This window comes from Lonchura striata, chromosome 2 (assembly GCF_050655825.1).
Source record: "Lonchura striata isolate lonStrDom1 chromosome 2, ASM5065582v1, whole genome shotgun sequence".
Classification (NCBI taxonomy): domain Eukaryota; kingdom Metazoa; phylum Chordata; class Aves; order Passeriformes; family Estrildidae; genus Lonchura; species Lonchura striata.
In genome coordinates, this window is record NC_140704.1 from 136596391 (window position 1) to 137749823 (window position 1153433).

Consider the following 1153433-nt stretch of genomic DNA (forward strand, 5'->3'; position numbering starts at 1 on the left):
AGTAACCAAGCACTTCAAAAGTGAATATAGAGTAGAACTCACTACAATGAAGTTCAAGAATTTTATTCTAATCTAATTGCCTTGAGATTTTTCAGAACAAGCTACTTTTCCTTCAAACCAATTCTGTTAAAAGGAGGGGTTGCCTGGCCCATTTCTTTCAGGATTCTCTGCTAACTGTAAAATGTGGGCTAAATGTCTTCTGCATGTCAATTTTTTAGCTACAAAATTCAGATTTTTAATAACCAACTATCTTTAGTGTATGCTGTTAGCTAAAAAGTATAAATGGCTTAATAAATAAAAACTATTGTTTCTTCAGTATGACTTGGTATTTTGTCTGTAATTTCTTTATTAAAAAACTGTAACAAGATACTTAAAAAAAGGCTAGATACAAAAGAAGTTAAGCAGCTCACGAACATTAAAGTTTTCCAAAAAATGTATCTTCAATAATCATGATCTTATAAACATTTTACAGTTACCAGAAAGTGCCCAGGCTGAGTTTACATAGTTAGATAATGTAGTACAAGTGTTGGGTTAGAACTGGTAGTGGAACAATCTCCTGACTGTCTGTTCACTGTAACAAGGATACAAAAATGTTGATTGTGAACTATGAAATACTGTGCATTGGCCTCATCAAATATGTACAGGGAAAAAAAAAAACACTAAAGGTACAGATTACATGCAAAATATTAGTGATGGTATCTGATGTGCCAGAGTTCAATGCAATAGAACAAAAATTGTAATGGAAGTGATTTCATAAGTGAACAATCCCAACTTAGGGATCTGAGCTGTCAGGAACTTTTTACAAGTTCAATATACATGATACACAATTGCAGCCAACCACAAATTAAACACCATAAAAAAAAAGTTAAAAACACAGAACATACTTAATTTTTTATTTTGAAATTCCCTACTCCCTCTATACAAGAACCTTTGCTGAAACACTTTCCACAAAGGCAGCAGTGAATTTTCAGAACATTTTACATATTTTCCCTCAGCAAAAAGATAAATCACAGTGTAAATTATATTGTTCTGCTGTCATCTTTGGCTGGGGCTAGGCAAAGGAATTATTGACTAGCAAACTGTTGCAATCAGATATTGCTAGTGCTCCTTAGGCCTTTATGTTACAAATTTAGTACAGGAATGTTTGCATTTAAATCTTTGAAGTACCACCAGGGGTATGACAGCATTAACTTTCATAAACTTTTATAGACAAATGGAAAAATCTACAAAACTTAGCTAGTAATATTACACAGCAATACACACTTTTTATACTCTACACAAAACCAAAATTCTTGGTCTTAATGGCGAGTAACAATTTTTGTTTCAAAATCTGCTTAGAGGAATAGAGTGGGACATAAAGGCGAGAAATGCAAGTGTTTGCTGTTGGAAGATGTTGGTCATCTGGTGGCCTTATTGTGATGGATGGCATAGGCTGGAACCCCTCCTCACTGGCGGGCAATGATGGACTTGAGGTCCAAAAGTAAACCTGAGAAAAGAAGATAGCATTTAAAATTAAGATTCATACTGGCTACTAATTGTGTAGGGATAGGTTAAAAAATTACTGCACAGTCACAGCAAGATTGATCATACTATGTTCTCTTCAATATGCCAAACTAAACTCCACAGTCATTCTACTTCCTTCTGTAGCAATTTTTTCACTGCCTTTTGTCAACAGCTCATTCACAAAACTGATAAAAACAGCACTCAAAATTATCCTGTATCAACAAACCCTCAGTAAATGGCATGTCCACAAATCCATCTGGGAAGGTGATGACTGCCATCAATACCAATTGAATCAGGAATCACAAACCAGTCAGAGACTACAGAATGTAGTACTGGTACAGACAAAAGGCAGCAACAGACAATATTTGGTCTATTAGCTCAAGTGTGAAATATGGGGTCACCACCAAGGTGTAAGCATAGACACTCCTTGAAAAATGTGCTCTAGGGTTTCCACTTTTCAGTGTACTCTGTTTCCTTTTAGTAGACTATAAGCGAGAGATAGTACCTTAAAGAGTAGGAAGCTAAAAACAAACCATTTTAAGAAGTATACAACTAATAAAATTTACAGGCAAGTTTTTAAAAGTGAAATCTCCTGAACAGTATCTTATTCTTTTATGTTCCTCATCAGCTTCTCACTCCTAAAGGGCTTTGAGAAGGACATGGTATCATTACTGACATCTTAGAGAGAGGACACACATAATTGTCCTCAGCATACAGAGAAGTCGGGTGAGTAGATGATCCATGAAGAGAACATGACCTCAAAACCCTACCAGCCCACAACACAGTTAAGTAACCACAGTTACTCATCTTGCTCTGCAACTGTCTGGAATGAAACTGTGCTTCTGTAAGAGACCTATGAACAGGGAGAAGGACACACCACACTTACTTTCGGTTATACAAAGATCTAGGATTCACACCTGTTGTTTCCAGAACCATGTCTTACCCAACCCTACTACTCTACTCTGCTACTTTAACCCTTAATAAAGTCTCTGTAGATAGACACAGTTAAGAACAGTATTGACACCAGTTATTCCAATTCTTCTGCATGTTTCCAATGGGAATGGACAACTTACCAGATCTTGTCTTTCCGTCATACTCATCTTCTCAACTATGGACCAAAACCAACGCTTGAATTGCAAAAGCTTCTCAGCATTTTCTCCTGTGTGAAATAATAAGGTACACAATTCAGCTGCTACACTGGACAATAACATTAAGAGACCTGTTCTACATGTGCTGCAAGTTGGATCTCAGCTACAATTACTTTAATAAAGTCCTGATATTGGAGACTAGTAATTTCAAAACTAATAGCTTTGAATGCAAGGCCAACACTTACATAACTCAGTATCACTCCCACTCTTCCCTCCTTACCAAAGAGCCCAACTGCATCTAAAGGCAGTTTAAAAATTATGTTAAGAAGCATTAAACTTGCATCCATCACATGTACAGTTCTTGAGAATTTTCACAAGAAAAATATACTAGCAGTAATACAATCTGTATACTTAATATCTAGTAAGAGCGAAGTTGGAAAACATGCTTTCTCTACCCTCACTTACCTGAAGGTAAATATTTTCTAAAGAATGTAAAAAATATCCCAAGTAATAACTTTATTACAGCTTTCAGTGCTTATTAACTAATGTCAGATTTAATAGTTCAAGTTTAATGCTAGTAACTACTCCACACAGAAAAAACAGTTAAGTTATACCTGCAACTCTGTTTATGACTAAGTTATTTCATACCTGATTCATCATTGAAAGAGGTAAAGCTGATTAGCATTTGCACATTTACTTCACCACAGCCATTTACCAGAAGTCTGAAATCTTCTGCTGTCAAATCTTCTAATGAATTCTTTGGAAGTACATCCAAGAGTCCCTTCCTCATTGCCTTAAGTGAAAAGCACAAAATCCACATTGTAACCCTGTAACTTTTAAGATTCACTTTAAATACATTACTCAAAAGTTTAATGTGAAATTCCTTTTAACTCAAGATTCATTATTCTCCGAGATGTTCTTTTCTTTTAAAGCTCTATCATCTGAGATGCAAATCTTCTGAAACAAAGAACTGCACTAATTTTTAAACCCTACCTGCTAGAGCAAAAGAAAGCAGTACTGGTTTGAGCTATTATTTCACCAGGAGCAGAAGCACATTAACTCTTTTAATGCTAAAATGTTCAGGTATTTTGCTAAGCTGTGCTGAATTTGATGAGAATTTAAAAAAAAAAAAACACATCTTGCATGTTACTTTTATTTTGCTTCCTCAGACACATGCTAACTCTGCTTCAAAAATATTACGCACACACACAATATAGTCTATATAAATAAGTAATATCCTGGAAAGATAGGAAATTCCATATTCAAAAATGGAATACTATTAATCAATTTGCTTTAGAACATTTCAAAATGAATACAAATGTAAGAGATTTCAATGCTTAAAATAAACAAGAGTCAAACTATTAATATATGCAGACATGGAGCTCAAGTATCTTAATTCCAGGAACATGTTCTTTCTGTGAGAATTTGGACCACAGCTGCACAGAGGTAATCTGGCCTGCTCCCCTATCTCACATGTGCAGCAGGAAACCACAATGAGCACAAACAACAAAGTTTAGATGTAGCATCATATGACAGACTGGCCTTCATTAACTGTCTAGAAAAATATATTATTCTGTAAGTGTTATTTCACAAGGCTCAAAAAAAGCAAAAAAAAAAAATTAATATGGTTTTCTAGTAAACTTTTTCTTGCCAGGCTAGTGTAAATGGTTTTTTAAATTATTTTTCCTTATAACAAGGATGCAAAAAAATCAAAGGTAATAAATAGTTAAGAACAAAGAAGCTGCCAAATACAAAGCCAAAATTCCAAGAGAATTTGTGCCATTTGAGCTCAAGAAATGAACATATATATTTAACAAATGAGACCCACTATAAAAGAAATTATCTTTCATTCTATAAAATAAATTACTCAAAGTATTCAGTCTTTACAATACTGCATAAACAGCTATACAGTTACAAAAAAATTAAATACTTTAAATCAAGCTGTCAAGACTTTAAAGAAAACTGATTAGCAACACCACAATGAGGAGAATAATTAACTGATGGAAATACTAAAGATTTTTTTTTTCTTTTTAAAAAAAACACTGATGACTTACATGTAGAGGCTGCTCTGCTACTACCAACATTCGGTGTTCTGCATATTTCCGGACATACTCATATACATTCTGAGGAGTGACTGGTATATTTACACCATTGGAAATAAGTTCAACCTATGGCAAAGAAATAAGGAGCATTTAAAAAGGGGAAGGAGAAAAGGGATATAAAGGAAATGAGATTATTACAACCACCACAGTATGCTGCAGAGTGATTTATTGTTTAATATACCTCCAAACCCAAGCAAAATTCACTACTACAGGTTAGTTTTAAGGATTCTCTAGGATTGACTACCGTTGCCAGGGTCTATGGTAGGCTCTGTATTTTTAAAGAAAAAAATCCAGGCTTCAATATCTAAGAACACTGCACTGAATCCAAGAAGAGTAAAATGTTTTATCTGCCATCTGAGAAGAGCATGGATTATGTGCACACTACACCCCGCATAAGCAGTCGAACTCTGAAACTACAGAGCCCCAGAGTTAGCTGTGCTTACCTGCCCTCCACCCTCCTCCTTACACAGGTCTATTGCAAAGGCTAAATCCATTGCTGCAAACACTGCATCAGCATCTGTACTCTGGGAAGCGAGAATAAGTTGCCGAAGGCTTTCATACATAACTGGATCGAAAAAAGCAAAATCATGCCAGTTCACCTATAAAAAAAAAGAAGTTTGAAATATAAGAGGTGTTTAAGAATGCATTCAAAATTATGCAATCTGTGCCAGATCTATGCACTAGCAAACAAAGGATACAAACACACAGAAATAAATGCAGTTAAACTCCTACTTTCGGTCTATTTCAGCAGGTACATTGGAATCCTGGAAGGAATACATATTCAACAAGAAACACCTTAAGATAATATTTAGAAGGCAATCACTCTTGGAGGACACCAGGGGGTATTTAAAGGCCATTTCTCCCATTAACTCTTTTTCATTAAAGATTATACTATGTTGGGTAACTTACTATGTGATCAAACATGAATTTAAGTAACAAACCTTGGTTTAAATTTGCTGGATTAGACAGGACTTAGAATGCCATTGACTAATGCTTCAAAAGTGCAGTACATTATTAGCTTTTACTGGGCCAGGGTAGCAATTTTGGTCAAAAGTTTATGTAATTATTGCTCTGAATTAAATTATGCCTACACCTGACACAACATTTTAATTACAAATTAATTCCATGAGCTCTCTCAAATATCCAGAAAAATGCTTTTCTGTAAGCTATTGCCTAGTATTGTCTAACACCATTGTTTCTGAATCTCAGGAAGAAAAAAAAGCAGAGACAGTATGTTTCTGAAGAGAGTTGAAGGCTAACCTATTACAAATCATTACATCTTAGTCAAATACCTGACTTCTAGTACATCTACTCTGTTCAAAATCTAGGAAACAAAAAAATTAAGTTCTCAAATTAAAGTTCTCAAATTAAAGACCTCCATACAGTTCTGAGTATCAACTCGGCTAGTTAATATATATGTGGTTAAGGGAAAAGCCCAGTTTTATGTATGAGGTTTTAAGTAATTATATAAAATTAAAATTTTTATGATTCGACTTACCTTTCTGCCAAGTAGAACTTTGATTACATGTCTATTTAACGTGATGGGACATAGTTCATTCTGCAACAAGCACAATCCTAGGATTCTAAAAAAATATGTTTGGAGTTGGTTTTGGTACAGCAGAAATTATACTAGAGATCTTTCTCAGACTCACATTTAAGAGTTCCAATATTCTAAAAATTAAGCTGGAGCCAGATTTCCAAATGTATTGGTCACAAATGAAAATCATGGGCACATATAATTTAGAAAAAGAAGGATAAAAAATTAAAATTTAACAGGAAAAGAAACCTCAAGTTGACATACACAAATTCCCCCCTACTTATTCAGTGTGGGCGATAGACACGATTAAAAAAAAATGTTTTTTCCAACTTGGATCATTGGTACTCTCCCTGGTGTTGTGTATGATTGTCATTTATATTTTTTCAGACTAAAAATTTAATGGTAGCATACCTGCCAATGTTTCGGAAACAATTCAGCCTTGCTTCTGTGTTTTTACCAGGTCTTGGTGTATAAAATCCTCGTTTTCCAGGTTGGTAGAAAAGTGGTGCATTATCATCCCCATCATCTGTATCATCCAATTCCATATCTACTACACTGCGGCTGGATCCATGTCGCTTTCTGTTTTCCTGTTTTGAAACAACACACTTCATTCTAGTTACCAACACATATCACGCTATTTGCTAGTAGACCTAAAGATTCAGGTTGCATTGGTTAAAAATTCCTGTGATATTTCCTGATGATGACATTTTATAGTTTTGACTGATTACTGTTAATCCTTTCTAAACAAAATTATTAAACAGAACTTTGTCTTGCATTATAAAGCTTCCAATTGCTTCTGGTTTAAAAATTAACTGATAAAATTTAATCTTACATAAATTTTGTGCAACAGGCCATTACCTGCACTTTATCTGAAGAGTCTAGCAATCCAAGATCCAATATACTGTCAGCACCATTCTCCCTTGAGAAGGGAATAAAAAGGCAGATTTAATTTCACCATCACAGACGCAAAGAATGACAGAATGGTTTGGGTTAGAAAGGAACCTTGAAGATCACCTAGTTCCAGCCCCTTGCTGTGGGCAGGGACACTTTCCTCTAGAACAAATTGCTCAGAGCCCCACCCCAGCCTTCAACACCTCCAGGGATCTACAGCTTCTCTAGGTAACCTGTTGCAGTGCTTCCGTATCCTCAAAGTAAAGACCTTCTTCTTGTAATCTAATCTAAATCTGCTCTCTTTCAGTTTGAAGCCATTCCTCTTGAATTGCCACTACATGCTCTTGTATGAAGTCCCTCGCCATCTTTTTGTCAGTTTCCTTCAAGGACTGGAAGGTTACAAATAGGTCATCCATAAGCTTTCTCTTTTCCATGCTGAACAACCCCAGTTCTCTCAACCTTTCTTCATAAGATAGGTACTCTATTCTTCTGATCATCTTGGTGACTTCTCAGGACTTGCTCTAACAGGTCCATGTCCTTCCTGTGCTGGGGACCCCTGAGCTGGATGCAGCACTGCAGGTGAGGTCTCACCAGAGGGGCAGAATCCTCTCCCTCAACCTGCTAGCCACGCTGTTTTTGATGCAGCCCTGAACACATCTGGCACATTGCATGGCCAGCTCATGTCCAGTTTCTCATCCACCAGCACCCATCAAGTCCTTCTCAGCAGGACTGCTCTCAATAAGGAACTGTCAAATTCTGAAACTGGTTAGAATAGATTAAACCAAAGCCAAAAGGTCACTTGTCCAAAGAAAAATATCTAGACTATCAAGAAACAAGCTGCATGTATTGATGTAGATGCACGTTAGATGTAGAACAGTACAAGTGCTTTGGCCACAAAATCAGTTCTCACTTTTGATACTTTACCTGCCATGTGCAATAATGAGTTCCATTGCTTCATCAACTCTTGCTCTAAGGGAATCTTCACTAGCTAGTAACAGAAGCAGCTGAGCAGGAGACAATTCCAACAACATTCCTGTGATTTTGCTTGCAAATGCCTGGGGATAAAGGAGTGATAGGTCTTACTATTCTCCTCCAGTTCTCACGTTTTCAAATACGACCTTATGAAAGTTTTGGTATTTTAAATAGAGAATGCATTACAAGATACGTCCTAAGCTAAAAAAACAAATTAGAGAAAAAAATCTTAACGAAATAAAAAAGAAAATCAGTCTTTCATATTTGAATACTATCAATTATGTTTCAATTATTTCAATTATGGATAAGGAATTCAATTTTTATATTACATAATGACAAGAACAATCATTAGGTGTATTAAGGAAGTCTTACTGGTTGCATTGCTTGCACTCGAGGGTAGAGCCGTTCTCCAAGGGCTTGTCTGTGTGCTGGGAGAGGGTCAGGGTCATCACTAGGATTTCCTTCTGATGCTGGTCTAAAAGGCCGTGTGTCAATGGACAATTGTCTTCTGAAGTCCCTTAAGATAATCAGAGCAGTTTGTACTCATTTCAGAGGAAAAATCCTCTGGGAAAAATATTATTTGCACACTGACTGATATTAGCATTAGCTTTACTGCTGGAATAGTAGTGTTGCTCATAGCTGCTTGGAGAGAATGAATCAGAAAGAGAAAATCAAAATAAACCAGAGATTTTAGTATTACTTGTGTTTTGGATACAGCCGTCAGACATGCCACCAATGGCACTGTTGTTTCTAAACTACCTCACAATTTTATTCTAGTACACAAGTTTTTGTTACTGTTTTAGCAGAAGAAACTGATGGCCTGTGGTGGAGACATAACCAATTAATGATAAAATAAGCATAATAATTATTTAAAGAATTAAAAGTAGAGACCGAATTTCAAAAAATTACCCTGCAAATCACTCCTGAGACTTCTTTAACTGGAGGAAGTAAAAGTATCTTTCCTGAAAATATTCAAGGCAATTACTCTATTTGACAAAATATCTTCATCAGGATAAAGATAACCACTTACCTATCCCTATCTCTCCGAGAACCAGTTCGCAAGCCACTACTTCTCCGCATTTCTCTCTCTCGCTCCCTTTCCCGATCTCTCTCTCCCCTATTTCGCAATCTCTGCATGAGACCTGAAGGGCAAAAAACCTCATAAACTTAAACATCTTTATATTTCTCTCTCCTACCTAAGTTTCAGTGTAAGGAAGACTAAGGTTTGGAAGAGTTTGAAAGACATCAATGAGACAGAACCATTTCACTTGAAACAGTGATTGGGTTCAGCCAAACTTAAGAAAGGACCTGAAGTATTTGTACTAACTCAAAAATCATAAAATACTTTAAGAGTTTATATATACTTTCAAAACCATTATAATGTGTTTGTGGCAAGTCAGATGGAACAGTGGCAGTAAAATGTATAAGCTCTTAGTAGCTAAAATCTTGACAATTATTACCTGCTGGAGAGAAGAATGCTCAAAAAATCTGAGCACATCTAAAGCAGACTCCTGTTGCTATAAAAACAAGAAGTTCCTGTTTCTGAAAGCAGGGACAGAAAAAGCCATTTCCTTGCTCCAGAGAACTAATGCATCATTTTTATGGATTCTGAGCTAACAAGAGGTATCTCTGCACAAGGCCAAGTATTTCTATGTAAATAAAGCACACAAAGTTTTTATTAATATTTTCTGTAGATTAACTGCTGTGCATCACTTACTTGTATGGGTACCCTTGTTGGCATTCTGAATGCAATCTAGATTTGGCAGTTTCTCATTTGACAGAAAAGCCTGTGCAATAGCAGTATAAAAGCTTCGTGCTACACCGCTGCCTTCTCCGGGCTCATCCTTAAAAGTAACTTTCACTCTGTGTACAGCCATCGGAGTGGTAGCACACCTGCGACCAAAGTGATTGTTGAGCTGCCTCATGGTCTGCTGAATTAGAAGATCTCTGTCTCGATCAACCTAGTAAAGAAACAAAAAAAAATTCTTTCTTTACCAATTATCATTCTAAGAGACTTTCAGCTTCACTACAGATTTCTGGACACTACTGCACAGATTCAAAAAAAATAACAATGAGACTGGGAAAACTACATAACTCAAAAAGTATGATTTAAGACACCTGCTTGCAGACTCTGAAATACTTTTCCTATCAAGTTACTGTAATAATTCAACTTTTAATGAAAGTTTATTCAAAGAGAAACTAACATTTTTTACCTCCAATGTTAAATCCCTTGATTGCTGGTTTCTAAGTTTTTCCATCTCCCTGCGGAATTTCGATTCCTTTACTTCAAAGCCACCTAATTCAGTCAAGATCTAAAAATAATTAAAAAAAAACAAGGACAAACCCCAAAATCAGAATGATTAGAGTCACAATAGAGTTGTAAGAGGAACTGTCCTGACACTGAGAAATACATACCGATCCAGGCTCTGCTCCAACATCTTCCATGAATACTCTACCAAATAACTCCAGAGAAAGGCGCCAACGTCCCAGCAACATGTCATGAGAAATAACCATGCCCATGAAGCTACACTGTGGCCTGAAAGAAAGAAGAAAAAATGACAAATATGTCAATCAAGTTACATTTCAGACATATTTTGTGTACTTCAGCTTTTCCTACCTTCTGCCTTCAACTAAGTTTTTTATTCCTGATAAACAATAACACAGTACATTAAGTCTGTGGACAAAAGCACATGAAGCTCCTTAGTTTCAGCAAAAACACAAGTCTTGCTTCCAAAGGGTAATTACCCCAAAAGCATATAACTTTTGGTGCTATGTGGAATGCACTGTTACTGATCTCCCATCAACCAAGACTTCAATTTATTTTAAAATAGCTGTAATTTGAAAGGAGGGCAGTTCAGTCTGTAACTGCATTAAGTGTGGGCAGCACCACCAGACACAGACAGCAAGCTGTCAATTCCAACTGCTCAGCCTGTCTACCCAGGACATCAGGTCTGCAGCAGGAAACCAGGGAGTAAAGGAATTTGTCTGCAGTTTGCACAGACCTCTTTGAAGACTGTTCAACTATTCACTTTAGAAGCTACCAATCACAAACTACAAATGCAAACTAAATTAAGCTACCAGTTTTATTTAATTTCAAAAAGACTTTCTGGAGTCCCAAACAGCAACTTATCAGAGCAGTAATATTTCAAAATGTAATTTTTAACTCAGCTACCTGAAAGATGTGAGGGGTGGCCCTTCACTTTCTGTCAATCCTATCTCTGCCAACAAGCTGCTTTTCAATTGTGCTGCAAGATCATGAGCTGAAGGCCCCGGTTTTGAACTCTCAGATTCTTCTGTAGGCACATTTTGTTCTTCCCCTTCCTTCTTCTGCCGATTTTGCATGCTCATAACATTTTTTAAGTTGGCTGCATAAGACATTTTAGTTGGAAGAACCTAAAGGAGAAGTAAAATTTAACTGAACTTTCAAAGCAGACCAGAAGGCTTTTTCAGCACATATATTCATAGGTGTATATTTTAAATCATACAAAAGTGAACACTGTAACTGACCTGCTAAAACACAGTGACCTCAAAAATTTCAATAAATACAGAAAAAAAACCTTATTTTCCCCACAGTATGTTTGCATTTAATATGCTTGCTAATTAATGTTCAGTCTGAAAGCAAGTCAAATCTACTGGACAGACAATAGGAAGATTTAAATATTTTTATCAAAACTAATTATATAATTAGCATTCCAAAATCAAGTCACAAATGTAATGCTGCATTTAGAAATATTATCTGAAAGCTGCTGTAAGTCAATAATCACCAAGTTTCTACATTAAGCATACTTTTCATAAATATTTCAAGATTTTACAGGCACTGGGCTTTTAAATTATCATTCTGAAAGCTACATAAAATTCTCTCTGAAAACATTAAAGTGTCTTTTTGAGGAATGATGGTTCTAGTTTAAATTACCATATTGTTTAAAATAATAAAGCTTTACATTTACCTCAAGGCAGTTTCTGTCCACTGTAACTTCCACTAAGCACTTGCCACTGTTGGCAGAAGATGAGTACAGACCCTGACTGGGTCGGCCAAACAGATCCTCTTTGCGAGCATTTGGCTGAAAAGCAACAAAAGTGTTCTGGGTCAATAACAGACTTCGGTGAGGAACAAAAAAGCAAACTGCAATTTTCTTCCAAAACCCCATCTCTGATGTCACCTGTAATAGATGTGGCTGGTCTGCCAAGGGGATGGCCTCTGCCAGAGGAACCTCAAAAGGATTGGGTGGGATGCAGCCAAGGAATGTCATAGAGTCTGACCGTCTGAAAAATGGATGGTTTTGGCCAGTCTCTGCTGGGAGGGCATCATCATCTTTGTCATTGAGTGTAGCACCTAAATATCAGAGATTTCAAATCAATTTTCACAGTCATAAAAGCAAAGGTTATAAAATGCCAAAAATTAATATCCTTCCCTATTAGCTACCTGACTAGAGAAAATTCTCTGTAAATTTAGTACTTCTACAGGATGCTTCTGCAAATGTTGTATCTTTTTTAATTCACTTAGTTAGTTTTTATCCTTTCTACTGTACCTAGCTTTACTGAACAGACACTCCTACACTGTATGTAGGAATATATATTCTACCAATTTCAGCACAGTTTCGTCAGATCAAAAAAAATCAGTCTAACTGTGATTCAAATTTTAATGTAGAATGGTGGGTAAGGGCAGAAATGCTGCAGTTTAGTGAGAAAGGAGATGAAAAGATGGCCCTGAAATGAGAGACCATGAAATAGGCAATGGTAGAAGATAATTGGTAAAGTAATAATGCTAAGAAAAATCTTACTAAAACCCAACTTTACATATACAAGCAGCAAAATTTATTCAAAGTCTCAGCTAGTAAAAGGGAAAAAGCACTAATAAAGTCTAGCTTTTTGGTATGAAAGGTCAATTTTTGTATACTAACTTTGATTGGTATCATCATCATTTTCATGTTCTGAATCTTCGTTGTCAAGACCCAGTTCCAAAAGCTCACGAGTCCTTAATAAAAAACACCCAAAACAACAACAAAAGAAAATAAAAAAGAGTCAATCATCTTGAAGAAATTATTAGGCAAAATATCTGTATCTGTAGCATAGTCATGAAGTGTTCTTAAGAGTTATACATAACAAAAACAAAACTAAAACTGAAATACCATAGAGAACTTCTCATTACATACTCACTACATCACTCACATGATTACCCTTAGAGCCATTTGGCCACTTAACAATTCTGATCTTTAAAGTTACAGCTTTGGGCAGTGATACTTGGTTTTAAACACTGTATCAATATAAAATCCTAGGAACCCTGTATTAGTGGAAGAAATATGCAAGTAAATACTATTTCAAAATTTGAAAATAATCTCACTGATATAATATCAGAAGGTAAATCTGCAAGCTGCACATTAAAAAACTTGATTTCACTGTATTATACTAGTGTTCTGTCAAGAACTTTGATTAGTATTCTGGCAGTTTATGCATTGTGAAATGTGTTCTGAAACTAGATGAAGACTGATAAAATTCATTTTACTCAGAGTACTAATATGTCATCTAACAGAAGCAACTGTTTGAACCACTCACTTTTAATTGAAAAGGTCTAGGCCTTCACAGTTTTAAAAGCATTTCATATAAATTTCCCAATTCTTTAATGAACAGTTATTTGACAGATTTCAGCACATTATTTTTTTTTTTTTTTGAAAAGCAGCTTCTGTAAGTATATTATTACCTGGAAAAGAGTTAAAGCTGTGCCTGTAACTACTCAAATCAGTACAAAATGTTGATTACTGTAGTATATCATTCTTACCTGTGAGGAAACTACTGTTGATAACACCCCCCTCAGTACACCTTTGAGGTCATAACAAACCTTACATTACCAAAATAAACAGAACACAGTATTGCAAGTGAAGTACAGTCCAATATATATCTAAAATACTAATATCTTATATTTTACAGTTTGCATTTGTAGAGAACATAAAGTTAAGCTTGATCTGCAGTATTGAAAACTACGAGCAGAAAGCAGCAAAGATCTGCATTTAACTGTTGACTAGGACTGCTTGGGTACATTACCTAAAAATCTAGTAAGAAATGAGAATAGATGGCGTAGACTACCAACAGGTGGACATTTCTATTAGCATTAATTGGCATTTGAAATAATAAAAAAAAAAATCTTAAAACATCTTAAAAATTAATAACTGCACCTTGGAAAATGCCATAGTTGAAACAGCAGTTTTTCAACTTAAGGACATTTTCAGCTACTGATTTCCCTACTCTGTTTTAAATATCAGGTGAGTCTCACCGCATATAACCAAATGGAAAACAAAATCACAAAGCTCATTATAACAGACAATGACATTTTCTCCAATGTCATCTCTAACATGTTTGACAGTAAGTTGCTATCATGTCAAATGCATGTCTCACGTCATTAACTGAGAAATTGTCCTGAGTATGTCTTTTAGAGGCACTGCTACAGAGTTAAAAATCCAACTCAAGTTTCAACAGTATGAAAACATTTTACAGCATAAAAAGAAGTGAACAGGGTACTGCAACAGGCTTATCAAACACAGGTACATTATATACCATTGTAGAAATTATTTTTATAATATATATGTTACTACATACATTTATAATATGTATGTTACTACACACACCCACACACAGACATACAGACTAATGCATCTATTTATATAAAAGTTGCTGAGGAACAATACCAATGACTGAAACAAAAAGGCTTATGCCACTTTTACATAGGTTTTGTTTCTAGGAGTCATCCTCAGTACCTTTTCCTTTCCAGCTGAGGAGTATCCAATGTTGTCTGTTGATTCATTGCTTTAATCCAATAAATAAGGGCTTGAAAAACATATGCTACGTGCTTTAGTGAGCAGACATCTAGAACAGGAAGAACATCCGAGTGCTCATCGTTGTGAGAACGCATCAAGGACAGCGCGTAGTTCAGGAAATCACCGCGTGCTGACATCATTCCCTGACGGGCACTGAGCAAAGTAGCACGTCTGGTGAAGGAAAAGGATCAAATACAGAGAAATCACACAGCACAGGAGAACACACACTTTATTTATAAGCCCTGTATTTGAAATTTGGATGTAGAATCTCAATGAACTACATACAAAAATACTGATAACAAGCTAAAAGCATAGAACAAGCAGTTCAGATGCAATACATTGTAAACAGTTAATGCCCAAGATTAATCTAGTGTGTCAAAATAAACCAAATAGTAGCAACAACACAGAAAGCCAACGTAAATCAAAACAGCAACTACTTTCCAGTGCTGCAGAATTAGATTCCTAAGATGTCTGTGAATATGATTTGACTATAAAACTGGTAATTCATACTGCATGCAGTAATCAAACTATTTTCATACCTTCTTCCCTCAAGTGTTCTCAAGCTGGCTTCCTCACGGGCTGTCATCCTTTCCCTTCTAGCTGAGTTCTGAGAAGCATGGAGAGGATGATTTGGATGCCCAGGATCACCAGCAGAAGATAATGCGGAGCCATAACGCAGCTGAGCTTCAGTAGAGTCCATGATACTGACCATCCAATTCCAAGTAGGAATAAGCTTTTCTTCCACATAATTCTATAGAAAATGAGATTTAACTGGTTTTGCAAACAATAGAACTAGATGAAGAGAATGAAATCTTCCTGATTCCCCACAAAGAGGCTGTAAAATCATGCTCAAGAATTACCTATTATCAGTTTCTGAAAGCTCTGTTGAGATTGCTCATTTACAGTGGTGGTATGTAGCTCTCATTGCTTAACACTTTGATATCTATCAAGCATTCTCACCATATCTCTCTCTCTCTTTTGGGCATCTCTTCTACTTCTCCCCTTATGACCACTCAGCATCTCCCAGGTGTGCACAACTTGACAATTTGAGCTTAATTCCTGACTTTCTGTTAGCTTTAACAGCCCTCATCCTGCTGTGGAATTCATCAGCCAGATCTTTCACCATTCTTCACCCCTTGCAAATTACTCACTGAAGACAACAAAATTAAAACCTGCACAGAGAACTATGTCTGCAAACAAGTTTCACCTCCTGGTCTCATCTTTGCTTCACCTGTTCCCACTCCCAGCTCTGCAACCTGCTTTTCTTACCATCTGCTAACTCCATTGACCTGTTGGATTTTTTTTGATTCAACAGTAGTCTGCTTTCTTCATTGCTCTGCATTCTGGTCTTCAAAAATATTCCTCACACTTCCAATGCACTGGACTAACAAAATATTGTCTCAACCCCATTTCCATGTCCAAATGAAACCTCCACTGTTCAGGTTTCCTGTGCTAATACAAACCTCTTCCTGCCTCAGCTGGACAGATCTCATGTTCACTTTTCCCATTAAGAATCTCCTGAACAGAAAATTATTTTAGCCTCCTCCATAATAAAACAACACTCTCTTATTTCTTTCCCTGTTTGTTTACCCTAGTGTTTGATTCTTTCTAACCTTCCTCTCCCAAATCAGAAGTCTTTTCCTTCTGTCACACTGTGAAAACAAAGCCAGACAAATATCATGTGGCTCAATTACACGTAAATATATTGTCAGCAGGTTTCTATATCCCTACACAGCACTACTAACAGAAAAGAGCATCCCTTGATTTCCTGCCCCAATACAGCAGCTGTGTTGTTCACAGTTGACTTCTGTACTAAATTCAGCACATACAATTTTACCCTATACACTATGCCCAGGTACAAGTTGATACATACTTTCTAAGCACTCTGGAATCCCTCCAGTCTTGTCAGTCTCTGAAAGGAATGTCTATACATAAAGGGGAAGACTGCTGTCTGACAGATATTTTCTCTACATTTTACATAAATTTTCAAAGATAATCAAGAGCTGTATGAAAAATATGTATATAACATGGAAAGGATGACCATGTCCCTGAAGGAAGGGACAGTGAACAGTAGATTTAGCTATACAAATCTTTTCTCTCATTTAATTATTTGGCCCTTACTAACTTTCTTCTTAGATAGACTCAATAGATCATGTCAAATAGAATACGGCAATAGATGTATAGCAGAAATCCCTAGTCAATTCTGACTTAACTATTAATTATGTACCAGTCAGACACTGTTTAAACAAAATCAACATTAAGTTCCTTTTTTTGAAAGAATATATGTATATTAAATACTATCCATTTAATTAAATAAGTGACCACAGTTACTTTAGTCCACACTCTCTCTTAACATAAGAAGAGGCTGACAATGCTGGGAATACTTTAGACTGAAGAAACAAACTCAGGAGGATCTTACCAGTGTGTACAAACACCTGACAAAAAAGGTAAAAAGTATACAAAGCCAGACTCTTCTTAGTGATACCCAGTGAATGGACAAGTAGTAACAATTGAAATACTTGGTAAGTCCCTTTAAACTCAAGAAAAATGCCCTTTCGCTGTAAGAACTGCACTGTCAAACATTTAATAGGTTGTTCAGAACAGCTGTGGAATCTCCACCCTTGGAGATATTCAAAACCTAACCAGACAGTCCTGAGCAGCCTACTTCTGTTGACCCTCAAAGAAATTTAGATTAGCCAATATGCAGAGGTCACTTTCAATCTCAACAATTCTAAAATTTTACCTGAAACACTCCATTTGTATTGAAGTTATGTTTTTTCTACAAAAGTTTCCATGTTCTTACCTGCAAGTTAACTGCATCTTGGTAAGTCAGCTTCACTGCAGCTGGAATCTGGGAGTACACTAAGTGGTTGTATTTGGGAATCAGACCCATCAGATCAGATATCTGCCGTATCACAATACTGTATGCTCTTGCTAAGCTGCTTGCAGATGTTAAATAGCTGCTTGCATTGCTGGCTTCAAGTGCTGCAGCAGCTGCTGCAGCACTCGTACTGATGGTACCACTCCGACGAAGGTTTGAGGGATCAATATAAATCAAGCCTGCTGAACTTGCTAAATATAAAAGAAGATATTACATTAATTAACCCATTGAATCTTCGCTATATCATTTGTGTATTGATTGATTTCATGACCAAGATTTACAGAAATAAACTTGTAAATATTACTGACATCACAACTGTAACTAGCAAATAATTGCTAGTAAGCATACTCAGATCTTAACCTCAACAGATCTTTTCCTTTTTTTAAATTCAGAACTGGAACAGTCAAGATAGGTCAGCAGTATGACGAAGAGGTAAGATTTCATCCTTAAGAGAATAAACAAAAGCAGAGGAAGGAACAAAGCCAGAGGTAGCTGGCATTCATGCATGCAATTCACTCAGACTTGCCTGCTGGGGTTGACGTACTAGAGGGAGCTGTGCTGGTAGTCCTCTGGTTTTGGGTGTTCCGAACAGCCCATTGCATGGAACGGGGAGCCTGGGCAGCACCGTTGGCGTGGGAGCTATTTGTGGTCCGCTCCAGAGGCTCATCAAGCATGAAGGTTTCCTGCTCTATGTCATCACTTTGACTGCTGCTGCTATCAGAGTCACTGGAATCATTTGATTGAGAGTCATCTTCAGAAAAAAATGCTGGAACACTGCTAGCTCCTGTTGGAAAAAATAAGCAATAAATGACAACTCCACACCTGTGCACATATACACATATCATGTCAGCATAGTAGACTTCTTCCATGAGAAACTACACTATACTATAAAGGTTCAAATGCCACTATTGAAAATTATCATAACATATTGCTAATTCTCCACAGGTGTAATGAAAAAGCAGTATGACTACTTACAATTCAAAATATAAATTAAGAGGTAATTTGATTTAAAAATACTTTACTAATTCTACCCCCCTAGGAAAAGAATTCTAAAAGTTATGTTTCCAAATTGGACAGTAAGGCAGTTGCTCTCAAAAACCTGTACAGTGAGCACTCAGGTTTTGTGTATTGATTTAAACCATAAACCACTGTTTTCAACTACTACATTTGAAAATAGCAAGACCATTTCATTTCACTACACAAGAGTGCATGGTAAATTTCTAACACATGCAGCTGCTCTGTAAGAGCAAAAAATGTAGGTCATATCTTAATGCATTTCCTTGTCCAAAAAGTCTGCACAGTACCTTACTATTAGAGCAAAGGAAAAACAGGAAATCTAGGGAAGGAGGAGTCTGCTTACTCCTAATATCTAAACTTAACCAGCTAGATTAGATTGAAGAAGATGTGGTGTACCTGCTTCTGACCCAGCAGTAGCTGCAGTGACAACACTTCTGCGCCCACTGGCATTGTCCTGGTTACTGTGGTTACTCTCACTGTCACTTTCTGTTTCAGCAGCAGCTAGCAAATCCAACTCCATATCACTGCCTATAAAAACAATGGAAAAAACATCTCATGTTTAGAAGACAAAATTATAATTACTGTGGTGACCCATATAAGACAGAAACAAGCCCCAGACACTTTTAGTGCAGCAGAAGTTAGTGGATATACAGTGGGGTCATAAAAGCAGTGCAGACACCAAACAACACCTGAAGCATGTTTTCTTATTTTCCAGCATTAGCCACCCGTTCCGACTCTGTGCTGTACATGTACATTCAACATACAGTGAAAGTAAAGGCTTTTAGGATACAAAATAAGTCACTCCAGCCAAAAGACTCCACAACGCTTCATACACATGTACTAGGACAATTTACCATATGCTGCTTCAACTAGTATCTAAGGAGTATTTGAAAACTTTAAAAAAACCTAATTAATTATAGAGGTTCTGTTCCAGTTTTAAGCTTTAAGAATGAAATGTTTGAATATTCAGCAAATCAGTAAACACATTTTCTATACTGTAAATGGATTGACTGGAAACACAAAGCACAGTCAGAAAAAAGAAGGTAACCTTTTTTTTAAATCATAGCTTTGGGTTATCTAACCCCAAACTAAGTAATACAAGACTTGGCATATTAATTTCAAACTTTTTCATACAGGATTAATTATGTCTACAAAATATTGAACCATAATTTAGTACTTTGTGATTAGTTTGAGAATTAGCTTGCCAGGATTCAAATTGCTTTTGAGAACACATCTACTATTGTCATGGTTTGACACTGGTCCCAACCATCAACAACATTTTACAGTAGCAAATACAAAAGGTAAAATATGTTGTTAACCAATAATATAATAACATCTGATACCTTTGGGAACTTAATATTTTCTCCTCAACCAGAAAAAGTTCATGTATTTGTCTACTATATGTTATCTCTAATTTTACACATCTCCTTCTGTAAGATGAGCAGTCTGGAACCCTTGGATTCTCTCTACTTGTGCAAATCTCCCAAATCATCATCACTGGTGACTCCAAAGATGCTTTTCTTTTTGATACATAGTTTTCTCACTCAAGCAGTAAATGTGCAGGATGTACATTATACATACCATCCTCATCATGCTCATCATGCTGTCCTTCTGCTTCAGCATTTTCTTCACCATGTTCTTCCTGTTCATCATGATGGTCTTCTTCACCCGCCACCCCCTCAACCACCTCAACCTGGAAAGAGATCGTAATATTATGCCAAACTATCTTCAATATCAGAGAATCTATGAATTTTCCAAACAGTGCGAAGTTTAATTTAAAAAAACATATCTTAGAAAGATGACAGCAAAATTGAACTGATGTGAATAAAAAATTAACTTAGAGCCACAGTAGTTGTACATGGCTGTACAGTTTATAGTATTGTGGGGAAAAAATCACATACACAAATAAAACAACTCTGGATGTTAGATTTTAATGCTATAAGTATAAAACTGACTACAAAATCAACAATTAGCTTCTAAATACTGACGAGGTATAATCTCCTATTATCTGCTGAAAAACCCTCTAGCTCTCTAACAGAAGCTACATAATAGCTGCCATGTACTGACTTTAAAATATTTTAATCAGGGTAAAATAAAATAGAAAACTACAATTACAAAATTCTATTAAATGTGCTTACAGCACTCTAATATTTCATGAAGTACTACTTAACATCTCTCAAATCAGATGCATGGATTTCAGATTCAGATGTTAAAGCATGGGCTAATGTATTAGGTGTGCTATATTGAGAAGAAAAAAAATTACAAAAAGAAAACTGACCTCTTCTACATCAGCTGAAACAATATCATCTTGTTCTTCATCCCTGCCACGAACTGGTTGTGACTGGCTGATTCGTCTTTGCTGAGGATTCCTTATTATGTAGGATGACTGAGATTGACTAGAACTTAAAAGAAAAATATATAAAAATAAATCCTCAAAAAAAGTAGATTTGGACCTCTGGATATCACTTAATGCAAAGCTAACAAAAACTAAAATAAAACCACATTTAAGAAGTCTTTGAAAAGAACAGATAGTAAGCTTTAACAAGTTTTACCTGCTAGACTGGTCAGATGATGGTCTGGGTGGCAGAGGCTCCACAGAAAATAGTTCTTCACTTCCCTGCATGGCATCTATACTAGTGCTAGCAAGGGTAAAGGGTGCTGTAGGACGTGCAATTCCCATCCTGACTGGAATAATTAGAGATTCTGCTACATTGCACAACTCTTCAACAGCATAGGGCAATAATGCCTGAAACACACGTTTACATTTTCCAATTGGCTGTGGAATAAAATTGCTGGGGATAAAATACAGAAAGATAAATGTCAAATACATCCTTTTTTCCCCAAAAACTTCATGGCAATATTAACTGTCCTAATTTTTTTCTCAAAAAATCATCTTTAAGAGATACATGCATTTGTATGTATAGAAACAATATGCACCTATTCTAGTCAGTGAAAAACATTGATCATTCAATAATTCAAGACTAAGGCTTGATATCTAAATCTACTACTCACAACGAACCATACACTGTAATTTTAATATGTTTAAAAACACCTATTTCCAAAACCCGACACTGTAAACAAAAGGTTTGGTATGAACATGTAAGTTTAACAAGCACTGCATTAAGAAGTTACGTGACATACTGGCAGCTATCATGCATCTTTCCAAATCTGTATACAGAATACAAAACAATTCAGATGTTTCTGCTTATTGTTGATTTTTATCAACTCATTATATAGGAAGAAAACGTAAATAAAGGAAAAAAAACCACCACAACCAACACAGATCTTCACCACTTACTTTTTCTTTTTGGAGGAAGCCATCTCCACACTAAGAATGACAAACACTCTTGCCACAGAACGCAGGAATCTCATTGTAACCGCAATAGCCTCTTCTCTGCGTCCTGGCGTATACTTGTTCTGTAGTTCCTTTACCAGAGTACCCAACAAAGTATCTAACAGCTGAAGAAAGAGGTCATTACAACTTATTAGTTGTATGCAATTTTGAAGCATGAAACAAGAGAGATTAAGACTCAAAGGGAGATCACAGCCATAAAAATATAAATTCACAAAACCAAGATTAACTTTAAGTTATTTTCAAATTAGTTTCCAAGCACATGACCTGAGATACCTTATAATATCATATTATTCAGAAAACCTATGTAAAACATGGCTAAGAGTGCTTACCAAAATGTCTGCTGTACATTTGACAATAAGGCAGTGTGTAAAACAGTCCAAGCGAATAGTTCCACTTTGCTGATTAAGGTAAACTTGCTCTTCAGGCAGAAGATGACCTATCCTACTGCTTGCACTAAGACTTGGAAAAAACAAAAAGAAAAGAAATAAATTTATATAAGTCAGTAGGTGTCAAGTATCAGATCAAACTTTACATCAACAACTATGTGTAGATACACACGGGTCTTTATTTTCCTGGGAGCCAAACATGATCATGGACTTCAGTGCATTCCAGTCTTGTAAAACACGTTCTAGTGCTAGCTGGGCAAAACGAGGAGGTTCTAAGTCATGATCAGGCATATCAGAATCTAGAAAGATAAAAAAAACACAAGAAAGCATAAGGAAGAGGTACTGAAATATGGAACTTGCCATTTACTTCACTGAAACAGCTCTTACCTTCAGGATTTGCAGTCTTACGATTACGATCTTCCCTGATTCTAGGTGGTCTGTACTGGCAGTGCTCTACAGTTTGCCTGGCAACTGTCTGTACTAAAAACAACAGCAGATGTTCTCCCCTGTAATGAAAATATTGTTAGTGGAAATACACTATACCACATATATGTAGAAAATAATTTTAAAAATTCTGCCCTAGTCAATGCTAATATGAACTTGCCTGCTATTTGGCATGGTAACAAGATTTGTGGTGGTAAGCAGGCGGTAAAGGAGATCAAGGCGAGCAGACTTTTGTCCAGCAATTAGTGTTTTACACTTGCACTTCTCCCAGCAATCACAGTAGGCTGTTGGGGATGTTCGTTTGAGCCTACAAGAAATAGAAAAGGTGAACTGTTCAGTAAAATACCAAATCTTTTCTACACAAACTGAGGGTGTTAGTGTACATGCTTAGATTTCTTTCTGCAGTTTTTTGTTTCTGATACTACCAAAATAACAAAACCTAGGTTAAAAAAGAGAAATACAGATTTTATATGTGGCACTACTTGACATTTGTCATCCATGTTTCCTACACTCATCTTAGAAGGCAGTTTCACTACAGAGCTTTACATACTGTCTTCGTAAAACTAAACTAAGGTCATTTATTCTTCCCTAAAACAGCCTCCATCTGAGAAAGTTAAGCTGAAAATACTCATGACATGCAGTAAAACCTCAGTAACTGTTATGGTACCGAGAATATATTTTTAATTGTATTTATTAGCTCATTATAGCTAGGACATTAATGCTGTAACTTTTACACCCTGTAACAGCAGCACAGAACACATGCAGCTTCAAAGCTTTGGGTCAGGTTGATCTGAGATTTCTTGATTGTTTGCTCACTTTTCCCTTTGTTACAGTTGATTTTTAAAATACTAATATCCTATGTTTCTTTCCAAAAATTCACAAGAATAATCTGTCTTCAAGATTCATAAAACTCTGAGGGGCACCCAAAATGAAAACACAGCATTATTTAGATTTCTCACAATATTATGCACTTTGAGAATTATTCCTTTACTCTAAATACTACGAAGTGGAAAGTACAAAACCACTTCAGGTTACTCTTTCAACTCTGACCTATTAAATAAATCTTATAGAGTAGACACAAAACTATTTCATTAATCTCTGTTCTCTTCTGCAAGTTCGGAACACTTCAAATAATGAAAAAAATTATTAAGTATCAGTAAACAAAGGAAACCACAAAATACTGATTTAATTTCAAGAAATGGAACACAATACTTACTTGCAGTCATGTCCTTTGTGACAGACCCTTGCACATTCTGTGCAACAACAAAGTGATTCCAACAGGCCACATGTTCGGCATTCAAATATATCCTAAAAAAAAGGGGGGAAAGAAGTATTATGCATAGTTTTTTCCTTACAGTGCTTGCAATCTCACACTATTTCAGGTTACAATGAAACTGCACTTGTTTAAATTAATGCCTCAACTAGGAAGTTGGTCAGTTCTAGAAAGTGAAACTTAGTTGTTACATTAGAATATTCAGTAATTTCAAAGAGCCATGACCATAAAAATTCTTGCCAAAGTTAGCCAGAAGGGAAAAGCCACACCCAGTAATAACCATGTTGTGAGGAACACAGTCGGCTTTGGGACTACATAGCAGTTTGGGGAGGCAGTACTTACACCAGACTTAAAAGTCACAGTAATTTAAACAATGTAATTAATAATTTAAAAATCAGCTTAGTAGACTAACACAATACATGGATGAAACACATTCCTACTTGTCTTAAAAAAGAAAAAAGCTTACTTGGTTAATATGTTCTGCACCAGTCCAGGTAAAGCTGCATGTATCATTACAACACAAAACATACAAAGGAGAGTCATCTGGATTTGTACCAGAAGGACAAACCATTCCCATAAACACATCATCTTCTTTTTCACTGGAAGTTGCTTCAGCTAAAATAATAAAATAACAGTGTTAAAAACAACCTCCCAAAAAAAATCCCAAAAATATCCAGGAAAATAATCTATTCTTGGCAGATGCTTGATATCACAAAATCTCATACAGCATCAGAAGTTTGAATAAAACCTGTTACAGCTTTTTGAGAAAACTTTCTGCTTGTCACATTATTTCTTATAGAAGCTACTGCAAATTCCTGACTGAAAAACACAACCATTACCTCTATAAGTTTTAAATTTACTAATACTTTAGTCAATTCAATGAATCACCATTTTGAAGGATTATGGACTATATTCTTAAAAGGAGTATTCTTGTCTGACACAAAGTCCTACATAACTGTAGTATGATAAGCTCTAACGTGCTTAAGTTTTTTCCTAAATTCAAATTCACTTATTTCTCCCAAAAAATTATATACCAACATCACAAGAGAGTCACAAAACATTTGTTTGTATAGAATTCTTTTCAGGAATAGGATCTAGCTTGGCATATCACTGTATCATATCAGGCTTTTTCAATTTCAGCAGGGAAGTTCCATGTGATACAGTTGTGCTGCCAAAAAATAGTACCTTAATCCACTGGTTTATAGAACAATTAAATGCCAAAAAAGACTATAAAGAGCATGGAAGCAATAATATTCATAGAAATCTACTGAATATACAAACTGCAAAAAAGAAAGATACTCCCATAATACCAAAATGTCCAAAACATGCAGCAATCTACAGCCAAAGTTTAGAAGGAAGTCACACACTAACAATCACTTAAACTGTTGTACCTTTAGCAATTTTCTGTGCAGTTTCTAGAATTGTAATTGCAGCAGGATACGCTCGGCCACTAACTGCTGACATAAATGGTGTCATGCCTCTCGCATCCCTAGGCGAAAAAACCCCAACAAAAAAAGTTAAAACACTGAATTTTTTCATTGTAACAGGAGACATAGGATGCAAATACATGAAAACTTAGCACCACTGATCTTGTGCAAACAGAAAAACGATAGAGTAAATAAGCACTATTGGTTATTTTACTTCTCTGAAACAGACATACTTTTAAAGGATGGCAAGACACAATACAGCTGTATTCTAACATTCTCAACTTTAGCTAACAGACCTCTATGTAACCTTTTTAAAAAGGCTTCTATGTAATTATTTAAGGTAATATAACATTACAAAAGATAGTGAGAACTCTTATGAAAATCCTTACTTAGCTGACAGTAATTCTCGAAGATAAGGCTGTAGAACAACGCTATCACACAGCAATTTCAGTATGAAATGAGCATTTGCCTTCCGATCCTTCGATTCCACTACAGAGGGTTCTGTAGAAGGACCTGCAGTAAGAAAAAAAAATTGCAGAGAAACTGGTTTTCCTCAAAAAATTACTTCCTGCTAAAGGCAAGTAATTCACTATGGTGAATAACTGGTAAATTGACTATTCAGTGGTTTCAGCAACACTTCACTGAAGTACTGTAAATTTCAGTTCCAAATTATATTTGAAATACAGAGGGTAATCCCAATTTCATACTGATTTCCATAATTTTACATATTTGTCACTCTCCATGTATATTTTTACATAAAACATAGTACGGTGCTTCATTTACTTTCTGCACACTTGAGAAATTCTGCTTCAATCCAGTCTTCATCTGATAAGAGGCATTTTCATATGCAGAAGGTCTGTGCAAGCAAAGACAGCTTTTGAGATAATTTTCATTCTAAGGCATAATAAGCAGTATGTCCTCACCTGGTATTGTGGAGGTGCTGGGTCCTTGGCCGGTGCCAGTCGCTGCTGTGGTAAGAGATCCCACAGCGGGGGCCAGGATAAAATCAATGTCACCATCTTTCAGTAAACAGAACAGCAGGATGTATATCAATACATAAAAACATCCCTAACAACATGCTCTTGCTGCAATGTCTAACACACTGCAGGTTTTCTGTATTTAACTGGTAATCTTTCCCACAAATGGCCACATTCCTAGGTCCATAATGTAATTCAGCATTATAAAGCAGACTTCCCAGCAGTTTGACACCAGCATTACAAAGACATATACTGGATTAAAAAACAGCTGTTAAGTCTTCAGTAAACACTTCAAGTTATCTCACTGAACACTTGCTACCTCAATGGCATTAGACAGACTACAGTGTGAGACTAAAAGAAGTTATTACTCACCTTAAAAGTCATCAGTTCTTTATCAAATTTCTCCTTCTACAGTCTAATGTGATATATGAGCAGATTTACCTGGATCCATTGCAGGAGGATCTGGAACCCAGCTGGGAGGAGCTATTGGTGGAGAAACTGGGTCTTGGTGATCACTTGATGAAGCACCAGCTTCATGCCTGCCCAATCCAGCAGCTCTCAAGGATCTTCTCATCATTTCCCTTAATCTCAAACTAAATACAAAACCAAGGCAGAAATACTATCATTTTCATTTGTAATTAGAAGACATTTAAAAAAAATTTCACACTGAAAAAGGGAGTCAAACTCCTCTTATCACCATTATATTTCAGCATAAATAAGCATGAGCCAAGAGGTATTTTTCATTACATTTTTGTTGCACCAGAATGTTTTAGCTCTGGAAGAGGAGTCACTCAGCAATTCTTCAAGTCAGATCTGAGCCCAGAATACATTCCTAGGCACCACAGCACTGCCTTTTGCAGGCAGCAGCTGATGGGCATTCTTACTGCTACCTGACATTCCTTTTAGCCCAAGCTCATTACCAGGAGAGTTAAGCTTTTGCAAGGATTTGCTCTTGTTGCTACTGCTTTTTAAAATCTAACTAAAATAAGAGGTCAATGAAAGAATAAAAAAATAGGTCTTGATAGAATTTCTTTTTAATGACTGCTTAGAATAAAATGAATCAACTTAAATTCTTGCCCAGTGGTGTTATGTTGGTCTCACTATTATTCATCTGCTTAAATGACCATCTTCCTCAGAAATTCTCTTAAAACAAACCTGGACACCATCACAGTAGTTCTGTGATACTGAAAACTTACTGATAAAGAACACTAGAGCTTATGCTCAAATTTCCTTTCCCCACAAGGAGAAACATATCCACATCACAACTGACAGACAAAGCACGAACCCCAGAAAACAAGGTTAGATTAGAAATATCCCACCATTAGTTCTCACACAAAAAAGGGTTCAAAAAACCACTAGAGCTCTAGTTTGCTGCTTAAAGAACTGAAATCCAATTTTAAGATAGCAACAGAGGCCAATTCTTAAACTAGACTGAAGGAAAGAATTAATAACAGATTGGTAGTTAATACAGAAATTAGCAATCAGAAAACAAGAAGAAAGCATTACTCAGTTTACCTCCTGCTGCTTGATGATCCTGCCCTATTTCCTGGACCGTTACTTGACACAACAGAGATTGCATTTGCAATAGCTTCCACAGCTGAGAGCCTTTCAGCAAATGTGTTCCTTTCAGAGCGCTCTGCTTCTGAAAAATTAAGAAAAGTGTCAGTATTAAAATTTTACTTGGGAAAATTATAAGAAAGGAGTATAAAATATGGAACATCACTATTTTTTGTGTTCTTTTTTCATTTAGAGAGACAGACTAGGTTCATATACAGATTTTTATTTTAGATTAGCTTAACAATGATTCTGTACAAGCTTTCAGTATCATCAACAGACAAGGTCCTATCATGTAACTGATTCCAGACACCTGGTGAGTCAAGACCTCAAAAAATCCTTGATAAAAATTAAAAAAACCAACCAAACAAAAACAACAATAAACAAACAAGACCACCAAAACAACCCACACCGAAACACTAGACCAAGAGAACAAGAAAACAAACCACACTTCACAATGAGTATCTCTGAATAATGCAAATGTCTGGGTTTGTAATATACACACTCTAGGTATGAATATGCTTAGGAGAATTACGTTTGGAGTATAAGAAGGTAATACAATTAGTTTACATCAGAAAGAACTAGCATTTCTTCTAACATCTACAATCCTAAGCATCATAACACCTACTGGTTCTACTCATAATGAGGACTGAATTTTGTCAAGTGGGATACAGAATATTAAAGCAAGATATAGAAGATTATTTTTTAAAAAGGGGGGGTTTTTAAACAGAAAAGGTGTATTTCTGAACAAAGAAATTATTTTCTTAAATTGACTGATTGTTCTTTCAGGGCTAGTGCTTTCAGAGTTGCAAGGGCTAGTGCTCACCTTCTATTCAAAGGCTTTTCAAACTGAGAGTCACCATTCCCTGCACACTTATTTTCACCAATGACAGTTCCCTTCTTTCCTTTTTTTTTTTTTTAATAGGAAAGTACTGTTAATACCTTTCATTCAAAGGAAGAAAGAATAAGGTAATCTGTGTGTCAGCTGTTACAGTAACATTATTCTTTAAATATTTCCAGCCATCACAACCCTAAGTAAAAGAGATCCTTGGTTTTGCTTGTTCACAAGCATGTGCAGGCTTCTCAGAAAAAGATCACCAACTACCCAAAGCAGACAACTGTTAAACAGTCAGCAGTGAGAGAATACAACTCTTGTGCCCCCAGCTACGAGTTGATTCATAGCTGTAAATGAACTGCCATTGTATTTGTTCTGTGCTCCTTCCTCAGACTCACTAACTCATAACTCATGACCCATCACTTCTGGACCTCTCACACAAGGGGTCACAGCTATTGAGAGTAATCCCTCAAACAATACAACCATTCTCTGCAGCAGAGGTTTCACCTGGTCTGGAGAAAGTGATCTGTAATGGAATTTTCACTATTCCACTTACAAAGTTAGCATTTCTTTTTGAGAACCATCAATTGTAAATGCTTTGGTTCTAATGGGTGATTTGCTGTTCTACTGTCTAATGAAATCCATCCCAGTTGTCCAGGCAAAACCCCTCAGTTTTCATGTGTTCAGTGACCTTAGCTGAAATTCAGTATCACAACTTTTTAATTATTTCACATGATTTGGACATTTCTTTTAAACATAATTTTCCCAAGATCCCTTCTATTGGCAAGACTGAGGAGATAACAATTCACAGAAACAGAGCAGCTTTCTCCCCAACTTTTCCGGTCTGGACACTTTTCCTGCAATTAATTTATAATTTATTCAACACTGCAAGAGCTATAGCAAAACTAGGCACAGGATGTGAGAAAGAAGAAAAGGGGAAAAAAAAAAAAAAAAAAAAAAAAAAAAAAAAAAAAAAGAAGAAGCAAGCTTATCCCTGCTCTCAGTATTTCCTTTCTGGCATGAACAAGAGCAAAGAATCTCAAGTAGCTACTAGCCGGGAAGTGGCACTAAATTGTTAAGAAATTCTTAAGAAACATTGAATCTGTATGTCTGGAACTGAAGCCTTTACTTCTAAATCAAACTTCGTTTACATTTCAAGAGATCACCATGAAACTCACAGACAGTAACATAAGTCACCACTGCCCTCCAGATGATAAAGAGAAAATAAGCTTGTTCATCACTAACAGTTACAGCAGAAGGTGAATGTGACCTGAATCTAAAGATATTAATCTCCTTCAAGGACAAGTTTTATGAGGGAAAAAGAGAGAGGCAGAGGAGTGTCACAAGTCTATCAGGTTCATATTTTTCATTTTTCAGAAAGTTAGATTACACCCAAATGAAGTTACTGAAAAAAATGTCAAGGTTGCAAATACAAGCACTCAAATTAGGAAAAGTCAGATTAAGTTTGCCTATGCATCCTTATTTCGACTTCCTTGTCTGCTTATAGTAACACAATCTTCAGTTACACAGTTAGGTTTTGTTTATTTTGGTTTGGGTTTTTTGTCTCGGATTGTTTTGTCACCCCACCTGCCCTGTACCCAGTAACAATACCCCTGCCTCAATCAGTGCACAGGATGGACGACACACTAAAGATGAAGGCCTGTACAGAGAGCAGGCTGTTTATGCCTTCTTTGCTGCAACGTTAGGGAGGGGTGTAGTAAGGCAGCAACAGCTTGGGAAGGAGAGGTGGAAACATTGTGTTATGCTTAATGCCACTGAACATCGCTTAGGAAAACCAGAACCTATTTCTGACACATCTATCAGCACACAGAATTTTGTGAAACAAGTTTTTACAGACGATCATGATACATTTTACTCATTTTTGGACACCTAAAGGTGCCCGACTCACAGAAATAATTAACATTCACAGCACAACTAAAACTACAATTAATCCAGTTTTAGAATTCAGTTTTTTGAAGTAACACCTACTCAAAATCAGGCCCTAGGCTTCTCAAACATAATGCCCAAAATTAGTTAATAGCTTTGAATACAGAAAAACTTCAAGCTATAATAAAATTTCAAGCAAGAGATGAGAAAGCTGCACATTACCCCCATTTTATAAATAGGGATATGAGGAACAATTGAATTCTATAAATGACTAAAATTCAATGACAGCACCATACAAGAATCCCAAAAGGACGTTCATTCGTTATTCAGTGCAGGGTTTGTATGGTGTGCAAGAGTAAGGAATGGGGCCACACACTGAATGATGAGGATAAAAAGAAATATTGAATAGCTACCCATTCGGTGAGCACCGTCCATCTTGTGCACTGAATGAGGTAGTCCTGTGGAAAAAATAGTATGACGGTGTAATTAAAGACCATTTCACAATGCATACCCGTGTACAGCACATGGGTAAACTTAATTCTGCTATTCTTTAATTTTTGAGTGCTTGACTTAGCAACCTTGCTCTGTTAACATGCTTTTTACATAACAGTATTTAACAGACATTTTAAAATGGTGTCAATAACTGGCATTAATAGGTCATTCTTCCACATTTCTTAATACATATCAATGACAAGTAGTATTTCTAATTGAAGGTATTAACATATTCTACAACACTTCAAAATTATTAAGTATCATTTATCATAAATTTTACTAGTGATACAGAGGGGATACTAGTGATACAAAGGTAGAAAAATACTTTTTTCATCTAAAATTAACGTGAATGTCGAAAGTTTTTACAATCCATTTAAACAGCTTGGTGCTCGTAACTATTGAATTCTTATAAAATTCTCATAAAACTTTATAGAAGTAATAAAAATGTTGTCTCAGCACCTTTGAAAGGCCAGGGCACGTTTTAGGTGCTAAATTTTAATATATCCATATATGAAGAATGCAGCCTTTATTTAATATTTTCTTGAAAATGCATGAAAAGATTATTTTCAAATTTTTTTCATTATATTGTTGAGCTCACCCTCTTCCTCCTTTGTTTCCTTGTTGCTGGTTGGAAAGCATACAGACACACAAGCATGCAGAATATTACGGTTTCCATCACATCTATGGCCAAGGAACGTCTGCAGCATTTGAGGATTCTGATCCAAAACAACTGCTTGTTCAAGATTCATCAGGTATTGTCTGCAAGCCTCATAGTCACATCGAAGAATGTGCTGCATCAATGTTTGTTTCTGTACTCAAAATAATAAAATATTTTAGAAATGTGAAGCACAAAAGGTAGATATAAGCTCCATAAATACTTCCTATTATTTTCAAAATTAGAAGAAAATTGGAAGGTCTTCATCTCCAACACTGGCTGCAAGTTAGTGCAGGAGCTGTTCAGAATATTCATCATCTCAATTATAGCACTGTTAAAAACAGAGTTGTGTGCATTCAGGCACAGACAAGCAAAAGGAACAGAGCAGCAGATGCCATCAGGCTCACAAAAGCATTCCTTTGGCTTCACAGTTGGGTTCTTAAGATAGATTACTTCCATTTCATAGCTTCGTGTAACATGGGAAAAGTGATACAACTGAAAAAGCTTAAGGAGGTACACGAATGAGTTCTAACCTAGTTCTTTTTAAACAAATTATGTGCTGAGAAGTGAATGATTAGAAGCTGTTGAAGGTCTGGGAGGTTCACCCCCATATATAACCAGATTTTCCATAATGATGGAATACTACTTCACTGTGAAATCAAACTCAGTCTAACAGGTACACAGTACCTCGGGGTGGCAGCAGAACACACAGCAGACCTAACAAATTACTGACAAGATTTTACAAGTATGACATCTAAATTCACAGCAGAACTACTTATACAACATCACTGATGAGGACAGAACTCTACAAGTGATTCAAGTGAAAAAACCTTCATTTCCTCTCCCAGTTTCCTAGTAAATGCTCTAAATAAATTATTTTTTAAAAATAGAAAAAAATAAAGAAGTATTGCATTCTCAGGGATCTAATCAAAACAAATTGTTGGATCTCTGAGAAAAACTGTGCACCCATGAGACTAAATGAAACTGCATGGTGTTAGTAGATATAAAAAGGTAATAATTTCAAAATCAATGCCTAAAAAAACCCTACTAATTAAAAGCCTGTTACAGAAGTAATGCGTCTGCCCCAAAAATGGGTCTTTCACTTTACTTGGCAAATTTGTTGGTGTTTTGTGTTTCTAAGAGAATCTTCAGTTGAAATTAGCTTCTTTCAAATAATGAAAATGCAAATCAGTATCTAAACATGAAGCTACTTTAAGCATACTTTTATAATAGCAAGAATAAAAGAAAAGCACATAATTCTGTAGCAGAGAAAATATTTTACCTCAACAGCCATAATGATAATAGCAGCTTTCTTTTTGATGGTCGAGTTAGCAGGAAGATTGGTTAAGGAATGAACACCCATTCCAAGACTACTAATAGGTGGAAGATCAAGCCAGTCAGGGTCTCGTATCCCACCCATACAATCTTTTGCCATTGGATAGATTGTACCATTTCCATCTCTAAGAATAATAGGCGATTCCTACATTTGGAAAAATAAGTTTCATTATTAAGTCTCCACAATTTATAAATATTATCCCAAAATGTCCAGTTCTTGACTGACAACAATTAGAACAGTTTACCCAAGATTCTCATTTACATCATTGACTCCTGTCATTAGAAGTGGTGCAACATAAGATAGGAAATTCCCCTTTGCAAATGCCTGAAACTTGCTTCTCATAAACATTCATTAATTAACATTACCAGTGAAACAAATAGTAACTACATTTTTAGCTTACTTAAATGCTCCAAGTAAAGTTGAATATATTGAAATGAAATATTCAAATTCAATTATTTTGCAAAAACTATTTATTTCAATTATCCTAAACAAAGGATACCATTTTTATGGAAGAGTTGCACAAAATCTCAATAATTTTTAGTGAATCTGTACTGCCAATTACAGATTATTTTTTTTATTTGTTAATATTTCCATTTATTTTCAAGAGTGGATTTATATCTGACCCAGCTCCAAAATATAGCTAGATCACATTCCAAAATGCAGCTACGTAACAAATTTATATTAATCCAAGAACCATTCTGTCACCTTTTTTCTCTTCTTTTTTACATTCAAGGTAGAGTTTAAGTAAGATGTGCTTAGGTAAGTTGTTTGCTATTGCCGTTGTGCCATCAAAATATTAAAGCAGCAAGTTTTTCATAACCTGTTTGAAAAACTATTTCTTTGCCATATTTTGGAAAAGTCTTACAGAAGGCTGTACCACCTTATTTAAAGATGACAGAAATGAAGTGCAGTGAGGTTAAATGATTGAGACATAAAACCACAAACCTGTCCAGCTGTAAAAATAGCAACACTTCTCTCATTCTGACCCAGGAATGCAATGCTGCTAGTAGGGAAATTATTTTCCTGTTCAGCCTTTCCTGTGGCAAGGTCAAATATGCAGTATCGAACCCAGTTCCCAGTTTTCAGAACAGCATGCACTCCTTCAAAGACACATGAAGAAAAAAAGTTAATGTGTTTTATGGATGGCATCTAGTAAAAGAACTCCTAACTAAAGCACTTTCAAGACAGTACTAATATCAATGGAAGCACCTGTTTGTGTCATCTTGCAAGTAGGTGTTTTTCATTTGGATGAAAGACAGGTAATAAAGGAACCAACAGATTTGGACTCATAGGGCAAGTCCTACTTACCTTTTGAATCTACATTTACTGCTAGGATCTCTGTTTTTTCAGGAATACACAGTTTTTTGGGTGTTCTTTGAAAACAGTCAGGAACTTTCGGAGTTCCACCAGTTTTTACAACCTGAAAACAGATGTAAAATTTTAAGCTGCAATTAAGCACACATAGCCCTGACAGTTCTAAATATTGATTGTTTCCTCCACGTTTCACAAACACATACCTGCAGTTCATCTATCCTGAGCAGCCTACAGTCTTGGAGGAGAGAAGAAGGATCAGGATCGGAGTTAGAACTGCTCTGACAGTTTGCATTATTGGAGGTGCCTGGAAATTTCACAGCAACATACGCACCATCCACTTTTAGAACCTACAGGCAGAACACATAGGAGTTTTACCAAAAGGCTGAACAAAATCTGATTTGCTTCAAAATAAACAACACCTTTTTCAGGGAGAGGAAAAAATTTACAATATCCAGTGATAAAATTGTATAGCTCTTAATCATTAGCCTTGTCATTTTGCTAAAATTACTGAAATTTGAAAATCTTGGATTTCCTAATGACTTCATAAGCATCCTGACTCATATCAGAGGTCCCTCCATTTCACCATCCTACATCCAGGAGAAGCCAACATCAACTGACTAGAGAAGCTCCTGCTGGTACTCCCCTGGTCTCTTTCCAACTTCCAACTCCTGGAAACAGCAGGACAACTTCATGTTTAATAGCCTTGATAGACCTTTCTCTTATTAATCTGTGCAATCACTTTTGGAAATAAACACTATTCTTGTGACAATGAATTCTAAACATTAGCCAACAATTCAACAACAATGAAGTCTATACTGAGTCTCCTTCTTTAAGTGCCCATTAGATCTTACATTACAAGATAAATGAAAAAACTTTTTTGGCCCCAGCTGAAATTTTTAGTGCTCTTTCCTCAACAAGACTATACACAGTGGAAAAAAGACCTCTTAGTTTACTGGTCTAGTACCTGTTCTGTACACTCAGTGATCAAGTTCTCCACTCAGTCCCTCAGGACTGAAGGATACAGACAAGTGTATCCAGATGTTCTTCATGTGTGTGTGTGTCTGTCCTTCTCTGGCCCACCAAGGAAACAAAAGCTATTCAACCCTATACTGACGTGGCATTTCTAAGACTGTAAGCTTCTATAAAGAGTTGCTGCCATGCATATCTAATCAAAACTGTCAAAACAGGCTTCCTTGATACAGGAACTTCTTGTGCTATCACCAAACAGCAAGGCCCTTTGAATTTCCAGCTAAGACTGTAGTTTTCTCAAAACAAAAACAAAGCTAAGGCAGAAGGGGGTGGGGAAAGAACAGACAATGTTTTAATTATGAGCAGAAATAAGAACTCTATATGCTCTCAGTCTTGATCAAAACTAGATATAAGCAACCATCAGTCTTTAATAAGCCCTAATTTCTCAATAGTTTCTACACAGAAAGTGCTTAACAAACAAAAGTCTAGCTGTAACCAACTTATCTAAAAGGTCTCCAACAATAAAAAAACTTGTCTTAAATTTTCAAGATGCTGTATGTAAGAAAAATCCATGTTTTCTACCAATTTTTCTAGCTAAGTGCAGCCTATCAATTGCACTAGAGAAAATTATATATTGACAGCCTTAAAGCATTAGCAGATTTTTTTGTAACAAAGATTACTGTGGACAGAGTTACAGCAGTTGCTCCCTACATGCTGAATCTTCACTGTAGAAGCAAAATTGCAAGTTTAAGTAGTAAAGCATCACTGACAGCTGTAAGAATACTACTCAAAAATTTCAAAATTCAGACCTAGTCAAAATATTCACAAACATCAACCATCATCTGGACTATACAAAGACAGAATTCTACTGAGATTGGCAAGACAGCTCTCTAGAAGAGAACTGTGGTTTAGTAAAGAAGTTTATTCCATGTACATTTAGATGTTTCTAAAATAATCAGACTAACTTATAAGCCTGTAATCGCATGCCAGCAGTTCAATCAGAGCTTCTAGTCCAACATGTATATTTTTCTTTTTTTTTTTAAATGACTAAATGTTCTACAAGAACCTTATACATTTGGGTTGCTTTCTGATGGAAGCACACCTTAAGAAAATGTACAGTTCCCCAATCTTTAACATATTTTATCTCCATAATTAGAAGGTTTTTACTGCATGCTTTCTGGCTGCTCCTAGTGTTACCACTACATCATTCCTCACTTATATCACTTTTGATGTGTTCAGAGAAATGTGCTGGAACTTTAATGGCATCCACATGACAAATACTTTTTCTTTCCCATTATCCAGGAAAATCACATATCTTTAAAAACTGGAAAATATGCTTATTAAGATTTTGCAAAGAAGATAATCACCTCTTCAAACCTAAAATCAGTTCTTTAGTTAAAGTTATACTGCAGCTGTTGGTTGTTATACAGAAAGAAAATAAAACTATCCCCTGATGTAGAGAGCAATGAGCTTGAGTGAAGCATTTGATAGCAACTGTACATGGAAAGCTCCAAAGCAAAGATATGGCATAATGAGCCAGCACCAAACAAGATAATTATGCAACATAAACACTCCTCTTTAATTGAATTTATATAAGTCTGAGATAACTTAAAAACTCATTACAAAAATAAAATGGAAAAATGTAAAGGATTGAGATGTTAGCTTACACAACTAATGTACTGCTGATACTGCTAATGCAAAAACTTCACCAATTAGAAACAAGCATTTTACCTAACTACATAGACACTATGTGCCTTACTAGGACTTAATTAAGAGAATGAATTGAATGAAAAAAACAAGAAACTAAATAGAAAACGAAAGAATTTTTCCTGAAAAACAGAATACCTCTTCAGTGCATTTTTCAACTACAAGATAACAACACCTGGTCATTTTAATGGAATTAAAAATAATATTTGAAAAACTAAAATATGAATACAGTTGTTAACACCTTTATCCTTCCTCTCAACGCACTTCCACAGTCCCTAACACCAGAATGCCCCTGGAAATCATTGCATCTTTCCCTCTCCAAAATCACCACATTCTTCCTCAAAACACAGCAGCAGAAGACCAGGGAAAATAATTTTTTTACTTCCTATCCAATCTTCCTTTTCAAATGGAAGAAATTTTAACATCACAGAAAAGGTTTCTATCTCTATACCAAAGGTAGAAAGAAATACTTCCTTCACCTTCAAAGAAATACTGACACAATTTAAAAATACTCAACTTTGAAAGATTACAAACAGATTCATAATAGAGAGTGGGTAACTCTTCTAGGGCAAGATCCCTTTCAATTTATCCTTCTCATTGGAAGGCTTCAATCTCAGACAGGAATCAAAGGGGAAAAAAAAAAATCAAGTCGCTGACTGAAATAATGCAATACAAAGTAAGAACAAACTACTCAATCCAAATTTTTGTTTACAAAATCCCTAGGAGCTGATAGGCTTTCTGGGTATAAGAATTGCAAAATTGGTAATACACAGGATTCTCACCTGGTTGAGGATAATTTGATGACCAGAAGCAGTTTGGGGAGGCCTTGGACACAGCCAATGGAAAGCCTCAGACCAAAACGAACCGCAGCTGCCAAAGAAGAAAAAAGCAGCTCCAACCCAGGTTCCCCATCCCTCTGTTCTAGCAGTGGTTTCAGACACCATTTAAGCCATTTCAGAAGAAAAGATCCAGAAGCTAATGTGGTGAAGTAGAATATCCCAAAGTGCATGGGATGAATAGAACAAGTAACAAAGGCTTATTTCAGCCCATATCTTTTCTCTACAACACTAAAGAACACTCCATCAGACTTCTCACCAGTGCAGACAAGAGATGAGACAAGTGCCAGGCTATTTCATTCCATCAGTCTTCCATTAGGTAGATAATCCTGGAATTATTATCTCTTCCATCTAGTGACGGACTTGGAGGAATAAAGGCTTAATTTCATTCCAAGCCATGAAAGATTTAAATTGAAATGAGATTGGAAGGTAATAAATCCCAAGGAGCAAGGAGATTACTAACTAGAAGAGTGTATCTAGCAGACATGCATTCTTAATCTCTTTCAACACCACCTCACTGTAAGGACGTTGCACTCTTGTCAGACTCTCTGGTCATTCACTGCTTTGGCATCATATGAAATCAACACTTACAAAGCAGTGTGTAAAATGCAGGTTGCACAATCTACTGGTATCAGAATGATCACAAACACTCATCTTGGATCTTAGCACTCAGGGGAGAGCTGTTATATTATCAACTAAGTGCCCAGGGAGACACGGACACTTTAGAAGTAAACACCTTCTACCTGCCCACCATTCTACAGGACACAGCAGGGGTTGTGGAAGGATTTTAAACAGACATTTTTTAGAGACATCATGAAGCTGCTGCATACATCCAAAAGCATGGGGACATAGAATTGCTAGGAACAAAACCATTTCAGGAACACAGGCTGCACATCAGTAAATCTGAACCCCTTCCTTTCTTATCTCTAAATTCCACCTCCTAAAGACTAAGTGAATTTTTTTCTTTTTGTGTAAAACAAAGAACTATATAAATAATTTTAAAAGACAGCAAATATTTTGACAGAAGCTCATGGCTACTACACATTCATTTTATTTTAAAGAATATAAATGTTTAAACTTTTGGATGCTCTTGCAGGTAAAAGGTCAAAAATAAGTGCTTTATTCCTTTTACTCCTTTAAATCTGAACCATTACATAAAGCAAGATTTTTGGCCCCAGACATCAATTTGTTTACTACAACTGACTTCATATTGTGCTCAAAAAATATCCACCAAATTACCAGTGTGTATTTCTCAAAGATGCCCAAGTATTCACATGCTCCATGATCACATATTTTACTGGATGACACTTTGAGAGAAGCTAAGTGTTGCTCCACTGACACCACGATTTGTAACATCAAGTTCTTAAAACTCAAAGTTGTTTCAAAGCCTTTCCAATTTTCTGAAACACCAACGCTAACATGTTCCCAGAATAATATATTCTCATGCAAAATTTTCATGCCACTGAAGCCACCCATATGATAGATCAAAGATGTGACTTTTCAGATTGTCAGTCAGTAAACAGAAGACCAGGGAAGACCAGATTAATGTATATCTGGGTGGACTATAAAAGGGTAGAACTTCTTAACTCATGAAGTTCTAAGAGCCCAAACCTATCTAATCATGTTTTTGCAGTCTGAACCTCTGTACACACACGTTCAAAAATTACTTATAGATACAACAGTCAGATTATTCAAAATTCAAATCCTCTTTGTATTTAATTCAGCTCACAACAAGCTGAATTACAAAAATTACTGTTCCAGAATGAACAACATTACTCTGGAGTCCGTAGGAGAAAACTGCCAAAGGCAACCTCTGCAGACTGAGGTGCCTCTGGTTTTTCTTCATACAATCACACAACTGATCCAAATTACAAACAGAACATGTAACAAGGCTTAAGCTTTCTTACTGCCTTGTAATAAACTGCACTTTTGATTTTAACCTGGACACCACCAGGTAAAAAATAGTTATGATTTTGTCTGCTGGATTCTACCTAAGCTCTAAGGATAAAATATTACAAAACTCCAAAAGGAAAAACATGAGTGGCAGTATACAACACTGGAAAAGGACAGCTTGCTTTATGAAGGAAAACAAGTATTTTTGCTGTAAACTACTAATCTAGAATAGACTCAGCACCAGTAACTGTTCAGAAGACACGCCACTTACTGATTTTAGCACTCCAGTGAAAATATAAACATAAAAATTCAAGGTCTTTTAGACTGATTATAGTAGTTATTGATGCAATGCACAGACACCTTTGCAACTGTATACAGAAATAGAGGAACAGTCTCTGTACTGAAAAATCTTAGGATCTAAAACAGGAATGACAGATAAGGACAGGAGGGACTTTCTCAAAGATGGTATCAGAGGAAAACAATGGCTTCAGCAACTTCAATTAGATCTCAAAATCTTATTTTGAGAAATTTAAGTGTTACAATGAACTAAGTTGCTCCATATTCCGTTCTGCAGAAATGACCTAAACTTGATAATGAAAATTCATTGTGAGCCTGCTCCTTTCAAAGACACTGCTGAAAGCAAATCTTACATTGCCACACAAGTAAATCCATTAGGGATGCAAGTAAAATAACTCTTACTAACTTCAGCTGCCTTCTGTTGGACAGTTATTGATCCTCTTCTGATAACATTTTTTAAAATCTTCTATGAATCAAGCAGAAAGCAACCCAATCTTTTCCCTTTGAATAAAACCTTATCGGTTTTCTCATTGCTTTTATTTTTGAAAAGCATAACAGCGAACTGTCTAGAGGACCTAATCCCTCCTAACATCACACAGCAGTGCCAAAGGAGAAAATGGAGTATTTTCCTCTATCTGGCTCTTGAGTCAGAACAAAGGTTTATTAGAGAAAAAATGAAAACATTACAAGGATTAAACAAAGGGATTTTCTGAGTAATAAATCAAATAACTTTATAATCATATTAATGAAGCGCTTAATTTCTAACAAAAATATTTATATTCTTTGCTTGCCAGAACATGAGATTCACCTAAATATTCTACCTATGTGTATGTAAAAGTCAGTCATAACAGGTGGAACCTTCACAATCTCACAAAACATGTGGGAGTTATTGCTCAAGACAACAAAATAGTATTTTGGATAAAACCACACCTAGTTTTTGTAATATTGTGGTTCAACTTAAAATACCAGAATTTTTTAAGATTTATCATGTTTTACTCACAACACAACAACTCTATTATTAGCATTACGTTATGGACAAATATAAACACAGCTAAAGTCATACTCATCAGAAACATTCTCAAGCATCCCTGAAAGTATGATTTTTTTTAAAACAGTTAGCTTATCTAAAAGAAAAACTCTTTTCTTCCCCCATCCCCAAAAACAGCAGGGCTGTGTATTTTAGATTTTAGACAAACCTTGCCAACAGGAACATTCTTAACATCTTCCACAAATACAACTTCCCTCAGAGACCACTGTTCTTCATTCACTTTCTCCTCCTCTTTTGGGGCAGGAGTAGATCGTCGTCGCTCTGAGACAAAAAAGTTAGCACCAAAAAGAAACTTGACATACTTAATCAAAGCATCAAAATGCAATGTTTAATAAACACCAAGCCTTTCCCCCCAAAAGATTATCAGCAGTCAAATGTAGAAATTAAGAAGAGGTTAACAAGAATAACACTTTCAGAGTCACAGCTACCAAACAAGTATATCATGTCACTTGTTACAGTGAGCTCATGGGCATTCTGTCCCCCCTTCCCCGGGACCCTGTGACTGATCAGATAACCCTGGACCCCTCCTTCCTGCCCCAACGGGGTTGGCGGAGAGCCAGGGAAGCCCCCCCTGTCCAAAGTCTATATAGACCCCTGACATTTCCTGTTTGTTCTCTTTTGCCCTGCTCTCCCCTGGACACTACAGAATAAAGAGAGCTGAACCAACATATACTGGGGTAAGAGCCTCTTTTGGAAATCTTTGCCATCTCCTGATATTCCTCCCCTCACAGCCTCGGACCTCTGGGCTAGCCTGATATTCAGGGGGCTGTACAAGGTGGGGAACATCAGTCACTTTTATGTTTTTCTATGGATTTTGAAAATAATAAAGCCTATATGATAAGCAAAGCAATTTTAAAGATATTTAAGAAAAATAATTAGACTACAGTATTTTTTAGAATTTTAAATAATACAGTAACTAGAAAGAAGTTAAAAAGCAAAGACCAAGTCCTGCTTTGGCAAGGCTCTCATACTCGTGGCGATAAATGAAATGGCTGACACTGAGAGAACATTCAGTCACCCCTGCTACAGTGCTTTGTATCAACCTTACAAGAAGTCTGCTTGCCTACCACATATGGATTACTTGGTAAACTTCTAGAAGAGGCAAAAATAGCTATTTGGGCAAATGGCAATTGCAATACAGTTAAATTTGCTGCAGACTTTATTTGAACAGCAACTGTAGTACACTCAGAATCAAATCTATATACATGGCTAAATTAACACTGACAAGAATCTTTAATCTTCCAAGTTGAGTATATAGTGTAATTAATACTATCAACATATTTAATGTAAGAAGCAGAGAACTTCTAAGCTAATTGCACAGTTAATTCCAAACACTAGTTCAAAAGCCCAAGCAAAGTTGTAGTCAGTGGGAAATTACAGCTGAATGAACTGCAAAAGAAATCAATAGTAAAAGACTTCCTAGAAAAATTAGTGAGTACTGAAGATCTGAGCAGATGAGATTCTCGGTCACTGCAAAAGGCCATTTGAGTCATTAGGTCAATGCTGCTTAAGACTTGCAGCTTGTGAACAATTAGAAGAATAAGCTGCAGAGAGAAGATTTCTTCAAATGATAGCATGGTAGTTATATTTTATAAATTTATGTGTTTAAATTGAGAGAAATAATGCTTAAGGAGTCCAGCTACACAAATTTGGATGTAGCCTTTCAGATTTTTAAGCACAACTTGTACTATTGAAGCTTCCCTAACTGCTTTTGTATGTTAGTAAATAATGTCTCATTTTAGACATTTTCTGTAATAGATACAAACTACTGCTTTGTGCAGTGACTTTCAACTACAAGGCAAGCTGTTCAGCAGCAGCTTAATCTTTAAAGAATTCCAAAACAAGTTCAACTTCCTGGCTACAAAGAAACTCATGATCACATTGCAACTAAAAATAAATTTATCTTTAGAATTTCCTCTTGATCACCTCCTGAAAGATACTTTTGATTCTGAGAACTGTTACGCTTGCACAGATACACCTTACTTCGAGGAGTCACTGTTTATACATTTATTTAACACTGACAATTCACAGATTATTCAAAGTCTATTACAAAAGCCTTTACTTACACTGCAGTACAGACTGACAGACCAAAGGATTCTGTAATTAGTACAGAATCACCATAGAATTGCCTTTTATGGAAAATTCTTATCTACATAATTATTTATTTAAGTTTACTCTGAGCTATACATTACTTACTGTATGGCATTGATGCACTGCTTGCTATTGAAGATGCATCACTACAAGTGGAAGCTGGGGATGGTGGAGGACCCATCTCAGTTTTCACTGGTTCCTGTTTGCTTTCAGGTCTAGAATAAAAGTTAGTACTCAGAAATGAAGGAAGAAAAAAGTGTAATTTTTTCTGTAACAATGGACAAAGCACCAGTGTATCCCAGCATTGTTCCTTTAACAATACCTTAAAGAAGTAACTCCACACTTGTGAACAACCATCCTAACTGACAAAGCTATAAACCTTGAAGCAGGGGATGGTACAATGCTGCTTCATCAGGGATTAATTTTTTAACATTAACTGAGCATAAATACACTATTACAGAAAATAAACTTCAAATGAGCTTCATTTAAGGAAAGAAAGAATTATTAGCTTTATACAGTAACCTGGAAACTCTGAAGCTGCTAAATATTTTCAAGCTTTACTTGAAATTGTTTAAATCTGAAACATTTAAATGGCAACTGTCAACCCAAAAGATTGTTTTTTTTCCCAAACTATGGAGGGGCTGAAACAGATCTGTTTAATCTCATGAAGAGCCAGGGAACAGCTGGTTCCATTTTCAGCTATTAAAATATAAAATCTTGGAAACCTTATGAAACACTGTAGGCAAGCCTTTATTTAATACTCCTGCATTTCACATGTATGTACTGCTTTCACAGAAGTGAGACACCCCTCCTGCAGTAAGCATTTCTGCACATCTAGCCAAGTACCTCATAAAGATCACAAAAATTTTCAAAATTACAAAAATCTGACCTTCCTTTTCTATTATTACTCCCAAGTTCAGGAGAGTATCACACGAACAATCTACATGTACGTGCACGTGGTCTCCACACTTACTTTGCCTCGGTAGTTTTGCTGGCCTTCTCCATGTTTTTCAAGCTCTCAGGGGACCGAAGCTGAAATCGACAGCTGTCATTCATGTTCCAAACAGATTCCATAAGCACACCAACTTTAGGAATTCCAGCACTGATTGAAAAAGCAACTGCTCCAGCATGATAGAGGGGGTTATTTCTTAAACACACCTACGGACAGAAATATTTATTTCTATGAGAAAAATTAATTTTACTGAGGGAAAGCAGAGATACATTATTTTCTTGGTGGCATATGCAGTAGTCAAAACAGAAAACTTGTGTATCAGGTGAAGAGGAAAGTCAGCATTATGTACAAAAAAAGAAACTGTTGTGAAAGCAACAGCTTTAGCATTGAAAGTGTTTAATGTATAATATTTAGATGCTCAACCACAAAAAGAACAATTAATCCAGTAACAGAGACTCATCAATGTGTCAATTAGAATGGTTTTGGAATAAAAAAAAAATGTGCTCCCTGAGAAAGGGCTGCTTTGTCTCATATTAGTTCTAGTACTTATCAAAAAAAACCCAAAAAAACCTCTGTATCAGTTATTAGTCTTTTTGGTAAAGGCTTCAAACCAAAGGTCTATCACACTGCAAAAATAAATCAAACCCAGACATTAATACTGCAGGCATTTAAATGCCTCATCATTTACAAAGCTATTTGTTCTACAGAGAATTGTATTTCTATACTTACTTTCTCTCAAAATACAGAATCAGTAAGTAAGTTAAAACAGAAGTACTTTGCACGAGTACAGCTTGTTCTTCTGTGTAGCAAGAGTCATACTCATAGAACAGCAACAATATTAACAGGACACAGTCACTGACAGCCATATAATTCAAACATACTAATTTAATTTCCCATTATTGCTATCATTTTTGTTCATAACTTATTGTGCTAATTAATTTTGTTATGTTTTTTTAAGAGCATGTTGTAAGCTCATCATATAGCATGGTAGAAGTGCTACTGATGACAGCTGTACTTGCCTGGGTTCCAACAGTTATGTTTGGCATAGAGGAGATACCAGCACTAGACTTCGGCTTTTTATTTTTTGCTCTGGCCTTTTCTAGCATTTTCTTCCTTTGGCTGAAAGGAACTACACCCCTGTGGAAAAAATGCATGTTATTTTAAAAAGGCTGTGAAAGAAAAGCTTTGAACAATTTTTTCCTTCTGCTTAACGTAATCATGAGCAAACATTCACGTGTGTGTACCACCTTCTCCAAAATCTCAAAGCACTGCAGAAATGTCTTCTTTTTCCATATGTACCCCAACTTTCCATATTCATCTCGACTACCCCAATTTATACAGAGGAGGAGGAGGAAGAGGCATATGACTTATTTCATTGCCAAACGGCTTTCCTTCCTGTCTGAAGTGCTGCAAACCTCTGTCACAAGTGGTATACTCCAGTCACAGCTTTCAACACGCAGCTTGCCTCTCTGAACTTGAGGATATCTTTCTCACAACTAGTGATAATTTCCAGAATTTGCAACCTCTGGGGAACATGATTTTTGTTTCCAAATTCTAAAAGCCTGTCTTTCTGTCTGGGTACATGGCAGAAGGAGTCTGGGGCTCTTACAACTGACTTCCACTGCAATAGGGGGAAAAACCCACTTTTTTTGTACTTGGATCTGCTCGGTTTAGTTGAAAATCATGCCTGCATACACAGTTAAGTATTCTCATTATTTCGATATTACATGATTTAGTCAATGGCTTATACAGTTAGAAGCTTTGAATCAAGAAGCTCCTTCATGTTAGGCAAAACATAAAAAGCATCAGTCCTGTGAAACACTGGAAGTTGGAATCCTGTCTCATGTACTACAGATCACTGTAACTCGGACTATCAAGAGCAACAGAAGAATCAATTGTCTGCATCAATCTGGTAGCATAAAATCACCACGGCTGACATTTAACCAGAAAAAGACATGTTGCATCATAAATTGCCTCTGAAGACTACATATAAACACTAGTAAGTATTTTTGCATTTTGCACAGATTATTCCAGTAAATATACATGGTTCTAACAGCCAATTATCTCCAATGCTACAGCTTAGCAGTATCTATATGATGAGTAATTAAAGTATGCCATGTCAGCCATGACATAATGAAAGAGTCAAGAACCAGAAGTTTACAAATCTAGATACAGGTCTACTTAAATGTTTTCCAGAGTTAATAGAATTTAATGAGAAAGCTGTTTCATAGTATTAATTTTCAATGCTCTCATTTCCAGCTCATCAGTGAGTATTGAGCTCATCCATGCCTCAAAGCTACTTGAACTTTAGGCATGATACATAATGCAATGACTCCTGACACACTGAAAAATAATGCATGCTGACAATGCATTAGTATTACTCAATTAATTCACTTAAATTAGAAACTCATTTCAGAGCCCTTTTGAAAGAATTATTTTTGAGCATTTGTTTTTTGCTTTGTTTTGTTTGGGTTTTTTTGGTGTAAGCTTCTTAATATTTGAACTAACATTTCATATTTTATGTCTGAAAGGGTTATATTTTAACAACAAACTTCAGAGGGAGCGTTTGATGTTATTTCCCCCTTCTTTAAGATTTAGACCACAAACTAACAGACCAAATCTTCTAACAGAGTGAGACCAAGGAACATCAACCTCATACGTGAGTAAGTTTGTTCCATATTTATAATCTGAAAGACCCAAAAGGCATAGAGATGATTATTTTCTGATCCTGTGTAGTACTGATAGATCTGAATGCTAAAGCACTTACACACATCTCCTAAAAGAATGACCTTATTCTGTTACAAATGTCATAACTGGATCCAAAATCTTTAGGCATTAAAAAAGACAATAAATATATTTTATAAAGGGAACCTAAGATCAAGAGCAGATTTACCAAACTCAGAACAATGGTGGTTCAGTAGTTTTGCAATGCTTCTTGGAGCCAGAGACATGAAGACATGCAGAACATCCAAACTGTTGTACACACACACAGTATTTACTTACCACCAATACAAGTTGTTCTCTAGTTGAGCACATGTGTAAAGAGCACAACAATGTAAAGAAACAATCCGTTCTCCCTGAAGCTCTGAGTATGTCTGTGCAGTGTGTTCTAATTTAGAGGCTACAGAGCTTAAAGTTTCATCTACCCATGTAGCAACCTAAGGGAGAAGGAAAGAAAGGAACAGAGAAGGTAGAGGGAAAAAAAAAAAAGAAAAAGAAAAGTGGAACATCAGTTGCATCTTTAATGTAATATTTACTGGTTTTGGAATGGGGGGAAAAATGTATCACAAAACAAATAAACAATTATATTCCTCGGAAACTTATCCCCTACCACCTTTCTTTCCCCAGAAGAGAGCATTCCAGAATTGCTTTCCCCTTTATTTCCTCAACCTTAACAAAAAAGGTTGAAAAAAAAAACAAGAAACCTGTCATAAAGTATATGAATGTGCTGGTATCTTTACCAAATCAATTTAAAGTTCACTCTAACTAAACTGAAAAGCATATTTAGCTAACTTACTTTACATCACTGAAAGTGTCAATGTCTAGTTTTTCTACTAAATCTCTACAGAACATTAACAAGCTTCTCTAGTCTCAAACCAGAGTCAGTTTCTACTCTAACAGCAAAAAGTCAAGCACTTCATATAATCAGGCAACCTTTTCACTGTTGCAACTCTAAATCTGATAGATATCTTTTTTAAAAACTTGTTGCATTTCATGGGGAGGAAAGGAAAGGAATGAGCAAATGAATTGAGTACTTTCTGGTGCAGATGAAGCTGAAGAAACAACAACTCTACACTACACTGCAAGCAATTGAAGAAAACCCGGCTTTGTCAAATTCAGCAGCCAGCAAACATTTCATACCTTGTTATTTTCCGTGGCAACAGTTGCTCTAATACTATTTGCAGAAAGAAGCACAATCTTTTCATTGGTTAACCCCAAGAACATGGCTCGTGGATGATGTAGCGAAGGATTCTTCAGAAACAAAAAAGTATTTTAGATATTCAAAGCATATAAATAATTCTGAAGGGGAATATTTAAAGCTATACAGTACCTGTGCATTTCTGTAAGGTTCTGATTCACTCCACTTCCACTGATAGAGTTCTCCTTTACTGCTAACAGCCACGAGCTCAGAATATAGAGCTCCAATAGAAATAAACTTTGTTCCATCCTACAAGCACAGAAATATGAAGTCTAAGACAATGATATTATAAATGCATCTATAAAAACATATAAATGCAAAAAAATGACCTTGAAATTTTTTTTCAGAGCATCCCTGAATGCTAAACCTGAAAATAAAGATATATCCAGATTGTCTCAAGATCAGCATGTCTCTTCACACAAAACATCATTGTTTCTGATGAAGCAAGGGAATAAAGAAAGGTATTATTTCCAAGACCTTTAGCAAGAACATACACATGGCAATTAACTTGTATGGTTTATTAAGAGCTTACATGGTGCTTTAAGAGCACAACACTGCTCATAAAATTAGAGATGAGATCTCTTGACTTGTGACATTGAAAAACATTCTGCTTGAAATTCTGGCTGTTTGAAATTAACAAAAAAGCAACATAATTCCACTATTCCATTACTAAGTATAGTCAGGAATATATCTTCCAAGCTACCCAAGAAATCAATTATCAAATTCATTGTTTCATCAGTTAAACCACTCTTATCTTGCACTTCTGAAAGTAAGTAACGGCAAACAAAAAATGTCAAGTTTTAAAAAAATTGGCATGCTATGTCTCAATAATGCATCATTATAACCTGACATGCTGGAAGAGTTTCTAATTCTTCATTATTCCTCTTGCCCTTTTCTCCTTTTCAGTATTTTATCAAAACTCATATGGTGTTTTTCTACTACTTACATAGCATCAGTTTGTTTATTTGCTTCATCATATACCTACAGGGGCCTCAGATGTCCTCCCTCTTAGATTGGGTAATGTATCAATGCAACTATACAATGTTACAACCTCACTTTTAAAAATTCCTGTTCCTCCTTGCATTGAAACTGATCTCAAACTGCAGATAATTTGAGTGATTTCACAAAACATTAAATTCTGTTTACTGAGAAACATTTGTAACATTTCACCACTCCTCAGCAAGTGCAACTATAGGACAAACATGTTCCTTCTGAAGTTCCATTCTACTAATAACTCAAATTTTTCTTCCACTTACAGCTTCACAAAAAAATGAAAAAAAACCCTGATCTGAGAGAAAAAATAGATCTGAAAGATGATACCTTGTCTTCTCTGCAGTGGTTATCTCCCCAGATTAGTACCTTTAACTGACTCTCAGATTACAATACACCATGTTTAAGTACTTCAGCCATCGGAGGGGAAACTGAACTCCGTCAGCCAATAAAAAAGTCCCATTATCCAGTACATTTACCTATCCTCTAAATTAGGAGACTTTTCACCACAGAAATTTAAAAGTGGAAACATTTTTAGTTTGGTACATCTGGATTTACACTATTTTTTGTTTTACTGTTTTCATGCCCAGAAATGTGTGTTCCAAAAGACGTGAATGTGTCCTTAAGTGACACAGGATTCATTCAGTACAGAATGAATTCAGTACAGCTCTTACCAAATGCTCACCAATATTTTGGGAAAAAGAAAAGCAGCAGGAGGAAAGGATAGAAGCAATCATAAGCAATTCTCTTTCATAACCTGATAAGAGTCTCTAGAGTTCATTAAATCATTAGAGAACTATTTTGTTCTGGAGGGCATCTACCAACATAGCAAAGAAGTAACACAAATACTAATCCATGTCATGACTATTAATACATGCCATGGCATAAACATTGCACATTCTGAGAAAGAACTGTCATCAGAACCTACTGTAGTCTAATGAGATGCATCTCTACTTCATCAGCATACATGAATCTTCAGAAGTTAGCTGGCCTAATGCCTCAGAGTTGAGTAGGAAAAGCAAATATTTTTTGCTCCAAGACACTCTCATTTTGACTTTTCATCTTGATATCATATCTTTTAAAAACAATCTGCTTTGTACCAGAAGCTGAATATTAGAGAGACCTGCCAATCAAATTTTTTCTCTCCCTTCCATCAAAATATTAGCAGTTGTGACCTAAGTGCTTCAGGATCAATGTTGCATTCACCTCCAGAGGGCCATTCAACAAACTGCCCAAAGTATCTTGAAAATACAAAGAGAAGAAAATTAAAACACTAGTAACAGAAGTGCAGCTGTAAGGGTGTCAAAGATGCAAGAACAACACAACAGCTCTGTTTCTGTAAACCTGAGACTCCTGTTCAACTACAAATCCTGATTTCAGACCAGGGAAATTAACGCACATTAAGATGATGCAGGCTACTGACAAAATCTTGGTATCTCAAGCAGAACAGACCTATTAGAAAATACTAAAGGCTTGGTTTGCACCTAAATTACAATCAAGCAGGGAAAGACCAGCCCGACTTGCCATTACTACACTCCAATACACATGGCTCTGATACATGTGGCACACAGTTGATACAGTGCAAGTGCAGACTGACAGTACTACAGTGTAACAAGATTCCAAATATCAGAAGAATGTACTTCAGTAGTTGCTGAAGTTTATTTGGTGGAGAAAATTCAGTACCTGAGCAACACATGTCTATACACTGTCATTCTCAGACTGCTGGTGAAACTGATGCACTTGGGAGCACGATCAGCTTTCCTAAAGTTTCACCCATGCCTCCCAGGTTGGTAATTCACCTCCCACAAACAAAAGTTAACCACCTTCATCACAGCCTTCTACAGAGTTTTGTCCCAAATGCTAGAGGTCAAAATAATGAAAAACAAACATGACTGGTGTGCTTTCACTTGCCCCCTAGCTTACTGTCTTTTCCAGTAATCTTTCAAAACCCCCTTCCTATTTTCCAAAATGGAAGAAACATATGAACTGACCTCTCTGCTAAACCATCTCCCTCAGGATTTTCCCCCTGAAGAATTTCTGTTGGAAAATACTACCAACAAAAATTCATGACAACAACTTCTGTTACAGAAGGAAAAGACACAGAACTATTTCTTATGAATGTTCAGCTGAAAGAAATGATAGAAAGTTTAATTACTTTTGAATAAAAAGGAAGGCCTTTCCAGTAAGACACCTTCATTTAACTGGCAGCACGGAAGCTGGGGTTTATATGAGTGCATATGCAAACAGGTAAGTGGGAAGCAGTTCAGTATATATAAACTGCACAGGCATCCAGTTAGGTATCACAGCAAAACAAACAAAAGAACCCCACACTAGTAATAATGGCCATAGTAACATTACCAAAACAAAGATGATGAGTCAGTATTCCAAATTTAAACTAAATTTATTCACTGATGTTAAATTCCTGGAATGTGCCTCTACCAAGCTAGATTTTCTCATTCTAAGCTAGGGAGACAAAAGCTGCCAACTTTGCCTGACAGAGAAGTTCAATGTTAATAGATAAGGAAAAACAAAACAAAACCAACAACAAACCCAAAACAAACAAAGGAAAAACACTTTAGACGTAAAATATCTGGTAGAGAGCAACTACTAGATAAACATTCTTTTTAGATGTCAATTCCTCAGTCTGAATGCTCAGAAGACGACTATTGCATCTAAAGTCGTGCTGCTGTTAGCAGAAATAAGCCTCTACATTCACATCTGTTTTCAAACTTTCTATCTAGATTTAGTCTGAAATGAACAGAGACAGAGAAAGTGTGAGAAAGTGTGACTGATCAAAAAAGCAACCTCACAGATCCCATGGACAGACAGAAATGGGAACACTAGATCAAGTCAATGAAATTTGGTCTACTAAACATAGATGATCACTTCCATTACTTAGGAAGCTTTTTGGTTTGGTTGGTTGGTTTGGGTTTTATTTTATTTAGGTTTTTAAAAACTCATCTCCCCAAACATTTAGGTAGTTCACAAAGATAATGACCACAGATATTCCATTACCAACATATAGCTAGTGTTTCTACTACTTTTATCTCCTGCAGTTATTACTTCTTGCCTTGGAAATGGAATTAAGGTTATAAAGAAAAACAGCTAATCAAAGCCAAAGGATTTTGAAGGAGCAACCAAGTTACTGATCAACTCAAAACACAACTGCAAATAAACGCAAATTTTTACTACTGTAGTTTAAAAGGCCAATCCACTCAAACTGAAAGTGTCTCTAGGAAAAATAATGCTTATCAAAAAATGCTGCCTTGATGAAGCATAGTTTAGATTGTTTCATGAGTTTCCTACTGGCAATTAAATGCCTTGAGCACCCAAATAAATAAAAGAAGGAGAAAACCCTAAGCTTCATGATCTACAGCAGTATCTTGAAAATACACAGAGAAGAAAATTGAAACAGTAGTAACAGAAGTGCAGCTGTAAGGGTGCCAATGATTGTGTGTAATTAAACTAAGTGTATAATAAGGAATATGCTTTATTACATTATCTCACAAAACTAAGACATCATAGTCAAAAAGGCAACTCACAGTATTTATTCAGAAAAAAAATAAACAGATCAATTGCACAGCATGCAAATAATAGAGTAAACAATTCCATACCTTATCTGGCCACCACTGCAAGTCTTCTCCTAAAGAAACAGGACTTTGAACAGGTGTATTCTTCTTGTCCAGGTTTGGTTCCCCTTCCTTACTTGTTGAGCCTCTTTCATTATCAAATGAGGCTCCATCAAGCCACCTTCGTTCACGCAAACGTAAAACGGACTCACGTTCACGCAACAGCTCAGAGTCTCTCTCTAAGGGAAGAAGGAGAACTGGTATGCAATTGGGTCACACCAGTGGGATAAAAGTAAGCCACTCTCTAGTAAAGACCCTTTAGGATGCAACTAACAGCAGTTTAATCTACTCACACAGATTAAAAATATAGTCCTGACATGCAACATTCAATATATTTACTCATACAAGAAATGTACTTTAGAATCGCTAAACATAAAATAAGCTAGAAATAAAGGCTTACAGTTTTGTGTACTATGAAAAAATGCTAGAGAAATTTCACTTACATCCTAAGAGGCCAAATACATTAAACATTTCTATTTAAAGTTTTCTAGTACAATATGCAGTTTTGTAGTTTTATCAGTGTAATTACAACAATAGAAGACTCTTAAGTCTATACAGTCTGTCAGATAGCTTTATGCAAACCAAAAAAAGAGTATTTATTAGAGAGTTTCACAGCAACTTTTCCAGAAAAAACAGTAATTTGAAAAGGTCAAAGAAAGCATTAAAAAAAGCTCTCATACATGTTTGATAATCCAACCCCTTTTGTTTAAAGCAATATTCTATAGGACTGGATTTAATAAATTAAAAGTGTATCTGCTTTGAGTAGATTAAATGAAAACTTTTCAAGAGTCAGACAAGTTTTTAAAAGGATCCTCACAGAAAAATGTTCCTTACCAAAATGCTTGCCCTCCAACTGGCCTATAAACTGTCTAAAGCCAGTACTCTGCAGTTCGTTCATGCAGAAAAATTATTTAAATCAGGTAATCAAACTAACTTTCCACAAGTCAACTATGCATGGAAAACAAGGACTATGGAATTCGTGGTAACATCTTATATAGAATAACCTCTTACATAGAATAACCTTAGAAAAGGAAAAGAAAAAAGGAATTTATAAGGAGTTAGATGCTGAATATTTGCACATGCACATAAATGCATTTAACCTATGAAGTACCTCACTTATGCTCACAAAAATCAACTGGAACTACATATACGAGATGACTGCATTATTATCTCATAGTTTCAATGGATTACACCAAGTCTTGGGTCTTTTGCTGTATTAGACAAATGGGAAAGTTTTTACATAAGCCAAACACGACAGCCTGTCTTACAGATGTATTCATATAAGTACCGTACTTACTTTCTAGCAAACATCACATTGACCCCTGTTATAATAATTTTGTAACAGAAACTTACATGTTCAGCAATTAATATATTAAAATATGTTCATGAAAGGCAACAAAACTGTACTAAATAAACAATCACACCAGAGATTGGATTAACAGTTTGGAAATACTCTAGGTATGTGTGGCAACAGCCTCAAAAAGATAAGAAATTGCTGCATGGTCTGTCATAAATTTTTCATGTGTATAATGCTTAAAAGAAAAAATGACCTAACACTGCTGAAGGAGGTTTTTATCACCTGCCAGTAGTTCTCCTTATCCAACTATAAAAATGCTTCAAAAAAGTAAAATTTAGATTTCTTCTCTCTCCTTGTTATCTAAAGTTCCTCATTCTGTTACAGTAAATTCTGTCATGGAACAACTAAGGAAATGTGAAGAAAAGTGTACAAAAAGCAACCCAAAAGAAAGAAAAAAGAAGAAGAAAACAAGAAAGTATTAAGAATGCTGCATGTCATTGATCATTACTATTTTTTGAGTCGAATTATATATTTGTATTGCCATCTGCATTAGTAGGTACATATACTACTACAGTTTAAAATAAACTTAACATGCAATAATTTTATAATACCTTGCAATGATCAACAATTACATTTTTAATATAAGACTTCTAATGTTGTTGCAGAACTTACCTGCTAACAGTCAGAATTCATTAATAATTTTGATGAGCAGCAGTCTACTTGTCTACTCTGTATTTGACAACATATCACAGTCTACTTTCACATTAAATGAGCATCTAAACCACCAGTGTGTACTATCACTAGCTTTTTCCACAGCAAACTAGTTATTACAAAGAAAAAAAGATGCAAAATTACCTCTGGATGAGCCTAGCCTGGAAAGTGATGAGCGCCGAAAGGATGGATAACCAAAGTAACTAATATCTTCTGAAAACATAGCATCAGCATCAATAATGACACTTGGGTGAGCAGAATGTATGTCAGCATCCAGAAGAGACATAAGATCCTCTATAAGAGGAGACAAGGGTCTTAAGTGAATAATCAGCTACTTAAAACATAATCTAGAGAGACCATCAACTAAACAAATATCAAAACAAAAAAAATCCTATCTATTAATTGAATTTCTGCTCTTCAGATTCACCAGTGCAAACTCATGTGCCTCCTATGCAGCCACATTTACAATCAAGCTTGGCGAACTAGTGAGCAAAAACCAGCTTCCCTGCAAAAACTGCCCTGTCACTTACCTAACTACATTTCCCAAACAAGACTTTCCCAAAACATATTGTTCTATATTCCAGAAATTCAAACATTTGACTGTCACTTGAAAGAACAAAGCACTAAAGTAAGATAGAGACATATACACACATGTGCACACACACTCATGCATGTGATGCAGAACTCCAAGTTGACCTAGAATGAAGGGAGGACAGAGCTGATGGAGAAAGGCAGCCTTCACACAGCCACATCTTTGATGCCAAAGATTGCAACTTTCTCCATGCAATGTTTCTATCAGAGAATGATGTACTCATTTAATTCACAAGCTAGCAACTTGCAGCTCTCAATACAAAGCTTTAAATGGCAGCTACATGAACAACAACAGTTATCTGGAAAAAGCACTATGTTTTAATACCATGCAGCTTAAAAAAAAGACCCAACCAAACCTAAAGGTTGAACTTAAATTAAATACTGCGACTGCCCTAGCTTCTATGTGAGAAAACTTCCGTTTCCCTGGAATAATGATCATCATTAAAATGCAAAACAATCTCATCCATTAACTAAACTAAACCTTCCATCCACACACAAAAAAGGCTGCTGGAAATTCATGCGAGATATTGATGGCCAGCAATATGAACTGCCAAGACTACTGAACCTGGCCACTATCTTGCTACAGAAGGGCAGTCCTACTTCCCTCCTTTATCCCTGTGGCAGGCACCTCCTTGGGACAAGGGTGGATTTCTAAATCTACAACTAGTGCATTCACCTGGCTTGAAACAGAAATTCACTGGGTTTAGAAGTAAGGTGCAGATGGATTTTCAAACTGACTTAATGGAATAATCAGAGCCCCAAAGGTGGAGCTTCACCACATGCTGCAAAGCTGACCAGACCCTACTGCTTGCTGCCAAAGGAAATAGCTCTGCCCTTCCCAAACCTTCAAGCAAATATGACTTTAAAAAAAAAATCAGCCTCCCAAGATTAGGTTTCAGTAGCCCATTCAGGCCCAAAAATCTCACCCCTATGGGAGGGAATGGCAGGATAGTGCCTTATGGCAGGAGGACAACCTCATAAGCTTAAAGCACCTGCTAAACTCTTGTGAGGCTATAGACAGACTCCCTTCAGGAAACCTAGAAGGAGCATGCAGAATTTCTGCACATCCAATTCTCAGCCTTCATCTCATAAGCATAAAACAAAACAGTGGCTAGAAAACAAGCATTTTTGACAGCAGAATCTGATTATTATGGGTCTTTTTCTCAGTGTCTGGAATGAATTGGAGGGAGGAACCGGAAGTAGAGGGTATCAAAAAACTAAAAAGGAGCCAGAAGTATTAATTCACTTAAGACTTTCATATGCCTGCACATCAGAATATTCACCCTTGTATTTCTAAACTCTCATCTTTAGGAAATGTAACACATGCCACCGACTGTCCACAGAAAAACAGTGCTGCAAACCAGTGAGCACAGTGGGTTGAAGGCAAGACCTACATAAATGCTTTTTGCATTAATTAGGTAATCCACTTAAGTGTAGGCTGTGCTTCTAAAAGCACATCATCTGGGACTCCATAGTTCACACAGTACACTTTAGGAAGTCATCCATAACAGATTGCTTGGAAATCTTAAAAGAAAATTCACATTTGGCAAAAAAGCTCTATCTAAAACAATTCAGATCACTTAGAGTACCCTTATCCTTCCTGCTACTGGCTTTTCACAACTATGAAGTTGCAGTACACCTCACCTTCAGTGCCAACTTGTAAGTAACAGACTTTCAGAGCTGCGAACACAGACGAAATTCTATTGTATTTCTCAATATTGACATACTGCTCCCTTCTCCCTCATCCCACAACCATCTTTTCCTAGGTAAGCTCCAACCCCTCCATAGTCTAGCAACTAGTTTTGATATCTTCTGGTCAGTATCCAGGAAAATAAACTGCAAATAATTCTGATCTCTTTCTAGGAACCAAATTGCCCAGTACAGAAAAGAACCTTCCACCCTCATTCAAAATGGACAATACTGGTTTTTTTAAGGCAAGCTACGTAAGAAATCCTCTTGACAGAAAACACACACTAACTTGCGACATACACACACACACCTTCCACCAGGTCAGGCATCTTGACTTTAGCTGTGTTTCCAAAAAACAAAAGGGTAAAAATTCAAGTATCAGACGTAAGAACCAAAACTAGGTGGCTTTGGGCTAAATACGCATTAAGATGAGTAACGAAATGAAGCCTTTTCTTACCCTCTTATTTCAGCTTCAAATCAGATTTTAATTTTCTTCCAGTATTTCTGAAAGAGATCCCCCTTCTTCCATTTTCTATATCAGCAAAGAAAGGTGCTAAAACCAGTAGGGATAGGAGCCAAATCCACTCCCCTTCAAACATCACTGGAATTTTTTTAGCGCTGTGAAAACACAGATACTGCAAGGCTACATCCAGTTTAAGAATCCAGAGTTAAAAAAAACAAAACAAAACAAAAACAACAACCAAAAAAAAAAACAACTGACCAAAAAAACATTCTCTATGTCTTTATTTTCCTGCTCTTCAGACAAATACCATGGGATTATATCATTCATCTCTCGTGCTGTGTTAGACCAGAACCAGACTGCTCCCTTCACACCTAGGTGTGACACTTCTGATGAACCTATTTTTGTAAGAAAACATCTATGATTCACTACTAAATACCAAAGAAAATTGGAAGGAAAAGGATATTCAGTTCAAAGAAAACAAAACAACAACAACAAAAAAAAAAACCCATAAAAAAAAAAAAAAAGACCAAACCAAAAAAACCCTAGTTTTCAGTATGCACATAAGCAGCAATTCAAATAGCATTATCACCGGATTCATTAATTGAAGGCATTGCTTAGATCAATTCTAATCACAAGTCTCAAGTAGAGCTCTCTTGAAACCTTTTACCTTAAGGGGGCAATCATAAGTTCTCTCCCCTCTTCTGAGCTGCACACTTTTATGAAATATTCAAGTATTCAATGTGTTCAGTACCTCCTCCTCTTTCAAGTTTGGATTAAATTGGCAAAACTATGACAGTGAACGGAGAGAAACATTTGTTTTCGTTTCCTAGGAAACTAGACTAAAACAGAACTCCAGAATTCATTTTGGATAAGATAATATTTATTCAAAATATTACCCAACGTGAAGGTCACAAAAACAGAGAAAAAAAAAACACCGCAACAACAAAGAAAACCAAACCACAACAACAAAACCACAAAAAACCCCAACCCCATTATCTAATTGTTTTGCCCAAAGGCAAATCACTGAGCTGATCCTACACTAGGCTGCAGTTCCCACTCCCCTCACTGGAAGCCAGCATAGCAAGCCCTGCTGCAAAAACAGCCCATCTCTCCCCTCTGCAAAGCAGCCTGGATGTTGTCAAACCCACCTTTCACAAGTCCCACTAGCGAGAACCCACTGTACCACACAGAAGTTACTGAGCAAATACGCACTCCTCTGAACTGCAGAAACAACTTTTTAACATCTACAACACCTCTATTCCAACTATTAACAGAACATAAAACCGAAAAGAACCCTCTAATACAACGTGGTATGAGCCTCATAGAGGCTGTTGAGTCTTTCCTATGCTAAATGATCTTGTTCTATGTATTTTTACCTTGATTATTCTCCTTATGTATTTGTTATGAAACAAATGAACCTACACTCCTCTCTGCTAACTATCATAGAACAAAAGAAACAAGACTAGATTAGAGAAGCTAAAAATCAAAGTACACTGGATAAAAAAAAAATATTTAAGAGACACTCTGTAGCAATCTGTACAGAAAAGTAACATTTTGCTCTTCACTTAAGACATTTTGAGAATTCAGGAAGGATTGGAACATATTTTTTGCTACCTCAAAAGAAGCCAGATGCATAACATTTACTATACTAATAATATCATGACAACGGATATATTAAAAAATTATGATCCATTAAATAAGAATATATTAATTTCACAGTACTTGGAAAGTATCTCAGCTTATTAATGATATAATGTTTTTTAATTATATGTAAAGTGCTTTTAAAAATTTCTCTATCTTGGAAAGCTTAGAGAAGTAACCCCTAAATTTAAGAGTCACAAATCATCAGACATTCAGAAGGCAGAAAGACAAAATTAACATATGCTTTTAATTGAAATGCAAGAGCTTCAAAAGTCCAGAGGCAAATTCTGTCTTCTTGCTTTGTTTGTGCTTAAAATGAGAATCAAAAAGCTTTAAAGCATAATTTGGCGTATTTTTAAAAAAGGTTCTTTATCTTTCGGAACAATACAAAAGCCTAACAACTGAATGCATATAGCATTTATCAGTTATCCACAGTTTTCTCTGATGATGTTATAGTTCCAAAAGGCCATCCAGAGGTGAGATGACGAGTGAAAGCAAGAAGACTGCAAAGTTTCTAGAGCAAAAAATGCTTTTAAAAAGAGCTATAGGCAACTTTCTCTGGCCATTTGGTTTTCCTGAAAACTAGCTTGCATGGTCACATGACACAAGCAAAGCTGCTAATTTTTACTAATTAATGTTTCAACACTAGAGTTATGACAGCACTGCCTAGTGTCCAGCTAGATTTCTCAACAGTTCAGATACCAAACTAATTTCTGTGCAACAAACTGATTTTCACCTGTAAAACTTAGGACAGAGAAGGCATGCACATTCTACAAGTCAGAAATTACATCTTTGAAGAGTGGCGTTAAGACAGATCAAGTGTCATTTCAGTCATCATTTCCATATCTTTTCCCATAAAAACTGGTAAAAAATTAGCCCAATTTCTCTGTGGGCTAAAACAGGGGGAAAACCTAATTTTAGGACATTGCAATCCCTTACAGGAAATTTACTTTGAACACAGAAGAAGATTTAAAGATTAAGCCAAGGAGAAACATTTTTTTGGACATCCAGCGAGGATAGTGACACTCTGCATATTACTTTACCTATCTCAAATTGATGAGACTCACAGACTGTACTGGAGGCACCTTCAAATAAATGTCACCAGTCACAGGTTGTCAGACAGTCCCTATTAATTGATCTTTAGGATCACAAGATGTACTCAGAGAACAATTAATGCTGCAGAAGGCTGGTTAGTATGGTTAAAAGGAGTAATTTACAGTAGAAGTTCCTAACTGTGATTTATCTTCTTAAGGTCAGTTCTGGAGGAATGCATTTGAGTATGCTTAAGACTAAGAAGTGCTTTGAACACTTGGAAACTTCAGAGAATTAACTTCCTCCAGTGCATCTGTCTAATGTTATTAAGCTGATCACTAAAAAGTAAGACTGAGATTAAAACTTTTTCACCCCTTTCACCAAAAGAGTCTTGATTCTACAGCAAAATAAAGACGCTTGACAGATGCAACTAAAACTAAAAGAAGCAAAATGAAATGCAAAGTTTTTGTTGCAGAAATTTAAAAAAAAAAAACATTCTCTAATCACATGACTGAAGATAAAGATGGACGAAGCCCATGAACCTTCCTGGTGAACCAGATGAGCAGAAAGAAAAAACCAAAGCACAACCCTTCATTAGAACAATATCAAAACATCATTTTGACACACAGAAGAAAAGCTACCAGGTAGTCAGAATTCAGGTATGCTCTTTTCACGCAGTGCAACTAACACAACTCTGGATTTGGCTGCTGTTTTCCAAACTGTTCACTCAGGAAGAAAAGATTGCCTAAATTATTTAGCCAATGCAAAAGAAGATTCAAAGTCTTTCATAAAGAGCAATTTTATGGGACAGGCAGTATTTCAAAAACAGCTGCACTTATATTACAAGATTTTGCCATTATAGCCAGAACAGCATTTGTAAGGGGAACTTGAGATGAAGACTAAACCCTCAGTCTAACTGTAACCACTGTAAAGTGTTTTGCTCTCTATTAAGGCTTTTTGATTTTAAGAAAGCATGTAATTTTTGCTCTAAAAACTTATATGAATATTAAAAATATATGTTAGTAGTAAAAAACATGCAAGTCACTAGAAAGCTTTTACGAGCAAGCCACACAGCAGTCTCAGCATCTCACTGAGCAGCAAAATAGATGAAAGTAATGCTAGTGTTACAAAGCCTGGGATCCTAAAAGAATCCATAACTTTCATGCTCCCCACGACAGTATCAACAGTTGTTCTTCAGTGGCTATCCTAATCCCTCAAGATATCCCAGTCCATCTTTTGTTTTATACATTTTTAGACTTTGTTCCTATAAGCAAGAATTGTCTTTGCTGCGTACCTTGCACGGCACAGAGCTCACTGGCAGTACTTAAATACAGAAAAGTAAGAACACACTGGCATTTTTTCATCAAAAGTTGCAGGATACAAACCTCCAGGAAGATATGATTCACTTGCTGTGTCATCCCCGTCATCTCCATCTTCATCATCACGACTCAACAAATTATTTACAGCAAGGTTTACATCAAGATTTGTTCGTTGGAGTTCTCGAATAATAATACTTCTGGACTTCCCTTGTAAAACAACTTGTGCCTATAAGAGCAGAGTGAATTGGTTACTGGTCATTCTCAGATCACCAACCACTATTCATATGAAAATGCTTAATTCTAAAGAAAGTCTAATAAGAATCAAAAGTCAGTAACTGTACATACAGACACAAGCTCCTATCAATTTTCACAGTATCATGTACTTGATATCCAGCCTTCTCTCACTTCCAGTTGGGCCACTGAACTCCAGCTCTGGCACTAAATTTCCTAACAGAATCTTTGAATCTTAGAATCTACTTCTTGGAATGTTTAATGCTGCAGTTAAATAATAAGTAAAATCTGGTTTTGAGGGTTTCTGCATGTTTCTATAAAAGTGTTTAATCTTAGTGTGTCAATCAACAGAGCTGGCAATCAATTGCTGTGCCAAAACCACACCTCAATCCCTTTTATGCTGGTTTCTCTTTCCACTGCCCTTCAAACAAAACCAGTTTAATGACTCTATTTTCCTCATCATTATATTTCTAAATGCTTATCATCAGCACTTTCTGCAACACTGAAGTTTTTATTAACAAAGTGCAAATGCAGATAAAACCTCCCAAACTTCAGATGCAATGAATTCACAAAAAAAGAAACTCTGATTTATTCCACTGAGCCTAGGACTCAGAGCACTTTGTTTTTCCAGACTAGCCTCTACCAAATATCAGAGATGATAAGAGTTTTGAAAGATCAGAAACAAAAGAACATAAGACACAAGTACTGAGTATTTTCACAACAGAGTAAGAAAAAAGGGAGACATTCTAATAGCACACAAAGGTAAATTTTTTTGTCATAAACTTCTATGCCAGAAGTTTACAGATTTTTGAGACCTCCTAGAGTATACAGACCATCTGCTAAGTTCTTTCCCATTTTTCTGCTTTCAAGTTATCTCAAAAATGTTTTAGACACCTTCTATTTTAAAGGCAAACAAAGTACACTATCTAAAAAATAAAATTTTAAAAAAGGCAAAATATCACAGAAAGGGAAGTAAAGCAGATTAACTTTGGCCTAGCAACTAACATCTGTATGTCAAATGTCAACCAGCAACTAGTTCTAACCTAATAGTTATAATGCATTAACTAGTCACATACTTTAAATGTATTCTTTTCTTCAAATACAAAGGAAAATGTTTTAACAGACTTAACCTCTTCTTCAGACTTAAGTGAATAAAAAGGCAGAAGTAGAGCAATATAAACCCAACATTCATAAAAGTCACATTTATAAAAAATTAAGCAGGTGTCCATGAAGAAAAATTATCAGTATTTTAAAGAGGATAAATAAGTTTTATGTCTTTCATTTACAGCTGAAATGGATCATTCCTTCTATCAAACACAAAAAAATGTCAATCTGCCCTCCTTTATTACATTCCTTCAAGAAACTTAATTTGATACCATTCTCAAAGATTTTATTTTCTCACTAAATCTCCCCTCTGCAACCAAACATGGCCTTCCCCATCAAGATACCTTGTCTTGGGTGACGTTTGGAAAATGAAAATTCTAGAATCCAAGTCTATCACTTCCACTACACATTTAAGAATAAAACCAAGTCAGCTAAAGAAAGTCAATTTCTTCAATTGCATGCCATTACTCCTTGGAGAACAGGCACTACTACAACACATTCTGGTACACATGCTCTGAGAAACTCTCCAAGTTTTTGGCAGCAAGCAGTTTCTAGTTCACACACCTGTGAAATCAGTTCCTCTGGAATGACTGATGCTGGAATCACTGGTTGTGGTTGACTCCCCAGCAGTCCAGATCCTCTATCACGTCCTGTGCGTATAACTCTGGTCTGCCTTCGAGAGTCTCGAGCTCCAGCAGATGATCTACCAGAAGATCCTCCTCCACTTCCACCAACCCCTGAATTCCAGCGACTTCTAGAAGATTTAGATTTTTTTTTTTTGTTAATACAGCAGAATACTTTGGGGACTATTTCAAAAGTCTTTAATTTTATTATTAATAACTTACAAACAGCCCCTGAAAAATACTGCAGCTTGACTTCACAGACAAGTGCTATAAAAGTAACTCTCAAAACTAGAAAGAACAAGAACACCAGGAAACTGATAAAGTTCTGAAATATGCAGAAGAAATAAAGAAAACAGTACTCCAACTGGAACTTGCATTCTTTCCTACTCAGCTGCATGATGTATGCATACATAAACACATAAAAGGATCAATTCCTGATTTTCTAAAAGCAGTAGCAGCAACATAACATTTAACACTCATCTGTCAATTCCCTGCTATAAAAGCACACATGCACAAACTTCACTGTCAGTGGCTCTGAGAGAAGATCACTATGCTTAGGTAGATCTTCTAAAGATTCTGATACTTGATTTACATTAAGAAAATAGTTAAGATTACACTAGAAATAGCAAGTAATCTTCTCTATGGCAGAAGAAATCTTACACTACATAGTTCTCTGATCCTCAGGCATAGTTTTCAAAAGATACTCTACTTTTTACCTATTCCTTTTGCAGAAATCAACATCAACTCTACGCATTGCAAAAACACGCCTTAACTGACTGAATGGTTTCTTCATTTCAATGAATCAGGATCAAAATAAGGCAACAAAAAGACAGTGATTTGTAGAAATAGACATCTCACCATCATTACAAGAATCCACTAATAATTATCACCACAGAACTGTGCCAATTGAATTGGTTCTGAATTTAAAAGAAGATAATCTGCTGTCAAGTAAGACAAGAGACTCTAGTTTGTTCTTCAAGGTTAACCAAGCTTTATCTTGTAATACACCTTAAAGGTTATTGGATATGGTATTACTGCTACTTAATAATCTGTATCAGAAGAACCTTCCAGCTATCGACCACCTGAAGTCTCAAAATCCTTTCAAGAAAAACATGTAAAATTAGACACCAAAATAAAGATACGTTCTCTGAAACAGTATCTAATAAACTAACATTAGAAGTCTATCATATACAGCTATTAAAAGCTAATTAAGTGAGAATACTTGTCTTGCATTGCATGACTTCAGTTGATTACTAGCACCCTTTTTTAATTGGGTTTTTCTTCTTCCTCCTGACAAGACCCTGCAATCACAGAGAAACTCAATTGCCTGCTTAAGACAAGGCCCTGTCAGACCCATCTACATTTTCAGAATTCTAGCTAGTAACCACAGACAATGACAAGACAAAAAACGGTAAAATTATGTCTTTAGGAAAAGTCTTGTCTCATGAATTAGAAAGAGAATTCTAAAAATAAAAAGATATTACTGAAAACAGAAAAAAAAGAAAGAAAAAAACACCAAACAATGCGATATTTTAAATAAAATGAGCCACTTAAACTGTTCTTAGAAGGTGGGAAGGTGGCTAAGAGGAAAAGAACAAGGCTCAGAGGAAGTCAAATTTTACCTACAGAGCATCTTTCAATCCAATGCTCTGCAGGGAGGTGAGGGGTTAAAGAAAAAGTTCTGTATTACATATTAATACTTACCATAGATGCATTTTCTACTTTAAGTTATGTAAATGGCATCATTTAGACACCTAACAGTTAAAACCATTTCTATTTCTGTAATAATTTGAATATTCCCTGTGTGCTCTAACCTGGTCCTGTTAAGGAGAATAAGGACACAGCCACTGCTATTAAAACCATCTAAACCTAAAATAAATATCAACATAGAATAGAAATCTTTCCTCTCATTTCTGTTCACCTACTAGTTTACCACATCTCTCCACTATGCAGCAGCATGCTAGCAATTTTCCAAATCCAGTTACCTACTCTAATGGCTCCACAGTTTGAATGGTTTTAAATTCAACTTATTAAGATAATTATTCCCTCCATTTAACAGACTAGTTATAGTGCCTATTGCTATTCTATTAGTTCAGTGACTTTCAACTATCTAGTTCTGAGACATTCAAGAGAAGACATTAGGAACACTTCAGGGTTAGTCTCTAAGACTCAAACAATTTTAACACATTATGCTTAACTAGGAATAAGGAGGAAAAAAATGTGTTACATGTACCACAATAAGTTCTTAAACATGACAATACTAGTTTGTCTTTGACTTTTAACACATGGATTTTTAGGTTCAGATTCATAATGAATTCAGAAAAAAAAATGGCAAGGTTATGGGGATGGTTATTCTTCATGCAACTCAGGCCCAAATGAAATTAGTGTATTTGGTAAGAAAAAAACAACAAATTTTCTGGAAATTCATGGTAAAAATTTAGTTCCTTCCTCTTAACAAATCATTCATATGCAGAAACCACAGTTCTCATTACTTCAGTTAGTAACCTTAGGAAGCAGCACATTTAGACATGCCTTACAAAAACATAGCAAAGAGATCACTGTCATTATGGAATGTAAATTACATTTCTATAAAAAGGGACACCATCAAATTTAAAGCTAATGATGAGAAATCTGGATCTATACAGTACATTTTGCATATAGTACAATTTTAAAGATTCTGAGAAATAACCTGTTCCAAATGTTCCTTTTCTATTATGATGTATAGGACTCTGGCTATCAAAACACCACTTATGACTTGGGGCAAGAGTGGAAGACACAAAACAATGAAGCACATAATGAAGGTTCTTCCTGCATAAATGCACTCATTTCACTGTATGCTTCTAGCTTATCATGGTTTAAATTGATAGTGTCCCTCTAAAAGACCGCTTTCAAAAATCAAGAAACTAAAAAAAACATTCAAAAGAAGACAACACAGCCTAAACCAGGTTATTCTTCGCACATATATGAAGAACTCTCTGTATCCTATGTGCTGAAGGGTCATTTAAATATCTGTTATTTTAACAAAGTCCATCAAATTTTTTTTTGTTATACCCTACCTACACAACTGCTGTGATTATACGTTCCCTTAGACATACTGCATACAATTTATATATGTGTATACACATATACTCAAATATGGAACACACAGATTGCAGCCTCAATCCTATCAAAACTTACCCAAGGGTGTTGCCTGCCAGTCTGCCCAGAGTTTCAGAACCAGACAGAAACCATGGGGAGTCACTAGTCCTGCCTGGCCTGGATGTCCTTCCTGCCCCTGAGCCACTGCTCAACTTTGAACTGAAAGTAAAAGATGGTAAATCAGTCACAAAACAATCCCAAATGGGTTAAGAACAAAACCTGGAATCCCAGGTTGAAATTCTCAGGGACTTAGTCTGGTAACATACCAGCTTAAGCAACACCCTTGGGGAATACTCCAAACTAATCTAACTGCATATTAAGAGGTACACTGGAAAAAGAAAGTGGAAAGCATGCCTAACAGACCTTACGTACATAAGCAATCCATAAGAGCACAGATGCAATTACATATTAAGCTAATTAGTGATTGGAGTTAGCCACTGTGCTAAGTTTTCCATTAATGTATATGTACAAATTGTAATCAGCAGGTGTTCTATCTGTAAACCTGAGCCTGAGTATGCTACTTCAATATTAAGTGGTTTAAATTCAAATCTGAACTGTTAATTAGTCCTATTAAGGGGGACTTACCTGGACTGAGGACCACACGTCTAGAAAGTGAGCCTTGCCAGATGGGACCACTTTCAGAATAGATTCTGCATTAAGCTTAACAGTTTAACCCAGCTTCTTTCTTAAGGATTATTTTTGGAGTAGTTTGTTTCTTCAAGTTAAAGAGAGCCTGTCTTACTTCCTTCAGAATCACATATACTATTTCTTCCTATACCAGTTTGTCAAGCTAGGCTGTTTGGCTGCATCACCATAACCATTGTGTCTCTACTTAAAGTATCCATTCCAAAATCTACTTTGAAAACACACAAATAAAAACAAAACCAGAAAAGCAGCTGAGCTGCTTATTGAGTGCAAAAAATATCTTAGAAGAAAAACATTCCTTACCCATCACTATTCTCAGGTTTACCCAATTCCAATCTGTCTGGTTGAACTGAAAAACCAATCCTGCAGACTCTACCATCCTGTATTTAGAGCAAGAAAAGCAAGTGTTCAAAGTTGAAATATAAGTCAAGTTTACCAAAAAAATTAAAACACAAGTCTTCAGTTACTGAAGAGCATTAATCAATTTAATGTTAGAATAACTAATTTTAACTGTATGGTTTCAAATTTGTTATCTGAGAAGATTTCAGGAATTTACCTCCAGAAGAAATGCAGCATGATTTGGTCCCACCACACACTGTTTAATAGTGGCCTGTTCCAACACATTCAAAGGCGGGTGGCTGAAAATAAAAAGTGAGAATTTATAGTATTTTAGAACTTTTGAAGTCTGGAAAAAAAAAATCAAGCTGTACATGAAAGGAAAACTATGCAGTGCTGGCTACCAATACAAAAAACTTTCAAAAATGACTAAGCGTGCATTAATTGAAGCACACAGCACATAAAATGCAGGGAAAAGATCTTAAAAGGTGATAACTTTCACTTTATCTGATCAGCAATAAACAACATCTCATATTATAAAGTCATTCCATAATGAAGATTTATACCTCATATTATAAAGTCATTCCATAATGAAGATTTTAATAATATAATTTATCATAACTGAGAACTTCCCATTTTCTTCCTGTGTTATCTGAACTGTTATCTGAAGCATGTCTGGACTTCAGTATCAGTAGCACTGAGGATTTCTAAGGCTCCATCATCTACTGTACAATCATCTGCTTCTTGTTGCTGTTAGAAAAATTGTACTTTCCTAAATTATTTACAGCAGCATATGATATGCCTTACCTGTTTAAATTATATTTGTTCAGCTTCTCTGAAACTTCCCTTAATCTGAAACAGAAAGAAATGAAGCTGTTATTTGATTACATACTCCACAATATCCACTCACACAGCATATTTATGATGTTATGGGAATAACTTACCACCACATTTATTTAAGTTTAATATAAATACTACTTGGTGCTAGGAGTCTGTTTTGCTTTGAAGTTTTACCCTTGCAACAGAGCCAACATTTGCTTGCATTTCTGTGTGTTTTGCAAGTCATTATCAAAAAACACTACTCTTGCCTTGTTACAACCATTTACAACTTCATGCACAAAACAGAAATATAAAGCAATGACCATGAACTGCAGATATACTTGTTTTTCCTTGTATAAGCTTGAATACAGTATCCCAGATGAGAAAGGATTATAATCTTCTAGGAAATCCAAGTATGTGGCATGTGAGAGCCAAAAATATGATAGTAAATTCCCCAAAGCAGAAAACACAAGGAAATAGATTAACAAAAGCCAATGGCAAAAGGGACAAAAACAAATTCTCCCTAAGAGAATAAACAATCCAGAGAAACATCACTATTTATAGAGTTTCGTAAAACATTACCTTTACTAAAGGTAAACAATGTTTCCAAAAGCTCAAAATATCAGAGCAGAAGAAAGTGACAACCCATATACCGCTCCTGCTTAGAGGATACTGTGTCAAAAAGTAGAAAGCAACAGAGTAATTGCTAAGGTATTTCCAATCCACTAAGGAAAGATCCTCTATTGGCAACAAAGACACTGGAGTACTATCAGGCAAGCAGTCAATTAAAGCTTGGATTCCCCTCTTCCCAAAGGAGACAAGCGATCTGAAAAAGCCTCCAAAGGGCTTCCAATTATAGTCAGAGTACTTGAATTTTATCACGATATAAAACGAAGACTAATTCTGTAAAACTTGTGTTAGGTCTTCATAATTAAAATTTTAAAATCTCAGCTTTAGCACCATGCTCATGCTAGCATAAATCAGCAACACCTTTCTAAACCTAACAAAAAGCCACACCAACACTGTTTTCATCTGTTTGAATCCATATCTTTAAATCCTTCATTTTTACTTGCTTCATTTCAGTTTCTATACCCAGACTATGGACATCAGACTTCAGCTACTTGCAAACCCTGAAAATGAGAAAGAAAACAGACTAGAGGTCCAAACAGTGAAATCCTAACATTACCAACAGTGTTTAACTCTGAAGTACTTGTCCTAAGGGGAAGGAAAAAAGAAAAAAAAAAGAAAAAAAAAAAAAAAAAAAAAAAAAAAAGAAAAATATCTCTAAATCTGTTTGAGAAACAAGGTCTTTTATATTGATAGAAGTAACTTCCAAGCCCAAGAAGAAAGGAGAAGTGAAATGAAGACAGCAGGAAGGAATTGAATGTGTTTAGAATTGTCTTCTGCTATCCAAGCCAAGCTGACAATTTGTAAGTAGACGATTTCACACTCCCAATTTCCAGCCACAACTACTTCACACAGGCCAAGAGTACATACCCAGATAAGGTTTCTGAGAAGACAACCCACAAGATCAAGAGAAAACACAAACTTCCCATGCAATCTGTGCAAAAGGTACCCCACAAGAGTGAACTACTGTGGGAGACTATGGAATGAACCCCAAGTACACTCCACACCTTATAATATGGTTTTATACAGCAAGCAGGGATTGCTGCTTAATATCTGACAAGTAAAACATCCCTAAGTTCCATGTCTTGATTTCCCACCTAACAATTTCCCACAGGGATATTGAGTAGTTTCCCTTTAACATTTATCTTCTGGCAAGCATGAGTAATATTAGAGAATAGGAAAACCTACCTTTAAATTCATTGCACTGCCTTGAAGAAAATATGATGGCAAAAAAAACTAGCACTTTATTAGACATGATTACTAGACTAGTCTATGAGCAACATTTAAAACTTCCTTACCTGAGCCTTGGTCACAAGACCACACCACTACCAAAAAAACACAGACATTAGAATTTGAAAAAAAATCATTATGTTCCTTTTATACCTGTACAAAATGAAGTAATAGGAAAGAAATATGCTCAGAAAGCTAAGATTTGAATAGTCATTGAACCCATGAGTAACATCAATCTCAGGAGAGTAGGTCTATCTGCAAGAAGCACAGGCTAAAAGAGATCTAATGTTCCCGAAAAGAGGCCAGCATCAATCTTTACCAGGAGGGAACAGAGAAAGCTATAAGCAACAATGCTGATAGTTTTTACTTTTATTTTTCTTTCTACAGAAGAGATTAGTACTATCTCATGCCTGGAAAATTTCCTATGCAACTGCTGTAACAGCAAAATTAAAAAGTACTGCTCATAAGCTCCTATAAGTCCATGAGGACTTGAATTTGATGCAGAACACCACTGGAGTTGTTCCCTGCTGGTCTGCTGGTTCCACCCTCACTCCTCCCCTTTCTTGTGCTGGCACCAGCATCCCCATGAACACCAATCACAAAACCAAACCTGCAGGAAAACAAGAACAAAGCAGAAAGATGTGTTTGTATACTCTCTACGGAGAAAATAAAAACTTGAAATCATTTCCTGCAGCAATCTAAGCCTTCCTACCTGCACAGTTGCAGGGTATTGTACCACTGACCCTCTGAAGGGAAAAGCTTATTTAAGATCAGGTTAATTTTAATTATACAGTGCAGTAATTTCAAATTATCTGCTCTGGAGGAAGAGGTACAAGCAGAGATGATTTAGTCAATTCCCACATCAAGGTCAACGTTTTCACTAAGACCTTTCTGTGGTAAATGAAATCTCCAATACAAACGCCTTGACAGACTACACTTCAAAAAGGTCTCATTAAAGGCAATTAAACTACTTCAAAGGACAAAGTTAGAAGCAACAAGTATTTTCATCACAAATATTTTTGAAGAAATACACTAGAGCTTGGCAACACTTTTAGACAAAAGGTTTAGTGATGATAGCTCCTATCAAGACACACATTCTTTAATATTATTAGTGAAATTAATCCAAAAACAGTTGTGAGGAAAATAAAGTTTTCAGTTTGTCCAAGCCAAGGAGGGATTTTTTAATTTCAAGTTTTCAAGCTCCAATTTCTAGTCTCCAGAAACTGATCAGAATAGAAGGGATCTATGCTCACACTAAGCAACCAAAAAGGCTCTAGGTCAGGACTATCACAGCTCAGATTTCTGACATGGCCCTTTTACTCATAACAATACATTACTTTTCTCAAAGAAAATTTCTATTTCCAGACAAGTTTATCTCAGGACCCATTCTTCCACCATATCTTGTGTTATAAAAGCAGGTTAGACTCAAAAATGCAAAAGAGTTATAGAGAAATTCAATTTCAAAATACTGAAGGTAAGAGTTGCAGAGGACAAAAATGTACTTTTTTATAAAAACCAACCAAATAAACAAAACATAAACCAGCCAAACAAAAAAACACACAGGCACACAAAAAGAACACCAAACAAACAAAAATACACGCACCCCAAAACCCTAAAGCCTCCAAAACCAGCTTGGTATGATGAACAACTTCAAGTAGGGAAATAAGAAATAAAGCTACTTCAGGCCTGGTAGATCTTTCTAAGTCATCAGGTCTCTTTAAAACAGTATGTCAATGAAATCTGTATGGCAACAAACATGAGACTCCCACACCAGAGCAGACAGAAGTATTCAAGCACCACTACAATGCTTTGCCAAGGGAAGGCTAATGCTAATACTAATAAAAATAACAAGTAGATACCCAAGGGGACACACCCATATGACACAATCCATTTAAGCATTGATGAACAGTATTACATACCTATCAACACTTAAAAGGCAAATACAACCTTATCCCTGTGCCTCATCTGAGAGCCTGAAGGGCTCTGAGCACAGCAAGCCAGACCCAAGGAAGCACCTCTGGGGCCAGTTTACCTACTAGCAGAGCTGCACAGCCTCCAGATCAAACACCTCTCTCACCTGCCTGTCTTGAATCACATGGAAATGAGCTCCTGTCCCAGTCTATCAGTGTCACAAAAACAGTCTCAAAAATGCATAAAATGGATACCAATAAAATATTAAGCAAATACATTATCTTAGTTTCCTAATCCCAGGATAACTTTGACACTAGACATTGCCATTGATGTAAAGTCACACCCAGCTATCTTCCGTGCCACAATACAGCATACAAAAGGATCCTGCCCCCAGCTGCCATCTCAAGCATTAGAGAGCAGCTTCCAAGGAGGAAGATACACTTCCACAGCTACACCTTTCTCCTACTGGAATAAATTAAGATTTAGAGTGTGATTTAAGTCATTCCGGGTAAAAAGGGGGAAGAATCCATAAAATCAAATGGTAAAGTACCAGCCAAAAGCAGGCAGTAAGATTATCTGTAGAAAATAAAGTAATGCACTTAAGAAAAAAAAAAAAGAAAAATAATTCCAAGCGCGACTACAAAACGACAGGCTCTAAGGTAACCCATACTGCTCATTAGGGTAGTGGGCTAATGTGTTTAGACTATAATTCACAGACCACTGAAATGAACTAGATGACAAAGAAACCCTTTGCTCTACTCAGTCAGTACTCGGGGGAACCATGGCTTACACTGTGCCCTCTCCACATTTCAAGAATTATAAATTAGGACTATTTGGTTTTTACACACTAAACCAACACCTACTGCTCAGGAAATCCCCAAGCTGCAAATTCTTAGAAGTTGGAAAAGCTTCACTGTATATTTGCCCTATTCTAACACTGTTCTCCTGTTAATCTAGCACTGGTCTCTGTCAGCAGAAAACAGGAGGAAAATAAGATGGACTTCTTGTCTGACTTGAACAGCTGTTCTTGTATTTCATAGTATCAACCAACACAAGTTTACAGAACACATACAGGACACTTCTCCCAAACTTTATTTCCTATTTTGCAGGATTGTCCGTTTGGTTGATAAAGGTAGTTCTGAACACTTCATAGTTCTCTCTGGAACAATGGTAACACAATGCGCTGTCTCTGTGATCTGCAATAGAATGCTAATACAGCAAAGACCAAACAAATTAATTGTCCTGAAAACAGCTTCTCCTGTCACTGAAAAGTCTTCAGGTAATACAGTGATTGCAGAATGAAAGTTCTCTAACAGTAGATCATTACTATTTAATAACAACACTGATTTAGACAATTACCTAAGTTGGGTAAAAATAGCCCACAAAAAGGTGAAAGCATGATAAGAATGTGTATTTTAGTTCCAGTTTTAAGAAAAAAAGGTATATTTCATATCACTGTATTGAAGAACAAGGGGAGAGCTTTGTATATTGCCTAGGAAGGCTTACAGTGCTGTGTTCCATAAAATCCTCACATAGAAGTAGTTGGTGTTCAGGCTGGATGAGCAGACAGTGAGGTGAACCAAAAACTGTCTGAACATCTGTGTCCAGAGGGTGGTGATTAGTGTCACAAGGTCTGGCTGGAGGCCAGTGACAAGCTGTGTGCCCCACAGGTCAATACTGGGTCCAGTCCTGCTCAACATCTTCATTAACAATCCAGATGATGGGGCAGTGGGTACTCTCAGCAAGTTTGCTGATGACACCCAACTGCAAGGACTGGTGGGTATGCAGGACATCACTGCCATCCAGAGCACAGCAACCTCATGACAACCAAGGGGAAGCAAGGCACAAATCCCTGCACCTCAGCAGGAACAACCACATGCACAAGAACAACCACATGCCAGAGACTGTCCAGCTGTACAACAGCATGGCAGAAAAGAACCTGCAAGTCCTGGTGGCCACCAGGTTGAACAGGAGCCAACATGCCTTGCAGCAAAGAAGGTAAAACAGCATTCTGGCTGCAACAGAGAAAGTACTGCCAGCATGCTGAGGCAGACAATCCTTCTCTTTATTCAGCACTCATGAGGCCACATCTGGATTTCTGGGCTCCCCACTAAAATAGAGACATGAGCATACTAGAGAGAGTCTAGCAAAGCGACACAAAAATAAGGGACCAGAGCATCTCACACAAGAGGAAAGGCTGAGAGAGTTGAGACTTCAGCATAGGGAAGAAAAAGCTCTGGAGGGGATCTTATCAACATATATGAACACCAAAAGCAAGGGTAGTAAAGGGGACAGAGCCAGACTCTTTCCAGTGGCACCCAGTAACAGGACCAGAGGCAGCAGACACACACAAAACACAGGAGATTCTGTCTGAACATCAGGAAAGACTTTCTCTGCTGTGGGGGTGACCAGTTACTCACACAAGGTGCTCAGGGAGGTTCAGGTAACTCTCAACCCCTGAGAGTTACTGAAACGCCATCTGAACAGACTCCTGGGCAACCAGCTGTAGATGGCCTTTCCTGAGAATGGGACCAGATGATATTCAGAGGTCACTTCAACCTCAGCTATTCTGCAATTGATACTGAGGACTTAATCCTTTCAGGATGTGATCTCCATATATTTGACTTGAAGGCACAGCAGCAAAAGGAGGGGATTTGCCATTGAAAAGCTAGTAACTCATGTTTTGCTGTATAGAATCCCTCTATGGTCAGTGACACAGGAAAAAAGTTACACCAATGAGTCAGGAAAGTGTCAGAGTTACACATTCAGTAAAAAAATTCATAGGTACTTAAATATCAAGCTGGAAGTACTCTGTTTCTTTAGCAGGAACAGCAAGAGCAGGGGTAGACACCTGTAGAATTCATGAAAAGCCTCTAACTAGCCATGAATTCCTAAGCTGGGAGACTGGTTGCTCTAGCTCAGAATCTACTTACACCCTTTCTTCCAATTTAAGTGACTCTGAAAACATCACTCCCTGAAAAAAAAACACATAGAACCATAACCCCATACCACAGCACAGAGGATGGCCATAGCCTAGCTCAACAGGAATACAAAGTCAATCACACTTTTTAAATAAGTAAACACCCATAAGCTATGAAACAGTATGGCCCCTTTTCTGGAAAAAAAAAAAAATTGTTAACAACATGAATACAAACAGGAAGAAATCACAAATCATATGATCCTGACAGGACTGCCACAGAGGAGTTAACAACATGCCTACTTGTTATTTAGCACATTATCTATAGGATTTAGTAGTGAAGTAGATCTATAGCTACAAGTTGCCTAAGCATTTAGTGTCATTTCTGGGGGGGAAAAAAGAAAAATACACTACAGAAGAACGGGTCAGACTCAATCTGAGGCCCTTCTATGGCAGTAGATTTCCAAAAGTACAGTTTGCAAATCCAGACAGAAATCTGTTCTCTGGTGCAGAATACATCAAATCATCATTTTGTGGTCCAACATTCTGTTCAACTGCACAAAGTCCTCACAGCTGTTTTGTTTAACATTTAGCAAAAGGCCATTTCTTTAGCCAGAACACTACAGCTAAACACCTGGATCGACCAACTCAATTGGGTGAGTTCTGAATCTTAAAGCAATTAAAGTTGTAAGCTATTTAACTATCCATCATTTTAGGAAATAGATCCTCTTGCGATAATAAAACATGAATAATGAGAATTTAGAACCCCATGGTTCTAAATTCAAGGATACTTGAAAAATACACATGTGATAATAGCATGAGCAGTGTTACTACACTGAACAACAAAACATGCTAGCTATCAAAATACAGCTAGGAAGCTGTATACTTGTTAAACTAGAATGAATGAAAATTAAAAGATCCCATTAAGGCAAAGAAAAGAAAAAATCACATTTTTACAGTCAAAACATTGCTGTAGTGATGCCATTAAAAAATGCTATCAAATTAAACTCCAGTCACTGAAAATCATAGAACCTTTTTGTGCCCCATTGTGATAAGGCTGTTAACATTCCTTCAGGAGTTCATTAGGAGCCACCAGGGAGGCTGTGAATTTACCAGCACACCAGCTTAAAGCCTGGAGAGCCAAGTTCTGGTCCCAGCTGAGGCTACTGCGGGAACCCAAATCATCTCTTCACCATTTTCCTTTGCCCTAAGCTTTTGGGAGCTGTGATCACTTTGTGCAAAGTTGGCAAATGGCCTTTGATTAGGGCATTCAAATGCTATAAAAATATTTTTAAAAGTAAGAACTGTCACATTATTAAACACTCAGAGTCTTGACTACAGAAAAGCAACTGTATGTTTTATACAAGTGATTTTATGAAAAACAAAGCACAAACAAGAACTGAATTCTAATTGCTTTACTATAAAGTCCAACGACCTTATTCTCATTCTGAATTAGTTTTAGCAACAGGGAAAGATCACTTAGCATGTCCAGTCCTTTACTTGCCAATTGCTCCAATTCCAAGCCTTGAAGTATTCAACAAAAACTCTGATATCACAGAGTTATCTGCACACCACTTTTGCGAACTTGCTAAAAACTGCCTTTTAGATACCAGACCTCCTCCTCACACTGCTCTGTCTTCCACTAAAAACACATCTTCAAAACCTTTCTCTCAGACACTGCATCTTTGATTTAGATAGGAATGGACTGAGGCCTGGAATAAAGAGTAGAGAGCAAGCACTGCGCCAGAAAAACAAGCAGCCAAATCGCTTTGTCTGATGCACAGTGCAAACAAAATGAGAAACCCAAGCTTCTGAGGTGCACAGTTCATCCCAACACTTTTTTGCATTGCCAGGAAAATAATTCTTTTTTCCATGTGCCTGCACCCCAGCCATGAAACTCCAGGTGCTTCTCTCAGTGTAACCTCAGCGTGTTGGTTCCCCTAGAAGAACTCATGAAGCAGCACATGGAGCACCTCCTGGACCACGTTTTGCCTAGGGCCATATTATCTCTGGTAACAATCTTGCCAGATACAGATTCCGCCCCACAAGAGAAAAAAACAAACTTTGGCCATTCCAGCAAAACAGGCTGTTGGTCCCCAGCCTTCCCATAAGGAACAGGGCACTCCTTGCCAGATTATCTTCTGCCTATCCAATCTGCCCCACAATGACAAGATGTTATGATCCATCTCATTTGAAGGTTTTATTAAGTGCCTTTAAATTACAGCTCTAGAGACAGACACATTTTGCCAAAGTCATTGAATTGTGTATACAATGACTTAAAATAATGGAAAATGAGAAAAGAAAAACTGCTGTTAATAATAGACTGTGGTCAAAGCCAAAAAGTTGTTCCAACAACCTAAGAAAGATCTTCATTAAAGATCAGACAACAATAACTCATTTATACTAAAAAAATATGAAATGGATTAAAGGCCATAAATTATCTTCAGAAAAACATATACTGATATTTACCAGAGAGAAAAAAAAACCAGCTCTGACTGTTTTCAGGCTGGATAGAGAATAGCAAGAATTTAGTACTATAAATGAAAGAATAAATACAGAGACACATTTAAGAAAATTAATTTTGCAAAATGAACAAGAAATTAAAATTATATCAGCCTTACTGAAGGAAGTGACAAACTCCAACGGCTTCAAGCAAAAGCAGAGTAAGGCATACATTCACCCTTATTCCCATAGGCAAATACTGATTTTCCAGTTAAGTTTTTGGAAAAACACTGTAGCAGAAACAGTTGTTTATATAAAGTCAATGTCAGACTCCATGCTGACACATACATAGTGAAATTACAATTTTCAGTAGAATCCTGAGATCCCAATCAAGATTCATCTCACTGTATCAGAACTCCCTACCTATACAGAGAGCTAATCCATCCCAAAGGTGAAAATGGTGAGAGGTTGAGGAACCATAATGGATAATAGAGAATGAAGCATAATGAAAGACGGTAAGCAAATTTTTTAAATGCTGTTTTATAACAAGTTTGGATTGAAGTAATCAACTACTACTTCTACAGCACATAGAAAAAAAAAAAAAAAGACAAAATTAGCATCTGGCTTAACTAAAGATGATGGCAAACATGCTGCAGAAAGTAACATCAGCAAGACCTGGGCACAGAGCAGTTTCTTTCTGGGCTATCTTATAATGGATAGGCAAACTACAGCTGCATGGTTATTATCACCCTCAGCTATTTGAGATATTTTGAACTGATTCATCTGACAAACAAAAACCACACTCTCTTGAATGTGGATTATTTTTTAGGCTTTTTTTTTTCTGAAGACAAATTTTGTAAGATTACTGAAGTCTCCAGCAACCTTGGTACCTTTATCTACTGTATTACACTACTGCTGTTACAAATTACACTGGCAGACCTTATGGCTGGCAATAAAACAACAATGATAGCAAGAAATCCCAACATAGCTAACGTCCAAAATAGTACTAATCATGGAAATGTTTTCAAAGTTTTTATTCTGCACTCTTTAATAAACACATAATGTAAAAACTAAATCAGAAAGATAGACCAAAATATCTTCAGGCATCTTTTCTGATTAAAGGCAGTAACCAGTTTAATGATGAAAAGCTGTCCAAAACAACATTACAGAAAATACATGTTTCATCTCCACTGTAGATATAAGCAATTTGAGAAATCTCCTCAACAGCAACTGGCTTGGGATTACAAAACCTAGCCAGTAAGACAAACTTTAAGATGCTACCCCAAAAATCATTTTTACAACTGCAACGAAACAATCAAGCTGGGATTTAAATATTCACTGTACCAACATGGATTGCTGCTGTAAAACACAATGCACTTTAAAGTGGAGCAGCTAGGATTTGCTGAAAGACTGGGTGAAGCATATTTAGTATGAGAAATTCCTCTGACAAGTGCTGGGTGTAGCAGTGAGACCTATGAGATGAAGACAAAATTTTTCAAATCAGCAAATTTAATGGCTACATCACTCCTCACCTGGACCCAAACTGGCAGTTTTAGGTGTAAATGCATAAATGCAGACGACTAGTGTTCCCACCTTAAACCTTTCTGTTCAGGTTTGCAGTATGTTTCCACTGTTTAAACTTGGCACACTTCATACCTTTGTATCAGTAAGTATGTGTTCTCTCTCATATAAAACAATAACATTATTTAAATTGAAGCAAAACACTAATTTCCCTAGAGGGGAAAGGTAAGAGAAAAGAAAGCAATGTTGGTGACCTGCATTTTTTAAGCACAGAAAGACTTTTAGAAATAGAGCACAGAGTTTATTGTCAAAATAGTTCTATGCCAGAAAGAGTAAATAAGATCTGAAGTTTGGATAATTATTTTTGTAATGGAGTAACTAATGCTGTGTCATCCTCACTTAAACTGTCAAGCTTAAGGGTTTGGACAAAACACACGTGTGCACTTTGAAAATTTGATTTGTGCATTTATTTCAACATCTTTCTTCTTCAAGTTGTTCCTCTCAATTTAAAATCTGCTAACTATTGCAACCAGGCCTTGTCTTCACATTTTCTCTGGGGCACACACAGATGCCAACTACTGCAGTCTCCTATGTGGAGTTGTTGCTAAGAGCCAAATCCTTTGTGGACTTCAATGAACTCAAGGTTAAAGAAAGTCTGTACAACTGAAAAACACAAATAGTTTTTCTGTTTATGTTTTTTTCCTGCATAAATGGCTGTTGATGCAGAGAAAGACAAAACAGCAGCTTTTAAACTAAGCATCTTGCAAAAGTAACTGCAAATTAGATTACCTCTAGTGTAATCACTAAAAGAAAATACTTTGAAACCCCTTCTCTTCTTCATATAAATTTCAAATACATAATACCACCTATATAAGTCACAAATTATTAACTGTGTCAGAAATGTGAAAAGGCAGCTACAACACCTTGCATTTTGCCAAGCTTAGGTACATCCTTCATTGTTTTTCCTCAAGTGTCATTTTTCATATAATTGTATACTGAACAGTTATCTACTTTAGATTGCTTAAGAAAGAGTCACACCCTTCACATTTATTTTTTGATTGAATCACAAATTTGACAAACATCCTACATGGCAATAAGAATATGTCATAAATACATACTATACCAAAAATTACCTCAAATGCATGTCATTGTTTATAGTTTTTAACTTTTACAAATATTTAGCGCATAAATGTTGACTTACTGTTCTTAGAATTAAAAATGTTGTTCTCTGACAGCTTTGACTTGCAGTGCCAATCTTAAAATATAGTTACTAGTATCTTAGTCAGTCTTGCTTTGTCATTGGTCCAACCAATACACTCAAACCTTACATATGTGATTTGAGAAGCAAAAAGAAAGCAACATTTGTGTCCCAATTACTATTTTACCAAATTCCTTGTGACAGGTCACAACTACTCTCAGCCCAGATCACATTCACAGTACAGTTTCAGATTACAGTAGCCAAAATAAACTTGCTGCTTTCAAAATGGAAGGAACTCAACCCTGCTTCCTCTTTCCCGTTCTTCACTACCAACTCTCCCTTCTGCAGCACTTTTCAAAATATTCTGATGCACACCCAACAAGGAGATAAACCAGTTCAACTTCCTAGTGCACTAAATTATATTTACTTCACTTTACCAGGGCTATCTTTTATCATTTTAGCAACTGAAGTCAGTTTCCTATGGGACCAGAAACTTCAAAGTTAGTGCAACCTAAGAGGTGGGGAAAACAAATCTCCACCTTCAGAAGAGAGCAATTACTTTGACTTACAACATCTCAGGAAAGTTTCAGCAAGAACATTCACAGACAATTACATATGTACTCTCTAAAAAGCAGCATCTGTGGTGTAGCACGCAATTGTAATCAGAAGACAACCCCGGCAGAGCAAAGTTCAAAAAGGCCTAGAATACTGGCCTATGTAAAAGTAACCTTCCACGTTCAACCAGACATGAAATAACACTGTACATTCTGATGCCTAACCCCCAATTATTGCTCTCAAGTAACAATATGAAGATCAAATCTTAATGCACTGATGCACATATGAATCTTGTAACAGTCTATATTATCATAGTGGTGGTGCAAATCTTTTGAGGCAGCCAAACCATTTTGTATTTTAAAAAGTGTTTCCATCTAAGAGTCTGATGATAATAATAATGTCATGACAGTCATACTGTTCCATTCCTCTCTTCCAAAAGAGCACAATCTAAATTTGGCTATGCTTTCAAGAAATTAATCCTAAAACCAAGTTCAACATTTTGCCTGTTACTAAAGTTTATCAACCAGCTGTAACTCAGGTAATTCAAATAATACATCAGTTATGGCTTCCCAGTAATTAAACCACCTATTCCTGTTTGAGGAGGGCTACCTGCACTTTTGCTAAGTAGATTAGGAATCGTTTAAAGCACACCAAAATAAATCACTTAAGCTAAAAGAAGTACTGTATTATCTGCACAAAACTTGCAGATTCTCTAAGAATGCATCCATCAATCCCTTCTTTTCCCCAACTTGGGGCAGACACACACAAGTATCAGCACAGAAGTTCGTGCTCGGCTGCATTCCTCTACACAAGAGGACAGGTACTCTCTCAGCATGCCTCTGGACGCAGCAGAGTAGGTTCAGGTCACGCAATATCACTTTAACATGAACGCTTGCATTATCAGGAGCTCTCTCTCCCTCCCCGTGCATGGCTGCTGCACACATGTGGGGCCAAGACATCAGCTCCACATCGCTGCTGGCTCCCTGCACAGCCACACCACACCCTACAGCAGCTCCTTCCAGCAACATCTGCTTGAGATTTTTAACAGATTTGCTCATCAGTAAGTGCAAGGGGGGGTGGCGTTTGCCAGAGCAGCAGCCACATATCCACAGATCACTTGCACAGCACCTTAAATTGATGTGCAGATTAAAAAGGTATGTTCTTGCTAGCAATTTTTTCCACACAAATTCAGAGAGTGCTAACAATGCAGGCAATGCAAAGTACACAACTTAAATTTTCAGTTCAGGCACGGCATAAAGTAAGTAGCATTCAAATAACAGAGACAGGCACTGAATGTATTACTAAGAGAAAACAAAGTCATGTAAAAAACGAGATCATCCTTTCTTCCCCCAAAGCTGACTACATACAGACTCACTGAAGCTTCAAATTAACTTTTCTCAGGTGTGCTACTGATTTCAAAGATGTCACTGCCAGAAAACTTACTACATGACACTTCTAAACCCTCATATTCAAAATATCCACACTCTATTTAACCAAATTCATTACATCTCATCTCCAGGAAGAAAGAAAAGACCACACTAACACTGTATCAATGACCACTTCAAAAATTACATCTTACTCTATGCTAGGACTTAAATGGTCTAACTGACAAGAATTTTCTTAGTATAAGGTAAAAACAAAGTCAAAGGTTTGAGATTAATCCTGTCTCTGAAGGTCAGTTCATGTATGGAAAGTCATTTGTGTAAGGTGAAAGAGTCCCCTTCTCCTTCCCAGAGCAGCAAGTTAAACTGCTCCTGTGAGGTTTCATAACAGTCAAGAAAAGGCTATTTGTCATGGTTACACCCACTTCCTAACCCAATAAAAAATTAAGAAATATACTAAGTATTTACTAAGATTAATTTATCTATGAAACTGTGTCAAACTTCCTTCACAAAGCACAAAGTCTCCCACCCTGAAAGAGGCGGATAAGCTACAAAATATACCTAACACCCAATGCAACAGAGGCTGGATATCTCTTTTTCAAATATTAAAGCCATTAATTATTTACATCCCAAATACTCTATAGAGTTGTTTCTCAAACTGCAGGCCATACAGAATTTTTCTTCCATTAAACTCCTCATATTCAGTTTGCAGACAACAAATTGCTTGGGGAAAAAATTCCAAGTTACCTGTCTTCCTTAATAAACCTGCCAGAAAAACCTTAATTACCTCAGTTCATCCTAAACAAAAGCTTAGGCTAGTATCCATTTCAAAAGATGAATCCTAATACAACTACAAAATTAAGTATGACCTTGTCCTCTGTGAACTCTCTTCAGTGTCATCAGCTCCAGACCTCTGAGTGAAGAAGTCAACACTGTTTCAGCTTATTTTAGAGAGGACTAATAACTACCATCAAGGTGCAATATTAACCTACATTTTCAAAAACACTAGCTAAGAAGAATTTTCAGATGATCAGCAGATATGCTCAGGAGTCCTCCGATTATTTGTGGTTCTACAGTTACTATCTCCTCTTTTCTTTGAAGTGTTTTGCCATTCTCACAGCTGCTGCATGAATAAGTGTGACAACAAATTACACAGAAAACCTAACAAAAACTGTAGAACAAAATGACAGAAAACGCACCAAACCAAACTGGAAAAAACTACTTCCTCACATTTTTTCAACTACTTAAGAGCACAGCAATACTTCAGGAGAAAGATGGTTTCCAAAAACCACTGCCTTTACACATCTAGACTATTATCTAGGTTATTAAGCATAATGTATCAAATACTTGGTTACAAAATTCAACAGTGTCCTGTACTCTGAACACACAGGGATTGCGACAATAAATTCATTGGGTTTTAAGTGATTACTCCTTAGATGAAAAACACAAATCCATTATTGAAAGCATACAATACAGAAGTATGATCCCAAAATCTAATTTTGAGAAACAACTATCATTCAGAATACAGACAGAAAAAAAACTTGACTGACCACTGACCCAGACTCAAAAAAGCTTATAAAGTGAGAGAGAAAAGAAACATCACAGAGACACGAGACGTTCCAAGATCCTAACTTCTATGAGTATGTGTATGAGAATTTATTAAGCCATCTAGATCTTTATCAACATTGACAGAATAGAAATATGCAGCAATGCTACTGATAAAATTGAACTGGCATTTCCAGCACATATGTGTGTGCCTCAACTCTATTTATGAATCATTCTGATTTCACTGCATTACAAGTTCTGATACATAGCTACTGCCCTTTTAGTAAAATTACATTTATGAAGCCAAAATTTCTGACTTGCAGCTCAGATCAAGGAGTCACTTGATTTTTCAGAACAGTCACTACTTAACAGCACTGCTGCAGCTTTCTCCATATATTAATTACCACATATTTGGAAGGTTCATGTATCAAAAAGTAGGTGTAGAAGCTGCTGCTGTGTTAAGAAGAAAAAAAAAATTTAAAAACCGAGAAAGCATTATGAAGACTGAAAGGGACTCACATTTTATATCAATGTGTCAACAGAAGAGGTAACATTAAAGAAAAAACAGATGAGCTCTCTCACTTGGAGCAAAGTGTGATAATTACATGCTAAATGTTTTCTAAGGGCCAACCAATATAAAAAGAAAAAAAAAAAGAAAACCCACTGGGGTCTTTTCAAGCTCGAAGGCCTAGATCTTACTCCAAACCAAAAGAGTGCAAGCAATAAGTCACAGAACAGCATCATCTCTCAGTTTGTCACTCTAAAGGAAGATGGTCTATGCCAAATTTGAATGCAGTACCTATGGAGAAAGCAAATCAATTCTGTAGGAATGGCTAGGCCTCCTAGGAAGCAGGATTCTGTAAAATGCATTATCAGGCTATGGAAAAAAATACAGTCCACAGTAACACACTTCAGGTTTTGGATCTGTTTTATCTTTTCTTTTCCCTGTATAAACATATTGGCTATGTAGTTAGGCAGAAATTCTGCCTTCAAAACTACCTATTTTCCTTATTATACACGCTCAAACCTCACCTGCTCCAAAAGGCATCTCAGCAAAGACTGTTCTTGGAGAAGTGGCCTAACTACAAAGAACTGTGGAATGACCTGGACCCTGACCTACTGGTACTATCAAAGCCAGGAGAGTATAAGCAAGAGCTTATGCTTTTTAAGACTTAAAAATACTTAAATATTGTTTAGAATCATTAAATAACATTCGTATTTAGTGTAAAAACACTTTAGGTTTCTATCTAGCGATGATTAAAGATCACGATTTATTCACACATAAATTTGTGAGAAATTAAACATGAAGTTTTTAAGAATTCCTCTATAAAAGAGCAGAAGTAAAATTTGCAAGCTATTACACATACCATTAACAATTGCTATAGAAGAAATATTTGACAGCCACACAGAGCTGTCAAATAAACGTCAAGCAGCGAGGAAAATTTGTTTCATGGATTCATTTTCTCTCAAAGCACTCCAGTTTCTCCCCAGCCTGCAATTTCTCTCCCCCAATCCTACATAAAGTTAGCTGCGTGGTTTCCAGGCTGGCAGCTGTCATCCCCATCTCCGCCAAGCCGCACAACATCAGTGATTTGGAGATCGGGCTTCCTTTTGTATCGAACACCCGGTGCGTGAGCAGGGGAAGGCAGCGCACACCGGCGCTGCGTGTGACAGCGCTGCCGCCTTTATCCCCGCTCCCGTCATTCTCTCACACGCCGCGATCCCCCATCCGCATTGTCTGCCTCGCTCCATCCCTGGTTAATATGGACGCGTTCTCGCTCCTCGGCCGGGGATCCCCGGGAACCCGCTTCCTCGGCCAGGGAGCGCCGGCAGCCCCGTTCCTCGGCCGGATGCCGAGATTCCCGTGGCCGGCCGGAGCCCCCGCCGGGCCCGCGGCGAAAGTCGCGGCCCCGGCGCCGCGCGGGGCGAACCGCGGCGGCGGCGGCTGCCGGGAGCGGCCGCTCGGAGCGGGGCGCGCCGGGACCCGGCGGAACCGCGGCCCGGCGGGGGGGGTCGGGCCGGCCCCGCTGCCCCGGAGCCCCTCCCCTCGTCCCCGGGGGGCCCCTCCCCTCCGCCCCCCCTCACCGGTCGTTGAGCTGGTCCTCGGTGCCCGGCAGCGGGTGCACCACGAAGTGGATCGAGGTCATGTTCCGCGCCGGTGCCCCCCCGGCGGCGGCGGGAGGCGGGCGGGCGGGGGCCGGGCACACAATGGGGGCGGCGGGGGAGGGGGCTCTCGGCCTCCGTCCCTCCCCCGGGGTGGTTCGGGGCCGCCCGGCGGAGTCTGGGGCTCTCGGCGGCCGCGGCGCTGCGGGCGCGGGGCGGGGCGGAACGGCCGCAACGGCGCCGCTCGGAGCTGGGCCCGCGCCGCGCTCACGCACGCGCCGCCATCTTGGCTTCCAGCGGGCCCTTCTCCCTGCCCCTCCCCCGCCCTCCGTGCGCCGCGACAGGGAAGGGGCGGGGCGCGACCGGCGCGCGCGGCGGCGCGCGTGCAAGCCTCGTGCTGACTGGCGCGCGCGGCTCCCTCCCCTGCCACTAAGCGCGCCGCCGATTGGCCCGGCGCGCCGCCCTCGCGGCGGGCCGCGGTGACGTCATTGCGCAAGAGGGACGTAAAGCACCACGTGCCTGCCCCTGGCTCTCTTCCCCCCCCCGCCACCCCCCTCCCCCAGCCCCGGCGGCTCCCGGCGGGCGGCGCGCGCGGTGCCCCTGAGGGGCGGGAGCGGAGCCGGCGCCGCCGGCCGGAGCGCGGAGGGGCGGGAGGGCGCCGCTCCCGGGGCTGCTCCCGGGCGCTGCTCCCGGGCGCTGCTCCCGGGCGCTGCTCCCGGGCGCTGCTCCCCGGGGCTGCTCCCCGGCGCCGCTCCCCGGCGCCGCTCCCCGGCGCTGCTCCCGGGGCTGCTCCCGGGGCTGCTCCCGGGCTCCGCTCCCCGGGGCTGCTCCCGGGGCTGCTCCCGGGCTCCGCTCCCCGGGGCTGCTCCCGGCGCCGCTCCCGGGGCCGCTCCCCGGGGCCGCTCCCCGGGCGCCGCTCCCCGGGGCTGCGCAGGGATTTCCCCCAGTGCCCGCAGGTGCTTCAGGCCCAGCGCCCGTCGGCACCCGCTCTCGGCGGCCCGTGCTGACTCTCTCCTTTCCGGTTGCGTTTCTTGTTGCATTTCTAGTCAAGTCTTCCCTTCAGAAGCCGGGAATTTTCACCACTTTTCAGGGAGGTTCACAGAATCATTAGGTTTGGAAGGGACCTCTGGAGATCGTGCAGATCTGCCCCTCTGGCAGGGCAGGGTCATCCGGAGCAGGTGGCACAGGAACGTGTCCAGGTGGGTTTGGGATGCCTCCAGAGGGGGAGCGACATCCCTGGGCAGCCTCTTCCGTGCTCTGACACTCTGCATAAAAGCCGCTCTACCTTACGGTGAGGTGGAACTTGTATTTCAGTTTAGGGCCTTTAGTCCTCGTCCTGTCGCTAGGCACCAGCAAAAGGCATCTGGCAACATCTTCCTGACACATTCCTTTAAGATATTTATATCTTTGATGCGGTCCCTTTTCAGTCTTCTTTAGGCTAACCATTAGGTTGGTGGTATAGAAGAATAAAAAGGTACCACGCTGTGAAACTCGGTGCCTCTGGCCTGGCATGCCTTCCCTCTGGACAGGATTCAATTGAATTGTTCCACACCTTGCCAATGGAGCTGTTTTTAACAAATTAACATGTCAATGTACCGAAGGTTGAGTAGCAAAGTCAATAAAACAGCCATTTGTTTCTATAGAAACTAAACACCTTAGCAGGGATTGTACCAAGCTTTGATTTTGGTGATTTTTTTTTTTTTTAACTGGAATTTACTGCTTTTGCAGCCTGCTCTTCTTGTTTTCGGGAAATCAGAAATTTTGAAAACTGACTCAGAATTTTTTAGCATGTGAGAAATGATGGTGATCACATGATAGCAGTGCCAAAAAACTTTTAGAACCTAGTTCAGTGAGTTAGAACTGATTTCTGAGTCTGTATAATCGTAAACACTAAAAATCTCAGTTTGTTCCCCACTTTCAGACCTTAAGGAACTTTGTAACTTCCCATCTTCCACTCCCTTTTCTTCCTAGCCTCTTTTTCCAGTTCAGCTGAAAGGAGCTAATCCAAGAATAGGCTGATGCAGCTGCTTGCTGCCCAGAGATTTGGGGAGTTTATGAAGCTTTTTTTCCCCAACTATCATTAACATGAGGAAATGTCATAAAGAGAAGAAATACTCAATTGATGCATTCCAGATTTCTTAGATGAAGTTTCTCCATATGTTCTGTTCTCAAGTGGCAGTGATACTCAAATGCCTCCAAGAATACAAATAAGTAATTTAGCTTATCCTGGGAGGGAAATACTAACAGGTTTCTGGAAATCTATGAGGCGTGGAATAGGACTCCTTCTGTTTGGTAGTGAGACAGTGCAGTAGCTGTGCTTCTAAAAACTAGTAGATCCATGTTTATGTTTTTACATTTTTTCCTGTTAGAACAGAGCTTAGCATTTATTTATTATTTAGTTCTGTGTTTGACTGTACCTAAGTTTGTTAGGTTTTTTCCTGCCTTTTTTCTTCCCAGCATCAGTCTTTATGCTTTCCCTGAAAGTATTTGTGGTGTTTATCACAGTGATTCTTGTGAGCTGTGTTTACCTCAGTTATTTTATCAGAATCAATTGCATGTTTTGATAAGCACCTGAAAAGCCTTGCTTCTCCATTTGATTTTTTTTTCCCATGCAAAAAAGAAAAATATTTCCCTTTGGCCATCATTTCTTTTTTCCATTGAACAGCAGGAAGATGGGTCACGTGAATTCCTGTGGAGCCCTTCTGAATACTGTCAAGAATTTTTGGTAGGTTTTGGGAAATTCCAGATAATTGTGTTTGCTTTTCTGTTCAAGATGTAGCTCTCCAAAGCATTTACATTTCCAAATGCTATGATTTGTTCATTGGAATTCTTCAAGGGGATGGGCATAAGGAAGAGATTTCCATTGCTCTCTCTCTTTCACCATTAACACACAGCCTTTAAAAGTTAATGGGTTATGGAAACTGGATAGATACAGGAAAGGAGTTGGGAAAGCCCTAAGGGGGTGCACATCTGTTAGGCCTCAGCATTCTGCGGCTGGCCATTTCCAAGCAATCCTTTTCTGTAGCTTTATTTACATTGTGTCTGAACCCCGGTTTTAGCCATTGCTTGTGGCTTTGCCAATGCAAACACTCAGCATGACCAAAATTTTTTTAAAAATTAAAACAGATTCCACTGGAACTGTATTCGGAGCCAGAATAAACTTGAGTAGTGCAAATGTCAGCTCTTGTTCACACAAAGAGTTTACACTGCTGCCTAAAATGGCAACTAAACATAGGTGAGAGGACACAAAGCCAAGTGCTCAACCCATGATGTTATTCTGACAGGAGTTTGGAATATGGAGGAAGTTCCAGCTCAAGGATGTGAGGCTGCATCTTACTGGTTGACTTTTGCATTACCAGGAAGTGGCAAGCGTTGAATGCCTGCTTTGGCCAATTGGTTTTGGAAGATAATTACGGGGGGTTACAGCATGTTAGCCCTTTGATTATCTGAAGTTGACTTCAAATAGAATTGCTTTCTGATTGCAGAGCTACTCATTCTTACAACCTGTGTTTTTTAAGTACTTCAAAACAGAAGATTTGTCTGAAGTGTTCTCTCAATTGCCCCAGTCTTGGATGTGAGCATCCAATACTGAAATGATATTTTGAATTCATGTTTGCCAAGTCATGAAAAAATCTTTCTTTACAAAATATAACTTTAAGACGACACTGTATGTCTTGGCCTAAGAAATTTGGCTGCCTACGTTGCAAAGCTCCTCCATGTGTAGATAGTGCTATTTTCAGGTCTACAGGTAAAGCAACAGCTTCCTTATGAAGGTGCAGCTATAAATACACCAACACCCAACCTGCAGAACAAGTCTCTTGCTCATATATTTTCTGTGCAAGAGTTTTGTCAACTTGGAAATACCATACAAAATAACTCCTGTTATATCTGCTGTCATATCTGAAATTCTGTTTTGATGGGTCAGTGTTTCTTGAAGTTTTCAGACTGGTAGAAGCACAGAGATCCAAAGAGGGATCTCTGGAGGTCATCTTATCCAGCCTCCTGCTCCACAGATGTTCAGTTCCAGTGGATCAGGAACTTTCACATTAGAAAAAGCTTCTCAATAACATGCACTGGGACAGATTTATTCCCAACTGCTTGCTACACAGCAGCTGCAGGCCTGGCAGATTACACAGAGTCTGTTCATTCTGAGGGGAGGGGACCTGCTAAAGATGGGAGGATTGGGGTAAGAGGACTGGAATGGACTTTGCTCTGTAAACAGTGGGAGCAGATGCCAGCAGGTGTAGCACAGGCCAATGGCTGATGGGATGTGCAGAAGTCAGGGAAGAGGCCCCTAGTGGAATTAAAGGCTTCAGGCAGTGAAGGAGAGCTCCGGAGTGCACTTTCCATGCTGTTAACTCCAGATATCAACAGCTGACATCAGGCTGGCACCGTAAGATTGTATTTTGCTCTGGAAGAAATGAGGCCAGCATTCCTAGAAATGTCAGGCAAGATTGCTGTGCAGAAAACTGCAGTTTCTAGATTGTTCCCAAGGCTGAAAAGAAGTTCATATAATGAAGAGCAAAGTACATGGCAACGTTTCCATCACCTTGTGTCACAGACTGAAGCAAGGTAACACTTTCATAGCAGAGCAGATGAAAACTCATTTTCCATGGAACTTTTCTTACAATGGGTTTTTCAATGTCTAGTAGTGCACACATGATTTTTCTCTGCCCTGTGATTCTTCAGCAACTAAAAAAGTTACTGAAGCTCTGCTTTGATCTTTATCTTTCCCCTAGCAGGAGGACTTAGCTGGTTCTCCTGCTGCCTCTCGAATTCTTGGGTCACTTAAGCTAGCAGAAACCTCTGAAACCATAGATTTGGCTGAGACTCAGATATTCAGAAGTGAATATGGTGAGCTTTGGCACACAGCCTGGACTAAAATACATTATTTAAAATCAGGCAATTATGGAGGTGCGTAATCTCCCTTCTCCTCCCTTGTCTGATCTACTCTGCATTTCCTCTTTTTAGCTCTGCAACAAAGGGCCCCAGTGAAGGGACAGAAATTAGGATTCTGCAAGAAATTTAGCCTCCAAGAAAGCTGGAGAGGGACTTTCTACAAAGGCACATAGTAATGGCTTTACTTTGGAAGAGGGCAGATTTAGATGAAAGATAAGGTAGAAATTATTCAGTGTGAAGGTGGTGATGCACTGGAGCAGACTGCCTGAAGAAGCTGTGGATGTCTCATCCCTGGAAGCGTTCAAGGTTGCATGGGGCTTTGAGCAACATGGTCCAGTGGAAAGTATCTCTTCCCATGGCATGGAAGTTGGAACTAGATGTTCTTTAATGTCCTTTCCAACCCAAGTAACGCAAGGTACCTATGATCTATTTCTCCTTCCTTTACAGTATGGTTTGCTTTCTTTGTTTAGTGGTGTTGGCACAACATGTCTGGGATCAAAGTAAGCTATCTGCCCAGTGTTTGGTGGAGTTTGTAGATCCACCAGTAGCTGGTAGACTGAGATTTTGACACTCATTTGACATTGCATCTCACCATGGTTGTCACCTTACTTGCATCTTTCTCTTCCAGCTCCTGTAGAGACACTTCTGAACATCTATTCCTTCTGACTGGACATCTAGGACATCTTGTCCAAGCCCCACCACAAAGTTTACATGATCACTTCCTTATGTGTAGACCAGACCTGTCCAGTGACAAATGCAGCTGAATGTGACGAGGAGCTCATGAGGCATCCTGGGCACTGTGCAGGAGCTGAAGGAGGAGGCTGTGGGCAGCCTCTTGTGTGACTGTCCCTGTAAGGTGGCATGGGCACAACTGGCGTGCACAGTGTACTTGGTGGTGTTATCTCTGAGACTTTGTGTCACCTGGGCAAGTGTTCCTGTGCAGGCAGCTGTAAACCAGAATTGTGTTCTTTTGTATCAGAGCAGCTTCCTTTAAGTTCCTGGTAAGGAAAGACAGAATTTGTTTGAACTGTGGCAACTTTAAGGTGAGGGGTTTTCAGGGTTCCCTAGGGAGTTGCCTTCTTATCTATCTGCAGGCTGTCAAGGTGATTAACTAGGACAAGAAAAGGTTTGTTTAGTTTTTTGTCCCCTATTAGTTTCATTTGATTGGGTTAGCTACTCTTGTCTTAACCATATTTACCTTCAAAGACGGCAGTTTTGAAAAAAGTCATCATTATAAAATGTGTGGGTGAAATACATTCATTCACAGCAACAGTTCTGTGTGGCCTTGATTCAGGTACTTCCTTCTGAAATTATTGCAGAGTAAATTTGTTTCTGGTAGGGAAAGGAGTTGAGACCTTCCAGGTCAAAAGCAAGTGAATTATTCCATGGACTCTAGTGGGGCCAGGATTTACCTTTCAGCATACATATTTTCAGCCCACTTTTTAGCTGCTGTTCCTCTGCCATTAAATAGCCATTTGTCATGCATGGCTATTTATACTATCAGAAGAAATAGTAGATAGTTCTTGGGTTTTAATTCCCCTTGAAAAAAAAAAATTAAAATGTAAACATTTCCAGAGAAGTTCAGTGTAGCACAAAGCAGTGGGTGCCAAGTCCCCAGCCATCCCCCTATTGAGCATGGTTTTGTTGGCCAGCTCTATCTGTTCCTCATGGACTGAACATCCATATCTTTCCCAGAGATAACGAGGCACTTTGGGAGCAGAATTTCCCATTTGGTTTTACCCCAAAGGAGGCCACAGTTGTGTGCTCTCAGGCTGCTCCACAACATCAAACAGAAGACGGTGAGAGGAAGATGAGTTGCAGCCCAGACTGCTGATTTGAACAATAGCACAGGCACACAGACAGAAAGCTGATCTGATTGTGAAATAGCTCCAAGGCAGCCTCCGTTTACAGCTGGCACTCGAAGCAAACCAGAAGCTGTGTCATTTGAGAAGTGGCTTATAAACAGCGGCTGTTCAGGAGAAATTTGGCCTGGCAAAATGAGTGTACACAGAGGCTACACATCCACCATCCCTTCTGAAATATCTCTTCCATATTTCAGCATTTCAGGTTCCTGTCAGGAGGCACAGGCAAAGTGTCAAACACAGCCCATTCCCTTTAAACAATGGGTGTTGCTTCCAGAGGTGATTGCACCTTCTGCTAAATATCTTATGAGGTTTTTTCTTCTTTGTTTTCCCCCTTCCAATCACTAAGGGCATTCACACAGAACAGGATGGTTTTTTTTTTAGTGTTCTTCCATGTCCCTATAGCATCTTCCCTAGATGAGAACACAGTTGCAGTTGGTCTTGCAACCAGTTACAGAAGTGATTAAATGTCAAAAAAAGTAGATGTTAAATTCATGTCAAAAGAGGCAGCTCTAACATTTGTGAGTCCCACAGAACAGGATTGTGGTGATGGTTCTTAAGTACTGAAAGGCAGAAAAAGAATTGCAATGGAGACAGTGGTCAACAGGAAACGGAGTACAAGAAGACTGTGCTGGGAACTGTTTGGCAGTTAACATTTAGCTTTATTGAAACTAATGGAGGAAAGAAAATATGAATAAATAGTGTGGAAGGTTTTTCTTTCATTGCAGTTAAGGGGAAAGGGACACAGTTAACTGATGGCTGAACATTTGATTGTGAATAACAGCAATTGCAACACTTGCATATGCCTGCATCTGTGTTGGTGAGCGTATTTCTATAGACAGGCAGGTAGGTAGTTGACACAAAACTGCAGGCAGATTTGTACATTCAGAATTACTACTAACTGAACATACAGGTAATTTCACTTGCCTTTTGCTGTGAACTGAGACTTTAGTTACTGGGGCTTAAATGTTTAATACTGTATATATACTTTGTCTATTTTTTAACAAAAATGTCAAGCAAAAGGTTTAGGTATTGCAAAATGGGAAAGGAGAAGAAATATGGCCATATATAAATAAGTCATCTTTGAAACATTTTCATGAAAACTGTAATGCCACTAGAATCTGAAGGAGGGCAGTCAGTATATTATCACTTGCAGGAAACTTCAAAGTTTGAATTTGGTTTATGAGCATTGGGCAAAAGAAAAACTGCATTAAATAAGCCAGGTATAAACTTGTTAGCATTTGACAGATCTGTTCACTCATAATTACGTACTTACACTTGGCCTTTGCCCCTGTACATTTTGTACAACCTAGACCCAGCTAAATTTGCCTGAAGTTTTCCCTGTCGCAGTGCCTTCCAGCTGGCAGGGGAACCAACCCTTGGCTGCTCCCCTGGGCAGAATGCCTGCTGGGCACATTGCTGATGCCCTTTGGGAATGTCTTCTTCTGTCACCCAGCTTTTGGGACTACAGAGCACAAATACATTGGTTTGGGATGTCCCATTTAGAAATATTATTAAATTTTAATGCACATGCCACCAGCTTTTGCCTGAGGAATGTACAGAAGTTTATAGTACATAAGGCACTAGGACAGGAGTTCAGATAGGCTTCAGTCATAATTACAAGCAACTTAGCCATTTGGCTTTCTATTTCCTAGGATTTATTCTGCTGTTCTGATAAGCTATGATTTAAAACACACTGAAGTGCCAGTGCAGGCTAACAGCCCCTTTTCCTACACTGAAACACATCACAGAGAGAAGACACTGTGCTTTGTATCTGTCTCCCAGCATGAGGGAGAGGATTACTGAGAGGTATGGGGCTCTGCCTACAAAGACCACCTCACAGGCTGTCAGCTGAATTTGGAGTGGGAATCAGATCCAGAAAACAGATACCTGAATTTAGGTGTCTAGTCTCCCACACTAGGCAGTGGAGATTTAGTTATGGCAGTCAATGGAGCTGGAAGTGTGATTCGTCTGAGGAAATGTAGGCATCCATCCTCTGTTAAACTGAATCCCTCCTGGCAGTGGGAGGTGGGACGCTGAGCTCATCGGGTGTCGACACCTCTGCGTACACAGCTACAGCCTGGAAGCCCATCCCTGGTAAGGATGCGCTGATGACAGGGATTCAGTTTCCAGTTGCTGCATTGTTTCTGCAGTTTAATGAGAGGGGTGGGCTGGACTGCCCCCCGCCTCCCCCCTCCCGGCAAAGGATGGAGCTGCAGAGCCTTCTGGAGAGCCAGAGAGTCTGAGCGTGTGTAGGCAAGCTTCATCCCCTCTGTGAGGAGTGGGTGAGCACATTACACCTTATTTAGGTAGTCAAAATGGCACTCAAGGCTGTACAATAAAGAAACAACATCTCTCTGTTAAAATTATTTTTACAACCTCTATTGTCGAGTTCAGACAAATAGACTTAACCAAGCCTTCTTAGGATATGAAACATTAGTATCTACCACTTATGTCTGAACCTATGTTTTAGATTTTATTTTCCAGAGTAATTTAAAATTATGCAAATGAGATGCCAAAGCAAGGCATTATGCAGATTTGTGAGGCAGGCAGCAGAGTGTTAACCCTTGGTGCTGCAGCTTGCTGTGGAGGGAGTGCTGCTGCAGCACCTTTGTGAGAATTCTTTCCAGCCCTTATGCTCTTCAATTACAGCACTCCTGTGGCAGGCCTGAGGTGTGAGGTTCACCCCCTGCACACCCCCACTGCCAAGTGGATTTAGGTGGATGGAAGAGCTGTGTTTGCTGCATTGTTCACCTCACAGTCCTGCCCAGCACAAGCTGTACACAAATCTGGTCTGGACATCTCAGAAAAGACTAGTGTTGTAACTGTCATCCATGGTTTCATACGGGTTGTTTCCAGAATATTTGAAGTGACTGTCATGGGAGTAATATTAAATTGCTTTTCAAATGACAGCACTGCAGTAACTCTTTAAAAACAATTGACTCTGTCAGCTATAAGTCCTCTAGCTTGCTGGCCTGCTTGTATACACTAGACTTTCTGTAGAGGAAAGCTATTAAAAGAACTCCATGTTGTGCTAATTTGTGGATTCAATAGCTCATTATCCCACCCAGCTATAAAGGTGGTGGGAATCACTCTCAGTCAGGAACAGATGGGTTTTGATAGAAATCCAAGGTCTGATCTGCTCTGGAAGTTTGCCGTGGTCTCTGCAACTGATGCCAACAGCTGACATAGCCACATTGGTCCAAGCACTAGTGCTGAGCAACAAATCCAATGTTTTATAGCAGTAAAGTTTGGCGAACGGCAAGAGCAGGCAAATCCCCAACATGCATGAGGAGGCAAGTGCAGCCAATCTCTAGTGGAGGTGCCTGATGATGGGTTAAAATAGTGGCAGCCAAGCTCAGGGAAAGAGGGAGAGAGTTCATATTGGGCAGTTTTGGAAGGCCTGGTTTGTGCCTCAGTCATACTCATGTGGGATGCCATGTCCTGTGAATATTGGATTTGTTCATCATCAGACAGGGATGGATCCTGGTGAGGGCAGGAAGGAGTCTGGCTTCAGTATGGGAGGGCTTGAATCCACATTTCCTCCTGCACTCCAGTTCATAGAATCATACAGTAGAATCATACAATCATAGTTATTCATGGCTCTCTATGAGAGAGCTTACAGAGCACTGCAGGTTTCAAGGAAAACACCAAGAATATGTATTTCTGTAGTGAATTGCTTCAGGAACAAACAGTGTCTCAGCCCTGCTCCAGGACACAGAAGTAATCTGGGTTTCTCTCTTGCACCCTTTTACACCCAAACCCTTTAAAGTTTTCTCCACTCACCAAATTGCTCCCTCACTTTTTTTCTAGTTAAAGGTGTCATTTCAAGCTGCCTGACAGAAGCTGCCTGTCTCAGCCAGCAATACTGAATAAACACTTCAATATGTTCAAACCTGGATGCTCTTGGTGAATAGGCTTAAAACCTATGGCCATTTTTAAACTGGATACACATGTGTGCACATAAAGGTTATCTCAGTTTAGCTACTTTGGTTTTGCTTGTCCTTAAGAGCATTTTTGGCTCAAAAATGTGATGTCTCTCACGGTACTTGGAAAGAGTTGTCCAGAGCACATGATCAGCATCTGTTGGTTTTGATATGCCAGAGGAGCTATGTAAGAGATGCAGAGATCAGAGAATACATTGCTGCTGCTGTGTATATTTGTTTTTAAATTTGGATTTTCTGTTTTGAATTGGGAGGTTTTCTATTGTTCAGCAATTTAAGCAATGGGCTGATGGTCTAGTTAATAAAAAAAAAAAAAAGCATGAAACCCACTTACATTGGTTCGGGTTTTGTTAGTTTTGGAGGAATATGAAGATAGAAAGCTGAAAAGGATATAAATCAGACACTGCTGCTGTACTGCCAATGCCTGGCCAGCTTAAAAGAACTAAACTAGTTTAAATAGGCAGAAACACTGTTTTATGATGGCAAACAACATAACTGAGCAGCAAGACCATGGAAAGAAGTTGCTATGAAACCTCTACAGTGCTCTGGATAAGTTCTGCAGTGCAGGCACCTATAAAGAGAGTTGTCACCACCTGCCAGCCTGGGCATTTCCTAAAAACAGGGGTGTAAAATTGTAATACACCTTGATTTCTATAAATGCAGCACCAGGAAATGCCTTACAGCTCATTTTAAGTCAGTGCAGCTTCAGGGAACTGATGGTTTCCCAGAACCATCTCTGAAGACAGCACTAAAGTCTTGTCCACAGTAACACTGAAGCCCTGACTTCTGTGTCCAGACAAGGTCTGCCCAGACTGCTGTCATCTTAATTAGGTTCTTAGCAAAGACCTTTGCTTCTGTGAGCTCTAACTTTGCCCATGCTGAGATTTCAATCAGGTAAACTGTCAATTCTGCAGGCACAGCCACAGAGTCTTTACTTTTGCACTGACCTGCATGGTGGCTTTGCCAGCAGAGATTTCCTGCAGGCTCAGGTGGGTTCTCTGCATGGGCATGCTTCAGAAAACTGCATCAATCAAAAATGTTACAACTGCAGGTCCACAGTGTCAGTGTGCACATGTTAAAACCTCAATTTCAGTACCAAGTAGTTGTAATTATAATGGTATCTTAATGATGGTATCTTAATCCTTTTAACACTTAATTTCTTTTGTATGGCTACTTCATAGTTTAACCATTTAAGTCAATTTTTATGAGGAAATCAGTAGGCAAAAGATCATCATGAAGTCATCTGTCCATGCAGCTCATGACTGGGATTAAGACACGCAATGTCTATCAGGAGTTGCTAGGGATTGCTTGTCTACATACTTCCTTGGTAGCATTTTGCAAAAATGGGTGATGTGAGGTACAGTGATGAAGGAATGGCTGCTGAGAGCACAGTGAACAGAGCTGTGAAATTTACAGTCTGTGAAATTCCCTTTGTGTGGGAACCCCCTGAAGGTGTGTCACCAGCAAACTCCTGCCTGCCACCACCTGTCCTTGTTATATCGTTCATTCTGCATTCCTCCCTGCCCACCAGGTGAAAGATCCATCATGCTACAAGCCATTAGCACTCAAAAGGTGGACAAGGGGATTTCCTGCTCCTTCAAAGGTAAGCAATAAATTAAGAGAAATAAGAAATACACGTTAAACCTGAGGATACTCCTTTAAAGAACGATTACTTTTATAACAACAGGGTTCATTCCACAACAAAGAAGATGTGACACTGATATGCAATACTGATACATGAAGTATGGCTCTTACAGGATTTTCCATTCTGGTCTGTCTAGTCTGTTGACACATATAAAAGATCCAGACCTTCAGTTTAACTTAAAAAAAACAAACCTCTTAGGAAGTAATTTTTTACACAGCATATAATTAATATATGGAATCAGCACAGGATATTCCTGACAGGCATAGACTAGCTCTGCACTTGATGGTTAGCAGCCTTTTGAGCTGTGTCCCTGTGAGATGCTGTGGGAGGGAGGGCTCAAAACAGTGTGTAAGGCCAGGAACTCAGCTGTTAATTTAAAGAAAAGCCTTTAGTTTCTGGAGCAAGAAAACTGTGAGAGTTATGGTAACATCTGGAGCTTTCTTGGTTCAAAGAAGGCTTTTCTGCATTTCAGAAAGGATTATGTACATGCACAGAAAGCTGTTCCAGTGGTGTTACTGTAGTAGAGTGACATCCAAAGACTCTCAGATTCCACACTTGGTGACTCAGAAAGTAGCACCCACATCACATGTTTTTACAGCAGTGACGTCCACACCTGAGCAAGTTCACTGCACCTTCCTTATGGCCAGTGAGGAGAAACGAGGACCCAATGGACTCAGCTGGATAGCTGCTGATAGGAATATCCATATCTTAGCAGCACCCCTCTCCTTTGTTGACTGCAGAGAAAATTTAGAGGGAAGTGGATGTGTTTGCTAGAGGTTTGAAGAAGTTTGAAGAGGGTGAGGCCCATCAAGCTGCCTGGTAACTGCAGCTGGGGAGCCTTCTGCTTTCTCTGCTCTGAAGGCAGAGCCACGCCACATGGGGTGCTGGGAGATGCAGGTTCCACTTGGTGCTGGATGACTGAAGCAGGCACCCCTTGCAGTCCATCCTGCCCCTTTGGCAGGCACAGCTGCCCTGAAGCAAGGATGTGCTCCTCCCACGAATGATCTCCTCAGCCATACAAGTTCATGTGTCACTACATCTCTTGGTCTCTGTGCTCACCGCAGCCATGGGCCTAAGATTGGTACAGAGCAGGCAGGGCCTGGGCAGGTCTTGCTCAGATGCAGGACAGCTGAGTAGTGAGGAGAAAAACAGGAAAAGCAAGTTCAAAGGCTGGTGTGACACAAAGGATAAAGGTGACATAGTAACACCAAGCGAGCAGGCACAGCCCCGTGCAGCGTACTGGTGTCCACTGGAGCCCTCTCATCAGGATATACTGTGGCAGCACCATGTCTCTAGCTGGAAATGAGAAGGGGTCTTCCCCAAAGTATTAGCACAGGCAGGATGATAGAGGCAGGATTATGGAGCAAATATACGCTTTGCTCATCACCACAACATCCTTGTGCACAGGTAATTGCCTCTTCCAAAGCAGCAGCCCTCACAGACCTGAGCCTGGGAGGTGCAGAGCATCTGAGCCATCTCAGAGATCAGTGCTTCTGAAATACGGTGTGATTGTTACGGTTCATCAAAGCACAGGCTTAACTTTAAACTCCTCAGTCATACAAGTAGTTACTGTCTGACCCTGTCTCACACCCTAACAGTGGTGCTGAAGGAGGAGGGAAAGAATTGAAATTTTACACCGTGGCATATGGAGTGATTCAGAATTCTTCTAAAATGGAGACAGCGAGAATGTTTTTGTCAGGTCTTTGATCCCTTTCAAAAATAGACCCCCCTGGATGTGGTTAGAGAGGGCTCATGCTGTGAGCTGGAGTTTTTGTAATCACTGCTGACTGGAACTGCCTGTCAGTCTGATTTGTGCATTTTTCCAGTCTGTTTTCTAATACAATCAAATTGCTGTTCCCACATTGTAAGAGACACTTTGCAAGTTTCTTGGGAGAGGACACCAAGCTCCAAGGCTAATTCATTTTTCCACTCAAAAAAGAATTTTTCCATTTTTTTCTTCTTAAACTATTCAATTTTATAATTATTCACAGGGGCTGAAAATTGATTCAATAAGTCTTGAGTAATCTCCAGGTGTTCCCCAGATTGGAAACCAGCAATTGAAAAGAAAAAAAATATAAAATAGAAGAAAACCTTGTTTCAAAATTGAGATACTTCTTATTTCATGATACTTAAGTGGTTAAACATCTCTTGTAGAGTGGCACATCAGGATGTATTTCCAGGCTTCACATCCCTGTAATTGGCCTTAAACTGCTGCAGAAACAAGATAACAGAAGCCCTTCAATTTTAGCCACCAGCCTTATTTACCTCTGCTCTGAGGATACTGTAGATTAAAGCTCTGAGACCCTAGGGTAGATTTACTGAAGAAAGTAAGGCTGGCACTCCTCCCGTTTACCATGCTTAGTGCCGTGAGGTAAGACCTGTAAGGTCACAGCTCATTTTTCTAAGCCACTGCTGTTGCTGCACCTTGCCAAGGAGATCCTCAGTGCAAACAAGAGCTGCTCATCCTCCTTTACACATGGAAGAATGAAAAGGAAGACAAAATAGGATTGAGGTTTTCTTGTCATCACAAGAGCCCATGCCTTGTTCCATCCACATGGAGAAAAGCTGTCGCAGAAATGATGGGAAGCTGGTGGTGGTACCTGTCTGCTAAAGGAAGACACTGCTAGTAGCCTGGAGTGTAGAGCTGATGTTGATGAGTGGTATGAATTTAATTGGTAGCTAATTTCTTATTAAAGCTGACAACTTTTTTTTCTTCCTAGCAGAACAGACAAGAGTGGAAATGTTTCACATAATCGCTGATTTCACTGAAACTTTGACAGAATTATCAAGTACTTTTAATACTTTTTGGTTTTATATGAATCCCATAAAACATCCAAACACCAGGATGTAAGCAAAAGACTTCAAGAAGCTTAGTTTTGATATTTATATTATGTTCCAAATTTGGAATGAAAGGAGGTGTGAAATAATCAGCTCTTCCAAGAAAATGTGACATCTCATAGAGCTCTGACCATTCTTGGGTAAGTCTCCCATCGTTCTGGGAGAGCACTTTCTGAAGCACACTGATGGAAAGGTAAAGGTCTTCTCTTGCTGCTCAAGTAACCTGGGCACATCTCTGGCAAGTGGGTAGGCCTTACCTTCATCTTTAGAAGAGAAAACAAAAGGCACATGCAAACTGTTTTGCATGACTGAAAAAATTACATCATCCCATTGTGAGATGCTCTGCCCAGGGGGAAGAGCCAAGCACTCCTACCTAGATATAATCTGAGATTTAGAACAACACAGTCAGCCTTTTTCCACTGGATTCCCAGAGGAAGACTGGACCCATCTGCACCAGCACTGGACCAGAGAACTGTACCCTGATTCTGCAGGATCACTGCTTCAACAGAACCACATCTGTCACTCCAGGAGGGCTGCAGCCACCATTTAATTGGACTGCTACCAACACCCTGACCAACAGGGTATCAGGTTATATTCTCACTCTGCCAGTAGGTTGTTTTGGGTTTTTTTTGGTTGCTTGGTTGGTTGGTTGGTTTGTTTTTTTGTACTACTGCATTTTAATTTTCATTTTCTTAGTAAAGAACTGTTATTCCTATTCCCATATCTTTGCCTGAGAGCACCTTAATTTCAAAATTATAATAATTTGGAGGGAGGGGTTTACATTTTCCATTTCAAGGGAAACAACTGTCTTCCTTAGCAGACACCTGTCTTTTCAAACTGAGACAACTAGCACACTTGATTTCCGCTTCTGCAGCAAAATTGTGTTTCATTTGTGGAGGACTCTCCTGAACAGCAGGTGTCAGACTATTGACTAATAACATAGAATGCAGTTTTTGTAGCAAATAGCTTTTTGTTTGCACTTGGGTGATCAAGATACCTACAATGGAAGAACAAGAGCCAGTAGATACATTACACACTGAACTACACAGGCACCAGTGGCTCTTGTCACTTGCCCATAGATAGTGGTTTGTACCCCGGGTGTTATACATAGCTGACTAATATCACTTACCTTTTTCATACATCTGAGAACTGGAAAGCACAAATAATGAACATTTCCAGCTACACCACAATTTACATCTCTTCTGGGTGCTCAGTTAGCTGAGCTATTTGTACTAAATTGGAACAGTAGGAATACAGTAATGTTGGCTGAAAACAAAAGCTGAAGCAAGGGGATTTTCAGAGCAACTTTAGGGCCTGAAAACTGCTGCAGTCTTCCTGATTTTGCTACAGAAAGATAGTAAGGAGTCCTAGAAATTACTCTGATTGTGACAGAGAGAAAATAATTTCAATGTATCAGCCAGCTGCTACCTTTAAGCATTGCAGCCACTTTCAGATAATACCTTTGGGAAGAGGGACTGGCTTGATGGAGGGATTGAGGAGCTCTCTCATAGCATCACCCCTCCAAACATGCAGGATGGCAAGTAGCTGCTGCAAGCCCAGGCGGTCTGCACTGCCCCACCAGTGCAGGAGCAATGGCAGGGGTGTCCCAGCAAGGCCAGACCCTCCTGTGAATTAGCACCACTGACATTCCACTGATGGGCTTTTACTGTCCATGGCATGGTGCTGCAGGATGTTTTGGTCAAGATCCCATGTGCACATGGGACAAAGCATCTCTAGCAATTATGATGGGTAGCATGATGCCCTGAAGTATGCTGGGGAAAGACCTGTCACTGCTTTAATTACATTCAAACAAGCACAGCTACAGTGAGTAATACCATGAGCAGGTCAGGAATTGATTAACCAGTTTGCTGTGAAAGGGAAGGGTACCCCCTTCCTTTTCTTCCGCCTGGCCTGTTTAGAGCAGACCTTGTTAGGAAGGACATATATTCACTTAGGTGTAACAAAATATGGTCCTCCCTCTCAGATCCCTACCACTGTGGGGAATCAGTGGGAAAGCAGGAGTGGGAGAGAGCCCAGGACAATGCAGGAACATTATTTTGTAGAAAGACATGTTAGGACAGCACTAGGAAAACAAGGAAAAGACAGCTCTTTTTAAAAAAGTTGACTAAGCATCAGTGTGTCTGAGCAGCAGCTTGAGGAGTCAGTGCAAAATATTTGATGAATCATTTAAATTTGAATTGAAGGAATTCAACTGCTCTATTATGAGTTTCAAGTGGAGAAAAATTCCTTGAGGAAATATATAAAAAGCAGTCATTAATATAACATGAGTATTTTTTCCTATGAAGGTTAGAGTGTTAAGTATGTTGGTAAAAACAAGAGAATATCAAAGGATGTCTTGTTTACATAAACAGTGTGTTGGCAATACAGAAATACCATCCCCAGGAGTTAATTCCACTGGTTCATACAGGAAGTCAATGCCACTCCAAGGAGCAGGAGGCTGAGCTGGAGCCTGACACACTGGGTCTGCTCCAAGCCTTTCAGCAATACTTGGCTGGACAGAGGGGCACAGTTACATGGCTAATTACTTCTGTTCCATATGGAAATGAGAAGAGGAGAAAATTATCATTATTATCCATTTGAGTACACGATTACCTGAGTGCAGTGTGTGGCTACAGTGCTCTGTATTCAATTGCACTCAGTTAAACAACACCTGGATTTCTTCTGAGGGTTGGTCCAGAGTCAGCTTCAAGTGATATCCTTATACCCCACTTAAGAAAGTGATTGGGGTGTTAAGAGATTCTGCCTCATACCTGTAAATCAGTGCTTCAGACACTGTCAAAACCTAGTAGGTCTGAAAATATGTTGACAACACCCTGAATTGATCAGTACTTGCTGAACTTGATGTGTTCTTGCTCAAAAGAGACCAAGAGAAACCTTGAAGGAATAGTTAATTCAGGACTTGTGTTTGAAAGAAGATAGTGCTTCCAGCCATGGGAGTTAGATTTTGGGGTTCTGGAGGTTTGTGGTTGGGTTTTTTGTTTGATCAGGTTTTGGCGGGTGTTTTTTGGGGACTTTTTTTAGGGGCTTTTTTTTGAGTTTCAGGTCATATGGAGTATCTTTAAATCCATCTCTGTGGACTCCCCAGGCAATTCACTGGACTCTGTGAACTCAGTGGACTCAAAGTGGAGAGGTCCCTGTGTCTGTGCTGTGAACAAGGGGAGACAGTTACACCTGACAGTAAGCAATGAAAGCCATCTACCAGTTTCCATTGCTCCATTCAGCTTTTCCATTTGAAGAGCTTCTCAGCTTCATGGGTATCAGGAAGACCTTGACAGCCAGGGATGCTAAAGGAGCCAAATAATCTATACTGTGTTTGACTTGTCTGTGTTGAGATGTCTTTGAAGTCACTTGTGGGAGTGGGTTCAAGACAACCTGTGAGACTGACAAGGGCTGGATCAGACATGGATGCTGTAGCACATGCACTCCTTCATCCTCCTCCTCATGCCAAGCCAGAGCTGACTGTGCAGGCTCCCTGGGACTGCAGCAGATATGAAACAGGAGGATTTCCTATTCCATTGCTTGGTAAAGACAATTTCAAAGCAACACTTGCAAGTTAGGCTTATCAGTGAACCCACTTCCTTAACATCCCCAAACATGGGGCTTGGTCTTCGTAGAAGTCAAAATTCACCTTGGCTTCACTGGGCAGGGATCTGCTTAAGCTGAAACCACCCTGCTGGTTCTCCATGTCCCAGTAACATGCAGCACCCACATACCAGCATGCCACTAGCAACTCCACATTGCATTTAGAGCTCCAGCTGACTTGCAGTGAAAGAGAAACACTAAGAATTCCTCTCTACCAGCCAGGAGTACTGGAACTACCCCACCAGCAGCTGCAGTAACACACTGTGTGGCAGAAGTCCCTCCTTCCCCTAGGGAGACGGAGCTGAGTTAGTTCTTGAAATGACAGACAGAGCACCCTCAAGGTAGAGTTGATCTGTACTCAAAAAAATTCTTATTCATCCGTCTATCTTCTAGGAAGTGTTTGGTGCTCCTTTCAAGTGAGGCCAGCTAGGCAGACCCACAGAAATGTGAGTGCCACTTCCCTGTGCCTGAGAATCACCAGCTCCACAGTGGTGGCATTGTCCAAGTCACATGCACGAGGTTGCTTATTCCTCCAGTGTGGGCCCATAATTACCCATCCATGCCCAGAAGGGCAGGCAAGCTCTCACGCAGCTCACAGGAAATAATTACAGAGCAGCTCACCTTCCTGCAGTACAAAACTCTTCCTGATACTTCCCAGAGGCACCAGCAGCAGCATTACTCATAGTGGGTGACATTTCCCAGACTGATTCCCATGCCCTGGCTCAGCCATCCATCCCACTCCCATCTGAGGCTGGTCCAGCCCTGGACAGCACATTGATCAGGGGAGTTGGGGAGGAAGTGGAGATCACAGCTCTGGCTGTGGGAAGCAGCCTATCAAGAAATGCTTGTTTAACACATGGCAGATCAGCTTGCCTCAGGAGTGAGCTGTTTCTGTAAATCAAATTGCTTCTCATGAGTCAGGAGCCCAACCCTTTATTACAGAGACATATTTTCAGAAATTGCTGTAATACGGGGATTTTTATTGTTAACATTTTTTGGTTTTCATGTACTAGTCTGAGGAGGGATCTGACTCCTTAGAATTGTTAAGAGCGTGGGTTTCTGTGTACTGCCAGCACCCAAAGGGAGTGAAAGCCTGTAAAGGGATACCAGGCAACCCATTCTCATTTACCAAGAGAGACAGATCAGTCCTTCTTCTCTGAATGCTCTTGAGGGCCCCTTTCCTAAAAATGACATCCACAGACTGTAAGCTCTGTGGACCACTACTAGAAATCACCACATATGGCTGAGAATACTAGAATTAAATTTGTAATACTCGGCTGCTGTAATCTGCAAACAGTGCTAAGTGGTAGCAAGAAGCAGCAACCACCTTCCAAAGCTCTTTGCAAGTACATACGGTCAAGACAATCACTTGTCAACCACAGCAGGTGCTCACTTCTGCTCAGCCCCTAGGAAGTCACACTGAGGATGATTGCCAATGCAGATCTTTATTGAAATTTCATAAAATATAAGATGAAAAATAATTACTGAGTTGTCTAGACTAGCTACCCATCCATCTCTTATATGTGCAAAGAGAATATTTGCAGCAGAAGATCAAAAGTTTAAAGTGTGTTGGAGTAACAAAAAACAGCTATAGAAGCATGAAAAAAAGCTCTTTACCAGCATTGCTTAGCAGCTGCAGTAATGGGAAACAAGGCTACAAATTACTTTCAGAGTTCTATGTTTCCATTGTTTTAAAAACTACAACCCTTTTTTCAGAGCATTACAAAAACATCCTGCCTGCAGATAGGCTTTTATGTTTTTTAAACACTGCTTGCAAACATAAGTGCAGGTATATGGTTGATGTGAGAGAGCCCTTGGGGTTGAGAAGCTCCACACAGCAGTGTTTTGAGAAGTCTCTGTAAACCACTGTTTCCACCCCTGGATTTATGAATTCCACAGTGGGCACTTGCTGACACAGTATTTCATCCAACTGCAGGATTTTCTGTGAGGTTTTGGGACACAGTAAGACAAAGCAAAACACACACAGCTCCCAAGGCATGGCAATGCAAGCCGACAGCACGGCGGGGTGCTGCCTTTCTTCCTGTGATGATGGGTGGGAAAGGGGGCAGCAGAGAAGAGCAGAGCTTGGCAAGTACCTGCTTGGTTGATTGGTGTCCACACACACCTGCTTATCCTACATATGGCATGTGGCGATGCCCCTCAAGGTTATTTTGCCTGCAGGTCCCTCTGCTCCGTGTTCTGCTTGCAGACCATGCTGATGCTCCCCTGCTCTGGGGACAACTTCCCTGGATGAGCATGCCTGAGGGGAAAAGTTCACATCCCTTGGCTTAAAGGTGCATCCCAAAGGACTCAGCAATCTATGGGCACCACTGCCTGCAGACCCTCCTCGCTCTCCTGTGGGGCACATAGCGAACCCTCAACCCCCTAGTTTAATGTGCTAGGAAGGTTTAACTTCAAATTCTTTTTTGAGCTGTTGCTTTCCCTGCAGAAGTTTTGTTTTGATGCCCACCCTTGTGTTCAGCATCTTTGCTTTGTAGTGGCTTTTGCAATCCCTACTCATGTATCAGAAGGCAGATTGAGCTCCATGCTCGGTTTGAGTGATCTGCTCCAGACATCATCTCTTCAGACTGGGCTTGGCAAACAAAACCCCCTCTGGGAAATAAAGGGCTCAGACTCACCAGGCAAGAGAGACCTCCTGAAGGACTCATGTAGATCTGAGGAGAATAGAGTGTGTCAGAGGTTTAAAGACAAAGTAGTGCCATCAGAGGGGTGTACAGGCTCCACACGGGAGGGACACTTCACATGTTGTCAGCCTTTGAAATCAGCTTCTAAATAAAAGATTGGTCTTCAGACCAAAAAAGTGATGCCTTTTATGAGTAATAAAGTGCAAAGCATTGCTTTTTAATGGATGAAACTACCATTCAATATAAAATAAGCTGTCCCTTTTGATTTATTGATAAACCAAATTCATATTTCACCCTGGGAAAATAACACATCATCTGGCTTGCCACTGGGCAGATGCCTGAGAGACAAGGGTGTTGGTGCTGCTGAGGCTGGGATTAGCTTTTGTGTCACAGGCCAGTCTGAGGGAATACACCTCATGTCCTGGGTTCCAACACTTGCCAGAGGTGATGGGATGGAAGATGATGGTCAGTACCATTGTTGGGAATGTTGGGCAGCCACACTGTAGCAACATTGTGAACGAAACTGCATGCAAGTCGTGCTCCCCACGGCCCTGCTGCCCAGCCACTGTGCACATATCCTGCCCGGTCCAGCGCCAGCATGTCCCGCTGCCCTGGGCTCCCCCGGGCAGGGCTGGGAGCCGCAGCAGCGGCTGCAGCTGTGCGGGCCCGGCTGCTGTTCCCATGGGGACAGCGGAACGGCGGCGTCCCGATCCCTGATGTCACAGGGCGGCTGCCGGGAGGCTGCGGAACAACGGCAGCTCCGCTCCGCAGCCACCGCCAGATGAAGCTCTCGGGGCACTCAAGATCGCTCTTCCCCTGACACGCAGCTCGACCATGTCGACGCACTGTTACTTTGAGACCGAGAACCTGAGGCACATACAGAGGCAGATGAAGATGATGGACCTGCGCCTGCAGCTGCTCCGTGAGAAGCTGTGTGCAGCCCGCCTGCACAGGTGCGCCCTTTCCTGCTGCTGCCCGCCCCATCCCTGCCTCCGGAGAAGGTGCATCTCAAGAAGTGAGAGGTAAGAGAGACCTGCCTGCTTTCTACAGACTTTGGCAACCTTTAGGGTAGGATAAAGGGAGGTTTGACATTGCTATCAGGAGCAAAGGTTGAAACAGGTAAGTAGCATGGGAGCAAAATAGCCATTTTGGAGAAATAAATTGAAAGGGATACAGGAAGGTAAAGATTGTTCTCTTGTTTTAATTCCAGAACGAAAAGACTTGGCATGATGTTGAACTCATGCTCTGGTAAAAATCTGGCTTTGATCGATGTGAAGGGGTTTGACCCCAAGGACATCACGGTAACGGTGAAGGACGGGAAGGTGACCGTGTCAGCGGAGCGCAAGGTGGAGTGCAGCACCGGCTTCACAAAGACATGTAACTACAAAAGGTTCGTAAAGGAATTCTGCCTGCCGCCAGGGGTGGATGACAAGGAGGTGACCTACTCAGTGGAATCCAAGTGCTCCAGGGAGCCAGCCAAGAGCTGCCTTTCTCTCTGCAACTTCTGAGCTGCAGCAGGAAGCCAAACCAGCCACAGCCATTCCTCTGCCTCACTCCTCTCCATCACATTTAGATCTGTCCCAATGACTGTGTGTCAGCAGCTTCTCTTACTTCTGTCATTAAAGAAAACAGCATCCTGAGCAGGTTGTGTGAGCCTAATTTTGAAGGAATTTGGTGGACAAAAGGGGAGGGTCGCCAGGAAAACACAAAGATATTTTTGGGCACACATGACTGTTGGTCACTTGCTGGGTACTGAAGGCAGGGCTAGAGGTGGTGGACTCAGGGCATACAATCTCATGGATTTTAAAACCTGAGAGGCACCACTTATGATCAGTCACATTTCTGTCAATTCAACCTCTTCCATTTGTGCTGTGGGGTATTTCTAGGAGAAAAATCTTGAAGAGAAACACCTTGAGGAGAAGAGCCTTCTCCCCAAAAAATCAAGCTGTACCCTTTGCTCCCTTTGTTTGGTTCTTGCACAGAGTGCTTGGCTAGGAAAAGCTGCAGAAGAAGGACAGAGAGCTTTTCCTTAGAAGAGTTGTGATTAGGGTAGAACTCTTACCAGCTGAGGAGGGAATGACAGCATTTCCTGCTGAATCAATGGCTCCAAAATAATAAGAAAACATTTTTCATGTTGGAAGAGGGGGAGAATTGTCAGTATAATTGCTTGAAGGCAATTTTAGTTTTGCCGCCCTAGCTCCAGCACTTGGGTGTTCACTCTTATGGGAAGTAGCATTACCTCCCACTGCACAAAGGTGTGTGACAGAACATCCCTGGTGCCTGCATTTACCAGCCACCTGGGCCAGCATCTCCCCAGTGAGCACCACCTGGTTCAGGCTTCATGAGTGCCTGGGGCTGGAGGGAGGAAGGTTACCACCTCTTCATGCAATGCACTCCCCTGCAGCACTTTCCTAACAGGGAACTCAATGTTTTAGGTTGTGCTGACACAGAATCTGATGTTCCCTAACCTGCCGGGGGAGGGGGTGAGCACGTGTGGACTGGTGCTGTGCAGGTGTGCTGCACCGCTGAAACTCTTCAGAGTGGAGTGTTGTCCCTGCCATTAACCTGGCTGAGAAATGCATTGGGTTGCTGTCACCTATGGGGACCCTGGCCCCTAAAGAACCCTCACACCAACTGGGTCAATGTGTCCCAGCGTAGCCAAAAAGCACCCACTCACTGCTGCAGCAGGGACTATTCCCCTGGAAACACCCACGCCTGAAGAAAACAAAGCCAGTCCTTTCTGTACAGCCTGCAAACACACAACCTCCCTGCCACGGTTTACTTTCACCTCATGAAGGTGGTGAATCACAGGGGATGGGTTATAGAGCAGTGAGTCCATGGCTGGGGGGGCCCTTGGCTCCATTGCCACCTGCTCCCATCCTCTGGGTGGGAGCTCCTCCAGTCAAACATGTTACAAGCAGATCAGTTGAGGATCAGTTTAGCTTGGCTATAAACAACTTGGTAATTTAACTTTGGTGCAAGAAATTAACTGCTTCTGGGATATTTTCAGCATCTAACTACCACTTAAAATAACACCTGTTAAAAAATGTTAAACTTTATAGGCTTAGTGTATAGCTGGGTCAATATAGAACCATACCACCATGGAATAGTTTTGGTGTTAAGGGACTTTTTGAAGGTCACCTTATGTAATGCCCCTACCATGACCAGGAACATCTTCCACGAGACCAGGCTGCTCAAACACCCATCCAACCTGGCCTCTGGGCAACCGGTTACCCACTGGGTCTCACCACCCATAAAAATAAAAAAAATTCCTCATGTCACATTTAAATCTAATATTTTTCAGTTCTACAGGCCTTGGTATCAAGGGTCTCTTCATCATTCTTATAGACATTCCTAATATACTGAAAGGGTGCCCATGCACAGGTAGTCTGATTCTGCTGGTGTTGGCCAAGGATGTTTAGACCTAAGCCACCCCTCACCTGGGAGGCTCAGAGAGAGCCTCCAGTGAGAGCACACAGCAGGGATGGGGACTGGAGATGGACTGGGAAAGACCATCTTCCTACAAAGCAACCCACCAGGTAATAAAACCAAAACCCCTCTGAGATAGGGTTTTTGCACTTTGTAATGATTTCTACAGAAGCTGTCTAAGCATGCAAAAGGGAACTATATTTCAACACCTCCCCTCTACCCGTGACTTGCAGAGCATATCGAGTCCCACAGCAATCACAAGGCTGGCTATGACTGCTCTTATCCTTATTGCTCATCCTTTAACACATGCTCTTCACACGCTGTTCCTAAATTAGGTTCCTTACGCTCCTAAAACCAAATTAGACTCTTGAGCACTTATTGACAGATATGACTTTCTGAGGAAAATTCTGAATTCATATTACATCCTGTGAGTTGTTAGTCTAGGCTGGTGGGAGCATCTTGGAGACCTTTTCTGTAATAGAAGCAAGTCACTTAAATAGTCACTTAGTTTTGTTAATACCTACATGCTGTTAACAATTTGGAACTTAGCCCAGAATTTATAATAAACAAATACTGAGAGTTTTGAAGAAGAAAATACCTTTGGAAAGCCACCACTAACCTAGCAAGCCGTAACATCATCATCTCCCATTAAAAAAATTCATTTACCACTAGGTGGCAGATACTATTTTTTAAAATTTACCACTGTGTAACGCTTTTATTCAGAGCAAACATGCTGAGGGTGTGTCACAAAGCAAAAAGGCTGGCACACACCAGATCTGGCATTTTTTTCTGTTACAATAATAGCGAGTGAAGAGGAGGACAGGAGACAGAGCTGTTTTGTGATCCTGGGTGTGCAAGAGGTCTCAGGACAGACCACCATGACAGTAGGTTGCTACACTGAATATATGTCTCCCCCATGGAGATAAGGCTCCTGTTTAAGGCTACTTTAATTTGCTTCAGCAGCCTGTCTCTGCCACAGGTATCAGCCCAACAGGGGCTTCCAGTGGTTCATGTACTCTTCAGCACGTTGTTGCAACAAATTATTTCTGGGGCCAATCTTGACCATCCTCATGCAGCAGATAATCTCTCTGAATTCCCTAGCATGAGGAAGATATCAGAGAGGGTGAATTGGCTCTGTGGTTCTAAATGTTAGTGCATTCTTGAACTCTAGTCTTATGGGGGGCATTTATAAATAGCCAAGGAATTTGTAATGAGAGGTTGTCTGAGGATGCTAAATCCAGACCTCTCCTCAGTCATCAATTTCTAGGGATTTTCCTACAGCCAGGCAGTGCTCTGCTGTGATCTTCACAGGTTTAGGCTGTGCTGAACTGTTGTTTCTCTCTCTGCTATTGAAAACCTGGGGAGAGCAGTGCCTTCATGAGAAGATGGAAAGATCCCATCTTTCCTCTCTGGTGCCTCGGTGCCCTGCTGCTCCCGAGGGCACAGCACTGCTCGGGCAGGGGGCTGCTGCTCCCAGTGGGCAGTGCCTGCTTGGCAGGGCTCTTCCTGCCAAGGATTGAATTAAATGCCTGTCACAGGGGCCAGCTCCGCTCTTCACACCTCCTCGGAGCATGGCAAGGCTTTTGGCATCACCCCAGCCAAGGGGGCTGGTGCAGCTGTCCTCCACTGCTCCTCCACATGAGGTGAGAAGCTTCATCCATCCATCCTGTTTGTGCTTAAAGTTAATTTTAACCATTGTCCTTGCCAAGCTCTTTGGCATCTCAGTCTCTTAGGTAAACTTTCCAAGCCTGTTTTCCATCATCTCTCCTGGAGAAAGCCCTAAGAGTTTAGAAGAGAGAGCAGGACCCATGTCTTCAACTCTGCCTTTGTACCAAAGACTCCACAGATTTGTTGTCATTCTGGACTCTGCACTTGCCACCTCATTAATTACCCTGCACTGAATCTAGGTTAGGAGTAAGCTGATCCTTCCAGCACACTCAGCATGACTGTCATGAAGCTGCCACCTCCACGAGCATGGGACACTGGCGCTTGATTCTCCTCTTTAACCTTACAGGTCCTTTCCCTGGTCTCTGGAATGAAAAGGAAGTTTTCCATCTCTGTCTGTGTTCTAATTCCCTCTGCCATGCCATTTGTGCCCCTCCAATTGCTGTCGGTCAGGCTTTTCTTTTGACAAGTGATGTATGAGGGCTTGTTTCTTCTCTTGAAACCCCACTCTATTGCAAAAAGCTTTGCTATCCTAGAGGTTTTCCTTTCAATTGCCCTGCTATGTGGTGTGAAATCCTCCCCATGCAGTTGTTTTTCTCAATTTCAACATCAATTATAAATAATAGCAGGTCTCTCAGCTCTCTGGTTGCTTGTGCTGGTCCCTATCTTGGGGTGTTACACAGAGTCTTTAAAGGCCTGCAAGTGACAATAATGCTAGAATTAAAAAATCTGAAAACTAAAAGTCACCAGCCCCCACACCCCACTAGAACGGATTTTAACTTGCTAGAAAAATAAAATACAGCCTCCTTTTTTGTTTGTTTGGGTTTGGGGGTTTTTTGGGTTTTTTTTTTTGCCATAGCTTTTTGCATCTCCACATGTGTGTGCAGAAAAGCCTGCAAAAGAGAGAGCTGCCAGGGCTCTGACTCACAGTCACACAAGTGCATGTGGCACTTTAGAACATGTCAAAAGAGAAAACAAAATCCTCTCTCTGCAGAGGTCTGGGCCCCAAAGCCCTGGAGAGTCCTGGGTCCAACAGAGAGGAGCAGCAGCCACAGGACACGACCCTGTCCCCTCACACCCCCTGCCCCAGGGCTGCCGTCTGCGGGTCACAGCCACCACGTGCCTGGGGAACACAGGGTGGTGCTCCTGCAAGCACGGAACCAGGAGCACCACCCAGAGCATCTGGCTGTGGCCCAGTAAGAATTTCCAGGAGAACGTGAGCAGGAGTCACGTCAGTGCAAGGCAGAGGGGCCTGGGAGAGTTTGTAGAGTGCTCACAGCCCAGGGACAAGCAGCCTCACACCAGCCACAGGCAAGCACTGGAGCCCAGCTTTGGGGACAGACACCAGGACAGACTCCTCCAGAGCCCAGCAGGGAGGGAAGGCTCTGTCCTCTGGCAGAGCAGAAGAGGGATGGGGAACAGGAGAGGCTGGGGCCATGCAAGGTGCATTGAAGACAATCAAACCTGAGCACAGCCCATCGGGGCAACTCCAAGGTGCTTCAGAGCCATCACCTCCTGCTTAGGCCAGCTGCAGCAGCAATGCTGAGCTGTGGCTACCATTGCTTTGTGTCTTGGCTTCTCCCTTTCTTCTGGAAACCTGCTAGAAATATTTAAATATGAGCAGAATCTGCAGGATGCAGATGAGATGACTGGGGTAGGAGATGTGAAGTTGAGAACAAACTGGGCATAATGACCTCAGATAAATAATTAAAATCAGTGAGCATCTTTTGGTAGAGAGGCAGCAGAAGAAAAGGAAACCAGCACTGTAGCAGGTAGTAACAGCTGATTGTAGCAGCTAAAAATCATGCAGCCTTGCTGAGGTTTTACTACCTGCAAATTCAGTAAGGCTCCAGGACATTGAAAAGAGATGAATAAATTAAAATTCCAGCACTTGGAACCCACTCATGCCATGTCTTTCTATTCCCATTAAATCCTCTGGAACTTCAGAGGAAGCAGAACTTCACCATTACTGTGAGCACCTACACAGTAAATGCCCTTGGAGAAACACAGAGATATTTACATGACCAGGACTGAGTGTCACCACAGAGAGCTAAGAGGAAAATTCAATCATATTGGGAAAAGTGTCAAAATCCCACCTTGTCTGACCAGTCACCCACCCATTCTTGGCTGCTTCCTGTGCCTGGAGAGCCAGGCACTTAGTTTGAAATCCTGGGCCGGCACCCAGAGATTTATGGAAGGTTGTGCACCAGGGTAATGTAATCCTCACCTCAATATTTAAAAATAGCCCAAGGGACTGACCTACATAAACTTCAAGCCATCCAGTCTGGACTGGGTGCCCAGTTAGCAGGACATTTCCAGTGTGGTGCTGCTGACTCCATGACAATATGATAGGTTTCTTCCAGGAGGGGTATGCAAAGTGTGCACAGAGAATGACACTTCATATTGGATTAAAGCACCAAAACAACCTGGAGGAAGGAAGCACTCACTGTTTAATCTTTGGAGCAGCTACTAAAGGAGCAGGAGCAATGCTTGTACTGTAGTACTGTTCAGCCATTTATACGTGCTTGCTTCATGTGGAAAACAGAGGAAAAGCAAGTCCTGACACGGCAGAGGATTACAGCACGCAGGGAGGGAGCAGCAGTAAATAGGTCAGGACAGACTGGCCAGACAGTGGCCCTGGGGGCTGGGTATCCTGCTGGCTCCCAGCTGTGCCCTGCACAGGCTGCTGGTCTCTGGAGGCAGGGGTCCTGCTGCCTGCAGCCTGAGCCCTGTCCCATGGGAGCTCCTGGAAACTGGCTCTTGTCCTCCTGGCTCCCAGGCAGGCACAGAGCAGGGATGCAACTGCTGCACCCTCAGTGGCAAGGTCCTTCAACACTGGCCCACCCAAGGCCATTAGTGAAAAGAACAAGTTTCCTGCTCCTGGATCCCCACTTCGTGTGTTTGCAGGGTTGGATACCACACCAGGACCCCATTCTTCCCCCAGGGTGCCTGCAGCCTGCTGTGGAAGTGGGATCAACCACCTCAATCCCACCACATGGACCCAGAGCCCTTGCAGAGAGGATCTAGTGAGGGCAAACATGCCAGCTGTGTTTGGGGGGGATTTCTAAAGCACGAACAAGCCCTTCACGAGGTGCTCCATCACCCTGACAGCAAATGGAGAGGACTGAGCCAGAAGCCAATGCAGGTCTTGGTGTCAGCTTGTGCAATTGGGAGCCATGGCACACGGGGCACACTGCAAGGATGCAATTATGTGTTTTGCACACTTGGTTTTTTGCATAAACCCTTGAGCTGTATGAGAGAGAACACACAAGCACAGCTCACCAGGGCTGCACACCCACCCAGCTCTGGGCCTCAGTGCCATGTGCTGACAGGGAGCAGGAAAGCCAAGGCAGCAGAGCTTGGCCCCAGCCAGGAGATGGTAAGGTTTAGATGCAAGGCAAAATATGGTCTAAAAGAGGCCACTTAAAAATGAATTTATGGAGGACTGTGCAGCTGGGGAGCAGAGGGATGCCTTGCCTGTTGGTGTCAGCAGCAGCAGGCAGCTCTGCAGGCAGCACAACCAAAAGTTGCCCTCTAATAGCCTATGTGACAGGAATTTATCAGTCTTAGACTGTCCCCTGGGTGCTGGGACCCCGAAGCAAAAGCTGCACCTTGTTTGCAGCCAGCTCACTGTGCCAGGAGCATGCTGGACCTCTGCTGTGCCATGTCCACAGCTACTGGAGACAGGAGTCACCCAGGATGAGAAGTGGTGCCTAAGGACAGTGCTGGGGCCTTTCTGGTTTTCTGCCCATCTCTCTGGGAATGTTTTACTGACAGAACAAGGATAAGGTTGACCAATGGTGTCAGGAAAAAAAAAGGGTAAGAATTCCCATAGACAAGGTAAGCAGAGGCTTGAGGACATTGGAATCATTGTGTTGGGAGACGCTGCACCCTTAGACTGCCTGAGAACCATGTCCAGTACCTACCTGTTTTGGCAGAAAGCTTCTATGTCTGAGACTCAGCACAGGATGGAACAGATAGTGCTCCAGTCTGTACTTCATCTGAGTAAAAAAAACATGGACAAAATATTAAAAGAGCAAAGAGTAGAGGTTCCAAACAACATCAGAAGGAACCAGAATGAGGGACAAATTTAAAGTAAGAGCATTAAACTACATGGTAGGAGGAAAGCTGACTTTGGAACAATGCAAACAGGAAAGGAATGGGCATGGCTACACAAATAGCCTGCCTCAAAAACAGGGAGAGGCACAGGCTTTGGAATATGGCTGATGTGCCAAAAACTTTGGTGTCATTTCCCCCTGCTGATGGTGTGTCATGGCAACACTGGATTCCCCTCAAAAAAACCTGGGGCAGAGCCCAAGATTTGGTTCAACTCAGGGACAGGCAGCTGAGATGTAATGGTTTGAAACAGTGTGCTGAACAGATGGCCTGATGTACCTGCTAGTCTGAAAGGCTCATTAGCTTCTACAGAGCATCATGGGGAAGTCTCACCACAGGGTGTAGGAAGGAGCTCCTGCATCTCCTCTGCCAATGACAGCAGTAGCTCAAATCCCAGCACATTTTGTATTCTGTAAGGGAAAGTTTGTCTTTCAAATCAGAAATAAATGAAATTACCGGTTAAACACTCACATTCTTACACAACAGGTATCTCCATACAAGAAAGCTTAATCGGTTCTTTGTTGGTAAATCACCTCAATACATCTTGTAGTGCTCCAAGAAAGACTCTGGTTTCTCCAAGACTTGAATTTTGGTCCTTAATCTCTTTTCTTTCAGCAATATTGGGTCAGTCCTGGCCCTCCCATGTTTTGGAGATGTAAATCTGAGGCTTGGGATCTGTGAGTAGTGTCTCCTGACAGCACCCCAGAGACCTGACTTCATCCCATCGTGGGGGCTGGCAGCACCTCCTCTTCTCATCCACTTTGTTACCTCAGGGAGACCCAGACTTTCCACTTAAATTCAGGTGCCTTTCTAGGCCTCAGCTTATTCTTTCTGTCCTATTAACAGCTTTCTACCCATAGGCCTCTTTGAATTCCAGTCAGACATGGAGTTCAGCTTGCTTCCCATCATTCATGTAGGAAGGCCCATGAGATCTGGCAGAAACAGCAGCTCATCACTTACATTTATTGTGCCAGAGCAGAGTATGACAAATCACAAGTAGGGAGATGAGCTGACCTCTAATAATCTAACATTTTTAGAATATTCATTTTATTTTTACAGAAGGAAAGGTAGCTGAATGTGTTTGAAGAGCCTGAAGCTCTGTCCCTTGCTTAGCATTAGCATCAATCTCTCTGACATTATTTTTACTAGTTTTCTCACAGGTATAGAGTTTTATAATGGATTTCAAACATTATCAAGACTTAAAAGGTAAAGGCCAGATATTTTTATGCTTGCTTGCTGAAAAGGTTTTTATTCCATCTCCCTGACTGTGATTATAGATATACTTCTTGCTCCTTGAAAACAGTCTTAAATTCACAACTGCTTACAAAACCATATAAAATCAATTTATTGCACATCACTGAACACCCTCAAGAGGCCTGAGGCAGCATTAACATTTTAAAGGAAGTGCTGGCAAATCCTTTTGCACATACCCCACCTGTTCTTTTGTTCCTATGTGATGTCTATGGAAGGTAGATAAATGCTTGCCAAGAAGTGCCCAGCTCCACACAAAGGGCTGAGCACAGAGGGCACATGATTACAAATCTATCCATGCTGACCACCTCCAGGTAGGATAGGGACACCCGGCTGGGGGAAGTGGCAATCAGAGGACCCAAGAGGACAAGAGACTCACACGGCCAAACATACTCTTCAGCAGGTTTTAAGACACATTTCAGCTGAAATAAAAGTGACCATCACCAGTGTCATTGACTGGGCAAAGAAATAAACTTAAAATTTCCAAATAAAGAAAAATAAAGAACAAAAGCAAGACACACAGGCTGGTGTTTTCTACCAGCCACAGTATTTCACTGCATTTTCCACCAGTAAATGCCACAGTAATTCAAATTCAAAGCACCAGGATAGCTGGGCTTTAAAATCAACAAAGCAGTAGCAAGAGTTTCATATGAGCTAATATAGATAGTGCAGATTGAAAGTTACTTGGCACCAGAGAGAAGTAAGGGAATTGCTCAATTTTTGGCCACAGTTCTAAGGGATTGTAAAACTTACATAAGCACATGGATTTGTTACTTTATCAACTGACATTGATAAAATCTTTTTGATCAAACTTTTTCTCTTCACCCATTTTTGTTTGTTTTTTTTAGGACATTCACTCCTGGTACAGAAGGGCAGTGGTTGCTGTTCATGGACTACTCTTGGCACAGAGAATCTGCAGTTTGCGTCTTGGATGCAGGTACATTTACAGAAAAGAAGCATTTGAAAACATCTGCAGTACAAAATTATTTTCTGCTTCATTTACGGGCCTAAAAGGGGGGGGGGGGGAATTGTCTTTTCCCTGGGCCAATGCTGCACCTGGCTGCAATTCCTGCTCTGCAGAGAGGCAGACTGCAGCAGGCTGGAGGCAGCTGCCCACGCAGCAGCGACGTGCTTGCCCAGCACACCGAGGGCATCCGCGTGCCAGGGAGCAGCAGGAACATCCACGTGGTGTCAGGGAGCAGCAGGTTCACCACAGCCTCATCACCAACTACAGTGTTTGCTCAGAAGCACCACAGTTTGTCACGTTGTGCTCCCAGCTCAGTTCTCCCAGGATCTGAAGATGTCTTGGACAGGGCTGAAATTCTTGGAGAGGCTATTTCAACCTCTGCTGAGCACTGGCCCCAGCCAGCTAAAGTAATTTTCTCTCCAAAGCTCCACTGCAGGTGCTGGCAGGGATCTTTCTGCAGCAACATCTCAATATCACACACAGAGGAGGCTGCAGATTTGGTCCTAGGCAACCTCCTGCCCCAAAAGGACCACTTCTCAGGGAAGCCCACCAGGCAGCAGCTGGCAGTGGGCAAGCCTAGATCAATTCTCTTCCATGGCAGGAAAGGCAGAGCTGGGCAAGAAAAGCCCACAGCAGGGAATGGGCAAAGTCTTCCTGACTGCAGCCTTGAGTAAGCATCTCTCCTGTGTTTGCCCTTTAGGAGCATCTCCACCAGATGCTCAGGTGGGTGTTGTGGCTGAGGAGCTGCATTCACTCCCACCATCCAAAGCTGACCTTTCCAGGGATGCAGTGACCAGTGTCAGGAGAGAGCAAGCTTGTCCTCCTCACTGCTGCTCCAGCAGCTCTGGCATTTACCTGGGCAATGCAATCCATGGGCTGGAGTCCAGGCAGGCACAGAGGAATGTCCCAGGCTCTCTCCCTGGGCAGGATGTGACTGTTCCCCATGCTGCTCACCACTGACCTAGCCCAGCCAGCTCAGATCCTAAGTGCCTGACACTGGGGCCACCATGTCCCCACACCAGGTCCTGCTGAAAACTCATAGAATGGTTTGGGGAAGAGGGACCTTTAAGTTCCTCTGGTCCCAACCTTACTGCCCTGGGCAGTAATGCCACCCTAGACCAGGTTGCTCAGGGCCCTGTCCCACATGGCCTTGAACACTTCCAGTAGTGGAGCATCCACAATGTCTCTGGGCAAGCTGTGCTACTACCTCAGCATCTTCAGGCTCAGCACCAGCAGCTGCAAACAGCAGGTGGAGTGACCTGGGCTGTACACTGGGACTGGGGCAGCTCGTGCTGTGCTGTTGCTCTGGAGGAACCCACGTCCTCACAGGTGGCACCACTTGCTGAACACCCTCTTGCTATGCTGGCTTAAATTTCTTGTTATAAATGAAAATTGATCCACCCAAATTAAAAATAAAAATAAAAATTAAAACATTTATTTTGCAATCAGATTCTATCTAGTTAGCCACAAGGAAAGAAGAGTGCCGAGCCCAGGGTCGGCGCTGGGTGTGCAACAAGGACTCAGCCTCAGCAGAGGTTTTCCCCTATGCCCACACACCTCCATCCTGGCACAAGCGGTTTTTATAGGAAAAATTCCACCTGAGGCCAGGTTTCGGCCATCAGTCCTTTCTTCTATTCAGAGTCCCAGAGTTTGATGAGATTTCTTTTCTTAGGAGAGGTAGAACAAGTTGGTGAATCCCTTGATGAAATTTATGGAACCCTGCATTCACATGTATCTGCCTGAGGATTTCCATTATATCCATCTCGGGTCTTTCACAAGATGATCAGCGCCTGGGCATCCCCCTATTGCTTCAGATACCTCCAGAGAGACACATCCTTTTACTTGTAAATTGGGTTTCAACATACACCAGGTTTTGCCTGGGGGGGAGGGGGACGACTCCTAATACAAAGGTGTATACTCCAACAAATATTCAATATCACATATATCATACTAGAAATAGCGTGAATTATATCCACTACACATAACCTTTTCAACAGTGCAATGGCAGGGAGAACAGTGTCGTTGTCTGAAGTTCTGTTTCTATCTTTCACTAGCACAGACTTTACTAGAGAACTAACTTCCTAAAATCAGGTTTCCATATAGTTACCAGTGCTCTTCATACCTCTGGGGGTCAACCGTAGCTTAGAAACTTACTTTGTTACAAACTTCCCTAAAGGCCTTATTGTATTTATGATCCCCTAAATGCCCTTGGAAACACCAGGGGAGTGATAAGAATCAGGCTGGATGCCTTTTGTCAGCTTTGACTAATGAAAAACCCATTTAATGAAACATAGTGACCTTCTCTCCAAAATGCTGTGTCCATGTCCCAGACACCATCTTGGGATGGGGGACTTCATAGTTTATGGCTTCATTTCCAAATCAGTATATTCAGATTCAGAAAATGGGGGTGGGATTTGTATTTCTTTGGCTTGTTTGTTTAAAAAAAGAAAAATCTTAAAGCAGCTACAGGGACTGAAAAATAAACCTCCTATATTTCTCAGTAAAGCAGTATTTTTTTGGCTTGTTACTGAGTTACCTGAAGTGCTGCCATCAGTATAGGAACCACTTAGAATTTAATCAGATCAGCCCAATCTGCTGAGAACTGCAAGCTGCCGTTCCAATTTCAAAATAAAAATTAATAGATGCAGTTTTTCTCTGTTTTTCTCCTGAATTGCAAAACGGGCCATCACATGGCAAACAGAAGGGGAGGGGTGGCTGCCTTCATCCCTGCTCAGTCTCCGGGAGGAGTTCTGAGCTCCGGGGAGGCCCTGTCTGAGCAGGATGTGCCAAAGCTGCTCTGTCTCAGCACGGTGGCTCTGGGGACTGACACGCAGGCACAGGCAGATCCAGCAGGGATGGGGAGCAAAGCCTTTGCAGCACAGACTGTCACCTGTTTGCATGGACGTTGCGCGCTACAAAACCCCTCGCAGCCCCTTTTTGCTTAATTTTAGGACTGCCTGGAGGAAGGGGAAATAAATTACCTCAGGATGGGAAAAAAGAAAACAAAATATAGAAGACATTGCCAAATGAAACTCCCAGCTGCAGGTTCTGCAGGTCCTGCAGGTCTTGCCTCAAAGGAGGTTGCAGGTGATGTTACAGGAGCCACAGGCAACAGCTTTCCCAGCTCAGGGACAGCAGAAAAACTTTTGCTGGTCTCCACTGCCTTCTTGACAGGCACATTCAGCCCTTCTTCCCCATCGTTCCCTGTGCCAGGGACATGCAATGTTCCTGTCAAAGGGTCTCAGATCCCTGCTGGAAGAGTTCACGCCCTTGATTTCAAAACTCTGAAAGGGGAAAAAGGAAGAACGGCTACAATAAAAACAGCCCCTAGTGATTGCTCCCGACACGTCATTCCCGAGTGTGTGACAGGCAGGAGCAGGGATGGGTGGCACTGAACTGCCACCCTGCAGTGGCACTGGCCTTGGCCTGTGCTGGACATGGACACGGCAGCTGGACCTCGGGGCTGCCAAGCTGGAGATCCTGCAGCCCTCGCCCTGGCCTGGCCCTCGCTGCTCTCTCCCCACGGGTCTGACTCAAGGAGGAATGTGTGAGCAACGCCAACACGCTGCACTTAAGAATGGGAAGAAAACAGCAAAAGGAAAACATAACTTGGGCTTTTTTTTTTTTTTTTTTTTTTTGGGGGAAGCTCAAAAAATAATGCCCTAGTTTGAGAGGGAAGCTGAGCTACAACTAAATTTTTACCATGTTTAGGCTTTGCATAGATAGTCCTAGGGTAGCATATTTTTGAACCCCATGAGCCACAGCTCCAAACTACCAGCATGCCAGGAGACACCCTGCCCTACCCTGTGCTCCTTCAGGGACCTATTGCAATTCCCACCCCAGCCTCTCACTCTTCAGTCTTCTACAGGTTTGGGGCAGGAAACCTCCTGTAGCACAACCACAGCCCTGGCACCCCCAACATCCCTGTGACCTCCTCCTCCTGCAGGTCCACTTGCTGCACAGCTGGGACTGGGCTGGGCTGGGCTGGGGCTGGGCTGTGCTGTGCTGGGCTGGGCTGGGCTGGGCTGGGACTGGGCTGGGCTGGGACTGGGCTGGGCTGGGACTGGGCTGGGCTGGGCTGGGCTGGGCTGGGCTGGGCTGGGACTGGGCTGGGCTGGACTGGGCTGGGCTGGGCTGGGCTGGGCTGGGGCTGGGGCGGGGCTGGGCTGTGCTGTGCTGGGCTGGGGCTGGGCTGGGCTGGGCTGGGCTGGGCTGGGGCTGGGGCTGGGCTGTGCTGTGCTGGGCTGGGCTGGGTCTGGGGCTGGGCTGGGCTGGGCTGGGGCTGCTGTGTGCAGCCGCCACCCCCCCAGTGCAACACATGGTCAAAGTGGTCCTTCTGCCTTTCCCTGACTGCTGCCTCCTTCCAGGAGGCCTCCCCTGTTGCTCAAGCCTTGGCAGTCCCTGTGACATGCTCCCCCTGCTCAGGCAGGTTTATGAGGCCTTAGAAGACACATGATGTGTCCTACACTGTCATGCAGGAAAGCTGTACCTTTCAGGAACATCTCAGCAAGCAGCTGTGCAAGTACTGGCTCAGAATACAATGTCAGGAATAAACAATTTTGGACAGTCTTAGAAAAAAAAAAAGTGGGTACACACACACACACACACACACACTTCTCTATGTTTCTCTCTGAAACACAAGGTAGTTCAGTCCTGGCTCTGATATGCTGGTAGTACAAAGAGGGAGAGCTTAAAGGAGCTCCACCATGAATTGAATTTTCTTCTTGTGGCCTCAGGATCAGGAGGGTTTTCCTAGATGTCCTTAGAAATTGGATGCAAAAGAAAAAGCATGGCATAGTGGAATTCCCAAGCCTGGCCAGCCAGGAGGCAAACCAAGGCCAGAGAGGCGGGCAGCAGCTGGGTAAGCCCAGCTGGCACATCCTGGGCTGCCTTGGAAATGCCTTGTCAGACGAGTGGTCAGTACGTGTCAACAAGCCAGGCAGCAAGTGCCTGGATCTGGAACACTCTGGCATGTGCTTTGGGGGCAGCAGTGCCTGCTGTCTGAGAGACCCAGAAGGGTGCCAGAGCAAGGGGGACTTTCGGAAGAGTTTTTGCACCAACTACTGACCTAGCAAAAGCCAAAGACTCTTCCTTTTGCAGAGTTTCAAGTCACATCCAGTAAATTTGTGTAGTTAATTTTCTTGTATCCAGCATATCCCTGGGGCTTCCCCCATCCTACCTGAGCCACAGAACCCCATTTCATATCTCATCTGCAATTAAACAGAAAGCAGTTGACACTGCAGAACTGCATTTGTTTCTGCAAGAGCAAGGTTTGTACTGAGTATTGTATGGAGCTTGTTGCCATGGGAAATATCAGTGTTTGTCAAAACCTTAAAATCCATCCCAGCATATCAAAACATCCCACTTCCACTTGTGAACCCACAAAGCTGAGGACAAATTACAATGGTGGCAAATCAGCTGTGGAGAGGATAGGAAATTAAATTTACTCAATATACATTAAAGAGAGAAAAAAGCAGGCAGCAGCAAGGAAAACAGAAAGGACAACATCAGCATGCAAACAAAAAGTACCAGGGGAAAAAACAGGCCAAAAGGCAAAAGGGTTAATTAACAGCAACAATTTATTTGACTTCGGTGACACTTAGAGAGAGTCTTGTGATGTCAAACGCAGCCCTGAAATGACGCTGCAATCAGAACTCAGGGTTGCAAAGTGCTCCTGTTACACGGGCATTAATCACACTCAGCAGTGGCGAGGCCTCAGCTGTGGCTCCTGGTGCGGGGGTGGCCCCAAACCTCTGCTCTTGCTGCCTGGTTTTCTCCTCCTCCCCAAGCCCCACATCTGAGGTACCAATACCGTCTGTACTAATGCAGAGGCTCACAATGGGAGGGCAAAGTGCACCTCCCTTTCCCCAGTCGATCAACACCCAGCAGAGGAAAAAGAAGGGGAAAGAAAAGCACCCTTTGCCCTTGAGCCCAAGTGATGCTTGGCCCTGCTGACTCCTGTCCAACACAACCAGAGCAGGTGCAGTAAGACAAGAAGCAAAGTTTTCACAGACTAACTACCAAAGGCTCGGAGCTCCAGACAGGAAGGTGAGAGTCCAGGAGAAAGTCACCCAGAACCAGATATAGACACCCAAATACTGACACTGAGTGATGTCTCCAGCCTGCAGACACCTCCGGCTGTCCCACCTGGCACTAAACTGAAGCAGCAGATATTGTAACATCTAAAACCTGCTTTGAAGCTGCCAGATGCTGCAAGCCCTGCTGAGCCTCTGTGGAGTAAGGCAGTGCCTTCCCAAGAGCTCCAAGCCAACACAGACTACATGATGTAACAATGCAAGCAAAAGAAATTGTTTATTTACAGCCTATTTGAGCCAACCAACATTAGCAACATGCAGAAATAAGGCAGATCAGTTCCTTACTGTGGGAGTAAGTAATAAAAAATATCTTTTATTGAAGTGATTTAAGAAAACAACATATTTCAGGTCAATTAAAAGTTTGCTTTAGTGTTGAAATGGTCTTCAACAGAGGCTGAAGTTCTTTCAGGAGGCAGGGTCTGTGGTTTTTGGACATGACATGATGAACCCAAGACAACACTGTCATGCTGCTGAGGAATTCTGCTCCTCCCCAGAAGCAGCACTGAAAAATTTAATCTGTTAATCCTTTGTTGCAAAGCTTCTATTGATAGTGGTAGTAAAAGGCACTGAAATAGCCTCACAGAAACACATTTCTTTGTTTTTTCTTGCTACCTACTAACACCAAAAATACTGTAAGTACATACTGCAGGTAAATTGGGCTCCTCTTTTTGTTCCTTAAAAGCTGTGGCTAACAAAGGCAGACACCTTTCTTAACTATATTTTTTGTTTTGGTTTGGTTTTTTGTTTTCTTAACAAAACTAACTTTCCCCAATAAGGCATCACTTTGATTTCCCTTTAGAAACATGCTGATCTGGGTGGTTTCTTTAAAGATGCACCAGGTGAGGAGCTGCCATGCAGCTCACACTACTCACCAGACTGCTGCTGCCCATTCAAATCCTGAAGTGGTGTGCAAATAGTACTGACCATATTTTCACCTTGAGTACACTCAGTCAAGAGACACTGTCACCTAAACACTCAGGATCTGTCCTCCTTCTTCCCCAGATCCAGTGCTTTATGAAACTAGAGCCTAAATAAACTCCTAAAGATATTAATCTCATTAGGTGGGCAGGTGTTCCACAAACTGGGACGTGCTGAACACCAGCACTAAGCCATGTCTTGGATCAGAACTGTGAATACTGGGTCAAGCCACCAGCACATAATCCGTGCCTAAAGTGATAAAGAAAGCTCATCACCTTCTAGTCCCCCTGTCCTGTTTAAGCACCTGTTTGACCGTGCCATGACACGGTTTTGTGACAGGCTTTTGGATTTTGACACAGTGCCAGAAGTAGAGATGGCGTGAGCGTAGGGCAGGGGTGTGAGGACAAAGTTGTGTCAGTCACCAGACCGACCTGTGCTGAGGACCCCTCTGCACCCAAAGCATGAGGTATTCATGCAGTCCAACCCCTTCCCACAGGTACTGATCTTGTTCTGCAAGTGGGACTTCCAAGCTCTCAGATGATCTTTGCCTCCTGCCAATGGGTCCTTCCCTCCAATCCTGCCCAGCTGTATACCAGAGCAGTTACAACTACCCAGAATTTAAGTGCAATATGTATATTACACACAAATATCTGCTGTGCGAGGAGGCCATGCCACGTTGCTTGCTCGTGCCCTTGGCGTCAGCTCGGGCGGTGCTTGCAGGAGGTGAAGCTCCCGTTGCCTTCCTCTGCCCAGCCTCCTGTCAGGCAGCGGTATCTCCCATCCGTGGGATCCCCCAGGCCGGCTTGCACACGCACTAATGCCCTTGCCAGCCGTGCCAACACGGCACAATTACTGCCAAAGAGCTCTTTTGTTCGTGTTTGCTTTCCGCGGCAGCTCCGCATCCCTCCCTGCGGTACGGTGGTGCGAGCTGAGGAGCCGAGCCACAGGGACCTGCGGCGCCTCGGCGGAGGACGAGGAGGAGGAAGACGAGGAGGAAGAAAAGGAGGAGGAATCACTTCCACCCTCCTCCTCCACCGCTCCAGCGGAGCGCGGCGCCTGTGCGGCCGCGGCGGGGACTCAACGGGGTACCGGGCAGTGACACACGGGGGTACCGGGCGGGGACTCACACGGGGGTACCGGGCGGGGACACACGGGGATACCGGGCAGTGACACACGGGGGTACCGGGCGGGGGCTCACACGGGGGTACCGGGCAGGGACTCACGGGGGTACCGGGCGGGGACTCACACGGGGGTACCGGGCAGGGACACACGGGGGTACCGGGCGGGGACACACGGGGGTACCGGGCAGTGACACACGGGGGTACCGGGCGGGGACACACGGGGGTACCGGGCGGGGACTCACACGGGGTACCGGGCGGGGACTCACACGGGAGTACCGGGCGGGGGCTCACGGGGGTACCGGGCGGGGACTAACACGGGGTACCGGGCGGGGACTCACGGGGGTACCGGGCGGGGACTAACACGGGGGTACCGGGCGGGGATTCACACGGGGGTACCGGGCGGGGATTCACACGGAGGTACCGGGCGGGATTCACACGGAGGTACCGGGCGGGGACACACGGGAGTACCGGGAGGGGACTCACACGGGGGTACCGGGCAGTGACACACGGGGGTACCGGGCGGGGACTCACGGGGGTACCGGGCAGTGACACACGGGGGTACCGGGCGGGGACTCACGGGGGTAACGGGCAGTGACACACGGGGGTACCGGGCGGGGACTCACACGGCGGTACCGGGCAGTGACACACGGGGGTACCGGGCAGTGACACACGGGGGTACCGGGCAATGACACACCCGTGTCCCGGGCGGGGACTCACGGGGGTACCGGGCAATGACACACGCGTGTCCCGGGCGGGGACTCACGGGGGTACCGGGCAATGACACACGCGTGTCCCGGGCGGTGACACACGGGGGTACCGGGCAATGACACACGCGTGTCCCGGACGGGGACTCACGGGGGTACCGGGCAGTGACACACGCGTGTCCCGGGCTGCGCTCGCCGGGAGCCGCCCCGGCAGACGCAGCCCCCGCTGCCCGGCCGTGGGTCCGCGCTGCCCGGCCGTGCCCTCGGAGGGGCGTGCGGAGCTGTCCCGCCACAGGCGGCAGCTCTGCGGAGCGCCCCGCTCCCTGCCGCGCCGGTGAATGCTCTCCGAAAATCCCTGTGCGCCCTGCCAGCGCTTCCCCGCCTCCGGGAGGTTCGCCGTCTGGCGCCTGGGAATATTGCTATCCCGCAAGAGAAGTTGGAATCACCGCCCAGATCTAACTGCATCTAGAATATATTTCCTTTCTTTCTTTTACATTTTATAAATAGTCCAGCTTTCCTACAGCTTTTTTCCTGGCCTGGTGACTCATCATCGACTCATCATACTTGTTGCTTCACTTAAATAGGGCATTGAAAAGGGCATTTAAGCATCTCTTGCTTTAAAAAAAAAAAAAAAAAAAAATTCCCCCAGCTGCAGATTAACAGCTGACCACTTCATGCTGAAAGACCTGAAATAATTCCTGCTGTCCCATGGCTGGGAGGTTCATGCTAAGATGAATCAGTGCAAGCCAGAGCAATACTATCCAGGACAGCCAGTCTGTACGTGATCCTCCTTTCTGCCTGCCTGGATTCCCTCTGGGTATTTCCAGATAGTAACAATTTCTTTCTCTTCCTTAGTTCAATGACTGGCATTTTTGACTCATGTACTGCATTGAGAATTTCACAGGGATGCCACAGTTTTCCATTTATTTTAAAAAAATTGCATGACTCTTTCCCAGCATGGTTCCTAGCAGAAGCACATGGAGGTGTGAGTCCCAGTTTTGGACTGCTGCCAAGGCAGGCTGGGGGTTCGGTGGGTGCTGGAAGGGAAGGTAAGCCCATGAGTCAGGGCCAGCGAGGGATGCAGCCAGCAGCATCAATGAGATGTTCAAGCTGCTCCAGTACCCCCAGCAAAGGCTGCCGTGCCACAGGGCTGCTTCTGGTTTCCCATTCCCCAGGCTCTGCTCTGGGCTGCAGAAGCTGGTGAGGAACCAGGAGCAGAGTGATGCCAGAAGGTGGGGTGACAGGGTGACTGTCACCTGCTGGTGGAAGGAATGTGGTACCAGTGGGAAACCTAATCCCTGTGGTGGGAGTTCCTGGCAAGGTGCCCCACAGCCCAAGGATAGGGGGAGCCCCTCTTCCTAGCACAGCATGCAGCCACTTGCAGGTAGGCACCCTCATCACCAGGAAGGAGGAATCCTGACATCTCAGAGCACCTGCATGGCGCTGTGAGGGCAGGTAAGGGTGGGGATAAGAAAAGAAAGTAAAACCACTTATGCTCAACCAAGAGCATTAGAGGCAACTGCTCCTTAAACCTGCATAGCAACCAGATGGCAGCAGCAGCGCAACACACTCAGCTGCAAACAGGGCAATCCCTTTGGTTTTCCTAGCCCTCACTTCTGCATTTGCAGCCCCTACTGCCTCAATCAGGATTACCTGAGGAATACTGATTACAGCTGATCAAGAGTTCTGTCTTCATTGAACTGATTGCACAGTTTGTTTGAAGATGGCTGCTCTGTCCTCTTGTTATGCTGTGGCTCCTAAATGCCTTTTTATTTAGCAGCTGCTCCTCTGCTGTGCAGTGACCAGCAATGTTACATCACAGCTGACGGGTGATCAAGGGACTTGCTTTATTGTTTGCTGGATGGGAGTTTCATTAAGGTTTTGATAACCCTATATTTTAGGCCATTAAGGTACTCTCTGTATCCTGTTTTTCTTTAATTCCAGTCAGGTTACATGCAATACTCTCTCTTTTGATTTAGGGGAGGTGAGGGTTGCTCTTTCCAAGTGACTGCCAGGCAATTAAACATTAAAGGCTCTGTTTCCCAAGCAGAAGGGATTTAACTGGCTGAGGTTGTTGCTCACAATAAGTACCCCATGCCAGTTTCCTGGCTATCCCCGAGAAGATCTTCAGCCTTCACCTTTGAACAAAGACAATTGTATGGAATTCAGCACAGTTTGCAAAGAGTTTTGTTGTTTGTTTTTTTTTTTTAAGGTAGACTTGACAAATGTCAGATCCTCTTGCATGTGTTGGAAGCAGTCAGGAGATGAGGTGAGCAGAGAGGAGACTCTGTATATCCTAGTTATTCAAAACAACTTAAGTTTTGCTGAAACGCTGGGGAATATTTAACTGAGGCAGGGTGTGCTTGTGCCTCTCCACAGCTGTTAGTGCAGGGACTCCCACCACAGCTGTGTCCATTTTTTTTGGAGGTTGTTGCCATGCAAGTACCTTGACATCTACCAAAACCTTCTGAGTAGCTGAAGTCATGGTAACAACAGAATTTTTTTTCCTAGACAACTATAAATTTCAGAGTAGACTACACAATCAAGTATGAAGTTTAATCTAAACTGTGTTATCCTAAAAAAGCTTCTGAATTGTTTAATGCATTTTATATGATGATTGCCTGATTTATATCACATCACAGGAAGTGGGTTAGCAAGTTTATCTCCTGTCTTCTCATTAATATTACAAGATAGCTGAAGATGTGTTTTGCTCTTGTTCTCTTACTGCCAAAGTATCACATTTTCTTTTGGGCACAACAGAAAGCATTCCAGAACCTCAGATTCCTACACATGGAAGCTTTGTGTGACATGTTAAATTACATCATAAGACCCAAACCCAATTGTTCTATTCTATATTCTGAATATTACACTCCCTGATTACATGTTCCAGGAGAAGCAAAGTTTCCTGCAGAAAATATGTGATACAGAACTAAAAGCTTGAGCCCATAATGCACATATTCATTCATCATTTCTCTTGACCTGATTTTGTGCTCCAGCTTTTCTAACAGATTGTTTCCTTGGTTATCCAAGTTTGTTGCCAAAGCAGACAAATGAATCATCCATTTACAGTAAAAGTGGGGAACTGCCAAGGGAATACCTGATGTCGCTGCATGTGGCACGCAAGTCTCAGGCCAGCTGGTGATAAAGTCCTGCCTCTCAGCTCTTTGGGCATAAGCCACATCTGCACTGTGCCACCCACCCTGGCACAGAGACTGAAGACACCCTGTGCCAGGATGACAGGACTGGTTAGTAAAAGGTGGCTTGAAATAGTGCTCCTGAATGGTAAAACTCAGGAGGAAAATCCCCAGAAAGCCACACTGACCAGGAAGGATGGGTAGACAAGCTGCCCTTGTTCTTGTCTCAGCAGCATTTGGGGGTCCAGACAAGCTGACCCAGCTCAGGACCCTTCTTCTTTTAAAATACATACTAGTTCACTCAATCAGCATCTAAGTCTCCCACAAATACTCCTGTTGTAATGGAAATAATTATTTTCCAAACCACAAGGAAAAATGCTTGCTTTTTCCAGCCTTCTTTCCATCCTCTCTGGAGATTAAAATCCCTGAACACACACAGAGTGCTCAGGACATATGCAGGGTGCCCTAGCACTGCAGTTCCCTAGTGCTGATCCGTTTGGGTGGGATAAGCAGACCTCGAGCCCTCTAACCTATCCTGCCGATGCTGTCCTATGGCCGGAATGAGCTGCCTGTGCTACACACAGGGCAGGCAGGCAACCTCAGAGAAGGCACACTCAGCAGGGGAGGCACACCGAGAGTGGGGTTGTATTGCTTTGCTTTGGACACAGGGGCTAGCTCCATCCTTGCCCAGGACAATTTGTTGTGATGCCCCCACTAATCTTCCCTACTGCAAGCTGAGACACGGAATGTGTCTCACTTCAGCTCCTGTAATCCATGTCAGCATTGCAGCATCAACTTTCATGTGTGTGCATCACTTCAGAGTGCAGTGCTAAGCAGCAAGCTGAAGGGTTTACAGATACTTCCAAATCTTCTATCTTGGATCCCCTTGAATTAACTCCCCAGAACCTGGTGTCTGCACAGCAAATGACAGCTGTGGCCACCCTAGCAAGCCCTGCCACAGCCAGCGCCAGCCAGTGTTGGCATCCAAGTACTAATTGTGGGCGTTTCTGAGAGCGTCTTGGTTTGCATTTCTGTTTGGCTTCATCACTGAACCCAAACAGGAAAAAAAATATGAGGTGTGCCTTTGTTTTACATACAGGAATAAGGAGGTTCTAATTATTTACAGCGATGTGTAGAAAATTCATAAAAATCAATCTTCCTACTATGCAGCCAAATTTGATTGCACAATAAAGTTAGCATTGAAAAGGTGTCTAATAATGCCCTTTCAACTACATTTTTCAGGCTAGCCTTGGATTAAACCCCAAAATAGCTGATGTAATTTCCAGCTGGCTTTCATGGTTAAGCTGTAAAAATGCCATGAGGTAAATTCACAACTATGATTCTGTCTTCAGCTAGAAGCAGCCAGAAGTGCACTTCTTGCTGGTAAGTTCTGTATGTAGAGGGAGAAGCTGTATTTTATTTAGCTCACAGCATGCCAGAAACAGCAGCCTCCCAGCAGTGCAGCCAGTGGGTGGTCCCAGGGCACAGCCCCTGCATACCTCCAGAATGCATTGCTACTCAAAAAGCACCAGCAGCTGCTTTTACTTCAGAAAACACAGGCACCAAGATCACAGCATGGAAACACATTTTCTTCCTCTCTTATTGCATGACAGCATGAGAGTGCTTGCCTGGAAAGTCAGATTTAAGTTCAGCTCCATGCTTAGAGAGAAGGGCTTCAAAGCCCACTGCATGCACTGCTGAGGAGAGGGACAGGGCCATGGCATGGGCAGAATAGCAGTGGGGAGGTGGCACGTTCTCTATGCTCTGTCTTCTGCAGGGCTGCAGCAGAAAATGGCTTTCAAGGATCAGCGTGTCAGGCACAGCTGGTGAGGGGACCTCATTCCAATCCACTGGCTACTTGCAAATGTGGAAAGGTCTCAGACCCAGAGCTGTTAAAATATTTTATCTCATGGCCACGAAATGAGAAATACCATGAAGCAAGATGGTGGAATGGGACTCACATCTCCTATTTCTGGGGAAGGAGCCTCTCTTTTGCATTGGGCTATGATGGCATATCCCACCTGGAACAAGAAAGGCAGTGACTCAGATGCTCCCTATGCAGGGCCCTGTGTCACACAGGATAAGGTAAGGAGTGCCTCTGCCCCAAACCCACAGCAGGGAAGGGCATTGAGTCAGCATCCGTGTGATTGTGAAATCTGGGGATCCCTGTATGTGGGGATCTGAGCAGGATGCAGAAGAGCCCACATGAGCAGTGCCAATGGCCACTGCTGGCACGCAGGGGCAGCAGACAGAGAAGGCAGACTGCCCAGCCTCCCTCTGCCCTGAGATGAGAGAACTCCAGTTCCCTGCTCTCCTCCTGGCAGGGAACTCCTGCAGCAACACCTTTAACAGGGCAGGCAAAGCCCCAGCCTGGACCCATCTCGGGGCCAGCACCACACGCCCGCTGGCCCTGGGGAGGGCCACAAGGGACCCAATCCCACACCGGGGAGCAGCCACCACCTCTGCCCCACAGCCGGGCCGTCAGGAACACGACCAGGTTCCTTCCTGGGGAAGGCAGTGCAATCACCAACATAAAGGAAATACTTTTCACCAGAGTCACAACAGCTCACACAGGCATGATTAGCTTTGGGTGCTGAAGAAAAGTTGGGGGATGAAAAGCTGGGACACAAAACCCAAAACAGAGATGCAGAGTAGTAACCACAGACCTGCAATTCCATTCCTGTGGGCTTTATAGTGCTTTAAAAATATTAAAAATGAAGAGATAGTGTTCCATTGGTCAGGACAATTTTATTTTGAGGTTATTTTTCCTTGCAAATGCGTAAGTTCCACTATGAATTTTAAAAAAAAGTCAATATTAAAGAAAATTGGTTTATTGTAAACAAAGTATAAAGTACAACTTAAGAAATGTGCAAATCTTTAAAGTAGTCACAAAAAGCAAATCTAATACACTATTGTCAAACCATTCACTTTCTGATATGTGTCCTCAACATAACATGATAAAATACAGTGAGAATTGATGCATTGTCACAAAAGCTGGTTTAAATTCTAGCCGGTGTCTTTGATGCCTTGTTTTCCTCTTTGAATCACAACTTTCTAATTTAATACATTATATAATATATCCATTTCAATTTTAGTATAAACCACCTTTCAAAGAATAACACAATCAAGAAATCTAAGATTCTTGGTTTTCTTCTTTAATCAACCAGAGTAGTTTATGGTTACCAAGTTTGTCTTCAAGGTGCCCCGTTAACCACTTATGACAAGCACAGTGAGAAGGTGGAAAGGAAACCACAAGCAACACAAAAGCAGAAGCATCATGCGATGCCAGGGTATAACCAGCTGTTACAATCGCAAAATTTGCCAAAGCAGCTGAGAAAACATTACAAAGCTATTAAGGATTCCGCAATGTTCCTGCCCTTTGGCTGCCTATGCATTGCCCCTGCATGCCCATCCCAAGCCCCTCTGGACACAGCAGTGTAAAGCTGGGTTTGTTAACCACCCCATGCAGAAGGAGATGTCTAAAATCTCCAGGAGTCTGTCACCAAATCATCGATTATGATGGGGCTGAAGAACTGTTAGGAGAAAGACTCCTACCAAGCAAAGGTGGCAGAAATAGCAAAACAGATATAGATTATTTTATGCAGGTGGGTTCTAGGCTTTCAAGCCCGTGCCCGTACATTGCCGCTGTCCTTGTCTGCGCCTACTGAAGATGGACAACTGACAGCTAAAACTGGAGCTGGCGTCAGGCATGAGCAGCAAACCCTCAGAAACACTTGCATGGGACTGGAACTAGAACATACACAAGTGATTTGCAAAATTCAAAACTGGCACAATGTGGCTGCTCTGCTCTAGAGCCTTCCCCTTCTTTCTCTCCTCACCAGTGCAAAAGACACCTGCTATTCCAGTCAGCCACAGCAACATTTTTTGTGACTGACTGCAGGCTGCCTTTGCCTCTCTGTACTGCTGTCAGCAGCCAGTGCGGGAGAACCACAGACCGGGAGAAAAAGCTTTTTTCCAGCCAGCCTATCCCAGCAACAGTTAATTCCACTGTCTTCAGATCAAGTCCTGTCACTGGGCGGTTGCAGACGTTGGTGGCACGGCAACATCACTGAGCTTGCTCACTTCCATTTGCCAGTTCGGTAATTTCTTTGCCGAAAAGTGGCAACGTGCGTGCTTCGTGAGGTGGTCGCTCCGCATGAACCGCCGCTCGCACATGGGGCAGGCAAACTTCTTCTCCCCGGTGTGCGTCCTGCGGTGCCGGGACAGTTCATCAGACCGTGCAAACCTCCTCTCACAGCCTTTCCAACTGCAACTGAACGGCTTTTCTCCTAGAGGGAAAGGAATTACAAAGGGAAAAACCCAGTGAGTACTGAGCAATAAACACCGCTGCCTTCACTGGCAGTATTTCACTTGATTGGCAGGAAACTTTCTATTAAGGCGGTTAAGCCAAAAATCTACGTAAGCATTATACACACAAAATGTGGAACATTGTTTATCTTTAATGTAATATTTAAACATGCAGACTCACTGTCTCCAAGGCTAAGTAGTATGGGTAAGGGTTAAAGGTTAAAAATCCTCTGGAACCAAATTGTTTGAAATGCTTTTCACATCTCAAGACTGCCGATTTTAACACTCAACTCCACGTAAACTGCGCATAATGATGACTCAGCATGCCTAAAATTCCCCTCTGAAGCACAGCCTGCAATGATGTTTTATGTAACTGATCTCCAGTAGTGCACTGTGAGCCTGTGTGAAAATACATGGAACTCTTTCTGCTACTGCATTTAAGGGCTGAGGCTGGAGAAGTTACTCTAGAATAACCAAGACAGGAATAGTTTGGAGTGGATTCTCACATCCTCTAATAAAACAATCTCCAAGTTTTACCCACTTCTGGCAAAGGCATTCCTGAGGAGAAGCCTAATAAGGAATCTTTAGCTCTGGAAAGCATGCTCCATGTTGGGCAAGGCCTTGCTTCCACAGATGCATTACTGAACACCTTCTGACACGCAGCGAGTCCAGCACGAACAAAGTGCAGAGTCAACTTCCCTTCGGGGAGACTTCCCGTCAGAGATTAGGCAGCATTATAATGCATGCTGGCAAAAATAGTATTTCATTGCTGGCCCACAGTTTGTTCAATAAACAGATCCAGTAATCGCTACAACTATAACAAGCTGTATATACAACCACAGTTTTCTACACCAGATTTTAACATGCAGCAGCACTAACCAACCTGTGTGTGTTCTGACATGAGCCTTCAAATGGGAGCTCTTGAAGTACGTTTTCCCACATCCTGGGTAGCCGCAAATGTGACTTCTTATTCTTGAAGAATCAGCCTGAGGAGTGGTTTTTGCTGTAGAAGGTACAAAGCCAGGAGCAGGCGCAATGGGAGACAGTCTCGTGCCATTTGGACTAACAATGGGAGCCTTTGAGCCCTGCACAACTGGCTGGGGCACAACAAACATGAGGGCACCTTTGGGAACCTGGGTGCCCATGAAGACCATGGGCTGACAGAGAGCCGGCTGCTGGCTCGGCGCGGTGCTGGGCACCACGGCCGTCACAACATTGTTGTTTGTGGGCAGCGGGACCATCTGGCAAATCACTGGCACAGGGGGAGCTCCGCTGCCTGGGGCGGGGGACAGCGGTGCTGCCACCGCAGGCTGCTCTGCTGGTTCAGGGACAGGCTCCTCCTTGCTCACCGAGGGCTCTGTCAAGGGCATGGGACCAACAGCTGGCTCTGCAGTTCTTCCTTCTGCCACTGACAGTTCGCTGGTCTCAGCACTGGCTCCACTTGGTGCCACGGTGGAGCACACGGAGTGCTCTTCTTTGGCGTCCTGTTTCCAGTTTGCTTCCCTCCAAGCACTGTCCTGGTATTTGAGCACACTGGCTGTTCTCACAGGGAAGGTTTTGTGATCACAGAGCTGGGCATCGGCCGTGTGGCGGATAACACTTGTCACTCGAGCTTTTAGAGGCCTGGCTGTTGGAGACCTCTCTGCTTCTCTCTGAGGTGTGGCCAGAGGAGGCTTGGAAGCCTCGGGCAGCGCCTTGCTGAGGGGATGGATCACCTGCGACATCTCCAAGTCCGAAGGGCTGTAGGGAGGGGTCAGGCACTGCGCAGGATAGAGAGACACAGTAAGAGGGAGACACTAACAGGACATCACCACATTGTTAAAAACAAGCACACACACACAAACTGGAAAACTTACTAATGCTGGTATTGCGTTAAAGTCCGCTGCTCCAGGAAGCAAAGCCTCATCACTTTCTTCTGATATGTCAGATGCAGGAGTAATGGGTCTCATTTCTCCATGTTTCTTGAGGTCTGGTTTCCAGCTGCAACTCATAGAAATAAGGGCTTCTACAGCCTCATAATCGCTTTTTTCAGGGGTATTGTTCCAGAAATACCTCATATCTCTCTGTTTTTCAGTCATCATCTCCATTTCTTACTCCTGTTTTGGTTAGAGAAAAAAGGAAACTTTAAACCTGATGCTAAGTTTGAGTATTTTGCAGCTGCTTGTAAGAAGGCATTGCTAAAAACAAGCAAGGCAACCTGTGCAAGATAAAGACACTTCATGTACCTGTATTTTCCTACCTTCTTTCTTATTTATCTAATATTTTCATGAAGTTGTTAGCGAGGACATCTGGCCATCAGATGAAAATTATATAATTGCTTGAGACAAAAGAACTACTCTGGATGTTAAGTATGGTAAAGTTATTCCACACTACATGAACTATCTCTGAGAACTTAAGAAAAATCTTCACACCCCCCAAAAAATTAAATCAAAACTTCCTCCACCATCCCACCCTCCTTCTATTTTTGCTTTGGAAGCACACAGCCCACAGGATTGTGCTTATTTTGGCCACACTGGGGCTGATTCATATTTTCTTCGGAAGGTATTAGCATCAAAAAATGTTCTGTAAAGTACTCGAAGGATCTCTGTCACACTCTCGCACAGGCAAGGGAAACCAGCTGCTCGTGGAACCGAGCTCCCCGCAGCGCGCTCCCCGCAGCGCGCTCCCCGCCCGGCCCTCGCGCGGGGCTGTGGGCGGGGCTCAGGCCCGGGCCCCGCCCCCGACATTGGGCGCGCGCCACCCTCACCTCAGCGCACCCCGCCGGCCGCCTCCGCGCGCGCCGCCCCCGCCCTCCCTTATTGGCTCCCTCCGAGCCGCGCCGGGCGCCCATTGGCCCGCACCGAGCAGGGCGCGGCCCGGGGCGGGGCGCCTGAACAAAGCGTGATGCGGCGCCGCCGCGCGCCGACCTTTCCCCCAGTTCCCCCGCGCGGCGCCCCCGCCTCCGGCGCGCGGCGGCGGCCGGCTGTGAGGGCGGGCGGGGAAGCGGCCGGGCGGGAGGAGCCGCCACAGCGGGCGGCGGCCGGGCTGGGGTCAGCGCCGCCACACCCGGCGCCTCCCGGCGCGGGGGAAGGGAAGCGAAGCGAAGCGGCGACCCTGCGGGAAGCGGGTTAAGGGGGAGACGGCCGGCCGGCTCGTCCCGCGGCACCGTTCCGCTTCCCTGCTGCCGCGCCGCCCACCCCGCGTGGCGCCGGGATCCCCCCGGCTTTCTCCTCCCTCTCCGCTGCCACCTGGCACACCTGGCAGTCGCCGAGACCAGCGCCCGCGCCCGGTCGGGAACGCAGGCACGAGGCTGCACGGCGCCGGGCCGGCGCTGCCAACAGGTTTTCGGCGGCTTCTCTCACTGCCGCGGCTTCCCTCGCCGGCTTGCCCCGCGGAGAGCTCTCCACGCGGGCGGCGCTCCTACAGCCCACCCCAGCACCTCCGGTCCTCCGCCGCGGCTCAACTCCTTCAGCCGCCACGCCAGCCAACCTCCCGCCCGCGGTCCCTCCTATCGAGGGTCGCCCCCGCACGTGCCCCGGGGATCCCCATGCCGCACCACCCCCGGGGACTCCCTCCGCCCCAGCCGCCCCGACCCCCCGGGATGCCCGGTTCGCTCACCGGAGGAGCCGAGCCTGCCCCGAGGTGCCGCCGCTCTCCCGGTTTTCCTCTTTTTGTTCGCCGCTCCCCACTCGGGCGGCAGCGCCCCCGGGCCCGCGCGCGGGGGGGTGGGCGGGGCCCTCGGCCGCCCGCCGGCCAATCGCGGGCAAAGGTGTGTGGGGCGGCGGCCAATGGGCGCCCGGCAGCCGCGCGTGATCGGCGGCCGCGCGGCGGCGTGGCCGGAGTGTCAGCGCGGCGTGTCCCCGCCGGCGGCTGAGTCAGGGCGGCCGCCCCCGCCCCCTGCCGTGCCCTTCCCTTCCCTCCCCGGCATCCGTGTGGGAGCGGCGGGGGCGGCTCGGCGCTTCCTCCTGCATGAGGTCACACGGCGGGGGAGGGAGCTGCCTCCCCGGTGCTGTCCCCGCTCCCCACCGGGCTGAGGTGAAGTGGGGCCGCGGGCGGGGGGAGAGGGAGAGAGCGGCGCGGTCGTTCCGACCTCCTCGGGCCTGTCTGGGCCATCGCCGTGGCTGGGCGCGCCCGGCGGACCCGCTGCTGTGTCCTGGCAGCGCCCTCGGGGTGGGGGAGGCCGGGACCACCCCAGTCTGCCCCGGGACGCCCGGCGCTGTCCGTGTCAGCGCAGGGCGCTGTTGCTGGCAGAGATCCGAGTGAGACCGCAGTCTGAGGAGACCCCAGGCGGCTCGGCCCCGCGGGGCTCGGCCTGGCCGCGGCTGCCTCGCCCGCTCGCCGGCTGCTGCCGCCCGGCCGGCTCGGGAACAGCTGCGGCTTAGCGGGTCACTGCTAGTCGCGTCACCCCGCGGCTGCGGCGCGCCAGGAGGGCGAGAGCCGTGTGATCCGGGCTGCTCCACGCAGGGTTTAAGGCGGGCTCCTTTTCCCGTCAGAAAGTTGTAACGAAAGTTGGAAGGCTGTGTGTGTCACGACCTGAGAGGCCAGATCCAGGCCAGGCTGCAGCTGTGACTGGTGTTGCGCTCTAGAAATGCCATTGATGCTTCGTTATGGTTCAGTTTCTTTCCTCCTGCTTATTTAGCCTCACTTAAGAGATTTCCCCTCCTCCTCCTAAGCAGTCCAGCATCTTTGGTCAGAGCATTTTCCTTTATTTATTTTTTTTTCCTAACACTTTTTCCTCGGTCTTCCATAGTAAGACCAGTTATTCTCAGGACAATGGGCCTCCTGAGCTGGTAGACAGGGATGGACACCCTGTAGTCCAGGAGGAAGCAATTAGTAACCTGCTGTGCCACTTAGATGCTTACAAGTCCATGGGACTGGATTGAACTCGTCCTAGGGTGATGAGGGAGCTGGTTGAAGAGCTTGCCAAGCCCCTCTTCATCATTTATCATCAGTCCTGGCTAACCAGGGAGGTCCCACATGACTGGAAGCTGGCCAGTGTGACACCCAGCCACAAGACGGGCCAGAAGGTGGACCCAGAGAATTACAGGCCTGTCACCCTAACCTCAGTGCCCAGCAAGGTTATGAACCAGATAATCTTGAGTGCAATCACGTGACGCACAAGACAATCATGGGATGTTCCAGCCAGGATGGTTTAGGAAAGCCAGGTCCTGCCTTTCCAACCTGATTGTCATTTTACGTTCAGGTGATCTGCCTAGCAGATGAGGGGAAGGTTGTGGATGTAGTCTACCTGGGTTTCAGGAAAGCTTTTGACTCCATGTCCCACAGCATACTCCTGAAAAAGCTGGCAGCCTGTGACTTGGAGGGACAAGCTCTTCACTGGGTTGAAAACTGGCTGGATGGCCCAGCCCAGAGAGTGGTGGTGAATGGCATCCAGTCACCAGTGGTGTCCCCAGGGATGAGTGTTGGGCTCAGTCCTGTCTCATGTCTTCATTGATGATCTGGATGAGGGGATCCAGTAAATTTGTGGATGGCACCAAGTTGGGTGTGAGTGTCAGTCTGCTGTGGGGTAGGAATTCTGTGCAGAGGGATCTGAACAAGGTGGATCAATGGCCCAAAGCCAGCGGTAGGAGGTTCAATAAGGAGAATTGCTCAGTCCTATGCTTTGTCCATATAACCTCATGCAGTACTACCTGCTGTGGGTAGAGTGTCTGGAAAGCTGCTTAGAAGAAAAGCACCTGTGGGTGCTGCTCAACAGCTACTGAACATCATCCAGTGTGTGCCCAGGTGGCCAAGAAGGCCAATGGCATCCTGGCCTGTATCAGCAATAGTGTGGCCAGCAGGACCAGGGCAGTGGCCCTCCCCATGTACTCAGCACTGGTGAGGCCACACCTTGAGTGGTGTCCAGTTCTGGGCCCCTCAGTTCAAGAAGGACATGGAGGTGCCGGAGAGAGTCCAGAGAAGGACAACTGAGCTGCTGTGCAGTCTGGAGCACCAGCCTTGTGAGGAGCAGCTGAGGGAACTTGGGGTGCTTAGTCTGGAGAAAAGGAGGCTCGGGGGTGACCTTATCACTCTGTAACTCCCTGATGAGAGGTTGTAGCCAGGTGGGGGTTGAGCTCTTTTCCCAGGCAGGATGAGAAGACAGCCTCAAGCTGCCTCAGGGGCAGTTTGGGTTGAACATTAGGAGGAATTTCTTCACATAAAGGCACTGAAATGGGCTGCCCAGGGAGATCTTGGAGTCATCATGCCTGGGAGTGTTTAAGGAAAGACTGGAGGTGGTACTCAGTGCCCTGGTCAATTGGCATGATGGTGTTCAGTCAAAGGTCTCAGATACCTCCTCAAACCTAATTGTTCTGTGATTATGTCATTCTTCCTGTCCTTTCCCTTTTCAATGGTGTCATGGTCCTATTCTTTCATTCTTCTTAGTTCTTCCCCATGTCAGCCAATCCCAATTGGCATATGGGCTCTGGAAGCAAGTGATGTGTTCCTGGACCTTGCTGGTAAGCAAATAAACAAGAAACACCTGTCCCAGAGAGTTTAGTTATGCCTGAAAGAGAAAAGAAAAGGAAAAAAAAAAAAACCCAAAAACAAAAAACCAACAAAAAACCCAAACCAACCTGCAAGAAATGAGCAGTTTCTTCAGCCTGAAGATAGAAAAAGGATATAAACATTGCAAAACATGACAACAGATGTATGTGATTTAAAGTAGCAATAATTTCACAGACATGTATTGACAAAAGAGTGGTAATTTTATTCCCAGGAAGACTTTTTTTAAAATATTGCTTTAATTCCAGTATTTCAACTAATACATTATACAGATGGAATCCCTGTTATTTGGCTTCTCAGTAGTACTAGTGAGTACCCAGTAGTATCCCATCAGACAGATCTGATGGGATGTGCTGTCCTACCATGCCCCTTGCACCAGGCTGCCAGTGATGGAATCCCTTTCTCCATGCTCCTACAGCTGCTACAATTGGCACCTGTATGAAAACGTGCCATAGAGAGAAACTGCATCTCCATCTTCTGTTTTGGGTCTGCAGCAGGGTATCTGCCTGAGTTTCTGACAGAATTTTAAGATCCCTGCAATGTCTGCAGGGAAACAGATTGGCTTGACTGTCTTATTTAGGGGGAATTCCCTAAAGAGCATTCACTTCAGGATGATCCAAACTCCTTTCACTACTAGTAGCAAACAGTTGTTTACAAATTGCTCCACTGGATCCATCTCTGGGTGGAGAAATGAGAAAGTGTGTTTACTGTGTGTTTCACACTGAAATGAACAGGGAAAAAATGTTGATAAAATGGTTGCTTGGCTCCCAGAACATTCTGTCCTTTGCCAGAAGTGCTACTGTCACCCAAGGTGCAGCTGGGGAGAGAGCTCCTGCCTCACAAGTGCATCTGCCCTGGCTGAAAGAAAGGTTGTGTAACAAATACTCAGTAGATATTGGTGAAATTCTGTGCTTGCTGTTTATGGCAAGTTCTGTCATAGTTTTTGTGATTTTAAGTGGTTTTATGTAAAACATTCTGAAATCTCATTTGAAACAAATTATTGCCACTAAAACTAAATCTGTAAAAGTTGCACCAGCCAACATGATAAATTCACTCACAAAACGAATAGTTTTTCTGTACATTCAGCAGAAAATTGTCACTTTTTCACCCTTACTTGTATGTAATGCATATATTCAAATATTTCACTGATACAGTAAGAACTTTATTGTTAAAAATCCAATTTCCAACATGAACAGAATATCTGTAACATGATAATACTGTTGCCATTTTTAGTTTGTTTGCTATGGCAACATGCTGAAGATGTGTGCTGGACTGTTGGAAGAAGTTACAATGATTCCACAGTAATCTTCTATAAGTAAGGTGTTCTTTGGAGGGAATACAATTATTTTCATATAAAATGAAAAGGTGAAATTAGCATAGTGATGTTTAAGCTTGATCATGTGCATTTCAGATTTGTCATAAGGGTGACTTTCATCTTTGTAAATACTTTGAAGTTTTGGCCATATCGCTTAATTTATGTGACATGAAGTAAGTTATGATCCAACACTGACAGGTACTTCTCAACTCTGCTATGGTGTGACTATAAGAAAATAAAGGGCTGACTTGCATGGCAGCTCATGCTCCAGGTGGTCTGTTCTGTTTTGTTCTCTTCCCACTCTTACTTCTCTCTCCTCTGTCCTTGCTTTACCTCCTTGCCCATCCTCCTCTTGGCTTCCCAGTAGGCCATTTCAGTTCTTTGTTGCTGTGGTTGCTGCAGGATCACCCTCGCTGCCCTTGGCACCCCTTTTAGCAGCGATTCTCCACAGCTCCTCTCGGCTTGCCTGTCTCAGCTGCCAATCTCATGTGCCCCGGCACATACCATGTTTCTTAGTACCTCTTAATGCCCCTTCCTTTCCATGATTTCCATACTGCTTTTGCTCCATGAAAGCCTCTCCCTGTGGCCATTCCCAGTAACCTGCACTTGCCAGAGCCTGCTCTGCATCATGTATAGCCATTCAGATCCTGCTGGTTCCTCCACCATTTCTGGATCCTCCCTAATGTATTCCTCCTCCACTGACACCTCCAGCCCTGCCTCCCCAACTGCCCTCTTCGCTTCTTCAAACCAGCTTGTTTCAACTTTAATTTCCAGAGCAGCCCTCTGCAGCTACGCCTCTTTTCAGTCTGCTTGTCTGGTTACTCAGGAAGCCTCTTGCCCATTCTCCTGTGTGAGAGTCTCTTCTCACCCTTGGGCTTTGTTCCCACCATGTCAATGCTTGTCTGTTGCTGTTGCCATCCAAGTACAGAGCCCTGCAAGTTTTGTGTTGTGCACTGACCAGCTCCAGTCAAAATACACAGAAATACTGGTGTTGGACTGGTAGATCAAAAACCTGTTACACTTCCCCTCCTTTAGGCCAGATCTTCAGACGAGTTCTGGGTTTAGCAGGGAGTATGGGCTCTGAAAAAGAGACTGCCTGGTGGTGTGGGGGATTGGGATGCAGGTGGGGTGAAGGACTTGGTGGAGAGAGGGTTTGCTGTGCCTGTCCTCCACAAGCAGGCTTGACTGTCATCTCAATGGTATGTCCTGTAGCCGTGTTGGTAGCAGCTGGCCTTGGCTCAGGAAAGAGCAGCGGTCAAAAGTGAGGAGACATATCTGTTCCTTGACTCCCACAGTCCACAGGAGCTTTGTGTCCCCCCAGAGATCTCCGGTCCCTTCTAAATGCAGAGTCAGGAGCTTTGTGTGTGTGTTCATCTGCTGTATCTTCTCCCCCTGCTCTGTGCTCTGCCTTTGAATTACAGAGCAGAGCTGTCAAAACCACCTCTCCCAAAAATAATCTCTTGCTTCAGAGGCTGGAAAATGTGACAGCTCATTTTCATATGCAGAATGATGCAGTGGGTGTCTGAAAGCAGCTGAGGCTGAGGGGGTGGGCCAGGGAAATGCAGCTCTGAAATGGCAGCTGGGGAACATGAGAGGAAGGACGGAAGGAAGGGAGCAAATGAAGAACAGGGAGGGGGCGGAAGGAGGGCCGGAGGCAGCAGACAGCAAGTCCAGGGCATGAGAGTGTTTTACAGTGTGGGGCTGTTCTTTTTCCCTGTCCTTCTACTGCTCCCGTTCAGTTATTGAATTAGAAGAGTATCTCTGCTGCTAATGACAGCAGTTGCCAAGCTTGAGATATCAGATAACTGGGGAGAGGGAGCATACAGTCAGCAACAAGACAGCTTGGTGCTTTTTTCGCCTCCTTTTTCCTTCTTCTTCATGCCCCATTTTCCTCACATAACCTTAAGAAAAATCTGCATCATCCTGGTTCTTCAATTACTTATTGGAGTACCAATTGAAAAACAGAACTTGTCATTAAGATTTCAGTTTATGGGTTTTATTTTGTTTTACCAGTCTGATTGCCAGATGGAGCAAATCCTGTTCACCTGGCAGTGCCATGTTCCTCCCAGCTCTACGTGATACTCACCCTGGTTTCTGTGTACATGCATTTTACAGGTTATTGCTCATGGCCCTTTGTCTGGAGCATTTGTGGCTGTGCCTGAGTCACTGCAGTTCCAGTCCTGCTGTGCCTGCTCCATGGAAGGCTTCAGAGGCTGTCGGCAGTGTTGATGTTTGCACTGCTGCCATAGCAAACTGCTTCATGGGGTCAGGGAAACCTCAAACATCCCTAGCGAAGCCAAAGGGCAGGTGAGAGAAACTTCTTTTTGGCAAGTGAGCTGTTTCCAGTCAAGGTGCTCTCTGGCAGCACTGGAAGCAGCTAAAGAATCACTGTCAATTCACAAGTATTTTCCATTCAGTTTCCCAGAGACGCTGGGGATGTGGTTTTATGCCACCCAGGAGGAAATGTGTATTTCTTTAGAAAGATGTTTAGTATTTTGACTGTTAAGCACTTGTTGGTTGTTCTTACACTGTATCTTAAGTTTAAATGTCAAAAAGACCCACTTGTCCATCCTGCCTGTCATAGAATAGTTTGAATTGAAAGGGACCTTAAAGATCATCTGGTTCCAACTTCCCTGCCACAGGCAGGGACACCTTCCACTAGACCAGATTGCTCAAAGCCCTATCCAGCCTGGCTGTGAACACTTTCAGGGATGGAGTACCTTATTTTTCTGTTTGAAAAGCTAAGTTGTCATGTGATTGGGACAATAAGGTAGAGAAGAGAATTGGGAACACAGCTAGTAATTTACTGGTCAGCTTTGTAACTGGTCTAGGGGCTGAGGCTAAGTCAGGTGAAACCAAAGTCTCCTGAATTTCACCCCTCACTTAAGAAAAACAGCTTTGTTATCTGTGGCTTATCTTGGCTTTGGCATGCAAAATTAAGAAGGTGTTTTAAGTTACTTTATCCTAAACTCTTTGATTTCTACCTACAAATTTTCTACTTCTCATGACAGGACATCAAGGGGTATTTTTTACTTCTGATGAGTAATAAGACTGTAGGATAGATGGCTATTTCAGTCAGCACAGAAAGAACCCAGGTAAGTAAATGTTTGCTTCAATACATACTAAAAATTGTGAGAGGTTTTACACTCAACTGTTTCAGTGCAGGATTAGGCTGTATGCCAACAAGAACTTCCCTTGGGTCCTGTGGTTGTGTTTCTCCTGAGGACACTATGTGGGACAGTTGGTCCTATACAGCTACAGCCCTGCTTCCATCTGTCTTTTTGAAAGGTCCACCAAAGCAGGTGTCTGGTCAGCTCAAACCAGCCAAGTCACATACTCACTTAGTGTCTTGACCCAATAAATCCTGGGAACCCAGTGGCATTCAGGAATTAATATTGGAATGATTTGTTGATTCCTTCAGTTCTTCCTATTTAGCTTCCCATGGTCTGACCATGTGTTTATTTTTGTTTAGTATCTTGTGTGATCTTTCTTCATTTGTGCAATGCTGGTGGGTTTGTTGATACCTCCAGTGAAAGTATCAACACTGCTGTGTCACAAGGAGTTTGTCATTTCACAACAAATAGGTACCTTTAGAGATCTGTGGAAGAACGTGGCAAAGTGACACATTGCTTTTTTTTTCCCGACAGAGCCTGGAAAAAATCAGAAAACACAAGAGAGAATGTTTTCTGCTTGAGAGGATAACATACAGGTCTATGCATTCCACCACTTGGAAAGGTATATTTAATATATTATATATTTTGAGTTTTCTCAGCGTCATGATTGATTTTACTATTCAGTATAAAACTTAACTGATCAATTTAAATTTCTGCTATCAAAATCAGATACTTAGAAGCTGAACTGTCAAACAATAAAATGAGAAGCAGACAGCCTGTAAATGTTGTAGGATGAGCTTGTGTAGCTAACAAAACCACCTGTTCCTGCTATGATCAAATAAATGTTTTTCCCAATGGAAGTGTTAGAAACACATTTGTGTCCATTTCCTGCCAAAACAGAATTTGCTTGTTACACTGTGACCTAAGGCTGCTGCATTTGAAAATGATCTGATGGGCAAAATCCTAAATTACCATTATAAAGGTATGAAGAAAATGAGGTACCATTATAAAGGTATGAAGAAAATGAGGTAGTGGTGGTATGGGACATAGCACTATAATATAAAAGCCAGCAGGGACGCTTTGCCTTTCCTCCTAACACAGGTAACAGCATTGCCATATCTCTCACTATAGGTATTGTCCTGGTTTGGCTGGTATAGAGTTAATTTTCTTCCCAGTAGCTGGTACAGTGCTGTGTTATGGATTCAGTAGAGAATAACATGGATAATATGCTGATGTTTTAGTTGTTGCCAAGTAGTGCTTCACCTAAGTCAAGGACTTTTCAGTTTCCCATGCTCTGCCTGCAAGGAGCTGCACAGGAGCCTGGAGGGAGCACGGCCAGGACAGCTGAACCAAACTGGCCAGAGGAATATTCTAGACCATAGAATGTCGTGCTCAGGTCCCCGCACCATGTGGGACCTGAGCATGACATAAATGGTATGGAATAAGGGGTGGAGAAGGTGCTGGCATTGGCTGCAGTAGAGTTAATTTTCTTCATAGTAGCAGGTTTGGGTCTATGTTTGGGATTTGTCCTGAAAACAGGATTGGTAACAGAGGAATGTTTTCATTGTCACTGAGCAGCACTAATACAGTCAAGGCCTTTTCAGCTTCTCACCTATCCCCCCAGTGAGGAGGCTGGAGGAGCACAAGGAGCTAGGATAGCTGACCGCAGCTATATATCCCAGAGGCATATACCACACCACATGGCATCATGCTCACCATATAAACCTGGGGGAAGAAGAAGGAAAGGGAGGATGTTTGGAGCAATGATGTTTGTCTTCTCAAGTCACCATTACATGTGATGCAGCCCTGCTTTCCTGAGGATAGCTAAACACCTGGCTGTCCATGAGGAGGAGTGAATGAATTTCAAATTCCTTGTTTGCTTTGTTTGTGTTCCTATTAGACTGTCTTTATCTCAGTCCCTGAATTTTCTTACTTTTCTGATTCTCTTCCCATCCCACTGCCAGGCAATATGCAAGTGGCTGTGTGATTGCTGGCAGGGTTTTAGCCATGACATGTATTTTGATAGAAGTCATGGGATCTAAGGATTTTCTTTTCTTTAAATCTACCTTTAATTATTTTTGGACTATTGACTAATTTTGATCTAATCTTCATATAACAAATGAGATAGAGATGTTAATAGCTCCCATAGTGTTAATTTATTAATGTAATGCCTGAACCCACTGTGTACCTCTTAGTTTATGTTCAGACAAACAAACATTCTCTAGATAGGAAAAAGTGAAAAAGGACAGGTAGCATGTCCTTAATCTGATACAGACTAAACTGCATCCAGTTTGGCTCCCTGCAGCCGATACACTCCTTCTGTATGTGTCAGCAGGCCTTGAGCTCTCCCATGTCCTGCTGCTGTCTCTTGCCAAATTCCTGGCTCACATACCACACCCTTGGCATCATGGTACAAAACACACCACTGACAAGCTGTTAAGCCACCCACTTAATATTAGTAATTGGTTTCCTTATTTTTCTTAAGATTTCACAGGAATTAAGGCAAGGGGCACACTTGTGAGACCTGTGGAGATCAAAGCAAGAGACATCAAGAGACATCATAAGAGCCACACTTTTGCTGCTCACATAGTCTCTTAGCAGCAATATAAGGATTAAACAAATCTACTTTAAATCTTTAAAACAAGATCCTTGGTGAAAGCCAGCTTTGGTGTTCCTCGGTGCAAGTATCTCCACTGTGAGCTCAGAGTGGCTTGTGGGGCTGCAAGGAGATAGATTTCTCTTTATTCTCCAAATGCACAGTGTGCAGGGATGGTGTTGGCTTTGTCAGAGACTACAGGGAGGGAACCTTTGTCAGTGGAGTTGCCCTCATGACCAGAAAAACTTGCCCAAAGATTTTCATCAGTCTTTGCAAGATCCCAGGTGTAGCTGGAGATTGTGCAGGTTATGCACAGTGTGTGTATCTGCCTGCATACCAAACCCTGCATGGCAGCAGGCTGCCAGCATCCATCTGCTCCCTGAATTCTCCTTAGTGTGTCTCACTTTGCTCTTGCAGCTCAATTTTGGGGACACACACTTCATTCCTGCAGCTCTGCATGGGACATACACACTTTGGTCTTGCAGCTCACTGCTGGAGAGTCACTTCTGTCCCACAGCTCATCCTTGGTCCTACAGACATTCACTCTGTGGGAGCCACAGTATCCTGGTTTTGGCTGGTATACCATTAATTTTATTCCCAAGAGCTGGTACAGTCCTATGTTATCAATTTAGGATAAGAACAATGTTGATAACACACCAATGGTTTAGTTGTTGCTAGTTGGGCTTGCCAAAAATCAAGGTTTTTCAGCTTTCTGTGTTCTGCTAATGAGGAGTTGCACAAGAAGCAGTAGGGAGCACAGCCAGGACAGCTGACCCGAACTGGCCATGGGATATTCCATACCATAGAATACCATGTTTGGTACATAAACTGTGGGGAATTGTCTGGAAGCTGCCATTCACTGCCCAGGGATGGAATGGGTATTGGACAAGGGTGGTAAGCAGTTGCACTACGTATGCATCATTTGTCTTTCTTGGGTTTATTTACAGCTCTTTTTGTTCCCTCCTTTTTCATTATAGTAATATGATTTATTATTATTTTCAATTATTAAACTGTTGTTATCTCAACTAATGGGTTTTACCTTTTTTTCCAATTCTTCTCCTCATCCCATGGAGTGGGGGGAGCAGTGAGCAAACAGCTACATAGTTTTTAGTTGTCAGCTGAGGCTAAACCACAACAAGCAGTAAGAAGAGGGACAGTATGAGCCTTGTTTGAGGTGACATGCACAGTGGCATCCTGACCTAATGGAATGATTAAGTCATGGAATGATGGACAGTGTCCCTTTTCTAGAAGAGGGCAATGTCTTGCCTATAGTGGAGAAGATACATTTTTCCAGCTGGATCTGTGGTGCAGACTGAACCCATGTAGCTTGTTATGGTACCCACAACTCTGCAGGGCCTGTGAGTGATGTGTTGGCATTAAAGGGTTGGCAGGCAGCCTTCTAAAGACCTCGTCAATCTGAGCCTGCCTATGACTGCTGTTGCCCTGGTCCAAAATCTTCTCTCCACGAGGGGAAGAAGGGAAGGGAGGTGGGGAAGAGGTGGACAAGGTCAGTGTCTGAAAGGATGTAGATATGTAGGCATGGGTCTGTTGTAAAAGAGCCATGGAAGGCTCTGAGCATGGGGAGTACTCAGGCACAGGAAGCCAAGGAGGCCTGTGGGTGAGCAGGTGAGCCCTGTGCTGGCGTTGCCCTGCGGTGGTTCCTGCCCGGCCCCGGGCGGGTGGAAGGGTCTGGCCGGCACCGCCCGCGTGAGGCCGCCCCGTGAGCGGCACCTCAGGGAGAATCGTCTGCCCCGATGGTGCTGCTGCTGCTCGTGGGTGCAGCTTGGGCAACTCTGCACGCTGAGAGGAGGTGAAGGGATGAGAGAAGGACACTTGTCTGCAAGCCCAAAGAGTCCTTTGATTTCCCCAGGTGGGGCAAGAAAGGTGCCCTCTGGGTGGATGCAGTGAAAAATGCCAAAGAAATCAATGATTACAGCAACTTAAATAAGGGGTGGGCAGACAGGGGTGCAAACCTGTCTTGCCCAATGGGGATAAACCAGAGAGGGATATGACAACCTATGATAATGTAACAGGGGGACAAATGGGGGAGCATAAAGGCTAACTAACATTGATAAAACCAACTGACTAAATTAAACCACACTGCAACACTTCATCTTCTCTGTAGGTGCAAATCATCTACTCCAAAGGATCTTTGTTGTAAGCAGCAAGAAACTGAGCCAGTTTGCAGTGTTGGATTTTGACCCTGGGCCCACAGTTGTTCTTGGGTTTCAAGAAGAAAGTGTATATAAATGTACCCAGAGTCACTATGGGTTGAGTTCATTTAAGATTAGGTGTTTATAAGACAAGCATCTGGTTTTATAGCTCTTTTTATCATCAGTGAAGTGCTAATAAATATAAACCACTGGGTTCAAGCAAGTTATGTTTTTCCCTGATGTGGAATGAACTACATTCTGGGCTCTGTTGACTCCATCTCCCTGATGATAATGGAAACCTGGGCAGCAACCACAGTAGGTGACTCTACAAAGCAGGTGAGGTGAGGTGGATCCCACCACAAGTGCCCACAAGAACCATCAGCTGGGCAGAGCAGAGTCCCATGGAGGTACAGCAGGAAAGGTTTCAGGCTGTTTGCTGGCTGTTGGCATGCAGGTGTTCACACACATGTCTGCAGCTCGAACATAGCACACACTACCCTTTGCTGCCAAGAGACCTGGGGAAAAACTGAGGGAAGAGAGGAGACACTGTGATGGGCACTCAAATTTAGAGAAGGTGAAAAGGCTGAGTGACTTGCAAGGGCACCAAGGAAGCAGGAAAGTAGGTATGACGTAGCTATTGAGACAGGGCACATAGAGTTTCAGACCCTGTAGTGAACCAGGCTCTCACAGAGCAGCTGCCTCAGGGAAAACTTGGTTACCTTTATCCTGCTCCAGAAGCCTCCATTTTGCCCCATTCCCCCTGGATGTGCTGCACAGCATGGCAGCTGTCAACTGCAGGTTTGCTCTGCTGAGGGGCAGTGGCTCTGCTCCTCCAGGTTTTTCAGGAACATGCTTGTCCATCTTAAATCTCTTCTTTGGCTCCTGGCTCTGTCTCTTTGAGTGAAGCTGAAGGACTGACATAAAACGTTTTGTGATCCCTTTGGTTTTCAGTTTAGTTTTCACAAATATATCTTGTATTGAAAAATAATTTTAAGTCAGGAGACAGCCTGTGTGTAACTAGCTCCATTTTCCCAGGAGAGAATTGACATTAATTTCTTACTACTTCCAGGAACATTTGGTTTTGTAAAATGTTTTTTGTTTTTTTTTTTTTTTGTTTTTTTTTTTTTTTTTCAGCATTTTTCTAGTATCTTCCTGTTTCTGAGTTAGCTAAGGTGGGTTTTGCAGGTAAGCTCTATTTCTATAAAAAGAGGATTGGCTGAAAATGGACTAATGTGTTCATTTCCATCACAAGCTTTCAGGAAGCCTTTTCACAGTGCTGTTGAAAAGTTACTGGTTTGCAGTAGTGGAAGCACAAAATGATTCTTGCAAAATACTGTCTCATCTCCCTTTTTTAGGGACTGAAAATGCAGATATTGGACAGAAATAAAGAGAGTGTGATTCTGCACTCTTGATGCCAGTGCAATGAACTGTTTAGAGCAAGGACTAATAGGCAATGGGAAAGAGGTGTCTACCAGAAGAAAGCTTGCATCTAGTTGTTAGTTTCAAGAAGCTAACAAGATGCTTTTGCTAGTTTAAAGATGCCTTAGTTTTGAGAAGTTTTCAAGATGGTCCTGAAGACCGTCGTATATTTGATGGCACCAGATGTAAAACATCCCACTGATGTTGTAATGTCTGTGTGTGTACATGTGTTTGTTTTGCAGCTAGAACAGTTGTAGCTATCAGAAAACTGTTACATCCTGCTCTGTGTAGTCAGGGTCATGCACTCATCAGGAACTGTCTTCAGAGCCCCCCCCAAAAAATGGCATTTCCAGCATCAATGTGGGTGTGGGTGGAAGAGGAAGCAGCAAATGAGGGTCAGGGGCTTCTTGTGCCTGCAAAAGGCTTTGTCAGATAAAGTGGGTCACATTTTTCACACTTTTATTCTGCATATGTGTCCAGCCTTCAACTGCACAAACTTGGATGCACCGGTGGTGGATTCCACTCTCAGGGGTCCTGCTCACAATCAGTGAGCACTGTCTGAGACCAGTACTGGAACATGAGTACAAAATAAAAGAAGGAAGGTGGAAGCCCTTTGGGTTTCTTTGTCCTCAGGAAGCTTTGATGTTAACCTCAAGTCCACGTCAGTCTAATGAGACAGTGAATGATCTAAGCTGTAATTTATCTGGAACATGTAATATCCATAAGAATTCTCCAGAAAGCTTTGCCTGCTATTTGGGCTTCAGGTTCCCAAGACTTCCTGCTTCTGGTGAAGTCCTGGGAACTCCTAAAGCTGGTGTGACACCTCCTTCTCCTCCACCCCAGTGTTTTGTGTCCTGTGTGAGCTGCATTGTCACATATTGTCAGCCTGTCACAGTTTGGGTCTGTTTCCTTAGGGTCAGTTAATTAAAAGCTCAGATGTCATTTAAGAGCAACTGGAGAAGTTGCTGTCATAGAGAAATCAGTTCTGTATCATCCTGGTTAGCACACCCATGGAAGACAAAGCTGAGACACTAAAGTACACATATGTGAAATAAAACCATGTCTGGAAAGCATTTTCTAAATTAAAGAAACACAGCATAGCAACCCATGCTGAAGGAAGCTTTTTGGATCCAAATTAGGATGACACAGATGATACAGTGAAGACATGTTTTTAGGTGCAGATCTACGAGTGGGCCTGCATGCACTGACCCCTCTCCTCTCTTTGGGATGACTATTATTGGCACGATGTCTGACCAAACCAAATTCAAGTGGTGTGTGGGTCTGTTTGGTTACTGAAGAGCTATTTGGCAACTCTGGGTGAATGCCCTTTGATAATCCCACTGACACTGGATGTTGGAGAGCTTAAGGTTTTAGAAACTTTTGGATCAAATTTACTCTTGTTAAATAAACAATGAGTATTGATTAGATCGTATTAGATCATTAGATCACCCAACAGAGCACTCTTTCAAATACCCCAACTCTCCAGAGTTCATTTTTATGTATTTATATTCTCAGAATGCCTTGAAATGCTGACTTTGGTCTATGCTAGATCTTTACTCATGAAGCTCTATATATTTTGATATGCATGGAACTGTGCACACAGATAGGATGATTTTCAAGGCTGCTTAACGGATTTGGGTACTCACTTTGTTTGTTTTAATTGGAGACTTGAACCCCTTAGGTAGATTTGAAAATCTTAGCCATAATTCTTTGCTTATCTTAGTATATTAGAGTAAGACCTTTTCCATATTAAAATAATTTCTAAGTGCTCTTTTCTTGCTGCCATGGAATGAAAAGTAGAATTTTAAGAAGCATTTATTCTTCTAGACACATTAGTTTCTTTTACTAATTTGCTGCTTTGTTTACTAAGGAAGCTCTTAAATCACAGTCTGTTTATATTTTGTACTGAGCAGAGTAGCAAAGGGTTTGTCTGGACTAAGCCTACACATCTATAAAGGCCTTTTATTATCATTATTTGCACAGCTTAAATGTCCTGGAAAGGTTTTCTCATCTTAAATCTCTCGTCAGTACAGTACGTATCTGGCCTCAGATGTATGTCAGGAGAACACCATATGGCCCCGCCAAGTGCAACACCCGCGCACGCAGGAGCTGCAGTGCAGCGGTGGGAAGAGGGCGAGCAGCGCGGTCTGTAAACAGCGCGGAGTAGGTGAAAGGCTGCGGGCTCTGTTTACATGTGCGCCGAGCGGGAAGCTCTCATGTTGCACAGGCGGTTCTGTCCGGGCAGGAAGAGGAAAGCACAGCCTGTCTCGGTGCTGCTTCCCAAGGCGGCTGGTTGCGCCACTCTCCATATCTGGCAAGGCGCTGCTTAAAGCCCCGGAGGAGCCTCAGCCGCAGGGTGTTCCATGTATCCCAGTGCCTTCTCAGCTGCTCTGCTGCCAGTAAAACCCCGGGTCGCTCCTGGGGGGAGCAGTGGAAACGGCTGTGGGCAGTGGGCACCAGGCTTCTTGCACTGTCAGCTGAGCTACCCACCACGGTCTCAGGCTGCACAGGGTGAGTGTTGCCTTTCTGAGCTGCCTGGATGATGGAAATGAGCTGGTGCACTGCGGCATGCTGGAGCAAACCCAAGTGTGGGGACAACCAGCCCATCCCCAGACCTGACCTGGATCTCGTTGCCAATCTTTTGAGTGGCAGTCTGTTGGGTTTGACTTCTAGTTCAGAGCAACATTTTCCTCTTTCACTCTCAGCAAGGAGAGGATTTTATTGGGAGTAACATGTTGACATAAACAAAACTTGAGAATTTGCTTATTCTCAGAGTAAGCATGGGGCTGGCTGTGCTTTAGGCACACACAAAAGAAGATGCAATTCAATAGTTTTAGATCAGTTTTTAAACATTACTTTGCCTTACCTGTACATGTTGAAATGCCATGGACCTCAGATTCTGGGTTGCTTGCAAGTGCTGGAAATGCTGCAGATGTTTTGTTAAAGAAAATACTCACTTGTCCCCAGCAGTTTATCAAAGGTGCTTCCCCACCATTTCCTCTGCAGCTCCAAGAATGAGAGCTGACAGTTAAGACTCCGAGCCCTAGAAGGACCACATGCCCTCCAGCTGTCCCTGTGACCAAAAGGGCTTAGAACTCCCATGGAGCATCAGCTCCTTCTCCTGCAGTCCTTTTATGTTTTTTTAATTGCAGTCTGGCAGGTGGAGCCAGTGACACTCAGGAGGGGATCTTCTGGCTCTCCCTGATGTCTGTGGTCCCTGCCATGAGTGTAATCCCCTCCGCAGGGCTTGCTTGGCCAGCCTCAGGATGTGCCTCCTTTGCACACTGGCAGACACACTCTGGTTGGACTCTGGTTGAACAGGAGTGGCCACAGAGCAGGCTGGAGGCATCAGCCCCATCCCCAGGGCCCTGTTCCCTCAGTGCCTGCAGCAAGAGCAGCCCTATGTTCTGCCAGGGGCATGAGGAGTGGCCAGCAGCTCCTCTCTGCTCCAGGTGAGAGGGCTGAAAGCACCTACAGCACATGCAGGGAGTGACAGCTCATGACTGCATCCATCATCCTTCGGTTGCTCATCTACAACTCATGCCAGCTTGGGAGAGGCATGAGGAACACACTGAGTGCCAGTAGCTGGGTGTGCAGGCTGCACATGATGCCTTGGGGGGATAAGGTGCTTGCAGGCAATGAGCCATGAATGGATGCTGACCCTTTGCCTGCATGGGGACCCAGCTGGGGAGCGGACGGTCACCCAGAGACTGCACAGGGCCCGATGAACAGCACTACTGAGACCAAATATCATCAATGGACTCAGATGTGTGCAAGGCATGTGAAGAGCAGGTGCATAGACTGTGAAGGTATGAAACATGGGGGATCTCTTTGGTGAGGTTCCCTCCCCAGAGGTATCCGCTCAAGCTGTTGTTCCTGTATCACAATCAAAATACCTAAAGGAGCCAGATGTTTGAAATTCTGCTATGGGAAAGCCAAGGTGGGGACAACGACTGAGTGCTGCGTGTATGGAGTCAAGTGGGGCACCTGTCAGTTCCAAGTGCCCAGTTTGGGGTCATGTGAGTGAGACTCCCAGAGTGGCTCCCAAATGGACAGAGAAACTTCCTTAACAGCAGGACAGGCATACTACCATGTCATTCTCCTCCTTTGCTGTTTTTCCATGGGCACAGGACAGCCTGTGAACCATCCCAGAGGAGCTTTTGGAGATCTGTAGTGAAATCCCATGATCACTGATTTTAAAATGTCCAAAGGAGCTATAATCATTTAATAAGCTGTCTCTACTGATCCAGTCCTGCCATTTGTAGACAGTACAGACACTCTGTGTGAATTATAGACTAGATACCAAGCCAAACACTGTGCTTCCATCTGGAGCATTACAGTTCTGCTTCTTGCTTTTATCAGTTTGCTCAACTGGGCAAGGGAGCCTAGTGTAGAAATTGATTTTCTTTGGAAAAAAAATAGCAATCTACTTAATGCTGAAACAATGCCTTCTGACTAGCTGTCAGGGCCTTCAGCTGGTTTGAGTGTAGCTTATTCCAGACCATGATGCTTTATATGTTATGTTGCATGTCCTCAGCTTCACCTTTCCATTGCACCTTATCTGAAACCTTGCTGCTGAGACTTGCAATCATTCATTTGGAATTAAAAATGAAACAAATCACCTTAGATCTCATTTATGTGGGAAACTGGGAACTACTGGGTAAAGAAACAACTTTTGGTTTATTGAATATCCTGGGGACACGCTGCAGAAAGCCCAGCATGCTGTGTGTGCAAAACATGCACAGTGTGTAAATAGAAGCTTACAAGACAACATGTTTTAAGGTGAAATTGCTGCAGTATGAGACAAATCCCAGAAGCTTGAAGGGACATCAGTCTGAGTCTGGGGGATTGTTAGTAGTCACTGGAGAGGCAATAGAAAGTCACAGGTAGAAAGAAAATGTGATCATATGGAAATAGGTAGGTAGAGCAAGCCTAGCTGCACCCTCTCCAAGCCGAGAGCAGCATGTTGGGCAGACGGGCTCAGTCTGTGGCACAGGGAACCTGCACCAGCTCCTAGGAAACCCAGTGCTGCTGAGGGCAGCGGGCTGTGGTGTGACAGGGTGTGCATTGGCACCACATCCCCTCTCTCCTCTCCCTGCCAGCTGTGTCACATCCAGATTGGTCTCCTGCCCTGTCCTGGCAGGTGCAAGGCTCTGGTCGGCAGGTATAGAGGATGCCAGTGCCTTGGCAGCCAGGCACATTGCTTGTGCTGGTCCTGGTGTGGCATGCAGGCTGTCTGCATTTCTGCACCACCATCTCATCCCGAGTGCTTTAGTCCTGCGTGAGTGCATGATAGGGCACTTGGCACGTGAGACAGAGATCTCTCCTCTGAAACTTCTCTAATTCTGGTGTCCTGCAGGGTTTTGCACTGGGGCAGGACTCATCCTCCTTAAGGTGCATCCAATATAACCAGTCTGCTGGTTTAATAGGTTTAATGTCAAAGAAACTCCCTGCTCTGAGCAGGGAGTAGTTGCTAGAGACTGCTTGGGCCAGCAGCAGTATGTGCTGTACCAAGCTAGTGCCTGGAGCCCCAGCTCTACATGCCTGCAGCCAGGTGAGAGGCACCAAAATGTCATCCAGAGCCCCAAGGTCTGGAGCCAGGTCTGTGTGTGAGCAGTGGGCTGCTGTGGGCTTTATGTGCCTGCCATTTCATTGCCAGGGTACAGGTGACTCCCCCTTATCTTGACTTTGATGGCAGAACTCCACAGAAATGCCCAAGCAGGTGGCATCCTCCAGGGCCTTAGGCTCGGGAGAGCAGCAGCATGTCAGCCATGCAGGCAGAGCAGCAGTGGCCCATGGAGGTGGGTGTGGGTGGGTGCATGCCATGGGTGCAGTGGGGCTGGGGCTGTGGGTGCCTGCTGCCGCTGGAGAGCGGCTCCAGCCCTTTGGCAGCACCAGCAATGGGAGAGCCCTGCTCCAGGGAGATTGCAAAATGCATTTGGCAGAAGCAGAAGCACAGCATGCTAAATGTGCTAAGCTAAACCAGCTTTGCTTTGTGGATTGTTTTTTTGCTCACAAGCCACCAAACAAATAGCACTTTGGGGCCTGAGCAGAAGCTGGGAATGCCCTTTCTGTTTCTGCCTTTCCCCCACTTGTCCATTCCCCACTTATCCAGCCTCTTGCAGGATCTCACAGGAACCCCACAGCCGCTGCAGCAGCACCGTGGAAAAATGCACTGTGGCTCCGTGGGACTCGGCTCGATGGTCCCAACTGAGCCAGCAGCCGCAGCCTGGCACGCTGGAGGCTGAGTGATCCTCCTTGTGGGGCTGCCCATGCAATAGAGGCTTCCTACAGCCGTCTGGAGGGTGTTTTAAAAGCAAACATTGCAAAGCATTGCCTGGCCTTCCTCTAGCTAGCAGGAAAAAAAAAAAAAAAAAAAAAAAAAAAAATACCCTGGAAAGCTATTCTGGTCTCGCATGATTCTCAAGTGGAAAATTTCATCTGAATTGACTTCGGCTGGCGGGGTTAAGGGAGGTGAGGCCCAGCTGCCGCTGGCTCGGCAGCACGGACGGACTGACTGACGGCTCCACAGGAGCCCGTGCCTGCCACGTGGGCAGGCTGGGTCTGGCAGCGGCTGCGGTGGGGAGAAAGGAAACCTGAGCCCAGGGGAGCGCAGGGGTGGGGATGCAGCCTTCAGTCGGCGTGGCCGCTGCCGCCGCTGTCACCCCTCTCCGGCAGGGAACAAACCGTGCCAACTCTCCAGTGCTGAGGGCTGCCTTCCCGCCTTGTCCCCATCCCCAGCCGCAGTCACTCCGCTCGGTGCAGCCCATGGACGGGGTGCAGCGGCAGGGACGCCGGGTGCGGTGGCTGGCGGGGCTAATCCCTGTCCTGCGGGAATAACATGGGGCATGTCTCCAGCCCTGCTGACGCACAGGCCTTGAGCACCGGCTTTGGAGCCGTGCAGGACCGCGGGAACCGGGGCCAGCGCCTCTGTCAAGCCCAGCTGGGGAAGGGGGTGTCTGCTCCTCATCCTTCTCTGCAAGGCAGATATCCCAGGACCATGCACCTTAAAACCTAAGGTGGGCTGGGAACTTGCTGTTCAGGTGTTCGTTGTTGGAAAGGAGTAGTAATTTGTCGAAATTGCAACTTTTAATGGGAATATTCATATGTGTATGGCAGACAGAGTTCCCTGGTCCTGTGTCCTGGATTGTCTCCCCCCTTTCTCCTCTATCTGGCACTAGTGTGGGTAGGTGAGTCCCCATTCTCACATGAAACAGAAAGGCTTTGGATCCTCAGACAGCTCAAAAGAATGGATTTTCCAGCCAGCCCTACCCACAGCACCTGCCAGCACAGCTCCAGCCGTTTGTGCCGGCAGTGCTCAGCACGGCGGTGGTGCAGCACAAATTGGAAAGGAGGTTTGTGATCCGGTGTCACGGACTCACCGGGCAATTCTGTGCGGAAGAAGGCCAGGGAGGGCTTAGGTTCAGCTGCTGGCTCTGGGCAGGTTCAGCCTTGATGTCCGACCAGGCTGCCAGGGCTTTGTCCCGTCGGGGCTGGGACAGGATCCCGACAGCCTGTCCGGGCAGCCGCGGCACTGCCTCGCGCATCCGGACGGCTTTCCCCGGGAGCGCGCAGAGCGAGACGCGGCTGGGAGCGGGCGGTCCCCGGCGGCCCGGGACGCGGAGCGGCGGGGCACGGCCCGGGACGCGGAGCGGCGGGGCACGGCCCGGGACGCGGAGCGGCGGGGCACGGCCCGGGCCGGAGCGGGGCACGGCCCGGGCCGGAGCGGGGCACGGCGCGGGCCGGAGCGGCGGGGCACGGCGCGGGCCGGAGCGGGGCACGGCCCGGGCCGGAGCGGGGCACGGCCCGAGCCGGAGCGGGGCACGGCCCGGGCCGGAGCGGGGCACGGCCCGGGCCGGAGCGGGGCACGGCCCGGGCCGGAGCGGGGCACGGCCGCTCCCGCCGCCCCGGCTCCGGGCGGGCGCTGGAGCTCCCTGCCGGCCGCAGCTCCCGCGCCCCGGCTCCAGCGGCCGCCTGGGAAAGGAGAGGGGCTGGCAGCCCCGAACGGCAATACTCGCTCTGGGCTCGCCGGGTATTGCCGTGCTCCAAAGGGGAGGTACTGGGAGGAGGATGTCCACCGCGGAGCCCAGCACCGCTGCCTTGAACATCCCTCGGCCATCCCCGCCTGCAGCAAGCGACTGACAAGTGACCTGTAGCGCACAGCTCCTCTCTGCTTCCTCACCTTCACCCCGGGGATTTCCATGGGAAAGGTGCAATAAACTGCTGACGCACATAGCTAAGTGGTTTGTTTAAGGGTATGAAGGAGGGAATTCAGAGAGTGGACAGTTGAGAAAAATATTCAATCAGGATCTAAATGCAAATTCTTGGGCCTGAATTCTCTCCCCTGTTTGACTGATAGAACGGAGTTGCCCCATATTGACATGGCACAGTAGGACAGAACACGATGTACGTGTGACAGATTGGGCTCTGCACTGCTGCCCACTGCAGCATTTCAAGAGAACATTAAAATAAAGGATCATATTTAACAGAACTTATGGTAAGCAGCTGGTTGAACACAGGGGGAGCAGCAGGGAATCCCTGCTGCCACATCCAAACTCAGGCTGACAAACACAATTAGCTTCGTCCTGTGAGTTAAGAGGGTAATCCTGTTAATGCCCCTAATTCAGCTCCAAGATTGTGCAGTTGAAAATAGATTAAAATAGCAGGGGAAAAAGTTTGCAAATAAAGTGAATATAAGTGTTACTCCAAGCATGAGACTGTAATAGGAAGGGTCCCCACCCTTCCCAAGTCTGTGGAGGGATCAGCCCTTAAAGAATGGCCTGGAGTCCTGGGTTAGAGACCTTCACTTGCCTTCTCTTTGCAGCCTCTGCCAGTGCCACAGACATCCCCGCTGCCCCCAGCAATGGAGCTTCTCCCTAAAACTCAGGGCAAGTACTTGATGCACAAGTAGTGACTGTCACATGGTAAAGCAATAGCTCACAGTAAATTGGTGAATTATTTGCTACTACTTACTTCAAATTTTAATAAAGAGATGAAATAAGAGCTCAGAAAAGGAGCAAGTTACAGTCAGTGCAGTACCTCCAGCAAAAGGAAACATTAGGTGTGTAGTATCTGCCACCCTCCTGCAGTATATGTGGCAGTCACAGATATTTTCTCCTTCAGTTATGGTCAGGGCCAGTTAAGCCATCTTTGGTACATACCCTGTTCCTTCTCCTTACAGCAGTCAGCTGGTACTGCCAGCACCCACTGAGCCCTTCCTATGGGCAGCCACTGCCACCTTTGCTGGCCTCCAGGCTGCTTCTTAGGGCTGCACTTACTTTCCTGTTGCCCAAGGCCTTAGCAAAGCCCCAACAGCATTGCCCCTCCTCTCCTCACAGAAAAGGAGACTCACAAGGTACACTCCTGGTTCAGCAAGATCAGTCTGGACCACAACAAAGGCAGCTGCCTGGCTATCAAGGATTAAAAGCTGTTTTCTAGCCCAAGTTTTTTTTGGGACAGGTGGTTTTTTTTTTTGTTTTAGTTTGGTTTTAGGTGTTTCAGTTTTAATTAAAAAAACCCCAAGGGTTCAAACCTGAGACATAGACAACTCCACACACCCTTCCCCAGCTCCACCCTCCGCAAAAAGAGCAGAAACAAGAGTACATAGGAAGCAGCAAAATATCCAGTGGTGGATCCAGGGCACCCACTTTTATTCTGATCCAATGTAAGCCAGTTGCGCAGCTGCTTAGGCACACAAGAAGTTGGAACCATTTTCTCCCGTTCCTAAGAAGTAACTGGCAACACCAGTACCACAGCCTTGTCTGGGCCCACAGCCCTGGATCTTCCTTAGGAAATGGAAGGCCGGCTGCAGGGCTGGATCAGGGAAGCATTCAGGCCAAAGCAGGCGGGGCTGTTTGCCATGCACACCATCACAGCACACGGTGAAGCACCACCTGCAGGTCTGTGTCAGACACCCCTGCTCCTGCCACAGCCTCAGCAAGCAAGAGGTGCTGCAGCTGCCTAGCGAGCACAACACGGTTACATCACTTCCAAGTACTCTAAAGAAATCATCCATCTTTCATATTGTGTAAAAGTTCTGAACTGCAGTTACAACAAACAGTAGCACATAGCAAATCAAACTGAAATACATACTGTTCAGACTCCAGGTTGGCTTTAATGACACACTGTCTTCAAGTACAGCAAGTATTTCTCCTCTGACCACTGCTGCATTTATAGAAAAATTGTTTTCTACTTATCTGTAAATTGACATAAAACAACTTTTAAAGACTGTATGACAGAATCCTGTTGGATTATCTAACCTTAGGCAACTGTAGTTGCATGAAATCAAAAACCACACAGCAGTCTGTCTATAAAGACCTCAACAGGTAAACTGAAGAGCTTATCACTGCTTGACATGGGTCAACTAGTAACTTCAGGTTAAAGAAAAAACAAAAACGAACAGAAAACCAAAACCAAACCAAAACACAAGTTTACCCCTTTAATTTACTCCCTTTGCACTTGTACATTTAATTACAGTAGTAAGTATTTCTTAGACTGCATCTCCAAAGCACAAGCCATTTTGTATCTCCTAACTGGCCTGTAAAACTGTTCTGACAAATACAAACTGAGAATTTACTTTCAAGCAAAAGTTTGTGAAGTTTCATAAAATCTTGGCTTTACAGAATCAGCAAATAAAATTTCCTACTAGCTGGCACTCATGTGAAGTACACTTGCAGCTAAAGGGTATAAATTTTACCTCCAATAAAAGCGTTTAAAAAGTCCCTTTTATCTGTAGTATCCAGACCTCAGTGCATCATTTCAAAACCCTAAAACCTCCTTCTCCTCCTTTCCCCAGTTTTCAAGTAGGGTAAGTGCAAGTGAGAAAGTAAGCAAAGGACCTGGAAGAAATCGAGAGGCTTCAGTAACACAATAAAGAAATTCTCTGACCAGTTCAGGCAGTTCATTACTCAATGCACATATACTTGCAGCAGTCTGATTTACCCTTTACATTATGGATACAGCTAAATGAAGTCCAGTGCAAGAGAGCATTTGAGGTTTCTGTAGTCTTGTGCAGCCCTACCCTAGAGTCAGCACTATACAGAACTAGCTAAACTTGAAAGTTAAAGACTTTTCAAATAAACACTATTAAAAAAGGAGCCAAAGGTTCTGTGACAACATGCAGAATTGGACTAACCCATGCTGCCTCAGGGCACTGCATGCACACGAGCTGGGACAACCTCTCCGTGCACACCCATGCCTAGTGCAGGTTTTGGTGTGAAGAACTGAATCTAAGGTCATGCTCTAAAAACACCACAAATTGCCTTTTAGTCTTCCAGGAACTTACATGACTTGCACTTCATACAGATTGATCAACCTTAGAAGTTTTACTGTTTAACACAAAGCTGAACCAATGGGCATGAGAAAAGAAAGCTTCTCAAATCAATTACATATACATCTACTTTGTAGCTATCTGCCTAGCTCCTCCCAAAGTTAGCCTGGAAAACAGTAAAATCTACACAAAGTTTTATTGCAGTCATACAAGGGATACATCATGGGTCAAATACAACAAATACTATGATGCAATTTTACATTTATTAAACTACAGTTCAAAGCACAAATTTACACATTCTAAATACACTGAAACATCTAATGAAGTCACACTGGTCTCCCACTGACATCTGATATATCTGGGCGAAAGACAATAACTTTACAAGACTTTTCTAACAGGAATCCTTAGTATAAAAACTGTGTACTTGTATGTAAACTGTTGAAGAACCCAAGTGATGGGTTTCCATCTCCACTAAGTCATCCATTTTGTTGCATATTTAACGCTCAGGGGTTGAATGAACTTGACTTTAAATTTGGACACCATTATCTAACCCTCCCACCCCCCACTGAATTGTAGCTGTAGCTTGTTTTGCCTGGTCCCCATTACTATTTTTTCAAGTTTTGAAGATAAGTAATTGAATTCAAGATTGTTCCATTTCTTCCACATTGGAATGTTGACCAGACAAACTACAGACTTGCAATTGCAGGTCTAAATGAAGCGTTAATGCCTGTTTAAGCTGCAGTGGAAAAGCGTTCTTCCGGGCTCAGCTGAATGCACGAAGGCACAAAGAAGAAGTTCTTCATCAATGTGTCTGAAGCAATTCCAGCATCTTGCATCTCATCCCTGCAGCAGAAAAGGTCAAGAGATGTAATAGCATGTTTTCAGGTTCAATTTCCCTTCAGAAGCCAGCCTCCACAGAGCATTTGAAGCCAACTGCCCCCGCACGGCTCGGCCCTGACTCAGCGGAAGGGAGCGCAGCTGTGCCAGCGCCTGGCACACACAGAAATGCTGCCACTCTCCAGGGGTGGGAGCACAAGGCCCTGCCTGCCCGGGGCAGGAATGGGTTGCCACACTCTCCATCACCACAAGAGCATCACCGCCCTTCCTGCTTATGGTGGTGCCAACACTGCACACAAGCTGCAGTTACATGCATTAGGAAAGCTCAAAGGTTGATATTAAACAGCTTTTGTTAAGCCAGTACAAAACTTTACAACTACCACTGAACTCACAGGTGAGATCAGTCAGGTATTTTGCTTTCCTTTGTCAGCCCTAAAGCAAAGTAGGCATTTTATCACAGATCTCGGTTTAGTTTCAGCAGTCAGACAAGAGACAAAGAAAATTCTAGAAACTAAAAAGGTACATTCTTGCACTCAGCATTTTCCTCTATTTGCCACTGAATGTAAGTGTACACTCCTGAAGGAAGCAAAAGCAACCTTGCCACTACCAAGATAGTTTTCTTACCAGTCACTGAAAGACATCATGTAGTAAATCAGTGGCCTCTGATAGTCGTTAAAGGTAGACTGTTCACCTAAAGTACCAGAACCCATATTGTCAAAGATCAGCCAATCTCCAACGCTCAACTCGGGAAGAAGACAGTTTTCCACAATTTGATCAAGCTCATCACAGGATGGACCCCAAAGGCTGCTTGCAAACAGAGGCTCATCTTCCTTGTATTTCTAGAGGGAAATGATTGAGGCAATTCAGGCTTCAGTTTATTGAATAAGAAAATTTTCTTAAGGATATTCTTAAGAAATTTCTTCAGAAAATTTCTTAAGAATTTTCTGAAGAATATAGGACTCACCTTGTGAACCTCTGGGATAGTATTCAGTTTCTCAGACAATTTACTTGCAAAAGAACCATAAACACCATCATTTATGTAATATGTAAATACTGGTTCATCATCATTCCTGGTTTGCTCCACTGGAAGTAAAAAAAAAGAAGTTGTCTTGCATGCATGTTTTGTCATAAGTAGCCTTTTTGCAATCTAACTTAAGTCAGCTGCTTTCTCCTGATAAGGGAGTTCCATATATACTGGAATAAGAGAATTACAAGCAGAGTAATCTGTATGAGACCAGATTATAAATTCAGTTATAACAGTAAGTGTGAGGCTTAATAAAATTAATACTTTCAGTAATAACCACTGCTAAGAATATAAATCCAGAGAAGCAGGGAAGTAGCTTGCTCTGTGACATGATTTTTTATGTTCTAATACAGAACCTTCTAACACACCATCTGTGATACACCCAATATAGGTTTAACCTAGTAAGGATACAAGAAGCGCCACATAAAAATACAGTGAGACACACAGATAACATATGGTCAGAATCCAGAAGGTATATTACAGTGCAAGAATTAGGGGATGTACTAAATAGATTAACAAACTAATCAATCCCAACTAATAAGTGGGCAGTTACCTGTACCGATTGATAACACAGAAAACAAATTACCCTTACCTCCAGAAGGAAGAAGTTTATCATACTCAACAGTCTTCTTTGCAATGACGTTCACTGCCAGTGTAAATGCGGATGAAACATAGTAACACCCAGGCTCTGCAATCACATTAATACCAGATTCCTTAGGAAAGTAGACATCCAGCAATGGCCTGATGACATGATTAACCTAGGAAATTGAAGTCAGAGGTAAGGCCAATGAACTTCGCTTACAGATGTATCACACACACACTTCCAGACAGCAACAAGTCTAGTCAGCACACCAAATGCTTACTCTGGTCCTCCACTCTCTGAGAAAAGCCTTTACCAGAGGGCCACAATTTATAAAAAACATGTAAGAAAACTGGTCCTTTGGCTAAACACTGAAGATTGAGAACCATGAGTCTGAGTACTACACAGTCTCTTTTCACAACCAAAGTTCAAGCTGTGGTACACTCGTGATTGCACCAGTAACTTCAGTGCCCATCCAGCACAACAGGTAATGTAAAATGACATGTGAACTCACAAGGATGGGCAAAGGGCCTTTTTGTTATCAGTTTTGAATAGTATCATATTCACAGAATGATTTAATACTAATGTTTGTATCTTAGGACAGATATTTGAAGATTAACAGATATTTTGGACAAGCAACAGAACCATTAGAATTGAGAGAAAAGCCCTGATTGCTGTTAGTAATTCCTCATACATCACTTTCACTGTCATGAATTCACAGAGTCTATGTTTCAGACAACATAACAGTGTAAACTGGGTATCCTGTTTTACGTCCACTTCATACTAAAGATGGCATTTATACCAAATCAGAGGCCAGCCAAATCAAGACCTTTAGCTTTCAGTTCCAAAGCAAAATACTGGAAATTTTCATCCAGTAGCAACAGGGTTTATGATCCAATGCCTGCTAAGGCACCCTGGCACCAGCTGGAGAACAACAGTCAAGAAAAACCTTGAATTATTACTACTAGGGCTGCTTCAGATAGCAATTTAATCTCTAACACACTTAAATGAGCATTCACTCAGGATGAATGGGATTAAAATGAAGTCATGATCACCTCTAAGAACAGATTACACTATCCATCATCAAAAATACAAACCCAACTAGTGAGATCTTGAGTTACAGTCTAACATGGAACTATGCCTCAGCTATCAATTCAAGCTGCAGTTTGAAGGCTAAACACTTCAACTTCTTCAAAAGTAAGAGTGTCAACTTCCAACACATTGCATACCTCTTCCAGCTGAAGTTCTGAACCTGTGAAGCCCCCACCAATATCCAACATGTTCATCTTAAAGCCAAATTCTTCCTAAAATGCATAGGCAAAAGGTAAGTACATGAACAACAGTAAATGCAAAAATATTATGTTGCTCCTTACTGTGGTTGTTTTATGTGTATTTAAGCTTTTGAAACTATTTAACTGAGTATATCTAATGAGGGAGTAAGGGCATAGCTCCATTAAATCTATTACCAAAGCATTGGGATGTCAATAGAGGCTGGTTACACAATTCTCTGCAATTCCCACAGCAATATCAAATGGCTTTTGTTATATTCAGACAGTGTTTGCTGAACAGGTGGTGTACTCTGACAAAAGGCAGTTTTAGGATTTCACTAATTTTGTGACAAGACCACTACAACAGATTTGCACAAAGATCAGCAAGATTCTCAATTTTACTGCCCCCATGTTACCAGCCACAGGCTAAGGCACTGCAGCAATAAGAGTAAAAAGACCTGCAGTCTTCTCTGTTTAGTTTACAAACTCCTCATTCCACAACAGATGCCAGCATACAATTGTTCAATTTCAATGTAACCTAAAGGCACCAGTTGTGTATTTACAGGACTGACATTTGAATATCAAAAAGCTTTGACCCAAAGTGGGAAACTAATTTAAATAGCATGTAAGGCCACTGCCTATCAGTGGGACAGTATTCATTACCATAATTAGGACAAAGTTGGTTTTACCTCTACCACATATCACAAAGGAGTATTTAGTCCCTTACTAAAAGTTCCATCTCCAATGATTTCTTTTGGAAAGAATGTAGTTGGTTTGTTAGTATGACTGGAATAGAATGGATCCTCTACTGTAGTAATTGCATGTGTGTATAGATCTACTTACAGCCATATCAAACACACACCGAGCATCAGATAGAGCATGAATGTATGTTTGCAGATCCTTGCAAGAGCCTGAAACATGAAATCTGAAAGAAATAAAAACACAGTAAATACGCTGAACCATGCAGCTTTCAGACCAAGCAAATTGTTTCACTATATGAAACAGCAACAGAAGCAATTCATTTCCAAGTGTCTCAAAACAAGCTTAAATGATAATACAGCAGCTGTGCAAAGAAGCTCAGACCACCACCACTGCCTTCTATTTCACTGAATTTGTACTTGAGAGTTGCCTTCATCTTAATCCTAAGAATGTCCCACAATACCCTCATCTTTGAGAAACAGATTTACTGAATTTTTCAGTCTTCACTATCAAAGTGGTTAAAAGTTGTTCTTCAGTAGGTGCCAAAGCTGCAGAGAAGTACTGATGCCTACCACAAGCTCCTGAATGCCCTCTTGTTCCTTGTTCAAAAGATTCAAGTACTGCCATATGCACTGAGGAGCTAAAACAAGTGTCAGCATTCCTATGGGTTTCCTCAAGGAGTATGGTCTACAGGTTCTAGACAGACCACACACACACCTGAGCCACAGTGTTCTCTACTCCAAGTCTGCTAATTTAAGGAATGCCATTTTGAGGCAAAGGTCACTTTCAAACTTATTTGCATGAATCCACATGTGGATTTTAAAATTAAATAAAAATAATGCAGAAGACCCATGTGATTTTTATAAAAGTTGGTTAAGAAATTATATCACAAGGAATGCTCTTTTCAGTAGTATCTAATTTTTAAGACAATTGTACTTTATGCTTTAACAAACTTTATCCATTTCGAACAGATATACATCAAAACATTTGTGGATTAAATAATCAAAATCTGTCTTAACATTTTTTTTTATTGTCTTGATGACCCATTTATTTGTTTGGTTGCTTTCCTAAAACAGTCATGAGTGTGCAATAGATTTGTAGCTGACAGTAGACAGGCCAGACTTCATGCATACATTTTTTTCAGATACAGTAATCCATCAAGTTCCCAATTCAAATACCAGAGCTCATTTGTACAAGCTTAGAACTCTAGGATTCATTCCTGCCACTTGCAAGTCAAAAACTTATCTGAGTATTTTGTCTTTATATGATCAAAGAGTGTAACAGAACCTTAACTCTCAAGGTTCTAACACAAAATCTGACCCCACGTTCATCTTGTTCAAAGTATCCAACCTATTCCATGCTGCACTAGCACTACTGTTATAATGTTTATTGCTGGAAAAATACAAATTGAGTTACCACAGAAGTTCAAGAGTACAGTTAAGAGAATAGGAGAGGCTTCTAAACTTAGTTTTCATGCTGACAGAAGGATTTATGATACTTCATTTCATATTGTTTTGATGTCTGTAATAGTTACTTTGTTGCATACTAGTTTGTGCTTGCAAGAGCAAAAGATCATGATTCTAAACTGATGTGATATTGTTTGTCTGGGGTTTTTGTTGATTCTTTTTTTTTTAAACTCTGCAAAACAGTGTCACCAGGGAAAAATTCTTTTCTATTTTACATCTTAAGTACATCATACAAATATCTGCTTAGCCAGCAGAGGACAATGAAGTTACTCACTTGACACCAACTATTTGGACTCCCAGCTCCTTAGCACATTCCATAAGGTGCCTACAGTTCTTCAGGGTGGTGCCAAACTTCATATTCATCTCCTCACCAGCAGTAATGTCTTCTGTGGCAATGTGCAGTAAGAGCCTAAGAGAAGGGGAAGATGATTTGGGCAGTTGGTTTACATCATCAGCACATGTGAAGCCTGAAGGTTGTCAGAAGTGTGTTGATTATGTTGTCAGTACTCCAGCTCCATCGATGGATGAATCAAGGCAACCTAATAATAACAATCCTGTACAGAGAAAAAACTAGCAATTAGGGGCTAAAACATGGAGCCAACAAGGACAAGGGATTTCGAAATGCAGCAACTAAGACTCTTGCAGCAGCAAGAGTCTGTTGAGTGCTGTAATAAAAAATAACGTTACCTTCTACTAAAGTGTAGTTCCTCATAAAATCAGTAAGACTAATACGATTTTTCCCATCTCTGTACTCCTCCCCAGCCCAGAGGTTCCCCTTCAGTCAGACATGTATCAGATTTAGTTAAACTCAGCATCTGGAGAACACCAGGCTGAAAGCACACCCTGGCCATATCACATAACCTCCCCTTCTGGCTGAGCACATGGACTCAGTCCATTCCCTGCCCCTCTTTCCAGGACACTGTAGAGCAGAGAGGCAGCAAGTACCATTTCTTACATTCTTATGCAATGGGACATCTTCTTCTGTCTGGTCAAAGCCTCATTTTGGGTAGGTCTGGCAAACTGCAGTGCCAATGCTGACCGTTTTCTATGTCAAAGGGGTCACATCCAAACCTCTAGAGACATACCCCCAAACCTCCCAAAATCAAACTGCTGTTCACTGAGAAAGTCACACTCCCACAAGATCAATTAATTAGTTTTGCTGTAAACTAAACAGAGGTGGTGCCATGACATACATGCAGACTGGACAGAGCACATTGCAGTTAACCAGGACGGGGAGTGTAAATTGAATGGAGGAAACTCTGCACACAGAGTAAAACAGCTCTTTACAAGACAAGCAACAAACAGGACTCAGTCTAGCCACTACAGCTGGCCTAATATCTCCAATGACTTCTACAGGTACTTTCCAAATGTTTCATGGTGTGTTTAACATGCATTTTGTAAAGAGTCCTAAGTTCTCAAACAGGTTGCCCTGCAATCCTTGTTAATTTATATCACTTCGTCTTGAGAAACTGATGAGCATTTAATTTCCTGCTTCTCTACTAGAACAGAAAATTCTGTTCAAAAAAAATCTGTAGTCAGACAATATTTTGTGAAGCATTTGGAAAAATGTGCTAACCGTAGCAAAAAATTGTTACAAGTCAAACTCTTTAAAATGTAACAGAAAAATTCAAATCCATACTATCATTTGTAACCTCATATTAAGATTAGTCAAAACCCCTCCTTAAAGACATCCAGTGTTAAATTTATTGAGAAATTGTTATAGCAGCATTTTAAGTGAATAAAGATATTTTCCAAGCAAAACCCCTAAATCTGACCTTACAGAAACCTAAGACATTGTTAGAATCATGGAAATAAATCAACAAAAACTAACAAAACTCTACAGTCACAGTGAATAACTGGTAAAACACTAATGATTTAACAGTCAGCTTTAGCATTGACAAGGCTATCAAATCCATTAAGTATACCAGAGCCAGCAGTTTCAGAGAAGTTTATTTATAATACATAATATTTTTCCACAGAAATTTCTCTCCAGTATGCAAAGCACAGACTTCCATGAAGATGGAAGTGTCATCACCAGCAACAGCAATATTAAATCTTGTAGTCTTGAACAAACAAACAAAAAAAAAACTCTCAAATACCACCACCTCCCGAAAAAAACACCAAAATCAAAAGCCACAGTTCTGGGAGAAGACACAATACTTTAATAATGACTACTCAGAACCAAGGAATTTGTTAAGGATATCAGGAATTCAGTTTCTCTAATGACATTTATGGAAAGCTATATATTTAATCACTGCAAAGCACTGTAACATTCACATAGACTCTGGTTCCATATTTCTTAAAGGCATGGCCCAAAGCTAAAGCATTCATATGTGAGTGATGTGATGTTAAATGACAGGAGTGCCTCCCAGTCCAAGAGACCATTATACATTGCCAGCAATATAGTTGCTGTATTTAACGGCCAGATTATCAGCTTTGATCACTTTTCTACAGAGAGCAGCTGAGCTAATACCAAAGTGATGAAAAAATTTCTCTCTGTTTTATTTGTGTGGAAATACCTGTAGGTGTATTTAATAGACCTGCAGAGTGTGCCCAAACCCCAAGTGGGATCCAATGCACACAATCACTTGCTGGTAGCTCAGCCCTGACTTCAGCCAGAGCCCTAATATCCAAACAGAACTCCCTGGAAGATAACACTGAAGCCAAAACAGAGCAGGAGGAAGATGTTATTTGCAGATGATGAAATACTAGACTTCTGAGCACTGAAACCTTTACATGAAGATTGCCCTAAAAAATCACTTTCTCCCAAACCAAGGGCCATTTTAGGAAGCAGAGACTTCTAGGAAAAGATGGAAAAAAGCTGCTTTCAAAGGAGACAGAAGATACAAGAGATTTGTACTAAAGAAGCCATGTGCTTTGCTTGCAAGTCAAACCACCCAGAATACAAGCAAAACGTTTCCCCCACACTAAAAGCAAAACCAGAATTTTGACACTTACTTGGCATTTGGATGGTTACGTGAAATTTTCTTCAGCTCAATATCATTGTCACAAGTCATGATGTTTATCCCAGCTTTTGCTGCATACTTGATCTGAGAGGCTTGCTTGCAAGGATTTGTGTATATGATGTTTTCAGGAGAAATACCCAGGTCTTGTACCAAAGCCATTTCAGCCTGAAAAACAGGAGCATACCAGAGTTTGACAAAGTGCACCATATACCATCTTTCCTTTAATTTTTATTAGATGTGCTCTACTACCACATTAAAGAGAAAACTACCTACTGCTTCTAGGGCAGAAGTACAGATTTTCAACAGCCAGTTACAAATGAGTTCACAGTTCAAATTTTATTTATAATCATGGCACTTAACACCAAAGAGATTAATTTAAGCCAGCAGACATATGAAAGAAAAACAGGCACACAGGCAAGAAAAACTTACTTTACTGGAACATGCAAAACCAACACCAAGGGTTCCCAGAATTTCGAGTACACCTGGAGTAGAATTGCATTTTACAGGATAAAATGGCTTTATTGGTGCCATCACATTCTGCCATTGCATGTTATTCCTTACAAGCTTTCCAAGATCTCCAACATAAAATGCCTTTTTTCCAGTCTGCAAAAGGAAGAATAGGAAAATAAAATGTCTGAAATTGTAGGTTTGCTGTCAAGACAAACAACCCAAAGTCTTAAAGAGTTATGTACCTTTTTTAACCTACTCTTAACTTTTAGATTTGACCTTGAATAATGTTTTTCTGTTCACCTAGCAATTTGAACTAGCTTAAAAAAAACCAAAGGGAATACCTACCACTTCAGAGATATTATGAATGCTATTGACAATATTCTGAGATTTCTGAATAAAAGATTCTACTTAAATGCCAAATGCTGATTTTATCAAAAAATACAGAATAAATTACACATTTCTTTCAAGTTTTTATTTTCATAAGTCTGCATCTATTTATAGAAAGAAAATCCACTGGGATGAGAGCTTCCACAGTCTCAATGTAATTTATATCTTATTCTACAAGGAATAAAATCTTATGCACTAACATTATTTTAACCTCCAGCTAACAGCTTGTTTTAGTGAAAATTTGTCTTATGGTATTTTAGTTCAGGAAGTCAAGTTTGAGACTGTTCTTCACATCCTGTGAAGAATGAAGTTCAAAAGGAATTTTAAGAACTAAACTCCATGTTAAAGGTACAGAATCAAGTACATAATCTTTAAGAAAATGCACTGACTTTTCTGGAACTGTTAAGTTCCCTCTGCACATCTGTTACAACATAGTGTTTCTCACTATCAGGTCATGATGCAGGTGTAGTGGATCAAAATGCAAACAGATCATTCTAGATTTGTTCATAATGTGCACTCAATAAAACTACTGTAGGTGAATGACCTACTGTGACCATCACAATTATATATGATGGATCTGAACTGAGACACTACATCAAATGTTAATTCTAGCACTTGACTTTTTGAAACTCTAAATGTCGTGGTTTATTTTATACAAAGTCTTTATTTCTGTTTAAAAAACACAAATAGAAATTCCATCGGGTGGAAGCATACTGACCCCCTGTACGGGTCACCAGCAGGAATGGGATCTGGAGCTTTAGATCCATGGCACAGACCTCTACCCCTTGAGCTAAAGGAGTAAATGAAAGCAGCAGGAGGCAGCTATCCTCTGTGAGCCAGCCAGTGGTTGGAGACATGACATGTTGCCAGTAGTTTACCTATTTATTTGCTAGACAGAAAAAGAATATTAGGAATCAGGATTTGGGAATCCTACACCTGAGTTCAGAAGGCCGTGGAATTTAGCTATTTGCTGTACTACAGTTGACCACTTGCACATGAATATTAGCTCTGATAAGCCAAGGGAGTGAGCAACTCACAGGTATGGCATATGAAGAACACAGGATTTGCTTAATGAACCTTTTTTTAGAAGTTTGCTATTTCTACAACTTTGTCTGCAGAACAAAAGGTACATCTTCCTGCCTCCTAAGAAATAAGTGAAACCTTTTTCAAAAAATTACTGTTGTATACACAGCATTATTCAGCTTTCTCTCCAGTTGGCTGCTGAACTTCAGTAGCTTTTACACCAGTTTGTCTTGAAAGATAGCACCTCAAGATATGCTTGTGTACCAGTTTCCAGTGGGGAGAAGGGTAACAGGAAGATGTATGAATATTAACTATGATGGCCCACAGAAAATTTAAACATGGCTTTAAACTGGCTCAGCATACGCATTTGCCAGAACTCTGCCATATTTTCAGGGAAAGAACAAAAAGGTTCTAACTGAATATATCCACTTGCATAATTTCAGGTGCTTGATCTAAACCCCACTGCTAATAAAATCTCTTGAAACAATGAGATGGGAACCTGTATTAAATTACATCAGCCAAACTACTTTCTTGCTAGTCACACTCAGGGCAATAAGAGCTGATGCCCAAGTTTCCCCAACAGAATTCTGCTCAAAGCAAGAAAACAGCAAAGAAGCAGAATTAGAAGAGGAAACTACTTTATAAGATGAGTGAGGACTGTTTCTCTGTTGCTGTCAGCTCATCAGTTCTAAAATACTTTGACCTAGTTTGAAGATTTAGGAAACTAAATCAAGATCTGGGAAGCAAACTTACATGAGTATGTTCGTAAATACAGTTGTCAATAACATCTGCAAGAGTTGCTCCTTCATCCAACAGACCAATGGAGTAATTTGCATCCTCAAGAAATCCTTTCATCTCAGCCGTATTCCACAAAGCCGACAGTCATAAACCAAGAAACACAAGGGATGGGCTTCCAAGCCTTATATCCGGGTCCTTAAATTATGCAACAAACTGCACAAAGAAAACATGTGTCAATGGAAAAAGAGGCACAAAGCATACCATGCAGCTATTTAAATATCAACTTTCTACACCTGATGTCCTACAAACAGTAATACACCCTCTAAAAAGACCAAAGATGTTTTACTCTGCTCACTCTAAATTTGTCAGAGATATAAACAGAACAATTCTACTGAAGCCAAGAATAAAACAGAATCTGGGTACTTTAAACCTGATACTAACTTCCAGAAACAACTGATGCACGGCTGTTCCTGAGAAGAATTCCAGACTGTATCACACTGATCTGCACACTATGAAAACACTGCCAAGTGCAGCATATTTGTACAAATGTCTCAGCTCAGTTCTTCTCAAGTACAGCATCTTAAGCAATGCTAGCATTTGAGTGTGCAACTGGAAGACTGCCTGTAATAGAACATTTCTGAATTTGTTACAGAAAACTTGTAGCTTATTGATTAAATGTTAGCAGTGATATTTGTGTTAACATTCTAGTTTTTTGATGCTTATTTATAACCACTGCATTTACCCATTGTATTTATTAGACGTTTATTTTGTTGCTCTGTTCATAATATTTCCTACAATACTTAAAAGAGAGATTAATAACAAGAAGCCACTAGGCTAGAAGTGATTTTAAAAGTGATAATCTTAGCATGTAGAACTGTTATTAAAATAAAGTAATAGTTACAGTCTAACTTTATTTGCATTTTGCTTATCCTCAGATCTTCACTGCAAATTAGCTTAGTAGCTTACACAGTGTTTTCCAAAAGACAATCTAAATCAAAGTCCAAACACTGAAATCACTGTTAAATATAATCTTAGAATGCAGACTATTTAATCACAAGTAAAAATCAGCAGATAGCAGAAAATTACCAACAGCTGACTCTATACCTTCATTTGCTTTACTTGATGAATAGAACAATCTGCAGCTCACATTCCATTAGAGTTGTGGCTCTTGTTTAAAAGCAGCTTATTAGCTTACATCAACCCACTGACCACATTTTTGTTTCAACTGTCATCTTTATGACTAACACAAGATTGATCAAAACCAGCTAGCTAACTAGATTCCCTCTCTAAACGAAGGCCTAAGACATTTTTTAAATCTCTCAACAGAAGTTGCACAGTAGTTGTAAAAAAAGGTGACAGTGTTTTCTAAAGCCACCTGCACTTAGATTTTCAAGAGTAGAATTGTTTTTCTAATTAAAAGTATTTATAGAAACCACAAACATTACAGCTGAAAGCCAAAAATACTTCATTAGGACTATAAAAATTAAGATAATTTTGGCTTCAAATCATCAGAGAACCATGGTATTAACTCAGTCTTATGTTTCATCCACCACCTTCATACAGCAAAAAAAACCCTAAACCAATCAAACAAACAAAAAACAAAAAAAAAAAACCCAACAAAACCAAAAAACCAACCAACCAACAAACCCCCAAAAAACCCACCACAATTTGCAACATAGGTTTAGTTAATGTTATCCACAATATGAAAAAAGTTACTTTGCTGTGGTTTAATAGTAGCAAAACTAAGCAGCAGTTGCTCCTGCTTGTCATTATGCCAAAAAATCAGAAAGGAGCCAGCAGGTTTTTTATATGCTTCCTGCACAACTCAAACGTGCCCTCTATGTTACAAGAAGAATTTACTGCCAGGTGAACTAACTCAGTGGCAGCACGAATATTTCATTCTGTTCAGAAGCTGAATGATAAAGACAAGTACCTCAGGTAAGAAAGAGTTGTCTCACACATATATAATGAGTCCTATGATTATTTAGGGGAATCCTGAACATCCAAAACAATCACAGAAGAGCAAGATAATTATCACATTGATGTAGGGTTTTAATGAGTTATAAAAACAATGACTAGGTGGTAGACTATAATAAGCAGGAAAGTCTTCAGTTAGTCATATCTCAGTACGAGACTAATAGCTAAAACTCCTTAAAAATACCACCACAGAACAAAAGAAGCTTGCAAACTAAGTTTGCCTTAGAATCAGTCCAACAAAGATGAACACCACAGTCATCTTCATAAAATATCCATGGCTTTCAGAGGCAGAGGACCAAAAAGGCTGAGTTATCTTTTTCCCCCCACAGAAATGCTGGCATCAGCATTTAACTGAACATTTTTTTAAGGAATTACTGTATATACAAGGGTACTACTTAGCTAGATTTCTAAATTTTGGTTGAGGTGGGGTTTTTTTCATGCTAGAAGCCACTCCCTTTCACCCCAGATCTACCATACTGGAAGGTCTCAGCACAACCACTGGAACCAGTCACAGCCCTGAACGATTTTTAGACTCAGACACACATAGCTAATTGCTTGGACCTTGTATTTCAAACAAAGCAGCTCAATCTAACCAACTGCACACTTTTCCTCTTTGAGAGTGGATGTTCATCTGAGTTACAGTGGAGTAGATTTAAGGTACATGTTTAGCACACTTAAAATGGCTTTTTTTCCATAGTTAATGACTGTGGTTGTCTAGCTTTCAGAGAGATGGTGTAGAAGAATACTTTCCTTCAAAAGCTGCCCTTTTAATTTTGGGGAGACTCAGTTCAAGTAAAGCATGGGGGTAGGACTCTACCACCAACACCCAAAGCCACCACCAACAAAAAGAACAATTATCTAGTAAGTTAGTTTTGATTAAGATTATTTCCTAAACAAGACCTGTCTCCTGCTCATTCATCAAAAAGCATCTTATGGTCAAGAGGCAGGACAAAAAGGAATATATGCTAGTACAGATTCAATACATAAATTGCAACAAACCATAAACAACCTGATATAATGTCTCCCAGGCTGCTGAACAGTAATTGCTTTTTCTAAGCACATCCAAGACATGGAAGCTTTTCCACTTAACAAAATTAATCTAGTAGAAAGAATGTGCTAACAGTTGTTTGACTACTGTCCAATTTCCTCTTTTTTGAATAAATTGTATCTCTTCAGTCTTGATAGGAATAATATTGTACAAAGAAAACAAATTCCTAGAAGCACTGCTACAGCATCACTACAAGACAGTAGCTAGAGAAACATTTCTTTAAGGGGTTATTTACCGTAGGATTTGGGACTCTGCTATCACCTTATTCTGTCCTGACTGGTTCCCTCCTGAGAGGAGGAGGAGAGTCAGTGATAAAATTTGCAGAAGGAAATCTAAAGGATTGTTTAGGACTTTTTTTGATGTCTGTAAGATGAGTCAGAATTCATTAGAGTACAGAGTTCACTCCTTGCTGGAAATGCTGACTTGCTGCAAGTCATTATTTGACAGACTTGGTGTGGTAACACCACCCATTTTCACACCTGAAATGTTAGTCTGCACAATGCTCCAGGACATATACTTTAAGTCAAACAAAAGCTGTCAAGTGGTATGAGACTTCTACATAGGCATGTAATTGCTTTCTTTGAAGTAAGCATTACATCCTCGGGCTCTTTAACACAATGACTTCCCAGATGAAGAACTATAAGATAAAAGTGTACCTATTTAAACACTGCAATTACCGCAGACAGTAGGAATAAAAGAAAATTAAAATTCTCTGAACAGAGAGTCTAAACACATGCTTGTCACATGTAAGCATCCATAACACAGGCAATTTTAATATTTTTTCTTTACATTGTTCAAACTATGTGTTGTTTGGCCTAAGAAAAGAACTTTAAAAAACCCCAGACACCTATAGGTTTAGGTCTTTCAATAAAAACTTCCTCTGCAAAAAAAGTCTCTGCAAGTGAAATGGGCTCCAAATAATGCCTTTCAACCACATCTTATTAATCAAAAGTATTTATGACCTATAACAATTATGCTGATGCAAAAATCATTAAGGGCTAAAACCACAATATTCTCTCATTCCTTCCAATACTGGTTCTTCAGGGGTAACAAATCAAAAAAGAAACATTTTGTCACTGACACTGGCAATTCAGTACAGAACAATCTTACTAGAAAAGTATATATATATATACACTCACTCTACATGAGTCCTCTGCTTTCAGTGCAAGGAATACCTATTTATAATGGGAATATCTTTTAAAAAAAATCCAAGACACCATTTCACCAACTTGCATCACTGTCATTCAGTTAGCTGAATGAAGCCCCTAAGCAGCTGATGGAAGTGCTGAAACAGTTGTCTTTTTTTGCATTACTGAAGTTACCTCTCAGTACAAATCCACTGAAGGCTGTAAGTAGGGTACCTGTACACCTTAGGTCATTCGCAGTCTACTCAATTCTCTCAACAGCATTCCACACAGTTAAAGTGAGCAATGCAGAAAGAACAATTCTGCTGAAGCAACCAACCGGGATAGATACTGTAGAAACAATGTCCCATCCAGCATCTTGTACTGGAACAAAAGCCTCCTCCTGCATTCTTGAAGTTTGAATACATTATTCAGACCCAATAAGCTCGCAAAGCTTACAAAAGAATGGTTACTATTCTAAGTGTACATATACTTCCGTGGTAGCAGACCAGCACTTCTCTTTTGCAACAGTGCAAGCAGTCACTTCCCTATTCTATCTCCTTACTTGCTCAGTCAGTGTTAGTATTTGGTCTTCCCACTGCCCCCTACAACTCCCAACTCTCAGCCCTCCTGTTCCCCAACTGCCTCCAGCTCCATCTACACTAAGTCATGAAGGCTTTCAAAGTTAGCCAGTCCAGATAGCTCCTGCTTCCACTTGGCATAGATAGGGCTTGTTAATACATCAGACTTCCATTGCTGGTTCCCATCACTTCTGACCAAACAGGTGGGGCAATAAATAGAAGAGATTTTAAAGGAGCAAGACTTCAGGCCACAGTTCCAGACTGCTCAGGGAGCGAGAGCTTGAAGAGCAGACAGAACTAAACCCCAAGTCTTCCCCTGCCAGTGTAACACAAGGGCAAAGTGAGATAGAGAAAATCATTAAAAGGAAGTGACTTTAATGGAACTGTAAGCACACCTCAGACAGAAGATTTTTTTTTTATTTTAGTTCCACTGGAACATTAACACATAACACTACAGTTATATTTAAGTTCTCACTCGACCTCTTTCCCATTAAATTGCTTTGCAAGTTGAATACTACTTAAAGTGCCAATTAGCCCTCTAACTTGAGTCTTAGCTGCATTTGAGGCAATGACTTGTGCTTGAGCACACCAAAACAGGTACAGATTTCCTGGCAAACACCACTGCTACCTACATCACCACTAGATTTAATACTGAATTACTTCTATTTGTGTACAGTACATTATTGCTGAACATGTAATAGATCCAATCTCAAAATAAATACACATTATCTGAACATTCAGCTGCAAATGAAGCAAATCCAGTGGCATTTCCATTCTAGGGCAACCTGCACTTTGCATCATCTGTCACAGCACAGGATCTACCAGTTAGAGAACGAATATCTCAAAGAAGGTACCCGAACAGCCTTCACCTCAAGAGTAACAACTTCTGTCACAGCCAAAATTATCTTCAGAACAGTTTTAGAAATTAAGATGCATGTACAGTACCTTAAGATTGTATACTTTATTTACTCCTTTCTAACAATTCTTCTGCCTTTCCTAGTTTTCTACTACTTTACTTTATTCCTGTTCAAGTTCAAAATGTCACACAAGAGTTCTAGTCACATACAAGAGCAAACCAAAACTTAAACTGAACAGAAGAAGCAATTTTCTCAGCTACTTTGCTTATAAAAACCACACCTTAAACATACTGTGATATTCAGAAAATTCTCAGTATTAACTGAATTCATTTGACTACAGCATTCAACTACAAAGAACCAGATATATGCAGTTACTTCAGTAAGTTTCAAACAAAACAAAAAGAACATAACCTCTGGAGATATAGCCAGAAGTCAGGATAAACCAAGCTCCTCCTATGCCTCAGCAATTGTGGTATTTTCAAATAATGAGTTTATCTACATAAAGTACCTTATTAGGATGCATAATAACACAACTGGCATTTGGAATCTTTGTGGTCTTTAAAAAGTACCTGGCTCAGTGATATGTACTTAACCATTTGCAAGTTCTACATTAAAAAGCATTCCATTATTTATAGGTACTAAGCCAAACAAAAACGCCTTCAGCTAGACAGGAAAAAAGTAATACTGTACAAATACTGTATAAAGGCAGCTTAAATGCATTTGTAATATCTGAGTTAAGACTATGTTAAAAACCACATAAAACTATTTTAACTTAACAGAACATGATAACCACGTACATTTCAGAGTTTTCTGTGCTCCTTAAGATCAGCTAAATGCATTCATTTGTTTTCCATTATCATGGTCTTGTTTCTCTTTAACACCTATTTGCCACTTCAAAATATAAATGCATTTATAATTGGTAACATTTTCCATCCAACATTAAATTCCACATTCTACTGTAATCCCACTACAACTATTTGTGGAAACGAATAGTAATTAACAAATAATGGAGGCAGGCATTTGGGAAGGCACACCCTTCATGATCAGCCTTAGTTACTGTTTACAATAGCAAATCCTAACTATTTCAGTATAAACTACTCTATAGAGTACTCAGCAAATCATGAGTTGATATAACAGTCATGCCATCCAATTCCTGACTTCAGAATTATCATTGAGAGACCGAAATTACAGCATTTTATTTCAGGATTTCTGCAGCCAACTCCTCCAATTTAGAAAAGTAGCTTTATTTACCAAGTTTACTGCAGAATTTCATTAGATAATTGATCAAGAAAGGTGTTAGGTGAGTAAAATGTTTCGTTTAGTCCCCCCTGCCATCCTGAATGAAAGTCCTATGTAATTTTGTTAATCTACATCCAGACAGTTACCTTGCTTATCAAAAAAAAAAAGCTGTATTTTTGCAAGGGGTTATCCTCCTGCATACAGATGAAGAGAGACTTACATGGACAAGTTAGGAGATGGAACCCTACTATCATCAGCTAGGTTCCCAAGGTGGCTCAGCGTTGAAGTCGAACTGCTCTCTATAAAGCACTTCTCCTAAGCCTTCTGGATAGTTGTAAACTTGATCAGAGATTTTGCCCTGTAGGGAGAAAAATGCACACAAAAATGTATCTCATAGCCAGAACAGAATAAAAGCTTTATCATAAAATATGTAACAAATGCCTTTTCAGTAGTGCTTTTAAGAAGGCTTGCAACACCCCACCATGAATGTTTATAATCATGTCAAACACACAGTTTTCAAGAGCTAATATAAACTCTGAGCCAGAACAAGACAGATGTACAAAGACCTGCTAAAACACATGAAACTGCTTGTTCTACCTATCTTCCACAGTCTGAATGAGAAGATTTTCAAAACTAATGGCAAAGAGCTCTACATGATCCTGCTGTAGGGTAGTATGTCTTAATACTGGATTACTCTCCCAGAAGTGTTTTTAACCCTGTAACCACTGCATTCTTCCCCTCCCTACTTCCTTTCTATTTTAGAATTCCCTTGCCATGTTCCTTCTCCCTCTGCTGTGAATGAACACGGCATGTGGGTGAAAAAGCTATGTGGGTGAAAAATAGTGCTTTATATAGTGAAACTGAACACCACACAGACAAATCCAGAAATGAGCAAGACAGTAAAAACAAAGAAACTTATGCTTGCCTTCAGGAATGAGGAAACATTTCAGCTGGCCCTTAAAGGCTATTACACATATCACCAAAGCAGCATTTTGAAGTACAAGGCTAGCTTACTCAAGGTAAAGCAATCACACAAACCAGAACAATGAGTGTAAAAGCAGTCAAGGAAACATTTATTAGGCCTGTTGAGAAGTTATTCCTCCCAAAAGCAATAATAATTTTCATGGAATTAAATACCCAAAATGGTCATGTGTAAACCCAACATACAAAGTTTCTACAAATTTGCTGCAATATATGGCATGGAACATAGAACATACCAACCTATTGTGAAAATAAACTTTTGATACTTTCATTATAGAAGTAATACTACATGGGCTGACTACAAAAGCCTGATTTCTGGGAATCATCCAACACAAAAGATCATCTTCACAGCCATGTTAGCCAAACACCTGAAATGTACTTTTCCACTTATTCTTGCTATTGGAAAATAAACTAGTACACTCCATAAAGTACTGCATAACACACAGAGGTAATGCAACTTGAGGGTAACTGTTTCACAGCAACTCCCACAGAGCAATTCCTGTAGCTTTACCACATAAATTAGCCTTTACTAGCATGCAACATTAAAAACAACATCAATGCTTCAAAATTGAGATATTATGGAATTTTGCCAGCTAGAATTAGTGCATATATATTATATTTAACCATATCCTTTTCTTTTACTAAAGCAAGTCAGTAACAGTTTTGCACATAACAGTTTAACAAAAGGAAGGTGTTGCCAACATTTAAAATTAACTTGTAGTTACCCTACTTCCTGCTGCTGTTCTGATTATACTCAAGAATTCATACAAATTCTCCAGTGATAGGAATTAAGTTTACCTTCCAAACTTAGCCAAACAAGTCATTAAACGCAAGTGCTTCTAGGTAGAGCACATGACCTTCAACGCAAAACTTAAAATGCAATGCGCTTCAGTCAAATATCACCTGCAATATTATGCCAATAAATATTCTCCCATGTCCCAAGGAGGAAAGTTTACAGTGAAAATTCCTGTGGAGCAGTAATGAAACCCAACAGTTTTCTGTAGCAACAGAAAACTTTGAGCTGTGCCAAGTTGTAACTGTCTTTCAGAACTTCTTTTAAATGAGAATTATTTATGTAAAGGATATACACAAACATACAAAATAGTCTGACGGCTCTTTTTGTGCAGCTTTGCCACTTCTAAACATTCAGAGGAAAATGTAACAATTCCAGCCTTTCCAATTGCAATCATTTTAGTCTACTTCAACAAGCAGAAAGGGATTTTGCTGTTGAGTGGCAGAGCTGGTCTACCACTTTAAGTAGAAGCGTATTAGACGTCCATAACCCATATGGACAAACCCAGTTTTACAGAAATAGTGTGTGTTATGAACCACAATGAAGCGTTCTTTGTTTAAGGGTTTTAAAGTAGGTATAAGAGCATTCTTTGCTAAGCAGTAAGCTTTGACTTGTGGGAATAGTCAGCAAGGTAGCTCTGCCTTTTAATATTCAAGTGACACCGATATGCATGTATTTATCATCTATTGGTATACTCTACCAGCAGGTTCCTGAAGTTTGACAACAACTCAAACAGTAGCCACAACTCACCTGAGGACTTAAATCATCCCCCAGCTGTCCACAGCACATAGTTTTGTCAGAACACCTGCATCCCTGCAGCAAGCCCTGTAAGTGCCCAGCAGGGCTGAGCTTTTCCCAGTTCACTGGCCCCCCTCCTCATCTCCCCATGTGTGATGCCAACAGGCCTACAAAACCAAGGATCAATCCATTTTCTTAAAAAAATCCACTGCATCTGTTTCTGAGAAGACAGTCTCTAGTGGCTTAAGCTAAAATATCCATTAACTAAACCATAAAAATATAAAATTAAAATGACCTTGCACATTTACACTGAGTGACAGACTCAAAGGCACCAAAGTTACTATGGTTCACAGAAAGGCTAGGTATTTTTGAGTTACAGCAAGCCTCTTCCAGAGCAGAGAGAGGACACTGTGGCCTGGGGTCCCTGAGGGGGAGCAGGTCCTGAAGGAAGCACAGATCCCTGAGGAGTTCTCCCATGAACCACACTCTTGCTCCTATGCCACATCAACAGCATCTAGAGCTGACATTTACCATTATACCTAAATTAGTGCACTACACAATTAAGCCTCGCTTTTAGGAAGGGATAGTCTTAAGTCTCTTCCAGAGTACTCTGTCTCCCCTTTAATTTGGAGAGATGGAATGATTTCCAGCAGCACTGCTGCAATCACACACCTGCAGCAGCCTTCCAGGGAGCAGTGAGAGGCAGGACCTGCAGGTCCAGGGGCCGGCTGCAGTGCTGAAAGGCACTAATCCTGCCTCTTGCCTCCAGTAAAACTGTGCCCACAGGAGAAACATTCCCACAGCTGCTCACCACCAAACACCCTCCCCCTCCCAAAGACCCTCCTTTTTCTGGGGTTTAACAGCCTTTCCCTGGAGCTCAGTGCCCAGCAGGAGGGATGGGGAGAGCAGGCCGGCTGGCTGCCGGGGGTCTTGGCCTGCAGGAGGCAGAGAAGGGAGCTCACCACAGCCAGAGGCACACGGGGAAGGGGCTGCCTTGTCACAGGCATCAGCCACAGCAGCAGCAGCATTGTTCACACGGTGACAGGAAGGAAAGAACTAGACTGGACCAGTCCAGACTGGAACAAACCCCTCCTACCATCACCATTATTCACAACACCCACCTCCCCCCCAGCACCACTGCCTCCCACGTTTATCCAAGGAAGAATAATGGGCAAGTGCAGTGTCTTTAGAGACAAAAATCCAGCAGCTGGGGAGGGCAGAAGAAGTAGGGCAGAACTACCCCCCAACCCTCTCGCACACAAGAGACTCGATCACGCATCTGACTAGATGGTAGGCATTTCTACGCTGTTTTATTGGCCTTCACACCGTGTTTTTATTCAGGGCGGCTATAACCGACTGGGACTACACAATTGTATCCTGGTTAGTCACTGGAGACTGCTGCAGATTTCTGAAACGCAGTGCTTCTCGTGCCTACAGGCACTAGGCAGCTGTGCAGGATTTTTTACTGCAGGAGATGCACTTCAGAAAGGCTCAAAAGGTTTAAGCTCACTTTCTTCCCATTTCATCACAACCAGGTAACCTCCAGCACACAGAGGCATATTCATGGGCTCAGACTGATGACTGGAAAAGATCTGCAGTGCTGTCCGGTACTCAGCCATAACAGCATCCTCTTCAGCCGCACCACGATCCTGCACTTGCACTGTCCCACTTGTGCACACATGAGCCCGCTTGCTCACCGTGCCTTCAGCTCCCCTACCATCAGGAACAGATACCTCTACTGATCTCTCACCACTACAACTCTGCTGACCTCCTACCAAACGGGGAACGGCACTGCAGCCAACACACACACTCCAGATACCCCAACATTCGGGTGTACATACTTTACACACACAAATTCAGCTGGCAGCTGAGCAGGAACCAGAATCTCTTCCCCAGGCTTTCCAAAATCCACTAGTACACCAGCGGCCCAAGAAGGTTGAGCTCAACCAAGAGACCTCCAAAAGGACCAGGGGCACCAATCCTGCTACTGCTACACTAAGGGTCTGACCAAGGGGAAGGGTTAAGAGTGCACCTGTGAGATGACCAGAGAGCGTCTCTCCGGGCAGAGGGAGGGGACTGCTAACGGGAGGGAAGGGCTCCCTTCCCACATGCCGGTGACCCCACGGCCCTTCTGCGTGAAGGCAGTCCCGGAAAGCGTCACTTGTGCAATGCCCTGCGCTCGTGCGTTGCGCTGACAGCCGGCGCTGCCACGCTGCTGCTCGGCGTGGCCCTTGCTGACCACGCCGAGGGGGACAGGCGAGGAGGCCTCGGGCAGGCGCAGCTCAGGTGAGGGGGGAAAAGTGGAGCACGGCAGCAGGAGCCCGGATGGATAATCACGCTCACAGAAGCACAACATGGCCCCTGAGAAGAAGGCGAGGAGACGCCGCGGCCATGCCACCAGCGCTTCTGCCTCTGCTCCCATCAGGCTGCCCAGCGTTGAAACCTGTCACACACGGCTGGCCCCGGGGGAGCTCACGCGTGTGGGTCACACGTGTAAAGGGACCCTGCAGCAGCCGCACCGCAGCCCGTGCTGCCAGCCCGGGGCACTGGGCAGCCCCTCGCTCTGCGGGATCCAGGCGAGGACTGCCCTCGGCCCCCGCTCCCAGCCAGAGGCGCCCTGCGAGAGGCAGCAGCGCCCGGTGGGCGCGGGTCTCCAGCCGCGGGCACTGCCCCGGCTGCGAGGGGGAAGACACCGTACAGCCCCCCTCCGCGGGAATCCGCCATGTTAGGGCGGCCGCCGAGCCCCCGCTGCCCGCGGAGCCGGCGGCCCCGCCGCCCTTCCGCGTCCCGAGGACTGCGGGAGAAGGGGACCGGCGGCACCGCCGCAGCGTTCACCCCGGTGCCCGGCCCCCGCTCCCGCCCCGCCGCCGCTCGCACGCAGCGCTGTCCGCCATGTTAGCGCGGCGGCCGCTGACCCTCCGCCCGCCGCCGCCGCCGCCCTCCCGGCTGCGGGGTCCCGCCGCCCGCCCGCTCGGCCCCTGCACTGCGGCCCCGCGCCGCCCGGCGCGCCGGGGCAAAGGGGCAGCTCCGGCTCTGACTCGTTCCGCCGCTCTCCATCTGCCGCTGCCGGTGGCAGCCGGTCTCGCCCCACGCCGCCGGGCGGAGAAAGGGCAGCGGGAGGAACCGGCACCATCCCCAAACCTCCCCGGCCGGCACCGCCACGGTACTGCCCGCCGGCTGCCCCTCCGCCCTTCCCGGCCACCACGACCACCGCTCCCCGTCCCTCCCTGCACTGCCCGAGGCCCCGGGCAGAGGGAAGTCGCTAACGCTACCGCCCGCCGCCGGTGACCACGGACGCTCCGGCCCGGCTCGGAGCTCGGGGTGGGCGTCGGCACGGCTTCCCTCCCTCACTCCCACCACCTCCCCCTCGGGCGGCGAGGGAGCCAGGACTCCCGCTCCGGTACTCACGTGAGATAACGGCCCGAAAGATTTGGTAAATCGTCTTCTCTTTTTAGGCGGAATTTTTAAAGAGGGATGTGGGAACCTACAGCAGAAATACAGGCGGCGGCAGCGGCGCCTTCCAGGGCCATAGGCTGCGGGGGCGGCCGGCGGGGAAAGCGCAGCGCAGCGCTGGGACCGGAGGGCACAGGCGGAGAGAGACAGAGCCGGAGCGGGCCGGGGGCTGCGGCAGCGGCGGGCGGAGACGGGAGCGCGGCCGGTAAGCTGCGACCGAGCGAGCGGAGACACGGGGCGAGAAGAAGGGGAAGGCACCGGCAGCGTTTTTATAAGAGCGGGCGGGCGGGGCGGCACCCGGGCCGCCGTCACCGCACCGGGGGCGGGACTCACCGCCTTCCCCCGCCGCGGCGGCCGGGGCGCGCTGGGCCGGGGCGGTACGACCGGCGTGTGTGCCCGGCGGGGCCGGCGTGTGTGCCCGGCCGACCGGCGTGTGTGCCCGGCGGGGCCGGCGTGTGTGCCCGGCCGACCGGCGTGTGTGCCCGGCGGGACCGGCGTGTGTGCCCGGCCGACCGGCGTGTGTGCCCGGCGGGACCGGCGTGTGTGCCCGGCGGGACCGGCGTGTGTGCCCGGCGGGACCGGCGTGTGTGCCCGGCCGACCGGCGTGTGTGCCCGGCCGACCGGCGTGTGTGCCCGGCGGGACCGGCGTGTGTGCCCGGCCGACCGGCGTGTGTGCCCGGCCGACCGGCGTGTGTGCCCGGCGGGACCGGCGTGTGTGCCCGGCCGACCGGCGTGTGTGCCCGGCCGACCGGCGTGTGTGCCCGGCCGATCGGCGTGTGTGCCCGGCGGGGCCGGCGTGTGTGCCCGGCGGGCCGCCCGCCCACCCTGGCTGGACCGAGAGTGCTGCAGGAGCGATCAAGTCTTTGGTTAGCTCCCGACAGAAGCCAGGGCAGGGACACCGTCAGCATCCCCCCGGGATCCCGGGCAGGGGTTACCATACGTGTCTTCACACGGCATCTGGGATCTCTGCTTCTGTCATGGCTTCCACTAACCCGAGACCTATTCTCTGTCTCTACGGCTTTGAGCAGGTGGAAAAAGAGCCCAGGGTTCAACGATCAGCCAGAGGCCTCATTCACAGAGTTAACAACAGCCTGACAGATCGCCCTGATTCCCTGGGCATCGATAAGCTGCTCAGAATGCTCACCAGAGGAAACGAATTACACTGCGTAGCTAGCAGCCTGTCTCCCAGCAATTTCAGGCCTTCAAGAATCCTGTAAGTAAACACATTAATAGAAAGCTTTAGCTGACCCATATAATTGACATAGAGTTTCACTGAAGCTCTGGAACATCTTCAGCATACCTCAAAACCTTTAGTTCTTTCTTAACGCCCTTATGAGGGAGTGTTGCTCAGCTGCAAATAGGAAAGAGCCACCCAGAGATGAGGTGCCTCAGTTAAAAGTCACAAAACTGTTTCATAGTGGAGCTGTGGATGAACCCTGATCTACCAGCCTGGCTCTGCCATGTCAATTTTACTAAACCGCACAGGGGCTGCTTTTAAAAAAATTCACTCCAGCAATCGCAGTTCTTTCCAGTCACTAAAATATGTAGGTATGCTGTTCACTGAAACCCACCAAAAGATATACTTGCTCCAGAATGTACTTCTTCCTCTCAATGTACATTTATTTTCTTTTTAAAAGGTATGTTAGTACAGTTTGCATTTTTTTTTCCAAAGCAAATTTGGGTTTGTTTAGTTGTATAGCACAGAGATTTAGAAAATGAGTGAATAGACACACACCTGTCATATCTTCAGAAAAAAAATGGGACTGAGGTTCCACAGCACACAGAGATGGAGTTTGTTTACTCTTTTCATCTGTTACCATGTTCTCTTTTGCAAATAATTTTAAATGAGGAGGAAGCGAACTGAGAAATATATGCAGTCTCATTATCATGTCTCCTTTTTTGTGATAAAAGTACTAGTAGGTTATAGATGAAGTTAGTAAAAGCAGTAAGTCAGAAAACCTCTTACATACACTTGCAACAAACCCTGTATTGAAGACCAAAAATTCAGCTTTACAGTGTAGAATGCTTTTTTTTTTTTTTCGGGGGTGTTCTGTATTACACCCTTCATCAGTGACTTACTTGTATTCTGAGTTCCCATTCCAGAATGCAAGTGTGGGAGGAGGCATCAGATTATATTAAAAAACAAAACCAAACCAACCAACAAACAGACAAACAAACCAGGAAAAGCTATAGAGAGATAGGAAAAGAAATTTGGGCAGAGCTTGGGTATGATACAGTAATTGTGAATTATTAACAGGCAAAGAAAGGAGGAAGGGATAGAGGGGAGGACAAAGGTTATAAGGTGATATACAGTGATATAAAGTGATATACAGAAGAGCAACCCAGAAATCTGTATTCATTAAGAAGGTAGATTTTTCAAAACACATCTTTGGAAGGGATATAAACTAGGAAAAGGACTTGACTAGTTTGGAGATGTTACTACGTTTTTTATAGATGTTATTAGAGGTCTCCTGTTGGTAATACTCAACGATATCCCAGTGATATATCAGTGATCTCACTGGCATGTTACTCCCACATTCATATTCCCAGGAGAGTTTTTGTTTTGGTAGGTAGGGAATATTTTTAATATTCTTATCGGGAATAAGAAAACAGATGGACTATTTAAGAGGAGTGTGTAGTCACGTAGGACTGGAAAAAGAACTTCAGTTTGATATGCAATTAATTGGGGGATCTATCAACTATTTTAAAAATGCATGGAAGGAGGGAGGGAGGATTTCCTGCTTGCGAAGGAAGCAACACTTGAAAACAGAAACATAAACTTCATTCTCTCAAATCTACTGGAAGAAGAAGAGTGGCACACTATTAGGGAGAGTACAAGACTGAACTGTGTAGTCACTTCATAAAAAATGAGAAAAAAGTCATGGATAAATGCTTTATACAGTGTTGCAGCTACCACAGGTGATATTAATGCAGAACTAGAAAACTGATGTCACAGCTCAATATATATATTTATTTTAGCAGTTCTGTTTTGTCTGGAGAAGCAAAATATAAAAAAAAGCTTACATGAAATTTCCTTCTGCCTCATTTCTCTGCACTCAGTTTTAATACTTGTATTCCTAACATTGTGTGGCTCCATATCCGATTTTATAGATTAGTAGAGTAAAACTTTACATTTTCTGCTCCAAAGAGAGAAAGTGAACAAAGCACAAAATGCATCTCCAGCTCTGAGTTCCCTTTACTTCCAACTGTGAGGCACTTCTACCATTTTGGGCTTTTTTTTTGCCTCCACACTTTCTTTTCAGTACGGCTCACAGTTGGATATAGACAAAATCGCAAAATCAGGTGTTATCCCTATGACACAGATAAACTGGAGCAGGAAAGACATCCTTCCCCAGCTCATCTTTTGGAGTGCAAAAAATACTCACTAATGAGGCAACCCAGTGGCCAGGAGTTCCAGACTGGTTTGGACAGATGTCTGAGGGCTGCACAGCCTGATGACCTTCCCTGCTAATCCCAAGTATTTCCTTCTCTTAAGGATGTCTTCCTAACGGCTCTTTTCTCCTCTGGTTCTCCCATTTCCTCTCGCTCTCGGATGCACCCTCTATCGCCACTCATCAGCAGCAGGGTCAGATTCCACTCCTGCAGTGAGAGAATGAGATTATTTCCTCCTCCATCTCCTCTTCCTCTTCCCCCACTGCTGCCAACTTCTGCAGCGGTCAGTGTTTTTTCTTAAAGCCTCAGGTGCAGGAATTACGTGATTATGCAGGAATTTCATCTTCCATTGAAAAGAAAATGTTCCTAGCTATTGCAAACTCAGTGCAACAGAAGACAAATACAAATAATGATCCACCTTCCAAACTAGGTAAAAGGTTGCTTCAATTTCTGAATGCTTGGACTTGAGAGTCTGTTCCCTGTTCCATCTCCTTTTACATGTACTAGCACTTGGTATAGTTGACACTGGGTATAGTTAAAAATCTGTAGCCATCCAGCTGGAGCACTCAGCTCTTGGGGTGGGAGGAAAGAATTAGTCCAAAGTGCATTTTTGTCTGAGTTGCTCAGGGCAGGAACGCCTGTGCAAAGGGAAGAGGTACAAGAAAAAGAAAAAGAAGTCTGATAGCTCTGGATCCCTCATACCCACAATGACACAGAACTTCAGTAGTCCCTCTTTTTAGTAAAATAACCTGTATAAATAGGACCTTGTAGTAGTAGTATCAATTGATACTCTGATCTTCAGACATGTTTTATGGCTGCATTCTTTGGAGCTATCACTGTTCCAGCCAGTTGACGGAAATGCTCATTACCAGCTGGAAGAAGATTCATAATTATTAAAAGCTCAGAGGTGATGGGAGGAAAGACATCTCTGCCTTAACTCACAGAGACAGTCACCTTTCACTTATATTTACTGACTGTTTTTCTGGATCAAGACAACTGGGGCAAAAATAGGGTTCCACCTTTCTGTTTGTTTCAGAAGAGTTTCATTTCTATTGAGTATAGTTACAGAATAGATCTCAAACCAAGTAGTTTACACAAAGTTAATGGAAACATCAGCTCAAAGCACTACATAAAGACATCACAAGTAATTGAAATTAAATTTGGGTTGTTTTACAAAGTCAGAGGAAAAGAGGGAAAGAGCAAAAGAAAAGTCAGTCTCGGTTTAGAAGTATTCAGTGTTTTACCGTAAGTTGATTGCAGTTCAATGCTGGAACAATGTCAGCTCCAAAAAATCTAGACTGGATGGGCAGAAACCAAGAGAAAAGAGCCAGCCAGCAACCAAGTATTACATCACTACTTATTCACTCCCTCACCAGTGGAACTCGGAGAGAATCAGAAGGGTAAAAGCCGGAGAACTCCTGGGTTAAGATAAAGACAGTTTACTAGGTAAAGCAAAACCACTCACACAAGCAAAGCAAAACAACAACAAAAAAATGAATCTCTGCTTCCCAGGGGCAGGCAGGTGTTCAGCCATGTCCAGGACAGCAAGGCTTCATCAGATCTAATAGTTACTTGGGAAAACAAATGCTGTCACTCCGAATGTGCCCCCTCCCTCTTTCTTCCCCCCATTTTTTTTTACTGAGAATGATGTCCTGTGGTCTGGACTATTCCTTTGGTCAGTTTGGATCACCTGTCCTGGCTGTGTCTTCTCTCAATCTCCCGTGCACCCCCAGCCTCCCTGCCAATGTGGCAGCAAGAAAAGCAGAAAAGCCCTTGGCTCTATTGTAAGCACTGCCCAGGAACAACAAAAACATCACAATATTTGAAGCCATGTGTCCAGCAAAAATCCAAATAATAGCCCTGTACCAACCCTGGTGAAGAAAACTAACTCTACCCTGGCCAAAACCAGCACAATCCAGGCTACTAAATGAGAGCTATTTAAGAGAATATTCAGCTATGAGCATTACTTGAGAGTCTAGCCACCTGCATGCCTACTCCACATTAACTGGTAAAGAAAACTTGAAAGTTTTAAGTATCTGCAACATGATATGGACTTTTTACTGTAGGAAATCTGCCAAGTCGAGATCAGGTTAGAAATTACTTGGGTTCATTGGGTTCATTGTGTGATAGATTTTGAGCTGTGCATTAATCACGCTCATTCCAGTTCCTGTTACCCAGGTGCAATGGATCATCACTAATACCTGAAGGGTCAGCTGGAGACCAAAGGTTATGCCTCTGTGGAATTTATCATTTTTCATTGCAAATATCTCAGAATTGGAGAAGTGGCATGGAGTTCCCCTGTGTGGATAAACAGGAGGCACTGGTTCCCAGAAGAGTGGACTGGTCAGCAGCAATAAATCGACTTTAAAACACAACATCCAAACACTAAAGCAGGATGAAGTGGTCTGTGTACCATGCAAGGAGGTCAAAAGTATGCATATCATGTGCTGTGACTGATGTTTACTGAATGGGGAAATTCTTATTAACTTTTTTTGGAATGAATACTCTCTCTGTTGTCATTGGTTGCATTTGCAAGAAGTTTTTGTTCCCAGATGTTTATTCTCAGCCCTGTACTTCTTGAATAAGTAGTCTTCCGCAAATGTGATCCTAGCTTTATGCAATGATTAAGTGTTTTTTCAGGCTGCTTGTTTTGCTAGTTGTTCTTGACAGTCACGTTTCAGCTTTCTGAGCATGCACATGTTTGTCTCATGATTTCTAGTAACAGCATACCCTGATAGCTTTCAGGTTTGCTGAGCTTCCCCAGGCTGCTAGGGCATTTTGTCAAGAGTGAAGACTCACAGTCTTCAAAAGAAAGACTTCCAGCTAACTCCTGGAGAAGTACTTTCTACTTGTCAATGTCTTTCATCACCCTCCCAGCTCTGAGAGGTGGTGATGATCTGCCCCTTGTTATCCAAGAGCAGCAAGAAGGGAAGTGGTCTCTTGAGATTGCAGTCCAGTGCCATTGGAGATGCCTCCAAATGTGTGCCTGCATTTTCTCTCACTGACAATGTTGTCTCACACATTTTGGGGTTGAGAGAACCACAAGTCAAGGCTGAGGCCTTTCCTAGTAGCATGAAAGGAGCAGGATTCTTACACAAAACTCTAGTGAACTCCTTTGCTACTTTAAAAGCAAGTAACAACACATTTGAAAAGCAAAATTGATCCATTTAATGTAAGTCCTGCAAATCTTGTTTACTTTGCTTGCATGCTTTGAGTTTTTGTTAGCAGGAAGAAGATGAGCAGCATGTAGAACTATTCACTTCCCTCTGCATTTGAATTTTCTGTAACATATACACTTTTCCCTTAGAAATTGAAGGCTTAAAAAAATTATTATTTTTTCTTCCATATAAAAAACCAGAAAAACCACAGATGATAGGTTGGCAATAGTGACCAGCATGAAATGGTTACCTCTTTAACACAGTTCAGAGATAACAGAAGGATCTGTCACATCTGTGTCACCTACATACAGGAAGGACAGGGTGTTGTCATGTCCATTTGGTTGTCAGAGTACTGCAGGAATGATGCTGCTGGTACTTAGGGTCTTCAAACAAGTTGTTTGTCAACATGCTTTTGAGTCCCTAATTGTACTCAACCAAATTTGATCTTCACCTCAAGAAATTGTGTCCGTGTACCTTCTACTCTTTCTGTCTAAGTCCTGGGCCTTAATGCTTAGATTTGTAGTTTGCAATTTGTTTTCTCAGCCTCAGTCTTTTTGTAATCCTCAAAAACGAGGATCACAACAAGAAAGGAAACCCCTTTTTAATTTTATTGCCATTAAGATCCCTGATCTTGTTTAGGACTCCTTGGCTCAAAAATGTGGAAATATGTCCTGGCTCAGATACATTGTTGGAGGTGAAACAGTACCTATGGATATCATCTGCTCAGGATACTGTGTCAGTGGTATCCCCTGGCTTTGCTATTTCCAGCCAGATTTGCAGAAGCAACAGGAAAGTTAGCAAAGCAAGGCAAACAGTGCTGGGTTATTTTTGCTACATTCAGTTTCCTTGCAGCTGGTCAAATTACTCAGTGCCTTCCAAATCTGACCAGATAGAAATGCAAGTGAAAACTTGAAGTGAGCACCAGACAAGCTTGGGACAGTGTCTTGTGTTTGATGCCCTCTGTCCTGCCATGTTTCATAAGCAAGAGTGAGCAGCCTTTTGTGCACTCACACCAGAAGATGTAAATGCAAAGCCAGAAGTTCTCACCTATTTTTAACATCTCCCAAACCCCAGGGCAAGACCCAAGGAGGATATTGTGCAGGACAATGGGGTAATGCCAGCCAGGAAGCCCCCTGCTGTAGCCAGGGCCCCACTGGGTGGCTGCAGAGCAGGAAGACCAAAGGGCACATAGCTGCTGAGCTGAGCTGAGCTGAACTTTCAGCGCTGACCAGTCCTCAGGGGTCCTGGTCCTCTCCCTGCCATAGTGTTCTGCCATGTCTCTGTTGTTTACCTCCCTGCAGAGAGCTCCCAGGCCAAGGGACAGCCCCTGCAAGCTCAGCTGCTGCAAGGAGCAGGAGATGGTCCGATTTAAGGAGCTATTACTGGTACCAGTGGCTGCTTCCTGCATACTTAACTCTGCATCTGCTCATGAAAAATACCATCTAAACTGGACTTGGGTCATTAGCTTTGCCTGGTGCTCTTACACTGGGATTTGCTTCTTTTTATTAGATACAGCTTTCCAAAGGGACAGATACTTGCTGTTCCATCTTGAAATTAACACAAACAAACAAAGCCACCATCAACTTTCTTGTAATGTATAATATTCCTGCATGATTTAGAATTTGTTTCCTCTCTTTTCTCCTGATGGGAAATGAGGGGCAGGGACCCAGCACATCATCTGGGAAACTGCTGTAGTCCCATGGCTGAGCTGGATCGTCAGCTCAGTTGCTACAGGAGCTGGAAGGAGAGATGGCTGCACCCATGTCATCCATCATGGGAAAAAATGCCCAAAGCAGTGTGTATTTAAGGTTACCATCTCCCAGGTGGCCCTTTACTTAGAACATCCCAATATGTTGTTAGTTATGGAGCAGGGCTTTGGGCTTAGGTTTGTTGTGATATACCAAAGGCATCTTACCATTTTCTGTGATAGCAGCGGAGTTAAATAAATGATTATAATAATAACTACAGAGTGTGTTCCTGAGGTTTTACTACATGTAAACACAATCATAAGTGTAATCAATGTCAATGACTTCCATTTAATTCTCAGACAAAGTTTGCTTTTAAATATCACACCAGATTTGACACGGTTAATGATAAATGGAATGCAATTAGTTCTACTATTTGCTTTGATGATATGCTAAATTATGTCTTACAACAGACCATTTATTATCCAAGCCTAATGGTTATACTCTTGCATTTAACAAATCTAATGTATATTAAACTGTAGCAAACGGATAAGTTTCAAAATTAGATACTAAAGGCTAGAAAAAAGTTATTCTATGAATGAGTTTCATTTAATAAATCCTTGCCATTGCTCAAGTTATAAAACCTTAAATTGGAAGAGTTCTATATATATTTCTCAAAATTGCACAAATAAAAAAATAATTATGCTGCCTCTTAGTGATTTGCAGTCACTTAATGGATATTTAATCTTAAGGAAAATATTAAAATTTAAATGTTCTTATGGCATTTTTAACATAATGCATCTTCTAATTGTTAACAAGAAAATTATTACTTTTTTTTCCCTCCAGAAATTTATCATGAGCTTACCATGATAATTGAAAAATTAAGAAAGAGAGTGTAGTACTTCAGAAGACAAAAGTAATTTCCTAATTTTTCACTACGCATTGGTTTTGCATGGCCTGGTTTTTGGTAGCAGGGGGACCACAGAGGTGGCTTTTTTGAGAAGATGCTGGAAGCTTCCACCATGTCCAGCAGAGCCAATCCCTGATGGCTCTGAAGATGGTCATGTGCTGGCTGAGGCTGGGCCAAGTAGAGATGATGGTAACTCCTCTGTGATAATAGATTTAAGAAGAAATCCAAACAAAGGTGTGAGGTGCACTTCTAATTCCAGACAGAGAAGGGGAGGAGGTGAGAACATGTGAAAGAAACAACATGGAGACACTGAGGTCAGTGGAGAAAGAGTGGGAGGAGGTGCTTCAGGTGCCAGAGCTGAGATTCCTCTGCAGTCCATGGTGATAACCAAGGTGAAGCAGCTGTGCCCCTGCAGCTCGTGGGTATCCACGAGGGATGCAGAGATCCACCCGCAGCTCCTGGGGGAGGTGCCAGAGCAGGTGGATGCCTGATGCACTTCTGCCTGTGATCCAATGGGACACCCAGAGACAGAGGGCACTTGCTTCCATGTTGGAGCAGCCTGTCATTGGAGGACTGCACCCCAAAGAAGAGTGACCAACACCATAGAAATTTTGGGAGGACTATGTGTGGGAAATTGGGACTCATGTTGCAGCAGTTTTGGAAGGACTGCGGTTCATGAGAGCGGATCCACGTTGGAGAGGTTCACAGAGAACTGTCTCCTGTGGAAAAAGCCCTCATGGTCTCACAGGGGAACAACTTGTCTCCCTGAGGAGTGGAAGAAAACCTCAGGTGATGAACTGATTAAAACCCCCACGCCCTGTCTCCCTGCACCATTGATGGGAAGGAGGGAGGTGTTGGGGGAAGAAAAGGTGTTTTTAAGGGCATGTTTTACTTGTCATTATCCTCCTCTGATTTTGTTAGTAATAAACTCAGGCTGTATCTCTATGGTGAGCCTGTTTTGCTCTTGGTGTGTTTTCTCCTGGTCCTTATCTCAACTCATGAACCCTCTGTTAAATTTTCCTCTCCCCTGTCCAGCTGTAGCAGGGGAGGGTGAGTGAGCAGCTTTCATGGGTGCCTGGCATTTGGCCAGTGTCAAACCATGGCACACTTATATCCAAATTTTCTCCTATCATCAAAAGGCAAGTCTGTCCCATCTTGACTTATATTATTCAAAGTTTAAAAAAAATGCAGGCAGCAAATTCTCATTGCTTTTAGAGAAAACACTTATATAACATGAGAGGTTACAGAAATGGAGAATTAATTCCTATTTCTGTGGTTTCCTTAATAACAGCAAGCCAGGCCTACACCAAGTTGCTCTGCCCCCGTCCCCCTGCACACACTTGTCTGCCCCCTCCAAAACACCTCCTGCTCTCCCTGTTCTTCCTCCCTTCCTTTCACCCACACCTGGCTGCAGCCCCTCCAGGCACATCCCTAAATCTTACACTCTTCTGCCATTTCCTTAATGTTCTTCCTTCGATTTATCTAATTCCTCAGAGTTTTTCTCACTCTAGTACCTTCTCCCATTTTCTGAGCTGCATGTCTTCTTGCTTCTTGTGTGCAGGGGTTATTCTTCTCAACAGTTCAATCCCCCTGAAGATAATAGGAAGAGTTGACACTAGGGATGAAGGGAAACTTAGAAAATATACCAGTGTTTCATGATGAACACTTAAAAACATCACAAATATCATACTAGTCTCAGTAAAATCTTAAGAATTAGCAACCATGGATTGCCCCTTCTGCCAAGGATTACATAAAAATGAAAAAGGGCATCTTGGCATTTTTCCTTAGAAGAAAAAAGAAGTGCCCTAGATATTCAAATCATCCTTCCAATTTTTTGTCCATACAATGTCTTCATAAATCTGTTAATCCTGAATAAAACCAGTTGCAACAGGGAGATTTGACTTGGGAAATTCCACTTGCAGGACTACAGCTGATACACTGCTGTGTTTGGTAGCCTTTACTTTAAGGCTCTGCCTCATTATTTTCTCTGTAAACTGTCTGGTCTCTAAATTCTGATCAAAAGTATATTCCCATCATCCATATGACATCCTGTCTCCTGCCAACATTTTGCCTGGGATAACATTTCCCTTGAGGATCTCCGTCTAGATAAAAGAGACCTCCACAAATTTGGCATGACTGGCCCAGGGCTGCCTGAAGCTGCAAGCTCTGTTTACCTCTACATTCCATAGTATGTATTCATTACCCCCACATTTATCTTAGCAAGATTCATAAAGATTTTTGACAGATGATACATACCTTCTAAACTTTGGTTTTCCAACAGGAATAGCAGAAAGTGGCAGAGAGCTGCTTCTATTTCAGTTTGAGGAAAGCTGCAGACAGTGATAGTAGCAGTACATCATTGCAGCAAAGGCAGTCCATCATACTTGCTATGCCTTCCACTCAGCTCTGGTCAGATACAGCTCTGTGATTTTAGCACTACAAAGTCTCTGCATTTTTCTAGAGTAGCACCCATCTTTTTCTAGGGAATCATATTAAAATGACCACCTGTAGAAGGTTTTGTCTTCAGTTTTTGTCTTCACCTTTTTCTTCCAAGTAAAAAGGATTTATTTAGCAAATAGAGTCATCTTCTTTGGGGAGTGGGCACTGAGTAAATACATTCTGCTTATCATTTCTTTTCTGCAGCTGAGTGGCTGCTTGCACTGAGATGAGGTATCAGCAGGAGCTCAGTAATCATCTGCTCTGTCTAGCCAAACAGCACTGGCTTGAAGACAGCATACACTGTCTTCTCCCTGCCCAGTCTTTGGCAGGCTACTGGGGGCAAAGGGCGTTAGGAGATATGGAGGGCACCCGGGGCTGTGGAGGAGGAGGGAGACAAGGATGAGATGAGGTGAGATAGGATTTCTGCACAAATCATGGGAAGCAGAAAGGGTTACTGCTGGTGTCCATGGGGCAAATTGTCTCCTCCTATGACACCTTAGATGAGTTTCCATGGGACAATGACACCACAAAGCCATGAAGTTCATGTACCAGTACCACGCACCAGAGCCCCATAGGGGAGATATAAATCATGTGTTCGCATGGCATGCTTAATGACCCCATGAGTGAAGTATAAAATAAAGGTAATAATAAAGAGCTGCAGTGAAATCCCTCAGGGCACTGATGAGACAGCAGGCAGCTCTGCTTCCTGCAAGACGGGTGCTGATTTCCTCTGATGGCAGACCAAGCTGTCACTGCGGCTGCTTGCTTTAGCACAGGATGCCAGCTGCATGATACCATTAGCATTCCTCATCAGCCACGGCTTATGTCTCTCTGTGCACAGTGTTGGAAAACCAGGTCATTCTCTTGGCTCGTCCTCCTCTGATAACTCCTCTTTTCTTTCACTGCTGGGAAGCGGAGGATGGTGTAATTAGTTTTCACTAATGTTCAGCTCTACATGGAACTGCTTTTGTGCCAAGCCAGAATGAAGTTTTCACATAGTTTGCATGCCCTAAGAGGAGGAAAACTGGAGACAAATTTGGGAGGCACCTATTTTCCTTGTATCATAATGATTAAGCTGATATTTTTCAAAATACCACAGAGAATACAAATGACATGTTAAACTTCCAGTACTCATGAACTGAGTGTGATTCCAATGAAAATACAAAGTTAAATACTTACCCATGCCAGATAACAACTGGTACTGCATGGCTATCATAGCAAGCAATCTGAAATCATGCCCTTAAGTAGAAAACTGCCCAAAGTACTATTTAAGTGCTTGGGGTTTATAGGCAGATCAGAGACCTGATATTCCAAAGAAGCTGCAGGGGAAGATAAAAATGAAAAATTCAATCCAAACCTCAGATAAGAAGTTCAGGTTTTCTTAATAATATAGTGGAAGTGATGACTTCTAAACCTATGAGGAATAAATTTTGAAAGGCTTTTATAGGGCATGATACAGACAGATAAAACAACAAACTTTATTAAAGGGTAAGTGATTTTGGGCTGTGGGTTAATTCATAAACATAAATGCCCACAAAGAATTAACTGGCTGGTACAGTGAGGCTTATATACTGGTAGAGTAACTGTATCAGTAATTAAAGCTGCATTAATGTGCTTGACTGATGCTCTGAAAATGTCACTGTAATGGCAGTCACAGCACCAACTGAAGCAACTAAGCTGTGAGATGAGGAGCTGCTAGTTACAGAGGCTCCTTGTCAGGAATATGCTTGAAGGTTGATATGTTGGTACACTATAAGAAATAACATTATTTAAATAGTAATACATCCCCATCTCCCAGTGTTTAGTATCCACTGCAGTAACTGCAAAATCAGCCAAATTATATGCAGTATTTTAGGGGAGAAAATATGAAGCAGAAAATGCCTTAGCATTTATTTTATTTTATTTATTTTAGCATTCATATCTTCTCATCACCAGGGAGACTCTTTGGGAAGAAGTACACCAAGTTTCAATCCAATACATTGTATTTTGGGAGTCTGAGAAAGATCAAAGTCAACCTGAAATTACAGTTGGATGTGATGACACTAGAAACATTTAAATTTCTCTTTTTCAATGATTTAAGTTAAGAAGCCCTAAACATGGGATATAAGCTGTCCAGACCTCTGAAAACACAGATCTGTCCCTTCAGCTAGGTGAGAATTACAGCTCACTGGGAGAAAAATATCAGCCAGGAAAGTTTGCAAATACACTTAGTGGGAATACCTGTGATCCTAAAGTAAAAGAAACATTAAAAAAAAAAAAAATCATACTCAGACATAGGTGATCCTAGTTACCCAAATTCAGCAGAGTAATTTTACAGAAGCTTTAGACAGGATAAAATAGGATTTGGTCCAGAAGGCCACACATCCCTTAAACTTGGCATAAAAACTGCAGATATAATAGTAGCTCAACGTCAATCTATGCTTCAGATATGTGGTCTTAGTTACAGATACATTTGTCTTATTTTTCAGCTTCATGTCTTGCAAGCCATCAGGTTTCAAATTAATCCCAAAGAAATAACTCATTTTGGTAAGTTCAGTGACCTATTACCTGTTTCCTGAAATTATTTGTTTAATAAAAGCTACTTAATTGTTACCCACAATCCGTACCAGTGTGATAATCAATATAATCTCAATCCTCTATGTTGTGTGAAAACAATACTTTGGTTCACGATAGGGTAATCACAATTTCATACATATACAAGACCCATACTAAGGACTTAATGGCTACAATGATGCACAAAGAATTGACTCAAAGAACCCCTGAACAAGAATCCTTCCTTGAATTTTTTTCCAGGTTTGAGCCTAGAATGTCAATTGTGCTTAAAATGTAATTTGCAGCAATGAGCATTTTACCATGACTGGGCTTTTCTTATGCATTGCAAAAAGTGAGATAAAGGAGCTTCTCTGACACTGTTAGGTCCAGATTCATGTAGTCTACATGCTTTGGTGATGTTTAGACTATGGAAATAGACGGACAGCATAAGTGATGGTCTTTTGTAATGCAGCTACTGAAATGTTAGGAAGAAACCTAAACCTTGCAGTTGCTTTCTCCCATGCATAAAACAGTGCCTCTTTCATTACTAGAGGTGCAGAGTTCTGTACCCTCTAGTTAGACCGTGCAGTGAAAAGAATCACTCTGCTTTAGAAATTAACTCTGGAAATCAAAAAGTACAAGCAGCCACTTTTTTTTTTAAAATATTTTAATACATATCTTCAGGGAGTGGGAGGAGAGAAAAAGAGATTTCCAAGTTCACAATATATTAGAATAAATGCCCTTCTAAAAACATTCCATAAGATAGTGTAATAGCTCTGGTTTGATTCATTTATGACTAAGGATTTCCTTTACAGATGGAGGGACACCTCTTCCTGCTGCCAGCCCTTGGCCTGCTGCTGCTCCTGGCACATTGTGTTCATCCAGCAAATGGCAGCTCACATCCAGGCTGTAGCAGGCCATTGATCAGTTACTAACACTTTTAGCTCAGTAAGACTTATATGGCAGGATAAAGTGACAATAGCACGGGAAGCAGATTGTAAAAATTCTACTAGCCATAGTAACACACACTGAAGGACAGCTTGAGTTTGCATATTAGCTTCTTTCTTTGTCCTTCTCCAACAGATGATACTTTTATTGCATAGTAAATTAGCAATATTATTTGTTTTTTTGTGTTTAATTAAAAGCTAAGAAAGCGAAGTCCTCTTCTATTCTTATTTCTTGCAGTTAGTGATCTCAAAAGTTTTCACCAAACAGTTGTGCTAACGTTCTTGTAGTCGCATATCAAGAAGTGGGAAAGGTAGAAAACACTAGAAACTTAGAATCATACAGTATTCTGAGCTGGGAGTGACTCAAGAAGATTATTCAATCCATCTCCTGCCAAAGGGCAGACTAAAATGTAAACCATCTATCTAAAAGCATTGTACAAAGTGTTCTTGCTCGCTGTCAGGCCTGGGACTGTGACCACATCCCTGGGGACCTTGCTGCAGTGCAGATCTCTGAACATTCAGCCCAAAACCTGTGCAAAGAGACCTTTTGTTGACAGCACTGCCAAGGAGAGTGCAAACCTTAGCTGTGGTTGTGCAATTGTGCAAGGGTATGAGAGGACAGTAATTAGCTGTGTAGGAAAAGAAGGTCTTTGGAACTGAGTTTAGGCCTCAGGCTCTGAACAAGAGCCAGCATGGTGGAGCTGCTCAAGAAGACTGCTTAGAAGCTGGTGGAGACACTACCATGGTAACGCCTGCGGCTGCTGGATCTGGTTCAGAAGGTTTGGCTCTAGCACATGTGAACCATTAATGTTTATGCAGTGTAATATGTTATAAATGAAAAGCAGTTCTGGGGGGGGTCCTTTGTGCTGCTGGTGATGAGAAGATTCTTTCCACAGTTTCATCTTTAGCAGGAAGAATTGTTTCTCGACCATTCATGTCTCACGAAAATGTTGCTGAAAGAGTCTGATTGTCATTAGGATCCTAAAAATGTAGTTGTGACGTCAGGATCTGTCTACCTTTGTATGCTTTTCCATTAAGAGAATATTTTATATGCAGATCAGCATCATTTACCTCCAGCTTATTGCAGTTACACATCTAAAGCATCACAGCCTTGAATGTTATCCACGAGTTGTAGTCTTCTACATAGATACAGTTAAAATGAGAAGGAAAATTCATGGTCCTTCTTTTTAATAAAACAAAATTATAAGGTCAGTTCTCCCTGCTTGAAGACGTATTAAAAATAAGAAAAATACCTGATGAAAATATTCTGAAAAAGGTCAGAGGAACAAATGACCCAGTAAAGTGTCTGGTTCTTTGAGCAACAATACCACTAAGCAAAGAACTGTCTTATCTCTGTACATCATAAATCCTGTCTTCAGTTCTTAAAGTGTTCACAAATAGTCTTTCAAAGTAGAACATAAAAATAGTTCCTGAATATCTGTGTTACAGGGATAAGGGCTTCCTACAGGAGCAAGCCTCACTTCTCCACCATCATCATGTATTACCATAATCTACTACACTTCATGGTACTAAATGCCTGCTACTAAAAACAAAGTTTATTACTAAAAAAAATTTTCTAAAATGACTGCAATTATTTTTAACAGCTACCCCAGAACATATACATGGCATTTAAATATTTTAAAAAATATATAAATTTATAAAAGAAATATATATATATAAATAAATACATCTATTATGTATATAAAAATATATATAAATAAATATATATGTGGCTAGTACCAACTATATTTGCATTTCTGTATTTGTGCGATTTTAGGATTTAGAGCAGCAGTTAAATGATCCTTAAGGATAATGTAGTCCTGTGCACTAGCTACTGTGCACAAATTGCTACACACTTTTCCACTGCAATTCAGGTTCCTTGGAAGTTCCTCAAAGTCTCTTTAATTTCAGTGATATGATAATCATGGGTAAGCAGGCATGGAAACGTCACTGGCGCTGCTCATCTGCAGAAGCCCTGAGACACCTTTGAATAGGGTGTGTAATAGCACAGATGGTTTCAATCTTTCCTTTTATCTCTTCGACACTAGCATGACAGAGCAAACACTTCCAGGACGTTGGGGAGCATGGCATACAGAGCAGGACTGATGCTGTGTATGCTATTGCAAGCCCCAAATGGCCAGGGAGCTGTGGCCACCTCTGGCCTCCTCTGGCCTCATGTGCTGCACTGAAGCTTACTACAGCTTTCCATTTTAGCTGAGTTCAAAGAAAGGCCAAACTGAATCCCAAACCAAACAAACAAGCCCTAAGTGCCCCTACAAGCTTATCAGCATTGCTGAAGCTTTTCTTCAATTTCTTGTTTGCTTGTTTGTGCAAAGAAATCTGCAGTCACTTAACAGGCTTGGCATTGTGTATAACTCCCTGCATCAGCAACTAGGTCAACCAGCAGAGTAAAGCACTGTACAAGTGAGAGGCTCCCTCAGCTCAGCCGATGCCTGCTGATTATATTTTGGGAATTAGCTAGGTAGAAGAGAATGTCCTCCCAGGCATGTAGCTACCCTGAAATTTTAGTCCATTTGCACCAGTCATTTGAAACCTCTTCTTGGCCCCAGCTGAAAGGAGTGCTAAGCCCATGGCAGCTAAAGCAAGACAAAAGCAGTGGAAAGTTCAGGGGGTCTGTCTTCTTCTTTGCTCTTTTCAGCACTTGTAACTACCCAGTAATTAGTCACAGCACCCAACACTATATAGGGCTTGTGCTGTGTTCAGAGAGTATCAGCTTTCCCAAGTGATGCAGATAACTCTTGGGAAAGATAAAAGTGAGAGGATAAAGACCCAGGATATTTTTACCTGGACTATTTTTATTTACCATATGAACATAATTCCTCCCAGTGCCTTAGGCAAAGACAAATAAAACTGAAAAGATGACAGCTACCCTTACATCTAGGCAGGCAGAACTTCCCATCCTGCCAAAGCGTGGGTTTACTTGCTTCGTCTCTGGTGGAGCTGCCTCTGTTGTAGTGCCATCAGTTTGGAAACACTGCTGCAAGAACATATTTTTGGCCTTCACTCAGAAACTCCTGCCAGCCCTCCACAGAGCCTGGGGGACCTTTTATGCTGTGAGCTTTTCCTTTGCCTTTAAGGGAAAAGTCCTCACAGAAATAAATTATTTTTACATTGCTCTTGTAGCTCAAATGTTCAGATATTCTGGAAAAAAAAAAAAAAAACCCAAAGAAAAAACCCCACTCAAATAAAACTGACAGCTCTATAGAGCTCCACCTGGGGCATCCTATTGCTCTAAAAGCTAAAGAATTATACCAAGATTACCTCCAAACTCACCCATATGACAAAATTCTCCTTGAATCAGAGTGCTAAAACATTTGTGACTGCACAGTGAATGCAGACATGAAAAATGGAGGGACATTTCTTCTTCCCCTTTTTTAAAACTCTGATTTTTTTTTCTACTTCTTTTTAAAATTACTTTAATCTTCCATATTATGCAGAATTTGTGAAATTGCAGCCAAGTTATTTACCTACAAGCCTCTCTGCCCTTTCCTTTGCACAGTGTCCAGCCATGTCTGTGCACACAATGACAGCATTTCACCCTATTTCAGGAACAATAGAGTCAGAGGGGCTTAAAGGAGGCTTTGGGGGAGGTCATCAGCAAGCTTCCGGAGAGGCTGCTTGCACAGGGGTAGCAGTGGAGCTTGCCAGGGGACACGGCTGTCCTGCCCAGATGGTATTGCTGTGCATTGCACCTGGCTCAGCACATCTGCCCTGCTTGTTGAGGTATAGAGGGAAAGGATCTGAGCTGTGGGGAGTAAGCTGGCACCTTCACAACATGCTCTCAGTATGCAGTAGAAGCAATCTGGAACATATTTTTTAAAGTTCTCCAAGTGCAGAGAAGGGGTAACTGCACAAAAAGTTTGTGCAAAATAATATTGACCTTCAGTTTCACACTCTAACTTCCTTAACAACAGCTTATTTCCAGAGTGGATAAGCCTGAAGATGGAAAAGTCTGCTTAAGCACAGAAACATGAGTAACAGAAATGCATCAGATAATGACAATACAAAAAATGTGTAGTGTGGATTTCTATTCTCTCTCCTGATAAAAGGAGAAATGGAGAGTTGAAGAAATCAAAATGTGACTCATTTAGGAGTGACATGAAGTTAGGTTCTTTCTCATGACAGACACTTCAACTGTGGGACTCCAGCTGATCGATATTACCAATGGCTAGGACTCCATAGGAGTTAGTAAGGGCATGAACACCAACACCAGTGTTCAGAGTTGCAACACATTGAAATTTTGAAATCAATCATAGTTTATCCCAATCCTCACCTAAACATGATTAGAATATTTCTTGCCTCTTCCTCTGCTGAATTCTGTCAGGAACAGAATATAAATACTATGTGAGTCATGTGGCTAATCCAGCAAAACAGCTGGTGTGACATACACATGAGTGTTGCATTAAAAACAGCATGAGTTTGTAATAATTAGAGGCCTTGGTGCAGTGGCTTTTCTTTTAAGGAGTATTTCACCCATTTGTGTATTATATGTCTTGTATAAATTCATTAAGGATTTGAAAATGAAAATGACAGAAATGTAAAATCTGGAAAATTAACTACCTAGTGATTGGATGGGAGGTGGAAGCTCCCAAGAGCCTGTGTTTGCTGTCCTTAAAAATCCGGTACATGGGTTAGATTACAGGTATGTTATGGCCTTGGATACATGAGGCTAGTGCTCAACCATAATTAGCCCTGCACACTTCCTTTCCATAAAGGGCACTTTAAAGAAACCTATTTAAATATATATAACTCTGTAAAAATAGCCTACTTTGAGTACTCAGAAGTCAAATTTAAAATATAATCATACTAGCAGAAATATCCAGCAGTCTGTGCACATCTCCAGCTCAGCAAAGGACATATCAAGATCTCCAATACCCTGGGTTTGCTGCAATCACCAGCTCTTATCAGTCGTCACAGTCTGGATTAATCCATCAGACTGGCTGTGTGCCATTAAGACCAATGGGATGTGCAAGATACCAAGGCAAAAGGTCTCTGCAAATGTAGTGAGACAGAGGCAGTGTTACAATGCTTGCAATAGGGACTGGAAGAGCATACAATATTACACTGGTTTTTGCCAAGTTCCTGCATGTTCATTTAAAGGTAAAAATCATGGGCTGTGTAGAAAAAACTCAAAGGTGGGGATTGTTGGTGACATCAGAAAGGAGCAAATATCAATAAAAATAAGGGGTTTTAAAAAATTACTTATTTTGTAGTTTTTGTAGCTGACATGCTGCAGATTGTACATTACTATCACTATTTTGATGCAGAGCAATGAAGCACAGAAATGGCATCTACTCTTTCTGCCAGCCAGCCCTTGCTCAGCTGTGTATCCTTCACACAGACACGAGATCTACTTCACCATGGAGATATAAATGGAATCAGAGAATCACAGGATGATTTGGGTTAGAAGGGACAATAATGATCACCTAGTTTCAACCCCGTGCCATAGGCAGAGACACCTTTCACTCAACCAGGTTGTTCAAAACCCCATGCAGCCTAGTTTTGAACACTTTCGGGAAGAGGGCATCCACAACTTCTTTGAGCAGCCTGCTCCATCCTGCAGAGCTGCGCTGCTACATGTGGGTCTCATAACTGCAGCATTTTGTCTGGGCATGCATTAAAGACACATCCAGGCTTTCCCAATGCACTGTGTCCTCATGACTATAGCATAATTCCAGGTATTAACAATACCTCAAACCCCAGTGGTGCAACTAGAAGATCAGATCAGAATAAACTCTTGCTTACAGTAGCCTGGAAACCCGCAAGCCTCTGGGCCAAAATATCCCAGGAGCTGTTGTTATTAAAGAAGAGGGGTGACAGAAACTCCAAATCATGGCTACCACATCACAGCAATCATAGTGGTCCCTCACTTGGAGTACACTGCCCTGGAGGGTTTGTGGAGGGGATCAGTGTGCAAAACGTTGAAGAAGAATGGACATATAGGAAAATCACACTGGGAAGAAAAGAACATGAGAGTGAAGAAGTTAATTTGCTCAAAGAAGAAATAAAACATGAAAAACACACTTAAAGTAAGAAAAAAAAAGTAGTTACTATCCCAGTAATAGTTATAAACCAAAGCAGTAGCTGAAGTTAGCATAGGGATCATATTCAGTTGCACAGGAAGGGAAGTGATCCCCCGAGCACTTTTGTGAGCAGCATATGCTCTGCATTGCCAGAAGCATTGTCTGCCAAAATATCTCTTTAAATATATATATATATATATATATATATATATATATAAATATATATATATATATATATATAATGTGAGTAATAAGATTTTCGTTTATTGCTGTCCAGCTAGATGACCTTCCCCTCTGTCATAGCCAGAGAAGATAATTTCTTTCCTTTGGCAATTATGACCTTCCTAAATACATTTTTACCTGAAACATAGGTAAAATACAGCATTTAGAAAGTTGGTTTCAAATATAATGATCCCAAGTTGAACTGCAGCATTTCATCTTCTGCAGTCCTTTTTGAAACTCTCCTGTGCTCATTTTCCTTACTGGGAAGTGCATCTTTTCAGTCAGCCTTTGCATGGTAAGAACCAGCAGTCCTATTAGTAGAGGTGCATTCTCAAATACAAATCTAGATTTCTGCTGTTGATGAGAGAAGACAGCCTGGAGAAGGTAGCAGTTTCCACAGTGGGGCCATTCTGACCATGTGCTAGGGGCTCAATGTTCACTCAAACACTGCTTGAATGGGAGCAAGTCAGATCCCTTCCCAATGCTTCATTCTCCTCATGCATAAAATAAAAATATATGAGAGATATATATTTGAGATTTAAGAATGAAAGTAGTGTTGAAGAGCTATCATTGCTGTTGTTGTAATTTATTATTATTCACACTTTTACATGTCCTTTCTCACCTGCAATGTGTTAGGCATTACCTTACATGAAACTTGGAACTCTACCAGATTTGGGGTTTTGCCATCCAAGTTGTGCTTTAGGCAAGAAAAGGTGTCTCCATATCTTACTGCTGTCTCAAATACATGAAACAAGTGTCAGCAGCTCTTCCAGCTATCCCTTTTGTTCTCAATGCACGCCTTGTATTTTCCAAATCCAGGGAATTCAGTGCAAGTTCCTGTCTATCTTCATTGTTTAATTGAAATATTGTTGATCTCATTATTGATCCACCCAAGCAGAACAAATGTGATTGAAAGGAATTTGACACGGAAGAATCTAGTATGTTATTTAGCCCAACTCCAGAAGAACCTGCTAAAGAGAGAGACTTTCAACATTTTTAGCTCCAGAAAAAAACAAAAGGCAAAAAGATGAAAGGGATATGACGGAATTAACTGAAAAATGTTTATTGTGTTTCTTCATTCCAGGTGTCAGACAGAATAAAATGTACTCCTTGTCTGAACTTTGGGATACACTTGTAGAATAGACTCAAAATATCCAAAATGCCACTGCTGGTGATCACATATCCTCATAAATAAGGAGTAAGTGCTACCATAAACTTCACTGCCTCCTGTGAGATCATTTCATTTTGGTAAAGAAATGGGGAGTATATTCAAAGATCTAAATTTACCAGCAGGTAAATCACCGCCCTTTTGGCAAATTAAAAATAAACTGGCATTGATAAGTGTCACAAAGTCCATGTGGTTGCCTTGGAGGTATGTGTGACAAAATGAGACTTCAGCTCCCAGGAACCTTGAGTGAATTATTAGCTCTGCTGCACGTCTGTGAAGAGCCAGACATACCATCGTTTATAGACTGAAAAACAAGGACAGTAGATAAGCTGTTCCAACATTGCCCTCTATCAGAAATTTGAAGTAAAGACAAAATTTACACGATTAATTCTGTATGTAGGAGATGTTATTGTCGTAGTTAGCAAAAGAAACATATAACATCATATAAATACGTAATTTTATTTATGTGATGACAAGATTCAGAGGAAGTGCTGCACAATCAGCCTCTTGCTCTCCCACCAGCTCTGTCCTTCAAGCATTGGCACAATTACAACTACTGAGTAGATTAGGTTAAAGAACTGATTCTACTGAAAAATAACCAAGGGGATGGAAAAAGGTTTGTGATTCCAGCCACATGAGTCCACTATGTGGTTGCAGATTGCTCCTGCTGGGCAATAGGGGAGGTTATATGGGGCAGGACCAGCAGACAAGAACGCAGAAGGGAGATGATAACATTATAAGCTGCCTTTGCAATATCATATCAAGCAGTTAATTATCAAAATATGCCCTAAAACATTTTCTAACATAATGCTGTGATGAGGAAAATATTTGGCCAGGATTATAGCCAAAGTATTTAAATGAGAGGAAACTGAGAATTTATGAGAATACAATGAATTACTCAAATTGGTTTTTAAAAAATAATTTTAAAGGAAAACTGTCTAGGACAGTTATACGGTAGCGATACAGGGATTTTGCTTTTCCTGTCAAAACTACTGTGGTGGTAGTCTGTATTGTGTCTTCTTTAGTGAGCAACTTCTGTGTTCTAATGTGTCATCTACAAAGGCATAAGGGACATACATCCTGCTAGGCTGAATGAGTCCTTCTAGAGCTGGGTGGCAAGTTATAACAGTTGGTACTTTATTGTCACTCGTATCTTCTGAATCTGTCATAAAACATAAATTGCCAACCCATTACTGCTATTACTGATGTGATTATATAGGGTTTCCATTTTTCAGAATATACAGCCATATAACTCATTTAAATACTATTCTATGATAATTAAATTGCCTAAATGTAATTGTAATTCAGTGTAGGTTCACAGAAGAGTTCAGGAATTTAACTCCAGTGAAGTGCTACCTGGCACCACTGGTGTCCCAACATCTCATGGCTTCTCACCCAGTTCCCAAAGCATCCAACCATTCTGCTGACAGATGCCTCTGGATTTTGAGATTTCTTCCACTGTACAGTGTGCACTGCTTTGCTGTGCATCCTGCAAAGTTCTGCTGCCTGAGCCCAGCTGGCTTGGCTCTGCTGCAGATATAGGTGTATTGGACAAAGAGGGAACTGCCTGACTTTGGACTATTTGAGGATGGGACTAACATGAGATCTGGATGCAGCAGGGTGAGGATGGAAGCGCTCTGCAGCCATGGAGCTGAACGTGTCCCCAAATGTTGCACACTGTACAGGGCTACAGCCTTCCCAGCCCCTTCTGAGAAATGCAAGCCTGGAGTTAGGAACCCCACAAGAAGCCCCCATCAGCTTGTCTCTACACCAGAACTCTAAGTGAGAGGCTCTGAAACACAGATCTATGGCAATACTCAGCTTCCCAGTGCCCCCTTCCATAAACAGGTACTCTCCCAAATAACAGTAGAGTATTTGAGAACTCTGTCCTTCTCGGGGTCTGGGTGTTGGGAGGACCCCAAGATTGTAAAAGTCCTTGTTTCTTAGCTTATGCAGCCAAAGAAGGAGTCTGAAATTCTTAGGATTAGCTTCTTAAGGTTGTTTATTTTTCCTTATCTATAACATTCTTTCTCTGGCCTGCTGAGGTCTGTCTAGCAGGCTGGCCATGGCATTCTGTGTGCTGCCTCTGACAGCATTTACATTTTATACTCAAAACTATGCATACTAAGTTTACAATGTTATACCGATACCTATCATCTCTGTTGGACAGTGTATCTCTACCTTAAACAAATAGAAAAGTGTCACCATCACACCAAGACATGGAGGACAAGAAGAACGAGAAGAAGGCTAGGACACACCCAAATCCCTCCATCTTGTCCCTTTTGAACCCCATTCTAAGAACCCCAAAATTCTACTTTTTCACCCTGTGTTAAGTCAACTACCTCACTACTCAAACCCTTGTGGCTTGTAATTCCTCATACAAAGTTGGCAGTTTTTTCCACAGGCTAAAATCGAAGCCACAGATGTTTTTAACTTCATGCCAGGGTCTCCAAGTCCCCTGCCAGGGTGTGGAGACAGCCAGGGTAGCCAGAGGGATGTCCTGGACTCTGACATGTCCTGTTTGGAATGAAGGAGGTAGTGGTCAGTGCTGCCTATGTGGAGCATGAACTGGGATCACAAATGCTGTTTGTAGCTTCCCTCAGCTTGATTGGGACATGGATTTCAACTCTGTCAGAGTACAGCCTGCCCCACAGCTTTTCAGGCGCGATGGTTTAAATCTTTCTGCACCTGTCCTAACATGCTGCCCACATTGTATAGAATAATTAAATGCTCGTATGCATAAATACATATAAATGGTGACTTCAATGTCAATTGTGGTAATGGCAATTTAGGAATTTAAAAAACTTGGTAAAATTCTTATTTATTATCTGCCTCAAGTACTTGAACTGAAGCTGAAAGACAGGGATGAAATTTTAAAACACAGAAGCAGCTAGGGAAGTGATATTCTGTCTCTGGCACAAAGCTTACCTGAAGAAAGAAAAATTTCTACAGTTTGCAAACATCTTTTTTCAAAGACTTACAGTTCAGTCTTAAGGCTTGTGTCTCCCAGACAACATCAGGAAGGATTAAAGTGCAGTGTCCTTTGATAGGTATTTTTTATTAAAATGCTTTCAAAAGAGCACCTCCAAGAAAAAAAAATAACAAATTAATATAATTTTTTTTCTCTGCTTTCTTTGAATAGTTTTTGGAAAACAAAAGTATTTTTTATCTCATTCTCATATCAGCCAAACTGATGGAAGCTGCAGGATGGGGTCTTATATTGCAGTTTACCTGTATTACACAGAACATTATGACCTTACCTAATTGTATTTATTTTTCAGATATGTGAATACTGCACAACATGGTACTGGGATATAAGTACAGCAATATTATTCTTCCCTATCTTTTGTTCTACATATATTTTTTCAGCTTTAAAATTATAACTTTGCATTTTTAGGGCTTTAGTCCTGCAAATTGTATAGAATCCTTATTTTACTACCTCTATTACCAGAATAAAAAATAATCCCACTGACATATTAATAAGAATAATAATAAAAATTATGATAATGTTAAAATAGATTATAATATTCCCATTGTCTTCAGCAAGTCAGTTTGTCAGCTTTTCTTAGTATAATATTGGAGAAGCCTCAGAGGACACCAAAAAGCAAGGGAAATCTGTACCATCTCTGATGGTCTCTGTTGTATATGTCCACATATCAAAGAAGAACACACAGCTCTACAATAATTATTGGAGAAAATTTGGCTAAAAATCAAATAAATTTAGAATGGGTGAATAATCAGAATTCAAATAAAATCTGTATTTCCCTCGAAAATGACCAGAGATGTCAAGACCCATCACATGAGAATGAAAAGCTAAAATCTTTTCACCACGTTCATTCTGGAGCCATCTGTTGCTGCGAGGGAATGTGGAATGTCAGTCCTGACTCACAGCTGAGAGGGTTTCTGCAGGACAGAGCCCTTGGACGGCTCCTGGAGCAGCCTGCAATTGGCTTTTTGGCCAAGGCTCCTGCACAGCTGCCACGGGTTCCCTCACTGGGGACTCCCCATAGCTGCCTGGTGCAGCACACATGCTTGGGGCCATATAAATCCTGTGGGACCCTCCTAAACCCAAGTAGGGTTACTTTCATCACCAGGATTTCAAACAGCAGCAGCTACTTTCATCACCTATCTCATGTGCTCTAATTTTCACTCTAGAGGTCAAAAAGAGCAAACACTTCATGGAGCTGGTAAAAGATCATGTCTAAGGGCAGCCCTGCCCCCATCATTTCTTGCTAACTCACAGGTAAGCTTTTTCAATCCTAAGTAGATTTATCTCAAATATTTCTGTGCAGCCCAGTGCACACTCAAGTCAATCTGTGTTGAGCCTGCGCATTCAACAAAAATGAGTCATTCAGATATTCAAAGCTGAATACAGGCCTACACAGAGACTTGACCCACAGTAATTTTTGGCATATGTTTTTATTATAGAACAAAACATCTATGCAAATATTTAAAGATATAATTATTTTTCAAAAATTACAACAGAACATAATTGAAGTCAAAATGACACAACAGTTCCCTCCTCCCTGAATGAAATTTTAACAAATAGATTTCTCAAGATATATATAAAAAAAAATGTACTATTTTTTTTCAGACTTTTCATACAAATATCCCTGTCAGAGTAGATGGTGTAATAGTACAGGGAAGTATTATAAAAATATTATTGAACATATCTGTCTAACCTACCATATAGCCATGTCTATTGTAGCAGCTGTGGTTTTAAATGCTACTATTTACAGATTTCTCCCTAATAGCATTTATAATGATTGCACATCTGGCTTGGGCGTCTCACCAATAGCTCACTTAATAACCATATTGCAGCTCACTGCAATATGGTACTGTGCATTTATTCATTTATTCCACGGGCACTAATATCCTGGTTGTTTGATTTTGTGCTAATCACTTTTTTTTTTTTTTGTCTTCTAGTGAAGAATTATAGATTGCTTACAGCCTTGCCTTGTATCTCATTGATATCAGTTAATCAAAAGGCAAATATCATTATAAAACCAACCACATTAGGCAGTGGACTTTAAGCAGCAGATCATAAGTCCTCATCTTCAGAATCCCCTCCTTTAGTTTTACAAGCATGTTGTCATTTTGCAGGTTAGAAATGCTTGCTATTCGTCTTTTAAAGGCTTTGAGTATCATTTACTAACCACTCTATTTATAGAGGTTGATGCCAAGTTTCCGTCTGATAGCTTGGAGCTGCGAATCACTCAAAAAAATCTTATCTTGTTCCAAAAATAACACAGATAATGTCTCTCATTTGCTGGTTAGTGTTTGCATATGGCATATATTGCCACATTTTGAGGAAATGGCTTGCAACACTAATGCGAAAATGTGCCTATTATGAACTTTTATAGGATTTTTCATTGAAAACTCAATAATGCATCCGTTAAGAAATTATTCTTGCTGCAATTGTTAGTTTGAGATTTAAAAATAAGTTTTCCCACTTTTAAGATAGGCAAGTTTCTATTTTACTGGGTTAGTTTAGGGTAAGTCTTTTTATATTCATATGAGAAAAGCCTCTCTAGAAAAATTGTACCAGTGGGAGCATGTAAAAGCATTTTAAAGGGCTGTGGGCAGTTTGACAATGGGAACATTTTCAGCAGCCTCTGGTGGTTGAAGGACAACATAAATGGCTGAAGGAAAACTGACCTGTCAGATCAGGTCTTGTTTAACAACATTCACACTTTGACTAAGCACAGTTTGGAGCTTCTGCATCTTTAAATACTTAAAGGCAGAAGAGCACAGGACTAGATGCCTGAAGTTGCTCCCAGAGTCACAAAGCTGCATCCTTCACTGGGTTGGAACTGTGTGAAGTCATCTTTCTGATATCTCTGGTCACATGTGTGCCTTCTCTCTGCTGCAGTTCCTCACAAGCCACCCACAGCTATATAATGATTCCAACTCTTGCTTATTTGGAAAAAAAGAAAAAAATAAAGGAAGAAAAATAGGAACAAACTATTTGTTTCCCTAAAACCAGCAAACCGAAATAGTTTCTTTTGTGTACAGTTTCTGCTTTCTTCAGATAATGTTGTGAATTACAATGACAGGCAGTTTCACACAACTTAGCTAGCAATAGAGCAATTTACAATCTGCTCTCTTTCACTCAGCACTTCTACTCTGAGCTAAGACAAATGGGGTTAGGTGCCAAAATAAAACAGCGACAGTTTCTTCTCAAGTGCATGTTTTCCCACTGTCACCTGCATGCAAGCCTCCTCTTTTCTCAAGCCCTTCACTGCAGACTGACAGCAGTAAAGCATTTCAGCACACGTTCCCGTGTCTGTGACCCCTGAAGTACGCTCTGTTTGCCAGCACTGCGCGGCTTCCCAGAGCTGATCTTTGCCCCTCTACTGGGCACTCCTGAGGACACATCTCGAGTGCTGGGCTCAGTTCCGGGCCCCTCCGTTCAGGAAGGACATTCAGGAGCTGGAGCAGTCCAGAGAAGGCCAGGGAGCCGTGAAGGGTCGGAGCACAAGTCCTGCAGGAGCGGCTGGTGGGGCTGGGGGTGCTCAGCCTGGAGCAAAGGAGGCTCGGCCGGGACCGCCCCGCTCCCTGCAGAGCCCCGAGAGGAGGCTGAGCCGGGGGTCGGGCTCTTCTCCAGGGGACAGGCAGTAGAATAAGAGGACATGGCCTCGAACTGTGCCAGGGCAGAGGTTTAGGCTGGCCCTCAGGAGGAACTTTTCGCTGGAGGAGTGATTAAGCACTGCAGTGGATTGCCGTGTCCAGGGAGGTGGTGGGGTCGCCATCCACACGATGCGGCACTCAGCGGCAGTCTGGTTTACATCGTGCTGTTCGACGCGGGGGATTCGATGACCCTTCAGTTATTTTCCAGTCTAAATGCTTCCTTGACCCTGTGCTTCTGTAATTTGAGGCGAATCTACTGGCCGCAGCAAGAACAAAACACACCCTCTTTCAAACCCGACCATCCTCTCTGTCCGAAGGGCAGAATCGTACAAAGCCTTCTTGGCCGCCCCGAGCTAGATGTGGTTTTCACGCCAGTTCCCTAATGTGCCCAGATGAATCGGAAGGTGCCCGGGCCCTGAGGCAGTCAGTGGGTGCCCGTGGCGATAGCGGTGCGCGGGCCAGCGCCGCCAGCGGGGCGCGCGGGGGCGGCCCCGAACCCGCGGCCGCAGCGCCCCCGGCGGTCACTGCGCAGCCGCGGCGCGGCGCCGCCTCCCGCCCCGCGCGCCCGGCGCTGCGGCGGCGTCAGCTGACCGCGGGTCACGTGACCCGGCGGCGGCTGAGCGGGCGGCGGCGCCGGGGATGGAGCAGTGACGGTAACGGCGGGGCCGGGCCGGCAGCGGGCAGGGCGGGCAGGGCCGGGCCGAACGAGGGATGGAAGCAAGGAAGGACGAGCGTCCGGGCTGCCCCGAGCGGCTGCCGCGGCGCCCCGGCCTCTCCCGGCGCACGGCCTCGCCCGGCGCCGGGCTGCGCAGGGCCTGGCGCGAAGGGCAGCGCCGGCCGGGCCCGGCGGTACCGCGGCTCCGGGGGCTGCGCCGGGCCTCGGGGCCGCCGGACCCCGCTCCGCCGCTGCGGGGGGCTCCCCTCGGGGAGGGCGAAGGGCAGCGCGGCCCGGGGAGCCCGAGCCGGCGGCTGCCGGGCTGCGGGAGCTGACGCCATCCGATCTGTGAGCCGGGCCGGCGGCTCCGAGGGCAGCGGGGGCAGCGGCCCCGCTCCCGCCGCCAGCCCCAGGCCGCCTCCGCACAAGCGTGGGGACTCCCCACGGCGCAATCTCCCCGGCTGCCTCGCTGTGGCCGCTTCTGCCTAGGGAACGTGGCGGCCAAGCAGCAGAAGTGGTTTCTGGAAGCGAACTTGAAGAAGTGGCACTCTAGGGACTTAGTGCTGAGCCGCACCAGTAAATTGAGATTTCCTATTGAGCTAAATAGAAGCAATTGTCCCCTGCCCCATGCCCTGTTTTTTGGGGTTTTTTTTTTGGGTTTTTCTGTTTTGTTTTTTTTAAAGCAGTGCTGTAGTTGAGGTTCTGTTTCAACGTTGCTGTTTCTTTTTCTGGGGTACAACACTAAAAACACTTGTTCATAAGTTTTATTTTACATTGTAGTATACTGCATGAAAGATTTTTCTTTGGAAATCCCTTTCCCTAGTAACATAGGGATGAACCAATGTACTTTACAAAAATGTCCTGGTCATAGAGGTACGTTGGGTGAATAAGCTACCCATTCTTACTGCTTATTGAGAGTTTTATTTTGAACACTTGCTATTTCCTGCTTTATTCTGTGGTCCTTTTCTTTCATTTGCTTGGCTTTCATTTTGCAATCGGTCTGTATGTATTTTTTGTCTGACCAGCATTTGTATCTGTTTTTCTGTAGCACTTCTCCTTTCTTCACTTCTTGTTTGGTATTCTCCATTGTTCTGGTTTCAAGGCCCCTCATGTAAAAAACACTTACAACTCTTCTACTAAGCTTTTTGTTCCCTTGTGTGTATTTCATAATACGTCCATTTTACTTGAAATGGGAAATCATCTTCCTTCCCATGACTATTAGAAATGGAACAGAGCTTCAGAGAAACCAACCATACAGACAAAAAAATGGTGTGGGAGGAAGGGAAGTCCAGTGACTTAATGATTCCTGGGAGCTACAACTGTTTCTTCTGTGCCATTTCTGGAAACTTTATAAATATTCTTTAGAGGGTATTGATGTTTGTGGAAAAGATGAGAATGCAATGTTCCCTATGTCTTTCTGAGTAGGATTCTGGATTTCTGTGTTAATGCTTTTCTATCTTTTACTTGGATATTTACAAGTTGCTGCTGTGGCCCCTTAGTTTGTTTATCCACATTTATTCCACAACTATTTCTAGTCCCAGTTTAGTCAAATCCAGACAAAAACAATTTAAAGCTTCAACACTTTGAGAGTGTGTGTCAGCTGTAGTGGTGTCTCCCTGCATAGGTGAAGTTTACTGTAACCTTGGCTGTGCCTTTTATAGGGCCAGAGTTCAGTGGAGTGTAGGAAAACCTCTCTTGTGCAAGTCTGGCACGCATTAAGGAAGATAATGCATCATAGTAGTCTGAATAAGAGGAAAAGTAGTTTTGTTCCAAATCATCTGTAATCATCCCTGTGGAGACCTGTTACATGAGATACTGCAGTTGGTGCTAAAAAAAGAAGCCCTGTAGCATGGTGATAACTGATGTTGTGTGTCTGGTCTTGTAAATATCCTGATTTCTCAGCTACCTGTACCTGCCTGGGCACTGTCTGCCTTTGGGTTTGTGGCACTGCTGTGCTGTGCCTGGTGGTGCAGTGCCAGGTGTCACTGTGTGCTGTCAAGGGCCTCAGGAGCTGGGGCCATCATCTGCTGCTGGAAACGAGGCCCCTTAAGTGCAGGGGGATGGATGGCTGCTATGCCACGCTGTGCTTCATGATAGTGATTTAATTAATGGCTGGTAAACTTCAGCTTCGGGCTTCCTGAGTAGCTGAGCAAAAGAAGCAGCAGGCAGATCTATATCTTACCTGGAATTTCAGCACCCTTGATAACTTGCTACCCCTAGAATGAATACACAGATGAAGGACCTGTGTGTGTTGTTTTGAGCAAAGTTTGCTACCAAATGCTAGTTCTAATAAATACAACATGTGATTTGTTCTCCCTCAAAATATTGAGTGCTGTACTCTGTGCTCATGAAATGTAGGTTAGTCTCTACTCATTCAAAGCTGCTACAGAAGACATTGCAGATATCAAAATTGACATTTAGATTCTGTCAAGGTACACTTTGATTCTGTTATTCATTCCCTTATTAAAAGCATCCAATAACTGTCAATGAGCTGTTTCTGCTTCTTAGTGACAAAAGAACATGTATACTCTTAACTTCCTGAGCTTGTCTGCAAAGCAAACCAACATAATTTGTATTTAGTGCCAACACTTTCTTGACTAATGCCAGTATGTGTAATCTTATTGATGGTCTGCAGTGATAACAGAGATATCAAGACTAGAAAGTATTCTCCTTTTTGTTGAAATTTTTAGCTGCCAGGAGAAGCTTCTTTACTTGAAAGAATAAACTAGATTTCACTGCATTTAAATTAATTTAGGCATTTACTTACTTTAAAACACTGTCCTAATCTGAAAAGAGATGTCAGAGTTGAAATTTGTTTGGTTGTTCTTATTTTTTATGATGTTTTCAGAAAAAGTTGTCTGTTGTACAGATGCTGGAAAATGTGTATAGCTGTGAAAATACATTGTGGGTCCTATTTGATTTGATTTCTTTTCAGTTAAGATTGTTTGCTTGTTATCTTTCTATGAAATTGCAGTTGAAAGGTGCTAATGTTGCAAACTCAGCCCTTTTTAACATACAGGATAGGCAGTGTAAAAATATTTTTCAACTGTGTAAATGTGATTTAGAAGATAGGAAAAATAAATTTGAAACTGCATGATACTACTGGTAAAATCTCCTAGAGTGACTGGAACTGCACTTTAGTAATATGGAATGAGATGTTTTTCTTCAGACAAAGCTGACTGCTGTATTAATGGAAGGTTTTTTTCCCTTCTTTCCCTGGCTTCCCTTCTGCTAGCATCTTGCCTTTACCCTCGGAATCAACAACTATCAAGATAAAGGCACAAAAATGACAGAGTTTTGGCTGATTTCTGCTCCTGGGGAAAAGACCTGTCAACAGACATGGGAGAAGCTACATGCAGCAACTACAAAACATAACAATCTTTCCACTAATTCAAAGTTCAATATTCCAGACTTGAAGGTAAGTAAAGCCCATATCGTGTCCTAAGAAGTGTGTTTGTTTTGCACCATCTTTGTTTCTCTAGACTAAAGCCTGCAGATGTTTTAGAGAGAACAGCTGACTTCTCTTGATGTGTATGTGTGGATCTAAGAAATAATTCAGACAAGGGTTATCTTTTTTTCTGAACTTCTAAGTTAGTTGTTCACTCTGTAAGTTTTCAAGAGTTATCAACCTGTGTTCTTTCAGCAAATAAAGCAGTTTTTCTGAGGATGATAGTCTTGATCTCATGGTAGTAGCAGTTACTTGGAGAAGAAAAATAGGAACTTGTGATCTGATTATTGAGAGTTTCCTCTGACTGTTTTGTTTTGCCTGTTTTTAAAAGTATTTTAATTTTTTCCCCTTCTGAATTGTCTGCTCCTTTTCTTTGTGTGAGATACAGTGATAAGGTTCAAATTAAAATACAGGAGTTGATTAAAGAGCTGCTCCACCTTTTGTCCATCCAGAAGTAGCATTCTTCTATTAGAGCAGTAGTTTATCTCTGACTGAGCATTCCAGTGTGACCTGCCAGTGTGTTGTGGAAAATGGAAAAAAACCTGTTTGAACTATTCAGTGAGAAGCAAACAGTAGCAAAATTTGAAAGTAGTCTTGGTTTAATACAATCATCAGGATATGGAAAAGTTATGAGCCAGTGTAGTAATTTAGAAAAGGTCTTTCCTGAAGCCTGAATGTTTCTTGAACAAGAATTTGTTCAATTCTCAGTTTAATGTAGTGAAAGCCATCAGAGCTTACAAAATTGAAGAGAAAAATGTCATCAGTCTTTGTCTACAGAGTGGATCAAGTTCAGGTAGCATAATGCCTTTTCCCTGTCTCTGCTAAGGAATGAGCCCAAGGCACAGAGTGCTTCAGTGTGCCTTTTAAGATTTTCAAACTGCCATAACTTGTATTCACATTTGGACTGTCCTGAGTTAGAATAGGGACTAGAACAAATGTGTGTCTCCTCTCAGGATATCCTTGGATGTGAGTCAGGATGGCTTTCAAACTGTAGGGTGCCTGCAGCCTTTAGAGGAGTTATTGCTGAAAACTGCTGGGGTCTATCAGGGTTAGAAACAATTTGTTTTGCTTCTACTCAGCTTCCTGAAAGGAGCAGAAGCTGAATTTACCTTATATACAGTGGGAAATAGTCTGGATTCTGCAGACCTGGTGAAACTGTTTAAGCAGTGAGATCCTTTAGTTAAAACTCATTTAAACAGTGGTTTAGTCTCCACTGAACAGCAGTATTATTGCTTAAGGACTTGCTTGTCCTGAGGCTTATGTATGAGTAGTAAAAATGACCTTCCTTATTCTGCTTGTGGCCCACAAGAAGGTGGGGCATGGAAAGTCATTTGGTGTGATGTTTCTTAAGTAATTCTGTGCCTTTCTGCTTCAAAGCTAAACAGAAAAGGACTAATGTGAATTTGAGTAGTCAGATATATGGAAAATAGGTGCTAGGCTACAAATACGCTAAGTGTTAATAGCATCTTGGCTAGACAGAAGATTCAATTATATTAATAAATGAAATATTTATTCATATAAATATGAATATGAATCTCACTGTAATATTTCAGTGAGAATGTGTACTCTAGATACATGAGATTAGGGAAGAAAGTGTTTTCTAGAGAAGGGAAGAGCAAAAGCTTGTAGACAAGCTAGATATGTTATTACCCAAGATGCAAAAAAGTCTAGACTATTGTTGATCTTACTGCTGTAGTACTCTTGTACTGTCAAAGTTTTCAATATGCAGGTTGCCTCCAGTGCTGAGATTCCTGATGAGTGAAATTTCAGATTTGATCTAAAGTAGTGAATTAAACACTGAAGCTACTGCCTTGTGGAAAATGCAGCCAATTCACAGTGTAGACATTGTTTTAACATGCTGTGAATAGCTGGATTGCAGAACTGAAGCTGAACACCAAGCTTGTGAGTTAGATCTGATCCTGTGTTACTTCAAGGGGGACATGGCATCTAACAAGTGAAACAGAGTGTGGCTTTGGTAAATCAAGATGTCTGAAATCTTAAGAGTCCAGTATTTTATGTAGTTCTGCAGAGATATTTGTTGAGAGATGTAGTTTTTACTGTTAGCTGGTTTTATCTTTCTCTTTTTATATAAATCTGCTAATGCATTTTGATCTTTGCATCTAGGTTGGTACACTGGATGTTTTGGTTGGTTTGTCAGATGAACTGGCTAAACTGGATGCGTTTGTGGAGAGGTAACAGTTCATTTTTACTAGGATGCAAAATATTGGAATAATGATGTGATGGTTTGCTGAGTCCTAATAATACACAGGTTATTTTCAGCATTTTTTTGTATCACAGTGACCTTCTGCAGGCAGTCAGCAAGCTCAGATTTAAGAAAGCTAAGATGCTGGTTTTCACAGTATCTTTTCCTGAAAAAAGAAAAATAATCTGAACTTCTTATGGAATAGTGGAACATTATCCATTGATGAATGATGGTCCTCCCTACAGTAGTGCTGTGTGCTGCTGGGCTCTGGAGAATTGTTAAGAATTGACCCAGACAGATAGAGGAAGTGGTGATGAAATTAAGTAAAAGCTTGTTCTTTCAGTAGCAATACTGTTTACACACTTTGAGAATGTAACCATCTAGTTTCCTAATCTATAGAAATACTTAGCAGTATTAATATTAAAAGCAAAACCTATACATTTTGAAGAAACTAACGACTTTTTGAAAATTATTTTGAGCAAAAGTAGCAAAATTTTAGACCAGAACTCATGGAGCCATCTTCTGTTTCAAGGAGAGAAATCTTAAGCAGACATTTTTAAATAGAAAAGGAAACTATTTGGTTTGGCACACGGGAATAATATATATGTCTTTTCACTTATGAAGGCAGGTCTTGAGAGTCAGATTACATTGTCAGGTTTACCTAGTGTTTAGTTTGTATTACTGTTGACTTCTACCTCTCTACCTGTTTCTAGAAAGGGGTTAGAATTTTGGAAGTACAACAGACTTAAAAATTTTGCAATATAGTGACATTACTCTTGAAGTCAACACCAATGTGAGGGAGCTAACTTTACCTTGTTGAGAACTGGTAGCAGCAGTAGAGATTTTAAATAAAGTTGTAGAATACTGAGAAGTTGGTCTCCTTCAGATATTGAGCCTAGCTTGTGCTCTCAGAAAGTATGGATATGGGGCAGTCATCATCTTTGTTTGATCCAGTCACTTTTGATCCAATCTCAGGCAATTTAAAATTAGTTTTATGAATGGTATTTCTCAAATGGCAAGTTTGGGGTTTTGATTGTTGGGGTTTTTTTTGTTTTTTTTTTTTAATTTTATCTTTATGTTCCAATTTTCAGTGTTGTAAAGAAGGTGGCCCAATATATGGCTGATGTGCTAGAAGACAGTAAAGATAAAGTTCAGGAGAATCTTCTGGCCAATGGAGGTAACATGTCAACCATGATATCCTAATGTATTCTAAAACTGTAGAAGGGAAGGCAATGATCCTGAAACTTACTGAGGTACAAGGAAGCCAAGTGCAAGGGGCTGCACCTGGGTCAGGGCAACCCTCAGTGTCAATAGAGGTGGCACGTGAACGGATCAAGAGCAGCCCTGCTGAGAAGGACTTGGGGTGCCAGTGTGCATCTTCTTTCTGTAAAGAACTGCACTTTTCTCTGAACAAATACTTTATTTTCAGAGGCGTTTAATAGAAGTATCACAACTTGAATTGATGCAAGAGAGGCCAGTGTGAGTGGATAAGGCTTGGAGTAGTGTCTTTTGTAGATAGCTGTACAAACCTGTCACTTGGGGAGCCACATGGTCATTACTGCCTTTTTTGCCATCATAACCTTCCCTTCTCCCACCCCTTTATCACACAGAAGAAAAAGTAGTTGCTCTTGTCTGTAGTTCTCCAACCATCCTTGACTTGGTAGTAAATGTAATTTACGTCTACAGAGGTGATGAAAGCAATATTCAAATGCAGAGTTCATGGATAATTTACAACTTGTTTATTTGCAAATTTCTTAAGCAACAGGGTCCACACATGGGAAGATCCAGTCTGTTACAGTTCTTTTCTGTTAGAGCAGTTCTACATAGAATATAGTGCAGTAGTTTTTTTATTGTCTATCTTAACAAAGTTCTTTAAAATTCTAGTTGACTTGGTCACCTATATAACAAGGTTCCAATGGGATATGGCCAAATACCCTATCAAGCAATCTTTGAAGAATATTTCAGAAATTATTGCAAAGGTAAGGTAACTTGTTTTATAAAACTTCCCTGTTTGAACTTGAGATATTTATGCATAGAACTTGCTCTCAAAGCAATTTGTCTGTTTTAGTCAGCTAACAAAACTGTTAGTAACCAAAGAAATACATTAGGATGTGGCTAGAATTTGGAGAGTGCTCCCTGAAGGCTGTCGTGATGTCTTTGCTGATTTATGTTTCCTAGGATCACTGAGCTAACAAATAAATAGCCAGGAAATTATGTTTACATTTCAGTTTTGTTGTACTAGCATATTGTTTGTCTGATGTTCTCAAACCTTGTGGGCTGTTAGCAGTGAACCAGGAAACTTATTTACATTCTGAAAGCTGTGGCACTCAGTTGTGAGAAGAGAAATAAGCCTTCATTGTTAGATGTAAAGCTCATTTGAGAGTTGTCATGCATTTTTCTCATCTTTACTTTGGCAAAGTGAAATACATGGAGGGTTTAATTTGCATTTTACTTGCTTGTGAGCCTATACAGGGTCCTCAACAGTGACTGGCTGATTTAGACAGTAAGAGAGTTCTCTGTAGACAACCCTTGCTTTAAGATCTTCCCAGCCTCTTCAGGCTGTTTTTTCCCCTCCCTGTTCTCTGTAATCTGCAGACTGGCTCTTGGAACTGCCTGTGTTACTAACTGGAAAAAATAACTTTGCAAAAAGAACAGGCTGTTCTGTGTACCTATAGAGACAGTCTTTGGTGGTGGATGTGTAGGGACTACAATGGGGTTGGGATGGGGGTAAATGCTGACAGACTTGTGCTTTGCTGTAGCTGCAGATTCCTGAAACTATTACATTAATTTTTTTGCAGAGATTACATAATCTTAATATGTGCTACAAAGCTGACTGGGAATGCAATTAGTGCTTTCATTTTTGATATTTTCTTTAGGACTATTGCTTCATCTTGAATTTATTTCACAAATTACATTTAGTAAGTGTTATTGGTAAACACCTGCAGTGTGGCCTTTTGTTAAAGGATGACTGGCTGTCTTATGGCTCTGAAAATTTGCACATTAAAAATATTTCACAGATATAAAATAATAATCTTAATATCTGACACTAGCACATAGTATTTGCTTTTTCAGAAGAAGGTACCAAAATGAAGCACTGAACTTTTTACAGCTGTTATAGTACAGCACTTGTTTTTGCAGAAGATAAATTTGTTGATAAAGAGACATAGGACATGAAGAGATACGCCCTTTATGGAAAATTTTGAAATATTCAGTGCATGTTATTCTGTGTCCCAGAGACTGCTAGATAAATAATTTGCTTCAGCAAAGTTCTAGAACCTGAACTTTAACTGTCGTACATTCTTTATCTACTTTATCTGAGACATCCTGTTGGGGGTTTTCATTTTGCTTCATGTTTAGCTGTGCTTGTATTCTATAGGCATAGCTTTAGGACACCTGTGTCCTAAATCTGATTTCAAATAGATTATAAAATATTTTCAACTGTGAGCCATAGATGTGTGTCCATAAAGTAGAGAAGGAAGATGACTGAGGATGCCTTATGTTCCTATAGAAATGACCCCAAGGAGATCATATCACAGGACTTGAAACAGTTTTGTCCCAAGGCAGAAAGAGGCCTGACAAAGATGAAATCTTCATGTAATCACATGCCAAAGTGAAGATAGAGGAAAATTGATAGAGCAACATTAATTAAAATCTGCAAAGCCTCTTGACAGGTTGATGTTAAATAATTTGAAAAGTTTGTCAAATAATGAATTACTACTTTTCCTGTATGGTTTTATATTATCCTCACTCACTCAGGCAGGAGGTTCTGATGACTGTCAAAATGAGTAATGGCAATCGCACTGGGGTGTTTGTCAGTTGAGAGGAAATTACAGCAGTGTCAGAAACATTTAAAATAAAATATCTGCTGAAACTATCTATCAGGTTTTGTCAGCTTTTAACTTCCAGAAGTTTTGTGAGCCCTAGTGTCAATGGCATCTGTGCTATGTGAGAGCTTGAGAGCTGTCACTTAATTGAGTCACTCTTTGAATTTGAAATTAGTGATCAAACTTATTCAAGGAGACAACTTCAATATTTTTAGTACCCTAGTCCAACCTTCTCAGCAGCATTGAAGTGCAACGGCTCAGTTGTTGAAGTGCAACGGCTCAGTTGTTGAAGTGCAACGGCTCAGTTGTTGAAGTGCAACGGCTCAGTTGTTGAAGTGCAACGGCTCAGTTGTTGAAGTGCAACGGCTCAGTTGTATGGCTGCAAGACACTCTTGTATTGCCAATGACTACCTAAGTGGTTTAAATATCTGGGATTCTTCTGTGTAGAAATAGGCTCACTATGTTAGACTGGCACTTTCCTTAGCAATACTGTGAATCTGCCTCCTTTTGCAATGACCTTTTTGAGTTATTCACCAATTCTATTTGCAAAAGGAAGCTTGTATTATTGCTTAATTTGATGATTTTTCAAAAATTTATTTTCAAGAGCGCTTTTGTGGCATTGAGGTTTGTGGTTCTACATTCTCTAACATTCAGTAGGAAGCAAAGCTGGTTGTCTTTACAATAAACTTCAGCTCAGCAGTAACAGGTTTTTGTCTAAGCAGTCATCTTTTAAAAGACTACTGACTCTACAAATGAGAGCAATTAGAGTATTGTTAAGTAGAAAATGCTGAATGGAACTTGTTTGTCAAGGCAGTATTTGATATTGAAGGTTTTTGGGTTTTGTCATTAATGCATAGTTATACTGTTGTTGAAAGTTTTGATCCTTGGAAAAGGTTGTCAGTCTGGGGAAGGGCTGAAATGCACAAAGATACTAGTTTAATATCTTCTGATTCATTTTCCCCGTATGCTGTCCTCTAGATGTAGAAAAAAAAGGTTCTGGTGTTACTTCTTGTAGTATTAAAAAGTTTTCATAAAGATACATGCCTTGTGTGACACCTGCTGAAATGTTCTGCATGTTGCTTTGCTAAAGGTTGTATCAGTCAAAGGATTTAAATAGCCTTAAGTACTCATCTGTTTAATTTTGTTATTTTCAGAGTATTTTGTCTAAAGGATTTCTCTAATCTGTAAAGGTGCAAGCTGTTAATGTGTTGCTACATTAAATTTACAGATTATTCAGGCTTTTGATGACTTCCTGCTACAGACAAGCCAATTTAGGTGTTATCATGAACAAGGTCACTATTTAATTAAGTGATCTTGCTTTTAAGAGAGATTTATTTTATGGAAACAAAATCATATCTGGATCTCCAAGCTGAAGTATTTTATGCAAACAAAATGTTTTGTCAGTGGTCTAAGTCTATATGAAGGGAGAGTCCTTTGATGGTGTTCAGAAACTTTTCCCTGGGAATTTTTTCATGCTTGTACCTCCTTACTGCAGTGAAGGAGGCAGTAGGCAGCATTATAATCCCAGACCAACAGTGCCATGTTCTTGCACTTGCCCAGCTGTTACTGAGTGGGCTGATTTAAAACACTTCCTTGGATAGGGTACACACCAATATGAGTATGGCTGGCAGTTTAACATGTACTAAAGTGCTTCATTTGTTTTGTATTCTTCCACTTGCTGCCAAGTTGTCTAGCTGGGATGAATCATTTTTGGTAATCATGCTAATTAAGCCATCCTTCTCAAATCCATCCTCCAGGATTACTTGAGCGTCAGTGGCAAGCTGAACATAAGTTCTATTCTAGTTCTTTAGACACAGTTCCTTTTCTTTTTGTTTTTAAGGGAGTAAACCAGATTGACAATGATCTAAAAGCAAGAGCCTCGGCATACAATAATCTGAAAGGGAATCTTCAGAATTTGGAAAGAAAGAATGCGTAAGTTGTATTATATTTTGCTAATGTAGTGCAGGAACGTTTTTTAATAATGAAAACTTAAGAAAATGTGGAGTGATACAGGCTCTAAGCTTAATGTATTTTTGAAGTGTTTTATCAGTCTTGAAGAGCAACTGTTATAAAAGAGCATTTATTACCAGCTGTCTGGTTGGTGTTAACTTACCTGTGGCTGAAAAGCAATTAAGACATCACAAAAGCATGTACAAATAGCATAAAATTCTGGAATTTCTGAGAGGAGCTTGCTGTTAGTGGTAATGCTGCTACTTACGTATCTTGTCTAAATAAGAAAGTCTTTCTTTCACATCATCTTACCTGGTTTTCTTCCCTCAGAATTTACCAGCAGAGACAGCTGTTGTGTACACACAGATAATAAATTAAACAAGGACTGTGTGTTGTCTTGTCACGTGCATGTGATGATTCTATGAAGTATGGTTGCAGTACAGTAGTTCTTCTGTGCAAATGTGGTTGATGAATGTGCCTGCACCCTGCCATTACAGTGAATGGCACAAGCCTGCAGGCTAATTCAGAGCCATGGGTCATGCCAATGACAGTACATGACAAGCTGTTCAAGGAGTGAGACATAAGTTCTGGTCTGAGCTGTGGCAGTTTGTCAGCTGAACGCCATTAAACCTCTGTGCGTTCTTGGTCTTTTATGAATACGAGGAAATACACTGCTTTAAGTTTTTACTGATGTTCTGCAGGTAGATCTGGACTACATTAGTTAGAACTCTGAGGCTCTGTGTGCTACAATCCACAGTTAATGGTTTTAATGGTTCTTGCAATTTTAAATAACTTTTTAAAATACAAGTTGGCCACTTAAGCGTGTGACGTATTTGGAATATGGAAATGACGCACAGCAGTGGAGCTACTGATAAAAATGTTGGTGGCTTTGGACAGTGAGATATAAAATGCATACAAGGGCATTTTGTTTGCTCTGCTAATAGCAATTGTGTAGGTAAAATGTATTTTTGAGACTGCTATATTATCAAGCACTGGAAAGTGTTACCCAGACGAATTCAATTCTTAAACACATAATTGTTCTGGCTGTCTTTGTTTCTCTGCAGGGGAAGCTTGCTAACCAGAAGTCTTGCTGATATTGTAAAGAAAGAGGACTTTGTACTTGATTCAGAATATTTGGTCACATTATTAGTGATTGTGCCGAAGTAAGTTTATTCATTGTAAGAGCAGAATACAATAAGAAATATAAATCAAATAATAGATCTCACAACTCTATAATACTGTAAGAATGACATCTGAATTTACTTGGGGCTTTCCTGGATGAGCAAACAGAACTGTTAATGCTCAGGAAAGATAAGTGAGTGTCTGTGCCTGTGTTCCTTTGTTCACAAAAACTTCTTATAAGGACTGCTCATGAATTTCTTAAACTGAAAATTAGATTTATGTCTCTTATCCAGTGTTTGCTATGACTAGTCATGTTCCAGATGATGTCCTTAGGAAAATAAGTGCTGAGTAAAAACATGACTTATTTTACATTAAAAAGCTTAATCATTAGATTATCCTGGTTACAACTATGCCAACTTTCACCACTAAGTGAGTGAACTCTACTGCTTTGCACTGCACGTCTTTAGATTGCCTGAACACTGACCTTTTTTTTTTTTTTTTTGCCTAACTAAGTCTGTGCCGTTGGAACCCTGCTTATGTCCTGTCAAAGGCTTGCTGGGGGAACAGGCTGTTCTTATTTGAAATGTTTGAATAACAGAAACCTTATGTTTTCCCCTGGCCAAAGAAAGTGGTGATACAGATGCCCTCAAAACTGGAAAAATGGCCCTTGACTAGAGCTACAAGCAAAGAGAGCTTCTAATTTATTAAAAGCCCACTGGCTCTCTTTACCACAGGAGCCATTAGACTCTGTCACATGTCAAATTCTGGTGAAGGAAAAACAGTTTTGTGGTGGCTTTAGCAGAAAGCAGGTGGTTAGAATATCTCAGTTGTTATTTTTCTTTATCTTGTTTTTGCTGTTGAATGGATGGAACCTCTTCACAACTAACTACAAAAAGGCAGGCTTCCAAAATTCAGTCCTTCAGGCAAGTGTAGGACTCTAGGGGATCTGTTTATAATTGTGGAAGAAGTATTCCTCTTCTCAAAAGAGCAGAGTTGCATCAGGAGTTTCTGATTAACCTTGACAGTAAATTCCATTTGGTGTCCTGAGAGCTGTACTTAATGATGATTTAATTTCATAGTTCTTTGATTTAAAAAATGTTGCACTTATAAACTGATATGAAAACTGAAAAGATGTTACTTTTGCAGTCACAGTAGTTTATTTATCAGTAATTATAAAAACAGCATGAGAACTGGGTGTTTCTTGAGTCTTGCGTATTTCTGACAACCTACACCTGAGATGGAAAATGTGATGATTGTTTTCCCCTTTGAAAAAAAACCTGATCCATTAATCTCTGATTTAAAGTCTAACAATAACCTGTGTATTCTCTAGGCTAAATTACAATGACTGGGTTAAGCAGTATGAAACACTAGCAGAGATGGTTGTACCACGTTCCAGCAAGTAAGTTGTTAAATGCTAAGTATTATATTTGCATGTGCTGTGTTTCAGGAGTGTTCTTTATCTAGAAAGACTTTGAATTTTAAAAAATGGTGAAAAACTTGTCTAGCTTTATCTGATCAAATCTGACCCAATAATTGAGGAAATATTAAAATGAACTCTAGGGTTAACGAAGTTATCAAACTTATGTGAGAAGAGTAAGAGGATTGAAAAATTAATCTAGTTTTGGTCAGATATATTCATCCTCTAGCTGGAGTATTGTGGAGATAAGCAAAAATGATGGCTGCTGGCCTGTAAGCTTTAGGGCTGTATTCATAGGACTTGAAACAAGTTGTATGAACTCCTAAAAAAATTCCAAAGGAATGGACAACTGGAAGTGGAAATGCTTCTGTTGTGTACAAAGAAAGGTAGATTGTCTCTTTGGGTCCCTGGTATCAAGCTGGTGCTAGGTGCGGTGGTGGGCGAGATTAAACCACTTTAACAACCTTGCAACCACACTGAAGATAAAGTCCATGTGTAGCACAAAGCATCAATTTTTGGTTAATTTTAACTGACAGACTGAGGATTTGATCAGGCAAATCTGATATTACTGGTTCTGTACCAGTTAAAAAATCTGAACTTGCTCTGGATAGCTTCACATTTAGAAGACCTGCTAGTAGTTCTTATTTAATTATTGGGAAGCCATGGCCTAGGGCTAGTTTAAGAAAAGGCAATTAATTTTTTAAACTGTTGGATAATGCTTGTGTTGAAGATAGTATGACATTGAGGAGCAGTCTAAATCCATTCAAGCTTTTGCTTTTCCTAAGGTAAAGCCTCAAAATAAGCAATATTATTTTTAATTATAAAATAGTAAATCTAGGGATCATCTTTGCAGCCTAAGAAATATTTTGTTTTGCCAACCTGTATCTTTTTCATTTGTGTACTTTTTTATATCCATTTCATTCTTCTTTATAACACAAATTTCTAATAAATCTGTAGTCCAGATGTTTCAGTACTAAACCAGCTTCAGTTGCTTTTTTCGTTAATTAAGTTTTAATTGGAACAAATATCGTATGAAGTGGTTTTGCGTGATGAAGTCTCTGAATGTGAACTATAAGCTGCTATCATTTATGAAGGGAGTAATTAAGAGCAGTCAGTTACGTTCTGTATGAAGTGCTTAATTTGGAAACTAAATCTTGTATAATTTTCTACATTTATGTCTTGCCTTGTAGCAATAAAGTACAACATGTGGTACTGTGTGACTGATCTATGCTGACTTGAACCCGGTTAATTCTGATATTTGGTTTGTTTTCTTTCTGTCTAGTGTACTCTTTGAGGACCAAGACAGCTACCTTTGTAATGTCACCTTGTTCAGGAAGGCAGTGGATGACTTCAAGCACAAAGCCAGAGAATATAAGTAAGGTTTATTTTGTGTGCATTCTGTCTCATGCTCTGAAGGATCTCTAGGCAGGCACTTGATTTTATTCACTTCCAAATGCAGATTTATGGTCCGTGACTTCCAGTACAATGAAGAAGAGATGAAAGCTGATAAAGAAGAAATGAATAGACTGTCAACTGACAAGAAGAAACAGTTTGTAAGTCTTAATAAACTGGTCATTACAGAAATGTGAGACATCTAAGACTTGTTATTGCTACATAAAAATTTCATGAAGTTGTGATTCAGAGAAAGCATTGTAAGGATGACATGATGTAGCCATCCTGTCACCCAGCTAATCTACTCTGGAATAATTTAATTTCCTACAGCACAAATGCTCCTCGCTGCATTGAACTAAGGGCTGGTATTGCAGCTGATAATGTTTGAAGTTTGAAAATGGACAAGTGTTTGAATTACATAATCAGGTATTACTAAAAGGATCTTTAATATAGTTAGATCATGACAACTGAGATGGGGACTTGAAGGGACAATGGGAAGTCTCATTAAATATCTCTTTACTTTGTATCAAAACACTCTTAAACCATTATGTCTATAGTGAACTCTGTCTTTAACTTGTCTTTTATTATCATGATACAGATATTGAGTAGCTGTTCAAACATGCATAATCGGCTGAGTCTTTTTCTGATGTTTGAATAGCTTTTATTCCCCCTCTTTTCTTTCACAGGGGCCTCTGGTTCGGTGGCTGAAAGTTAATTTCAGTGAAGCTTTCATTGCATGGATTCATGTGAAAGCATTACGTGTTTTTGTTGAATCTGTTTTAAGGTAATGAGGCAGATTTGAATAGTGATTTTCTTTGTAGACTTGGTAAGAATTTACATCTAGTTTGTGTTTACCAAACTGAAGCATGTGAATTCTACTCTTCTTGGAAGTAGGAAGCAAAAAGTAGGGTAGTTGAATAGCTGGTGGCAATAGCTCTTGTTGCCAGTTGTGAAATATTTGAGGAAGATAATTGTGTATTTCCCCTTGGATAGTCTTTTCACTATTGCTTTAGGAGTTACAGATACTGGGTAGGTAGCAGGGAGACATATTTGCTGATTTTTAGGTTACTTTATGAGCTGCTTGTAACAACAACTACATCTTATATTTAAATGGCAAATTTGAATTGTTCAGAATAAAAACTATTTGGGCTTTCTTTAACATAGTTTGGCATCATGAAATCTATACTTTTTCTTCAATACTTGCCTTTTTACTCTAAATTTTTCAGTATTAAACCACTCAATATTCTAACTAGAAAATTCATCTGCCTTTTTTTGTTCATACTATCCACAAGTGTTGTTACTAGTCAAAAACAGCTGTAGTTGATCTGCAAAAAAATACCTTAATTTCTTGTAGTTGAATACGTACTTACTTTGGTCAGTAAAGGGCAAAGTGTCTTTAGCCTTTTTCTCCAGTTGTCATAATGGAGAAAAGCAGAGGAGAAAAAGAAAACAAATCACATGAACTTGCATTCTTGCTGCTATGGCCTTGTTGTGAAGACAAAACTTGAGTAAAGAAGAAAGCTGAACCTGACTGGAATGTTGGCAGCTGTTTCCACACTCCTAGAAAGGAGGATTAAGTTCATTGTTCACCAAGTGTCATAAGCAAAGTAAACTAATGAAATGTTCAAAATGTTGTCTGTATTCAGGTAACATTGAGAATTATGCTAAATACTCAAGATTTAAAATTATTTAAAAAATATTTAGGCTTCTCTTTTGTTATTTTAAACTTGGAAGTTCTACTTTTTTGATGCCTTATGAATTGTGGACAAATAATGGTTTTGCAAAAATGGAAGTTAGCAGAATTTCCTCTTCAGCAATAGGATTCTTTCTCAAAATAAAATTCTGCTTTGAATTATGAAAGAAGGTTTATTTCAGCATTTTCATGGTTTTCTACTTGACTTCCTCAGGTATGGTTTGCCAGTTAACTTCCAGGCAATGCTGCTTCAGCCTAATAAGAAAACAATGAAGAAACTGAGGGAAGTTCTGTATGACTTATACAAACATCTTGACAGCAGTGCAGCAGCTATCATTGATGTAAGTACTTTTTAACTGCTACTAGTATGTTTAAACAAGGTCTGTTGGCATAATTAAAAAGCTATATTTCTCCATATTCATTTTCTCACAGTACAGAGAATTTTGTCTCCTTAAAAAAATGCTGCTTCTGTTTTACACTTTTGCAAGGCAGATGGTATTTAAAGTTGCAACCAATATATTTGAAGAGCTGTCTGGTTTAAAAGTCACATGTAATTTCTTGTTTCTGCATTTTTTCCTACTACTGATGGAAAGATAGACTGCAAGTTAGCATAGTAGTCCTCTCTTGAAGAAGGCTGAATCATTGTCAAATTGGAGTCAGCCTTTTCATCTGTAGAGGTCTCATTTTCATGTGTAAAATCTGGTTTATTGGTAGGCTTATTCTACTAATTTGTTTTGTATTGAAAAGCAGTCATGTTCATAGTTAAAGGTTAACTGAAGATACCATGAGTTTAGCTGAATTAGAAAAGATTCTTAATGTTATATTGAATGTAATGTATTTCCAGGCCTTTTTGTGGAAAGAGGATGTGAGACAATTTAGGTGAAAATTAAAGATGCTGAACTTTTGTAGCATCCTGGATCATTCAGCACCCTATAACATTCTCATCAGAAACTGACAGTGTTTAGATGTAGTAGTCATGATGTGTTTACTATAGCAATGGATGTGAAATACTGATACAGAACTACTTAGTTTTTGAAAAAGCACTTTGTATTTACTTTTGAAAAATGCATGAATCCTTTGTCAAAGTTCTAACTTTACCTGTTATTTAAACAGTCACTTGAATGTGAAAATTAAAGCTTGAAGTCTTACCTGGCCTATTTGCTTCTAACACATATGGATATTTCATCTACTTCTTAATAGGAGTCTGAATTGTAAGAGTATAACTGGTTTCCAAACTTTATTTGCAGGCAACTATGGATATTCCAGGTTTAAACCTCAGCCAGCAGGAGTACTACCCATATGTGTACTACAAGATTGATTGTAATTTGCTGGAATTCAAGTAAAAGTTCCCTAACATGACAATCTTCTCAGTGTTGGTGTAAACAAGCAGAAGTGAGGTTGAAGTATAGTAATACTTTTAACATTCTAATCATATGCTTGCTTCTTATGTTAGGTGAATTGAACACACCGTGGTCCATCTCTAGACATTTTCTTTTTAAAGAGCAGTGTAGGTAACCAGCTTTTAATCAACTATGTCTGTAAATGTATATTGAGAGAATTGAAGTATTTATAAACAGAGTGATTTATTTAAGGAAAAGCTTATCCCTCTTTCCTAAGGTGGTCTGTGTTAATTCCATTTACTGTTGTTTATAAAAAAACTTGTTTACAGAAGACTAGTGTAAATGTTAATGGCCATTTTGTTCATTTGATTTAGTAGATACAACTGTGTTAACGTTGTTGAACTGTGATGTAAAGTATGTAAAATTGGTATGAAATCGTGCTTTCTGAATGGTTTAAAATTACAATTGATGCACTGTAAACACAGGGAAAATAAACATACCTGTGCAAATGTGTCACTTTCTTGTACCACATAAAATTGCAGATACTCGTGTCTATCTTTAATAGTGCTGCATCCTGCACACACTGGTACAGAAATGCAATTGGCTTCAGCACAAGTAGTTTTAAGAGATGCAGGAACTGATTTTGCTTTTTGCAGAAACTCTCAAGTATGTTGTTTGGCCACCACACATATGTATGAATGTTTTTCATATTTATATCTTTGTGACTCTAAGGAAAATATATGAGACAATTACTGGGAAGATGATGGCAAACTGGGATAATAACAAGCTAGGCTGAGCTGGGATTTTAATAATTCTTCTTTCTTTTCAGTCAGTTGAAGCTTGAGACTATTTTGTGGCTTTGAATACTGTACTATTAGATGCTCATTTTTTTTTTTTTTTGCAAAGTCTGTTCTACCACACAGGGAATATGATGGCTTCCTTCTAATGTGGGTAGAGAGGAGCTGTTTATTTTGGTAGCAGCTATTACAAGTATTCTACCTGTCTGAGTAGCTAAATATGAAGTAAAAGCTGCAGTATTGTTTAAAACTGACTTGAATCAAGAGTGAGACTGGAGGAGTTCTGATTTATCAAAATTAATATCTGAAGTACTGTAACCACTGTATTCTTTTCTCTCCCTAACTGAAAATACCAGAGCTCCAAGCACTATAGAGCTTTCAGCTGTGGGATTTCTAATCATAACCCAGCAGGACCTTAGAGGAATTGGCTAACTTTGTAAACCTACATTGTTATCTCTAATTATGAGAGAGTTTGACATCTATGAAAATATTTGCTGTGTAAATTTAGATTTGCTTTTTTCCTATTTTTATAGCCAAAAAGGGAAATAGTGAGATAGGTGTCCTGTTGTGGTCACATTTCTGCTTTTTCCACTTCTTGTTTCTTTACAGAAGATAACAGCTGTTTGTTGTGTTGTCCAGGTTGTTAAAAGTGTACCCAAGTGGAAGAGGTTTTCCCTTTTATCACCCAGCTCTGCCTCTTACACTGGCTTTTGTTACTGCTTCTCACAAAGGTTGTCATCTTGGCTCTGAGCCCACTGTAACACATACACTGCTTAAAGGTAAAGAGGGTTTTTTGTCCTGCCTCTCTAATCACAGGAGGAATCAGGCTGAACTATTGTCTTTGTCCTTCACCTTAGTTCTCTTTTGATTTTGTTTTCAAAGCTGTTCTGCAAACAAGTGCAGGTAAGGGCTTAGGTTTCCAATAAGTGCTGTATGAAATGCTTTGCTGTGTATTTCACCCTCTTCAGGATACTGGTCCCTGCTCAATCAGCCTTAGATCCTTCTGGAATGAATGGAAGCAACGGGCAGGTGGACAACAGAATGACAGCACCATCCAAGGTGAGGGAAGCAGTCAATATGCTGAAAGACAGAGAGATGTGGAAATGCTGGAGAAATGGGCTGACAGGCCCTGCATGGACTGCAGCAAAGAGAATTGCCAAGTCCAGTGGTGGGAGATGAATAACTCTTCTGCCCCAGTCTGGGCTGGGCATGGACTAGCCAGGAAGCGACACTGCAGAGAAGGAGCTGGGATTGCTCATGGGAAGCTAGTTGTGCTTGTGGCCAGCCATCTCCTGGAATGGCTGCTAGCAGGTGGGTAGCCATCCTTCCCCAGTACTTGGCACGTGTAAAGTCATGTCTGGGCTCTATAATGCAAGAAAATGGAGTACCACAATGGAGAAAGTCCAGTGGAAGCTAGCCAAGCTTGTAAGGAAGGTGGAACATGTGATACTGACTGGGAGAATCATGTTTCTCCATGTTGGAGAAGAGATGGGAAAAGCAAAGAGCAGATTTTAGTGATATTTCCAACTGCCTGAACAGAGGATACGCAGAAGATGGAGCCTTCTGATATGCCTGAGCACTTTTCAGAGGTACATGGCAATAAGGAGAGGCAAAGGATGCAAGCTTGAATGTGGGAAATGCTCGTTGGAGGCTGTGGTGGGTTGACCTTAGCTGATGGCCAGTTACCCACCAGCTGCTCTCTCACTACTCCTACTTGATGGGACAGGGGAGAAAACAGGGTGCTAAAGCTCCTGAGTTGAGATAAAGAGGTAGAGATTGCTTACCAGTTACTGTCACAGACAAAACAGGCTAGGCTTGGGTAAGATGGGAGAGTTGGAGTTGCAGAAGTTTATTGCCAGTTCAAGAAGATTTGGTTTGTGAGAAGCAGATAGAAAGTGAAATACCTTATCCCATTTTTTTTTCCTGAGGCTCAGCTTAACTCCTTCACTTTTAACCTCTGTCCTTCTGTCCAGCAGCTTAGAGGGATGAAGAATAGAGGTTATGATCATATGTTCATAATAATTCTTCTCTGCTTTAGCTTCTCCCCAACATGTTTCCCCTGCTCCAGCTTGGCTTCTTCCACAGGTTGTCATCCATCAGAGTAAGTCTAGTCTAGCATCGATCCTCTGTGTGTCACATTTCCTTCAGGGCTTGTCCCCCTGGTCTGATTTGGGTCCTCCAGAGGCTGCAGTGTGGAAAGTGCTCTGGTACAGACCTCTAATTAGGCTGCAGGACAATTCCTGCTCCACTGTGGTCCCCTCTGTGGGCTATAGGGAAATAATTAACCTGCAGTGCATTTCCTTTCAGTGATGTATCTGGTCTGACATTACCTGTGGCTGAGTAGACTCAAAATTGCTGTTTAAAATAAGGGAAAATTGCACAGTATTAAATATTAGTAACCAGCCTGGGATAACTGATGTCTGTATATCGTTGGGCCTTTCTAGTGATGAAGAGAGATACTTTGGATACAGGAGCTGAGAGTCAGATTAGTTAGTCAGTCAGATTTGATTTATAGGGAAAAGCTAGAACTAAACCCAAATAATTTTACAATTTATTGTATTTCTGTTCTTCAAAGATTTCTGGCAACTGAAACAAAGTTAAAACTGTGTAGAAATGGAAATTTTTAATTTTGTTTCCAAGAAGCATGGCAAGTCATTAGGTCAGAGAGTAATTTGTGGAAGAAATGAAAAACATAGTATACTCTGTAATGTGAGGAGTATGTGAGTGTTATTTTTCTTATAATTAAGTAACAACAGATGATTTATGTCTTAATAGGCAAAGTAGACATAACTGGATTGTTGCAATTTACATGTCTGTAATCAAAGTCTGAGTAGGGGAGATAGCTGCTGCGCAGCTGAAGTATCTAAAATAGCAGTACACTAGTCTTTTAGTAAAATTAACATAGATCTTGAAATGCTGATGAATGCCATTTGAAAGCTCAGAAATAACACTTAATAATGAAACTGTGACAAAGCAATACCTGCAGTGATCACCAGGACCACCAGGACTGGGAAGAAGAATGAGCAGAGAACTGGGGAGAGGCAGTAGGAATGTGGTAGCCAGGAGCTTGTAGGAGGGGCAGTTAAGCAGACTTAGTAACTCCTTATTGAACAGGAAGGGATGTGGGGGAGCAGCACAGTAGCTGAGGTCAGAGCAGGAGAGGATTTCAGTGAACTCTAAGAAAAATGAAACATGACAAATTTGTTGGAAGAAAACAAGCATCACTCTGTCTTGAAGAAGGGCAAGAAGATCTGGAAGAAGATCTGGGGAGCTGCTGACCCAGATCTACTGATGAGGTCTGGGCAGCCTGACCTTGATCTCTGGGAAGGATGAAGGAGCAAACTATGCCAAAGACAGGAAGGTGATTAAGGGTAGTCAGCCTGGATTTGTGCCTTACTGACCTGATGGACTTCTGCAATGAGATGATTGGATCAGTGGATGAGAGCAGAGCAGTAGATGTGTATCTTGGCCCTTGATGCTGTCTCCTGTAGCATCATGGCAATCTGATGGAGTACACTGGAGTAGGTTAAATGCATGGTGAGGTGTACTGAAAAGTAGGTGAATTTGTGGGGCCAAAGGTTTGTAATCAGTGACACAAAATCCATGCAGAAGCCACTAGCTACTACTGGTAAATCCCAGGGTTCAATACTGGGGCCAGTATTTTTATACATTTTTATTAGTGACCTGGATGATGGGTCAGTGCACCTTCATCAGGCTTGCTGGTGACACAAAACTGGGAGGCTCATATGCCAAATGGTCCATGTTCAGAGGCACTCAATATACTGCAGAACATTGGAACTTTATGCAGTTCAGCAGCGGGAAATGTCAAGTCCCACATCTGGGAAGAATATCAGATTGCCACCTACCAGTACACACTGGTAGCCAACTGGCTGGGAAGCATTTTTGCAGGAAAAAGACCCAGGGCTCCATTTGGAAAAGCTGAGCATGAGGCAGCAATGTGCACTTGCAGTGGAGAAGGCCAAAGCACACCTGAGGAAGAGCACTGCCAATGGGTTGAGGAGGGTGGTTAGTCCCTTCACCTCAGCACTAAGGAGATACACCACAGCTTGGCAGTGAAGACCATCATCTAGTCCTCCCTCCTCATGCAAGGTCAGGAAGAACAGATTGCTCAGTACTGTGTCCAGTAAAAGGCTGAAAATCTTCAAGACTGGATACTCCACAACCCTCTCAGTGCAATCTTCCTTGGTGTTCAAACATCCAGGTAGTAAAACTGTTCTGTTTAGACAGGATAAGATGTGTCTCTGGGCACCACTGAGAAGTCAGGCTCACTCTTTACACCCTCCCATCAGTATGCATAAACATTGATAGGGTGCTCTTGAGACTAATTATTTTCTTGAGCAGAGGGTACTGGAGTCCTCTGCAGTGTTCAAGCACTTGTTTTCGGGGGCTATTTTTGTTGTAAGGAATATAGCTCTTGGATATAGCAATGCACAGTGACCAGCTGATGTGGGATCTTTGTTTTGGTTTCTTTTTAATATATAAGAGTCTGAAATGCTTAGCATTTAAACCTCTATATTAATTCAGTTTTCATAAAGATGTTGATGATTTTGAAACCTTTCTGAAAGATAGATGTATCTATGATCTGCTGAACTATTAGCTATAGTTCAGGCAGTGACTGGTTTCTGAGAAGTAGAAAGTAACTTCTTCCCAGATATCTTTATACTTTAATTGTGGTTTTCTAGCAGAATTCCCACTGCAGAAGGGATGTTTGAATTGTGCTCCATCACTTACGTCAACAATTGCAATGTTTGTCTTGCGCCCAACCAGGACTGGATTCTTAGAGTGAAAGACTCTAATATTTGCCAGCAGCTTAGTATTTGTTTCCAGGCAGATAGTAGTTTAGATATAGTTTATCTTATACTGACTTAAATATCTTTTAAGAGCACAATTGGTGAGATGAGTCAGAAGCAAAGGTGTCACGCTTCACTTCATGGGGATAGGATCCCTGCCTGGGATTGGTTCATGTTGCTTCAGTATAAATGAATGAACTCTGTCACTCACTATTGTGGTATTAATGGCAAGAATCATGAATAGACTAAATCATGAATGTTTCCTCTTGCAGACGTCTGGGGTTTGTGCTTCATGTTTTGTAGGCTCTGGGGAAATACGAGTGCAATATTTGTATTCCTGCAGCTTCACTGAGTAGAATGTGGTTTTCATGAGGTTCTAGGAAGTCTGTAAGTAGGTTGTTGCAATGCTGTATTTCCCTGAGACACTGGGTGAGATGGTGGTTGGTGGGACCTGGGGAACTGTGGCTGTGTGGACGCTTTTGGACAGTGACAGAGCCAATGAGAAAATTACAGGGGAAACTACATTAGGCAAAAGGAGATGGTGGAGAGCCAGTTTTGAACAGATGACAACATTGTCATGCTAAAGAGTTACAAAGAGCACTGTGTGTGCACACAATCGTAGGACTGATCGCTTGGTTTTGGCCTCACTATCACTTTTCTGAAAATGTAATAAGTTTAGCTTTTGTCCTGTATGCTCACCAAGGATCTCTCCTGTCTAACTCTGTCCAGGTGTGTGCTGTCACGTGTCCTTGACGAATTGCTTTGGTTGCAACCTCTGCAGAAGTGAAATCTGTATTTTCCACCTCTAGAGAGCAACCTCGAGCTGCTCGCAAATAACTGCGGGGTAAAGCTCTCACGAAACCTTTGCTGAATTATTTGAGTTTGAACTGAAGTGTTTGGTCTTTGAATAGTCTTGTGGTCTCATAGTACCAAGGAAGCTTTTAATATTGTTCATAATTACTATGTTTTGCTTCCCCATGCTCCCTAAAGGTTTATGTGGTGCCAAGAAAATATCCAGCTTCTTGCTGAAGAGCCTGAAGCAATTAGCATGTCCCAATATTAAAGAGAATTCTGAGGGACTCAGAATTGCTGCTTAAAATGGTATATGTCTAATTTAAGGTACATTATGAGATTTCAATATTTTAAAAGTAGATTCTTTAACTACACATTTTACTAGTACTGTTTATTTTACCAAGTATTAAATGAAGGAATTTGAAGGATCACATGTATTTTCCATCAAAGAAAAAGTCCTCAGCTTCTGTACCATCTCCTTTTGCAATGTTCAGCCCTGTTCCACACCTGTGGCAACAGGGGAGATCCTGCAGCTGATGGCTGTAGAACTTTAATACAGGCCTTTAAATATTTTTTAAAATAGATTTGTGAGTTTTTTGATGTGTGAAAATATTCCTGTAGTTCCTGAGCTACTACGTTTTCTTTCCACAACAAACTTAAATTTTTAAATCGAATACTCAGAATGCAGGGCTTTGATAACTTCTAGTAGAGCCTGGCAGAAGTTTGCCTTTTCCTTTCAGAATCTTCAGGAGGAATTCCTGGTGTCTGAGGACATGTGGGAATCATGACACAGTGACTTTATCTTGCACGTATTTGTTTTGCCATTCTCTGCCTTGTGTGAGCAACAGCATCAGTCCAAAGCAGATCTGCCAGCTGGTCTAGCTGAACCCCACCTGTTTTCCCATGTCCTGGTTACCTCCTTTGGCTAAGAGGAAATAGAAAAACTGTTTTCAACCAAACTTCACCTGTAAACACGATGGAGAAAGCAGCTGTAAGAAGTGTCACTCTGGGTTACATGGGACAATCTCACTTGGTAAGGCCTTGCTTTCCCATAGCAGAGCAGCCGTGAGCAGAGCCTCAGCCCTGCTAGCTTTCCATTCCTGCTCTGACACATCACCTTGGTTACATTACTCTGTTGCAGGTCATTGCATGTTCCTTACTTAAGAATCTCTCAATTCTCTGTCCTTCTGCAACCCCAACTTTCCCATTTCCCCTTTTTTCCCTACTTCTTTACACTCTTCTACTCTTCCCTTTTTTGTTCCTCTTGTATTTATAAACTGCTACAGTACCACAGGCTGCATTTTTGAATGTTTCCATGTTGCTAAGTGATATTTTTCCTCTCTTCTCAACAGCCTAGTTTTCTTAGAAGTGTTTAGTACCTTCAGTTCCCACTTAGTTTCCCTAAATTTAGATGTTTTTTTCTCTTTATCTCCCATAGCTAAACAACAGCTTACCTTGCCACATTCACCCTTGTGAAAGCTTGTAGTCATTACTAAAACTGTTTTCTTGGTCAGTACTGTTTCAGAATTGGTTATATTTCACAATGTATTTGTTGACTGTGTTGTGTGTTGTTACAAGAGATTTGCAACCTGCTCATAAGGGCTTATCCAACCTGGACCAGGCTCTGGAGTGTGTGATTTGAAGCCCATCATGCTGCAGCCATCATCAATGCCCCAAAGTATTGTGAAGCAAAGGATAGGTTGATTATTTGGCCAATCTGCTCATTATGCTCCACTGATTAAGGGTCTGGAAATACAAAATTACATATGGATTTTCAGCTACTAATGGTACAGCAAGTAATCAAGATGAAAATACACTGTTTTCACCAGCTACTGGAGTCGAACTATCCATAAAATTCCGATTAACCCTTGTGAAACTGTGGATCAGTTACCTATGTCAGTGCTCTTTCAACTTAATTCAAAGTTAAATAGCTGTCAGAAAAAAACCCAAACAAGCACCATGAGCTTAGATGAGTGCAATAGGAAATACACATCATATGCAGGCAGAGAGAGTTCATCCCCAGGTGACAGGCCTGTATTGCTTCTGGGACTGTGTGGGAGAGGTGTTAGTGCCACTATGGTACCACAGAGGCTTTGTTAGCCTGTCACTGAAACACTGGGCATTCAGATGGCTTAGAAGTGCTCAGCACCTTTAGAGATACTGTAAGGACGAATTTAAATGTACTTTTTCAGACTATGATGCACAGATTACTGTGCACAGAGAGGAATGTCTGCCATGCAGAGCCCCAGCCTGTAGGAATTCCTTACTGTCATTTGCTGTAAACTAATAAGTATTTTTGGTTCTTTCTTTCCCCAGCAGATAATTTTCCACTTAAAATAGTGAACAGTGGGATGCTGTTACTCTGCTACTGCTGTTACCTGCACAGAGCCTGGTGTGAAGTGGCAGGGTCTGCCTTAACATGCCACTATAGCACGTGCTGAGTGTATTTCCCCATCTGACAAGGATTAGTTCTGACACCATTGCTGTGCTGGTGGATCCTGGCTCTGCACCAGTGAAGCTATTGTGTCAGCAGAGTGTTATAAGGGTCTCTGTCTGCACTTGCAGAGAAACTGTAAAACAGCACATTTTAATTCCTGATGGCAACAAAATCTGAAATGAATAATGATGAACAATTTTGTGCTAAATAGTAAATCAATTATATTTTTAACTGGGGTACATAACTTTGAAGAATAAAGCTTCTATCAATTTTACTTCATCAGAATAAAATAGAAATAGCAAGTTTCTTCCCGAATACCAAACTGGTGTAATAAGAATTCTTCACTTAAACTGTCCAAAATGGTTAGTTTCTAAAAATGTGTGACACACCTGTAGTGGCTAAATTTTCATAAGAATTTAGAAAATGCTTGTGAGTACATATCTATGAGCAACTTTGTTACCAGCTAGAGGTGCTTTTAATCCAGTTTTCCTCTGGTTTCCACCTGGGATTGTCACCTTGTGGAAATGCTGTGGTTTAGAAAAACTTCTTTGCCCAGCTTTGGCAGAGAGAGCTTTGGCTGACACTTTTGCAAAGGACTTTTTCCTCCTCTAAAGATTTGAGGTGGTCCAGTGGCACTGTAGATGAATGAAGATGGATGAAAGAACTAAATTGTGGAATTGTGTCTCTGAGAGGGCAGCACTAAAGCCGTCTTGAAACACCAACACACTCAAGGGATTGGGTGTATTTTTTGTAGATGCTAAGTAGGTATTTGCTGTCACATGTTCAACACTGTGACTGCTGTGACAGTCATTAGTACTACAAATAATGGTTTCAAACCTAATACTCAGTGTTTTTGAGTGGGACCAAACTCAGTAGAAAATTGATAATTAAACTATTTAGGAAGAATTGTCCCAGCTGATACCAGAATGGATTATGGTACCTGCATCTTAATATTTTTCTAAAAATTACTGTGGTTAGTGCTGTAAATCAAATTATTTTACTATATTTTCTAGTGGAAAATATATTAATACAATGATTAGGTAAAAATAACTTTACATTCTTTAAAAAAAACCCACTTCCAATTCTTAAAAATCAGGTTTGAATTTTTAAAATATTGCAGTTGGCTTTATTAAAAGGTATTGCTTAAGACAGATAAGGGTTCTCTTTTATTTCTGTGAAAAAAAGCTGTTGTAATAAAAAAGTACATTTTTTTATTCAAACACTTCAAACTTCAGAGCTTCAAAACTTGGAACTAAAATGAGCAGGTTATATACCATCCCCATTTCAGTTAATGATCTCTTGCCACTTGTTTCTGTCAGACTTGGATTGCACTCAATACTAAATCAAACCTATAATTTTCCTTTTGTTCTGCTTTGCTGGAGGACAGTTCAGGGTCCTAATTCTGGCCTTTGCATCTCTCATTGGCTCTCATGCAGCTGACCCCAAGAAGTGTAATAGTCAAACAAGAATAATAATACAAAATCAATTTTTTAAAAAATAACTATGTGGATACATTGTTCCTCTTGAATTATTTCCTAATTAAAATTAAAAATAAAAAAAGGTAAAATAAAACTAACCAAAAATTAAACCCAGAAAAACTCTCTCCAAAAAATCCCTGAAACACACAAAGAACAACCGAAAAAACCAAAAGCAACATACCCACAAGTGGTCCTCCTCAACAATGAAATTCAAGTTTCAGAAGATAGTTGTGAATTTCACAACCACCTCTGGAAGTGAATCAGCTGCTATACAGAACCCTTTTTTTGATATAATTATGAACACCTTGTCTTATCTTAAGCAAATATTGGCCAAGGACAATATCTCAAAGCGATGCATTTTGAAGTAGCCAACCTTTTTGCATGGCATGGCAAGAAAACCAGGATGTGAGCATTTCCTGCAAAAGAATGGGAGGAGCAGGGTTAGCAAACAGAAGGCAGCTTCACCAAAGTGTGAAATTCATCTCTAAACAGCAAAAGTGGTGCTGTGTGCCTGTAAGCTGGCTGGCTCAGCTCTCACCCTAGACAGCCTGAGCAGCAGTTTGTTTGTGCTGTGGGAGCAGGGGTGGCCAGTGCCATGGCAGACTCCACAAGGCAGCTGAGATCTGCAGGTAGAATCACAAAATTGTTCAGGTTAGAAAAGGCCTTTGAGATCATCAAAGATAGGATGATAGGTAAGACATGGGGCCAGTGGGAGGCCCATTTCCATCTGGATCCTACGTGTATCACTAAATGCTTTGCATGTCTGCCTGAATCCCCTCTGGCTGAGCAGCTGAACTCTGTTCTTAGATCCCCATGGACTGTGGTGGGCCATAGATAGGGTTACATGTCTTCATCTAACTGAATCCCAAGGGCTTCATTTCCACACTGTGACATCTCCAACCTCCTCAAGCTGCAGTTCTTACCTGGAGCTCTCTGCAAATCACTGTTTTGCTAAGCTGCCTTTTTTTTTTTTTTTTTTTTTTTTTTTTTTTCTGTTGCTTTTAACCTTTCTTGAAGCTATTTAAATTTGTGGGGTTTTTCCCTATCTTTATGGTGAATCACACACAGAACATGAAACAAAGGTGCTGCCAAATGTGAACCCAACCAATCAGTGGGTGCACTGGGATTGTATGAGTGATCCAGCTGTGGTCAGACACAGCAGCTTCAGGCTCATGTCTTGGTCTCAACCATCAGGTGTACAAAGAGCAAACACTTGGTGCCCTCCCAGCTGCTGCTCTCTCCTCTGGAGCCAGCTGAGTCAGGCTGCTCTGCTTGCACAAGTGTAGCACAGTGCAGCCACAGCACACAGCAGGGGCAGAGTGAAGCTGAATGATGTCATGGGTAGAGCGAATGGACAAAGAGATGATACCCTCTAGTGGTGTTGTGATCGACAGAACTGCTCCTTCTGAAAAGAGCAGCTGGGTGAATCAAATATTCAGAGAATGTTCTCAGCCTGAGAGCCCATGCCTCCTCAAAAGCAGCTGGGATACTCCTCAAGATAGATCTTCCTGAGAGACCTCTTTGCTTTTATATATATCCTAGCTTTTATACTTATGTCCTAGTTGGTGTACTGGCACAGTATCCCATACAATGTATTTATTGTGCCAGCAAACAAGGGCTAGAATATTCCCTTTTTGCAGGTGAGGCAGAGAGCTAAATTTCCCAATTTCTGAGTATATTCAGGTTTGCAAATTAATGACACTTAAGGTTTGCACTTCAATGACACTTAAATGTTATCACTCATGTTGGGACACAAACCATGCCAGAGCAGAGAAACATGAAATTCATAATTTAATAGAATTCCTCAAATAAATAGGAATGCATTTAGTTATTTACCATCATCACCAGGTGCTTCCACAAGGCTGAGGTAGTGGCTTACCACAGGAGAATAACTAACTTTTCTAAAAGAGGATTATCTTAATTTTCCTTTCCTGACTTGACAGACTTCCTGCTGCAGTTTGTTTGACTATAGAGTTAAAAAGTGTAACAATTTTAGACTGAGGCAAATTAATCTTTATTTTTTTTATTTTCATTTTTTGTTTAAGTCAAGCAGCCCTTGAGTTGTCACCATTTACAGACACCATTTACAGACTGTCACATCACAGCAAGCAGAGATAAGTGCCACCTTATGTTAATTCGCAGATGAATCAACTCTTTAAGATACAAATTAATGGAACTGATATTAAGTGAGCAACAAAAATCTTAGCTGAAGAGGAAAACCTCCACCATAGGAAAAGGGCTTGGTCATTCGATGGAGAGGCAGCCCTTGCCAGCATTCCTGCTCCATCTGTAAGTGAGACCTTCTGGCAAACTGAGCTCAACCAGGCAGGAGCAGCCTCTGGCCCTGCTCTGCTTCCAAGAGGAAAACGCAGCCGCGTTGTCGTCACTCAGAGAAGGAGTGGAAGGAAGAAATAAGTAATCTGCTGAGATGGGAATTGTAATGGAGATATATTTTGAAACGGATGTAAATCCTGTTTGGTGATGTGCTGGTGAGTCACCAGGGTGGGTGGAAGTGATTTTGCATAATAAGAGTATCATCTGCTTTCTGCAACAGCAAACACAGGCTCTGTGCAGCAGCCAGTGAGTCATATGCTGTGTACCGACCTAAATGGAGGAAACCTCAAAATATTTACAGTTGCATTTCACATCTCAGTGCTAAAAGGTATTGGGAGTGGGCACGGGTGGGGCACAGCTATTCTAGTTTCCCCTGGACTGATGACATCCAACCAGGAGTCAAAACTTTGGAGGAATCTTAGGAAGATGCTGCTTAGACTCCACAGTGTTTAAACAGAATAAAAAGGACAGACATGAACAGGAGGACAGGATCTTTCAGAATTAGCATTTATAAAGAGTGAGGCTGAATTCCGAATAATTGTACTGAGGTAAATTTTCAGTGGCACTTTCAAATAAGCTCAGCAGAAGCAGTGGAGCTCAAAGGAAGACACATGTAAAAAAGGTTGTGCTGAATCTTAGAAATATTCACAAGTACTTATTGAATGGAGATTATTTTTTCTCTTCTTTTGGAACATTTTATTTTTCAGATGACAAAATATGCTTTAACATTCAGAATGATTGCTCTTAATTGGGTACACTGATAACACAAATGTAATTAAGTCCCGCAGGTTTCCATCTCCTTTTTCCTGTCCTCTTGGCACTGTAGGAAACAGAAAAAAAGCCTAGGAAAAGAAGACAGCAAAATATTGTATTTGTCAGGTTTATAGTTGACTGAGTAGGCTCTGTATATATAGAACTAGAAATTCCTCAAATTACAGAGCTTTCCTAATGTAGAACACAGCTAATGGAGTGTCTGACTACTTCCTTTTTAATTGCATGTAGATTTTCCTGCACTGTTACATTAGGCTGATAGAGCATCCAGTCTATTTCAAAATAAATGAATTACCTGTAAACAATTAAAATGTGGCAGTACATGCTTAATTTTGTAATACCCACAGAGATAAAAATGCATTCAAAGGAAAAAGTCAAAGATATTTAATTAAGACTTGGGTATCAGGGCCATAAAATTTTAGGCTTGCTCTGCCAGGAACAACTGAAGTGCTAAACGTTTACCCAGTATGATACTTAGTTACATAAAATACTGGTTTCATAACTAGGTTTTATGATTTACTTTCTTAATTAGGAACAAAGTGTAGTCTTGGAACAGAGTACAAGGTAAACAGATTTTATGTGGAGGAGCTCTGCAGAGACTTGGGTAAATGAGAATAAATCCATCATTGCTCTGTGCTACAGCTCTGTTTGCAGTCTGAGTTTTCCAGGGACATTATGGTTAGTGCCCATGTCCTTCTGCAAGGCTGCAGTGACTGATTTGAGCCCTTTTAGGAACAAATTAAATGGCTCTTTCTGCTGGGGAGCACCACCCAGGTATTTTGAGCTTCTCTCTGCATTATCCTTTCTTACTTGCACTTAATATCCTTGCTGGATATTACACTTGATGTCCTTTATTCAGGTGCCTTAATCAATAGATATTTAAACACTCCCAAATGAGGCCTGGTGCACAGCTGAAAATTGTATTTTCCCAGAAAATAATTTTATTTCACTAGCTGCCAGTTTATTTGAACAAGCCTGAGACACCCAAAGGGACTGGAGGAAGACCTTAGACCTTACATATTAATTTTATGAGAAGTTTATTTTCATTATTTTAAACCTATTTTAGAGGTAAATATAAATTCCCTGAAATCCCCTTTTCTTATTCATCCCCTGCCCATCCTGTCCTTTTACTTCCTACTCTCATTATTTCAAGTAGCATGTTTTGAAACCAGCATACGCAGAGCAGACATCACTGACAGCATGAGGAGGAAAAGCATCACTGCAGTGTGCACCAGGCAGCACAAAACCAGAGTGGCTAAAACACAGTCCACACTCCACTAATAGGATCTGTGGGAGACCACCCTTCTTTAGCAATTAATGAAGAGAGATCAGATTTTAATGCCTTAATCATCTCTCAGTGTGAGGGTAGCAGCATGACAAATTAAACTTGATCCAAAAAATTGCACTTTTAATCCCTCTCCTGCTAGGCTACACCACCTCAGGTGCTGAAGTAAAGGAAGAAAAACAAATTGTAAAATTTTTCCCCTTAAGTGTTCTGCAGATTTTAATTCTTCACTTGCACATTGCCATCAACCTCTTCCTGCCCTGCATCAGTTGCTCTCCATCCATCTCCACAGGCTGAGTAGTTCCCATATGATTACACTACTGGCCCAGATGGAATCAGACCAAGGATTCAACAGATCCTGGGTATTTTCTGTTTCTGGAGACAGATTTCTTTGTCTGTCCACTTTCTTTCCCAATACAATTCCTAGTGCAAAACTAAGATTATCAAATTCATACCCTTGTACTGTTACCTTGCTGCATTAAAGATGCCATCTCTGTTTCATGGCAGCCAACATGCACTTCCCTGACATAGGCTATTTTATAGCTACAGCACACGCCCTCTGTACAATCAATGGCTGTGTGCCTCTGTGCCTCAGGGTTTGCTCTTTAGCTCAGGAGGGAGTCAGAATGATGCAGATCCATCAACATTGTGCCCTGCACACTGGGCAGTGAGGAGTAATTTTCAATAATCCAGAATTAATTATGATTAAAGGGTACTCACAATTGTATTTGGCTCTTTTAACAAAACAATGTAAACCTATTTTTTTTCTCCTAGTCTCTTAAGTTTATTCTAAACACACAAATAATAAAACTTTCTTTAGCTATAGGGAAAAAAAAAATCCAGTTTCAAGAAGTAAGGGGCTGATGAAAATAAAATAATTTACTTACTAGAGCTAACAAACATTTTAGTAATTAAAAAATCTTATTTGAAAGTATGTTTTTAAATTTAAAATCATAATGATACCAGAAGTTTAAATATGAAATCTGTAATAGTTACATTATTATTATTATTCTGCAGTAATTTTCTCAATGTTACACCAAAAGTTGAAATTTGAAAGGTGATGTGAAATACTAGTGCAAGAAAAATGAACATGGTTCAATATAATGCTTTAAGACCCCACTTCACATTTATGGTCTAACTCCTCTGTAGTACTGGAGGTAGTAGTAACAGGAAAAGGAGAAGCCTTTTGTTGCTCTCTTGCCATTGGTTTTTCAAGGGTTTGAAAACTGCTAGGAAAAATAAGTGTCAGAAGATAAAGTTCCTGCAAGTAGAGCTAGAACTGAAATCAAAGTGATGTGAAAGCCCACATGGCAGCAAGGAGCAGCCTGCCAGAGCCCCTCAAACTTTTAAGTTAAACTGAAACAAAATATAAAGGCTCCCCCGAGGTTCTGCTCCAGTGTGTTCTTCATTTAGAGCTCTTGGTCTAGGAAGTTTTGCACAGTTACAGTGTGAGACACTGATGTGTTGGTCATGTTTTCATTTGAAGACTCAGGGATGTCTGGCAGTTCTTCCTGGGCCATGCCCTATGCTCACCTAGGGCACACACAACTCCTGGAAAGGAGGATGTGTGTTAGGCTTCTTAGTTGCTTCAGACACCATTATATCCCATTGCCTCGGGGCTATTTGCTGGGGAGCAGTTTGATTGAAATATAATCTCTTTTGAAACTCTCTTTTTATAAAAATAATGTATTTTTAATCTACCAAAACATTACCACAGCAATGAAAAAGTAGCTCAGATCACTGCTCCGGTCACCCTGGGACCTCGGTAGCACAAGTACAGGCACCAGAGCAGCTGGCAGCACCCACACCACAGTAAGGGATCTCAGCAGACCTCAGTCAGAAAGTAAGATTGCTGGGAGTCCGTATTTGGCTGGGAAGCTGCTTAGAAGTACCTCAATGGTCATCTGTTTCGAGAAGCACAATGGGTGATTTGACAGCTTGGACAGCAGTGTCTGACCTGAATCCCTTCAGAGCAAGAACACGGGACCTACCACCTGGGATGCAAAGCTAAGGCCTGTGGGATCATGGTAAAGGTCTTGAGCCAGCCTTAGGGACAAGAGCTTTTACTCCAGAGACTTTGTGTTCCTACTTGCAGCTCCCATAACGCTGGACAGCTTGATTTTGGATTTCAGTGGATGAATCCTTTACAGCTGACAGCCATGCTGTGTAATGGCATGAAGTGTGGAACATGACTTCTGTATTGCTCTGTAAGTTCTCACAGGGTAAAGAGTCATTCCTGCTGCTCTACTGCAAAATTTTTCCAGGAGAGAAACCTTTACCTGGGATAAAATCGCCCCCTCCAGGATATGATCCCACAGTGCCTAATATTCATGAGGCTGGTTCCAGCCCTGCAGGGACCTTGTGAAGCAGCTCTTGCAATAAAAACTGCAGTCACCATCAGTACGACTCATTGCAGAATCTCTGTCTGTCATTTGGATTACCCAAGCACAAGCTTTAATTATAATCTGGTTTGTAGGTGTCTCATGCTCTTGGTTGTTTCCCAAAGTGAGTATGCAAGAGGACAGAGTGGAAGTATCTCTGGAGTTGAGCACTCAGTATTGCACCCTCTGTTCCCAATTATACAGCAGCAAACTGCAACACCAAAGTAGGAGCAAGGCTCTCCCACAAGGCTAAAACAGGGAAGGGACAGATGGCTTAGTGAAACAGAGCACAAGACCCAGGAGCACAGGGCACACGAGCTGGGTGCAAGCCCAGGCCGGGGGCTGCTGTGCGGTGCTAGCTGCGGCGTGCTGGCATGTACGTGTACATCCTTTCTATCCAGGCGCTAACGCGGGGAGGAGAGAGCTGCTGCTGCCCGCGGCGCGTCTGCCCCCGGCCGGGCAGAGCCGGCGGGGCTCGGCCGGGCAGAGCCGGCGGGGCTCGGCCGGGCAGAGCCGGCGCCGGGCGGCGGCAGCTCCCGCTTCTGGGGGGCGCCGCGGATGGCGAACATCGGGAACGAGCCGGAGGCGGTGGGGTGGGAGAGCGGAGAGAAGAGGGAGGGGAGGAGAGGGTTGAGGGAGGAGAAGGGGAGGGGACAGCCAGGAGTCGGGGTGGGGTGCGGGAGGGAGCAGCGGAGATAATAAAGCCGGGGAGAAGGGGCAGAAGGGCGGGGGGAGCCGGGGGGAGCCGGACGCGCGGGGATGGGGCTGAGGGCTGGGGGGCCGGGGGCGGCCGTGCCCGGCGGGGCCATGGTGCCCGGGCGGCGGCGGCGGCTGTGAGCGGGCGTCGCCATGGGCTGCGGGGGCAGCCGGGCCGACGCCATCGAGCCCCGCTACTACGAGAGCTGGACGCGGGAGACCGAGTCCACCTGGCTGACCAACACGGACTCCGAGAGCCCGCCGGAGGGCGGCAGCGCCGAGGGCCCCGGCCGGGAGCAGGGCGGCCCGCGCCCCGGTGAGTGCGGGGGACGCGGGCGGGCACCGCGGGGAGGGGAACGGCGGCCACACCGTGTGTGTGCACCTAGACAAAGTGTGTGTGCACCTAGACACCGTGTGTGTGCACCTAGACATCCTGTGTGTGCACCTACACACCGTGTGTGTGCACCTAGACAAAGTGTGTGTGCACCTACACACCGTGTGTGTGCCCCTAGACACCGTGTGTGTGCACCTAGACAAAGTGTGTGTGCACCTAGACATCGTGTGTGTGCACCTACACACCGTGTGTGTGCACCTAGACAAAGTGTGTGTGCACCTAGACATCGTGTGTGTGCACCTACACACCGTGTGTGTGCACCTAGACATCCTGTGTGTGCACTTACACACCGTGTGTGTGCACCTAGACATCGTGTGTGTGCACCTACACATCGTGTGTGTGCACCTAGACATCCTGTGTGTGCACTTACACACCGTGTGTGTGCACCTACACACCGTGAGTGTGCACCTACACCTGCTGTGTATACACCTAGACACGCTGTGTGTGCACCGACACCCGCTGTATACACACGTACACACACACGGTGTGTGCGCATGGATGGGGATGTACCCGTGTTCCTGCTGTGGGAAGAACGCTCTCCTCCACTCCAGCCCCTCCGCCAAGAAATGCAGGCGCCCAAGTCTGCTCTGAAGCCGCGGGGGCTCGGAGCGCTCGGAGCGCCTGGCCTGCCCGGCCAGCCCCGCCGGGAGCGGCCCCGGGACCGGGCAGCGCCGGGAGCGGCCCCGGGACCGGGCAGAGCCGGGACCGGGCAGAGCCGGGACCGGGCAGCGCCGGGACCGGGCAGAGTCGGGAGCGGCCCCGGGACCGGGCAGAGCCGGGACCGGGCAGAGCCGGGACCGGGCAGAGTCGGGAGCGGCCCCGGGACCGGGCAGCGCCGGGACCGGGCAGAGCCGGGACCGGGCAGAGCCGGGAGCGGCCCCGGGACCGGGCAGCGCCGGGAGCGGCCCCGGGACCGGGCAGAGCCGGGACCGGGCAGAGCCGGGACCCGGCGGCGCCGAAAGCGGCCCCGCCGCGCTCCGGGCTCGGGGCTACCAGAGCCGGTTCGGGCTCTAGAGATCCTCTGGCGGCGCTCGGCTACGAGCGAGAGCGTTGGGACGCCGTCAGCTGTGGAGCTATGTTATCGAAAGGGAAGAGAACTCGATCCTTGTGGCTCTTGCTGTGGAATATGTGGCTTTTTCTTTTGCAAGACAAGTAACTTAGGAAATAAATTGAAATTAGGGAAGAGGCAGCTTTCTTCCACATTACCTCTGATGCCTTCTGATATACAGAAAGTTGACCAGAGGGTGGGTTGCACAAGAGCAGACCTGCCAGTTTGGATTTCCCAGTTCTTGTCAGTATGCTACATCCCAAGTTGTGCACCTGAGATGTTACAGAAGCGACAGATGGGAAAGGGATTGAGGAGCTCTGATCTGATGAGCAGTTTGAAATTATTCAAGAATTATTGTGTATTGCAGCAGCATCTAGAAATCTCAGCTTAAGTCCAGAGATTCATTGTGCTAGATATTGTACAAATGGTTGCTGCCCAGAATAATTATAATTTCCATATAAAGCAGTAAATGCTTATAGGCAGGTTCAGATGAAAAGAAGTAGCTTTACAGACTTTTTGTAGAAAGTAACAAAGCACCAGTGCAGGAGTGAAAATTCACAAAGGTGGGCATCACAGGCCAGCTGGAACAGGAAGACCACAACTCTCTGCTGACCAAAATATGATAGGGAGGGAGAAGTCACAAAGAGTCTATGTTGTACTCCTAAAGGCTAAAGAAAGACTCTGTCATAGTCACATGGGAAATGATGAGAATTTGAAGGGGAATGGGTCTATGAAATACCATATTAAAGAAGATTAGATAAGGAATTTAAGGAGGTTCAAGATTATGCTGATCAGTAAGTTCAAATGACAGGTAACAGTGTCATCTCCAGGGAAAACTAAACAGTGTTACATTTTTATCCACACTTATCATTATCTTAGCCATGTTTACCTTGAGTTGGTGCCTAAACATGATAAACAGAAGCTAGACAGTCCAAGATCTGACTCGGAATAGGAGGTAATAAAGAGGTAGATCAGTAAGTATTCTTAGTAGAAACCTGTGGTAATTGACTTTGTGTTTAGAGATGAGAATACCAGGGATAAGAAGAGAGCAACACTTGAGACCAATGGAGACTGATGAGGGCATGAAAAGCTTTACAAGAAAACCTTTCAGAAGAAATTAGAAGAAAGATGATGAGGAAAGGACAGAGTAGAAGCAGAAACAATGAATAAGACTTCAGTTAGGTCAAGATTCACTCTTCAACAGAGCTGTGGTGGCAGCAGTTTAAGGAACCAGAGGAACACACACTGCTCCAAATTAGTGCCTCAAAAGTCATAAAGTACTTAATGGAGAGCTGTTGTATGGTAAGGTTTGAGGTAGGGAAGGAATAGTGATAAGGAGAGGTACTCCGGTACTAGAAACAGCACTTTAAGTGAATTTACAGATGAAAGGGAGAGAAAGAGCAATTGGAGGGGCAAATGTGGTCAAATATAAGACATGAAGAGGAATGCATGCGTTTATTGTGAGAACTGAAAACTACCTTAGAGTAAGAGACAAAAAGGAAGGGTAAGGGAGGGGACAAGAGCAGGATGGGAGAGGTGGGGAAATGGGAGATGACACTGGCACAAGGCAAGGTAGGAAGGCGCTGTAACTGGGACACAGGAAGGGAGGAGGCAGCCAGGGAAGGGGGCACCAGCCAAACGAGGATGGAGAAAGAGGATGAAGTTCTTCTCTTTCATTTTTCATTTGGAATAAATCAGCAAAATTCTGTGAAGAGAGAGACATAGAGATAGGATAAAAGAAATATTTTGGGAAAAGAGAAAAAATTTTAGGGAAAAGACAAAAGCAGTAAGAGTGGTTGTGATTGCAAACATGTCTCAGTTGTAGAAAAAACAACAGAACTGGACATCAAAATGTAAAGAGGAGTCAATTACTCAGAAATGTCGTGTATACAGAATCAAAGAGTGTATCAATGAAGAAAGGGTTAGTAACTACCATACATTAATCTTAGTAATTTCATACCACCACAGATTTCATCATATGCTTCTCTCTTTTCAGCTAGTACATTCAGATTTCTGTGCCCGCTCTCATTGGAACTATATGTATTTCTGTAGCCAAATGTTTGTACCTTTATCAAAGCATTTTGAAAGTTTAAATATTATTAAATTGATAGGGAAGTATTGAGGTATTTATTAGTTGCTGTAACATACCTAAAACAAGAGAGATGGTCTTAGGTTCATGAAAAGTGACTTGGGTCATGAGAAGTCACCAACAGACACAGATATAGGTGGTTGTAACTTTTATAATAATGCATATTATGTAACTTGATAGTATTGCAGTACACTGCTAAGGCTTTGGCAATGAGGAATAGGGCAAGCAGGTGTGGATGAAGAAGGATAGAAAAGTAATAAATAACTTCATGAAGCACTGCAGGTGCTGGAATTGAAAGGAATTTTCTGGAAAATAAGAGTACGTACTGTTCATACAATGAGTGGCTTCTTTGGGGGAGAAAAAAAGGAAAGAATCAGAGTGAGCCCTTACAATAAAGCAATTTCCTGAAGAACATCATTGCTATGTGAGCAAAGAACTTTTCACAGGACTGAGCTACTGCATAGGCTATAGCTGGAGGAAATAATAGACGACATTTCTGCTTAGTAACCGTTCCTTGATCCTTGCAACTCTTTGCACAAATTGCTTTCTCTTTAGAGGGTCTGATTCAGCTAAGTGGAAGTGTTAGCAAAGTAATGACTTTCGGAGGAAGAAATAATCTGTGGGTACAGATGAACTCCCAGGGCAGTCACCACGGGTTGCACACAAACCATGGGAAAAAGGTCACATTCACAAAAAGCACACAAAAATTGTCAAGTATTTTGAAACATGTTTGCACAACCTGTTATATTGTATTGGGATAATGTATGAAATGTATATGTATATGTATATACCCAAATGCTGAAATGTATATGTATATGTAGACATGCATGTATATGTATATCCTAGAAATTTAAGATGTACAATTTACCACCAGAAACCAGAACTGTAAATGTATTCTATAAACATTCAATACAAACTAGCAAAAATTAATTTTGTTTGTTTTAAAGCAGGTTTAAAGCCATCTTATTTCTTCTTTCTATTTTCACTGACTAAGTTAGCTGCTGTATTCAATGATTTTTCTTTTATTATACCTGAAAGTGCTTCAGAGTGGATATGGTTTGTTGTCTTGTGGTCAGAGAGACTTTACAATCAATTTACCCCATGGGCTGTAAGTACCTTAGGAAAGGATCTCTTACTCTTACTACTGTTTTCCCACAGCAATCAGCACAATAAGACCCCAGTCTTTAATAGAGATTGTTATTGAAATGCAAATAAAAGTAATTAATTTTTAAATTATGTAGCAACCAAGTAAAAAATAATTCTCTCATCTTAGAATGGAAAAGTTGAATACTGATTGCCTCAGGACTGACTTCTTCCTCATCTACTAAGTTGTTTGTTGACTTATCATGATGTCACACACAGTATCAGATTTAAAAAAAAAAAAAACATTTTGTTCTTTGAACTTTACAATTTTTCCTTAGTGAAGTAATATTTTTTCCTGAGGCATATTAAAGAAAACATTATCCGTGTTTCACAGACTCCCCGATGTACTCAGAAGGAAAACTTGCCTATGGCATCAGCAAAGGTAACTGCAGTAAGTGGTCTTCCAGGAATGAAACCTGCAGTTCAGGATCAATGAAGACATTTGCAAAATAGCTGTGAAATGGGAGGGCAGTCGAGCCCTTTGTAAAAGAAATAGAGCAAATCAGAGGAATACAGGAGAAATTTTATCACTGTCTAGCAACCTGGCTGGCTAAGAGTTTATCTTGCATAATTGCCCTAGCATGCGTGTTTATGAATGATTCTTGCTCTGCTCTCTGGGGCTGAACGCCTGGCTCATGATGTTGCTCCGCTGTTTTCTGGTCGCCGACAACTCCGGGACGTTTTATGGACCAAGCTCATCATTTGCAGCTAGGCTTTGGTCAAGCCTCAGGATGCAAAATGCGGCGTTTCAGAGGCAGCCTTTGGCAGGGAGGTTTTGGGCAGCGGGTTTCGCACGGGGCGCGCAGAGCCGCAGCCGGGGCCGGGCTGAGCGAGCCGCGGTTGCCGCGACAACGGGGCTGGCGCTGCCGGACCGCGCCGCCTGCTCCGCTCCTCCTTCGCCCGGTGTACGCGCAGCCAGGAGCTTAGCAAACGTCAACAAGCAAGCGTCAGGCTGCAAATTAAGAACCCGGTGCAGCAGAGTGTTTTTCATTAATTGGATTGCAGAGAAATATTTAATAAACCATCTGTTTTAGGTCAAGAGGTAAAGATGGATTAGCGCAATACGTGGCTGTATCAGGATCTCTTTGTGCTCTTATGGTCTTATGTTCTTTTATTAATGGGTTGTTTCAAAATCTGGTTTGTTTAGTAAACAACTATGACAGTAATTCTGATGTGATATTTTCAGGAGATAGCCTTATTACAGTTCAGAGTTACAGTAAAAGTGAATAAATGCAGCCCTTCTGGACTGTAGACATATTGCAGCAATTCCCTTTCAATCTTCGTCCAGACCTTGGGTATAATGATGTATTGTGTTTGCGGGGCAATGCTTTGTAGAGGGGAGCAGGGTACAGGGTTGGTTTCTGTGAGAAGCTGCTAGAAGCTTTCCCCACGTCCTGAAGAGCCAGGCAGCTCCAAGATGGACCCACCACTGGCCAAGGCTTAGCTCATCAGCAATAGTAGTAACACCTTTGGGATAAGACATTTAAGAAGTAAGTGGGGCAAGAACCTGCAGAAGAGCAGCTGGAGAGAGGAGTGAGAATATGTGAAAGCAGCACCTTTGCCATTTCCCGTTCAACACATTGTTGTGGGTTGACCTGGGCCAGATGTCAGGCACCTACCAAAGCACTCACTCACTCCCCTCCACAGCTGGACAGAGGAGAGAAAATTTAATAAAGGGTTCATGGGTTGAGATAAGGACTGGGAGAGAGATTACTCAAAAATACTGTCACTGGCAAAACAGGTTCAACTTAGCGATATGAAGTGAATTTACTATATGAACAAAATCAGAGCAGGATAATGCGAAGTAAAATAAGCCCTGAAAAACACCTTCTCCCCACCTCTCCCTCCTTTCCAGCTCTACCTCCTCCCCCAGTGGCTCAAGAAAACCAGGAATGGGGGTTGTGGTCAGTTCATCACCCGAGGCTTCTCCTGCTGTCAGGGAGGGACAGGAATCCTTCCCCTGTTGCACTGTGGGGTCCCTCTCACAGGAGACAGTTCTCCATGAACTTCCCCAATGTGAGTCCATCTCATGAGCAACAGCTCTCTGTGAACAGCTGCAGTGTGTCTATCCCATGGGCAGCTGTCCTTCCAATACTGCTGCAGTGTGGGTCACCCATCCATGGGTGCAGTCCTCCAAGGACAGGCTGCTCCAGTCTGGGGGCAGGGGCCTCTCTCCACTGGCTCTTCCACAGGGTCACAGCCTCCTCCAGGCAGCCACAGCTCCAGCGTGGGTCTCATCCACAGGTGCAGGTGGATCCCTGCATCCCTTGGGACCTCAGTGGGCTGCAGGAGCACAGCTGCCTCCCCATGGGCTGCACCAAGGGCTGCAGAGGAATCTCAGCTCCAGTGCCTGGAGCACCTCCTGACCCTCCTCTGCTGACCTTGGTGTCTGCAGGGTTGTTCTCACTCTGCGCTTCTCTGGCAGGAAAATTACCACTACACTACAACCTTTGTCTGGATTTTCTTGTACAGTACATCACAGACTAGGGGTTTGCTCGGCATAGAAGCCAATCAAGAATTGCTCCACAAGAGAGCATTGAAATTATTGGAAAAAATCAGACTCAGATGATAAATACAACTTTTTGTAATGACCATATTTTTCAGCCCAACCCTAGATGTTAATTCTGCCATTCCATATATTTTCACCTTTGTCATTTGATGGTTTAATTTCACATTTCAGTTAAAAAATGGCACCAATACTTATTTGGCCCATCAGATCATGCTAAACAGTCTACCCCACCACCTCTGGAAGTATTTTTAATTAATTGTTTTTTAGTAAATATCTACTGCCACAAAAAAAAAAAAAAAAAAAAAAAAAAAAAAAAAAAAGGAAGCATCCATAGATAGCAGAACTTAAGTAAAAATGTGAAAGATAATTAAAAAGATAATTAAGAGATGAGAATTTTTTTTCTATTATGACCCTTCAGCCTGCTCTTCTGTGAGATGTGTCAGACCCAATTGCTGGGAAAACTTCAATCTTGTTTGAGAGTAGGTGGTTCAGATACTGCATGAAGCCTCCTGACCAGTCCTTGTGTCTCAGGTGGGAGCAGCTACCTCTCAGACCTGTGACAGGAAGGGAGGGCAGGGGCTGGACAGGGTTCTCCAGGTGCTTCCTCCTTCCGCAGCAGCCTCTCCATTGCCTCTGGGATTTTCTCAAAACACTGCAAAAATTGTAAGACCAGCCAACTTAAGGTGTGATAATCTTTCCACAAAATCTGTCAGGCTTTGATTAGCATCCATTTAGTTAGTGATCGATAGTCTTTATAAACCCTCCCTACAGTCTAAAGCAGACCTGCTAGGATTGATCACCCACAGTTTACCCCAGTACAATAATTTGCCCACTGATAAAGTAAATTTGCTAAAAATGTCACATATAGGAGGACTTGAATTACATGAAAGGCTTTCCCAGCTGTCACAGTACCAGAAAGCAGAAAGACTGTTGAGTATCAATAGAGATGATTTGCAGGAAGATTAACTGGAACCACAAAATTACTTCCCTGTGAAAAAAACCCTCTTTTTCGCCACATTGAAATCTTTAAAGGCAAAAATATTCCTAGTTACTGAGAGCCAAAGGTCTGTCATTAACTAAAGGAAAGGGTTTTAAACTGTCTCTGCAGCAGGTGGTGGGGAGGAGGGATGGTGAGAGAGGGACAGTGTCTGAAAGGGTTTGAGCAGGAAACCTGAGTCGTGGTTTTGTCAATGGCAGATCCTGCCTGCAAAATGCTAAGAAGGAAATTGCTCAGCAAAATTACTCTTTTTGTGGAAATAGCACTCTTTCTGTCATCCCAGCCTTTATATCCTGGTCCAGTATATAAATGGTTTTTTCTTTTCCTTGGAATGTATTTACACTTTCCAGCCAGTTCTAATTCTGCATTTTCTAGTTTAGGAATGTAGAATTCACAGCAAACAATTAAAAATTTAATTAGCTTTAAGCAAAGATTCATGACAATCTCAAAGCAGAAGAGCAATATATTGTATACAAGAAAAACAGATAAGGGTGCAGTTTACCTTGTTGTTCATTGATTAAAATTTCTAAAATTTCCACATAAAGCACATACTGCAGTAATTCAGCGTTGAAGTGGCCAAAATCTCTTTTCTTTAACTGTAATCAGTTCTACAAATATGTCTCTTCATAGAAACAGAAATTATATTGCTAGTTGCAACCTTTTTCCCTCAGATGTTCCTGCAGATTAAAACAGATTGCAGTTAAAAGAAACATGGGATCGAAAGTTGGGTTTTATCTTAAATCAAATCTGTAATACTTAAGACTCAGGAACAGAATGATCAAAACCAGCAGTTTATTGTAAAGCTTTTTCTTTAACCTGCACCAAGCAGCCCTCTTTTCTGGAGTACAGAACCAGATCTCTCTGGCTGTGTGGTAAGTGCATACATTTTTCAGCAATTGTCTCACATGAAACAAGTAGTTTGGTCCTTTGCTGTGCACAAAGAAATAATGCAATAAGGCAATTTTATCTTCTGATGAATACATTGGAAAATAACACACCAGTCTGCTTCCCTGGACTGCCACAATGCATTTTCTGTGCTGTTTAGGAAAAATCCAGCTTAAAAGTAAGTCAAAGAGGTAGATGAAGGAGTGGTGTTTTACCAATTAACATGGGTAACTGGGGGCTGTGAGGCAGAACTTCACATTTTAAGTCTTTCCTGAGTCCACTGAGCTCCTCTGCATTGCTGTTTGCTTAACTGAGTCTATAATTTTAAGCAGGTGATTAAAAGAAAGCAATGTTGAGCCTCATTCCTTCTGGGAGATGGGAGATTTAGGCTAGTTGGTCCAGATGCATGCTAGCTACTGAAGAGAAAAATAAGCAGCCCATTCTTTATTGACTGACTGAAATATTTTGATTGTGGTTTTTTTTACCCGTTTCTTAACAGTGTGTATAGTTGTGTTTCTGTCTTTGTACATTTTGTCTGGTTATTGTCCTCATGTTGCAATTTTCAGTTTTGGAAACTGTTAGCATTTCCCAAGTGGGCCATCAGAATTGTTTCAAGCACTTGCAGTACTAAAAGCATGAATATCTGACATTTGCACAATGCTGATGCCTGAGCGCTTTCTGAATGTTTACACTGTGTGTGGAAAAGATGGAAAAATGCAAGGGATTTATCCAGAAGATAGCTGATGGCTGATGGCATTAAGTTTTAATGTAGTTACTGCCTTCATTTTCAGGTGAACATTAAATGTGAGTGATGACTTTTTCACATGCATACAGATACTTTAAAGCCAAAGCACTTTATGATCATAGTTACTCTGGCTAAGTCAGCAGTATCCTTCTGTGTATTCATGGACTGTAAGGCTGGGAATGCCACCAGGCCATACAGCCCACTGGACTTTCCTGAATTAATTCCCATAGGGAACATACCTTTGGGACATTGAGACTGAATTTACAGCTTTCCAGTGGTTGACATTTTCTCCAAGTCTTTGTAAATTATCCCAGTAGTCAATCACTATTTTTTAAAACAAATGTGCAGTGTACAACTTGGAGCATTTAACTTCAATTCCAGCTGCTGAACCTTGGTAAGCAAAACTGAGGAGTCATTTCAGCTCACATTTCATGTACCTTTAAATGCTTTTCATGAGGATTTATATTTAGTCTGCCTAAATATTTTTGCTGCTCCACAGTACGATTAACTGAAAAGATACATTTTGCTAATTTAAAACTCCATGTGTGATTAGCTAGGTAATAAGACTGATAGTAATGCTTTCCATGTCCATGCTGGAATGAGAGATATTTTATTAGCACATCCCAAAGGAGAAAGAAAGCCCAGGTGAATGAGAGGGAGAGAAAGAGCATGTGAGTACCTACAGCTGTAAGGCACTGCTCAGAACAGGGTGGGTGCTGCTGTGGGAAGGATGACCGAGAGAGCAGCCTGCTGCTTGTTTTCCATCTCACACAATGGTCTTCTGTAAAAAGAACTTCTTTCTTGGCATTTTAAGGATAGGTTTAGACAGGAACTGAGCCAAAAGCCAGCACTTTTAGAAAACAAGCTGATTTGCTGTAATTTGGACTCATGATATAAGGTAGTGTGCACCAAGTGCATAATTTTAAAAATGTATTTTTCATGGGATTTTTTGAAACACAGCTGGTATATTTGCATGTAGAAAAACAAATGCCCACACTCTCTATCCTTCTAAAATCCAGTACTATGAAAATCAGTACTATGAAAAACACTTCAGAACTTTACTTTTTGTGTGTCAGTTTTTCAGTTTGGAGTAAGGAGTGATCTGTTTCTGGCACATCATGTGGCACTGATTAGTTGCTTAATCCTTCCTGTGTCATTTTCCCAAGCAAAAGATGTACTCAAAGCTGTCAAGGTCTTCCAAAATATTGCTAATACTTATTCCAATAAGCAGTGAAAATATAGCGAAAACCAGATTCTTCTATCTTGTTCCAGTTATCAAAATTTGTACCTTCATACATTAAACTCTGTTGTCTTTCTGAAGCCCTTGCCTAGTACCACGATTGCAATTCTCTCAAGTTTTGTATCTTCCCTTGATGGTCAGGCCGGTTCCCTAAAATTCATCTTCTGGAATCTATTTGCCATGAACAGCCCTTTGTCTGGAGATTTGAAATGATCACACATTTGTTAAAGAATGTTGCAGCATGCTTTTCCTATTCAGGATAAATATAAATTTTATATTCACCTTTATTTCACAGACATAGTTGCAACACTGTTAAATTTGTTTACAAGATAGTTATTCTGTGATTCTGTATCCTTAAAATAGAAATATACCAATATGCAAAGATTTAGCACGTACTTGGGAAGTTAGGCCATGCAAGTGATATCAAGGTTTGCAGCTTGAGAGTTTGTTTGTTCTTTAGGATGAGCTCACTTCAAAAAAGTATCCCTCTGTAAGTATGGAGGAAGGCACAGAGCTCCTGGCTGCCTCCCCACACCAGTGGTGTGCCTGGGCATGGCTCAGCCCTGCCTGCCTGAAGACAGCTTTGGAGAGACTTCCAAAATGTGTGGAAAGTGAAAATGTGTTTGTTGTATTTTGCTTCATGGTCTATAATTCATATCACATTAGAGTTCAGAGAAATCATTCTGGAAAATTATTTTGGAAGCAAATTTATTGCATTATTGTCTTTACTGATACAAAACATTGTTTCTGATAATATTTTCCTGCTGCAGTAGGTCATCCCTCTGTAAATCTGGGTACCTTATCTTAGCTCACAAACTCACTCTGATATGCTTGAAAGTTTTTAAATTGTTTCTTGTTAGGTAAAAGAGCTATTGCATATTTCCTGAGCACCTGGCCTCATCCCTGAGGCTACTGCTTTGGAGGAAATGACTTAAACTTGACTTTTGTCACAGCCCCCACTCCATTTTTTATTGGATCCTTGCTATGTATTTTTTTTGCAGCCAAAGTGTGCACCAGCCCTCAGGCCTGCAGATGCATGGCTTCCCCAAAAATATACTGTTTCAAATCAGGAAAATAAGTAAAGAAAACAGATGTTTCAGGGCTTTCTTTTTACCACTCTGTAGCATTAAATGCAAGAAATCGGTGATGATTGCAAACACATATTTCCTCTGGAAGCACCTGTATGTGGTGATAACACTTTCCATTTGCCTTCACTGTGAGTTTTTCAGAGTCCATCTTTACAGTGCAAGCATCTTTTTTGGCAGGTGTTTTCTAAACCAGCATCTTATACATTATACATGAGATAACACTCATGATAAATAAAAAAAGGGTCTTGCTGAACTAGAAAATGGAACCCTGCTGGTTTGTTCATAGTCAATTCCAAAGGCATAAATTTAGCTAATCAACAGCAACCTGCTCTAAACAAATGTATGCTTGTTACTCCATAACAGAACACCTGACAGCACAGGGTCTCATGGGTACCGGGTCGGATCTAGAGAATGTTTGGGTCAGAATTCATGTTTTGGTCACTACCTGTTGCTTTAAAATGAAGTGGGAGAATACCATGGCAAACACACATGGAATGATTTTCTCCACAAATAATTGATTCTTCTGGCTAAGATTAACTTTGTCTCCTTACTCCAAAGCTTCATATCCTGCCCAAACTTCTTGACAGCATTAGCTACTGCAGCATTGCTGATTTTCTTAGTCACAGAAATCAGGTCATCTTGAACCTTACTAAAACTTACTCTTCTGATTAAGCCTGAGCAGGAGATCCAGGCAGATCTGCCTATGTGTAATTTGTGGTTTGAGAAGTTTCCTGTGGTCCTGATATTTAAAGGTTACAGAATTGTCCCTTCTGGATCTCTTTTCTGTCTCTCTGTGCCAGGTGTCAATTCATGACACAACTTTGTTTTTTAGACTAGTTTTCATTCACAAATTGTATAAATTAGGTGATTTCCCCCATTTCACATCTTCTTTATACAAAGGTGATACGAAAATCTTCATACAAAAATCTGGTTAGAAAGAGTTAAGAGTAAAAATTTCTTCTCCTCTTTATGAAATACTGTTACTAAGAATAATTTGAATTCTTAGATGTAACCAGTCTGTATGAAGAACTAGAGCAACATGTATGCAATGTTTATCCTTGGTTATCATTAGTGTTGTTATTTTAATAAAAGAGATCAGAAAAAAATAAGAAAATAAGAAATGCAGGTCTAATGTCTTAAATTTTCATTCTGTATTTTATGTTTTCACTGACTTCTCTGTGATTAACACCCTATCTACTAAAATAATTATTTTCAAAGTTTTCTTAGACAGCTTCCTCCCCTTGTAAATGTGAAGGGGGAGGTTTAGAGTTATATGATTTAAGCATCTTGAATGGACATAAGCTTGCAAGTCTGAGAGCAATTTTTCAGACTGCAGTTTTAAATATCTATCTCCTAAACTACAAAATAGGGATGATGCCATCTGAGAATTTATGAAAACTCATTCAAAATTTTAAAATTGTCATGTTTGTTTTGTTTTATTGGAGAGCACAACAAGCTAAGCTGCTTTCAGCTGCTTGTTCTGATTCCTCTGCTACCTCTCAAGTTGTGCCAGCCTGACTGCTTGCGTCATTGTGGAAAGAATAAAGTCTAGGATTGATTTCAGTTTAAAATAACCCTTTTTTCCCCTGATGCTACTGAAAAAAGCTTTTGTCAAGCTCCAGCCTAAGAGATTTCTATTGGCATGGTAAGAAAGGCAAGATTTAGTGTGCCTGTGCAGTCTAGCAAGCGAAGAGGAAGGTGGTAAACATTGCCATGGGAGGACAAGTTCTTTTAGGCACACTTTGTGCTGGAAAGGTACACTTGGATTTATGAATTTATGAGCAATGGGGCTGCTCAGGGGTGTTTTCCCTGTGGTCATTGAGAGAAAACTCATGTGTGTTCCTTACAAATAAACCTGATTAGATGCAGTGAAATGCCTGCCACTTGTCATCCATTCCTCCCCTCAGAGGGAGCAGCCCCAAACCCCAACCAGCCATTCCTGAGGGAAGAGTCCCCAGCACGGTCGTGGGCATTTAATAATTACCCAGAAACCCAGGGTTTGTGAACGGGGCCCTGAGAATATTGTAGCCTTGCCAGTTCACTTGAAAGTAAAACGTGTGTTTGACAGAGCAATGAGGTGGGATCTGCCATAGACTTTTGGCAGGGTTGCCATGAATGAGAAGATGAGAATGAGAACAACATTAATGAACCCGTTTATTTAAATGTCTACAGTGATTTAACAGCACTGATGTAAACTGAAGCTCTACCATGAAAGACCAAGGAGATTATTTACCAAACCCCTGCTGTGAGGATGGCATAAATATCTCAACAGTTCGCTTGTTTTAAACCACACTGAGGCAAGACCCCTAGTATTGCCATCCTGCTGGCTTTTAAATTCCAATAGCACATAAGAGAGTTAACTCTTCCTTTTTGTGTACAGTGGCAAATCCCAAATAGCAATGCAAAAATATTTGCTATTTTAAAAGCAACCCTGTGTTCCTAATACTTTCTAAACATCATTTATGTTTTGCAATCATCATTTTGTGTTATGTATTTAGTCTATAAAATAGGTGTTGCTTTATGGATTACTAACAAATTTTGTGCTTTTAACACCACTGCCTCTGTATTCTCACTGTAATTTCTTCTTGGTGTTCATACATAATGAGCAAGTCACTGAAGCCACAGGGTGTTGCCCACTGTCTAAATCATCTATTTGCTATGAAAATGAATTCTAAAATAGTTTCTTAACTTCAGAATAGCAAACATATAGTGGAAGGCTCAAATACTGATACCTGGTTTATATTTGACAAGTATTGCAAAAAAAAAAAAAAGGCACATTCCTGCAATGCAGGATGCAGCAAGTATGCTCAGGCTGCAAAATAACAGAGATAAAAATGAATCAGATATACTATTTTCAGGATTGAGATTTTCCATCAGCCTCTGGAAATGGATTAAGGTAAGAAAAATTTTTCTGTGCAAGACCAAAAGATGCAACACCATCTGATAAATGAACAATTGGACTTAATAACAAAATGGCTTTTTAGCTGACGGATATTTCACCAGACAATTTAGTCAGAGGCCAGATGGCCAGAGACACACGGTGGAAAGTAATTTCATAGGATGACTCCAGAGAAGGTAAAACTCCTCCTTTGGATGTCTGAAATGTCAAAGGCTCGATTAATTAATTAATTAGTATGTAATTCCTAGTGCAGTTTGCCTGTGCTCAAGCTTGTTCTCAGAGCTGCCAGGGGAAGCAGCGGCCTCCTGGCTGAGCTCTGACTCGTGGCTCGTTGCCTCCCCATCTCCCTTGCTGACAGCTGCTTTTGTCTACAGCATCAGCCTCTGCCGCCTACTGCTCTGCACCAAGGCATTGCTTGCCTCTCCTCTGGTCCTGTGGGGTGATAGGAAGAGGTGAGACCTAAAACATAAGTAGGTGGGCAACTTTGGGAGATGCAGGAGTGGTGAAGTTTACTGTTGCCTTACTGAAGTTGCATCTAAACTTAGACACAAGAACAACATCAGTTTTTACATCTAGCAGAAAAGGCAGTTTACAAAGACAGAAGTATTTTTTAAAATAAATTATAATATTTTCAAGTTTCAGCTCATTATTTTTCTATCAAAAACTAGATGACAGCATTATTAGTTACCACCTCTACAAGTTAAAGTATCTTTGGAATACTCTGCCTCCATCTTCTGACTGCTCAGGGAAATGCAGTAACTAGTTTGTATTCAGACTTCTTAACTCAGAATCATAGAATGAGATCTTAAAGACTTTTTGATTTCACAAAATTTTATATATTTTCAAGAACAAGTCTTTGAATATTTGGTTGAAAATTTATTGAATTAAGTCATTGCCTTTGCTAGCTACTACTGACAAATATTGCTTTCTACTGACAAATTATCTTAAAGATTTCTGAAAAAGAATTCAGGGCTTCACTTTCTTTTAAATATCTTTAACACAGCACTTTAATTCCTGCCCGATTAATGTAGAAGTCTTTGATAACACAATCACTTCATACAGCAGTGGCTTGTCATTGGTTTTCCACATACTTTTCTCACTTAGTGTCTGTGACTCCTTAATTTTTCTGGATTTGATACCTGCTTTACCAGTTAGTAAATTTGCCTTCTTTTTTTCTGTTTTACATAAAGCTCTTAATAAATAAGCTTTGACAAAAACTAAATTGAGAGCAACAGTCATGCATCCCACTTACTCCTTGTATTTGGATTTCAGACCCAGAGCTGCAACCAGACACTGAGTGCTCTGCGCTCACCATAAATGACAACTGACTTTTGTTAATGTAGTGAGATGGGAAAATTCATCTATGCTGTCCAATATCATATTGTACAGTTCATGTGTATCCACACAGCTAAAGCAGAAAGCAAATTACTCATTTATTTGATTGCTGATAGACAAAACAACTTGTAATAACTTTTTTCTAAATTTCTCAACTTTAAATGGAAAAAATATTCAAGGCAAGGCCATGCATAGAGCAACCCTTCCATCCACATTGGTCTCATCTGTCATGCTCACATCTGACCCCTTCATTTCCCAGAACTGGAACAGATTTAAGGAGGCCTTCTCTGGGTCTTAAATTCAACTCTTGGTCATGCAAGGAGGTGTGTGTGTAGAGAAGTCAGTGGAGACCTGCAGGTGACAAAAATCTACTGATATGCTGCACTCATTGACTGTGTTCCCAAGTTTTCTGAGCCAATGTTTCACAGAGCAGTGAACCATAGGAAAAAGGCCAAATTATATCAAACGTGAGGATGAAGATGCCACAGGGAGGTAGACTGCTCTCACTATGGTACTGTAGCACACTTTGCATCACTGGCACAATCACAAAATGTGCCAAAATAGAGGGACAACAGAACCAGCTGCAAATTGACTGTCCAATTCCATGTGCCCTACTAGGTCTTCTGGAGGATGGGAAATTGGCTCACACAGCTGTATCTACAGCATCAGCCACAGCTGGAATGCTGAATGCTGAGAAGAGGAACAACTGTGGCTCTCAGTGTGCAAACCCCACAGTCATGGGAACTACAGCACAGAGACAGAATGGCTTCAGAACCACAGAGGTATGAGTATAATTATGTTCCCTATTGCCCAGCACTAGCTTCAACCAGGTCTAAGTTACTTTTGTGACAGCCTTTGTCTTTGCAGTGAAACTGTATTTAATGTCTTGAGATAAGAGAAAATGGTGCCAGGCTGCACTACAGGCATGCCATGATTGAGCTGAGCACCTCTGCAGTGCTTCATGCCTGAACAGCCAAAGAATTGATGTTGTATTTGTCAGTCAGAGTAACACACACTTGCTACAGTAAAAAAAAGCCCCCATGTTAATTTCTTTCAACTCAGTCCAGCTGTGGCATGTATTGTGCAAACTATTTAAATTAATTATCCAAAAAGGAACATGTTGTCCCTTAATTGATGTTCTGCTTAAAATATGTGCACTACATGAGCCCTGGTTCATTCAAAGCTGAACATGAAGCTTGAAAAAGTCAGTGTGTGTCTTTTTAATAACTTCAGTAGGCTTTGGATCAGGTCCTCCGCCCTGTTCCCCCTCACTTATGTGTTGTGTACATTGTATACATTGTAAGAGCAAGGCTTTGGGGCTACACCAAAGACCAGCCTTCTCCTGCCACAGCTGCCTACCCACCCACCTGTGTCCTGCAGGCTTCCACTTGCTGCCCTGTTTGCATAGCAACTGCTGAGCTGCTGCAGATTAAAGAAAGCCAAAATCTGTAGCTGGTTTACTGCTTCCTTGGTTTCTCATATGAGAAGGTGTTAGGTAAAAATTTGGGGAAAGGAGATTTCCTTGTCTTCTGGGTTATCTGCAGATGTAGCAGATAAAATCATTTACATGGTCCTTGGCATTTCTGGGGGAATCTCAATTTCTACCTTGAGAAGTGTTGTTGCTGCTTCCCCTGCTTTTTCAGGGGAGTCTCCTTTTACTACAATATCATCTAATTTCACATCTAGGGAGAGTGAGACAGCAAAAGTTTGGCAGTCACAAAATATACAGTCATGGGTGAATGTTTATGTCCCTGTGGGAATCTTTCAAAGGTACACTGCACTTCCTTCTGGGTAAGCATGAACAGAGTAAACAGAGCCTTGAGGTATTCCCAGAGTGGAATCAAAAATAACACCTTTTATGTCTAGTTTTGCCCTCTGTGAATAGGATGCTCCCTCAATTTGCATTACAGTTCCACAAAATTTGGCACAGCAGTAGTTAAAGGTGTAATATTGGCATTCAATCTCCTGCAGACAATGGTGAGTGGCCACTGTCCCCTCAGCTTCTTCACCATTCTCCAAGGTGAGAATGGTTTTCAATTGGTTTTCTTATCTGAACAATGCTGGTTGGATTGGTAGCCCTCTTAAGCATAATTTTTACCTTTTCTTCCAGTTTTTGCTTTATCTCCTTTTCTTTCTGTAACTGTTTGCACAGCTTCTCAGTTCCCAAAGATAGTAACAATTCCATTGTCTTCCTCCCCTCTATTTCCTCTCTCAGATTTTGTTCACACTGCATTTTTTTTCTATCCAATTTCTACTATAATTGTCTTTCCCTCTGCTCTGTTGAAGTGAGTGGAATCTTAAAATTATCTTTCTCAGTAATAAGCTTGTTTTTGGGTTTCCAACCTTTCTTTTATTTCCCTATCAAAAGCCAGTGATGACTTTAATACTTCATTTTCTGATTTCAAAGCAGCATATTCTATATATAATATATTTGAGGGAAGGACTCTTTGATTCCCTTTTTCATGTAAGTTAAGTGAGCCTCCAATACTGCACAAATAATTGCTCTGCCTTTCCAGAATTTTTGGGCTCATTCCTTGCCTGCCTGGGAAGGAGCATATTCATACTTGTGTAGCTGTTTATCCATGGCAATCCAGCTGACTGCACCAATTCTTCTGTCACATGAAAAATTAGGAAGGGAGACACCTTCCCCCTCCCCCCCCCCCCCAATTCCCCTTGCTTTCTGTGTTGTCTGCAGATGTAGTGAGCCTGGAGGCCTCCCCTTTCTCATCTGCCTGTCTGAGATCCTGGGAGACCTTCACAGACAATATTTCAGAGTAAGCAATCTGGCACTCTGAGTCTGGTGAGGTGCCAGAGGTGCAGTGTGGTGGCTCAGTAATTCTGGTGAGGAAGGCAATACCTGATGCAAAATTGACATACACTGTAAGTCTGGAAAAACCCAGCAAGACTCCAGATTCACAAATAGTGACATTTCTTGCCTCTTGGACAAAGTAAGGTCCACAAATAGCTGTTGATAAAAGCACTGATATCAGAATGCATAAGCAATAGTATTACTGTGGAAGAAAGCTTATCTGACAGGTGTCCCCATGGGGGAAGAGAGAGTACAGCCTGTTGGCCATCCCAGGACACAAAGGAAGAGTCTCCTCTGACCTCCCTCCCTTGTTAAGTCATATTTATATTGTTCTTTTTGAGGATGGGGAAAAAAAAGTTTCAGTTGACTTAATTTGACACTTAAATGGAGCTTGAGTGACTTTATATACATGTAAAGATTGTACAGGTTTTACTTTGTTAGCATGTTACATGGGGCATGAAAAGGATCATGTGTTTTCAAGTTCAAGCAAATTTCATCTTTTGGTCACCATTTGGGTCATTCCTTCAGCTTAATTCCTGTTAGCTGCACTTTTTTAAACAGAGAATGACTGCAACACCTCTGTGCAATTCCAGCCTTTGTTTCTTGCCTCTGTCAGATATGAAACAAGCTCCCCTGGTGTCCCTGCTCCTCAGGTGTGCAGAGTTTGTTTCTGCTGAATTACTGCCCGTGTGGGCACTTCTCCTTGCTCAGCTTTGTCTTTTGACATTTTTCCACAGAAAGTGCATGTGGCAGAACAGCTACACACACCCCATCAGAAGTTATCCCATCTTGAGAGCCACATCCTTAAGCCAAAAAGAATTTAGATTGAACTTCACCTTGCATTTGCCAACACATAGCACATCAGTACGTGCCTATTTATTTTATACCTCCATTGTATTATTACTTTTTTATTGCTATAGTACAGATATTCCCAGGTGACATAAAAGACACTGCTGTATCTTTTCATGAGATACTGCACCTCCAGGTGGACAGAGACACATTCCACAGCAGCATGACATCTAAAGCCATGGGATTTCTGGAAATTAAAAGCCCAAAAGCTTGTCATAGCCACTAGCCCACAGAGAAATTTTAATTGGTGAGGTTGGATATGGTTGAATAGAACAGCATAATTATTAATTCAATTTGAAGAAATCCTGCTCACAATTTATAATTACAATGTGTACCTGTCCTACTGCTAGAGAAAATGGTCTCATTTTGTAATCAAATGGAAGATTACTTCTGTATTGCACTTAGTAGGAAATATGGGCAAATTCCCACAACATATTAACAATGAGAGTGTTGACTGTAATGGTACTACTCAGTGAAGTGTGGGCTCCTGCCCTTAGGCCCCATGACTTTGAAGACACCCTCCTGCATTTTCTATCTGAGATACATTCAGTAACATGCATCTGTGCTGTTCAGTAACATGTATCTGTGCTGCTGCAGCTCAGTGCAAAAAAATTTCTGATCATAACTAAAGCATTTACGTTATTCTCCACATCCAATGCAGGTACACAAGTTGTCTAAACTTATAGTCAAAAAAGAAATATATATGCCTAGAGAGACAGTGTAGTATCTAATGTAGGCTCCAGCTCTGGTCTGGTATTTTGCATCTCTGTTTTTCTACTGTTTAGGGAACCATAAAGTGAGCATATAATGTGAACAGTTTAAGTTTAGATGCCTAGAGTTGAAAAGGTGATTGTCCCCTGCAGCTCAAAATGTACCCCTTTTATGTACCTGAACATTGACTACTGTTTTTCTTTTGTCTCGACTTGCTATAGAACACAGTGCAATGCACCACATGGTGCTCCGGGGAGACTTGGGTTGTGCCATTGGCCCCCCTGACAGGGTTATGACAGGGTGCAGTTTGTGCTGTTGAAGGGGATAAGGTTTGACACTGACATTGTATCTGGGAAATTGTATCATCCTCTCATGCCGGTAATGGCAAAACAATATAGAAGTAAAAGATGATGATGATGATGAAAACAGTAATAAAGAAAGGAGTGCTAATATCAGTGAAGGTAACAGGTTGGTCAGATACCCCTCCAAAGAAAAGGTGGTATCCAGATTATGTCCCTGATTGACAATAATCTGGTTTGATTCTCATTGTAGTCTTTGGCAAGTACTTGCATGAGCAGTAGCACTGGGGGAACATATTGCAAAGGAGCTGGTGTATTCAGGCTGCAGAAATGTGAAATAATGCACAGCAACAAATTAACTTCAGGTGTTTCTCTGTGATATATATGAACCTTCCATTATGTCAGTGTCTGAACTTTATCAGACATTATTTTAGCTGGCACTTTTACCATGTAAATAATGACTAATTTACCTGTCATTCTTTACACTGACAAATAGCCTCATGGAATGCTGGCAATGCAATAATCCAACCCACCTAACTCAGCTGTGTGTCTCTATCAGCCCACATCTGGGTACACTTTGTTAGACCTATCCAGTTTCCTGTGAATTATGGTGCATTGCTTATGACAACAAGCAGACAGTCTGGGAGATGGAAAAGTATAAATTTAAAGTAGGAATGCACTTGCATGCCTCAGAAAGACTGACTTTTTTGGATATTGAAAATAAACTGATGAAGCTCTGAAAGGTATATATTGTGCTTGGGTCTTGTATGCAGGCAGAAGTAAGTGTTACTTTAAAACTGCATTTTCACATCAGAAACATAAAATCAAGTAAGCAAATTCCAGCTCAGGCTAGTGATGCGCTATTCACAGTGACATCGAAAAGAACCTCTAATTTTCACTTCTGGACTGAAACCAGATTTATTTGCTCTGCCTTTATAGTACACACATGCAGAGATGATAATTATAGGCAAGAATGTTGATCCAAAGCCTACTGACATCTGCCGCCTTTGCAGCAGATATAAAAACTTGTGTCCACACTGAATGAGACAGCTGCTCTGCATCACAGTGCCATGTGAAGAATGCTGGAGACATTTATTATGTAGAACTGTTTCTGTAAATTTGGGGTTAATCATCAGTGACTCTTTCTGTTGTCATCGTGGAACTCACTGTACTGTTTAAAACTCTCACAGAGTAAATGGGACACACAGAAAACCTCCGCACAAGAAGTCGCCATTAATGTTACAAAAGGCATCAGACAAAGTGACAGAAGAAAAACAAAGAATTGTGCTAATTGATGAAGAATATTGCAGGTGAGGATGGACTTAACAAAGCTTCACTGCACTTTAAATGTCATTCACTGAAGACATGAAGGTCTCTAGGTGTTCCAGGTTGAACACAGCAGGCAGCTGCTACTGAGTGCCTCCAGAAGCAGGTCTTGTGGAAACCAGCTGCAAGCACTGTAGATGTCATTTGTCTAAAGCAGTGGCACCACACAGACATACACAGAAATTAATATTTGTTTTTTGCTAACTTCCATGTCATCCCTTGTGTATGTCCTGTTCCACATTGCTATTAAGATGAGACTGGATAATAAGGGGTACAGCTCATCACAATTAAAACTAGGAAATGAACAAATGAATCTGCATTTTTAGTCATAAAGGGGTTTTGAGTGTGGACATTCAAACTCACATAGAGTTCATTTAAAGAACTCACATATTTTAAAACACAAACCCCAGATATTTCAAGAAAGTGAGACTAAAGTCTAGTCTTCTACTAAATCTCTTTTCAACTATATATATAGGCTATATATAGTTAAGTCATACAGTAACATTTTTATATATTAAATGTTCAATTACTTGGTTTTAATTTATTGCTCATATCGACATAATTTTGGTCTTAAAAATAGTAGCTTTCATATTGATTAGCCTTACTTGAAGATCCTAGTCTTAACTAGCAAGTTATGGCTACTTGGTTGTTTTATAAATGCCCCTTCAATTGTGTTGAAGCCCAGTCTGACTAGGAAAAAAGTTACCATTAACATTACAAGAAAATAACCACAATTTAAAAAGTCATATTCTAATGTCAGTTCAAAAAAATTAACTTTCTGTGAGAAGATATAATTAATTCATGGTGCAGAACTTACTTAATACATTGTGAGTATCCTGTACCACAGTATTCCATGATTATAATAAATATATATCTAAAAGGAATATAAATGTTCAGCATAGTGAAGTCTAGGAATAAATTCAATGTATTGCTTCTCAATATGGAAGTAATATATATTCTGTATGAGTTTGCATGTTTATGAGGATAAAAGAGGCAACTGTATTAATGTATTTGCCTTCCCTATTAGACATATATATATATATATATGTGTGTGTATATATATATATCCTTAAAGGGCCTTATATACATATATATACATATACATATACATATACATATACATATACATATATATATATATATATATATATATATATATATATATATATCCTTAAAGTTTAAAAGAAATACTCCAAAAAAGCATACAAGAATAGGATTGTGAACTGAACCCTATCTTATTCTGTATTAGGATCATTTTAATAGCTTGCTGATTAGGTGTATGAGTTACTTTCCTTGTTGTACAAGTCTATGCAATAGGAATTGTTTATTAATTACTCCAACAAAAGGGCAAATTGGAATCCAGAGTTAGAGCCAGAATTTTGCATACCATGTCATATTCTAAAAGGATTTACTGGCAGAGAGAATGCAGTATAAACTTGTATGATACAAGAAAGCTACAGAAAGTGAATAATGATCCTGATGTATTTAAGGGTAAACAGGATTTTGAAGGAAGATTTGTTGTGTAAGAAGCTGTTCCAGAGATTTTGTGGCCTTGGGTGGATACCACATTAGAGTTAGTAGATGCAAGAACAAAAGAGTTCTGGCAGTGAGATTATTTATTAGCTAAGAAATCATTTAGTGATGAAGTGCTGACCAGATGTGTCAGACAGCTTGGGTCACACCACAGGAGGAAGCCCATGAGCTGCATGGCACATGAACCACAGCCCTGGCTCATGCCAGCAGCCATCAGGGAGGCAGCTCTTGAGTCTTGTATTCCGAGCTTGAGAGGTGACAGGATGTTTGCAGGAGATGGCCTTGGTACAAAATTATCTGGGCAACAGCACAGGCCTTGCTCATGCTGACACATCCTCCATCAGGGTGGCAGCTGCAGAGTGCTGGATGCTGCCTGCCCTGGACTGCTCATGATAATATTCCTGAGCTACTCCAAGATCCCCTAGACCTCTTGATATCCCAAAACTTAATTTTATGACATTCAAAGATTGGATTCAACTTCTGCGGTAAAAGCCATGTTTAGTAACAAGCAATTTTATATACACTCCTCATGTAATACATTACTGTTCTTATTCATTAGGCATTAGTAACTGAAAAGAAATTACATTATGTCCTAGGTGGCTTCTTAGTGTTTGATGTGCAAACTTCCAATGACCTTAATAAAGCTAAGAGCATGTTGTGGAGATGTAGATCTTGCTTCTGTACACAGACTGGGATATATTTATGTTTATTTTCCTTCTACCAGGGATAACCACAAGTAGAAACAACCAGTTAATAAAATAATACCCCACTCTGTATAATTACGGTGACAGAATGTACTCTATACCACTTTAGACAATTTAAAGTCCTCCTAATAGATTCCCATGTTGGTTGTAGTGGAAGAAACAAGCCCAAAGAATCATCTGGACATTTTTACTCCAGGTGGCCTTCCTAGAAATGAGGAATCTTATTTACAGGGTCTGTTCTTTGAGCATCATCTTTCAAATACAAATGGCTCAAAGACATCAACTAAAATAACCATATTAAAAGACATGGACTTTCAGATAACAGACCTGTGGGCATCTCTGTCTTATATGCCAGGATTTTTGAAATGTAATTTTCCCCTAAAAGACATTATTGCCACATAATTTGTTTGATGTCCCTTGGCTGCACACGAAGATTTCTACAGGTACACCGAAACAATACACTTCCTTCTGGAATGATTTGCCAACAGATGGTGAGTTTTTATGATTTATCTAAGTTCAGTTTTTAAACAGAAAGGAACATTGTCATTTTTCCAAAATTCCAACACAATACGTACATAGGGTTTTCCTATAGATCTTGATATATCTTCTTCCACTATGTGAGAAATGGAATCATTCAAAAGAAAGAGGATATTGTCTAAAGAAGAGAAAGGATTTACAGTTACAAATTCATCATGAGGCAAATTAATCTTCTCAAAGACTCAGTACACCTTTATCTTGCACTATTCTTTCATCTTCTCCCTTATGATTCCTTAATGTATTTCTTAATTTTAGCATCGCTGTAGGACATTGACTGGAAGACACACAGTTTTACTGTGTGACTGAAATTATTTTGGACTGACATAAACAGGAAATTATAATTATTGTGTAAGCAATATATGAATACTGCATTAAACATGAATTCTTATTTGTTAAATCACTGAGATTTCATAAAAAACAGGACACGTATTTTTGATCTACCTAGTATGTTCATATACATAGATATTTATTTGTGCATGTCTCTGCATGTGTATATTGCAATGTCTTTAGTGTGTACTTCTGCAGTTCAGGCACATTTTTTTTGAGAACCTTTAATTTCTGTTTGTAATTCTGATAACCAAGTGTAAAATATTTTGAACAAAAATCTGTTTCACATACTATATGAAAAGAATGAGCTATATAATTTGTGCACAGAAATGGTATTTGAAAATTCAGGCTTATTTTATTTACAAATACATCTAAATTCAAACTAGATTAACATGAAAATTTTTGTACTCTGCAAATTAATGAAGATTGACCTTAAATTTGCAAATGAAAATAAAGAACATTTTTAAAGTGTCTGTTTATTACTCCACTTATTTCACATTTCTGTGTTTATGGTTGGGTTAGCTTTTAAAGCTGAGATCAAAGAGAGCAAAGGTGTAGTGAATGGTTCCCACATCTGCTATACATGGAATCAGAATATTTCTGTATCTGATGTCCTCAGGTTTTGGCCCATGGACGTTTGGTCATATGAAAGAAGGTAAAATATATATATTCCCACAAGAAATTGGTGTATTTGCCAAAGAGGGATTATGAGGTCAAAATACAGTTGTACCTCTGTAATTATAAATGGGAGAGTTTCTGGTTGCTGTCATGGCTAAAGTGGAAAACACTGGGAATCTGAGACATTTTCTCTACTAATAGGCCATGAGGCAACTATGAGGCAACTCGAATACATAGCTAAAAAAAAGCTCTTATTCCTGCTTGAACTGGACAGCAGAGGATAGAAAAGTAGCTGTGGTGTTGCTTGACCTCTGCCATAGAAATAAACTCATAATTTTACAGATGATGCTCCTTATTTTTTCCAAAATTGCATGAAATTTTCCTTACTACCAGAAAGGCTATTGCTGAAGTACCCATCCCCATCCTAATTGTCTGTGCCCTGGGTGTTGCCTGACAAGTTGCTTGTTCTCTTTGATTCCTGGCCAGGATGCTGATACAGCAACTCATCTGTTTCCTGTGGAAAAGTAAGAATAGTATCAAAGGAATGGTTTTCAGATGTACCAAAAAAGAGAGAAGGATTTGGGGACACAAGGAAGCCATAGTCCAGTAGTCAGGCGTGTAACAGCCCAAGGGAACCCTACAAACAGGATGCTTCAAAATCTGGGATCAGACAGTACCTTGCAAGTGGAGCCTTTGAACTCGATTACACTGCAGTGTTTCAAAACTAAACCTTCATTGTCCTCAGACCAAGCATCCCTCATTGCACCAGTGCCTTCTCAGGTGCCTCCTTTCTAGACTGGCTCAATGAAGCATGTGAAAAAGGCACTAACAAGAGATAAGATGTACTCTAAGATGCAGGGATGCAAGATTTCATTCTGTCCTGCTATCACCCTCCAGTTTTCAAATCTTTCCTTTGGATTTTTAATTTTTTTTTTTTCAGGTAGCCTGTGCATACTATCCATAGTTAAAAGGCATTCTTCTGCCCTTTGATAAACTAATGGCAAATTTGGGTCATTAATATAAGATAAAAAGTGAGCTGGTCCACCAGAAATTATATTTGTTGATATATGTCACTTAATCAAGATAAAATCCAAGATTATTTGCAACAGCTCCTTGCACAGAAAAACTCAATAAACACTAAAATCTAGGAAATACTGTAATCCTAATGGTAGAACTAGGATGTTCATAAACAAGAATGAAAAAGGGAGAACATAATAGCTTTTAATTTCTTTCTGGGGGATTGAATATAATTCAAATCCTGAGTGCAAAAAGTGGGATGCTGCTGTATATCTATCATTCAAGACTGTATAAAACAAATAGCTTTAGGTTGCTGTGGGCTCCTGCTTAGGAAAAAAATGGGATTGAGGGAGAGAGAGAGAGAGTGGTGTCATAGGGCAAGACTGAGCCATGCTGCCAGTTGTATTAATTAGCTTTGCTTGCACACTCTCGCATTATAATCAGTATTATTCAGCTTTAATTTAATTTCCATTAACTTCTGGAAAACACCCATATGTTTGGATACAGGGAAACATGTCTGGGGTATTACTGCATGGATGGAAAAGACAGTTTGCTCACAGTCAAAAAGCAGCTTAAGAAAAGGCACCATAGCTAAGCAGCAGCCTGTTCTTTATCAGCTATGAAGAGCTGTCAAATACAAAAGGCATGAAATTATTCATGTTCATCTGTATCTGGTTTTACCAGGAAATTAAACATTGAGGTTGTTCATACAAGGCAGGTAGAACTTTCCAGGTCACACTTGGTAAGTGGCTTAATGTTCAGTTTGCCTGACTCAAGGACTGATTTGAACTTAAAACACTGGGCATTGTGGCCTGTTCAAGTCCCTAAACCAGCCCTTCTGGAGTGTAGTGGCATTTCCTTTGTCCTCAAATTAGTTCCCTCCTAGAAAAAGTTTTCCACTTTATTATTTTCCACTTTACTGTTAATATGACATATTTTTTGCAGCACATTATTAGACACATTATTGTATTATTGAGAGCATAATTTTACCAATTAAGACATGGGCCTGAAGACTAAAGCTCATGATCACAACTGCCAAGCACAGGAGCAAAATTAATTCTCATTAACTCACTGAACAGACACAACCCCACCCAAGCAGTATCATCACCTCTGGGAACTGTAGGGATGTAAGGAGTTCAATATTAATGTACATGTATAGTGTCCTATGCAAATGATATTCATTATTCATATTTCTGATTCAAAACAATCTTTCAGATGAACTAACATGTTTAAAATCATTGTGGAAGCCAACACTTTATGATCGTTCCTGCTCTAGCCGGGATTTTATATCTGGTAAGGATTTTCCGTCCCTGTTTTGTGCCTGATATCGCTTGACAATTTAGAGGAATAATTAACAAGTATAACAGAATAGCTTCCAGAATATATACTGGTATATTTTTTTTTTCCTCAGCACAAAATTAGTGTCATCATTGCTGCTCATCTGTCTGCATGCTGTCTTTTCTTACAATGTATTGATTACTTGCATCCATGGTGAGAAATAATTTCTTATGCCTTCACCATATAGGTATTTTTAATTTCTGTCTAATAAGCTCTTGCTGGTATTTCATGTTGTAGATACATTTTTATCACAGGGTGAATTTAAGCTGCCAGATTTCTTAACTCCAATACCTGCTCCTGGGTCCTGGTCCCAGACCATCTGCTCTGCACATGTGGCACATGTGCAAGTTCACCTCTGGAGAACACACAGGAACAAATTAACCAGTTCCCTCTGCAATGAAACTGTGCTGGTACAGGACATCTTCAGTTGCAAATTTATCGTCTTTTCTTATTAGCTCGGGATGTCCCCATTTATGTCTTCTCAGTTCTTTGGACTGCTCCTCTCCCAATTCATGTGGGGCTTATCCCACATGCTTGAACAGTCAGTGCCACTCAGATATATTTCTGTGCTCTCAAGAACCTGTTGGAGATTTGCTTGAGCAAGTCCACTTTTATGATATATGCAGTATAATAAAACATATCTTGACAGTGCTCTCAGACTGTCTGTTGTACTCTTAGAAAAGTAATAGCACCTTTCATCTCTGCTGGATATTTGTGATATCATTGAGATCAAAAGAAATAATGATTCCCATCTTTCCATGACAGACAAGTTTAAGCTTTGCTTACACCAGAGCAATTCAGTATAATTTTTTTATACTCTAGGATTTTTTTCCATATATCTAAAACTCAGTGGCAATAAGTCTGTGTGACATCTTTCTCCTTCCATTAAGTGACCATTTTGGTTTCATTTAGCAGAGATAAGTTCTGGTTCAAGAGACACTAATTTTCACCACTACTAAGGCCATTGCATACCACATTGTCTACTTTGTTAGCATAAAAACTTTAAAGTGAATATGGCTTGCACACTCTCTACACTTTATATTGGCATTGTGATATAAAGTGACTTAACTGCAGTTTCTAGAAGAAACCATGTTACTTTACTACAAATTACTATGAAAGTAGAAAGCTCTAGTAATGCAGTTTTGATTTTCTTCCCTTTTTATTGCTTTCAAATTCAGAAGCAGGTTAAAACCAGCAGTTCAACTCACACAGCTAGAGCTCCTGAATATAAAGCAACTTTAGATTCTTCCAAATTGGTAGAGATTTGAGAACTCGTTTCTGGCATTCACCAGTTTCACTTACACAGTTCTTGTAGTGCTCAAACAAAAGCTAAGCTAAATTATTCACTGTACTCCCAGGAGTGAAGAAACCTTGCATTTGCTAGTGACTGAGGAAAAGTCACAATGCAATTGGCAGAGATGCAGAAACATGTATATTTTGCCAGAAAAGGCACAGAGAGGAGAATGGAACAAGGGAAATATACAAATTATGAAATTATGGGAATGTCAGTCCATTGGATAAAATAATTGTTCTAGTTATATGTGTATAAATCAATGAATACATTAAAATTTTTGATATGATAACAGAATTTGCTATTAACTTCTATTAAAATTGTTAGTATCTGTTTTTAGGATAAATTACTCCCCAACATTTGCTTAAACAGTTTCATCTGAGTTTTTCTAAGGAAGTTGAATTAATTTGGTGCAAAATATAATGAGGCATGTGTTTGTATAATGCAAGTGAAAACAGGAGAATAGAAAAAAAATGCTGTCTGTTATTTAATCAGTCCCTTTGCTCAAGAGCAAATAACTGCTCAAGTGGTGAAGAATTAAGTTTCTAAGTACTTATACTAGCTGTTGTGACATCTGATGCACAAAGAAGAGACAGGACAATTGAATTTATTAAGGATTTATGAATCCAAGGGCCCAACTGACAAATTCTAGTAACATTATCCGAATTGCATTTCCATCAGAAATTGAATTGGGTGAGTTAAACTGATTTTTTACTTGTCTATTGATTTTGGTCTACTGACATTTTGCAGGGTCCTGGGAGGTGTACTACAATACCTTTGGTATGGAATATTTTTCTCTTTCTGTCCTCTGTAAAGAGGGTTGTCATCTCTGGACATCTATGCTCCTCTTTACATGGATTGGTTGGCCTATTCCCTTAAGTATTGTCAGCGTCCTTAAGTCTGTAGTGGCTCCCAACCATCATCAACCTTTCTATCTTGCTGCTCAGCAGACCTATGGCCTCTGCTACTATGCTGGGATTATTTTGCCTTCCTTTTCCACCATGAAAGTTCCAGAAGAATGTGCACTTCCAGCATATCATGATACAAATTGAACCTTTCGGATGGTTCTTAAACTGCCTGAAAGTTTGAGCTAAGGATCATCAGTGCATGAGGTGGCAGTTGGTGGCACAGGATGACTCACTGTGGTCTTTTGTGCCCATATGGCCCAGCACGGGTAGAAATGCAACTCATTGCAGTGCAGAACTAAAATTAAAGCCCTGAGATGGACTTGGGAAACAGTTAAATACAACAATGAGCAGTTATCCATTGCTAAGTCATTGTCCTCTGCTTCTGGAAGGCTCTGAATTGTGTTCCGTTGCAGGACAAGGGCACCACATCATGCACAAGAGTGTCTCCATGGAAGAGGACGTGGATATCTCTGTCATTCAGTTTGGGTCCTCAGAGGACAAAGATAACAGTGATGATTAGGCTGCTGTTGGTAAGGAAGGCCTGAGAACTTTCCAAAGAATCCTAAGTGTCTCTTTTTCTCAGAAGGTCTCCAGGATCCAGGAGCTGATGGCATGAATGCCTTTCACTTTCTGTTTGTAATAGGGAATTCTTTATAGATATTCCTCTGCCATAAACCCTGTCTAGAAAACAACACCATAGGCCTTTATGATCCAATGCTCTGAGAAGGGTGGGTTCGGATTCCTGTGTCACAGAGAGGCACAAATCCCACCAGGTATCCCAGGTTTCCCTTTTCTCGTTGCTTATATGCCACATTTTTGCTTTGCTTTGCCATTTTGGATGTTTTGTAAGACCCTTAGCAATTGCCTACAGCTGAGCTTTATAATTGCCATCCCCATCCAGCAAGTAAACTCTCACCCAGCATTCCATACACTCTTCTCAGAGAAGCAAAGAGCCTCCTGGCATTCCTCCTCTGCTTCTCATATTTATGCTTTGGAGAATCCTGTCACTCTGTCCCTGTTGGCTCCTGGCTTTCCTTCTCTATCTGAAGCTTTAATTTCTGACTTTTGGCCTCCTCTTTCACCTTCAAGTTGAACATACTCAGTTATATGTCACAAAGTCCAAGAAGGGAAATGAAAGCATAAACATCAAATCAGTATACTTTGTACAAAAGTCATGTAACAATACATGAGAGTAGTGGTTAGCCCCTTGTCTGCCTCCTTGTGTCTCAGATTGTCTGCTGCCATAGTTGATGATATCTGTGAATTACTGAAACTCTGACATGCCAGATGGGAAGACAAATTTGAATGTTAACTAGATGTAGTCAGAAAAAAAGCATTTTTATAGTTAGACCCAATCCCTTGCTAATGAAGTATTTTTTCCTGTTTATGACCTACTGTGATTACTACTGATGCATACTAAAATCTTTCCTCTCTTATTCATTATTGGCTTTGGCTATTTTAATTTTTTTGCTTGACAATATTCCATGTTCCACTTGCCCCATCCCTGCAGATGTTCAAGGCCAGGTGGGATGGGGCTCTAGGCAACCTGGTCTATTTGAAAATGTCCCTGCCCATGGTAGGGAAATTGAAATGAGATGATCTTTAAGATCCACTTACAACCCAAACGATTCTTTAATTCCATTATTTTATTTTCTGCTATAATTTGTACTTGAGATGTTTTCACAGTCACACAGTTGTCTCCATCATCTGATTACAAATTCCTGGATGGAAAGGCTTAGTTTCCAGACATTGACTGGTTATATGATGATTGATCTTAAACACCAAGGATGAAAAAACACAGAAGGAGACTAAGAAAATGAGGTTTATATAATTTGGAAGTCTTAAAAGTGGTCACCACTATCTCCCAGGACAAGGTAAAACTTGTTCCAGAACCCTATTTTGCAAATCCTAATTGAAAACAGTTATGCTGACACAAGTCCTGGAGTGTAGCAGGTTTTATTAACCTGAGAAATTAGTTCTTATGTGGTTATACTTACTATAAGATCTGAAGTGTGACTCATTTTTTTATTGTGCATTGATCTCAGGCAAAACTGTATGTCTCAGCCAAAAGTATCCTTAATATTTTGCATTATGTTTCTATTTATAATAGCTTAGGAGCACCTGCAAACAGGCTTAGGAAAAGCATTATTTTTGAGCATTAAAACCATGAATAAAATTAGTTTTTGTTGTCATAAACAGTGACCAAAAAAACAGAAAATGACTTGTTGTTCTCTTTGTAAAGATAATGCATACAGTGATCATTACACTTTCTAATAAATTTTCTACACATTACCAATAATTTTATTCCACAAGTTTTAAAGGAAATGCTATTAAAGAAAATGAGAAGCAATAACAATGGAAAATTTGTGCTTCTTATCTGAACTTCTTCCTTCACATTTTAGCAAATAGTGAATATGCTACTCCAGAAATTCCACTGGGAGGAGGTGTTGAGAGGATGTATTTGTGGGCAGATCTGTTTTACTTTTACAAGGTACTCTCTCATGTAGTTCACCAGAACCTGGGAAATCCCTACAACACAGGATGAGGATGATGAGGAGAGATAATACAGTAGCTGGTTAAGGGATGGATATAATTACCAGTCCTGAAACACTTCTGTGGATGTTCATTAGTCAGCCTTTTACAGGCTGACATGAATCACCTTGTAGTAGGCGCCTCTGAACTTCCAAAGCTATTGTTTTCTTGTATCTCTAGCATGATCACATTTCAATAAATGTCTTGAACTACCAACTTAAAGAACAGCATTTGAAATGTGTGTGAAGTCACTCCTGTGTTGCTGTCAGGATAAAGATGGACACAACACTTTCAAAGTCAAGCAGCAAAAGCTGCCCTTCAGTGTTCACAGCCTATTTTTACAGTCTTCAAAAGCCTCATGTTGAATTGGTTAGTAGCTTTCTTGCCACTCAGTTCATTGGTTCACAGGTGCTCATGTGTATATGTGCTAAGGCCCTCTTCTTCAACAGATGTTCACATTTTTTCTTCATGGATTCTCACGGGATAGACTTCTTATTTTCACAGGTGTCGGACAGTTTTCATGAGCAACGGCTGATGTGCTTGCAGGTTCTCATGGGACAGGCTAGCTGTTAGCTATACTCATCTGAAGTAACAAGGCCTGAACCATGGTCTTACAAGGCCTTTCTTTTGTAAGGTTTTACCTATATGTGACACTCCTGCTTTGATAATTGCACATTGTATTGAAATGGACAGTTCATCTCAAATTAATGGATTGATGTTTTGGAGGGAGTAAAACCCAAAGCTACAATATGCCTCTTAAACCATAATTTTCTGCTTTGCTGTCAGAATCACCTATACCTTGCCTGTCCACTCTAACAGACTGCTTGATTTGTATCAATCTTTTCCATAATACTCATGCTCTGAAATACAGATTTCTTTTTCCCCCGCCTGTGTCACATTGTCTAAGGTGAGTTCCACTCCAGCCACAGAAACAATGGGACAAGAGGGGCTCTGTCAAGAAAAACACTCACTGCTGCTGCTACCATTACTGCCACCCACCCAGATGGGCTGCAGATTTATCAGGAGTGAAGGCAGCTGCTAAAGATCCACAAGGAATAAGGTGTCCTTGGCCTTAAACTGTTAGGACAGTTTACTCTTCACAAGCATACTTCCTGTTTAGTTTGCATTGTGCTTAATATCCGAGGCTATGTGAGGTAACCTGTTTGGAAAGAAATACTATTAGCATAATCACTGTTTTATTAAAGCAGTGCTGTGAAGGCATGCTGTTGTCATTTACAGACAAATGAAAGATGAGATCTTTTTTGAGATCTTTCTTACATCAAAGAAATCAACATCTTCTTGTGTGTGGGTGCCACAACCCACACAGCTGGAATATTTTGGAGGACTAAAGTCTAAATAACATACTTTGTTCACGGAAGAACATGACATGGGTTCCAAGTACCCAGTAATGTGGTTAATACACAGCAATGCACCAACATTCTGGCTTTCTCTATATGATTTCCTTGTCTTCATTGCTGTAGTGAGTTGAGGGGAGTGAGTTACAGTTTAAAGGCTTTATGGAAGAAAATGTTAGAAACAAATTTTAAGCTGACACAGCTGCAATGAGACTGCAGAAGTACTCAGAAGGCAATAACTTATCAATGACTGCATGACACAGCTGCATGAGACCGCAGAAGTACACAGAAGCACTAACTCAGCAATGACTGGATTTTCTAAATAACTGGGAAATTACTGTAAGACAGCTTTGTGTTCTTCCTCATGAGCTTATGTATTCAATTACATGGTAGAATTTTGACTTCAGACAAACATTCTGTTCATAAACTACTACTGTAAACAAAAAAAGTATAAATTATGTCAATAATGCTGTTTTGTCTAGTTTTTTTCATTTCCAAGATGCATTTGAGAAAAAGACAAGAACTACACTTTGCCATTCTAAGTCTCAGAACAGAATTTATTGGTGCCATCTACTGGCAATTTAGTCCTTTTAAATTCCAACAAATTATGAATAATGTGTTTTAAATGCAGAATAATAAGAACATTATGAGCCTTATGACTGAATCAGCCAACATCAAACTATGTAATTGGTAAATCTGTAACATTAAATTACATCAGGTCAAACTTTGGTACAATGTTCCAACACTGCAATTCAATTATGAAGCTTTTAGATGTGTCAAGAGGAGAAAGCTCGTGTACAAGTACTCGTGTGCAGACTCCAAGCATTACCACCACACACATCCTCCTGTGTGTCAGAGGAAGGCTCCTTCCTGACAACTGCCACCGCTTGAGATCCCTCCTCCATAAAGCATGAGCACGTGGGGCACTAGCATGTTCACACAGCAGGTAAACATCCTCACCTTGCTGTTTGCCTTTGCTGGAGAGATGTCACCACAAACAATTGGATGGAGAAAATGGTGCTTTATCTCACAGCCCAGGCAAGTTGTGAATGTTTCTGCTGAGGGTGGGTTTAAGCAAGCTGGAGGGAGCATGGGCATGGAGGGGATGGCACAAAGCCTGTTGCAGCACATCCATTGCAACGATGGTGGGGGCAAGCAGAGCTTGGAAAGGACCTGCTGTGCGTGACTGCTGCATTCCCTTCTTGTTGAAAGACATCTGAAGATAACCTAGGATTTAAATAAGGCTTTAAATAACTCAAACTCTTTGCAGTAAAAATTGCTAAACTACAATTATTTGAGGCAGTGCCAGGGAAGATCAGCAAATCAATATTAACTGGAATGTTAACAATATCTCCAGTGCCAGGTAAGAAAAGTATTTACACATCTGAGTAGCTGCATCCCTAATCAGCAATATAGCTGAGCACATGCTTAAAATACTTAATTATACTTAAAGGTGCTTTGCTAGATACCAAAGAGAGTGCTCACATTCCCCACTCTGGTTAGTCAAGACCTTAATAGAGCCAGAAACAAATATATTTAGATCGCACTCTGAGAACCAGCCTCTGGAATAACTTGCTTAACAACTGGGTTCTGAGCAAAGAAAGTATATTAATAGAGTGACTGAAGAAAGGGTTCATGCTTCCTGTTCTCTGCCTTTTCCTGTCACCCAATAAAAACATGAGAGTCTTTAGGGAAGGAAAAGAATATTACTTAACCATATCTGTTTCTCAAAGATTTATGTAAAAAAACTGCATTCTAATGGAACAAACTAAGCCACAACTTTATATAATGCCTTAGTCAATGGAACTAGAAAGGAGAGTTCATTAGAAATCTGGTGGAGTGTGAATCTGCACTGAACATGCTTTGTCCCTTCAAGGTTTCAGTGTGTCTGATGGTGTTCCCAGAGCTGAGAGCAACTCTGCAACTTCAGCAAGGACTGATCAAGAACTTCCCAAGAAGAACTCCTGAAGAAATGGAGTGGGGAAACTGTCCCTTGCATGCTCCTGGGGCTCTCACCTCCAGATCCCTAGAGTATGTGGCCCTCCAGAGCTCATGAAAAGAAAAATGTAGTATTTCTAGGATAGGAAGAGCTACTGAGAGAGACTAGGACAGAAGATAGCTGGATGATGAGAAATGGAGCAATGACAAAGGATAATGTAGATGGGGGTCATCATACAGTAAAGTACATTAACTTCCACAATCTGCAAATAACATTTAATTTAGCATAATTTGCTTGTTTGGACAGCAAATTTAATTCCAGCTATCAAGTTACTCCATGTTCTCAAGTGGCAGAGCTATGTGGATATGCAGCAGGTAGGTATAATCTTCCTCATGATTCATAGAGGTACTAAAATGGTTTGGTGTAAGGGAATCTGGAGTAGATTTATGTTTCTTTAGGGTGACACAGGCAATGACACACAAAATATCTGCATGAATAGAGAGTTTCTAGATACTGTTTTCTGAATAACCACATGCAAGTTCCTGCTCTCCACACAAAATCCATGGAGGGATTCTCTGGATGAATGTGCCAGGCTGCACAGACTATCTAGGGGCTCATTAGAAGAGAGGCAGTGCTGCCTGAACATCATCAAACCATTCCTAAATCTGGTTTGCATGTCTTGGCATCTAGTGTTTCCTGTTCCAGTCCTGGAGCATGGAGCAACTTGCATGGCTGAACAACAACCTGATGAGACCTTGGATGGCTCCATGCTGAGAAATTTGGTCATCTCTGCTTAGTAACCTTCCCAGTTTCTATAGTTAGGTCTCATTAGCTCAGGCCTGTGCTTGTGAACACAGTTGGGCCCTACTGGCCAGTACTTGTGTGCTATGTGTGGTCTCAGCCAGCAGCAGGTGTGGGAGCAGTGGGAGGACAGTTCACACATCCTCGAGCCACGTTTCTGGAAGACAGCTGTAGTCCAAGCACCAAAGTCACCACAATGCTCCTCCTTCACTTGAACAGTCATTTCCCTTTGTTCTCACCACAGCGTCCCTTTCCTCAGCAAATATTTCTGATTACTTCTCTTTCCTTCATTAAATTCAATAGCTGAACATGAATTCCTAATATCAATCTCTTTTTCAGCTGTAGCCTCATCTACTGAGTGTCTGAACCCATCATGTCCTGAGGATTCAGGCTTTTTGCAGGACAGTGGCAGCTCGGGTGCCAGCAAAAGTGGCAGCAAAGGTAGCAACTAGGGTGGCAGCGAAGGTGACAGCAAGGGTGGCAGCAAGAGTGACAGTGAAGGTGGCAGCAAAGGGTGTCAGTGAAGGTGTCAGTGAAGGTGGCAGTGAAGGTGGCAGTGAATGTGACAGTGAAGGTGACAGTGAAGGTGTCAGTGAAGGTGGCAGTGAAGGTGACAGTGAAGGTGGCAGTGAAGGTGACAGTGAAGGTGGCCGTGAAGGTGTCAGTGAAGGTGGCAGTGAAGGTGACAGTGAAGGTGGCCGTGAAGGTGTCAGTGAAGGTGTCAGTGAAGGTGACAGTGAAGGTGACAGTGAAGGTGTCAGTGAAGGTGGCAGTGAAGGTGACAGTGAAGGTGGCAGTGAAGGTGGCAGCGCGGGGCAGGCTCCGCCGCGGAGCCCTCCCGCCTGGCAGAGGCCGAGGTGCGTTTGGAAACAATGCTCGAGATCGCTTCCAGCGGCGGGACAGGTTCATGGCCCGACACTCGAATGTCGGTAAGTTGCCTTCAGAATTTATACAGTGCATTACAGAGATGTTTACGAAAACCCCAGTGCCGAGTCAGGAAGGGATTTTCACGCCGTTTTCGTCCGTGCTGCAGTCTCGGAGCCCTTCTCAGCCCGGCTCCCGCAGCCCCGCCCGCCGCCCGGCCCCGGGCCCGCCGGGGCGGGAAGGTGCGGCCGCCCCGCCCGCCAGACGCCACATCCTGCAGGTGCCGCGGGGCGGCCATCGCGGAGGGGCCGCCGCCGGTGAGTGCGGCGGACAGCGGGCCGGGCCCCGTCCCGTCTCGCCCCGGGGAGCAGCGACTCCAGCCTGGAGCGCTGCCGCGGGCTGGCCCCGGGAGGCGGGCCCGGTGAGGGGGCGGCGGGGGCGCGGCCCGGGCGTGGCGGGGATGCGGCGAGCCCGGGGCCGGGGCCGGCCGCGCTGCCGAGCCCGCGGGCGCCGCTTCCCAGGGCGGGGCTGGGAGCGGGCGGTGGAGCGGCGGCGGCTCCGGGCCCGGGCGGGAGCGGGGCCGGAGAGGGGCCGGGGCTCCCGGGCCGGCCGGAGCCGCTCTCCCCTGGGGCCGGCCGGGAGGCCGGGCTCCGCCTTCGGACGGGTGGTCGCGGCCGGGGCGTTTCTGCTGTTCACTTCGCTGTCCCGTCTTTGCACGTACAGGCTCGAAGAAGGGATTTAGTAAAGTCGCGCTCAGCTGAAATGGGGCAATAGCTAAAGCAGCTCTGAGGAGTCTGATTGTGTGCCTTACTGCCTTGCGCTGGAGCTAGCAGAGGAAGATGCAAGCTTTTATCCTCGTGCAACGCCGGTCTAACTACTGAACAGAGCGATGTGCTGAAGTTGGAGATCCTGACAAAATGGGAGCACTTGTGTTCTTTGCGACCTGCAGTTTACTTCTAGCTCTGGTGCAAGGGCACAGCTTATTCACATGTGAGCCAATTACTATTTCCAGATGTTCAGGAATGCCTTACAATATGACTTTTTTCCCAAACCTCATGGGACACTATGATCAGGACACGGCCGCTCGCAAAATGGACGTAAGTTTCTCACCCCTCCAGCCCCGCAGTATGTAACAAATTTGTCATTAAGAAATTATTCGGGATACCTGTTGTACTGAATGACAAGACTGATAGTGTTTAGTGAGTGGATGTGTCTTCAGAGTGTTCTAGAGCTCCTTGTAAAGCACTATGAAAAGGAGCTACCGACTTCCTCCCTCCACCCTGTCTTGGATCCTGTATTAGAGTGGAAGAGGAATGGGTGTAGCACAGCAATGTGGCTATTCAGAGCATTTTGGCAGAGCTGATCACATATAGCTCAGGCACCTTAGTGTTATGCAGAACAATTGTTGAAATTCTCAGGGGAAATAGTTTATGATATCCTGGCCTGCCTGAACTCTGTACAAAAATCATATTTAGAAGATGCTCTTTGCTCCTCTCTCACCTTACATCTACTAAGGAGAATCACGTGAAGTTATTCTTAGCCCTATTTCCATTTGGCTTTTGCATTCTGTCGTCTTCTGTGTACTGAAACTTCTCACTGAAAGAGCAACTTTACTCTTTTAAACTGAAAAGAAGCACTTTTCTTACCTGAACTGACTGTAAGTGTGGCTCCCCTGGGAATATGCCACGTTGTGGAAAGGCTTTGCCCATAGCAATACCTGTAAAGGGTGAGTTCCTCTCTGGGTGAGAGGCTTGTAAAACAAGTTTTAAACCTGTTTTAATAATGGCTTTTCAGTGGTAAGAGAAGGGGGAAAATCTTAGTACAGGTCTTGAAAAGCCCAATGTCTTGTGCTATGCAGAGAGTGAAACAGAAGTGAGGTGAATATTAAGTTTCTGTTTAAAAAAAATTTTATGTGGTGTTGGAGGTACTGCTACTAAAATATTATTTGCATACTGTTTACTGAGCTTGCAGGAGGAGCTTGGTTCAGTTGCTGAAACATGTTTTGAGTGTTGCTTGGAATAATGACGATTCCCTGTTTGGTTGCCAGTTGCCAGCCTGGAAAAGCACAGGCTTTGGTCTCATATTGGCTTTGTCAGCCCGATGTAGATGTGTGGGAAATTCTGGCATTAAATATTAAGCCATCTGTATGCAAGCAACTGAATTTGGCTGCAGATCTCTGACAAATTGAGGGCTTTTTGGTTGGAAGGCAGGTTGTAGGCTTCGGCTGTGAGCTGTGCAGTGCTTCTCTAGCCATCACTTTTCAGGAATGCTTTCTGCAGTGTCTGCCACTTTATCTCCTCTGGTACTCTGCTGCTTCTGACTTGGTGTGTGTTAACTGCAGCCGTTGAGCTAGCACTTGTCAGTGTTTGTGCCTTCCAGCCATGCTGCTGTTAGGGCAGAGAGACCACAGAGCCATTTTTATTAGGTTGCTATTGACTGACTTTTCTCAGCTGTCAGTAACTTGTGCCTAGTGCATGTGTGGAGGGACTTCCTCCTGGAAAGTATTCATGGCTTGCCTTACATAGAACTATCTACCTTCTTGTATATCTATTTCATTAAAAATTGTGTGGTAGTGAGAAGTTTTGTTGTTTTCCTCTTTTTCCATCCTGTCACCATTATAATCTGACTACTAGTGTTGGATTACTACTTGGCCAACTGGCTGGATGGCTGCAGGGAACAACAGTGCCTATTAGGATTTAATTTGCCTACCCTTTTTGATTTCCTTCCTGGTCTCCTGTCATTCCCACTGCCTGGCCTCTAATTTGATATTCCTAACCACTGTGCTGCTGTGCAGACATTTCTGAACTGCCTCTTGAGTGGTGGTCTGCCTGCCTTTATTGTGGTCCAGCAGCGATGATGGATTACTTGGTCAAAGTAAGACAGCTGCTTTACAGGTGAAAGGGTCTTTGCTCCCATTCTGTATGAAGTTCATGTTGAATCAACTGCTAGCGGTTAGATTTGGAGTTAATATGGTAAAAGCTTACCAGGGTTCATTGCTGGGCCTTTTTTCTGAGAGGGACCAGTGTCACATATTTTGATGCCATTCTTCATGTCATTCAGTAACAGCGCCAGTTTGTCCATAGTTCATTGCAACAGAGAACTGTCCCAGGATTGTCAAAGGGTTCTGCTTTTCAGGGCACTTAGTGTTGCAGCAGGGGAGGAAGAGTCTCTCATTTCTGCAATAGTGTTTCATTTCAGCTTGCAGCCATAACGAGGCAATGGATTAGGAGGTGGAGGTGACTTCTCTTGATTTTTTTTTTTTTGTAGTTTTCTGTCCCAACTTCATTCATACCAAAGAAAGAATTTTAATGGCATGTTTTCAGTCTATAGAAGTGCTTTATTTTGATTCTCAGTAGGAATGCTTAAAGGCGTTCTTTTTTAATTCTGTCTTGCTGTTCCCCCTCCCCCTGCCTGTTCTCAAAATTGGGCATGAGATTTATGTCTTTGCATGTAAGGTCTCACAGGGTTTTGAGGTTGAGGCCTGCAGTATTTTGCTCCCTGTATCATAACTGCCTTTGAGTAAGATGCTTGATCATGCAATCCTAAGGAACAAGGTAGAGACTTCTTATAGAATTTTTTTTTTCTTTTGTGCAGAGACAGCCCTAATGTTAATCCAATTTTATGTTTTTATACCCTCTAAGACTCCTTGGGGAGTATTTACTCCCGAAAAGGACCAAGATTTGTCAAGGGGGCAAGTCTCACCTCAAGGTGAAGTTCACTCTCCAAAACAGTGGTAATTCACAATGCTGCACTCTGAAGGCTCTACAGGTGTGTTCTGCTGTAAGGGAGTGTTGTATAGCCAGAAGAGCTGTGCTGGGAATGCTTCAAATTGGTATTTCTGGATGGTGTCTTCATAGCAATCCTCCAGAAGAGGATGATGTGGAGCTGCTGTCTCAGGTGGTGGTTGTCTTCCAGTAAAGCAGCTGATACATGGTCTTAAAATTCTGCCTCATGTATCAGCTGTTCATAATGATGTGCTATAAACCAGAACACTGAAGCACTAAAGCAGGAGGATGACTAACTCAGTCCTAGGGCCTCTGTTATGGATGCTCTGCCTAGTGAGGATAGTCCCTCTGGGATCTTTTTTTATCCAATAAAAAATATGTAATTTCCAGTTGCTCCCTCCATTCACATATTTATTTATTTAGTTTAATTTTGATCTTTCAACTTGACAGACTGAGTTTTGGCTTCTTGAGTTTTACTTTATATTTGGATTCGTTTTGTTTACACAACAAATGGTGGCTTTAGGAAAGTAAAACAACATGGTTTTGTGGTGTGAAGTTTTGTGTATGTTTGCTAAACAGCTGCATAACTGTGGAATCTGATTATTTGCAGATGACTACAATCTCTGTATCTCAAAGCAGTTTATCAGTAACTGTTCTCGTTATTACTAGTTCACATTGGGAGGTGGAAGATCTAGGGTTTGTCTGATGAGGAGAGTAAGTGGACGTAACAGAAGGTTTGGTTCATTGCAGCTGTACTTAACTAGGTGTAACTCCCCCTCGTGGTCATCCACAAAAACAAGTCACTTCTAATTCCAAAGTAATTCCTACTTTAGCTATCTTGGAATAGATTGTCAGCTGAAGGCAGTATTCCATCAAGGCAGAGAGTTACTGTGTTGTAACTTACATTCATATCTCTTAATCTGTTCTGCTGCAGTTCTGGAATGTGTCCACAGGAGACAAACCCTTAAGACTTCCTGATGTGGGCAAGATCCAGGTCTGTAGAAGTACAAAGGCTTGCCAGTGAGCTTTTAGAGTAGACTGTAGAACACACTGGAAAATGTTGCACAGAGAACAATTAAGTACCTCAGAGAATGAAAAAATGATTCAGTAGTGAGTTTTCCATTCACTTCTGAGTTCATGGCTATGTGCCAGAATATGTGTGTGCGTGTCTGTGGAGGGTTAAGTGCAGCTGGCTGCAGCAGTGGCAGAAATTGTGTGAGAACTGGGATCAGTTTAAACAAAGCCATTTACAGGGGGTTAAAAAGCACCTTCAAAAGTTTAATGCTGAAGCTGTACAAGTTAAAACTTGCAATGTAATGGTTTCATTTGCTTCCACTAAATCCAAATTTACAGTTAATTCAGTATAACAGTACTTATAAAAGACTGCAAACCTGATGAATGCAAGCTGAAATTGGTAAGTGTGTGTGTGTTTATACACAGGGAGGAACTCCCTCCACTGTAGGCTGGGAGTTTTGGGGAAATAAGTCATGTTTTGTGTAAAAGCTACTACTGAGATGGTCTGCAAAGTAGCACAGGTGTGAATTTACTTAATCTCTAGAGACAGCTGTCTTTGCTTCTCACTTGTACTCTACATGAACAATGTAATGTATAAATCACTAGTACTTAAAACTTGAAGCTTAAATCTCAGCATCTTTTAGGAAAATAGTCAATATTCTTGATCTGGTTGGAGTTATGTTTTGTCCGTGGTGCTGCCTCAGACCCTAAAGTGGAGAAATGTGTGCAGAAGTGTGGACATTAACCCAATGGAACAAACACAAAGGAGTCTTTAATTCATATATTGTTTGTAACATTTTTGTTGTCTCTTTACCGTTGTACTGAAGAGCAGGGAAGGCTTTTGTAAAAAGTGGTGAATTTAGAACATCATGTGTTACTGTTTACAAACTAAGGTAACTTTTCTAGGTTTTCAGAATGTAGTGGATGTCACAAAAAATTGTGGTGATGAAACAGCTAAATTGAAGCTTGTTAAATGGAAGTTGGCAGATGCCAAAATATTTTTTATACATACTTCATATGGATCAAAAGAAATACAAGGCAGTGCAACTGACTTCTTTGCTGGTTGTGTCCAGAAATATGGAATAGTTGGACATGAGTAATTCTTTTGAGCATCACCATGGAAGTTGCAGAAAAGCATTAACTGAGGGTTTGAAAACATGTGAATTATCTGTATAATTTTGTAAAAGAACATAAAAATTTGGGATGTGTGTTCATTTGTTGTTCTCTTGCTTTTAGGTATTCCAAAGAAACACACGTCATGTTTAGTTCTTAGAGTGCTGCTTATAGCAACATTCATAAACCATTTTTGCTGATTCCTATGGGTACAGTAAATTACAGCCACTGAAAAAATGTTTATCTGTAGTACTGAGGTCCTTCAAGTGTGATTGACCTGTGCAGATTGACTGAAAGGAGACAGGTGAATGTGTGTAATGCCATTACCCTGCCTCTAAGCCTATCAGTCATCTGCAAAATCTGCTGCTGCTTTCTCTGAGCAGCAGGACTTGCCCACTTGATAATGTGAATAGCACTGCCTTGCTTTTGTTCTGCAAGGATGTTTTTCAGAATGTACGGGGGTCCAAACTACGGCATGCTTGGAAAAAAGATGGTGGCTGGAGTACTTGGAGATGGTGTTTACAGTGTGATTCCAACAGACTCCTCTTTATCCATCTTCAGAAGCTATGTCTACACTAGCAAGTAATTTGGTGTTACAGGAGTGAATCACTAGGTGAAGTTGTCAGCACACTTCTTACCTGTCTGCTGCCTGAGACAGAGGAGTTCTACCCTGGGTAAGATTTTGGCCAGTCTCACTGCACATGAGATCTGAAGCTGACCTATAGAAGGCTGTCTTCAGATCTTGCAGATCTTTGTGAACAACACACTTCTGAAAAATACCATGGTATCTTGTTGTTTGTCTTCTGCAGATGTCTGTCTCTTCTGCAGTGCCCTGGTTAATGTTCAAGTGTAGCTGCAAGCTGTTGGTGGTTCCTTAGTCCTGCTGTGCAGCCTTGTCTCCAATTCCCTCTTCTCCATGCTCACATCTGCAATTACTGGCTAAATCAAGGCAGTGATGCCACCACAAAATTTACTGCCTTTTTCTCTCTCTCAGTATTGACTGTTGATTCACTAACCCTTAGGGGCAAACATGGCTCCTTTTACACATGGTTGCCTTTTTGTGTCTTTTCTGTGTATTTGTGTGCATCTGTGATTGCTGTAACACATTGGTAATTTGCCTGCCAGAATAAAATATGCATGTGTCTGCCCTCTTCTTCTGAGCTGTGTAGTGTAGATGAGTGGAGTTTTGCTTGATTTTTGTGTAGCTACTGGAAGAGATGTACAGGGGTGTGTAAGTAGCTGCTGTAGATGGGTGGAGAGAGGCCTGGATGATCAGTCTTTGTAAGGACTGTAAGGATGTCCTCTTACTGAAGATACCTCTCTTCTAGACAAGAACTATCTGGGAGGGAAAAAAAAATCCACCTTTCCTGTACTTAAACTTCTGGTAGATCAAGTTATTTCGGGGAATAACCACATCCTTCCAAGTTTGGCTCATGCTGTATTCCCCAGAGGGCTTGCATAACCAGATTTCTTTTGACTCAGTTGCTACAGCCACAAAACACTTAGTGGCCAAACTCTCCACGCAGTTGTCCTGCATACAAAATTAAAAGGATTGCTTTTCTGGAGAGAGACTGTACCTATCCAGCCTCATGGTGACCTAGCAATACCTGTTTGCTAGGATGCCATGTCCCAGCTGCATACTCTTTCACATGAGCTAATGCTCTTGCAAGGGGGGTACAAGGTGCACCAGTCTAAGAATCCAGTTGGGTGGTGGATCTTGCTGGGGATTATTCACAGAGCTACAAACAGAACATTAAATGTCAAAGGCTAACATGGCCCACAAATCATAACGTGACAGCGAGAAAGAAAAGGTGGCCTTGAGATTTTAGAACAGGAGAAACAGAGAGGATAATACGGGGAATGTCTGTGCAGCTCACCAAGATGGGTGCTGTGGGCTCACAATGAGGAAACAGTGTCTAATGCAGGCATTCAAAACTGGGGAGTGTCTCAAAGTATGACCAACTGGAAATAGTGAAAGCAGAAGACAGAGGGGGTAATGACTGCAGATGCTGAGGTAGGTGGCTGCAGCTTCATGGGATTCAGCTTGGTCAAGTGACTTGTGCATGCCTGACTGACATCTACATCATAACAAAGTTAGATTTTTTTTAAGACTACTAAAGTTTTAATTTAAAACTGCTTAAAATGCATGAAGAAGACAATAAAGAAACAGTGCAGGTTTACTACTCTGGTAACTTGGGTGGTGCTGTTATGCTACAGTGTCTCCACACTCACAGAGAGAGGGGGAAGCAGAAATCTGGATGACTTTTGGAACCAGAACAGTAATGACTTTTACTGGAATTTCATAGAATTGGGGGGCTTTTTAAAGATAAGGCCGTCTATCAACATTATTACAGGTAATCTTTACATTAAATGCTGCGCAAAAAGTTTAGCAATAAATCCACATACTCGTGTAACACATGGCAAGTACAAGGAGAATTTAAGATTGAGATTCTTTTGCTACCACAGTCCAGATGTAATGAAGCTCTGTCTAGACTTCAGATGTCTGAGGGCTTGCAGTATACCTTCGTTCAGTTAATTTATAGTCTGTCTTTTATGCTGTCTAGTTTACACAAAACCTAAACCAGATACAATGTACAACTGAAAATCTTAGTAAAAATAGTTCAGTTCTGTAACACTTGGGAAAAAGCTCTCATGTTAAGGACTGTAAATTGCAGAAGCTGGAATATCTATAATTTAGGTCAAGCTATAATTTAGGTTAGAACAAAAATGCAGTGGATTTTGGTCATAAGCTATTTTCAAAAGTATTTTAAGTACTTGTACTTTAGTTTGTTTCAGATAGTGAGATGTAGTATTCCTGTTTATATTGTTTGTAACCTTTGCTATAGTTTAAAAATATAGGTATATATGTATTTTTATTTGCATGTGAAAATACTTAAAGAGACTATATGGAGTTACTACAGGAAAAAAATTCTGTTGCTAGAACCCTGCATGGGCCATTCCCTTGACTTGGACTTGGTCCTAGTGAGTGCCTTTCAACTCAAAATATCTTGCGGCTCTGTATTGTTAATACAAAAACCATTCAGAGTGTATAAAAGTAAGAAAGCAGAATAGCCTGCTTTATCCTTCTGTGTCTGTGCCAACTTATAGTGTCAATGGCAACCTTACTGCCAAGGTGTGATATTGGAGTAGTTTTTTGGAGTTTGTTCTACCTTTTTTCTTGACAGTGTATGAGTGCCTTGCTGTCCTATTGACCTTGGAAAACATTCCCCAATGTGCTTTATCCTTACCCTGGTAGGATTTTTTGATTAATATTCCCATAACCTTTGAGCACCTAATATGAAAGTTCAGACCAGAATATATATGCAGACACGTATGTGTGTGTGTCTATATATATGTATGTATATATATATATGTATGTATGTATGTGCATTGCATGTGTAGGGGGAATGATGGTGAAGAGCTTGCAGGCAGACTCGTTCTTGTTGCAGCTACATTGAACATTCTGCTGCTGAGTGATTGCACAGCCCGGCTTCTGAACTCTTGCCTGGATGGGTGATGAAGATCAGTCCTGCCAAGCCTGCCCCCATGGGCACCTGGCTGCCTGCTGGCCAGTCCCTGGGCACTTCACAGCACAAGGGATTTTAGGATCAGCTGCCAGCCTTTGCCTCTAAACACTGATCTCCAGGCGCTGAGCAGCAGGCAGCTCCTGGCCCGTATGGCTGTGGGAGGAGCACTGCTGGGCACAGTCCAGCTTATCAGCCACTGCACGCTGGGCTGGCCCCAGGCTTTGTTCACAGCCCTTTGACAGTCTAAATGCATGCGTTGCCTTTGCTGTTTGCGTTGAAGGACAAAAATAAGCTTATATCTTTTCAAACATCTTTCACTGCACAACAGCATCATTTGTCCCATTGCTTGTTTACTACCCTTTTCTTTCTCTGCACCACCCCTACCCTCTACCAGCTCTTTGAACTTCCGATTTTCCTGGGGTAGGAAACTTAAACTATTGTCTTTTAAACTACAGAGGAACCCACTTTGTATTCTTACAAAATAATTAATTCTTATCTATGTAAATTTTAAAAATGTTTGAAAAGCTTTTAGATTAAACACAACTTCATGTACTTTTATTGTGGAAGCTGCAGAACATAATGCTGTTTTTTTAAATCAGTTTATTAAACGAGAAATCAAATTAGTGTATGTTTGATGGTTTTCTTTTTACTACTTTCAAATCAAGATACACTAATAATGCATAATAAACTTACAAGTATTCAGGTTTATAATATATGTATCTTATATACATTTATAGCTAAAATATAAATGGTGACTTTTAGTCCTGAAAAGCTTTTGTTGGTTTACCCATGTAATTTTAACTGAATTGAGAAAATACAGATTACAACTGATATTTGCTGCTGGCAGCAATAGTTGATTATTACCCACAGCTCAGGTAGAGACGTGGTGTATGTGGACTCTCAAGTGAGCTCATACTGTGTTTCTTTCTGGTTTAAAGGATGGTTGACATTGCACTAATGTTTCTGGGCATTCTCATGTTCCTTTTTTGCAGTTCGGCTGTTAAATAGCAGCTTTTAGCAGACATGTAGCAACAAGACACTGACACTTAAACTGCCTCAGCTTCCTGCAAAATCGCTACGTACGAAATTAAGTGTATTTAACTTGCCTTTGATCTAAATTCATCAATGTAACTTCCAATGGGAAAAATCTAGTCTTTTCTCAACCTTGCTTTGAATCTATTGAACTTGTACATTTCATACTTCATTTAGCTTAATGTGTTGGGACATTTATTTATCATGACTTATTTAATTGTACATGAACTAGAAGTCGGAGGCTCATGGCAGCTGATTCACTATGGCCATCAGCAAATTGCCAGCCTGTCTAGGAATTGTATGAAGGCATTAATCTCTCTGGGTGTAATGCTAATCTTGTTTGCATCCAGTCGAGAATAACTCCATTGTAACAATAGTGTAGGATTAAATCAGCCATGCCATACTTGCTCCACTGTTTTTAATTGAAACCGATTATCATTGTAAAAGTGGCTAAAGATACTGTGAATATTGTTAGTGTAGCTCGGTGAGTATGAAGAGTAATTACTGTCTCCTCCTCTGAGATACTTTATGTGCACTGTGATTGACAGTAACTATATTTCCTGACTGTCAGGTCTGAACACTTACATGTTTATAAATATATCTGGTTTAGGGTTTGAGGCTATACTTCAGTTCTGTAGTGACTGGATAGCATGTTTGTTTGTATGGTACTGTAAATTATTAACAGTTAATTTTTAATGATTACTCATGAAGGCAAGGGAGTTGGTGATCCTTCTGGGTCCCTTCCAATTTGAGATACTCTGTGACTCTAATCATTCATTATTTAGGTAGGTGTTATTTCCTGTAAAGCAGATCCATAGTTACATGAATAGCAATGTGTATCTTTAATATAGGTAGGACTCTGAGGTACACAGTGTAGTACAACTGTAGAAATACAGATTTAAGCCTGCCTTTGCCTCAGTGGCTGAAATACAGGGTTCTGTAAGCGGCAAGTTGTAGTGTTGTTGCTTTAGTCACAAGATATGTATCAAAGAGGTGACATGGCTTAACACTGAGACAGTTGGTGTCTGTCATTGTTCAACTCAGTTAACCTCAGTGTTAACTAGATTAATGAAACCAAATGCTTTCACATGGTAGGTAGAGCCCAGTGGGTTAGGAGAGCAGGTTGTTACTGACTTAAGTATCTGACTCAAGTGGCTGAATAAAGGCTCAAGTCCTTTGTGCTTCTCAGCAATTCAAGGTATTTCCTGTTTCTTACAATAAAGGTTTGCCATAGATGATTGTAACAAAGGCCTTGATATTTCAGTCCACTGTTTTCTATGTCATGAAAGTGTCTATGTGACACTAATCAGCAGAGTACAGGAGAGTATTTTCACTTACTTGTTTTGGCATATACTGGTAGTTACCACATATCAGCACCCCAGAGACTGATCATCTCTAGTAATGCTTCTCTCTAGGATCAGACTGAGGTGAAGTATAACAGATCATTTGAAATGTCTGCATGGAACAATGAACTTGTTTCTCTTGTGTCTTGGAGTTGTAAGCCTGCTAAGCACAAAACAGAGAAGCATAGGTTGCAATTTACTTGTTGGCAAAGCACATTTAAGAACATGTTTGCACTTAGACATTTTTTGTGCGATTTGCACCATTTGTTTTCACTTGTCTCTGTTGTGTTATTGTTTGTAGAACCACACCATAACTGAATTTATGAGGTAGCTTATCTTTGCTGCTAGAGAAAATATAACACAGACACACCTTGTAAGGAATCTAGGACTTAATGAGGTGTTCATGTTTGTTAGTGGAAAGTTTGCATCCCACAATCCTTGGTTCTTCACTGATAGTGCCTGAGGCAGTGCCCCTCTTGCTGGTACAGGCTACCTTATCGTTGACTTTACAGCTGCTATTAGTTTGTTGGTTTGGTTTTTTTTAAGGATTGTTACTGTATTCTAGCTTGCCTTCTATTTACTGAGTTTTGTTTCCCATTGTCAAGAAGAAGAGAATTTATATTTAGAACTTGCATTGGTTGTGTGAGCTCCCTTTATGTTTATTCAAGAGTGTGGTTTCACTCTATTTTTAACATTCTCATCACCCAGTGTGCAAATTTTCATCTCTTCTTCGTATGACAGGGCAGTGGTGCTAATGCTTGAAATGCCAAGTATCTTGGTTTCCTGGAAGAGTGAATTTTGTTTGTTCATGCCACATGCAGACCCTGAGCTTCCTGAAGAAAGGAGGATTGTGGTATAAGATTGTGAGTTTAATCCCAGACTTGCATGCTTAGGACACCAGTGTGTGCATGCAACTTACACAGCTGACCTCTTGAGTAAAATGTGTTTTGTGGTTGGGACATCCATGGCTCAGATAAAGTGCCCTTGAAGGAACTGAAATCTCATACTGTAAGTGAGCTTGTGATCTTGGCTTTACTTTTTGATTCCAGATTATGAAGCTGGAGGAGAAAATACTTCGGTTTTGGTAAGATTTTGCTTTTATGGTCCATCAGGAAATGCAGATATGCTATTTTCAGTGAGCAGACTTTTCTATTTTGGCTAGCTGGAAGTGAAGCCCACATTTAAGATACCTCATTGTTAGCAGAGTTCCAGGCACAATTTGCTAATATTTCTGATATTCTTAAATGGTAAAAGTAGGCAGTTGCTGAAAATAAATCTGTTTTTTACAAATCCCATTTGTGTATGCCTGAGGCAAAGTTTTATATTTTATAGGGTTTTTTTTTTGGTTGAGAAAACTCATTGGCTGTAAAATCTATTAAGAGTTTTTTGAGGGACACCATACTTAGGTTGAAAAGGATAATTCAGATGGTATACTATATATACTCCAATTTAAAAAAAAAATGGTCACAGCCTATATTTTTTTAAGAAACTCTGCTGGTAACCAATTGGAGGCTTTGTTTTCCAATGCCTGCCTAAAGAACAAGAAGAAAAATATGTATAAATAAATAGATAAATGTTTTTTCCCAATAAGAGGTATTAAATCCTGAGCTGATAGTTTCATGCTATACCAAATAAAGCACTACAGTGGTTCCCCTTAGTTCTTGTACTGAGATCTCTTATAACAAACTAAATCATAAATGGATCTAGAAGAGGGATAGATACTAAATTTGCTGAGAAAACAAAGTGGGGTGAAAGAATTGTAGAGAAATCATGTGCTAGAAGCAACTGGACAATAAAATGGTCGGTGTGATTTAGGGTAGGGAAATTTAGGGCAGAGTAATAACTTTGGGGGAAAATAACCCCCAGAGTAATAAATATGGGAGAAGAGTAACATCCACTATCTGTACAAGTGGGTGGACACAGTTTTTTACCAGTTACTGTCATTTAGAAAGTCTCTGTTGTCACTGGAAATGTGATGTCAGTTTTCAAATTTAGTCAAGGCAAATAGAAGGCAAAATATATTATGAAAGGAGCAGAAACCAAAATTTAAAGCATTACTATACTAATATATAAATATAAAAATTATAGCAGGAAGACAGAATGACATGTAAAAAGTATAATGCAATCTGCTACCTGTTTGTCAAAACACACATTAGGCTGCAAAACCAGGAGTTACAATAAACAGGTAAAATGCAGTATTTTCTCACCAATGTCTGCTTAAATTATGCAGGACAACTTAACTGCTGTAGTATTTTACAAGGGGTTTAAACTTAAATGATTGAAAAAGGGATAAGATGCATTTTAGGAAGAAAGGTTTGTCACTGTCTTCTCAACACAGTAGTTGTGTTACAATGTGCAGCTTGTTTCCTAAACCCTTGCTAGTAGGAAAATGGAAGAGATGTCAGCTTGTTTTATTACAGCTCCCTTGCTACCAGCCAGGGTGGAATGAGGTGTCCAGCTGAATGGTCTGACTCGTGGGGTCAGCTTGTGTTTTCAGAACATCAAATTTGTTGCTCTTGTGCTCATACTTTCAGGTGTCAGAAGGTAAATATTTTTAGCAAGCTGAAAGAAATAAAAGAAATATTGTAAGGACAATTACTCTTGGCGACCAAGTCCTTGGAATGCTACTCTGATAACATTATAGGCTAAACGTAGCCTTCTTCCAAAATATTTGTATTTTTCAATTTATCTGTTATGGTGAGTTTGCATTTAAATAAGATATACTCTTTAAATGAGTGCTTATACAATGACAACATAGTTTAGTAAAACTCTTGTAAACATTTTAGTTTTGCTTGTCATTTGTTATCTGCCTCTAATATACAATATCATTATACATATTGTGATTCTTGTGCTATTTTAGCTTTTTGTAGCTTCATATGACAGTAACTAACAGAGTGGTAGAGGTTGGTTTTATGTCCTGACTTTCTTCTTCTCTTCTTCTTTATGCTAATTTTCTGTATCAAAGGCTTAAAATATGTAACCTTATTATCTATATTGGAAAATGCTATTTAAAAATTGTCGAGTTGCTTATAAAAATACTTGGTAAATATCTCTGTAGGTAAACTCAGTTTCATTGATATGAATACTGATATTTTAAAAAATATTTTCTAGATAAGATTGATGAAAAAGTTTTTGCCTGGTAGTCCAAAACTTGCTCTAGAGAATTAATTTTACTTGTTATTGAATGAGATTAACTGTGGGTGACAAAGAGGAAGAATTAAGAACATCATGACAAATTCTGCAAGACAATGTCAAAAATAAACTCGATTTCTGTAACAATTGAATATGACTACCCAGGCTGTTTTGTTTATCCTAAGTTCCAGGAAGAACAGAGCAAATATAAATTAACAATTGAGAAGAAAAGAAGCATCATAATTAGGCAAAGGGAATTTAATTAATGTAAGGTAACCTTCTGACTACTTTTTTCATCTGAAGCTGCGCAGCCTTCAGGCAATAGTCCATCTTATGGAACTGGAACACAGTATACCAGAACTACATTTCTGTGCTTGTCACAAGGTGTCCTTGTCACAAGATCACTCAAATCTTGGGTTCCAGCCAAGGCAGCTCAAGAGGAGCTGTTCAGAGAGGCGATCAAAGTAATGTGTGCCTGTTGTAATGGCATGTGCAGATGCAGCACACAGCTGGAGTGCTCTGAAGGGTACAGCCAACAGTTTTTTGGTTTATCATAAAGCACTTGTATGTTATTCTTGCTCTGCCTTATCTTCTTCCTTCCTCCCCACACATTCCTGTATTTTTTACCAAGGTTCTTTAAGGACTTTTAGATATTCCATTTTGTAAGGGAAATTTATGTAGCAATGTCTTTTCTTTTAAATTGCATATTCAGCAGTAAGATTTGCTTCTTGGGTAAGGAGATATGGATAGATAGATATGAGATACTTAAAAGCTGAAAAAAAGTAAAGCTACTATTCTGGACTCAGAATCTAATCTTTCCTTTTACAGCCATTGGTTGAATATTTGAGAGACATAGATATTGATGGCAAATAATTAAATAAAATTCTTACTAAATAAAAATCTTACTAAAAGCTTGGCCTACTTTGAAAATTGCATGCATTATCCCTGTTTAACATCACACATAACATTTGCACACACATTAGTATTTTGGGCAAAATAATTTGCCCTAACAATAAAGATGAGAAAATGTAGAACAGAAAGGCTGATTTTTTTTTTTTTTTTTTTTTTTTTTTTTTTTTTTTTTTTTTAAGTCTGAGAGTGAATAAGCAATTGAATACATTGAGCAGAAAAAGTTAAACTTCATTCTATGAATTCTCTAATAAGAGCAGTCATCAGTTACTCACTGCCTGGCACTTGGTAATCCAGACAAAGAAATTCTCAATGTTGAGAGAGATTTGAAATGAGATGTTTAAAAATGAGAAATAATGTTTGAACCTCATTAACAACAACAAAAAAAAAAAAAAAAATTCCCGAATTTCTTTAGTGTGAGAGATGGGTACATCACACCACTTAGGACTGAAAATGTAATCTAACAGGAACAGACACACCTTAGAAATCCCCAGGGCATTTGTTTAGAAGCTGACTGGTGTACAAAGAAACTCAATGTTTTACTTTATTTTTAAATATCTTGGGTATTCATAATACCTTTCAGATTTCTAATGTTGCCAGATAGGAAAAATGAGGTTTGGATAGCCAGAGGTTGGCTAGATCCTGAGACAAGGGCTGGGCTGGAAGTGCCAGTGGAGCCTCTTGCCACTCAGGCCAGCGGGTTTTGCTTTTTCAGAACTGCTGAACAAACAAACAAACTGCTGTATCTTTTCAAACCTATATAGGATTAAATGCAAGCCCTAGTGATGAAAGTTAGTTTTGATGCTTTGAATTATCTTTTAAAAATTGCTAACCAAAACCTTTTTTTCCCCTGTAGCCTTTCCTTATTCTTATGAATCTTCACTGTTCACCAGACGTCCACACATTTCTGTGCAGAGCCTTTGTCCCAGCCTGCCTAGATCAGATTCACGTGATTCACCCGTGTCGAAGCCTCTGTGAGAAAGTGTATTCTGACTGTAAGCAGTTGATGGACACTTTTGGAATTGCATGGCCTGAAGAGCTGGAATGTACCAGGTATTTTTCATACTGACTGGTGGTGGGAGTGGCATTTTCATGTTTGACCCAGACTGAGTTGAAAATCTGAGGCGGAGTGTTAAAATCACCTCGCAGTAACTTCCTTAGTATGCTGACCCTGCAGTGCTTATGCACAGGACCATTTCTTTATTAAAACTTTTTTGTTACTCAAATGATCACCTGCATTTTCTGCCTATGATGTTTTTTGCAACAAAGTTCTGCAGCAATTCTTTTCAATAATCAGATCCCTGATAGAGGTAACTTTTGTACTATACATTTCTAAAAGTTTAAAATATTATATGTTACAACATATAATAGACAGCCACCCCAACATAATGTTACAACATAGATTTTGCTTTGGTTTCTGATCTCCAAACTAGGGATGATCATGCTTACTTTATTAGGGATTTTAGAAGTAACTGCTTATAAGAAATATAAAATATTCTATATTTCATCGGACCCTGAACATTAAATAGTAGAAACCTTATCTTGCTCCTAACTGTTTAAATGTGCCAAACTACTCTAATGTTGCTTTACCTTTACTGCCTGCCAAAACTCTCTTTTTTGAAATGTCACCTTTCCTCAAAGGTGTTTGTGTCTGTTTTAGATAGAGGGCAGTTAATACTTCATTCGGGGAAGAGATGTCTACATATTTTAAACGAAACCCCTGGAAGTACTCCAGTACAATATTTTTGAGATTATGGCCTCCAACTGTGGATATTTATAAATTATTAAGGTCATATTTCTTTTGTTTGTTAACACACATCAGGTCAAGAGGTACAGGAAAGGAGCAGAGACTGGAAACTCAATTTTTCTACCCCACATACAGTTGCTAGTCTGTGATGGGGCTGAGGGAGAGCTGGGACAGTTGTCCTGTGGATTACTTCTGGTAGAAATCAATATTGGAGTCGATGTGACAAGTGGCATTAATGCCATTTTCCATAGTTCTGTAGAAAAATAGAAGTGTGTGGAGTTTTAACACAAGAAGGCATTAACTTCTCCCATCTTTTGTGGGGTTGTATACAGCAATAGTGCCCCTCAGCCAGCAGATATCTTCAAGGATTGTTTTGAAAAAAATAGGACAATTACAAATGAATCCAATTATACAAGATATCTTTAAAATTACATTTTAAATCAAATTATGTTTTTTGCAGGATTTAGTGCAGCTTTACATTACTTTACTACCATTAACATTTACTGAAAATGAGCTTTTCCAGTTCATATGTGAAGAGATACCTCCCTGGTAGCCAATACTGAAAAGTCTGTGTTCATGTTCTGAGAAACCCAGGATGTTCTTAGAGCAGCAGAGATCCAGCTGCTGCAGCCCATGGAAGAGGAGCTGGTGTGAGCATGGGGCAGTAACTGGAATACTGAGGTTCACAATTCTGTGTTCTTACAGATGAACATGAAGCTAATTAAGAAAATGAGTGAGTGAAATTCACTCTGTTTCCACATGTACTGCTCCAGCCTGTGCTTAATGAGAGAATCTGCCACAGAATCAATTTTCTTAACAATTGGTCTGGGTTTAGTTGGACAGTATGATAGTGCATGCTAAAAACTAAAGGAGTTTTTAGCTGGAGCTGAGCTTGGATACTGAATTGAGAGACTCTTGTAATAGTGTTTGACAAAGAATATTGAGGTAACAGAATTTTACTTTAAAAGCTAGAGTGTGAAACTTGTTCCTTTTAATGGACATTTAAACTTGGAATGCATATAACCATAAATCCCATTTTGAGTAAATGCTTACCTGCTTGAGTTATATAATCTCATTTGAAGATACATCCAACACTGCAAATATGGTATTATCCATATAAAAAAATCACATCTTATGTCCAGTTAAACCCTGGAGCAATTGAGTCTTGAGCAGTTTTTAAATTAACATCACAGAGCTAAAAATCTGCCAGAATACTAAAAATCTTGACAGTGCTTGGATTTTCTACTTAGATTCTTTTTTTAGTTAGGTTGTTTATTGTTGATAATGAAATAGCAGTACAACACAAAAAAGTCTAATAATCATATACTAGTCATCAAGTATGATGTCAGTCTTCTTCCTTAATTGAAAGCTTGTATTTTCACAAGATTTTTTGCTGTCATAAACAAAAGTCTGTTATCAAAAATTAAAATATATATATATATGCTGTAAATATTTTATGTATATATGTAAAAGTTTAGTGTAATCTTAAAGTGTAGAATGATTGTAATTTGAGTAGTGTTTCATAAACTATAAAACAACAGCTAAAGAGCAGAGCAACAGTTAAATAAATGCAATTGAAATCTTCTGAAATGAAGATAGTTGAAGTTTGGTTTTTGTAATGCCATCTGATTTTTTTTCATATGATTTCACATTTACATAATCTATAAAATTTAACAGTGCTTAGGATTAGATTTTTCTCATAAATCTAAGAAGTGATTCTGATGCCTTATCAAGGCTGACCTAGAACAGAGGCTTGATGGAGTTAAGCAGGTATTTATTAGAAGGCCTCACTAGATACACCTTGGGCAGTACAATAGCCCAACCAGGGCTACACCCAAGAAGAACCCAAAATGATCACAAAATGGATGATTGGTCACAGGGTTCCTCACTTTTATGAGTTCTGGTCCATTTGCATATTGGAGTTAATTGTCCAGTTATAGCTTTAGGTTGTGAAGTCCCATCCTTCTTGTTTTTCTCTCTTCAGTGCACCATTGTTTATGCTCTTGGGTCTGAAATTTGGGTGGTTGTCTTTGGTTCCAAGCTAGGAAACAAAGTGTTTTGTCTAGCTGCTCTGTGAAGAGAGCTTACCATCCCCTAATATGAAGCTCAGAACTAAACACTAAAACAGTACAGAATTGGAAAAATATAAAAGCTAAAACCTAAGGCATCAATTCTAGTTGAGAATGAGGGCTATTGAGATATTTCCTCTTCTCTTTACTTATTCAGATTAATCAATTGTGATGAGACTGCTCCTGCCACAGCTGCTGTAACCACAAACGTACATGGAACTCAGAAGACCCCAAGCCAGATCCGAAGGGATTATGGATTCTGGTGTCCCCGACACCTACACACTACCAATGGACAAGGCTACAAGTTTCTAGGAATTGATCAGTGTGCACCCCCATGTCCCAATATGTACTTCAAAAATTATGAATTGGATGTGGCAAAAAGCTTCATTGGAATAGTTTCAATCTTCTGTCTTTGTGCTACACTTTTCACATTCCTAACTTTTCTGATTGATGTTAAAAGGTTTAGATACCCAGAGAGACCAATCATATATTATTCTGTCTGTTACAGCATAGTGTCTCTAATGTACTTTATTGGATTTTTACTTGGGAACAGAACTGCCTGTAATGAGGCAGATGATAAGTTAGAAATTGGTGAAACGGTTGTTCTTGGCTCCCAAAACAAAGCCTGTACTGTCCTTTTCATGGTTTTGTACTTTTTCACTATGGCAGGAACTATATGGTGGGTGATTCTGACGATCACTTGGTTCCTTGCAGCGGGAAGAAAATGGAGCTGTGAAGCTATTGCCCAAAAGGCCATGTGGTTCCATGCAGTTGCCTGGGGAATACCTGGTTTTCTAACCATTATGCTCCTTGCAATGAACAAAGTGGAAGGGGACAATATCAGTGGAGTTTGTTTTGTGGGTCTCTATGACCTGGACGCCTCTTTGTACTTTGTGCTTTTGCCGCTGTGCCTTTGTGTCTTTTTCGGTCTGTCCCTCCTTTTAGCCGGCATCATTTCCCTAAACCACGTGCGGCAGGTCATTCAGCACGATGGCAGGAACCAGGAGAAGCTCAAGAAGTTCATGATCCGAATTGGAGTTTTTAGTGGTTTGTACCTGGTGCCACTTGTAGCACTTCTTGGGTGTTACGTTTATGAACTGGTGAACCGGAAGATCTGGGAAACTACTTGGGTGTTTGACCACTGTGACCAGTACCATATTCCTTGCCCTTATCAGGTAAGTAATGTTTTCTTTTATAAATAATACTGTAAAGTTAATTAGCAAAAACCCTTATGCATATCTACCATGCAATGAGTAAATTATCTGTATGTTAAGTAATCACTACAAAAACATGGAGTGTATTAGTTCCTCTTTAAGTCAAAAACAATGGAATGTTATTTTAGCTTTGAAAATTTTAATCTAATTGGAAGCATTCAGCAATTCCAACTATTATATATATATTCTAACAGAATATATAGCATTTTTTGATCTTTGAACTTAATGTTACAAATTATGATGGTGGAGGTTTGGTTGTTCTTTATGATACTTGCTTCTAAAAGTATTTGCTTAGTACTTTGGTACCAAGCTCAGTATCAAAGTCTATATCAGTTGAAGCTGAAATAGTGATTCTTAAAAATTTTGACTAAATTGGATTTTAAATGCTGCTTATAACCACAGATTTAGAATCACTGTTTTCTTTTTTTTTTTTCTTTAAAGTGTAGAAGTGTAAACCACTTGAAATGGCAGAAGTAATTTCCTATATATTTTTTTCCACAATAGCAGTTGATTTTCAGAACTGCAAAGAAATCTTTATTAAAAATCCAACAACAACAACAAAAAAAAAGGCAAATAGAAGAAAAAAACCTCAGCTTAATATTGTGGAGGTGGTTGTGTTTAACATTTGCCTATTAAAATGCAACTTCCTTGGAAAGACTTTTAAATTAAATCTGCCTGTGTTTAGTGGATTAAGTCTGCTCCAGTTGCAGGGAGTTTCATATACTTTCAAGTATTACTTCTTTCCATTTAAGAACAAATACATAAAAAGACAACATCACTAAGAAATGCAAGTGTCTTGTGTCATCTTCCATTTCATTATGCTTCCCATTTATGTTTTTGCTACAATAAGCTATCATTAAAAGTGAGGAATTATGGAATGATCAGGATTGACCTTTTTTCATTCTTAAACATCATTTTGTATCCTCTGTATTGAAGTGTAGGCTGAGAGTAGCGCACCTAAAAGACAGCTTGGTTATTTTGACTTCTAATACTGTTTCTTAACAAGTGTATTTTGACTTCAGTGGGTTTTATTCTGAGCTCTGTATTCTAAATGCTTCAGAATATACAAGTTTGAAAACAAGACTTTTATGATTTAAAAGTAATCAATAAATTTGTTTTGTAGTGCTTAAATGTAACAGCTTGGCATAATAACACAGACCATGTATTTTTAACCTTTAATTAACCCATTGGAATGAAGAAATATCAACATTAAATATTACACAAAGATCTACTTTATGGGCTCTATCCCTATGATAGTGCGTGCTAATTGTGGAATAGCTCAAAGTGGTGTGCTTGGCCTTGGCTTACCTGAGCTGGCTTGTAGACTTTTGTTACATTTTCCAGATGAAAACCAAATAAAAACAAACTGAAGCAGCTAAGGTTACCTGGCTAACAAAAATAGTGACTGTCATAGATGGGTATGGCAGATAAGACAGATGGCATAAATTACATTTGCAGCATGAGAGCTGAAGATGATGATCTCTCACTGAGTTAAATGTCTCGGCTCCTATGATACAGCTCTGCAAATAGGTGGATTAATTTTGCAATAAACAGAAAGCTACTGTGTAATTCCCTGCAGCTCCTTGAAGATGCTGTCTAATCAGATTTACTCCCAACTAATCCTTCCAGTACCTAAAGGGAGTCTACAAGAAAGAGGAAGAGAGAGTTTTTACAAGGGCATGTAGTGACAGGACAAGGGGGAATAGCTTTGAACTGAAAAGAGAGTTTAGATTAGGAAGATATTAGGAAGAAATACTTTACTTTGAAGGTGGAGAGGCACTGAAATGGGTTTGCCAGAGAAGTTATGGATGCCTCATCCCTGAAATGTTCAAGGCCAGGCTGGATGGGGCTTTGATCAACCTGGTGTAGTGGGAGGTGTCCCTGCCTGTGACAGCTGGGGTGGAAGCTGATGATCTTTAAGGTCCCTTCCAACCCAAACCATTCTGTGATTCTGTGATCCACTTGCTGTTTCTTTTAAGTTGAAGGGATAAATCTTTCACACTTATCTCTGGAGAGTATTTTTACTAATACGATTATCCCAAAGTTACCTTTCCTTTCAATTTAAAAGAAAAACAGTTCCTTCTGACAGATCTCTTCTATGTGTATATTCAGCTGAACCACGTCTGACTTGTCTGTACATGTCTGATGTTTGGCCACAGTACAAGCCTCAACAAAGAGCAACAGTCATAAGGAGAAAGTCTCATTTAAGAAATCTGTTTTCTTAATTTTAAAAAATATATCAATATTTTCTTCTTTGCATTTATCTTCTAGGCAAAGGCACTAGCAAGACCAGAAATATTTTTGTTTCTGATGAAATATTTGCTAACATTAATTGTTGGCATATCTCCAGTGTTCTGGGTGGGAAGTAAAAAGACCTGTTCTGAATGGGCCAATTTCTTCAACAGAAACCGCAAAAGAGAGTAAGAATTTTTTTTTCTCTGTTATTTAAAGTGTATACTTAACTTTGGCTTTCAGACATGTTTTTTCATATATAGCTCAGGTAATCAAACTGTTGTTCTCAGACTGTAAATGCTGCTTTGGGCATCAACAGAATTCCATTGGAATCTGGGGAAATTTTAAATATGCAGTGACTTTTTAACAACAGTCTCAAGAAGACAGAAAATATTTTCCTCTGCTGATTTCTCTTTTGTAGAGCAGAAGGTATGTTGCTGTGTTTAGCATTGGCTAATACATCTCTGGTTCACAGTCAGAAGAGGAAAGATAATTTCAGCCATCAGTTGCGGGTTTTTTGTGTGTTGTAACTACTTCATTTTACACAGTACTTAGTACTATGTTTACTGTCATGCAATAATAATATCCTCTTTTTTCCTCTGCCAGGCTTGTCTTCTTTTAAAATTAATATTCATTGAACCTTCCTTACTATCACTTTTATTGTGTTAATCTAGTGTTCCTTTTTTTTTTTTATTAAACAGAAGAATTCAGTTTAATTACCTAATTTAAGCAAATGGGTACCTATGAATTTAAACAGCTTATAAATTTTGTCTCCATTTCTCATAGTTGTTGGTTTTTTCAATTATTTTTTTATGATTTGATTATTTTTTTTTTCAGATTATCTGTTACTTATAAATGATATTGTGGTTTTACATAATTTTGTTTCTTTGGATTTCCCAAGGCAGTAGTCTCTAAGCTCTTTTTATTTTACATCTACATTTCTCAGTGGTGAATTTATAGCTTCCGTTCCCTCTCCCCTTTTCTTCCATTTCCTGTATAATTTTTTCTTGTGTTTCAGATGTTAATTGCTTTCAGCTACAAGGATTTAAAAATAATGAAGTAATTTTTACAATGCTTATATTTTTTCATTTGGAGGAGGTTGACTCTATATAAAGTTGGTAATGCAGCTGCTTATGAGCTAATTCTTATTTTCTTTCTAGTAGATCATTAATTCATTGTAGTGACTGGACCAATTTGCAGAAGTAAGAAATGTAGAAATCTGCTTTATTTATTGGTTCCACAGACAGTTACTTTGGAGCCATTATGATTTTTCCTCCTCTTCTCACATACGATTTTTTCCCTGTTCATTAACATCCAGCTCAGATTGCATCACTAGTTGCTATTCTTTCAAGGTTTTGTGTACTACTCTTTATTATATTAGCTAAGGTTATCCTCTTTGTTCAGTGATGTGCTTGTACTCTCTTCCAGTCCAATCAGTGAGAGCCGAAGAGTGCTGCAAGAATCATGCGAATTTTTCTTGAGGCACAATTCCAAAGTTAAACATAAGAAGAAGCACTACAAGTCAACTTCACACAGACTGAAAGTCATTTCAAAGTCAATGGGGACCAGTACAGGTGGCACAACAAATCATGGAACTTCTGCAGTAGCAATCACTAATCATGATTACTTGAGCCAAGAAAATGTGGCAGAAATTAAAAGCTCTCCAGAGACATCTGAGAAGGAGATGGAGGCAGACGGAGCATCTGCCCGAAGAGCGGAGGAAGGTGGAAACGGTGGAGATCAAATGTTACCCAGTGCTAAACTGACCGTGGATCAGCTGGAAAGGAGAAACAAAGCAGACAGCACCTGCCATATGAATACTTTGGCTGAGAGTATTAAGAGAGTAGGTGAAGGAAGGTAAGGCTCCTGAACTCAGTATTTTCTTCATTTCTATGTATTGCTGGTTTTGTTAGTGTTCTTTTTCTTCTCTCTGAGGAATCAGGGTACTCTCAGGATGCAACTGGCCTTCAGTAGCTGTCAAGAGAATTTGCAGGCTGTGGCTGTGTATGTTTAGTGTATGGACTATTTTGTATTTTTGTAGGATTCTTCTTTTTAAGCATTGTGTGCTGGAGCTTCAGCTTGTAGGATATTCTTGCCTTGCTGAACAGTGACCCTCAAAAAACCTGTGTCTGCACTGCAATCACTTTGAGATGTGATGGGTCTGAAAAAGAACAATGGTGACTGTAGGCTTGGAAAAGCGTGCAGAACTGTACTGCATTCTTTTGAAATGAATACAGCTGAACATATATTATGCTTTCACTATTCAATTTTTTTTCAGTGTAATGTAATTAAACTGTGCTTAAAATTTACTGTCTGTTTTATTTTTCATTACTTACAGAATAACTCCTAAAAATGATTTTAGTGAATCTCCTTCACTACAAAGGAGCTGTTCCCAAATACCTGTCATCTCACAGTCACCTTCTGTATCACTGCTTGTCTACTCAGCTTCAGACACCAGAAGAGAGTTGGATTCAGGAACCAGTTCTAATCCTTGAAAGATTGAAAATTAATATGAACATCTGCATTACATAAAACTGAAAGATTGAGAATTTGTGTGAGCATTTGCATTGTATAAAACTGACATGAGTTCTTTGTTACACTGGAAATTATGGATATTCTGTGCCTTATTAAAAAACACATATATCCTGCTTTGCACTTAAAAAATGTATGTTTTGTTGTGGGGACAGCTAGCAATAATGTACTGTATTTAATCCTGTCCAGGACTAATTGAAATTGAAGTTCTGTAGGATATGGCAATAATGTAAGAAAAGGATGAGATATAAATATTATTCCTTATATAAAGAACACTTTGTAATGAATAGCATTAAAATAATGCTTCAAAAGCACTGTTACTTCTCAAGGTATAAAATTCTGTCTGCCTCTTCAATATTTTTCAAACTTGTTAATTTTTTTCTGTTTTTTACTGTCTCTTAAACAACAGTATCACTTTAATAGGTGATGCAGAAATCTATAAAAACTCTCTAAATTGTGTATCATTCTGTACCAATTATAGCACTGGTTTTTGGTAGCTTGTACACTGAATATGAAAGGGAATCTGAAATTATAGCAGTTTATTTTGTACATAAAAATGAATTTTGTAAATAAGTGACTGCATAAGGTCAACCTTTAGAACTACTGTTTTGTTTTGTATTGTACAAACTTGAGAAAGTTCCTGTGCTTCCCTTAGGGTGTTGCTGGAGCCAGCAGTTGGTGATCAGCCAACATGACACAGTTCTGAGAAAAGCAGGTTGGACCTTTATCCATAGCATGCACTGATATTTGGGGTGAGACGGGTCGTGCCGCAGGGATGATGCTGAAGGTGCAGCACTGTCTCAGAAAAATGCCTCTTGGAGCCTCTCCTGGCGTGGTGTTCCAGGGCATGGTTGGTGCCAGAGGGAACATCTCAGACTCCTGGGCTTAGTGGGCACAGCCTGACGTGCAGGCTTTGGGCTTTTGTCCTGAGCTGCAGCGACAGCTCGTCTCCTGCTGTTTCTATGTGAGTAACTTAATTTTTTTTTTAATGCTATAAAGAAATATCTTGCAGATAACTGCTGCAAATAACTGGTGAGTTATTAATGTGCAGGCTTCTTTAACAATCTACTCAGGAGACAGCCTTAGTACTTTTCCTCCAAAGCCTAATTTTCTACAAAATCTAATTTTCTGTTATGCTACAGCAATATATTTTCTCTAAATCCAAAAGGCCTTAATACATATAGCCTTTCTTATGCTAGGCAGTTTTCAGGAGCAAGTACTGCTGATGTGGTAACAATTTCATTGTCTGACTTCATTTGAGTCAAGATTTTTTTAAGAGCCAATGGGATTTATTACTTGAGATAATTTTGAGAGAGATTTTGCTGTTTTTTAAGCCTGAATGTCAGTGCATTTTGTAAAACTGTCTAGCATCTTGCATTTGACCACTAATAAGAATATGTCTCAATGTTATGGTATTGTGCAGAGAATTTGCTGTCTCTTGGGGCAGCATTCATGGTGATGCACTGAACAATGAAAGGTGCATGGCTCAAAGGACATGTAAATCCTGGAACAACAGGAACTAGTGTTCTGATAAACCAAAGTTATTTGTTTTATCCATCATGCATTAAAAATGAAATTTCTTTACCTTCATATTACAGTACCTGCATTTTAGTATTTGTAATTTATTGCCTTCAATTTATTGCCTTCTTTTAGAACTTTCCTATTAAAAGTACACAGAATTCTTGCTACTGAGTGGACAGTAAGAAAGATATGAAAAACCTCCTGTGAAAAGGTGCAGTAAATACCCTTCATTTTTCTAGTTCTGTTTGTAACCCAGGTAACTTTATACACATGTTCAGTAGTTTTGTTATTACTGTATTTGTTAGTAATAAAATATGCTGTTGTATAGCAAGAGCTTCTGAGTGGATATTTCTCAGTAACCAGATGTGGCATGTTTGTTGCTCTACCCACTACTGTATTATTTTGCACCTAAAACACAAGTATTTTTTAGTAGGGCTGTGTGAGTTAGTACGTATTGCAATGTTTTTATTTCTCCTGTGTGAGAAACTCAGAACAATGCTGGGAATTGTTCACATGAATGCAGACTTATGAAGGAGTGAGGAACTTGAGCTAGTTCTTTCATCCTAATATTTACAGCATTTTTTCTTTCATGACCTCTAAAGACCTCCTTTGTTGTATTTGCAGATTGCTCATGCTGCCACCTTCTTAAAATACTGATTTTTAATTTTGTAGTGTTGATCCCCATTTTTAGTAAGTTCTGAAAAAAACTTGCTTTTGTGGTAACTGCTCTACAAAAGATAAATGCAAAGTAATTTTGAGGTTATAGCAAAAAAGAAAAAAATTGAAAAATTATCTATTAAAAATAGATAAATGATCAAAGAAGTGTGAACTACAAAGCAATAATCAAAACACTGACCGGCAGTGAAATGCATCAGTGGTAGATTGAAACTGTAGCACTTTGTGTGTTCCAGGGCAGCTGCACCTATAAAAACAGACTCAGAATTCCCAGGGTGATCATTGCAGGCAAAGAGGATGTGACCTCTCTGGGTGCTTTAATTGCCAAGTACCCAAGCAGTGAATGGGAAGATGAAGTGCCGTTTGAATGCTCACATCAATGATGAGGAGAAGGAAACAGAGAAAAAGAGGCACAGAGATGAGTCAGGGCCTGGAAGACTGACTGCCTTGTGGTGAGGGGCAGTGCAGAATCTCATAAGCAGCTTCTCTAACAAAAGGTATTTATTTCTTTGTTTTCCTCTTGTAATCTGAATGAAGTTAAACCATTCATGTTCAAAGGGCATTTCTGAACCTGTGAGAATAACTTCTCCCTGGGAGGAAGGGAGCTGATCTCCATCAGCTGAAGTTGTTTAATGGAGGTTGGCAATCTTCTGGAAGATGTGCTGTAAATCCAGCTATTTACATTGATACAGCCATTTTAATCTTGTTTTGTGCCACTGTTTGCAAGAAGTTAGACTATAGGATACTGACAGCTGCTCCAAACCTGGAATTATGTGTGCCAAATACTCTTTCTCTGAATGAAGATGTCATAAATCAGTTCAAATTATGCATTGCACTGAGTTTTCAGGTTGCATAGAAAATCTTTCAAAGGACAAGATAAATTTAGTGTATCAAATAATACTTGATTTGCACCTGCAAATAGATACAAATACAGCACCTGAAATTACCTATATAGTACTTTAATGGTGCATGTTGTTTATACTGTATCTTACTGCTGTATTTTGAGAAATGTATTTAGTGAACACTAGGTAGACTTTACCTAGACTGTAAATCTATGCACATAGTTGAAAAAATAAGTCTGTAAGTTTGAAAATATAAACAAAACAATGTTTGTAACATTTAAAATGTGCTATTACCAGAGAAGAAAAAAAACCAAAACTGCTGTATTTAAAACCTGTTTAAATCCTTCTGGTCTTTTAAATAAAAAAAACCCCAACAATTCAGCAATGGAGCACTAACAAGCTGAAGTATCACACTATTTTCTTTGACAATTGTTCAGCTGATTTACAGAGAAATGTAGCTCCTTTTTTCCTTACAGGATACAGAATATATTTGGTTTAAACAGTGAAATCCAGTTGAAATTCAGAAGCAAAATAGAAAAAAATTAATATGAAAAGTTGAGCTTCTTTAATAAAAATCAGTTTAGCATTCTGCAAAACATTGAGAAATGCAGTAGCTGAAGTTTGCTGTGAAGTTTGACCACCCAGTCTCAACGTGCTGTTTTAGAAGGCTGCACATCAAAGGACAGATTCTTCATCCTTCCCTTCACACTGGCCACTTGTTGGATCAGTCTTTGAAGGCATCTGGCTGCATTCACTGGTAAAGCTCACTGCCAGTATTAACCAGTGGTATTTGCAGTAATTGGGATGGCTGGCACCAAAGGCATTTCAGAGTCTCACGAGTATAGATATTATTTACTGCATGTTACCTTTTTTTTGCATTTATTCCTTCACACCTTTACATTTATCATACTTGTATTTTTTAATGGACTGGAGTTTAATTAAAGCAACTTACACCATGCATTCATGAGCTTTCTGCTTTGTATACCTAGAAGTGGAGCTCAGAATGTATTTCTGCTTTACAGCTTTGAAATCCACTTTTGTTTATTAACTGGATTTTACTTCCTATTAAAAAGCACTTGAGATTAAAAGTATAATTAAAGGAATAAAAACATGCCAGGACATTTATATCTGAGCTCTTTGTTAATGTTTATTCCCTGCATTTCAAACTTTGATCACTGAAACAAAATGTGAAATAAAAGTTTGCTTTCTTTCAGATTTTGTTAGTCAAAATAAAGTAATGGCGAATGAGCTCTTTAAACAAATAATGATCTACCTTCATTAAATGTTAGAGCTGGTTTCTTAGCACGGATAGGAGCTGGAGAGGGGAGTAGTTCCTTCTGTTTGGAAGAAAGCACTTTTTGTTGAAGGGCAGTGCTGAACAGGCACCTAGCACTGGGCAGAGGTGATGTGGAGGGACACTGACCTCTCTCTAGGAGAGCACACTCAGCTACAGCAGTACAGTCATGAGAGAACATCAGGTATTTTAATGGGAAAGGTATTTTAGGACTCATTTTTGCCACACAAGGTGAAGAGAAACAGCAAGAAGACATTTGGTCGCCATTGAGTAGGTTCGTCAGAGAGGTGAGGGGAGGATGATTAGACATGGCCAACAGGAAAAAGGATGTTCCATGCTGGTTGTGTATGAAGGACTAAGAAGAGAATGTGTGTCCCAGTTTATCTTCCTGATGTTCTACCTTACCACATGAAACTAGATCACAAGAAATTAATAGTAAATTTTTAGTTATTAGTTGAAGGCTTAAGCTATCTGGGAAGCATTCCTTCCAGAGCCAATTCCAGTAGTATCACACCTACCATCCAAGAGTGCAGGTAAGTCTTGAATGACCCAAGATGGAGGCTTTGAGGAGGCTGAAGCAGTTGAGTTCACTAGGTTTGAGTCAGTGGTGTTGCCCATTGGACACAGCCCTATCTGAGACTTGTTCTTCTCCTTCCAGATTCCTACAGGCATGGCTGTGATCCAGACATCCAAGTAAAGAACAGGTGGATGCACTGCAGGGATAAATAATCTAGACGTGAATCTGTGAAATGTGGAGACATGGCACTGATAGGTGTGATGTGCCAGAGGGTGGATGTAAGTGTGTTGGGCTGGCTGAAGTCAGAGCTCACCATGCAAATTAATTTATTTTTCCTAAAATTATTCTTAATTTTTTTTCTTAAAATTTTAGTAGGCAAGTTAACCTGAGAAAAACACCTAAAGATGCTGATAACTGTGATGAGGTTCTCTATGGAGAGAAATGGACAGTCACCAAACCAGCAGGAAAAGTCAAGAAAGCACGCACACACACACAAACACACACACACACACACACAAAAGGGAAAAAAGAAAAAAAAAAAAGGAGGATTTTGCCTTTTAAATTAATATTACTTCAACATCATTTTTAGGGCACACACCCTGAAAGTTCCTCTACTTGACAATGGGAAATTCTGAACTCATAAATAAGATCTGTAATCAAGCAAGAGGTGCTGTAATTACAGCAAAGTTACAAGGACAGGAGCAAGGAAACCAACACTAAATTAGGCCTCACAAAAGTGTAATTAGATGAACACCTGCTGAAAAGATACAACTTAAAGAAGGGCTCAAAATCACATTTTTCTTCACAGGAACCTGGTGGGTCTTTTGCTGTTCTGACCAAACACAATTTCATCTCCACGTGAGGTGAATTTTAGGAATTCAGGTGTTTGATCCTTTCTGGTGCCATTGTACCAGTCACTTGTTGATGCAAATCAAATATGATTTCTATATTAGCACATAAAACAACTTAAATGCAAGAGTTTATCTGTTTCAATACCCTCAGGACTGAAGGATGACCCCACTGAGCCACTTGTGGTGAACCTCACTGGCCTGACCCAGCAGCCCCTGTCCATGCATTGCCCTTTCAGTGACAGCAGGTGATGTGTGAGCAGATGCTGGGGGTGGTCTCCAAAGTCCCACAGCTCAGCTTGCCTCAAGCCATGGCACTCTTTCACTGAGGTCAGTGTGGGCATGGGGAGCCAGGTGACAGGAATGCCACAGGCTTCAAGCTCCACCATACATCCAAGAAGCAGAGCTGCAGTGATCATCTGTGTTCCCATCTGTTGTTGTTGTTTGGCTCTGCTCATCTGTCTCTCTTCTGAGTTTTGTGCAAATGGACCAAACAGTTTGTTTCTTTCCCCAAATCTTTCATCTACAGGCTTCTGTACATTTTGTGTGTGCCTGCTGTGGTGGCTATTGACCTCTGGTTTCTGTAAGTCACCTTGAAGAGCTGCAGAGCCCTGCCTCAACCCTGCTCATATCTTGTTTATCCTGAGGAATTCCTTTGCAAAGGATTTACTGGACACAAATAAAACATTTCAAAGTTCAAGTCTATTCCTTTAATTTCAGGATTATCACTAATTTGAGCTACTGCCTTCCAAAACTGGAAGGACAAACTTCTGGCAGTGCATTTGATGAATGGAGTAGAAAAATGCAGATTGTGCCCTTCATTTGAAGAAGCCTTTCTGTCTGAATGGAGCACTGTATTTCACATCCTAATAACCATTTATTAGTACAGGATTTAAGGAAAGTTAGCTTTTCAGTTCTGTATAAACCTTTCTATTCATTGAGGTTTCATGAGGTAGCCAAGTGATTTTTCTACCACTGACTGATTCCCAGCCACTCCAATGAGCAAATGTTCCTCCTGAGACTCAGCTCTCCCCTTGCACATGATGATTCACTGGACACCCAGTGAATTTAATTTTGAACTGGACTGAAATAATTTTACCATTCTACAAGTCCTTGAACAACCAACCCAATCTAAGTGCACCCACTTCAATCAGATGTGCTCCTGGTGTCCCTGCAGACCCAAATGTTTCCATGGCTGCAGCTGGGATTGTGCCAGCTGCTCTTGGGAGCAGACTTGCACAGGCACAGACCAGACCCCTTCAGGGTCTGAAATTTGTAACCAGCAGTTAATGGAAACAGTATGGGTTTCTCATCATAAAGTTTGCACGATGGAAACATCTGGATGTCCTGAGTTATCCTTTATCAGCGAAGCAGACAGTTCTCCCAAATAGTTTTATTAAAGTTTATCTCTCTCTGACTGTTTGTGAATAGTGTTTAGTTTAAGATATTCAGTGCCTCCATTATTATTGTAGAAACACAGCTATAAGCAAATGCACCTATAAATCAACTGCTGGCTTGTCAGAAAAAAACAGATCTGCCTGGAACACCAGCAGGCAATGGAAGGAACTGTTTCCATAAGTTTTCACTGGTATCTGACCTATATTCTGGTCTTGACTTGCCAGAGACCATGTTAAAGTTTTCTCTCCATAGAAAACATAATTAATACGAGTAATAAAAAGTGTTGATTCTTTCATGTTTTCTATTATGTAAAAACACATTTCCTATAGTAATATTAAGAACTGCCATGTGCTTATTCAAAAATAAAGAATTAACACTTACCTTCAGGATTTTTTTTTCTCAGACTCAAAAAATGCTGTCCTCATGTATGTGAACACAGGAATTCTCTTCTACAAGACACACCTTTGAAGGGTTGACACATGCCCTAAATCAGATTTTAAGATTCAAATGTTAATATGTGTACCTGCAAAGCAATGCTGTAGCTAAAATACTTTTATCATTTTTCATAGAAGTTACTGGAAGATTTTTTTGTATCTGTGCTAGTAAAGCAATAAAATGGAGGGAGAAATGTTTTGGATTTTTTTTTACTATTACTCACGCTATATGAATCATATTATTTAAATTAAGAGGTGTTAGAAGGGTCTAAGGCCACAATCCCATTGATTTTTATGCCGTTCCAAAGATTTTTTTGGTGGAAGAAGTTGGAATCAATTTCTTAAATCTGTAATAAATTACCCAGGAGCTCTTTCTTTGGTTTTCTTCCACCGCAGTACAGACAGCTCTTTGTCTCCTTGATCAGACAGGCAGCCTGCAAAGAGCCATTTCAAAAATTCAACAGTTTTCCCTGATCTCAGCCTTTTACACCAACTTAAAACTCACCTTAAAATGTCAGTAATAAAGTGAACAAGATCTAAATTATGAACTCCACAGTTAAAAGCACCAAGAATGCTGAATGTTGTGATGCTGAACACTGCAGTGCTAATCTTGAGTGCTCTGCTGTTACCTGGGCTATAACAACATGCTCTCCAGAGTGATGCAGAGATCAGGCTGCCAGCCAAAGTCAAAATCCCTAGACATCCTCAGAACAGGGAAATGTAAGAGCAGTAAGAGTTAAAGGCAGGTGAAAAGTCCCAGTCTTGGCATTTACCTCTCTGGGCCTCTTTTGTCTCAGGATCCTCAGCCTTGAACTTTCTGTAATGTTTAGACACCTAAGTCTGGTGTTTCTGGTTCCCTGCAGTTATTTCACACTGCAGGACTGAATAAAAATTGAATTTAATAACAAATACTGGTTGAATTCAAACCAGTGTTCTAACAAACAGTATTCATAAACTGCAATAGTTTGGATAGGAAAGGCAGAGAGACCCAGTGACCCCGTGAATTTGTCCCTTGAATTTGAATGTTATAGCTGAGGTGAATGGAAACACATGTGTGTATGGGAACATCCTCCTCTCCAGATTTGTGTGTCTGGATTTTTGGGATGCTGAGAGGCTGTGTGAGGGGAAAGGCAGCTCAAGCTGCAGCAGAGAGACTGCACTCATGGCATCAGCCTCATTTATGGTGCAAGATGCATTGACTGTGCTACGGTGACCTTGTGGGAGCCTGCCCAGGCTGTGCAAGAGCAGACTAGCCAACTGGGAGATTTTAGTGACATTAAGAACAACTCATAATATTTGCTGATATGTTTGTGAGGCCTTATATAAAGGATAAAGCCTATATCATATGGCAGGATGGATAAAATGAAGGAATCACTAGTTGATGTAATATGGATCGTGGTCAGAGGTTGCTCAGGCAAGTTTATTACCAGTCCTAGGATCATGGTCAGAGGATGCTCAGGCAAGTTTATTATCACTCCTTTGAGCTGCAAAATAGTTAAGGCAAAATAGATCAGTATTTCTGATTAAATTTGAATATCTCACCAGCATTTGGCAGTGGTTGGTGCCCTCAAAAGCATTTAAATATCTCAAAAGCCAACAGAGCATAAGCCTAACAGATGGCAAGGCTTGCTTGGGCTGAAAAAGGCTAAGGAGGATGTTGACATTTCTGTTTCCCAGATGGAAATGCACACTGCAAGTCAAATGAGTGCTAGGAACTGCACAATGCACTCACCAGAGCTCAAAGCAGATATCCCACTGTTGTTTGCTAAGACCTTCTCTTACAGTACTCCTCAGTTTGCTTCCTCTGGCAAAGCCATTTGCAATTTCAAAACTTTCAAACCACACTCAAATATATGGTGAGCAAACCCAGGTGGGGAAATAATTGTGAACATCCATGCCAATTTTGTTCTCTAAAACCCTGAGTGATTGCCTTAGGAAAGCGCTCAGTGCTGCTGCACTGTGCACTTCAGCTGCTTCACCTTGCCTGAGGAAATTAATTCTGTAATGCCGAAGTTTGGCACCCTGTGAGGAGACACACCTTAGCAACAGCCTGTGTTGATGCTGAGGATCCCCAGCCCTTGGTAAGGACTCTTGTGTGAACATGCAGCTGACACAGAAATCAAACATTACCGCCTTCACAGCACTGCCATCAGCCCAGGCCAGGGGCAACAGGCTTTGCTGACAGCACTGCACAATTGCTCAATGAAGCCTCTGCCTGTGTGTGTTTGTGGATGCTGACTGAGCTGTCACCAAAGCAATTGTTACAATTAAGGATTTACATCATTCCAGAAATTTTCCCAGCAGGTTTAGGGAACCATTATTATTTTCCAGCTGGTTTTTTTGAAGCTGACAGGGTGTAACGCTGCCCTTCTTCACAAGGTAGGAGCCCTCACATCAGCAGTGAGGCTGACGTCAGTCCCAGCTCTCAGGACAGCGTGTGACAGGGTTGATGACAGCAGTGGGACTGGCCTGTGCTGTAGCTCTCTTTTCACTGCTCTTTACCAGCACAGACATGGAAAGGGGAGAAAGGCAGAAGTGGCTTAAAGTGCAGAGCCACATGAAGGGGTTCAGTCTACACAAAAATGTGGTTCCATGCAGCTTGTTGAATGACTCAACATCTTGTAGCATTCTTTCCTGCAGGAGAAATGTGTGGTTTTGTTAAATACTTCAGGAAAAGAAATGTGTTGAAGCTTATCTCCCCCTTCTGGAAACTCTACAAATCCCATTAAGTTTGCAGTATACAGAAGCTATGTCTGGAACATTTGTTATTTCTATTTTGAATTCTTGAGGACATATCACATCCTTTATTTTACAGTGCTTTCAATTCTAGAATGATGAAAAGCAATGTATGGTTTTACATTAAAGCAATATGAGGTGGTTTACACTGGGTAGCCAAGAACTTTCCTTCTGTTGCTATATTGACAATATTCAGTCTGGCAATGCCAGGTTTTCTGGAAAAATCCAAAATCCTCTATTGTTCAGAAGGATTTTGTGTCCTTACCTTGACTTCTGTTAAAGTGAAATCTGTGACCTGATGCCCAGCTGATACTTTATCACACGCTGCATCAGGATTCTGCTGTGGCATTAGGCGGTTTCTTGCAGACACAGCTACGAGTGCCGAGCAAACACCTGAGGACGTGGAAGGGAACCGCCTGGGGCTCCGGGAGAGCTCGGGAGGAGAGCCGGGAGGGGCTCCGGGAGAGCCGGGCATGGCCCCGCAGCGCTGCCGCCGCCCGGCTCGGCTCGGCTCGGCTCGGCTGGGCTTGGTTCGGCTCAGCTGGGCTCGGCTGGGCTCGGCGCGGCCGGGGGCTCCGGCGCGGCACGGGGAAAGCGCGGCGGGGCCGGCCGAGGGGCGGGAGCCCCCGGCCCCGTGCCAATGGCTGCGGGGGGGTGGCTCTGCCTGGCCGTCTCGCTCGGTTACAGGATGGAAATTCCCGGCCTCCCCGGGGAGGGAGCTCGGGCTGCGCGCTCTGAAAGGCTCATTTATCGCCGCCAGAGCTGCCGCCCGGAGCGGCGGACCCGGGCTCCTGCCGCAGCCGGCCCGGCGCGTCCCCGCCCCGCACCATGCCCCGCGCCCCGGCCGCCGCCCCGCTGCTGCTGCTGCTGGCGCTGCTGCTGGCGGCGGCCCCGCCGCACGGCGGCTCCGACAGCCCCAGGGGGAAGCAGAAGGCGCTCCGCCAGCGGGAGGTGCTGGACGTGGTGAGAGCGGCGGGGCCGGGCCCGGGAGCGGGGCGGGCGGAGGTGTTGGGGGAGCCGTGCGGGCGGAGGGCGGCTGGAGGAGCCACGCAGCCGCTTTGTTATTGCAAAGATAGGGAAAAAGCGGTAGATCAGAGGCTTTCGAAAAACCTCGCGGCGCCTCCAGCAGAGCAGCGCCGGTCCCGCGCTGCGGGCATCTCTCGGTTCGGTTAATTATGCCCTTGTTGTGCTGAATCAGGAAAAGGCGGAGAAGGGCTGGACGGGCTTTGACACAAACCGCAGGCTTTCGGCCCGGTGTTTGAGCGCTTTCCATCGGGCCGGGGTCGGGGATGGCGGCTGGAGCCGGCGGAGCCCGCGCTCCCCGCCGTGCCCGGTGCCGGGGGACATCGCGGCGGGAGCCGAGGCAGCGCCGCGGGCTGCGGCAGCGCCGAAATCTCACAGCCCTTCCAACATAAGTAGTAAACGCTGCTTAGTTCCTTCCAACACAAGCAGTTAACTGCAGTTTATCTCCTAAAATGCTAGTGGATAAATGTGAGTGATGAGAAAAACTATCTACATGCTCTGAAAACTATCTGCATGCTTACCGAACACATTTTCCTTGGAGTCGCATGAATGCATTATTTCCTTTGGCGGCAGGGACTGCACACCACTGTTTGCAATTCCACTGCTACTAGAAACCTGAATTCATTGGGACTATCCCATCTCAGGGATAGATGATGACAGGAGGGAAATTTTCCAGTCCTTGGAATGTAGAAAGCAGATGTGAAGGTATTTCTGTGAGTTGCTGGACTGCCGTTCACCGTCTATAGAAAATCACTCATATGACCATTTCTTCCATGATCTCCAGAGATCCCCTTAAGTGATGTGCTGGAGGCACCACTGCTAGCAAAGCTCCTTTTAGTTCACACTTCTTTATTGCCTTTTCACTTTTATCGTGGAAATTGAATTGCATTGCGAATAAGGAGTCTGTACACATGGATGGGCTAACATTTTTCTAAAAAGTATTTTAGGGTCCCTCATTTCTTTGAAATTGCTCAGTGCTTTTTGGATGCAGCAAAGTGCAGGTAAATCAATGGCAGCTGAGTCGTGCACAGCCCAGTGTACAGACTGCTTCAGCAGAAGCTCTGCTAGGGCAGAGTGGAGGCAGGACCAAGAGGGGATCCTGCCTTCTGTGGGTGTTTAAAGTATGTTTTATGCATTTCCAGCTTAAGAAAACATGAAAAAGACTTGACTTGGCAAGACAGATAATTTTAGTTGGAGTAGAGCCCAAAGCCCAGGTGACTCTTGTGCTCCCATTTATTTTTTGGGATGTTTCATGGCTGAGGTGCTCTCCCTGTCTGGCTGTGGGTGGCAGCTCCTGTGTGAAGGCAGATCAGCCCCTCTTGGTGTTTCTGGGGATGGGGGGCAATAGGCCAGAGCTCTGGTCTGACCCAGCTCTTGCCTGTTTCCACATCCGGATTTCTGTGGTGAGTAACCACATGCAAAACCCAGAGCCTGTCGCTGGGAAAGCAAAACCAGATTAAGTGTTGCTGTGTGAAATAGAAATATCTTTTCATTATTCTCCTGGGTTGGTGTGTGCTTTGCCAACCAGTCTTCTTTTCAACTAACTTTTCTAAAATATGGTTTTCTTCATGAAACTATTCCAACATTTCCACTGCCTTTAGCCAGCAGGATTTTCTTTGGTGAAGGTAGTAAGGGAAAGCTAGCAAACCCTCATCTGACTTCATGCTAGACCTCTCCATAGAGTAACTGATTTTACTTTTTGTGTGGCTCCAGCTAAGCCTGTGATGGCTCTGCTGGTTTTTGCACCAGAGCCTGTGAAAAGGCACAGCCTCAGTGCAGAAAATTCACCAGTCTGACAAAGAAATGAGGGTGGGGGCTGTAGTTTACAGCTCCTGCAGTGCAGACAGGGGCATGGCTGGCATGAGGGGGAATAGCTGCAGCACTGCTTCTTTTTGAAACCAGCGGGCATTAGGTGGTTTAAACTAGATAAAGACAAAGAAATGTGAGAAAGTGGAAGAGCAGAATACAGCTATCTGTGAGGATTTGGGATGAAGACTGGAGGAAGCAGTCAGTCACCAGATGGGACAGAGCACATGAAATAAAAGCCATGGCCAGCCCCTGCAGGTTCCTGCTCAGCATTCCCATGCCCAGTGCTCCTCCTGCATCCCAGCACTCAGGCTGCTGGGGGAGGGAGCTCTGGGCTTCACAAACCTACTCTCCAAGGTGGGCAGCCCCAGGTCTCAGGAGGTGAAAAGGCAATGTGTGTTAACATGGAGCTTGGGAGAGCAACATTTGACCTTTCCTAATACTGTGATATTAGGAAGGCTGTTAGTGTGCCCTCCTCCCATGTGTACCTTCCTACTGTTACAAACAAGAATCCTGAGTTCAGCTTTATCCCAGCGTGCATATTACATCCATATTACCATCCATTTGTGTCAGTATTGGAGTCTGAATTGTGGGGCTTGATTATCACTGTGTGGTTGTCACCTCCTCACCAGAGGAGCAGTGACAGGAGAACAGTGGCATTAACCTTTGCTCTCTATGAAATGGAAAATCTTTCAAAATAAATAAAAAAGGAAAAAGAATACTGAACACATATTAGCATAGACAATTATACAAGTAATGGTAGGTTAGGAGAGAGTAACTATTAACGTGTGACTTCTTTTTTTTTGTTTCTGTATTGAAATATTTTGACTTTTGTGAGGTTTTCCAACAGATTTTAATTCTTGGACTAGGTAAACTTTAAATTCTAGGATTTATGCATCTTTTTGTTAAAAAAAAATGCATTTTATTTTACAGCAAATTCTGTTGGCTCTGCTTATCTTTGAAAATTTATTCCTTTTTTTTTTTTTTTTTTCCTTCTGTGGAATAATTTTCTTGGAGATGCAGAAACAGCCCATTGTGGCGCAGCAGGGGGGTTTGTGTTTTGTTGTTATTCACTTGTGCTTGACTCGATTAGCCTCGGAGATAAGGGATGGAAGCAGCAAGATCTGTTCTGTCTTCCAGTATAATGGCATGTGCTTACAAGGCCCCAGTGGCGTTCCTGGACGGGATGGAAACCCGGGAGCCAACGGGATCCCTGGGACACCTGGAATCCCAGGACGGGATGGGCTGAAAGGGGAGAAGGGCGAGTGCATGCGGGAGAGCATCGAGGAGTCCTGGACGCCCAACTTCAAGCAGTGTTCGTGGAGCGCGCTGAACTACGGCATCGACCTTGGGAAGATCGCGGTAAGCCGGCTCTGCGCGGCGGGGCTGCAGCAGCCACAGCGGGCTCCGTCTGCCTCGGGGAGCAGCACCAGCCTCACAGATTCCCTGCTGGGGCCTTTCTCTGCATGCAAGGGTGAACTCCTCAAAGGCTTCACTACTTTGGATTGCTTCCAGCTGTGTTTCAGCTATGTGCCTGTTTCATTCCTGGAATAGGGTTTCGGAAGAATTTTGTAGCCTGTGTAAGAGTACATTTAGTAGACCAGATCTGTAACTCTAAGGCTGAAAGTCACAGTACCAAAAAAATACCTCTAGCTTGCCCAAAACAGGGCAAAGTTTTCACCATTTCAATCCTAAAAAGGGACGAACATCTTTAATCTGTTAATCGTACCCATTGTTATAACTCTTGCTTCATAGTGGTTATTCACTGAAACTCAGTTGCAGGATGCTACTGCAAAGGATCAGCTTTGCTCAGGAGCAGAATTGCCAGTGTCACCCAGACTGACACAAACAATCCGTCCTCCACGGCAGCCCTGGGTGTAAAACTTTTAGAAAAAATCCCTGCTCAATCCCAGCTATAAAGCAAAGCCCAGAGTGATTATAGCAGTTTAGCTGCTGTGCTATGGCTAGCAGGAGAATCAACTTTTTCAGCAAACTTTTCTTACTGCCTACCTTGTACTTACAGAACTGTCCATAGCTTTTTAAATTTATTTTCTTTTTTATTTTTTTCCATGATATCAAGCATTTTGAAGACAGGTTAACAACCACTTAAAAACCTGAAAGTTTATTTTTCAGTTGTGTAGCTTTTATTTCGTGCAAACTGCTCAGAAGTCTTGTGATAATTGATAAGTCCAGGATTTCTGTTAGCAGAGACAGAAACTGCTCTCTTGTCAAGCAAGGACTTCGGGGTTGGACTAGATGATCTTCAGAGGTCCCTTCCAATCCTTATGATTGTGTGATCCTGTAGCTTGAGTGCAGCTTTCAGAGAGTTCCCTTTACATAAATCCCAGAAGGTAACTAGGCTACCAACTTAACAGCAGGTGTTATCAAAAGAAAGAATTTCCATAATCCGTTTCTCCTTCACCATCTATGAGGTGCTGCTCCGATTTCATCTTTGCACCACAAGGGATTTTACGGGCTCTGATTTTTTCACTTTTTTTTTTTTTCCCCCAGAGGGGGCTAAAGAGAATAGCCAAAACATTTTGAAATAAATATATTCCTCAATCTGTGTCCTAAATATAAACATATAGAAAATAATTAGGCTCAAAGCCAAGATTTGTGCCACAGCGCCTTTGTCTCCCGTCAGGAATGCACGTTCACCAAGATGCGCTCCAACAGCGCGCTCCGCGTGCTCTTCAGCGGCTCCCTCCGGCTCAAGTGCAGGAGCGCCTGCTGCCAGCGCTGGTACTTCACCTTCAACGGGGCAGAGTGTGCTGGCCCACTGCCCATTGAAGCCATAATATACTTAGATCAAGGAAGCCCAGAGCTGAACTCTACTATTAACATACACAGAACTTCCTCAGGTGCGTATGCCGGGAGAGCAGAGACGGAGCAGAAGGCAGCTGTGGTTACCAAATGCAGAGTGGCCAACTCACACTTCTTCTCTTACTCTGCTCTCTCAGAGTTGACTATTGATAAGTAACAGTATAATAATTATTTATTAAGTGGTACTTTCTTGCTGTGGTATTTTTTGTGGTACTTATATCCTGAGATTTAGAAATGGAAGAGATTTCTGTCCAGACAGGTCTACTGATCTCTGCCACAACATGATTACAGAGACATTCTGTGCTGTATTAGCCTATGGAGAAACAGCCTTACTGCCAAGTAAACAGGGTCATCCTGGCTTAAAATACTGGTATTTGCACACTATCTGTGCAAAAATGAGACTTTTCTCCTGCAATTTCTACTCTGATTTCAGGTGGGGCTAGAAAGTATCTCTAAAGGAAATATCTGGGAGCAATTATTCATTTGCTTAGCAGAGACAAATTAGTGATTTCATTCAACATAAAAGGATGCGACACTAAGAAAAAGAATATAAAGTCTGTATCCTTTCTCCATTTTCCTCCCTGTAATGCATGACTACATGGAATCGAATGTCTAAAGCTATTATAGGATTTTTTCAGCATAGGGGTAGAGCTGACTCATCTTCATCACCCCACCTCCAACTAGTGGTGCCAGTGGGGCATCAGGAGTGCAACTTCAGGCAGAAGCAGTGACTCTCATGTGGAAAAGCTTACAGAGTGGTCATCACCCTGTAAACCTTAGCTGTAAACCAGGCATGGCTGGGCCCCCTCTCCCACCACTGCTAGAACGATGCTTGAAAAGGTATGGAGCCATATTCCAGCTCCCCATGTGTAAATCCGGGTATTTAAAGCTGCAGGCATACCTCCCACTGAGCCACCCCGTGGATGGTGATCTGCTTCAGGTACCGCAGAGTGTCAAACAGCAGCACAGACAGAGGCACTGCATGGCTGTAACTGATGTTGCCACATCTCTACATCAGAGTTTTTATTTCTGAAATGGTTTTAAAATTCTAAAAACTGTTCACATTTAACTAAATAGCAACAAGCTGCTGTTCTTAAGTATGTAAGTTCACCTTCAGTTGTGAAATACACAGGGATTGTGTCTGCTGAGATAACCTGATTTTTGTCTCTAACCAGTGGAAGGTCTGTGTGAAGGGATCAATGCTGGCTTGGTGGATATTGCCATCTGGGTTGGGACGTGCTCAGATTATCCACGGGGAGATGCTTCTACTGGATGGAATTCAGTCTCCCGAATCATCATTGAAGAACTGCCAAAATAACTTCCCTCCCTTTTTATAATACCTGTTTTTTTTAAAAAATTTGTACTATTTTTTTCAGAATTTATTTCAATAGAATTGGATGCAAGTACTGTACTGAAAGGCACTAAAGCCTTGCAACTGTAGCCTTTACCTTGTTTTGTACATGGCAGAGGCTTTTTATAATAATCATTTTAGAATACAAATATCAAAACCAAATTCACTAATATTTTAAATTTCTTTTTTGATGTAATAGCACCACTGTTTTTAGAAGTAACCATAACTTTTTGTATCAAATAAATAAGACCTTTTACAAAAAAAAAAATCCAGGTGATTTTATTGAACATTCATCTGTTTAAGGTATTTTACATGGTGTTATGATACATGATTTTTTTAGAAGGCTTTATAGATAAAGTTCAAAGAAAGTAAAATCAGGTGCTTGCTTTAGCCTTCAGAAAACATAGGTAAAATGCAGTCCTGTAAACCTGAATGCAGAATAGGAGGCTCCGCTGTTACAGCCTTGTCTCAACAAACTCCTGGTGATTTAACTGTGACCTAGACAATGTGGTAAGTGTTAAATACCTCATTATGAATAACTGAGCAAAACCAGACTAGGTAAGTGTTAAATACCTCATTATGAATAACTGAGCAAAACCAGACTATCTAAGCTCTTCTTCCTTCTCTTGCTTCTCAACAGACTGGCTTTCAGTGATACCTATGACTGCTCTCCACTACTAAGATGCAGACACTAAATAATTTTAGTTACAACACTTACATTTCATTGCTCCAATAAAATAATTCTCCTGGATTTAGCCTTTCAGATGTACAGAATCACTTTGATGTTGGTTAAAAGCTAGATATATTAAACAGTTTAGAAGATACAGAAATAAGACAGGTTGAAATGCCTAGGCTTTCCAAAAGGGAACTGGTAAAGTGAAACAATGATGTCACAGCTGTCTGAAAGTGACAACACCGATCATGCCAACAGACTATAAACTTCAGTGTTTTAAGTTTTGCCTTCCAAATGCTGCAAGTGACATACTCAAATTTTTTTTTAATTGTACACATTCTAAAGAGAAACAACAGTCATGTTTGTATCACAAAACAAATTTCACATTAACAAAATACAAAAAACACAAAAAGCATGTACAACATGCAAAAATCTCCACTCTTCCCAGAAATTAAAAGGAAAAAAAACCCATTAAATCTGAGATAAATGAACCTATTTCAGCTATTTAGAATTAAATCTCACTTTATTTTCTGAACAAGCTGTATGATTTCCCCCAGGCATCTCTTGGATGTAGCTCTTGCCTGTAGCTGTTGTTGCAGATACCAGGGGAGGACACCTGCAGTGACAGGAGCACTTAGGCTTGCCCAACTGCAAGATGGTGTGTGAGATTTGCTGCACGCCAGCAAGTTACACAGCTGGCATTTTGTCTCTGAAGAACTGCAATGTTTTCACTGGCTTGGACGATGGTTTTAAGGTACCTGAACACAAATAAGTTACTATGAGCTGAGCTGTGGTGTGAACTTACAGAACATCAGCTAACATACAGTGAGTGATTGTGCACATGCTCACAGCCTGTCCTTGCAGTTATCCTGAAGCATGAGTAAGCTGTTCTGGGCACACAGCACACTAATCCAGGGTGGTACCTGCACAGCTTTTTCTCTTTTATGATGTTTTCATGTCTTCACAATATATTTTGGACCCTGGGTGGTAGTTAATTCAGTGTTCCATTAAATTCATTCTGTGTACCAAAAAACACACAAAGCCCAGTAAGCACCCTCCAAAGGCAGGAGCTGCTGTTCTGGATCTGCATAATTGACATGGCAAACTTCCAGTAAATTTATCTTTGGCTAAACACACACAGAAACTGCCATAATAAAAACCAAAGCCAGCCATGAGATGGCCATCCACTGTTGTGAACACAGGCAAACCTGATGGGAAGAGATGAAGATGTCTGACTCAATTCAGAAGGCTGAATGATTTATTATAATTATGCTAAAATACATTATATACTATTTAAAGGAAGATACTAAAAACTACAAATCTACTTGTTCTAACTGTATCTCTAACACAACTCGTGACCCTCTCATGAGAGTCCAGCCACAGGTGGATTGGATTGGCCATCAGGCTCAAACAATCCCCACCAGAATCCAATCAACCAATCACTCCAGGTAAACAATTCTCCAAACACATTCCACATGGGAAAAACAAGGAGCAGGAATAGAAATTATTTTCTCTGTCTTTCTGTGCACCTCTATGAAAAATCCTGAGACATAAATGTGCTACCACAATCTCCAGATGAGATGATTCTTTCTGATGAGATTATCAGCTCTATCAGTAGAGGGGATGGGATTGTGGAAGAGAAAGTGTAAATTATTAATAAATTCAGTTATACAAAAAATGTGGTATGTGGCAACAGTACCTACAAAACAAGTAAGTGGATCACTGAATGAAGATTAAAAATACTGAGTAGTTTATGTGGCTTTCCAGATTTTAACTTAAAATTTAAACCAAGTCCCTAATCTTAAAATTTTCTTAAGAATTGTTCTTTCTGCTTTAGGTTAGTCTGGTAAACAGAAAACTTCTCTAAGTGATTATTCTGCTCCCTACGAAACTGATGATTTCCCCCTAACTGTTGGATAGCCTTTGCCAACTTATTTCTGGTTAAATGACACTTACTAGATACTTAATATCTTCTTACCAACAGCAGGAGGCAGATGTTAAGGTCAGTAATGTCTTTTCTAAGTGAAATAAAAAGCCCCAAACCACCAAACCCAGAACTCTCATAAGTACATATCCTTGACGGCAATTACTGGCGTCGGAAAAAAAACCATAATTATTATACAAATTTACTGAGATGTACTATAACTTAATTTATCAGTAAATTAGGAATCAATATATTAACAATCTTTTCCTTAAACCAAATCACAAGACATTAACAAATAGTTCTTTTTTTTTACAGAAAGCCTTGTGCACAGGATTTTTTTAGACTAGAAACATTTTTTTTCCAGAGAATATCATTGAAAGTAAGTGTGGTCCTATTTGTTAGTACCCTGGCTTGAACACTGCATCACTATGGGATTACTAGAAAAAAAATCTTAATCTTTAAAATGTAAGCCCACTTTCAAATATGCATTTACTTAGTAATATTTGGTCAGCTGTATCACTAATGGAGACAGATTCTGGCACAGTGAGAGACGGAGAGAGAATGAAAGAGAGAGAAAATTAATTAAGCATCCAGCAATGCATGCACTTTCAGCACGTCAGTCTGCTGCTAAAAACCAAGTCAAAAAACACAGTGCAAGTCTGGCCTGGTACGAGGCAAGAACTGAGCTTCAGCCTTGCAATTATTCAAACTCAGGAATTGACAGCTTTTTTAAAGAAACAATTTCAGTTTCCAAACTGCACCTCACTGAGGCAGCATTTTTGTGTTGGATAAACAATGGAGTCTGGAGCATTCCATATCTTAAAATGTGATGAATAACAGAGGTGGATTCAGATGACATTCCTTGTTTTAATGAGACTCAGAGATTTAAGAAAGCTTTGACAGGCCTCAGGGTTGCTTTCAGATGAAGTTTTTCACTTGTGCAGAAGCAGAATCTCACCAACTGCTATCTTGAGACTTGTGGAAACTGCTTACTGGGGTATTCCAGGCAGGCCAGGCTGAATGGAATTGCTGTGCAGCTGCCTTCACCCAGTCACAGCACTATTATTTCACAGTTGCAGACATCTGCTTCAACCAGTCGCAGCTGATTCAGAGAGGAAGGCAGCAATACAGGAACATTCAACAGCAGAGATGATGGCAGGGTTTCTTGTCTCTATATTCTTTCCTCAAAATACCAGATCAATTCACAGTGTCAAAGAAGACTGCTGAACTAAATTTCTCCCAGATCATAAATATAAAAATTGAAGGATAGATTCCTTCCTAGGAACACAAGTTCATACCTTTAATTATTTTCTTTCCTAAAACCAAGTAAAAAGCCAGACACATTTTCATAAACTACAAAGGTAATACAGCAGGCAGGAGTCACTCGGATTACATTAGCTATAATTCCTTTGTAAAATCCATGAACACCTTCTTTCCTTTAAAGAAAAAACAAAAAAAATTGGTTTTAAAAAATTCTTTTAATAGAAAAAAATCAGACATAAAACAAAACCTGGCATTTTACTTCTCACACTCCCATTGAAACATGAACTTCAGGTTAAAAATAGCAATTTCAGACGGTGTTTAAAGTGCATCAAGTATTAACTTGTAATTTTTTCTTCTGAATATATAATAGCATTATGTAAATCAGTTATTTAGCCTAGGCTTTGAGTGGTTTTTGTGGGTATTGTCCAAGTAAGGCAATTTACTATCTTTCTTCATGTTACAAGAACTGGCCAAACAATTAAGAAAAGCCAGCATTCATCTTATGAGAATTTAAGCATCCCTTCCAGAATTTTGATTCTACTGGCCAATAAATGAGAATCTTATTTGACCCAATTTGAATCAGCGTGTCGTGCTAGGGCTGTTACAAAGTTTCAGGGACATTAAATCTCAGCTCTTTAGGTGCAGGCATTACAGGCCTAGGACACCTGGCAGGATGAGAAAACACAGACCCTAAGAAATGCTTGGGTGTGGTTTACACTACACCCATTTGTTCACCACAAGCACAGCAGTGGCTCCAGAATGGCTGTACTACACTTCAACAGAACTAATAAGCTTCCTGTAGCCTGCAGCACCGAAGGGCTCAGCACTGACACATCAGAGCTACTTTTGCTCTGAATTGCCCCCAGGCGGAATGGCTGTACAGCCTCTGAACCAGGGGTGCTCCTGGAACAACAGAGGCTCAGTCCCTTACTCAGCTGGCCCCTCTTCACAGCCCAGGAGCCATTTCCACCTCTCCAGCAACATGGCCCAACCCAGAAGCGCTGCCCAAAGCCGTGGATGCACATGCAAAGGTGGCCACCCTTAGTAACTACATAGGTCTGTGTGAAAAGCTCAGATATGAACAGGTGTGAGGTCACAGGTCTCTAAAGGTCCTACAGGAAGCTGGGACCAGACTACAAGGGCAGTCAGGCCCCAGGGTAACCCAGGGACATCAGTATAATCACCTCTGGCTAGCTCACTTCACCTTGCCAGGAATTTGGATTAGCCACAACTCCCAGCAGCACAATGCTCCTGTCCTATGTGATAAGCTAAACCAGTTCAAGTGAGATTTCACTTAGTATCCCAAACCAGTCATGAAAATGTTATTTTTTAGAATGTGAATTTTGCTGGAGAGAAGGGAGACAGAATAAACAGAAACCTGCAGGGGGCATTGACACTCTCCTGTCTCCTCCTCTCTGCTTAGCTTACTGCTGTTGTTGGCATCTTGCACAATATGACTTTGTACAGCTAACCCTTTGCTTTGCTCTGAACTGTACTGGTTCTGCAAGCCAGCACAGAAGCCAGTAAAGGTAGCTCTGATTCTATAAAACTCAGTTTCCAACACACAGGCTTTTAATTTTGCACACCTACCTCCATGTCCTGCGGATCACATCCAACACCCCAGAATATGTGTTATGCTGGTCTTGAAGACGAGCTCGCACAACTTGATAGGGATATGTTGCTACCACAGCAAATATTTTGGATACAGCTGCCATCAGTATGTATTCCACAGTGTTCTAAAAGCAACACAAATTGTCAGGTTTGCCTTAGGTATGGTTTAAATTAGCCAGCTCCCAAAATCTTACTTAATTTTTAAATGTACAACCAAACAATACTCTAGATATTCCCCCCTTATAAAACAACACATTAAAAGAAATGTCAGTGTTTACTACATGCAGTGCTACAAGTAATTGACTGTAAAACATGTGTTGTGCCTTCCCATTCCCACCAAGAGGAACACTTCTTCCAAAAGTATCTACCTTTGTCCAACTTGCATACGAACAGTTTTCCAGGGTTGAATGCCACCCCCTCTGGCTCCACAAAGTAAGAAAAAACCCTCATTCCTTCCTCTAAAATTCCAAAACCACTTGCCAAAATAAGAAGTTGGTTTCCAAAACCAGTGAAAACCAGTTGCTTGTTCCAAAAAAGTGAGAAAGTATTATTTCCTTTTATATATTCTGCACTTCAATTAATGTACCAATACTTTGTACATTTGGCTGCTGCATAACCTGACAAATGGAATCAACTTCTATTTATTTACATGCCATAACATAATTTTATTCTCAAGCATCATACCAATTTTGTATCTGATACTCTGTTTCTGTACTTGTTGTATCTCTCTTTCAAATCCTCATAGGCCATGAACTGAAGTGCTCCATGAGATGTTCCAAACAGACCAGGCACAAATCCCTAAAAAAACGATAAAACAAGAATAAAGGGTAATGCACAAAACCTAAACAACTTGACAGAGCACAGCTCACACACCTACATTTGTCCTCCCTTAATGTACAGACTGTGCCTGCACAGCAGCTGCAGTCTAACTCAGGTATTCTTAAGGGCAGGCATCCCACAAACACTTAACAAATACTACTTTTCTGGCATACAGCCCGAAGTCACCTACTGAGTCACTGAGATAAAACAAGTGGCCCAGGGACTGCACCTCACAGAGCACAAGCTGGTAACACAGATTAGGATTGCAAGATCACAAATCAAGCTGTGGTCTTGCAAACATGCTGCTCAATGCACATTTCCAGAGACTGGCACTGAGGGGTCTGGTTCCCACCTGAGACTGGTAAAGCAATGACAGGTGCTGGCAATGCAGAGAAGAGCCATCAGGAGCAGAGGTACAAAACATTATTGTGATCGAGCCCAGGAAATAGATATGTGTTTGCATGTGTGTGTCTACATAAATACGTGTCTTTGAGATATATGTATGTATTTCTATACTAAAAATGTTTGTGTCTATGTAGAATCATAGAATCATTTTTGTTGGAAAAGATCTTTAGGATTATCAAATCTAACCATAAACCTGAGACTGCCATGCCCACCACTATACCATGTCCTTGTGGGAGAAGAGATCGAGCTGCTCCAGCACTGTCTTTCTTACACACACAAACACATGAAAATATACATCAACCTTTAGCTTCAAAAAATTTGAAATGAAGGGGGAAAACAGGTACTTTCTGAACTGTCTCCACAAGAAAGAGAAGGGAGAAGGCAGGAGTTCCCTCAGGAGCAGGACTAGCTCCATTAAAGTGAGCTACCAGCTAAATGGATTCAGAAAAACACTCATTCTCTTTTTGAAGAGTTGGTCACTTACATTGAAAAACACAAATAAATTGGGGGATTAATCATCTTGCCCAGAAAGGGACTCAAAAGCTTGCTGCAAACTGCTGGTGGACAATTATAACAGAGTAAGTGATCAAAATGTCAAAATGTGGTTAAAAGCACTCAAAGAAAAAAGTTAAGGAAAAAAAAAAAAAAAAAGAACAGTTTGATCCATTCAGGCAAGAAAAAGGAATTTAAAAATGTGCTCAGATGTCAAACTCTGTGTTAAACTAAAAGGGAAGCCCAAAATGTTGAAGACTTATCAGTGTACAACTAAAAGCCTGGAGAAGGTGAAAAAGAGAAGGGATCCTGAATTAACACTGAATTAGTGTTAAGACAAATAATAAAACTCCTAAATCGTAGAAGAACCTCCAACAACTAAAACTACAGCAGGCATAAAAATGACACAGATAATACACAAAATACCAATTCAGGGATCAGCTTTGAAAATGCTACATATAGACTTCTAAAGTTTTTCAGTTGTTCAGGAAATTATTTTTTAGAATTTCTTTAATACCTGAGGATAAATTTCTTCTTACAGTAAGAAATAATGGTCATGAACTCACCATCAGTGACCACAAACTGATGAAATGCATTAAGAGTTAGTGAAAGTTCCAGGAAAAAAACTTCCCCAAATGAGAACAAGTAGAATTAAACTACATATCTGTATTTTGTCAGCTGTAAGCACAAAGTGAAGTTTGAAGCCAAAGGGCCCCAACAGAGGGAAAAGGACAACTTTGGTTTTCAGAAATCCTGGATCATAGAAGAAAATAAAAGGAACAGAAAAAAAGTTATGAAAAAATGTCAAAGAAAAAATTATCTGTATCAGCAAAAAAAACCCAAAAAAACCCCCAATATGAAACTTATGGACAGTGATAGCAGGGAAAATCTTCACAAACATTTCCCAGTGATTAATCAGTAAAACAACTAAAAGACAGTGGAAGTTATTGTTCTCCACTTGGAAAGAATTAGAACAATGTATTTGTATCATAGAAAAATGAGGTAATACTTTCCTGCCAACAAAAGAAGAATGTTAAACAAGCTTTAAGAAGGCTAAACTTTAAACTTAAGCCAGAAGATTTGGATAACTTGCACCCTTGAGTCCTAAAGCATCTACTGGTTGTACTTCATAAACAAATACCAGCACACTTTAAGTCTTGGGCTGTTGAGAAAAGCTTCCAAAGACTGAGGCACTTTTAATGTTAGGCCAATATTAAAAAATGCAAGATGGGAGTGAGGCAACTGTCAGCCAATGTGCCCCAGTAAAATAGGAGTTGATCCAGGCTTTTATTGATCATAGAAAACAATGTATTCTTATGGAAAATTGTTTCAAAGCAAAACTGATTTAGTCACAGCACTGAAATATCTTGGCCGGGGAAGTTTATGAAACATACTCTATTTTCTTATTCTTTTAATAACTTAACTCAAAATTCTCTCTTGCCAAAAATTTTGATAGAATTTAATATTTATTTTTATCCACAATATGACTGTAAAGAAAGATTCTATAATAACTTTATGTATTTCTTGTTATTTTTTACTTTAATATTTGAAATGTATCTTTAGAAGATTTCTGCCATGAAAGCATGACAAGATGAATGGTTCCTCAAAGAAGTCCTGCTTGAATTCTCCCTCAAAGGATTAGAACAATTGACAGAACTAAATATAGTTCTATATTTATCTATTCTATAATTAGAAATTTAAATGGTATATAATTCTGAGCAGCATTCAGTGGGAATAAAGAAATATTTTAAAGTTGGCTTAAAACATTTCAAGTGCTGGAAATCCAGACAAGAAGAAAATGTCCTGTTGGTTAGTGTTTCAAAGGTTACCCATCCCAATAAAAAGAAACACAGGCAAATGCACACACTGGAAAACCTGTGCTTCTTAGTAAAGAAGGGAACAAGGATCATTTGGTGATGTGGTACTCACATCACTGCCAGAAGTGTTTGACAGCATTCAAGCCAGAACAGCCTCTGCTGTATGCTTCAAAAGAATGCAGCAAATACCTCTTGTAATCTCTCCAGCGCTGCCTTCATTTGGGCTCTTAGTGTGTCAAAGACCTGCAGCATCTGAGTGCCCTGCTCTGATAACTTGTGCAGACAAGACACTGAAGTCACCATTATCATCTTGATTCCCTCATGGTGAAAAATGTTACCACCTTTTATGTGAAAGCCACTTATGCTTATGTCTCTGTGTAGAACCTGCAACTTAAGTTAAAATCAAGATGGCCAAATCTCAATGGCTTTTGCTATGTACAAGTACAAAGATATAGAAAGCTTACAAACTTCATATTTACAAGAAGAAAAATAACAGAAGCAAAAGCATTGCAAAATAAAGAGAGCTAAATGCCTCAGCCACTGAGGGACCAGGAAAAGTACTTTATCCTCAGAGCATAGAATCTTGCCTACCAAAACTGAAATGCCAACACAGAAGTGTCCAAATATATTTCACTTGATAATGAGCACGCATTACTGTTATGACTTCTGTTTTGTCAGCATGCCACATTATTATTCTCGGTCTTGATGAACCTGAATTTTACGTTAATCTCCTTAAATTTATAAATTTTCTGTGTATTTTACTCTTGTTTATTAAACATTGCTCTATTTCCAACTGCTACTTCTAGGTCATCTATAAAAGAGAATAAAAAACGCACATACAGAAATACAGAGGCCATGAAGGATGTTAGTTGCATTCCTGACTGATGTCTTAGTAGTCATTCTCTCTAGACTATACACCTAACAGTTTCTCAACAGCTCAGAGATATTTTATGTTTTCCTTAAAGGACCAATCCTACAATCTTACAACTATTTAACCATGTTTGGGCACTCCTACCTTATGCTTGAAAAGAACAACATAGCACTCATAACATGAAGATGGTTGCATGACATTCATCAATAGCAAAGTAATTTTTAAAGCTCAGATCTCCAGCAGATCCATGGGTGTACTCAAAGTACATAACCCCCAGCTGTTTTTTATTTCAGTCTGGTGTGCAGCAGAGCAGCTCTGTCCCCAGTCATCAGGGGGATGGAGGCCAAAAAGACAAAGCCCAACGGATAGAGGGTGTGGAAGATCACTGACTGATGATTACTGGGATAATGAGTGAAGGAGACTCCTCCTGCCTTTTCAGAATCAGGCCAAGTTCAAAAGGAACAACTTACTGAGAAACCCAGACTCAGACAGACTGTATTTGATGAACAATCAATACCCAGCAGAGCTAATAAAGACAGCTTTGATCCCTGCTAGAAAGATTGATGAAGCCTGACGTTATAGTTTGTACCCCAAAGGACTGAAAGGATTTGCTCAAATCAGTAACAGCATCTATGCAATAAAGAGCAATATTGAATTGCTTGGTCAGAAATACCATTCTTTAGGAGACAAATCTCAAACAGAAAGAAACTCCTTCCAGATTTTATTTCCAATTCTATCTGAGACAGTTGCTCTATTTGAGATCCCTTCATTTACTATAAGGTGGTACTATATAAGATCCCCTTGTCTGCTATAAGGAATGCTATCTGAAATGAAGATTATGAGGAAAAAGTAGACAATTGTGTGTACTACAACTCCTGACTCAGGGCAATTAACAAAGCTTTAGCTGTACAATTTCAAATAGAGCAAGAAAAATAAAAGCTCCCCATAACACTGAAATGGAAGAAGGTTAAAGCATGTACAAGTCAAAGAGCCACCTGAAGAAGTGGCTTTTTCCCCAGTATAGACAAGGTAGAGAGAGTCCTGACGTCAAATGGAAGTTGCTCAGTGTGCATACTTATGTAGGTCACTAAGGACTTATTTAGGTCACCTTCTTTGCAGATTTAAGCAAGTAATTTGCTTTTTCAAAGGAAGTAGCTGCTTTAGTCCCATACTTGCAGATTAACACTACAAAGAAGTGTCTAGTGCCAAAGGCGACACACGCTACATGCACGAATAATCTGAAAAGAAGGGAGAAAGGACATCTTAAAAGCTAACAGATCCAAGAAATCAGAACTTATCTACATGGAACAGAGCAGACATCCAGGCAGGCAAACCATAAATCCTGACAATTTCAATTTAGGAATAAGTAAGGTGCCTTATTCCTGATGTTAGAATTTGGCATTCATTGCTATGAAGCACACAAGTCCCACAGAATAGGAAAGATCACATTTTTCACTGAAAATAAAATAAGCTAATGTTCAGTAATCAGGATAATTTCTAAGAGAAAATGGTCTTGTTCCCTATCTCTTGCAGTGTTCAAGGTCAGGCTGGATGGGCTCTGAGCAGCCTGGGCTAGTGGAAGGCACACCTGCCCATTGCAGGGGTGTTGGAACAAGAATATCTTTAAGATCCCTTCCAACCCAAGCCGTTCTATGATTCTATGATTCTGCAGCATTACTTGCAGGAGAAGAGCCAGACTGAACTAAAATAGGTTTCTTCACAACTTCCAGGCACTGAAGAATGCATCTTGATGTCATGACCTGAAGGAAGGAGGAGGCAAAAAGTCCAAATCTTGTTGCCATCTGTTTCCCTAAATTAAAGGGAACAAAAAGCCTACACATATGCAGACCATATTTAGAAGTCTGCAAATTTAATGTATCTAGAGCTGACAGATTACAGACATCAATAACCAGAGGGCAAATAAGCAGTTGTGAAGCTATTCATTGTGGAAGAAAAAATTAGCAAGTACTTTAGTCATGTTATCTTCCAGAAGAGGTTAGAAATACAGAGATAAGGGATAAAATGCAAGGAAGTACTACCAGCAACATAGGTTACGTTGTTGCTGCCCTGCTTATCCAAATTCTAAGAAAATTAAAAAAAAAAAATTACAAAGCAGTTTATCACCAGTATAATGGTGATAATTAATGGTAATAATTCCTCTGACTAAGCCTTTTTGCTAAAGTTCTTCAGTGGGAAAGACTCACAGAATGAGTTATTACAATTAATTTTTTTTTTGCAGACAAATATTTAGAAGTGTCACCATGCTACTGGGTGGTGCCAGGCAACCATGGAATTTTTCTAAAATGTGATTACCTTATACAAGCCACGTATGCCCTCTGTCTTGTATATCTTTATAAGAGCATCAAACATTCCTCTGTATTGCCGCTTGGATGGATCCACACCAGCGTTATACTGTAGCACAAGTCGAGTCTTGGTTACCCAGATTGGGTTTGTAATGCAGAGAGTCATGGCTCCTGAGAACAGACAGAAGTTACTCTCATTGTTAGCCAACTCCACAGATTGTCCCAGCTTGTTCAGTCCAATATAACACAGGTTTCTACAATGGCAAAACTACTTTTCCTACTAGAGCACTCATATTGTTTAAAACAGGTGAAGTTTATGCCCTCCATTGCTCCCTCTCTCTCCCTTCAAAGCTCACAGTCAAGTCCAATTCACTTCTGCTGGGGTACTTTTTGCAGGGCACATGTATTTTTATCTGAAGTAGACAGAAAATGGAATTTCTTAATGTACCACTGATTATCCTTATTATACTGAGTTATTATTCAGTATACAATAATTCAAATTTTAATGAACAACTCAGTGTTGTGAAATTTGCTTAATAATTAAGCAAATAAAAATTAATAATAATTAATTGATAACATGTTGTTATAGCTTTATAGGTTATTGAAAATACCATTGTAGCAGAATCCATTACTATATTTCATGTCAAACAATATGCCTTATATTTCAACATTAAATGAATGCTTCGAAATCCTAATAAAAAGTCTTCCAAATTGCCTGTACAGCATGTAGTGACAGGACAAGGGGGAATGATTCAAACTGGAAGAGAGTAGGTTTAGATGAAGTATGAGACAGAAGATCTTTGCTGTGACAGCAGTGAGGCACTGGAACAGGTTTCCTAGAGAATCTGTGGATGCCTCACCTCTGGAAGTGTTCACAACCAAGCTGATGGGGCTCTGAGCAACCTGGTCTAGTGAGAGGTGTCCCAGCCAAAGACAGGGGGTTGGAACTAGATTATTTTTAAGGTCCCTTCCAGCCCAAACCATTCCATGATTTAAAAGGCCACCTCCTTTCAAGGTCCAAGTATTAAAATTTAACAAGTTAACAGTCTGATAGCAACAGATTACAATTTGGGACTCAATACAGTACTAAATATAGAAAGTGCTTATACAGAATGAAAACAAGGACAAAATTCTAATTCTGGACCACAGTGACCCACCTATTTGTGCTAGACATCTTTGTTTTATTTACAGACCACAAACTATTGCATCTGGGCTGGAACACTAACACTTGCCACATGTAAGAAAAAGCTGCACTGACACAGAAAGGCAGGTAGCAGCATGTGGGAAGGCTACAAGTGAACATTAATTTTTGCATTTAACCTCACCAGCCTCTGCAGCTGACACTAGGTGTTCACTCGCACTGAGACTTTCCATCTTCCCTTCCTTCTTGTAAGCTTTGATGGCATTGTAACTGGAAAATGTACAACAGAGTTCAGCAAAGGTGAAAACAGACCTACATTACAAATAACACAATCCAGAATCACATACCCAAGATCATGCTGGTACACAGCCTTTGAAGAAAAGGTATCCAAACTACCTTTATTTAATTGATTAATTGATATCTAAGCAGTCAGCTCTTTCAAGTGGACTATGGTAATATATATTTAAATTGTAAAATTAAACTATCAGTATCAATGGGACTGCATCTTGAAAACGATCAGATATCAAGAATTAACTTCTAAAATAAGTTAATTGGGAGCCAGAGTGCTAGGTATCTAGCCTCTAGCTCTGAAATACATTGAGCATTCTTCTCTTGATATAGTTTGCAATCTTTATGAATTAAGAAATTGTCAACAGGAGATGAAGTGTCAATAGCAATCTACAGCAAAGCTTAAGGACTGAAGTACAACAATAACAAAAGTCTAGACAAAAGTGAGCTTTGCATACGCATGCCAGTTAACTAGTCCCTAAAATGTTTCAATTGATAGGGATAAGCAGTAATGGAGTTAATAAAGTAGAATATTAAAAAATGGGTTTTAAAAACCTATCAACTGACAAAAACAATGAAAAAACTGTCACTAAAATAATTAAAAACAATAAAATATTTAGTTTTAGTAAAAAACTTCATACTCTTTAATTTTTAAGAAATCAATTTAGATTCTCACTTTTCATGATGTCTTAAGAACACTTTAAGAGAATTCTTTATGAATAGTATCACCACCTCTCAAATTCCTTAGTATTTTCACAGCATCAAGGGAATGCACTGTAGCTGACAAAGGAACAGGTCTCTGACTCAAATTGCTTAAATTCTAAAACAGCAAACCATAATAAACATTAACGAACCTGGAATAGCTAAGTGAATGACAAGTTTCTATGTCCCTTAGCACATTTTTATACCCCACAAAGAATATGCAATGTATATCTGAACACTACAATGTGCAGGGTGTGACACATTTTACAGTTCTACTTACAAAAAAAAGTAAAGTCCCCAGGAGGCCCCTGCTCCCACCATGTTTGGAGTTACCCCTTGGTACAAGCCTCGAAGTCCTTCATGCCTCCAGACTGTGGTCATACAGTGAAGAATTCCATTGTACTTTGGCCTCAGCTCCAATCCATCGCTTACTACGAAAGAAAGAAATGATACTGGAAAACATTTCAGGAAGCATTAGGTTCAACTGCATCCAAGCCAACACAGAAGTCCACAGCCTCTAAAGCAAGCATAAATAAACATATAAACTAACTGATCAGCTGTATTACACAAGTTTTATTTCACAAGTATGCAAGAGTTGGGCTTTACAGCTTTATAAGCCTAGAGTTCAAGAACTTAGGGAAAAAACGGGGGGAAAAAGAGAGAATTACTTAGCTCAGTAAGAGTAACATTCATATTAATCTGACAAGGTTAAATAAATGCACTTTCATACATTTTTGATGAGGAGCAGATCTGAAGTTTTCTGTCTCTTCTTTTGAGTACTGCAGCAATTGTGCATCACATTTCAAGTGATATGGATGGCATCCTTGACATGTTTCTCTAAGCTGTTTAAATAAGTCCTAAGTAACAACCCTTAAATTAAAATTTTCTCTTTAAAATGTTCTATTACACAATGGGTCACGTCTTACAGATTGCCAAGTCAGTTTTTATCAAAATACTCAAGGGCTTCTTCTTCCACCTAATAATCTAACAGCTGGTGGTTCAAATGTTAAGAAATTATCACTTCAAAAATGCAGAAAACACACAAGTTTTTTTCTGACAGATCATGTAGAACGTGGATGTCTACAAAACTTGGTGTGGTAACTACTATTGCTCCTACCATAACAACAAAGGAATAAGTTGATTACTGATGAGATATGTGATACAGTCCATGATGAGATGATGAGAGGTAACAGACACAAGCTGAAATACAGGGAGTTTTGACCAGAACTTTTTATCCAGAAGAATGGCCAAATACTTGAACAAGTAGCCTGAAGAGCATCTTTGGAGCTACTCAAAACTCCAGTACACAAGACTGAACAAACTGATCTAAGCAGAGCTTATCTGAGTAGGGGGTGAACTCCTTAGCTCTCTTCTCACCTCAATTACTCTACAATGCAAACATAGCAACAGCTTTCATTCTTAATACAGGTATGTGGCTAGACTGCAACTGTACTGAAAACTGATCTCAAAGTTTTACAAGAAGTGTAGTTTTGTGTCCCCATCAAAACTAATCCTGGTAAACAGGCATTTTCTCTTCAGTGCCATATTTATTACTAATTCCCCTTGAACTCTGTGTTCCATAGACATTGTGACATGCTTCAGCATTAAAGACAAAATGCTTTTGCTGAGCACAGTGTGACAACAGCTCTCAACACCTTGACAACCACTCAAAACTAGAACACAAACACCTCTTTTCTCCTTTCTGAATAAGTGTTGCTAGACCTTTCCAAAGACATTTGTGAAATTTTCTACCATGCATACACTAGATCAAGTTTATAAACATATTAAACAACATTGGAAATCAGAGACGCAAATGCAAGTCTTTCTGTCAATGACGCTGCCAAGAATCTTCACAAGATTAATTTTTGATATCAGCTCCTGCTTCCTGGTTGAAGACAAAAGATAGGAATTGTTATTTTCAACCCAAAGAATCATGTGAAAGTACATGACCTTCAAAAGCCACCTAATCCAAACCTGTACTCAAATCAGATCTAATTAGATCTGGTTACTTAGGGACACGACCAATTGACTCCTGAATGTTTCCATGGCTGAAGAGATTACAGTCTGTCTGGGTAACCTTTTCCAGTATTTGACCATTCTCACAGTAAAATAACTGGAATTTTCCAAGTTCACACTTGTGCCTGTTCCTTTTTGGGCCTACTAACCAAGAATCCGGCTTTACCTTTTCTGTGTCTTCCAATAACATTGTCATAGACTGCAATTTTAGCTCCCCTCAGCCCTTCCTTTCTGAGGCCAAACCGATCCTGTTCCATCAGCCTGTTCTATGCCATGTGCCCCAGCCCCTTTGCCAGTCCAGTGGCTTCCACTGGAGTCGCACCAGTGTGTCATTGTCTTCCTTCCTTGTCCCGGAGAGCCCCAAAGTAAACACAGTACTTCTGACATAGTCTTACAAATGGAAAACAGAGAGAAAAGAGCCCTTCTGCTGGCTGTGCTTTTCATAATGCAGCCCAGGATGTGCCCAACTAGGACATGCAACGTTTTGAATTTTGTAAAATTTCTCTGTGATAGTTTGGTTTTGAGATCTTAAAATATCCATGTATCTATTTAAGAAAACAATCCAAAGATACAGTAAAATGTTTCCACGTCTCTGAAAGAGAATATGATAAATGGTGGACAAGTTTCTCAAGTTAGCAGAAAAGTCTAGAGAAGTCACCATGTTTCCCTGTGGAAAAACAAACTAGTTACAGAGTTTTCTGCAAAACAATACCACCATTGTTAACAACCAAGGTTATTCCAAAACCACCGCTACGCTTTGAGCGCTGAAAATCTCCGGCATAAAGGTGAACTTTGAACGTGGGCTTGGGACAGCGCTCCGGTGCCTCCGGCACTGGTGTTCGGGAAGGGGGGAAGGGGCTGGCAGCTCTCTGACCCGCCGCAGACAGCTCGAGGCACACGGCGCGCTTCAGTCCCGACAAGCGGCAAGGAGAAGCCTCGGGACAGCGACGGGACAGCGATGGGACAGCGGGTGTCCCGAATGGGACACCGCCCCCTTCGGCTCCCGGCCAGTTTAGTCCGAGCCGGGGGCTGCCCCCTTCGGCTCCCGGCCAGTTTACTCCGAGCCGGGGGCTGCCCGCCGGCACCGGGGCGGGCAGGAAGAACAGCGCGGGCTTCGGGCAGGGAGCCCGGCAGGTCCCGGCCCGGGCTGGCGAGCTCGGGCACGCCGGTGCGCGCTCGGCGCAGCAGGGCGAGGGGGGCCTGACCTGCGAAGCGGATCTTGACGAGGTCCAGCGGGTGCAGCGCCAGGGTGGACAGGACGCCGCCGCCGACGCCCGCCGCCAGGATCTCCAGCCGCACGTGCCGCAGCACGGAGCGCGCGGCCGGCTCGCGCGGCGGCGGCGGCTCCCGCGGCTCGCGCGCCGCGCACGCCGCACCCGCGACGCCCATCGCCGGCCGCGCGCGCGCAGGGGCGGGGCCGCGGCGGGGCTCGCGCCCTCGCGCGAGAGCGGCCCGCGCGGCGCATCCGGTGACGTGTGCGGGCGGCGCGCGGGCGGCGCGATGCGGGTGAAGGTGCTGAGCCGCAACCCCGATGACTACGTGCGGGAGACCAAGCTGGACCTGCAGCGCGGTGAGCGGGGCCCCGGCATCGGGGATCGGCCCCCGGCACGGTCCCGGCATCGGGGATCGGCCCCCGGCACGGCCCGCCCGGAAGGGATGAGGCCGGCAGCAAGGCCGGAAGGCGTTCGGGCGTCCGTCGTCCGCGCCCTGCTCCGCTCCGGTCCCCTCCCCTCGGCCGCTGCGCCGGTGTCCGCCAGCAGCGAGAATCGGAGCGCTCGGGCAGGGGCCTTTGGGCTTCCCTCGTTCCGAGCGGCCGGCGTGTTCCCGCGGTGCCGGTCCCAGGCGGGATTTGCGTGCGGAGAGCTCCTTGCCGCGGCCCGGGGCCGGGCTGGGCCGGCAGCTGCGCCTCGGGCTGGCAGAGCCCGGAGCTTCCGGAGCCCAAGAGCAGGAGTGCGAGGCTGGGGCTTTGATCACTGTTCTGGTACCCCGAGATTGAGCTTAGTATTTCCTAGGTTACGCTTTGCTGTTTACTTAATGCTGTTTCATTCCTGGTTCGTCAAGTTCTGCTTCTTGTATATTCATTATTGAAACTGCCAAAAATTGTGTTGATTTTACACGCAGAATAATAGTTTTGTAGGTTGGAAGGTAGCTCTAAAGGTTGTCTAGTGCAACTCCCCACACCCTGCCCTGTGGTGAACAGGGATATCTTCAGCTAGCTCAGGCTGCTCAGAGCCTTGATGGGGCATGTGTCATCTCATTGTAAAAAAACTTCTTATTACTACTTAGTCTAAATTTACCCTCTTCAAGTGTAAAACTGTTACTCATGGTCATATCAGACCGTCTTAAAGTCTGTCCCCATCTTTCTTATAGCCCCCTTTAAGTACTGAAAGGCCAGCTGAGGTCTTTCTGGAGCCATCTCTTCTTCAGGCTGAACAGCCCCAGCTCTCACAGCCTTTTCTCGTGGGAGAGGTAGTCCATCCCTCTGTTCATCTGTCTTCTGGACCTGCTCCAGTGTGGGTTTCTAATGTGTCTTCTTTCTGTTGCAGTTCCAAGGAACTACGACCCTGTATTGCATCCATTTGAGGTTGCACGAGAATACGTAAGAGCTCTGAATGCCACAAAGCTAGAACGTGTGTTTGCAAAACCCTTTCTTAGTTCACTTGATGGCCACAGAGATGGAGTTAATTGCATGGCCAAACATCCAAAAAGTTTGTCTACTGTGCTGTCTGGAGCTTGTGATGGAGAGGTAAGCTTACAAACCACAACAAACACACATCTTTTTTCTCTTTTGCATTTCATTGGGTTGTTGGTTGGTTTTGTCACACTTCACTGTCTTCATTCAGTGTATTACCTTCATCCTCACGTGGTGTTGAAACTTTTTGCTTCTCTGTAAACTCTGCCACTGTACAGGGGAGACAAATCGATGAGACAAACTATAGTGAAAGGTTTGTGGGTTGAGATAAGGACAGGGAGGGATCACTCACCTCTTACTACTAGGGACAAAACAGACTGAACTTGGGGTTATTAATTGACTTTATTGTTAACAAACTCAGAACAGAACAATGAGAAGTAAAATAAGACCTTAAAACTACCTTCCCCCCACCCTCCCTCCTTTCCCAGGCTCTTCCTTCTCCTCCCCAGCAGCACAGGGAAATGAGGGAAGGAGGTTATAGTCAATTCATTACAAGTTGTTCCTGCCTCTGCTCAGTGAGAGGAGGTGTATGACCTTATCCAGTATGAGTCCTTTCCACATTGTAGGGAGCGCTGTGCTCCAGGATGGTTTAGATGAATGGAGACGAGAGATCTCTGAAGGCTGCTCTTGGGATATCAGGTTTATTAGGGATGGGGAAAGGTCTTGCTTGGAGCTGCCAGATGCAGCACGTGGCAAGGCTTGAGGGGAAGGGAGAGACAAGAGGATGCTCTAGGAGAGGGTGGAAGTCCCAAGAGGGGGGAAGATCCAACAGGGCGTCTGGCCCCTCAGAGACCCCTTATCAGGGGGCTTCAAGGTGGGCTGGAACAAGGCTTGGGCAAATGGGGTTACAGGCACTTGATGTTTTAGGGGAGGGTACTGGTGTGGGATGAACCCTACATTTTGGGGGGTGAGATGGAACAGTCTATTTGACTTTTGGATTTATCTGTAGGTAAGGGTATTGTCCAGCCAGTAGGGAGGATTGTTTTCATCCTGGCTGTACTATTGTGAGTAATTATATTTATCCATCCTTCCCAACATCGCATGCTGCAGCTTTTCATGAATTCCTGCTGTGTGGGTGACTGTTCCACATTGTGAAGTCCCTCAAGAGCAGGCTGCTCCAGGGTGGATCCCCCACAGGGTTGCTAGTCCTAGGAAACCAGGACTTGCTCCAGTGTGGGCTCCTCTTTCCATTGGTCCAGAGGTCCCTGCCAGGAGACTGCTCCAGCGAGGACTTGCAGTGGATCACAGCCTGCTTTGGGTGCACCTGGCCTCGGTGTTCTCCACAGGTGCAGGTGGATCTCTGCACTCCCATTAACCTCCTCCATGGGCACCAGAGGCACTGCTGCCTCAACATGGTCTTCACAACAGGCTCAGAGGAACCTCAGTTCTTCCTCTGCATTCTTCCCTCACCTTGGTGCCTACAGAGTTATTCCCTCACATATTTTCTCTCCTCTCTTCTCTGAGTGCAGTTACATTTGCCCACTAACTTTTATTCCTTCTTAAGTGTGTTATCACAGAATTGTTATCATCATTTCTTATTAGCTTGGTCTTGGCCAGTGGTGGCTCTGTGTGGAAGCTGGCTGGCATTGGCTCTGCTGGATGTGGAGGAAGATTCCAGCAGCTTCTCAGAGAAGCCACCCCTGTAGACTCCCAGTACTAAAGCCTGGCCATACAAACCCAGTACACATTGTGATTGCTTTTTGCTGCCCACATGACCCCCCACTCTTCCCCCACCAATAGAAGTTAAACTGCCAGATTAGCTAGAGTGGAGGGACCTACAACCAAAAATGTTTTGGAATAACAGGGTTTCCCACTGCCTAGAAAAGGCTAACCCTATGTATATTCAATTAATTGTTTTACATAACTATTATAAATAGCAATCAAGGACACTTTAATTGGAACTAGTTGCAGAAAAAAATAGTCTCTTCTGAATTACCTGTCTTTTCTCATCCTTATGTTGCTCATTTGGTAGTACTTGAGTGTTTTAAAGGTGTCTTCTGGGCAGTTGGTTGCTTTCTGCTTTTTTTAGAAAGTGCATGTCATGCAGTAGTGTAAGGGAGGTTAACCTTTTCAGAGAGAAGTGGAAGAAATTCTATGAAAGTTCTTATCCAAATTTCTTATCTACTGATAAAGCAAGTAAAGTACTGTAAATACATAAAAATATAAAAAGTGGCCTCCGTTTCTTTATTGTTGTTTTTTAAATGGGCCCAAAAGCTTTGAAACAGAAACCTCTCTGAGAAGTGGACATCTATAGACAATGTAGTACAGAAGCTGGACAGAAAAAAATCTGTTGGTTCCAAATTTCTTTGTACTTTTGTCTTTAAAGGGGTATTACTTTTCTAAATTTATAACTGCTGCTGGTTTTTTAGTAATAATTATATTTCAAATATAGGGGAGTGCAAAATGCAGAAAGTATTCAGCTTAGGTCGGGGGGGAGGGTAGGAATGAAAAAGTCTCACTTTTAAAATTACTTTTCAAGAAAGAAATCTGACTGGTGTCCAAGCCAGCTCTGCCATTGCATTACAACATGTGTGATCTCTTGTGCTTGAATTGTAAGCTGCAGCTGTGGGCTGTAGAAAGCTTACAGAATTTTTGCTGTTTTGTTTTTATCAGGTTAAAATTTGGAACTTGACCCAACGAAAGTGTATCCGCACTATACAAGCCCATGAAGGCTTTGTTCGAGGCATGTGTGCCCGTTTCTGTGGTACATCGTTCTTCACTGTAAGTATTATGTGTCTCCTTAGCAGTGCAGCAGCACAGAGTACCTGCTCACCATCTGTTTTCCACTGAGAAGCTTGCTCTCTGCCATTGAATATTTAAATATTGTATGAATACACTAATTAAATGTGTTGGTGAACCCAGCAGTTCTGTTTAGGATGGAGTTTTTTCTAATGCTGTAATATGGATGTCATTCAAGACTTTCAAAGGTATAAATACCAGCAAAGAGCTAACAGATGGTCATGTAATTAAAACTCGAGTAAACTAGTTTTTGTTAAAGTAGTAAATGGATTATGTTCATTGCAAGATGTAAAAGAGTTTAAAAGTATCCATTTGCATATACATATACCATGTGAAAAAGTAAGCACTTGCATATAATATGATTAAAAGTGATCTGATTAAGTTAAGATCATTCCAGTTTAATAAAGCTTTATTAATTCATAAAAACCACAACAGATGCAGTTGCATGTAAACTCCTTGGAAATAGTATATCTTCTTGTTGACATTAAAACAGTTCTAAGATAACACAACAAAAACTGTTTTTGAAAACTCAAATGTCCTGAGGTTGTGCTTTGTTTGAACTGGTCATAGAAGTGCTATTTTTGATACAGTATATTTATTTTTTCCAAGGTATATACCAAGTCACAGGGACAGTATTTAGGATATAGGGAAAGTCACAGTAAAAAATCCTAAAGTGACTCCAAGTTAGTTAGTCCACTTTTGACAATCCGTCTGCCTGAAACTTGAGAGAGGGAGAGAAACAGTAGTAGTGCAGCCAGAAGGACAAGATCAACTTGTAAAGCTAGCGTTTTTTAGGCCTGTTTTCCTGATCCAAGTCATTGCACAGCCCTGAAAAAGCTTGTGCTGGCATTAGTGCAAGAGGTAGAGCAAAATTTGGAACAGGCAACCAGAGCAACTGGGGTGGAAAGTGCCTTTTAACTGATTGCAGGCTCACCAGAGTGACTTCCAGAAGATACTGTGCAATGTAGGTGCCACAAAATGAATCTTATAAAATAGCCATCATTCCAGCTCACCTTTTCCCTATTCAGCTATCTATTTTGGAACATGGAAAAGCTTTGTGGATCAAGATAGACAGTGGAATAGGTGAAGGAAAGGTGGTGATGGGAAACAAGTGATGAGCTGGGAATCAATCACCTGCTCTCAGAAGCTGACAGATCCCCAGACAATCTCTGAGCAGCCCCCATCGTCTCTTTCTGCTCCCAGTACTGCAGCTTTTATTGCAGGGCATTGTTCTATTCTATGGAGTGCTCCTTTGGCCAGTTTAGGGCATCTGTCACACCTGTGTCCCCTCCCAGTCTGCTGCCCACCCCAAGCCTGTTTGCTGGTGGGTGAGGCAGGGATGATGGAGACAGAGTGGGAGCAGGGGGAAATGCACAGCCAAGGCTTGGGTGCTGTGTCAGGGCTGTTTCACCCACACATCAAAAACACAGTGCCAGGTGAGCTGCTATGAAGAATGTTCACTCCAGCCAGACCACGTGCGTGTTTTAATGACATATTATGACCAAGAGAGCTAATCTGTAGCTTGGAGGTATAAAGTGGAACAATGAGGAGGCAAGAGGAAGCATTTGTGTATATCACAGAATATTTTTTTTAAAGGATGCCTGTATTTAATTGCAAAGCACATCTAGCAAAATAAAAGGGAATATATTTACATGAAACTGTACATGATTTCTCCAATATTTCCAGGTTGGTGATGACAAAACCGTGAAGCAATGGAAAATGGAGAGCCCAGAATATGGAGAAGAAGAAGAACCTATACATACAATTCTTGGAAAGGTAGTAAATCTGGGTTTTGATTTTCCCGCATCTCTTCTTTTGAATTAAGTTCTGAATAATTTCTTACCTAGCTTTTAAAGAAGAGAAAAATAGCATGATATCACCTATTATCATAATGGGTTGTAATTTGATGGCATCAAATTTTATAATGGCACTTCTAAAGTATCATCATGTTTTTATTACAGTTACTTTACATGTAACCTGAAAGGACTCCTCCAAGGCAACCAGAGACTGCTTAGCTCTGTCTGTACTAATTATGCCTTTTCTGCAAACTAGTAGCATTTCTCTGTAGTCCCTTCAGATGAGTTGTGAGTGCTTAGTCTGCATTAAATAACTTACTTTTCAAACCAATATCTCACAGTCATTCAATACAAAATACTAGCTTTACATCTTTCTTATTTACAAAAGCAGTCTAAAAATGATATTTTGGCACTTTGGACTTATGATAAGCTGATGTTAGGAAAAACATTAAATGCTTTTTTCAAATAGATTGAAATTCTTTGGTTACCACAGTGTCTGTGGAATCCATTCAAGTCCCCACTGAAAATACAGTTGCACTCTTAAAATTTTCATTTGCTTTAAAATCAGCCAGGATTTTTTAAATATGCCTTTAGTGCCAACTCCACTGTAAATTAACAAGAAATGCATACATACACCTTAAATGGAAAAGAAAGCTTGCCTACTGGAAGGGGTATATTTGATTAGTTTCTTGTAGCATTGGTGACTTAATTTTCAGAAATATAAATGAGAAAAACCATGTGAGACTCCATATGCAAAAGTTTTGTTGATTCTTTTTTTTTTCTAATAGAACATGCTTGAGTATTTATGAATACAATTGGGTTTTAAAATTTTTGCTTTGTTTTTCCTCTTAAAGACAGTGTATACAGGAATTGATCACCACTGGAAGGAGCCTGTTTTTGCTACCTGTGGCCATCAGGTGGACATTTGGGATGAACAAAGGACAAGCCCCAAATGTTCTCTGACTTGGGGTTTTGATAGCATAAGCAGTGTAAAATTTAATCCCATTGAGGTAATGATTATGTTATATATTGAAAATTAGTATTTTTCTTGAGCAGTACGAGATCTAAACTCTGTTTACACCATCTTGATTTTTTTTCTCCCAAATTTGTATTTTATGTTTGAATGGAATATGTAAGAGGATATACACATAGATTTTGATGGTTATATTATTTTGGAATGTAGTACCATATAATTTTATCTTCCTACCTTTTGGCTCTGTTAGTGTGTGAGAGGAGAAACAAAAGCAGGGCACCCACAACAATACATACCTAGTACCTCAGTCATACAGTATAGCACTTAAGTAGCTGTGAAGCTGCCAGTTTTTGTTCTGGTATTCTACACCCTGTGACTGAGACTTCTCACCCTCTCCAAGGCAAAACCATTGCATTTGATCTTATACAGCTCTTCTGTTATACCCCTTGACTGAACTATGCTCATAGAAGAAGTGTTTATGAGGAATTGTCTGTTTTAAAGTAGAGGGCACTGCATGGATTCTGAATCTTACAGGGAAAGATAGTTAAAATGTTTGTGCTGGGTAATTAGCTGCATAGAAAAATTGATGAATGTATTTCCTTGACTGAGAAAGAAACTCATAACCAGCTTTGTGAAATAGCTTAGGTATATGATGTAAGCTGTTAATCACACTCTAGATGTAATCAAAAGACCATACACACTGGTTTTGTTTGTTTTTTTCAGACTTACCTTTTGGGAAGCTGTGCTTCTGACAGAAATATTGTGCTATATGATATGAGAAAATCAACTCCATTAAAGAAGGTACTATTTTTCTCTTTATTATTAATTGCTGATGGTAATAATCATACTTAATATATTAATAGCTTGTAACTGTTGGTGATAGTAGAGAACAGGAAGCTCAGAATTCTGGGTTAACTGAGTTTTCATTGTCTCAGTCTTCTGAGTTTGAATTAATGTTGGGATTTAAACAATACAGAGTTGGAAAGGCCTTTTTCTGCATTCAGACAGGCTGTCATACTTGCTCTGTTGTAATTCTTGATCAAGTGCCTGACCTGACAGTAGCTTCACAATAAGAACTTTATGTTCCTGTATTGCATTCTGTCTATGTATGTGTGGTTTTTTTTTTAGATTTTTTTTCTCTTCCTTACCAGAAGGAAACAAGGTAGCTTCACCACTGGAGAGCCTTGGTCTGTATTTGAAAAGGTGTTTCTCCTTCGAAGGGAGACAAACCCTTCACTATACACCTACTATAAACATTCAGAAATTCTGTGCAGTGTAATCAAAATAATACTTATATAGAAGGTACTGATGACCTAAAGATTCCTATTTAACAGAATATTTGTATTTATTTAGATAAGAAGCTGGTAATTTATACATGCGTGTCAAACCTCAATCAAGTTCAGTAGTTCTGAGCCCCAGAACTATCTTAACAATATTCTTCTTGAAATACAATGGTCTGGCTTGTGAGTATGCACTCAGTGTTGCATACTGTCTGCAGTATCATTGAGCTGATACACACTACAAGGTTAAAATTATACTTAGTTCTAAAAAGGAGTGTTGTTGGCATAACAGTATTTTTTTCTCTCTCTGTGCCCCAACAATTTTTAGTGAAGTTTCATTTGGGCCACTGAGGCAGTGCTTATAGAAACTTGTCAGCAATGCCACCTGAAGACCTGAATGCTGACATGAACACAGCCAGTGCTGTAGAGCTGCAAAGGATGCAGCTTGATCCTTTGTGAACTAAGTTTGAATCTAACATATTTTTACATATATATATATGCTAAATATATGATTGTACATGTGTACGCATATAGATTATAGGCTGTGTGCACATGTTTGTGTATGTGTGTCTCATGCAAGCAGTGGGCTGAGGTGCATTTCCTGCTGTAGGAATAAAACACTGGTTAGTACTTCCTTGCTTCCATGGGCGCAGTACTGGGTTTCTTGCTGGGATAGTGATAATTCTGTTGTGAAGAGGAGGTGAAACATCCATTTCTGCATTGAGAGCTAAGAGCTCTGAACTCCTAAGAGAAGGGTTTTGCTCATTAGCAGTACCTTACTTATGCATGGGCACTGGTTTCTGACACTGCTCTGTTCCTGGGACTTGATCAGCAAAGCAGTTGGAACTCGGTGGGAGTGCCTTCATTGATGGAAATAGGAGTACATCACACATGTGTTCCTATTCACACGTTTTTCACATCGTGAAGCAGTAGCTCTGTTGCCCGTTTGTCCTGAGTGTGGGTTTCAAAGCCTTGCGTTTTAAAAAGGGAGGGATGAGATAGTGAGATGCTACCGAGCTTCAAAAGAACTCGTCTAAAAAAAGCTGGGAGAAAGATGAATTAAAGCAATTCTGTTGAAAGACAAGAGGAAAATATTTTAATAGAAATTGGTACACTTTAAAAGTAATTTTTTTGCAACCTGTGTGATCAGGAAAGCTTAGGGTGTTGTAAAAATAGACTTTAGTATTTAAACAGCTCACAGGAACTGTGTTTTCTCTTGCTTGTTACATTCTTAGGTGCTCATCTCAACCAAAAACCTTGTAGGTAGTAAAGAAATATAGGTTAATTATTTGGGTAATGTTTCTGTGTTGAAGTAATCTCAACATTTCCAGGCTGACATTCTTTATAAGCAACTGCTCACAGTTAAAATGATTAAACCCAGAGAACCAAGTCTTCAGGGACTTCACAATTTTGACTTGTCTTAATGGGGACTTAAACTTACCCATTTTCTAAGAAGATGTACAATAGATTAAAAATAGCAGTTAAAAATTGCTCTGTTATGGGTTTAGATAATTCCGAAATGCCATTATTAATGTATTTACAGCAACTTAAATCACTTCCAGGCCAGGTTACCTTACCTGGTTAGTCTAGTTGTTATTAAACCTAATGCTAGAACTGTAGAGACAGTCCCATTTCTTGGGCACTATTTTAATTCCAAAAGCCACTGCTGAAATCAACTACTTGTAAATTTTGGTGAAAAAATAGAGATTTGGAGCATGACAGGACTTGACTCCTTTTGAAAGAGCTGGAGTTTTAGCAATATTGAAGTTATTTTGTAACATGACTTAAAGTACTTACTATAGATATGGTGGGTTAACATTAATTGTGTGCTCATTTTGCAGTGGCTGATAAACTTGTAAAGGAAGGAATAAAGAACAGTTCTTGATTATTAACTTCCCAGTTGTGTGCGAATTTTATAACTATAACAATACTGAAATCTGAGCAAATTCTAGTTGTCATATTAGTGTAAACAGAGGACATCTCAGTGTCTACTTTTTAAATTAGAGGTCACTTTAGAGATCTGATAATTACATTCGCTTCTGGTTGCATGCATATCTGAAAATTAGCAATGTTCTGCAGCACAGGATGGTGTCACCTAGGAAATGAGGATTTAGGGAGAATGAGAATTACAGGAATAGACATACAATCATTGCAATCTCTTGGAGGGGTGTTCAGTAAAATCATCACTATTAACTTGTTTCTATATTCTGAAATATGTGTGTAAATTTATGGTGTTTGCTGTAGTAAGCCAAGAACAAGAATGTGGTTTGAGTACCATAGCATTAAACACCCAACTTTCAGCATTTTTAAGTAGGATTATAGCTGGCCTGGAGCATTGTGGAAAATCCTGTTTGAAGTTGTTCAGTTTGTTAATCAGTAGCTCTGTAATTACACATCCACTTTGTGTCAGACATACTGTATAGTTCTTATTTTCAAATAAATGGTTGGGAGTTCCTCTCAGACTCGGCAGAAGCCGAAGCTGCAGTGTCTGGTGTGTCAGATGACTTCCTCCTTGCCTTGCCTAGTCCCACAGGGGCCCAGCTGTCCTCCAAGGTGGGGACATCCAACATACAGCTTGCTAGTGCCTCTTGTCTAGTCTGCAGTTAGCAAAGTAGTAGAAGGGTTTTATTAGTCTGTTATCAGCTGCCTTCCTCCCACTTCAGGGCCAGCTGGCCTCTTCGTTGGCCATATGCTTACAAGCAGCAAGCAAATCTTACAAATGTGTGAGGAATGATTCACTGCTGATACAGTGAGAGTGCTCAGTACCTGACAACCCAGTAACTTCTGTGTGCATTGCTTGGCACTTCCACAAGAAATGGCAACTGGCCAGGAGAATTGGTGAACTGCAATTTTAGACATAAAATAATGAAGGGGTAATAACTGGGAGAACATAAATATGTTACAATTGCTTTGCAAATGCTGGTTCACAGCTTCAGTTAATGACTATATCCCTTGAAATAACCATTTAATTAGGTTTGTCTACAGATTACTCAACTAAAGATTCCTGTAAATAGGACAGAAGTGAAATTTTTTGAAGTTCCAGATTTACTTGTTGACCACTAGCGGGTTGCCATGTTAAATGACCACTTAGAAGAATTTGATTCTAAGATGATTTACAGAGGAAAATTTAATTGTTGTGTAGCCCAAAGCAGTAAACATGTAATGAGGAACAGGAGGTTCTTGGGTTTCACTTCTAGCACTGGTGAGGAAACATTCTGTCTTGTACTATTCCTCTAAGTGCTTGTCTTCAGGAGTATGTAGGAAGTTTTGAACTGCATTTACTGTCTTTTACTGCCTTTAACAAGGTAGCAATGTGTAAATATATTTCAGGTTATCTTGAACATGAGGACAAATACACTGTGTTGGAACCCTATGGAAGCATTCATTTTTACTGCAGCAAATGAAGATTACAAGTAAGTGTAACCTTACTTTTTGATAATCCTGGACAGGTTATATTTTTCATCTGTATCTTGGTGATTTATGATCATGCTAAAATAAATTTTAAAAGACAACTCAAGCTCTTAATTTGAATTGCTTAATAACCTAGAGAATTATGGGCGTACTGATTTTAAGAAATATGAATTGATAGTAGACCTCTCTGCATCTCTCAGTATTTGGGGGGTAAAAAGCAGTGTGACAGAATAAATGCAGCTGAACCAATGCAAGTTTTATTTGAAATGGGCCCTGGAAAATAAGTACTATTGGTCCAGTCTGAGGCAATATAAGTGTTTATTTTCTTGCTAGCTCCTGTGAAGCTTGATACATTGTACTGATCAGCTATTTTGATGAGAACATTTCTTTAAAAAAGTAAATTAATCTTTTGTGAGACAGTTCTGGAGACTGCAGTACTTATCCTTTCAATGTCTTGGAGCAGTTTTTTACTTTTGAACAATAGTATTCATGTGAACTGCTAATCTGATATTGAAAAAGCTGTCTCTTCTAAACTAGGCCATTGCAAATATGCTCCATATCCTTTTTTCCAGGAAGTCAGTGATCTAACAATAGATCACTGTTTTTTCTAAAACACAGGAATTTTATCACTTATCTTAAGGCTGTTTTTCTAAGGAAATGGAATCTGGCTCAGACCTTGAAAGTGGTGTTATATTCAATGTGCTGGTTTTTTAAATATTTATCTTATGGTATGGTAAAACTATTAGACTACCTAATCTGTTTGTTTATAAGTTTGGGGTTTTTGTTTATGTATTTGCTTGTTGGCTGGTTTGGGAGTTTTTTTAAATTTTTTTTTCCTCTCGCTAAACTAAAAACTATAGCTCTTGCTTTCAGGGACAACTGTCCTCTTGCAGCCTGAAGTATTTAATATGCAAGGGCAAATACACACATTAACAATGCATATGCAAGTATTTGCTAGTTATATGGAGTAGCAGTTTTGAATAAGATGCGGCATACTCTCTCTTGGGGAATTTAGAAGGAAAAAGCAATAATCACCATTACAGTATTCAGGAAGGTATATTTAATTTGAGTTATGCATATCTGCAGAACAGAAGGCGAGAAACCTGTTGAATTAAATCTTTTTAACATAATAGTTCTACTAAATAGTATATCTTAATCAGGTTCCAGTAAATGCATTGTCTGTAAAGCACATATGCTTATTTGATGATCTACATAGTAATTATGCCTAGCTTCTTTATTCAAAGAGAGTAGAGGTGGGACTTAACTGAGCTTTAAAGTCCTTAGGAGCAGCTGTGGTCCAGCAGCTGGGTGTTTACTTTTAACATAATGTTTTTCTATAGATAGTGTGCTCTGCAGTACTAACATCTCTATGGGTAAGGACCAGGCTTTCCCTGTACTCCTAGACTTGCTAAACCAATCTGTCCTTGCACTTGTCTGCCTAAGATAATTAGGCAGTAACAAAGGGTGCCAACCAAATGGAACGTTACAGTAGACTCTGAATTACTGGGAGTTCACAGTACAGGAATATTTAGAAACCTTTCAGAACTGACAGGCTTGCTGTAATGATTGAGAGATGCTTTTACAAGTTCAGGGTGCATTCTTACATGGGAAGATGGTTTAAAGGAGGCCAGTGTGATATCTGCAGTCTGACCCATGGACAGATGATGAAGTGGATCCTATCTGTCCTTTGATAGGGAGCAAGAAACCTGATCCAATAAGTAGACTCTCTGATTAACAAATATCTTTCAAACCCTAAACTGTGCTGTTTTCTTTCTTTTCATGTATTATAGGCTGTTTTAAGGTATTCCCTCTGCAATATGGCTCTATCCTTAAGTGTGGTTTATGTAAAATGTACTGTTTACTTGGGACTTGTTATGATACTAAGCTACTGGTGTATTTATTTTAAAGCTTATATACTTTTGATATGCGCTTTCTTGAATCACCTGTAATGGTGCATATGGATCACGTGTCTGCTGTTCTTGATGTGGATTATTCACCCACTGGGAAAGAATTTGTGTCTGCCAGCTTTGATAAGTCCATCCGCATTTTTCCTGTAGACAAAGGTCACAGCAGGTGAGTAGTTTTACACCTTTCTCTCTCTTCATTCCAGCGACTTCCTCCCAAATCCTCAAGATGACTACTAATTCATTCATTAATGTCTTCATTGGGGCATTTGCTTCCTGTGAGTGTTGAAATCTTATTCTGTCGGTAGCTTGAAACTGACAGGCTGTGTAGTTGACTTAATTCTGGAGTATGGATCAAGAGTAGAACTACTTAACAAGTAGCAGTATTTCCACATTATGGAATTTAAATTAGAGTGGATTACTGTGCTCATGTAATTTGTATTTTACCATGGTGAATCCCATTTGATTTCCCTGTCGATGCATCTTTAATGGTTTTAGGCTGCTTTATACTGTTTATGTCACCACTTGAGTTTGGAGTGTATTACAGGATTGTAGCATTTGGTTTCCCAGGGATTGTCTTCATCCTATATGGATGATTGCTGAAGACATTATGTAAAATAGATTCCTGTATGAATTCCTGAGGATCAGTTTGGGACCCTTTTGTGATCTGTTTCAGTGCACTTACTACCTTTTGTTCATATTTTGTTTAACTTGGTTTTGGTTTGTAATATAGTGCTTTGACTACAATTCACGTGGATTTTGTTTTTCATTGAAGGTTTTGTAAGTCAGTATATTAAATATTTTGCTGAAGTTCAGATTGAATCTACTGTGTCTCTATTATTTTTTGGTTTTCTTCCAGTTTGATGAAAACTGAAGCAAGTTATCTGATTTTTCTGGTGTCATTTTATCTTCATAAACCTGCCTTCATTATTCTTTCTTGTCAGTTCTTCCTCCTTTTTCTTTATTCTTAACTTTAACTTCTGTAATCTTAACTTTATTTTACTTCTGCTTGACTTCCTCTCTCCAACCTTGTCCTTCCAGAAGATTGTTACTAAGTCAAGTTCTAGGTGGTTTGAAGGTGAAAATGTTGAAATACTGGTTGGTGAAAGAGTATATTTTTATTATTGATTGATGACATTGATTGATGCTCTGTAACTGTTTGTGCTCCTGTGCTGCATTAAATAGTGGGAGGGGCTGTTTACATTCTCTCTATATCTAATCTACAGATCCTTTTCATGTTCTTTTTGTCTTGCAATAATACTTTAAATGTAATTAGGTAGTGCAGTTTCTTTGTTGGCTTGGGGTTTTTTTTCTGACTTGCATTATTAAACAATATGGTTAGCAACTTCATTGTACGAATTAATAATGTACACAGAAGTGGTGATATGCAAAGTTAACACACATCACTGAGGAGAAGTTTGCAGACCCCATGACAAAGCAGTAAAAGGCTTTATTTCACATTTTAGCAGATTGTTGTCAAGGCCTATGGAAGGGGTTTTTCTCTTTGTCCACACTTTTTCCCCTTTTGTGTTGTAGCCATACATCTAGTGAGGAGAAGCTTTACAAATGACAAATTTTGCCTCGTGTAAACTGATTAGAGTGTTCTGGTACACTTCAAATTCTTTAAAAGCTGGGCTTCTTGAGAATTGCACAGTTCATATTAATGTCATGGAATGGAGAAAAGTCTCTAAATAGAAGATCTGATCTTGCTTGGAAAACTGAGAGGGCAGTTAGGAATACCTGTAAATAAGGATCCTGGTGCTATTCTAGTTTTTACTTCTGCTGTTCTGCCAATCTGAAAACCCCCTAACTTCAATAGCTTTCTATTTTATTTTTAAATGAAAATTTAAATAATTGTTTAGCCTTAAGAAATAAGGTTTTTTATGAAGGTGATTAAATTTAGTAAATGCTTAGTAAACAGAACTGTATTTCTGTGCAAACTTCTAAATGACAGATCCAGGTTATTTGGCCATGTTTTCTGTTCTTCCTGTCCCTGAAAAATGACATTTAATGCCTTGTGATGACAGCCACGGGAAAGGCAAAGGCTGCAAATTCAAAGTACGAAAAGGAAAAGAACTTAGCTCCCGTTATGTGGTAGAAGGAAAGTAAACATAGAAATTCTTGTGAAAGTGCAAATGTGCACACGTGCTATTGAACAGAGAAAAGCTGATGGGAATATTAATGTTTTCTGATGGTAGATGTGCTCAGTCTTCCATATACTTGTTCTTGTAGAGTATTGCTTGCTGGTGAATTAAAAGAGGTGATTAAGCTTACTAAAGCTTATTTATTCAATATGATTATTACTTTTCCTTACAACCACTTCAGCTCAGCCCCAGTCTAATTTCTCCACACCACTTGAAAAGGTGTTGCTTTGTTGTTTCTTATACATTATTACTTGGGTTTTCCGTGCAAAAATAACTGAGTAGAAATAAGAAAATAAGCTGTAGTGCATGACTGATGCATCAAAGGAGTGGCTTTTGGTAGACAATAAATAGGCCATACTTTTTCCTTCTTTTCAGAATGCTAATAGATAGCTAAAATTCCCCCAAAAATGTATTTGATCCTTTATTTTTATAGCAGAAATATAAGAATACTTTTTTTTTATATATCCTTCATGAAAATTAGACAAGAGTTTAACTTAAATATTGGTTTAAGTGTAGCATCCAGAAACATTTTTAAACTGCACTTGTTGAGCAGGAGTCTGATCAGCAGAAATTAAAAACGAAATGGAGTCCATTTTTGGGTAAAGGAGGGAAATCACAATGAAAAGTAGTAAATCCATTGCCATATCATAAATGGACAGCTGGGAAGCGTTTCATTGCTGTTTGGTGTCAGATTCTTTGGCACCTGTTTTTCTGCATTCCCATTCTGTAATACTCTCAATGTAAAACATATTAATCAAAATTATTTCAGGAACAGTATGCGTTTCATACTGTATACCCTTAGCATGTCTTGCAAAAAGAGTTATTATTTAAGTCTTTACTATTATTTCTGTGAAAGCACTTTTTTAAAAAGCATCCTATCCTAGGTGGTCCTTTATCAGTCTATCACACTTCCTTTGTATCTCTATCTATAGAAAGATAAGATCAGCGGTGTTTAAAAAAGTCAGATTTTTTTAAAAACAACAGCAAGAAAATATAAATAATTTTGCCTTGAACAGAGTGCTTTCTACTATTTGAAAGGTAATGGTGATAAAAGTGATGGTAGATGATTTAAAAATGCTTCTCTTTGCTCTAGGGAGGTTTATCATACCAAACGAATGCAGCACGTCATCACTGTAAAATGGACTTCAGATAACAAGTACATTCTGTGTGGCTCAGATGAGATGAATATTCGCCTGTGGAAAGCTAATGCTTCTGAAAAGCTGGGAGTGGTAAGAGTTGCATTTTGCTTTTTGTTATCACAAGATGTTTGGGGGGTTTTGTTATTATTATAAGCAGTTAGCCTCTTCAACTTTTAAAAACTTGTTTATGACATGTCCAGTACAGCTCATTGCATTTACTGCAGCTTATAATAATAATAAGAAAATCAGATGCCTCATTATTGCTATACAAGATGACTTCTTTTGGTCTTGTTTAATGTTAACAGTAATCATCAATTCTATCTAAACTAGATTTGAATGTTTTACCTGTGTGCTAATGGTTAGAATTCATCCTTTACCACTGGGAAAAAGGTAATAAATTCTGTTTAGCCATACTTAAGTCTATTGAAGTTTAGAATTACTACTTTTAAAGATTTTGACTGGCATGTGATTACCTCGTGCTCATTCATGCAGTTTGTTAAAAAAAAAAATCATGCTGTGATAAGCATATGTATTGTAAAGTAGATTATTTGCACTGATGTGCAGTTTGACACCGAGATTGTTTTGCACTGATGTGCAGTTTGACACCGAGATTGTTGTTAACCTGTGTAACTCTGAGATTCCAAGTGGGCAAACTAGGCTGGTGTCTGAAATCTGCTTACTTCAATGTAAGCCTGTTTGGTCGACGATCACCAGCCTCATTAGAGAAGTCTTCTTGGTTATACTTGTTCAAATGTTTATGTACAGACAAAGCCCAAATGTTCCCTTTCAGTTACCAATTGCATAGATTCATCTGCACAGTTGTGTCAAAGTATTGAGTGACTTTGGAGAATGAATTTGGCACTTTATCTGCTGGGAGTAATCTTTTTATGTAGCTTTATATTGTTACGGTATTTTGGAGGTGCTTACATTGCCTTTTCTGAGCCCATTGGCAGAGCTGTCAGATAATGTCTGGGGGAGTTTTTGCTTGATCTTGTGAAAGGTTGTGGGGAGAGGAAAGGGAAGCTGTGATTTAGGGAAGAATGTGGTACAGCTGAAATGCTGGATCTGTTGTATACTAATGTTTAGGACTGCTTGTGATTACCTGAAACTCCATCAACTTAAAGTATCTGTTAGGAGGGAAGTGAAGCAGAGCTGGGAGAGGTGGCAGGAGGAGGGAGTGGAGGAGTACTTAGGATTGCACTGGAAACAGGATAATTCATGGACTGCTGTGCATTCTGAAGCACTGGCTGTGGAATAGCACTGTTCAAATAACATATGTAGCCATGGCCCACCATAGGTGTTGGGAAGCCCTGTTAGTATTCTCAGTTTTACTACAGAGCAGTAGATAAAAAAAAACCCCACAGCTTTGTGGTGTCTGCAGTAGTTGTGATTACAAATGACTGTTTAGGTTGAATTTTTTTATTTTAATTTTTTTAACAGATACATTTTTTTTCTTCTTTTATTTTTTTTTCTTTTCCCCTGCTCTTCTGCATTGATTATTGGTATTTTCCCATGTGGTGCTTTGGTCAAACACTTAAATATCAGTTCCATAGTTGCTAATTTTGGGGATTCCACAAAGCTCTTAGACACTTGACTTTTAGATTTAACATTTGTGTTGAATTTGTTTAGATAGGGCAATGTTGGGTAGAAATATTATCTGTGTTCCTTCTGTTATATCCGTATGCCCATGGCAGCACCCTTTTCACCTTATTTTATTATATTAACTGAAGCTTTCTCCATTTACTCACTATATTTTTGGCAAGAGATCATGATGTTTCTCTCTAAGGTGCTGTTCTCTAACAGAATTGTCTGGTATTTTTGACATTCATCTTTACTCTGAGACCTTCATGTGAAGGACAAGTGGGTAAAAAGAATGTCACAAATACCATTTTCACGTGGAAGAGTTGCTAATATTTTCAGATGTGAACAAAAAGTTCACTGTATTGACTACTAGATGGCATTGGCTTCTTTTCTTATGAAAGAGTAAGGATAATTGACTCTGGGAAGTAATAGGCAAACACAGCTACTCCTGCATTGCAGAAATACTGCACACCAAAGGACATCATTGTTCAAGTGTCCAGAACGTAGACTGGTAAATGACATTCTGCTGTTTTCTGTAGTATTTTTGTCAATGAAAAGTGGCCATGGATGGGCCTTAAAAAAGACACTACCTAGTTGTGACTACTGGGTATTGGATATGGTCTGCACATTTATACTCTTGTGTTCTTTGACCTCCACAAAACAGCCTTTATTGTTTTTCTTTGTGAGTACAGTGTTGTTGTTTGATGTGCCTCCTGCTGGAGGCTGCGCCCACAATGTGGTTCTGCTCCTGTGGGATCGTTCCAGCAAAGCTTTTGTAACGTGTGTGAGGGTGTGTATTTCTGTCACAGCTCTTGGGCTGCTGGCTCCCAGGGAACCAAATCAATAACTATCTATGACACAGGTCAAGGGACATGTAGTTTATGATTTGATTTTTTTCCCCCCTGTTTTGAGTTATTCTTGGGAAGATTTTTTTCTTCTTCTTTTTTTTTTCTTTTTTCTTTTTTTTTTTTTTTTTTTTTTTTTTTTTTACTGTCAGAAGTGAAAATCCTCCTCACAACATCAAAAGTCATCTTAAGAAGGCAAAACTATTTAGACATACAGGAAGAGCTTAAAAAGGGCAATAGAAAAATTGCTCTCACTTCACAGGACAGAGAACTTGTGAAGAATTACATTCTCATGAGAAAAGAACGTTTCACATCCCCCTATCTTATGTGGAAATGTGTTCAAGCATGGTGTTGGTGAAGCCGTGAATTTAGCAAGAGACAGAATTTGAAGCTGTTTGAAGTGGCTATAGTCACTTAAAAATTTTAGGAGCACTATGAAGTTTTATTTTTCAGACATTTAGAGAGCAATTGTAGCTAATAGGACTCAGGAGTCCTCATGGCTTATTACACTCTTGGATATATCTTGGGAATGTTGGTTGGATTCAGTGTGAATCTCTCTTTGATCCAGCCTGGTAGTTCCTGTGAATCTTAAGAATGCAACTGTTAATGGCTATTTAGCAGGTTCCACTGATTTTTTTTTTTTTTTTTTTTTTTTTAGTATCTGCTTCTTTTTTAGAGTATTGGTGTTCTTATCTTCACAGACATATGCTTGCTTATTTTATAAGTGTCCAGTCATTCCACAGTCTGTGGCTATTTTTTAAATGTTTTGAATATTCAATGCTGAACATTCAGTAATTCTGTCAGAAGTGTCAAAATATGTCTTAAATGCCTAGTTGCTTGGTCTGCTATTTTCCTTTGCTGAGACGATTTGATTGAATGACTCATCCAAAGGTCACTGTATTTCTAATATAATGCTAAAATCTTGCAATGCATTGTATTTTAAGATGGATATTTTTGTGCTGGGGGCAGGTAGAAATCAACATCCTGAAAGAGAAAGAAAAATAATAATTTTTTTTTTTTCTTTTGGTGAGTACTTAGGTGGGTTTTTTTTGCATTGTGAGCTCAAAGGAAGTTATAATGAATATAAAGTACTCATGTTGTGGCTGGTGAAAATTTATCCAGTTGGAAAGTTGTACTTTCTGTACCGCACCAGAGCAGTCATCAGTTCTGGCATGCATGTTTCTTTTGGATTTTAATGTATTTGGCACTGCACTCATTATTCAAAATCAGTGAAACATGAAAGAAAGAAGAAAAGTTTCTGGAGAAGCCAGAGGCATCTTGTGTCTCTACTCCATTGACAAGTCTGCATGGGTTTTACATAGGGGTAACAAAACCCAAATATCTGTGTTGGAGCTACTGCAGAGGTTGCTTCAACACAATTTTCTGCATTTGGCTTTTGATAAATTTTCATTAATTGATAAATATGTATTATTAAATAGGATGTAACAGGCGTTATTTTTGAAGCAGTGAACATCTGTCTCTGCATGCCCAGAAATAAAAGACTCAGTAAAGACTTGAGAAACTCTAAACTGTTCAAATACATAAAATATGGCTTGTTAAATATTTTTAATGCTTTTTTAACCTGTGCTTTTGAAGACATTTGGGATTTATGAAAAGGTAAATTATTTTGACTATTGAGGAAAATAGAGCCTGGTCTGAGTGGAAAGGCTGAAAAATCAGCAGTAATATAGGAGATTTCAGTTAATAGTGTGCAGTTAATATAACTGATAGAAAGAAAGGGATAAACTAAGTTTTTCTGAATTGTACTGAAAGTAATAAACCATTAGGAAAACTTGCAAAAGCTGTATTGCTCTTCAGTCTACTGCCACATTAAAAAGGAAACTATACCTGCACTACTTAGTGTGAATTCTTACTTCTGTGAGTAACAGCTGCAACATTTGTCTCTGTTACTTTTATGAATTAGGACAGAGCGGTGGGTTAGGATGCTTAGAAATTTAGTGAAACTACTGATGAGTGAGTGAACAGTAGTGGAGCATAGGTTTACTGCTTTGTTTAAAAATGCAGAAAAACCAGAAAACCAGATTTTGAGTATGGGCTAGTAGAGATAGGAGTGCTGTTGGAAATCTTGGTTTTGTTCTAGCAAAGTGCATTAGCAGGAGCACATCAAAACTGTCTTAAGCAATTTTTTATCCTTTGTCTGTTTGTAGTATGTGGTTCCATTTTCTGAGATAATGTTGATAACAAGCAGTACCAGATAATGTGGGTTGTGGCATTCTTTTCATAGTGATTTTCAGCTTGTGATTCAGTGCACCTGTAACTTCAACCCTGTAGCTATGATTTTATGCTCTTAACATCTACATTGCCCTATGTTACCTTTCTGGTTTTTTGCTTTTGTCATCCATTTAGATGTAAAGAGATAAAAATTTTTGGTCCAGGAAAGAATGAATAATGAACTTCACGGCTATAAATTTAGAAGGTGTTTTCAGCAGAGCAATAGAAAAATAAAGACAAGCTATGGTGTATAAAATTGTTGGGCTATATCTGGATTCTAAAAATATATTGCATCAGTGTTCTTGTCTGCCCTAACCTAGAAGGGAAACCTGAAGAGGACAGATAAACATTAATTTCATATTCTCATGCTGAATTAAAAAAGTCTTAGTATGGAGTTTTAAATACAGCCCTCTTGAAGAGAAGAATTTTTTAAGGGTGGTTTTAGCTTCTAATCAGGACGCTGCAAAGGTGCTTACTTTCCTTCTGCTTTGGTGGAAAAATAAGCAGTCTTTGTCATTAGGAGGGAGAAGAGGCATGAGCAGTTACTTGAAGAGGCATTTTCCTATTGCTGACTACTTGGTTGCATTTAAAACGTTCTTTTTCCCCTTTTTTCACCCCGAGTATTTGCTGTGAAGGCCTCCTGTGGTAGTGACACAAATCAGCTATGTTTCTCTTACATAATCTTAATTTTCCTTGTGTAGGAAAGAAATTGCACATTCATAATTTGAACATACGAAAAAACAGTCGTATGTCACCTTTAAGCATATCATCCCCTCATGATGTCACATAAATCCTAATTTATTACATATATTAAATTGGAGAGTGTTCTAGTCCATATAAATAAAATCTCTAATCCTTCAAATCATGCTGTGCATCTTCTCAGCCCAAAACATAATGGGAAGTAACACTGTTCTCTTGATCTGTTCACACTGACTTTTTTAAAGTGACTTGCAAGAGAGCTGAAATTCAGTGTGTTATTGCAGTGTGCCTTCTTAGCTATCTGCTATCTCTCATGAAGGAAACTTGTCATTACTGCGAAATTTTCTTTTCCATTGTGTGGATGAGGGTGCACTTAGCACAGCCAGGTGCATTGGCTGCTGGCATCTGGTAGTTGGGTGGAAAGTCACCAGCTGTGTGCTTTTCTCTATACCACAGTACCCACAAAAATGGAGTCAGGCTCCACCACCTCTTAATCTATAGTATTATTTAAAATAAGATGTCCTGGATGTATCTTTAATTTACAGATTCACCTCTTGTCTGTAGAATCATCAAGGTTATACTAAATCGGCAGCAATTTGCTCTTCTAAAATTAAAGGAAAATCATTGCATTTAATTAAAATAAAGCTCTTTAATTTGGATTATGTTGGCAGTTTTCTGCAAAGTGGGAACACCTGGGATTCACTGAGAGTGAACCAGCTATTCACAGGCTGGCTCACAAGAAGGAATTTCAATAAAAGAGGGAGGGTAGCTTTAGTGGGCTAAGACTGTAAAATATGCTCAATTTCAATTTCAGAGGCCACAATGAATGTAAGTAAAGCAGAATGATTTAGTTTTTATGAACAAGGTGTGGAGAAACAGATTATAAGAACATCATGTATCTCTGATGTCTGAATAAGAATTTTTGGGCCGTGAGCAACTCTGTATCTGGTACCTGGTTTCTTTATTGCCCCAAATCAGAAGCTCCTTTGTGGTAATTTTTATCAATACTTGTTTTCAGACCATTTATGGTATTCTGGACCATTTATGGTATTCTGATTGCAATATTTATTTGTTCAGAATTCATGAAAAATTCTAGCAGAAGTCACACACAAAAGTGATCTCCAGAGTGGAGAATAAATAGCCAATTGCTGGTTTCAAGGGGTGGGGGAAACACATCTCATTACATTGTAAGTGAAATTTCCAGCTGTGTGTGTAATAAAGTTGTTGGTTTTGTTAGTGCTTTTTCTTTTTGTTAGCATCAGTTTCTGTCTTTTCTTGAAAGTGAGAATTTAGTGACACTGAGTCATTTACGAAGCTGAATAAATAGAAGTTGCCTGAACTATTGTTTTAGGTTTAATATTTTAGGTAGAGATAGTAGTGTGACATAAATGTGGAACGGCAAAAGCCTAGTGCCATGGTTTAATTGAAAATATGAAGGGTTTTTAAGATGTCTGAAATACTGGAGTTACAGAGTTTGAGCAGGAGGGTAAGAAAAAAGAGGATTGGATTATCATCATCTCATATTTAATGCTAACAGATTTTATGTTAGATGAAATGCAGCTGAAATTCCCAAAGATCCAAGCAAATTCACAATACCTAGAGATTGCTATTCCTCATGAAGCAATGCATGCTTTGAACAAAACCACAGGAAACACATTTTTTCCTTTTGATAAATAAACATTAGGACCAAAGGAAAAAAAAACCTAATTGAAGAAAAATCTACTGTAGATTGGCTGTCAGGAGAAGGTGTTTTTTACTTTCAATGCCGTTGATGGTGGCTTGGACAGAATTTTAAACATGGCAATACCAGCTCACCTTTATTTCATGTGTTTGTGATACTAAGACTTTTTTAGCTGCTTGATGAAAGTTGGAACTTCCTGTGTGCCATATAGTCAAGCTAATATGTGAAATCTGATCCGTGTATTGTGCTTCCCAAGGGATCAGGGTGCTGGATAAGATTTAAGCCACCTCAAGAGCTGTCTGTAAACCTGTTCATGAAGACAGGTTCTCTATAGCATTTATAATTACACTGGCTAGTGATTAAAATGCCTGAAAATCTTTGTTTTACAGGGAAGGTTGATTGTCATCCAAGGTTAGGAAAGACTAATCAAAGAGTGTTTACTGTCAGCTATTTATGTTCTCATTTGTCACTCTGCAGCACATTAAAATCTGATTCTCGGAAATTAAATTTGGTTACTTCACTCAGCTTAAAAATTATAACATTTTGTGTTTGAGCATTGGGACATTGTTGGAATTTTAAGGTTTTTTAATACTTACCTACCCGTATTCTAAAGGCATATACTAGAAAGAAGCCATTTGAATGAAAAATTAAAATTTTGTTTTGTAGAGGTAAATCCCTGTTCTTTTATAATGTGCTTGTCTGTGTTATTTTCCCTGTAGCTTGCACCCCGAGAGAAGGCAGCTATGAATTACAACCAGAAGCTGAAGGAGAAGTTCCAGTTTCACCCCCAGATCCGGCGCATCGCTCGGCACCGACACTTGCCCAAGAGCATTTATTGCCAGATCAAGGAGCAGCGCATCATGAAGGAGGCTCGGCGGCGCAAGTGCGTGTTCCTCTCCTCCTCTAAATAAACCCCATCCCTGCAGTGCTGCTGTGGCAGTGCCCTATGGGAGTGATAGAGCTCCTGTGAGCATCTAAATGAGGCATCATGGGCTACTGGATTGATTATAAGGAAAACGTAGATGAGTGCCAGTGCCAGTGGGGGCTGGCTGCTTCCCAAAAGTACAGTGAAGACATGGCAACAGATGCCATGTTGGAAAGAGCCACACTGCTGAGTTAAGCATGACATGATGTCCCATTGCAGTGGAAATAGGATGGGCTGTTATGGGGTGTGTGGAGGGTTTTTTGGTTTTTGTTTGGTTTTTTGTGGGTTTGTGGGTTTTTTGTGTTGGTTTTTTTTTTTTTTTTTTTTTTTGATAATGCCAGATTCCAGGATGAATGTTTTATGCCATCTGGATCATTGCCATACTGGAATATCTAGGAGTAGGAGGTGGCATACTTTGCTGTAGCCATTGAATTAACAGTAAAGTGGTGGGTCTTAGTCATCTTTATTAGCTAAAAACTCCACAAACTTGAGCAGCTGATCCTGTAGACATGAATACCAAGCTGAGCTCCCAAGGAAAGTCTCATTTGAAACCTTTATAAATTAGCCAACTTTAAAGTTGCTTTCAAAAGGGATGGTCCTTCTTCCCAAAGGAATATATGGCTTTTGGTTATTAGAAACAGAGGAATTCTTAACTTTTTTGGCTTTCTTTGTGGGACAACTTCATTAGTAGCTTGAGGAGGAAGACAGTATTTCTTAAACATTTATGCTGACTACTGAGTTTCGGTTTTTTGTTTTGTTTCTAGGGAAATGAATCGTCGTAAGCACAGCAAGCCGGGATCTGTGCCATTTGTGCCAGAGAGGAAGAAGCATATTGTGGCAGTAGTGAAATAATTGTTTTCAAATGTACAAAAAGCCACAATGAATGAAAAATGTCACTATTAAAAGAACACACTGTAGAAAATTTGATGGACTTTGGTAAGACAGCATGTGGTTTCAGAAACATGACTTTTCTTCCAAGTTTGTTCATCCCCTGACTTCTGTTTTGAGTAGCTATGAGAATTTCCCCTGTAATCTTTTATTGCAATTTGTTGATGTTACTGGCTGAACACTGGATATTGCAGCGGTGTTTGACCCTTTTGATACAAGCAGATAACTTGGTGGAGAATATCTGCAATTCCAGTTCTATTCCTTGGTACTGTTACTACAGAAAGACAAAACAGATTAATACTTGTCAAAGCAAAAAAACCTGCTTCATACAGAGTTACAAAAATTATTGTCCTTATGCTGTCCTTTTTAAAAATTTTTATTTGAACAAATTTAATAAAGTGAGCTTAAGCAATGGACTAGATTTTGATTATTTCAACTGATTATTCAAAATGTCTACATTATGCTTATTACAGTCCGGCGTGTTATTTTTCTTTTATCCAGAAAGAAATTCAACAGGATTTTCAGACATCTGTAAACATTAATAATTTTGCTCAGTTTTTTTAACTGTTTTTATGCAACTTTACCAAACCTCAGACCGTTAAGTTGCTAATACTGCTAATTACTTAGTTGAATATTTTTTTCTCTTTAAGACTTGGAAAATCTGGATGAAAAATCACATAAATTTTATAAACCACAGAAATCCCTTTGGATGAGTTTTATTATAAGCTTTCTATTTTACATTTATAGAAGAAAAATGGAAGTTTCATACTTTACAAGGTATCTGTAGCCCAAAGTTCCTTTACAGTTTGCCTGGGAAACACCCTATTTCTCTTTCAGTGCAACAAACAGCCTTTTACTGAAGTTACCAAGGTGATGAGAAAACTGTACTGTAATTAAACTAGGCTGTCTAGACTAAGGAGAGATATGAGATATGTAATAACTGTAATGTTGCTTAACATAATTTGTACAAAAAGTTCTTTTTAAGTCTTAACACTACAGTGTGTAATGACACTCCCATTGCCCTGAGCTTATGCGTTAAAAAAAAAAAAAAATGTACTCAATTAGAGTAAACGTAATACTTTTTTTTTTTTTAAATCTGGAAATTGAGTGCTTGCCTTCATACAGTATCCTGCTTAATATATCTGCTGACACTAATCCCTCTGCATTTCTGGTTCTTACTCTTTAACTTGTCTCTTGCAGTACTGTTTGGGCAAGATTCCTGAATCATCATGGCAAAATTATGACTCTTTGGTGATAAGAGTCTATAATGTATCTTTGACTCTCTGGATCACTTACCTTTATGGCATGATGCAGGAAGAGAAGCAGATCTGAAGAGCTATAAGTAGGATGATGAGAAGAAGTGGAACAGATCAGGAAATAGGCTGATGCTGGCTGTGTGCCTGTTGTACAAATACAGTGCACTCTGTGCCAAATACAGTTTATTTTCTTCCTGAAATACTGAAAAAAATTGAGCAAGAATATGCAGTCCAAAATGTGGCTTGTGACACAGCTGTAGTCAAGTCTTGCACGATTTGCAAAACCAGACTAATCTCCTGAAATGTGATTAAAAATTTTCAGCCTTGTCAGTTTTGCAAGAGTTGAAGCTGTTGATTATTGATTTGTTGAGTCATGGTAACCTCTGGTGTGAACAAGTCCTGCTGCTTGGAATTTATTAGCTTTGGTACAGATCTCTGAATGTAAAGAGAGCTTTCAGTTGTGAAGTTGCTTAGGTTGTGGTGTGGTATTGGTGTGGAGCAATGGGTGTGAGCCATGTCCAAAGGATTTCCTCGTGTTCTAACACCTTTATAAACTGTTGTTTTCGGAGAGAATCCAAGTGGTGCAGCTCAAAAGGATCAGGGCTGGCTAAAAATTGCTAGAAATATTGTAACTATGCTGGAAAAAGGCATTTTAATGTTAGGAGGGTACTCAGAGGCTGTGCATTTGGTTATGAATTCCTTTTCCAAAATCTTTAGGTATAGTTGTACACAGAGATTCATCTTGGCATCAAGTGGGGCACCCTCTTAGCATTCCAGGAAAAAGTCTGTTTTCAAAAGTCAAGTCTTGCTGTGACTTCTAGAAACATGCAAGGTGTAAAATCATTGTAGCTCTGAACTGGGGCTTTCTACTTGGGAAAAAAAAAAATCAGACATTTGGAATTTTGCAGGTAGTGGCTGCAATCTGTCAATTCACAGGATTTGTACATTGTTGGGCTAGCTGCTGTTGATTTATCCCTTTTGGAAACCCTTACAGTTTGTCTCTGATGCTTTTTGTGGTCATCCACCTGAAGTACATAATGCCACAGCACTCAAAAACATTTATTTAAATGTAGTAGTTGCCGGGTGGTAGCTGTGCTTGCAAGAAGTACTCATGTAAGTCTGTTACAGGCCATTGCTGAAATGGTTTAGAAATTAAAATAAAGGAGTTGGAGCCATCAGCTCCATCAAATAAAAATCAGTTTTTATTTGGCAGGGTTTTTTATTATTTTTTTCCCCTCAGTGATTTGAGATGTGTAATCGGACCTCATCTTAATTACCTTAATGGAGTTACCTAGATTTATCAAAATGATTATATGTAAAATGACTGTGCATATCTGCATGTGTGTGTACCCGAGTGTATGCAGAATAAAATCCTTAGTACCACACAACATACTGAAAATTTAAGGAAACTGGTAATGTTTCCCTTCAAAATTTTGGTGTTGTTGATTAAAGAAAAAAAGGAAGATGACAGATTGTTTTCTAAACCAAGACATTACCTACAGACCTGCTGATTAAAAAAACCCAAAAAACCAAAATTCTGTATATGTTCTTTCTTTGGGAAAAATTACTTAAGGAGTGGTTTGAAAGAAAAATAATTTCTTTATTATCATAAATACTTAGAACAGTATTCATAGCCTTGGTGAATTTAGCTGTTTCATGATAGAGCAGCTGTGGAGCCATCTATGTTTTATTTCTATTTCATCATAGCCAGACTACGTAAAGAAACTGGTATTTGAATAAAGTAATTTCTTTTACTCTCCATATGTTACAGATACCTGAAACAAACTAAATGGCCACTCAGGTATGTGGAAATATATAAACCTTCTGGACCAACTGAAAATTTCAACAGGAGGGTTCTTTGCCGGTGTCTGTGTGACCCTTCTTCACTTTGCTCATGTTAGCAAAATGCCATGGCTTTTGGGATGAGGGCTTTTTTTAATTTCCCCACCCAAGTCGAAGGACCCCAGGCTGTTGTGATTCCTGTATCATCAAGCTTATAACAATAGAAAACAACACCTGTGTGCAAACCTACACACAGTACAGACAATAAACACTGCCAGCCACAACTCCCAGGGGCAGAGTGCAGTGCCTGTATTGGCACCTGTGCAAACAGCAACTCTGCTGGGTGTTGCTGCTCCACCCTTCTCCAGCTGGCCAGGCTGAGCCTCACCTCTGGGTGTGCACACAGCTGCAGTGGGGCTCTGGCAGCTGCTCTGGGAGGCACTCCAGGCAGTGACTGACATGTTTACCCTTTGCAGACCTCTGGACCTTCAAGTGCCTCGGCCATGTGGTCCTGCTCCAGTGGATCATACTCCTGTTCTCCTGCTTGTGGGCTAGTCTCACTTGAGGTTTGCTAGCCTTGACAGTTACATGCACACAAGACTAGTTAGAGATAGGGTGCAATAATAATACAGGATGGACTGCAGCAGTGCACTGTAATTGGTAAGCTGTCTACATGGGACTGGTCCCATTTATCCTCTTTGTCCTTGATTTTCCTATGCCTCTTTCTCTCCAGTCTACTTTAGTCACTCCCTTTACACGCTTTTTGTGGTTACTTTAAACATCCCAGAGGGAAGTTTGGCACACTGCTGCAATCCACTAAAAAAATAATCCTTTAATAAATTTTACACACTCTCTAAATTCTGATTTCTCTGAAGTCTTATAACCTTTAGGTAATCCATCGGTTTGCAGAGTTATCCAGGGAGTTTCCTACACTTGTTTAGTGAATTTTGCACTAAGAGCAGTCCTCTGTGCCATTCTTCTTCCATATTATTTGGATTGGTGAGTCTGTGCACTTGGTGTTTGCTAATTGTTCTGAACCTTGCTGTGGCTTTGTGTTTAATTGGTAACCTTTAGTTGGGTAACATGCTGTGTTATGGAAGTATCTCTGCAGTACTTTCTCAGCAACTTGACCACGAATGTGGTGGAGGCAATAGATTTCATCTTGCTTAACCTTAGATGTCCACAGTGCAGGCCCAGTGAACAGCTTTGCATACCTGATCTGTACTTGGTGGAGGTATATACTTATTTCAGGACAAGTTTATCCCATGTTTCAGACATTTATATTTTAGTTAAAACTTTATACTTAACATTACGATGTGAAATATGACTAGTTAACTTAGGAGTATCTGTCTAGGTTTGTACAGAATTGCATACAGAAGCAATTTAATTTAAGATGAACAAAACCAGTGACAAGTGAACACCTTGTGCCCCTTCTGCAATTCTGCACCTAAAAGTGTAAAAATGTTTGAAGAGAGATGAATGGGAGAGTTCTGTAACTGAAGACAAAGAAATTTCTATGGATAATGGTTTGTGGGAAACAAGCTCAGTGTTCAGCTAGAGAAAGATGGAAAGTTGTGTGAAGAAGAGGGACTTTAATTGGAAAGAAAAGACTGTGAGGTGCTCACCCAAGACTTCTGGGGCTTTAGAAGGTATGTGAAGAATTCAAGCACAAAATCAAAGACCACAGTTTGAATACCACCAACTAAAACTGCTGAAAGTGTCTTTGCTTACTATATTAAATGAAAAAAATACACTTCTCTCAGTTGAAGATAGTGTACTTCATACATGGTTTGAAACAACCTTAAGGACTTATTTTCAAAGGTAGTGAGTAATTACTGTTAGAATAAGGCAGAGCTGCTGTTTTCCAGTGCCTTCAAAGTTTGATCTGTTACTTCTGAGTTTTTAGAATATAAAGTGGAATATCTTGAGTTTTATTTTTTTATATATTAATGAATATTAGTATACTTAATGATTTCATTTGTCCAGCTGGAGCAGTTTCAGCAGATACAAAAAACGTATGCTCAGTGGGTAGATGGAAATGATCAAGAGCGTATAGTATGTTGCATCATGTTTTCCACCTTTATGGCTTGTGTGGGCAAAACCAAAGATCTTTCAGCAGACAAAAGAGCATTGCTGATTATTAAGAAGATAAATGGATGGAGATGGTATTTTGACTGTCATTGTAAAAATGTGATTAAAAACCATAATATGATAGAAACCCACAGATTTAATATAGATCCCGTAGACATACTGTGTTCATATATTTATTACAAGACTGACATCCAAGCCTCTAACTGTATTCAGTCACAGTGAAATTATTTGAAGATGTGGCTTTTTTTCTAAGAGCCTTATTGTAGAATATGACAATTTTTTTCAGCAGCTTGAAAAATGCCAATTATTTACAAAATGGTATATGAAAGCTGTAGTGGCATAAGGTACAAGTGGGCTGTGGGGTGTAGCAGGGGATAGGGGATCTGTTACACTTGCTAAGAGAGGCCATTGCATCAAACTACTGCCTGAAAGAACTCCACTAGTTCATGACAGAGCCAAGCCTCATCAACAGCTGCAGAGTCCCAGTCTGGACACTCCTGCTTTTGCTATCTGGGGCAAACATCCCCGGGTAGCTAAGCAGCAGCATTCGTCATTACTCATTTCCCTTTCACTCTGTCCTGTGAGAACAGCTGTTTGCTGTCTTTCTGCACTTTGAGATCCAGGGTAGGGATTGAACAGTACCTGAGGATGAAATCACTTCTTCCTATTTGTAAAACTGTTTTGATCAGAGGATTCTAGATTTTCCAGCATTATGGTTTTCTTTCTCTTCTGTTTTTGTTCTCTTCAGATCCCTGCTTCCCAAAATAGCACCTCAGAAATTCTTGCTTTCTCTGTGGTCATCATTGACTTGGCTGTATGACTTAGGTTTTGCTAATCAGAAAATATAAATACTTCTTTCTTGAAGTTATTTCTACTATCTAATATCTGGGGCAATATTACCCCTAATCCCTCCAAAAATAAGGATAATTTTGCTTTTAAAGACCTGTGGTTGCTTTAATCATTTGCAGATGCCTGTGAATCTACACTATGGTGTGCATAGTATTTGGGATGCATTAAGGGAAAGAAAACCTGGACTCTAAAGTTCATGGAGGATGAGAAGCCAGGAGAACCAAAGGAGAAAGATTATTACCAGAATATAATTGCAAACTGGCCAAAGGGGTGCAGTTTGGCATGGCAGGAGATGGGGGAGCTATACAGCACAGATCAAAAAGAAAGGAGCATGTCAGCAGTTTTCTTGCTCAGTTTGAGTGAAGACGAAAGGGAAAATTCAATCCCTCTTATGCTATAAGAATGTAAGGTAAAATATCAAAAATGCCTAATTTTTTCCCTCACAAATGGGATAATCCAGCATTTAAGTCTGAAGGCAAAAGAATCATTGGCTCAGCTGGGTATCTAAAGGTATCATATTTATAGACCAGCTATTTCAGGAAGAGAGCCTGTGTTCTTTTGCATCACTTAAGGCAAAATATAACCTTGGCAAACAAAACCACTGGCAATATTTGCAGTTGCATCATTCTCAAGTGAGTATTTAACATCAGAAAATGTTAGGACATTTGTGGTAAGCTGCTTTTTTTACATAATCCTATCAGTTAGGGCTGTCCAGTAGCTGCTGTACAATATCTTGAACAGAAAACGTTCACTATCACAAGTTAAAGCTGTGTGGGATAGGTAACTGGATTATGATACTGATGTCAAACTGTGGAATAAACTTAATTCAGTAATTGGGTGTCTAAATATGATTTGAACTAAGATTTAGTTAGAAGAGGGGTTTTTTCGCCTCCAAGAATAAAGGAATAAAACCAGAAATCTGGCTTAGTGACAATTCCTTAAATTATGGATAATGTGTAGTAATTGCTTCAAAAGACAAATACCTCTGTGTTTTGTGCCTTACTTTGTGGAGAGTCTTGTGTGAACATCCCTAGACAGAGATTTTTACTGTATGTTGAAGAAATATCATAGTGAATTTTGGACAGAGCCAAAATTCAAAGGGATGGTCTCACAAAAGGATGCAGTCACAATAGCAGACACGGGAAAATGTGGCAGATCAGAACAGATCAGAACTAAATTCTTAATAAATCTATTAAAATGAGTTTTAGTAACCAAACATTTTATTCATAAAATAGGCAAAGTTAAAATAGTATGTGGTATACTAATAGTATGCTAAACTAACCAGTTACATATTTCAGTGAGCAATACCTGAAGGAAGAAACTTCAAATCTGTCAGGTTCTGATTTTATCTGCTTAGTTCAACCTACTTTTCATATCACCAGAAGCGTAAGACTTCAGCTGCCTCAAGAAAGTACTATCAGAAGCTAACACCATCACAGGTTCCCAAATTTTCTTGCAAAACTGCTGCTTTAGTGACTACTGTGCTAAAAATGTGTCTCTGGTTTTCTTGTCTTTGGGGATGCCAAAGGTCTGGTGTTTTGAGCCACAATGTCCAGTCCAAGATCAGGGCCTGCTTTATTCTGTGCAAGTGTTTTTGAGCAGCCAAGGGGAATGCCAATGCTGACAGCAGTTTTCCATCCGTTCCTTCCTGACCTGCAGGTATATGTTTAATGCATAGCTACAAAAGACTCTCAGCTTGTCATGGAGGGCGTTAGATTTCCCTGCTGGAGGCTGGCCATGGCAAAGCAAAGCTTTCCACTTGAGTCATTTGCTCACAGTTGAAATCATGCAAAAGTTGCTGTTTTAGTAAGGTAATGATACTTTAGACTTCCCTCTTATGGAGCAGCACAATTCTCTGAGGTCACACTGGTTTTTATCACCTTTGTTTATCGACTTTCTGACTTCAGGACATTTTATTCAGTCCTGACAGTTCTTAAGCAGCATGTTTTTTATCAATGTCTCCAGGAAGCAGATACCATCAGCAATGTCCAGACCTACATGTGCGTGACCTGACCACAGAATTTCACTGTCTTGAAGATGTGTTACCTCCAAAATATAATAAATTCAGCATTAACTTCAAGCCAGCCGGTTAGAGATCTTGGTCCATCTATCTGGTGTCTTAATGAAAACCATAACATTTTCTGTGTATTGTACAGATTCACTAAAAAATTTCAGAGATCCTCTTGAAAGCTTTCTGAAAGTCAATACCAAAGACCACAGTCTAGGTATATTTGGTGTGTGCCCTGTGTTCAGTGCCAGTGCATGCCCTGAAAATACCAGCTGCCAGAAGTAATCTGCTGTTCTTAAGATACCTGAAGATGCAGTGATGTTGTAAATCCAATTCAGTGTAAGCATGTAGAATAATTTTCTGGAGAGAACTCTGGTGGTCTGACAGTCTTTCATTAAAATTGTCTTTCAGGTAGTTTTGTAGGTTTTTCTTCTACATTCTTCTAAAGTAGATCCATTCTCTCGTGGTCAGTTCAAGATTTAGGGCATCATTTTGTGATTCTTTTTGCTGCCTTTGAGCAGATCTGATCTGTTTTACTCTACACTGTGTCATGCCTTCCAGTTCTTCACTTTTAAGCTATTTTTGTGTTAATGCAAGATTATTTTCTCACAGTTATTGTCTTATTTAAATTAGCCAAATAGATTATTTTTCTATTGATAGGACAGTTTCAGTATGAAGTGGAAGTCTCCTCTTTAATTTGGGGTAGGGTTTCTTTTATGGTAATAGTATTTCCTCCTTTGTTTTTTATTAGTTAATTCTAGCTATTATTAAAATCAGGAACCCCCTTTTTGCTACCTGCCAATGTGATCTTTTCTTCATAAACATTTATTCCCTTTTTCCATTTTAATGAGATTTTGTATTGTCTATTTGGTAAGTTCTGCTTTGCTGGTCCCTTTCTAATACTGCCACTCCACAGCATTGCAGTGACCCAGCCCTCCTATTTTTATTGAAAAATACTAGAAAAGTCTGAGTTCTACTAACATATTTTGCTGAAGATACTCAGATTTTGTTTTTCTGAAACCTGAAAATTATGCCTTTCAGTGGAAGAATTGTTTTTGAAAGAACTGACATTTAAATACCTTACATTTGAGTGGCTATTTTTTATTCACTTCTGCAAGTATTTTATTTAACTTTATTTTCCACAATGGCAGCATATCTGTCACACTCACTGTTGGCACCTAAATCTTACATGCCTAAACATTCAGAAGAACAAATAAAAATTAATACAGGATAAAACCATGTTGTGCCCATATTTTATTATCATCAGTCTGATGTGATTTTGTGGGCAGAAGAACATGATGTTGCCATCAAGAGATAATTTAGTTACCAAAGTTGGATGATGTCTTTATTGGTGCTGCTGTGTGAACAGATTCCAGATACCCAGTCATGTTCAGTCCATAATTAGTTCTCCCTACTTTCCCATTTTTGCTCAGCCATGTTGATGAGGGTGTGTTACTGTTAATAAGGTTTTGTAAGATGTTTTAGGAAGTGTTTTTTTTATCATGGTAGCATTTGGAGGGTTTTCATACTCACTTGAACTGTGTACCTGCTGCTTTGCTGCTAATTGGTTCCTCATCAGTCTCACAGGGCTCTTTATGTGTGGTGTCACTCACAATCAGTGCAACTTCTGTGTTTTTCTCCAGGAGAGGAACCTCAGTAGTTCATGATTTTATTATTGTTCTTCAATTTGATACAATCTGTTCCTGACCATCTGTATCCACTCATGCTAAGAACATCAATACTGTAATTTTCCATCTCCCTCATAACTTGAGCTGATTTTTCCATCTTGCAGCATTGGATGTACATACCAGGATCTTGTACATAACATGGAGCAGCAGATACTTCAAGGTTTGAGCTCCTTGCTGAGATGGGATTGGACTGATGCTTGTTGCACAGATTCCTTTGGGGCTATCCACTAATCCAAGGAACTGAGGTGGATATTGTCATGGAGACAAAGTGAAGGCTCAGCCAGTAATATTTCTAAAGAGGAAGGTGGTCAGCCTTGCATCCAGCTCCCACGCTTAAAGAATCAGGAGAGAAATTTCTCTCTTGCCTCTATCTTTGATTCACCCAGCCTTGGTAGACCTGTCGGGAGCTTCCACAATCCTGCTGACATAACTTTGGATCAGAGTCTCCTAAGCAACCCAACACAGCAAGGAAACCAGGTTCAGAAATGGGGGAAAATGCGGGTTTGCCTCTGTGTGGGGTGTGTGTGCGTGCGTGCACATGTGTGTAGTTTCCATAATTCTGGCAATTTGTATTCTACTATACTTAGAATTAAGCAGGTTAATTTAGCTTTTCCTCTATTTGTTCATATCTGGTGCTTAGAGGATTTGGAAAATCCTATTCTCAGCCATCAGCTAATTCCATAGAACCTACTACAACTGTTATGTGTTGTCTGGTGGACTATTTCATGATTGGGTTTTTTTTTTAATTATTTTTTCTTCACATAATGTTTTGAAGTAAAATACTTCTAAAGGGCATGTGATTAGAAATCAATTAGATAAATACTTTCAGTATTTAAGTAGTCCTTAAATCATGTAGGCTGCTGCATTTGTGTATGTGAGAATATAAGGGAAAATAAAGACACATAATGGACTATCACGGGAGGTTTCAGTGGTGTTATAAAGCACAGGAATAAAGTTCAGATAATTTATGGTCCACTTAACAGAAACTCTCAATGGAATAATACCTCTGTAAATCAAAATTCATCCACTGCTTATTTTAAATACATGATTCTGACTCATAAATCCATGCCCTGTAGAAATTTCTTTACCTTCTTGAGTCATGCAAATGTTGCCTCCTATCACCCCAGATATTCTTGAGTGATTAGCTCTGTTTAACCCTACACTTTTGTCATATATTTTTTACTTCATCTAACTTCACCATTTTGGGGAAAAGATATTGTGCTAATTTTTCTTCTTTTTCTTTTCTTTTTTTTTATGCAATCAGCATATACATGATATAGAACCAAATATGAAAAAATATACATGAACAGAATAATTTATGCTGCTTTCTTTATGTTAACTTTTTCCTGCTTCAAATATCTGATCACAACAAAATGACATTTTGAAGGACATGTGGACATCATCCACTAGGTAGACAATATACTCCTCCTCAGCTTGTGGACTGCAGTGATTTGTACATAAGAAGCAATACTTTATTTTAGTGTATAACTCAGTTTTCTATATTTTTATGGCTGAGTTTTAAATGTGTTACAGACTCTTTTTATAGGTTTTGAACTCTTGACAGCCATGAATACTTTTGAAAACAACTGTGAATGGTGGATGAATACCTAGGAAATCCACAGTATCACCAAAAAATGCCATCAGCTGTTATTGATGGTTTTTCCTTGGTATCTTTTGAAATAGATGGCACAGGGGAGACTATGCACACAGAATGTGGCTACTCATCAGACCAGCTCATATTCAAGACAGAAATATAGGGAAAAAATGCACCCAGATAGCTAGAAAAATTTATTTGGATATTTAATGTTAACACATACAGTGGGAAGTAAAAAAGGTTATTATTCTGCCCACTGTTATGGAGAGAAGTACAGCAGTAATGAGCATTTTAAGGACAGGATTACTTTAATGAAGCAACTATAAACATGTGCCCCTCAGTGCAGCTGGATACTTTCTTGCTTTTGCACATACACCAGCTTTATTAAACCTTCCCCCCACACTGAATTAAGGTGTAGAACAAATTCTGTCCACTGTGTAGTCAATGCTAGAAAGTACCAATACCTGCTCAGTTTGCTCTATGGGAGAGCATGTATATTTGCTGTGAAAATATTTCCTATGGAAAAGTAGAGACGAGGCTGGGAAGTCTTTCTACACAAGTGTATCCTCTTTGGCTTTGTAGTGTGTCAGTTCTGTAGCACTAATCTGAACTGTAGTATGGTGGTTAATGACATTTAGGCTAAGCAGCTGTGTTAATGCAGTGTTTCATACTTGTCGATATCAGGGTAGTTACTGGTCCTGTTCTTTTCTTTTCCAACTCATAAGCCCCCTGCTTTTCCACTAATTTTATAGGGTTTTTTTAAGATACAAGGTAGACTTTAGCAGCTGATATTCTAAAGTAAAGATTCTCTGCACACTGGCACTGGAATAACTCATTTTGCATTCAAAGAAGGAAACTCCCTGGACTTTCTTTTTTTGATATACCTCTTTGAAATGCAAGAGGAAATGTCAAAAATGAGCTGATATTTTATTATTCCTTCCCTTCCATCCTTTCCTTTGTAAGACTATTATTTATAGAGAATTATTTTTTTTCCTGTCTAGTATAAAAACAGACTGAATTCAAGTGCTGCTGTTATACTTCACTATTATCAGGAAAGCTGGAAATAAAATTACAAACTTGTCATCCATTTATATTTTAAATACCTTTGTCTGACAGCAATCCTATCATGCACTTTTTGTATTAATTAGTAAGATGCTGTAGCATAAGAAAGGTAATAATTGTACTCAAAGGTTGTGTATTTTCTGAGACTAATATTGCTATTAAAAATAGCCAAGCTTTTGTGCATGTGAATCCCTTCTCAGAATGTTTTGATTTTCTACTTATTAGAAAATCATTATGAATGTAATTATACTAATGTAGCTAGTGAATGAATCTTGTTTTAATCATACTTGTACTTTTAAGTATGGCAGAATCCTGGTCTGGAGAGCAGAACACAAAGCAGCCATCATCATGTTACTACGCGTTTGCTGACTCTCATTTGGCCTAATGCAATTTTCCCCTTAGCCTAGTAAAATGCCAAAGTTGATTAACATTGATTAAGACTGTTCATAAACTTTTCATGCTGCACAGTTTGATTTTATCTGAGGCATGTCAACTAGGATCTCATGGGGAACCTTTCCGGGAAACAGTGCTAGAAAGTGTCAAATAAGTGCTAATGATCTCAATGTACAAGAAATAAATTGTTTTCCAATTAGACTTTAGCTTTTGCCATTCTAGTGCCTCTGTCTCTGGAGTGTAAAATGAACTTTCACAAGATACTGGCTCCTTTCTTTGTGTACTGGAGCTAAAATCGTAATGTATGCTTGCTTGAATTAAAAAAAATAATAAATTGCCTGTACCATTATGCTTTTAGGAACAGTTTCACAGTGCTACCACTTCTGCCTTTATGTATTATTTGAACTAATTGAACTTCCTGATAATTTTCTGGTCATTTGATAGATGTGAAAACTAGAAAGGTAGAGTTTTAGGTATAGAATACTAGATGCTAAACTTCAATTATCGTCTCTTTCAGGCATGTTTTCATTATCAAAGCTACTATAGTCTGGATCTGTGAGAATTAACTGTAGCTGAAAATCCAAACAGCTAAAGCCCTGCTGCCTTTGGATGTTGAGGAAAGCAAAGAGTCAAACCAATATTTTCTATCTCTTGCCTTTTTCACTGGATGCAGTGAAAAAGGGACCTCAGTAATGGGCTGGTTTTGCATTAATGGATGTTACATTGAGAAATTTCCACTCAAATGTTACTTTGGGAAAACGCTAAACAGTTCTACTGCAGCAATAATGCTATGTTTCCCAAATTGTCTCATTTTTCTTCAAAGATCAATTTAACACCATCCTGTAATAATGTCCATAAAAAATAGTCATCTTCCACTTTTCTAGCATTGCTACCTTTATCTTATTGCTGTCTGTCTTCTTATTTCAATTGCATTTGTCTGAGTTACCCATGTATTGTGTTTTGTCTGTGCCTGAGTTTTCTGTGGCAATAGGCTGTTGCCTGTGCTATTTTTTCTATTGATTTCTAGGGCACTAGACTTTTCACACATGACTAGGCTTTCTAAGCATGACTGTAGTAGTAATAATAATAATAATAATAATAATAATAATAATAATAATAATTCTTCAAGATATTATTAATACTTTTAAGAATAATGTTTGTAAAACTTAATAAAAGTTAGTAAAAGTAATAGTTAAAATGACTTTTAACTAATAATGAATAATAAATTGAGAAACAGAATCACATGGTGCAGTCCATGAAAAAAAAAAAAGGAAAAAAAAGGGGCAGTCATTTTTGTCTTGTATAAAATCAGGAGATTTAGGACTTTCAAGAAGTCACTACAATAGGAATGAATATATTCCTGAGATCGGGAACAGGATATTCAGTACCAACTCTGGAGGACAATCTTATGACTGAATTTAAAAAAAAATCATATGGGACTTAAGAATACTGGTGTTTCTTCTAAAGCAGCTTGAATTTCATAAATGCAGGAGGGGTCAGGGAAGAGGGATTAGAAGGCAACAAATAGGAAAGACAGTGCTGCATCCATAACTTAGAGGAACATATGATAATGTTCTAAGTACCAACTGTGCCAGTGTAAGCCTATGATTTATGTGTTGAATAATGCCTATATACTCATAATTTAGAAACCAGTGACAACTTGGAATAATTCAAAAGAAACCAGAGTGCTCAAGCTTGGTATTAATTGGTATTATTTTTAATACCAATAAAGATATTAAATACCAATGAATATTTTGGTCTGTAAGTGATCAAAAGAAATAGATTTGTATGGTTTTGGTAGGATTCTTGATTCTACAATTCTTTTAGCTGGACAATTGCAACACTGTTGATTTATTGTTATCAGGATTGTTAGATTATAAGAATTACCTTGCTGCCCAGTTACTTAGAAACATCACTGGTATAGGTACACAATAAAATAAAAATGTATAACCAAAAAATTGTCATTACCTGGGAACTTTTAGGTTCTTTCAAAACTTCCTCCTTTGACTTTCAATCAACTAAATGAACAATCCAAATTGAACTGTCAAATTTAGACTGAAAATACTGATTTTAAGATCCTGTAAAGATTTTAGGTTGCAAATTCAGCATGTTTTATGTCACAAATGTGACAGAATATTTCAAACTGAGCATGGAAACAGAAGTGCAGGAATGAGGTATAATAAAGTTTATAGCATTGATCATATTTACAAACTTATATACCCTGTGCCTAACAGCTCTGGAGAAATCATCCAAGCTGCAGAAATCATGTTTAGCAAGTATCCCATTCATAGAATAGTTTAGATTGGAAGGAACCTTTAAACATCATCTAGTCCACCACCTCTCTGAGCAACATGTTCCAGTTTTACTACCCCTATGATAAAAAAATTTCTTCCTTTTATATGTCTGCTTTAGTCTGCAACAGGCTAAAACATATTTCCTCATCTAACTTACAGACCCTCTTTAGGCCACATTGAGGTTACCAGAGCCTTCTCTTCTCCAGGCTGAACTACCCCAACTCTCCCAACCTTAAACGAGAAAATGATCTACTTGATCTGAGTGTCTTTTTAGTCAGCTGTGCTTACAGAAAACCTATGTGCCAGGGCCTCTACCATATTGCATTTCAAAATACAACCTGGATCCCAGGTCTTCAGTCCATTGAGAGAAGGCAAGTCAGTATCTTCCCAGCAAAGCTGATTTAGGAATAAGGTTGGACATCCTCCATAACCCAAGCAGTTCCCATGATGCCCATGGAGAGTCCCCAGTCCTCTAATCCAAAAAGTTTTTGTTAATGGTTCTCCTTGAGCAGGGAAAGGCTTTGGAAGTGGGTAAAAATTAAGTTACACACTTCAGCACAGCTTAAGAAATTCACTCTTCTGACTCAGTGAAGATACAGCTCATATGCATAGAGTGGAGGAAAAAATGTGTTCTCTAGTTACAAGACCAATATCTTTCCATCTACTGCAGACAGATCCTTAACACCAGTCAAATTGATAGGAACTATTTCACTAATATAGTTGATTATGGTCAATAGTATGTATACTATGGATGACCCTCTTTTATAGGGAATGACATTAACAAATAAAAAAATCTAATTTCTACCCATAAATATCTAGCATTGTTCAAATCACTTGTGGGGAAGTATCCAACTAATAAAAATATAGAGGAAACATATATAATATGTTTCCTCAATTTAGACAGGAAAAAGCTGGGAAAGATCCAAGGCTGCACCAAAAAACCACCTTGTGATGGCTGGATAGCACTTAGTACAGGACCTGGAAAACACAATTTGTTGCAGTGCAGTTTTTCCTTCCTGTATGGGAATTTGAGGAGTCCCTTGCAGACTGCTTCCATGAAGTGTCCTGCATGAAACATTTCTTGCTGGTTATGCATCTGATTTGATCCACTGAGAGTCCGAGTATTGGTCATTTTCAACCAAGACTGTTTTTAATTTCTTCCATTCACTGATCCATAATAGAATACTTTAAAGTTCCCTTCTTGTCAGCTACAAAAAAAATGTTTTCTAAGTTTCAAATTGGGACAGAAATAATAATTAATTACATTTTTTTCCCCTTATACAAAACATTATAAAGCAGATGTTAGCACTTCCTTTTCAGAGGAGACTTATACTTGACATGCTTAAACAATGAATCTACCAACTCATTTACTCTTGTAGTTGCTATGAGGAAGGAAATGGGAGTAAGTATAATGAGACCCTTAGAGAAAGACATTTTGTGGTGATATATAAAACTAGGTTACAATATCACTGTTTCCTTGGGAACCCCTCATGTCTAGCGGAACTAAAAAAGAACAGATTAAAAAAGGTATAAAAAAACTATATTAATTACACTGCTGGTGTCAGTACACTTAGATGATTTACAGAAGCCACCAAAAGAAAGTATCACATACCTTTGATATACAATTAGAGTGAATTTTCATTTACAGATTTTGCAGTGAAGAACAATTCAAGAAGAGGATTGTAAACCAGGAATAGGAATATGGTTTTTTGAAGGATTGGTAGTGAGTTCAGAGTAAGAATTAAAAAGAACAGAAAGGACAGGAACCTGGAGATGCGTGAATGGCAAGGTCAGAATTAAAAATGAATGCTCCTTAAAAATAATTTTATTAAATGATCATACTACATGATAGTATGATCATTTGTTGGTTGATTATAAACTGCTGTTAACCCCATTACACTGGAGTAGGTAGGGGAGTTGGTGCTGTTCAATATGTCACCTGGGTAATGTAAATAATAGTAACAACATGAGGCAATTCTGTGCAGGCTGACAGGAACATGAACAAATAAGTTTTGTTTTCAATTGCAGAAAAATGTGAGGAATGATAGGTGGACCTGATTGTGAGAAAGGAAGGTAGAAGCTTAGAAAGGTCAAGTTGAACCATTTTTTTTCATTGTCATCAAGACAGGATGCCTTCTACCCTGAATCTGCTCTCTCTTTCCAAAAATCTGCTCTCTCTTTTCAAAATAGCTAGATAACATATGGGGATTACAGTTCCTGTCTCTGTATTTGTTTGTTTACAGTTACCCATCTAATGGTGGGGGATTTCGTGGAAACAAGGCAAATACCAAGGAGAAAAGAAAGCTCTTTAAATTCTACAGTAATGCTGAGGGCAAGTATTTGTAATTTGTGGATAAAACATCACAGGCACATTGAAATGAAGCAGGAACTGTAAATCCAGAGAGTTCAAAGGTAAATATCCATTGGAAAGAATCTCAGCTGAATGAGGCAATGCACAAAAAACTGTAGTGATGTCTTGCAACCAAAATTACAGCCTGAATACTGCTTGTGTTTATGGTTGAGGCATGGCATGAAATATTCTTGAGCCAACTGTGTAACCTGACAGGAATTACTACTTTCAATTGGTTTGGTTCTTTGTAATCATTCTTAGAAATGATTGAGTGATTTCTCTCATTCTTTGCTTCCCTGGGATAAAATGTATTTTCCAAAGGCTTCTGTACAGTTAATTCTTCCATTCAACATTCACAGATTGGTAATCTGATGACACATGGTTCTAAATTTCCTCTTCTTTTTGACTTCGATGCCAGATTTATCTAGTGCCTGGAAGAAACAAGGAATTCAGCCAGCTGGCTGGAATCCAGTCTGAAAGGTGAAGGTGATGTGAACTGGAGGAGCAGAATGCTTTCAGGACTGAATGAAAAGTTATACAGTATATTTTTAAAGATATCTGCTTAAATATAATACGCTTAGTGACTTACACAATGGTTTATGGTTTTTACCATAGGTATAAACAAGTTTACATAAAGAAATGGAGTGGTCTCCTTTAGCTGACTATGCCAGTGACATTTCTTAGAAAAAATTAAAATTCAATGAAAATATATGCCTGATAATAGCTAGAGATTATTGTTAAGACTTGCTTTACCACAGCAAACCTCTTATGTCCTTCTGACAATCTGTTCCTCCAGTATTTGTTTCCACAAAGGAATGGTGTTTTCACACGGAGGCAGAACTCTTTAGTTTGTGGACCTGCATCCTAGAATTTATTCTATGTGGAAAAAGAGCTAATGAGGACCACAATAGGTTCTGGAAGATAACTTTTTCCCAACTTTGCACCTGGATATAAATTAATGTCATGGCAGATAACAAATAATTCCAACTCCAAGACTATATGATCTGGGATAGGATTTCAAACTGCTCAAATTAAACCTTTAAAAATCACTTTATTATTGCTGTATACACTTCCATGTTCTCCAGCTCTGATGTTACATCTCATAAAGTGAGACAACAGCAAGCAGTACTCTATTGACTCTTACAGAGTAAGAACATACAGTTTTGGATTGAATTGTTTCTTTTGGCATTCTTGGATAGAATATTTCCCATTTATTTGGTCTGAATGGCATTTTGGGTACTTTAGGATGCTTTTTCCAGAAATTATTTCTTGCCACAAAATGACTGCTCAGGTCGGGGGTTTAAAGGTAGCAGAAGAGTTTTGAGATGTTTATTTCACCATTACTTGGTGCTCATGTGGGAGGAGGACTTCTCCAGGCTTCTCTAATGGGTGTCACAATCTTGCTCTTCTGGGTGAGAGGAATCTGTCCAGACATAGGCTGGGGTAGATTTCACACCTTGCGTGGGGTGAAGGACACTCCAGCAGGAGCTTATGTGGGCGATGGTGAAGCAGCAGGTCTGGTGGGCTGGATTCGCACGGCTGAACGGTGATGCGGTTCCCGGCCCGGCGCACACGCCGCGGCTCCCTCGGTGTTGCTCTGCGGTTCTCTGCCCGAACTGCGGACCGTGCCGTGGGGCCTACGAGGGGACGGGGATATGGGTGCTCTGCCGCCCTCCCGGGCGGCTCCCCCTCGCCTTTCCCTCTGCCTCCATTTCCTCCTCCCGGGGCCGGCGCTCCCCCGCTCCAGACCCTCCTCCCAGGGGCTGCGCTCGGGGACCGGCGGGGCCGAGCGGGTGCCCCTGTCCGGCCGCCCTGCGGGAGGCAGGGCCCGCGGGAGCGGCGGGAGATGCGGGAGCGGCGGCCGCGCAGCATCTCCCCGCCTCCCCCCTCACCCCCCCGCGGCCGCCGGGCTCGGTCCTCCCAGCGCGTCGGCGGCGCCTTGGCTCCTCCTTGTCCTTCCTCGCGTGATTTTTATCGCGTCCATTTCTTGTGCGGGAATAAATAAATAAATAAGGGCAGCTGCCGCCTGCCGCCCGCCGCCCCCCGCCGCCAGCCCGCGCGGCGCCGCTAGGGGCGGCAGCCGGGCCCCGCATCGCCCCGCGCCGCTCGGCTCAGGAGAGGGAGGCAGCGGGGCGATGCGGAGCCCCCTCCCGTGACTCCGGCTCTCCGCCATGCCATGGGTTAGGCGGACTCCATCCCGCAGCCGAGAGGGCTCCAGCCAAGCGAAGCGGCGGCAGGAAGCGGCGCGGTCCGGCAGAGGAGCGGCGGGAGGCGGCAGCGGCGGGAGGCGAGCGCGGCGCCCCGCGGCCCCTTCCATGGACGGCGGCGAGGAATTATGAGCCGCGGCCGGCGGCCGGGACTGGCGCTCGCCCGCTCGGGCTTTCCCCGCTGCGCGCCCCGGGGCGCCGGGGCTCCGCTCTCGTACGGCACCCCCTTCGGCCCCCCGGCACTCGCTGCTCCCGTCTCCTGACCCCCCCCGACGCTCTCTCCGTCCCCCCTCTCCCTGCCTGGCGCTCGGGGTTGGGATAATCTCGCTCGCACCCAAACCAGAGCGCTCCCGCGGCTAATCCTGCCCTCTCCCCTCTGCCTCCCCACCCCGCCCCCGGCCCTTCCTCTCCCGGCGCTGCCCTCTCCCCTCCCCGCTCCCCCTGCTCGCCCCCTGGGGCCCCTCCGTCCCCGTCCTCCCGCTGCCGCCGGCGGTCCGGCGGGTGGGTGCGAGGTCGGGGCTGCCGGGCACCCCGCCCCTCCCCGGCGGGGCCGTCACTAGGCTGCCGGTTGATTACAGGGTATTGATTTGTATGTGCTTCTCCCGGCGCCGGCCGCTCCCGCTGGTGCTGCCGGAGTTCGGGCAGCGCTTCTCGTAGCGGCGGCGGCAGCTCCCACCAAACATGTCGGCTCCCGCCGGGCCCCGGAGCGGCCCCACCGCTCCTCAGCCTCCTCCGGCCCCGCAGCCCGAGATGCCGGACCTCAGCCACCTCACGGAGGAAGAGCGGAAGATCATCCTGGCCGTCATGGACCGCCAGAAGAAGGAAGAGGAGAAGGAGCAATCCGTGCTCAAGTAAGGGCGGGCGCATCCCTTTCTCGTTCTCCCGGCCGCGGAACTCTCTCCTCTGGCCCCGGGGGCGGCACGGCCAGGGCGGGAGAGAGGAGTCGGGCGGCCGGGGTCGGGCAGGGGTGCTCGGCGCCGGGCGAGTGTGGGGCACGGCGGGAGGGACCCGCGGGAGCGGCCGGGGAGGCGGCAACGCTCCGTGCCTGCCTCAGCCGCGCTCCGCGGGGCGGCTCCGGCTCGCACGCCCCGGCGCCGGCGGGAGCCGGGCGCCAAACATGGCCGCACAGGTGCCGTCCTCACCCGGCGTGTTCCACCGGGAGGACGGGGGTGGGTCGGGGCGGCGGTCGGCGCCGCCGGAGGGGGCGGACCGGCAGCATCGGGCCCGGTGCCGGGGGCGCGGCGGGCTCCGCGCTGGCGGCGGCGGCGCTGCCGGGCGGAGCGGCACTGCCGGGGCCTGGGCTCCGGCCGCCTGGCTGGGTGGGTTTGCCACAGCCGCCATCTTCCCCCGACAACGTGTCTGCCGCCCGCCCCCGCCCCGCTGCTCTTTCCAAGCGTGAGCCCCGGCGCCGGGCAAAGCGGGACGCCTTCCGCCTGCCCGTGGGGGCAGCCACGGCCCCGGCCCGGCCCCGGCCCCGGCACCAGCAAGAGCTGTCCGGAGCGACCCGGCTCCGGCTCTGGGAGCCAGCTGTCCACAATCCCCGGCCCCGCTCTGCACCGGGAGCTGTGCACGGCCCCCCGGCCCCGCTCGGCACCGGGAGCTGTCCGCGGCCCCCCGGCTCTGCACCGGGAGTGTCCGCGGCCCCCCGGCCCCGCTCGGCACCGGGAGCTGTCCATGGTTCCCCGGCTCTGCACCGGGAGCTGTCCGCGGCCCCCCGCCTCGGCACCGGGAGCTGTCCATGGTTCCCCGGCTCTGCACCGGGAGCTGTCCGCGGACCCCCGGCCCCGCTCGGCACCGGGAGCTGTCCATGGTTCCCCGGCTCTGCACCGGGAGCTGTCCATGGTTCCCCGGCCCCGCTCGGCACCGGGAGCTGTCCATGGTTCCCCGGCTCTGCACCGGGAGCTGTCCATGGTTCCCCGGCCCCGCTCAGCACCGGGAGCTGTCCGCGGCCCCCCGGCCCCGCTCTGCACCGGGAGCTGTCCGCGGCCCCCCGGCTCTGCACCGGGAGCTGTCCGCGGTCCCCCAGCTCTGCACCGGGAGTGTCCGCGGCCCCCCGGCTCGGCACCGGGAGTGTCCGGGCACGGGAGCGGGGCCCGGGGGAGCGCGAGCTTTCCCCGTGCGCTGTGCCCCGTTCCCGGGGTGACTCCGGTCTCCTTGCAGGGGGTCCCGCTGCCGTGGGTCACGCCCTTCCCCCGTCGGCTGGCAGACACTGAGTAAAGTAGAGAAAACTGTTCTCCCTTAGTGATGGAGTAATCACGCTGACTGCTAGTGACTTAAAAATAAGCGAAGCTACTGCTGTCGTGAACGTGACTTTGATGAGTGTGGTGAAGATGAAGCTCTAAGCTCTAAGCGTTTTTTTTTTTGTACCACAATTAGCGTTGTGTCTTAGGCAAGTTGATTGCAGCTGGCCTTTCACACTCAGCACCTGGAAGCTGTCTTCTGGGCTTTAGTTGCTGACTTTGGAAGTCCGTTTCCAAGAGTCATTGCATTATTATTAGCATCATACTGAAAACTTCAAATATAATTTGTGTGGCAACTCCTAAATATTGAGGAGATCTAAAACTATTTCAAAGTCTGTTTAAAAAGGTTTTTTGTTGGTCAAACATTCTGAAGCACGTCAGTGTAATGTGAGCACTGGAAATAAAGTACCATACCTTCTTCTGTCACCACATTTTAGTCTCTCTACAGTTTGCTATTGGGATACTTTTATTTTGAAACAATTTAAATTGTTTTATTAAGTTGCATGATATATCAAAATAAATGACAATTTTTGCTAACATTTCTGCACTCTGTTTAAAAATCATTAACAGAAATGGAAATTGAAGTTGGAAGCTGCAGGAATTCAAGGAATTAAGTTTGCATTTTAAATATATAATAATAGCAAAAAAATTTTAAAGAAGGCTCCTGTTAATTTTGCTGTGGATATTTATGATAAAATATAAAGTAAAATATCAGTACAATACTAGGATCAGCTTGAATGGTTAAGCTTGCAAATGAAGAATAAACTGTTCTCAAGTAATGGTAAGGTAAAACTAACTTAAGAAATGAAGCAGAATTGTTTTAATTTGTGATATTGAGACTCTTGGAAGCAGACAATAGGCAAAAAAAAAGGTCTTGATCAAATCTAAAGATAAAATTTATATGAGGTTTAGTTTCTTGCTATGTCTCACTAAAAGTGTCCTCTTGAGTTCTGTGTAAGCTGCGAGGGAGATGGTAAGGTGTAAAGTTTATATATAAAGGATAGCCTAAAGCAGTGCTATTAGGAAAATGGAATTTGAATAGATGGCTAACAATATTTTGGAGGATACTGAGAAGTGAGCTGGTGTCAGATGAATAACTCATCAGTTTCATTTTTCTTAAAATGAAGTGTCTCCTTGAACCATCAGGTACATGTTTATTCTAAAAATATCTACAGATTTATCAAGCACAACTCTCCACCAAAGTCATACCAGCATCTTTATGTAGATATTACTGAGTTTCATTCTCTTGAGAGATATTTTCCTTCTGTCAAAAGAAGAGAAAGAATAAAAAAACCCTCCCATGTTTATATGAATGAATTACTGTTATTGCATAGAGATAAATATAGAGCTAAATACTGCAGTCTTTGTTCAAGTGTAATTCTCCTCGAAGGCAAGCTTCTTTTGAAGTGGAAGGTATTTTTGCCTCAGCAGTAAATTTGTGTCATTTCATTCTGTAGAGAAATATAGCAGGATTAAAAAAACACTGAAAACAAAAGTTGACATTTAGAGATATTAACACAAGAACTGTTCAAATGTTGAAGGAAGCAGCAAGCATGTGTTCCCTCTATTTATTTTTATAAATAATTTATGGTGATTGAGTGTCAGTATGAATGACTAGTCCCTGGGCTCTACTTCCTTTCTCCATTCTGTTTCTATCTTGTGTTTTTCAAATTCTTATGCTGTTCCCATCACTGTGGTATTTGAGCATTTTCCAAAAGAGCATTAAGTAGTGTGACTCACATCTGTAATGTGGACTATTTATTCTTTTCCTTTCACTCCCTGGGGTAAAGATGTGTGGATTTAAAATAGATACATAATTTCTCCTTATGCTTGTTTTACTCTTTCTGGGGAAAGGAAATACAGATGGTATTGAGTTGTAATCTGTAGCAACTAATAGTGATCGGGTCAGCATGAATTCTTGCCAGGATTTGATGGAACATGATGGCATGGAAAGCAGAAGCTTTCCAGATTTGCTCTGTCCTCTGGCCTGGTTTGGTCTGTGAAATACGCTGAGCTACAGTTGTGCACTGTGTTCCTGAGGTGGAACTTTTGCTTCAAAAAAGACAGGTGGCAAACTTTGCTGCTTTGACTGTCTCTCTTCTGGAATTTTTGGGACCCATGGAGTGTATTTTGAACATTATGGGCTAAGAAGTTGTCTTTTTGACAAGGTTACTGAATATATATTTTGCATAAAAATTAATATGCATAATGCATGACAGAGTGAATTTATGTCTGTACTCTGGGTGTAAGTCTTTGCTGTTTAAAGAATATTTACATATTTTCAACTTTTTTCTTTGTGAGTATTTTACTGACTTGGATAGAGGTTAGAATTAGTGATGATCACTTTTCCTTTAAATTATGTGCATCCTTCCTCTGGTTTTTTGTGTGTAAGCTTTTTAACAGATTTTAGACTAGCACATTTCCTCCATACAGACTGATTTATGCAATCAGTCTTGTGCTTTTTAAATTTTAATTTGTACTTTATTTCTTGATCAAAGAATTGTGTTGAGAGAATGCACACAGGAAAAAAAATAGATGTTAGGATGCTGCCATTATTTATTAAGACTTCTGTTTCTGTCTGTGTGATGCACATCTACACTTTCCTACTTAAAATATCATGAGTTTTCAGATCTTTTGCTGAGCAATTCTAAAGATAAAATGTTCTCCTCATAAAGTCAGATTCATAGCTCTGAAAAGACATATATTTCAACTTTTCATGAGAGTCTGGCCCAGTAGTAGACAAATTTTCCCAAGATAATTTTTTTTTAAATGAAATCACCCAACTTTTCATACATTTGCAAAGAAACACAGGTTTACCATGAGGTCCTTGTAAAAGATTTCAAAGTATGTGGCTTTGTCAGCTGATTTATTTAAGAAAGGTGGATATATAGCGGGCTAGCTAGAGATGGTAGCTCTCTGTCAACCACCACTCTCAAGCCCAGAGTGAACTTTAGGAAGGTACATCTAACTGCAGGCTCAGTTACTGTGGTGGTGACTGCACAGACATTGTAAAAATGGGGTGGCTACACTGCATGAAACAAAAGCTCTGACAAGCAAACCTCAAGGAGGCTGGGCTTTGTGAGCTCTGTATGACACTGTGAGTGAGTGGGGTGTGGGACAGGATGCTCATCTGGGGAAGAGGAAGCAATAGATTGTTGGGCGTGACTCACAGAACAGTAAATGTCAGACTCACAAAGCTATTGCACTATTTTATAAATAATTATCCTACTTAATAAATAATCAGCTCTGACTTACACTGTCTTAAAAGCATTGTATGTTTTGGATTTGGATTTCAAAGCTGGAGAAAAGAAGGAGAGAGAAGATATATGTGGTGATTATTGATTTTGCTTTTGGAAAATGGAGATATGTATAGGAATTCTGGAGTTTCCAGAGTAAAAGGCAGAAAGATTTGCTTTTGACTAAATAGTAAACTAGGACTCCAGGCAAAGTTAGCTATGTTATGCTTCCATAATTTTACACTGCATTTTGTCTGAATTTTGAGTGCTAATTAGAACAGTTCATTGCTACACCACTTGTAATTTTGCTCTTGTTTCTACATATTATAAAATCAAATATGGTCCAAGTGACTTTAAAAGTAATAACTTTGTGCAGTATAAAATAAGTGATAGTGGAAGTTACACAAATACATATACATACATACACACACACACACACACACACACATATATATATATATATATATATATATATATATATATATATAGTTGAGGAGTTGCTCTCTTTCCTGCCCTACCATGTCCTCTTCCCTTCCTACCACCTCATTCCACTCCCTTGTAATATTCTTTATAGTCTCCCCTTTCTTTTGTTTTAATAATTTGTACTGCTTTTTTGGGCCTCTCTCAAAATTGTCATTGTTCCTTGCTCTTCACTCTTATCACATGCTTAGACATTTTATGCTGTAGATAATACTTGTCAAGTTGTTATGGCTTGTATCATTTGCTCTTCAAGAAGAACCAGAGTGTACAATTGTTCTCTAAAGAACTTCACTCACTTTTAGACACTGTCTACAAATGATTAAAGTAGTACTTCTTAGTGACTAAGCAGAATGTATTTGGAGATTATACAAGGTGGCAGTTACACTAATTATTTGGCTTGATAATTCTTGTGTTGAGTAAAGTTTTAGAAGAATGCGATAGTGCTGACATTCCCAAGAAGTACAAGTAGGATTGGTTGGATGTAGAAAGGCTTGGCATCGTATAGGGCTGAGAAACAGTCTAACAGATACAGGATTTAGTTAAAAAAGAACCCCCAAAATAGACATTCAACCCCAGATAGTATGTGCTTTCTGTAATCTTGTCAATAAATATCTTTCTGCACTCTTAAAAAAAAAAAAAAAGAAGAAAAAGAAAAATAAACTTTACATCTAAAAGAGAGGAGTGGAGATCATAATTTTAAGGTTCTGGGACTGTATCCTAGAAAGCAGTGACTGGGTGAGATGCAGTGGTCTCTGGAGATGAGTTTAGGGGACTGAATGGTCCATTCTGGGTTTTTTCTGCATGCATCTCTGATCTGGGTCACATCTAAACAACTGAGAATGTCAAATAATTGATTTTTCCATTAAAACAATGGCTAATTAGTGTATATATTGTAAGCGTCAAAATACACAGAAGTGATAGGTTACTGCAGAAGTGATGTAAAATATGGATTTACCCTGCTAGTGAAGTTTTAAAATACTTTCAATATATTCAAAGTTCCATAATAGGGAGGAAAAAGTGAATTAATAATTTTAATTTGCAATTTTAATCCAGTGGAATGGGATTTTATTCAGTTTAATGCCACCTCTCACCCTTTTGCTTTAGTAGCTTTCTTTAAGTTTTATTATCATATTTACAGTCCGTCAGAATGCTAGGGAAGTTTCTAAGACGATTAGAACAACCTTTTCCAAGAAGAATTATTTTGGTGTGATCTTTCTGTTTCCTCCAACATCTTCACTGATGATGCATTTTGACAGAAACTTGCGGAGATAAAATCCCAAGAACACATTCAGTGATGAGTTATGATCTCATCTGTACCTGTTTTACGGCAACTGAAATTATACATTAAAAATGACATTTGAGGTGGGGATGATTTTTTAAGTTAAATTTAGATCACATGTGCTGTTTTAATAATATGTCTTACTATATCAAGGTTATTGGTTACAATTTACCTTAGACAACCTAATCTCTCTAATAGTGGGCAAGTCTTTTAATTTAAACTCATAAACAGGAAGAATCTCTTGAAATACTAGTTGTCTACGAATGGCATTCAAAAGCAGCCATCGTTCAAAGTTATTTGTATTATAAATCTGACATTCATATCAACCAATATTGTTTTCAGTGCTTACTGAGTTTAGATCTCTTTTTCAGGACTACATGGTGTAACAGGATGAACTGTTACATCCTTGAAATAATTTGATTGAGGGTTTGTTATAATTTATTAATAAAAACAGTTTACGCCAGATCTGGTAGTGCATTTATAAATTCAGTAAACTCCAACAACTTCATCTCAGGAGTTATTTGTACTTCTGGTGATACAGTAACATTGCAAAATTAGTGCTGTGCAGCTGCTTCTGCATGATATCATGTGGTGACTGTGTCCTCACATAGTTTCTCCAAGCTATAGTCGTGAAGCTGCAAAGATGTCAGTAAGGACTGTGATTGTAAGAGTTAATGTAACAAAGAGTAAGAGATTGTATTAGGGGAATAGCAGAGCATATAAGAAGTAAATACATGTAATTTTTGGAGTATAGGGGTTCAAAGCAAGTTCTGCTGGTTTCTGTCATTGAAGGTGGAAGACATTGTTTTTATAGTCTTGAATTTAAGTATCAGCTGTCATCGTATTACATGCTTGCAGTTGCATTTTGATAAAGAAGTCAAACTCACACATTTTGATAGAGGAAACATAATGGTCATAATAGTTGACTTTATGTATCTGTATCTTTAGGAGTTTCTAAGTTTTGATGTGAGGCCATAAAGAATTTGATTTAAAATTTAAACTTTAAGCTCTTTATTAAAAATATAGTGAGAAACCCTGTTCTAACAGGAATTAGCAAGAGTTGAACTCATGTTTCAAACAGGTCTGAGTGCTTCTATTTAGAAAATTCATAAGAAAATCTTTAAACTTTAAACAACGCATGAAACCTATTATTTTCTTTGTTTACTGTCTCTATTGCATTGGTTCTTTCTTAAATCTCATATGAGCTTGCTTAAATACTTCCTGATGACCTATTCTTTATTTGACATTCATATTTTTAAGGTGAATCATTTCTTATAGCAAATATAATATTGTATTTCTACTCAGAATATTTATCAGGTCATAACATTACTAGGTATTCAATATAATGTGGCATTTTGAGTCTGTGTATTTTTGAGGCCAGACTTACTTTAGAATATGTACTATATTAAGCATATGAAGGACACACAAGTTTTTCACCTTTAAATAAAATTGCAAGTAGAAGCAGTTAACCTGTTTTGGAAAATGGTTTACAACAATCTTTCATATAACTTTTCAGAAATGTGTACTCCATCATGTTAGCAAGAAATGTTTTTCCATATAGTGTTTATCTAACTCTTGATGCATTTATACATTTTTCTGATTACAGAAAGGATGAGTGAAAAGAAATTATTTTAAAGCTGTTTAAGGCCCAGAGAACACATAGAAAACATTGATGGTTGTCACCTCAACAAGTCTTCCAATTCATCCTTTGCCTCAAGGCATGACCAGCTCTTAAGACAGCAGTTTCTGACACTTATTTGTATAACCTAGTGATTTGCAATTGTGAGACCCGACCTAACCAGTGAAATAAATAGCTTTCCTGGCCCAGGCAAGGGCACATAGCAGATGATGCACTGAATTCAAAGCTAATAATCTCTGCAAGTGCTGTATTGCCTATGTAGCATAAAGCGAAGATTGGGCCAAGCAGATCTTAGGGTAAAGCTCTTGTATACAGGATGAATATTCTACATTTTTTCAAGTGATAGATTATTACTGAATGGTGTAAGCAGAATGACTCCGCTGCTGACTCAAACAGGGATGGAGATTTCTTGAATTCCCTAGATAATTTGTCTCAGTTACTCAAAGTCCTTATCCTTACCACTAGAATTTCCTTCTTAATGTTAAACTTAAATATCTTTCCTGCCATTTGCTACTTACTCTGTCCACAATGGAAACACAATGCAGTCTGTTATTTTTCTATTTGCAGTGACCTTTTATGTATTTCACAAATGCGATCATATCTCCTCCTGTATATTCTCATCACCCCTTTCTGTGTATTCAACAGGTCATATTTTCTAGACTTCTGTGTCTAAACCCAGACATGTATTCCAAAAGTATGGGGAGAATGTGAGGATAAAAATGTCTTCCATGGAACTCTTTCCTTGTATAGACAATGTCACATGTGTTTGGGGTTTTTCTTGTGGTATAGCACTTATGGATTCATGGTCAGCTTGTGATCTACTATCCCTTCACCCTGCTTTTCTGCAGAACTCTTGTTGAATCAGTCATTCCAAATTTTGTAGTTTGAATTTGATTACTGCAACTATGCAGTGTTTGTCTTTAGTGCCAATGAGTTGTATTCTGTCTGTATCAGATGCCTCTTATAGATTTTGCATTCAAGTGCTTAAATAAGATGCACAACAGCCCTTGGAGCAGGAATGCCTCTGGAAATAGAGTATCCTAATCACAGAGATAATTTGACTTTCTCTTGCCTGTCCATTTGCATTGCTGACTGCACAATTGTATGCCTTCATTGTTAGGGTGCAGAATAAACTTTTCATGTTTTACCCATAACTTGTTCATTTGGGAAGAGAGAGCTGTGTTCAAATATCTTCCTGATAAAGGAGGCCTTTCACCAACTTGGAAATACACAAATGCTGTAGTATTTTAAGGGAACGAGTTGCATCTGCTGCCGTATTTATTCAGCAGGTGCAAGATGTTGGTTGATGTACAAAAAATTTAAAAAAATGTGAGGTCCCAAAAATACATAATTACTAGGGGTTTAATGAAAATAAGAAGATGGGTAGTGGAAGTGATTGTTCATACTCCTGACTGAAAAAGTCTACTCACACCATTCTACATACTGAGGTGTTCTTATAGGGGAGAAGCAACACTGGCATCAAAATAAATCCATCATGGAGTGTGAGTCCTCACAAAACCAGACTTCTTTAATTCAGCATACATAGAACTGTTTGGTCAAAAGCCACCATTGCCTCAGTTTTAATATCTTTTTCATTCCCACATTACATCATTTAGAGCTTGGATTACACTATTTGAGCCCAGAAATTCTTTGGGATTCTTCTGACCAGATCTGAATACCTAGAGAGGAAGACATCCATTTCTGAAATCACTTAGGTTCAATTTGAAGCCAATGGAAATAAAGAGGTGCCTTTAGGATGTGATCCATCTCATCTTAAATTAGACATTTCAAATAGGCCAGATGAATTGCAGAGCCTATTTCTGGCTGTGGACTTAAAAAGAAAATAGAGTGAATATGTCAGATGTAGAAGTCTATCTCACAGACTTCTGTAAGTTGAGTCTGCCTTGCAGAGTTCTGCCTTTTAGAGTAACTCTTCGCTATTTGGTCCTGTAAGAATGCCATGGACACTTTGCTAGCTGACACTGACATTTATAGCTCCTAGAAGCAGTTTGTCAATCTGCATATTTTGCTTATATTTCTATAAATTATTAATTAGGATACGCTCATTTATCCATATCTTTATTATTTGAGACTCACTGCTGGGAACCTGAGTACGCTTCCCTTCTAGTTCCTGGTTATTCTTAGGACTTGGTATATTTTTTATACTGAATTCAGAAAGCCTTTGAAGAATGAGATCTAAAAAAAGACCTTGGAATATGAAATCTTTCCAGCATTAAGATTAAGCATTCCCATAATCAAAAGAGCATTGCAAAGAAAACCTTCCTATGCCATTCCCCAATAAGAATGAGTAACAGATATTTTAAGGTAGAATCTCACAGATTAAGCTAGATTGCTAGATGGGAAGTCACAAACAGGATTTGTCTACTACTTGTAGGATTAAAACAATGTAACTTTAAGACCCAAATAAAGCTCTATAAACTCAGTTTGACAGTTTCTTTCCTTAACTCACACCATCTCTCTTTTCCTATGTATTATTTTAATGGGATTTGTTTAGCTACTGTGTATTTACAAGCTGATAGGTCACTTTTGATGGTAGTCTGTTAAAAACATACTGTTGTCCTTCTATGCATTCTGAATTCAGCATTTTCTTGCTTTGAAGGTCTGCATAAACAGGTATCTATTGAATATGCTGTATGGTATTTAAATAAAATATATTTTTGCTGAATCAGGCCCGGAGACAGTTTGGGAGCATGAGTTTTGATTCAGCATGCTTTCATTAATTTGGCTAGTCATTGCCATTATGATTCATTCATTCTGTGTAACCAACTGCTGCACAGTAAGTGACAGCTGAACCATGTATTATCTAACAGCTAGAAAAATAACATCACTGTCACGTTTAGAAGGCTGAGGATTATGCTTTTATCAAACATGTGTTTTTTACTAAAGTTAAAATGCTTCAGGAAAATATCACATTTTTTCAAACTACTTGCAACATTGCAGTAATGAAGTGATGAAATATCACAGCAAACACTATGAACTGTGTAAAATTAAGAATTTAATATTATTCTATGGATAGAATGAAGCCGCTTGTTCTGTTTTTTATTAATGTATTAACTTTTTGGATTGGTAGTAAGGTTATGCCTGTTGATATTTTGATGATAGTCTGATTTACATATATGTAGTAAGTCTGATGAGCTATGTTTAAGTGAATTGTAAATATTTCTGAAGTGTTGATATTACTTCCATGATAATACATATTATATCAGAAGACATTTCAAGTGAAGCAGTAGTTCTAATTTTTTTGTGGAACTTTACCAAAGATTCCACAAGATTTTTAAAGTTAAGAAAAATCCCAATATGATTAAAAGAAAACCATATTTTTCCTAGAATACATATTTTTCTTAAAAAACTGTATCTTCCAAGTTTAAAAATATGTATTAAAAATCAAAATCTATTTTTTTCCTGCCCTGTTTATGGTTAATCTGAAAAAATGCTGTAGAGGATGCTCTGAAGGCACTGGGCCAAGAAAAGGTGCTTTCAGGGTAGAGTACAGAGAAAGTACTTGTTATTTGAAAGCCTTGAATTCTGTCTGCTTGATATCTGAAAATGCAGGTGGCCAAAGCTGAATGAAATCTAATGTGCTATAGCTGAGCACATTAGATTTCATTTCATTTCATTTCACATACGTTTATGTATTTTGAATTTACTTAGACATGGTTGGAAGATAAGTGTTTTTAGCTACTTTGTAGAGCTTACATGAGCTTGTCTTCTGCAGAATTTGCTGAGTGCTCTTGTCTAAAATTTTGTTTGAGTTCTATATTCACAAGCTTTCTATAACACAGATATTCTCATGTATTAAAGGTTTTATTTGGAGAAAGAAAAAATAAACATTTAGTCACATTTTTAACTTTTTGTATGCATGGTCATATTTGTTCTGCACAAAGAAGAGTGATAAAAATTATAGAATTAGTCAATATGTCCTAACTTAGTGTCTCAGAACTATTTCTTAATTAAGACCAGTTAGTTACAAGTAAGAAGTTTGTTTATTGAAGGAATATGGGTTAAAATAGTACGTTTGTTTAGATTTATAATTTTTCCTAATAAAACTTTAATAATCAAAAATCATTCACTGAATCTGGAGTTTCACTATGGAAACTAAGTCATAGTTCAATAGATATTGATCATGTGGTCATTATAATAAGTAAAAAGCACTGATGTATTTTTTTCTTGTTAATATTGAAATAATTAATGATATATTCCTAATTTTCTTTTTAGGTTAAAAAAGAATGAGCAGTTTAAAATTGGTAACGTGTTTTGTCACTCTTCATAGCCACAAGGTTTTTCTTTGATAAGGGCTTAGGAGTGTTTTAGTATAGTAATCCACAAAAAATTTGTATTTCAAAGGGACTGCTGGTCCTAACATGAATAAGACTAAACATGATGACCTATTTTAAAAGAGCTTTTGCCTGCCATTGAAACTGCTGGATTTTCAGCAAAGCTGCCCAAAAGAAAGATGTTAGTTTGTGTTAAAATAGGGAAATTGCCATTAAAAATCTTCTATCTTGGATATGAGTATATTTTATTTAGGTCCTGAATGGCATTAGGATGTGGAAGGAGGTTTAAACTCCATTGTACCTTTCTGTTGCTTGATATGTTTGGACATCATTAGCATCTTTTTAGGGAGTGTTTGAACATCTGCATAATAGTTTTTGTAATTACATCACCAAAACATATTCTACCCTTAGTTTCAATTTAATAAATATTTTCTTCAAAAATTTTCTCAATATGTGAAACAAAGGAAGGAAAGGAGTTATTGAACTGATGCTCACCAACCCAACTATTCTTTGCCTTTTAATTAATAATTAAGTTTATATTGCCAAAATAATAAATAAAAACTTACATATATGTAATGCATATAACTCACTAGATTAATAATTAATAATGGTATAACTTCTTCTGGTGTGAAGGAAGTATTCATGCTGCGTTTACATGTCCAGGTGTTGGGGTGAAGCTGCAAAGGTGGCAGAAGACACCAAGAACTGCCCTCATGTCAGAAAAAATTGGTTTCCCTCAGCTCCAAACTGGATCTGCCACTGGCTATATTGTCAGCAGTGACACTGCCAGTCAGTCACACGTTATCTCTGTGGATAATGTATAAGAGATGATAAAAAATCCTGTAAGAGAGAGGAAGTGATAAAAATATGGGAGAAGCAACCCTGAAGATGCCAAAGTCAGTGAGGAAGGAGGGGCAGAAGGTGCCTCCAGGCACCAGAGCAGAGGTTGCCCTGCAGCCCATGATGAAGACCATGGTGTGGCAGCTGAGCCCCTGTAGCCTGTGGAGGACCTTATGCTAGGGCAGATGGGTGCACCTTGTATGGAGCTGGGACCTCGTGGAGAGCCCACTCTGGAGCGGGCTCCTGGCAGGTACTGAAGCCCATGGAGAGAGGCACCCGCACTGAAGTAGGTCTTTGGGCAAGACTTCTGATTCTCCAGGGGCTCCGTGCTGGAGCAGGATGTTCCTGAAGGACTACACCCCGTGGAAGAGACCTGGAGCAGTTCTTGAAGAACTGAAGGCTGTGGGAAGGACTGTGTTGGAGCAGTTCAGTAAGCACTGTATCCAATGGGAAGGACCCCACATTGGAGCAGGGAACAAGTATGAGGAAAAAGGAGTCATGTTACAGGGATATTTCCCTGTGGCAGAGTCACAGAGACGAAGAGCCCTTAACTGACCACAATATCCCTGCCCCCTCCACCTGCACTGCTCCAAGTGTGGAGGTAGAAGGTTCATAAGTGAAGCTGAACCTGGAAAGAAGGAAGAGGCAGGGGGCAAAAGTGTTTTTAGATTTTTTTTTTTTTCACTGTCCTACCCTGTTATTAACTGGCAATAATTTGAATTATTCTTCCAAAATTGGAATCTGGTAACTGGTGAGTGGTCTCTCATAGGTCAATATAAGTATCCTTATATTGACCTATGAGCTTTTCCATCTCATTCTCTGCCCTGTTCTGCTGAGGAAGGGGAATGAACGAAGAGCTTGTTGGGTGTCTGGCAGCCATCCAAGGTTAATCTACCACAATATTTATTTAGCAAATATATTTGCAAGGGCTAACTTGAGCTTAGAGATACTACTCTCCCTGGGTCCCTGTGGAATCAATACAGTAAGAAAAAGAGAGGTTTCTCTAGAAGGCAGATCTGAGAGGCTAAATTCAGCTCCAGAGCCCCAGGCAATTCCGTGCTGTCAGTGCAGCACCCGCAGCTCCATTGCCAGCCCAGCTGCTCCTTCCTGCCTCCATGACACCATCATAGCCCGGCTGCAAGTATCTCTTGAACTGCCTAGTGAAACTATTTCAGGGAGGTTAAACTAATGAAAAAATATTTTCCCCCTTCATCACTTTGGCAGAGCATCTTTTTAAGCTACAGAAAGGAACTCATCTGATTTACTGTACAGTCCTACAAAACGCTGAGCTAGCACAGCTGAGAGGCTAAGAAAGATTAGCTACAGTACTTTTGGAGTCTCTGAAAGCAATGGAATTATTCCACCACTATTTCCATAGTCTGCAAAGACTGGTTATGCTGCAGTCATAGAGAGAACCAGTGGACAAATGTGTACAAACTAATTTCTGATTTTGAATTTGCTGTTTAAGGTCTGTGAATCAATGCCACCAAAATTAGTGTTGAAAAATTTTTGGTGAAGAAAACAAAATACTCATAAAATTTTTCTGCTGAATAACTGGAGTTGGAAAGTCATTAGTGTTGTTACTTTAGATAGAACTGGGTTTTGCGTCTCCATATCAAACAGCAGGTTTTCTTTTTTAACACTTTTAAAGCTCTGATTTTCAGACATAAGTTAGTTCAGCTCACAGGATGAAGGCAAAAAGGCGAGATGAAATACCTCAGATGACTCAGGTTAAGTGAATAAGCTCTGTAAAGCTGTGTTGCTGCATTTTCCAATGTGATCTGGGACATAAGTAATGAAAGGTGTGTAGCAAAGGCCATAGTTGTAATTGCTGTAAACATGCACACTTGTATTTTCACAGGTGAATGGACAGTCTTTTTGTTGTGTAAAATACTGGGAGAGCTGCTTCACCCCTAGTATTTTAGATTTTGTATGGGAAGATCTTCTTATTATTTAAACTGTGTGATGGCTTTGGCTCTTAAGTTTGTTTGCAATTTACTTGAAATATAGGCTACATCAATATTTTTAAAAAGAGGACACAGAAATAGTTTTGTTCTAATTTAATCTGCTACTGAAGCATAATTTTAAATAGAGATCTTGTAGATTACAAAAATTATGATTGACTTGCAATATGTTAGGGTCATGAATTCATTAACTACTGAATGTTTTTAAAATTACATAGAGAAATACAAAGTGTGAACCTATCATTGTTAGTGTCTATGCCAAAATAAAAGAAAAAGATAGACTTTGCATCAAAGTGTTTAATTTTTCTTATAATTGCAATAAAAGTAATTGATTCTTCTAAGTTGCAGGCATACAGACTTACTTGTACATTTTAGATGTAGCCTCATTGGCTTAATTGAATTTAAAAAAAATGACTGACAAATGTAGCAATTAAAAATATTGCCATGCTAGTAGCAATTTTCTGAATGCCTACCTAGCATTCTTATTTTTAAGCAATGCTATATTTAGAAGGACATTTCATTCTTTCAGAAGAGAAATGAATCTATCAGGACTAGGACTATAATGTAGGAATATTAAATATTCACATATTTTATACTACTTGGTTGCTAATATTAGCCCAGTATTCATGAGGACCTACATTCTACTATTGGTTAGAATTTTTTTTATCTTGGATTGCTGTAACTGTCATCTTTGATCTACATTGTATTGAAAAATAAAACAGCTGCCCCCTTTCTCATGTCTCCCCTCTAGAATCCTGGTAAAAACTACTACAAAAGCAACATTTTAACATGTTAACATGTGTAAAATCCCCAAATGACCATGATGGTCCTCCTTTCATAATCAAAGCCCACTCTTCTGGAAAAATTTGCTGCCCCCAAATCTGGATAAATTATACATTAAAAAAATGTCAGAAGCCAGTAATTTTATTACAACTTTGTTTTGAACATTTTCCTATCAATATCAGACACACATTTCTGGAGGATATAGTGAGCTTTTACTTTCTCACAGGTTAATATGTGGACTGTTTCAGTGACTGGTTAAAAATTTCCAGTGCCTGACTGTACAGTGACTCCATTACTGGTTTGTAGTACTGCTGCCTAGAATGTCTGTGTTAGTGTAAAATGAAATACCAAAAGGTCTTTCCTCCCAATGCTATATGTAAAGAAGGAGCACTTAGATATTTCTGTCTCTAGAAAATGAGAATAGAACTTCTATAGAGATCTACCTGAGATGATAATGGAATTATTCTGAAAAATATAAGAAATTGTGAAAGACTTATTCATGTTTAACAAGATTTTTTTTTCTACACAAGGAGTTATATATTTCTTCCAATGCTCCAAATAAATTTTAAATCAAGTAAATTCTAGTTTAATATTTTTATTTTACTTTCATGTAAATCATACAAGATAGGATTTTCCAATATTTTTTTCATTTTATATCAATTTTGTATGTAAAAGTATTCTGGGACATGACCATTTAAGTCTGTCAGTTCTTTGTATTTTAATACAGACTTATTTGAAGCTGTTCACTTCCCCCAACTCATTTTATAGAGATATGGTGAAACTTGCAAGAAAATATTTGGTTTAGACCCTCTCACTGGCAAATAAAACACTTCATGGCTTTCTTGTTTTGCTTTTCTGAAAATTTTGTTTCCATAATGAAACAATAGAGCTGAATTTTGGTTTAACTTGAATTCTTTTATTCTATTAGAAGTCTACTAATGTCATTAGATTGCTTCTGATTTAATCTTATTGTGAAAGAAAAGAAATTACCTCCATCATTTCTCATCATTTATGTCAAATCTTATAAGGGCCATGCGGGAGTGAGAGGCTGCAGACCACCTTGCTCCAACCCTGTAGAATTTTAGCCATGAATTTGTATTTCCCGAACTGTCTTTGCTGCCTGAGGAAGAGTGAAGAGAGCAGCAATCTGAAGTGAGGTGTAGTGCCCATCCTGGTGAAATCTTGAAACAAATGAAAACACAATCTATCACATTGGAATTGTATTCTTTGGTTTTGTAAGATTTTCTGCCTTCTTACTTGATAAAAAGGATACTTATTTTATTTTCATATTCACTGTACAGGCTTCCAAATTTCCTGTTAGCAGTAAATTAAAATTTACTGTTACCATTGGTCAAGCAGGAGGTGCATGTAGTAAAAGCATGGATTATAGATTGGCTTCTAATATTTTGCAGATGTCTTTATTTTGCTTACACAGTAAGGTGTTTTCTGGTAATTTCTGTAAAGATTGATATTATTTTACCTTCTAAGAAGTGGATAAACATTATAATATCTAATGTTCCACCAAATGTAGATGAATAGATAAAATATGTAAAATAATTGCAGAAAATTGAGCCACCTTGTCCAAAACTATCTTAGCAAGAGTAAAATCACAGTTATCCATTATAACTATTGAAATTAATCCAGCTGTTCACTGTGCCTGTAAAAGGCAAAGAAGTTAGCAAGCCTTGTAGTATCAGCACTCAATAGTTTTCACTGTGGGTTCTAGAGCATGCTTCTTTTATTTTTTTAAACTTAATTACTTGATTAATCTCATACATCTTTGACTACTTTGCTACCTCTGGATATTTTTGTGTAACATCAATTTGTGCAATAAACACAGTATAAAGGTTCACAATTTAATAAGCTGAAATTAGTGTGTGTTTCACAAACATGATAAAGCTTTGGGTTAAAGTTCAAGAATAATCACATGTGTAGTAAGTATTCTTCTTGCAGTAATAGAAAGTGAAGGAGCTGAAGGAAATTGCAAATTGATATTTTCACTTATGACATCAGCTTTTATGTAGATACAGCTTTAGGTTTTTATTTGTTTACAGTAGATAAAGGGAGGACAGTAGGGCTTTCAGTGGTTCTTGTTCTCTCTACAAACAGTTAGCTCACCTTTAAGAGCATGCATACTATTTGAGTTACATGAATCAATTTTTATACAAATGTTTCTGGAAATAAAAAAAATATATTTGAAGAACATTTCTGATTTAAAGCTAAAAGAAAGCTATTTCAATAATAAAGTGTAAAGTAGAAGTTATGAATGCACTGAACTATTACTAAAAATCTGAAATATCTTCTTTATGTATGTGCATATGATTTTGATAAAAAACATAACTATTTTTGAAAAGTAAACAATAGCTACTCAATATCCTTTGGGGTCTCATTAAGAAAATCTTTGTGATCCAAAGTTTTTTACTTTGCCTTTTAAAACACCTTAACACTATTTTATCGGTAGTAGACAATATGTAAATATAGCTGTTGTATTGTCTAGAATGATCTTTGTACCTACATCTTTCTACTATCTCCTTTTGGTGGAAAATCCCTGTACTTCTCTTGCTAAAGGAATGGGTGCTAACAAAATTAACTGCTGTCCTGATAAATTAATCCAGTTTTGTCAAGTAAGTATCAAAATAACAAAATTCTAAAAGGGCATATTTATTTAATGTTATTTCTAAGAGCTGGCAGAAGCTTTTTTTTGTGCTGTCAGCTGCACCATTTCCAACTGAAGTACTGTTTTTAATTTGCTTCTGACAGACAGCCGTGCCAGTCAAAATGCGTGAGCCTGGTTCCTATCAGTTTCTGTTCATTTGCTTATTCACTTCCTTGCTTTCCTACAACTTACTTGTGCTTTCTCAATCTGTCAGAAACACTTAAAGGAAGGCGTAGTCTACATTTCTACCCTAGTTTTGTTTGTCCATGTTTCTTTATTTTAACAATCTGTTCTATCCAGTTTTAGTTAGTGCAGATTGATCTATGTTCTTTAGAGGATGGATTTATTGAGTCAAGGTGCTTGTAAAAATGACGCCAAAATGCTGAATGTACATTGAAATCTCCCAGCCCTGTTTCTGTCTGTACTGAAGAGGAATAGAAAGATTTTTTGAGGACTGCTACTTTCTATCTCCAGCTGTTTTGTGGGTGTTTCCTGGGCACAAGTGGAGAGGGAATCGACCTTAACATTTGTTAGCAAGTTTTGGAATTGTCTGCACTCTCACAAAGAAGGAAGTGATTAGAAACAAGAACAAATCTGACTTAGATTATCCTTTTGCACTCCCAAAATGCATTTTTACTGCCTTGAACAAATGTTGCCCCTGGAGCAGAACAAGTAGGTTTTGTTCCTTTCTCTGGGCTTTTGGTAAAAATAGAGCAAAAGCGCATCATCCACGAGACTCATATCTTAGTGTGCTCATCTTTGTCTCTCTCTTTCTCTTCTTTTATTTTCTGTCCTTGAGAAAGGATGTTATTATTGCAAAAGTTTTCACTGGGAAGTCTAGTGGTTGAAAATAAAGTTGAGAAATTTGTGTTTTCAGGTAGAGTATTATTCTCTACTGAGTCCTGAGAATCCAGGAGCTTCTCAGAACACATTTCCCAGTATCTGCAGCATGGTACATGTTCCATGTTCACTGGATTCAGATATGCATCTCAACTTTGAGGTACTACTCCATAATAGCATAAAATTAAAATGACTACCAGGTCTCTCCAGGTTTCCTGTGTCTTGGTTTCCACAAAAAGGAAGCCTCTCTGTGACAGTTATGGTATACTATAAAAAACAGCTGATCACAGAGGTAAGGATATCTGATTCCTGATGCATGAGAAAAGACTTGTTTAGTACCTTTGGTACCCTCTGAAATTTCATTACCTGCAGGATGCATCTACTACCCATGTAATATAGCAGGATCTATTGCAGCAAAACCTGTAGCTTGCCCTGCTGTCATGTTTTCAACTGTAGTGTGTGGTGATGTTTTTCTCCCAGGTTATTCTTGCTTCTTGTTGGACATGGAGGTTGCTGAATTTTATACAAGTTATGTTTTCTCATACTTTTTAGGAAAAGTTGTAATACTCTACATAGAAAATGATTAAAGCATGAAAAAAGTGACATTGTCCTAATTTTAAAACAGAAAGTTCAGCCTCCTGGATACTTAAGGTTTTAAAAACACTATTTTGCCATAAGTACAACTATGCCACCAGGAGAAATGAGTAATCCAGTATAACCCCATGATAGTGCACTTGATAATAATTTCACTCTTAATAATCTAATCCATCCATTGTAATGAAGCAATTAGCTTGCTCTGCACCCAGCTGTAATCTAAGAGTGAATAATGACATTCATTCGTGTTTCAGCAGTTTTGCTGTTGAATACTATTAGGTGGAGTTTATTTGACCTGTCCTTTTAGGCCTTTTACACTGCAGGAAAAAAATGTTTTTATATGTCAGGAAATCTGTTGCAAGGACATTTATGATAGATGAATTTAGCTTGCTGTCATAAATTTCTGTGGTTCAGAAATAAAGGTAATACAACATTGGAGGAAATAAAATGGAAAAAAATAAAGTAAAAAAGGGCAAGGAAAGGAGAAACCACAGCTGCTATTAATTCCTCAGGTTTCATTTGAAGTGATTAAAGAAGTGATCTGTGACAAAGTATTACTCTTTCCTGATCTCGTCAGTGAGCCTCAGAAGCTTCCATGTATTTTTCAATTTCTTTTATGGTCTAACACTCAATTTCAATATATATTATTTTTCTAAGTCTATCTGGTTAAAACATGAACAAAATTTCCTTGTATACTTTTTAAATGGGATAAACACAAGATTTTATTTGATGTGTAATATTTAAGGATTAAGTGTGTGAGTATGTCTATTTTGACTTCACAAGAATTTGGTAGCGCTTGCTTTCTTTCCTATATTAATTTTTTTCTTTCCCCTGCTGTGCTTATTCCTTGTAAGAGTTTTTTATGATACAGGTAGTTTTTGTCTAGTGCAGCTGTTACTCCACTCCTACAATGACAAGGATTTAAGCATCAGAAACAGCATTTGGGAGATGTCAGGAGAAGGAAGGAATGGAGGAGGAGAAGGGTTTTGTTCAGCACAACCACTGAAGGGCAGTTCCAGGTAAAAAGTGACATTAGGAAGTTTTCAAGAGGAGAAAGCACCTTTCTTTTGTGTAGTTTTCAGGGTTTCATTTATCTTCAAATCCTTCTGACAGATTTTTCTACCGCAGTGTATTTTGCATGTTCTGAGCTCATTGGGATCTTTTCAGATCCTCAGTAAGGTCTTGATGTACTTAAGGCTTCATCACACCTTCTCAACTTTTTTTTGAATTTGCATGTTCATTGAGGTAACGAAATATTATTTTCAATTTTTGCCAGGATTTTTTTTGACAGAACTTTTCATGTGATGCTAAAAGCAAGGCAGGTTTTGATATCTGGATTCTGATGGAAGAAACCTGAATTTCTGCCAGGTCCTTTCCCCAGCTCTTTGGCAGCCTCACTGGCAGGCTGGTGGGAAGCCATACTCTGCATCCTTTGACTTGTTCAGTCCCTGGTTCTTCAGCAACAGAGACAGCTGGAGCTTCCAGGACCCTTAATTCTGGGCAGCATGTCAGGCAGCTTTTTGCAAAACCCGAACTCCTGATTAAAGTGGGTCAAAAAAAAGTAATTCTAGTTTGTGGAAAAAATCTAAATATGTGATATTCAGTCTTCCATAAAACAAAATCACTGCTATGTTTGAACCTTGTATATTCCTTTCCTTATGTGAATTGGGAATGCTCTCCTCTCTGCATTTTTTTTGGTATGTCAGATGAATGTAATGCCTTTCTCTCATTTATCGTTCTCTTTTCCATCAGTGACAGAACAATGTTTATGGTTAAATAGTGCTTTCACAAATGAAATATTGGAATGTTAAGAATGTGTGATCTGACATGTTTTTCAGGTAAGACAAAAATTTCAGCCCAGTTAGTCTATACAGTGAGAGATTATTATTAAATTTGTCTGCCTCTCTCTTTAGTGAGGACTGAAGCCTCTGAAATAACCAGTGAAACTGCATAAACTAACTAAGTTTTCATCCTGAATAGGCATAAAATGTTAAATTAGTTTTGTTCTATTATTTGATTAAAATGAACCAATGCTTCATTCTTATATTAATCTGGCATCATAGTGGGCTAAACCTCTGCTATGAAAACTTTGATATTATCTACACTATATAGTATTTAAATATACTTTTCAGACAACAAACAAAATGTACTTCTAATTATTGTTATCACTAAACAAGTAGCCTTCTGTTGTCTAATTTAGAACAAGAATCTTCTTTAACTCCTCAGAAAACTAAATTAGTCCCATCCTTATAGAATAGAAGAGAACAAATTTAATTGCCTTCCTTTCCTTATCTTTCCTTGTCTAATTTATATAGTTAGCATTTAGGGGCTCACAGGAGTTTTTATATTTTAGATGTTCATGGCTACTCTGGGTTATGCTGAAATTTGTGGTAACCATTTGCCATTAAGGTTTTTTTTAAAAATGTAACTGCAAAGGACATTCCCCAAAGAATTTAATCTTAAATAAGCCTCTGTTTTCATTAATTTTTGGACAATCTGGAAAATATCTCATGCTGAAAACATACAAAGAGATAAGAATAAAAATTTATAAATGTAATAGGAGAATAGTAACTAGAACTAACACAAATTTCAACCTTAAATTTATTTGAAGGATGAATCTGTGTTAATCAGTTTCTTAAAATACAATTGAGGCAAACTGCTAAGTCAGATACATGGTGGATTTTTTTCTTTTTCCATTTATCATCAGATATTCAAAGACATTAAGATAAAAGGTATGTAGTTTCACACTCTCACCTGTTTTTTAGGGTGTTTTTCTTGTTTCCTTTTTTCTTTTCTTTTTTTTTTTTAGTTTAGAGGTTTTTCTTTTGTTTGTTTGTTTGTTCACTTATTTGAAAAATTTTAAAACAGTCTTCTAAAAAAGGTTGGGGCCAGAGAACAACACCCTTCTGTTTCCTGGTTTATAACTTCTACCATCTGAATTTAATCTTGGGTTATTCTCCCAGGACTACTTTACTGGAGCAGTTCCACACACTCAGACAGCTGCCCTTTTAGCAGGGGTCAATCTCTGAAAAAAGAATAGGTAGCTGCACAAGAAGAGGCAAAAGAATAAGTGAGTAAGGGGAAGATCTCTGAGGTATTCACAGATAAACAGTTGGAGAAAAATGAAATTTCTTCTGTACTATCCCTGGAATTTTTTCCAAATAATGAAGAGCAAGTGTTCTAGTCAGAAAAATGCTTTAGAAGATGCTGAGGGTGTGGTCTTACACATATAGGGTAAGACTAAATTACAGCCTACTGACTTCCCATTGAGGAAATCATCACAATGTCTTAAAAAGCTGGAAGATTTTATTTTCATATTGTTTTTCCCCTGAGTTTATTTAACATTTCAAGTGAGAAATCTAGAAGCTTGACTTGTGGATGAAGTGCTCATCTACACTTGGAAGAATATAACTGATTTCTTCTGTTTTTCACCATTCTTGCTTTAAGCCTGAGTGACTTTATGGCATGTTATTCCAGAATTGTGTTTATTCCTTATTGCAGGCTACACATGCAAATCTGCATGAAAGGTTGGAGTGCTGTGGTGCTGTTGCCAGACTGTTTCAAACATATAGAAACAGTTTTATTGGACAAATTTTTTTTTTCTTGAAATAATTGAAACTGAGGAGGAATTTTTTATTATTTTGGAATTAATTTGGGGAATGGGGATCAGTTTGGATGTTCTGAAGGTTTTGTATTTAATCTCTTTACCTCATATCCGTGTCAGACTGAAAAATATACAAAGAAATAATTCTAGATCAAATTTGACTTCTCACCTTTCAGCCTGGCACTTAATTCACATCTGGGACTTCTTGCTCATTCTAAATAAGAGTTGGATTTTCAGGGAAGGATTATGTTTCCTGATGATGTCTTCTGTGATGGAAAGTCTGTCAAGAAGATTTCTGGACTTCTCTCTAGACTACAATGCAGTGATGAAACTGAAATCATGTTCTTTCTGTCCTTCAGAATTTTTGGTTATTTAAATACCTCCTTTTTCTTCAGTTTCTGTTTTAAAATGGCATGCCAACCAAAAAGTCTGAAGGAATAAATTTCAGAAGATTAAGCTGAACAAAGAGACACTTGAAGAATTCTGAATAAGTAAAACATTTGAAACTTCCTTGTGTCCTTTTTTGTTGCAATGAGGTGGGAGATTGTGTTGAGGTGGGGGTTGTCCCTCTTCTCCCAGGCAACCAGAGACAGGACAAAGGAAAATGGTTCAAGTTGCACCAGGGGAGGTCCACTTTGGATATTCTCATGATGTGGTTTTGTGGGTATGGTGGTATTCAGTCTAAGGTTAAACTTGGTGATCTTGGAGGTCTTGTACAATTTTAATGATTCTGAGATTCCACTGTTTAAGAAAGGAGGTTGTTTTCCTCCAGGTACAAGTCAGAAGGTAACAGAAGAGCAGTGGGAAATCTCTGGCTTTCCACCAAAAACCTTTGCAGAGTCTAGTTTCTGCCCATTTCCAGAAAGAGAATGAAGAAATTGAGGATATCTGATCATTATCAAATGTTAGCATAATAAAAATTTCATAGGCTTATTTTTTGAGAACATCTATTGTAATCAGGATTTCTATTTAATTTTATATTCATCTGGTGTCTTCTATTTAATCTACAGAACATTTAGAAAAGAGGCCACCCAAAAGGTTATGTGAGAACCCTGGGCTTGGTCTGGGGTCCCGTGTGGTGGTAAAGTCTCTCCTCCAACCCGTGCTTCCAAAGAAAAACTCCGCAGGCTTAGCTGTTTGGTCTCAAGGCAGTTTATTGTTGGTTATCTAAAAGATTGTCTTCTCGGGCTGAGGCTGTTTGGTCAGCAGCCCGGGCAGAGGCACACACACACCCTGACATCCTCTCTGTCTGCTGCTTTCTTCTTCTCTCCCTCCGCCCAGGGCTGCTGCTATCTTTTATATGATATATTACGTATTACATGTTTATAGTTTTCCCCCAATACCTACTACCTATATTACAAGGTGCTTTTCTACTCTAAATCAATCTGTGGGTGCCAACATCACCAAGAACATGGAGGAAAGGAAGAAGAAGGAGGAAGAACAGGATCAGCCCACTTTCCTCCATCTTAGAACTTCTGACCTCCATGTACAAAGTAACCCCCCCCCGTACATGTGCTAAAACCCCCCTGTACAATACTAAAAAATTTTCCCCTCTGTTTTGTAACTAGTATACTATCTAACCCTATGTGACTGCTTGTTCCACCTCCAAAGTTGGTAACTCATTCCATGGCTCAAACTCAAAATCACAGCTGTTTGCAGCTGCCTGCCAGGGCCTAAAATGCTTCTGACCAAGGCCTGGAACCTCTAAAAATGTCTGAGAGACATTTTGAGTTCCAACAGGTTATGGTCATAGCCACCTACAAGGAATACTTTGTGCTATGTTATGCACAAATATTTTAAAGACTTTTAGAGAGGCTGCTGGTTTTTTATTGTTTTGTTTTGTTGTGTTTAAAAGTGGCATAGATCAGAAAGTCTGTTGGTAATATGACCATGTAAAATCACCAAGCATGTTTTATAATTTTTTAATTATTTGCTATAGCTATGCCTATATTTAGCCCATTTTCACCTGTTTGCTTTTTGTTAAATTGTTGATCCAAAGCTCAACTGCATATTATTGCCAGTCCTGTTTGAATGTCTCTGTGGGTCTTTCCTAATTGCTATTTTGCCACTTCTGGGATCCCTGTGGACCTAGCTTCCCTTGTAATTTCTAGCCTTGACAGATTGGGTGTGTTGTTTTACCTCTGATTACGGAACCAGAAAAGCCTTTCTGTTTGCCAAATGCACAGTTTAGGAGTTGGGATGGCTTTCATAGGCTTGTAATACCTGTAAAAAATGAAGCTATTAATTTTTCCTTATTAATTTCTAAAACAATTGTAGATTAAAATTGCTAAATAATTAGGCTCCTGTGTCTCAGGAACACCAGGAATTTCAGTTTCAAATTTTTACCAGTAATTATTTTCCAAGCTAAGGGTATAAGATTATAGAGTAAGCAGTCACATTTGCTAGTATGCACTCCCAAGACAGTTGTCACAGCTAGGAATTTGGTTTAATATTGCCAGGAGAGTGTTAAAAAATATATGTGAAAAGGTATATAGTAAAATCAGAGATTGAAAAATCTAAGGGGAAAGCTATAGGCCTTTATTTTGAGGAACATGACACCAAAGAAATGTTTTAGCATCTCTCAAACTTTGTAGGCTATGCTATTGTAAATAGAAGAAGCTAATATGGATGTGATTCAAAAAACTAATTAATGGGCAAAATAGTCATAGATATGTACATGCATGCTGAGAAGAAGTTTGCTAATTTCAGACCACTGTTTTCACTTCCTACAGTGCTTTACAAGATGGCACTAAAACTGAAGAGGTTTCTAACTCAGTTACATTTGGTAATACCTATCAACAGATCTCTTTTCTGGGTACAAGTCATGTAGTTTGCAATATCACTCGGTAACAGGTCTGTAACAGTAGGTGCTGTTGTTCCCCTGGTGGGTGAGGAATAGAATTAAAAGTAATGTGAAATCTCTTGATTGAAGCTGGGAATATAGATACCTCTTTATGATTTTTGAAATACATAGTGTATTCATAGTGGGATGTTATTTGCTATGGAATGATATTTTATTCTAGAGAAATGTTATATAATATAACAGATGTATTGAGGAAGAAATTGGGGTTTTGCAGAAGAATCAGATATGATTTTGTTTTGGCTTGGGGCCAAAGGAGACTTTCACTTATTCAGTAAATGATACAGTCATGTGCACCAAGATAAACAACCTTCAACATGAGGGATTTCTTGTTAGTGCATCCTTAGACTTTTAATATCTTCACCTGCAATAGTGGTGCAGAAATAAGTAGAATTTGTCAACTTCCACAGGAATATGGGGTACTAAGTTAGCCATTCTGTTGAGAGAATAATGGATGGGCAATAGTGAAATGAGGTTAATACAGATGTGATTTACTATGTAGATAAATATCTGAAGTTCTGTGCTATGTAATTATTGATTATTCATTGATAAATATGCTGGGAGAGGAATGGTGAACTGTGCCTTTCTCAGAGTCTTCTGATGTACATTTTGCAAAGATTGGAGACATCAGGAATTGAAATAGTAAGAAAAACCACAGTTTCCCTAATTTGTAATAACCTGATGTAGTAAGAGCCTACAGTGGAATTCAGGAACAAGTCTTTAAATACTAGAGGAGATCTGTCTTTCCCCCCCCCCACCCCCCCACCCCCCCAACCTCTCCACAGAACAGGAACAGAAATATTTTTTCAATGTTTTTCTAGTTTTTCTGTAAGAGTTGGAATGAAATATCATTTGTTCCATCTTGACTGCTAATGAGGCTGATCTACACTGGTGTTACAGTCCATTGCAGAGTGGAGAATGATCTGGATTGTGCTGTGGATTGTAAATCTCTTTGAATTTTTGTAATAAATGCCTTGTTTTGCCTCACCTTCTCAATAACACAAAAGACAGACAAAATAATTTTATTTGTGAATGGCAGACTAAAAGATTAATATATACAATGACAGACTAAATTATTAACATGTACAAATTACCAAACTGGTCCACTGCGCACATATACAGGCTGATATTTTTGACAGGTTCTAGGCATAAATATGTACAAGATAATATCTCACCATACAGTTTTATGGCCTTTTTTGTGCTATATGAAAACCAATCCACCTTGACCAAATTCATTCTGTTTAAACAGAATTTTCTATATGTCCCCTAAACTGTTTGGTTTTACAGTCTAGAGGTATTTTCAGTTTATCTCAGTTTGATCTTGGGCTCTTAAAAGTACCACACTTAGGTTTTTCCAATGTGGAAATCATTCTCCACTTCTTATCACTCTTACTGTCCTTCTTGTTAGAATTTTAAAATAAATTTTCTTCTTTCTGAGGGGTGGTAACTAGATCTAAAAGGATAAAAATATGAGAATACTACATATTTATCAAGTAATATAGTAGTATATTGTCTTTCATAATCAACTCCAAAGTTATTGTGTTTGATTTACTTGATTACTACTAGAAGCTGACTTTTTTCCTGAAACAGAATAGCTAATTTATCAGAGAGCTTTACATCTGTCGCTAGGGTTATTTTTATCATGTGCATTACTTTTTATGTACCCACACTGACTGTTATCTAGCATTTGGTTATAAGATTACAGCAAGTCTGTACCATTGTGAAATTCCTTCACTGAACTTTATATTTTCATATTTGCCTTGTGTTTGGATGACAATAGTCAGGCTTTTTAACTGCTCCTTTGAAATGAGAATGCATTAGATTATGGGACGAAACATACATATTTAATTTAAAATTTTGTAATGCTCCCAATGAAGGTATTCTCAGATTTTTCTTGTCCTAGGTACAGTCTAGATGAGAAATTCCTGTAGTTTGATAATTTTATTAAATTGATAAGATCTGAAGTAGATTTGAATACAAATATGACTTTCTTGCCTTGTAATGTTCCAGTTATTGAACTGAAATATTTTTGCACCTTAGAACTACAAGATATCATTTTCTCATTAGTGCTAGACTGTAATAGATATATATGCAAATGTAAGGGAAATTCTGAAAAATGTGGTCAAAATAAATGCATAAATATGAAGTAAAATTTTTGCAGTAAAATTTATCCCTTTTTTGGTTAGAATTTTTGTAAAGTATTTGGTTTGCCTTAAAAAGAGCAAAGCTGTACTACATGGAACAATTTAGAGAATATAGACATATGTGTATATGGTCATAGTATAAGATTTATTTACATAGCTGGAAATCCTGTTAAAATGATATATGTGACTGTAATTTAGATAACAGAACAGATGGAGTGTTGTTCTTTTTCAGGTTAAGCTTTTAAAATTTATTTATTTAATATCCAGTTTCATCTCTGGATTTTAATGGATTTTTTTAAAATTGGTTGGTTGGCCTGTTTCGGTAACATTTAGAAAATTTGGCAGTACACTGGTTTCTGATAGTTTTGGGAATATTATAATGTACTTACTGTGTTGCATTTGCACTGTATTCTTTGAGAACAGTGCTTGCAAAATGTACAAGGCTCCTACAACCAGAGGATTCCACATAACGCAGAAATACCTATTGAAGACTATTCCCTAAGTCTCAGCAGTATGCTTAAATAGCCAAGGCACCTTTATAGCTGACTCTTGAAAATGTAGATTTTTTTTGGGGTTGGTGGGTGGGTGGCTGGGGCATTTGTACTTAAAAATATCTGGAAGTGTTTGAGGAAAAATGGAGAAATGTCAAGTTTCTACTGGTATACACATATTTAGTTCCCAATAAAAATATCATTGATTCTTTCGATTTTAAGAGGAAACATGATAATTATTCTTTATTCCTGTTCTTTTAGTATGTATGGAATGAATGGAAGATGAATCCCTAGGCAGGATGGATGATTCTTAGGTCATCAGGTCCAAACCCTAGCTCTCAGTCAAGCAGGCTTAATAGCCTCTTTCATAACTATTTTATAGGTAGAGCTTGATTAGTTTAACTGTATTTTACTCTCACAATTCTTACTTGAAGATGTATTAGTATACCATTCTCTTTACAGCTAGAAACCATCTTCTAATTTCCTGTTTAAACCAGTCCCAGACAATTTATGCCTGTTCTTTATTGTTTTTCTTGTTTCTCTGATATTTGGCGGTACTTTTACTGCAACTTTTTATTTCTTATTTTACTATAATTCAGATGTTTCCTCCTATTTCTTAAATTATGCTCTGTATCCCCTAATCATCCTCTTAACTCTCCAGGTATTAAGCTAATTTTTCTTGAAGATGGATAAACAGGACTGTGTGGTGGTCAAGGACTTTTTACAGGACCATTGTGTTGGCATTAATGCTTCTTTCTTTACCACAGGAGGCTGGACTCGTTCTCTCTCTCCAGTTCCTCTCCTCTGTTATTCCATAATTTTTTTGCCATTCCTGCTTGTTCTTTGCTATGAATGCCTTTTGTACATTGGCTTCCAAAGACTTGATCTTGTACTGGGTACAACTGGCTGTAGCACTTTGAGAAGGAACTAGGAACATGGAGACTAAATGTTCTTGTATACCAGCTGCACACTTAATCACAGATATATCTGATGTTAATGAGTTAAGTGACCTCCCTGCTCCACTGAGTAGAGGGCAAGGCCTAGGAGCAAAGCTGAGGGTCAGCACTACAATTCCTTACATGACTCTCTGTGAGTGGAGATTAGAGTCAGGAATGGTTTAAGTTGGAAAGGACCTTCAAAATCACTGGTATATTGTTTCACCCCCTTGCCAAGAGCTGGAGTGCCACCCAGTACATGAGGTTGCCCAGGGCCATATTAAACCTCACCTTGAACAATTCCAAGAGTGGGGCATCTGTAATTTCTCTGGGCAACCTGTTGCTGTGTCTCACCAATCATACACTAACAAACTTCTTCCTAACATCTTAATATTTCACCTTTTACTTTAAAACTGTCCCCTTGTCTTACTGTACAGAAAGTTGCTCTCCTTGCTTTTCAAACTTCCTTTAATACTGAAAGGCTGCAATGGGGTCTCCCTGGACCCTTCTCTTCTTCAGGCTGAACAATCCAAACTCTCTCAACCTATGTTCATAAGAGAAGTTCTCCATCCCTCTAATCATCTTTGTGGCCCTCTTCTGGACTTGCTCCAGCAGTTCCACATCAGAAAAATACTGATGACTGAGGAAACAATTATTTCATTTTAATTTGTGATTCTATATGTCCTAAACCCATGAAATTCAACAAGTCCAGGTGCCAGATCTTGCCTCTGGGTCAGGGAAACCCCATGCAAAGATGCAGACTGGGCAGGGAATAGATTGAGAGAAACTATGAGGAGACTTTGAGGTGTTGCTGCATGGAAAGCTGGACACAGCCTGGCAATGTGTTCTTCAGAGCAGAAAGCCAACTGCATCCTGGGCTACGTGGCCAACAGGTCAAGGGAGGTAATTCAATACCTCTTCTCCTGTCTTGTGAGGCGGCACTTGGAATGCTGCAACCAGTTCTGTAATCCCCAACATATGAAGGACATGGACATACTGGGCTGAGTCCAGAGAAGGGCCACAGAGATGCTCAGAGGGCTGGAGCACCTCTGGAGCTGGAAGACAGGCTGAGAGATTTGGAGCAGTTCAAACTGGAGAAGAGGAAGCTCCAAGGACACCTTATAGAACCTTCCAGTATCTGACCGAGGCTCATAAAGAAGAGGGAGAAGGACTTTTTACAAGGACACGTAGTGACAGGACAAGGGGGAATGGCTCTAAACTGAAAGAGGGCAGGTTTAGATCGCATATTGGGAAGAAATTCTTTACTGTGTGGGTGGACAGACACTGGAATATGTTGCCCACAAAACCTGTAAACGTCCCACCCTGCAAGACATGAAGGCCTGGCTGGTTGGGGTTTTGAGCAGCCTGGTCTAGTGGAAGGTATCCCTGCCCATGAGTGATTTTGATAACAGTCTTAAGAACTTTGTTATCCTTAGCAACTTATGTGCAGCATACTCCTCTTCAGACTTACATACTTCCCTCAGAAATCCAAATAAATGAGGCACATCCTGGATCTTTAAGTTGGAGCAATTTATCTGCATCTTGATAATATGTTTTCTTTCTTTTTTTTGTTACTTCTTCCCATACCGTATTTGCTTAATTTACTTTTGTTATATTTACTCGTTTTTCCTTTCCTGTCTGTTCATAAACAGTGGGAAAGTTAATTTCTTATAACTTTTCCCTGGACTTTAGTTTATTTTCTTTACAAATTTGCTTCTTTAAAAAGTGCTCTGGCTTCTGGCCTTGCTTGACATGCAGTATAGCAACCTTCTGTCAGACAGCCATTCTTACCTTCTTGGATGTGTGTCTGGGATAAGACGTGTTTGGAAGAGTTCAGTGATTGCCGGATGTTTGAGCTCAGAAATAGGAAGAAACTGCAAAAATGTCTCAAAACTACTTGTCTGAGAGTTTCAGTAGATATTTTCCATTCTGGCAGCTTAGGTCAGAATGTAAATGAATTCATTAATTGGAATGTCATATGGGCTTCTCTCTGAACTTATGCTTGAACAAGTGAGGAATTTTCAAAATTAGTTTATTACCTAGTGTTTCATCCACAGAATTAGTCTTTAGAACATAATTTTGACCCTGTTATCATGTTCTTTCCCACTGCACATAGTCATTAGTAGATACTCTTCCTCATCTGCTTTGGTGGGTTGACCCTGGCCAGCAGGTAAACACAGCTGCTTACTCCTTCTCCTCTCCTGTGGAAAAGTGGGGGAAATAAAAGAAAGACATAAAGATTTGTGAATCAAGATAAAGGCAGTTTAATAGGTGAAGCAAAAGCTATACTTGCAAGCAAAGAAAAGGAATTTATTTATTGCTTTTCACTGGCAGCCAGATATTTAACCAATTTCTGGTAAGGTTGGCCTCAGTGTAGCCATGATATTCCCTGCTTCCATGACCCTTTCTTGAGTTTTTATTGCTCACCAAAATATCATATGGTATGGAACATGATTTTGATCAATAGGATCAGCTCTTCCAGCTGTGCATTTTTCCAGTTTCTTGCCAACACCAGCCTACTTCTGGAGGGATGGACAGGGAAAAAGCCTTAGCACTGTGCAAGCCCTGTTCAGCAATAACCAGAATTCTGGTGTGTTATCAACAGTGTTAGTCAGAAATGCAGAAAACCTCAGGACCATAGAGGCTGCTGTGAAGAAAATTGACTCCATCCCAGCCAAATGCAGTACACCTGCAGAGATCCTATCTAAAAAAACTCCACAACAGGAACAGGAGAATAGGGGTTTATTTGGAACCTGGTAGTGTTATGTAGAACAAAGTTGTGCCTTTTACATGTGACACACAGCTATTCAGGTGGTCTGGAGATTGAAGAAATATTCCTATGTTCTACTTCCAGTTCCCCAGCACTTCTTTTTTCCTTACTATACCCTGAGATGACCTTTCTCTTCCATTTAGACATCGATACATTATATCAGTGATGGTAGGTTCATTTGGGGCCTGTGTGCCTCACTGTGTTTTATTCTCTGGAGATACAATAATTCCTTCATCTCTGGACCAACACTTTTTTTTCCTTGGCTGCCATTTTTGTCTGAAATGTAGAAAGAGTCTTATGGAAGATGATTCCTATAGGTTTTTCTCAATAAGATTTCACTTAGAAAGGGATCCAAGATAAGTTCTAAAGTGTTTGTTCAATTAAGATAATTGAAAATTGTATATTGTCCTGAAATTGAAATATGGTTTCACATCTTGGATGTCACTTTCCATATGGGTTGTCTAGAATAATTTATATTTTATGTATATTAAACAAAACTATTTTGCCTTTCCCTCTCTGAATCAGAGGCAAACAAAGACCCTTACAGTAAAGTGCATAAAAATTCTTGAATAGTATGAAAGCACTAAGAACACAGAAAACTCACCAGTTTTCTAATATATTTTCCAACTCTTCAGGTCCTTATTTTATAAACAGAAGTGAAGGTGTACAAAGATACTACATCAGGTTGCCTTGCACTGGTCCTCATAAGGATGGAACCTTTAGAATGACACCTCTGATCTCTGTTACAGGAGCTAATAAAGAATTAGCATTGACTGTTCCTGATTTCTCCTGAATGCTTAGAAGGAGTATGATGGGATATGTTGCCAGCGACTGTCAACAGTATTAGCAGAGGAATGCTCTGGATTGTGAATATTTGGTTTAGCTGAGTTGGGAAATAAGTGTAACACATACTAGGATTTATAGAGGATTATAATGCATCTCCTGTAAGATGCCTGACCCCAGCAGGGAGCTCAGGAAAAAGAGTCTTTCTGTTCTTATTTCAACTGTCCAGATCAAAAGCTGATATGACTCACAGAAGCTCAGGCCTATCATTATGGATACTGTTGTGTCCAGCCCAGGCTAGAAGACTCTCCTTGCAAACGAAATGTCTGGAGGATTTGTCTTCAAAAATATAAGAATTCTCTTTAGTGTGTGATCTGAAGTTACTCTCAGAGTAATTTTATTTTTTCTAGTTTCTGTATGATGTCCAATGGCACATCCTTTGTTAAATATTAAGGCCTTCCACAAAACATTATTGCTCAATATGACATAATATTTTTAATTTTTTAAAAAATATAGTTTGTTTTCTTGCAGTATTGTTTATGTGAATAGAGAACATTATAGAGGCATTTAAAGAAAGAGTGAATTAAATCTGTCATGTAGAATGTCAGGTAAAATGGTTGAACAGTGGCAAAGTTTTATGCACTTGAAAACAGTATTTTATAACAGGAAGTGCATGATCAATATTGTCTTCATTAATAATGAAGAATATTTGTTAAACGAAACATATCTGAATTCATATGTGTGTATATACCTTTTTTTTTTCCTTTAAAATGGTAATGTATTAGTTTTGCTTTTTTACCATAGAAAAGTAATTTAGGATCAGGGCAGAGATATTGCTGAAAAAAAAAATAGAGTCCATGATCTACTCTGAAAACTCAATAAGATTAATTTTATATTTGGTAGGATGAGGGACTGATGTTCATTGTATGAAATAGTATCTCTGTTGTACTGTTATGAGAACAGGAGAGGCTAAAGGCAACTGATCATGTGGTTATGTTTGAAAAATGGCAAAGTGAAAATGACAGTATGGAGTTCCACGTAGGTGTGGCTGAGTCTGTCATCTTTAAGAAAGCAGAAAAAACCCAAAACAAAACCTCTGAAACAAAATCTTAGTGCTTTATAGTTGCTAGACTTTAAATCCTGGGAATTTTAAATTAAAGTCATAGCTTTTTTGACTTGTGTTCTTTATCATATGCAAATTCATCTCTCAGTAAATCATTTTCCTAAAAGTGATTAGAGGTTAAAAGTAACATAAAACATAGCACAGTGAAAAATTAGGCTGTAAGTTGAAATAGAATTTATTTCATTGTCAGAACAATGCTGGATAAATCAGCGGAGGTGAAAAATTCATTAAAATGTACTTATTAATGTAGGAAGGTGACTTAAAAACACAGAGAGAACATATTAAGACTAATTTTAACTTTAAAAAACTTATACATTATTAACAAAAATTTGGCATTTTTATGGTCTCTGATAACACTGGGAGAACTCTAGAACAACTCACAAGTGTAAAGGAACATTTTTTTTCCTGCTGTAAATGAATTTGTGGGAGGTTGTTTTCTGTGAATGTACACTTACACTGCAAACATGGTATGCCTCACGTATTATAGAATTGAAATATACATTTTTAAAAAGAGAATTGCAATTTGTTTTCAATTGTGCATTGAAGAAAACCTTTTACATCATGAAATTAGTTTGTATGGAGAGTAGGTAGAATAGTACACTTATATGTCTGTATTACATACATTAATTCTTTATGTTTATATAAAAGTTTCTTGTTTTATTAAGGATAAAAAAGCAAAAAAGAGTGCCAGATTTTTAAAAAATGCCAAGTGAGGTAGGTGTAATCAGATTTGAAGTTAAAAGAGCACCTGGCTTCATTGGTGTAAACATGGAATAAAATAATTGACTTGTTGACTCTTTCTTTTAGAACACATATCAGTGTCAGTCTCCACAGCAGCCTGTGCTTGCAGAGGCTCTGTTTTACCTGGTGTGTGCTCATGTGCACGATGGAATGTGGACCAGGAATGGTCAATTCCCATGGATGGCTCCTGGTTAGAGGGGCAGTGCTGTATCTCAGCTGTGATACACATAGCCTGCTTAAAGCACAGAAAGAATTAATATATCCAGCTAAATATATTTCTGGATTTTCTTTCTAAGATTCTTAATAATCCTGAAATTGTATTGAAAAGTTTTTGCAGTTTACCAAGATGTATTTTTTTTCTGAGGTGAAAACTTTTATTTTAAGGACTTAGCCTTCTGTAGTATATGTAATATTTATATATTTATATAAAAATTAAATAATATTATATATTTGGTATTTAATCCTTCTTATATCAGTATAAAAATAGATCATTTGAATACTTGACATTGTAGTTGTTGTTAAAATGGAAGCCTTAAATAACTGTAGTTCACGGGCCTTTCTGTCTTTGCAGAAAACCAGTAGCTTCTACATCACAATGTAATTGATTGGAGGAATGAATTCCATTTCACTTTTTTTGTTAATTAAACTGTGTCGATTTTCTCAAACATAATTATGAAACTGATCATTTTGCTGCTTGTTCTTCAGTTAGCAAGTTGTGTTTCTGATCTGATGGTGGTTACCCATCCCATCTGTATATGGTATTACTAAATTACTGAATATTGGATTACTTTCCCCTGTCTCTTTTTTCTGTTTAGTGGTTGAAAATTGTGATTTGGTGTAGGAGGGGTCATGCTCTCTTATACTTCATACAACATTCAACATTCAGGAGGCTGCCAGAGCTTAGGTTAATAATAATAAATTAATAGATGAGCTGAGCTGTGATGGAGGAATGATATTCAGCCAGTTTTGAGGGGATAAATTTGGTTTAGCAAATAATTTAACAGAAGAGTAGAGCACGATGTCTTGGCCTGGAGTATCTGGTACTCGCTGTTGTACTCGGCGCTGGCTCATGGGGGTGCTCCAGTCATGAGTCTGGGGAGGTCTGACCTGGTGCCAATGGCAGCTGAAATGAAAGAGTAAGTTAAAGGCAAAGAAGAGGTAGACAAGTTAGATGTCTTTCCTCATAGTTTTTTTTTTTTTCCCCTGTGATTTATAAATAGCTATTTGAGATGCTTTTTATGAAAATTTTGGACTGGATGGGATATTTCTCAGGATCAGTCCAATGAATGCTTGTTACTGATGCTTTGGTTAGTGGGTCACAGGAGATGAAGGGATGCAAATAGTCCTTCTGGTAAACGATGACTAAAGACATAATTCAACATAGCCCATTCTTCACTTGGTATTTTCCCAAAATTTATGGCTAGTTTCTGATCTTCTGTTTTGTTTACCATTCCTCATTAATATTGTCCTTTGGTGATAGAAGTATATTTTGAAATAAAGGTTTTTTTCAGTTGCTAACTAGCTTTTTCTGCCTATTGTATCTTTTTCTGTCAATATTGTTTTAAGATAGTTGAAATTTAAGCAACCTTATAGTAATTCAACATGCAAGACATGATTTATTGCAAAAGTAGGATTGCTTCTTGTTCAGTATCTTCATGTCCTGAGTTGATTAGGAATGAAGCACAGTGACAGAACAGCTGAGACTTCAAAAAGCACAGTTCCAATACAATAACCTAATTGGTTATTTTAAATTGAAATTTAGGTCTTCAAATCTTGTCAGATTCATATATACACTACTCTTACACCTAGAATTTTTTTTTGGGTATTTTTTACTCTACAATTATCATTGTATCAGTTGTCATGTAAATTTTCTACTCAAGACAGAGAAAACTGCACACTTGCACTGGTGTAAGCAGACCTTTTTCATCCTTCAGATGAAAATTCTTTTTATTTTTGTACCAGCTAATGTAAAAGAATAACAAAATAATGTATACATGAATTATATATAGTGTTACTATTACTTAAACAAGGTGGGGCTCATTTTTTTGCTGATTTCCATTCTTTTTTAATGAAAAATTACAAAGCAAAAAGAAATACATTTTAGCAGAAATAAAAATATTTTATAGAAATAAAGTAATTCAAATAAAATTTTGAAGTAAATTGTTGTACTGATTTATTTATTTAGGATAATTTCTAAATATCAGTGTTATGACATTGTTATTACTTCTTACTACTGCTTATCAGTTATTACTTCAAAATTCACTTCTATATTAAATTCAGAGTGAAAGATCAGTATCTTTCTCTGTCATAAGGAAATCACTATGAAGATTAAGAATGACTTTTGTTGTAGGAGAGAATTAAACTTTTTGTGCTTTATTTAAAAAAGTCACTATTGAAACCATAGTTATTGTTGGACATATTTAAGTTTTTTTCATGTGACACCTTAGGCTTCCTCTTCAGAAAGAAATACAAAATTGCTGTCTCTAATCAGCTCTACTCAAAAAAGTGTCAAGCTACTGTAAATTTAATTCAACATGGTGCCTAACATTTAGTAGTTAAAATGTTCGGTCATCAATTTTAGAGCTATGAGAAGTTCCTCCTAAAGAGGTGTCGTTATGACCATATGGTCACTACTGTGTAACAGATTGTAGAATTTTTGTAGTAGTCTGTGATAAAAACTTTGGCTATGAGACCTAGTTAAAAATTATATAGCTAGTCTTCTATATCTTCGCCTTATTTTTGGATATTCAACTTTGTGGTTTGATTGCTAACAGAATTTGTGTCCTTTCATTTTAAAGCTAAAAAGAAATACTGATAAAAGCCAGTACTCATGTTTTTATCAATATACATCACAAGATCTCTTGTCTTCCAACTGTGTATTACTGTAAGCCCATATTTTAAACATTTTTGGTCAATTGGAAAAGTAATGAAACATAATCTTTAAAAATTTGTCCAGATCTCCTGAACATGTTTTATTTGCCTGCTTAATTTAATCCTTAGGTTTGAGCAACTTTTCATATTGGGACAGCTGTTGGAGCTCTAAGTCTCTTGTTTCTTTAAGAAAGGAAGATGTCTTTTATATATCAACTCATTGAAACATCTTAGCTTGTGTGAACTTCTGTGAACAGTCAAACATGAAAATGCCTGTTTGATATCCATGACATCAAGATGATTAATTTATCCTTTTTGTACAGTATGTTTTCAAAATAAAAATAATTTAAAAATGGAGGTAGCCAGTTCTCTTTCTGTCAGTTATGGTGAATGATTTGCAAAACAAGTGTTAGGAATGTGGTTTAGTGGTAGACTTTAGAGTGTTAGGTAAATGGTTGTACTGGATGATCTTAAAAGTATTTTTCAACTTAAATGATTTGAGGAATGTTATGTTCACTTTTTCACATGGTGATGACTTGCTCTGTATTAAGCAAAGAAGGATTGATGGCATCTGTTAGAACCCACCTGTCATGTTACTGGATATAGTTATTTGTTAGATGTGTTTTGCTTTAGGTAAGAACAATTTCAGGAACTGCATTTGTGCATTTCAGTACAAATATTCATTACCTTAATGACCTTTTTACAGCTAGTACATTTTGTAATAAGTTCCAACAATCAAAAAAATGGCACTTGCATAGATTTTGCTGTTTCAGCTTTTCAGATGACAAAGCTAAGGTGATACTTCAACTCTTTCTTTTGGACATATGTACTTAAATGAAAAGCACAATAATTTTTTTATGCTAGTACTTATCTATCATTTGGACAAATGGCAAATCTTATTTTTCTAGAAGCTTGTTTGAATCCTCCTTCAAATATTTGGTTTTGTAGACTGCAATAATATTTGGAAATGGGATAGGTAGTGTAATGAATGATGATAGAATAAAATTTAATTTAAAAAGTGGAGTTAATACTCATTTGCGGAATGAACCATTTCTGTTTGAAATAGAATGAAAGCAACACTGATACTAGCAGTGAACAATGAATATACTACTTTGCCTTGAGCAGCCATGCTTAACTTGAGAAAAGTGAATAATTTCCAAAATTTCCAAAGTTACTCACAGTCTTAGGAATATTTGCAAGATCAGGATGTCTAAGAAATTTATCTTCTGACCTATGCCTACCTATCATTATGCAACCTGGTATTTGCTCTAGAGCTCCTTGCATGTCTAAGCTGGGGCCTTAACATGTGCACAGATGTGTATTAACAGGAAGAAGCAGAAGATTCAGCTTGTCACAATCGAAGAACAGCCAGAAAAGTTCCTAAACTCTGTCTGACCATTCCAGCAGGTTCACCTTATGAAAACCTGTGTTTTTGAGTCTGTCATAAAATGTATTTTAATAAGGAAATGAAAGAAGGTCAACAGAGTACAAGCCCAGACACCAAAAGGTCCTGGGGGAGCATCACTAGCTCTGGGCCACCAGTTAGACTTCGATGTCTGTGCACTACACACTGAGCCTGGCAGTCCAAGCAGGTTTTCATCTGCTTGTCCAGCCCATGTGCCCCCAGTTTGTCTAGAAGGATGCCATGGGAGATAAGTCACAAGGCTTTACATTGCCCTCATACAGCCAGTCATTCCATCAGAGGTGGCAGTCTGATAATTCAAACAAGTTTGCATTCTCCTGTGCTTGGAAATGGCACACACCAGGATGTGTCCCATAACCTTCCATGAATGTCTGGTAGGATGTTCGTTCTCCCAGGTGTTGAATGCAGAAAATGCAGAAGCTGACAGGAAAGCAAGCTCTGTAGTCCTACAAGTACAGACTTCATCTGAGAGTGCAAAACCATCTGGATTTCTATCCCATTATTTTTATTTCTGGCTAGACAATCTATTAGCCAAAGGATCAATACCATATTTATAAAACAAATGAATTTGTTCAGTTACATATTGACTTCTACAAGAATATTCTGTGGAAAGATAATCTGTGGTACTATTGAACATAATTTAAAAGTTCATACATGTAGAGAGATTTCAGTCAGGTACTCAAATTAATGGAAAAGGCTGAAATTCAGAAGAGTAGCGTCCTTATCTTTCTGCTGGCTAGATCTATAAAGCTTATTTGTCAGATTTTGGGTGTCTGCATTATGTTTTGAGGATATTTAACTTCCTTAATTGTACTTAGTGCATAATTTAGTTTTCTTGGGGTACTTTTTAGGCCTCATAAGAGTGCATCACAGTAGTTGCTAAATCTTGCTATTATTCCTTGTCTGATCAGACATTTGTGTGAAGTTAGGGATGTTCCGAAATATTTGCAGGTTTTTGTTGTATCTACGGACTTAAACATATAAATGGAGGAAAGGACTTGCCTATGGCGTCCATGTTACATCATTTTGCAGAAAAATAAGATTTTTTGTTGGAACTGTAACTGTGTTTTTTGAAGGCTGATTTGGCCTTGCCTTGTGTAAGACTTGTATATTTGCTTGACTGGTAGCTATGTCTGTATTATGGCCACGGCATATGGATATGTCCCTGATGGAGCAAAAAATATCAGACATGTATAAAATAATACTGTTATTTTTAAATGAGAAACCCCAAAAGTTTAAAGCTTTTGCAGTAAGATTTTTGACTCTGAATGCTTAAAATCTCTAAGCTATCAATTGTTTACAAGACTAGTATACACTTATATATATACCTGGGGTAGAATTCCTTCCAGGAATGATTACAGGGAATTTGCCCTTCTTTCCTAAGGAATGAATGATAATGAATTTGTGTTTTGTTTGTTTTAGAAAGGACTTGCAGTATCTACAATTGATTTATATTTAAAGAGCTATATAAATTTTGAGCGGTCATTGACATTTTAATAAATTTTAATATATTTGTACAGTTATCATGGAGGTGGCATTTTTAGATAAAAAATATTAATTATAACAGTGTCATCACAGATGTTGCTATTCTGGCCCATTTTATAGAAAATAGCTTACATTTCCTGTCTATTTGAGTTTCATAACAGGAAAGACTACTGTGGCTATTCCAGAGGGATGTTTGACATCATACATATTTTTTTTTAATTGCTAGTTGACCACCTGCTTTAATAATTCTCTTAACTTCAACTAATATTTAGGAAAATATCTAGCACTTAAAATATTTCTAAGGCTACTTAAAGACATTTAAAATTTATCTACTCTCTTTATCGGTGTTTATGTTGACCTCTGAGGTTTTTAAGTAACTGCCAATAAATATAGTTATTATACAGGTTTTTAGACATAGCTTTTAATATTTTTTTAAATTATAGCTTTTTCAAAGCTACTGTTAGTGATGTACAGAACAAATTCCCTTTCTTTGGCCTGCTGTAATAATATCTGTAATTAATGCTACAATGATTATAGGAATTTTGACATTCACTTTTGGTTTCAGTAACTAATTTAGATAATGTTTATGATTAAGTCTACCCATTTACATCCTGAAATTATACACAGGAACAACAAAACACAAAGGGTATTATTAGTGTCAGTAAGTTTGACCACAGTGTTGTAGTGTGGTCATCTGTGGCAGATTTAATGTTCATTTTGAATTATAGGCTTCTGGGGTTTTGACAAGCTTTATAGCAAATTAGAAGTTCTGATGTGCCTTTGTTGGTCATTCCATAGTTTTCAATTTAATTAAATGTGAAAAAGAGATTTGGCTTTGTTTTTTATTTAATACTGTTGCCTCATTTTAACAATAGATATGGAAGTGCTAATTCCATTCTGTTCTGCAGAGGTTCTTATGTTGTCCTCATCAACATATATCTTTAGTCTTTCAGTCATGCATTAAATGATATGACTAACATCTGTTACATTTGGTTTGTTCTCTCACATTCTCTCCCTGGGGGAGGAATTTCGTGTGCAGTTAGTGGGGTTTGTTATAACATAGAGTGTTTAAAAAAAAAAAAATATATATATATTTCTTTGTGTTCATATTAGAAGAGGTGAGATCAGTGCACTTTGCACCTCCAACAAAAGACAAGAGTGGATGATTGTTGTAGCAAAGTTCTGTCTCCATTCATATAGACTAAAACCATTATTATGTCTGAGGAAGGAAATTGCTGAGCATGATCTTGGACATGTTGGACACAAGGTGCTGAGCGTTTTGAACATAAGAATTGAAATGTCCCACTCGATGCTCTGTTCTGTTAAAAATCAATGCAGAGTAGAAAAGTAGGCCACAGTACTTATGGTGGATAAATGTTAAAGGGAATATGATAATGGCTAATGGCTTCTTGCTGATGAATTTTGGATTACTGTGGTGATGTAGGTAATTATAATGGCAGATGATAAATGATGGCACAATTAAAGATGAATAGCAAACTTTCCTAGCAAACTAGGAAGGGAGAAAATTGCTGTAGGTGCTGTATGGTAAGCCATTGTCAGGAGGAATTGCAAGAGAATTCTGAGTTCTGATTGACTAAATTGACTGATTTAACAGTTTGGTGATATATATGTCCAACAAAATAGAGATAGAGAAAGTGCTCTCTTGTGCCCATTCACTTTCTGTTCAGCTTGCACCAGCTGTTCTTGATTACTAAGGTGATCTTGTTTAAGTAGTGAAACCCTGTTATCACTGTAAAAGTGATAAAAATTACTTTTTCCATTCAGATGCTAAGCTGGGCTTCGAAGCATCTTAGAAAAATTAGGCAAGATTTCTAAAGCCATGATCAGTGCAAATCTTCTGCTTATTTGCAAAGATATAAATACATTTTATTTATAGAATGTCTTTTTATTGAAATCAAAAGAGCTTGCTATTTCCTTCTGGAAGCTGTGGAAGATGGCAAAGTACTTCTAGCACTGCTTTGTGTTCTAAGAACATTTTGCAAATCAGTGTTATTCTACAGTGTTATTGTATTAGCAGTGAGAAACATTATCTGTAATTAATTAGGTAGTAATTTTATGTGCTTTTTATAGGTCAGTCTAGAGTGCTTATATTCTTTGCAGAAATCGGGTCCATTATCTAAGTAATATGCTAACCAGGTATGGTTTCTTTGAGCTGCAATAGAAGCCACTGTATGCAAGTTCTTCAGAAAGTAAAAAGATTCCTTTTCTCATAAGTTGGAAGCATTTGCTAATTTCTCCTTCTGAAGTTCAGTAATTTTGAATTTTTATAGTCTTTTTAAATGTAGCCCTTCCTTTTGTGCAGTGCTACTGTTTTTAATCAATGCAGTCAGTGAGATAATATTGCATTTATGTGGGAAAGGCATTGTTTGTATTACAGCTATTATCAGAGATGCTGAAAAATTTTAAACAAACTAAAAATAGACTCTCATAGTTTTAGCTATGCAAACTACAGAGATTTGTTTGGTTAGTTCATGAGCAAAAGGGACACATACACCCCCATGTAATTTTACGTAATGTTATTAATTGCAATTTAAAAATATCTATATAGTATGCATTTGAAATAGATTTAAATTTTGTGGTGGTGGTAACATATTAACACAAAATATGCCTCATGCATTGAATGCCATCTTTATTTTATTTTCAATGCATGGTTTTTGTCCTCAAAGTGTTTTAAATTGCATTGAAAAGTACTCACATAAAGTTAATTTCAATCATATCTCACTTTTCAGTTAGACGGCTGTTAATTTATCACTAGGACATAGATGGTGAAATATATGACTTATATGAGAGGGTGTGATTAGTTGAAAAAGGCTGCATATTTAAAATCACATTGAAAAAATTTTCTGAGTTCACCATAGGAGAAGGGAAGAGTGATTAACTAGATTTTAAAGTTAGATGAGGGACCATTAAGATCTGGTTGCATCTCATATGTGATCAACCTCTTTGAGCAATTGCATCAAGATCAAAAATATGATATTTAAATAGAACATGTTTTGAAATGCAACTAATATTGACTTAAGTTTTACTACTATTATGAGTAAAATGTTTCAATATTTATAAAACTTAAACTTTCAAAATTTGCATTTTTGTTCTAATCTCCCCCCTCTTTCTTCCATGTCTCTTGTTTAAGAATAGATATTTCAGTTTATATTAATCCTATACTATTCTATTCTATACATTAAGATACAAGCCCAGGCTTCCAGGCTGGGACTTGTATTCACCATGCAGGTGAACCTGCATTATCTTCTCATCCATAGCTGCTTTTTCTGAGTCAAGATGACAGCTTGGTTCAGTCATAATGGGCCTGGCTACAAACTGATATGTGCACACTTTGAATGGTCAAGGGGCTACAGTGCCAAAGAGCAAATGAACCAACCTCACAGTTAAAATGCCTGTTAAAGTGCCTGTGTCTCCCGTGAACATAAAAATTGACACGATTGAAATCAAAACTATGCTTTTATCAATTTTCCTATAAGGTTAAAAATCCTCAACTCAGGTTTCACATTTTCCCAATTCTCATGTCAATTCTTGCCCGTCTTTTCTGAACTCTTTAATGTTGTTATCACAACATTTTCACCCCTGTTTTGCAGCACATGGTTTTAAAGAAAGGTTTAACTAAATTTTCGAATTGTGTACACTATTCATGAATTTTGGGATTCAGCTTAGCTGCCTTTGTCTTTCTTAGAGTTGATGTCTTTTTTAAAGGGAAAAAGAAGTGTATTATTAACTACATGAAAAAAATGGACACAGTTTCAAACTATGTTGTTTCTGCACCTGTGACAAGCACATCTATATCTCTGCATTTTCTATTCTCCATCAGGGCTGGCTTTTCAAGTAAGAGTTCAGCTGTGACTAAGAATACTGAGATCTTGAGGGAATAGACCAGATAAGTTAAAGGAAATCTGGGATGTTTGATACAGACACGCAGTGCCACAGAGAGGCCTCACAATGTTATGATATATGTGCCTGCTCTGTCTTTGGTGAGTAGGGATCATATATAATAATACAAAAGTATTGTGCTTTCCAAGACAGTGTTGCCCAAAAGTATTAATCAGTTTTAAACTTTGTTCATTGATTAATATGATTGTTTTCAGAGAGAGCACATAGTACCTACACAGGACCATTGCCCTTTTTTTCAGGAATGGGAATGAGAAAAATTTCAGAAGTGGTTGCAGATATTCTATACTTTGTCTTATTCTAGCAGGTCAAGATCATGCTTCCTATTAATGTTTTTATTCAGATCAAGGGATTTGAATAGACAGGACTTTAGAAAGTAGTTTTCTATTGGCTGAAGTAGTATTTTAATTGAGATGCTAAGATTATCTCTAGAATTGTGACTTTAAATTTGTTTGTAAGTCACAATGAATAAAATTACTGATTATTGTTGTCTTGTGGATTTTATTGAATGCTGTTTTAAGAGTTCGGAAAATCTGATGGAATCTCTTTTCTGGATATGTCCTTATATAAGACTAGAAAACAGCAAGAACGGAATCCCCCTTTAGAAAGTGGGGGTGGTGTGAGTGGAAGAAGAGCCAAGGATTAGCAGTGAATCAGTCTACTGAAATTCCAAGAAAACCAGGGGAAGAAATAAGCAAAGTTCTTGTAAGTATCTAGAAGATAAGAAATAAATGAATAGTAGTCAATGTGGATTTATCAAGAACAAATCATGCCAGAAAAATCTAATTTAATTCTGAAACAGATACCAGCTTCTGTAGACAGAGAAGTGGTAATAGATAGCATATCTTGAGGAAGGCTTTAATATCTTCTTGAAAAACATATTCCTAAGTAATCCATGGCAGGTGATACAGAGAAAACCACTGTAGAATAATAATATTTACCCATGAGTAATGAACTAGAAAGTTTTACTTCCTATATATGGATGATTTTCTGTCTAAACAAAGATTTGCCGAATGAAACTTTGCTGAAGTTGTCAAGCACATCCATTAATGCTCAGAATGATGGAATAGAGTGCACTTAGAAACATGTTAGAGAAGTTATAAATGATTTTTAGAAACTAGAGACATGTTCTAAAAATTACCGAATGATATTCAATAAGGACGTTATTCAGTAAGCACTGTGCTCACACGTAATCATGCATTGAAATTGAAGTTAGCTACTGACTGTGTGTCTATTCCCAAGTGCAGTAGCTAGGCTCTAAACTGCCTCTTATGCTGAAAATGAACTTTAATTGCACGTGTGGCTATGGAAAGGATACTTGCTATTATAAGTTGCATAAACATAATAATGTCCCACAAAACTGTCAGGCAATAATGAACACCACTAAATGCCCAGCTAGAATGAGTTTAGTTTTCAAAATTGCAGCTCAAAATAGCAGTGGGTAAGTTGACAATAGTCCAGGTAAGATCCCTAGAAAACAGGCCACAAGAAGAGGCTAAACACTTTAGATAATCTTTAGGACAGAAGACTTAGGGGAACTTCAAACTTTCAAAAGAAATGAAAGGCTGCTGTTTTTCATACCCTCAGTAGGTGATGGGACAAGAAGTATTGAGCTTAGCTTGCAGTTTGGGAGATTCAGAGAAGATAGAAAATAGAAGGTCTAAGTTTATTAGACATACTGTTTTCTCATTTGCCTCTCACACAACTTAGTGCATTGAACTTGTGCTTGGGGTAGACAATGACTAATGAGAAAAACCATTCTGAAACATAGTAATCTCATCCTTCCATCATTAATTTCTGCAGTTTTGAAAAGTCTACTCCTTGTGTTGATTATGGGTAGGTTTTTCATCTAAGAAATACATTTTTTAAACAAAAATGCATGTACCTCTTTCCTCAGAAGAAAAGGGTGAGTATTTTTGTTACAAAACAGCAACATAGAAATTTACTAATTTGTGAACTTGAGAATTACTTTTAAACTTGTTTTCTGTAGATTACCTTTACTTCTCTTTTATACTACTAGTATAGGTATAAAAATACTGAGTTAACAAAAATTGGTTTCATATTCCCAACTGGAAATCGATACTGGTGTTGTAGTTCTGCAGAATCTGTTCACTTGTGTTTTTCAAGGATGTTTAGCATGTGCTAGATTCTAAATCATAGGACTATTATCTGAGCTGGTTTTGATGTCACTTTATGTTTACTAAGTTTCATTTATATTTACTGTCTTTATGAATGGAAGTTCTCTTAATTTTAAATGTACTCTAGTTGCAAACAGACATGAATGAATGTTTGAAATTAACTAGGAATGAGAACAATGAGTGTATGCATTACAATAAAGATTTAGGAGTTAAATGATCATTCAAAGCTGCTACGCAGGATTCCCTTATTAAACATGTAGAACTGTTCAGATAAGAGTTTGAATAACATATATTTAGGAATGATGATGCTCACAAAATAACTATTTCTACAGCTAGCATTCTGTTAATGCCTCTAGTACAGGTGTAGTTTTGCTGAAGGAGGAACTTGAAATGTGAAGTTTATTTTTTCTGTCCCTGCCTTCCCCCCAGTACAAATGCCTTTAATGCAATCCCATGTTTTTGGAATCCCAAATGGATCACTCTTATAAAGGAGTAATGAGTATTTCAGCTAAGATGTGTGCCCGTGAGAGCGTCCTGGATTCTTAATTAGTTCCTAAATCTATTCCCATGAAAAAGAAAACAAAGGGAGAAAACTTCATATTCTACTGTATAATGTAATGAAAATGACATTACATCCTTTCAGAAAGTTCAGGCATTGGGTCAACATCAAAATGCTAATGTTGAGAGAATACTGTATTCTTAAGTAGTGTATGATGTTTAATTGTACACTTAAAATTTCCATTAGATTTGGTGAAAAGGTTTAGAGGCTACCAACACTTGAATTTGTGTCTGATTGTTTGAAGATTTTTTTGCAGCCTAACTAGAAGAGTTAATCTTAGTAAAAATACAGAAAAAAGTCAGACAGAAAATGGTAAGATTGTTACAAATTCAGGAATACTGTATTTGATTTATGAATCTGTGTTAAAATTGATCACACAATCAATCTTTTCCATCACTCTGGGAGAGAATTTTGACATTTATGGAAATGAATGTACTACTTTCAGGAACCACCGGGATATACTTTTTGAACCAGAATAAGAAGGAAAAGAAATATCTCCATAACTTCTATTGATTTAAGCTGTAATTTATGTATGATCTCAGAGGTTAGATAGTTTGCTCAGAGGAATAGGTATAATAATATCTGAGTAGTTACCCTATGAAACCCAGTTAAAGAGGTTTAAATAAACACAGAATTTGCTAAATAGTAGTACAATTTTTATTTGATTGTGATCTACATTTTTTGAATCCAGAATTTTCTCCTGCAGCTTATATAGAGAATATATGTTTTGTTTTCACTGAGAAATGGGAAAAGTTACACAGATCAGATTCTCATTTCATTCTTAATTCTACAATACAGGCAGAAGTGAAATTTAAGGGGTTTCCTCACTGGTTATTAAACCAACTTTCTGAATAAACTGTAAAAAGACACTGAAGGAAATTAACACTCAAAGCAAAAATAAATGTCTGATGTCACTATAGCCTTGAAATTTAGAACATCCTGATACACCAACCTCCATTGTACTCCAAAATGTCAAACCCAGTGGGCCCAAAACCATAAGATTTTAATAGGCTGAGTAAATCCACAACTCCTTCAACCTGGAAATGGCTCAGATTCAGCCACTGGCCACTATATAGGATCGTATGTGGCAGGACCTAATGTGAATTAATAAAAATAATAATATAGTTCAATGGTTAGTATAGCCTTAGCTTTTAAAACTATTGGCATTCTCAGCCAAGACAAGATGTTTTGACCAGAAGCCCTTACAGCTTAGATTGAAATAAAATATTTTAATTAATTTTATTGCAGATCATTTAAATGCTTTGAAGCATCTGCTTAGAGTGTGATTTGTAACATAGAAACTATTTGAAAGCATTTTAATTCTGATCCAAAAAATCAAAATTGCTAAGGATTAATTTTGCCAATGTGTTCTGTAGACTTTTTTTTTGCCAATGTGTTACTTCCTTTATTAATTAGACCAGATGAATTGTTTTCTGTTTAGAAAGCATTTTGCTGAAGTAGTTAATTATTTTAAAGACAGGTGGTGTTCTCTGAATATTGGTTTTAAAACTTTAAAAGTTGGATATTTGAAGTGCAGAAAGAATGGAAAATTGTCAGTAGTCTCAAACCCGGCTGTGCTTGTAGGTTTGGATTATGTTCATCTTTGGAGCCCAAAGCTTGCTCAATAAAACAAGTACAAGCCCCATTTTAGTTAGCATCTATGATGCAACTCTAGAATCACTTTGCTTGCTCATTGTAAATACGTCTATACAACATGAGAAAGAAAAATGTGCACAAAAATTATAAATTTAAATAAACTCTTCAAACTAGGAGGGCCTTACTCATGCAAAGAATACAAGACAAGGGCATATAAACAAAGCACCAGAAAAAAAATCTAGGAAAATGGTGTTCCAAGTATTATCTAACTTCAATTCACTTTGAAATAAAGGTGCAAATAGCAAGCAAACCCCAGCAGAATACTGATAAAAAGAGAAACGTAGACATAAATAACAAACCATTCTGAAAATGTACACTGGAATATATTCTTTCTTAGTGGAACATTATTTCAGGCATATAAAACCAATGAAAAAGAACATTTCTACTATTGTACACTCTGTTGCTATAACTAGTCATACAGACACTTTATAATAATATTCTATTTATGATTCTAACTTTTTTATTAATCAAATGAATCACCAGACAACATCTGTTTTTAAAGAAAATGACTAATGCTTTCTCTCAGTAGCATGTAAACTGGGCATTGTATTTGCTTCAAGTATCTCATGTGACATTACATCACAGATAGGTAAGATTATATCACAGTAATTTCCTGTGACTTCCAGATATGAATTATAAAATATGTAGAATATGTGAATAGAGAATTCAATGCTATCTGCACGTATTCCCATTTATATTTTTATTTAACTAAATATATTCTTAGGAAAAACCCCAGTATTTTATGTTTTATTCTCACAGGAGGTCTTAATAATAGTATAATAATGTCATAATATAATGATATTACATCATATTATTATAATCAGCATAATAGATTATGTATAATAGCTTTTACATAGAATATATAATAGAATAAGGTAATAACATAAGCATGATTCTCATAAATATTAAATAAAATATATTTAATAATAATACAATTTCTAACTCAAGATTTATGTGAACAGGAACACAAAAAAAATTTCTTGATAAATAGACTATTTGAAAGTATTGTCATTAAATTTGTATGCATTACTGTTGTATTTCTCAGGTTTTTTTTTTTTTTTTTTTTTTTTTTTTTTTTTTTTTTCCAACAGAAGTTATATTGTGTTTATTTTTTGGTAGGGAACTTGAATTTTTCAAGCCATTTATAATCCAGCCTCACAGCTGAAGTGCTTGTCCTGCCACCACTCAGTTTATGATGCAATAGTGATCCAGACCTTCATGTGCAGAGGGGCTGCAGGACACAAGTTTGCTCCAAAAAGGGGCTCTTTGTAAGGCTGGTTTGGAAGAGAACAGAAACGAATTAATGATACTTTTAATTTTTGTTCCTATTGTATCCTTTGCAATAACTCTTTTCTAGGATTGCCTGAACTCTGGAAGAAATTTGAATCCATTTCACATAATTAAATGTCACAGTCTGAGAAATGCTAACTTATTCTCTGCTGTGTTGTTTTTAAGCTCTAGTGTATATGATTTTCACCTGGTGGCTATCTTAGAGATAATATTATTATAAAATTTATATTTAACAGGCAAAATAACATATCAAGTCCAAAGTAATTACCAGCATTTAAAATTAATTACAGAGATAAAACCAATTTTTTTTTAAATTCACCTGCTAGCATCTGAGCCCAGGGTTGCATATTTCACTAGCAGCTGGTGACAGAACAAGCATCTATGAAAGCACTTTCTTCAGAAGATGCTTGGAATGCCATCTACTGTTGAAAAAGTAAAAATCCAATCCAAAAGAAACTCAAAACTCTTAGGAGAAATTTATTTTTTAATGGCTTGCACTAAAATTATACTTTACTTACCTTAGAGTTCAACTAATGTTCTAAAAAGGTCCTAATGTGTTTGATTTTAATATCCTAGCTTTTGTATCAATTTTAAAATTAGGCTTTCTGCTTCATTTTATGAATTCCTTGAGAATTTCAGTTAATTGCAAAACATTTTGAAGCATAAGTAAAAACTAAAGTCTCATCTTTCCAATACAGACTGAATAAAAAATTGCATTAAGGAAAGTTGTGCCGGATACTGAAATAAATCTCCCTTCAAAATCCTTATGATTAAAATTTTAATTAAAAATATTTAAGCCTTTTTTTGTGTGCTTTCTAAGAAAAACTACTGTAGGACAAAACCTTATTTGGTATTTGATTATCTGTTACTGAAATTCACTCTGGTAAAACTGTGTTTGGAGATTATAGATTTACTAAAGTTTGAGCAGTCTTGAACATGTGTATGTTACATTTGGATGTATTTATGCATGTATTATTACTATAATAATGGGAAATAGTTTTATTTTGGTCATGAACAGAACTATTCAATTCCCAGTCATCTTGTTATAGCCATCCTTATTTCCAGGAGTAAATTATGGCTCACTGTAACACAGCTATCATGGTACATTTCACACATCCTCTAGGTAAGAATGTAAAACATTTCTTTCCCTCTTTACACAAAATATGTGTAAAAAAATGCACATAATATTTTTTTCCTCTTTACACAAAATATATGGCAGACGTAAGTGCTATTCCAGCACTTCTTAGGAAAAACTTGACTTTTTGAAAATAGACACAATCAAATGAATGCTAGCTGTCAAAAATTAATCTTTGCTGGATTTAGATTGTAGTAATATCTGTAACTTCAGCATTTTTTCAATGCAAATCTTACCCAAGACTTGCTATGAGGTCCCCATGATTACAGAAAATTGCATCTAATAACAAATGTTATGTAACAATTGGACAATTTTGTCTCTATTCCTTCTTGGAAAATTAGAGGCAAATCCAACATTTTTTTTCAGATTTGTTGCCTGCTGTCTCAGATTGATTTGTTTCATTCTCTGTAAGTCATCTGCCTGAAATATCCACATATCTTCAGGATTTAGGAGAGGAACATTTACTAAATTGGAGAAAAAAATTAAATCCAAATAAAACTATTTCCCTCCAATGAATTGAAATATACATGTGCTTAAATCTCAGTTAGCTAAAACATCTGGAGTGAAGGCAGTTGCTACTTACCTAGAGCTGTGAACAAATGGTCAGGCTCCCATGTGAGCAGTTTCAGCCTGTATAAAATATGAGCACTGAGATCAGAGAGAAGCAGGGCTTTTCAGATTGTGTCAGGGAGACTTTATTGCGACCAAACATACAGCAGGCAGTGACTGTTGTCTCAAAGGTGATCTTTTGACAGAAATTGAAAGTTATTTGTAAGAACATTGCCTTTGTTTTGTTTTGTTTTGTTTTGTTTAAAAAGGGGTCTACTGACAGAATAAACTGATTAGATTCAAGGAGGTATTTACTTGTATCTCATGTCCTTGAAATGGATTTGGAAATTCATTATAGTGAAGAATGATGCAACATTAGCTGCTCTTTAAATGAGCTGATAGAAACTGAACAGGTAAACTACTTTTAAAGAAATATTTGCTATGGTTCAAGTATTCCTTAAACTTGTGTGCTTTTTTTATCTGCTGCCCTTAACATCCTTCATATGCATTCATTTGATCTTTATTTTGTTCTTACTGTATTTCTAATATAGGCTAATTTTTGGCTTTATGTGTTGCAAATTAGCTGGTCCAATCTTGCAGCTATTATATATGATGCTAGAGATGAACAAATGACAGGTATTGGATGCTTACCCAGAAAAAAGCAAATCTGTGGAACTCCTAATTCAAAAATATTAGTAACATGCTAATCTAAAAAAAACTTCTGGAGTTTTAGGATTGAAATTTACAATTTCACCCAATATAATTACTTTGTTAAGATTGTTTATACTGTTTTCTAGTTGTTGCCCTCTTTGACAACTTTTTGTGATCCAAGACTTTCTATAATTTATTATTTTATAATTTTTGTTTTTCAAAATTTTTGTACATACCTCATTCCCTCACCAGACACGATACCTACGTGGGAAGCATCTGGCCTACTGCTACTGGGCAACAAATTGTAATGCTGAGAGCTTTTAAATTCTGTCTTAGAAATTCCCACTTACTCTGTGATAAACAAAATACTTTTTTCCGTACTAAATATAGGAAAAGACTGCTGTAGTCCATTTTAAACTGTGTGGTAGGTTTGGACAAAAACACAGACCTTGTAATATCACCTCTATGGTCTAGACCTCCTGTTTGCAATTTTGTATAACCTTCAAAAGAGAGCATTGATCCATGAATTAATTAGTGGAACTGTATATAACATATGTATGTTTTATACAGTATATGTATATACTGTATATACATACAGTATATGTATAACTGTGCATACCATAATGGCTACTGTTCATTGTAGTACTTATTTATTATTACAGTTTGTCATGGCTTGACACTGGCACAATGCCAGCGCCCCCATGAAAATGCAGCCTCAATTGAATGCTGTGAAATGCGATCAGGAAACAGAGCAGAGCAGGCCCAAGCTTAATAACAAGGGAAAAAAACTTTATTAAGCTACTATGACTATACTACTATAAAAGAAAAAAAGAAAGGAAAAAAACCCACACGAAATTCAAAATGAAAACCTTGCAAAGCATTCCTCCCCCCACCACCCAAATCCAACAAATCACAGTGAGACACAACCTGGACCCCAATCATGTTTCCACCCCCCAGACAATCAATACTCAGTCCATTGAGGGAGACAGTCTCTCCCATGCCACAGACCCCCCAAGAAACACAGCTCCACATCCTGTGCTTCCATGTCACTCATGGCACTGCCCGGAGAAAAAGTTTGCCATGGTGACCCTTCTCCTTTCCATGCACAGTGCTCTCACCACCAATGCATGGATGGACAGACTGCTTTTAGGATTTTTCCTTTCAAGAATGCCCTGCCAAGATGGGAAAAAACAACAGTTCAGTTTTTCATTTTTTGGGACCACAGTCCCCCCCCATTTTCCCCTGGGGCTGAGGGTCCAAGAACAGAGATCTTCTTCTCTTCTTCTTCTCTGAAGACAGGGTCACCACCACAAACCTCCCTAACTTTTCTCTGTTTGCTCTACTTCTGTCTTTTCCCAGCTGAAGCAGGTCTCTTTGGCTCACTGGCATCCTCCTAAGATACAGTCTCTCTTGGAGGAGGACATTGGTTCAGTCTGTGGCTACCAAGAAAAAGTCCAGCCAAAAAGCCACTCCATCATCTCCTCCCACCTAGAATTTTTCCTTCCAAGCTGTGTCTCTTCTTCTCTTTCAAACCGAGGAGGAGAAAAATTTCACAAAGCTTTCATTTCTCAGGAAGGGTTAAAAGTCCCGACTCCCAAGGATGGCTCTCTGCCCGGATTCTCTGGCTCTCACAGGCAGCTGGGCACCTTGCGCCCCCCTCGCTCTTCTCCTTCCCCACGGTGAACTGCCGACAAACCTGCCGCTGTCTCTTTCTCTCTTGAGAGAGAGAGACTCTGGGGGGGAACGGAGACATCCCAGATTTCTCCACCCTTCCATCTGCAGGGGGTTCCAGTCCCTCCACCCTTGGGCCCACCTCAGTCAGTTCATGGGCCTCCCCCTCCCCACCCAGCCACGGCCGGGCAGGGGAGAGGCTGCACTGCGGCTGAGCGGAACCAAAGAGAGCGAGTTCCCCTGGGAATTCTGCTTTTAACCCCTCTGTGTTCTCAGAGGCGTGTCCACCTTCAATTGGTCAATATCCAAACTGACCTCTTCCTTCCGAGAAGATTCTTTTTCTGTGTCAAACCACGACACAGTTGTTCTATAATAACTTTCTCATGTGCTGATTGGTGAGTTTAGCACTCATTTTTATCATTTTACACCATAACAAATAGCAGGGAAGAAGTCTGGCTGAATTAGGATGTGTGAGAAGCGAGGGAGTTTTCATTTGTAGATCACATTGTCTCCATCTCCCATCCCAGAAATGAATGGTAGGAAACACTTCTGCCCTGAGGAGCTCATATCCTAAGATAAGCAGAATCTGATTTATTTTGCTGATTCTGAAATAATCAAAACATACTGTCATTTCTTCAGTTTTAGAGTTAAAACTACAGGGCTGTTGAGCACTGGTTTTGGTCACAGTGAACCACATTTTAGTTGATATTTTATAAAAATATTAGTGTCAAAATTTCACTTTGTGACTGTTTGTCTGGAACCTTAGATTAAACCAACCCATTTGTAATTAACATCTAAATATCAGAGTAGGCTTTATCTCACAGAACTTGTTATGTTTATGGATGATGTTCATCTGAGGCTCATTCAGGGAGCTCATTCAGCTTAGACTCTTATACAGGAGCATGTATATGTCTGTGCTCATCTGTAAAGTGTGTATGGTGCCTTCTTATTGTCTTTGTACATCTTTAAGGTAAATTTAGTTTGGACTTCAAGGAATGTTTAACCTCTTAAGCTTGGATTTAGGCAGGTTTTAAATTTGTTCTCTGATATTGTTTCTAGCCCAAGTACCCAACTTCTCCACCTGCTTATTCACTTATATCAAATATCCGATTACTGCTCAGCTACTGATTGTAGAAGTTCTTTTTTGGAAACTACTGGTATTTTGTTACCAACAGAACAAATTTACAGTTAAATCACCTGCATATATTTTCAAGAAAATATTCCTTTGGAAAGACATTACTTTGTTGTCCAAAATAGGATCCTTCTCAATTCAACTACTTATACTCTCTAAATCAATAAAACACTTGGAACAGTAATATAAAGACCTTAAGTTTGATCAAAATAGTTAAACTGCATGTTATTATGTCTATGTTCTTATACCATCAATAGGGTAATCAATGCAAAGAAGTAATTCAGTAATATATAACATGTTACGGTTATATAATTGACATGGATTTATATTTGACCTCCTTTCTTGGAGTTAAACATACTTACATAATTTAACTTAATTAATCTGTAGAGATGCCTTCTCAAGAAAATAGTTGGTTGTATTTGAATATATGTCTGTGTTAACTCCCCTGTTTTGTCAAGAGTGAATGCAGGCAAAGTAATATACTGTGTTTGTGCTGTGTCTTGACTTCCGATGTGTGAGTTTAGTCACTGCGGTCACTGCAACTAATCCTTTTTTTTTTTTTTTGTTCATTTGGTGCAGGGCATATCATTGAAATACTGTTATGAAGATTTAGGGAAAAAAAAGAGTCCACAGCAGGCAATCTAGGAAAATGGATTAATGAACCTTGCATTCTATGACAGGGTGGTGGAAACCTCTGAATGTTGCTGGAGCTGATGATCTTCCCTCCCTTTCAGCACAATAAAAATGAGGGAATGGGTATCCCCAACGTGGTTTGGATATAGTTATGCACCAAATGCAATTTTTTGGAAGGAAATAATGGAAGGCACAGGGAAGCAAGAAGGAAGGGAGGTTAGAATTTTATCATTGTTTCTTTAAATCTATGTTATTTTCAGTGCCATTTTCAAGGGTATAAGTTTCAGGGGAGGAAGTTGTTCTAAATTAAGAAATATTGCCAATGGTAAATACTTTTAGGGATTATTATGTTCATATACTATCACAATGGGAATATATAAATTCCAGAGAAAGCTAATTACATACCTTCATTAAAATATTTTTGCTAGTTGTGCATTGAAAAGACATTTGTTAACTATCAAGTGATTTTGGAATATTTCAAATCCTCTTATAATTGTAGACAGTTATTAAAGAGAGAGAGAAGACTTCAAAGATGTTGGCATCTTGATTCTTGTGAAAGTTACTGTCATCTGTGTTAGTGGGGTCTGGAATGCAAAGCAGGAAAAATACTAATCCTGAGAATAGTATTCAGTTTAATTCACCTTATAATACAATTTCTTATGAAGTAGTTAGCATTCATGCTGCTCTTTTTATTTGAAAGCAGCTTTATAGATTTTTATTGCATATAATATAAATCTGGGTTTGAGACAAAATTCTCTCCTACTGTCTTCTCTCAACTATTTCTATTACTTTATTGTGAACAAAGCTAGAGCTCAATGTCAGTATGGTATCTGCAGAGGAAGCAAAACTTGACAATTCTTTTTGTAGATCTGAGACTGTCCCTCATCCTTCCTGTATGATTTGCTTTAGGAAAACCAGTTTGGTGCATTAATATTTAATCTTATGTTGATTCTTAATCAAATTCAGTGTAACATGCATTGCTCATTGAGACTACTGCACATATATCCTGCTTTGTCATTAGGATCTACGTTCTCTAAACTTAACAATTTCATACAAGTGTTCCACTCTCTGGATTTCCTAGGCAATATATTTAATAAAAATAACTACTCTAGAAGAATGAACAGCTTTATTAAATTGATAATAGCAAAATTACAGCATTAATAGTGATAATAAAATATATTTAGATGTTTTTTCATGGATGAGTTCCAAGCAAAAGATTGACTTGTTTTTTCAAATCTCCTAAATTTCAACAGAAGGGCTAGAAAAAACTTCCATGCTGGTCTATCCTAGTCCACTGAGGTGGTTAGGAAATATGGAAAGCATTGACTATAATTGAGCAAAAGGCTCAAACTACCTGCCTGCAGCATTTTCAAATGAAAGTGATATAGAGTTATATAGTGTTATATATAACCCCACACAGTGTTTCTAGGAGACATTAGGTACACCCAGTTTACTCCTACAGATTTGATCTACTTGTGCTTGTAGGTCCATGAAGTTGTGAATCTTGTGAGTATTACTGGGTTAGCAGTAGGTATTATGATGTTTATCCCTGCCAAGGATGGCTGATTCTAAAATATGGGTTCCCCAAACATCGCTTGAGAAGGACTACTACAGATATCTAGGAGGTGTAAAATCTGTTTTAAGGGTTATTTTCATAGATTGAGGCATTTGAGTTCTTCCCCTATGTTTTTGTGGCTATGTATCCAAGTATGTGAAAATAGAGATGAGCTCTGGTAACAGAGTGCTTGTTCATCTACCTATCTCCAAAGTGCATTTTGGAAAAAATATTTTATGGCTTTGACATAGTAGATTTTAGAGAGAAGCTTTTACTGGTGGCAGTAGATTGAAAAATAGAAAAGTATTAGGAGTTTAAAGGGATAATAATAATTTTTATATTGATGTTTTCATTACCTAGTCTCCTGTTTCCATTTTTCTTGCTCTCTTCACTCTTCTTTCTGTTCTCTTCTCATATTCATTCCCTGTGGCAGTGGGAATAACCTTAATCTTTGAGGAAATTTTTAATACATGGAGAGAACCTAACATCAAAAACTGTTCACTGAGACTTGAGATTTAGCTTAATGATTCCAGCTACTGGAAAAGATCAAAGGGGTCTGGCACATGGACTGTGTAGACTTGCAGAGGAACACGAGTAAAGGTGCTGTATATGTTTCAAAGGACAGAGGTGCAAGGTGCAAGGTGTAAAAATTCATTGTTTTTGGCAAGTAGAAAAATCCTGGCTTGTTTTCAAGTGGAGTAGTGTATGGAGTTGTGATCCTTAAAAAAAAAGTTGTGACAAAATTGTCAAACTCCTCTAACATTTTAGAATAGGTGGTAAGATACTTAGTATTCTGCACTGTTAGAATACATTGTCTCAGTTACTGTTGATCAGACACATTATCTGCAGCCTGTTGGTGTTTTTAGATCAGAATTTGTTTCTAGTGAATAATGAGAACTGACACTGTTCTTGGCAGAGTTTTGGGTGGATAGAGCTGAAAAGACATAGGAAGGTTAAATGAAGACGTGTAGCCTGGAAGGAGCAGTATGTAGTTATACTGCTTGGGGTATTTCAGTCGGTCTGTTGTGAAAATGGAAGTCTGGGGGTTTGGTGACATGGCAAGATACTTCTTTTAAGCAATTGTTTGTTGCTGATTTTTGAAAGGAGGGTAGAAAGCAATGCATAAATATGGGAGTACAAAATCCAGTGAAACACAAAACAGCTCTTGTAACCAAAGGAAATAGAACTGTATGTGTACATGTAGACAGGGTTCAAGTTATCTGGATTCTCTTTTGTCCGTTTCTGTCTAGAAAAAGATATTTAAACCACAGCAATGCTAAAAATACTTTCAGCGCATTTCATCCAATATATAATTATTTCTATCAGTTGCTACAACTTGTAATTTTATCTGAATGAAGTCTTTTGGAAAAAAAGAAGCAGAAACTAGTCAGTGGTTTTTGGATTTAGATCCAGAATCTGTATCCATTCTCTGACCTTGAAAGATAAATACCTGGCTGTACACCTGAAGGGTTCAGGCCTGTTGATCCACAAGGTAAATATTAATTTAAAATCATATGGTAGAATCTATTAATTCAATAGTTTTCTTAATAATTTATTTTCAATTTGTAGTTTGTTTCCTATGCTCGTTATAAAGCCAAGGAAGATAATTTCCTAATCCAGGGACTGGAGGATGTATGGAGAGTGCTCAAGGAATGCGTCACTGTTATATAATAATGGAAGCTCTTGTCCTCACATAACTGCAGTGTTGGAAAGTGAGAGTGAATGAGACAGAATTCTAGGAGGTGAAAAGATTAATTTGTAAGAGAGATATTTTGAATTGTAGGGTCATATCATATCCTGACTTAGAACACAGTGTTCCTATAAAATGCTGAAAAATTAATTTTCAATGCAGGTTTTCAACATGTCTTATAATGGACAATGCATTTTATTTAATGATACAAAACTTAAAATTGATTGTAAGATATTAAAAAATTCCAAGACTTTGCAGCTGCAACTGAAGCCACCATATACATATTATAACGTAAATATGCTGGATCTTGTTGAAAAACAATGCACCAAAGATTTCAAACTACACACCTAGGATCTTACAATAATTTGTTCTCAATTCCACATGTGAAAGAGGATGGACCATGGCCTCTATCGAAAGAAAAGATGCTGGTTGTAATCTGATTATGTGAAGTGCTCATATTTTCTTTCTTTAGTTTAATAGAACAATTCACAATGAAGTAATAACTTAAAAGATTTGAGTATGTATGTTTGGAAATCATGTACGGAAAGGAATACATAGATTAGTGATATATTCAGTTTTAAATGTCTAGTTGTCAGGGAGGTCATATTTCAGTGTCTACTTCTGTGTAGGCAACTGAATTATTATCCGAATTATTATCTGGGAATTTCCTTCTCACAGCTGACCATGGAGCCTTAAGTTATCCTGTCATAATGTTGGGGATCTAAATTAAATATCCTGAGCTACCTAGCAAGAAAAGTATGGACATGCTTTGATTTCTCATCCCTCCCTTTTCTCCTGCTTTGAATTTTTTGCATTGAAAAACAAGTGTGGATTATCTTGATTAAAGATAATAATATGATTAAGATGCATGGTAGAGTGGAATTGCAATGGCATGTGACATTTTTATTTTTACTTTATTTTTTCTTTTTTTTTTTTGTTTAATATACCTGCTTGATTTTGTGGGCCTTGTTTATTTATTTATTTAGTTTTTTGTACTGGAATGTTATTTTTTATATACATTTCTAAAGTGCTGAAGAGGCAAAACACATTTTACTGTGTGTTGCATGTTCAGTTTTCCCTTTGGGTACTCAGTTTTGGAGAGATATTAGTGTTTCTCATTGTCCACTTATTTAAATCTCATGTAGCCACTGAGTCCTGTTTAGGGAGTTACTTCCTGTGATATCATATGGTGGACGAGATATGGAGGTATTTTGGTCAGCTTTATTTTTCTGTGCAACACTAAGCATCCACTTAAAATTGTGAGCCTGTGCCTCCTGTTTAGTTAGGTGAGAGTATTCTCTATAGAGATATTCAGAGTATCTCTATAGAAACCTTTTTGGGTTTTTGAACATAAAGGGAAAGTAGATCCTAACTTGATATTTAAGACCTATACCTTCAATTAGAGGATGTAAATATTCCTGTGGGTAAATGTCTCTATTCTTGTGTTTTGTCATGGTTTAACCCCAGTCAGGAAACAAAGCCCAGGCAGCTGCTCATTCATTCCCTCACCAGTAGGAGCACAGAGAGAATGAGAAGGGTAAAAGACAGAAAATTTGTGGGTTGAAATAATGACAGTTTAATAGGGAAAGTAGAAGCTACTCACACAAGCAAATCAAATCAAGAAATGAATTCACTGTTTTCCACGGGCAGGCAGGTGTTCATCCATCTCCAGGAGAGCAGGGCCCCATCAGGTGCAGCAGTGACTTGGGAAGGCAAATGGCATTACTCCATACGCCCCCTCCCACCCTCCTCCTACCACTCCCAACTTTATTTACTGAGCAGGATGCCACATTGTCTGGACTATCCTTTTGGTCAGTTTGGGTCTCCTGTTCTGGCTCTGTCTCCTCCCAACCTCCCATGCACCCCCAAGTTCCTCACCTGGGTGGCAGTTGGAAAAGAAGAAAAGGCCTTGGCTCTGTGCAAGCCCTGCTCAGCAACAGCAAAAACATCTATATATTATCAACCCTGTTCAGCACAAAGTCAAACCACAGCCCCATGTCAGCTACTGTGAAGAAAATTAACTCTACCACCGCTGAAACCAGCATTGGTTTGGTATAGAACACCAGCTTGCTCATTTAAGTTAAAGCATGTATTTTAGATGGAATGTTTTCCTTAAGAGAGTGGAGAACTATTAATCAATACTGAACAGACCTACTATAAGTATTATCCAGTTATTTCTTTGAGTAAGTCCTAGTAAAGTTCACTGATGAGTAAAATTCCTTAGCTTTCCTTCCTTAGATTTTAGTTATGTTGTCTACAAGTCCTGACATCACTGTAGTTTAATAATTATAATGCAGATTTTCCTTTAATCTATTAATTTAGTATATTGCATTTTAAATGGCATATTACATATTAAAAATTTGTCTTGAACTATGACAGGCATTTTGGTTGTGAATAAAAAAGAAATAGATTGTAGTTCACATAATCAAAGCACCTTCCTTTGTATTTGTAGCTGAATGTATTGCTGGAAATGTTTTAATATGGTATTATGTGCAAAAAAATTGAAAGTCAGGTAAAGAACATTACCAATTTAATTTTCAGTTTTAACTAAATATTAACATATTAAATTTTTCTATACTTGGCACTCCCCACTTTTAAAACTAAATGGAAATAAGCCCATAGTACAACTTAAACATACAACAAATGTTAAAGCAAATCCTTTTAACTGAAAATAGGAACTTTTCCCTTCCCATTTGATACAGATTTTAGTACTTCAGGGTAGTTGTTTTCAACATGTTGCACTCAGTTGTGCAAACTTATCTTTTTAGGGTCAAAGAAGAGCAAAAACCACAGCCGACACAGTAAGTAAAGTATCTTCAAGATGCAATAGGCTTGACTTTTCTACCTTTGCCATGTTCTGCTCTCTGCACCTTTGATGGTATTAGCTTTCACTGATACCTGATAGGCTGCAGGTAGTTTGTCATCTGCTTCCTGACTGGCTTGTAAGAGAGCTGCCTGTAGCTTCTTACTCCATCCACACGTTAGCTGGATGTAGGTTCTTGCTGCCTGCTTGTGAACTGGTGAATTGTAGAACTTTACTTCCCTTACACCCTTAGTGGCTGACTTAGTTCTGTAGCTCACATTCCCATCGGCTCTAGCTTTTCTGCCTGTGTATTTCTACTAACGTTGGATAAGAAAACATTTACACTAGTGTGGTTTTATTGGTTTTTCAGTCACATTATTTGCTTGTTTAAACAGGTGGTTTCCCTTTAGTGGGATCACTGAGCTGGTAAATAACGTTCTTCAACCACAGCAAAAACAGCAAAATGAAAAGGAGCCCCAGACGTAAGTAAGCTGCTCTCTGTAGATTAAGTAACATCTATATAGCATTAGAACATCCTGGAGAGTGTAATTAAAATAATTGCCCCTTTAGAACATACAGGTGAGGGCATTTTACAAATTGAGCACCATTTGCCTTCCAACCCCTCATTTGCAAAGGGAAAACTGAAAATCAAGTCTTACTCTCTTTATCAGTATCTTAAGTGATTAGAGTGCATTAGAGTGCAATGTAAGGAGCTGCTATTACTCTGTGTTTTGTTGATTTTTTTTTTTTTTTTGGCAAATGTTCCTTATAATGAAACTTCTGTTGAAGTGATTTGTTTTCTGTGCATGAGGAGCTGGAATGATAAGACATGTAGCATTATTTATAGCATATCTATGCACATGCATGGTCTGAGTTATGCATAGAATGCTATATGAATCTACATAATATGTCAGAAGGTCTTTCTAAGGATCAGGTAAATATCATGTCCTTTTTTTCATGCTTTTAGAATATCTGTAAAGTTTCAGAACTTCAGCAGATATAAGGTGAAATCTTGCGTCAATCAAAGCTGAGGAAATTTTGACTTTGATGGACACAGTATTTCATCTGTGAACCTTTTATATGATTTTTTTTTTCTATCTGAAAATCTTAATTTTTAACAGAAACTGGCAAAGCTAGGACATTGTGTCTTAGAGTAGAACTTAAAGCATGGAGGGAAAATATTCCTTTAATAAAGAGAAACAAAAAATATTTATTATAAATTTTCAAATAGCTAAAATATATTTTGGGTGTTATTTAAGCTTTAAACAGTTAAGTTGCTCTCTCTTCTGTCTTCCAGAGGTTTATGCTTTGTAAGCTTGTGTGATAAAAGAAATGTTTGCTTTTGAACTCATGCATAACTGGTTTAAAGCATGCTAACTTACTAATTACTTTCCAGGCAGAATCAATTTTTGTTTATTTTTTAGTACATGTATTTAAGTGTACCTTCATACTTGTGGGACATGAAAGCAATGATGCTTTTTGAGAATACATGGTGAAAAAACTTCACTAATTAAATGGAAAAATAGGACATAAAAGTGATATTCTGTAAATCAATGTATTATTCTGAGCTCTCTTTCTGATATTCTCACTTAACTGCTTATAAAATTGTGTACATGTTAATAGTAATTAATTTTTTTTGGGCTTATTATTAGATACTGGCAATATTACATTTTGTTCACAACACATCAGTACTTTGTATTCCCAGTTTCCTTACAGCAAATGTTGTTCTGCTCACTGGTGTAAATATGAAGCATATGGCTTTCAAGAAACATAAAATACGATATGACCAGTGTAAACAGACGAGTTATAGTTAACAAAAAATATTAATAAATTGAAGGATCTTTTCGAATGGTGACATCTTTGGGAACCAGTTTTGTTCAGTGTTTTTATTATATAACTAAGAAATTAATTAGTATACTCACTGAATTTATAGATGCACTTCTCCCAGTCTTGTGTTAACACCTCATGGCAGAATTATATTAAAAAATTATCCTGAAAACTCCAGGCTATGGTTATGATGCTAATCAGAAGGAGAAATGCAAGGTAGTGTTTTGTAGGGGTAGTTTATGTGGTTGACATAGGACAAAGAAAAATTGTGTATGGTAATGTTCTTTGGCAGAGAATCAGGGAAACCTAATAGTATATAAGCTGAGCTGTAGCCAGTATCCTGAAAGAGATTAATGTCATACAGGAATGCACAGATACTAGCCAGAAGTGCTGTGAAGATGTTTTCCCACTGCTAGGCTTTGATAAGGTCTCACCTGGAATAGCATACCCTTCAAAAATTATGTGGAGCAGTTGTAATTCATTGGAGAGTAATAGGAATGAATAATTAGGTGTCTAAAAGCCATAATATGTGCTAGGAAACAATCAAACACATGAGTTAATTTAGCCTTCTAAAGGGAAAATCCCTGGGAGTGAAGGAGATAGACAAGTGAAAGGAAATTATCACTTCAGTATGTTCATCTCAAGGTGAAGCTGAAAGGAGTAAACTTAAGTTGCATTAGGGAGGACTGAATTGGGTAGGGAGAACCTTTTAATGGAAAGAAAAATTAAAATGCTTGCATACTTTGTTTAGGACTTGTTTGGAAGCTGTGAAAATCTTAAGGAGCAGGTTTAGTAAATACCTGTTAGAAGAGACACAAGTGTAGCTGGTCCTGTGTTGGAACAAGAGAATGGACTAAATGACTTTTAAAAGCACAACTTATATGTGATAATTTCATTAATGTATTAATTATTGTGATTTGTTCTCATGATTATTCTAAACATTCAGGGAGAAAATTGAACAGAAATACTAATGGTGCAACTTTTAAATGTTATTCATTTTTCTGACATTAATGGCCTGCAAATAAGTGTTGTACTGGAGAACACTGTGAGATACTAGGGAGGAGAATAAATGTGTGTAGAAATTTTTACCACTATTCATGCATATTGTGGCATTTTCCACTTGAAATCACTGGCAGTATCTGAGTCGAATTTTGAGATATACCTGATTGTCCACCTTTGCTGATGAAAAAGCTTATTTACAGTGAATCTGGGGAGGATAAAATGGGACGAACAACAGCAGAATAGGAGTTAGTAGTGTCTGAAAACAAGGTATCATGTTACAGATTTCACTTTTGCTCTGGAAAAGGTATTTCTGTAGAACTAGTGACCATGTGTCCTTATGGGCAGAGGTAGGATTAGTCTGATGCTCTTGGACACGAGTTCTGTACCACAAAATGACAGAATGATTGAGGTTGGAAGAGACTTCTGGAGGTCATCTTGCCCAACCCTTCTTCTCATGTGGGTCACCTAGGGGCACTGTTCAAAACTATGTGTAGCTGGATTTTGAATATATTTAGGGATGGAGACTCTAGAAAATCTTTGGACAAGAGATACATGTGCCTGAGCTTGGTCACCCCTAGAATGAAAGGTGTTTCTCTCTGCTCAAAGGGAGCTTCCTGTGCTTCAGTTTGTGCTTCAGTTTGTGCCTCTGATCCTGTCACTGGACACTGCTGAAAAGAGCCTGGATCCATTCTATTTGCACATTTCCTTCAGGTATTTGTATTTATTGGTAAGATCTTCTCCCTGAACTTTTTCTTCTCCAGGATAAAAAGTTCAAGCTCTCTGTCTGCTCTCAGGTGAGAGATGCTTCAGTCCTTATCTTTCTGGCCTTTTACTGGACTATCTCCAGTATGCCCATGTTTCTCTTTAGCTGGGGAGGCTGGACACAGAACTCCAGGTGTGGCTTCACCAGTGTTGAATGAAGGGTAGGATCACCTCCTTCTGCCTCATGGTAATGTTTTTGCCTAATACAGCCCAGAATGCCATTCACTTCTCTTTCCTCAAGGCGTGCTGGCCCATGTTCAACCTGGTGTGCACCAGGACTTCCAGGTGCTTTTCTGCAGAGCTGCTCTCCAGCTGGGCAGTTCCCAGCCTGCACTGGTGTCTGCTTCCTCCCCAGGTGCAGGACTTTGCATTTTGCTTTGCTGAACATTGTGAGATTCTGGTCAGCCTGTTTCTCCAGCCTGTTAAGGTCCCTCTGGATGGCAAAGTGACCTTCTGGTGTATCAGCCACTCCTCCCAGTTTAGTGTCATTCACAAACTGGCTGAAAGTACCCACTGCCCCATCATCTACATCAGTAAGTTATTGAACAGCACTGGACTCAATATTAACCCCTGGGATAAACTTCTAGGACCTGGCCTCCAACTAGACATTCATTTCCCTGCTCTGGGCCCAGCCATTCAGCCAGATCTCAGTCTACTTCAAAATCTGCTCATCCAGTCTGTACTTCATCAGCTTCTCTAGGAGGGTGCTATGGGAGACAATGAGAAAAGCCTTATTGGAGACAAGATAGACAATATTCACTGCTCTCCCCTCATTGTGGTCATTTCATTGTAGAAGGTCATTACATTGGTCAAGTGCGACTTTCCCTTGGTGAATGCCTGCTGACTCCTGATCACTTCTTTGTATTTCATGTCCCTAGAAATAGTTCCCAGAGATTAGTCTGGCCAGTCTGTGGTTCTGTAGATCTTTATGCATCTTCAAGATGGAAGTGACATTTTCTTTCCCGCAGTTGTTAGGCACCTCTCCCAATTTCTGTGATCATTCTGATATTGAGAGTGGTCATGCATATCTTGTCTTGATGAAGAATACGTCTATCTTCAGCACATGTGTACTTCATCATGTTTTGTCAGCAGCATTTGAGATATTTCCCTATGTTCATCCTTAAAGAGTAGAGATTCTTAGCTGACCCCTGAAGCAGCTGTCTTTGATGCTTATCAGTCAGCATTTTAGTTCTTCAGATTTATAAGGCATATATTTTGTAAAAGGTGTATTCAGGTTGTTCCTCATTAGGATGTGGTGGTCTTGTGCCTAAGGGTTTGACTTGGGGTTTATATCTTTCTTTTGCATGAATCTTGGAATATTATGTAATGGTGTTAATCTCCAATCACAATAAGGACTTCCCATGCTAGAAGGCACTAAGATTTCACTACGGTAATATTGTATATTGGCAGTATTCAGCAATGAATACCTGAGAACATACGTAAGGAGAAGGGTATGCATAGAATGGTTCATTTAGTGACTTCCTGAGGCAGTGGCTGATGCATACTGCTGGATTTATTCCCTGGCAATAAGGAATCTGTCACAGTTATTTGCAGTCCCATTTTAAACCTACTTATATGCTTGTTTCAGAACTTGGTGAAAATGAATTCTACAGCTTAATTATCTGTATGGAGAAGTTGTCACCCTTTGTTTGCTTAAAAACTACTTCCTGATATTTTCAATGAGAACTGCTGGTGTTGTGTTATATAATCTATCTATAATATGTATAATCTTTAAACATTTTTATTATATTCCATGCAGTCTATTATGTTTTATACAGTTAAGCTGCAGAGTCAGAGTTTTTCCTTCTGTGATGGAAATTTCTTCTGGTCATCGTTGCTGTCTTATCTCCTTTTAAAAGCCTGATTAGATCTTTGTTAGTTGACAGTGATCAGCGTGACAGTATTCAAGATAGGAGAGCTCTGTATATTTAAGCAGTGATTCAGGAAAGTTTCTAATGTTTGCTGCTTAAAGATACACAAATATTGAAAAGATGGTGGGTTTTTTCCCTTTTCTCATAAACATTTTTGTTTATTTTCAGGCTGGAAGTTTGGTTGATTGCTAAGAGCCATAAGAGGTCCATCATGGAATTTGACAGCAGAAAATGAGCCTCTCTTTCTTTGATAGCTATGACCACATTATTAATGAACAGTAGATAAAATACAATCAGCATAAAAATCATTAAACATAAAGCTTTTTGTAGCTAAACAATTTCAAAATAAATATATTATTTCATTGTCTTTTCGTATTTTCACTAGACTAATTCTATGAGAGGTTAAAAATATACCTTGCTTAGCACAATGTAGGTATTTTTTTCTGCTAGAAATGGCTTGTCAATAAACAGATATTTGTGTTTTTTCAGGAAGTCATTTTGTCCCCATAAGGAAATGAAGATTGAAAATTACTGTCAGATGATAGCCAGTAAAACCTTTTCCTGCATATTTTTCTGTAAATTAAATTAATTTCTCTATTGTGCTAGACTACTCCAGCAAAACAATAAAATTTTCTGTTTATTAGAATTTCTAATGAATTCTGGTTAAACTAGATTGGCATTTCTCAAATACTTAATATAAATCAATGGATCATTAGCTTTGAATCCTAAATTTGCTGCATAAAGAATATGTCTGCCAACCACAAGGTAGTTTTGAATGTCTTCAAATTATCTAATGGACATATGATAGCAAGCTCACACCAACAATTATTTAATACAATTTACACTATATATATACTCAGTGGGTTTATTTGCAGTCAGTGTAGCTCCTGTTCAGACTGCTCTATTTTATACAACCTGTTAAAAACAACACACTCCACTTGAAAGAATAATTTCTGGAAAGAGAAAAATAGGTCTGCAGCCAATACACTTGTGACATTGGAGTCATGAGAAGTCTAACATTCTGCTGTGTTTGTTTCCTAGGGCAGTAAGATAGATAGAAAAAACCCAGAGTAAATGAGTTTTGCAGTATATTTAAAAAAAATGGGAGATTGTAGCTCTTGCAAAGTAAAATAGAAATCCACAAAGTACCACTTAACTATGAAAATAGTTTTGTCTTTCTAATATATCAAACATGAGGTACCAAAACAACTTCTGTGTTTGATTCTGATAACTCGTTGCATCTCTTACTGAGACTACTAAATTTACCATTTGCAATGTAACATGATAGTTTCCTGACTGTATGATTGCCCTGGACCTTTTTCTCAAAATATTTAATACAAGAAAAACTTATTTGTGTTGGTTGGATTGTTCATAATGCTAATGAGGTTAAGATACCCCTTCAGTGAAGAAATGGCTTGTTAAGCATTGGAAGAAGCTGCCTAGGGAAGAGATGCTCTCACCAGCCCTGGAAGTGTTCAAGGAATGAGTGGATGTGGCACTTGGTGCAGTGGTTTAGTTGACACGGTGGTGTTTGGTCAATTGAACTCAATATTGGAGGTCTTTTCCAACCTTAATGATTCTATGAATATAGTAGAACTCAGTTTTATCAGCAGACAACAGTAAACATTTTTTGAACAGGTAAATGTAGTGATCATAAGAAATATATTTCTTAATTGTAACCCAACTGATCTATTTTAATCCTTAACACACATGGATTTGTAATGCAGCAGAATACAGAACATGATTAATTAAAAAGAATAGATGCTGCATTTTGGAAAAATTAATAAAGTTGATTAATATACTTTATTAATAAGAAATTTTAAAAATAGCTGGAAAATGTAAGAAACCTATTGTCTATTTGTGAAAGATAGAACCAAACTTTAAACAAAAACCATGTAGTATTGTATAATGGAGAATTTGGGATCTGGGGTTATAAAAACAGGCTTGCATATAGAAAGAATACAACCAGAAATACGTAGCTGACCAGCAGTTAGAATTATGGGCAAGGAAAAGGTGAAAGAAGTCCTCCAAAGTGACATATGTGTTTATATACTTTACTGAAATAATAAGCTGGATAAAAGAATAAAAAGCGAAAACATCCACTTATTTATAAGATAGGGCTGAATTGGAGTTTTATCTGGCCTATTTTGTGTACTGAAATCTATAGAAGCTTTGGTCATGCAACAGAAGTAAAACATATTATATGATTGAGGGAGTGTTTCCATATGTATATGCATAGAGGTGTAAGGTGATGCTTACTGGACAATAAATTAACATAGAAAGGTCCTAAAAGCTTTGTGGGAAATATTTTTGCTCTAATTTTTGCAATTTCTCAGGTTTCGTGAATGTCACAGGCTGTGGCACTACTAATATGCTGACAATATCCTGATTTGAACTGCTTTTGAAAAGAAATAGACAGTACTGCTAGAGGGATGACAGGTTGTCTGAATGAGATAAGCAAATAGATTTAGAAATTGCTGGCTTAAGCTTAACTTAAACAAGACAGAAGTGATACTCTTATAATAAGAGGAAACCATGTTAAGCCTGCAGCTGAATCAGCGGCCTCAGTTTCAAATGCAACATTTAGGACAGAGGCAAAAGGTGTTCTTGCAAAATATAGAGGCTATACACACATTTTGGCATTAACTGTAACCCTAATGAATGCTTTAAGTTTTATTTTCCAAAGAAGAATTGTGCATTTCATTCTGTGAAGAATTGATGATAAAAGTCATACATCAATTTATATGCTTTATCAAGCCTTGTTATTACGAAGTTCAAAACTTCTAGAGAGGATCAGACCCCAGCTGCTGCACACAACTGGCTCGACATCATTCATGATAATTTAATGTCATTCTCCTTAAAATGACTCGCGTGTTGTATTCTGTAAGTGGAAGTGATGTGAACCCTATTTTACATGCAAGAGTACTAGTTCCAATTAAGATTATTCCAAGAAGTGGCATAGGATGGTTTTAGGTTGCTAAATGAAATCTGAACCATTTTTTTCCTAGTTTTTAAGAGACTAAACTGGCAGAGACGTGGCTTTTATTTCTGAGGCACTCTGACTAAACTATGGTGAAAATATGAAAAAAAAAGTAAATGCAGGTAATTATGAATTCTTGAAAATATAGATCTACTTTGTAGAAAACTTTTTTTAAATTTAAAGGTGGCTATTATTGCAGCCACAGCAGCTATAGTGTGTAGAGGTTTTTTTTAATGGATTATCTATAAATTTTCAACCATTCATGGTATGTAAGTTTTTATTTATGTCAATTTGAGGGAAATTCAAGTTTGTAGAAGCAACTTTTTAATAACTGTTTTTTTTTTCTTTTAACCAAGGAAATATTGCGATAAGCAACATATGCCTAGCTTTCTTATAGAGTATCTATTTTGATAAAATAATCTCTTAGTCATATTATGGAGATGAATTGGCAGAGACTAAGCAAAAGAAAAAGATAATATAGTCTGGTTCATATGTTTTTTTAAAGTTGGTAGAAAATTTCATCAGCTTTTTTAATATGTTTGCCTTTCTCTTCAAGCGGGGAACAATTGTCTTCTCATAATTGGATAGAAAATAAAAAATACATGTGTGATATTACGTTGATGAATTGTGGTGCAGTTCATGATTCTCATAGTGAACATAACAAATGCCAAAATCTGAACTTCCAAGGGGTTTATATTATCTGAATCACTTTGCATGGCATGCTTTATGCCATTGTTTGCCCTCTGGTGAGGTTTCATTTTGAATTAATATTCCCATTAGGAATATAAGCCCAGGACAAAAACTTTATGCTGTAGAACAACAGTTAGAGTGCTTGAAATGGAAGGGAAGCGTGGGAGCTCAGCAATTCTACAGCCTTCCTGCGCAGACAAAATTCTGAAACCTAACAGAGAAACCAGAATGTACAGCCAGGCTGTGCTTCACGTATATGATTTCTGGATGCCAGTTAGTTAAGACAATTCCTTCTAATAACACAAAAATTGTTTTCATAGACCATCTTCTTCCAACTTAAGACTACTGGTTTTCTTGTTTAAAGATTTTCTTATCTCTCTTAAGCAAGTTCCCAATGTATTTTATTCTGGCTGTCTGCACTGCTCCACTCTATTAAAGTTTTCCTCACCATAGATATTTGTTATTTTGTCAGTATTTTCTGTATTCTAAACATTTTAAATTTAAGTTAATACTATTGGATTTGGAGACTAGATCAACACATTATAGTGTTTTTTGAATTATCTAGTTTAAAAATATGTCAAAATAGATGCTTATAGGTTAGTGTTCTTCTTTTTGGTTGAATTTTCCAAGAGCTTATTATTTTATAAGCTTAGCAGTCAGAATCATAAAATCAAAGGATGTTGGAACTAGTCAGACTTTAATGGAACTGATCTCTCTCCCCTGAAGCCATGCTTCTGTGAGTCATGCAGCCACCCTCATAGTAGTGTAAATGTAAAGAGTATGTTCAGGATGCACTCACACAAGACAGCAGAGTTATGAGTGTCTGCTTTCATCACTTGGGAAGAATAATTATGGTTGTCTTGGGCTTGTTTTGGCATTACATCTCTTTTTATATGAAAACTGCTGACTTGAGGTTTCTAGTGTTCAATACTTGTAAATAGGCTCACCTGGTATTGTAGGCTAAGAGCTACTTTCTCCAGCGATGATTCTCTAGACTTTTTGCATGAGACTGTAGATCAAAACAGTCCTTTGGTACCTCTACTCAATATATTTTTCCTTATCACCTTCTTTCTACCTATTTCATCCTTTCAAAATTTTACCGGAAAAAACTCAGCATGGCTTTTACTAAAGAGGAATAACCTCCCAGGATATTGAGGTTATTGAGGTATGACACATGAGTAAGAGTATGAATAATGTAAAGTGTTAACTTGTATAGTTTTTGGAGAGCAGTATATTTATCCCAGAGTAATCCTAGTTTTGTGTTGTTTTGGTTTGTTTTTGTTTTTCCCATATAAACTATTAGTAAGAAAACATGAATAGAAGATACCTTCATTTCTTCTGCTGTACATGCTACTGAGTGATGGAAAAAATTCTGGAAATAGCTAGAAGAAGTTTTTAAATTATTGGATTAATTTGGAAGAAAATTCATCAAATAAGATGAATTTAAGACAATTCTGATGAAGAATTTGAAGTCAGAGATGTATAAAAAGTTTATTTAGTAGTAAAAAAGAACATTTCTGAAACAATCTAAGTGGATTTACTGATGACTTTTAACTGTTTGTATCAAACACATCAGGTTTCTTAAATAGTAGTGATTGGTGCAATAAAAAATGCTTTAAAATTTCAGTTTAATGAACATCAAGTTGATATAAAATTATTATAAATATTTCTATTTTGCACTGCAGGAAGAGATATCATGATAAGAGCATAATGAAAAATGTTGAATAAATATTCAGGAAAGAGGAGAGATATAGTGACCATGGTTGAATCAATTATAACACCATAACTGCATAAATACTCTCAAGATATTGGACTGAATTCTTGGAAAATCAATAATTAGGTTCACAAACCAATACCAAATTTCAGAACCAGGAAGCAAGTTCTTAAACAGTTAACACCAGTAAATACAGAAATGGATCTGGTGGATACTTTTTAACTCTATTGAGGTTTTGGGCACTGAAGATGTTTGGTACCTCACAATGGCTTCCTGTGTGGTCTAAGTCAGATATCTATTAAGGTTTACTAGTGAATGCAGGTGCTGAGAGTAGTTTGTACCTCTGGAATGACCCAGCTGTGGGCAGTGCTGAATGCTAATATGGGCACTTCCAGCTGCTAATACCAGTGGAAACAGTGGTGGTTTTCATACTGTGGATATTTTTGCTTACTTGCAAGTTGAAAGCAGAACCAGACCCATCAGTTAACAGCATCTGGGGAATTCCTGTCCCCTGGAGTAAGGAAACACAATTAAGCTTGCTGAAAATACAATTAGGCTTCCCAGCTGCAGAGCTTTTCAGATGAAAATTCAGTAATGTCAGTTACATGCTTTTAAACTCCCAACTTCTTTCAAAAACATTTCTGTTTAATTGATACCTGTGAGTTAATGTTGTGTTTGTCTTTGGGAGGGTTTAGTTTCTTGGTTGTGTACTTTTATTTTGATGTATTTCCAGTGGTTGTAGTACAATTTTCAGAGTGAAAATGAGTAAAGTGTTATTATCCCTGTTGTCTTGTTTTATTCCTTTGATAAGGAATATTTGTAGTATTTTCTCAGTTAATTATATAAAAATATAATTAAATGTTCATTCTTTAATTGAAGAGTTGTTGGGAGGCAGCAAGGCAGCAAGGAAAAAATGTTTATTCTCCCTTATTTAAGACAGGAAAGGATTAGACTGATTTAGAAAGGCTGACTCTACAGGATGTGGAGCTCTGCCACGTTTACTTACGGAAGATATGCTAGATGAGACAATTGTCTTTTATCACCAGGAGAAGATTTCTGTTATGTGATGGTAGTCTTCACTCTACTTCTGGTTGTAGAGACTTGAGGACAATTGAACAGATAGTCAGAACATTCAGGCATGCTCCAAAAGGAGGCCAGTCCACAGAATATTTGTATCATGAAACCCTGTGTCAGCTCCTCTATTTTACAAATGAGTGTACCTTTTTACTTTTTCAATGTCATCATTCTCGTTTGCTTTTACTTGTTCACTCGTAGGTTCTTTCTGTGACCACAGTAGAAGTAATGTTGATTTTTAAAAAGTAGGAAATTTACTTATCTCTTCCAAAATATGTTTTTCTGATTATGTTCTATATAGAGAGATAGTCGAAGTAAATTCATAGTGATGTGGCTCCTGGAGTATCCTGGACTCAGAACAAACACAGACAGATGGTGCCAGAGTGAGTTGATCAGAAGCCTGGGGTGAGGAGGAATACTACTGGGTACAAAGTCTCATCTATGAATAACAACAGACGGTGAAGATTCTCACCGAGCAAAAAAGGCACTGTCACAGAAACAAAAATCCAGTTTTTACCAAGGCCTATTTGGAATTTGGATTTGTCACTGATATGATTCAGTTTGAAAGCTGATCAGTAATTCAAGTTACTTGTTCCACGTCACCTTTTTCTCATAATTTAGAAAGTTCTTAATCCATTTATATATTCTCTGTTTCAACAGCTGATTAGTAAGAATAGGTTTATAGGAAATGGATTTTCTTGTTTCGGTGTGAGGCTATTAAGCAGAGAGAACGTTGATTTTATCAGCAGGAAGAGAGTCAGGCCTCTAATCTCAGGTGTACTTTATCCATGTATACAGACTATGTCAGAAAAAAGTTTTGGAACAACTGTGGACACCCCCTTCTCCCAGTTATATGCCTAAGAGCTAAACATGTCTTATTGTTTCTAGTGCAGTGTTCACCAACAGGTTGAAAACACTAATATTTGTATGACAAATGATTAACAGGTAACTCCAGAAGCAGCAGCATGTTGTCTGTTTCAAGATTAAATGTGAATTTAAATTAGGAAGTATACTGTAGTCATATTTCATCATATCTAGTGATGTTGCTACATTCTTCTTTTTACAGTATTTATATTGAGTTTCGTAAGAAAATATGATGCATTGTACTCTCTTGGAAATTATTCTTTAAAAGATTAACTATTGGATTTGGGGCTCCATTGTGTACATTTCCTATTTCCTAGCTGTTACAGTAATAATTACCTATGTAAATAAATGAATATTCTTTCTTTGCTTAGACATGCAACATTGTTGAGTTGTAATAATACCAAGATCACAACTTTCTCCTCTGGTGATTTGTTCCAGTATTGGCTGTGATATCACAGCCATGCCTTTGCCTCTCTTTTGACTCTGCTTTTAGAGGCCAGGGAAAGATGAAAGTAAGATGTAGATATAATAAACTGCTTATTTGGATGTCCATACTGAAAGCAAGCTCTTGCTTCCAAGGTTGGAAACAGACTGTTACAAAGATCCTGTTGTAGCAGTTTAATTACAATAACAGAAAGAATTGGAAATATATCAGTATTGATATTGTTTCATCTTTGAGTAGTGATAGCTGGTCAGTCCTGGATACAAAAGACATACAAAATAAGAATGGCAATTGATTTTGATGGAATTGACCATGTTCTGCAGTACGGAGGATAATAAATATTCATTCTTTATCCCCAGATTTTATTCCACAATGTCTACAATTAGGATAGTAGATTATTTACAAAGTCATGGCAGTTGAGAGTACCTCTGTGAGAAAGAGCAAAAGGAAAACCTAATAAAGTAAGTCTTTCCTTCTGCCAGAGTCTGCCAAGTTTGATTTGCAATGAACCCACTCAGGGATCAGGTCTGCACATCTTATTATTTAAAAAAAAAGAAAGGGAAAAAAGGCTTATCAGCAATTTACATGATGATATAACAATATAGTAATCTATGTGCCCTGATCAATAATATGGAAAAATAAAATGCATGAAAATAAGAACTATGATGCAAAAGAAGTGTTTGATGAGGAGCAGAACTAAGACTTATTGTTCTTGTTTAAGTGAAGTTGTGCTAATACAAATGTGAGTAAAATCTATTTATATTTACAACAGTATTTAAACTTCCTAGGAAAAGAGATATTCACAGAGCTGTCAGTATCCCTGCTCCCTCTGGTAGCTCCTGGGGCCCACTGCTGCTGCTTCCTTCACACTGTGGGGTTATGGGCAGCAGGCCAGCTGGTGGCTTGGCTTCATTCTCTTACCACCCTCATGTACACCCAGTAACTCTGAGCTCTTCATGGTTAACTAATAGGCTTTAATTAAGGGGTTAAAGGATTTGAATATAGGATTAAATTCTGATCTCTCTGACACTGACTAGTTTTGGGTGGTTTTGTGCAACTACACTTACTTGGAAAACTCAAGCATTATCTGTCAGAAACAGTATTAGATTTACTATTATTTATACGGCTTTTGACACAAAAATGTCTTATCTTTTACCAAATAATACTTTTTAAAAAATACTTTTAATCTTAAATGAAGAAATACTGCTGCAACCTAAATGGACATATTTTACTTCTGACAAGTGAAGTTTGAGTTCAGTGCACTTTTACAGTGAAGGGGAGGCATGGATTTAGATATAATTAATGTGGGGAAAATCACTACACACCTTGTTCATGCACTTATAAAAAGATCCTCCTGCAGGTGAGAACATCAGTCTCTCTGAGCTCCTTCCTCATTAAAAAAATTATATTAGCATGATGAAAGTAATTTGTGTTTTGGACTTATTTCCTGTTACTTTAAAAAATGAGCAGTGTGTAAAATAGAAGTGTTCTGAGAATTGGCAAAATGTTCCAAGAATAGAGTAGAGTGCTGCTAGCAATGTGGCTTCTTTGGTGCTACTTTTATGGTAAGAATACTGACAGAGTCAAAACCAAGATGCATCAGAAATAATTGCAAACACCACTTCTGATAGTGAATATTCAGCATCAATTGTGTTGGTGTAATTTGCTTGGGTGAAGTTGAGACAACCATGTATTGAGCACAACCAAGACTTGCTCACACTGGCTTTCCCAGCATTGTTCACATTTATTTCCTGTTTGCTAGAAAAGGAAAATCACCAAGATAGGAACACTCCTGTCACAGAAGTAAAAAGATAGGGGCTACTTAATAATTGAAAATGCTCATGAATGTTGTAAACAATGTGGAATGAACTCATTCTAATCATGATACTGCAATGTCAGGAGGTGTTACATTTCGGAGCCAAGACAGTCTGACCTATTATTTAGAGTGTGTTTATTTCGGCTATGTGTGTAATTGTCCAATGAAAAAGTAATTTTTCCTTTCATAGTAAGGATAAAAAAGTTTATCACAGTATCTTACTTATTTTGGACATTTCTGAAACTACAGGTGTGAAGTGAATGGCTTCCTATTGTAAGTCAACAGACGATGCAAAAAAAGTAACCCGAGTGACTATGAGAAATACTATCTCTGCTGGAGATGCTCTTTATAAATGTAATATTGTTGCAATGTGCTTAATTACCAACAATTATAAGTCTCTTTTTCTGCCACATTTGGGGTGAATACCATATTCCTTTAAAAGGAAATTCAGAATAAAATTAATAAAAGTGTAATTTTGAAAACAAGTAAAATATAAGATAAACTATGAAACCTCTTCTGAGTTAATAATTTAGATAGAACAGTAATTGGTATACTATTAATAATTAGACTGTATAAAAAAGAACTTCTAGTAATGAAAATATTTATAAATGTGCCTCAGGTTCCTTAAAACTGATATTTAATAAAATTCTTAAAATTAGCAGTATCGGCAAAAATGTAGAGATAATTAAGGGGCAACTAGATTTCTGATGTTTTTATATTAGTGTAATAGTTCTGCTTCAAAATAGCATTCAAGTGAATCAGGAAGAAACATCAATTATAAAAATCAGCATAGATACAAAAAGTAGAATGATAGAATACAAATAGACTGTAAAAAGAAACTTTTATGGGAGCCAAGAGAATTTCTAGGAGTTTAGATTTCAGGTGAGAATTTTTTTCTAGGATATGAAAATTTGTGTACATGCTGTCTCAGCTGTGTATGGAAAATATCCCAATAGGATTCTTGAGATTTTCATAAACACATAACATAGTAAGGGTGCTGCAATAGCTGCAAAATAATTATAGTTCTAGAAAATAAAGTACTTTTCTGTTAAAAAAAATAATGAGATGCTATTTTCTTTCTGTTCAGAGCTCTCACCCTTTCTACTTTTTATTTTTTTTTTTTACCTGGGGGTCTTTTGTGGTTGATTGACTTGCAGGTCTAGAGACATTTTGGTTTCTGGTTGGGATTTTCTAATAGATAGACAGCTGCAAGTGGTCGTAGTTGAGAGTGTTATGATTCTGGACGTGAAAAATGCTATGCCTGATGTGCTTATTTTACAGCAATATACAGGCTACAGATCTTCCCTTTCTGTTGTGCCTTCTCTCCTAGAAATTAGGAGCTGCTGGTTGCCATCAATATGAGACTGAATGCAGAAGGAAAGGCTCGCTATTCCTATGCACAATTCCTGAAAACTCAACTTTCAGTTGTCTAAAGTGCTTAGCAGCAGTAGTACATGATAATACTATGGCATCAGTAGAACTGAAAATTCAAACAATATCATCTATTGTAAAGCGTTTCTGATGGAGTCCTTTTTAATATTCAGTAAAGCTTGAGCTCACGTTGCATTGTTACCCTTAAATGAGTGAGTTCTAAAAGTTTCCTTCTGTCACTAGGACTACTTTTTCAAACTTGAAATGCAATTGTGTTTGAGGCAATTTTTTTTTTCCCTATCAAAATTGGCAAAAATTATTTAAATGAACTTGAAAATATCTGGATATGTAAAGCATGCAGACTGACTGTTTTCATCTTTTTTTATTTTATAATGAGTTAGTTTAAAAAATTGACCAAAATTATCTGTAATTTTTACAGTTCCTGGCAGCCTACTTTTGCTGTAAGTTCAACTGCTTGCTCCTGATCTTAATTGTCAGCTGAGGTTCAGTTCTTACAGCTTCAGCACTTTACCAAGGCAGCTCCTTTGGGATAGTGTGGATTACAAACACAGGGACAAGGCCATGGAACTGGAGATAAAATATTTTTAACGGCATGAATGCAGTTGTGGAATGAACTTGGAGAGTTTCCTTGGAGAGTCAGGCACTTTTTCAGTTACAACTGGCATGGTTAATCTTACTTTAAATGAGACCTAAAATTACCTGGGAAGTGTTGGCCTTGTTGCAAGGGTAAAGTGCAGAAGGAACACTACCACTGTTGTGTGTAACAGTATGGATTTAGTTTACCCACTTGGTGCTTAGTATCAGTCATACTGATACTTCCAGTACAGCTGGAGAGGGTAAAGAACTAAATGACAAATCTATTAGAGGAAAAATGAAGATTTTTTTTTCTTATAGAGAAAGAATTAAAAATGCAGCTAAGAATGTTTATTTTAGAGTCAAATGAGAAAAACATGGTAGGAATAGATCGGCTCACAATGGTTTAAGAAACTATTTTCTGATTTTTTTTTGTTTTTTTTTTTTATAACTATGAGCAGCTATTGAGCAGCATGAGCAGCTATGGAGAATAAGGAAAAATACCACAGTGTAATCACCATAATATTTGCATGAAAGTTGTGGAAACTTCTGTTATAACATAGGATTTTAAATAAGATCCAGAAAAGAATAATTAGAACCTTCTCAGTTACATTGAAATAAAATAGAGTGGTGTGAAAATATTCAAAGGTGTAAAGTAATTTCCAGGACTTACAAAGGAAGCTTACTTGTTTACAGGTGGGTACTCTCATAACTATCAGCTATGGAGAAATTAGGGAGCTTTGTCTGAATGATTTGGCCATTAAACTTTTGGAGAAATGTGGTATTATTTTTAATTTTAAATGCCCATATTTCTTATTATCACCAAAGAAGTGTTGGAAAAGATCTTGATAAATTCGATGTTTTACTATATTGTGGCTGTTTAAAACTTAGTTGTAACTTTCTAGCTTTATGTCTATTATAGATTGTAAAAGTAGAATAAACAATTCAGTAAAATACAAATTTTAATAAACAAGAAACAATTGGAAATAGAGCACTTCCCAATTTAATCTTGTAACTAGTTTGAACTGCTGAGGAAAAGGTAGAAGCAAGTATCTGTTGTTCTGAGGAAAACTGGAAGTAACAGATACAGCCAGGAGCTACCTACTTCCTTTTTATGCATCTTGTCTGGCTTATCTCAATATCATTAAACCCACACAGAAATATGATATCATTAATTATGATAACATTAATTGTGTCAATCCTTTTTAGTCCATATGTTCATCTTCCTTTCACTTTTTCTTGTGTTCACAGGCCTATTGTACTTAGCTATTGTTCCCTGCTCCCCTGTTAACAAAGAGCAGTTTCACTTCTGCTAATAAACACAGTTAATAAACAAAGGCTGCAGTTTTATTCAATACTGAGCATTATAAAGAGAGGAAAAAAAAAAAAAGTAAAGCAATCCTGTCTGTTCCAGGTAGGCTTTTTGCCTAGCTGGTATATTATCTGTTGATTCATTTACAGTCATATCCTCATTTATTAAAATGCAGGGACTTTTTTTCCACATTCTTTCATGTCTTGTTTTAAATGAGTTTTTGACTGTAGCAAATTAAACTAGAGTCAGTGACATGACTTCATCTGTAGTTAAAAATTTATTTAGGCTCATACAAATTAAGTAATTCATTCTGATGTCAGGAAGAATGGGAGAATATTTTCTGTTTTTTGAGGGAGGTCAAATAAACTGTGAACCAAACGTGATGCAGTGTGACCTGTAAGCCTTTGCAGAAAGCCCTAGTAAGTGGGGAAAAGAGAGAATGGAACAAAGCCAACTTGAAGACATCATGTTGGCCATGTATTTTACTTCTAAGAACAGCCTGTTACAAGGTTCCCACCAGCAGAGATTATTTGGTTTTATTCTCCAGAATGAGGCAAATGATGTTAGGTCATAACAGAACATCTTTACCCTGCTCCCTTGCATGGAAAAGAGAGACTGAAACAGAGATCTGGTAGTTTTGGATGCTCATTAACTCTGATAATTGGCTTTTCCCACTTGAATTATAAGTGACCAGCAGCATTGGTATGGACCAAGGGCAACACCATTTAGCAGCCACACTCCTTTTTTTCTGTTTTCTTGGCTCTTCTTCTCTTCAGCATTTCAGGCACAGTCAGTGTAATTCTCTTAGATTTAGAATATATTTATGCACTTAGGCTAACAATATATGAATTTTACAGTATTTTTTCAGGGAAACTATCCAAAGACATCATGTTCCATGTTAACTTATTTTAACTCTGTGCCCTTTTTACCTAGGATCCAGATTTTAGTTATCTTGTTGGGTTTTTTTTTGGGGGGGGTTGGATTTTTCTTTTGGGGGGGGGTTTATTTTGGGTTTTTTTAGGGTTTTTTTGTGAATTCAGTAAGAATATGATATTGCTAAATAAATACTTCACTGATTGAGAGGCACATAGTATTTTTACTAGTGTGAACAAAGTTATTTCTTTTGTAAGCAAGTAAATATTTTACCATGTTTAGGGCTGCCATATTCTCTGACTAGTCAATTCTGTAGGCTCTTCAAAGATGTTCTGCACTTAAAATGACATCACTGTTCCTCTTTGTCTTTTTAATGTTAATGAATATCACTGAATAATTAAAGAATAATTCCTTTATAGGGTAGAGATTAGGAGACATGAAAATCATGGGTCTTTTCCTAGGTAGCTCCACCTGTAAAACAACTCAAACCATAGTAGGTGAAAAAGCTAAAACTTTCAGATTTGTTTCTTCCTTTTTCAGGAGGATTTACTCTGTGTTAAAAAAAAATAGAGGATTTACTCTATGTTAAGAAAAAAAGTCACAGTGAAATATGTCAGTATTTGACACTGCTGAATAGGGCTGTTATTGTCATTCTATGGCTTACATGTAACCTTCTTGTTCTAAACAAAATACTGAAAATGCTAAGTAAAATCTGTCTGTTAACTTTCAAAGTGGGGAAAATGCATTTTCCACCTGAAAAAAAAAATAGTAGAGTTAATTTTCTTCTACATTCTTTGCTTAAACAGATAAAAATCAGACTATTTATGCAAAGTACAACTCACAGGAGAAACTATACACACTTTTGAGATAAGCTTGGGAGTTATTGTTTCTGCATAGATTTCTTGGACTCAGAGCAGAGGTAGGAATTCAAATGAATTGGATTTTATAGTATCTTTCTGTTTTTAAAGTTTGTGAACATTTAAATAAAACTGGTATTTTCAGCAGGAATCAAAGTAAGCACTTGTGGCTAGCTCTTTTGAATATCTTAGATTTCTCTTATTTATTGTAAATTCCAGTGCATAGATTAAAAAGCAGCATTTTTAGTTGACAGTTGTATTTTTAAGCCTTTTCAATTTGCACTCTCTTAATGTATTTTTCTCAATCTAAGGTCTAAGCTTAGACATTTCACTTAGATAAGTGCCCTAAAGTTAAACCTACTGACAGTAGTAAATAGTTAATTTTTATTTGAGGAAATTGGACAGTTAGAAATAATACACCAGTTCCAATGAGATCTTGCCAGAAATAAAGTGTTGTGAATTGAGTGAATGTTTATAGAGATCTCTGCTGACATCTACTTTCTGTCAATATTTCATTTTCACTGATATGAAAGCTATAAACTCTGAATTGTGAATGGCTTCAATACTCTAGTTGTGTTATCTGCCTGGGTATGAAAACCCATTCATTTCAAATAGAATTGGATGTGAGGTTTTTGTTTGAAGTTAGATTTGAATATTTGGTTGCTTAATAATTTTTCTTTATCTGGTAGGCTTAGAGTAGAATCATGGTCTTCTGAATAGGAGTTTTGTGTGATGCCCTTTCTCATTTCAGTTGAATACTGGCAATATCATATTTTTTCAATTAAGAAATGTCCTATTTTGCATTGCTGGAAATTTTTTTTTTTAAATTTTTTATTTTTCATTTCTATTTTACTGCCTCTGCAAATCCATATCAAAGCACAAACTCAAGGTTTTTCTGCCCTTTGTACTTCAGAGTTGAAAGCAAATGTAGGTTCATTGGCCAGATTTTGAGAGAGCTATTCTCACTGTAGTTTATAAAAACCATGAAGATCTAGGTTTTTTTCTGTTAGTAAAAGTGATTACTTTTTTTCTTTTCAATGCTGCTAAGCCAAATAGTTCTTGTTGAATATTTTTCCTCATGACTCTGCTTGGGTTTATACTTCATATCTCTTGTCTGATTCCATAATGCTCTTGCCAATAATGTAACAACAGGAATGTTTTCTGAAGAGAATCTCTGAACTGACCTCCTGCTCAGAGTATGGTTATTGCCAAGACTCAGTTAAGGCAGCTGAAGCTCTGTCTGGGCAAGTTTTGAAAAGCTTCAAAAATAGTGATCCCACAGTGTCTTGGGACAACTTTTTTCCGTGCTGCATTGCCTTCCAAATATTCATGCTGCTTCTAATGCCCAGCCTGAACCCCCTCACAAAGTGCCATTTTAGTATCTTTTGCTGCTTGATTTGGATTTTTGACTCCCAGGAAGAATTTGGCTCTGTAATTTAGATTAGATAGCTAGTTTCAGACAGGTGTTAAATCACTCCTTAGTCCGTTCCTCTTCATTGGATAGAGCAAAGACATGGTAATTTTGTTTTTTGTTGACAAACTAGACTTGTCAAATGTGTCCAATTTGTCCACATCCATCAATAACAGCCAGACACCAACCTGGGCACAATAGTCCAGGTGCAGCCTTGCCAGTGCCAGTCAAAGGGAATAAATAACTTCCCTTAATCTGCTGCTCATACTCTTGCTAATATGGACCCATATGTAATTTTTCCAGTTTGTAATGCAAGCAAACACACCACTGGCTTATTGCCTGGTTTCCACCCTATTTTCCAGGGGTTGTTATCAGCAGAACTGCTGTTCAGCCTGCTGTTTACCAACCTCTACTAACAAATGGGGTTATATATATAAGAGTAATATCCATTAAGAAGTGGGTGTAGGCAGTGACAGGTTAGCTGGCACAATTGTAAAAGCAGGAACTTCAAGAGTACAGTACAGGAAGAATGTCATATGCTACCAGACAGTCATTGCCACCAGCAGAAAAATTGTTAAATGAATGGACTTGGCAGAACTGAAAGTGAACAAACCCTTTCTGAAGCCTGGATTAAAGCCACATCCATGCTCCATGCCTGGGAATACGAAATAGGCAAGTGCTACATCTGTAATAAAACTTTGAGAAAAGTGTAGCCAGGAGATGATAAGTGGCTTCTACACTTACATCTGGCCTAAACATCCTGGAGTCTTTTTTAACAGTTCCCCTTCTAGTGGTAGATTTTTAGCAGAATTAGAATTTTCAGAAACATTTATGAGAACTTTTGGGAGGCAGGTATAGTTTCAGAACTTCTTGTCAGTAGTTTTTTTTAGTTTTGGTAAAATGTTGAAAATTTTAGGGATATTTCTGGAGTGGAGGAGAAAATTAAAACTTCTGTATGGTAATAAAATGCCAATAACAAACTTGAATTTTTTACTTGCCTTTGGCATGGATCAGGAGAGACTCACATTTTGCTGCTTTTTGACTGATATTGAATTTTCCATTCCTGGAAAAGTGTGGGCAATCAGGAAAAGCAGAATTAACTCTGTACCAGAAAAAAGCAAGTATTCCAAAACAAACTATATCTTGACACTGGCAGAGCAATCCAAATTCTTACAAACAGTTGTTTTTCACACTGAGATGTCTTCTACGAAGTCATCTTGAATATGTTATTTAAAAAAAAAAACCAAACATTTCTTGTCATACAAGCCTCATGAACTTCATCTCTGTAACTTCCAGCTGATACAAGGGTGATTCAGGGAAGTAATTCTCACAAGAATAGAACTTAATTACCAATTTCCTAGACTAAATTTTCAGTATCATTAGGTGTTTGTGTAAACTCATGCCAGCTTCTCCTTTTCCTCTAAAATTTATAGCAGTTGTTAAAGTACATATTTATATTTTTGAAACAAATGTAGTAAAGGAGTGAGGCTTTGCATCAGTACAGATAGATGGCATGTGCTACAGGGGCCATTGCCAAAACACATTTATATAAGGGTCATGGATATGCAGTTATGATTTTTCTACTTAAATAATCTGTTAATTATGATTTAATATAACTATCTAGATTTACAAACAAAAAAAAAGTCCCTATCATGTCTAAAAACAAGGCTTTTCATTGTGGATAAAATTTTGGCCCAAAATGTAACTCTTGGGCAGAACCCATTTTTTCAGTACTAGAAACACATTGAGGTGGTAAAGTGTGTCCAGAGAAGGGTAATGAATTTGGTGAAAGCTCGGGAGTCCCATGAGGAGCAGCTGAAGGTGCAGGGGATGTTTAGCCTGGAGAAAAAGAAGCTCAGGGATGACCTTATTGCTCTCTACAACTGCCTGAAAGGAGGGCGCAGCCATGTGTGGGTCAGGCTCTTGTCTCAGGTGACCAGTGGTAGGATGAGAGGAAATGGCCTCTAGTTGCACTAGGGGAGGTGTAGATTGGATATTAAGAAAAAATGCTTCATGGAAATGGGTTTTCTTTCTCTTGGAACAGGCTTTTCAGGGACGTGTTTGAGCCACCATCCTTGAAGATATTTAAAAGATGTGTGGATGTGGCATTTGGGGACATAGATCAGCAATGACCTTGACAGTGCTGGGTGAACAGTTGGACTCAATGATCTTAAAAGTCTAATCCAACCTAAACTATCATGGATGGCTCTTGACCTCATGCATTAGCAGAGTAACTCACTGGATAGCGGGACTGGAAATTGTAGTCTTGGGATACTTGAATTTGGTTTCAGTCTCTGAAGTTTGCCTTGGTACTGGTTATGTTAATTTCCCTAGTAACTGAACTTCCAAGCCCTTCAGGCAGCAATGAATGCAGACAGCTTGAACAAAATGGAATTATTTTGTATTATGTTTTCTGAAAAGTATACATTATAAAGTTTCTGCTAAATGTGTTTTCTAAACACCTATTTATTGATGTGTGATTTTAGCTTAAATTTTGGCTTAAACCCATGCAGGCTAGATAATAAAAAAAAAATAATTATTTATCTACAAAGTAGATAAAAATTTTTAAAATGAAATTCCTAAAATGAATACTCTATATTTTGTTTCAAGTATGCATATTCATCTCAGGTGGTTCTACTTAGTAAATAGAACACATATTGTGTCTAACTGAATATTTCGTAGAGTCTTGTCTTCTCTATTTAATTTTTTCTGACAGCTATCAATACATGTAATATTTTTCTCAAAACAGAAAAAGATGTAATAACAATTTTGGCTGATGATGTGTTTCCTACTAAAACAAGGTGGTTTTTTTTTTTTTTTTGAAAACTACTCTGTATAACCTTGGAAAGTTTATACTTTAAAGGAAAAGTTATGACCTTTACATAGATTCTTGTGCCCAAGAGGAAACAAAAGTGAAATTATTTTAGTACATGAGGCTTAAGATTTGGCAAAAGCCTTGTGCTTTTTATGCATCAGTGAGACTGGTAAGCAAGTAATCATACAAACAAAGGCTGTAGATTATAAGGAAGTCACAAAACTGAATGCAGCCTAAAAATAAACTTGGAGTTCAGCATAGATAATATGCTTTAAATGAAGAATGCAGTGTTAAGCAAAATTAAAAGGCAGGCAAGGTCTCAGAGATTACATGTGTTATTGATGGAAACAGGCCAGACTACCAACTACCAATTATATAGTGTTGTCAGTGTAAAATGCTGAAATGGGCCAGGTTTCCAGACTTCCAAATTTTTTTTCAACTTCATTCAGCTCTTTCTTATTAGTAACTCGTGTCCTGCCCCATTCAACAAAGAGCACTCAACAGTAAGCTCTGAAGCAAGGTGTAGGGAAGGCTGGGCTCCTGGATGGCTTAGATGAATGGAGACGAGAGATCTCTGAAGGCTGCTCTTGGGATATCAGGTTTATTAGGGATGGGGAAAGGTCTTGCTTGGAGCTGCCAGACGCAGCACATGGCAAGGCTTGAGGGGATGGGGGAGGGGAGAGACGAGGGGTAGAGAGGATGCTCTAGGAGAGGCTGGGAGTTCCAAGAGGGGGAAGATACAAGAGGGTGGGGATTCCAAGAGAGGGGAAGTTCCAAGAGGGCGTCTGGCCCCTTGGAACCCCTTATCAGGGGGCTTCAAGGTGGGCTGGAACAAGGCTTGGGCCAATGGGGTCACAGACACCTGATGCTTCAGGGGAGGGTTACAGGTGTGGGATGAACCCTACATTTTGGGGGGTGAGATAGAACAGTCTATTTGACTTTTGGATTTATCTGTAGGTAGGGGCATTGTCCAACCAGTAGGGGGGATTTTTTTCATCCTGGCTGTACTATTGTGAATCTTTTGCCAGGCAATTATATTTATTCATCCTTCCCAACAGCAAGGAGAAGGCAGAGGAAGCCCCTTATTCCTGACTGCCCAAATGGCTTTTAGGGCAATGCCAACTCTGCCATCCCTCCTGCAGAGGTCTCAGATGAGCCCCTTTCCCTGCTGGTGCGGGTGGGACAGGGTGGAAAGCAAGGGAAAACTGAGCCATTGCTGTTGGGAATCCACACTGCTGGACCTGAGGACAGCCCATGGACTCAGGACTGGTCTTGAAGTGACAAGAGCAGGTACACAGAAAAAAGAGACATAAACATATGAAGTATCCCTCTTTCCCTCTGCCTGGGAAAGGGTTGGTGGCAGCAGGTTAGTACGGAGGAGAGGCACGACTTCAGCCTCCTGTCCTTCCTGCTGGAGAGAGGGAGCTGCCTGCCTGTTCCTACAATTCCTCTGTGGTCTAATGTAAAGTACATTCAGGGGGAGTTTTCCTGAAAAATAAAGTAAATCCCAGCAATTCTTGCCATACATGTGAATATCCACAGTAAATAACTGCTTAAATTAATTTTTAACTGACTTGTGTAATATTTGTTTTGGTAGGTGCCTCTGAAAATTCTAATGAAATAGTTTTGCATCATTAATTTATATGTGATCTATATACTTTACACTTAAGGAAGTTGGTATCCTGGATTTAGTTAGAAAGTTATTTTTTGTTCTATCTTATGATCCATGTGTGCTTTTTTATTAACTTAATCTCAAGATTCTCAAGAAGAATAATTCTAAGGAAAAATGAATGCCTTTTGCAATTTTATTTTTTTGTCTTATGTTACCTATTCAATGTTTCATAAAAAGTGCTTAATTTTTTGGGTTTTGCCTGAACATATTCAAGGAACTTTAAAATCTGCTGAAATTAAATTAATAACTTCTAATTTACTAAACTTTACAATCTCAATTGCAAAATTAGGCAAGTTGAATTCCATGCTAAGAATTTAAATATCACCTTTAAACCACAATGATAAAAAAAGAGAAAAGTCAAAGTTCTTTTTTTTTCCTCAATGGGTTTGAAACTCTCATGATATGTAATGTCACCCTTCCCATCTTTTTCAGAATCTACAAAAACAAAAATATTATGGCTATGTATAATGAAAATTAAATTTCCCATGACATCATTTACCTTTAGAAACAGGGCTTTTGGGAAGAACTGCCATTATAAAGCACCAAATGTGTCTGTAGGTTTAGTCAGCATGAGACACTTCCCATTATCATATATTGAGATTTGATGACTGTAGACTCAGAAGTATGGATGAATTAACATGATGAATTAACTTTGCAGTTCTGGACACTCATGGCCACTGACTGCATTTGTTTCTAGTTCTGGAAATAGATGGTAAATGTATGTGTGTATCTTAAGCAATTTTTCCTGGGTTTTACACCTGTCTTCTACATTACATTTTACATGAGATGACAGTTTCTATCCAATGATATGTGGCTTAAATGATTTAGAATAACTTGTTAAGATAATGTAACTTATTATGGGCTTAAATCCAATTCTTGAAAAGTCAGTGAAAAACCATTTTGGAATCATTATTCTATGCAGTATTGTTAAATAGATGAAGATAAACCATATCAAGAAAAGATATTTCCATCTGACTGGTGGAATTAGGTAAAAGTATACTTTAAAGAATGAATTAGAATTTTTTTTTCTTCCTCATTGCCAGTTTATTGTTTAGCACCATGGGCTCTTGGATCACTTTTCCTATGTTTCCAACTGTTGCATTTGTAGCAAATATCTGGTCCCATCCTAAAGCAAAGTTACATCTCTTTGTAACAGCTGGATTGTGAGCTCAATGTTATCAACGTTGAGCTTCCTCCTAGAGTTTAGTTATAATGAAAAAGAAATAATTCTTGAATGTAATACTTCTGGAGCATCATAAATTAAATATATTTGTTTTACTACAGTATTTCTCTCTGATTTGTAAAAATTATTACAATTTAGTGACTGTGAAGTATTTGTGGGGAAAAAACAAACAACAACTAATGATCTCTTCTCTTCCGCAGAAAATTACATCAGCAGTTTGAGATGTATAAGGAGCAAGTGAAGAAGATGGGTGAAGAATCACAGCAGCACCAGGAGCAGAAGGGTGATGCCCCAACCTGTGGCATTTGCCACAAAACCAAATTTGCTGATGGCTGTGGCCATAACTGTTCCTATTGCCAAACGAAATTCTGTGCACGCTGCGGAGGGAGAGTGTCTCTGCGGTCCAATAAGGTATGGAGCTATCAGAGTTAACAGCAGGCTTCTCCTAATCTCAAGATCTCTTACTCACTGCTTATGAATCCAAATCACATAACTACTGAAACTGATTTCCTTTAAGGAGAAATCTGCTCCAGGGGCTTTTGAGATATCTGTCCTAATTTCATGTAATTTCCAATTGCATATGAATTTGTGATTATGGCTTTTAAGTTAATACATATCCTTTTTTGACTAACAAACTCATACAAGTATATTACTTTGATTGGAGGATGAGTCTCTGAAAAACAGAAGTATATCTAGTGATCTAGTGATACTAATATTGAGATATTTATTATTACAAAGTAGAGCAAGGATTTGTTTCTTTCCTGCTTGCCTAGGCTCTTCTGTGCAAGATTATTGTAAAACCAGTGTTAGAACATTTTATATAATATAATATTGTGCTTTAAAATATTTATTAGCTATTGTACATATCCACACTTATTGTGCATATTTATATGTGCATACACATGCAAATGTTAACGTATTTCTGGGAAATAATTAAATGCACTAACATATTGTTCTGTGTATGCTGGTGTTTATTGTATAACAAGTGATAAACCGGCTATCTGAATTTTTAAAAAAGCTGAAGGATAGAGTAAAAAATTCAGCACAACAGACGTAATCACAGAAAACTCTTTTAAGATCATTGTACTCAACATTTTGGATAAAATGTTCAGAATCTTTATCAGATTCTGACAGATACTTGTAAAAGACATATGGCAATATTCAAGAAGTATTATGTTAGTCTTTGTCGAAAATATGTATTTTGTAAACAATACCATTTTATCGTTTATTCATGTAATATTTTAATGTAATTTATTTACATAAATCAGTTTTTTTCATTGCAAATACCATGCAATTGGTAAATATTGTCTTTTGTGAGGTAGGAGACAATAGTATGCATACTATGTATTTCTTGGCCTAAGACTGAAAAGTAGGTTTAAATAATGGACTGAAGTTTTTGATTAGCGAAGTATATGATAATAAAAAATATAATAATTTAATAATAGTTCCTGATAATTAAAGTAACTGAGATTATGTGTAAATGTGTCAAATTGCCTAGACTTTCAGTAAGGTAACTTAAAAATGCTGCTTTCAGTAGGTTTACATATTTTATTTGTTTTTTTTATAGCTGACTAAATCATGTTGCTAGTAATAAGAGAGATAATTTCTGTATTCATTTCATCTGATTACAAAAGCTAATTAGGACAGATATTTGAGTCATTATGCCTACATCCTTAGAAACATAGCATTAGGAAGAATGCTTCATTTCCTAATGGCACATTCTGATACACCATTTAGATTCTCCTTGAGATGGATCATTTGAACTTGACAGATAGATACATGTCTGACTTCTCTTGACAGATTTCCAATGAGATTCTTCCTTAGAGTCTTAGGTAATTCTACTGCTTCACCATGCTCACCACAGATAGCTTTTCTTGCTGTCTAACCTAAATCTGTCTTTCAGCAAGTCAACTTCTCCATTCAGTCTGCGACTGTTCTGCAACACTTCTCAGCTGGCATTTTCTTCTATTACTTTTGATAATTTAGTGCAAGCTTTCCTGCGCCTCATTCATTTTTGTTCTCGATAATTTATGAATAAGGTGAACAGAGTATCTCTAGACTGATCTCCTGTGAGGCGTTGCTGTGGAAACTTTCTCTTCAAAAATGCTGGATCATTTATTCCTGTTTTTTTCTTCTTGTCCTTTCATTAAGTTTTCTCATGGATTAGTTTATTCTTGTTTCATGAAAGCTGAGATTCTTTAAAAGCCTGTAATCCCAACTGAGCAGTAGGAATAAATCCTATTTTCTCATTTTCTCTGTGACTACTTGAAAGAATTCTAATACATGTAACAGATGTGAATTCCCTCTACTAAAGCCATTCTGACTTCTCTACATTTTATCATCATTTATTAACATGCTTTCTAATTTTATTGTGTATTTTAGTTTCTAAAATCTGTTCAATGTGGATGCCAGACTCCTTTGTCTATTCTTCAATTGATATAATGTTGAAATTTCTTAAAAATATATTTGAATTTTTGCCAAATTTTATACTTTTTATCAATGAAAGAGTGTACTACAGCTAATAATTATTTTAGATTGGAGATGTTTTACACTATAGTTTCATTTTAAAAATATGGGTTTATTTTGTTAACTCACTTTAAAGCTTTTCTTTCTGAAACATTAGTTCAAAGTATGTTGTCCAGTTTATTCTGCATAAAATATTCTCAAGTAAATACCTTCCTAATCACTGTGAATAGGAACAAAAATTATCTAATTGAGAAAGATTGTGGCAGTCTCCTGTTTATGCCCTGCTTTATGCTTACACTGATTATTCCATTAAAACTATTTTGGTTTACCAGAATTCATTAGTATCTCTCTTCTGAATACAACTTCAGTTTCTTGAAGGATGACTTCTAATAACTTCCTATTTTAAATATGCTTTTTTTGGTCTTTGTAGACATTTTTTGACACATTACATATATATATCTATATATCTATATATATATCTGGTTTGGACCTTACATAAGGTGATACTTATACTGTCTGAAATGTTCCTTGGTGGATGTTTTTGAGATCTTCATAATATCAAGTGTCAAGCTAAACTCCTCCCTTTTACTTCAGATTCTCCTAAATTGTTTAGTACAGACCAGTATTAGCAGCATGTGCCTCAGATGATGGAGAATTGCAAAGAATACTCCTCTTTCAAAGGTCTCAAGGCTGACTACTGCTTACAAGGTTCATGGCCATGAATAGGAGCAGGGGGTGAAAATGTTTTGACTGTTGCCAGAGCATTAGATTAAGATTCTCAAAATGCTTGGATGACTTATTCCTTTTATAGTTTCATTAAAGAGACTTAAATATATAGGCATTAACATTCAAAAATTATCATTATGTGTGAGTTCCTTCTAGCTCAAACAAACAAAAATGATAATGGTAGCACTTCTTCTGTACAATTTGTTATCTTGGTGAATGGTATATTTAGCTAAATGGGGATTAAATTTCAAGGGAGTAAAAAAACCTTGAACAGTCATTTTTTATGTTTATGAACAGTTCCAGATTGATTAAAATTTAAAGAATAAATCACGTGAGAGCAAGAAGTAATAGTTCTTAGTAATAAGAGTATCACTGATATATAAAATATACTCCTGTTCTTTTTTCTTTTATTATATACAAATTTATATAGGGAAATGCACATTGAATGAGTCAGTTGACAGCAGAATGAGGTTTATACAGGTGAGAAATCTAAATGCTAAAATTTTGGAAAAATGCAGCCTCCAGATTTGATACAATATTGCATGCAGCGAATATCACTTTTAGCACCTCAGAATGGCAATTCACTAAACCAACATTTTACTTGAACAGAAAGGAAAAATGTTTGACTGGAAAGTTAATGCATGCTGAATACCTTCTTTCAGAGTATTTGGCAACTTACTATCACTTGGAGCCACTGAAACATCCTTCTTTCTTTGTCTTTGAAGAACAAAAATAAGACATTTTTAGTTGTTTTATAGGACCCAAAACCAACATGAGAAACACAATAGGTACTTCTCTCAGTTCCCCTGGTTCAGTGCAAGCTTTGAATTCTGATTATTTCCATGGGGTTGTTTGATTTTGAAAAAAACGTTCAAGTTCTCTTTGCTGAGTGATTCTAACTGCTGAACTTGCAATGTGATCTGTATGGAGTTGCAAAACGAAATTGTAGCATACTTGTGGTAATGCATAATCCTTTCATTCTGTTGAGAATTAGCAAGCACTGAAGAATTAGTCTGTCACAACCAGGTTTTCTAAGTCAGTAGGATTTGGAATAAATTCCATGATTTGTTATTGCATACAAGTAAGTTGGTCTTTAAGAGATGTGGTTTGACTTTCCATTTCTCTACAAAAGATGCATAACACTCTAAACATGAGGAAAGAGTTCCTCTAAACAGTTTGTGTGTTTTTTCTTTTCAGTTTAATCCATGTAACACCTGTAAAAGCTGATAACCTGCAACTGTATTCATCTTTCTGGAGAACAAGTGTCTCTGGAAAAAAAAGAAAGTCAGTGGTAAATTATTCCAAAGACATTCCACTTCTTATTCAGAAGTTGAAAATTAACAATTGGAGAGTTTAAAAGTTATGTTTCTCATTAGGATGAATTTCACATCTCAGTCTTCCCATGGATAGAATAGAATTTGTATTACCAGATGTGTTGAAGACTTTCAATCTTAAATCTGGTCTTGATTATATTGGACCAGTATTAATGCCATAGGAACATCTATGATAGTTAAGACATCTGAATATTCATGTAGATAAGGCCTTTTTCCTTATAACTGCTGTTAAAATATACCTGTATTTTCATGTGGAGCAGGACAAATACCCCTGTTCTTTGAAAACAGAATTGAATGATTTCTCTAATGTCTTTGCTATTGAAATGCCTGACTAGGCTGTCTTTCATGTTGTCAGTCATGTCATTGCTTTCAGTGTATTGCTGTGAACTCAAAAATGTTTGACAGTGTGTGTGGAGGAAGCTGAGAGGCTGGAGGAAGTCCTTGGTGTTTGGTAAAGAGTGGTGGTGTGTCTTGAACTTCACATATCTTTATATTTTGTAGCTTGTTTCTGAAAAAAGCTTCTTCATCCTGGGCATTATTCAACATAGGCTGATAGTGTGAGTTAAGTCTTGGTTACTGTTACGATCAAAGTATGAATGACAGTATTATGAATTATACTTATGGACTGTAATTGTCTTGGATAGTGGAGCGTATTTCTTCAGAAATGAGGATAAGAAATCAAGGCTATGGAAATCGTTGTTCCCATATAAAATGTCTCTGAATGTCTACTTTCTTTCTTACTGCAGTGGGACAGGAAACCATGCTAGGAAAGTATGAGGCCACCTGGTACTGAGCAGAAAAATATGTCTCTGCACACAGAGTGATAATGCATGGATGTCCTGTGATTTAGATAGCTTCCTATGCTATTTACTATTTCTATAACTGAGAATATCACTAAAACCCATAGCATCTTTAAAATACTTTGATCTTTTGCCACTGAACATAGGATCATAGAATAAACTGGGTCAGATGGGACCTGTGGAGGTTTTTCCAGATCAATCTCCTGTTCCATGCGGGATTAACTTCAAAGTCAGATGAGGTTTTTAGGATCTTGTTCAACTGAGTTGTAAAAACCTCCTAGGAGAGTGAATCCCTAACCCCACTGGACAATCTCTTTCAGTGATTAACAACTCTTTTGATTTTCTTTTTTTGTTACATGCAGTACAATCCCTTAATTGTTACATTTTGTTTATTACCTGTGCATCTTCAAGAGAATTCTGTCTTTGTGTTTCTTATAGCTAAACTTCAAATAGTTGAGGGATGCAAGTAATTCCTGTCTTTCCACATCCTTCCCTATCCCAGCCTTCTTTAGGCTAAACAAGCCTATCTCCCTTAGCTTCTTATATTTTTTTTGTTTTATTGCCTGTCTTGTTTGGCCTCTGTTGTATTCTCTCCTGTTTGTTTGTAACTTTAGGATTGGAGGAAACCTAAGCCTTCTCTAAGAGTTACATGTTATAAAGTTGCATTTCATACAGGTATCAGAACAACAAATCTATAAAATTAATTGTCACCCTATTTTGGCAAGTAGTTGTATTCCTAGCACAGCCAATTCTTAAGCAAGTGCCTAGATTTAGTCTCTGTATTGGCATGTGAAATTAAAATACCAAATAAAAACCATCATTCTTCGTTGAGTAAAAGAGCAAATATTTTTGACTGAAAATATTTTGAATATTTTGAATATTATTTTTCTAAAGTATTCTATTTGCAATTTTAGAGCTAAAAAGAAAATTTCTTCAAGGAAAATAAGAAATAGAATGTTTGTATTTAATATTGATGGGTATGAAAAAGAAATTATATGTGTTATAAACCTGGCATGACATGCAGTAAACACTTGTGACACTCTGTCTCCTTATGCTTTATAACTCCAGAATTTTAAAAATCTCTTGAGTGACTAACATGCGGTTTTCCCATTTGAGTGCCCTTTATTTGTCTGTAGTAAACATTCTTAATTTCACTGAACTGTGCAAGTGCAAAGCATTGATGAATGCTAATCATTTGCAGTACTAGGGTCCAAGGTGTGAGCTAAATGCTGCATCCTTTTGATGGGATTACCCATTCTTTTGTGAAGATTATTAAGGCATGACTCCCAAATTATGAAAATAATTCCCTTTGAACATTTTTTGTAAAATTTTTTATTATTATAAAATAGTTTCAATTTCACTCATGAAAAGATAATGAAAATTATTAAAAATACTTATTTTTACCATATCTCTTTCACTACTAGGGAAAATAAGAAAGATATATATTACTTTGATATTTATTTGTTTATCTTACTAAAAAATTCTAGTACTTACTTTCAAAATGGATGTGATTCTTTCCTTATTTGTGTGTTTTTTTTTCCCCCTGTCCTTTCTTTCTTGCTTTCGTGGATATGAACTCCAGGAGGACAAAGTGGTTAGAGCCTTTTTTCTGTTTAAAGTTCTTTTCTTTTATGGTTGACTTATTTCCTGCCCTACATTTGCTCTCATTTACACAGGTGTAATTCCTACTGAAGGCAAGGGGAATTACTGTCATTAAAATGAAAGCAATGCTTGGCATAAAAGGCTTAACTGTTTTTCAAATAGCTTACTAATAACCTGTGAGTTGTTGTGAACAGTATGCATGATATTCCTCTCTGTTTGCAGCTTTTGTGAGCATGCCCCTGCATTTCCTTTGCTTTTGCAATATATGTGCACAGCTTAAAAAAGTTTAATGTCATTTGTGTCATAGGTATTTCTTTGATAAAATTGATTTGCATTCTTGTTGAAGTGGCATAAAGTGATCATAATGTTTTTTCCACTCTGTATCACTGATATGTATGCTCTCAACATTTTAGGTTGTAATTTTTTTGGCATGGTAGTTCAGTTCTGACTGTCAATGACAATACCTATATATATTAAGAAAACATATCTATCCTAAACGTTTAGGAATATGCCAGAAATGTCATAGAGTTACGCATTAACATAAATTATTTTCCAAACTGGTTTGTAGGCTTTCCTAAAATATAGTGCACATATTGTATTCAGCATAATGTTGAAACAATGTTAAACATTATGCATGTCACTGACATTCTGTTTGTCTTGATAATAATACACATACAGGAAATATTTTAATCTTTTATTTTAGCAAGGTTTAAAACGGTAGTATAAATCTGAATTTGGGAATAAGCATGGATATGTTTCAGTATTTTTTACCAAATGAGTGTAATTGGTTTTAAATAACAGAATTGAGAAAAATACATGAGCTAATGTAAATCTGTTTTTCCATCAAACTCTATGCTGTATTCTAAAGAACTAAAATTACAAAAGCAATTTGCCCTGTAATGCTTGGCAAATAAGTTCATGATTGAGACGGCGTAAAGAAATTCTTTAACGTTTGTATACTTTTAGTTAATGTATACAGAGAATGGCTTTTCCTATAGTAAAATGTAATTTTTCCTTCCTGATAGACGTGTCAAGGCTCACATTTGACTTTCACATATGATTCAGAAATTGCTTCCCACAGAAGTTGAAAGCCATTATTGTAAGCCCCAATGTTGTTACCATTGAGGACATATCTTTAGTGGCAGGAAGTGACATTTGAGGTGGGCCATCTCCTGGTGCCCCTGTCTGTTAAGGGTACACAGCTTGCTTTTGGCCTACATCATCAGAGCTTTTCACAGTTTAAAGGCTGGGGATGTTCGAAAGCTGTGAAGAACAGTTTGTAGAATACAGAGGTAGCTGTTGAATACAAAAAGCAGATGAAGAAAAGGAGCAATTTTCTCCTTGAAGAATGTACCCTTTCTGTATAATCTTGCAAGTAATTGATGCATGTGAACAGTACTTATTTCCACAGTCAGTCCAACAACTGATGCCTGCGATATCATCTATGTTGGAGCCATGTCAAATACTAAATTCACCTGGAAAATAAAATTTAAAAAAACATGTGAAGGTTATAGAATTATCTAGCTTTAAGATGTGCATGTGTTAAGGAGGAAAGGGACAGGAATTTCCCTAGCTAATCAACTAGTTGAATTTTTCCATTAATAGGGACATAGGCTCAAGTTGCTTTATGTAATTTCTGTTTCTGTTGATTTTGAAATAGATGTTTTAGAAGTTATGAAGCCAGAAAAAACAATGAATATATTAAGTCAACTTTTTTTCAACTATAAACATTGTAAAGAAAGAACAACAGTGGTATTTTTCTTTACATTTTAGTACTAACTGCAAGGGTAAAAGCCCTGGTGTATTGAATGCAGTGTAATGTATCAAAATAGGTGCCTTCAATATAAACAGTATTTTTTTTGTATTTTACAGCATTTCCCAGTAGATTAACACACCCAGTGAAGCCTTAATATTATTTTTTGTCCTTATTTTTCCAGTGTTAGTGTAGAAGGTCTGAATTCCAGTATTTCTTAGGAGGCCTATTCTGTATTATGTAACCATAGAACGGCAAGTTCAATAGAAAATTCCCCTAGATAATGCTATAGATACTTCATGACTGTTGATGGTTTGTTGATCCAGTTAAAAAACAGCTTTGGAAAATGAGATGTATTGAAAGTATGAGGTCTGTAAGGAGCTAGAAACATATTATAGTGTGTCCTCTGTAGAAGTCTTGTTAACATCAGTACTGTTTGTTGTTACTGTACAATACAGTTTAGGCAAAAATATATCTTAATTTTAAATAGTAGGAAATGAAAAAGTAGTAGAATTTCTAAATTTTTACTGAATTTTATCCTGAATTTAAATGAAATTATAGACTTTGTACTTTTCATGGAGACCATGACTTTAAAGAAACCACTGATACTTTGGAGACACTAAATAAGTAAGCAACCTAATACATTTTTGGAAAGAGCTGACAGGATAAAATGGGGTTCCTTTACTTTGCTGGTTGTTGTTTAGCTTTTTGAAGCTGATACAATTCCAGTGGAGTGTTTTGTTGTGGACATTTGAGGTTTAGATACAATGATTCATATTTTTAACTGTTTGTTTTCAAGTGACAAGTTTTGTAGTGACGTGAAATCAGCAGTGGCTTGGCCCTCAGAGCTTCTGATACTTTTTTGGTTCATTCATCTCTTCCAGTGGATTCAGAAGCTTGTTTTTAGAGAATCTGTTTTAAACTGCTACAGATCAAAGGCTTCACCAAAACTGTTTATAATTATGTACATGAAAAACCTGAGGAAGAATGCACGGGAACTTGCTTTTTGTTCTGTCTTTATGTCCTGTGCAAGGAAATAAAATATTTGGCACTTTCTTTGAAGTAAGTGTTCTACCCTTCTAATGTTATTAATTTTGAAATATCTAAGAAACAGACAAATAGCTTGTATTTAAAAATCTATTCTGAAAACACCACCAGTCCTAAGAACTTTTTTTTCCTAAAACAATTCTAAACAATTCTATATAAAATTACAGTAGAAAGGATAAAAAAGCAATTATCATAGGGCATTATTCTTTATCCCTTTATCTTACTGCAGTTAAAACTTCCTATTCCCCAGTTTTACTTCACCATGTTCCAAAGTAATCAACATTGCTATACCAGTCAGGAGAGACCTAGGTGTTGATGATAATGTTTTCTTTCACTTTTGTGAAAATTTCACTGTTAAAAAAATAAGGGTTTTCTCATTTTACTTCTGCCATTCTGAAGAGGTCTTGGGCCCTAACACGTTTCATATTATTTCTAAACCATCAGTGTTGTAGTTCTGTACCTCCACAGCACCTGGAAACATTCTCATCTGGAACTGAACAAATGTGAGAAATATTTGTAGAAGCCATAGGTTGCTTCTCCTACCTCTGCCTTCTTGCTACTGGAAAATATCTGTTTGGGGGAGCTCTTACCCTGTTCTTGAAATTTGACATAAGCTGATTTTGTGACTTATGAAGAAACAGACTCTGAGTCTCATCAAGATTTTCATGGCCTGTGTATGCTCAATGTATCTTTATAACAAAAAAATATGTTAAATTTCCAGATCACTGAAATTTGGAAAAAAAAATTTTTTTAGAAAGAGACTCACAAAAACTATAGAATATTTCCTATACTTAGAATACCTCTGACAAGTCTCCTGTACCAGCTATTACCTAGGATCATTTTATGAGATACCTCTTTGCTGTGGGAAGCTTAATGATTTTCCTCATCTCTTGAGTATTGTCTTTCAGATTGGGATCTCTAAAAGTCATTCAGAGAGTTGGCAACTTAGATCTTCCTGAATCCACTTGGGCCACTTGTCCCAGCCTGTTCTCTGATCCTGTTTCTCACATATCCATTTGTCTAAGTTGTTCTCTATCTTACTGCATTCAGACTGCACTCTTGTTTCCTTGATCAGTAACAGAAAGCACCTCCAGTAGCAGAAGGTGAACAAACTTCTTGGTTGAAATTGGATTGCCAAACATATTTCAATATTAGGTTCTCCTTTTGCCTGTCAAAATTATCCTGCTAGCAAGACACGTCCTCTACTCAAAATATGTTATCCAGCTTTATTTTCAGTGTTTTCAGGACTGTCATGATGTCACATGATAGAATGTAGTCAGTATACATAGGTTTTTAAATCTGCAAGTAGCAGACTTAAACTTGTCTGAAATCCTGGTGAATACTATACATAGTAAATACCTCCTACTAATGGTTAAATTGGCATACAAATGTTTTCTCTAAATTAGATCTCATGTGTTGCCAACTTTTTGGGCCTTACTGTCATACCAAAATACACTGTTGGTTGGCCATCACAGTCAAAGAACAGGGAGATTACACCGCATTGTAGTCCATAGACCAACTTTATATGAACTTCTTTGAGTTGTTGGAGATGTTGTGGGATTTAATTTTTTATTTTCTTCCTTTTTTCTTTTTTTCTTTTTTTTTTTTTTTTTTTTTGCCTTCTCTGCAATGCCAATTGGCCTATTTTCTCATGCACAGATCATTGGCTTACCCTCCACAGTGTTCAAGGAAAGAGGAATGTCTTCCTAGGAACTGCCAATCTCCTTTTTCAACTTCTGCTTGAAATTTAATTGGAAAATAAAAATAAAGCAACTTCTTCACATAATGTAGGTTCAAATTGGTCATAGGTATTTCAATCCAGTGACTACATGGGGTTTTAGATCCCTGTATGGAGGCTTTTCTTTTGATATCTATGCTCTGTGTTTAAAGAACACACTCAGATTTATTTCTTGCTTAAGAATAGAAGCAAATACATAAAAAATACTATGAGTGAGTCTGAAATTCTTTTTACAGTCATATTTGTACTGCTGTGTTAGATGAGCAAGGTTTTGTATACCTGAAAGCTTGTATAATTATTTTACCCACAACAGTCAATGTAAAAGACACTAATTCTTCCTATAAACATTGACCTTTACATATACACGATGGTGGTGTAATTTTACAGTACAGAAATTAGAAGTAGCTGGTTTGATTTTAGATGTACTGAATTTCTGAAAAGCACAAGAGATGATTTAGAGAGAGTGGTGAAATTAGAATAGCCAGTTTTTGTTTTGCTAACTATTTTTCCCGCCCTGATAGCACTAGAAATTTATCTTTTAACTTCAAATTATTGAAAAGAGATTAATTTTCCATTAAAATTCTTCTAGAAGCTGTCCAAAAATAATCTTGTCTTAAAACATGTATGGAAACATTGCTATAACAATAAAAACTATAGCACATCAATAAATTTTTACTTTTGTTAAAATTAATAGACCAAGATCAATTACAAATAGCAATTCTGGAACCAGAAGATGAAACAGTTCTTGAGCAGTAAGTTTTATTTGCCACCTGTTGTAATATTCAGAAACATTGCCATGTGCTATTAAGTTCCAGGTGTAGACCTTTATCAAAGGTAGCTCAGCAAATTCCTCATTTCAGTCCCAGGTGTGTAACAGCACACCTAGGACTCTTTGGACACAGTTAGACATTATGGCACAGCAGGGGATGGTATAAATGTTTAATTATCTAGATTCAGCTTCAGTGGCTGGAAACCAGTGCCTATATATATAAATAATGAAGACATTGCTAGTAATAGAGCTAAGCAGCAAACCTCCTAAGGTGCTTTTTTCCCCCCTCAGCTGTTTACTTAGAGCTTTATTTAGCTAGTGCCTTCAAGGAATAGTTTAGTGGTAGGTTGAGGAATTAAATGCAAGAGGCCTTGCATGTGGGTTAATATCTATTTGTTCTTTAGATCTGCTGCGTGAAAAATGGAATTTGCATGGCCAGCATCTGTTGATATTGTATGCACAGACAAGACAGTTATTCAGCTTAGTATGACTGCATTTATGTAGACAGTTTTAGCAGATGTTGAACTTCAGTGAATTCAAGGAAGAATTTAAATAAATGTGAAAAATCCTGTGTTAAAACAAGATGTCACCTATGAACTGTAAACAGGGTATTCAAAAATTAAAACTTCCATGGTTTAAATTATTATAAAGATGCCATCATTCAGCATCAGGAAGATCTATGGAAAAGCTTGGATTTCAGGTAGCTAATTCAATTTCAGCCAATTTATATATGTTACTGTTTGTGGCTTTTTCAGAATTAGTTTCATGTAGTTCACACACCCTTTTTAGCATTTTAAATCTGGAAGAAATAAAATACCAATGGTTTGTAAATCAAATAAATATTAAAAGGATTTCTGTTTGATATGGGGGATAATACTTTCACAAAATAAATCCATACAATGTTTTAATACTGAAAAAATCCAGATGTATCTTTATTAAGTGGGAATCTGAGTAAATTTTTTTACTATGTATACACGTACCTCCCATTTATCTTTAAATGTTTAAAGTTGGTCAGTGTTAAACACTAGTGTTCATTTAACCTGTTCATCTTTCAGTTTCAGTGTAATTGCTACGTAACGTCAGAGTCATGACCTGTTTAATTAAGGTGTTCTTGCTCTCAGATACTTGGTCATGTGATTATGAAAGATAATATTTATTACTATTAACTATTTGGATTTTTTACTGTTTTAGGTAGACAAAATATAGGATCCTTCTAAGGGATTAGAATAGTTTAACCTCTACATTGAAGATAAGGTTCAAATGCCTATTTCTCCCAATGTGTGCAATTCCCTAGAGTCCTTGCATTCATTATTAGTTAATTTTTAGATTATAACAACATTATATATTTTTTAACAAATTGGTTTTGCTCTGTAGGTGTGAAACAAATTCCTCCTACTTTGCTTCAAATTATTTTTTAGTTTTATCTGGTCTTTGTTTGACTTCTATTTTTTATTGACGTCATTGTGAGTGGCCAAAGAAAACTTTCTGTGTAGTAAATGTCTGGCCTCAGTAACTTGGGAGGAGCATAATTGTTTACATTGTTCTTAACATTGTTGTATAGCAAAAAGCAAAAATTAGTTTAAAATGTAGCCTATAGATTCAGACACCAATCTCAAGTACTCATTAAAAGTGCTTAAAAGGCTGTATTTTATTCAAGAGAAAGTGCTTTATTAATGTTGGCCATGTTGCAAAAGATTTTTTTGGTTGTTTCCAGAGTCCTTGTAGATTAATGTGATTGGTTTTTGTTTTATAGCTTATTCATTTGTTTGTCTTAACTGGCTATTTATAAAAGAGTCTGAATGAAAATAGCTATGATCCTAAAATGTTAGACTTCTGTAATTTTATTGTACCATAAGCTTAAAAAAATACTGTAGATATATTTAGTATTATGAATGGGATTCTGATACCATTATAGGTATGGGTTTGTTCATGCCCCAAGTCCACTGAATGGCTGCCTGCTGTGTAAGGCCCTTACTCACAGGAGAGTGTGCTACCATTATACCTTACACTTAGCAGTTAGGGAAGAAACAGAGGGCTTTATCAGAGAAAAGTAGACCACCATCTTCACTTTCCATGGACTTAAATGTGGGTTAAGTCTGGTCTAGGTCTTATAATTGAGAATTAAAACACATACAACTTAACTTCCTGAGGAGATTAAAAATTCTTACATAAAGAAACCATTGTGTCATGATTTAATCTCAACAAAAGTGCCTGTTTAACCACTTTTCTTTCTAAAGCCTCAAAAATTTAGTCTAGCCCATTTATATAGTCTGCATGTGGTGTCTTCACAGATCTGACTTGCTTCCTTCAATATTGTCTGTAGTGAATATTGAAAAAATGAAGGGAGAAGCAGACACCACATGGAGATGTATCAATAGTAAGATTCAGTGGTTTAACAGGGTAAATTGATAGAAGCTTCCAGCTGTGAGGTGGAATGTAAAATTACACAGCCTATTTAGAAAGAATTCCTAACAAACTACTTTTTTTTTTTTTTTTAGGCAAATTCTATGTCCTTTCTAAGTCACAGACATAATTTCCAGGCTATACTTGTAGAAAGACTTTTATTCTTGTGAGAGCTTCAAATATGGATGTAAAGCTTTCCAGGACAAAATTATTTTTATAATTCAGTATTATTATTTGAAAAGTTAGCTGTTGTTAGCTGTATAACTTAGTTGTTAGCTGCGAATTAAAATTGTAGTGTAGATTCCTTTCATAAGAGAAATTCAGTGATTGATGTTCTTCAAGACACTTTGTCCATGACTTTTTTGCTGTTCTTGCTTCATCTGAATTCTCATACTAGGAGTTTGGAAGAACATGAGGGACTTATTAAAGTATGACAGCTTTGGACTGTCAGTTCACATACACAGAATATGTACATGAAGAGTTCTATAATGATATATTTAACTTTTCCTGCAAGAGGGAATGATATCAAAGAACTATAAGGCAGGAAGTGATCATTAAACTGTATATACAATTATCTGAGTGAACTTGAAATAGAACTAAGTTTAGGGAATTGATAATTCTCACTAATAATGCTTTAAAGCCTGTTAACTTATACTAGTGGAGAAGGGGAAGCATTCACCTAGCTGCCACTGCTGAAGTAGAAAAAGAACTTACGTATATGGAATTATTAGCAATTTTAAAGTAAGAAGTAATTATGGAGGTATATAAACATGTCAATATATATATATAAAGTAGAAGTATAGGCAGTTAAGTATATTTTGTTCCTAACAAAGGGGACTATTTGACATTGGATTTAAAAAAAATAAAAAAAGATCTTTATTTCATTGTTTTTTTACCTTTTGTTAAATATAGTTGTTCTCTCCAGCATCTTGATAGGTGGATATACTTGTGCAAGGTGTCACTAAGTGTGTTGCTTTTTTGCCCTTTGTCTGTTCTATTTTGAAATTCATGAAACAAACATACTGACATACACTTTTTTTTTTAATGTTAGATTTTCTTGCTGTTCTGTCAGGGTTAGCTATGGCTGCATCTATTGGAGGCATAAGATCTGCAGCTGTTGTAGTATGCAGCTCGGTGCAGGTTTCCAGACTGGGTAGCACAGCCCTGAGAATGGTGCAGGGAGGTGATTGTCCCATCAGACTGTGAGCTGATGTGGCCTCACTGAGTGCTGGGTGCAGTTTGGGGTACCACACAGTACAAAAGACATCAGACTATTAGAGTGAGTCCAGGGAAGGAGATCAATGGTGAAAATTCTCAAGGGTAAGACTTATGAGTAGTGGCTGAGGTTGCTTGGCTTATCCTGGTTGGAGAAGAGAAGGCAGAGGGGTGACCTCATTGAAGTCCACAACTTCCTCACAGGCACAGTAAGGTGAGGTGGGGAGCTTCAGATGGGACATCTTGAAAAGGCTCTCCAAGCAGAGGGTGGTTGTTCAGTGGAACAGTCTCCCCAGAGAACTGGACATGGCACCAAGCCTGTTCCAGGAGCATGAGCATAATGCTCACAGTGATATGGTTCATTTGTAGGCAGTCCTTTGAGGAGCAGGGAGTTGGAGTCCATGCTCCTTATGGATCCCTTCCAACTCAATATATTCTATGATTTTATATGTTTACATTTTGCTGTGCTGCTGTGACTACATTGTCAGAGCCCAGGCAGCAAGTTCATGTAAAGTTGAAGAATGTTTATGTGGGATTCAATACAGCAATAACTACATGATAAGCATCTCAATTTTTCTATTACCATTATGTTACACTTCATTAGAGTTGGATCTTTCATTTTTCTCAGACAATTTCAGTAATGAATGATGACACAGATGATGTAAATGGTGTAATTCTGTTGATTTCAATTTAGTGCCATCTGTGTGCAGACCCCGGGCTTATTGTGGTCCTGTCACATCTCCTCTCTTTTGGTTCCATGTTGATGTTGATATTGTGTCTTATATTTATAAATAATTTTCGAGTACTTAGTGCCATTCATCTTCAGACAGTTTACATGTGTTAATTAACGAATATGCCCAGCACCTCTGGGCTGTAGATAATTTGTTATTTTTATTAGCTGGTCCCTTAATGAATCTGTGACATTAGTACAGATTTTTTGAACACAAAGAGGCATAAATAACATCTAATTGAAAATTTTAGGAAACAAAAGCCTCAAAATAAAATTACTTTATGATACTTGAATATTATTTAACATTGCCTTTGACAGCAAAACTCTTGGTAAAATAAAATAAGTTGGAAATGTCATTTGGATTTTCAAGTGTCTAGTGTCCACCCAATTTTGGTGGAAAACAAATATTTAGCATAATAATAGCTCATAAGAATTATGTTTTATTAAAATATTTAAGAAAAATTGTAATAATATTTTATTTTAAAAAACCCGTAGTATTTTCAGACATTCAATATTTGTTTAAAAGCTGTTAATATAATTAACTTTGCTAGAAAAGTTTTGAAAATTAGTAATTCTAATACCTATTTGTATTTCCTTATTGCAACCATAATTGCCTATTTGTATTTTTTATGAAAAATTTGTCTTTTCTCCACCACGAATTTCTAACCCATCAGCCCTGACAACAGTCTTTACAGAGAAATTATTTTTTGAGGAATGAAGGGAACAAATAGGCAAAAAAAATTGGGCTGAGCAGTTAAGTAATTTGTTTTTTTTACATTGATGGCTAAGGGTTAGTGTGAAAAAAAAAAACCTAACTTCTTTGCAGAAGCTTAAATGATAGAAGACCAACACAAATCACTGGTTAAACTGATACAATGAGGATTAATTGAATAAAGAAATAGAGGGGAAAGCTGTAATGAACTTCCTAGATGAGTTCTTCAAGCCTTACTACTGGGGAAGACCTTTAATATTTTCACTAGTGGCTCTGGCATAGAGAACAAGAAAGCTGTAATTAAATACATTGGCCACGAAAAGTTGGATGCTTATCAGCACCGGGGAGCAATGGGATACTGCACAATAGAGAACCAGATGACCTTCTGAACTCCCATAGTGAAAATGAGTGCAATAAAACACCACTAAGTGTAAAATCAGGAATTTAAGAACTAATATTTTCTTTCTCTGGACTGCAGGCCAGGGACTCCTGTGTAGCTCAGTCTTGATCAACTGTCCTGAATTCTGCTTTCCATAGCGGGGTAACTGAGTCCAAGCTGCTTATTAGGAGCAGTTTTTGCTCCATGCTGTTCTCCTACACTGTGTGCTGGCATTGTCTGGGAGATGCTGGTTAGCAAAGGTCTGACTGTGCCAGGAAGCATAAGAATTAGCAGGAATCCTGGGCCAGCACCTGGCTCTGTGACAGGGTTATGTCTTACTAGTATAGGCATAGTCCCAAAGTGCAAAATCTATTTGGTCTTGAAAACTGAAAGCAGAGAGGGTATGTGATTGGTCACTGTAAAAATATCAGGCAGCAACCACTGAGGACAGAAAGGAGCTATTTACATGTAACGACAATATTGGTATAAGAATAAGTAGCAATAAACTAGTTTGGAATATGTGAGCACTGGAAATTGAAAGGCATTCTTTCCATTGTAGCTGTAGGACTTGGAAAAACGTTTTGAGAAATTTTGGGCTCAGTATTCTTAGTTAACTTTAAAAAAGTTTATTATATTATGAAGTTTTAAAAAAAAAATATTTTCTTTGAAACAGCAGGCAACTGGAAGCAATCCATGAGGTTTCTTCCTATCCAGTATACTTAATGAGATTAAATTTACTAAGAAAACTGCAGGAGCTGTGTGCTCCTTTCTTTTGCTTTTCTGAGACTGTTACAAATCTGAAAGTTTGGTAAATATGTAGCTTGGTCAACTGTACATTCTCAGTATATTAAGTAATTATTCAAATTTCTAAGGTTAAAGACATCCTTTGTGAATCATGTTGTAAACTTTGGTCACTTAGAGCAGGTTTATTTCATGCCAAACCCAGTGCACTTATGTAATAAACCCTCATGGCCCTCTGGAGTACTGTGTAGGTTTATGGATTTCATTTTGGAAGCAGTGTAGCTGTATTTGTTAAGACGTAATACTGACAGTTTGTACTATATCCAAAGCACACATGTCACAATAGCCATTTTCTCACTGGAAGATTGTACACCATTCTAGTTCTTCATGAAGTCATGAAAGCTCATGAAGGAGCTAAGTATGGTCAATATGGCATTGTGTAGAAATTATGCAGTCTTCATTGGCATGGACTGGACAGTTTTGAGTTGTGCCTGTGCCATAATGAAAAAACTCAAATTACTGCCTTTACAGATCTTCAAGAATATCAGATGTTTTATACATTAACTTCTTAATTTTATACAATGTATTTTAGGAAGGATGTTCTTTGGCTTTTATTAACCCAGCTAGATTAGTATTCTAACAATTTCTAGCCCTACTGTGCATGTAGAGGGATTGAAAAAAATTATGAAAATATTACTAGTATATGTCTTAAAGATAGTAAAAGAGTGATATAAAAGAGATACACTGTCCATTAGGACAAGGTCACCATTAGTACAAAAGAATGTATCTTTTAAAAATTGTAGTCACATAATTTTCTCTTTGACTTGAAAGATAGTGTCATGTAAATATATATGCTCTGTCACATGCATACACAAGATATGATATGCTTATTTCACTCTGACTTTATTGTTTATGGCCATTATAATTTTCATACATAATGTATCCATTCACTACAAAGTCAAGACCAAATATAATCACTCCCCCAGTACAAAGAATTTTTGTAATGCAAATACACATATCCCTTAAAATCTATGTAAAGGTGTTTGTCTCATACTAGTATTATAAACTTTCCCACTTTTCTTAGCTGGTATTGGAATTCTTATGATATTTAATACAATTTTCAGTTTTGGGGGATAGGTATCAATTTCTCATTACAGATATAAGCCAAATATTCCAGCAGTTTTGACATTCAGCCAAACTGATTGTAACATGAAAGTCAGTACCATAGCACAGACTAGTGGCATAGCAAAATATTTAAAAATCAGGTAATCTTTATCAACTTTTAGCAAAGTCATGAGCATTAACTTTGCTTATGTAATATATTTCACTGACTAAATGCATTAATGTAACAGTAGGAAATGAGAAGGAGACTTGTCTGTACAGTCAGAGCAGTAAAATGAAATGGAAGATTTTCTGTTTCATTAAAGTTATAACTAGACTCTGCTGCTTACAGTGTACGAGTATAAAGATTTATTCCAGTAAGTCTAAAATAATGATTTTGTGTCTTTAAAATAGATCTTAGCAGCTGCAAAAGATGTATCTGTAGTCTGGACCCAAGCCTCTAGAATTATGTATCCATAGAGAAATCATACAGACATTGCAAAAGGCTCTGTGTTTTCCAAAAATATGAATGTTGGCTATGGATAGCACATGCTATATATAGGGTTTCCACACTCATAGACACTCCCATTAAAAAGGAATGCCAACCCAGAATTTTTTAAAGGAAACACCTTATAGAAAACAGCACAAATTTTCCCTCACCAGTAGTGGAATTCAGTACTCTTGGCTGTAAGAGAGAAAACAGACTTCAGATAGGGAGAGCAAAAGGGAACTACTGTTTTTGTAAAGCAAACATGAGACATGCTTTGGTAGTGTATAGAACCAAGTAGATAAGATTTTATATTTTAGCTAACTTCTATAAGTCTTCCAGTCTGATTTGAGGAATATTGAATTCTAAGTAATAAGTAGGGTACTAAAAAGTTTTACTTCTGACAGGGACAACTAATGTTGTTATTTTACTGAAAAATTTTGGGAGATCTTAATGTATTCTGAAGAAAACCCAATAACCAGAAAAGCAGTTCCATGTCATTTTCTGGGGAGATGATGTTCAAAGGGATCCTCACAGTCCCGAACCCAAGACACTCATTAAAGTTATAGTTCTTTGGAAAAAATGTTACATTTCATATAGGCAAAATGAAGAAAGATTAGCAGAAACGGGGATTAGAGGTAAGGAAGATAACACTGATCCCTTCTGATACTGGGTCTGTATTCCCTGAAAATGAACAGATTTGCTACAGTAAATTGTAGTTTCCGTGACTGCACAGAGGAAGGAGACTCACGTTCCATAGTGGCACTGCTGGTTTGGCAGTGTCTATTCCACACTGGCATGGGGACTCTTTTGGGTGGTGCCCAGTGACAGCATAAGGAGCAATGGCCACAAACTAAAATACAAGTTCCACCTCAGCATGAGGAAGAGCTTATTAACATTGAGGGTGACAAAGCACTGCAAGAAGCTGCCCAGGGATGTCGCTCCCCCTCTGGAGGCATCCCAAACCCACCTGGACATGTTCCTGTGTCACCTGCTCCAGATGACCCTGCCTTGCCAGAGGGGCAGATCTGCATGATCTCCAGAGGTCCCTTCCAATCCTAGTGATTCTGTGAACCTGCCATCAAAGTGACTAATGGAGAGATGTACTACATCTCTGAAGAAAATTCCTTAGTACAGGGTGGCTTCAAACATTGCACTGCTTCATGATGTAATGAAGTTTTGTACCAGTGAAGTTAGGGAAAAAAAAAAAAAAAAAAAGGGACAAGCAGTAATGTATTTGCAATCATGATTAGTTTTTCTACTCTTCCTTTCATCTCCTATTTCCTTTCAGTGCTGTAGTCTTGTTACCTTGTATTATTTTTAAAGAATTGTATCCTACTTGAAATATGAGAGCCAAAAACCCCAACAAAAACACGTGAAATTTGCTTAAGATTACTAGCAGCAAGTGCAGCAGTTAATATAATGCTAATATATATTAGATGCTTCTGCCAGGCAGGTGAACTCTAATAGATTTGGTGGAATACTATGCAAGCATTGCACTACAATTTTTCACCTCAGCAAATCTTTAATTTGAAGTAATGTTCTAAAGGCTGATGAGGATTTGGTGTAATCATTTCTTAGGTTGTAGTGTCAAAGCTATCAAACTCAAGCTTATGCATAATCAAATATACTGAGCCTTTTAATCACATCTTAAATAAAATAAGGTTTCCATTTTCTTCTCAAGATTTACTGTTAGACCATCTATAACTGTACTTACAGGAACAGTGAGTGATGTTTTTAAGGTAGCTGTCTTTTCACATGATCTATCTGAAAATACTAGAATGAATGTCCATCTATATCCTTTTATTGAATTGTTTTCTTTTCACTTGAAATATCTGCAGATGTAATTTATTGATAAACATATTTCCCATTTATTGTGGTATGCCAAATATGTTTTGAAGAATTTTATCTAAGAACAAATAATTTTAATATATATTTTAAGGACAATATAAAGAGCAATTTTTTGTGCATTATTTATTTCTGATATGTAGATGTGAAATGGCTGATTACTGTAGGTTTTGCAGAAAATGTTTTATGGGCCCATGTAATAATAAGTGCTAATTATATGTGATGAATGCTGCTGGACAGCATTGGAAGTGGGAGCATATTAAGAATAATCTTGCCAAAAATAGTGAAGAAATCAAAAATGAGAACTTATTAGTTCAGTGTACAGAACTAACCTTTGAGAATGGAAAGCAGATGGAAGGTTTAAGGTCAATCTGTCTAATCCAAATTTGGGACACCTCTTTTTAGTGTTGTATATGAAAAAAAAGAAATTATTATTTGAAAGAATGGATATAAGGGGTAATGCGAAAATGTCAGGTATGTTTATTGCATTCTTTTCAAGAATGAGTTGTTTTAAACTGAAGTTCAGCAATGCCTCTTGTATGCACTAGGTGGAGTTTCAGCCTTTGCTATGGAAAAGAATATCTCCATCCAGTGCCACTAGCCCCCGAGGATCTAGTTTTGAACTAGTACTTAGCGTTGGAGAGAAGATTCTTTCCCATATTTTCCTTTTCAAATTGGCAGTGTTTTCGTGTGGAGGATTGACACCCACAAATTTAAACACTGATTTTTGTGCATCAAGTTTGCTCATGACTGTTTTTTAGGAGGGTGGTTAGGAGAGTTGCAAACGTGTGTAGTAGATAGTATGTCTACCCTGGAGTGCAGATTTCTGATGGAAGGGGTTAGTTCTTTTAAATTTCAGGTTTTAGAAGGGAAAATTCTATGTTTTCTCCTCCCAGGTTTGCCAGAATGCATGTATTGCTCGTGCAGACCGCTCGTGTGGTCTTTGCTTCTCTGCAGCGCTGCTGTCACTGTCCCAGTCCCAGTCGCAGCCCTGGCCGGGCCGGGGCTCGCAGGGACAGATCTGCTCGTGTCCCGGCACCTGGGGGCAGGAGGGGAATCTTACGAGTGTGGCTGTATTTAACTGAGAGGTCTGCACTATAAATTACCAGTGTTTTTTAAATTGCAAGAATGCTTCTACATGCTGTGATAAGATGGGGAAGGCGATTTTGCCCAGTGCTATTTGAGGGCTTGTAATTTTTGTGCTCACTGAAAGCACAAACATTTCTGTCTATGTGACAGTTCCCATTCTTCCCACTGTGTGTGATTTATTTGAAGCTAAAATTATTTTAGGGTCAAGACTATGAAATCCTGCATGTTGAAGTTATGTTGGAAATAAGACTTCATCAGAAGTGTGACCTTCATTAAATGCTTCTAGAAAAGCAGAAAAAAAATCTGCAAAATTCATACATCTCTGTGTTTTAAATGTGTTTGATTTTTTTTTTTTTCCTATAAATACCCTAAAGAAACTTTTCAAGAATCAGGTTAGGTCAGGAGTACTCTTCCTGATTCTACTTTTAGAGGAGGGCATAGGAAATCATATTAATTTAGAGGGAACTCTTATTCTGTTTGGTACAGGAGAATAATGCTGGTCATCCTGGAGTCCATTGTCTGGGGACAAAATTATGACTGTTAGCCAAGGAAAAAGCTGCCCAAGTGTTTTGGCTGTAGTATGTAGCTTTTGTGATATTTTAACATCTACTGAAAGAAATGAAAATAGCAAATGAGAACTTGGGTGATTGTATCTCATTGTCATTCAAATTGTTATATATTTGTATACTTACATAATTGTATCACATCTGGTCCTTTCATCACTCTGACACATACATGGAAAGTTTAGAACTCCTTTCAGCTGTATACAGACCTAGCAGAAATATTAAAGCCTTTTAATTGCTACTGGTCAAAGAGGGCAAAAATACTTCTTTCTTGGGTTCTAAAATTTCACTTTGCTGCTTTCTCATGTACTTTCTAGCTTAATTAGCAAAGGTAAAACAGATCTGTTCTTAAATATGTATTTGAATGATGCCCAGGCCTGAAGCATACACAGTTTTGTCCTTTGAATGTCCTCTAAGGATATCAAACATACCTCAGAGAGCAAGATGCTTCTTGGGGAGTCTCTCTATTTTGCCCTCAGTGCTTTGTTCTATATTGTTGCTGTAAGTAGACATGAGCTCTCATAAATGTGAACAGCCCTATAAAAAGATAAGGAAGTTTACTAGGATGGGGCATTCTGCCACTGTTAAATGGGCAAGTGGCACCTCCCTTTCCTGCCCCAGCCCAACAGTTTGAGAATGAGGCAGCTGGTGACTGTCATTTGAGTATGAACCTTGCATCCAAATAACCTTCTACATGAAGCTCTCATTGAAAGATTTTTTTGGTGAGACTTGACTAGAGAGCAAGGCCCAAATGATCTATTAGATAAAAGCCTGGAGAATGAAAGCAAAATACTGATGACAACTTCTGAAACCTTTTCTGGGGAACTGAGCTAGATGTATGGTGGAGGTAGAAACTACATCTTCCATGTGATTCCATGGAGCTGGCTGCATTTAAAAGAGTGATGAACATTGATGTAAGCCTTTGCATGTCCTAAACCCTGAACTATTGCAAAAAAGGCAGCTTTTTGTAGGATTAGAACTGGAGACATAACTAGATTGAAGGCTGAGCATAGACATTCAAGGAATATATAGTAAAACTGGTACAATTTTGCCTGTGAACTTAAACAAAAATATATAAAGGGAAGAGAAAGAAAAAAAAAAGGAAGCTAAGGCTTAAGAAAAATGAAGATTAAAGAGTGAAGGAGGAAACTTGCAGTGAATTAATACTGTCTACAATCCAAATTTTAAGGTAACACAATAATCAGTTTGAATGTGTTTATGACTGATGTGTTGTATTTGATTCACTGCATTCTGATTTAATCACATTTAACATAATAACTTAATGTTATTATGAAATTAACTTACAAATAGTTGGTGTTGATTTCCTGAACTGCCATATGACTAGGGTGATCAGATACAAAAGCTTTGCAAAGAAGTACATTTTAGAATATTAAAAAATCTCATTACTATATGCAGAATCACACAACTGGGAAGCTTTAATAATTTTAATAATTCAATAAGTATATAGCGAAAGCTAAATTGTGGGTGTGAAGTGGACAGACACCACCTTATACATTGTGTTATTTTAGTTATAATATGGCTTTAATTTAAAGTTGCTATGAAGTCACTTTTTGAAGTCAGCATCTTCATATAAGCATTGGATATAGACCACCATGGACAAAAATTAGCAAATCATTTTGGAGATTTATAAAACTGCTTGTTTGCAAGAGCAGATGGCCATTTCTAAAGTTCCTTTTTCTTAGGGAAAGAATTAAAATGGATTAAAAGTTTAATGATTTTTTAATTCATTTTTTCTGTCATCCTCAAAATATAGTGTTAATTTTCAAAGCTTATATTTTTTAACATTGGGACCTCAGTATTAGAACATTTTCATTTATATAACTGCGATTTGTTATTTTTCCTTGTATTACAAATAATGAAAAAAAAGACTAAAATTATTCTTGCTTGTATTTTTTTCCAAAACTAGTTACTCCAAGGTTGTACAGACATATTTTATTATATTGTAGCTAAGATATTGTAATTTTAATAGAGTTAAAACTGTAGTCTTTTACCTTTGGAAATGATAACAGTCAGTTGAGCTGTGCTTTCTGAAACCATTTTATACAGTGTTTACAAGCTAACATTTACATTTTACATTTAAATATGTCTGAACAGGTAATGTGGGTATGTAACTTGTGCCGAAAACAACAAGAAATCCTCACGAAATCAGGAGCCTGGTTCTATAACAGCGGGTCACACGCACCACAGCAGCCAGACCAAGAGGGAATTAGAGCTCTGAGGAACGAGGAAGCACCCCAAGAGAAAAAAGCAAAACTGCAGGAGCATCCGCAGTACCAGGGACCACCAGGTGACATATCCACACAAGCTTTGGACAAAAACAGATCTCAAGGGCTCATAAGACAAGACTCAATTAAGAATGGTTCAACAGTAAAGCATCCAGTAGCAAGTGACACATCAGACAGGTAAGAAAGTATTTAATGATTATCCTGGTATGATTTGATGAATTTATGCTACAAATTTGATTTTATCTCTTACAATTTTGTCTTATTTTTATTCTGTGGCCTATAAAATACATAGTGGGAATTTTGAAGAGCACTGAGAAACCTTTTATTGGTTTCAGATGGTCGTATCCAGTATGTGTTCTTCATTCCTTCTCACTGAAAAAATAGGGGATGAGACAGTCACAGTGTGATGGAGTTTGTCCATGTGCTTGCAACTTTGTCAATTTACAGTAATTGTGCTGTGCAGAATGTTACAGTATTTCTTTTGTGGTCACTGTAGCAAATCCAAAATAGGACTCAAAAAGGCAGATTGATGGAAGATAGCATCTGTTCAGACTACTGAATTAAGACATCTGGTTGTACTTGCAGTAGGTAGTACTGAGAATGGTGAAATCTTTGTGTAATGACTTGAGTCTTTTCAAGGTTTCTCAGTTTCTTGCTGTTAGCTACTGTCATTAGTATAATATATTTTCCTTCTCTGGTTTACATTAGTGTTGCTTGTGTTGTTTGAAACTGTAATTCTATCAGTGCTAATGTAATTTAGAGTAGGTTTAGCCAGAGACTGGCGCAGGAACTTGCCTCCCTTTTTCTTGATGTGATTATTCCAAAAGGCACCAGACAACTCTTAAACCCAGTGGCTAGGTTTTACAGGAACACAGAAATAAAAATGGTTTCATTGAATGAATAAGTTTTGCATCAATAACACTGCTATAGAACTTTAAATATGGTTGGAAGGGAAAGATGAGAGTGCGGTTGCTCAGGTGTTTCCATGGAGATGATATCCTCACACGCGTATGAGAGACCTCCAACTGCCTTGGAATTTGGCAGCCAGAGCAGTATAATCTGGCAGCTTTTCTCTGCTGCCCAGATATGACATCATTAACAGCATTTATTCTGTGAGCTTGAAACAAGTTAGACATATATAGTCTCTTTTACATTTAGTATAAGGAAAATAGTTTCCATTTTTCTTCACATCTTGTATTCCCTCATATTTTATTTCCTATATTTGATCTTGCATGAGAGCAAACTGAATGTAATGAATTGAACCTTTTTTGTTTAACTTATTCTGCCTGATGTTTGCTGTGATTTTGGCTGTTGGGTTCAGTACTTAGTTGTCCTGAGTGCTCCTCAGTTATATGTACAGTGTTTGAAAAGCACAGCTGGCACCTGACGTTAGGGAGCAGGAGTGACAGACTGATTCTCTTGTGGTTCCTTTTTTGCCACTGATTTTGCCTGGAAATTGGTATCATAGATAACATGACAATAAAAAAATCCCAAACCCTTGTTAGCAGCAGCATTTTAACTCTAAAACTGTTTTTATATTATATGCATGCAGAATATGGAGGAAGAGAGTGATATATAAATAAATGCATAATTGAGATACTCAATATGCATTTACACTAAGTAGACTTAAACAATAAACATGGACAGTATAAAGTAATATTTTCCAACAGCAAGAATGTAGGCTTTGTGCCTGAAATCAGAACTATTTTGCTGATTGTGATCACTTCTACTTGATATGTTATTTAAGTTCAGATAGTTTCTTCAGTCATTAGCTTCTTCGTGTTTTATTTGGATAACAATACTGATGTTCCCTAATTAACATGTACAAGTATGCTTTGAATATTATATATATTATATTCTACCGAAGGATAGAGGGTCTTATGAATAATTTTATTCCCTCATGTTCCTCACATAGACTATTTTTTCTGGATCTAATGAAAAAGATTCCTTTGTGATGCCCATTGTGATCCCCATCCATTTTACTCGTCAAATAGACTTTTAGAGAAGAATATCAACAGCTCTGAGAAAGACTACCCCAGAATTCAACTAGGTACCTTCAGAAATTGAGCAACTAACTAGTATGTTAGACCATTTGTCTACATGAAGAGAAAAACATGTCCATTCAAAATATCCAAAATAATAAGGAAATAGACAAAAAAGTCAGAAGTATTTAGAAGTGGCTGTTGCTTGCCTTGCACAATCACAATAGTAGTAAGTAGAAAGTGAGAACTATATTTTCTGTCTTATTTTTCATCAGAAGGACATTAGTTTTGACACAAAATATTTTAAAATGTTAAAACCAATAGCCACTTGTCAAAAGAAAGATATTGCTAGGACTTTATATATTTGGGTTATGATTTGAATAGAAAGGTAAAATGTATTATTTTTGTCAAAGGTTTTTAGTTCTTTTTGTAGCATCCATGGGTGTTGTAGCAATCGTTGCTTAGAAGTTCTTTAAATCAAGTATCATATATCTTATCTTGGTCATCTGGAGACATGTTGGTCACAGAGTAAAGGGCAACATTCAGTCCTTTAATCTCAAGATCATCAATGTCCTTTCTGTCTCATTCCTTACCGTGTCTTTTGGTTGTGCGTTTTTTGTTTTTCCATCCTTGAGTAGGATAGAAAGTAGAACAGATGAGTAGGACTCACCATAATTTTTTCCTGTTTTCTTTATTGGTATTATTCTTCATTAAAATTTTATCGTTTCAACCATTAGACTAGTATTCTGTTTCCTTGATGTAAGCAACAGTCCCATTTACAATTGATAGATCCCAGCCTGTTTAGACAGATAGATAGGTACTTGTTTATAGAACTTCTCTGGCTGATCTGTAATTCTCCAATAACATGTTTTTATGTTCGGAAGTAAGTTGTACTTAACAAGAGCAGAACAGTTTTTCATTACTTTTTTTTCCTAGTTCATATAATAGAATCATAGCATGACTTAGACTACAACCTTAAAATCATCTAGATCCACCTCACTTGCCATGGGCAAGGACATCTTCCACTGGACCATTGCTCAAAGCTCCATCCAGCCTGGCATTGAATATTTCCAGAGATGTCCTGGATATCTCTGGAATATCCATCCAGAGCTTTTCTGGATAACCTGTTCCTGTGCTGCACTACCCTCACAGTAAAGATTTCCTTCCTTATATCTAGCCTAAATCTACCCTCTTTCAGTTTAAATTTTTTACCACAGTATTTACAATCTGCCCTATGGTGCTTTTACTGCTTTTTATATAGTAAACCTGTGGGTAGGGCAGGGGCAGCAGGCACACGTGTATGATTCACTAAATGACCATGGTGTATTTGACATTATTTGAGGTGAGACCAATGTAATTTGTCCCACATGGAGGTTTTGTGCTATGCCCAGTTGAACTATGATCATATGTAGTGGTTGCACAGACTTAACCTTGTGTGCAGGGTGTATGAATGCTGATACAGTGTAATATTAGATTCCTTGAAAACTGCAGAATGATGTGAATCCAAGAAACACAAAATATTATTTTAAGTAAAACATAGACTCAGAAGGTCTATTCTGAGGTCTGCTGAACACAGATGGTAGATTTGTAGTTGCAGTTCTTTGATTTGCAGATTCACATTAATTCTGGATTAGGCAAAGAGGTATGATTTTATTTTATTTTCATCAAGATCTTTCATGTAGTCTATTGTTCCCAAGATCTACACTACTCATCATACAATATGTGTTTTATTTCTAGCAGAAAAATCATTTGAACAGACATAATCTTTTTTTCCCAGTCATTCTGCAGAAGGCAATCAGCTTGTGAAATTTCTTCATTCCAAGCCCATGTTTATATTGTCCTATTAAAATGTGTACAACGTCCTAAAATTAAAATCTTGGAAGCAAGGAACCCAATGCTGATATGAAGCTTTTTTCATTTGTCATTCCCTTTGCCTGAATTGTTAGATCTTTATGTGGTGTTGCCATGCTTAGCTTTTAAAATAATTATTTTTCTTGCTCTCAATAGGATCCACTGTAAAGCCATTTCAGTAACTTTCCACATATGAACTCAGTGTTTTAAACTGTAAATATTTTGTGACTTTTCAGAGGTGTTGCTTCACAAACCTTTATTTTGTACACATACATAGCTCTCTAAAAGTAGTAAACGACTCATGCATCTTCCCAAAGCAAGGTTACAATGACACAGCTATTTATATATATCTGAAACGGTGTTGTGTATTTCAGGTAGATGTGAATTTTTGAGGGTTTTAGAAATTATTATTTTCCCTGATCTGTATTTTATGAATCCAAAATATTCTTCAAAATTTGAAAATGATGACTTTAATTTACAATATATATTTTTCAGGCATTATATTAGTGGAAGAAAAACTTCCTCAAGGGTATTTTTCATGAGATTCAATAAAAAAAAGAAAGTGAAAAATATTGTGAGAATGTTCATTTTCATGTGTTATGAGTCAATTTATACCAATTATATCTATCAGAGGTTGAGCTTTGTCACAAAGAGAGAATTGATTCTTGGTATAGGAAAAGATCACGATCTATAAGCTCATGATCTGAAGGAAGACTAATAAATAAAGCTGCCTGAACCCTTTCCAGATTAACTGTAAGGATATGAGATTAAATCATAAAAACCAGAACGAAAACAACAAATTGAGAGAGTGAGCAGCTGCAGAGTTGCACAACAGCGGTATTTATTTTCCAGGCCAGCAGGCACAGTAAAGATATATCCTACTTCCCTCTCCCTTGTTTTCTCCTTTCAGATATACATATGTATTTGGGGGCTTATTTTCTACCAACCCTCTTCAGAAAAAAAAGAGGATATTTAGGGTGGTTTCCACATGTTATGTAGGAGCCTTGGAGAATGCATATTATTCTGAGTAAGAAATGCAAACAAGAGGCTACTTGGGTCTGAAGATACAGGATTTGTGTTTGTTTTCTTTATGAAATGTATACATGTGCTTCCTACATATAGAGGCTTTATTCTGTTGTGTCACCAAATAGCAGTAGCAGTGAAAGTGGTTTTCTGCATCCCTTTCCTCCCAGTCTTGGGAGGAATGCCAGTATGAGCTGGCAGTGTAGGATCTGTCTTTTGGGACTGCAGTTGGGGATGTCAGGGTGTGAACAGGGAGGAAAAAGGAGACCAAACCAAGAGAGAAAAGGAGGAGACAGGAAAAAGCAGGCATAAGTGAGACGAGAAACATGAAAGAGCAGCACGAATTTAAAAATGAAAATGTGTGTCCATCTGTTTCATGTTTATATCTTTTTAAAATGATTCTTCTTTAATTGCTGGATCATGAACAACTGACACTGAGAATAGCACTGATGGTAGTTTATTGCAATTTAAAATATAACAGTGTAACATTAAAGTCAGTCAATTATACTTATTTCGGAAAAGCTGAAAACTACCCATTTTTTGAGATTATCACTATTTTTCTGCTGTAACACTTATGACACATCACTGTAGTGCAACTTCTGGTTTTGATTGTTTCTGAGTACCTGATTTGATAGATTTCTAGGCCAGATGTGTTAAAACCCCTTTACGTGGGCCTGTGGAGACTAAGCATATTTGACAGCAAAGTATTTTTTACCTGATTCTCAAGTAAAATAGAGGTATTTTAACTTTTTTTTACCTATTCCTTTTAGCTGCTGGAATATTTAAATACAGTGAGAAATATTAAGATAATTGTGTAGAGAAAATATTTAAATTGTATTGGTATTCAAGAGTCAGACTGATAAAGCTGTGTGCAGATTTTTTTCATTCTCAGACAACAGTGTCTCTAAACCTTTCAGAATTCTTTATGTTAGGCATAAAAATATGATTTTTTAAAACATTTTTTACCACCACAGTAGCAAAACCCCACAATTATTGATAAGCATTATGATATTCTTTCACTTAATGAATAAATCTAATACTCCATACAAGAAATTTGCAGGTTGAGTTTAAAATTGAATCAGTATTCTTTTCCATGCATGACTGCAAAGGCCTCACAATGACTTTCCCTGGTGCTAGAACAGGATGCAAAGGGCTCCAGAGGTACTCTAGAATATTTTTAACATATTAACTAAAGATTTAAGTTTTACAGAATTGGAACTGCATCTGAATAAGGTTTTATATTCATCTTCCTACTCCCTTTCTCTACTCCCTTTTACCACTTTAATAGTCCTTAGAGCTGTAAAGTAAAATGTCAATCTGAAAACTAGTCTCAGTAGTTTTTGTTTCTTGTACTTTCATTTCATTGTATGGTATGCTTTCTATGATTCCTGAGATAATAGCTTAGAAAAATAAATCAGTCAACTGCTCTTTTAATAATTTAATTTGTCTACACTAGGATTATAAATGTGGATCAGCATTTCATGGCTGTTCCAGTTTTTAGGTAGAAACTGAAGTTAAGTTTATCTGTAGTCTCAATCTCAAATGGTATTTAAAAAGAATAATAACTATGGCTAGAGGAAGCAATCGAAATCTGTGGGAAGAGAGCCAGAGCAAGTGCAGTATTTAATTATTGAGAAGTACCACCTTGGGTCTAAGAAAGTCAGAAATCCTACAGGTGCAGAAATTTTAATGAAATAATTAGACACAGGACAAGGATTAAGCTACCTTCACTTATGAAGATGATTAAGGATTTTGATATAATTTGTTAGGCAAGGTCTCTGTAAAGAGTTCCTGAATGTTTTTTCCATTGATATTTGCAATGTCCATTAACAATCCAGACTACCTATAGTGGGTAGATATTGTTCCTACCTGTCATTATTAGATTGCAATGGGTTGTAGCACATTCATTCTGTTCTAACTTCTGAAAAACAGGTGGAGCTTTTTCTCTCCATTACCTTTGCAGAACTGTCTGTTTTCTGAGAAATTAAACTCCTTGTACAGTTCTTTGTCTCCTAATATTGGTTTTGTGGATCTCTTGCTTGCATGAACAGTGTCAACTCTGACACAACGTTCAGGATGTGCTGTCACACTGTGACTTCAGTGGGGTTTTTCTGAGCTGTGCATTGCTTCCCTTCCTTCCCTTTTATTTTCTCTAAAAGATTATGATTTACTAAAGTATACCTTTTATGATTATTTTAAGACGAACCTTTAGCTAGCTGTAGAACATATACTGAGTAGCACTGGGCCTCTGACCAACAGCAGCTGCAATTTTGGATACTTTTTTTTGACAAAGCTAATCTGTTTGTAAAAGAGAGACAGAGAGAAGGAAAATTCTAGAACTGTAGCAGAAATAACCTACTTTAAGAAACAGACTAAAACTGCTACATTCCTTTTCAAACACCAGAGTGTTTCAATTAAGAACAAAAAAAAAATTTAAATCCATTTTTAAGTGACTATTTTAACTCAGCTTCAATCATTCTCCACAGTGAGCTAATCTCATATAAATTTTAGGGAATTTCGTTTTCAGTTTGTAGTAGAGAGCCTTTTCAAAAATAATTCCATTAAAACAGGATGGTTTAATTTTGCTTACTGTTACTGATTATTTTATTTTTTTCTCAATGAACATTTGCTGCATGCTCCCTGTTGAAAGCTATCGCTTACTATTTGATTTTTCTCAATCTCGAATGCAGGGAAATCTGGATATTCAGTGCTGTTATTTCATATCTTTGAAGGGGAGTTTGGCCTTCCATTGCAGTCTTACATTTTTGTAAAGCAAAAAAATGTCTTTACCTGTGCTAAAAGACTGTTAATAACTTTAATCTGTAAGCACAGATAACATCTGTATTAGAATATTTAACATTTTTATTAAGTACTGACTACAGCTAACATTTATGACACTAAATATAGTTTTGCTTTTAACTAAACTGATGCTGTAAAAAAGCAATATCTGAAAAAAGTGAGGGTTAGCAGCATTTACAAATTATTTATTAAAATTAATAAGGCCAATACCTTTCTGGGTTGAGCATATCTTGAAGTGCAGCTTTGTTGACCTTGCATAAACTTGAATGTTAGAGTTCACTGTGTGCTCATAATCCTTAGTTGCACTGTCCTTTGTTCTTTGAAGGCTAAGTTATCTAAAAAAGTATAAATAACAGATTTTTAAAAATTTCATATATTAAAAGAAATTGTGTGTAAGGATGAATAAGATACATCTGTGGAGTGTAGCTGAGGGAAATTTCTGACATTTGGTAAAGAGCTCTGCTAAGTCAAGTTTATTGTTTCTAGCAGCCAAGTAATTTTGGGATCTGCAGGAAGCAATTGAATGAATGGCTTTTGTTTTCATATTTTGTACCGTAGCTACATAGACTGAAATAAAATAAAAAAGTGAGACTGCATGCAAATGGTCTGGTGCAAATGGATTGGTGCAAATTTTTTGGCTTTTTCTTTGTGACTTCCTTTAGAAGTCACAAATTATAAATAAATCACTTCTGTAGTGCAATCACTGATCTTTTGCATGGTAAGATTAAAAATTTTAGTAACTGTCAAGCTATTTTATTAAGTCAGATTTGAGGAAAAAAATGTAACAATAATGAATATAATAGGACCAGGGTGACCATATTTTTATAATTCAAAATTACATAATTAAGCAATATGATTTTCTTTCTACCTTTTATTTAGCACAATTATTCTATTTTTTTATCTTCCCTTCTTCAAGACAAATCCTTTCATCCCTTTGCCTACTCTGGAATGCTTTTATAGAATTATTTATTTAGTTAGTTATTTTATTAACTATTTTTTTCTGTATATCACTGTCTCTTTTCCACCAGTGTGAGAAACAAAACCAAACCCTGGCTAGAAATTTAAAGTGGTTTCAAAGATAGACCCATGATCTTTTTTCACCTAAAGACAGACATTCTTTTCTTCTCTAAGCCACTTATTTTACTTTTCCCATGATGTAGTTCACTTCATTTCCCCGCTTGACAACCAATAATTCTGCAACCATTCCTAAGTGTCCTTTCAGTTTTGTGGTAAACTAATTTGACACTTTTCTCCCAAGCTTAGAGAAATCTTAATTTTGTACCTTTCAGGATAAACAAGGCTCTCTACATTCTTTACTAATCTGAATAAAGACAGCCACAGACATTTTAAGGGAATAGTTGCAGCAAAGTAGTGCAGTACGATGTCATTTCAAGTTAAGAAGGAAATGTAGGTGACCTGAAGTCAATGACTCTTCAAGTAGTGCTCTAAAATCCAAGGTAATATCTGTATATGATATGCAGTGGGTTGTGTATACATGTGACTTGTTCTGACTTCCTGCAGCTCTGTTCCCTGTAACCATGCCCTGGTGTTTTTAGAAAATGACATCAGCAAGTGCCCGGTTCTGCAGCACTGAGCTTCCTGAAAATGCTATTATGGACCTCAGAAAGTGTAGCAACTTCATAGAATATCAAGAGGTTAAATTGCTCCAAACACAGTTTTCCGAATTTCTGCTCCACTGTTTTGTCAGCTGGTATTATATGCTTGAACTGGCCCCTAGATGTAATTTCTCTGCCTAAGCAAGTTTCTGTTATGCGGCGTGTAATAGAGCGAACCACGAACTTTGCTGCAGAAACCCCATTTTCTTTGTAAAAGCAAAATGGCAAGAAGAAGAGTTCTTATGGTAAGGCTGTGATAGAAAGAAATACATTTTAACTGCAAGAGGCTACATTAGTAATAAATTTGTGAAAATGCTGGACTTTAAATAAGTTCTTGATGATCATTAAAAAAAATGTTTAAAATACCTAGCAAGGCCAAGGAGATTAAAGCAAAAACATCTGATTTGCTTTATAATGCCAAATAAATTGGTAGGCTTCAGAAGGACATTGCATTCTAAAGTTCCAAGTCAGTGCACAAACCTGATTTTTTTTTTTTAAGAGGTAGATTAATTTTAATTGAATCTTTTTGACTCTGCCATGAGGTGCTGGGCTGACAAAAAATTACCTGCTTGAGTTGCATCTTTGTGCTGCAGCTAGAACTGTGAAAAATATTTAAGCTAGAAGAGGAATCAAAATTAGTTCAAGAATCTCAATCCTTGAATATAAGAAATTTGACAACTCAAAGGTTAGTTCAGTAATTCCACCTCCTCACTAGGATGAGGTAATTGCATTCTATTCCTAAAATGGACATTTAGTGATTAATCTTCCTGTACCATTTATTAACAGGGTATAGAACAAAAATGTATTCTTGAAAGAAACAAAAGTTAACTTGGATATGCATTTTTTATAAAGCAATGTATAATTTGGTTGCTTCTTGTGTCTCAAGTACATACAAGACTGAAGAATTGACTTTCATGTACAAAATATATATCAATATTTTAAGCAATAAATTTGATCTTCTGAATAAAGTAAAATTGAAGTAAAATATAATTTAATTTCTACTCAGCAGATATTTAAATGCAGACATTCTTTCCAAAATTAGAATGTCAATTCTAAAGACCCTGAGAACCAGGGTAAGAAGGGAAAGAGGAAGATATGTCATTTAAATAATGGAAAATATAGGAATATTTTGTAGATGGGACTCAAACTCTCTAGCTTTGGATATCAAGAGCAGTACTAATAGTGCCTCAACTTTTCAAAAAAATTGTTTTGGATGGTGACAAACTGCATTGCAGTAATGATTGATGCACTAACATAGATCTGGATCATTTTCACCTACTTTACTTTATTGCTCCTCCTTCAAGTAATTAAGAGCATATTTAAGAATGTTTGTGTCCTTTTGGTAGATATTCCCAAAAGCTGTCAATTGTTTTTGGTGTTAAGCATTGCAAAGCTAACCAAACAAGGAGATTTTGCTCCAGACAAGAATTTGAAATTTCATTCTCTATGTGGCATACAGATATTTCTTTCAGAAGCACTTTTTTCTGTTTGAAAATGAGATTTATTTAGAATTTTATTCTGTGGTATGTCACCAAGTATCATGAAGCTTTACAGTTGCAACAATCAATTATGAAATTAACCCTAACTCCCTTCCCAAATGGCCAATGATGCCTTTATTCCACTAAAATAGAACTCCCGTATTAAATGGAAATTTTTCCAAAGTAAAATATTTACAAAGCCCTAATGCTTATAAAATCCATGACACTGTCAAAGGAAATGAATTCCAGAAGTGTGTGATCATCAGGAAAATATCCTTCTGGTATTCCAATCAGCTGAATATAGGAGTACCCCAGGAGACCATAAATCTCATAATGACATGAAAGAAAGATAAATTAGTCTCTTTGAACTCATCCCCAAGATATGGAAGGCTCAAATTTTTAACCAGTGGACTGAGCAGCAAAAATTAATAAACAATCTAGTGCACAGATGTGTTATCATAGCTTCTATGAAACTAAATGAAAAGACTTATTTTAATCTTACTGTCATTTGGACAATGATCTGTCTTTTAGTTTGCACATATATTAGTCTTTGTTTCCAGCACAGATCACCTGGACACATTGACACCCAGCACATGTTTGGACCTTTAAGGACCTAATCAGTCATCTGTAAGTAGAGATATGGCAATAAATCTCAAGATATTTTCCAAGTGAAAAAAAAGTAATTTCTAAAATTAATTAAACTCATTATGAATGAGACACCATCTCTGCAAATGTATAACCACCATGGATTTCAAGATCAATGTAATTGCTATTTTCTTTACATAACAAGGAACTTTATGATCAGCCTGTTCACCAAAAAAGTGCATGTGTAAAGGATGTCGTAACTGTGGTAACTGTGTCTTTCATGAAGAAAACAGTCTCTTTATCTGAGTGTATATATTGGAATAATATCTGTTGGAGGTATTTACATAGTTGATAATCATAGTTGGACTGTTATAGTTTTTTTTTTGTTTGTTTGTTTTTTTTCTTTGCTGACTGCTTAAATTTCTATAACTTGGAGAATAAGGGATATAAGTACAAACTACCTGTGAGCACTGAAGAAAATAACTTGCACCTTGAATACCTTATCCTGAAATGGAGAGTAAAGACAGGACTGTTAGTGAGTGTATTTTCAGGTTCTGTTTTTAGTATTTTACATTATTAATCATGCATAATACTTTTTTAGTAGTATTTAAATCACCTTTTGTGTTTTTGAAAGGTGAAAAATTATCACTTTTTATAAAAGTGAAGAACAGAAATCTCTTCTATAGCAGAAGTTTTCAGTGCACTGTTTCAAAAATCAATCAAATCTCTGTCCTAGGACAGCAATTCTTGTCTAGTGAGACACATCTCATTGGTGAACCATCCAGAACTGCAAATGAGGCATAAAACAGGATTCATGTACTATAATGAGGTGCAAGGAAATATCAATTGATTGTAAGTCAGCTGAAGGTAAAATTGGTTGAAATATACTATTCTAAACCACATGTTCTAGAAGGTGCAGCAAGTACTGAATATTGAGCTTTTGCATGCTTTGCATCCACAGACTTCTCTACTTCTTCAACCAGTGTTTAGAAAATTTGGTGTTCCTGATGGATAAAGGAGCTATTTCTTCAGCCAGGGGAGTGAGGTGTCAGTTAGATATTTTCTAGTACTCCTCTAATACTTTTAGAAACATTATTTATATATATACTACATGTATGGACATGGACACACTAAAAGCTTAGGATGCCTAGCCATTTCAGTTAACTATCAGAACTCTAGGAAAGCAGAGAACTGATTATGGGACCATCATTTGATCCCGAGTTTCAAGAAATTTATTTTGTGGAGATGTATTTCTCCTGTAGGAAACTGACCAGTTCTGCAGAAATGAAAAAAAATAGTAGCATTTCTGAATTATTTTAGTACAAAAATAAAATCATGTTCTTGCAGGTTGAAGAAGTGATTTCTACATTTATTAGAAAATCAGGTCAGTTTTCTTGTTTGCCAAATGCAATTTCTGCCTCAGTAGCTCTTTATAGAAATTATGTCTTAGGTTAGGATAGTGGTTGAAAAACCCCATTTCCCTAGATCTGAAGGCTTCTTTTTTGTATGTGACATCTGCCATCAATAGTTTTTCTAGAAATCTAAATCCCTAAGACAGGATTTGCTAGAACCCTAAATCCCTGAAGATCCCTAAAAATAACTGTTATATGTGGGGAAAATGCATGAGTTGGAAATAGGAAGAGAATGCACACACCTGGATTTTTTTCAGATATGGTGTCAGAACACAGCTAAAGCAGGAACTGGAAAGTGTTCTCAGATCTAGCAATTGAAATGAAACCACAGATTTGTATTCCTGCCTCCTATATAAAGTAATTAGACAAGCACAAGAACATGTCATTAAATCTCTTTCTGGGCACTCATGCAATTTTTAGTCACATGATTTTTCACCCCTACACTTTCTTCTTTCTGTTAATTATACGGGAAGGAAAAGGTGGCTAGCTTTCCAAACTATACTCCTTAGTCATCTACATTTAGGTGGGATGAAACTGGGTGTCTTTGTTATTAAGGTTAAACAATCTAAATTCAACCTCTGAATTTACCTAAAATCAGTACCACCTTTGTTTTTAAACGTAGACTTCCCTAAGCAAGAAATACTTAGAAAAGCCCAGAACTGGCAAGTGAGGTAGAAGAAGGCACTGGAATTTTGTTTCAGTCCAAGCAAGCTGTATATTTTGTGAAATATTCAGAAGGAAAAAGATGTGAGAAATAATTAAAATTATACATTTTATATAATTATTTGCAACTATTCCATGCCTTGTCATATTTAAATAACATTCCCCATATTGCCTTTCAGCTATTGTATTAAAGAGGATTCTGCAGAGAGGTTTGAGAAGACAATCTATACTGAGCTAAGGAAACTAAACAATAAGTCAAAGTTATTCATGTTAAAGGTCTCTTAAAAAGAATTATATTCAGAGGTATACCCATTTGTGAGGCATACTTACTTATTAATTTCAAGAATTAGTACTGTTGTGGTATAGTCTATCACAACAAATAGCTATAGGTTTTCAAATTATAATTTTTCTATTTCCTTCTTCTAATTTGTTTGGCTTTTTTTTCCCCATCTTACTCATCCTCAAATGCGCAATTTGTGTGTGGTCAGTGCCAGTTTTTGTATGTGTCCATACCAGCCCTAACAGTAGGATTTCCCAAGTGAACATATGGCACATTTCCTAATATCTGTGTAAGGAATAAAGTTAGACCTACCATTGTGTTATCTGAGTTTTAAAAAATGTAGAATTATTTTATCAGTAAAAGTTTGTATTTTACATCATCTGACATTTAACTTTCACAAGTCTCTATTTTTTAATTTCACAGATTTAGAATTTTATTAAAAAGAAACTGACAAAAAAACCCAAAGTATCAACTTCCAAGTGTTTTATTTGTAGAATATAATCTTTCCTAAGCAGTAAGTATACAGTATGCAAATATAATGTTTAACTTTTTTGCCACTTTTTAGGAAGTTTTAAAGATGTCCTGATCAGTGGATCATGATTGTTTATTTCATTTACATAGACCATGATGAAATGCAGAGAAATGAGTTGTGTCCTCACAGAACTCACATCTAATATCAGAGAGTTGGCACTTTTCTGCTTAGGAAATCCAAAGCTAATCTGGAATTTCCCGTCCAGACAGCTTTTTGGCTGATGTACTTTGTACTCCTTGACATCCTTGAGAATCTATAGATGTCAAGGTTAGTTTTGTCTTTTATTAAAAATTAGACAGTTGTTTACCTTTTTTCCCTGTGTGTTGAAGTCATAAGTACTCAGAATTTCTGGAGATGGGAATATCCAGATACCTGTAAAGGTGCTAAAGGTAAACTGACAGCTTATTTTATCCTCAATGTAAGTAGGTTAATGAGAGCATCCTCTTTGCCATTTTGAGTATTGTTGTGCTTGCTGGGCGATGTCGTGACTGAGGAGCAGAGCACAGCCTGCTTGCACTGGCACTAGAGTGGTTCCAGTATCTGGAAACGTGCTAGAGGCACAGTGTTGAACTGTGCTTTTGGGCCTTAATCCAAAGACTGTTGGCATGAGTGTTATCCCTGATTTCACTGGAATTAGGCTACTTAAACACTTGATGCTACAAGGAATGTGTTTCAACAGACTTTGGAATCCAGTAAAGTTCCAGTATCCTACACAGCAAGTAGAAGGGCTTAGGGTCCACACCTCCTGTTTGGACCACTGACATTACTCTTACCTGCAACTTTAGTCACATCACTTAATCTTCATATCCTAAAGAATTTAATAGAGAATATGCTTACAAGGTTTGTAATAATTAACTGGTTTTTGAAGCTTATTCTAAGGATAAATTATTATTATTCAGTGTTTGATATTACTGCTGGTGGAACAGGAGATAAACTTTTGTGAGTCCTTTGTGAATGTGATGCCTCTACCATCAAGTCTGACAGAAAATGAAGAAGAGGGAGTTAAATACACCTGGGAGACAGTTCCATGAGTTCCAGAACCGGTACAGCCTATAATGGAATATCATGTTTTTTCAACCTAATTCTTCTGTGATGTGGTGGAAGACCACAATAACTTAAGCATCATTTCCTATTATTTTTGATAATTTTGTCAAAGGTCAGATGGCAGTGTTGTGCCTATTTTCTGACCATGCTCTGACTGTCTTTCTGTGGTGAAAGTCATTGAGTAATGGCTCTCAGTTGTCCCCACTCTTCCTCCATACACACTGACTTGAGTCTTTGTTCTCTTGAGATGATACGTATTTTTACAGAGATTTCTGGAATTTAACTATATAAATACTTATGCCCTATGAAATTACCCAGTCTCCTCAAACATATCAGTCATGATGATGGATGGTGAAATGGAAGAAAAAAGGGATAAACATACTATCCAGATTTCTAAGTCTCATCTATTGGCCCAAACAGTATAACTTACACTAAAGGGAGAGTATAGATTAATTTAAATGTCTGCATGGGAGAAATATGAAGAGGGACACTGAGAAGAATTAAATAAATGGAATGCCTCAAAAAAGAAATAAAGAAATGTGAAGATACTGAGAATAAAACACAAGAAAAAAAACACAATATATTATGGTGTAAGATGAGGATGAATTTACTTTCTTTTACATTACTATACTTTGGTAGTGGATATTTTCTGTAATGGGGTTTGGTCTCTTAGCTGGAATTTCAGTATCTTCCATTGTGGATCTGTGACCTGACTACCAAGGATTAAAATCAGTATCACTTTTCCATTCTTGATTAATGTTTAACTCAGTGAATTAAATAGTTCTTTCAATATTTAATTATTTTACAGGAGAGAGAACAGTGTCAACAGCAGAGACAAATTCCCTCAGGAATAACCAGGGGGATGTTGATAAGAACTTTGTGGGCATATTTTAGGAAGCCAGTAGAGAAACCTGGGATTCAGTTTTCCATGCTTCCTAACACTGTTCTAATGGCCCATCTACCTGTAATAAGAAGAATTTTGCATTTTGAATGACTGCTCGGGCACCAAGAGAACAAGAAGATTCATTTTTACAGTTCTTGGACAGAGACTGATGCTTACCTGTAGCCTGGATTTAGGTATTTTTATTCTTTTGGGTTTGAGGCTTTATTGGTGTCCCTTTCTTTATTACTTCCTATAGTAGGTATTCAGAATACTGGCTTCTATGACTCCTGTTGTTATGTGTTTAAATTTGAAGTTGTAGATTTTGCATTAGTTGATAAACTTCGCTTGTGAAATGGAACCTTTGAACATTGATGTGATGAAATACAAATGGGTGTGTGCTTTATCCCAAAAGAAAGTCTGCTTGCATTTCACTTGCAGTATTGAAGTGAAATGCCCAATCTGGAATGGAATTTCCAATAGACCTTAAAATCATGTCCTACCTTGGAGCATCAGTTTGCTGACCCAAAAGGAATGGTCTTATATACAGTAATAATACAACACTATCTAATGTCCAAGGCCACCGTTGTTAACTTACCTGTTTGAAAAGAATTTGTTCAGAAGTTTATTATTTTCATAATGAATTCCAGTCAAAACTTTTTAATCATGAGTATTTAACTAAATGCTTTGATAAGGGCATATTGGAGAGCAATGGTGGTATAATACAGGTATTTATGTGCTATTAATTACCAAATTTTATGTAGTGTCTAGATGGAAAAAACAGTAGACATTAGACTTTCTGTACATTTAAAAAATCCCACTTTTAACCCCAAACTCCAAGTGACTCAGCTCTACAATTTTCTTCTGCTTTCAATTTTCTTCAACTTTTTTTCCATCAAACTATATTTACATACTATTCAGTAGATTAGAATGAAATTGAATCCAAAATTATTTTTGATCACATTTTTTATCACAGAAAAATCTTTGTCTTATAAGCTGTAATATATAAGTTTGTATGACTCTACCTTGTTTAAACTATGTCCTGTGAAATCTTTTTTATATGCTTATAATAAGTCATGCATGTAAGTAATGTTTGAGATAACATTTATACGTATTGTCAACTTCTTGTATAATAGGTTTACATTTCTGAAATCTAGAATCAAATCAAGGAAGTTTAATCTTATGTTTGAAATAGAAATATTTTATATAAATTTGAAAATGCTCATATTTGGGAGCTTTCTAGATAACTTTTCGTCTTAAAAACTTGTATCTGGTGAACTTTTATTAAGATTCAGTTTAGCTACAGAGCAAGGTATCTGTATGGACCTCAGTGTAGCTTGGCTTCATGGATTCAATGATGCTTTCTCAGGCTTGTCTTTCCATTTTGAAATAGGCTGTCAGCCATGTCAGGTAGTTGTTCAGACCATCTAGTACTCATTTTACTCTTTCAAGTATCTCTGCAGTATCTTTAAAGTGCTTAGTCTTAATTTCCATAAAACCCTTGATAAAATTGGGGTGAAAATGAAATATATTATTACTAAACCATAAATAGCAAGAGCATGTGCACATATCTTTTTGCAAGTATAAATGCATCAAATACCATAATAAAGATCACTGTTCAAATTATTTTAATGAGGCCCTCAAAGGATAGGAAATGCTAGAAAGAGAAGTGCTTGAGCAGTGCTTGGCTTACCTGGTTCTTTTTAAGTACACAATTAGAGGTGTTCCAAGAAAAAAAAGCCTGTGCATATAGGACCGCTTTTTCTTCTAGTGTGTGTATTGGAGAGTATAGAGTGAGAGCCCTGAAGAACCGAAAAGGAGATCTCAAGTTAAATATCAAATAGATAGAAAAGTAATCCCTGTCTTTTTCAACATTCTTATGTGAAGCTTTTAATTTGGGAATGCTGAAGGTATACTTTCCTCAATCTTAGAAATTACACTAAATCACTGCCCTTCCCAAAAGGAATTTTTTAATATAAGAAACAGTGTCACATTTGAAGACCCATAACAGCATTGAAATAAGTAGTACCTGTAGCATTTTGTTCTCAAACAATATCAGTGTACAGAAAACAAATTTTGTGTGGTTCTACTGACTTCTTTTGATTGTCAGTTTCATTTTGGTTCTCAAAGGATGGGTACTTCAGTGGGCAAAGCCTACTCTGCTCATACTCCTTCATTCTATTTCTTCCAGCCTCTTCATGTTAGGTCTCCTTACTTCCCTGACTCTTCTCAGATGAATGATGACATTCTGGAAAAGGTGGAAGTACCTAAAAAGAGATGTTAGTAGGAAGCCCACATTATAGGGTCACTTCACTACTCTAGGCCACATAATAAATGCAGGAAACAATTATTGGCTAAGGGGTCTCTTGGAGTGCATTAGAAGGGTCAGGAAAGAAAGGCAATTCTGTTTTATTCTCTTCCATTCATTTTTAAAAATAAAAAATAGTATTTTAAATCAATAGTACAGTCAATTTTGATGAAAATTCCAGATCTTCAAGAACATATGTATTTGCACAAATCCCATTTCTTTATACCTGAATTTTCTGCTAGCAGCAACGATGAAGTATTTGCCTTTAAAAGTATTCTCTTACTTCCCTATGAATCATTTCACATGCATGAGTATCTGCTGGGTACTCTTTATTCCTTACTCCAATATAAAATTAAAAATCTAAAAGTTTTAAATATATGTCTTTTGTTAGTAGTTTTAGGACAACCTTAAAAAAATAAGGAAGAGAAGAAAAAGGAGTGTATACCCTAACTTCCATTTTAAATATCTGAGAATGAAGACATAGAAAGATGAAAGTCAAATGTTCAACACTTTGTTGCAACTACAAGAGCATTTTGAATGAGATGCACATTCATAAGGCACAGAACAAAAGGTTAACATACTTGAAATGTATGATAAAGTAGTGGTCTTGTACCTACTCCATAGCCAACATTGCCTCTGAACTGTGAAGTGGCGCATACTGTACTGATTGCAATGACTTGAGCTTTTGTGACAAGACGACTGTTTCTTGGAGCAGATAAGAAAATTTGGTTTTTTAAATTGAATGAATGGAAAGGCAAATTTTCTTGCATTCCAAACATGAATTCTCTATAATATAAGTAAGGTAGTTACCGAGTATTACTTTTTCATTTTTTATAGCAGGATAGCCTCAAATATCCATCAGTTCCTACTTCAGGATCTCAAAAGTTACCAGCTTTGACAGACATAGAGCCTATTACTTTTATCGCAAATCATAATACATTGCCCAAATACAAATGCTTCCATAATGCACAGTATGCTATGGACAGAAAACAGGTAATAAAACTATTTTGGTTAGTACTTCATAGGGTTTCACATGAGTTTTGCAAACAGATTTATTAGCAGATATTTTCACAATTAAAAAAAAATATTTAACATGGATGATAGTGGGCAGTCGCAAATATATGTGTTTTACGGGGGCTAGGAGATTAATTTTTCCCCATTTCTTTTTTCTTTTTAAAATCTGTGTTGTAGCTGCCATCCTTCTGGCCAAGGAAGCCTGGATGGCTTCTTCCTCCTGAGCACATCAACACACTTGAATTAGCTAGAAGATGCTTATTCCCACATCATCTGAGATTCAAATTGCTTTCATTGGAAGAGGTTTAATAATAGACCTCATTTTATGTTGGTTTATTTGGAGATTTTGTAATTAGTGCTAAGATGTTAAAAGCTGTGAATAGAAAATGAGGTATTATAAAGAAAATATTTTTAATTGTTATTTTTTTAATTTGACAGTGATAAACTATTTTCTGTATTGTTATGTAATGTCATCCTCTGGCATAAGCATTGAAAGAAAAGAAAAAATGGTGTTTACTCAGGGATACTTATTTTCTGTACATTTATGGTATTCACAGTACATGCTATGTTGCAAAAGCTCATTCTGTTCTGTTAGATGACTGATCTGCTTCTTGCTCTTTGATACCCGATACTTATGTGTACCAGTACACAGGCTCCTAAAATAGTGGGCTTTCCTGGAAATAGATGAGTTTGGAGCACCCTAAGAAGTGATTGATTTTTCTCGGTTCTGTCATGGCTGATTCAGTGCAATAAACTTTTAAAAGGTACTGAAGACGTTTCATTTTGAAATATAGTGCTTATGTAAAATGCAGCTATTCATTTTAGTAATTGTTCAAGTTTGCATAGTAAATCATTGCCTTGATGCTGCATGTACAATCCCTGACAAAATGATTACATATAGAATGTATACTGTTTGCTTCAGTAATCAATCGATACTACATTTAAATGTTTGCACTAGAACCTGTTATCTCAGATACAGTATAGCTTTTAAGATATGAGACAAAAGATCTATTGTTACAGTCTCAGTACTACATGTTGTTTATTATGTGCAGATTTTTTTTTTGGAGTGGTCTTTCAGTCCTTTAGAATTGCCAGTACATTAAAAAAATTAAGAATTGTACATACATGGTCACGGATATTAGTCATTTTTACAGGGGAGGGAAGGAGGAGGGGAAGATGCAGAAATCCTCCTCCTCTTAGATAGTAGTAACAGTGTGAGGATGCCTTGTCCTCCTTTTTTTTACTTCTGAGATTTTATTGCTGGCAGCCAGATGTGCTGAAACTCCTGACGACAGCATCTATTCACTGCGTGTTTTTAATAGGCTTAGAGAAATATGAGTAGAGTACATGAAAGCAGCTCAGCTTCACACTTCAGCTGGGAATGCCCAAAAAGCTTACTGCTGTTTAGAATTCTTGCTACAGTCAGGAGAAAGCTGCTCGGGTACTAAATCTTCTACGACTGAATTAGAAGAATAATGACTGTACGATTAACTATCAGCCCCTGCTCATTTAGGCACAGTTTTTACAGAGATCAGGAGAAATATGGAACTTGATTGGCATATTTGTATTTGATGGTGTGTAAAAAATAGATGACTTTTAAGACAGGTGGTGAAGAAAAATAGAAGGGAAAGAAAGGGAGAAAATGCAATTTGAAACACTGCGCCAGGTCTGCAATTCTGTTTTATCTCATTTTCATGGGGTTTTCTCATCCCCTCCAAATATTTTACAAAATGATCTTTTTGGACAAACGTTGAACAACACTAGGTAAGTGGAAATTACATATTTTTGCTTTATCATTTCTCTTTTTATGCTGATGGCAATCTATCTGCATGCTTTTCAGTGGGGTACTTTTATAACTGCACTCCTAGATATTAATATTTTTATGATAGCAGTGAGTCTGTTAGTATTTTTATGTTTTATGTAAGGATTTACATGAGAACTCAGTCTGCAGAAATAAAACCAGCAAAGATAGAATAAAATATTTAAGATGGTTATGTATCTTTCAAGTACATTAGCTGCCATTAGAAGCTAGCGTTATTAGCTGTAATCCTTAAAGCATATTAAATATTCATAAACAAATTTGTCAGAGAAAATGATTTCTATGTGGATATGACAGTGAAAAGAATAAATGCTCAGAGAAGTGTATGTTTAACCATACATAATTTATTGGAAGATGCAAATTAGTAGTCCTGCATACCTTTTGCAAAATAGAGAGCAGTTCCTTATTTTTAGAAGATTTAGATCCTGTGTGTAATGCTTTTCAATAATGTCTTTAACTGGTCAAATTACAGCTGATTAGTGGATGCTTTGCAGCAGGTCAGTCAGCTCTGTAGGGTATCCTTTTGTGAATAGCTGTTGTTTTGTGGGAATTAGAAATGATAGGGTGAAGTTGTTGTTTATTGGTGTGTGACATTGTTTGAATATGTTTCTTAGGATTTTTGGAGGGGTAAAATGAACTAATAATGACACATTTCTGTGTAATTATTTAGTAAACATTTTACAGTACTGATGTTTAGAACTTTTTCATATGGCTATTAAATATTTAACATAAAAATATTAATAATTTTATCTAAGAGAGTGGAAGTGCAGGTCAGGAAGAAAAAGAATCCTGTAGTTTTTTATAAAGATAGTACACTGATGGAAACATTCTGGAAAAAGGGTGGAAGTAATAGGCAGAGACTACATCAGCATTTTAATTTTCTTCTCTGTCTCTGTAAGAGAAGTCTCTTTTAAATTGGATATTATTTCTTAAATACAGGGATATTTGAACTTGATACTTCAGAAGATGGTTATAATTTCATTTCCCAGAATTTTGTTGCAAGGATTCTCTCCCTGACTGCTAATATTTCCTTTTAAAATATGTTAATTTTTATTTAATGTTACTGTTCTCAAGCTTTGTGATCTCGGTTATAAATTTCTGACTAGGTATGTAAAATTATGTAGGTAGTTTTAGCAATCATAATCACAGTAATGAATTAAGGTATTTTTAAGTATACATGAAATCTGTACTCAATGAGATTTTTCTTATATCCCTTTGGTATACTGTGAAATATTGAAGCTCTACAAAATGGAGCAATAATTTACGTATTATCAGCTGTGACTGTAAAACTGCATATTTCCAAGTGCATAGTTTCAGGCCTGCAGCAACCAGCAAAGCCCTTAGCAACTGTTCTAATCAGCTCCCATCCCAGTCCTGATTCCCTGGATCTGCTTTTGCAGAGCAGAGTACATGCTTTTCGTAGATCAAGATGCATGCTTTTTGCTAATTTTTTTTTTTTTTTACAAATACATGTACATGGTGCTTTTTGCTGTTTACTTTGCTTGTGAGACTTGAGCAAAAGATGCATATAGTAGCAGATCAAAATATAGAGGTATTTTATTCATTTGCTCTGTCTTAGATTAGGAGTATGTTTATTCTAGAAGATTGCCAAAAAAGAAAGGATTGTTAGGAGCCTCCTACCTAGTATGGGCTGTTTTACTTAGGATGAGACTGTTTCTATATTTATAAGGAGCAATGTCATGTTTTTCTAGGTATCAATGCTTTTGGACTCAAGAAAACATTGTGCATTTTTTAAACAATATGCAGCAGTAATTGTGAAAGACTAATTCATGCTCTCTGTTGTCTGCTACTAAAGTTAGGTGAAAGTATTTTAAGGTTATTGAGAAAAAGATTCCCTCTTTCAAATAACTATTTGTATTTTAAATCTGATCTTGATTAAAGGTTTTTGAAGAAGTAATCTATTAGTCACTAAAAAATCTCACCGGCATTTATTACAGGGGGTAGTCCTTTCATTGTCTTATTGATTTAAAAAATCTGTTCTATTTTTTAAATTAAATAAATGTAGTATATAATTTAGGTAGATTTTTCCCTTAAAGCTTTGCATGATAAATGGAAGGCACTTGTTAAAAACGAACTGTTCATGTGTTATGAGTTAATGCTTCAGAACTGTGGTGTACCTCCAGCATGTAAAAGTCTGCTTTGATGAGGTGCAATGTGCTCTCTCTCTTTAGGCTTCAAAGTTATATGTTTTGTCCTTTGATGATCCTTTCTCTTTTGAATAATGTTTTTTTTTCTGTTTTTACATCTGATAAGTACAAGTCAGAGTCCAGGAAGATAACGGCTGACATTACACACAGAGTGATTAAGTGCTACTGCCACAAAGTAGTAATGTGAAGAAAACAGGCTAATGCATACAAATTGTACAGTAGATAATGAAGTGTAAAGCAAAGTATAGGAAAGGAGGTAGTATACAGATAATTTTAATTTAATTGAATTCCTCCTAAGTTTCACATCATTTTTTCTTGGATTTCTTGTTCTTCAGTTCTTTAGAAAGTTTAGATATCTGAGATTTTGTTTAAGGAAAGATACAGATCTTGGTCTTTGCTTTCTGATGCTATGCTAAACATTAACAGGAACATACACTAGACTGTTTTTTATCATTTCCCATAAAAACTTTATATGAGTTGGGTTTTTATTTGCATAGTTTTAGTTTTGAGGCAGCTGATGTGAGAGGGCCCAAATGATAGTAAGCTCCTTGTGAGTTAGATTAATTTTAGCACTTAAATGGGTTTAGTTATCCCCTCCTAGCAGCTCCTAATGGAGGAATATTGCTGCTGAGTTCTCTTTTGCCAGCTACAGGGCAGCACTTTCCTGTAAGATATTATTGTGAGTGTAAAAGAGAAAGCTGGTTTGCTGGGCCTCCCTCCTCCTCCTACACAGCTCTGTCTGACATTACCAACTCCAGCCAGCTGAAGCAGTAAGAGCTATCACTTTACATCAAAATTGTGTTTCACTTGTGTTGAGGATTGTGGTGCTATATCCTGGGTAATAAGTTATTTTTTATTGAAAAATTATTAGAATGACCTCATGTTGGGAAACCATAAGAATTGTTCTGCATTTTGAGCATTTGGCAAATAGCTAGTTTATGGAATAAATTCATCATGTGCCCAGAAAAGAAATAAAGAGACCTTTTAAGAAAACGCAGTATGTGTGCTTGCATTACATCCAAATTTTACAGCAACTTCTAAAGGAAGTTTGCTTTTTTTGCAGTCTAATTTTTTTTTACTTTTGATGACATTCTATTTGTTCAAATGACAAAAAATGAAATAAAACTTTAAAATATATTTTAAACCTTTAGTAAATTAGTAAGCTGGATTTTCAGATTTCCATTCTTGATTTAGTGTTCGGTGTACAAATATTGTGCTGTTGGATGCTCTATTTGTAGCAACATACTTTGAGAAGTCACAATTGCTTTGGGCAGTACTGAGATTAAAACATTACTGCATAATGGCAAGCATCTTTTGTGACTAAAATTGGTACAAAATGTACAGAGGACTATCAATACAATTTTGCAATTGCAGCTTATATTAGAAGCTTTTCTCGTGAAATGGAAAGTGGTTAATTTACCTAAACTTGGTTTCTCACATGACATATTATTAGGATTTTTTTACAGTTCTGTGAAAGTGAGTTTACTGTCTAGCTTGGCCACACAGGGGCATAAGATAACTAATATATTGAGCCTAGAACCATTACAAAGATTGTTCACTAAATTCTGTGTACAATAGAGACTTTGGAATTGTCTCATTTTGAAATTAGAGACACCTAGTTTAAAAAAACAAATTGTTTTCTTTCATTAAATTAATCTCCAGTGTTTTTGAAGACTATTAAGAGTCTTTCACTTTTGAAATTCCTTGGTAAGCATCTTTTACATAAATACACTGATTTTTAAAAGATGAATAAAATGGCAAAATAAATTAACTAGTTGGTAAAACTAGACACTTACACTGAAAGTATCATTTTAGCAGAAACATATGGTTTCTTTTCATTATTTCATTTTCTGTTTTGTTTTCTCCAATATGTCTAACCAATACATCTAGTAGCTATTTTCCAAATGTCCATTTTATAATGATATCAAATGATGTCAAGAATTACTGTCACAGGCAAATTTTTTTTTTCTGGTGTTCATAATCATTACTTTGACATTGAAGGAAAAAGATCATTTTCCCTTCCTTGTTGGGAAAAAATGGTCAGAATATTTCTGTAGAATAGATTTGAGGTTTTATTTTTCCATGACAATATTGGTTCAACATAGCAAGAGGTTTGCTGATATTCTAAGAGAGTGTTGCATTTTCGAATATTACTAGTCTAAGAGCCCAGAAGAAAACCATCATAATGGTGTTAGAACTGACAGTACATTGTCCATATTTTGTGGTGCAATACTGCTGAGTACTGTAATTGAAACTGCCTCTCCTCCCTTTTTAAAGCTAGCTTGTCTATAGCTACCTTTAACATTTTAGTTTGTTGGGATTTTCACATCTGCTCCTTTTTACCTCCATACTAGATTAATAGAATCTAGTGTTTTAAGTATATTTCTCAAATTTGTAGTTGAACTGCTTTCTAACGTAAAACATACACAGTGTTGGTAAATACATCTATTTGTATTCCTACCATGTAATTTTTCTTTAATGCATTAAAGACATAGCAAAGCTATTTATTTCCTTTCTTTGTTCTTAACTGTCTATGTCTTGCCTCAGACACAATCAGAATTCCAAAACTAAGCTGATTGCAGTCCTAGATCTCTGTATTACTGTAGGAAAGTTGTCCATGTCAAGTAATCCTTTATCTTATTTTCTTCCTAAAATTAGAGAAATAAACCATATTCAGGTGAATCCCTATGTGCATATATATATATATATATATATATATATATATATATATATATGAACTTCTCTAAATGCAAAGGGAAGACTGGCAGCTGGGACAGCAAGTTGTGTATAAAAGGCAGAGAAAAACCCATACAGCTGTGTATTTGATTTTTTTCTGCACCTTTGGCAAACGTCCCTCACAGAGCACTCTTATGTCCTCTTTGAGATGCAAATAAGTGTATCTGACTTCATCTGTCCTTTGGCCCTTGACTAGCTTATTTGGGACAAAGTGGGAAAAGTAGTATGATTTTTCTCATCTTCTTCTCATATTTCTATTTCCTTTGGAGGAAGCAGCTGAACGTAGTAACTTCAGAGGAAGTTCTGTATTCCATCCTGTCTTGGTGGCTGTTGGGTTTTGGGTTTGTTTTTGAGTCCCTATTTCTAGGAAAACCATCCCTGTAACATTCTGTTACAGATATTTTCAGGGAGAGAAATGTAAGAGATTTCCTTACAGAACTGTTTCTTTTCTCATCTCTTCCAGATCTGGGGAGAGATACCTTCTGTTACTTCCACCTCAGTTGCTATAGATTTAATAAGGTGACATATGCTTCCTCCATGCATCTCACAGAGCTGTGGATATTTGCAGCCATAACAGGTTTCTCTCTATTCTCATTGTGCATCAACTGCTGTTACCTGATGATGGCAATAAAATCCTAGCTGGCATATCATCCTAACCTCCCACCAGGAAGAAAAAAAGAGAATGGATCAGAGGTGGATAATTTGTCTCAATTCAGCTAGTATGTTAAATTCAGAAATTTAAATAATCCTAAATTAGAAATGATTAAATATGCTTTAAAACTTGATTTTTTTTCCTCACCTGGGTGAGAGCAAAAGAGATCTAAGGAATAATTTGTAACCAAGTGCAACTTTTTGAAGAGAACATGTAAAAAAATATCTTTCTATTCTTGAATAACTCAGATGATTCCCGTCATTTCTCAGAATAGCCCAATAAGATGTGGGTATTATCTTCTTTTTCTGGAAAAAGAAAAGGCAGAGACCATGATATTAAAAATGACTATGATATTGTATAATTGAAATATTTAAAAGATTTATTTAGTGACAAGACCCCAGTATTTTACGGGAACTGCATGTTCCAGCATCCAGAAAGGAAGGTTGCTTTACTCAAAGGTGTTGACCCTTGAGTAGATAGTAGGTACACCTGAGGGTGGAGCTGTGGTGACTACAACAATAACTAGCCCTATGTATCCATTTTACTCTTCTTCAGGGTGCTGTCAGTGGTAACACTGGCATGAGTGCTAAGCAAATGTGCCCCATCCTGCCTCAGCTCAGAGTTGGTTTTTTTACTGATGTGCAGAAAAGTCAATACCTCAGACTGTTTCTTGTAGTTGGTCAGACTCATATGCATAAATATTTAATTTTTTCCAACTGTGTGGTCAAAAGCTCCTAGTGAGAGTCTTCACCAGTCCTTTTGTCATTACCAAGTGTGTTAAAATCACAGAATATTCTAAGTTGGAAGGGTCCCACAAGGATCATCAAATTCCAACTCCTGACCCTGCACAGTGCCAGTCATGTCATGTGCTCAAGAGCATTGTCCAAGCACTCCTTGAATGTGCCAGGCTGATGCTGTGACCACTTCCCTGGGGAGTTGTTCCAATGACCAACCATCCCCCGGGAGAAAACCTTTTTGTGATAGCCAGCCTAAACCTCCCCTGACACAACTCCAGTCCATTCCCTCAGATTCTGTCAGTGGGACCACAGAACAGGCTTCAGTGCCTGCCCCTCCTCTTCCTCTCATGAAGAAGATGTAACTTCAATGAGGTCTCCCCTCAGTCTCTTCTTGAACAGACCAAGTGACCTCAGTCACTGCTCATATGGCTTCCCCTCAAGGCCCTTCAATGTCTTTGTTGTCCTCCTTTGAATGCTAAGAGCTTAATCTTTCTTACATTTTTGGGTCCAAAACTGCACACAATGATGGTTAACAGCACTCAGGTAGCCCTCACCTTTACACTCCTTTATCCTTTTAGCTTTTTTCCTTTTGGATTAGTAATCACTCACACATTTATGGTGAAATCTGCCTACAAATGGCGCTATCCCTTTACTGGGTCAGGAGCAGTAATTATACTGCATTATAGAAACATGGGGCTTTGAAAAGCAAAACTTCCCTTACCAGAGAAAAGCTATCTCTTAATTTTGTTCCTTGATTGAGAAATTTTGCTGCTGTTCCTGCCAGAATTACTTATTTACTGAAGTAGTGGAATGACAACCACTTCTGTTGGTGTGGGTTTGGACATTTCTTCATTACTTCTTTCTGTTTTATTCTTTTGGGTATAGTATGGTTAGGGGTTGAAAGAAAACTAAAAGGGAAACCAGACTTTTTTAAACCTCTAATACCACATGTTAGAGATGGACAGAATAGCACAAATAACTTTGGGATGTTTGGCTGTGTAGGTCTGGCTAAGCTGGGGAGAATGAAAAGGAGGAGTGCTGCAGTTACCCAGCTCCTTTCCTGTCAGGTGCAAAGGGACTTTCCTATCAGTCACTAACTATGGACCCATCATCCCTTTAGATGTCTCAGGAATATACTCTGGATTTTCCACTGTAATGGCAGAATTAAGGTTTACTCATAGAGCTGTGTGAAACACTGTGTTTCAAAATGGTTCAAGAATGCTATTGAGACTCAAATTATTTACAGGGTTCTGAGAAAGGAATAAATGAAAAATGGTGAAATCTGAGATCAGTTTTGGAGGTAATGGCCTAATTTTATCCTGAGATAAAGTTTTGAAGCAGAAGCTGGGGGTATTTCAAGTCCTTGGCTTCACTTCAGTGTGTGCTTTGCAATAGAGAGGTAAAGTCAGCCTTTTGAAAGATGCTTAATGGGTTCTGAACCTGAGAAGGAATAATTATGAGATTGAGAAATGAAATAAAAACGTTATGCATTGGAGAAATTTGTCCCAAAGTTGCCTAAGGTTGAAAGAGATTAGAGATTGACATGCTGAAATGTTAATTTTGTTTGTTTTATAATAAGAATTGAGTTGGATGTATTGCAAATCAGCAGGAATTTGCATGGATTCTTTATAAGAATGAAAATGTGTCTTGATTAATACACTTTAATGAAAATATGTCTTGATTAATACACTTTACCCTTGCTGCAATATTTGAGTCATCTTTCTGATTAAGATATACTTCCAAATCCCCATCCTCTGGTATTCAAGACAATTTTTTGTCATGAAACTTCATAAATATTTTGAATAAATAAGCTTTAAGTCCTTGTCTCTTAGAAAGTAGTAGTCACATACATTGTAATAAGAATAATAAACTTTAACTGTTAAAGCTATACAAAACTAAATTGACAAGCAAGTAATGCAGTTATAATTTCTTTAAGATAGTTTTCATTATTAACCATTAAAATAAGACATACAGTCACAGAGAAATGCTCTAAACAAAAAGTTTAGTCTGTGGTTTACCTACCGTGCACCAAATATAAGACCTTTTGGCATGTATTATGTGTTGTAAATAAAACATATTTTCAATAACAAATAAATAGTAGAATAATGAAATAAGAATATTTCTTGCAAATTTTAGTATTTTTTCTCTGTACAAGACATTAAAAATATTTTTAAAGTGACGGAAGGAGACGAATAAAACATTACTAAAAGATGGAACCTCAGAATTTCAGGAAGACTTAACACCACAATTATTGATTATTTCTTATCCTACAAAATATATTTTCAAGTATAGATATACAAACTTAATTAAAATAACATTAAAATCTTTATCTGAAACAGGATGTTTAAAATCTTCCCTCCCCTCTTACCTTCCCCTCTTCTATACACTGATGTTTCTCTTTACGTTTCTTGATTTTCCTAATATTGTGTTTTAGGTTGTTGCTCCTGTGGCTTCAGATTGCACTTAGAACAAGCGAATTTGAGGACTCTGGGGGTAGTCAGTCTTTCATTCACTTAAGGGCCTTCATTTTTTCCCTGCTAATGGTGGCATTGTTCTGCTACAAAATTACAAGAACAATGAGTGTTTTAGAGAAAACTCAATTTTTATCACTCTTCTGCATCACAGTGACTCTAACACAGTTCAAGCATTGTTCAAATAACCTACAGTAAAATCTTCTAAGTGCCCTGTTTGCAAGAACTCTTCCAGTAAGACATGCTTCATCTACCTGTCATACTTTGGAAGCTTTTGAAAAGTGTCAGGGAGAACAGAAAAGATTTTAAAATGCAGGAAGGATTACAATGTAAAAAACGGAATAATTTGAATTATTTATGTCTACAAAAGCTTGCTTGTGCTTAACGTGTATCTTTCATGTTGAAGTTGCTCATTTGTAAGGCACAGTATAATAAGGATGTATAAGGACTGCCTGCAAGCATAATTCAAATATTTTTTTAATAAAGCATGAGAAGAAGTATACTGTTAGTCGGTCGAAGGACCTGGCAAGTACAGAGGTCTTAATTCTACAGTTGCCACTGTCAAAATCTCCTTTGTAGTGCCAGGAAAATCATGTGAACTTCACAGCTGGAGTTCCCAGGAATATATGTCTTATTTAATACCTCATGTGCATCTATGAATTTTAATTTCTAAATATTTGCAGAGGTCTTATGATCATGGATTTGTGAGTATACACAAATAAAAGTACAAATTAAATTTTCCCTTTTCTTTTGGAATTTCGGTACATATCTAGGCATTACAACATGTGACAGAGTAACTTAAATACCTTAGAGATACAGAAGGATTTTGTGCCTTGCCCTTCACTTGCACCCTTAGTCTTAGCAGCTACACATTGTTTCATATTACCAACCAGATTGTTTCCTTAGATACTGCCATCTACATGGCTGATGTGTCCTCACTACAGTGAGATTTTTTTTCTTGATATAGGTCTTTCAGAACTTTTAAAGTCAAATATTGAACATTTTTCATATACAAAGAAAGCAAATGTATTCACAAAGAAATTCTTAACAATTGTGAGGATGTACAGTAAGCATGTTAAAATTGTAGAGTCATAGAATTCTTTAGGTTGGAAAAGACTGAAGTCATCAGTTGCAACTGTTAACCCAGTACTACCAAGTCTACCACTAAATCATATCCCTAAAAGATGATAATAATATAAAATTTATTATATCACATGTAATATATGACACACATATTAATATTATACACATTGTAATGTTATATACTATATAATGTAAAGTGTAATGGAGACACTAAAAAATTGGGTAACCATACAAGATACTCAGGGGACTATGCTCACAAGATTGCAGTAGTGTACAAAAAGACCCTCTTCTCCTGCTAAGCATAGACAAAAACTTATTTTTCATTATTAATAATAATTATTTATTTGTTATTAATTCTGCACAGAATTCTGTGTGGCCTTATGACAGTATACTGGTCAAAAACCTGCAAATCTACACTTTTGTGGATTTTGTTGTTACTTCCATGCAACTAATGCAAAGGGATCTTTTACTGGATTTTGGTCTTCTGATGTAATCCACTATGAGTAAGTCTGTTTCTTGGAGTTCATGGCTGAATATAGAAATAAACCCATTTCCTACTTATCTTTAGTTGGAAGTTTTAGAATAATCACTGGTGTCTAAATGCTGTCTCAAAAATAACTTTTTTCATGGAAATTATGCAAAATGCATTAGTTGTATTTAATTTTGATCACATATGGGTGATATCTGGACTGCACTTGTGGCATACAGAAAAGTCTGTTGCATATATTCACCTTGATTGGAGCAAGTGGATATTGAAACCAGAGTTTAGATCAGATGGAGAGCTAATCTCAAATCTACTGCTTTTTCAGCTAAAGTGAGATGGGCTAGGGAGAGCAATACTATATCTTTTAATACATCTTTGGCAGGGCATCAGCTTTATTTGAATTCTGGGAGTTTCATTATAACAATTCCAGATTTGGAGTGATGTGGTATTTATGTGATATGGTTTTGTCTCCAGAAGGTAATGTTAGCTTGAACAAAAATGTGTAGAAAAAGTAGACTGAAATATAAGGAGTGCAACAGGGTGGAGGTAATATAGGAAACATTTATTGTATAGAATTTATTGTATAGACCTGTTCACCAAGTTGCAGTTATTTCTATCTTTTGCCTATCTGTATTATTTTCTTCTCCTGCTCTGGTGAAAAAATACTGCAAAATAATAGAATATCTCATTAAATCCTATGTCATATATCCATCATGCAGTGCAAAAATTAATATAGCAATAGAGTGGAATATTTCATTATCTTCATGTACCTAAATAAGACATTACAGAAACTAACTTTTTTCCTTATTACTTTATATGGAGTTGAATCTGAATTTATTACATAAAACCACTTAATTAAAAGTCCAATGTCTTTCTTTGCTCATAATGCTATCTAAACCAAATAACTTAACTTTGTTTAAAATTTTTAAATGATTTTGCACTAATGGCCATTGGTGGGTTTTTTTACTTTCCAGAAGAGAATGCACTACTTTAAATTATATAACCAAAACCAAGAAAAGGTAAATGTTCTCAGCCTAATAAATTAATTTCAATTTTTTTTCAGCACTGTACTGGATTAGTCTATGTACTCAGCAGATCTTGAAAGAAAACCTTACTTTCTATTATTTGGACAGGTTTTGTACTTCAATACTTCATACAGTGTTATTTTAGAACATGCTTTAGCAAATACTGAACTAGACACCCTAAATAAAGAAATGCTACAATCATTAATCTGAATGCACTTTATACTGGTTGCAAATTGACTAATGCCAGCATGAACTTGATTTTATGTTTATATACCTATATACATCTACAGGAAAAAAAGAAACATAGTAAGGACCTTTGCATATAGACCTAGACTTTGCCTGTACTTTAAAATTATTGTGAAGTCCAATTAAGAAGCATTACTAAATGGGAAAAAGGGGGTTCTGAGAGCTGCTGTGATGGAGAATAATAGCAGTATCACAGCAGAAGTCTGTATTAAATCTGCAGTGAAAGCATAGCCTCCATTTCACATGATTATATTTTCTTTCTGTGATGCACTGTGTGCTGATTAGCTCTACTTTCTGCTGCAGGGCTGCTGCATTTTATTTATGCTATATAATCATGTATAAAAATAAGGCAGTTTGAATATTTAACCAGTAATGATACTACATTAATGCAGATATCCATAAATTAATTATGAATTAATTATGGTTCCATAGATAATGTAATTTTTTTTCCTTCAAAGGAGAATATTTAACGTTGTTGCTTGTATGAAGGAAAACAATCACAGGTATTCCTAGCATTCTCTCAGGAAAGTTAGATTTATCTGAGTATCTTGAAATCTCATTTTTAATCCTGTAAAATAGTATTATAGATATATAGAAATTGTGCCTCTTTGTTTTTTAAACTCTGTAAAAACAGTGCAAGGAATTAGAGGTATTAGAATAAATTTTCCCAGTTTCTTTGTAACTATACGATCTGCTAACTGAAAAAAGGCTGTCACTGGCTAAAGCTGTTTTCCCTGAATCATTATGGATCTTGATTAGTCAATTAAGATTTTTTTTTTCACTCCGGTGGTTAATTTTATTTTAAGTTTTATCTTCTGAAAGAATTTATTTGATAAAAGAGGATTCAATGTCTGTTGTCACAGAATGATAGAAGGCTCGGATTGGAAGGGACCTTAAAGATCATCCAGTTCCCACTCCCCTGACATGGGCAGGGACACCTTCCACTAGATTAGGTTGCTCAATGCCTCATCCAACCTGACCTAAATATTGTTGTCCTCAGGAAATGTAATAAAACAAAGTAGGTGTGCATTTTGCCATAAAATCAGTATATCTCCTAGGTAGCTTATATTCTTCTGTAAACTGTCCTTCTCTGTGTTGATGAAAACTTTGGCTTCTACAGAACTAGCTGGAAAAAGGAGCTTTGTATTTGATCTCTTCAAGATGAACATATGTTTATTGTATTTCACTTGGAAACTGAGTTTGAGATAGTATGGAAAATATTTTAGAAACAACCATGAACTTTAGATAAACATCATTTGTAGCATGGCAAGTTAATGTTTTCTACAAAAAGTCCACAGATGCCTGCTGAGCTGGCCATGAGTGGTAGGTTATCAACTAAATAAAAAGATTTGAAGACTGTCTTTGGTTTTGTGTAGTATTTCTAATTGTTAAGTATAAAGGGTAATATGGTGTCCTACACATCTTTGAGACTTTGATATTTGGATCACTGTGCATAATTCTGGATATGCATTTTTAGCAAATTTGGATTTTAGAAAAAGCATGAGGTAAAAAATTTCAGGGGAGAATAGTGAAGAGAGATTGAAATATGTCAGGTTGGTTTAGCCAGCATTTAAAAGAGACAGACTAGCAGTAGCTATATGAATATGATTACTTAAACCACAAGAAGAAAGAAGATTTATTTAGGACATGTAAAAAAAAAGACATGGATTGTGGTGTAAAGAGTGGAACGCTTCAACTGAATGTCCATGCAAATTTCTTAACCTACCACAGTATAGAATTCATCCCATAGGAAATGGTATAAGCCTTAAATGAGATTGAGTAAATTCTATAAAATGTACTGTGGGGAAAGATCTTTCATTGTCATGGAAACAAACTAGATGATCTAATAAATGTTTTCCATCTCTAGCTGTGTTCTATTTCTGCCATTCACTTTCAGGTGAATTTAGAAAATGGAGGTATTTTTGATTATTTTCACTATCTGGCATTACAGTATAGCATACAACAGCTGAGATTTAAGTGTTATCTCAGGAAGTTTATATTTCATTAAGATCAGCTAGGAATTATTGTTTCCAAACCATAAATACCTACTTAAACCACATGGACTAAGTCTCATTAATAATTGAGCAAATATTGCTACTGTTATTCCTGTTTTTTTCTGCATCATGTGAGCATCACTTCTATTTGTCTAATTGTGCTGTCTCTCAGTCCAATGCAAGTCAAGTCAAAGAACTGAAATGAAAATGAATTACTTTTATTTATCCTTTATCTAAATTATCCCTTTGACAAGAAGGACCTTGTTTTCAGAAAAATGTGTGTATCATGTTTGTGTGTTGCCTTTTACACAAGATTTTATAAAGTAAACTATTTGCTTGAAAGATTCTCAAAAGAATAATATTGCAGATGAAAGAAGTGTTTCTTCCCATGAGGTTAAAAATTAATTTTACCTAGCACCAATCTAACACTTTTTTCCACAGAGGCAACTTTCACCTATTTTCAAATATCTACCTAAAAAAGTAGTAAAAAAATCCAGTGACAGAATGTAGAGATTCTGAAGGCATTCTTAATGCTTGCTACACTTATCTGCAGTTTCTAAATTTTCAGCAGAAAGGTTTTACCCTTTGCATTGCTAAAATAATTTTCAGTTATATAAACTTTATGAGTCAGACAGTGTATTTACCAACACATGAAATGGAGCCTATATTAAAAGTTCAAAATCTAGAAGGAATATTTCAAAGGCTAACACTGCTTTTGAGGGGCTGGTATCAGGTAACAAGGAGGAAATGAGGGTTTTGTCTTGCCTGACTTCACATGCTGCTTGGAAGCACCACAGGCCTCCAGTGAAATCAGTGGAGACACATCAGTGTTTTAGGGCAGAGCCACGTGGCATAATTTAGTCAGCTGCAATAATTTAAGTGTGTGGCTGACCTGAAGAGGGGAGGCAGTAGTAGCTTCATTATTTTGGGGAGCTCGTTTACAGAGGGGTGTGAGTGCAAGGGATGCAATTACTGTTCCTTGAAAATTCCCTTGATGCCTAGATCCCCACTTCATGCCCCTGGCTCATATTGCCATTGAGCATTTCACATGCTGAAGATGATTAACCAGTTAATGGCAATTATAATAAAACTCAGACTATTCTGAGAAAAGGGCTGTGTCACAAATATTGATTATCTCATATGAATATGACCATTAGATATACCCACATTTTGAATCAGTTGTCTAAATGAGGTCAGTGTATCCTTCTTACAGGTATTTGAGTGGTTACTTTGGCATTGTAATGCATGAAAATATTTAATAATAATGTAAAACCTAAAGAAAATGGAAGTTGCTAAAGAATAAATATTTGTTTATAGCATGGATTATTTCTTTATTTTTCCTTAGGCAAAGCAGTTCCTTCTACTTAGATTGAAAGATTCATACAGAGAAAAGAAATCATGTCTCAAATAGTGTGATAGAGAAATGCTATCCTTTTCCTTAGTAGCTGATATTTAGTGTCTATTAAAAACCACCTTATTGTTTCCTCTAGCTACTGTGGTTGTTGATAAGAGCAATGTTGCTGCTTTGAGAATAAATGTTAACATTTTATAGTATAACAGTTTAATGAAATACATAATATAAGATTAATGAAATTTGTATTACTACAGCCTGAGTCTGTGAAAATTAAAATGCTGACTGAGGCTACTCAAATATATCTATTGAAATACAAAAAATATCTTTGAATGTTCTTTTAATGGGGGGTCCAAGCCTCCAAGCCTGCAGCAACTTTTTTTCATCCTTGTATGCTCTGAAAGCAGTGGAACTTTTCAGAAGGTAAATTTATCAAATGATTCAATGCAATCACAATTTAATGTGGTTTGCCAACAATGAACTCTATCCTGTAATACTTGCCATGGTAGCAGATTATTTTCAACTAACCTGTATATAAAAGTAATAATTTCTAGAGTTATTTTTTCAAACATACTGTTTAAAAAAAATCTATTTAACACCATTCAACTTCCTGCACTGCACAGAGATTGATTTCTCAACTGAAAACTTCAAATATAATCTTGCACACAAAATTCTCAGAAAATATTTCAGACTCATATAACATCGTCATATAGCCAGTGAGGGTACATTTTAAAAGAGTCTATTTCAGCTCATTTGAATTTCTCTTAAATCTATTCTACATCCATGATAGCCTAAGGATAACTACAGTGCTGCCTACCTTTGCTTTCCTTATGGCTGTCAACAGTAGCTGGTGCAGCCAAAGACTGAAAGGAAAAAGAATCAGTCACATTTTTCAGAATACTAATTTAGGCTCCATGCACTAAAAGAAAAATAATAATACTAATTCATTAAAAGTAATAAACAATGCTTGTCAGATATTTGTCTGTTTGCATTGATTCTGATTGCCTTTAAAGAATAGCCACAGGAGAAAAATGTTATATAAATGCTTAAAATTAAACTTATAATTGTCTGTTTTAACTTCATTTTATCTCCTGTGCTACAGTTCCAGAAATTTCTCTCTTTTTTTTTTCTATAAAGTAGAGGCAACATAAAATTTAATTGAATAGCTCTGAAACACTGTGCAATTAATTCATTCAAACAAAAAGCATACTTTACCAAATGCTTCAGAACACATATCCAACTGCAATGCCAGACTGTGTGGTTCCAGATAAGTTTTCTCTTCAGTCCTCTGGATATGCAATTTAGACTGTAAATTATTGTAAAAATCCATCAAGGATATTTTTCAGAATATGTACACATACACAGGTACACATATTTTAAATATATATTTAATAATTAACAAAAATTTGTGACTATCCTAAAGATGATTTTTTTTTTTAATATTTGGCATATATTTTGTAAAAGAAATATGTGGGCATCTTGTAAATCAAGCAGGTCATAGAAATCTGTGGATAAGTACGTAGGTAGTTGATAGATCATGGATACCATTTTTATGAGTCAATTTGCATAATTCTTAAAGTTCTGAGAAATTCTTGCCAGTTCTGCAATGGCTTGTCACCTAGCAAGCATGTAGTACTGTATGAGGCTCCTGAGTGTGATGCATCAGGTTTTAGCTTTTATATTTTTCAGATTCTGTACTGCTTTAGTGTGTAGTTCTGAGCTTCATATGAGGTAAGCTCTCTTCACAGAGTCAGTAGACAAAGCAATTCCTTCTCTAGCTGGGGACCAAGGACAAAAGATCCAAACTTCAGAGCATAAACAACAGTGGACTGAAAAGAATAAAACAAGAAGGATGGGACTTCATAATTTAAAGCTATAAATAGACAAGGAACTCCAATATGCAAATGGACCAGATCTTATAAAAGTATGAGACCCTGTGACTATTTTGTGACCATTTTGGGTTCATCTTGGGTTCATTTTGGCTCTTGTGCTGCCCAAGGTGTATCCATTGAGGCCTTCTAATAAATACCTACTTTATTCTTTGACTCCACCTAGCCTCTGTTCCAGGTCAGCCTTCACAAGGCATCAAGCGACGCGCTCTGGTGCAGTAGGGGTGCTCAGAGGCAGAGGACATCAGAAACCTGAAGGCAGCAAAAGGCACTCTGACAATGACACTCACAATCACTCACAGAACCCTCATAGCAGCTTAGCTGGAGAGTGCACAGCTGCAGCCTGGCATCTTCTGTTCCCCTGTTTGTAAAAGAATAAGGACATCCTAGAAGGTGTCCGCAGACAAAGGCTCAAAGTTGAGAGACATCAAGCAAAGCACTCCAGGCAGGGGTCACTGCTTCCTGGAAGCACCAGGGAGGTGGGGGATGCTCCAGGCAGTGGAAGCAGGCAATGAGGGAATGAGACTACATAGCAAAAATGCCAAAACCTACAAAGAATTTTCTCTGCTGGTGATATGGCCTGCTTCATTAGGGCCAGGAATCTGGTCAAATGTTGGGGCAGGGGCCTATATTCATTGACTTAGGTCTCCCATACACTGTTTAGAAACACAGTGACTTAAATTCTCATATCCCTTAATCTTCTGATTTGCTATATAAGAATGGTTAATTATTAACTTTGCCTTTTACTTCCAGTTCATGAGCTACTTAGGAAGCAATTTTCATCATTCTCATACCTAAGTTCTTGCAAGGAAGGAAGATTATCTTGTTTTCTCCTCTTTGACTTTGCAACCTTATTGTAGTCAGACCCTATTTTCTGATTTTAAGATATGATTTATTAGAAGGTGGAACAAACAGTTGCATGCATTTTTCTCTCCTATGTGTAATGGATATTTATGCATATATGTAATAAAATCTGGCAGCAGCACATTTACAAATATATCATTGTCTCTTACAGTAAGAACAAGTAAATGTTTCTGTTTCAGTTAATTTCCTGTAAATGTAAAGCTTAAAAAATTTCAAGCAACAGAATATGTACTGAAAGCAGGCTGTTGATGAAGATAGATCTCATGAAATTAGAGAAAATAAAGGAATCTTTATAGGTTAGTAGCAAGTGCATAATGAATAATTTATTGGTTTTTTGGTTTTACTTTGATGCACTGTTTTATATACTCCCTCTTACATAAAATATTGAGATTTTGATAACATAATTAAACAATGGTTGATATGGACTGCATAAGATTTACTTGCTAAGCAAATTAAGCAATATGTTGTAGAGATGTTCTTGTGGGAAGATACAATAATACATAATAGGCCAGCTCTCTAGTGTTGGACAGTTTGAAAGAAGATATGGGATAAAAAATTACCATACCAAGATAAGTATTGTCCAGCTTTTTGAACAAATGTGTGAAGTGTTGTATATTAAAAATATCAGCAGGTCACATACATAAATTGTGAGTAATTTAGTCTAATAATTTTTTCTCCCTCCTTTCTAAGCATTCTTTCTCCATCTCTTCTACTGAAAGGAGCTTGAAGGAATCCTAAACTACCAGTGGAGTCTTAAGCTAACCGTGGGATCTCCTTCTAGGAATTCTCATAGTTAAAGATGTTATCAAGGAAGTTTAAAGATACTTGCTAGACTTTAATCTACAACTTTAGTAATTTCTGTATAACCAGCAACTTTCCCCTAATTTTTGGCTCTAGATGGTGCTAAGGCTCTAGCTAGAGATACTGAAAAGTTACCTTCCTTCTGTTTTTTCCTTTTTAGTGGGTTATTTACTGTGGGGGAATGGTGGGATGGATGAAGGAATATTGGTCAAAATTCTTTGCATGAGATTGGTCTTGATAACCTGATGAACAGGTTTGTTGTCAGAAGCAGTACAAGAGAGACTGATTCAAATACTTTTGTTTAAATGAAATTGTTTATCTACAATGTGTTCTCAGACTGTAATAAAATATTAATAACAGAGAGGAAGGGATTGAGTGCACCCTCAGTAAGTTTTGCTGGTGACATCAAGCTGACACTGACTGATGCACATGAAGAACAGGATCCAGCCAGAGGGACCTGGACAAGCTCAAGAAGTGGGCCTGTGGAAATGTCATGAGGTTTAAGATCAAGTCCTGGCGCTGCAGCTGGATCAAGGTAACAATCACCTTGATTGTTACCAGTATCAATCCAGGCTAGGGGATGAAGAGATCAGAGCAGCCCTGCCAAGGACTTTGGTGTGCTGGTGGGTGAGAGGCTGGACATGACCCAGCAATGTGCACTCACAGCCCAGAAAGTCAAATGTGTCCTGGGCTGCATCCAGAGCAGTGTGGGCAGCAGGGTGAGGGAGGGGATTCTGCCCCTCTGCTCTGCTCTGATGAGAGCCCACCTGCAGTGCTGCATCCTGCTCCGGGGTCCCCAGCACAGGACAGACACGGAACTGTTGGAACAAGTCCAGAGCAGGGCCATCAAGTTGATTGGAACACCTCTCCTAGGAGGTTAGGTTAAGAGGATTGGGATTGTTCAGTCTGGAAAAGAGAAGGCTTCAGGATGATCTAATTGAGACCATCCAGCAGCTCAAGGAAATCTACAAGAAAGATGGACAGAGATTTCTTATGAGGCCATGTAATGACAGGGCAAGGGTGAATGGCTTCAAGCTGCAGGAGAATAGGTTTAGATTAGATATTAGGAAAAAAAAATTCTATATGACGATGGTGAGGCACTAGAATACATCGCATAAAGAGGTTTTAGATGCCCCATCCCTGGAAGTTTTCAATGCCAGGTTGATAGAACTCTGAAAAACCTGATCTAATGAAAGGTGTCCCTGCTTACAGCAGGGGCATTGGAACTAGATGATGTTAAATGTCACTTCCAATGCAAACTATTGTATGAATCTGTGTGTTGATACCTCAGTAGCCTTTGAGATTCTTCTAACGAGCAGAAAAGGAGTATGTGCTGTTATTATTAATTATGTATTAACCATTTGTCCATAGATTACAGATGACAAGGTAAGCATTGGCAACAACAAGGCTGTATCATGCAAATATATCTGTTCATTTAAAAGAAACTCCCTTCTCTATTTTCACTGTTAGAAGATTAATTTCTAGGTTAGAAAGAAACTAGATATTGATTTTTGGTCTAAACTGCTCTGGGAACATTTAATTGCATAAGTTAAGTGAAAAATGTCCATGAAACTCTGTATTTTACAGAAAAGTATTTTAATAATAATACAATAATAATAATGGTCCAGTGTAAAAAAAAATTTTTAAATTTTTGTCATCCCTATATAGATAATTAATTCCTTAATAAATTGGTAGATTATTATTTTATAAATTTGCTGACCCATTACTGCATTCACTGTAGTCTTGTAGAATACTGTAGCTCTAAGATGGTCAAATCCTAACAGAAATAATCACTTAAAATTGTGGAGGAGGGTAATAAAGCAGACCATCTTCCAGCACACTATGTTGTGGAAGTGGTTAAATGATATCCAGCTGGCTCCCAAACAGTGCAGTCAAGATAGTCAATGTGATGGATTTAATGAAAGAGGCAGGGCTCAGAGTCAGAAGGCTCCTTCCAAGGGTTTTGGCATAGGAAGAAGCCTCTCTGTGGATATCATAAATTAAGTGCAAAACAATCTGTCACCTTCTCAGCAGTATGTGACTTATTATCATTATTGTGGTTATTGTGCTAAGTTATTATGGTTACTGTAATTAAATCTTACATGTAAGAAAAGAGAAAGAACTGAGGATGCTTAAGCAGGACTGAAGGTGAGGTACAGTTTGGAGCAAGAACATGAGTATCTGAAAAATTGAATGGATTACTAACATTTCTGGTACTGTTCATAGGAATATTGCAATTCCAAAGTTCAGTCATGATCGGGATAAAATTCAAGGAAAATTAGAATACTAATAAAAGAACAATGAAAATTTCAAAGGGCTGAGTTGGACAATGGGTAATGGCTTGATGAGTTAATACCTTTTTTTTTGGTAGTGACTTTTGACTTGTGTTTCATGACTTAGTTGTTCATTTAGACAAAATTCTGGTTTTCAGAGAGGTGTGAATATAAATCAAGTATGACCAGATTCACCCATGTGGGAGATAAGTGTGAAAAATACTAGTAAGATCATTACCTGTAGCCAGTTTTAGATTCAGTCCTTCTATAGGGATTTTCCCTCCTGGGAAGAGCTTAAGAAAGCTCTACAGTGGAGTTCAAAGTCTGGAAAACCTGCCTTAAAGTTTAAGAGGATAAAGATGCAGCATATTAAAAGAAGGTGAAATATTCACTTGGCAATAGTTGATAAGTACCTGCTTCCTGAAAAGTTTTCTTAGGTGCAACAAAATCCATTAGCTGCAAGGAAATGACATCTCAGACTAGAATAAGGTGGAAGTTTTGTTCTAGGATTCAGAGACTTGACATCAAAATACTCTAAATTACAACTGAATATTTTTCAGAGAGTTGTTTTTCAACTTGAATGCAATTTATGGTCTTGATGTAAGAAATCTTATAATCTTTGTAATCTGAGAGAGCTCAGAAGTTGATAAGAATAATTCCCTTACAATTTAATTTATGTAGTAACTAAAGACCAAGTGGAGGATATAAACCTACAAAACTCTATATCCTCAGAGATTTTAGACAAGGGAAGATAAGGAAAGTTCTATAAATGTAAGGGAGTAAATGTCTTTCTGGAGGTAAAACTATGCTATATAGGAGCAGAGTGTAAATGTGCATAGCAGTAATGCAGTCTGCTTATGGACACATGGTAGTTCAAAGCAGGAAATTTATCAGGCAGCAATGGTCATCTTACAGCTCTACTTCCCCAAGATAATCCTGTGGGAAATGGTCACTAAGTTTATTTCTTGTAAACATAATATTTTTTCTGTTTTGTTACTTTGTCTATATAGAAGAACAATATCAACAACAACATGAAAAAACAGCAACATTGAGTGCAAATTGGTAAATATGATTTCACTTTTGAAGCAATATTTTTTGAATTTAAGAAATTATTTTGAATTTAAGAATTCCCCTTGATAAAATATTATACACAATTATGTTATTTAATTTTTTCTCCTTAGACATTTTCTTTGTATGACATTAATTTTTTCCAGTAAAACAGACTTTGGATTTCAGAAAATTTTGCTCTTCTTTTGAAATCCTTATTAATGCATTTTGTATCTGCCAGCAGTCAAGAACGTATATTTTCATTCAAGCAAATTTCCCATAGCAGACATTTCAAACAATATTAATTTTATCATTAATTTTGCTTTTAAATAAGCCTTAAGACATCTCTATCTTACTTGAAAATATTATTTGATATCATGTTTATTACTTAAATATCTACTACTGTATGTTTTTAACTGTATTTATTACATTTATGCCTTATGTATAAGTAGTAGTTTGGTTTCTGTGCATTTTAAAAAGGTTTTCCAAGTTGTGTGTATTGCTGTTTCCTGTAGCCTCTCCATCAAAGTATTTATGATGATTCTCATAAATTTATTTGCCCTTGTTAATCTTATAAATGCCAAAGCTCAATGGACTCATGGTTTTATTTTGTTCAGAAAATATTCGTATTTCAAGCAACAACTTTCATTACAATCCATTGTAGTCTTTCCAAATCATTCCAATTCTAACAGGGTTATTGTTAAAGAAGCACACCTCATCATTTGGTTTCCATTTCCATGCATTAGATCATGTTACTATTTTTCTTAAATCAAGGAAGTGTCTGAGAATTTTTTTCTCTTTTGATAAACTAAATACACTGCATTGATGAAGTCTTTATTCAGTGATGTATTCCCACTGGTTAAACCATGACTGTGCTTTCTGGAGTTCAAACATTAGATGTAGACCTGATTTTCAAAGGCAGTTGCAATATAAATTTAATATAATAATACAACTTCTGTAATCAATTAAATTTCCTCAGTTCTTAGTTATAAACTCAAGAATTGTATCAGTCCCTCTGCTCTTTCTTGAAAATTGAAGTGACCACTTCTCAGTTTGGAGTCTTCCATTCTAATGTTATGACTTTCCTGTTTTATCTTGCTGCTAAGAGTTGCATTTTTAGCTCTTCTGCAACATGATTTTTGAAGTTATTCCTCCCTTTAGTTAGTCAGTCAGTGTCATCCTGACAAGTACATGCCTATATGGGAGATATATAAATATCAATGTGTAAATAACTATTGGCACAACACCCCCAGTGATTCAGGGTCTAGGAAACCACAGTTAACACATCACTTTGCTCATGTGTAGCCCATTTGAAGCTACTGTGTACAAAATCATAAATTCTGTATCATTAAAAAATAAAAGCCAATCATTACTAACATTAGAATAACGTTGGTACTGATGGAATGGGAAATATTGTGATCATACCACCTAATATTTCCTAACATCAATAAATCATATTGCTTCCTTCCAAACCACAGGAGAACAATACTTGCTGGGTATTTCTGTCTGCCAACTGAAAAAATTCCTATTTCATAACAAGGCTCATACAATTGTTAGAATTCTTGTGCTCTTAATAGACTTGCAGAAATACATCATGCCTTTCTAATCTCATCTGACAAGGGATTTTCCTTAAATATTTTTGGCTCCATTAGTGGGTTCTTGATAACTTCTAGATTTATATTAATTATTATAATCTTTTTCTCTTTTCTGTGTGTTATATTTGTGTAACTGCTTTCACTAACCATTGAAGTAAAGGACAGCTGCTAAAATGTTCTTAAGAGTAATAGATCAGCATTTCCACTTTTAATTTCGCATTATTTTCCATCATTAGATATTATTCTTGATTTGAAACTGTTTTCAGCTGTGGAGTACAGATGACTTTAAACCCTATTGTATTACAGACTAGGATTTATCTATCAGTCATATAACATATACAAAGTAATTGTAATCAGTTGTACCTAGATGTTACTCAGATTTAGTTCCTGTTCTTCATCATCCTCTAAGGGTGATATCTGTCTTCTGTTGTTGAAGAACTTTTTTCTCACTATTGATAGCTTTCTAAAAATTTCTAGGTACATTTTCGCATTGATAGCCTGAGATGTTCAGTATGTGACATATTTGCTTATTCTAATGTTTCCCCATTATTGAAAAAGTTTTATTTTGTTGCTCTATAGGTTATAGTCTATAGTCTTAATGTCATTCATTGAGCTAGTGTGACTGGGTGCTTTGTAGACAGACTGAAGTTCAGCAGCCATACATGAAAGTGGAACAACTGATTGCTGTCCTGTCACATGGCACAAAAGTATGAGCATGATGATGCTCATATGCGGCTGGGAAATTATAGCATGCTTATACTCTGTCTTTCGTTTTATACGCTAAAACATTTGACATAATTTCACTGAAAGTTATTCAGAGAATGTAAAATAGGTAAAGAAATTAAAGGAAAGTAATTTAGAAAAGGGAATTATCTGACCCCCATTCACTGACATGAATTCTAGAAAGAAATTAGTCTTTTAAGGGATGATGCATTTATTCTTTAAGTCCACACCTAGACAAATGTTCAGTTCCAAAATGTGATCAATAATGTCTTCAAAATTAATTATTAGTTCCTAGTGTTCTGCAATCTTCTAACTTATGAAGGGGTTGTGTGGCAATGTCATTAATTCTAATATATATCATTACTAGTGGCAGAAGCACATCAGACAATAATTATGACTTGTAACTTGGCTTTATAAGGCAATATAGCATCCAGCAGTGTAACCATTTCTCACTGATTAAAAAAAAAAAATTCATTATATCTTGCTCTTTGGGCTGAATAGACCTTAAAACAAGTATGTGAACAAAATATGGTTTCATTCTTCAGCACTTTACTTCACTGACATCTTGAACAATTTTAGAAGCTTTCCAAATGCCTTACCTATACTTTTCTACTAGTGAGAAAAACTGCCCTTTTTCTGAAATTAAATTCAGGGGATTAAAATGCAAAGACAAGCAGCATTTTTTTTTTTCTCCAAAGCACTGTTCTGTTGCCCAATTATTACTTAAAGCTGCCTTCTGATAGCCATAATAGTATCTGGCAGATATTTTACAAGACTGAGGTTTGTACTGTTCTACTACTTGCCACAGAACATATAAACAAAATGTCCCTTAGTTCACTTTCCTACTTCCCTAGTATTTGCACACTTTCAAGTCAAACAGCCTATTTTTCTTTCTGTCCTTTTCCTTTAGGCTCCTGTCTACTCAGGAAAAAAGCCAACAAAACAACAACCTACCAATCTTTGCATGCCCCTAATGTGAAAAAGAATTCTTTTTGAGAGAGAGGGGGAGAGAGAGAGAGGAAAGACCTTTAAAAACTAAAATGGAATATATGTACCCCATGGGGAAAAGTGCAAAGGTGATTCCGTTTAAAGCTTTACAAATCAGTGAGATCATATAATGAAACTTGCAAGAACACTTACATTCTTACTGTATAAAGAGCTCAGCCAAGCAGGGCTATGGCCACATTTATTCGAGTCTCATTCAATATTGCAGCCTATAAAACAATTCTTTGTAGCCAAACTCACCCATTTACTAAATACACTTACTCTGACTCAGTGGAACAGTCTTTGTTTGGATGAGAACCCTTTGGCTCTTCTCAAATGGATTGAGCTGCTAATTAGTGTCTTACCTTCAGAAATGTTTAAAGGCTCTCAAACGAGATCATATATCTGCAAATACAAGATAAGGTGAAAGGTACTGTAGTGCAGTCCAACCACTTTCATTGATGTTTAGGATGCAAAATGACACTTCTGGAAGGTTTAAAAAATACTGCATGCACTGTGGGTTGCTCTTTTCTGTTTGTTTGTCTTGTCTTTTTATGCTTAAAAAAAATAAGACATGTTGTGTGAGATTTCAAGGAAAGGGAAGGAATGACCAAGAGCTTTACCAGTATCAGATATTTTTGAAAGCACTCATAGATAAGAACACCGAATGACAACACTAAAAGTATACAATACTTTAGAAAAGAATAATAAGTCCCTGGTAATCTGACATACCTAAAATTCATTCTTGACCTCAATTACATCCATTAGGCTATCCATGAAAGGGTAAAGAAGATGCAACAATGAGACAGCTGAGATTTTTTTCCATACCATCTGGAGCATGCTTGTCCTCCTCTCAAAAATCTGTTGCTAGATAGAGCCAGATTCTCACACATTGGTGAAAACTAAAGTCTAGCAAAACTAAAATCAAATTATGCTTCCTGGAAACAAGAATGAGATCACTGAAAGCCATGAAGTGTAGGACTGGTGGAACAAGCAGGATCCAAGCCTTGTTTTTCAACATTTCTATATGAATGTTAAACAGGCTTTTACATGCCTTAAACTCAGGCTCATATTTGAATATCTTGGTCAGATGATACCTTATTTAAAAGTAGTTTTTCTGTTGTAAAACAATGCACATTTCATGCCTCTATTGCTCGATTTGGAACAAAATCACAGAAAAATAATTCTTAGATTATTAGGTTGCCTTTCAGTTTTTAGTCTTAGTTCATGACTGACTTGTATGTATTTCATCTTGCTAGAGCAATTGCCTGCTAAAATTGTTCTTTTCTCTCATGTATCTCTAACCAGAGTAGAAATATTCCCTCTTGACTTTCACTTTGCATAGCTAGATAAGCCAAACTATTTTTTGTAATAATTTTTAGTGAAATTCTCAATTTTCTTAGTCATTCCAATAGGTCTTCCTGTCTTACTTGTTTTTGAAGGTGACTCAAAGTGTACAAGGTACTCTAAACAGGCTTACAGTGCATCAGACAATGTTACCACACTTCTTTCTGTTGGCAGAAGTAACTTTCTGATTAGTCCTAGAACCATGATTGTCTTTCATATATGGAAACTCTCAGTTTTGGCTGGTAAACGTGAATCATTCTGGACTGCACAATTCTGTGTTTATTTGCTGCCAGACATGATATAACTTTATAAAACAACACTTGCACAACCAAGTTGTATGGCTAAGACAACCAAAACTAAAGTTTAAAGATTCAGTTCAGGTTGGTTGAAAAATCAGAGGTTTGGATTTTTTTCTTCTGGTCCCAAGAATAAATGGCATAAATCTTCATTTTGGTATTTTTAGGATTCAGGATCCACTGTAAGAACTATTTAAACTTATTTTAAAATTTTGTGTTTTCATTTTAAATGAAAAAGCTGAGATTCCTTTTTTTTTTTTTTTCCCTGCTAAATACATAGATCATCTAAGTAATATTCAACTTGCAAGAACTTTTTAAGAAGCAATAAGTCCATCAGTAAAATATGGTCTACTACACAGAAATTACCATTGGATACTTTAGTGACAAAAAAAATATTAGATATGCTGGAAAGCAAACAGTTTTGGAGAAAATAGAAAAACTATTTTGGTTGTATAGTTCCTCTTATAACTGTGCACCTACTCTAATGCTATAGGAATATGATGCATAATGATAATGTAAAAGTCTGGTTCCTTGTGCTTGTCAAAGCACCACCTTTATATTTTCTTTTCCCATCCTTTGACATTTTCATGATGTGAGACCATATGGGTCAGAGATTTCCGTACTTCAGTGTCTTTTTCTGACAATGATGGGCAACAGATGTTCAGGGAGGAATATGAACAGCAGTGAAAGTGGAGAACAGCTTAGCTGCCAAAAAATTCAGGGACTTTTTGAGGCATTGTTATACATAGATGGTGTCTCGTAGATCTGTTCTCACATTTTTAAACAAATTTCTTATTCCACTTAGTGTTTTAGCATCCGTACACTACTACTACAACATCCTTTAGTTACATCCTTTGTGGAATAAAATTGTTTCCTTTTTGCTAGTTTAGAAAGCTGTAATTTGACAGTTTCAGCCGATATTTTCAGTTTTCTGAGATACTGTATTTTCTGTTTATCTTTACCTTCTTATACACGTTTTTAAGAACTGAAATCTTCTCCCATCAGCCTACAGTTTCTTTTCTACATTTCAAAGCATTATTTCTATGCTTTTGATCACTATTGACCACTAAGATGATATTTCAGAAAAATGACCACAATGTCTCAGGCTTTTGAGTAGATAATAGCTTATTTATAATTTTCTAGGCGTGAAATCTGCTTAGGTTTACTTTTGCCCTTTTATGCTTTTTAACATTTAGTATTATAAACCAGCTTATTACCCAAACATTATTGTAGGATCATTGTATAGCAATGTGTAATCTGATCACATGCTACATTTTTATTAAAGTATGTTGAGATTAATATTAAGTGAATTAAATATCCTGATGAGAGAAGTTGCTAACACCTGAGTTGAAAAGAAGGGGTGAAATAGGATGACTCCTAATAAAATACCATTTATAATGAAATTAACATGATGAAATACAGCTTTAAAAATGCAAGTGACAATCTTGTGCAGAAATATAAGAAAGTTTTTTGCCTGAGTTTGAATATGTCAGTCATCAATTAACCTGTTCAGAATACAGTTTAGATGACACATTGTCTTTGACAGCTGAAGAATTTTTGGTTTCTTCTCATCTGTCCCATATCCCAACTCACACATTCCCAGCTCTAAAGGCACAATTTACCGTTCCTTTAGCCAGATGTGCTGCAAGTGCTCACTCAAACCTCCTTCAGGTTAGGTGGTGCATCCTTGAGCAGCATTCTGGACCACTTCCTATGGCATTTTAGATACTTAATAAATAAACAAACAGTGGTTTATTTATTTTTAAAAGTTTATAAAAATAAAATATTTATAATAGTATTGTTTATTATTAAAAGTGAAAGCATAGGTTCAGGGGCCCCTGTACTTTCTGTGCTCTCACTGGGGTCCTGTTGCACCATAACTTTTTATTCCATTATTTCTTATTGATACTGAGTATTGATACTGATATTGATCATGGCAAAGAGAATATCTGTAAATAAAATTCAGAGATAATGTGTTAGTCTGCTTATGCATTACTGGACTTTATTTATTTTAATGCAATTACACTATAAACAGATTTTTTTTTATGTCGCTCTTGCTCATACATCTTAACTCCATAGTAGTGCTTAGGGATAATTTATTAGTTATGTACATTATACAGAGATTTCTTTTTACCTTTGAAAAAGTTTGGATTAGAGATACATTACTAGTTGTTCAGACTTCTATTTTTATCCTCAATGCTCTTAAACACCTATAGCAACTGTCTTTGAAGGCTGTGTAATTAGCTCCCATAGGCAACTTGAGCTTTTGTTTGAAGCTTCATTTAGAAGAAAAATCCCATGTGAACTACTGTATTTTTTAAAAATTTCATTTTCCAGGCTGAGTTAAGAACTGCAATACATATAATGCTTACACAGCTAAAATAGGCATCTCTTACCTTCTCTTGTTATTTGTCTTTTTTTTTTTTCTTTGACTAATGACAAGCTCCTCATAGTTATACCTCTCAAGTAAATGTGTCAAAATGGTCCTTGTTTGCTGAAGTATTATTTTTGGGAAGTAAATTTTTAAATGAGATCACACTGTAAATTAATTAGTCATGTATTATGCTTGGTAAAGTATTCTTGTAGCCTCCAGCTTAAATGGGCTATTCCTACATAAGAAAATAAGCTTTAGAAGAAAAGTATAATCATATCTTTTTATTCTTCTACTTTTTGGTTGCAGAACAATTTTATTTTTTACTTGGCAAGTCCCTATATAAAGGACAAAAGATATTAAGCATATTTTATGAAGACATTTTACTTCACATTATTTTTGAGTACTGAATGGTTGAATATAAGGCACAAGTATGCTAATATTCATGTAACAGAATACAGAATGTAGCAAAGCATAATATTGCATACAGTATAATATTCCATTACCAAAAAGGTGGGGGTTATTCTGTATAGGTATAAAAAGAGGAATTTTAATAATGTTTGGGGTTTTTTCCTTCTGTAAATTGGTTTAAAGTGAATTATTACAGTAATTTGAATGAACAAAATGTAAATGCCAAAATTTTAGCTGAAGCTGATGTTATTTTGAGATGAATAGCTGACTAAAGTTGCAGTGAACTGTGAAAGCACAATTGAGAATGCCAAGAATGATCAGAATGCAAAATATTTCAGATTTCATTATACCATTTTGCTTTATTTGGAGTGCCTGGATTCAGATTTGCCCAGCTAATCTGAATATACCATATTTAAATTAGACTGTACATTTCTGAAACATCCTTTTGTCTTTGAACAAAGTTGAATAGTATTACCAGAATGTTCATGTACTATATTTGAAATTTACCATTGAATCATGTACCTGTTCCCAGTAAATTACTTAAGAACCACTGTACATGCTGCAAGTACTAATAGAAATTGAGCCTTCATTTGTCTTTAAGAAATAATTTGCTCTTAAAATATGCTTATTCCTTTTTTAGTGTTATTATAAAACCCTTTAGTTTCCAGCAGTTTTATGTAATTTTGATACAAGGTCCATTTTTTTTCTTCTTTTTTTCTTTTTTAATGGGCTCTAAATATATATTATTCTAGCTTCCACATTTTTTTATGATGAAGGTTAAAAATTACAGTTCTGTATTTTGATCTTAGTATTAAAAATGAACGACTATGGAGATTTAATTTTCATTTTGGCTTTAGATTCCCATAAAAATATGAATCGCCTTTGGGATAATATATATTTTTTTCTTACTGTGAAAGTCTACAGGCAAATAATATTGGGATATATTTTGATTGAGGATGAGGAAAAGAATGTTTATCTAAGCTGTTTCACAGCTTTCTGAATATTTGCACTTCTAATCCTTATGCCTGCTGGGTGTAAAATTATCTGCTTACATAACTTCCCATGTTATCTTTCAAAATCTAAAAAAATATTTAAATTTCGATTCAAAGGTCTTTGTAAGAATACGAGCTTCAATGTAGTCCTTTCGGAGCTAGAGTAGTACCATAATTTCCCAGTGTGAGAGTGTGTTGAAACTGGGGAGGAAGGTGCTGCAGTTTGATTGAAAGGTGAAAAGTAAGTAGAAGTTTAACAATTTAAAAACCATGATCAAAGTGATTTGACTTGATCTACATTGGATGACACAAAACTGGTTTTGCCATTGTATCATGCACAAAAAGTTTGCAAGTGATTTGCATTTTTTTCTTAGTAAATTTTCAATGTATTTCTTGTTACTAAATAAGTTGAATAAAGAGAAAAAAAAAGATGATTGAGGATGCTTATTAAGGAGGAGGTACTTTTTAAGGAGATAATTAGATTTTTGGTAGAGCTGTGAGTGTTATTTGCTATAATTTCAGCAAATAACAGTTGTAGGTGGCAATACAAAAATGGTTCCTTAATAACCATGTGTGACTTTCAATTATATGCTTAAACAGTGTTTGTTTAAGGGTCATTTTTTGTCTCATCAGCTGAGAATCTCATAGTCAGGAAATGCAGAACAACACAGACTCTATTGGAATGGAATTAACTCCCATAAGATCCTCTTCTCCCCTGCACTGGTTAACTGTGTGTATTTTATGTAGCCCTGCATTTTGACCTTGTGAGCATGAGCCAGTTGCTCTGTCAGCTCGCATTAATGCTTAAACTCAGTAAAATATCTTAATGAAGGCATCCAAGCTCAGACCCTGTCAGGGAATGGAGTTTTCAAAGCTGGCTGCAAAAGTTCCCTCCTCCAGTCCGATGATACTGAACAGTGTTGAACGTCTCTCAGAAAAATAATGAATATATATTTCACTAGCATTTACTTAAGAAAATTGTTATATTCACCAGCATTTAAAAGGAGCTTTGGCTGGAACTGTTCTGTTGGATTGGCTATTATATTTGGGATAATAATATAGTACTTCAACAAACTATTTAAAAACACATTTTGGCAAGAAAATTGCACATTATCTAAAACCATTGACTATTAAAGTTTATTTCTTTGAGGGTTTTTTGGCAGGTCAATCTAACACAACAGACTGCAGAAATGTCTTCTCTACTTAACAAACATTTAGAATTTCCTGTAAAATTTGATGCAATAAGCTTCGCTTAATTTTATCTAAACTTGTATCAATAAATTGTCACAGTAATATGGACTGATTCATGAGGCATTGATACACATCAGGAATATATATTTTTATTTAGCATTCAAGGCAATGTGAGCTCACAGCCCAGGAACACAGCCCTGTTCTGGCCTGCTTCAAAATAAGTCTGGTTGAGGGAGATGTTCCTGCTCTTCTGCTTTGCTCTCACAGGCCCCACCTAGAGTACTGTGTCCAGTTCTGGGATCATCAGAAAAAGAAACCCATAAACCTGTTCCAGAGGAGAGCCAGAAAGAGAATCAGTGCTCTGCAGAGTTTGCATTAAAAAAAAAAAAAAAAAAAAAAAGAAAAAAAAAAGAAGACTAAAGACTCCAAGGAGAATTTATAGCACTTTCCAGTACTTAAATGGGGACTACAAGAAAAATGTAGAGGGACTCTAATAATAGGAGGCATTGGTTTTAAACTGAAAGAGGGTAGATTAAGATAAAACAAAAGGAAAAGGAAAATTATGGGGAGGGAACTGAAGCACTGGCACAAGTTGACCAGAGAAGTTGTGGATGCTCCATCCCTGGATGGGACTCTGAGCAGCCTGGTCTAGAGGAAGATGTCTATGACCCTATGATTCAGTATCTATGTTATTTAAAGCTCTGTAACCTATATAGAATACTAATTTTGACTAAATAAAATGGAATTCTTCTTATATTTGTAGGCCGAGCCTGAAGATACTCATAATTCAGGGTTAGAAACTGAAAAATTGACTGAATAATGTGAAATAATTTTATTTAGTATAAACTCAAAAATCAGAACCCTCCAAGAACACTATTGATTAAGCAAATCAATTCTCCATTTTTTTTTCAGTTTATGAAACATCTTTAGGCTTAGGGCCTTTACCCAGTAAAATTGTATGAATTTTTGATTAAAATATATGAAAGGATATTTGCCTGTCCAGAAATCATGAACTCCTTTTTATTTGAACTGAAAAGATATATTTGAAATTTAAAAACTTTTGCTCAAGGTACATGACTCCTATAACAACTGTTTTATTAGTCCTTTGTTGTTTCCTGACATTTAAATTATCCCAAGAAGCCATGTATTAAAATAAATTTAAAACTCTCTGGGTTATTTTGCAAAAGTTCTTTGATACTCTTTTGGAAAATAAGCCAAAACCAGCTGAGGCATTATCAATGAAAAAGGCCTTGCTTTCAGATCTTGCTTTAAACCTGGTGAGGTCTCAGTCAATTCTCTTTTTGTCTCACAGTTCACACTGGACATTTGGAGGGCAATGTTGTCATCCTGGCTGTTAGTTATTCAGAGAGAGAAAAGAGCATTCATGCCAGATGGTCTCATCCTTTAATCAGATATGTAATGGTGATAGACAGCATGTGACTTGGGCAGCAAGAAGAGAAGCAAGACGGAGGCAAGAAATAGAGATATCAAAAATATACTTTAAATCTTTTGTCTTGTAGCACAATGAAATAGATACCAATGCAGGGCAGGCATCCTTTGCATCTCAAAAAGCAACATACACGTTGATTCTGGGCTTTACAACATATAAGGGGGCAACACTAGGATAGTAGTGATACAAAAATACACTATATTTTCCTCAACTTTAATTCTTGTTCTACAAGAGATTTTATGGTTTTCAAAGACTCTAATTTTTCTTGGAAGATTTCAGAGAAATATCAAGGAATGCAAAAGAGAAGGGTCCAGGGAGACCTGATAGTGGCCTTCAATATATAAATGGTCTTACATGAAAGATGGAGAAAAACTTTATTTTAGGGCCTGAAGTAACAACACAAGAGGTAATTGTTTTAAACCTAAATAGGGTAGATTGGACTAAAGGAAAAAAAATTGTGAAGGCGCTGGAATGGGTTGCCCATAGATGTTGTGGATGCCCCATCTCTGGAAATGTTCCAGGCCAGGCTGGATGGGGCTCTGAACAACCTGGTCTAGTGGAAAGTGTCCCTGCTCTTGGCAGGGGTATTGGAACTAGAAGATCTCTAAGATCTCTTCTTACCCAAACATTTCTATGTTTCTGTGAAATGCTCCCTGTTCTAGCAATAAATAACCTGCTTTTGCAATTTTTATTTCTCAGTGAAAACACCAGCAAAAGGAGACCAAGAAGCACAGGGGTTCTATTTAACAAATTATTTTAATAATTTTAATTTCATGTGAAATTAAAAGTTATGAAAAGTTATACAGATCAGGTATGACTACATGTAGTATTACTTGTTTTAGATCAATATGCCATTCATCTCAATTCATGATGCAGAAGTTGTATCACACATACCCCACCTACACAGTCTGAAAGTTAAGGACATGAATTTTTTTTCCCCTTGTACTCTGATTCTAGTAAAACTTGCTTTTCTTATAGACTTATTTTATAGCTTAGAGCATGGCTTTTCTTTTTCTATTTTTCCTGTTTTCTTACATGATTGGTTTCCCTTTATTTGTTTAGGATTTTTTTTTTTTTTTTGGTGGGGATAGTATAATGCTTTTGGCTTCAGTTTGGATTCTTCTCTTTTGACTTTATGAATCTACAGTGTATAAGTCTGTATCTTAGTTATCTGGTCTTCCTTTAAAAGGGGATAAATAAGAAAGTCTAGGAAAAATTCATCTCTTTCCATGAAAGAGATTAAATTTAGATTCTGTAAGTGCTATTTCTTTCTAGTTAGTTTAAAAGACTGACTGATGACTTAAGGAGCTTGCTCTGGAGTGCCTAAACTAATGTTTCTTTCCAACAAGATGAAATTACCTGCACCCTTGGGTCTGGGGTTTCATTTTTTCCCTTTTGTTTTATGAAAATTTTCAGTCTTTTTAATGTAAAAAAGGCACTAGTTCTACTGAAAACAAGATTGCTAATGTTTTTAGGCTGCTTTCCTTCTGGATTTACATTTAGTGATGATGATGATTTCTAGTTTGGACATCTTAACATGTAAAATTCAGTATCAGTCAAAAGTTTCAATTTCATTTAGAAGTTTTAGAAACTGTCTATTAAATGAATAATTCTTCATTTTTTTCTTTCTCCCCACAAAACATCAGCCAAGGAGGTGTAGATATCAGTTCTTAGCCATGACAACTGTGGTAGTTCATTCAGACCTCACACAATGTGGTAAAATGCAGCAGGTTCATAAATGTTAACTTTAGCTTGAAGGTTGTCTCCCTTGGCTCTCTTTATAGTCAATGGAAAGGGTCTTGAGGGGATCATCCAGAGAACCTAAACTAAACTTAGTTTTCTGTTCTGAATTGCCCATTAGAATCTTCTGCCTCCCTCTCCACTGACTGTAGTGGGGAGCTGGGGGAGCAGATTCTCAGACCTGACTTGGAGTGTTTGAATATTCCCAGTAATCACACAGAGGGCTCCAATGCTCTGCAAGCATTATGGGTCACTGTACACACATTAAGGTGTATGCTGGGAATTAAGGTTCTTGTCCCATATTGCATGGAGAGAGTTAACCACAGGCTATTTTATTTGCATCTTTAAAAACAGTGTCACACTGTAGCATGTCAGATGGAGTAAAATCTGTTAATTCCAGGAGAAAATATATTAGATTTCATTTTTGTTTTAAGATAAAGGATGATATGGGATTTGGTGTGCATGTGTTATTTAGTTTTCTAGTTCTAATTTTTTCTGTATATGCTGAGTTTTCAAATACACATACACACACATTATGTGATAGATCAGATTTTATTGCTATTGAATGCAGCAAAAATATATTTATTGATTTGGATTACTTTTATCTTGATATTATCATTAACTTTATGTAGTCTTGATAATGTTAGCCATAATATTTATTCATTTTTAATAGATAAACTTGATTCACTGAAATACCATTATATAGCTACCTCAAAGTAAAAGGAAAAAATATAATCCCTGTGTATTTCATGTCATTTGGTAATAAAATAGAAATTAAACTATTTTAAACTGATAGGATAACAGGATCAATGAAACATAAGGCTCAATGAGCAAAATGGTCCAGAAAATCACTCTTTCTTTGTTAGCAATACTGACATTTAATGTACCTTTGACAGCATCAGTTTTATGTTCAAGTTTAATTTTGTAGTGAAATTAAGAAGAAAGATTTTGTTTGTGACTAACCCGTTCATCACTTTTATGATACAGGTTTATGAAACTGTGAATTTTAAGCTTTCAGTGATGTTTCCCTGTAGTTAATTTTAAACAAGTTTCCAGAAGGATATTCAGCATTTCCCCCTTCTTAATTCTTTTGTTTTGGGAAGGCACTCTGTCTAGAATACAACACTGAATCATTGGGTGATTTGGTATTTTGGTGGCAGGGATTTTTTATTTGTTTGGCGGTTTTCTGGTTTTATTTGTTTGTTTGTTTTTTACTATTTTAGTGAATTATTTTTAAGGACTATGAACACGCTGAACCTTGAGTCTTTCTTTACTTTATGAACTGGATTGTAGGTTTTATTAAAACACTTCTCTCTGGGGTTAATATGGACATTTGTGGGATAGTAATCCTTTATAAAGGCTTATGGGCATGCTGCTCATTTTGGCAGAATTGCATGAGTCATTTTTAGATGGACTTGGAGCATCTAGATTCTGCATATCAGGTTACTGTTCGTGAGTCAGCAAAAGTGAGCTGCTGATGACCCGTCATGTGCCAAAGGCAGCGGATGTCAATACCTGTGGTTCCTGGAGGCACCCTGTGCCTGGGGAGGCATGGTGCTTCCTCCCTGCTCACCACTGAGGGATCTCCCAGCTGGATCCTGCAGTGGCCCGAGCTGCAGGACCACACACCGCCCCTCAATCCTCACAGGGATAGGGTGGGATCGGTCAGGTACAGCCCCAACAAATACTGATGGCCTCAAGGTTCCATGGTGAGTGCCTGAGGTGTCTGTGCACCAAGGTGATACATCTCACAGAGTTCCATTTACTGTAAGGTAAGTAATTATTCTCTCTTTTCTCTCTTTTGTTCTTTTTTTTTTGTTCTCTTCCCATGGTTATTCCTACCAACAGGCAAACTGATTAAGCCTCTATGTATGATCTAAAGGACTTATCTGAAAAAGTGATGGCTGCAAAATCTATCTGTAAAAACAATTTTGAATTGGTTTCTTTTAACCTTTAGTTTTAAAAATAAACTATCAAGAAGTCTACCTCTTCCTGTGAAATTTTTATAGATCTCCATGATCTGCAGTGACTAAACGATGAGTAGAGAAATGAAATATTTATTGCATACACAGGTGGAAGAACTAAGTACGCTTTCAAATATCCAGAGCTGTTGCGTAATATCTGGTGATTCACACAAGAGTAAAGATAATAGTTTTAAAAAGATTTCAGTCTCCTTTTGAGTTTTTAAATTTTGTGGTCATCTTACTTTTTTTTTTTTTTTTTGTAATATAGTGCTTCTAAATAAGTGACCCAATACCTTATTGATTGTAGATATTTCTTCTCTTTTGGTGTCTTTCCTTTGGAAATTAAACAGAAGGCAGACTGCTTATGTATTACAGCATATTCTATGATGATTTCATTTTCACTGGCTTTCTCTAAGAATTCTGTTGAAAATTGCTGTTTGTATAGGGCACTGAATTCTCTCAGAAAGCCATCTCTGCTTAGAGTCTTCAGTTGTTTCTTCACCAGTTAATTACATTTCTTAAGCACAGCCACAAATATAAACTGAGACATATCACTTTTATGGTTTATTCAGTAGACTGCATTGCATGTTTTGAATTGGTTAGCTATGTCCTGTTATTAAAAGAATCTGTAAAGGAACATGTTTTGTGTTACTGGTGTGCAGTTGCATTTTATATAGTCAGTGACCCAATATTTTGTAGCATTTCATATGAGCCATAAGAGGAAAAGAACAAAGACTAAATGCATTATTTGCTGAAAGGATTTTTTATTCACATTTTTGTTGTGCCTCTCAGAGTGAACATGTATGTTTTTTGTTTTGCAGGGATTTTTCTAGTGAGTATCAGAATAAATGTGCAGTTCTCTCCTTTTGCTGTTCTTTCAACTGGAAAGTACAATGCAGCCCCAGCACGTACTCTCCAGTATGAAAAGTATGGAGTTTTAGAGAATATTTAGAGACTAAATGCTATGGTGAATAGAAAAAACTGTTTCTGTCTGGAAAAAATCCTAACCCTTGAAAGATTCAAAAAATACATGCATTAGCAGAATAGAAAATCACCTTGACACTCAGCCAGTTGCTTTATATAATTATCTTGCTGTATAATTAATACTGGGGAAAGATAGATAAAAGTAGTTAAATACTTAATGCCAGAGGGATGGAAATTTTAATAAAGTATTAATGCATTTATTGTAAAAAAATAATTTTGGTTCTGAATAATAGAAAAATATCATTTACTTGTATTTTGGAATATTTTCTTTTCTAAGCTGATAATACAATATGGTCCAATCTCATTGTCTTGGAAGCAAGGGATACTATGGATTTATAAAGATATGATGTATAGGAACCTAAAATTAATGAATTCACTTAAGTATGATTTTCAAGGTAGAAAAGCCATGTTAAAATTTCCAAGGCCTTCTTGCTCTGAAGAGCATACTTCAGGGGCATATTGAACTTTGATAATTGAGAAATTTCCATATAAATGTCTTTGGAAAAGTGACAAATGTAGGTACAATACTCCAAAGTAGATAAAAAAGCATCTCTCCCTCTCACATTTTTGATCCAGCAGTCATTTAATATCTTGTGTAATGTACCCATTAGATCTTGAGAAGAAAAACAGCTGCAGTTATAACTACAACAGCATAACATGTTTAATTTTACTGTCCTTTGTTTCAAAATGTTTTAGAAGCTCTGGCTATTTGTTTTCTGTTTCAGAAGTAATTTAATCTGGGATTTGGGAAAAAAGATTTGCATTCTAAAGATATTTACTTGCCATGTTTGATTTTGTGTTCGCTATGAAAACATAATAGAAATATCTCTTTTACTGATCAGAGTGTGGTAAAATAGCAGTACTATGATTTCTATAAAAGTATGAATCTTAATCTATATAAAGTGGTCCAGAGAATTCATAAACATGCATTTATTGAATGTTTTGATGCTAGCTGTTTAAGGTCTGAAAACTGATTTACAGTGAAACTGTCTGACGAAATTGTCAACACTCTACCAGTTAAAAGATCTGAAACTTTATTAAACTTATGGCATGATTGCCCATTGTCTCAGCCAGCTTTCACCACAGTGACAGATCTCTGGATGTCTTTTAAAAATTGGCAATATCTGTTGGTTGTGCTTGGAATTAAAATTAAAGTTACATCTGCTTGGACATCTTTGTCTTTCTAAAATCAGGCTTCCCACCAATAATTACTTTTAGCCTCTTACAATAAAGACTGAGGTTATCCATATAGAAATTTTTTTCTTCTTGACATTCAGCTTTTCATCAGAAAATCTAACCTAGTATGAGATTTTTTAAAATCAATTTTTTTCCATATTTAGAGGGTATGGACTTCTTTAGACAATGCCACATTATTGTTAATAGTGATATCAGTAGGAGATGATCACACATAACAAATGTCAGATTATGCTTTGTTATAAATGCCTCATTTTGAATTTCAACCAATACTTTTCATTTTTGTCTTATTTTTATCACAACAACAGGAAGAAGAAAATAAAAAGTTTTAGCAAATTTAACTGCAATAAACAATCCAATCATACATGGAGTAATTATTTCCTGTTGTCAGTTCTTCTTTTGTAAAAATCCTGTCTTAAGTACTATTGAAATAGCTTGAATTCTCTGGATATGACTGAGTAAGTGGACTTGATTTCATAACTTACATTTTAAGTAGGCTTTGAAACTTGCTGCTGATAGTTGTCCTGACTGGATAAATTTTGTCTTATTAACCACCACAATATATGTGACAGGAACATCAACTTTCAAGGAATAGGTGACCAATTCTTCAAAGATGAGACAATGCAGTCACAAAGAACTCCTAGTAATACTAGAGTAGTTTTTAGTATAATAAAGTCTTAAAAAATGTTTGTTAAAACAAACATTTTCTTCTGGATAGAAGAAAAATTTTTGTTTCAACCACTCACTATTTAGATAAATTCACTATTTAGATTAATTCTATACTGAATTTTCACAAATAATGTTAGAGTTATTAATCTTTTTCAATACTACAGTTTCTTTGAGAGAAAAAAATGGGGAATATTCAGTACTTATCATTTTAAGAAACATGGATTTTAAACAGTTTTTCACATAGATTTCTGATATTCAGAGTGCTATTTGGCTAGGTTTTATGGACCAGCTATAAAGAGGTTTTAAATCCCCTACAGCAGCATTTCTACTGAGATAAAATTAATAAGAGGAAAATAGTTTTTCTGGTGAAGATCATCTGTCTTAAAGTAATAGTTTTGGGAAAAGTAATGAAATATGGACTGAGATGTCAGGCCTTTTTGAGAATCTCAGACTGCTTGCTGTAGTAAATTTTTTGCTATCAGAACCACTAAATAGGCCTCCAAAAGTAATGAAGAGAATGTCATTTGCAGTAGGTGCAGATTGTGGCGCACGTGGTCTTTGGCTTCTCTTCCTATTTCTTTTTCTACAGCCGCCTCTTTGAAGTTGTGCAGATGTATTCTTCCCTCTTTGTTCTGCCTCTCCATTTCTTCTTGTGCTGAAGGCATTGAGGAGTAATCTGTGGTCATATTCTGGCTCCACAGTAGCTTGTGAAGATTGAGTCATATATCCTTCTTTGAGTTTTCCATCTAAATTCCAAATAAAGGTTTTATATTTGCCATGGACTTACTTATTTTTCATCCATTACTGAAGTAACAAGTTCAGAAGAATGAAGTGTTACTTCTAATCAGAGTATGTGTGTGTTGATGTTCTATGCATCTTGGTTTCCATACAAGAGAATATGGGCAATGAGCATTGAAACTTCCTCATGCAGTTGCAGCATTGGAGGCTTTCCTTAAGTGTTGTGATTTCACCTGAATTGTGTTCATGACTAGGCACCACTCTGCACAATATTGCATAAGAATGGTGAAGATAGCATGTTAAATTATTTTAGCCATAAAATTGTTGGAAATTGGAGAGTAATTGTACCATCATTCCTCAGCGTACTACTTCCTGTAAGAAAATCACACAGGTCACCTAAAACCAAGGATTCTGGGAGTTTTCTAATTTAAATTGCTGTTTTTAATCTTTCTATTTGCTTATTATCCACTTCTTATATCAGTGTGTTTCAGTTTTATCCTCCATGATGATCTTGAATGATTGCTTGAGAAAAGCCTGTTCATATGAAGAGATACCTTTCAATCCAATGCCTGTTTTTTTGTTGTCACCTCACAATAGGGTGTCATAAAAGATGGCTCAGAAAGATAGTATGATTTGTCAGTAAAAGGGTCTGAAGAGAAATGCTTTAAAATATACTTTTGTTGGAAGGCCTGATTTGCAAACAGATTCTCTGATGGAAGAGATCTGATTCACAGCACTGCATCTGAAAGCTAAATGCCTCTTCATAAAAAATGGTGTAAGATCATAGAGATCCTGGATCCCTCGTGTTGGTAATGTTGTGGTTTAACCGAGGTCACAAGATAGTTTTCATGGCAAAGAACAGGAATACGTGCAGATTCAGGAAGACTAACTAAAATATGAAAATATCTATAGAAGGTGGATTTCTTTTAATTTTCTCTTTTGCCACCTTGTATTATGTGCCTCAGTAACCCAGTCAACTACTGGACATAAAAAGAATTGGAAAGTTTAAAAAATGCATGAGCAGAAAACAAGTTTTGCAATATAATGTGTGTTCAGGCTGTGTTGCTGGAGGAAACCTATGTTTGGGCCTTGACCACCAAAACAAATGAATTGCTGCATTAGAATATTCAGAGTATTTATGTCTTGGTATTCTACATAAAACAAGCATAATTATTGTTAGACAGCAGGTAGCCTTGACAGCAGAGGGGATCAGAAAAGGAAATCAAGTCTGACTTGAAGCTTCCTTTAATAGTCAACGAGCTTAAGAAAGAAGTCCAGAAGATTAATTGTTGCTTGATCTTTGGGTGTAATATATATTAAAAACCCTCTCTTAAGCTGGTGCTTGAGCTTGGTCATGGAATCAGGCTATAAAACTGCTTTTTCACATGTCCTTGTCAAAATCACCTGTTGTTATTCACTTCTGAAGGCTGTTCATGTAAGCATTTTTTTAGGGATTCCTAGTGCTGATATACTTATCCTAACATTACTCATGCAGTTGTTCCTGTTTTTGATGAGGTAATCGCCACAGAGACATTTTCAGGCTAGCTTGCCATAAACAATGAAATACGGAGACTTGTAGTCCTTGTTAAACTCTATCATGGAGATTTACTGAAAATCAAAGAGTTTGTGAGTATATATCATTAGACCCTTTGTGATCATGAATTCGTAATCTTGGCCACACCCATATTTTTTGAGAGACAAAGGGTATGGTTGTTTTTGTGTGTGTGTGTGTCCTTTGTTTGCCTATTTTATTTTAATGTGAGGAGTAAATTATTATCTTGCTGCTAATCTAAGGCTGATTAGGACATAAGTTTCTCAGTTAAGGCCCTCCTTTCCATTGAGATTACAGACAAGAAGGTGCCATTGGCAAGAAATGGTGTTGTATTCCAGACCAGAAGATTCTTTGGGGCAATATCCATTACAAGAAGAAAGAATAAGGGACAAATAATTCCTAATCATATAAAGCCTAACAAAATCATATTTGAAAACTTGGGAGTGGGAATGTTAAGGAACATTTGAAAGCAGGAATATTTTTCAGCATGTGTTTAGGCAACTAAATCATAAAGAATATTATGATTTGTTCCTGCACAGGTTCTTAGCCTGTACTTACACAGAGCAAATCATAGCTCCTGTAGAATGGAAAATACCCCTTCTTGTTTCTAACTGGCATTGTTATTACAGAGGATGAAATGGGAGCATTTTAGATTAGAAATACACTGATTTGCATTTTATATTGTGTCCATCTTTCCTAGCACTGTTTTTTTTTTTTTTTTTGGTTTGATTTCTGTAGGCAGTGTTTGTAAAGCTGTAATATCAATTTGCAGTTCTTGTTTGTTGGTTTTTTTTTTTTTCCAAATCGCTATTAATGGCAATTTCATTGTCTTTTTGAGTGCAACTTCCTTAGATTAAGAATTTACCTTGATGAGATCCTTTTGTCCAATGTACCAACCAGTGATCAATACTGATTGCAAGACCTACACTTCTATATAAAATAATTAATGCAAACATTTTAGTCCACTTCACTGAAATGCATTTGCCTATGCTTGTTTGTAGCTCTCCTGTATTTTTAAGGAAATAGCAGTTCCCAGTCCAGGTTCTTGTAGGATTTATAGGCTTCTGTGGTAGTCCCTCTGTTTATACATAATTTGCATAAAATGCCAGTCATCTCATTGTCTCTATTAAAATCTTTCATGATTTTATTTTATGTGATGAATAGATCCATTATCTTTGAGAATCTGAAACGAAATCTGCAAGTCCAGGTTCTTGTACAAGTTAAACTCTCTTTTTTAAATCCAGAATTTTTGAACAAAAAATTACCATTTGCAGTCAGTGAGACAACATGACTCTTCTAATGTTAGGCTGACCTGACCTGAAAATCTTGAGAAAGAGAGAAAACAGAATTTTGCATTAAATTGAATTAGAATGAATTACACAATTGCCAACTTTTGCCAGCCTTGCAAAGTCCTCAGGTATTTTGTTGTACTACCCACTGGGTCTCAATCTTTGATGATTCTTGACAAAGACTGTTCAAAATGTTTGACAAAATGTTGAATCTCTTGGCTATGAATGAGTTTTTCATGCTAAGTTTCTGTCTTGCAGAAATGTGTGTTATTCCTAGCTTTAGAAGTTTGACTATTTTCTCATATTTCAGTGTAAAAAATTTCCACTTGACATTGCCTTAATGTTGAAGTAGAGTAGTTGAACCTGCCTTGGCACTTGTCTCTGGAGGTCTCTGGGTAGGTTGCACTGGGAGGAACTATCCTCTCCCAGCTAATGCTGGTGAAGTGTAACTTTGTTGTATGTAATTAATGGTCTAGTGGAACAGACATCACAAGGCACAAGAGCAAGTGCAGAATAAACAATCAGCAAGGCAGGGCACTCTTACATCATAAAGTATAAATAAAATTCTTCCCTCTTAGCTTAAAGGAATGAGGAAGAGAAAATATGTCATGATGTTCCTCTATTTTTGAAATGAAATTTGTATTCTGATATTGTATTTTTATAATATTGAATAGAAAATTCTTCTGTATCAATAATGTCAGTTTTTTTTTGCCTTTACTCTATTTATCAGCAGCTGCACCTGAGTTCTCCATTCTCAGGCAGTTTCTAATGTGTTACTGAAGATATTTAAACTAGTCAAAAAAAACAAAAAGGGGCCAAAGAAGTGACATTCACATCCTCTACCCCAGTGATATCTTTCAGTCCACTTTTCACAAATTTTGGCCTTAGGAAACATTTTCTTTTCTATTAGGTATTGATGATGATAATTATCTTAAGAATTTTCCTGTGTTTTTTTATCTGCTTCAAGAATTTTCTAACATGGCTATAATTATCCACTTCATTTTCTTCTCTGTCTCTCCCTCCACCCTCAACTGCAAATTTCTATGTATTTATGAATCAAACTCAATTCCAACAGAATATTGTTGGTTTTTCTCACCTTGCTACAGGACTTGCAGCAGTAGGGAAATGGCCAGATAGCAGCAATTTAATAGTTCTTCAGGTCGTGCTTTTAATAGCATATCATCCATATAAACCAAAATAATCTAATCCATTGTTTTGGGAAATATCTCCCTAATGATGAGGGTAAATGAGCTTGGTGCCACTGTAAGGCCAAATAAAAGGAATATAATTTGATTTTTTATTCCTTCTCAGCAAAGTTTCAATCATATTTGGCATTAATCTCATTTATGTAAAAGCATCCAGGAGGAAAGAAATCAAACTTCTTGATCGTGGTTATTCTTTTCTCATTTTTATATATGAATCTATTAATTATGTAGCTGTTTTGTGTTAGTTCACCTTAATATGCATTTCAAAATTACTATATACCAGGAAATATTCTTTGCTAATTGTAAAAGTCAGATCTGTCCAGCTATCCATTTTGACCATTTAAGTTACAGTAACTAAATTACTGAAACTTGATCATCGTTTTCTGCTCTGTCAAATCAAGCATCTTGAATAATTTTTATAGCCTGGCTCCCCAGCTTTTTATCCAGTTGATCTCATTCTTGAAAAGTGCTGCAGTGAGAAAACATTTAACCTTTCATGTTTGGGTCAACAACGAAAGTAAAGTTTAACTTAAAACATACTACTGGTCCCCAAAATCTGACAATAACAGTACTGAGAGAGATGAAGTCATCATTAATCTCAAAAACATTTCATGAATTCACAATATGCTTTCAAGTAATTGCTTTATTTTTTTATTGTTCCATTAGTTTTTCTTGTTCCTTTATCTGTTGCCTTAGCTGATTGATCATGCTCTGCTTAAGACTGAGTTACTGAGTGTGTTCTGTAACTTTTGTAGTGGACTTGTGTTATTGGAGATGCTTAGAGCCTGTATAATTTGTATGAACCCCTCAGTGCTTGTCAGCTATTTGCCATTTGAGTCTAGTTGGTAATGACAGGCCCCCTAGTTATTCTCATGCCTTTTCTAGAAAGTCTGTAATTGATGGAAAAAGTGACCAATGTTATGCTGAATATCTGCTAATAGCATAGCCTGAACTTCAGTCAGAATTTCATCATTTGACTTTGTAGGATCCTGCTGAAAACAAGTTCATTGGGTAAAGCAGATGCTGTTGGTGACAAGATCTGTAAAGCATGAATTAGTTGGGATGTTTATGTACATATGAACTTACAAAATGAGCATTCATCTTTACTGTGGAATATAAAAATCTGGCATCTTATTTTAGAAGTAAATGTAGAATAAATAAATCTACCTTAATTGCAGTAGAATGTAGAATACATTTATGGACTTGTTTATGTTACAAGATGACGTTTATTTTAGTTGTTTAATTTTACATCTCCTTAGATTTCCACACAACTGTCTTGGAAGTAACATAGTCATATATTTCAGTGAATTTTATTCAGTGCTATTTTGTTGCTAGTAGTTCTATAAGGACTATTCAGCACTGTTTAGCTTCTTGCTAGAAGTGGTTGCTATTTTCCTCTATGTGGTCTGTACTGTTATCTTAGCTGGGTGCTGCCTTTTCATATAGAAGCTGCTAAGCTTTTCACTTCCAAATGTTCACTTCCACACACTTTCTAGAATACTTATCTTCCATATGGATTTTTGTAAACATCCATGAATATATTTTCTTCTTTAGAAGGCTTCATATTGAGCTTCTTTTAGGGAAGGCTTGCTCTAGTGCAGACATCTCTAACAGATAAGAGAATAAAAGGGGAGGAATATCCTGAGCTGGTCTCAGCACTGCAGAAAAAGTCATGCTGGTAGAAATACTTACATCAGAGATCTGAACTGAGTATCTAAGGATGGCTCTCTGACCTGTTGATGTTTCAAAACCCAGGGTGTTATTATTGATGTGAGGTTGTTACTGTATGGTGGGAAATTTTTCAGTGTCTCTGAAAACCCAGCAGCACAGACATGGTTTCCAGCCTAACCTCCTGCCTAAGGGGCTCTGAACTGAAGGAGCTCTGTCTAGGCAGACATAACCATTTGATCCTGAACATTTTGGTATGTAACAGCTGTGGATTGTGAGCCCACTGCTTAAACTACTGCAAAATAAGTTATTTTGCTTAAAATTTTGTAAAATCATGTCCTACCAATACATAATACAGTGCTATAGTTCTTACAGAAAGACAACCTAATTTCATCTAAACTTGTAGTCTGCTTCTATGATAGGTGCTACTTTAAAATACAGACATTTAATCCTGTCTCACCAGTATGTTGAGAATGACAGTTGAACCAGAAATTTACTTTTCTGTACTAAGGGAATTTCCAAGAGCTATTGAATGCACCTGTCTCATTCCATAGTGGTCCAGCTGATGTTCCCTAGCAGGAACACATTTACCCTGACAGCTTGGTTTTGGAGAAGCTGGTGCAGACAGCCCATCATTCATTGATGAGCCACCACTGATCTAATTCACAAGATTTAATAATGGGTCTTTACCTCCCATTACTGAGGGAACTGGACATTTTCACAGTGGTTATTTTATGCTTGCTTTTCTACGGAGGCATCAAAACAGCTCAGTCTGATCTATTTCATCTCTTCCAGACTGAAATATGAATCACAGAGATATTTTAAAACTTAAGTTCATTGTATGATATCAGATTTATATTGTAATTGTGGACACAATGAAGAGAGAAAAAACAGAATTTATATTGACTCTAGCTCATTAATAGAGTTTTAAAAGTTCAACAGTCCAAAATAGCCTCCAGATGTTATTAGGGAAAAATAATTCTCAAGTGACAGTTCCTGTCACTGATATTTTCTTAGTTTGGTCATTATTGAAATAGTTTTATTTTTTATGTAATGGTGATAAAGCCCACGTAATAATGGGAGTGTTTCTTTGAAAGAAAATTCTCCCTGTCAGCAAACTTAAAGGCTTCCTTTGAAGAACCAGGATAGTTCCAGCTGCTGGTAAAAACACCTGCTGAGCAATCCCTGTCATAAGAAACTGAAACACTTAAAAAAGATTAGACTCAAAACTGGATGAAATGATATATAGATGAAGTCTATTATGATATCTTCTCTGTGATGGCTGAGCAAATAATGTCAGAATGCCTTTCTTAAGAATCTGAACTCATGATTATTGAGGTGGAGAAAATCTAGGTTTCTGCTAAATCTTTAGTTTTTCCATGTCATGCTACTTTATCATAGCTTAAATATATTGCTGTCAGATTTGGTTGGTGCTTTATATTGAATATCATGTATTCATAAGCTAGTCTGCATAGGTAGAAAAAGCTGTGGAAAACTAGAAAAATATGTTTATAATTTATTTAAGTCAAATGAAGATTACATTTTCTTTCTGTTATTTTCATATGAGTTTTGATGGCTCTTTTTGGAAATAAGTAATCCATTGATTTTCAATGTTTTTTTTAAACTATGTAAGAAACAAATGTTTTCAGTTTTATGGTATGTGCAGCACATCAGACTAATATAGATGCCTACAAGTATTTTAGCCTAATAGTTGAACATTATGCCAAAATTTGACTTTTTACAAACTAAAAGTATAGATATTGCATAACTTCATTGGAGAACTAGAACATAAAGAAAATGCTGGAACTAGTATCACAAAATATGAAATACTGGACCTGCACAATTTTAAAAATAGTTTAAAAGAAATGTCCTGACCAGCATGTACATTTGTAGGCAATAGTACTGTAGCAAGGCACTAATCAGCTAAGTACCATAATCCTCCTTATAGGGTAAATTCTTACTTGACCTCCAGCTATATACAGCACATGGTAACAGCATTAAACTGTAACACTCCTCTCATGCTCTCAATAGCTTCCCATTGGGTCAGCTCTCTGACTTGAACTGCTGTCGTTGCAGATACTAAACTTTATATATTTCCTGGATGCCTTTTATTTTATAAGTGCATTTTGGGGGAAGGGTTTGTAAAATACATATCTAAAAAAATATGTCTCAAAATTAGGAGACTGTTTCTATGATTGCACTGAACCTAGAGGATTAAATGAAAGCACTAGTGAGAACAGAAATTGATGTATTCTCATGATCCCGAGGCTTCCAACATCCCAGATGTGCAGTGGCTGATCAAAAGGTAAAGCAGAGAAGAATGTGTTTTCTGAAAGCAATGTCTAATGCTCAGCATTTCTTATTCTTCCGGGGGATGATTAGGGAGATATTTTTTACTTTTAGTAAAAAAACTCAATGAAAAACCTTTTCTTGTGCTTCAGGTATATGCAAATATTATCTTTAAAAAAATCTTTTGCTACCCTATAATTTAGTTTATTAAATAGTTTTCTATTTTCTGTGATAAAAATAATGCTTGAAACATATTTCTTTTAATAAAAATAGCATTTATAGAATTTTGAAATGTTATTTTATTTTATATTATTTGTACTTTTTAGTAACAGTTCATTATTATATTTACTCATTCTTATGTTAGTGTTTCTGTGACCTACTATTCTTTTAACACCATGTGTTTTAAACTAATTTGAATCCTGCTGTTAGACAGCTGTTAATTGATTCCACCCTTCTGCAAATAGTTTCGGTAGCGTCAGTACTGATGCAGCTAACAAGAATGCCCATTCTGACCAATTATTCTTGAAAACAATCTCATAAATTTGCTGTTTAGTAGAGTTTTGTATTATTATATTTTTTGAAACAAAATTTTTACTGAAAGAAAAGGTGCAATAGAATACTGAGATAAAAGGTTGCTTCTTTACCTATTAAGTGGAAATAATTAGAAAAATATTAATTTTGAAAATTTTCAAAAGTAGAAATAATGAAAAATCTTGGCATGTTTAACCTATTTATAAGAGGTAAGCATTCATCAATATATCTGAATGAACACTCAGTAAAATATAGTTGTTTTATTTCTCAGTTTGCAGTTCTCTAAAATCATATAATATGATTTAAGGGCTACTGAATACTTAGGCAAAATAAAGGAGGACAAAATAATTTCTACTGTTAGTCTAGTTTTCCTATTTGAGATGTTTTTGATTTAAGGAAAAAACCCAAAACAAACGTATTACCTAAATATTTGCAGATTGGCAATTGATACTTACAATCACCTCTTTTGTTCAGCAGTTTTTTCCATGTTATAACTTCTCATACAAATTGAAATTAACCCTGCAATGCTGATTTTTTGCTGAATTACTCATATAGAATAAAAATATATTGCTTCATATTTCTGTGCAATCATGTCAAGTTCAAAACAAAATTGTTATCAGTGGTGACTTTATTATACCAACATTTTGTTGCTACAGATTTCCTTTCATTGTGTTGGTAGAAGCCTGCAGTCAGTGAATTCTTATTTTCAGATAAAATCTAATAGAGATCAACATCTGCTCTACCAATCTTATGCTTCAGTAAATTTATTGAATTGTAAACTTAATTCATATTCTTTGGAGATATTTAGCTGGAACGTGTTCTAATGTTTCTAAGTATGATTTCTATAAAATAAAATCATAAGGCATGGCTGAAATGAGCCACATTGTCTCACATGAGCTTTACCTAATGGATTCCTTAGATATGTGAGTGTTAGATGTACTTCAGAATAATTTTTGTAAAACCATATTGGTCAAATGCAATGAACACCTTTTGTATTTATCAAAGTAGGCTGCTTAAATTAACCTGTGAATTGTGCACTGGTTGCTTACATCCTTCATTTTTTTTCGGGGGGGTGAGAAACTAAGGAGAGGGGAACTGCTAAATCACAAGTTTAATCTAGTATAAAACTAGACAGCATAGAGGAACTGTAAAGAGAGATCTTGGTGAAAACTGGAACTGCTTTGAAGTCAAAAAATACCTCTTTTTTTCAATAAGGGAGCCATAGCTGCTTTGAAGAATGTGCAAAATTAATTCTCCTGCACAGTATGACTCAGCAAAGGCAGAAGTTTAAGCAGAGAATGAAGAGTTAAATCATTGCCAGCTATCCTCTTAAAACCGCTGCCAAAAATTTTGCAGATTTTTCAGTCTGGCAAAGGAAGGCTGTGGAAATGTTTTCCTAAATGAGAGAGTAGAACCCCCCCTGTGCAAGGCAGGCAGACCCTAAAGTTGCACAGCGAGTTTTCTGGGTTCATTGCAGTCATGGGGCTTTGGGTGAGAGGTCCAGAGTGCCCAGCTCAGCTCCTGGCAGCCTGAGAACTGTGTGACAAGTGCTTTATCTGCTCCCTGTCAACCTTTGTTTTAAAACAAGTGTCCTGACTGTTGAATTCAACACATAGAAATACAAAATTTCAGCTAGTAGAACTATTCTTAGATGATCACTCAGGGACCAACAAATGCAGTTTCCCTGACAGAAGCCATATAGTAAAGGAGAAATGAAGCTGTGTTCAGGGTATTTGATGAGGTCTGTAACAAGAAGCCCTGTATCTTGCAAGGCTTTTGTGACAAAATTCTGGTGAAAAATCAATTTTTACCTTCTCTGATTCATTCTTTCATGTATTGAAAGGATCACATTTTGAGTTAAGCAAAATTATTGCTATTATTATTAATATGTGCAAAATTATTATTAATGTGTGCAGGAGAGATATTTTCAGTTTTAATTTTCTATTCAACTTTATTCCTTGATAATTTACAGGAAAGAGAGAACAAAAGTTTGAAAGTATTATCTAGTAAAGTATAATTAGGTCTTACAAGTAGATGGCCAACATTCATTTTCAAGTAGCTGATGGCTCAGGCCCACTGAAACTATTATTTAATTGACCCAAATTATCATTTTTTAATTGACCCAAAGCTTCTGATAAATAATCCTCTTCAAGTAAATGCATCTTGCTTCAGATAGACAAACACAAATTTAGAATTATATTTTCATGAATGTTTTCCCCAGTTCAAATTTGTATTCTGTTAGTCTGAGAAAAAGATTGTCAGCAGGAGGGTCTGATATCTAATTTTGACAGTCATATAAATACTTTACATATTACAATGTTTTTTAATGTCTCTGCCTTCTGAAATGTGATGGACGCTTAATTTTTAAAATATCCTTTTCTACAGTACATTTGGGTCAATTTTCTAAAAACCTAAATCAAAGCAGAAGAGTGTTTTCTCTTTAAGACAGAATACAAGTGAATGTCAAAGAGTTTAAAGACATTTAGTTCCATTATGGAAATCGCAGCCATCAAAGCTGAATAGCTGTCTCATATTCTTCTATGTTATATTTTAAGCACTTAATTCTATTGTGATGTGGAGGAGTTGAATAATTTAACTTTATGAGCAGGAGTACAGATTACAGTCAAGCTATTTGCTTTTCCATAATACTAGTGATATCTGTAGTGCACTGCAATTAAGGTTTCCATCAGTGTAGGGCTATGGGTTGTGTATTAAAAGACCAAATGTCATGCATTAATAAATTACAATAAAAATAAATATACAGTAATTAGTAGGAAAAAATAAATTTCATATTCTGTATCTGAAAAAAAACATTTATGGAATGTGCCTGACAGAGATTTTTGCAGAGTTTTTTAACCGTAATTGAGATTTTATTTTATGGTTGTTTCAAACAAGCAGCAATAACAATGCCATGGAGGATTTTTCAGAAAAGGTGTGATAACCTCTTCAGAAAATCTGGTAATCCTTCTGACAAGAGACATATAGTGCTTAGTTCAGCTGGCAACTAGAGGGTGCATATCACATCCTTAAAGTTCACTTAGTTTCTAAAGTTCCAGGGAAGTCCTGGAAAGGCAGGAGTAGTCATTTTCCATGGTGTATCCAGCTGGAGGTACTTGATGAGAGTTTTATTAAGGTATCGTTAAGGTAGTTAATGGTGAGAAATGGATTAGACAGATGCTCATGAAGGTGAGTGAGAATTAGCTAGTGATCTAAAAATAGCAGCAGATTTTTAATAGTAGGGACAGGCCATAAGTTTTCAACAGTACTAGTTGCCTCCTACACTGATTTCATAACTCTGACTTAAAATCTATAGCATTCATTGCACAACTCTGTATATAGCAGTATTTTTAAAATCAAGAAATAGTTGAATATTAAAGGGACATGAATTGTGCTGTGATGGCCTGTAGAGAATGACAGACTTTACTACTAAGGGTCTGGTGACTGTAGGACAGGATGAACCTCCTGACAGAAGGTTTCTGGCTGATCAGGTGTACAGGTACAGTAAATTTATTTCTGATGGACAGGACTACAGCTTCTGACTATTTCAGTAACTTCAGTAGTGAAGTAAGCTGACTTCAAGAGGAATGAAATTAATTAGAAAGGAGGTTCGATAATGTCAGTCAACATAGACCATGAATTAAATTAGTTACTTTTTTCTGTTAGGCTGCTTTCTCTGAAGAAAAGCACTATATTTGCAGGTAGGTCCTTTTTCTTGCATGTGCCCTAGTAATTGCCACACTCAGGGCAGTCATGCAAACCTTTTTCCTTCATGAAAGGTTAGAGTAGATTAAGGACCCAGCTGCTCTTCACATTGCTGTCAGACATAGATAGTTTCCTATTATATCTTAAATGGAGGAAGGAAAATGACTGTAGTAAATGTAGCACACGATGTTAGAGAATGTTTGTGCAACTGGTATAAGAATATAATGCTAAATCAACACATTTTCCTCTCATTAACATAGTTAATGCTAGAAAAAATGTTTTAGTAAGTCATATGCCAGTTGATCTGATGATGTATTTCCTTAATAGAAATACATTTTCCTCAGCAACAAGTATACAATAATGTTTTTACTTGTACAGAAATCCATCTCTTTTATACCCCTCAACCTTTCCCCCATGACATTTTATCCATAATATCATCAGAAGAGGACTGCATACGTATGAGGACTCAGCGACACGGAGTGATATATTTATTTATATGTATATATACACACACATGTTTTGTGTATGGTTATATAATCTATTTGTAGCTAAACCAATTCTTACTGTTGTGTTGTTTGTATTGCTGTAGATACAAGTATGTAGATGTTTAATACTGAAGCATGTGTGCACTCAGACTGCTCCAAGTCACATGTGAGATATGTTAAACTAGAGGCTGTATGGCTTTGTGTGTTACACTGTTCATCATGGAGCTGATCCTACACACCATATGTTCTAGAGTGTTTTAATGCTTTGGAGGATCACATTGATGTAAAAAAATGTGGCTCAGATCACCTATGTGATCTACAGGTTATATTGACTGAGTATACACAGTGTGAGTATTAACAGTGTAATATGTGTACATTTCATGTCTACACGTATTTGTCTCGATCTTGCAATGAGATTCACATGAATGAATGCCTGTATCTGATGAATGCAGATTTTTCCTATGTGTGAGACACAGCTAAGGAGAGGAAGTTATGCACATTTTTGCTATGGCTATGACAGAAATTTTCAGGGATTGGGTAATTTGCTATTGGAACAACTTATTTTGGGATGTGGCATAATTTTTCATCATCTGAAGAATTTAAGTGAAAAATATTTATCTTCCTTAAAGCATTTCCGCATATAATCTCTGTTGTCTTAATGAAACTTCTATGTCCTTGCAAACTTAGTTTGGATTTGTGTTAGTCTGTTCTAACTGTCCCTTCCTGTTGTCCATTCTGGTTTTACCCTTCTGAAACTCTGTTCATGTTACATTAGAGTGATTCAATTTGAGTCCCCAGTAGCAGAATCTGTAGAGATTTTGTAAAACTTTCAGAGGTTATAATTTGTGCTGGTACTAACACGCCAGTGTAACAAGACAGACAGGACATTGTTGCTTCACCATCAGCAAATAGGCATCTGCATGATGCTTATAGAACTTGCCATACTTCACACGAAGAGTTTAATTTTTTCAAGATTGAATTAGTTTTCTCATTTGTAGATGTCATTGCAAAGGTAACGTACTTTACTATTTACAAGGCAATGCTGTGTCCAAATCTTTCAAGCACAGTTTAATAATTCTGTATGGACCCTAAAACAGTACAGGATGCCAGTTTGCCAGTCACCCCACAGGCCATGCATACTCTGCACTGACAGCTGTTGTTTTTTCTTGTTGAGCAGGGACTGCATTTCCTTCCTGGCTGTGAAAAGAATGTTTTCTCTCCTATCAGATAGACAGAGCTCTTTATACTTTCCTGGGCACCAAGGAGAACCTCTTTCTCCTTCTCCCCTTCACTAAGTTGAAGTGTTTTCTTTATTCTTCTAGGACAGCTGTGACAAAACCAGGGCTTTGTATTTCCTCGCCTTTTTTCCTGTCCTTCTAAGCACTAGGCAGGATCTCCTGGCTGCTGCCTGCAAGGCTGCCCTTCAGAACCAGTGGTCATTTTGGGAGTTCATACCTTTCCCCTTCAGACCTACTTTAAAGGTCTCTCCATAAATCCCATTTTAAAAGGGATCTTAATTATAAAGGTAGAACTAATTATAAGAAGAAAGGACTAACAACACAGAAATAGCTTCTCATTTGTAGTTTTATTACTTAAAGTTTGAGTTGATCTACATTATCCCAGAGAAGCCCACCTCTCAGTCTCTTATATCTAGAATCTCTGCTCCAGTTTTCTGCAGGTAACTTCTGCAGATCCATGTAGGGTGGAAAGCCAAGCATGAATCAGGAAACTAACATTTTGCATGCTTATTACCCTATAAGGATTGATAACTGCAAGATTTGAAGATCCAGTTTTTTTTTCCTATTTAACTGATCTCTTCTGATTATGTAGCAAACAATGTTGTGTCAAAGAAAAAACAAAATATTCATTATATGTTCCAGACACACCCTTTATGAAAATATTACATATAAATTAATCATATGCTTAATTTGTCAGTGTCAGGAAATACATACATATGAGGACTCTGAAGCCTCAGTAGCTGCCTATAGCTAGATGGTGTAAAATTACATCAGTGAGTCAATGCTTTATATGGCACAGGAAGTCCGTTCTGATATTTGTCTTGCTCAAATGCTTGGACTAATACTGCTACCATCCCTATAGGATGGGAAGGATTGTTTCTCAACTCAGGAGGCTCTTTGAAACTCTTTCACTTCACAGCACAAAAAAATGGTTTGTTTTCTGAGTTCAGGACGTCTGATGTCATCTGATTTAGAAAAGTGCTGCCATTGAATCTTTGTCTGTTTTCTGCCCTTGGTACAAATTATAATTTTGTGGGAGCTGAAATGTGCGGTTTTGAGCAATAACAGCTACCAAAGGGTAAACTAACTGAATGATCCTTCTAGCCCTAATTTCCATGGTGATTATAAAATCCTATGAAACAGAAGTATATGGTCAAGTTATGTTGCTATAAAATGATTACAAAGGATTATAAAATTTTGGTACTTGTAAAGCAGTCATGACTGCAAAGTAGCCTAAGTATTTGTTTTCTATATTTTATGAAGTCATATTAGCATTTTTCCTTCAAAGCTGTTTTTTATTAAAAATGTGCACCATAGACAGATTTATAGCATGATATCCTTTCTTTAATTTAGTACAAAAAATGTGACAGCACATTCACAAAAAATGCAATGAAAGGATTTTTTTTCCATCAGCTGGTCACTTTATCTTTTAACTAACATTAACTGTATATTTGTGCTACATAAAATATTGACAGATTTATCTTTCTGCTTTCTTGCCGTGATTATTTAGGAAAAGAAGCCCTTCAATATCAAGAGAACAGAGCAGAAGATACGACCAAAGGGACGAGAGAGACGAATATTCACAGTATGCTACATCAGACAGTGCAATGCCCAGGTCACCATCAGATTATTCAGATAGGCGGGCACAGCGTGGGCCCCAGTTATATGAAGAACCTGAACTGGGTGATTATAGAGATTCCAACAGAAGGAGCCGCAGGCGTTCCAAGGAGTACCCGGTAGAAGAAGAAGATGCACAAAGCAGGGAAGAATATGAAAGGCAAAGGAGGGAAGAGGAATACCAGGCACGATACCGGAGTGATCCTAATTTGGCTCGTTATCCAGTCAAGCCGCAGCCGTATGAGGAGCAAATGCGTATCCACGCTGAAGTGTCCCGCGCACGGCATGAACGCAGGCATAGCGATGTCTCTCTGGCAAATACAGAGTTGGAAGATTCTCGGATGTCCATGCTCAGGATGGAACGGCCATCAAGACAAAGATCAGTATCTGAGCGCAGGGCTGCCATGGAAAATCAACGTTCATACTCTATGGAAAGAACTCGAGAGGCTCAGGGACCAAGTCCCAATCGTCAGAGGACCACAAATCATAGCCCTCCTACACCTAGGAGGAGTCCAATTCCTCTGGAAAGACCAGACATGAGGCGCTCTGATTCTTTAAGGAAACAGCACCATTTGGATCCCAGTTCTGCTGTCCGGAAAACAAAACGTGAAAAGATGGAGACCATGTTACGGAATGATTCACTCAGCTCGGACCAGTCTGAATCTGTCAGACCTCCACCACCAAAGCCCCATAAAACAAAAAAAGGAGGTAAAATGCGCCAGGTTTCATTAAGCAGCTCAGAAGAAGAACTGGCATCCACTCCAGAATATACAAGTTGTGATGATGTAGAGATTGAAAGTGAAAGTGTTAGTGAAAAAGGTAAGATTTCTAATTTTTTTATTATTTCACTATACAAATTTGATTTCATTTCTATTATATTGGACATATATTTTAGCTATTTAAATTGGTTGCAACCACACATCTACAGCCCTTCGCAGATGACTCAACTTTGTTGTGATGGGAATTGAGATTTTTTTTTTTTTTGATTTTGTGTTTCACTTATATAAAGTTAATGATTTATATGGAAAAGAACATCACAGCTCCTATGAGTACTTGGATAAGTTAAAGGAAAAAACATACCTGCTGAAAAACCTATCAATGAAATCTGCAAAATATCTAAAGCTGAGCTGTCATATAAGGCCACGGTTTCATGTCCTTTAATACCAGATTTGCGTGCTCCTGGAACACAATGAGTGCATATTTGATCTGGATCAAGTGTGGGTGCATGACCGTGTTTTTGTTGAATTAACTGGAGCACATGATACAGCCCTTATGCCAGTTTCATGCTATTGCTGCAGGTTAAAGAATGTGTGTATAAAGTTAACTTACTGAAGTTTTGAGACAAATTTAAAATGACTGATGAGGTTCACACCAATGGAGGTTTTTTTCTTCTGGTACTATGATGATTTTTGGTTTTAGTGCTTTTTAGAAATAGTTTTGGAGTTACTCCAATGTCAGAAAGAAAACTGAGATAGATTGAAAGTACTTCCCAGCCTATAAAAAGATAATTTATAATTAAATATGAAAGTATTGGGGACCATGAATTTAAACTCAATCAAATTAATATTATTTGTTTGCTTACCTTCATGTATGTTGTTTTAAGCTTTTTCTGAGTTATAATTCTTATAACAGTGAACCTTTATTACTTCCCCTGATTGTTTATCTACTGTTGTGAATTGTGAATAGATTATTATTATTATTATTATTATTATTATTATTATTATTATTACTATCAAAATGGTTCTGAAGCAAGTAATTAACTTGGGTAAGTGAAATAACTCTTTCATATGTCAATATCTAACCATGGTCTGATAAGTAAGGAGCAAAATAGTGTAGAATGGAAGGAAGTTTCACCAGGTCAAAGTAGACAGTTGCATGTACTTATGTGAAACAACTGGGCTGAAGCCTTGACACTCTTAGTCTTCCTGATGGTAGAAAAATCTTATACCAACTTTATGGTGTTCATGATTTTGTTCTTAGATGCAACCTTGAGGAAAATAGGACCAATCAATACAGGGAAAGTAGTAACAAAATATTTATTTAAGGCAATTGAGTGTAGGAAATGCAGTATACAAGATAGTATAGACAATATATTTTTTGTACACATATCACACAAAACATATACATTTAGGACTATAAAAGCATAGAATCATTTAGATTGGAAAAGGTCTACAAGATTATTGATTACCACTAATTTAGCATTTCCATGGCTTCTAACACAACAATAACACTTCTGTCTGCTGCTGTACAGCTCTCTATCCCCTACCTCCATGGAGACAGCAGAATGAAAGACCCCACTAGCACAATGTCTCTCAGACACTGGAAGAGCACTGCCCAGTTTATCTGTAATAAGTCCCCTTCAGACCTAGTTTAATGCTCTCTCCATGAACTCTGTTAATGCCTGAGAAAAATCTTTTCCCCTTTTGAGACAGGGGACCCCCATTTGTCATCAGCAGGCCTGGTGTCATGTAAACTGTAAACAGGATCAAAAACCCACAAAATTTTGCTGGTGATGCCAGACTCAGAGTCATGTATCAATCTGCTGGCTCTTCCTCTCTTCCCTCCTCATTTGCTGCAGCTGGGAGTATAAAGAAGTCCACTTGTACTCCTGATTCCTTAACCTGTCACCCTAAAGCCCTGATGTCTCTCTTTGATTGCCCTTGGACTTCTTAGTGCCACTTTGCTGCCCTCCTGAAAAATCCATAACTGCTGAGGGCCTTTCTAGGATAGGAACCTTTCCCTTCACAGCTGGGTCTCAGGGATGCACCAGACTCTGACAAGAAGTAGATCTGGTCTACACATTGAGCCTTCTCTTCCTTTCAGATGGGAGTTTAAAAATTGCTCTACAGTTCTAGATTCTATCATAATAATGATCTTACAAAACTTACAGCTTTCACTTAAATAATTTTGCATTTTTAGTGTAAAAGAAAGCATTCTTATTGATAACAATAATTAATAATAATGACAATGTCATGTCTGTCCTGATTTCTGAGGGAGTGAATGAAGCTAGATATTTGTTATGCAAATTAATTTTAAAAGCTTGCAAAGATTTTGGAGGAAAAAATAAAAGCTCCATACTATGCTTTGTTAATCTTTATTGAATTAGTGTAAGCACTTTGTCGTGACATGAAGGGCGTAACTGTGTCAAAGCGACCTAGTGGTGGCCTGCAGCTGGAGCTGATGTGGTTTTTCATAAAGGACAAGAGCGACTGCTTGAACTGGGGAAGAACGTGACTGCTTTGACTGTGTCTCCTCCCAGCCTGTGCTGGGGGTCCTGGGCTGGGGGAAGTGACCATGCATAACACAAGAAGTCATTCCGGCAGTAACACCTGTAACTGGAACCAGAGCCAGCTGTGCCAGCCTCAGCAGCCCTGGTCACATAATCAAATAATATCCTTAGACCCTCCTACTTCTCCCCTGCTCTTTAACTGCTGGAGTGGCATTTTTTGCAAAGAGGGACTGGGGCTCCTGAGCAAGGAATGTGGGCCTGGCAGCATTGACATGAAGGGATGGTGTTTGGTGGGGTGAGATGTGCTAAGGCCATGGTCAGGAGCTGACACTGACAGGCGAGTTCATTCTAAAGAAGCTCAGGAAACAACACATGAGAACATGAGAACATGAGAGCAGTGTTAAATGGACATAGTTGAGATTACAAATATGTTTACTTGAAACTTAGGTTGTGCCAGAATTAGACATAATTTCAGAGTGAATTTTGTGCAAGTCTTCACAGACATTGAAACTCTCTTTAATGACATACCTGAGCACCAGTTTAACAGATGGCCTTTGCCTTTTTCTGTGAATAGGATGAACAATTCTTTCTTATTGTGTTATTCAAATTTTTCTAAAACTGACAATAATTTTTCCACATCATGTAAGAGACCCTTCTTCACTTTTGCTGTGAATACCAGGCTTCTGTAGCTGCGAAGATATCTCAATTTATAACACTTCTTGCCAGTCCTGAGATCAGTATAGCAGGCAGTTCAAAGCTGTATCTCCATGACAGAACCTCCTGCCTGTTTTAGAAAATACACTTTGGAGAGGAAAAAAGAAGTTGCCTATATGTTTTGAACCAAAATATTAAGTATATTTCTATTTTCCCTAATAATGAAAGATCAAAATTGCCTAAAATGTTAGAGAAAATAGTTTTTGAAATGCCAATTATTTTTATGAAATCGTAAATTTTAAATGGCTGTAAAATAGCTCCTCCATCACTAAACCCAGGGATTATAATGACATTATAAATGTTCTAGACTGTTCAGATCACCAATTCTTTCTCAAAACCATCTCAGTTTACATGGTGCAGTTTGAAGTCTCTGAGAAATGTGGCTTGTAAAAAGAGAGCAGTTGTGATGGCATTGTAGCAGAGTCAACTATGTCAGCTACAGAGGTACAAATAAAACTGTATTTTGTAGTGTGCAAGTTAAGCCAACCTTTTTACACTGATTGTCCAATTTAAGTATCTTCTGTTGTGAGGGGCAGTTAGAGTACTTTTTTACTTTCATGTACAGTTAGACGTTTCTCAGTGCAATTTTAAGGAGTAGGCCTTAAGGGGAGGTTTGAAAAGGCTCCTATAATTTGTTAGCCAGCATGAAGCAGATGTGAAGCAGAGTGCTAGTGGCTAATTCTGTGTCCACAGGCTTTACTGATAAATATACAAAATCAAACAGTACCACTGTCCATGTGTTCCTTATGGCAATGCAGTCTGCCAAAGGACCAATCTGAAGGGACTCAGGAAAGCTTGTGATCCCTGGGGTTGTTTTACCCCCACTCAGAACGCAGGCGTGAGAGAGGGGACCTGCAGTGAAGCTGGGGTTCTGTCTGCACCTATAAGGTCCAAACACTTGAAGGTCTTAAAAGCTCTACAAATCTCAAGCTCTAGGGATTCAGCAAAAGACAATCTCTACACAGAAGAAGAGAATCCATTCAAGGAAATCTAGGTGTGTGATAGTTCTAAATATTGCCCTAATTTGTTCTAAATATAAAGTAGGACATAGTAGATTTTCCAATGACGGTAAACAGTTCAGGCATACACGCATACCATGCTCCCCACACTTTTCAGAGCACCCTGTGAGAGGTGTGTGTTTGCACAAATGGTGGCTGACATCTAATGTGGGTGGAATCTGTGGTGGGAAAGCCAAATGTGTTTGTGTTTTGTCAGTTCTTAAATTTAGTGTTTGCTTTCACTCTTATTTTATTAAAACATGATAGCTAGTTAGTTTTTATTATGAAAGAAACTCATATGCATAGAAAGATAGAAACCTGTAGGTTGGAAGAGATCTTTGGGGTAAAGTCCTACTGTTAATTTAAGAATTACAATTTCACCACTAAACCAGTGTCACATCCATGCCTTTTAAAAACCTCCAGGATTGGTGAATCCTGTCCTGGTGTTTGATAACTCTTTCAGTGAAGAATTTTTTTCTTTCTATCCAGTCTAAATTTCCCCTGCCACATCATGAAGCCATTTTCTCTCCTTTCTGTTGCTTGTTACTTTGGAGAAGAGACCCACACCCACATGGCTACAACTCCTCTTGGGTAGTTGTAGAGGGCCATAAGGTCCCCCCTGAGCCTCCTTTTCTCCAGGCTAAACATCCCCATCTCTCTCCTCATAGGACTTGTGCTCCAGACTCGTCACCAGCTTTATTACCCTCCTCTGGACTTGCTCCAGCATGTCCATGTCTGTCTTCTAGTGAGCCAAACCCAGCCAAACCCAGTATTTAAAGTGCAGCTTCACCAGTGCAGAGTACCAGAGGATGATCACTGCCCTGGTCCTGCTGGCCACACTATTGCTGATACCAGCCAGGATGTGACTGGCCTTCTTAGTCACCCAGGCATGCTGCCAGCTTTTATTCAGCCAGCTGTTCACCAACCCCCTAACAAAATGTGTGAATAGACTCGAGCAATCTTAAAGCATTAAACATCCCTGTGTTGTTGATTGAAAGCTGCAGAGCGCAGGCTGTGTGAGGAGAAATGTGTGCTTGCAGGACCAGGTGAAAATACATTGTCCTTTGCACACTGAAAACATAAATATATAACCTTGTACTGGCTGTGTTGTGGTCATTTACAAACTTGTGAAGAACTGTCCTTTTTCGTGATAGAAGTTAAAATATCTTCCTATCTAGAACAGCTTCCAGGACCTACTTGTTTATTGCACATTTGATACCAATCTGATAGACATCCACTTTAGTTTTTGATAGAGAATTAGGTCTATTTGAAAACAATATGCTTGTCACAAGTTAAAAAAATTGTGGTAGCTCATGGTGTGAGAAGCAGAAGGCACATTTCCTGAGTGCTACTGCAAGAACAGTGCGTGTTTTACATGAGCAGAGATGCCAAGGAAGTAGGATTCCATCAGAGAGCTCTCACTTTTAAATTCAGAGAGAATAAGGGACCTGATTTCAATCCTGCTTGTGCCAGTTTCATACATCTTCAACAACTTTGGCTTCAAAGTTACACTGAGCTAAATTAGATCCAAACAAGGTCATTGTTTCTAAAATTTGTTTCATTCAGGTTAGAGAGTTCCTGAAAGTCTAACTTCTCTGGAACAGTTTATACTAGAAGGCAAAATTTCAGGACTGAGGTGCAGCAGTTGAATGAAAATACTTGAATTTTCACACAGCTTCAGTATAGAAATATCTTACAATTCAAAGTACAAATTTTAAATTATCAAAAGAAAAATTGTTTAAAATGCAAATATTAAATGTTATTTAATATTTGACATGTTTTATTAAAATAGATTTCAGAGAGTGAAAAATTTTCCTTTTATTATTTCACTTAATATTGCAGTTTAGGAGATTGTGTTCTGTTTTTGTAATTAATTTTTTTTTTCTTTTTATAGACACCTCTGCCTCTTATGTAAGATAAATGTAACTTAAATATATAAAGAGTTTGACTGGAAATTCAGAACTCTGGGATATTCCAATTTTTAAGCTTACTCCTATGAACTCCTCTATTTTATGTGCAAATATAAGAAATATTGAGAGATAAGAAATATTACACTTTTCTCTGTCTATTTTTAAGCAATAAGAAGTCACTACTTTGAAAGTAATTACATTGACTAAGAAGTACCTAACTACTTTAAAATGTTAGTATTGCCTATGATATTTTTTATAGAAAAACATTTTTCACAGATGTATAGATGAGAACGGAACTAGAATGTTTAAAGTTACAGAAGTTTCTAATTGTAGACAATCTTAAAAAAAAGTTTTCCTAAACCTTGTCCTACTTACACATGTCCATGCTCCTTAGAAGATATGATAAGGATGTGATCTTTTGCAACATTTAGAGGACTCTACTGTAACATATTTTAAATTTGCAGTAATTTAAAATATTGGTGTAAGACAATAATATCTCTCATTTTAAAAGTGCTGTCTTTTCCCTATTCTTGGCTGCATATTTACATCCTTGTTATCACTCCTGCTGGCAGAAACATTTAGGCAGGTACACACTGCAGCAAGCCAGGAAACTTTTGTGGGGTAACTCTTAACTAGGAAAAAGATGGCAAATATTAACATTGGAAGCTTCCTTATAAAATGATGATTGTCCTTGAAGATATTAAAATACATGCTGAAAAGATATTTGTAACTCATGCATTCTCAGAATCTGAGTATAGACAGGAATTTCCTGAAGTCAGGAAGAAGAAATATTTTCGTATAGTAATCAGAGCATATAGAATATTTTACCATAGGTAAATGAACATGAATAATTTCATAGCACTTATATTCAAACAAAAAAGTCTAATATTCAATTTTATTGATTAAAACCTTACTTAAATTGCAATCTGGACCTTCTGCATACAAATGTACAGGACTAATTAAAACTCTTTCATCATGTTTCCTTTTACCCTGTGACTTTGTTGGAACTATGACTATAGAGGAAATGTTGCAAAAGATTAATAATCTTCTGAGATGATGCAACACAAGAACTGTGAGTTATTACTAAGGTAGTTTAGTGTATTTGTTGTAGTTATCTATGGTTTAAGGTGAGAATAAATTTATTACTAACAAAACAACATGGTTTTTAATATTTTTAACTTATGGATAATTGAAATCCAGATTTAGCTTACCTTTTAAACACTAAATGCAATATGTAGTTTCCTCTGGAATTTGTGAAAGCTTTCTATTCTGAAGGTAAAGATTGTTCTTTTTCAGCTGAAACTGTAGACAATTGAATTATAGGAGTGACCAATATTATAAGTATCATCAAAACATTTTTGCTTTCTCTGCACCCTTTTTTTATATTTTCCAAATTTAAATAGAAAACAAAAGTAACTTGAATTATCATTCCAAGATAATTTTTTTCACTATCCCTTACTATCTTGGCAGGTGGAATATCTGCTGAATAAAATCAGTAAATATCCATTAACTTCTTAATAGTGATGAAAGAAATTTTTTGTACAAACATGGCTGGAAAAGGTGTCATCCTATGAAATGAAAGGCTTCCAATGTATGTAATTCTTATCTTATTCAACCTGCTCAACTTATTTCAAACTAAACTACAATTATAGTTTAACTAAGTTAGAGATTTTTACTTGATAACCAAATCTTGCATCAGGGCTAAGTGCTAATTATTAATACAGATTTAACACAGATAAGATAAAATGAAGAACTGCTGGATTCTGTGTAAAATATTTCAGTTCTTTACAATGCCATGCTAGAACAAAAAACCATCATGGAGATTTTATTTTGAAGTTTTCTGAATATTTATGTAAATATTGTGATTTTTTAGTCTTTTTTTCAGAGGAGTCCCAGCAAACAGAAATAATGACAACACAAAAAGAAAAAAAAACTACATGTACTTTCTCCAGAATACATGAAGTGTGTATTTTTCAAATTATAATTTTCTTCATACTTTGATGAAATCATTATTCTTCTAATGAAACAAACAAAATGTATCTGTCACAGATTAGACTCTGTGATTTTAGATTATGTTAGTACTTTCCTATGGTATATTTAAAATGATTTTGCATGTAATTTTGTTACTTCTTCAGTTAACTATCAGAAACTAAATGGGTCACCGTCAAATAGATATAATTAATGAAAAAATGATTATTTAGTTGGTAGTATTTTATACAATGTATGGTTTGGGTTGGTTTGTTTTTTTTTTAATTTTCTGTAAAAACATGTCTTGTTTATGGTTTTATTTTTATGTGTATTTCACTAGGGATAGGATAATCAGTATGGAAGAAATAGAGAAACCAAAGTGAAGGGGAAATAAGCAGAATGGAATGTACATATATCATTCATGTGGGAACTGTTCCTAAGTTCTGTCCTTTAGCCCTGTTGTCCCAGGCTCCCCAAAATGTGTCATTCAAGACCTCGAGTTATTCACAGAATCTGCCTGAGATTCAACTGGATATTGTTATTGAGTGTGAGACCTGGAAGCATATACTTGCCAGAGGAAAATGTTCTTTGCATCTTCTCACAGTTCTCACTCCATCCAAGTTTCATCCATTGCAATTCACAATTTGGGCACCAGGAAGAAATATTTGATATGAATAGTCGGGGCAAAGTGGCACCAATTTTTGTGTCCTTCACTCTCTGGATGTAATTTCAGCTGCAGAGGTTCAGGAGCTGCTGTGTAACAGTGAATCCGAGCCTGGAGAAAGGCACTGGCACAAGTGTGAGGGGTGAGACAGACACTTTGGGCAGTCACAGGGACAGACCTACAGAAACCCTTCCCAGTCAGAGCCTCAGCAGGTGCTGAATGATGAGTGCCTAAAAAATCAGGCAATCTACCTAGGAATATGATTACTGATTTAGGAATGCAATTTTACCTTATTTATAGCTAAATTGAAAATTCTAACTAACTTTTCCCAATAATAATATTCTCTTGAAAGTATATTTAAAACATTATAAATGTGTTTTAAAGTTTTTGGTGTCTGTCAGTGATATAAAAAAAATTATTAATGCATTTTTCCTGTGATGGTCCATTGATTTTAGGGGAGAGATAGGAAAAAAATAGCAGTGTAATGATAATGACATTTATGATAGTTAAGGAAATATTAAATACACTGTTTGAAGAGAATTGGGTCATTGCAGTCTGTCAAATTAGTGCGTAGTGGTTTTGTTTTAAAGTTGTGTTGAGAAATTTATTTTGCCTTGGAATACAAAGTATCTACATCTCTCTTAAGAGTGACGTTTTATGCTAATATATATATAATAATACTTTTACCTTTTCTACTGAAGTAGTCTTATTTTTCATGGAAAGGGTAAAGACTATTGCACAAAGAAAACAAGAATGTTTAGCCCCCATTGCTTTTTCTTGGCTGTTAATCATAACTTTCATTGCCATAAAGTTCATGGCTTTGAAATGTGAAAGGATTAAAAAAAATTATTTTCTAATTTACTTTAGAAAATATTTCACACAAAACATATCATGCTTTTCCACTAAAATAGTAACATCCTATAATATTCAGCTGTATTGAGGACAAAGCAGGTCTGCAGACTTTTGGTCCTAACTAGTCCTGAACCTGGCTGAGCATTGTCACATGTTTACAGACATTACATAATAACAGAGAAAGGGGAAAATGGAGAAATATCTCTCAGAAATGTCACTGAGTTACCCAACAAGTTTGCCATTACTTACATTGCAACCTGGGCCCCCTTCATATAACCCATCAAAGTCTTTACATTACTCAGTGGTTCTTCCCTTTACTGAATTTTCAGTTTTTCTCTTCTATAGATTTTTTTACCCTTCCCTCTTTTTTGAAGCCATGTAATTTAGGCAATGATTTGTTTGATCATGCTGCAGCATTTAACAGGCTTTCAGACTTGAAGATACTTTTAAAAGAGCTTATTTCAGTTAATACTTAACTTGCTAAATTGCCAAAAGTGCTGTCAAAGTCAGGTCCATCTGATTTCTCCATTCCACCTCACTGATTAAGTTGTTTCCAAGGAACATTTGAGTAGCATTTATGAGCATAGAGAAATAGATTGTGACAGAAGTGTGTGGTATTAGAGCTTCTGGTTTATGTCTCATCTGTTTCAATAGAAAAGTGGACCTAATAGCCTATATCCATGCAACACTATATTCTGTGTTAAGATATTCTTTTGAAATGTGTAAAGGCAGATGAACTGAATGAATTTGTGCATAAAAACACCTGTGTCACACACTGAGGTTTAGATCAGATTGAAGGCACCAATTCTTATGAAAACATACTCAGATCAGTGGTATTCTAGAGAAATAGTCTATAAGAAATAGTTTCTGTGTTAATACTTTCTGCCTTTCTGAACATTTAGATTATGAATATCCTTTAGATTCCTGGTTATATAATCTGTTTACTTGGAAAAATGTAAATATATGGTCTTTAGTTATATAATCTAAATAGAACCAAATAAAAGTTTTCATCACAAACCTCCATGACTATTTACTATTTTGCCTATTTATAGGGCATTTTCTGTATACATCTATAATATGGAGAGGCTGAGCTTGTGATGCACTATGAAAGATGTTTAGATCCTACATTTCTTACTACTCCTAGGAAGTGAATGTATGCAGTATGTTTAATTGGATTTTATAATTTCTAATAATTTTACCATTTTGGCAAATTATCATTTGGTTTTAATTTTTTTTCTAAGTTTAGTTCTGAAAATCTGTTCATACTTAAAGTTTCTAAAAGATGAGTTCCTTTGAAAAGTCTTCATGTTCTGTTTTAATCACACAATTTTAACACACTTTAAAAAAGAATATTACAAAGCCACCAATTTTTGAAGCTAGGATATTGATGTATTGAAGAAATTGAATTTGTTCTTGAAAGCTTCTGATGGAGGAAGGTAATCAGAATTAGGCTTGAATTGCAGACTAATATCCCAGCACAATTTAAAGGGCTGCTTTTTTTCTTCAGTGTACAAATGATATTTATGAGGCTGAAAACATACATAATCCATTGCCTCAAGTCAATCACCATGAACCTTTACAAAAACCAAAGCTGGTCAGCAGTTGAAATCTTCATAGATATAATTCAGTATAACCAGAGGTAGCAGAAGAAGGTTTTCTGCTATTTGCTTTGTGTGTTTAGTATTGCAAGAAAAATTTAATATCTTCAAACCCATGAATTTCATTGTAAATATATTAAGTTTTCATGGAAACTCAGACCAGTAGCGTGTGTGAACTGATTTAAAGACCCCATAAAAAAGCAAAGAAGTCACCAAGTGCTAGTGTCTGACTTCAAGTGATTGAGAACGTAAGGTTTTATCTTGAAGTGTGGCTCAATAAGGTGAAGCTGTAGTGAGCCACAAGCTCATTGTCATCTGGAATGAAATCATCAAATCATCCTCACATCCTCATCTCATGATTGTTGATCTGGACCAAATCCATCATCTTGCTGACTTTTAGTGAGCCATTTTAGGTGACTACACTGGTATGAAACTAAGTTGCTACAACAAATGAACACATTCCTTTCACCTTAATAAGCTGAAGAATTACTATGTCATATCACCCGTTTACCAGAACTGGCACAAAAGAGCACAGTCACCCTGCTGGGAGCAGTGTGGAGAAGAGTGAGAGCCATGCCCAGTGACAAAGGACTATTAGATAACTCAGCTGCCTAATAGTTTTTCACTAAGCATTTTCACTAAGCAGTAAATAATAGTATGGCATTCAAGCAACACTGGCAACATCATAGGCAAAATTGCAAATTATAAAGGGTGATGTAAGTGACAACTTGAGAGGTGGCAGAGTAGGTGAGAGACACTTGGTATTCCTATTTTCCTAAAATTGAAACCATGTATCTTATCTAAAGGTAGGTCTGCACTGCAGTCCAAAGCATGACTGCAGCTCATCTTGGCAGATGCAAACTGGTTTTGAGGCAGTAGTTAAAGTGCTGATAGCTGGAGCTGCAGAGTGCTCACTGCTGAGACCCTGGGTAAACATTCACATGATGAGTGTGTGCTGAGCTGCTCTGTCCATGTCCTTGTTACTACAGAGGCTCTGATGGTGTACAGATACCCTGTGAGATAAGCAGCTTTTCAACCCTGGCCTCTTGGAAGAAGATGACTTCTCTAAGCAGTAAGCTTGTGCAAATAAGAATCCTTTATGGCACCTGTGCAAGATGAGAACAAGCATCTAGGAAAATGTCAATACTTTGTGTTACTGCTGTAGGTTATGTTCACAAAATATATGATTGTGGCAAACTTTGTACCATGAAAATGTATAACCTACTTAATGTTGTTGCCTTTTTTACTAATAGTTTTCTGTAAGAAAGGAAAAAATGCAAAGTAACTAAAAAGTTGGTGTAAGCCATTAATATTCTGATTTGCTAGCATTAATGCTAACACCTTCCTTGTGCTCACAGCAGATCAGATGATTAGACAACATACATTGCAGGGGATGATAAAAGCTTTATTTTTCAAAAGTGGTAAAGTCTCAGTGTGTCTGTGAAATTCAATGAGAGCACAGAATGCTTTAGTCAACACCTTTGTTCTTTTTAAATATCTGGAAAGAGACTTGCACACAGTGCCCTGTCTCTTTGAGTAATTTACATTTGTGTCGTGTGAGTGTGAAATCCCATCACCCTTTGAAGGCGCTGACCTTCAGTGACTGCGCAGATACAGATCGCTGAGCATTTGACAGAGCTGTGTGAAGCTCAAGTTCCCTTTTTATTGACAACAAAAAATTGTGCTGTAGGAAGTACTATGAAAGTACACTGTAATTATTGTAATTCTGTTCCTAATTATAGATAACAGTTGCAGGTCACTTGTTTGGAAAAAAGAAAACTAAAACCAGGTTGTAGCACTGTCTCTGACTTCTTGGTTTGTCTGTAGGTTCTGTATCAGTGAGACTTAGCTGTTTGTTCTGTAGTGTTCTGATTTGTGCTGATTTTTTTTTCTTTCTTTTTTTTTTAAAAAAATCTCCATGACAATTCAGAAAATGTAATTCAGCCACTTTGAAGAGTGAGTCTGCAGGAAAATGTCTTGTTTTGTCCATGTTAAAACACTTAAGGCACTAATTTGAAGTGGTGCATAACCTTCCTTCTGAGGGTGTGCATTTTATCTCACTGAGAAAACTGCCAGAGTTTATTATAAGCCTCTGAACAAGAATCACAATTCACAGAGGCTTAGGAGAGAATTGTTAGCATTTGGTTGCTAATATCTAGGGCTCTGCTGAACTTCTTGAGGTTACTGTGTATAACTGCCCTATATAGGGACCTTTCCTAAGGAATTAACTTGTATTGTCTTGCATACTCACAGCCACAAGAGGATTTTCCTTTTAAGTGCTCTGAACCAAAGCAATATAGGATTACAAAAGAAAGACTATATATTTTGTATTCTTGATAAGCCTTCTACATCCTGCTGACCCCAGGACTCCTTGTGTTGGTTGGTGAGAATTATGTTGAATATTATTCAGATAGTACTCTCTGCAATTAACTAAAATCATTATCATAAGTTATTTTGACTTATAAAAATATTGTTCCTTAAGTAAAATCCTACAGTTAAGACCTCTGGCAGAGATGCACTAAAATACATTATTGAGTGATTTTTTTTGGCAATAATAAGCCATAGACACTGTCTTTCGTGTTCTCTATTACATGTTTCTTGTCAGTTTATTGCAATGGAATAAGCAAGCTCAAAAAAAAATATAAATTGCATTTTGTGAGATGAATTTCAATAACTTTTTAGTTTTTAATATATTTCATCATTCTTTTAACTGCTCTATATTTTTTCTGAGTATTTGTTGTTCTTTAGATCTTTCTAGCTGAATGTTTTTTCTCCAATTTGTTTTGAAAACTGATGCTGTAAGAGTAGAAGTTATTAAAGATTTATCTTTGTATGATTGAAGCTAGCACAGTTGCCAAATCTTTTCTAATCATATTTGTCAAGAGAGGTTGTAAATAATTTTCAAATGGATCATCTAATAGCAAGTGACAAAAGGGAATTCAACTCAGTTGTAGAAGACTGATGGATTTGAGTTTCCCCCTGCATTTTAGGCTTTGGATCTGTATTCATTTGTAGATCCTATTTCATGAAGTTTGTTTATTTTATCTGTAACTGAAGTTGCATATACAACACCTCCAAAAAGCTTTACTGTGCTTGGAGGACAGAGTGGGCAGGGTGTCAGTGTGACTCCTGGTGGATACAGCTGCAGTTCAAGTGTTGCACAGCTGTGACTGTATCACATCAGCTTGTGATGTCCTGGAGTCCACTAGAAATGTTGATACATACCTTTGCCTGTCCAATTTATTCTTTATTAAGCTGAGCCTTTCTGGGGTGCAGAAATATTTTGGTTCCACAAGTATATGCCAATTAGCTGGCATTTTCATTTCCATGCTGGCCCAAAATTTTCTCAGCCCCTCAGGCTCATCAGAAGCCTCGCTAAGCCCCCTTGGGTGGTTTAGGAATGCACAGTAGGTCTTTTTCAAGGCCAGGGATCTGGCCTGCCTATCGGAGGTTTAAATTTGGTATTACATAGCATAATCCACCAAATGCTTTGGCTGTTATATTCCCTGTAAAAATAAAGCAGATTTTGCTGAACTAGACAACCCCATCGGATCATGTACTTGCAAACTATTTATGATAAAAAACATAAGCATAAAATTGTAGCTGCATTTCCAAATTACAGGCTGAAGAATAGCCAAGAGAGTCCTAATCCTTGACTGCTGCTTTTAGGTACTATTGCAATAGAGCCAATATAGTGCTGTCTAGAGTCTAGCTTGGTAAACTGGCAACACTTTATTGAGCAGAAGAGCTCTGCTTTAGGACTTACGGAGTGTTTCTACTGTTTTTTTCTAAACAGTTTTTATAGCTTCAGAGAATTTAGAATAAATAATTACCATTACAACATCTAATGCAGCCTGCTATTTATCACAGTCCATTCAGTGACATGCTGTTAATTTGTTATTGAGCTCAATAACTTGTATTACTGAAGAACATCTCGTGCTTGATCAAAGGGCATTTCTTGAAAGGCATCCAGCATTTGTGTGAAGGAGAGATGAGAATCTATGATGTCTCTTAGAAGTTCATTTAAATAGATGATTTCTGTTGCCATTTAAGGTGAGGATTTACATTCAAAACATTAATCTAATCTTGCATTTTAAACCTTTATCATAAAAGGTACAGTCTTAATTTATGCATTCTAAAGCATCCTGGTAAGGTCAGGGGTATTAATCTTAAAATATAAGTTTCTGCATTTGCCTAAGATTGTGTGTAAACAGAAATGAAGAGCAACACTCATAACTATATGCAATCTGGGCTCCTAGGATTGCTGCAAATGGTAAAACTTCATCCCATTAAACTTGAATACATCTTCATTAATTATGAGGACTGAGCCTATCTAAAAAAGCTAAAAGAACCTTAGTTCAACGCCTAAACAGATCTCCTAACTGCTCTGCTCTGCTCTGGAGTTCAGCTAGATGTTGTTTCCATCTTTTAATATGAGAAGTTTTGAATTTAAAAGATATGAAGAAATAAGCAGGACAGATTATACTGTGTTTTAATTATACAATGATGTTTATGTTTGAGAATATGCATTGCTGTGTGCCTCATATGAACTGGCTGATTTATTTTAGGTTTTCAACATAGTCTAGATGTTGTGAGCTAACAACCTATAAATAGATTAATATTATTTAAAGAGGAATATTAAAATTAGATAAAAGTTGATATAGGAAAAGATCTACAGAGATGAGAACAATAGGTTTTTTGGAAGAAAATTTCAAAAACAATTGCATTTAGAGTAAGTTCTTTCCTGTTCTTTAAAATAAGGATCCAAGAAAATGGTTATTTCTATCATTATCATTCCAGTAATAAGAGAGAATAAGTTATATGATGTAATAATTCAACTATTAATTTTATTAGAAAAAGAGGCTTGGTGAATTTAAAATCAATGAGGGGAGGCAGTTCTAAAATTATGTGAGGAGAAAATAGAGATTCATAAATTAGGCTCAAATTATTCATTAAATATATTTTGTGTACTTGAAAATTGGAAATTTACTTGGAATTATTGAATTCATGACTGTTGAAGTTCAATACAATATTTTAATTCATCAAATCTAGAAGCTGTATTAATTTGATAAAGCAGTCAGATAATATTTAAAAGGGAAAAATGGGTTTTATGACAACTGAAAGTCAGATATTGAAGAAAGAAAGAAAAAGAACTTGATTTCATCATCTGTTTCCTGATTAATGCATTTGTCAAAGAGTGAGAGCAGACATGAAATCTTTTTCCTGTGGACTGCAGAAGAACTGTTCTTTCAGATTTTATTTTCTCCCCCTGCAGTTTTTATTGCTGCCCGACACATTGTATGGTATGGGACACCCCTTTGGTCAAGCTGGGGCCAGCTGTCCCAGCTGTGTCCCCTCGCAGCTTCTCATGCCCCCTCAGCCTCCTTGCTGGTGGGATGGGCTGAGAAGTGGGAAAAAGTCCCTTGCCAGCTCTTATGGGGCAAACACTGAGCTCGTGGTGGCACAGGGGAGGGTTTGTGCTGAACGTTCCTTCCTGACAGTGTGAGCAGGTAACACCTGCCTGAAGGAGCACAGGTTGAAATGCTTGGCGAAGGTACTTCTACCTTGAAGTACTTGCAATGAACTAAAGCAAAAATATTTATGTAAACTGTGCATACTCAATAAACTTGGCATCACATGCTCTATGAGGCCTTTTCATGTAGAAGTGACATATTGAGACCATTAAAATAAATGAACTATTTCATGTTTGCTGAAAATAACTGAATTTTCTGTGTCTCTAAGACTGATGTATTGTGTTACTTGGATTGGCTTGAATTTCTAACAAGATGCAAATGAGTAAAATTAGCAGTTGAATGTATCCTCAGAGGTGTCTTCCCCTTGTGTGCTCTGAACTAGAGTAGAGTTTGCCATCAGCCGTTTCTACACGTTTGTGTGTGACTGGTAATAAACTTTATAGAGTGCCTGGGCTTGCCAGCATGATCACGGTTTGCATAAATACAATTACGCCCTTTGCAACTGAGGGTGTGTTTGTGCATCTCTGGCAGAAGTGGCAGAAGAAGAAAGCATGTCGGACTTTGCAGCTGATTGTGTAGATAATGTCTTGGATGAGTTTCAGGACTAATCTAAATAGGCAGCAGCCCAGAATAATTAGGGTTGGTGAAATTGCCCAGTTGATTATTTTGCATGCTGAGCTTGCTGTTGCTGCTGTAAGAGAGGTTAGTGTTTGGTGCAGTGGCTGCTGCTGATGACAGGGAGAGGATGAGCTGAGTGGTTGCCTCAGACTGCAGTGGCAGCCATGGCCTGAAGGAAGCAGGAACATAAAACCTGGCCCTGAATCCTTAACCTTCACCTCCATTTCCTCTGCCTTCTTCTCCCAAAATACTCCTGTCATCAGGAGTATGATGTACATCACTAGCCCTCCTGCAGAAAATTTCAGTTCTCCCTTCAAAACTGGGAAACTTTGGCTCTGTACATGTCTGCTAACATTTCTTGTCTGCAGAACAGAGCAAATCAAAAGATGAGTAGATGTCCTTCTAATGAATTTTTTCACATAATTATCTAAACTAGCACATTGATCATCCTCCCTTTGTCTCTATATGTGATACCTTATAAAGATGGGAATAATATGTGTAATGGGATCTCTTTACTTTCACTGTTGCAGCAACAGAACAGCTCTATATGGTTCATGGGCCGTTAAAAAAAAAAGGTTTTCTTCCACAGAAATTTGTTTAAAGTTATTGCTACTGACGTATAATTTCTACATTCAAAACCAGAAAATTAATTGAAAACTGGAATATTAAAGTGAAATAATGAATAACTCTTTTTCTTTCATATTCTATAACATCCTTATAAGGAAAAAAATCCCACCTGTTAAAGGGACTTTCACAAGTGCAAGTTGTTACTACTGGGGAAAAGGAGAGGTAATAAAATGAGGACTTTTTGGCTCATTTGTATTTGCTAACTTTATTTCTTCAGTTTAGGATCATAGTACTCATAAAAAAAAACAAATAAGAAAACTTCTTTCCCATTAGTGGTTTTTTTTTTGTTTGTTTGTGTTTTTTTTTTTGTTTGTTTGTTTGTTTGGTGCAATAGGTACAGGAATATGAAAACATAATAGTTGAGAATAAGTAGGCCTTAATCTCCACTTTCCTTTGGGGCTATACTAATTGTTTTTGTTTTGCTTTTCTCCTCCTTTCCTTTTGCTATCAGTCTGAATGTTATTGCTAACTATGTCTGAGATTCTCATAGTTATGGTGGTGGTGATAGCATGAACTCAATTCAGAAACTGTGCAGTTTTGGACCTAGTTATATAGAAGTCAAGAAAATGACAGAGAAGGAAATTGAATGTGGTGAAGGAGAAAATATAATAGTGATTGTGAGTGTATTCCTGAAGGCTGTTTCAGCCAGCCAAGCAGCTCACAGGTTTTTGGTGTGACCCATACAGGTCATCAGCAGGAGGAGCAGTGCCATCAGGAATGGTGAGTAAAGCAGCCTGAAAGCAAAGGTTTGATCCCTGGGGTGACAAGGTGGGAGCTGCAGGTTCCTGATGGCCAGTGGTATCTCCACGGTGCTTTGTAGTAGAGAAGTCTAGGCTCTGCTGTCAGTGGGAGTTCTTTTCCTTTTTTAGGTGCAGCCACGTTTATTTGTTGAGAGGAGCATTATCACTGATTATGAAACCATCAAAGTGTGTTTCCTATGTTTACCTTTAAAATCAATTTATATTTTAAATGTGTATTTGAAGAGTTTACACAAAGACCTTGACAATGAGATTATTTTCTGTTGAATTAGTCTGGTCAGAATATTTTTTGCTTCCCTGAATTTAGTAGAAAATCTCTCATAAGCAGTGAGGATTGTGTTTTAATTAGGAAAAAATAATTCCAGTTAACTTAAGCACTTTCAAGATAAACTATTTTAACAAATGCAAGTGCTCAGCTACTTTCTTGCAAAAACTGTTTGCAGACTAGATTGCTCTGCTAGAAACCAATAGAAGCTGAACATGACAGTTTGTGTAAGTTTTAAGTGGTCATTTGACTCAAAATTCTTAAGAAATCTTCTGAAGTAAAACACCATAAAATTGAAAGTGGTAGCAAATTTAATATCAGGCACAGGTATGAATAAAAAAAGATTGTTAAGTAATAAATATTTAAATATCTGACTTTGAAGCAAGTCCACATTCATGTGGAGGACCTGTAAAGTATCTGGAACAACTTCTGCTTGGTATATACTACAAAACGTTAAAAAATAAATAAAAAAGAAAGTATTTTGCTTGCTTGTGCACTTTCAATGACAGTATTTATATTTTCCTAATTATTATTTGGAAAAAGTCTTGAAAGTCACCCCTGTTTTTCCTGGAAGCCATAATTTTGAATTAAATATTTGTTACCTTTAAGAAAAGTGTGAATTATTTTTTTAAGAGGAAACAAAAACTATGATTACCTATTAGTATGATAAACCTTTGCTATGATAATATTTTGGCATACCAGATAAAGTCTGCACTCAAAATGTCTGTGCTGATGTGACTAAGTAAAGCACTTATACATCTTCAGTGAAAATCATCTGCACATAATTATTAATTGCATCTGTGCCAAGACTGCAATGTTTTTGCAAAATTCTGCCTCATCATTGATTGAAATTTTTAGTTTTCTTTCCAAATACATTGATATTTTTTGAGGAGGTGTTTGAGTTACATCTATACAAATACTTCAATATGAAGGCTGGTGAGTTATCTATGATTTTCTTTTTATGAGCATATTCAGAAAAAAGTATCATCATGAATCTAATTTCACCACTGCAAAAGAGAAGTGTATTGGTGGAAGAGTAAGATTCAAACCAGGGAAATTCTGACTGGTGATGGATAGAAGATGGACTTCTGAAGTCCAGGGTTAAAATACCCCTCTGATAAGAAGGTTGTAAGGATTGCATCTTTTTATAGCATCACACATATGACTAAGCAGTAAAAAGCATGTCATCTACATTCTTTTTTCTAAACTAGGTTGTGCTGTAAAACTTGATTTATGTCATGATACAATATGGGATTGTAATGCAGTTACAAATTGTGCATATGATATGTTTTGCTTCCATTATGTTCATTCCTCCTGAAATAAAAGGCTCACAGTCTGCATAAATTATAGATGAGAAAAAAATGTAAGTCATGTGTTACTTTTAGCCAGATGCTTCAGCTAGAAAATAATAAAAAAGTGTTTGGGGACTACAAGTTCTTAAGTATTATAAAGCTAAGATATTGTGAGCATAATACTATGCTCAGGCAAAATGACAATAAAATATAGAGTTTAATCCAAATTAACCTCAAGGTTTTCTGTCCCAGATTTTATTTTTGCAGTTGTAGATATTTATATCTACAGGGAGTTTAATTTTTCATAATTAGCTTCTTGATTTAACTTATTAGTAAACAACCTACACATTCTTTTGTTTGACATTAATCACATGTGCAGAACGAGTTCATTTGAGATGGAATGCTCTCCTAAGCCAGTGAGGAGAACAATAAAACACATTATTTGTTAAGAATGGAAAGGATGAGAGAATACAATCACTATAATGTAGTGCTCATTCACTGTGATGAACTTCAAAGAGCAGGCTTGTTCATTGTGACCTTCTTTCTATGCTATAATTTCTCTGAGTGTTAATGATTTTCCCTATGAATGCAGATTGTGAAGATTTGCCACAGGACACTTGCAGTGTAACAGTTATAAACTGCTGAAAAGAGATGGGGGATGTAATGGAAAACTGAGAAACAAAACTCCTTAGTGCTTTTGCCAAGTCTGTAGGCAAACCAGAGTTTGTTGAGTGGTTTTGATGAATGCCTAAATTACTAGGTGTATCTAGGATGTGGAAGTCTTTAGTCAGTGAAAGATTATTAATTTTCTCCCATTGTTTACTTTTTATGTCCTGTGACATCAATAAACAACCATCTGCCCTATAGAAGCCCTATAATCCTCTAATTCAAGTCCTTGGGATTAACCACCTTTTATCCAAACAAATTTCTGTGTCTAGTCTTTAGTCTTTTTCATGTTCTGGCCTTTGTTTTCCCCTGTTAGTCTTTGTTAAAGCATTGCCCTAAAGTAGAGAGACTTCTAATATAATAATTGTATTGGAAGATGTAAACACCACGATTAAAGTTTCTCTTATTTTTTCTTCTATTAATATTTTTACTTCTTAGCAAAGAGAGAAACTTTTGTTTGTTTGAGGGGAAGAAGGCGGTTGTTTGTGACTTAATTAAATTTCAAAAATTATAATTTTGACACAGGATAAGTAAGATATGATCAAACAAAATAACTATATTCACATAAGTAATTTAATTAGGAAACAACTTAGAACCTTTATATTATGGATAAAAATTTATGTTGGTTTGCTTGCAGTTTATTCACGGTGGATTCATTCCCAGGGTATTTTGGTGATAAAACACTTGACAAGTCATTTCCTAACAGTGATGGCTTAATTATATGAAAAACTATGGATAGAGAAGTAGCCACAAAGTATCTGCCAACCTGAGGAGTCAGAGTCATAGAGCGAGATCTGTCTTTGCTTTTTCTGGCACTCTAGTAAAGAAAGGGAGATAAAACATTTGGAAAGGAGAGCAGAGAGAAGAAAAAAAAAATAATAGTGGTAGAGAGGAAAAGGGAGAAAAGTGTAACAGTGTGGACCTGGCAAGAGGCATTTGCAACACAGAACTGGGACACAGGGCTGATGTAGATCTATGCAGTAGGACAGGAGGGCAGTAAATCCGGGCTAACACCCTGGATTCACACATAAGAGCACAGAACTGCAGTGCAGCAAACAGAGCAATCATGAAGATAATGCCTGCCACTGACATGAGTCAGACTGATAAAATGGCTAAAAGCATTTCTAATGCAAATCCTCCAAGTTCTCTCATGGCCGCTCACTCTGCACGGCCCTTGTAAAAGATAATTGAAATTATCTGTTTCTCGAACTTTGTATCTTTTATTGCAATTTCAGCTTTCTGAAACAGCTGTTCTGTTTTCCTGAAGTTCAGTGTTGGTTTGGTCAACAAACAGGATGGAATGACATATTTTTTTGAAGAGAAAGTGAATAGTAGTGGAGATGAGGCATATTTTCTACTCTGAACATTTATCCTTTTTCTTGTGTGTATGAGATCAAAATAATCCCACTGAGAGCTCAGCAATTAAAACAGAGATACAAATAAGCAATTCTGCATATAAAGAAAGTAAAGGCATACTTCACTCCTTTCTTTTCAACTTTTGAATGATAAATTTTGAGAGAATTAATGAAGCAAAATTTGGAGTTTATTTCCCTTCAATGCTGTTAGATTCTATACTCTTAAGTAAATCTATACAAATTCCTAGTGTTTTGTTCTTACTTATCTAATCTTTTTAATTTGAAATATTTTGTGAACGAGATGTGGGATCCAGTGCACTCTCACAAGTCTACAGACAGCAACAAGCTGAGTGGTGCTGTTGAAACACTTGAAGGATGGGATGCTGTCCAGAGGGACCTGGACAAGCTCAAGAAGAGGTCCATGGGAACATCATGAGGTTCAACAAAGCCAAATGCTTGTGCTGCACCCAGGTCAGGGCAACCCTGTATCAATCCAGCCTGGGGGATGAACAGATAGGAGCAGCCCTGCCCAGCAGGACCTGGGTGTGCTGGTGGGTGAGAGGCTGGACATGACCCAGCAATGTGCACCCACAGTCCAGAGAGCCACGCGTGTCCTGGGCTGCATCCAGAGCAGCGTGGGCAGCAGGGTGAGGGAGGGGATTCTGTCCCTCTGCTCTGCTCTGGTGAGAGCCCACCTGCAGTGCTGCATCCTACTCTGGATGTCACAAAATAAAGATGTGGACCTGTTGGAAAAAGTCCAGAGGAGGTCACCAAGATAATCAGAGAGTTGAAGCACTTCTCCTATGGAGAGAGGCTGAGAGAATTTGGGCTATTCAGCCAGGAGAAGAGAAGGCTCTGAAGAGACCTTAGAATACCTTCTGGTACCTAAAAGGGGCCTACAGGAAAGATGGAGATGGAATTTTAAAAAGGGCATGTAATGATATAATATGGGGGAATGGTTTTCAAGTAGAAGAGGATAGTTTTAAACTAGATGTGAAGAAGATGGTTTTTAAAGAGGGTGGTAAAACACTAGCACAGGATGCCCAGAGATGTGATAGATGGGAATGGGGATACCTGGAAATTTTCAAGGTCAGGTGGGCTGGGCCTCTGAGCAACCAGGTAGAATATATCTCTGCCCATTGCCATGGGGTTAGTCTAGGAGTTTTAGAGGTCCCTTACCATCCAAACTATTCTATGAGTCTACAGAATCGTATTTTTAAAGTATTCTGAGATTAAATGGTGAAATTTGCTATTATGGTGTTTGATGAAGAAAATAGGCAAGTATATGACAGTGACCTTGGTGATGCTGTAATTCCATGTTGCATGCTACCAGCATTTTAAACAATTTTTTAATATATGAAATAAGTCCTTATACCAGATAAATTTATCTGTTATGGCATTCATTGCAATATGAATATTTTTTGTATTATTTCAAAGGAAAAAATTTACTAGTATCAGTAAATTCATGAACATCCAGAAAAATCCATGATTTTAGAAGTGTCAATTCACTAGAAAAATTGCAGATTGTATACTATGCAATAATCCAAGCTTGCTATAGACTTCACCTGTTTTGCTTACATCTCTGCATTATTACACAGACCTCACAACTGAAGAAATAGAAAATAGAGACAAAGCACAGAACTTTTTGTTTTTGTGTTTGCCATTTCTTATTAATGTTTTGTGACTGTCATGATTTATAACAAAAATTGTTTTCATATATTTCATTATGTTAGTCTTAGTGGTGAGTCCTATTGCTATTTGATTTATATGCAAATTTATAAATAAATTAAAACATGGGGAACAAATAACTGAAGTTTCTTTCTCATTCAATGTAGAAATTCAGAAAAGTGTTCATGAATCTTATGAGATTGTATTCTTAGCACAATATATTTGTTTAATATCAGTTGTATTATTCCTTCTTTAGCCACAGCTGAAAGTGTTTTATTTCCTCTGAAAGATGACTTTAAATTGGTGTCTTAGTGAAAAGAGCTGCCATCCCTTTCAAATCTCTTCACTCCACTAATGTTCCTTTGCTGTGTTCCTTGTAAGCACCCCAGACACTGGGAGAAAAAGATGGTTTATTTCTCAATTCCAAAAATCAGAAAATTCTGCTTGCAGAGCAAGTTCCAGTTGGAGTTGTACAAGCTTGAAGAGGCTCTTGAGGTACAGGCTGATTTTCCTGTGGAAACAGTGCCTTTTAAACTTGCAGTATGGGCAGATTTCATCCAGAATTCACAAGACTTCAGTATGGAGCTTCACATTTTTGTAGTTCTTTTTAGCTGAACAATGACTGGAAATCTTAGTTCTATTTGTGATGTTCATTGGCAACGTTTGCGTTTTGTCTGGGCAAAGGTGACTTTCTGAAGTTCTTGTATTGAAAGTTAGGGTTATATGAGTTACCACTTATGCAATCTTCTAAGAAAATAGATGCTAGATGCCTTTTACCCAGCATCAGGTCTTTACAACTCTGCAAAGAAAATGGCTGTAAAGTACCAGCAATTGATAGTGGAAATCCAGCATGGCAAGACCATGGAATGCTTAATGCTGGCATATTGAAAGCTCTTTGTTCAAGTATGGAACTCGCTTTAGGGAAATATTTTAATATGCACTGAAAGATACTTTTTGCCTGTAGTTGTGAAGTATTTCTACTGGTAGGAAAGGTACAAAAATTGAATTTTCTAATTTTCTTTTCAATTTGAAATGTTAATGTGTCCTGGTATCTGTTATCCTCAGTCATGAATAATGAACAAGGCAGAGCAAATGGCAAAATATGCAAGTCATGAATTCAGAAGTCAGCTGAGAATTTTTCTGTGTCCTTTGGAGGCATTTATACAGATTATGGTTATCTTTTCTACTAAGTATAATGTTAATGCATAGTCAAAGCTAGAAATCTAGTGAGCTTGTTTATATCTGTAACTTACTCCATTGTCCCAGCAGCAAACAATGTGAAACAATATGGTAATATGAAATAATAGGAAATAAATTTCCAGGAATAAGTATTGGAACAGTGTGGTGATATTTTAAAATGTTGATTTTTTATAGTAATGTTGAAGCAGACATAATACTGTCATTTTTCTTTATCAAGTTCATTGTGTTCTCCATAGTGTGCACAGTGCAGTGCAGATTTTGGACAAAGTTCTAATGAGAAAGAAGAAGGGCATTTATGTGCATTGTGTGCAGAAGGGAAGAATAATGAAAATGATGTAGAACTGATTAACAAAGCAATATTCAACATCTGAAAAATGTCTACTGTTTTACTGCAAGCAGATCTTTTTCATTGTGAAGTTCTGGAACAATTCCATTAAATACAGCATTAACTGCTTACAGAAAGACCAAAAATTTGCGAATTTTCATGTAAGGCTTTTGTAACAATGCACATTATGGCATAATATACCTCATGTGACCCTAGTCACCAAAGGCAAATTATTTCAAGCTACAAAAGTAATTACTCTTGACAAATGAAAGTGATGTATTATAATTTATACTGTATTTTATAAATTCAAAAATGAGAATTTTGTATATGAAGAAAGATTTTTCCTCTCAATTCTAAAAAAAAGTGTGTCCAGGAATCCCTTCAGTGTATTTAATGTAGTTTAATTAATGGGCATACTTCTGTTTCAATGATCCTCATTTTTGTAATGTTAGCAGAAAGCAAAACAAAAAAAATCCCCATCAACACTTATTTAAAAGGGCTATATATACATGAAACAAAGCCAAGCATTTTCCTAAGCCAGAAGAAATAAACTACTCCATAAATACAATGTGAGAAATGCTGACCAAATTCTTGCTCACATCTTATTTGGAATGCAATTTGAAAACATTCTGGGTGATGTCAAACATGGACTGAGAATAGTATTTTGATGTTGGTAAATATAACATAATACTTGCTGAGGTACAATTAATGCTTTTTTAATATTGACATTAACAATATTAAAAAATATACAATTGAGTAAAAATGTGTGTATAATCCCAAGCATCACAGCTGTGATCACATTTATTTATTCTTTTACTTTATTTATGCATAGACTAATTTAATTTACATTAGCTTTCTGTGAAATAGCTGAACTAGGTGAATTTTTAATGTAATTTCTTTATATTTTCCAAGTAATCATTCTAGAACATGATTTAACTCAAAAGCAAACATTGACTGTCAAGAAGAGCTTTTACAAAAAGTTACTTGTGTAAAAATTAAGATTACTCTTGAAAACTAAATTCACAGTGTAACAAAATAAGATTCTACATACCAGCCAGATGAATCTAAACTCTGGGTATTCACCTTTGAGAGAGTGTTTGCTCTTTGTGCACAGAATCAGAGCCCATCTCTCAATACTTCTTCCCTTGAACAACATTGTTATGTTTCAGAATCACATATGAATTAAAAAATGTAAGTAACTAGATTGCATGGTCAGCTATACTTTGCTTCCTGAAATATTTGATCTCGACCAATCTCTTTTTGCTTATTACCCCATGGTCCTTTTTCAGCATCTGCCTTTTTCACTGTAGGAAATAGATGGTATCTGGAGAAATGAGACATATTTATTCTTTTAATTCTTTTAATGAGAATTCTTTTAATTCTTATTCTTATAAAAAGCCTGAGTTATTTTAATGGTCCAATCTTTTAATGGTCCTTTGCAGAACACTCATCTCAGTAGTGTTGAAAAGGCTTGCATTCATTCCTTCATCTCTGTAAGCAGAAGAAAGCTTTATTATCTTGATTTTATGGTCTGGAAATCAATGGATCGCTGTTAGAACTAAGCTTAGCATTCAAGTTCCTTGTATTTTTGAGTCCTTTGCTCATTACTCTTTTGTGAAGAACTGAAGATCCACATTTCAGCTAACTGTTTTTATAATTATTAGATTTCAGTTGAGGTCGCTTGCTAAAATCTGGGTTCTTGTTCTGGCACAAACCATTTGAACAAACCCAAGGATCAAATTTTTTCCTTCATTCAGTTCAGTTTAACTGCCAGGCTTGCTTCTTTAATTTTCTGCAAGACAGTCTTCTTCTTTCTTCTGAGTCTCTTAAAATTTGCAAAAATCAAAGTATCTAAATTCTTAAACTGTGATATGCATTTCACTCTCTTCTCTTAGCATTTGTTCATTCCTGTGCATTGAGTTCATAACCCTTTTTCTGTGTTTGAAGCTCTCCCAAATTTGCTCTTTTTATGATTAATCTCTTCTAGAAGATTAAGTAACTAAGGCATTGTACAAGGCCAGGGCTTGGAACAGGGCCTGAAGTTTCCAGTGTGGAATGTCTGCCTTTGTTATGCAGCATTTGAGGAAGAACAGCCCCACCAGTGCTTTCCTGTGCTGGCTGCCCGCTGGTTCTCCTGATGGGTGCCTTTAACCAGGGAAAGAATGGCAGTCTGGACATCCACCATACCCAGTGTGCTGGTTACACAACAGTTCTGAAGTGTTTGTTACTGAATTGCAGCTTCCACAGAAGCTAAAATATGTGAATCTTGGAGAGTCAACTATTTTACTATGCCTGCTTTAGATGACTTAGCTCCCATTCCTCAGTGTACCCAAACTGTCAGGATGAGGTCAATGATCATGTAGATCTTCTGTTACCCTGTGGATTGGTAGTTCATAAGCTATGGCTTACTCTAAGGTGGCACCTGGAATGCTTCCTTGGCATGTTCAGGGACCCAAAGAATGAAGTATGAAAGTGGCAGCTGCCAGTGAGACGACTGTGACATTGGATTGGCTCAGGAACTTATGGTTTGATGCAGGTTGAGACAAGTAGTTGAGTAAAATTTTATCAAAAGTTATCTTGCTCCAGAATAGCACTCACCTATTTCTTTAACTCCCATGTCTGATTACACAATGTTGATTGTATGTGGAAATAAGCATAAAAGATTTGGAAAATAAGCATAAAAGATTTTTTGGTTGCAAGGGACACTTAAGTTAAAGGCTTTGAAGGATCCTATTGAACTTCTCTGCTCCCTAGGAACAGGCAATCTCCTATTAAGTTTTTGGGGTGTGTAGTAGCTGAAATTAAAGACAAAGTGCAATGAAGTTTTAGTTTCCCCCCATTGGAACACTTTTATTTGAAGGCTAGGAAATAGTTGTTTTTTTTTTTTTGTAAAATTTTGTTGCTTCTGACCTTACTTCAAGAAATAACAAATTCCTTATTATAGTTTCTGTATAAAAGAAAGGATATTGCAAAAACAAAGAAAGAAGAAAGTTACAAGAAACATCTTAATAACACAGTCATTTATGAAATTGAATGTTGGAACTAGAGACTCTTCCCATCCTAATCATTCTATGAGTCTACAAAATGTAGAAATAATTTTTTTTGCATAAGATCTCATTTGAAATCAACAAAGAAAATGAAAAGATGCTGAATTGTGGCAGAGAAGCAGTTAAATTCTGTAACTGTTTACATTGAAATGAGTAGCTTGCCAAAGTTGTTATTCCCAAAGCATATCATGCTTTCCAGTTCTTTATCGGATTTGACAGAGGATGATCTTAAAAAAAAAAAAAAGGGAAAGCAGGAACAGCAATGTCACCCTAAAAAGTCATTAACTTCTTGTGTTGTGTACAGTGTATAACTGTGAGCATAGCCAAATCTACATTTGCAAAATTCTGTGGTATCTCTTTATGTCAGCAAATTAATCTCTACTTTTGCAAAAACCTGTAGTATCTCCTTATTTCAACAAATTTAAGAATGAGAATTACAATCACAGTCCATTATAAAATGCAAAATAATAAATGTTAATGGTGTCACTAATTGTATATTTCAGTATTACCAATCAAAATTTCATTTGAATCTAATTTTATTTTCTTTTGCTAGATATAAATAGACCAAATTTACTTGCATTATAATAATCAGGAACAGAAAAACTGGCAGTTAAAATTATTTGTAATCACTGTAAAATAAGTAAAATATTATCACAGACTTTTAAAAAAATAGCAGACTTAGGTACTACAATAGTCTAATCATAATAAATTTATTATAGCTTATGCATGCTCTACATTTTTATAATACCTTCACTCTGACAAGACTGCAGTACTTACAGTACAGCAAAGATGCTCTATGCAATTTTGTCTGTGCTGAGCAGACAGAGGCAGAAGAGTGTTTCGGGAAGTCTAAGAAAAATTTGCTGAGCAGTCTTCCAAGGGACTAATGGAGGCATTTCCAAGTGTTCACTGACAGATTTAAATCAGGGGAATGATCCTTTGTTGTTTGCAAATCAGCTGGCTGTATCTGTAAGGTCATTGTTTTGCCACCTGTGCCAGCGGTATCCCACACCTGTTTTTTCATATCTGAATGTTATATTCATTTATATTAAGAATGCATAATGAAAAGAGGCAGCCTCTTTAATTTAAAATGAATAAAAAAAACCCCAAAACCCTCCAACCAACCAAAAATATTTACATGTAATTTTCATATTTCTGGCTATGTTTCTTCATTAAGGACTTTCAGCTTCATACTGCATAGAGATGAATAAATAGTTCATAAGTGAAGTGCATAGGTCTTTAGACAAATTATGATGCATTTTCTGTTAGTCTTCTTTAGGCAGTAGCAGGCTAGTTCACTAGCAGTTTATCTGAAAATGGAACTGAAGTGGACAGTTACAAGACAAATGTAAAACTTTGGTTTGAAGAGTTGTGTTAATCTGGATAAACTTGTATTGTCAATAAGTTGCACACCTAAGGAAATGAGCAAATGAAGGAGGTGAGAGGATGGTTTGAACCTGGCTGTACTACAAGTATCTTACTCAGCTCTATCTGAAGTCAATTGGAGTCTTTTGAAGTATATTGCTTTGTTGACCTTAATATATTTGTAATAAGAGTAAGTTACTGACCTCCCTTTAAGCTGCATATTCTCTGTGTTTACATCACTATTATGCACCTTCTAATTTGTGAATGTAGCTGCAGAAGAGAAGGCTGTTCCAGCCTCTGCTACACAATGTGTTTGGTTCTGAAAACCTCTGGGTGAAGCAGACAAGTTGCAGTGTCTGAAGGACTGCTTTGAGCAATGAGAGCCTCCACAGTGTAGGGCTGAGTCCGATTTATGAGGCAGAATTCTCTGATGGTTTTGCAAGCATTAGGTATTATTACTTTTTTTTCTTCTCTTATCACAAATTTCCAGAAATTTAAACATGAACAAGTAGAGGATGTGAGGCAATTTTCCTTGAAAAGTAGTGGAAAATACAGACATTTTACTTAAACTCATTCTGGAAATATTTAGCCTCAGGAGATATATTTTTGGGTAATTGTGATCATACAAAAACAAGAGACTGAGATTAAATCCCTTATGTAACTTTTATTACAGCTTCAGCTACCATGAAGGCTATAATTATGAGTGTAGCTCTTGTTGACTGTGGAAAGGTCCCTGAGCAATGTGCTTCTTTATGTATTCAGCAAAATGAAATAATTGCAGAGCTAACATCCACTATTCTTCTGTGGACACTTTTTCCATTTTTCTGTATTCTTCTGAAATAATGAAGACAGTGCAAATTACAATAAAAATATACATTTTTTCATTAGGATTCTGAATTAATTTTAAATGCAGATTGTATCTGTATGTCTCTATTTATTGCTTTACCAATCTTACCCTTAAATCTCCACAACATTTTTTAAACCAAATTGGTTTTCTTTGAAGTACATTCTTAGGGAATTTCTGTTTGAAGATTTCCATCCAGCTTGTATACATAGATATGACCAATTTTGGATTAATGATGGGAATATGATTTTTTTTCTGTTTGTTTTAATCATATAATAAAATTTACTGCTTATTTTGTGAGTAGATTTGTATAAATTCTTGCCATTTTCCAAGAATTGGTATAACAGAACAGGGAAATGGCAGAACTAAAACTCTAGAAAATATTAAAGAAAAATTAAGCCCTGGATTTCTCATGTTGGTCACTGAAAATTGTTTGGAACATTTCAAAATGTTTGATGGTACATCTGTATGTCAGTAGCTCATTTTAAGAGGTTAATTATAGCGTCTTGTTAATTTCATTATGCAGACAGTCCACTAAGAGCAATTCCTTGAATTTAACCCTGACTTCTGGAGAATATTCTCACAACACCAGAGCTCTCAGGAGACAAATAATTTTGCATTTAGATCTGCATTTAGATTATGGTCAGTAATGAATGGGGTCATTAACTGCAGAAATAATAATATGGACTAGTTACTTATTTAAGCTACACCTTTCTTTCTGTGCACAGAAGATCCATTGTAGGAATGGGGGATTTTACCATAGTATTATGAAATATTATACCTTAATGCATTTGTATAGGGACTAAATCAATGCTTCATGGCAAGATAAGTCTTGTACCACTCTTACCTTCCAAATATTTAATTTTGCAACTGAACCTTCCTATTAATGTAATGTGTATGGGAATTTTCCTGCATGTATGTGTAAATTTGTATACATGAGCAAAATAACCTTCATTGTGCCAAAGTGTCCTAAAAAACAACCACCATCATTGGTATTTTATTTCTGCACATCTGCTCTTTAAGCTGTAACCCAGGTGTAACAGATCATTGCTCTGAACTAATTTGATTATACAGTATCACACTGTCAAGCCTATGCACAGAAGGTGTGAAACTAAATAAGACAGTTGATTATGATTTTTATTTCTGGGATCCATTGGAGCTTCATTTTCAGGTTTTCTATTCCTCTTTAAAGAGGTAATTAATTTCCTTCAAAGAAGGTGGTTTGACAAAAATAACATGTAAGCAAACTCAAAACAATAGGTGTTTTTACATATACCAAATTACTTTCTTCATCATGACTGCTTAAGGGGAGATCAGTAATTAATGATCCAATTACTAGTTTACAAAGGCTTTTATTGCAGTGTCAAGGTGATGAAAAAGTCTCTTGCACTTTTTTGGTTTTTTTGCTTCCACTACAGCTAACTGAATCAGCAGATGTACTGCATATTTCTAGATCATTTATGGCATGTGTGCTGCCAGGGAGAGATGATGCTTTGGACTTACACCTGCTATTAAGCTCTTGTTTCTTAAAGCAAATAATTTTAAAAATAAAGTGAATGTATGTTGTGTCTCCTGCAGTTTAGTTTAGAGAAGGTAGCAGGTTAAAAATTATACTTGTTTAGACAACCAGAAAGGTTTTTTACTCCATGTAAAATGTTAGGTCAGATTTAAAGAAAAGAAAATCTGCTATAAATTGTAAATGAATGCTGTATTTCTTTGTTTCGCACAGTTGAAAAAGTGGCATTTGCCACAGTAGTCTTACTCCTTTCTTGATTGTTAGGTAGAATTTTGAAATTTGTCCATGTCTTTCTGCATAAGGTAAACTGAGAATCACAGACAAGGAAATAAGTCAGTTTAACTTCTGAATGATGATTTACTATTGAAATACTAGTTGTTCAAATATGTAATACAGAGGATTTTTTTAAAGGTTATTTTTATTTCTATTGTGAAATGTGCATTTCCTCATCAGTGATCAAGATATTTAGAGTGAATTTAGAGTCTTCTTCTGTACCCACTGAGAGTTTGTAAGAAATTATTGGTCATACTATGCTTAAAAACATGAACTGGACCTTTTTTTACATTACTCCTTCCCTTCAGCTGTCCTTGTAGGATAACAGCCATGTCCAAGGGTAAAAGTAAAAATGTATTTTCATCCCAAACAAAATCTAAAAACTGAACAGAAAAAGGCAGCAAGTATATGAAACTTAGATACTGGTTTGGTTCTTTTTTTTTTAAGACTTTCATCTCAAAAATGTATAAGTTTTTATATTTTTAATTTGTAATTATTGTTATTGATGATGAATTTTTCTATCAGATAAACATAATTATATATATAATTTTTGTTTTGCTTATCTTTTACTGAAAATCATAAAATGAGTAGTTCTTAATATCACTTTTTGGTAGCAAGTTGTCAGTAATCTTGACTGGAAGTAGTGGAGAGAAAGGAAAAAGATGTGATCAATGAAACAGCTGGGTGATCCTCAGTCATGGTATATGGGTGGCTGCTGGGCTGATGATGGAAATTGATTCTAGATAATGATGTGCCTGTGAAAGGATCCATCTCTACATTAATGATGTCTCCTTTCATTAGGATTAGCTCTACATGACATTGGGCATAAAAGATAGGAAATTGTTATGAATAAATATGTTTCTTTAAATCTGAGCTAAGAAGACTTTCCTTCCTGACATGTTCTCTATTTCAGCTTTACTTATGGTTGATAGTTCCCTGGATGAAATTAGTACAGCTCTGTCATGAGTACAACTGGCATGTTAAGTGCATGTCCTTATTTGTGAATTTGATATTGAGCCTCATGAAGAATCCATTCCTTTGCTGTCCTTCTTGGTCTCCCGTTGTCTTCATTTTGCATATTTGAAGCTTACTTATTAATTAAGATATATTGATTCAAAATTGCTTGGGGTTATTTTCTGTAATAATTAGTGTTGGCATCAAAGCAGTAAAGATTGAAAGTAAATAAGTACACAATATAAGGGAGGTTTTTTGTTTTTCTTTGTTGGTTTCTTTTTTCTTTTGTTAATAAGTATTAGAAGGAAGTATGCATATAGAAAACATTATTATAGGCTCCCTGTCAACATACGTCCATTACTAAAAGGAATGAAATGCATCTGGTTATACACTGCCTCTCAAAGGTAGAGAGCTTATTTCTATCCAAATAGAAACAGGATCACACTTAGGATTCAGTTCATGTGCTTTAAATCCTATGGCTCTGAGACTTGGAGATGCCAGGCAGCCTTGTTGCAGATACTCTGACAGTAATTTTGGCACAGTCACAACTTCAGGATGTACAAAGAGTGTATATCTGTGGAAAGCGGAGTATAGGATAAGCCAGGACAAAGTGAACTGCATAAGCAAATATGTCTACTAATGCTAAATAGAGTTTTCCTGAAGCCACTTATTTCTTCAGTTTAGCCAAGCCTTCTTCAGTGAGTGTATGTAAAATGGTAATGAAAAGTCTAATGGAAATAGGTACCGAGAGCACATAAAACTCCAAACCTGTTTCCTAAACTTTGCAGCTATTTCTCACAAATTTTCATAGTGCTCCAATTATGAACTGTTTTCACTTCCAGGGGGCTGTAAGGCTTGTTTCCAACTGGCTTGTCATATTTTACTGTTGCCTTCCTGTTGGCAGCAAAACAGTTGAGTTTGCCTGGACTGGTTTCAAAGTCTGAGGACAGAATTTCTTGTGTGTGTGCGCGGTTGGTTCCCAGTTGTGCAGCAACTCCAACACATCACAGAACCGTTGGAGTCTGTGCTTCCTTAGCAGTTTTCAGGATGGCTCATTTTTCTGAATCAGGATTTCAGTGATTCAGGAAATACAGAGTTTTTCCTCACCTTCTAGACACTAAATAATTCCTCTGTGCATTATATCCAATAACTTGTTAACTTTCAACAGGATAGCCTCTGAAAAAGGTTGGGCTCATTAGGAACATCTAAATGGGCTATCTGGTTTTAGTTGGTGAGAACATTTTTCAAGTATTACACAACACTAAGATGCTGAAACAAGGGCCAGATATGAGATTCTTTAATAGGATTATTCTCCCCTGCATTGTTTCCTCTTTATATGAGTCCTTCATTCAGGTGCAGGCAAGCTGCTATTGCTGATAATGGTTCCAGGCCTGAGGTGGTGAAGAACTTGTGATCAAGCTGTCAGTTGCAACCCTAAGGTGAAACTGGTTATAACACACAATCAGGGAACATGTGTGAGGTCAGCCCAAGAATACATATGTGGTCTTTACGGATGTGAATAGGGAAGAAAAAGGAAAATATGTATTTTAATAATAATAAAAAAAGAGTAATAAATTGCTTTTGATTACTTGCTGCTGGGCATGATCCAAAAATATTGTCTTATTGAAACTTTTCAATGTGTGTTTTCCTTTGCATTCTGCCTAAAGAACTTCCTTTTTTTCAGGTACAGGTTCTAAATTTTGTAATGACAGGAGGAAGAAGAGAAAAAGTGAAAATGCGACCAGTAGAGTCAAACACATAATTTGAAATAAGCGTCTTCCTAAGATAAAATCTTAAAGATAATCAAGCAAAAGAGAAACCATGGGATATTATACTTAATTAGTTCTAGTTTTCCCTGATCTTATTAAAGTAGCAGGGAACATGTAACACAGGTGTGCACACCTGAAAAGTTTGAATCCTCGTAAGGAAACAAACTGGCAATAGTAGCCTGGGACCACAGTATAAAATGTCTGGCTGTCTCCCATAACCACTTTCTTGTTGATTAAGTTTGTGTACTGTATCACATGATAGAGGTCATGGTGTGGCATATGGGTCACACTTCAGGTGTCATATGAGAGACATAATTGTAAGTATATAAGGTCATCCAGCTTGTGTACTGAGCTGTGACCAAGTTGGTATGTTTTCTTTCAATTTATTCCAAGGAAAGATATTTACCAAGATATGTTTGACTAACAGGCTGAGCATAATTTTGTTTTAGAAAATGTAATTTTGAAGAAAGTATTTTCTGCAATTTAAATCCTTCCAGCAAAACAAATTTAAAAAAATACTTCCAGTAAATATTCTTCTATTAATAGCGATCCTAAGTCTCAGTTTCAGAAAGAGAACCAGAATGAAATAGAAATGCTGAAACCCTTTCACCTTTACATTAGGTAAGCCTTTACATCAAGGGTAAAATGTTTTCTATTGAGCAGTTCTTGCAGTAGGTGAAAGCAAGACTACATAGTTTTTGAGAGTAAACCAGGGTCTTCAAGTAAAATCTTTTAGTAAGATTTTCCCCTGAACAGTATCCCTTAAAAGAAAATAAAACAAATAAAAGAAATTCAGGATATTACTAAGTTCTCAGTGACTAGCCCATGATGTCCAGAGACATTTCTTTGATAGTGCATCTCTATAGTACTTGTATGCTGTTATTGTCATCATTCTTGCCACATGGGTATGCACTGTTACCTGCTCCCACCTCCCCCAGTCTTTTCTCTCACCTGCCTTGTGGAATGCAGTACTCTGCTATTCACTAATGGAGATTTATACATTTTTCTCCTAATTGCTGCATTTATCTGTATTTCACTTATTGAAAGTCAAAATACATTTCATATTCTTTACATAAAGAACAGCTTTTCATTTTTTGCTTTGGTAGGACCAGATATTTCAGACATTTTTCTAATGTGTTCCATGTTGAAAGTTGACAAATCCAGAGAAATAATAGTTTCCCAAGAAGAAATGTTGAAATGCATAGTAGGAATTTTCATAGCCTGCTGCAAGCCCTGCAGGAAGGTGCTTCTTTTTGTAATCAGTGCTCAAACTTCATCAGTGACTGTGTTAGAAAATCTGTGCTTTACAGTCAGCTGTGTGACAGGCAGCTTTACATTTGCTCCTGCATCAAAAGCTAGAATGTCCCTGAAATGTCCAGAGCTGACAAAGCAATTGTTTAAGCAGTCATATAATCACCTCCAGGCAATTTCAGCTGTGTAGCTCCTCTTTGGAGTCACCCACTGTGTGGCAGTCTGGATAGACAGCAAACACAGAAAGTAACCTGCTTAAATATAAGTTCTTAATAGCTGTAATTCACTTTTTACTTCACTCCTGAGACTTTCTGGTACAGGGCTGCACTGGGAGCTGTGCAGTTAAGAGAAGGATATAGACACATGGGATGTGTTCATAATGTGTACATTATGCTGAAAATTAGCTTGGAGGGGGAAAATATTTAATTGCAAGGTTAAATCATTTGCAATTTTGAGTAATGACATATATATTCCATTACTGGCTCAAGTCAGAAATATGTGTTCAGTATATACCATGTGGTCAGGTAGTCTCCTAAGCCTAAAGAATTTAAAGTTATATAACCTGTCCTTTTTGGCAATGCGATTTGAATTTGAGAACAAGTTTTTGGTTTATTTGGTTCAAAGCAAGATTATGTTTTTAGTTTACTAAGGGAAACAGTTGACAGTTTAGAGAGGTTTTGCTTTTGGTAGAAAGGGCCTGGGTCAGGCTTATATCCTATGTGAAGATTTTGGGCACTTTAGAGCATCCAAATAACTCTGTATGAGTAGAAAAGTTAATTACACAGAGTGCTTTATGGTGTGTGCCGATTTGGAAGATAAATGATTTTGGACTTGACCATGAACTTAAACAGCATTCAAAAAGGACTAGACATACACCTTGTGTGTTAGATTCAAATTCCATAATGCTTTCTAAAAAATACTCAATTGTTGTATTTCCGTGTGAGAAAGCCATTATAGGAAACAAAAAACTACATAACCAAACATTAAAATACAAGGGAGACAGAAACTGACCAAAAGTATTTTAAAACATACTCTAACATTCAAAGTTCCCATTTCTACAGGAAGGTCCCATTGCTGGGGGTTCCTGAACGCAGAAGAAAAAAAAATGTTTTCCTCTGCCTTTTTGGTTTTGTCCAGAGAAAATAAGAAAAGCACACTGAACACCAGTAAGGTTACAAAGTAAGGGTACAGTAAGGTTACAAAGGCTTCAGCTTAACCCCGTTTCTAGAGAAGGGCAAGGTTACTGATGTGGTTCTTCTCCCAGCCTGATTAGTCCTTGGAAGCTTTCCATATACACACAGGACTCACTGACATTAATAAGAGCAGACCTCACATATGTCCTTTCCTATATCCAGCTGCACTCCTGAACTTAAAAGGCATCTGAATATTGTTATAATGACATAAACTAGGACTGTATCTTCCTTAGTAATATATTAGATTCCTTTTCCATGAATCATGATTTTGATATTATATCCTTTGTAATTTATCAACGAAGTGATATTTTTTTCCTGTGCAATTTCTGCTTCATACCCTAAATGTATATATTCTCAATAATAAAGTATTTTCTGTATTGGATGACTAATTTCTAAGAGAGCAACAAGTGCATTTTCTGGTAGTCAGAGTTACAACTATGGTGTCTATGTTACAAAAGAATGGTTTAACTTTTATTTTATTTCTTTTTGTTTGTTTGTTTATTTACTTATATTTTTTTCTTGTAGGCAAAGACCTCTGTGCTTTACATATGTTGTTTTTAATTTTACAAGATTTCAATAATCATTTACCCAGTCAAGTTTTTAATATTTCTAGAACTTCCACTGAAAAACTGATGCCCAGTGACTTTATCAAGCTATTAATTTTATTTAAAAGAGTTGTACATATACTAAGATATTCATGTCTGTTATAGAAATGTAATATACTACAGGCCTTCCAGACAATCATCCTTTTATTAACTTGCATAGTATTTATGCCTGTCACTTAGATCAATTAACACAGTATTAAGGGAAAAATCTATAAGATCTACAATAGCTTTACAACTTCTAATTTATATGATAATTTTTGGAAACATATGACTACATATTTTACACAGGTGAAACCAAACCAGTGTTTTGATGGAGTTGTTGCTTATTCTAGTTTAATTTTCATTTTATAAATGCCAATTATTTAATATTTACTGTGAGACACAACTACAATAAAAAAAGCCTTCTACATCTTGTTTGAAAAGAAGGGAAAATGGTTGAGCAAGAAGAGGGAGTACTTTTGTTAGGTAACAGGCTCAATTTTGTAGGTGTTCCTCTGTGCAGCTTTAGTTCCAGGGCTTATCATCTGATGAAGAGTAACTGTTTTTGCAAAATGCTGAATCTAATGTTGGACACATACAGTTTGTGGATGCACCATACAGTAATAAATGGGTAAGAGGACTTGGAGTAGCAGAAGCTGGCTATACCAGCAAATGAGCCGGGGGATAATGCGTAAAGGCCCCAGGGAATTTGTAAACCGGGCAGAATGTGGGCTGGAACTCTTGCTGTCTTCTGGATATCTCTAAATGTATATTTATGAGTAAGGGATAGATCATCATGAGTTCACTGATGTTCACTCAGTACCCCTTGAAGCAATGTCTGGAGGCAAAAGTACCACTGGAAGTTCCATTGCAGAAGTGGTGTTAGCAAAATATTACTAGCTTTCAGAAGAATATTTCTTCCCCCTTTGGCAGGATAGCCACACTTTTATCTGTAGTACAGGCTAGATGTTAACATTCATTAATTGATTTACAGCCTATTTATTATTTAGAAAATGAGAATTAATTGAGGCTCTAATTTTCTGAAGTTACTTTATGATTGTTTTATGAAAGAAAAGGCTATTTAATATGCTACAAGATTTCTGCAATGTACATGTAAGGGACTAAGTTCAAAGTATCTTTTTGAAAACAAAGCTTTTTTATTTTTAATATTTCCTTCTTTAAAATGAAAATGAGACTTGATTTTTTTTTTTCCATAGAGCATATGCAAGTCTCTATTCTAGGAGGAAACAAGTGAAAAAAAGGTATTTCTCATTGTACATATAAAATATACTAGGTTGGACTTGATTTCAAAGGACTTTTCCACCTAGTTAATTCTGTGATACCTCTCCAAGAAGAATGCTTTACTTTACTAAAATAAATAAAGTAAGTAAAGAAGGAAATATTACTAAAGTGTCTATTAGTTCTTTGTAGTTTTATTGGGCTGTATCTTCACATCCTTTCTGTAAAGTTCTCTATACAAGTGTTAAGACAGTGCTAAGACTTGTTAGTTACATTTCACCATCCTACTGATGTAGTTCCAGAGGAATAGGCTGAGTAATGTTGAAGCAGGATCTGAAGTAACAGAAATAGAAAAATGTTTTTTGAGGTCTGTATTAAGGAACCCTGAACTACTTTGCTTTAGTTTGGTCAAATTTGATAGAAAATGAAACATTTATTTCCTGCAAATAGTAATATAAAAATATTATGCAGCATTCAGTAGCAAAATATATTTCATGTAACATGTAGAAACAATGATGAGGGGAAAAATGAGAGAGACATAATAGTGCAGCATGTGTACATAATTTACAGTTTAAAGTACCTGCATAAAAGAGAATGTTTTATTGAAATACATGAGTCATTCCCTAATTCTTTGGACAGCAGCATTAATTTAGATCTCTTCTTAAACTGTTTTTCAATTCTTTCTTTCTATTGTGTGTCGGCCATGGAAGTTAAATTCTGACTCTGAAATATTTGTTTTTGTCAAAAACCTAAACAATCCCATTTGTGAGGTACCTACACTTACTAGAATTCATCCTTCTATTTAATCAGTAGAAAAAGCAAAGTTGATATGCTTTTTATTCTCAATATAGTCTCTAGATTTTTTTTCATTTAACTTTCCTTAACATCATCTACTGCAAAGTGAATACAGTGTGCCATTCTTTTAAGTATTTTATAGATGTGATTAGAATAAATATTGATTTGTGTTAGAAAAGCAAAGAAATAAATTCAGTAAGACATTCTGTATTCAAATGCTTTCCCTTCTGGATATTCTATTAGAAATACAATTTGCCTTTTCATTTAATTTACTGTAAATAATTTTATAGGGACCTTATTAAATCTGGCACAATGATGCTTTGCTCTGTACATAATTTTATGCACACATAGACACACACAAATGTATCTCCTTCCTCACTGTTTTTTATATTCCATGTACTCTGTTGTTGGAGCCTTAACTTTTTCTTGGAAGCCCTTTGCAAGTCCTGCTGCAGAGGTGATGAATCAGATAATCAGAAGTCTTTACAATTTTACTGTATCTTTGTTTGTCCTTTCTTTCACCCTTCCTTTACTGCACTATCTTGTCTGTCTGATTCTCGCAGGAGACATGGATTACAACTGGTTGGACCATACGTCTTGGCATAGCAGTGAGGCATCCCCAATGTCTTTGGTGAGACATGTGGAGCCTTACCATTTAGTTTCTTTTATCATTTTACATTTCCTTGGTTTTATTTACACCTTTGCATGTTTTCTTTTTTTGTATCCTTTTTTTATCCCACACCTATAGGGGACAGTCAAAGGGGAAAAAGAAAAACTAGTGAGCAGGCAGTTTTGTCGGATTCTAACACCTTATCCGAGAGGCAAAAGAAAATGGTGTGCTTTGGTGGCCACTCTTTGGAAGAGGACTTGGAATGGTCTGAGCCTCAGATAAAAGACTCTGGGGTAGATACGTGTAGTAGCACAACTCTAAACGAGGAACATAGCCATAGTGAGAAGGTACTGAGATTATGGAGCCTGCATTTTAACCTGCTCATTTGGTCTTTGTTTGCTCTCTGTCACTCATTAAAATAGTGCATAAAATGAAAGATAGGGTGTTTTTAGAGATAATATAGCATTTATTTCTTAAGGTGCAGAAAAGAAAAACAAATGAAAAGTCTTTGCATGCTTGCGGCTTTTACTCTTTGGCAGCCTAAGAAAAAAACATTGAGAGGCATAAAGGAATGTTGTTCTTATGGTTGCAAATTAGCATACCTTGATATTACCTTAAAGAACAAAGTAATTAACAATAAGGATTCTACCAATTGGCTTACTATTTGATTTACTGTTTCCAAACTCCTGGGGCTGAAATTAAATTAATAATTTAAACCCCAGGTGAAAAAGGGAGAAAATTGGGTCTCTCTGCACAGAAAAGTTGTTTTTCTTTTTTCCCTTTCACTGTCATGGTTGTTCATTTGTTTTGTTGCCATGTAATTTTTGTGCGGTACTGTGTAGAATTAAAGGCTTTGCCATCTGCTTTGATATTTTTTATTTTTGCTTTCTGTTTGGTAGAGATTATGATAAATCTTTTTAGAGTTATTAGTTGTAATGGGAGCAGATTTTTCTGTGCCTGCTAATTTTGCATGAAATAGAGCATGAAATAATATTTTTCTCTGAGAAAGTATGATGATTACACAAAAGAAAATCTTAACAATTCATTAATTAGGCCAATAGACAAGTATAACAGTGCCCGTGTATAACAATGGAATAATAATGCTCACAGTAACTATGCTTAATGTGTGAATTAATTATTGTAAGAAAGAAACAGAATATTAAAATGAAGTAATGAAGTAATGTTTTAACAGTATTTTTAAATTTGAAACTCTACCTCTGAGAGTAAATAAAACACTAAAAATATTTGTTAATCTTGGATAAAAATTGAAATGCTTGAAGTAGTGGAAAAATAAGACATTTCTCATATCAAACTTTCAGTTTGAGGCAAACTTATTTTCCAGTATTATTCTTATATTAGACTTTTAGCAATGCTTTTGTCAGTACTCAGATGTGAATCTCATTGTGTGTGGATAGCTATGTGTAGTGATCTATATCTGTCAAATCGAGATTGAAAGATCATTCTAGATGTTTACAAATTGGATTTAGTAAAATAGATAATGTTATTAAATATTAGACATCCATTTTGATGAATGATATGTTCAAATAAATATTTTCCAGCACAGTTTTCTGTCATTTTTTTACATTCAATTTTAGTGTAATCATAATACTTTCATAGCATTTTAAAAATATATCAGCAAATGAAAAGTATTAGTGAAAAGTTTTTCATTAAAATGCTATTCACTGTGTTTTCCATTAATACCATATGATAGCATCCAGTAACTTGGCAACCATCCAAAGATGGAGATCGTCTCATTGGTCGGATTTTGCTAAATAAGCGACTAAAAGATGGAAGTGTGCCTAGAGATTCAGGAGCAATGCTTGGATTGAAGGTTGGTGATGAACAATTTTGAAACTAACAACTCTCTCAGTTAAACTAGCTACTTTTATAATTAATTTAGTATTCTCATACTATATATCGTATTCATACCAATATTGATAATGCCTTATCATTCTCAAAATTACAATATAGACATTTATATTCATTTACCTAGAGTAATTTGGCAGAGTCCTTGGCAGAATTAAAAAATTGTGTTTTTCTGAAAGACTAGACATTTTCAGACATTTTCAGAAGTTTTCTGAGGATGTCTTCTTAGCAAAGTACAGAGTGCACCCTTGCTAGGCAAGCCAAGTCCTGTCTATGTTCTTCAGTATGGAGCATTGCGCCATGGTGTAACTTCTATTTCCAAGAAAGAGAAGTGAAAAAAAGTTATCTCCCTTGAAGATGTGTGGAGCATCGTGAGTTAATGACATTTTAATCCAGATCAGAGTATGCCAATGGAACTTCCTCTGTTTGAATTTTTTTCTCCTCTGATTGTTTGATTTGCCACATTTTAAAAACACAAAATATAAAATTTTTTAATATTATTGGTTTATCACAAAATGTACTCTTTTTATATGTTAACCTCTTTTTCATGATGTAGTGCTCTTTAAATACATTATGAATTATTTCTAGCTCATATATCAATCTCAATTTTGTGTGATATTATTATTTGCAGTCACAGAAATGCTAGTACAAGAATGAGAACAAACTATAAACAGTGAAAGAAACAAACATGTGTTTATTTTGATTCCATATCATTGCTGTGAGAGATTATTAAGAATAAACTTTCTGTTCTCTATTTAACATGACTCTTACTTCAACTCAGGCATACAGATTACGTTATTGTCACACCCTATGAGTAAGGATTAAATCAGTGTAGTTAAGTTATGTATTACATATATGCTTTGGAAAGATTTCAAATTTTTATTTAATTAATAAATAATTTTATTTGAAGTCAGCGGAGAAGCCAGTTGAACATCAAATTTTATATGTGTATTTTTGTCTAATTGCCAGAAAATGCAAGAGAAAATATTAACAGCGCAATAGGAAACACTTTTTGTTTAAACATTTATGTTAAAATTTCTAAGATCTCATATTATGAAGATGAACTTTCAAGTGAGATTGATTAATAGTTCAGACTCAAGAGTAACTACTTTTTAATCACAGTAGACATCTAGAAAGAGTGATTTCCAATAGTTATCCCTGACCTGAATTTTCAGGTATTTACATATTGAAAGTAAACTAAACTGGATTTAATATTACAAATTTTAAATCCCAGTATGAAGACCACTAAGAAACTTCAAGAATTTGAAAATTATTCAGTTATTACTGATTCTGACATGTAAGTCTGATTCTAAGATACATATTAAGGTCAAACTTGTTGAAGTTCCCTGTAGAGAAATTTTTAGTGTGACAAGTGTTTTCATCTGACTTGCCAAGACAAAGGGAATTTCATTGCTTAGTGTGAACATCCTGTGTTCCGTTACATTAATAAATCTTTTTCCAGTTGAAAAAACAGTCAAGTGAGTAGTCTAATGATCAATAACTTACGTTGTTTTGGGTGGTAATTTATAACATAATATTATGCAGGTATTTGATAAAATTTAAAAGCTTTGGGATTCTCTATATTCATTGTTTTTCAATTGTACAAATTGTCAGAAAAGCTACAGAAATAACCCATCATAGCTAAAGTTCTGTGGTGTTTTTTTCAAGTGTATATGTGTTGCTACATAAAATCCAAGGAAAAAGCTAAATTCTTATTTCTATTGCCAGAACATTTAAATAATTTAAAGTAATTTTCATAATGTGAAAATACTTCCTATTTGAAACAGGTAGTAGGAGGAAAGATGACTGAATCAGGTCGACTCTGCGCATTTATCACCAAAGTTAAAAAAGGAAGCTTAGCTGATACAGTGGGGCATCTTAGACCAGGTATGTATCTACTATAGATCTATGCTGCTGAGTTTCTTTTCTGAAGGTGATAAAAAGTGAGCAAGTTTAATTACATGCAAAATTATATTAAATAAATGTGATGAAATACTGCAGAATTCAACCTGACGCTGTTATTAGGTGGTTGCTTTTGTGAAATATATGTTCTCATATTGTTCAAAAATATTTTAACATTTTTGCTCATTTTTATGCTCAAAATAATATTCTATTGGTGTCCCCCCAGTCATTTTGTGGTGTATATTTTGTTTAGAGTAAACCAAGCTATGACAAAGGTTTGAACAGAACCACCTTGGCTAGGAAGCTGCTTCTGTTCCAACATGCAAACCATAGATTGCTACACTGGAGCACGCTCAAGAAATATTAACTATTAACCTAGCAACTATGTGAACCAAGTTGATGAGATATGATGTTTTAGTTATGAATTTTCTAAAGAGCATGTTAGGATTTCTGTAAGCTGCGGCTGCCAAAGCAAGTAAGAGCAGCATCTAACTCAGTAGGGCTGCTACTGATTATATTATTGTTTCATAGAACTTTACATGTTTGAAGCTGTGCTGCAGAAAACTTGCAAAAACTCAGGATTTTCCTGCATGAAAACCTCTAAACTTGTTCTATAACACAGGTTACACAATCCAAAAAACTGACAATAGAATGGCGTAAATTGTTATTTTAAGTGCTGTCCACAGCAAACTTCCTAAGCAGGGTGTTGTTACTTTACTTACAGGTGATGAAGTATTAGAATGGAATGGAAGGATACTACAAGGAGCCACCTTTGAGGAGGTGTATAATATCATTTTAGAATCCAAACCTGAGCCACAAGTAGAGCTTGTAGTTTCAAGACCAATAGGGTAAGTAATTTCATGTATTTTTATAATACATATGATAAAATTGTTCACTTTTAGGATGGAATATATAAAAAATTAATTAACATTTTAAACAAAAAAATATAATGCAAAATTCTGTAAACCAAAAGTGTAGCTAGAATGATAGATCCTGCCAGTGAGTAAAAAGAGCTGGTGTGAAATCCTGTGTTGTCAGAGTCTCAGGTGTTATCCACTATTATGGTTAAAAATAGGTTCCCTACTCTGGATTTTCAGTTGGTGAGCCAGCCTATATTGGCTCTGAAACTGTGATTATACTCGTTGTTGTAATTCTTGACTGTTGATTTTTATTTCTCCATTCCTATTTTTATAACACATACATAAAATTTTGAGATCATGTTTGGTCTATGAACAGATGATGAACTCTGTTTTTTGAGAGTCTGCAATGTAGAATTTTCTGTGAAAGATAGTATGTGAATCAAAAAATCCATATGCTTTGGAAAGTCTCAAATCCACACTGACATCACCTTAATCTATGGAACTATTAAATTATCGCTTGTTATGTAATACAGAACACATCTGAATGCATAGTTAGAATTGCATGGGACTTTTTCTTTGGTGCTGTACGTTGCCCATTTTTATTAACCTTCAAACCTACCTCTTAGAGTCTAAACTTAATTTTTTCTTGCATAGCAGTAGTTGTTTTGTTGTATTGGGCTGTGAATACTTCCCCTTCTTCAACTGTTCTTTTTATTCCAAGTTCCTACACCCTAAAGGAATATGCATTATGTTTTTAATTCTCCACTGGAAATTCCATATGTGGTCACATCAGGGTTGTGAAGAGGGAAATGATTTTCACTGATTTTGAAGATATTTACAGTTATTAAGAATTTTCTGTCTTTCCCCCAGAATTTTTGGTGATATGCAGGACACAACTGGACAGGGTGATAGGTAATATCTGGACTCCCTTTTCCATTTTAGTTGGGACCAGATGATCATTCAAGATCACTTGCAGCCTGGACTGTTTGAGGATTCTGTAATTACATTTTAATAAATATATGTGTCCCTTTATTTTGTATAAATGCACAGTAACTTAATATAAGTAAACATGACTAAAAATTAAGGAGTACTAAAACCTATAGAAATATATAATCTGAGAACGGCATTCCAGTGAGGACAACTTTTACAGTTTCAGCTATAACAAGAACTTACTGTGTTGGGCACATCAGGAACTTAAGGTGTAGGAACTTAATTTGGTAAGACAATTTTAAACAAACTTGACAATAACAAAAAACCAGCTTTACCTTGTCAGTGAGATGAAAGGTTTTCTCCTGCATATGTATGAAATTGGATCCCCCTTAGAGTAATGACTGTATCATCTGTCACTTCTCTAAAAACCTTTGCATAGCTTGGGAGGTGTGGGTATAATAGTAATGCTAAGGGACACACTATGTTACTTGTCTCAGGAAAGGAGGTGTCAAATTAATTTCATACAGAAATATTCCATAGTGTCTCTCAAATAGAAGTTTATAGCAAAAGTTTCAATGAACAACTCACATCTTGAAAATACCTATTTTAAAAAAAATCTTTCTGCATTCTTTTAATTGTGTAAAATCTCCTGTATTATTTCTTGTGCTTTTGTATTTGCTGTCTCTTGTTCAGCTTCCTTATCATCATGGCCTCCATTATGTTGCTGTCACTTGAGCAGCTAATGTATAATTCCTTAAACCAAGTGGTGTGGGCTCTCAAGATGCCTCTCTCTGGATTAACCACTTGCCTCATGGTCTGAAGAGCTGAGCTAGATCAGGGATGAAAGAGTTCTTCAGTATATTTGATTCCCAGTGTCAGTTGCAGCAGATGTAAAACAGTACCAGCGATGAATACTTCTACAAATTAGTAGGTTTTAGATTTTGGTTAGGTATGTGTAACTCTTTGGAGTTTGATATTAAGAGCATAATGTCAGAAATGTTTTTCGTGAGGTTAGAGCTGATGAACTGGAAAGACTATTACTTTTTTCAGTTTAGAAGATTTCAGTTCATAATCAAATGGATAGTAAAAATTAATAGCCTATGCTTGTCCAAAGAACCATAACTTCATAGGATTATGTTCTTCTCTGGGAAATAAAGTTTCAGTGTATGTACAATATTTAAAAGTTCTTATTTCCTAGATATCAGAAGTGACATTTATTTTATTAGAATTATTGATGCCCAGTTGAAGGATTTTGCATATGCATTGAGATAAATCTTATTTATAAGAATTTCTTGATGGTTTTGTGGCAACACTTTAAATAGTGAAAGAAATTTTCAGTTACCAGCAATTAACTGAACTGAGAACCAGTTTATATGATATATTAGTTTTAGTTATTAGTTTAGTTATTAGTTTTTCTCTTTATTATGGGCTGAGAACTATGAAAAGGGAAGATGACAAACTAAGCTGACAAGGCAGAAAAAGTTGAAAGCCATTCTGGAAAAATGCCACCAAACAAAACTTGCCAGTTTGTTGTGCAATTTACAAACTTTTCATCTTAATAAAAATTGATGGCCAAGTTGCTAGTCAGTGTGAGCTGGCTATCCCTTATATAAAAGAGCTTATCTATTTTCTGCCTTCTAATTCTCAGGAACAGTTACTTAAAATGCATGTTATTTTCATGGTTTCTTCAGTTTTGAATTTGGAAGACATAATGTTCTGTGTTTTAATAATTACTCTATACAACATGTGTGCAGTGGAACATAACTTACTATGCAAAGTCTATATGAAACTAATTTTGCTTCTCCTCCATCTGTTTACCTCTGTGAGAGTTTCTTGTAAGAAAAGCCATTCACACTACCATGAAATACAAGGATCTCTATGCTATAGGAGCATAAATGATAATGTTCAAAGCTCTCAAGTTAATTTTTTCTGCTATCTATAGAAAACTCCTATTCACTGTTTTCAGAATGATTTATGCATATTTTATATATATATATATGTTTTTTCAAGGTTTTCTTTTCAGGCTCATATAGTAGAATAAATTTTTTTGTACTTATGAGTTAAGCTCAAGCATGTAATTACTAGGCGAGTATTGGACCCTGTTATAAATTCTCTGTATGTACAAAGCTACATATTTGCTTCTTCAATAGTGTTTGTGATTTTCTCACGAGATTTGGGTACTAAGAACAGAGATTTTTTTTCTTTTGTCTGTAGCGGCACTTAGAGCAGTTTTATGCTATCTGGTTTATTTCAATTATTGGATACTGTGCATCGACTCACTTGGAAAGATTCCTCAGTGTACTTAGTAAAGGTGCCTTTCTAGTAAGTCTTGAAAAATGTTTGGAAAAGATATACTAAAGATATTCTGGAAAAGCTTTCCTAAAAGAAATAGATAAGTTTTTTATATATCATACTGTCTCCTTCATTGTTTGAAACAGTAGATATCACTGGAACTTTTTTCATTTCCCCTTCCTTTTCATTTACCTTTGTGGTGGGTTAACCAAAGACTTGTGCTCTTCTCGCCATTTCCCTCCTCAGCAAGACTCGGAGAGGAAATAAGATGAAAAAGTTTATGGCCACTCAGCAGTTACCATTGTGGGCAAAACAAACTTGAGGAAGAAGAATTTGTTACGAATTAATAAAATAAAAGTATAGTGAGAAATAGAACCAAAACTGAAGCCCCCTTACCCCTACCTCTCTTCTTTCCAGGTTCAAATTCACTAATTTTTCCCTGTTTTTTCTGTTTCCCTCTCCGTCAAGGAGTCTGTGTCAGGGGGAAAGGGAGCTGCAGCAAGTCCTCCTCCACCTTCTTCCCTAACCTCGGTGTCTGCAACAACATTTTTCTCATGGCCTTTTCTTATCATTGTTTTCTCTCACAGCTGCTGCACAGCTGCTTTGTCCTTTAGTAAATATGTTATCACAGAGGCACCCAAGGAGCTAGCTGGGCTCAGCTCAGTGCAGCCCCAGCCTCTCCTCACCATGGCCACCCTTCAGGACTGGCTGTGGCCTTGGAGAAATCAACTGCACAACAGGAGTGTAAATATTGGTTTTGCTGTGACTCAGAACTGAAGCTCTTCATCTTGCTTGGTTTTGCTCAAATAGCTCTGAAATGGTTTACTAGCATATTGATAGTTTTTATTAGCATACAGTAATGTTTGCCCCTCAGAGGAATAATATATTCCTTTGCTTGGGGGGATGTGATTGAGTGCTTTAAAATTACATGGCTCTGCACAAAATTTCATACAGATGTTGCAACTTGTTTTGATATGAAAGAATGAAATTTTACAGAATGAACTTATACATTTTTTTTGCTTGTAGAAAAGGTAAGATTGATTAAATTTGTGGTTCAAGGACAGTAAAGAATGTACTGGGATAGCCATGATTGGCAGCCGAGTATGTTTCAGTGAGGGTCCAGTAAATTTAATGTATAATGTCATCATAAATCTACTGCTCACAATTTTAGTCTACCATTAACTGAGAGATTGTTCTTTTATTTAATGAATTATTTTATTTGTGATTGTGCAGCCTGTCTGCTGCATCCACCAAATCTTTTCTGTAGGATTTAATTTGACAATGAAATTATTTATACTGGATAACAGATAATCATCCTAGTGGCTGAAGACAGCCAGAAGACCATGCACCATTCCTGAGGCATTCCATGGTGGACTGGGAAGTGTTACAGTGTAATTGAAAGTTAAATATGCTTTTTAGATGAAGGATCAGCCTGTCTTAATTTTTCTGATTTCAGGGACATTCCCAGAATACCTGACAGCACACATGCACAGCTGGAGTCCAGTAAGTTTCAATTGTGGGGTAGGAAAATCTTCTCTCGCTTTTCTGTAAGCACAAATAGAATGAAAAATGTCCTCTGCAGTCTGTATAGGTCTTGTCTTTTTGTCTGTATTTGTCTCAATATGTCATCTTACTGTATTATCTCTATCTACCTTTGTTTAATAATAAGCTATCAAAACTCAGGATATTGTGATTTAGGTTCAACATTGGTTATAAGCTTAGATGAGTTTTGATTGAAGAAAGTAGAATTCTAACTAATATATAAGAACATTAATAGCAATTTTTAATATCCTGTTCTCTGTTTGCATTTCAATTGCATCTTATAAACTAAAACTGGGAAAGAAATGGTCTTTGTTTACAGCCTGAGTGATAGCTACTTTGAACTCAGAATACCCTTACTTTATTAGAGCCAGTCAGTGCTACTTAAATTGACTAAACCCATATTTCATGTAGGGAAGAATAACTTGTTGTTTGGTTTGGATCTGATAAGATGGATTTCAGCTTGGAGTTATTTTTTGTCATTGTTTTAGAATGCTATTATAATGGAAGCCATGAATAAATAAAATGGCATAAGCTTGATTACAATAATAAGAAAAACTCCTTCAATGACTTTTTGCTCATTGCCCAATTCTTAAAATTAATTTTATGTTTTTTGAGATGTGGATTGTCTTTTGTATTTATAAAAATACTTCACTTTCTCTCTATGCTTTGTATGTCCTTTGACCATTTTCAGACCTTGTAGATATCAAACAAAATGCACAAAAAGCATAGTGCACATCTTGAAATTTTTGTAAAAATATAATAATTAGTCTGATTGTACAAGATAATAAGTCAGAAGACTGAATTCATTTGACCACGGTAAAGTGTTTATTTTTGGGCCTTCAACTTACTGACATAATTACAGTCAGAAATATCTGAATAATCTATATTCCATTCTATAAATAAAAGCTCCTGATTGCATCTGATCACGAAAAGATTGAGTATCATCAGTTGGTAATTTTAAATAGATTTTAAAAAGTGATATTTATCACAACTTTACTGCATGTTTGGTTATATTTCTACAAATTCTGTTTAAAGAATGCTGAAATACATGCATAACTGCTACTATGTATAAAATATTTTTGTTTACAATTACAGGTTCTAGTTCGTTTGAATCTCAAAAAATGGACCGACCTTCTATTTCAGTGACTTCTCCTATGAGTCCTGGCATGTTAAGGGATGTCCCACAGTTCTTGTCTGGACAACTTTCAGTATGTAAACATTTCCTTGATATTAATGTACTTTTTGCAGCATATACAACTCTTGTTGTGCTAGCTACCTCTACATTTTTTGTTTAATGCTACATTTTTTGTTTAATGCTCAGTCTAGGCAGGAATAGAATTTCATAATCATATTCCATTTTATTAGGTTTTGGAAATTTTATATGGGTTGAATTTGATATATACATGTATATTTATCTGGTAAGCTAGACTGGTAGAGTCAAATTTTTACAAAGGTCATATCATGGCCTCTGGTTACGTTTGTGCTGTTGAGTGTAAACATTTTTTCAACTGTCACACTTGCACATAGAGTTGGTAGATTTTATTAACTGTGTGCCTGGATGTTATGACTTCTTATTTATTATGCACTAACTTTCATATATAATTTTCCCAGATATCCCTCTGATATTTTACTCATGTTGTATTTTTTGTACTGATGTTACTGAGTTTTGTTCTTCACTCTCACTGAGAAGAAAATTCATTATGTAAATATTTTCTTTTAAAGCATACTTTTTTTTGTAATAAACTGAAGAAGTTGGGTTTTGCGCACCTTTCCATGTTATTTAAAATTCCAAAGTGTGATTTTTCAAAAGTGCTCAGTTGAGGCCTGACATATTGAAAAGGAAAGGCAAATGGAATGGAAGCAATGCAAAACTGGTGTTAAAGAAGTTTGGAAATTTGAAAAGTCATATTCATGATACTTCCAAGTTAGGTATGTTGAGTGTACCATAAAAATACACATAAAATCCAAGCAGACTGTTTCTAGGTGGCACAGAAATGGTTTATGGTATTGATAGAGGAGACAGAGAATATTTTTGTCTCTTCAGTAGCCATGTTGGCTCCATTTTGCAATGCATGAGACATTATTTGTTTGCTCATCAGGAGAACCATTTACAATATATAATTTTCTGTAGTTGTTGTACTTAACTACTTTGAAAGATTCAATCCTTTGGATAAATGGAAAACTAAAAATCTTGACTGTAGAATGCAGAGTGCTTTGCAAAAGTACACAGACCAAAGTTCCTAAAAACCCTCTTATTTTTACAAGACAGTAAAAATTGTTGATAGGAGAGACAGGGAAGAAAGAAATTCCTTTTTTCTAAACTTCATAAAATATTATGCTGTCAAAAAGCTGTGGTGCCTAGCTTCCAGCAGGAAATTCAAGAGCCAGAGGTAGCTGCTCAGTTGACCAGTGCACACAAACGATGGAATAATTGTCCAAATAGGAACCACATAGAAATGACTTTCTCACTTTTCAATTTCAGATCAAAATCATCATGAGTTTAAGATCAGGATTTTTAGTGAAGTCAGTAAGTCTTTTGATTTAGTGGTTTCATAGGATACTGAAGCTTAAGTATATAATCATAGTATTGGGAAATTTTAAGATATATTCTAATTTATTGAGAATAACAGAAATACAAAGGTTTTATTTCTCAGAATGGCATATCAAATTCAGTGTTTAACTCAAGAAGGCATAATTCCTATTTTTGTTTATTTTTTGAATGTTTCACTATATAAATGCCTATTCTAAAAAGTTTCTTTCCATTTAAGGAAACCAAATAATATTAGGAGACATTAGAAAATCTTTCCCCTTTTTTTGGTCCTTCCTTATGTACTGTTTGCAATTACATTCAATACTCCCTACTTCATATTAGCTGTGTTTCCCTCAGAGAGCAGCTGATACCTATCTGAGAACACAAAGCTCCAGCTGAGTGAAACTGAAGTCAGAAATACTCTGTAGCTCTCTAAAGTTGCAATTTATACATCTAAGGATAGTAGACAGTTTGAAAGTTTGGATGCTTGTCTTGTCTGCCCAGCTAATGAAACATTGGAAATTGCTGTGTTTCATGTTAATCATGCTAAGGGCACAAACCAGCTCCTGCTGCTATTGTGTTAAGACTTTACCTTGCTGGTCACAGTGTCTGAAGATGCTCTGCACAGGAGGCAACATGGGACCTAACTGAGCAAATCACAATGTGTACGTTAATATGCATTTGTAGAAATAGAGGACTTTATGAGAATTGAAGTATTCTACAGGAAGAGTGTTTTCAAAACAACCAGTATAGTTTAGTTTTGATGTGATACTTTAAGATAGTTTTGAAAAATTAAAAATGTTGTGACATTAGATTTGGGTGTTTATATTCTTGAATGTGTTATGATGAATAGTTGTTTCTCCTTTACTTTTTAATATTTGGGTTTATCATTCTACAATTTTTAAAAGTTTTGAAACCTTAGAAGAATTAGTGAAAAAATCCTGTTCAGTTGGAGATGTTTTGAAAAATTACAATGGACTATGAGATTTTGTAATTTTGGACCTTTAACAAAGGTGAAGTAGTAAGGTAAAACTGAAGTTTAAAAATCTCCTCAAGTTACAAAAACTATTTTATATTGAATGCTACAAAATAGATGTGCTACAGTATTTTGGTTTTCCATGTCTTAATCAGATCTTTTCTAACAGAACAGTTGATGGATCACATATTCATTCAAAATAGCTGAGTAAGGTAGAAATGAAAGGAAATACTAAATTCTGTATGTATTCTTTATGGGGAGTGCATAGGCAAGAGAATAACTACATAACCCTGGCAATAAATAAGCTGTAAATTAATAAATGAGGATGTTGCTCTTCGTGGAAGTGGTGGGTCAATGATATTCTGGGTGATGGTGGTTGAATTCAAGCAGGTATGATGGATCTAGGAGAACAGATGAAAGGCAACATTTTTGAAGTGTTTTCTATATTTTCTCTGCCTTTGAATAGTAGCATGTGTACTGAGGGGTTGCTGTTAGTGCAGCTGTGGTTGCTGTGAAATAGAGGCAGTGAAATATGAGAATTGTTGGCTGAAATGGAGATACAACAATTTAGATGAAAGTCTGAAATATTTGAATGAATACTTGAGCATAGGTTTATTCAGACAGTGCTCTAGAATCTTAAAGGACTTTTTAAATATAAATAGTATTTTGGAATCTATTTCTTTATTTTCAGCGTGGTTTTAGCTGGTTTAGCTACAGCAATGCCACTCTAGTATTCAGGGATGTCTTCCTCTGTCCAGTCTTCCATGTTTCCCTCTGTATTGGCATTGGTCTGTGTGTTTTCTTTGTGGAGGTTACAGTGGCAAGTCTAGACCTGACTAATAGGATTGACCACAAAGCAAACCATTGCACATAGACATTAAATCCTCTTTACCTTAATTATTCTGCCCAAGTACATATTTAATTGAACAAATTATGTACAACTACAGTAAACTATTGTGTGTTATAACTTGCTAATATAATTTATCCATATTGTCTGTGTTTTATTTTATAACACTTTTTATTCATGTTGTTTTTTAGGGGAATATCTGACTGTTATTGCAATTATCGATTTTCTATTTGTTTTGTCTCATTCCTGTTTCTGTATTTTTTCACTGAGTTGTTTTTTATTTAATATAATTTTGAAAAAGCCAAAAGTATTCTTTGTATGTTGGTGCTCTTAGCTTAACTACTGAATTTTAGCTACATTTTCAATGCTGTATGAAAAGTATAACTTGAAATGCTTTTCCAATAGTTAGGTTTAGGAAATAATAACATAAGACCATATTAATGGATACAAGTATAAAATCACAGTATTTAATTTTTGTACTGGTGGAAGTTCTAGCAGAAGAGGGGTGCCATTTATCAAATGAATCTCTTTCCCTGTACATTTGAACCACAGAACCACTTCAATAGATTTTCCATACATATTCAGATTATAAAGTAATTAAAATAAAGTTATATTCATTATAGTTGTAATATATGCAACATAACTGAAAGCCTTTATGGTACATTATGAAGGGCCTATATGTCAGCACATTGAGGAGATGAGATCAAGTACAACACATGCTACCCCTCCCCTTTCACATGTACTTTGTCCTTTTCTTCCTCCCCTATAAACCTCTATAAAATTAAATTGCTGTTGCTCTAACATCAAAACCTGGAAAATTCTAGGTAGTGCACACAATGTGTTGATTTTCCTCCATTTTCAAGGCAGAATATGACAGGTGAGGACCCTTGGTGCATGGTGAGAGAGATTCTGTCCCTCTTAGGATGGTAATATTCTGTGATAACTTATTTTTTCCCTTGTAAAATGGAGCTGAAGCAAGCTGAAGATCTACTTTTATTGTGAGTAGGTCACATTCTGACACCCTTAACACTGGACTCTGCAGTTCTGCCTATGCAGAATGACAGGTAGAGTGTAGCTGCTGCACCTTGCAGAATGCAGGGAGCACACCAGACAAAACCCGTGATCCAGACTGCCAAATGTTATGTATCCTCTTTCTTTGATATAAGAACAGATTACTTCACACATTTTATAGAACAGATTTCTTGATCATCTGTGCATGCCAAATAAGCAAGGAGGGTGGCAGAAGCATCATCACAGTGCCTATTTCCATGCTTTGAGTACATTTCTAATGGAAGTGAATATTGAGTAGTAGCTTCTTTCTATCATTTTGAATTAGATCAATAATCTCATGAAAACTGAAAAAAGGTAAAGGAGATTCCAACCTGTCAGAAGGCTGTGATTATTGTGACCTACTCCATGCTCCTGTTCTCCCACTCACCAGCCCTCTGAGGTATCAACACATACTCCTTTTCCTGTCCATGGCCCATACTCTGTACCAATTTTGTGCCACTCCATTAGCTGTTGCCCTAAGGTGAAGGTGGGAAGTGGTTGCTTGGGATTTGCAGCTAGTCCAGGAATTTGTGTTGTCTGTACTTGATGTAGGCTTGCTGCAGCCACTGGGGGCCACAAGGTTGTATGTGGTCTGAACTGTTACAGCACAAAAATATGTTATAAATGCATCTATATGTATGATTTGCTAAATTTTCTAGATCCCATTTCACTCAAGGATTTTGTGTGTCATTTCTCTCATGATTGCTAGAGAATTGAAATACATAGATTGTACCTTCCCCACTATAAAGTTAATACCAGGGAGCACTAACTTTCTTTTAATTATTTTCTAAGTATTTAGGAGGACTTTCCGTAGACATGACTCTTAAAATCGCAAAAATAAAAACCTTTTATTTTACTCACTTTCCTAAGTAACCATAGCAGTCAGTACGTAAATGGAACTTGTTTCTCTCTGAATATGCATGTACAATCTCCCTGAAAGAGATTATCAACCTTATGTTTCTAACACCACTTTTAAATCACACTTTGCCTACCTGTTGTTTTTGTTACATGTTATTTCTAAATATATTGTAAATGTTGTCTACAGACTTGCACAGAGAAATCCTTGCTCCTGGGGAATCAGTGGCAAAATTCCTGCTGACTTCCCTAAGGCAAGAATTTCCACCAAAGGGTTTTGATATGATTTAGTAACAGATTTGCAGATTTAATTTATGCATTGCATTAAAATGCTTTTTGTTAGATAAATATGTTGTTGGTGTAAAGCTGTGTTTAAAGTAATAGTTATGTGTCTTTGTTTTTACTTTTGGTCTTTTAGTTTCCAGCGTGTTGTCCTTTTTGGTTTTGTTTTATTGCTTTTTCTTTAATTTTGCTTACCAGAGCCAAAGCCTTAGTAGAAGAACAACGCCTTTTGTTCCTAGGGTTCAGGTAAAGACTTCGTCTGCCTGACAGAAACTAAAGTTGTGGGTTTTCCTTTTGTTTGTTATGGAAAATGCATAGTAGGAAAACGCTACATTATAGTCCGTTTTCCCATATTTTGAGTGTGTTGCTTTAAACCATATTAACAACTTTCATATCATCTTGTGAGCAGCTTGTAAAATTCTGCATGGGGGTTAAAATATTAAATTAAAATTTAAAGAGACATCTAGTTTTTGTTTGCTGTCTGCCCAATATTAAACTTATACAGGTTTCAATAGTGATGATGGCTATGCAGCCCACAAACAAAATTTGTGTATTGTTTAAGCAATAATAATTTTGTGCTTGAGTTTATTATATAAAGATGGATGTCTCTTTAAATCATTCATTATCATTACTTAACACATTTTTTTGCATTTTCCACATAATAGTAGCGTCTTGAGTAGAAGACAGGCAAAAAATTTGTACCTTGTTTAAATAAACAAATTTCTTGTGCATGAAACTTGGTTCTTGCATTTTAAGTATATTTAAATAACCAAAACTCTACTTGAATAAAAAATTAATTGCCCCTTTTTCTTCCTGAATGTATTTAGCTTTGATATTCTGTTTAGGTACAAGTTGTTTGCCTTTTTTTCATTAGGAAGCTTCTAAGGTACTATAGAGTTATGCAAAAGTAGGTTTTACTAATATTCGATTCTGCTTATCATACTTTGCTGCATGTTTTTAATTTTTTTTTTAACTAGAATGTTATCTGATTTTCTTACAGAATATCTTTATGGAGATGTTAATCTTTGGTGTGGCAGCTTTATAAATGTTTTTCTTTGATTAATTGACCAAAATGTAAAGGATGATCAGAAAGAGATGAATGAATTTCATTATGAAATGGAAAAGAGATCATATATATGTTTATATATGTTTATAAAGGAATTATAAATAAGACTGCAGTTAAGAAATCAAATATGACTCATATTTGATAAAGCACAGTTTTTCACAACATAGTATTCTCAAAAGTATTTCTAACATCTGCTTAAATATAAATTCAAAATTAAGGATTTCTAAAGAAATAAGAGATTATAAAATAATGCCTTTATTGTATGATTTAAAATTAATATATTATGTGCTATTGACGTAAACTGGTTTTGTACAATAAATTTTAAACATCTTTTAGCATGATTAAGAAAGTTGGATTCTGCTCATGATAATGAAATCAGAGAGGTATAATTACAAGTTGTTAAGTAGTTCATAGAGGTAAATATTATACATTACATAAGTAGTTTTTAAATTTTCTTTTTTATATATGTGCTAAATAAATTTAAAATATATATGAGAGTCGATTGTTCAATTTAAAAAGGAAATCTCTGCCTGAAACCCGCATGTTTCATGAAATACTGTAATGTAGAAATAACATGTAGTAGTTCCTTATTTTAATTCCATTATAAAAAATAAAAACATAGACATAAAAATTGTCAAGAGGTGAAAATGTTTAAGGATTACTTGCTCATCCTTTGGGTGCATTATTTTTTATATTGTAGGTAAGAATTGTCCTTACCCCAGTTTTGTCTCTACATAATCGATGCTTGTGGATGTGTCTAACAGGTTTTTTTTTGCAGAGCCTAGTAACAGTCAATGCTAAACATAAGGGTTTTGACCAGAGTTCCTGAAGAACTCAAAATTATGACCGTGGCAAAATCTTTACAACTACTTTGAAACAAAAAGTCATCCATCTGCCCACTTTTAGTGGTGATAGTAGATAGTATGAAAAGATTAATGTTAGATATAGTTACCATGCATGCTGCTGAAAGAAGAGGAATTCTCCAGTGACTTCAAACAAGGGTATTAGGATCAGTCCAGCAGCAGCACAGAACTCTGGTTACTTTTTTGGCATGACAAATTCACTAAATTAGAGCTCTGAGCTGCTGTTTACAGTTGTAAGGAAGTATACATTTCATTGTGGGCTAGGTAAAGCTGTGTCTGTAGAACTTCTTACAAGAATGAGAATCTCCAAACGTTCTCTTTATATTTATTTGTTTCATTGCTCTCAAGAGGGAAATGCATATCTTTATTCTTGCTTGCATCTTCTTTACTTGTTAGTTTGAAATTGATCCTTTCTGGCAAAAGTTCCTCTTCCACACTTCCCTCCATGACATTCCATTAATCTTCTAGCTCACTGGATGATTTCATAGAATCAACATTATTTCATTGGGAAGAAAAACACTCAGTTTCTTTCCTATCAAATGCCCACTGAGCTTTTCCTAATTTTACAGTATTTGTAAAATTGCATCTTTATTTCCTGAACTTTTTGATTCAGTTTGGCATACCAGTAATTTTCTAACTTGTAGAGTGATGCTTTATGAACCCTTGTAGGGAAAAATCTGTTCTTAAAATTGTGTTTTCTGTTTAGTATCTCTTGTTTACTTGGCAAAGCATTCTTTTGAGCCAGAGTTGCCTCTGGGTTTTTTCTAACTTCAAAACTTTCAGACATCCTTTTGGCTTTAATACAGAACATCAATATATTTGATCAGATATAAAAACATGTAAAAGGTAAAACCACTAAAAAAGATATTTTGAAAAGAATCATAGAGTAGGGCAGCCTAAATACTTCTATAATTTCCTGGCCTTTGTATCCTACAAGCCTTTCCATTTGACAGCCTTTTTTTGGTTGTTGTTCAAGCATATTAGACAGCAGCTGAAGCAGAAAGCAATAGTAGTTTGATTTAGCAACCCTCAGTGCTCAGGATTTTTTAAAGGTGAGTTTGACAACATTCAAAACTGGCTTCAGCTATGCCAAAGACATTACCACCTCAGGGCAGTTTCAGCATGTACATAAGCTTAAGTACAATAAAAAGATTACTGCAAGTATTTTTAAAAAGAAACTTGAGGGGTTTTTTTTAAACAAACGATCCCACTGGTATATCTTTGGTTTCAGAATAATGTGAGAAAGAAAAATAGTATATAATTTTAAAATAATAATAAACATAATACATCTATGTAGGTTACATGAAAAATTATAATGAGCAACAGAAGAAAAAAAATGCCTTGCCAGCTGTCTCTAAAAGCCAGTGATGTCTGAGTAGGTTGTGGTGGTAAAAATCAGCTGTAGGGCAGATGGTCTCTCCCAGTGGCACAAGTTTTATCTCTTTTCATGAGATTCGTGAAGTACCCCTTATATAACAAAGACATAACTGTAGCATAGGATTTAAATCTTCAAATATTCTCTGTTTCTAAATCTAAATTCTGACTGACAATATGTTTTGCCTGTATGTCCTGTATTTATGTATATAAAACTACATTAGAATTGCATAGTTGAGCAGTCAAACACTCATGAGACAAGAGTATAGGAAGTGCAATAATATTATCTAGGATTTCTTAACTGATTCCTTTATCAGGGGGAATAAGAGTAGGGATTCTTATATATGATTACTTCTTTTCTAAACTCTGACCTCAGTGCTCTAAAACTTTTAGTGAAGATGAGATTTAATAGAAAAAAAATGAAATCTAGTTAAGCTGAATTTATAGCCTTAATTTATATAACTTACACTAACTTCAAATACATTTGAGGTGCCTTGAGGAAGAGCTTTCACTTGTACAGTTGAAGGAAAGATCTAAGTACCTCGATACCTGCAGTGAGTGATTAACCCAAATAAAAGATACCTAAGCCCATTAAGTCTATTTGAAACTAAAGCTACTCCAGAGGGTGAATTGATTCTCCAGGGGAGGCACCTTCTACTACAGGCTACAGAGGACCATCCTTACCCATTCTGTGATTCTGTGAAACAGGAATGCTAGCTAAATATACTAGATACCTTCTCAGAATGCAACACCAGCAGTCAGCTTTTATATACTGTTTGTGTAGGAAGCTTATTTCAGAAACAGGACATATACTGTTTATATACTGTTTAGGCTGAAGATGTTGAACCTGTGTATCAAAATAGTGCCTTTATCACCAAGCTATGCCACATCCCATTCTTCTCTGGAGTACAAAGTCTCATATGAAGCTGAGATATACTTTGGCTGGGAATAGGAGTGTGTGGTGTTATCACAGCATGCTTCAGTTTAGCAAGTTCCAGACTGGAATACCCTACATGAGTATTGCTCTTGTATTAGACCATTACTGGTTATAAACCAGAAAGAATGAAACTGGGGTCAGACCCACATCTCTGTTTCCTTCAATCCTCTGAGCGCAGAAGGGTTCCTGTTTCCTGCACTCTGTGGCAGTCACTCCAACGTGGTAGCCTGTCTGCAGCAGATGCTCCTCTCAGTGAATAACAGACCATCTCAGTGCACCTCAGTATCAGGAGGCACTGAATTTAGATGCCTGTTTGCCTGAATGTAGGTCATAGCAGAAGCTTAATAAAGCATTAGGTGCATGTCTGGCTGCTGAAGGAGCCCAGGGAAGGAAAGTATATGAGCATCTGTGTGGCTAATTAGTCTCCAGAACTTCAGTGCAAAGTGGGAATATATTCAGGTAGCACCACTTTCTAAGTGAATCTTAGGTGCCTACATCCTAAGTAATCTAGACAGACAAAATCCCATTCAAGAAGGTTTTGTTCAGGTATTAGTCTCAACATTAGCATCAGCCAGCATGATTTTTTATATATTTTATATGTTGCATGTTTAGCTTTCCCTTTCCTTCATTTAGATCAGGATTGTTTTGTTGAAGTTTCTTAGATGTTCTAAACGTATAAAAGCACGTGCTTTTATAAGTGTGTGTGTGTGTGTGTGTGTGTGTGTAAAAAATTCTGCTAGATGTTTGTTCATCCCAGTCTCTCTTTCAACATATATTGTGCCATTTGGCATAGCTAGTTCTTTTGTCACCTCACAGCATTTCTCTCATTCATTGTTTTTGCACTTCTGTTAATCTCTGGTTCCATTCTTTTCATGTTTCACCACCAAGTGTCTTGTCTATTTTACTTTCGTGGTAATTATAGAGCAGCTTTTTATTTGTCCCTTCTTCTAATCCCATTCTCCCCTCTATGGGCTTCTTTGACCATTCTCTCACAGTTTCTTCCTTTCTTCTGCTAGCATCCTAATCAAATGACTGCTTGAGTTATAAGTACCTCTGCTGTGTATTGGAGTGCTAGCAGTGTGAATAGAGAAGAGAGAGAGCTTTCTGGTCTTAATTCTGACTCCTGACTTTTCCTGTAACAATGAAAATTAAAGAACATTACATGGAAAATATGCCCATTAAGTTCAAGTTTTTCCAATTTTTTATTTCAGAACATCAAGGGAAAAGTAGAAGGTATAAGTCAATGCAAATTTTGAGCTCCTGTTCCAAACTACAGTTTTTAAAGCATCTCAATGAAGTTGTGTCAGATGACTTCAGTTTCTGCTTAAGTAATTCTCTAAATATTTTGACTGAAGTTTTCATGTAAAAATTCAGTCTGAAACAAATATATTTAGCTTGCATACGAACACATAATTCTGGTTGTATTTTTGGCAGCTATATCAGGATGATTTCACATTCATCAGTCACAGTTTGTGATAGTGTCTGTATCACAAATAAATTTCATTCTCCTTAAGCAAGCATAATTTTCCACAAAAAGCAAAAGAAGAAAATTGTCTTCAGTGCTTGAGATGTGGGACTAGCCAAGTCTGTCTTTTGCTTCAGGACTCCCAAGGAAACCTACAGGTGGATACATTTAGTGTCAAAGAACATCTAAGTTAACTTAACACTTCAGAGGTTATTAAAGCTGTACTGTTGGTGCAAAGCTTTCTGCTTTTGGTCTATAGCTGGATGGAGATAGCTAGAAGTCCAGATAATTCTCAGTGTAGAAAAAATGTCAAAGCCCCTGGCTTTAAGAATGTAGGAATGTCTAAAATTCACACACAGATGAGTGGCCACAGGGTCCTTTAACTATTAGTACCAGAAATCTTAAAGTCTGTAGCATGACCAATGACAAGATAATGGAGGACAAATATCCCATTTTTAATATCTATTCAAATGGCTGGTGGCTACAGGAATTGCAAGATATGAAGCAGTGAACGAAGTACACTGCCACCAGTAATTGAGTTGGCGTGTCTTAGTGTAATCTCACTTAGTGAAGTATTAGCAATGGCAGAGAGCTAAATCAGCCTCTTCTTTATGGGTTAAAAGTCTTGAGAATTGCATCAAGACCTTTCTTTAGGAGACTGAAATGTTGAAGATGAGGAGCTATGATAGCAATGACAACTCTGTCTCTGAAATTATGTGAGATGATTTCCACAGAAAATGCACCTTCCCCTCTTTATGTCTACCTTAGCTATTCATGTCTAAAGGTGTATTGCCTGGTTAGGTGTGCAGCTGGGCATTATCCTCTCTGATTCTCTTAAGTTCAGGCAGGGTCACTGTTTTCTTTAAATGTCCTAGTTTGCTCTGTCTCAGGCAAAGTCCTCATGAAGAGAGCCTCCTCAGTAAGCTGTAGCTAGTGATACTGCAGTGCTACCACCATGTAATGGCCCCCTGGCCATTTGGAAAGCTTTCTTTTGCCCTAACTACATCATTTTCCACTCCTGCAGTGACTGCTCTGAAGTAGGTATATCCCTTCTTGGCTGATGTATTTGCAGTCATAGAATTCAAACTGAAATAGTTAAATAGCAGTTTGTAATGACTGTAGTGAAAAAGGATAGGAAATCAAGCCTTAGATTGGTTAATAATATCTATGAATGAATAATAGTGGTTTTTACCTTGTTACTGAGTTGGACTATGAAGAGAGTTGTACTACTGAGCCTTCCTGTCAGTATTTATGGAGGACTTACATGATTTTAGAATAAGTGTGTATATGTTGAAAAATATTAAGTGATATGAAATATTTGCAGGTTTATCCCATAGTCTCTTTAGCACAACAGCAGATGAAAAATTATTAATTCATTGTGCATGAACTCCTCAGAAATGTATATATATGAATGGCATACATTAGTAATGCAAGTAATACAATACAAGGGAGAACAATCCTAACCAGAGCACCATGTAAAAACAATTAGTGTGAAGTAAGGTATTTACAGTACAGGGTTTAAAAAAAAGAGTAATTCCTGGTATATACTGAAGCTATTACAATATTAACTTATTTTCATTTGTTATAAATGAGAAGTAGAATATAATATTTTCTGTTAAAGTAACCAATATAAATAGAAGCTCATGAGCAAAATTATTTTTAAGGATTAATATGCAACTTCATTGTAGAAATGAGTTCACTAATTAATATTTTCTTCCTGCAGATAAAACTGTGGTATGACAAGGTTGGTCATCAGTTAATAGTGACCATACTGGGAGCAAAGGATCTTCCTTCAAGGGAAGATGGGAGGCCAAGGAATCCTTATGTTAAAATTTACTTTCTTCCAGACAGAAGGTAGGGTGAACACAAAGACAAGGAATATTTGAATTAGTCTCTTACTCAGGTGGCATGCACAGCTGAGTTTATCAGCCATACGTACATGGAAAAAAGCTTACAATGTTGAGCTCTTGTGTTGAACATGCTATGTAACAGCAAGGTGTCTTTGAACACTAAGCACAAACTTGCTTTCACTGGTTGTATTATTAAATACTGAATAGAAAAGGAAAAGAAAGGTAAATATATGTCTTTGCATGGGAATCTGTTATTTGAAAAGAATGTTATTAGTGTATTATAATGCCTTCATTTCCTATACCAGTTATTCTTCACTAGAGCAAAGAAGATGCTACACAGTCGGGTTCATAAATTTCTGGACTGTGAGTCCAGCAGTTTGGTTTGCCCCACCTTTATGCAATTAAGCAGTAACAGGTTTGGCCTCTGAAACCCACAGATTTTTGTTCACAGTATAAATGAGTTAAGGCTGAAGGGGACTCAGCTGAGAGTTCCCATTTGCACTTTGAAAACTTTCCCTAAAGCACAGGACTCATGTTAATCTGGATGGTGTAATATATGTACTTAGGAAAAATTAAACTGTGGTAGGAGCCCTGTTCCTGGAAAGCTCCTTCACTTCTTAATCCATGATTTTCTGTGTTTCAATTCAGGTTTTGGGAAGAACAACAGAAGATATAGTGTGTTTTCCAGTTTATTTTTGAATTGATGTTTCCTCAGATTGTGTCAGTAGGGGAACATGTTTACCTTTATTTTATAATGTACCAACCAAATAATTCAAAGCTTTAATGTCACTCAAAATAATAGATCAGTGGATTGCTGAATCTGTAGAATAGAATGTAACTTGTATTTTTACTTCCTTTGCTTTTCCAAATGGCAAAAGTGGGAAGATGCTAGCTATTTCCATTCCCATTTGGCTTCAGCAGGAGTTAAAGCTATTTAGTATTTTAGAAGAGGTTGCTTTTCCACTTTCATTGTAAACCATATGTTGACAAGCACATTTTCTGTGGCTACATAATTTGCTGTGTCATTGATGATTAAAAGGTTTTGGGTAGTTTTTCTCAAGGTCACCAGTATTTGAACAGTTGGTTTAGTTCTCTAGTTTATTCAAACTGCTGTAGTGTGTTTGTACCTTCTGAAGCTACAATCAGCTCCAGAATCAGGTCTGCTTCAATTATCTTACCTGCTTTTTCAATAGTAATGAACAATTAATAGGCTAACAAAAGTGTGTTCACAATGTTTTACAATGTAAATAGTGATAACTAAAAATATATATTGGCATTAAATTTTATTAATCTATATATTTTTCCCATGTATGAGAAGCATTCAGAACTTTTCTTTAGTTGTTTTATGTGCCTATGATCAGCAATTTTTCTTACAGAATTGGGGGTTTTTTCCTGATGTGGAAATTCATTTTTCTTTCCATAGATTTAAAAGCTAAGTAGGAAACAGTATATTTCTTGTGTACTAGAAAGAAACATGCTGGAGGTAAAATACTCTTAAGTAAGTCAAGCATTTAATTAGATGAAGATACTGAAACTTCTCTTTGATTTAAGAAATGTAATTGAAAAATGTTGTACAATGTAACTTAGTTCACAAGGGTAAACAAACCTTTTTTATGCTAGTAATAATTTATATATTTTTAACAGTGTGTCTAAAAATATTATTACTTAGGTAATTTTTTGATCTAACTACCAAGTAACAGTTCAGAAATACAATGACTTTATTACAATTGCAATTATTAACAAATGGACTGCATCTGCATTGCCTATTAAAAATCCTTATAAATTAGTATGGCAGCTGCATTATGCAGCAATCAGCAGGTTTAAAATAACCATTGTTATGAGGACTCTTGTCAGTGTTCTCAGTTGAAGGAGTGTGGGTGTTTTTCAGCGAAAATGGTTTTAATCAGAAAATATTAATTCTTTCAAGCAGAAATATTCTGTAAAAGACATTACTTGCAACAACACCCTGGAGCCAAAGCCAAGGCTGCCAGGGCAGCCTTGCCTGGAGACCTCACCTTGTAATGGGGGTTCACCTTAGCCTGGGTGATTCACTGGAGTGACCAAAGGATTTGGGAAGCTGTTTTGAGAACATTTTTTGTTCCAGCGCTGCTGGAAAAGAACATGTAACTCATTTTTGGGGCTTCTGATTTCCCAGGTGGATAAGGAGCCCTTAGCCAGGAAAACCCTGCACTGCCCCCAGATCCCTGACCATTCCTTCATGTGGGGCAGCTGCTCCTTCCTGCTCTGCAGCTGGAGGGAGCCTCTGTGGGACTGGAACTTGACTGAGCCAGCTGGATCATTTTTGAAATGCAGGTGTTCACTGTGCCCAGTGTTGTCTGTAGAGATCTTCTACTGCCAGACTGTGCCTTGTGGAAAATCCCATTTATGGAAATATATTTTACTTTATAAAATGCTGTTTCCAAAATAAAAGAGAATACACCCAAAATCACATTAAAACATCTTAGAACTGGAATTGGCATATAAACTTGAAATGACCTAACCATAGCTTTTAATATGAACTTATTAATTATCCTCAATATATGCACTGACCATTATAATAAAGGAAAATTCATGATGTATAATACCCATGATTCTACAAACTGAACTGCTGATTTAAGATTTCCTATTTTCCATTATATACTTAATGCAGTTTAATGGTGTTTTGAGCATATTTAATGTTTAACTGTTTTTTTCAGTGATAAAAATAAAAGAAGAACAAAAACAGTAAAGAAAACATTGGAACCTAAGTGGAATCAGACATTTATTTATTCTCCAGTTCATCGGAGAGAGTTTAGAGAACGAATGTTAGAAATCACTCTTTGGGACCAAGCACGAGTTCGAGAGGAAGAAAGTGAATTTTTAGGAGAGGTATACAAGTATTTGTAGTTGCTATAGAAGTACAGTTGCTATCATACTCATGTATAGATACAGTATTTTTGAAAAAATTACTAACTGCAAAGCAAAGCTGGTTTTATTGTTTTATTTTTTCTTTTACTTAGTAAACAAATAGTAATCTCGCACATATCACATAATCCTGATACAAGATTCTTTCTGTGTTTTTTTCTATTTTAGTAACATCATGAATGTGGTTTCTCACTTTCTAATTGTTTATAAAAATCCATATTATCCTTAGTCATATTTTACTAAAACTTTTGAATATTGCTCATTAACTTATTTGAAAGCTGTAATAAGGTAATAAGGGTTTTGTGAAAGATTTTTTGGTATATTTAGTGCTCTAAAAGGCACAGGAGATTTTTTCATATTAAAGCAAGGTTTTTATATAACTTCAGACAAGTCTTTAGCAGTAAGAGAATAATAGAATAACATTTATGAGTATGTTTATTTTAAATTATTCTGTCACACAATGCTTTCCTACTTTTAACCATTCTTTCTTTTTTAGATTCTTATTGAGTTAGAGACAGCATTACTAGATGATGAACCTCACTGGTACAAACTTCAAACACATGATGTCTCTTCATTGCCACTTCCCCACCCCTCACCATATTTGCCACGCAGACAGCTCCATGGCGAGAGTCCCACACGGAGGTTACAAAGTAGGTTATTATTAGTTTTACACACTGTGTAGATTTAATTTAAATTAATGCATATTAAATATTAAATTTTTGTAATTGGAAAGCTGTCAGAATTTTTATGTTAATTTGTTGCTGTATTAATATTAATTAATTTCTATGCAGTAACCACAATGAATTAGATCATTGTGGTTACTGATGAGAGTCTGACATGCTACAAATCATATCAACCACTGTGCATTACACCATTTTTTTCTTATAAGACAACTCAGTTCAGATCCTCAGCTCGAGTAAACTATCTTTTGCAATGTGCTCTTTTTATCATGAAGCTCTTTCTTTTGCATTATGTTCATAATTTCATTGTTTAAACAAAAGAAGGTTTGCAGAACCTCTCTCTTTAGCTCACACTTCTTAAAGTAACCTGTGTATAGCATCATATGTATATAAATTAATACTATGGCCTGTTGCCTTGCTTTGATATTATTTTATGTGCTTATATTCACAAATAGAATTTCTTTAAAAATTCTACTATGTAGAGTTTGTTATACTCGATCCATAGTAGTTATCAGTAGATATTTTGAAAATAGAGTATATAAAATATGGTAATATAAATACATACATAAGAATAAGACAGTAAAGGGAAAAATCTGCTTATTCAATACTTCATGGTTTCCCCAGTTTAACTGTTCAATACTGCCAGTGATTTAAAGCTCTTCTTCACTGAATAAACTTTATAAAATACCAGCTGGCCATTATATTAAAAACCCCAGCAAACCAAATTAACCAACCAAAAGACCCACCACCACCACAAAAACTAACAAAACAAAACCAAAACTCCAAAACAAACAAAAAAAACCCCTAACAACCCAAATCCAATTTTTAAGTTTTACTTGGAGTTTCTTTGAGTCATTGTATGTGAGTATGTGTGCATGTTTCACACAAACTCACAGAAACTTATGTGTAGTCATGAAAACAAACTTGGATGTTTCATATGTTCTATGTAGAGTCTTTATTACATAGCCAATTGTATACAAATATTTCAAGCATTTGATCTGTTTTGCTTCTGTGCACTTGATGGTGAGAAGGATTAAAATGCTCCATATCATAATATTCTGAGATAGACACATTATCAGAAACTTAAACTGCATAGCCTTGAAGTTGTAAGATTATACTTGTCCCCAGAAGGATGAAATAAGTGATAGTTAAAAGGTAAAGAGTTCTATTGCAATTCAATCTTCTTCAGTCTTCTCATATGCCATGACTGTTAGTTAACTAAAGTTTTAAAATTATACTTCTTTTATGGTCTATAATGGTATAGACCACATTTTTTAACACATTTAAGAAGCTTCCATCAACTATTTTTACAGACCAATTGGACTCTTTTACTTGAAGTATGTGAAATTCTGGTTTTCAGGAAATATTCAGTCCTGCAAACAAACGCTGTTTGTCAGAATTTCTGTCTGTGCAATAAAAAATTGCCATTAAGAATGAATTTCTGATTTATTTTTAACATATTTCAGTGATGTTTGAGTAAAGATCTGTTGAATGATATTGACTCAAAATTTGAAAGACTTTTCAGGTTTTTTAATGTAGTAATACTACTGTGTAAGTAGTAAAGTGTATAAGTAATAAAAAATAACTAATAAATACTAATACTCATAATGTGCTCAACTGAACAATTGTAAATGTTTGTCTGTAAATATAAAGGAAAGGATTTAGCAAAACTTCTGTTTTGGTGAAATACTAAGATTTGGTATAGAAGTCTTGCTTTTCAATGAAGATGGTTTATCCTGACTGTTCCCAGGGTCCTAGTTTTTCAGCCTCAGGTTCAAAAAACTTCAATCAAATAAGCAATTTTAGATGTTCACTATTATTGCTGGAGAATTCACATGTTCCTACACTAAATAATCCTATTTCCTTTTGTATAGAGATAGGGACCCGATAAAGAAGGATTTTCTCTAGTGGCCTAGGAATATATTCATATCTTGAATCCTTGTGTATCATAAATAATTCTCAGTTTAAACAGATAGTTTTAAATGTACAGAACATGGTGTCCTGGAATTAAAATCCTTGCTTTTTGGATTCTGAAAAGGTATACAATTGGAAATTTAGCATCTGATCAGAGTTCAGCATGGCAGGAGAATCCACTTAGTAATGGGAAAATACAATTTTTCTTTTATTTCTGTCACAACTCTGAAAAGAAAAGTATTTCTTGGTGTCCAAAGAGGTCATGCAATATCCTACTGAGAGATCCAGTACTCAACTGAACAAGGCTGTAAACAATGCAGTGGAAGTTGGCCAGGCCTGAAAGAGGCAGTGCACCAGATGGGCTCCAAAAATGCTCTTTCCAATCTAAATGTCATCACCAGGGACAGGTGAAGAGCAGACAGCACCTCTTAAGACTCTTTGCCTTCACTAAGTGAAATATTTATACTGTATTAATAATGCACAGAAGTTCAGGGTTTCAGCTTTTTTTTTTTTGAGGTATAAAAAGAGTATAAAGTCAATATATTAATTTCTTGTGTCTGAAGATGCTTTTGTATCTTTCAATCACATTATTGTATATGATGAAACAGAAGATGTTATCCAGCAGCACATTATGACAACATGAAGAAAATCTCTAGAACAAGGCATGTCTAGCATGTTTGTCAATGGTTTTCAAAGGATTTCTTAGAACATGTACTGTGAGGTTATTAAGCAGGCTGATTTCAATTTTTGGGGTAAAAATCTGAGTGGTTCAGTCCTCCTACCTTTTGTTCTTTTCTGCAATGCCTCTATGTATAGAATTAGTGATGAAAGAATTTATTGAATGCCCCCAAAAATTGTTACTGTGAGAAATGACAGGAGAGATATTTTGAATTACAACGTTGTTTTTTGTTTGTACAAATATACATTACACATCTCAGCTTTTTTATCTTTATGATTGTCACATAGGGATAAACATATTTATTTGAAGACAATACTTGAGTGTTACTCTCTAAAGGTAATTTAAAAAAACCACCTACACTTACCACTTCTATTCTCTCAGTGGATTGCAATGTTCCTGAAGAGGAGCAGACTGTCAGCCCTGAAGAGCGAAGTTGTATTTACAGATTGCCAGTAGCAAAGTGCAAGCTTCCCACAGAGCCCCATATGCTGCTTTTTTAGAAACCAGCTTTCAGAGAGAGTAGCTTAGTTTCTACATATATTTATCTCTCAATATCTTTGAGTGGGCAGTGTGTTGTGGTACAGACTGATCTAAGTCAGCTGTCCACCTTCTCTTTCCCAGTCCTCTGATCCATATATTCCATTAACTTCCTAGTGATAAACAACCATTCCTATACTTTCTCCTTTGTGTTTTTTGACAAACATCTACTTAGAAACTGGAACTAATATAGAACATAGGATTATGACTTACTAGCTCTTTCAGCTAATTATATTTGAAATTTTCATAACCTGATCCAATTAGTATATTTTAAGCTTTTCCTTATGAGAAATATTGTGTAATGACTTGGTCTATTTTACTTATTGTGCTCAACTTTCAAAGTGTGTTTTTAAAATTACTTCATTTTCTCTTAACATTTACCATAAAATCAGGCATACACCCAGAATTCCAGACATTAAGTAGAATTACAGCCAAACTGAAGTTCTTTTTATATTGCCTCTGAAAAAGATTGTAACCAGAAAATTAAAAATAATTTTAGAGAATATTTAGGAATTCCCATTTTTGGTTGGCTATTTTTTCATCTCACATCAGCTAAAAATCTTATTGGAGAATACATATAAAATTGAATGTGCTTTGGGTGCTGTGTCCATGGTTATGAGGATGTGCAAGCTATTGTTAGTATTTCTATTTGTTGAGAAATTATACAGAAATCAAACAAGGTTTATACCATGGGATTGTCTATCTAAAATTAGTTCCTTTCCATGATGCCGGAATATAGAGATAGAAATCAAATTTGATATGATGCATTATTATTCCATCTTTTACAGTTATACCCACGTAATATGAGCATTTGTGCAGTGTGAGCTGATATTGTAGAACTGAGAAAGAATATGGGGTTATTTTTTGTTTTGGAGAACAATTTTTTTTTTGTTTTATATTGACACTGAATTTATTTTAGAAGCAGATTTTGTTTTACCCTGAGTATTTTAAGACTTTCCTAAATACTTAGGATTGAAAAGAAAACACTAGTTTTCTAAGTCAGATTCTGCAGGTTTAAAACGAAGCTGGCTGGAGTACTGCTCTGCAGCCCACAGAGAGTGCAATGTGCAGTGCAGGTAACTGCTAAGTGTGCAAATGAGAAGAAATGGGAATATAGCAATAAACCCAGACATTTTCAGGTCTCCTGTTGCAGGATAGGTCTGTACAGCAGCAGCTCTCTACAGTTTTTAAATACCACGAGAATTCACAATATTGTTTGAAAAATAAAAAATTTATATTTTGAGCAACCTCAGTAAGGGAAAAGTAAAAAATACATGAGAGATAAACTCTGCTGAGAAGAAGATCTCAAAGATTTTAGAAATTACAGTGTTTGAAAATCAACATGTAGAAGTCAAATATGTTTTTTTTTTCCCAAGAGCTGAAGACCAGGAAAAAATCAATCAAAATTAAAGTAAATGTAAATTAATAGACTTTGGAGTAGTTTTCTTGTAAAGAGAATTTAATTAATTTTAGAATGAAATTAATCAATGACTTAATTCACTGAATTTCATGTTTCTCCAGGCCCATAAAAAATCTGGAGGGAGAGAAATTACAGTAATGAAAATTTAAACTGTCGGGGAAAATTTGATTACAGTTTTGCTCTAAGAAATCTGCATATAATGTGCAAAAACTATATATAACTTTTAAAAAAAAATTATATTACTTTTTGGATGGGAATAAAAAAATCTATAATGTGTAAACAAAGTGTTTTAAATAACATGAAAAATTTTGTCATCTTTTCAGCTTTTTACTTTGTACTTTTTTCCATCAGACTGTATTTTCTGCAGCAATGCTGAGACCTTAACATGATAAAAATTATTACATCTGACTAGAAAAAATCAATCTGATAGACTGAATTAAAAAATAAATAATCCCATTCTTATTAATTTTTGAAAAACATTTTTAAATGGACTTGTCATTGCTGAGTGCTAACAATTTTTATTTTTTGGATGTTCTGTGGCTCTACTATCTGATCAAGGAGGAATGTCATAACTGTTAATTTAATCCCTCTCTTCCATTCTTTAAATGGTAAAGCTATCAAGTCTATATTGCAGAACATCAAGATATACATTTTGTAGTACCAAAATCATTAAAGTTTAACAATAATTTAATTACAGATGTATCTGAAACTTTAATCTGTGAAATATAAGCCCCTGTGAAATGATGGAAAATCTTCCACTGAAAATTATTCATTTGCTTGGAGCTCTGTAGAGGCTCAGTTTACTGCAGAATCAGGATCTTGCTGCCTCAGCAATTTCCTGTTAGTTAGTCACAACTAACTAGTTTGGGTAGTCAGTATGATAATTTTTGGTGAATTTCACTGAACCTGACTTGAGGAAATTATAATAATACTGTTCACTAGTAGGTAAGTGAATTATACTTAATGGACACGTGCATCAGAGACTTTTTCTCCAAATTATAATATGGAGCATTTTATGGTAGATGGCACAGGCCATGATTAATTTATTGTATGATTTTTACCCTAGAGAGCCAAAATGGCAATTAATTTTCTCTTTTATGCTTCTTCCTTAGTTTTTTTCTTTCTTTGAATGGAGCATAGGCCTTGGGCATGTTATCTTTGTTTGCATGCATTGATATTTTGTTCACAGAATATGGATATATATACCAGTATTGTATTTATTGTACATCTATTATTTATTTATTATATTTTATTGTACATCTATGGCTAATTAAATACTTTAATTAAAAGGTATTTAACATGATACAGGGATGTCTAAAAAGGCCTTAAACTATCAAAATATTTGTCTTTTTCTATCTAAATTAGGATATTAATTTACTAAATTTTAATTAAACTACAAAAATACCTAAAACCTGTTTTGAAGCAGTTTAAGAGAATTATTTATTTCTCTGATACTTGATAAAATCATGTTATTAAACTACTCTTCTATTGCATAATGAAGTTTTCAGATGGTTTTAATACTATTCTGATTTCTTTTCTGTGCTGTTACCATACAGAAACAAACATTCCTTTCTTAGTCCTTGATGCCATTATAATCTCACTAATTTTATATTCTTGTGCTTTCAAGAAGCTCTACACTTTTGAAGATCTATCCATCAGTTTAATTCAGAAAGCCCATAATTTTTAACTATATGAATAATTTCTAGACTCTGTTAATAGTTTTTTTTTGTGGGCATGTGGCATGCTTCCACCTTTGGTGTTCAGGTAACACATGGTATTGTCAGGGTAAACTAGGCAAAGTCCCTAACCTGCATTTTTTCATAATTTGGTAGCCAAATAATTTTCATTTTTAATGAAGTACATAGCCATAAGGCATTAGTATTAAGGAATACAAGTATTAGAGAAGTTACACAATAAATCACATCCAAAAGGTTGTAAGTGATGCTGAAAAAAACCCCATCATTCACTTTGAAATTATATTGCCTAGTGAAATTCTGGGTCTGGGACATAAAAATGTATTACATTTATCAAGAAACCAAAGTTGAAAATATAGATATAAATTATAAGTAGTAGGTGATTTAGTAATATGATCCACATATTAGAATAGTTAGTACTTGGATGTCAGAAAATGTGTGACTTGCCAGAAGGCACTTAGTCATCCAGTGAATCCATTAACAGCACCATTTGGCAAGAAATTGAAATTTTCTCCAACACTGTCATAAGAGGTGCATCATTTACTTACAGACTGGCACTATTTTCTATTTAATATGGTGTCTGTGAGCTTTTAAACTACAAGGAATAAAAATATTAATAAAATGAGAAGATATTATTAATGTTGTTCTGGCTTCCTGCCTTCTTTATATTATGACATCTTATGTACCTCATATTTCAAAATCTTCGAATGCAATTAACATTTCATGTTTCCAGATTTGTCAAGATATCCACCTCCTATTTTTTGGTTCAGTTTAGAAAACTTGGTATGATTGTTTGGAAAGCTAAAATACATAAACCTATCAGCTATAAGGAATGCAAACAATAAATCAGGTATTACAAGTATTTAATCATTGAGCTCATACCAGGATTCTAAAATTTAGTGGTAACAACAGTATGTAATTAAAGTTCTCATGAATGTACATATTTACCAGATCAAGACCTAGCAGGAGGGAGAATGACTGGCACATCACTTCAGAATCTGTTAAATTTAAAGTAGGATTCAAAACTACATCTTGAGAAAGTTCTGCTAGTATTGCAGTGCCAACAGAAGTGTGTGATATTTTTAAGGGTAGCAGCTCATATTGTATGCCTAGCTGAATATACATTTTGCCCTTAAAAAGTTAAACACTTATAGTAATAGTCTGCAGTTGTATTTCAAAATTGGAAATTACTGAAATTGCTCTACTAGATCTCTGGCTATAGTGTATAACTGTTGATCCAGAAGTGATTGGGATTTTTGTGGTTTAATTTCTCTTAGCTTCTTGAGTTTCATTTGGAAGGATTGTGGCCTACACTATCAAATTCTTCTATCTCTGGCAGCAATTATAAAAAAAGTTTAAGGTTCTAATAATCCCTGTTACATGTGTTGATTCATGTATTTTTCCCTGACACTACTTCATTTCAATATTTGTTTTCCAGATAAAGGCTTATATTCATATAATTCAGGTAAATTTTCAGCATGCCAGAAATGCTTATTGCTTCCATATATGTGCAAAATTTAATTTGATATTTTATTGGTGTGCTTTTGCTACCTACTGTGCACATACTAAATTGCATAAAAGTTCTTTGGCTTTTCTTGTCTGCTTTTCAATAATAGGTCTTTTGTTGGCTTTCCTTCTCTATTGTTAATGTCTCAATATTGATATTGGAACAATATTGTAACACCATACTTGCTTTGCTTGCCTTTATTTTAGGTAGAGCTATGGTAGGAAAATTGTAGTGAGCTTTATTAACTATACTAGGAAAATGCTATCTTGCTTAAACTGGATTAAAAAGAATGCTATTTTATTGCAGCTGTTTGATAACTAGTGTAAGTATTTTTAGAATACAGACATAGGGTAAGTGAAGTACTGGCAAAATCAGTATTTACATTGGTATATATTTTTACAGTTTCTTGTTGATATAAATCCCCCATTACAAATCCAGCTCTATCTGAGGAATTTTCCTTAATTAAATATAAGTAAATTAATAACATACAGTTTTTACCAACCTAAATTTTGTAGTGCATTTCATTTGGGACATTTTGCAGGTTTTGCAGTTTTAATTATTGGAATCTCTTTGAGAATTGGTTCAACTAATTATCTTTTAGTTACGTTTAAAAAATGAAACTCACATTGTTATGAAAATAGATCCATATCACAGTGGAGAGAAACAGAACCCCCTTAGAGCAGAACTTTCTTGAGAGTAGTACTAATAAAATCCATTTTCCGTTACATCTAATGTCAGTCTCCCATATTTCTTTTACTCTTTTCCGTCTTGAAATAATACCACATTCTTCTCATGTTTTACAATATCTTTGCATCGGGAGAGACCAAGTTTGGTGCAGCATCTGTGGACTTGCACACCTGTGGATTAGCTGCAAATTTTAGTTGGATAGTTTCTTTTTGATTAAGGACTTCCAATTTGTATCTCTCTCTTCTATCTGGAAGTGGTATCTCTCTTTTATATTTCTCATCTATCCTATTCTAACAATTTAAAAGATCTTAATAGAATTTGATATTTATTCTCCTCTGTCAGTGTAGATGAAGTTGGTTGAAAGCCTCTAAACTCCACTATTATGTGCAGGATGATAGAGTGACAGACTGACATGGAGACAGCAGGGCTGCATGAGAAATTAGCTCACGCTAAGGACCCTCGGGCACAGGCTGGATGGATATCAGAGAGCAAATTCTTAAAACAGTTGTTATGAGACTCTTTTGGGGCTGCTTATATGTCAGCTCTGAACACTCTGAAGAAAACTAAGTGATTTTAAGTGGTTGTGAAGGCCTTCTGTGAACTCCAGGGAAGGAACTGCAAGTGTGCTTCACCACCCTTGGTTGCCCCAGGGAGTCCACAAAACCTTGTAAAATCTTCCTGCATTGTAAGGGACAGGATTGGGAGCCTAGTCTGCGTTCTTTTTCCTTTCCTTTTTTTGCTTTCTCCACAAGAAAAGCACAGAATTCCTGAGCCATGAATTTGCACTTCCTTCTGTATTTAGACTGACTCACACTAATTTTATTTCTCATTCTATTCCTTGTCCTAGTTCATTTTGCTATCTATGTTGGTTGGTCATATGCACTTTAGTGGAGCTTTGAACCTCCTGTGTTTTCTTGAGTTCTATCAGAAATCTCTCTTGAGACCATATGAAGCACAGAAGGTATTTTGTATTATTTCCTCTCTATATTAATAAGAGAGTTAAGAAAAGCTCTGGGCCAACTTCAGTTGTCATGTGGAAGGTAGAAGGTTTTTTGGAACACTCCACAGATTTTTGGTTGCTTTGTAAGAAAATATTTATGTTTGCATATTGTTTCATTCATCTGGGAGAGTTCCAATTATTTAGAATGTTGCTATGGAGGGAAATGTGATTCTGGTGAAATAGAATAGAATATTCCAGTTGGCAAGGGCCTACCACAATCACCTAGTCCAAGAGCCCGGCCATTCAGTGCTGACAAAAAACCAAAACATGTTATTAAATACATTGCCCAAATGCTTTTGAAACATTGACAGGCTTGGGAAAACCAAAGAATATCCTGTGAACATTTTTTCAATTGTCCCCATATTATTTTTTATTTAGAAGCAGTTAATGCTTCCATGGCCACCAACATTTCATCCCATGAAAGTTTACAAAAAAACCCCAAAACTGTTTCCTTAATGAAACTAATTGAAACACCTAATTTTTTCTTTACTTTTTATTACTTCATCCCTGAGGGTGAAAAATGGAAATGTTTTTATACTAAGAAACTACTGTATTATAAATTCCTTCCTGTGTAATAGAATGTAAAAATGCAAATAGTAAAAAATTAAATAAATTGCTAAATGGAAATTTAAAATAATAGTCCTAATGGTTTTTAGGTGACAGAGTTTTTCCCCAGCCCTGTGAGTGCTGTGAGCTTCCAGTTCTGCTGTGCAGGTGTTCTCCCAGAGCTGTTGTGCTGGATGAGGTGGCAGCCTGAGCAGCATTGCAGGGAAGGAGTAGGTGGGGGTGGAAGGGCAGGAGGATGCTGAATGTTGGCAAGTTCGGATGGGGAGGTTTTCCAGCGTCCCCAGTGGAAACTATCCCCTGAAACATTTTATTGATACTCAAACTTGCTAAATGAAATAAAAATATATCTTTTGATTTAACTGAGGCTGGGATTATGCTGAATTAAGGCATTTTTGAGGGTTACAGTAGCATGGGATCTAGTTTGCCTTCTGTCCCTAACTGTAAGAATTGTTAATTTAGGTGGAAAGGATTTGAAAGTCTGCATTTACCATCTATTACTGTCTAGTTATCAGACAAAGGGTGAATAATACCTCCAACAAAGTTTTATAAACAAACTACATACTAGTGGGTTAACTACAGAAAAACCATTGGCACCAATGCATTCATTTAATGTAGACAGTATCCTTGAATATAAGATTTTTAGTGAATTCTGAATTTATATAATAATAGATTTAAAGTCCTTGCTTCTTGATTTTAGGACCATATTTTATAATGTATATATCAAAGAGTTTAAGATATTAACTAAATACTAAATAACAGTTTAATTCACAATATTAATTTGCAATAATTTGTGAGAAGCTTCAGTGTCACACTTCACAGATAAAATATGAATTGTTCTTTCTTTTTTTTGTAATCAGTGGTCCAAATTACTTAATGAAGTAGTACTTTGAAAAGACATGGCTAAGGTGGGGCACATGCTTAAATCTTCAGGTTTACATCATCAAAAGGTTAAAAAGAAAAGTACCATCTAAAATTAATATAAAGCAGCTGAAATTGCTCTTGCAAAAATTCAAAGAAATATTAAACTAATCTGCTAGCAATTATACTGACATTACAAATACTTGCTTCAATAAAAGATTTTGACCTGTGCACTTTCTAGTTTGTTCCATTTCTGAAGTTAATGGAAATGTTTTAAATATGTATAATCTGATTCTTTTGCAGAAATTATGTATTCCAGGCAGTAGTTCTTCATAATACATATTTAATTGACATAGCATTGGTTTCCTTCCCCCTTCCTGAAAAAATTGATTGGCAAAGATGAAACCAAGTAATTAATTTTACTTTATTTTTTTTCTGATTTCTTTACTATCATTTAAATTAACTTTTGCAAGGAAATGAAAAATATTACTTAAATGTGATTATTTTTTTCAATTGGTTTAAGTCTGTTAGTACTTAGAGCTGGCTTGCAGCAGCTTGAGAAGATAGAGTGGATGATCTAAGCAGAACAAGCTTCGGCTGAACAAACTTCTTCATATCTCATCTTACAGATGAAGCTTTCATATTTGAGGATGTCAGGTGTTATAAGAGACTCTCCTCTTTTCAGTGGCAAAGACACTTTGAGAAATCACTGAAATCTGATTCTTCCCTTGCTTTTATTCTTTTTTCTACTCCCATCCTTTGGGCAGGTCTCAATCCTTGCCCGTTCACTTCCTCTTGCACTGGCTCTTCCCTGAAGCGCAGATCTCTAGATCCTGGAAGATGATGTGGAGCTGAGATGTTAGGAGATTCTGGAATGGGTGGATGTGGCTTGAGAAGACAGAGAGAAAATGAGAGAGAGAGAACCCTGTCTTTTATACCCGTGGTCTGTTGTAGCTTAATCTCTCTTCTCTGCCAGATGTATCCTGTGACTACAATATATAATTTTAGCTACACAGCTGGGAAGTGTAGAGCCCACTGTGACAACAGCTGACCATTTTCATCCTCAAGGATGCAAATATCTCCTCCTGAATACAGAATATAATATTCTAAAAATATATTAAAGTGGGTGTACTTAGCTGTAAATATAAACATAAATAAAAAGCAAACCCAATTGTAATTAATTAGATTCATTCATAAGAATGAATTAGTTGATGAGTAAATGACATCTATTCAAATCATAGTCGATTCAGCCTTTTTACATCTTTCATGATGAAAACCTTTCCAAACAGCCACGTGATGTGCATCAGCAAACTCAATTGCCCTCATCTTCCCATTCCACAATCCTCTCTCTGCTAGGGCCTGAGTAACATCATTGGCATCTCTGCACATCAAACCCACTGCGAGATCAGTGTCAGGGTTACCCAAAGACAGAATCTCACTGCTTTGCACTCCCTTTGGGAGCTTTTCCCTTTCAGGTCCCAGCCAAAGCCCAGCCAGCTAATAGGGCTCTCTTGATTAGTATTTGGTCACAAATATTGTCCTCATTTAATAGACCAGGATTCGAATCAGTGGCTAAGAAGAATGGAGACTAATCTTTCTTGCTCACTGGCACGTGTATCAATACAGCAGTAGAAAGTTCTCCTGAAAATGGCAACAGGGACAGCATCACAGGTGGACTGGCTGCTTTTTTTGGGGAAAAAGAGAGACTTGGCCTTTGAAATACTATAATTAAGAAAATAATCAGAGGAGGTTGAAACTTTTTCCTTAATTTCTGCCCTCATCTTCTAGGTTGTTTTCTTGAGTGCTAATTGTCATCACTTGCTTGTAATTGTTTGTTTTAGAGAAAAACTTTACTTGTTATTTCTTGAATTCAAAGATACTTGTACCCTGCCAATTGTAGCATGGCTATTACTAAAATTTTATAGTAAATTGAGCTACCGTATGAGAATTGCATGACTTTCCCTGAACTAATTTTAATTTCCTATTTGTGAGGAAAGCATCAACCTTCAGTGCAATTAAATAACCACAATTAAAATTTCTTTACTGAAATTGCATAATGTGTTGGCAGGCTATATTGTTTTCTAAGAATTAGCACATTTCACACTTACACTATTTTTTAGTTGAATAAGTTTTAAACTGAAAAATTTTTATCCTCAAAGAAATAGTCTGCAGTCTAGATTACAAATTCATACACCCACATCTTAATTGCTGCAGTGACTTCTGACTTCTAAAAGGCACAGAACAAACAGAAAATATACAAACAAATACAGCAGGAACAATCAGAAATATGGAATTGTTTGCATATGTAAAGGAACCAAAGAATGATATTTCAGCTCAAAATATGCAAACCAAAGAGATAACTATAGCAGAACACTGAATGCCGATTCATGTTTCTCAGAATATAAAAACTTGGAGGGCATTTTCTGAAATGATATAATAGAAATAAAATATGTGTGAAAAATATATTCACACAATGCATACTCAAACTGCAGAATTTACTGACATATAATATTATAGAGGCCAGGAGAATACTGTGATTAAAAATGAATTACATTAATTTGTGGAGAATAACTTAATCGCTTCTTGTAAACAGGATGGCTTAGGAGAAGTCTCAGATCTTGTAAGGACATTCTTTCTGCTGTTCTTTCTACTATCCTCTAGTGAGTAGGTAAACAAATGTTCAACAGTCTAAAAATTGACAGCAGTTCTTATAATTCAAATAAGATCTAAAGTTTCTTTAAATTGAAAACTCTTTATTTTTGTCAAAACCACTCTCAATACATGTTCTCCCAGTATTCTTTTGGGGAAAGGAGGGTAAACATCCTTCTGTGCCACTCACCCAGATAGAGCATTAAGACTGCTTTATCCTGGGCTTCTTCAGGTTTACTCCAAGTTTTTTACTGGTATTTTTGTGTCTATATTTTTCATAAAAATTGTCCTAAGGCAGGAAAAAAAAATCTTGCACGTGATTGGAAGTGTGGTGACAATTAAAGTTTCTGCCTTCTAACTACCCATTTTTAGATGGCCAGAAACTTAAAATAGACACCCCATCTTGCTGAAGAACAGGGATTTTTTCACATTTAAAATAAGTAAATGAATAATTCTCAGTTGCATGCCAGTGTTTAACCCTGATATCAGCAATCAAATACTGTTTAAAAGATGCCACAGAAGATTGAAGTAAATTTAGGCTGAACAAAACCTGACATATTTATTTTTCCTGTATGACCAACATTTGGGCTCTAGTCATGGAAGTGGAATCTTTTGCCAACTCAGTGCTTTTGCCAATTCAGCTCTAGATATTTTGGCAGGTATACATTTAATAGTTTTCTTGTGTTCCATGGCACACTATATGTGTGAAGCTGCCTTTTGTCCTAATAATCTTTATTAAGAACTTCAAGAAAGTACTATGTGCATTTAATATTATTGCTATTCATAATCTTTCTGTTATTTAGAGACTTTGGGGAGAGATGGTGCCTTGTATATGAAAACTTGGAAGATGAACAGTGTGATGTCAGTTTCTGTACAGAATGAATACAAATATCTGTATATATGGAATGAATATAAACTATATAAAATATTTCATAAAAGCAATGTGGTGGAGATGTATTTTAGCATTTCATTTTTTATTACTTTAAAGATTTATCTGAAATAATCAATGCAGTCATATATGTTCAACATTATAACATGAATAATTACCTTTTTATGTTGATGTTAATGCATCATGGTATAGTATGAAATCCATACATTAATTTAAGTATTATTAACAGAGGATAGTTTTAACTTACAGGAAGGAAAATGATACATGTCTTTTCTTTTTCCAGGATCCAAAAGAATCAGTGATAGTGAAGTCTCTGATTATGACTGTGATGATGGAATTGGTGTTGTTTCAGGTACTAATGTTTAAATTTACTTGTCCAAGTTCAGTAGAAATATTTCTTATTTATAATTTATTATGAATTTCACAATACTTTTCTGATGAAAAATAAGTGGAACTTAAGTATATATTTTTCTAAGAGACACAAAATAAATATTATGCATAGTGCATATCTAATCTCAAAAATTTCTAATGCAGGAAAAAAGTCAGTGTGTGAATGTCCTTATTGTTTTTATACAATGATACAAATAGCATAAAGGTAGTGCTTTTAATAAATGTCAAGAAATGTTAATTTAATTTTTTTTGACAGACATATGTGGTTGATATATCCTGTAAAATTTCGTGATGGAGCACTGCCAGAGGTCTGAAACATGAATGTTTAAGGCAGGACAGGGGATAGCAGATAATCTGTTTCCCTAAGTATTGGAGTGGAGCCTACTGGAGAGAAAAGGTGTTGTGCCAAAGAATATGTCTCCCCTTCTAAGAGAAAAGATAACACCAGATAAAAAATAATCATATGCTTTTGATGACTACAATAGAGAATTGTAGTCATCAAAAATCTTAATATATTTAAGATTATAGAATCATCGACATTTTTCGTTTGGATCAAGTCCAACTGGTAGAACTGCAAAGTCCGTTAGTAAACCTTTCCCCTGAGTCCCACAGCTGCATGTCTTCTGTATACCTGCAGGAGTGGTGACTCCAGCCCTTCCCTTGGCAGCCTGTTCCATTGCTGGACTCTTTCAGGAAGGCATTTTTCCCAGTATCCAATCCAAAGGAGGCAGCTGTACCACCTTTAAGCAGTACTGACACTACTGCTATCAGCACAGAGCAGCACTGCTCTCAGCCTGTATTCTGTTACCCTGCTGCTGTTCGGAGATTTTTAACACACAGGGTTTTCTGTGCTAGACAGCTTCTGGTTCTCTTGGGTGAGGTCCAGCTCCAGTGTTAGTGGGTTTTGGGAAAGGCTGAGCATTATAATCTGTCTGGTCAGTCCAAGCGTGCTCCACCACGAAGCCACCCGTCACCTTATGGGGCACAGAACGTCCTGCTGGCGGCTAAGGGGAGCCAGGAAAGGAGTGAGAGGAATACAGCTCACCTTGGAACTAAGAGGGAATGAAAAGAGCTGATGTAGGCAATCTTGAATATTGTGAGATGGTGTGAAGCCAAGTATTGATCAATCCAGGTATTTAGTGAACTATCTAATTATATGAGTTGGCCTAGTCCTGTTTTAAAATTTGTTAACAGTCTGAGCTCAGATGCATTTTTGTTTTGTCTACATAGTTATGCTTTTATTTCCAGGCTATTTCATGGTTAGCTCATAGGCTGTGCTTAATTTTTGATCCTGGTATGTTACTATTCCATGCTATGGGTCTTGCACTTCCTGAGATAAGGAGATAACTTTTTCCTTTTTTATATAATAAACACCATGTAAATTTTATGAAAAATCCCTTTTTGTAAACTGACATTTTACAGACTTAATTATATAAACAGGGCATGTCATATTTGTTCTAAGGTTCCAGCAGTTTTACCAGATAGAAAAAAAAAAAAACAACACTAGGCCTGCAAAACCACTAAAATTTCTGTGTTCCTTAAAACATTTATCTTCAAACAGTAACAAGCTCAGTTTTCAGATTATTACCTCAATTAGAAAACTATTAAGGAAAACTTACAGCATTTTTATCTTCCCACTCCCCTGTTTGCTTTATTACAATCAGAACACAGGAAGGATAGATAGCCAGAGTGGTGTGAAGTACTAGAACCAAAGAGGCAGCCATCCTCAGAAGCCCTTTACTCCTATTTACTACCCATTCAATCTTTGATGAGCTTTCTGTCTGTAATTAGTAGTCTCTAAGGTGTTCAAATTGCCTGTCCTCTGAAAAATAGGGCTTTCATATTACCGTGGGTCAGTTAAATTAAAAATGTATCAATCTAATTTAGGAGCTTCAAAATAAAGGTAGGAAATAACTGCATTTAATGGATATATTTCTAAAGTGCCCAGCAGAGCATAATTTTGAAAGGGAAATTTTTTTCCTGTCCTGTAAAAAGGTACCAAGTTTTGCAGATTTTTTTTTACCAGGTGCTTCCTTGGTCATCAGCACGATTCTTATGAAACACCTAGATCTATAACTTTGATTCAATAGACTTATCTTTTGACAACTTGTAAAATTACAGTCTTTACAGTTCAATGAATGAGCCTATTTCCCTTACCTGAGTTTCTGACATATCTTTAGTATTTTAGGATCTTTATTCTATTGAATTTTTGCTGAACAATTCTACACCTTAGTTGCATTTTAATCCAGCCTGGCTGTGTGGGTAGGAAAATCTGATGGTTTTTAGGTTTTGAAATATTAATTTAGTGCCTTGCTTTTTTTTTCTACTGCTGCCACTATGTTTGTAAGTGTTCTGGTTTAGTCTTGTCTTACCGTCCACTCTCCTTATCATTCCCTCAATCGTTTGAAGTTCCTCTATTTGTTTGTAGACTCATCACAATCTTGGTTTAAATAGATGCACTGTTTGCATGAAACCATTTGTCTCTCTTTGTTTTCTTTCTTTTTTACTTACCCCAGTTCTTTCATTTTGTATTTTCAGGTTTTATTTAACATGACACTTTGCTCTTCTTCTGTCTGCTATATAAATAATGCATTACGTGAAGTAAACTTGCCAACATCTTTTGAGTACTCTCAGTGATCCTTTCCATAAAATTAATTCCTAGTATCACACCTGTGAACTAAACTCTAGAAAACTTTAAGAGGAATAAAAATTATCTCTTTGCTCCTCTTCAATTTACGTTTATTCATAATGGTTGACTAGATGTCCTTCAAAGTTTCCTTCCAATTCAAACCATTCTGTGATTTTATGACCTCTTGGAAAAATTATTTACCAAATCTATCAATTCTTGTGGCTTGGATCTTAGCCTGCTTAGACAAATGTTATAAACTTCAGTCTGTTGTTTCTGTCAACAGGAAAGTCTTTAAAAAAAATAGTGATAAATGGATTGAAAAACTTCAGTGTCTTTTTTTCTGGCTACATATGCATTCTCCAACAGCAATTGTCACAAAGGGTTATAACATATTTTGTATTTAAAAAGCAAATTTTAACTGGATTCTAAAATATCTCTTTCCAACTATAATGACCATTCATTTTGGGAAACACTAGAATAGAGTCTTTATTAATATTTCATCTTTGCTGTCATTAATCTTACCAAAGATAGTGGAATGAGCAGCATTAGCCATTCTGGTTATGACTTTATATTGGTTATACATAGGTCTCAAACAATTTAAAGCATTTATTTTGCTGTCCTGAGCAATAAACCTTGGCCCTCAAAGTTGTCTGTCACCAGCAGTTCTGTGTGGGAGTACATCAGCATCTACATCTGCCCTTTAGAATGCTCTTATATCCTTTTTGATAAAAGCTATACAGTATTTTTATATTGATTTTTTTAATGCCAGAAAGGTTTACAAAACACCATTTATATTATAAGAATAAATAAAAATCAGTGAAAGGCAGGTTGGCTTTTTGGGTAAGTTTTTTTTTTCTTTCTAGTGTCCAAAGTTAAGCATGCATTGCATTTAACAAATTCAAGGAATATGGACTATAATTTCTAAATAGTTTTCTACCCATATACTTTCTAGTGTATGTTGAACCTAGGGAATACAAGCAGCCTACCGAGTCTGACTTTATGAATAGAAACATGTATTGTCAAGACCATTTAATCATAAAATTCTCACCTATTGTTTTTGCAACACTAAAATATTAAGTAAGATAATAATGTTTAAAATTCAGTTCTACAATATCTCATCTCAATTACAACAGATTACGTATTATGAAACACTTGCAATCTGAAATATGTTTCAACAGAAGCAACTAATGAATCACTGAAGAACGTAAGGCAGTGAATTCTGCATAGATGCATTACAAGTCTCTATAGAGAAGAGTTTTCCGAGTAAAAGAATGTAATCTCCAGCTTTGAGAAAAAAAAAAATGCAACATTTATAGTAATAAGTTTTTATCATTATGCAGAAGATAGCTGTATGTTTCAGGAGCAAATAAGAATACAAAGAAGATATTTATTCAGAGGATATTTAGAGCCAAGTAAATTAGGAAAAAAATAGTAACCAGCAGTACAGAAATTATTACTGAACTTACAAATGAATTTCTGTGTTTGAAGAAGAATGAAAAGAAATTAGCTATTTTTGCTTCACTTCTCAAAACACCTGAGTAATCCTTTGTTCAAAAGAATACTTTTACTGTCATGTCTCAGCTTTGGCTGCAGAGGAAATGTCTTTTTCTCTGTTTGCTGATAATGTGGACTGATTTTTTATGCCTGAATCCTGTGGATGGCTGCTTCTCAAAACAGATACAGAAAACACACTTTGGTTACAGATTGAAATCAACTGCCTATAGAAAGATATCTTACAGCATTAGCACATAGAGTGGATTACTTCTATCCCTACTAAAATACGGATTTCATTGTAGATCACCAGCTAGCCCTAAATGGGAGCCTGTAGTGACCCAGAAGCCCAGCAACTTCAGACATAAACACTGACAAGGTTTTTATTTTATTGAATGTTGATACCAAATGCCCTGTTCTAAAATCTATTCTTTCTGGGCTTTCCCTTGAGTTAAAAATGTTAGTCTGTGGATCACAAAAATCCCCCTTCCAAACTGAAATTCAAGCCATCTAAATAGTCCTTATGCTGGCTGCCTAGATCAGTGGATCTTTAACCATTTTCCTCAAACAAATAATGTATATATTATTTTCAACTTTATACCTAAAGTTCTTTAAATATTACTGTAATTATTCAAGCTTTTCTTGCATTTTTAGTTTTATTTCTTAATGTATACTTTCAATTTTACATGTTTACTCTCTTATTTAAATTTGAAATGTAATACTTTTATTATTAAAAAAATAGAGACATTAATCAGTATCATATCCTCAGCTGAAAAATCATCTTTCTCTTCAAGCATTCAAATTCTCTCAATACTTTTCTTTAAACTAGTCAAAACTCTTTTTAAATATAAGCTGTATCAATCTACTCTCTATCTTTGAAAAAAATATATAACTTGGTTCAAGGTTTATTTTCAGATTATTACTAATTATCGATAGCAATATCTTTGAGGAAAGTTAAGGAACTATGAACTTGCTGTGTTAGTTTATATTTTACCACAGTCCTATACCAATGGAGTGACAAAGGCATTAAAAGGCAATGAAAATTGTAATGAAATTTCATTCCTATGAGAGATGCTCTTAGTGGAAAGGAAAGGAAGAATGTAGCAAGAAAGGAAAGGAAACGTAGCCAGAAGACTGATAAATTCAAATCAACAGTGTAAAAAGGAGGGTAATTTGAGGGACTTGCTGGACAGATGCAAATATATATATGGATGAGTGCTTAACTAAGAAGAAACATCTTTATAGTACCTGTGGTGGTTTGGGGTTTTTTTCCTCAAGCTTTGCATGTCTTTCTGGTTACAGGAACAGCACTGAAAACTAGCAAGTTCTAGTTTATTAGTGTGTGGGAATGCTTTTCCATAAGAAAAGAATTGTCTCAAGTGTAATAGGCCCATAAATACATTTAGTGCTGTAGAGCTAAATATACCTGTGATGAACTCAGTTGCTATGCAGCAAGTAACCAGTGTTTCCCACTGTAATGTTTACTGATTCCTTTCACTGTACATTCACTCTTCCCATATTTGCAAAATAGTATTTTATACAAAAAATTCCCCAAAGCAATGCATAATGTATCTTCAACATATAAAGTATTCAGATATTAATAATTAAATTTATTTGATCAGTGACAGTCAGCAATTTTTTAGAGGACATCTAAATTCTTCATTTAGATGTTCAAATCACCCCAGAAGCTGAGCACATTTGTATGAATGAACTGAATTCTCTTCAAAGTGCCCTTGTGTGAGATGTTGGTATGTTATGCATTTCTGGCAATTTGATTATATAATTGTTTTAAATTAGCACTTGTTCTAAGCCCAACCACTGTGAGTATTAAATATCTGAAAGCTTGATGCTTCACTCAAGTACAGATGTTAAAGTGGACAAAACACCACTTAGCAACAGAAACAAGTCAATTACATCACCTGTGATGAGCAGCCATTCTAGTACTGCCTTTCTAGAACAATTTTCATACCAAGAGTTTCTTTCAAGTAAATCAAGCAGCAAGGTATCTAAATTAAAATGTTCATTAGTACACTTCCCTTCATTCTTTTTAGGGATATTTTAGGGCTGTTGATGTGAACCTAATAACCTAATATTTGGAAGTTTGTGATTTTCTGCAATTTTGTGCCTGAAAGATTGATAATTTAATAACAATTCAATCATTAGGATTTACTAGGATTTACAGAACATGTACCCTGCATAGCATAATATTAGCACAGTACAGCTATACTGTGTGGATTAAAACTTTAAGTCAAATATATTAATAATCTCTCTTAAATCAGATAAAACTTCAGGCATGAAGAAGTTGTATTTATGTGCTTTGTAAAATCCCTCTTTTCATATACCAGTTTTTAATGAAACCTCATGACAGAGGAAGGTGGTGGCATTGCAGTTATCTTTGTCATGTGTCTCTTTTAGGTGTCTGCAGCTCAGAGTTGTTTACCACTGATTATCTCTACACTGATTATTAGGTTCTGTGTACTCTCTATGTTGATTTAAGAGGCTTGCCATAGTTATAGAGCCTTTGATTCTATGGTAATGACTCAATATTTATAGCTGCAAGCAGGATAATGTTTATCCTATTTTTACTACTGCTATAAATAACTATCTGCTTTGCTCAATAGCAACTCATTGGTCAGGCTGCCCTTATGACCTGTCTTTTCTGTCTATAATTTCTTTTCACAAGAAAATATTTATTACTTAGCTTCTCTAACCTTATTTCTAGGATGTGCAATATTTTTGAAATTGGAAGTTAAATTGTACCTACAATACAGGCACTTAAATCAGAGCTAATATGATTAACTCTACAAAACTGAAGCATAACTTTGAAATTACCTCATTAACCCATGTTAGTGGGTTGTCTTACTCAAACAGTTGCTTTTCAATTTGTGACCTGTTGGAAAAAGAGCAGTTTATAGTTATTTTTGTTTTAGGTAAATGAATTATAAATGTCAATTTTTTTCCTGACAACAATATTATTAGACTATTAATCTGTTTCTTTGATCACAGCTAAACAACTCTAGTTTTTTTCAAAAAATGTAGCAAAAATTTATCTAAATTTAGCAAAATTGCTAGGAATGCTGATTGTTTCTGCCTTTTTCATTGTCTTCAATTGTCATAAGGAAACAGTACCAGTGTTACCAGAAATCACTGCATGACTACTTCCAAATTAATGTAAAGTACACGTTTGATCAGGATTAGACTTGAAAATTAATTATAAAGTCATATATTTTGATTTATTGCAACAATACTGCTCATTTGGTTGACTACAATAACAAATTAGGACTGGAAGAGGCATTTTATTCCAAAGTGATTAATTTTTTTCTATGTGCAGATTTATAAATTCAATAATTTTGTTTTACTTGTTCTCACTTCTAGGAATTTTATAGATTTTTTAAGCATTATTTTTATAATTTTAAAGGAGGTTCTTGTTTGTGTTTTGTTAATTGATTATCTTGCCCTTCATTATGTTTATTCACCTAGAAAATCTTATGGTATTGCTCATTCCCCTCATACTTCGATGTCTGTACATACAAAATATCATATAAACTGCTGATTTTTTCAAAGGATTTACCGATTTCTTCATATGACTACTCTAGATTGTTTTCCATCTCCAAATGCAACAAATTCTCTTTGTGTATGCAGAATACAAAGAACCATCTCTGTCTTTTATGTCAATAGATATGCATTATTAGGATAAGACAATATTTCTCTTTGTTATTGTACTGTAAATCATGTTTTTTTTATTTCAATATCTAGAAATTTATAATAACTTGCTGCTTCTTTATGTGTGGTGGATTGACCTGGCTAGGTGTCAAGTGGCTGCCAAAACTGCTCCATCGCTGCCCTCATGAGCTGGACACAGGAGAGAAAATATAACTGCAGACTTGTGCTGGAGATAAGGACAGGAGGAGATTACTCACCAGTTACAGTCATAGGCAAAACAGACAACTCAGAGAAATTAATTTATTGCCAATAAAATCAGAGTAGGATAATGAGAAAATAACCCGCTGAAATTTCGCAATTTTCTTCCCATCCCTTCTTTCCCTCTGGTCTGAACTTCACTCCTGTTCTCTGCCTCCCTCTCAGCTGCACAGGGAGCTGGGAACAGGGGCTGCAGTCACTTCATCACATGTTGTCCCTGCTGCTCCTTCCTCCCTTCACTCTATGCCTCTGCTCCAGAGTGAGGTGCTTCTCATGGGAGACGATCCTTCATGAACTTCTCCAAAGTCAGTTCATCCATGAGCTGCAGCTCTTCATGAACTCCAGCATGAGTCCCTTCCATAGGGTGCAGTCCCTCAAAACTGCTCCAGCCTGGGTCACAAGTCCTGCCAGCAAACCTGCTCCGGGGTGGGCTTCTCTTCACAGGACCACAGGTCCTGCCAGGAGTCTGCTGCAGAGAGGGCTCTCCACTGCTGTCACTTTAGCTCTTTTACTTCTGGTTAAAGAATTGCAGAATTGCAGTGTATTGATTTCCAGACTGACATGCAAGAAATTTATTTATTTGTCTCCTACACTTTACTAGTGAGGAATAACACCCTGTTTCAAACACACATAAAAGTTCCCTTGTCTTGCCTTTGGGGATCTCAGAATTATGTTGCACTGGCCCATATATGTTTTGTCAGTGCTTATAATAATAAATTTACTTCATATATAGGATAAAAATCTGTATTTCATTACTGACTCTTAGTTGAGGATACACATAACATGACTTGACTGCTGTGTAGTGAGGAGACACTATGTCATCCTCATCATCATTATATTAGTGTAATGTAATGGTGATATGCATTTTTTCCCCCCCTTTATATACACATACCAGATACACACAAAGCAGTTTACCCCTAAACATAGGAGGAAGAAGTTGTTTACAAATTAGGATTGTTTACATGTATCCTTGGTTGTAAAGTCATACAGTAAATATGAGTATTCAATTGAAAGTATTGAACATACTTGGAACCATAACGTGGAATGAATTAATAAGGTTTTGTTTAGGTCCTAATGAACATTTTCCAGGAAGAAAAATAAGAAAATCATGAACAGAAGAATATTCTCCTCTTGGAAGATTCTCATGGGAAAAGTATAACAGTTGCATGACCCAGAATTTTTCCAGTGCTGGGTGGATCTCTCTAAGTATTCTTTACCTGGTTACTGTCTCTGGAAAAAAGAAATCAGTTATATCAGTTGTCATAGCTACCAGGAACTGCCTGAAGACCTATGCCTGCTAATTTTCCATTTCTTATCATTGTGTTTTAATTTAATCCTTACAAAATTTGGGGAAACTTACTTGAAATGGCTGTATATCTAGCATCTTTTTTTCCACAGAGACTATTGCACCATGGGACAGTGAATTCAACTTTTTCAATTACGTGAAAACCATCACTTTTAATACATCCAGATTTTTAAAAATATTTTTATTAAAAGCCTGTGTCAAATGTCCGTGTGGTAGACTTTTAGGCCAGTGTAACTTGGAGGCTTTTTCTTAGACCATGCTTTCTATTAGGCTTATTCAAGATTATTTCCCCCCATCCCCTCCTTTTTTCTGGTCTCAACTTCACTCCTGGTTCTCTACCTCTTCCCTCTCAGCTGCACAGGGAGATGGGAATGGTACTTGCTATTTGGAAAGGAACTGTGGTTTTTAATTCAGAATTGTGAGTGGAATCTGATGTAATTGAGTCACTGTTACTGTAATTATTTCTGATATAAATACAAATCTTTATTTAACCCAACCTCATTATTTAACTCCATAGTAGCTTCCTATCCCAAATTTGTAAACTAAAATTTTGGATTAATTTTAAATTATGGATATTTCTTTTTGAAAAACACTACATACAACAGTTGGAATATAATTTTAATTAAAAATGCAATAATTATTTTTTTTTACTCTAGGTAAAAATCAGTTTAATTTTTTTTATTATTAATACATCATATTAACCATAAATGGTAAGTCCCCAGTTTGGTGCATGGTATTAATTTCTATAGTTTTAAAGTATAACTATAGGAACTGTAATTGTACTTAAATAAAGCATAACAACAGCAGTCAACTTTATGTATGTATGTTTTATTATAAAACCCAAGAACACACGATAACATTCTTGATCAAATCCCATCTTTTATTGAGTTTCTCACTACTACAGATACGGCAGGAAGTTGAAAAGTACAACTTCAGATTCACTGAATATTTGCATTTCTTTTTAGATTACCGACATAATGGGAGAGATCTTCAAAGTTCCACACTGTCAGTGCCAGAGCAAGTAATGTCATCTAATCATTGTTCTCGATCAGGGTCCCCACACCGTGGAGATAGTATAGGACGGACTAGATCGTGGTCTCCCAGTGTCCCTCCCCCACAAAGGTAAACTCTACTTGAACTATGCAGTTTTGTAAATTAAAGTGGTATTGGTCTTGTACCAGCGCTGGAAATATTCTCCAGACTTTCAAAATGGCAATGAATTGGTTAGATCTTACAAAATTACATAAAGCCAATAATGTAGGGGTTTTTTTTTACATTATAGTATGTGCCTAATTTATATATAATTCTATGTTATTTATGGTTTATTATTACTATTTTTTATTATAAGATTACATAATTGTATCTTCTGCCTATTTATATCTGGTCTTTCATCAAACTTCAGTACAGTTCAATCTAAGGAAAGAAAAATATCGCTCCATATTTCCATTTTCTAGAGCTATTTACAGGTGCCATGTTTTATAGTATATGATAGTTCGATATTTTCTTAGCATCCATATGATAGTGGATGTTTTCAACCTTTTTATTTCTGTAGAGTTAAGATTCTGGGGAGCCTCCCTTGCTCCCTATAGTAGCTTCCTTTCTATTCTTTCTTTCATACTTCTAAATCATCAAGAATAAACAGACAGACATACAATTTAATAGTAAAATGTATCAACTCCTGATCTTGGAAGACCTCTGATAACTATTTATCTTGAGAAAATGAGATCAGGAAATTTCTTCCAAAACCTAGTACTTTTGGATAACATCTCATAATTGATTTAATACTCTGCAGGATAAGCTTTCTTAAGAGAATGGAAACAGAAGGATAGATGTAAATGGGAATGAAACCTGTTTTCCAGCAGTTTTGTTGCTATGTATGGGTAGGTTTCCAGATGATGTAATTCAGTTGAAATGAAAGTAGACGTTTTCTCTTTTGCCCATAATGTTCACAGTTCCCCTTTGATACTGAAGATCTGTTATCCAATATTTCCTGGCAGGTCCATGTTCCTCTCCCTTTCTTTCAGCCATCCTGATTCTCTTGTTTTTGGCTTTCCTTTCTGTTATCTTTGTTATTTTTGTTAAAATTTTCTTGACTTCATAATATCTTACTTATGTTTTTACTTACAATTTCCTCTAATGGATGTAGCCTATATGATATCCTTTTGCATTAGTGAGATATTAGGATTCCAAATGATCCCCCATCATCTCATTCATCTAAGGGGCAGAAACTGTGTGTTTCTTCTTGAAATCTAAACCTATCTAAAACCAAGTCAGCCCGACTTGAAATGAGACATAAGTGGAAGACACAAAGGGGCCTATTCTGATTTTTTAATGTACTGATTTCAGCATAAGTAATTGTCTACGCTAAATCTCTAGAGGTTATTTGTCTTGGATATAGACGTAAATGTGAGCACAATCTCTTTGTGTGTATGCTTGTATTTTTATGTTTTTCTGTCTGCATGCATGCTGTGCGCATTTTGGGCAGAACTTTTACCCAAGCTAGTAATTAACACTTGTTTAACATAAATGAAAAATCTACTTTTCATTTTCTTGTAGTCTTGGATTTCTTTACATGTTCAAAATCTCTTGCTTTTTAACTTTCCTAAAGCTAAATTTTTAAATATAGTTTTGAATTTATTGCAGCTGTTTCCTACAAAGTCAGAATCAAATGAAAATATTATACAAATATTATTTGTATATTATTTCCCTGCCCACACACCAAATCAATTCTGTGAGGACTTGTTGAGCTCAGAAAATTGAGTTATGAGAGTTTGAGGATCTGTAGAATAGAAATATAATCTATGGATTTCAGAAATACCTTTTTTAGTTCTATTGAAAATGCAGGTCTACTCAGGAGATCTATAAGAATTATCAATCACATATGCACCCTGTTCAGGTTATACATCTACTCTGTATATGTCCTGACTGCAGTGAGCATTCTGCATGCCCAGAAATTTCCCATTACTGACACCTCTGCAGGCAGGAGGTTTTGGGCCATAGAAGTTGCTGTTATTTTTTAGAAACCATTTTGCAGTCCTCAGTCCTACTTAATTTTTTAATAAACTCCATCAAAGGCCCACTGCATTGTGTAACAAGAAATTGTTACTGCTCTTGTTACTTTTAACTAGCCAGAGTAAACCCAATATTTGGATTCGTGAATGCCAGAGTGGAAAATGCTTTATGACAAATGAGGTGGATCTGAAGGCAAGTTTATGTGTAATGCAACATCATTATAGCACTTATATGCAGAAATAAGTAATGTCACAGCAGCAGCAGTGAAGGATACATGTATAAGTTAACATTAGCCAGAAATTGGTAAATGACAAAGGATAAGTATGACAGGTACCAAAAGGGCAGACAAAGTGACAAGAAAGAAAAGGGGAACTGAGTAATATAAAACAAAACAAAACAAAACAAAAAAAAAAAAAAAAGAAAAAAAAGAAAAAGAAACTCAGGTTCACACTAGTGCAGATTGCAGTAAAGGACAAGAGACAGAATAATTGGTCTTGAACTTGTGTGGAGGGAAGCATCCAATTTGTTATTTTCCAATCAATACAAATCAATTATGTTTTCCTTATCCAATAATTATTACAGTTAACCATTGTCTCCTCTTTTCCTATTCTTGTGGATTTGTTTTACAGAGCACAAAAAGTAGTGTGTGTCAGTAGGTATTGATAGATAAATGAGTAAAACAATCAATTGGCAAAGCTTTGGTCTCAGTTAGTACAGGTGATCTTTACCCAAGCCTGCACCAACCCACTAAGTGGATACCACATACAGTCCTATTTTTAAATTCAGATGACAGTGTTTTCAAAGTTTCCAATGTTTACACTCTACTGTAACAGCCACAAGTCCCCATTGTGTCTGACTACAGTGTACATCTTTATAGTAAAGCCAAAATCAAGAACTCATGAAAAATTATTTACAGTGGATGTTTCTGTCAGAATTGAATTTTTTGCTTGAAATCTGGAAAGATTAATGAAATGATGTGCAAGAATAACATTTTTCATGAAGGAAATGAAAAACCTTTCCTCTAATTTCTAGAAGAAGCACATTGGAACAAAAAAAGAGATCTCTATCCCTATTATGGACTTGGCACCATCTTCTAAATGAGATTTTTTTTTTACTTTAAGATTTAAAATTATTTTACTTTAAATGTATAGAAAAGTCTGGTCGGCTAACAGATATTGTTACCAGCATGATTGTTGATAATTGTTTGTACAAACCAGTGAGAGGATGTCTTCCAGGCACACTCAAAACTCAGGATCTGATATCTTTTTTCCTCAGTCGGAATGTGGATCAGGGACTGCGAGGGACTCGATCCACTGCTGCGCACTACAACACCCTGAACCGCATGGACAGACACCGAGCTGTAGATGACCACTACTCCCCTGACAGAGAGAGGTAAGTGCCTGGCTGGAACCAGGAACAGCTGTAGCCTACAGGCATCAACGTGAGTAACTTCAGCATGGTAGCCTGCTAAAATAAATTACATACCTAATCCCAGAGATTAACGTTCCTGGTTTATCCACTGGTCATGTGACATACATTGCAAAGTATCAGTGCACATAAGGCTGAAAAAACTGTCCAGTGAGTGTATGTTTGCCAGGAGGGAATCTGAAAAAATCTGTGAGAAAATGTATCATATAATAGCTGAATAATTTAGTTGTCCTTTTTGTGCATTAGTGAATTTTTTAAGTGCTAAATATCTTCTAAAAAAATCTATCAGTAGACTTGGTTGTTTTTGATGCTGAATAAAGAGGCATAAAAATAGATAATTTCAGATCAGTATTAATGTAATGCTCCCTTTGGATACAGTGCAGTTCACAAATGTAACAAAAGTATATTCTAGTACTGTGTTCTGTTTTTGTCTTTGCTCAACCTTCTGATACACTTTGTAAAAAAGAAAAGAAAAAATTATGAGGACAGCATGTATGAAATCAGAGTCTTTGTGTTTAGAGGCACATCTGACTATGAATAATGTTTTGCCTAATGGAACTTCCCAAAGAGTAAACAGAGGTTTAGCAACATCTATGAATTTTAATGATGTAAAAAAAGAATTGCAGCAATAATTGAACAATGTAGTTAATTTTGATGAATTAATTGTGGCAATGACTTTGTGACATTAAAAAATTATTGGTCTTTTCCACCTCATTGTCTTCAGGTAAAGAATCAAACCAAAAAGCATTTATTACCTTTACTTTTTAAAATATTTCATCTCTTTTTCACCAGGTTGAAATTTCTGCACTTTATAATGAGAAGTATAATTTCTAGCTTTTGTCTCATTTTATAATTGCATGTACCAAGGAGTAATACAGATATGTTGTGTGATCTTGAGGAGTATAGGACTAGTATTTGAAGTTAATGTTTTTACAGATAGCTATTACAGGTTATTTTTCAAGTGACATCAAAACTCATCTTTGATGTTTCTAACTGTAATACAAAGAATGTGGGAAATCAGTGGCTTTCTGTTAGCAATATTGAACAGAAAAGTTTAATATTTGTTAAGAGACCAGTAATGTGATGGTCAATGCTTGTATGGAATGAAAAAATATATAAAAACAATAATTAATTTTTCCCAAAGGCATGTTAACAAAAGTGTCAAAAGGAGTTAAACCCAAATCTAGTCAAAGTACTTTGTAATTTAATTTATTGAGTAAAAAGTCAAATGGGCAAAAATAAATCTAATGAAAAAATGGCGAAGTGCTTATCATCTAGAATAGGAACTGTATTAATTACAAGTACAGTAGATCAGAAGTCAACCTCTTTTTTGCATTAAAATATTTAATATTTCTATTTAAATTATGGGAAAAAACACTATTTGGTTGATTCATTAGTGTATGATTTTAATACAGAAGGCAATAACTTGAAGATTCTGAGCTGTTTCCTTAAAAGACGATTACAGAATTCTTTTGAGATACAATGTTATGTTGACTTTTAGACCAGTAATCCCTGAAACAGGAATGAAAGTCGTCCTTAGAGTTGTGTATGCCTTATGGAATGCTGCTGCATTTGCTCACTGTGCAAGTTCATTTGTTGCCTCCCAGATAAATATGTAGCTGTGAAAGGTTGCTTGAAGTTCGGTACCAATATTTTTCCATCCCTTCAGTCAAATAATCCCTGCTAGGCTGACCTGATTTAGAGAAAATAATTGGGTTTTTTAGAATATGTCAGAAAAACAATGTCAGAAGGTTGTTGGAGATGAGATTATTGAATCTTCATGACCATTCTAGATTAAAAGGTGTTTGCTGGATAGGGGTACTCTGAATCTCTGAACTCAGTTTTATATGTTGTCTGTATTTTCCAAAACCCACTGAGAAATTCTCCTCTTAGCACATGCTGAGTGGTTGCCGGTGCAATCAAATTATTGATTAGTTATGCCTCTATTGTAACACGCAGTCTCTGAACAGGAAAAGACTATTTCCAATATTAACAGTGAATATTTTTTTAATATTCCTTGCTAATTTGACAGTGATTTTATGCATAGAAAGATTATTAGATTTCAAAATTTTTAATTAATATTTGTGATACTGTCACTGCTATATAATAAAACCCCATTGGTATCCCTAAAGTAGCCATTTAATAGCATTGCTCCTGAAAACTTCTAGAACTGCAGGCAGTTGGGGGAAGTTGAAAAACTGCATTTTTGTATAGGTTTGTAATCTCATGTTATCTACACTAGGCTCTGAAAACAAATCATATATTTCCTTCCCACAGCTCTGATGGTTTCGTGTTTCCATGAAAGAGCTGTTGAAGCTGTTTTGAAGTGTTATAGACATGCTCAGTTGTAAAGTTAGACTGAGAATATGAGTAAGAAAATATTTTCTTTCCTTTTCTAGATAATTCAGCATTAAGTTCTCTAATGTATACGGCACTGAGGAATTAGTTGAAACCACATACAAAAAGCCTAATGATCTCAAGTTTCATTGCAATGTAAACATTCCTTCAAAATTGAATTCATAATTAGAACAGAAATAAAATTATTTTTAAAAGCCCTGAAAGACACATTAAAAAAAAAAAACTGGAGATAATTTTAATTTCAAAAAACAAACCCTTAAATATGTAACATATGGCTATATGATATACTTATTTTTGTATAATGTAAGGGTAAATGTACAGTTTAAATTGTATCTGTTGCTGTATTAACAAAAGTGCCAAATTGTACTGTGTACACTGTTAACTCAAATTGAAAAAACATGTTAATTTGTTACCTGTATATTTAATATAGGTCTACTAGGTAAGTGTTATCAAAATATGAATATGAAATAGCCAAAATTTGTAATGTAAAGAAATATGAACACTTATGACCTAATATTCACCCAGGTACCATAAGAACATTTATCTGTAATGGGATAACCTCATAAATGTCAATTTGACCTGTTTTGATAAATTCTCTAAAACTAATTTTACCTCAATTGGGAAACTGAAACTAATCAAACTGTAGAAACTATTGAAAAAATTTTGCAAACAGCTTGATTTAACCTCAGAGTTTTATATTTAAACAATCAATATAATTAGGTAAATTAGAAGAAAAATGTGAGAATCTTAGCATAGTTCCAGAAAGAAAAAAACAAATAACAAAAGCACCAAACCATACCTGTGATATATATATATTTCTGAAAGCTATATCAACAATTAACAGCAACACCAAGACAGTGTGAGAAAATTGTACTCAGGCCCCCAGCTTCAGCAAACTTAGATATTCAGCAGCTATAATTTACCTATATTTGATATCTGAGGTGGGTTCCCCTGAGGAATAACATTGCTAATGGTGAATTTAGCATAGGTATGTTAAGCCAGAGCATACTGAGAATGCCTAACTCAAATAGTCTTGCAGGAGAAATCTATAAGAAAGCTCCTAAAGTATGAGTGTTTTCTGAGAGATACTTAAAAGAAAACAAGCGAAAAGAGAAATTATCCAAATTTGTTCATCAAATCTATTGCGCACTTTCAATTTGAAAGAAGAAAAGTTACTGTTTTGTTAAACTAATAGGGTAGTCATAAGCATGGTTATTTAGAGAAATATTGTCCATTATTTTAAAATCAATTTAAAGTTGTTATCTGGATGTGCTGGGACTAGCAGGACTAGCACACCCCTGTTAATGAGAGATTTCATTCACATATTTGAACACACACTTTGTTTTTTCAGTCTGTTGAAAGCATGCGACTTGGATTTTTTAACATAAAGTAAATGCTGAAATATATGCAAAAAAAATCCATTTGCTATAATCAAACCAGTGAATGCCAAAATAATTCACTACAATGAACCTGTTATATGTTAGCTAAAACGCAGTGTAAATACCTGCTTCTATTATTTGGCACAAAATTAAAGGTGGGCAAGAGCAATATCAATTTTACATTTCTAAATGTCATCTTTAACCATGCAACTGCTTTATCTATGGGTAGGAGGTTCCTAATCTAATACTGTTATTAAGTAGATGTCAGATTAGGTCAAACTAGGTAATGATTTTTTTGGATACATTTTTCCATATTAAAACACTGAAAAGAATGTATTTTTTTTCAGTCTTTATTAAATACACAGCTGAATTATATGTAATTAGCTAGTAATTTATTTATTATTTAGTTAAACTTTTCTGTAAAATAATTTAAATGCAGATTAAAATACAAAGATATTATAAAGTATAAAGGGTTCCTAATGCTTTTTTTGAAAATTTTGGGATAATTTTTTCAGATTTCAGTTGTGTCTATCGTGTGGGTAACACACCCACATGGGATATGTAATGTCACTGCTTTGCTTCTTCAAATACGCAGTAAAGTGAAAGAAATGCATTGCTGAAAATTTGCTTATAGCTATGATATAAAATGTTTGCTTCAGTTTGAATCTCAATAATTGCAGTGTTTAAGTTTTTTTTCTCATTTCAAATCACGGTTTAATTGCACAATTATCTGCACCACCCACCTGGTGCCTCCATGAGTCTGCTGAAGGATGATTATCTCCAACAGGGGTGGTGGAGTAGGCAGGTGGTAAAGAAGCTTTGAGCCAAATTTAAAAAAAAAAAACACCACCAAGAGTCATAGATATATTCCTCAGAATAAAATGCACAAAATGCACACACAGACAAAAATCCCCAAAAAACAACAACAAAAAAGAGCCTGTATTAAAAAGAATGCAGTTTTGATAAAAGACTTCAGTGTTGTACCTTTGGAGCAATGATTTAAAATGCAGCATGTGGAGCACTGTGACGATGTGATACTGATTTTCTTTTTTAAAGTAATCTTGATTGAATGTGTATCAGCTGATAATTTTCTGATAATTGCTATTGTTTCACAAGTAAAATCTTCAAATTGTCAATTACATTCAGATGGAACATTTCTAGGATTTCATCTATTCCAGCAGATTAGCAGAAGTTTCTATAGAATTGATGTAGCAAGAAGCATCCATACCATTATTGGTGCAAAAATTGTTGATGTTTATAAATAAAGAAAGACTGTTTTTTTCTTAAAAAAACCCCAATTATTAAATAAAACTATTCTAATGATATATTAAATTAAATTTAGCAGGTGAAATTACATAACCAGTGCTTTATTCTTGAATGGCATTTGACATTTTTAAGAGTTAAAAGCTTTACTTCACATTTTATTTACATAGCTGGTGTGATTTGCCAGGTGTTTGGGAAGCAGCATGGAAAACATTCTAACACAGAGAACATGAACTGTTGCTTTATTGAGCTGAGAATATAACTTTTTAGAATGGTATAAGTAAGCTGGTCATAGAGCTGTGCCTTTTCTCTGAATCTACATCATTTTATTATTCCCGGCTCCTTTTCCCTTGGATGATTCTGTGCTCAGCCTCACAGTCAATGTGATCCCAAGCACAATTTTTTTCTTCATTCCTTCCCACAGTACTTTCCCTAAATTTCATATGGCAGCTTTCTTTTTTCTACCACTTTCAATGTCTCTTTCCCCACTAAATTTCCAACTGGTCGACCCCAAGAACCACCTGTTTTTTACTCTGCAGTCTGTTTAAGCTAATTTCTATTTTATCACATTACCATTTTTTTAGAAAATTGTAACTTGAGAAATTGGGAAGTATTTTGTTAAAGGCAAATTTATACCAGTTAAAAAATTATATTTATTTTTTAACTATTTAAATAATTTTATAATTTTCCTACATTTAATTTTTTATTTCAGTTGAAAAAATGTAAAGGAGTGTTACTAAAAATAAAGGATACTATTGCAAATGATACAATATTTTGCTTTAATTGCAATCAGTACACTAGAAAAAACTGAATATGGGAATAGATAAACAGTGATAGGATGAGAGAAATTTCTTGTGTCAACTGAGTTTCATTCATACAGGCTCTAACAGAAAGAAACACTATGAGACTTATTTTGTGTTCAGAATTATTTATGAATATTCCAATAAGCACAAGAGTGTAATAATACACAGTACATAGCCTTTCCACAAAAACACTTGGGAGTCTGCTGCCCACTCTAGTAGTGAAGCTGAAGTGTCCATCAGATTTTAGGCTCTGGTCACAGAGAGTGAAAATCGAAAGGAATAAATTATCTCCTAAATAAATGCCTCTTTACTATTGAATAAAATATCCCAAGCAATAGAGAGCAGGTTAAACTCGCCTTGCATAGGAAGAACAGAAAGGTATTCCATGAGGTTTGAGTGAGGTACTCTGTGTGTGAGTGTTTTCAAGCATACTTCTGAAACTCTTCTGGTATGCTAAGCCTGATCCTGGATACTATGTACTTCCAATTTGGCAATCTAATCACTTGCTCAATCAGTGGTTTCTGTTTTCTTACCCTAATGGTTCACTGAATTTTGTAAGAAAATGGACAAATAGGTGATCAATATCAGAATAAAAATTAAGTAATTGTCTGTTAACTTTTAAAAAAAGGAAAGGTATCCTGTTTTCCTATGTACCTGGATTCTTGTCAGAACAGTGGAAATCTCTTTTCACCTGATACAGTGTGAAAGGGGAGATGGCTCTGTGTGTGTCTAATAATGATCATATTGCAAAACTTATAATGCTGCCTTATTAGACTAACTTCATTATTTTAATACAAGTAAAATGAATTGTTGCTGCAAATTTTCTGTCCATTCTATCTGTAACAAAATAGGTAAATATTTCATAAGTCTATGAGGATGCAGGTTAGGTTCATTTTGCCATACCATAATTTGACATACTAGTGCCATAAACTACTATAATGCAGGACGTAAAGAATGTGTGATAAGAGGCTAGAAATCTAAATCAAGGTTGCAAAAAAATAAAAACAACTGGTATCCAGGAGTTCTTTTGTCATATTAAAAATCTGACATATCTAAATTTTGTCTATGTCTACTGTGTCTTCTGAACACTCCCATGAATATGTATGTGGATATAGTGTAATGATTTTTATTAACAGCTCAAATGATATATTTGGTTGAGATGGAGATCTGAAACATTACTGGAATTCTTTTGGACTTAGGCAATGCAAAGCTTAATGTTTTTACTACATTATAATACATTTGCTTTAGGATTTTAAGTGGTTTATCCTGGGGATTAGCCAAATAAATATGATGTATATTTCAGTTTTGGACATTGATAATAAGTCATGGGCATTTTTGGTGTTGCTAACATATTTATAAAAGCATAAATAATTTATTTTAACCTAAATATATAAAAATGTATAGCAATAAATTTAATGGTAAAAAATCAACTAGTGTGATATTGGCTGGATGCTCAGAAGATGGCATTTAAGCATTTTGCTCTGCATGTTGAATCAGGTTGGATATTAAGAAATATTTTTTCATTGAAAGAGAGAGTCTATGCATTGCTACATACTTCCCAGGGAAATGGTTGAGTCACCATTTCTGGAAGTGTCCAAAAAACAAGTACAAGTGGCACCTTACAATATAGTTTAGTGGGCATAGTTATATTTGGTTCAAGGTTGGGTTTGATGATCTTTGACAGTGATTCTATTATTCTATTAAGTTAGATAGCATGGTTATCATGGACTCTGAGAAAAAAAGGAAAAGTATGAATAGCCAGCAATTCCAGAGAGTCAGGTCAAGCTAACCTCATCCCATATATAGATAAGCAATGTTTTGGGTGATGAGGAAGCTTATTTTAAACTTGTTACAAGTTGTTGCATATCAAATTGTATAGGTAGTTGTATCTAAATGCCATCTAAATGCTATCATACTCATTGTGAAATCCTGAACTGAATGGGAAAAAAAAAAAGAACAAAAAAGGAAAAGGTTGAATTGCCTGCCAGAAATTCCCAAGAAGAATACCCAGAACTTGGTAAGGACACTGGAATTCTGAGTTTCTAGAAGTATTAGAACAAAATTCAATATCAGAAGTTGGGAATTCAACATAGTTTGGTGGAGCTATGAAAAGCTGTTAGGACTGAAATCCTAAGCAGAACATGAACTGATGGTGTCTCATTCACATTCAAATAAGTGAAGTGAACAGTCTGGGGTGTTCCTTCTTATGGACAGTAAGCAATCTAATTGCAAATAGCGTGTGCATTTCCATGTTCCATACCTTCTGCAACATATGTGCTGCCTGAAGATTTTTTTAAGATGTTGGTTTTTAAATCATGGTTATATATATTGTATTTATTGATGTCATATATGTTTCAAAGACTACCAGGAAAACTTGTCAGCAGTTCACTGGAAAGATAAAAGGCAAAGTGAATTGTTAAAATTAAAATGTCATTTACCAGCTGGAAATACTTAATTGCTTATTAATACTAGAGCAAGAGTTTTGAGGTGTTAATTGTAGGGCTGCATCTGGATAATTAAAAGGCATATTCTTGTGGATGTAGCCTGGGAATGGATCCATGTAGTGGAGAGAATAACCTGGTATGCAGTTGTTTGCCATCATGGTTCATTTAGCTCCTGGGGGTTAGACTCCTACATTTTTATTTGATTGTTCTTCCTGTGGGTGTGCATATATTCCAAAGAAAATTTTAAGATCGTGGTGAATTTCTTTTTAATGTTTCTTGACAACATGATAACTGACAGGCTGTTATGGGTAGACTGCTTTTGATACTTAGGTCTTTACATTACTTTAAAAATATTCATAGTTTTTCATAGGTTGCCATGTAAACTCTGACTATTTTAATAATTATTAGTCCTTCTTCAAATTTTAACTATACCATGTCAAATTGGGCCCTGTTGAATTGTCTACAATTTCTCATTCTTGTAACAAACTAAAAAGTTTAAATTACATAATCAGGGATTTAAGCTAGTTCTTCTTTTGCATTTATTTGACAAGAAGTGAGCACAAAGACATCTCACACTATATATAATTGACCTAATATAAGGAATAGTTTCATGTGGGTGATAGTGCATTTTATCTTCATGCAAAAGAGGAAAATTTTATAAGTGTAGGTAATATACCTACTGGAATAACAGTTAAGCATAAGCAAATTAAGATATGAAAAATAAAAGTGAAGGATGAGGTTTTCCATGTTTCTTGTGAAGTCAATTTAACTTCCAAAGTGGACAGTTGTGATTAGATTTCCCTTTGAAATATCCTAACTTCATGGAAACTGTAGCCAATTTTCATTTACCCTTTTAATGGTAAACCCCTCTCTTTTCCAAACCCTTTTCCCTTTACTGTGTGCATATATTTATAGTAAAAGCAAAATTACTTTCTTCTATTTTTGATAATTGGAGAGTATCTAGTGTAACAAATATATTTAAAATATATAAATTTTGACATTGTTTCATAATGCAAACAAAATATAAATAACTTAGTTTTATTATTTGAATTGCATATGTTGTTTTTTTTTTTTGGCATATTCTGGTACTGATGTTATATCTCTTATTTAATTAAATGATTAAATACTTTGATCTAAATTCACATTTTATCACAATATGATCAGTATTAGGAGAATTTACACTTACAAATGGGAAAGCTCTGGAGATATGTGGGGACAGATTTCAAAATGGTGATAGCCTTTCAGACAGATTAGGTAAATCTCTTTCAAGGATAATATTCATACTAAAGTTATTACTGCCTTCAAATAAGGAAATAAGCAATCTGATTTCTTGAGTTGTTTTCAGAGATTTATGTATTTTTTTATTCCTAATTGAAATACTGTAGAAAATCCCAAATTTTAGCTGTCTTCTTGATCCATAATCTCCCACTGTTTTCTCATCATAAATATGTGCATCATCTAAATAATTTTATGTTTAGAACCATATATCATATTATTTTGTTAATAAGTCCAGTGCTCTTAAACCATAATGTTATTATTATAATATTTGCTGTTTTGTGTTGTGTTTCATTCCATTTCCATCTTATTGTCTCATATCTGTATTTTTCTTTCTGCCATCACCTCAGTCATTATGTTACTTTACCTCGTTCCCGGTACACCCACTCCTCAGATCACCATTACAGGGATGCCAGGTATATGTTTTCCTCTGTGTGAATATGTGTGGGTAATGCATGTACTTCCGTGTACCTACATGTCCACTTCTGGTTTTATTTGTCTGTTTATGGTGGTAGAAAACTTAGAAGTTGAATTAGTATCATCATTAGTTTTTGTTAACATAGTGTGCACACAAACACTGGGTAATTCTTCCTGTGTTTCACTGGAATACTTTCTCACTGCCAATAGTCTATAATTGATGGTCCTCAAAGTTAATGCTTTATTTACATCACTCTGATATCTTTTAGAGATTATATAAAGAAAGTAATTTAAACCAGCAAATACTAATAACTGCTAATACTGTACTTTTAATATGCATAAAATCATATGTGAGTGGCTGTATTAAAGATTATGATAAAACTGGAGAGTGATATCTTTCTCAGTATTTTAGCTGTTGTAGCTGTTATCCAATATACTTAAATTTTTAAAAGTAGCTTTGCAAAGTTCACCGAAGTTCCAGTCATTTTCTGTTCCAGTGTTTTGTTCTGTTGTTGACATTGCTTGCTTTTCATGTTTTGTCTTCATTTCATCCTTTTGTTGCTTTTTATTGTGTTCACCCATTCTGTTTTGGCAGCCAGGATCACACAATGTATCCTCTATTTTGTGAAGATGCAATCAGATTACTCCGCTCCCGTACGATGTGCCGCACCTATTCTGAGGGTGCTTACTATGATCTTGAGAGGTATAACTGATGTGGAATATGTCATTAGCTCTGCCACACTGACACTGCCATGTTTGATGTACAAACTGAGAATGTGATCTGTGTTTTAAGAGATAAACACATGCAGTGAATATGTTTTTCTAATACTCTGGGTATGTATGCATCTTAAAACATCTTACTTGGAGCCATGGATAAACCCCAAAAGGTACCAAATAGCTTTGCAGAAGCCAGTTTTAAAATAGATTATGTGGATATTATATATGTGTGTCTTTTATAACCCTTATTTTTGCTGGAATTTTCCAGAGTGCTTGTAGTATTTATTATTTTCTTTGAAATAACAAGGAAAAGCCTATCTAAAGTACACAGAAAGAGTGTCTTCTGAAGTCTTATACTTGGGTAACTGAAAAATAGAGTGAAAAATAGAAGTGTATGCTTATGTAAGCTTATGTTGTATTTATTTTTATACTGTATATTATGTGATTTAGGAGTACTTGTACACATAATATCTGTGTGTGATTGCAGAGCACCATAGTTCCTATTTACACATGAAATACATGCAGAGAGAATTTGAACCCACAACAATTTCTGTGAAATAATTTGCCACTCGAAATACAGTGGCTTTTAAGCTATGCTGCTCAAGTACTGTAATCAAGATATTTTCAGAAATGTTGCAAACTGAAAAAATTTGCATAGTTGTGTGTAAATAGAAATAAGAATATAAAACTGAAAACTGTAAGCCAATAAAAAGGAAGTGGTGACTTCAGATCAGATACAATGGTTGATAGAGGTGTTGATTTACAAGAGGGGCCATGTAAAAAGTTCCAATGCAAGAAATAAAAAACTCAATATATTAACTTCATGGCTACCTCCTGGATATGAGTCTGAGAAGTTCATTAAGGCTTGCTCTGGATTCAGATCAAATGTTACCATATTTTTAAGTGAATGTGAAATTACTTTTGGATGCAGAAACAAAAAGAGGATCTGAAAAATCCTTTGAAAGAAATATTTCTTTTTAAAAATTCTCCAAAGCTGTAGTATATTAGACATTTTAACATTTACAACTCAGTTAAGCATTTGTTTTGAAATGAAGCTGTTTTAAATGAAACCTAGTATAAAGGAAGTGTATAAATAGTTCTGTGCACATGTAGAAAGTTCGATAAGGAGAGGGATTTTTTGTTTGTTTTCTTAAAAATGCATGAGAAAATGTGCTAATTTGTATGCTATTTCAATAATTCATTTTTATAAACTTTTTTTTTTTTTTCCTTAGATATATGCTCTGTTTTGCACTAGTTTCTCTGAACCTGTTTCAGATTACTGGTTATGTCTGTGACTATTCAGATATTAGTGAAAGTTGGAGATATTTAAAGTAATTTTCTTACTTTGGGGTTCTTGACTTGTAAATCTCAGTCTTTGTTCCTGAAATTAATCTCTCAAAAATAAAGTGAAATAAATGAAAGTAAAGGGCAAAAGTTACAGTACTTCATAAAGATGAAAAAGCTAGGATTTAAGCAGTGGGAAAATCTTGTCCAGGACTTTATGGAACAGAAAGCTATCAAAGCTAATTCTGCCCGAGATCAGAAATGAATATCTAACATGAAGTGGAATATTTCTAGCTCACTGTTACAACAGTGTCTCAGATTCCTTGGGCCTAGAAACTGATCCTGGGTTCTATGATCCTCTTGAATCTAGGCTGCCTGTGGGTACCATTAGTGTTCAAGTTACTTGAGTCATCCTACCAGATATGAACTCCTCTGAGTACCTCACAGCCACAATTGTAGTTCCTAGATTTTCATCCTTTTTGTCTTCCTGTATTCTAACACCAATTTAAGAACAATTTATAGCCTAATCATTATCCAGTTTTGTCTTAGACATTGAAAAACTAAGTTATTGTCTATTCCTCATTTTATTGTAAATATATGAACTCTTTAAACATTATTTCTGCTTTTATCTTTACACTTTTCCCCAGTTCGATGCTTACTCTAAATTATTTTGTAGGCCAAGTGTTATTCCCGTCTTCTTTGTTCCACCTTCTTAATCAATGTCTTGTTGATATCAAGCAACCACATCTCTTCCTGTCTTTCACTTTATCATGCATATGAAACAACTTTCCTTGCTTTTATCAAAATAGCAGATATTGTTCTGTACACTCCAGCATTCAGGAAAAAGTCTCTCATCTGGGACAGAGATTTTTTTTTTGTCTCATGTCACTCTGAATACATCAGTGTCTGTGTCCTGCAGGCAAATAAATGGTATAGATGTATTAGTCAAAATTACTTGCCTTTGTTATTCAAGGCTCCTTTTATTGCTTATCTTGTAATCATTCACAGCCAGTCCATTAACTCTTGTGGTCTCTTCTAGCAATTTTTACTTTTTCTGTTTTTTTCCCCCTCAGAGTGACTACTTGGTTCTCTTTCATCTTTTCTCTGATGAATTTTGTGTCAGTCACTGTTTATCTGATATGACAGACTTCAGTTCATTAGTTCTAGGACACATTTACATTATCAAAACCCTTAATTTCTGAGGCCATTCCTAGGTTAGGGCGGTCATCATTTTGTTTTTGTGATGTCTCCCCCCTTTTGATGTCTCCCCAGCTCTTTCCCTCTCAAAAGGAACAACAGCAGTGACAAGATATTTACTCCAGCGTATGCCTAAGAAAGGCAATAAGCACCTGTGCATCTTCAGTGACTTCAGAGCCCTTAGGACCTGGGGTCTTCCCAAGAGCATCCTGCTGCTCAGTGCCACAGCCCGAGTTCCCCTGACTCCTCAATGTTACAGACAACTCCAGCTGGGCCCAGTTCACTCTGCTGCAGCTACTCACACTGCAGGTGCACAAAGCATCATGGCTGGACATGCTGAGCTTTATTTACACTTTGATTTATATCCCCCAGTTCAGAATCCTACAGAGTTATATGAGTTAATTCATCATTTGACAGTAACACATTTTAAATTGTCTGACACACAAATGATGACAATGACAAAGTAATATTCTCAAGGTTCTTATTCTTAACCTTGTCCTTGTGTTTAAAAAAAAAAATATTAGCAGTTCATTCCAAATAAAATTATGCTGAAAACCTCACTGTATGAAATTCTTTCTCAACTCACCTACAAGAACACCACAATGTGCAATTTATTTTTTCCACTTAGCCTTTGAGTTTAGTGTTGCAGGTCCATAAAAGCTGGTTTGTGTATGTATGTTTTGTGCAGGATATGAGGTTTCTTTCAGGCAGCATTTCTGTTTCTCTTAAGGAAATTAGATTTTGCTTCCACTTTCTTTCCTTTTGTTGTACCAAGCAGACATTTTCTAACATCCAAATCCTACTTTTGATGAATGCTCTCTGTTGTTCAGCTACTAGTTTTCTGTCAATGTAACTTTTTACTTCTATAAAATATGTGTGCATTGATCAAGTGTTCTTAGTAAGTTGTTAATTATTTCTGAATATAATTTGAAAGCAGAAGTTTAAATTTATATATATATACAACTTAATTGATGATAAATGTGCTTGATCTTCATCACATCTTAATAATAAAGTAAGGGAATACATAATGAAAAAAGCACCCTCTAAAATGTCTGAAATATCTGTGCTATTTATTCCATATTCAGGAGGACTAGGCAGGAGAGAAGAGTGCCTAATTCATATTATGATGACACAGCCTATACTCCTGAAAGGTATTTTAATTTATATAGTAAAAATAGATAGAGTTGAGTAATAAATTTTTATGAAGTGTAGTCTAAAATTCTAATTGACCTAGACTAATGATATTTAAATTTACAGTGCACTTTATGCCATATTTCTCTAAATACAGAACAACTAATCTCCATAGTTTTAAGTACCTCATTTTCCTTTTAGCCCTCCATTAATTTGACTTCATATTTTTAAGCATAATTCTTAACTTGAAAAATTTTTTATTCATTAGATGTGGGAGGAAAACTGAATAGTACAGAAGAGCTTAGGTACAACTGAAGGTTTTTTTCTCAACTTAACTGCACCATAATTCTAATGGCCAACCTTTTCTGTTTCTAGAAGTCATTCTAGGGCAATTTAGAGTCCTCAATTTAATTATTTCAATAACCTGAGTACCCTAAGATGGTACTCAGCTTTTAGCATGTTACACATTGGCTTAAAAAAGGACTAAAAAAATACCTTCAAATTGATTTTTAGTGTTTGCCATGCTAGGAACCACAGTATTATTGTTCTTCCTAAATTTTGTTATGCATATCACAGTAAACAGAATATCACTAAAATCTGACATGTAATCTGAAAAGTTTTGGAGTGTCTCTAGTAGTAGTTATTTGATAACAGTCTTTCATGTTTAAAGAGCTAGGCCAAAAGAGAAGGAAATCTGAAGAAAGGAACAAATCAATGTTTCTCTCCCTTTTTACAATTAGATATTTCATACTTGTCTGTCCATTTTTAAGTCAATGTCTGATTTTTCTCTATAGGAACAAGGATTTTTTTTTTCCTAACTAATAGCAAGAAATTTTTGTTTTATTTTATTGTTATGAATAAATACAGTCATATTTAAGAAAAAAAATAAAGTGCACTGCAATTTTAAACCGTTATTTATGTATTTATGGTGTCTGCAATAAAGTAGTTTTATCAAAAACTCTTTTTCAAAATACTGCTTCAGTTTTGAGGATTATCAAGGAGAGTGTAAATATGTACCTGTCATTCTCCGGCAGTATTCTAATTTATATGGGATTAAATATAATTTAAAACTAAATTAGATTAAACTGAAATGACTTTCATCCAGCCATTGTTCTGGCTATAAACCATGAAAAAAAAAAAAAAAAGCCACGGCCCATACCATCCGTTTGGACAGAATAAACAAGGGCAGTTTGATTTACATTCACATATATTGCAACCCATATGGTATTGCCTCAACATAATATCCAGGAGATGTGGGGTTATTAAGTTTATAAACATACTGCAAATCCTCAGATTCTGCAGCATGAGAAGCCTGGAGGAAAGACAGACAAGCAACAGATTCATGAAAATTCTTGGATCAGTGTATTCAAGCCACTAAATAGTTTTTCCTTTAGCCTATGGCTAATATTTTAAGTACATATAATTATTTTTTTTTTGTCCAAATTGATAATATAATGGTCTCTTGATTTCTGATAATCCCTGTCTTCTCACTCACTGTCATGTGGAAATCATTGAATACAGACAACATAGGAGTTCCCTGGCTTTACCCTAGCAAGATCCTGAAAGTATAAAACTCTGGAGATTTAGTTGAAACTCCTCAACCAAATGGTGGATGATTTGTATCTAGTTTTGATATGCTGGAGTAGTGGCACATAAACAGTTTATCCTGATTTCTTAAAGCAACTTTTTTGTCCCATTATTTCTTTTCCCAACAGTTTTCCTTAAGATAAAATACTTCTGTATGTCTTTTATGTTCTCTTCAACTGGTTTGCTGAAGTGATGCTGCAAAGGCTTGGGCAGCCCATATTCAGTACCTGGAAGAACATTACCACTTTAAAATTTAGTTTTCATTGTTTGATCATTGAAGTGAATTTTCTTCTGTTTCTTACATACCTGTGAGAAACCAACTACCCTATCAAATAGAAAAAAAAGATTGCAACTGGATAGGTCATGTATTTGAAGTTAAAAGCAATATTTTAAACTCTTAATGTATATTATGTTATTTTTCTTAATGTTTTGTCTCCACAATTAGTTTTTTATTATTCCACAAGCTCAATTGCCATTGAAAACATGAAGACATTTATGTACAAAAAGATAAGAGATCAATTAGTCTTTAGGTAACTGAAATTTATGGCTTAATTGCTGAAAAGACTAGAGGTAAAAATATAATAATTGTATAAGGAAAAAAGCCTTATTATATTTTTGGTGTTTGGTTTTCTTTCATACATGAAAGAAAATATGAAATGTACAAAATTATTTTAAAACATTTGGAAATCTTCCCATTTTGTTGAGAAGTCGTCATGTCACATGAATTAGAGTGATAATAGTAATACATCATTTTTTAATAACACTTCTTTATTTTGACTGCATTGCAAAGGTGGTACAATGGTGCAAGTTCATGGGCAGATGATATAGTCAATGGTTCAGCTGAAAAATATGGGTAAGTAAAGAGTGTAGTGTTGCAGATAAAACTAAAATATATTTTGGATCTTTATACTAAAAGTCCATTTATAATTGTACCAAATTTATTCCTAATAAATGTATTTTTCTTGATGTCTTTCTTTCTTGACTCAGAACTAAGGCACTTTTATGTTCTAGTCTTTTTTCCAAGATTAAACTTTTTCATTCAGTTACAAATAGAAAAAGAACATTAATTATGTTTGAACTATTTTTAAAACATGTTCTCACTGTTCAGGGCTGCTTTAATGAAAAGCAGCTTGCCTACATCTGCAGTGTTGGGGAAGGTGTCTTTGACACCTAATGCTTCTTTACTTTTAGAAATAATCCCAGTTCTACCTGTCTAACCTATCTTCCTTTGTGAGTGATGCATAACCCATGCAAAGTGCTGTGTGCCTTAGAACCTGTAGTTCTTCCCAGTTGTAGCTGGCTTCTGATCAAGAAAGTACACAAATTTTCCTTGCTTTTAGTTAATTGACTTTACTGCTTCCCCCTCATTTTCTTATTGCTCTTGCAAGAATTTTCTTTTTTTTTTTTACTTCTTTTTTTTTTACTTTCTTCCTGTGTGAATGTATGAACAGAGAACATGAGAGACTGCTAAATAGAAATGTAAAAAAATCTGATAAAACCCAGAATGAATCCATCAATATTTTAATGTGGACTTCTCTCTCCTTTAGAGAGGAGGGATTTGTGAGGGTCTTTTGGCTAAACATTATTGCAGTTGCAGAGACTTGAGACCATAAATATTGTCTAGCCTTTTGAACCACAGTTTCACTATTCATTGGCTCTTCATTTTTAAGTGCACAGCAAAGGCCGTACTTATTACTTCATCCTGGAAACTGCAGAAACATACTGAAAATTAACAGCATTTAAAGAAGGTTGTAAAGTACTTGGTGTAACTAAATCTTTTGCTTTTGATAGTCATATTAAATAGTCTTGGTTTACTTCTCATCTCTTTTTATCCTGAATAGATGCTAACATAGGTAAATATCAGGGGTAAATATCTAAAAATTATTTTTTAATAGGAAGAAGAAACTTATTAGTTACCACTTTCTATCTCCATTTAAATTTAGCCCCTTAAATGTTTGGCAAAAGAAAAAAAAAGATAAAATAATTTGTTGTGAACTATTATGACTTTTAAGTAAAACATAAGGCATGAAAAACACTTTAATAAAAACTTCTGAAATGGATCAGATTCTTTACAGATCAATGGATTTAGAAAATGCCTTTAACAGAAACTGGATGCTATTTTGCTCATTCATAATTTAAGAACTTAAAATATGATAAAATCTTACACACCTGCTCCTGTTTGAATGATCGGATTGAAATCCTGGTCTCTTTAAGGGACGAAACTCTTGATGTCAGGGAGGTCAGAATTACAGACCTGTTGTCAACAATTAAGAAGATAAACATGTAGCTGAAGTATATATACACAATAACTGCATAGTTGAAATTCTGGTTGTGGTAATTTACTATTTGAACATCTTCCATATTATTGGTGTTTAAAAATGTCACTGAAAAAAAAGCCTATGTATATGTGCATATGGAAATAAAGTTACATTTAAGATCTGAGGAAAAAAAATCCCACAAAATCTCTCAAGAACCAAGTACTTTTCATATTTTGCATTTAGTACTGCACTTTAAAAAGACACATTTAAGTATATGCTTAGTTTTAAGCCTACAAGTACTTAGATTGACTAGTCTATAGTCTAGGTACTCTGCTGATCTACATTGAAATATTCAAGCTCTACTAGGAAATTCTTCTTTTTCATTGCCTCCCTCTCCAGATCCTCTAGCACTATATACTACTCTACTTCAGTCATGAGACACATGTTAATTAAAATCCAGGCATGTTCCTGGTTTTGCTCATACATTAAGGTAATGTTCAAGTTTAGTGGGTGAAATATTGTGTTCCAAAATGGGAAAAACTGTAGAATATATTTATAATATAAAGCTGAAAGTGTTATATTTTGGAATGTTTCCAGTACTTTATGGAAGTTTAGATTATTATCTGGAGAGAATCACTGCAGTAGATTTAGTTATAAAACTGAGCTGGAGTGAAGGAGAGAAGAGGATTTCAGCCCTCATCTTTGAGAATTTTGAATTCCCAGCTTTTGAATCCTAATCAGCTTTATCATGATCTTCAGCGAGTCATCTCATGAACATAGAGATGCATATTCCTCCAGGGTGATTCTTTTATATGTCAGTTGAGAGTCTGTGTTAAGGATGTTGAAAGTTAGAAGTAGTTGGCAAAATTCAAAACACTATATAAGGCAGCTGACTATATAAGTGAAAAGGTACATTGCAAGTACCAGAAACAAGGAAGTAAAAACACTCTACAACTTTCTTGCAGATTAAAATAATTTGAAATGCACATCATTTGAGTCTTCCAAGGATTTACATTGCTTATTGGTTTTATTGATATTTGATTGTAAAGCTAGCATATACTCCTAACTGCATCCACAGAATCATATAATAATTTGGGTTGGAAGAAACATTGCTTGCTTCAACTCCCTATGTGAAGCATGACTTGCTATTCCTCAGCAAATATATCAGTGATGACACATATTTTGGAGAGTAAATCTCAACAGGTGTAGAGGCATATGCTTTCCTTAAGCATTTTCATAATTGCACCATGCCATGTGTTAGCATGGTCAGCTGTATTGACAACAGCCATGAAGTGCTGCAGTGTCAGGCCCAGATACCTGAGCAAGCTGTGAGCTGCTGCATTTCTGTGCTGCAGCAGAGCACAGGAGTGTGGAGAACAACGTGCCTGGGATCACAGCAGAGTTCCCTGCTTTGTCTGCTTAGCTGAGTTAGCAGAATAGTTCAGACTCTGTCATGTGGCAGTTCCATCATGCCTGCCACTGGCATGGAGATATACTGGTAGTTATCACATATACCACAGGGTAATACGTATATGACCAGATCATGTCAGCATATGGATGCGTGTATATATATATATATATATGTACAACATATATAAAAACATTATACAATATTACAACAACCAAAATATCTTCCTTTACCTTTTTTTTTTAAACCAGAGTACCTAAAATCTTTACATTCCTGTCTTTTAAAAACTATATCAGCACATGATTTTATATTAAGTTCCTTCATGAGTGCAGATGAGTTTACCTTTATGAGTGTAGATAAGTTATTTGCTGACGTATCTCATCACCAGGTTTTTTAGAGATTTGACAACTCTTTCCCATTTTTCATTGCAATATTTATGACTCAAATTTAAATTTTTTTGGTACTAGAAATCTCATTTGGTTTTAGACATGCTTATCTATGTTATGCTAACAGAGGATCTTGTGTCTGTGACTAAACAGCAAAGTTCCTATAGCTAGTAGAAGAATAACATGTCCAAGGATTGAAATCCAGCAGCCATCCACAGACACTGACAGGTATTGCCATTGTATATTAGCTGGAGTTTGAAATTATGATACTTAGAAGGTGTGGTGTTGTATTTTTCTTGTTCTGTTCAGTGTTTCTAGATGAAAAAGATGCACTAGGAGCTGAATTGTAGTGCACTGTAAACCTACACCAATTCTATTTTTATTTCTTCAGTTTTTTGTTACAAGAAAAACTTAATGCTAAAATGGTGATTGGCATGATCTCATCATTTATACAGAGTAAAAAATTGACATGGGCTTTTAAATAAATTGTTTTCAGTCATTTTGGGGAAAAAAATTGTTGGAAATTATTTTTATTTTTTAAAAATGTAACAAATCTGAAAAATTAAAAATCAGAAAGTATTATTTACTGCACTGGGAACAGAGGTCACTTTTAAAATTTGCAATATATATGTATAATAAATCAATATATAAAATAAAACTTGGTAACACCTTTGTTTAGGTACAACAGCAACCAGAGTTTACAGTGGTACCTAAATGATATCAGATTCTAGTTCTAATATTTTATGGGTTTGGAACAAGAAGTTAGACTGTAAATACTCACAGAGCTTTCTGTGTTGTGACTTACAGAGAGCTCAGACTGTCTCATAGTGGTTGGCTTTCTTGGTTTAGAAGCAAACACTGCTGTACCTTTTCCTCAGAGCAAAGGAGAGCTATGCTTGCAAGTCTTGCAGACTTTGGCATGGAAATTAGCCATCTTCCATGCCTGTCTTCCCTAGCAAAAGTAGAAGGGTGCTACAATAGTCAGTACTAGATGGAGAAGGTCATTATTTGACATTTCATTAACTGTATTTTCAGAATGAAAAGTCTGTTAGCAAAGGTAAACAGTGATAGTGTGCCTTAAAATATTATATGGATGTTGAATAATTTAACTAAGACTACCATATTTCCCTCTTTAAAAATCAGTAATTCATATGATACAATTTGTAATGAAAAAAGAAGAAAGTTTCATCTAGATGATTTGTAAGCATAAGTCTTTAAGAATGATATCTGAAAAGTTAGAAATTTCTATTTTAAATTTAACTTCCTCCCATAACTATGGCTAGATTTTGATATCCATGCATAATTGTTTAGAGTGGTAGGGCAGGAGTTTCACTGCACAAACATATGATAGATATGAATGATAATTTTCCTATAGAAGGGACAGTTGCTGAAGACTGGGATCATGTAGTATGTGTGTTTACTGTTCAAAGGATAAAAGAATAAGTAAGGATGAAGGCCAGAGAGTAAAACTATTTTTTGAATTGCTCTTCATATGTGTATGATGTAAAACCCCAACTGTGAAGCTTTCAAGTGGAAGATTGTCCCCTTGAAATAGCCCTCTATTTGCTGTAGTGAGAGGATTGTAGCCTGGAACCTGAGGGTGACAATCAGTTTGACCTCAGGACTCAGCTTAGCCTTCAAATCCTTCAGTCTACAAAACAGCATTGCCACAGCTTCAGAGACTTACTGCCAAAAGCCACCCTCTCCTTCACTCTGGGGAACTCCCAGTTGTTTTTGGACTTGAAGGAAATGCCCACTGGAGATGGTTGCAAACTCTATATTAGCTGCTGAGTGTGACATTTTTGTGGCCTTTATCTGTTTAGCTGCAGTTGCTCCATGATGTTCTGCAGAACACAAAACCTGCCTGCTAAGCCATTGGTATTGATCCCAATGGTAAAAACGCCTTCTTCCTCCTAATCAGGCATTAGGTCAGACCCCTAATAGCCTAAAAACTACTTTTTATACCTATAGAGCTAAAAAGAATGAGGCCTTAAGAGTAACAAAAGGGAACCTTAACTCCTCATGAAGTCTTTATGAGAAGCATGTGGTTGCCACTCACCTGTTCCTCTCTGTGTCCTACTGGCTGTTGGAAGGAGAAAGGAATGGAGTACAGAGTGATACCCCTACCATATTGCCCAGACTCTGCTGATCCAGGGTAGAGGGTGCTCCAGCAGTCCTCTACTCACTGACAGGAGAAAAGCTGACACCCAAAAAAGTCTCTGTGGGCTCACCAATATTCTTAAATATGTGGATAAACAAGATAAGGGTGGGTTTTTCAAGACCTGGATATAATTCTTCTTTGTAATTTTGTTGAATTTAGGAATATTTTTTCTTGGAATTTATTCCCATAGTCAAAGAATGCATTCAATGGTCATTTCTTACCATGATGCAGATGGGTGACATTTTTCTCACCTTCCATAACACTGAAACATCTCTTAAACAGTTACTTAAACTAAACAACATTCCTATCAAAGCTAAGGTTGTGTTTCTCTGTCTGTCAACAATGTAAAAGAAGCGAGACAGTGGATGTTTTTGCTGATGAAGCTTCCTATTCAGAAACAGAACTGATAGAAGAAGAAGTGAGGTAATCTTTTTGTGGTTTCGTGCCAGGCTTGTTGTACTTTTCCTACAATCTTTAGTGCCTCAGCTTATAATTACCATTTCTGTGTCTCACTGTGGTGTGCTTGCTTGTTAGGAGCTTATAGATGTAGGTTCATGATGTATGGTATTATTCCGAATCTGTCTGTGGCAAGTCCTTTGTATGCTTTAGGAGTGCAATTATGACCTAATGGAAGGCCTGAAAAGACTGTTTTTAATGAATGTTTTATAAACATGTTTGGCAAAGTAAGCTTCTATATTCTTTTTCAATGCTTTTAGAGATACAATGCTGTTACTAACATAAAAGTCTTCGTAATAAAGCTGTGGTATGTCTCTCTCCTTTTTGATATTAATTAAAATTTGACTTCTTGTTACACTTAATCACCATCAAGCCACTCATTGTATTAACTGACTTCATTGTAAAATGCATGACTTCACTCAAGGAAAGGTCCTGAAGGGTACACATTTCCCATTTGTATTCTGTATCTGTTCAGTTACTCCAGGAGAGCTGGGAGGAGTGTGTTTTTAATAAATAGCTCCATTAGGGAATGGATTTTGCTCTTTAAATTCTGTTGGTTTAGTGTATTTGAGGATATTGCTAACAAATATTACTCCTTGAAAACACCAATTGCATTGGGAAAAAAAGGTGGGGCTTGATTAATTTCTGAAAGTAATGGGCTGATTAATTGCCTAAGATAGTAGAAGATATCACTGCTTGACCAAGAAATTCTCTTTTACTCAGTCTAATTTCTTCCCATTACATCTCTAACAATAACTTTTTCCACTGCTGTTTTGGTACAGTTCCATGGGCTGTGGGTTAAAAGAATTTTTGAATTTCAAACCAATTTTTTTCTAGTTGTTGAAACCTCTGTAAGTACTAATGATGTAGATTTTCATCTGGATACAGTCTCAGAACCACATATGAATCTATCACTTATTGACCAGCCTATATATAACAGACATTCCCAAGTCTAATAATAGTTAACAGTGCTACATGGTAATTATAACATCTAGATTGTGGACTTTCCTACAAACAAGAATGCTACCCCTAGAGAGAATGCAATCTGTAAGAAATCTGAAAAAATCTATTAATATGAAAAAAATGCACAATTAAACTGCACTATTAATGAGTTTTTAGCTTTATTGAGACTTAATATTATGTCAGCTCCTCTTTTGTTCCCAGGTTGATGCATTAATTGAAAAAATAACAATATTTTAACCCAGAAATTGTCAGGAAACAGACTATTGCATGGATAGTCATTATGGAGACATTGGAAACATTTCAGCCCATTTATCAAGAGTACGGAGCAAGTCAAAACTGTATGTTATCAATAAATTATCTTAGAAAATTTATTCCCCCTAAAAATGTATATAATGAAATGATTTGCTCCAAACCAGTATCATGCAGCATATTTTATAACTAATAGAAAAGTCAAAGTTCAACTGAGCTGCTTTTTGACTAACATTTCAGGAATTGTGAAGCAGCAGATAGACAGCCATATCAAAGATCCAGATCAACAGAGCAACGTCCTGTGCTAGAGCGGACCAACTCCCGCTCCCGATCCACAGAGCGTCCTGACTCAAACCTCATCAGGTCGATGCCTTCATTAATGACTGGAAGATCTGCCCCTCCTTCACCTGCCTTACCGAGGTGAAACAGACAAATCAGTCGGACTAAACCCCTTCTGCCCCACCAGCTCACCATTTTATTTTCCCAGTAGCTAATTGGTATCGCCTCATCCTTAGCTGATCACTAGCAGCAATAGATACTAACCCTTTCAGTGTGAACACACTATTTATATTCTACTCTGGATATAATGGTGTGACTACCATTGCAAACTGCTTGCTAACAGTATTTAACTACGTTTGTTTATGATTTCTCATTTGTCAGGAATCCTGGATGGTTTCCACATAAAGCACCTCTATAACTATCATATTCTTCTCTTACAGAATGAGAAATTATTTGTGTTCATCAGACATTGCTTATAGAACAACCATCATAACATCAAATGAAACTATTTTTTTAAAAAAAAAGTTTCTTTAGATGCACTGTACTAACTTTGTCTATTACTTATCATTTTAACCACCATTTTCTCTGACTACATTTTACTGTGCCATAGTCTGTACTGTTCCTGTTTGAGTACCCCTTATTGATATTTTCAGGATTTCTATACATTATTCTTAGCTTAAACAAACATAATACAATAAAAAGATGAGCACATTCTGGTCTAAATCATGTTCAGGAAAGCCTCTCTATTTCAGAACTGCAGAATACATTATTTCGTTTTCTGAAAGTTAGAGTTAGTATCATCAAATCCCCACTGAAAATTGGGTCAAATATCATTGTCTTTCCTCAGTTCATTACTCTGTTTAGACAAATTCATGTAATCTCACTGCAACTCAAAGGTAATTAAAAAAAATATAAGCTGAGTAAAGATAATTGAATTTGACTTGTGAATGAATTTATGTGTATGTGGCTATTTTATCCATATGCACATGAATATGCACACAACACATTTTCTGTCTTGACTGTGTGAAAAAGCATCTTATGGAAGCATCCTCAGCCTTAATTTGGCTTCCTTTTAATGGAGAGATTTCTCTTTTTAATCAGGTCTTTTTCTGAATAGAGATAATAATTTCCCTGTGGGACTGCAAGGGTCCCGAGTGATGTAAAGTCTACTTAGTCACATTATCAGTTCTCGACGATATTTAAGAATGACTTTGTCATTTAATGGCTGTGGTTTGTTTTGATATGTGTCTCATAGGTCACATCCTCGAACTGGGTCTGTCCAGACAAGTCCATCAAGTACTCCAGTAGCAGGGCGAAGGGGCAGGCAGCTACCGCAGCTCCCACCAAAGGGGACGTTGGAGAGAAGTAAGTGGATGGTTTTCTCCCTAATGACATTTCCAAATTGTTCATGAAGGTCGATTATATTCATTGTTTTTCTTTTGCCATTACAGTTGAAATCTCTTGAGTTTTTGTGTACAGAGCTGGGATTTGGTAATGGTATTGCATTTTGTACTGTGTTTTCTTCTATTATGTTTTAATATCTACAATACTGTTGGCTGACATGAATAATCAGGTGGACTATTAGCATGATCCTGTTCCTTTTGAATTCAGTAGGTGTTTTGTCATTGACTTCAACAGGCACAGGAAATGATCTTTACTATGTTGTCTAGTGACAAAAATCTGGCTCTTTTGGGAGTCAGGAACCTAGCTGATCACTTGTGGGCTCAATGGAGGGTATTACAGAATGTTAATATAAAACCTCTGCATCTTGAAACAGGAAGATCAATAAGACAGGTAATAATCTTTAAAATAAGAAATGTCAGCTATTTCATTACTCACTTTTTACTGGTACTGTAATTGTGCTTCTCTTTAAGCACTGGTTGATGGAGATAGTTTCTGAAATGTTTAGAAACAAAGGTATATAAATGCATTATTGACAGCAAATACATTTTCACACTTCTGTTTCTAGTAACTAGGTGTGCCGTGCAAAATCAGTCTAAATGGCCATATACACTCCTTTTTTTTAATCCTTCTTAGCATGTATATTGTATCTTTTAAAAAATTTGTTGTTTTTTAACCCCTGTGATTTGGTTCCTTTTTTTTTTGTTTGTTTGTTTGTTTTGTTTTTGTGACTTTCCGTAGACAATGGAGACAAGGAGATAGAGTCTTATGAAGGTCTGTACATAAAGAAGGGCTTGTTTTTCACCTGAAAGGCTTTTTTCAGAGGCTGTATAGGGAAAAACAAACCCAACTGCAATTGATGTTACTTGATTGCACAGACATAGTCAGAATTATTGTCATAATGATTTAGTCTTTATTTTTAGACCTGTGGCTCATAAATTTTACTTGATTCTACGTGAAAAAAAAAGACAATATAAATAATACTGTCTAAATATGATTGTCATTAGAAAAGTATCTAGACATGTACCCATTTTAAAAAACCTAGAATTTACCCTATGACAAATAAAAGCATTTCAGCAGTTAGGTACTTACATTTCCAGGATTAGCAGATATTCAGGCACATGTTTATATATAAGCATTGGAGGATATTTGACATGTTTTATGTTAGCCATTCATTTAATCAAATAATGTTTTTATTGCAAATATTTTATAGTGTAATACATTTGCTGAATTAGTAGGTAATTTGTAAATATTATGGGAAAAAATATTGAATTGAGATAGTCTTTCAAAAAGTTAATTTTTTTTCCTTAAAGAAAGATCCCCTTATACTTTACAGTATTAAAACCATTTAATTTACTTAATAACAAGCCACGAGATATCAATTGCAGTCTTTGGTTATACCACTGAGGGTCTTTATGTAGTATTACTGTGTTTGTCTCATCAGACTTTTTAATTTAGTATTTCCAATATTTACAGTATTTATTTCCATTTTGGAAACAAAACTTCATGAAAAGAAAGCTCTTGGTTTCTCGGATCATCACTCTATTATATTAATTTCTTTGTCACCTTATGTGTTGTGAATTGCTTATATGAAATAGTCTAGAAATTCCAGGAAATATTCACATCTAATCACGTGATGTTTGCTGTCATTGCTGTATATGCTTTTATGTTTTACCACTCTTCCCTGCTCTTTGCTTAGTATATCTATTTAGACTGTGAGCTCCTCAGGGCAGCAATTGTGAAGTGCTGTATATTATTACTGTATTTGATAGAGAGGGTAAAATTCTTATTTATTATTTACATCCTAGGTTCTATAGAGAGAAATGTAATAAATACCATAAAATAACTATTTTTTGTAGGAATTCTAGAATTGTTCCCTCTGGTAAGTACTGCTGGGACTTGAGAAAATATCTTTTTACTCAAAAACTGAGTAATATTTCCTTTTATTTTGTCTTTTGAAAAATGTAGTCTTTTGGAAAATCTGGGTTATGGAAAATTGTCAGATCCATAGATTCTGATGTTCTAATATACAATGAAAACATCATATGTAACTCAAGATGCAGTCAGTATCAGTAGTTCTGAAAAGATGTCTGTGACCACCTAACAAGACACATTTCATATTGAACTTACACATATAAAGATGGTAAACACTCTTAAAAACCTAACCCATATAGAGACAGCTTTCATATACCAACCCATATAGAGACAGCTTTCATATACCATTCTATGTAATTTTCTGTCATGATTAAGACTCATATTTTAATACCAATAGAGTTCTTCTTTGAGGTTTTTCTGTCCTTCTCTAGGATTTTCTAATATTTTTCTTTAAAGGGAGTAATAATTTCCTTTAAAAAGGATGGTGCTCTGCAAGAACAGCAGATTACTAACTTTGTTCAGTGACAGAATATAATTAAGATTAATAGCAGTCTTTTTACTGTGGAGAATTGAATTTTACATACAGTTATTTTAGGCAAATGAAGTACCAGTTACAAAACCTGAAATTTAATAGAATTGGAAACACTGACTATCATAAAAGGAGTTTATGGTAGTATTTAACAAATATAGTATCAAGTAAACTTGCAAGTTTTGTAGATATTTGAGTAAGTTTCAATGACCTTTTTTAAGCCCCAGTGAAAATCAAAACTTTTGTGTGTGGTTGGGAAGGCTGTATAACAATATGAAAAGATGTTGTCACAGAATATTCCTTTCTGCTCTTACAGAACATACCTTACTCAAATGAGAGAGGTGTTTCTGTATTATATGGAAACATGCAGTGCAGGTTAAACTTCCTGTATTTTGAAATCAAGGGTTTTATTGTCAACTAGATTAAGTTAAAATCAAACTGATGAAAAGAGTTAGTTAAAGGTATCTTATAGGCAATGATGAATTGGAAGTCATCTCAGCTTTGTAAAAGAGAAAAAGAAAGAAGGAAAAACTTATGTGTTGCAGACTCCTACAGTGGTCTCATTTTGCATACATTTGAATAATTTGTATTTCTTACAAGGTTGTATCTGCATACCTTTTCTTTAAATGTAGTACCAATGCCAGAACTCGTAGAAAGAAGGGAGTAATTTACTGCTGGAGGTGTTTTTATGTTACATGGCAGCACTCACTGGAATGTGGAATATGGTGCTTATGGCTGTGTGACTAGAAATGGAAGGGAAGGAATCTACAGGGAAAAACCCACCCATTTGGGTAATTGCCTTCCAAATTAGGATCACAATTAAAAAATATTTATTTAGGTTAGATTTAGTCTGTAAACTTTATTATATGGTTGGGAGTTTTTGCTCCAGGACATGAAGGTGCCTCTTGAATACTTTATTTCAAAATAGCTCAAAATGTTTGCTTTCAAGAAAGCTACCTGGGAGTAGCTATGAAGGACCATTCCTATCTGTGGTGTATTGATCCAAACATTTTAATCAGTGTCCCCCATGCTTAGTAGACCATGCAATATCCTTAGTTATGTTTAGAGTTTTATGGTTATGATTTTTTGTTAGTTCCTTAGGTTGCCACTGCTGTGTTTTTTGCAGTATCAGATTTGCCTTTTGAGAAGAATGACTGGGTATTTCTGAAATGCATGTCATTGCCTTGTCTACCCAGGCTATACCTCAGCATCTAGGCAGTTTGGGTTTTGCTTTAGATTTTATTACTCTAGTATATTTTCATGTTACATGGTTAGAAAGAAGTTCTGAAAGGATGTCTGGGTCTACCTAACAAATTATCACTACTGAAATGCCAGGACTTTTTTTTCAGCTAAACTTTTGCTTGTATATTTTAAAATTACACTAGAGATAGAAATATCTTGTTTAAATGACCATTTGTAGAAAGTATTGTTAAATTGAACTTCGTTTTAGTACTGAAATGTTGATGTACTATTAAGTGTTCTGTATTTTTCACACTAGTTGACAAGAACTGAATAGTGCAGTATTTATAGTTCTTAAGGGTTATCGTGACTTTTTCATTTATATGTGACTACAATATATTTCTTTGTTCTTAGCTGACTTGGCAGAAGGATGAAATCACTGACCTAATTAAAATGGAGAACCATAAAGTGAAAGTATTCAGTACTCACCCTTTCAGTTCCTTGTTAATTACTAATCAGGGAGAGAGTACTTTTTCCTAATATAGATTTTTGCTTTTCCTTTTAACAATAAACATAGCCCTTTCTTTCTTCTTTCTACAAAAACATCCCCCAGCTATTCACCCAACCCTAAAAACTAGAATTCATGTTAGCCCAAACAGATGTAATAAAACTTTAAAATTTGGAAATGAAATGCTCAGAAATATAACAAATAGTAGAGCTCAGTAAGGATTTGCCTTTCTATTTATGCTCTACCATAAAGACTTTCATTATATGATCTCATAACAATCTTGTGTCTTGGGAGAGTTATTTAAGAACCTGTTAAGGCCTGACATTAATGCTGATTAACTGTCCTCTCTTAACTTCAGGTGTGGATAGTCTTTTTCCAGAATTAAATGAGATATGAATGGAATTAACAGGAATATTTGATTAGGTTTAATCAAGGATAGCCAGAAACCATTAGTTAGTATTTGTATCTCTCTGATATGTATTCAGATCTCTAAAAGAGACAGATGTATAGTGACAATGTAGTGTTACAACTCATGCAGTCTGGAATAGAAGCTACAGAGACATTCTTATGCTTAGGAAAGCTCAAATACTGCTGACAGAAGTACATGCCATTTATTTTAAGGGATTTTCTCTCATTTAGGACATAATTTCTTAAATGAGAATTCATTTTGCAAAATGAAAAGGATTTTTATAGTTTTTTACATAGCCCTATCCTAGTTTGATTGGAGACACAGAAAGGTGGCTGTATTGCAATTGCAGAGGATCAGTATTGACAGGTCAAGGTACTCTATCAGCTAAGATTTTTCAGGGGTTTAAAAATACATGGCATATGGGTGTTTTGTTTTATTAAAATGATTGATCACATGTATAAAATATAGGATAGGATCTTAGATAACCTTCAACTTGGCTATGAACTTGATGTCTTAGGCAAATACAGTAGTCTAATAGATAGAAGTGTAGAGCTTTGCACAATCCTCTTTTTTGTGTGGGTACTTCTGTGGTACTGGCTGTTCTATGTAAGAAACCTTCACACTTGCACAGTGTAACTTTCATTTTGTGTGCTTGACAGCAAAGTAAACAGAATAGGTTAGTTAACATCAGTAACATGGCTTCCTTAGGATACTTTCTGAATCTACTTTGAGGTTTTGATTTCAACTACAATTTTGCAAAAATACCTTTGGATTTTGACTGTGGATGCTTAGTTCATTTTCCTGAGAGGCAGCAGAATCCTCAGACCCTGAAGAGTATTAAAATATTTAATTTGGATTGGTACAGTTTCCACAGAACAACTTGAACAAACTTCACCTATAACCCAAAGTTTAAAGTGCTTACTTAAAAGGTTCTGCCCTTTCAAGGGAAGTCACAGTTTATAAATTTCTCTTGGATTGGCAAAACGAGCAATTAAACAGCTTTATGAAATTTGAAGATCTTGCCGTATAGGTCTGAGACTACAAAGGACATGAAAAGAAAATAACTGAGAAGTCATACAGCTATGCTTACGGCAGCCATTGTTCATTTGCCTTTCAGGGATACCTACATGCCAAAAACATTCTAATTCAACTCTACTGAAAATGCTTTTTTCAAGTCTTAGGCACATATTCTATACATTCGTTTCTATGCGAGAAGGCTGACTGTATAGATTATATCCCTGCTGAATATTTTAATTGAAATTTTCAATGTCCTGATTTCAACTGGAATTTAAATGGCCTTGTTTTATCATGGAGTTGTAGAGCAGAAATCTGAGCACAGAGTAATTTGCATTGCACTGCATTGATTATAGCCTGAATTTCTCTATTAACCATACCCTCCTAGAAATAGTAATTTTAAAATTACTATTACATGCTAGCTAAATCTAAAATCAAGTAATTCAATGAGCTATTTAATTGAACATAAACTTATACATCTAAGGAGAGAACTGGAAAGAATTCTGGAAATCAAGAACATGAAAAATCAATACGCAATCAAAATCTAAGCCTTGAAAAACTACACTATATTGAATCCCATCAAAGCTGTTTAATAAATAATTGACATTTAAATTAAAGCAGGCATATAGTATATCAGTAATTCAGTTTGACCCTCTTCAATATTATTACTGTTGTTACCCTCATGAGCTTTCTCACAAAAGAAAGCTGTGGTTCTTTATTAATGACATTAAATATATATTGCTGTTTCTTATCATTAATGGCACTTTCACTGTTGTTCCCAACAGTATTCTCTAGTATTTAAATATGTAGTAGGCAACTGTAGATACTACTGGTAACTGTTTTTTTTTTTTTTTTTTGTATACTAACTACTCTGAAATCCAGGTAAAAAAAGCATATTACCTGGCAAATTGAGGATATTTTTTTCCAAGCTGAAAAAGCATTTGCTTTGTTTCTCCTTCTCTTTTTAAGATACCAAGTATGTCCATTAGTTTATGATTGATATTCAATTTTAAATATGCTGTTTAAGAATGGAGGCTTGGGCTTTATTCCCAGAAAAACTAAAACAAAGCCAAGCAGAAGATTTAAACTGATTATCTACCAGTATCTGTCTGTTTGCTCTGCTTTGATACTTATTGTCTGCTTTCCAGTGCTTAAAAATGTAGCAAGAAATTGATGACGAAGAACATTTAAGGCTGCATACAAGCATCATTACTTGCAGAAAGATCTCATTGAAATTAGCTTGAGATATAAATGAAAAATAGTACAACAATTTATTTGATCTTTGATTCACTAAAAAAAATAATTTCTGCCACAGACTGAGGGTTTGTATGTTATTGTGGATGTCTTTTGTTTGATGTTTTTCTTTTATTTGAACAGCTTGTAACAAAGCATGCGTGTTTTTGTCTTGCTTTTCTCCCATCCCTTGCTTATCTAATGCAGCAGGAGATGAAGAAAACAAGCGTGCTGGAGTTGAGGAGGCAGAGGTCGAGGCAGGTCTGTCTGACCACAAGCACCTTTTTCCTTAGATATGTTTCTCCTGAGTATATAGGGAAGCTTTACCAGCCATCTTGTAAATATATTGAACTTATAAAACACAGAGAATATTTTTATCATTTTATGAAAGAACAGCACACAATTTTTTTTGGTAGCATAATTTATTTGCCAGGTATGAATGCTTAAAATAATTCAACATGACAAAAAGTACCCAAATATTTTACTTTTTAAATTCTTTTTTATGGAATTACTCTGTCACTATGCTTAAGTAACAGACTTAGCAAATCTGGTTGGGTACTTCTTAGATGTGGTACAATCTACTTTGCATTAATAATTTTTACATGCAGGGAAATAATTTTTTTTATATCATGACAGTTTTTTTTCCCTTAGTTTGCATAAGTAGACTGATGCTGGACAAAATTAGTAGGCAACTGCATTAGATGGAAATACTTAGACCATTTTGTATGATGTCCTCAATCCTGCTTGGAAGACAGTTGGTAGTGTGATGACAATTGACAGTTCATGATCAAATCTAACAGTTGCAAATACCTTTTTCCACTCAAAAATGTATTTAAACATAAAATTAACTTCCAATTTCAGGAAACACCCAGTACAGATTCAAAGATATGCAGAGATCTAAAGATATAATTTCTCTGTTCTTCAGTTTCCTTTTCAAAGGAAGAATCATAAATGCATACATTTGCACTTACATACCTTGTTAATAGGTTACATTCTGTTGTACATAATTAATTAACAGCTAGTAGTCACCAAAAATGGTGGAAGTATGGTACAAAAAAAAAAAAAAAAAGATGAATTGATCAAGAAACACATTTATTTAATATTAGCTGGTAGGAAAAATTACTAGCCTACAAATGTGTGCCTAAGATGCTAAATACTGCTTAAAAGTGTAAGTGTCTGAATGCTGTGCCCTGAACCCTCTTCTCATTGTTATTTAAGAGAGGAAAATACAGATTACTATTTTCTTCTATGAAAAAAAGTCCAGAATAATTACTGTGATGGGACTCATTACATGCTCAAAACTCTTGATGCTAGGGTAAATTCATCATTTCAGTGGTGGAAAGGAGGTTTACTTTTTTTTTTAAATTTTAATTCTCACTTGTCCTTTAAGATCCTTCCCATTTTTTGTTATAGTAGAATTTACTTTTTTATTGCTTTTGTTATGATTCTGTCTCTGTGGTGCTCAGTGAGCCGTGTGCTGTGTGCTCTGCACTCTGTGTGTTTTGTGGTAACTCAAGCCTAGTGCATGGATTTTGCTCACCTTGCTTTCAACACGTTTGTGTGTGCTTGTAGTTACATTGTTCTTCATAGTAACTGTTCCAACTGTTAATCATCATTGTCTGTTTTTAATGTTGTAAAGACTGTGAGGAAAAACATCAAACCCCACCTGTTAATGGGCGAAAAGGCAAGTTGATTATGATATTGCTTATGAATTGTGGGTGCTTGAGAAATTTAATTTATTTTTTTGCTGCATGTGTGTGTGTTGCTTAGTTCTACTACCTCAAAATTAGTAAGTTCACATATGTTCAATTCCAGTGTGTTGTTTTATTTCTTGGATATAATTATTTTGAGCTGAGGTTTAAAAATATTTATTGGAATCAAAATCTCCAGAAGTTTATGTTTTGGCAGCTAACTGTATTATGGAAGATATTGTTTACACTAGGCAGATATGTGATCAGGTTGGCTATGGAGGAGGTAGGTTTATATTTCTTCTTATTTTGGAATTTCTAGGCTGCCTTGCCCTAAGAGGCCATGTAGAGTTTGCAGACACCTGCAAAATTGTCTGCATTTTCTTCCACTTTTCTATCAGGTCATATTCTTTTACATTACTTGGATATATATTTCACAAGCTTGGCACTTTTTAATGTGAATATAAAAAAAAATGACCATTTTAATTATCACATATTTCTAGAGAAAGGCTTATGTTATTAGCAATAATTTCTATTGTCTATTTTGTAGTCATATTTGATGTTCTCTTCTCTTTCAAATGCTGTAGAAATAAGCTTAATTCAAAGTCCTGGAGTGTTAACATGGAGATTTAGGTTTCTTATCTAAAAATAGAATAAGAAATTTGCAATGAACAACTATAGCTTACTTTGAAGTTTTACTCAAGTTCATGCTTCTAAATTGCTTTGATAATTTTGAAGGAGTATGTTACTACTTTTCCATGTACTTCTAAGACCTTATTACATGTAGATTTTGTGTCATTGCTGTCTTCTGCTAGTGAATGAAATATAAACTAGTTAGTATTTTAGATTTATTACAATTTGGGTATTCACTCTTCAGTTCCATCTCTACCAGGAGCCTACAAGGGGTATAGACCCAGTTACTCTGCTACAGACCGTTCTTAACTGTCTATTCCCCAGAACAACTTAGTAGAGGGAATACAGATATCCGGAGAGCAGGGATTCTCTTTTCCTGGGTTACTTTGTTGTCTGGGAAAGACAACCACATTATTTCTAATGGTCCTTATTATCAAGTGTAGGCAAGACCAAAGTGAGTGTCTTTGCAGAGAAGGGGCCGTGTCACCAGCCTGTCAGAGCAGTCACCTTGCTTGCTCTGGTGGCTGTGCCAGCATAGTCCTGAATGAATTCAAATCTGGGAGTCTGCAGTGGTAACTGTAATCCATGCTACTTACCAGATGGTTCAGTGTCATACTTTTAAGATCTAAATTTCAGTTGTACTAAGATTGGAGGCTTTTGCCACTGGCCTGACAAAGCTGACAAAACAATTAACAGTGATTTATTCAGGCTAAAGTTGGTTTTGTTCTCGGTTTATCTTCCACTCCTTGAACAAAACCAATATTTATACACTTATAGAGCCTGAAATATGTACATAGCACAATAAACTAACTACTACTAACTATTTAGATAGTTTGTCTCATAATTTTATTAAGTTCTCTAAGGCATCCATTTTTGTTTTAGAAGTTTTTTTCTGCAGAGCTCTTATGCTCCAAAGGAATGATCAGTGTCTACTACTAAATTTCAAATATTTATTACCCAATCTGTCATCCCTTTCCGTAGTTCCTCAGGTCTTTTGCATTTCTTTTTCATGTATTTTGTATGATATCTTTTGATCATTTGACCTTGTGAGAAAAGGATCCAGGTAATTCTGCCCTTTACTGTCTTAATTTAGGGTGCATAGAAGATGATGTAGTTACCAAAGCAAAAAGTATTTCATATTTTTTAACTCTTCAGAATATTTTATAGGATTACATTACAGCTTTGTCTATATTATGGGAATCAGGAATGCCTTGCAGTTCTCACCTCCCAGACTGAGAAGTGTCTGGAATATATTTGTGTCTTGAGTTTATAGCAAGACAAGACCCAAATCTCAGTCCTGCCCTTTCTGTGCACTCTGATTTCCTCATGCATGGGAGTCCCACCACTCTGTGAGCAGTCTGGATGCCTGAAGGAGTAGAACTGAAACTATGTTGTATTCCACATTATTCTAAACTGTTGTACAGTTTAGACACAATCTAAAGAATTTAGGTGACTGAAGGGCAAAGTAGCCAGAAACTCCACTCTGGGAAGTGATGACAGATGGACCTGCTTAAACTGACTTGCAGAAGTAGTGTTCAAATACACTTTTTTGAAAAACAAGTAGGTTTCTGTCAGGCCAGAGGGCTCTCTCATCTTGATGGCTGATCTAAGCACCTTTTTCCATTCTAAGAACCATTGTGGAATTGTGGATTTGTGGAACTGGGGCCTACACTTTGCCTGTACTATTGAACATGACAGCTGTGAGACTCCTAGGGCACTTTTTCTTCCTCTGGCTCACTGACTCCAGACTTCACTAAGAGACCACAACATCTTCAGAATTCTGCATGAGAAATTATACTGGATGTGTTTTACATGGGCTGTAAGAATACTTAACATATTCTTATGTGTTATGAGTACCTAGAGAAATATTGCATTTTAATTAAATTCTAGTTCAAGCAAAGTAAGGTTTAAATAAAGTATAGACCTGGCTAGATTGTGCTAGTTGTAGACAGGCACATAACTTCAATTTGCATGCTGGAAAAGGAGTGAAATTTAAAAAAACCCCACAAGACAACAGCACAAGCCAGTAAAAATAAAGTACCAGTAAAATGCTCTAGGCTGAAGAACCTACATTCTGTTGAAATTCCTTATGATATAGGGGCTATTTTACAAATTCAGCACTAAAACTACCATGTTTTAGATGTTATAGATGAGAAAGAGTCTAGATACTAACTTGTCCATAAATACCTTCAAATTTTACTTATAAGAAATTTGAGTCTGCATCTTTAAAAAGTACACTGCAATACCACATGGCATTTCTAAGACTGGTATGTGACAATGGGATGTCATTTTATCTGCTAAACAAACACAGTTTGTCTGGTTACTAGCCTAATGTTTGAGAAGTAATGCAGAAGAATGAAAACGGCCTTTTGGTGCAGACTGTATTTGCATTTAAAGGTGCATGTACAATTTTCATGTAAATTTGCATGTAAATATGAGCAATAAGAAAACTTTTATGTTATTAAGTAGTAGTAATTGACATTCAGAAAAACCTAGAGCTTTCAGAAGAAACAAATATGTGTTTTTAATCTTTTTGTAAGCCATTGAATATATTTTCTTTATTGGTTGGTATTAGTGCTGACATCTACTGGCTTTCAGACCTGTTTTGTGAGCAGAATGATTTTTTTTACATTTTAGACTGGTACCATAAGCTTCAGTCTTAGCTGCATTTGAAAAGGGTAGAGCACCTGTGATTGCTTGCAGAGCTTTTCTATTTTGTGTGTGTTTGTGACATATATATAATCAGATAATACAAAATTATTATTATTTTCTGCTTAGAAAATGTTTGAAGACTTACTATAAGTCTTTTTAAATAAATATAAAAATAACATAGAAAGAAAATCCTAAACCCTGTATCAATCTAAACCTTACTTTCTGCATTCTGCATAGTGAATTTATAGGCTGTTCACATTTCCTTGCATGCACAGAGTATTCCCTGACATCCAGGACATGGAAACACAAACTGAGGAGACGCTATGGAAAGGAGGCATAGAGCAGAAGCTTGTACTTTGCTCTATGTCTATTTTTGGACATGAAGTTTTCTTTTTTTTTTTTTGTTTGTTTGTTTGTTTGTTTTGTTTTGGGGTGTTTTTTTGTTTTTATTTAATTATTCATTAAATTCTGGAGATATTTTGATTTTTATTGTCTTTACCTAGTGCAGCAGTATGAGGATTGTCATACCAGCTCCTGACTAAAAATCCATGTAGCCCGGTGTCTGGTCTTCAGTAGACCAGGCGTGGATGCTGAGGGAGAGGGATCTAAGCAGGACAAGTGTTCCTGTATGGGAATGGTGTGGCCAGCAGGAGCAGGGAGGTCACTCTCCCCCTGTACTCGGCACTGGTGAGGCCACACTGTGAGTGCTGTGTCCAGCTCTGGCCCCTCAGCTTGGGAAGGACACTGAGATGCTCGAGCGTGTCCAGGGGAGGGCAACGAGGCTGGTGAAGAGTCTGAAACTCTTCAAGTCCTATGAGGAACAGCTGGGGTTGTTTAGCCTGGAGAAAAGGAGACTCAGGTAGATATCCTTATCACTCTCTACAACTCCCTGAGAGGTGGTTGCAGTCAGGTGGGGGTTGGTCTCTTTCTCCAGGCAGAAGCTGACAGAATGAGGGGACACAGTCTTAAGCTGTGCCAAGGGAAATATAGGTTGGATATTAGGAAAAAATTTTTCATGCAAAGAGTGATAAAGTTCTGGAATGGTCTGCCTGGGGAGGTGGTGGAGTCACAATCCCTGGATATTTTTTAAGGAAAGATTGGATGTGGCACTTGGTGCCATGGTTTAGTTGAGGTGTTAGGGCATGGATTGGACTAGATGATCTCAGAGGTCTCTTTCAACCTAGTGATTCTGTGAATTCTGTGAATTCTGTTCAAGTGTATAGTTAAAGCTTATCCAGGATCCTGGCTGCCCAGTCTGCTATGACTTGTGCCTCAGGAATCTACATAAACAACAGTGGTATCTTTGCAGGGTGCCTTCATCTCCCTCACAGGTTGTCTGTTTCTTCCCCCTTAAATGAGTCCTGCTGAAGTGCCCCGAGGTGCTTATCTAAGCCAGGGACTTGGAGGAGCTGTCCTTCCACATGTCCCAGAGAAGCCACTGAGAGTGGCCCGGCTCTAGCACAGCCTGCAGTGGTGCAGGCATACAACCAGAAGAGGGAGCAAAGCTGCTGTAGTTTCAAAACATGAAAAAAAAGATGTGAAACAAACAAACAACTCCTCCCCATGCTCGAAATTATACTGGAAAAAAAAGGCTTGATATTGGCTTACAAATAATGTTTTTGTGTTATTTAAATATATTTTACTAAATATTAATGTACTCATGTTTAATGTAACATTAACTGTTTTCTTCTCAGCCATTTGGAATATGAATTTTTGTCTGGTGTTGCTTTATGTTTTACAAATCCATTGTATTTATAAAAGTAGCAACATGTTACTCTGATTTTTAGCTAAAGATAGGCTGTAATATATCTTTTAGCTAAAGATAGGCTATAACTTTACTGATTGTTATTTCAACAAGGGCTCTCTGGGACCTTGCCTGAGTATATCTAAAATTTTCATAAAAATAAGCAATAGAAGATTACAATCAATTTATTCACCATATACTGAAATCCACTTGCAAAAAAATTAAAAATATAAATTTGAAATATAATTGACTGCATTTTCAGGTAGAGAATATGATAAGAAGAGACTGCTACTGAACTAGACTTAAGTGCTTTACAGTTTCAAATAATGAATGTAGGCTTGGAGTCAGCTTGTAGAAAATATTTCTGGAGTAAGAAATAATATACAGTGCATATTATGTTTTAATGCTAGTAACAATAATATGAAATGTAGATATGTTGCAGTACTTTTTATTGCTGACCTGATTATTTACATTGAAGTTCTTTTTAATGTATTCCAACTGTAGCCTCAGGAAATGAAGCTCAAGTTTTGGTTATTGGGGGTTTTTTGTTTGTTTTTTACTTTTTTTGCAGAATGTGTATGTAGTTCAGTAAGAAAGATGAACTCAAAGCAATAAATAATTAAGATATGTCAGAAATTTTATTGGAACATTCTATTAATGAAAAACCGTTATATAAGCCATTAATAACAATTTATTTATTTTAAAATTTTATAACATTTCTTAGCATTCATTAGTTGATTTGGCACTAATTTGCAAACGATTTTCATGTGAAGGTTGTGTGTACATATGTGTGTGTGTATTCCTGCCTTTATATGGTCCACACTTTGTCAGCATTCAGGGCAATGTTCTATGAAGCATTTAAGATTTGAAGGAAAGACAGATCATCATGTCTCAGATAAATGTCTTGTTCCCTAAGATACAGAAATATTCTATAAAATATTCTTCCAGTGTATGGAGAAAAAATTGTAGATCAACTGTTACTGTGACAAAAGAGGAAGCTAAAAGATTTTGTCCTCAGGTTGGCTGTGGGTTACCTGGGGAGGCAGGGGGTCTTGTTCTGTAGTTGTCAGAAAAAGACTATGTGTGTTCCTACTTGTTTTTGGGTACTGGATGAGTCTTGTTCCTGTCACATCAGGGTAGGGAAGCATCAACACAGTTTTAATGAGGCACCTGAAGGTTTCTCTGGTGTAGGAACATCAGCAGTCTGGCATAAAATCTTGATTGCTGCCTTTGTGTCACTTTGAGTTGGCCTTGATGCCATTCGCAGCACACTGGTGCTGCAAGGTGGGACTGGATTAATTCCAGATACAATTTAGTACATCTGGGAGGATTCATGCATCATGCTTTGAAGCCATTTGCTTTCCCCTAGTAGAGGTTTGACACACTGAAAATATTTCTCTCTGTTTGAGCTCCAGAGTCTGATGTCTCTTTAATTTTCTTAGGGAACTTGTTTTGTAAAAAGTAAAACATATATGCCATGAATTTAGTCTTCATTAATTCTTCTTGTTGTATTCTTAATGCACGAGTTGAGATCTTGAGTATATTATTCAAAATAGTTTCTTATCTTTTGACAGTTTATCCCACAGTTTTAATGACATCTTATTGTGCTGCATTGGTTTAAGAAGCACTAGCCAAATCCACTTTTGACTTAATTTTACAGTAGTTGTCACTATATATTATTAATAACATAATTTCTTTCTGAACATTCTTTATATAAAATTAAAAATAGAAAGAAGTTCTGAATACTTTTAATTTGCAGGAAAAAATGACTAAATTAAGCATGTCCTAATGAAAAAGTGAAGACTTTATGATAACCTAATCAAGTCTAAAACTAGAAATGCACTGATAAAAATTGGATCCCAGAAATGTTAGGTGCTGAAAAAAAGATAAAAGCTGAAGTGGATTTAATTTAAAAAAAAAAGAAAAGACAAATTCCAGTAAAAGAGAAAATATATAATAATGTTTCAAGTAAAGGGTAGTTGTGAGAAAAACTATTATGTTTGTAGTATTGAGAAAAGAAGAGAGGAGATGAGTATTGGCATAAGAAAAATACTCATCATTAGTATCTGGTATTTTGCTGCATCATCTTGTATTTCTGCAGTTTGCTGCATCATTTCTAATTCAATTGCAACATTTCTGGTGTTAAGCTGTCATGGTTAGAAATTCAGAAAAGCTAAATATATGCAACTATTCTTCTCATATATTATTTCCACATTTTTAATATTTTTCATATTAAATATTCTAAACAAAAGTGTAAGAAATGCTGAGATTCTACTTGACACTGTAGTGGAGCACCTCAGGCCCCCTCGCTCAGGCAGCACAGGTGAGTGTCATTCTCTCAGGGAGTGGCACACCCAGTGTCACCCCAGCTGCATTATTCACTGTGGTGTGCAGTGCCCAGGGGAAGGTGCAACAACTCAGTCCAAAGAAACAACTGCATCTAAAGATTGTCCATTTCATACTGGTGGGAAAAATCTGCATTGGGCACCTGTCAAATGCTTCTAGCCCTAAAGGTGCATCAGCTGGTTGAAATACTCTGACTCAAGAATCCCATATTTTATGTAATCTATATAAGACCTTTTTGTATAAATATTTAATAATTTTTCATCTCTCTTTACATAGAAGTCAAAGCTGATTATCACAACAGACGACAGAATTAAGTTTATGCTATGGAAAGTGAAAGTGAAAACAGGATACTGATGATCTAGAAAATGTATTGTTTCTTTCAAAATATTTACTATTTGACCAAAGTTGGCTTTGGTTAAAACAACAAGGGAATAGATGGTGGCCCTTTGCCTTGGGGAAAAAACCGAAATTTTAGAAACCAAATTGTGTAAGGTGCATTATTAACTAAACTTATTTGTCTAATCAGAGAGTATATGGTCAACACTGACATTTTGGCATTTTGAATAATAATCTCATGTTAGTTCCCAAACAGAAAGCTGTCCTTTGAGCTCTTCTTAAAACATATTTTCTCATCTTTGTAAAACATAGAAATGGAAATTAAATCAGAAAATGTTGAAGACAAGGTCAAATATTTGGTTAAATTCAATGGTATATCTATTTTTATTTCTCAGTTGAAAAAAATAACCATTACTAGTAAAACTCTTGCAATGTTCTAGAAATCAGTGAAGCTTTTCACTTGATCTGGAGTACTGCCAACCCCATATACTCAATATAAATGTTGTACTTAACTGCTGATAAAACTAAACAGCCATTTGAATTTAATGCTGATATGCCATAAATATAACTGAAGCTATAGAAAATAGGTCATTTGGAACCTTTTCTGGAAGTGTCTGCATGCTCATGCTATGACTTTGCTCAAAAACATATAGTAGCCTGTCTTGCTTTTTTTAATGTTGTTTGTTTTTCTTTTTAAGGCTAACATGAGGCAAAACTAGGATTATATTTGTATTTGTTTTTTATTCCCTCACTCTTGTCAGTTCAAATGTTACTACAGAGTGTTACCAAGAGGGTTAATTATTTTCTAGATTCTGGGCTCTCAAAGAATTATCAAGGTTTAGTAAAGCTTTTGTTTTGATAGGGAACTTATTTATAATAAGTGGTTTTGGTGGCTGAGACAAATACAGTTTTTAGGTTCAGAACTAAACCAGGAGCTCTGAAAAGGACTCTGACCTAGACTCAGAAAGAGAGAGTGAGAGAGTCTTATAAAATTTGCATTAAAATAGCATGGAAATCACTGGACTTCCTGATATTCTTCAGTATTTAGATTATTTATTTATATAATGAAAAATTCCTTTAGATTACTGTATGACTACTTTTTATATTATTCTAAGTATAATCTCCACTATTTGGCCTGAATTACAGTTAATGGTATTTTTTTCCTAGCAGTGACTAACTATTCCTTAAAATAAAAAGTAGTTTTTACTAGGGTCATTGAGTTCCTTGATTTGCTAGTTGAGAAGATACTTCTGGACTCATTTGATAAAAAGAAAGGATAAATGACATCAGTAGATATTTTATTGTGAGCTATGTATATTCACAGAGAACAAGAAATAATCACATTCTTGCTAGGAATAATAATGTTAAGATTTTATTTCAATGGTTTGGTAACAGAATGCTCTGTTTGAAATTTCTCAGTACTCACTACACATGGTACTTCAAAGATGATAGAGTCTGTTTCATCTTGCATATCTGTGGTGTCATGAAATCATTACAGTGACAATTTTACTTAAAGCTACATTTCCATCTGTTTCAAAAATCAAAGCAGTCTTTTATAGGACTGCAGTTTGTCATGGACCAGCAACAGCCACAGAGAAGAAGGCTGCAGGATGCATACAGATAACACTTTCAAATGTTTACATTTTGAATGTTAGATATTCATCAATTTTCTTGTAAAAGGAAAATAATAGTAATAAAATCATAGGCTAAAATCTTTTGTGACAATTTACTTTGAATTTGTAAGATTAAAAATGTTTTCCATGCCTGTCATATTATTCTCCATTATTGGCTATTTATGTGACCATAAAAGTGATAACATGTGTGGGCACTGGTTGTGAGGAGCTTCACCCTTTACAGGATAAGCAAAATAAGCAGAGTCTTAACAGCCCAAAGCAAAAATGGAGCTTGGAGTGTTGGATCTCTCCTATTAATTGGTGTCGATTCAGTTTTGCCATGAGAATCCAAAGGGTTTAAAACTGATAATATTTATGCTAACTACCTAGTTTGTCAGAAGACAGAGAATTAAAATGTAAAAAAAAAACATTTGACAACTTCAAAATGCTAACAGCTCTCAAGTCTAGAGAATGTAGTTCTGCGTACATGCTTCAATCTAGCTCTTTTCCTGAGCAGCTACATCAGAAATGCCAGTTTCAGAAATAGGAATGATTGGTGCAACAGTTCTTAGTGAGTAGTTTAATCTGTCCAAATTAAAAACTTCATTTAAATCAAGTTCCAGATTTTGAAAATAAATCTGACTTAGTTTTGACTTAAGAATTAATTGTTAAAAACGTTTTCAACTTAAATTAGGCACACATGGTTGCTTGTTTAGGTTTTTTTTTGTTTGCTTGTTTGTTTGTTAATTTGTTTTGTTTGGTTGGCTATTTTGTTTATTATATCTTTGCATGAACTTTTTAACCAAAATATTTCTAACTTCCTGTATAACTTACAGAAACACAATGATAATGTAAGAAGCTATAGAATGTAGAACACTAACTTTTAAAAATGGGCCAAATTATTGTGTAAACAAGCCCCTGTTTTTAATACCAGTTGTTAAATATTAAAGACAGCAGAATATTTGACAAGTTACGTAGATACTTTCGGATAAAATGTGCTGTTCCAGGATGTTTAAGATGTGTAATAATTCTCTTCACCCCCGGCCTCTAAGAACTAATCTAAATTTTATTGTTAATCATAATACATTTGTTTAGCTCAAGTTATCCCAAATGATATTAGGTGTATTATAATGTAAGTTACATAATATTTCTGATTTTTGTTTTTTGATTTACACTAGAAGTTACATGGGAAGACCAGCAGAAAAAGGTGAATGGTACAATAACTGATGACAAACCATTGCCGAAAAAGAAACACCATTCTGAGACAGGTTTGTCAGGGTTTGGAAAACCACATGAAAGCATGAGACTATAAAACCACATTTCATGCTTTTGTAATGCGTGTGTGCTTTATGTACCTTATTTTTTCACTTTGGTGTGAAATATTTAGCATGTAGAGACCATCTAGATTACATAGTTCTGTTTTAGAATAGCCAAAATAGATCTGCTTTTGTAAACAATTGTGTTAGAATGCACATACATTAGAAAAGAGGTCTTCTGGCACAATATTAGACATAGTTTGCTTTTTAGTTTTGAATTTTGTTATGACAATATATTTGTGCAAGCCTCAAGAATCCAAGTATAATCTATGCTGATTCTTATTTAGTTGACCAAACCAAGGTATCTACTGCATGTATGGTGGGAAAATCATCTTCTACAGACTTAAATCTCAAACCTTCTTTCACTATCACACATGTCAGAAATAATGTTCCAGTGTAATTTTTTATATAAGCTGCAGTTTATATCTTCATACTTGGAAATGCTCAAATCTAAAAAAATCTCTTCTTTCCTCCATTCTGTAAGTGAATGGATTTCTTCTGAAACTAAAAACTATCATAAACTTTCTTTCACCCCAAATGTCAAGTTCAATTATTCCACTATCTTTGTTCCTACAAATGCATAGCAATAAAATGTAAACCTAGTAATAATAATGATTATAATAATAGTATTCTGTCTTCATAATCATAGAATAAAAGGTCTTAATCACATTAATTTATACAGTTGCAAAGGAGTAGAATTTATACACTTAAAGGAGTAGAAAAGGTAGGGAGGAGAGAAGGAAAGGAAAGGGAAAATGGGATCTTCATATTGCAGGTTTCATCCTGTATTTAAAGATTGATCCAATCTACTCAAGTGAATGGGATTTTTGAGTTGCAAGAATGCCTTGCTTGAGTTTTGTATTGCAAATAACTCTATTGGTCATATTAGTTGTCTCACTCTAATAACATCCCTTCTCCCAGTCACACAAATTAAAATTTACAAGATTGGCTAGCTATATCACCTTCTAAATTAACAGTGTAATCTCACCTACATAATAATATAATACTGATAATATCCAAGTGTTTTGCTGAAGTTCAACTATTGTACAGCTGAAAGTGCAAGACTCAGAACTGAAGAAAACCAGCAAAATATTTCTTGATTCTCACCTAGGAATTCAACAACATAGCTGTAAAAGTCCAGATGTGCACTTGCAATTCCTGTTCCCCAACTTTTTGATGCATCAGAAGAAGTACAGGATAAAACAAATACTGTTTATAAGAATCTGGATCAGAATGTGCTATATCTTGTTTTCCAGCTGTTTTAACTGTTGCATGATAGAATAAAAATACAATGTCTGCACATTTGCGCTGTTGTCTTTCCAGGAAGAGTTGAGCAGAATAGTGCCTCTGCCCTGACTTTTCCCTTATGTAGTATCTAAGTAGGATCATTAACTCCCTCTCCCAGCTGAGGTGGGCTTAGGACTGTGTTTTAGACAGATAATTTATTTATAGTTACTGGCAGTACTTTTAGGGCCACCATCTCCATATTTTAGAAAGAGGTAACTTATTTTTTAGATGGCTACTCTTGGGGCATTCTACATTTTGGAACATGAGTAAAATCTTATCATATCTTATAATTGAAAGACAAAACCAGCAGAATAATAGAAATCGGAATCAAATATGAACAACAAAAAGTTCTCACTTTACAGGTGTTCTGTATATTAAAATGATAGTTATTTGATTTCTATCTATTATTTTGTCTGGAACCGAACCACTGATCTCCACACAGATCTGGCTTGAAAAGCCAACTCTCAATTGTCAAAGTCTAGAATAGACACAAAGTTATGTAAAAGTTGTGTTCTTCACTTTACAGTCCTAAATATTTCTGTGAGGGCTGATGCCTGATAAGAACATGACTTCTGTTTTAATTTACATTATCAGTAATGTCTTGTGCATGGGATGATGATACATCTGAGGTGGATCTGAACAACCTGCAATGGGCCTCAAATGGCACATCCCTACATTTCTCAGATGCTTTTGCAAACTGAGTCTGTCAAAAAGATTTATGTACTTCAGTGGTAGGACTGGAGTAATGCAACTTCTAGGACTAGCTGTGTGTGCACACCACTGTTTTCTGTAGACATCCCTATATCATTTCAAACAGTTACTTTTCAAGGCATAGCAGTCAGGACATCTAGAAGAAGGTGCCATAGCACTGTACTCACATCTGGAGTATTATATCTGTTACCATGATATAACTGTGATGCAGCCTACCTATGGAAGCTTCAAATTCCTTGAACCTTTACAATATGGCATTTACCCTCTGTAAGGACTGCAGTTTCTTTAATCTGAGAATGCTTTAAATGTTCTATCTGCACAGCAAACAGTGAAGCAATACTACTAAAACAGTCCCTGAGTGCAGAGGGTGCAATGGAGGCAAGAAGGAATAGGGACACCTCATAGTCCCCTGTTTTGGTTGCCTTTTCATCTGTTGATGAGTTTGCTGATATGATCTGTTATGAAAGCTTATACTGTCTTTAAGTGTAGTTTGTCTGTTAAGAATTTAACCTAAACAGTGCCGTGGCAGTAGTATAGCTAAGAAAACCTGGGAGAACAAATAAGCATTGATTACATAAGTACCATGAGTGGAAAAACTGAGATCTGTGAGCAAATTGTGGAGAAAAACCTGAATAGTTAACAAAAATAATTTCAACCCCCAGAAAAATAACAGTAATACTGTAACTTGTAAAGCATTAATAGTCAATAAATATGCACGAATAGAAATGGGATTAGCAAAAATTTTTGAGGACAATTAAAGGTTGTTAAATAACATGGCAAAATGGTTCTTGTGTTGAAGACTTTTCAGTAGAAGACGATCGTAAGATTTCTCTTCCTGAATATCAGAAATCAATGTGCTTTCTTTTTTTTAACAGTGTCTTTAAGCTCTAAGTTCTGATGCAATTTGCAGAATTAGTGTTATGCATATTTCCAGTTCAACTGTATATATGCAAAGATTTTTAAGGATTGGAAGGGTAAAACTACAGAATCGTAGGTAAGCATAACATAAAAATTCAAGCCATATTTTGAATCTGTGCCCTTCCTTTAGCTGATGTCAGCACTTGGTCAGAGAATACTCCATTCTAGGACACTGCTAAATCAAAAATCATGAGAAACAGTTGCTTGTTCATACCTGAGATTATTAAGTACCTTCAGCACGCACCACTGTGTCTGAGCTGTGATAGGTGGTATCTGAAAGAAAGTGAATAAAACTCTGGTCCTCTAATAAGATTTTGTTTGTCAGTGAAAAGAAAAGAATAAAAAAGTACAGCAGGCATTTTTACATGGTTTTGCATTTTTATATGTGAGGCCTGCAGAAAAGAAGTTGGAAAAGAAGGCTGTGTGTAGAGAATGTGTCCTGTACTGATACAGATAAGGCTAGGCAGGATACTGTTTTTTTAAAAAAAAGCAATCTTCATCTATATCATCACTAGTGTCTTTTGAACCCATCAAGGTAATTAAAAGGGAAAAAGGACATAGTTTAGGGTACCATAGCACAGATACTAATTTCTGTTCTGTCTCATGACCCAAAATATTGGAAGCTGAATATGGTCTAGCAACCTGTGTCTCCATCCAGAGGTGAAAATGCAGAAACTGCCTTTGTAAGATAGTGAAGAAAACTGTATTTGCTTTCCCCTGTTTTTCCTACAGAGAGGCAGTGGGTTTGATGACTATTACCTAAAACTATCCTGTAATGGTTTCATTATCACTGGCTGTTGAGAACATTGCAGTGTCATCAACTATCTAACCTTTGCCACAGAAACTTTTGATTTTCAAGGTGCAGTTGGAGAACAGAACTCTCACAAAGTGCTGACATAATATTATTGAACAAAATGACACAGGGTAGTTAAAATGGATGTATAAATCTTGGACTGGAATTAAAAATGAAAAATTAAACTCAATTAAAAATTGAGTGTCCTTGTAATTATTTTGGGGAAAGGCATATTTATGTAAAATATGGAAGTAAACCAAAGTTTTAGAGAAATCGCAGCAAGGGTAGGTTAAACACATCAGAAAATATAAAGGTAGTGTATGCTTACAAATGGCAAGTCTTTAGATGGACAGATTTACTTTCAGTTTAAAGGGAATCATGCTTATTTCTGTGTGTGGAAGATTTAAGTCTCTTGGGCAGGATTATGCCATGACACCTCCATAGACAAAGACTTTCAGAAATCTAATGTTATGTAATGAAAACTAATTGTAGCTTATCTCTTACCATGAATTCAATTGACTGGTGTGAAAAGAGTAGTCAAAAATAATTCAAAATTGTGTTCATTTTAATAGAAATTTGTAGTCAGAAGTGACAGTATGAGAAATTGAAAATTATGAAAAGGGATATATAGTTAGAAATGGGTTGGAAAAGGCAAAGTGATTATAGAGCAGAGAAAGAGAGAGGTAATTGCCTTCTCTGGATTCATAATATTTCCAGTCCAATGTGTAACTATACTGCATTAATATATTGTTAAGAGTTACTATTTTGTCTTCCCCCCCCCCCCCATAAAATTATCATATTAACTTTATTCAGAGAAGTGAAACAATAAAATCTCTCTCTGGATTCTTCATTTATTTTATCTCTTGAGACTTATGAAAAAGCTATGCAATCTACATGGCTTAATTTGCATTAGAGAGTTTATGATACTGAGAATATTTACAATTTCTTCTTCTGTTATTTTCTCCCATTGTCTCTACTATCCTTGTCTTTGGATAAGAGTAAGATTTTTCATACTTACTGTCTTTACCTATTGTGATTTTTATATAGTGTATATTACATATATCTATATTATATAATTGCAGAATTAAATGTATTGCTTTAGTCTTTCATGTATTTTCTTGCTGTATTTTTGAGTAAAAATGTCAGCATACATCCAGTATATAGATACTATTTTGTGTGTATAGGTTTATGCTTTAAGGTAAAGAACTATAACTAAGAGGGAGAAGCCTCATTAAAAAAGTTCAGAAGTGTGGGACAGGCACTGTGTCTAATTGTGGCTTAATGCTTTTAAAGATCATTAATTAATACTGATTTTATTCACATCCCAATGTAGTAAAATAGCCATTTTGTCTAAATTTTCTGCTAACAAATACCTGTACTCTTAGCTTTTTCTATCTACTCTTGTATATATGTATCCTTAGCATTGCAGAGTTTGAGTGGTGTCAGGGGATATCTTCCCTGAGAGTTAAATGTATTATATCATTTTTCAGGTCTAATCTCATCCAGATTAATGACAAAAATTTATGGTATATACAGACTCTATGGAGCATTTCTGTCTTTGAGTCTCTTCTGTGTTTTAATATGATGCTTACTTGATTGTGCTATTGCAGATCATATTTTGTGAAGAGTGTTCAAAAATGAGACTTTACAAATCTGAGCTTCTGTTTGCAGTGAAAGATCTTTGGTTCTTAGAAAAAGATAAAAAATGAAATTAAGAAAACTCTTGAGGGGAAAAAAAAGAAGAGTAATTAACTTATGTCTCTCTGTCCTCTGCTGCTTTAAGAATTTTAGTTGGGTGTGTTTGCCATGTTAAGTTTTTTTGAACACTGAGTTCCCAAATACTTCTCTTCAATTAACAGTTCTATGTCAAAGCATGATAAAAGAGATGGTACTTATTTTGGGCATGTTTCAGACTTAAGTTTTTGATAACTTTTTATGTTTATTTATTGAGATTTTAATTTGTTTCTAAATCTGTATATAATAGCCTTATACATACTACTCTCCTACACTGAGATGAACAATTGATGCAAATAAATGCTAGTTCCACAAAAAATCAATATCTACAAATGGAGACTGACTATTGATGTGATGTAAATTTAATGGAGCTGGTGACATAGTTTTATTCTTGCAATTAAGTGTATTTCTATCAAAAAATATTATTTTGTAGATTAAAAGCTACAGAAACAGAGAATTTTCAAATTCTTGTTTGAGATTTGTGGCATGGCATCTGAGTCAAGAGAAAAAATGATTCATATAAGTCATGCTGTTTTTAAATTAATCAGTCTGTTAGTACTTTCTTCTTCACATCATTATTTGAAAGAAGTTGGTGCATTACCATGGCACAGCTTCTACTAATTCTTCCATATTTCCAGCAATAAATACAAAAATATTATGATCCATTTATCTCAATAGGTCAGGTAGCAGTTGATCAGGTATCCACAGTGAGACAGCAACTATTATCTTTTATCCCCCTTGACTTCTATTAGAATTATTCTTCTAATATGTTTGATAAGTAAAAATCTAAAACTGAAAAATATTTGTAATTAATAATGATTTTTGATTGCCACTTTGATATGTAAATATTTTTTTTCATAAAAAATATTTTGCATGAGGGCTTTAAAAACAGCTATTTTTAAAAAGCATTGGTATATGTGACTGATATACATGCAAATAATGGTCATTTGATTCTAAAATACTCAAAGAGACCTTCCTTGCTATTCAGTTATGTCTGTCTGGCATTACTAGAATACCTTGCATTATCTTACCAGACATATTCTAAGTTTGGAAATAATGTGTTTCAATATTTTGAAAATTTGTAGAGAAGGATTTATCTTACTGCAGTATATGTCTCAAAACTACTCATTCTTATGTATATTAAAAAAATAAACCAAGGATAGTGGGGTCTTGGTAGAGACTTTCTAATAACTGGTTTTACTATAGTAGGAATTCTCACTACAGGGCTATACATAAGTAATATAAAATATTTTCAGAACACTTTGAATACTTTTAGCTGTGTTTTGGTAGTGCTAATAATGATTTATTTATTTATTTATTTATTTGGCACTTACAGCAATTATAGCTATATTAGTATGAGTGCAACATGACACAGAGAGATCTTTATATTTGCTTATTTGTATTTCTTCCAATGGATTTTTTGTACTTGCCATGATAAAAACATATTTATACTCTATTATTGTTTTTTTAACATGTAAAGATATAGCAACTTTTGTCAAAACTGACAGCTGCTATGGTTTCACACTATATATCTCATATATGGCTTTAATGTGTGTTCATTCTGTAAGCAAATTTAATTGCCTAGAATGAATTCTAATTATGTATGTTTCAAGCAGCTTGGTTTAGCAACAGTTTTGGTACAGTCTTGGCATTAGATAGTAGATTAAAATATAATCTGACGCTATACTATAAAATTGTTGAAGTAAAGAAGACAATGGTTATCAGATAAAATTTGGTGTTGTTTGGTTTAATTGGTTTTGTTTTGTTTTACTGATTTTGTTTTACTGATTTATGTTGCTTAATCTAATTTTGCATTTTTTTCAATGGCATCTTGATATTGACTGTAAAATGCCAATAAAATTCCAGATATGGTGTGTAAAACTTTCTGGACTTTATCTAGTATCTTCAGCATTAATAATTTATGAGCAGTGTTTTGTGACTCATTAGAAAATTGCATGTTGAAATTAGGCCAAGTTTATGGATTTTTTTCTATTTCTGATGATTTTGGGAGAAAGCATTTGTTCTGCTAGCAACAGTAGCTTCACAGTTCTTTGTAATTATTATTACTTTTCAAGATGAATTCCTCCCATTCTTTTGCTACAAGTAGATTTTCAGTACATGGCATGGCACTGTCTCTCAGATGTTTTCCGTGTCTAAAATGGCAGTGTGCTTTTGAATGTGAAGTAATAACGTAAGTAATGAGATAGTTGCTTTGGAATTTGACTTGCATGCATTTGTAGTAACTTAGACTTTTGTGACATGAGGCCAACATTGGTTCTGAAAAAGTATCCTGAGCTGGCCATGAGAGTTAATAGCTATACATTCTCTTTTCACACGTTCTATATTTTGGTCTTGATAATTTTGCCTTGCACAGAGCATTACAATAATGCAGTCCTTTCCAGAGTGTGTTATGTGGATTCTGAAATGTCTGAGCTTGTACATACATTTGCAAAAAAAAAATTATTTTCTGTCTTGGTATCTGAAGTTTGGTTCACCATAAATTACAATAATTTAATAATTGAAACATCTAACAATACGAGTCCCTTGAACATTAAACTGAGTGTTTAATACTTGAAAGAGAAAAATAATATTTGCATTCAAGTAGATAATGTTCAAAAAATTGAACAGTCATGAACAAAAGTATTTATGCTAGTTAACATACCTTTTACTATCTGTCTTTTTCTTCAGCATCATTACAGGGATTGACTTTACTGTCAGTTATAACTTTTATTATTTCCTCAGCTTCTATACTAACTCTGTCTTTGCTGTTCTTTTCTAACAACAGTAGTTTAACCACTTCTTTCTCAGCTTTCTTTTTTCTTCTAGTGTCTTTTATTTTTTTTTCTCCACTTACTAACTCTGCTCTGCAGACTTCTCTCTAAAACAATTTTTGGCCCTTTCCCTCAGTGTCAGTTTTAACCTTCTGAATACATCCTCTCACGCCCATCTCCTTTGTCTATGTCTGTACATTACACGATGTGATCACAGAAGAAGCGGAATCATCAAGGAGAACAAACTCAGGTCTGTCTCTTCTACTGCTTTTCTCTGTGTTATTTTTTAATTTTACCTTTTCTATAGATTTTATCACAGCTCGCCTCACATACTTTTCCCTCTCTTCCCCCACAATATACTTGCAAAATGTTGTCAAGGTGTATGAATTTTAGTTTAAGACACTTCTGTAACTTCTATTACCTAGAAACTATGAACTCTATAAAAAGTGATGAAAGGTAGCTGATGACGAGTAGACTATAGCTTAAGACTTTAAACTGATTTGATTTCTATCGTATCAGTTCTTATTTCCCATCTCAAATAATCTGAAAATTAGCCTTTAAAGTTCTAGCTAACATAGGAAAACAATCTGTAATTTGTTTATCTATGCATTTGAAAACTACAAAAACTGCAGAAACTCTTCTATAACTAGTTCTTTTTGACTCTGCAAGGATATAATGTCAAAATGGAATAATTTCAGTAAGTTAAACTTCAAAATTAGTTTTTAGCACTAGAATTTCTAAATTAGTTTCTTGAATAAAACCTGTTTCAATTAGTAGAGGTTTTAGTGAACAAAAGCTCTTTTCTCATACCAAAAAGTGCAAATCAAGAAGTTATGATAGTCTGAGAGCAAGAAATCAGAACACTGAAGGAGTCCTCACTTAGCTGTATTGTTTATGAAGCTTTTATTTCATATTGTACATATGGTTTATTTCATTTTTAAGCTGCTATTTTATTGAATTTTCTATGTAATTTATATTACTGGCAGAGAACTAACATCTATCAAGGAATCCTAGCACTGAAAATGCAATATTTGTTTACATTTCCCTGCTTGTTCAGTTGTGGTATGTAGAACAGCAAAATTCCCCATATTTAATTTTATTAAATTCATCTATAAAATTCCAATTTTACAATTACTGTGTAAAAACTTTAATTCATTTCCTGTTTCTCTGCTATTATCCAACAAATTAGAGAAGCCACTTGGATGTCATTTAGGTTAGCAGATCTGGAGAGGTTTTGAGATTCATTGACTGGTCCATTAAACTTAGGTGATATTTAGTGAAACATTTTTGTCTTTTCTCTACTATGACTGGCTCCTTCAGAGCTCAGTTTTACCTTTCGTAATGGTCTTGTCCTAATTAGAGTCATAGATTATTTTTACAGAATCTCACAGGTATTATTTGCTCTGTTTTTCATGTTAAACAAATATCAAGATAGAAATTGTTAAAATTGCAGGGTCAAAAAGTTGAGGATGGGTAGGGAAGATAACTGGCAGAGAAGATAACTGGCAGTTTTCTGAAGTCGTTCTTTTGTAAATCACTACTATTAGGAATTAATAAATTATGCTGTCAAAAGACTGAGCTTACTTACCTTGTGCTTATGATTCACTGCCAGCTCTTGTGCAGTTATTCTGAATCTCTTTTATTACAAAAATGAACTCAGAAGATTAGGTGACCCATTTCCTGTCTTTTCATAATAAAAGCTGTAGGCCTTTTTATTCAAAAACCTTCCTCTGAGTTACTGATTGAATCAATATATAAAATCAGAATACGGAATCAGTCCATATCTCTCTCAGTGCTGGAAGAAATCAGAACTTAAAATGGTCAGAAAAAACTATTTATTTTTACCACCTGTGTTTCTTGAACATATATAAGTAGGTAATATTCTGTATTATTAAATTTTTTGATATTGCAATTCTGCAAAACGATACTTAACTCACAGTGTTAAGTAAATATATTAGTCACTGATGAATTTAATTGTCTAACACACAAATGCAAAAGCATGATCAGCTCTGCAGTTAAAATAGTTGTAATTACTGCCCCTAAACGCAGAAGAAAATTATTGTGTGTATGGTAAGATATTTTCAGATACACATTTGAGGCAGATCCTCTTCCATGTTTGTCCTTGTAATAAATTAGGTTGCACGTTTCAGTACAAGGCACTTGGAGCACAGCTGAAAAACAAGGATTTCATTTCAACAGCATATTTTGGAATAAAGCGTTTTCCCATTGCTTTAGAATTTACTTTAACAAGTGAGAATCTAGGATTATCACTTTACAGATTGTCTTAGGAAATGGTTTTCACATAGTTTATTTATCATGGTTTATTTTTCACGTGGCTAAACATTCATGTATTCCAGAGGATTAGCTATTGATTTGAGGTGTTATTAGACCAAGAAATGTTTTGAAAGCTAAATATCTGAATATTATAATTATACTGATAGAAAAATGTTGCAATATCCTCTCTCTGGATATTATAATCTATAATTGTAGAAAATAAAATTTTATTCCTTGAAAAAAAATCTAGATTTTTTATTGAAAAGTTTTATAAAAGTGTGTACAAATTTTGCTGTATATTTCAAGCACAAAATAAGTTCAGAAAGATAAGAAGAAAAAGTATTTTAACATAAATGTTGTTATCTGACAGCGGTAGAGCTTGATATCATCTTTAATGATTAAGCCTTGTTTTTCTTGGGTGAAAGAGGAGCTTTATGATCCAGGATTTTCACAAATCTACTTTGAGATGCAGGGGTTTCAAATTTTTCAAATTAATATGTTTCATAGGCTTAGGTATTGTGAAATCTGTTGAGGAGATGTATTCCTGTACATATCCCCATGTCTTCATGCAGAATACTTCCATTTAGGAGAATTGGAAGTGAGCCCTTGTCTGCCCAAGAGCCTTAGTGAGAAGCAGATATCTTTATTTTCATCTCTAAAATATGTGAGACCAACCGGTTCTTGTTGTGGCAAAAATTACTGGCAATTGCAGATAATACTTAGTGTTCTTCAAACATATGAAATACAGAGAACATTCTTCAGAATTCCAACAATTGATCTAGCTGACTCAAGTAACTGCCCAAAAAATGATCATCAAACCATTGCAAGGGCGGAGCCATGCCAGTACAAAGGCACTCGGTTCACATGCAGAAGAAATGTGCTGTGTAATTAGTTCTAGGATGAGAAGCAGTGACACGGTGATCCTCAGGCATTCCAAACTTTCTAATGTAGATGGAAGCTAGAAGATAGTGGGGACTGTACCATTTTTAAAGGGCTATGAAAGGCATGGAAATAGATATTTAAGTCATTTTTTTGCAACCTCTGACATAAAACTGTCATGTTAAGAGCACACAAAGGCTTGATTAGAGTTTTTGTTAACTTTCAGAGTGAAATTCAAATAGACAAGGGCTTTGAAATGCCATTTTTTGGGTGCTTTATTATGAATTGTCTTTGTAGTAACATGATTGATGGAAATGAAGCCTAAAAACTAACAAACCCTGCTGAGGATGAGTGACCAAACTGGAAGAGCTCATAGACCTGAAGAGTGGAGGGCCAAACAGTGAAAGGGTGTGGCAAATTTACTGTAGGAGAAAACAAGGACAAAGAAATGATACAGTTCAGAGTGTTTAAGAAATCAACTGCAGTAGAACGCAAGGAGCACAGGTCTTTTAATTCATTTTTATCTTACAGAACTGTGAGAGATTTTTCAAGTCTTCAAAAAGTGACTCTTCTGTGATATACTTACCCTTTATAAACAGAACACAACACTCCTCTGCTTTTGAGTTATTATTATAGTCAGTATTCTGTGACACACTTTCCTTTATAGAACAGAATGATGCCTTGTTCTGTTTCCATTTTCCTTATGTTGAAAAAACCATTTCTGGGTAGGATTTGTAACATTTTAGCACAAATATGATTAAATTACTTGTGCATCTCTGAACACTTCTGTGATATTTAGTTTGACAGGCTTATTTAAAATTAAATGCCCTAGACTGTGAAAGAGACATTTAAAGCATCTAAATCTGTATTTGGTCAACAAAACCCAAAGGGTAAACTCCAAATTCAGTCTAATTTTGTAAACTCTGAATTCAGTCTACAGGTACTTAGCATAGTAATAGATATATCATATTGGATGGCTGGGCAGCTCTTTGTCCTTATTTTTTATTTTGTTTAGAATTAAATCCAGAAACCAGACTTCCAAAGTAGCCATCTGTACTAAACCACAAAATAAAGGCTGATGATCAATCTGCTGAAGCTAAAATAGTAAAACCATCAGATTATGTAATTTAAAATGACAGCATAATTTTGCAAAATGTTTGGTAGTTCAATTTGTAACTATTCTGAGTTCTAAATGCAGGTGATGATTTTGTGTTCTTTGGTTAAACCTTTGACTATCTTTCTAGTTATGGAGATGCTAATGAATATGTCTTGCATTCTTTGATGGTTGAAGAATCACTATTAATACCTGTTAGCCTTCCTGAAAGCAGAGGCACAATTATTACCAAATGTTTATGCCTATGATTGTAAATGGCTGTATTTGAATGTGAAATTCTCTGTGGTTATGCTGTGGAGTGTACCAGTGGAGGGAACTCTGAGAAGCATGCTTGGCAAACAGGATATTGGAAAGCTTTATAATAAGACTGTGCTCAGGTTTTCCTGAAAACAATGCAGAGTTTATAGTGTGGCTGATCTGAATGGATTTTTATGAGTACAGAATATAAGGGCCTATTGGCCATTCAAACGTTTTTCTTTTACACTTTCAAAATCCTATTTCATGTCATTTAGCTAGGGAAGATGTGCCAGGATTCTTTGGACTAGCAAAATTGAATGTTTTAGCTAATATTTGGCTTACTTCTTCTTTCTTCCATGCTTTTTCTATGTAGACATCAGTATTTTATGAAAGCCACCAAAGTGTGTGTACATCTTTGCATGAGGCACAGAAAAACATCACCAGCTACCCTGCAAATATCACCATGGAAATGGACCTGGACAGCATACAAAATCATCACTTTAATAAATATGCAAAATAGAACTTTCCAACTTATTTAAAAAGATCTTTGTCCCTTACCATCTGCAGTGATCTATACCTAACAATGGAGACCTTAGCTGACCCTGTCAATTTATAAACCCAGGATTGTAGAGATTCTTTAACTTCCCTGTTTAGATTACTACACTATATAAACAGAGCCATGCATTCTGCAAATAATCCAAAGAAATATTGTTAATATGCTTTCGGCATTGTGATAAAAATTTATTTAAGTGGTGAGAAATGTCCCCTGGGTTTTAGTCTTTCTTTAGTGTGTCAAGCTTGAAACCAACAAGAATAATAATAATAAAATAATAATAATAATAATAATAATAATAATAATAATAATAATAATAATAATAATAATATACAAATAATAATAATAAAATAATAATAATAATAATAATAAATAATAATAATTAAAAAAAAAAGCTAAAAAAAAGCTGTCAAGCAATCCTCAAATAGAAAACAAGAATGTGAATCCTGTTCCCTTTTAGGAAGCCAGCTGGCTGAAATAGTCTTCTTTTAAGGATGCCCTTTTAAGGGAAATAAGATAAATTTAAACAGTAATATTAAGTATCAAGAATATACAAATAATATTAAGTTAAGGAACACTTCAACAACCATTAATTATTTTTTCTTTTAATTCAGACTGTGATGTGGATCATAGACTTGGAAAGAAATGTTTGCTGCAACAGTACTTTTTTTAATATTTGCTGCAAATTGGACATAAAGTCCTGGAGTAAAATTCAGTAGCCATTTATATCACAGCATCTGATACTTTGCTAGACCTGTACCAGATAGGCAGTTATATTTTTCACACTGTTGAAAGCCAGAATGACAAAATTTAGAGCTAATTCCTTAGAGGTAGACTTGGAATTTAATAGCTCAGCAAACAGGAGGAAATGTAATCCTTTGAGTACAAGACCCTTAACTGGTAAGTTTTGATGTTCAAAGCAAATACTTCTACATTTTATGATTTATTTTTAGGAGACAATCTTCTTTCCTTTGCCTGATTTGATAACAGGGCTATCAGGATGGTGCAGGGGCCATACAAGGAATGACTGAGGTGACTTGGTCTGTTCAGCCTGGAGGTGACTGAAGGGAAGACCTTGTGCAGGTGTACAACTTCCTTGTGAGGGGAAGAGGAGAGGCAGACACTGATCTCTCCTTGTGGTGCCCAGTCACAGGACCCAAGGGAATGGTCTGAAGTTGTGTCAGGGGAGGCTTAGGTTATTGGAAAAAGGTTCTGCACCCAAGGGTGACTGGGCACAGGAACAGGCTCCCCAAGAGTGACAGCACCAAACCTGACAGAGTGCAAGAAGTCTTCGGAGAATACTCTCAGGCACATGGTGAAACTCTTGTCCTATAAAGGGCCAGGAGTTGGACTTAATGATCCTTATGGGTCCCTTACAGCTTAGAATATTCTGTGATTTTGTGATGTTGTTTTAGAGATTTTTTTTTTCAGAATAAAATTGATTTTCCCATATTCTCATGAATAGCATTTCAAGAGAAATCTCTAGTAAGAAATTCAACTAGTATTTTTTTACGTACTTACTCAAAGTTGGGGTACTACATGTATATTCAATTCTAAAAATAAAATGTTATTTAATAGTTTGGACTGCCTTGAGAAATCAGACTCAATTTTTAATAAGGCACATAAGTAGAATTCTATTTATCCACTGTATAAATAGAATTCCTAGTCATATTGCTGATATTAAGTGTCTGCAAATATGAAAGATAGAAAGATAGAATCTTTTATGTCACTGTCATATCTTATGCCTAAACTCAGAAACAAACAAGGACTTCCATATCTGTCTTTTGCAATGACATGCATATCCTCCAGCATTGGAAGCTGCAATTTTTTTAATTCAAAGCAAGGAGGTCAAGATTTATTTTAGGCCTCTGCTCAGTTTTATGTAAATCTCATTCACCTGGATCCCAGGTGAGTGAGAAGAGAAAGGTCAAGGCAGAACCAGGATCTAACCTTAAGTTTGGAGCAGTCAGCTGTGAGAGAAGGGAGAAAACCCTGGGAAGTCCAGCACCTCTCAGTTGTAACCTTAAGGCTGAAGAATCAGGCTGCCCCTGATCTTCACCAGGAAGCCAGCAAGTTTGAGCAATTGTTCAATGCTGCCATCAGGAATTTTTGAGCAACTGTTCAATACTATCATCAGTATCCATGACAAGGGAGAAATCTGCTATCCCACTTCTTCTATAGAGCTGTTATTCTATTCTCTCATGAGTTCCAAGGAACTTGGAGCGCCTGCTACGTGAGACCTCTTGGTGTGACGTGGGTGAAGTGTGATGGGGCCCTGGCACCCCCAGGTACTCATCAGAAGAGCAAAGCTCATTGAATTAAGACATTTCCAAGAAAATCAAGTCCATTTTAGATAAGTTTTAGTTCTTGACAAGTCTGCTCTTGAATGAGGCTCTTGTATTTTCTATTCATTTTGTCTTTCAGATACATATTAGATTGTTAGATATCTCTCAGCTGTATTAGGACCAGTTAGAAAAAACAGGGAGTTAGACCATGGGAACATGGCTATGCCTAGTATTAAATAAAATGCCAGTGGTCATTATAACAGCAATGTCTACTGTGATGGTAGAAAAAGGTTTTGAGAGAGAATAGTTTAGCATTTTAATCTATAGTTAATTTCTATATTTCATCCATATGTCTAAATATATCTGCATTCTGATCAAGCAGAAAACATGCAGTTATTTTCTGTAATGTGCAGAAACATCTCCTTCATGAAAGCATTTATTTATTTTCTCCAAAGTACTTTGCTCTGAAAAAATTAATTCTTGAATTGAGAATATTACACCACAGGACACAATATATGTTTTTCACTTTGTAAATCAAAATAAGTAGAAAAAGAATGACTAATGAGATGATAATGGTCATATATAAAACAAATCAGATCAAGATTTTTTAGGAACGACTAATGATTTTGTCTTCTCAAATTTTTCAGTTTGAGACATTTTAAAATAATTTCATAGTGATTTATGGGTTTTCAGCAGTTTCAAGACATTTAGGCTCCTTAGAGCTTTTTTGTTTTGAACACATTACAAACAAAAGCATTAATTACTTTAGTATCAACATCCCGAACCTGCTCTGAAATCCTTTAGCAGTGATGAATAGGCCCATGGCTGCAGTGATCTTTGTTGCTGCAACATTAATATTGTTTATTTGGTAAATGGATAATATCTATTTTGTTAAGTTCTGCTGCTTCCACCCAAGTAAGATTTTTCTCAATTCAATCTTCAGTCCTTTCTAGTACTTCTTCAGACACCTCTTCACAATACATACGAAACCTCAGTTTGAAGATTAGAATCCACTAGGTTGAGATTTCTAGTAAAAATCTAAAGAATATATCTACTGTAGAGATTTGTCACAGCACTTCAATTACACTTAAAATTCAAGAATCTAATAGACGTTCGTGTTTGCTAATACTATGATATTAATTTCTACGGTCCTGTTTGAAAATATTTTTCTATATACTTATATCTAGAGCAAGAATGAGTGAAAGATGGACAGGTTTCAAATGTCTTTATTTGGACAATATATTTATTTAAAGATTTATGTTTGAAAGATATCTAGACATAAAGATGAATGGACTTCTAGGCCTCTTAAAAATTATTACCCTATATAAAATGTCTATATTAAGATAACATTTAGGCAAAGTAAAGACTTATTTTCACTATGCATATGGACCAACCTAGAAATGTCATCATTCTCTCTGAGCTCAAGCTCATGGGTGTTTTAATGACTCAATTTACTTTCCTCTATTGTGCATTATGTTGGATCAGTGGTATTGCTATCAAATTACTTTCTGCTTTAGAAAGTAATGTAACAATAAAAGACATTGTATTTGTAGATTTTATATTGGTAATAGCAATTTAAAACTAAAAGAAGAATAAAAAATATTGAAAGGTTGAAAAGCAAACAAAACTACCATTCTCTGCTATTTTCCTAGCACTATCCACAGCCCACATAAATAGTAAGGCCAGGCTGCCCAAAGGCCAACTCAGAAGAACGCAAAAAGTCTTATTTAAATATGGTGTAGAGTGTGGGGCAGGAAAGATCAGGGAATGGGAGAAGTTCCAAGAACTGATTCAATACTCTCTGATTGCTGAAAGTGTAGGCTTATGACCTGCCATATCTGGTTCCCATTTATTTGCCTAATAGTTCCACTAGAAATTGCCAGTAGAACAATAATCTTGATCCCACACACAATAGGAAGCCAGATCTTATTGAAATGTAGTATATTACTTATCCTCTCTGTAGGAACACATTTTTCCTTCTTATGATTCTACCTTGCTTGAGTATGATTTCTCTCTGAATTTGACTTCATCCTCTGCTTTGACACCCACCTACAAAACTATATTTCCTTAAAATACAACTATTGTTTTCTTCTTCAGTATGTGTACTGTAATTTAGATCATAATCTTTTGAGCAATCATCAATAACCAATAACTGGAAAAGTATTTAGTTCTAGTAATGCATACTATTTTTGGTGTGTGGCTTGGGGACTCTTGCTCCATATTCATGGGATTGTTTTAATTGAATTTAATATAGTTTTGAAAAGGAAACAGAACCTATTTCAAAGTTAATGTACTTCTAATTAAGGTAAATTTCATTTGACTTAAAATTCTTTTACATTATTTACCAAAACTGGATTTCAGATTATTTATGGGCTGCCAAATTAATTGATAGGGATCCAATGTATTTTCATTTCTTTGTGACAGATGAATGCCCTGAGCCAGTTACAACCTTTGATATATATTCAGAGTTGCCATCAGTCAGCTGAGTTTATATGCATGAACTGAGTTTCTGAGTATTGATTGTAGTGTCTTTTGTTCTTCATAATTTTTAACTCTAAGACAAGTTACAGTAATAACATTATTAAACCTTTTAACCTGTAGAAGCTATGAGAATTGATTAAACCAATGAAGATTTAAAGCAATTGCCAAAACCCATTCTGACACATTCAATTTTTATGCCTGAACCATTAGACTGTATCTTGTGTGTGCACTGCATAAAACCTACAGCACAAGCAAATTTTTTTATGTCTAGTTTTGTGTCATCCTGATTAAGGAAACTGGAAAGTAACTCTACCTGACACCTGCCTTGCTCTCTTTTTCTTCAGTGTGTTAATGATTCTGGAAGTGCACAAAATATCCATGGGTTCCCTTCAGTAAATGTTCAATAACAGTACACAAATGTATGCACTAGCATGCAGTGAATATGCCTCTAGATTTAGAGCACCATACTTGGTTGGTTGACTAAATTCATTATGTTATATTAATTTGGTGAGTTTTGTTAATGTTTTCCTTTTTAATGCATTTTTATATTACTTTTATTATTATTTCTGCTTTTTTTTTTTTTCTCTCCCTCTCTTTTTGCTTTACATATTGCTTTCATTTGTTTGTAGAAGAAAAGAAAACAGATCCAGAGAATGGGGATACAGGTAGGGTGACTTATTAAAAATATTTTTGTGTTTTTCCCTTATATTCTTTGATCTGTTATGTTTGAGCAAATAGGTAGCAAAGAGTTGGAGTGCAATTTTGATGTATTTTGCAGATTTCAAAATAGACACTAGGAAATGGAACCTAAGAAAGGGCTTTCCCAAATGTATTTCCTTTACTATTTTGAGGGTGTCTAATAAGGGTGAGAAATGGTAAGAAAAAGATCAGAATCAGCTAAATGCAGATGTCATACACTTTAAGACCTCTGTTCTGTCTCCCCATCTCCAGGCACAGAGTGTGCTCACCTGCCCACTTTTTTCTGCTCTATTAGAGGTTTCTGATTTCCAAAATACTAGACTTTATCAGACTTTAGTCCCCGCATCATAAGTTTTTCCCCATGCCTTAGTGGCTGTGCCTCCCAAATTTTCTATCCCTTTTGTCCATATGTATTCAAAACTTAATCTGTTCTAATGTTACAAGGGAAACTCCACTCTTCTTCCATACCAGATTTCCTTTAACTCTTTGTGTCACAGAAGCATCACTGTACAGCAAACTCAGATCCTGCTATAGGATCTCCATCACCAGCATCTCTAGGAGCTAGAATGGCTTAGTAAGTCCCACTGGAGAAGAGAATGAAAGAAAGAATGAAAGAGCAGAGGTCTCAGCTGGGTTCATTTTGATTTTTAACCAGAAAGGTTTGCCTTAGGCTGGACTGGATGATAAGGCCAGTTTGTTGTCCCTTTTGTCTCTGGTGTGGATCACGGGCTATCAGCTGGAGAGTCTTACCCTAGAGAGTAGCCAGTATTTGACCTGAAGAGCAAATAAGAGTCTTTGGCTGTAGGCTGAATTCAGTGATTGCTTATCTCCTTGTAAAACTGTGACTCAGTGTTTAGGAAAAGCTCAGGGGTTAGGAAAAGTTAGGTATTAACCAAATCACTCATTACAGCCCTTCACTTTAGTGGTGAAGTAGCTGAATCTTGTTTCTTCTTAGCTTATTTCAAGTTAAAACATGAAAATAATGTTTTTTTATTTAAGCTGAAGCAGTGATTTTAGTGCCTGTCCTGAGTCCTGTTGTAGGAATGGAATTATACATCCACCACCTAGACCATGGTAGGAATTATGTGGATTTTACCTCAATAGGGCTTATCCCCTAGCTTCCACTTCAATAAAATAATAAAGCAGAGTTCCTTTTTCTACTATGTTTTATAGGCAATAGTAGTTACAGTTCAAGCTGAGTGCCTCTTATTTGGGGCTCTGCTTACTGCTTGTAACTGGATTTTATAGTCTCTATAGGTGGCTTCATTTTCTGATTGCACTCCTGCTCATACAATCCTAAGTGCAGCATCTGGGGTCTTCTCTTCTGATTTAGTCCCACAGCCTCTAGGCAGCCTTTTGTCTGTATCTTGAGAAATTTCTCTGCTTTTGTTACAAAATATACTATAGCTAAAGTTGAAATTATAGTTCATTGTCTAGTGGTTGCATTTCCATAGATAGAAACAAGCATCAAATTCGTGTGGCCCAAGGTTTAATTTTCTGTAGTCACTAGAGCTAAGCTCTGGCACAACAGTCTTGCTGCAGTCCTTGTGGATCTGAGCGATTACAGGGCTGCACTGAACAGTACTTCTGTGCTTACTCTGGCATTTCAGGGGTCTTTGCTCTGTAGCTATATTATTTTCCCTCAGCACATTCTCTTCTGAAGATATGGGGAATAGCTGATAATGAATAAGAAGTTGTCTCTCTGTCATCCAGGAATTGCCTTGTGCCCATGAAAACCCCACTGAACTAACCTTCAGGCCATGGGTTTTTAATGCTAGAGGGCTCAAAATAACCAAAACTTCAGAATGTTGCTTACTGTCCAATGACCCCTGTTATAACTGGTGGGCAGCACCAGGCTTTGTTTTTCCCTTCAGTCTTAATTTTTTGTGTTCATGTGGCTGGAATTTTAGTGTCTTATTGGTTATTTCTGTTGGAGGCACAACTACGGTTTAAAAACAAAATTCTGGAAGGATGTTCATGAAGAAATGAACTCATTTTACCTGGCCAAAATTTGGTTGCATACACTTTGATGCATTGTCGCAGTACTTCAGTATATCAGAAGCAGCTTTAACTTTTCTAGTGCCAGTTTTTATAGTCCTGAAAATGTGTTGTACTGGGCTCCAGCTCAGGATCTAATAACACAAGGTCTCAGTCAGCCCTTGAGTGATTCAGGTGTGTGAAAGCTTATGCTCCTACATTTTAGCCATTATTGATAACTAATTGTTAGATTCAGGTTAGTTCTGATTTGTTGACACATGCTCCAAGAACAGCTCCTGACTGCAGAGGAATCCTTGGGGTAGGAGTGATGTTCTACCCTGGTGTCCAAACTCATGTTAAAATCTGAAGCTTTAACGCACCCAGATGGTTACTGAACTTTCTAGAAATATTTTCTTCTCCTGCTAAACCCTCCCACATAGGTGTGAGCTAAGCAGAGATTTGCCAGCAGAAGTGGAGGTGATGAAAACCCTGCATTCCCACTACTCAGTGTGACATTTTCATGCTGGGCATGGAAATGGGAAGTGCCATGACACTCTCCAGCCCCTCCTGCTGCCATGCAGGTCACAGCTGCATCTGGCTGAAGTTACAGCGAGCTCAGCCCGGGGCACACAGAAACCCTGCACTCTCTGCATGTCACAGTAGAGCCCGAGCTTTCTTCTGCATCATGAACTATCCACTGCCCTCGGGTTTTCCTCCTTTTGCTCATAACTGAATTCACTCACTTGTTAAAGAGAGTTTAAAAAAATACAAAGGAAGTTAGATTTTCCTTTGATAAGATTTTATGGGAGTTGAATAATTTTTTTTCAACATTTTTCTGTCTTGTTTTTCTCTTGAGAAAAGATAAGCTACAAATTTTGCTTGTTTTGTTGCAGAGGCCTTGTATATTTTGTACATATCATTGGTAATTGGATTTATGGAAATATAACTTTCACTTTGCCAACTGATCATAGATAAGAATGGATATTTTTTTCAAGTAATTGTGAAGTTTCTAATTTATGCTCAGGAATTGTTATTTCTTCATTTGCACTTCCCTAAAATTTGTCAGAATGTCTGGAGACAAAGAAAACATGCCATTATTTCATAATAAAACATAAGAAAAATTGAAAATATGTCCCTTTTTGTGAAAAATGTCTCCTTTCCTACATTACTGAAAAATGAAAAGAAGATTTTGATTTCAGCAAAAGATGATTTCTTTCTTCCAGAGGAGGCTGGAATATTTTACTTCAAAGAAAGCATGTGTTACTTCTGTCATTGAAAACAGAAAATATCTTCCAGTGTAACTTTTTGTTTTCAAGAGAAAAAAAAAAATAGAGCTTTTAAAACTAGATCCTAAAAAATTCACTTCATCATAATAATAAATTGACAAACACTGCTAAGGGTTATATAATGGTTGAGGAAAATTATGATAGGAAAAATGAACTGTATTTTATATTAGAAATTATCATCTGCTGCTTTCTTTTTTATTTTATTTCTCCATATAAGATGCCATTTATTCTTTCTCATTATTTTTATTAATTTTAATTTATCTTAGAATTTTTGATGAAGTCTTTTCTTTCATGCTGTTGTAGGGTGTAAAGATAGAGTCAGAATACAAAATCTAAAAGTCAGAGTGTTTATAGAGAACAGAACAGCTTAGTGTTTTTGCGTTCCCATTTCCTTTTACCTCCTCTCCTTCCAGATTTCCTATGAAGTGCCACAACATCTACCTGGCAGCTCTCATAGTATGTCGTAATACCCCTATTTTTCTCAAGAAAGAAAACACAAATCTGAAAGGCCCAGGTTCTGTGCCAAGCCCCACATTGCTGTTAGAGCATGACTTACAACTGAGGTTTAGAGTTTAAACCAGGTTTCTGTAGTACACTGGAATCTAATATTCCCATCCCAGGTCCATAAATGCAGTCCATATCGCTCATTACTTACAGTGTACAGAAACTTCTGTTTAAGATTAGTGGGATTCTGAAATTTTTATCCTAGACAACTTTTGCATTAAAATGTTGGATATTTTAAGACAAACGTCATTCAAAATGAATGCTTTTTAGCATTCGGTGGATAATGATTTATTCTTGACTTATACCAGGTTAAAGTGAAAAAGAATCATACTTATGTGTGTATCATAGCTAATTACATTTTATTTGAAAATATTTTCTGAGCTGTTGTCTTCCTCTCATTTTCTATTTATCAGTCTTCCACCTTAGCTTTGGCACTTCCTTATTATTTTACCTTGCAAATTGTGGTACAGCACCAGTTTGTTGAAACCAGCTACTGCCTGGTCATGTAGTGAGACCCTACCCCTGACTAAAGCTAATCACATATGTTAACCAAGAAGAGTGACTCCTGAAATTGTTCTTGAAGCTGTGTTTCATTAAAATGTAATACAGTGATGCCACTGGGTGGCTCCTTAAGATTTCTATAGTCATTCTTTGAATTTTTTGAGCATACTGAGAATATACTCAAATAGTAAATGGAAGGTCTGCTAGTCCCTGGCTGTTACTTGATTATTAATTTGATATGTCAGATTATAATAAATGCAGAACCAGAATCTCTACCCAAAATAAGCAGGTTATCTTTGCATTCCTCCTTATTAAATAAAAACCTCAATTTCTCTTGAATACTCTTAAAATAGTAAAATTATATTCCATGGAAGCACTGTGTTTCATTTATATTGAGTTCTTTTCATAAAGCTAGTTTCATTTGAATTGCATAGATAATACAACACTTATTAAGATACTGTTGAAATACTTATCTGCTATTTTCCTCCTGTTACAATTTTTTGGTTTTCTGCAAAATCATAATTCAGGAACTAAAATTACATGCACGGAATTTAAGTAACTAAAATTTCATCTGTTTCTGTTAAAACTTTCATGAGCATAATTTTAGCCTTGGAAATGATGACTGTTTGTGTATTTATTTTCTTTTTTTCCTTCTGTTTTTAACTTAACAGGTGCACTGGATGTAGAAGAAAGAAGTCGCCAAATGAAAATGAGCAAGTACAAACAGGTAGCAGGATCAGATTCCAGGCTGGAACAAGATTATCATTCTAAGGCAAGGGAGTTTTGTTTTGAAAAGCAACAAAATATGCTAAACTGAAATATCCAACATTCTATTAGAAAGTAATAGATGAGTGCCAGGTTGTTTCTTCAGTAAAAGTTTCTTGTGTGTTTATAATAAAATTTTGGAAATGTGCAGCAAAACTCTTAACACACAGTGTTCTTTATTAAAATTTAAGAAGGATAAGTTAAAGCAAATGAAAGAAGCAGTCTATCAGAATGAACAATAGTGCCATGATTTAAAAACTCAAAGAGTAGGAAAAATGATGTTTATTGAGTGATGGATGGCATGAGAGCTATTGAAACTTGTCTATGGCTTTCATATAGTTGAAAGGAGTTATCTTGATCCATTGAAAACTTGAAGATGCAGTGTTACTTAGTTTAATAGTGGCTTTTTAGCACTTGGAAAAGTATTTTATACAGTAACAAAAGCTTTTACCCTAGCTGTGGCAGATTGCCAAGAATCTGAATATCTATGTAGTAGTATAACCTTAAATATACTATCCAAAATTTCCTGCTATCTGGAACAGGGTCATGTCATATAGAGTATGTTAATTAAAGTAATCAAGATATTTTCAATTTAAATTTCTATTATACAAAAATAATTTAGTGTCCTCTAAAAGACTTCATTAATTGGGGTCGCATTTTAAGTGGAAAACACGAGACTTCTGACCCATAAAATTTGACTGAGGAAAAGAAATCTGGTTTAGACTTTTATTTTCAGGTTTTTTTTCCTTACTCCCAGGATTGGCAAAGCTACTGTAAAAAGAGACACTTAGTATTTGAATGCAAATACACTATCAATTTTATTATTTATTAATTATTATTATAATTAATTATTTGTTCTGCAAATAATGTAGATTAATTCACTTCATATAATTACTTTCTAGGATATATATTTCAGTGTGGGAAAATAGAAGTGCTACAGCAAAGTCCATTTCCAAATGGAAAGCCTTAATAATGAAAATAGAATTGACAAAACCAAGACCGTGAAAATGGCTTAAGATACTTTAAAACACTGTAGATGTGCTGCATGGTTATTTGGGTATTTTGAAAATGTAGTTTTAACTGCACAAGACATAGGAATGTTTATTAACATGTAAGAGGGACTTGGATACTGTCGTGTTCAGCTTTTTCTTTTATTTTGACACTTATGGAAAGCATTTCTATATTGTCGGCTATGAAAGGTGTTACCTTTAAGAGATGAGCATAATACTGTGAGTGGACCTTATCGTAAGTGTTGTGATTGTATGTACCACAAAAATATAACTTTATGTACTGTATGTATAACCAGCCTTAATCTGCTGATTTTCCTGCTCCCTCAATGCTTAACTGAAATTTGAGTAAGAAGTAGGACTGGTGCAGATTAAATTGGTTCTCATGTAAAGGAGTGAGATAGAACATGACTACCTAAGGAAGTATTTACTACCCTTGTTTTTCCATTTCACCTACACCATATTATGGGCATCACTCTACATCTTTTATCTTTTTAATTAAAATTTTGCCTTCAGTATTATTGGAATGTATTAAAGAGGAAAGTTATAAATGGAATTATTTTATGAATATGGTGGTTTATTTATTGCACTCATCAAACAATGTCTCCAGAAATAAACAGTTAATTTATTCTTCTGCTTAAGTGTAGTTCCAGTATTTGAAAGTGAGTTATTTATTCTATCAATGAACCTATGAAACCAGACATTGAATATTCACATATATGTAGTAATTCAACATACATTCTTAGAATTGTGTAGTTTCAAAGCCATGTAAGAACCATAAATCTCATAAGTCATATGAGAGTTCTGACTTCACTTTTTTATTACAATTGCTTCAATTCCTCTTAATTAAATTCCTATATTACCTAGAGACAGAAAATGAGTAAGTAAAATTTATCTACCTGGTTTCTATGAAAATTCTTTTGGAATCATGAACTGAAATGTGTATGTTGAATGCTGATTGTAATGGTCTGTGCAGTGTACACTAACTTCGATTCTTTTACACTTCTCAACTGGCACAAGCTGGCACTCATGAGTGCTGCACCTGAGAAAAATATCATTAAGTAGGCATTAAGCCACATTCAGAAAAGCCAGCACATTTTTTATTTCTATCTTTAAATAGAAGTCAACAGGCCAACAGCATCTTTATGTCCCTCTTCATTACTTTAAGAAAAAAATATCCAATATTTTTCCTTGCTTAGAAGGCAAAACCTATAAAAATAGAAGTGCTATTAAATATTGAAACATTAAATAGGCATCCTGTATTATATGTCTCTAGCTTTGTTCTACCTCTGAAAGTCAGTACTAGAGGCTTTAGAGGAAGGTACATACCCTTCTGTGGTGCACAGTCCTACATGAAGAAGTTTGTGAGAAAAGTTTAATTCTAAACCTCAGTGTTCTCAGAAGCTGCTGAAATATGAAATTGATTCTCCCTATTATGATTGATAAATATTGTATTTCCACTATTCTTAAACATGCCTCATTATTTTTGGAACAATAATTATTCTGCTTCCATAATATGCTGTACACATTAGTTTAGTAGGGTGCAAAAGACATTTCCTTTAATAACTTCCTTCAGAAGCTGCCAGAGTGTGGTTTCAGGGCAGACATATGGAAACTAAGAAATATATTAACTTTCATATAAATATTTCCAGCTAAGCAGATGAGAGAAAAACATTGTAGGTGCTAAAGATTAGGTAAATTAATTTCTGGTATTGGAACAACTATTTATTTCTGCTTATTGGGTACTAGTAAACTTGTACTAAATAGGATATATATACTAAAGTCTGAATTGCAGTGCTGGTAGATGCTGACATACTGGAAAACCTGAATTATGGAAATAAAGAAAAAATGCTCAGTAGCAGAAGAGTGTTCCACAAGAGGCAAAACGAGCCATTCACCATACTGTGCCTCTGCAACACCAGCCTGATTTGTCTAATTTCCCTCAAGAATCTTTCTGTGACTAGTTTATTGTTTTGCATAAGAGCTATGCTTCCCAGCTCTAAATTGTTAAGCAAGATGTACTGTGAAGAGGGAAGGGCCAAAATGGGAGCTAAGCAAGCCACATGCTGAACTCACACAGTTCACATTTTGTAGAACTGGCTTTTGGAGTCACTTCCCAAACTACCTCATCAAACCTCTCTGAACCTCTCTTCCTTGCTTCCTGCTTTCTTACTCTCATTATTCTGGCACACAAATTGGTAGTGCTGTCTTTGGTGAGCAGCATCTTCCCCTGGCCACTCCCACCAGTGCTCAGATACAGGAATTCCCACTGACAAATTGAGGATGCAGGGTGGGAGAAATCCTGTCATTCTTCTCTCATTGCCCCATGACTAGAACATGCACAGTGGATCAGCTGAGGAGAGTTAAAAAGCTTTGTTATTACTGAGAAAAAAAAGAGAGAAGATACTTGTGGTATAAAGAACCCTAGAAATGTTTGCAATCAGTGTGGCATCAAGAGAGAATTCCATTAACTCGGGTTAATGTTAGCCACTACAGAGAAATCTGGCCACTGATGTAAAGGAGTTGCAGCAATGAAAAATTATGGCTTTCTTTAGGAACAAAGGTAAAACAGAGACTGACAACTAGCTGATGCACATTTAAACCTCTAACTATCTTGAGATTTTATTTTGTTTATTAGGAAAAAAAATAATGACCTACAAAAAGGCAGAAAATCTAGTTACATAATATAGCAGTTAGTAATAGTCAGTAATGTAGTAATTAGCAATAGACTATGTTAGAGCAACAAGGAAAAAGTTGGGATAAAAGAGGTAAAAGAGCAGATCAAAACTGATTTTTTGCTGAACAAGTTTGTTAGCCAAATGTAGAAAAGACTCCATCAAATACAGAATAATACAGAACATCAAAGAGGATTTCCTAACTCTACCTTTAATGATTCATACTGATTATAAGACTGTAACTTTCTGCATCATCAGATGTATGTAAAGCATTTCTTGATAATGAAGAACCATAATTCAAGTTTTAGATACAAGCAAAATTCTCTGTATTTGGTGTAAGAGAATAGTACTATAAAGCATACTATCATGCTAATTTGTGATCTTCTAGCCTGATAACAAGACCAAGACAAATTAAACTGTGGAAAAGAAGAGTCAAGCACCTGTTTAGCTTTTTGAGTAGCGTAGATGCAGCGTGCAGACACAGAACAGCTGCAGTTCTTTAGAATGAGACACTTTGATTCAGCAGTGAATCAAGTACAACCTTAGGGGATTTCTGTGTGAGAGAAATGTGAAAAAGGTAAGATCTGGAGGTGGAAGAGGCTGACTTTGAATGCCTCAGAAGCAGATCTTAATTGTAAGGTCTTGTAAAGTGCTAAAGTGCTGCCAAGAGTTGCCTTATCCCTCTGAAACCTGCAGTAAGTAGTTGTGCCATGGGTACAGCTACGTGTGGAATCCTTTGACCTTTGTTGTGGATTGAAAGATTTCACGTAATAGTGTTTTGGGAATCCCTTTTTCTCCTCCTTTAAAATCAAAGCAGAGCAGTACATAGGGCAGCAAAGAGTGCTAGCAGAAGCACTTGCCACCTTGCTTCTTGAAATCCTTGCGGAGAAGGGAGTTAAACAAACATTCAATTAAAGGGATGTTGGGAACTTTGATATTTGGCTGCATATCATGAGATTCCCAGTAATAATTTAGTAATTTATAATAATTATGAATATACCTCTTTGATCTAAAATTGTTTCTTACAACTGATGCTGTTAAAGATGCAATAAGAAATATCAAAAATACTAAATACAAAATGGAAGCTCTTTAGATATCCATATGCCCTCAAAACAGTTCATAAATTGTTTTGTATATACTTCTTTTTAATATACCAGTTTAAATTTTAAAATTTAAATATCTGGATAAAAAAGAATTCAAATGGAGCTGTTCTTTAAAATAATTAAGAAAGCAAAGACTAACATGGATAAGACCACACATGAATATTCAGTGCAGTAAATTTCTGTAGAATGCCCATACAGATAAGGCCCTTACCAGCAGAATTTGGTAGGCTTACAAAGGGGAATAGCACTGTGCATTTCCCTGCATCTTCCCACTGCCCACCTCCGCACCAATAAGCTCTTGCCTTTGGAAAATAAACCAAACACCAATTAGACCAACAGAACTTCCCAGGTGAGGAAACACTTTACTTATTGCCTTTAACTTTACTTATTGCCATGACTTTTGTGCTTTCCAATGGACTAATGAGTATTGTACTTTGGGTCAGAAACTTGGTAGCTCCACGAGCTGGTCTGGAAGGACAGGTCCTGTCACTGCCAACAGCCTGTGAGTGCTCAGGTCATCTAACCCATCACTCGTGTGTGTGTGATATGTAATGAATTTTGCTGGTCAGTGGAAGAGAGTCACTCTAGGCCATAGTGCTGGTAGCATTTATATTTTCAATCAAGTATTTAATTGTATTTTTAATATTTTTTTTAATAAATTGCTGAAATGGAAGTTCTGGTTCCTATAAGTGAGAGGATTTAAAGCTCAATTATAAGACTTAAAAATATATCAAGATGAAATAAATTCAGAATTCTAGAATTGAACTCTATATACATGATAATATAGAAAATATCTCTTCTTTAATTTCTATTTTCATCAAGCTGTATTTTGCTGATGTGTTAGAATTCATTTAGTGACTTTGAATACAGATATGGATTGCCATTTCTAGTATTTTCTTCTTCAGTCAAAGATGTGAAAACTCTTGGAAAATAATTCTGTTGCTGTCATTTTTCTTTTTCGTTAAATTCAAGCACTCCTTTACTTTATTTTGGCTTTGATAATGTTTTAATTTATTTTTTTTAATCTTGAGTATCCATGTCTCTGTCAGAAATTTAGGGTATTTTTAAATGCAATACTGTGGTTAACAAAAATACTGCATTAACATATGAAGATTGTGGCTGAAATTTAAATATCTGAAAGGAAATTGATGCTGGCTGTCTTTACCTGTTGACAGGTACTTTCTGGTGTCACTTCTTAGATTTTTTGTAAGATTCTATTGATAATCATGTTTAGAAAGAAGAGGTTAAATACATTATAGAATGTTATTGAAGTACCTTATAATTTTACAGTGAACTTCAAAGAGAAAAAAATTACCCAGAAAGTAAAAAAATAAAACCCTCATTCTATTTTGGCTCTGAATTTTCATTAGTTATTGGAGTCTACTAGGGGAAAAAAGTGCTTTTTGATTGCAGAGAATTGGGTTTCCATTAAAAAAGCACAAATTCTAACTGTAACACAGTCTTGTGTTTTATAGTGATGAGTTAAATATTCATTTGCAAAGAGCAAGTATTTTCAAGAAAAAAAAATGTTTTAGTGAGCACATACACACACACACACACACACACACACACACACACACATATATATATATATATATATATATATATATATATATACAGATACACAGCAAAATTTATATAAAAAGCTTTCTGTGAAAGCTGGGTTCAATTGAGCATTGTAACCATTCCCTTAATAATCACATTTTAAATTCATTTGTGTGATGTTTTGATCAACTTCCATCCAGAGCAATCACTGCAATCTATCTTAAAACCTTCTATCCTTTTTATAATAGGATATATTTTCCTTTCTGAATAGCTTTTTTATAGACAAGTGAATTGCTAAACTGTTAGTCTTTTGGTTCAGAGCTGCTGTCTTTTTGTAGTAAACTTAATTATTTCTGTGTACAGTTTTTATCTGAATTTAAGCTGTAAAGTTCCAAGATGCTATTGAACTAAGTGGCAATTAGTGTGCAAAATACTGTGACTGTGCTTGAATTAATTATTTAAGTTGTTCTGAAACAGATGCTATGCTGATAATAGATGATAAAATCTACAGAAAAAAGCAGAAAAGATTAACTGGTAAATATGTACTAAATATCTGGGTGCTGATGTGTGACATTCAAAATTAGAGAACATATGAAGTTAATTGAATTTCTGCAACAATCAGGAAACTCTAAGAAATTAGAATAATCATCTATGATAACGTGTTACACTAGTTTGTGCTACTTAATTCTGCGCCATGCAAATATGTACAAAAACGTCATTATTGACCTTTGAAATACAAGTCTAGAGCAGAGGCTCCATGATGGACACAGATCAATCTGCTAGACTGATGACCTTGAAAAATTGAGGAAAGTGTGGCACACACTTAGAAAGGTCAGACCTGAAATCTCAGTGCAGGGCTTTCATGGAGCCTACTTAAATGTGTAGAATTCAAAATGAACCATAGAATTATAGAATGGTCTGACTTGGAAAGGACCTTAAAGATCATCTGCTTCCTGTCCCCTGGCTTTAGGCAGGGACACCTTCTACTAGACCAGGCTGCTGAAAGCTCCACCCAACTGTGTCTTTATCACTTCCACGTGTGGGGCATCCACAATTTATCTGGGCAACCTGTTCCAGTGCCTCACCACCCTCACAGTAAAGAATTTCTTCCTAATATCTTATCTGTTCTTTCAGTTTAAAGCCATTAGCCCTCATTCAATCACTACAGGCTTTTGTAGAAAAAATCCTTCTCTAGCCTTTTTTATTGAAGGCTTCTCTAAGGTGTTCCTGGAGCCTTCTCTTCTCCAAGCTGAAGAAGCAGGACCTTTGTCTGCTTCACAGAGGGTGGCTCAGAAGGGACAGAGCAGTGTCAGATTTGCAGGCAGGAATGCTGGCTGCCCCCTCACCTCTCACCCTTCCTGCCCTGCCCAGCTCCAGGAGGTGCTCCTGGGACAGCCCCTGGAGAGATGCTCCTGCTGAGCACACCTCAGAGGAAGGATTTGCCCAGAGTTTACTGTTATCAATTGTAAAACTGGCCATCATAATGTTTTAATGGTGTGGATGTTTTATTCACATCTAGGAGTGCTCCTCTTTATTAAATAGGTTGATTTTCTTTGATAACAACCCCAAAATCATCAATGAAAATTTAATAGTCTTATCATCTTTTCTAAACAATAAGTTTGTGGTTTTGAGGAATTTTTGCCAGCTGTTACACGGGAAAGAATGCTATATGTGTCTATCAGATTTCTCTGGGATTTTTGATTCTTATTTTGTTAAGTACCTTAAATACCTAAACTCTTAGTTATTTTTCATTAATATAACTGTGGCTTCAAGCATCTGTACTGCAAATACTTCATATGAAAGATTTAGAGAGATGCAGCACACAACCATTATTTTGAAAAAGGTGGCTCTGCACAATGGAGCTAATCAAAGTGGGGTCAGGACTTTGGAGTCTCAGCACAGGGAGGGTTTTGTAAAGCCTCAGTGCCTTCCACAACACTCACAGTGAGAATGTTACTAAGACATGAAATTACCTTTGTGTCCTTTCTAACCTGTGGTAATTTTTACTGTTCTTTCTAGGAACTAAAGGGTTTGCTTACAAGAACTAGTATTGTTTAGTTCTAGGAAACAGAATATTTTCTTTAATAATTTACTAGGAAGAGTATTATCCTTCTTCTGCAGATGGAAATCATTGTTTTACCAGACATTTCACTGACACTCTGGAGTCAGTGAATAATAGCAGGAAATAACACAATTTTGCCTAAGATTCTGCTTATTCTGTTGTTCTTTTGTTTCATAGTAAAATTATTCTGATTTATTTTTTTTCTTCAAACTATGTAAAATCCTTGAAGGATGTTATATTTGTCACATCATATAGAGCATCTTGGATACATTAATTTCAGAGAATCAAGATGCATAATTCTATTTCTGCTCTCTTGAGTGACATGTACCATCATGTAAAAAACATCTGATGGTTTGTATAGTTCTACAGTTTAATCCAAAACTACTAGCTAATTAATAATATTTGAACTTTAATTAGCATCTGATTTTCTATTAAAAAAATTCAAAGCACTGTTGACATAATATTCTGTAAGTGAGGGACAATAACTTTAATTCACTTCTGGCTAATAGCCTGAGTCTCAGTTTCAAGAATTGTAAAGAAGCAGATTGGGTGGATATTTAGGAGGCATTTTAAAATGTTTTCGTCATCTAAGCTAGTCACATGAATTTGGGAAATATTATGCTAATGCTATGCTGAGGAAACATTTGTAAAATGAAAATAACTTTAAGATCTGAAGTTATTCTAAGAATTCATAGACATTAAAGGTCTTCAGAAATGTTTACAGAAGTTTTGATCTCAGAGTAGCTCCAATCTAAGTACTTGTCTTGTGAAATGAACTTAATTCCTCATGCTGTTTCAACTGATATTTTTAATTGTTTCTTTTCTGCAAATGCTACGTATTATTGCCCTACTGGTTAAGTGGTTTCTGTGGTGAAGATGAAATTGTAAATAACAATATATGTGAACTCAAATTAACCTTACAAGCAAGCAAATGTAAATCATAATATTTAAAATGAGATATGGGAGACATAAGTAGTAAATGTTTTCTAAGTACTCCCTCAAGGACAATGACTGAGAGAAAAAGAGGGCTCAGTTTTTCTGATCTGTAGGAGCAGTTTTCTTGCTCAGGATCTCCTTGCTGCCTTTTTTTTTTCGCTAGTTGCAATAAAACAATAAAACAATATTTCCTCCTGCTGAGGAAATATGTTTTAGGGAAAATAATGTTTTCTAAGCAGTTTACCTTGTTTATGGACTGATAGGGAAAAGATTATATCTATCTTGCAGATTTGTTCCTCCTTTAGCTTGACATGAATCAGCAGAAAGTTTTCAGAAAAGTTATCAGCTGAATTTATATTTTCTTATTGTGCAGGGAGTTTCCAAGATGTATCCTAATAATCAGTGAAAACACAACATTAAGAAAAAAGATTATGTGATGTCCCCTCAAATCATGCTTGATTTTGCAGCCTATTCTCTGATATCTGTGGATTTAAGGACTTGGAAAGTGAAATCATAGATGCATAAAGATATATTTATATCCCGTTCTTGAACAATTGTGGCCTTAGGCACTTCTGCTTACAGGAATAAGCACTCAGCAGATGGCCATGTGTCAATCCAGCTGTTCTCTTTAGCATGAATTCTTTTGAAGGTGCTGTGTCCCAGGACAAATTTGGTGAAAGGCATATTAAATGTTATATAATGAAGGTAGGATTAAGGGGAAAGTTTGTATTTCTGTTCTCAAGCCATCAGATATACTGAAATAGTTAATAGGCTTTTGGTTTGAAATAAAGTGTAATGAAATTGAAATTCTGTGATAAGAAAATATGATTGCATTGCCATCTTTTTATTTTATTTGTACTTGTTTTTGTGAGACCAAAGGATTGAAATCAAATTATGGAAATAAAGTTTAAAATCCAGGTTAATATATTAAAAATACATATGATTTTATGTCCTAGCTTGCATTTACAAAGTAACATCTCAGAGAAGCCCAAATTAGGTAGAACAACCATAGACAAAAGAGTTGTTTTTTTTTTTAAACAGAAATTCTGCCTCATTGCTCTCTTTAAAAAATAAGCTGTTGACTGGATTCCGGGACTATATGAAATGCAAAAGATTTTGAGTGCAGTGGTGGAGAAATGGCATGTGAACCACTTGAGGAATGGAAACAAATATAGGAAGCATGCTTTAGTTAATTATATCTGGTGTGAGTAGGATGTACTAGTGTTAAAAGACCAATAAGGAGCAGAAAAAGCAGAGTTATCCCTCAAACTGGACCCATTAAGCAAGTGAAGGCTCACCAGGCTGTCCTACAAACCCTCTGAAGTTCACCAGGAGTTAAAGTACTGGAGATGCTGTTAAATGTAACTGCACAGTAAATTGGGAAGTCCCTGGATAGCTGTGTTTTGCAATTGCCCTGACTTGAACAGCCCAGACTTTTTACAGTGAACTGTGTTTGTGATGATGCATCTTCAGGAGTCTTGACATGGTGCTGTGGATTGTAATAAGATTGCTGGTGTCTATTTTAAATAAATTTTCTTCCTTCTGTATAAGACAGAATAGTTAATGTGTTGTAATCAAAAAGATTCTGGGAAGTGTAAGACGATGTACCTTAGAGTTTATTACCCACCATCACGTAGCCAGACTGTGGACCCATTTCTTTTAAGTGAAACTTGGTGACTGACTTTGCCCTGTTTTAAATAACAGTTAAAATTCTGGTGGAGATCAGCAATATGAAAGAGAAATTGGATAGTGAATGTTTCAAAGAAATCATTGGAAGAGCTTTGTTTTATTTTCCATTTTGTATACTTTCCTGAATTCCTTTCACATTGGAAAAGGGGGAATTGGATATCCTTCTACTCTTAATTATGATTACAAGGTACTTCTTTTGAAGCTCTTATTTGTTCACCTTTGTATTAGGTAGACTCATATTTCTTCAAGATCTTGGCATTTTTTCAAAACTTTTGGGAATATTCTGGTTAGAGAAATGCATTCTGTGGTTCACTTATAACTTGATACAAGGTATCAGCTCTTGTAACAAGATGAAGTTCATCCACAGGGCACATAAGATTTTCTATTCCTTGCAGTTTATATAGTCAATGACAGCTGTTTCACCCTAGACATGTGCTGTACCTGGGTCTCTCTTTTGCCTCAATTAATCTGTCAACTTTATTATTCCAGCTGTCATAATTCCTCCTAAACATTACAATTATCCTGATAAATAATAGAAAGCACTTACCTTCACTTTAAAAGATGATGTCTGGTTATCTAGTGGATGAGGCATGCCACCAAAGGGGTCCATGGTATTGCTGTGGTGTCATGTCCCATGTTTCAATTATGTTTATGATTTGATTAGGAGCTCTCTCTATGTGTAATTATTTTAAGGTAGCTTTTGATAAGACATTAGGAGGCACCTGCTCAGCCATCATAAACTCTATAATTTCACTCCAATATGTAACACATCCTAGATTGCCTTTAAGAATTTTTTGTGTAATGTTTATAATTATTCCTCTCTTTATTATTTTTTTTTTTATATATTTTCTTTGTCTTAAACAGCAGTATTTCACGTGCTGTGTTTTTCAAAGAAGAGATGGGATTTTAAACAGTGTCTTTGTGATTTTGAACAGTCTGGAATAATGTAGTAACTTTATATATTCCAGCAGAAAGTCTGCAGTTCTCTCTCCTTTCAGAAGTTTTAAAATTTGGTCCTGACTTAAAGTAAGAATAAATAATAACATTTAGCTCCGTAGACTACATAAAAGTATCTTTGTGAATTAATTCTGCATTAATAACAGCTTGATTTCAGAACAGGTATTAGTGCAGTTGAAATTAGAATTTGCCTTGATATTCTAAAAGTCATGTTGTATGGAAAAACCCATGAGAGAAAAAGTCACTGTTTGAAGATTACTGCAGGAACATATTCTTTTGTAGGAAGACAAATTTGTTGACAAGCTAATTTTCAAGCTCACTTAAAGACACAAATACATAAGAACTGCCTTACTGCTTCCTACTTTACCAAATATTTACAGGGTCTGTAAGTTCTCTTGAAGTAATGCCAGAATATTTTTCTAGTGCTCTCCTGTATTTATATAGCATTTTGCACTTTGAAAGTTCTTTAAAAAAATTACACCATATGTGAACATATGTGAAGCAGAGGATTTTTTGTCTTTTGATTTGGCTTGCCTCTGGACTACTTCCCTCTAGATTTCTGGTTGTCCCTAGGCACTGATACATTGGTGACTTCTGTATTGCTTCTGCCCTTAAGTTTCAACTTCAACTCCTGGATCAGCCTGAGTAATTTGTGTTGGAAAGGACCTCAAAAGATGTCTAGCCCAACCCTTAGCAGGAGTCCAAGGCAAGGTCAGTGTGACATCAGTACAGCTTCCTCAGGGCTTTAGCTGGTCAGGTCTTGAAAGTATTCAAGGATCAAAACTGCACAGCTTCTCTGGGTAACTTGATCCATTACTTCACTGTGCCTATGATAAAAATGTACCTTCTTGTACCAGTCAGAGCTGCTTGGCTCTATCTTTTTGACATTCTCCCCTGTATGATCTGATAAACTGCTGTTAGGTACTCCCATAGCCATCACCGCTCCAGTTAGAACAAGCCCAGCTCCCCCTAGCTAGCTTGGTGGCTTTCCAATAAACTTAATCTAGTTTACTGGTGTCAGTGTTTCACTTTGGGTCTCAAAACTGCTTACAATATTCTAGATATAGGCTAGTGACTGCTGAATAGAGGGGAATAATCTCTCCTCTTGTTCTACTTGTGCTTAAGTCAGTACAACTGAGGCTGCCGTTCTTTCCTGCAAAGGCCCACTGCTGACTTGATCTTTTTCATTGTTATTTTCTTTCCCCAATTTAGCAGTAGGATGCTATTTGCAGCACTGCTTAGTTCCATAGTGAAATCAGGTTTTAGGAACTCCTTTGTAAGACTGAATATGTGAGTACTGGCTAGTGAAATTGATAAATGACACCACACTACAAAGGGAAGGATGTGAAAACTTTTGAAGAGAGTTTTTTTTCCCACATATTCAATAGAAATATGAATGTTCCTTTTTATTGATGTTTTAATTGGGGCCTAAATTTATTGGAAATTTGGATGGTATTGAAAGCCAGATTACAGTCAGTTCCTTTTTATTCAAGGTAAAAGTCAATTGGAATGTTTTGAATATTGAGGAAAAAAATATTGCATAAGGAATGGGAATGATGGATGAATATATAGAGAATCACTGTACATCCATCTAGATTTACTGGTCCAGGCACTATACTGCTCAGAAGTAGCACCACCATAGCTCTCTCCTTTCTGTTAGTGCAAGGCAAGAATTCCAGCAGAGGTGCACAGGACCAGGCTCAGGAGATCAAAGGGTGATGAATACAAAGCAAGAACTGGGTGAAGGGAGAACAATTGGTACAATGCCAATGTGACTCATTAGAAGAAAATTATGGGGTTAAAAAAGTATCCAAGAATTAAATAAAAATAATAAGAATTAAATAAAAATAAAATAAATAAATTAAATAAAAAAGGATCCAAGAATTAAAAATAAAAAAGAAGATAGGATAGGATCCAGGACTACAAAACAGAAGATAGGATTAGAAGCCAAGAATGAGTCTAAGGTAGACTGCAGCTCCATATTGAGAAGCCCAAGGCAAATGTGGATCTCATTATACACCTAACATCTAATACAAGAGCAGTGCAAGAATTAATCTCCTGAGGGACTGCTGTGTGCCATGTGATAGCTAAAGCAGAACTGGCAAAGGCAGATCTGGCTGGCTGGACCTCAATTGTCTTTATCAATTTTGACAGGAGTGGCAAACATAAACACAGATTATTGAGCTGGCTATGGATAAATTACATAAAAGGGCAGATTAATCATAGCCTTCATCTTGAGTTTTTGTGTATGCAAGCTAAACGTATGTACTCATTTGTATGTGGTATTTTGTAAAAACATCTGAATTTTTTGCTTTATATAAGTCTAATATTATTGTTGTAATTGTTAGTAAGTATTTGGCTTTATTTTTAATGGCAGACTTCATTAGGCAGCCATTAACAAAAGTTTTAGAAAGAATCAAACAATCCAATAACATTCATTCAAGTCATATGTGGTAATAACTAAAATTTGCAATGCCTTTAGAGGTTGTGAATTCACACCAAGAGGTACAGAATGTTTCAAATTGCTGTGCTCTGGCTGCTTGAGAGCTTTTGTTAGTGAGCCAAAGAACTATTGAAATAGTCCAGCATGGTTCTTTAACCTTCTGGTAGTAGCACAATAGACAATTGTCGGAAACAACTTCTCAAAACTTTGATCACTGAAAACATTTACCAGATTTGTATGTCCCTATGTAAATGCTAGCAAATAAAACCTGATGAGTAGACTATAAAAAAGAAAAGATAATAAAATAGAAAGATGTTTAGAAATTACTGACAATGCAAATTGCCTGGACAACTGCATGACTGTATAGTCCAAGATGGAAGACTGGTAACAATAGAGTAAAGCAACATGAAACACTTTAGAACTCTCTTTGAACTTGAAGTTCTAAACCAGTTTCTTTGCAGAAATAAGAGCATCAGTGTATCAGTGTCAGATGAGTTGCATGTCTATGTGTTCCTTCAGCCATTTACTGGTGGTTCAAAAAGAGGTCAAAATGTTTGCAGAGGTTGTTATATTAGGAAGCAGAGTAGGTTTTTGTTTCTCATCTTTAATCATTACAAATTTGTCCCTAAAGTAATCTCTTGAAGTTAAAAGGCATAGATACTAAAACCTAACTTTTGTTAGGTGCTAGGTCCTTTTGTTAGGTTCTCCAGCTGATTATTCTGCTAACACAGATAAAAATGATTTTAGAAACTTTGGAATACTTGTTGATAGAATCTGTAATAATGAAATTATTCTCATTCTTCAACACTGCAAAATAGGACAACCATCTTACTATTAAAATTTCAAAAGCAACTTTTAGTCATTCCCTCTGTTTTCAGCAGACTTCCCATTTTTGAAGCAGCTTGAAGAGGCTGGCTTGACTTCTTAATGGGTTGCAAAGTCCAGGATGTTGCCTGTATTACATATGTTTTTATTGGGGTGGAAATGAAAATTAACCATACTGCAACAAAGGAGGCCTGTATTTCCAGCATGGGGAAAGTCAGGTGTTAATTTTCCTACTGTCGTGGCTGGTGTTTAAAAAGAAAAAAAAGAATCTGAGAGAAATCTTTATAGTGTGCAGGTCCATTTCAGCACACCCTGACCTAATAGCTCAAGCCAGGGGTGGTGTGATGCTCACTACTGTCCTTGCACTCGTGTTTTCTGCTGAGAGGTATTGGAGCACACAGGGTAGGTGCTGGAGCTGATGACTGAAAGCAGTGACCATGCTGATGCAGCCATGGGGGCTGCAGTTCCCTGTCAATGTGCAGTCAGGTGGTGCAAATCCTACAACACAATACACAGGGACAGCACTGGAGAGGGATGGGAAATGGTACCTGTTTTTCAGATATAATGGGGGGGATAGCACTTGGTTAAAAATTACTTTTTCAGTCCAATAGTTGATCTTGTCATACAGTGGATGACATTTAGGAAAAAAAACATGTGACATTTGGAGGAAGAAAGAATTTTGGATGTGAAATAAATGAAGATGTGATGCCTTGGGACAACTTTAACCACACAAAAGCTGAAAAAGTAGTAGCACAAAACTGAAAAAATGGTTGCATTTTGCAGTTGGAGTATATGACGTGAGGACTGAATGCTTCTGAAAAAATCACTATTTGCACAGTGGAAGTGCGATTTTACTTTTGAGGCAGTCAGCAAAGGATCACTTCAAAAGCTGCCCTGTATAGAACTACAATTTAAGAAACAAATTTGAAACTAAAGTGGCAGCAGGGCTTCTCTCAGACAAGCAATATTGTTCCTTTGGTCTGTGCTGGAGTAATGGAAATGCCAACATGCAATACGCTACTGTAATCAGTTTCCTAAAAAAAAATAAGTCAGATATAAGGTTAAAAGTACACCTCAGTAGCAGAATAAAGGGTAATTAGAAGCAGTCAATGAGTGAATATGAGGTATCTGAAGTTTGTCCAGCAAGAAAGACAATTTAATTTCATTTACATTTAATTTACATTTCCTAAATGCAGGTATGCAGCTTTTTTGTATATATTAGAGCAGGTAACTGTAACTCAGACAAGGTACAAGAGACTGTAATTCAGACAAGGTAAAAAGAAAACCTTTAAAAAATACTGCATATTTAGACATTCCGATTTAATGAAAGGATCAATTTACTTTCCCAGTTTTGATCTTAAAACATCCTGAAGCTGTAACAGTCAAATAATATTTCAGCAATATCTGTCTCAATAAAAAGCATTTGATAATGTACAACTAAGAAAAATGAGACAAGGTAATGATTTGATGACATTTTCCACATTATATTTCTAAAATTAGTTACTTTTAAGTTGCTTTTCTTGCCAAAATATTTCTCAGTTTTCAGTCTATATCACTAGATTATTACTATTGCATTGGCTAAAAAAAAAAAAACAAACCAACCCAATAAGGGTTTTTTTTATTTATGGAAATGTCTTATTTGTTATATACACCACATTGCTATGTAGTAGTCTAAAAACTTACATTCTTTAGGTATGGAAATGAAACATAAAAGCAAAACCACATGTTTTTGACACTTTGTGTACTGCAGAATGACTCTAGAATAACTTGTGCAATATTGATTCTGTTTGCCACTTCATGTTTGATTTAGAAGGGCTCATTTCCATGGACTGTTGGTCAAGCTCAGTGTGGGATCTGCAGGTCCTGTTATTCTGAGTCACCACACCTGATTATCTGTCCCCCAAATGCAGTAGGATTAACTTTCCATCAGTGACTGATGCTGTGTTCCCCAAAGCAGAGCCATGCCAGCTCTGCCATGCCAGCGGTGTGCCCAGCACCATGGGCAGCAGGACCCCTGCTCCAACAGGCATTCGTGTCTTGGCTGTCCCTTGCCTTGGTGGGAGCCAGTGGCAGTGTGGCCATGGCAGCAGAGGGTTTGGCACAGCAGTGACACCTGCCCAGGGCTCAGATGGTGCTGCAGGCCTGAGGGCAGCTCTGCATTGCCTTTCCATAGTGTGCGATGGTAGCCCAGTGCACCAGTCTTTACTTTCCAGTCTCAGCAGCTTTAGGCTAAATCAGCAGAAACCACATTCATAACTTTGTCTTAAATGAACAATCATCCTAGGGAAGGTCAGGTGGGGGATAGGACTCAATGCATGCACATTTTCTCTAGGCATAATTATTTTTTTATTTCTCTAAAGGGCTAAGTAGTTGTTCTTTTAAAAGGATACCCCTTTTATTCTGGTATAATGTTCCATTATCTCTGATGGTCAGGACAGCTGTTTAATCATTGCTTTTACATTCCCAATTGAATATATAAGTAATAATATACACTGTCTTCTTCATCAAGCAAAAACATTAATGTCATCAATAGAACCAGTCAGTAAATATTAAAACTTTTGAGTGTTATAATTACAGAGGTACTCTGAGTTTATGGGTGGTTAAGTTCACTTTCACTTTTAAAGGCTGGGAGGACCTTGAGTGGTTCTTGATGAACACAAATATGGTAAATTAGTACAGATCAGGAAGAATAATAAAGATTGGCATAAATGTGCAACCATTTTGTAAGTGTGGAGTTATGGCTATGATTGGTCACTGTCTGCAGCAGATGTACAGTCTAACTTGCATGAGCATTTTTGTCTTGTTCATTTCCCTTTCTTAATATGAGCAAAATTACTGTTTCTAAACATAAAAAAAAATTTCCGAGGAAAGGCACCGAAATGTTATTTTGAAATCCTATTCAGATATATATGAAATCCTATTTAGATACTGCATAGTCTTTCAGAATATTACCCATTGTAACATTCCTTGCAAGAAAACAGGAACAAATGATCTGTGTAGTTAATGAAAGACAGTTCTTCTAAAACTATAAAAAAAGGACCAATTTAACAGCTAAACCTGGACACCCTTCTCTTCTGCAGTACTGCACAGGTCTGCCGTTTTACATTGTGATTTATTTTCTACATGTGGCTGAGTACAATGTTGCTATCCCTAAGAGTTCAACAAGCCACTGATATGTTAGGTAGATTACTTTTCCCTATTCTTTCAGTCCTGTCTGTGCTGCTCTTCGTCTGTACTGCTCTGCACTCTCTTAATGCCAAAGAACCACATGGTGATCATTGACAATTCATCTTGAAGTACTATTTTCCTGAAAAGGTTGCCAGTATCAGCCCATCAGATTTCTGTATACACAGAAATGTCTGTATATGAAGAGAAGAAAAACTATATTTCTGCTATTTTCTATATTTGCATATAGTGCTATACAGAGTGGCCCAGATTTAACATTAATTTAGTGCTAATGTGTAACAAAAACAAATAGCCATTGTATTTTGTTCAGATCGAACCTGAATACTGCTGCATGATACTGTCTACGTTGTATGGGTTTACTGCTGATCACCAGTCACCTGACAGTTCCATGTTTGATATTACTGTTAACCAGCTCAAATACCTTTGTAATCTTTTAGTTTCTGAGGCACACATACATTTTCCCTACAAATCACCTCTAGTCCAGTCCCATCCTTTCAGACTCTCCAGCCCAGCAGTTCAGCAAGATGCAGGATTGTTTGCACAGCTGCAACATCACTTTGTCTTTTGATTTGATAATCTTATCCATCTATTTACTTGGGGGAAAAAAATTAACATTTGTCAGTTAGAAGTTCTTGTAAACAGGCTAGGCCCCAAAAGAGACTTGTACTTTATAGATAGAAAACAGCACATTCTGTCTCCTGTTTAATCTTTCATGAGTTCAGTAATCATAGGCAAGTCACTAGTCTCTCTGCTTTCCTTTCTGCACTGTCAAAACAGTTGCGGTAAGAATATTCTTTGAGGGTTTAGATGTCTTTTCTAAGCTTTGTGGAACTTTTGGACATGCTGGAAAATTTGTACAAGTTGAAACTGAGGACCAGGATAGCAAAGAAGAGTAAAATTAATAGATACCAAGATGTAACTTCTATTCTGTATTAGGAAAAAGCTTCCTTTAAAAGTTCCAGCAGTGTGGTGACAAGGGCAATTTAGATAGCAGGAGGGACCAGGTCCGTAGCTGATCTGTGGTAGCATGTCACAACAACACCATATCTTTGTCCCTTTGCTCTTGCAGTATCGGTCAGGGCGGGATCCTCATCGAGGCTCAGACAACGTTTCCAACAAGTCTTCGGACAGCGATGTCAGCGACGTCTCGGCCGTGTCCCGGACCAGCAGCGCTTCCCGTTTCAGCAGCACGAGCTACATGTCTGTGCAGTCAGAGCGCCCCAGGGGAAACAAGAAAATAAGGTGAGCATGATGAGCTATAGTGTCAGCCAGTGTTGCTGTTGAGGCAGGACAGGCGTAGAAATGACTCCAAGATCAAAAGGCAAGAAAGAACTTTATAACAAGTAGCGTTCCTCTTTTATAACCAGGATCGCTAAGGTGAAATATGATTGGTCTCATAGTGAAAACCTTTCACACCATTGTGCACTATTCAGGAAATAGTACACAGTGGCAGAACATATCAATAAACAATATGAACAGAAGGAGAGATAATAAATGGTTTACATTCCTTTCGAACTTTTTCCCAGGCTTAGCCTGGTAGAATCTCTCTCCTTTTCTCTCTGACTGACATGAGAATATCCATAAGCCATAGCTGTGTAATTTTAGTAATGGAACACTTATCGATATTTGAATTTGACATTAGCATTTTGCCTACAATGACATTTGCAGGGATTCTGCAAAATACTGGCTTAAATGTCTTTTTTACCTAATGCTTCTTGAAGTCTTCATGGAATTTGTTTTTAGCCAAGTTTTGTTGTCTTGGATTATCTAACATACACTGAAATAACAAACATATGCTGTCAGCAAGCATTAGACATGCTTTCTGAAAACCATTTTGTAAAATATGCATAATATGGCTGAAAAGACAATTTAACTCAAAAATTTGTGCCAGTAGAGGCATCTTATTTTTCTTTTAAATAGAACACTGAACTTTTATAGATGTATTATTTAATACTTATAGAGACCAATCCAACTTATTTAATACTTACACTAGTCCAATTTAACTGTAGGTGTACAATCATTGAGCTCCTCTTCAATAAAATGTATATTGTGTATCTGTGACCAAAACACATAATTTTCTTTGCCTGCACCCTATGTGCACTCAGAGGAGTTTTGGGTTTCATTTGGTGCACAAATGAAAGATAATTTTTCTGGAGAGTGTAACCCACCTCCATCACCAGCAGAAATTCTCAGAAAATTGTCCTCTTAAAAGAAATTATTTGCAAGTTTAAGCATCTGCTCGTATGAACATTGCAAAGAGCGCATTGTTTCTGTCACACATTTCTTTCTAACTGTGAGGTATTGCCATGCAAGTTTTATTTGAATAGAGACTGATTAAGAAAATGCTCCAAAGCTCTCTAGTGTAGGCTGAACTCCTAGCAAGCATGACTTACATTATGGCTGCTTCTATCCTTTAGTTCTCATTTCATTTCTTATGTATTTCCTTTCTTCATGCATGTTCTTCTCCTAACTTTAATTTATTCTTTTCTTTTTTCTTTTTGCATGCTTTTTTCAATTTTTGTTGACTTCAGAAGGACAAGGGATATAGAGGGGAAAAAAGAGGGAGGGCTGGAAGGGGATGAACAAGATGAAGTATTTCCTGAAGAGGAAGAAAAAGAGGAGGAGGAGGAAAAAGCCAAAGAGCAAGAAATTAATGAAAAAGGGGAAGGGCAAGAGGTGACAGAGAACTGTGATAAGGAGGAGATCAAAGAATCAGGGCATGATAAAAAAGCTCGAGAAGACCAAGCTGAGGAAGGGAAAGAGGATGACAGGTAAAATATATTTCTGTTTATATAGAACTATTATTTTTCCTGTACCAGCACCCTACTTGTCTTCCCTTTTTATTCCCTTTGCTTGCATATTGCCTCTGCTCTCTGCAGCTCTTTTTTTTTTGTTTGTTTTTGCTTTCAGTCATCATGCTTTCATATTTAATCAAATTTCATTCTCAGCTTCAATGAACTTGTTCTGCATACCAAATGAAGCAGCACACCAACTTGACTCATTAATATGCATACAACTGCAGCATATTATTTTTTAAATTAGTTTAGACTAAAGTTTGGGGTTGACTGCAATAAACAGTAGAAATTGTAAGATTCCTTATTATATTTTCTACTTGAATTATTATTTAATGGAAAAATGTTTTGTTGAGTGAAACTCAGCAATGTCAAAATTATCCAAAATTATATTTATGGTCATACTAAAGAAGGAAATTTGGAATTTTTTTGCAGTCCTCTTTGTGGTGCATATGACTGACAAACAATGTGGATAAAGCAGAGTTTTCCTTTTTCATTTTTTGTTCCATGTGAATAACTGTCAAGGATTGCTGAATTGTGGAAGGGTCATGCCCTTCAGCTGCTGTGTTGTATCCAGAAACACTGCAGCACAATCTGCTCTGGTTTTATCAGATAATATTCTAGAATTATACATTTTGCCACAAATCCTTAAAACAGTGTAAATTTCTGAAATTTTTTATTGCAAAATCCATGTAGGTCGCATTGAGAGAAATACAACATTCCTCCTTTCTTCATTAGAAAAAATGAGTTTCAGATTTGATGAATGTTCTTGAACCCATTCTCAGTCCCACAACAATGGCAGAAAATCTCAGAAAAAATGCATTTTGTTTTAGCCTGACAATTCTGCATTACCTCTAAATAACTTACGCCTGTAAAATTGTGCTCATATACATTATGCTAAGCACAGAGCAATCCATGGAAATCCATTTTCTTTCCTTGCTACACATTTATACATGTGCCTGCTTATATATGCTCACGTACATAATATGCTCAAACCAAAGGGGATACAAAGAGAGAATCAAGATGCCTAGTGCAGTCTTGGGTGATATTAACTTACACAGCCATACTACTGCCTTTATATATTGTGCCATCTTTCCTTCACTTACATTCATGCATTTTAGATTTTAGCAAAAAGAGTTTAGAACCAGCTGTCTTTAAGAGCGCCTTGGCATATGTGTTCCAGGGACTGTTGTATGGTAGTGTGTGAAAGGATTATTTAAAGACCTTTTTCTCTTCCATTTCCCACTAATTTCCCAGTCTAATGGATCTGAAAGTCCTGCCTTTCTAAAGCATGACTCGGTTCCAGGTTTCTAGATTTCACTATAGCTGGTCTTTGGCCAATATGTTGTCCCCCATTGAAAGAAAAGTCCTTTTTGAGAAACAGCTCCTTGTTTCCTGAGCCAGCTTGTTCTTCTGGTTCCTGGCTGCTCTCTGCCTTTAGGAAGAAGTGACACAAGTCAGGAATCTCTATAAGGAAACAAGATGTTATTAAGTGACTATTGTGTAGTGGCTTTTGTTTGTATTAGATTTTGGCTCCTTCATGGAAATTTGTCTCTAATATTATTTCCCCACTTTGCACATTTTGACCATTTTTAGTATGCAGGTTGTGAATAAACGGAAAATTTATATTCACCTTCCTTTACTATGGTAAAGGAGGATGGCTCATTCTTAGCATTGTCTGAGCATTTTTCTAGGGTAAGAATCAAACAGAAAAGCCAGATTTGCTATAGATATGTATACACATTTATATAAACACATAGCTGTGTCTCATTAACATATTGAAATATTATGACTTGTGTATTCAATGGCCAAGCCTGAAGGCAGGATCAAATCACCATTTTTGAAAATTCGGTGCCTTCTGCTCATTTCTCTGGGAATTTTTTAAATAACACACATTTGAAAATTTATAAGATAAAGTAATGACTTCAACTTCCAAAAAAGAATGTTTGTTTTCAGACACATGACAAATATTAAAAGTAACCAAACATATCGATTAAACATATCAATAGGTAATTTGAGAGACCCAGCAGAACAAAGGGGGCCAATTCTTCCTTGATAGAATAGTAGTAAATTATCATGTAGTTCTTGAGATCTTGGGCATCAAGGAAAGTTATATTGCAGATGGGAATTTTCAAGATACTTTTTACTTTAGAGGTGCATCTGTAATTGGACAGCAGCTACCTTTTCTCTGGGCACTGTGGAATGCAGGGGCTGCTCACAATCACAATCATCAAAAATTACCTTGTTAAGGATACCTCATACCTCTTGATGTTACTGTGTTTATATGCTTCAGGAGTAATGGTCATAGTCCCACTAGGGTCTTCAATCTGCTGAGATCATGGGTGGGTTGAAATGACTGTAAACACAGACATTCATCACTAATTCATCCCATGCCTATTTCAAAGAGCGCCTTGGCACAATAGAAGGTGTTAGCTTTTGAAGCACTGGAGTACATTAAATCAATTTATCTTTCTTTGGCAGAAATAGTTGCAGCATCAGATTTTGCCTTAATTAAACCTTGTAAAACTAAACTTTGGCATATGCTTGACCTGTAGGGAAATCATAATTGTGTTCTTTTTCTGCAGTACATGTTAGCAAATAAAGGGTTTCTCCAGCTTTGATGTTGAATATTTATTATGGAGAGTTCACTGGCTTTTTTTTCTTTGTCTCCTTGATAATCTCAGGGACAAAAATAAAGGCTTCTTAGATATAATCTTTGATCATTAATACCTTTTATTGAACTTAATCTGTTTAAGACTGCTCTAAATTTTATCCTTTCTTAATATTTTCCTAAATATCAATCCCAAGCATTAATTCTGATAGTTGCAATAGTTGTGGTTTACCATGTGAATGCACAGCAAATGTAGTGACAGAGCAGGATTTCACTGTTGAAATACAGTAGAAAAATAAAACTTCTGTTCCAAGCACACAGAATCTAAATAATGAAGTAACATATGAGTCCAGAGAGGGAAGCACAGGAGAACAAAGAGATGTTCCACAGGAGATAAGTACAGCATAGTGTTGGGGACATCTTGACAACAGAGAATGAATGCTAAGAGGAGATTTGAGGAGAGAAAATAAGGTATCTTTGTGAATGTTTCTGGAGAGCTGTTTTCAAGCATTCAAGACAATGAGAACAAAACATGAGGTGCTTGCTAAAAATATATCAAGTGGATGAGGGGCAGGCTTGATGATCAGGAGTTGATCTTTCGGTCTTGAATGAGAGACGATAAATAAGGAACAAGTGCTGAGATACTAGGAAATGAGGATGAATTATGTACAGCTGTGTAAAAGAGAGTGTAACTTTTTACTGATGTGTGGAGGAAGATGTGACAACAAATAGAAATGTTATGAAACTTAACTTTTCTCTAGTATCCTGGAAGGGGTTATTGGATAAATTTCCAGGGCTGGAGAAAAACACGTCAGTATCTGTAATTTGAAATGGTGAGAGAGTGGACAAAGAAATTGTCTGTGTGGGTGGACAGAGAGGGCAGAGATGGGAAATAAAAAGCATGTGCAAGTCACAAAGTTTTGCTATGTATTTGGAAGGAATTAGTGAAAGCCCATTTGAGAAAAGAAAGTGAATTCTAAAAGATGGTAGAAGGAATAGAGCTGATTAAGTAGGAAGATGACACAACCAAGAAAAGAAAATCTGTAGTAGAAAATTCAGCTGGGATGTAATTTTGCAGAGCACTTAAAAATTCAAGAAACAGAGTGCAATATATGGTTTTAAGTAATGTATTTCTTCAAATACAAAACCTTATATCTTTCTAAGGGTTTCTAATGCTTTTTGTGCCCTTTCCATTGTTAGGTATAAAGAATAATTTCAAATTTACTTTCTATTTCTAGTTTGTTCAGTAAAAAAAAAACCTTAGAGAATTTAATTTGTAGGTTTTAAAACTGATTCCTGATGAGTATTTGTTCCTTAGTTTTTCATTAAATTGTAATTTTAGTATTTCAAGTTTTATGACCCTTCTACTGTGACTGCAGCTATTAACAGTTAAATGCAGTATTTTTCTGGAAGAAAAAGAATGTCAATGCAGTCTTTGCATGCTCCTTCAGAGGGATGGAAGCCAGTAATGGTTTTTAAAGTCTTTTTTCTGGTAAAAATATAAAAAAAATGTACAAAAGAAAACAGACACTAAGAATCTGTTTTCAATGTCTATGTACTGTTAGGTTTATTGAAGCTATTTCAAAAGTATTTCAATGACTGCTTCAACTGCCCTACTAGATGAAAGAAGTTAATTGAATCTAACATTTGTAGCCAAACAAGCCACATGTTTGGAAGAGAAAATGGTAGCCTGAGACTCTTTCCCCACTGCATGCTTAGTCTTTTAGCAGAATTGCAGTATAGGTAGTCTGTGCTTCCAACAGAGAGAGAGACAGATAGAGAAAGAGAGAGACAGAGAGATAGAGAGAGATGGACAAATAGATAGATAGATAGATAGATAGATAGATAGATAGATAGATAGATAAGGATCACCAGTGTAATTTCTGCCATGGAAGAGACAGAACCTGGGTCCAGTTATGTCAATGTTCATCTAGGTTTTCAGTTTCCTGCAGCTCTCAAAAGAAGATGTTGGTCTTTTTCTACTTTTTCAACATGACAACAAAGTGATCTTGCCATTCCTGGGCTGAGAATGGCAGGTTGCAGTACAATGTTCACCAGCTGTTTCCAGCTGCAAAATGTTGCATTATCCAGGCAATTTGGGCAGGTGTGATGCACTGGGTCCTTGAACAAGAAGCTGCAACTTTATTTTGTATCTCTCTAACATAACTCTTGTGCACTCTTATGGCTAGATAAGTAGAGCTGCTTGCATATTGCCAGTCTGAGTATTTAAAAACAGAGGACTCAAAAAAAAAAAAGGTTTTTTTAAGTAAAATTTTCCTAGTATTATTGATCTGCATTGGTGGAACCTGTTATTGATCTGCATGGGTGGAATCTATTAGGAGTTTATGGGCAAACTCTTGCCCATTTGAAGTGTAAATTCAAAACCACTACTTTTTAATGCAAGATTTTTACCTTTAATTTTCTACAGAAAGGCAAATATTCAAAAGCTGTAAGTTCATAGAGCTGCTGGGTCTGTACCAAAACACACGGACAATAATTTGCCCATATGGTTTTTTACCATTTCATAGATGACATTTAGAAGGAAACTATCTGTAGCTTCTGGAAAAATACTATGGAAAAAATGCAGAAGATCAATGGTCCCAAACAGAATTATATGAACAAATATATTTGTTATGAAATCTGTACTGAGAATAGGATAAAAATAATTTAAGAAATCTAGTAAAGTCACCTGTTTCTATTTGTCACTGTCTATAGAACCCTTGGAGACTTATTTTTTCCTGTTACTTTGGAGTAAATAAAAAAGATATATAGGCTCCTTTTCAGTTAGTAAATAATTTTTATATACTGGGATATAATAAATTAATTAATGTGGAAGTGCACATTAGTAACAGGTGAACAGTAAAAATAAGTAATTTGAAACAGTCTGCAGCTTTGATGTAAGGCGTCCAGTAGGGAACTCAGACATTTTTCCTTTGACTGCAATGCAATATCTTTGAGACTGCTTCCCTCTCCATGAAATGAAGCCTGCACTTTTACCTGTGCTGAGCCAGCTCTGACCTGTGTTCTTCAATGAAGCATTGAAGAACTCCTGTTACTAAAGTTTATTTTTAAACTGTGCATCAATAGTTTAAAGAAATCAAAATCACAAGAAATGCAGGGAGAAAGTCTTGTAGACATTCAAGGAAGCAGAGATGAAGGAAAAAATTAAAATGAAGGTTTAAAGCAAATATAAGTGTTGAAATTAGTTTTTGAACTTTTAAGTGTGTTATAAAAATATTCATTTTCTGAAAATATTTAAAGCTGGATTGAATCATAAGGTTTTCAATAGACATACTTTTTTATCTTTATTTGTACAGGACTGAGCATGACAGATCTGGTGACAAGAATAGCAACAGCAAAAACTAGAAGTGGTATATAAACTTATAAAAACAAAGGATTGAATATTGAATCTTATAAGGTTTTTCTTTTTTGGACATTATGATTGGACAGATATGGCTGTCTTAGTGATGCCATCTTTTCACTCTTTTTACCTGAGTATTATTTGAATAGAAGACTGACAAGATTCTTTAAAATTAATACATATTCCTAAAAATGTACTTCATTAAAAATAATTAATAAGCTTATCATTTAGCCTTCCAAGAAGCAAACTTCTTCATTTTACTTCTTAGAAGTATTTCTAAAATGCAGTTGCTGGATTTGTGCTATTGCCTTTAAAACACATTGCCAGGCCCATCTAGCAAGTGATTTGTTACATCTACTACATCTAGCAAGTACTGTACTTCAACTAAGGCTAAAGGGCCCAGTGTTGGTTTTACTACTGTGTGCTTAATAGCTGTGGAAAGATAATGTTCCAGTGGTTGAGCATTGCCCATATATCTGATTTTAATGTTATTAGACTGAACACCTGAACATTTTCAGTAATTTCACTGCACCTGTGTGGTGTCATATTTCTCCTGAAGTCCATAAGGTACTAGCTAAACAAGCCAGGGGATGTGTCATCAGGCTGATTTCCTAGGAGGAAATCAAATTTCCTTACAAGTACCACTGAGAGCCCAGCACTTCCTAGATAGCCATAACATAAACACAATTCCTATGGAGGCCCAAGGTAAAAAAGAGGAAAGTTGCTTCAAACTTATATGGTGTGCCATGTACACATTGTCTCAGCAGGGACATTTGGTCTACCTGCCTTCTCCAGCTCAGAAAAACAAGGGTTTCAGGCTCGTGTTCAGAACAATGTGAGACATCTTTCCTCATATTTTCTTTTTTTTGATGGTCTTAAGTTTTCTCTATGCTTTTATAATTTCCCCCAGAGACCAAAAGTGACTCAAAGTCATTTTGTCAAAGTGACAGAAGTCAGACAGGCAAGATCACGATGTCCCAGATAATGTCTCTTTGGTTGAAGTAATTACGGCTTCAGGTTTCTTGCTCGTGTCCATTTAGTTCTCAGTCCCAGAAGATCAATTCAGAGACATGCTATGAGTTTTGGAGATGTTAGCAGTGCCTATTCTGACCCTGATTTTTCAGAGTCCTCAAGCAACCCGAATTTACAAGGATGAAGGAAATGTTGGAGTTGGTTTATTCTTTAGACAGCTGCTGCCACATACATGCACATAAGCATTAAAATGAGCCTAAGCATATTCCTTTTGTGCAGTACTAATCAAAGAAATAAAGTCTTTCATGAGTGAAGTATAGATGAAGCTATAGTGAGATCCGTATGCTGACAGCAATTTATTTAAATAAAGCCCTTTCAAGACATTTGGCTCTTCTCTGTGTATTATGTGATTTTTCTCTTAATGTAATCTCAGTAGTGCATCCTGTCCAGTTCCCCGATGTCTATCTTCCAAACTTTTCTGTCAGTGAGTTTTCTAAATAAGTAAATCTCCCTCACAGCAATTTCAGTTTAGCAAAATGATAAATCATGGTACTTCTTACCCTCAAGAAAAACATGATGTCACTTACCTCTGTATATTTTTGAGCATTTCAGCCTTCAAGTCTGAAATTTTTCTCACTTTCCTGACTCAATTTTACATTATTTCTATGGTGATTTGAAGTCTGGGACACATACAGGATTTAATGTCTGGTTTAGCAATTCACTGCTTATAGAGCTTTATTCAGCACTTCAAGAAAAAACACTGAGCAGTACTAAGCAAGTTTGTAGTGTAGATTGTAATATAGCAGTGTAAATACAGAAAACTGGGCCTTCCATCCCTGTTGGAAGACTAATTAAACAACAAGTTGGAACAGGTACACAACATTTACATTTCAGATTAAGTACATGCAAAGGTGCATTTCTGCCAGAGAACAGTCTTGATTAAATCAGGATGCTCGTGATCAGTTTTAATTTAGCAAGTTAGTTGTTACCCAGTGTTTACAAACTACTTCTTTGCCAGGCTGGGTTAAAGAAGATGCTTTCTAAACTCAAAGAATTTGGATGTTAGTCAAAGCTCACTCGGTCTTTGCAATGTACTTTATTGCCAAACCTTCAGAACTCATATGGACTTCTTCTATTACCAGTGGATATGACAGCTGACAAATGCAAGACTTCTAGACCTCAATTAATTTTCTTACTTGGCTTTTTTTTTGCATCCACACAAAGTAAAGAACTGGTTTAGTTCACTGTATCAAAGAAAGGGATTTCATCAAAGATTCATTACTGTTAGCAAGGTAATAAAGCTTTTCTCTAACTTTGTAGAGGAAAACTTGAAAATTTATTGACACTAGATGAATATTAATATAATCTTCATTGTAATTGCAATTTAAATTAACATAAAATATCAAATGTATTTTTTAAAATAGCCGATTATTCTATCAGAGAAGGTGAGAAATTTTATCAGAAATCTCTGAAACTCTATGTACTATCCAACCTAAACCTCCCCTGACAGAGCTTCAGACCATTCCCTCGGGTCCTGTCACTGGGACCACAGAGAAGAGAGCAGTGTCTGCCCCTCTTCTTCCCCTTGCAAGGAAGCTCCAGATTACAATGAAGTCTCCCCTCAGTCTCCTCCAGAGTGAACAGACCAAGTAACCTGATTTGCTTTTCATGTGGCTTCTCCTCAAGGCCCTTCACCATATTTGTTGCTATCGTTTGGGTGCCCTCTAATCCATTTATATCCTTCTTATTTTGTGGTGCCCAAAACCACCCCCAGCACTCGAGGTGAGGCTGCCCCAGTGCAGAGCAGAGCAGGACAATCCCCGCCCTTGCCCAGCTGGCCATGCTGGGCCTGATGCCCCCAGGACACCCTTGGCCCTCCTGGCTGCCAGGGCACTGCTGGCTCATGGTCAGCTTGCCAGTGACCCCCAGGTCCATTTTTGTGGTGCTGGTCTCCAGACTCTTGTTTCCCAGTATGTACATACAACCCCCATGCAAGGTGCAGAATCCAGCACTTGTCCTTGTTAAACTTCATATGGCTGCTGATTACCAAGACCTCTAATTTGTCAAAGTCTTTCTGCTGAGCCTCTCTGTGTCCAAGGGAGTCAGGAGCTCCTCCTAATCTATTTTTATCAGCAAACTTTAGAATACCTTTGACACCACAGGTATCTGCCAATCTGACTCTCCTCAGCTGACTTATATAGTATATTTTTTAAAATAATATTTAGTGGCTAGGACTCTCATACTCCACGATTGGCTTTATATTTCAAATATATATAGATATCTTACTGTAATTTCTTTTCTAATGTCTTATTTTTCTCTTGTGTTTTTTTAAAGAACTTTCTGCTTTAGCTTTGAGAATGTATTCCTCTAAAATTTATGCATCTTTCATTTTTCTTTTTTCACTGGCAAACTGAAAAGATATTTACAATGAGACCTGTCTGCAGCTCTTGGTTTCCTCAAGAGATTTGCTGGATTTTGGGATAGTGCAGGAAGTAACATTCCTGTGTAAGCTTTGCCCTTCATCCTGTTCTTGTTGAATAGTTTGGTCCTGTTAAGCAAAAGGCAATAGCCTGGCTGCCACCTTCACTCTGCTCTTGCTGTAGGCTTTAGGCTGCCACATGCTGGGGTTGTGTACTGATTTTGTTCTTGTTTTGGTTCTAATAATGGTATTATTATGTCATTATGCACATATTATTTGGACTAGGATGATTACTTTATTTCCCCCTTTATTTTATTCTCCCCCAGCATCTGGCTGTATATTCTCTTTGCTGAGGGTATTTTAAAAATTATTATTATTTTATAAGATACCTTGAGAACCCTGTTTTTACTGTGTATCTATTCATTAACTCATACAATATTATAAATTACTTTTAGGTAATGTCTGTTTTAAAATCCTGTTGAATTTATTTAACTGGATGTATGTGAGATTAGATTTGTGTATTTGTACTTACAAAGAAAACTTCCAGTTATTTCTGTTTCCTGTTAAGTAAAAAGGTTTACTCTCTAAATTTTACTCTGAGGTCTACCTTTCTATTACCTCAGAAAGGAACCAAGTCTGACATGCAATACCCAGTTTTTCTGAGAATGACCCATTTGTGGCACTGTCAAAAGGCAGACTGGGTAGAAGGATGGTTTCTACTGGGGAGGGTATCAAGTAACTGCCAAGAAAAATTAGTAAATGAGGGCTTGGATGGCCAGAAAGGATTCAGAGTGCTGATGAAGGAAGTGCTCATGACCACTCTAGGTTTATTTTGAGGCACTATGAACCATTCATAACTCTCCTAGTATGTATTTCTCAGAGCTTTTTTGCTAAGAGAGGAATTGCAAAAAACAAAGTTCCTGCTATGGGATGGCTTTCTCCAAGGGCTGTTTGCTGATAGGACTGTAGCAAAGATGTATTCTCGGCTGCTTTTAGAGAAGGGGAAAACCCCCAAGCCTTTAATTAAAGAAAATAGTTTTAGAGCTCAACTGGGGAAAAAAAGAGAGGTTTGTGAATGAATTTTTAGCATCAGCCATTTCTACTAGTATTTGGTATATCCACTTAAATCTAAATCTGTTTCTCCTCATTTGAATTCCTTTTCCTACCTTTCTTTAAAAGTTGGCCAAGAGAAGGTGTCTGACTGAAGTCTACATCATTACTGGCAGGACTACACAGCAAAACATTTTGTGATACAGAAGCCTTTAGACATCAGCCAAGAAGCAAACTTTGGCAATTCAGAGTACTTTCATAGGTAACCAAACACTATAGTGACCAACCTCTTTAAACACACTGATTTATTTAATAAAGGCAACTATTGTAATCCATTCCACTTAAATAGAACCAGACATCTTGGAAAGGACACAAAAAAGCACCTCAAAGGCACATTCAACTCAGGAAATGGTGACTTTTCTGTGTAGCTTTTATCTTAAAATGCAGAATATTTCTGTTTCCACTGATGACATAGGACTTTATTGAATGATAATATCACTTATAAAACAATGCATTAATTACTGTTTCCATATGACAAGAACTCACTGATTTTCGGGGTACTATTCTTGAAAAAATGGATCACTGAAATAGGTTGTTCTGCAAGCAGTGAAAAATTTACTTCCCTCACCAGTCTGTATCTGCGAATGAGCTTCTACTAGGAGAGATTCAATAATTACTTTTTCTGCAATCTTTCCCCAAAGAGGCATTCATAAGGTGTATGTCCAGGTATCTGTTTTCAAAACAGTTTTAGAAACTAAATAGCTTTAGTTTCCTACTGCTCTGTCAAATTTTATCTGATTTTAAAAAATACTGAAAAAAGAGAGACCTGACTGAAAGCACACATTAATCATATTTCCTTTGAGAACTTGGATTAAAAACAGCATTACTGGATAAGGGATTCTAATTTTCTGATTCTTAGTAAAATTTTGCTTAAGGTAGAGTTGAAGATACTAGCTCTTCACAGCCATGTTTTTTCTAGACCTATAGTATTTTTTGCATGCAAGATAATGTTGAAACGGAGAACTAGATTCTGTGTCATCTGCTTTCTTTGACTGAATTCTTAGAGGTGTTAGTTTGATTAAAAAATACAGCATGTGAGGTTATCATCTAAGAAGTAAGTTAGCATAGTGCTAATAAGACACAGAAATACAAATTCTGAGTTACTGTTTCCCTGACTTCCTCTTTACCCACATCCTATCCCACTCCTCCCATGGTGATAAATGTACTAATAAGAGTCAGTGTGTACTAACATATAACAACAAAGAGAGCTAAAGGAGGGTAAGAAAAAAGCTTTCAGGCTACCACTGTGTTCAGTCTTTTGTGATTGCGTGTCCAGGCAAGGCCAGTCTAGCTCTCTCTCAGATTTGTTTTGTGCTTCTCCATCTGCTGATCCAAATTCTCATTCATATTTTTCCCTGTAACTTCCCTGAGAAGTTACACTCAATATTTTTTCAATGGTAAAGGTCTACTTCTGCTATGAACCAACTCAGCTTTCCCTCTGGGTTGTGGCTAAGCTATAATTCTTCATTTACTTTTGAGTGCAATGCATTAATTCCATAGGTAAGTTACTGACAGAATAAGTATTGGAAAATCTTAATAAAGAAACAAAAATGCCTTCCTTTTATGAAATAGATTTCAGGACATTATAGATAAGAGAAAAGGAGTATATATTTTTGTATAGTCCGAAAAATTTGCTTTAGAGACATTTGCTGAGCACTAAAGCTCTAGCAGTAGCTTTTTGCATGTATTTGAAAATCTGTTTAAGAAACAAAAACATTAATTTTAGCCTTTATGTATTGGTGATTTAACAAAAAAATAATTTCTCCTGGGTTCCAGAAATATTCCACAGTTTTGTGGATTATTTAAAATAGCATCTCATGGGGACTTTTTGGTGAGAAGCACTGTACTGAAAATAATAATAAATGTCTAAGTTCTACACAAGAACTTAATTGAAATAGAAAATTCTCTATAAACTTTCAAGCCCACATGTACCCCAGAGCTTCCAGTTCTGGATATTTTTTCAGACACCTACCACTTAGATGTCAGGGTAAATTTTGTATAAGTGCTGTTGTCATCAGTGTAGATTGCCATTTCTGAGGAAAGGAAAAGTCCCTTAGCCTGGACTACTGGTAGATCAGTTTCCCCTGGGACAACTGAAATGCTGCAGCAGTAGTTTAGATGCAGCCACATAGAGCACATTTACAGAGTCTCTAAACAAGTAGAAAAGATACATTAGAATTGAATTCCATTTTTTTCAGTTCCGGTGATCTATGCCACAGAACACTCAAGTGTTGTGTGAAATACATGTCTAGTACCTGTATTTGTTGATGCAGAGATGGAGAAAAAAACCTATGGGTGTTCATTACTGTACAGTGACTGAGCTAAACTAGATTACTGAGAACATCCTTGAAATATCTGAATGTATAGTAAGCAAAACTGGGTTTCAGACTGATATTCTTTTCCACTCAGTAGTAAATCAAGTATCTGTTTCCCAGAGGAATATAGGTTATTTGTGTATATGTATGTGAGAAGAAGAAGTTCACAGCACTGAGGGCAGAACTTAAATTTTCCAAACAAAAAGTGATTGTATGATATATGGATGCATTAAATCTTTTGTATACTTTTGCCAGTAACAAGTTTTAAGTCGATCAGTAAATAAGAGCTTGTTATTTAAAACACAATTTTGATGAGTCCACTATTTTTACCAACCAAGACCCTAGAATTAAAATTTCTCCTTTTACCTCTTAAAACCAAACCCTACTTGTGTGATTAGCTGCTTTTACCCTTTAGTATCCCAAAACCTTCCATCTGAAACCTGTCCTTTTCTGTCTTCCCCTTTTTACTCTTTGTCTGCACTGTTTATCCGTCAACTGGCTGACAGTGTCTTTACATCCAAAATGCAAAGCAGACAGATGGCCATCTCAGGAAAGAACATGACTAAGAGCACCAGCATCAGTGGGGAGATGTACACGCTGGAGAAGAACGATGGCAGCCAGTCGGACACGGCAGTGGGCACTGTTGGTGGTGGCAGCAAAAAGAGACGCTCCAGCATTGGTGCAAAGATGGTCGCCATCGTGGGGCTATCGAGAAAGAGCCGTAGCACATCGCAACTCAGCCAGACTGGTAGGAACTAGATTTTTTTTCTCTCTCTCAAATTATCTAAATGTACATAATACTTATGTATTACAGTTTAATCATTTGAAGATCCTGTTGAAGTTGCCTCATCAACGATATTCTATGGAATGAAGAAAATGGTCAATTATCTTTTTTCCTCTGAACATTTACTAAACTTTTTTTTTTTAAGCAAAGTTTCTTTTCAGGTTGGACTGAAGCTTTTATCTTCTGCTTGCTGGAGCCTGCTTAATACAGTAATTCCTTACTTTTCAGCTTTTCAGGAAGCAACATAAGCTGTACTTTCATTTGGGGGGATTCCTTACTGAAGTTTCTGAAGGGTCACTGAAATGCTGCAAGATGCTTTTGGTTTTGTCACAGACAGTGTTTGTGTATTTCAACATGAGATTTTTTCACCTTTAAACATGCAACCTTATTTTGAAACAAAGCAATTTTCCTGAACAAACTTATGTTACTTTAGTGCAAATGTTTCATTATGTTTTAATTACTTTCTTTTCAGCCTACAAGTGTATTCACCATCTGTAGAAATTTTCCTCATTTCTGTTTCTCTCAATTCAAATTGAATACTTCAATGTATCGCCTAGGAAAATGGAAAGATTTTCTGCTTTGATGTCTAAAGTGTTTAAAATCTTACATCTTTTTTTCTTATTTTTTCCTATTCTGGGGAAAATCCATATAATACACTCTGAAAAGCTCAATGTCAAATAATGACACTGTATAGGACAAGTGTATTTGACATGGAAAAGGTTACTTGTGTTTGAATAACATTCATATAAAAGAAGTATTTAAGCAATTTATATAAGTATGCATATATATATATATATATATAATATATTTCAAGGTATGTACAGAAGATAGGTTGTATTCTCAGTATTTAAGAAAAAAACTGTTGTGATGTTTTCATAGAGTTCAATGTAAGTTTACAGTGCTGTGCTGTGTGAGGTCCTATCTGAAGGTCTCCCTTGTGCTAACCACCATTCAAACACAGAGAAAAAAATTCTCGGTTCTTTCCAAACCAAAGTAATAAGAGTTTTAATGTACAACAAAATGGAGCAAAACAATGATTTGCACTGTCAGAAACTGTGGTAAATTTTTAAACTAAACTTTGAGGGGCTGTGTGTGGGATTTCAAATACTGTAAAGAGTAGAACTAAAAAAAGAAAGGAGAGGTAACAATGCAGAAGAGGGTAGGAAGCTTGACTGTGTGACTTATTGAATGCAGAATGAGCAGGAGGGAATGAAGAAGAGGTGAAAGAATGTATATACAGAAAGCCCTGAATATCATGCAGACACTAGTGACTCCATCAGTAGGCAAGTCTTTGTAGCAGCCTTGTATTTTACCAGCTCACTTGCAAGTTATGGAAAGGCCAGGTTTGTATACATTTCTATTTTCTTTGAAATAAAGATGAAGTCACCTTTAGACAAATCTGGGAGGTGTCTGGCTAGGCAAGAAAAAAATTAATCACTTGCTTAGCTGGAAATCTAAATTTTTACCTTGTGACAGTACAGAGCTATGTAACAGTATAGAGGCATTTGAATATCAAATCATATGCAATGCACTACATTACTTTTTTTTATCTAATCTGGTCTCTCTTGCCATAAGAGCTATAAAATGAAGGATGTCAACTCTGTACATTGCTCAAGGATGTCTCATCACTAGAGAGAACCTGTATTGTCTGGTCTAGATCTGATTTAAATACCATTTCACAAATGTGAAATATAACTGTCTCAAAGAGTACTCAAAATCTTTAGACCCACTGACCATGAGTAGGTGTTCAGACAAACGTGAGTGAGGAGCTGTAATTCAGTGCTCTTGGAGGCAGCCTGCATGGCTCTGGCTGGCAGCCCCCGTCCCTTGGCTGCTCCCTGGGACTGGCCTGTGCTCAGGGCTGGCCTGTGCCTGGCCCCGAGCAGAGCAGCCACAGCAGCTCTGCTGACATCTCCTGGAAAAGCCCCTTGTGTTGGTTGGATATGGGGATATGGTAAGGGTTGGGGGTTGTTTTGTAGAGCTGTTACTGCACACCTGCTCCTGCTGTTCTATTGGAGAAGCATCTCCAAGGGGTCCTGTCTGAAATGTGGCTGCTGCTACAGGACAGCACAAGCATCTTTAATAGCTGGGTCATACAAGCATTGCTGGTTGTGGTGAGCCTCTGGCCACAGGTCAGGCCCTGGATGAGGTGTGTGCATGGTGCTGTGTCTACAGTGACACAACATGATGGCCTGTTGGGTTGCTGAGGGTGAGGTCACATCATGAAGAAATACCTTGCCTGTCTTCAGATCCTTCACAAAGAGAATGGTGAGACACCAGAACGGGTTGCTCTGTGGATACGCCATCCCTGGAAATGTTCAAGGCAAGGTTAGATGAGGCTCTGAGCAACCCAAATGGAGGGCGTCTCTGCCTCCCTCCAGGGGGCTTGTAGCTAAATGATGTTTAAGGTCCCTTCCAACCCAAAATATTGTTTCCATCTGTAAGTGCATCTTACAGAAAATGTTGGACGCCAGCATTGTACATAGATACCAGAGGATTAAAATTTGCAATTAAGGTGTTTAATGAATTTATAAATTTCTCTGTCTTGTCCCATCATGTTCGTTTTCTCAGATGGTGAGTGCCTGCACAAGGAATCTTGTATTGGTACAATCTGGAACCAAAACACTAATTTCCTGTAGGTATCCTGTAAGTACAGTTTTCTGGAACTGAGAGGCTGGAGATATTCAGGTGTCAGGGCACTGGTACTATGTAGCAACTGGATTAAGTATAAAAGTTTCTTAGGTACTTTCTGAAGATATTCTATCGTTCAATGGGCTGGATAAGTATCTCCTTACATATCAGGCTTGATAAAACATACCAATATCAGAAGATAATACTACTTCTGTAGAAAGTTGTGCTCATATGGAAATCAGTGTAGAAATGACTGTCTGAATATCTGAAACATTTTTTCAAGTGTTTTGTAAAGTATAATTTTACTTCAGTGGTTTTCTTCATTCATATTTTATCACTAAATCTATGCCAGAAGTTTTTCTGAAACTAGGTCATCATAACTGTTTTCAGGACTGTGTATCAGACTTACAATACATGCCTTATAAGGTCAGTTTTAAATGTCTTTTCAAATTATATTTGTATTGTTTCCTGTTATTTGTCATAGTGCTAAGAAGTTGACACTAAAAATAGATAAAGAAATAATATTTTTTTTATTCTGGTCTGTAGTCTTTTTCAGGTAGGAACAATTATTTTATGGGTAAAGGGCATGACTGTAGGAGTGAGGGTGAGTAGGATGGTTGGGACGGATGGAGATGGGAGATCTCTCAAGCCAGCTCTTGGAACTTGTGGTTTATTGCAAAGGGTGTGGGTGCAGGGGCCCTGCTTAGAACTGCCAGCCCCAGCTCTGAGCAGACCCGAAAGAAGAGCCTGAAAGAGAGACCCGAAAGAGCGAGAGGGAGGAATTTCTCATTACAATACAATAAATCTTCTTCTGTGCTGAATATTCTAATTTTCACTAACCAATCTAGTACAAGATAAAATCCTATACCATTTATATACAGCCTATAAGAATCATTGAATTACCATACTGTGTTACATTTTAAACCATGAAAACTACTGTTTGGACCTCTTCTGCCAAGCCATGGGGCCTGCTCTGAACCTGGGACCTGTCTGCAAGCAAGAGGGTATTGTTTAATCAAAAGGGGATTACCTTCAGCTGGCCATACTATTGTTTTCCAGTTGTTCAGTAATGAAGGCTTGGTATCTCAAAGCTTGTTTTCATTTCAATCTTGCTTATAGTTTCCATATCCTCAAAATCTTTTGCCAAGCAATCATATTTATAAGGCTTTCCTCTTTCATCTTCCACAACATATGACACAAAAGTAATTTTTCATAAGGTTGCTTTTACTTAAGACTTCAGTAAATGACAAGATTCTGAAGAGTAGAGTAGCAAGATAAATTAGAATTTATTTTATTTCTGATTCTTGTACCTTTCCAGTGCTCCAAAAATAGTTAAAGGCATACTCCGTATTCTTGAGTCAAGCAGTCAATTCTATAAGCTAAAATTTGATGGATTAGAGGAACTTTATGTTGTAACGTTCAGGTCCTGATTCCACAGGCATTATTCCTTGTGGAAAAGACACTTTCTTTACTGAGAAAGATAGAATGCAAAATGCAATTCTTAACAGGTATACCTATTCATATCTGGAATGAAATTGTTTTTCTGCTGGTCAGCCCTAAGGGAACTGATGATCAGACTTCTGTAGAGAAGCAGACCTAATTCTCAGTTATATTTCATTAATAAGTAAACTCTTTGCTGTCTTCTTATCATGCTATCTTAGGGATCCCTTTCAATTTACACACAGTCTCTGGCAGGCAGATACTTGGGTGCCTTCCCTTCCCTTATTTATCTGACATTTCTCTTTTTGTGAAGCAAATAATCCATCTCCTCTTAAGTTAGCTAAAACCTATTGTATTTGTAGGCTGATTATAGCCAAGAGCCAAGGCAGTTGAAGGCATGTTTTCAGAATCTGGGGCACTCCATAGATCATATATACTAAAACATCATGTGTGTATGTTGGGTCACCCATACGGGTCCAGCACACTCTCAGAGACCGAGACCCGTCATGTCTTCGGGTACAGTAGATGGAATCTACTAAAAGAGATTAAAAAAGGAAGTAACAGCACGACTTGAGAGTGACCAGTGCAGTAATGCCTGCAGAGAGGTGTAATTATGTTTGGACAGAAATCAGGGCCCTCAGTGTGTCTCCGGAGAGCGTTGCTCCAAGGTGCTGTGCTCCAGAGGGCCCTGCACACGTAAGCACAGCTGGTGGGGCTGGGGGCAGCTGACACTGCATGAACTGCACTTGCTTTGTGGCAACATGTTGCTCCATGTCACCTAAGAACCCTTGCTAGGATGCCAAATGTGCCATGAAATTATAGGGCTGTGAAAGTAGAATTTTGAGACAGTGTTATGAGATCTTTTGGCATCCTTCATAATTTTGCTGAGGTTAAACTTTGCCATATGTTATTGACATTATAGTTCTCAATAGGAAAAGTACAAACAGCAGTTGATTCTGTACCACCAAAATGATGATTGATATTTTGTGAATTCAATAGTTTTTTATCAAAATGAGGCATTTCCATTTTAACAAATTCTGAGAGATATAAAGTGAAAAGAGATTAAAGTATTTAGAAATTTTAGTATTTCATGGTTTCATCTTAGAAGAAAATAAGAGAACTAGTTCTCAGAGCAAAAAGTTTGAGTAAAATTTTATTTTATTTCTATTTAAAACAAAATTCTGTATGGCTTGTAGGGTGTTGAAGCTGCAGTCTGAAGTGCTGTACTTATAAGTAGAATAGTCTCACTTATGTCTGTTAGGAACCAATGACATAGCCTATAGAGCAATTTTCTCAACTTATGGAATAATTGAGAGGAATCTATTGGTGTGGTATAGAACTTCACATTTCTCAATTCAAAATTTGATTTATATAAGATCAATTCAAAATTTGATTTATATAAAAATAGTCTTCTATTACATGTATAGTCAATGTGGTTCCTATTAGAAGAGCATGCTTAATCACTTGGAATCATGGTGATTAAAGGAGAAACTACATTGATTGCCTTTCATTGTCTATAAAGTGAGATAGTATATGGTAAGCATGCAATTTACTGAATAAAAGTGTATTTGTTTACGTAATAGACATTGTTATTTTCTATCCCCAGAATTAATTTATGTGGTCAAAATGGCAACTGAAATTATCATCCATTACTTTTAATTTTGACATGTATTTTAATGTTTTTTAAATCATATATATAATACAGACAATTTGAAACAAGCCATTTGTTTGGGGGGTTATTTCCTCTCCTATTCCAGAGACAGATTGCTAATGTAATAGATTGCTTTAATGTGTTGCATTACACTTGCCTCAATATTCTTGATGTGTTATCTGATTTACTTTCAAAATTAACACATAATAAGTTGATAGAAATATAGGATTAGTAATTGACAAGAGATTAGGGCACATTTGTCTCACTCATTAGTTGAGAATTGTGAACTGAATCCTTTACCAAAGAGAAAGCATTATTATAATAAATACATTACCAAGAGCATTAATCAGCTTTTACTAAATAAGCTCCTAAAAGTATGCTAATAAATAAAGACTCTAATTGCAAACTAAAAAGGCTATAAAATGTCATTAAATTCTGTTGTTTTCCTCTATATGTAGGAAAAGACTAGGAAAGGGCAAAAATTTATGCCACTTTCCTTAACAGATTTTCTGTAGTGGAAGTAGGTGTATATTTGAGTCTTCACAAAGATTTTCTGAGAGATGGAAGCAGTGAAAACAAACACAGAGTTGAGATGCCAAAATTGAACTCCAGCCAATGCTAGCTGTGATCTTACAAAAGTCCTCTGGAAGACATTTCTCACACACAAAGTGTGGGAGACACCTTATACCATATATGAGAAGAAATTGCAGGAAAATGTGAAGGAAGACCTGTGGTAAGACTAGAGAGTAAGAATAAAAGGCTTAATTTTAGGAAAAAAGGTGCAGATCATGTACACCAACTGAGCCATACTGCCTCAATCACAAATAACTCATCAAACTTTTCTGTAATATCAACTCAGGTACACACCTGTAAGATTTCCATCTGCCTGTGGCAGAAGTAGAACTAATCCCCCTGGTTGTAGGCATTTATGATATAAAAATCCTTATTTAGCATTAAAAAAAGATTTTCTACATTACTTAAGAAGAAATTTTCTTATATTACTACTTGAACTCATTAATAAGGGGAAAAAAAGGAGAAAGTTCAAAGTTAGATCAGAACATTTAGCTTGACCTTCCACAAGATTTTTTTCTTTCCATAATTAGAGGTAAAAATAGAGAGAAATGTAGGGTGATCTTTCTTGGTAAGAATACTGCTAAACTATTTTTCTTTTTTAGAGCAGAAGAATTCTCATAATGTCCCTGCTTAAAAAAATATACATCTCATAAAAACCCCTAGACTATAAAGCTGTTTTATTTCTGTTTTTGCAGTAAACAAGATTTTTTTTTTTGTGTTGTTACATAAGAAAAAATTTAGGCTTTTCTTAAGAAAGTTTCCATTTAGAAACTCCTTTTGGGAGTCTTTTATCTCTTAGTTAACATGTGATATTATATATGAGAATTTCTTGTTCATTATTCTGTGGAAGAGGGTTCTGATTTCAGTCTAGTGAAACTTGAGAGTGGAAAAAATAACTTTACAGGGCAATCTCATACCTTCACAATTATTCAGTTTTCAGTACCCCTGAAATGTCTGTGATATTTATCTGTAGTTACAGTTCTGTGTATATATGTCGTTTATACTTTAAGGAAGAAAATTCAGCTGGGTTTTTTCCTCAGTAAAATAATATTTCTAGTTTTGTTAATTTCCTACATAGCCATCTCAATGAATACTCTTTGTATTATTCTGGAAGGACAACATTAATCTAGCCATTGGACTGTGAACCAGTGTCACTAAATAACATTGTGCTGTGAAGGGAGATTTGCTTCAGATCTCCAAAGGCCAACACGAAAAGGGCTGTAGTACTTTGTTGAACAGTTATGAGACATGGTTTGCACACCAAAAATAAATAAAGATTACAGTTATATTTACAGATTCATTAGAGCTGCATATTTTTTTAATTTAAGATTTCATAATACTACAGGATTTCTTTCCTTGTACTTAAGTGGAATGTAATATTAAATGTCTTTTGGCAAGTGTACCTTAATATTGAATTTATGTCTATAACACTATCCATGCTATCAATGCTATTAATAACCCTTTGATAAATGGAAATCTCTTTCTAAGGATAGAAGTGAATTTATAGAATAATTGCCTGAAAGTAAAAAATCATTAAAATTGCCTCAAAACAAAAGGTGGTAAAGAGGCATGCTGTGCAGACTAATTCAGAACAGCTCTCTGGCCTTGACTGGTATCCAGGTTAGGCTCCTGTGTCACAGAAGTTCAGTTTGATTGCACTCTCGTGCTGCCCGTTTCAGCTGCTGCTGGGTCTCCTTACAAACACAGCAATCCATGCTCTCCATAGGATAAAATGGGGAAGGAAAAGTTACAGAACTCCTGCTTTTAAACACCCCACGGGATGCACAGCCTGTGGGGAATCATGCAGGTACTGAGAATACCGTTGTGCTATTCATATTTCCAGGCACTTTGTGTATGATGGACTATGACCCACAGTGAACCTCCAGGCTTTGTCTTCCATGGAACAAGTGTGATGATACTATCACCCAGAACTGACACGTGCCACTAACTGCAAACTCTTAACAGAGAACTCTACAGGACAAATTATATTAACAGAGTAATTTAAAATTATTTAAGTGTACTATTGGTGAATACACAAGCAACCATTTGATCGAGAAACTGAACCTTTTGCTCAAAATTAAGACACCCCATTAGTTTACAGTCAAGTCTCTTATGCATGCTTTATTTCTCATACTGGGTCATCCTTATGTGCCAGATGGTGTATGCTAGGTACAGTCCAAGAAACTGGGAAACATTTTTCTTTCCTTCAGCAAGGGAGGAACTCTCAACACAGATCTCACAGATCACAGATACATGTTGGTTAGTTGGAATATGAGACAGACATTTGGTCTCTGCTTCTCTAAAGACATAATAAAATAAAGCAGCAGTCAAAACTAAATTTCTTAAGCCAAGTTCTGCAGCTGCATATTTAAAAGCTTGCCAGATCTGTCCCTGAGGCAGAATGTGCAAGACCTGTGTTTTCTGAATGCTCATGTGGTACGATAGGGCCCTGGCATCTCCATGGTGGCAAGTCAGTTGTTTCTCAGATTGTACAGAATCAAAATTAGAAGGAAAATTAGGATAAAAATACTGAATTTAAAGAACTTTTTTTACTTCAGAATGAGATGACTGATTCCTGTGAATTTTAGGAACTTGTATCCAATACTAAACTGTTTTTCATTCATATGTGATTTTGCATTTCTGCAATCTGAGACAAACACAAGACAAGATAAGAAAAGAACACAAAAGAGGAATTACATGAGACCAGCAGAAGTCAATGGAGTGTCATAATATAAGCCTATAACTTGTTAATACTCCACTTTTTATTTTAGCACACAAAAAGGATTCTGTGAAATTATTTTTTCTGTCCTTCTGGATTGCACATTGTGCTTCTTAACTATGCTATTGGAGAACTCCAAGTTAAAGTTTTAAATTTTTTTAAATTTGAGAAAGTAAAACACATCCTTATACTTTACAAATGCCAAATGCTTTGGCAATGGATACTAAGGAAATGGATAGATTAAAGACATCCTAAACACATCTAAATTAAGTGGAAACATGAGAATCTGGCTCAAGAAGTTCAGTGGTGAACTGTGTGTTTTTGATGCAGTACTTTATATTTTGGTACTTTACAATTGAGGAATTCTTCCATATATTATTCTTAAATGTCAATACAGGTTTTGTTATTGCCTTTTAAATATTGCTTGAACTAAGTGATATAATTTTCTCTAATGCTGTTAGTCATATGTGAGTTCAGTAAAACTTGCTTTTCTTGCTCAGTGAGCCAAAAATTGTGGTGCAGAACATTTCATAGAAGGACAAAAACATTTAAGTCATTTGCAAACCTTTTGTAATGCAGTCTACCTAGGAAAAGATTAATTGCCCCTTAAGAAATGCAAAAAAAAAAAATACCTTTTTCCTTATCACCTAAATTTTGTGCATGGTTCTTTGCCTACCTATATAAGATAAACAGATCCTTTGGGAGATATTTTTTTAGCAGTCTTATATTTTTTGGTAAAGTAAACAAAACATAGTTTCCTTAATGGTGGGAGGGGGGTTTGTCCTTTTATATCTACTTTTAGGAGTTTTTTCTATGCTTCCAAGTGCTTGTGTGAATGACATTCATTTTTTTATTGTAATGATAATTTCATTTCATTAAATGTTAAACTATATATGTTTTATTATACTAATTAAATCTCTGCTCCAAAAATTACAATCAGATTTTATTCATTTTTATAACTATAGTATTCTAATATTTTTTTGGGTTTGCCCTTGTCTGGTTAGAATTTGGTGCCAGCAAAAATTATTTTTAGCTCAGTCTACAAAATCATGTTGAGACTTAATTGAAAATATTCACAGTAATAAGTACTGTTCTTGTTATTATTTGCTGAAGTAAGACCTGTCAAGAACAAATTTGTACTGTAAAGGAAAAATTACTTTCCTTGATTAACTAAATTAATTAATAGTTACCAGCATTACAGGTTTTTAATAAGATGGATGTCTTTAATATTTTTTAAAATTTTAAATTAATATGATTTATTTTGTATAACCTGCCAATTTAAATATTTATGTAGAAAAGATAACATAGAAACACATAAAAAAAAAAAAAAAAACAAAAACAAAGTTCTATAGAAACTTTCTTTTTTAATGTCCTAAAATTTGTAACTTATATGTTCTAGCAAGGCAATATTCTACTTTTTTTTTAATACAGCATAGAAATATGCTATGATATATGAACATCAGAAAAATACCATTGAATTTGATGATCTAGAGAGAGGCATTGCCTGCTTCACCAAAGCATTCTTTTTCTTGAACAGGACAAAGACTTTCTCCCTGCTACCAGCTATATTTCCTTGCTCTGTCACTCTTTCCCAGTTGCTATGCCCTCTTGTTTCATAGCATGTTGAGCTCCCTGCTGTTCTTGGACCTACCTACAGAGCAAGCATTTGGTTTCTTCCTTGGTTGTTTGTAGGTAAATGAAAAATTTCTGGTCTTAATCTCTGTATGCCATGAGTTCCATTAGTGACTAAAAATTGAGCTCCCATCCAGAGGATGCAAATAAAATTGGTTTGCATGAATCTGCATAACTTGAAGGAAGAAAAACATTTAGGCAGACTTTTTATTGTTTGCTTTAAAGACATTCTGATTTTGTTTCAGAGGTTGATTTTATTTCCGAGCTTGAGTATTATTTCTATATATTGGAAATTAGCTAAGTACAGTGATTACTAAGAAGCATATGAGCAGCACCCCACTCTAGTTAGTAGCTCAGAGGAATTCTGACCTTCACAAAGGGGAGGGAGACGTGAATCCACTTTACACACACAAGCAACCCTGTTTCTCTTTTGCTTTCTCTCTTTGGTAAAACCACTAAGGGACAAGAATTAGATGAATCTTCTTCATCTCTGTCACTGCTGCCATTGCTATGCTTTGTAGTTTTACTTCACCACCCAGTCAATAGCCAAAGTCATGTCTTCATCAGGAGAAGGATAGAAAAGTAACGAAGCTTAGAAAATTAATTGCACTCAAGTATCTTGCACTTTGCTTGCAGTTAAATAATGAAAGTCTGGACAGAACATGAAAGTCTGGAAAGAATGGTTCTTTGTGCCATTCCGTCAGTGGCTGAAGACCATTTTGCCAGAGTAGTCACCTTTAAAAGCAGCACTTCTCAGCTGTGTGCAGGCTGAGAGCCTCCTCACGTTCTGTTACTGCACTGCCAAAGCCAGGTGCCAGCAGCTGGTAGCCCTCAGAGGTCAGGCTGCACAGAAGTACACAGATCAATCATTTCATCAGCTTTCCTATGAAGTCTTAAGTGCTCAGTAGAAGTCATTAACTTGTGTGCCTTTTGCTATTCCATTTAAGAAAATGCTTTCATGCAGCATGTTGGCTGATTACAGAGATTGTTGAACAGAACCCTACTGGGAAAAGGATTCTTTGCAATTTTGAAATGAATTTTTTTCAGATGGCTAAAGCTGGATCCTGGATTTTACAACCACGCTTGTCTTTTCTCAGTTGGGAGATGAATCTAAGCATGTGCCAGTTTTGTCCAAGTTGTATATTCTAACCCCTTCAAGATTAAGAAAGAAAATTTTTGTCATTTGATTTGAACTTAGTGTCATCCTATACTCATCTGGCATTTGAAGGAATGCAGTATATGTGGAAAGGAACCTGAAGGTCTCCTTCTGGAAAGACCTCTAAAGCTCTCAATCTTATAATAATTTAAAGGTTCTATCTGTAAGGATAAATACAATTATCACAGTCTCTGGTGTTTTAAACATAGCCTGAGAAAATTATTTTTGTGCAGTCACCCCTACATGATGGAGGATTTATTTGTCTGTGTGCACTGTCCATAACTCCTTGCAATTTTATAATGCCTTGGTTAATTTCATCTACATAAGAATAAGTAGACCACAAAAATAAATAACTAGAGGAGGATAAGGTAGATGGCAGAGCAATATGCTCATAATAAGTACCTACATATAAATCCTATTGCAGCCTCTGTTTCCACATTTTTTTATTCTGATTTATAACTTTGTGTTTCCTAATTATTTTCTTTTACACACCACACACACACACACACACACATATATATGTGTATTTATATATATATATATGTAAGTGTTGACTGGATAGAAGTGGCCAAAATCACAGTCAGTGATCACACACGTAAAACTCATTAAAATCTTTGAACTTATTTTCCATTTAAACATTTGGCATATCACCAAGAATTTTGTTTCCATATGAAAATATTTAGTAGGCAGTTAGTTAGCCATTTTCATCTTTAGCAGAGTTAACTGCATTTTCCAGTTCCATCTTCAGCCCATCAATTCCTTCTTTTTCTCCGTCTCTCATCCTGAGTTATGGCATGTGTCTGTCCAGTGTCTAAACACCAAAGATGTGAACGTATTTGGTTCTTTTTTGTTTTCAGCACAGAGAGTTTGGATCTCACCAAAAGTAAGTATCCTTGAAATGATATCAGATATGAAAAAAAGTAACCTCCTAGGAATTTTCTAGATTTTAGAAAAAAAGTCTTAATAATTAAAAATATTAAGAAGAAACTTTTCTGTTCTGTAAAAAAAGGTCTTTAAGACCTGGGTCTTAAATCAGTATGAAGGGAAGTTACTAAAATATTGTGGGATAATACTGGCATCAAAGGAAGGTAGTGAGGTAGATCTGCTTAGTAAAAGTGTACAGGTCCAGGATGAAGGGCTCAGGGTCGGTGGCTGGTAGCAGGGAGCCTGCTGAAAAGACTTTCAGCAAAGATGAGCCACAGTCTGAGAGCAGCAGTGATTGATGAGGATGAACCACAGCTGGAAGCAGCAATGTGGACTTTAATGTGAGAGAAAGTCAAGAGGTGAGGGAAGCGGAGTATGGAGAAAATCAGCAATTATAGCAGTGAAAGAGGGAGAAGAAGGCACACAGGAGGGGACTAAATGACAGCATGGCTCTAGTTGCACATTAGAGTGTGGAAATCAAGAACAAGGCAGTTAGAGGAAGACTAGCAGCTGGGAAAAATTATAGCAAAAGACAAAAGCCTTTGTGAAGGAGAATTTTGTAGGACAGTTTGGAGTGACCAGGGCAATCCTGAGAAAGCAGAATACATGAGCAGCTCAGAGAGCAATTCCTCTTTTTTCCTTTATGCTTTCTTCTTCCCCATTCCTTGTAAGACTTAATTAGCTTTCTGCTGTTGCTTGGGCTCAGTAAATATTTATTGTTAATGTATCCCCTGTTGGTTTAAATATTAATTAGTAAATAATTAATATTCTAATTACTTATAATATAATTATAATATAATTAATTTAATAATAAGAAAGTGTTGTTGCTTCTAATACAATAGAAATAGTAGTTGAAATAACAATAGCAGAAGTAGTAATTGAAAATCACTGCTTTGTTGGGGACAGGAAACGAGATTATAGTTTCACAAAGCCATCCTCAACACATTAGAAAATAAGACAGCTCTGTTAAATTCTCTTTTTGATTTGACTTAAAAGTTCATCTGGATCTTTGAGTTACCTTAAGATGCCTCTGAGGTGTTTTTTTTAATTAGAAATACCTCTTTTAATTTTATAATGAAAAATAGAAAATATTTGATTACTTGAAAAAACTTTAGATTCAACCATCTCAAACATACCTGATTTAAATGTGTTTGAGTGGTACACACTTCTGTCATGGATTTCTAATAAATACACATATACACACACATATGTATTCTCTGTGTACATATTTTTTTATTTCTTCCTAACTTCAGTTTTTCTACAAATATTAGAAGCATTGGAGGCTGCATCTCTCATTGGAACAATAAGATCACATCTCTTCTTCAGCCTACAGCAGTTCTTGTTCAAACCTACGTCCACTGAGTCTCTGGGCTCCCTCCCACACTCCCTCCTTCCCATGGGACACGAGCTGTGCGAGTGGGACAGCACAGCCCAGCCTGAGCTCGGGCTCCTTGGTTTCATCAAACCCCAGGAAGTACCTCTAGCTACCATGGGTGTACATGAAAATGTTTCATGGGCTGAAAAGTTAGTTAGAGGAGTAGAACACCCACATAGGCAGACAGGGAACTGGGTGAGAACCTTTTACTAGGGGTTGCCAAGGAATTACACCCCTGGCTTTTGTGCTGGGCAGCTGCAGTGACCCTGCCTGGCTGCAGCACTGGGTACTGCTGGGTTCTTGGTGCATCAGGACTGAATAACCAATATTGGTGGCATATTCACTCCTAAAATGGAGTTTTTCTCACTGTCACTGTCACTTTTCACTTCTGGGATGAGCACAGAATTGCCCCTGAATGTGTGAGTTGGCTTAGGTGCTTGGTCATGGAGTTCGCAATATCTTTCTGAGGGACTATGCCATGAACTGGTTTCTCAGCCAAATTTAAGGCCAAATGTATGTAAGTGAAGCCAGTAAATTAATGTCTTCCTATCATAACAATTAATAGTATATTGTAGAAAGGCTGAGTTATTTTTAAAAACACAATCTGTGCAATATACAGTAACTAACAGCTCCATGCTGATAGAATTTTTGCTCCTTTCCTGAATGGGCTTCCTGAAAGTGTACAAGCTGTCTTTGGCATTGGCAGTGGGTAGCTGGATTAAGAGATTTTGTTTCTAATTTCTATAATTCTCTTGATGAAAAAGTGATATATTCTATATATGTGATAGATATTATTCTAACTGAACTCCACTCCCATCTTCCAAACTGAGACATGATGAGAAAGTCAGCATGCAATAGTGCCTATGCTTATGCTTTAGTGCAAGCCAAGCAACAGTTTCACTTCTGACTCTTCCATGCAAGTTTGTCTGCGCCGTGGTAGTTCTTCAGTTTAATTTGCAATAAATTTGCATTAAAACGTTATGGGATTTTTTTCCTCTGATCTGTCAAGAGACAGCTTCAGGGACCATCTACTGATCAATCTCCATATGCAGTTCATATGCAAAATTTCATACATTTCAGTTATGAGTGAAGAAGGCCATAGAAGTGCTCCAAGAAAGAAGTGTGAGGTTTACATGAAGGCATGGAAAGTATTTCTTAATGGTGACTATTACTTCTACCCACTCTTTACCAGATTGAAAAAGCTTTGTTTTGCAAAAGCCTAAGCCCTAAACAGGAAGAAGATCAATTGAAAGAATGACTGAAATTAAATTAAATTGAATTAAATTAAATTAAATTAAATTAAAGACTTCACCATTGATTACTCCTGCAGCTGTTTTATCCTGTTATTTTCTTCAGGACTTAATTGTAGATCCTTGCTTAGCTTCATAAGCGCAGACTCTACTTATTTTCACTAGGATAGAATATGACAGGAATGATAAGACTTGATATTAGGCAAAAAGAGACGAGTTTTGTCTTGCCTGTAGAGAAAATTACAAACAATGAATTTTTGAAGGCAAACACTATTTTACAGTAACACCTTTTCCCAGCAGGAGCCAAGTTCTATTGTTGTACTGCAGAGTTCTGTGCTGTATACACAGCTCTGTCCTGCAGCCCAGGATGTTTTGGTTTCTCCTGTCTGTCAGCAAACCCTCATGTACTTGGTAGTTAAAAATAATTTTCCCTTCCTTCCGCTCTGAGAGACGTTCTCCCTTTCTGTGTCCATAAATTTAACCTCAGTGTCCTTAATTTTAACATCCTTCATGATTCATCCTCTTGTCCTGACTTTTGCTCTTCATTAAGTTACTTCTTTTCCTTTCACTCTCACAGCTAAGCTAGATGCACAGATAGAGCTTAGACTGAAGAAAAACCAGAAAATTATGTTCACAAGTGTGGGTAGACCATGGCAAGGACCATATTATCAATACCTATTTATACATCATTTTTGAGTAAGTTCCTTTGCTCTGTTACAAAATACACCCTTGCATATTTATAAACTAGGTAAATTATCTCTCTTTTAGGTAAAAATCTCTCTTTTACAGTATTAGGCCCTCAGGTTTGGGCTACATGGTTGTTTAGTGGCTAGAAAACAATGGAGCATGTGTACAAAGTGTTTTGTCTCCATTAAAATAAAAAGAGGGGAAATGAAGAAGGTTTATTGTGGGAAGAGAAGACAATTGTTCTCTCTCTCACTCACTCTGTTTACATGTTCATGTACACTACTATAAGTAATGAAAAAAATATTTAGATTATTATAGTTCAACAAGGGAGGTAAGGTGAACATTCAGAAAAGAAATTTTGGGAGGATCCTTGTTCAGTGATGGAGAAATTAATATAAGGTTGTCAGACAGGGTAGAGCTCAGTGAAATTACCTTTTATTAGAAGATTAGTCCTATGCATTGTTGATGTGTAGAGTGTACTGAGTGCCTAAAATTATACTGCCTAACCTGCAGCTCTGTTATGTCATTGGCTTCCCAGCTGTTTTGACAGAAATGTGGTTTTCTGCACACTTGGTGCTTTTTCCACTTCCTGAATGAATGTTGAACCTTCCTTCGTATCATCTGATGAGCATTAACATTACGCCAGTAAACTTATTTTTATACACTTCTTTTTGCACTCTCTTTTATCTTACAGTGCCAGAAAACCACACTCCTTTCAAGTTGTATCCCAACTATTAACATGCAATATTTTGATACTTTCCTGAACATTATGGTATTTTACTTCATCTGGTAATATTAAATTAGAATTAACAAGTTTTGTGGCAATTAATTGCATAATATAATCTTGTTAATGTAGATCAGGACTTCTCTGTTTCCCTCTATTTTGTCAAACAATACTGTGTTTGCTCATAAAAGTGATAACTTGCAGAAATAGAAATATAATATAGACAGACTGATGGAAAATTATATCAGTGGAGAAGCAGCCATAAGCAGAATGGAGCAATTTCACAAGTGTTTTTGCCAGTGAATGCCATTTGTTCCTTTTAGAACATTTTTAATACAATACCAAAACTGTTAGCATAAAAGGATAATTACAATGATACTTTTATTTCTCCTAAAAATAAATAGCCAGTACAGAGAACCATAAAAGGAACAGGAATGCAACTTCATGCCACTCTCAAATTCATCGTTTAGACATTCAGAGCACGTACATTATCTTTTGATTTTGCAGAAGTATTTAATAAAATATTAAATAATAAATGCATATTCTTGAGAATGCAGCTTTTTAAAGTAAAGGTCATTAAAAGTATCTCAGTTGTAAGGAAGAACAGATGTGTTCCTTGCTATTGAACTCCAAAGCTCTTTTAGAAATCTGTTAATCTGATTTTCATATGACTGTTTATCCAGATTCATCATATTCAGCACTTATGATGCTAATATTATTTTGCCTCAGCATCATTATTTCTTACCCCAATTAATATACATTTGACTGTTTCCTCCCATATTCTCATTGGTTAATCTTCCTAAACAGGATTGTGGCAAAGAAACAGATCTTGAGGCTTAATACACTTTTGGCACTTCTGTGGAAGTCCAAGGAAAGCAGGGCAGGTGGCACAAAACATTTAATGCATCTTGATGAGAGATTGAAAAAATAATGATGTGGCCACCTGTAAATGCTGTCTTTTCAAACCTCATGGATTCCAAAATCCTGCAGCAAGGGACCTGCAGCTCCAATTACCCAAGAAGTCCTTTCCAGATGTGTTTTGTTCTGACACCCCCTCCATTGCCCAAAGAACTTGGTCAGACTTTTTATTCAAAGTGAATCTGATATAAACTGAGAATAAAGAATTCTCTCTAATGAAATAGTTGTTTTATAAACACAGTATCTCACAGAACAAACATTATTTATTACTATGATCTTCCACAAATTCCTTACATTTTCTTGAAGGATTCTTTTCATAAAGTGTTGTTTCTAAAAATCAAATCCTAAGGAAGGAAGAAAGATTCACAGACCCCTAAAATGTAGTGATTCCTGATCTTTAAGTAGAAATACAGTAGAAAGTAAAGAATCCTTTTCTAAAACTAACCTTCTCTTGACATCTTTTCTGTTTGATAGATCAGGTACAGCTGACACTCTCCAGTGGCGTAATTACAAAAGGAAGAGCTAGTTCTTGAGGTAGCCATGACATAAAATGCCTGTGTCTTCCTAATTTAATAGTTTAGGTAGCTTTTGTGTGATAATTTGTATGTTTGAGCTTAAATTGTCAATAAAAGGTATGATGCCATTTTATAAAAGAGCCTTATGTAGGTATATATAGGTAAAACAACCTTCTAGCAGTAACCTTGCATATGATGCCGGTATGTAGGACCACAGTGAGAATGCACAAGCAAACAAAAGAAAATATTAGTCTGATTAACAGAAAATCATAAAATCATGGGATGATGGAGTAGTTTGGCTTGGAAGTCACCATAAAAATCATGTAACTCCAAGCCTTCTGCCACTGGCAGGATACCTGCAAAAGCGCTGCAGAAAAAAAAAGATTGGAGTCAGAACTGCTAAACCTTAGTTACTGAGCAAAGACTTCCTCTTTTGCTACCTCAAAGTGACTAGAGGTTGTGATTTAAAGTGTAGTTGTTGGATCTCTGTTCCAAGAGTTTGCCACAGCTGGCAGGCAGAGCTGGTCATGACACCAGCTGGAAGGACCTGCCTCCCTGCACCTCAGAGGACTAGGGACTCAGGGCAGTGGAAAAGGCAATGACCATATTACTTGATGCTTTAGTCAGTTGAAAACAAAGTCAAATTACCTCTAATGTCAGTTATGAGTGTTATCTGGGCATTTGGTTAGGAGTCTGAACATAATCAAAACCTCTGCTGTCCCTGTAATAAAAATAGGGACAATTCTCTGCTAGTTTCACCCAATCCAAAAGGATAAATTCTGAATCCTTCAGTGGCTCTTCAAATTTCAGAAGGTAACCCTCCCAGCACAATCTCCTGAAGCTGCCTTCAGCAGTGTGCTCAGTCTATTTTCCCTGCAGTTGCAAATTTCCCCATGTTCCCAATCTTCATATGATTGCTGAAGTTTCCTTTCATAGTGAACTTTTTACTGTTTTAAATTGTTTCTCTTCCATGAGAAATCCCATCCTTGGACATATTGAATTCAAACACTGCACCAATTATCTGTCTTCCATGTTGTCTTTTCATGTACTTACCTATATCAAAAATCCTTTTCCTAGAGTGCAGAGCTAGTAAATGGCTACTCAGATCTTATATCCCTGCAGATTTTCCCTATGATCACCATCCCTCTGCAGGCATTAGGGTTTTTGTCTAAAGGTCCCTTTATGTTAACTGGGACACAGATTTTCTGGGTAGCTGGCTACAGTCATTCTTTTAATTCATTTATATCTCTCTATCCTGGACTGCATGAATGGGATGTTTTCTTCCCCTTCCAAGTAAAATTTGACAGTGAGGATCAGTGATTTCTTGATTTCTCCTAGTCTCATGTAGAAATTGAACAGTCTATGTCAAACCACAGACAGATACTTTCCTGTGTTGTAGAATGTTTTTCCTTTTCCATATAGATATTTTTCATTTATTGGGGTGCACCCTAGGAAGCAATTGCTTTTGTTTTATCATTCACTCATATATGATCATCACCTAACATTTCTCTCCAGACATGAGTGTTGGCTTCCTCTGACAGATACTGCTTGGGGGCATTTTAGCCACTAATTTTCTTTAATCCCATGACAAAATTCTACTTACACTCAAAAACTTTCCTACTTAAGAAGGCAAAAAAAAAAAAGTTTCCCATTTTTCTCTATAGTTTCATTTTGTAAAATGGTCCAAGTTTATAATTTTCTGTCTGTCAATTATACATGAACTTGAAATGGGATTATCTGATGCACTTCAGGCATGCTGGATGCAACACAAAGTAAGCATAGCACCTGAGTCAAATACTGTATGCTGAAAGAGGCAGAGGTCCCTGAGTTCAAGCACTCAGAGCTGCTCACTGTTTGAACACAGATTTTTATGTGTCAAGACTTTCCAAAATAGAAAATAAATATTTGCATCATTCTTTATAGCTTAGAAATTGTTAAAAAAAATAGTTAACTTCTTATTTAGTCATCTCAAACTGAAGATGTGGTTTAATGCTTTTTCCCCTCTGTTTTGTCTCCACACTCAAATTCCTATGTGTTTTCTTCCCCTCAAAATATGAAGCTACAATTGTTAGGAAAATAATATAACAAATTAGCAGAGAAAACATCATTATTCTGATATATGCACTTCTAGTGGCCCCACAGCCTCAGAAAGGACACAAAACTAAATAAAGTAGGAAGAGATTACAGCAGGGATGATGAAGAATATGAAACAGGATTTTTTCAGTCCAGAAAAGAAATTACTGTAAGAGATGCTTGAGGCCTGTAAAATGCAAGAACCAGAGCATTGCAGACAATTATCAGGCAAACAAGCAAGAGGAAGTAATTCACAGTACAAATTTAGACCAAGAGACCCATTCTTTAGCATACTGTATGGACCTGATGTATATACTAGCTCAAAAAGATATTAGAAAAAGTGAGTTGAGTTTGACCTAGCAATGGCAATTAAACACAAAAAGATCTAACTCAGCCTCTAAACCAGCAGTCAGCAAAATAAAGGTGTTCTTTCCCATACTTTTCTTACATATGTTTCTTAGGCATTGGTATTAGCCATGCTAGCAGAGGATACTGAATAATTGGATCTTTTTTTTTTTCCTGATATGGCTATTTTGATTTTCTTATGTTTTGTTCGTATTTGCCTCTGGTCTGGGACTTGAAAAAAGCAGTTTGACTACTAGACTCTGTGGATATTGGAAGCCAGAAATTTGTGTAACTTATCTAGCATGGTAGATTCAGGTCTTTAAAGTAACATCTCTTTTCTCACTCTGAAGTCTTTGTCTATTATAAATTTTGGCTGGCTTTTGGCAAAAGTCATATCAAAACTGGTTTCAACATCCCAGTTAAATAACTTTTCATTAAGTTTTTTATTTTTAATACTGCTCAATAATATATTTCTCCTACAAGCAATATTCTAACTATGATCTTAGCTTAATTATAAATTATTCTAAATCTAATAGGTGCATAACACAACTGATTGCTGTGCTTACCTGACCCACTTTTATGAAACCTCACATTTAATGATAATCTAGAGAGGTTCATGGAGTAGCTACATATTTGCTTGGGTATAAGCAAAGACAGGAGGTGTCTTTAGATATTGGCACCAATAGTTTTACTGTGCAGTCTGTACTTTTCAGCTATATATGACATTTCATAGAGTAAAATAAGGCTTAAATTAAAATTTAAAACATTCTCTAAATATTTACAGGGGAAAAAAATGTTCTCATATGCTCATTTGTCACATTCATTCTTGGAGAACATTCTTCTCTCTTTCCATGCATACAGAACTGAACTCATCTGTGTATTAAATGACCCAAACTATTCCCCAAACTAAATACAAAGATATTAAGATTATTATACATGGAGAGACTGAATAAGGATAGCTATAGAGAAAATTTAAAGTTTATTAACTAAACTTTATTCAAACATTAACTAAAGACTTGCATTATAAAATTAAGAAAATAGTCAACTATTTTTGATGCACTACATAATAGGCAGATGTAAAAAAAGTATTCAAATAACTCATTTGCTCAACTTAGTGGGATGCTTCTATCCTAATTGAATTTTGAAGAGCTCTCTAAACAAGAATGCTGGTGCAGAATTCTGACATTTGTTAAGTCCACAAAGGATTATTTTAGAAAGTAACAATAGCCAGTATTCATACAGAAAAAAAAAAAAAAAGGAATTTTAATTAACAAAATGTGCATATTTTTTGGTGTTTTTTTTTTCTGAAACAAAAGAAGTAGGGTAGAAGGGAAGGAACAAGCAAAGAATTATTGGCTTGATTTTTAGGGTTCTGAAAACCCAGAATTCCTGAAAAATTGCTCCAAAAGAAGAGAGAAATATTTCTCAGCTCCTGTGTGAAATAGCTTATGTACTATTTAGCTGGAATTTTTGGAGGAAGATGTAACAAACATACTTTTTTTTAAGAAAAACTTAATTGTGTTGATTATCTGGGTGCTATTTTTAGCATATCATTTATATGTAAGTATATTTCAAATTAAATATACATTGTGTGAGATATGTCATACAGCTGGGCTGTTGCCCTGATTGCTTTTATCAGTCCAGCATCAACTTCTACCAACTCCTTTTTCCTGTACACTTTTTCTCCTGTACAAAATATGATACAGACACAAGTGGGTGGGAATAAGCACAATATACCTTTTCTTTATGTATGAATATAAATATGTATGTGCATATAGACAGACACACAAGTGTGTGCTGCAAAGGAGTGGCTGCAGTCTGAACCTGCCTATTTCATTTATCTGTAAATTGGCCCCTGGGCTTCTGGGTAGGTGAGTCAGAAGTTCTCTTTTCTACTACCCTGCACTCTCGAGTTCAAATCTTGATATTCCTTTACTAGTCTAAAGAGGTTTGAGAAGCCCTTTTATGCAGCTGACAGTCTCAAGCTGAGTCAGATTTTTGGGGTTCTGTCATCTTTAGTTCTGATATTTTTGTGGCTGTGGTAGGGTAGTTCATGTTGGAGTCCATAGGCTTTCTATTTTCAGTTAGAATTGGCTGTTAACTCCTGTGGGACTGAAAATTAATTCATTTGCTATAGCTGGTACTCTGGCATTGCAGTCATGTTGTTTCAAATTTTTGTCCATTGTGTACAGATGCAGCCTAGGCAGCTGGTTTAAACCAGACTCCTAGTTTTAGTATGCAGAAGTGAAATAAGATGACTCTTGGTGCATACCATGGCCACACAGCACAGCAGGATCACAAAAACCTGAGCTAACTCCAGGCAAACAAATGACATATTCTGCAAAACTATTTAGCCTGGCCAGACCCAGAAATGATGTATTTTCCAGTACCTGAGTTGGGGCTAAAGTACTGGGTCCATTTTGCTGTGTAAGTAAACATATTATGTCACTCAGCATGACCAATGGGAGTTGTTTTTTTTCCCCTTTCTCTTTAATTAAGAGACTCTTTTCTTCTCTAAACCAGAGAATCACCTTTGTCCTTAGATGAGACACTTTCCACTAGCAATGGGGACTGCTATGACCCTTGAAAAAGAATATAATTCTTTAAATTATATTGGTGCTGCTTTTTAATTTAAAAAGCTAATATAAGGAGATAAAGAAAGAGGCACACATTTCAGTGTCCCTTCCATTGAGGAAATCATAATCCTCACTTCAATATGCCAATCTGAAATAACACTAGTGAAAAGGAAGTTGATACAAACTCTCTCTTAATATAGAAACATATGAAAAGATTTTTAGGATGTTGTTTGCTAGTACATTTGAAATATTCTATGCTGATGGAGCTTATCCAGATGGCAGGAAGTTTTTGCTGCTGATTTTCTGGGGGTAGTGTAAATTTGGTGCAATTTATTTCTATGCTGCACCCTGAGGTTTTTATCTGCTGTACCGTTAAGACTGCAAACTCTTTTAGGAATAAAACTCAAATTATGAGTTCATATAGAATTTTCTATATTCATGTCCAAGCTTTCTTGCTCTTCTAGCATTAACATTAATTAAACATGCAGCAAAAAGTAGCCAGATTCTGAAATACAAATAGTAAATATTGTTATAATCCTGGCAAAACTGATCAAATTATGAAGATTATTCACAGACCTATGCTCATAAGTGGTTTTTCAGATGAACAAAATTATCTTGAGGTTGACATCAATTACCTCTTATCTTTTTATTTTCATCATCCTCTTCCTCTTGCCTTTTTATTTTCAGTTATTTACTCTTTAGGTGACAACCTAAATTGTACATGGAAGATAATGAACCTCATATCTGAGGTATCTTTGGAAAGTATTATATATTTAGATCCTCTTGGTGGAACACCTTATTAGCTGGAGAAGTAAAATTTATTTCTTAAATGTCAGCATAAGTAAAGAAGCTTGAGTTATTCAGTATGTTGTAGGATACACCAAATGCATTGCCAAATTTGTATCAGCACTTCTGGTCTGTAATCAATATTAGCTAGTGCATTAGTAACAATAGTAACAGTAGTAGTAGAATCTTAGTCAATGAAATTTTACTGCTTTCTATCTGTTACTCTCAGTCCTGAAATTCTAGATTGTGAAATGTTGTCCAGCCTGGCTTTACATGTATGAAATGTGTATGAAAGGTTTCTAAGTTCCAGGTTATGCACACACATTAAGCCTCCATATATGGCATCACAAATCCCATTTGAACTCATTAATATGGTGATAGTATGGCTAACTGTAACTGTAATACGGTGTACGTATGGCTAACTGGCTTTCAATCAGCTGAGGAAATGATATTTCCAGCACAGTGACTCTGAGGTCAAATAAGTTGTTGTAAATCTTCATATTTTACATCTGCAATTCAAATCCTACCTGGCAGTTTTAAATCTGTAGCAGTGTCATACCTGAGAGAAGGTTCTACTGTATTACAGTGTTAAATCACATGAGGTGGTCCCCTGGCACTGAATCCAGTTGGCACAGTTACACAAATCCATATTGTGATACACCAAAACAGACTTTGGATGTGATTCCTGGACCATTTGAACTCCTGAATCAGAACATCTTTGGAGGTGCTCCACAGCTTTAAGCTGATACTGTGCTAGAGACTCTTGAAAATGTAGAAGGAAAGTTATCCAGTTCCTAACAGAAGCCTTCCAGTACCCAAAAGGGAGCCTACAAAAAAGCTGAACAATGACTTTTCACAAGAGTATGTAGTGATAGCACAAGAGGTAATGAGTTTAAACTGAATGAGGGAAGGTTTAGATTAGATATTAGGAAGAAATTCTTTACTCAGAGTGTGGTGAGGCACTGGAACAGGCTACCCAGAGAAGCTGAGAGTATGCCCCACCTCTGGAAGTGTTTAAGGCCAGGCTGGATGGAGCTTGGAGCAATGAGGTCTAGTGGAAGGTGTCCTTGCCCACAACAGGTGGGCTGGAACTAGAAAATTTTTAAGGTCCCTTCCAACTCAACACATTCTCTGCATCAGAATGTGTCTTGATATTGTATTTGCTCATCTAGACATAGTTGTGGATTAACAGATATAAACAAATGAAAGAGAAAAATAAAATTGTTTTTCATTAGTGGCATTTTAGGATTCATAGATTGTGTGAGCATGTCTGAAGAGACACTGCTATGACTAAAACACCATGAAAATGAGAGACATTTAATGACAACAGCACACATTCCTCTGCCAGAATTACAAACATGAAAACTTACAAAATAAAACTGAAATCTGTGATTTTGGTAGATAAACATGACATCAGCAGATAAAAATAAACTTTGCTTGGAAAATATTTTTATTATTATTTCTATATAGATTCTGGTGCCCACCAAATGACTCAGATTCTAGTCAGTGAGTTTAATGCTGACCATTAAAATTGAAGTGTTTCCTCAGTGAACATGGTCCCTTTGTAAAATCCTAGTTAAGATTTAAAGTATTTGCACCTTATACATTTGCACCCATAAGAAGGGAAATTTATGGCATCACTAAAATGGTATGGCTTCCACTGACATTCTGGAACTCTGAGGCATTCAGAGATTCTACTCTACCAGCTAGCATTAACCATAAGGATGGTAACCATAAGGTTATAGATGTAACCATATGATGGTTACAGCCAGCCTGATGGATGGAGCTGGTTACCTGTGGACTACACAGTGCAGGCAGTCTGAAAGAGCATGATCTACCAAATAGATGTGGCAAGTCTCTGCAGTACTTTGCAGAGCATAAGAAGCCTCAGAAGACCCCGTTTGGTTGTTCTGCACTGAAATAATGCACTGGACTCTGGCACACAGTGTTTTCAATGAATGTAATCTGTGGTCTCAAGAAAACAGATAATCTAATAGGCACAGAACTTTGCAAAATCACACCACCTTAATATATATTAACCTTCTGCAGGGTAATTTGAAATTACCTGACTGACTTGCAAGACAAATGTCTCTTCAAGGCTGACATTTGGACTCAGCAAGGCTTTTGACACTTGATGATATTACTTTTAAAAGGCAAACATATTAAACCAGACCTGCACTGTCCTTGGCAAACTATGTTCTCTCTAGTCACTGCAGTTCTTGAGTGCAGAGAACAATGTGTGACAGGTACACACCTTGCTTTTCACCCGGTTGTTTACATGTTCATCATTTTACATGTTCTTTGCAAAACAGGTTTCATCTCAGCAGGATGCTCTTTGTATTTTTTTTTCTCACAGAATACAAGCATAAAGATCATAGAGTGCTTTTCTGCAGTACATCCTCTTCAGTAACATCAGCAGATTGCAGCACCAACAGAGGTTCAGGATACTGTACTCCACAGGCCACTCAAGTGCCAATAGTTCTGTAATGGTTTTGTTCCATCTCTACTGAAGATGGAATTATAAAGGAAACAAATCATGTTTCATGAAATTAGAGTGTATGAAACTAATTACACTGTCCTCCTCTAAGACATTCTGAAAACGGTCAGTGGAGTACACAGGCAGCTGCAATAATATAATGGTAATGGTAATATAATTTGAGCATATAAATGAATAACTACAGCTTGTTTCTAAGCTGATGGGTCTGATGAATTATAAAGGTCACTCTCAGAGATAAAAAGGTAAAATGTGATCAAAACAGAGGAAGCAGATATAATGTATGTTTTTATAACCAAAAAAAAAAATCCCAAACCAAATCAAACAAAACCCACCACTTACCTTTAGTTTTTCAATCTGCTTGATATTTTTTCCTATGGGTTTCTTTCTCAACAGTTCTTTCCTCAAAAAATCATGTAGCTTTTTTATTTCTGTGCTCTTGGTTTCTTTCCCTGATGAACCATTATGAAGTAATACTTTTTGCCAGTAATTTGCAGATTTGCAGATCACCTTGTGATCATAAAGATGTGAAATTATTTTAATCAAAACAGAAATAGTCAGCAGTGTAGAGGTTCCCTCTCTAACCTCTTAGCTATTTGTGAGCTATCTTCATGCTAGCCCATTAAAAACTCCTTTTGTTGTTCAGAAAAAATATTACTTTATTTTGGTTTTGTGGTTTTCTCATAAACATTGGAGGGGAAAGTAAATATAGTTTGTTTAAATAAGAACAGACAGCTTTCACATGTGATTAATATTAGCATTAAAGCATAAGAGTTACTTCTATAGATCTCCTTTATGTTCATTAAAGAAAACTTAATGCAGAAGAGAATGCCAACTGCAGAACAATAAATTTTTTTGTTGTTTAAGAACCTAAAATTGGTATCTTTTGGCATATGAAAGCAGCCTATGTTTCAAAAAAAAAAAAAACCAAAAACCAAAAACTCACACAAAAAAAACCCCACGAAACAAACAAAGGACTTTTCCATTTCTACCTTTTAAAACAATTTTTATGTTACAATTTCTAATTTTATTTTTGGAAACTGAAATTTGTTGGGTTTGTAAAAAAGATGTAGTGAAAGTAATTTCTTTCAGCTCTTCAAACCTGTATCCTTTGAAAATGTGCAAGACTTTGAAATTATCTCCAGAAGGGCTGAATTACGTGAAGGTAGAGTCCCATTGGCAGATACTGTTAAGGTGATGGGAACAGTGGAACCACTATTCCCATGTAGGAATGCTGGAATTGTGTACCAGTAATTGAGTCCTAAGGTGGGCATGCCAAACAAGCAGTTCTAGGAGAATCCTGTTTTGCTGATATAACTGCACTTGCACTAACAACTAGGGAATTCTCTCAGAACAGCTGTGTCAGTCAGCAAAGCTATTTTGGTATAAATCTGTACTGTGTACCTAGCTTGATGTTTGGGGTGGAGTTGACCTTACAGTAGAAAATGCCAAAAGAAGTGGAAGAATGGAAAAATTAACTGTTACCATGTAAGCAAACAGAAAAGTGTGCCTGCATTTGCTTAGCAGAGGATTCCCAGAAAACCCAAAATGTATGATTTAAATAAAGTAGAATTTAGGAAACTTATATCTAACTGCTAGACGTAGAAATAACGTAGGAATTATTGTTTTATCATGAAAATTTAAGGAGACCACTGAAGGTCAATGCTGTATGGGAGCTATTGCCCTGAGATGGAGTTCATGACAAAGGTCATGACGAGTCAGGGACCAACTACTTAGCACAGTCTGTTGTGACAGGACAAGGGGCAATGACCAAAAGAGGGTAAGTTTAGGTAAGATATAAGGAAAAGTTTTTTATAACAAGTGTGGTAAAACTCTGGAACAGATAGATGTCTCAACCCTGGAAACATTCAAGGTCAGGTTGGATGGGGCTCTGAGCAACCTGGTGTAGTGGAAGGTGTCCCTGCTCATCACAAGAGCATTGGACTAGATGACTTCTAACTGGCCCTTTCAACCTAAACCATTCTGTGATTCTTTGATCATGGCCAAAAAAATACTAAGTCAAGAGCAGTGAATATTTATAAGATGGGATTCAGTAAAACAGCCATTACTTTGTGAAGGACCTTGTACATTTTTGGAATCTGCCCTTTAAAAGTGCTGGGCTGGAGTTGGCACATGGCCATCTCTGTAGGGAACGAGGTCCACCAGTACAGTCCTAACATTTAGCAAATTATAGGAAATAGCAGCTTGTTACTACATGTTACAAGTTTTTATACATAAACCCTGTTTTACACTAACTGGGCCGTGTTTTTAATGATCTTTTCGGGGTATTGTTTTAGCTTTACACAAAGGCAAAAAAATGTTTAATTCAGTAACAATAGCAGTTGTATATTCAGTGATACTTAATCTGGACAAATTACTAGTAATTGCTTGAATAATAATTGGAGAATAACATTTCCTCCAACCAATACTGGTATTTATATTTCCTTTTGTGTCTTCCTAGAATTAGACATATACTGGACTTTCAAACTGGGTTATTTTTTGGAGTGGGAGACAATTCATTTAACTCTTTTTGAGGCCCTTGTCAAGTATTCCTTCTCTGTTGACATGTTGGCTGTCTCTGATTAGTGAAGACAGAGGGTATGAAAGGAGACAAAAACTCAGTAAAATAAAAGTGTGGGAGGTGTGTGGGACTCTCCCTCCTGTTTCAAGAGGAAGCAGTTTGCCTTCGTTGTAGTGACATGCTGCACAAAGATTTCTTAAAAGTGCGAATTAATTAAGAGTCTGAATTACAATTTTAATATGTTATGCCTAATTGTTGATAGGTGTGGTGCAAGTTAAAGATAATTAACCAGCATATATAGCTCAGCAGCTGAATTGTTTTGGTTTTTTTTAAGACAATCACAAACAAAATAAATCCCTTTTGCAGCCAACAAAGGAAGTCTCTGGGAAATGCTTGGCAGAAGAGGTGACAAAGAAAAGTCAATAACTCCTTTCCAGTCCCATTCCCAGGATATCTTCTTAAATTGTGTATTAAAGGAGAAATTTTAGATTACCCTTCCATAGTGACTGCCCTGGAGAATCCTCTCAAAAATAGGCACAAAGGCTTAAGAACTCTTTTATAGCAATGTGTGCTTTTATCTTGTGTTCAGAAGCTGAAGCAAGCTTTAGGAATTAATCCATAATATAGGCAATAATTTAAAAACAATTGCCATAAAAATTATTGTGTTCACTCCAGGGTATTATGGCCTCTGGGTTCAGAACATAGAAGTAGAAATGGGAAGTGAAGAAATTTCATTTTCCTTTTGTTTTTTTCTTTCCTTGATAAAAGATATGGTTTCATGAAGGAATTATCAAATCATTATTTTTCTGAAGCATCCTTATTTTAAGTCTAATAATTAGTGTTTACTTGAAGCAAGCTTGCTGAAATACACCCAGTTACAGCTGAAACATAGAAAAACATGGGGAATACATTAATTTCCATGTTACTTGTTAAATTACCTCACATGGCATATCTACATAGAAAGAGAAAGCTACATTTATTAAATTCAGAATTCTATTATTGGCTGGCCGTATTTAGAGTAGGTTGACACCAAATATCCAGTGCCACAAATTCATCTTTTAGTAATTTTTAGGGAACACAACTAGTAAACAATTGTTTCCACAGTTCTTTAGATGAGCCACCAAAATATTTTATAATAAATCCAACCCTACAAATGGCATTTCTTTAGGACAGTACATACATTTATAGAAGGTGTTTGACCTTGTTCTGTTTGACCTGGATTCCTACAACACAGTTTTCTTTCAGCAAACTATGAAAATGTTAAAAAAAATAGCATACCTGGGAGTCTCTTGCTTTCTCTTAATATTTAGCATTGAAAGGGGAATTCGGGTGCTGTTCCTTTAACTGGAATTTTATTCACTTCTACCTGGTGATGCAAATCAATGAGTGTCAGTTAAAATTTAAACAATCAGCAAAACAACCGGGGGATGTTGTCAATGTCAATGTCAATGTCAGGGTAGTAAACTTGTTTTCTGCAGTTCAGGATGTGTCTAGATTGCCATCAATTAGATTATTTGTATAATGCAATCATTAGAAACTGAGGACAGCCTCCCCAAATACCATGAGAATTTATGGATTTCTCACCTCAGTTCTTTGTGTCTGCTTCCATCTCCCATTTAAACATTTATCTTGAAGAAATAAAATTAGGACAGAAGCATATTGAGGAAGTTTGGATGTGATAATGATCCAATGTTTTGTCACAGATTTTTTTGCATAGGTGCCTAATATCCCAATGTCTATTAGGGGTAATTTGTAATTGACTACAGATGTTGAGGTTTTAAAGTGATTTTCTTGGTATAGACTGATTTTATCAATGACTTTAATGGTATTTTTATATACTATGCAATATTAGCAAAAATGTTAATTTGTTGTTAAACTAAGCAGGTATTATTTCTTCTACAAGAGATACTTCTAAGGGGAATACTTACACAAGAATATTTATAAATGTGAGTAAAAGTAGATGAAACAGATGTTCCAAATCAGTTGCTCTTTTTTCAATATGTATTTTAGAGTTTATTTATATTTTTGTAAATATCTCCAAGTCACCCAACTGTTGTTTTGCTTTTCTCTGCATTCTCAATGTCTTTTCAGTTTTATTCAACTGTTGTGAAAGTAAGCTGTAGCTCATCTGAAATGTAATGAACACTAACTCATTTTTATTATCCAACTTCTCAAAAGCAGTCATGAATTATTTAATGGGCACTCACTTTTCAGTAAATGTTGAAGGAAGTTACTTACATTCATAAAAATGTTACTTTGTCTGCTTTAGTGCCTATAGATAGAAAATTCTATAGTCACCAAGTATTTTCAAAATATCGTTAGCAATTATTTCAACACATTTTATTGGGTTTTGCCAATTACATGATTTTGTATATTAGACATTATTATTACCACCATTACACTTTCTTTTAGAGTTGTTTGCTTTATAGTATTTCAGTAATATCTTTTTAGAGGAAAGTGTAAACATGAAAAGCTTATTCTACCACTTAAATATACTTTAAAGAGGTATAATGCAAAGGGTGATTTTAGGGGAAGAGGTGCTGCAGGCTGACCGGGTGTCCCCCACAGACCTTGGCAGGTCTCTGCCATCATGGAGTGCCCATGGGCCTGCCTGTGGTATACAGGAGTTGTCTGTCTTGGCAACTCACCTTCTTGTTAATCTGTAAAACATCACAGATATGTTGGGAGGGGACAAACTCGGGCATGTGGCCAGAGAAACATGATGAGCAACTAAATTTTGGAACATGACCTGAATGAGACACATAAAAGATGTCTGAGCCTAGAGAAGCTGCCCTGGGCATCTTTTATAGCCAGTAAAGAGGAAAAAACGGATTTGTGTTCTTCTAAAATAAGTTTGTTCCTATGATGTTTCATGAAACGTGCTTTATTATCTTATAGTTATCTAGAAATCAAGTTATTGGGCAAATTGTAAAAAAATAGCTGTAAAAGCTCACTGTTTTGCTGTAGATTGAGTGATGATGGTTCCATCCCTGAATGCTAAAGGTCCAACTAGCTTTCATTCCTCAGTAAAGTATGTCAGTGATAGTGTTGGCTGGTTTTAATATCTTATTATTATCCTTTCCAATCATCAGCTCAAGGAAATACATGGAGGGTGTGAAGTGTATTTCACTCTACACACCTTCTTCATGAAGAGTTTCAGTTCACTTCAAACTATCATTCTGTCTGCAAAGGATTTTAGATCAAACCCTAAACATTATTTAACCATTATTTTGAGAGAATTCTTTTTTTATTTGAAAGAAATATGAATGCACCCCTTGCTCTGCATTTACTATCAATGCTGTTCAAGTGGCCAGTAAGGAAACAACTATGTGCAAGGTTTGATAGCACTTTTGCACTGTCATGAACTATAGGGAAGTAAGTTATTGATGCTTCAAAACACTGGTACAGTAGCTAGTACCTCTTTTCAATCATGCCCAGTGTTTTAATTTCTTAGTATTTTAGGGAAAAGGTTGCCAACTGCTATATACTCAATTAATGTACATACTAGACAAAAGAAAAAAAGGTAATATTAAATAAGTGTTGAGGAAGATACGGAAGTAAGACTGGATAAAACCCCCAAAATAATATGATGTAGCTATAAGCAAATCCTCTAAGGACTGAATTCAGAAAAGGTACAGTCATGTTTGCTAAGGAGGCAGATGTGCTTTAGAGAAATACAGCTTGGCTTAAAGCGGAGGAGATTAGGGATTTCCCTGTGGCTTGTAGGGCCAGCTCCTCAAGAGAAGCAATGGGCACAAGCTCACATACAGAAGGCCCATGCTGAACGTTTTTTCACTGTGAGGGTGAGTGAGCATTGAAGAGTGAGGTTTCCCGAGGAGGCTGTGAGTCTCCACCCTTAGAGACACTCAAAGCCGTCTGGCCCCCAGCCGGGGCAGTTGGCTCTGTGACCCTGTGACCCAGGGACGCCTTCCCACCTGAGCCTTTCGCTGCTCCAGTGGTTCGTTCCCTCTCTTACAGAGCCCACCCGAGAGCGGACTCGGGCCCGCTGGCTGCGGGTGCGCGCTGCCGGCCAGGAGTGGGGGCAGCGCTGCCCAGCCCCGCTCGCCGCCGGGGCCGCGCTGCCTCCTGCGGTCCGTGCCGAGCCACGGGGCCGCCCCTCCTGGAGCCTTCCGCCTCCAGCACCCCTGCGAGCCCCGGCCAGCCCCGGCGCGCCCCTCCCGCCTGCTGCCGCGCAGGGGCCGCTCGCCAGCCCGGCGGGAGCCGGGCGGAGAACAAAGTCTGCGGGCGGTGCCTGCGGGACGTCCCGCCGCTCCCGGCCGGCGCCGTGCCCCGGTCCTGCCTCCGGCGCGGTCGGTATTTACAGCGCCGCGGCCGGGCCGTCCCGCCCGCGAGTCTCGCACGACGGCGCCGTCCCGCTCCGCCCGCCCGGAGCCCCGCGCCGCCGGCTGACTGCTCGCCCCGCTGGTAGGCGGCTCCGTGCTGGCTGCGGCGGCCCGCCCCGCCGAGAGCAGCGGCGGGGCAGAGCCGGGCACGGCGGGGCAGAGCCGGGCACGGCGGGGCAGAGCCGAGCTCCGCGGCGCGCAGCCCGCCCAGCGCTCCCCGCCGCCCTCAGCCCCGCCGCCAAGACGCCGCGCTTCTTGTACCGCGCCAAAGGCGGGTGCCGCTCGGCCAAGATGGGCCGGCAGACGGCGGCCGGCGGGCGCGCCATGCAGCGGTCGCAGAGCCGGAGCAGCCTCTCCGCCTCCTTCGAGGCGCTGGCGGTGTACTTTCCCTGCATGAACTCCCTGGAGGAGGAGGACGGAGGTGAGGGGCCGGGCGCGGTGGCCGCAGGTGTGCGCGGGGGCCGGGGGCCGCCGGGCGCCGGCTCTGGGCGAGGAGCTGGATGGGGGATGCGAGTATGGAGAGTGGCTTGGGCCGAAAGAGACATTGGTAGCACCGTGCTTGTAGCCGGAGAATGAGGTGGGATTTAACAGACGATCTTTATCTTCACTTTGGGAATGAAGTTGCTTACTGAACTTCAGTTATGTTGGGTGGAGAAATAAAAGAGATCGTCTTTCCACTCTGTCCATTTTCTGCTCATTCATATGAAAAACAAACCACACTTCTTCACAGGTGCTTTTGTGACAGTCTGCGGGCTTGTTCAGGTAACCCTTGTCTGTCATTACAACATAATTTGTATGGACCACCAGAGTTGAGCAATTAAATACTGGTCCCAAGTACACTTTCCTTAGAGGCAGCAGTGTAGGTGGAATGCTAACAAGAGAAATGCAGTGAATTTTCTGAGTAGCCATGCCCCCCCAAAAGATTTGCTATTTGGAATGTGCAAATGTACACACATAGTTATACATGGCACCAAATTGTGTTACGAGGATGGAACTTGGACTTCATGAGTTTGCTTTGAGTATACTGGTTTCATAAAGAAAGTAATCTATATGTTTATGTATAGAATGAAGTGTTGTGCTTTCCCTTGTTTTATCAGAACTAATTGAAGATTTTTAATTTCTTTAAAATTAATGGAGCAAATTGCACCTTAAATATATAAAACACACTATAAAACAGAGAAACCAATGTCCAGTGCTGCTACACAAACATGTATCAGCTGTGTGTGTACACCATTCATGATCTATTTAAAATATCTGCATGTTCATTTATCACCTTTCACATTTCAGGCTGCGAGTTCAGTGGGTAATGTGTGTCTCTAGTGTTTGTGTTTTGATTTATCTTTTGATGTGCAACAGTGTCTGATTTTTTTCTCCAAAGCATCTCTGATTTCTGATTGTATCCCAAGGCATGGTCCCTCAGTTTTTCCCTGCTCTTACTCTGGAGCTGGCCAGCTTGCCCCTTTCAGTGGAAAAGAAGTGGCTGCCCCCTGGGGCAAACTCTGCTGTCCTTCAGTACTCTCATCTGCTCCCTGCCTTGAACAATGAAGTGAACTGCAAAATATTGCCAGTAGACTGCAGGGTAGGCTTCAGATGGCATTTTTAATACTATTGATGTGCTAATAAACACTATGGCTGAAAGCACACACTGAAAAGATCATAAATTATCCCAAACATGTTTAGATATTCTTTAAAGATTATTTTTTTTATCATTTCTGAAGCTTTTTCTTTTCAGTCCTGATTTTTAGCTACAATAATTGCATTAATCCTGTGTGAAATTGGAGTATTGATTTGTTTTGTTCTACTTTGTTCTCTTTACTTCTCTAGGAAGCATTTAATTTATTCCTTAGTGGAATCTGTGTTTGCTTAAAACTGTTCACTGGTTCAAAGAAATACAAAGTACATGGAACTCAGTAGAGAAATATCTGTAAATTTAGGGATAATTGTAATGATTTATTTATTTTTTGCTGGCAAATTATTCAAAGAGAAGTGTTAAAAGATTGTGTAATGGTGAACATGTCACATATTGTGTTGATGTATGTTATCTGATCCTATTTAGATGCAGACTACACTTAAAATGCATTTCATTAATTCCTATGAAAAAAATAGAAATGGAACTGCTATGCAGTTTTATGGATTTGAGTTTGTGTTACCTCAATTTAGACATACCAGATTACAGAGGGAAGGGCAGGCATGACAGCGAAGATCATTTCCCAAGTGTTCTCAGTGGGATTAGAAAGAAAAAATCACAATGTGTTTTCTGGATTGCAAGTCACCTGTGCACTCAAATTGGAATTTGTTGTCTTATGAGTTTTTATGCAATTAGATTAATGTAATGTAATTAAAGTAGCTGTGGTACATGCACTTGCGTGTTCACATACAAATATTCTTTTACAGTTTAACCTGAAAAAGGTGTCAGACCCATTTCATAAGTAACTGTCCTCACGATGTAGTTATTTCTGCACATAGTGGATAGCTTAAAAAAGATAACCTGCTACAAGGGTGCATTTCTTTTTCTTTAGTTTTTTTTTTTGTTGGTTTTTTTTTTTTTTTTTTTTACATTTCACACTCAGTCATATTTTTAATACAAATAGATAATCTAGAAAATATGACCTGTTGACACATTATTATCTTCAAGAGATACTCTCTTGAACACTTTTTTTATTAACTGCTGAAGTGGATATATTCGTCCAGATGTGTATCTTTTGGTATGAAAGAATATGAGTACTGTCAAGTTCAGAAATAATTTAGTAGCAATCAACTCAATACAACAAATTAATAATTTTTGAAGCTATTTAGCTATTTTTGAACATGATTATTATTAAGAAGATCCCTTTACATGTTGGCTGATTAAAGAAGGAGACCCCTTAAGCCCTGGCATCCAAGCTGTGATGTACTGAAGAAGTAGGCTGCGGGAAGGCTGCTGTTTGCTGGTTTTGGTAGCCCTGAGTTTGAATCATGAAGGTTGGAAGGGACCTTCAAGAACATCCAGTCCAACTACCCAGCACTGTCACTGTAACCCCTAAACCCCATCACCCAGAGCCAGACCCAGACACTTCTTGAACACCTCCAGGGGTGGTGACTCCACCATCTCCCTGGGCAACCTATTCCAATGCCTGACCCTAACAGTGAATTTTTGTTTCTAGTATCTAATCTGAATTTCCCCTGTCTCAGTTTAAGGCCATTTTCTGTCATCCTCTCACTGCAGGCATGGCAGAAAAGACTGAACCCCACCTCACTACAGCCTCCTGTCAGGGAGTTGTAGAGAGTGATGAGGTCCCCCCTGAGTCTTCTCCAGGCTAAACAAGCCCAGCTCCCTCAGCTATTTTTCATAAGCCGTGTTTTCTAGAGCATTGTTGACTTTCTCTGGACACCTTCTAGCACCTTAGTGTCCTTGGAGGACCCAAGACTGAACACAGTACTCAGAGTGTGGCCTCACCAATGCAGAGTACAGGGGAATTTGTCATGGCTAGGCCTCAACTTGCCATGGTTGGCCAGGTTTGCTGTACAGGGAGCTGCTATTTAAAATAGCATTTCTTACTTGCTGATCAGTTGAGATTAATCCTTCAAGTTTATGCACATTCATTATTTAGGAGTCTATTATTCTTAGTCACATCTAGTAAAAGGTGTTAGAACATAGTTCTTTACATCATCTTTTTCCTTGTGGCATGTCTGCATGTATACACACAGGGCTAACATGGTGCCAGAGAAAATTATTTATGCTGTCAAAGTATCGAGGATTTTAGAGATGTCTTTTGCATTTTACTTTGTTAGATTCATTGATGATAAAATGTATGACCTGCATATTGAAGTGAGAATTGGTGTCAAATACCACTTAGAACAGACTTAATTTATATGGAAATTGTTGAAGAGGTATAGGGACAGAGTACAAATCAGTATCTGAATGCTCTTGAAGCATTCCAAGCCTCATATTTTTTTCTGAAATCTTGGCTTTGTTAAAGAAATTTTGTGATTGTCAAAAGATAAGAGAATTTCCAATGTAAATGCCTGTGATACTCTTTTAGATGTCTGTGTAGTCCTAGTGCAAAGACTCATGCACATGATATGCTTACAGGTAGTGCATGAGTGTACTAAACTTTCCCGTGAATAACTGAGTGAATTAATTCTTATGTACAAGAAGCTTACTGGAGAAGAAGTAGATTTATCCAACATGCAGAGAAAAGAAAGAGGCTCAGGTCACATGATGTGATCACTAGAAAGCCTATGTCTGTTTTTATGAGTGGGACTGGTAACTTGGTGCTTTCTCAAATTACACTGTGTATTGTTTACTGTCATAAATTTTCACTATGACTTCCTTTTTATACTCTCTTTATGTTCACTTCTAATTTGCATTTACACTGAAGTGTTGTTATAAACAGTTAAATAGCACGTTGCCAGGAGTGCAGCTGTGGAGCTGCTGGTCATGGCAAGGTCTGTATGCAGAACTATGCCCACCAAAAGGGAGTATACTTCAATTTAATATCTTCCTTTGCCGAAGTTTTTGGGTGGTAGCGAAGCTATGAGATTGAAGGGGAAAGCCAAATGCTTTGCAGGTGCTGAAGACAATTCAAGAGATAATTTATGATAATTTAAGACATAAATTAATTCAGGAAGAACTGGAAAGCATGTTGGTCTCCCAGTATGTTAGAAAAACAAAAGACAATTTAAAAAAAGCCACAGAATGTTCTCCAGTCCAAGACAATCATGCCAAAAATAGCAAAAATTAGTTGCGTTAGCTGAGAAGAAGTTACATTACAGTTTTGCATATTGATATCTACTGAAATAAGTATCTGAGTGTTGCTGCAGGAGTTCAGCAGGAATAGAAGCACATTGTACTCTCCTGTCACCTGGCTGACAATTAGCTGGGAAACTTGCTGGAGGGGTTGTTTGATCCCACATAGGTGTCAGAGGGAGTGCTGCCCCTGAGTGAAGACTCAGGACTTACTTAAGGGTATGCTGAGATGCTCAGTTGACAACTGGTAATGGCTTCAGTAGCATTTCTCACTGCTTAATCACTGCACATTGGTACAGCTGGAATAAAACACAGCAGTTCCTGGATTCTGTTCCTGTGGTTAGACTGCCAGATCACAGTGTCCCTCTGGAGGTCCCAGTAGACAATAACAAGCAGACAATAATTTGACCAGAAATAGAAAATGGGGGAAGTAGTAACAATAAATTCATTAGCGCAGTAATTACTGAAGTGAAGAGAATTCTGCACATGAAGTAGTTATCCTTTAAAATTGCCATCTTAAAAAGAGTAAAGTAATATAGGAGTATCAGGCTATGAAGAAAACGAAAATAACTACATCATCTTGGGGGAATTGGCCTACATTTTGGCCTTGGTGGTAAAGATGACCTTGTTTATGTGGAATGTTCATTGGCAGAGCCGAGGAAGGATATGAAAGAAGGGTATAATGCCCTGTGACAGGTTATCCTGTAAGAGATGAAGATTTAAAGATCTTGCATCAATTGATGCTAACACACCAGAGATCATCTGCTGCACATTGCATGCAGTGGTGGGGTCAGTCATCTTGGAGGATAAAAAGCACTCTGAATATGCAATAATAATTGTTCTGTAAGAATCTGCATGGCATTTAAGTTTATAGTTGATAATTTTTTCTGTTTGCCGTTAGGGCACAGTTCAGGGGCTGACTTGGGTCAGTCTTTCCATCATGGTGGTGAGTCTGTCCCATTTCTGCAGCTCCATGGGCTGAGTTTGAGGGTGGAGGCAGTATAGCAGGCATTTCGAGCAAGTCACAAGTGTTTTTACAAGTTATACTCAGGTACTATACTAATGAAGTGGCTGTAGATGCCAAAATTGATAAGACCTTTAAAAAAGTAAGCATAATTAAAAAAAAAAAAAAGTATGCTGTTGCTGGCAAAGTAAAGAGTGTGACAAAAAAAATCACGTGTTCTGGAAAACTAAGGGAAAAGTGGAAGAAAGTGCAGAAAGATTGGCATTCAAAGCACAACATACTTCAACCTGAGTTAGAAATGCCCAGTAGATTTTTAAAGATGTATTTCTCTTATAGTTGTCTTTCACTTCTGAGAGGCTGGTTACACTGCAGCATGTACCTGAATAGTTCACAGATAATTTGGATATGGCTGTAGCAGCAGCAGTGAAGCTACGGTGTATGATAGGTTGCATCTCTGGAGGTACCTACATAAGCATGTAAAAACCTGTCTAATATCTATGTGCTGTAATTGTCATTTTTCAATGTCAACGTCAAGAATGTAGTCAGAACAGCAACGCACTGTGTTGCCATTGTTTCAGTTTGGGGAGGTAAATGTTGAATAGCAGTAGTTTGAAAATAGTTCATTACAGTGTGAAATTTGCTCTGTTGTTTGTGAACTGTGATTATTTAAATAATGGTATTTGCATAGGATCATTATTCATTTTAGACAAAGCAATGGAGGAAGAGCTGTTTCTAATTTGAGTAATCTCAGTAGCCATCCAAGTTCTTGGCACCATCTACCTAATTAAGCCTTAATAGAAGTTGTTGAATTGTTTCAACACATTTGCTGCATCATTCAAAAACGTTACCCAGATCTGTCTGATAGTGCATGTGATGACCCTTGCTACAATAAAAATAATCGAGGTTGGGATAAAGAAAAGAGTTACTGCCATTATTCCATATTTAGAAAGTATCTTTCACTTCATATAATGAAAAAGAAAAAAAAAGCAATTCTAAGCTCCTCAATATAGGTACTCTTTGCTGCTTAAACATTCTTATTCTGCTCTTGACACTGCAGGAAGTAATGGTTATTAATAAATACATAAGAATGGTATACATCCAGAAAATTGAATGTCCATGTAAACATAAAAAAAAATTACCTCTTAAAACTGCAGAAATAGTTTCTGTTTACTTTGGATGATCATCCTTTGTTATTGGCAAAATCAGAGACTGGATGTGAAGAGTTCCTGTGATGAAAATGTATACCTATATAGTTGTACATCTATATTCTTTATATAAATGGTATACAAAATTAGAATGTAATTCCACGTAATTATTTTCTCTGATTTTCAGGGTTTTAATTGGTTGGGGCTGAAACTGATTTCCCACTGCTTTGCACTTTTTGTAGTTATATAGATTGTTGTACAGGATGTACAAAGTGGATATAAAATGCTGCCATTCTGTTTTGACACATGCACAAAATATGCACAAATTATTATAGACCTATATAATTTGAATAATAAGAACATTTATCTCTGTTGAGATCATAACTGGTCTAAATGAGGGCACCTGAAGATCTGTTCATTCAGGTCACTTGTTACATGGGACATACAGCAGTGGGCTACAAAGACATGCTTTTTGTTGTCATATCTCTGTGTTCAGGTTACAGCAGGGAAATGGCTTTTGACAGGTAAATCCTGTGGCCCCACCTAGTAACAGAGACCTCTGCAGTGGTGCTGGAAGGGCCTGAGTTGCTGTGTGTAGTTCTGTTCCTGATCTGCATCTGGCTGTTTAGATCTGTAATGAGCCCCTGAAAAACAAAGGATCCAAGCAGACCTGCATAGCTTGTTTGTTGCTATATAGTCAGAGCTAGGTAACCAAAAGGCAAGTGGATATTACATCAGCACTAACCCTTCTCTTCCTTACAGCTGTGGTTAATTAGTTTTGATTCCCTGGGACAGCTGTCTCTTACCAGGGGAAAATTATTTGTCAAGGGAACAGACAAACATCAGACCTCTGTTCTGTATATACTGTACACATATACAATGATTCTGATTCTGTATATACTTATTTGGGATTACGAGGAGTGTTACTTAGCACAGATACTGAAAACAAACCATAGGGTGTTCAATGTGGTTATGTGTCCTTTTTATATGTAGCATGTGATTCTAAATAATAATGCCAGGGTTACTAAAGTTTTAGGAACATTAAGTACTTATTGTGTATGCAGGAAAACAGCTCTTTTTTTACAGTTCAGTGCTGTAAAAATATTTTAAAAACCTTTTTGGGAACATAAAACCATAAGTTGAAGATCCTAAAGTGATGGGTGCCACACACAGACAAAACCAGTTTTTCTTTTCTGATGCTCTTAACAATTTGCTGACGGATCAGTTAAAGAGTGGAGAATGGACATCAGAGCAACAGTGAAATTAAAGTGGCAGATGTAATTAACATGTGGGAGAGAATAAGGAGCAGGTGCTTGCCTTAAACCACAGCATTGCTCAGAAGCCATGTGGTAAAGTGACTTCACATCACATGGCCACAACAAGGCATGGAGTTGGCTGAACGTAGGACCAGCCTTGCCGTGGCAGGGAAGTAGAATACAGACAAAGGATGCTGCAATCTGTCCAGGAACAAATGAGATTCATGATGCTACTTGGGTCCTGTAGGAAATTCATCAAGAATGGGATGCCAAATCTTCTATACCAGCCTTTGACCAGAAGCGCAACCAACAGTTTTGCAGTTGATTATTGTTAATTATTTAATTCAGTTCTTTCTTTTACATTTTCTTGGGTGCTATCTTGATTAACCATGCCTCCATTATGGCATGGTTAAGAGGAAGAAACAAAAAGAGTAGGACAAGAGTGAAAAAGTGTTTCTTGCCCAAGAATGAAAAACTAGTGAGGCCTCCCAAGAAATTTAAAAATGTATGGGGCAGACTGACACTCTCAGCCCAGACTCTTTCACACTTTCCAAATCTGGCTGCTTCCATACTGAAGAGCTTTCTTGCTGAAGGCAGCTCTGCTTTGGGCATATCAAAAAAGGTCATTCCTGTACCAGTCAAAATTTATCAGTATTTTACATTCAGATACTCATGGAGCAGGAACTAGAGTGCAGATCTTCCTTTCTTCCTTAGAAGTGAGAGAAACCCCCTGGTTACAGCTTCCCCCTGGCTCTGAAATGCTCTTTGGGTTTCAGAAATGCTGACAGCATGCACTGTGAAAATGTCTATTGGAAGGACTGTAATACAAAACTTCATAAACTGATTGTTAGCACTGGCTTATGAGAATCAGTGAAATGAGCTGAAATTCAAGTGGCAATGGAATCTGTGTTTCCCAAATCCTGCTTAAATTAATAGATCCTAAACCATATTTTCTGCTTGGGGTCTGTGGGTAACACAGAGAAAGAAATAACTTGGCTGTGCTTCCTAATGCTTCAACAAGAGCTAAATATCTTGTTCAGTGCAAACAAAACTTGGACTACTCCAGAAACAGAGCTGTGCAGCTGCAAGGGAATTTGAGACCTACCCTGTACCCCTTTTCTTCTGTAGGTTCAAATTTTCTTAGACTGTCTTTTATCTAGCCAGTTGTTAATATATCTGGAGCAGGTAACTAGGTATGTAAATAATTTTAGTCTTAAAAATGGGCACTTAAAGGCTTATTCTCTTTGTGGATCTAACTCCTGAGTTGAGATGACAATGCTGAAGGAGTTTTTTTGCAGCATTTTTGGTGAGGTGGGGAGAGCAGAGAAGAGCCACCTCAAGCGCTTAAGTGTGTTTCTGAAGCCACAGCTGCCCTACACTTCCTACAAATCCTACCAAGAGATCACATAGCAGCTGGGAACTGGCATAGCCAGCCTGCCTGTCCCTGTGCCATGTCTTCTCTTGCATTTGTGCCTGCTGGGGAGCAGTTGTAGGAAGCTCCTGCCGAGAGCAAGCTGAGAGCTCTCACTCTCACACCAGCAGCGGATTTCTTCTGGCTAGATCCCAGATGATGGAAGATAATCTGCTGCATTCACTGCAGTTTTTGACTTCTCCTCATCTGCTATTGAAGATTGTATCAGTAGTTTTGCATCCCTAATTTGTAAGTGATTTGCACTCCCAAGTTGTGGGAACAAATAATTCTGTCCATAACTTAGAAAATGTGGCCTGCGGAGTCTATTTGCAGTTACCATATTAGTTAAATTACCAGTGTGATTAACTGTAAGAATGAGTGTGCTTTCATAAATACCAGTGCAATTATTTCTGGTAATTTATTCCAGTCCTTACAATATGGCTGCGAGAATCTGAACTGGTGTTTTTCAGATAATATATTCCATATTTTGTTGAGGGACTTGAGAGAAATTTCTTTTTGCTAGGGCAATTAGCTTATACTAATTTGGAGAACATTTTCAATGTTCTTTATTAGAGTTTAGGAAATTATTTTGATTGTAGGTACTCAGCAACATAACAAAAAAGTACACTTCTAAGCTCTCATTTCCGTATCTTTTCATTTGCTAAGATTAAAACAGCATGCATGAGTGTCTAAGGATATATACTTTAGGATTATAAAACCAACCCCCACTTTTACAGTGACACCAGTTAGATAGTTATTTCTGAGTGAGTGGTATAATTCCCAAGTTACTTGTTTAGCTAGAGGTTAGTATTGCCTTAGCTGGGTTCATTCAGCTATATGCTTGTCTTGACAAATATCCTTTCCAAAATTATCAGTCTTGAAAGAAAAAGAACAATTTTAAATCATATTTTTGTTTGTTCCTTTTGATTTAGGTCCAGTATGGAATGCAGCCACATGAGTAGTTAAATTAACACAAGAGAGGAGGTTTCAATTTCCAGGCAGAAATGAGGAGAACAGTTTGGCTTTAATAAAGTGATATGATCTTCAATCAGATGCTTTACCAACTACAGCTTGGAAGTATGGCACCAAAGGCTATTTCTTTAAGCTGAGCAGCTATTTTGTGGTTTCATTGCTTCTTGAAATGTTTTTAATTTTTGAATGCTGAATTTATGAAACATAAATTATAGATGGCACAAATACTATCTTTGCCTTTAAATTGTTTGAGGAATTGTAGGATTATTTTTGATTTATTAGCATTCTTCCAGGGGCAAATATATTGCTAGTATTGGGGACAATCCAGGGGGGGATATTTCTCATGTATTATTATGTATTAGTTTAGCCAAGTTTCATCTGAAAAAATATTCATGTCAAAAGCAGTGTCTCAGAAGTCATGCCACCCAGATCTGGGTCTTCTGTTAATTCTATTCCAAGCTGCCATTTTGCTGTTAAAATCTGCAATTCTTACTTCAAGAAACATCAACATCATGATTAGGAGCTTTATTGATGAAAGGTCAGATCTTTCTTTTTGGAGACCATTCAAGAGCACTGTCTGTTTCTATTGAAAACTGGGAAATTGTTATTCACATAACCTCCTTTCAACCCTCCTTAAATTCCATGTTAAGGTCAAAAAAAATTACTGTTTACCACTCATACTTACACAAAAGTTGGATATACTACAGATCTCTAACTTTCATGTTGTATCAGAGTTGTAACTTTGTGTGCCTGTTGTCATGTGAACCAGACCAATTATTTCAGTTAAAATGAATGTGGGAAAGTAAAACTGCTTTAAATTAAGGTTTAGAGGGATGCTGTAACTTGAATGGCAGTTGTACGAGTTCTGCCTTGATTTCTCAATAAATTGATGTGCAATGGATATGTTAATTTTTTAATTCTATTCTTCTACAATGAAGGCATACAGACTTACAATTTTAGGTCAGAAAAAAAAAAATTGCCCTAAAAAGTTACTGTGTACTCCTTCACATATGACATAATCGAACATATATTTCTCCCAAACTCCCAAATCTTTGAAAGATGTGTGAAGATACTGAAGAATCATGCAAAATTGAGATTTCTTTTAAATTTGCATTAAGGACATCATGTTTACAATAATGAATTGAGAACGACCATCATTCAATGAGGCTGAATGAAAATGAATGCTTACTCATCAAAAGAGTTCTTAGAAGAGTAATATCCTGTGGGGCTTCAGAGTTGTATGGCTTTCACATGTAAATATAATGAAGTGTACCTTTTCTGCAAAACTATGGCATGATATTTTCCTGGCAGTTTGTGGGAATATTTCTTTGAAATGAGTGCTTGTATTTTAGAACAACCCTGGAGCGCTGTTGGAAGTCAGTTGCCAGCTTTTATTATTTGAATATAAATAATAAACCAGCAGGCACTTGGAATGGTGCAACCCAAAAGAAATGACATTGTTGATTTCTGACCTTCATTTTCCGTATGTTGTAGTAGTATGGTACTTTTTTTATTTGTGTTTCTTACATCAGGTATTGATGGGCATTTTCATTTTGATGCAATAAAATTTATTTTTTCATTCTCCTGTGTACTGAATTTATTTGTGTAGCTGAAGTTCTGGAGGAAAATTTTTACTTCTATTATTATGACTATTTGTATGTACTGATTCAAAGTGATGGTCTTAAGGAATATGTGGAAGGCTTTTAATAAGAAATATGATTTGAACCACTCATGATACTGCCGTAGAAATTTCTCACTGCTGCTTAATATTGCGGAGTTATTAATCTTTCTTGACATGGAGGCAGTGGTTTTCAAGGTATTTTTGATGTCTAGTTCCCACATTACTACATTTCCCATGTCCTTTATTGACCTAATATTCCTCCTGACTGAGGGGCCTGGGAGACTTCAGCCCACACTGCAGCCTGTAGGAGAGTGACAATGAGTGCACACATTGAAATTGAGGACTCTCTCCCACTCCCTGTCGCAGAGTGCAGATCCTCTTACTCTAAGCCAGTCCTTGTGCTCACACATTCCCCTTGGGACATGACAGTCCTCATCTCAGGACAGTCTCCTTCTTTTGTTCATTTCTTTTTTTAAATCTCTAAAGCTTCACCATCCTCACAGGTCCAGAAGTTCTTCTGACCTCTACTACATGACAAGGCAGAGAAGATGTAAAGGGTACCAGATGCTACAAACAACTGCACAAGGAAATTGAGTCCATCAATATCCTACAATATTGGATATTACTGTACCCTCATTGTATCAGTATTTAAGAATTATTATTGTAGTGTTTTTAAACTTTTTTTCTCTTTTATATTATCAGTATATTACACATCACTGTGCTGCACTCAGAGGTGTATAGAACAGATCAAAGGAAATAAGTATGCAGAATTCCTTGCCCCATTGCAAGGAACAGCATTTAAAATTAGAAATTAGATGGAGTGGCTGTCTTATTAGTGAAAGTAAAAATGAGGCTTCATTTCTATTAATTTCATCCAGTTGAGGTCTTGATCAAAATTCCTACACTAAAATGCTATTATATTGTTTGAGTATTTTTCCCCTTGTCTGATACCGAGACATCTGTCACGCTGTAAAATTAAACTATGCAAATAGATAGAAAAATTGTTATTCTTGAAAGTGAAAATAGAGTTTCTTATTGTGCATAAAAATACTGTATATTTTAAATATAAATTTAAATTTATCAACTAGTGAATAGAGAAGAAAGCATGGGAAGGCTTCTTGATTTTTAGTTTACTATCCTCACTAATGGATATCTGTAACTTGATTTAGGAGATAATGACCAAATGCTTTTAAAACAATAATCCATCTGAATTAGAACATTTCTCTTCAGGTTTTGACATCATGGTAACATTTTAATTGAATTCCTAGGAGGGATTTATTCATCCAGGGAAAATATATTTTAAACACGCTAGACTATGGATTGTTTAAATCTGGTTGCCTCTGTGGGCAGACTTGTGTTGTCTGACCTTGGAAAGCAGGCGGTGACAGAACTAAGATCCTGATCCTATAAAGAGATTTATGATGCTGTTTTCCTGTTAGTAAAAAATTGATACATTTTAAATGGAAGTTTTTTACAGGTCACTAATTTGTGGCTCTGAGTGCCATGTGGAGCAGGAGTGTGCACAGTTGCGACAGCACAGTGGCATGGGGGCTTCTCTTTTGTCTCCAACAGAAGCAGGGGGCAAGAAGCTGCGGAGCACCGTCCAGAGGAGCACGGAGACAGGGCTGGCCGTGGAGATGAGAAACTGGATGACTCGCCAGGCGAGCCGGGAGTCAACGGATGGGAGCATGAACAGCTACAGCTCTGAGGGAAAGTAAGCAGCATTTACAGCTGTGGTTTCCTGACATTTCTCCATGAAGCTGAGGGATGTTTCTCCATGAAACTGGTTGTTAGAGAGAAGCACAGTGAGTGTTGTGGGTCCTGTTCAGTCAGAATTCCCTTCACAAGCCAGTGTCATTGATGGACTAAGCCTAAGTCTTCCCCTGTGACTGAAAAGAGTGTCCCACTGTTGGTGCAGGAGGAGGAGGGTCATTTCTCTCATGTGTCATGAGAAGGGCACATGGTGGGTCAGATCATCATCATGAGGTGTGTCAGGAGGGGAAGCAGGTGCAGTACACCAGGTAAAACACAGATATGGACAAGTTCTCTTCCAAAAGCTCCTGGAATACCTCAGTGCTATGCAGAGCAAAGCATTTCCAGAGCATTTCCAGGTCACTGTGCTCAAGAGTTTTCCAAAGATTCTGCTACTTTTAACCTGAAGAAATTATCTGGGCAGAAGTACAAGTCTGTCATGTATCATGGTTATCATAACATCATAAAAGCCTAAGCTAAAAACTTATCAGTGATATATCTGAGACATTGCCCAGAAAAGTCTTATTGTGGGTTGATTTATTAGTGGTGTTCACAGCACTGGACAATCCATCTATGCTGCACAATATATATTATGTTTCCAAGTTGCTGCACTATGTGCATTTGAAATGGACATTCCTTAATGATTGGTCATTACAAATTTCATTAGTTCTTGTTACTGTGTAATGGGTAATTTATGGCAAGCATTTTAATTTTAAGTTACTTTGGGCATTTGCCACAAGGGATTTCAATTCTGTTATTGAATAGATGTCATTCTCAAAGACATTTTTAACAACATATTTTGAATGAATGGTGATTTTGAAAATAGCCACCAGTATATGGTCTAACGTTATCACTGTGTACATTTGATATTTAGTCATTGAATTTACAGTAACTTGAGAAGTGTGAGCAATTTAACCTTCATGTAACTGAAGCAGTGGTAAGGGTATGCGTTAGTATCTTAATGAACTGGTCTCATATCAATACTTTGATAATTAACAGTGGTCTTTACTGCGTTAGAAAAGGAGAACATGATGGAAAAATCCAAATTTGGAAATTATCGACGAGAGTGCTTTCTTTACCTGTTTGTTTATATGCTGGAGCCTAATTGCTAAATTGCTGCTTGTTGAACGCTGTGGGATTTCAAAAATTACAGTGATTGTTTTGTAAGTTACTTACAGTGCTACCAAACCCACAAACATTAAGTGCAAAACATCTAGAAAACAAAAAAAACAAACCCCAGCCAAAACAAAACAAAAAGCCAACCAAATAAATAAAAAAACAAACAAAGGTCAAATTTAAGTATATTTTTGTTTGTTTGTTTGTTTTTTTCAATATTATTTCTAGTTTGATCTTCCCTGGTGTGAGGTTGGCTGCAGACAGCCAGTTCAGTGATTTTCTGGATGGACTTGGTCCTGGCCAGCTTGTAGGACGACAGACTTTGGCAACACCATCAATGGGTAAGTGTTTATGTCATCTAGATATGATATATTCTATTTGGTCAGGTAATTAGGACATAAAATTTATCTAGATTCCCTTTAAATATAGGTTTCTCTTGTGGTTTTGAACAACTCAGTTAAGACCAAAGCTTGGCCAAAGTTGAATATAATCATGGATGCTTATGAAGACATGCAAAAGTAGAAAGTTGCTTTGAAAATTCAGCCTTTTACATCCTCTTCAGTTTTTGGTCTTTAAAATGGGGCTAATGAGACCAAACTTTTCTCTGAATCACTTGGATCATATTGTATAAAAACTGGTAATTTAGGCACAAAATATTTGTTAATATTGTGTTTACAAGGCTTGTATATTCACAAGTTATCTTTTCATAACTTGTCTTTAACTAGAGGCATGGTGAAGAGATTTCAAGCAGTTTTACAGAGCTACTTTGTCTTAATTCCCTCACTGCCTTTTTTTTTAATATGAAACTCTTAGGAATTAGCAATTAATACGAAGTAATAGAGGCATGGAAGATGGGAGGCAAGGTGTTATTGTAGAGGTTTTAAATTGCTTACTAATATAAACAGCAGTGAAGAGGGTAAATATTAAATTATATAGTAGTGTTAAAATCCAGATCATACTTATTGGTGAAAAACAGATTATACAAGTCACCACAAGAAAAAAGAATCCTAGATTCTTTTTCAACATTTCTTGTAGTAGTTCTGAATTTCAATGTTGGGATTTCTTTTTGATATCTAGGAGATATTCAGGTGGGAATGATGGATAAGAAAGGACAACTGGAAGTAGAAATAATCCGAGCCCGTGGCCTTGTTGTAAAACCAGGTTCAAAGACACTGCCAGGTAAGGAAGAAAAAACTTAGTAACAATCTTAGCACAGGGTCAGGGGTTGGACTTGATGATCATAATGGGTCCCTTCCAACTCAGTATATTCTATGATTCTGAGAATAGATTCTACCATAAAGGTCTCTGGCTTTTCTGTTCAGCTTTCTCAACCCTTAACAAGTTCAAATCTCAGTAGGTTATAATGTTGTATATTGAAATGCATACTGTAATGAAATGATACACCAGAAATCATCCCTACTTCAGGAGGAAATTAAAAATCAGGCGGCCAGGAAACCCAGAAGTATTTTTGGAAATAGCAAAGGCATCCTTAGTTATGGGGTAGGAAGAAAAGTATATACTGAAGATTTTTTTATATAGGAGTCTTCGGAATGAAGAGGGAATCAAGAGATGTGGAATAGGTATCTACTCAAAAAGTAGACCAATATTTGATACTTACTCCATATTTTATAATCTGATGTCCTGTAACACTATGCGAAAAGGACAATATAATGATATTTTTAGCAAGCTCTTCTGACAAAATAGAAATTGTGTCAGAGTCCTTTCTTCACTGATTCTCACCTTGTAGATAATTTTAAATTATTAACAATTTGGAGCATTGATCCAGATTTCACCAAAGTCATTGCAAGTTTTGCATTTACTTAATAGGCCTATTTTGCATATTGTACAGTATGGGGATGCTATATATAGGAATACTTGATTTGTTCAGGTCAAAATCTGAATTATTTCATGGTAAAAGAGACATACAAAAAGAAGTCAAGAAAAAAATACACCCAAGGAGAAGAGTAAAAAAAATGCATAGATGCTTTGTATGGGAATAATTGTTAATATTGCTTGTGGAGATTTGTTCTTACAAGTTATAGATCCTTTAGAAGCATATTTTTATATGGTGATAGAAAGTGTGTTACACAAAAAAATCTAGACTTCTTCTTTACCTGCTGTTCTCTATTTTCATTCTTCTAAGCACCATATGTAAAGGTGTATCTATTAGAAAATGGAGTCTGCATAGCCAAAAAGAAAACAAAGGTAGCAAGAAAAACGCTGGAACCACTTTATCAGCAGCTTCTATCATTTGAAGAAAGTCCCCAAGGGAAGGTTTTACAGGTAATTTGAATAAATATTCCTCTGAACCTGAAAATATCACCTGTACAGTTTTCACTGAATGAGTTTCAAATTTCTTTCAGGCTTCATTTGGCAATAAATGTTCATATTTTATTTTCTTGCTGAGCAGATAAACACAACAGTAATAGCTATTTATGCAAGTATAAACTGAGTATGCAAGTAGAAGGGAGCAAAAGTGAGTTATAGATTAATTTGCTTCTGCTATATATATCGGCTCCTCTCACTGGGCTTTCCCTGGTATCGTGGATAACTGTTATTTGTGCCCAGGTAATTTCTGTCACTGCATCATGATTAGGATACACAGAACTAAACTATGCCAGCAGTTGGATATTTCATTCCTTGCTGTAATTAAATAAGCAGAGATTTTTGACAGATCAGATTAAAGCTTTTGACATTTTTGCTAAAATTTTTCTATTTTCTTGTGCTTTACCTAACAGATAATTGTTTGGGGAGACTATGGACGTATGGATCACAAATCCTTTATGGGAGTGGCACAGATACTTTTAGATGAACTGGACCTGTCCAACATGGTGATTGGGTGGTTCAAACTTTTCCCTCCTTCTTCCCTAGTAGACCCAACCTTAGCTCCTCTCACTAGAAGAGCTTCCCAATCATCTCTTGAAAGTTCAACAGGACCTTCGTATGCTCGCTCATAGCAGCTGTGAAACTGTTGTCATAGCAACCAGCGTTACAAAAAAATTAAATTACAGGTCGCAAACCCTGGTAACACTGCATGCTTAATGTTGTGTCTTCTGAGCCTGTTTCTAGGGCTGCAACGCGATCCTGTGTTCTCAAGGAAGTTGCACACATTGTGCCCTATGGAAGGCCCTCAGGTGATGGACTGAAATCATGAAGAACTGATAGGTCTGGAGTTCAGGGACTCAGTTTTGGTCCAATCTGAAGCCATGGACTAAACTAAAAAAAAAATCAATCTGTTTCATGCAACAAAAGTCCTTTTCAATGGCATATCTGTTTTGTTGCTCCCTTTTCTTTATTTATCTGCCCTCCCCTCCTAAAGTCTGGTTATGCCACAGAAACAGAGTTATCCTCCCATGGAGCCATGTTACAAGTCAGTGGATTAGCAGACATTGGAAGAAAAGAAGAATCTAAGGATGCTGTAAAAGTCAACTTGCAGCAGTTGCTTGAGATCTGAAAACTCTTCATACTGAAAAGGTTCAAGACTTAAAGTGGCGGGCTTCATACCTCCAGCTGTTCACACAGTGAAACCCCAGACATGTTGGACTCTGAAAAATAAAGTTCTGTGGATATACTGTACTGTATGAAATTAAGAAACTTTTTTGCATGGACACAGATTTAGCTGAACACTTAAATTATTTTCTTGGGGCTGCAACTTGCAAAAACAAAAAAGAATAAATCAGCCATTTTCAACAGTTTATATTATTTTTAAAGATAAATTTCACTAGTGCATGGTTTTAAAGGGAAGAGAATGCAACAGGGTGATACAAAGACACTCCACGTTTATCATTCTTTAAACCAGTCATGGTCTGTGTTTTTGCAGACTTATATTAAAAATAAAAAAATAATTTCTAGCAAATATTTAAAATTCTGTTTATGTGACAAGAAATAAGTGTAATATATTAAATTTATTTAAATGTAAAAGGTACAAGCCTTGTAAAGTTCAACATAATGTGCAAATTGTACACTTCTTTTACCTCCTTCTTTCTCTATCTCTCCTCCCTGTCTCCTTTCTTCCTTTTGTTCTTTTCCCCCCTCTACCTCCCAGGATGATCAGCATATTCTAAAATGGCTACCTTTTGACTTATTACTGTCTTATGCCCCATATTTGGTTCAGGGTTGCAGATTGTTCTGCATTTCTGAATTATTTGAGAAAAATATTGTTTAAGAGCTTACTTTTTTTCAAGCATGTTGAAAAGGATTTTGCAACATGGCTTGGGAGTACATTAATGTAATTCAGCATGTATTTGATAAAGAAGATATTTGAACTTTTGCAATTTATTGTACAGTGCATGGTAACTTATTTTCATTTTTTCTCACCTTCAAATTGAATTCTACAGCAAAATACTGGAATCATGTGGCCATTGTAAGATGTCTTCAATAAATTTGTGTTCAGCACCAGCACCTTTCATTCAAAGACTGAACTATTATTTCTTGAAGGTTTTTGGAAAGATGAAAAATTAAGTACCTGATTGTTTTTTAGGAAACAAATTTAAGCACTTTTATTTGCACTAAACCAAATTGATTGCTACATTTTGAAATAACAAAAACAACAACGGATACAAATCCATACAGTTCTTCTGCTGTAAAGTTCAATTTTCATAAATTACATTTGCGTTGCAAAAGACATAATTAGGTAATATCAGTCTGGAAAGTATCAGTCTTTGGTTCGTAAAGTAGCCTTAAAGAAAGCTTATCAGTACCACTCCTCAGCTATTTAACACCTTTACCAGAACCTGCTGCAGGTAATGGATCTTCACAACCCTGGGTTTTGTAGCAGACGATGACGACCATTGGGTGGTGCTGCTTCTCAAGCTTCTCATTAAGTTTCGTTATAAAGGGAATGTAACTGGCTAACGTTTAATAACAAAATAACATTTTTTTTTCTGGGTCTTTGTATGCCTTTAATACCTACTTAAGGTTTAATATTGAAATCTTGCAATAATTTTTGAAGTACGCTATATTTACCTTTATGGCCACACAGAATTATTCTGATTTTATTTGAAAATCTGTTGAAGTTTCCCATTAACAAATTGTACATGCCTCCTAAGAGGAAAAAGTAATAACAGTATCACTTACAATGCCTTTTACTTTGTGCAATATCATAGAAAATGAGATTGTGTCTTGTCTGCAGAGTTTATATAATGGATTATTGTTAAGTTAATAGACAGACTGGTAAAATTATATTTATTGAAATAATTTAGACATCTGTCTACCAGCAGCAAATAAATACTACTAACATGCAGTCTACAATATCCCCTAGGATATTAAACAAAAATACATAACCATTTTCCTGACACTGTGAGATGTGCTCACATATTCCTGTATGCATAGTCCTCTATAAATTATTTCAAATTTTAAAATCAAGGACATGACGCATGGAAGGTTTGTACATAATTGTCATTATGCAGTATTTATTTTAAAAAAAAATTAATGTATTTTTTTTAATTTTCACACGTCTGCAATTCTACTTATGGTTTAGTCATGTAAATAGTACTATTCCAGTGATCACTGCTGTCTTGTAAATAGTACGTTTTAAAAAGTTAAAAGGAATTACAGTTGGGGAAAAAAAAAAGGGCAGATTAGGCCTGTAATGAACACCAACTAATGTAAATCAAACTCATTCTGGTGATGGTATTTAACACTTTAAATAAAACATTTTCTTTACAGAATTTGTGTGCAGAATTTTGTTGCTTTTCTCTAGGGTGGTCAGCAGCATCCTTCCACACCCTTCAGTGGAGCTGGAGCAAGCAGCTCACGCAGCTGGAGAAGAAGCATGCTTTTCCTGTCCCAGCAGGGCTGCAGGGGAAACGCCAGTGCCAAGGTGCCACCGTCACTGCCGGGCTCAGGAGCGTGGGGCCGAGTGTGCCGTCACCCAGCCCGGCCCTGGGGTGCCCGTCACCCAGCCCGGCCCTGGGCTCTGCGCTCCGGCCACCCTCGCTCTCCCGCGTGCCCGGAGCTCAGCTCCCAGGATGGAGCTCCAAGCTGCCAGCTCCGGCTGCCAGGACGTGCTCCAGCTCGGCTAAACCAGGGCACTGAATGCGCTGAGACCGTGAAGAGATCCCATCAGCTGCTGTGGAGTGGCTGCACCATCCAGTTAGACTTCTACCCTATCCCTAGATACCACCTAACATCAGCTGCCTTTTTCCTTCATGAGCAGGGTACAAATGAGGACAGAATGCCCACCTGACAGTGGTGCCTGCAAGGGCTCATGCAGCCTCTGCAGAAGGGAGCAGTGGTCCAACACCTCTGCAGTGATGAGAAGGATGGGTGGAGATGGGAGAGTAGAGAATTTATCTCTACCTGGCCCCTCAGAGGCAGCATCAGCACAGGCAGTGGTGACTGGGCAAAATTTGAGTACTTATGGCTTGGAAATTTACTGAAGAGTGAGAGGCTGGCTGGCAGTTTTCACAGCAAAGTGTGTGTATTTATTTCCAGATATGAGGTGAAAGAAAAGCACTGCAGTACTGTCATGAGGCAAAACTGCCAAAAAAACAAGCAAATGTATTTTGGGCCAAGCAGTTGTGGGAACTGTGAAAATGGAACTCCATTTGTTGCACTCAATCTGGAAGTGGATTTCTGGAGGAGCAGACCCAGGTTTCTGGTGCTTTAAACCATTAATACTCCAGCAGGTCCCTCTCTGCTGAGGCTGACATTGATGCTGCAAGCGTGTCAGGGAAGTCTCTGGGAACTGGACTATGGGGGCAGGTGAGGCTGCCCCATGCCCTGGAGCACATCATTTCCAGCCCTGTGGTGGGGTGGGCAGCAAAACACCTCCCACAGCTGAACATGAGACTGTGTCTGTCTTTGGCATTGTTAGAAATCTTCACCATTACACTCAGTGAATCCTTGAAAAGGCCCTTTGGACAGATCAAGAAATCTACAACATATACTGTTCTAAAGGGTCCTATTCTCTCAGACAGTTTCTCAAGATTGCTTGCTGTTTCCCCTCTCCAATTTCTCCTTGTCTATGTCCACTTAATTTCAAACCAAACAAAACTATATCATTTTAATATTAACAGTACCACCTTACTCATGACTACTAAATATTTGCTCAGATGGCTGATTCATCTGATTATGCTGAGAAGAGTTTGTGCGAATAAAAAAATGCAGTAAAACACCATGGTGCCCTAACTGTGGGGCTTTTCTGCTTCCATGCCTGTACTTCAGATTTACAGGGCTTTAGTAGCATGATGACATAGTAGTAGTATATCAGGCACCATGTTGGGGGTGAGCATGGGGCCAGCACATCCTAACCAGCACACCATTGCATTCTTGCAGTTTCCCACTACTATCAAATATCTGTTCACAAATGTATAATAATTAAAATGTAACAGTTATTATATAGAGGTTTAATATGGCATAAAAGGTAACAAAGCAATGGGTTTCATAGCTTTCTCACAAAGTTAGATAATGTTGTGTGGGAGTCTAGAATAGTTTGTACTTCTTTCCTTGGCACATTCCTGTACAGTTCTCATCTCTCTGATACCCAAACAGCAGAGAGCAGACAACACAGCTGTAGGTATCACAATCAGCTTCCAATTGTGACTATGCTCTCTGTCCCTTCCTTGGTAACTGTTTACTGCAAAGCTTCACCAGGGGCAAGCAGCAATACAAGAAAGAAGATACACATGTCCAACAAAGAATGGTTCACCTTCAAAGGACATGTTTATGGAACCTAGCTTAGCTGGCAAGAAAAAGAAACAAATCAGCTATCTGTTACTAATACCAAAGATAAATTAACTTCTGGTATTATTTGTTTAATACCTGCCTATTTTTGAAGTCTTGTTTAGGATGGGATGAGTCACGCTGCAGACATCAGATTCTCTCCTCTCTCCATTGGCCACAGAGGCAGAAAGTGATGACTGCCTTGTGTTGAATTTCTACCTTCACAGCAGCTGTGCTTAGCAGAAGTAGATCCAGGCATAGTAGCCAGAAATAAAAATGAGAATTCCATAGTCCTTTAGTAGCAAGACCTGTCTGAACTGCCTGTATAATTATCAGAACTGAGGGCAGCAGGCAGCCAATAACTGATGAAAGAAGAAATGGGTGTGAAATGACTTCCCAGATCTGACACACTGTCATGTCAGGTCACTCCTCAGCCCAGCCTCAGGGGGAAAGAGAAGCAGCCATACTAACTAAACCACAGAGCACTGATGCTCTGAAATATACCATGAGGTCACATGGAAAGGAAATAGTATCCTAGATCTGCAGGGGGTGCAGGGCACAGGACTAAGGAAAAGTTTGTCATAAGTGCTTGTCTGCTGTGAATATTCCTGTAACCAAGAACAGTTTATCAAGTGCTATCCAAAATGTAGATGTTATGGAAGTGATGCTGGCATAAAGAATAAGTAGGTGAATGGTGCTGGATGACATTAATTTTATAGACATGGAGGTTTAGGATACCTTACCGAGGTGGGAGCAGTGGTAGAGTGTTTCAAGCTCAAGACTCACAAGCACTGGCTGAAGTCACTTATCTTTTTCAGCTTGGAGAAGGATAAGGAGTGATTCCACCACAGTCTAAAGCTTCCTCCTGGGGGCCAGTGGAGGGGGAGTTGCTAATCTGCTCTTTGGGGAGCAGTGATAGGATATGGGGAAATGGAATGGAGATGCATTGGTTGAAGTTCAGACTGAATATTAGGGAAAGGCTTTTCAACCAGAGGGTGGTCACTCACTGGAACAGGCTCTCCATGGAAGCAGTCATGTGTTCAAGGAGTGTCTGGAGGATACTCTTAGTCACCTGGTTTAGGTAGTCCTGTGAGAAGGAGGGAGTTGGACTTGATGCTCTATAGAGATCCCTTCCAACTCGAGATATTCCATGATGTCTTTGGACAGCTGTTAGGGCACATGTAAGAGTTGTTAGTCAAAGTCCTTCTGTCTAGCTACAGTTTTGGTAAAGGAATTATCAGTGTTTTAAGGATTATATTTATATTAAGGTGACACCATTTACTGAAATGAAAACAAACCAAAACACCAAAACTTGATAGGCCAAAACTCAGCCAGTAGGTCCTGCTATGCTGATGGTACAACTTGACACATGAAGAAAAGGGCCATTGCATGTTAGCCTAGTTTGAATGACAATAGCAGCCAAAATTATTATCCCCTTCATGAGAATTAAGAGATTTAGGTAATACTGAGGGATTAAATAGTAATGTGAAATTATCAAAGGAGCAGATACTTTATTGATACCTATTCTGATCCCCCCCTTTTGTTTCTTATTTATTAGTATTTTTGCTGCAACATTCCTGAATACTGGCAAGATAGATTCCTGAAGATGAGGAAGAGTCATTTACATCAGGCACCATCTCTCAGGGATCAGCACACTGTGAGTTCTGCTGCTTGGGAAGAAACTCAGTTAAGAAGCTTGAGGACTTTTGAAGATTCTTCTTATGGTCTCCCTCACACCAGAAATTACACAAAAATTTTCTTTATCTAAAAGTTTCTCAGCCCATATTCTGATTCCATACCCAAATTCTGTGCTGTGATTTTGTGTTTTGGAATTTGTGTTCAAGAACTGCTTACTCTTAGATCTGCTAACCTGGCCCTCCAGATGCCTTAGTTACCATCTGCCACATGCCTGAGGTGTCAGTGTACACAGTTACACAACCTCATGCACAAACAAATGAGTCCTGTCCTTCACTGTGTTTTGGCTGTACAAACATTGTTTTGGCTCAACAATCTGGAAGCCAGCAGCTCTGGCTCTCTAGGAACAACCCTGGGGTAGGATGGCACTTCACCAACAGATAACTTTATTCTTCACTAGCAAAAATACAACTTGGAGAATTGGCATTTTTATATATCTTGCACTTTGGCCACTGAAATAAAGTGAGAGCTAAGAAGAGTGGATCTCAGAGTGAGCCAAGAAGTATTTGGGTAACATGAAGGGGAAAAGGCCACTTAACTTAAAATGCAGCCACACTTCTAAGTTGTCCCCTAAACACACGAGTCAGGTGATAGACAGAAATGTTGAATCCCCATTCATAAAGAGGTGACATATTCCTGTCAGCACCTTAAAATACCTTTAACAAAATAAAGCAAAGCAAAACAATGTTGGCACACTTCCAGCTCTGAAAGTTTCATTACGATGAAAAACTAAGGAAAATAAACATAAGAATCCTTATTTTGGATTGCTGTGAATTCTTCTCACTTCTAATCCAGGATTACTTGTTTTCAATTAGCATGGTATCAGTAAAAATCACAGTATCGGTGCAGCTGTAGGACTAGTTTATTTAGTTATACATGTTTAACTAAGAATATATTTTATATTGTTTTCTTTACCTGTTTAGGCACAGTTTTTATTTCCTTGTTTTCTTTAAGAAGGATCCAGAACCAAGATGCTTCATTGTGACTTTTCCACATCTCATGCTTATCTGATACTTAAAATATGAGCAAGCGCCTTAGGCAACAGATTAAGAATACAGTTTTCTTACACTCTCAGCAGCTTTGCTTTCCTAACCAGTGTTGAGTTACAAACTTAGTTGTGACAGCTGGGTGACAACATCAAGCCACAGTTACAGTCCAAGATAGATACTCAGGCTCTGCTCAGACATCTAATTCAGGTGAAACTCAGAGGGTCAAAATTAATAGTCTATTTAATTGTATTCAATGAAAAAAGACAGGAGAACCTCCACGGTAACTCTAATTAAGGATCTTCTGGAAAGTCATTTTGAACACTTTTCACAATGAGCTGGAAGGCAGTTCAGCTTCCAAGGTAGATAATGCAAATAGCGCCTAAAATGAGGATGCCACTCTGGATAAGACATAGAAGAATATCAGGTCCTTATTCTTTTCAGTACCCTTTGGTCCCAGAAAACATCTGGGAAAATCTCCCTCCTGAGAACCAAATTACAATGAAATTGAACATTGTGAAAGCAAAAATGTGGGGAACAGAAAAAAATGGATCCACTGAAGCTTCTCCATCCTCTCATGCAAACCTCAGTCAGCCCTTCAGACTAACACCATGGCTGGCCTTGGCCTCAGTGAGAGGTCACAGTATGAGGTTTGGTCATATTCCTGCTTTCAGCTACTTGAGGTCCATTTGCAGACAGCCAAGTGTCAGCTGGCTGCTGGAGCCCTACAACAGCTTTGTCCTGGCGTCCCTGCTCCCTTCAGCCTCTGGCCCTTGTTCAGTGAGGTCACATCTGCACTGCTCACTGAAGCATGCCAGCTCCATTGTGCAGGCCTGGAGACCCAGCAGAATGGTGTGCTTTGCATCTGTACACCTGAACTCTCTTCCTTTCCTCTTGTTCCTTCCCTGCCCCAAATAAGTTTTCCACTCCCAGATTTCTGGGAGCAAGGGCTCACTAATGCCACCATAAAGCACTTCTTGGGAGAGCACTGTCTCCTGTGGGTAAAAGCCATGGCAGGGGCCATGCCAGCGATGGCACAGTGAGCGTGGCACAAGCCTGGCCCTGCTTACAGATGCAGCCTGGCCACCTTTGCATGTGGAGAGGCAGAGCCAGATGGGAGTCCAAGTGGATGAGCAAAGGGTAAATCAGCCCTTTTCAAACTGGGAACACAACACTTCTGCCAAATTGGAAGCCTGTTCTTTCACTCCATGTGGTCTTAAACAAATCTGTAAATAAATGCAACTCTGTTAAGGGAAAAAGGCTGAAATGAACAAGAATTTTTAAATTAAAAGCTATTTTAATATGGCCAGGATCCTGGGCACTGTGAGCAAAATTGGAAGTTTTGGTCTGAAGCACACAAGGAACTACTGAAGAGGGTCCAGCAGAGGTCCCAGAGATGATGAGGGGATGTAGCATCTCTCTTATAAGGAGAAACTGTGGGAGCTGGGCCTGTTAATTTGGAAAAGACTGAGTGGGGATCTCATAAATACATACAAATATCTCAAAGGCAGGCACTAAGAGGATGCTGCCAGGCTGTTTTTGGTGGTGCCCAGAGATGGGATGAGGATGCTGTCCCTCAGCATGAGGAAGAACGTCTTTACCTTGAGGGTGACAGGGCACTGGAACAGGCTGCTCAGTGAGGTTGTGGAGTCTTCCTCTCTGGAGACATTCAGAAACTCTCTGGACACATTCCTGTGTCACTTGCTGTAGGTGACCCTGCCTTGGCAGAGCATTGAACTGAATGATTTCCAGAGATCCCTTCCAACAATTCTGTGATTGTGAAACATCTGGGTGGTGTATTGGGGACCACAGTGTGCTGCTGCCACCACAGGAGAGATGGAAGGTCTGGGAGGAGAAGAAGGTACTAAAAAGCACTATAAGCATACCCTACTTCCCATCAGCAGGAAAGGTAAGAGCCAACAAGCTTCCTGAGGAGATGCTGCAGGAAAAGTGAATTACAGGATCCATTCTCCACTTTTCCAGAAGTCTGCTATCCTGGCTGAATATTTACCTTGCTCCAGTTGGTACTATTTGTACAAACTTGCAAAAGGAGAACAGACTCTTGGTCAGTCAATTAATCATAATTAATAAGGATAATGTGAATGAACCAAGCAAAGTAATTAAAGCTTGAGGAAGAGGCAAAAAAAACCCCAAAACACCTTCTAAGGTGTTAATTATTTCCTCTCCACCCCTTGGCTACAACCGCAGTGTTGTCTTGTTCAGCACCTGTGATTCTACCCCATTATTGTTTCAACAGGTAAAAAACCAAACATGCTGGTGAGTTTTCTCATAAAGAGCCATCACTGATCTCACTATTACAATCACTCCTAACAAATTTCTGGAAGTGATGCAATTATTCAAGTTTCAGGGCTGAAAATGGTTTCTAGGCATAAGAGAAGATAAATTATTTTGTTAGGTCAGATGACCCTGCTTCTATCCAAAGAATATCATGTACTTTCTTCTGAAGCATTTAGCAGGGATATTTATCAAACCAAAGTGAAACAGGAGGCTGGGATCCAGGATGGTGACTCCCATGTTTTTCAAGGCCTGCTTAATCTTGCTGCTGGTCTGTCTTTAAGGATGCCAAATAACAGTGAAATGAGATGGCCCAATGATGAGATAACTTGTTTGTAAGTCATCAATTGACACCTGCTTTCTTTCTCAAGTATCCTTACATCCAAATGTGATTTTTTTTATATTTTACTATGCTATTATTTATTGACAACATGTATCCAGCTTGAATTGACAACATGTTATTGACAACAAGTTATATTGACAACACATTATACAGCTTAAATTGTTCAAGAAAAATTCTTCTTAAAAAAAAAAAAAGTGGTTTTCTTGAGAAAGGGCTGAGAGGAATATGGCAAATTGGATGGAAACAGCACACAATTCATGCAGAAAAGGAAAGTTAAGGAGTAAGTGCCTGCCTTGCAAGGCTCCACAATGGGCCATTGTCAATTGATGCCAAATCACATGCATCATTTTCTCTGGAAGTGAAGATCTATTACCCAAAACTCCGCAGGGGAAGAATAAGCTGGAAGAAGATGTGATGCAGTCATCTCCCACTGAGCTCTCTCTGGAACTTTCCTTTGTTGGGAGAAGAGCTCAAGTCAGCCTCAGAGGAACCACTTGTGGGGGTTGTGAAACCACACAGATCCCTTGAGATCTTCAGAGATGATGGGCATGGCTGAGCTGGATGCTGATCAACATGTAGCTTTGAGACAAGACCTGCCCTCTAATCATTGCTCCAGTCAGCACTGAATTATGTTATTATGTTACCAAACCCTTTCAGTTCCTGGTCTGAGAAGTGCCCAATCCTCTACCCTGGAGGATTGGGACTCCTCATGACAGGTAAATAAACTACACATTGATATCTGCATAAAAGGTACATTACCTCCCTCTGTCAGGTATCCCTGTGAGAAAGGACTCTTCCAAATTTTTCATCTAATGGCGCTGGACAGATTTTGTGATGGTTGATCCCTGTTACGAATTGGGCTCTCTGCCTGCCCTGACATCAGGTCCTTTTTCCTGTTGCATGGGTTTCCTAAATGCCTACCCTGGAGTTATGCATGAACCTTAACTGTATCAGCACCTCCGCCTTCACCCTGGTACAGAAGCTTGAGGGTGCTCTTCTCTCTGGCAACTCTATATGAATGGGACTCATCTCACCTAATTTCAGTGGTCAGCCAGACAGGCATGGGTCTTCTGGTTTCTCTGTATAGGCAGTGGAAATGGTACTTTTGAAATATATTTTAGACATCTCCTTGTCCTGGTTACAAGAAAAGTTTTGCACTACATGGATGTAACCCAAACTGTGTATTCTACTCCACTCTATATGATTTCTGACAAGTTATAAATCAAGAGTCTTTTTCAGGAGCTGCTCAGTACACATCTGACACCTCAGGCTACAAGTTGGATGTTAAATGAGACAAAAGAGAAGAGGCAACCCTTGGAAGCAGGGCAGTGTTTCTTTTTCTTCACAAACAGTTCAGCTGTGATAACTCCCTCCAGGGAAGCACCAGCACAGTCACACCCTTCCTGAGGGGGTCTCTGCTAGTGGGCCATCATGGACTCAATGGCACCATCAAAATGAGCAGATGACTCACTGGATTACATCATTCCATTGTAAAAATCCTGCCCTGGGTGGGAGTAGTACTGAGCATTCCCACCCGTATATAACTGGGAACTTGGGACATCACTACTACCACTCAATGGATCCAGAGGATGACAAGACCACTGCTTTTGACTGCAACCATCATTCAACAGGACTGGAACCACCACCCTGACCAACAGGGTGCAAGGCTGTACTCTGATTTAGTGGGTTTAAGACAGTTTTCTGGGTATCATTGCATTTATTGTAATCTTTCTATTGCATTGTAGCTCCAACCTGAAATCTCTCTTAAGGTAACTCTGTGGGGTTCACTTTTCCTACTGGTTTACATTCAAACTAGCACACTCCTTTAAGAAGAAAATGAGTCATAGCTTAGCTGTACCTATTCTTGTCACTGGCTATAAAGGGAGTAGCTCAGATGCACATCTAGTCCACTGGAACCCATAAATTGAGTCTTGCTGTTGACTCAAATGGGCTTTTGGGTGAAGCCTACTACATTGCTCTAGCACTGCAGAGGCCCCACTGTGGCATCCACTCTGAAGCCACTGGAGATACAGATTGAGTGCTGTAGGACAGCAGCTGAAATAAACTGTGGCTGGGGAAGGTGCTGTTATTGTCCTGACTGACACTTCCAGTGCTGTGAGGATGTCTTATCATGTTGTGCTGAAGGGAATCTGGTTTGTGCATGAGCTGCAGAAATCACTGCTACACTTGCGGGCTAAGCCTGATTTTAGTGGACTATTTTTGTAAAACAGAGCTTAGCCTAAAATATACACATGACATTGGTTGAGTAAACCACAGACATGCAAGAAAGGTTTCTTTATGAGTCTAAGGGACAGCATGGGCCAGTCCAGCCCAAGGTGGTGACAGCAGCATGTTCAGAGCAGAGTCAGAAGGATGAGTGCTGCCTCCTGAGGCTGCTCCAGAGGCATGCAGCCAAATAGGCACTGGAAGAAAGCAAGCCAGAACACACCAAGGGAAATACGTTATTTGTATTTCTTAAAGTTCTCCCTGTATGCTACTCCTGGGCTTTCCTTCAAAGTTTTCAAGCCTGGTCTATTCAGAAACAAAACATCTGCTTATTGACAGGTCTCCAGCTGCACAGAAAAGGCTCAACAAGACCAAAGAAAAAGTGGAAAAGTGGTAAGGCTTTCAATACTTTCTGATAAAGAAATTGTCCCCTTCCCTTTCCCCTTCCCCTTCCCCTTCCCCTTCCCCTTCCCCTTCCTCTTCCTCTTCCTTTCCCTATTCCCTATTCCCTTTTCTCTTCCCTTCCATTATTGGTTAATATGCTGCTAGCCTGCAGCCATGACACTTTCAGCATTACTATTAGTTTTCAGGGCCTGGTTGTTGCACTGAAAAATTACCCTCAGCATGAGGAAAGATCTGTGACTTTATACAGGAATTTCAGAGAGGAGTTCTGTGGCCTAAATTTACTCATCCATTCTCACTTTCATCTGTTTTCCTCTGCACTCAGAGGATGAGGAATTGATCATCTGTTTGAAACCAGATTTGTGCAAGCATGTTGGTAAACAAATATAACTGTTACCTTGGAGAGCAGATTTTTGCAGGTTTGTTTTTAATATTAGATATTATTTCTAAAGCAGATGAAATTAAGCTGAATGCCATTTTTCTGCCTAATGCCACTCTCTTTGGCCATTCTATGGTTTTACTATTAACCTCGGGTTGAGCTATTTAACTACTATTTAACTTGAGCCTTATTTTGAACCCAAGCTTGTAGAAAAGATGTATTAAGGAAGATACTGGAAGTTGCAAGTCAGTCTGTGTTTTCAGTAAAAGCTGAGAAGACAGGAAAACAATTGTACTTTCTGTTTTAAAACAATTTACTATTTAAACTTGAGGGGCTTACCCTGGAGATATCTGTCTCAGTTCCATCTTTAATAACGTCATAAACAGCATTCTGTTCCTTTTTTAATAACATAATCAACAAAATTCCTGTTAAGTGTTGCAGTTAAAACTGTATCTGGTGGACATCTGTCTATTGACTTTTAAGGACTTTGGAACCTCAGAGTGGAGAAAAGTATACAATGTTTTTTGGTTGGTTGATCGGTTGTTTTTTTAATATGGTGACTATTAAGATGAGTAACACAAAAAGATACTTTCTTGAATGTTTCTCCAGAATGCAACAAAGGTAAATAAAGTGTTACACTGATAGGGACAATTTCCAGGATGGATGAGGACAGAGCCATGGAGAAAGGAGAAAGATTTCCAGCCTCTGCTCTAGTCACCAGGGTCCTGCAGAGTCACAGGAAACTGGTGGGAGATAACAGGCTTGCCTTGTGCACTGAAGAGTGGCAGGAAACCAAAACATAAAATGTTTTATCTCCACTAAAACCTCTCATTTCCTACATGATTTGATCTCTAAAATAAATTTCAGTTTTAATGGTGATCTGAACATTTTAGCTTTCCCTAGCCCAAGAAAGGAAAAGTGGAGAGTTATGTACGATAAGTTTGTTCTTTGTGAATTAGTTCTGAGGGCTTTGTGCCACCTGTGGAGAAAGAGCTTTTCTTTCTCATCTTTGTACTGCAGGATTCATTTATTCCACTGCAGATCACAGCATACTCGAATTATAGAGAAGAGTTCTACATTAGCTGCTTGTGCTAAATGTTACTGGCACAGGAGAGCAGAGCCACAGGCTGGCAGCAGACTCTGCTGCCAGCACACACAGCCCTTGGCTGCCTGTCCGTGTCAGGCTCTGCAGTCACACTGCCGGGCACGAGATGTGCAGGACAGAGATGAACTTCAGGTTAGATTATCTCACCCTTCAAGTGCAAGGCTCCATGGAAAGGGTGGCTGCAATGAGATGTTCGGCCATTACAGCACTTCTCTGAAAAGTCTTTTGCTGAACTGTGCTACATGTACTGCTTTTTTCCAGCTAGAAAAGAGCACTATTTAGCAATGGGCTTTTGTGTATTTCTCTGTGTTTTCTCCATTCTACTCTTTCCTGTTGTTCAGCATTATCTTTTGCATGTACTGCATTTGACAGACAGAAGCCAGTCATGCACTCACAGGGACAGTGAAGACACCAGTGTTGGCTATGCAGTGAAATGAATCTGTTTGGTGGGGTCCTGACATCTTTCCCATCCTCTAGCTCTGATGGTATTTTTCCCTTTGGTAGACTTAAGATGCATCACTGTCCCACTTAACCCTGTTATGTGACCACTAAAGTACATGGTTTAATATTCTGACCTTTTTCTTGGAGGAGAATCCCATATTAACATTTAGTAAAGAATCAATACTTACAAATAAGGGCCATGAAATAATTAGATAAAAGAAGGAGGAAAGACAAGATAAACTCTTGCAGTCTACTCAGGTTGAATTACTTTCTGTTCAGTTATTCATGTCACACATAGTGCAAGCTAAATCTGAAGCTCTACAAACCCCTGATGTTAAGATGGTTCACTTGTTTTTCAATCACTGCTCTCTACTAATTGCAGTAACCAGTTTCACTTCTCAGATGTATCCCTCTGACACCTGTGAGGCAAGGATGACTGTGTACAAATCATGTGCAGTACTGGACTGGATTTTAAATCTGTGTTTTAACTTCCAAGGATTGGGGTATCAAAAGCCTTAAAAATGCAGTCACAGTATGGGCATTTAATGTTCTAAATGCCTCAGACTAATTAATACCTGGGCTATAATTTCAACCAAGTGGCTACCTGGTTGAAATTGCCTGAAAGCTTTGCTCAGAAGGAAAATGCCAAATCACAACTTTCATCACTGAAAATTGCATGAGTACTTTCTACTCACTATGCAAGGGGGTTTTGACCCTGTGTCATCTTGTTGGATCACCTTGGGTAATTAAAACTGATTTCATAAATTCTTCTTTGGCCAACACTGAAGCAAAGCTGCTGGAGACATTCTTAGACCCAGCTCAATAGCCTTGGACACTGAAGTTTTCCTTTTACCTACTGAAACAGTAGGTAAAGCAGTAATACAAATATCCCCACATGACCTTTAAGTGCTGGTAGACTTTAAACCACTTATGCTTTTCCCAGAAAATGAGCAGTCGTGAGCAGTCTTGCACTAAAACCTTGACTCCAGACCTCCCAAATGCAACAGAAATCAATAGGACTGTTTGTGCCTATTGGGACTTTTTTAGGAACTGAATGCATTCATGAATTGTTAAGGCTGAGACATGAAACATAAGATTTCTGTATGCTAAACAGTAACCCTAAAAAATATTTTCCCCATATTTCCTTAGTGTCAGTAATATATTTTATAGTGTTAATGATATTAATATCAAGTCAGATGGTAAAAATATTCACTGAAGGAATTGAAACTCTATGTCAAGAGGGAGGAATAACTATTTCAATTTTCTGTAAATGGAGAAGTAATTCTGTATGGAAAGCCCATGGGTGGTTTCAGAGTGATCTAATAGGATGGATGTGGGGACTGCAGCTCAAGGACCATAGTCAGCGACATTTCTGAGAAGCCTGCATTTCACAGACTTTTCGTGAAGTCATGAAGTAGTCATTGAAGCCATATGTAAGTACAATAAACATTCCTGTGGAACTTAGTTCCCAATTTAGAAGAAAATAATAGCAACAACAATAATAGTGCCACACTTCAGAACACAGAGGATTTCTGTGTACCTCACTTTTCTGCTTAGAGGGTGGTTCCTGAAACCAGAATCCAATTAAAAATTGTTGTATACACACACACACACACACACACACACACACACACACACACATATTATTTTCTACCCCTTTTCCCTCCCATCCCTCCTCTGCTCCAATGGGTCTTACGGCTGGTGGCTGCATTCTGGTGTTGGTGAGGGAGATTTCAGCACCTGGAATGCCTCTCTGAAGGAATATAATGTTCATGTTTATGGTTTCTTCTTCCTCTCTCCAAGATCCACCCAGGTCATCCTTTGCTAACATGCTCTTTCACCTCTCTCTCCTGTGTTCACCAGTCTGCAGCTTCATGTTATGTCCATATTTACTATAAATTCTACCTTTTACATCAGTTAGATACTACCTGTTATTCTCTTTGTTACTCCTAAACCCGTGTGATTATTTCTTATATTTCATTACTTTTATTTTATTTATTTATTTATATTTACATGTGTTTGCTCACAGTATTTCCTCCCATGTTTATAAACCATGATTTCCTGCTTAGCTAAGTCAGCCATGAAAACAGAAATGCTATAAAATAAACTAGAGAAAGACTGGAAAAAGGTTCCTCCAAAATATAGCTCTGAGCAGCCTAAAGCCATGATTTCTCTTGCACACATATGTTTTATATAAATGTACCTGGCTTAAGGAACTACTTTTATCAGCCTCGCCCTGGGCTGTGAGAGCACCGTGGTGGTGACAGACAGTGGCATACAGGAGGTAACTGGCAGGGCTATCAACACTTCAGCAGGGTGGTGGGAAGGTTTCTGAATAGCATGGAGTTTCATGCTGTAGGCTGGGGACAGCCTCTTGTAATACTTGGTATTACTCTTTTACATAACAAAAATAAAGGAATGTAATAGCTGAACACACAATATCCTGGTTTTAATAGGAAGGAAAACCACAGCTATGTTGAGCAGCTGAACATGTTCTGCAGCCAGACCAAAAATGTGAAGGTTGCCTGAGCCAGCTATTGTGTTTTAAAGCAAAGGGACAAAGATTCACAAACTCCATGACAATCTGTGAAAGCTTGTCTTCCTACAGGGTCAAATGAAATGCAACACTTCCATAAATGGTGTTTCTCCATAGGCTATGAGAAACATCTGAAACCAAGTTCTTGTCACTGTAATGTTTCCCATACCCTACCTTTGACTCACCCAAGACAGATCTGTATCTCTCACCACAGAAGTCATAACTAGCAGCAGAGACATTTTTTAAGTTCCTCTTATTGTGTTATTTGTCAAACATAACCATTAAGGGATCATTAGCACATAAATGCTACTCAAAATCATGTTCTGATGCCACTAGAAGGGCTTACTGCAATTTTTTACCTATACACTTGTAATTTTAGATTTACCTAAGGAAATATGCCATACAGACTTTATTCCATTCCCTTTAAACTTATTTTTTTTTCCTATAAGTTAAGGGAGGAAAATAAGCCCAGAAGAGGCCCTAAAAAAACCTGAGCAGAAATCTGAGACAGGGACTGGCAAAGAGAGCTCACATGAGAAACCTGCATATTTCCTTGGTAATTATTTTGGTAGTGGGACAAGATGAGTTCAGTTATTATTCACACAGTCAACATGTGATCCCTTGGAATGCTATCAGGTCATCTTCGCCCACTTTGTATCGAGTCTGACACTGGGTTTCAACAACCCCTTGTTTCTTAAGGCAAGGCATATAAATCTGAGTGGGATTTCAGGTCAAGTTAGGCTGAGTTCTGCCATACTGCCAATAAAAGCTGTATTATACCCAGGAGTAGATCTCATTAGTTCTTTGGTCCAGTAACCATGTAGTTGTGTGAATCTGGGGCTGGCAGACAATGGTGTTGAGAATACACGGGCACAGAGTAAGGGCAGGGAGGAGCCAGGTTCCCTGGAAGCAGCTTGGTCTCTGGCTGCAGAGCTGCACTCTAAGGGTGGGTCTGTTCAGGGATTTCAGCGCTGCTCCTGGGACCTGGCTTCAGGCACTGTGCTGGAGCAGCTTGCATGTACCTCCTGAGCAACAGAGCAGTCTTGGTGCACATGTACCCTTATTCTCTGCTAACTGCCTCTGTTAACATTGGACCCCCATTCTGCAACTGCCTACAGCAGCACACACAGCTGCCCTCACTCATAACAGGATTCAGGCAGGCTTTAAGCAATAAAGCTGCATTGCCATCTGATTATTTAGTTAAAACTTCTTGCTACCAAGCCTTGTCTAGATTCTCTGTATTGACGAAAGTCACAAACTAAGAATCATTTTCAGAATACACTACCCATACTATTAAGTGTCCTCATTTTGGTGTGTAAGAATCATTCACTGGCCAGAGAGAAACACCAGACCATGGCACTGCTACACAACTGTTAAGATCCAGGTTTTAGGCACTCCATCCACAAATCCCGCCTCTGCATTTATTTCGTTGTTCCCATTCACATCTTCACCCTCATACACACACGATTTCTTGTTCAGTGCTTTGTAGTAACACATGCTGACACATCTGTAGGTCCTACTGCCTAGAGTTAAGTCCAGAGAGCAGATGGTCTCCAGCTGTATGGCTGTGCTTTCTGGAGCTGAGCTATTCAAGTGGGATATCTCAGTGTTGGCAGGAAGCTGGCAGGAAAGCTCTGAGCAACTGTCAGTGTAGGATGTGGGCTTTTCTCACTGAGAACTGCTGCACTGATGTTGTGCATGACTTTATGCACAGCATTCTCCTAAAGGAGTGGATTTGGTTATGGATTTGAAGGTAAGCCATTCTGGCCACTGGGATATGTAAGAAATGTGATGGGAACTCTGCTGTCCCAGGCAATTGTATCTTCCTGGGAGAGGGATCTCTGCAGGTTCAACTGAGAAGAGAGCTTTGCATTGCTTGTCTCCATGTAAAGTGGCTGATGTGATTAGAGTCACTTTTTGCTCCTACTGAACAGCCTCACTGGTATGTGGCTGATTTATGCCACTATATTGTGCCTCACACATAAAAAGCACAAGTATAAGGATTTCAGTAATCTCTGTTAAAAATTCAGTCATAGTATCTGACCTAACATTTCTATAATTTCATACTACATATTTTTCTGTATTATTATTATTACTATTTATTTCTAATTACTAATATATCGTTTTATAATATATTGTTAATATAATATATTGCTTATGAAATTCATTAACCAGTTATTTAATTATATTAATTCAGTTTATTATATATTTTTTCATATATTGTTTTCTATACCTAGTCCTTACATGAAATTCATTGATTGTAACAGACTCAAGTGCTGTGAAAGTGAAATCCACGAAGAATTTAGAAATCCATCAGCATGATCCATTGATTTTGGTGATATTGGTTCTGATTGACTGTAGTGTCTTCTCTGCTTGTAGTTGAAGAGAGGAAAAAACTGTCTTTACATGCTCAGAAAACATGTCAAGGGTATACCATGAATTTCACCCACTCTCAGAAAAGATCTGAAACAGAAACAGAAAGCTTTGTCATGGCATCACAGAGAATGCAGTTTGGGATGCTTCGGTGATTCAGAGGATATTTTTGGATCACTCCTAACCAGCTGCTCCTAAAACCTGCAGTCACTGTGCACCCTGCAGCTGAGTCATTGCAGCTTCTTCTGTGCAGGAAACTACTTTCTGAAGGGGTACAACACTGCTGTAGCTTTACCCTGACTCAGGTTTTGCAATGCCCAGTGGCTCATACATATTCCAGGCAAAAAAGCCTCCAACCTTTTGTCCTTGCTTCAGTATGTTTAGACATCCTGAATGCACAGCTTCAATAACACAAATACTTTATGACAAGAATAGTCAGAATTTGGGGAGTTTTCTTAGCAGTAGTACAAAATGTGTATCTATAGAAGAACTTGTGGAGTAAGATGCAAAACAACAGAAAAACTGGAATTAGTTTTCTTGTTACAAACCCAGAATATGGTATTCAGATTGTAACTTGAGATGAAGTGACTTGTAATATCCTTAGAACACCCAAGCATCTTTGGCTCTGCTTTGCAAAGATGAAATCCCGTAGCCATCCCATTTGTTTTGAGAGGGAGATGACAACAGTACAAGAGACGGAGAAAAAGCACAGGGAGGGAGAAAAAATTAATTATGACTCTAAAGAAGCAACTGACTTTTTTTTTCCCCTCTTTCTCTCTTTCCTGGGAAGAAGTGCTTACCTGCAACCTTGAGATATTTTTGTCGGGCTGGATTTTGCACAGTCATATTCTTTGTATGGGAAGAACTGGCTTACATTTCTTTCCCTAAAAAGTGAACTAGAAAGAAGCCATTGTGTGCATCTTTTCTTCACTGCTTCAGTGAAGGGAGGTTTTGTGTTAGGTCCTTGCACTTTCTAAAATTATTAAATTAATTTTCCTTTTTCTTCCCCATAACATGCCTTCAGCAGAGGGCAACTTGGGCAAGGGCTGAAGAGTGAAGGAAAGGTAATGCACTCTGGTGCCCTGACCATTCCAGCCACAGCAGTAAGAAGCAGCATCACACCTTTGGTTGTGGTTTTGTGCAATGTGTTGTCAGCATGTGTGAGACACTCAATGCACCCCTAAAAGGAGGCCTTCGACATGACTTTGGTCATCTGGTGAATGTTGCCCTTATTTTTTTCTTGACAGACTGAAAGGATTTTCATGAACCATCACAGGTGCTGGGGGCCTGTTGCCTGGGAAGCAGCTTTGCAGAGACAACCCTGTGAGTGTGGGCAAGAAGTTAATCATGAACCAGCACTGCGACAAGGAAGCCAATGAACCCTGGGCTGTATTAGGTCAGGTATTGCCAGCAGGTAGAGGCAGGGGATCCTTCCCCTCTGCTCAGCACTGGTGAGGACCATTTGGAAAGCTGTACCCCTGCTGAGCTTCCCAGTACAAGAGAGACAAGGACATAATGGAACAAGCCCAGTGAAGGTTCACAAACTTGATGAAAAGAGCGGGAGCCTCTGTGATCTGAGGAGAGGCTGAAGAGAAATGACTCAGAAAGATCTCATCAGTGTTTGTAGATATCTGATGGGGAGTGGGTATAAAGAAGATTCAGACTTAGAATCACAGGATCAAAGAATCACTTTGGTTGAAAAAGACCTCTGAGATCATTGAGTCCAACCCAGTTCTCAGTCCAACCTCTTCTCAAAGCTCAACTTTTCTGTGGTGCCCAGTGTGAGGACAAAAGGCAATGGGGGTACATTGGAATGGGAGATTCCACTTCCACACAAGGAAAATAATATGTTTAATTTACTCTTTAGTTGGTCAAACAGTGGAGCAGATTACCCAGAGAGGTGGTGGACTGACAATCCTTGGAGATACTCAAATCCTGACTGGACATGGTCCCAAAAACCTGCTGTAGCCATCCTACTCTGAAGAGGAGGCTGGACTAGATGGTTTCCAGAGATGTCTGTCAGCCTCAAGTACTCTTTGATTTTGTGTTTTTTTTAAAGACCTGCTTTTAAAAAATCTTGCTTTCACATTATCACTGCTGGGAAGCATTAAGCTTTTGTGGATGTCTAAGTGATGCATTACTAGTAATCACAATAGTTCTGTTAGCTTGACTTTGAATTATCTGAGTTCAGAGTAGGTAATTTGAAGTATGTGTTTCTTAGCCCTATCTTGCTGATGAGCAGCTTTATCTCCATTCTTGTCTAGAATGTCTTTGGGCTTTAACAATTAGCATTGAGTCTATAAATAAACACTGAACAACATCCCTTACTATTTTTAATGTTTTCCGTTATGGAGTCTGGTGGCAAAATCATTCAAATTTTTTCAGCTTTTAAGGAAAGATTCAGAACAGTCCATAGCAGGCAGAGTTCACTGACCAGCAAAACCATGCTTGCATTGTCAGAGCAGCAGAAAACCAGCCAAGCATTACTTGTGTCTACTTTTCAAATGTCTGATTTCCTTAGCACAGTGTTATAAATACTAGTATTTTGTGATGGACAGAATAGCCTCTTCACCTGTCCTTGAGTCATTTACTGAAAATACAAGTATTGCATCTCAATGGTAACAGTCAGACTAGAGAAAGGGCTCAGCTGTCAACTACAGCTCACATAAAATAATCATTGAAACAGCTATTGTCTAGACTGTTTACAGTGTAATTTTTTTCTAAACCTAGTTGACACATAAGATTACTCTGACTTTAAACTCCAGTTAAAGTTTGAATAATCAGACTCATTTGAGACAGAACCAAGACAAGGAAAGGACATTCAATGAAGTTATTAAATACAGTAGAGTTGACGTGAAAAATGGATCAGTGGACCCTCATGGCAGTTCTTAAAAATCTCAAGAAATAAGAGCTGATAGAGCATGTGCTCTGTTTTGCAAACATGAAGTCCATCAAGTATCAGAGTTAGGATGTGACCATCTAAACAGGTAGACAACTAGATGGGTAAAAAACTGATTGTGCAGTCAGGATTAACGGGCCATGGATAATGGGATGTAATCCATAGAATTCTGGATGCTGCAGGAGTAGAGTCCAGGGGTCTGTCCTGGGACCTGTCAGTTTAAACATCTTTACTGATGACCTGGTGAAGTTTGCTCTCAGCAAGTTTGTATTCAACACCCAACTGGGGGCCAGAAATCAGACAACATGCTCGAGGGCTCTGTGCCATTGGGCCAAAAGCACAAATTCAGCAAAGACAAATGCAAAGTCCTGTACCTGGAAACAAACAGTAGAATCATAGTAGGGTAATTCAGACTGGATGGGACCTCAGCAGGACTATTGTCCAGCCTCCTGCTGGAGAGGACACTTGAGGGGGTGTGGACATCACTTTATGGGATCTGGTGGAGCCAGCTGGGATGGGGGGGTCCTCAGTTTGACATGGCATTTGTTTGAGAAAACACGCACATTTATGAGATTCAAGTTCTGAAGTGCACACTGTAGTGAAGTTTAAACTTACAGGATTACTGCAAAAGTATGTTCATCAGGATTTATTACACATAATAGTTTGCTACAGCAATACCTCCTGGTTTTAGGATGAAATTGGAGTATTTGAAACGTTGAAACTTGGCTTTAGTGGTGGTGTCTTTAAGGGAGATTGCATGCCAGACAGTCTAAATAATCTGTTGGCACTATTCCATACCATTTCTTGATATTTAGTGGAGAAGATCATTGGAAAGGTATTTCCAGAGGATTTCTGCAGAAGCAGGCAGCTACCTGGCACAAGGCACAGACTGTGCCAGGCGTGGGCTGGCACAGCATGGGGCTGGGAGCTCAGGGAGCTCAGGGTGGTGGCAGGTTGTCTGCAGGGACGTGGGTGCTGCCAGCCCAAACTCAGGCTGGCTTTTCAGCAGGATCAGCCAAGACTGAAGGCTGGCAGTGGAGGTGGTAGAAGGGGCAGCCCTAGGATCCCCAAAGGAGATACTGGGAGATGGAAAGGACTTGGGGAGGGAGCAGGGACTTTCAGGGTGTGGAGCTAGAGGACAGCCAGGAGGTGAGCTTGGCAGGTGTCTGCAATTCCAGAGCCCTGTGGGAGTTTGTAAACACAGTGTAAGGGCCATGGCCTCCTCTGTGTCCCAGTGAGTTTGTGGGGATCAAGGAACACCGTGGGGCCCTCCAGCATGTGCAGCTCTGGATGTGTTTCACCACCAGTGGGCAGATATCACCTTCCTAAATTCCATTGTACCACTGGAATCCAGCTCTGTCTTGTATTCTCCATGGACCCTAAGAGTGCAAACTGTCTGTACTTTAACATTTGCCTCAATGGGAACTCGCTGTATGTTGATGGACTTGCACTGACTTCAACACTTTTGTCTTGGAATCCACACCCCTTTTTCTCCAAAATCTTTGGTTTGGTAGCTCATGGGTGGCTGTGACATGCTGCCCTACCAGTTATATTTGTGCTGGTGAAGGATCACTCAGTTTTTTCCCCTCTGACAGCTGGTAAGTGGCTCTCAGCATCACTGCTTGTGTGCTGCAGCGTTGCTGGCTCAGGGCAGAGCCTCAGCAACCTGTCCAGGCTGCATCTTTAGTAGATCCTTCAAATCCAAGGCAGACAGTGTTATGCATGATTGTTAAAGTCTAAATTCCGTTACACTGCAAGTTGAGAGTATCATCCATGTTAGTTTCAAGGACAGCAGGACAGCTTGAAAAATTCTCCAAACATAAACATTTCCAGTAACAGTTGTAAATGATTTATGAGCCATTCTCCGTCCACATTGACAACTAGCATATGAATAATAAAGAATAAACTTAAATAATTCCATACAATTACTGCTTCCTCAGATGGTCACATTATATTACTTAAAAATGTAGTCTGTTGTTTAAGTCTGCTCTGCTTGTGTTAACACAAATGACTACTTTTGTCACCAGTTGGCTGAACTAACGCAGTGCTTGGAAAATATATTTCCTGAGCTAATGGCACAAACAAATAGCCACAAAAGAGAGAACCATTTACACATTTCTCCTTTGGGATACAAAGTTCAGCAAAATTACCAAAAACACAAAAATGCTGTACTGGAGTTTTAATTGAAAACAAAAACAAAATAAAATACACACAATCATTCTGAGTTTGGGAAACAGAAACAAGTTCCATTCTTCTTTGCCACATGGGTTAATTACTGGTTTTAATATTCTGCATTTGTGTCACCAAAGCCATTTATCCTAACCTGTTTTAAGTAAAGAACTTTAATTTTGAGGGAAAAACATCCACAGGCCATTTACATGGTCTTTCAAGTATTGCTTTGTAGTTAAAAGGGAGAAAAATATATAAACAAAGTATTTTATGTCATAATTTCATTCACCTAATAAATAAAATCACAATATTCTGAAAAAAAAATACAAATTCACAGTTATACTGAAAATACTATTTAACCCTGGGTTGTGGACAGAACAGCTCCATGGAGTTGTACCTGCAGAGTTTTTAAATCACTTTAGTGTAGCTCAAGAATATGTTTCTCAATCACACTGGGGTGAAGGATCAGCAGCAAGCTCTGCAGTACATTCTGAGTAACCCTGATTTTGGATAGGAAGTGCAGTGGACTCTTTTGCCACTGGATGCCCCAGGAAGACTCTGTCTCCCCACTCAAATGTACCTTATGGTACTCTCAGTGATTTGTATGCCACTGGCATCCACCAGGTATGGTCAGCTGAAGAAGTGTTTTGCTCTTCTTATTTCTTACACCTCTTAGAGAAGTGAAAACAAGACATTTTATTTAGGCTTTAAAAGTCTTATGTTTCTTCTGACACACACCCTCACACAGGCACACTCTGCCACTCTAAAACTGAAAAGCAACCTATCAAATGCAAAGATATATGAGAAACTGCCATCAAAGAATAGTCCTAGAAGCTGGGTAAGTATTTCATTGACACTAGGTCAAGTAAACTTCAATTGTGCATGGAGGTGTTACACAGCTTTACACATATGTGGGGCAAAATCCTTCAAATCATCCTTGGGAAGCCAACTTCACTCCCACCATAAGCCCTGCTGTTGATAATCAAGGCAACTTGAGAGTTTTCTTTATATTATATGAAAAAGGAGATATGTATCCTGGACAGTGAGAAAAAAAGCAAAGAAGAAAAAACAAACAAAACCCAGACCAACCAAACAAAAACAAGAACAACAAACAATCAAAAAAATCCCCAAACGGATGCCCAGCTGTAGCGTTGGGAGAGCCTCCAGACCTGTTTAAGAAGGGAACTATGTAGGTGATTGAGTATGATGTAAGTGTGGACCAAGACTAGCGGCCAAGGTTAAAGCTAGCCTTCCTCCCCTGTCCCCAGAAAGTTCATACAACTATCTCATTTAGTTTTCCCTCTCTCCTGCCATCTTCCCCACAAATACCTCCTCTCCCACTGTGTGGGAGGAGCAGAGGAGAGCACTGGGTTGGCGCTGAGGGGCTGCAGGGAGCTGTCAGGGCTGAGTGCTGCAGGAGCGTCGCTCCCTGGCTGGTGGCAGGAGGGGAGAGGGCAGTGCCTGTGATGGAGCAGAAGCACTGGGGGCTCCTGTGATCTGTGTCACAGCTCTGTCCTCTAGCAGGGTGTCAGGAAATCTGTCCATCATGGCAGATCTGGCCTGGATCATTTCACATGAGCACTGGAGACAAGCCCATTTTCAGCCACTTTCCAATGTATCTGGGCTGAAGAATACAACCACCAGCTCTGCATTGCAATTTTATGACCTCTAGCCAATTTATGGTCATATTTCCAACTGAAGACATGAACTGCCACTGCTATGTTATTACTGAAGTAGACAAATCTGCAAATTTTTTGTCTTCACCTTTGACTGAAATTTTTGGAAGTGACACAGAACCAAAACCAGACTTCTGTGAAGCTCTAAAAGATTTCTGCTTGAATTTCTGGACAAGGGCACAGCAGACCAAGAAGGCACCTAGTTTGGCTGGTAGGGCCAAAGGTCTGGTGGGGTCAGTAACAGCATTTTGAAAAGGGTTTTTTTAATGACTTCATCCTAATACAGATTATAAACTATACAGAAGGGAACTTTGGATGTTTTAGAAAGGGAGAAGGATATGAGAGGATATGAGCTGCTCCATGATTTAAAGAAAATGCCTGGTGTGGAAGATGGAGTTTGCTTCCCAGGGAGAAAGATAAAAGCTCAAAGAACAGTTAGGATTGGGGAATCATGGAGGCATGGAAAGGTGCATTATATTGTTTGTTTACATTATGGTTTGTTTGGGTTGCATGAAGAAAGGAATCATTCAGGTATTAGAAATGTTAACGTAATTTGTGTGGCTATGAAACATCATGTGTCTAAATCTAGATTTTCTCCTTGAATAGAGGAATAGAACTGTAGGAAAAAGTCCAAGGTAGGGTTTTTTGCTAAAAAAGAGGGCAAAACAATTGACTACCACCTACATAAATTCCTCTAATGTGGATTAAGTCTTTCCTTTCTAGGGACACTGGAGCAGTGGCACTTAGAAAAAAAAAAAGCTTTTCCATTAAAAAAAAGAAACAAGCTAATTATATTTTAATGATTATTTAGCAAACTACAGGAAATGTAGGGTTCATACATAACAGACTTCAACAGTTACTCCTTATACTGGAGCAAGATTAAACTCTTCATGGCATTGGTGTTCTGAATAAACAGTAGCAAATCTATTTGACTAAAGATGTGATAAAGACTTTTTTCTTCCCAGTAACTAAGATATAAATCTTGTTATGAAACTTAAGCAAAACAAGGATGAAATTCACTGACTGTTACTGAAAAGACTTGGTTGCACTTCCTCTTACAGTAATTTAATCTCATTCATATTTAAACAATCTCTATGGAAAAGATATAGAAATAAAGAGCTTTCAGTATAATGGTGATGAAGAAGGAAGATCCATTGAGAACTGGTAAATCATGAAATAGGGAAAGTAATTACAGTGTATTGAGCATCTTCCTTCATTCTCATCCATTTGAGTAAAACATGTGCAGCATGCCAAAAGCAAATACAATAATTATGTCATAGTGCTGGTATTTTCTTTGGGAACACTGAAAAGTACAAAATAGGGCATTTGCCAGCTAGGAGCAAGTTTTTCAGCAAGAATTATTGATTTTAATTATCTTATGGTGGAGCTTTTAAAATATAGTATAATTTATATTTTAGATTTTGAGCACATCCCAGGCTAACTCTCTTTGCAAACTCTCTTCTATGCTGCCTCAGGTCCCTAAAGGGGAGCAAGGAACCAGCCTCAGGCTCACTCCCTGTCCTGCTTCCAGGAGGTTTGGCTGGTGTCTAAACAATCCTTAATAGTGTCATGACTATTATTGAGCTCTTTCAGCACAGTGTAATTCATCCCATTAGCAGTTACAGCTCAACACAAAAGTGTCCTCAAGACAACTACCTATGCTATAAATCTTTTTGTTAAAATCAGTTTTTAGCCATGTTTGCCTGGTGTTGGCATATGATTTGTGTTGTTTGAGTGCTTGCAGAAAGCTCAGGCTCTGACTGGCTAAATTCAGCTGGATAGTTGTCTTCCTAGAAGCCTCCCTACTCCCTTGTTTTCTGTCAAATGCCCTATTACCTGAGAAATCTTTCATGCTGCAATGTGTTTCCCCCCAATCTTTCCCATATTTACAGAAAATTTTGTAGTTCCAAATGGGTTTGTCCCATCCTGAACACAATCTTTGCCTGATTGCAGGAAAGGAAACGGCTCATGAGCAGTTTTCTTCCTAACAAAGTACAAATGTTGACAAATGTTAATTGAAGTTTTGATTACTGAAGAAAGGATGATATATGGGAAGCCTGAATGTTGCTTTTCATGCAAATGCAGAAGGAAGTTGCAAGAAACTCCTTTTCTTATAAATCATATACTTTACCATTTAATGTTGGGTTTTATGTTTTGCTTCATTTGATATATGCTGTTTAGCTGTAACAACTTAAATAATTAATTGCTGCAATCACTATATGAGACTTACTTCAAAACTTATAATGAATCAGTTTAAGATCAAAAAAAAAGTGTATAACCACAGGAAATTTCTTTCATTTTCCACTCTTTGCATACAACTAGCAGTATTTATATCATCAACAAGAAAATGCTTTTCTTTTTGTTTTTCACTACACCAAATTTAATTTAAGGTGTCATGCAGCTAATCCTCTGATTTTATTAGTAAATATCAGGGTCAAAAAATGTCTATATAGGTTAGAAGAAAAGCAGAATCCTGCCTTTCAGTTTTTCACACTGGGAGCTCACTTTTTACTAGACTTACAATATCATTTATAAATAAACATTTACTTCTCCATATTTGTGTTATCCTTCTCCTGACCAGAACTGTCATGAGCTGAAACTTCCAGTTAGTGGGCTGTGTGCCATCTCTCTTTGCTTGCTTCCATAAGGAATAATATATTTTAAAATGACAGGGAGTAGATTTAGATTAGATATGAGGAGGAAAACCTTCACTATGAGCGTGGTGAGGCATAGGTTGGCGAGAGAGGCTGTGAATGCCTCTTCTTGGAGGTGCTCAAGGCCAGGCTGGATGGGGCTTTGAGCAGCCTGGTCTAGTGGGAGATGTCCCTGCCCATAGCAGAGGAGGTGAAACCAAATGGTCTTTAGGGTCCCTTTAGTACGTCCTGAAAAGTTACAGGGAAGATGGGATCCTGTAAATTTGTATCTCATGAAAGTGTAACTATTTCCATAACTGCAAACTCACATGTGTTGAGGTTTGTTTCACAATGCTCTGTGGGTTTCATTCTGTGTCTTCCCCTTTGTTTTACCACTTCTTCTTTCTCATAACACTCTATTTCTATACTGATTTTAGTATCATATATTCATTGTGCACAAGAACTAACTTCATTGCATCAACCACTTCCTCCCTCATAATTTATTTTTAATATAGCACAACCATGTGAAAGGCAGAAAACAGAAGACAGAAATTTCATTCTTTGGTCAGAAGCAGACAACACAAAGAAAGGCTTTGGAAAGAACTGTGCAAGTATTGCCTTGTAGAACTCAGTCTGCCTTATTTCTTCTTTTTTTTTTTCTTTTTTTTTCTTTTTTTCTTTTTTTTTTTTTTTCTTATTAGTCACTAACAATACCCAAACAAGACTGGAAAATACTTTACTGCAAGTTTCAAGCAGGTTAGCAATGTTATAAATGCCTTCAAAGTAACTGAGGGGTAAAGATGGAAACGCCAGACATATTTTATAGCAACATTGCCAGATGCTTTGATAGATCCATTATAAATTCAACTTACATTATTATAAGCTAAGATTGCTATCTAGTTGCTGTACCTTGGATATATTATTTCTTTTCTTATCTCACTGACTCTTTTCATAGCATACATAAGAAATTTATTAGTAATGTATCAGATTTCCTGATAAGATATGGTCCAATAAGTGCTGTTATTATATTTTACTCTTTTTTCCATATAACCTTTTTCCTTTATCATTTTTTCAGTCTTTGCTGTTTGGGCATCTTCACTGGAGCAATGCTGGCTTCAGTTATCTGGAACAGCATATATTATAAAAAAATGAAATTGGAATTATTTGGTATTTCATTACACTGTAACTGTCTGGGGTAAAAAAGTTTTTGTGGCACATCCTATCTGTTTTGCATTTCCTTTAAGTCTTTTAAAGAATTTAGTTCTAATGTCTGGTGTATTTTTGCTCTGGAATAAAAGCCAATATGATATTGAGTAAATATTTGGATGAAAAGACAAAGGAGAAAAAAAGGAATGAAAAATCAGTTATTAGTGTATGAATAGTTTGAGGGTCACTTTAAGCTGAAAATAATCTAGAAGCCACTTCTCAGAAATGTGCCTTGTGAGTATCCCCAGGTGTATCCTCATCAAGCAGGAGTGCACACAGCATCTTCAGCCTGAGAACTTTCCTGTGCTCTTCCCAGTCCATTCCCATTATTGTGGCTCAGCAGAGAATACTTTCCCTTGGAATAATCTCTTGTTCCATCTCTAGCCAGTCTAACAGTGTCAAAGTGATACCACTTATTTTAAGGGGTTTTAATAGTGTATTTTTTCTAAGAAGTGTGATTTTGTAATGAGTTAAAGCAGGAATGGGGGAGCAGCTGGGTACATAATGCTAAGGAAGGTGGGAATGCTCAGGCCAGGGACTCACTTGAGTCCAAAACAAGGTACATGACTGCACCAGTATGTGCCCATGAATCTGCTCAACAGTTCAGTCTGTGGAGTGAAGGGCAGGAATCCCACAGGCAGCCATGAACCAGCCAGCATTTATTTCCAAATAAGGTTGTTGTTACAGACCCTTTAATCTAGGATCTCACAGATGCTGTATCCTATGTTTTGGAAGAGCTAATTTAGCAGGTGCAGCTTCTCATTATAACTGTGAAACTGCTAAAAGTGCTTTTTTAAACTTTGATTTTATGTTCCATTTGAAAGGCCTATTCTCTCTGCATTTGGAGGTAGCAGCTGTAGCTGGCTCTATAATTTGTTGAAAGTGGCATCTCCTACATAGAAGAGGTTATGAAATATAAAAAAAGTAAAGTGACTTATAGTAGCAAAGAGAAACACTTCCAGTTTTCATGAAAAGAAGGATATGATAAATCTGTGCCTTGGGCAGCCACTTCACGATATCTGTTGGACACTCAATCAAGACTCCATAGAGATATCAAGAGCTCATTTTCCTGGCACCAAGTCAGAAGCATTTATATGGCTATCAATGACAATTAGTCAGCTGAAAACTTCCAGCTTAACTACTTTCCTGGAGACTTTTAGGAAACTTCCTCAGCTCTGCCTAGAGGAATAGTTCTTTATAGCAAACATCCAGCCAGTATTTTCAAAGATTCAAACAATACCTGTATATCATATGAAGATTAGTTTCAGCTACCAGCATTAAATACAAACTTTACCCAAGCTCAGCAGTATTTGGATTGGGTTTTTCACTGGGGCCCCTCAGAACTGAGTTTCTACAATCCTGATTCAATCCAAGAACCATTTACTCATGGCTGCTTTGTTGCAGCCATGACATGGCTCCAGACATACTGCTCATCCGGTGCAGCTCATTGGGAATAACAATCCACTGTCATTATTTAATTTCCTCTGATATTTTGTAAATAAAATGCAATTGTCTTTTTTTAATCAAAATTTCTGCTGCAGCAGTAAAACAGAAACAATAATTAGAACCATGACTCAAAAACAAGGGTGCAAATATTTACAAATGTTTATGTTTGTTTCTTTCCTTGCTCTCTGGAACCCAGCCACAAGGAAGGACTATTAATTGCTAGATGATCTTCCTTAGTAGGAGGAAGCAAAACAGAATAGGGAGTGCTTTCAAAGAGACGTGGTGTTCAGAGCTCTGAACTTGCTTTGTTTTTGCCACACACAGCTGCTACAAATGGAAGCAATCTTCAGTATCCTAACGAAAAGCCCAAAAAACCACTCATCCAGCCTGCATGTTACAATGGTTGAAGCACAGTGTTATCCCAACTAGCTAATCACAGTTGAAATTAACACATATACTGTGTTGCTCACATCATTATCTCTTGAAATGCATTTAGCAATTGCCAGAACAGTAGGATCTCAAGCAGTGACATTTTTAATACCTTTTATGTGCAAGCAAGTTTTGTTAGTCATTCTGCAGGGGTTAAGAAAAAAATTGGGAAAAGGGTCATAAATGCACTAATTTTGAAATGATCCTCACGTTTTTGAGTACAGAAACATCTACACTGCACTGGCAGACAGAGCAGAAGAAAAAACAGCAGCCATCTGTTGTTCAAATTTGTGAACTGTCAGTTCCCCCATTTTACAGTGGCCAGTAACATCAACAAGTCCAGGAACCAGACAGCCCAAGCAGCTGATGTTTGCTAGGGATAATATTCCCCCAGCAGAGGGAATGTTATCCCCCTTCAGTCACCACCAGCCAGTAGGCATCCACCTTGTTCACAGAAAATGTGGTACTGACAAGAGTTTCTGAGGGTGTGCTGTAAGTAGGTCACTAAAATATTCTGAGTTAAAAAACCTGCCAAACAAATACAGTGACACCAGCACATCTGGTTGCAGCGTATGGGTTGAGAAGACCAGCTGAAACTCTTTATCAAAACGCTGTATTTCTGAAGGGAGCTATGGTCCTAGCTAGTAACTTTCAGACTGTGGGGTTGGTTTCTGCATTGTATGCACTTTACAGCATATTTGATTCTCTAGGAGACACTCTAGGAGAAATGCTGCCAGTCACTGCCAGCACTTGATCCAAACTGGTGGGTATGGGTAAAGCCTGCCCATACAAATCCTTGTTCTTGAAAACATAAAGGGTGGAAATAGTCCATCCACATGACCATAAACTACTTTCTTTCTCATATATAGCTCAAGGGAATGTAAAAATGCCTTTCTTCAACTGTGCCTTTACTAGGAAGACAAGACTTTAGGAACCCAGGCCTTTGAGACAAGGGCAAGGATGGAGCAAGGAGGACTTAACCTTGGTGGAGGAGAAACATATTGGGGCACATTCAAGCAAGTGTGCAACTATGGGACCTGATGGGAGGCACGCATGGGTGCTGAGGGTGCTGGCTGATGTCACTGTGAGGCCACTTTTGAATGTCTTTGAAACATCATGGGGGCTGGGAGAGGTTCCTGAAGAGGGGAAGAAAGCAGATGTTACTCCCATCTTCAAGGATGGAAGGAGCATGATCCAGGGAAATGGTCAGCCTCATTTTGATCCCTAGGAAGGTTACAAAGCAACTGATCTTGTAAATCATTTGCAGTGAGTATTCAGCATGCACTTACAAAGGGGAATTCATGCTTACCCAATGTGGCAGACTGCAATGAGGTGACTAACTAAGTGGGGGAGGGGAGACCAGAGGCTGCTGTTTACCTCGCCTTCAGAAAGGCTTTCCACAGTGTCTCCCATAATATTCTCATAGAAAAGCTGACAAAGTATTGGGCAGATAATGGACAGCGAGTTGGATTGGAAACTGGATAAACATTGTGTGGTCAGCCACAGTAAGTTCAGTTACACAAAATTGCCTAGTGGTGTGTCCCATGGGCTGATAGAGGGGCCAATACAGTATAACATCTTCATTACTGCCCTGGCAGGGGGGCAGCCTCATAAGCTTTGCAGTTGATAATAACCTGAGAGAATGTCTGATACTGCAGATGGCTGTGCTGCCATTTGGATTGGCCTCAGAGGATGGAAAAAAGAAAAGAGGAATGTCAATGGTCATGGAATCAAAAAATAGTTAAGGTTGGAAGGGACCTCTGGAGGTCATCTCTGCCCCTCCCTCACCCCCATGCAGGGTCACCTAGACTATGTCCAAATGGTCCATATTCCCCACTGTAGGACTCTGTAAACATCTGCTATATGCTGCTATCAAAGCTGAGATGCTGGGTTCAATAGAAGCTTGGTCTGATTTAATATGCACCTACCTGCATCTCTTAACAGAATATTCCCTTTTTTCATAATATGAACAGTATGTTCTGCTAAAAGATAATTTCATCCATTCAACCTATAATAATCAGAGATTTTCTCCAGTTATAGATGGTCCACTGTATCTAATTATAGCCCTACATTATGCATAATTTAGATGCTATGAATATTGTGCTATGTTCATCATTCTGTCTGACAGCTTTCTGAACTTGTTCAGTAGCTGCTTTTGAAAGAGCAGGGGTAGGGCTGCTCTGTAGATGGGAAACCTGGGCTCAACCTGCTACTTCATTACTATCAGTATCTGCTGGAAAACCAGCTGTCTGGAAAATTACAGGCAGGGACATTTCAACCAAGGCCAAATAGATAATGTGCAGGACAGAGCTGAGACTAGTGTACAGCTCTGTATCTTTGAAATCAGAGTCTAAATGAGAGTCAGTTTCCAATTTAGAATTCCTTATATGTAGCAGGCAACATCTCTGAAATGGACCAAACCACCTATGACATTTCTGAGAAAAATGAATCTGAAAGCTTAAACATAAACAGTAAAACCACAATTGCAAGTTAGTTCTGAAAATGGCTGAAAAAAGCAGTGTATGAAGGATGTTATTAAAAAGGTGTCATACATATGTAACAATCTTACAATTTTCATTGCTGTTGTCCTTGTGAAGCTGTGTATCAGCCTTTGATTTGCTTTAAATCTGTTGTCCTCTTTATCAGATGGTCTTGATGACAACTGAATAAAAAGATTGACTGGTTCAATAGATCAATCCAATAATTGGTAGGATGTGTGTAACACGTGTGTAATACTCAAGTGAGGTGTATGGGTGTCCAGAATTATCTTTCTCCTCTGTGCACACAAATGCACATGCAAACTCTGTCTGCAGAAACCAATAGCAGATTTAAAATATAAGGTAATGTTCCTCTGCATAGCAGTTCTACCCTCCTGTATATAAATTATCTTAATTATATATAACTTTTGTCTTTATTGTATATTTAAGGTGTGTCTTACTATAAAGACCATATTCTGACAGGCTGTCTACAGAAGTATTTGCACATATCTCAGTAGGAACATTTTTGGAGTGAAAATTATTAGAGCTTTAAATTTATTTGGATACTGAATTGCTGCAAGTTTCAAAGGAAGTACCAAAATAGCTAAAATGTTCTAGACCAAAGGCATTACTCAACATAATATTAAATTGTTGAAATCTGGGCTCTGTACTCATTTGCTGATATCTATTACTCTGCCAGAAAAAAAGGTAGAAAATGGCACTTGCAAATTATATACTATTCTGGTCTTGTGCATAAGTTACTTCCTGATGAATCTTTGTCGAAACCAGAACAATTTCAAAATTGTACTGTGCCTGACTCATTGAGGGAGGGTATAGGAAAAAAATTACTCATGTGAGATCTTTTACTACTGTCTGTCTCAGTTCCCCACCAAAGTCAAGAGACACACAGCCCTGGAAAGAACCTTCAAATGCTTTACAAGAGTGCCTGTAAGTAACACTTAAAGGTTAATATCAAGGAACTTTGGATGGTAATTATAGACTGAGCTAGCTGTTCTAAGGTAAAAGGACTTTCTATAAGTTATGTGTTGTCACCTTACTGATAGGATAGTCTATTCCTAAAGTTTGTGAAGCAATTTACCCCTAAACTCTCTCAAAAGTATGTGTAGAGCTATTCTGTGTAGGAGAGAGACTGTGTAATCTCATATGTTCCCTTCCTTCCCTCATAATAGAATCTACTATGTTTTGGAGAGTTGTTTTTGGCAATAGGCAAATTGCCATTTGGGTTTCCCAAACTGGGCCTACATTGCTTCCTGTGTTTTAAGGGAAGAATATGTCTGTGGATTTGTTGCATCACAGCTTCTGAGAAAATTTTATTTCTTGTTCTATGTCCCTTCCACAGCTGTCCATATTCTATGGCTGCCCACAACATATTTTCTGCGTCCTTCTCTGAGTGCCCAGCTTAGTGAAATACAACTTGTGCTGGCAATTAGGAAACACAGGGAGAGGTTCATCTTCAGACTTTGGATAGCTCTGTCTGAGTAACTCAGACACTTTTCACAGTTGAGCTAAAGTTCTCATAGAATGCAATCCATCTTCTGTGTGGGTAGACTTATAAAACAGGTTTGAAGTAACATTTCTGGGCACCTGCCCTTTTCTCTTCATTGACACACAGACAGCTCAGATGTGGATATCACAGAATCCCAGAAGACTTGGGTTAGAAGAACCCTTTTTAGAGATCATTGAGTCCAACCCCCAGTGCTACAGACATCTCAGATGACATTTAATAAATTTGTGGCATCCTAAATATCTTGTAATATCTTGCAATATTCAGGATTATCCCAAGCTATTTTCAATACATAAAGAGGAAATCTCACTCAGTTGCTATTTTTGTTTGTTTGTTTTTCCTTGTGTATAAATTGCTATATTTGCATTGCTGTGTTGTTTAGTATTTCAAGTTTCTATGTGCACATATATGATTAGATATTTTAGTCATCCCTTCTATTTAATGTGTTTAGTACCATTAAGTTTCTTTCCTCATGCAGTTAAAAGCAAATAATGTGAACTTAAGGAATTGTAAGGGTGTCAATGAAGCCCTGAGGATAGCTGCAGTAATGTTGATGGATTTTTGACTGGGCTGTTATTTGTCTGTTGCATACCCTACATTGACCAAAGGAAATAATGTGGGATGCCCTCCTGTATTTTTGCTTTTACTATGCCATAGTTCAGCACTGGATTTTTTGACAGTATCCAAAAAAGGGAAGTAATTTTCTTACATTTCAAAGTAACTGATTCAGGCTAGAAAAGAAGGCTCCTGAAACTGCCAAAAAAGGAAATATTTGTTTTTAAAATCTTATTGTGTGCTTTCTATTCTTTAACTCCTGTATAAAATCCCAACAGGATTTATGAGGCAAAGATCACTGTGTAGCTGAAGCAAGGCAAAGATCACTGTGAAGCTGGGCATCAATGGGACCTAATGTTTCTCTTAATAAGATTTTGTTTTTATGTATAAGGATCCTGCACACTATTCTGGGCAAAGGGCCTGCCAAACTTCCATACTGCTCCTGAGATCAGCCCAAACAACACTGCTGTGCAGAGAAAGTTATATCAGACTTGGTATGAAGGTGCAAAAAACTGGGTGGTACTATTCAGTCCTAAATCAATGGCACTTGTAGTCCCCAGGTTTTGCCTGACTTAGGTCTGCATCAAAATAGAAAGTAGACTTAGAGATCTGACTCCTTTTGTTATGCTTTGCTAAGTCAGCTGTTTCTCTATCAAAAACCCCTAATTATTTAGTAAATCTCATTCTTTTACTCACTATATATTTTTAGGAGATACCTTCTTCTTCCATTATATTAAAAATTGGCAAGCTGTTTGCATGGGTGACTAATCCATATACTAGATATGTAGACCTCCTGTTCATCTCTAAGCAATAAACAGCCTAGGTAGAAAAGATTTCACAAATACTCTCAGCAAGTATTTAGAGTTTCAATCTATTGCAGTTGGACTAGATGATTGTTGTTGGCCCCTTCCCACTCATTGCCCTGTTCTATTCTACTCCATTCTATCTGTAGCAAGGCATCATCAGCTGCAGGGTGAGCAAGGGACTAGGACAGGACCAAGCTGGTAGCAGAGGTGGCCACAACTACTGGGAGAGTGAATATGTAGGAGTCTCCATAGAAGGCAGGGAAGAAATCACACATAACATAAACATATACTATTAAAAAATTACATAGCTCTACCAGGGTTCACGGCTGAACTGGAAAGACATTGTCTAGGGACTCTTGATGCTATGTACTTATCTTCTACTTCCTCAAATCTGTAGCCATATCTGAAATAACAAAAACAGAACCTTAAAATATGTTTAAATTTTTCTTGTTTATTTTAAAATTAAACTAGAAAAATTCCTTTTAAATATGTTGCATTAATTTCACTACACACGAGACTTAAGAACTGTGGCCCAACCTCCTTGCCAGAGAAGCTCCTTTGGAGAATTTATTTTTATAATTACTCCTGCCAGCATGCCATATGGTAGAAGAATATCATGCTTCCAGAGCTGAGTAAATATTTCCTAGAGAGGGAAACTAAAGCATAGAGAGGTTCCCCTTGGACCCAACTAAAAAATCAGTTACGAAAGCAGAACTAAAGCACAAGAATTTCCAGCTCCCCTCTGTAGGAGGGGGAGTTTTTCATCACTAGAAACTATGGTGAAAAGAAATTGGCAGTTCAGAGCAAGAAACAGCTGTCCAAGAATCATTCTTTCCTTATGCTTCATAAATAATGGCAGCAGCCCCCATCTTAGTTCATGTTAGGAGAAGAAGTACTTTGCTTCAACCTGCAACTGAAATTAAGGTTTTGTTCTTGTTAGCCTCCTGTTATAGTTCCTAACTGTACCAAACAGCTTCAGAAAACTTTTGTGATTTATGTTTTTAAGAAGAATCATTCCAGAAAGCTCTCAGAGTTTACTATTTCTTTAAGTTCTGAATTAGCCTCTTTCATGATGCCAACAATGTATTTCTACCTCTAAGCCAGAGTATTATTTTCCTTTCCCAAGCATTCACAGCTGTATAGGTGCCTGGTGATATAAGAATGTTCAGCCTCCAAACATTTTTTTTGGGGTTGAGAGTTTTCATCCTTTGAGTGGTTCTCCTGTACTCAATGCTGAATATCTATACCTGTTGCTGATGCCTTACATGGGGAAAACTGAGGTAGGTGTCAGACAAGCCACAGAAATGCACTGTGAGCCTGACTCTTACCCTGGAAAAGTTTAAGCTCCTGAGGGGATGAGGATGTATTTTGTGACCTTCAGTGACCATGGAGAGACACCCGAGCATCCATGCCACAGGCTCCAAGGTTCACTGTGACTTTGCAATGCCTTTCCTGTCTTAAAGCTCTGGGTTCGTGCAGGTTAAGGACAAGCCTACCATGTATGTTCTGAATACTGCAGGGATCTCATGTAACACCATTGAATCAGCTCCAAAAAGGAGACTTTTTGATTCTTTTCAGATTCTGTCCATATTTTGCAAGTCTCTAGCCTCCCAGTCCAGAAGTACTTTTATTAAATCTAAGGATGCAGCCAAGCCAAAACCCCAGTCACATATTGCAGCCATTTACTGAATGCTTATAAGCATTAACCCAAATTCACCATATCCATACATACAAATGCACAAAACCATGTAAAAACTGTGCCTGAGAACAGCTGTGAAATTAGTGCTGCTAAAGAAAAGTGAAAATATGGTATTTTCTTACACAGATATTTTGGAGAGCATTAGATAAATGCTAGCCTTTTTGCATTTTGTTAAGGTTTCTTAAATCAAGGACAGAATGTATTCACTGTGCAAGGTAATTTTTCTTAGATCTACAAAGAAGTGGCAGCACATACTGTTTAACACTCTGATCGTGGAGGTGCAGGATTTGCTGACAAGGTTTGCTGGCTGTTAGGTCTGGTTCTGCTTGATTTCAGGAGCATGAACATCTCCTTTTTGATTATGTTTCCTAAAAATATCTTCTGGTAGAAAGGATGAAGCAGACCATCCACATAAGCAGAAGGGCAGCTCTGCTCATAGCAGAGCTGGAGCCAGGCAGCTCGTGTGCTAACTCTCCTCCCCACTTCACTTGCAGCACCTTCCCAAACACGGTGACTTCTACTTACTTCTGGGGCACTGACTAACTAATTTTGCTCCTGCGAAGGAGGTGTTAATTGCTCTTGTGCTTCATTTACAGCTGAGTTCACTTAGGCCCTGGAGGGGAGCAATTTTCTTAGCCTTCCCAGGACCTGTGATAGTTCTAGGAATTAAGCCTACCTTGAGAGACTACTGCCCACTGTTCGCTTGTGCTGAAGTGGTTAAACACAAAAAATACTCAGCATTTTTCAGAATAGTCCTCAGCACTATAAAGGATCAGGCCCAAGTAAGGCCAAGGAAAAGCAGCACATCAGTACAAGAAGGTCCCAGCTGGTGATGGAAGCTTGCTCCCATAATATTCAGCTCCTGTTGCACACAAAGGAGATAATGACACAACTAATAACTAATTACAATGAGAAGGAAAGGGGAAATGGTGCAGTGAATGCTAGCAGCATTCATAAAGGCTAATGCTAACAGAATACAGTATGTGTACAAAATTATAGTTTAGTTCCTGGCTACCTGCTGTGTTCAAGCTAAGCTAAAGAAAAAGTAATATCTTTAGGATGTATTTTACAAAGAAAACTGTTCCCTATTTAAGATAAATTTACCACTGTTTATTTTATTTAATTAGTATCTCATTTATTCTACAATGTTAAAATGCTAATATACATATTAATTGACCTTGCATCTTTGGACAAATTGCACTATAAATATTATAATATCTCCCATCAAACTGAATTGAATCACAGAAATATTCTGTAATTTATGTAACAGGCATACTGGTAAGCAGGACAAGTGGTGACAAGCACAAGCTATTAGGCTTAATAAGGGTTAAACACAAAATGGTAAGGTTGGAAGGGAGCACAGTGAATCATCTGCTCCAACCCTCCTGCTCAGGCAGGATCATCCCAGAGCACATGGCACAGGATTGAATCCAGGTGGTTCTTGATTATCTCCAGTGATGGAGATTCCACAACCTCTCTGGGAGCCTTTTCCAGTGCCTGGTCACCCTCACAGTTATGAGAGCCTGGAATGATTGCTGTCTTGAGACGTTTTGGGGTGCATGTGTGTGGGGAAGGGGCAGGTGGAGCCCTGCCCTGGTGAGGCAGTGCCCTGCCCTACACCCACCCCAGAGCCTGTATGCAGCCTGGCAGGGGCTGCACACTGAGGCAATGCTGCACACCCCACCCCTAGAGCCCCTAACCCAGCTCCTGAGTGGCCAAACGACTGGAAGTCCCCCCTGGGGGAAGGGCCAAGAGGTGTTTAAAATGGAACACGAAGCAAGCATGTCTTGACTTTACCCCCTCTTGGAATTTCTATCAGTTGCACAGCACTGGAATCCAGGAGTGCTAGTCTTGTGGCTCCTCTTCTATGTATTTTCTGTCTTTCTGTTTTTAATTCGTTCTTCTCAGAATTTGTGTGTAACTCAACATCAAACAGAATTAAGAGTTTCCTAAATTAATGCTTTGAGAAGTGTTTTATATTGATTGAATGCTGCATTAAATCTTTTGCCAAAGTTCTCTGATTTTCTAAAGTATTTTAAAACATAAAAGGACAAAAGATAGAAATCCTTTTAGAGTCACCTCTTCAATATTTATATCTGTGACGTTGGGTACAAATATTTTGGTCTTATGTGTGGTGGTTCAGCCTCATGTGAGTCAGACCTGCAGATTTTGCAGTGTGAAGAAGTATCAGAGAGTCAGTTAAAAGCACATCACTGTCAGTAGTATGACACTGTAAATAACAGTGTTTTTCTTTTGCTTTCCTTTTAGTTTGAGCCATTGCAGTGTCAGCAACAATCAGAAGAAAATGCAAAAATTAATCTCAATAGCTCGGAACGCCTGGGAAATTTTTATATCTGAAAGGAAGCCTGGCTGGAAGTATCAGATGCAGCTTTTTGCAGTTTGCTTTGCAGTTGGCTTCCTCTCCAGCTTTCTGTTTTTTCTTAGCATGCACTTCTCCTTGGCACACCATTCCTTGGGGCCCTTACTGATTTCTGGATTCATCTGGATTTTGCTTTCTATCATGCTCTTTTGTTTCAAGCACCTGCGCTGTTTTAGTGTTCTGTTCCTCCTTTCTTGTGGGTTGAAAAATGGCAGGAATGCTCTTATTACTGCTGGCACAGGTGTTGTGGTGGCCAACAATATTCAAAATATTTTTCACAATCTAAAGGTTCTGGCAGACAGTATAACCTGTCATTTAAAGCACGAGCAATTTGCCTTGATAAAATATTATGTTGAGGCAATAAAATGGATTTATGAGGTGGCCAAGCTTCCTCCTGAGCTACCCAAAGATTTAGTGGTCCTAAAGCATGAATTCACACCATCTTATTCAATTTTAGATGATGCATTAAAACAAGAGCTAAATGACACAGAACAAGAAATCCAGAGAATTGCTAACCAGATATCTTTTATGTTGACTATACTGCCCTATATAGGTCAGAAAGTATTGCCTATATTTGGGGTTTTTCTAGTTTCTTTTGGAACTGGCCTCTTTATCAAAAAATTTGTGGGTTCTCATAGTGCCAAATTTAAGAATACTTATATCACAAAACAGTTCATTGCATTTGATGAGCACCAAAAACAACAGCAAAGACCCTGTCTTCTGCCACTTAACAGAAAAGAGAGAAAAGAGTATGTGACAATCCCATCCTTTTTCTTCACAAGAAAGGACAGGAAAAAAGTTCTGTGTTCTTTTCTCCCTGCAATTATTCACCTTTGCATCTGGCTTCTGTTTGTTGCAGTAGACTCTTTGTTTTATTTGTTAATTATTTCTGTGAACAAATATCTCCAAGAAGTACCGGATCTAGACATTCGACTCAGTCTCTTTCAGAATGTAAGTACTTATCAGTACCATATATTTCTTAGTTTAGTGTTGAAAAATTTCCCTTCATTTTCAGCAGCTGCAGGAGCATACATATAGCAATGAACCATCAATTCTTTCCTTGAATATCATTCATTTCAAAAAGAGTCATTGCCTCTACAGATACATTGGTTGGATAGAACCAGACAGTTCTTTCGAGAGCATTGTTATACTTTTCATTCCTCCATTTATATACATGAAGAAAACCAGATGCTTAAAATTGGAAACTCACAGAACCGACATTTGTGAATCACTACCTTTTATAGCCAAAAGTCACTGTAACACTTATGTAAGAGATGCCTATTTTACTTTATCCCTTTTCTTCGTATGCATGGGCATATACACACAAAATAATGGCTTGTTGCCAAAATCTTCAGGTTCCTCTAGCAGGAGCAGCAGTAGCAGCATAGTGAACCATAGATTAACTAGGTTGGAAGATAAGTCTGGAGGCCATCAAGTCCAACCTCATGCTCAAAACAAGGACAACTGGTTAGAGCATGGTGCTAATAACACTGAGGTTGTGGATTTGAGCCCCATATGGTCCATTCACTTAACAGCTGGACTTGTTCTTTCTTGTGGATCCCTTCCAATTCAGAATATTCAGCGATTCTGTGGCAAACTTCAGAGATAGATCAGATTGCTCAGGGTCTTGTCTGGATATTCTTAAAGGAGAAGATTTGACCATTGGAGTGATGCCTTTAGTGCTAACTAAAGCTACCCAGTTTGATAGCTCAAGAATTATTCATCCCAACCAAATCAAGCAAGGGCAGCAGGAGGCCAGCATGCATGGGTGAGCAAGGAACTCCTGAAAAAGCACAGAATAGGTGGAAGAAAGAAGAGCAATCCCAGGAGGAATGGAGATGCAGTGTCTGACTGTGTAAGGATGGGGGCAGGAAAGCCAAAGCCTACCTGGAGCTGAATGAGGTGAGACAGGGTAAGGGCAGCGCAAAGGTCCACAAGCAGCAAAAGAAAGACATGGGGAAATGTAGGCCCACTGTGAAGAGTAGAAGGGTCTTGTGGCAACAAAGGACACAGAAAGCCCAAGATACTGAATGGTATCTTCAAGCTGTGCTTTTACTAGGAAGACCAGCCTTTAGGAACCCCAGGCCTTTGAGACAAGGACAAGTGTTGAGCAAGGAAGACTTAGCCCTGGTGGAGGAGAATCAAGTTAGGACACATTTAAGCAAATGTGCAACCATGGGACCTGATGGGAGGCATACATGGGTGCTGAGGGTGCTGGCTGATGTCACTGTGAGGTCACTTTTGATTGTGTTTGAAACATCATGAAGCCTGGGGGACGTTCCTGCTTCAAGAGGGGAAGAAAGCAGATGTTAGTTTCATCTTCAAGAAGGGGAATGAGGATGAATCAGGGAACTACAGTCACCCTCACCTTTATCCCTGGGAAGGTGATAGAGGATATAATCATGGAAGCCATTTTCATACAAGTGAGGGTCAGGAAATCTATTAGGAGTACTAAGCATGGATTTATAAGGGCAAGATCATACTTGACCAGTCTAACGGTTTTCTACAATAAAAACACTGGGTTGCTGAATGAAGGGAGAACAGAGGATGCTGATTGTGCTTTTATTAAGGCTTCCACTGCTGGAACACTGGAACACAGTGTCTTCATTGACAATCTGATGAAGTGTGGGCTAGAGAAAAGGAGAATGCCATGAACTGTCATGAACTGACTGAACTGTCATGAATTGACTGAACTCTTGGACCCAAAAATCCTGACTTGTGGTACACAACCATTCCTGATGTCCCCCAGGAGTAGAAACTGGAACTTATACTATTTAACCCATTCATTAATGACCTGCAAAGACAAATATATTGTAGCCACACAAACCTGCCAAACCAAAGGGACAGACACTCTGCTCTGCAGTTTTACTCCTAATCTAAGACCCTCCAACAGGGCATCTGAGCAGAGTCATAGGAGTGGAAAAATATTGAGCCATTATAACCAGATTAGCTAAATACTTTTCTGTCAGAGCCACTGAGAAGGTAAGTTTTTTAACGGTCAAAAGTGCTGGACATTGTCCCAAGAGAAATCACGAAAATAGAGTCCAAAACATTTATAAATAGCCAATAAATATATTGTTTTGAGCATGCTGTATATAGACACTGGATGGGGATGATTTAGAGTCCTTTCTAAATCTGAATATCCAGTGGGAGAAATATTAAGAAAGGAGGGAATCTGTATTATAACCAATGCCTTTTTTCCACTTTTCTTCTGCAGAAGAATGAGAAAAGCTATATAATTTCTATGAAAGAGCATATTGAAAAGACTGAGTCTTTCAAGATCCCTTTGGTTAAGCAAAACTGCATCCCTCATCCAGAGCTCGCTCCCTCCACAACATGGATTCAGCTTGGAGTCATCATCTTCTTTTTAATAATTTTTGGGTTATTCTCTGGCCTCCTGACCCAACTCAAAATACTTGTGTCAACTTCCTTTTATCCTGATACTGAGATGAAACGGATACATTATTTACATGCAAAATTACTCAAAAAAAGAGCAAAGCTACAAGAGAAAACTGGGAAGAACATGTTTGCAAGAACGGTAAGCCATGAGCCCTGGGGAAAAAAATAAACCTTCTCATTGGGTGATAGCCAGATCCAGGAAATACTTAAACACTTGTTAACTTCAATTATGTGCTAATAGACTTTCCCCAGTGCTCAGGAGCCAGAGACATGTTGCCTAATGGTAAGATTAGATAATCCAATAATTTTGTTCTGTACTTCAGTACTCATGCCTCAGACATGACACTGGTATGCTCAAATGACTATGTGCTGGCAAGAAAATACTTCTCAGATTCAGAGTCCTCTGAAAAGAAACTGTTTTCATGAACATATGAAAAGCACTTTGGGTATTCCTACAATCTAGACTGCAAGTCCTCAGCAGCAAGAGCAGCCCTAGATGTAGAGAAAGATATTCTGGTATTGCTTAGCAATATGAAAGGTGATATATTTCTGTTCTAAAACACAGTGTGACTGCATATACTATTAGGAAACAGAACTTTTTCTTGCAAAAACATTTATCCTGTACATATACATATAGATACACAGACACACTAATGGAAACAACTAACACACATGCATATACCTATGGCATATCCAGATAGAATGTTGCAGACATATAGTTTGGTTTTTTTTACAGCCTTCAATACTGATTATACAGGGTGTTAGTGTCTGGGTAATCTTAACTCAGTAATACTACAATACAGATCATATTTCTGTTTTTTTCAGGTCAATTTTTGGTTTCCAATACTCAAGGCAAGAGTGGCAGTGAAGAAGAAAGGAAGGAGTGTAGCAGAATGACAGGATGATGTGAAAGAGACAAGTGAATCTTTGGATATGGCTGACATGCCTTAGCTCCACCTGTGTTTTGCACCATCTTTCCTATAGAATGTCAATCGTAAAATGTAAAATTTCACACTAAAAGGTTTAGCAGCAGTATTTTGGAAAAGATGCCATTGTGGATAGTGTGCAGTTCACCACAGATTGTTCTGGATTAACAGTTTTTTTCAGTTTGGGGTTTGCATTATCTGGTATTGAGAAAATCAGGATGATCTGTTCTTCTACCTAAAAGTAATAAAGTAGTTTGGAGCTTTTAAAACTACACCAGAAACCTCTGTGGGTTGAGCTAGCAGAGGATGTAATGCCAGCAGCAGGTTAGTCTTCTTCACATTTGCCAGACACTGACCATAGAAGACACAGCAGAGGCTGTACATCCGTTGCCTTCTTGGATGGCCAAGAACTGGGACTTAGATGTTTCAAGACATTTTTATCTATTTCTCAAGCCTTAAGCCCTTCAGCCTGTCTCCTACCCAGAATTCCTTACTTGATTCTTGGTCCCCACTTCCACATATCCATAGACTGTATCACTAGTGCAGATTGTTCAATGCCTTTGATAATCATGAGAGGTCATGTAGCAGGTAGAAGTGGGAATGGTCGTAAGAGCTAGAATAGAGAGGAACCAGGTGCTGCGGGTGCAAACAAGGTATCTTTAAAGGGTGAAGCATGTAAGTAGAGGTGAACAATGTTTCAAATCTTGCAGACTGAGGAAGCTTGCAAAAGAGACAAAAATGGACTTAATTATGCTGCATAAGCACCAATGACTTTAATTCAATTAAACTGAGCCAAAACTGAAGTACTTCGCCTATTCAACCAACATTGGTGATGTGACCTTCATATGATACAAGTGCAAATGCAAAACGCCTAAAAGACGTAGGAATGACTTATGTAGCTTTAGAGATTAAATGTAGAACTCAAAAATGAACCGAACAGGCAGTGTATTTCTGATTTTCAGCCACAGCCAACGTCCTTTTTTAGTCTGAATAATAGGAAATTCTCTTCTCTTCCTCTATAATACATGCATAGTTTCAGGACAGCCATTGATCAATGTCTCTGTTATCTGAATGAATTAAGACTTAAAACTCTCCAGTAGCAAGTGTCAGAAGTTATTTTGCACTTAAACCACTGAAAAACACAAAGACTGTTTTTCTTTGAGCCTTCTAAAGTCTCACTTCTCCATGCATGCAGGTGGTTCAGGTTGCTGGTGTGACAACAATTCGTCTCTGGGAAATGGTGCTGGATTAAAGCCATGCATTATTGAAGGTTGTGCTGAATGTCTCTGAAAGGCCTGACTATGTCCTTTTTGCTAAAGTGGGACAGCCCTGAATAGTAGCAGAATGTCAGCTTGTATTTTAGGTGCTACTGTCAAGCACCAGTAGCAGGAAACATTCTGGTGAGAGAGAGGCAATTAGAAGATTGCTCTAAATTTGGACTCAAAGAACAGAATAGCTATCCAGGTACTATTGGTAAGAGGATCACACTCTTGTTATCATTGCAGATGAAAGGGGAAGAGTTACATATCAATAAGAGCTAAATATTTTTGGCAGAGTTCTGACTAATTGCTGGCAGGAGTTGGATGTGCTCCTTTCAATCACAAGGGACAAGCTGGTGAGAAGCCCAATACGGGGCAAGTCTGATTGACAGCACTACCACAAAACACCATGCACTTATCATCAGGAGGAAAACTTTGGTTTGGAGTTTCTTGCCTTTCCTGTTTGATGGTGTTACCATGCCTTTTCATTCTGTTGTTCTACGAGGAGCACACAACAGGTGTGCAGCCCATGGGAATGCTTCATTATTATTCACATGTTGGTCAATCTTTGAGAGAGGTGCCTAAATCTGTTAGGATTTTGAGTTCCATAGTACTCTCAGGACAATGCCATGTCTGTATTTTTCATTTACTTAAGGAAATTCAGACAATGTTGAATATGGACACTCCCCCCACTACCTGTCAGGACAATTAAACATTGCTTAGTTTGCCCTTCAAACTGATAAAAAAACAATCCTTCTTGGGTAACTACATGTAATTCTGTACATGTTCAGTTCTGGTGAATTTTTTACCTAGACTCTTGATCCCACTACCAGTGACAGAAGACATGGAAAAGCCCAAGGTGTTTCTTTGTCTTGGTCTTTAGCCATAGACCTTTCAGATCTGAAGGAAAAGCTAGAGCAAGGAAAACTTACCCCTTGTAGTTAGAGAACACTCAAACACCATGAGACATGAGGAGAGATATCCGTGAGTATTGAGGGTGATGGTTGATGTCACTGAAAGGTGTCTTGATTTTTTGTAAAAGGTCTTGGTGATGAGGAGGCATAACTGAGGACTGTAAAGAAGCACATGTCACTCCCATTTTTAAGCAGGCCAAGAAGGAAATCTGAGAAACTACACATTTGTCAGACTCATCACAATCTGTGGAAAGGTGATGGAACAATTTCCCCTGGTAGTTGCTTTCAAACATAAAGGACAGGAAATTGACTAAAAACTTTTTTACTGTGGGGGTAGTCAAACACTGGAATGGGATGCCCAGAGAGGTTATGGAATCTCCATCCCTGGATAGTGTATCGTGGCATCCTCTTCTGTGTGATACCCCCAGCGGTGGCATGCTGGATGGCGAGAGGGAAGAGAACAGGCGGCCGCTCCTCCTGCGAGCTCTGCTGTCCCAGTTATCAGCACAGGGACAGACAGAGGTGACACAGGACTTGGGGTGTAGCAAGACAGATTTATTCCGTGAGTCCCAAGACCCTCCGGGGAGGGTGAACAAAGGTTTTATACAGGAACTCAGGAGGAGGGGTTTAGGAACAGCAACCAATGAGGGTAGGGCTGGGGAGGAGTCTGAGGTGGGACTAATATATCACAAACCTATCAGGGGAAACAGGGGAATGGAATAACACAAAATAACCAATAGGGTGTTGAGCCTCACTAAATGGACAGGGAATGATATAGAAACAGGGGAGGAGGCTAGAAGGAATGCAAGGGAATGTTCTAGGGATAGGGGTAGGGAAAGGGAGGATTGACCACTTGGAGAGGAGGGGGTTAGGGAAGAATTTGGGAAGATTGACAGCTGGGGAGGGGAGGAGATTAGGGAGGAGGGAAATGAACAGATACTGAACAAACATCAATTTAAAGAAAAAATACACCACAACACTGGGAGATACTCAAAAGCCACTAGACATGGCTCTGAGCACCTCAGAGCAGCAAAGCTGGAGCAGATATCTCTAGAGCTGCCTGATAGCCTCAGTCATTATGCAATTATTGACTTTAACACAGCACGTTTCAGGAAAAATACTAGCTATGCACAGCAAAAGCTTGTTTTAATTTGTGCATATATTGTGCCAGCATCAAGGGTGCCACCTGACGAATATTGTTACCATTAATTCAGACGAGAGTCACATACTTGAGTGGACTAATGCACACTTTGTTTCTGTGATCATACACATGCACACCTGTATGCTGAACATGACCTGAATGGCAGACAAAGGAGATAAGTTTGCCCCCCCATCTCCCTAAACCTAGTTTATCAGGGAAAATGGCATATTCTGCACCTTTTTTTTTTTAATAAATTTTTTTATAAATCAAGTCTACCTTCTAGGCCTCAAAGACATTGAGTTTTATCTCAGCAGTAGGACAGTTCTTACCCTGACCTACAGTACTAGACCTCTTCCTTCAGCTGCCCAGTGTCTTTCTTTAGCTGTACAGATGAAAAGGCAGGTCTGTCACTCCCCTGAAATTACACAGAGACATACTTCTCATTCTCTCCAGATCTTACTTTCTTTTTATTTTCTTCCATTTGTTTCTGTCATGTGAGCAGGGAAAGTCTAGGGTTTGTTTATCTTCAGCTGTCTCCTCTGCAACTTGTTCAGCTATTTCCTTGGCCTCTCTGCTAACCATAACCCTCAAACACATTTTTTTCTTAAAAGAAAAATCTATGAGTTACAATAAAAAGTGTTCCACTCACAATTATTTTTGTTCCTCTTCTTGCCTATCCTCTCCTCAGATTTCCTACATTTTATTTTGGCTATTTTGTCATTTATAGTTTTCTTTCCTTTTTTAGCATGTTTTCTTCACCTTCACCACATCATTCTTTCCCATCCATAAAAGCAGACAATGCTTTTCTTTCTGCTGAGCACAACAGGACTTTAGGTACAGTTGAAATTAAGAATTTTTATTCATTTGTTGGTATAATAGAGATTTTTAAGATCTATTAATATCATGTTACTGGGCTTTGTTTCTAAATTACTCTCTAGGGCTTGTTAGAAACATATTTAGCACTAAGAGCAAGAGTCTAAGAAGTCCAGATTGGGCTTTTTATTTAGTCATCCCTGTCCTTCTCTCAGCCCACAGCAGAACTCAACTTCCTTTTTAAACATCCTTCACTCATGGAGGAGCTGTTTGATTTACTGTAAAAAATCCTCCAGTTGGATCAAATCTGGTTTGTAAAATTAGTGAAAGGCTGACCTGATTGTCTTGTGAAGGTAATTCAGAGAGACATGCTAGTGCTCCTGACCTTCCTGAGAAACAAGGACATTTCCTTTCAGCAGCTATGTTTATGGACCTCTCCTTATCAGCACTCCATACCCCCAAACCTGGCTGGCTTCTAAAACCAAGCCAAGCTAAAGGCTTCTTTTCCTCTGTGCTGGTTTTGTTGCAGCATTTCATGTGAGCAGCTGGATGTCAAAGGATGCTGGGTTAAAACTGCTCTCAGCGTGACCCCTGCTCTGTCAATATTATCACACTGACTCGCTGCTTTCATCGCAGTTTAAATAGCCCAGAGATGCAGTTAAAAAATAAATGGATAATCAAAGCTTTTCCTCTAATTCTGTTTTACATCGCAAAAGTGGCGAGTAAGGATCAAAAGATCACTCTCTGCTGCTGATAAAATAAAGCCTGAGAACAGGGATGTTGCTGCCGGCTTTAGGGGCACAGATTTCGACCCGCGGGCACGCTCCACGGGTGCTCAGTGCATGGCAGCACCTTCCTGCTCGTTTCGCTGCTGATTCCTCAGACCTGCCCTGCCCTCCAGCGGCCCAGCGCAGCCGCAGGGCCGGGATTGCTGAGCTCCACTGCAGACATCCACCCGCGATGCTTCAGGCTGCAGGTGTGGGTGTTTGCACCGCAGCCCTGACTTCCACAGGTGGGGAGCTGAGTGCCAGCAATAAGCACATACCGTCCATATGAGGCTTTCTCTGGCAGATGATGGGGGTGAAAGCGGTATTCTGCAATCAGGGATCAGATCTCCCAAACTGCTTTTCTGCTCCTGCCTCTGGAATCTACATCACCAGGGAGAACGGAGTATTAAAGATCCCAAATTTCTGTCTGGGTGAGGAGAGAGATGAAAATATGGTTAACAGAATCTTTTCCTTACTTTAACAAAGTCTTTGAATCTTCAGCCTTTCCATACAAGAAAGAGATGGAAACCGGTAGCATTCCAAGGAGAAGTGCTAAGCAAAGAAAGGATGTTCTGTGTTTTAGCCTCGACAAAACCATTCCTTGGCTCCTCTGCACAGACACTGCTCCAGTGAAAAAGGGTTTTAATGCAGCAGTATCACCTCTCTAAGCAATCAGAGTGACCAACAGACTGAAGGAAGAGTCAAAGCAAGCAAACCTTTTTCTCAGTAAGTGGTGGAGAGTCTGAGGATTATGGCTACTAAATGAGATAGGATTCAAATATCTGGGAAAGCAATTATTGTATTTGTCATGAAAAGCTCAGGACAACTGTGTGGGCTGCAGAAGTCATCTCTAAACCACCTTTCCAACCTGGTGTGTGGCATCTGTTTTCTTAGCACAACATTTATAGAAGAGAGCAACTTAATAATGCAATGAGCAAGTGATAGCTCAGGGATGAGATTATAGAATGAATTTAGAAGACTTGTCAGGGTCTAGGAACTGAGGTACAACTGAGAGACCAGTCAGTGCTTCTTCTAGTGCTCCAGTTCGGGACCTGTGCTGACATAATTGTAATCCCATTGAATCCCAAACTATATGCCTACTAAAAAATCCCATGCTACTGTTGGCTCTGCTGTCATTCCTTACTAGTGTTTTGGAATAGAGACCTGGGCAGTCCCAAAATTAGGAAGATTCCACCATTATAGCCTAACCCATGTAAGGGGAAAAAGAACAAGGATGACAGAGATTTGCAATTTGACGGTTTCAATATTAGTAGGAGTGCCTGAACGGCACAGTTGAAATTCTTTTGATGTCACATAGTTCCTCAAGGGCAATTGAGGAAAGCCACTTGGCACCTTGTGGCTTGAGGTAGGATTCCAGTACTAGGCCCAGTACAAAACAAATATTAATAATGGCAAAACAAATATTAATAAATTTAACAAACCTGACAAGCTCAACAGCTTGTTGCACCCAAGAATGTAAAAATACAGCAGATGATTTTGTGTAAATCTCAATTCACAATATGCAGGTAACTTCTTTCATCTGCACAATAGTTAAGACTCACTGGAATTAAAAAGCAGGTATTTCCTAAACCAAAAATAGCATAGCCTTATAGGAAGAATAGTCCATAATACAGAGCAGTAAGTATGAACATAGGGAACAGGAATTCTTTGTTAATTATATAGGAGGAAGCTCACCCATTTCTAATCTAATAAAAATAAGTAGGAAACCAAAAAGTATCATATATTTTTCAATAGATAATACAAGTTCATAGTTTGGAGATTACTCTTATCAAATTTCTGCTCTTTTCCCAATGTAGCACAATATTAATTAGAAAGAATGGATTCATGGTTGACATGCACTATTGATGAGACAAAACATAAGAAAGGACAGGCATCCTTCATACAAGAAAGTTCCAGTTCTGAGGGGCAAAGATGGGTTGAGTGGAAGACAGCTGCAGAGTAGAAGTCTGCACCATAGTTACACAGCCTGTATAGTCTTTGTAGCCAATGGAGAAAAACAAGCATTGCAAGAAAACTGCCCCCCTCATCCCAAAGAACAGCTCCAGACAGATTCATCTAACCTGTGTGAGATCTTGATGCAGAGACAAAAAAAAAGTTGCAGAAGCATCTCTCCATTGATTGTAAAGGGAGACTAGACAAAGATCTGAGATGCAGAGTATGACAGTACAGAAGTCTGTACTGAGCAGTAAACTCTGTTAGTGCTGGATTGATGGTTCTGCCACCCCAAAGATAAACCTGAGAAATAGGAACTGGTGCTAGACCTTCTCAGCCATACCCATGACTATCCTCCAACATTTTATAAGGAAAACCCTCTTTTTCTGTTTAGAGACACAAGAACTACTGACCTAATAGGAATTTGTTTTTCATAAAAGCTCATACATCACTGTATGCCTATGAAAATAGCAAGAACTGCAAGTCTGCTTTCCACTGTCAAAAATTATAGTAACTATCATATGTTTAATGTGTATGTCTTAAAATAGGCAGCACTTTCTGTGCCTGTTTGGCCCGTGGGTTGCAGAATCCAGGTTATGTTTTTTCTACATACGGGACAGCCAACTTGCTGTGCAGGTGATTTTGTGCTGGCCTTGTTTCTCTCTGTGTTGTTTTTGGCTGGGGTCAAGTTAATTTTCTTTACAGTGGCTAATGTGGGGTTATGTTTTGGATTTGTGCCAGAAACAGAATTGATAATTCAAGGATATTTTCACTATCAATGAGCAATGCTCACACAGCATCAAGGCCTTTTCTGTTTCTCATCCCATCCCATCAGCAAGAGGGTTGGGTGTGCACAAGGAGATGGGATGGGACACAGCCAGGACAGTTTACCTCAGCTAACCCCAGGAATACCCTGGACCATATGCTCATGCTCAGCATGTAAAACTGGGGGAAGAAGCAGGGGGAACATACACAGTGCTTTCCTGTGGATGCCTGAACACCTGCCTGACAATAGGGAGTGAATTTCTTGTTTTGCTTTGCTTGTGGGCATGGCTTTTGCTTTACTATGTAAACTGTCTTTATCCAAACCTAAGAGTTTTCTAACTTTTACCCTTCTGATTCTCTTCCCCGCCTAACTAGGGAGGGGGGAAACTGAGCAAAGGTCTGTGTTGTATTTAGCTGCCAGCTGGGATTAAACCATAACACTCTCTTAAATTTTTCCCAGTGGCAGCTGCTTAAAAAGAAGAGCTATTACATATGAAAGTACAACTTTAAACAACATTCCAGTTCTCTAAATCAAAATTTGCCTAGACGTGGTAGCAGAAATATGCTTCTGAAAGTACTACAACCTCTGAAACTGCAAATTAGATAAATTGAGCAAAAGAGTTGTTTGGTTTTTTTTTTTAATAGGAATCCTATTCAACAAAAAGCAAAGTATTAGTTACATTGGGAAAAACCTAATTTTCTGTTAAAAGTGTTTTCTTATATTAATGCATTATGGTTTTTCTCTTGTGATCTCACTTCATGAGCCTTCAGGTGATGGGTTTGTGTCTCTCCATAAAGCCAGAACACAAACTATTACTGTAGGTGAGTTCACAAGTATGGTGCATAGGTTTGCCTTTTTTCCTTGTTTCTCAACAAGGGAAATAGCTGAACCCACCAAAAAAAGCTTGGTGGTACAGTTGGCAGGGACAAAATATATAAAGTTCTTTAAAGATAGTGACATGGAGATGTAGCAGCAGCTCCAAAATAGTGAGTGCTCTGAATCAGCATATTTCTGTACTGACCCTTCCAGATAAGAAAAATTAAAAAAATAAAATTCAGCATCTACTCTCAGATGCAGAAATCACTGCATTGCCAAGCACAACAGAGATCTTCCTAACATATAGAATTAGTAAATTAGGATTCATTTCTTGGGACCCAATGGAGCAGGAGTTTAAAAAAAATGTTCTAAAACACCATTGTTCATTTCTTTGACTTTATTAGGTAGCTGATACCTTCTAAAGATAAACATTAAAAAATACTATCCCAAAACAAAATCCCAATACTTTTAAAAATATACAGAGCTGTTGCCACATTATAATTGTAGGGTTTTTTTTTATTATTATTACTTCATTTTCTAAAAAGACTTCCAATTTTTACAGCAAAAATATCTTCAAAGATAAATTTCAATGACTATTTTATGTATAAAACCAAGTATAATGTTTATTGGTTACTGTTTCATGTTGGCTCTTGAGAAGTTGATTGTGGATTGATGGCTGGACCCAGAAGAAACTGCTGGTGGGGAGCAGCAAGGTCATTTTCATTTGCTTTTATCTACAGAGAAGAAAAAGACAATACAATATCATCTTTCAAAAGAAAATCTCTTCTTTGCAATTTGTCACTCAGAGGTAATAATGCAGAAGGAGTGCTAGGAGCTAGATTATTGCTTCCTCACTCTACTGAAGCTTTAGCCTTTAGTCCTCTCTATTAGAAAAGCTTTTCCCTTAGGCCAGAGGAAAACAAATAGGATACTGCGCTCTATTGCTGCTACTGATGCCCTGGATGAGGTTCACTGTAAGGTAGCTTTAAAAAATGATATTATGAAATGTGGAAAAGTTAATTTCACCCTCCTACCATAGCAGGTTTGTTCCTGTCCCATCATCTGAGGTACAAACTGGGGCTTTCTGTTCATCTGTTGGGAAATCATCTCTCAAACTAGCTGATCTTATTGTTGGTACACATTTGCACCCAAAACTTCAGCTTGGATTTTGGCATGCTTCCTGTCACTCACTGTTCCCCCAACCCATATTAATCAACTCCTCTGCTGTAGCAGACAACATTTCAGTGCAGTTGGCACACAGCAGCAGCATGGCTCGACTGTGCTTGCTGAAGGACTTGTCTAGCTTTTACCTTTTCCTGAAGCATTTCCTCTGCTTGTGAAACAGTTGGATAGTGAGGTGCTGTTGTTAGTCTTTGCTCCCAGCTGCCTCACCCCACTCATATGCTGCACTGCATGGATCTTTGCTTGGTTCTCCTAAGAGACACTTCAACTCACCAAGGCAACAGAAAACTAACAAAGCTAATTCATTTCTGCTCACAGAAAGATCTGCCCAAGACCAGGGCATGCACATGGACTGTCAATAACCAAGTTACCACACTATGAACACTGGAGAGGAGGGAAGGGGAGATGCTGGGTTACTCCTGTTAGTAGTGATGAGGTCACACTAATTCAAACACTGCTGGCACTGCTTGCAGCACCTTTATTTGTGGAATAACAGAATGGTGTGGGTTGGAAGGAAGCTTAAAGGTCATCTAGTTCCAGCCCCTCTGCCACGGACAGGGATGCCTTCCATAAAACCAGGCTGCTCAGATCCACATCCAACTTGGCCTTTAACACTTTCAGAGATAGGACACCCACAAATTCTCTGGATAACCAGTTCCTTACCAACTTCACAGTAAAGAATTTATTCTTAATATCTAATCTAAACCTACTCTCTCTTTCAGTGTAATTCCATTCTACCTTCTCCAGCTATTCCATGCTCTTGTAAAGAAAAAAAAAAAAAATTCCTCTCCAGGCTCCCTTATAGGCTTTCTTGAGGCACTGAAAGGCTGCTTTAAGGTCTTCCTGGAGCCTTCTCTTTTTGTGAAAGCAGCTTTTTTGCAAAACAAATCTGTCAGCTCAACCGAAACAGCACATTTGTTGGGGGGTTATTGTCTGTAACACAGGGACACTAACAAATTTGATTTTTCACATCAAGCTGTTTGTAAATTAGCGAGTCAGTCATGCTTCATTTTATAGTCCTGTTGCTAACTGAACTTGGGTTTTGTATAGGCCTTCATATCCATGTCTCAGTCTAATAGCTAAGCTTCATCAGTTTCTTTCAACTGAACTTTTAAAATAAGTTTCCAATCCAAACGAGGTTCTCCCTGCTTGGGATGCCAGAACTTTTTGTTGAATTTACAGATACCAAGACAACTCTGCTTCTGAAATGGCTTATTTCAGACAAGCCTGTCACCAGACAGACAGCCTGCTACCCTTTTTTTTTTTTTTTTCCTTTTTTGACATTTCAGAGAACAATTAAGTAGTCTTTACCAAGCAAAAGACATGGTTACCTGCAACAGCCAAAACTGGGGCATGAGCCTGTTACTTTTGTGTGACTGGTGTTCCTGAGACCATGCCTGTATATGGTGCTCTCTTGACAGGAACTGGTTGACATACCTGCAATAAAATATTTTAAATCTTTCACTATTTTGTCTTCTCTTGCAATTGCTAAGTAAGCAATTGAAATAGAAGTCCTATGATAAACTGTATTTCTATGAAATACATCCCAATAGTTTCATCTAACTTCTCTCTGGAAAAGATCTCTTGTGCTGGGATTAAACTGTTCAGATCTCAGCTTTCATCAAGAGTTGGGTGACTAAATCTGCTCAACACTGTAACAATCTAATTCTATAACAATTTTTTAAAGGAAGAACAACATGTTCTGCTTCATTTTATGGATTGTTCTCTTTGTTAGAGTATTCACATTTTCCAGCGATGTTTTCAATACATCAGGTAAGAGAGGTAAATAAATATCAATGAAATAAAGCAAATTCTCTCTTGTGGAGATATCTATCACTCACTATTCCAGTTGCTGGCTGCAGGAGGCTGAGCTGGTTGAAAAATCACTTCTGAAGACATGCTGCAATTGATATTTGGGTTAAGGGAAAATTCTCTCTAGCTTTGATGGGAAATAGAAACTACTATATTCATGGAAGTCTTTTAGAATTCTGTAATTATAAAATTTCTTATAAATTTCAGCTTAGTTTAATTTTGATACTGTATTGTGTGTATGAACTTGCAGGCAGTTCACTACATCCTGTGAAACTGTTGTCTTTGGAGGAAAGCATCATTCAGCCACTTTTACATCCCTTCTCAGTCCATCAAGACAACAGCAGAAAGAAATATACAGAATTATTTTGAGGGAATTTCACTAGGCCTTGTTTTACATGGATTCAGCTTTTAGATCCTGCAGTGAATCCCATTGATTCAGGTGGTGATTTTAAAATGTACTTACTCAGTGTGCTTTCGAAAATCCTATTCACAGTACACTAAGGATGCAAAAGCATCATGGATGCTTGCATAATAAATAGGCACTGAAAATCCAATCTTTATGTATTTGAAATATTTCTCTTTAAAAAATAGAAGAGAACAAAAGCTTAAACAGAGCTATCTTGCTTGGCCCTGCAGTACCCTTTGCAGATGTTCTGTGTTAACACATTCTTGCTGGAATACAGCAAAATATTCAACACTCCTCAGGGTTTAGCTCAAAATATCCAATCCATGAAAGAATTAGAAAATTTTTTATTTCTTCCTTGGTGCAATATTTCTTCCTGCGTGCAATATTTCTTCCTGCATATGAAATCTGTACTTTCTGATTTTCAGTGAAATCAGTGATGAAATGTAGCAGTTAGATTACTCAGAAGCAAAACTTTGTCCACTTTTATTGCAAGTAGGACAAGTTTATTTTTAAAAGTACTCAGGCTTAATTCACAAGCTGGACAGACTACTGTAAGAGCAGGAACTAGTCCATGATATTTTTCTGTAAGATAAAGAGCAATAAAATTTGAATCCTTACTTTCCTTTCCTCCCACCTTGGCATATTTTGATTAGTAAGGAAAATTACCAATGAATCCCCAAACTTCTTTTCCCAAGAGCTAGTTATCCTCATGTTGTATAAGGCATTACAGAGATTTATTAGTTTAATTAACCTGTTCCCGCTGCCTGACTCGTTTGTAGACATATGGAGGGAATGGTGGACGGGAGACATATTTGCCTTCTCCTGCTGTGACATTGAAAACTCCACCTTCATAAACCACTTTGCCTCTTGAAACTGTCACGACTGGAACTCCATGGCAGACCATTCCTTCAAATATATTGAAGTTATTTGCCTGGTGATGTGTCTTTGCAGATATTGTCCTGTGTTTGCAAAACAACACAAAAAAATTACTATGATTCTTGCATTTGACTTCATTATAAAATTTTGATAAATTGATATAGCAACATTATTTAACTACAGTCCTGTACAGTATATCATAGAGCAGCTGTAAAAATAGAATAGTGCAATAACATTTCATTGAACAGTAATTGCATTTCAAAAGAATGAAGAGGGAGTCAAAAGGACAGAACTCAGCAGCCTTTAAATGTAAAATTTTCCACTACTAAAGAGATTAGTGGAAAAAAAATCAGGTTGTAATATTTTCTTTGGATAACATGATTTTATTTTGCCTTGTCAAGCAAATATCTATGCACAATTCAATCAGAAAATGCTCTGACCTTTTATTTGGAATGACTTGCAATTTCAAGTTTGAAAAGCATGGCTGCAATGTTTCACAGATTAAGTCTCACAAATAACATTTCATTGGAAAGTCAGTAGATGATAATGATTTTTGGTAACACTTAGTGTGAGCTCGATTGATTTAATGACTGACAGCCCAAATATCTTAAGGTTGCTAAATAATAATGACATCACACTTCTACATACCTTTCCTCCAAGGGTATTAAGTAAATTAGAACTTCAGACTTCAGTACTCATTTGAATGATTGTATTATTGCTTTTTGTACATATAGACCTAATTCTACATGATTTCCATTTTTCTAGACAATTTTTCCAACCCCAACTGGCTACTTTAAAGGCAGAGCCAATGCTAGAGCTGACATTACTATCTGGAAGTCCAGGCCGTGTATACTTCCTTTATTGTCTATTTTCCCTACTAAGCCACTTACTATATACTGCCATAACAGACTTTGAATTTCAGTAAATTATTTTATTAACTTCCTAGCTACAGATTATATATATTATTTAAATAGTTTATGTTTTTATTGTCATGTATAGTTTCTGAAAATAAAGAAGCGTCATGCTTTTGGCTACAAGTCAGGCTTTTTCCAGGATGGGTGCTCACACAATCAAAAATCTATCATGCATATACTATAATGCACATACATGCATTCATATTATTCCAGAGACTACATCTGTCTGCAAAGGAATTATCAAAGTCAAAAGAAAAATGGAATATTAATAGATTAAAATATTTATCAAGCTGGAGAATTTTTTTAAACTTTAGTCAATCCATATCAAAATGAAAAATCCACAAAAACCTGTATATTACTTGAAGTATAGCAATTTTCAAAAACAGTAATACTAAATATTCAAAATTATTACTTATAAAGAAGAAAAAAGAATTCATGGAGTGATTCTGAGTTTCCTTTCATATCATTAGGTTGAACTAAGACCAATTGGTTCTGCTAAGGGCTACATTTAAATAATGTGGTAACTGACATTTCAATGGCTAATACGTAAATACCATCTATGACCAGTCTACCCATAGGAGTAAAAACTTTACCTTTTACAACACACCTTGGACAGAAAATTTATGCATGCCTGCTCCCCAATATCAGCATCACCTTGCAGGTTCACGTTGGGAAAATTCAAACCTCTCTTGTTTTTACTGGTCCTATCAAATGCTGTTGAAAAATTTACCCATGGCTGTTATAATAGCCCTATTAGGAGTTTCTGAACATATTCCTCTAGCTTATTACATTACCCTTATGGGTCCAATTGCTAGAACAGTAAGTAAGAACAACTGCAATATAATAATCTTTAGCATTCTCTGCATATATATCCTATCAACTTGCACAATAGCACCAGGACATGAAGAGAAAAATGGAGAGGGTAATTTGAGGAAACACAAAAAAATAAACAAGATCCTTCATCAACATGTGAGCTGTTTAAATGTGCTAGAACAGGATCACTAGAGGTAACTATGTCTCAGAGGTATGTCCTTCATTTAAAGATACAAAATGAATGGAAGCTGGCACATTTTAAAGTAATATCAATTTGTACAGCTAAACCTTGCAAGAGGACAAAACACATTTCCAGAGCTTGCCTCAGCAAGAAACCTCAATAGAATTCATTTGCAGTTCTTCTGTTGAAACAAGCTGTTGATCACACTGCCCTTTCTGAAGGTGAAGTGCATTTCCCCTGATGGAAATCACCAAGATTTGCCTGTGACTTAACCCTTTGACATCATCAATGTCAGTAAAAGTTTCAGGTAGCAAGCAAACAAGCAAATAGAATTAGATGTTTGGGTCTGAAGCTCACAATTCAGCAACCTTATGCAAGAATGTTTACAGCTGTATCACCAATTTCAGTAGAAGTCAGTTAGCAAAGTTCTGATGTTTATTCCCAGCTAGCAGCAAAAGCAGTTGTAACCCAGTAATAATCTAAGAAACTAGGACTACCACCATGGTAGAGTACAACTTAACAGCTGTCTCCAGCATCCTAAGTGATACCTGACATAAGGGGTTACTCAGCATGAAAACAGGTTCTGAGTCCAGGTTTCAAAAATTTACACTGTATTTTTACAATAAGACTTGTAAAATTATCTAATTCTGGTTATAAATTGCAGTGGCTCTTGTTTCAAACAACCCTTTCTCAATGGAGGCTGAGATCAGAACAATTGTTTCAACATTTAAAAGAACATTCTCCTCTACAAAGAAGATACTCTTAAGACATCAAATCCTAGATTGTTCTTACTCACATCAGTGTTTCCATGCAGTTCACTTCAGCTGCTTTTGATACCTCTGGTTTACATAGCAATTTGAAGCTATTAATATATACATTGCCATTCCTCTAGTACCAAAGAGGAAGACATGCTTCTGAAATTGTCTTTTTCACCACCATAATTTTGTCCAACTAATTTAGAGTCAAAGTGTAATTTAGTCTAAGAACAACTGACAGATTTGCTCTAACTGTGTGAGGATTCAGTGACTAGTAGTACTGTATTTATTTATGCTCTATGTGAGAAAGGACTTCACAGCCACTCCTAGAGTATTGTAACTGAATAAACTACAGACTGCAGCTTGAAACTTGAAAAAGAGCAGCAGCTCAGACTCGTGCAGCAATAGGTAGGGTTAAATTCAAGACTATACAGGTAATCAGCTCAAGTTATGAGTTAAAACTTTGTTAAGGAGTTAGAGGGACCAGTTTTAATATCAACAAGCATGTCTATGCTTCAGAGACTGAAACAGTGAACAGTAAGTTACAGTTGGGCAGGAGGGGGACATGGATGAAGGGAAACCATTAGATATTAGACTGATCTCATACCTTTCATAACGCATAGGACATGAAGCTACATCAGCTCTAGAACCAAAACTTTGACTATCATAAATTTTGAAGGTCACATAAGCAAGCAAACTAAGAATTTAACTACATTCAATGGAAATGGCTACATACCTCACCCAGATTTCTTTAAAAAGTTCAGAGACAGGAATATGAAGGAATGCTGTAGATGACAACCCTCAGGCAAGAATAGCCTGTTCAACGTTTCAGTAAAGGGAGGACACCTATTTTATAATCAATTAATTACCTAATTTAAAACATAGTAATAAAGTCTGTAATTGAAAGCAGCTGGTTGTTGACAACTGCCAAAGAAAACCAGTTTATGTAGGAGTGAGTATTTGAGCTGTAAGTAACCTCTCTCAATGCTTATAGTGCAGTATCTCTGAGCTTTTAAGAGCTGGGGGCAGGTGAGAAATGCCACTTTGCTGGGGATAGTATCAGCGTTTGTGAGTTGCCTCTTCTCACCATTTACAGATGCCTTTGAACTCTACGTATAGTTAACCCCCTTTTCTAAAATCTAGAAAAAAAATAAGTCTTTCACCTTTCTGTGATTTCTGAGTCACCACTCATTTATATGATAATTAAGAGTTTTATTAAAAAGAAAAGCAAAGAACAGGAAAAAGAAAATAGAGGAAATATAAGAAAGTCTTAAAATCTGTATGTAAAAATGCTAGCTATAAGCCTATAATGTGGATTAGAAACCTCATGGCCTACTTTATATTGAGGAATTGCAGTAACTGCATGTGTAAAAATATGCAGGCAGCTATTCGTAAATTTGTGCTCCTAGCCTCTTAAAAAATATCTTCAATAAAATTACTTTTGAGTAGTCATATGCATTGAGAAGATTTGTAGATAAAAAGAGGCAGGAAGTTGATGTTTGGGAACTTCAGATGAAAGTGACTTATCTGAAGAAATGGGACATTTATTTCATGTAATCATGTCTCCTAAAATTAATCATTTTAAGGGGGGTAGACAATGGCAACAAAATATCTTTTTTATTATGGTAAGTAGCTCATTTGTTAACATATTATCCAGTCTGGTCCTACCAATTGTTCCAAGCTTCCAAGAATGGAAGTGAACATTTGTGAAAAACTGTGGGCAGAAAAGAAGCAGTAATGATAAAATAGCTTGCAGAAAAGCATACAAAAAGAGAACGCAAATTAGTCTATTCAATGACTAGAGAATATCTTTACAAGTGAGAAGTGTTTACAAGGGAAAAAAGTCAAAATTATGTAAGGAGAAAAAAAGAATTATTTAATTTTTTGGGTTACATTTCTGAGATTCGCTTCTCTGAAGAGAAGTGATATTTTAGAGACTGCAAATCACTAGGGAAACAAACATCAAGCACTCTCAGAGAGGCTTATCTTGTTACAGGTCACAGAACCAGTGTCACAGAGGTTGGAAATCATCTCTGGAGATCATCTATTCCAAGCCCTCTGTTCTGATCAGGGTCAGTCAAAGTAGGGTTTTCAGGGCTATGTTAGATTGGGTTTTAAGTGCCTCCAAAGAGGGAGATCCACAGTCTCTATGGACAATCTGTGCCAGTGTTTGATCACTATCACAGGAAAACAGTATTATTTATCATGCTGAAATAGAATTTCCTATATTTTAATTTGTGCCTATTGTTTCAATAGCTCAATTTTCTTAATTTGAGATAAGATGTCTTTAGCAGGATTCTGGTGAATTAGTGTACATTCATGCATGCACACTGCTTTCACTTGTGCAGAAGAACATGGGGCTATTGAAAATGCCAGAACATACTTGTCCTATACATAGATATTTGTATGCCACATTATTTCATTTTGTCTCATTGTGATTAGATGCAGTCATCCATATATTCAGTATTCAAAATTATGCTCATTCATCAAAAGAGTAAGACAGTTACAGCATTATTTATTCTAATCCTCTGCTAACATCTTGGTTTCTTCCTCTCTTATGTTACTAAAAATTACAGGCAGTTATTACTTGGCAGAGTGCTTAAACATTTAACGTCCCCACTTAAGCCTCTGAGGCTGAATACTTGACTACAAATGAGACTGACATAGGCTACAGATTTTGGTCCTAAGAAATACAAAAGATCTAGCCATGAACATTTCTGCATGGAAACAAAGGCACTGAGGGAACATAAGCCAGAGACTGGGGAACTCCAGCATTTTGCTGATTCACATCCAGTCACTGTTTCCCTTAAAATGAAAAAATACTAGAAACAAACTAGAAAACACATCTTCCTCTGTCATTTCAGGCAGGTAGATTACAGAGTGACCTGTCTTTTTCCTCCCTCCTGTCCCCCCTAAAGGTTTCCCACACCTCCTGCAGGTCAGGGGCCCCACTCTGGCAGCTGTACTGGGGCTGCAGCCACCACTGCCCTGCTCAGGGCTTGAGCCCAGCTCCACCAGCACATGTGGGGCACATGCTGGGCCTGCCAAAGTGGACCACTCCAGCAAAGCACAAAGAGGATGGTGCTACCTGCACAGCCCGCTCTGCCTTTGCAATCAGAAGTATCTAACTTATCTATATTTAATGAGGGAAAAACCCTGGGGAGTGTGGCTTCCCAATTTGCATGTTGTTATAATGAAGTGGCTGGACTTAGAAAGTTAAACTCTATTTGAGACAGGTTTTTTATCCTTATGGGTGTTTGATCTTGCCTTTGGGACCTGATCCAGAGTTTACTTGCAAGGCTCCGACAGGCTCCAGTGAATTAATTGAGCTCTAATATCTGCTGGGAGCTGGATGTCTCTTTACAAGATCTTTAGGACCTTCTGCCCCTACTTTACAAGGGATGCTCAGCTCTTTTCATTGCCTGAATTTGGTACTGCAGTATTTAGATTCCTTGCTGAGCATTTCTGAACGAAACCCTAGAGATTTTATACTCTTGCTTGCTTTCAACAGCTAAAGGCATCAGCTATAGAGGACACTTACTTGCTGACAGGTGAAATTCCCTTTCCCTTACTTTGCTTTTGCCTCCTGAAAAAGCCTTTACATTTGCTTTTGTCTCACAGACTTGGGGCTTTTATATTATTTGTGTGCAGCCACAAAAGGAGTCAGTGAACAATCTTGATCAAAGCACAGATTAAAATAAGATGGTACAGTGAGTACACGTTTGCTGCCTACATGCATTTTCCCAAGGAGCTTTCACAGAACAATCTGTATGCACAGATGCTGAGGGTGTTGAGGGCTGCAATATGATGTTTGGTAGCACATGGCTTGCAATAAACCAACCGATCCCTTTTGTATTTTTGTGGTTTTTAATGAATGGAATAAGTATAAGGAATCTAACAAAAACACCTGCTTTAGCAAGACACACAACCCATCTTTTGCAAAGCAGTTTCTAACCAATTTGTACATTTAATGTTTCTTCCCAATAATGCTTGCTATCATGCAGACCTGCTAAGATCAATATTCAGATGCTTTTAAACACAGTAGCAAATGTCATATTTGTTGATATAGTATTTTCTGCACAAATTACCAGAAATGCTACAGAAATAGGCCAGTCAATGAAGCTGACACTTGAAAGCTTCAGCTAGAGCAGCAGAGTGCTGGAAGCAGAACGTTAAATTGCAATTGTTCCCAGTTTGCAGAGCCATCACATTGAATTCACTAGGGTTTTGTAACCTAGAAAGGGAAAATCCTGAGTGCTCAGATAGCACCTGACGTTATTGTGCAATGATGTGGGTGGGCAAATGCAGCTGATTTTGTGGGGATACAAGTTTTTGTATTAAAGAGCTGCACTACCTTTCTAAATGACTCTAGAATCTTCTGTATAGACTTCCTCTGACAGGTAGTGATAAGACCAATTCCTCACAGCAATACTTCAGCAATTTTCTAACTCATTAGGGTGGTATCAATCAGAATTTTAAGACTACAGCAAAACAACCTCAAACCAGAACTGGAAAATTGCACTTCCCTCTTGCAAAACTTATAGTTGCAAACAAGATAAAAAGTCATGAACAAAAGAGGAAGAACTTAGCAAGAAAGAGGAACAAGCCTCTGTGGAACTGAAAATCACTCCCCAGAATCAACGAAGCATAGGAATGCTTTGTGTAACATCTTAAATGGCTTTGTGTAACAACTTAAATGGCTGAAATGCATTAGCCAGATCACTTTTTTCTGCTGGACTGTTTATGCCCTCTTCAGGATTTGTAGTGAAATTAATAGACAAGTTCCAGTGAGATTTATTTATACTTTCTCATATAGTTCACAAAATTGTACCTGCAGAGAGCATGTTCCCAGCAAACCCAAATGGATTAACAATCGGAACAGTACCAGATCAGGAAGAAAAATATTGGCTGCACTTAAAATAAGTTTGCTCAATAAGAAAATACAGTTTAAATGTTTAAAAAATGTTTAAAGAAAAACTGCACCTTCACAGTCGAAGAGGGTGAAAAGGCAATTAGAGCACTCAGGAGAGAGTGAATGAAACCAGAAGAAATGTTTGAGAAGCGAAAAAAAAAAAAAAATTACAAGAGATGACAAAGCACCTTGAGAACATTGTCAGAACTATGCTATCCCTCTAGATTCATTTGTCCCCAGGCAGAGCAGAAGAGAGCTCAGAAAACAATTCTTCAGGTTTTTTTAAAATCAGAGTTCATAGCTACACTGTCCTGAAATAGCTCAGTGCTGGTATCTCAAAATATGCCTGCTCAACATGCCAGAAGGCATAATGCACATAAAAATCTCCCTGACCCAGCACTGGGCAAGCCTCTATATTTATTTGGGTTGTTGACACTCCTGAAACTTCTTTTGCTGGTGCTATAACTTTTTTTGTGGGACTTCTGAATAGCAACTTCCATATCCTCAAAAGTTGTAGCTTAAAACGCCAGAAGACTTCACACTTTCACACATTTTTGGTATTCATTAATATACTGAAATGAGTAAAAATTCCATATCAAAAATCAAAAACCAAGAAGATTGGTCAAAAGACTTTTGTTTGTGTAAGGTAAAGCTAGGACTGGGGAGAGGGTGTGGAACATATTATCTATTTGGCTACCAAAATCAGATATGTCCAGTTAGGTTTCAGAACTTTCCTACACCAGGAACAGAGTATTCAACTTTTTTCTTCTCAAAAATCAAAGGGTGAAAGCACAGTTGTATGGTCACACTGCTCACTAGAGCTGATCCCATGAAGAAAACCACCAGCCCAGAACACCTCCTGACCTGCTGCTGCTGTGTGCACGGGTGGTCAGAGGTAGGGCTTGGCTGCTGGAGTTCCTGCAGACCTGAGTTACCCTGCACTGGGACAGTGGAGATGCACTCACAGAGCTCGTAGGCACCCAGCTGAGAGACAACTCCCCAGGAGACCTGGCTCTGTGACAGACAGCCCTCAGACCATTTCCAGGCAGTTTAATCAAGACCAGGATGGGCACAAGAGCCACAACAAGACTTAAAGACATAATTCCTGAAATATTTATAGAGTCCTGACTGTGGAGTTGGCTGATGGTGTGAGGACAGGAATCAGCTGTAATGGCCAGTACGCTGTGTGAGTTGAGGCTCCTAGAAAGACACATCGTGCCCTTTCTAGCAAAAATATACCATGTGTCAAGTCATGCAGGGTGAGACACCAGGACACTGCTTGTGCATCTGTCGGTGCAACAAGTTCTATTCTAGCAGAATTACTGTGCACACAATCAGAAAACTCCTTAAAAAAAGCATAAGCATGAAAAGATTGAGCTTCAGAAGTAAGTTCAAACCACCTTTGAACAGGTTTTAAGTTGCTCTAAGTTCAAAACACAAGTTTGTCACAGGTCATGCTGCAGCAGGCTCCTCTATGTCCTTTGCAGTGAAGGAATTCAAACACACTCCAGCACTAAAAAGAGTTGCTCTAAAATCCCAAAGGAGTTATTTTTACTCTCAGGATACCAAACCCTCGTTGCATAATGTGAAGAGTTTTTAATTTTTGCACTTGCTCAGCAATCAGAGAGAATGCTTTTTAATCCATCTAGAGATCAAAGATCTCTCCTTACATACACTATTGTGGGAGACAAAACCCTTTAATTAATTCACACAAGTGCTATATAAAACCACCATAACCTCAGCTAAAGGCTTATTGTTGTACAAAGGCTTTGTGATGCTTTTTTCCTGCAGAAAGGCTGGAAGCAGGGGAGGTGGGGGGAGGTGGTGGAGGGGGTGAGTGGGGAGAACAACTTCCCATGCATACCTTGTAGCTTTAGGATCCCAAACTACAATGTCAGCATCAGAGCCCACAGCAATTCTTCCCTTCTTTGGGTAAAGGTTAAAAATTTTTGCTGCATTTGTGCTGGTAACAGCTACAAATCTGTTTTCATCCATTTTTCCACTGTGCTGTAAAACAGTACACAAAAGCAAACATTACTTTTTTAAACAAGGAATAAAAAAATGTTCTTCTAGTTGAAAAATTAGGATGAGTGACAGCCATAATTTTTTTTAAACGTGATACAGAAGAATTTAGAAGCAAAATTAACTATTTGTTTCAGATGTCCATAATGCAATGTACTTTCATGAAATGCAGTAACTTTATCTTATTTTATCACACAGCAAAGAGAAAAACAAGACAACTTTAAACCAAACAGATCCAGCCTCAGGTCAACTGAAATCAAATGTTTTAGCTGGCTTTAAATTTGTAGTCCTGCTCAGCAATTTCCTCAGGAAATGTAACATTTCTCAAGTATTTTAATTTTGAAAATGATGACATAGTATCAAGGGGAACCTAGAAGGTGATAATGTCAAGGCAAGGTACAATGTGTAATACAGGAAAACTGATTTGCATATTTCTTTAGCAATGTCACAATGTATAGCAATGATCAGCAAATGCTGCAATCAAATAGCATAAAAACCAGTTTTGCTCATGTGACATTTCATCAAAATAGCAAGTAACAATGGATATACATGTGTCCTGAGACTGTCCACTGTAACTAATTTTATCCAGCTTCCATGACTGTTGTTTGTTTGGAAAGCCACCTACCCTGGCAGTAATATTGTGCACAGGTCAGTCTGGGAATCAGACTATCTTAAAAATATGTTTATGATGTCCTGTGAGCAGTCATCTGAGAAGAAAAGTATAATGAAAATGGTGAACACTGCTATTCTAAGTAATGCTGAGTGGGAAGGGAGGGAAGCTGTTATAATAGACTCACACAGCTGTATAATATTTTACAAATGAAAAAAGGGAGGATCTTATCAGTTGAAGAACTTTTAAAAAAATTATCTTGCCCAACAGGATGCACTGTTCAAAAGCAGCACTGATGAACACATTCATGTCTCAGTTTCATATGAACCATATCTAGATTTCTGTTTACACCATCAGAGATTTCACTAGAACTGTACCAGAGGCAAGTATAAGCACAAGTGTGTGTTTTGTACATACCAACTGGAGCTGAATCCCAAATACAGATAAACAAGAGCTATCATGAACCACATTCTTACCAAGGGTGTGAGGTAGGTAATTCTACTGTGACAAATGAATATGCTTCACAGCTCATTATCAATGTGACTTCACTACTGCAAGAGAACTTCAATAGAACTAGAGCTTCCAGAACATAACAGATTTGCATTAGCCAGAACAATCATAACACCTAATATTCAGCAGCTTCCTCGAGAGATTTCCTTAACTACCCACTCATCAGACATTGTCTGAAAAGCACTGCCCTTCTGACACTACCTTATGTTGGTATGAGAATCTGAAGTCAGTGCAACTTGAAGCTGCTCATTTCAATTTATCACATTAGAGAAGCATTTCTTAAAACATAAATTAGAAGTTGACAGGCACACCACTGTGCAAATTCCTCCAATGGCTAAGTTGGAGAGAGATCAAAAAGGAAAAAATACACAGCTGATAGAGATGAAACTGTAGGCACCTCTTTTATTTTCTTTTCACAAGCTGAAAAAATGCTTCAAGGGAATATACTTGCAGTACTACTGAAACAACAGCAATCCCTTACTGCTAAAAAACAGAAATGCTTCTTTAGTGAAATACTTTAAACACTAAGAATCTTCTTCCATGAGTATAAAGTGAGAGCTAATAAGGACTGTTATAGTTTTAAATTGAATAAGTTATCTTATGATAAACACACTTGATAAAACTGAAGAGTTAATACCTGCTGAGAGATTATGTTTTGTGGGAGAAATCAGTTACCTCTATGTTTGGACATTTTGATATACTTACAACGCCTTTTTCCCATATGACTGACATCCTATCCTCCACACCATTCACTCCATTAGGGATTTTTGTGAAGTCATCTTTGCCCAGAGCTTTCTGGCTTATGTCAAAGGTGCAATTGTCTGTCCCTGTCACAGATAGGTCACCACTGCAGAGAAACAAAATTCATTATGAATCAGTGCATGTACCAGACACTACCACAGAGGAAAACCTGCTGTAAGGCTGGGTAGATCAAGACATCCATCCTTCAAGAAAAAAACTGATATGCCCTGCCAGACTGTCCTCAGTCCCATCCTCCAAGACTGGCTCCACAGTAACAGCTAGCTGCCCTATGAAGCAGGTTCCTCTTCAGAAACCTCTCAGAAGAAAATAAGCACCAACACTGACTGTTACTCTGAGTATGTCAAAGACATCCCACAAATGGAAGACTGTCCACTTTGCCCAGAGCAAGCAGCTTGGTTTCATCCTCATTTTGGGCAATTTTAGTCTGTGTCACTCCATATGACCTCTGAAATTACTATGGATCTACACAACAGCCGGTGTTCAGGCATACCTTTACAGGCTCTTCTGTCAAATTCAACCTTTTTGTGGAGTTAACATTTACTGGTAATGAAATACCAGCAAATCACACATCTTGTTAAGTGTAGATATCCTAAAGATACTTCTTTTTCTACATCCTTCTGAAGTAGACAATCTGAAGTGAATACCTTGTATCTACCTTCAGAAGTTAGCAGGCTTAGTTTTATGCAGCATTTGAATTTCAAGCAAAATAGGCAGCAGACAACAAGCCCCAGAAAATCTAGTGTGACCTCACCTTTTACACATTTCCCACTGACTTACAGTCAGTCTGTCTTCCTGGTCATGTTACATTTTTTGCTGTGGTATGAGCAAAGCAAAGCTTATTGAATAAAATCATATGTGGACAGAAGAGTTCAAAGAAACAAAATATGAAAAGTGAAATTATTATCATCTGTGATTTCACCCTCCATTTCTCCTTTCTGATAATGTAGCATTCTGTACTTAGAAAATCTCCAGAGCATCAGCCTACTATTATATAATCTTGACAAAATTTGCTGTGCATTTGAGTATCAGTGGTCACTGCTTGTTCATCTGCTTACTTGGCCAGTAAGTTCATGAGGAAACCAGGAGTAGATGGATCTGGTCTCAGTGGGGGTCCCATCACATATGCTGCAGCATGAGCCCAGTCTTTATTCCAGTAGTTGGTGCCATCAGTGCCAAGACTCGCAGCAATAGGCTCCCCATAAACCACCTTTCCTGAAAAATATAAAGCAAAATCATCATCATCAAACAACATAAAAATGCATAACTTGTATTTCCTCTTCTAAGGATCTTTTTGGTGGCAATGAATTGAAATTTGAATGAGTGTTTCAAATTAAACACCTACATATGGAAGGACATAATAAACTAAGCTATAACACAGCATCTTTGTTCTGAATTTTCTGCTAGTGATTTCCCAATATATTTCCTGCTAAGAACATTGCTTGGGCAAGTTTTTTAATTACATTGTTGACAGATATACTATAATGGGTTTTACACATTGTTTACCAGGAATGTGATAGAGATTTCAAAAGGAAAGCAGTCCTCAGTTGCATTAATTATGTTTAAGATTGATATACTTGGTAGTACCTGTTTGGTGCTCTGAAATTACTGACTACATAACAGTGTAAGTTAATATATACAGCATACAGACTTTGCAAAGTGGCACTTTCAATTGTCAGGCTATAATTATGCCAGGAAGAACAATATGGCAGGAGACGTAAACCAGAAAGTATAGAAAGATTTCCCAAATCAAAAACTATAAATAACTTAATTTAAAAATGTATCTCCCAAATTTTAATCTTTTATCCCTTGCTGCACAGTATCCTATTTTCCTCAGAAGAGGAAACACCAACCCAGACTGGCTATTAACCTTTGGACAGAGCTAGCATATTTTAACTACTTTTTTCTCCTGGGAAACATGGACTTGAAACTCATCAGAACAAGATGTTTCACACCCTGAGGGAGTGGTCCACACACTTTACAGTTCTGCAGCTGACAGGTGGAAATGTCTCCAACAGCAATGGTCACTAAAGAACCAGAATGAGCTGGGACCTCCTACACCCACCCAGAGGCCGCTTAGTGCTGGTAAAATGCAGCCTCTGCTGGGTCCCAGCAAGAGCCTTCTCCCTCCCCAGATCCTACAGACAGTGGGTATTTTGCATGGGATGCTAGATTTCACTTCAGGCACAGTTTTAATGGAACCATCACTGCATTGCCCCAGCAAGGCCACAGCTGGTGATTGCTCAGTGATACAACATTGTGACCATTCTCTGACTTTCTGAGTATAAGTCATGAGTGCAGTCATGGTACTGTGGGAAAACAAAAAGCAAAGCTTTGCAGATCTCTCTCTGTACATTAGACTGCTACTGCTGTGAGCTACTGGACTATAACACCTGCACTGGCATAGGTAGCTACTGAGGAGCTCAGTTATTTTCAAAACATGTTTCTCATTGCAGTAGTACCATTCCTGAAATCTTTGGTGCCAGATATGCTAAAAGGCCTCATACAACTTTATCTCTACATGATGTCAAGGTCTGTTTTGGTGTTACTGTATTGTATATATATTCCAAGTAGTACCTAGTACAACTTCATCCACAGACTAAGGACTCCCTATTAGCATTACTAATTTGCTACAACCACCTCAGCATACTCTGACAAGCTCAGTGTGCTTGTCTCATATTGATGCTTTGGCTTGGAGCAGTCTAAGTTCTCAGTCCCACTTATTATATTTTAGATTATTATTATTATATTTTAGATTATATAGATTAATACTTGAGCTCAGTGGGAGACCACCATTTTTTAGACTTGAAAACATGACTTTGGCACTTATTTACTGTTTTTTACATTTTTGGAACTCAAAAGCACTGACTATGAGGCCATGCATGGAAGTCATATGACCACTCATTGATGAGAAGATTTGAATAGATTAGTGTTTTCTTAATTCAGAGCTGAATGATGAAACCTAAGAAGAGACATGGATAAAACCAGGAGAATGGATGAAATCAGGATGAAACCTGATTCACCTTAGTTCAAGGTCTTCCCTGACTCTTTCAGGAACCCTTGGCCTTCCCTAGCCAACTCCAAACATTGTATTTGAGGGTAGGCTGCCTCCAATCTAGATGTATATGGAGAAGGTCTGGTATATATAACCAATCTATCATATTTACCTATTAGTCTTTTGACAGATTTTTCATTATCAAAGCTACCAGAAAGGGGGGTGGGGGGGAAGGGAATTGTGGTTTGTGTCTCTCCTACTGCATTTAAACAAGCTAAAGAAGCTTTCAACCAAAGTAAACCTGAGTATGAAACATTAGGACATAGCTATAAATTATTAAAATTAAATTTACAAGAAAAGAATATTTTTTTTGCTCAATAAATTCTTCAGAGAATTATAGGAAAATTATTTTCTCATCATGGTTTCACCGTATGAAAGTGAAAAGAAGTTTCTAATCTCCCAGTTGGATATGCTGAACTGATTCTAACTCACGTACCATAGCTGATGACAGTATTTCTGCAGTCAGTTTGAGCTGACCAGCTCCCTTTGTTCCCATGAGTTGGGAGAAGTAGAAGTTATCCCCTCAAGTGATTTTGAGTCTGAGCACTGCAGTTTCAACAGACTACCTCTGGACAGTTCTGCTGAATGTGCAATTTCATGCATTCCACTTGGGCATGACTAGCCAGCCTGGAGGATACAATAATATCAAGATTCTGCTTTAAACCTAGTAAAAAGGAAATTTTGCACTAAGGCTCTTTCAGCTGAACTGGCAACAAGGAAATTCTGCATTAAGGTTCTTCTAGCTTGATTGATTTCTGCCTATAGGCATAGAAGTGAAGTAATGCAGTAATAAATCATGTCTTTCAAATTGTTATATTTCCCATCATTCAATTAAAAAAGGAACCACTAAGTGTTCTGCTGTTTGGTCTTCCTAACACCTCTGAGCAGCTGGTAAACAGCTATGTATTTGGTGACTTTTTTTCAGATGCCCTAACTGGCTAGCCAGAGCTATTTTTAATAGATTACTTTATCAAAAAAAGAGCATTCAACTGTTATTTTTGTACCACCTATGAGAACTCAAAAAGAATTGCAATACTAATAAACATCAACTAATGCTTACAGATTTGAAAACTGGTCCATATGTTCTTATTCTAGTAGAAGTTTTAGATGCACTTAAGATAGGGTCATATGGGGCAAAGATGCTCACAAGCTGTGCTCTGAAAGGAGCAGAACTGCAAGGCAAGGTTTATTGAATCAGGGATAGTATTGCATCCATTAGGCTATATACAGCCTGGACCTGAGATGTCCTGCATGAGACAGCTAAAATGATGACATTTTTAGTTGCATTCCTGTGCTCAGAATCAGCTTGAGAGTTTGTATTCCCTCAGCAATGGGCATGCCTTTCCTCTCACTGAGAAGAGACATAACCCATGACTGTTGGTAGGAAGCAATCTTGTTAGCCTAAGTAAGCTTCTTACAGTCCGGCCAAGGACATCTATTTCTATGCACTTTTTTTAAAAGTAGAAACTTTTATAAAAAAATTACTTTTTCAGTAAGATTGTGCTCTCCAGATTTCCATTATAAAGTCCCATTTCCTGGCTATAGCATCACATTAAATGAGGAAAGGGACATGATTTTAATCATCACACAGGATGATCTTTAAGGTCCCTTCCAACCCAAACCACTCTATGATTCTATGGTCTCCAGCTTTAGCTGAGATTTAGCTTAGATTGAAAGCATTTTTTAGGGGGACATAGTATGTACCCCTAAATCACATTTTATTAGCCTTGCTCTCTCCACAAGTATTTCTGGTGGCAGGAGTTGGTGACAAGGCCGCATTAATTTTCCCCAGTAAGTTCACATCAGGTAATCCTCATGAGGAGAAGGAGCTGCACTGCCTGACATGAGAGCTCTTGAATCTTTTATTCTCACTGGAGGGAAGATTTTACACAATAGAAGGAAGACAATGCCTTTTGTCTTCCCACTTAAGGGAATGAGAGTGTCATGCATACAAATATACCAAACTGCCCTTTTGTAGAAGAATACAGTTCCTCTATCTACTCTGTCAAGATTCAAGGCCATATTTTGCACAGGCATGAAGAAAAACCCATGGAGACAAGCAAGGACAGAAGTGCTGTCACACCTGCCATACACTGCTGTTCCCACAGAGGTGCTGTCTGATCCTCTCAGTGAAGAACTGATGAACCATGGCTTTGGCAAACAGGTTGATAGGACCCCCCAAAAATAACAGGATGGGGACATGAGTTAGCCTGTTCCTCTCCAAAATGGTCACATTGTGAAATTTTGGATTCCCTTTTGAATATTCAGCAGCTATTACAGATGTACATGAAAAACATGCTGCTATAATCTAGGTTTCCTTCCTTGAGTGGTGTTGCTGGAAATCAGATCAGACATAGATGGTGAACTCTGGCATGTAAGAGAGAAGGAAAGACTTTTGCTCACCTCCTTCTCTTAAATTTGCTTAATCTAAAATAAGAACTGCTGTTCCTTTACACTGTGTATGACTGATTGTAACCTTCAAGGTCTGAGCCATAGCTCACTGAAGACAACAGAATTATGCCTACTGTTTTGAGCAAGCTCTATGTGGCCTTCAGCCTCTAATATTAGCTCTCACCTTGTTTAGCTAAATGAGTGACAAGGAAGAGTTGGGCTCTGACTTACATTTTTGACTAAGAAAATCACTATCCCAAAGAATTTGAGAAGTAATGCAATTGCAGTTCAATTCTGGTATCATACTGTCAACTTGAAAATAGATTTCACTCACTGAAGATGCATTTCCCCCCTTCTGAGGTCAGTGATGGAATTGGAGGGGATATCAATCTTCCTCTGACATGAACAGGGATGAATATGCACACACACTTTTTATTTCATGCTAAGTGCTTGAAAAGGAACATGAAAAATTTCACAATTGTGACTAGCAGGAAGATAGCATCAAGACATGGAGAAATGATCTTGAAAAGATGCATAAATTGTTTTAGAGTGAATATTTCAAATGCTTGAGAGGCTTCCAGTATTTAAGAGTATACACAACTTTCACATTTAGAGTAGTTTTTAACCTGTCCAAATTGAATGTCTTTCATCAAAATACTTGAGTTTTATTTATTTATTTACAGTCATTCATACAATACTTGAGAATACTTTTTTTTGTCTGGAACTCCTTGCTTTTTATTACCACTCTTTACTGAAAAATGAAAAATAACTTCTACTGACACCAACAGTAGTGAATTTCCAATTACCAAAATTAATACAGATCATTCTCATTAAAAACTACAATTTTTGTAACTACCTTTGTGGTACCCTAGTTATCTTTTGAAATTTCTTAATCAATCTTAGATTTCTTTTTTCTAAACAGTATACTTCTGTGCAGATCAATATGAATTATGAAAATATGTTATATGTTGCTGTGCACAAAGGGAAGCATTGGTGAATCTGATTGCAGCAGCCCAGGAAGCCATAAAATACAATTTGCACCACAATGTGCATCAAATGTCCCAGTTTTTTTCTTAGTACATATTGGAAAAGCATACACCTATCCTCAGTAATCAAACTGGCACTGCAGACTTCTTATAACTCACACCTAATCAATGTTTTACAGTATTTACTGTCAGCATAAAATTCTTTACTTGAACAGTGTATTATAAAACACTGGCTTAGGTCTTCACAGCCAGTTTTTCATCTTTAATCTGGGTATTTCACTGTTATCATAACTTCTTAATGTTAATGTTCACATGATGCCTGTGAATTTACAACCAACAGATGGATATAATCCACATGCCTGGCAGCACTGGCATCTAGTGGAGGAATCCAACATAGCACAGTACAAAAAGATGTGCCAATAAAATATATTCTGGTAAGTTCTTTTACAAACTTGAATTACTGCTGAAACTTACTAGAAGTCATAGTCATACATATTGTGCATAAACATATCCATCTATATTAGTACAATGACATTACACTGTGTTGATTTATCATGATTTCATTCTCTACATTTTAATATTAATAAAATACTCCCCCTCTGTAGGCATTATCTAAAGAAAAGAAACAGGGAAACAGAAGTGTGTATGAAATTCCTATCAAGTCAGGTGAAAACAAGCTGTAAATGCAAAAGATGTAAAAACATAATAAAAAAAGATGTAAAAAGATAATGAGGACACATAATTTTAGGTCCTCCAAATCTTGGGCTCCTGTCCTGCTCCTTCCACCTTGGTAATGTCTCCTCACAATGCTGTTGTTCCACTTGCTGCTGTGGATGAACTTATAGATGAGGAGATAAAATATCCTGAATACCTAAGAGCCTTCAGGCTCCTTCTAGTCTACCTAACAGGAAAGTCAGCCCCCCTTGGCTGATCAGAGTTATTTGTGAACACTGTAGTGCAAACCAGAGCAACTCTGGTGAAAATCAAGGCTTTCAAACATTGTCATCTTCACCATGACTTTAAATGCCCAGTGAATAGGAGTCATCGTGGCACTGTCTGCAAAAATATGGTATGGTCTCTGTTACAGAATTTCTCATCAAGGTATCTGGTAAAGTCTTGCAAACAAACTCAAGGGAGGAGAACAGTAGAGTATTTATTGTCTTGAACTGGTCACATGATTTTTAATGCAATATTGCTGTTCTGGTGATCACTTTGACCTTGGCCTGTATTTTGACAGTGCAAAGAGAAAAAAGTTTGCTCTGGGGAGAAAGGAAAGTCTCAATTCTGATTGCTGTTCTTCCACATTGCTTCCCTTGGGCCCAACAACACACACACACATGCACACACAATTTAGACATCCTGCTCCAAGAAATTCACCCATGATCTGAAGCTTATGATACCCATGAAAAGTAAGACACTAATGCTGAGTTTGGTTTTCTGTGACCCTTCCTCCAATGCCATTGTCCAAATAGAAAAGAATTACAGCTTTTACCTTCTCTTCTTGCATTACTTATCACCTTTGCTGAAGATTTACTCATTACATGGACTACATAAAGGGGACAGTTTACAGCATTTGCTATGGTAATTGCTCTTTGTGTAGCTTCAGCTTCCACTTCTTCAGGACGACACAGTTCATGACCCTCAGGGCCAGTTATTCCCATTGCCAGCATCTTCTTTGCACCCTGAATACCAAACAAAAGCATGAAGAAATCTTAAACTGTATCTGTGGTGTCATGAGCATGCTGTCAGTCAAATTGATTCTGAACCAGCCATTGCAACCAGTTCAAGGCAAAAAATAACCAGGCAGTTATGATTTTTTTTTCCAAAATAAGTTACTGTAGTTTTATCTGAAATCTAACATATCTCTCAATAAACTCAGGTCTCAGAATACCTAAGTAAATTCAAAGAACAGACTTCACTGGCTTGCAGGATTAAATCAGTGCTCTTGAAAACCCTGCCACTCTCTCAATACATACACCTAAATATCATGGCCAAGGACCCTCATTGGAAAGAAAAAAAGGAAAAAATAAAAAATTCTTACCAAGCACAAAAATGCATATCCAGAAAACTCCAAGCATTTAAGAGGCCAAAAGGTTTTGTCTCTACTCTGTTCCAGGAGTTTTAGTATTGCTGATTTGAGATTATTTACAAATGAATTTATTTCCATTATGGGGCCTGGGGTGCTGTTGACTGGAATAGCTGAAGAAACTATTCTATTATAGCCCCTCTAGTTATCACTGATGTCGAGTATCACCAGTGGAGTTTTACCCTCAGGGCCCCAGAACTCTCAGTGCCTCCACACAGCGCTAAGGTGGCAGAAGCAAGTATGAAGTGAAGCTAATTATGCATAGAGGGATGTTGAGACTTCTGTGCCCAGCCAGGGGAGCTTTCTCCATACTTCTGGATTTGCTTCTGTTATATAAGCTAACTATGTCTGGAGAGACCTAGGGTCAGGACCATCCTGACTTTGATGGACAAAATGTCAAATGTGCACCTGTGCAATTAGTTCCCCATTCTCCGCATGGACTTGAGCAACTGCCCCAAGTTCTTTACAGCAGGAAAAGGCTTCATATAGCTCCTCATCATTAACCATGTATATATCTTTATAGGCCATAAACATCTTGAAGGAGTTGACACCTTTGTTTTGAACAAGACTTTCCATTTCTTGCTTCACCTGAAAAATACAGCAATTATATTTTACATAATAATAAGTTTTTATAAAGAAATTTTAAGCATAAATGGTGAACCTTTACTCACCCATCAAACATATGTTCAGTACAAATGGCCCAAGTCACATATTTAAAGACTTAGTCTTTAAATATGTCTTCTTGCACCAAACTGATTCTCAAAATATATAAAAGAGTAGCACTGCAGTGCAAATATTGGAAGCACAAGTTAATTGCAGGAGGGAATGCTTTTTAGAAAGGTAATGTGGAAGAATTTTATTTCAAATAAACCTCTTGATGCTGAAAACACCCATTCTAATATTACAGTCAATGTGTCCAACTCACACAACATGGACATTTGTGCAAAACTGATTTTCAAAATTGGATTGCAACGGGCTGCAGCTTCTACCAAACAACATGGTGACAGAAAAGATTTCATCTTTTAGAGCTTTGTCCTTACTCTAAACACAACACACACAGCCTTTTGAAATATTTTGTTGTCAAACAAAACAGCTACAAAATGTTAAGTGCAGGCCTGCTTTTTTTTTTTTTATTCACTACTTTTTAGGATCCTCTGCTTCTGCTAGAGCCTATGAAGCCCAGCAAAACATTACATCACAAAGAAAGAAATACACGTATCTTAGTCTAAATGTTTCTTGTACAACTAGTTAGCTAGAAACATATATTACATAACTTTGCCTCTCCCTTCCCAGTAAAATGATGGTTACAATAATTGACAGGTATCTGTAATGCTATTACAATTTCCATGGGATTAATTCCTTTCAAAAAGTAAAATATTATTTTTCATCTTCTCTCTAATAATCTGGTTGGGTCTGCCCAAGAAGTGTAAGATATGTAAAATATTCAAGGAAATATTTTTTAGTTATCCAGAGGAGGAACGGGAGCACATCTTGAGTGGGAGTTATCAAATAAACACCTGACAGAAGGCCCTCCTCTGGCACAAATATAGAGGCATATCATTTATCCTCTTCACAGTTTACTACAACTAACAGAAGGCATAGCAAAGAATGTATGTTTTTAATTAATAGTTCAAATCCTGATGAGATGAGAACTCATTAGATGGGCATGACATAGTCTCTTTCACCCAGGCCTTTTGTAGCTACAAAATACCCAATCTATTTCTTTTCATCTTGGCCTTTATAAACAGTTACATTCTTAATATGAACTAGAACATTTAATTGATTTACATATCTCTATTTTTATTGGATTCTTTATACAATTCCACTATTGTCTGCTGAGGCTGTTTCAAATGCACATTACTCAAATTTCATTGGAGAATTTATTTCATGACTTTGCCTTAAGTTAGAAGTTGTGGTCAGCCTATTTTAGCACTCAGTACACAGAATACCAAAGATGTGTTGTTTGCAGAATGAAGACTTTTGTGCATATATTTTGGAATTTAAAAATTAGAAGAAGTACTCATATATAAAATAGGAATTTACTTAATATATCTGTGTACTGATGCATAGTTCTCTGAGAATCCCAAGTCATCTTGTAAAACATGGATCTCATTCAAATAGATATCAAGCACCTGAAAAATTAATTTATCAGTAAAGTTTCAAGCTATCAGCAAATATTCAGTCAGCAAAGGTGATTTTCCCATATGTAAATTCAAAAAAGGTTTTTAAGATTATTTCACATTCAGTGTACTATTGGCTACAGTCTTGCTTTACTTTAAATGGGTTTTACTGCAATCACCCAGGAAAAAAATTTCATTTCTTCTACAAATGAAAGTCAAGTACCATATTTTTCATGTATACCCTTACTAAATAAAAAAAAGAAACAAAAACCAAAACTACCAAAACTCATCAGAAGCATACAATATCAAGTGTTCAAGCAACAAAAGACAAAATTATTGTAAACACCTCTTTCCTCCTCTGACCTGCCTGGTCTTGGTCTTGCACAATCCCTACCTTTAACTTTGTGCACTGTTATCCAGAGATATAAGCTATCTGCAGACTTTCAAATACATATACTCTCAGAAGGGTGTGGGCTATTTCAAATGTTGTTTTTAATCACAAAACCACTAACCAGCAAGCACTATTTAGCATGTGAAGACTGATTCAAATCAGGTGTGGCACAAATTTATGGAATTTAAATCAGCTCTTGTTTCTACCTTGTTGCTCCACCATGTAACTGCCACGTGCAATGAATAATCACAGCAGACTTTAGGGTCTGCCCAGCTTTTCCATGTATCAAAAGCTTCAGTAAGAGAACAGCCTTTCTGAGGGATGGCAAAGTCGATGATCATAGTGGTTCCTCCTGCTATAGCTGCCTGGAAAGAATAAAGTTAGTATTTAGCAATCAGAAAGAATGCAAATTTCCTCCCACCCTCTCCAACTCCCTTACATCAATTAATCTGGATAGACTGAAAAGCCAAAAGCCACTGAGGATTTCCCCTGAGTAAAGTCCAGACTTGAAAAATGATTATGGAGATTATTTTCACTTGCTATGAGAAAAATGTACTCAAAACCACGCTCAAGAGAATCCAAGTGAAATTCTCATGTTGAAAGAGAAGTTTCTCTTCATGTACAAAAACTTATCAAAGACTGGGAGATGTGTCTGTAGTGTTCATGCATCAGTGACAATCCTCAAGTGTGTGGAATCACTGAGGAAGAAGAGCATTAGAAGAGCACAGTCAACTTGAGATGTGCTTCCTCAGAGTCTATGTAGTAGAAAAAACAAGCCTGAGTGACAGGCAAGTATTAAGGGGAAAATACACAACAACAACAAAAAACCCCACTGAGTTTGAAAATATAATATGAAAAGCCCCAAATTCTAAAATATTTTACAAGTGTTTTAAAGCATATTTTTATTAGTAACAGGATATCATTTAGTAAAAGTGTATAGAGGGTTTTAAATAGAATGAGCAATTTACATCCTCTACAAAAATGTTGTCAAGTAATAAACTAAACGACAACTTTACTTAACAGATGAATGGTGATCAAAAATTGCTTTTTAACCAATAATTTCCACTCTTCTTTATGAACAACTGAATTATTACTTTTCTTGCCTTTGAAGGAGAAGAAAGTTACTCAGATGCCAGATCCTTGACTAAAAGAAATTGATCCAGTACAGCTCCTTTTTTGAAATTGTTGCTTTCTTCCAGATTAGCAAAAGAAATCCTCTCTATTGCTCTGTCCCTTTGCAAAATGGTAATAACCAATTCAGATCAAAATATGCACAGTTCAAATTCACAGGATCAGAGAATCACAGAATTAACTAGGCTCAAAAAGACCTCTGAGATCAAGTCCAACCTATGACCTAACACCACCTGATCAACTAAAACATGGCACTAAACGACACATCCAGTCTTTTTTTAAACACCTCCAGAGATGGTGACTCCCATTTTTTCCTAATGTCCAGCCTAAACTTCCCCTGGTGCAGATTAAGACTCTTGTCCTCTTGTGGGTTGCCTGGGAGACCAAGCCCCACCTGGCTGCACCCTCCTTTCAAGGATTTGCAGAAAGAGCTGAGGTCTCCCCTGAGTCTCCTCCAGGCTAAACAGCCCCAGATCACTCAGCTGCTCCTCACAGGGCTTGTGCTCCAGACCCTTCACCAGCCTTGTTGCCCTTCTCTGGATGCATCTGAGCACCTCAATGCTCTTCCTGACTTGAGGGGTGCAGGACTGGACTCAAGGACAGCACTCAAGGTGCAGCCTCACCAGTGCCCAGTACAGTGAAGAATGACTGCCCTGGTCCTGCTGGCCACACTATTGCTGATCCAGGCCAGGATGCCATTGGCCTTCTTGGCCACCTGGCACACACTGGCTCACGTTCACTCTGTTGTCAACCAGGACCCCCAGATCCCCTGGGCACTGTCCAGCCACTCTGTCCCCAGCCTGTAATGCTGCAGGGGGTTTTTGTGGCCGAAGTGCAGGACGCTGCACTAGGACTTGTTAAACCTTGTATTGTTGGACTCAGCCCATCTATCCAGGTCCCTCATTCCTTTTCCTACAACAATTAGTCTCTTTCGTCCTTCTGTTCACTTCAAAATCAGAATAATTGTAAATATGTCAGTATATTTTGCAAAAAGAGAAGTTTGGAGAGTGACTGTCGTGGTTTGACACGGAAAAAGAAGTGACACAAGTATTTATAATCTCCAATTAATTGAGCAAAACATTTTCTCCAGGAAAAGTTGTTCAAACTGTCAAATATTTTTCAACAAGTCTGATTGACTTGTTTGTTAAACAGGATTTAAAGAAAGTTTATAGATTTCAAGAAAAAAAGAAATATCATGGGTTCCACAACTCCACTCGAAGTCTCTTTTTATTCCTACAACTTTTTCCCCCTCTATCTGTAAAGTGCCTTTACTTATTCAACTGAATGGGTAAATCTTAGCTAATCATTGTAGCATATTTCACAATAGTTGGAATACAACTCTATCTCACTGAATTTTTTGACAAAATATTTGTCAGATGATAACCTTCAGTGAATAGGTCTGAACACTTTCCACACTTTGACCTGGGTAAAGAATAGCCACAAATTAAAATTTTTTGACATCTGATTGCTAAGCTGGATCTAGAATTTTCTTGTAGGCACTGAAGTGACTATCTGGACATCCTGTTTTGCATATGCAGCCTCTGTTTTGCAGCCTCCCTGTTCTATAAGTACCTCAGTTACTCAGAAAACCTTAAAAACTTATTTTTTGCTTTTTAGTAAACCCCAGTTCTCCAGTGAGAGGAACTGGGTAGAACAGTCTCTGTGAAGGTGATGGCTAGCAGACAAGCCAAGTAGGGCAATGTGATAATTTCTGTGAACAAAGGATTTCAGTCTGCACAACAAAGCTCCTAGAAAAGTGCCTTGAAAATTTTGGTTATGGAAATTGCATGGAGATGATGCATAATACTGCTAATATGAGTAATTGATACACTATTCATATTTAGGGAATATAATAAGATCAGCTAAAAAGCTGGGAAAAAACCCACTCCAAGTGTAAAACTAGGAGAAATTAGATACTTTAATAAAGTGTATTTGAAGTGGACTTTCATTGAGAGACACAGTAAGCACCAAAGTGACAGAAAAAATGTCTGCATTTCCTTATGCTAACAGAGGAGAAAGATCAGATTGCCACAGAAGCGCTTAAACAGCACAGGGGAATTAAACTGTTGCTTTAGTTAACCTTTGCTCAGAGAAGCTTGATGCATGTACCAAAACAGGTTGTAATCTGCATGCTGACAGCCAGGGTTAATGCCTGCCTCACTTGATCCCTGCAATTACAATAGTTCCTGAAGGAGCCCAAACAACATACTGGTTGAGGGTGGACCTCTGAGTACGCCAACTGCTTTACAACAATGTCCTGGTCAAAGGGACAGAACAACTGGCCATGCTCAATTCACATTCTATTCTCTCTTTTAGAAATAATACTGGACAACCAGCAGGCACCCCTCTGAGAAAGCCCAGATGCACACATAGACGTGCACATGTGCACCCACCTTGGTTCCAGTATAGAAGTCATCTTTTGATCTGCTTCCCATGAAAGGGAACTCCATGTGCGTGTGAGTATCAATGCCTCCAGGGATCACCAGCTTGCTGGTCGCATCCAGCACAACGAGTCCAGTCGAGGGCTCAGGGTTTAGGTTTGGTCCCACCTGCTGCACCACTCCATCTTCCACATACACATCAGCCACCACAGAGAGGTCATAATTCACAACTTTTCCCCCTTTGATCAAAAGTCTCTGCCGAGCCCGGGTTTGGGGCGGCATGTCAGGAGGTGAGTGAAGCCTCAGCTCAGAAAGTTGCTCTTGCCTCAGAGTACTTCACTGCCCGCTCCTCCCAGAGCAGCAGCTCCCTCCCAAGGGCCCTAAACACACACCACAGTGAGCGTGTGGTGTCTGTTTAAAGTGACCAGATCACCTCTGGTCTCTTTAAACAGACACCAGAGGAGCTGCCCCCTCTGCCCCGGCAGCTCCACCTCCCTGCTCCGGGTGACACGGATGGGAGCAGGGCGCTGCCCTTGGGCCCTTTCTGCTCCGGACGCTGCCTGGACAAAGCGAGCCAGGCTCCCAGGGGGTCTGGGGTGCTCTCACAGCACCGGCTCCAGCCTGCCCTGTGCACCTGGGGCTTTGCAACTTCCTTAGCTGCTTTGAAAATGTGCTTATTTTATCATCTTGTGGTGCCCAAAAGCAAACAAAGTTCTTTGCAGACACATTTTAGGAAACCAAGGGTGACCTGAGCGCTCCACAGAAGCAGCTGGAGAGCCCAGAGATGACCTGAGATTCCTGCAGTCATGTCTGGGAGCCTGTGGGTCCAGTCCACGCAGAGGGAAAGACAGAGTGCAGTGCTCTGGTGACCCAAGTGCTGCACCCTTCTCAGTGGAGATGGTGGGGTCCACACTGCTCCCAGGCTGCTTCTCAAAGGATCTGGGACACATCACCCTCAGGATCCAAACACGGCTTCCCCCTGCCACTTGCAATGACACCACACGGACAGTGCTCTGGCCTGAGGGAAAAGCTGGGGTGTGTGTGCCAACATCCATGTGAAAATCAATTTCAGTATCTGATGCTCCCTCTGCCCCGCAGCCCTGCTGTACCAAAAAAACATTTAGACAAAGGATGCAAGATTTGGAAAAATCTCTTTCCCATCAGCATGTCACCTCTGTTCTTTCCCTTATCATGGGTAAGAGAGCATTACCATACTTTTACTTTTCTATCTGCTCATCCCAAAGTATCTCATCTTACACCTCACCTTTGTGCAACAGAACACAGACCTAAACTGGGATTCATAACCTGACACAGCAACAAAACAGATCAAAACTCATTTGGAAAAGCAGCTTCACTTTGCAAAAATTAAGTGACCTTTGTTAAGTGAGGAGAGGGGGTAGCAAAGTCAGAGGTTCATCTGATCATGTTTAGCACTTAATTTCCTATGCCAACCCCAATGGATAGTTAATGATTTGATGTAGAACAGCATGAACAGATTTTACAGGATTTATTGGCAAAGAGACTTCACCCTGAAATTTCAGTACCACTTCAGTACCTAAACTGCCAACTTAAAATAAACTAGTCACCTTCTTGTAATTTCTCCCTGGCAATGATTACTTAATATTTTCTATGAAAGGAGTTTTGACATGACAGACCGAGATAGTAATCTCTGAGTATGCTCTTGGGCTAGTGGCAGTTGTAAACTCTTTTTGCTCAAATCCTTCTGCCAAATTGGGCAGAGGGAGATCTGAAGGCAGATCAGCCACATCACAGCAGATCATTGTGTACACTGGGATATCTAGTTCCCTTTCTATGTGTGTTGCACAGGAAAGAGCTGATACAAGTTTCATACATAAATGCATGAAGAGTAGCACAGCTCTAAGTTCTATTTATGTCTGTTTCTGAACAATAACAGGCTTGAACTCTGTTTCCCCTCCTCCGATTTCCTCCTGCATAATTTACTTTATGGATCCTACTCTTAAATGCCTAAACCTTCCTATCTGTAACTTCATGCCCAGTTCAGAATTGCAGACCTGCCCACAAACCGGCAACGTGAAATCTTACAATACCGTACCTAGGAAAATTTGATTTATCCTAAAGGTGGTTTTGAACACATTAAATAACGTATTGGTATATAACAAGATTCTGTCTAAGCAGCCCTTCTATTTAAACCATTTGGACCAAAAAGATAATCTCACATCAGTTTTATCTATGTATATTTCGTAAATATTTAACAGCTCAGATGTCCCTAGAAAAAACAACCTGAAATACCATTGGTGGAGCAGAAGTAATACCTAAAATACTCAGAGAAGACAACTGGCCCTACATTCTTTGTGATCACTGAGTATCTACTGCTGGTCCAACAGGGATTCTGGCTCCTAACTGACTTCATAGTATTTACTTACCTACAAAACATTTTACCTTTTTATCCTTCTCTCTGCAGAGTTTAAAACAAATCTTTGCTCCATAGTCAATGTCTGATTCTGCACTGTTGTAGTGGCCTGGGCTGGAAGAGAGTGAAACTCTCATAGTACCTGGTATTGCTGTGTTTTGCATCTGTGCTGAATGCAGCGTTAGTAACAAAGGAAAGTTCTCATTATTGCTGAGCAGCACTTGCACTACTAGGTCAAGGGCTTTTCTGCATCTCACACGGCCCCACCAGCGAGGAGGCTGGGGGTGCACAAGAAGCTGGAAGGGGACAAAGCTATGACAGCTGACCCCAGCTGGCCACAAGAATACCCCTGGCCATATGGTGACATGCTCAGCATATAGAGCTGGGGAAAAAAGAAGAAAGGGGAGGGACAGTCGGCATATATAGATCTGCTTTTCTGGAGATGGCAGAACAACTGCCTGCCCCTGGGAAGTGAGGGATGAATTAGTTCTGCTTCGCTCACAAGTGCAGCTTTTGCTTTACCCATTAAACTGCCATTATCTCAAACCCACAAGTTTCCACACTATCATCCTCCCAAGCCAATTGAGTGAGTGACTGTGCAGTGATCAAATACCAGCTGGGCTTGAACCACAACCCTGCAGAGAAATTTCCTGTTAGGAAACATTAACTGATCCTAAAATGTTACATAGTAGCTCAACAATTTAAGAGCCATTGCAGAAAGTCTTCTAAAGCTCACAACTCTGAAGTTGAATCACATGCTAATGTTTTTGTTGTGTCTAGCAAAGCAAATAATCCTAGAAATCTAAATACAGAGTGTCTTGTTTAGTGTAACTACCACAGAAATGCAAGCATAAGAGGTTTCTCAGTAGTCTAATGATTAACTGATTCCATTTGAACAACCCTGAAGGAAACACAATCCGTGTCCATGATTTACCAAATGAAAATAATTTAGCAGATTTAGGCATAAGTTTGCAAGAAACAGAGGACTGAATTTTGGAACATCCAGCAAACCTTGAGGACATCTAAAAGTCATTATACTGCAGACACCATCAGTTTAAAGTCTTCTGAGACACACATACTCTCAGCCACTTCATCCTGGAATCTTTTAACTGCTACCTGCCTGCATAAAATACTATTTATTTTTTAATTTCTCCTGTAATTATTACACCTTACTCTTATCTTCCCTTTGCTTCCATTTTCACATTCTTCTTACCATACCTTAGTGCTGTAAAGCTCTTCTATTATCACAGTCTTCAGCTTTTTCTTAACTCCAGGACTCTTACTGGCATTAACGTTCAAATTGAAGTTGGTGAAACTGAAATGTATCTCAAAATGCAGGAGCAGCAGACAATAGGCTTTTGAACAAACAGAGACATTTTGTGAAGGAAACTAGAGGTTGATAATGAGCAGCAAAAAGAAAGCTCAGCTAATGAAGATGTGCAATTCATAATACCACTTATTTTTGACAAGTTTCCACCAAAGAAGAAAGACTGGATCATGAACCACATTTGCAATATGAGAAAATTAATAAAAACAGTACCAGCAACTTTCAGTAATGATGGATAAAGCACTAGGTTTTGGAGAATTGGTGAGTTTGAGGTGCACTCTGGATTTGCAGAAAGGAAAGAATGGTTATCTTCTCCCATATTCAGAAAGTCAGAAGGACTGAATACTCAGCAGGCATTTCTTTGCAACTCCTATAAAAAATCCATAATGCCTGTTCACCTGGGATTTACTTTCACACTCTTCTCTGCAGTGGGAATTTAACATTCATTCAATAAAGCCAAGTGGTTTAAATGTAATTGTAGCTGTAAAGTCTTCATAATTGCGAGACTGGTCAGGTGCCTTTGTCAAAACCTCAGAAGTTTTCAGAAGAGTCTGCTGGCTACTTTCATGAGATGGATTTTCGAACTCAAACAATTGGTGAGGTTTCAAGACCTAAGCTCTCAAGCCTTTTTCAGTTGTAAAAGCTTTCCAAAAGTAGCAAGAGTGCCCCATGGCTTTCTATAATAAAACAAGGCTAAAGAACATTAAGAAAGGAGTTCAATCCTCTAGTTCCACATCACCTGAATTACACATATGCTCTCTTAAGTACTAGGCTACATCCAGGATCCTAGTGCCAGTCTTTCCCCAAATACATTAGCAGTGATAAAGCCCATTAGCACCCAGCCTTGGGTCCCACCCGTGTGACACAAAGGAAGGTAGCCAAAGGTGTGTGTGTGCTGAAGACCATTCTACTTTTTAGAGAAACAGTAAGTAGTGACTGTTCTCTCATTTTCAGAATGCCAAATGCCTCCTCCTCTTTGATCAACACAAATGGTGAACCACAGACAGTACAACCAATGAAGAAAAAGGAATGACCAGGAATTCAGCAGAGAAGGAACTAAGAAGCCCTCATACTCTGTCGAAGTGCTCTTTGCTCTTTTCACTATTCACTGGCTCAATAAGGGTCCAATAAAATGTCCACTTTCTAAATATGTATGAGACAGCTCAACTCAGGCATTGAAGTTCTAAGTCTCACAGTGCTCTGGGGGAAAAAAACTCATCATACCTGTCAGTTATTTCCCAGTGCATAATTGCAGTCAAAGAAACTAAGTTCTTAGGTGGGATTTTTCCAAACTCCAAGAAACGTAACCACAAAAGCACAGGGATTAGTTATCTTTGGAAACTGTTATATTTACTAATGTATTGTCTAAAAAACACTACAAAATATTAGTTGTATTTTCTCAAACTCAACATCTATTGAAGGAACACAACGTCAGAACTATAACTGCTGGCCAACAGAGTAGATGAGAGAAAGCAAAACTGAACATCTCTGTTCCTTGCTGGGCAACTGCAGAAATACTATACCAGTTTATGACATTCCTCACTATCTTGTATATTGCTCCTCTTGTTCCTCTGGTGCACAAGAACTTCTTCCTCCAGCTGTGGCTATTCAAGGTGGTTCTTAACTAACCACAGGAAAATACCAGATTTACATCAAGATATTTTACAAGTTGTTTTTCCTCAATTATATAAATTGGAAAAGCAGATAAATCTATTTCTTCAGTTCTGTTGGCACACCCCCAGATGCATGATTATTTCACTGCAAAGGTACAAATGCAATTCTACTAAACCTCGGTAACACCGCAAGTCAGCAATGTTGTAATGAAATCTGAGATTTCTGCTCTGAATTCAGACACCTGCCTCTGTTAGGTAATATGCACAATGTATGCTTATTTCAGGGATCATGCTTAATCCCTAAAGCAAGTTTATTTCTCTGTCCTTTACATTTTGCCTAAGAAACCCTTATTATTTGTAGGGAAGCCCACACAAAACCATAACTCCTTCTTTCTTTCACTTACCTCCTGATTTGACATGTCCTACCCATTACAATTTATTTTTGGGCAGGTCTCCTGCAATAGTTTGTCTCAAAAAAAAAAAAAGAAATACTTTGTGCAATGTAATATAATTATATTCCTTTAGAGTGTCTAGTCTGTTTTATTACAACCTTTCCAAAATTCAAAATCCAGTGACTCATCTTTTAATTTTTTTGTTTCCTGTGTTCTCCACCCATTTCTTTCCTGCACAAGCAGCATAAAAAGTAACTACATAAAAAAACCTCAATTCTGTAAAAACTCTTCTTGCATTTGAGTCTTTTGTTCCATTCTTTGATAACAGGATGCAACTTGGTCACAAGGAGAAAATAATGCTGGAAGCTGAACTTTTCTGCTAGATTTCAGTGTGCATTGTAAAAATACCACAAACACTAATTTGTGCTCAGATATTCACAAAGATTAGTGAAATTTTGTTTACTATAAATGCCCTTTCTCCAAATGTGATTAGGAATCACTGCTTAGAGCGATGTCTCTCATTTCCTCCACAGAACATGTGGGGAATCTTGTCCGTCTGAATTCTTAGATAATACTTCAGTTTAGTGAATCCTACATTCTCTTCCCCCAAGCTACTACTCACCAGATAGGGGGAACTGCACATGAACAAAAACCTCAACTAGACATATTGACATGAATGTTGTGCTACAAAACTTCTCTGTTTCAAGTCCAATAATTATGGACTTTAATTTACTAGGATGAAGGGATGAAGCAAAAGCTAACTACAACAGTGAAATCCCAGTGGAGGATAGAAGGGAAAGAATTTTAACCATCAATCTGCTTACCTCTATGTACTTTTGGTGACTTGGCAAAGGGACAAAACAGTCCTTTCAGAACACACTCCATTTTGGGCAATTGACTTTTATCTGCTGTCCTGGAGGAATTCAGCTACCAATTGCTTATTTTCAGAAACTCACAAGGGAGGAAGAAAAGAGATAAAGTCAAAAAAACCCCACAGACTGACAAAACACTTCAAAAAAAAGCTTCATCACAACTTGAGGAAGAGTAAAACTTTAGCCTTAAACAAAGATTTATGGGAAATGTGCAGCACTTCCTCAGGACAACTGTCACAGCTGAATATTTGGAGATGTATATAGGAGCATAAAACATCCACTTTTCAGAAAGGAAACAAAACCTCATCCCAACACTAAAAGTCATGATTTGATCTGCAGTGAGTATTTAATATATAAACTTCACTGAAACAGTATTTGTGTCCCAACCTGAACTTGATTTCCCTGGATTGAATCCAAGCCTTGGCACAAAGTTCATGCCTTGGCATTCGGGTAGAAAGTGGAACACATAGTACAGTAACTAATTCCAGCATCCGCTCCAGCAACCTGTTTTGAAAGAAGAGTTATCAGCAACACTTGGTGAACTTGTACTGAAAACGAACTTTACTTTGGAAACAAAACAAGCTCTTGCACCATCTGAAGCTCAGTCAGCCCTCTCTAATGTTTCAAATTACAAAAAAAGTGTGGTATGTGAAAAAGAAAGTGACAAACTGTTTCCATGTTTAAATAATTTTACATAAGGAGAAAACTTGTCTCACAATAACCTAGATTCTTCAAAGCTGGCAGATGAAAGTGATTTATTACAGAAAACAAGATAATTCCACAGTAAATATTTCTGACTATTTTTCAAACTGCCCTAGTATTGCAGCTAAATCAAGAATCAATTAAACAAAACACTAATTCAAGCACTCCAGCATAAAAAGAAACAGGGTAATAATGTCTTATCAGAAACTTCAATAAAACCAAACTAAACAAATGCAACCAATCACTCATACATTACTCAAAAGAAAAATCAATCACTCCTTGTACTATCACTAAGAAAAAAAATCACTGCAACAAATTCACCTCATACAAATATGAATTTTATTTACAATTTTCCAAATTATCAATCAAATCCAACTTCTCAGTTAAATGTGTAGCATTTGTCCTTTAAAACAAATTAAATATTGTGTTCTTTTTACATCTGCAATATGGAGTCCATAGGTACATGCTATTTGGGGCATCTAATGGAACAAATTTAGATCACTATGTGTGTTAAACACCGAAGGTATTCTGTGAAGAGACTTTCTTTAAAATTTATCTGCCTCAGGGACAAGCATTTCCACAACCACTTTCTAATGACAATTAATTAGGAAGGTTTAAAAACCCAGTATTTTATACCAGGACATACTGTTCACATATACTTCAGGGTGTGTTACCATGTTCCTACTGCAAAGCTGCCTGCTCTATAAGCAACGCTACTGAAATCAGACTAGAGATTACCCACAGATTTAGATATTATTCAATGTGAATAAAAATGGCCATTGATGACTTTTACTTGAGTATGTGTAATTATGGGCCAACTTGTACCTGATCTGGTACCAGTGTGATGTGATCTGTTCTGAAACTTGAAACCGCATGGGTCATTATAATAAAATCTTTTACAACTGTATTGCACATAAGTTCCTCAAAAGCACAAATCTATGTAATTGCATCCTCAGAATTCACCTGCTGACTCATGAAAAAAATCAATCAGATGGTAAAATAATTTATTTTTCTCATCCCAGTGTCTGTGAATGAAGAGAAGAGGGAGAAGATATATACACTTTGGAATCCATTCAATTGTTTGTTCCTTCTGCATGTGATTTGTACTTCAGAGATGAGGATTTAAAAAAATAAACAGCCAGACAGACCTTGGATTTATCCTTAAAAGTACCTCAAAAACATAACAAAAATTCAATTTAGTTTTGATACATATTAAAATTTTAGTCAGTTCTGCCCGACAGCATAACACGACAGAAATGCACAAGACTTTAAACATGCTTTAAAATGACATTCAACAAAGTATTTAAAATTTAATAAATAGCATACAATCACACACAAATACATTTCATACTGGATCTTTAAGCCTACTAAAAACAGACTGGCAAAGAATAAATAAAACAGTAGTTGACAGTTTTGTTTTTAAAAGGTGTAGTTTCTTGTTGTTACACTAATAGCCACATATTAACCTGCTTATCACAAAATTGGAAGTTACGAGCTTTTTTCCTCGCTGATTTATTTTGCTCCAACATGTAATGTCATTAAAAAATACATGAAAAGGGTTTTCTTTTGGTTTTTTTTAAACAACCAGTCTGCAACCGAGTAAACCAGTTTTTAAATACAATGAATAAATAGGGAATTAGTAAAGCAAATTCAATTGCAACAAAAACGCAACACCCCAAGAAAAGAGCCATGGAAATATATAGCCATTGCAATATTAGACAATAATAGTACTTAAAGTGATAGTGCTTGTGCACTAAGCTCATTAGAGACCTTAATATGATTTTAGTGCAAATCCCTTGAGTCCAAACAAGCTTTATACCCTACAGTATTACGGAAAGATCTATTACCAGTTGGAACTTATTCTGTAGTGTATTTGTACATATTGGATATTTAAAGAACTAACATATATTGTAATATCTTCGGCCCTTTTTTACTTCAAATCAAAAAGACTAATGACTGGGGATTTTACATACTATTTGGCTTGTACCATATTAAATTGCAGTTTAGGAAAGTCAGTGATAAAAAAGCTTTTGCCATCAGTTTATCTATTATGCCTAAATTTCATATATCATTGCATTTTGTACTTCTGAAAGAAAAAGAATGCTCCTGGAGAAAGTTTCTCCTCCCTTTAAGTAAGTTCACATTATGATGAAATTCAAGAATATTTAGACAAAATGTTGAATAAACTCAAAGTACATATTACATTAACAATCCTTACCATATTTAGTATATTAAGTTACAAGTATGTTGGCAACAATACAACAGAGTCAATTCCTAAAGGAAAATAATTCTGTACAAATTCACCTGTTAATATTGGGTTAAACAGGCAGCCACTAAGTCTTGAGCAGCCATGTTTCAGGTTTGAACTATAGTACCAGGATAAACTAAATTTGAAACTAATGGGGAAAACTTCAGTTTAAAGAGTAATCCAATTATACTGGATACACACATTGTGTATTCAGAGCCATTAAAATGTTCACTCTTAGAGTTCCATAGTGTCATCCAGTATAAGAAAGTTTAATCAACCACACAGGCTAAAATAGCTTTAACATAATATTGTCCTGGATTTTTAAAAACTAAAAACTAATTTTAACTGTGAAGTACAAAACAATGACAGATATTGCTCCAACTTGTACACAATCTTTCCTAAACAATCCGTACCTAACAGAGTAATAATGCCTCATCGTCACTAGTTTCGTTTTTCACTGTTGCCTCTAAGCAAGTGTCGGGTATCTGGGCAGTGTGTACGATGCCACAGCTCTCACAGGGGCCATCTCGACTGCATGACCTTACACTGTGATGTGTTGCACTGTAAGGCTGTCTAAGCCCTGGTCCTTGATCTGAGCTGAGATCAAGTAGAGGTCTTGAACAGTCATTCATGTCAAAGTCTGATGCTACATCAGAGACTGGAATTAACATTTCAACATCATCATCCTCTTCTCTTCCACTTACCCCATTATCAAGCTGTCTCAAAGGACTTTGGTTCTGATTCACTGAGCTTGATCTCCCTAAAGTAAAGCGTACCCAGCGCAAGCCTTGAGTCATACGGCTTAGTGCGCTCGAGAGCTGGTGGCGTGCAGGACTTGTGCTTGGGGGCTCTACACTTGTCACTTCTCTTCCACCATCCGTGGTGCTGCTGCTGCTGCCCTGAGCAGAGGAACTCCCACACGCTCCCACTGCTGCTTCTATTGCTGTTGCAGGAGGGACTTTTTGAGGCAAGGTGGCAGCAACACCACCAACTGCCCCCGCTGTGTCTCTTCTTTCATTTTCTGTGTCTGTATCATCAGATTCAACTGAAAACAAACTTCTGTGAGTATTACTGCGTTCAGCTTCTCTATTAGTACTTTGGCTGGCAACATCGTCTCCATCCGCTGAGACCAGTGCTAACGATCCAGAATGACGCGACCTTGCAAAATTAAAAATTCGATTCCAAATGTTACTTGATCTGCCAGCCATAGGAAGTCTGATTGAGGTAAATCCAAGCTGAGATCGTACTGCCAGCCTCAGGTTTTCCAGAACTGAAGCCTAAATAAGAAGATAAGCAACAATCAAGCACTGACAGTCTGCTGGTAGTGTTCTAGCAAAGAAAAAATTATTAACTATTGTACGAAACAGCACTTAATGAAGCTAAATGTGGAATCTTAAATATTACAAAATGTTCCATCTTTCTTAATAAGAATCTAGTATATATAGCAAAAAGCTATTAAAAAAAAAGTGGTCATGACAAAAGTCTAGATGCTCTAGAGGAAACAACATTATAAACAGGCAAATTAAGTGGAAATACATATGCAAAGACAATAAAAGAGCAATTATTTCTATACAAGGTATATTTCTGCCCTAATCAAGGATCTCTAAATAAATACAATGTAAAAAGCAAGGCACTATAGTCTGGATATGAAACACAGATTAAAGAAAAGTACAACTAAAGACCCGCTAGAGCAGGCATACAAAAATCTATTACAGTCCTACCAAAAAGGTAGTCACTGTGGATTTTAGAGTACAGCACACAGAAACATGTCTCAAGAAGTTTAGGATTTGTAAACAAAGTCTTCCAGAAAGATTTAACAAAGGTGGCCACCTTCTTTATCCACTACCACAGGGCTGCCTCAAAGGGACTAAATTATCTTCTCCAGAGTGGTTTATAGTTTGATTTTTTCCCCCTTTCCTGATAAAATCTGTTAATTCCAGTTTCAAAATGCTTTAATGCTTCTGTTTAAATAAAATTATCTTATGTGTTCTAAACTATAAATCTCCCAAATTCAGTATACATTTTCTAATTATCCAGCTACAGAAGAATGCATGCTTGAATTTTCCTGTTTAAAATCCTGTATAACTTTTCAACTGTAAGGTAACAAAAACATAAGAACACAGACTCCTTTGTCTCAGGGATCCCTAACTCAAACTTAGAGAAAACACTGACTCAGCTAAGTAGTTCCATTCTCAAATAGGGCAGATCTTCCAGGTGCACATCATTCTAAAAATTTTCACAAATGTGTTTAGAGGACAAAGCCCATATTCACAACTTTTCATTAAGATTATGGCAAAAGTTAGAATATTCTTCAGAAGAGCCATTCACCAATTAAACCCTTAACATATATACATGTATTTCCCTTAATTTATAAAAACTGAAATTTAGTGTTCTCATGCTGTCACCTTTATCTCCCTTCCACCATCCTTCAGCCAGCACAGCAGAATAGCCAAACAATACTTCATCCACAACCCACCTCTTCCCCTAGTTCACAGGATGACTGAATTCAAGCACGCAGTATGTGAGTACAGCAACCTTATTTTCAAAAGCTACTAAAGAGGCTGCTACTCATCTTTGAAAATCCAGCTCTGAGGGCATGTATCAGTTTCAGGTCGAAAGCACTACACTGACATGAGAACATCCAACATTCATATAGCTTGAGACTTCTAGCAAATTTTGAATAACTATCTTCAGTCCTACACAGCCCTGCAATCTTAAGGTGAGTATTTTGCTGAAAACAAATTGAAACACACCTTGACTTAATACTGACTCCCTTTCCCCAACACTTTACCGTATTTAAAACTGCATTTTATAATTTATAGAAATCAATTTACATTGTGTTGAGTTTTTACTAATGTTGTCTCCTCTGAAAAACAAAGGTTTGAAACATTGCAACTTCATTGGTTAAATATGAGTAAAGTTTTTATTATGGAAGCATCAATGTTCTAGAATGACATTCTCTTTACTTTTGATGACCTCCTCACTAGTATTTCTTATTTCTATGCTAGTTAATTGCTCAGTATAGTTCCTTTAGTTTTCAAGGCTACAGAAGTCTTGAAATACTGGGAATTCACTAACACTCTCACTGTTTGAAACTATTGTACATGCATTGATATTTTATGGAGAGTGAAATCATGATTACACAGAAATATTATGAGGCAACTACATTTTATTATGTTTCATTATAAATGTTTGCCATAGAATTCCAATATATTCTGAAATGAACTTAAAATGTATCCAAAGAAACAATGCTTTATTAAATTTAAGTCAAACTAAAAAGTAAAGAAAATTTCAGTAATTACACAGATTTTTAAAATCTCCAGTACCAGCCTCTGACTGCAGCCACTGTAAGTCTGGGTTTTTCAGAACTGCTCACTATGAGGAGGTTTCATTTTAGTAAAATCCAAGATCTTTACATCATCTTCATGGGATTTAAAGATGAAAAAGGAGTCTGAGCAAGCTAGGTTTTTCTGAAAATCCTAACTATTCCTACACATATTCATGTACACCAAACCTGAAGTGTCCCACAGAGGGTAGGCAACACCATCTTTCTCCATCATCTTGTTATGCACAGCAGGCATGAATGTACCTACACACTGCATGTCTACCATTCTGCATTAGAAGTCTAGGTCCTCTTTCCCAAATTGGAAAGTGCCATCTTGCAATTATTACTTTCACAACAGTAATAGAGAACATACAATTAGATCTACCAATCTATTACTTTTCATGCAAGAGGGGGTTCAATAGTGTGCATTACTGGCCTGCAAAAGAAACTGTGGTGTTACTATATCATGATTTTGTTCAAGGGCTGGTAATTTGTATAACACTATTGACTTTCAAGGAGAAAAAGGAAATGCTATAGAGGAAAAAGAAGGAGATGAAAGTTCAAATATCTTTACTTCAGTCTCCTTAAAATTTAAGGGGTCTGTCTGCTATTTTGAAATCTTACCTGATTTGGGGAACAAACAGGGAAATCTTCAACAGGTGGAATTAAACCCTGGGCAATTAGTTGTCCATAGGATGGAGGAGCTTCTCTTCTTAACAGTTCAGCCTCAACCCTTGACAAATGAGTTTCAAATGATCTTCCAAACAAAAAAAGAAATTTCAAAATACGTAAGACACGGATCTATACATACATATATATATAAGAATGAAAGTACATCAGATTATTATAATTGGAAATAAAAAAAAAGTCAGAAGATGAAGTTTAGCTAATTTAATTGAAATTTAATTGGCAAAGAATATAAAGTCGTTTCCGTGATTCTGTCCAGCTGAAATGAAAGCAAAAGAAAACCGCAACAATAAATTTTTTAAAAACAAACAAACCAGTCCAAGCCCATGGGCTAAATATAAAAAGCACCATGAGTAGCGCTTACATTATTGCAAAGGATTGAAGGATATGTAATCCTGATATGAACTAGCCTACAAGAGAAGAAACATGCTGTTATATATAGAACTGTGATATAAATTTCAAATTAACTGCAGTTTTCTCACACTTCTTTTTTGGTAACACCATCGGAAAACTTTAACCCTCTATAGTGAAGTGATCAGAATACTGCTATCCCCTTTTCTTCACTGGGAGAGCAGTCAGTCCCTGGAACAGACTCCCCAGAAAACTGGGTCACAGCACCCAGCCTTCAGAGTTCAAGGAGCATCTAGACAATGCTCAGCCATAGGTCTTATCAAGGTTTAGCTTCTGATGTCCTGCAAAAAGTAGGGACTTAGACTTGATATTCCTTATGGGTCCCTTCCAACCTGATAAACTCTGGTCCCTTCCAACCTGATAAACTCTATGATTAACTAACCTTTTTCTACTATCAAAGAAAAAGGAGCAGTGTCTTTACAAATCATGTGCAACAATTTCTGTAGGGCAATAAAACTACTTCAAGTGCAAACAACAGAAAACACCAAAATATTTTTTATGAAGTTGAGTTCTACTTACCTTCGCTCAAACATCCTGAGTGAGTACAATTTACAAGTACATCCCAGTGCAATGACAAGCAGCAATCCACAAATAAGACTCCCAATGACAGCTGCAGTTATCACTCTAGTGGGCACAATGACTGGGCAATTTTCTTCGTCACTGCCATCGCCACAGTCATCTTGAGAATCACAAACCCAACTCTCAAACACGCAGCGGTTATTTTTACAGTGAAAATTCCCTGGCTGACAGAAGAAACAATTCTTTTCATCTGAACCATTAGGGCAATGATTCTGGTAGTTGCAGCGATCTGAACGAGGGTAGCAAACACCATTTCGAGAGCAGGGAAACTCATCTCTTTGGCACATGGTGCAGTTGGTTTCATCCCTTCCATTTGGACAGTGCCAGTAGCCATCGCAGCGTTGCTGCTCTGTGTAGCACCCCCAATTTCCACCGCATGGGATTTCCCAGGGCAAACAGAAACCATCAACTTGATATGTTGCATTGAACCCTCTTGCAGCATTCACTTTATCAGCACAAAAATGCACTCTTATCTGTCCTGAGGATGAAACAACTGTGAGGGGAGCATGAGAGTCAAATGCTGTCAGTACACGCAACAGTCTCCGTGGATTCTCCTCTAATCCATCATATATTTTGACATAGTCTCCATAACCTGTACCATCAAGTTTAAAATCGGTGAATCGCAAGATTACTTTGCGATGATCACCTGTGTCTATCAGCCAGGTGCAGTTGCTGCCAGGTGGGTAGAAGTCAGGATAGTTGGGAGAACTGAAAGTACCATAAAAATATTTCAACCACTGCCCACATGTTGGCACATCACAGTCTATTTCATCTCCCAGGTCAAGACAATCAATGTTACCATCACATTTTAAAGATTCTGGAAGGCAAGTGTAAAGCTTGGTGAAGCGGGAAAGACACTGGAACTGATTGTTTGTACAAGGCTGAAAGGAAGAAGTTGTCGGAGGATTAGCTTTGGCACAGATTTCTTCGTCCGAGTTGTCTCCACATTCATCCATATTGTTACATTTCCAACTTTCTGGAATACACTTCCCATTAGCACAATGAAACTGGTCACAATCACAACTTGGTTCATCAGATTTCCCTGAAAGTAAAAAAAAAAAAAAAAAAAAAAAAAAAAAAAAAAAAAATTTTCTTAGAATTTAGCACTTTATGTTTTGTGTTTTGTTTATTGGCTGCGCCAGCTACTTCAGAAGGGCAAAGCAAATGCCTGAAGTATCTTTAAACCATGGCAACTTTTAGCAAGTATCAAGACAAAACGTATTTTTCATGTCAGAATTCAATCAAAACAGCAGCATGAATCTTATCCTTCACTGATTTCAGTCAAATAAATTCAACCCAAGGAAGAAAACAATGCTCATTTACAGGTATTGAGAAATCTGACTTCAAATATGCTAAAAATAAGTTAGAAAAACACCCTCTCTTCTATCACTCAAAATACAGAAACACTCTGTGCTACAGTACTGGTTATCTCCTCAAATTCTTTCCCAGAAAAAGCAGTCAGACTCTCTTCTGCTTCTGGAGGTTCCTACTTTGTACCAAAGGATCTAAGGCAAGAGAGAAGCTGACAGCTGAAGATTATGTATAACCACCAACCACAAAAAAGAAACCTCTGTCCTGTCCTCTTCTTTTCCCACAGTTTGCTCCTGCCTCTCCTGCAGCAACTAAGATGGGAGTGCAGCAAATGCAAAAATGCAAGCTTGCCTTTACTTATTGTAGTTCCAGCCATGTTGAACACATAAGCATACCTTGGATCCAAGTTATTTCAGCTCTGCAACAATTCAGCTGAGTCAAACACTGCTGTGTAATTTTCAATCAGTTATTTCTACAAACCACAGTACAGACTATAAAAATTGCTATAAAACAAACTGTCATGGTCAGAATATTTAAAACAAGTCTGCAATGCAGATGGTCCTACACAGCAGTAATTCAGAAAATAAACTAGACAAATATACGTTCACTCTAAGGAACACTATACCTAAGGTTTTAATAAGGAAACGGGAAAGACAGCATGATGAACTCACTGAAATCCTAATGCTTCCAAGAAAAGAATGTTCTATCTTTTTTTTTAAAGGAGAACAATTCAGATTGGAAAGGAGGCCATCTAATAAAATCATCTTCTCAAAACAAGGCCAAATGGTGTTTGATTAGTCTCTTCAGGACCTTCTCCAATCAAGTATTTTTAAAGTTACAGTGCTTTACTAAACAACATGATGAAAGTTTTCACAGCTAGCTTGAATTTTTCTTGCTGGAACTGATCTGCTATGATAGGTCAAAGTCGTATCATACTTCTGTTCTCCTTTTTTTCTACTTTAATATCTCTTAGAAAGCATTGAAAATAAATACTCTAACTTAAAATAATATTTTTTCTTTAGAAAAGTACAACACATAATTATTAAATTTCGCAAATGCTTAGGCTTTTAGAAAGTGAATGCAGGAAAAAATGAAATCATCAAGAGTGTTAAATGTTATATGAACTGCTGAAGAATGTTTAAGTCTACAAATTTGCTTTCAGAGACTGAAGAATGAAAGGAGAGCAAAATGTATGTGTTGTATGTGTTGTTCTGAAAATTATGACTAATTTTCAGAACATGTTAATTTCACACAAAAAAATCCAAAGAACAGATGCAGTATAAACAATATCATCTTCTTCTGTTACAGATATATAAGTATTTATACTACACTCACACAAATACAAATGGTTCACAATATTAGTACAGCAAAGTTGGAACCTTGGCCTTGAATTTAAAACCTGTAAAACTGAACTGCTAGACTAGTCCTACCTAAATTGAATGACTAAGCTCCATAGGTGGAGGTAGTAGAGTAAGAGGTAGGAGAATATACATCATTGAACCTGTTCAAGTACTGATTATAATCTAGCTCAGTCCTTTTGCATTGCAGAACCTGGAAGAGGTTGAGAAGAAAAAGACGTAACATGGAGTTATAAATATTGATGGGAATATTGCAGTAACAAAACAGGATACAATTTCAACCCAAGCTCTTCCTCCTTCAATAAACTTTTAAACATCCCAGAAAAGAGTTGGGATACTTGATCCTGATTTAGCATTTTTAATCACCAATCCTGCAATCCTTACATGAAGAAAATTTACCTATGAATCACAAATTAGAGTCTTAAAATTATAAGAGATGTACTAAATAAGACTAACTTTGGAAGCTGTACTACAAAAGACTTCAGGATAGCATAAGATCATTAGCAGCATCCATATGCAGTTGTAGCTAAAGGACTAACACAGTTCTTCCTTGCATTTACAGTGGCCATTGACCTATGTGCCTTTAGTAACTTTATTTTCCACTCTACATCACCATGAGTAATCTGTCCCATTTCAACTCCCATAATTAAAAAGGCGGAAAAAAAAAACCAGTGAGAGGAAGACAGAGGGAAGAAAGACAAAAGTGGCACGAAATTTACTTTCTAGTCCAGCACCCTTCCTACCTGAAATGTTTTTTCTTTCCTATTATTGGTTTGTTTAAAATTAAATATGAATATTTACTTATTGTTTTCTTTAAACAAGAATTAATTCAAACAATTCATATGACCTATCTTCCATATCAGATTTTAAACATGGGGCTCCCTAATGGTCACTTTTACACTTGGAATCTGTAGTATTTCCATCAGTCCAGCACAGATAAGCCTAACTTGCACCCAAGTAACTAATTTATTACTCTTTCCCCCCCTTTTTTATGATGATTCGGCAATTTTGAGAGTAGCCTTAAAACCACTGAATTAAATAATCTATTGAGGTGTTAATCTGAGCACTACTGCATGATACTGATGAGAAGAAACCAAACATAATGGCACAGCTGAATGCAGAGCAAGTGTGTTAGCATTTCAGGAGCCTTTTTTGACAATCAAAGGCAGAAATGACTAAATTATTATTAAAGCAACTGTCAACTCTTCTCCTGTATACAGGTTAGTTTAAAACATTAAAAGACCACTCTGATCACTGAAACACTACACTTACACCTCAATTGTGAAATACTTCCTAAGTATTGTATCAAATATAGGGAGCAAACTCAAGCCAAAGGTTCAGTAATGCTTGGTTTTTAAAAATGAACAAAGTAAAACTTATTTGTTTTTAAAAAGACATTTATAAAAATAGGATTAAAGTCTTAAGCACTCTAATCTACAACACAAAATAGAAGAAATAAATTAACAGAAAAAAAATGCTTATTGATGAAAATGTTGTAGCATCTTCCAAGAGGGGCTACATAATGAAATTTTCTCAAGATCAGAGAAAAAAAGAGAAAAGGATTTGGAAAGAGGAAGAGAAAAAATTCTACAAATCCCATGGCTTACCTCCCCTACCCATTCCACACTTTTATCCAAGGTATCTTTACTTCTCCAAACCCCTCAGGAAGGAATGTTGTCTTTCCTCTGCACCTTCTTTGAGAGGGAGGTGAAAAGGGCAGAAGCTGATGCCTGACACAGGTAGCAGTGTTCACCTGGGCCGTTGGACAGGATGACTGATTAGCCAGCAGCTTCTTCTCTGCTCCCTGACATGTTTTGGTAAGACAGTGCACAATACCCAGGTAGAACATTGCCCTGAAAGCTGGGCCAGCATCAAATGCAAGGCTGCATGATTTCCCCAAGACCTGCTGAAGTGCAAGGAGCTGAATCACAGAAGGAGCTTTTTTTGAAGTGTTGAGAACAGGTGATAGAGAGGGATAAGCCTGCTTGGAAACTTGTTAGTGAGAGACTGACATACTGGAGGAAGCTACTAGATAAGAAGAGTGCGGTGTAAAACCAGGAGCTTAGACTAGAGAAGATCAAGGGTAGATTTACTGAATCTTGTTGGAACAGTTTTGCAGGTGGGTAGCACTGGGTATGTTTACAAGTATGAATTGTTTTATGGAGGAGTCAAAAGTTGGCATGCACAGAAATCTGGAGCAGGCCAGTGAGTGGATACAGGCACACTCGGAAGGAGCAAGGTAACATGAACTCATTATGAAAACCAAGAAAAATCTAATCCAGTAATTGGGATGATCATTATGTAGAACACCATAATCATGCTATTACATAAAAGTATAAAATCTCTTAAAGACAGGAAAGGTTTGGAACTAGTCTTGACTCATGACTGGCTTCCTCCTCTCTCTTGGCCACCTCTGATAAACAGAATGGCTCACGAAAGAGTCTCAAACTATTACTTCTGGTAACTAATTTTTATCACATCCTGTAATTACACAAGAAAAATTTTCTATGTACAGAACCATGTCTGCACTTGGCTAGAACAATCTATAATATAAATGGTTTTTTAGATTTTTTTTTTTTTTTTAAAGATAGTATGCCTTCTGGAGATGAGAAAAATAATGCACATTCTGTGAGAAATGTAAAAAATAAAACCCTGCCATTTCCTTCCTCTCTCACTGTATGTATAATACTCAGAAATTTACCCAACTACTTCAACAAATTAATTTTAATCTGATGAAAGCATTTCAAGTCTTACTATGTTAAAAGAACTTCCAAGTGCCTACTACTACTGGCTAACCTTTCTTCCCAAATATCATTCAATCTGCTTATTGTTACTTCCACTTTGAATATTCAGATTGTGCATGGGATCAAAATACATTACCAAATCTGTATTTTTTCTGATTTCAATAGACCTTGAGGTGACTACAGGAAAGAACCAAGTCAGCACTGTACCCTGTTAAAAGGAAGTAATTCTTGAAACAGGAAACAAAAAGTGAAACCATAAAAGTATACTAGGTATCATTTGAAACATACCAGCAAAGTAGGCTAATCTGAAGCCTTTTCTGGAGATGCTATCATCTGAATGAAACCTTATCCAAACATGATCCTGTGAAGAGATGTATGGTGAGGGAATGGAAGAGCCACATGCTCTATAGCCTTCAGTATTCTTGTAGCTTCCAATTGTTAACCAATCTGAGCTGCATCGTCGAGATCCCTGAACATCAAAATCTTGAAAGCTGAAAAAGAGGAAATGTCAAAATTGCTACTGAACTGAATATTACACAAACAAGATCCTGAATTATTACACACAAAAATTAGCTTGAAGTTCTTTTTGAAATAAATACTGCTTCTGAAATAAAGAGTAGCTTCTCTCTACCCATGTAGAAATAGGGTTTAACCTTGTGCTGATACTTTTATATTACGAGGACAGCAAGGATCTATTCTGTCAAACAAAATGTTGCATCCACCACTTAAAGAAATGCAATTTTGCTACAAAAAACACACACTGTCTTAATCTAAAATTCTGGTAGTGAAATTGTCCTTATGTGTCCCAATTAATGACTTCCATACACTACTAAGTGATTTTAACCCAAATTTCACCAAAATTTTAGCTAATGCTACACTTACGGCAATAACATGATTTGACACGATAAATACAGCTAAATTGTTCAAAATTATGTTTTCAGATAACACTTTCTCCCAGATGCACTACTCGGCTACCCCAGCATTATGTCATGGACTGCCATGATGTGGCTGCACTGTCAAGACAAGCTGCCATGGTAATGACATGTGAGGGGGAGACTGTGCAAAATAGGTCTGTACAGACAAAAGAGCACTATCAGAACAGAAATGTGGTATGGATGAGTGGAAGTAAACAACATGAAAGAAAAAAGGACTTTTATTAAAAATAAACAGTATGAAAAATTTAGAAAGCACTCTAGTAGCTGAACAGTTTTACCTACTTTACATTGCATTTATGCCAGTCAAATATTTAGTAGAAAGACTGTTTAAATTAACAGGCAGAATTTAAACAAGTAACTGATGTCAAAGCAAATACTTCATAATGAAGAACAGTTTATTAGGTCAGCAAGTCTGAACTGGAAACTGAAAAAAAACTGTAGGCAATGCAGCTTCATAAGCAAGTCCATGAAGCAGTACTAACTTGTATGTTGATGTTAAAAGAAACCAGTAATCAGAAATGAACTGATGAGAACTTGAATCCAAAAGTATTTTACATTACTACTTTAGAAAAGTTACAAGATATGTGAAACTGTGAGGAGCTCCCTGCATTAGAACTCAGCCTTTCCTAAACTAGTATCTATTGACTTGCTATTTGTCTCTGGCATTTTTAAGCACACCAGGAGACCTCATAGCAATGAAGCATTACAGCATTTAGTCACATCTAGTAACATACTTTTTAATGAAAAATTCCTAGGTTTCACACACATTGGAAAATTTCAAACAAATGAGCACACTGAAATTTTTTCTAGTCACCATTCTCCAGTTAAAAACAAATGCTACATGGCTTTGTGCAAGCAAATCAGATAAAAGGAAAGGCAAAAACCAGACAGAACCTAAAACCTTCACTTACAGGAAGGAAGAGAAAACTGGTATGTGTACAACTGGCAGTTAAAAATGTCTGGTTAGTACTTCTTCCATCCACATGGATATTACAGGAGTGCTGTTACCTTATAGTAATGATCTCCCCTGGGTTGGCATGGATGTACCAGCTACAGTTAATTCGGGCAGGATACTCAGAGGGCCACCCTGGACTCGTGATTGTCCCGCTTGGTGATCGAATTTGTTCTGGAATATCTCCACAAGCTAAAAAAAACATATATATTGAAAGCAACTTCATTAACTCAATTTTTTTTAAAGTCAGTAAGAAAAAAAAAACCCCACTCAACCAATCAGCACCTAATCAGGCAGAACATCAGAGTGAGTTAGATGACATACCAATTAAAAAACTCACAACTTCTAAAGGAGTTTGTAATGGAACACGTCAGCCAAAAGATGTTTTCCAACACTGCCAGTGCAGCAGTTTTCCTTTATGTCAATTACTATTACAGATTAAAAAATATCATCTATGTCGACTTTGACAACTTGATTAAGATTTATTTATTTTAAAATTTACTTTTAATCTTTACAAATATTCAGTTCAATTTAACCATGCATTAACACCTTATACTGACAAGTGCATTGGAAGGTAAAAAACAAATTAAAGGTAAATAATCAAGCAGCTGAAACTTCTTGTGTTAGGTAGTAGACCCACTGTTTGACCATCATTTAAACACCTTCCCCCTTCCAGTTCTTGGCATAGAAATGATCTCCATACACGATTCCAAATGCTGGAAAGTAAAAGAGTACGTTCTGCAGCAGAGAAACCTGCATAACTATATTTCTGATAATGGACCAGAAAGCTTATATTTATAGATCTAATTATACGTAACTGAAGAAACTCAGTCACTTGTACTCTTTATTATAGGTGCAGCTTTCTGCACTGGCCCTAACTCAGCTGCTGTCCTTTCCATAGCTAGAGTGTTCTCAATTATTCTGATTTTATTTCAAGGAATGTGCTTACACTTAACTTTGTGGATCTTTTTTCCCCTGTTTTTCCCCGCTCTTAGCAGCCTCAAATCCAAAGCCTGTCACATAGCATATACACAACCTTCACATAAACAGAAAGGCTAAAATACTCCCACTGCTTCAGAGCTTCAAATTATGAGGAAGTCTTAGTGGCAAGAAAACACAATAACTGCCCTCTGTGTTTCTATTTTTCAATTTTAGCACTGATAGTCCAAAATCTGCCAGGCTGTCAAAGCTACTGGTAGTCCAGTAAGTTACACATGGTAGTTTGAACACTAGAACTATTACAAATAAGGAAGCACTTTCGTTATTGTCTGATCATCAAAACCTTTTAGGATTCCTATTTGATTAAAATAGTCAATTAGAACTGATGAATAAACAAACATTATGAAGAATGAACTGCATTTATAACAGTGAAAAAGTTATAATTACATTGTATTATAATAATGTTATTTGTGGACAGGTTACTTTTTTCTATTTTTATACTATATGGACCTGAAATTATAAATAGTTATAATCTTAAATTATTATTATTTAAAAATATTTCTACATGGCATAACTGATAAACTTTAAATATATTTTAGAAGGACAAAAAAACAAATGCTGACGTATGTCTGAATTTTCTTTATTAACTTAAATACCACAGCAAAAATAAAACCCAGAAAATTTTCTGTTTTCCTGTATATCTGTAAAAGAATAATGCTTTAAATAGTTTCTCACATGTCCCTTTTTAGAGCTTTATTCATGCTTCACAGTTAAATATTAGCATACAGTAACTGCAGGACACAGGAGCTGTCCTAATATCATGGAATGAAAGTCACAAAATACATAGATATTATTTCATTTGAATATGCAATATTCACTTTCTTTTGAATTTTTGAGCAAACCCTATAGGTGGTGCTCTAACACCATGATAATTTGGAACACAGCTCCTATGCAAGTGATCTTTTGATACTTAACATTTGTTCAGGCAATAAATGTAAGGACTTTTAGGTTATTGAGTTGCTAAAGTAAAATAGCAGTTTTAACAAAAACATACAGCACAAAAACATGCAAAAAAAGTAGAAGAATGCATAAGATATTTTGTACCAAGCTTGCAAATGCTGGCAACAATTCCACATACTACTTGGTTACTACTGAAATAGTCCCCAGCTTCAAAAAAGTTGCCTAGAGGTGAAATTTATACTACAACATATACCTGCTATCAGATATTTCCAAATTGACAGACAAAATTTTTCCAGAACCTCTAAGAAGCTATTAAATTTACCAGACAAATGAAACTTTGCACTAAAATACATTAAAAAAAAATCCATTCAACATGGGTTCATTCACTTTTACAGTTTACCTCCAAACATATTAACATGCGAAACCCTACAGCAGTACAAACAATAACATATTTATACACAAGTATGAATGGAAGAAATTCTACATGAAAACCCTGTATAACCAAGGTAGTGCTTTCAGAGCACATGAAAGCTTCAACTCAGGATTTTTTTATCTTTGCAGAACCAACAGTACCTGTGTAATTTCTACATTCTTTTATTAAGATGTTTTTTTCTCTGTTTCTAGTATTTTTCTTAGTTTCTAGTAAAGCTCACACTACAGAGCTGACAGCAAAAGGTGATCATTTTCAACTGCAGCCAACATGGGAAGAGAGAAGCAGACTCTGGAGGGCATGGGGAAGCAAGAATGACCACAAGCACAATAACATAGGGTGAACAAAACTGTACAAGTGCTGCAGAGGAAAAAACACTGAAGAAAGTATTCATGTGACAAAGAGACATGTTCAAAAAAAAAGGGGATGGACTTGAAAAGCAAATTATAGCTTTCTTAACTTCAAGTTGGCTAGACAAGCTAAACAGACTTGCATACGTGATATATATTCATGCCCTAAAAATCTCTTACTTATTACTCGGGAGACAACAGAAATCTGTTTGCTTAAAAAGTGTATAAAGGTCAATATAACTACAGAAGCTACACTCCAGAAGTGCAGTCTTTTTGAGAGAGAATAATTTCTCAGAGATATTTTTTAAAATCAAGGATAATCTTTTGAAATAGAACAGCTTTAACGGGAGTATACTTTATAAAGACAATAGCAAGCCTTTAAAATCAGTTCCTGGCCCTCTGCCTAACACGGGTGTTTCTCCTACACAATAATAGACTATCATGTAACATACATTTTATTCAAGTATTTGTAAACATGCAGAATGTAAGCAACACCATGAAGGATATGGGATAAAAAAAATCCAAGTGGTAGCATGTAAAACAGAAATGCATCAATAGAGGCAAAAATCCTCAGTTTTAAGTTGAGGAAAATTTGGACTTTTAATCTCAATTGCTATCAGCCCTACAAGCATTTGTCATACAGGTCAATTGTATCTATGACAACTTAAAATTACAGGAAAACTGATTAAGTTTAGAATAATTTATTTAGAACATTAAAAATACATAAGACAATAGAAGAATGAAAATTAGACTAGTCAGGATAAAAGGAAATGAACTGGCAATCAAGGCAAAAGCACGATAGAAATTGAGAAGGTAGCTTTGTAGAGAAGCAAAGACTCCCAGTGATGCATGGCCAAGATGTTTTCAAATATCATGCTGGTGGCTGAAATATTCTATTTGGAAGGGGGAACAAATTCCTCTTGCACAAGCATTTCTACATTAATGTTGTGTCTGCTTATATTCCCTTCAATACCCTTGTATTCTTTGGCACAATTCTTCTCATCCATCTCCTACCTGTTTCAAACTCTTTCCTTTGGTAACTTTTATTCTATTAAAAATGCATTTGCAATTCTGTTTGTTACTCTGATATAACTTTTCAGTAAATTGCAATACTGCAATTAGAACTAAGGATATTTCACATATTACAGTAAAATAATGGTCAAAAGAGCTTGCACATAATTTTTTGATGTATATGGATGTTCCTGTAGACATCTTAAAAACAGACACAACAGTTTTTCTTATTTCCTTCTTCGTGAAATATGTTTACCATCCCACACTAAACTACAAGATGTAAACATGTAAACTACATGTAAACATGTAAACTACAGGATGTTGACTGCTAAACAGAAGAGAATCAACTAAAAGTTTATTGTACCAAATTCAACTAGCAAGTTATAATAAGAAAATAATTAAGAACCTATGCAAAATTTCTGTAGCAGAAGATCTAGAGAAGTAAAGTACCTGCAGTAAGAGTGAACAACATGTCAAGGAAAAAAGTCACTTCAGAAAAGCAGGGAGAGGGAGATTAGGGATTTATCTTCACAGTAATGCCAGGAGATTAGTTGAAAAGATAAAAGAATTAGCTTTCAATGTGAACCACAGGATGATAAGGCATGCATTATATTGGACATGGTAAGGACATGAATGCAGCTGGATAAATGATCTGAAGGTGTTTAAAACAGCTTAGAGTAAAAAGAGAATAATGTTGTGATAAAGTCTAAACCGTGAACAGGGAGGATAATTATTGCACTGTAACTCTCAGGAGCCACTGAAAGTCTAATGTGGGGAACTACAGGGGAAGAAGGCATGGGAATCTTTGCCTCCAGGTCAAGCCAAAATGCTTTAATTTAAAATGCCCTTTGCTCTGCAATACAGAGACATATGCAGTAAAAAGAAATCATTATACATATATAACAGTACTGCAGTTCTTGAAAATGTACAGTGAGGGGCTGGGGAGATGGGGAATTGGTTTTGCAATTGTGACAATTATGACTCAACATACCTCGAAGACAGATCTGAAAATATTTCTGAACTCTTCAGATTTTAAAGGCCTAAACACTTCTTCTGTAGTAATAGCTTATATGCAAATAGACAACATTCCACTAATTGCTGCTGGCAGAAAAAGCATGCTCATATATTAGAGGGGTACCTGTAACTTGGCAATATAGCATACAGCAGAAGCATAAATACCAAAGGCCACAGAGGTCTGTGCTATTAAAACATAATTTAGTAAGATAGGTCACATAGTCTTACAGCAGCAGCAAGACAGGAAATCTACCATCAAGACAAAAATTTGATTTTAAATCCGGTCTCTGTACAACTGTCCAAGACAATTGCTTGCTTGGTTTCAACACCAAATGAAAGTTGGATTTAGAAAGATTAAAGGTCAGATGTCTTCTGTCCTATTTTACAGAAACTCTACTTAAAATTGTTCTGATAAATATAAAGTTGCCCAGGTATGCTTGATGAAACATAAAACCTGTGAGATAGAAAAATACATTTGGGAGACCAAATTTATTTAAAAGGAACTAGAAGAATAATTTCATTCTTCATCATCTTTTATACTTGGGCTATGCACTTAAATTTTAAGATGTACGTACAAAGAGCAGTAAGGAAAATGCTACTGGGTCAATCTGTATGTTTTCTTCAGGTTGTCCTTAACAGATCACCCCTGCCCCAAATTCTCCAGTGAAGAACTTGCACTTTGTATTAAGAAAGAAACTTAGGAGTACAGTAGTATAGTATTTATTTAATTTTTTCCCATCTGGAAAACAAAACTATTTAAAAACACAAGAACATCAGAGGTATCTTTTTTGGTGTTTTTTTTGTTTGTTTGTTTGTTTGTTTGTTTTTTAATTTTATTTTATTTTATTTTTTGGGTTTTTTTGGTTTGGTTTTTTTTGGGGGGGTTATTATTTATTTCTAAATGGATCTTTCTTCTCAGTAGTTAAAGTTCTATCTACCAGCTGTTGTTATCTTGTGTACAAAGTACATTGAGTTCTGCTCTTCTTGGCACTGCCTATTCAAGCATGCTGGCCAAAGTACTGGAAGTAGAGTCAAAAATTCCATTCACCTCTTGCCCAGCAGATGCTTTTCTGCCTGTATTGTGACCTGTGACACAATGATTGCAGTTAACAGAGGTGTGAGGGATTGTTAAAACATACTCTGAAAGCTGCATAGTGAGATTTTAGGTTGACTTATCATTTAGCACCTCTCATCCATTCCAATTCCAGCAATAACTGTTACAAGAGGGGCAAGTAGCTATATAGATATTTATTATTTACAGTGTGCCATAAATGTAATACATATGATACTTGTTGCACCAGTACTATTAAAAAGCAACAGCATTCTTCGTTATGCAGCACAAGAATGGGTAACAAAGATATGCTATAAACAGACTTTAAACAGTCTTTGAGTGGTGAGCAATAAAAGGGAAATAGAAAGCAGTAGGTATAAGAGACCACCCACTGACCACAAATTCATCCAAAAACTCAACCATACAAGTAAAAGTAGCAATACTGCAAGGATTAACTACAGTGAGATGTACAAGCTGTTCTCAAAAAGGACAACTTTGCATTTTGACTCTTATTTTAGGAGAAGGGGGTATGAAAATCAGTTTGAATTCTAGGGATTAGAGGCAGTTTTCCTAGGGAAAGAACCGGGCTTGTATTCTGTTACCTGCTGAGGAGCCTTTATCTCCCTGTTTGCACATATTCTGGGTATCACTATGATAAACCACCTCCAGCAGCTGCTGACACTGCACAGCATCTGAAGAACAAAGACTGCACACCAATGCCTCAATGGCCACACAGTCCCACCACTAACACACAACAGACCCAACTGTGGCTGCTGCCCAGAGGAGACCTAAAACTGACTTATTGGAAGGGAACACAGAAACCTTTGCACAGTGTGTGCTGCTTTTATACCCCATATTCTCCCAGAATCTCATCAATTTCTTGGTTTCACGAGTTCCAAATTTTTTTTCTTGTATTAAGGAAACTGTGCAGTGAAGTGTACAGTCATTTCAGTTAAATCTAATCAGGTGAAATGCATAACTCTTGGATTTACGTTATTTCATAGTAGCAGTGTCCAAAATTACATTTCAGTAAATTTCATTTCACAAAAACTTTACTGTGGAAAGAAAATATCAATTCAACTTAAACCAACTTTCCTCTTAGTTCAATGTTTGTATGGAAAAATAATTAAGCAGTCCACTTAGAAAGGCATAATCTGTTCATGAGCATGCAGGTATCAGTTTTATCTTATGAGAATTTTTCCATGTTCCAGTTGCTTCATTCCTTATTACATGCTGCAAAAGGCAGTAATAATTTTTATAGCCAAATATCTCTTCATAAGATACCAGGTGGCTTTCAATATTTACTATTTAAGTCATGCATGAAATTTAAACATTACAAAAAATGACTTACCCGTTGACACTCCTGAAATATGCACATTTTCAGAATGTTCTGCAAGAGCACCATTTCCTAAAATTAAACATAATGAATAAGCTAATTTCCAAGATAAAATTTGTAAAAATTCTTCAGATACCTTTTTACATAACAGAATGAACAAACCTGAAGTTATTTTAATTAATATTAAACATGAAAGGTCCTACATAAGTTTTATCATAAATTAAAGAGAAAAACTAGAGAGAAAGTTACCATACAGTAAAAATACCCCCACCTAAGCACTGTTAGTTCACTAGGAACAATTAGATATACTAGAAAGTAAAGGAACAAGCAGAGACTTATACTGCCAGTTCTGAGAAACTTTACACATGTTAGATGGTAGACTTTGTATTTTGCATCAAGTGCTATTTTATTTTCAAGAAAGGTCTGTTTCAATGCATCTTCCCCATCTCCTTCTGGAGCAAGATTTTTAAGTAAATGCTATGCAAATAAAAAGACATCAGGGGACTATACCTATCTATTTCAGAAAAAATTGTAGCCTATACCCTTTATCCAGAAAGACAGTTCAGATGCAGCAGGGAACCTTCAAGAGTAACTCCCCCACAATGTTCATCAAAACAAAGTAGACTTGCAAAGATGAATAAGACCCATGTGGTCATCACGAGTAAGAGACAAAAAAAAGTTATCCCTCCAAACACCATACTGCTTTGTACTTCCCAAAGTAAAAGAAGTCTGCTAAAGCCAACACATTTGCTGCCAGGTGGCAGTCCTCATACACGATGTGACTCATAAAATTGTGCTTGTCTGCATTTCTCCCCTCCTTTATTCATCATCTTTTCTTTTAACCTTTACGACAAATGTTTAGTAAAATCTTTCAGAAATTTTAGGAGGAAAGAGCTACTTTGATACATAAGCTCCTTTGAACACAGGCAGTGAATCTAAAATGTAAAATACTTCACTAAGCAAAAAAACCACAACTCTTAATCCTTTAAAGTTTTGTAGTATTTAAGATTTGCCATGTAACACATTCTTCTGCATGTACTATCATTTATTCTATCAGCACTGCAATGTCAGTGCACTATGTCTGGGTAACAAGAACCTTAAATATATGAAGAAAACACAAATTCCTTTTATACAAATTTAAAGACTGGTACAAGTTGACCAAGAACACAGTATACCTAAGCCAGCACCTCAGTGCCCCTCGGTACAGTGATTACATATAAGATGTTTAAGAAATTGCTCCCAGGGTTAACACCAAATACAGAAAGCTGTAATTTTTAGCTTCTTGGAGACAAAACACAGTTAGAAACCTGAGGATCAGAATTTGTGGAAAAATAGCAAGTTTAATTAATTTTATTTTTTAAACCTAAATTTCTTGGCTCTTCAAAGTGGCATGTTTCCCACCCCATTTTCAAAGTACTAATTTCACTGCATATATTTACATACCAAGTTGCTTTGTCTCAGTTGTTAAAAAAAAAATACAGTACAACAATTCCCCTCATTGTTCAAAACACTGAAGTATGTTTAAAACAAAAACTATTTCAAATACAGTGTTAGTGAGCAACTATTTTTCAATTAAACTATTTTCAAAGTAAAATATACATCTAAATTTTAAAAAACTGTTCTCCACATAATTTCTCCACTTTGCATATCACTGACATGCCAAGGGATGTTACCACTCTAATTTTGTGTGTACAGTAAGATTTAGCTCTCAATTTACAAAATAAACATATTTGCTGGAAAATGATTTTACTTGGAACTAATTCCACAGAAGCATATTTCTGATTGTTTTGTTTTCCATTATTTCCATCAGCATAAAGAAAACATTAACACATTTCAGGACCTCTTGTCTAACCTAAAAATAACACACTGACATTTAATCTTTTAAGTACACCAGGCATTATTCACCATTTTACTTGTAAAAAGGGGCATTAGCACATACAACTATAGCTGTAGTTATTGAACACTGAAAATGAACATCATGACAAAAAAAAGAAACTCTCAAATATCCAGACATACGAAAAACCCAGAAGTAATTACATTGAAGACAGTCAGTATCTGAGCACTCCATTGATGCTCCCAGAATCTGAATTCCTGACAAGCTGCCTGTACATAAAGATGAGTAAAACAAAAACACCAGAATACTTAATGAAATCAGCTCTGATAAAAATACAATAAAACATGAAAAGACTGACATAGCATTGAAGTGATGGAAAACAAAGTGTATATATATCAAAGACTGACAAAAACTATAAATCCGTAATAATGAGAAGCATACTAAAATGGGAACTTGCACCCGAATTCCATATGTGTTGACTCAGAATTAATGGGTTAAGAAAACTTAAAGAGGGAACACTTTAATATTTTACATCTAAATATGCTTTGTGATCTAACAATTAATCTCTTGAGATAAAGTGATGTCAGATTTATTGTCAAACTAACTACAGTAATTAGTCAAAAGTGGCCCTAATGTGTGATGATGAAGCCTAAATTTAGATCCAAGTACTACAGTACCACAATAAGGTCTTTTTTTATAATAAACTCCCACCAAACTTTTATTACTTTAAAGAGGAGAAATCTCTCAGATTTTTACTTCTTCTTTTACTGGAAACTGTCATTTAAACAATGTGTTCAGATGCCATTTAAGTGTTACTAACTGTTGACAACTTTATGAAATTTTTAGGCAATGATCCATCCTTATACGATGTTAACAAATAATCACATGGTTCCTTTTAAAGTTAGCCTACTAGAAGACCAATATATTAGATAATAGATCAGTAACTTCCATTAAGATATGGGAACATAATTATCTTTGAAATTCCTGCTAGTCTATTTAACACAGCAGAATATAAAAATGTAAAATAAAATTTCTTAGGTCACCAGTAAGTTTTTATATTTATGTCCTAAAGAAATATTTGCTATTTATTCCCATTTCAACCTGAAGTTTTAGACTGAAACAGGTGTCACCTAACAAAACTCAATGCTAGGTTTGATCGTATCAGTTAAAGGAATCTGACAGCACAGCACTGGAAGCTGCACACCAAGATCCTGCCTTCTGTGCTGCCTGTGAGAAACCAGGATTGCTTTATTTTTTAAAACCAGTATCTTCCATCACTTGTCTAACCAGGACTATACCTATCTTCTTCACATCCTTTTAGAAACACTTAGTAGAAATACAAAACAGCTTAACAGTTTTATATTACAGCTTTAGTGTATCTTGTATACCTGCAACTTAAGATATGGTCAGCAACTGCACGTAAATTAAAAAATTCAAATGGACAAGGATCAAGATAAAATCAAGCATTTAATATGCTTTTTCTAAACAAAACAATAAAATAAATTCTAACAAAAAAATAAATTAATAAATAGAATACAAATTTTTAAACTACTGGTAACCTACAGGTTAAGCAAAAGTATGGAAAGTGCTTTTAATGGCTTTCTACTGAGGTGCAGGAGTTTGTTGCAACCATTCATGATAATAGCTCTAAAGATTGCTTGACTGCGATATAAAAAAACTCACCCAACTGGTCACCAAATGTTTTACAGCATGGAACAACCTCCAACATTTGAGGGGCCTCTCTGTATTCAACAAATTAAAAAATCTCCCAAATATTCAAAGGAAGAATGGTTATGTTCAAAGTTGTTCACCCATTCTTACAGATCTATCCATAAAATTTTATTTTACTTTCACAGCACAAAGCCATACCTTTTGACCTCCACCATTTTTTCCTGTTCCATTCAAATCCTCTGGGCTGCAGTGCCACCTCATCTAAGGAGCAGGCAGAGACAGACAAGTAGTTCCACAGACACTTGAATTAACTCCTTTTGATTCATGGCTCACAGTTGACTGACCACAAAAGCAAGCAAGATTACACTAGGTCTGCCTTCAGGTTTTCAAGATTACACTAGGTCTGCCTTCAGGTTTTCCAGCAGTTGGGGAATTTCTCCCCTACAAATCCATATGAAACTATGGCAAACATACCCCACCCAGAAAATCCTGACACCGTCAAAACATCAGTTCCCAATATCTTGGTCCAAGACTCCCATACATAACCTGGAGAGGCGAAGAGAACTATGCAGAAGACAACACCATGGCTTTAGAAGATATTTGACTTACTAACTGCTTCTGCGTTTCATCATAGGTAGGAGGTTAAATAAGGCCAGGGGAGTGGGCTGGCAACAAAATGTGGCAGCAGCAAACACTTCAACTAAAGAGCAAAGGAAAAGAATTCTTTTACACTTGAAAAACATGACATGCTTGGAAAAATCACCTGCCAAATTCTATATATTTGAAACCCAGACAGTAGCAGTGATGCTGAGCCTCACTCTGGAGGCTAACCACAATGCAGCAGCCTTCATTTTAGGATGTTACATCCCTACATCCATCTTTCCCCACAGCCTATGCTATGCACAGCTCTCAAAATGGGAACAGTATCAGACTCAAAGGATTATGTGCATATAACTTCAGAGCATAGAACTAACCCTACAGTCCTGATATGAGCTACACCTTTGATACCCAAATTTATGCATTTACAAAAAGCATAGCCATACAGACTCCCACTTACCTCCACCCTCCTATAATTAAGTGCTCCTTAGCCAAAATATTCAGATTAAATAAGACAACTTTCTCTTGTCTCTCTCCAGATATATAAATACATATAAGTATATGAACTAGAAGGCTTTGGACAATGACCAAGTTTACCTAAATGCTGATATATTTGAGACAGCAAATAATGATTCTTAAATGAAGCCGTTTTGATTTCAAATTTACTAAAATTCGTAAAACTAATACAATACACTGAAATGATAAATAGTGCAAAAGCACACACAAAGATTTGGTACATGCAACTTTGTCCACTGTGATTGTAAAATCAAACTCTATAACTTAAGTTTGAACTAACATAATGTATCTTTAGACTGAATTAAATCCAGATTGTGTTTTACAGAAAAATTGATTGTTGAAATGAAAAAATGAAAAGAAAAAAAAAAATCATAGTTGCAAAGGCTATCAAAGTCACCTTTATTTCTGCTGTTACACTAAGTAGTTACTGTCCACAAAGAAAAATCACATACACCTATCTCCATTGAAGCTAAATTCTTCTGTATCAAGATTAAGCCTGTGCCATTATCCTCAACAGCCAAATTACAACCCCCTATAAACAGAACTTTATACACTGAAGAAGTGCTGTAACTGAACAGCTATGGAGAGAGCTTTTTCTAAACTACCTTGAGTTAAAAGGTACTGTGGTGCATAATGAATGCTACACAAGCGGACTGGACAGGGTATTTTTCTAACCACAATTATCAAGAGCAAGAGATCAACCTGTTCCTGTATGTGTTTCTAAACACCCTCTACCATGATACATGTTCAACTTGCTTTACTTTAGACAATGTACTTCATGACCAAACATCCTTTCTTCATCCTACTCAGAAAATTCTTTCCCACCCTGTACCTTAAAAAGCTGCCTCAAAGCTGTCCTGAAGTTACCTTGCATTATTCTTCACTAAGATTTGCTTCTAATTGACCAAAATAAGGATGCTATATGCTTTCAAGAACAAACTGGTACTGCCTTCCATACCACCTCACTAAAAAGCCACTTAGCAATGGTACTTTGACTACTGAGTACAAAATATAAAAATAACCTTCTTAATCTACAGATATGGGAGCTGGAAAAATCCTTGATGCCTCTGCAATATCAAGCTTCTTGGAATGACCCTTTTTGATAGCACGTTTTGTGACAGTCCCAGCCAGTGGCCCACTTCCTGCAAACACCTAAGTACAGCTGAGCAGAAACAAGCTTCCACTGAAGATGCTGTGTGTCCTGTTGAACCACAGTCAGGCTCCTCTGCCAAGCCTGTGAGAGAAAAGTGGCAAAGGCCACTGCTTGCTTACCACACCTATGGTTAATCCATGGTTATGATGTTACAGCCCAGAGCAGGGCATGTGGGAGAGCAACAGAAAAACAAGTACTACTACTCTTCTTCAGCTAAACTAATGATCTATAAAGGTTCCTTCCAACGCAAACCATTCTATGATACAAGCATTAGTTCAGTATGTAACCCAAAATACTTTATTGGATTACTTACTTGTGGGCAACCTGCAGTTAATGAGCCAAAAAAAATCAGGAGATTTCTCAGTCTTTTGACTCGTCATTTACAACCTCACCTCTTGAATGCTTTCCTTATATTTGTTAAACTAACATGCATTTAGAATAAAATGCATCAGGTGCAGGAATTAAAAGCTGGAACCACAGCCAAGGGCTACACATGCATATGTGTATGGCCATACTGCCGCTAAGCTCTCCTGCAATGCAAAAGGATCAGTATGCAGTATGCTGAAAGTACCAAATTAAAGAAATACTTTCTGTAATCTCAGATAGACATTAGTGTGCAAAAAGGACTAGATGTATTTTTTCCTCATTTATAATCCACAGCCTCAGAAATTAAAGTTTCTCATGTAGTTTCTTTTCTATCTGCACAACATGTGTTCTCCAACCACTGCTAAATTGAACTACAGAAATGCAAATTTTCTCTTCCTCAGAAGACAGAAAGAGCTGCATGTGTGCTTCAAATTATATGAATGAAGGAACTGAAAGTGAAGCAACTTACAGTGAAGTAAAAGAAAATTAAGAGCAGTCTAATAGTTTGAAACTTTCCCTCCCCACCCCGAACAGTCCATGAAATAGGTAGTTATTGCTACCAGGTATGCTTCAAACTAAAGTGTGGCACAGCTCAGAACATACAGTCCACTGAAGTCAGGCAACCATTTGTAATATCTCCATATCCAGTAAAAAAGCAAAGCATCAGTATCATTTCCAAATTTCTATAATACCAATCCCAGCTTTTATAGGTACCACATTGTACTATTTTCTGCCTTCTGACAGTACAGTTTGCAATCACTACATCCCTTCTATTAGAGATATGCATGAAATAAAATTAGTTTGTGTACCAATATGGATTTGGATCAACTACTCAGAATAAAATTCACTAACCACAGTAATCTCATATTTTCCTGTCTTCACTGACTTTTTTTACATAAAGTATTGCACTTTGACCATTAGTTTTTGTCCTACACCCAGCGGCTGTATACTTCCTTGACAAAGGGCAATATGCAACTCAGAAGGCAATTTAAAAAGCGTATTAGAAGGGATGATACTGACTTTTAGGCATTAACTGATCAACAATCTCCAGTGTAGCTGAAAAATCTCCAGAAGAGTTATTGACAAATTTTATATTATTTATTTTCAAATCAACAGTTTGGCATTAACTAGTTAGGCTTACTTTACTGTTTCCTTATTTCCTTAGGGTTAAGTACTGGGGTCATCTGAATTTCAGGTGATCATTTGTAAATCAGATTTCAAATGTGCAGCAAGATGCATCCTTTATGTGAGGGATGGATTGAACAACCATTTATTTTAATATAAAATGACACATGCAATATACAGAAACACTGCCATTTAGGCATCAGTCAGAATTTTCTACTGAAGACAAGCAGAGCAACAGTGACAACCTTTACTGCAAATTCCAGTAACAGAACAACATCTGCTACAAAGAGGATACAGTTAACATATCTAAAATTTCAAAGAGTGAAGACCAATGTTCAGAAGAATTGAGAAAGTGTTGTATATACAAACATTACAGTGGCATAGGTGATTTTTTTAATTAAGAATAAAAATGACTAACAGATGAGACTATACTGAAATAGTAACTTCTTTAAATGTTTAACAATACAAAATCCAGAAATAACCACGTAAAATTTCACTGTAAAAGCAGATAAAGCACAGAATTTGATTACAATACTCACTGTTATTTTATATAACATCATTTTCATTTTAGACTGTGATGTAACTTTATTTAGTAAGCTAAGACAAAAACTAAAGAATCAATTCTGCAATTTAATAATTTTATGTAGGTTTCAGATTTTTATTTTACAACAACCAGCATCCACCATTTTATGCTTAGACAATTATTCTTGGGTATAAAATAATGGGTATGGTGCTGCTGAAAGTCTGCACTGCATACTCAAAACTTGTCTAACATTGTCTTCTTTTAATCACTCTCTTACACTGCCCTTTCCTTCTCTCAGAGGAACTTTGTTTATAACATGTAGTTGCATGACACTTCTGAAAAACAGGACTTTACTAATTTCTTGGTGAATAAAACAGTCATGAAGGTTCCAAACCCACATTTGCTCTAAAAAGCCTAAGCTCAAAAGTTAATCAATACTTGAATGAACATCAGACCTATCTTTACTGCCATAAGTAGGGCCACGAAGGTGATCAGAGGGCTGGAGTACCTCTCCTATGAGGAAAGGCTGAGAGCTGTGGTTATTTCAGTGTGGGTCCTATAGGAGAGAGCTGGAGGGCCTGTGGTGACAGGGCAAGGGGTGATGACCACACTGAAAGAGAGCAGGCTTAGTTTGGATACCAAGAGGAGATTCTTTACTGTGAGGCTGGTGAGAAACAGAGGAGTTTTCTCCCCGTGAAAATTCCCCATCCCTGGAAGTGTTCAGGGTCATATTGGATGGGGAATAGAGAGCAACCTGGTCTAGTGGAAAGTCCCCTGCCTATAGAAGGTGAAATAGATGGCCCTTTAATAGCACAGGCCATGCTATGATGATATTTTATAATTTGTAACACTGAATTAAAAATCTCCAAAGAGATTTTTATGTCCTACTATGTTTTATTACTTTTACATTTCTTAGTGTTGCAATTACTCCACACCTAAAAAAAGTCTGCATTATTTCTTCAAAAACTATTAAAACCATTCTCTAAAAATCTAAGTTTGTTACATCAGTGAATGCTTTGAATTTCCAAATTACAAATCTATTAGATTCTCTACCAAAACATAATAAATCTTTTTTTCCTGATAGTTTTATGGTGTGAACTTGGGATTTGTCTACATTAGTATTTTGTTTCAGGTAGGGGACATGTTTCTGACTCTCCTGATCTGCTCCACTTCCTGTGCTTTCATGCACATTACACTGGGGCCTTGGAACTAGCAAACTGGATTTCTTTTAAAGGACATGGTTCTACTTGTAATGGATACTGAGTTTTCTAGGCCACACTAGACCTAGTCCAAGAAAAACCCTTTAGAAACATACAGCACAAACTTATGTCTTCAGCATAACTTGTTTTGCTCCATGAGTCCCCTCTTGCCAGGGGATGTATCAATGCACACCCCAAGCACGTCCTCTACTCCCCACAGCGCCAGTGCTGCCAGGGAGGCTCCACCTCAATTTCAGAAATAAACTCAGGCTCCACAGCATTCAGTGTAAACCGCACAAGTTCTCATTCTGGATTCACCTGGCACTGCATACATTATTTACTAATATTACACCAATTGTGAATGCCATAGCAACACACATAAGAAATTGCATAAAATTCCCTGAGATGTTAGCATAATACAAATTTCACATAGATGCTGCTAGCCAGATAGATGATGCTGGAGTCTCAAAACAGAGCCCACAGCACCACCAGGAAACGTCAAGCAAATGTTTGGAAGATGCTGCAGTCTACAAACAATTCACATTCTTGTGCCGTTAAGTGTGGCTTCCCAGTCACTTTCCACTCTTTGTATCTTGAGTCTGCTACCATTAAAATACATAATTTTAAAGTAGCAGCTAAACTAATTTGACTTAAGGATTTTTGTGTGAAAGTTTCAGAACAAAAAAAAACAGTTAAAGCTTCTCAGTTGTTGTTTGAAAAGGCAGGGACAGAAAAGAACCTGACATTATTTTTTATTCTCAGTCAAAAATTCCACAAACTATTTATAGACAACTCTAATATACTTGGCAGCAAGCAGTGGAAATTGGAAATCTAGTACAGATACTGGCTCAGCTTCAACAAGATTCCTGATTTTAAGTACATAAGTAGTTCTATTCATGTCACACTCTACCCTACTTCTGCCGTGCCAGGTATAAAGGAGGTTACCTGACTGACCACTGCCTGAAGGTTGTACATGTTCTCAGGTAGTAACCTAATGCAGCACTTCACATTAGACAGAGAGCAGGAAAAAACCCAGATTACTAAACAAAAATTAAACAATTCAAATAGTGAATTCAGTCACCTAAATTACAACTAAATCTCAACAAAAAGATTGAGAAAATCAGAGGAAAAGGGAGTAGATCCAAACTAGCAGGGGAAGCAAGAGGGACTATACTGCCTATCCATTGTTATATGAGATATGTTCATGATGAGGCTTAGAAGTCTATTCTTAACTGATTAGACCCTATCACTAATTTGAATCTAACACTTTGCCCTCTTATTTGGAAACTTCCACTGCTATATTATTTAAAATACTAAAAAACACAAGTTTCTAGCTATTTTAAACAGCTATTTAAGTTACTAAAACTCTACTATTTTATGAAAGAACTGCTTAGCGCATTTGGTCATGCTGAACAGCTGTAACTATCCTTTTCTGAAACCCCATTTCAGAATTCAAACTACGTCACATTTGAGAAGTGCCAGACTAGGGTAAAATTTTGATGTGTGGGCTGCACAGTGCTTATACAGTAGAGGGAAGAGCAACACAAATTTGATTCACATTCTTCATATGTGTCATACTTTTACCTACTGGTTTCTTTAAATTACGGCTGCAGTAAAAAGATTTGTTTTTTCATCATGCTAAATTATTTCTCATCTTAATTCTTTTTAAGTACAGGAACAAACAAACAAAGTTGTGTTAGCACACAACAATCTATGTAGAACTGGTGTATTGTATTTTAAAAAATTAAAATCAAAAACCCATAACCATATACAAACAGAAGATTTCCCTACTCTGTCACAAGTTAGATGGCAACAGCAGGACTTCATCAGGTCATATATTATTAAAATATAATACTGCTGTTTATCCTCTTTTCCTCTCATGATTTGGGCCTGTGCCATCCTGAAAAAATGCTAACAGAAGAAATTAAATCATTATTCATAAACAATAATTGCAACTATCAGAAAACTATTACAAGGTTGAAGAAATGAAAATATAATCTGCTATTATTCCATTAATCTCTACCAGGAACCCACAAAACATGCAAGTTTCTGGTTCCAGATTACAGTATGACTCAGATTTACAACTGATTTCTTTTTTTTTCCAAAAAAGACTGAAATAGCATAGGAGTACTTGATATTGCAGGGTGGGAGAGAATCACGAGGGTTTTTGAAAAGAAGAAAAACACTGCTTTACTGCTGCACCTTTATTAGTGAGCCTACATGTCATGTGCCAAAAAAAAAACAAAGGCATAAGATAAATCCAGAGAATAATGGTTTCAAAATCCAGAAAGCTAAATGGATTCATAAAATAAGTTACAACATCTATTTATTTCAAGTCTTTATTCAGGAGAAAGTCTAAGATGTCACAAACCAGACAGAGATCAAGGAGGAAATTTCATGGTTCTGACTGAAGCAAAAACAGGGGATTGAGAAATGAAACTGTAATTTCCAGACCTGCTATATTCTTTTTGGAACATTGGTCTCAGCAAACCAGGGAATACTGGGGTCAGTGGCATAGTGCTGCTAAGCTTCAAATCTACCTTTATGACAGTAACAATAAATTAGAATTAACTGCAACACATCCCATCTGAATTCACTGTAGTGACAGAAGTGACTTGAAAGCAAGCAGTTTATTTACTGGGAAGGGCAGTGAAGCAACAGTATATTTACAGCACACTTAGCACATATATCAAATATAAAAATCATAAAAACACTGCATGTTTATTGCATCTAGGAAAAATATCCTCATTTGAGGATATTTTCTTTCCTCCTTGCTACTTATTACTAGAAATAAAACATTGATTTTGACAACTTTTTTATACTTTTTAATGTGTTTTTCTTTCTGATAGAATTAAAAAGAGCTCCCAAGAAAACTTGTTTCCTTTAATCTGTGAAAAAGAAGTTCACAGAAACTACAGACCTTGTAAAGACTTGTGCAGACTTGTTTTTGCATAGTCTGGTAACTGGAGTTTTTAGACCCCACACACCTATTCACACTGAAACTGAACTTAAACCACAGGTCATGCTATCTGCCCAGCTAACTTCCAGTAACACAAGACAGTGTCTTGGTCTCTTGTTAATGCTTCACTGAACTAATTAAAGTGTAGAAGTAACCGTGCATAGTGCAACCCTGCACCCGTTGTGCACCCAGTGTGAAAAGCACAGCCAAAGGGGGAAAGAGTTCCTAAGGCAACGCACCCTTTTTGCCTGTCCCTTCAACATCTGTGAAACAATGCTTTTTGTTAAGAGCATGCAAACAACCTCGCGCAAAATTAATTACATTATTTATTATGAGCTATTTGATCTACTCTAGTTTCAGCAGACAGAAGTGGAGATGTCACTGAGTTTCAAGGCAACCACACCATGTAGAAGCTTCTGTTCTCGCTACTGAAAAGACATTGAATTGACACAGTTCTTGCTCTAACGATGTCAGCCGGTAAATTTCAATTGCTATGTTAGGAAAGGCTATTAATTAGCTGCACTAACTTTCTAGAGTTGTCTAAGCAATGCTGCTTATTTAATATCCTCAGGACTTAGGGAGAATAAGAGATGAACTTGCTATAACTTGCTGGTCATAATATACTGCATTCCTCAAAATGTTCTGTGAATCGCAACAAATAAAAAAAGACAAGACAGTAATAGAAGATAGATTAGAAGGCCTGCAAGACATGATTTTATTCAGATTAGTAGCTTCTTTAAATAAGAATCAGATCTTGAAATTGGTAAAGCATACTTCTAATATTAACATGTGTGCACATGCTTGAATGGGTACATTCAGCACCCATGAAAGAATTCTGACATGGCAGACTTGATATTTTTAGATTACTTTGTTCAAATAGACTTCATTCATCAGAGCAAACACGATAAGGGAAATAGCCAATAAAATTTATAATTTAGTAAAAATTGTTTTGTCTCCAGTGTTTTATGAAAGATATATATATTTGAGAAAACTCCACTACAGCTACTGCATTGATTCAAGTCATTGATTCCAAATAGGAACTCCTGAGAGCCTCATGGATAATTTTTAAAAAGTCTAAAAGCTGTCTATATGTACTCAAAAAAATTTAAAACCAATTGACAAGTAGGTTCACATCGCTAAGACCCAAATTCTCTCCCTCTCTTTGAAAAGATCATTTCCTTTCCTCCTTCCCTTCTATGCTATCTCGCTATAAATCCTGTGATTCTTGTCCTGCAAGACTAATTCTGGTGCTGTACCTCACACATGAGCATGAGTACACCTGTTTTATTTCAAACACCATGGACTATCTTAGAAATAAATTTTCAAAATAAATTTGTGATAAATTTCGAGTCATCTTGGCTCATGATACAGTAACATACAACTGCATGTCTCTTTTTTCTGTAACAGTACAAATAAACTTTTCTCATTATTACAGCTTCATTGTGTCAGGAACTGTACAAACAAGAAAAACAACTCTTGCTTCACAGAACTCATTGCTTTGTAAAAACTGGAAATCTCAGGCCACCATGTTCCAAAACATAATCAAATGGCAGTGCTTTACAGGAAGCACAGCAGAGACACGAGGGGTCAAAGAAAGCACACATAATGACTTTGTGTTTCCCATGGACAGAACTATCCAGGTAGTGAGAAGCACATAGGAAAGAATGACTAGGCTTGAGTAATGTTCATAACTGATAAAGCTATCAGTACTAAAGAAACACAGAACAACAGGAAAGTAAAACCAAGAGAAACAGAACTGACATAGAGCTATCCTGTGTTAACTATCTCCTCATCGTGCTTCACTTTCCCTCTCTTCCCCAAATCACTGAGAAAAAGTACAAAATTCTGAGCACCAAAGAGAAGGGCTTGTCCCTTTCATGAAACATTTGGAAATCCTGAATTACACTGATTGTCCTGGAGGTAGTAACAGAGACAAGAGAGATAATGTGAAAGCACTTTTAATACAGTAATTGTAAGATAAGGACAGTTAACATTACCACCTTTCTATGAACTGGAAACAAATGCACTTCTGACAGCCAGAATACTATTTCTCATGTTGCACAGGACTGTAGGGTACTACAGCCTCTTGCCATGGGGGTTTCCAGTAGTTAGAAAAGGTAAACATAATCTTCTATTATCAGGGACTACAAACATGAGTGTTGGATAGTAGTATGATTCCAAAATTGCAAAATAAAGAAAAATAAAATCCCTTCTGTAGAGCTAGATAAGCATTTGACTAGACAGACAGTTTAGGCAGCTGCAGTTCAGCAGAGTACAGCACAACCTCAAGACAGCTATAGTATACATAATATTTGGTTGAAAAGAACACAACAAAGTCTGTTTCAAAACACTTAAGTATGTAATATCACGTTATCAAACTACATCCTCAAGACTCACAAATTACCCCTGAAAAACTTTAAGTGTCTTATTTGCTATATAGATTCTGGATTTTGCTTTTTACATAGTAAGTATTTGTGACAGAAACTCAAAGATCATAATTACTCACAGATGCCATAGTTTACAAATGAAGGCTTGTTTGTACGACCCTAAATGCACTTTCTTGTGCCTACTCTCAGTAGTCCGTAAGAAAAAGTCTCACATTTTATGGGCCACAAAATTCCAAATTTTATTGTATTACAGTAACTCTAAGCATTCAAGAATTTTTTGTTCTTTTCTTTAACAAGAAATTTTAACTACATCCAGATTTCCTTCTTAAATATGCACAGATATTTGTGCAGATATCTGTCTGTCAACTACATCCATGTAGTCCTGGGCAGCAGAACCATAATTTCTACCAAAGTGCTTTGCAGGAAATTGGAAACATCTATAAAATTCATGATTCATGTTTATCTCAGGGTCAAATTAACTCAAATGTGGTGGTACATTACACTCTGAACCATCATGTTTTAGATGTAATTTCACTGCAATTCAAAAGAGCAAAGAGATTTTCAGAAGTTTGGTAGTTGAAATGAGTGCATTTACAGAGGTATGAGTTGGCCACTCCCCTTTAATGTTACCAACTGAATAAAAAGCCTATGAAATGAATGACAAAGAAATCAGTTTCCTCCTTTCACTGAAACATAGCCATACTTGGAACCATACCATTTCCCTCAGCTTCAACAGGGCCAGCATGAGGCTGCCCATTTCTAATAATCCTGTTCTCAGGCTCACCCACATGCCAATCCCACCAGCAGAGCTAGGAAAGGAGGTTCAAAGAAACTTGCTTACTGGGGATGAGCACTGGGAAAACCAAAGAGCATCACATTGCAGTGCTCTGAAAAACCTTACTATACCATCAGTTCCCCAGAGAGGGAAAAGCAGGCAGTCACAAGTAACACACACACACACAGAGGCATTTGCTCTAGGGCAGGCTTCCAATGACAAAAGCACAAATAGGAAGGGAGGTTTAAACACAGTAAGAGGAATGAAGATCTTGGAGAAGAGAATGCCACCTAACAGGTATTTCCAAAATCCTTATCACCACATACCCTTACATTCACATTTATAATTACCTTCCAGTATGCTATCCCTACACCTAGCACACCTCATCTCTTTGACACAAGCTCTTCTCAGCTATGCTCTTCTTGATCAAAAAACACTCTCACTACTTGTTTACACAAGTCATTAACTTCCTAAGGATATTTTAAAACAACTATTTCCTTCTGCAATCCAGCTTCCTAAAAATAATTTATTAAAATATATGGGATAATATAAAATAAAAATTGACTCTGTGGAAAACCCTGGCAAGAATGATTCTGATTAACACCAGATGACTGAAGGTCAACTTACATAGTAACTGCCTGCTCCTCTGTCCATTCATTTCAAAACCTCATCCTCCAAAAGCCACTTCAGTTGTTTAATTTGAGGATATTCACTGTTACTCAATGATGTAACTATCAATTCAAGCTTCACTTCCTGTGGATCACTCAGTTGTGCACATCTGCACACTCCCCACAACTTCCAAATGCTTTGGACTATTTCTATGTTTGGGAAAAGACTAACAGTACCAAAAATCCAGATAATAAAAATTTAAAGAAAAAAAACAAAAACCTTACACTTCTCTATGTATTCTAACATAAAGATTTCATTGTAGATTTGTTATAAGTGTAACAGATTCCCAAAAGAATACAGTAATCCATAATAAAGAATGTTCTACCTCTACCTCCAAGAAAATGTATGTGGTCTGAAGGACCTCTTTAAATGGCAGCAGCAGATCATCACTAACACTTAAACACAGATGAAATATACAATAGACTGCATTTCTAATGCAGTCTATTTCTAATTTCTAAGAGGAAATCGGTTGTTAGTAATATCTGTAAAACCAGACAAGGACAGGAGCTGGAGTTTTAAATAAAGTAGAACATAGACTGCTCTGAAAGTAGCCTATTTCCACTTCCACAACAAAAATTCAGCAACTGGGTATTTCCCAGAGGGATGCTGTTGGCATTTAAATAATTTAGGACAACTCTTCATTCTCTGTCTTCTCTCTAAGGGCCAGACTAATCTGCCTACACTGAGAATTGAGACTTCTCTGCAGAGGAGTTCAGATCATTAAGTCACGCTCCTGTTGCCTCACATTCCTTTAATAAGTCTGCCTTTTCCCACACTGACTCTGCCTCAAATGACGCCAAACCAAGACTCCCAAGTTCAGTCACACAGAATCAGTATAGGATCAGAAATGTGGAGTAACAAACTCTATACATGCACAACCATGAAACTGCTACTTATTTTCTGTGCTTCAGCTTCTGCCTTGCTCAACATACTTTACAGGAATACTGTCAGTATTAGTCTATCTTAATAATTAAATCTCAGATAATAAAGAGCTTTTGGGACACTATGCAAAGAATATATTAAAACAAAAATATTTATCAGAAGTTTGCTACTAACCATGTCACATCTTGAAGCACAGTAAATTCAGATGCAAGTCAGGTTTGTAGTATGCTTTTGGAGTAAGCCTTTTTTTAAGAAGAAAGCCCAGTACCAGCAAGTCACCACTAGGTACACACATGCTCTTTTATAAAGAAATCACATGTGAAGTTAATGGCCAGAAAGGGAAAGAAACAACAGCCATAATTTGGGACACTCAGACTCAACCTGTGTATGCTTGAAAAAGCAAAAAAAAAGTGTTTTTTTGAAGAAAGGGATGAAGAATACTTTGGAAAAAGAGCTAAGGGAATATGTATTACTTTCTTATGTTAACACTATTTACCAAACTTGATGGGCAGTTGTATTCTTTTGGATGTAGATTCTTTTCAATGCACATGAAAAGGATTGTTACACTTTTGCATTGGTGAAAACAGATTACATCCCTTACAATTCCTTACCGGTAACTTTGTCTAATGAATAATAATAGTAAATCACAGTTTATAGGCATTGACTTTGCTCTGTGTTGGCTATTTGAGAAACAAAAAGGGTATCTCTAGAAAAGGTTCAGTTCTGGGAAACAAGTATAAAGGAAACCTGGAACATTTCATTGTACCAGAGTTTTCCATTCCTGATCTGTTATTGATGATAGAGACATATACAACTTTCTAAAATTAGGGAGAATTTTCAAGTTGATAGAGATTACAAAACTGAAGAGTAAGGCTTGTTTGTGATAAAGCAAATGTTGTGAAGACAGCATACATGCAAATTTTTACACCATTTATACTTCACCCTGATTGCTATCCACTTGACTATTTACTCTCTTTTCTTTCTGGATCATCTGCAGAAGTACTCAGAGGCTCAGCACTGACATTACATGGCAACATTTAGACAGAATCTGCCATTATCAGTGTTAGGACACCAAGACAATGTGATTTCTCAAGACATTTGTGTATTCACTTGAAGTACTTGAGCTGGTTCAGCCCCGGAAGGTAACTAGTTAGGCTTACTGCAGTCACACAGGTGGCATTTCTGTCGGCCTTTGTCCTCACCACTGTATAGGTGTCGCAAATCAGTGTTTTGGGTTTTTTTAAATGAACATGGATCATGCTACAGCAGGTAATACTTGATTCAGCATCTAAAAGGTTCTAACATTCCAATAGCTATGGCTTTCCTTCTTAGGAAATGTAGCTGGAAGAGGAGAACAGGTCTATAAGGTTTCAATGCATTAATTCAGCTGTAAAATAAAGGGTTAAAAAATACTTTCATTTTACATACATTTCACTCTATTAAAAGCCAACCTGATAACAATTTTCAGCACTTGCTCCTACAGCTTTTTTAAAGGGAGGCACTGAATTTTAAAATAGCAGGAAATGTAACACAGCATGGTGACAAGTACAAGATCAATGTTAGACATAATGCCTACATGTTCAAATTCCTATTTATCTGCCTTTATATAAAGAAGTATATTGCTAATTTAAGTACATATCCTTCCTGTTTAAGAGCAGATTTCCAGATATAGGGAGAAAAGCATTCCCAGGACAATGGAACCCCATAAAGTGCAAACCAAACTCTGATCATCTAAATAAACTAAAGTTTCATCAAGACACTTCAAAAATACATCAAAGTACAATTTAATTCAGTACAGGCATGAAGGAGTTGCTTAGTAAAAATCTAACACCATGATCCTTAGGTTCATAGCAGTAATTTATATACCACATCCGAACAAGTTTAAAGCTAGTTCAGACCTCTTTGCAATCACAGAAACTCATCTCCCTCAAAAAAATAATTGTTTGATGTGATCACTTTAGCTGAGCAACACATACATCTGAGTAACTGCGCATGCTTATTTCAAATTGGGTCCTTTTGAGCACTTTATTGTCTCCCAAATGCACAGTTATAGTCAGTAAGCAAGACCTCAGATTAAAAATTTCAATTCAGCTTTATTTTAATCATCAATCATTTCTGAAAGCTTTTGCATTTTATGCTGAAGTCCTTAATGACCAACACTTTCAACTGCTATCTCAGACTTCAGATTGACCTCCTTTGTAAAGCTGCAAAATATGGGCAGTTTCATAAAACTCGTTAAAGGGAGTCAACACAGATCTATTCACCTAGTTCTCACATATATATTCCTGACTTCCATGCTTTTAGGTAACATTTTTAGACTGATGTACAGCTGAATATTTCAAGATATGAATTCAAAAAAAGTCACTATCAAGCACCAATAAAACTTTCTGTTCCATAGGAGTGAGGACACTCTCAACTCCCCAGCAATGACCTTAACTCTCTGTGCAGATCGGACTTGAAGGATGTCATCACTGTGTAGGACAGTTGCACTGCTGCTCGTATGAATCTGCACAGTTAGAAAATAGGATTTCTTATACCAGGAAAACTCCTTATGGACTCTAAAAGCACCTATATTTGGTTTACATGGCCAGGTTTTGGTAGCAGGGGAGTTACAGGAGTTGGCTTTCTGCAAGAAGCGGCTGGAAGCTTCCATTGTGTCCAGGAGAGCCAATGCCAGTCAGCTCCAAGACAGATGTACTGCTGGCCAAGGTTGAGCCCATCAGAAACACTGGTAAAGCCTGTGATAACTTATTCAAGAAGAAAAAAAAAAGTAATTGTGCAGATATAACTGCAGCCAGAGAAGAGCAAAGTGAGTACATGTGAAAGGAACAACTTTGAAGACACCAAGATCAGTGGAGAAGAAGGGGGGGTAGGTGCTCCAAGCACTGGATCTGAGATTCCTCAGCAGAACATGGTGCAGCCGTCCCATGATGAAGCAGCTGTGCCCCTGCAGCCCATGGAGGACCACAGGGATGCAGAGATCCACCTGGACATGTGGAGGAGAGGCCCACACTGCAGCAGGTGGATGTTGAGAGGAGTCCGTGACATCATGGGAGGCCCATGCTGGAGCAGGCTCCTGGCAGGGATCTGCAGCCCATGGAGAGGGAAGCTTACACTGGAGAAGGTTTCCTGCTAGGACTTGTGACCCTGTGGAGAATCCACACTGTAGTAGGCTGTTCTTTAAGGCTGCTCTTTAAGGACTGCACCCCAAGGAAGAATGGCCCACAGTACAGCAGTTCCCACTGCTGACCATGGGAAGGGCTCAAACTGGAGAAGTTCATGGAGAACTGTCTCTAATGCAAAGAATCCTACACTGAAGCAGAAGGATTCCTCTCTCTGAGCAGCAGCAGGGATGAACTGGGATGAACTGACCTAGCCCTCAATTCCGTGTCTCCCTGTGCCACTGGTGGGCACGAGGTAGAGCTGAGAAAGGGGGGAGGATGGGAGATAGTGATTTAAGGTCTGTTTTTACTTCTCATTTTCCTGCTCCAATTTTGTTAGATTTGGTTAATATCTCTAACTTGAGTCTGTTTGGTCTACGACAGTATTTGGTGAATGATCTCTCTCAGGAACCTTATCTCAACCCACTAACTCTTTGTTATACATTCTCTATCTAGTCCAGTTGCAGAAGGGAGTTAAAAAGTGGCTTTTGTGGGAGCCTGGTGTTCAATCACAATCAGCCCACTACAGTTCCACACACAAGCTTTGCAGTTCCAACTGACAGTGGGGAAAGTGGACTGCGCTCCTCACTACAGCAAGACAACAAAGGTATAGTTCTTTCCCTAAAACCTTACTCAGCTACAGTGTAAAGGCAAAAGGCCTGTGTACTGTCCCACATTTCCACATAAGGAAAATTGGAATACCAGTATTGTACCTAAAAAGAGGTTAGTAACATTATCACTCAGCTGTGGTATATTGGATTGTTTGCATGAGAACTGTGATACTACTGAAGCTTTGTTACAGTGTGCATAGATGACAGACATAACAGATAATTTAAAATCTGGAATTGAAGTAAGACAAACTAGATGACACCTAGGCAACAGGCACTGGAAACAGCATTATCTGGATCAGCAACAACAGGGAGGTAGGTCATTAGTAACTCGACTCTATACATGCAGCTCTCAGGCACATCCTGCAGTAAAGCTGCTGGAGTGCAGAAATGCCAAATGCCAGTATCACCCAGAAAACTGATCACAAAAAAAGAAGTTTAAAAATATTGATGAAAGCTATTCACTGAATTACAAAATGTTCAAAGATCTCTACTTGTTTATTCACTTATTTGCTAAAGTAGTACAGGTCAAATGCAGGAATCTAAAGTTCCTGTAATACCCCTCTGCCTGAGAATACTTGGATAGCCAGAGATCAAGACCTCAAGCAATTTCCAAGCTCTTTCTGCATTCAAACCCTTTTATTTTTCCTTGCCCATAAGAGCAACCACTTAGACTGATGAGATGCTCATTCAGCCACTATAATATCCTCAAAATAAAAGGATGGTCCCTTTACTCCCCTCAATTTGCCCAACCTCTTAAAAAACAGCTGTTCCTGTAGATATCTTGGCCTCCTATTCCACTCTGAAAAACAGTTCTGCCACCTTTAGCTGTGAACATGCCTTAAGATATCAAAAACTTTCCCTCCCTTGCCACCTCAGCTCTCCTGTCTTCATGAATCCAACCAGACACCAGCTGAACTTTAGCCATGGAACTGACTGCTTGTTCAGTACCTTTAGGTAGGAAACATGACAAATGGGAGGTGCCCTGACAAGGGAAGCTATTTCTGCTAATTACACAATCATCCAAATCCATCCCTGTCAGTGCTTCCAGCTGCAAGTTGCTGTGATCAAGAGTCATGTGTCTGATGTCATTCATCTTCCTCACTTAAGAGTAGATATCTCTCTCAGATAATTTTAACTGACGTTTAGATCATGGAAAGGACATATGTTCTTTCTCCATACTTTTAAAAAATTACAAATTGGAAAAAATATGTGTTCTCTCAAGTCCAGTTACAAATATTTCAATGTGGTTTAAACACATTTTGAGTTAAATCCCTGTGCACTCTCCCTAAGCACTTCTCTAGAAGACAGCAAATGAAAAAAATGTAATTCTTTAGTGATGTGAAGAGCAAGCTGAAGTAAATAACAATATTACAAACACCTTAATTAGAACTCTAAAAAGAATCCCTGTGTGAAAATTACTCTGTTGAACTCTATGTGCAGGAAATATAGAAAGGGAAGGTTAAATTCTCCACTTAAATCTATGTGATAAGAGAAGCACATATGTATGGATTTGTTTACTGCATGTGATGCATTCATTATCTAAGTCCCAGTTACTACAATATCCCTAATGAAAGCTTTTATTTGAGCTACTCCACACAAATTCATAGAAGGAAAACACCCTACCAGGGTGTACTAATTCACTGAATTATAATACCCTTTGTGATGCATAGAAAAAAAGGCATTAAGCAAAGTCCTATGAAAATTCATCTGCAGCAAAAATCTAGAAGCCAAACTATATGAATGTGTGTGCCTTCTCACTACAAGGCACATGAAACAAGACTTCATTTTTCTGATCTAAACTGCTTACCTTCAGTTATTGAAAAGTTCTTTCTAAAGGAACAGCTCCTTAAATAAGTAGGATCATTAATTTTTTAAGATACATCATTGACTAGTATAAAATTATTTCTAGTAACACCAGATAGAAATTAGAAGAAAATCTTATTTTTTCCACAAAAGAACTATTCTCACAATCCTTTTGTACTTACAGAAGGACTTATCTCTCTCTCCCAATATGTGCATATGAAGCTGGAGTAATAAAACCAAGTTACAGGACCCTCTAGCAGACTAATTTTTTCTTGACTTTTAAATACAAGCAACTTCATTACAGACTTTTACCACATGCCAAAGTGTGCTCACACTGCTTGTTAGAGGATCACTCTACTGTTATATGGCTACATCTGACTTTGAATGTCTGTTCTGGTAACCCACAGGCAGTCCCAGGGGCTTCCACTTAGCAGAGGAAACATCTGCAAGGTTAACCAAAGGGTAGTCATAAATTACACACAATCAGATGGGTGAAACATGCAGGTCCCATCCCAATATATATAGTTCAAATGTACTTTCCACTCACAGAAGAACACAACTAATTCACTTTCACTGCTTTGTGGAATTTATTACTAAGTGTTAGCATGTTGAGCTATCTTGCACAACAAAAAATTCTGCAACCATATAAATGTACCTGGGAAAGTCCTGTAAGTACTAAAACTCACAAGATGCTTAAGTGAGAGACCACCTTGACTCAAAGTACTAAACCAAATGGTTTTGTGTGACTCCATTCCCCCCTTCAAAACATGCTCTATTTGTAAGCTTTCTTAATTTTGGGGAGGCTCTTATTTTTGCTTGTTAACTTCCTGACTAGTTCCAAGAAGTTGCTCCTCACAAAACAGCTGAGAAAGATATACAGAAATTCCCTCATAACCTAAAATTCAGTGTCAAAGAGAATAGCAGGGGAAAAAAAATCTAGTACATAGCTATTAAATATGCTAGCCTTGATAAGAAGACACCACCACCATGATAACAATGTACCAAAAGAAACAGTATATCCAAATTTAAAGCAGCTGTTCAGGGAAACAAGTCTGAACCACAACTTAGATTAGGGTGTTTTTGAAGTGGTTGCACAGATCTGTCAATTATGCTGAATTTGGTAGTTTTAACTTAAGATATTCACAAGAATCAATAGTGTATATTTCAAAGCAATTGTAAAGCTTTGCATAATGAATCATCAGTGAAGTAACAACTGCAGCAGAAAATCAAGTGTAGGGAACAAAAAAGAGCATCGAACAACACAAATACTTCACAATACTTCAGAGTATGGTATCATAGAGCCTGTCATAAACCACTCTGAGCATTTATTTCTACTGAGGTGATAAACACGGGAACGCAAATCTACAACCAAATTTTTTACTACCCAATGCACTGTGGTACCCAGTGTTTTCTTAAAACCATGTGAACTACAGAGGATCAATTTGCCAACTGACACCTCAAGTAGTAACTGGTACTGCAAAAACGCCACAGCTAGTAATTCTGAAATGCATACAAGCTAAAAACATCCCAAGCCGTCAACAAATCACACTCTCTCAATTACTGCCCAGCTAGATATCTCAGCTGTTCCAGTATTTTAACATAATCATTAACTATCTGGGACAGTATAAATGGAACACTAAAACTAGAAAATGCAGAGACATCTAAGAAAGTAAAACCACACTATTTACAGAGTACAAACAGAACTCATGAATTTTTAAAAAACCTGTAAGGAAATTAGTGAATTATACTCAAGTATGGAAATAATGTCTACACCTTGGGAAAGTTCAGTAATCTGGTAAAAGGCATATAATGTGTGAAGGAATGCACCTAATATACCAAAGGCACAAAGTTTAAAAATTTGAGATCTGCTAACAAACCACAAGACTGATAATAATTTTAAGTTTTAGCCAGACCAAGTACAAAACAATAAATATTTAGTGCTTAGCTGAAAATAATACTGATACAATTCACATCTATTTGATATTAAAACTGCAGGGATGGCAGTAAAGGAATCAAACAGATTCACCTGTAGGGTTCTTCCATCACCAATGCGTTAGAGCTCTTCCTCTCCTAGCAATGACAGAACAGATGAAAAAGCCATGCTCGCTACATGCTCTGCTCTGATGACAGGAATGGAGTCAGATGGCTTCTGTCATGATTCTGGTTACAATTACACCTCTGCTCTTTCTCTGGCTGACAGTAGTGCATAATAACAATTACACCGACTACCTTATATTCAATTTTCAAACTTCTTGCGATGAGGTTGTTTAAGATATGGGTTTTTTCTTCTCCCCTTGATTGTACACTGCTTTAAATATTATCCACATGACCTCACAGACATTTTGACTATAGATACAATATTGTCTCTCAACAGTCATTTGAATGTGTACGTACTTGGACAAGTTGACAAACGACTAACTTATTAGACAACATAAATTTCTACAGTGTTAAAATTAGGACATGTTCTCTTAAAGGACTACAAAACTGTTCTAATAAATGAAATGCAGTGGTTTTACCAATAATATGATTTACAGCTTAGCAAAATATATCTGTTCAGTGTATCACAAAATATCAATAAAGACTGACATTCAAGAGTTTAAGATATAGTAATTTATTAAGCCAAGCCATTCCTTTAGGACAGTCTGTTCTGGCTTTAGAGTTCAACTTCTTCAGAAAATTGAATAAACTAGCTGGCAGACTTCAATTGCTTACATGACTCAGGCTGTTATTTCAAACAAGGTGAATGAACCCAAAAAACTATTTATTCTTCCTCATTCACACCATCATTAACAAACTGACACGCCAGTAAGGTTCGGGTCCTGACAAGTGGTCTTTTATGACAATTTTACTTGTCTTCCCTTAGAACCAAATGAAGAATGAGTTATATACACATTATAGTTATCACTTCCAGCAACATCTGTACCACAGAAACCTGGAATGGTTCTAATCCAAAATTAAATGGTATAAAGCTTGTATAAGGGTACTATCTTTTTCTTTAACAGGATAAAATAGTATCAGTAGCACTGTAGTCTCAGTAGTCTTAACATAAAACACTGCTTCAATCACAATTTTGGGGAATAATCCTTTTTTGTTCTCCACTAATGTTTCTCAGTCATTAGTGCTTCCAACCAACCAAATCAAAAACCAACCTAGAGATAAAGACAATTATCCTCCTCTGCTGCCACTTCTACCTTGGAACTCTTTTAGTGTCCCTGTCCTACTACTGTAAGTATTTTTTTGACACACATTTACATCTGGAAGTCAGAAGCAGGAAGATTCATCTACTGTATCACTGCACTGACTGCTACCAACTGTACAAAACCTTATAGAAATTGCCTGTAGTCTTCCGCTCAGAATGATGGAAATTCAAATTAATATATCTGGGTGACAAATATAGTTAAGACTACATAAAGTTTGAATTTTCAGAAAGCTGAAGAAGAACCATGCTTCCAGACTCCATTCCAAAGGAAGGCATGTCCTAGTTTCTGCACTATACCACCTCAGAGACTTTTCATAACTCAGCCTCTGCTCTGAACACCAATCCCTCACAAACTGGTCCTGAAAGTGCTCCAGCACAGTACCAATCACATATAAACCACCATCCCAAGAGCTAAATAAATATCAAACAAAAGGGTAACATTAGAAATTCAGTTCTCTAACCTAAGCTCATGTTATAGCAAAAAAGAAATAAGATCAGCATCCATGGAGGTACTTTAAACATGCATAGATGTATTGTTCAGGGACATGGTTTAAAAATGGACTTGGCACTGCTGGATTTGTGTTTGAACTCTATGATCTTGAAGGTCTTTTCTAACCTAAACGATTCTATGATTCCAAGATTTATTTAATTTACAGCTGATTAATCACAGAACTTTGGTTTGAAAAATACTTCCCTCAAGAACAGGACTGATTTCTCAAATAACATTTTTCCCCTAAAATAATTACTTGCACAACATATGGTTCTGTTTTAAGCTCAGATAACTGTTATGGCCTTTGAGATAAGCAGAAATGTCTTAATATTTGTCCCAGTAAAACCTAGGCCAGGATTATGTAGAGACAAATAAAATCAATTACTTCTTGGATATAAAACTCTCAAAGCAACAGGAAGACTGTTGCCCAATGCCCTACCAAGCCATAATTCTTGTCAGTCGGTGCTATTCTAATATTTCACTCATCAGCATTCCTCCTTCTCAAATTTTTATAATTATAGTCATCATCAGAAAGAAGGTTTGAAAAATTCACCAACTACAGGGAAACAGAAAAACATTCTCTGGAGAGCTCAATGCCCACATAACAACCTTGGTGAATTTGGTATTTTAATTAGCAGAAAATTCTAAACATTTTAGCTGTGCAACTGCATAATGGAAGGAAACTCAAATGATGCACCATTGCTTTTCCAAGCATACATTTACCTTGAGTACTGCCTACTGCATTCAGAGCCTTAACATAATGATATCTGCAAGGCTCTGCTCAGCATCAACATTACAGCCCACATCTATGCTGACAGCAGTTTTGATCAAATTCATGTCAATACTAAATCAGTTTCGTTTGGAAGAGCAGTTGCACAGGAAGGTAAAATGCTTTAATAGGACATAGTTCCCAGTCTCACTTTTTTCCTCCCAATATAAGTAAATAGGAGAAATCAAACTGAAAGCTAGAGAAAGAGCTATACTACACAGTAAATGCTTGCTTTTGTTTTGGATACTATAGCCTAGGGATGATAAAGCTCCTTTCCTTTGAGCAGTGAAACTGGTCAGAACTTCAGACATTTTAAACAAAAACTGTTAAGAGAAAACTAATTCCTCATGAGGATGAAGTGACACAGAGTGCTGATCAAAATCAGAAACGCCTTCTCCTTCCTGGCTGTGGCACTAATGGATGGTGATGTGTTTCTAAGCAAGGCAGAAGAAGCTTATGAAGCCTTCTTGGCTGAACTTTCAAGTCTAGATTAAAGGTCTATGAACAACATTATCCAGAAAGAATTTAATTTGGTTGGCTTTTCTCTAACCAAAGATCATGTTTGTGATTTAAGTTTGTGTAAGGGAAATGCTGACAGTAACACCTATATTACAGTATCACAGTTCAAAACATTTTACTTAGGTCAGGCTGATGAGGAATATCACAATTAAAGTTTTGACTTTTAATTTCAATTCTGTGATGAGTATAATAAAAACAGCAGACTAAATCTGTTAAAAAACCTTACCACAGAAATTAATTTTTTTAAGTACATTAAGTACACAAACAGAAGAACAGCTTAATATATCCAAACTTGAGATTTTTGCTACCGCTTCCTGCTCCACCATTAGCTAACTCCTTTTCAGTTGTGCTTGCAGTTTACCTTTTGACATGAAACGCTTTTGCCTTACCTAATATGCATTTAAGACTGGTCACTACCTCACTTTCTTCATGCAAATAACAGCCCCTCAAAAATGAAACTTTACCAATGTAACTATTTGGTTATGGATAGTGGCATAGTTGTAGTTCTGATTGAAGAAGGCTTCTTTACTTTTCTACTCATGTAGATACAAAATGGGAAAGGCTCCTACAATTTTATGTAGTACATTACATTTCTGGAGTTTGGACTGATAGTTGTTGCACAGGCATGTGCTGGACAAACACTTAACAAAGGTGAAATCTGAAACATCTTGCTATTCCAAACACAAGCTTGCTTTTTCAACAGTGAAAGAGGCTCCAATTTCTTGTGTTTAATTGTGTGTTTAGAGCAAAGGCATCTACTTCAGAAACTGCTGAAGCAGGGCCCCTGTCGCTGTCCTCCTCAGGGCAAGGCACATGCCCAGCTCTGTGCCAAAGGCTGCTTCCTCCTCTTGAGGCTCGACTTCATAAAACAAACACAACTTCCTGAGAAAACACGAGACGACTCTCTTTGTCAAGTATCTGTGGTTTTGATCTGCCATGTGTCAGTGGGCCACCTTTACACTGTAAAAACCAACCTCAGTACGTTTACACAAATACTTTTCATTAGCAGTTCTGTTTTAAAGATGGGCTTATATCCAGGAATATACCCGAATCCTATTCGGGTATGAACTGCAGAGACGCTGAGCAGAAGCAAAGGTCCCTGGAAGGTCTTCCAGGCCTGTGCTGATGTGTCACAAACTCATCCCAGCGCCAGCCCCCGACTCCGCGGCCCGGAGGGGCCGCCCTGCCCCCGGCACCAGGCCTCGCTCGTCCTGGCCGGACGTGGAACATCTCCCAAGCATCCATCCCCATTATCCACAGGCAGCGATTACTCGTGACTCAGAGGATTTGGGGCTGGCTTGTTTGTGCGGCCCCGCGCCAACTCCGGAGTTCCCGGCAACGCACATCTGCGGGAGAGCCAGCCCAGGGCAGCTGGGCCGAATCCCAGAACCCCGGCCGCAGTTTTGAGGACTTCCCAGAGGAGATTTCCATCCACCCCCACAAATAATAAATAAATAAATTAACAACATACAAAAAAAATCCCAAACAAACAAAAAACAAACAAAAAAAACCCCGGAGCGAATTCTGGAGCAGTCGAGCTCGAAGGAGGAGCCGGGGCTGGGGCAAGAAGGGAAGTACGGGGCCACCAGCCGGCCGTGGCGGCGGCCCCGAGAGGCAGCAGGGACCCCGCCGAGGCCGGCCGGGAGAAAGGCCGCTTTGTTCCCCCTCCCCCGCGGCCGGAGGCGGACGGGCGGCGTCACTGCCCGGTACCTACCGCAGCAGGAGACGACGAGGAGCAGGAGTTGCGCTGACCTCCAAGCCGGGGAGCCCTCTGCGCTCCCCCAAGGGGCCATAACACCCGCCCGCGGGGAGGCGGCGCGGAGCCGGAGCTGCCACCGTCGCGCCCCCGACACGGAGCCGGAGCTGCCGCCGCCGCAGGAGGGCCCGGCGGGGCCTCGCCCCCTCGCCCGCCGGAGCCGCCGCCTCGGGGAGCGCTAGCGGCCCGCACGCCTCGGCCGCCCGCCCGCCTGCCGAGCCATGAGCCGCCGCCGGCCTCGGCCTCCCTCCCCGCGCGCCGCTTCCTCCTCCCGGCTGGGCTCCGCCGCGGCTGCGCACTGCCGGCACGAGCGCGTGGAGCCGCTCCCGGCAGCCGCGGGCCGGGCGGGGCGGAGCGGCGGCCCCAGACGCCGGGGCGGGCCGGGCCGTGCGCTCGGCGCGGCACCGCCCCGCCGCCTCCTGCGGCTCCTCCTCCGGCTCCTCCTCCTCCCCTCCCACTCCGGCGCCGTCGGCTCCGCCGAGGTTTGGCCCGCCCCGTCCCAGCGAGGGGCCGGCGCCGCCGGGGAGGCTGGGGCTACGTCTGGAGGAGCTGAGCAGCCCCGGCCCACAGGACGGCCCAGTGGTGTTTGAGTGCGCCGCTCTCCGCCCTGAGTAAAACTGCCTGGATCCAAACGCAGTCTGTAAAGCACAGGGGTGCGCTGGCAGCTGGCGGCTGCTGTGCTTCTGACCTCCACATCTGCAGTTCAACAGTGAGACCGAAAAATTAGAGACCGTGGGAGCACAAAAAGCACAACTGCTGTACATGCGAAATTACGGACCTCATAGAAACTCCTTGTGACCCTTTCTGTTCGATGACAATTGCTTGTTTTCCTTCTGCATAGTTACCTCTTGTCAAAACCAAGTGGGATTCACAGCGCAATTTTGATATTTCACTTTAATTTTGCCGTGCCTGTTGCAGACCATGAGAAGTGTTTATTGACCATGTTTGACTAGAACCATTTCTTTGGAATAACAAAGTATTGCCATTCCTGAGAAAAGCAAAACTTATTTTGGTAAGGCCTTACAGCTACCTCTTGAAAGCAGACATGTTGAGTCAGACCAGAATTCTTGCTCCACAAATCGTTATTGCTATGGAGAGTGCTCTATGCTATTTCTTCTCATTCATCTCAGTTTTTCATAGAATCATTAAATCATTTTGGTTGGAAAACACCCTTAAAATGATTGAGTTCAACTGCAAATATAACATTGCCAAGTCTACTACTAAACCACATCCCCACATGCCACATCTACATATCCTTTAAATACCTCCAGGAATGGTGAGTCAACTGCTTGCCTGTTACAATGCTTGACAACCCTTTTTGTGAAGAAATGTTTCCTAATATCCAATAACTTTTTCTGTCAAGACTTGATTGTTCTGTGATTTCTCCTGCATTTGTTTCCAAATCGATATCTATTTGGGAAGGAAGAGAAATATATTGGGGTGGTGTCTCATTTGAAAGGGAAAATATGTTTATTTAAGGGTGAGCTTTGGGATGAAGATTCAGTATTAATAATTGTCATGAAACAGGGAAGGGAACCCAGCCAAGCATGAATGCTTTCCAAGTCTGGGAAGTTGTTGTCCAGAAACACCCTGGGGTGGCATCATTGAGTTTAACAATTCTCAGTGGATTAGTCTTCACTACATTGGCCTTTAGTCACAGTTTGAACCTATGAGTGTTCATCTCTCCAAAGCCATGAGTTTGCACACAAAATCAACATTTCATGGAAGAAGAATACTCAACCTGTAGTTTTATACAAATATGTAAAGCATTCACAGCAGCTTGGCCAACAATCTTTTAGGTTTCATTCTTCTCACAAGTCTAACTTCTTCAGTGAAACCTCAGGTGGTCTTTTTTATCCCATTCCTGTATTTTTTTTTTAATTATTAACAATGGGGCACTGAAGGAGTGCTCAGGATGTCTGGTCTGTAGCTTCTGAGAGAAACATTACTGCTTTTATGAACAGACACCACACAAAACCTATGAACACACAGGGACTTCTAACCCTCAAACATAGTTATAGCTGAAACTGGGAGGTGTGATATGATTCTGTTCCCATAGATTTTAGTTGCGTAACAAAGAAGACAACACTAATTATCTCTTAAGATTAAATGCAATTCCATACAACTCAAATATCTCTGTTGGCAAGACTACTTTTAACTTACTGCACAAACAAGTGGCTACCCTTTACCATGTACCCAAGTTGATCATTCATGACAGGGAGCAGAGCATCTACCCCTGGCATCAGGGGCTTAATTCCAACAGCCTTCTTAAATATGCAGAGTGAAGACTGCTATGCAAGAGAGTCTTGCCTCAGTACTAAATGAGCTTGGCAAACCAATGGTGAGATACCAAAGGGATGATCTAAAGAAAAAGAACAACTGCAGGAAGCCATTTTCCTGCATATGAAATGAGCCAGATCTTCTAAGTCCAGGGAAGAAAATGTGTTAGTAGTCCAGATAAAACACTCAGGATGTCAAGCAACATTTACTCACATAACACCCTTAGTAGGTCCATCAGATCTACAAACTTCTTTCCTAGCCAAATAAAAAGTCTTATTCATTTTTGGCATTTTTTTGCTACTCCTTTTGGTCTCTGCTGAGAGCTTTCTTAATCTCTTTGATGTTTTGGGAGAATATTTTTACTCCTATGCCTGAAAAGTATGTTGTAAATCACAGTCATAACTTTATGTACATGAAATTCTAATCATGACTGCATTTTTTGTTTGGATTTTTTTTTCTGTACTGTTATCTGAAGATGACTAATAGAAGTTTATTACTGGGAATAATTTTAAACTGGCACAGATGTTGACAGCATCTTTCTTTCGTATTTGAAGGCAGGTGAAGATTAAACAAAGCACACATGCTTCACCTTGAACCAAATCAAGATTGCTGTTACAGGCAGTTCTTCTTCTGTCTGATGCTTTAGGTTGGCACATGAAGTTACTGAGGCAGCTTCAGCAAGAATTATCAGGCACCCACTGACAATATCAGCATATGATTTTTTTCTGCCTGTACTTTTCTTTGGAACATTATTATGTTTTTACTGATGATTTGAGTGCAGTCACTTCAGTTTCATTTTACTTCCCGATAAAAGCACATCCTTTTTGCCATCCTTGCTCTTCTTTTTTTCCCCTTTTCCTCATCAGTTTTCCCAGTTCAGACTACGGTGTTAGCTGCTGCGTCCCCCCTTGAATCCACGGGGATAGAACCCCTGTGGGGCCCAGCCAGCTGGGCAGTGGGGCGAGGCAAGCAGAGGGAAGGAACTTCTCCTTGGATCCCAGGGGGCTTGGAGAAGCTCCCACGTGAGTCCAAAGATGAGCTGGTCCCACAAGCAAAGGAAAGAGGCACTCTCCCTCAGGATTAGTTCCAAAGTTTAATGAGGGCCACATCTGACCTCAAAGGGCACCCAAAGCAAGAGAGAGGGTCACCTGGCCCAGAGCAGCCAATATAGGGGGGCAGGGAAAACCGAACAGCCAACGGGGGAAGGACATGGGAGCGGCTCTCAGGGGGTGAGGCCTCAGAGTGACCACTGAGAGGGGGTCGGGGAGGAGTCCCAGCCAGGGTCCAGTTACCTGGTGACCCTGGGGGAAGGGTCTGGACAAAGGGGAAGGGTCACCAGGTGATGGACACATCACCTGGCAGGATACAGGCAGATGGGTTGGAGTTTGGTGGACATACAGCTACTGATGGGAAAGCTGGGATGAACAAACAGGTACAAAGAGGGGATATGGAGGGACAAACCATTATGGGGGGGATATACAGTGCAAACACAACTCTACAGTTAGCAAATGCCACCCACAGATTTAACAGCAGTTTTATGCCCCATTGTGAAACTACTCCACATTTAATTTCTTTCTCTCTACTCCTGCTCTGTCTGTGCAAAATGAATGCACAGAAGATCTTACAGTGTCTCCCTGATGCCAAGACCTCGTTGGAACTCTCAGCACCATTTTAATAAAAAGTGATAATGAGGACAATTTAAGATGTTGACTAGATGTCAGCTAAATAAAGAAATAGTATTCTTCTTTTGCCAATCACATTATTTTCTGTCCCATAATTTCCCTTTACATGAAGTCATAAGAAATATTGCTATAACAGTACTAATATTTAACTTTTTGGTGAGCCACTTTACCACATCTGAATTTACTTGAATTTACTTCTGTTTTTTGCAGAAGTTTATCATAAGAGGGACAGCAATGGAATTTGAAATATTCTTATTAGTATTTTAAAAACCAACTATTTATAAACATAGCTAATAGGCAGCAGAGGAAGTAAATTTCTCTTCTAGACTTATGTTTATTTTGCAGCCCAACATATGAACACTGGGACAAAAGTTATTTGCGCTAACTATTCAGTAATTTATTTTTTCTAACAAACAGTGGTTTGCACAGCAGTTGTCTAAAGGGTGCTACTAAATTACATTTTTATACGACGTTAATTTTAACACTAGACCACAGCTACCTTGAATCTAAAGTACCCTATATAACTTCACTGTAAAAAGATGAAAGACAGTGGAAGATGTCAGAAATGTCTGGAGCAAGGCCATTGTGCTAAAAATATATCGCATACATCAGAATCTGCTTACAGTGTGCTGGTGTACATATTCATATTGCTCTTTCATACTGAAGGAAGTATATCAAATGTGTTAAGTCATCATTTATTTCCCTGGTATTTATTATTAGTATCACTGCGCAGTCTAGAGGTCAGTCAAGAGCAGGGTCCCATTTTGCTAAGGACTCTACAAACACAGGACGTGCTGTACATTTAGCAGTGAAAATAGTCCAAATATAGTTTGGCTAACAGCAAATGAAGTGTTCCTGTAGAGAGTGACGGTGTAGCTGCATCCTTGTAGCTTGCATCCACCCAAACTAATTTTGTAGGGCACATTAGTTTAAGCACTTATACTCCACTACCTGCTTCTGGGGTTCATGTTTGTTTCTTCAAACCACTGCAGACCACTTGGAGTAAATCACTGCTCTTTTTTCATGCTTTCTGGACTGAGGACTTATTTGTAGACAGTTTGTAATCTCTTTGCCTAGGAGCTAAACAAAGTAACTGTATCCCTTAGAAGAAAGGGATTTTTGTACAAAGAAGTTTTAAGAACTGTCTAGAAAATTTCTTACTTCAGTTAAAAGTACTTCATGTCCCGGTTTTCTTTGCTCATCATCCAAATCTGGACTGTCTTACATGTATCAGATATTATGCTTTAAATATTTTTACAATTTGTTTACATTCAACTGACTCTACAGAATAAATCATGAGTTGTAGTCATAAGCTCTGTAGTTTCTCTGACAGTAATAGCACTTCTGTCATATGCTGCATGAATTGCAGTTGCCTAATTTTGCAGTTTTAAACAGTTCTGGAAATGTTGCCCAAGCTTATTCATTTATTGAAGTACATAGCTGTTCATGAAAGGAACAATCAAACAGAAGTACCATCAATTTGGAATAAGCCATGTGACAAAGTTTGACCTAATTCAGCCTGCAATTACACCACATAACTTACTGCTTAGATAAGTACAACGTGGTAACACCACCAGTATTACAACTGCTTTTATTCATTCCTTATTGTTAAGTAAAAGCAGCTTAACTCTTACTGTGGCAATGTGGACCTAGATGACAGGCAAAGATCAACAAGTGTGGTGATATCTTCGTTCTTCTGCCTGCTTCCTTAGTAACAGCCCCAGAAGTGCTTTAAGAACCATTATATTAGCATTATTTTACTACAAAATTTCCAGTGCATTTGATAAACATCAGGGGTTATCTCAAGTGGTTGAGTAGTATCAGAAGACAGGAGATTATCAGAGTCTATAGTTGCATTGCATCTCAGAAGAAGATTTAGTCTTTCACTCCAGAAAGACTCCTCTTAGAGACCTAAGGCTGCTTTTTCCAGCCATTCTCACACCTTTGGATTTATTTTCTCAGGATTAAGGAACCAGATCTGCTTGTTGATACCTGGAGAAACTTCCATCACTGAAATCTCTGTTTGATTTTTACACATTACTGAGTAAAACATAAGGAAGGCCTGAGTTTAAAGTCCAGTAAAAACAATGTATTTATAGCTGAATATATTTGTATAAAGATTTCAAGTATCTTTTAACAATTATCCAATCACAGAAGGAGCTCAGCTGTTCAGCTGATCAATGGATATAATTAAGAACAAACTATTATTTTAATTTTGGAACAAACCCAAAGACCAAAAGAAAGAGAAAGTCAAAAAATCCTGAATATGCAGAAAACCCCAAAAACAAACAAACAAACAAACAAAAACCACAAAAAAAAAAAAAAAAAGGAAAGAAAAATCCAAGACAAATGACTTTATGAATGCAAGAAAACCCAAAAAATCTCATCAATACTAACAGAATATTTCATGAGCAGTTTTCAAAACCTAAGAAGCTAATTAGTTAGTATGGAAAGAACTATTAAAAAGCTGACAAGTTGTGGTTTTTTGAGGAGTTTTATTTCAATTTTTAAATTAGATTTATTTTTTCTTACATACAATTTTTGAAGCAATTATCTTTTCAAGCTCTATACTGACACTGGTAATATTCTTGATTTTTAATTAGATTAAATTAGAACCTCCTTTATCTGTCCTGCACATGCAGATTATGTCTCCACTGGCCATTAAAGCAGAAACAGCACAAAGTCTGTAGTGAACTATCTAAAGTGCAGCAGTTTAAAGTTACTGACTTTATTAAAGTTTGAAGAAGCACAATACATTGTAGTTTTATAGCAGTAATCATGTTCTGCATGTTGATAAATCTGGAAGAAAGGGCAACAAGTGTAATATTATCATATTTTGCCCAAATAGATTTTTCAATATTGTTGAGTGCAGTTAGTATTTAGTCACAGTTCCAGATCATCTGTTTCAACTGTGCACCCATAAGCTCCAAGTGGAAGACTTTGAGTCTGAGGGAAGGATCCCAGACACAGGAGTCCTCAGCAAAAGAAAGCTGTGAACCTGTTGCAGTGTGTCCAGAGGATGACCATGAAGATGATCCAAGGGCTGGAGCACCTCTCGTATGAAGACAGGCTGGCAGAAGTAAGGGTGTTCAGCCTGGAAAAGAGAAGGGTTCAAGGAGACCTTAGAGCAACCTTTCAGTAGCTAAAGGGGGCTTTTAAAAAAAAGAGGGAGGCCTTTTTACATAGAACAAGGAAGAATCTATCTAAACTGAAAGAGGGCAGGTTTACATTAGGTATTAGGAAGAAATTCTTTATTATGAGGATGGTGAGGCACTGGAACCATTTGCCCAGAGAAATTGGATCTGGAAATGTTCAAGTCCAGATTGGATGGTGCTTTTAGCAACCTGGTGGAAGGTGTCCTTGCCCATGGCAAGGGGCTTGATGGGAACTTGATGATCTTTCAGGTCCCTTCCAACCCAACCTGATTCTATGATGATTCAGGGATTTAATCCAGTCTCTTTCCTTAGTGGATGCCAGAACAATTCTCCAGGACCAAGAATGAAGTGGTTTGTTTTTCTTACATGATGGCAGTTGAAATAATACTGTTTTTAAATTATTATCAAATTTTGTTTGGCTTAGCCATATCTAATGCCCTTTTGTTGATGTGGTTTGCAATTTGGAGAAAATCATGGGTCTAAACTTGTAGAGATGGTAATGAGCACTCTGTAGGATAACTGCTAACTTCAAAGGGAGTAACCCCTAGAAGAGCCAGATATTCAGAGTAGGATTACATTACTTCAGTCTTACTCATCCTTTCTATTGTTCCAATCAGTGGAAACTATCCTTCAAAGTCATAATTTCAGTCTTAAGGCATGACTGAACTGGATTTGACAAGAGGAACTACAGTCTTAAGTCCAAAAGCAATGGTATCTCTTAGGTTCATTAGAACTGGGAGTCAGATAATCTAACTATAGTAAGACCTTAAGATAAGCAACAGGATAGCCAGGGTTAGATGAGAGGGTCTTCTAAGAGGTTCTCTCAAGCTGTTAAATAGAGGTGGAGCAACTGACAGCTACTGGCTTGAGCTAAAACATTCCAAGGAGTACCACACTTTTCTGCCTAAACTTAGGAACATGACAGTTATTCTGTCAAAAGTCCAAATTTACAGCAGACACACATCTGTGTGTGTGTGTGTATGTATTACATTAAAATACACTGTTCCACCTTCCATTCTTACTTAGGTACTTTAACTTAATGGTACATATTTCAAAAAATCCTAGGAGTCATTCTAGTTCTCACCTTCCCTTGCCCCAAATTACATGGTGATTAAAAAATTGCAAGGCTCTCAATAAGACTTTGCATATGACTTGACGCATAAAACTTGGTGATGCAGTAAAGCTAAGACATAAACCATGTGCTAATATATTAAGACTGCCAGGGATTCACAAAGCTCTGGATGTCCGCAAGATGAACACAAACGTTTTAGTTCAGAAGTGTGTACTAAATATGCATGCAAATTAGAACTCAAAGCAAATTTAATTTTGTAGTTTGTTTCCATTTACAAAGGTATTTTATGGACCATTCCAGTCTACTCTGACAAATCACCTTTATTTGAAATCCCATACTCAAACTTTTCCTTATTTGTAAAAGAAAACCTGTATTAAACAGACCATAAGACAGAAGACCTTGAAGATGTACTTTAGTATATTCAAGTGTTATAAATGAAACAGTATTTTAATTGGACTTTGTGGTAGGGTGATATCCTGTAGTGAAGAAAGATGTATTACATTTTTGTTTTAGCATTTCCACATCTTTTAACTAAAATAAAAGAAAATGTGAAAGGAAGATTAAGATCATGACATTCATATTCTGTCACCTATTCTTCAGAGAACATATCAACAGTGCATTTTACATCTAGTCATTAGAGCTACAGGAGTAAATTAAAGCCTGAGTGCCTAAATCCCATTTGCATCTTTCAATGCATCTCCCATGAGTGACAGTGGGAGATTCACAGCAGAAGAGATGTCCTAATATTCCCTATTTCCCTGTAGCTACAGATATCAGTGGGTTACAATTAGAATGATAATTTGGAGGAGCATTTCAATACACCAAAAATACATTTAGTACTAGACTGAGATGTTTTACATTTTAGTTCTTCACTGTGCCAGGCAATTTGGCACTTCATTTTTCCCTTTTAAGCTTTAGTCCTGCTATGTTAAGTTGCTCATTTATTGACATGATTTTTTAAAATATATTCCTGTTAGGCTTTTACAATAACAGTGAAATATTTTCATGGCTATATTGAGAGACTTTTGAGTTAGGGGCTGTATCATGAACTGCATAAATTACCATTGTTCCCCAAGTGAATGAAACTCCACTAATATCAGATTTGCCTGAAATCACTCTTGGATCAAGCTTCCGATTTTCTATTTGTGAAAAATTCAAGCATTTGATCAAGTTTCACTTGTCTGCAAACAGACATCTGGCTTTTTTTCCCCACTGGAAAAAAGTGATAGGGGATAATAAATAAAGGCTTTTGTTTGTTTGCTACAGAACAGCTGCTCCTAATCTACCTTGGACTCACACTGGTATTGCAGTATCAAGGAGGATGTAAGCAGACAAACAAGAGGACAGTGAGAGGCTGAAGGGCAGATTTTCAACACCAGAAAATCCAGTAGTAGCAGATTCAGATGCAATTTAATGCAATATCAATGTAGTTTACTGCAGTCATTTATTACGTTGTCCTTTATCTCCAAATATGCAGAATAGTTTACTACTGAGCCTGCATAATTGCATTGTAAGAGATATCTAGGACTCCTGGAAATGCTGGCAGCAGGGATAGTTTTCATGAGAACTAGCATGTGAGGCTCTTAAAATTCCGAAAGACATTTTATTTTTCACAGTTACTTGTTTATTCATGACTGTCCAGGTCCAAAGGGTAAAGATACAGGCTCTGTCAGCACTAAACCCTCTATCACTGTCCTTGATGCTGGCCTGTGTCACAGAAAACCAGCTAGCTGACACTGCTGCACCCATCTCTCATTTTACTTCCCTGCATGCCCTCCTCCCCCTCCTTATTCATCACAGATCTAGAGCTGGAAAGATAAAAACTGAGGGGAAGCCAGTATTTCCTCACACTTAATCTGTGTGTCCAGAGACAGTATACACTCTGGCCATGCTGTTAATCTCTACATGCCCTGAACAGATACAGCTTTCTAGAGAAGCTTCTGTAGACACCAAGGAGAAGATAAAACTCCCTTGATTGCTTCCTTGGAAGTCTTCAACTTTCTAGCCTGAATGTGGACATGAAGTGCAGGAACAAATCCTGGCAATTTCTTCTGTAGGAGGAGATAAAATCTGATGAAAAGAGGGGCAGAACTGTAATACTTCATTCCAGCAATCTGAGCCATCAAGAAACCTATCAAGACAACCTGCCATTCAGCTGCTGTTGGGCTGTTTGCAGTCAACATGCTGGCTTTTCCTGACCAGGGCCATAGAGACATGGCACTTGCTGCTCGAAGGACAAAGGAAAGGTCACTGAAAGTTTCACATATTGTTGCAAATTTTCTGTAGACTCTTAGTTACTCATTTCCTGCTCTTCTAACTGGTAGTGCAGAGAAGTGGAATTTTCATATTTCAGTTTTCTGGCTCCTTCAGCTGCCCATTAAACAAACCTGTACTAAAGTATCACTTTCAGTACAGACAGTTCTGCATAAAATAATCCAGCCTACCTATAAGATCCACTTAGCTCTGTGACAACTTGTGAAATTTAGGCTTTGCCAGAAAAGAAAAAAAGGAAAGCCAAGAGTAATATAAGATTGGAGTGCTGCTGACAGGACATCTATGGAAGCTGGCACACACCGGCACAAAATCAAGAGATAACACCTTTGCTCCAGTTATCCTCACTGACCATGTAAAAACAAAGATTTTTCTGAGTTGCTAAGGTAAAGAATAAGGTAATACTCTTTTACCTAACATTTTCTTTATACTGGGAAGATTTTGATGGTGGATGTCTTACTGCAAAAATGTACAGTGCCCATAGTTCAAGGATTCTGTTTTTAGTTCTTCTACAGTATGTTTAGGAAAGCACATTGAAAAACTGTCTTTGTAGAATATAATTCATGACATCTATGTCTGGAAATCCAGCAGCCTCTTAGTATAAATCGTTAGTGAAAAGCCTATTCATCTGCCTTTAAAAAAACAAAAGCAAAAGACAGATCCATGAAGTAAAAATTCACAGGGAGTAGACATGCAAAGGTAAAGCCTCTGATACATTTTACTGCAACCATTAAGGTTCATTTCTTGGGAAAGTCTTCCTATGTGTAGATGTGTACCAAACACCTGGAAATCTCTTGAGTGAAATTTATAGTTGCAAATTCCTTGCAAAATTAGATTTCACTGCAATATCAAGTGGCCCTCCCCTCTTATTTTAATTCCTTCAAGAAATGCCCTAGCCCAAATAAGGAATATACAAGCATTTTTGATATATGTCTATATATACATGCATAATTCATATGTTGCATGAAAAAATACTTTCCTCTGCAGTGCATTCAGAAGTGAATAAATTCTAGCAATGGATACACAAACATCCTTTATTTTGTATTTGTACTTTCCCATTATATAGGACTCTTCAAATATTAAAGAATTTTTTTTTTTCTCCTACTGCTCTTCTTAGGTGGCTAGCAGATAATATTCCCATCATCAAATGGTTTATTTTTTAAACCTGTTGCTAATCTGTTCAACAGACTGCTCAAAAGCTGCATGTCTTGGGTAGAAACCCCTTGACTAATAATTATAATTAAGTAATGAAGATTATGCCACTATATCTGGTGATTTTTCAGGTAAGGGAATACACGAAGAAACAGAATATATAAGGATGAGCCAGTCTAGAAGATATGCATCCTGTAGTCTTCAGGGTATTCACTAATAAAATTACTGTATGACTTGTAATTATATTTTGTAAGTTGAAGGAGAGTCAGAATTATATCTAAGGGATTGGAAATGAAAAGATAGATTGATTAATTTTTTTGATTATATATAAAGAAATAGTAGTAATTACAATTTTCTAAACATATCTTGAACTATCATAAACTTAATTAAGATCATAAATAAGAACATCTATAAGTATCTACACCAGTGAGGACTAATAACAATTCAAAGGATGCAGATGCAAAGGCATGTGGCACCTTAATGTTTTAGGTCAGAATTTCATTAGATTATTAGATACAACTATAAAACCTGATGAGACTTGAGGAGTTATGGAAAGAGAAGAAATTCTATAGTCAACAGCAATATGAGTTTGAGATCACAGGTTCACAGAATATTCTGAGTTGGAAGGGACCCACAAGGATCAAATCCACTGCTTAAGTAAATAGCTCATATGAGGATTGAACATACAACCTTCCTGTTATTACCACCATACTCTATCAAGCTGAGCCTAAATAAATACACAGAAAGCTTTCATTTAAAAAAGAAAAAGAAAAAATATTTTATACCAAATTTGACAGAAATTGTCAAGAAAACTTCCCAGTTAGCTTGAAAAAGCATGGGTGGATATGTGAATTTGAAGTCAACAACAAAAGACTCATTAACTCCTGTGAGAAGCAGACAGTATTTTGTGCTATTTTATTCAACACACAGTTTTTATCCTGCATTTATTGCTGTGGTACCTGAGTATTTTGCAGGGCATTGGGGTGATGACTGACATCTATCTGCCACTCAGCTGCTTCCTTGGGGCAGAAATGAAGGTATGCTGGGGGGGTACTTTTCTCCAGAGGTGAAGTGGACAGACCCAGTTACTAGTTACTCCAGTGCAACTATGAGAAAACTGTAGTGGATGTGGATGCAGGAGGTGAAGTATATCTGGAATCAGACACACATGCTCTGTGGCTACCACACGGATTTGGGCCACTGGAAGGATGTAATGATGCCAATGTAGAGAGGCTGCCAGGACAAAGATCTGAGCCCATGTCTGTGAGGACTTGCCCAAGACATGTCCATACATGTCCTCAGCAGCCTGGCTGTATGGCTCTTATACCAAGGTCTGAGCAGTGCTAGCAATGAGGAGCTGCAGTGGTAAGAGAATTTGCAATGACATTTCACTTTCATGGCATTATACCTTCAGTCTTTCATCTGCTAAGTTATCTGACCTGAATTTCATCCTATCCAAAGTAGCTTAATTTCTAAGAATTTTCCTCTTTGTACATTTATAATTCAGAAGAGTATCTTGTACTGATTATCATGCAGGACCTCTGAGTTTTACCAGAGGTGGAATACGATCTACATTTATTTAGCTTGCTCAGCAAACAGTCCTTTAAGAGTAATTATTGACAAATTAAAGAAGTCAAGTTAACTGCTGCAGGAATACAAAGGGATCACACAGAATATCTTAATCAGAAATATACTGTTTGAAATAAAATGTCATAAAAGACCAATAAATTGAAAAATGTAAAACATCTGTTAGATAACCCACTTATCATGTGATGTACTATCATAACTCTTAAGAAAAAAAAAAAAAAAGAAACCAAAACAAAACAGCAAACCCAATGTGCTGCTGTAGCTGGTCACTGGTGGAATACAGAAGATAGAATTTCACTAATCAGATGATACAAAATTATGGCAATAATAATAAAATAAAAGCCCACTTCTTAATTTGAGTCTAATGGTATCCAAATGACAATGTCTGAAATTACATCAAATAGTCTGCCTTTCTACAGCAGATTTCTTTCATGCCTCTTCAGGTTTCAAAGCAAATTCAAATACAGATGATGTGAGAAAATCACCTCTACCAAATGGGAAGTTGATGGCAAATAAGTAGGTGGAGGCATAAAAAGAAAGCTTATCTCTTACTAAACTTTATTTTTCTTTGCTTCAGTGTGGAAGGCATATGCTAGTCCTCACTTTAAAGGAGAGGTATTCAAAAGCCTGTGTTGGCACAGAAGGGTAAAGAATCAAGAGAGATTCCAGCTAAGCAGTGGCTGGACTCATATCAGCTTGCTTCCTCCAGCTCAAAAACCCCAAAATTGTCCCTCTGCATCTAATGCCATTGATGCAAAAGCAAAAGACTGTCTTATGTAACACCCTGATACTCAATTAATCTGGGGAACTTAGAAGATGCTATGTACATAAATGTACATATGCCTGTTTGAAATATTATTAAATACGCCTATGTGTCCTTGTGTTTTATGCCAAAATTAAGCAGACTATCATATAACAGTCAAAAGAGTGCAACGGCACACATAGGAATTTAATAGGAACAAAAGATCTCCCACATACAGATGTGAACACTAAGCAACTTCACCAAGTGCAGTGACGTTAGTCTGTGTAATTTAGGCAGTTTACATCTTTTAGTGTTTATATCTATGAATCAATCTTGAGACAATTGTATAAAACTTCATTTGTAATGACTGTTGTTCATTTGACTACATGAAAATACATTTCATTAATGAATGACTTCCTCTTATTTAGAATCACTATTTTGAGTCTGGGGCCATAGATAAATAACAAAAACTAAATGAAAGTAACATTTGCCCTGTGAATGATTTTCTTTTCCCTCTTGCTGGAAACATTTCCTCCCTCCTTGCTAGTAACCATAAATCTTTCTCTGTACTGCTCTGTTAACTTTAATAAGAAGTACAGCACAGTAGCCAGTGCTCGCTTTCACTTACTGTAACTGAATGTTAAGCAGCATTGCAAAATGTTAAGTTGCAAGATAACTGAATAGTTTTCTTAGGTCTTTGTATTGGGTTTCCATGGAAAGATTTTGGAAGTGGGAAGGCTATAGGGCTGGCTTCTGTGAGAAGCTGTAAGAAGCTTCCTCTATGTCCAGTAGACATAACTGCAGCTGGCCAAGGCCAAGCCCACAGTGGCAGCACCTCTGGGGTAATGGATTTCAGAAGGGGAAAAACCTGTACAGCTATGGATGGAGCCTGAAAGAGACCGTGACCCTGTGACCCTGTGAGCCTGTGACCCTGACACTTCTGCTGGAGCAGCCTTCTGACAGGACTTGTGTCCTCAGGGGGAGCCCACACTGGAGCAGCATGTTCCTGGAGAACTGCATGCCATGGAAGGGACCCACACTGGAGGCTGTGGGAAAGACCCACTTTGGAGAAGTTCATGGAGGACTGTCTGCTCTGGGAGTGACCCCACACTGGCACAGAGAGTGTCCTTCCCAGAGGAAGAAACACCAGCAGACACAATGCATGGTAAACTGACTGCAGCTTCCATTCACTGGAGGAGATTGAGAATTAACAATACTTCTCATCTCCCTCTAGACACTCCAATAAGAAAATACTAATTTACTAACAACATCATCATAGCTGCCCTGCTCTGTTTCAGACAGGAATATATACTCTCACACTATGCATTGTTGATGGAAAAGTATTTGGAATTTCTTTCAGCAAAGATTCTGCTCACAAAACTTCATAACTTGCATTCTTTAGGGTGTGAAACTCATATAACAGAATTACTTTGTTTTTTCATATGATCTTGTTAGTAATGTTCCAGTGCTTTGTGCCTAAGTTCCTCATCATAGATATCTATAACCTAACTTCTGAAAAACAAAATATTACTTTAGTTCTTTTAACACTGTCAGTACAATGTGTAATGAGACAATGCGTTTATACTGTTGGACTGAATTTCTCACAGGGGTTCTAGTCTACAATCATCCATACTGCCTATGTGTTGATCTATCTGGAAAAGGAAGTTTGGAGGCAGGCAGATGGTTTCAAAGCAACTGCAAATGGTCACAGCTGACAAAATTCCAGTTGGGATTCCAGTTTGCCTATGTACTCTGCCCTCTCCTTCTCCGTGCCACCAAGCACAAGGCACCATAACTGTGCCCAATGCTGTGACATGCAGTGCTGCAGTGAGCAGCTCTCACCTACTTACTTCTGCTGTAACTGCAGCAAAGGTGGGTGAGGATGAGCACTGTTTTCCCACAAGTAATGGTTTGATTGCATAGATCTGTCCCAGGCCTGGTATACACAGATCAGGAAACCATTTCACTTAGAAATAAAATCCCAGAGTGGAATATCCTTGTTGCCCTGAAACAAATCTTCAGTCTTGAGTAGCTCACCAGACTTACCCATGCTAATAAGCTGGTCCTCATCCTTTACAAAGTGTCTATGACCAAATCAGATCATCCATCCTGTCTATATTTGTTTCCAAGACACAGAAGAAGTTTCTTTCCAAGTCCAGACTGTAGCCATGGCAGTGACATTTTTCCTACAGTTCAGGTTAAGTTGAAGCCAAACTGCCTGACCCAGCCAGCATTATGGTATTACTTTGCAAGTGAGCTGATGCAGGTATGCTTGCTGTTGGTGAGGGGAACAAGGCTGAAGGGCAGACAATGTCATCTTTAGAGAGGACATGCTCTGCACATACTTGCTTATGGAGGGTGTACTGACAGCCAGTGGCCAGAGCTGAATGCCTGGGATTAAGAAGAAATTCTTCATCATCTTCTTCTCTCTTCATCCACTCAGGAGTAAAGCAAGCACTGTGAAGGGGCTCTACACTCTACTAGTCACACTTGCAGCTCCTTAGACCTATACTGCAAATCTAGTCCTGATCTATCAGCCATATAAATAGGCAAATTTCAAGCCCTGTTAGTTGCAGGCTGTGGTTAACAGCCTGCAATAGTTATAACACTCCAGACTAGATCACATTTTTGTTCACTGTGGGTAAATGTGGCTCTAAGCAGAGGTATTATAATCAAAACATACCACCACTTCACTAATCACAACTGCCCATTTTGCTTTCCAAGGACTCATGAAGGAGCCATGGGTTCTCTAACCACATCTCTAGATGTAGGTCAAGCATTAAGACAGACAGACAGACAGACAGTAGAGTAGTACCATTAGCATAGTACCTTCAGGGAGACAGCTGTGTCTGCTAGGAAACCAGGTGTTGCAACCTGGGGCCAGAGATCCTTTCCAGGCAATTCTCCTGGATCAAGGCCTGCAGAGAAATAAGCCCAGCCTTGATAAAGAAATGTGAGTAGTGACCTGGCAGGAGCCTAACGTTTACAGTAGACTCTGCCTTCTTTTTTCCACCATATTGGGAGGCAGAGGAGAGGGAAGATTTTTTTCCTGGGAGACTTTGTGGCTGTAAGAACATGCTTAAAATTAAAAACAGGACACAAAACATATGAACATCAGCAGTAAGTTTCTGTGCCTGGTTTTTGCCCATTCCTGTTAAATTGCCCATAATCAGAGATGTGTTACAGCATGTCTGCAGGTTCTATAGAACCCAGCTGCAATAGCCATGCAGCAGTCTCTGGCAGGAAGAGCATGCAAACCCATAGGATGGGAAGGAATGCAGCATTTTGACCTGTTAAGATCTGAAAGAATAACAAGACACATTACGTATATGTTCTGGAAAACACAGACCTGATTTCCAGAGGGAATATTTAAAAATTTTTCCAGGGTAAGATTGACAGAGAAGTGCAATGAGATTTTTGCCTTTGGGGTAGAGGTACCTCAAAAAGAAAAGTAAAAAGCAGTGGTCCCTGTGGACAGGGCTATTCCCTGAAGAGGGACAGATGTATCTTCTCTGTGATGCAAAAGACAGAGGTTTTTATTTTGCTGCTCTATAGCAGAGTTGCCATAAAGCAACACAACTGTTTTGCTGAATTAAAAATATCTGCTCTTTGGTTTTGCATGGGAGTCAGCTGCTGGCAGGAGAGGATGCTTTCCTCCTCTTGAGGTTTTGTGCACATTGTGGGTTGTGTTAGATGTGGCAGGGCAAGTGATCTCACTTGTGCGTTTTGGTTTCCCTATTTTAAAACTGCAAAGAACAGATGAGTCCATCCCTGATTGGAAATTTTGGCCAAATATTTCTTAAACTGTGTTTTCAGAACTGTAAAATACCTCAGAACTGTTCCAAAATCAAATCACTTCTGTGCCTGTCTATTCATTGAGCTAAGTGGCCAATAAAGTTGTGGCAATAGCTAAAGAAAAAGATACAGGTGCTGCCATTTATATGTAGAGGGAGAAATCATTATTTATGAGTCTAATGGTATGCATTTGGTTCTACTGTTAGTGCACTCGGAAACAAACAAACAAAAAAAAGTGAATACATAATGATAGTTGTTCCTGATGCAGAGGCATGGGCAGTCAAGTGCATGGTTGTAGCAGTAGCTAGCAATGCCTCATTACCCAGTGAAGTTCTACCCAGGGATGGCTCTCCAGAGCTGCTGACTGTGTAGAGAAGGCATAAGCAGGTTATCAGGTGGCATAACCTGCATTTATTCCATTTGATATTAAGGAAAAGGTAGGTATTGGTGAGTTGGGAGTGTCAGGTGGTCTTCCAGTCACAGGTTTCATGGGACTTGCTTTCAGCTGTGAGAGCACAAGGCAGCATGGTCATGCAAAGAGTCCAGTGAAGGCTGAAATTATATACTGATCATATTTCACATGTTACATTTTAATCTGATTATTACATTTAAAGTGCCTACTTTACATATCTTGCACTGCTACATCACTGAAGCCAGACAATAACTTTTAACCAACACAGAATAATTTTAAGAATGCAATAAGAAACAAATGAAATTATAGCAGGGCTTCTGCCGTGCCTGCAATTCAATTTTTCACTGAGTGTGATCAGCTCTTCCTCTCTTGGTGAAGACCTGCCCTTTGCTCTGTGATCAAATGAAGGGCTGGTGGAGCAAATTGTTTCTGGTGACAACTGCTTTGGTTCACCAGAGATACTCAGAGTCAGAAATCTTCTAATTACATAAATGGTGAATTGGAGCACTGGCAGTCCTTCCAGTGTTAGAGAGGGTGTCAGTGTCACCACCTCTTGCTAATTCCCTGCATTATACAGTACACGTAAATGAAGGCAGTAAAGCATTTTCTATACCTTAACCTATGAAATAATTTGGAGTACAACAATTTAAATCCCTTGGTGCTGGAGGGAGGGGTAAAGACAGTGGAAGGGCTAAAGTTGGGGGAAAGGTAGATAAGAGATGGGCAGTCTCTTCTTAATCTCAAAACTCATTCAGATGACCTTTGTGTTACTTTTCAATTTACTTTTCATGGAGACATTCAGAAAACCTAGTAGCCTAAAGCAAAAGCTTAGCAAGCCAGGCTGCAAGTCAAGGCTTGCTTATTATGACCTTTACTCATGAAGATTGTCTTCACTTTCTGAAATGTTTTTCTTTTCCCAGTTGTCAAAGACTGAAATGTTATAGTTCATGTCTTAAGCATTGTTATGAAATACCTTTTTCCCATGATTACAAAACTATATAAAGAATGTGTGATAACCAAAGCCCTCCCCTCCCTGAAGATGCCTCTTAAGGGTAACTTTGGACTGTGAGCTAAGCCACCCAAGGCAACTTGAGATAAAATAGAGGTGACACTATTGTTCAATCATCTCAAAAAGCAAACAAGGCTTAGGGAGAAGAATGCATCCCCAAGAAAGCCAAACCCAGCAGCTGTCCTGAAAATCATCCCTGTCTGGGTTCCATGGGGTGGGGGAAGCCATAGCCCTCAGGCTCTCTGTTGAGGGCAGGTTTGCAAAGACTTCCCCCCCCTCACCCCACCTTGGGAGGGCATATCCATGGGACTAAATGTGAGGAGAAGCTGAGGAGGTGTCATAACACATCAAAGACCTCCCAAAGTGCTTCCCAGACTTATTCCTGAGGCCTTGCACTGGAGCACTGCACATGATGCAAAGTAATTCAACAGATCCAAAGTCTGTTACAAGAGACAGTGTCAAAATTACTTGCCCCCCTCCATGGTGGTACCTGGGCATTCCCACCTGTTTAAATGTATACTCATCCATCAAACTCTATGTTTTTGGGGGGACCCTCACCACCAAGAAGACTGGATGGAGAGGCTCAATGGGACATTGTTGGATCCAGGGAGTGGTGATATTTTATACTTAATATGTCTCTTTCACTCTCTTTCTGTCCCCCCACCTCTTTATCTTTCTTTCTCTTTCTTTCTCTTTCTTTCTCTTTCTTTCTCTCTCTTTAATTTACTTTTAAATAAAGTCCATACTATTGACTTTGGCATATAGTCTTATTTTCACCTCATTTTGGGCAGAGACATTTCTAACAACTTAAAGAACTGGATCATAGCACCCATACAGTATGTATTTTCCAACCAGTGGAGAAAGTGCAAAACTTGTCACAAAAAGAATGAAATTCATGAACCATAATTGAAAGGATGCAGTTTACAACAGGCTGCATCTTGGTGCCTGAGCTTGACAGGAAATTTTCTTCTGTTAAGTAGTAGTTTCTGGTTCACAAAACACTCTTGGATTATATAATTTTCTGGACTTAACTGAGAGTCAAGTTATAGAGGGCAGCATGGTATAAAATGTGACAGGCATTGTACATGGGAGCCCTCATTGTAAATGCCATGAATGCAAAAAGAAAGTAAACATAGAAATTGTTAGAAAGGTTCTGTAAGGGAAAACTCTGAGTGATAGGATGAAAAGGGAGGCCAGCTGCTGATTGATGCAGAGCTGGCTGCATTTAGCCTGTGCCAGGGTGTAGACAAGGCTCAAGGAGGTCAAGGTGCACCAAAGCCACCATAGTCAGGATGGGAGATTACAAGCATCCATAAGCTATGATCTAAGAATTGCCTAATAGGATGTGAAGGGTGAAGTGAGAGCTTGATTTCAATTCAGTTGGAAAACTTTAAAATTGCAGTAATAATTCTAGCATCCACTTCAGAACTGAAGTTCAGTGGAGCAATACATTATTAATTTTCCTCCCTTTCTGTACATCTTCTTTTCCCAGTGTGCTACCATGTCTGAGTCCACTTTCAAAGCATTCTTCTATTTCAGCAATGATTCTTTTGTTTCCATCATCTTTCCTCCTCCCAGGCTCTTTTTGTCCTTCTGGTTTTTCCTAGCCCCCTGCCATTAACTTCTATTTCCCCTCTCACCTTACTTAGTCCCATGTCCCTCTTTACCAGCTAAGTCCTAATAAATGCTTGCAGATAAAAACATGTGTTAGATTCATCATTGACTGCTGTTTTTAAATGCAACTTCCAATTTCAGCAGCCAGAAGCCTTTCATTGGCATCATGCTAGAATAATGATACAGGTGGGGAAAGGGAATTGGACTCCCAATACTTACAGTTGTTAAAATTACAGACTCACTGTTATGACCTGTCCCTGAAGGTGAGGGTAACTGAAGTTCTTTTTAATAGATTTCCTTGGGGTGGATTATAGTGAAACAACAGCGAGTGATCAGTGTTTAAATTTATATTTATATGTGTGTAGGGTTTACTTTGGAACAATTTGGTTGCAATAGAAAGGACATATGCAGCCATTTTGGTTATTAGTCTCTATAGTAATATAACAATATCAAAGCATAAAGATATCACTCAAGAAAATATATAAGGAAAAGAAAGAAAAAGAAAGGATAGGAGTAGATTGTGGAGAAGAAAATATCACCACTTGTGGATCTAGAAATGAGTCTTGATCATTTAAATTTCAGTGTCTGCTGACTGAAGTGATCATTACAGTCTTGATCCATCAGAGAAGGGGAGGCCCACAAAACACAGACTTCAATGGGTTCATATAAATTCAGGTTTAGTGGGAAAGCCCAGGTACCTCACCTGAAGTGGCTGTTTTACAACACTCAAACTCCTCTAAAACCAAATACAGAGTGGTGGTCAAATACTGGTCAGTCTGATCTAATGTTTTCATGTATAGTCCAAATGATGAAAGCATTAAAATCACTGTACATGCTCTGTATGTCACTGAACTCCTGTGAACATCACAGAAATATGAGACAGCCACACTGAACACAGAGCCTGCCTGTGAGACAGTGACTGCCTTTTTCTGGCACAAAGAGTCACATAGTGACAAAGGGTTGCTCCATAGCTGGAGACTATTCATCGATATGGAGGAAAATCTCTTGTAAATCTAAAATATGGACAGCCAAATGCATTGGTTATTTGTTTTGCTTTGGTGGGGAGTTTTTTTGTTTGGTTAGTTTTTTAGTTATTGACATAATTTTTCTGTTTGCATTGCAAGCTAGTTCCTTTGAATTTTTAGTACCATGAGAGTAAAACACCATGTGCTAACACATGTCTTTGCACAGTAAGTACTACAATAATTCCTACTAATTGTTGCTTCTGGAAAAAGGGAGGATTTCTTCCTCTCCCTTTAGTATGGGCATTTCTGCCAATTGTTAACATTTTTTTTAAAACATCTGTCTTTAGGATGATCACCTAGACATGACACTACAAACTATGCTTAAATTTGGCACATTATTTTCAAACCTGGCCACTTGAAACTTAATTGTATAAATAAAACTGTGTCAGTGAAACTTCTGACTAGTCTATCTGTTAGCATCAGAAATGTTAAATATCAGTTCTCTAGAAAATTAAGGCTCCAATAAAATCACATATCATTAATTAAAAATGGTTGTTTTAATGACTTAAATTGACATCTGAATGTTGAAAGCAATATACATGAGACATTTGCAGAACTAATATTCAGTACATCATGAAAGATCAACTGCTGTCCATCAGTTTATTAACAATTATCACATGCATAGTTAGAATTAAAAATTTAGATTTGCTTCTTTGCTTTGATAAATTGATTTATAAATGGCCTGCAACATAATATTAGTGTAAAAACCTTTTTTGCCCTAAGGTCAGAATGATTTTTTAAAACCCCTGAGAGTTTTGTTGGTTAGCTGTTAGAGCATGTGGGAAGACAGGACTAAATGTTCAATTTTGGAGAATACAGATGCCATTAGTTAGGCACAGAACATGAATTAGAGCATCTGCACTGCTGAAAATGTTCAGAGCCTTTAAAAAAAAAAAAGCCTCCATTTTATATCAGTCAATTTAAATGCATTAGCTGTGAGAGATTTTTTGCTATTTGTCATCACAAGAAACTAAGATTTTTTATGGTCTTTTATATAGGAAAAGCATTGGATTGTATTATATATATATATATATATATATATATATATATATATATATATAAAATATACACACACATATATATTCCATATAAAAGCTATCTTCAGGATACATAGAGACTGCAAAACCAGCCAAAGTTAAATGTGTCAGCACAACCCCTTGCATATTCATTATATGCAGTTTTTTTGAACATATTCATTCACACCACTGTCTATGGAATACTTTAAACCTGTTTTCACTAGAAAAACCTTCCTGTTCTCTAAGAACCATAACAGCACACCATCCTAAAATAAGCTTTTTGACAGCCTTACAGGCTAAATGTGCTATTGTATTCTCAGTTCTTGATTGCTTACTCTTTGCTGGGAGCAGTTGCCATCCCCATTTTGCAGGTAGGAATATCAGGGGGATACTTCCCTTTTACTCTTGCTGTCAGCATGGCCAGTGGATTCAGTCCACCCAGGTTTCAGTTCACCCATATGGCCCAGAAGTGGTGGCATGATTATTTTCATTTGAAAAGCTGTGGATGAGGACAGGATTACAATGAGCAGCTGGGGTACAATAATATCTCCAGTCAGTGCAGCCAGTTTGGACAGGGAGGGGCATCCACAGCCTCACTTACACCAGCAAATTCTGCTGACATGGCTGTTACCAATTCCCAGGACAGAATTAAGGCATGTAGCATTTGTTATCTGCTTTCTTTCTCAGTGGACTCTTTGCCTGTAGAAACCAAAAAATGACAGTGGAATACCAAGAGATTTTAGATCTAGATCTAACACCACACCTTTGCCTTGAACAGCATCCAACATTTTTAAACTGATTACCATATGGATCACAGGTCTTCATGTAATAATCAGTCTTTCAAAAAAACTGTGATTAAGATGTGTATCACACGTCTGCCTAGAAAATCCTAGAAAAAGCAGAAAACAGGTCCTGAGGCAAAGCTAATTATTTACCTTTAGATTAAGGTAAATCTGGTACTTGCTTACCTGAAGTTCCAGCTTTGATGTGGTGGTTTTTCAGTTTCCTCTCATTATTGATTCCCATGACTACCTCTGTAAAGATATGGCCTGCATAGCCCATGGTGTAAGCAGCACCCCAGATACACTGAAGTTCCCATGTCTGAAGTTCTCTTAGAAAAATTCTTGGATCCTGGTTAATCTTGGAATCAAAAAAATCACAACTTGGAGTAATTTTTTTGCTTCAGTGACTTGAGAGAATAGGCTTTGTAAGAGGAAGACATACCACAAATCTTATAATATTTCTAATATTAGTGTTCTTCACAGTCAGTAAGTTCACCTTTTACAATTTTCAGTCATTATATTCTCCTCTTCCAAAAGAATTATTGAAATTACATAGTACGGTTCTGTGGACAATTTTTTTTATTTCAGATGTACATGAAATACTTGAAATAAAACTTTAGTTCTTCCCTCCTAACCTTGACTATAGGACAAAAAAATTATAACAAGCTACTCCTAAGTGACCCCTTATAATGATTTTCAGCCTGGCTAGTGTTGGTTGCTCATCTTGAATGTATACTTTCACTGTTCTAATAAATACCATACCCACTGGTAATGAAAGCTTTTCTTTAAATAAGACAAGAAGTCTAATTCAGATTTTCTATAAATTCCCTGACTATTTCAAGCAGCCCTTTCCTCTTGGAAAGAAAATTAGGAGTGCCAGCTCTCCTGACCCATCCTGCCAGCCTTTCAGTCATTTCTGTGAGAGACAGAGAAATTTGATCTTTACAATATATTAACTTTTTGGTCCTTCTTTGAACTTGGCCAACAAACTGGGTCAATTAACATAAATGGTAAAAGAGGCTGGACATCTGGGGAATGACACCAAATCCATTTTCCATAAACTTCAAAGTAACCAGATGGCAAATGATTCAAAGGCCTATTTTCAAGAACCAGCTGTATAAGCCAGTTACCAGTATGGTGTTAGAAGTCAGGCTTTACAGTAAGAAATTACACCTACAACTTTGCCAATGACCTTGCATTAAAACCAAGGAGAAAAAAAAGAAAAACAAAAACAAAACAAAGAAATTTGTCACACTACAGGAAATTCATAAGGACCTTATCTGTAAATGAGGTATAGGCTATCAACAGTTAATTATATAAAGATAGCACTTAACAAGGAACACATCTTACCTATGCAGGCTGTATATTCAAAACAGATTAATGTTAATTAAATGGTCCATCAAGCTGGAGTGTGCAAAATCGATGAGCGCTGACAGCAGTATAATAGAGATAAATCTAAGACACTGTCAACTATAGAAGGAAAAGTTTAGACATTACACATAAGCTGTGGCATCCAAATTTTGACTGGGACTTCCTCACAGATTCAGTGTTCGCTTTGGCTGGGTTTTAGGGTCAGTTAGAAGTAGAGAGGGAGACCTATTTTCAATATTAGTGGATTTTGGACTGAGCTAAAAACAAGCTGCTCTACTGATCTCACATATTTAGGCTGAATTCCCTTCCCTCTACAGAAGGTAGATGAAGCATGGCTTTTAGAAAGAGATCTAAATCTCATGTAAAAGCTTTCTGCAGAACATTTACACTAAAGTCAAAGTGACATTTGACTAAGCAACATCCATTACATAGTAATTCATTTCAGCTCTCTTTGCAGAATATGCAAATTTAATTAGCACAGTTTTTATGGCATAGCATTGTTCCTAAAGAAGGGAATTTGGTCCTTCTGGAACTTCCCCTCCATGGTCTTTATATTAGAAATAAACTAAAATGACTTCCAGTTCTGAAACAAAGCAAAGTTCTAATCAAAATGTCTCAGAATATTAAGTCCATACTTCATGAAGTGCAAGAATTTTACTTGTTTCTATTTAATACCAGTCTGACCTAGATGAATTATCTAACAATCTCATCTCTTTTTCCTTAGAAGACCTTCTTGATAGCAGGATGTCAAAACAAAACGGGAACAAAGTACAGTGGATAAGCCTCTTCCTATCCAACATCTTTCTGCAGCAGCCCTGTGCCAAGCATAACACAGTGGCATAAAGAGAGACCAGAGCATCCCTTGATCATATACTGAGATAGCTACATGACAGAATAGAGAGAAATACATTAGCTATACTTAACTTGTATTTTTAGTTTCTTTTCTTCCCTTGACACTTTCCAGACAGGAATCACTTTGAAGAACTGCAGGAACACAAACATATCACTGAAAAACTTTTCTTTGTCTGATCCTTAATTCATGTTCAGAAACTTTCCACTTTGAATTAATGATACCATTATGGTAGTACACGGGTATTTTCTCTTCAAATATTACAAATACTAAAATCAGCTTTGCCTGATTTCTACAACTTGTAAGTCACTTCTGTTGTACCGCTCTAGAAAGGTGCAAGCTCTCCTGAAACTTCTAAGGTCAGTTCATTTGTGTATCATCCCTCTGCTGTTGATTACCTAGTGCTTAAAAAAGGATAAGCTCACCCAACATCTTTTCCTGAGGGCATGTATGATATCTTCTTTCTCTAAATAATCATCTGTTTTCACAGAGTGCAATTATCTCTAAGGGATGATTTCTGCAAGGACAATGAGCTTAAAAGTGATTAAGAAGGGTATCCACATCTGCATATGCTTGCACAAAGGAAGCATGATTCCATTTCCATAATAAGCCATAAACCAAAGTGTTTTTTAGATATTGGTCCATATATGGAGTTTCCCATAGTCAAAATTCGTTTCCCATAGTCAAAAACATTAGCCAGTTATTTTCAATTGACCATTCTGGTCATATAAAATACCAAATAAACTAGTTAAAAAAAAAAAAAAAGAATTGTCAAGAAGCTCAACTAAATAAAATAATAGCTTAGTTTAGGAATCAAAGGAAGATCTATGGAAGCACATCCATGCAGAGGAATAAGAAACAAGTAATAGCACATCCTAGATAAAAGGCTAAGAAAAGAGCATTTTGAGTCATTCAGCCTCATCAACTACGATCCCACTCTACTCTGTGCTAGTACAGCCTCACCTCAAGTCCTGTGTGCAGTTTTGGGTGCCACAATTTAAGAAGGATATAAAGCTCTTAGAGAGCACCCAAAGGAGCACCATGAAGATGGTGAAGTGTCCTGTGGGGAAGTCGTACCAGGAGCATCTGAAGTCACTTGGTCTGTTCAGCCTGGAGAAGTGGAGACTGAGGGGAGTGCTCTACAGCTTCCTCATGAGGTGAAGTGGAGGGGTTCCTTCTATTTGGTGACCAACAATAGAGCCCCAGGAAATGGCATAAAGTTGTATCAGGGGAGATTGAATATTAGGAAATTATTCTTCACCCAGAGGATGGTTGGCCACTGGAACAGGCTCCCTGGGGAAGCGATCATGGCCTCAGGCCTGACAGAGTCCAGGAAGCACTTGGAAAATACACTCAGGCACATGGTGTGATTCTTAGGGATGGTGCTGTGCAGGGCCAGGAGCTGGACTTCAATGATGCTTTTAGGTCCCTTCTGACTCAGCTTATTCTATGATTCTATAACACCACTGTCTACATACAAGCAGTTCCCTGACATTCACATAAAAGCCTGATCTACTTTATGTATCCAATATTTCATTGTGTCACTACCGTCTTTTGGGAACTCCTCTTCCTTTTATTTGTCTTTGACAGCACATTTTCTTCATTTTCGGGATTGATTGAGACACCCACAAACATTCACTCAAATGTTTTCTAAGCTCAAATATTTTGATGTTACTTTTCTTCCAGAAACAGGCTGGATACCAAAACATTCTGAGAAATTGTTTGAAATGTTTTGGAAAAAAAAAAACATAAAATATTTTTTTCCTCCAAATCCAAAAGAATAATTTCAGCATTTTCATATCCACATATTTAATTTTCTTGCATTAGAACCAACTGAATAAAAGTTGATTGAAGGCCACATAAAGATCCAGCAGTCTGTGAGGTTGAAGTGCCTCGTGGGACCTGTCATTCTAGAGCCCTCCCTCCTGCCTAAGAGTTAGTCAGCCTTTTCTGCAGCGCATGATTGCCATGACAGTATGCCAAAATGCATCAGGAGAGAGATGTATAGGCAAACAGAAGCTCAGACCATGGAGTAAGAGAGGGCCTCAAAAACATTTGCACAAATCCATGAATCCATCCATAACACATAAAGGTTGAAATAATTTCAGAGAGAGAGTTTTAGTGCAGTTCAAAAGATTTTCATTTGGATCAAATGCATTCAAGAGGAGGTCATTCCTTTAGTTTTCTCCTTGAAATAAAAATATCAATAAATTAAATAATGCTGTATTAAAGAAGTTATAATCATAGCTTCATGATTTTAAGTAGAAATTTTTGAATGGCAAACAGCTTTGAGTGAGTCTGAAGGAGAGCCACTAAGATGATCAGAGGGTTGGAGCAGCTATCCCATAAAGACATGCTCAGAGAATTGGAGTTGTTCAGCCAGAGGAAGAGCAGGGCTGCCCTTAGAGCAGTCTTCCAGTGCTCAGAGGAAATGACAAGAGAGCTGGATAGGGACTTTTTATAAGTGCATATGATTCATCACTGACCCATATGAAAGTAAATGTAAATATCTACAGGGAGTTAGTTATAATTATCAGCCAAAATGTTGGCAACCTAAGACCATTCTGGGGTGATTTACAAAGACACTGGCCCCACACAAAACTCTTAGTTTTCTTTGGAGGCAGATTTTTTTCTCAGAAATGTTGACTGCCATCTGGTAGGGTATGACTTTCTAATCTCTTTATGAACCAGTTTGAAAGTGTTAATAATGCCCCATAATTTTAAGAAACAATTCTTCTTTGTAAAAGGTAAGAAGATTCAGGTGTCAGCCTTTAGGGACCTTTGAAAACATTATTATATTCAGGAAAACTATCCCTAATCTTGCATATAGAGAAAAAGTCTTAGAAGGGATTAGAAAATACCAGTGTTCTTTGTCAGTAAGTACATAATTCATTCAATTTAGTTACTGCTAATCTTTTTTCTTTACCTTTTTAGAACTGACCTGATGAGTCAAATTTACATACATTTCAATAGAAACACATTCTCTACTCCTACAGAAAAGATTAGCTATATATAGCATGGTCCTTAAGAGTTCCAAACTGCTTTTAAATCCTACAAAGCAATAGTTTATAAACGTGCAAAGTGATCTTTTTATATAATTGCTAATAAGAATATTAGCACTCTTCCCATACTAAAAGTATCAATTAATCTCTTATATGAGAGATAACCTGGTATTAATGCATCATTAGATCAACAGCATTGAATTCAGATTTCTTATTTTTTTTTATTTCTTATTTTATTACTTCAAATCTCACCAGGCAGCAAGAAACTTTTTCTGTCCCCCCCCGCCATATGCTTTGTTTCCTTGGGTGGATTTTGGGAGAGAGGAATTAGGATGAAACGTCCCTTGACTACTGACCTTGTGGGAATGGGTGATGTATGTCATTTGCCAATTATGTGGGAATTCATCAAGCCCCTTCTCTACCAGTTGAAAATCATTGTGCACATCCTATTTTAAGTTCACACAGTATTTGTTTGTATATCTTTTTCCCTATCTCTTCTTCTTCCTACCAGACTGAGGGCAATCACTGTGGGAAATTCAATGCTTGTTTGATACGTATTAGTTTTGGTTTTGTATCTTAAATAGCAACAAAATCTTCCACAGTAAAATACTAGAGTGAACCATGACCATAATCTCTTTTTTCTCATGGACAAGGCTATAGAATATCCTTGAATAAGCAACTACTTAAAACCATGTAGATATATCAAAGTGGTTCAGATTTATTAAAAACAATAAAGGTAGTAGACCACCTGCAGCATTGGATTGTTATTTGTTTGTCCTCACCACTCAAACAATAACATAGAAATAATGAAGGAAAATAAGTCTCTGGGTTTCAGTTTCTAGACTGGATTTTGTCAAGTACATACTACTGGGTACCAGTCACATCTTCATCTGCAGCACTGGAACCCAGAGATTCATCAGTTCTCCATCACAGGCTATAGCTGGGAAACTAGTCAGCCCTTAGCTTTTTCTGTCACATCAAATGTAATGTCACACAGAAATCTCTTGGTCAATAATGTATTAAAGGATGGTTTCCAAACTTTTCTCTAAGCCCTCATTTAGTGTAGGAAAAACACAGCCCTGGGACAGCTGCATGGCATTTGAGCTGTGTCCTGGTGCATCTGGTTCTCCCAGCTGCTGTCTGCATTCTTCAACCCTACGATCAAAACCCTTCAAATGCATGCACAGGACCTGCATTACTCTCCAAAATTTCCTATTGCTATTCCCATTCTCTTGCTTTGCTCTGAAAGAGTCCTGGCAGCCAATGTCCTCCCCAGGGAAAGAGCATCTTCTGCATCAGCTTCCCTGAGGACTGCCATAGCACTTCATTAAAGATGAACTGCACCCCCCTTCGTAGTAGATACAGGTAGGATACACTGAACACTGAAATACAGCACACATAAAAGCAGGTGGAAGAAGCTGTGAGGTGAAAAATTTTACACAATTACACCCCTCAGGGCTTGCTCTGCCTTATTTATAGCTTTCTGCACCCTCTTATTCTACCCCCTCCCAGGTAGCAAATCCCAGATATGCTTGGATAAACACTTCGAAACTGGATATTCAGAGAACAGTTACAACAGACAGCTCGTAATTACAGTTGCCATGGAAAACAACTCTACTCTATGCCATGCTCTGTCATCTTAAATCTGGTTTAGGCCTGACGGGCTGAACAACCAAGGTAATTACATGTAAAATACATCTAGCCAGAGTCAAGCAGTTATTCTTTCCTAGACTGCAAAGCCATAAAGAAGATGAGATGCAGCACTGATGGTAGTAAACTTGGTGATAATTTTAAGGCTAAATGTGCTTCCCCTTTTTCCATTTACGTATTTTTTGCTCCAGATGGGCCTTAAAAGCTCGGTATAGTTTGCTAACTAATTACTGGCTTAACCGACACCCAGTTACAAACAATTACAATAAAACTCCCAGATCCCTCAAAGGTATTTCAATACTCAAGCTCTCACCAAGGAGTTATCAATGATCCAAGGTGCTGGGCTATGCCTTCCCTGCCCTGACCCAGTGACACACCTCTGCCAGGAGCAGCTGCCTGTGCTAAGTGAAGCTTTGCTGCTCCTAAGACCAGGAGGAGTTTGTCATTAGCTTCCAAAGAGAGACACCCAAATCCTTTCTATGGAAGTCAGACAAGGATCAAAGGGAGGCATAGCTTATCCATGGTTTCTATTTCTGACATCTACTTGAATCTTACAAGAAATTAGATTATCCTCAGGCAGATGTTTAAGGATTCCAGTAATTATTGACATTTTTTTGCATATATTTCAGCATGAAAATATGAAACATATATACAAGTCTTAAATACTCAGCTGTGCAAATGTTTTCCAAAGCCCTGTGATGAAATGATGTTACATTAGGTGCCTTCTGGGGCCAAGTCATATATCTATTTTAAGAGAAGAATTTGAAAATTTAAAATTAATGGTGAAGGGTGGCATATAGCCTCTAGAGAACAAGGTGTTGAAGATGAATATATTTACTCAGCCCACTTGATCTCGGAGAAATAATTAGTCAGCAAATCCTTGACTCTGAGCAAGTTTGGACCTTTAAGTGTGTCTATCTCTAGCTCCATATCTCAAATTTGAAGTTACATCAAGTCTATCTCTATTAATAACAGGTCAGAATAATGCAGTCATTTACAAATTAGGAGTTAAATACATTCTTTCCCCACTAGCCTTAACAGGTAAGTGAAAAGGTGATTGTATATGTGTAGGGACACATTTTGTGGTAACTGGGAGTGGGGCTGTGGCTGAGCCTCATCCCCAGTGGGTGCAGCTGTGAAAAGCAGGTGAGCAGCATTGGCAGCAAAGAGCCAGGGAGTGCCCAGGTGCACTGACCAACCACTAAAGGGAACAGAGGGCACACAGGGGCACTGCATGAACCATGAGGGGTATAAAAGGCTGGACTAAAGAACAAGGGGGGCCAACACTTGAGGCCTTCTGAAGTGGCATGATGCTACTCTGTATGGACAGGTGTTTAAAGCTTTCTGAAATTGTATGGTGATACTCTGTGTATTGTGACCTCTCAGCTGCGACATATGCTTGTGACATATATGCAGTCTAACAGTGTTTATAAAAAGGTGAGTTGAACAAATGTGTCAAATAAGCTAAAATGCATAGTTATAATGATCTGTTAGCTCTCATTTTCAAATCAAGTGCTGTGTTAACTTTTTTACTTGTAGCATTATGCAATTTATAACCTACCTGTTCATACTCATCAAAAGACACTGTATGTATATATATATATTTTTGTTTTAACAACACTTGTTTTCAGCTACAAAGAGTGTAATTTTCAGGATTTTTTTATTACCTGTAATAATGGATAAGATCTGAATACAATGCAGTGTAGTAATCTACTAAGTGCTACTTTTCAGGCCAAAGAAACCATGCAGAAAATTTTCTGAGACCTTTTCAACAGAAAAGGTTTTGTGTTTGAGGGGGATAAAAAAGAGATTTTAATTATGAAGTGTAGAGTTGCAGCATGGAGAGACAGGTTAAGGCTCCCCAGGGGCATTAGCAAAATTTAATTTTGCTTCTCCAAGGATGGAGACTCAGGGCTTTGACCATGGGAAGAGGCAGAATGATCACAGGAATCTTGTGAAGGTATAGAATTTGTTTGGTTAGCTGATGCCAGAGAGAAGGTCTGGGCACTCCCATGGGCCTGGGCTCATCCTCACATTTAGCTCACTTCCAATAGTGACCTTCCCAGTGTTGTCACAGACAATGTAAGCAGGAGGGGCACAGTCTGCTGCAGTGTCATCCAAAGCAAACACTATCTCTGCTCCTGCTCACAGTTGGTGATAATCCTTAATTATCAAGGTGTCCCCATGGCAGACAAGTTCCAGTGCCTAAGAGCATGGTATCTCCTTCTCAATGGATAAATGTCTTTGGAATCATCATACATGAGCGTAGTGAAAAAATAGGATCATGAATAGGCAATGTAGAATCATCCTCCAAAGGATCATCCTTTGTTGCTTTCCAAATAAGAAACTTGTTTCAAGTAATAAGGACAGATACTCAATTACTACAATTACCTACATGGTACAGACATTCAAAATTAATTTGAAATATACAGATCTGTGATAATTTTCATTTTAAAATGGTTCACACAATACAGTACAGTAGCTGTAGTTATTTTGTTTGTGATGTATACAGATGTCTGGAGCAAGTTGAAGCCACATTACACAAGTTAACAGGCAGCACCCATCTGGTTACAATGCACCACTCATACAGACAGTGTGTAAATACTGGATGAGACCATCAGAAATCAGGGCAAGATGGAGACAGGACAAGGTGGATGAGGAAGTTATGTAACAGCAAGAACATAGCTTACTATCAACTAGTCAGGCATACATGCTATACAAAAAAGAAACCATTGGTAGCAGCAAGCACAATATGAATGTGGCAGCTAGGGAAAGAAATATATTTTAGCTGATTTTAGGGTCTTTCAATTTCTACATTTATTGTCAAGTTTGATTTCCTTCAATTTGCTCACTCATATCTATATGTGCTTTCTAAAATAGCTTCATGAGAATGCCTGGTTCTATGATTTCAAATGGCTTATAGAACTAATCATGAAAGGTTTCAGAAGTGGAGTTAACTGTGGTGTTTGTTAACTGTGGTATTTGGGCAGCTAACCTGCTAAATTAAAAAATATATGAGTTAGTCCTGCTTACTCAGCTATCATTAATGATACTCAGATTCCCTTTTTAAGTTCCACCTGACCAGAGATGACAAGCAGTCTGATTTGCCAGGACATCATTAAACCTTATTAGCAAAAGTGAGGAACAAATAGCCAAAGCAGAGCAAAGAAGCCTTGGGCTGACAACATTCTAAGACCTAAATATGTTTTATTAATAGTTTGCAAACAGAAACAACTGCAGACTGAAAAAAAAAAATATGATGAATGGCTTGATAGCATTTATTTACCACATCAGCAGTAAAATGTTTATTTCTAACATTTATAATAAAATATTAATATTTTTGAAATAGGAAAACATTTACACTATATAATTGCCTTCTACTTATTTTGACTGGAAACCGCTCAATCTTTGGAACAGAAATAGTTATTAATTAATAACACTAATTTTCTAGACTTGTTCAGACTACACTGTTGATTAAATATCCTCAGGATCCAGTGAGAATAAAACAGGAGTGTGTTATGACTTGTCAATTGCACAAACATAACTTTCAGTTACAAGGAAGATCTTTGAACTACATAAATACTTACTGTATTCCTACAAAATACAAAGCACATGGTGAACTGCCTCCACTTAAAAATAAAAAGGCAGCAGAATTGCATGTAAGGAGTCATGCTTTTTCACTGCTTAAATTATGACTTCATAAAAAACGAGGAAAAACAGAGATATTGTGAAGCTATTGACATACACTTGTGCATAAACCTTTCTGCCCACGCATTTATGTAAATACAATCAGCATTTGATTTCCATGAGTGTCACTTTTCCTCTATATTGTTATAACTTTCTGAGAAAAATAACCAATAGGAAAGGAAACAAATAACAGAGGAGACAAGAGTGTCTAATTAAATCTGCCTCCTTCCTGGAACTCCATTACATCACTCTCTCAGAAAGTATATTCAGAAAATCCATTTGTTCCAGATTTCACCTCCTCTCCAGCTAATACACACAAAGCTTATCCTGCTTTTGAAACACTTTAGTCTTAATATTTTAACCAATTCACTTTGGAACATTTGTCTGAATCCTTTCACCTAGGTTAGAAATGGCAGATATCCAAGAACAAATCCTTGCAGCAGTGTGAATGGTATTTTTTTCTGTGACAGGAAACCTATTTTTTTTATTTTTTGTGCTCACCATTTCTTAACCTAAGCCTACGGTTTCTTTTTCTTGGATGCTGGTCCTGCACTTGTGTGCACAAAGACCCCTGTAAGAGATCATTTATACTACTTACCAACTCAGGTGCACTGGACCACAGAATGTTCCTCTAAGCCATTTCCTCTGCACTGTCCTTAGAAATAGAGCTTCATCTCCTTGTTCGCCTCATTATTTTTATCACAAAAAAAAAAAAAAAAAAAAAGGTAATGTGTTAGTCTTTAACATAGCACACATCAAGGACTTGGATTCCATTGTGTTAGAAGGATAAAACAAAATTCCTTGCTTTAGAAAGCTTGCTGTTCTGAGAATTAGATATGCTAAGCTGCAACACTAATGGACTAGATCAGTGTGGCATTTGCTGTATTTTAATTTGCTTTGGTCCTTCTGGTAAATAAGGAATAGAGTCACTTCACTAGCAGCCAAGCTATAATCAAGGAGTAGGAAGTTACGTCTGAGGTAAATCTCTGAAGGCTGTATGAAAGCCTGTGAAGAACATAGAAAATGCAGATGTATATTTGCAGGAATTGCATGCAATTACTGTAAATTAGTCCTCAGATGATAAAAACTGATATAGCTTAAAGGCCAGAAGATGAATATTTACGAAGATCCATTCAAACCTACAGGTCCCATAAGCGTGTAGCATTAGGACGTGGTAATGGAAGGAGAGGATGGCTGCTCATTTGTGGAACTGCTTGCAACTCCAATACCCAAGAAACCAGGTTTCCATTTGCATCAGGACTGATTAAGGAAATTTCAAGCTGCTTTCTTTCGAACTGTAACACAATACATCAGGTTGCCCAACCCCACATCCTGACAGGGCCAGTGGCACAATTAAATCAAATGACAGCTTTTCTGGCTCTCCCTCTCCCTCTCCCTCTCCCCTCCCCTCCCCTCCCCTCTCTGCCAGAAGTATGAGTAACTAACTATGTAGTACCTGTAGTCTAGAAGAAGGCAGCCTTTCAAACTGTGCAGAGAACCCAAGGGTCACTCAGCCTATTGGGAACAGAGTGTGCAAATCCTTCCAACTTCCATACTTGACTGTTTTTCCTGTTCCTACTAATATCTTTCCTGCCCCTCTCCCCACACACAGCTTCTCCCTGGGGTTCACTGTCCCTAATTTCTTTGTCTCCACAAACCTGCATTTATCTGCCCTCCTGATGTACACAGGATTTTGTACACATTTCTGACATCATCTCCCTGTGATCATCCACACACACCTTTTCTGTCCTTTTAGACAACTGAACATTTTCTGAATTTTTCACTGCACACAGACAGCACTTCTATTTATATCCCCACCTTCCACCTCCCCCTGGAGTAAAATCACTTCCCCTTAAGAATGTAAGAAGCTTTATTCCCTCTCCATTTTTTTTTCCTGAATATGCCTCCAATGGCCATTGGCCTGGGGTGAGTATCAGGTTCATTTGCACTTCCCTTTGGAAAAAGCCACCCATCTCACATAAAAACTGGCAGGCAAAAAGTCTTTTGGCCTTTCTACCTCTCAATATCATCTAGGTTTGCAAGGGAAGTTGACACTGCCCTGCTCAGAGGACTTTCCCCTTCTATTTTACCTTTTTTTTTTTTTTTTTTTTTTTAATAAATAATCTTCTTCATGCTTTTCTCCCCCCCAGGGTAGTGAGTGGCAAGCTTTAGCTGGGGTAAACTCGAGTCATCTGGAAATCTGGAAGAACAATGACAGTATGTTTTTATTTCTTTGAATTTTGGGAAAACCTTGATAGAATGTGACACACCTTACTTAAAGCTACTTTTAGAACAGGGCTTTATCCCAGAAACCTTTTACTGAAAGTGCACCAAGTGTGCCTTGGTGCCTGAGATGTTCCATGCTCTTCCAGTGCCCAGGTGGGTGTCGGCTGTTTCCAGAGCTCTGACATTCAGCAAAAGTCTACTGGTGCTGGCACTTCATCCCAAGACAAGTTGTGATACCAAGGCTAAAGCAGAAAGGAAGAGAGAGCCTTAAAGGTAAAGAGAAGGTGAAAGGTGTCATCTCATTTTTAGTGGCTGCTAGTGACAGGAGAAGCAGCAGTTATACTGATTTATAACTTCCTTTCTATAGAGATAAAATAAACAGAGTGAAAGGATGCAAGCATGTGGATATAGCTTGTGAATATCAGCTTGATCATTCATGGAATTTTGGGTTTTTTTGGCTTTTTATTTTTTTTTTTTTAGAGAATTTCTTATAGAATCAAATCTCAGTTTGTGTTTTGTAGAAGATACATGTTAGAAAAGCTCAGACTGTTGTCTCTTGCCTCTCCCATGTGGAGTTAAGGATTATGTGCAGTTTGGTGTGTTCAAGGTCAGCAGTCAGGCTACACTGGAACCTGTTGGATCCCTGCTAAAAACAGAGCCTCATGGTGCACTGCAGAGCTCATTAATAAGGTCAGCTTGTTCAAATAAAGGTCTCTATCAAAAGGATTGTTTGCAACACAAGCAATCCCAATTGTTTTCTGCAAACCAAATTCATCACAGAAGTTCATGTCTGCACATCTATTTATTTCCAGTAGTTCAGATGCAATAAATACTAGGATGTTAAACCACAATTAAAAAACAGGGGTATTTTTTTTTAGTCTTCCAACAGAGCATATCTGCTGCTTAACAGGGAGACCAAAGAAGCAGAAAAGCTCCTGAACTTCAAATAAAATCAAATGCAGACTGAGATTTGCATTGAGTGAAAAGAAATACAATGCACATATGAAAAGCAGCCACCCTATTTCCCATTTAAAAATTTTCTGTAATTTTTGAATTATATGACTGAACTTAAAATTAGACATCTGTTTAGACAGATTACTTAGCACCTTGGCACAGATGTTCTATGTTTTTTATTATAGCACTTTAATTAAAGATCATTCATCAGCATTCACTCAGCACAGTTAAGTGCCATTTTGAGTAGAGCTGCACAGGGAATGAGTCCTGTGTGCCATTTGTAATAGCGGCTTTAAATCAGGTGGTGATGGCAAATGATTGCCACAAAGCCAGATACAACATTTTTGCCACTACTGAATGGGGAAAGAGGTCAGGAGGGGACTAACACTCTCACATCTGTGCAGCAGATGCCAACACGTCTTCTACCTCCTTGCTATCCCCAGTGTCCCTGGAGGGAGGGGATCAGGACAAGATCCTGTTATCCCCAGTGTACCTAGAAGGGTGTGAGCAGGCACAGAGGAAACCAGCCGGGGCCTCCCGTCTGGTATCTGCTTCAACTCTGCCCTGTTGCTGCCTCTCGCTACTCCCTGGTCCCTTCCTGCTGGCCCCCAGCAACAAGTGTGCTCTACCAGGAAGGGGTTTTCTAAGGGGGTGAAGGGAGAAGGTGACACAAAATCTGTCTTAGTAGGCAAGGTAACTGGGGGTCTTTCAGCCTAGATCCCAGGAAAGCTGCAGAAAACTAACTTGGGAGGATGTGGAACAATCCTTCAAAAATATGTGCCTGGTGATGCAGTCCAAAAGAATTAATTTAAAACAATGTGAGTGAAGGATAAAAGTTCACAAGTTTAATGTCACATCCCTGCAAAGTATTTCTGAAATACAGTGTATTCACCTCACCAACATTGTACATCAGCCTCTTGCAGGTACACCATGCCTTCCACCCTGGTCTCTGCCTGGCAGAGATTTGCAGAAATGACTGTTGCATACCACAGGAATATGCTAGGTGGGTTTGATTTGTAGAGAGCCTATAATTTACTTCCTATATCTTTTTAAACCCACTACATCCCTAACAATGAAAACTGTCAGTTGAAGTGATTTTGTCAGCCAAATTTGAAAAGCTGCATATTTTGTGACCATTAAAGTTTCCTGTAATTTCTCACTTGAATTTTTCCCTGCCTAAGAACATGGGGCTTTTATTTCTCAAATTCCAAAATAAGCATCAGCAGTGATAAAAACTTGTCAGCTCAACAGGAAAGGAACTAAGGATTTGTACTTCTATTCTTTTAATCTAATGAATGTTTAGCATAAAACACACAGACAATTACATAGTTACACTTAATGCCATTCCCATTTTTCATCACGTGGGTTTTGTTTGCTTTACCTACAGAGGCAGTTCTTCAGCAGTAGGAGGGGAAATATGTTTCCCAAAGCTTAATTTCACCCCAGTGGCTGCGGTATTTTTCCAGGTCATGCAAGTTGCACACTTGTTTCCAAGGTCAAGAGGATGCTGAACTTCAAGTTCCCCTAAGGCAGATTCTCACCTTCAGCAGAAAATGCCCAGCTGGGTCTAAGTGGGAGGAGGCTTAGAGCAGCCTGATGCTGGTGTGCCAGCTTTCACTACCCACACATTTTAAATAGACCAATGCACTGCTCTGTTGGGAGGGAGATGGCTCACTCACCAGGCAGGGAGAGCAGCCAGCTAATAGGTATCTTGAGATCCACCTTGCCACATGGGATCCCAAGTGATTTGCTTTTATTAAACCCATAGCTTCTTTAGAAAATCACTCTTAAATGGACACTTCCCTGCCATTTGCCCTGCCTCCAGTGTGTTTTAACTGCTATCAGTGTCTAAGGATAAGGGCAGCATACTTTTCCTCTGTGCTAAGCAGAGCACATAGCAGAGGCTTGGTCAAGAAGCACAGGGCTCCCTAATGATTCTGTAGGGGTAGAATGAGTAGATGATTTGATAGAACTTTGGGGCAATATACAGAGTAACTCTTTTTAGCATTGTTTCTAAAACAGTTTTGTAGTCTCTTTCTCCATGTGTCCTTTCTCTGCACACATCTTTACCCTTCTGAAGGTTTCTTCTGTCCTATTTTTTGTCAGTACAGAAATACAGTTCTGCTTAATATGCTTTGATTCCTGTTATATGCTGATATAACAAAAAAACAATTGAATCACTGCAATGGCTTAATCCCTATTTTGGTTTTGTGGATGTTATGAAATCTGGGAGATTGTATTTTGTATTTTTTTATGTTGGAATGCATTTCTCATCCTTCAATCTGGACTCTACTGTTCATAAAAGACTTTTTGGATGAAAGGCAAAACCATGCATGCCCTGCTTCAAATGCTGCTTACCTTTCATAACTACATGCATCAACAACATGGATAATTTTTTTTTTTCCTGGAGTAAGGGATGAGAGAAAGATGGAAAGAACAACACATGACAAGTGTCAGTGAGTTCACTTAATGCATAGTGAAGGCATTCAAATATTTAGAAAAGCAGGAAAAGAGGAGACAAGGATGAAGTAAAAAGAATTGAGCATTCATGATCACAAAGGCCCCTATTGACTTGCTCATAGTATTTTGTGACTACAGCTACTTGAAACAGGGTTTGACAGGACCCAGTCTTCAGTTAAACATCAGTGTGGCTCTCTGCTAAGACACCAAAATGCAAGAGTAAGTACAATTTCTCATCCAAGTGCCCTGTTAAAAAACAAAGCAGGTAAGAGACCATTTCCCATCTAATGTAGTTGAGAACCTGATTCTACAGAAAGCTCGCCATTCTGCAGTATAATCAACAGTTCGATTATCTTTATTTTTTTCTTTCCAATTCATATTCTTAAGACTAGCATCATATTCCTGACTACTTGCTCTGTGCCTTAGGGCAGAGTTTTACATTGCCCTCCTTTCAGATGCTAGGCTTGCTACCTCTTCTGCCTTCCTAATTTATAAATTATATATATAAAATATACATATATGTAAGTGATGTACTGTTTTGGATAAATTTCCTTATTCCTTAAAGAAATAAAGAAAAGAGATTGATTAAAACAACTTTGTTTTTTTTTTTCTGGTAGATTTGTAGAGTCACAGAACCAGTTAGGTTTGAAAAGACCTCTAAGACTGAGTACAAACATAAACCCAGCACGGCTAAGTCTATCACTAAACCATACCCTTAAGTTTCACATCAATATGTCTTTTAAATGCCTCCAGGGTATTCCTTGACAGCCTGTTCCAAAGCATAACAACCCTTCTGGTGAAGAAATGTTTCTAAATATCCAGTCTAAACCAAGGAGGTCAGTCCTCTCAAACTATCCATTGTTACCTGGGAAAAGAGACTGACTTCCATCTCTCAGGTACTTGTAGAGAATGATAAGGTCACTCCCAAGCCTCCCTTCCTCCAGGCTAAACACACCCAGCTCCATCAGCTGTTCCTTATGGGACTTATGCTTCAGACCCTTCAGCAGCTCCCCGTCCTTCTCTGGATCTGCTCCAGCTCCTGATTGTCCTTCCTGAACTGAGGGGCCCAGAACTGGACACAGGATTTGTGGTGTGGCCTCACCAGTGCCAAGTACAGGGGGGCAATCCCTGCCCTGGTCCTGCTGGCCACACTACTGCTGATCCAGACAAGGATGCCATTGGCCCTCTTGGCCATCTGGACACACACTGGCTCATGTTCAGTCTGTTGTCAATCAGCACCCTCAGGTACTTTTCCACTAGGAAGCTTTTCAGCCACTCTGTCCCCAGCCTGTTGTTGTGACCCAAGTGCAGGACCCAGCACTTGGCTTTGTTGAACCTCATACAGCTGGCCTCAGCCCACTGATCCAGTCTGTCCTGACCTCTCTGAAGAGCCTTCATTTCCTCAGCAGATCAACACTGCAACTCAACTTGGTGTTGTACGGAGGAAAAAATTTGAGACTTTTTTCCTGAATTTAATCTCTAATTTTTTTTATATTTCAAGACAGTAATTCTGAATTCAACCAAAATCAGAGCATTTATCAATATTAACTTCAATTGAAATCAGAAATTAAATATTTTATTCCATCTCCACCAAGTGTTCCCTATCTCAAAAGTAGTCCAGACCTGGCAGTTCAGATCTAGTATTCTCACATACACAAATTTCTTTCTTATCACCCTCCTTCTTATACAGCCTCACTATAACATTTCCCTGTGGTTTTGCAGATGAACCTTTGAGCTTGGGCTAATGAGAAAACCAGGATTATGCACCTGCAGGACAGGATTCTCTCTTTTTCCTTCACTCTCAGGAGTGGATTGCTGTTTCTGATCCCTTCAATTTACTTTGTAATGATGATCCTTCCAGCTGTGAGAAATAGTAATTTGCCTACAAAATTGAAAGAGGAAAATGTCATCAAAGCAAAACTATTTATTGATATAAACAAGTAAGCTGAGTCAGGCACATCTTACTAAGCAGGCGTGCCTCTCTCTAAAATGCACAAACTTTTAGACACTTCCTCAGCTGGTGGGGTCCCTGTCCCTTTTTCCCTTTGGCTGAGTACTCAGGAATTCACATTCTTTCCGACTGCCTACCACATTCAAACTAACACCTACTTTTCCCTCCCCTTTCTATCCCTCTCAGAGCTAAGGAATCTTAGGTAACAAGCATCACTTCTCTTCTCTTTCCCTCCTGCATATTCAGGAGGCCTAGCCTCCTGCTAGCTACTTTTCCTGCATGACATAAGTACACATTCTTATGGCTGAAACAGTGGCTGAAGCAAAACATTATTTTACAACTCACACAAATCCATGCCAGAGTTAATCTCATTTTTTTTCTGCTGGCATAGTTTAAAGTCTTTTAGGCCTGTATGGAATATTAAAGCTACTTCAAGTTGCAATATTTGTAAGAGAAAGCATTAAAATAGGCTCCATAGAGAACTGGCCACAGTACCATGCCTGCCAGGGTTTGGCAAGAAACATTTGGACAATGCTCTCAAGCACATCCTGTGATATTTGGGGTTGTTGGGTGTAGAGCCAGGAGCTGGACTAGATGATCTTTGTGGGTTTCTTTCAACTCAGAGTATTCTGTGATTCTATGAAGAATAAAATGCAAAAATCCCTCAGAAGTATTTGCAATGTTAAAAGAGAGAAGGGGAAGGCCATGGTTCCCATCAGTTTGAATGAATGTAGAGCAATGCTTAGACAAGATTCTGTTAACCTCTTTCTTCTAGAAACCAGAATGGTCAGTGAGATAAATGATGACAGATACTGGAAAGGACAAGTGAGGCACAGTTAGGCAAGCTTCATGGATCAGGGAACTTACAGACTTCCAAAACCAAATGCTGACATGCAGACCTGTGACCTCCTTTTTAACAAACTTGGGAGCAGACAAAAAATAAAGCAGCTTGCAGCATTTTGAAGAGTGTTTTCCCAGTGTGATTTAGTTATTCTTAGTGTTAACTTAAAAACAGAAAAAGATACACACACATCTAATCACCTGCAAAGGAATAAGGGTGTTGTGTAGCATCCAGATACTGTTAGCAACAATAGCTTTTAAACTGCAAAGCAGAAGCAGTTTTCAAAGCAGAGTTGTGAACCGAGATAATTTTAGAAGTAGTGAATATTCCTCAGCAGCAGAAGGAGGTATCTCAGTGGGCAAACAGTGTCATGGTCAGAGCCTGACCCCAGAAAGAAACAACAGGCTGAACAACAGAAGGGTGGCTGAAAGTTACAGTCAACTATCCTTTTCTACCAATTCTGATACCATTATGCTAAGATTATTACCCACATTATTATTTACTGAACAGACTTATGTCATTACAAATGAAAACTCTGAAAATTACTGGATTTATATGTGTGTGTGTGTGTGTTTGTATTCAGTGTCACAAAAATAATTTATGTATTTTAATGAAAAAAAAAGAAAGAAAAGGGGGTTATATGGCTTTTTAAATTTAGAAAATATAATTTTGGAGCATTGCTGCACAGAAGCATTAATGTGTGCTTTAGTGTAAAGTTCACTCAAAATGTGTAAATAATCTTGAAAAAATTGGAGCCAAAAGAAAATCAGTTTTAGTGTGAAAATCAGTTTTCATGACAGTACAAATATAGAACTGGGAAGGTTCATATATTAGAACTCAAATCAACCACTTTAAGGAAAACACAACCATGAATTCAAGCACACAGGGCCTATCAGCCAGACCTTTATTGCAGAGGGAAGACCTCTGCCAGATCAGCCTACAGCAAGTGTTCACTCAGATATGGAACAAAACTGTGCCTATAGAACAGCAGTCACTGATTCTTGGGCCACCGAGGGGAAGAAAAGTATCAGTATGCAAGACCTATGATCTGTACATAACAACCACAGAATTGTTTTGGTAGGAAGGAACCTTTTCAAGTCATCTAGTTCCAGCTCCCCTTCCATGGGCAGGGATACCAGCTTGCTCAGAGCCCCTTCAATGTTTCCTTAAATGTTTCCAGGCATGGGAGATCTCTGAGCAACTTGTTCCTGGGTTTTCACCACCCTCATCGCAAAACACTTCTTGCTTATATCCAAACAAAATCGACCCTCCCTCAGCTTAAAACCACTATGTCATAAATGATACACTGGCCTGATAAAAAACTGTGCTGCTTAAATAATGCCTCAGGTTAAAACTGCTCCATAGATTGCACCTGTAGCCCATATCTGTGTGGTCCTGCCGAGGGCTGGCTCTGGTGCCACAGAGAGAGATCTGTGCCACAGAGAGCAGTGCCACAGAGAGCTGTGCCACGGAGAGCGGTGCCACAGAGAGCGGTGCCACAGAGAGAGAGCTGTGCCACGGAGAGCTGTGCCACAGAGAGCGGTGCCACAGAGAGAGAGCTGTGCCACAGAGAGCTGTGCCACGGAGAGCTGTGCCACAGAGAGCGGTGCCACAGAGAGAGAGCTGTGCCACAGAGAGCAGTGCCACAGAGAGCTGTGCCACAGAGAGCTGTGCCACAGAGAGCGGTGCCACAGAGAGAGATCTGTGCCACAGAGAGCGGTGCCACAGAGAGCTGTGCCACAGAGAGCAGTGCCACGGAGAGCTGTGCCACAGAGAGCGGTGCCACAGAGAGCAGTGACACGGAGAGCTGTGCCACAGAGAGAAGTGCCACAGAGAGAGAGCTGTGCCACAGAGAGAGAGCTGTGCCACAGAGAGAGAGCTGTGCCACAGAGAGCAGTGCCACAGAGAGCAGTGCCACGGAGAGCTGTGCCACAGAGAGCGGTGCCACAGAGAGAGAGCTGTGCCACAGAGAGCTGTGCCACAGAGAGCAGTGCCACAGAGAGAGAGCTGTGCCACAGAGAGCTGTGCCACACAGAGCGGTGCCACAGAGAGCAGTGCCACAGAGAGAGAGCTGTGCCACAGAGAGCGGTGCCACAGAGAGCAGTGCCACAGAGAGAGAGCTGTGCCACAGAGAGCTGTGCCACAGAGAGCAGTGCCACAGAGAGAGAGCTGTGCCACAGAGAGCGGTGCCACAGAGAGCAGTGCCACAGAGAGAGAGCTGTGCCACAGAGAGCGGTGCCACAGAGAGAGAGCTGTGCCACAGAGAGCGGTGCCACAGAGAGAGAGCTGTGCCACAGAGAGCGGTGCCACAGAGAGCAGTGCCACAGAGAGAGAGCGGTGCCACAGAGAGAGAGCTGTGCCACAGAGAGTGGTGCCACAGAGAGAGAGCTGTGCCACAGAGAGCGGTGCCACAGAGAGAGAGCTGTGCCACAGAGAGCGGTGCCACGGAGAGTGGTGCCACAGAGAGCTGTGCCACAGAGAGCAGTGCCACGGAGAGTGGTGCCACAGAGAGCGGTGCCACAGAGAGCAGTGCCACAGAGAGAGAGCTGTGCCACAGAGAGCTGTGCCACAGAGAGCGGTGCCACAGAGAGAGAGCTGTGCCACAGAGAGCGGTGCCACAGAGAGCGGTGCCACAGAGAGAGAGCTGTGCCACAGAGAGAGAGCTGTGCCACAGAGAGCAGTGCCACAGAGAGCTGTGCCACACAGAGCGGTGCCACAGAGAGAGAGCGGTGCCACAGAGAGCGGTGCCACAGAGAGCTGTGCCACAGAGAGAGAGCTGTGCCACAGAGAGCTGTGCCACAGAGAGCGGTGCCACGGAGAGAAGTGCCACAGAGAGAGAGCTGTGCCACAGAGAGCGGTGCCACAGAGAGCGGTGCCACAGAGAGAGAGCTGTGCCACAGAGAGCTGTGCCACAGAGAGCGGTGCCACAGAGAGAGAGCTGTGCCACAGAGAGCGGTGCCACAGAGAGCGGTGCCACAGAGAGCTGTGCCACAGAGAGCAGTGCCACACAGAGCTGTGCCACGGAGAGCGGTGCCACAGAGAGCGGTGCCACAGAGAGCGGTGCCACAGAGAGAGAGCTGTGCCACAGAGAGAGAGCTGTGCCACAGAGAGCGGTGCCACAGAGAGCAGTGCCACGGAGAGCGGTGCCCGAGCTCCCCGGCGGGCCCGGCCCGCGCCGCCGCGCCGCAGCCTGAGCCGGGCCTCAGCGCCGGCGCCGCTGCGCCCTCTGCCGGCGGCACAGCGGCACCGCAGCAGGGGCCGGGGCCGGGGCCGGGGCCGGGGCCGGGGCCGGGGCCGGGGCCGGGGCCGGGGGAGCTGGAGGCGCCGGAGCGGCTGCCCTGTGCGTGTTTCCTGACACGGGCGATTACAGCCGCCCGGTGAGCCATTGCCGCCCGCACCACCGACTCTGAACTCCGCAGCTCGGCGGGTGCTGGGAACCAAGCCGAGGCAACCGGGCTGGAGACGCGGTGTCCGCGGCCCGGGTCAGGCGCTTCCTTAAGAACTCGTCTCCATCAGATGTAAAGGTCTCATTGTTTTGGCCCGGCTCAGCAATCTATCCCTGTTCTGGTTACTCATGCCAGTCTGCTACTGACTTCTTGTCACAGGCAACAATTTTCTGTAAAAACCCAGCACGCCCCATCCAGAACTTGGCCGTGTGCAGAAAGCTGTCCAGGGGAAAAGGACCTGGGGGTGCTGGTCAACAGCTGGCTGAACATGTGTCAGGTGAGATTCATGTTGGATATCAGGAGGAGTTTCTTCACAGAAAGGGTTATTAGACAATGGAATGGGCTGCCCAGGAAGGTGGTGCAGTCACCATCTCTAGAGTTGTTAGCGAAATGACTCATGGCATTTAGTGTTGTGGTCTAGTTGACATGGTGTTGCTTGGTCAAAGATTGAACTTGATGATCTCAAAGGTCTTTTCTAACGTAAATGATTCTTTGATCCTCTGATTTTATAAACATTGCAGTGAAACTTCGTTGAAACTAGGAGAGTGGCCTGGGATAGGTCTTGTTCAATAATATGCCTTTGGCATGCTGGCATCTGCTTTGTCTGTCACAAGATGACTGATAAGAATTTTTTTTTTTTTTTTTTTTTTTTTGCTTTCAGTATCTCTGCCAATCCATTCCTGACAATCTTGTACACTGTATGGGTTGAATCATAAAGACTGCAAGCAAATACAATAAGCAAAATATGTTTATTTGATTTATTTCCTATTTAATTTCCAGTTTTGTTTCTGTAAAGGCTGGATACAACATGTCTCTGAAAAATATTTAATACTTACAAAAATTCTTCAGAGTTTGAGTTCCTGAAGCTGAAAAGTTTCAACCAAAGTTGTGCAACTATACCCTGGATACTTATTCTGCCCAAAGAATTTTTTCCAGAGAATTCTAATTCTTTCATATGGACCTCATTTTTTCCCCTGGACTTTTAAAGTTAGTAACAAGTAATTTTTAGTAGTTTCAGCTCATGGATCTTGGTGTATTTATTCAACCACATAAAAGAACCTCTCATCATCCAGTTTTGTTAGTGTCTCATAGCTCTAATCTTGACCTAGTTTGTGAATGTTTTATTTATCGACAGCAGCCTGCACAAACAGCCTCCTCTCGGAGGGATTCCAAATACAAGCTCAGTCCAAGAGGATGCAGCTTCTCCAGGGCATCCCTACCTCCCCCATTTTTATTTTTGTCAGCTATGCCTCCCTCCTAAAGGGCCTTTAAGGCCTCATTTTCCCCTCACAGTATTTCTTTTTTTTTTTTTTTTTTCACTAAGAAACATTGCCATGACACAGTTATAATTAGGTTCTCCTTTCTCCTACAAACTATGACTACAAATCATGCACACAAATCTTGCAGCATTATTGAGAAGTGTCCATGGTTGTATGACTCATTTCTCAACTGAGATTGTAAGCTGGGGCTTTGCATTTTTCTCATCTTTCAATAAAAATAATTTAGGAAAAGAAACAGTCTGAAGCATCAAGAAAGGAGGAACAACAAAAACCCTGAAAGTAAGTTGAGCATATATTGCATGTAACAATACATTTGTCACATTGGCCTTTATGGTGCTTTATGGCACTTCTCTTTTAGAGAACAGGCAGACATACTAAGTGAATGACAAGATGGATGTGACCCAGCATTGTGCACTTGCAGCCCAGAAGCCAACATAACCTGGGCTGCATCAAAAGCAGCATGACTGGCAGATCAAGGAGGTGATTTTCCCCCTCTACTCCACTCCTCTAAGGCCTCCCTGGAATACTGTGTTCTGCTCTGGGGAGGAAGGACATGGACCAGTCCAAAAAAGGAAGTTGATCAGAGGGCTGAAGCACCTCTCCCATGAAGACAAGCTTGAGACAGTTGGAGTTGTTCAGACTAGAGAAGGGAAGTCTCCAGGTAGATCTCACAGCAGCCTCTCCTTTCTTAAAGGGATTTATAAGAAAGATGGGGAGAGACTTTTTAGCAGGGCCTGTTGCAATAGAACATTGCATAGGTAATGGTTTTAAACTGAAGAAGGATCAATTTTGATTAGGTATGTGGCATACATTTTTTATTATGAAAGTGGTGTAACACTGGCACGGGTTGCCCAGAGATGGCAGATGTCCCATTCCTGGAAATATTCACGGTCAGGTTGGACTGTAGCTTTAAGTAATCTGATCTCATTGAAGATATCCCTGCTCAGTGCAAGGAGATTAGGACTAGATAACCTGCAAATGTTCCTTGTAATGCAAACTATTCTATAATTCTCTGATTAAACTCTTAATGTCAAAGCATACACCACCCAAAGCATTCACCAGCCAAAAGAAAAAAAAAAAAACCCAAACTAAAACCCAAACAAAGAGAAAAAACTATGTAGAACCACAGAAGGATTTTTACTCATTTAATTCTAAAAAATAACATGGCACTTTGTAGTTGCATAGTGAAAAAACCTAAACATTTATACTGTCAACCTCTGCTCAGCCAAGTGGGCTTCCAGCAAATTTTGAAAGTACTTGGACAGAAACTGTCTGCTCTCAAGACAGCTCTTTTGAATACCAGTGTAATGCTGTACCAAAAACCCAGTGCCTGAGAAATACAGTATCAAATGAGAGCAAATAGAGATTTCCACTGCAGGAAATGTTATTTCGAGGGCAAACATAATAGGCTTCAAACAAAGCAAATTGACCCAGGAGAAGTGAAATACTCCTGCTGGCAGAGTTTCACAGGCCTCCTGTAGAGAGCTATGAAGCCCCATGGACTCTTTGGGGAGGTTCGGGCCACCACCCTGAGTATGTGGGTGAGGCTTGACAGCAGGGGTACCCCAGAGCTGCTCTAGCTCTGAAACAACAGCAGAAAGATCGTATGGCTGCTACAAATTCCCTCAAGGAAAAGGAGCCATGGCAAGAAATAGGCAGAGCTTGGGGGTGAGGCTGGAAAAAAAGGACAATGCCTAACCTCTCTAACCTCTGTAACTGTGTCTCTAGCCAGCCATGGCTATTTCGACTGCTGGCTCACCATGTGGCCCCAGAGCAAGTACTGCCTCTCTCTGCTCCCAGCATATTTGCAGACTGAATTTATTTTATTATTTTCTCATCATATGCTCAGGTCCGCCTTCTACCCAGCTCTTTGTCTCTACCTTCACCCCAGCTGTTACCTTTTCAGCATCTCATCAGCATATACTTTCAATTCCCTTTGAGACTATTTATAAAGGTGTAAGGGAACATAAATGCAGTTTTCTCCCAAGCACATTAGAGATTTGACTGCTTTGCAGCATACTAAAACTGGACTCATACAAAGAGGCTTTGAAAAGGTCAAATTCTGTGAATATTCAGTTTCTAGCTACATTATATGCAGCTGTGCTTATACTCGTTTTGTGTTCATTTTGTCAGGCTATACTAACAAATGAGTTTGCTGATATTATTTATGGGATAGTAAATCTTATGTGCAACAACATAAAATTCATACTAATGAGCAGAAATCCATCACTGATCTGTGTGTTCAGTCAAAACAAAAATAAATATCGGAGACTGTGAATACCAAATTCTTAATAAGTCCTGGAGATACACAATTTAAGGATTAAATTATTCATAGTTTCCACTGACTTCAAATAATAAGTGTATGTGACAAATTTATAACTCATTTGTTGTTAATTTGTAGAAGGAAAAAAGGTAAAAATTGCCATATATATAATTCTTGCCATTTATGTCAAATTTTAATTACTTTAGATTCTTCAAAGTTTCCTAATGAAGACCACTTCAGTTAGTTTCAAGAAGATTTTATCACAGTCTGATCTGATTTACACTGATATGATTTCCCTGCAGTTAGTGGAGCTAATCTGATTTAGTCCTCATGAAGATCTAACCTGAAACAAGGTACCAGAAACAGCTTGCTCAGAAAGTATCCAGAGGTGGAGGTGCCTGGAGTGGAGGAGCTCTGGCTGATAGAGAATTTGTGCAGTTATTTCCATGCCACCCTGGGTTGCTTAGCACATCTAGTGAAAGAAGGGTGGGTGTAATTGCAAAATGGCACAGAGGTGACACAGCAAAATTTAATTGTACCTATATCTCTTCTTTTTTTTTTTTTTTTGAGTATCTGATAGTCACTGACATGAGATCTCCACACTCCACCCCTTCAGCATAGAGAGAGCTGTAACTTTACAGCAAAGATCATTCCTGTAATACATCTAATATGGACTAACATGTAATTTCATTTTATCAGGCACTCAGTGAGGGATGCTTTTTTGTTATATAAGCTTTTATATAAAATCTTTGCAGTCTCAGACAATTAATGGAATTTTAAAGAGATGGGAAAGTAAACAACAAAAAGCAAAATTAGAAAGAGAAATGAAATTAAATCCAGGAGGGAAATAACAGAGGAAAAGGAGAGAATTGCTATAATTAAGTATGACTTGAAGATGTTAATGAATATAATGGCACTGTGGTCATTAGTATAAGGCTATAGCATTCAATAGAGAATGTCAGCTTTTGTGATGGAAGTCTGGAAAGAATTTGTCATCAAATGCCTGCCATTGTTCTGCCATTGCATCGTCTTTTTTCTCATCCTTGAAGGCCTCAACCATGCTGTCATTCAGTTTTGTGGGACTTTTGTCTCCTGTCCTCTTCTCTGCTACACCCTCACAGCTCCTTTTCTTCATCTTTTACCATCACTATGGCTTGTGCACAGGCACTGCTTGCCCAGCCAGGCCTTCTACAGCCAGCAGACTTGCCTCTCTGTTACTCAGAGGTGATACTGAAGAGAGAAGGATGGCTTGAGCACCCTCCCCACTTCCCCAGTTCCACACAAACCAGCTGCTGAAGGAGAGGCTCTTCATCCATCTCCTGCAGTTACCCCTAGTGGCTGCAGCGCTTTCAGAGGCAAAGGTGGGGAAAGTCATCAGGTACACAGTGCTCCCCATCACACCCCATATACTGGGAAATCATGAGCATCTCTCAGGTGCATATCCAGGAGCCAATGCAGCCTGTCACACACACTCTTTGCCCTGGATTTTATGATTAACAGTAATTTGTACAGTTGTCACTGTTGAGTCAGAAGGCTAAGGGCAAAAAGCAGCCCATTTATTGAATCCTCTTCTTTTATAGCCTGGTTGACTATAGGTGGACCTGATTGGTCATTTAATCAACACATTTCACATGAATGGATAATTAAGAAGACACCCATCAGTAAATAACTTTATGAGAAAAACAACTTGTTATAAGCACTACCTGCAGATTGTTGCCATTTGATTATCATTCTTTCTCTCCAGCTCCCTAAAGTTTCCCAGACTGGCTCATGGGAAAGCTTATCTAGCTTTCTCTCTCTCTGACCAGACTGTCACATCCACATATGGTAAGTAATCTTGAGTGACTGAAACCTCTTTTTAACCACACATTATACCCTTCCCCCTCAATCTAAATGTGCAAAATGTGGAGGGGGCCAGGAGGTAGCAGCAGCTGAGGTGATTTGCCCAGCACAGTTCAGTGGTGGAGGCAGAAGCAGAATGCAGTTCTCCTGCCCTCCTCTGTCTTCTTACTGAGATTGTCCCCCAGTAAAGCAAAGTTTATAGTCCTACATATTGTTAAGCCATTACAGCCTGGGCTTTTACTCTGGATCATAAAAGTACTTCAGAGGGTTGAATCAATTTTATAAAATGACATTTCATCTGAGGTCTTTTGTGCCAACACTCTCCCCTGCCAATGATTGATTTCCAAAGTAAGGGACAGAAAAAGAATGAGGAGGGAATGGTAGCACTGCATCTTCAGATCCTAATTACTAATGCAAATTTTGTATTTGTTGTGTGGATGATGTTTAGCTCCCAGCAAAGTTAGTGAGTACTACTGCTCTACATGGATAAAGAGGAAGTCAGATTGCACAGATCAATGACTTGACACAAAAACCTTCTGCATGCAGAGTAAACAGAGATCTGTTAAAATGAACCATGTAATCTATGGACATGCTCAGAACAAAAAAAAAAGCTAGTATTTAAACCAGATCCTTCTTGTGAATAAATCTCAGTATCTTCAGCTGGAAATTACAAAAAAGATCTAGTGGATTTCCTGGAAAAATTACAGTCTGCTCTTTGTGAGCTGCCAGAGAATGAGGATGTTTCCTGCATTGATTGATGCTTAGAAATACTCACCCACAACCAACTCAAGGGTACTCCTTCCAAGAACACAATGCTTCTGACTTTAGTGGAAATGAGAGATAAGGAGAAGATCCTTCAGGCAGCCAGGAAAGAGAGAAGCATTGAATTCCAAGGGCAAGTGATAACAATTTCTCCAGACTTCAGCCAAAAGATACAAGAAAGAAGGAGTTGGTAGAACTTTAAAAAGCCTTTGTAGATTTAAAACCCAAGGCTGTCATGTCTTCTGAAACTGGGAGTTCTATATGAAACTAAAGATTACCTCCTCTGGGATGCAGATTGAAGGAAACAGTTCGTGGAAGATGCTACCCTCATTTTTGCCCCGGGGCATTCAGATGGATTAATTCCTTGCTGGCAGAGCCCTGGTACATTGCCATTCCCAGCAGTGTATGGTCTGTGCAGAGGGTCCCATGGGAGTTACAAGCAGCCCACTGAGTCTACTCCATCTCTGGGACTGAGACAGATGGTGCAGCTGCCAAAGCTGGCGGGGCTGAGCATCTGGTAAGTGTGTTGATTTAAAGCAGTCCTCAAGCAGCAGCCGCTGCTATGGCTGAGATGAGCACAGTTCAGAGGTGCTTCCTTGTCTGGAGCCTGAGGGGGAACTGGAGTGCTATTGCCACAGATTCTTCTTGGAAGTGAGTACCAAATGTTTTGGAAGATGAAGAAAAGGTTTTGGGTGACCTGTCAAGGATTGCTGATATCAGAGAGGGAGTCAGCACCATGGAAGGTTAAGGCTACCACTATTTCACAAAATATTTGATATTTAGGTTCCTCTAGGAAGGTTCTGGTCAGGCTTGTATTTTATTTCTTGGCTTTGTCAAGTCTTCTGTCTATCTTCTGTCTCTCCCACTCTGAATAAACAATGTCTGGTTTAAATAGTAAACTGTACTTCAGTTTCTAACTACTGAGAGCCAGAGATGAGTGAAGATTTCCCTGGGACACAAAGAGCACAAAGGGAGAGTTTACCAGACCAAAGCTGAGACTACAGCTTTTGTGATTGCACCCCAGCTAGATTTAGATTGGCAGTGTAGAGGCCTGGATATATTGTTCTCTGGTTTTATTTTTTATCTGAGACGGCTTTTTTCCCAAGTTCTCTATCATTGCATTGGTACCAGGTGACAGCACACTGCTTAAGGGCTATGTAAATACAACCTTAATGATAGCAAGTTATCAGAAGAAGACTGGTGAGACAGGACTAAGGAAAAGCCTACATGCTAGGAAAAAGTACTGAATTTTTTTAATCTACATGGACAGCCCCAGAAAAGGCTGTGAGCCTACTATTAAATGCTACCATCATGCCCAAGAAAGAGAGCACATATGAGCTGTGAGGAAACATTATCTGTGAGGAAATATTACCAAGGCCATTCCCCACAGTTGCAATGGGAGACTACTCCTCAAATTCACTGATACTTTTTCTACTTTTGCAAAGTTACTGCACCACTCTGAAGACATATTTATTTATGAAAAGAATTAAGTAAAAAAGCAAATACTTCTTGTGTGTATTAAGCCCACAGTGCTAAGAAATTACTATTGACAATGCTATCAGTAAAACTCTCCCAGCACATTTCACAAAAAAGTCTAAGTGAGACAGCATGCTTGGTGGTCAGATACTGATGATACTGGACAACTGATTTATAACCATAAACCTTGTCAGTTTTTATAGCTGAAAGCTTATTCACTAAGAAATCCCTGTGAAATTCCCTTTCTTTGATAAAAACTTTGCAAATGAGGCCAGGGTTTGTTGTACAGTCTTCTCCACCCTACAGGTGCCTTAATTTCAGTGACTTTTGGTTTACGTAAAGAATTAATGCTTGATATATTAGGATGTCATTTACACCTTAAAAACTGAGGACATTTCTGTGTGCTGATAAAATTTGACATGTTTTATCTGTGCCCACCATAGAGTACTAATGGTAATCCAAATGTTTTTGGAACTTTTTAACTGTCACACAGGCAATCAGGAGAGATACCCTATCTTTAAATCAGAAGATAACTTCATTCTTGATATCTTATCAAACAGCAGCATGTAGTCCCACAGAAAGTATCCTGACTGAACTACTAATGGAAAAGTGTTTACATACAAGACAGGAAGCCATGCAACCTGTTTTGGATAATCACAGGAAATGAGGAAAGTAAAGTGTGGTGGAGAAGGAATTCCAGAACTGATCTGAAGAGGAGAGAAATTTGGATAGAAAGGCTCCTCTTAAAAGCATGAGGAGCACAGATAATGAACCTTGATGAATATGGGTACAAAAGATGCAGCAGCCACTGAGAAAGTTATTATTTTACTGGTACATAAAAGATCATGAGAAATTTATTAATATTCATTTTATTTGTCAGTTTTCCATTCCTCCATCATTTATGTTAAACAAAATATTTGACAGTTTATATAAGTACAGACAAAGAACAGCTATTAGTGAATTAAAGGAAGCACAAATGCACTGTATATATTTATATGCAATTATATTGCTTTACCCAGAACAATGGAAAAAATCAGAAGATTTGGCTTAAAAAAATTAAAGGAAAAAGAAACTTCTGGGGATATTTTTGCTTTTAACAATCCAAGAATGTTGGCATATACTGTATAATTATATATGAATTAATAATTTTCCAGTTACTCTTTGAAAGGTGTAGTTGATTCTTACTATGAGAAAGAAATAACAGCATTAATAATAGCCAAAAGCATGTCTTTGATCCTCAGTCCCTGGTGTCTTGAGGAAGAAAGACACTGCTAGGCCCCATAAAGAGCTTTACCCCTCTCACCTCCTTTTGCTTCTGTGTTTTTGCCACTTCACTGCTCAGGTATTCATTCTCTCTCTCATCCTCCATATCTTGCTTTGGTTTTGACATGGTTGATTCCAACCTCCTTTTTGCCTTGTGAGTGCCAGCTGTTGTTTCCTATTTTTACCTTTCCACAAAAGCATCTTCCTTCTTTCTTCCACACTAGCCCCAGGCTTGGGAGATGTCTAAAGAATTGTTTTCCTTAACCTCTATCTCTAAAATGTCTAAGAGAATAGTCTCCTTAGCCTTCATACTTAAAACACGTTTTCCTCAGTGTCTGCAAGACAATCTACCATTGTTCAGGTGACTGCTTTGTGGATAATTGTCCATCACTTACAAGAGCTGTCTTGTTCTTTCAAGTCTGTCTATATCCATCTGACTATTGGGGCATGTGGGGTTCACTCCTGTTCATTCTCTTGCATTCATGCAGCTCCTGTGACAAGCCTCCAGGCAAAGCTGGGAGGCACTACCACAGTGTATATATGCAGCAGGAGAATGTGGTCTTCATGTGTTAAAAAGCCCACTGCTGCTCTGAAAGTTTAGATATAGAATAGACAGACTATTTTATCCTTGCCTTACAGAATATCCTCTTGGGTTTAGGAGCCAGCTCAGAGAGCCTTGTTCACTCGCTGAGTTCAGCATGGCTGTAATGTGCTTAGTTACAGTCCTGATCTTGAAAAATTGATTCCACTTTCAGAAATATTACCAATTCTAGGGGTATTCACCACTGTAAATATAAGGGCTATTGCAAAAGCCTGGAAACCTCAATGATCATAAATGTCCTTTCCAACCTAAGTATTCCAATGATTCTGTGAAATTCTATGAAAACCATGGGCAGCTTTATAAATGTGCCCATCAAGTGTTTCATTTCAGAGGAAGAGAAGGAGCACAAGCCTCAGAAAGGTGAAGACTCATTTCACCTAGACTGTTTTAGTCCAGGAATTACTCAGAAGAAATTCTCTTACAAAATTTTTATACTTGTTACAAACCTGTTGGAAGGAATATTAAACCCCAGCACATTTTAGCATCCCAGCCTTTTGTGGTTTGTTTTTAAGTACTAAAAACATCCCATAATGCTCTTCCTCCTTCTCCTGAGTTGACTGTGGCCAGCACTGAAGATACATCAAAAACTTTGCACCTGAGAGTGGCTCTGATCCAGGTAACCATCAAGGCACCCTGTGCCCTAAGACCACTTTATCCAGGACCACAGAATGGAAGAGTGACAGCCCTGTGTGTCCCTGGATAAACATGCCTTTCAGGGCTCTACCTGGCACTCAGAGCCAGCACTTCTGAGTGTAGCTGAGTTAGAGCCAGGCTTGAGCAGCCAAGAGGAGCATGCATCTTTCCTGTGCACTGCTGAGTCCATACACCTGTTTCTTCACACATTGCTAGCTAAAGAAGGCTGGTTGAGATATATGTCCTGCATACTATAAAAAAAAATTAAAATACATTTTTCCTACCCAAACTATAGGAACCATAGGGGAGTAGAACAAGAGTGAGGAGAAAAGGGGGAAATTCCCCCCTTTAAATGGTCTTTTTAAAGACTGGTTTTAGTGTGTATGATAGGTTTAGAATAAATATTAGGAATTTTTATTTCCCTGATTTTTGTTACTGTGTTACTGTCCATTGTGGGATCAGGTGTGTGAACATCCCATGACTATAACACCCTATTTCAGTGTTGTTATTTTTATGGGAAGGGAATGTGTTGGGCTGAAATTGTAGCAGCAGAACCCAGGTTCTCAAACTGTCAAACTTGCTGGTATACACTCTCATAAATTTATTCTGATATTGCTTTTTATGGCAAATATTCTGGCAAATATGTGCATGTGCTGTGACAGCAACAACAAAAAGCGATCAACAGGAACCAGTTAGACTCAAAGCCACTGTTCTCCACAGTATACCCTAGTTAATCATATCCCTAAACATAATTGCTACTGAAGAGAAGATAGAAGAAAAATACATGAAATATCTATCATGTCTACATACTTAGTGTATCCTTGAAAGATACTAATAAACTGTTAAGAGGGCAGTATAAGGGCATGAATAGAGTAGACTATACTAGAAGTGATTTGTGAAGTGAAAAAAAAGAAGACAGTGGCCAAAAATTAAAATTTTATTTATTTTGTTTTGCTTTCTTGGTGCTTTTGTTTGTTTGTATGTGGGTTTCGGTTTTGATTTTTTGGTTTTCTCTGGGCTTGTTTTGATTTTTTAAAAATTAAACCCCTAGTTTTCCAAAGGTCCTGTTAAGATTCCTTTGGACGCTAGATGGAGATCTTGAGTCAGCCATGCCAGAGCCTCGTTTATTCTGCTTTTTCTTTATTTTAATCTGTTTTATCATGGACAAAGTACATGCAATGCAAGTTTACTCTTCAGGCATTTATATTTATACTAAGTTTTTTTTTTGGGGGAAGGGTAATCTACAGTAAATAAATATTTACTTCTAAAAACGCAAGTTTAATTAAGGTTACATTGCATCTTTCAAAACAGAAGGGAATGCATCTGGAACTGTAGAGCACATGCTCTTCTTCGTCCTAATTATTTGTTTAATTCCAATGGCACATTGCAATTGTTTTCTCACTTTTCAGTGAGGGATGCAGTTTACAGTGACAATTGTCTCACCGCTGCGTAGCACAGATTATGACAAGGGGAGAGGCGGCGGAGTCGCTCATTTGCTGCAGTACTAATGACCCAAGCATTGTTATTTCCATAAATGAGATCTTTGTGTGCTAACTAAACCTGAGCAATACAATTGTGAAAGCTGTTTTCCTTCAATCTTCCCCAAATCTCCATATGACTTGTATACATGATAATAAAATTAATCTCTCTTGTTACCATGTTGTTATTTGTTTAGTAAGTACCTCTTTCTTTCATGTGATGTCAAGCTCAGCGTTAAAATGTGAATCATATTTTGAGCCATTTTCTCAGATGGTTCCTTTCTTGAAGGATTCTTTCCTCTTCCTTCAGTAAATTGGGCTTTGCAAATTGCATTGTAAAGAAGCATGTATGGCACCAACCTCATGCCTTCAGACTCTGCTGTGGACTAGTCTTGACTAAAGTGAGTTTGGCTGTCTCAGCTCATTTTGTAGGGACACACTAGCCCACACTATGTAACATGCAGTTTGGGATTATTGCCAGTTTCTTCCCAGAAAATATTCAGAAAGGAAAGACTGACTGACTTCTTGCGGCATCTGTGGAGTCAGGGTATATCCAAGGTGAAAATGGATCATTCCTCGGGCAGCAGAAAGGAGGGAAAGAAGGGAAAATAAAACAATCAACCCTGCAGTGGCCTGTTTGTAGTGCCTCATGCCATTATTGTTGGAGCACTCCGAACTGAAACATGCCAGTGAAGGAATAATTCGTGCTGCAGAGACACAAGCTGAACACCGAATCAGTTCTTTTAAAAGGATCAATTTTTAGAATGTATTATAAATAAACAATTGTTTCTCGATATGGAGAATGATTTTATTTGATGACACAGTGCTGCTTCTGCAGAGCTGATTGCTCTGTCAGAGCAAAAGGAAAAAATAATATATTAAAGACACGAGATGCATGAAAAATGTCATTAAATAAGTCTTTACTAGCCTTGAAATGTGGATGGTTTGCATAATTGATTAATCATAAGGGGACATTTTTGGTCACAGAAATTATCATTAGTAGAGCTCTAAAGTTAAATAATCTCTATACTAATAAAAAATGCCATTTTCCCTTCAGATCTTTCCAAGATCTCTTTTTTCTTTTAGCCTTTCTTGCTTTTAAAGGTCTTAATAATTAAACGATATTTAACTTGAAGTGTGGGTGAGGAAACCCCTGTGAGCCAATTTTTCCCCCCCCGGCACTCAGCGAGAGCAGCGGCGCCCAAGCAGCGCACGTGGGCTCAATCCTGCGAGCTCAGCTGTGGTGCCTCCCCTCCCTGCACCAGCAGTTTGGATCTGGGCTTTTCCTTCCAAACTCCAGTCAATGAGATCTCTCTGAATTTTCTTCCTATGAAAGAAAAATAGAATCATGCCGAGCAGCATCTTTGTGCTCCCATTTCAGTATTAAGAAGCAATTGTCCTGTTTGCTCTGAAAAATTTCACCTCCTTGTGAAACTGTGGGCTTGAAAAACATGCACACACTTTTTTTGTGAGACAGCTTGTGGTCCTTCATGATGGATGTCACCAAATCTAATTCAGAGATATCATAATAAATATTTTTTTTGTTGCCAAGAATTTAATTAAAGGAAGTGGCTTTCGATACACAGTTCTCGGATTTTCTTTAGTCTGCTTTTTTTTTTTTAAAGGCTATTTTACATTGAATTAAACAGGGATTGCATGAAGCAGGAATGGGTTAAAAAAGGCTTGCCATACCTGATTTCATTAATTTAAAAAAAATGATGTATGTGTTCAAGCCTGGTCCCACACCACAAACTGGCAATCTTCTCTACTTCTCATTTATTGTTAATCCTTCAGGAGGTAAAAATGGTTGGAAATCACATCTACAATAAGAAGAGGAATGGAGATGTTTGGCATCATACAAAAGATTTTCCTGTTTGTTATTTTGCTGCAGAAAGTTTAATTTGGTTTATTTAACCAGGAGATGATCCGTAAATTGAGACATACAGTACCTTCTCATCATAAATGTCCTTCTCAGGAGATCTCTAACCGAGAGTTGCAATACACTGCAGAAAGAAAAATGTTTTCAAAAGCTCGTTTATTACTCCATTTTTTAAATGTGAAAATAGGGTAATACTCATATATTTCAGAAACATATTGTAATGGCTTCCAAACATGAACATAAAATTGGTGTAAAAGTAATTACAGTCTGTAAAACTTTTTGATTTGTGTTTATTTATATGCAGAACATAACATATATGTTAACACAAGCTGTATTCACTCTAGCTTGTATATGTACTGGGATAATTACATAGAATTGGACACTGATACATGTGGGAAATATACTGTGTAAATATTTAAAGGATGGAAAATATTTAAGAGATAGTTTCAATGCATTTAGATATTAATTCTTGTACAAAATCAAGACTTCCTGAGTTATAGTGGCCCGATTTTTAACTGTATTTCAATGTGAGGAAGAGTTTTCTAAATCTCTAGTTATAGCTAGCCAAATTCAAAAATGACTCTCAGGATTTTGAAGCAAACCAGTTTTTCAGTTTCTTACCAGTTGTTTTAGCAGAGTAGAACCAGAGCAATGCAGACATTTAAATGGTTTACAAGATTAGGTTGATATATATATATATAATATACATTTGCCAGTGAAGAACACAAATGTTGATGAATACTATAGCTAGTATTTAAAAAAAAACCTCTTACCACTTTCCTCCAAATTTGTTTCTATTCTATAAATATTTTATCTCAAACTGAATTGTATATATTTTTTCATGTCTCAAGATTTATTTCAATATCTCATATGCATATAAAGCAAGTGCTTTAAAATCCTGTTTTAAAAGATATCTTTCATAAGCAAGGATTGGCATCTTAGTAAAAAAAAAAATTGTGTGTTTTTTTATCAAGATTTAACTTGATAATACAACAATAACGGTTGTATTGAGGATATTTTTTTCCGCTTCTGTTTTGATACTCTTTTTCTGCATCTGCCTGCATTGGATGTTCAGTATTATCAAATACTTGTATGAACAGGAGCACATTACAATGCTGCAATATGCTCAACCAGTGTGACTTTTTTTTTTCATGTGTTTTGCATCTGAAATTTTGTAGTAATGTAGTCCCTAGACCAGCAGCTGAGATTTACTAGTATGGCATGACTGTGTTAGAGGTGCAGAGACATTAATTTCTTCTGAATCTACCTGCTAGTATATTTTAATAACAATCCTAACTTGAATAATCTTCACCAAAGAAGTTGTTTAATAGAGATATCCTTTTCTTCCACATTCTCCTTGAATGCTCCAGTACAAGAAAGCTTCCCATTTTCTGTATTTAGGCATGTTTTGAAAAGCATATTTTAACTTTGACAGGATCAAACATTTTGCTTAGGCTAGTGTGAATATTCCAAGGAAATTTATTATTTCATACTTACATTATGAATGCATGACAGTATGCATACTATCCTGACATTTTTAAGAATCAAAAATTGAAAAACGCAGTAGTAATTTTTGTTCAGTCCTGAAAGAAACCAGAGTTTAGCCTATGTGTGTGTGGGAGAACACAGTCTTTTAAAATATGAAGTTATGATGATCTTATAATGACTTTCCATCACAAAAACCAGCTTGCTTTTAGAGTAGTGACCTAGATAAGATGAGATCTGTATTATGTTCTAACTCCCTAAACTACCTGGTCATGAATGGAACTTTATCACCTTTCATATGCCAGCGTGTTATAATATGCTGGTAGATCATATAGCCCAGGATACCACATGTTGATATGTTACTCCTGTATTAATTACGATTTTTATTCACTGTGCCTTTGTGAAGGAGATGTTTAGCCTGTTGATCTTGCAGCAAACTCTAAGAAAAGTAAAAGTAAAATAAAATGAACTTTTCCTGAGACAGTACAATTAAATCCTCAAGAGAATGATATTTGTCTGCTCGACTCCTGGAGCTCCATATAGTGAGACAGGACTGACTCCCATCTACTTCATCAGACACATTCTCCAGTGTGCATTGAATGTACATTGACTCAGCTGCTAATTCAGGAGCATGAGTAAATTGTACAGTGAAGGAACAGAATAAATCTACCTGGAAAGACAGGTGTTGTCCACAACCTACTAGGTTAACCTGTACACAAAAAGCCCACATTATTTCTGGAACAATTCTGTTCAATACAGATACTTTTCATGGAAAATCTGTTTCCAGTATTGTGCACATGCCACTATCCCCTCTCTTGTTGTAGTTGAATGCTGACATAAATCTTTTTCTAATAAAATGAACTATTCAATTTTTTTCTTTACTGAATGATGTCTGAAACAGATGTATTTTAATCTGCTGGGCATAGAAAATGAAATTTACATGTCAGTGAGGTCTTTCTGGTTAATAAGTGTTTTAAAAGAGAGAAAGCAGTAAGCTAAATATATGTAAAACTGCACTGCTTTGCATATGGTGCTTTTTGCAGAGGATACAGTATTCTAATACTAAATTGTGTCTTATTTATGAGACAAAAATATATATATTTTGTGATAAAAAATATCTTTCATGTCGGGGTATCATATAAAATGCTGGAAAGAATTTTGACTTCACAAGCAGTACTTCCATACTTCCCTTATGCTAGTCCCAATAATTCTTTTTTCATGTAGGAGCAGCATCTGTGTGAAGCATTTTGTTTGTTATCTCTGTGTGTGTGCAATTTTGAACTTATTATGTTTTCCTATTAACTTTTTTTTTTTTTTTTTTGCATAGCACCAGTTTTAGTACATTACTGCAGCTTTCTCTTATTCTGAGTGAGCTGGATCCAAAGGCCACTGAAATTATCGGAGGGGCCCTGTTAGCTGAAGTTGACTTGCCTCTGGGGATGGAGATTAAGACAAAGAAGAGTTGTATTTAGTGTCCCCTGGAGGTTCAGACAGGTTTTCCAAATAATTATATACACTTCTAAAAATAGCTGGGTATGTTGATGAAATTTTATATTTTCCATCTCAATAATGTTACTAATTTTGCAGCATTACTAGGGGGAGGGGGGGGGTCAAAGATAATAGCTATTAAAAATGATGCTTCAAACCCTATTTACTTTACTGTCTAAACTGTTGTCAAATATGATAGAGATTTAATAGCAGAGTTAGCCTAAAATTGCTTGTATAGAAGGCCAAAGGACAGCCCCATGTGCTACTTGTGCCATGTCCTGATAGATCTCAACCAAGTCCTTCTCCCAGCCCACCCCCGTCCCTTCCTCCATTCCTCCCTCTCTCTCCTTCTTTCTCTTCTCTCCCCAGGTTCTCACTTATTTCCTTCCAATAATAATAAGCAATAACTTATTTATAAGTAAAAATAAGTAAATAATGTAATTAATAAACAAAATATTTTAATATCAATATAAAAGAATCTCCCTGTGCTCAATATCCAACAAGTTCATCCTCTTAAAATATACTGATAGCTGAGGTAACATGAATTTTACTTCAAGGAAAGCAATGGTCAGAGAGAATCTTTTTTCATCAGAGTCAATGGTTGGACAATGCAAGAATTGTCTCCTGAATGTTCCTATCTTAAAAAATGGGGCTGCAGCACCAGTGAAATCATTCCTTAAGTATCTCAATTAAGAACTCAGTTGTTATCTTATCCTGATTAAAAAGTGCTTGAATTTCTACAAGTTTTCGGCCAGAGAAGCTCAGGAATGATGTCCAGGTTCATTTTTTAACAATTAGCAAGTCTGAGCCTCAAACTGACAGATTACTGCTATTTGGCAGTATCGCCAATAGACAGGGAGTTGTGAAATTGTAAGATATTATTGTATTGTTGGTAGCCTGAGTAAATCTAAATCTTTTCAAGCTTTGCTTCAGTGGGTTAATTCCAGGACCTGAATTACAAGTGCAATTTGAATTACATTGCAAAGACTGAACTTACTTCACTTAGCAAAGTCCTTTTTCTTAGGCTTATGAATTCCAGTTATTTTGAAATCCTGAAATGTTGAAATCTTTTGATACCTTTCTTATTATTTCTAAGAAGAGATGGGTAAGGTTTTTCCTGACTTTCCCTGCCAGCACCTCTTTATTTAGGTAAATGTGTTTCTTTGACTTTACCTTTATTTTGTGGTATCTTAGCAGCTGCTACATGCAATATACATCCACAGGGGCTTTTTATTCTTCCCATCCTAAACCTGAGATATTAAAATAGCAGAAAGAACAAACCTTTCCCGAATCAGAAAATAATAAAAATAAAAAGAACAAAATACATATTCTGTATATATTTAGGGCAATTGAAGAGACCTGCAAAAAGCAGGAGTGATTTCAGATTAGCTCTACATATTTTGTCTGAGAATTTTAAAACATTTAATGGATTCTAGCTAATTAAGTCTCAAAGCTTGATGCTGAGCTATATGAGGCAGGGCAGAGGACATCACCAATTCTGTTGAGGAATGAAGGGAAAAGTGATTGCATGATTTGCTGGGTACAAAAGATTGTTAAATATTTGATTTGTGAATAAAGACATATATATTCCAGTTACAGTTTAACCTTAGGATTGATTTTTTTTCAGCAAATAACAACAAGTGTGACAATAGAGAAAAAGTCTCTCATAAAATAATTTGGTTCATCAGTAACTTGTTGTTAGAAGAAAGCTGTATCTGACAATAATACATACAAAATTTTATTTAGAGTAAAAGGGCTATTACTGAGTATTGGCTTGAAACCATAGCTTTTCAGGTTGTGGAAGTATTTATTATGTATTCTCCACAACAGAAATACTCGCTGGATAATTGCAGCAGAGGGCAAAAAAATACACATTAATAATAGCAGTTCAAAAGCTCAACAATATTTTTAAGAGAAGCAGCTAAATGGGGCTGTGGCCCTGCAGTTGCTTGCAGTAATCAAGGACTTTCAATAGATAAGTCCTTTTTCAGTTTCTAACAACTGTGTGGATCTGAGTAATCAGACTGGAAACTGTGTACACAGTGTTCAGGTTTCAGCCTAGTTTCTGACAGCTTCGGCTTTTCCTGGCGTAGCACCAGGATTTTAAAATCTCAGATAAATTCTATCTGTGGAAATTAACACTATGCTGTGATGATGCATAAATCTGCATCTCTGTATTTCTCACGTTAATAAACCAAAACCAAATGGGAAATGGAAAAGATCTGTTGCTAGAAATGTGTAGTCTTACATATCTACCAGTTGTAATTTTTTCCACCCAAAGTGTTTTACTTAATCCAGCCTTAAGAGATTGAAGTGATAAAGCTTTCTACACTTCCTTTCATAGAGCATTGCAAAGTATAATACACAACAATCCTCAATATTTTAATGAAATTATGGTTATATTTAGCTTTTTATATGAATTCTGTAAGTCTGATATGCCATATTTTGTTTGCAAGAACTCCTAATTATTCTGGAAAAATATATAATATTAATATTTCCAGCCAATTATGCTAGCCTCCTTTAAGTATTCTTACTGAAATATGTTTCCAATGATTTTAGAAAAATTTAAGACTAGGAAAAAAATATCAGGAAAGCAATAGTTGTGTCAAATTATCTGAGGAGAGTATTTTTACTTTATTCTGTCTGGAGATGAATTTAAGATTTGGCTCAAGTTGAATTATAGGTATATTACCTATTATAGGTATATTATAGAAATTCATTCCTTACATGAATTTGCAGATTCTGTGACCATGTGGTATTTGGTCTGCTTTTCTGTGCTGCTCTCCTGGGTTCTCAGATTTCTCTTATAGTAAATTCCTCATCATTTTGTGATATGATACAAACAGTGATATCAATAGAGGAAGCCATGATTCAAATAAATAAAAATTTGGCTTATATTTTTTTCATAATCTATAATTTTTCAGTATCTGTAACTCTATATGAAGTCTCTTTCATATTTATTTGTAAATTCACTTATTCCCTTGGTTCCTCCTTATTATATGATGTGCCTTAAATCTCTCAGGGCAGTGCAATGCAGAGACTGAGGTACTCCAAGAAATGTCTTGTGCAGACCGAATAATATATTGCACTGGCTCAGTGCATTAAAACACATATTATTAAATGCTCAGTTGCATTTAAATACATATTATTGCATCTCCCTCTGATTGCATATAAACTATCTCCTGTAACCATTTGAATTTGTGAAGCTGGAAGGGGAAGGCTGCAGTGTTCACTGATTCCAGTGGGATTCAGAGTTCCAAAATCCTAATGTGTACCAGATATGAAAGGAGAGAGAATTTAGGCAGATTGGTGAGTGGCTGACTGCCATATTACATAATAATCCAGAAGTGGGAAATGTTCATCACACAGGACACCATCAGTGGGGAAAGGAAGAAGGTGGAAAACCATTTGAAAATTCAGTGTCCACAATATTATTCTAATGCTTAATGTCCATAAAATACACTGCAGAAGCATCAGCAATCTATTTTTTTTGTGCAAGTTTTTTTAAGAGCTTGTTTCAGAATCTGTTTTTCTCATTAATATTTTAAATCCATAGCTACGAACTTTGATCTTATTGGTTGACATTAATCCTTATTTTACCTTGTTGCTGTTTTGGGTTTTCTTGGGAGGGGCTACATCCCTCAGTGCAAGACATCTAATGCTACTTCATCTGAGTAAAAAAGCAACCATTTCCCAGGAGCAGGCACAGATGCTTTCTCCCAGGTAGGAGGGGAGGATGCCTCAAAAGTAGAATGAGTTAGACACCACCACCACCATCTGAACATTGCCCTTTGCTCCTTTATCTACTTCATTGCATCCTGGATTGCATATAAGACAATAAGAGAACAAGTGCCCTGAATTGTCCAAGCCACACTTTCTTTAGTTGTCGCCACTCAGTACTGCAGTAGATGGGTGGGTGTGAAAGAGAGAAAGAAGCTTTCTTCCAGTTATGTGGGCTTTGATAATTGAATTTTGTATGTGAATGTCACAAATATTTCACAGCAGGTAATATGTGATGCGTGTTCTGGTGTAACCCTGGCAAAAGAGAAATATGCTGAGAGTGGCGACATCTGCTCTGTCCTAACTGCAGAACAGAAACATGTACCTGGATCCTTTTCATTTGGGAAAACAGACCCAGGTTTAATTTGGCATGACCACATATCTACACATATCCCCTTATAAATGTAAAGGAAGATACTATTCCTCTATGGAGAGCTTCTAAGTTTTGTTTGCTACTAGGCTTTCCTTCGCCAGCATTGCCTCCATGCCAGCAAGACCTTTACCTGACAGTATTTAATTCAGGTCCAGAATCTGGGAAAAAAAGGAGGCCAAGTGGAATATCATCAGCTCTACATGTGTAAATCTGCCCAGTTTTGTTTAAATGACTTTCCTGCTGCCTAGTTTGTCTTCCCCTCAGCACAGAATAAAAGAGGATTAAGGCTGTCAGGACTGTACTTCAGAGGCAGCCCCAGCAAAGCCCCTAAAGAAGAAAAGTGAATGATCATAACCCATCCTCTGGATCTTCTCCAGCATAAGAAAGGACGAACTAAATTTTTTTAGCATTCGTTAGGTTCCACAGTCAAATAAACAGTACATGGCAGTCTCTGGAATTGAAGATAGAAGGTCAGTGAGACCTGGATTTATTAGTGAGGGCACTGAATATTGTCCTAGTTACATAGGGAGCATTTCAGTCACTGAACTGATGCCCTTCAGATACCATGTAGAAATCTGAAACCTGACTGATTGGTGTGTAAAAATTAGGAGGAGATGCTGTTAGACACTACTTGCTATTTATCATCTCTTTAATAATCTTGCCCAGAAATGGGAGGTTTAGCAATCAAACAATAATTTCTTTGTGAGGAAATTAGTGTCAGAAGAGGATTTATTGAGTAAGGACTAAATAAAAGCATGCTTGAAAGCTTCTGGCAGTCTGCCTTTTCTTAAGAAATTACCAGTAGGAGGTGTTTCCCCCCAATTTTCACTATGGGAAACATATTTCCCCTCTGTGGAATCTTTAAGAAATTTTCCTTAGGGGATCCAGGACCTCCAATTGAAACAGGTGGAAGCTGAGTTAATTGAATTATCTAGTATCTTTATTCCTTTTTGATACTTTTAGAGTGACAAATCCACACCCAGAATTCAAATATAATGTCAGCTTTATGCAGCATGATATAGTACAAGCTTAAACAGTTGGAGGTAATCTTGGCTAATCAGATAGACTAACACCCATAATTGTTTAGTTTTAAGATTGTTTGGCATTTGCAATATTAAGTGCAGTCAGGACTGGACTTTCATTTGGGAGAACACACAATCCAAATGCTGTGATCCATGCCCTGCATACTTCCTGTTCATTGTAAGGCCAATGCAATATGCAATAGAAGAAAATGGATGTTAGAGGTGCATAACAAAAAAGAGGTCATGTCCTTTAGCTGATGCATTGTTTGCTACTTCACAATTATTGACAATTTATGGCTCATTGGAGAACAAAAAGAGATTGAGAGGAAGGTACAAATAAAGTTTGGAAGGCTAGACTTTGCATTCATTAGACTTGATAAAAAAACAATTTCTCTTTTTTGTCAAAACTGTGACACCTTCTTTCAACACCAGATGAAGTATTTTCTATTAGGTAGTTTGAGTTAATTTTATTTGAACATAGTGAGCCTACTTTGAGACATACCTATCAAATATAGCCCTAGACAATAATCTGGGAGAAGGAAATGCTAATTTTTAAAGTCTAATTCCAGGCATCTTATGTCCCACAAACTTGTTGAGACCTACTTTTAAAGTCTGCAGTTCTAATGCATCCTGTTGTTTAGATGAGAACTAACCATAATATTTAGTTGCAGAACAAAACAAGAACTCTAAATCCAAGTATCTTTGGCTCATGTTTTTACCCCCAGCTCTTTATAACAAAATCACAGGCTCTGTCTCACAGAATTTTAAAGCTGTGAGAAGGATGAGGAGAACAGCAAGATACTAGCTTTAAGAGTTGTAAGTTACTTATTAGAAAGAAAAGCAAAGAAAAAATTGATCCATCCTGCATCATCTTGGGTATGATGGGGGGCAACAAGAACAGACTTGTCTGTATATCTGCAAGAAACAGCCCAAAAAACAATGTCAAACAATACGGCTGGAATCAAGACAACATATCTCAAAATAAAATGGCTGAAGATTTCATCAGTACAGGATTGAAACATCCTCTTGGAGCAAAACTAAAAAAAAAATACAATTTGCTCAAATAATAATCTGGAACAATAATACTAAATAGTTTTTTTAATAATACATGAAATTTTCAAAATCTCCTGGATGAAGGTTTGTAAGGCAAGAAAACCTTGATTTTTTCATATTTCACTTGCTATGCAACTATGTAACTGTGTACATTTTATGCCTCTGTAAGGGCTTCATCTAAAGACTACTGTATCATTGGAAAAAAGATTATTAACTTACACATGCTTTAGATAAGGGCATAAATGAAAGATGAACTTTCTGAATCATTATGCTTCATTATTTCTGTTACAATTTTGGCCTTGGTCATACTTGCTCTGACATAAGGCATAAAAAGGACACATCCACCAAACATTTATTCATATGAAACAAATTTGTAGTAAAAGTATTTTTAAAATAATATCAGACCACAAATATTCCAGACCTATGCATTAATTCATCAATTAAATTAATTTCATTAACATCATATGGTTGTGGATGAAGTATTTCCTTGTTTTTATTCTATGCCTGTTGAAACACTGAAGAGTGTTGTCTGACATTTCAAGCAAAATACCTGAAGGTAGGATCATCTTACTTGATGTTGTGTTCTGCCAAATTTCATTTGGATCTTAGAGCAGATATTTAATTTTTGCAAAACACACAGGGAATAAGAAGCATTTTCTACTTATAGAAAGTGATTACAGCCAAAGACATCCAAGTTGTCAATTTATCTCATGCAATGTATATTGCAGTACATCATAAATTATGCTCTTCTTGGAGGAAAAAGTCTCTTTTAATCTTTTAATCTTTTAAGCAACTAATGTACAAGAATCACAACATCATTCCATTATACCTATTTGAGGAGCTGAGTCGAGAAATCAATAATAAAAAGTAGATGTCTCCTGATAGTCAAATGTAATTGTAAAGAGGGAATTCTGTAGAATCTCCTAAGTATGCGGATTCCCTAAGTTAAATGCCGTATACAAATACTCCCTGGGCCACTTCTAAGTATGCCATTGCAACACATTTTTGTTTTGTGAATAAGTGAATTTTATTTAACTGAGTAATAAAGTTTTGTATTTGAGAATGAGTTGTAAGAAGAAATTAATTTAAAGGTATAAAGTCATGGCTACTTTTGCTAAGAGACACAAGCAGTTTGAGATATATTGTTGGAGGCTGTGAACCAAGCAGAACTCAGCTGAGGAATGTATGCCTGCCTCTGAAGGCTCTTCCCTCAACCCTATCTATGGTGTGCCCACTCTTTCATGACAACCTGCACAGGGAATTTGGTGTGTAGCCCTCTAAAAGCTTATGTTTCTGGTTTGTAACATATTTATTGGTATGGAGCAAGTCAGTGGAAACATGGTACAATCCTTTGTTCAGCAGCAGCAGCAGGGTTAATGAGTTTGGCGAGTATAATGAGTTTGGCTAGTTCTGGAAACAAATATGTATTACTGCAGGGCTGCCATAGGGGTTCCTGGGTTGGTGAGGTTTGTGGACTGCTAGGTAGAAATCAGAAATAAACTTTTTCAAAAAAGTTGAATATAGCATTTAACAGCAGGTAAATTTGTATATAGATTCTCTGAAGTTGCCAAATGGGGACAGAATTTCTTCAGCAATGATAAACACAGAATGGCCTCTGCTATGGCACGTTTGAGTAGCTGTGTGAGTGTCTTGCAAGTTTTGAAGCCTTGCACTTCAGTTTTGTTAGCCCATTGAAAGAAATCTCATTTAACTGGCATTTTTACATCTACATTAATTCTTTTAAAACACTGAAGTGAGTGTTCTACAGCTATGTAAAGAAACGCATTATCAAAGCATTAAGATATGATTAAACTGACATTTTCTTAAGAAAACGAAAGGAGCAGGAAAAAGCCATTCTAAAAGGACTGAGTGCTACATACTCCAGATATTATCTTCAGTGCTTACTCAGGGATCTTTAAAGAAGCTTATTACCAAGTACCCTAAGAAGACAAGTGTGGATGTGTACAGATCAGAGGAATGCAAGTTAATGCACCTGCCAGATTTTACTATCGTACAAAGCATGTCAATCAGCACTCAGACCTTGCGTTTAAAAATGTGTTCCTTCAGATTTTTTTCAGTGCTGTATCACACATAGCTAGAATTTCCTAGTCAGTATCCATCCAGTGTTGCAAATGTCATAAATTATGCTACTGAATGTATATCACTGATGTGAATGTGAATAGTCCTTTGTTAGATTCACTAATGAGCTATAGAAATACTGTTAGATATGGTTGCTGTGAGTACATATATATATATAAATCTTTCTGCTATTCTAAATCAAAAATAAAAATAATATTTTCAAATTAAAGAAAAAAACATTCTGCATGTTTTCTTTAAGAAAGATAAATTAAAATACATAGTGTGTTGAATACAGCTCACATCCCACAGGACCATTTTGAAAGTGATGTGTCAGTTTTGGCTTGGTCTCCATTAGGAAAAAATATGTTCAGAAACTCATCCTGAGAGGTCACTGTCTGCAAAAGCTTGTAGTGGAGGAAGGCCTGGTGTACCAGATAACCACAGGATGGCTGAAAGCTGCTGGGAATCTGCAGTGATAAAGAAGACAAATACAGAAAAAAGCTTATAAGAAATAAAAGGTATTAGGGAAATCACACACTGTGCTAATAAGATGTCCTTTGTTGCTTTGTGCAAAAATCTGACATTGCTCTCTAAAAAAATAATTTATCCAAACTGGAAGTGTTGTAGAAGGACTAGCAGTAGGATATGAGGAAAAGAAACTCAGGGGAGAAAAATCTTCCATTTACTGTGTCTACAGTATTTAGGGGAAGTCATGACTACTGTCTATATGGGGTCAGACAGAGATGCTGTTTAACCTAACAGCCACAGAATGCACAAGAGCAAGCAGGTCTTTAAGAGCAGGTGAGTGAAAACACAGATGGCAGCAGGCACCTGTGGGTCTTGATCACCCATCAGGGTCTTCAGGCTTTGGTTCCTACCAAAACAAGGAGTCTGAGCCTTGGGAGGTTCTCTGGTCACCTTCACATGTGCATGCTCTCTTACTTGTAGCTCTCACTTATGATGAAAGGTCTTCAAACCTTGCAGAAGGGTGCAGCACCATGAAAACCTGTCTCTATTCACTGTTTTAGTTGTTTTTTTCTGGATTTAGATCCCCAAAATTTTATCATGTGAAAACTCAGTATTTACTGAGTAAGGACATCAAGTTGTGGTGTTAGGTGGAAGTCACTTTATAAAGAAAGTAGGATAAACATAATGTGACTGAAGATATTCAAGTGACACTGTTCTACTGGAAATATAGTCATACAAATAAATGGCCTTTATCAGTTTGCTGGTACCTCCAGCAATATTGACATTTGCATTCTGCTCTCCTACCTCTGACACACTTTAGTTCTATTAAAATAATGAATTCTTATGCTTAGCATGAGACATTTGGAACAAGTCAACACAGTTTCAGGGATAAATTTTGGAAGTTTATTAAGATATACAGATTTAAAAAGGAGAAATCTGTACAGATGGCATGTGTCAGAGATTTCTCTTTTTATCAGTCCTCATAAAACATGTCCATATATGATGTGTTTTCCAATAGAAAAATGAAGCACAAATCCTATTGGGATCACCAGCAGGGTCTGATGTCCAAAGGCAGATATTTTATTTAAATGATCCTATACTGCTCAGTAGGAAATACCATTTTCATTGTGTTTACAAACATGTTAGCATTCATTAAAATGTTTTTATTCTGCCCTTGAGATATGTATTTTAAAATACATACTTCTGAAAAGCTTTAGAGAGCAGAATTTTTTAAGTCTGATCATTTAACAGGTGTTAATTCTCACTGAAATTCTCTTTGCAGAGACCTAGAAGCCAGTGTTCAGAACAGCTTCAACATCAGAGAATGACTGGGCATAGTGTCCTTCAAAATAGTTTTTGCTTCATAACTTTGTGGCTACTTTTGAGGTCAGTGTAGTGGTACCTCCCTGGGATACAACATACTGCATTACAATCTGTCCAGTGTTTCCCCCAGTCAGCTCCATGCTCTGCTTGTACATATCAGCATCTCAACACTATTTTCTTTTGATGCATGAGTTCAAATGCAAACAGTTACTGAATAGTTTTGGCATCATCAGCTTTTCTAAAATTTTAAGTTAGTAATTTGATAAACTCTAAAGATGCTATTCTCTGAAGACTGTTCACTCTTCCAAGTTTTTTCTATGGTGCAGAGACATACTTTGTTAAGACAGAGGGATGATTTTAAGTGCTCAGAAAAGGTACTCCATCCCAGTCCCATCTTGAGAAACTCTGGCCTATTCGAAATTCACTCTCTTCACTTCACAAGGATTTTAATATATACATATCTCCTCACTAAGTGTTCACCAACTGGGAAGCTACAAGTGAAAGAGAATGATGTTACTGTAATAGGTGTGGTGCTACCATGCTAGTCACTGTGGATTTCTCTATAATAGAGACATTTTGGGATGATATGCAGTTTCTTTTCAGAACTAAACCATTGCTGTTTGTTGAGGCAAGGAGTGGTGTCCCTCAGGGGTCTGTCTTGGTGCCAGTTCTATTCAATATTTTTATTAATGACATGGATGAAGGGATTGAGTTTTCCATTAGTAAATTTGCAGACGACACTATGCTGGGACTGTGTGTTGATCTGTTGGAGGGTAGGAGGGCTCTGTAGAGAGACCTGGAACAGTTGGATGAATGGGAAGAGTTCAATAGGATGAAGTTTAATAAATCCAAGTGATTAGTCCTGTATTTTGACCACAATAACCCCCTGCAGCATTTTAGGCTGGGGACTCTGTGGCAGGACAGTGAGAGACAGGCAGAAAGGGAGCTGGGGGTACTGACAGCCAGCTGAACATGAGCCAGACGTGTGCCCTGGTGGCCAAGAAGGCCAGCATCATCCTGGCCTGTATCAGGAATAGTGTGACCAGCAGGAGCAGGGAGGTCACCATGTACTTGGCACTGGTGAGGCCACACCATGAGGGCTGTGTCCAACTCTGGGCCCCTCAGCTCCAGAAGGACGTTGAGACACTTGAGTGCTTCCAGAGGAGGAAATGAGGCTGGTGAGGGGCTTGGAACACAAACCCTGTGAGGAATGGCTGAGGGAGCTGGGGGTGTTTAGCCTGGAGAAAAGGAGACTCAGAGGTGACCTTATCACTCTCTACAACTCCCTGAGAGGTGGTTGTGGTCAAGTGGGGATTGGTCTCTTTCTCCAGGCAGAAGCTGACAGAACGAGGGGACACAGTCTTAAGCTGTGCCAAGGGAAATACAGGTTGGATATTAGGAAAAAGTTTATTATGGAAGGAGTGATAAAGTACTGGAATTGTCTGCCTGGGGAGGTAATGGAGTCACCATTCCTGGATGTATTTAAAAAAAGACTGGACACGGTGCCATAGTTTAGTTGCAGTGTTAGGGCATGGTTGGACTCAATGACCTTTAAGGTCTCTTCGAACTTAATCATTCTGTGAATTCTGTGAATTCTGATAACAGTGGGGAGCAGGGACAGAGTTATTTTCAGTTCCAAATGTGATACCCTGATATGAATTTTCATGTACACTACCAAAAGCTGAAAGACTGTCAACAGAGACAGGAGGCTGCTTGTGTAGCTCTACTGAAATGACTTAGTGTTCCTCCTCTTCGGGTCCATGAAGGATTGCTTGAGCAAATATGTCTTTAAGGCTGTAACTGTGGTCCTTCAATCCTCCAGGAAGAAATTGTACAGTTTTTTTAGCAAAATTGCTATGACTAGCATTGTCTCAGTATGGAGAATAGATTGATTGGGGAATATGAAGGACTGATTTCTTTCATGGTGCAATACAAAAAGTACTAATTACTATCTCATGTGATTTTGCCTAAAATTAGAGGTCTAGTAAAGATGCTAGTAGGATGCTCTAGTAAAGAGAAAATAAACAATGTAGATATTATTTGTTACAATTCTGAAAATTTGTAAAGAATATTAGCTTCCATATACCTGCCTTATGTAGAAGATATAAATATGTGGAAGATCAGGTGATATTTTCAAATTATATTTTCCAGCACTACATCTTGGTAATGCATGACTTAGCTAGCAGATTTGAATAACTTCGATTTAGAGTACTTCAATATGTAATTTATTTCAATGTTTAATTTCAGTCAATAAATATTGTTCTATAGTGTTTCCATTACAACAGGAAGTGATTTAAAAACAATTTAAAAACCTGTGCTCTCAGGCAAAAAATGCATTTCTTAGTACCTGCAAAAGTGTAAGTATACACTTTTCTAGTTGGATATTGCATGCTTTTAAAGTGATTGTCCTGTTGAGAAACTGAAACATACACCATAGTTTCTTATTTTGAATATGTAAAATTGGTAAAACTTTCAAACAAAAATTCCCCTTATGACAAATTTTTCTAATACAATTAATGAAGTTAGGTGATACATTTTTTTATTATTATTATTTTTCTTCTAAATTCAGGGATGAAAACAAATGGCCTTGAGAAACTTGTAAGTGAAAGAGGTGTTTCCAACTGTCAGAAATTCCCAGCTCTACCAAGACCTCACACCATCCAGCAATCATTCCACAGAACGCTGAAAAGTTATGATTATGTCCTGGAGATGCTGAAGGTTTTTTAGCCTTTAGGACAAATAGAGAACTCTGTATGTAATACAGTTTTTAGATCACAAATTAGCTGGAAAACAGCTTGAGCAAAATTAATGCTTGACCCTCTGTTGGACTATGTTTCTTTGAATGGTTCTGTGAAATCTATAATTTTCTCTACTATCATTAAATAAGTCTGGTTTTGAAATGGCTAATTAATGTGCATGAATAACAATGACTAGGGAGAAAGCTGCATCAGCCATGTTTACTTCACACAAGCATTATGGTGAGGTTTTGGATTAGAATAACCATGATTTACAGGGAGTTTCCAATTTTGAGCTGCTGGTGGTTTGCAGAATCAGAGGTAATCACTGTTACAAGAAGACCATGAGACTGATTATATGCTCGTTGCTGGCATGTAATTACTCCTAAAAGTGCTTCCATATGGATCACCACAGTTGTGGATGTGCAGTTATTCTTGAAGTAAATTCAGTAAATTCAGAGAGAATTTATGTGTGAGCTTGCCTAGTGAATTTCTTTAGCTTCTTGGAGCAATTTAATAATGGATTATTACATGTAGATAGATTCTTCCAAGGTCCTAAATTATTTTGTGCTCTTACCATTGAAATCTACTCATTTTTTAAATGGCAAAATTCCAGGATTTTTAGAGTAAGCTCCCTAATCCAACTTTTTTGAAAAAGTTTCATCGTATCTCTAATTCTAACTCCTTGGAGATGTGAAAAACCTTTAAATTCCCACCAGTTCAATGTAATAAAGATTTATCCATAGTTTGTCTAGCTACAGTTACAAATTAAATACTTATATTTGGTGTTCCTATCATTCATTCATGAAGTATGGTAATTCATAGCAATGTTTCTCAGTACAAGTAAAGGTTCTCTTGATCTTCCCCATATCAACATCACTAAGTTTCCTTCTTAGTTAGTGGAAAACAACTTCTTCATTGAGTAATCTAACAGTAACCCAAAGAAGCTTATAAATTTAAAACAAAATTACCACAGTCCAAAGCAACCATCCCACAATGATTTCATTCTCACTCTAGAGAGAATCAACCCATGTGGAAAATGTAAGTTTAATGTACAACTTGAATAATACTGTAATGTGAGTTACAGAAAAGGTTAGATAAAAGTGATTTTGTTTGCACTGTCTTTACAGAATAAAACTGGAAATGCTTTAACGTGTTGCATAACATTTACCCTAACACATAACATTGCATAACATTAGCCCTAACTAATCTTTGAAACAACACTGATTTATGTACACAGTAACTATTTGCATCTTTCTACTTAGCAGAGTATTAAAAAAGAGATTAGGACCAAGGTTCAGGATGAAGTTGCCTAAAGCTAAGTATTTGATTTTGGCTTTAGAAGTCTAAATAAAAATGGCCTAGATTTTAGAGCTGCTGAGTACAGATACCTACAAGTCAATCTTGTGAAAGCTGTAACTCTTCCATGATGTAGAATCTGTCCACTCTTTGAAGTGACTTACGTGGGTTGAAGTGTCTGGCTGACCTGCTTAATTTTGAAAATGTTGGTCTATAGTGCTTGCCCTGAAACAGGCTAAGCAGTTAATCAGAGAGAAGGAGTCCTGTTAGGGACAGTGATCTCCACTGAAGGCAGAACAGCTCCATAGGGAGGACAGCAGCAAGAGAAACAGTAAGTAGAGATTCCCTTACCTCTGCAATATCCATTGGATCTTAGCAGACGCCTGCACAACACTGTACGGTACCACACAGGAGCTGGGAACTACCCCTGACATCAGCAGGTATGATCATCAAAAGCATCTATATTGCATTTTAGTTCTCAAGTATGTTTTCCACAGCACCTTTCTTTGTTGTGTGGGCACACATCACAGCTCATACATAACACAGGTGCCTCTAGGATGAACACTGTTGTGCCCTGAGGGCCTACTCTTGGGCTTACTTGTCCTCTTGAGTTGAATATCTTTAAAGATATCCCTCTTCTCTTGATTTTTTCACATAATTTCATCCTATTTCAGATATGTGAGCTCTTTTTCACATGTCAGTCATAATTCCAGCTGCATTTTGAAGAAATGTATCATACATATGAGTATTAATAAATATTCATAGATATTGCTCCCCTTAGTAAACGGAATCTTTGCTTTTCCATATCAGGTTGCCATTCTGGTGAGTCAGAATCCAGGTAAAGAACCAGTATTTTACACATCTGCCTTTTTTCAGCAGAACTATTATTTATCTGTCTTCTAAGGAACCATTGTCAGTGGCTGCTCTAAAAAGACAAGCATGTGTGATGCAATATTGTGTTTCATGAAACACTCTTAATTGGTTACAAAGCCTCTAAATATGTAGAGGCTAGGGTTTAATTTTATAAATTCATGTTGGTTTACACTGCAGAATAAATTTACTTTTCTGTGTCATCATAGTAATATATGCACTAATAAGCCCAAAATAAGGCAAAAAGATGGATTTGAATAGAAGGCATACTATTTCAACTTGATAATGACAAGAAGGTTCCCACACTCATCAAGAACTAAATTGGTTCCAGTGAGAACTGGAAAGTCTTAGTACCACATAAGTGGTGTTAAGTGAAAATTGGCTTTTTTCAGCTTGTCCCAAATACATTGTTCATTTCTGAACATTGCCATCCTCTGTTCTGATGGAATAGAGGCAAATAAAGAGAGACTTCTAACATGCCAAATGTTACCTGTCCCACAGTTTATCTCTGGCAACTGGTCTCTTTTATCTTTATGTGCAGGGAACTGTAGTAGCAGCATGCTCAATAATTCCAGGTCTCCTAACAATCCCTGCCTATTCATATAATCCTGACTGCTCCTTCCCTTGTGGTCCTTACCAAATACACCCAAAAGTGGAAACCAATCTTTCCAGTCTCTTGGCCATGTCATTTGTCGTGATCCGATCCACATCCTGGGAGCTCTGCTGTGAAGAAATTTGTGTCACACTAATGATGGAAGAAAGAATATTCTGGATGACCAGATAGGAATGGGAGACAGCAAGAAGATCAGTCATCTTCTTGAAGATGGATTTAGGAAAGTAATAAGCAAAATCCCAGCTCTCTAAAGTCTGCATGACACAGACTAACTCTGGTTTTGACTATATATATTGAACTAGTCCTGCAGTTTAGGTACTGGTAGGAAACACTAGAGAATGTGGCTCTCTGTCCATTATGCTGCATTTCACTGCAACCCAGGCAAACATACTGGGCCTTTTCCCCTGATTTAAGGGTATGATGCTGCCTTTTTAAGTCACACACATGCAGTTTCTGTAACTCAGGGGCAGGAGCCATAAGCACATGTAAATGTACAATGTTCAAAAAGGGTATTCCTGAGGCTGGATATTTTAACACAAACTGTGTGAACATGATTGTGACTCATAGCTATCACTGGAAGGCTCCAGGAGAAGTTTTCACAACTTCCTCATGTTGTAAATCAATAATAAAAACAACAGCAATTAGCACTTCTCTCCTACTTTCCAGCCTGCAGAACACAATATAAATATTGACTAATCAGCCCACATGAATCAGGACAATGCTCACCATGTCTGCTCAGAAACATGCAGTGAGGCTGGGATAGTCGCATGAGCCTGAGGGAGTTCCCCGCCCAAATCATATGGTGTGTCACAGGGAGGTGGGCGCTGACTCCCTGAGGTACCTTTGAAAAACCAAGATTTAATAGATCATGTCTACAGTCAATTTAACATACAATTAAGCAGTTTCACAAAGCAAATAGTACCAGAACTGTTGAAAATGTAATCCTGCCCCCTTGTTAAAACAGGCTTGGCTGTTTGGCATTATGCAGAATGACTGTCACCACAGCGCTTTGAAGTCACTATCGCTAAGGCAAACATGTGCAGGTACAAATAATTCAGCAGCAGAACACTGATGCTCCCCAAGTTTCTTATGCCATGTATGATCCTGAAATCTTCAGGATCATAGTTTAGTCTATTTATTCTCCACACAAAAGGTACTTTACAAAATCTGCTAAATAGCTGGGCCTACTTACTGGGACCCAGGAATATGCCCCGCACTCATCTCATCAGACACATCTGTTCCTCCTGCTCCTGGCTCCTCTGTTCTCTTTCACCAGCAGCTGGTCTCTGAATGGATGTCGGAGACTGATCTCTTTGCTTTGCTTAGGCTGTGGGATTGTTTCTCTTCTGGTCTGCAGAGATCTGTCAATATTAGCTTAAATGTAGGTTCTTTTTTCCTTGTGAAAAGAAAAGATAATAATTCTTCCTCCTGATGGTAGCTTAGAGCACTTCAGATTATCCCTTGTTATTTCTTTGCAGGAAGAAATGTATATTCTCCTTTCATAAGAATTATAGCAGTTAACAATCCTCCAGCCCAAACTTTGTCCCATGAAGAACTAACATCAATGGGAGTTAACTATATCCGCTAAGGGTAGAATTAGGATTCTCACAGAAATCTTTAGGTTCAAATAAAACAATCTTCACTGCTGTAACCATAGCAGCTCTCATGTCCTACATAGTACTTTTTAAGAATATCTTGGTCAAACATAGCTTTCAAAGTAAAACATTTTTTTCTCTCTCTAGGCTGTGCAGTTTTCTTTCTATGGGTCTCTGTTCCACAGAGTTACAAATATTCCTCGAATGTCCAGAGTTCTAGTTATTTTTTTGTTCCAGTTTCGGTCTTGTTTTCCAGATTATTTTGCAGATTCTAATTAAAAAATTTAGGTAAAACCAAACCAAAACAAAGAAACACCACCCTACCTCAATTCAATTATTAATGTTTTGCATTGCGTGCTGTCTTTCTACAGTTATTTGTTATTTCTACACTTAGTATAAAAATGCTAGTACATTTTTACTAGTATGTTCTTTGGCCAAATTTAGATGCCAAATTTGTACGCCAGAATCATTAAATTGTTTTTTCTCAGATTCTAATATAGCTAATGAGGATAGAGTCTCTTCTAGCACAAACTTTAGGCTGCCTAAGTTGATTTCCTGTCTGAAAATTTGCCAAAGAAACCTTTGTTAGAACCAAAGATGTCCAGTTTAGTCACCTAAAGTACCTTATTTGGTGCTAGGAGAGACTGTTTTTCCTGCTTCCTGTGGGTCACATTCTCCCTTGTCCAGGCAAAGTGCCCAACCTGTGGAGACAGAGAAAGCCTTCCACATGATGTACCCTCCCATTTGGGATTGTTTCTGACCAGAAATTACTCATGGGCTAGAAGCAACGTGTTGAAGAAGGGCCAACACATGACCAGGCTCTGAACCATGGACTTCATCCAGAGTGCCAGGTTTCCAACTTGGAAACCAGGAATCTGTAATCCAGTACAACCTGTGAGAAGGGAATAGCACACATGATTCCCTTTTCTGTCACTATATTGGTTAACCTGTGTTTGGACAAATTACCAAGTTTTTCACAATTGCAGGAGCACTTTCTATAAAGATTAATATTTCTGCAATGCTTTTAAAGGCTAATGATAAAGTATCAATCAATACATGATTCAATAAGTGGAGGCATTGGACTTGTTTTACACTTATTTCATTCATCTTAAAAAAGAAAGCAGATTTTATCTGGGGGAGAGTTGAAATTGATATAGGATACCTTGGTAATAAAACTCAGTATTAAATTTTAATGCAAGTAAGTCACATTACAAGGGAGACTGGGATAAATACCCATAAAATAAACACCACACAGGCTGGACTGAAATGGCAAAAGAGCATGATTGTGAGCAATTAGCAGATTTGTCCTTGATCATTTTACATGTCTTTTAGTTTACAGGACTAGTCCAGTGTGGGAATGAGACCTGTTCATTGGGCTGCAGAAACAACTACAGTATCAATAGGGATGAAATAAAGAGCAGGGTCAATTTTTTTTTCCAAGTGAAATAGAATTTTCTTCAGAAATCATTAGAATAAATTATAGGTCTTGTGAACTGGCTGAGTATTTTGCCTGTCATCAATATATTTTCCTTGATCTATCTAGAAAGCAATGGCAATCAATGGTAGCAAATTTTATTTGATTTTTTTGAAATGGAGGATTATTTTAGCATGTGGCTATCCCAAATACATTTGTCCTGTCATCTAAATATATTTTATAGTAGACTGCAGCCTGCCCCTTTGATGCATTGATTTAATATTGGATGATGTTAATGCAGTAAACATTAACAATTATGTTAAATCTCTACAGTATATGGCAAAAAAACGAAGCCACCTTTCTAAATTTGTAATGTCCTGAAGCACATGGTTATAAAGCGCTCATAGGGACACTGTGTGCTTAGGCCATTCTGAGACCTGAATGCTAGACAGCAATGAGCACTCCCCTCAATAAAGATCTGTAGCAAAAAACAGATATGCCCATGTACAGTACTGTTAAAATGAATAGTTCCCAAAATATAAGTGTATTTAATTGTGGAATGTATATGTCCTACAAGATCACATTCAGATGCATGTGCTTTCCACAATGAAAAATGGATTTGCAATTTTCATTTTCCCTAACTATAAATATTTGTATGCCACTTAATTTAAAGATTATACTGAAAGATATCATTTTCGATTAATAGGCTGTATTTTACACAGTTTACATTCCATTTCAATATGCTTGCCTTCTATAAAATGTATTTCAAGACTCCCTAAAAAAAAAAAAAGAGAAAATAGGTACACTTTAAGCAGTTTACAGGAGACAGATCATTATCTCCTACAAAGGAAAGGAAACAGGAAAGCTGTAAATAATAAGTTCTGAATAGGAATGACATAAACAGCCTAATCAATGTCTTCCAGAACTGGCAAGTGACACCTCTTTGTTTTTTGCAAATAAAAACCTTCTTAACATCACAATATAAACCATTATCTCTGCAGGCAAGGTATATTTAGAAACGTACAAAATGTACATTTCCTGCCAGCCACTAGATCAGTAGGTGGAGATCTAAAGTCATGCAAATATTACAGTAAATGCAGGCAACCAATTTCTAATTATTCCATATCAGCAGATTTGTGAGGAATATAATTTATTAAAAAAAGAACAGTTTATGATCAGCAGACCTTAGTTATGACTGTTTAGGAATTCAGTGCATTTTGATCTAATCACAAAATCAAAATATTCATGAAACACAATGATATCTCCCCAAAGCAGCCGGGCAGCCATTAATTTTGAAATTCGGGTAATTTATTAACACTTATCTGTAGCTGTAAAAGCTTACCTCTGTGTTTGTAATACGGGTAAAAGTGAAAGCAGTTTTAAAACTGATTCCTAATGATTTATAATGGTTTGCTGTAATTTGAGCCAGAAATTCAATTAAAATGTATGTCTAGTTTTGTTTCAAGATCTTTAGTTAAAAATTCTATTAAAATTCTATTTCCTTCTTGCATTAAATGTATCTGTTATCTGCATATATGAGAAATATAAGAAAATTCTATCATTTATTCCCCAGACTGCAGAAATGCCTTTAAAAACATCCATTCTTATTTCATAATTCTGCCAAGGTACTATTTAGAATTTATGTATAGCAGAGGAGGAATATGTGTGTGTGCTATTTTCTTTTGAAGAAAACTAGCTTCTCTACTGAGTGCTCGTGCAAATATTCAAGTGACATTTATCAGTTCATCAAAGAAAGGAAAACAAATAACACTGAATTATCGAGTGTTTTAAAAGCATAATTACAATACCAAGGGTATAGTTTCTTTCTCTATATGTTCCCGTTATAAATCCTTCTTGTAAAGGATATGTAACTTCACTACCCAAATTCCCTTTTGAGATAACACTTCACATTGTTTTTTATAAATAATGAGAAGTAAACTGGCCACTCTTGTGTTTATTTATAGGGAAACAAAAGAAGAGACAACTCACTGCTGATGTTGGAATCACTCCAGGCAAAACCAGAAGTGAAGGAGTGAATATTACTCACTTACTGATTGTCTTATCTCAGAATACTTCACCACATGTAAAGGTAAAGGACTGAGTTTATAGATGAGCACATCTGTTAATGTTGATGAGAGTGATGTGGCCAGTCCCAATTCTCTGTGTTGGGAACTGATCTTTTGTAATGCAGTTAATCAGTTGTTTCTAGATAAAAAGAAAATCATTCAGGTACCCAAATAAATGTTACCTTGTGCAAAATACTTACTTTATTCAAATTCAGTTTTCCAGGATTTACCATACTTAGGTATAATTGACTGGGAGTAGTGGTGAATCAGGGCCATATATCAGCAAGGTAAGGATGCAGTTCAGTAGACTAAGTGGCACTAGGAAAGCATTGAGGGCTTTCTTGTTCTGTTTGATCTGGGTCAGTAACAGTTATTGACACTGTGACTTTTACAGAAGATGGGGACACTTCATAGTCAGTGGTAAAGGTAAATCTGAGAGGCAGAAGATGTAGGTCTCTCAGTGTAGGATAATTACTGGATTAGATTTACAGGGCAAATGATCCACTAAATTATTTCATTGGCTTTAAGACTCAAATGCTTTTGACTAGAGAGTAAGGACAGTCTACAAATGAGGAGGGTCCAAAATGGAAGGCTTTTATAGAAAGAATAAATTTTTGCTGTGAGAGATATGGATTAGCAGAGATGGAGGAAACACATAGAAAGTATTTGAATGATATTTTCACAAGACAAAGAGCAAAGGATTAACTTTTCTTCTGTTGACCAAGGAAAAGTTAAGGAGGAAGTATTCATGTGTTGTGTTTTACCCAGAAGCAGAAAAGGAAAAAACAGCCAGTTGACACTGGCTAATGAGAATAAATGGGCAGGGCTGCTAAAAATCCTCATTCCCTAGGTGATCTCACCAATACATGGAACATATCACTATCACCTTTCTGTCCTTTTCAGACCACTGATTGATTGTTTCTTCCAGATGAAATGAAGACTCTCTGTAAGGTGTGGCTCTACAGAGACGGTATTTTGGACACAATCCAGTCTGTCATTCTCTCCTGTGGAGGGCAGTGGTACTCTTAAATAGTGGCTCGAGGTTTTAATAGTGTAATTAATGATCTCAAGATGAAGCAGCAGCCAGCATGTTAACAATATTATTGTGTACCAAACTGGATGAGAGATATTGCAAGAAACAAGAAATGATACAAAGGGTCATAGAGAGGTTAGAAATGTGGGCAAAGAAATAACAAAATTGCTTTATTTTTAAGACAAAATACATAATTTTCTAGTTGTTTCACACTTGAAATAACAGCTCACAACAGACAACAGACAACAGACAACAGACAACAGACAACATCAGACTTAAGGAGTGGGTGAAACTTGGAGAAACTTGCTATACCAGGAGATAGGGGTGAGAGAACAAGAGACCTTAAAGTGAAAGAACAAGATATATCAAAGTGATAGCACCAGAGACCTTATGTTTATAGGAGATGTAGGAGTGATAGAAGAAAGCAAACTGGATGATAAGTGAGATGCACATAGGCATATGGGACACAGAAATGACCCCAGAAGCATTTAATGAGATGTGTTCCTAGTGCTAAGTATGTGTATTTCATTGCTTTTGGTTAAATTAGGTTTTTATTGCTTTACTGGGTTCAGTCAAAATTCTAAGAAACAATTTAGGGAGACTACTGGGAAGAAGAAATCTAAATGTGTACAATGTGAAGGAGTTACAAAGGAAATTTTGACTCCCAAATTTGGGGCAGTTAGTATTTACAAAGCATCTTACAACTTAACATATTAAAGATCATGTTAAAATATTTATTTTATTAACATCTAGAGGGAAATGTTTCCTCTTATCTCTCTTTTTCTCTTAAGATGAGGGCACTGCCTCTGCCTGTGCTGGTCTCAACATCTCTGGGCTTGTCTTCGCTCTTAGAGCACTCTCATGCTTACTGGTATCTGACACTGAATCCTGTTGCAAGTACTAGGAATTCTGTCTTCACTGAGCTTCCATTTTGAGGCAGATGGCTGTTTGCTTTTTCCAGTTGGTAGAAGGACTGAGATTTTTCACTTGACTTAATAGAACTATTTCTGCTCTTTTATTGGAAGACATTTTTAAAATTAAAAAAAATATATTAAAAAGAGTGAAGGAAAAATGTGATTTAAAAAACAGGAAATAAAAAGAATGCAGTTCTGATATTGATTCCCAGAAAATTACTTTTACAATAATTTCAGAACTGTATTTTTACAAATACTAGGTTATCACCTGAATACTTGCAAGAACTGAACAGCATCTATGATTCAGCTTAAGCTTGATTTGTTCATTTAGTAAAAAGAAAAAAAAAGAATATGTTTTCCATTGTTCTTCAATTTCCATTAAAAACTACGAGATACTATCAAAGAATGCTGACAACTCTGCTTTAGATTGAGCCAAATTCCTCTGAAAAAGAAGTATGTAACCACCATATTTAATGATATGCAGTCCACAAATTTAACCATTTAAATCATTTATATAGCAAGAGTTCTGTATTCCAATTTGAGGCATGTTTCTAACCAGAATATATTAACAAAATGTATGTACAAAAAAATACCTTTTTTTTGTACTGAAATTTTTGTGCAAGGGTAGGAAACAGCCAGAATGCGAGAAAAGAGGAGACTCAGAGACCAATTCTGCAGTGTCAAAATCCCATCTAGGTGGGATCTGTCTTCACTGACTCTTGACTGCTTGTTCCTAGTCTGTGTGTTGATTCTGAACTAATCTGTTAAAAAATGTCATTGTTTTATTCCATTCATGTCTCTGCTTCCTTTAGTGAGTCACCATTGTGAATGGAGGACAAATTGGTGATCCTGGAGGAGACATGAACTGTACCTATGTCAGACTTGACTTGGAGATTCTTATGCTGTGGCAGGGCTACATCTGCAGAAACACTGACAGCTTGACATTGAGAAAGTATCTGTGAAAAACCTTTGGAAAAGGAGGTAGCAAAATGAGTCTTGGAGATATAAACAAAAAAACCCACTGTCTTAAAGCATTTCTTAACATTTTCAGGGAAATTTGACTGATACATTCTTGATAGATAATACCAGAAATACCTAATACTATAATTGACTTATTCCCCTTTCAGCAGAGTTTATATGCCCCTGAAACTTGCTGCTATATTATTTAGCACTTACAATTGTTCTGTGTGTTTCAGATCTGTAAAACAATTCCTTCTCCCCTTCTTCAGAGCAGGTTCCCAAAGAGCTTGCAATGTCATCTTCCAGAGGCACATGATGTAGCTCTATGTCTTACTCACATCAGTGGGTCAATAACAAATCCTGTCCTACTTCCAGAGCTATCCTTCTGCCAAGATTTTAGTGCTTAACTCTGTCCTTGCCTGAAATCTGTGGGAAGCTGGAATCCTTCAGCTTAGTAAAGTAGGTGTCAAAGTCTTTGTTCACATCAGTCTAGTGCATTCAGCCTTCCTTGAAGGAGAGAAGACAGACACCCATACACAGGAAGAATCAAGAGCTTTCACCTTTGTACTGTTTGATCACTGTTTCTCTCCACCTGTTTTCAGTGGGATTTGGAGCAAATAAAGAGAAAAGATGAAGGAAAGTGTTGAAGGTGCCTTTGATGCTTTTATAGACATATTTTACATAGGAGAAAATAGAGGTCTAAAACATTTTTAGTCATGCCTTTGGATATCTATGCCTCTCAAAGAATGGTGTTGACTTTGTCTCCAAATCAGCCCTAATATTTTATAAGCATACATAGCTATTCTAGTTTATCTTTACTTTAGCAGTTATCTTTTTTTCCCTGTGAAATGGAAACACGGCATTATGTATCAGAAAACTCCATTGTTTTCTCATAGAACTCTATTGCCTGTGATGTATTAGCAGCCCTTTTGCACTGGAGAACATTTTGTATAGTATATTTCCTAATTACTTATGAATTTTCTGCTTTTATTGTTCTATGTCACAGCCTTAACATCCCTTTTAATGTACTTTTGTGTGCAAATTAGAATAGCAAGAGTTAAGAAGTAAGACTTTCTGTACATGGTGGCGGATGTTCAGAGCAATTCAGCATGTCAAGCTGGGGTCAAATGGAAGGGGAATGTCATTACTAAATGGTAACATTTTCTGTGGATTTTAGAGAAATTCAAATCCTTTTTTAATCTAAATTTATTTTAGCTTTTTTTTCCAGGGTTAAAGGTTGGACTTCAAGTTCCTGTCAGACATTTGTATATTAAAATGACTTTACATTTAATTATTTTCTAAACTAACTTTCAAAATAGTTTTTCACAGAACTGCTATACCAGAATGCAATCTATTTCACAGGATCTTTTATCCTGATTCACATATATTTTGTATGATATACTTTCCTACTTGGTTTCACATATCCTCTAATTATTTTTTAAATCTCATGCCCAGGAAGTGTCTACTGTCATTCTAGAAAAATCTGGGACACGAGTCCATATCAAATATGTCTATGCCTAAATGATGCCTAAATGTCCCTGATTTATTCTGAGTAATTGAGCAAGAAATTTAAGCCATGATCTATTGCAGAAAATTTACATAACAAAAGTTAAGGGGAAGGTTTTCTATCTGTGGCACTATGACAGTGGTCAGTTCCCTTATTTTTATTTTTCTCTATTCCTGTATTCAGTGTGCAGTTAAAATTCCTATTTTCCTTTAAATCTGCAGTGATGTTGGAATGAGTTTGAGATGGGGTAATGTATTCAAAATCATAATGGTTTAGAAAATTACTTTCTATTTCTTAGCTATTACCACAAAGTCTTGTAATACATTATCATGAAAAGAAAGGACTAGGCATGACAGGTGTGCTGTAACTTGGTCATAATTGTACTAATGTGCGTGGGGCTGTGTGGCAGTAGATTATCCCATACGTCTTTTCCATTATTGCCCATTTCAGCTAGTCAAGGGAAACCATCAGCACCAAAACTCTTCCTTCTATACTATCATTTCCCTGCCCACCCAGTTTTTCTTCACTCCAGCCACACGCACCTTGCTAACCTATGACCATCAAGGAATGCTGAAGCTCTATGAAACCCACTAAACTGCATGAGGGAAGGAAGAAAAAGGAACTTCTTTCTTATAGTACAATGTCTTCCATCATTACACAACCTCCACTTTTGTTCCTGCTTTGAATTCTGATTTCTCAGTAAAGCAAGCCCCAGGAATGCTTATTGACACCTAAGTAATGAAAAATCATGCTGGCCTGAGAAGCAAGGGGTGGGAGAGAGACCCGAAATGAAAATAATGTTATCTAGGCCAGTCTGTAAGTAAGATTCTTGGTCAGCTCAATATGATGACTGGAAAAAAGTTCCAACCACATGATCCAACAGTAAAACCTAAATAGATTGAAGACCCAGCAGAATATGTTTATGAATTCCCAAGTACACACAGCCATTTATGAAGTTAAGTGAGGGTGTATTGCTGATGCAAGCTACTCTGAAATATTTTTCGAGCTTTTTAGAACATTTCTGTATGGAGTACTCTTCATCCCTCTTTATAATGACTTTTCTTTTACAAGGCTTGCGATAATCAAGGTGTATAGCAGCTTAGCCTTGTAAGGCCTATATTTTATTGATAGTTAGCATTTACTTTATCCATATTGTACAAATTCCTTGTCTTGTTACCAGTAGGAAAAAAAGAACAAGTTGCTGTCATGTTCAAAAATATATTAAAAAGTTATGGGTTTTGGCTTTTTTTTTTTTTTTTCACATTAAAATCAGCCTTGGAGTTGAAAAAATGTAAGTTTCTTTGCATTCTGAAACACTGACAAAATACAATCAATTGCTTTCCAAGTAATTGGTCCACCATAGAAAGGATTTACCAGTATCAACAATATTTTCAATAAAGGAACAAAAGGTCATTTATTTCTTTCATTTTAATAACTGGCATTTAAAAACTGCTTGTTAGAAAGACAAATCCCCTGATGGGGGGCTGTTTGAAACCCAGGTGTTTCTAAATGCATGCAGCCTGTATTTCTGCACTTCACATTCATAGCCCAGATCTGTAGTGAGAAGTACTGCTTTGATTTCTTGCAAGAACCCACCTGATACTCAAGACTCCAATACTGTGTACAGAGGTGAGACACAAGCAATAAACTACTTCAATTAAAATCACAAAGATGGCCATGCTGTCATTCTTTAGCTGAAAACTGAAAAAGAAAGTACAGACCAGATTTTGTACTAAGCTTCATAGTTATAAACTGTGACGACTCCATTTGAGTGAATTCAGATGTGCATTGCACTGATTCTCTACTTCCCATTAACAGACACTCTTCCCATTAATTGATTTCTGAAGTGTAAGTATCAAAGACAACTTTGAAAATTAAATGTTCACAAAGAAAATGAAAATTTAATTTTTAAACATTTATACAAATTATTAAATTCTTCATGCATTCAAACTCAGCACTGATTCCTCTCTCTTGCTGGGAGTTCCAGACACATTGAATATATAGAGCTGACTCACAGAACTAATAGGAGTCTTTGGACCTAATTCAATAGTTCTTATCTGTGAAGGAAAAGTATGTTTTCTTTTACTAGGAAAACAAGACATTATGCAGGACCTTCCAAGCTTCTCAAATCCCACTGCTACACTGAAGTAGTGAAGCATCTCCCAAGAATCTGTGTGCTGTACTTTAAGAATACAGCTGGTTAAAGAAAAGGTAGTATCACAGCGAAATTCAGGTTCAACTAACTCAGAATACTCCTGTTCTAGGGTGACTATGAGAGATATAGAAGAAGGAATGTGAGAGAGACTAGGGAAGATCAATCTTCATGGTTAAATCAGTCTTCCTGTTATACTGTCTTCTGTCTAGCCCCAGGGAGAAACAGGGGTCAAATGAGATAGTGATACACTACATCACTCTTTAACATAGCCTGCAACTCTCTTGACTGTGGATGAAGTGGGGATGAACTTTTTAACATTTCCTTAGGCTTACACTGATTTAAGATTCTTATTGATTCAACCAAGAAAATACGATCATCCGTGTAAACAATGATAGTTGGAATGCACAACTATAATATTGTCTGTATTATGTTAGGGCATAGGAAAACAAATAGATGGAAACTTCCTAGCCTTCCAGCAGATACTGGCAGGATGCTCTTAGATGCCTGAAATTGCTCCTTCAGGTTGAAGCAGCTCAGCTGCACCAGTCTCTCCATACAGAGCAAGTTTTCTACCCTGTCCAGCTGGAGGTTCTAAGCTGAGCTAGCCCAAGTTTATAAGTATCCTCACACTGGATTATCAAAAGCAGATGCAGTATTTCAGATGTCTCACTAAGCTTCAGCTCTGCCTGTGTGTTTTGAATGAAGTCCTCACTGAATTGTTTCACTGTGTATCATCTTCAACAAATGTCTGTCAAAATTCACAGTCTCTTTAGAGAAAGTAAAATGAATCATCTGATATTATGGACAAGTCTCTTGCCTGATTTTAAATCTGGGAATCATTGTTCAAAATAAATTTCTAATTAAGAAAGGCTAAGCAAACACTCCAGTTGTTACATCCTTTTCTGGTTTATTTGTGAGTTCACCAAACTGAACAGAATTGCTAGGAAACTGTAGGAGTAAGGAACTGGAAAATCTGCTCCACATGGGTATGTCAGAGGAATTATCTATTCCCGTCTACAGGAAAGAATCTGTTTGGCTTGGAGGTTCAGTCCTCTGGTTTAGTACTCCTTTCTGTTTTTATAGGCACAGGGCAAACTGTAACACCCCTGAAATTCTTTTAGTGTAATTGTGATATTTTTTACCATTTCCATTATATGCTGCATTATTTTTGTAGAGAAAATAAAATAGCAAGAGTGATGGAAGAAAAAGTTCTGTTTCAGGAAGAATGCCTGAGTGAACCATCTTGGATATGGTAGATTATTATTCAGCCATTCTATTAATTTTTTGTAGATTTTTTTTTTAATTTTATAAGTGTTTGTCATGATTTGAATAATTTGATTCTATATTTCTATTGTCTTAAATTTCTCTATAAAGAAATGATGCCACATATATCATAAGCAAATTTATGTTTCATTTTCCAGTAAAAAGAATTAAATACAAAAGAGATATTGAGGCTCTACATTAATTGTTATATTTTATGCAAGTGTGCATCAATTCTCCCATTTCAGAATGCCAATGAATTCCTAGATATATTTTCTACAAAACTTCTTATGGTTCTAGTTTTTTTATCCATTAAATCAATAATTACATTGTAATCATGAGTAATAAATTTAGTTATATCAAGTGCATTTAGCATCAAGTATTCTATCCCATTAGTTAAGGGTGGTTTATTCAGATCTCTGTGAATGAAAATGACCCAATGTTATATTTGATTTAAAAAAAAACTGTATTAGGAAGAGAAAATTGGACCTTGAGTTGCTTGAAATCTTGAAAGGATTTACAAGAGGATGAATCAGGAAGATCACCTATAAAATTAACACTGCTTACCTTTCAATTCTTGAAATCTGAATTACCCAAGAAGAGTGATAGAAAAGCATTTTTTTATTCAGAATGCAAGGAAAAAGCATTATGAATTCAGGATTCAAGCTCTTCTGCTGGAGAAGGATAGCCACTTCTTGGTCTAGGTATTTTCCTGAGGCTACAAGCAGGACTCAGTTTTGTGGTGCTATATTGGCCCAGATTTCTCTAAGTCATGTATTCCAGTTACTGCAGTACCTACAGCCAAAATACTCAGCTTTCATGGCAAAATTCCCAGTTGGAAATTTTCTGTAGGAAGCTCTGGATTCTTAACCATGCTAATGTGCTGAGCATGAAAGTTATGAAGCTGGAGAAAAGTAGCAGTGGTAGAGATTGCCTACAGCCTCACTCTGCACTGTTCTTCGCTGGTGAGCTGTGGACTGACTGGTCTTGAGAAAAGCCCCTTACCCCGGGGTTCATTTTTCTATTGAATCACAGGTACAAATGCAGGTATAGTGATGGGGAAAGTTTAAACTGATTTTCAGATTTTTTATTTTAAAAAATCTGCTGTTATTTCATATTCAAAAATGACATGATTGAATGAATGCTTCATGCTCCAGTAGCTTATAACTTTATATGAATGCACCTCTGCATGCTTCAGTCTGGAGGACGCATTCATGAACTGAAACTTCTGAAGATTCAATTTCTGTTGGAGCATTTAATCACATATACTTATATTTTAAACTTGAAATAATGAGTTGACAGCTATGTTTTGTGAGCTTCTTTACACTCGGTTAGAGCAATTTGGGCACTCAGGTCCCTTCATGCTGAGTAAAAGTCCACCACCTGCTTGACAATGAGGGACCTTGTCCTATTCATTATCGTGTTAACATAACAGTGTTTCATGAATGGCTAAGCAGCTCTCTTTCAGCAGCTTTCTAGCTGTGGCAGTGTGACACTTCTTTCCCTAGCATGCCCCGTTAATGAGAGCTGCAATGAGGATTCTCCCTGCCCCGCCGAGGTGTCGCACCGCCCCGCCAGCGCTGGCGGTCGCGCCGCGGCGGGGTGAGCGCTGAAGGCAGCAGGGAAGCGACACTATTAGTCAGCTCTGTCTTGCCTGACCTCAGCGACCAAGGCTGGAGTTAAAAGCAGGGTAGTTGTGTATAAAGCGAAGTGTTACAGACATGTTAATAGCTTCCTCTCCCCACCCACTGCATCAGTGGAGATACCATGTTCTGTAATGTTGCAGTGCTAACCTGCTGGCTTTTGACTTTATTTTGTATGAGATGAAATCCTGAATGAGAGGTTAGTTTAAAGTTAATTTTTTGTTCTCACAGTAAAGGGGAAATTCAAACAAGTTTCAAGAGAGGCTTCAACTCTGTCGTTGCTGAGAGAGGTGTCCTGGATATTAGGAAGGAGTATAAATATATCCCATATTTGTGTTTGTGTGTGTGCATCTATATCTACCTACATTCGAATATATATCTAAATGGGACACCTATCTAGATCTATATGTGCAAATATTGCTTACTAATATGTTGTTTATAGTTACATGTGATGTAAATATCTTCCTGTATTTATTCACTGTATTTTCTTTTCTATGTGAAGGCTGTTCCATCCAGCTTGCTCTGTTTTCCATCACAGATGGATGTAGCATGGTGTAGCATGGCATAGCATGGAAGCAGCCAAAAGTGATTTTTTCCTTCCTTTTTGGACCAACTGCTGTTCTTTCTCTCAGCAGCAGTCCTCCTGTTCAATAAAGCTTAGTGTGAAAATCCAGAGGTGAAATTCTGTCAGGAGTTTAGTGGCAGCAGGATTTCCTTCTTGTTTATTTACATGCAATTTAAATGAAGCACTGGGCACCTGGATTTTGAAGGGCTCTGGTCATTTAATTTTGTTTGGAGATGCACATACATTGCGTTCTTTTCTCTCTCTTCAGCAAATGGAAGTAAAACTTAGAAAAAAGCGCATGTTTGGTCTTGCATTGGAATTCCAGCTTCTCTTTTGCTTATTCCTGAGGCTGGTCCTTGACTTGTGCTGTAACGTAAGTCATGTGCAGGTATTGTCACAAAGAAAACTGCACACCATGAGTGAAAATTTTGTGAGGCAGTGCTCTAACAATAAAGCAATGTAGTTGCCTGTGTTCTAGTGCTCAGATCTAGGCTCACCAACATCACCATGCTGGCCAAAGCAGTTCACCTATTTCTGGAAGAAAAGTAAACCATCACAGAAACTAGTATTGGCTAGAGATTTGATTGCAAGTATATTTTTTTCATTACTTATTTTCCTCCTTCCTGCAAAGGTTAAAAAGCTAATGAGCATAATGGTTGTTGAAAAAAGGCTGAAAATGTGGTCTGGGTCTACACTGCAGGCTCAAAATCTAGAAGGCAAATGAAACAAACATTGTAAGAGACTGCAAAGGCATATTTTAAAACCAACTGCATGGTTTGAGGGGCTTGACTTATGAGTGTAAAGTATTTGACATCCCTGTGTGCTGATTTACCACAGTAGGGCTATTCTTCCACTGCAGTCCTCATGGGAGCAGTTTAGCCCTCATTGCCATTAACAAATTTCATATGATAATGCAAAAAAATCCACTTTTGCATACTTAGAGCAATGCAGTACTTAGTTCATATTCTGGCTTACATCAACCTGACTTTGTTTATGCTTAGATACTCATCTGGACATGGGCAGCACAGTTTTGCTAGTCTCCAAGGTTCAGATGCTGCAGTGAATTCCTGCCATTGATCAAACAATGTGATAATGGTTACGGTTTATGTGATGTTTGTTATCACCTACAAAATCACAGCATTTTATGGGTATCTCTTTCCATGTAATGAGATAGTAAGCTACCAACCCAGTGGGCATTGTCTTTATGTTCATCTTAGCCACTTACTGGTTCATGGTTTGATAAATTGTCATTTTTCTTCTTAGAAAAAAAATATTTCCATCTTTTGTATTTCCAAGAAATGTGTTTATTTCATTTATGTGAAGAGTAAATAGGACATCTTGCTCACTTTATCCATGTGTATAAACACAAATTATTTATTATTTGAAGAACCAGTTTAGTAGAGATCTTTACTAGGGACATTTTAGCTCTTAACTTTCTGGAACACACAGTACAGTCTACAATAGAGTCATACAAATTACTGTCAAGAAGCAGTCTACAGATTCATCCCACAGTATCCTTTTTTGTGTCTGTGGAATCAATGCTTCATTGTCATGGGAATCACAGATACATAGGTCTGGAAGGTATCTACAGACATACGATAATTCATTCCCTATCCTCGCTGTACATAAAACAAGCATGACATATCTCACTTGCTCTTAAAAACCTTCAGCGAAAGAGATTCTGCAACCTGCCTCAGAGAACTGTTTCAACCCTTAACTCCTCTTCCAGTTGGAAACCTTGTAACCTGAATCTCCTTTGCTTCAAATTATTTGGCTTTCTTCTCCTACAAATCCCACTCAAGCCCTAAGAATAATTGATCGCCACACTCTTCCTAACAAGCTCTATATATTGAAGACATTATCATGCCTGCCTTCAGTCTTCCCTTTCCCAGACTAAACAAATCCAACTCTTTCAACCTTTCCTTGTAGGTCACGTTTTCCAAAGCTCTTATCATTCCTTTTTGCTTTCCTCTGGATTCTCTCTAAATTATCTGTATCTGTTCTGAAGTGTGGTGACCAAAATGGGAAACATTACTCCAGCTGAGCTCTGAGCGAGACCCAAGGAGAACAGAACATCAAGAGCAGCACCTCCAATAGCTTATACACAACACTTCTGACCTCCCCTTCAGTTAAAGAGTTTTTTGCAATAACAAGAAACAATTTAGTTTATGTCCTCCTGTGTTTGTTTGTTTTACATTAATCTTGCCTATTTATTCTTCTTTTAATAGTTGCTCATATAACTTCTCTAAGTTTTGTATTCTGCATGCATATTGACTGCATTTCATGTTCACTTGTTAACGCTTTCTCGAGGATTTGACAAATGGCTTATATTCTGACTGAACTGCCAAAATGCTTTGTTGTTCTTGTCTTGTTCCACATACTCTTGGGACAAATGCCAAGTATAAAAAACTTAACTGTGTCCTCTATCCCACCACTGAGATTGTCAGTGAAAATCATAGGAGAACAGAGGCACTGGTAGCGATGCTTAGAGGATTCTGTTTGAAATATCCTCCAGTTTGACAGAGAATCTGTACTAATAATTGTGGTGGGTGCTATTTTCCAAACATTTCATCACATTCTTTTCGCTAAATCATCCAGACCACATTTCTCTTGCTTATGAGAACAATATGCAGAGCTGTGTTGAAAGACCTGCTGAAGTCAAACCTGCCTTCTGCTACACAGTTATCCAGTCATCCTGTCAAAGAAAGAAATTAGATTAATGTGATCTGTTATTGACAAATCTATGCTGGCTGTTTCTTTTCACCTTGCTATCTTCTTGGTGCTTTCAGCTGGATTGTTTAATGATTTGCTGGTATGTCTTTAACTAGACTACAATTCGAAGATTATCTTCTTTTTTTTTTTTTTTAAACCCAAAACCAAACTGTTACTGTATTTACCATTCCCAGTCCTTTGGAATATCTCCCATACTTGACAAAATTTCGGACAAAATGACTGATAGTCCATTACTTTATATAGATCATTACAGCCCAGTGGCTGAATACCACTTGGCACTATAAACTTGAATACTTGTAAATTATGTACATACCAGATCTGTAACCTAATTTGATTAAGACTTTGTTGGATCTATTATCAATATATTGCTCAAACTATCATATGAATTTTCATGAAAGAAGCATTGCTTTTATGGGGTTTATTTTCTGCCATATTGAAGTATATGTTTGAAAGAATCTCTAAAATCTCTTTACATTTTTAAAAGTCTATATGGTACAAGAACTAGTTTTAAAATGTTTTGGCTTCCAGGAGTTTGTCTATAATCAATTGACAGTAGTGAACTGAAACTGGTCAAAAGAAATAGGATGGGGAAACTAAAAAGAGTAATGGAATTACTGAACTGTGAGGTTGAAAGACACCTCAAGGGGTTGTGCAGTATAACAGTCTTCACAGAATGACATAGACAAGCTCTAGCTGATAGTTTATACCTACCTTTCAATATCTCTAGGTGTGTGGTTTCCATAAAGACAAAGTATTCTAGAATTCTGATTATTGAATGATTTTGCTAGCAACACTCTGTTTTTCTCTATGCAAATTAAGGCAATTTCATCATGCATATAAATACCTGAAAGGAGGGTGTGAAGATGGAACCAGACTCTTTTCAATAATGTCCAGTGACAGGACAAAAGGTAATGGACACAAACTGAAATGCAGCAGGGTCTGTCTGAACATAAGAAAACTTTTCTGTGAGGATGTCTGAGCACTATTACAGATTGTGCAGGGAGATTGTGGAGTCTCCCTCCTCAGAGATATTAAAAAGTCACCTAGACATGGTCCTGTACAACTGGCTCTAGGTGTGTTCCTACTTGACAAGCTTGGTTGAACCACATCACCTCCAGACTTCCCTTCCTAGCTGAACCATTCTGTGTTTCTATGATCCCATCCTTCTTCCAGAAGTCAGGGAAAACATTTGAATACTTTCACATGTATCCACAGTTTAGGACACTGAGGTTTTTTTTAATCTAAATAAACCCATTTTCTTCACTTTTTTCTTGCATCTGCTACGCATTTCTAACTGGATGTAGATTTGGGCTTCTAAGAGAGCTTGGTATCAATATTTCTCTTTTTTAGGAATGCTTAAACATTGTTCTATATGTCATGTTCATATGCAATGAAAATGTACTTGCTGCTCACTGCTGGCTGAAAAATCACATCAGAAGTCATCAATTATGTGTTGCCAAATTGGGAGGTATTTAATATGAAACACAGAGTCTTTGGCAGATCTAGGTTTATTCAAAAGTTAACTAAGAAGCTTGTCTAGCTGTACATATCTTCACATCAGCTGAACAAATAGTGGTATCACACATCCCTGATTTACCTTCAAGCAAGGTCAGGAGCAGAGAAGATGAACTCTTTGATAGGCAATTCACAAAAGAGTTAAGGAGTGAAAAGATTTTTAAAAGCAAATGTGACTGAAAAAAACCCAACATTTTTTACAGTAAATCTGATGATATGCCTATAATTAAGTCACATAGGTTAAAGGCTTGTTATGCTAAGATTAACATATGGTAAATACATCCATTGAATTTCACTGAGATTCATATGATAATTACGTATAAAATTCCATGTAATGAGATATATTTATCATCAAAAGGTCTTTGGCCTTTAAGAAAATGTTACAACAATTATCCTGTGAACGTGAAAAGTCAATAGAGGTATAAATACATGTCTTTATGCCATTATTGTGACTGAATTAATTTCAACAAGACCAGCCCTGCTGACATTAAGCCATCAAGGGGGAAGCCTAGTGTTACTCATACAGCCTCTCAGCATGCCTTCTCATCTCTCCTTGTCTGCTTGGACAGACAGAAAGAATTTTTTCCTCCACTCTATCCTTTTATAATCACAGATATGGAGTTCTATAGTAAGTACTGCACGACACACTAATCTAGAGCTCTTACAAAGTTTTTTTTCCTCTTGGATTTTCCAAATCTCTCAATTACAAAAGTTATATTAGACAGGAAACACCAAATTTCAGCAGTCACTGATGTGACTTGGAGTAACATAATACTATTAAGCAGTGAGTTCAAGCTCATTAACACAAGGGCAAATAAACTGTGGAGTAATAGCAAAATAGTAATTTTCTACCATGTCTGAGAAAGTGAGATGCAGAAATGGAGATGGGGTATGTTCCATAGATATGTAGGAACAAGCAGTAAAGAGACATAAAATAGATACACACACAGGTGGCACATCAACCTGCCCATCCCTTCTCCAGAAGAGGGGAAACACCCATAAAGAAATGGTTTCCCTGCTTTTGTTCTGACCTTAAGTGTCTTGTTCCAACTAGTTATTTTCTTCTCGCAATATAATATTCTCTGTTGCTTAGTATCTGAAATTTCCAGTCTCAGTCAGTCTTTTCAATCATTCGTACTTAGTAGCATGCATTTGGATGTCCTGTTTGAGCACAAACATTGCATTTAAGGAGACTGAAATCAGATTTAGACTAGATTGTCTGCTTTGGACACTGAGAGGTCTTGCACCTTGCTTTCAAGCACTGGGGCAGCCTGGTGTAATTCTTATTTACTAAGTACTTTTTGTTTTAACATTTGTAACAGAAGTGTTAAATCAACAGCCATATTCACCCATAAGGAGATATAGTTATAAAAATCAATAACACTCTTCTTCAGTGGATTAAAAAAAGACATTTTTTACTTCTATTTCAGTTTGCAAAATGTTGGGAATTTGACAGAGACCTAGATGACTATTTACTCATAATTTATTTATTTCACTTTCTTTAGTAACATTTTACATTGCAGATTCTTGCTTTCCACTGTTGTCTTGCAAAATATTGGGAATTTGACAGAGACCTAGATGACTATTTACTCATAATTTATTTATTTCACTTTCTTTAGTAACATTTTACATTGCAGATTCTTGCTTTCCACTGTTGTCTTGCAAAAGCTAGTGAAAGACAAGAAGAAAATATGTTTATTTCTCACCACTACTTATAATTTCACATTCTTAATTTTTCTCTCCAAAATGATCTTTACATTTAATAGGATGCCAAACAACTAAGAATTCTGTTCTTGTCTATAAATTGCAAATTAAGTTTAGCTATGAGCTCTTGTTTGTAATTATAGAAGTTTACATTGTATTATATTTAAAGGCAGCTGTCTTTTGTGGAATTTTAAAATAGGCTATTTTTTATCAAAGGTTTTCCTTTCATGTCCTTTGATTACTAAGCTATATAAGTTAACCAAAGATAACTAAGCATTAACCCATGTTGCAGTTTTTATCTCCTTTGGCAATCCCATGAGACTTCAGCTAAGTACATTAAATGGAGCATAAATCTTTTAGTTGTTTTCATTAAGTCACATATTTAGAATACATATCCCAGTTTATTTGATCAATTGTAAAATATTAGCTGTTGCAGTGAAGATTTGTGACATGGTTTGCAGCAAGTGAACAAACATTTCTGCAGAACACTGAAAATTTTTGCTGGAATGCATGGATAAGTTACAACAATTAGGGTTTGGAACAGCCATTTGAGAGGTTTTTTTCTTTATGAAACTTGCAAATGTATGCTTAAAGGCCAGTAATACCACCAGGCAAGCTTTGAAGATAATTCTAATATCTGCTTAATATTCTTGGTTTGCATTTCTGCTAATTTTCCTAGTTTTCCTATCTTTTATTCTTTTTTTTTTTTTTAATTTATTTATTGGCCAGCCACAAACCCCAAGAAGAACACTAGCTGCAAAAGGGCAGGTGTTGGGAATAAAAGTTTTAGTGCATAGTGGGGCTTACCATAGCTTCCTAAAAACCTTAATATTCAACTTGGTTTGGATATTAAACTATGATAAAGGAGTAGTTATGATAAGTATTAACATATTAATTATTTGTGTTGGTGGGTGGTCTGAATATAAAATTTGTATTGAATAATTTATTGAAAACTTTTGTCCTTGAAATAATATTTTGCACTTTTGAATTTGTTTTTGTCTAAGACTTTGACATTGTTCTACAAGGATTAGTATAATGCATCTCAATACATGGCAGAACAAGAGTGACTTTTGCATTTACAGAAAGTACTCAGGCACTAAGGCACTACAAATTTCTTCCAAGTCATAGACAATAGAAAAACTAAGTTTAATGCCAAAATGTATGGACTTCTAATAGAGCCTTGCACTGACATGATCCTCCACATCCTTGTGTGTTTTGTGGCTCTTGTGTTTTGAAAGAGGACAATTTAACTCCTTAGTTAATGGCCTGGAGTAGAAAGAGCCTGGTGTAAGCTTCTTGCTTATCCACAATGATCCTGACTGTTTAATCAGGCCTGTGTCCTACTATTTTTGACTGACTTTTCTTATGTGAGCATCCCAGTCCAAATTAGTAAAGTAGTTCATGTAATAAGAAATTTCCTAAATGAACAAAGAATTTCCATTACTTTGGTAAATAAGTTTGGAACTATACTTTTAAGCTTGTGTCTAAACCATCTTGATTTTCAAACCTTCATTGCCAAGGGATGAATTGTAATAATATTTACCTGAAAGGTGTTCTTAAAGTATAACCTATGTTACCATTTAAATATTTCTAGCCAGATAAATAGGATGTATGGATTTGTCAATACACAATGGTATTCAAACTAACTGCAGAACCGTATAACAACTTGACAAGAATGGCATATGTACAGAGCAATGGTCACATTTAAAACATGAAGAGCATGACATATGGAGATTTTTTGTGCTTCCTTTACCAATATAATCCTGCAGTAATTCTGTTTAGCTTCACAAGTGTTCAAAGTACATGAATGTCCAGTTTTTGTTTTGAAATTTTAACTGTGTATTTGACACAAATATTCAGTCAGCATCTCAGATAGAAGCATTTTGAAATTTAGAAGCATACAATCAACTTGGTAACAGCCCTTCATATGCTTTAGAAACATTGCTAAAACTTGATTCTTAGTAATAACCAATATGGTAGCTCCAATGCAAAAGTGGAACATTTGCATGTGCTCCAAATCTTTTTGATATAAAAGGCATAGCTTCAACCTCATTTATGATAACTGCAGGTCTTAACAGCACTGGGAGGTCTGCAATTCCTTCTTTAGTTGTGCATCCTTTGGTAAATGATTTAGATCCTACTAACTAAGCAACAAAAGGCTTTATCTACCAAATATTTTGAATCCTGGTCTGGAATTAATTTTTTTTCTATAAGACAAACAGTTAAGTAATGCTCCACAAATGCACGAGAGCTGTGCATTGCACATTCTAGGGACCATTATACAGGCCAGTTTTACTATCAGTAACACACCATTTGGGAATCAGTAACACGTTGTTAAAAACTTGTGTACAACAGTCTTTTTTTGGCAGTGAAATACCCCCTTTGTGTTAATATACACTGCAGTTCTGCTTATTTTAAGCATGCCATACATTAAGTAGATATGATAGGTTGGCATTCATTGACAAATTAAGTGAGTTGATTAGAAATCTGAAATCTGCATGGACCTTCATTATGTTTGTCATGAATTGTAGGCCTAAAAAGTGCTTTTCAGATAAAAGACACAAAACATGAAAGTGAAGCAGAGCCTGATAACCCTTTCTGAAGGAAGAGCTATTAGTAAGTCTCATTGCTTAGCCATCTAGTAAACACGTCAATGACTTCTGATTACTATTAACCAACAGAGTGATGTTTTTCTCAGCAAAAAAGAGAATTATGTTTTCCAAGCTGTGCATTTCACTTCAGTAGAAAGATGGTAGCTTGGTAAGATGACTGTGCAAATGTTGCCCATTTTAAGAAGTATAGGCAGATTTCCCTCTTTTGAAACACCTGTTTTATCCAAGACAATTAAAGTGTTCTCAATAGATATCACAATATTTTAAATATATATTTGATCAGATTCAAGGTGATCATTACCAGTGATTAAGTGATTTTTAGAATCACTTATTCATTGAACCTTCTTAAGCTAGTCATTTCATAAAAATCACATCTCTCACTTACATGTACTTGGTTTAGTATTTTCTCAGGTAAAATTGTGGGGTTTTTAATTAGAGTGTATCTAAATTTATAACTATGTGATGAAGGAGGTCTCATATGGCCTAGAAGCAGGGGAAAAATTTTTAGCCAACACTCATACGTTGGCTCTGTGGAAGCCCTGACAGCATAATTTAGTATTGCCTTAAACTGGATCTAAATTTCATCCAATTAGCTGGAGTTCCAAGATGCTTCCTTATAAGCAAAGCACCACCAAACAGAGAAAAAAATTTACTGTTTCGTCATCCACATTCCTATGGGAAAAGCTGTGAAAGAGACAATTAGAATGGAGACCTTATATCAGTATGAATGTTGATGGGAAAATACAGTCAGAGCTCCTGAGAGAGTGACATCAAAGAGCAGAATCAATGTCCATGTGCATAAATGCACCCTTTGAGAGACAGAACTTTTAAGAAAAGGTAAAATGTAACTGAAAAAACAGGCATACTTCCAGTTGCACAGGGTTTCTGTGAATAAATCATAAGTTTTGTTTCAGTTACACTTTTAGACCATCATGGCTGTAACAGCAATTGAAATACCCAAGTGCCAAGGCAGTTGTGAACATTTATTTTCAAAGGAGGCAGTTTCATCAGTGTTGTCAAAAGCAATGGTTAAAAGAAATTAAATACCACCAGGTAGGTACAGCTTGATTCATTTTTTGAGGATCAGGACATGAACAACAGAAATTGCCTTCTAGGGTATGTAGAGCATAAGCCACATGAAGTCTAGGCAAGCTACTACTCTTCTGTTTGAGTCTGCACCCATCAAAATGATGTTACTGATTTAACTTTGATCAAAAATTACTTGACAGGGAAAATAATTCACATCATATTATGCAGATGAAGTTTATCTCAGTTGTGTTAGAGTACATCAATACTCTAGCATCTAGGTATGGGGAAATTATTTCTAGTTATAAAAAAAATCCTCTTTTTGTTTTGCTACCTCAGCCATACTGCAGTAAAACACATTAATATAACAAAACACTTGACATGCAACAAAATTTCCACCATAATTTTTAAAGGAAACTCAAGTAAAGTCTTGCAACATCTATTGACAAGTAGAAATCTTTCATAAAACTGGAAAACACTGTCACCTCATAAATATGTTGAACATAGTTCTGCACTGTTTCCAGGTAGATTTGAATAGTTCATCAGAAGAAGCAATACATTTCTTTATTTACTAGGTAATCAGAGGCAGAATTAACCTTTTGAGTACTTCTCTGCTGTCAACAAAAGAGGTTTCTAGTTAACAGATCTATTTTGTCTTTTTCAACACTTGCTCATATTAAGTGTAAAACACTGCTGGCTTGTTTAACATGAAAATTATTATTGGATTGTCTATGAGGCAGCTTACAGGTCCAAGGTTCTGGCTAGAACCAGTCTGTTCTTCAGTACTGGTAGGTCATCAACAGAGCATTGCCATAATGTAGGCACAAACACAAAGAAATCTACAAGTAAAGCCTTCAATGACTTTACTGTGTGTTGAAGTTAAACTGCTTTGCCTAAGTGTGAAAATGCATTATCTATTAGTTTTGGATTCATTGTGTCTTTATTCAACATAGCTCTTAAAGAAAAGCCTAATAAATACTGCAAAAAACCACTGAAGCTTTCAAATGCTTCAAAAAGCATTTGAAACAGTAATTAAAATATCATCAGGTGTGCTAAAATATAGCTTTCAGGTGAGCTTGATGGCCTGTTATTACCACTGTCATGAGTATTATTGTTACTTTAATTATTTGATCTAATTTTAGGATAAGACAGAACTCACTTCTATAAGTGGTATATAAACACAGATGGTCCCTTCTGCAAAGGTTGATGAAGCATAGACTTAGTAAAACCTTCCCTAGCTCTGCCTCAGTCAACATAGGAATCCTGGCAACAGTCAGGTGTGCAGAAAAGGAAGAAAGGCAATTCTGCATTAATCAGCAATGCCAAGTATATATATTTACTGTAGTTAGGATACATTTGTAGCTAGGATACATTTGGTGCATACTTTGTGACTAGACAGTGCAAATGTGAGCAAGTCCTAACCATACAAAGCAACTTTCTCTGATTAATTCTGACCATTACAGGAATACATCATGTTCTTTTCAGCCTTTGATAACCGACAAGGGGCCAAGCCTTGGCCTTGAGCAAGTTTGATTCCCCTTTACAAGCACAATGTTCTTCAAGTTCTGATGCCTGTGGCCGTAGACTTAATGGAACTCAGAGGCTGGATCTTAATGCTGGTAATTCTGAACAATACATTTGAGTCATCAAGCACTTCAGGAGGAAGAAAACTTCTGTCCAAAGGGAGAGGTTCTTGAAAAAAGTGAATTACTGAGAAAAGATTAATGACGTTATTGAGAAGAGTCAGAAAAAGTTCATGTGTTATTTACAACAGCATCTTGAGCTTTGTGGGAAAGGAATTGTTTAGCTGTGCTAAATAATTGTCACATTAGAAAAGCCTTCATTTTATTTTTTTTTCCCTTCCAGTATAAAATCACACAAATCACAAGAGTTTCATCTGGGAAAATACAGAATGCTTAGATTTCCATAGTCCATGTGTTTTCGTTATTGTGTAAAAATTGTATTGCTTTCATCTACAAGTGGATGAAAGCAATACAATAAGGTTTTTCTTACTTGGCAAAACCTTAAAGATTATCAATAGCTTCTACATGGATTTTGTATTTTGATAAAAAGTTAGTGTTAACATTAAAACATCCAAGAATTCAAAACCAAACTAGGATTACAATCTCTTTTCAGAATGTTTTGAGAGGCTTCAGCACAAGGAAGCTAAAATGATCTAAAATGACCTGCGGAGTGCTTTGGGAAATAATAGCTTTTTCACTTTTCTATAATAAATTTTTATAAGATATGGATACTGATTGTGCATGATGATTCATAAGCTCTCTTCTGTGTCTTAGTTTTCCTTTCATTTTTCTCCTCTTCGTATTTGCTCAGGTCTGCTTAACTAGTACCATTTCATGTCTCTCTCCACTTCATGGAGTGATGAATGCAGCCATTCTTCTCTCCCCATCATTACAGCTGGTCTTTGATCCAGTACAGCTAATTTATATTTACCAGCTATCATCTACCATCAAAACTTTATTGAAAAAAGGTGCACCTGGCTGAATAAATTTCTCTTGATGGAGTTTGAGACTATTTTAGGACTTGTGGACAGGACACGCTCATCCTCTTAATGGAACACAACAGAGCCATCTTCTAATTGGTGCTAACAAGCACTTAGTTTGTGTCAACATATCATACATATTTCAGAGTTCCTCAAATATTACATTTGAATACACTCATTTGTTAGTCATTTGATCAGAAAAGTTATTTTCCTTCCTAAACTGTGGTGTGTTTTATACACATATAAATGTTACTTGTATTTGTAGCACAATCCTAGATTGTAAGTCATTATAAAAGTGTAATATAGTTATCCAGTAGACTGTAGAAATATCTCAGATAATTCTGATCCCCACTCTACCACAGATTAATTGTTACACATACCTAAATTGATTTGGTATTTAGATATGTCTTCATTGCACATTAAGACAATACACAATGGGCAATTAGCATTCTTAAAGTTATAGGTGTACTTTCCTTATACCTGTATACAAAAAATCTATCACAAGTTTTCTTTAGACAATTCATTTGTAAGGCACTCTATTTTACCACTGTTTTTTCCTTTACATTAACAACTGAAAATCTCTCAAATAAGCAAATTGGACATCTTCTATCAAATTGCTAGATGAATCTGTGAAGTGTGGGTTAATTGTCAATTCTCTTTTATTGATTTGAAATAGTGTTGCACTAAGGGGACTGGTGGCAAATATCTACATACTCCTGATATAACTTATTCTTGGAGGTGTCAGCTATATGCTAAGATATACCACCTAAATTTAGGACACTACAAGCAAATATTCATATGGACCTTAATGCCTAAGCTTCTCTTATAGTTAATACAGAATCAAATTTATAGAGGCTGGAGAGTGACTACTCTCATTTAACGCAGTGATCTACCATGTGTTTAGAAAATGGCCACTTGCGATTTTTTATAAGTTGTTATGTTTTATTATATTTCTCAAGGAAAAAAAAAAAAAAGAGAAGGCAGGTATTCTTGTTCCTGAAAACTCACTGCACTGTCCTCAGTTGAAGAACACAGAAGCTGTCTCTCACTAAAAGGACTTAACTGGGGAAACCTGACTTGTCTGAAAGGTCTGTATTATTCTGGGGAAGTCCCCTGATTTGGGAAAGTCCTCTGTCTCAAAGCTGGAAGGATAGAAGTCTAGAAAGTCACAATTCATAGTGAGTGCTGCAGAACCTCCATTCTCCTGGCTTTGACAGGGATCCAAGATGCAGCAGAAGCAAGTGGTGTAGGCAGCTCTAAGTTGTGGTCAGCTGGCAGGGAGCATGAAAGCTCTCCACTCCTGTGGCCAAGGTAGTCCAAGGCAGTACTGTCCCAGGCAGTGAATCTCAGAGACCTGTGCGTCCTAACAGCCTAGACCATTCCACTGAAATTCTTCCTGTGTATTGATGAGAACTCAAAAATTCAAAATATTCCTTCAATGCATTTAGCATAAGAAAAAGATTCTAAGAATTTCTTAGGTTAGAGGCTGTAGCTGTTTCCTCTTAGCCTCTTCCAGTGCAACATCTCTTCCTTGCTCCATGTCACAGGATGAGGAATGGCAGTACATACATACTAAAGCTGAGTTTGACTTCGTGGTCTATGTGAGAAAAGCACCTAAATTAATCATTTGGAAGATTCTGTGATAGGAAAAAAAAGACTTCAGGTGGAAAATTCCTGCCAAATTATTTGTAGTTCACATTTTGTGCAGAAGGCTGAAACAGATAGCATGCAGCACACAGGAAGGATTTTAAAGTTGAGGACTTAAACAACACCAAAAGCAATAATGTAACAACACTGAGTTATAGCAAGGTAAGTGGTTTTACAGTGTATTTACAGTGGGTGCATGAAAAAGTGCAAAGGGACATGTACTCCTTCCTCCCTATTCAAATCCCATTAGTGCGACCTGCCCTAGTTGGGGAAATGATCCAAGATCCAAGAGATAGTGACTCTACAGTTTGGTCCTCACCCTGTCCCCATCACAGCTGAATCCAGTCACTGGCTCATCATGAGGCTGATGACAGGTTGTTCACTGATAATGACCCACACTTCATAACTCTTTTGCAGTCGTCCCTGGTAGGTCATCAATCCCAGCAAACCTGTGCAACCACAGGAAGAACTGCAGGAAGAGATGTTATTAGCAAAAGCAGAGTCAGCTCCAGACACCTAGGCAGAGTCAAGGCATCCCTATTTTCTCATGTTAGAATATAATAATAACAACACAGAAATTCGCACTTGTGTTGATATAATCTTTTTCTATCTTTGATTTAGAATAAAATCAACAGTGGTTACAATAATCAGGGAATATTGGCCTTGGTCAAGTGAGTGCATTGCAATCATTTATTTACTTCATCTTTTTCATGTATTTCAAGCTAGACAACAAACACTCATTTCTAGGCATTGTATCTATCTGTTGAACTTTTATTATAGCCAGGGCACAGGTGTTATTTAGATGTTGTGTTGGATTATAATCTCTATCATTTGCCAGGATTCACACAGGAAGACAGCACCTTATAAAATGCATCACATCAGATAAATCTATTTAATAATTTGCTTTATTATTCCGAGAGTGTAAAACTTCTTCACATGGTATTATGATACTCTGTATTCACAGTCCCTAGACAGCACAGAGTAAAACAGTTAAAGAATTAGCAACCTCAAGTTTGCAAAAAGTCTGAGACTAGTTTAAAAGCAACAAGATTTTTAAAAGGATACTATTAAGGACTTTTTTCCCTTGTGAATTTTTTGTGTTCTTGAGCTTGTTCGTTTTCGTCTGGGTGAATTTCAAGATTTTCTTCATCTCTACACGGTCTGGGACTTTGGTTTAATGAATATATTCTTGTTACTTCTTGATTCCAAGAGATGAAAATTTTCAGGAAAAAAAGTAACAAAGCAAACCTCAAAACAAAAATCTGAACCAAACCCAAAACACACCAAACAAAACAAAACAGAAAACCAAGAAAGGAATATAATAGAATCCTAATGTTGTCAGGCATTCTACTTAGATTTTATTCACTTCCAGTCACAAGCTCCACTCAAAAAAAGGGCTTTTATTGTATTCTAATCTAGGGTAATTAATAAATTCTTATACAGAGAAAAAACTAAATATTTGGGTCAAATTGTCAAGAAGTCAAGCAGGGAAGAAAGCCCTTTGCTGCAACAACCTGAGTCCTCCTAGGTCTGTTTCTGCTTCCCTGCTTGGTTCAGACCACTGAGAAACTGTCATCTGCATCTCACCCATTCTGCACACTCCTCTTTTGTCCTTGAGCTTTTGCTTTGTCCATCCCCTCAAACAACCAGCTGTGCATTTCTCTCCTTCTCTTCCCAGTATTCCTTCCTGAGAATCCCAAACCATCTCTATGAGTCCCTGTATTTCTCATTCCCACTCAGGATGGATTTCAGATGCAGTTTCTCCAAGTGCCCCTCAGCTGCAGAGACAGTGCAACATTCTCCTTCCTCCAGGACTCTCCCCTGACCAAGTCACTGTCCTGTAATCCAGGAAAAATCAAAGCAGACACCAATCCGTGTCTTGCAAAACCGATTTTACTATAAAATATATACCCTACATGTGTCCTTTGTAACCTGCTGTGCTAACCTCTGAGTTGGACCAATGCCTGTTTCCACAGCCTTGGTCATGATTTCAAGAAGTAGATTGCTATGTTTTGTGTGTCTATGCAAATACGTATATCAGTGTTCTGTGCTTTATGTTTCATCTCACTATGCATCTCACTATGCATCTAGTTCTGTGATATCTGCTGAACTCACAAGTGCATTTTAAGGCTCTGCATGCATAATGCCAATGATAACATTGCATATATATGTATATATACACAAAACAAAAGAAAGTCATTATAGAGGTAGAAGGCAATTTGACAGTCATTTTACAGTAAGCAAGAGTTTTGCTTACTCTTGCAGTAATCAAACATATTTGCTAGTCTATTATGTAAGTTAAATATAAATATGTTCTGCCATTGTGTTGCTCTCAGAACCCCAAAGTAGGTAGCATCTCACTTTCCATAAGAGACACAATATATGAACATTTCTCATTTGCTTGATTAGATTTTATATGATGTCTTTTAAAAGGTCAATAAATAGTACTAAATGTTTACCAGATGTGTTACCCACTGAATTATCAGCACATATAAGCTGTTGCAATGATAATTAAGGTTTTTTTATTCATCTCTCATAGCTCCTTTAATAAAGATTCTGAGAATAGTTTATGGCATACCATACATGATCACACTATCAACTTGTTTTCCATTTAAAGATGAAAATGACATATAAAGATTGATCCAAATTAATTCTCAAAGATATCTCTCATCTATCTCTAAAACACTATCATCCGAATACAAGTATAAATTAGATACAAATCTGCTTAGCAGCAGATGGGGATGTTAAATCCTGATATATTGTCTATGTAGCTAGTGGAGGGTCTTGGAAGTAAATCCTTTGTAGGAGTTTCAAAGTGAAGAGTATAATCCAAATATAAGCTAATAAACTTTGTAAGGAATAAGCCTTTGAAACTCAGGACAAGAAACCTCTCTCACTTCAGGAGAAATGTTTTTCTTTCTGTAGCTAAGCAATCACTTAGCTGATATTTGAATCTTAACTTATGTTTCCTGAAGTTGTTCTTTGATCCAATACTGCTCAGTCAAAATCCACTGTTGTAAGTTTATATATGGGATAGAAAAGTGACCTCAGAATGTCACACCATGTGTTTCTCATGAGCTGTTTGCATGTTATTCCCTCATTATTAGAAACTGCAAGATTCCCCTGTGTTGAATGATCTGATGATATTATGGGACTTACATTTCTCTAGATCTTTAGCTACTTCATGAAGACAATACAGATTTTTTTTTCTCCAGATAAATGTAAAACCTGTATATCATCAGAATAATGGCATTTTGTGTAAGCAAGAGGATAGTATCTTATTCAAGCTGTTGTTCTGGGGCAAGGACTGGATATTCAGTTAATTGTCTACTACAAATGACTATTAAATGGTAACTAGATAAATGATACTTCAAAGCACAATGCACCTTTGAAAGGCTGACTCTATGTCAAAATGAAAGCAGACGCCTGCAAACCATGAAGGAAGCACTGCTGTGTACTTAAACCCAGTGTCAGCAGGCTCGGGGGATGTGTGCACTCCACTCCACCCAGGCAAGTGCAGGGGGTGTGCTGCCTGTGAGCACTGCATGCTGCTGACTGCAGCACATGGCCAGCTACAACAGGACTGGCCAGAAGAGAAATCAAGATGTGGTGAGGAACAGCCAGGAAAGGTTGGTTTTGAGGGTGGGAGGAATCTCAGAATAAATCCCAGGACTTCAGGCATCAGGGCTTTAGGTGAATTGGCATCTGAGAGAGGGGTGAAGGGTATGGAAGGTGGGTTACAGGTGGTCTTCCTAGTTACAGAGCTGAACTGTAGCCTCAAAGGAGGCTGCCTTTTCTCTGAAGGAAGGAAAGTGCAGTAATTATGTCTATTCCTATAAACTGTGGGGAATGAGATTATACGGGGGTGGAGTGGAAGGAAGAACAGAATGAAGAGATGGGTGAAAGCCTTAGGGTTCCCACACACACACCAGCTAATCTCCCGAGACCACATGTCTTGGAAGAGGAAGAGCTCATGCTATGATGCCTGGGGCTCTTCCACTGCTGAGCTGCACACTCTTCCTGCTGTGACAATAACTCCTTTGGAGGAAATGCTAGAGGGAAGGAGGAAAGGATGAAACTTGGAGCTTTCTGGGATTATCATCAAATATTCACCCTGGACATACTCAGGATGCAAGTGTCCAGTGTTAGCCTGTAAATAAAAATGAAAAGCAGAGACTGCAATGTCATGACACCACAGGAAAAAAACCTTTATTTGACTTTGTGGCTCTGTGAATTTATTTGCAAGAGTTCTCCATTTCCTTTTTCTGGTCTGTCTTGATGCAGAGTATGCTATACAATAAAGACTTGGTGAATATAGTTGTTTCTGAATTTATTATGTAGCTCTGAGCACCTCGGAAAAGTTCAGGAATGACTTTCAATCCAGCATTTTTAAATTGTTTTTAATTTATCTAAAAACTAAGCTAAAGAGTTTAATTAACAGGCTCAGAGTAATAGTTATACCATTTTTCCTCTGCTATCAGCTTTCACTTTTATTTACGATGGGAGTCCCCCTTGTATCTCCTTTCCCACAGGGCCCACTATCACTAATATTTCTGTGATCTGTGAATAAACCAAAATTTAAAGTTAGTACTTACAATCAATGCAAATTAATGATTTCTTAAAAAAAATATTTCAATCAGGAAAAGCAGCTTTGTAGTTGAAAATCCCATGCTGGCCTTAGAGTGGGAGTTTTTCCAGCCTCTGCTTAAATCCAAAAAAATACTGCAATCTTCTGGCACAGGCTCACTGTAATGCTTTAAAAACAATTTAGCAACTGTCATTGCTGTAATTACAGTAACTAATTACCATCCTTAGCAAACAAATAGCTTAACATAATACGCAAGCCGAATCAATTTTGAAGAAATGCAAATTCCGAAAGCGAAAAAGGGCATTTTGGCAAACCTGAAAGAGAAGCGGGAAAATAATACACTTTGTTTTATCTGCACATAATTCCCAGGGAATATCATATCATAAATATTTGCATTCAGTTCTTATCAGGACATTTGCATTTGCTTCTTATCAGTCTGCAGGCTGGACTCTGCCAGATAGAAAGTAGAGCTCCACACCATGCACATATTTCTAATGAATCACGTCTCAGGCCGAGAGAATATTTTGGCTGGAACTTTATCACTGAGATGAAGAGGTCATTTACTCTCAGAGTCAGTTCATCTTGGAATTGTCTTGAGATTTTGATGTGATTCAAACAACATTTTTTAAAATGAGAAACAAACCAACTTTGCATTCTGTTTCTGTAGCAGTTATTAGGTCTGATTGTTTGAGAAGTAATTCCTCCCCCCAAAATCAGAATCATATGTAAACAGGTTTGATTTGTATTTGTGTCCCACACTCTATAACAAACAATGCTGCACATTTTCCAGTGTATGGAAAAAGAATAAAGCAGTAACAGACTAAAATGAAGCCTAAGAAGGAAACCAGCCACACTTAACAACCATTATCTTGAAATTTAATGCCAAATCCTTTTGTAGTGCTTCAGAAATGCATTTGATTAGTGGCAGTTTTCTCAGTAATGAGAGGAAATGTTTATGAAGGGAAAACAGTGTCTCTAATGAGCCATCAGATTTCCTTAGCAGTTACCACAGGAAAAAAAAAAATCACCTTTTTGTTGCAAAAATGCATTTCACCTGTAAGAAAAACAAGTGGAAAATGTCATAAACGTTTTCCTGTTGCTACCTCACATACACAAAGGGAATATACACCAAAAACACTGAATCAACTCAATTCTGCTTTCAGCATTCTGCATGTATGCAAGATTTTGTTTGCTTTTATGTAGGATACAAGTGTGAGCCCATAAACACATTTGGTGATGGTAAAAAAAGACCTCCTATTCTTAGGTATAAAACTGATAACTATTATATGTCATCTGGAAAAATGTAGATTTTCTGCATTTATTCAATGGTATAATGTTTCCAAATATTTTAATTGAACTGAGCAATAATTTTCTGTGATTTTCAGTGCCAGAATACCCCTTTTTTGTTTATTTATACATTTATATGTATTTTATATTCCTGTGGCCTAATTCAGAATTTAAAACAACTTTTATTTTTTAAGTGTTTACTTTAAAACCATGCTAATTACCACTTTTGAGTTCCTCAACTAGTGCAACAGCAAGATCCTTACCAGATGTAAGTGGTATTCTTCAGTGCACAGTTGCCGCTTACATCAGTTGAGTATTTGGCACTATTTATTTTCACATAACTTCTGAGAAGTTGAATCTTGACTAGTGATCAATCTACTCTATGGTGTGTTTTTCCTGTTATGTGTTGTAACACAGCAAACAAATTTGTCTCCCGGTCATTTGAAGCATTAAAAAACCATTTTAAAAGGCATCTACTTTTTTCCATGTAATGATTACTTAAAGTTAGTTTCACCTGATGCCCAAGTATTCCACTTTGATTTATTTGTTGAAACACACTGTGCATTTTCTAGTTCATTATAATTCAAATGACTGATACAGCTCATTTGGGCCACGGAAAACATTGCATCAGCAGTGTCAGAATTATCTGAAAACAGCCCCTGAAGCCTTACCGCTGTTGCCAAAGTTGGGATAGTTTTGGTAATATACTGTGATGTAGAGTGAATGCTGTTTTGCCCTTTCCTAGTGCAGTATTTGGATTTGCAATGCTGTGAGGACTTGACTGCCATGCAGCTGTAAGGAAGAAGAATGAATATGTGAATGAAGCTTTGATGGAGTTGTACAGCTACAGAAATCATCCAGTTGTTGTTGCTACATAGAAACCTAAATTTTTCCATGGAATCATCAGAAACTAGTGGAAAAACCTCCAGAAGCAGAAACAATGACCTCTTCAAGCTGTCTCAAAGATTTCTTTAGAATGAGTACATATCTGAGCTCCTGAACATTTCTCACACACATAAAATGTGTACAAAGAGGAAAAATGCCCCATAAGATTGTCTTTCTCTAATTTTATCTCTATGAAATTAAATGTTATTTCACTGAAAAGTAAAATTTTGTATTTGTTTCTATTTCTGTAAAAGTAGAACAGTTAAGCTTTTGTTTCCATGTTGCTGAACATATACCACTGCAGTCAATGATAATTTAGTCATTTTAGCTCATTGAGAGCATTTTCATCCTCATCCCCATCCATTCTCCTTTTGTCTCATATTGAATTACATTCATACTGAACTAGGACTAACAGTGCAGTGAAAATGCTGTTTTGAACATGCCGTTGAATTCGGTAACTGCTCTGGTCTAGAAATCATCTCAAGAGTTCATGTTTTATCATTTGTTTTTAGCTCTTTCTTTGAGGTGGGAAGGGCTTATAGTTAAGAGCCCATTATCAGAGTGAAGGATGCAGGAAATCCAAAATATTTATGTTTGTTCATGGCACACAGACAAGAAACAGTGCTCAAGAAAAGGGTTTTCTGATTAAGTGATTGAAAACACTCTGGTGTATGTTAATGGCTTCTTCTGTCCAACAGATAACATCATCTTTAGCCTTATCACTGTTCTTGAACTTATGTTAAACATTCTCCTGTGCTCTTCCAATTATACACTGTGCTCTTTAGGCATCCTGTCTCTTCACTGAAAATCATCTCATTTGTTTGCTTTCTAATTTTTTTGCCAGCAGGTTGGGTGTAAAAAAAAGCATTTAAAAGATACTTGAAGTAAAAAAATACTTTCCTGAGTAAAATTCATTTACATGGAATTAAAGCATACACTTACAGAAAAAGAAAAATTGGTTTTTAAAATAACACTTGAATTTTAATACCTTGATATCATTCTGGCTGCATGAGCACTCTGAAAAGATAAAGATGAAGGAAGATCTGATCATTATTTAAATATATGCAGAAGACTCCCAATGAGATAAAATTAGGTATGATCGTGGTAGATCACAATTTTTAAAACAATGAATATATCATTGTCTTTTGAGCTGTAAGAATCTGTCCAGGATAAGACACTACATAGGCTTTTGTACCAATCATAGCACCACAAATAGTAAGGCACCTTTCGTTCTGTAGGTTAGCAACTATGTCAGCTGCTTTTTCATTAAAGAAATATGCTTTTAATAAAAGAGCTATGTCTATATTTTTATTTATATTTTTATTTAGATATTCTGCACTGTCTGTATCAGTGAGTAGGGAAGAAGGCTGATCCAGAAATTAGTACATAACTGTAGGCTTGATCTAGTCTGTTGCTGAGGGTGTAGCAGATGAATAAAATAAAGCATGACTTGTCCAGTGAGAGGGATAGGGAGTGAGAGAAAGAAGGGGAGAAGACAGGAAGAGAGGGAGAGCACAGAAGTGGGACGACTGCCTTCCAAGACCTGATTCAATATTTATGTCTATATTTTGCTCACTATTAAGTACAGAATTTTTTCTTAAGCAGAGTCTGAAAGTTCTACCCCACCTTTTCTAAGTCAACCACTCTACTCTCCTGGCTGGATGAGTGCTTAAATCATTCCGAGTGAGCTGGGTGTTAAAAGAAGTCTGGTATTTTCTTGTTTGAAGGGATAATCACTATGATATTTTACAAAAGGTAGGTTACACCAGTGGATGTTACAGTGTTTTAAAAGAAAAGGTGAGATGAGCTATTGGAAAAGAAGAGAGCCAGGCTGTGCACCCTGGGTGGACAAAAGTGCATCAGAGGATCTCTGAGTGGGGGAACAATCAGCAGGATATGAAGCACCTTTGTCAGCACCGTGACAGAACCAGTGAATAAGAGGTAGATGTAAATCCTATTTACTGTCATTTATTGACTGCAAACAAGCAGAGGTTCCTAGAAGGGACTTACTCTCTGTGTACATGAAAAAAAATCTGTGTCTATACTTCACATCCCTGGATCTCTGGTCTGTCAGATGAGAATTGAAGACTTCATTCAGATATTTATTCATTTGGAGGGCAGGGATAGGGAAATACTGATAGAATATTAAAGGTGGTCAGCATTAGAGCTGTATTAGTATTTCTTAACACAGAAAGTAGTTGACATGTCTAAAGGAATAAAATAGTTGAACATATATTTTGTAAATATTACCATTGTTTATTGAATTCTTTATTCAATATTCAACTCTTTATTCAAGTATGTATAGAATTCAACTACTCAGAATTACTTTAACACCTCATAAAATTACTTGTTGAACGTGTTATTTGATGAAAAATTGCAAATTTCTAAGGTAATGTACTCCTTAAGTACTATCCATCCAGTTATAATAGAGATAAGAGATTTTTACTGAAACACCAGGCACTTTAGGATCCTTTTGAGTTGAAGGACCTATATAAATATTGAGTTCTATGGATAGAAGAGTTTACACCAGTCTAGCTCTATTGAATTTGCAGCAGTTATACCCCTTTCTACTGATATGACTACAACTCAGGTTACAAGCATTGCACAGACATGTTAACTTTTCTTTTATCCTACTGAATACATCACACACCAATTTATCTATCCTTATGTTTCTGTCTAACTTTCTATAGGATACACACATTAAACTCTTCCTGCATCACTGAAATGCTGGCATCCATTGAGGTGAAAGGCAATTTCTGTTTAAGAGGAGACAGAAACACAAAACAAATGTTTAGGACAGGAAGTGAAGGAGAACTAATCCAGCTGAAATTCCAAGGGATTCCAAGCAGACAGAATAATATTTGCAGATGTGATTAAATTACTTGTGAATGCTTTTTTCCACATTTAGTTCTGAATTTAGGACTACTTTTCTGAGTCTTGTTGTATCATAAAGTGTATCATCCACTAAGGATAATATTAAAGCAGATATATTTTATTCACTAGTGTTTGCTTTTGACTTTCTCAGAAAAATATTACAATCAATATATTTTTTAAGCACTGATGGGGGTTTATTTATTTAATTAATAATTGCTCTCTGGAGGGCATAGCTGATCATCTAAACCTTATGCTATTGCTCTGTATTCCTGATGGATGGTTACTCTTTAAGACCCCATGCCTCCTTTATTTAATGGAATACCAAAGGATGAAAAAGGAATGCCAAAACACTGTATTAATATAAATATGAATGCTGAAAATATTCAAAGTCTTTGAAATCAGGACATTAAAAGTGAAGTGGACATTTTCAGCATATCTAAAACAAATACAGTGGCAGAAATAAAGAATTGAACAGTGTAACGGCTTACTTTTTTAAACTAGTCAGTTCTTGTATTCATTCAACCACTGTAACTGACCAAATTCTCCTGGAGGTCTCTCTTCACTCTAGCCAGGACTAAGCTGCTGGTAAGAAGATGCAGGTGAGCACCATAACAGAAGAATGTCTCAGAGCTAGTTCATTTCTGGATCTCCTTGTCTGCATGGACATGAGGCCACCCTGGAAATCACAACTTACAGTGTGTAAGTTCATCTGGGCTTTATTCTTGTTGCTCTTATTGCTTAGTCTTGTGACTAAGTCAGTGTTCACCTCACATTCCCAAGTTCCCTTCCTTTTATTGAAACTCTATATTACTGGGAGAAGGTGGCAGGGAGGGAAGAAGGTCCTGAGTATACAGCACCTTGGTGGGGTGGGACTGCTCCTCCTGGACACATAAAAGCCATGCCAGCCACAATCCTGGCAAATGCTGCCCATTTCCCAGGATGACAAGGCTGCAGGGGCTGTGGCACAGGCGGGCAGCCCTTCCATCAGGAACAGGTTCTGTGCCTGGGGCCTCTGTCCCCCCCGGTCCAGTTTCCACCAGCCCTTCCCACCACTGCAATCCTGCCACACACTTCACATTGTACAGCCGTGGAAAAAAGAGTGAAATAGCTTGCTGTTAGAGAAAAATCATTGTGAAGAGTGGTGATGATCACTGGAAAAGTTTCTGGACCTGACAGGTTTTCAAACTTCTGTTTAAACACCAATTCTATACTCCCATTCATGTCCTAACCTTCACTATTAATTGTTCCTTTAGAAGCAGTATAAAACAAAGAGAGGAAAAATAGATTCTCTTAATAGAGTCTCTTTGCATCTGAAAAACACACTGATTGAAATATCATTGTGGGTAAGTCCGCTCTGCAGACACTAATTGATATTGTCTGAATAAGTGGAAGTGCCTGTCAGAGAATCCTTTTAAACTACTGACTTGTTTCCATATCCAGTATCCTTAAAATTGGCATGATGTTAGCTTCTCTCTTAGAAATCCTCATATTTTGATTTATGAATGTTTTCAAATTTTTAAGATTCTCAAAAATGTTGTTTCACCTGTAAGTAGAGAGATAGCTTGTTTGGCTAACTGCCTTGAATGACTGTGTGCCAGGTAATGAATAATGCCATGTTCAATATTCTAAATTTGTGTTCCAAATTCTGAATTCCAAATGAGCTGCATGGAAGTATACTGATAAGTGGCTGATTTTTACTGCAAGGATTGTCTTATTTTAAACTTTAAATTTAGTTGCCTTACTTTACTCAAAGGATTTTTGAGTGGAATGGGATTTAAAGTGATAGTCCATAATATTCCTACATGCTTCTAAGTCTTGGATGATTCCAAACTGAATAAAGGGATAAATCAGTGCAACCTATTTCTGCAAAATAAAAGGACAAAACACATCTCTGGCTGAATCTATCAAGAGTTAAGCTAAGAATGAGTTTCCTCCAAGTATTAAAGTGCCAAATCTTTTTAGATACTCTTCTGAGGCCATTCAGCCTTATTAAATAAACACTATATTTTAAGTTTGGCACTCCTTTTAATTACATTATATAAAAAATTGGGTGAAAAACTCAAGTGAGGAACTCAGGGAAAGCATTTACCAGTGGTGGGCTCTGAGATACTCACTATTTTCCAGTCAGGAATATAAGGAAGCATTTTGTTTGTTTTTCATTTACATAACCTCATGATAACTGCTGACTATTTAGCAAGCATGTTTGAAAATCGAGGTTACTAAAATCAACATTGACAAAGAGACAAAAGAATTAAGTTTTTTATTAGAAATTTAAAATAATATGAACAAAATTTTATTTTAATATATAACTGAGGTCATCACTATATAAAGAAATGTGAAATGAAGATAGTTCACATATTTTGTTGCTGAAAATGCTATGGAGATTGCATATTATTTTAAATTCTCTTTAATTAACACTTCCTGAGCATAACTAGTGTCACGTATACAGATGTGGAAGACTACTAAAATGGTGCAGCTGATAAGCAAAATGACATCAAATGTCCATTACAATTATCACAATATATTTTTCTCAGTATAATAACATGGAACCAATAATAATTATTTAGCCACAACTACGTAGTTGGTTTAAGACTAATAAAAGGCAAAATAAAACCCAGTTTCAATATCAAGAAAGTCATAGCAGGAGAATTACTGTTAGTCAGTCAAATATATACAGAGGTCTAGCTGTGGAAATGATCTCCTACATGAACTCCCACTGCACATTGTGATTGTTCTTGATTTCACTTGTACAAATCTTTCAAGTTTTTCAGGTTTATTAGCAAATTCTGATTTACAGAGAGATACCTTTGTTCCTGGTGTTGTTTTAGTCCATTTTATCAGCATATTCTTCATCACCAGAGTGATCTCTGGAGAAGTATATTTGCTGACTTTTAATGTAAGAAAAATCCCCATCAACTGGAACAATACATGTTCTTTGTATTTTATTGGCTAAACCCAATGTGAATTCATTTATATCTCCATAGTTTACATGAGGAATATGTCTATATCAGGACAATAGAATTTGCTTTTCTCAGTTATAAATAGAAACAAAAACTGCAAGTCAAAAGTGAAAGACCGCAATCACAGACCAGACTTAGTCCACTAGAAAAATAGTACTATTTGTAAAAAGCTATTACTGAAATCTTTGAAAAGTAATTTTCCTGCAGATTTTAGGGCTATAGGCAGGGAGGTATTCATCACTGCAAGATGTAGGGAGCAAAAGGATTCCTAACAGTCATTTGGTCACCAATCATCTTGATTCAAGATCAAAATCTTGACTAATTAGTAAAATTAGTGCCAGAAGACCACAGTCCTCAGTAAGACATGTAATCCCTTTTCATAATGCAGAATGAAACTGGATCCCAGGAAAACAATGGATTACTTTAATAAATTAGTATTCACTGCAAACAAATTAATTGAAATATGGCTTAGTATTGATGTTCTGTTCCAAAAAAGTATGTACCCTGGAAAAAAAAAAGGATAGAGTCTGGTCATGACAACTTTTTTCCTCAAAGATTGTTTCAATTTTGATCTGCAAGACAATATTAATTACATTTTATTTCTTATCTGCTGTGTTATTTTTTCCTAGAAAGGGATAAATTTCCAAGTTTTCTTCTGTAGAATCCATCCTATGTAGGTTAAAGCTTTTTCATATAAATTAAAATTTCTTTGGGTGCTTCTATCATGTAAAAAAAAAATCCAAGGTGCTGTTTTTGAAACTTATAATCTTTTAACTTCCCTAGTTGGCCTATTGCTTTCTAACAGCAGTAAATATTAAAAGCTTTGGCATTCTTTTCTTATCTGTTTCCTTATCTATCTTTCCTTGTTTTTCATTGCTCTTATTCATTAAGATAAAGGAGGGCCCCAAAACTGTCTTTCCCAAAAGTTTCTGTGCATAATCCATCTCTGTAGGAGAATTTCCTTTTTTAGTTCTTAACCTTTAAGACGAGCTCATGCCAAGATGGGCTCTGTGCATTATCTGAATCCTGCTGAATATGTTTGAAGTTCAGCCCTATGTTAACAATGTCCACAGAAGTCTTGGCATCATCTTCAAAGATGTGTAGGGCCATATTTTAAAGGTATTTAGGCACATAAGCATGTTTTTATCTCTAGTTTTAGGTGTCTAAACATGAATTTATCTGCTGCATTAGCTGATTAAAAAAATGTGTTTATGTGCAGTTTTAAAATTCTGGCCATAAATTTTCAGGTAACTCAAGAAATATTCAACCAAAACCAGAAAAGGTTCCAAGGGGGAATACATCACTGTATGATGTGGGGAATTTGGTGGCTGCTTCTTCAGTGTAAATTTGGGGCTAGTTTGCAAATACAGTGATAATTCATGTGAACATTAGAATGTTTGTACTGGAGATGATGAAACATCCACCCAGACTCTTGTCCTGTGTCCAATAGTTGCCAGTAGCGGATTCAAAAAAAAAAAAAAAAACAAAACAAAAAAAAAAAAACAAAAAAAACAAAACCACAAACCAACCAAATTATCCCAGGGCAAGAAGAGAACAGTATTTTTTCCTGGAATATCATGTTACACTCGTAATGGATTAGTGATTTCTGGAGACAGTGGCTGCCCAAGTATCACCTCCTTAATATGCTGTCAGCCCTTACTGTTTGTAGTACAGCATCACCAGAATCTCCTTTCAAAGAGTAACAGCTATCTGTCATTCTATTACTGCTATTTCATTTACCTTTAGGATTATTCTCCCAATATACCTTACTTTAGATTCATTGAAACTAAATTGCATCTGAACAAAGGTGCGTGAGCACCTTCTTGTAGCCTTTGTCCACTGTCAGTGCAACTCCATTCTTTTGTTTCCCCTCTTTTATACTCAGAGGCCAACTTGAGTCTGTTGCTGACAGCTTTTCTGATGCAGAAATGAGATTTGCTGATCCATGGTGTCAAGGGTGTCTCCTGGAGCTCTTCTTAGAGAAGCTGAAGTCACATTTGCCTGTTCTCATGCTGCTGTGCTGAGACGGAGCTGGAGCACAGCAGTGAGTATCAGACCAGAGTCCAGCAGCATACTGAGCTCTTGAGTGGATGGTTCCAGAGATTTGTTCTTCTTCATTTCAGCCATAGGCTCTAAAGCATCTTTAATTTATGCTCTTGGTTGACACAGCTCTTCTAACTTGTCCTTTTCATTGAAAGAGGCAAGTGTTGGACTCCCTATATGCTCCCCAAGAATGAACCTTAATGCAAGGAATTCTCAGAGGTTTTCTAATTGCTGAAGTTTTATTTTCATTGAGCTTCCCTCTTGCACCTTTGCCATCTACCAGCTCTACATATTCCCTAGCAGACTTCTGTTTTTTTTATGGTCTAAAGATGGTTTTATTGTTAGCTTTTTATACTGTTAGAAAGTTGTTCCTCAAATTCTTTTTTGGCCTGCCAATGTTTTTTTGTTTATGGTTTGAATTTACTTACTGTTGTTTAGACTAGAAAGAATTTGCAGACAAGCTAAATGCCAAAGTTATCCATGAAAGTAGAACTGGATCAGCTTAGGAGTTCACTTTTCTTATCTTGACAGTGGCTAACCCCAGATATTTCTAGAAAGAAAGGAGAAGGGAAAGAGGAAAAAAGGAACAGGGTGTTTTCAAATTGCCTACTCTAAGACATGTCAGTGGTTAAATTTTTCCCTGAATCCCAGTATTTTATATCATTAATAATTTTTTAGATCTAATCCTTCTGTGACTTTAACTCTGTTCTTTATGTATGTAGCAAGAGTGAGTTCTACAATGTGTTTATTCTGGGGGAAAAATCATATTTTCTTTACCTTGGAACTTAAAAAATTTCAATACCACTAATTTTTTTTTTGTACTATGAAAAAAAATAGATCAGCAAATTGCTATTATTCATATATATATTTCTATTTTGGACTGTTTTGGGGAAACAGTTTTTATTTCAGAATAAAAAGAGAAGAAATTTGATATAGTCAATATATATTGACTGGTTTACTTGGGAGGGACTTTGACAAATTTTTGGGCAGAAGACTTATGACATGAAAAGATGATTCACTGATCCTAGTGAAAGGAAGAAAAATATGCAAGTTGTCACAACAGACTTTGAAAAGGGAAATGTTGGTAAGCTATGGTTAGGTAAATTCCTCGGGAAAGAATTGTGTATGAAAAATCAAGTTCAGAAGAAGTGGCCATTCATAAATGAGATAAGATTAAAGTCAGCAAATAGTTGTGGAAAATTAGCAGTGCATGGCCAGTATGGGAAGGGAAGGGAAGGGAAGGGAAGGGAAGGGAAGGGAAGGGAAGGGAAGGGAAGGGAAGGGAAGGGAAGGGAAGGGAAGGAGAACTGATAATATGGTGACAAACAAGATGTATTTTTACCAGTCAAAACAATCCAGTAAATTATTATGTTTAGGAACTCGTACAATGTGGAGGATATTCACAAGACCAAGGAATGGGAAAAAACCTCACTTGACTCATAAAAATAGGGAAAAAAAACTACAAAAAATTACATAGGGCACTCTACACATTTTTAAAAAAAAACCTTTGGATCTAATTATTAGCCAATAATATGAAGCACATAGAAGATAAACATAGTTTCGTCCAGAGAAAGTTATCTCAACTATTTATTTTCCTTCTTTGTTGAAGTGACGGAATTAAGCTGGAAAAATATAATGATAATTTATCTTGCTATTTGTAAAGATTTTTATGTTGTTATATTACATTCCCAAGGGAATAATATATTAACTCAATGAAATAATTTCATTTTAGATGAACAACTGTTTGGAAAACAATACTCAAAGAGAAGACATCAATAGCACACTGTAAAACTTCAAACTGAACCATGCACAATATTTTTTGTGATCTGGATTAACAACTGGAAAGCATAATTGATGAATGTCAAAACTAGGAGGGAGAATTACATGCATTTGAAGAATAAAATAAAATAAAACATTGAAATATGCAATTAATGAGATTAAACCTGAGGGGGGAGAGAGTATAAAGTGATACATGAAGAAAGAAGAAGTCAAACACAAAACCACAAAGTGGACAGTAACTAGAAAGAATGATGTACTGCAGAAAATATCTTTGGCACCTCAGCCTGAATGTGAGGCAGAAATGCGATGTTGTTTCAAAAAGAAAATCTTAGTCAAAGATGCAGAAGAAGGATGTGAGATTTGAGAGGTAATTATTTTGGTCTATCTACTACTGGTGGAATATTTTATCCAGATTTGGGCACCATGCTTTATGAACAACTGAGTTTGGCGAGAGTCCAGGACAGAATGACAAGAGTGATTAGAGGTTTAGAAAGCATGGTCTATGAAGAAGGGTCAAAAGAATTTCGTTTGTTTAGTCTAGGAGAAAACAGACTGGGAGACAGACATAGTAGCAGCCTTTCAATATGTAAAAGTTTGTTACAAAAGGTCTGAAATTACATGTTGACTGTAGGTAGATTCAGTAATAATTGGAATGCTTTTCTGTAAAATTTTGAGTTATATATTAGACATGACTTTGTAAATGAGATATTTAAGCAATGGAGCACCCAAATGAAGAAACCTATGTAGTCTCAGTTGATGTTTTTCCATATCAAGTAAACTAAACACTTATGTACTGCATGTTAGATCCTCTATCAGAGCAGGGGGAATATTAGCTGGTCTCCTCACAGCACTACTTTCCCATTATGCACATTTCCTTAGTCAGAATATTTTTTGTTTGTTACCTAGAAGCATGAATGAAACATGAACAAACTAGCAAAACCCACTATCCCTTATTACACACTTTTTATATCTTGACAGTAATTTTTTTGCTTAGTCAAACAGGCAAACACATTTTTTTCAGAATAATTTAAAATTTGTTCTCTCATGACTCTAACAGTAGTAATCAGCTGTCAGTAAATGTCTTCTCTACCTACTGTCTTTAAGATAGAACCACATATGATCATGGTGTTCCAGTTGAGAATGAGCTGCTTGCTTATGACCTAATAGAACTTGTCAGGGGACTTGTCTTTATTGACTCCTATACAGTCTTTATTGAATCTTATACAATATTTCTGTCTCTAGCCATTTCTGACCATGACCTGACTGCTTTTTGGATGCCTGTTTACACAGACTTACATGGTGCCCTTCCTTAACTTTTTGTGTTAAACTGAATTATTCTATTCTATTCTATTCTATTCTAGTCTAGTCTAGTCTAGTCTAGTCTATTCTTATAATATTATTATATATTTTATTATATTAATTATATTAATATTTTATTATAATTATTAATTATCGAATTATCAAACTGGTTATTCTGAATGATGTCATGTCACCAAACATTTTGTTGTATTGTTTTTTACCCTTTCTGCCCATTACTGTTATATATTAACAGTCCTAGTTTACATTTTTTATATTCTCTTATCTTTATCTATTGCTAGGATAAAACAATCCCATTAATATCCTCTGCCTTTTTTTATATTCCTCACAACAAATGCTTGTAAAGTCACTTCACAGCCTTTAGTTTGCCTTAACACCTTATGTTTAGGGATGCACACCTGACTTTTGAATGTCTTTCATCTAGTGGAAAAGAAGGGGATCTTAGGAATATTATTTTAGATATCTGTTTTAGATTATATGAAACAGTCACTGGTTGTACTCCACTGAATCTAAACACATTCTGACTGGCTCAGATGTGAAGTATAAAGATGTCAGCCAGGTGAATTAGTCCAAAAGTGTATGGGGATATTTGAATGATTATGCTTTTTCATTGTGACTGAGAAAATGTTTTGGAAAATAATAGTTGCTAAGACTTCAGAGTTTGAAATTACATCTAGTCACTACTTCATACATTGTTTGGTGTCATAGAATGCCAAATAAATATCAGATCTTAGAACACCAGAAATACCAAATAAATTTTGTGGGGGAATCCACTAGAGGATTACAAGAGCCTCCTTATGTCTGTGACAGAGAGTACCTCCTCAGTGCATGGTGCACAAAGTGGGGATGGAGCATCAAAACCACGGTGGCACCAAGAGTAGAGTGAGCATCAGTCCTGTGTAGGCTCTGAGGTGGTGCTCTGCATGACGACACAGCTCCACAGACAACCTGAAACTACAGCTTTCTGCAAAGTAGTGTTTGAATGCCAGGACATTCCTAGCTGAAACACTATGCCCAAAAAGGCCTGATGAGCATTTTTGGAGTCCAGAAAGATTATTCTCAGTCAATAGAAAGTGGATGCTTCACAAAGAAAGAAACCTTCTGAGGTAATAGCTGAAGTGGCCTATACAGAGCATTCTCTGTGAGGATGTGGAATTCTCTACAAATTGAGCATGAAAACTAACAACAAAACTTGAAAAATGAGACTCTATAGGGGAAGTTTAATGGTATAGAAATACAGAATATCCCAGGTTTGAATGGACCTCAAAAAAATCATCTGGTCCAGACTTTTGCAGGAGAAAGAGCTTCAAAGAAATGACATTTCCTTTACAAATGAGCCAGGATGTCTCTCTTGGCTATATGACTGGGCAGATTTGCTGTTACATGGCAAGAGCCAGCATGAAGAATGTGTTGCTAGCTAAATAAGTAAAAATCTGCAAAAATCCTCTTGGCTTCCCCAACTTCTTTATGTATGACTGCATGAGGAGGTTAAGAAGGGAGAGGACATGAGTAGATTGACAGCATAAGATCACTAGAAGAAATCCTTTCACTCCATCATGACCACCCTTGTTTCTGGATTTCTTTACCACCTTTAACACTGTCAAGAATCCCACAAATGAAAAGGCAATTCTGCTTCTGGGCTTGCTCATTCCCTGAAAGTCAGTATGAAAGAGACAAAATTGGAGCTATGATTCAACCATGGTATAGAGCAGTAAAGCTTTGTCCTTGCCATTCACTTGAAAAGAGTCAGCTACTTGAGATAGCTACAGGCAGAGATGTCAGGTTTTGGAAAATAAAACCCATGAAAGCCTACAAATTAAGACCACAGAATTAGTACTGGTTTGGATGAGGGGGTCTGGTTAACTCAGATTTTTGCAGTCACCCAGCTGATAGGGATTATTGCATTGTTTTATGTTTAAAACTAAACCCCCAGGATTTTCTCTTCATAGTTATCACTGGCTGCAGAATCATCTCCTTGATGTTGAATAAAAAACTATAAAAAATGAAAGCAACTACCATATGCTCATCACTGTGATCTTTTAAAATGTGCACCAGGTAAAAGATGATAAAAACCACTCTTTTCTGAATCTTCAGGGAGTCTGAAATTTTATCTGCAACCAATCTGCTTCATTCAGTTTCATTGTCCATTGTGAAACGTAAAGATAATAGGAGTGCAACAATTGTTAACTATTTAAGTGCAGATTAAGTGGAGGATATTTTTTTGACTGCTCCACAATTCCAGCCCTCTACTATATTTTATCTATGTTGCTTGTTTTTTGGAGGTCTCAAAATTCCATCATCTGTCCCTATGTCAGCATAAGACAACTTCTAAAATACTTCTGTGCACACCTCCCAGAAACTATAGTACACCAAAGATGTCTGGTTAGAGATTGATAAATGAGATGTCCCAACAGCAAATGAAGAAAAGAGCTGGAAATAAAAAAATTAATTTTGCAAAAGTGTCTGTCTGTTTCCCTTAATTGGCCAAACTGATCGTCATAACTACTGAGCAGTAGCTCACTCTAAAACAAATAGGATCACTGAAACCAGAGAGAAAAAGTATGACTCTGCCATGAGTAGAAGTGTCACTGCCTGACCCAGACCATGGTGTCTAAATTAGAAGTACACTCGGGAATTTGCCATTGTACATCTTAGCAGTTGTTCAATGTTCACAACTGCAAGCCCCATCTTGGGTTGGGATTTATCTGTGGTGGATGTTGCCATACTAAAAACAGGGGTTTAATGTAAACCAAGCACAGTGCAAAGATATCCAAGGTAGCCTGGCTACCAGAAGCAATACAGATATTTGTGTATAGGCTCATGGTATGATAGGCAGTCATTTTTCTTCCTGGTTAAAGGTAGCTCAGTCATCTCTACAATGCACTGCTGCCTGCAGTGTGACATATCCTTGAAGCAGTTCTTATTCCAGGAAAAAGTGAGTATTGTTAGCAAGTCATAGAAAAACACTGTGGTAGAATAAAGAACTGACTCCTTAATTTTTAGACTCTGTTTTTTAATTAAAAGACCAGACTGCTGTGTGCTCTTTAGCAAGCCTGGCTTTGATAGTGCACCCAGCACCAGTTTGGCAGCCTCCATCCAGGCTGCTGCCTGGTGCCTGGGCACAGCCAGGGCTCCTTCCCTTCCCAGCACAGGCACCCAGCAGAGTTCCTCAGCTCACTTCCACAGCTCTGTATCAGGACTCTGGGCCTCATGAGAGTGATTTTCAACCCTGGGTTGAAGGAGTAATACATCCAAAGAGACAGGGACCCTGCTGTCAGCTAGTTGAGCCAAAATCAGTCATGATACAAGCCATACTAATGTAAAAAGGGTAAGATATTTATGTGCAAAATCTGAATGCAAAAAATATTCATAAAGCAGGTGTAGGGAAAAGAAGGAAACTATACTTATTTCAGGCTTTTTTCATAGTCTGTTGACAAGTTGACGAGCAGTTTAGAGGTTTATTTTACCACATGGATGTGAGCTAGAACTCATAAGAACATTTGTCCTTAATTTTGTAGTCATGGAGCAAATTTTTGTTTGCAGGAAGGCACTTAAAGATCTAATTTCTACAGCAGGAAGACACTTAACTTAAAGCTACTTCCTATACCTTGCTTTCATTCACTGGAAAACTCCCTTCCTTCAAGAACAATTATATGAAAAATAAAGCAGAATGTCCTTGGCAGAAGAGATTTCCACTGCTATGTTTGTCCTTTATGTTTCACATATTTCTTATGTTTCTTGATTCTTTATGAATCAAGAAATGTAACAATCATAGCCCAAAGAAGCAAATTAGTGTCTTAAATTCTGCACTGCCCCTGGTTTGAGACCAGGAAAAGATATAAACAAGTTATTTCAGGTGAAAGAGTTAGACACTGCAACCTGAACTTTAAGGAGTGCCTTGCAACAGAGTGTCTTTCTTTGGACTCCACTAGAAAAGCTCTGGTCTGAAATTACTTCATATTTACCAGCTATGGCTAAGTCTGCTACCACAATGTTCTGTGAAAAACAGGACTTTTTTAAATAAGTTATTGAACTAAGTTTTCTGGAAGGTGTATGGATATTAATGTATTTCCCTGAGAAAATAGAAATTCCCTCCAAGCTTTTCTTAATTTCTATACCTATAGTTCTGTAAGGCTTCCTTCCATAAAGTACTATTGGAAAACAGGATAGCAGTGGTGTTTGATGTGCATTGATACAAAATGGTTTTGAGTCTATTAATCCAATCAAACTCCTGAAGTATCTACTGACATTAGGACTTGGTGTGAAATATTCTGAAATGCTGTAGAATCAGGAGGATTTCCATGTCTGAATATTTTTATCATGAGAATACTTAGACTGCAATTCCAAAGCAACATGTACATGAAGCCTTTGTAAATTATTTTTTTCTCTTTAGACTCCACAAGGAACATGCCAGAGCTCCCATCTCATTTATCTTGAGATGAAAACCAATTAATAAATACATGAGAAAGAACTAACTTTAAAAAAAACTCAGGTCTGTACTAACACTTGCTCTAAAGCAAGTAGATTTTACAAATATACAAGGAAATTAAAGACTTGGAAAAATTTTCCCGAGTTGAGCTTGTTTCTGACTTATGCTGCTTGGCTGAGAAATCCCCCAAACCCTATCACTCTCCTTGCTGTGTTCACACACTGCAGAAATCACAGTGAACAGGCTGCCAAAGCAGATTGTGGTGGTTTCTTTCTTCATCAAACTATAAAACTGTTGCATTTATCTGTACAAAAAATGTTAGAGCTACTTGCAGACTCCTGAAAAAACAGCACATTCCTCCAATTTCCTTTGAGTATCATTATGCCAGGACATATCAATATCTGACTTGGGCAAGCTGACACCTCCCCATACCTGGGTAGAAATACAACTAATGAGGCTTTAAAATAGACAAGTTATGATATTCAGTATCTCCTACTACATCTGTGGGTTAAACAACAAGGTAGTGGTTTGCCCTGAGGAAAAGGCTAATGACAAAAGCAGCTCCTGCAAGATTTGTCTGCAGTTACTATTTTATTTTAGACACCAGTGTTGAATCGTTTCAGTTTATGTCAATAGATTACTTGAGACCACCGACATTTTAATAAAGTCTTCCATTTCTGCTATTTATGAGGGTTTTTAGACCTCTGGTGTGGCATGCTGGACCCTAAAGGCTCCTAAGATGAAGCTGTCATTGCAGAGCCGACCATGGGGGTTTGTACAGGGGACACAGCTCACGGCAGCCCTGCTCAGCTGTCCTGCTGCCCTGGAGTCCCCAGCAGGGAGGGTTCCTTGCTGAGTCTGGTGCTTTCCAGGACACTTCAGCTGGCAGCTGGTCTTGCTGGTGTGCAGAGTGAAAGCTGACACACTGATGCATGTGTGTGCCACTTTGAGAACCTGCCTTACAATACCAGCAGGTGCTTTGAACCTCCAGCCTGTTGCAATAAATATTGCTTGATAACTGATTGATTAGCAGTCTGATAGTGTCTTCTAATGATCTTTCTACCCTCTAGCATTTTTAAGAAGATCCTTAAATGCAACTTTCCCTTTTCCCAATATTGCTTTAAAATTACTTGCGGTGTTCTAAGTTAGCAGAGTCTGATATTTCTACCTTCTGGTATAAGTCCCATGCCAAATTTGATCCACTGCAACACTGAGACATTTTGATGGTGTATTCTGTGCCTTGCAGGAGATGGAAAAAATTATTTGCCTCCCCTCTAGTTTCTGCAGGGTGATTGATAGCCTGATTAAACCAGACTGACTCCATTTGGTTACACAACGGAGGTTTTGCTACTGTGAAAAAAAATCCTGTTACAGTGCTTTGCAGTTAAAAAAAAATCACGTGGATTTAGACAGAAATATCTGCCTCCATGGAGACAGAGCAATGTTCAGAGAGACAAATGTTAGTTTTAGTTTGAATATTCCTTGCTACTTCCCCAAGTCCAGGATTGCAAGGCCCTCACAACACAGAGACTTACATCCCGTCCTTTGTGGTAATGGCAAAGGCAATACACTTTAGGGAACTAACATCTTCTGGTAGATATGAAACAAATCTATAACTATTTTCAGTGAGGCTACATGCCATATCTGTCCTTATAAAAGGCCTATTGAAATGTATAATGACTGCCTACTTGAATAATTAAGTGATCACCTTTTGTTACTGAGTTTAGAATTTAAAGAGGTAGGTGTGTGTTTCAAGGGGTTTTACACAGAAATTGGGTTAATAAAAAGAAATCATGACTCCTAAACAAGTAACAAATACCAATTCATATGAGACTTGAAGGTTAGTAACCATGGAGGGCAAATAGCAGATCTCTGGGTAAATTAAAAAAGAAACTTCTGATAAATTTCCAGAACCTGCTCACTTTTTTTGAATTTCACTTCCTTCACAGAACTGGGGAATGCCTTTATATTTCCTTTATATTTCCAGTTTTCTATTTTAGAGTCATAGGATCTGTTTCTTTTTACCATTTTCTTTATGCATCTCAAGATTCATTGTAAAAGCAGTTTCACAGAGAACAGTTATTTTTACTTGTTAGCAAAAATCTTACTATGCCTTACTCCAGACTGTACATAAAGTATTTATTTGTTATTGCCTAAGTGAATTATATGAGTTTTACATCACTCCAGTAATTATGCCAAGCTGATGAGTGTAATGTAAATAATCCAGCAATTGTTTTTCTATTGTGCCAGTGTATAAGGTCGCTGCCCTAAACACTGAGTCCTGATTTAACAAAGGTTATTTTTTTTTTAAAAAGGCATACTAATCCTACTGTATTGGTAGCTCTGTCCCTCTTTTGAGTTGAGCTCTGCTATCCCACAAATTGGATGAAAATCTCATTAGTGGAGCTATAATGAGCTGGCAATGAAACCCCTTCAAGCCTGCGTGCTTACAGCCATTTGCCTGTTTGTCTTACTCTTCATCATGAACCTAAAACTGCCCATTAGGATTCCAGTGAAGACAAGTCTGACTGGAGCTGCGATGCTGACAGAGCCACCAAACAGGCAGAAATCTGTCCAAACCCAGAATGGGGGTATGGTATTGTTTATGGGGAGACTGCACCTGTGCATATGTATATGCTTGTTCATTCAGAAGTAAACAACAGGGGACTGGGGGGAAGAGAAGAGGGAAAATTGAGATAGAATAGTGGAATATAATTAAGGGAAAGGGAGTAAGGAATTTGTTTTATTAGAAGTTTGAAGCATGAGCCAGCAGCATTTTATTGTACCTGAAACTAATCAGATGTTAATGAAAGGAACTTCAAGCAAATTCTTGCTATAAAATGTTGTGAATGCCCTCATTAATACCAGAACAGGGAGAGTCACAAGATGGTTAAGCAGATCCTTTGAATCAAAACTGTTCAAATCTGACTCCAACACAGAAGAGAAGTGGAAATCATGGTGAAAGTATGACCATGTAAATGACAGGTGCTTCTGCTGCCTTCCAGAGAGACAATGTTTTAAAAAGTCAACATCCAGGACACTGAATGCTTCAGAAAAACTGAAGTACTGTTGTGATAGCAGAAGCCTTAAAGCTGCCAAGACTAAATGGAGGGTGAGTAAACTGTCCTAAAAGCCCCGTCTGTCACAGGTGCAATGAAATCACACACAGTCTCTACAACTGACTTTAAACATATTTAAGTGCCCTGTACATAGTCAGCAAATATTTTAGAAAATCAAGCTGCCAGTAAATCATTACAGGGACACAAGAAGCTTTTGCCCTATTTAAAAACAAAATTAAACAAAATACCAAACAACAAAAAAACCCAACAAACAAACAAAAAAACCAAACCCACACCATTGCGGCAAACACTTGAAACTGCAACCCAGTTACTACTTGAACATAGAATTAGCCAGCATGTAACATTAGTCAAAACTCTCACTGTGTTTATCTGTTTATCTGTAAAATTCAGCCTTAAAGAATCTTTGGAATATCCTATTGTCTTAAATGAAAAACAAATGAAAAAAAAAATCCTTCTCAAATTCAGGCCTTTCAAATAAAAAGAGAAAATAGAAAATACAAGGCATTTTAGAAAAGCTCTAGCTAGCACTTAGCAACAAGGAAAAAAACCACCAAATATAAATGGGAGACAAACCCAGGATGCAGTCCTTTCAAAAAAATAAAATTATGTTCAATTAGATGTACTGTTTAGACTATGAAACTGCATGTCTTCATTTTCTTGCTTTTTAGTTTTCATTGATAAAAGTGTTTCCTGCTTTGAAATCAGAATTTTTTACCCTTTGCTATGTTCAACTCTGCTCAAAATGGAGTCAAGAAAATCTGATAGGCATAGAGCTTTTAATGAATTCTAACAATTAAACAATTAAACCTGTATTTCAGTCAAGCTTCTAAGATTTCTATGTCCCTAACCAAGTTTACCAAAATTTTAAAATGGTGAAAGGTACAAGTTAAAACACAGTTAACATTAAGCACCAAGAAAAGAAACATGGTGACGTATCAAATCAAAGAAAGTCAATGTGATGACAGTTATAAAGAACTAGAGACGGGATTCATTGTAGTTAAAATTGACTATATAAGAGTTAGAAATATAAACTAAGCTAGTCAACAGACTTCTGTGGTCAGTAAGGAGAGAGGAAATTCCAGAGTGATTCATCACACTGTGCTGAAGAGTGTCAGTCCACTGTCTACAGAGAGAGCTTAGATGACAAGCATAAGCTCTGATAAAATACTATAGAACATTAAAATGCTTGACTGAGTTTGTTTTTGCCCCCTGCCGTCTGCCAAAATTTCTGCAAAATATTTCTGCCCTTAAGAAACATCTCATTGACATATTAACCAGCTCCTGAAGCACCACAGCCTTTAAACCTGTACAGGACTCAGCAGAGGATCAGTAGTAAATTTGTGTGTGGATCAGGTGTTCTGGCTGGCCTTAGGTTGGGTATTCATATCAGAGATGCAAAGCAGATTTTCCTTCTGCTGTTGAGTTTTTAAACATTGTTCCTCTTCTATCAGAGCCCTCAAGGTAGACAACAGTTTTCAGAAAACTGAAGTTAGTAACATCAATATCCTGCTTGATATTGGTATATCCTACATACTATGCTAATAAACTATTACTTATCATGTGTAAAACCTGTTAAAATGAAAGAGAATTAATGTTTAGCAATATAGAGGAAGTGTTTTGATTTGAACCATGGACATTGGAGACTCTTTATAACTTAGTGAATTTTGAATGTGAGTAAAAAGGAAAAAAAAAAAAAAAAATCACAACTTGGAGTCCAAAAAGCTGTATTTCAAGATACATTGGTTTGAGTTTTTTCTCTCACTTAATTTTAATTATTTATAATAACATTGCATGGAATATGTTCAGCAAAAAATAATGAAGCTTTAATAAAAGGAAATTTTACTGCAGCACCTCACTTCTACATATCATTTAAATTGAAGAAGATGATAGAAAGTTCTTTCATTACAGCTCATACATATCAATGGTTATAAACTAACTGCTTTCTTTACTGCAAGTTTTGTTAACCATAAAATAATGATTCAGGGAGTGTTGAATCCATATTGATTCCTCACTGCGGGGCCCAGAAAGGATGTCTGCAGCTTATACCATTTTATGCTACTCTACTGGGTCATTTCTCTTACAGAAGGCTCACAGTCAGCTGCTTTATGCCATCCTGTGCTCTCACCCAGGTGTGTGTGTGAACAGCTTTGACTCTATCTGCAGTAGCTAAACAGCATGTAGGAAGATACAGAACCATGACTAACTGTATAATTTTTTTCTAGATGAAATAATTTCTTCTCAAGTTGTATATGAGACAGAACCATCTGATAATGATGCCGGAGAAGAGAAATGAGAACAGTAGCCACAATTGATCAAATACAGTGTACTGTAGAGATCACTGCTTGTGTTATACAAAATGCACTCTGGCAGTGGCATACCCTAAGAGTGCTGGCACTGAAAAGCTCTAGAAGGTACATACTGAAGGATCTGAGTGCTATGATACAAAACTGGAAAAAGCAGGAACAGGGAAAAGAGGTCACATTTGATTTCCCATGCTGTGCTCCACACTAACATTGCCACATCCCCGCTCCATGTGGCAGATTCTGTCTGTGCAAGGCCAGACGAACTGCTGAAGTCCATCCCATTTTTCTGTCTATAAAGAAGCATATTGTCCCCCCTGTGAAGCAAAGATTAAGATTGCTTTTCATTGAAAGCTCTTTATTAGTTTACTAGAAATGTGGCATGTGACAACATATGCCCAGTGGGCAAATGAGTTTCACCACTGTGAGAGCAACAGAACACAGCAGTCAAACCCAAAGGATTAGGCAGCAGTTTGTTAGTGCTTTTTATTGACCATTTACAGTCTTTTTCATAGACTCTCTCTTTTTTTTTAACTATTCTAAACAGCTCCAAAATCAGAAATTTCTTTGGTTTTTTAAGTAACCAATACTCACAGCAACTCATTCTACCTTGTCCTGGTTTACTCCACTTTCTTCTAGCACATGATGTAGCTGTTCTTGTACTGTATGAAGTTGCATTCAGATTTACACCCTTCTTAACTCACAGATCATATTTCAGGACAGTAGATTTTGCTAACAGAGAACAGATAGCAACTTTTGCATAATTTTTTTTTTTGTAAGGAAGAAGTTCTTACCTTTGAACACTATGCTGCAGAATGTGCAATTACCACTCTGGGTTTATGTGATAACTTTATCCTTGTAATACTGTCTTGTTTATCCTCTAGCTTCCTGGAATAATAAAATTGCCAAGTTCTTTTTTGTTTTGTTTTGTTATTATTTTTCATATCACATTCTAATGTACTGGTGTAATTGTTTATAAATTGGCAATTGGTTTCATCTCCAGCTAAACCCCAAGATCTTTAGGAAAAATGTCAGAGATGCCAGGGAAAGAAAAAGCCACACTTCCAGGAACTCTAGTATCTGATGGAAATTGTTCAAATCTTTGCTCAGGTTGTTAAGAGGTTGCCCAGGGATTTTAGTTTGAGCCATCAAAGTAAAATCGTTACTCCTCTGATCATTCTCCTTCCTGTCCTTTTCAGTGCTCTCCTGAAGGCTTATATTCAAAGTGCTAGTGATGAAATATTGGAATTGTACTTTCTGTCATATGTTAAGCTGGTGGGAAGGCAATGTTGTCAATAGTGATGATGATCTTGAAGTCTCTGGAATCTGTTTGTCTGCCTTTTGCTGATTTATCCAGATACAATATCCCAAAGGTTCTTCCCTTTTTTCTTTCATCTGCCAGTAGATCAGGCTTCTGATCTCATTGTTTGTGATTCTAGGAGAGGAATATTGGCCACACAGATCACAGTGAAGGGCAATGTTGATGCTATCTGTGGTTTACACATTGTGCCAAATGTATTATGGCATAATGTTTTATAACCTTTCACGTGTGTTATCCCTCCTCCCTTTGTGTGTCAAGAGGCAGTGTGCAACTGCAGCCAGGACTGCAGTGAATGATTTTAGCTGAGCTATCTTACCCAGAAGAGCCTTTATTGACATTTTAATGTCTCTTCACACATTTCCTATATCAGGGCCTTCTGCCTCTAAAACTGATTTTCTTTCCACGATTGGATTTCTTCCCTGTGTTTCCACAATTACTCCCTTAGCCGATAACTTTAAAGCTTGTCTAAGAAACAACTCTCTAGACAGAAGTTTTTCAGACTTCTTCCAGCCTTCCTTCTAGATATATTTAATATCTCTGTGTCTGGTTTTTTACTTACTCTTTATGGAGTAAATAACTTTTTTGGTTATTCTTCCAATAACCTCAGTTCTACTATAAGTCCCTCCAACATATATTCAAAATAGGGCATGGCACTAATTGTCTAGAAGAGAGGCTGTTTCTGATAATTTTGTGTTTAAGGAGTGAGTTTTCTCTGAGGCGTAATGGTTCAATGGCTTCTTCTGTAATTAAAAGTAAATAATTTGTTGCAATTTGTCTGACCTGTGTGATTTCTGTGTGATTTTGATGATTTTCATGAGGTTAAGATAATTTTACCTGACTAAGTAATCATCTAAGATTATTTGTATGTGGGGTGGTTATTAGAAATGTTTTGCAAGAGGCATTAAATTTCCATTCAAGTTTTCCTTTGAAGGCTAAATAATGACAAGTTGTAAGTTATGAAATTGGGATAATAACAAGTTCCCCCAGGAACTTCCCAAGGGGTTATGGACTGGGTATAAGCTGCAATCTTGGAGGGGTAGATTTCAATCTTCAAGATAGTTTTATGTAAATGTGCATGAATTGTGTTGTTGTAGTGCTATACATTCTTAAAGCTTTCTTTATTCATGTATGAGGGACAAAATCAAAGACCTCATAGTCTTTGCATATTGTCCTGAGATTTTCTGGTTTTGGCAGTCTTTATATTCTACATGTCAATCAGAAACCAATCCCCAAAAGTACTAGTATTTCTTTATGCATCCTTTTCATTTCCATGTGAAATTTGCATTGGTAAACACACTGGAGTAGATTTTTTTCTGATACAATCAATGTTAACAGCTTGCAAATAGTTGAGAGATGTGATTATTTAGGAGCTAGGAACTACTTGATGGCCAGTGCTTTTGTTTTCATAATTAACACTACTCTGACGTGCCTCATAATGATTACTCCTGAGACAACTCACTGGAATTTTGAGCTGGTCATGGTGCAAAAATACAAGATACTGAAGCCAAAAATATGGACAATATCTGATCCTGCCATTTTTTTTCTTGAGAGACCTTTTGACTGCTTCTGCTGCTGATTTTACTTTTATTTTTTGTCAAACCTCTGTTCCAGGATCTTTAATATACCTAGTATTTATTTTCTTTTTAATAAGGTTGTTTGGAATTTTGTTGAACAACTTTATGGACTTTAGAAAGTTTCTAGAGATTCCTCTTAATAAAGTTTTTTGTTTTAAGTTGAAAGGTCTTTCAGTCTACATGACTTAGATTTTTATACATTTTAGTCTGCAGGTGAGGAGGGTGTGGTTAACTTGCTCAGGGCTGGACAATTCATAAATATTAATAATAAACTGTGTATAACAAATTAATAGAAGGAATTTTTTTATGTACTTGAGCATTTATAAATTGCATGGCTTCTGAAACTGTGACTGACTTTGTTCACTGGAAACATGTAATTATTTTGTTAGTGGTTTTCCTCTTTCTCCATATATTTCCTTCATCTTACCTAAGCTTACTTCTGAGTGATTTTATTTTGGTGTTTGTTTCTTCATTCTTCTTCAGTTACTGTTCTGTAGAAATACTATTTCCTGGACTCCATTTGTTGAAGAAGATATGCTCTTGGGCATAATCCACAGGCTGCAAGTTTGGCCATCTCATCCGTTTTACACAGGAATTGAATAGGAAAGGTTAAAGGATTAAAACCTCAGATATGAAGAACAAATACCTGTTGATATCTCTGGAGTCTTTCAGAAAGCTGGGGTAAAGTCAGCAGAGTGTTCATTTATTCAGAGAGGAAAAAACCTCAGAACTTTGTGATTCATGGTAGCAAAAAGGAAGTGACAAAAAAGATGGTATTAACATCTGCTTTGATCAGTAATGTTTGTGACATGTGGATCACATCTATAAGGTTAGCTATCATTGCAACTAGATACATCTCTTCACTCATTTATATAGTCTGCTTGGAAAGATTTGAAATATGGATAGGACGAATTTATATGTCACAGGAAGGGGATCACCATTACCTTTCAAAATGAGCATGGCATAGTAGCAAAGGTAAAAGCTGCAGTGATTATTTCCCAAATATGTTTTAATTGGCAGTAAACTAAATTTATTTTTGCCAAGTCAAGTCCCATTTTGCCCATGACAATAAGTGGTAACTGATCTTCTTGTCTTTATCTCAACCCGCACTCTTTTTCATCCTATTTTCTTCCCATGACACACTGTAGCTTAACTGTTAGCCAAGGTTAACTGACCACATTTCATCATAGTCTGGTTTAATTTCTTTTTACTGAAGCTCCTGCCATAGGTGCATTTTCCCATTCATGTTTGGTGAGTATGGCTTTTAAGAGAATCCCCTGACCAGGCCCAGGGTTGACATTGCAGGGAGGTCTCAAAGCATAAAGGCTGGATTTCCTTTGGGGGAAACTATGTAGGCAAAGCTCTAAAAGGACTGCTCCTGGTATGATCCAGCCACTAAAGGGTATTCTGGTCAGGGAAAGCTGGAGCTAGCTCATTCTGAAACATGACATGGACACTGAGCCTGACAAAAGCACTTCTGGCTATGCAGTTCCAGTCCTCCAGTGTTCCCTTGTAATGTAGACAATCCCAATGGCCTCCTTGAAGATTACTTGCATTTAGCCAAGTTAAATAAAAGACAAGATGGATTTGGCTTGGTGTTTCATAATTTCTGGCTGTATCTATAGTGCTATAGGAACTGTCCCTAACCTATAGACCAAAAGGAAAAAAATATACCCCACACATACCTAGCCCCACTGCCCCAGATGTGATACGCAATGTTTGGTCCAGATATTTTCAGGTCATAGACACCCTTCTGAAATGCACTTTAAAATATAATGTTATTTTCAGTTTGAAGTGACTCAGATGTGATAGTTCTGTTATGGCCTATGACATGGTGTTTTATAGTGTCATGCTGCAAATGTGATGCATACTATGGGCAGTGGCAAGACATGAAGGTGTATATATACAAGGAGGTATAAACCTCACAGTCATAGGACTTCAACATAGTTTCCTTTCATCTTAGAACAAAAACACACAAGGTCACATCTGAGTTTAACCTTAGAGGAAATTAATTGTCAGGAAAGTGCCAAATAGCAGTTCAGAGTGCACATAGTTTGGACCTGAGAGAAATAAATAGATGAGTTGAGAGAAGCAGATCCACATTCTGCTGAAGATCAGATGATTCTCCAAGAGGAGAGTATGTAGTTTCTACCAAGATAAGAAATGTTGCTGGCTATGCAACATATATAGTTTAGTTTTAGGTAGCCCTCTAAGGAGGAGGCAGTTGGACTCAATGGTCCTTATAGATCCCCTAAACTCAAGATATTCTGTGATTTTATGGAAATCGTTTCAGTCTACTCATACTGAGATGAAATTTTGTACAGTTTTTATATGTGTGGTGTTCTCCCTTAACATAAATAAACGCTTACCACCAAGGGGATTACCTAGAGGTATCAGGCCTTTCAAATCTTGCATATTTTCCTCCTCTTAAGCAAAACAGTCATGATATTCACAAAATGTCAATGTTGTCTTCAAGTTAATCTTGGTTTTGGTAAAAACAGTCAGACTAAAGAGACAGACCTATTGTCACCTTCTAGAATACCTTAGCTAGCCAGGATTTAAACAGAAACTAAAGTATAAGAGAAGGAAAATGTCTTCAAAACTGTGTGCCATAACTCTTGCCAAGACCAGCTTTTAAGACTTTCACTGATGACATTTGGGTTCAGACTCAGCGAAGTGGCTCTGAACTTTATATTAAACCTGGGCCTTGGGTCTTCATCTCTTTCTGTTAATTAGTCTTAGTCTCTGAAGAATTATGATGTCTTGTGATGCCAGCACAGCTCTGAAAGGTCTAAGTTTGTCAGTTATCTTCTGTTTGCAGGGAGTTTATCAGTCCTCCAACACACTCATCTCAGGGAAGGATAGCATCCTTCATCAGGCTCTTCTGGAATCCATGTCCCTCAGTGTCCTGCTATTTGGTTATTTTTAAAGTGTCCGAATGGAAAGAATTAATCACTTATATTTTTACAAGTGTATAAAAATATTGCTCCTTTACCAGGAAGATTATTAGGTATTATGCTGCAAGTGGTATGAGCGACTCCAAGAACAAAATGTCAGATTCAGGATAGGATTGCCAAGGTACATGAATCATGCATTAAAGTTCAGAGAAAATTCACAAAGGAATTCTCAGAGGATTAGTCATTTTAGTAGAAAGTATACAAAATGCAGCAGTTGACAGCTGGGTTGTTTTGTTTGTATAGTTGGTTTCCAGTGTAATTTTCTTTACTTTTTGGGCAGAGACAGTGAGGATTTATGAATGTTATTCACTTCAATGTGAAAGACTGGTGTTTTCATACTTTCATTATTTTCAGGTTGCATGTAATATTTGCTGTATATGCTATGAAGGCTTTTATTTAGCACTAGTCATAGCCTTGGAGAACTGAACTTGCTCAATACACAGAACAATTTAATGAAAGAGCCATCAGTGAAACCCTGGTGGTTTGGCTATGGTTCTTCATGTCTAAATTGCGGGTCACCCTCCTTTTCAGTCAAAGTCATGTGAAAAACTGTTTTTTCAAGGTCAGAATTTGGCCTTATTATAGGAAATATGTTTATTACTTGTTGTGGAACTAGAACACTGGCCTGAGGCTCACTTTTATTTAATTTCATAAAGTGAGGAAATTTCAGGCTGTTATATGGCTAAAATCTGCCCAAATTTCTAGCATTAGCAGTAAAGACAAAGGGACTTTGGAAGTCAATGCCACCAATACTGAGCAATACAAAAAGAGAGGATTTTCTGTTGCATGCTCTTAGGGAGAGTGGAAATGAGATATAATACAAAGTGGACATAACTCTGGTCTGACAATTTACCATGTATGTAGCCACTCCTCCCCTGTTTTTCCTGCACTGACAATGTAGGAGGATTTTAAAAGGTGGTAGATAGAAATGGGGAGAGGAGGACAAAGAGATGTGCCAGATGCTAGGTAGAACCTTCAGAAGTTATTTCAATAGATCTGTTTCAACAGCTCAATAAAATAATAAAACAAAACTATTTTAACTTTTGGCTATGTTTATTGTAATTTGCTGATAAATAGAAAGTAAACGGCCATATAAAGCGGAATAATCAATAAAGGTTATGGACTCTGCTATATGCTAAAATAAGAGGCTGCATTCTGAGTACAGAATCAGGTGCTATCAAAAAATTGTGCATCATAATAGATTGAAGGACCATCATACTGAGTAATGCCTGTTACAGCACTGAAATGTGTCTATTTATATGAATAATTCAATATTGGGTTTTAGGGGCTATTTTATCATTCAGTTTACTGCCCTCATAAGAGTTGATATGGTGGCATGAGTGAAGAAGGAGCTGTTCCCATTTACACCACTTTGCCCCATCAGATTTTACATAACATGATTTTAATGTTGGAACTGAGTTCTGTAAGTTATATATTTTGTTCTTTGCACTTGATTATACTTCACAGCTGATTAGCTGAAGTTTATTTTGAATAATTTGCAATTTTTGGAGGATAAAATTGGTGAAAAATTATATATATAGATATGTCAATTTGTGTTACTTCTACAAAACTGAACTGTGTGTTTCCAAATCATATTACTCAAGTATTTTGAATATACCAAAGTGCTAAAATAGAGCAGCATGAAGAAACTTCATGCCCATGAGCAGTAATTGCTTAGAGGCATTGAAGTATGGTACTTCTAGACAAAATAGGTAATATTTTCAGAGTCTTCTCACTGTTAGTCTTCCTACTTTAACACATTGCATGTTATAATGTAATCTATGAGATAGAAACAATACCAGGAGTCCTAATTAAATTAAAAGCAATTACCTGTTGTGTAGATACGGCTTCCAATTGAGCAGCTGCAAGTTGATATTTTGTCATCCCCATTTTATCTATATGCTCATGTGTGATTCTTTGTATCAGTTATTAATGACATTTTCTCAGTACTCATGAAGTGTTGTGGAAAACAGAAGAGGAAAAGGATGAATGGAAAAAGTGTTATAGGAGATTCAGACAGGGAATGAGTATATTTGCTACTGTAAATCCTCAACTGGGGTGCTGATTCCTTGCTCACTTATTCTCTGTTCTACTCAGAGTAGTCTGAAAGAAATACGAGATTGTGCTTTTCTTCCCACCCCGCTCTCTTCTTTGGGGATCTACCAGCAAATTTAAAAAACAGAATCTGACAGATTATGCATAAGGGCTTACTTCCTTTACAAGGCACTTCTAGCCTGCACCAAAATATTCTACATTAAACATAAATGGGATTTATTTGTTTAATATACAGATATAATGAACACAATGGAGAGGAGAGGAGAGGAGAGGAGAGGAGAGGAGAGGAGAGGAGAGGAGAGGAGAGGAGAGGAGAGGAGAGGAGAGGAGAGGAGAGGAGAGGAGAGGAGAGGAGAGGAGAGGAGAGGAGAGGAGAGGAGAGGAGAGGAGAGGAGAGGAGAGGAGAGGAGAGGAGAGGAGAGGAGAGGAGAGGAGAGGAGAGGAGAGGAGAGGAGAGGAGAGGAGAGGAGAGGAGAGGAGAGGAGAGGAGAGGAGAGGAGAGGAGAGGAGAGGAGAGGAGAGGAGAGGAGAGGAGAGGAGAGGAGAGGAGAGGAGAGGAGAGGAGAAAGGAGAAAGGAGAACCTCACTGAAAGTAAACTGGAAAGTTTTTGGTTTTTTAATGGATTTTCCACTTTCAGAAGAAATTTGTTTTGGCTTTTAAGAATATTTTTACTTGACAATAAATGGAAGGGTCATTACAGAAACAATATTTCACTTGAGTATTATTCAGTCTGCTTTAGTGTCTTCAGCTGCATGGCTCTCCTGTAACAATGAGATACAACATCATTCTCCAGTTGAGAATATTATACAGTTGCTTAGGAGTGTACCCAGGGTGATGTCCATTTGAGTGACTGTTATCTTGCTGGCATAGGCCTGCTATCAAATAGGAGCAATTATTCCCAATGCAGTCAAATTAAATTTTCATAACTAAGAAGATGCATTTTACCTTGGGGCACAACCTGATGCCCATTTCTTCATTCCTTGTTCCTTAATCCTCTATATTAAATCTAAACAAATCAATGTTTACTAACATTAATATTTTAACATACAGTACTTGCTCTGCCTTCTGACATTTTGTGCTTTATTAGTAACATGGTGAAGGCTCTCTGCACCTTTTGCTTTCTGCCAAAGATCCTTTCTTTGGTTTTCATTCTTTTTAACTGTTCATTTCTTTATGTGTGAATGTGCACACACAAGTGTATCTTTTCCTGCCACTTAAGTCACCAAATATTCCTAATTTAATAAAAGAAAACAAATCATCTTGCAATTGAACAAAGGTCATTTTATGAAAAGACTAGGGGAGCACTAAAAAGCCCTGCTTCAAATTCTGCATTAATCAAGTGAACAAAATGGGTCCACTTCCCTCTAAAGAGACAATCAGTTACTTCTTAGTCCCCAGATTTACCAGCATGGGTCCATGCACTTTTATGAAAGTGTGTCTCTGTCTAGAGACTGAAGGCAAGAACTTCTCAAACCATATCAAGAGCAAAGCACAATATGCTTGTGAAACTGCTTCCCAGTGATCCCACAACTGTCCTCATAGTCACAGACACCTGATTGTCACACTGAAACTGCTCCATATTCCTATTAGATGTCTTCCAAATACCTAATTATAGTATTTGAGTGACTACTCAATACGTGGAACTAGTATTTGCCTGTATGTGATACAAAGCAAATTAACAGATAGGAACACAAATCAATTAAAAATAATTAAAATGGTATTCTATTTCCTTTCTTTTTTCCTTCACTCCTATCCTTCCCATTCATTTTGTGATTTTTCTGCCTATATCTATAACATAAGTCCCCCTGCATTATTTCTCTGTCCCTAGTGAAGTTTGAAACTCCTTTCCTTTTAGTATCAGCAAATGTAATTACAAGCTAGCTACTTTCATTTCCAACTCATTAATGAAAATGTTAAATAAGACTAGACCTAAAGTACCTTCTTAGAAATCCAGCAAATGACGTTTCCAATTTCTATAATATGGTCACTCTCTCCCCAGAAATACTTTTCAGAAAATATTGATATCACTTCTTTACTTAGTTGGTGGGAGTATCTGGATGGTCATCCAGATTCCTCTAGGACTAAGTATAATCTTATTGCCTTGAATTTCTTGCCAGCTCATAAACTATCAAAGCCAGGCTTGAAAGCTGAGATCCTTGGCACACAGCTACTGTTAGTTTAAGGGCTTACTTCCTTTGCTGAAGATGAGGAGACAGGGATAGAAAGAAAATTAACTTTATTTAAGTCATTCTAGTACTAGCACAGGTTTACCTATGGCTAGGAGTATAAACTTGAAAGTAGAATTCTTTAGGCTGTGTCCATCATCAGTGAAAGAAAAAATGACAGATAATTACCAAACTAACATCAGCAGCCACACTTTTTCTGCCTTTTTATTATTAGAAAAAGTTAAGTCCTGATATCGAGTTCATTTGTTGTGTTTTCTGGCACACACTCTATGTTTGTATGCCTGCTGGGCTGGAATCCTGATGCTGGAAAAAATAAAATAATGCGTGCTGCAATTTCTAGCTAGCTACTGGGCTCTTCCCTGCACTTAGCTTCAAAGATTTTTTAAAACATATTTTTCTGCACCACAGCTCAGAGTTGCTAAATCCAGAAATTGAAACATTCTGGGAACCAAATCATTTGGGGGAAAATCAAAGCTCTTGGAACATTGCCCTAGGATTTTGAAGATAGCAGTTAATAGTAAAAATGTTCAATATTTTTAAGGAAATCCCAATTATAAAAGGCTGCACCTTTCAAATCCATGATTCAGGAATAGAATGAATGGTGTATGTGTAACAGTGAAGGCAATGCATGCCTGCGTTGTGAAGGCAGGAATTAGTAAACAAAAGGAAACAGCTTGCATTTTATATATTTTTTGCATTTGTATTTACATGCTGTAAACAGTTGTGTGAATCCAAAGATGAAGCTTATTTAGTGGTTCAGGCTAGTCTCTATAATAGGTCTGACAACAACTATAAGAAGCTATCCAATTTACGTAATTTTTATTTAAATACTGGTGCTGTTTTCCAAATGGGAAGAAAAAGGATTAGGGGAGGTGTGGAGTTGCGTTATTTGTATGTTTTATTATCCCTACATTATGTATCGGTTTATTCCTTTGTACCCCCGTGTGCAACTTGGTTTATCCCCAGTTTTCCCGCCTTGTCCGCCCTTCCCGCCTTCCCAGTATCTATCCATCACCCTGAAAGAGGCATTTTACCCCCCCCGGGTGCCTTGTCTATCACTCGGTGCCCCTTCCCATCCATCCAGAAGCTTCTACTCAGGGCACCGGGTGATTGGGCGAGGACCTGGGGCTCCCCCCATATCCTTCCCCCATTGGACCCCACCATATCCCCCCATCCCGGAGCCACCCCCTATTCCTATCCCCATTGGTCGTTGGATACCCCTCCCTTACAGTTTATAAGCCAGTGCAAGCACCTTGTGCTTGTTCCTGTTGGCTGGCACCGTTCTAGGACATTTGGCCCCGTTGGGCTACAATAAACTCAGACTTAGCCCCCAACAGGATCCGCTCTTCATTTACCACCGTGAGGCTTGCTAGCGCTGCCCGGAACCCACAAAGGCACTCTCCAAACCCCAGCTGGGAGCGGCGGAGGGTGCCTCCATCGCCCGCCCTCGCCCCACAAGAGCTAGCCGGGGCTGAGAGACAAAGAGAACCGGGGCGGGAGCGCGGCAGGGAGGGAAGAGCTTAAATGGTGATGTTAAGATTCCTTTCCCTCCTCTATCAGAATTCTCTAACACTTGAATCGTGCAATGATATTTTAAAGCATATTTTAGTTAAAGTTTGCAGAGGTTTGTAGTTTTATTGCTTATATCTGCCATAAATGTGTGCCCTTTGTGAAAGGGCTTCTTAGGACAGTGGACTCAGAGATGATCAGGTGATTCTTAAGTTACTTCTCAGCAGTACCCAGCTCTCTGAAGAGCTGTGTAAAGGCTGTTGCCAGCACCGTGGAGCTAGCAGAAAAGAATAGCTGAGGAGAGAGGAAAGGACAACATGAGTTAATGGTAGCACAAATTTACATCAGACTATAATGACTATGAAGTTATGGTCAGAGAGAAAAAAAAAAAACCTGACAAAACCAGACCTTTTAGACTTTTCCAAATGCTCCAAAATCCCAAAGCTACAATAACATCAGGATTTCAAAGATAGCACTAGTGTAGCCTGAAGGCCCTATCTTTTTAGGCAGATTACTGGTGGTCCACAGGGAAAAATCTGTAGTCAAGATCAATAGAACCACTGGGCAAAGATGATTGAAGAGCCCGGGGAATTGAAAAAGTGTAAAACTGCAAAGTAGTCTGCCAACAAAAGACCCTCTATCATGTTCATTTATACATTAGAAACTTGTATAGAAAATTCTTTAAAGTTTCTTTAAAATGTGAAAAATTCTGCTAAATTTAATATAATATATGAAAATTTTGAGGATAATCATTCAGGAGAACCTGGATTTAGAGACCATGTGCTGGGAGCACTGGGAGCACTGCAGAACAGACCCCCATGCAGAAGGGTGCAGAAGCAGTGGTGATGCACCCATATGCTTGTGTTAAACAATGATGTTTTGCATATGGGACTTAAAGATGTTATCTATAAAACAGAATGTCTTTACAGTAGTAGAATATTTTCTTTATAAAGCAAAATAATGTTTTCACCAATCTGGCTTATGTTTAAATGGTAAAGCTCCATGTATTTTTCCCAGTAAATTTATGCTCCACCTAATCTGTGGTTTGTTAACTTCAAACAGACTCATACTCAGTTATCTGATGTTAGGTACCTGACCGTGTTGTCTGCATTAGAGGCTTCAACTTTCTGGGAAGTCAGAGAATAAGGTCAGATGTTTCCAGAGGATGACCTAGGACTGCATTTCTCCAGTGAGAAAGAGACCTTACATTGATTCTAGTTTCTCCAGCCTTAGAGAAGCTCTACATGAGTTGATATAAAACATAGTAATAAGGATGAATGCCATATTTGCCTTTCTGTAGATCTCACAGAGTATCCAATGATAATGGTCAAAACCCGTGACAGAGTCCTCATTTTGGAGTCTGTTTCATTGTTTTCCTAGTATCACTTTTCTGTGTAAAATGGTTTTTTTTACTATTTATCTCAGCAGGAGACAAGAGTTTTCAAAATGTATTCTCCACGAAGGTGTGCTTTTCTGTACATTTTGGTGTTGGCCTGAAAATCCTTTGTGTTTTACTGTTATTTTCATTTTAGGAGCAAAGGAGAGATCTCTTCCCTATCTTCAGATTTATTTGAGACAGCATCTGATGAAGTAACTACAGAATTTGAAGCAAAACCACTTTGGCAGCACTGCGCCTGTTCAAAACATCAGATCAAGGAGACAAGGTGGGATGACATGTGCCACAATGCAGCCAGATCCATGTTGGGATCATGGCTGCCCCGTGTGGGAACACCCACTCAGTACTTCAGGGCACTGTTTGTACAAACGTGTTGCTGCTGACAGCTACCAGGGAGTCAGTTCAAGCTCAGGAAACAAGCTTAGTGAGTGCATTCATTGCCCTGGCTTTGGTGTTTGCTTGCCAAGAGTTACAGCTATGTAGTGTTTACAGCAGCAGAGCAGTACAATCCCCTTTATCTGATCTTTTTTCTTTTCCCTGGCATGTTGATATGATTCATTTCCTCTTCAGAAAAGTAATATCTTGGAAGTACGACCAAGTTATGATAAAATAATGAGAGGTAGTGGGTTACATTTTCAAACTTTTGATGTTCAAAATCTTCCTGACAAGATATTTTTGTTTCACAAAGCAAAAGATTTTACCAATAAGGAAACACTTCACAGACAATATCTGGAGTTTGTAGATTTTCCATTGTTAGTAAAATAATCTATTCTGGTAAACAGTAGGTTTCATGTAGTACCACAGGGTTTTTCTGGGTTCTCCAGGTCCCTAGCAGGATTTACCTGAGCTCAGTATAAGGCTCTGCAGTGCATCATTACATCCGACAGTCCAGGTGGTTGTAATATACAAAACAATCCTCAGTGGATTATTTTTTCTGGAAATTACTTCCATGCCAAGACATATCTCTTGCACCATGCTATAGTAAATGTAGTGTTTGGTTTTGTTTAATTGCCATGCTCCACATTTTCTAAATGTTTCAAAGATGGTTACAATGTTTTTGGTTTTGTTTGTTGGTTTTTTACTTTTTGGTTTTTTTAAGTAAGACATGCATGTGAAGATGGATTTCTAAAAAATCTTTACTGGCTTAACTCAGCTCAGTTTGATAAGGATAATACCAAAAGGGTTCCAAACATTTTTCACAGTTCCATGTATTATGTAGTGAACCTAAGGTGCACTGCAATACTCATGTTTCCCACCAATATTATGTACTTTATTTCTGCTTACATTTAGTTTGTCTTTGGGAAGCTGATTGCAGGTTCTTGCCAGTTTGTTGTCTTCAATGCTGAAAGATATGCTAGTGCTGCATGACTTTAGACATCAGAGATGTTGCCTTCCTGGTGACATGATTGCTGTAAATTCTGCCTTTTCTTTGTGTTTTTCCCAGATGACTTATGCTGATTAAATCATCTTCTGATATAGTCATTGCAGTGGCCCTGACACTGTTTCATTGGCTTCATTTTTTCAGAATATCTTCTCTGTTTTGTGGACTCTCTTAACCTTTGAATCAGAAGTTTGAATCAGTTTTTTGAATCAGTTTTTTGAGTCAGAAGTTATTTCAAGAACAGTAGTTCAAGAAGCAATAAAATCCATGCTTTCATAATACACTTATGTAAGCCTTTTCAGAATTTTAGCTTTTTATGCTTCATGGTTTCTATCTAAACATAATAAAAAAAAAAAATCCCAGGCAGTCATTTCAGACATGTAAATCATATGCAAGAAAACTTAAACTGGGTATTCAAGACTGGAATCTTCAAAGTTATGAGTGCTTCTTTCTGGATTCTTGTTGCCTATTTGCTACACTGCATTCCCAAACATTGTATACTTTAAATTACATTTGCAAATAAATGCTGCAGATGTGATCAGTGCTGCAGATGTGATCAGTGCTTCAAAACTGATTCAAACAAAAACTATCAGGTTTTATCAAAAACTATCCTATTTAGCATTCCAGCTTAAAGCTAATCATTCGTGGATATGTCAACTTTAGTACTTCCAACCTCTTAATCCTAGTTTGTAATATGCTCAGGAAGAGACCTGCTCTGTATTTCCAAAATAGAATATGCATATGAAATGTGCATGATTTTTCTTCAGATCACAAAACAACCTAATAATTCTTCACTTGCGAGAAAGAAATGACACACAAATTTTCTAACCTCACTGACCAGATTGCTGATGAAACCTCCCTTGCACTCTAGCACTTTCTTTATCACATTTATGACATGTTCAGAAGCAAAGACCAAGTGTTATTAGTAGAAAAGGAATGATTAATTTTTTTGCAAGTTGAAGTGTTAATATTTAATTGTGACCTTTGTAGAAATACTATGGTTAAAATTGAAAAGTTAATAAAATTTCTATTCTAAATAACGGCAGATGGCCATGTAGTGAATACAAGCTTAAAAATCACTCTTGGGGCTCTATTATATTCACAAACTGCCTCAGCTATCAATTCCTGTGTATGTTGCTGATGAGAGAAAAACTGAACTCCTGTTTCATGTAGTGCACCTTAGCTGAGTATCATCTGACATGAAGGGCTATAGACATCTCTGATTTCTAAACAAATCCCCGGTAGAGGAGCCAAGCATATTCAGTTAAAAGGCATTCTATTAACATTACAGTAGGGCTTTTTCCTATGAAAATTTTCATTAATATAGTACAGATTAAAAAGTCACATGATAGTAAAAGAAATACTTTTATTCCCTGGAGTATTGCTTCTGAAAATATGACAGTGTTGAGCCAACTCACCTTGCAAAAAAATGGAGTTGAGGTAAGTGAAACAAAACATTCAGTGAAAGAGAAACTCGTATCTGATGCCTTGGAACTTGGACAATGATCCCAGTTTCTAAGAAAATGGAAAGGCAAAAGCAGTATACAGCAGAAGGAAAGGTAGCTGGATAAAAGCTGTAGAGCAGAAGAGGCAAGTAGACCCAGTAAAAAAAACAGGTGATATAGCTGAGATATGAAGAAAGCAAACATTCCTTTCTATTTTTGTGTGTTCTTTTTGATAGCTCAAACCTTACTGACTCTGGTTGAATTTTTGCTGGCTTCCTTAACCTAATACCAGATATCCACAGGAGGACTTTTTGTCAAAGGCAGACAATGCAGGTGGCATATTGTTATTCTTTATTTAATTTCCTTCTTCTTCTGCAGGCAGGTATTTTTAACCCTTATTAAGTTTTCCTTTTTCACTTCCAAGACTATGCTATGCTCTTTGGGGCAAAAAATAGGAATGAAAAATGCATTGAAACATGTCTTTCTAATAATATTCTCACCAACATATTTTTCCTTTTGTCCCTTGCTGATTCTCCAATAAATGCATAAAAAACTTACCAAAATGATCGTGTGGAGCTTACTAATATCAATACAATTTCAATACAATTGCTGCAATTTTACCTTACACTGGAAAGACAGATATGTAGAATAATGTCTAGCAAAAGTGCTTCCCCACAGTGCCTGAATTAGACTTCAGGGAGTTCCTCAAGTTCATACTTAAAGAAATATAATAGTGGATATTTTAACAAAGGTAAGAATTTAAACCCATGGTGGTTTGACATAATGTTTTGACTGTTCAGCAAATGGGGCTTGGTCTGACCACAGTATATGGTGTAAACATAGAAAAGGATGTCAGCAGAGTATATGTGCATGTGTGGGGTCTGCCCTGCGTGCTCTCAGCCTGCAGCACATGGTGAGGCAGAGGTGGCCTAAGCTACAAGCTCTCTTTAGCTTATTTTTGTAAAGGTAAAATTTTCTGCTTTATTTCCTCTCAATGTTGGGAGAACCCCTTTATTTTTATTGGCTCCTCTCTTAAAACCTCCCACTGAAAACAGTAACGGATTATCAGGGGCACGGCATAGGAAAGAAAAGGGGATGAGAGGGAAGCACATAACCAGCTAAGCATGTAGAACCTTTTGCAGACAGACCCATAGGACAGCCTCAGTTGTCCAGTGGACCCTGAAACCTGCCAGAGGAGATCTTAGATCCCTTCTTAGCTGTTAACTCTTTTGGATGCTTCAATGCCTTTGGTTCCAGCCGTAAAATGACAAAGATAATCAAAAGGCAATGCTTGCAAATGTCACAGATTATCAGTGTGTCTGGGGCACATAACACATAACAAAATAGCCAGAGATATAAAGGAAGGGCTGGGAATGTAAAGCATAATGTATGGGAGGTTTGCTAAACCTATTCATTTTCACCACCAGTGTTTTTTACGAATATTTCAGGACCAAAAATCTTTTCTGATGTTCTCAGGGATCTTAGGGACCAATAGTCTATCAGAAAGTGTGGCAAACACTTACCAGAAACCTGTCTGTAGCTGGGAAACTGAAGAATTTCTTTGCATTTGTGTTCACTGTAAAGAGGCTTCAACACCATTTGTAGAGAATGCCGTAGCGAGTCTGCTTGAACCAAAAATGTCAGAAAATCTGTTGATATTATATAATATATTTATTGGTATTCTCTAATGTATATATTCTATAATAAGAAATCTTCAGATGAGGATTGTATGTATATGGGGATATATTATAATGAAACTGTACCACAAAAGTTTAGATCTTCAGTTTACAGAGCATGACTTATCACATGGATCTTCCTCCATGTCTTTGAAATACAGGGTTGCAAATAAGATGCTAGTTTTTAAGTTTCCTGAATGCTCTGTCAGTCTGATGTCTTCCCACAAGCTAGGAAGCTTTGTGGAACTTACCATAAAAGAAATTAATCAACAAACAATTTGACCAGTATAGGCAGAAGTGTTAATATGGGTTTTGCACAGGGAACTGTTGTTTCAGGTAAATTATTTGAAAGAGTCATTGAGCATGTGCACAAGCATGAGATGAGTGTTCTGACATTTCAGAGGCTTCACCAGTCTTCACCTTACTTGTGATCAGCTCAGCAAGAGCAGATAAATATCTAGCACAGATAAATATCTTCTTAAAAGATAGCAAAAGAAAGATAGGAGTAAATGGTTGTTAAGACAGGGAAAATAGTGCACCCTACAGAGACCTGTGCTAAGGCTTGTTCTATTCAGCATATTTGTGCAGGATCTAGAAAAGGTGGTAGAGACTGATAAAGCTTGATGATGTTAAATTATTCAGTGTAGTAAAAATGAAAGCTGGTTCTGAAGAGCTGTGGAAGGATCTCACAGTGTTGAGTAATTGGGCAGTAAAATGGGAGATGAAATTCAGTGCTAATAAATGCAGAGTAATGCAGTTGGAAGAAAACAACCTTAATTTTACAAACATGATATTAGGCTCTGAGCTGTTACTGCACAGTAAAGAAATCCCAAAGTCATAATAGGTAATTCTAAGAAAACATTAACATAACACACAGTAGCTGTTGAAAACAAACAAATTAACAAAAGCAAAACAGAAAACAAGGAATTATTAGGAAAAGACCAGAGCACAAACAAAATGTAACAGTAAATCCAAGTGTCCTCTGTATGGTTTTGATGCTGATCTCAATAAGAATTGAGAAATTTACATGCATTTGATGTTCTCCTTTTATCTATGTAGATCTGAACACATATCCTCTGTTGCAGTGCCTGGACCTTAGAGAATCAGAAGTGGGCGTTTTTGCAATACTTCCTTTTGAATTTTTTCACTGTGCAGGACTGCTTGCATGTACACGTGTAACCCTTCAGAGCAGCCTTGGTGTGAATGTAAAAGCCAGTTCAATGAAAGCGGTGCGAAGATAAGCATCAATGAGCAGGCTCACCAGGACACATGAAGTGTGCATGGATAGATTTCAGAAAAGATTTCAGCTGCTGATGATTGAGTGGATTTCAAAGGAAACATTGAAATGAGATGACATGACTACAAGGGCAGGTGAAGATGGGATACAAAATGAGAAGATGTTTTATGTGCAGAAACAGCAGCAGAAGTCAATAGCAGCAGCTTGTCTGGTTGTTCGGATGCTGATTTGAGAAGTGTGTTGACAGAGTTGGCTTTCAAACAGTCTTTGAAGGGGAGGTGATGGTTCTAGTTGAAGGCAGGGTGACCTAAATGAAAAAAAAATCATGAAAAATACCTAAAATTGTTCACTCAAGCCTAATTATGTATTAGAACAGTGTCCAAAAGTTGTCCCTTCTGAATGGCAAACTGGGTTAATGTTTTAAAATAACCAGAGGGTGGGCGATGGTTGAGCTCTGGAGGCTTGGGTGGATATTCTGCTTCTTCACCCAGAGGAGGCTGTTTCTAGAGCCCAGAGAGTCTTAATGGGGAAAAAAGAGTTAGCAGTTATGTCCTCTGGGGAGGTGTGTAATAGGTGAGAAGAAAAAATCAGCACAGCATCTGTGCTGTGCTTTACAGAGATTTTACTCTCAGAAGAAAAGAAAATACTGATCATGATGAGAAACAGAGAAGTTGTAGACAGCAACCAGTTCCAGGGCCTGAAATTCAAGCTTTTTCATCTTACATTTCCTTTTAAAAAGTATTGTCAAACAACACCCTTATTGTAAAATAAAATAAAGACATCCAGCTGCAAGAATACAAAGGTTCAAAAACAAACAAACAAACAAAAAAACCCCAAAAATCCGAGAGGCAAAAGAAAATGAAAGTAATTGCCTGGGAGGAAAACAGCTGAGGTGTGTGAAGGGGAACTTGTCTGCTCACTCAAGCTGCCAGCTTTTCTGTAGAAAGCTGAGGAGGATGACAAGAGCATCAAAGGCAAATAGGTGCTGGCAAACTGGAAGCCTGTCTCATTTTCTTTCTGTCTTACTGAAGACCTTCACTATTTTCCTTTCTATCTCAAATCTTCAGAGGTTTCTACATTGTCCTCCATCTTACCACCTACCTTTGTGGATCATCCTCCATTCTGAACTCAGTCCTTTCCTTAGCCTAAGTCCTGCTCCCCTGTGGCACAGTCCATTTATTTCTTCCCTTCTTTCTGCAAGTTACTTCCTTTTAGGTCTCTCTTCTACCTAAGCTGTTTCCCCAAATTTTTGCCATCAGATAAATACAGAAAAAGAGACACTGAGCCAGGTAACAACAAAAAAGCACAATATGAGGCAAGTTCTTTGCGTTTCCAAACCCTGATGTTTTTTACTGGCAAACCCCCCATAGAATGTAAATCCAAACCCTTCCCTCTGACTGCTCAAATAAAGGTCTTTGCCCTTGGAGTCATCATCACTTTTCTTCAGACTTCAAAACAGATTTGGCAGCTTTGCCTTTTCCTCAATGAGCCCCCAAGCACTGCCACACTTGTGCAGGGTTTCCTCCCACAGCTATGATCATGTTGAGCCAACAGCTATAATTTTCTAAGAACAAAACTATAGAATTATAGTCAGTAGACACGTGTTGACTAACTTCTGCACTTGGGTACTTTAGGCTTTCTGAAAAACCTGTTTTGATGATGACTCCTTTACAATTACAGTTGTTTCAAAAGAAAAAATAGGCCAGTTTTTCCTTTTGAGATACTCTCTGATTTTCATGATCTACTAATTACATTATGTACAAAAGAAATTCACATATGTTTACACAACAAACATTTTTGGTAGTTGTGTAATTACAAAGTCTGCCATTAAATTAGTATTTCACGTGTTTATGTTTTAATTATTAACCGTGGCAGAATGTAGCTAATGCAGAAAACACGTAATTTCTATGATAATAACTGAACACAATTATCTGAATATCTTTCTATAAACAAAATATGATTTTCATTTGGATTCTTCCTATGTATTAGTTACATTTAGAGTAATGAAAAGAGCCTGGCATGCTTCCTCTTCACTGTGGGGGTTGTATGGCATTTTATATTTTGAAATCTACTATGCTAAAAGTGTTTATTTACATTGTCATGATTTAACTCCAGCCAGCCACTGAGTATCTCACAGCTGCTCACTCACTCCAGAAAGACTGGAGAGAGACTCAGAGGATAAAAGCTGGAAAACTTGTGGATTGAGAGAAAGATTGTTCAACAGGGAAAGCAAAAACATGCACACAAGCAAAGTAAAACAAAGAGTTGATTCACCACTTCCCATGGGCAGGCAGGTGTTCAGCCATCTCCAGGAGAGCAGGGCCCCATCACACACAGTGGTTACAAGAGAAGACAAATGCCATCACTTCAAACATCCCACCCTTCCTCCTTCTTCCCCCCACTTAATATACTGAACATGACATCATTGTCTGGAATATCCCTTTGGTCAGTTGGACTCAGCTGTCCCAGATTTCTGGTGTCCTCCCAATTTCTCATGCACACTTAATCTCCTCACCAGTGTGGCAGTATGAAAAGCAGAAAAGGCCTTGGCTCTGCTCAACAACTTTAAAAAATCTCTATATTAGCTCCACATTCAGCAGAAATACAAAGCACAGCTCCATACCTGCCACCATGAAAAAAAATTTACCCCAGACAAAATCAGCACATAATGGAACTTCATGTAAAATCATGTGGCATGATGTAAAGATTTTCATATAGATCTTGCTTCCTACTCATCCATACATTATTGTCCGTATAATAGATTTTTTGTGATTTTTCTGATGTACCAATGACCCACATGTCCACTATTAACTAATAGTCAGTTTTGTCCCCATGGTTACTACACAAGTTTCCTCTCCTTATCTGTGTAGTCCTAATAATTTCATAATACACTTCATTACTGACCCTGCCTTTACTGTTGTCTATTTTTTCTCAATTTTTTTCCTCAGATTTTCACAGATTTAAATAATTTCTTTCTTATTATTGTTATTGGATCCTGTAATGTGAAATAATTTCTTAATGAAAAAGTGTCTCATCTTACTGATCTTTTTAAAAATTTTAATGTGGATTGCTCAATTTAAGATATTCTACAGAAAGGTGAGTAGTGCATCTTAAAAATCTGAATATATTTGTCTTCCTATCAGTTTGAAAATTATGCATTTTCAATTCCTTGTTGAGTGATAGTCTGGCCACCAAGAATTTCTTCACTGAGGGCAGCAAAAACCAATAATTTCTTCAGTCCCCTGAAGATATTGGTGAAAATCTAGGTTAACTTTCCTAGTCCTAGTGAAATGTGACAACACACTAACTCCTTTATGTGCAGGGGTCTAATATTGGATTTCACTTAAGTAATAATTTTCCTTCTTTAGCCTAACGAAAATATTGCATGCAAGTTCCTGGGAGGTTTCCCCATAGGGTGTCACTCACAGAATGGAGGGAAGCATTACTGTAACTCCTGAAAGCTGCTTCCATGGTCTGTGAGCTGGGTGACAGCTGGCAAATCTTCAAAATTTCCTGACAGTTAATCTGGTTCCATGAGTTGCTCGATTCCAGGTGCTCCTTGCAGCCCGGTACAGCCTGCTCCAGCAGCTTCTGGAGATAGCCTGGTCTCAATTTCCATAAGCTTTGTTCCACTACTCTGGGCGTTGAGACTCGATAGCTGCTTTGGAAAAGCTGCCTTCACAGACTATTCAAAAAGGCCACAGGAACAAAGTCCTGACTGCAGGGAGAGGGCTCTGGAGTCACCTCTCGTGGCACATCTTAGGCAGCCCTTTGAAGGCTCACGACTTTTCCCATCTGACGCTGACTGCAGCCCTCTGAGCTCTATAGCCTGCCCTCTTTCCCTGCTATTGGAGATTCCTACAGCCTGAATTACCTACAAGTGAAAGAGCTGAAGGATGTGAAAAACCTTTCTAACTTCAGGGCCATCAGGGCAGGAGCCCCGTGGGAGGTGGAGGAGAGGGCAGGCTCCAGCAGACACCTCACAGAGTGCCGTGGTGCTGGATCCACAGGGCACATACAGACCTCTTGCATAACTGGCGAAGGTACAAACATACTGCGGGCTGCAGCTACTGTGTCTGAGGGGGAGAGAACTGGAGTTGTCTTCACCCTGACCCAGTATTTCCTTTAAAAGAAAATACCACATATTAAGATCTGATTAGGTCACCTTTTCGTTTTGTTCTGATTTATGGAAGGGAAATGAAAGAAATATTTGACTGAAAATGTCACCCGGTGAATACTTCCTTACATGATACATACAATCATTTCAACAAGAATCTGTACACAAAGTAAAGAAACCCGGAATTTCACAATCTTGGTCCTCCTGAAAGATAGGATGAAACTGAACCTTCACATAGGCAAATATAATTTCTTCATGGGTCTCTCACCTATTTCTACCACAGCTGAATTTGATCCAAATTGCTTAACACTATTTTCCTTGAATATTCATTTTTCAGTGAAAGGGTTTATATAACCTGTCACCTTATATTATAGCTGATGTAAAAAGTTTGTGAGTGAAACCCTAAATGTTTTATCACCTGTCAGACATTTCAATGATAATAAAAAGTAACATCCTTTAAATTAATTAGTCGTGATTAGAACTTCAAGCCCACAGGCCACTTCATTATGCAAAAATTATAAGTTAGCTATTTAAATTACCATTAAATTGATTCTTATGTTAATTGATATCTCACTTACAAGCCCTGTTTTTAATTTCTATAGGCTCTTATTAAGGTTTAATACAAGTAACTAAAATATTTTAACTAATCATTTAAATAATGATTCTGAAAAAATTATGATAAATAATTTTCTCTGCTTATGATTTATAGTAAAAACAAGAATCACTTTAATAAAATATATCAGACATCACTCACAACCATATTAGCATGCAAATTGTTGTGATTTTCTATCCTACAATTCAGCATAAGAAGAATGTTTCTTCTGCACATGCACAGAAGAGATCTTCTGAGATATGCAATGATTTGCAGAGATATTGAAAAGCAGATCTTGGATCATAGAATGCAATCAAACCACTAATGTGGAATACTAATAGTGGAGATGAGTATTCAAATTCATGTAAGTCACATGTTAATACTTAGATTGGATTAAATCTTGGATCGTCAAGGGCTCTTTGCCTTGTCTATGGCAAAGTAGCAAATTTATTGGAAAATATGTGATTTGTTTCTAGAGTTAGGGCCTGCCAACACAGTAGTAGAACAGACTTGCTCATTGCTCCAAAATGTTTCACTTTCTTAGTGAGCTGTTAAATCATGTTGAAGTTTGGTGAACTCAGTTTATTGACCTTTTCTTTTTGGTTTCCAATATTTGCAATGAAATCTCATCTGTTATTTAGTTTCTTTCCTAATTATTACCTTTTTGAATAATGTAATACACATAAGAAATAGAGAGATAGGGTTATATCACAGCAGTGTTACTGGAAATGGCTGTGCTGTCACTGATTCAAGCTGAGTTGGTGTTCCTCCCTTGGTCCTTCCCAGAGAGCTTAGAGCCCCTGTGACAAACAACATTGGCTAGATCTAAAAAAAATTACAAGAACATCCTTTACATCTCAAATAGCCTCAAAGTTCTTGTTTGTATCTCCAATTCCTTCAGATTTCTTTCATGCTCCAAGGCATCTAAGAGGTGCTTTTATTGCCTTGCAATTGAAAACCTCTCTGGTGGGCTCTGACACAGCTCACAGTACATCAGGCATTTTCAACTGAAAAACCATCACAAAGAAAAAAGTTCCAGGACTCCGATCTGCCAGGTGGGACCCTGGGACATCTTGAGCCCAGAGTTCTGCACTGCAGAGGTAGCTGATCTCCTTTGAAGGAATCAAGTCCTGTGAGAGCAAAGCAAACAGAAAGAGCCATGTGTTTAAATATTTTCTCTGAAACAAGTGCTGCTTTGATACTAGCTGATGCTTTGAACACTTGATACTTCATTGTCAATACCATGCATAGATAGTTAAAACTTCTAAATACACTACAGATTATAAAAATACTAAATATAGCTAAAGTCTGAAGATTTTCAGATTAACTGGATATTTTTCTACTTTTCTTAGAGATTGAGCATTTTATCCCTCTTACTATAGCTGTAAGAGGTTAACCCCCAAAGGCTGCTGGGCACAGAATTCTCTAAATCACCACTGGACAATGCAACTGATATTACTTATTGTGTAACAACATCTTTCAGCTGACAACACCCTACCTGAATTATTTATTCTCAACAGACATATTTTAATAATGGCACATCCACTTCACATTGTTTTAAAGAAGAAAAACAAAATAATATTTTCCTCTAAACTACTAAATACTGGTCTTCAGGCAAAAAGAAAAAAGTGCTTCAGATGGTATTAAGGCTCATATATTTAGCAGTTTAACAACACCTGTCATAATTCCCATTAGTCTAGTAGTGACAGAGAAAAAAATCTTAAATTAACTTGACCAGAGGATGCTTTAACTTCATTGCCTTAGATCACATTTCACTGTTGTGTGTTAATGGATTTTTTTTTTTTGAAGAATGATATGTGAATGGATTAATCTTACTGTAAGTAACAAGGGTCATTGGAAGAGCAGATCTATAAAGGGTCAGTAGAGTACATCTAAACAATTAAAATCAGTCTCTAATACCATAGTGGTATAACCCATGAAATAATGTTCACTTTTAACCTTTATTTCTTTATTTTATATTTGTTGTTTTTTTTCTCTTCATACTCAAAGAATATGTTATAGCAGCATCCAAGGGCACCACCATAAACAGATGGGATAATTACTTGCCATATAAACTTTCATTTCTGAGTTTTAAAGCCAAATAGTAAAAAATACCTCCAAACAAACAGTAGTTTGGCATCTTGAGCATGAAAAATTCAAGGCATTGAGACTTCAAGGATTTTGTTTGGGATTGATATATAATTATAAAATAAATTTTCAAAGATAATGGCTCTGCTGGATTTTTGGGGGGCTTTTTTGGTGGGTTTTTTGTTGTCGTTTTGGGGTTTGTTTTGTTTTGTTTTGTTTTCTATTAAGGCTTCTTTTACTGGTTGTGTAACTTGAAAAATGTTGCCATGTAAGCAGGATAATTTGGCAAGGAAGTTGTTCATAAAGTGTTTTAATTACTTTTAGCATTATATATAAAGGTCTTTTTCAAGTTGCCAAGATGTTTTAGTTGGAAAAAGTTTTTCAACACAAGTTTACTTAGGTGGATTCTTTTTTAGCATAATCTGCCATAAAATACTTGTTTCATAAAATACACTTTCAGGTACCTACTGCTTAAATGTGCTCAAAACTTCTTAAATGCATCCCCAACTTTTCTTGACTAGAAATGAGGCAACTATCAGATTTTGCAGGTATAACAACAGCTCTTCAAGCTACAACAAATTAAGGCAAGATTGTTACTACCTTAACTTGCATTTTCAAAATGCAAATAGATTAACACAAATTTTTTAACATCAATATAGCACTTTTCAAGTGAGATTTCAAAGCTTCTTCACAGAACCATCACTCAACCATAAAAACATGGAATGAATGGAATTGGAATGACACTTAAATATCACCTACTTCCAACCTCCCCTCCGTGGGCCAGGACACCTTCCATTGGACCAGATTGCTCAAAGCCCCATCCAGCCTGGCTTTGAACACTTCCAGGGGTGGGGCAGCCACAGCTTCTCCAGGTAGCCAGTTCCCATGCCTCACCACAGTCACAATAAAGAATTTCTTACTAGTTCCTAATCAAAACCTACATCCTTGCAATCTAAAGCCACCCTTCACCTTATCCTATCACTGTGTGCTCCTATAAACAGTCCCTCTCCAACACTCTTGTAGGTCCCTTCAGGTCCTCAAAGGATGCCATAATATCTGCACAGAGCCTTTTCTTCTTCAGAAAAACACTACTCTCTAAGTTTCTTTTCATGGGAGAAGTGCTCCAGCCCTCTAACCATCTTCATGACCCTCCTCTGGACACACTCACCAAGTCCACATACCCTTCATGCCAGGGCCTCCAGAGCTGGGCACACAACTCCAGGTGGGCTTTCATGGGGGAGGAGTGGAGGAGGAGAATCACCTCAATCCATCTGCTGGCCACACTGATTTTGATACAGCTCAGGATACAGTTGCTTTTCAGGGCTGTAAGTGCACATTGATGGCTTGTGTTGAGCTTCTTATCAACCTCAAATCCTTCTCAGTCCTAATCTCAAACCATTCTCTGCCCAACCTGGATTTATGCTTGGGATTACCTTGATCCACATGTGCTTGGCCTTGCTGAACTTCATGATATTTGCCCATTTCTCAGGCTTGTCAAAGTCCTTCAGGATGGCATTCCTTCCCTCCAGCATGTCAGTCACACCATACAGCTTGGTGTCATCAGCAAACTTGCTGAGGTTGCACTCAGTCCCACTGTCCTTGTCACCAACCAGGACAGATGTTAAACAGTGGCATGATCTTGCCTGTTACTGAGGTAGGAGACTGACTGCCCTGCATTCCCTGGGTATTTTTTTTTCTGTTTTAAAAATGGGAGTTTATTCTGCTTCCCTTTCTCTAGTAAATGGGAATGTCACTGGACTTCCAAGGCATCTCAAATATGATAGATTGTGGTTAAGGAAAGATTTACCATCTTCAGTTTATGAATGGATAAACAGCATAATAAAAACCCCCAAGTTGTTTGCCATTGTCATACCAGGGGAAGAGAAAGCTTCTTCAAAGTAGTAACTCTGATGTTAACATAGCTTTGGACAGAAGAGTGTCCACAGTTCCCAGAAAAAAATGTTGTCTTCTATATTGAGCTAGAATGAGAAGGACATATTTTTAAGGGTCCTTCTCTCCCACCCCAGTTCTCCACTTTCCTTTGACTCCTATGTACTACTGGGTGTAGATTTATTTACAGAAAGGGATAAAAACTCTGCTGTCTTTCCGAAGTCTGACCCTTCTCACTTATCTAGACTAGTGTTCCTTATCCCAAGACCAATATATTCAGCCAGAGATATTATACATTAAATGATTTCAAAATATTATTCCTCTCACCTTTATACTGTTCAGTATGGGATTTGTTGTTTTACCTTGGCTGGTTAATCAGTCATAATGTTGCCTATGTACCAAAATTTATCTTAGAGAGCTCTCTAATGAGGCTACTCAGTCCTTGATGGAAAACATTTCCTCATGAATCTACATTGGAAATGGCTTCAGGGAAAGTTATCTCTTAATAAAATAGTGGTATAGATTCCAGTTGCTAGTATCCAGCAAACAAACAAGTTCAGTGGCTCAGTGGGGTGGAATAAATGGTAGTCTTCTTCAGTTGGGAAAAAATCACAAATAGCTTAATGATGCAGATAATAGTTCTCAAATAAATTGAGTTGTGGTTTCATTAAACAGCATCCTTTACTTCTTTCTCCTATTTACCTGAAACAGCCATAACTAGGATTAACTTGTGTGAGAATATAAAATAGAGAAACAGTCTCCAAAACTGCAGACCCTAAAGCTTTGTAGGGATTTAAAGATTATAACCAACACTTTGACCTGGCAGTAGATGGGCAGCCAGGGAAAAGGACAGACTACAAGTACACAGTACCATTTTGATAAAATGAACCATAACATTCAATACCAGATAAAGCTTCCATGGACATTGGCCTCCCAATGTTGTGCTGTGTGTCAGCTCTACTCTTGGAAGACATTAATTCTGTAACATTTCCTCAGCATCTGATACCTTGGCAATTTAGTTAAATAACCCAACTTCAGTTACCATCTCTGTGCAGATGAATCATATACATGTATCTCTAATGCTCTGTCCTGAGACTGATCTTTGTGCTGAAAAGCTAAACCTTTATATCTCTTCATGGATGTGGCTTTCAACTTTAGTGCATGCCTAAGAATAATCTTGTTCTTTTCTGCCCCAGACTTTTCTGCATTGCTATAAGCAGTAGCACCTTCTCCCTGCCATTCACACATCCTTGCCTTATGCCTTTGATTTTTAGTTTTCATATCCAAGCCATGGCTCAGCTTTACATATTATGGCATAGAAACTCCTAAAAAATGGTGCATGCAGCTAGGGAAGCTCAAGAAAATAATGAGACAATACTGGTCATTGTAGCAACTATTTTGCAGATCCTTGCAGGAATGGCAGGTTTTCAAAATAATTCTCTTTATACAAGTGATTGTCTACTCTTTATCACCTCAGATAAAAAAGTCCTACTTGTCTTCATGCACAAGGCCCAGCCGGTGTCCACTCAGCACTCATTCAATACCTAAAAGGTGGCTGTTGACTCCCAGCAGGCCAACATTTTAGTTTTTGTGCTTTCTTCTGTACTGGACCTCCAGGATAAGAGAAGATGACATTGAAATACATGCCATCATCCTTTTGTCTCCAAACCATTGTCTTTATGAAATGATTTTCCTTCTTCTCCTTTTTGTGCAGTCCCAACTACAATGGAGTCATGGTCCAAAGCTAGAAACACCAGAGGCTTCATCAATATTGTACTCAGCATCAATTTCTCTTAAGAGCATCTGAAGTGCCCTTTATGGCTGTGACAAAGCACACAGGACTCGAGAGGCATGAAGATGAGGGAGAAACCCTCTATCCCCTGCAGTGATAGCAGGCCAGGGCAGCTGAGGGTTTAGGTATTTCCAAAATGGTACATCAGAAAAGAAACTAATTTTTGTCCCTGAAGGCAATTGTGCTGAGGCTAAAAGAGAATAGCTGAAGTCTTTTACTGGACCATTTTTCCAACAACTCCTCCCTTCACCCTCTCATCAAAATATGTTTTGATATACATTTTCCAATTTTTGAGGAAAGACTGGACATTCTTAATATTTTTTCACATAAAACTCTTTAGGTGTATAAAAATATTTTGAAAAATGTTTAATTTAATATTTTTATCTGAATCTAAAAGCAAAGGTGATGTGGCAAGCTAGGATCTGCATGGAGGACCTTTGTGTATGATAGAAAAGGTGGGGGCTATGGGAGCCTTTGAACTCTAAGTCTGTTGAAGATGCCCTTGTTCAATGAGGAATTAATTCAAATAATCCTGTGGCCTGCATCATGCAGAAGGTCAGAGTAGAGGGTCACAATCATCTCTTTCAGCATAATAATCTGTGAATCTGTAAGACCGTCTTTTATGGTTCATTTATTCTAAATGCCAATGTTTATTTGTAGCTGTAATACTATTTAGTATAACATATATAGCTGGTAGGGTAAGCAAATGCTAACACTTTTGCTCAAATATTCTTCATGAAAAAATCAGAAAGTGAATAATAGATGATGTGATGAACACTAACATCAGATATTGACCTAAAAGAAGCTCTAACTTACTTCTCTTTCACTGGATCTTTTTCCTAGGCTAGAAACTTTTGTTCTTAAAATATTTTAACTGAGTCTAGGAGAAGACCTTGAGCTTCTGCATAGGGTCAGACTATATGAAATTTGATTTAAATATTATCAGAACCTTAAATACCTCTGTCACAGAGCTCAATATTTTTGGCAGTTAAAGGCCACCTTTATTCTGTGTAATGATGAGGGTTTGACTTTGTTTGATATTTCTTTTTTAGCCAAAAGAATGGTGCATCTTTCTTTAATTGTGATCCTCATCAACCATTTGGCCCAGTAATACTATGCAAATTGAACTCTTCAAAAATTAATGCTAACATTTATTAAATAATGGATCATACAATACGTCAATTTGAAATTCTAAGTTGAACTCCCTGCTCATAAGAGGGGGGTATTTTTTTCCCTGTGCCATCTTCATAAAACATCTTTATAGTCTTTCTAAATACTTTGAACGTCATTCTTGGGTTTTGACAGATTGATCTCTACTGAGGCTATTCATAAGGAAACATTCTCTCCATTGCAGAGCTTTCAGATATCCTACTCCTTGAACTCCCTCCATTCCCTCTATTTCAACATAATTATTTTTATTTTCTTAGTCTGAACATGTTGGAGAAATGTATTGATGAAAAGCAATCATTTTGCTAAAGATGTAAAATCTCAGAATACCTGTGCCAACATCATCTGAAAACCAGCAGGAATTTTGCCCCTGGAATTATAGAAAACACACCTCATTTACCTGATGACATAATATCATACTCAAGGACACATGGAGACATGTCGTGTGGTGACCATTTAGAGGACTGATCTTTATGGAGATATATATTTATATACTTATATAATTCATATATCTCTATAAATAAATGTTTTAAATTTTATTTATTATTTTAGAGAAAGCAGAACTGGGGCCTGAAAGTAAATTACAATTTATACATATGTTTCTTTAGTTTGACAAAAGCAAATGTAGATTTCCCCATTTGCCTGTGTTTAACCTTTCTGAATGCTTTTTGCATATGCCTTTTCCCAAGTCCTGCTTGGGGTTTGTGCATTTTTCTCATGTGTTGAATGCATACATGAATCTGTCACTTTCCACTCACTCATCCAGTGGCCATGACCCAGGCAGGGGGTGAAGCAGAGGCTGGTAAACTGAGTAGAAACAAATGCAACAAAAAGTAGTGAGGTCTGTTCAGTAGGAGAGGGCCTTTGCAAACACAGATCAAGATAACAAAACCATCCCTTGCTTGGCAATTTTCAAAGCCCTGAGCAAGCAGGCTGCATCATCAGCCTCCTGGAGTCCTTGCTTGCTCACCAGAGGCAGCTGGGGCAGCTTTAGCCAGCTGTGCTCCTGCATGCAGCACTGAGAGAGCAAAACCAAAGTCAGTATCTGGAGGAAATGCACAAAAAAAAAAAATTAAAATTTCCTTTGACATAATATTGTCACTAGTGTGCATGGGCGGGGCGGGGGGGTGGGCATTATCAGTGGAATCATAAGTTTAGGTTATTTCTTTGCTTTGAGAATCTGAAGAATGTCTTCATGCTTGTGTTTCAGGTCAAGGTAGATCTTTAGTTGGGGCTGCCTTTACCAGTAGTACTTAGTACTGTTTCCCAGAGTAGCAACTTTGCCAGGCAGCTCCCCAGCAGTGGCAGCATGTACAGGTCACTGGGAGCAGAAAACTGTGTGGAAGGTGACAACTTGAAACATCTCCAGCCAGTTTCATCTTCCCTCATACAGCTTTGGTGGACAGAGATAACAGTGCAGCTCAGGGATATCACAAGGAATGTGTGAGCTGAAGTTTTGTTTGTGACTTGTGCTGATGTCTGGCTCCATCCAGCACACCAGGAAACAGGCATTGGCTCTTTGGGCTGAAGCTGGATGTGCCTTGGCTACCTCTCTTCTAGGTGTGCTACTGCTTTCAGAAACGGAGAGGTCTTACTCATATCTAGCCTGATGCACTTCCCTACTGGGGATGTACTTCTACCTGTTCTGTTGATTAAATATCACTTTAACAGTTCAAAAGGCCACTACTTTATGAGTGGAAAAATGTGATCTGTTTGAGTATGATGGGCTCCTATGTGAGCACAAATGATTTGGCAAATTTTGAAAGGAGAACATGTGGCCTGAATAATCAACAAGAGGAATTCACAATGGTTTGGCTTGGCTTGCCTAATTTCTTTCTCTGATTTGTCTGTTATAACCACCACCTGTTCTTTTGTTTGCCCATAGATCTGCTTTTTTTTTTTGACCCAGAATAGAAGATACACAGTGGTAATTTAACTTGACTCTCTTCATAAAATAGAAGCTATAATTTCACTGCTTCCAATGCATCTGTGATGTAATGTAGCCTTTAGAAAGATTTCAATTGTAGCATTCCTAGTGACATCACCTCCTTAGGTAAAAACTTCTTGTACTTGACTATTTCCAGTTTATGGAATTACAATTATGCCATTTCTACTTGAAATTTTTCTGGCTTTACCTGCCATATACTGAATCTTGTTCCCTCTTTGAAGGTAGAATGAGCCCTCTGCAAGCAGAGACCTTCTGCCTCAGCACTTACTTACAGGCTCAAATACAGTTACTTATTTCACCTTCTCTTTGATGAACTGAAGAAATAAAGCTTTGTATCTCTCTACCAGGTGAGATCTACATTATCAGTCATTCCTGTGGCCTTTCATCAAAGTCCTTGACACTTTTTGAGTGGCAATAATTTGCACCAAGCCTATGACACTTTAGTTTTAGGGACATTCACATACATAGGTAGACAAAGATGTCATCTGGGCACATATTATCAATCTTGTGCAAGAGTAAAACAATGGTTCAACTTCAAATTCAGCTATGCCAAAATCTTCAGAATTTTTTTTATTCATATGGGGAAAAGCTGTATCATTACACATAGGGTTTCTATATTTAATTGCAATTTCTGCTGCAAAATATCTGCAACTAAACAAATTTAATCATGTTAGTAACAATAGATGAAGAAAGATCAAGAAAGATGAAGAAAGAAAGGTTGTATCCTACAGGGAATAAATGAAATCTGCTTCCCACAGGAAATAATCATTTTTCAAAGATAACTACGGTAGGGCAAAATGGAGATCTTTGAGCTTCCTTGGGCATACTGCAAGGTGAAACTGTACAGGTCATGGCAGTTCTTTTGAGATTCTTTTTCATTTCTAATCCAGTGCATGAGAGAGAGGAGGTCAAATAAAATGAAATAAATCCATGTTTCTATGAAGCCATTTGTTACGAAACTCCACCTGCTACAGAAGAAGAAATAGCTTTGATTTTAATCACTTTTAATCAAATCACTTAGTCAAACTGCTCCATCTTCAACATGAATTCTGCTGAGGGATTGTGTGAGCCCACAGAACAAAGAAAAATGGCAATCTGGTTGGAAAATGCTTCCTATCATTTTGACAGAATTGCAGAATTCTTCGATTCACAGCAGTATAGATCTATTTACTTTTGCATGGTGTGTATGTCCATGGTGTAAGCATTATATTTAATTATTTACTTGGTGGTAATAAAGAACGTATAACATCAGACTTAAATCTTCAGTAGCAAAACACTTGTGGGCAAGCTCTACTGTCTAGTTCACCCATGCAACATTCACACACAATTTTAACTCACACTTAATCTGATGAACTAACCAATTTCACCTAATGCTCTCAGGAGCAAAGAGTGGTAGTTTT

The 1153433-nt window shown here is 37.9% G+C and overlaps 16 protein-coding genes and 3 long non-coding RNA genes across 74 annotated transcripts; 11 read left to right on the top strand and 8 right to left on the bottom strand.

Moving 5' to 3' along the window:
- Positions 1-318: 318 nt before the first annotated feature.
- On the bottom strand, positions 319-86396 carry UBR5 (ubiquitin protein ligase E3 component n-recognin 5). Of its 13 annotated transcripts, none has more exons than XM_085572430.1 (60): positions 86119-86396; positions 68694-68738; positions 68107-68188; positions 67854-67930; positions 66945-67064; positions 63709-63898; positions 61876-62035; positions 55219-55368; positions 53052-53263; positions 48580-48696; positions 48390-48500; positions 47532-47686; positions 45548-45665; positions 44550-44734; positions 43682-43791; positions 41634-41746; positions 34939-35082; positions 34730-34841; positions 34367-34521; positions 33368-33565; positions 32029-32239; positions 31352-31396; positions 28178-28304; positions 27104-27255; positions 26609-26704; positions 26075-26198; positions 25650-25747; positions 24725-24873; positions 24202-24293; positions 23146-23292; positions 22929-23047; positions 22714-22840; positions 22485-22614; positions 22099-22259; positions 21353-21592; positions 21079-21202; positions 20382-20493; positions 19197-19328; positions 18310-18567; positions 17706-17974; positions 15442-15653; positions 14843-15073; positions 12995-13068; positions 12254-12426; positions 12041-12154; positions 11266-11486; positions 10509-10629; positions 10298-10405; positions 9811-10054; positions 9124-9235; positions 8466-8610; positions 8046-8176; positions 7089-7149; positions 6642-6817; positions 6192-6276; positions 5137-5292; positions 4646-4759; positions 3240-3384; positions 2577-2662; positions 319-1486 (listed from the first exon to the last, which is right to left on the bottom strand). In XM_085572430.1, the coding sequence occupies exons 1-60, from the start codon at positions 86178-86180 to the stop codon at positions 1274-1276; spliced, it is 8451 nt and encodes a 2816-aa protein (XP_085428556.1). In that variant the 5' UTR covers positions 86181-86396; the 3' UTR covers positions 319-1273. The 13 variants fall into 13 exon arrangements, with proteins under 13 accessions (XP_085428556.1, XP_085428551.1, XP_085428547.1 ...); XM_085572425.1 differs by having other exon boundaries at positions 26609-26653; positions 86119-86314; XM_085572421.1 differs by having other exon boundaries at positions 22485-22608; positions 86119-86314.
- Positions 86397-87195: 799 nt separating this feature from the next.
- LOC110481124 (uncharacterized) lies at positions 87196-102046 on the top strand. The gene is made up of 4 exons (XR_014953019.1): positions 87196-87335; positions 88802-88861; positions 98373-98444; positions 101210-102046. It is a non-coding gene; the product is annotated as an uncharacterized LOC110481124 (long non-coding RNA).
- Positions 102047-108277: 6231 nt separating this feature from the next.
- On the top strand, positions 108278-109215 carry ODF1 (outer dense fiber of sperm tails 1). Its single transcript, XM_085572433.1, has 2 exons — positions 108278-108594; positions 108783-109215. Exons 1-2 carry the CDS (start codon positions 108407-108409, stop codon positions 109078-109080), a joined length of 486 nt encoding a protein of 161 aa, XP_085428559.1. The 5' UTR covers positions 108278-108406; the 3' UTR covers positions 109081-109215.
- Positions 109216-133700: 24485 nt separating this feature from the next.
- On the bottom strand, positions 133701-138927 carry KLF10 (KLF transcription factor 10). Its single transcript, XM_021549588.3, has 4 exons — positions 138878-138927; positions 137137-137376; positions 136164-137040; positions 133701-135261 (listed from the first exon to the last, which is right to left on the bottom strand). The coding sequence occupies exons 2-4, from the start codon at positions 137365-137367 to the stop codon at positions 135002-135004; spliced, it is 1368 nt and encodes a 455-aa protein (XP_021405263.3). The 5' UTR covers positions 137368-137376; positions 138878-138927; the 3' UTR covers positions 133701-135001.
- On the top strand, positions 137500-149812 carry LOC110481126 (uncharacterized). The gene is made up of 5 exons (XM_085561675.1): positions 137500-137507; positions 138198-139294; positions 145194-145385; positions 146726-147173; positions 147204-149812. Exons 1-2 carry the CDS (start codon positions 137500-137502, stop codon positions 139291-139293), a joined length of 1104 nt encoding a protein of 367 aa, XP_085417801.1. The 3' UTR covers position 139294; positions 145194-145385; positions 146726-147173; positions 147204-149812.
- Positions 149813-153992: 4180 nt separating this feature from the next.
- Positions 153993-159997, bottom strand: LOC146768445 (uncharacterized). The gene is made up of 2 exons (XR_014953020.1): positions 155226-159997; positions 153993-154777 (listed from the first exon to the last, which is right to left on the bottom strand). It is a non-coding gene; the product is annotated as an uncharacterized LOC146768445 (long non-coding RNA).
- A 1983-nt stretch (positions 159998-161980) lies between these two features.
- AZIN1 (antizyme inhibitor 1) lies at positions 161981-188102 on the bottom strand. The gene is made up of 12 exons (XM_021549589.3): positions 187813-188102; positions 182113-182250; positions 175082-175279; positions 172898-173071; positions 172461-172633; positions 169777-169911; positions 168181-168262; positions 167299-167373; positions 166082-166247; positions 165430-165548; positions 165090-165304; positions 161981-164471 (listed from the first exon to the last, which is right to left on the bottom strand). The coding sequence occupies exons 3-12, from the start codon at positions 175181-175183 to the stop codon at positions 164360-164362; spliced, it is 1353 nt and encodes a 450-aa protein (XP_021405264.1). The 5' UTR covers positions 175184-175279; positions 182113-182250; positions 187813-188102; the 3' UTR covers positions 161981-164359.
- Positions 187929-197954, top strand: LOC110481127 (uncharacterized). The gene is made up of 3 exons (XR_002467208.4): positions 187929-188062; positions 188886-189070; positions 193429-197954. It is a non-coding gene; the product is annotated as an uncharacterized LOC110481127 (long non-coding RNA).
- A 19630-nt stretch (positions 197955-217584) lies between these two features.
- On the top strand, positions 217585-236542 carry ATP6V1C1 (ATPase H+ transporting V1 subunit C1). The gene is made up of 13 exons (XM_021549587.3): positions 217585-217638; positions 220876-221058; positions 223213-223280; positions 224383-224468; positions 225176-225270; positions 228956-229047; positions 230130-230228; positions 231518-231586; positions 232887-232979; positions 233064-233157; positions 233683-233780; positions 234904-235030; positions 235937-236542. Exons 2-13 carry the CDS (start codon positions 220927-220929, stop codon positions 236030-236032), a joined length of 1149 nt encoding a protein of 382 aa, XP_021405262.1. The 5' UTR covers positions 217585-217638; positions 220876-220926; the 3' UTR covers positions 236033-236542.
- A 17343-nt stretch (positions 236543-253885) lies between these two features.
- On the top strand, positions 253886-308617 carry BAALC (BAALC binder of MAP3K1 and KLF4). Of its 5 annotated transcripts, none has more exons than XR_014953447.1 (5): positions 253886-254127; positions 270802-270965; positions 276042-276161; positions 282129-282206; positions 282506-288804. XR_014953447.1 is itself a non-coding variant. In XM_085573937.1 (4 exons), the coding sequence occupies exons 1-3, from the start codon at positions 253965-253967 to the stop codon at positions 276144-276146; spliced, it is 432 nt and encodes a 143-aa protein (XP_085430063.1). In that variant the 5' UTR covers positions 253886-253964; the 3' UTR covers positions 276147-276161; positions 308593-308617. The 5 variants fall into 5 exon arrangements, 3 of the variants coding, with proteins under 3 accessions (XP_085430063.1, XP_085430062.1, XP_021402083.1); XR_014953448.1 differs by having other exon boundaries at positions 284864-288804; XM_085573937.1 differs by lacking the exons at positions 282129-282206; positions 282506-288804 and adding an exon at positions 308593-308617.
- Positions 292176-319382, top strand: FZD6 (frizzled class receptor 6). 2 transcript variants are annotated; one of them, XM_021546411.4, is made up of 7 exons: positions 292176-292258; positions 292665-293038; positions 308593-308789; positions 311710-312727; positions 315038-315186; positions 316427-316855; positions 317337-319382. In XM_021546411.4, the coding sequence occupies exons 2-7, from the start codon at positions 292859-292861 to the stop codon at positions 317491-317493; spliced, it is 2130 nt and encodes a 709-aa protein (XP_021402086.2). In that variant the 5' UTR covers positions 292176-292258; positions 292665-292858; the 3' UTR covers positions 317494-319382. The 2 variants fall into 2 exon arrangements, with proteins under 2 accessions (XP_021402086.2, XP_085430056.1); XM_085573930.1 differs by lacking the exon at positions 292176-292258 and having other exon boundaries at positions 292541-293038.
- A 9124-nt stretch (positions 319383-328506) lies between these two features.
- CTHRC1 (collagen triple helix repeat containing 1) lies at positions 328507-347147 on the top strand. Of its 3 annotated transcripts, none has more exons than XM_021546397.4 (5): positions 328507-328758; positions 331765-331986; positions 333269-333485; positions 334623-341501; positions 343549-347147. In XM_021546397.4, the coding sequence occupies exons 1-4, from the start codon at positions 328624-328626 to the stop codon at positions 334763-334765; spliced, it is 717 nt and encodes a 238-aa protein (XP_021402072.4). In that variant the 5' UTR covers positions 328507-328623; the 3' UTR covers positions 334766-341501; positions 343549-347147. The 3 variants fall into 3 exon arrangements, with proteins under 3 accessions (XP_021402072.4, XP_085430058.1, XP_085430059.1); XM_085573932.1 differs by having other exon boundaries at positions 346404-347147; XM_085573933.1 differs by having other exon boundaries at positions 346913-347147.
- SLC25A32 (solute carrier family 25 member 32) lies at positions 336712-352530 on the bottom strand. The gene is made up of 7 exons (XM_021546473.3): positions 352329-352530; positions 349388-349538; positions 348302-348387; positions 346987-347147; positions 340954-341067; positions 340249-340394; positions 336712-338831 (listed from the first exon to the last, which is right to left on the bottom strand). The coding sequence occupies exons 1-7, from the start codon at positions 352510-352512 to the stop codon at positions 338696-338698; spliced, it is 978 nt and encodes a 325-aa protein (XP_021402148.2). The 5' UTR covers positions 352513-352530; the 3' UTR covers positions 336712-338695.
- A 49-nt stretch (positions 352531-352579) lies between these two features.
- DCAF13 (DDB1 and CUL4 associated factor 13) lies at positions 352580-378468 on the top strand. The gene is made up of 11 exons (XM_021546405.4): positions 352580-352693; positions 353670-353869; positions 356429-356536; positions 358241-358330; positions 359205-359360; positions 360047-360124; positions 363934-364016; positions 365923-366087; positions 369156-369291; positions 376959-377122; positions 377929-378468. The coding sequence occupies exons 1-11, from the start codon at positions 352624-352626 to the stop codon at positions 378014-378016; spliced, it is 1338 nt and encodes a 445-aa protein (XP_021402080.1). The 5' UTR covers positions 352580-352623; the 3' UTR covers positions 378017-378468.
- Positions 378469-396455: 17987 nt separating this feature from the next.
- LOC146768446 (uncharacterized) lies at positions 396456-398089 on the bottom strand. The gene is made up of 2 exons (XM_085573935.1): positions 397312-398089; positions 396456-397056 (listed from the first exon to the last, which is right to left on the bottom strand). Exons 1-2 carry the CDS (start codon positions 397734-397736, stop codon positions 396909-396911), a joined length of 573 nt encoding a protein of 190 aa, XP_085430061.1. The 5' UTR covers positions 397737-398089; the 3' UTR covers positions 396456-396908.
- Positions 398090-398159: 70 nt separating this feature from the next.
- On the top strand, positions 398160-845583 carry RIMS2 (regulating synaptic membrane exocytosis 2). Of its 35 annotated transcripts, XM_085573926.1 has the most exons (39): positions 398160-398477; positions 461048-461080; positions 461478-461564; positions 488413-488623; positions 513831-514138; positions 591187-592112; positions 633053-633261; positions 634626-634745; positions 636568-636667; positions 637407-637530; positions 642221-642267; positions 643402-643514; positions 649045-649092; positions 656275-656405; positions 659098-659269; positions 659802-659955; positions 667668-667694; positions 674670-674738; positions 685089-685245; positions 688411-688527; positions 698436-698501; positions 699098-699205; positions 702786-702851; positions 705209-705271; positions 710983-711054; positions 712540-712719; positions 713834-713943; positions 714721-714753; positions 732917-733006; positions 741486-741518; positions 751721-751756; positions 756730-756830; positions 776321-776493; positions 791338-791579; positions 838619-838760; positions 840143-840255; positions 840992-841093; positions 842058-842197; positions 842653-845583. In XM_085573926.1, exons 1-39 carry the CDS (start codon positions 398308-398310, stop codon positions 842869-842871), a joined length of 5412 nt encoding a protein of 1803 aa, XP_085430052.1. In that variant the 5' UTR covers positions 398160-398307; the 3' UTR covers positions 842872-845583. The 35 variants fall into 35 exon arrangements, with proteins under 35 accessions (XP_085430052.1, XP_021402177.1, XP_085430038.1 ...); XM_021546502.4 differs by lacking the exons at positions 698436-698501; positions 699098-699205; positions 702786-702851; ... (1 more) ...; positions 710983-711054; positions 732917-733006 and adding an exon at positions 495121-495132; XM_085573912.1 differs by lacking the exons at positions 698436-698501; positions 699098-699205; positions 702786-702851; ... (1 more) ...; positions 710983-711054; positions 732917-733006 and adding an exon at positions 495121-495132 and having other exon boundaries at positions 741489-741518.
- A 32297-nt stretch (positions 845584-877880) lies between these two features.
- DCSTAMP (dendrocyte expressed seven transmembrane protein) lies at positions 877881-888706 on the top strand. The gene is made up of 4 exons (XM_031504187.3): positions 877881-878243; positions 884149-885211; positions 887478-887798; positions 888485-888706. The coding sequence occupies exons 2-4, from the start codon at positions 884186-884188 to the stop codon at positions 888554-888556; spliced, it is 1419 nt and encodes a 472-aa protein (XP_031360047.2). The 5' UTR covers positions 877881-878243; positions 884149-884185; the 3' UTR covers positions 888557-888706.
- An 8687-nt stretch (positions 888707-897393) lies between these two features.
- On the bottom strand, positions 897394-927809 carry DPYS (dihydropyrimidinase). Of its 2 annotated transcripts, XM_021546423.4 has the most exons (10): positions 927320-927751; positions 924002-924160; positions 921693-921872; positions 920691-920880; positions 913825-913981; positions 912713-912854; positions 910730-910872; positions 901166-901373; positions 899528-899633; positions 897394-897748 (listed from the first exon to the last, which is right to left on the bottom strand). In XM_021546423.4, the coding sequence occupies exons 1-9, from the start codon at positions 927587-927589 to the stop codon at positions 899559-899561; spliced, it is 1524 nt and encodes a 507-aa protein (XP_021402098.1). In that variant the 5' UTR covers positions 927590-927751; the 3' UTR covers positions 897394-897748; positions 899528-899558. The 2 variants fall into 2 exon arrangements, with proteins under 2 accessions (XP_021402098.1, XP_077638651.1); XM_077782525.2 differs by lacking the exon at positions 899528-899633 and having other exon boundaries at positions 927320-927809.
- A 7112-nt stretch (positions 927810-934921) lies between these two features.
- On the bottom strand, positions 934922-985489 carry LRP12 (LDL receptor related protein 12). Of its 2 annotated transcripts, XM_021546567.4 has the most exons (7): positions 985169-985489; positions 956262-956318; positions 949212-949347; positions 947557-947759; positions 941796-942897; positions 940803-940935; positions 934922-938130 (listed from the first exon to the last, which is right to left on the bottom strand). In XM_021546567.4, the coding sequence occupies exons 1-7, from the start codon at positions 985245-985247 to the stop codon at positions 937267-937269; spliced, it is 2574 nt and encodes an 857-aa protein (XP_021402242.1). In that variant the 5' UTR covers positions 985248-985489; the 3' UTR covers positions 934922-937266. The 2 variants fall into 2 exon arrangements, with proteins under 2 accessions (XP_021402242.1, XP_085428561.1); XM_085572435.1 differs by lacking the exons at positions 947557-947759; positions 949212-949347; positions 956262-956318; positions 985169-985489 and adding an exon at positions 946132-947547.
- Between the last annotated feature and the right edge of the window lie 167944 nt (positions 985490-1153433).

What these genes read in the sequence shown, in the direction of transcription:
- BAALC (XM_085573937.1), top strand. Translation starts at nt 253,965, where the DNA reads ATGGGCTGCGGGGGCAGCCGGGCCGACGCCATCGAGCCCCGCTACTAC. An exon ending in GCAGGGCGGCCCGCGCCCCG is followed by an intron (nt 254,128 to 270,801) that starts GTGAGTGCGGGG and finishes GTGCCCTACTAG; the next exon opens with GTCTTCTGGAGGATGGGAAA. An exon ending in ATGGCTTCAGAACCACAGAG is followed by an intron (nt 270,966 to 276,041) that starts GTATGAGTATAA and finishes AAACTCTCACAG; the next exon opens with AGTAAATGGGACACACAGAA.
- DCAF13 (XM_021546405.4), top strand. Translation starts at nt 352,624, where the DNA reads ATGCGGGTGAAGGTGCTGAGCCGCAACCCCGATGACTACGTGCGGGAG. An exon ending in TACATACAATTCTTGGAAAG is followed by an intron (nt 358,331 to 359,204) that starts GTAGTAAATCTG and finishes TTCCTCTTAAAG; the next exon opens with ACAGTGTATACAGGAATTGA. An exon ending in GCAGCAAATGAAGATTACAA is followed by an intron (nt 364,017 to 365,922) that starts GTAAGTGTAACC and finishes TTTATTTTAAAG; the next exon opens with CTTATATACTTTTGATATGC.
- SLC25A32 (XM_021546473.3), bottom strand. Translation starts at nt 352,512, where the DNA reads ATGGGCGTCGCGGGTGCGGCGTGCGCGGCGCGCGAGCCGCGGGAGCCG. An exon ending in TGGGGACTTTACTTTTTTTT is followed by an intron (nt 348,388 to 349,387) that starts GTAAGTAGAACT and finishes TACATTTTCCAG; the next exon opens with TTACAATGCCATCAAAGCTT. An exon ending in AGTGTCAGCTGCAGAGGCTG is followed by an intron (nt 347,148 to 348,301) that starts GTGAGGTTAAAT and finishes GTCTGTTCTCAG; the next exon opens with GAGCCATGACTCTCTGCATT.
- FZD6 (XM_021546411.4), top strand. Translation starts at nt 292,859, where the DNA reads ATGGGAGCACTTGTGTTCTTTGCGACCTGCAGTTTACTTCTAGCTCTG. An exon ending in GAAGAGCTGGAATGTACCAG is followed by an intron (nt 308,790 to 311,709) that starts GTATTTTTCATA and finishes TTACTTATTCAG; the next exon opens with ATTAATCAATTGTGATGAGA. An exon ending in ATATTCCTTGCCCTTATCAG is followed by an intron (nt 312,728 to 315,037) that starts GTAAGTAATGTT and finishes TTTATCTTCTAG; the next exon opens with GCAAAGGCACTAGCAAGACC.
- RIMS2 (XM_085573926.1), top strand. Translation starts at nt 398,308, where the DNA reads ATGTCGGCTCCCGCCGGGCCCCGGAGCGGCCCCACCGCTCCTCAGCCT. An exon ending in GAAACACCATTCTGAGACAG is followed by an intron (nt 733,007 to 741,485) that starts GTTTGTCAGGGT and finishes ATGTGATCACAG; the next exon opens with AAGAAGCGGAATCATCAAGG. An exon ending in AACAAGATTATCATTCTAAG is followed by an intron (nt 756,831 to 776,320) that starts GCAAGGGAGTTT and finishes TTGCTCTTGCAG; the next exon opens with TATCGGTCAGGGCGGGATCC.
- LRP12 (XM_021546567.4), bottom strand. Translation starts at nt 985,247, where the DNA reads ATGGCCCCTTGGGGGAGCGCAGAGGGCTCCCCGGCTTGGAGGTCAGCG. An exon ending in TATTTCAGGAGTGTCAACGG is followed by an intron (nt 949,348 to 956,261) that starts GTAAGTCATTTT and finishes TGTTTTTTTTAG; the next exon opens with CTTGTGGAGATATTCCAGAA. An exon ending in CTCAGGATGTTTGAGCGAAG is followed by an intron (nt 940,936 to 941,795) that starts GTAAGTAGAACT and finishes TTTGTTTGGAAG; the next exon opens with ATCATTTGAAACTCATTTGT.
- ODF1 (XM_085572433.1), top strand. Translation starts at nt 108,407, where the DNA reads ATGTCGACGCACTGTTACTTTGAGACCGAGAACCTGAGGCACATACAG. An exon ending in TGCATCTCAAGAAGTGAGAG is followed by an intron (nt 108,595 to 108,782) that starts GTAAGAGAGACC and finishes TTTTAATTCCAG; the next exon opens with AACGAAAAGACTTGGCATGA.
- UBR5 (XM_085572430.1), bottom strand. Translation starts at nt 86,180, where the DNA reads ATGACCTCGATCCACTTCGTGGTGCACCCGCTGCCGGGCACCGAGGAC. An exon ending in AACAAATATAATTTAAACAG is followed by an intron (nt 68,189 to 68,693) that starts GTAAGGCATATC and finishes TTTTATTTTCAG; the next exon opens with CCACCCGCCTTTGAATGTGT. An exon ending in GTTACCATGCCAAATAGCAG is followed by an intron (nt 23,048 to 23,145) that starts GCAAGTTCATAT and finishes TTTTCATTACAG; the next exon opens with GGGAGAACATCTGCTGTTGT.
- AZIN1 (XM_021549589.3), bottom strand. Translation starts at nt 175,183, where the DNA reads ATGAAAGGATTTCTTGAGGATGCAAATTACTCCATTGGTCTGTTGGAT. An exon ending in GTCCAAATAGTTGGTGTCAA is followed by an intron (nt 168,263 to 169,776) that starts GTGAGTAACTTC and finishes TATTTCTTTCAG; the next exon opens with ATTTCATGTTTCAGGCTCTT. An exon ending in ATGATGTCTTTCAGTGACTG is followed by an intron (nt 164,472 to 165,089) that starts GTAAGAAAACTA and finishes TTTCTGCTGCAG; the next exon opens with GGATGAGATGCAAGATGCTG.
- DPYS (XM_077782525.2), bottom strand. Translation starts at nt 927,589, where the DNA reads ATGCCGCCCCAAACCCGGGCTCGGCAGAGACTTTTGATCAAAGGGGGA. An exon ending in TGGGATCCTAAAGCTACAAG is followed by an intron (nt 901,374 to 910,729) that starts GTATGCATGGGA and finishes TTGCAAACACAG; the next exon opens with GACAATATCTGCAAAGACAC. An exon ending in GAGTCAGGCAGCGGGAACAG is followed by an intron (nt 897,749 to 901,165) that starts GTTAATTAAACT and finishes TCTTCTCTGTAG; the next exon opens with ATAAAAGCAAATGAAAATGA.
- KLF10 (XM_021549588.3), bottom strand. Translation starts at nt 137,367, where the DNA reads ATGGAGATGATGACTGAAAAACAGAGAGATATGAGGTATTTCTGGAAC. An exon ending in TTAACGCAATACCAGCATTA is followed by an intron (nt 137,041 to 137,136) that starts GTAAGTTTTCCA and finishes TATCCTGCGCAG; the next exon opens with TGCCTGACCCCTCCCTACAG. An exon ending in TCATGTCAGAACACACACAG is followed by an intron (nt 135,262 to 136,163) that starts GTTGGTTAGTGC and finishes CTTTCCCTCTAG; the next exon opens with GAGAAAAGCCGTTCAGTTGC.
- ATP6V1C1 (XM_021549587.3), top strand. Translation starts at nt 220,927, where the DNA reads ATGACAGAGTTTTGGCTGATTTCTGCTCCTGGGGAAAAGACCTGTCAA. An exon ending in GAATCTTCTGGCCAATGGAG is followed by an intron (nt 224,469 to 225,175) that starts GTAACATGTCAA and finishes TTAAAATTCTAG; the next exon opens with TTGACTTGGTCACCTATATA. An exon ending in GTTGTACCACGTTCCAGCAA is followed by an intron (nt 231,587 to 232,886) that starts GTAAGTTGTTAA and finishes CTTTCTGTCTAG; the next exon opens with TGTACTCTTTGAGGACCAAG.
- LOC146768446 (XM_085573935.1), bottom strand. Translation starts at nt 397,736, where the DNA reads ATGGAAGGGGCCGCGGGGCGCCGCGCTCGCCTCCCGCCGCTGCCGCCT. An exon ending in AGCCCGGCGGCCGCGGGGGG is followed by an intron (nt 397,057 to 397,311) that starts GTGAGGGGGGAG and finishes GTCCCCTCGTAG; the next exon opens with GCCCCACGGCACGGTCCGCA.
- CTHRC1 (XM_021546397.4), top strand. Translation starts at nt 328,624, where the DNA reads ATGCCCCGCGCCCCGGCCGCCGCCCCGCTGCTGCTGCTGCTGGCGCTG. An exon ending in AGCGGGAGGTGCTGGACGTG is followed by an intron (nt 328,759 to 331,764) that starts GTGAGAGCGGCG and finishes TCTGTCTTCCAG; the next exon opens with TATAATGGCATGTGCTTACA. An exon ending in TCGACCTTGGGAAGATCGCG is followed by an intron (nt 331,987 to 333,268) that starts GTAAGCCGGCTC and finishes GTCTCCCGTCAG; the next exon opens with GAATGCACGTTCACCAAGAT.
- DCSTAMP (XM_031504187.3), top strand. Translation starts at nt 884,186, where the DNA reads ATGCAAAAATTAATCTCAATAGCTCGGAACGCCTGGGAAATTTTTATA. An exon ending in GACTCAGTCTCTTTCAGAAT is followed by an intron (nt 885,212 to 887,477) that starts GTAAGTACTTAT and finishes TTTCTTCTGCAG; the next exon opens with AAGAATGAGAAAAGCTATAT. An exon ending in AGAACATGTTTGCAAGAACG is followed by an intron (nt 887,799 to 888,484) that starts GTAAGCCATGAG and finishes TGTTTTTTTCAG; the next exon opens with GTCAATTTTTGGTTTCCAAT.